The 1,127,187-nt window shown below is 40.8% G+C and overlaps 8 protein-coding genes and 1 long non-coding RNA gene across 37 annotated transcripts; 5 read left to right on the top strand and 4 right to left on the bottom strand.

The window, feature by feature from the left end:
• Positions 1-73,476: 73,476 nt before the first annotated feature.
• On the top strand, positions 73,477-99,135 carry LOC116443231 (histone-lysine N-methyltransferase SETD1B-like). Of its 3 annotated transcripts, none has more exons than XM_032107265.1 (2): positions 73,477-79,776; positions 81,572-81,611. In XM_032107265.1, exon 1 carries the CDS (start codon positions 74,161-74,163, stop codon positions 75,205-75,207), a length of 1,047 nt encoding a protein of 348 aa, XP_031963156.1. In that variant the 5' UTR covers positions 73,477-74,160; the 3' UTR covers positions 75,208-79,776; positions 81,572-81,611. The 3 variants fall into 2 exon arrangements, with proteins under 3 accessions (XP_031963157.1, XP_031963156.1, XP_031963158.1); XM_032107266.1 differs by lacking the exon at positions 81,572-81,611 and adding an exon at positions 97,598-99,135.
• Positions 99,136-107,072: 7,937 nt separating this feature from the next.
• LOC116442768 (NHP2-like protein 1) lies at positions 107,073-118,885 on the bottom strand. The gene is made up of 4 exons (XM_032106197.1): positions 118,779-118,885; positions 116,007-116,062; positions 108,166-108,286; positions 107,073-107,588 (listed from the first exon to the last, which is right to left on the bottom strand). Exons 2-4 carry the CDS (start codon positions 116,043-116,045, stop codon positions 107,326-107,328), a joined length of 423 nt encoding a protein of 140 aa, XP_031962088.1. The 5' UTR covers positions 116,046-116,062; positions 118,779-118,885; the 3' UTR covers positions 107,073-107,325.
• Positions 118,886-118,906: 21 nt separating this feature from the next.
• On the top strand, positions 118,907-130,915 carry PYROXD1 (pyridine nucleotide-disulphide oxidoreductase domain 1). The gene is made up of 12 exons (XM_032106196.1): positions 118,907-118,991; positions 120,575-120,655; positions 122,077-122,196; positions 123,310-123,438; positions 124,279-124,352; positions 124,972-125,132; positions 125,779-125,879; positions 126,686-126,815; positions 127,661-127,773; positions 128,913-129,035; positions 129,280-129,417; positions 129,762-130,915. Exons 1-12 carry the CDS (start codon positions 118,908-118,910, stop codon positions 130,008-130,010), a joined length of 1,503 nt encoding a protein of 500 aa, XP_031962087.1. The 5' UTR covers position 118,907; the 3' UTR covers positions 130,011-130,915.
• RECQL (RecQ like helicase) lies at positions 122,594-147,145 on the bottom strand. Of its 10 annotated transcripts, none has more exons than XR_004239641.1 (16): positions 146,034-147,079; positions 145,645-145,717; positions 144,334-144,531; positions 142,299-142,478; positions 141,663-141,769; positions 140,520-140,718; positions 138,900-139,066; positions 138,430-138,511; positions 137,224-137,372; positions 137,014-137,131; positions 136,227-136,365; positions 135,432-135,523; positions 133,455-133,674; positions 132,255-132,384; positions 131,813-132,061; positions 122,594-126,880 (listed from the first exon to the last, which is right to left on the bottom strand). XR_004239641.1 is itself a non-coding variant. In XM_032106189.1 (16 exons), the coding sequence occupies exons 3-16, from the start codon at positions 145,658-145,660 to the stop codon at positions 131,873-131,875; spliced, it is 1,986 nt and encodes a 661-aa protein (XP_031962080.1). In that variant the 5' UTR covers positions 145,661-145,717; positions 146,034-146,139; positions 146,677-147,079; the 3' UTR covers positions 130,743-131,872. The 10 variants fall into 10 exon arrangements, 8 of the variants coding, with proteins under 8 accessions (XP_031962080.1, XP_031962083.1, XP_031962084.1 ...); XR_004239640.1 differs by having other exon boundaries at positions 122,594-126,782; XM_032106189.1 differs by lacking the exon at positions 122,594-126,880 and having other exon boundaries at positions 130,743-132,061; positions 146,034-146,139; positions 146,677-147,079.
• Positions 147,146-147,300: 155 nt separating this feature from the next.
• Positions 147,301-161,566, top strand: GOLT1B (golgi transport 1B). 2 transcript variants are annotated; one of them, XM_032106951.1, is made up of 6 exons: positions 147,301-147,431; positions 152,389-152,480; positions 154,170-154,348; positions 157,491-157,572; positions 158,540-158,573; positions 158,930-161,566. In XM_032106951.1, the coding sequence occupies exons 1-5, from the start codon at positions 147,407-147,409 to the stop codon at positions 158,546-158,548; spliced, it is 387 nt and encodes a 128-aa protein (XP_031962842.1). In that variant the 5' UTR covers positions 147,301-147,406; the 3' UTR covers positions 158,549-158,573; positions 158,930-161,566. The 2 variants fall into 2 exon arrangements, with proteins under 2 accessions (XP_031962842.1, XP_031962841.1); XM_032106950.1 differs by lacking the exon at positions 158,540-158,573 and having other exon boundaries at positions 147,303-147,431.
• An 8,527-nt stretch (positions 161,567-170,093) lies between these two features.
• BCAT1 (branched chain amino acid transaminase 1) lies at positions 170,094-236,689 on the top strand. 2 transcript variants are annotated; one of them, XM_032106325.1, is made up of 12 exons: positions 170,094-170,308; positions 186,111-186,182; positions 201,992-202,192; positions 203,381-203,437; positions 205,486-205,596; positions 206,488-206,607; positions 208,431-208,594; positions 209,912-210,054; positions 215,867-215,952; positions 224,118-224,258; positions 225,404-225,478; positions 229,377-236,689. In XM_032106325.1, the coding sequence occupies exons 1-12, from the start codon at positions 170,300-170,302 to the stop codon at positions 229,416-229,418; spliced, it is 1,221 nt and encodes a 406-aa protein (XP_031962216.1). In that variant the 5' UTR covers positions 170,094-170,299; the 3' UTR covers positions 229,419-236,689. The 2 variants fall into 2 exon arrangements, with proteins under 2 accessions (XP_031962216.1, XP_031962217.1); XM_032106326.1 differs by lacking the exon at positions 203,381-203,437 and having other exon boundaries at positions 170,100-170,308.
• Positions 236,690-331,818: 95,129 nt separating this feature from the next.
• On the bottom strand, positions 331,819-333,040 carry LOC116442349 (basic proline-rich protein-like). The gene is made up of 2 exons (XM_032105166.1): positions 332,892-333,040; positions 331,819-332,468 (listed from the first exon to the last, which is right to left on the bottom strand). Exons 1-2 carry the CDS (start codon positions 333,019-333,021, stop codon positions 331,843-331,845), a joined length of 756 nt encoding a protein of 251 aa, XP_031961057.1. The 5' UTR covers positions 333,022-333,040; the 3' UTR covers positions 331,819-331,842.
• Positions 333,041-333,332: 292 nt separating this feature from the next.
• Positions 333,333-946,764, top strand: SOX5 (SRY-box transcription factor 5). Of its 16 annotated transcripts, none has more exons than XM_032105155.1 (17): positions 333,333-333,403; positions 479,843-479,929; positions 615,775-615,935; positions 696,069-696,300; positions 727,956-728,166; positions 786,493-786,579; positions 800,574-800,746; positions 803,196-803,264; positions 846,945-847,068; positions 859,080-859,165; positions 888,595-888,741; positions 909,729-909,906; positions 915,127-915,272; positions 930,454-930,562; positions 931,453-931,626; positions 937,826-938,042; positions 941,299-946,764. In XM_032105155.1, the coding sequence occupies exons 4-17, from the start codon at positions 696,070-696,072 to the stop codon at positions 941,600-941,602; spliced, it is 2,256 nt and encodes a 751-aa protein (XP_031961046.1). In that variant the 5' UTR covers positions 333,333-333,403; positions 479,843-479,929; positions 615,775-615,935; position 696,069; the 3' UTR covers positions 941,603-946,764. The 16 variants fall into 16 exon arrangements, with proteins under 16 accessions (XP_031961046.1, XP_031961044.1, XP_031961051.1 ...); XM_032105153.1 differs by lacking the exon at positions 333,333-333,403 and adding an exon at positions 333,718-333,832; XM_032105157.1 differs by lacking the exon at positions 333,333-333,403 and adding an exon at positions 346,265-346,605.
• On the bottom strand, positions 776,129-785,178 carry LOC116442350. Its single transcript, XR_004239524.1, has 3 exons — positions 783,830-785,178; positions 781,971-782,207; positions 776,129-781,351 (listed from the first exon to the last, which is right to left on the bottom strand). It is a non-coding gene; the product is annotated as an uncharacterized LOC116442350 (long non-coding RNA).
• Positions 946,765-1,127,187: the final 180,423 nt, after the last annotated feature.

The following is a 1,127,187-nucleotide window of genomic DNA, read 5'->3' as shown; positions in this document are numbered from 1 at the left end:
CAGAATAAAACTTTTGGAAAACAGAGAAGACAAGGGCTAAATACTTGGAGAGCAGGAAAAATGTTTTCTTCCTGAGGTCACCCCTAAAATGTGAAAAATTGAGTCAGAGAAGCCTGGTTACCCCCCACTTTCTCTTGAAAATTTCAGATGCTGCAGCTGTTGTAGGCTATAAAGAGAGTGAAAGACAGGGACACCTTCACACTGTGAACCCTCTGGCCAGAAATAACTTCCAGGTAGATAACAGTGCAGAGAGTAAAGCACACTTTAATTCTCAGCATGCATGTGGCTCATCCACCAGGGCCCAAGCATCCCCACATTCCTTTGCCACCTTCCTTCTACCATGAGAGCAGTTTGGAACTGTCCTTGCTGCTTCTGCAGACATAGTCCATGGGAGTCAGCAACAGGGCTGAGGTTCACCCTCTCGCTCTCAGTGAGCGACTGACTGGGGTCACCAGTTTCAGTCCATGGTTGTCATTCAACACCTTTGTCATGGAAAAGGGAAAGACAATCTCAAGGATCCTGAAGCAACACTCGGGCTGCCTGGAAATCTGAAAGTCCTCATCTTCCCTGCTTCTGCCATCAAGGCTGACAAGATAAAAGAAATACAGACATATGGAAAGGCATTTAGTGAATTCATAGATACACATGAGCTCATTCCTTTCTTACAGGTGTCCCTGATCTTGCACTGAACTCCTATTTTCTCCATTAGCCACTATCTCAACAACCAACGTGCACTGCTCAGGCCATCAAGGAAGTGATGCTACCCAGTAGGGAACTACTAAGATGGTTGTGAATGTGGAAAAGCCCTTCTTTATTATCACTGTGGGTCTGTTCTTCAGAGATACTCTTCCAAGCCTTCGACTTTTGTTTAATCAGACTGAATCATAAAGTTTTCTTACTGAACTAAAAATCCAGTAATAACAAATTTGCTACAGATTAACAAACTCACTCCCTGTACGAAATATCAGCAATGAGAATCAACATAACTGATTAATAAAAGTCAAGCTGTATCCAATGCAAGGCAAACAATAACTCTATCGATTTTTGTATCTTATGGCTACAGGTTTCAGAAGAGCACAGTCCAGCACAATTAGTGGAAAGGCTCAGGTGGGGGAGAGGAGGTAGGAAATAATCAAAACACTATCAAAACACAAATAAAAGCCTCGGTTAATGTAATTAAACAGTAGGAAGGGCTAAAGGGTCCTCAAGACTGTGATCATTTTTGGGGGATGTGAAGAATTAAAATAACTCCTAATATTATTTAGCTTCAGAGCTTACATTACAGGCATAGCAAAAGAAAGCAAAGAAAAAGAAAAAGCACTAGGCAATGAAATGTTAATAGAAGTTATATATAGCTCTTAATAAAAAGAAAACAATGATATGAAAAGTAGGTGAGCTAGAGAAAGGAGCAGTTAATATAGGGGGGAAAAAGAAATTTGAAAACAGGCTGAAATTGAGAATAGTAATATAATTCTTCAGCACACAGCCTGGAGAACAGAAAGATACCCCAGAGGCTGTTTTTATACCCTGAATACACACAGTAAAGGCAAGAAAAGTTAAACTGGAGGAGATATTCAAAGGATATAGAAAGTGATGAATATAGAATCAGAAAGCTCATGAGCAATTAACTAAGGCAAAAGAAAATCCATTCACACTAAGCTCTGGAAACAAACAAACAAAAAAAATGGAACAAGTAGCACTCCAGTCAGACAGGGTTTTGAAATAATTTCTACCATGCCCCAGCATACACAAACAGAAATGATGGGAGCTAAAGGGCTCTGTGCTAGCAGGAACATGATTCTGAATAGGATGTCTCTTATATTGGGGAAAAGAACAGAAAAAACCTGCAAAGAGCCTAAGAAAAGGCAAAAAGTTCCTTCACTACACTGCCTAAGGCAATTGTAAGGGAACAAAGCTGTTCCATAAATCTAAAATACTCACATCCCACATGCTGAGGTATGTATTTCTTCTAAAAGGGATTTACATTACAAGAATGTCAGCAGAGTTTTATCTGAGGACTCAGGCCATTTGAGTGAAAATTTAGTCAATTATTATTGACACAAGTAGCTCCATACTTTTTGGGATATGTTTGTTTCAGGGACTCATTTGGTTCACTATGGAAATTTAACGAGCAACACTAATTTCCAGAAGAAAAACAAAATTAAAAATGTGCAGCATCTCTCCTAGTTCATGATGGAATCTGTTAAAGTCTTGGGAGCTTAATGGTCTTTTTCAAATTGAGGCATTTACAAAGTGAATTCTATCTGGCTTTTCTCCCAGCACCTAGTGCTTCTGCTCAGATAAAGAAATAGCATCTGTCACTTTGCTGATGAGAATTCTGTATTTTTCCCCGTTCATTCTGCATTCAGTTCTGCTCAGCTACAGCCCTGCTCTCACTGGTGCTCCTTGTCCTTCCTCACCTCCATGCTCCACACAGTTCTCCCACACCTGTTGAATTCTGCATATGATTCACTCTTTTCCTTTTTAGCCAGTTAAGAGACAAAGTGCACAGAATAACTGCTAATTTTTTATCTTCCACACCCTTTCTAGACTGCAGCCTTTTTAGGGGGAGGTAGGAATAATGGCACAATCCTTCAGCATCATATTGAAGTGCTCTAGGCTCCTCTCTGCTCCAGAAGAGAAGAAAGTGAAGCAGTTTACAAATACTGCAGAGGTTTTTTTAGACCAGCTTAGAATTTATTAGCAGGCAGGAATTTCCTTCCTGCTGATAAGATGGCTCCAACCTTGAACAAACTTTTGTGTCACGTGGCAGAAAAGAGAAGACATCTTATCCCACCAAGAATGTCCTGAAGGGCTACTGAGATCAAAAACTGGTGCCTAACACTCAAAACTCTTTTATGTCAGGTGAGATACACGATACCTGGCATTTTGTATGTGTAATTTTGATTTTATATCAATTACTTTACTTTTCTTTTTCTAAACACACAATACATTTCATTCAAGCAACATATGTTTGATAGCTTTTGCTGACACATCTGAATATAAGTAGCTTTCTCCATACTCACGTGCATTTGGACACTCAGACACAGGCAAGGATTGAGAACACTTTTAAAATTATTTCTATAGCTTGTTAACTGACTGAATTTGCTGGAAAAGACAAGAAAATGCTAGCCACAATGAAATTCTGGAACTGAACAGCCATACAGTGAAAGTTAATACAATCTCCAAACAAATCTAGCAATAATGCCATCAGCATTAGCTAGCCCTGACACCAGTTCTCCCAATTAACAAGTGATAGGACTAAAGGAAATTGCCCCAAGGGAGGTTTATATCGGATATTAGGACAATTTTCTTCACCAAAAGGGTTATCAAGCATGGGACCAGGCTGCCCAGGGAAGTGTTTGAGTCACCATCCTGGAAGTGTTTGAAAGATGTGTCACGTAAAGACATGGTTTAGTGGTGGATTTGTTAGTGCTGAGTTAACAGCTGGACTCAATGGTTTTAAAGGTCTATTCAAACCTAATTGATTCTATGTTTCTGTTACTCCTGGGGAATTCTTTCAACAGTCGGGTTTATACTCACATTGCCCCAGTTTTCTCCAGTTATAAGTTAAGCAACCAACATGGAAGATATCCACACAAACACACATCTGCCCTCTTACTAACCCCACTTAAACAACAGCAGCTCCAGCTGAACTTTGCCCCTGCTATGGATTTCTCTACATGATTGTTGCTAGTAGGAACTTTACTGGACTGCTTTAAAAATGAGGGCGGAGGGCTTATTTAGTCCGTGAGAAGAGATCATGAAGAAAAGCTAAAAGCAACAAAAAATTGAGGACATTTTACTTCAACTCTTCCTTGACAGTAAATTCTGCTTTACAGAATCATAGAATGCTTTGGGTTGGAAGACACCTTAAAGATCGTCCTGTTCCAACCCCCTGCCATGGGCAGAAACATCTTCCACTATCCCAGGTTCCTCCAAGCCCTGTCCAACTTGGCCTTGAACACTTTCAGGCATGGGGCATCCACAGCTTCTGTGGCAGCCTGTGCCAGGGCCTCACCACCCTCACAGGGAAGAATTTCTTCCTAATATCCAATCTAAACCCACTCTCTGTCAGTTTGAAGCCGTTCCCTCTTGTCCTGTCACTCCATTGGCCCTTGTCAATAAGTCTTTCTCCATCTTTCCTGATGGAGAAAGATACTGGAATACTGGAAGGCTGCATTTAGGTCACCCCAAAGCCTTCTGCAGGCTGAACAATCCCAATTCTCTCAGCCTTTCCTAATAGGAGGAGTGCTCTATCCCTCTGACTATCTTGGTGCCTCCTCTGGACTTGCCCCTACTTCAGCAGGTGTGCCTTCCTCTTTCTCTCACGAAAAAAATGAAAAATCTACATGATGCATCAGCACTCCTGCAACCTGTCGTTCTGACAGTCTGCTGTCACTAACTGCAACACATACTCTTTCCTGCCTGAGATCTGGAGCAGGATTCAGGCAGCCAAATGGGCTGCATGACAGTAAGAAAATTTTCATCACTGAATGTATTATTATAATGATAACATAGTTTATTATTTATTATGATGTTTGATCTTCAGTTACCTTTGAGTAGCCTTTTTTCAGCAGAGATACACCTGGAATTGTAACGCTCCAGTCCATACAGTCAGCAGTAAGCAATCATTGGACTTATACGGATTTTCTAATACTTTTCTGATGTTCAGAAAGAGTCTCAATGTATTTCATTTATCAGCAGTACTTTCTGGCAATACAGCTTATTTTCTGACACAAACTATTTCAAAAATATTTCTGTGAATGTATGCTGTGGTAAATCACATTTCTAAATGGACCTATATTTTACATATTAATATAATGTAATGTAACTTTTATAAAATGTGGATACTTCTTCCTCTGAAAAATGTGTTTATTAAGAAAGGGCCTTAGGGTGCCCAACAAAGTCAACGACTGTTTTGCTTTTGCTTTAAACCACACAATTCTCTTATTATTCTCTACACTGAAAAGGACACTGTTTGCTGTGTCAACATAGCAAATGCCCAACAGGAAATACTGGAGTATATGAAATAGCATATTTATTTGTCAAAATACTTTTGAGCAGAAAGGTTTGTTTGTGAATGTGAAAAGACCAAGGGACAGTTTCCAGTTTCTCACTGCTTTTTTGAGGTAACTTTAAAGGGTACTACCTAAATAAGGTAAATACTCTCAGAATCAGGTTGCAAAAGATGTGCTATTTAACACCCTTGCATTTTTTAAAAAAACCATATATTGAAAAGGAAGGAAAATTACAGATCATTTTAAAGCAGAAATCAGTTCCTTGACTTTGTAAACTAAGGTGGCTTGCAGTCAGAAGAACTGTGCTGACTTACATTCCTGACTCAGTCCTCCATTTCGTCACCAGTAAGTTCACAGGCATTCTGTATTTACTAAAGAATATTTTCCAAAACTGACAAAAAACAAATGCAAAAGTTGGCTATAACTTGAAAGAGGTTTTCTAAATGTGGATTTTTCAAAGGTAATGTCCATTTTATTCATACTTACATAAGCTCCCATTTTCAGATCCCAACAAGGTGATTGTTAAGGTCATGCTTTTTCTGTCAAACAAGATTTTGATTTTAAAACTAGACCAACATATTTATAATTTTATGAATTCTGCCCAGAAGATAGGGTCATGCTGACCTTTTCAGAGAAATTATATAACAAAGGAGAAAGTGATCCTGATAGCATCCTGCTATTAGAAAAAAATTCATGTTCCAAAAACTTCGATCAAGTTGAACCTCTGATGCACCAGCAGAGTTAAATGACAGCATCTGCGTGAAAATGAATCATCAAAAGGGACTAATGAAAAAAACATTGCAGAAGAGTTTCTCCCCCTGCAAATGATTCGGAAGGAAGGAAGGAAGGAAGGAAGGAAGGAAGGAAGGAAGGAAGGAAGGAAGGAAGGAAAAAGAAAAGAAAGAAAGAAAGAAAAAGAAAAGAAAGAAAGAAAAAGAAAAGAAAGAAAGAAAGAAAAAGAAAGAAAGAAAGAAAGAAAGAAAGAAAGAAAGAAAGAAAGAAAGAGAGAGAGAAAGAAAGAAAGAAAGAAAGAAAGAAAGAAAGAAAGAAAGAAAGAAAAAAAAATAAATAAAGGTGGAAAGTTACGCAGTCAGAAAGCAAGAGGCCAGAAGACAAGACGTATGCTTTTCTTTGTGTATAGCATTTTGATGGGTAGATGTATACTGGCCACATTTGCTCAGAAAAGGAAAATTTGTTAACTATGTTGGTTATTGCAAAGCTTTATGATGAATTCATTTAATTTGCAATGTTCTGTCTTCCACTTCAATACTATTTACAGATCAGCCTAAGCAGAACTCATCTCAAAATGCCACACCTCAAAACAGGCTTCCTACAAACACCAGAGAAATATGTGCCATTTTCCTGTATATCAGACTGGTCAGAGGCTTAAGACAGGCAATACTCAGTCCTCATCATGTCAGAATTACAATCCCTGTTCCTCTGCTGTTATTCACATGGGAATTGGTCAAGCACTCCTACAATAGTATCTTCAGCTTAGCTATCAGGAGGAAATTCTTCCCTGTGAGGGTGGTGAGGCCCTGGCACAGATTGCCCACAGAAGCTGTGGCTGCCCCATCCCTGGAAGTGTTCAAGGTCAGGTTGGATGGGGCTCTGAGATGCATGTTCTAGCAAAAATGTGACCCTGCCCATGGCAGGGGGTTGGAATGAAATGAATTTTAAGGTCCCTTCTAACCATTCTATCATTCTAAATATTTTTATGAAGTTCCTAAATGCAATTTTCCTTTCAGCCTGTCTTGTGCTGTAGGAATTATGATTTGTCAGACATTAAAATATTTTGTTAAATTAAGAGCCTTAAAATGTTGTAGGGTTTTCTTGTCTGTTTGTTTCGTTCTGTGTGTGGGAGTACACAATTTTCCTAATGGGATGTCTGTGCTAAGAACAAAGATGCCACAAATGATTTACAGCCCATCCATGTAAGTAAGCTACCAGGTATTTCCAATAACTGATAGTTAAACCACTAGATTTTCTAAGCCCATTGTTCTGAAGAAGTAATGGTTACACCTGAATTTTTCTCTAGCTGCAAAGCTCTCTTGATCAGTACATCTACTGAGTAAACTCTGGGTCTGCATGTGTAAAAAACACCAGTAATCATACTTCTTATTCAATTTTTTTCCGCAAGGGATTACTTCTGAGGCTATTCTGTTCTGCAAGAATGAGATCTGAGTTCCACATGACACTTGCAGAAGTCTCATATCCCATGATATTTCTCCATTATGTAGTATTTAAACTGTCATTGCTGTAAGAAATCAAGGTCAGGGCAGAAGGATCAACTTCCAGGTAGGAAAAAAAAATAATTGAAGTTTTGAATTTGAAAATATACTTCTATGTATCTACTTAGCAGTATAGCAGCACTTTCTCCTTCCTAGCAACATTTGTTCAGTTTGGTCTGAATTCCACATCAGCCAGTGCTGCTTTTTCAGGTGCAAGCATTGTATTTATCCAGAGATACATGTTGGCAAACAGATATGTTTGATGGAAAAACATGCAGAGCCATCAAACCATGCAAAACTTGATAATATTCCAGGAAAAATTTTGTTTTGTGGAGTGCAAGAGGTGACCCCAAAAGGAAAGAATAGATTTGTCAAAAGGAAAGAAGAGTGTGGCCTACAAAGATCCTGCAAGAAAATTACAGTCATTACAGAATATTCTTATGATCTCTGCAAATAGTCAGCAGCATTTGGTACTTATTTCTTTAAGTCCTCAATTAGAGTAAGTTGAGATAGGCTTACCACATCCATACAGTGAAAACAAAGTCACACAGAAAAATAACAGTATATTATCTTGGTTCCATTCCTTACTCAGAATGATCAAGGATGATCAAGCTCCATTTCCAGAACTACAAATCATAGCATGACTTCTTGTCTGCCTGTGAAACATGTAAAGTATTTTGACATTCTGAGATGAAAGTGGCCTTAACACACCATAAAAATGAATGGCACAGAACAAAAAAAAAAAAAAAAAAAAAAAAACCCAGAAAAATAAATTGGTTAAACAAACACATTTAAAGTAAATCTAGTTTATAATCATGATGCTACTAAATCCCCTGAATGCAACTTCTTACTTATGGAAAAACTCCAGTCAGAGTTTTATAAGTATCCATACATAGAATTACCTGTATATATCCCATGGTGTCATACATCACACATACCACCACAGACCATGGTGTTCTCTGTTGCAGTAAGAAGCCATGTAAAATAACAACATTTTAGAGCTTTAAAAAACTACATAGAAATCATGTACTGAATGAAATTCTTAATGGCGAGGCACCTGTGACAGAAAAGCAGGAAATAACCTAGTGTATAATAATCACTACGGTTGTTCATCATAAGCCCCTGAAGAAATGACAGAAAAATAAAGCAGTTCACAGAAGTCTCTGTCTCAGTTCTGATAGTTTCATTTATCAACAAACAAATTTAGCTCCATGACAAGACTATATTAAGGGAACTATTAAGCTAAATGTGCCCAAATGTTATTTGTTTTACCTATCAAAAGCTATTAGTGTCAGAACCACTGCCAACATACAGGCTTGGAAAGAGAGACACAAAAGCTGGTTGTTTTAGGCTATTGTTTTAAAGCACAGTTAAGACTGCATGGACAGAAGCTTTTTCTCTTGCCTAATGTTACCATGGCAAGTCAGGAAACAGCACAAAACCTCAAAAAAAATTAAAGGTTAAATCTTTATCTTAGATGAAAATCACCGTGGGGAGAATAACATGTACATGACTAAGTCACCAGTGAACATTATTATATCTGTGCATACCCTGGGCTGCCTGGCCACATCAACACAGGGACATTGCTTGACCCAGATGGCTAGAGTGGATAGCCAAAAATGATCTGCAGACACAAGGTGTTTGAAGCACCTGCTTTAGAATTATCCACAATATTAACTTACATGCTACTTCTTTCAGTGTGTAGATGATTAAAATCTTGGCCCACGGGCAGAGGGACAAGGGGCATCTCTGACTGTATCTAAACTACCAGTTCCCTCCTGCATTGATGGTGTGTTGAAACTTTGCAGGGAGAGGCAGCAAAACCACTTGGAGGGTGGCTCCTAACAACTTTTGGCAGCAGTCCCTGCATCAAAATACACCCAGCATTGCACCAGAGATTGATCTCAGCAGGAACTTGTTGCCCAACTCCAGGAAGCAGCACAGAGGCAAACTATCTTCTACACAATGAGGATGACCAGAGCACCAGGAGATGGATAAGAGGTGGAAGGAACTGGAGATGTACAAAAACATGCGGATAAAAACATTTCTGTCAGGCACTAACAGGTTTTAATTCCCTGATGGTCCCTCACCTGGGACCTGCTATGCTCTCTGCCTGGGAGCCCTGCAGAAGCTCTGGCTGGGCATGTGCCTGTCCCTGGTGAGTCTGCGGCCTTCCCTGGAGTTGTGTGTGCCTCCTGGTGAGATTCCCTGGGCAGACCTGGCTCATCACATGCAATACTTGGGGCTGCTGATATGCCCCTTATCCAGAGCCCATAGGAAGGGCACAACCTGCATGAGGGTCATCCCAACTCCAGGCTTCTTCCCCCACTGAGGGCAGCTCTGCTTCCACAGCCCCCTCAAGCAAGACTGCTCTCCTCACATGATCCTGCTCTGCCGAAAAAGTATTGCTATCACCTTAGAAAATCTAGACTCTTTTATTAATAGTTCAGAGAAAGTATTGTTCTGGGAACAGCATCCATAAGTGTTCAGGACAGCAGGAAATAAGCAGATGAAGTGACGCTGGCACGATACTAGAGAGGAGGGGACGGAGGGAAAAACACATACATAAAAATAAAGCTATATGGGGAAAAACAAATTTTCTATCCTGAAAGCTTATCACTTCCCAAAGCTGAATTGCAAGCCAGATAATTTGCCGAGGTGGGTCTGTGCTTGACCTAGCTGGAGCCAGGCTTCCTTCCACTGATGACCATCTGTTCAGGGGCAGTGCAGGTGACAAGGGAAGAGGGTACCTGGAAAGGGAGCAGTGTCATGACCCCTAATACTGTAAATTTCCCTGGCAGAACTAATCCAGGCTGCCATAGGCAGTGACAATTAATGGGAAGTGACACAACTGTAGTCTGAAAATGAGGTAACAGAATAGAACTGTCACAATGCTTCCCAGGGAAATGATAAATGATGTAATCTCTATTTCAGGATGTTTCAAGTGAAAAGCAAGCTTCAACCACACAAATTAGAGAAGGAGAACAAAAAGGTATTACACCCAAGAATAAAAAAGATTAGTTTGCTGTTGTATTGTATACATTTGGCTTGCATTCTTGCTATGCACCACCTCATTTTGCACACTGAAAATCTCTGTTCTCTTTTGCCCGGCTGGATCCTGGCTGAGCAAATAAGCCTTCTCTATATCTAAGAACATATCCATTCCAACTATTATTTTGCTCTCCACATGGTTGATTCACAATGGATGGGTTACAGAGTGGCTACAAGACTCAGGTAATCCTTAAATGTTATTCACAGGATTCCCCATTTCTGGGGAAACTATACTGGCTTCCCTTAGCAGCCAGTTGGTCCATACTTTTCAGATGTCTTTTCTCCTGTTTCTAAATTCTGAGTTTGTTTAGGTATTTGCTTTTGTCCAGACAATCTTAAAGAAATGGGGAGCTGTCAAGATTTCATTTTTAAAAGCTAGCACTAACACAAGCCACACATAGTAAGGGTGTTACATTAATATTTTATTTGGCAAATACACCAATCCCAGAACAAATCATACTATTCATGAAGTAAAATATTCTCCATGCAGATTAGCAGCCCCTTCACACCAGGAGGTTAAAAAATAAGTATGTTGTTTGCTTTCAGGAAAAAAGGCCTACAAAATGGTACAAGAATTTGCATGGTGCTTCCCCCAGTCAGCTACTCACACACAGGTGCCTTACAAAAAACAGTTAGAATGGCTTCATATGGCATGCTTGGGAGTACACAGGACAACATTGATTTCTCTTATTTCTGAACTTCTGGGTGTTTTTAATTGAAGCACTTTCTGACTATGAATTAACTAAAGAGACCATCAGAATAACAGGTCATCTCAAACATGTGAAGATTCATGAAAAGTGTTCATGAATGAACTACTCTTTAGAGGTTCACATCTTTTCTGCTTTCACCTAACAAAGGCAAGCTTAAAGATTAATGTTCCAGTAAGAGCCATAACAAAATAAACTTCTCACAGGTCCATGGTAATAATGTTTACTCACACTCACAGAAATGAAAGCAGAACCCAGTCAACATATTTTCACTGGCAAACTCCTGAATGTTTTTGCTAACTGATGTACTTTCAACTAATAAAAATATTATGACAGCACAAAGCACTCATTTAGCTGGTATTTAACTAAGCATCAATTTATTTTGAAGTCTAATGTGTCAAAATTACAATGCTTGGCACACAAATGTTTCTAGAGAGAAAATACTAGTAGTAATCATTGCAGAAATAAAGAAAACATACTAATATCTGGATATCTTGTTGAAGAATACATCAAAAGCAGCTAAACTCTGCTTCTGAATGCACTGAAATGGCAATAGAATGCATAAGGACATTATAAAGGCATTTCCAAACATCCTAGTGGTGAAGGCCACTGAACATTTAGAAGTTAGTACTGCGCAGAGTAGCTGTCTTGGCTCAGTAGGTTCAGGTGTGTTGCAGTGCAGGTACAGCCTGGTCGTCCTTCATCCTGCATACATCCCTTGGCCTCAGGATGAATTTATCCAGCAAAGTGTAGTGAGGAGTCTGTTGTCAGCTCCCACTCAGCACAGGCGATTACACCACCTGCATGGCCTTGCCTTTATCTAAGAGTGCAGCGAGCTCTCATGAGAACATATTTTTTGTTTGACAGTAGAAATGATTAATAGAAATGTTTTCACGCAGGAGAACCCTATAAGACCACGGCGCCGGGTAACCTTTCCACCGACGAGACCAACACAGAGCGCTGCGCCCCAACTCGACGGCACCCGCGACCAATCCCGCACCGCCCGGCGTTCCCAGCTCCTGGAGGACCGTAAGATCATGCGCAGCTGTCCCCTCTTAGCTCTGGCCATGGGGGTTTACGCGACACTCCAGATCTTGCCGGGGTCATAGCCGCGGGCACGGGGCACCGGGAGGGATCCCTCTGGGAACGCCGCTCCGGAGCGGGCACGGGGCACCGGGAGGGATCCCTCTGGGAACACCGCTCCGGAGCGGGCACGGGGCACCGGGAGGGATCACTCTGGGAACGCCGCTCCGGAGCGGGCACGGGGCACCGGGAGGGATCCCTCTGGGAACACCGCTCCGGAGCGGGCACGGGGCACCGGGAGGGATCACTCTGGGAACGCCGCTCCGGAGCGGGCACGGGGCACCGGGAGGGATCCCTCTGGGAACACCGCTCCAGAGCGGGCACGGGGCACCGGGAGGGATCACTCTGGAAACACCGCTCTGGAGCGGGCACGGGGCACCGGGAGGGATCCCTCTGGGAACTCCGTTCCGGAGCGGGCACGGGGCACCGGGAGGAATTCCCCTGCAATCGCCGCTCCGGAGCGGGCACGGGGGCACCGGACAGGCCGGGGTTTTGAGGCGGGGGCTGGGCCGCGCTGTCCCCGAGCTGTCCCCGTGGGCGCGGGGCAGTGAGGCTGCAGCCCCACAGAGCCCGGCTCAGCGCGGCCCTGGCCGGCCGCGACCGAGCGGCGCTGACCCGAACGCGGCCCGGCTTCATCACCCCCAGCCGGCAGCCGTGTCCCCTGGCTTGGGAACCTCCCGGCACAGCGATGACTCCCTCGATGGGGGCTGCCAGGGACGAGCGGTGCGGGGAGGTGTCTCTTTAGCCTCCGAGCCTCTCCCAGCTGCGCCGCAGTGGAAACGGGATGCGGGAGGCGGGCGGCCCCTTCCCGGGATGGCTGGGTGCTGCTGGCATATCAGCAGCGAGAGCAGTGGGTTGTGGCTGTTCTGCAGCTCATCTGTTGAGGGTATCCAGACCCTGAGCGGTGGAAATATTAACATACTGGGGGGAATTGGAGGTGGGCGGGGATTGGGGGGCGGTGGGAGCAGAAAAATTGGATTAAGAAGTTTCTCGCAGCCAGAAGAATGCCAAATTTATCGTGGGTGACGATCAAGCAGGTTTAGTACCACTGGTGAGAAATGCCTAATTTAGTGCTTAACAGGGAAAAATACTCCTTCAGGGTGTCAGGAAAATCCACGAACGCCAGAGATTTATGTTCAAAAAAGGAGACAGAGGAGTCCTGCAACGTTATTCAAATAAAGGGGGAGAGTCCACTGGGGCACACGCCCGTGGTGTTTCTCCCTTGAGGTTTCGGAGGACACATCCTCCTTTTCTCCTAAACTCTCGGCTGCATGATGCCCTCTTCCTTTCCCCATTGGCTGAGGTAATAGGAAGGTACGTCCTTCCCGAACTACCTACTACATATACTCCCCTGAACCTGTCATTTTACCCCAAAGTTCAGAAGTTCAGGCTTGTGCAGACCCCCTCGGTGTTTGGGGAGCCAAGCTGTCTGGGCTCTGTAACAAACCTGCTGCCCAAAGTTAATAGAGACATTAAGACCCATTTCAAAGACATTAACACCCAGACCTTCACCCATCAAATTGTTAGTAAAGACATTAGCTTTCCTCTCAAGGGCATCACCCACTCAAGCCCAGGTGCTGGTTGTGGGAGATGTGGGAGCTGCACTGTGCCAACTCCACTCCATGGCTCAAGTGCTGACAGGCACAGGGACTACAGTCCTGGACCTTAACACAGGGCTGCCAATGGGCACCTTCCCTTTGGCATAGCCCTGTTAGGCCTGTCAAAAACGGGGTGGATTGTGGCATGCCAGAGAGTAAAGTTTGGGAGTGAACCTGCAGCAGTACAGGGGCTGGCAGCTGAAGTAAAACTTTAAAGAATCTTCTGGCAAGCACCCTGCCAGGCCATGCCCAGGCTGCAGATGAGCAGCACCTGGTGTTAGAGGAGTGTACAACCTGCCCTGTGATGGCTAATGCAGGAACACACATGCATCTGTGTCATGAGCACTGTGTGACTGCTGTTTTCTTCTAACAGGTGTCTTTTTTCATGTCTGTTTCATCAATGTATATTTTATCAACGTGCAATTAACTCCTAATTAATCATTTGCAAGGTTCACTCTACTACTTACTAGACGGTGAAGGCATAATGAGGAAAAGCAACAAACAAAAATCCAGAGCTGATCAATCTAAACCAAAGTAAACTGAACACTCTTTATGTGGAGGTGGGGTGGGTGTGTGTGTGACAAAAGGATAGAAGTGGTAAGGATAAAAAGGAATATGACCTAAAGACTAAATAGCACTTAACAGCATTTAAACTTAAGAGCACCTTTAATTTAATAGCATTTAGCTTAACTTGCAACTTAAATGTAACAATTTAGCAAAGGACTCATATGAGATTTACTATACAATAGTAATTTATTTACAGGCCTATCTTACTTAAAAATATAAGGTGCTTACGAATGTAAGATGTCAAAAACACTCTCTTGAAGTTGCCAATCACTAATTATCTATCTTAACAGTAACTGGGGACGGGTATATGAAGTAGCCCATAATACCACAGACAGCAAGGCAGTGAAAAGTAACAATGTGAGTGCAACACCAGGCACTCGCCCAGTACAGGACACCTCAGGAGACCCCAGTGCTGGCCTCCAGAACAGTTTATATAGTCTTTGAGTCGGCTCATGATTGGTCAGTTCCCTTTCAATCCTTCATTTGCATGTTCGATATGATTGGCTCGTTCCGTGGTTCATTTCTGACCAATCATTTGTCCAGAGGGTGATTCCATTGGCTGTTCTTTTTACCCAATCCGTGCCTCTCTTGATGATGCGTACGATGATGTCATGTGTTTGAGGAAGCAGTGATGTCCATCATAGTACGTAAAGTTTCCAGCTCCTTAAACAAACTCTGCCCGCAAAAGAAGCAAACCCCAAAACACCCTCTCCCAACACCAATCACTAGGTCACAGAACCCTTCTTAACTTGACCTGACAAACCAGCTTAACACTCTAATTTCTTAACTTTGTTACATTACTTACTAGATTATTTAACTGTTATTAAAGACCAAGGCACTTACAACATAGGAGAACAGCATTTCTCCCACCTTTGCTATAGCTTATGCACACTTGCATGCACACAGACATGAAGAGTCTGTAAAAGGTATCTGCAAAAAATTCCCTGCAAAGGTAGTGAAATACTCATTTCAGATGCTTTTGCATCTTCTCAACAATCCAAGGGTCAAGCCTCGAGGAGTGGGGGGTGTCACTCAAGGATTCACTGTCATCCAGGGATTCGCTGAATGTGGTAAACTTGAGAGTTCATTTGCTGAGAGGCCCCACTCAGAGGGAAGTTGCTGATCACAGCCTCTGCAGTCCAGAAGGGCTTAAAGGACCACTCAAAAGGCTGATTTTGGACTGCTGTTTATAGGGCCACAAGACTGTGGGCTTTAGTCATAAAAAAGCAGGAGCTCATTAGACAGCACGAGTTCCTGAGAGCAGTTACTGTTTCTGATATGCTCAAGAGGAGCTGAGTCCAGGTGCTGTCCATCAAGGCCAAGGCCTAATAGGCATTTCTCAGACCATAGTGCAGCCAGGGGGCGGGAGGGACATGGGGGAGGGAATGTACCACCACACTAGATTGGCTGCCCATTTCATTTTGTCCATAGAGAAAAACTAAACTTTTATTTTATGTGTGTGTGTATATATAGATATTTATATATATATATACCTAGTAGCAATGAGGAATAAGGACATACAGACCTCCTTCTTGTTTGTTCCATAGAAAATCATTTATTGGAAAAAAACCAGGCCTTTTTATACTCTAAACTTAAGCAAAACAAGCACACGAAATATTCACATTTAAATTATCTTATTAAAGCTGTGGGGTAAAAAGCAAGCAAACAGGTAAAGCTGGCACAATTCTGCCTGCTTTTGCAGTGGAGATTTGTGAGCTAATTACATCTAAACCTCAAATAGCTTCTGCAGATAGTGGTCATGGGGAAGTCAGGATTTGCTTTCAAGTGAGCAAACAAATGCTTTCAATGATGAGTGGCTAAACCTAGCATGGGCCTCACCCAGCTAATGGCTCCCTGTAACTCTTGTAAATCATTCAATATTTTGACATCAGGCTTTGAAGTTAATTGCTGTGGTTTCACATTTTGGTCAGTTAAGTATTTCCAAGGAGGGATCTCCTGATGTTTCTAAGGGGCCACCTGCAACTTATGCTAAGATTAAGATGTTGAATAGTATCTTTCAAATATGAATCATTCTGTCCACAGGGGTACTGAGTTTGCAAATATCTTTTCAGGTATACAATTTTCTAATTTAACAGTAAAATCTTCCATCATTACTACTAAGCAAAAAGTCAGTATTAATTCAGCCAAATCATACTTTTAAATCAAAGTTCTTGACAAGGCAGTATACATCTTACATGACAAGTTTTAGTAACCATACAATACATGAATATTTGCTCTGAAGAGTTTAGACCATGCTAAGCAGTGTTAAAGTAAGGATGATGCTATCTGCAGGCAGAAATACATTACATTCACACAGGTAACCTTAAATTTCTCTAATAAACAGTCCTGCCAACATCTACAGTTTACTTAAAATACAAAGTTAGGTTTAACAAAAACAAAATATGTTTCTGTGATTCAGTAAAACCTATTTTCTAACATTAATAGTTTGCATTCACAAAGACACTAAGGTTGGGACAAAGTATTTCCCAAAAGCTCAAAATGAGATGGAAGTTTTCTTAACTGTGAAATGGCATGCAAACCTACTGATTTCTTGTAGGTTATTTCTCTCTCACTTACAAAATGTGGCATACAGAAAATTTTCTCAGCTGTCTTTGACACAAAGGTTGTTTCTGTAAATTTGAATATTATGCCCTTCAGGCCCTCATGACCAGTGCAGCAATGAAATAACTTTCAGAAAGCTTAACAATACCTAAATTTGCCAATTTTCCTTTACAGAAAGTATATACAAGTTTATAAATCCAGGCCTGCCATTACAAGTATACTAACAGTAATTCATTAACTGGTTTCAAAAGATACTTGCATTCTGTGAAGACTCTACAGCTGATGCAGATTCAATAGCTCTATCAAGGCACTGTAAAATTATTAAATCTCTAGTATTCTCCAAGACGTGATGAAGAATAGCATGAACGTGGTTAAGTTGTTAAAAGGCACTGAGTCCGTTTGCTGCGGGGTGAAAGAGTTACCGTCTTTGTCAAATTTCGATTTACAGGCTTCACTCCAGTGTTAATTTTTTCCATATCGCGGACACGGGGAGGGGGGAAGCAGCAGGCCAGGAACCGTTCTGTCCTTTACTTCAAGTGGGACAATTTCTCTGCAACTCAGTTTCATTAGTTAAAAAGGTATTTTGAAAAAACATTTGCGGATTGAGCTGCGTAGCCCCGGACGGCTCCCCCGGGCCCCCCGCACGGTGTAGGTATCCGAGTCTCCCCGCCGCGGCCCGCCTGCCCCTGCCGCCGCCCTCTGGGGCTGGGCGATACACGGTGAGAACGAAGCGGTGGGGCTGCTCCATGCCTACGGCCGTGCCCCAGGCGCAGCTGCCACTGGACGGGCTGCGGGGAAGGCACCGCCGCTTGTGGAGCCGCCCGTGCCGGGATGGAGCTGCTGCCGGCGCCGGGGAGGGAGGGGCGGAGTGGGGGGGAAGCGGCTCCGACCCACGGTGCACACGTTTCACATTGCTAAAGCGCGGGAGTATCAGAGGGTTCCGGAGATGGGGGTAAGGGCGGTTTCAAGGGAGAATACAGGTCTGGCTTCTTTATAGGCGTAACAGAAGCTGAGGGCAATACGTCCTTCTCCGGTTCACTATCAGTGTGCTTCTCAGCACTCCCTGCCTCAGCTACACTCAGGGGTTTTCAACATCAAAGTGTCTCTCATTTAGAAAACAGTCACAAGGTTCCTTAACCCATAATAGAAGTTGCTCCAATGTGGAGAATCTGTTGCAATATCTTTAAGCTGCACGGACACTCTGTGGACACCCCTGGTCCCAAGATAGTAACAATCTTGGGGTTCTTCATCCAGAGAATAGCACTGATCTAATGGTATAGGCAGTGCCTGCAATGTGCCCTCCATCAGATTGCAGTTTACAAATAAACTCCCCTGTCTTTGTATCAGGGTCTGAGCTCTGCCTTCTGCTCGGGGTCTATGGGTCCAGGGTCAAAAGTACCACCTTGGGTAAGGGTTTCATCAAGGTCAAGCACCTCCATAGGTGATGGGCTGCCCTTGGGATAGTCCAGTATGTTGGAAGTGGGTGCGGGCGGGGCTGAGGGCTCAGGAGAATCCGTTTCTGAAGTCACGAAATGGCAGACCTCCGTGAGGGTTTCTTTAAGAGCCACCATAATAGTCCCCCACGTGTCAAGGTGCTTGCAAGCATTGGCATCGCTATTCCTGGCAATATCAAAAAGTTTCTGTCCTATTGCCTGCCAGGCCTCCAATTGAAAAGTCCCAGTTAGAAGGGAAATATTTTACGTGCGTGGACACCCTGTCCAGAAAGGTATTTAGCTTAGCATCAGAAATGTCTGTATTTTGCCAATGCAAGAGCAGCTGTAGAAGGTCTAGCCTCTGTCTTTGTTCCAGGGATATCTTTCCTCCCATAATTCCCCCACTGCTCACCTGCTAGGTGATAAGTGCACGTTTTGGGTCCCTTTGTTGAATTTTTCTGGTCAACTCACCACTGTGGTTTAGTGGAGGTTGCTACCGGTGTGGTCCATGTCTTTCACTGTCTGTGAGATGCTCCTGATCGGGCTGCTATTTGTAGCAATGAGGAATAAAGACACATGGACGTCCTTCTTGCTTGTTCCAAAGAAAATCATTTATTGCAAAAAAACCCTTTATGCTCTAAACTTAAGCAAAACAAGCACACATTAGCTACCTGCCACTGTGGTGTTGCTCTTCACATGTCCTTTTACCCAACCACCTTTTTGATCACACAGGGTCCAAGCATATCTCCATCCAATCACTGCCTCATGCACAAGGTGACCACATGCTAGCCATACAATTTGTTCTCTGGTTATGTAACCTGTTTTTTACCTTGCTGTTAGCTGAACCTTTCCAACAGTGCTTTCAGGTGAGCAAGAGTAAACAGAAGTAAACAGGATTTCTTATCTCCCACAATAAATCATTGTATAGGTGTAGATATTGAATATATATGGATACATTTTATATAGGCAGAGAAATTATGTATACAGGAATGTACAAATATATATTGTAGATACATTTTATTTATGCCTAGATCCACTTTATATTTACCTTTTTTTTATAGAATCATTATTGCTACCAGAGAGCCGGGGGTGGACAATCTGGTGTGCCACAACCTTCCTGGAGGGAGTGTCCTGCAAGGAACAACTCTTCCAGGGGCGGTGGCAGGCCTCCCTGAGCAGCAAGTGATTTCAGTGGGTGTAGCAATTTCTCAGCTACAAGTGATTCCAGCTCTTGTGATTCAGCTCTTTGTGAAATCACCCAAGGCGAACTCGGGAACAGAGAGACAGGAGCCTCGTATAGCAGTTCCACAGAGGTAGCTTTTATTGTCCAGCAGCCCCTGTGAAAGGGATGCCAGGGACAAGGCTCCCTGCTGAGGGGCAGAAGCAGGGGGCTCTTTATTGGAAAGGCAGGGGGTGGGGTAGAAACCAGCTAGCCTACTGGGTAGAAGCTATTACCATAGAGAAACAAGGCATGCTGGGGGTGGTTCACTTTGTCACCACGACTTGGAAGAAGGTTGCTTATCTCTGGGGAAAGTTGTCTTGCCCTCAGGCCTCTCTGCTCCAAGGGAGTGCAGAGAGCTCTCGTGAGAAGGGCTTACAGCCCTCCACAACTCCCCCTTCTTTTTTTACCAAGAATGCCTCCCCAATGGCCCCTTAAAAGCAGCATAAAAAACATGAGAACATAAGCAATACAATAAGAATTACAATGAAAATCCACAAAGCACCCTTAACTAAAGAAAGTGCCCACCCTCGGAGTCCCCATTTTCCGAGAAAGTTGTTGAGACCACCTGTGATTTTTTCTTCTGTCTTGATTTGGTGGACTTGATTTTTTAGCAGCTGGATGTTCTTTGAGATGGAGTCACTACGTGATGTTAAATCAAAACAGCACATGCATTCAAAATCTTGACAGCCATGCCCATGGGCTAGGAGCAGGAAGTCAATGGCTGCCCCGTTTTGCAGTGTTACATGTCTGGTGGTTTCTTCATCTTGGAGGAGATCGCTAAGGGTGGCAGATGTTGCATTGGCCTGCTTGCTAAGCCAACACCCCAGGTGATTTAGCTCACCAAGGGCTTTAGCAGCGGCTACCCAAGGTAGAAGCAGGGAGACTGCTTCCCTTTTTCCTTTACTCCAATTAATAACTTGGGAATGACAATTTTTGTCATATTCCATGTACGATCGTTTTTGGTGTGCCAATTTGTGTGCCGAATCATTTTTTAAACTTTGGAGTATCGTAATGTTTGGGGTGAGGGTAGTAAGCTGGCCAAGGCTACAAGGACCCCCTTGAAGGCGTGAGGGGACCCTGGCCCATGCCCTGTCTCCACAAATAAGAAATGCTCCTCGGGGCAACGCTTTGGGATGGAGCGAGGATGACGAAAGCATATGACTGGTGTAATTGCACCAGTTTGGAAGATTATAAACTTTGTTATTTGATGATAATTTTTTTTTATGGGTAGACCTAATAAGGTCAAGGTGGTTCAAATGTTGGCCGGATAGTTTATAATGAAATTGCATACAGAAGTGAGCTTTGGAGGACCCCAGTAAGTCCAGTTCCTGGGGTTCCTCTGGTGCTTGTGGAAGAATCTTGGTCCACTTGTCCCAGATGTCTACCAGACTGGGTTTCTTACCTGTATATGGGTATTCATGTGCTGCTAGAGGAATCCCTACCAGGCACATTGACAATGGGTTGTCTAAGTTGCCCATGGACAGGCACAAGTTATCTTGTTTTAATGTCCTTGCTAGGGTCACACAGATGTTATGGCTGGGCTGTGGGACCACCCAACTGAGGACCTGTGGTGCTGTGAGGAGCATCCAGGCAGCAGTGAGGGCAGCACCAAGGTAGATGGGTCTCATCTTTAGACAGGGATGGGGCTTCTGATAGGGAATATAAATGAAAATTTGTTAGCTTTGAGGTGAAGGGGTAGGATTGTCTTCGCTTTTCCTCCCTCCTCCCTTTCCATTTCTCCTTTCTTTGTTTTTTAAAATGAATGCTTTTGGGGGGGATAGAGAGTTTGGGATATTCTGGTTGGAGGTAAGTGAGGGCTGGGGAGGAGAGGGAGGGGAGGGAACAGGAAGGTAGGTATGTAGGTAAGTGAGGTTTTAGGGATTACTGGGGAATAACTTGTTATTTATAACAGCATTGGCCAGACATATGTCTGGCCTGTAGTTTGCATTTTGTTAAGTAGAGTTCTTCTTGGAGCTGCATTTTGTCTGTGACCTGGTGACGCGACAGTGGATTCTTCTTGGTAGTCAACGCTTCCTCCGTCTCCAGGCCAAGCTTCTCTGGTTATCTGGACCTGATGTGTCAGACTGTGGGATATTTTGGTTATTATTTGTGGAGGCAGTGTTTGCAGGGCCTAAGTATGGTTTGATGTTTTTTCCTGGGAACCATTTGGGGCCGGATGGTAGTGAAACACAGGCATACCCCCTTCCCCCAGGTAATCAGCTGGAAAGGCCCAGAAATCTGATCTGTTTCTGGATCCTTGATCAGCACTGGCGGCTTCTCAGTGAGCTTAGCTCAGGTCAAATTCGAGAAGTGATGGAGCATGGGGGAGTCAGGCTCTGATGATGTACAATTCAGGAATTTAGTAACATAGAGAGCCTTACAGAGTCTCTCAGTGGGAGACATAATCTCTGTTTCGCTCTGCTGTTGATTGAGGACTCTTTTCAGGGTCTGATGAGTCTTTTCTACTATGGATTGTTCTGTGGAATTAGCGGGTATACCCTTCATGTGTTTTACTCCCCATTGGTTGAAGAAATCTTTCAATTTGCGGGAGGTATAGGCAGGCCCATTATCTGTTTTTATTTGTTCAGGGACTCCTGGGGTGGCAAATGCAAGGAGAAAATGCTTGATGGTGTGGGTGGCATTCTCTCCTGCATGGGCTGATGCAAACACTGTCCCAGAAAACATGTCGACCGACATGTGCACATACTCAGACTTTGCAAAAGATGGGAAGTGGGTCACGTCAGACTGCCATAACTGGCAGCTGTTCAGGTCCCGGAGGTTAACTCCGGTACCCATAGATGGTATCTGGTAATTTTGGCAGTTTGGACATGTTGCTACAATTGCTCTCACTTGGTCTTTCGAGAGCTTGAACATCCTGATGATAAAATGCATGCCTTAACTTTGCCTGGGCGAAGATGTCAGGGATGTTAGCAGTCTCTGCTGACATGGCTAGCGCATCTGCCCTCCTGTTCCCTTCCGCGATGGCACCTAGGAGGTCAGTGTGTGACCTTACATGCATAAATAGTAAGGTTGTTTTCTGTGGGAGATTAAATTAATCAATGTAGAAATCAATGGGTGTAAGTTTGGATTGGAGACCTCTTTGAGAAAGGCATGTTCAGCCCTCATAGCTATGCCAGCAACATAAGCTGAATCTGTGACCAAACTAAAGGGTTCGTCTTTGAATTTCTCAAAGGCTCTGACGATGACTGCTAGCCCGGCAATCTGTGGTGATCCTTCCACTATCTGGACATCAGACTCCCACTTCTGAGTCCTGGGATCCCTCCAAGTCATTACTGAGTTATGGGATGACCCTGAGCCATCGGTAAAAAGAATTAGAGCTTTGAGAGGTGTTGTACTTTGGATTAATTTTGGGATCAAATTAAAGGGCAAATCATGATTAAAAAGTCTATGTTTTGGCACGGGGGTAGAAATTTGGCCTGGGTATCTATCCAGGGCGAACTGGAGGCTCTCATTGGTCTGGAGCAAATGCTCCAGATCTCCAGTGGTCAATGGCAAGTATATGCATGTGAATTCACACCCTGCAAGAGAGCGGAGGTGAGTTCTGGCCTTTTTTATTAGATGTGCCATCATTTCTTGAAGAGTGGTTATTGTAGGCTGATTGCTTGTAAAAATCCATTCAAGTATTAATAAAGGGTCTCTGAGTTGAGGATCCCATTGAAAAGTTAACCCATAGAAATGAGGGCCCTTACCCAAAATGATAAACTGGAGGGGCAGGCTGGGCTTGACACGATGTGCTTGGCATGAAGACAGGGCCTCCTGGACTTTGGTGATGGAATCTTGGGCTTCTGGTGTGAGGACACGTGGAGAGTCTAGGTACTCACCACCGTGGAGAAGACTGTAAGAGGGGGTGAGGTCTTCTGTTGTAATCCCTAGCAGGGGACGTATCCAATTGATGGATCCGCATAACTTATGTAAGTCTCTTAGGATCTTTGGGTCATCTTGGATGGCAAGTTGCCAGGGTGCAATGGTCCTCTCACAGATCTGGAATCCGAGGTAAGTCCATGGGCTGGTGTAATGCACTTTGTCTTCACGAATCTCAAACCCTGCTTCCTCTATGGCTTCAATAGTCCTTTTAACAGTCATGTCCAAGTAAGTTTTTTCTGATGCACAGATCAGAATATCATTCATATAGTGGTGAATGATTGAGTCTGGGAACAGGCTCCGGATGGGGGACAGAACATGGGCAACGTACTAGTGGCATATGGTCAGGCTGTTCTTCACGCCTTGGGGAACGACAAGCCAGTGGTACCTTTTGAATGGGGCCTTCCTGTTGAGGGAGGGGACAGAGAAAGCAAACTGGGGGGTGTCCTGAGGGTGGAGTGGGATGTTGAAGAAGCAGTCTTTTATATCTGTGATGGCAAGCATCCAGTCTCTGGGCAGCATCAGTGGTGAGGGCAGGCCGGACTGAAGGGGACCCATGTCATCAGTGACTTCACTGATCTTACGGAGGTCATGGAGAAGCCTCCACCTGTCTTTGCCAGGATTTTTCAGCAAAAGACAGGGGAGTTCCAAGGCTGGTGGTCTCAATGATGTGACCCTTGGCACGCTATTCCTCCATGATGGCTTCCAGAGTGCACAGCTTTGCTTCGGAAAGGGGCCACTGCTCAATCCACACTGGTCCTTTCGTTTCCAGGTGAGCTGAGGGATGGAAGGTGGTGTACCTCTCAGTGGCCTGTCTTGGTTTGAAAGACAGGTGCCTGCTAAGGAAGGCAGGAGCCTCCCTTGGAATGGCAGGTGTAACCCTTTCCCTCCGAGTTATTATAATTTTGAAGTCAAGGGCTTTTAGGCAAAGATGTGGGAAATAGGAATAACAGTTCTTTACTATTATATATATAACCAATCAAACAAACAACAATAACTATGGCAGTAACAGCAAACAATCACAAACCCAGCCCCAGCCTTCTCAGCTGTCAGGCCTTTTTTCCCCTCAGGTGCAGTTCCGCTCGCAGCCGGCAGGGGCGCTGGCGGCTCCCGGTGAGCAGGGCAGGTGCGATGGTTCCCCCGAGGCTCGGGGAGCATGCGGCACTGGTGGCCTGGGGTCCCGGGGAAGGATGGAACAAAAGCTTCACAAACCGCTGGGCAGCCGGACTCTCGGGAACAGCAGACTGGAACGGCGGGCTGGAACAGCAGGCTGGAGCGCCAGGGATGAGCACAAGTCCCGGGTGGCAGGCGTGATGTATCCAAGTGGGGAACCCCCCAGAGGTCTGGGCAGGCAGGACAAGCACAGCTACAGCATAGCAAAGGCTCGAAGCAACGGCGGGGCAGGGCGGCCACAGCCCGGCCTCCAGCGGGGCAGGGAAGGCGGCTTTGGGATCCCGGTGTTGTTTCCAGCAGAAAGAAAAAGCGGGCGAAAAGAACCAGCAGCTCCTCTCTCCCCCGAACGCCAAGACCCAACTGACCCCACACCCAGGTGAAACAAAAGAGTAGCCAGGCACACCCCACCCCCAGCTCTTTGTTTCTTAAGTACCCAGCGATTAGGAACAGTATGGGGAAAATTCCTTTAACAGGAAAAAAACTAGAACTCTTAAAACCCCATCATTAGCCACCCCGAATTTTTTCCATAATAACATGTTACATGAAACTTAATCCTTTTAACCATATAAATACATGCATCACCCAAGTTATATACATATATACATGCTGATACTGATACAAGTACAGAGCCATGGGTAGTTCACCCTAAAACAAGGTCCCCTTGAGGTATGCATCGGGTCTCTCCATCCCTTTGCATCACCCAGCAGGTGCAACCTGGTCCCTGAGCAAAAACAACCCCACGGATGGGTTTGTCTTTGCTCAAGGCAGGATTAACCCAGAGTTTTTCCAAGCATACCTCTCATGTGCACCACTGGAACCTTATCCCCATCTGTTGTTTGTAGGGGTTTGGATTGGGCAGGGCCTGCTCGGCTGGTGGAGCCTCGGGTGTTAACTAACCAGGTGGCTCTTGCTAAATGCACCTCCCAGTTTTTGAAAGTCCCCCCACCCAGTGCCTTCAAGGTGGTTTTAAGCAGTCCATTACACTGCTCAACCTTCCCAGCTGCTGGTGCATGGTAAGGGATGTGGTACACCCACTCTATGCCATGTTCTCTAGCCCAGGTGTTTATAAGGCTGTTCTTGAAATGAGTCCCATTACCAGACTCAGTTCTCTCAGGGGTGCCATGCCTCCAAAGGACTTGCTTTTCAAGGCCCAGGATGGTGTTACGGGCAGTAGCATGAGGCACAGGGTAGGTCTCCAGCCACCCAGTGCTGGCTTCTACCATTGTGAGCACATAGCGCTTGCCTTGGCGGGTTTGAGGCAGTGTGATGTAATCAACCTGCCAGGCCTCCCCATACTTGTATTTGGACCATCACCCACCATACCACAGGGGCTTCACCCGCTTGGCCTGCTTGATCGCAGCGCATGTCTCACAATCATGGATCACCTGGGAGATACTGTCCATGGTTAGATCCACCCCTTTGTCTCGTGCCCACTTATAGGTGGCATCTCTGCCCTGATGGCCTGAGGCATCATGGGCCCATCGAGCTGGGAACAACTCTCCTTTATGTTGCCAATCCAAGTCTATCTGGGACACCTCTATTTTTGCAGCCTGATCTACCTGTTTGTTGTTACGATGTTCTTCATTAGCCCGGCTCTTGGGGATGTGAGCATCTACATGACGGACCTTCACGGATAGCTTCTCTACCCGAGTGGCAATGACTTTCCACTCCTCAGCAGCCCAGACTGGTTTTCCTCTGCGCTGCTAGTTTGCTTTATTCCACCTTTCCAGCCAACCCCACAGAGCATTGGCTACCATCCATGAATCAGTGTAGAGGTATAGCTTTGGCCACTTCTCTCTTTCAGCTATGTCCAGAGCTAATTGGACAGCTTTGAGCTCAGCAAATTGGCTCGATCCACCTTCTCCTTCAGTAGCCTGTGCAACTTGTCGTGTGGGGCTCCACACAGCGGCTTTCCATTTTGGCTAGCACCTACAATTCGGCAGGAACCATCAGTGAAGAGGGCATATTGTTTTTCAGTCTCTGGTAGCTCATTATATGGTGGGGCTTCTTTGGCACGTGTCACTTGCTCTGCTTCTTCTTCAGAAGATAACCCAAAAGTCTCGCCTTCCGGCCAGTTCGTAATTATTTCCAAGATCCCAGGGCAACTTGGGTTTCCAATTCGGGCGCGCTGCGTGATGAGGGCGATCCATTTGCTCCAAGTAGCGTCGGTGGCGTGATGTGTGGAGGGAACCTTTCCTTTGAACATCCACCCCAGCACCGGTAGTTGGGGTGCCAAGAGGAGTTGTGCTTCTGTGCCGATTACTTCTGAGGCAGCTTGGATTCCTTCATAAGCTGCCAAGATTTCCTTCTCTGTGGGAGTGTAGTTGGCTTCAGACCCTCTGTAGCTTCGGCTCCAAAATCCCAGTGGTCGGCCCCAAGTCTCACCAGGCACCTTCTGCCAGAGGCTCCAGGACAGACCATTGCTCCTGGCTGCGGAGTAGAGCACGTTCTTCACCTCTGGTCCTGTCCTGACTGGGCCAAGGGCTACGGCATGAGCGATTTCCTGCTTGATCTGGGCGAAGGCTTGCTGCTGTTCAGGGCCCCAGTGGAAATCGTTCTTCTTGCGGGTAACCAGGTAGAGAGGGCTCACAATCTGGCTGTACTCGGGCATGTGCATTCTCCAGAAACCTATGGCACCTAGGAAAGCTTGTGTTTCCTTCTTGTTGGTTGGTGGAGACATTGCTGTGATCTTATTGATGACCTCAGTGGGAATCTGACGTCATCCATCTTGCCACTTTACTCCCAGGAACTGGGTCTCTGGGGCAGGTCCCTTGACTTTGATCTTCTTGATGGCTAAACCAGCTTCCAGGAGAATTTGAATTATTCTCTCTCCTTTCTCCAACACTTCTGTTGCGGTGTTCCCCCACACAATGATGTCATCAATGTACTGTAGATGTTCTGGAGCCTCACCCTTTTCCAGTGCAGCCTGGATCAGTCCACGGCAAATGGTGGGACTGTGCTTCGAGCCCTGGGGCAGTCGATTCCAGGTGTACTGCACGCCCGTCCACGTGAAGGCAAACTGAGGCCTGCATTCTGCTGCCAGAGGAATGGAGAAAAATGCATTAGCAATGTCTATAGTGGCATACCACTTCACTGCTTTGGACTCCAGCTCATATTGGAGCTCCAACGTCCGGCACGGCAGCGCTCAATGGTGGATTCACTTCATTCAAGGCACAATAGCCCACAGTCAATCTCCATTCCCCGTCAGACTTGCGCACAGGCCAGATGGGGCTGTTGAAGGGTGAGTGGGTCTTGCTGGCCACCCTTTGGCTCTCCAGCTCACGGATCATCTTGTGGATGGGGATCACAGCATCTCGATTTGTCCGATACTGCCAGCGGTGCACTGTCGAGGTGGCAATTGGCACTCGTTGCCCTTCCACTTTCAGGAGCCCAACTGCAGAAGGATTCTTTAATAGTCCAGGCAGGGTTTTCAATTGCCTAATGCCCTCTGCCTCCTGTTGCCTCTTGGAGGTGTAGCGACCTGGTTCAGGAACGGCATGGTCGTTTGGACCATCAGCTCACAGACACCAATGTGGTGGATGGCAAATGGCGCTTATTCATGGATTACATAGGGTTAAATAACCTGGGTTTGCCGCGTCACTTCCTTCTGCTCACGTATTACCTGTAGAGGGGAGGGGTTCTACCTGTCAAGTACAATGCGACATCTTCCGAACGCCTATCCCTAATCACCTACATTTCCCCCCCCCCATCCTGAATCACCCACATTTCCCCCCCCCATGATTGATTAAAAAACATGCAAAGTATAAATGGTATAAAATTTCAAGAACTAGTAAAAACCTAAATAACAAGTTATAAAAAGTGATATAACATTTACAAAATAAATGCGCTCTAGGGCAATTGTTGGCGGTCAACAAATAGAATGTTAACCTTTTCTAACCGGCTTTTAACAAATGACACCCATTTGTTTAGTATGCAAGGCCCAAAAATCAACATTAGGAGTAACATAGTGAGGGGGCCTATTAGAGTGGAAACAAGGGTGGTTAGCCATGGAGACTGGTTAAACCATGACTTGAACCATCCTTGTTGGGCTTCTCTTTCTCTTTTTCTCTGGGCTAGCCTTTCTCTTAGTTCGGTCATTGAGTCCCGTACAACTCTGGTGTGGTCTGCATAAAAGCAGCATTCCTCTTTCAAGGCGGCACACAGGCCTCCTTGTTGCATGAACAAGAGGTCCAGTCCTCGCCTGTTCTGCAGGACGACTTCTGAGAGAGAGGAGACAGATTTCTCTAGAAAGGAGATGGATTTTTCAGTTCTTTGTAAGTCCTCATCAATAGTCATCTGCAGCTGAGAAAGTCCCTGGTGTTGGGTCACGAGGGCTGAAACACCTGTGGCCGCGCCGGTGGCTCCAAGGCCGAGCAGCATTGCGATGGTTATGCCTGTTATTACTTCTCTCTTGTGGAGCCAGCTAGGTTCTTCAAAAAGGTGGTACATTTCTTCTTCTTGGTGATACAGGACTCTAGGAACAATTAAAACTTGGACACAAAAATCAGCGGAATTATCAAATTTACCAAGAAGCACACAGGGGTTATTCCGGATTGCTGGCAAATAAACATTCCTGACGCGGATGGGACCACCCACTTATTGATCGTTTTGTCAAGTTTGACAAATTCAGTACAGACATTGCCTATTCGTTTTGCCAAGACTGCATTGCCAAAGCACTTGCCTTGGCCTGTGATCTGACTCAGAGTAACTCCTCTCCGGGGGGCGTCCCACCTGCACTGGTGTGGATTTTGTGCTGCTGAGTAGCCAAAAGGAACATTAAGTGGAATGCCCTCATAAAAAGGGGGTTGCGCGTCATAACACAGCCAGCATGATTCTGTAAAGTTTGGGTTTGATTGATTCAATGACAAAAAGGTAGCGTTTAGTACACTGAGAAACGGATCGTAAGTAGCTGACTTAGGTATTTGATAGGTAACTAATGGGCCAGGTGGGGTGAAGATAGGGTTTCTATTTACCGTAAGAATCTGATTAGGCCTGACTGGTCGGGATTCTGACGGTAGGAGCTTGACAGATTGTACGTTCACCCAATAGTTGTGAGGGGCGCGAACATACACTGTCCACGCTCTACCCGAGGCCCAACTCTTACGGGCCGGCTGTAGTATGTAGTGTTTGCAAGTGTGTCTCCTCACGTCTTGGGGCAGGTATATTCACTTGTTTTGTGGCTGCGGTATGATCCATGCCTCGCCTCGTTGGTGGTGGCACAAAAGGAGCTGCAGCAGCAGGTGGAACAGCAGCAGGTAGGAGGTCATCATGCGGTCAAGGGTGGTAGCCTTAGGAAAAGTATAACACAAATACAATTAACTTAAATAACAATGGCTCCCGTGGACTCCGCCTCTTTCAAAATAAAATGAGGGATCATTTTTGGGAAGGAAACACATTAGGAAGACTGGGAAGAGGAGGGTTTGTCTTTCGGGCCTGGAAGAGGAGTCTTTTTTTCAGGTGGTCTGGTTTTCCTCCTCTTCCAGGCTGTGGCAGCTTCTTTATTCTGTTTGGTGTCTGTTGGTGGTTTCATAAAAGGCTTGATCCACTTCCCAGGGATCCATTTTGGACCCTCTGGGGTGGAAACACACCCATAGCCTCTACCCCAGGTGACTAGGGGGTATGGGCCATGTATTTGTAATGTGTCAGAATCTTTAATTAGGACCTCAGGTCTCTCAGTTAGTTTATTTTTAGCAGAGTTTGTGAAGTATGTCATGATAGGAGGGTTGGGTTCTTCATAGGAACAGTTTAAAAAGTTTAAAGTGAACAACACTTTAGAAAGTCTTAGGATGGGAGCGGCGATTTCATTGCCGCCTTTTTGTTGTTCTAACAGTTTTTTTAGTGTCTGATGTTTCCTTTCTACAATGGATTGGCCTGTGGGCGAGTGAGGGATGCCGGTAATGTGTTTCACACCCCACTCGCTCATGAATCTTTTTAATTCTGAGGAGATGTACGCTGGGCCATTGTCAGTTTTAATTTTCTTTGGTGCCCCCAACACAGCAAAGGCCTGGACTAAGTGGTTGACAACATCTTTGGCCTTCTCTCCACAGTGGGCTGAGGCGAAGGTCACGCTGGAAAAGGTATCCACAGAAACATGAATATATTTTTGGCGACCAAATTGGGGGAAATGGGTGGCATCTGTTTGCCATACCTCTCAACTGCCTAGGCCTTGGGGGTTAACCCCCTGACCCAATGATGGTAGTTGGTGTTTTTGGCAGTTGGGGCATATCGCCACAATGGCTTTCACCTGGTCTCGAGTGAGGTGGAACATTCATATGAGAGCTGAAGCATTCTGATGGAACATTGCATGGCTCAGCTGGGCTTGCTGGAATCTGTTACGCAGATTCACTAACTCGATGGGCATAGCTAGAGCATCTGCTCTCCTGTTCTCTTCAGCAATAAATCCTGGCAGGTCAGTGTGTGATCTTACATGCATGGCATAGAATGGTTGCTTTCGGTGGGAGATCAGTTGAATCAGTTTTGAAAGCAAACTGAATTTTTGGGTTTGCGACTTCCTTTAGTAAGGCTCTCTCTGCCCTGGAAACTATGCCTGAAACATAGGCCAAGTCAGTTATCAGATTAAATGGCTCATTGAACCACTCAAATGCTCTGACCATGGCTGCAAGTTCTGCAACTTGTGGTGATCCTGCGACCACCTGCAAATCAGACTCCCACTTCTGAGTGTGAGGATCCCTCCAAGTGATGACAGATTTGCGGGATGCTCTGGAGCTGTCTGAAAAGATTGTCAGGGGATCTAAGGGTTTTCGGCTTTGAATTTGTTTTGGAATTAGTTTGAAGACTGAATTAAACAGTTTGTGTTTTGGATGGTGTATAGAAATTTGGTCTGGGTAGCTGTCTAGGGCAAATTGGAGGTGCACATTGTTTTGTATTAGGTGGTCAAGTGAATTGGTTGTCAGCAGTAAGTAGATGCATGTAAAGTCACACCCTGAAAGGATGCAGAGGCGGGATCTAGCCTTCATCACTAACTGAGCCATGAGCTCTTGTGGCGCTGTGATACTTTTTGACAGCTGGTGTGAGAGGAAAACCCACTCGATGATCAACAGGAGATTTCTCTGCACCTCATCCCATTGAAATATCAGCCTGTGGAGGTATGGCATTTCCCCTAATACAATAAATTGAAAAGACAGACCTGGGGCACAGTGGTGTGCCTGCCAGGACAACAGCGCTTCTTGTACCTTGCAGATGGATTCTCGCCTCCTCTGTTAGATGCCTAGGTGACGTGAGGTCATCTTTCCCTCGCAGGAGGTTGAACAGAGGAACAAGATCTTCTGTCTTCAGCCCTAGGAGTGGCCTCATCCAATTAATGGACCCACATGGCTGATGGAGTTCCTGCAAGGTCTTAGGGTCATCATTAATTTTGATTTATTGGGGAACCACAGTCTGTTCGTGGATTTTTAGTCCAAGGTATTTAAATAAGGAGGTCTTCTGCACCTTTTCAGCCTGGATTTCAAATCTATTTGCCTCTAAGGCCTGATTACTTTCCCCAATGTCCAGTCTAGATAGGTTCGATTGAGAGTGCACGCCAAAACATCATTCATGTAGTGGAGCACCACAGCCTTTGCTGCCAAGTTTCGGATGGGGGACAGAATGAGAGCTACGTACCACTGGCAGATGGTGGGTGAGTTCTTCATGCCTTGTGGCAGAACTCACCACTGGTAGTGCTGCAAGGGGGCCTCTTGGTTGATGGAAGGTACTGAGAAGGCAAACTGGGGCGCATTGTCTGGGTGTAGTGGGATCTGGAAGAAGCAGTCTTTGATATCAATGACCACTAACTTCCACTGCCAAGGGAGCATGGAGGGTGAAGGCCTTCTGGGCTGCAGGGATCCCATGTCCTCAATGACTGCATTTATTTTCCGCAGGTCGTGGAAGAAGCGCCACTTGTCTTTCCCTGGCTTTTTGATTACAAATACCAGGGAGTTCCAATGGCTATTGGAGGGTTCAATGTTTCCCTTTTTAAATTGCTCCTCTACGACTGCGGTGAGCACTTTTAATTTGTGTTTTCTCAAAGGCCACTGATCCACCCAAGTAGGTTTGTCAGTGATCCAATTTAACTTCTGGGTGGGGCTCTCTGCAGTGTCCCCTGACGAGAATTCACTGCTCTCTCAGTCGGCAGACTCACTGTTCTATGCCCTGGAATGCCTTGAGTTGCCTGGAGAGACAGCACAGGCAATCCAGCAGCTCGGTGGCTCCGAAACGCGGCAGGTGGTAGCTGTTAGGCTATCATCATAAGCAGAAGCAAAGAGGTAGAAATATAGCCCTGACTCCATGCCTGTATTCCTGTTTTCTTTATTCTTCCCATCCTGGGAGGGATGAAAGAATCTCTTCACAGAAGGGAGAAGCAGGAGAGAAAAAGGGTTGGCCAACTGCGATTACCTGCCTTTATTTGGGGGAGGGGAATGGGGAGAGCAGAGGGTGGACCCATGGTAACCAGCCAATCAGACTCTGTTTCAGGGGAGTCCATGCTACTTTCAAATTCTACCCGTGCTTGGAACAAAGGGGATACAGAGCACAAGGCAGAGACAACTCCGAACATGCCTGGGCAGGTCCCGGGGCCGGGCAGCCCTTCGAGCAGGCAGCAACAATTCCAGATTTTTTTTTCTTTAAAGCTGGGCTGTGACCCTGAGTAACTTAAAGTGTACAAAACAGTAATAAAACAACAGTGCAAAACATAATGAAATCCACCGTCCCTATAACCCAACACTACCCAGGATGTCCCTAAACCAGTCACCCAGTTCTTTTTTCAGATGGTTGATTTAGTCCTGGATCTCCTTATGGAGACGTGGAATGATTTGACTGCGAGATGTAAAGTTCATGAGGTGTAACCCCTCAAGCTTGTTTTAGGGCTGTGGGATAGTCCACGCTGCCATTGATACGGCTTTCTAGGACATCAGGTAGGGGAGAAAACTCAGGAGGTTAGTCAGGACATCTATGGTATGGGGTATCAGGACAAGGAGCTACAAAATAAAGTACAAAATGTGAGTGCAAACAGCATAACTTAACTTAGGGGATCAACATCGAAATCCAGTGCAAAGGGCTCAAATGGAGGTGTAAAATCAGGATCTTCTTTACTGTGTCTCTTCCAGGAGGTAGTTTAGAACTCCTTGACCTTTGTGGAAGTAACACAGGGTTTTACCCATTTTCTGGGGGTCCACCTCAATCCCTGAGGGGTGAATACACTGGCGTATCCACTTCCCCAAGTTATAAGTTGGTCCCTGGATCTTTTGAGTCTCGGGGTCCCAGATTAGGACCTCTGGATTTTCTTTCAGCTTCTGTCTCCCGGTGTTCTGGAAATGACGATAGATGGGAGGGTCTGGATCTTCAAAGGTGCCATTCAGGAAGTTTATGGTAAACAACGCTTTGCTGAGTCTGAGGACAGGTGACTTGAGTTTGGTGGTTCCTGATTGTTGCAGCAACATTTGTTTAAGAGTTTGGTGGGCACGTTCAACAATGCCCTGTCCAGTTGGGGAGTGAGGAATACCTGTGACATGTCAAAATCCCCACTGCTGATGAAAGTTTTTGAACTCGAGAGATGCAGGCAGGCCCATGATCAGTTTTTATCTCCTCAGATACACCAAGCACAACGAAGGCTTGGACAACATGTTTTTCAACGTCCTTAGCCTTTCCACCAGCATATGCCGAGGCATACATGGCACCAGAGAAGGTATCAAAAGAAACATGAACGTATTTTAATCCCCCAAATTCAGGGAAATGTGTAACATCCATCTGCCACTCTTCACCGCTATTAATGCCTCTGGCATTAACCCCCATGCCCAGTGATGGAAGCTGTAGCTTCTGGCAGCTGGGACATGTCGCAACAATTGGTTTTGCCTGTGTCTGCGATAGGTGGAACATGTGGATAAGAGCAGGAATATTCTGGTGATACATGGCATGGCTCAATTTTGCCTGTTCAAAGACTTGAGGGAGCTTTGGTAAGTCAGCTGATAGAACTATATCTGCTGGCATAGCCAGGGCATCAGCTCTACGATTACCCTCTGCAATAAATCCTGGCAGGTTTGTATGTGACCTCACATGCATGACAAAATAGGGATGCTCTCTGTGGGAAACCAGATAAATCAGGTTCAAGAGCAGATCATAAATTTTCTTGTTTGAAACTTCTTTTAGGAGAGCATGTTCTGCTCTCACAGTCACGCCAGCTACGTATGCTGAATCAGTAACCACATTAAAGGGTTCTTTGAATCTCTCAAATGCTCTGACAACGGCTGCCAGTTCAGCTACTTGTGGTGACCCCTGGATTACCTTGACGTCAGATTCCCACTTTTTCATCTTGGGGTCTTTCCAAGTCATAACTGACTTGTTAGATTTCCCTGAGGCTTCAATAAAAATGGTTAGAGCATCAAGGGGTTTTCTACTTTGAATTTCTCGAGGAATAAAAGAGAATGCCAGATTAAACAATTGATGTTGTGGGTAATGACTTGATGTTTGGCCTCAGTAACTGTCTAATGCAAATTTTAAGTTCGTATTAGTTTGGAGCAGGTGTTCTAATGAGTCTGCTGTTACAGCTATGTAGATGCTTGCAAAGTCACATCCTGCCAGGGGGCGGAGCCTTGCTCTACCCTTCATGATAATTTTAGCCATCACGTATTGTGGCTTGGTGATGCTCTTGGACGGTTGGAGTGGGAGGAACACTCATGCAATTATGATGAGGTGTTCCTTCTGCTCCTTGTCCCACTGGAAAATGAGGCCGTGAAAGTGTGGTACCTTCCCCAGAATTACAAGCTTAAAGGGTAGGAAGGGCTGATACCTGTGTGCTTGCCTGGTGGAAATTGCCTCTTGCACCCTATTGAGAGACTGCCTTGGCTCTTCTGTCAGGGATCTAGGGGATGCTGGACTGCCTCCCCCTGACAGTAGGTTCGTAATAGGAGCTATATCCTCTGTGGTGAGTCCCAACCAGGGTCTTGTATAAGTCAGTGACCCACAGAGCTGTTGCATTTCTTCTAATGTTTCTGGATTGTTATTAACAGTGATGGGTGTTGGGGTGATGGAAGTCTCTGTGATTTTGAGTCCGAGGTATTTCCAAGGGCTCGTTCTCTGCATTTTTTCAGGTTGTAATTCAAAGCCCTTGGCCTCTAGGGCCTCGATCTCCATGTTAAGTACTTAAGGTATTGGTTATTGGGAGTACATATCAGCACATCATCCATGTAATGTAGGATGATGGCTTTCTCTGCTTTGGCACGGATGGGAGATAGAATTTTAGCAATATACACTTGACAGAGAGTTGGTGAATTTTTCATACCTTGGGGAAGTACAAGCCAATGGTAACATTTCTTGGGGGTCTCACGACTAACAGAGGGCACGGAAAATGCAAATCGAGGGCCATCTGCAGGGTGGAGTGGAATATGGAGGAAACAATCCTTAATATCAAGGACAGCCAAATGCCAATGTTGTGGGAGCATTGAAAGTGATGGCATACCTGGTTGAAGGGGTCTCATGTCTTCAATAACTTCATTGATTTTTCTGAGATCTTGGAGAAGCCGCCACCTATTCTTTCCCAGTTTTTGTATCACAAACACGGGCGAGTTCCAGGGGCTATTAGTGGGTGCAATGTTCCCTTTAGCTAATTGTTTATTTTCTAATGTGTGGAGTGCCTTTAACTGTTACAGTGGGGACAGTGTAACACGATGAATCAAACAAGGAGGCCCGTGGCAAAGAAATATATATGGACCGATTCTTGATAGATGTTTCAGAGATGTTTATTTCTCCAGCCGCATGGTCTGCCGAGGAACTGTCAGTCACGGGACCCGAGGGTCTTTGCCCGCGCAGGGGAATACAAAACAACCAATGGGGAATGAGGCTGACCAGGGGCTAGGGAAACCCCGTGCCCCTCTCCCAGGGCTACATGGCAGGGGGGACAAACCCCAACACTTCACCCGTTTATTTTTAACAAAAAGAGATTTAAAATTTAATATTGAAAACAACAACGACAGTTTCAAAACTAAACAAGCTACCCTTCTGAGTCTTTGAATGTCCAAACAGATTCTCTGGAACATCTTAAGGCTGACAGAAGTGAGACAGAACTCTGTGAGCATGCTTTGTGGGGAAACTGAGGCAAGAGAGGGTTTAATTTCTCCCCCCCCCTTTTCATCCCCCACTCAGCATTGGAAAGGAATTTTTGGGGACACAGTTGGCAAAGGCATGGTTTTGTGAGGGAAACCATGGGTGAAAAAACGGATTGGGAATACAGTGGGGGTAATAGGATATAGGGTAAAAGGGAAAGGTGGGATTAGGAAAGGGAGACTGTAGGGGGGACTTATAATGGAGATATTGTCTAACATGACTACAATTTTTAGCATATATACTGCCTTTTACAGAAACACCATCAGGCCCAGTGACCTCTGATGCTTGTAACCCTTTTCTACCTTGCACAACTTTGAACTCCACCACCTCTCCATCTCCCAAGCTTGGGATGTATTTTTCAGGGTTATTCTTTTTAATAGCAGTTCTATGAACGAATATGTCTTGCTGGTTGTCACATCTCGTTATAAAACCATTATTTTCCTTAACATTATACCATTTTACTATTCCTAAAACCTTAGCTTTCCCTTTTTCCGAGTGTCTGCTGTTTTCTGTCTCACTGCGTTTTTGCTTTCTCTTTCGTTTTCGGTCACTCCCGTGTTGGAATTTTCGGGGCTGCTCATGCCTGCGTGCTCTTCCCACTGTCACATTCAGGGCCGTGCAGGCCGGGCCAGGCCACGCCGCTCAGTTCTCTGTGCGTCACCACTTCTGCTCTCAGCTGCGCTGCCGATGCCAGGCGCTGCACCCACATCTCGGCTGGGCCCCCGAGTGATGACCCCCCCGCGCCCTGCTCCAGCACGTGTTTCAGCTGGGCGCGGCTCTACTCTGCCACCACTGCCGCCAGCCGCCGCCCACGCGCCACCCCTCTCAGTTGGGCGTTCACGGGGCTCACTCCACCACGTGCTGCACGGGGCCGGACAGGCACCGTTGGGTCGCACCGCTCCCACCGTGTCTCGCTCCGCCGCCGACACTGCAGCTCGCATCACTCCACCCACGCACGGGAATTGCCTCACTGCTGCTCGGAGAGGGCTCGGTCCACGTGGCCTGGGTCGCATGGACTCTGAGGCAGGCTTTCCTTCGCCAGGACACAGCTGACATTGCTTAACAGTCTCAGTGATTAAATAATATTCCCGGAAATATTCTTCCATCGGCATATATTTTGACTCAGAAATTAACTGAGTCCAAACAGTGTTCCAAAAGTCTTTGGTAAGAATTAGATCCCAAGAAACATAGAAAAAGTTCTTAAACAACCATGCCAGGAAGTATTTCAGTTCCTTTTGAGCTTGAATTAAGCTAAAATTTACAAATCGTTGTTCAAGAATCTTTTCAAGTTTAAGATAAATGTCCGTATGCGGCTCTGAAAGCCAAGAGTCTTTCCACGGTTCCTCCATAGCTTAGATATGTAATAGCAAAACAAAAACAACAAGAGGAATCCAAAGTTTCTTTACTCACACATCAGTCGCTTAGGGATCAGAGATCGTTCTGCTTGCAAATCTCCACCATTTGTTACAGTGCAGAAACTGTAACACAATGTATCAAACAAGGAGGCCCGTGGGAAAGAAATATATATGGACCGATTCTTGATAGATGTTTCAGAGAGATGTTTATTTCTCCAGACGCATGGCCGGAGGTCTGCCGAGGAAATGTCACTGTCACGGGACTCGAGGGTCCTTGCCCATGCAGGGGAACACAAAACAACCAATGGGGAACGAGGCTGACCAGGGGCTAGGGAAACCCCATGCCCCTCTCCCAGGGCTACATGGCAGGGGGGACGAATCCTAACACTTAACTTTTCCTTTTTTAGTGACCACTGGCCAATCCACACTGGTTTATCAGTTTTCAAAGTCAATTTTTGTGGAAGGCACTCAGCTCCAGCGGCCGCAAGGAAAATATTGATGTCTAGGGGTGATACCAATTTTTGTTCCTGACTGAGACATGGCATCCCTTCTCCACAGGGTGAATTTGGTATCCAGGACATATGGATGAAGTGTCGCTATTTGTCCTTCAGGACCTTCAATTTGAATGGTGTTTTTGGATTGCTTCACAATTTGGGTACCTCCAATCCCATGTATGATACCCTGAAATGGCAATTTCCATTGCACAGGCCACTTATCAAATGGAATGACAGACATATCAGCACCTGTGTCTATTATTCCCATGATACTGATTTTATGTGATCCGTGACAGAGCTTACATTCCACCATAGGTTTATCATTTCCCAGAACCTCAGTCCAACAGATGGCTGGGATATGACCATCTGTGGGCAGGTATTTGGGCAGTGGAATGGCTTCTGCAATGACTTGACCCTTTGGCGCAAAGTATGGTGGACATATACAGTGTGCCATTAGGATAGAACTCCCATTCTGATCCACTTTCATGAGTGCAGGTATAACCTCTATCCCAGCAGGTGTTTCTCGAGTGTCCCCAGTAACAAAAAGGTATGTAAAGTCTGGTATGTGGTCCACATTTTGGAATGAGATTGGTATCGCAGTCCGTCTGTTGCTGTTGAAGTGATGTGCTACATCACAGGTTACCTTAAACCTTAGTCCAGGAGTCCATGTTACTTTATCTGCAGCTCCATTTATGTCTGAATACGGAGCTGTGACGCGCTAGGTCGTTAGTTTCCCTGCTGTTGACCTGGGGAAACAGTCTTCGAAGAGTTTTTAGCAGCAGTTATAGTTGCTCTGCAATTCCAAGCCACATGTCCCTTTTTCTGACAACGGTAGCACATGAGGTTACCTCAAGATTGAGTTTCCCCTGTACCCACCGTGTCCTCCATGACCTCCCCCACCATCCCCACTTTTTTCGAAAAGGGAACAGTTGTGTTCAGCTGCACCTTCTTTGTACAAACTTTGAGGATGGTTTCAAACATTGGGGGTAGACGCAAGGGGAGATTCAGAATCACTTGCTTGCAAGCTTCATTTGTATTGGCCTGGAGCAGTTCAAGCAGGAATGCTTCTTGCAGGTCTGGATTCGGGACCTGGGAAAAGATTGCTTCATGCAAACGATTATAAGTTGGCATATTGTTTAACATTGGTATTATTCAGTTGGCAATTGTTTAACATGGGTATAATGAGATTCAGGAGTTTGAGATGGTATTAATGTTAAGGCCTTTTCAGCAGCACGTGTTATTTCAATGAGGACTGGGCATGGAATAAGCATTGCTTGTTCCTGAGCATTTGCCATATTATTGGCACCAGATAAATGGTCTAATGTCAGATAATTGTTGTCAAAATCCAGATAATTATCCAGAGTTTGCCACAGAACTTGCAATAAATCGGATAAAATTAACTTCCACTGTTGTTTCCACAACACAAATTCACCAGGGGTGAGAAGAGATTGCATTAGTGTAATCAAATCATGAGGCACCAACAGATGCATTGAAAAGGTAGCACATAACAGGCTTTTAAAACAGTGATTATGCATTCTAAACTCCTTAATTGCCTTGCACAAATCTTTGATATTGGAATATGGGAAAGGAGTCTAGCCAGGGTTTGCTCCTGTGCTAGTACGAGGGAGAGTAGTAGCAGCCGGAGGCACTTCCTGGTAGCCATGGGTTCCCGGATGTAAAGGGGTAGTCACATGACCATGGGAACATGGGGCTGGACAGTGGGAAGCAGGGGCAGGGGGGAGGGCCAGGGGTGGGGAGTGGAGGGGTGGAGGCAGCAGGAGCAGGGGGTTGGGACGGGGTTGTGGACAGAGGGGGCAGTGCTACCCTCAGGGGCGGGAGCAGTGCCCGCCTCCTAGGTGGGAACAGAGGGAAGAGTGAAACACGACGCCGTAGGGGTGGAGTTGAGGGCAGGGATAGGTTTCGAGGCAGGCTTGGGAGGGGATGGAGACAAGAAGGGATTTGTGGGATGGAGGCGAAAGGGATTGTAGGAGGCGTAGCTTGGAGATGAGGCCACATGGCCTCCGCCATTGTTGGGAACAGATAGACTTGGAGAAAAGGGGGTGGGCGGGGGGTGTTTCCCGTGCTACGAGCACATGGCTATGGCTGTTCCTGGGAACAAAGAGATTGAGGGAACAGGGGATTTTTTGCTCGCTTACAACATGTGGATTAAAACCTGGGGACAAGGGAGTGGAGAAAAGGGGTTGGAAAGTTCCTGGGACGGGCTCCAGATTCCCGTACAAGGCAGGGTGCTGAGGAGACGCGGGTGGGCCAGGAGGTCGATAGCTCTCCTGTGCTAAAGAGCAGGCTGCTCCAGCTGTGTTTTCCAGCGTAGGGGAAGCAGGATCAGGGGCATGGGGGTTAGGAGAAGGTGTGAGGGAGTCATCTGGGGGTTTTTGCAGTGGCTTTTCCTGTACTGTGTTGTTCTTTGGCAAAGTGTAAGTTAGTAGCAGAAGAAGAAAAAATTTTGAAACTCTTTCATGTCCTGAGCACCTGAGAGAGGAAAGCTTTCTCCCGACACCATCCCAAAGCTCAGAAGACCTTATGTCTTTGGAGGTTAGCTGAAGAAATTACTGGAAAACCCAATGCACAAAAGATTGAACTAAACTTTTAGGAAATGTATGCCCAGTACAAGAAAGGTAACCCTGAATTTGGTTATATATTTCTCTGTGGTGTGAAGAGACTTCAGATCCCATTATAAAAGCAACACCACTCCCTCAGTCCCAAATTGTGAAAAAAGAGGAAAAAAAGAGAAAAAATTTGCACCGAAACCAGCTTAAGACACGAGCCCCCAAACCAGCAGGGAAATACTCACTAAAGCTCTGGATTTACCACAGATCACCTTTACCAGTCTCTGACACAGGTAACTCCAACCTGAAATCTCTCGTAATGTAATTGAGTCAGGCTCATTCTCCCACCAGTTTACTTCGAAACCAGCACATCTTTTGGTGCCCAGTGTAGGGCAAGAGACAGAAGTTGGAATTACAGTTCGGTTCTAAAGCATTTGTGTTTGGGGTACAGAAAGTCCCTGATCATCATGATGCTCGATGTACTCACATGGATGTTGTACATTACGCTATATATATTTCTGTAGTGGTGGTGGTGTTAGGGTCTCAGGCAAGAGTTTGCTTGGGTGTGGCCTTATAGCCACTAGCAAGCTTCTCCCTTCTCCCTACGCAGCTGTTTAGGTGCTGATATCACACATACTCTCAAGCCAGATAGCTTAATATTCCCAGGAACAAAGAGTCGGAAGGCTCGCCGCATGGCAAATTCCACGGTAGAGGTTTATTCCATCATCCGCAGAGGGCAGCCAGAGATGAAGAGGCATGGCCTCCTCATAAACCAACTTACATAGTGTTACAGAGCCAATAATCTGAGGGCACGAGGGCAGCACAAAGGTGGGACTAGGGAAGGGAACCAGTGAGGGGAGGGAAGAGGTGGAGTTGGGGACCAGGTCCAGCATGCAGCCGCACAGGCCGCTGGGAGATGTAGTTTTCTTTTAACCAGGGTCTGAGGGGTGTGTAGGGTTACAATTCGTTCCCAAGGCATTGTGGGAGAGGCTTTTCCTTTTTTTACAGAGGTAAAAAAGATATTTCAAACATCTGAGTTTTTCCACCAGCAGGCCTTTGCTATTTCGGGGCTCTCTGGCTCATCAGCTATCACAGCCGCTGGCTCAGTGACCCCAACATATTTCCACACATGGAAAACTACTTGCTCATCATGATGCTCATTTTAAGGCCAGGGAGAGGAATCAAAATTGCTTTGTTAATATGTTTATTGCATGATAACATCAGAGGCAATGAATTTCATTTGGAATATATATTCAGACTTGTTTGCCTGTGCTAACCAGATCTCAGCTCTGCCAGGCCTGGAATGAGCACCTTTCTGTCACAAATGTCTCTCTTCTGTGCTTATCTTAAGATCCCGCAAGTTCCTTCCACTGTAGTCTTGATAGTGTTTGAGACAGGCAGCTGTGCTCTTTAAGTCCTTACAGACCTCTGGAGGTCCCTTCCAACCTCAACCATTCTGTGACTGTGAATATCCCTTTGGTCTGTTAGGGTCAGCTGTCCTGGATGTGTTCCCTATCAACCTCTTGCTCATCCCCAGCCTACCAGTCTTTGGGGGAAAAATGATTCACATCTGTACTAGTTTGAAAACAAACCAGTGGGAGGCACCAAGTGTTGATTAGGCTCATTAACAGAAGATAATCCGGAGGGAGTTATCTCTGAGTCATGCAGTAGGACAATGATGGGCCATTAACAGAAAGATAGTCTGGGGGGAGGAGGCAAGGAAAACACTGCCCCACCTGATTTCAACGGCTCATGAGGATGGTAATAGAATACACTGCAACCCAGGACATTATCCACCCCTTATTCTATTACCATCTACATCATCCCAAATCGATACCTTCCCTAAATTCTACACACACACATATATACATACAGTGAAACCCTGTACACAGTTCTCACCTAAGATTAGGTCTCCTTGTGGTACACAACGGGTTTCCCCATCTTTCTGCATTACCCACCAAGTGCAACCAGGTCCTTGAGCAAAGACAATCCCACGGATGGATTTGCCTTTGCCTGAGGTGGGATTAATCCAAACAGTCTTTCCTAAAATACCTCTCAGGTGTACCACAGGTGTGGAAGGTATCTTTTCAGCTTTATACCAGCTAGGCTAGTACTTTAATGCCTTAGAAAGCCTCAAGCAGCCTAGAGAGGTAGCACGGGCGATCCAGCACTTTAGTAGCTCTAAAATCGGTACCTGTATCAGCTGCAAAGCAAATACCATCAGCAGAAGCAAAGAGGGAGAAATATAGCTCCCTGCTCGCTCAATTTCCTGCAGTTAGAAGCTCTCAAATAAGACAGACAACCAGAGATGTTCACAGGAAGACAGCTGAGCCAAGAGAGGGCGGGGCCTCCCTCGACGATCTCTTTTATTAGGAGAAGGGGAAAGGGGAGGACTGGGGGCGGACCCGGGGTGACCGGCCAATCAGACACTGCTAAAGAGTTTGAGTTACATTTGGTTTTGCCTGCGCTTAGAACAAAGGAGCTCAGAGCACGTCGCAGGAGCAAGTGTCTTTGGGAGGGAGAGGGGAAGCTCAGAACAGGCAGCAACAATTCCCTATTTTTTTTCTATAAATCTGGGTTGTAACTCTTAGTAACTTAAAAGTGCATAGAACAGTAACAAAACAGTGCAAAACATAATTGGAATCTATCGTCCCTACAACTCAACAGTACATAGGATGTCTTTAAACTAGTCCCCCAGTCAAAACTCAGGGGGTTAGTCAGGACATCTATGGTATGGAGTGTCAGGACATCTATGGTATGGAGTATCAGGACGAAGATTTACAAAATACAGTGCAAAACCTGAGTGCAAAACAGTGCAACTTAACTTAAGGGATTAACATCAAAATCTGCAGTAGGGGGTTTACATGAAGGTGCAAAATCAGGATTCTTTTTACGGCGTCTCTTCCAGGAGGCAGTTTTAACCTCCTTAACTTTTGAGGAAGTGACATAAGGTTTTACCCATTTCCCTGGGATCCATCTCAGTCCTTGAGGGGTAGATACACTGGCATACCCACGTCCCCAAGTTACAAGTTTGTATGGTCCTTGGATTTTTTGAGTCTCTGGCTCTCGGATCAGGACTTCTGGATTTTCCTTCAGTTTCTGTCTCCCAGTGTTCTGGAAATGACGATAGATGGGAGGGTCTGGATCTTCAAAGGTGCCATTCAGGAAGTTTATGGTAAACAACGCTTTGCTGAGTCTGAGGACAGGTGACTTGAGTTTGGTGGTCCCTGACTGTTGGAGCAGCATTCGCTTGAGGGTTTGATGGGCATGTTCAACAATGCCCTGTCCAGTTGGGGAGTGAGGAATACCTGTAACGTGTCGAAATCCCCACTGCTGATGAAAGTTTTTGAACTTCTGAGAGGTGTAGGGAGGTCCATGATCAGTTTTTATCTCCTCAGGTATACTGAGAACAGCTAAAGCTTTGACGAGATGTTTTTCAACGTCCTTAGCCTTTCCACCAGCATATGCCGAGGCATACATGGCACCAGAGAAGGTATCAAAAGAAACATGAACGTATTTTAATCCCCCAAATTCAGGGAAATGTGTAACATCCATCTGCCACTCTTCACCGCTATTAATGCCTCTGGCATTAACCCCCATGCCCAGTGATGGAAGCTGTAGCTTCTGGCAGCTGGGACATGTCGCCGCTATTGCTTTTGCCTGTGTCCGCGATAGGTGGAACATGCGGATAAGAGCAGGAATATTCTGGTGATACATGGCATGGCTCAATTTTGCCTGTTCAAAAACTTGAGGGAGCTTTGGTAAGTCAGCTGATAGAACTATATCTGCTGGCATAGCCAGGGCATCAGCTCTACGATTACCCACTGCAATAAATCCTGGCAGGTTTGTATGTGACCTCACATGCATGACAAAATAGGGATGCTCTCTGTGGGAAACCAGATAAATTAGCTTTGAGAGTAAATCATAAATTTTTTTTTTTGAGATTTCTTTTAGGAGAGCATGTTCTGCTCTAACAGTTACTCCAGCTACATATGCTGAGTCTGTGACCAAATTAAAGGGTTCTTTGAACCTCTCAAATGCTCTAACGACAGCTGCTATTTCAGCAACTTGTGGTGATCCTTGGATTACCTTGATGTCAGATTCCCACCTTTGTGTCTTTGGATTTTTCCATGTGACCACGGATTTTCTACTTTTTCCTGAAGCATCGGTAAAAACGGTAATCGCATCGAGGGGTTTTCTACTTTGAATCTCTCGAGGGATGAAAGAGAATGCCAGATTAAACATGTCATGTTTTGGGTAATGATTGGAGATTTGGCCTGATTCACTATCTAATGCAAACTGTAAATTTACATTATTTTGGAGTAGGTGATCTAATGCATCAGTTGTTACAGGTAAGTAGATGCATGCAAAGTCACATCCTGCCAGGGTGCAGAGCCTTGCTCTACACTTCATGATAATTTTTTGCCATAAGTTCTTGTGGCTGTGTGTTGGTCTTAGGCGGTTGGAGTGGAAGGAATACCCATTCAATTATGACGAGGGGTTCCTTCTGCTCTTTGTCCCACTGAAATATGAGGCCGTGAAAGCGTGGTACCTTCCCTAGAATGACAAGCTTAAAGGGTAGGGAGGGCTGATACCTGTGTGCTTGTCTGGTGGAAATGATCTCTTGTATCTTTTTGAGAGACTGCCTCGCCTCTTCTGTCAGGGATCTAGGGGATGCTGGACCACCTTCCCCTTTTACTAGGTTTGCAATAGGAGCTACATCTTCTGTGGTGAGTCCTAACCAGGGTCTTAAATAATTCAGTGTCCCACAGATCTGTTGCACTTCCTCTAGTGTTTTGGGGTTATTATTAATGGTGACAGGTGTTGGGGTGATAGAGGTTTCTGTGATTTTGAGACTGAGGTATTTCCAAGGGCTTGTTCTCTGCATTTTTTCAGGTTGTAATTCAAAGCCCTTGGCCTCTAGGGCCTCAATCACCATGTTAAGGGTCTGCTCAAGCTATTGGTTATTGGGAGCACATACAAGCACATCATCCATGTAATGTAGGATGACGGCTTTCTCTGCTTTGGCACGGATGGGAGATAGAATTTTAGCAATATACTCTTGACAGAGAGTTGAGTTTTTCATACCTTGGGGAAGTACAAGCCAATGGTAACATTCCATGGGAGTTTCACGATTAATAGAGGGCACAGAAAATGCAAATCGAGGGTGGAGTGGAATATGAAAGAAGCAATCTTTAATATCAAGAACAGCTAAATGCCAATGTTGTGGAAGCATTGAAGGTGATGGCATACCTGGTTGAAGGGGTCCCATGTCCTCAATAACCTTATTGATTTCTCTAAGATCTTGGAGGAGCCTATATTTGTTCTTTCCTGGTTTTTGTATTACAAACACGGGAGTATTCCAGGGGCTATTAGTTGGTACAATATTCCCTTTAGCCAATTGTTCAGCTACTAATGTTTTGAGTGCCTCTAAGTTTTCTTCTTTCAGCAACCACTGGTTAACCCACACTGGTTCATCCATTTTCCAAGTTAGCTTTTGGGGTTGGCACTCATCTCCAGCAGCCGCAAGGAAAATATTGATGTCTAGGGATGATATCAATTTTTGTTCCTGACTGAGACATGGCATCCCTTCTCCACAGGGTGAATTTGGTGTCCAGGACATATGGATGAAGTGTCGCTATTTGTCCTTCAGGACCTTCAATTTGAATGGTGTTTTTGGATTGCTTCACAATTTGGGTACCTCCAATCCCATGTATGATACCCTGAAATGGCAATTTCCATTGCACAGGCCACTTATCAAATGGAATGACAGACATATCAGCACCTGTGTCTATTATTCCCATGATACTGATTTTATGTGATCCGTGACAGAGCTTACATTCCACCATAGGTTTATCGTTTCCCAGAACCTCAGTCCAACAGATGGCTGGGATATGACCATCTGTGGGCAGGTATTTGGGCAGTGGAATGGCTTCTGCAATGACTTGACCCTTTGGCATAAAGTATGGTGGATATATACATCGTACCATTAGGTTAGAACACCTGTTCTGATCCACTTTCATGAGTGTGGGTGTAACCTCTATCCCAGCAGGTGTTTCCTGAGTGTCCCCAGTAACAAAAAGGTATGTAAAGTCTTGCATGTGGTCCACATTCTGGAATGAGATGGGTATTACAGTCTGTTTGTTGTTGTTGAAATGGTGTGTTTCATCACAGGTTACCTTAAACCTGAGTCCAGAAGTCCAGGTTGCTTTGTCTGCCGCTCTATTTTTGTCTGAACACGTAACTCTTAGGACACGTTGAGTCACTAGTTTCCCTGCTGTTGACCTGGGGAAACAGTCTTTGGAGAGTTTTTATCAGCAATTATAATTGTTCTGCAATTCCAAGCCACAAGTCCCTTTTTCTGACAGCGATAGCATATAATGTTACCTTGAGACTGAGTTTCCCCTGTACCCATAGCATTCTCTACAACCTCCCCCACCATCCCCACTTTTTTCAAAAAGGGAACAGCTGTATTCAGCTGCACCTTCCTTGTACAGACTTCAAGGATGGACTCAACAGTTGGAGGGGGGTGCAAAGGAAGAGTCAGGATGACTTGTTTGCAAGCATCATTCATACTCATTTGGAGCTGTTCGAGCAGGAACGCTTGTTGGAGGTCAGGATTAGGGATCTGGGAAAAGATAGCTTTGCACAAGCAGTTATAAAAGTGAATAATATTTTCATTTGGCAATTGTTTGATGTTGGTATAATGAGATGCAGTAATGTTAAGGCCTTTTCAGCAGCACATGTGATTTCAGTAAGAACTGGACAAGGGATAAGCATTGCTTGTTTTTGGGGATTTGCCATATTATTGTCACCAGATAAAAGGTCTAATGTGATATAATTGTTGTCAAAGTCCAGGTAATTATCTGGAGTTTGCCACAAAATTTGCAATAAATCAGATAAAATTATTTTCCATTGTTGTTTCCACAACACAAAATCACCAGGTGTGAGAAGAGTTTGCATTATTGCAGTTAAATCATGAGGTACAAGCAAGTGAGTTGCAAAAGCCGTACTTAAAAGGCTCTTAAATTAATTACGATGCATCCCAAACTCCTTAATTGCCTTGCACAAATCCTTAATATTAGAATAAGGAAAGGGCATCCAGACAGGGTTAGCTCTTTTGCTAGTACAAGAGAGTGTAGTAGTAGCAGCAGGAGGTACTTCCTGGAAGCCATGGGTTCCCAGATTTAAGGGGGTAGTCACATGACTGTGGGAACCTGGGGCGGGACAATGGGAAGCAGGGGCAGGGAGTGGAGGGGCAGGGTCGGGGAGTAGAGGCGGGGATGCGGTGGGAGGAGGGGAGAGGTTAGGGGCGGGGTTGTGGGAGGCAGGGGTGGTACTTGAGCCATGGACGGGAAGAGAGGGAGGGGTGAAACACAACGCTGTGGGGGCGGGGTTGGGGGCCGGGAGAGGTTCTGACGTGGGAGTGGGAGGGGATGGGGACAAGAAGGGATTATTGTGGTGGGGGAGAAAGGGATTGTGGGAGGTGTAGTTTGGAGATGAAGATAAGTTGCGTCCGCCATTACTGGAGACAAACAAACTCGAAGAAAAGGGGTTAGGGGTAGGTGGTTTTTCCCGGACTGCGAGCACATGTCAATGGCTGTCCCTGGGAACAAAGAGATCAGGGGAGAAGGGGTTTTTACGCATGCTTAAAACATGAGGACTAGAAACTGGGGATGAAGGAGTGGAGAAAAGGGGTTGGGAAGGTCCTGGGACAGGCTCCGGATTCCCGTACAAGGCAGGGTGCTGAGGAGACATGAGTGGGCCAGGAGTTCGATAGCTCTCCTGTGCTAAAGAGCAGGCTGCTCCAGCTGTGTTTTCCAGCATAGGGGAAGAGGGGTCAGGGACACAGGGGTTGGAAGAGGGCTTAAGGGAATTAAAAGACGGTTTTTGCAGTGGCTTTTCATGTAATGCTTTTTTCTCTGGCAAAGTATAACTTAGTAGTAGGAGAGGAAAAATTTTGAAACTGTTTCATCTCATGAGCGCCTAAGAGAGGAGAGTTTTCTCCCCACCTTATCCCAAAATTCAGAAGATCTCATATCCTTGGAGGTCAGATTAGGAAAGTACTGGAAAAGACATCGTACAAAAGATTGGACTAGATTTTTAAGGTATTTATGCCCAGTTAAAGAAAGGTAGCTTTGAACTTGGTAGTATATTCCTCTATGGTGTGCAGAAACCTCAGATCCCATTACGAATGCAGTACCACAAACCTCAGCCCCAAATCGCAAAAAAGAGGAAAAAAAAGAGAAAATTTGCACTGGAACCATCTTAAGACAGGAGCCCCTAAACCAGCAGGGAAATACTCACCAGAATTCTGGATTTATCAAAGGAAGGCAGGTCCAGAGAAAGAAATAAGCGAAATGGGTCTTCCACTTTCAGCCGTTCCCTCGCTACGTGGTGTGGGGGAGGGTACAGGGTGAGGCTCTGGGCTCGCTGTTACACAAAAAGTAACAGCCCGCTACAAAGAGCTGGCATTTCAGGACATGCAGAGCTACCTCCAGCAGACACGCAGCTGCTGGGACACCCTAAAAGTCTCTCAGAACTGAGGTTCAGAGAGAGCACACTGGGTGCCAAATGTGGAAAATACTTACAGTTTTTTACTGGCTAGGCTTGTAGTTCGATGCCTTAGAAAGCCTCGGGCAGCCTAGAGAGGTAGCACGGTGTACTAGTTTGAAAACAGACCAGTGGGAGGCACCAAGTCAGAATGACAATTTAATGGGGAAATTAAAGAAAAGGACAAAAAAAAAAAGAAGAGAACACTGGTTCAAACTGACAGAGTCAAGATACAACCTGACACCCTGTTGTAGCAATCTGGTAAAATGTTGGCTGCAGTCCTCTGAATTGGTGATCCTGTAGAAAAGGGTCTGCTCTTCCTCAGAAGGTCCAGTGGTGGCTATGTAACTCCTGTCCTCTGGAAATCCAGCGGAAGTGTTGCCTCTGGTGTTCAGCATCTCAGATTATATCCAGGATGAAATGCTTGGTTCCTCCCTCTGGGTGGAGCATCTCACAATGGGATAATGAGTCATGAGGCCAAGTGTTGATTAGGCTCATTAACAGAAAATAATCCGGAGGGAGTTATCGCTGAGTCATGCAGCATGGCAGGACAATGATGGGCCATTAACAGAAAGATAGTCTGGGAGGAGGAGGCAAGGAAACACTGCCTCACCTGATTTCAACAGCTCATGAGGGTGGTAATAGACTACACTGCAACCCAGGACAGAGACACCAAGTCAGAATAAAAATTTAATAGGGAAATAAAAAGAGGGGGAAAAAATATAAAGGCAGATAACACTGGGTTAAACTGACAGAGTCAGGATACAACCTGTCACCCTGTTAATCAGGGTAGTGGTAGCAGTCTGGTAGAATGGTGGCTGCAGTCCTCCCGAAGCAGTGATCCTGTAGAAAGAAGGTCTGCTCTTCCTCAGAAAGTTGAGTGGTGGCTATGTAGCTCCTGTCCTCTGGAAATCCAGTGGAAAGGTTGTCTCTGGTGTTCAGAATCTCAGATTATATCCAGGATGGAATGCTTGGTTCCTCCCTCTGGGTGGAGCATCTCACAATGGGATAATGAGTCATGAGGCCAAGTGTTGATTAGGCTCATTAACAGAAGATAGTCCGGAGGGAGTTATCTCTGAGTCATGCAGCACGGCATTGATGGGCCATTAACAGAAAGATAGTCTGGGGGGCAGGAGGCAAGGAAACACTGCCTCACCTGATTTCAACAGCTCATGAGGATGGTAATAGAATACCCTGCAACCCAGGACACATGGGCAATCTAGCATTTCAGTAGCTCTAAAAGCGGCAAATAGTAGCTGCAAAGCTGATACCACCAGTAGAAGCAAAGAGGGAGAAATATAGCCTTCAGTTTGCCTAATTCCTGCAATCAAAAGCTTTCAGAGACAGAAACACACAGATGTTCGCAGAAGGGGTGCAAAGCCAAAGAGGGCGGGCCCCCTCTCAGGCCCTTCTTTTATTCAGAGAAGAGGAAAGGGGAGGACTGGGGGTGGACCTGGGGTGACCAGCCAATCAGACACTGCTGAAGAGTTTGAGTTACATTTGGTTTTGCCTGTGCTTGGAACAAAGGAGTTCAGATCACATGGCAGAGGCAAGTCCTGGCTTATCTTGTCTTGGGGAAGGGAAGCTCAGAACAGGCAGCAACAGCAATAGAAACATGTTCTGCCCCCACATGTCTCGATGGGATTAGAGTAAACTGCCCACCGGTATCACCCAATGCTTCATATTTCTGTGACTGATGTGCCAGGCCATCGGATCCACACTGCCCAAAAAATCCGGTTCTCCCATTCCTCTCCCTGGCTAGAGGCACGGCCCCTCTAGTCCTGGTTATTCCCTCCCTCGGCATACATGGTAGAGGTCCCTTTGAGGGGATTTGACATATCATCTTCCCCTCTGTAATACCTGGCAGCTTGGTCACAGGAGGCTGAGGCTACTTTCACCTTAGCAGAACCCCTGTGGTTCTGCCCCTTTGAGTTCACACACCCGCGCTGCCAGGACAGAAGTGGGTTTCCCATCCCACCTTCTCATATCTTCCCCGTGGTCATACAGAAAATACCACAGCTCAGCTTGTGGGGTGTACCCTCTCTCCCTAGCTGGGGGACATCGGGCTCTGACTTGGGGGCCTGTGACTCGCACTGGTGCCACACTGATCTTCCTCATCTCCTCCCTCATGTCCTCCCTCATCTCCTTCACCAGTACCCCCACTCAGTTCAGGTGGTCCATTTCTGAGATGGGCTGTTGTTGCGGGTTGGGTTTGTAACCGGGCAGAAACACCAATTTAGTGTAGTGGTTTGGTCCAAAATACTCATTACTGTTTATCTTCTATGAGATAAGAATTTGGAGAAATGCAAAGCAGGCACCAAACTTGAAAGAATATAAAGAAGTTTATTAACAGACCTAAAAGAAGGGAAAAAAAAAATTATACCACCTTCAGAACTCTTCTCCTCCCCCCACCTTCCTCCCTTCTCCCACTGACAATGTAAAAAGACAACCCTTAAGATGTTCAGTCTGTTTACCACTTCCATAATAACCTTGTTCAGTCCATTTAGAAAGAGAAGTCTCTTCTTGCTTGTGCTATGAAAACAGTATCACAATGAGACAGCCGCCCACTTCCAAATATTGTTCAGTCCATTTAGGAAGAGGTCTCTCTCCCTGCATGTGAGTCCCTTCCCCCGACTTGCAGCTTTTCAAGGTCACACACAGATAGCAGTTGGTTTTCCCGCAACTGCGTTCAAGGGTCCACTCTTGAAGTTTTTTGGGGTACAATTTTAATGTTGAGCCGTTCGGAAACAAAAAACAGAGGCCCTTCTCCTTCCCTGGGAGCAAAGGGTCTTCCTCATCTTCATCGTTAGGACTATCTCTGGGAGCATCTCTAGGAACTGAGGTTTTCTCCTTTCTCTTTGGAGCAAAAGTCCTCATCTGGTCCATCTCTAGAGACTGAGGTTTTTTCCTTTCCTGTTTGGAGCAAAAGTCCTCATCTGGTCCATCTCTCCCTGTCCAAACTTCTCATGAAATTACAGCTGCGTCAGCATCTGCCTATCTCAGCGCAGGTGCTTTTGCTTACGAGTTGAACACTCCACCCCCCATATCTTCATGAAATTACAATGGGATACTCTGATATATCATAGCTTCACAACAGACTTTCAGCTTTAAGCATCTCCTCTCTCTCTTCCCTCAGGTTTTCAGCTCTTCACAGCAATAAAAGGGTTAATCTCACCTTGGCCTTGCAGCTGTGTGGCTTATCGCTGTTGGTCACCTGACCTCTTCGGGACAGAGGTGCCGCTTTGCTGAAATCTTGGCCGCAGTGGAGGGGGAGGGGGGGGGGAGTTCCGAGCTCCTCTGGCTGCCCACAGCCCTGCTGGGGGGGGGGTCGTCCTGGAGCCATGGCCCGGCCCGGCCTGACCCGAGCAGGGCCTGGGCCGGGCCCACTGGGCCCCGCTCGGGCCCTGCAGCCACCTGTCCCAGCACCGGAAATGAGAGAGAGCTTGGGGGGGAGTTTGTCTATTCTTAAGTGTGTATCACAGAGGCGGTCACAACTTTAAGTGGCTTAAAGAATTGTCCATGTTCAAACTGGCCAGCTGATAGGCTCTATCAGGTCATAGAGGAAACAGTAAGCACCCCTTTGCAAGGACATCAGCTCCGGGACTATGCTTGCTAACCTATGACAGCTGTTGGGCAGTATCAGGCTGTGGGACAGGATCTCTAGTCTCTGGGGACAGATCTCTAGTCTCCAGGGTTGTGTCGGTCTCTGGGGCAGGATCAGGCTTTGGGGCAAAATCTCTAGTCTCTGGAGCCGGATCTTTAGTCTCTGGGGGCCTGTCAGGTTCTGGGGCAGCATCCTTAGACTCTGGGGCAGGTGCCTGGGCAGTTATACAAGTCAATTTCACCTTATCCCTGAGTGCTAAATAGAGTAGAACTATCAACAACACCAGATAGACTAAACCTATCACCAACACTTGGCTAGTAGGGGAAATCTAAACCCTTTGAAAACTGGTGGGGTAGGCCCAAAGAACTATTTGAAGGGTTGGAGAAAAATTCCCTCGGGGTTATTTTCTCACAGAAGGTACCATTGTTAATGTAACCCCAAAAACATACGCTTAGTGTGTGATAGCTTTTTATCCATGTGCCCACATTCAAGAGAAAATTAAAAACCCGTGAATTCTTCACCTTATCAACCCATAGCACTAACTGGATAACAGCCACAGTAACCTTAGTCAGAGGACCCATGTTTAGATAAGGAGATGCAAAGGGGAGAAATATAGCCATGAACACGTGACACCTGTCAGCTAGCCCACATGGTGCCGCCTAACGAGGTTCCTATATCCAGCGCACAGAATTAAGTTACCCAGGAACTGTTATTCCTTTTTCTTAATGCCCTCAAGCCCCACCTTGGGCACCAAGATCTGTCTTGGTTTGAAAGACAGGTGTCTGCTAAGGAAGGCAGGAGTCTCCCTTGAAATGAAAAAATGCAACCCCCTTTCCTCCTAATTATTATAATTTTGAAATTAAGGGGCTTTCAGGAAAAGGTATGAGGAATGGGAATAACAGTTCTTTACTATTATATATGTATGCGTATAACAAGGCAAACAAACAACAATAACTATGGCAGTAACAGCAAACAATCACAAACCCAGTCCCAGCCTTCTCGGCTGTCAGGCCCTTTCCCCTCGGGTGCAGTTCCGCTCGCAGCCGGCAGGGGCGCTGGCGGCTCCCGGTGAGCAGGGCAGGTTGTGATGGTTTCCCCGCGGCTGCAGGGGGTGCTCCAGAGCGAGCTCGGGGAGCACGTGGCAATGGCAGCTTGGGATCCTGGGAAGGGATGGAACAAAGGCTTCACAAACCCCCCAGGCAGCCAATCCCCGGTGTCCAGCTGGACCCTCGGGAACAGCAGGCTGGAACAGCAGGGACGCGCACAAATCCCGGGTGGCAGATGAGGTGTATCAAACTCCGGAGCTGCGGTGGGAACCCCGGGGATATCAGGAAGCAGGGTGTACAGGGCTACAAAGTAGCGAAAGCTGAAAGCAGCGACAGGGGCAGGGCGGCCGCAGCCCGGCTCCCAGCGGGGCAGGGAAAGGTGGGCTTGGGAAAATCCCAGGGTTTTCTCCCTGAGGCACCTGAGCAGATGGTCTCTCTTTTAGTAAGGTGAGGTGTTAGGGTCCCAGTGCAACAGCTGCTCCAGTGAGCAGGCTCCAGTCACAGTAGAAGGAAGGGAGCCGAAAAGCAGAAGCCTGAAGCAGACAAGATCCCTCCACAAGGATGGCAGCCTCTCTCCCCCGTCCGAATGCCGACAACACACCCCAGTCCACACAGCCAGGTGAAAGCGAGTAGCCCCCCTTAGCTCCTCCCTCCCGGCCAGGTCCTTTGTTCCTTTCAAGCACCCAGCAATTTGTCACGCCAGCAACATGTATGGGGAAAATTCCTCAAGGGAAAAAAGAGAACAGAAGGGGAACTCCCAAACCCCAACCCTTATATCTAATCTAAATCTATACTCCTTTAGTTTAAAACCATTACTGCTTCTCCTATCTCTACAGGCCCTACTAAAATGTTTGTCCCCATCTTTCTTGTAACTCCCCTTAAGGTAGTGGAGGGCTGAGTTGTTGACCGCTCTGGGATCTGCTACTCAGTCAGTTCTCCATCCACCTCACTTGTCTATTCATCTAACCCACACTTCCTGAGTAAGCCTATGAGGCTGCTGTGATAGTGTCAAAAGCCTCACTGAAGCTGAGTTATAAAATATCCACTGCTCTGCCTTCATTCATTCCGGTTTCATCATAGAAGGCAGTCAGGTTTGTCAAACATGACTTATCTTCAGTGATTCCATGCTGACTACTCCTAATAACCTTCTTGCTTTCCATGTGGGTACAGATGGCCTCCATCACCTGTCCAGATATTGAGATGAGACTGACTGACCAGTAGTTCCCAGAACGGCCTACTACATATTCCCCCTTTAACATGTACCTGTAAGGCCCCAATAAAAGGACTTTACAGTGGTTCATGTACTCTGAGTTAGATGCACGGGAGAAATATTGTCTAGATATTCTCAAGAGATCAAAACAAGACAAAAGTTTACTAGCAAACTTTAGAAAAAACAGGGCATTTTGGCAAAAGGTTTACCACAATGTCCAATCGACATAAAACACTTCCCACAGCATTAATTCAGCCCATTTCACTTAGCAAACTTTAAATCCGTTAAATTACTCAAACTCTTCTAAGAAGAGGGAATCAGAAGGAGAGAAAGACAGAAAAGTTATAGAAAGGTACACATATAGCTACCAACTTCTGGGTTCCAGCAGTGTTCAGATAGAAACTCCAAGAGGAAGATAGTGTCCAGATGACTGTCCTGTCCTCCTTCTCAGCCTTAAATACCCCTTGGCCTTCATGGGCCCTCCCCCCAGGTGGGTCTTCTAGTCATTTGGCTATTGAGCGTGGGCTTTGGTGGATGGATGCCGCGTTTATTCCTACTGGGTCCCTTGTGGAGACACTTAGGCAGAACTCTCCTAGCACCTACGCGTGCACACAATCTCACCTTCACAGTTAGTCATGAACAGCCACTCACACACACAGTCTGTGCACAAACAGGAGACAAAAAGGTGAGAGGGGTTCTTTGCATGCAATTCCGAGGCATTTAATGGCAACACACCCAAAGGGGGCAGAGGCAAGAAGAAACAAAACTGAAAGCCCGTGCCGGTTTTATCCCGAGAGCTCCCACAGGTGGGCAGAGCATCCAAAACCAATAGTCTGAGGGCTAGGGGGTAGAGGCAAGGTTGAGTGGCATAACAGGGCCAATAGGAAAAGGGATGGGAGGGGGGAGAGGGCCAGTGACCAGCAGAAGCTAGACAAAGGGAGAACTTTCTAGCAGTGTTGTAAGGAGAGACCACTTCTAGGGCAACTTGGGGGGGATAAAGTGGACTTAGAAACCACAACAATTTGGCCCCTCAGGAGCTGGGTTAGGGCAGAGTGGGGCACTGCCTCCAGTGTGCCAATGATTGGCAGCTTTGCCAAGTTGTGATACAGGCTCTAGGGCTGGGGGAATGTGGGGCAGATTACTGCCTCACCATAGCAAGGCCCAACCTGCCCCATCTCACACACTCGTGCATCCCAAAATATCTTGAGACATCAATCTTTCTAGTCTCTGGCAACCACTCCATGGCTCGAGACATTGACTGGGACTGTCACTGAAACTGTGGGAAAAACAGAAACTCTCCAACAATGTTTTTTCAGTGTTAGAGAATCGCAGAAGGCATTACTTTATTCTGGCCAGGATGTTGTTCTGGCCAGGATGTGAAAAAGCAATCATTTCATCCACACATGCCTGGGTTCTGCAGTGAAAATCATTACATCACACATGGTTCTTTATTATACTTTTCACATATTTATACACACAAAGCCCAAAGAAATTCTCATTCATTGGTCTTAAATTACACAATTCTTAGTATTCAATCTCCTATTGGTTATTGATCCCTTCATCTTTGATACTAATTTGGTCCTCATTCTTCCGGTCTCTTATCAGTTCTTTTCCCTAACCAGGTGTCTCTGACTGTGCCAGGGGTTGATGTTTAGGGGTAATGTTTGTAATGGTTGCTAACGGCTCTGTATCTGCTGGCTACTCCCAATCTGTGGATGTTAAACTCATCAGGCCTCATCCAGTGAACAGGGTTTTAGGAAGATGTCCAGGGTTACAATATGGGGTGTAACCAAAGTATGTGATTTGCCACCATCTACATCACCTTGTGATGAACTGTTAAGATGGGTGGAGCAGTGTTTATTTATCTTTGTCATGACTCAACAGTGATATATCCCTCTGGGGAAGCAGCAGCACCACCCACCCTGAAGGGGTCATTTTCCCAATTGCCAGTAAGGGTTTTCCAGGTCCTCACTGAGAAATGGGGATGCCCAGCAATTGTGGATTCTGGATGATGGTAAAGTATTTAGTCAACTGGTGATATATCTTTCTCAATCACTGTTCTCTCTCTCGTATAGTATTTAGATGCATCACCTTGCTTATTTTTACCAGTTGTTAAAGCCAAGTGAGTAATAAGCTTATTGTTTGTCTTGGTTTGAAAGACAGGTGTCTGCCAAGGAAGGCAGAAGCCTCCCTTGGAATGGCAGATATAACCCCTTTCCCTCTGAGGTATTATAATTTTGAAATCAAGGGCTTTTAGGCAAAGATGTGGGAAATAGGAATAACAGTTCTTTACTATTTTATATATATATATATATATATCCAGTCAAACAAACAACAATAACTATGGCAGTAACAGCAAACAATCACAAACCCAGTCCCAGCCTTCTCGGCTGTCAGGCCCTTTCCCCTCGGGTGCAGTTCCGCTCGCAGCCGGCAGGGGCGCTGGCGGCTCCCGGTGAGCAGGGCAGGTGTGATGGCTCCCCCGCGGCTGCAGGGGGTGCTCCGGAGCGAGCTCGGGGAGCATGCAGTAACGGTGGCCTGGGATCCCAGGGAAGGGATGGAACAAAGGCTTCACAAACCCCCGGGAAGCTGGCCCCGGTGTCTGGTCGGACCTCGGGAACAGCAGGCTGGAACAGCAAGCTGGAATGGCAGGCTGGAGCGGCAGGGATGAGCACAAATCCCGGGTGGCAGATGCGATGTATCCAAGCGGGGAACCCCTCGGAGGTCTGGGCAGGCAGGGCGAGCACGGCTACAATGTAGCGAAGGCTCGAAGCAGCGGCAGGGCAGGGCGGCCACGGCCCGGCTCTGAGCGGGGCAGGGAAGGCAGGCTTGGGATCCCAGTGTTGTTTCCAGCAGAAAGAAAAGCGGCCGTAGGAAAAACAGCTTCCTCTCTCTCTGGACACCGAGACCCAACGGCCCCCACACCCAGGTGAAACAAAAGAGTAGACAGGTGCACCTCACCCCCAGTGGGTAGCTCTTTGTCTTCCTTAAGTACCCAGCGATTAGCAACAGTATAGGGGAAAATTCCTTTAACAGAAAAAAACCTGGAGCTTTTAAAACCCCAACATTGTTTTACCAAATGTATCCTTTTACTTCTGTTTTGCCTCAGTATTAATAGTAAAATAAGAGCATTCTTCATATTGGTGTCTGTGTACATTCTATTGCCCCTGTCAATTGGCAAAACAGACTACCACCCTAACCAACCGGGTATCAGGTTGTACTCTGACTTTGTGGTTTTAAGCCAGTCTTTCTGTATTCATTGCATTTATTGTACTCTTTCTACAAAATTGTAACTCCAACTTAAAATCACTCACAAAGTATTTGTGTGGGGTTAATTTCTCCTGCTGGTTTACCTTCAAACCAGTACAGAAGAGAAACTTCAATTCCCTCCTCCCTGGGCAAAGGCAAACAAATGCCTGACTAAAGTTACATAAAAAATTTTAAAAGTTGTATCATTTCCAACAGGACCACAGTAATGTTACCTTCACTCCAGTGGTCTAACCTAGCAGACAGAGCAGAAAGGAAAGAAGAGGAAAGTATACTGGAACTCATGTAGTGGGGAATTGCTATTCCAACAATCAAAGCATAAGTCTAGTTAATATCCTTCTATGCAGTTCATTGTGCCCCCTCCACCCCATGAGTCTCTAAAAGTGCAAGTAAGGTGTGATGCAAATCGGGGGGAGAGTTCAAGAACCAGTCTTTCAGCTGCATTGCTCAAAGACTCCAGAAGTTTGGTCTGTGATTTCCTGTGTATTCTTCAAGACAACACTCTTCTTTGGTGAGGTGCAGCACTTTTGAATGTTAGACAATTTTACAAAACTATTTTTGATACTTGTTGGACTTGTAAGCTTGGCTCAAAAATAGGTTGGCAAGTTCAATTTAGGCTGCCTTGCCTTTTGGAGCCATAACCTTACAGGTCCAGGTATCACCACAACCCAACTAAATATACATGTCCCAGATTACCACCCTCCCACCAACCAGGTGATCCCCAGAACCTATACCCAGAGAAACAGGAAAGGTCAGTGGCAAACAACAGTCAGTAAAACTCTACTACCTGAAATAATCTGGATTGCCTCAGGTGTGAGAGTCAAAGATATAACAACTCAGTCATTCCAATCTCCTCAGCATATCATTTTAGAAACCACCTACAGTTTTTGCCAGTCCCTCTCAAACCACCTCTCTTTTCTCAGGCAGAATAAGATTGCACTAGTTTGAAAACAAACCAGTGGGAGACTCCAAGTCAGAACTACAATTTAACAGGAAAATTAAAATAAAGGCAGAAAATACCGTCTTAAACTGACAGAGTCAGGATACAACCTGACACCTTGTCAGTCAGGGTGATGGTAGCAGTCTGATTAAATGGTGTCTACGGTCTTCTTGAGGTGATAGATGTCATTTTGTTGAAGCGGTGATCCTGTAGAAGCTGGGACAAAAGGTCTGGTCTTCCTCTGAAGGTCCAGTGGTGGTTATGCAGCTATTGTCCTCTGGGAATCCAGTAGGTAAGGGTTGACTGTGGTTTTCCAAACCTCAGATTATATCCAAGTAGGGATGCTTGGTTCCTCCCCCTGGGCGGAGCATCTCACAATGGGATGATGTAATTTATGAGTCATGCAACAAGGACTTGATGGCCCATTAGCAGAAGATAGAACACTGCCCCACCTGCTTTAACAGTTTATGAAGATGGTGATAGAATACATACTTTTGGTTACATCTTACATTGTAACCTAAGACATTATCCACCCCTAATTCTGTTACCATCTACATCATACCCAAATCAATACCCTCTTTAAACTCTACATATATATGCATACACAATGAAAACTTACATGCAGTTCTCACTTAAAATTAGGTTCCCTTGTGGTATACACCAGGTTTCCCAATCTTTCTGCATTACCCACGAAGTGTAGCCAGGTCCTTGAGCAAAAACAATCCCACAGATGGGTGGGCCTTTGCCTGAGGTGGGACTAATCCAAACAGTCTTTCCTAAAATACCTCTCATGTGTACCACAGGGACTTTTTCTCCATTTACTGTGTGCAATAGTTCAGACTGGGCAGGACTAGCTCGATTAATGGAGCATCATGTGTTGACCATCCAGGTAGCCTTTGCTAAAATCAGTTCCCAGTTTTTGAAGGTCCCTCCACCAAGTGCCTTTAGGGCGTTCTTAAGTAGTCCATTGCACTGTTCAACTTTCCCAGCAGCTGGTGCATGATAGGGGTTACGATGTATCCATTCAGTACCATGCTCTCTGGCTCAGGCGTTTATAAACTTATTCTTGAAATGAGTCCCATTATCTGACTCGATTCTCTCAGGGGTGCCATGTCTCCACAGGACTTGCTTTTCCAGGACCAAGATGGTGTTCCAGGCAGTAGCATGAGGCACAATGTAGGTCTCCAACCATCCAGTGCTGGCTTCCACCATGGTCAGCACATAGTGCTTGCCTTGGGGGGGTTTGGGGAAGGGTGATGTACTAGTTTGAAAACAAACCAGTGGGAGATCACAAGTCAAAATCATAATTTAATAGGAAAATTAAAATCAATGCAATAGTACAAGAACACTGACAGAGTCAGGACACAAACTGACACCCTGTTAGTCAGGGTGGTGGTAGCAGTCCAGATGAAGTGGTCCTGTTGAAGCGGTGATCCTGTAGAAGGGTATGGTCTTCACCTGAAGGTCCAGTGGTAGCTCTTGTCCTCTGGGAATCCAGTAGACAAGGGCTGCTTGTGCTGTTCCAAACCCCAGACTATATCCAGGTTGGAATGCTTGGCTCCTCCCCCCGGGAGGAGCATCTCACAATGGGCTGATGTAATTCTATGAGTCATACAGTGGGTGCTTGATGGCCCATTAACAGAGATATTCCAGGAGGGAGTTATCAGGGATGTGTCATGGTAAGAGATAATGAACACAGCCCCACCTGCTTTAACACCTTGTGAAGATGATAATAGAATACTTACTATTGGTTACATCTTACATTGTAACCTAGGACAGGTGATGTAGTCAGTTTGCCAGGCTTCCCCATACCTGTACTTTGACCATTGTCCACCATAACACAGAGGCTTCACCCACTTGGCCTGTTTGATTGCAGTGCAGATCTTGCAGCTGTGGATGACCTGTGAGATGCTGTCCATGGAAAGGTCCACCCCTCAGTCACAAGCCCATCGATATGTTGCATCTCATCCCTGATGACCAGAAGCATCATGGGCCCAACAAGCTAGAAATAATTCTCCCTTGTGCTGCCAGTCCAGACCCACCTTTGATACTTTCACCTTGGCAGCTCGATCCACCTGCTCTTTGTTATGATGTAATGATGATGATACGACTCTTGGGTACGTGCACATCCACATGTTGAACCTTCACAGTCAGCCTCTCTACCCGGGCAGCAATGCCTGCCAAATCTCAGCAGCCCAGATGGGTTTCCCTCTGCGCTGCCAGTTGGCCTTTCTCCAGCGATCCGGCCATCCCCACAGAGCATTAGCTACTGTCCACAAGTCAGTGTAGAGATAGAGCCTTGGCCACCTCTCTTGTTCAGCAATATCCAAAGCCAGCTGCATGGCTTTAAGCTCTGAAACCTGACTCGATCCACCTTGTCCCTTGGTAGCTTGTGCAACTCGTCGTGTGGGGCTCCATACTGCAGCTTTCCATTTCTGATTAGCACCTACAATTCAGCAGGAACCATCAGTGAAGAGGGCATATGTTCTTTCACTCTCCAGTAGCTCGTCATATGGTGGGGCTTCCTCAGCACCTCACTTGTTCTTTCTCTTCTTCAGAGGATAATCCAAAACTCTCACCTTCAGGCCAGTTTGTTATATTTCCAGAATCCCAGGGCGATTAGGATGTCCTATCCAGGCTCTCTGTGTGATCAGAGAAACCCACTTGCTCCATGTGGTGTTGGTGGCATGATGCGCGGAAGGAACCTTTCCCTTAAACATCCAATCCAGCATTGGTAGTTGGGGTGCCAGAAGCAGCTGTGCTTTGGTTCCAATTACTTCTGAGGCAGCTCGAAGCCCTTCGCAAGCTGCAAGAATCTCTCAGTTGGGGTGTAGCTGGCCTCAGACCCTTTGTATCCCCGACTCCAGAACCCGAGCAGTCGTCCTCAAGTCTCTCCAGATCCCTTCTGCCACAGACACAGCACATTCTTCACATCCTGCCCCATTCTGACTAGCCCAAGGGCTACTGCATGGGCAATCTCCTGCTTAATTTGTTCAAATGCTTGTTGTTGTTCAGGGCGCCCCTGGAAATTGTTTCTCTTTTGTGTCATAAGACTAAGAGGGCTTACAATCCTGCTGTACTCTGGGATATGCATCCTCCAAAAGTCCAGAGCTCCTAGAAAAGCCTGGGTTTACTTCTTGTTGGTAGGTGGGGATGTAGCGCTGATCACATTGATTAACTCTGTCAGAATCTGTTGACGTCCATCTTGCCACTGGACTCCTAGAAACTGAATTTCTTGAACATGTCCCTTAACCTTACTTTGCTTAATGGCAAAACCAGCTTTCATAAGAATCTGAATAATCGTTTCTGCTTTCTCGAAGACTTCCCCTGCTGTGTTCCCCCATATGATGACGTCATCTATATACTGTAGATGTTCCAGAGCTTCACCCTTTTCCAGTGCAGTCCAGATCAGTCCATGGCAGATGGTGGGATTGTGCTTCCACCCCTGGGGCAGCCAGTTCCAGGTGTACTGTACTCCCCTCCACGTGAAAGCAAACTGAGGCCTGCACTCTGCTGCCAGAGGAATGGAGAAAAATGCATTACCAATATCAATAGTGGCATACCACTTTGCTGCTTTGGACTCCAGCTCATACTGGAGCTCCAACATGTCCGGCACAGCAGCGCTCAATGGTGGAGTCACTTCATTCAAGGCACAATAGTCCACAGTCAATCTCCATTCTCCATCAGACTTGTGCACAGGCCAGATGGGGCTGTTGAAGGGTGAGTGGGTCTTGCTGACCACCCCTTGGCTTTCCAGCTCATGGATCATTTTGTGGATGGGGTAACAGCATCTTGATTTGTCCGACACTGCCAGTGGCGCACTGTCAAGGTGGAAATTGGCACTCGTTGCTCTTCCACCTTAAGGAGTCCAACTGCAGAAGGATTCTCTGATAGTCCAGGCAAGGTGTTCAATTGCCTAATGCCCTCTGCCTCCACAGCAGCAATCCCAAACGCCCACCTGAGTCCTTTTGGGTCTTTGCAATACCCGTTCTGGAGGAAGTCTATGCCCAGAATACACGGGGCCTCTGGGCCAGTCACAATCGGATGCTTTTACCATTCCATCCCAGTCAGGCTCACCTCAGCTTCCAACAGGGTCAACTGCTGTGATCCCCCTGTCACCCCAGCAATGGATACAGGTACTGCCCCCACATGTCGCAATGGCATTAAAGTACACTGTGCCCCAGTATCAACCAACGCATCATATTTTTGTGGCTCTGATGTGCCAGGCCATTGGGTCCACACTGCCCAGAAAACACAGGTTCTCCTGTGCCTCTTCCTGGTGAGAGGCAGGGCCCCTCTAGCCCTGGTTATCATTCTTTCCCTGGGCGTACATGCTTGAGGTCCCTTCAAGGGGATCCGACGTATCATCCTCCCTTCTGTAATACCTGGCAGCTCAGTCACGGGAGGCTGAGGCTACTTTCACCTTAGCGGAACGCCCTCAGTTAGTGCCTCCCTCCTTGAGTTCACGCACCCGCGCTGCCAGGACAGAGGTGGGTTTCCCATCCCACCTTCTCATGTCTTCCCCATGCTCACACAGGAAAAACCACAGCTCAGCATGTGGGGTGTACCCTCTTTCTGTAGCTGGGGGATGACGGGCTCTGACTTGGGGGCCTGTGACGCACACTGGTGCCACACTGATCTTCCTCATCTCCTCCCTCATTTCCTTCCTCATCTCCTTCATCTCCTCTTTGAGGTCCTGGACCACAGCAGAGACATGAGCTTTCAGTGGACCATTGACCATACTGTCATAATTCCTGAGCTTGTTGGCAACAGAGCCCACTGTTTCTTGGGTATTGTCAGCATCAGTCGTTGCAATGAAGGAGGTGTATTGCGATGGCCCTAGCCTTGCCAGGTTCCACATCATCTGTCCTGTGCACCTGACCTTATCAGGGTCATTATCATGCTGTCCATCCCTCCCAAAGAGTACCTCTAATACTGCCACCTCTCTTAGCTGCTGGATCCCTTCCTCGAGTGTCTTCCACTGCATTCTGTGATGGTACTCCTGCATTCTTTCTTTGTGAATGAGCCTTTCTCTCACACTCATTAAGAGCTGCTCCCAGAGAGAAAGGGGCCCTGGCTCCCTCACAAATATCTGGTCCACACCCAGGTCCTGGGTCAACGATCCCAAATACCTTGCCTCACCACTATCTAGTTGCACACCTGTGCCCATAAGGTCCCAAACCCAGAGCAGCCAGGTTGTATAAGGCTCACGCCCCCTTCGCACAATGTCTTTTCGCATACTACGGAGACTGTCGTACGACAGGGACTCAGTGATGATTTCTAGCTCTGGCTCTCCTGCTGGTTGTGAGGGCCCTGGTTCCCCATCATTGTTAACTGGTCGTACTGATTTGGTCTTATACTTCCTCCTTTGCACAGGGGCAACTGCTGCTGGCTGTGATTGTCCTTGTGGTTCAGCTGAAACCTGGACAGTTGTAACATCCATGGGTTCCACTGCTGCACCATCGGACTCACCCTCCTTGGGGCAGGGAGAGGGTTTTTCACTAGCTGAGGAGGTGTATTCCCTTAGCACCTGGTATATCTCCTGGCGCATCTCCTGCATCCCCTTCACCAGTACTCCTCCCAGTTCAGGTAGTCCATTTCTGAGGTGGGCTGTTGGGCAGTATCAGGGTCTGGGGCAGGGTGAGGGTCTCTAGGGTCTGGGGCTGTGTCAGGCTCTGGAGCTGGATCAGGCTCTGGGGTAGGATCTCTAGTCTCTGAGCCTGGTGTCAGAGTAGTTATCCAAGTCAATCTCAACTTATCCCTGAGTGCTAAATAGAGTAGGCCTATCAGCACCAGTTGGTTAGTAACCAGAGGAAATCTAAACTCTTTGAAAATTGGTGGGGTGGGCCAAAAGAACTGGTTGAGGGGTTGGGAGAAAATTTCCCCTGGTGTCATTTCCTCACAGAAGGTACCATTTTTAACATAACCCCAAAAATATACAGTTAGTGTGTGATAGCCGTTTATCCATGTGCCCACATTCCGGAGGAAGTTAAAAGCCCATGAATTCCTCACCTTCTTGACCCATAGCGCGAGCTGGATAACAGCAACAGTAGCCTTAGTCAGAGGACCCATGTTTAGGTAAAGAGATGCAAAGGGTAAGAATATAGCCACAACCACCTGCAACCCGAACAGGGTAAACTAGACCACACAGTGCTGCCTAACAAGGTACCTATATTCAGCACAGAAAATTAAGTTATCCAGGAACTGTTATTCCTTTTTCACCCCTTTCTCTTAATGCCCTCAGGCCCCACCTTGGGCGCCAAGATCTGTCTTGGTTTGAAAGGTGTCTGCTAAGGAAGGCAGGAATCTCCCTTGGAATGGCAGATGCAACCCCCCTTCCCTGAGTTATGCAATTTTGAAACCAAGGGGCTTTTAGGCAAAGATATGAGAAATAGGAATAGCAGTTCTTTACTACTATATATCTATATGTGTATAACAAGGCAAACAAACAACAATAACTATGGCAGTAACAGCAAACAGAACCACTAACCCAGTTCCAGCCCTCTCGGCTATCAGGCTCTTTCCCCTTGGGTGCAGTTCTGGTTTCTGCTGGCAGGGGTGCTGGCGGCTCCCGGTGAGCAGGGCAGGTGCGATGGTTCCCCCGCGGCTGCAGGGGGCGCTCCGGAGCGAGCTCAGGGAGCACGCAGCACTGGTGGCCTGGGATCTGGGAAGGGATGGAACAAAGGCTTCACAACCCCCGGGAAGCCAATCCCAGTGTCCAGCTGGACCCTCGGGAACAGCAGGCTGGAACAGCAGGCTGGAACGGCAGGGACGAGCACAAATCCCGGGTGGCAGATGAGATGTATCAAACTGCGAAGCTGCGGTGGGAACCCCCCAGACGTCTGGGCAGGCAGGGCGAGCATGGCTACAACGTAGCATAGCGAAGGCTTGAAGCAACAGCGGGGGCAGGGCGGCCACGGCCCGGCTCCCAGCAAGGCAGGGAAGGCAGGCTTGGGATCCCAGGGTTTCTCTGGCAGAAGGAAAAAAAGCAGACGAAGAAAGCAGCCTCCCTCTCTGTCCAAACACCAGGGACCGACTGTCCGCACACCCAGGTGAAACAAAAGAGTAGCCAGATGCACCCCTCTCTCAATGGCTAGGTCTTTTGTTTTTCTGAAGTACCCAGCAATTTGTCCCCCTAGCAACAGGTATGGGGAAAATTCCTTTAACAGAAAAGAAACCAGGAGAACTCCTAAAACCCCAACACCTGGTTTGCTTGAATGGCATAAAGTTATTGGTCCTTTGACCATCCACCTCTCAGAATGATTGGTTAAAACTCTACAACACCCATTTCAAAATATTTCTCCAGTCAGTATCATAACAAGGTGCAAAACAATCTTGCAGGTGCAGATAAAGTCTTGGTTTACAAAAACCTCTTCACTGTTTTTAGCTAGCCTGTGTGTGAAAGCAAAATTTTCACAGGATGCTGACAGAAAGCTGGAAAATTTCTCTGCATCAAGCTTTTCAGCATCCACGCCATCGAGGTGGCACTTGGCACTCGTTGCTCTTCCACCTTCAGCTGCCAAGCTGCAGAAGGATTCTCTGATAGTCCAGGCAAGGTGTTCAATTGCCTAATGCCCTCTGCCTCCACAGCAGCTATTCCAAAAGCCCACCTGAGTCCTTTTGGGTCTTTGCAATACCCGTTCTGGAGGAAGTCTATGCCCAGAATACACGGGGCCTCTGGGCCAGTCACAATCGGATGCTTTTGCCACTCCATCCTAGTCAGGCTCACCTCAGCTTCCAACAGGGTCAACTGCTGTGATCGCCCTGTCACCCCAGCAATAGAAGCAGGTTCTACCCCACATGTCTCAATGGGGTTAGCGTGCAATGTGCCCCAGTATCAACCAATGCTTTGTATTTTTGTGCTTCTGATGTGCCAGGCCATCATCTAAAAGACCCAATTCTCATGTGCCTCTTCCTGGCTAGAGTCAAGAACTCTCTCGCCCTGGTTATCATTCCCTCCCTGGGCATACATGCTTGAGGTCCCTTCAAGGGGATCCAACATATCATCCTCCCTTCTGTAATACCTGGCAGCTCGGTCACGGGAGGCTGAGGCTACTTTCACCTTAGTGGAATGCCCTCAGTTAGTGTTTCCCTCCTTGAGTTCACACACCCGCGCTGCCAGGACAGAAGTGGGTTTCCCATCCCATCTTCTCATGTTTTCCCCATGGTCACAGAGAAAATACCACACAGAGAGGGGTGTACCCTCTCTCTCTAGCTGGGGGATGACAGACTCTGACTTGGGGGCCTGTGACTCACACTGGTGCCACATGGGAACTGCTCTTCCTCACTCCTCCATAACCATTTCCCTAATCTCCTCTTTGAGGTCTCTAACCACAGCTGAGACACGAGCCTGCATTGGGCCATTGACCATACTGTCATAATTCCTGAGCCTGTTGGTGACGGCACCCACTGTCTCTCAGTTTTCCTCAGCATTAATCATTGCAATGATGGTGGTGTATTGGGATGGCCCTAACTTTGCCAGGTTCCACAATTTGCTCTGTGCGCCTGACCTTGTCAGGGTCATTGCCATGCAGTCTGCCACTTCTCTCAGCTGTTGGATCCCTTCCTCAAGTGTCTTCCACTGCATTCTATGATGGTAGTCCTGCATTCTCTCTTTGTGAACAAACCTCTCTCTCACACTCATTAAAAGCCACTCCCAGAAAGGGGCACTGGCTCCCTCATGAATATCTGATCCACACCCGGGTCCTGGGTCAAGGATCTCAGATACCTTGTCTCACCACTATCCAGTTGCACACCTGTGCCCATAAGGTCCAAAACGCGAAGTAACCAGATTGCATAAGCCTCACATCCCCCGTCGCACAACGTCTTTTTGCAGATTACAGAGACTGTCGTACAACAGGGACTCGGTGATGATTTCAGGCTCTGGCTCCCCTACTGGCTGTGAGGGGCCTGATTCCCCAGCATCATTAACTGGTCGTACTGATTTGGTCTTACACTTCCTCCTCTGCTCACGGATGACTGCTGCTGGCTGTGACTGCCCTTGTGGTTCAGCTGGAACCTGGATGTTTGTAACATCCAGAGATTCCACTGCTGCACCATCAGATTCTCCCCCTTCGGGGCAGGGAGACGGTTTTCCACCAGCTGGGGAGGTGTATTCCCTCAGATCTTCTTCTCCATTACCCCCATCCTATCCAGGTGGTTCATTTCTGAGTTGGGCTGTGGGGCAGGGTCAGGCTCTGGGGTAGCATCCCTAGTCTCTGAGCCTGGTGTCTGGGTGGTTATCCAAGTCAATCTCACCTTATCTCTGAATGCTAAATAGAATAGGCCTATCAGCAACACTTGGTTAGTATCTAGAGGAAATTTAAACCCTTCGAAAGCTGGAGGGGTAGGCCCAAAGAATTGGTTGAAAGCTTGGGAGAAAATTTCCCCCAGTGTTATTTCCTCACAGATGGTACCATTAATAATATAACCCCAAAAACATACAGTTAGTGTGTGATAGCCTTTTATCCTCGTGCCTGCCTTCCAGAGGAATTTAAAAATCAATGAATTCCTCACCTTATCGATCCATAGTGCAAACTGGTAACAGCCACAGTAGCCTTAGTCATAAGACCCATGCTTAGATAAGGAGCTGCAAATGGGCTAAGTATAGCCGTGACCATGTGCCACCCAAACCAGGGTAAACTAGACCACATGATGCTGCCTAACAAGGTTTCTATATTCAGCACATAAAAAATTAGGTAACCTGGGAACTGTTACTCCTTTTTCACCCTTTTCCCTCAATGCCCTCAAGCCTCACATTGGGCACCAAGATCTCTCTCGGTTTGAAAGACAGATGTCTGCTAAGGAAGGCAGGAGCCTCCCTTAAAATGGAAAATGTAACCCCCTTCCCTTCAAATTATTATAATTTTGAAATTAAGGGGCTTTTAGGCAAAGATATGAGAAATAGGAATAACAGTTCTTTACTAGTATATATAACAAGGCAATAATACAGAAACACTGGCTTCAACTGATGGAGTCAGGATACGACCTGACACGATGTTGGTCAGGGTAGTGGTAGCAGTCCAATTTAATGGTGGCTGCAGTCCTCTTGAGGTGATAGATATGGTTCTGTTGAAGCGGTGATCCTGTAGAAGGGTCTGGTCTTCCTCCGAAGGGCCATGGTGGTTAAGTAGCTTTTGTCCTCTGGGAATCCAGTAGGTAAGGGCTGACTGTGGTGTTCCAAACCTCAGATTACATCCAGGTAGGGATCTTGGTTCCTCCCCCCGGGCAGAACATCTCACAATGGGATGATGTAATTTTATGAGTCATGCAGTGAGGCTAGATGACCCATTAACAGAAGATATCCCCTGGAGGGAGTTATCAGGGATGTGTCATGGAAGAGTCAAAGAACACTGCCCCACCTGGTTTTAACAGGTGGTGATAGAATACATGCTTTTGGTTACTTCTTACATTGTAACCTAAGGCAAGCAGCTATCCCAAAAGCCCAACGACGTCCTTTTGGGTCTTTGAAATACCCACTTCTGAGATAGTCTATGCCAAGGATGCATGGGGCCTCTTGGCCAGTTATGATGGGGTGTTTCTGCCACTAGTTCCCAATTAAACTCACTTCAGCTTCCAGTACAGTCAGCTGCTGGGATCCTCCTGTCACCCCAGAAATAGAAATGGATTCTGCTCCCACATACCTTGATATCATCAGGGTACGTTGAGCACCAGTGTCAACCTGTTGGCAATTGAATCTTGGACCCAAACCGGCAGGGAATCTGAATAGTTTATTCAAAGGAGTGAGTTGGTTTTATACACTTTTCTAAGGCACAGTATTTCCTTATGTGATAAACGAGATAGCCCAATCAAAATTAATAAAGAAATAAAATTTATTATGCAGCCGAAATATCGGTCTCAAAAGCCAAGATCGAGTAAAGCAGCGCCAAGCCCGGGATCGGAGCTGGGTGAACACGCATAGATCTGACCTCTATCGCATCAGACCTCCCAAGTTCACACCAGCTGCCTTGTCCGGGTTATTTTTATACGATTTTTGGGGAGCGTTCAAGTCCAGTCTATTCTTCTTGTTCTTTAACATATTCATGAAGTTCTTCTTTCACAGTGCAAGGCTGGACAAAGGGTCTTCTAGATGTGATGAATTGCCCATCTTCAGTGATGAATTTGTCTGTCTTCGATTCCTGGAACCCTCAATGGAGTTCCTGGAATGTCCAATTCCTTATCGGCTAGGATGTAGATATCAGAAGATAGTGATCAAGTCATCATAGTGTTAATGTCCCGGTGGTAAGATCCAACCCCACCTGGGGTGGAATCCTCACCTATTGATTACTTCTGTGCTGAAAGGACTTCCTTTTTCAACTGCTCCAGTGTTGTAAAATGTTCCTCTCAGCCAGGCTGGTGGGGGGGGGTTGAAACTCTGGCTCTGTATAGTTTTATTACAGTTCATTTTTATATATAACAGCATGAATGACAGACTTCATTTATAACACTTATATGGTGTGACCTATCCTGTGTTGCCACATGTGCAACACACTTTGTAGGGGTCTACCACATGACACCTCCTCCCTCCAGGGCCCCATGGAGACAAGCCTCTCTGTGCTGCCATGTGCTCCTTTGTGCTGCCATCTGCCTCTGCAGGCAGGTTTTACAGCTCACAACCTAATTCTCTCTTACAATTCTCCATATCAACCAAAGCCGTGTATCTTTGTGGGTCAGACGTGCCAGGCCATCAGATCTACACAGTCCAATAGATCCGATTGTCCCTTTCCTCTACCTGGCTAGAGGCAGGGCCCCTCTAATCCTGGTCACGGTACACAGTGGTCTCATCCTGTAAATATATTCCTGAGGTCCCTTCAAGAGAATCGGTCATATTATCGTTCCTATACTGTCTGGGGTTCTGTCCACAGGAGACCTGAGCAGCGTTGACCCTAGATGAGGTCCTTGTGGTAGATGTTCCTCTTTCCAATTCACATACCCGGGCTGCTAAGGAGGAGGTGGATTTTCCACCCCAGCTCCTCATTTCTTCTCCACGTACCCGAAGGAAAAACCAGAGGTTACCTCACAGAGTGTATCCTCTCTCTTTGGCTGGGGAACATTTGCTCCTAATGGCAGAGACTCTTGTTGGTTCCGGCGAGATGTGGTAAATTTCTTCCTTAAGCTCCTTTCTCAGTTTCTCTTTCAAGCTCCGGACTTGCTCATCCAGCTTTGTTTCCATGGACGAGACATGGGTGTGTAATGGGGCAGTGACAGTGTCCTCTGTGTTTGTTTGAAAGACAGGTATTTGCCAAGGAAGGCAGGAGTCTCCCTTGAAATGAAAAAAAAATGCAACCCCCTTCACTCCAAATTATTATAATTTCAAAATTAAGGGGCTTTCAGGCAAAGGTATGAGGGAAATAGGAATAACAGTTCTTTACTATTATATATGTGTATAACAAGGCAAACAAACAACAAGAACTATGGCAGTAACAGCAAACAGAACCACAAACCCAGTCCCAGCCTTCTCGGCTGTCAGGCCCTTTCCCTTCGGGTGCAGTTCCAGTTGCAGCCAGCAGGGGCGCTGGCGGCTCCCGGTGAGCAGGGCAGGTTGTGATGGTTTCCCCGCGGCTGCAGGGGGCGCTCTGGAGCGAGCTCGGGGAGCACGTGGCAATGGTGACTTGGGATCCTGGGAAGGGATGGAACAAAGGCTTCACAAACCCCCCAGGCAGCCAATCCCCGGTGTCCAGCTGGACCCTCGGGAACAGCAGGCTGGAACAGCAGGGACAAGCACAAATCCCAGGTGGCAGACGAGATGTATCAAACTCTGGAGCTGCAGTGGGAACCCCGGGGGTCTCAGGAAGCAGGGTGTGCAGGGCTACAAAGTAGCGAAGGCTCGAGGCAGCGACAGGGGCAGGGCAGCGACAGCCCAGCTCCCAGGGGGGCAGGGAAAGGAGGGCTTGGGATTCCCAGGGTTTTCTCCAGTAGAAGGAAGGCAGCCGAAAAAGCAGAAGCCTGCCGTGCTGACGAATTCCTTCCAGCCTCTCTCTCCATCCAAACGCTGGAAACTGACAGCCCACAAGCCCAGGTGAAAGAGACTAGCCAGATGGACCCCTCCCGCTGTGGCCAGGTCTTTTGTTTTTCTTAATCACCCAGTAATTTGTTCCCCTGGCAACATGTATAGGGAAAATTCTTTAAGAGAAAAAGAAAACAGAAGGAGAACTCCTAAAACCCCAACATCTCGTAAATTCTTAGTTTGTTGACCAACACACCCACCTTGTCCTCTCCTTCCCTCCATTGCAGTGTCACTATGTAACAGGAGTATATCTCTGGTCCAAGTGATGCCTTAGGATTTTAGCTTTTATATTTTTCATCCTGCAATTCTTTAGTGCATGACTCTAAACTCCACATAGCCTGTTAGCTGCTGTTCTCCCATTTTGGTCAGACAAAACAATTCCTCTCTAGGCCTGGGAATCAAGGACACCTCACTGTCTCAGACCCCAAGAAATGTAAACAAAAGTGAGTTGGGGGGGAGCAAACTTGGGATGAATGTTTTTATTATCTGTCTGTAAAGAGGCTATAATTGGAAGATAACCCCCAATATGCAAATGGACCAAACTTATAAAAGTATAAAAACCTGTGACCTGTTGTCCATTTTTTGGTGTAGCCCCTGGGGGGGCTTCATCTGCCCTAAATGTACCGTAACGCCCTTCAATAAATATAACCGCTTTTATTCTCTTTATTTTGTCTGACCGCTGTTTTTAGGTAGTCTCATAAGGCATCAGTTTCTGGCGACCACAAAGGGACAGGAGGCCTCCAGAGAATCCTCTGGACCAAGTAAGACCCAGCTACCCCCCCCCCCACCCACCCTCCTTCCTCCCCTGCCAGCACTTTCAGGGTCAGTGGCTACAGTCCAGGCAGCATCAGAGCCCAAGAATCCAGCAGAGGCAGAAAACACAAGCAAGCAAGCAAAAAAGTGGTGTTTTGTTGTTAGAACTTGGGTTTGGTGTTAAGAGATCTCTTACAGTTTTGTTTGGTGCATGGAAGGGATCCGAGAGGGTCCAAGGCAGTTTTTTTTCAATTGTTGCTTTCCCCGTTCCTCATAGTGGTTTAGTCCAATGACCAGAAAGGAGATGCCCTCCTAACAGAGTTAGCACTGCAGGGGCAAGTTTCAGCCTGAGGCCAGCGGGAGTGTGGTGGGTTAAGCCCTACGCTGCTAGTCAGAAGGTTGGGAGTTTGAATCTTGCACATTCCTCATTCTCATTCTTTCTCTCTCCCTGCTTATTAGTGTTTGTCCTCAGGTTGCTTTGTTTTATTTCTTTGATTTTTCCTGTTTATAAGTGTAGACATGGGGTGTGTCTTCTCACATGAAGATACAGCTCAAATACATAAAGATTCCCCTTTAGGTTTAATACTGAAGAACTGGCAGAGATGAACGGGAAAAGAAGCATTTCTTTCAAAAATTGAATTTATTAGACTATCAGGACAGACCTGGCCAACGTATAAATTAGAGAAAAAACAAGACATGGCCTAAATTTGGCAGCTTAGATGAGGCATTAATATTAAATCTGATGTCTTGCATAGACCAAGTTCAGTATTTGGAGGAACTTAAGAATGCTAAGCTTTTTGTGCTCTTATTATGTGATGAAAAGCTACAGAGATCTAAGAAGGAACAGCACGTAATGCTTCTGAGAAGGAAGGGGAAGAAAGATGAGAAGGAGGAGCCTGTTCTTAGTCTACCATGTGTGAGTGACAAGAAGGAGGTGGAAATGGATTTGGTAGCACCCTCTCTGAGGGCAGGGCTGCCTGCCGTGGTAGGTCCTCTTCCACCACCACTGCCGCCGCCACCCCCTCCACCACAATCTCCCCTGGAAGTGGCCAGGAGTGGGGGTGTGGCTTTGACGATACCCCCACTGATAAAAAAGGAAGGGGAGCAAAAAGGGGATTTTTGTAGACCACCGCCCCCCTCTCGGGAGACAGAGACACTAGCAAAAGCTGACTCACCGGCTTCGCTCTGGCCTCCACTTCCACCTTCCCCTCATCCTCCAGCCCCTCCCGGGTCCGGAGGGGCAGAGGGGCAGCCCCTGCAGCCAACAACACCACCCGTAAAGGCAGAGATGGAGGGCAGAGCCTCCCATCAAGAGGGTGGGCACAGAACCTCTGATCGAGAGAGCAGGGAGCGGATTTCCCAGCAAGGGGGTGGCATGTCTGTCACTCTCAGAGGTAACAACTTGTGCCTAAGTTTCCATGGGAGCACCGTTCTCCTAGAGACAGATGCAGGAGATGACATCACACTCGGCGCCAGAGAACCCAGTAAGGCCAGAGCTGCTCCACCTCAGAGCTATCGGGCCGGGGCTGCTCGGCCTCCACACTGTTGTAAGTCCTGCTTGGTAATTCCTAGTACCAATACTGGCACAGACAGCTCCAGCAAGGCACATTCAATGGAAATGGACAGTAGTATTAACTCAGATCACTCCTCTGGAGAGGAGGATGAGGAGACAGCTGTTTTGATCAGATGGAAAAGGGGGAAAATAGCAAAGAAAGCCATTGAGGCATGTAGTCCAGTACCTAACATACCAGATCTAAAAAAGAAGAACTGGTTTCACAAGCCCCTGTAAGACAGGCAGTTGGTAACCAAAGGCCTATATATGTGAAAGTCCCGTACTCTCTTGTAGAGTTAGAACAGTGGAAGACCACCATTGGAAAATATAAAGAAAACCCAGACAAAGTAGCTAACTTGTTAAAGAGGGCAGTTGACACACAGAACCCTGACTGGAGTGAGTTGAAGTCTATGATGGACACATTGCTTGATCACACTGAAACAGAGATGGTTAATAAGGCTATTATAACTTCTGTAGAGGCACAAATAGCCTGCGGATCCATTCAAGGCACAGCTGCTGAAGTCTTCCCACTGGGTAATCCAGGGTGGGATCCTAATGTGCCAGACCAAATGGCAAGGCTAAAATGATACCAGAATCTCATAGTATATGGGTTAAGATATGGAATTCCTAAAGCTCTAAACTGGGCTAAGTTATAATAAAGCAAAATCAAGATGAATCTCCCACTGATTTTTTAAGTAGGCTAAGAGAAGCTGCAATCAAATATTCAACCCTAGATCCTGATTCAACTAAAGGGAAGTCTCACCTAACCCTCCTGTTTATAGGTCAAGCTACAAATGATATAAGAAAAAAGCTGCAAAAGATAGACAGGATTCAAGACATGAGTAAATTGTTAGAGGTAGTCTGGAAGGTGTATTGAAACAGAGACTCAAGTGACAAAGCTGGACACCATCCTAGTAAGAGTGTTAATCAGGAGAAGTCACCCAAGAGAACTTCTTCCCCTCTGGACAAAGATCAGTGTGCCTATTGTAAGAAAAAGGGACATTAGAAAAATGACTGTCCAATGTTGAAGAAGAAACCCCCAGTTCCCCAACTGACTGTGGGACAAGACTCAGAGTGCCAGGGACCAAAGGCCTCTCCCCCAGCAGAGCCTTTGGTTATAGCTAAACTGGGGAAAGATGACATTGAATTTGTGGTAGATATCGGAGCAGCATATTCAGTGTTAAATACTTTAGAAGGGAAACTGAGTCAAGATGCTGTAAGTGTCATTGGGGCTACAGGGGTAAGTGAAACACGGCCTTTCTTCCAACCTTAAAAATTTGAACAGGGGAAGCACTGGGTAACTCACCAATTGCTCTATATGCCTAACTCACCCAAGCCATTGCTGGGGAGGGATTTACTGGAGAAATTGGAAGCAGAAATTAAAATTTAAAAAGGAAGGGGTGTACAAATGGTAATTCCTGAGACTAAATTTGTCGAAGTTGCTGCACTTTTAATACAGGAAAAATGTGGTGAAATCCCCATTGAAGTTGAAAATGCTGTCAACCCAATAGTGTGAGCCAGTGATGTTCCAGGAAGATCCAAACAGTCAGAACAGTGAGTAGTGCACTCAAACCAGGAGCCATACTGGTAAGGCAAAACCAATACCCTTTGAAATTAGAAAGTCGTAGGGGATTGGCATCTGTAATTGAAAGATTCCTCCAACATGGGTTATTAGTGCAATGTGAGTCTAGGTATAACATGCCCTTCCTTTCCATAAAGAAAGCTGATGGTAAGAGTTATCAATTAGTGCAAGATTTAAGAGCAATTAACAGAATTAGAGAGGACATACACCCAGTGGTAGCAAATCCCTACAGTCTTTTGACCATACTGACAGACGAATTAGGGTGGTTTACTGTCGCAGACCTGAAGGATGCCTTTTTCTGCATTCCTGTGCATAAAAACAGCCAAGAGCTTTTTGCTTTTGAGTGGGAAAATCCTGAAAAGGGAAGAAAAATCCAGCTTACTTGGACAGTCCTACCCCAGGGTTTCAAGAATAGCCCAACAATATTTGGAAACCAGCTGGCAAAGGAATTGGAAGATTGGAGGAGACAAGAGCCATGAGGAATTATTCTTCAATATGTTGAAGAACATATGTTATCTTGATTGCAGCTAAAACACGAAGTGACTGCATCCAACTCACTGTAAGCTTGTTAAACTTTTTGGGACTAAGTGGGTACAGAATTTCTAAAGATAAGGCACAGATTACCAAGGAAGCAGTAGTTTATCTGGGGCTTGAGAGCTTTTGTGAACATCGACAGCTCAGCAAAGAATGGAAAGACACCATCTGCCGACATCCAGAGTCCCACACCATGAGAGAGATGCAAGCTTTCCTGGGAATGGTAGGTTGGTGTCATTTGTGGATAGCAAATTATGGAGTACTGGTAAAACCCCTGTATGGAGCACTAAAAGCAGCCGAAAAGGGAATCATTACGTGGACTGAGAGCACAAAGACTGCATTTAAATAGATGAAACACACTCTAATGTCAGCTCCAGTATTGGGATTGCCAGACTTAACTGAACCTTTTGAACTCTTTACATATGAGAGACTAAATGTTGCTTTGGGGCTACTAGCGCAGCGCCTTGGAAACCAACGGAAGGCTGTGGCCTACTTTTCCAAACAGCTAGACAACGTTAGCCAAGGGTGGCCTGGGTGTTTGAAGGCCATGGCGGCTACTGTCATCTTGATTCAAGGGGCCCGAAAACTCACCCTTGGGCAACACATTGTAGTGTATGTACCCCATACCATAGCAGATGTACTTGAACAAAAAGGAGGACATTGGCTATCCAGCAACCGGATGCTTGAATATCAATCACTGTTGTTGGAACAAGATGTTACCCTGAAAACAACTTCTGTTGTTAACCCTGCCATGTTTCTGTCCTTCACCTTAACTGACGATGTGCCTGAGCATGACTGTTTGCAGACAATCGAGGAGGTCTATTCCAGCAGACCAGACCTGAAGGACGTGCTCTTAGAAAATCCAGATTGGGAGCTATTTACGGATGAGAGCAGCTTCATTAGAAAAGGTAAGCAAATGACAGGTTATGCAGTAACAACCCAGGACAAGATGATCGAGGCCAAGGCCCTGCCAGAAGATGTGTCATTGCAGAAAGCTGAACTGATTGCACTGGCCAGGGCCCTAGACCCAAGCAAAGGAAAGAAGGTAAATACATGGACTGACTCTAAATATGCATTTAGTGTTGTCCACATTCATGGAGCCATCTGGAAGCAGAGAGGACTGTTGAACACTCAAGGTAATGAAATCAAACATGCTGAACAGATCCTTGCCCTCTTGGAGAGCATCAGAAAACCAACAGAAGTAGCTATCATCAGTAGGGTCACCAAAAAGGGAAAACCACTCCAGAATTGGGAAATCACTTTGCTAATGAAGCAGCAAGAGGAATCGCAGAAAAAGGTATTCTCACAGTGATACCACTAAAAGAGATTGATCTGTCAGGGTTCACTCCAAAGTATGATCAGGCAGACTACAAGTTAATTAAGTTCCTTAAAGCTAAGATCATAGAAAATGGATGGGCTGTTACAGCAGCGAACCAGGTTGTAGTCCCACCCCTGATCCTCTGGGAGCTAGCTCAAAGAGACCATGAAAGCTCACATTTTGGGGTTGAAAATTTTTTGAAACATCTCAAAAAGGTAGTCTAGTCATAGGAAAGGGAGTGACTAATACTGTACAATCTGTAGTAAGCAAATGTGAAATCTGCTGTAAAAACAATCAATCCTGATACAAGGAAAAGAGTTGTGTTAGCAGTAACAAAGGCAGGGGATCTTCCTGGACATTACTGGCAAATAGATTTTGCCGAGTTACCATGCAAAGAGGGATACAGATACATACTGGTATTAGTTGACACTTTCAGTGGATGGCCTGAAGCTTACCCCTGTCGCATTAACAGAGCCAAGGAGGTCGTGAAAGCTTTGCTCAATCATATAATTCCAAGTTTCAGGGTTCCTTTCATCAGACACAGGACCACATTTTGTCGCAACAGTGATTAAAGAAGTTAGTCAGAATTTGGGAATTACTTGGGATCTTCATACACCTTACAGACCCCAAGCAAGTGGAAAAGTTGAATTTATGAATAGAACCCTTAAAACACAAATTAGCAAAATTTGTCAAGAGACATCCATGACATGGGTTCAGGCCTCGCCTATAGCTTTACTGAGGATCCGCATGCAACCGAGGCATAGGGATAACATCAGTCCCTATGAAATATTGTATGGCAGGCCATATCAAATACTGCATGTTCCAGGAGAAATTCATATGAGGGGGAAACTTGATTTACAGAGATATCTAATTGGTACCCATAAGTAAAGCTTTTATAAAGGGAAGGCTTTGTAAAGTCATGGCTCAGGCCTGTTACTTCAGCTAAGTAGAAGAGAACTGTGGGAAAGAGCCACAGCTGAATTAGGGGTAGAAAAACATGTTATATAATCATTGTGTGTACACATCGTGGTGTATGGTGGTTGGTTGAATTATGTTTGTTATGCTTTAAAACTGTGTAACTGATAACCAGCTAACAGCTTCAAAAGGACGGGTTTTTGCAATAAAGCAGCTCTCCTTTGCACCTGCCTGTGGACTCTACATCACTACGGACCCTCACCCACAGCTGGTGCCCAAACACAGAAGATCCACCTACAGCAAAGAGCATACCACGACCGAGACCGAAGCCCGTGGACCCCAGGAGCGGCCCAAGGCAGCACATTCCGACAGTGGACTCAGGCAGCAGACCCAGCCACCCCAAGTGACCCTCACCTTCACCTTACTACATCTCAGCACACGCATTCATCACTTTAAGGTGAGCAGCGGGGTAGATCATGGGGGCAAAGCTGTCAGTTAAGCAAAAGCAGACCCTAGACAATTTACAGCAGCTTTTACAACAGCAGAACAGAGACATTCCTGATGCTAAATTACTTGCTTTGCTGCACTGGATTTCCACGCATGTAAAAGACTTCCCCTCAGCCAGTATTTTTCAGCTAGATGCCTGGCAGGCACTAGGACACGAACTTTTTGAAATTGTGAGCGCTGGCAATGCATCTGCGTCCAGGCATTTCACAACCTGGGGAATTATTATAGCAACTCTTACAGATACGTAGATTCGCATTCTCAGCTGCCCTTGGAGGATGCCTCCCCCAGACCTCTGGCTCTGCCGGCGGCCCTTCCTGCAGTGAGGCCTCTTTGCATGCTGCCTCCCCCACATCGGAGGCTCTCCTGAGTGCTACAGCTCCTCCACGGTCTGCTCCCACAACCGCTGCTTCTGCACTGCCTACTCCACCCACAGTACTTTCTTCACTGCCTGCCCCCCCAACACAAGTCTGCCCACAGCTGCTTCGCTTATGGCAGCCCCCTTGGCCGGTACTGGCCCCTTGGGCATGGATACCCCCCTGGCTCTTTGTAGCCCTCCACCCTTGCTGGGCTCCTGGAATGCTGCAGCTCCCCTATTCCCTCTTGGGCCCCCAGGCGATAGGACTCCCCCACCTAGCACTTGCCAGGAGCCGCTGGCCAGCTTCGTGGCTATGGCACCCCCTGGGGAGATAATTACTTTGGATAGCTATCCTGAATCACCCTGTCCTGCAGACCCGGCACCCTTAAATGCTCAAGTGGTACAACTATACCCACAGGGAACCAGGACCGGGACCCCTCATTTATTACTGCATACTGAGTTGTCTATGAACAAGGTTGACTAGCAGCTTACAAAGACATATATTACTCTGTTGTGAGAGAACTACAGAGGCTAGCACAGGAGAGTGGTGTATCTCCTGAACATCTCATTGCTTTCTTAGAGACCATAAGTGCCGCCTATGTTCTTACTCCTGCTAATTGGAAGAACATAATGAAAATGATCTTAACTATGACACAGTATATGGTTTGGTTCTCGGATTACCGAGAGTCCTGCATGGCTCAGGCAGGGCATCTGCAGCAAAGGAATCCTCCTGTACTTGTTGTTCAGTTAACCGGTGACGGTGCATTTGCACATGCCAGATCACAGACAAACTATCTGCATGACATTTATGACCTCATTATCCACTTTTCTATTGTGGCGTGGCAGCGGATTCCAGTGACAGACAAGAACGCTAACATTTCTTATACTAGAAATCAACAGGGTCCCATGGAATCACACACGACATTTATGGACAGGCTGCAGGTTGCGTTACCCTGACAGGTTGATGATGAGGACACACGGAAAAATCTGTTGTGACAACTCACATATGAGAATGTCAGTGATGACTGTAAAAAGGTGTAGATACAAAAATGCTGCTAGCAAGGATTTTCTTGCTATTTTCTAAGTCCGTGAGAGACTTTTCTCTCTCACAGAAGAGGTAGCAGAGTTATGTAAACAACCACCACCTGCAAAAACAAAAAGCCACCTGCAACCTTGAAAAGTCTTGTTTATGGTATAGTAGAAAAATATTTTGACAATGGATGTTTTAGGATTTTAGCCAACCACCCCCAAGGGGTGGCTGATCCTTTGTCCAATTAGACTATGAAGAAAAAAGTCTATAAAAGAGTTTGTAAAATAATTAAATAAATCAATCTTGCTGCACAATTCCTGCCTCCTGGATCTTCTCTCTTCCTCCTCCCTATGGCTGCAGGACACGGTGATATACCCTAGGGCCCAGGCCTGCAGTAATATTTGGTGCTGCCCGACGTGATCTGCACTCTCTGACGTGTCCTGCTGCTGCGAGCCAAGCCGAATTCCTCCAGAGGTACGCTGTTCCCCTTCCTCTCCGGGACCAGGAAGTCCAACAGGACTGAGAAATGGCGAACAGCGGCTCACAAACCGACGCTGTGGTACTGGTCTGGAAATGCGTGTTTAGCATATTGCACACCTCCATTCCTGAAAACTCAGTTCGGGAGTTATTAGATTGGGCTACCTTAAAAGGGATTTCCATGGACAGAGATACTGCCCTGGACTTTGCCTTATGGCAGGAACTTGGCCGTGCTGTCCGACACGAGCTCCCGACTGGGGACCCAGCAACGTTAGAATTATACAAAACCTGGCGTTCGTTATTTTTTCTGCTGACAGACCTTGACTGTAGCAGCAGAGCTGGATCGTCTATTTCAGTGATGAGTGACAGAGGAATGTCCGAGGGGGACCCCGCTGACCGGGCTTCCGGGGCAAATGATGGTGGATCCGGAAAAACCCCCCCGGCTCCACAGGCAGAGCCTGTGCCGCCTCGCCCTGCACAGTCGCAGGACTCTGCGGCCCCCAGGGACCCCGCGCCAGCAGAGGTGGGTGGGTCAGGGCAGCGGGAGGGCGCACAGCCTGCCTTACCGCTCAGCTCGGCGGCAGCCACGGCTTATCCAGGGCCACAAATTAGCGGCTTAGCGAATTGGACCCCCAGAGCGGCTCCTAGCCCGGTTGTGTATGCACCAACAGAGCCAAAATCGCCCGGATGTCCCTTGTTAGCCGGCGTAGCGCCGGGCGAGACTGCACCGAGACTGCCTGGGTGTGGTCCGCTGCCCTCCTTGGCGCTGGACTGTTCTGCACTGCTGCAGAACCGAGCCATTGACCTTTTAATACAGCATCTGCCTTTGCTGACAGAGTTACTGAACATATCCCGAAGGCTGGAGGACCTGCTCAGCTTGCTAGAGCGGCTGCTGTGGATGCCAGAGCCACCCTGCCGTGCGGGGCACGCCGAGCCCGCGCCGCCAGCACTGCCCGCGCTGCCCACGGGAGCCGCGGCTCCAAACCAGGAAGCGGTGCGGCCAGTGCCAAACCCGGAAGTAGCGCTGCCGCAGGAAAACCTGGAAGCGGCGGTGGCGCGGAACGTGGCCGCAGAGCAAGGGCCAGCGGCGGCGCCGGGCGCGGCTGCAGCCCCAGAGACAGCGGCAGCAGCTCCAGTACCAGTTCAGTCGGGACTGGCCGAGGTGGCCTCCTGTAAAGAAGCTGCTGTCCAAACTGCAGCGCAGCCAGCTGTAGTCGGTACTGTCTGTTTTGCCTCTAGCGAACTTAGCCAAAGTGCCCCTCCTCGTCCATTTTTGTTCACTCCCAGCACCTCAGAGTTGCCTTTGCCTGATGACTCATCATCAGGCAGTGAGGCAGATGAGGCTCTGGCCCCAGGTCGTCAGGCGGCTGTAGCCGCGCGGCAAAGGAAAAGGCTGTGCTGGTCTCGCCCCTGGACCTTTCAGGACTGCACGGTAACAGTGCGTCCGACCCATTACAGTCGCTTCTTAGAGTCAGTTAAGATGCGAGCGTTGGAGGAGGGTGACTGGAGGTTACTGGAAACACTTCGAATGCCAAATAGATTTGAGGATTCTGGGGGTAACCGGGAAGCTGTTACACTTCATCCGCAGGCTGTGCCAGAAGTTCAGGATGGTAAGGATTCCCCAAAAGGGGAGATCCAAGCTTCCTCAGTGTATAAGGCTCTCCCAAATTCAGGCAAGCGTGATAAGCATGAGGTAATTGCTTGGAAAGTTGCCCAGGACCTCCAATCCAAGGTGGCACAATATGGGCTAGGTTCTGCTGAGGTTATGCAGATAATAAGGGTGATAAATACAGATTTGCTTTCTCCAGTTGATATCAGACACTTAGGTAAAATTCTATTTCAACCTGTACAATTTACAGTTTTTGAGAAAACCTGGAGAAAGCTGGCCAACAAGGCTGCATTAGGGAATATGCAGCTCCCTGCTGCCGATCCTAGACGGACAGCAGGAATGGATACTTTGATGGGGACTGGTCCCTTCTCTGATCCCAGTCTACAGGGTACCTTGTCCTCTAGCATCCTGCAGCAAGCTCAACAGGTCGGCATGGCTGCCCTGTTGAAAACCATAGAGTTGTCAGCACCCAGAAAGTGATATACTGAAATAGTTCAAGGGAAATCAGAGTCATTCCTTTCTTTTGCAGAGAAAGTTGCTGCCTCTCTTGAGAAGCAGGTCGAGGATGATGGGTTAAGACAGTTGTTGTTAAGGCAGTTAGTAAGAGATAATGCAAACGAGGAGTGCAGAAAAATCATAGATGCCTTACCAGGGGATCCTGAGGTAACAGACATGGTCGAAGCCTGCGCTAAGGTGGGATCTGGGAACCAGAAAAGGTCTGCTTTGGCTGGGTTCCTGCAGCCTGTTCACGCATCTTCTGGTTGTGAACCAAAGCAACCAAAACAGGTGAAAAAATGGAAGCAGCCTAAGCCAAGCCAAAAAGAGAACACACCGATCCCTCAGTGCAAGAGGTGTGGCAGGCCAGGGCATTGCTCGGACTATTGTAGATCCCAGACTCATGCCGATGGTCAGCCATTGTCGGGATACTTCCGCCGGGGTGAAAGGAGCGGGAATTGCTCTCCGATGCAGTCGCTCCCCCAGAGAGTGGCACAGGTACAGGCACAGGCCTACCCAGCCACCCTAGAGACGGCACCCAGGGATCAGACGGCACCCACAGATCAGACGGGTTTGACGTCCACACCGCAGCCGCAGTCATCTTAGACTCTAGCGGTATTTATAAGGTTTCCTTGGACGCATATGGACCCTTAGCCCAGGGATCCAGTGCAATGCTGGTGGGAAAACCTGACGTTGCCCATCAAGGAATCTTAGTGCACTCAGGAGTTATTGATGCTGACTTTAAAGGTCAGATTTGCGCTATGGTCTCCACGCAAAAACCCCCTGTAACTATTCCTGAAAAGACTTGCCTTGCTAAATTAGTGCCTTTTAAGTCTTGTGTCCCCAGGATAGAACAAACAAAGATAACAGCAGTGGATCTACAGGACTTCCGCAGGCCTTCCCGACTTCAGACATCTCTGACCAAAGGCCAGAGATGACATGTACCCTGATCCTGCCGAACACCTGTCCACCCCGGATTCAGCTTCGAGGTTTGATTGATACGGGTGCTGATGTAACTATCATCTCCTTCTCTGCATGGCCTCCCTCATGGCCTTTACCCCCAGTGGGATCGGCCATTGCAGGAGTAGGAGGATCCACACAGAGCTATTTAAGCGAACGGCCTGTGGTGGTGAAGGACTCAGAGGGGCACACAGCTACGATTAGGCCTTATGTTGCTACCACTTCCCGTAACCTTTGGGGATGGGATGTGTTGGCAGCTTGGGGCGTACAGATTGGGACAAATTTTTAGCAGGGGTCACCGTGCGTAAGGGCGCACAGAATCCTACACTGCCTTTGTGGTGGTTGACTGACACACCAATCCAAGTCAGACTCTGCTCAGTTAGTTGAATTAAGAGCTGTTACCATGGCTTTCAACAATTCTCACAGGAACCTTTGAATTTGGTTACTGAAGCCGACTAGCAAAAGCTTTGTATGCAATCAATCACCTTACAGTACCACAAAAGTAAGCCTGCAATTTTGGGAAACTGACCATGGGGGCATGCTCGCGGCCCCCACAGAATCAAACAAATGTGAAGCGCAGCATCTGGCAAGCCAGCTCGTCCCCACAACCTCCAGAAGTGCTGGATTGGACCTGGCCATCAGCCAGCCAGTGCCTCTGGAGACCACCTCGGTTCATTTAGTCCCTACGGGGGTATGGGGACCTATTGGCAATAATATGCATGCTTTGCTGATCAGATGTTCTTCCACCACTAAACTAGGACTTTTTGTGTTACCTGGTGTCATCGACTCCAACTTTGAGGGTGAAATATGGATTATGCTCTGGACACCCGTGCACCTTCCTTTATGCCTGCTGGCCAGCATCTGGAACAGCTTGTTCCATTTTGCAGCACAACCCTAGGCAGAAAAGGTAAGCGTGGCACTGCTGGATTCGGCAGCACTGGCCAGCCTCAAATTTTTTGGGCAAGCACTATTACAGCAGCTCAGCTGACCATGGTCTGCACTATAAATGGTAAGGAATTCAAAGGCCTTGTTGATACCGGGGCTGATGTTTCCATTTTCAAGAGCAGTGACTGACCCAATGACTCGCCTATGGTTGACCCCGCCTCGACTCTGGCTGGGGTAGGAGGGCTTCAATGCCCTCGGCAAAGTGCCCACCTTTGCCTTGTTCTCAGCCCCAACGGGAAAACTGCCGGCATCACATCATTCATTGCTCCAGTACTATGTACATTACGGGGACAGGATGTTCGCGGACAGTTTGGAACCACTGTGAGCATAGACCCTGATTCACGTCACACTCTTTTTCATAGGGGCCATTGAACAGCCATTCTAAACACAAATACTGAACATATGTAAGCTCACGTGGAGGACAGATGACCCCATCTGGGTCTCTCAATGGCCCCTACATCAGGAACAGCTACAAAACCTACAGTGACTCGTAGATGAACAGCTATCTCTTGGGCACATACAGCCATCTTCCAGCCCTTGGAACACTCCTGTATTCTGCATACCCAAGCAAAGTGGTAAATGGAGACTGTTGCATGACTTGCGGGCTGTGAATGTGGTCATTGAGCCAACCTGGACTTCCCTCTCCAGAGATGATACCTCTCGATTGGCCCCTCATAGCCATAGACTTAAAAGACTGCTTTTTTACAATTCCCTTGCACCCTGATGATTCACCTTGTTTTGCCTTTTCAGTGCCCACCCTAAACCATGCAGAGCCAATGAAAAGGTATCACTGGACAGTTTTGCCACAAGGCATGTGCAACAGCCCAACTATATGCCAGAGTGGTGGACCTTACTCTGCAACCTGTGCACCACCAATTTCCTGAGGCAACCGTATATCACTACATGGATATTTTACTTGCAGCCAAAAACCATTCTGTTTTGTGTTCCATACAGGTGGCTGTCATTCAGGCAGTTCAAGCAGCTGGATTAGTCGTTGCACCTGAGAAAGTGCAGTAGCAGGCCCCATGGCATTACCTAGGGTGGAAAATTACTCAGCAGACTATCTGCCCTCAGCCTGTAAAACTCAAGGACAACTTGACCTTAAAGGATTTGCAGAAATTGTTAGGTTCCTTGAACTGATTATGTCCCATTCTAGGTTTATCCACAGAGTTTTTGCACCCCCTGTTTGCTTTGCTCAAAGGTAACCCTGATCTCAACTCTTCCCAACAGCTAACTCCAGAGGCTAAGAAGGCCCTTCACCATTGTGCTCAGGCACTGGAGAAGTGTCAGGGCTGGAGATGGGACCCAGATAAACCCATTTCTCTTGCTATAGTGGCTAGTAAATTTCAACCTTTGTGATTTCTGTACAGTCTTGTATCAGTGGTTTGCTGATGACAGTGATTCCTTGCATGTACTAGAGTAGCTATTTTTACCTCATACAGCGACAAAGACTGTATGGACTATCAATGACATGTTTGTGCAGCTAATCATGAAAGGCCACGATAGCTGCAGATGCTCAATTGTGGGAACCAACAGCTGGCCTGAAGGCCTCACAGGCATCGACCTTGACACAATCAGTTTGTACCCCTTAGAACAGCAACATCAACAGAAGCAAGAAGCAAAAACAACAGAAAGAGGATGTGGCAGCTGCAGAAGGGAGGATACTGGCTGATATGTAGCAAGAGTGTGTGCACGCTATAGGCAACCAATAATATTGTATTGTAGTAAGCTAATTGCCAATGAACATGTAACACAAATGCTAAGAAACTGTATAAAAGAAGCTGTGTAGTATTAAAGTGGGCTTTTTGCTTGAAGTTGTTGGGGGGTGTGTGTGTGTCGTGTCTGTCTCAACAGCGACATCTGGTGACCCTGACATGATCCAACTGCTCCACAGAAGGCTGCAGGGCGAGTAGCAGAGACGGAGCCCAGCAAAAGGAGAGCAGCGGTGGAGAGCTGCTACGGTGTGGACGTGTAACTGCAACCCATGCAGTGAGCCGCTGGGGACAATGGGAGCTAACGTATCCCAAGAAGAAAAGGCAATTGTGAATATTTGGATACTTATGTTAGGCAGGCATGGTATTAAGTATGATAAGCATACCTTGAAGGCCCTGTTGCTGTGCTGCCAGAGCCAGGGCTTGGAAGCTACCTCTGAGAATGCTTTTAGTGTAAAAGCCTGGGAGAGAGTCGGACAGCTTATTTTTGTCTCTGCTTCCCGAGGCAATGAGACTGCCAAAAATTTTATGACCACCTGGAGGGTGGTGCTGGAGACTTTAAAAGCGGTAAAAAATGAATGGGACTTAGAACTGCAGAACTCCACAGATGCGGAAGGCCAAAGTGGGGTGGAAGGGCGAATGGAAGAGGCAGGCAGCTCCACATTGGCACAAACAGGTGAAGCCAGTGGCAGGCCATGTAACGGGGCGCTGGCCGAGTTTGCTCATGAGCCTTGTGTTGAACCGCCTGGCTGCGTGCCACCTACGAACCCTAGACCAGAATGCCCTATTCCCCCCTGCTCCTGTGAATCCTCTTTATCCACCCTTGCCTGCGGATGAATGGAGCAATGGCGAAGATGAGCCCATGCCCACAGCTCCCCCTGCTGCCAATGTTCTGGATACGGCTGTTCCACTGGTGTGACCAAAATGGCCCAGCAAGCCCCCTCTGCTCATAGACTTGCAAGAGCCAGGCATGGAAGGACCTCCCTGCCGCCCACCTACCCATCCTCCGGAAGAGGTGTTTGCTACGCAACCAGTATCGGTAACTGTATCTGCTTATGACCCAATTAGTTTTTGGGAACATATGAAAACAACAGCAATTGCTAATGGAGATTTTGAAATGGCAGAATGTATTTCTGTGCCCATGCAATCTCCTGTTGTGAATAGTCAGTTGAGTTCTGGGGGGGCAATTGGAGGAGCATTCCCTGTGATCAGAGGCTGTGGACAAGCACCTGATCAACATGCTCCTTTTAAATGGCAAGTGCTTTCAGAACTACGCCAGCTGTCTGCGAAACATGGTCTGGGATGCCCAGCTGTAGCAAAAATGCTTGTGTTTTTAGCTGCAGAAGAACTGACTCCCTTTGATATAAAACAAATAGCAAAATTGCATTGTTCTACAGTTCAATATATGATATTTGAGATTATTTGGTCATTAGCTAACCTAAGGTTGTCACAAGATGACTCTTGCTGGGGGTCAGGCATAACCCAGCTGATGGGATTGGCCTCTGTTGATAATCCGCAGCTGCAGGCTCACCTGCATCCTCTTGTTTTAGCCCAATCTTGAGATTTAGGCATGCAAGGCTCTTTTGAGAGTTGCAAACCTGTTGAAACCTACACAGCGGTACACAACAGTAAAACAAGGGCCTCAAGAGCCATACATGCAATTTGTTAAATGCCTGCAGGATGCCATGGAAAAACAAATCACCAATCGCAATGCAAAAAAACAGTTGATACTGTAATTGGCATGGGATAATGCAAACGATGACTGCAGGAAAGCCATTGAAGAAGCCAAAAGAAAATCCTACTTTGGATGAAATGATAAATGCTTGCACTAAAGTAGGAACAACCTCTTACCAAATGGCCATGTTAGCAGAGTTCCTCACCACAGCAGTCAGAGTAACCCACAACTGTTACCACTGCAGACAGCAAGGTCACATGAAAGTTAATTGTCCCCACAAAAAATCAGTCATTTGGTGTGCCAAAAAGCCCAAAAGGAACGCCTGGGGCAGGAAATTGTAATAGATGCGGAAAGCCAGGACACTGTCCAAAGCAATGCAAATCTAAATTCCATGCAAATGGGCAACCTCTCAAAGAGCAGGGAAATGGGAAGAAGAGCGTGAAAAGGAAGCGCGCACAGACACAAACACTTCCCCAGGGAACACACCCAATACAAATTTATGCAACCAACTCATCAGGAGGATGAGAGGATCAGCTGGCATGGATGTTTCCACCACCAACACAGTAACTTTACACTTGCTGAAGGCACATAAAGTACCCCTAGAGGCACATGGAGCCATGGGACAGGGACTAAGTGCATTATTAATAGGGAGATAGAGTGCGACATTGCAAGGTATTTTTGTACATCCAGGGGTTGTGGATGCTGACTACACGGGACAAATACATGCTATGGTGTCCACTCCTTCTGTTACTATACCTGCTCAAACTCATATTGCTCGTTCCTTTTAAGTCTTGTGTTCGATAACAGATTCCAGATTACAAGGAGATCAAGGCTTTGGATCAACAGGACTACCTCAGGTCTACTGGACTCAAAACATATCAGACCAGAGGCTACAAATGGTTTGTACTTTAACTATGCCAGGAATGACTCCTTCTCATGTAAAAATCAGGGGACTAATAGACACTGGAGCTGATGTTACTATCATATCTGCTATGGCATGGCCGCCCTCGTGGCCCACCATGCCTGTGGGGGCTGCTGTTGCTGGCCTTGGGGGTGTCACACAAAGCCACCTGAGTGGAAAACCAGTGTTAATTAGGAACCCAGAAGGACAAACAGCAACTGTCCATCTCTACATCACTGTGGCACCTCTCAATCTGTGGGGACGAGATGTTCTGGCAGCCTGGAGGGTGAGAGTGGGGACGAATTTTTGATTGGGGCCACTGTGCAGAAGGGCGCAAAGTACCCTATGCGCCCTATGCTACCTTTACAGTGGCTCACGGAACAACCTGTCTGGGTTGATCAGTAGCCCCCCTCAAAAGAAAAATTAACTGCCCTTCATGAACTGGTTCAAGAACAACTACAACAGGGACACATTGAACCATTTATGAGCCCTTGGAATACACCTGTATTTGTGATCAAAAAGAAATCAGGGAAATGGAGGCTGCTCCATGACTTACGCCAAATTAATGCAGTGATAGAGAGCATGGGTGCTTTGCAGCCTGGAATGCCATCCCCTACAATGATACCTGCTGAATGGGACATACTGATTGTTGATTTAAAAGACTGGTTTTTTACCATTCCGCTGCATCTGAAAGATATTCCAAAATTTGCATTTACAGTGCCATCTGTCAATCATGATGAACCTGTAAAACTATATCAATGTTAAGTGTTGCCACCAGGTATGAAAGATAGCCCAACTATTTGTTAATGGTATGTCGCACAAGCCTTGCCGACAATTAGGGAACAAACAATTCCCTGGAGCCTATTTTTATCATTATATGGATGATATACTGGTAGCAACTCCCATGAAAAAAGACTTGTTACAAATCCAACCACATTTGCTTAGGGCACTGCAAAATTATGGTTTGCAAGTAACTCCAGAAAAGGTATAACAACAACCCCCTTGGAAATATCTGGGAGTGAAAATACTTGAACAAACGATACAGCCACAAAATGTGCAATTTCAGAAATGGATTCACACCTTGAATGATGCACAGAAACTTTTGGGTACTATAAATTGGTTACGACCCTATTTAGAGTTGACCATTGCGCAGTTATCCCCATTGTTTAATATTCTTAAAGGTGACCCAGACTTGGCCTCGACAAGGCAACTAACCCTGGAGGCCAAACAAGCCTTGGAACAAGTGGAATGGGCAATTGTGAATTGTCAGGTTTACCAAGTGGACCTTACTGTTGATATCATTGTGTTTATTGTTACCCCAGATTTTTACCCTACAGGTACTATTGGCCAGTGGAGTGATCAATGGTCTGATCCCTTGCACATGTTAGAATGGGCCTTTTTGCCCCACCAGCCAAAGAAAACAGCACCTATGTTGTTTGAACTGATTGCTCAGTTGATCATCAAATGCTGGCAGAGATGCCTGCAGCTGATGGCCAAAGATCCTGTGAAGATTGTACTTCCCATTCAACAGGAATATTTTGAATGGTGTTTTGCACACAGTGCTCCTTTGTAAATTGCATTACAAAACTATTTAGGGCAGATCACTTATCACTTGCCCAGCCACAAATGGTTGCAATTGGCAAAATCAACCACTTTGTCTTTACTGCCAAAGAACAGTCATGTGCCACTGCAAGGACTCACCATTTTTACTGATGGATCAGGAAAAACGGTAAAAGCCATTGTCACCTGGAGGGACGAGTCTGGGTAGCAGACGCTGAAAGGCCATGAGTCAGGCTTTGCCCAGTTAGTAGAATTAAGAGCTGTGGCTATGGCGTTCCAGTGTTTTCCTCATGTACCATTGAATCTTGTTACTGATTCTGCTTATGTTGCAGACATTACACAACGACTTGATTGCTCACTTTTAAAGGAAGTTAACAATGATGCCCTTTTTTCATTATTGAAAACTTTGTGGTGTGCAATTCAGAACCAAACTCATCCCTATTACATTTTACATATAAGAAGCCACGCCAATTTGCCCAGATTTATAGTGGAAGGTAATGCCAGAGCTGTCAAATTGGCCAATCCCACATGGATGACACCTCAACCTGACAAAATAGCACAGGCCAAAGCCTCACACAACTTTTCCACCAAAGCCCAAGTACCTTGCAGAAGCAATTTTCATTAATGCCTACTGAAGCTCATGACATTGTTAGTTCTTGCTCTGATTGTCAGGGATTTGCCACACTGTTACCAGCAGGCCTCAACCCCAGAACCTTACAAGCCTTGCAAATTTGGCAGACAGATATTATCCATTATGCTGAATTTGGTCATTACAAATATATGCATGTTTCTATTGATACCTTCTCCTCTGCCATGTGGGCATCCGTGCATACTGGAGAAAAGAGTCATGATGCTAATTGCCCATTGGTGACTGGCTTTTGCTGGTTTGGGCATGCCTTCCTCTGTAAAAACTGACAATGGCACCACCTATGTCTCTCAGAAGATGCGGTGGTTTTTACAACTGTGGTGTGTGACCCACAAATTTGGTATTCCCCATTCTCCCACTGGTCAAGCTATTATCGAATGTGCTCATGGTTCTTTGAAACATGTTTTAGAAAAACAAAAAGGGGGAATGTGTGGATAAACCCCACAGAGCCAGCTGGCAAAAGCTTTGTACACAATTAATCATCTTGCAGTGCCACCAAATTCTAATAATCCTATGCTTCTGAATAATTTTTTTTTGTTACAGTCTACAAGTGAGACGCACCTACCCCGAGCGAAAGTATGGGTACGAGATTTAATCACTAACAGGTGGGAAGGCCCGTGGGACCTTGTCACTTGGGGACACAGGTATGCTTGTGTTTCCACAGATACTGGTGTCCAGTGGATACCTGCGAGGTGTGTTCACCCTGATTTGCAACATCAAAATTGTCATGAAACCAACAAGCAAACTTCAGAAACCAACAGGCAAACTTCAGAAGATGATGACGGTGTGGACCATTTGTTGCATAGTTCTGCTTTGGATTAAGACAGAGCAAGGACTTGCCATGTTACCTCCAATGTCAAGAGGGAATGTGTGGGTAACCCTTGTTGACGCCTTGAACCAATCATCCTTATGTATGTCTCTTGCAAGGCCACAATCACCTTTTCGCACATGTTTAGTTGGAGTACCTGTTGAACCTTTTTTAATAGTTCAAGAAGCCAGTGGCCATGCTCCCCAAACTGTTTGTAACAGTACCCTGGAAAAGTGCATCAACAACATTGGCACATGGGATGACAGACTTCCTCTCCCCCTTGAGCCACAAGAAATAGATATTCTGGGGTCAATAATGACACAAGCGTGCTTCTTTTTTAATTACACAAAACATGGGTGCAAGGGTGATTCATTTTGTAACACTACTCAAAATGTGTCACCCGAAAATTCCATATTTCAGAATGTCTCAGCATGGTGCAATTATGTTTTAAATCACAACAATGTTACATACTATCAAGCCCCTTGAGACAAATTTCCAAGCAAATTACCTTGAGGAGTATTTTTAATTTGTGGAGATGGAGCTTGGCCTGCATTACCTTCATGTGCTATTGGTGCACCATGTCCTTTTGGTTGCCTTACTATGCTTACCCCAAATTTAACTATGCTTTTAAATTACACACATGTAACCCGTGACACACAGTCCTTGCATCCTTTTGCAGGAGACTGCAATGACACCCTTGATTTTTGGAATTTAGAAAAGCGTGTTTTAGTTTCCCTTTTTGCCCCAGGAGTAGCATCTAGAAAAGCATTAGGATTGTTAATTAAGTTAGGCTGCTGGCTTGCTAAACAGACTAATGCCTTGCTTCACTTTCTTTATCAGGATTGTTAACTGATGTTAGCACATGGACATGGTTATGAAGACTTTGATGACATGTGCTGTATGAATCTTTCTGGCCACTCCAGATCAGTGTTTGCTAGTATCAAAGAATTACAAGTGTTTCAAAATTAAGAGAAGAGAATGAGTCCAGTTGGTTCAGTGCTTTGTTTGGTAATTGGCAACTTGCTAAATGGGTCAAAGACCTCATTAAAATGGGATGTTTAGTCGTAATTGTTATCCTTCTTATTTTACTCCATGTGCCATGTTTGTTGTCCTTTCTGTGAAGGGCCCTGCAGAGGACCATAAATTTATAGTTGAAAAACAAAAAAGGGGACCTGTGAGAACCAACAGCTGGCCTGAAGGCCTCACAGGCATTGACCTTGACACAATCAGTTTGTACCCCTTAGAACAGCAACATCAACAGAAGCAAGAAGCAAAAACAACAGAAAGAGGATGTGGCAGCTGCAGAAGGGAGGATACTGGCTGATATGTAGCAAGAGTGTGTGCACGCTATAGGCAACCAATAATATTGTATTGTAGTAAGCTAATTGCCAATGAACATGTAACACAAATGCTAAGAAACTGTATAAAAGAAGCTGTGTAGTATTAAAGTGGGCTTTTTACTTGGAGCTGTTGGTGTGTGTGTGTATGTCGTGTCTGTCTCAAGCGACACTCAATGACCAGGATCCACCTGTAATCTATGTGCCTGAGAACAAAGATGACTTGTCATGGTCGTTGTCAGAGGACACTAACTTTCAGATTGCACTTGCAGACTTCTCAGGACAATTGTCTATCCACTACCCTTCACATCGCCTGTGGATGGAGGTGGGTAGCCCCCCTTTACATGCAAAACGCCATTGCAGTATAACTCCCATTGACAGAATGACTGTTTTTACAGATGCATCCAGCAGAACCAGCAAAGCTGCAGTAGTATGGTGTAAGGGTGACTGTGTCCAATGGCATAAAAGGGTTCTGACAGTGCACAATGCTTCAGTGCAAATCTTAAGAGTTAGCCACTATCCGCTATGCTTTTCAATTGTTTTCACAGGAACCGCTCAATACTGTAACTGATTCTGCATATGCTGCTAATGTAGTTTTTCATCTGGAATCTTCGTATTTGCAATATGTTCATAACCCACATTTATTTACATAGTTGAGTACACTGTGGCTTTTAATTAACAACTGACTTTCATATGCTTAACAACAATTAACAACAGCTTTTATATGCTACATGTCCGTTCTCATACAGGTTTACCTGGACCTATCATGGAAGGTAATAATCGTGTGGACCTCACTGTCATGCCAAATGTTGTGCCTAATAAGTTTGCTCAGGCTAAGCTATTTCATGACTTCTTTCATCAGAATGCACACTCTTTATGAAAGCAATTTCAATTAACCTCCTTGCAAGCTCATGACATTCTGCTTTTGTGTCCCTCTTGCCGTGGAATTGCTCCTGCTCCTTTGGCAGAGGGTGTCAATCCTCAAGGCCTGACTGCCAATTCTGTCTGGCAAACTGATGTTTGTTCCAGAATTCAGTCGTTTAAAATATGTTCATGTAACTGTTGACACTTTCTCACATTTTTTAATGGCAACTGCACACACAGGAGAAAAGGCTTGTGATGTTACTCGGCACTGGTTCACATGCTTTGCTACTTTGGGCCTCCCAGACACTATAAAGACAGACAGTGGCCCTGCTTATGCTTCTGAATGGACTCGCCAGTTCTTACAGCAATGGGGTATCTCCCACAACACCGATATCCCTCACTCTCCCACTGGTCAGGCAATTGTTGAACGTACCCACAGAACACTGAAAACTATGCTTGAAAAACAAAAGAAGGGGGAGCTGGAGTGCCCACATGATAGATTAGCAAAAGCCCTATATGTTCTCAATTTCCTGAATCGAGTTGAAGCTGGCCAAACAGCATGTGAAAGGCAATATTCTTTACATACAAATGCTCATCCCAGGCGATGGTAAAGGACCAGTAACACAGCCGTGGGCAGGACCTTTAGACTTGCTGGCGTGGGGAAGGGGTTATGCTTGTGTCTCCACAGGTCACCACGAGAAATGGGTTCCTTCATGGGGTGTGCGACCATTTGTTGCATCATCCTGATTAGCGAAGACACTGCAAGTGTCTTACCCCCGACACTGGACAGCGCAAATGTATGGATCACTCTTGCTAATGCTACGCACACCAAGACTATGTGCATCTCTACGACAACCCCTAGTGATCCCTTTGACACGTGCTTGGTAAAGGGGTACCCATTGGCAAGAAGCATTTTGGTAAGCTGTACAATGAAAGCATGCAGTAAAACTGCATGGCCCCAGGTATATTGCAGCCCAGGTGGTGGTGGCAGGACACCTGGAGAAAGAACGTAGGATGGGATGAGACATGGTACAAAGATCTAAGAAGGATGCATGACTTTCCAGCTTTGCCCTCGCAGCCACAGGAACTAGATATGCTAGGGACCTGGCGCGCTTCGCTATGCTTACATTGATGATACGTTTGACGGTTATGTGAACAGTGTTAATTTTGATGTGTCTCCTAAAGGTATTTTCAGTAACACTTCCTTGTGGTGTAATTGGACCTTGGAAAGTCAACGGACATCCAGCATCAGCACTATTGCTCTCCCCTCAGACTTGTTCTTAATATGTGGGGAGCATGTCTGGAAAAGTATACCAGGCAAAGTTGTTGGTGGACCTTGCACGATTGGCCAACTAACCTTGTTTCATCCAAATCAGACTGCTTTAATTGTTGCAGCACAGCGTCATGTTAGACACAGCACTCAGGTTCTTAACGAGAAGTGCGATCCAACAGTAACCTCCTGGAACACTGCAGAGCGCATCTCTGCCAGTTTAATACCAGCAATTGGTACTGCTCATGCTTTGGCCTCTTTAAACAAGCTCAAAGGATGGCTTGCAAAGGAAGCTAATGCCACTAGTGCCGCTCTTTCAGCAATGCTAATTGATGTTAAATCAGTGTGACATGCAACACTGCAAAACAGGGCAGCCGTTGACGTCTTGCTGTCGGCTCAAGGCCATGGGTGCAAAGATTTTGACAGCATGTGTTGCATGAACTTAATTCATCATTCAGATTCCATTCACAAGAGTATCAGTAATCTTAAGCAGCTCACTAAACAGCTACAGCAACATGATGAGGGTGATTGGTTGGGGGTGTCTTCATGGCTCGACAACCTTGGCTTTGGGGCATGGCTTAAACATTTAGTAATGTATGGCATAGTTATCCTTGGTATGTTCTTAATGATTGTGATAGGTATCCCACGTACTTTATCTTGTGTGCAACAAACGATCAATAGTAGCCTTAATAAGATAATGGCTTTACCAGTGCAGTTTTAGCTGTGCAACACATAAACAAAGAAGGGGGAAATGTTACTGATAAGTAAAGCTTTTATAAAGGGAAGGCTTTGTAAAGTCATGGCTCAGGCCTGTTACTTCAGCTAAGTAGAAAAGAACCGTGGGAAAGAACCACAGCTGAATTAGGGGTAGAAAAACATGTTATATAATCATCGTGTGTACACATCATGGTGTATGGTGGTTGGTTGAATTATGTTTGTTATGCTTTAAAACTGTGTAACTGATAACCGGCTAACTTCTTTAAAAGGCCAGGTTTTTGCAATAAAGTGGCTCTCCTTTGCACCTGCCTGTGGACTCTACATCACTACGGACCCTCACCCACATCTAATGGCTTTAGGTTCGACTTTGCAGTAACTCCAGAATTACATTGTGTTATCCAAACCCATAGGACTGGACACACCTGCACATCCCTTCCAACCTGGAGATTGGGTCTATGTGAAGTGGTGGGACAGTGATCCTCTACAGGCCAAGTGGAGAGGACCATTCTGCTGACTGCCCTCACCGCAGTCAAAGTCGCTGGCAAAGGACCCTGGATCCACTACTCCAGAGTTAAGAACGTCTCTGCTCCTGAAACAACTGGGAAAACAGAGACTGATACAAATGAGGATGATGTGGCATAAATGGTTCTTCTTCTGTCCTTGTTATCTATACAGTTGGTAACCATGACTCAGGTTTGGAACCAAAATTTACAAATGATTCCAGTCCAAAGTTTATACAAAGCTCTTCATAAGAAAACTGATGGATTTGTATTCAAATGCCAACAATTGACATGTAGATCAAAGTGGAAGGATCAGCAAAGATTTGTCTACAATTTGGGAACAAACTCAGATCTTACATTAGATAGCATTCAAAGATAACACATTGAACTTCGATTGTATCTTCCACACCCTCACCTCATGGTTACCAAACTGGCCCTGGATTAAAGAACTGATCATAATAGTTGTAATCACAACTCTTTTTTGCATGATAGCCAGCTGTGCAAAACATTACCATTGTTAGATATATACTGTTGTTAGATATATCCCGTTGGTAGGTATTTAAAATAGGGACTTGACAAGGTAGAGGTCTTGTCAGGTCTCTAAAAGGGGGGAATTAAACCTTAGGATTTTAGTTTTTATATTTTTCATGTATTTGTAATCCTGCAATTCTTTAGTGTATAACTCTAAACTCCACATAGCCTGTTAGCTGCTGTTCTCCTATTTTGGTCAGACAAAACAATTCCTCTCTAGGCCTGGGAATCAAGGACACCTTACTGTCTCAGACCCCAAGAAATGTAAACAAAAGTGAGTTGGGGGGGAGCAAACTTGGGATGAATGACTTCATTACCTGAAGCTGTAATTGGAAGATAACCCCCAATATGCAAATGGACAAAACTTATAAAAGTATGAAAACCTGTGACCTGTTGTCCATTTTTGGGTGTAGCCCCTGGGTGGGAGCTTCGTCTGCCCTAAATTGACGGTAAACAAAAAACCGACTCTCGGTCCAGAGCTACAAAGAAGACTGCTATCACCTAAAGCTGCTTCAGTCCTGCTTGCTTTCTTAGTAGTCCTCCTCTGGGGTGCTCTCCTATTTCTTATAAGTTACCTGCCAGAGGGTCAGCCAGTGTCTGGTCTTTAGTAGAAACACGTGGTTCAGCATAGCTGTAACTCTTCAAGGTCGAGGCTGCCTGCAGCCCATTCTTTTTCTCCTACACCCATGACCCGTTTCCCATTTTTGGGTGTAGCCCCTGGGGGAGCTTCATCTGCCCTAAATGTACCTGAAGGCCCTTCAATAAATAAAACCACTTTTATTCTCTTAATTTTGTCGGCCTCTGTTTTTAGGTAGTGCCATAAGGCATCACAAGCTGTGCGAATCCCAACCACATCTGTGATGTGCACTGGACACTATCTGGGCTCTTACAGAATCTCTCGTCTTCTGAGAAAATGATCTCCAGCACAGCCCCAATCTCCTTAAGCATCCAATACCTTGTTCCATTGTGCTCCATTTTCCTTGGTGCACCTGGAGATCTTCTTTACAAAGGTACCTGTCCCTTACACTTGCCAGCAGTTGCCGCCAGAGGCTGAGAGTTTCCTGGCTTCTCCTGATCCCCTGGTCAATGACAACATCTTGGGACAGCAATCCCAGTTGCCTGGCCTCACTTCCGTGCAGAATGGTGTCATTGGCTGCAGCATCTCAGATGCGGAGCAGCCAGGTCAGGATGGACTCGTTCGCCTGGCAGGTGAATTCCCTCTGCAGGTCTCGCAGCTCACCCAGGGATAGAGAGCGAGTGATGATTTCCGGCTCTGCCTCTTCTGCTGGGTGCGAGGGTCCAGCCACCACCTCATCGGTCACTAAGCAGACTGATTTGCTCTTGGATCTCTTTTTCTGAACGGGGTCAACTGCTACAGGCTTGGGCTGTCCTTCTGGCTTAGTGGTGGTTCGCATAGACATGGTGCCTGTTGCTTTGCTTCTTTTCTCCTTCTCCTGAAGACGCTGTACCATACCAAGCACTGTAGTGACACCAAGCATGGTGTACACAGTGCAGGCCACAAAGAGAAGACAAAGCAAAACTAACACCAAGATTGTGCTATCCTTGACATCCGGGGAAAATGAGTATTTTCAAAAAGTGCTGTGCCTGGCCTAAAAGGCTGGAAGAAACCACTCTCTACTCTTCTCACCAGGGACTGGGTGTGATTGTTGTGGATGTCCCAGAGATAGCAGCCCAGACTAGGACAGGAAAACAAAATTGAGTATATATTCCAAATAGCATTCATTGCCTGAGGTTATTATGCAATAAACATAATAAAGCAATAAAGCAATTCTCATACCATTCCCTGGTTGCCACAGGAACAATACAACAGGCAGGTAGCTCCCCATGTGAGGAAAAATATAGAGAACAAGGTACAGTACACATATAAACAAGCTGAGCACCATGGTGAATAGGTTTCTGTTAAAACAAAATTGTAATTCTGACTCTGTCTCAGGGCGAGCCTCACATTGGGTGCCAAAATATGCACTAGTTTGAAAACAAACCAGTGGGAGATCACAAGTCAAAATCATAATTTAATAGGAAAATTAAAATCAATGCAATAGTACAAGAACATTGACAGAATCAGGATACAACCTGACACCCTGTTAGTCAGGGTGGTGGTGGCAGTCCAGATGCAGTGGTCCTGTTGAAGTGGTGATCCTGTAGATCACCTGTGCTGTGCTTTGGTTCCAATTACTTCTTCATCTGAAAGTCCAGTGGTAGCTCTTGTCCTCTGGGAATCCAGTAGACAAGGGCTGCTTGTGCTGTTCCAAACCCCAGACTATATCCAGGTTGGAATGCTTGGCTCCTCCCCCCGGGAGGAGCATCTCACAATGGGCTGATGTAATTCTATGAGTCATACAGTGGGTGCTTGATGGCCCATTAACAGAGATATTCCAGGAGGGAGTTATCAGGGATGTGTCATGGTAAGAGATAATGAACACAGCCCCACCTGCTTTAACACCTTGTGAAGATGATAATAGAATACTTACTATTGGTTACATCTTACATTGTAACCTAGGACAGGTGATGTAGTCAGTTTGCCAGGCTTCCCCATACCTGTACTTTGACCATTGTCCACCATAACACAGAGGCTTCACCCACTTGTCCTGTTTGATTGCAGTGCAGATCTTGCAGCTGTGGATGACCTGTGAGATGCTGTCCATGGAAAGGTCCACCCCTCAGTCACAAGCCCATCGATATGTTGCATCTCATCCCTGATGACCAGAAGCATCATGGGCCCAACGAGCTAGAAATAATTCTCCCTTGTGCTGCCAGTCCAGACCCACCTTTGATACTTTCACCTTGGCAGCTCGGTCCACCTGCTCATTGTTGCGATGCTCTTCATTAGCCCAACTCTTGGGTACGTGCGCATCCACATGTTGAACCTTCACAGTCAGCTTCTCTACTCGGGCGGCGATGTCCTGCCAAATCTCAGCAGCCCAGATGGGTTTCCCTCTGCGCTGCCAGTTGGCCTTTCTCCAGCAATCCGGCCATCCCCACAGAGCATTAGCTACCGTCCACGAGTCAGTGTAGAGATAGAGCCTTGGCCACCTCTCTCATTCAGCAATATCCAAAGCCAGCTGCATGGCTTTAAGCTCTGAAACCTGACTCGATCCACCTTGTCCCTTGGTAGCTTGTGCAACTTGTCGTGTGGGGCTCCATACTGCAGCTTTCCATTTCTGATTAGCACCTACAATTCAGCAGGAACCATCAGTGAAGAGGGCATATGTTCTTTCACTCTCCAGTAGCTCGTCATATGGTGGGGCTTCCTCAGCACATGTAACTTGTTCCTCCTCTTCTTCAGAGGATAATCTAAAACTCTCACCTTCAGGCCAGTTTGTTATATTTCCAGAATCCCAGGGCGATTAGGATGTCCTATCCAGGCCTCTGTGTGATCAGAGAAACCCACTTGCTCCATGTGGTGTTGGTGGCATGATGCGTGGAAGGAACTTTTCCCTTGAACATCCAATCCAGCACTGGCAGTCGGGGTGCCAGAAGCAGCTGTGCTTTGGTTCCAATTACTTCTGAGGCAGCTCGAAGCCCTTCGCAAGCTGCAAGAATCTCTCAGTTGGGGTGTAGCTGGCCTCAGACCCTTTGTATCCCCGACTCCAGAACCCGAGCAGTCGTCCTCAAGTCTCTCCAGATCCCTTCTGCCACAGACACAGCACATTCTTCACATCCTGCCCCATTCTGACTAGCCCAAGGGCTACTGCATGGGCAATCTCCTGCTTAATTTGTTCAAATGCCTGTTGTTGTTCAGGGCCCCCCTAGAAATTGTTTCTCTTTTGTGTCATAAGATTAAGAGGGCTTACAGTCGTGCTGTACTCTGGGATATGCATCCTCCAAAAGTCCTGGGTTTCCTTCCTGTTGGTAGGTGGGGACATAGTGCTGATCGTGTTGATTAACTCTGTCAGGATCTGTTGACGTCCATCTTGCCACTGGACTCCTAGAAACTGAATTTCTTGAGCACATCCCTTAACCTCACTTTGCTTAATGGCAAAACCAGCTTTCAGAAGAATCTGAATAATCTTCTCTCCTTTCTTGAAAACTTCCCCTGCTGTTGTTTCCCCATATGATGACGTCATCTTTATACTGTAGATGTTCCAAAGCCTCACTCTTTTCCAGTGCAGTCTGGATCAGTCCATGGCATATGATGGGACTGTGCTTCCACCTGGGGCAGCCAGTTCCAGGTGTACTGTACACCTCTCCAGGTGAAAGCAAACTGATGGCTCTGGACAATCCCACAAATCTGTTTTACTTTGGAGGGATGATAAGACTGGTACATGGGCCTCCGATGTGACTGTAGTTTCTAGGTCTTCACAAATTGTGGAATTAGCTGCAGTTGTTCGTACTTTTCAAAAATGGCCCGCGCCTTTAAATTTGAAAACAGATTCTGCTTATGTTGCAGGTATTGTTGAAAGACCTGAAGCTGCTGTTTTGAGAAAAGTTTCTAATGTTGATCTTTTTCAGTGGTTGCAACAATAATTTCCTTTTTAGACACCAGAAAACATCCTCATTTTGTTATGCATGTTCACTCTCACACAACATTACCTGGTTTTGTAGCAGAAGTAAACCAACAAGCTGATTTGCTTACCTTTCCTGTTCAGATACTTCCCGATCATTTTGCCCAAGCCAAACTTAGCCATTCCTTTTTCACCAGAATGCTTCAGCCCTCTGTCGCACATTTGCTTTAAAGCGCCAACAAGCAAAAGACATCATTGCTGCTTACCCTGATTGTCAGCATCATAATTTTGTTACAGGCTCACCGGGAATTAACCCACGTGGCCTACAAAGCCTACAGGTATGGCAAACGGATGTCACTCACTATCCTGAATTTGTCCGCCTCAAACATATTCACTCATCTATTGACACCTTTTCAGGTGCATTGTTTGCATCATGTCATACAAGAGAAACTGACAAAGATGTTTGTCGCCATTTTTGGCAGCTTTTGCAGCTTTGAGGATTCTCCAGCAGATTAAAACTGATAATGGTTCTGCTTACACTTCTCAACGACTTTCCTCCTTTTTCACCTTATGGGGAAAATCTCGTATTACGGGCATCCCTCACTCTCCCACAGGACAAGCAATTATTGAATGTGCTCATTCAACACTTACGCATCTTTTAGCACAACAGAAGGGGGGAATGCAGGGATATACACCAATGGAAAGGCTACACAAGGCATTGTATGTTTTTAATTTTTTTAATCGCTATGATACCAAGGTTCCCCCTATAATAAACACTTTTCTATTTCTAAGGAAACTTTATTAAACACAGGGCAGAAAGCACGAGTCCTTGTAAAAGACCCAGAAAGAGAGCAAATCATAGGTCCACTTCCCCTCATTACATGAGGAATGGGTTATGCTTGTATTTCCACAGACACCGGTCCTCACTGGGTTCCAGCCAAGAACATCAGACCCTTCATCAAACAACCAGCTGATCAGAATACACAAAAGGATTAATATCCTTGAATCGTGCTATACAGATAAAGATTCTAGTGTGCCGGCACAGCTATTGCTTGCCTGAACACTTGGAAGTCTTCACTGAAAAATGGCCCACTACAGTTGCCAAATATTCTAGTAGTACTCTTGTTAAAAAGTAAAGCTTGCTTTATGCTTTTTGCTTTATGCTAGCAAAAGCTTTTTTAGTACTAATACTTCTTTCTGTTACTTCTGCTTGGCCTGTTAATCAGCCAAAACCAAATGTATGGATAACTTTAGCCAATCTAACAGGGCAGGATACTTTATGCTTGGCCACGGTCTCTCCTGAAAATCCATTTTCTACTTGCCTTGTTGGTTTACCTTTAGATGAGTGGCCACATCCCTCTCAAGCTCACATTCTTGATTCAGAGAATCATGCTTGGGACAAATGGGTCCCATATCTCCCTCATGCAACTCTTGAGCCCCAAGAAATAGAGCCTTTGGGGTCCACAAAAATGGACCTCTGTGTTAATTATTCCAGGAGCAACCAATCTAAAGCATGGGATGTTTCTCCGATCCAGCCTGTATTTAGAAATGCAAGCGCTTGCTGTAATTGCACTACTAATATTATCTCTCGCTCTACTAATGCTCCATTATCACTACCAGCAGGAGTGTTTTTTATTTGTGGAGACAGAGCTTAGGCTGCTATTCCATCTCATATTAAGGGAGGACCCTGTAGTTTGGGGCGATTCTCGCCGTTAACACCTAACACATCCATGATTTTGCAACATAGAAAAGCACAGTACTCATGCATTTGCCCCGATTGTGATTATAATCTCAACTTTTGGTCACTACAAAGACGTTGGGAAGCCTCCTTTTTTGCTCCAGGAATAGCAGCTGGAAATGCACTGGGATTGTTAAACAAGCTAGGCTGCTGACTAACTCGACAAACTAATGCTACTTTGCTTGCTTTAACAGGATTGTTAACCGATGTTGATTCAATTAGGCATACTACATTGCAAAATAGAGCTGATTGATTTCTTGCTTCTAGCGCACAGACATGGATGTTAAGATTTTGATGGAATGTGCTGTATGAACTCTTCTGATCACTCACAATCTATTTGCGCAAGTATTAAAGCTTTACAAGACAGTGTAGCCAAATTAAGAGTAGAAGATAGTGCTGATAAGTTTAATAGCCTTTTTGGAGACTGTGGGGGTCACTGGATGGATCAAAAATTTAGTTAAGATGGGAATGTTTATATTAGGAGTGCTGTTAATCATAGTGATATGCTTGCCTTGCTTGACTGAATGTATTCAGAGATTGATTAATAAATAAAGTAAATAATGACTGTTGAATAGAGAAGGGGAATTGATAGGAGCCAGAGAGCGATGAAAGCTGATAGTTGTGCAGACCTTCTAGCCCTGGTGCCATGAAAGCCATGAGACAGATAAAAACTCAAGGCAAGAAAAAGAAGCAGAGATGAAACAAAACCCAAGGCAAGAACAAGAGGCAAACCATGGGACAAACAGGACACCATGACCTGAGCCTCTGGTGCAAAAGGATGATTAGCCAGGACACCGCTGTCACAAGAGGGAATCTGCAAGGACTTGATAGTGTTGCTATGGGAATGGGGCAGGGGGGCTTTATTACTGTATCCCGCAGCTGTAGGGAGGAGAGAAGATCCAACAGGCAGGAATTGTGCAGCAAGATCGATCTATTTAATTATTTTACAAACTCTTTTATGGACTTTTTTCCTCATAGTCTAATTGGACAAAGGATCAGCCACCCCCTGGGTGGATTGGTTAGAAATCCTAAACATCCATTGTCAAAATATTTTTCTACTGTACCATAAACATAGTTCTACAAGGTCGCAGGTGTTTATGGTTTACAGAACTTCTGCTAATCTCTTCATGAGAGAGAAAAGTATCCCATGGGCTTAGAAAGAAGCAAGAAAATTCTTGCTAGCAGCAATATTGTATCCAACAGCTTTGTTGTGGTGCAATGTTTTATTGTATTTTTGTATGTTCTTTGTACCCCAATGGTTCATCCCTATCTCCCCCACTTCCACTCCCAGTTGGTTTGCCCCAGATGCAAGCCGCTCCCCCCGGTGTTCCCAATATGGTTATCCCCTCCCTTTGTTCTGGCACCTTCCCTGCCAATCGCCCAAACCCCTCTCAAGAGTTCTGGATTGTTCTGTGCCCGTCACCCAAGCCCTCCTTAATTACCCTTATATGGTTCCCATCAATCCCCCGAGACCCTGTCTCCTCGGATACCTCCCCTCCTCGAAATCCCCTAAACCTCAATGCCCCACTGGGGCATGTGACCCCTCTCCCTCCTCCCACCAAGACCATTGGACCAGGTGTAGGTCCTCCCCTCTGGTGCCCATCCCTCCTAATCCTCCTATTGGTCCCTAGTCGGGTTACTCCCCCTGTTGAATCCCCCTTTATAAGGCGTGATCACCCTGCAACTGTTGCTTCTTCACCGTGGATCTCTTTCAATAAATGTTGGATTATATCCAGTGGCAAGCCTCCCTGCTGCTTTTTATCTTTCCCTTCCTCGAGGGCTGCTGACTGCTACAGTGCCTGGAGCCTTCACTCCCCAGGGTAGAGCAGAGGCTTCATAGGAGCAGCTTTAAAGCTCTGTGCCTCCAGCTGCTCCCCACTCCAGCCGCACACCGCTGGAGCTAGCCTGGGCTGTGGTCAGTAGCGGTCACTGCGACAGGGCTTGAGCGTATGGATCTACCCAGAAGTAGTAAACTATAAAATGCTGGTAACTTGTACAATAAACTGGCTTTGCTTGCAACACCCAGCAGAGTCTGTGCCTCTTCAGTCTCCGCACTTCCCTAGGAAGCCCAACCTCAGTGGTAACAGTATCTGCAAAGAAAAATGAAGGAGTATGAATTACTGCACTGCAATAGCCTTTAGGTAACTTCTGAGCACTTCAGTTTTATAAGCAGAAACAATCCAGTTAGTTGCAAATGCTTCACCAAGGGAATGACAGTTCTATTTAGCTTTGCAGTGTTTTTTCTTTAAGTCAGTATTTAAAAATAACCAAGTTAAGAGAGTTCCCATTGTGTACTGCCATAAGATTTCTGCTCCCCGTGCATCTCTTACAGAAGTCTCTTGCTTGGTTTCAACAAGGGCTGTGCTACACCTGCTGATCATGGCTCCACCTGCTGCTACACAGTAGCTGCTGCCTGCCTTATACCCGGCCTGTAATGCTCCATTAATGACTCCAGCAACTTAAACATGGGGAACCTTTTCCTGAGTAGTCTAAATTGTTCAGAAACACAGAGTTACTCACACCTGCTGGAGGCTGAAACTTAGCAGAAATACTAGAACACAGAGAAAGCTGACGGGTGGGTTAAAAAAGCCCTGAGCAGGCAGACAGGAAGACAAGGGTGGGAGGGTTTTTTTCTTTTAAACATAAAACATAAACATAAAACAGGAAATACAGTTGTACAATCAGTTTTCAAGAAGTAATACAATGAGAAAGAACGTGTTGGAGTGGAATAATAGAAAAGCAGGGGTATAGGAGATGGAAAAACTAAGAATTAAGCCATTATTAAACAAAAATGCGGCATTTTGAAATTAAACACTGATACCAAAACTATCATCTCAGATGAAGCTAAACATGAATTTCCCCTAATTTGCACTTTTCTATTTCACACACACACTCATGGACACTTAGACCAAGAGTCTTTCTGTAGCTTGCTGTACAGACTGGACCTGAGGCTTTAGCTGTGATCCCTCCTTGATGGTGATGGAGCAGGCGATGACAGGCCAGGAAACACCACATGCCCGGCCCAGGGCTTGCTTGGAGCACACAAACATGTAAGGAACATTCTTGTCCTCACAGAGAAGAGAGAGGTGCAGGATGATTCCCAAGGGCTCCACATCTGCTGCCACCACAATGAACTCTGCTGTGCCTCTGTTCAGTGTTTTGGTGGCTGTAAAAGAAACTGGAGAGTCTAGGTCTTTCTAGAAAGAACATCTAATGTGTAACAGTTTCAGGAGATGTGGAAAGTGGCCTCAGTGGGAAGGAGATCTAGTGCATGGGACATGGGTTCTAAGAGATTACAGAGTTTCTATCCTTGGGTATTGTGGGTTTTTTACAAGTTTGACTATGTGAAGCCCCAAGAAAATGTGAAGGGAGCCACTCTCTGAGCAGGTTGCACTAGAGATACCCTCAAAGCCAAATCTTTTATGGTTCTGAACTGGCTAGGCAGTTGGTAATCCCAGTGCCACACCACTGAAGCATGCATGATTACAAACCATGTACCAAGAACACAATTTGGCAATCTACAAGAGCTGCTTAAAAATGTTCAAAAGATTACATCTTAGTTCTGTCCCTGAATATAGTTTAAGCAGGCTTGAAGGAGGAGAAAGGAGACACACCACCAGCAATAGCCAGATCTATATAAAATGAGTGATTCACAGCTACAGAGAAAAGACAATCTCTACCCATGGCATCTCAAAAAATCCTTGTTATGAGTTGTAACACACTTTGCAACACACTGGTCTCACCTTCACTGGCTCCCTCTTGTAGCTGCTTATAGTTGCAGGATTGCTGCACAAGATCCAGCAGTGTTTTGGTGAGCTGTGCATCAGCCAGTGGGTAAGCTTTTGGATTCACTTCTGACTCACTCTAAAGGAAAAATAAATATTACAATAGGAGCAAAGGAGGCTTTGTTCCAATCAACACTGCACAGGCATCATGTCCACCACATACATTGATTACTGGAGTCATGTCATTATTCTCATCTGCTCTGCACATACAGAAAAAACACCACTGCATTTTATTCCTAAAAGAGTAAGGATTCTCCTTCTATCAAAGTGAAAGGGAAAAGTAAGAAAGATATGCTTCACATCAAATTCAACAGTGTATCTACTCACACATCTACATCCTACAAACCAGCAGCAGTGCACTTATTGGGCAGTCTTCAGGTGTTTTATACCACAAAGACTACACAAAATGAAGCACTTCAGTGTACATATTAAAACACTAACAAAAAACTTGAAGAAATCCCCGGAAGGGAATGTATCAGTGTTACGAATGTATTGTGATGTTGGCTTTTTGCATGTTACATAATGTTAGAAAAACTTTACCTAGGTTCTGTAATGTAATACAAGATATAGAATGTCTATTGTTTATGTAGTCAATTTAGAAAACATAGGCAGAGAAAGTCTTCACGTTCCTGGAATATCTTATCAGAGAAGAAGGAAAACCAGAAACCAGAGAGAAGAATTTATGGAGGGAGCGGAGACGGAATGGAGCCAAGAAGGAAGATAAGGCTGATGGGATGATACATAGAAACTCCAAAGAATTTATGAATCATGCATGATTGTGATGAATATGCAATAAGAGATGTACTTTTAAAGACGATCTTTTGGATGTAGAGGGGTGCCTTTGGATCTCTGCCAAAGCACCCAGCCATAATACCCTTTTTGCTATTGTCTCCTAATTGTCCCTTTTATTAAACTTTTTTTTTAATCTTATAAAGAGTGAACCTCGTTTTCCACATCAGGATTATTTCTGCAAACCACAAATAGTGTGTAAACATTAACATCAGCAGCGGGGTGGCACAGCAGCGAGGTCACAAGAAGTGTTAGCGACCGGTGCTGGCAGAGCCACAGCCTGTCCGGCTCCCGGCACTGTGCAGGGGTGACCCCAGACGCTGAGTCCCCCTCTGCGGGTGTCCCCAGGACCGCCAACCCCCCGGGCCTCCTTCCCCGCAGCCAGCCACACCCTCGCCCACCCGCCCGGCCTCCACGTGCTTCCTGCCGCGCAGGTGGCCTCCCTCTACCCCAAGGCCCTCCGGAGGAAGAGGGGTAGGAAGAGGAGGAGAAATAGGAGAAGAAGGAAGAAGAGGAGGAGGAAAAATGAGAAGGAGGAGGAGGAAGAGGAGGCTGGCACCCAAAGCCACTCAACATGGCCACAGCGCGTGCTGTGCGGGAAAAGGCGGGAGCGCTGCTGCGGCCGCTGGAAGGGAGGCGGCCCCGAGGGCGGCCCCGGGGCGGAGCCACACGGCAGCCCCGGCAGTGGTTGATGGCAGCGGGGGCGGCGGGGCTGTGCGGCTATCACGGGCCGTGCTGGGCGCTGCCACTTCGCCCGCCGCTCTGCCTCGTCTGCGCTGTGGAGAACCTGGGCGACGGCAGCACCTCGGTGGGCAGCGCCTGCCCCGTCGCCCCTTCACGTGTGCGGCTGGGCCGCGGAGCACCCCCCAGCGGGCCCCGCCCTGCCGGCTGGGCTGCCGCTCTCCTGCGCTCAGTTTGGGGCCAGGGCTCGGCCAGTGTGGCCCTTGGCCAGCCCTGTCGCCTCGGCACCCGGGCTCTGGTGGCCCTGTTCCCCTCAGGGTGGTGGGAGCAGCGCGGGGCTCGGGCGCAAGGCCTAACGGGCTGCTGCGTTTGATCCGTATCTGGTGCTCAAGAAGGACGTCCTGTCCCGTCTCCAAGGTGCCCTAGCCTGGCAGGAGGTGCCAGTCCAGCTGCTGGCACCAGACGAGAGGGTGTGCATGCATTTGATAGGAACTCTCTTTAGTAAGAGCTCTGATGAGGCCTGGTGGAGCAGCACGGGGAAGGCAGTTCCCTTTTGTTGAATACATATGATGCTTCCCCACATTTGAAGCCAAAAAAACCCAGCAAAAATACTGAGGTGCCTGTCCCCATACTTCCACCATTACGTTAGGTGTGTAGTTACTCCCTGCGGAAAACTGCCTGTCACTGATTTAGAATAGGTTAATTAATTTCCTCGTTCCCCAAGGAGCAGGACTGGCATGTTCATAAAGCTCTTGCAAGTTTTCCAAAGTGTCTCGATGTATCTGTGAAGTCCTTCTGGAGAATAAGGAATGTCTGGCGTATGACTTTTCCCTGAATGCCCTCCATTCTGGTCTCATGCCTCTCGAGTTACATGAAGATTCATACAGAAATCGAGGTGTGAGCTTAAAAAGGTGTTGCAGGATTTAATATCAAATGCTCAAAACACAAATCTACGCCGTGGGGTTTTTCCACACCATCACTGTACATTTGTAGAAATCCTTGTTGCTGTACAACTAGAACCTTTTGCTTTCTGGTGGGTCAGCCTCATAGCAAAATAGTGTTCAGCAGGATGTCAGAAAGTGTCTTTCCAGTAAGTCTTGGTGATCCTGAACATCTTTACTGGTTTCTGTTTGCATAGCGGTGCTATGGGAAATGTCTTTGAAACTTTAAAAATCTCGATTGAGAAGAAATAATGGTCTAAATGAGGAAATAGTAAGGCAGGAAGGGCAAGGTGGAGGGTAGGAATAAGACTGCTCTCAAAGCGCAAATATCCCAGATTCCTTTAATTCCACCATCTCATTTGCACATCAGAGATATTTCTTGTTCTTTGGGGAAAACTAACTTACAAGACCCTTTCCCTGCCTTGAAACACTGCGTAGTTCAAACAGTTGATTGCCCATAAATTGTGTTGTGCATGTTTTGAAAGCAGCTTTGTTAGAACTTTATGCAGGTTTAGTTCTTCTAATTGCACAAATATTTTTTAATGTTGTATGCCCACATAATCCTTCAGAGAAGTGGAAAGAGTGGTGCTTATGGCCAATTCAACCCTACATTGTATGACCCTAACACAAAATACCCCAGAAGACAGGGAGGCTGTGCTTGCATTTCAATGCTCTTGTCTGCTTTAATAATTCTCTGAGAATTATCTTTATGATTGGGTGGTTTGAGGACAGCTTTGGGTTTTACTGTACTTGGTGTAACTCCTAGAGCAGTTGGAATCTCAGTCTAAGCTTGGGGCTACAAACAAGGGCATGTTCATTTTCAATAGAGTTTGGATGAACCAAGGATCATTTGGTGCAAGAGTGTAAAAGGCACCCCTCAAAAGTTTGAGCAGTGCTGTGGAGGAAGTATTAATAGTGAATTCAAGAAAATATATTTGGAAAGAGAATATTGGAATAAGCAAAGGCAGAAGAGGGTTAAGAGAGGTGGAGTGTGGAGTGTTATGTATGAGGAGGTGTATTTCAGATAAGCCTGAATTTCATGCAGCTAATATTGAAATGTTCACTAATGCTGTGTACAAATCTTTTCTAGAGTTACTAAGGCTTAGGCAGATGAGGCAGAAAATAAGTAATTTCTTCACCTGTCATAACATTGCTTTGGTTGGTCAAAATTCTGAGACATCGTGGAGTCCTCAGAGGGGAGGTAGTTTGATTGGATGTATTGAAACAAGTGATTTAGTGTGCCAACAGGGGGAGAGATCCAAACCATATGCCTGACGCTATAGTTTGGAAGGAGCTGGGAGGTAGAGTTTCTTGTCTGCTGGGGTGTAGTATAGTGAGACTGTAATAAATGAGGGCCAGTTGTCCGCAAAAGTGATTAACTGGTAACTAAAAGAAAAGAGAACAAAACAAAAAGACCAGGTGGAAGAACCAGGAGGGGGAGTAGCCCTCTCCTCTTAACCCAGAGGCAGGAGGACCTCACTGTGGCCGGTTTCAATCACAGAAGGACTTCACTGTGAGAGTCTTGAAGCCACAGGAGGATGTGTTTGCAGGTGAACACTGCCTTTTATGCTCTCTTTCAGTCCTTCTATTGGTCAGTCCACAGGGTTGCTGCTTAGCAACTCAGTTCATTGGCTTAGTTTCCCTCTTCTCAGGTGATGATTGGCTCGTCGCTAGGTCTCTCCCTCTCCCCTCACGGTGCATCGAGTGATTGGTGCAAGGTCCAGGTTGGAGGGAGGCTGGTGATTGGTGGGTGCAGCTGCCTCTCTCAAGGCTGATGTCATCCCGATGGGGCTTAGGGACCTTCAATACTCTATATCACCACCTCCTGGCCTCTTTATATTAACTGCAGTATTTTTAAACAAAGGGCTTCCAACTCCATTCAACAGTTTAAACAGCATAACTTCATACAACCCAAATCATAACCTTCAACCGTCCTACCTAACACCCATACAACCCGAATTAGGACGCATCAAACCCCCTAAACTGGAATAACTCCTATAACGAGACAGTGGTTTATTTTAATATATCCAATCTTATGCTCTCATTGTAAAATTAACATGTGAAGTGATGCCTTCAGGTTCAATTTAATGTTGGAATAGTTTCCATTTGATTTAAAGCTGGTGTTCAGATTTGGTTTCAGCATTTTCAGTGCTGTGGAGGGAGAAGACTGTTCATAGTAACTGATAAGAATGGAGGACACAAAGGACAAAACTCACAGCTGGGTTTTGACTTCTGTCATTCTGGGGTGTTGTTTCAGATGTGTAACTGGATACACACAGTGAGATGTGGTGGTGACAGCAGTTACGTATTCCCTGAGATAGGTGGAGCCACTGACTTCAGCTATAGAGCACATAAAAAATTGGCAAGAGAACCAAGTATCTCAAGTCCCTGTGTCCTGCTTATGGAAGCAACTTTTGCAATACTCCCAGAGAATATCCACCTCATCTGACAAAGTCAGGCTGGTGTATGTGAAGTGGGGAAAAGAAAACAGTTCTGAAAAAAAATTCCAGTTCTTTTTAACAAGGAATTACAGCACTGGTGATCAGAAGCAGGAATGAGTTTCATGACTATTGTGGTTTATCTTCTAGAGATGTTGCATTCTGTGGAAGACAGCGGTGCCCTGAACCTATTCGTTGAAGGTGACAGACAAATGCCACATCTCAATTACTAGCAGTTTGTGAAGGGGAGAATCTGTCTTGTCTGATACCTATAGTGGGATGCTCAGCTTTGACACAGCTTAAGTGGGGAAGATCATCTATTTTCTATCCATGCAATGAAAATGAGCGGTCTGCTCCAATATTTGGGGGCAGGGGAGTGCCTGCACATTTAAATATTTAACGTTTCTTTCACAGGTTCTGTGTGTGTCATGAATTTAGTATCAGATGCATAACTATGTCCTGGGTTGCAGTGTATTCTATTACCATCCTCATGAGCCGTTGAAATCAGGTGGGGCAGCGTTTCCTTGCCTCCTCCCCCCAGACTATCTTTCTGTTAATGGCCCATCATTGTCCTGCCGCCTGACTCAGAGATAACTCCCTCCGGATTATCTTCTGTTAATGAGCCTAATCAACACTTGGCCTCATGACTCATTATCCCATTGTGAGATGCTCCACCCAGAGGGAGGAACCAAGCATCCCATCGTGGATATAATCTGAGACTCTGAACACCAGAGACAACCTTCCCACTGGATTTCCAGAGGACAGGAGTTACATAGCCACCACTGGACCTTCTGAGGAAGAGCAGACCCTTTCTACAGGATCACTGCTTCGGGAGGACTGCAGCCACCATTCTACCAGACTGCTACCACCACCCTGACTAACAGGGTGTCAGGTTGTATCCTGACTCTGTCAGTTTGAACCAGTGTTTTCTTTTTTTTTTTTCCCTTTTCTTTAATTTCTCCATTAAATTGTTATTCTGACTTGGTGCCTCCCACTGGTTTGTTGTCAAGCTAGTACACAGTGCTTCAACTTTGGCATTGTTGGACCTGACCAAATTGTTAAAGCAAGTGGAAATCTATGGGATCTACTGCTTTCTTCTCAGGAGTAGAGGGTGTTTGTGATTTAGCTGTATAGGCTGTAGAGTCCTCTTTGTGAGCAGTTCCTCATTAAAAAACTGAAGGAAACATCTGCAGGGCTGACAAAGGAATCTCTGCAGTCCAGTTAACCTTGGGCGCCTCTGCTGGGTCTAGAGATATTAGCAGTGCAATGATGCATTTCATGTCCAACAATGAAAACTAAAAGGAGCTATGACAAACTTATTCCAGAGGGATTTTAGTTTTCAGACACATGCTTGAAATGGGGTTGAAAAGGTGTTAGAGACTGAAATATTATAGTTTATGACTTAAACATTTTCTTAAAGGATTTTTAAAACTGTATTACAAAAGCTGCAGAGAGGACTACTGCACCCTGAATGGGGACCCTGACTGAGGCCTTACACTGCTTGCTGATGTAGGTAAGATAAAGTAACAACTCAGGGCTGGGGACATTCACTGAGCATAGGCTTAACATCTCCAAGGTGGAGATCACAGCCCCAGGGCTGTCAGCTGCCAGGCTCACACAGACCCTCCACCAAAGAGTAGGGGAGGAGAGGCTTTGGGTGTCTTGGAAAAGCCTCTGGTCAGAGGTGCAGTGACTGCCCATCCTCCACTGTGCAGAGGAGCCCAGCTGAGGGGCCCTCACCCGGGGAGGGGAAAGCTTATCCACAGCAGAAGGGGGTGACATGGCCCATCAAAGGGGCCCCCCTCAAAGGGGTCCTCAGACCCTGCACCAGAGTGAAAAAGATTAATAGAAGAGCTACATTTTTTAGCAATATATTATTGAATATTTATTAGTAGAACAAAGGCATATCACAGGGCTGGGGCACTTGGCAATATTGCCAGAGGTGTGCTCCATTCATTTTACTGTGGACTTAAGTACTCTCTTAAACTGTTACATATTCATTAAGCCCAGGAAGTAATTTACGCTTCACTCTACTTTCCCCCCTCTCTGGTCTCTGCCCCCTTCCGCCAGTATGATGCTGTGTCAGTCCTCTGGATAGCTTCAGAATTGAAGGCAAGCACCCCCCTCTGGTGCCTCCCCAGTCTCCAGCCTAATTTGTAGCTGCCAGTTCCCTTGGGCGGTGTGAGTTCTGATGAGAGAACAGTCTTCCTGGGATGCATGTGGTTTATCTTCTTTGTTCCTCTAAGATATCTAGGTTCCTGGCTCTGTAGTTTCTCAGCTCAAAATCCATTTATTACCATGTGTTTGTTAATACATTTCTTAACATATTACAACTATTTTGAAGTTACAATTTACCTTAATCTCATTTCTACTTAACTACATTTTACCTTAACACTATTTCTACATAGTACATTATTACTTACAAATGTTAAAATCCTAGATGCGAAGGACAACATTTACCATTCACTCATTTATCACAAGAGCACCAGAGATGATGCAACAGACCCTCAGTGTTGCAAGGGACAGTGTCAAGCCAGCCCCTGCAAGGGAGGCACATGGGCATTCCCACCTGGCCCAAAGCGTATATTAATCCACGGGATTCTGTACTCTTTGGCGTGTGGCACCATGGCCACGGCGGCAACGGGGGACCCTCACCACCAGCAGACCAGATGGAGGGGAGCAACGAGATGTCATTGGGACCCTCGGACGGGTGAGATGCTTCCACCTAACCCCTGTCACTCTCTCCCTGTTCCCCCACCCCCCACGCACACTTCTTTTTCTATTTCTTTCTTCCTTTCTTTTCTCTTTCTTTCTCTTTGCCTCTTTTTACTATTAAATATAACATATCAAATTTTTTGGCATCAATATTTAATCTCGATTGGTTTTAATCTCGTTTCTGGGAATATTTTGAACCTTCTAAGTTCTTTCTGGTTTATGCACAGAGACTTACCTTTCTTTGCTTTACTGGGTTTAAACCAGATTGTAACATCTCCCCAGTGGTGTTGTCTGCAAATACAAAATCACAAAGGGTTTGTATACAAATGCATCCTTTTCCAACATACACTAATACAGCTTCAGCAGTTTAATCAGGATGTTTCAAAATGACAAACATTTTGTTCAGTGTCAAGACAAGTGTCTTGGGCCATAATGGTATTACTTTCCCTAATAAATCTCTGTTGTTCCTGTACAACACATGCATCAACACCCCACCCTTGTGACACCCACTGCCCTCTTGATCATCCCCTCCCCAGCCATGCTAAAGCCCCTTCAGCAGTTTTGTGAAGTGGGGTGCCATGCCCACTTTTTACTTTCTTTAATTCCTTTCTATCGGCATGTAAATCTCCACTATTAATTTCATTAGCTCTTATTAAAGCATGTTTTATACCAACACTTCTATGGACACAGATATTGAATATATGTTATATATCTTTATACATACATATATAAAGTGTATCTAGGTATAAATAAAAAATACAGACCTGTTTTTACACTCATATATATATATATATTACTCTCTACATATATATACACACAGTCAAGCATGGAGGACACAGAGTACGTCAAATACCAATCACCTCAGAGGAGCTGGTCCAATGGGATCAATGCCTTATTAAGAGAAAAGATGCATGCACAGCTCCCCTCTCACACTCCCCATAACTGGCCAGCAGTGCAATTACATGCTGTAAAGAATTTGAATAGTAAAGCACGCTTCCAAGGCTTTACCTTTATCCCTACTGACAGGCAGTGTAAACAACAATTTTAGCTTTCCACTTATGTTTCTCATCCACTTCCCCCTCACATTTCCTGCCCTTTTCCACCTCATGTTTTCCACCCTTTTTCCTCTGACCTTCCCCACCTTTATCACCTTGCATTTCCTGCCCTTTCCCCCTCTATTGAAATACTTAAATTGTTAGAAAAGGGGGGGTTTTCCCTCAATTTAAACCCTTAAAACCAAGGGAAAAAGGGATTCCCTTGGTATTTAAACCTTAAGATGGTGAAAATGGGGAGCTTGCCCTCAACCCATAAAATGGCATTATAAAGGTTTTCCCCTTCTCTTTAAACCAGAAAAGAACAATTCCCCATCAACTGATACCCCTAAATCATGGAAAATACAGGTTTTCCTTCAATTGATACCCTTAAAATCGTGGTGAATGGGAATTTAAACACAGACAATAATGGAAAAGGGGGCTTTCCCCCCTCAATTTTAACCCTTTTCCCCTCAAACCCCTCTTTTTCTGGGGTCACTGGTGTTATAACGTGAATAATTCGTGGACCGGTTATGGTTATACAGTTAAATGAAGTTATAATTGTTATAATATTAAGAGTTGGTTGGGTTATATCGGGGCTGAGTTTTAAGGTTGATTAGTTGTTAGCAGAAGTTAATTGGGATAGGTGCATGTGTGATGTATGGGTGTAATGCCTCTGGAAACTCGAGAGATGGCAACAGTATATGGGTAGGTTAGGTGGGAATTTTCTAGAAGGATTCAACAGGTAAAGTGACATCATCCCAAGTGGATTGGTTAACAGAGAGAGCCAATGAGATGACTTTATGAGAGAATGACTGGTCAGGAATGCACCCTGGAATGAGCCAATCTGGAGTCCCCTACATGAGCCAATGGAAGAGCGGATTGAAAATCGGCCCAATCCTGACCCACAAAGGACTATAAGAACTCTTCTGGTGTTCTGCACCGGGTCCTCCCCTCGTGACACATAGCCCGGGGAGCATCTAGCGTCTTGTGAGTGCTGTTTTTCCTCTGCTTTGTTGTTGGGGTCTTGGGCATATCTGGGGTTCCCATCTCCAGTTGTTTTGTTTTGTTAATAAATCAGTTAACCTGCCCGGGTGACTGACTGCATTTTTTTGCTGGGATGGACTGGGGAGGGACTGGGATGGGATTGAGAGCACTTGGGAGGGACTGAAGGCACAGGGATGAGACTGGCAAGATGAAATGGAAAAGAGAAAAAAGATCTTCCCTTCATCTCCACACACTGCTCCACCTGCTCAGGTGCGCTGCTTCCCTCTCCCGCGCTGCCCTGTGGCAGGCGGCTTGTCCCTTTGCACATCCTGAGCAAGGCTCCAAGAGCACCCAGGTGTTCCCCTGCTCCTGCAGGATGCTCTCATTGTTGTCCTTAGAGAGATCCCCGGAGATGGCCCACTCCAGACACTCCAGTAACCCTCCTGAAAGCAACCCTCAACAGGGGCTACCCCTCCTCACCCTCACTGACCACAGCTGGGACTGCCCCACCCCTCCTCAGCCTCACTGACCACACCTTGGACTGCCCCACCCCTCCTCACCCTCACTGACCACACCCGGAGCTGCCCTAGGCATTGATTTACACAGGAATTTCACTAAATCCTACTCTGAGTCTCACTCAATAAGCTGAGAAAACCTTGCTGCTGTTCATATCAAACATGAAGCTGACTAATATGGAAAAATATGAAGAAAAAATAGAATCGAGGCGGATTACAGTGGTCATTGCTATAAAGTTTGCCTGGATCGGGTATGGCATCGGGGAAAACCCGGACTGGGTTTCCGAGGAATACGGAATGGGGGAACCTCGGACTGGATTACGGCTCGATCCCGGGATTGGTGCAAAAGCTGGGGTTTGATCCCAGTTTTTTGTACAGAGATGTACAGCAGATACTACACACACGTTACATAAATACCAAATGGGCGGGAAGAACCCTTTCGGGGCGGGTGCGCACGGGACGACTCATGCCCACCTCGGCCCGCGGGAGGAGAGGAAGTTTTGGTGCTACTGCTCGCCGTAGGTGGAGCCGCCGCGGCCGCGCAGCAGCGAGGTGGCGGCCGGGGAGGTCGCCGCGGTGGCTGTGCCCGGGGCGGGCGGGGCGATGTCGGGGGCCGGCGGCGGCGCGGCGCGGGGCCGGTTCGCGGTGGTGGGCGGCGGCATCGCGGGGGTCACCTGCGCCGAGAAGGTAAAAGGGGCCGGGGCCGCGGCCGCGCCGCCGCGCGCGTGCGCACGGTGCTCTCCCCCCGTTCCTCCCGCCTTCCCCCGCGCGGGGGTGCGGAGCCCGCTCGGCGCCAGCCGGGAATTGTCCCCGGGATCCGGGAGGCTCCCCGACCCCACGACGGAGCCTTAGTCTGTCAGGGCTCTTGGCGGCCCTGTGCAGCCACCTGGACCGGCCGTGAGCCGGTGGAACCGGGCTGCGCGGCTGGCGGGACCGCCCCGGTGCCCGCGCTTGCTTAGAGGCATAAACGCTCTCAGGGGCATCCTGTGCACGGTCATAGAAGCAGATCTACACAGTAAATGCGTAAATATTCGCATGTATACTGTAGTTCCATACGCTGTCCTGCACCCCCCCTAATCCCCACTTCTTAAAAATCATTTGTCTCGCTTGGGAAAACAAAAACCAAAGGCAGCTCTAGGACAGCAATACTGTAATGTAACGATATTTATCTGTGTAGAAATACGTCTCAAGAGGTTCAAACCTCTAAGGTTATTTTGAAGCAATTTACGGACATTTCATAAAAGGAGAGTTACAACTTCATAACTGCAGAAAGCCGGCACTCTGTGCCCTGGTCCAGAGGTCAGGGACTTCAGTATTCCTGCAGGAATTACTCCTCATAGCCATAAAGGACTGTGCTGCAGCTGAGCTGAAGGCTGCCGTGATGTGCTTCCTTTTATTAATACTGCTCAGTTTTTATAGGATCCATGTTCTAGAGCTGTATACCTCATCCAGCTCTCTGAGAGCCCAAGTTCTAAAAATAAATTAACCTGTTTCTTGGTTTCAAGGTTTTTGATGTTTTTAAAGTAACAGTAACTGGAGATAATTTTGTACCTGTAGAATGAAATCATGCGGATATTAGTTTGGTGAGGAGTATTTTATCTGTTAGAACTGCAGAGCAGGATAAAGGCTGTGTCTTGGATGCATGTGTTCTCTGGTGATGTCAGGGTCTCTCTGGATGGCATCCTTTCCCTACAACAGCACCACTTGCCTTGGTGTACCTGTCACCTTGCTGAGCAAGGTGCATTTAAAATGGAAATTCTTCCCTTTGGCTTGGGGCTTTAAAAGTCTTGAATTGCTTAACAGCACCCTGAAGATGATAATCTATTTATCAGTTTACTATGTAGGGTTTAAAATATCCAGTAAAAATCAGCATTTCCTCTGTGAAAATGAAACCTGTAACCAATTAGTCACTGCTATGCAGTAAAAAAATGTGTATCCAGCAACTGGGTGTTTCCAGAAATCACAGGATCATAGTCTGATCTATCAGACAGTCTTTGGAATATTGTTACAATAAAGTAGTCCTTTACACTATGGCTGCAGTTCTTGAAGGTATATTTATGTATGAATGAAGGTATATTTATGTGTGAATGAAATAAATATGTCTCCAGATTCTCTTCAGTCATTATCCTTCTGTTACCCTGAAGTAGTGTTTATTCAAGAAGATTCTGCAAAATCAAAGTAATGTATTAATACATGCTACTTTTCACCAGTAGTTTTATTGTGTTAAACTCTGATGATGGCTCTCACCATAGTTTCTGTTTCTTTACAAGCTGGCTGCAGAATTCCCATCAGAAGACATTTTTTTAATAACAGCTTCCCCAGTTATAAAAGCTGTAACTAATTTCAAGCAGGTAAGAGACACTTAATTTTTCTTACAGCAAGACATCTTCAAAGTTTTTATGTGCAGATAATTTAGAACCCAGTGGTGAAAACGCTCATGACATTGTGCTTGTTTTCCTATTAGTGTGACTGCAGTGGTGTTAGTAGGACTGATGAGCTGTTTTATAGTGGTGTTAGTAAGACTGATGAGCTATTTTATAATGATCCATTATTAGTAATTAGTGAATATATTAACACCATTCAACGAAAGGTTAAACTAGGTACTTACATGGTTGAAGTGTGTTTGGAATTACTGAAGCTCTATTTCACTGCTTTATTAGTGAGTGCCCTCTTTTAAGCACTGAAATGGTATCGTGGTCTTGCTCATGTTTGAATTTGGGGCTGAAACAGCCTTCTGACAAGCAGTGAAAGAAGGGACAGCCTTCTGGGAAATTGCTTTGAGCTTTATCTACTCCAGCAGCTGCTGATTCAGTGACATCTTTCCTGCTGGTTTGAAAAAGAAAATCAAATCCATGCATGAATTCAGGTTTGTGGCTAGTAGGGTCATTAAGCTGAGTCTTAGAGCTCTCTGTGAGATTGTTGGAGTAGCACCCAACTAAAGAATGCTTTCTGAAAGTGCTGGCAGCAGTGCCACGAGTGTCCAGTAAAGACATTTGCACAGTGCAGAGATGTAAAGTCTGTCATTCACATCAGCAAAACTTTACACATCTGAAGAATAAGGGAATAGCTAAGCATTATTTGAAGGCAGCAGCATTTATGTTTTGGACATGAGCATCTTCATTTCTCTCTGAATTGCAAGCATGATGTGGCTTCTGGTTCCTTAGATGTGTTCCAAACTCTGGATATTCAATAAAGTAGCAGGCCTGGAGGTTTCCATGCAGCCACTCTCTTTTGGAAAAAAACCCAAATTGTCATAACTTATTTGAATGTTTTTCAGGTTCTGGTTTGCCTCTTTGGGGTTTTTATTTTTTTTTGTTTGTTTTCTGTTTGGTGTTGCCCCCCAGGTCTCTGAAATATCAGATAGTGGCTCTGGATGAGTTATTTTATCAAAGTTACAACTAAGAGAAGAGCAGGATTTTAACACTATGTCAGATAAGTTAAAAAGCACTGTTAACAACTCTGATAATAGACTTATTTATGGAATAAAACATCGTAGCAGTTAGAGCAACTGTCAGGGTTCTCCATTTTTGCTTAATCTCTATCTTTAGGATTAAAATTCTCTGTAGTGCTTTGACTCTTTAACCAGGAACAGGCATGGAAAGATTCTGTATTAAAAAAGGAACTTTTATCAGTTACGTGATAACAGATCTTCAGACAATATGGGCTTTATGTTGTGAGTTTTTTACTGGAAATGAGCACCTTCTGTCAAAAGCTGTGGAAGAAGATAGGGATAAATGATCCATACTTTTAAATACCTCTCTTTCTCTTACAGGTCTCCAAAACACTTGAGGAATTTGATGTCGAAGAGCAACCAAGTTCCTTATTAGAAAAACGATATCCCAATATTAGAGTCATACAGTCTGGAGTAAAGCAGTTGAAAAGTGATGAACATGTAAGATAATGTTTTATTTTTTATTTGATTTTTCAAGTTATGTATATAAAAAATAATTTAAGAAGTAGTTGAATGTTTTTGGGTGAGAAATTTTGTTCAAGAACATTCTGGTTATTGAACTGATAAGTTACCGAAATTACAAGAAAATACTTCCTGATTCTAATTTCACTTACTGCTTAACACTGTTTCTCAAGTAGAAATATATACAGGGGACAAAATCTTGAAAGAACCAACATTTCCACATTTTCTTCCTTCTATTTAGCAGGAAATACGTTGCAAGTACGAGCAATGGATAGCATGTACACACCCGTGTTAGCTCTGTGTCAACATGTTATTCTTCACTTCAGCACATCCAAAACTCACTTTGCTCACTTTTAAGTTTTGGAGATGTAATTTTGGGTAGATTCTGCTAACATTCTGAATCCAGTGGTTTTCTTACATCATTACTAGGATAGTGTTTTAGTTTAGGTCTTGGTGGACACAAATAATTAATGCATGTGGATTTGGAGGATCTTTTGCCCAAAATCACTTTAAACTATGCAGCTTCTAGTTTGTAGAACAAATAATGTCATAAAATGTTAAAATTTAAGGTCTTCTTTCTCAGAATGATGTAGCTTATTTAGTGCCTCCACTTTTTCTTCAGCAAAGAACAGATCTGCAGTCGTTCTAAACTGTGTCCTATCCTGTGCCTGGTTAACACAGAGTTACTGCTGTTGAAATGTTTTGAGGGAGATTCTCAATTGCTAACGTACACTAGTGCATAGTTCTGTTACTGGGGCCAGAGGGACATTTGTCACATAGAAAACACAGCTCTCTTCTGGCACAGCCAGTGAGTACAAAGTGCCACCAAGTGGTAAACTGGATCTTGCTTGGAGTGTGCTGTGTACACCTCCCATTTTATTGGTGACATACTTGTGGTGAGTGTGATGGGAATAAATGACACACAGTCAGTGAGGGTATGAAGGCTTGTTCCTTAAGAAGCCCCTTACAGCTTTTAATCTCTGCAAATTACTATGACATTAAGGAAGAATGTTCTGATGTTCTCTTAGATGTCTTGATTTAGATGAATTCTCTTAGATGAATTGATTTTTCTTTTCTCTTCATTGTTAACAGAAAATTTGCACTGAGGATGGGAAAGAATACATATATGAAAAACTTTGCCTGTGTGCTGGAGCCAAACCGAAATTAATTGTTGAAGGGAACCCGTATGTATTAGGAATCCGGGATACTGACAGTGCACAGGTAAATGTGTTTTGGACTTAAAAACGTGTCATATATTCCTGCTTCTGGTGCAAAATACCAAAATTATCGTGGAGTGAAATGGAGAAACAGAAAATAATGTTTGTTATGATATATTCTTAAATAGGAACATTTTCACTAGAAGAAAAACAGCCTTTAAATGTCAGTAAATAAATAAATTAGCCACTACATTGGTTAATTTTATAGATAGCTCATACACAGTATTTCTAACATAATATGGAATAAATGATATTCTTTCACCCTCCAGGCAGAATCCAATTGGAAAATATAAACAGGAAGTAGGCACCAGTAGAAACTTCCCTGGGAAGGTGTGTGTGGTACATGGTACAGTGGGCTGCTTCTTACAGTGGCAAGCTACTGAAGGAATGACTTTTTATTTCCTTTTAGTCCTACAGTAGCTTCTCCTCTTAGTATAGAAAAGAGTTAGTTATAGTCAAAGTCGTGGAAAAATTTTCACCTGAGAAATGACTTAATGGACTAAAAATGAAGCTTGGAAGCCAAAGGTGAAGTTTCACTGCTATAGGTCTTCAGAATCACAGGAGGCAGGGGGAGCACTGCTTCTCCGTAACAGGGAACTGCCATTCATCAAATGAAGTTGGACCTCAAGGATAAAAAAAGGAGTTAACATTTTCAAATAATCTGAAGTGAAACTGAAATTGTTTGTTACAGCAGCTTCTTTTACAGATCTCAGCCTAACTGTATGTGTATCAATAGTCTGAGAAAATCAAAACAAGAGCAAGAAAATACTGAAAAGGATATAGTTAACCGGTGTGAGGGAACATGCTCTAAGTTCTAACTGACATTTTTCCTTTCTTAATGCAGGCTTTTCAGAAGAATTTAGCTCAAGCTGAGAGAATAGTGGTGGTAGGAAATGGTGGGATTGCCCTTGAATTAGTGTAAGTAAACAAAAAATACATATTCAAATAAAATCTTTAACGATGCAATGCTAAATCTAGTGTACATGAGTTTGGGAGAAGGTTGACTTATAAAATTGTATCTCTTAAAGCATTTAGTAGCAAAACTGATTACAGTTGTGTTTTGGGTTTTTTTTGCAACGTAGTGGCTCTTACTGACACATAAAATTAGGAAAGCTCCAGAAGAAGCTTTGACACAGAGATGTCAAGAATATACAGTTCATGTTCCACATGGTGTAAACAAGATCCAAATGCCTGGTTTTAGCAGTGGGAGTCCAGCAGAAATGCACTCCTTTTTCATTATGGGGAGCAGGAAATACTAATTATTACTATTACAAATTTGATCTGCACCCCCCCCGCCACTCCCTGCCCCAGTTCAGTCGAGGTTGTGTTGGTGAGAGTATGACTTGTCAATTTGAAGGGATATTTTTTAATGGGTTCTTTATGTAAATATTTAGAAGTGGATTTGATAGGTTGGAAAGTCTTGGATCCCCTAGTTCTGGCTTCTGGAAGGAAATTTGACACACTTCTGCTTATGTTGCTAACAGTCAGATCCTTTTCAGGCAGTATGTCACTTTATCCCTTGTTTAAATGTCCACAGGTATGAAATTCAAGGCTGTGAAGTAATCTGGGCTATCAAAGACAAAGCCATTGGGAACACTTTCTTTGATGCAGGAGCAGCTGAATTTCTCATTCCAAAGCTCACTGCTGAAAGCCGGGAGACTCCAATCAAGTGTAAAAGAACCAAGTACACAGTGGAAGGTATGGGGGGTTTAGTTTTCTGACACTGCAGCAGCAGCATTTTGTATTAAAGATAGTCTGAAAATCAGTCAGTTTAGCAGCTTGGAATAAGGCTTACTGTTATCTTAAATGACATTTCATTCTTCCAAAAACTGAGAGTGAAAAAGCAACATGAAAACCCATCCTGAATTTCTGTAGACGGAATTGAATACAGTTACTTGCAAACTGTAAAAAAGTGCTTACCTTTGTGCCAGATTTATATTCCCTGTATTCCCTCTGCTGAAGAACTTGTTCTATTTTCTGTAATGTTTTGAAGTGAACTATCTCACCATTATATAGGAAGGAGCTGTCACCTAGTAAGATACTGGAGGAGCAGATGAAACCTCACAGAACATTATTACAGATGGAGTGAAACTGCAGTCTCAGAAACAACAGTTACCTAGGACTGCATGAACAAACATCACACAAACATATGTAGGACCAAAATCATCACAAAAAGAAGAGCATGGTTCTAGACATCAGGCAGGAAGAAGAAAGATATTACACTTCCATCTTCCCCTTTGGCAGCCAGATGGTATTCTTCTATTAATTGAGAATCCTTGTTCTGAATTTTGTGGACAAGGAAGTATGCACACTAAATCTGATATACTCCATCTCTTTCCTTAAGGAATCGAGGAAAAAGGAAGACCTACAGCAGCATGTGACAAGCTGGGCAGTGCCTTAGGCCCTGACTGGCACGAGGGCTTACACCTTAAAGGGACTAAAGAGGTATGGGTGTAACCTTGCTTTCATATTTGTTTAAATGTTGTGGGCATGAGCATTGTGTAGAGTTTCCTGTTTGCAATAAAGCAGAAATCCTCACATATAATATTTTTCTTCATTTATGAATTCCTTAGCTGTTAGATGTTTGCATCTGTTTCACATTTAAAAAATGCAGGGCTGATCAGTTGTAGACCAGCTAAAGGATGGTTAGGATATTTTGCAGCTTAATCAGTGGTGATTTGTCTGTTGAAGGTGGTGGAACTGTATTTGTGTCGTGGAGAATAAAACAAGGCCCAAATTCACAAAATAATTTAGAGAAACAGGTAACTTTCCAACTTCTGGTTTGAGCTCGGAATATGGTTGAAATGTGGGTTGATGTACAGAATATTTTTTCTTTTTACAGTCTTTAGAACAAAAACTTATTATTGTTACCAGAATTTCATTCATGATAGAAAAACAAAGGACTTGCAATCCTGAAAGACAGAAAAGATAGTTTACTTTATTCTGTTAAGTTTTGAACTCGCTTCCTGTAAGCTCAGGGGAACTTGAATACATTTTCTGGCATGCCAGAAAAATCTAATTGTTACAGACTTTCAAGGATCATCAGATACATGCTGAAAAAGCAGGTAAATTGCCATTGGCTATGGCAAGATCTGTGCCAAAAGAGGAAAAAGTGTGGGAATTCAGTTAGTGGGCTGGGATATATGCTGGGGGGTTTTCCAGTTTAGTAATGTCAATTTAGGTGAAGATAATACTTGCCATTAACAATCTTGTGATTGCTAATCATTATAATTTTGTCAATCTTTCTTTAGTTTTCTCATAAAGTACATATTGAAATACTGTGTGAAGTAAAGAAAATACACTTACAGCAAGAATTTATCCAGCTGCAGCAGACTTCCTTGACTTTTCCTAAAGGAGAAAAAGATGTAGAACCAGATGAGGGTGAGTGCCAGTGCCGATAAGATGTTGAAGATAAATCTGTGCTGGAGCATGTTTGATCTTGTTTGCTGTTTTAAAGCAAATACAGATTTGAAAAATAAATCTTTTATCTCTATAAATTGAGGTCTAGCAGTTTACAGTAATTAAATTTATGGGCTACAATTAAATTACAAAATCTTACGGGTCAGACCCTTTTTTCCACAAAGTAACCAAAATCCTGTATGCAGAATATTCCATCCTTAACACAATCCATTAAAATAATATTTTAATAGTGAAGTTAAAACAGGAGAAAAAAACCACCAACATTTTATATCAAAACTGAAGTAAACCTTCAAAGTAGAGGAAAATACCCCTTTTTCATTTTAATTATGCCTATAATTTCCACCTAATTAAAATGAATATTTAAAATACTATTTTAGTAATCGGTTACTTTCAGCATAAGTCAAATCTGTGACGTTCTTTTTGCTTTTGAGGCACTTCCTGTGCATCTGTAAATTTCTACGCAAAAGAATATTTGGCAATTGCATACTTGAGAGAACACCCCTCAGGATACAGTATTTTCCCCCTACAAATGAGGACTTTAATTGAGGAAAATTCTGAAAAAAGTTATTAGTAGGAGTTGGACATCCAAAATAATTTTTTTTCTCTAGTTCTGAGCAATGGTAAGGAATGTTATAGGTAACCTCTGATAATTTTTTCCTTTTTCTTTTAAAATTTTAATCTTTCTTTACCTATTCAGTTACTTCAAAGGTTTTGTGGGTTTTTTTCTTTTATATCTTATCATAAGACATAATTAATAAAATAATTTGTTGGTTACATTCTAAGGGCAAAATTTTCCCCTTTTTCAGTGTTGTGGCCTGTATATGTGGAATTAACTAATGGAAAAATTTATGGATGCAATTTCATTGTCAGTGCAACTGGAGTTGTGCCTAATGTTGAGCTGTTTCTTGATGGCAATAACGTAAGTATACTGATTTCTTTTGGAGCTTTTCAAGTAAGGTGAAAAAAACTTTTTCAGCTGGTTTATGTTTCTGTTTCGACATGAAACATGGATTGCTAAAGAGTAAATATTGTGCAGCAACTCAAAATAAGGCAGGTTGTGTTGATACTGAGACATCCAACGTGATACAGATGTATTTGATTTGTGGTCTTGGTTTACGATGTTGTTCCCCAGGTGTATATACACCATATATATGCAGTATAAACTGTTAAATTAAGCCTATGCAAAGAGAGAAGAGCATCTGTATAATTGGCTAATGTGGCAAAAATGTAGAATAATTTTCGTGTTAATGCTGTACCATATTCTTACCTTTTAAATCATGACATTTGCTCCTGGAAAGGAAGCAACTATTTCCAATATTTTTGATGTGGGACACTGAGCTGTCAGGGTGCTTGTGTTTATTGAGGGAAGTCACCCTGAGTCAGCACCCTAACACGGACAGGGATCCCGGAGTTCTTAAATGCAGCATGAATTTCCAGGCCTCAAGATCATTCCGTTTCTGTGTTCAGTGTCTGCTCAGCAACAACTAAAACATCCCTGGGTTATTAACACCTGGGTTATTAATATTGTTTTCATCACAAATCCAACAAATAGCCCCATACAAGCTACTACTAAAAAATGATCCCAGACAAAACCAGGATGTTAGGGTGTTTGGGATTTAGTGGTGCCATCTGATTAGGAAGTAAAAGTCTGTGCTCTGGTTAAAGCAAATGATGAAAACATAGATCTGATGTTGAGCCATGAGATATTTCCAGGCCTATGCTATAATCTTAGATCAGGAATTAAGTTTCTGCAATGGTATTTTCCTGCTTGGCAAAAATACAAAGTGATCTCTTTAGACTGGGTGTCCCTGTAACTCACAGTGTGATTTGGAATTTGGCAAGCCCTGTTACTTCCCGACCTAGGTATCAGTAACAGTCCTTTAAAAACCTGTGCTGTGGTCTAGAAATAGTAACAATAATGCTTTGTACTTTCCATGGAGGTCTTGCCACTCAGGATGGTCTCATGTTAAATAGTAACGTAACAGATGATTGCTTAAGGCAGAGGAAGTTGAATGAGTTGATGACTTGTTTTATTGCTGATGTGTGCAAACCCTTCAGTTTGCTGTGGGTGAAGATGGAGGACTGAAGGTAGACAAGCACATGCACACGTCGCTGCCAGATGTGTACGCAGCTGGAGACATCTGCACGGCGGCGTGGGAGCCGAGCCCTGTGTGGCACCAGGTACATCCTCGGATGCGTGTGATCCACAGGGAATCACACATCAGTGCACACACCGAGGAGTGAAGGGTTAAGCAAGTGGCTAATCCTCAGTGTGTTGACGACAGAGTTTTATGGAGGTGGCTGGAAACTGAGCTGGCCAGCCCTTCTGAGTATTAAAACCACAAAGTCTGCACTAAGGAGAGCAGCGAGTGTGGTTGTGGCACAGTGATGGTCTTGTGACTTAAATCTTTCCAATCTCCTTCAGATGAGGCTGTGGACCCAAGCTCGGCAGATGGGATGGTATGCAGCGAAGTGCATGGCAGCAGATGCTTTAGGGGAATCTATTGATACGGATTTCAGCTTTGAACTATTTGCTCACATTACAAAATTTTTCAATTACAAGGTCAGTACAGTCTGAGTGTTGTAAACCACTGAGTAACATACACTGCTTGCTTATCTTCACTTGCTGAGACTGAGCAGATGCTTTAATATTGACAAAACACGTTTCTTTATATAATTAATCCCATCTTAGATTTTCTCCTTTTGTACTAATGTGTATGGTATTTCAAGGGGAAGATTTTTGAGTCCGCTGTGTGTTTGCAAGCCAGTGGTGGGGGAGGGACCCTAGAGACAAGTATTTCCCTGTTTGCATCACTTTTGAGGCCTGGAAGTGTTAGCAACAGAAATGCTAAAAGCCACTGCAATGCTCTTATGAGAGCTTTTTCTTTTCCCTTTTCCTTCTGTTAGGTGGTGGTTTTGGGAAAGTACAATGCCCAGGGCTTAGGCTCAGACCATGAGCTGATGCTGAGATGTACCAAGGGACATGAGTATGTGAAAGTGGTGATGCAGAATGGCCGAATGATGGGAGCTGTGCTGATTGGTGAAACGGACTTGGAAGAAACCTTTGAAAACTTAATTTTAAATCAAATGGATCTTTCAGCCTATGGTGAAGATCTTCTAAATCCAGATATTGATATAGAAGATTATTTTGATTGAACAATACCCCATTCCCATTTTGAAAGATACCAAGTAATACATCTTAGAAAACTGTTTTCTCAGGATTACCAGAAATGAGGGATAAATGCAATTCTCTGTAAAGATTTTGGGTTGATCTTGCCAAAATACTGACACAGGTACCAGCTAATCTCTGTTGAGCTGGCTCAAATGAACACAGAAGTTTTAGGGCAGAGGGTGCTCAGAGGTCTTAGTACGTGGAATGTGGGTTGCAAATATAAGGCCTTATGCCTTTTTTTTCCCCCCCATAAGTTTACTTCTGAAATAAATGTATTTTCTACTCAGTTAAGTACAGAACACAAGCTTTGCACAATGAAAGCCAGGATGAGATGGCAGTTGAGAGCAGCTTTTTAACTGCTTGTCCCTTCAGCTGTCCAGGTGTTGGGGTAGAGCTGCACTATTTTGCACAGTGCCAGCCTTGGACAGCAGCTGTTTCATCCTGGCTTTGATTTTGTTCTACCGATGCTACATGGGAGTTGCTATTTATTTAGGGTCAAATTGGGAAGAATTTATTGTACTCCACTCAATGCAGAGTTGGCAGTACAGATTGAGACTTCTCCCAGACAAATCACTTACATTTTTTTGAGAATGACTGTTTTTAACTAAATTAATTCAATTTTTGGCAAAGGTCTTTAGCTCAAGGATGGGTGAAAGACTATAGGCTTTAGTCACTGTCACAATTTTATCAGAAAAATAAAGATGAAGAGCGTGTTCTTAATGATACTTGTTTTATATTTGTTATACACGTAAGTGTTGGGGGAGGAAGGGAGAAGAACCAAAATGCAACCACCCAGAACTTGTGTTTGTTAGTGAAACTGAACTTGCCTTTTTGATCTTTGGCTGCAAAGATGTTAAAAGTAAGTAAATAAAATTGAATATAGCACTCAGCATGTGTGCCTGAGAATGCTTGCAAGCAGCAGTAGCTGTTGAGTTTTTCCCAGGCTGGCAGGTTGTCTTGTGTTTAAACCTAAATTTAGGTACTTTTGCAAAGCACGGAAGTTATAAATTTCTATCTGAATAACAAGCTAGAGAAATCTAATTCTAAAAGCAACAGACATTTCAAAGGGACAAATACACATAATATTTCACTCATAAATACAGTATTTCACTCAAATATACCACAGTGGGTGTAGGGACACATGTCCTTGCTCAGAACTGCAGAGGTGGCAATGCCCACATGGGCTGGGCCAACCAGCCCTGGCAGAGCAGCAGCTTTGACCCAGCCAGGGCTCCAGAGGAAGGCTGCAGCAGCATCCCAGTCTCTGGCTGTCCGATGTCACTCCCTGGGACTGGTGACAGCAGCCGCCCTGGGGAAGCTGTGCTGTGGCTGCAGTGGAGTCACTGGTGAAGGAGGAGAGTCACCTGCACAGCAGGCAGAAGGAACAGGAGGTGACAGGGTCTCCAGAGACACTGCAGAGCTAAGGACCACCACAGTCCTGTGCTGCAAAGGAGGGAAACTTCAAGATGACTCTCACGGGAGTAGTGGGTGGAGACTCCCACAGGAAGGAAGTCTGGAAACCTCTGGAAGTCCGTCCCAGATGGCATGATCCTCCCATAGTGTTACTATATAGTACACTTCCAAAAGAGTTAAAAAAGCAACATGGTTTAATACAGGTTTTGTAATCACTGATGTATCCTAAGATATGCACCAATTATTTTGATAGGAAACACTTTTTCCTTTACTACTAGCCTCCTTCTAGATTTGACAATTTTTAAGAATATTTGTTCCCTGTTCAGTGTTTATTAAATAAAAATACCATTACTAAAGCACAAACTGAACTTACACACTGCATTGTCCATGGAGCAGCAACCATGATTAGATCCTAAGTTGTAGTCTGTGACACTCAGTCAATAACTACTGGTTGGTCATTTCCACCTGCCTGAAGCTTAGGCTTCTTTGCTTTTAAGTTAGGACCACAGCTGGGCCGTTTATGTTCCTGTGATTTCTTCACCACTGAATCTTGGACAGTCTTTGATACAGTCTGGGCATTTTCTCTGCTTCCTTTCAAATTTGAAGATTGGGATGGTTTGACCTGTAAGATATAAAGACTTCAATTAAAATTCTAACATTGTTTTCCTTCTTTTTCCATGTTCCCACATAAGAGAGAAGATATTTATGAGGTTGACTGCATTACTACAAAACATATTTTGAGCAGATACCAAATAATTAAATTAAGCTCTAATGGAGAAGATATCTATATAGCAAACCAGTACAGATCTAAATACCTTGAAAACACTTTTCCCGTTTGTTATCCCTTCTATGGTGATCACGTGTCTGTCATTTTTCAGCAGCCGGGCTTTCGGTCCCACCTTCAGGTAGGATATTGTAGCAAAGGCTGTGAAGCTGAAATCCTCCCTGCATGAATTAAATCAGCGTTACAAGGGAAGGCTGGAGACAGAGGCCAGACTATGCAGGGGGAAAAAATCATAGAATCATTAAGGTTAGAAAAGACCTCCAAGATCAAGTCCAACCATCAAGCCAGCACCGCCACTAAACATGTCCTCAAGTGCCATATCCACATGTTTTGTGAACACTCCCAGGGATGGTGACTTCACCACTTCCCTGGGCAGCCTGCTTTGATCTCAACAACGCTTCCCATATTGAAAGGGACACATAACCCTTCACATAATCCATTCTGATGGATGTTCCAAACAGCAGCTTCATTCTGCTTTACCTATCCAAGCAAGCACTCGGTTGATTTAGAGCTACTCTGGCCAACACTTATCACAATTCAGTTTGTGGACCTTTAAACACACAAAAACGCTCAGACATGCACTTGGTCAATCTCTTGAAACACGTGGAGGAAAAGGAAAAAAGATGTAATAAGTCATCTGCTCACCCTCTTAGTAATATAAAAAAAAAGTCAGCTGTATGGAGAGATGCAAAGAAAAATTAAGACAAAATAAAAGGATTAGGTCATTTGTAGATATTCTTGAATTTATAAAATTGTATGAGAAGACAAAACACATAGCACACAGACAGCTTACAGAGGCAGCACTGTTATTTTACTATACTTTCTTAAAATTTCTGAGTAGCATTTTACACATTAGCCAGTCTTTCCTGACTTAGACATCATATGGGCTTTTGCCTTCCTTATGCATGGAATGTGAGTGAGATCTGTATAAACTGCAGGCTTCTCCAAAATGAATCCTGCTGCAGATTTAAACGTTCTATCTGAATATAGAAGACCCTAGCTTTTTAAAATTGCACAAGATGCAGCATGTCAAATGTTCCTCCAACTTTTGAAATAGAAATAGAGCAATATTTGGAGCATTTTTAAGAATACATTAAATGCATCTGAAATAAAAACAAGAATACAGAATGTATCCATTAGTATTATACAGAAGTTACAAGAGAGCAAAGAAAAATGACTACTGAATGTTAAAAAACCAAAACAAAGAAAACAAAATAGTTATCTTACATACTTCAGATACTGCTGCAGCAATAAATGGGCAATAATTCTCTCCAGCTCCTCTCGAGGGTGCTTGGGTGGAGTAACTTCAGGCACCCTGAATTTGGACACACCTTTCCCAGACCAGGCATCAATTAATTTCAGTGGGGTGAGCTTCTCACTCATGCTGTCAGCTTGCTCAATGATCTTGATTAGATCCCTGCAGTATCCTGTTACATCCATCTTCTCACAAGCTGCAAGTAAAAGTAAAGGAACTAAATAGAAAGTTCTTTGTAGTTATATATAGCTATTAATACATATCTTTGTGCTGTATAATAGCAATACTTTTTTTGTTTTGCTTTTATACTAACTTAACAAATAAAGTGGTAACTTTTCTTCTGTCAAATCAGGATATATGTATACTCACATATTTTTCTCCATTATTGAAACTCCCATCTGACAAACATTTATACTTGTATTTAATGTTACAAACCAGAAATTATTTCAAAGCATAAAATTTGCAATGTAGCTACTATGTTACTCTAGAACTGGATTCCTTTTCCTCACCCACAGTGTTTATTATGAAAAGATTAGAGAGCACAGAAGAGGTGAAGACTGTGAGACATTTCTTCTCTCAAGACAGATATGGACAAAATGAGACAGACATAAAAAGCAATAATTACATTATAATAATTAGCTTCATGATCAATAACAATTCTGAGCACCAACTCATCAACGTAGTACATAATGATCAGATCATGGCACAGAATTACCTCAACTGACTGACACTAAGGATTAAGTACTGTAAAACAAGTACTACTGCTAAGTTTCCTTAGAGCTTGCTTAAGTATCAAAAGGCCCTAGAGGTGAAGAAGTAAACAGGATATATTTCAACTTCATTTCATCACAGGGCTCCTGCAAGCCTTGGGGACAAGCCAGCTCCATACTCTTCCCAAACTCTGATCCCAGAGTACATTTCAGCTAAGCCCCATTTCTAATTAGGAGATAACAAGACATTGTTACTTGCAAGATTTTGCAAAAGACTTTTATTATACAATAAAACTGTATAATGAAAAAAAGTTAAATTTTGGTTTGTCTGCTTTACACTCCAGAAACATGGGGGGAAATAAAGTCGTTATGAGAACAGCTTTGAATACAGAATTGTTCCTAAGTTTTTTCAAGTGTTGATCACTGTATTATCCAAATGCTTTTTGCAACAGATATGTGTTATGAGGAGACAGTATTTTCCACATATTACAAGAATTCACCTAGTTGGTCCTCAGTAAGATTTAAGGTGATTTTGTGCAACCTTTAGAGATGCCCAAGACCAACTTTCTCTCAGCTCTTTCAGAGCTTTCTTGCTTTCCATGGGGTTTCCCATGTTCAAGTCACAGCACTCACTTTTTAAGTGCAACAACAGATGCTTTGTTCATCTTCTGAGTCTTTCAGCTTTCTGAAATCACAAGCAAAACCTTGAATTAGAGTGCTCAGTTGTTCTGCACACCTGTCATGTGCAGTCCTGACACAGGAACATCTCATGAGCGTGCAGCCCTAAAATCCTCAGGGATTTTTCCAGGCAAGTTGTGAGAGGCCGTGCAAACTGTACCTTCCTCAGAGCCTGAGTGTGACAGTATGACATGCAGGGGCTCCTTCTCAATAAAGCTTTCACACCCAAAAAAATCCTGAAACAAAACCTGACACAACCAGAATCCTTTTAAAACAGGTAAGCCAATCTCCCCCTTGCCCCAGCTTTTCTTTTGGGAACAGGTGAACAGCTGAGCCTGAAAAATACCAAAGTGTCCAACCTCAGGCAAAAAGCCAAACAAGGAAGTATCCTGCTAAACACCCTGAATTTGGCAACAGCAGGCCACCAAAAACTGATGTCCATAACAAATCTGCACCTTGAAAACAGTCAGTAATACAAGCACAGATCTCAAAATTTGCTTATAGTTTTTCTACACAAGGTGTTTCTTTAAATCAACTTTTCCTATGTTCTCTGTCCTTTACCTACCATTCTCTCTACAGCAGTTATCACACATTCTGTTGCAGTTTGCAGAATCCCACACTTCATCAAAGTGGTGGGCTATGAGCACCCGGCGACACCTAAAGAGCAGAGAGCAGAGGGAGGCTATAGAACACAAGTGAATTTATAACACCTCTGTTATACGTCATGAAAATGGCAAAAAAGGTCCCTAGGGACAGCTCAGATCTCAAAACAAGCATGAAGAATTATCACAGGAAAAATCAGAGAACAAATACTGCAACACCAGTATTCCCTATCAGCTGTGCCAATAGGAATAATGATTTAACACTGGTGTAGGAACAGTTTGGTTGAAGCGGAAAAGTATAATCTGCAATTTCAAGAGAATGAAAAATGGTAAGAATATGAACTCATTGTTACACTGAGACCACCAAAGGCTTTACTGGATGCACCAGTTGTCCACAGCACAGGTATACCCGTTTTCCATGAAGTATTCCAGACAGCTCAGTGGAGCAGGTGAAGCATTAAACACTCTAGCTTAGAGTCAAAACCAAAGCATTCCAGTATTTCCTCCGACTGAAATCCAAACAGTGTTTGTTGACAGGTATTTCACCTCAACATAACCACTTCCAGAATTGAATCCTGAAGCTGGCAAGCCCATTCCTGTTTTTGTGGGTAGTTTTGTTTGGTGATGGGTTCATTTTGGTTTTGTTTCCTGTTTTTTCTTTTGTTTTGGCTTTTTTTTTTTTTTTAAATGCCCTCTAAAAACCCCAACAAAGTTGGCCTATTTAAAAACTAAGCAACCAAGCCACCACAGTAACTTACTTGTTCATATTTTGGCAATAAGATACCATATCATACAGCTTCTCTTGGCCAACATTTTCCATCACTACCATTGAGCTGATTCTGAATATATCTCCGAACCCGTAATACAAAATGCAGTCAGCTTTTTGGTCATCTCTACCTGCAATGCATTAAAATGAACAGAAAATTAAAACCTCAACCAATTGCCCCTCAAGTTCCTTGAAAAGCTTTTCTCCACATAGACTCAAATCTGCCTTTAAAAAAGTACTGAAACAAACAAGATCAAGAAAACCATAACACCACAAAATGTTTTTTGGGGGGGGAGGGGGAGATTGGCCAGAACAGGCATTTAGTGCTGCTGAACATTGATCAATTCTTAAAATTCCCTGCTCCAGACTCCCCATCCTACTTGTATTTCTGAAATTCATACAGTGATTAAACACCATCTAGAGACAATCTGAGCAAATCATACATCCCAGTCACTATACAAAATAAAAAAATGAAAAATTGTATGTCAAATCCATGTCATCTTATTCTGGTAAGCCACAGACGTGATAAAAATCAAGTAATTAAAAAAATGCAGAGTGGAGGTCTAGGTACCCAGACATTCTTTGTTATACTGCAGTAGAGGCCAGGTCATGAATGCAGTTTATATTTACAGCCTCTTTACAGAGGCAGTGTCATTTTACCCTTTGAAAACTATCTCAAAGCCAGGAGACTTTGCACAAATGCCTGGAAAACTGAAGGACAGTTTTACTGGTTTAATGGATGTAAATGGCAACTTCACAAAAGCCACTTCCTAGAATACCTGCACGTCCACTCTCTTGGTAGTAGTTTTCCATGGACTTGCTCATAGAGTGATGGATTACAAACCTCACATCAGGTTTATCAATTCCCATGCCAAAAGCAACTGTTGCCACTACAACCTGGAAAAAAGAAAAAGATTAAGAAATCATCAAGGTACCAAACCACAATTTGTTTAAATGAGACGTAAGTACATGAACAGTATTTACTTAACCTGGATTTGATTTGTTGCCCATCCTTTATGAACTTTGGTTTTATATTTAGCATCCATGTTTGCATGGTAAGTCCCTGCCTTGATTCCCAGTTTCTGCAAACTCACAGTAACTTGCTCAGAATCCTTCTGAGAAAAACAGTACACAATTCCTGCACAAAAGTGAAAGAGGTCTTGTAATGCCTTAAAAAGGCCAAACAATCCCCAATACTTAAAAAACAATTGTGAAAGTTTTATTAGCTTATAAAAGAAATAATTTAAAAACACTATACAGTCTTTGAGCTTGTTTAGTCCATGGTATTGGTATTCATGAAGGAAACTTCAATTATCAGCTTGGACCTGATGGCTAAAGAGGAAATACAGGTGCCAATCCATAGAATCATGGAAGTATCCTATTAATGCTCAAGGAGGACAATGCTTATTAAAGCTACTATAAAGAGGTGCTGCTATTCCTTATGACATCTATGGCATCTCACCTGAGGTTTCAGTTAAATCTGCTTTTTGTCATTAGCCAGGCTGGGCTAAATCAGGGATTATACACAAAGCCATGTGATTTGTGATCATCTTAGCACAGTTTGTGCTCAGGGAGCTGCTCCTCACAGCCACAGAGCTCCAAGCAGAGACAGGGACAGACTGCTGCTCCAGAAACCTGGGTTCTGCTGCCTTGGAAAGATGTCTCTCCTCTTTATTTCCACTATGTAATTTATTGATTACACAAGTCCAACCTTTACAGTTCTGCTTTTATCTACAATTAACCCCATAACACCCATTCTGGGCACTGAGTAACAGATGACCCTTATGATCAAATATGAAAAAACATGTTAAAGATAACAAGTATCCTGACACATAGATACTAAATAATGTGTGATTTAAGAACACAGAGACAACCTTTTCTGAGCTTTGCTTTTCCAATCTTAAAACTTCCTATTATTCTTACCTATGTAAACATTGTTCTACAGACATCAACATTCCAGTTCAATACTTCAGAAGATACGAGTAAGCAGTAAAGACATTTAAACACCAATGAACGAAGAGAGAAATTATTCAAGGTATGGATCTTATAAATTTAATTTATTCTAATGCTGGATGTTTAATGTATGGTAAAGGCAGAATTTCTCTACATGCTTCAAGATCACTTGAAAACATCCCAATATCCTTGTAATGCTGAAGGTTATGAAAAATAACATGTGTCTTTTTGACACTTTTTACCTGACAGTCCTTTGTATCTTCCATTAATGGTCTTAACTATGTCCTCAATGAAATCTTCGTTATTTGAAGGCTTATGCCGAACCTCAAAAATATATTATGCACAAGTCAGAGTTCAAGTAGGCAAACAGTCTGCCAAAAACCTTTTTTCACTTTTTCCAGTATAATAAACACAACTCTTCTGCCATTTAAAAAAAATTACTATATTCTCTTTATGAACAATCAGATTACAACTCAAAAGTCCACAGAAAAATAAACCCCAAAACAAACCTGCAAGCTTTCCCCACAAAGAACAATAAACAAACCTGTGGCCAGAGTGAAAATACAGCACAACACAATAATTCACAACCTTTTTGCCATCATGGGACATATTTTCCAACAGGTTGAAGCAGTCTGAACCTGCCGCCTGCCTCTCTCCTTCCCAGAGACAGCACAACAGCACTGCAGCCAAAAAAACAGGTAACAAGACCTACCTCATAGTAAAGGTTGGGTCGGTTGAAGGAAGCAGTAAAGGTAATGCACTTCTGAACATGCAAAATGTTCTGAGCATCCTTTAAAACGTGATTGGTAGCTGTTGCTGTCAATCCAATCAAGGGAGTATTGGGAAACTGTCTTTTCAAGATGCCAAGAGACTTGTAGTCTAAGCAAGAAAACAAAAAGGGGAAAGAAAAAGATTTTTCATACCACAAATTCAAACTTAAAAAGACATTCATGTAGATAGTATTTAATGGGGTAATACTGCAATAAATGTTATTACTGCTAAACTACTACAGAACTAGTTTACACATCCAAAGGAAGTAACAAGCAGATTGCACTTGTCAAAAGAGATGCCTTCTAATTGAATTTTAAAGAAGCAATCACAGAATCATTTGGGTTGGAAAACACCTTCAAGACCATCTCGTTCCAACCCCCCTGCCATGGGCAGGGACACCTTCCCTTCCACTACACCAGGTTGCTCACAGCCCCATCCAACCTGGCCTTGAACACCTCCAGGGATGAGGCATCCATAACTTCTCTGGGCAACTGTTCCCATGCCTCACCACCTCACAGAAAAGGATTTCTTCCTAATATCCAGTCTAAATGTACTCTCAGTTTGAAGCTATTCCCCCTTGGCCTGTCACTCCAGGCTCTTCTAAAAAGTCCCTCCCCAGTTTTCTCTTAGGCACCCTCCAGGTACTGTAAGGCTGCAATTATCAGCCACAATTCAGACGGCAAAAATATATGGAAATATAAATTTTTAAAAAGTTAGAAAAATATGTGTGGCACTGTATTAAACAACACTCAGGTTATTTTGCAGGTGTGTTTTTACGGCTTTTGAGTAAACTGAACTTTTCTAATAAACAAGCAATGTGGAATTTGGATACATAGCTCAGACTGTAATAATAAAAGATGTTAAAGGCTCAGTAGTGACAATCACCTGCTGCCTTAGAACAGAAATGCAGCCAGAGGTACATATCCAAATTCCACACTGCCTGTTGAACTAGCCTGGCTCTTGGCTCAGGCGCCACTTTCTAGCAAAACCGCTAAGAGTGACTTTACAATTAATATTGCTTCAAATCAGGTTTTCTTTCAAAGACAAAGAAACAGTAACCAACAATATTCTATAATCTCCAAGAGAGGAAAAAGACTGAAGCACACCTTCTTTTCCTGTAAGCAAAGGACATTTGTTTCCACTTGCTTTAGAGATGATTAAAATATGCCTCATGAATTTACAATATGCTCTACCTCTTTCACCGTAGGTGCCAGGGAGTAGTGTACAGAATGACACTTTCATGTAGCAGTAGATTAAAGGTAACTATTGTCCATATTAAAGATGCCAGCTAAAACCTTTGATTTTATAAAGCTCCAATTAAAGTAAGCTGAATAAGGCGTTTTTCAGAATACTGACAGCAAAATCTATGTTGAAATCATCACTGGTAGGGACTTAGCTCCTGGACAATTTGCAAATTAAAGTCCTTGAGCTAACACAGGTACTTGTCACACATTAAGAATTTACTTAACACATGAAGAAAGCAGCTGGCCTTATTTCAGGCCCAAGTCATTATGCACTGATGCCTGAAGAACCATGCAAAAGGCATTTGTGAGGAGCATACCAGGCCTGAAGTCATGGCCCCACTGACTGCAGCAATGCACCTCATCCACAGCGATGCGAGCCAGGCACCCAGCCTGATAAGCCTTCTCCAGCTTGGACATGAACATTTTGCTCTTTGCAATCTTCTCAGGGGTCACATAAATGAGCTTCAGTTTTGAATTCCTGTTCAGCATTTCTGTGTGGACCCACTTCACATGTTCCTGTTCAAAACAAAACGAGAGAGCAGGGGGTAACAAACTGGGACAACACACTGAGGTTGCCTAGTGCTAAGGTTCTTAAGAGGTGATTAGCAATTCATAAGGTGTAATTAACAGAGACTGATAAACTGTTCCACGGTATTGACCACTACAAGCCTTTGTAGAAGATCACGATATATAAAATGGTCATTTTAATACTTAGAAAATCTGTGATGGAACTTTGAAGCAGCAAAATGTTGAATATGTGTCTTTGCTCCATCGTGTGGTATCAATATTTTCCCAATAAACTATGATGTACCAAACATGCCTGTGATACTGCAAGTGTAAAATAACTCCTTGCACACAACAGTGGTTTTTATTACTGAGTTTTCAGAGTGCTCTGCATCAAAACAGGCTTCAAGTTTGGCACAAGCACATTTGACTTATCGAATCCAGTGTCACATGCAAGTTAATGATCACGGCCTCCTGCTAGTCAGGAAATAACTATAAAAGAAGCAATTGTCTAGTAAGAGACTGGGAAATAAGTTGCTTCTTGGCCTCTGGATCAAACAGCTCACCACCCTATAGTAAGAGAGAAATAATTATATGTAAAAGCCTGCACTGCTCAACATGGTAGTAGTGGACAAAAATCACCTACTTCAAGTCTAGAAACTGAGTAAAAATGTACAACACACACCAGCCAAAGGTACTTCACATCCTCTAAATAGCTCCAAGAAATCTATTTATTCCACAGAAGGTGTTGGTTCCCATGTGTTGTTGTCAGTAAAACATGAACACAAGATACTTAACCACCTTGCCCATATCACGGCACCCTCCTGGCTGTTGATAGATACTGTTGATAGAACAGCATTAGCTGATAAATCTCTCATCCATTCAACATTCACAAGTAACTACACAGAGGGGAGACACCAGCACATACACCACAAAACACGTGAAGTTAAACATACCTTGCTGCTTGAGGCATTTAATAAAGCTGCAGAAATACCAAGCTGTTCCAAAACCATGAGCTGATCTTCCATGAGAGATATCAAAGGACATATCACCAGTGTGAAACCTGTAACAACCAATCGTTGTGCAAACTGAGCAGTTCAGATGTCACAAATCTCCTCTAATTCTTTTCACTGATGTGTCAGCCCTGCTCTGAAGACACTTCCAGATGTAAGCTTAAGCTTCATACACAGCAGCAGATTCCTCTCCTAGATAGCTGGCACGTGAGTGCCAGATCCCATAGGGATAATTCTTATTAAAGGCCCATGGCATGCACCTCCCCACAGGGTCTAGACCACAAACAACTGAGCTGCAACAGACAGAGTATAAAGATATACAAAACAAAACAAGTTGGATATCTGTGTCATGAGGTGCTGATTTACCATAGAACTAAGCAGTGACAGGTAGTGGTAAATTTGGCCTTTGTAAACAAGTAAACTTCCAGTGCAATTGAATGAGTTACTAAAAAAACCTAACAAAACCAAATCAACCAAACAAAAACCACACCAAATAATGTTCATTCTCCAAATAACTATAAAAGGGAGAAAATAAATCTAATTCTTTATATTATGTCCTTTTTTTTCCCCCTTCCATACCATCAGAACAGACAGCTGGTAACTGGTAACAAAGGCTCTTTCCACCACCCGTAGGCATGACAAGAAATATATCCTTTCCTGCCATTGCAGCATTTACTGTTTCAAGTTGCAGGGATCTAAACTTCTGGAGTTTAAATTTGCTCTGCAGTGCAGTCTTTATCTTCTCATACCATGGAAAATCTGTTAAGGGAAAAAACCAACTCAACAAACACATTTCATAAGCAAATTAAAATGTAAGAAGGAGGAGTAATTTACATATTCAATAACTAAATCTGGCAGCAACACAATTTTAGATCTGGAAAAGTGTTTAAAGATTCAATAATGGCACAGAAAAAGCTCCACACAACCTGAGTCTGGATACACCATTTTCTAGGGTGGACCTTTGAAAACTCAAATTGTAAACACAATCCACCTCCAGACCAAAGCTCTCATTGCACATGGATGTGAACTAATGTGAAATACTCAAAACAGATGAACTTCAGAGTGCTAATGATCATGTTAACTCATTAGTCCAAAATTAACTAGAAATTAGAAACCCCCCTGAAAATAAATAAAACCAGACACTGAGCCCTACAAGAGTTACTCAAATGCTTCCCTCATACAAATGCAGCAATTACAAATAGTATAATTGAGTAGGGATACAAATTTATTCCATCAGTAATAAGCATTTGTAAAAACAACAAAAAAAAAAGGAGGCGGAAAAGTTGTTTAATCTTCCCCAAAATCACCACCCCAACATGCTTATAATAGGTTTTTCTTTTCTTCGATAAAGAGCTAAAGACTGCATTTTTTAAAGATGAAATACTGTAAAAACTTAAATTATGCTTCCTGATGCATCTTTTTGGTACTATTAAAATTAAAATGCAGAAAAACCGTGGGAGCTCCGGGTTACACCACATGCAATGCAAGAATTAACTCTGGGGCCTGAGGTGACATTGCAAAGAAATTTACAAAGAGCACAGTCAAAATCCAAGGCTCTCTGAAACCAAGAAAAGCCTCCCACTAACTTCCATGAGCTTTCTACTGGGAACAAATTTAGCTGCTGCTCTTGTTCAACACATACACAGCATCTGATTGCAAAGATACTAATTTTCAAAGCACAGGAAGACAGAATTAGGCATAAAACTACACAAACCAAGTGATTTTTTCAATAGCATAATTTGCAATGATAAAGTATCAGTATTCTTACATTTGCATAATACTCCTCAAACACATAGATAAATATGGATTCAACTACAACATTAATTTCATTTTTTAAAAAGACAAAAAAGCTTATATATACAATAGATATAGGCATTTCCAAATTGAAAATTAAATTAAAATGGAGAAAAAAAAAATATCTGAGTAAAATTTGGCAAGGCATAACATGGCCAAGAACCACCAACTATCCAGGACTTCAGTTAATGTTTAACTTGAAAGACAGCAGCCCTCGCACCACCACGAGGCACTAATTCTACCACAATAATGTATTCTAGGTTATTTTTGGCAGTCGGCATCCATCTAATTCGCATTAATTTGGTAAGACAATGAGGCTACATAACCCATCACAAATGCCACCAATGTCCTACCCACTCAAGCAAGAGGAAACACAAAACCAGCAAGAAACAACTCTAAGTGCAAAATTGTCAGTTTCAAATCCTGACAAAATCCAGAGCAATTTGTTTTACTACACAAACAAGGATAAGTATTGCAATATAATTTAAGTATTTAGTATACAAGTATTGTAATAAAAATTTACTCTGGGATTCTAAGAGCAAATCAAATCATGACTTTGCAACAAGCAAAGAATTAAAGTAGTTATAACAGGCCATTCTGACAGAACAGATAATTCTGCCCAGAACAACTCAAGATTAGTGTTTAGGAATATCCAGTGAGACAAGTACAAACATTACCCCATTACCTTGGCATGTCAGCCAGCTGATGAAAATTGAATAGGACAATACCATTATCCAAACAAAACTCTGTATAAAGTGCAATTTCCTCTACTGAATTAGATCACCTTTCTGCTAAAATATTATAATTTGAATCTGCAAACCTTTTTTGTTCCATTCCTCAGCTGAGGTTTCAGTGTCTTTACTTCCACCTGCCTCCAAGTCTCCTGAGGACTGTTTTATCAGATTCTTTACTCTCATCTTCTTTTGAAGGAGTTCCTGCTGCTTATCCACAAGCTCCTGTATCTGCATCTCCACTGCTTGCAGCTCATTCTCAATGGACACCAGCACCTCCTCTAGCACTGCAAGGAAAAGCAAGAAGGCGGCACAATAGAGACTAGTCATGTGCTGATGCCAGTTTTAATTATATTAATTGTACTCCAATCCCAACGTAAGCATAACACAAACAAGTTGTTAATAGAAAGCATTTATTTACATGTGAGAAGCAACATTAACCTCAGCAAGTCAAATTCTTCTGGAGCTGAAAACAGGGCCATTAGCAAAAAGCTAATGTTTCATGCACCAAGATCTCCCTCCTGCACAGAACAAGAGGATCTGATGAACAACAAGGTTTGGATATAGCAGAAAATGCTTTTACAAACACAAGCCATCGTTCACGTGAAAAAAATGAAGGAAACACTCCTCAAAAGCTTAGGTTACACACGTGAATCTTTGGCAGGAATTTGCCTCTTTCCATCCCAATAGGCATGTGTGTGAATTGCAGATTGTGTTCTAGAAGCCAATCCCCAGAGTTTAAAAGAATAATTAACACATACGCCTGCATGCCAAGCATGTATCACTATTTCAGAGCCAGGTCAGAAAAGCATAAGAAGAAATTACTTCCTCCCCCACACCCAGAAAACCCAAGAGATTTTGGTCCAACCAGAGCAGATATGGTAATATGGTTATGGAAACAAAAATGTGTGATATGGAAAAAATATCCTCATTTCAAGTGGCACAAAATGGTGACAAGTTGTCTTCCTAAATGCCCACTGCTACTCAGCAGAAAAGAGTTACAAATATCTTAAAATACGAAGCACATTTTCAAAATATTGAAAACCAAGTAATTTCCTTGACAAACTTGATTTTCATCATACAATAGCTTGGGTTGGAAGGGACCTTAAAGCTCATCTTGTTCCAACCCCTCTGCCACTAGAACAGGTTGCCCAGAGCCCCATCCAAACTGGCCTTGAACACTTCCAGGGATGGGGCATTTTGGGTTAGTTTTACCTAAGAAATAAAAAGTTTTCCAGTAAAAGAATTTTTTTCCTTCAAATCTTAAGTATAATAGCACAGACCTCACAAACTCTTTTCTACATACCATAAATTCATATAAATAACAATAAGTAACATCAGGTGATTGTGTCTGTTAAACAACAGCAAAATGAACATATGGAATATTAATTGTGGATTACCTGCAACAGCTGTCATCTTTAGAGATTAAAGAATGTTATCCTTAGGAGATCTTATTTAACCAAGCAACTGTCACTAAAAAGAAAATGAAATAAATATATCTTAAAATATATTTTATAAGGCAACCTTCTCAACTTAGAACAAATTTACTGCAGGAGATTCTTCATTACCAGAGCTGTTAATTTAACAGTTTAAGAACCGGTTAATTTAATTTGCTTATGTAAAGAAGCTCCACTAGATGACAACTGCTTTCTCCCTTCTGCAAAATGGATGAACACAAACTCACAACCAATTCCACAACCCACCAGGCTTCTAAATGAATCCAAGTGAATTTTGACCAAGTCATAAATTTCCTGCAAGAAGAATGCTCTAACGTAGACCAGTCACTCACCAAGTGTCCATTATCTTTTTTGATCTCTTCAAAGACCATTTTACAGAAGTCTGAACACATTATGTTGTGCCCCTTAGAAAGGGAGCCACCATAAGACCTAGAGGACCTGTTAGGAGGAAGTGAAAATGTGGTTTGGTTCAGAGAAGGGGGATTGATTTTGAATAGATCATCAGTGAAATGAACATAGAATTCTATTTATTGGCTCATTTTTTGAACAACAATCTTCGTCATATTATATGTTAACAATACCAAACTCAAGAAACTTGATGTTTTCTCTCTGTTATTGAATTTTGAACTATTTATTACATAGATAGAAGCAGAGTCTAATGGAAGGTGAAAGGGAATAAATTCAGCAGATCCTCACTATCAGCTGATTCCACCATAACAAAGATCTTCCCCGCTCCTATAAATGGAGAAGAAAATATATATTAAAAATGATGTGTGAATAAAACGCTTCAGCATCACCCAGGGCCAGATCCAGACGCCTCTTAATCCCCTCCAGGGATGGTGACTCCACCACATCCCTGGGCAACCTACTCCAGTGTGGGAATATTCATACGCATATAGTGTGACTATTATATGGAACACATACACGAAGATACATAGTGAACATATACATTGGAATATCCTCCGCACTCCTCACCCACACGCCAGCCGCGGGCACGGTGCTTTTCAGGCCGGAAGCACCTACTCGGTAGGGCTGCAGGGCGGGGATAGATGGACGGACGGACGGAGGCTGCGGACGGCAGGCAAGGAAGCCCCTGCTCGGCGATGCAGGATGGAGCAAGGGAAGGAGACTGCTGGGGGAGGCAAAGAAGCACCTGCTCAGGGAGTGCAGGGAAGGGAGGCACTTCCTCGGTGGATGCAGGGCGGAGCGGGACAGATGAAGGGATAGAGACTACCAGGGCCAGGCAGGGGACGCCACCGCGCCTCGCTACTGTGTCCTCCCGTGCGGCGGGCTCAGGCCTGGCTCGGACTGATAGCTCCCACAGCTACCCCAAGGGTTAGTACCAGCCGCGCTCCCGCGCCTTTTATCCCTTATCCCTCACCCTCACCCGCCCCGCGCCCCCGCTCCCACCTGTGCCGCGCGCGCCGGCCCCGCCCCTTCCGCCGCCCGCCCTCAGCCACTGGCGTGCGAGGCCCGCCGCGAGCGCCGCCTCTCCGCCAATCAGCGCCGGCCGCGGGCCGTGGGCGGGGGAGCGCGCCCGAGCGGCGATACAAGGCGGCTGCTGATTGGCGGCTGGCGTGACCAATCGGCGGGCGTCTCTCATCTGGCGGGGTGCGTGTTTCCGGAAGACGTGGCCGCCGGCGCTCCCGCTGGTCCCGCTCCCGCTCGTCCTGATCCCGGTCCTGCTCCCGGGCCCGCCGCCACCATGATCTCCCTGTCCGACACACAGAGTAAGCTCTGGCGCCGCTCCTGGGGGGGAAGCGGGGAGGGGCCGCCCGCTGCGGGGCTGGGGGCGTCGGGGACAGGGGGTCCCAGGGTGGCCGGGCTCGCTGGGCCCGCACCCTTTGTCCGCGGCGGGGCCTCCCGGGAGCGGCCGAGCAGCGCCCGGCTGGGCCCCTGCAGACCGGCCGGAGCCAGCGGCGGGGTAGGAGCGGACAGGGGCGGGGGGCAGCTCTCACGGCCGTATCCCCGCAGTGGAAGCTGCGGCGGCCCGGTGCGGCGGTACCATGAGCTGGCGGGGAGCACGGAAAGGGAAATGGGATGGAGAGCGATAGGGGACCGCTCGGCAGGGTCCCTCGCCCTTAGGAGAGCTCTGTCACTAGCGCGGCCGGCTTTTGTCTGGGGCTTGGAGTGCTCAGTGTGCCGTGGTGTGGTGGGATCACAGAATGGTTTGGGTTGGAAGAGACCTTAAAGGTCATCGAGTTCCAACCCCGTGCCATGAGCAGGGACGCCTTCCACCAGACCAGGTTGCTCACAGCCCCGTCCAACCTGGTCTTGAACACTTCCAGGAATCGGGGGGCATCCACAGCTTCTCTGGACAACCTGTTCCAGTGCCTGGCCACCCTTACGGGAAAAAATTTCTTTCTGATATCTAACCTAGCCCCTCTGTGGGTTTGTACCCATCGCACCTTGACTGATCACTATGAATGAATGAATGAAAGCTGAGCGGTAAACAAAGTAACGCTTAGCTCGTATCCTCCCGTGTGCCTCCCTGTGGACGTCAGTGGTCTGGAACCACTTAATTTTCTGTAAATGGCTTTAAAAATACATGTATGTGGCCATAGTTTTGTTTCCACTGAAGTACTTGGAAATAGAGATGAAAGAAATTGGTGCCAGACTTTTTTCAGTGGTGCCCAGCAACAAGATGAGGCGGAATGGCAGTAAACTAAAAGACAGAGCTTCACCTCAAGATGAGGAAGAGCTTCTTCCCATTGAGGGTGGCAGAGCCCTGGAAGAGCTGCCCGGGGAGGGCGTGGAGTCTCTCTTTCTGGAGACGTTCCAAACCCACCTGGACACATTCCTGCGTCACCTGCTGTAGGTGACCCTGCCTTGGCACGGGGGTTGGACTGGGTGATCTCCAGAGATCCCTTCCAGCCCTAACAATTGTGATTCTGTCATAACAGCTTAAGCTGCAAGGTAAAAGACAACGTTGGGCCTTTGATTTAAATTACCATCTCATGTATGATGCATTTCTCTTATGATTGCCACAGAAGGATATGAGTCTGCCTGATAAGCACCACAGCATCAGTTATGGAGGATGGTATGAAAAATTTAGAAAAAAAAAAGTTAAAATAACCAAGTTTGATAGCAGGATACTGGAAATTGAGGTATTGGAGAGCCAGTTAAGGCCAAGGATGAAGACAGGCAGCAGAGTCTAGCAGCATTCAGGGTCAATGATTTCTTGAGATATTCAGATATTGTGCTGCTACTGGAATGAGTACTAACCCTTGGGGTTAATTTTTAGATTTCTGAATGTTTAAACCCTTATGGGCATTGTTTTTGCCTTTAACTTCCTGTCTGGAGTATTTGTTAAGCAGAAAAAGAAAAATCTCTTCAGAGAGAGACTCACTGTTTTTCTTTTCCTTAGTTCCTCATTTGGGACCTTCAGCTATTTCCACTGCTAAGAGTGTTGGTTTTAAATGTCAGAGACAAGAGTAGTAAATGAAATACTGTGACATTTAGGGATTTTAAGGATTTGGGGTTTTTTTCAGTTTTTCTGAAATTCTGAAGATAGTTCATCAGATATTTTAAAACTCACGGCTGTCTGGAAAAATACAGAGTTAGCCAGAGAGTCACTGGTGGAGTAGTGTGATAAATACCTGGAGAGAACCACTGCATTGGTTGATGTTTGGAAAGTTAATTTTGCATCTGTAGTCTAGAAAATAGTTTTAAGTGGTGCATTGAATGGTGTTATAAACCACCAGTAATTGCAAAAGAATGCACTTGGCTTTTCCCAAATTAAATTTTCAATACTGAAAAATACTGCTAGCAAAATAATAGTTATACATTGAATATAAACTGTATTAGTTTTTGTCTTCTGGGAGCCTATAGCACACAATTCCTTTTTATGTTGCACTATATAGTGCACTATAAAAGACTGGGGATGTGCATTGTCTGCCCTAATCTTTCACAAGCAATGTATCTTAATTTTTAATCTTAATATCTACTAAGATGTTTTGACACAGTGCTGCAGCACTCGTGCACAGCTTATGGAATTTCTGGAGAAACACTGATCAAGGTTTGATCCCTTGTCTCAGGAAATCATAATCAGAATAAATGCAAGCTGGCTAGTGTGTGTTTCTGCATTTCTAGGCATTGATATGTTGTATTTGACTAATGTGGGAAAGCTCTTCTGGCAAAGGAGAAAGCATTTAAAAATAGTCTGCTCCCTCTATAAATATGCATAGTTTGTTGTTGAAAAGATTTTATACAAAATGCCAGCACTTTTTCTTTTCCTTCCTCTAAGAACAGTAGTTAAATATATTTCCAAATTCTGATATAAATCAAGTCAGTAACACCCTCTGCTGAGATATCAGCACCAGAGGATAATAGTCGTGGACCATTCATCTTCTTCCAGCAGTTATTTTGGGATAATGAGAATAATGTTCCTTTCTTTTTTTTCCCCTTTCCCTCCACTAACCAGAGAATATGGGTGACTTCTGAAGTGAATCAGAATCCATTGTGGCAGAAGTGATTACAAACACGTTTCGGGTGATTAGAGAAGTGTCAGAGTGGTGATTGCAGCAGCTGTTGGGAGTTGGCCTCTGCCTCCTTGCCAGATCCATACCTTGTGCTGTGTCTGCGGGAGGAGTGAATACTCACTTCCCATGACTGCATATTTATCTTGCTGGCAGCTGGTAATTCCTCTGGAGTCCTGCCTCCCAAGTTTTTTCCCTCTAGAATACAGATTGTTTCTGCTCTTCTGAAGTAAAGAGTACTAGAGAAAAGGGCAGTTGCAATTGGTATATTGCCTTCAGTCAGCAGATCGATTGAGAATACAATTTGCAGTTCCATTTTTCATTGTGAGCAAGTACAGAGAGTGCCTGTAGTAAATTGATTGTATTGAGTTACTTAGTGGTTTTAATTGTGGGGTGTTAAAATGCTCATAGTAACAGTTTAAAGTGGCAGGCAATACTACAGAACCACAGCTCTAACAGCATGTACTCTGCAGCCATGCTGAAAGCCAAGCCCTTACAGAAGTTTGGGGAGTGGCATGTTGCTGGAACAAATCTCTTTGAGCCGTTTTGAAATTTATTTCCAATAACTACTTGGAAACAGGCCTGAAACAGGCATAGTTATCCTCCTTTACTCCCAAGCTCATCAAGCGACAACAAATGACCAATTACACCTACTAAGTGCAATTAAAATATATTGAGGTAGATCTGCCAACAGTAGCACTGAAAGCTGTGATTGTGGGTGTGGTTTTTTGTTTGTTTCAGGACAGGCTATGCAAAACTATTTGGAATTTCAAAATACACACATATATGGGCACATACTGGGCTGCCAGCCTGTCTGTAGTATTAGGGCTGGTTTTGCTAAGCTGTTTTTGTGTTCTATAGGTTTCTAAATTGTCTGGTCACAGGGAAAGCAATAATAAATGCCTGTGTTTTTGCAGACGTGTTGCTGCTGTTCCTGGTTTTTCTCTCTCATTCAGTCTGTGTGAGAGTCAAAGGAAGGCTTTAGAGATTTAAAATTAAAAGCTGGATGTATTATTTCTAAGAGCAGTCTTCAAGATACTTTAGAGGCTGTTATCAAATGGTAGTTTTAATCATAGCTTGACATTTTTAGCCCAGTTTCTCATACAAACCTTCCATCCTACTCTTGGCTTCCCAGTATTTCTTGAGCATCCTTTGCAGAACTCGAAGTTTATAGAATTACTTAGATTAGAGAAAAACCTTTAAGAGCATTGAGTCCAACTGTTAACCCAGCACTACCCAGTCTACAATATAAGCAAATATATAAAGTACAAAAGATATTTTTAAAAAAATCTACAAATTAAGATCATAAAATGAAAAATTTCATAAAATGAAACTGCTATACAACACTGGCAGTCTAGAGATATTGTATCTGTGTAATGTAAATCTATCATTTAATTATGAAAAATGAAATATTAAGCATGAAAAATATAATTGAACATTAATCCCTCAATATTTACTATCTAATAGTTTTGTGAAAACTGGCAGTTGTCTGGAGACCCAGGCTAGTGTCTGATAGCTGTCAGCACATGTGTAACTTGGAAAACTCTTTCAGGATTCATTCAAGTTGTGTTCCATCTGGAAACTGGGGAGAGTTGGACTGCTATGCAAGGTTATGGGCAATTGAACATGAGGTCTCAGGAGGATGGAGAGAACCAGGGTACTTACATTACTGTGCTAAAGATAATGGGATAAGATCTGCAAGTTCCAGAATATTCTGAGTTGAAAGGGAAGGATCACAATGATCCACAAAGATCATTGAGTCCAGTTCTGGACTGGAATGACCCAGTCATTGTGAATGACCCATACGGGAATCAAACCCACGACCTTGGTGTTATTTGCACCATGTACTGACCAACTGATCTAATCTGGAAAACAAAGTTTGATTTTCTCTTTACAAAACAATCCTTTTCTCCATACTAGCAATTAATCAAAAGGGACGTATGTCTTTGCCGTATGTATGCATTGCTTTTGGTTGCATTCAATTTCAGTGTCTAGTTCCAAATACGGACTTTTTTGATAAACAGCTTCCAAAGATCTGTCTGTTGAAGTAATTGATATCTACAAGATTTACAATATTGGTACACTCAGGGAAGTTTCTAAATTTAAAATGTCTTTAGATTGGATGTTCTAATTTTTTTCCCGATTTTTATGTATGACTTTATCTTGGTACCATGTTTTGTTACATGCCTAAATTTGCTTTTTTTTCCAGAGATTGGAATGGGACTAACAGGCTTTGGAGTGTTTTTCCTCTTCTTTGGAATGATACTCTTCTTTGACAAAGCTCTTTTGGCTATTGGAAATGTAAGTGCCTTTTCTGCACTGCTTAGAATCAAGTATGTGATCTATTAAAGATAAACTAAAAATAGAAGAGTATGTTGTCAGTTTGAAGCTGCATGACAAAGATTACTGTGGTGATTTGGTATAAAGGAGGAGTTGTGCTCAGTGATAGGAGTGATTCATTTTTCCTGATTGAGGTTAGAACAGCTCACACTGATGTGAATATCACCTTGGGTCAGGCCTGTGGGATGTTGGTAGACAAGAAGCAGCTTGTTCCACAGTTGTTGTGCTGCTGCAAATGTGATTTTTTGTGATCCTCTAAGATAACTGTCAATTTAAGTATATATTTGGATTGCTAGCGAATGTAGCTTTGCAGTGCTGCATGAGGAAAGAAAGAAGTATGAATTGCTGACAGTTCTGGCTTTAGAAGAGCCAGACCCCCTCCATAAGGAGAGATTCAGTATCTTCAGCTTTTACCAAATCGAAGTTATTGGTCAAAGCAGCACAGAAAATAAATCCTCGTCCTGGTACACGAAATTTCCAATCCAAATATAAAATGACAGGGTGTTTTCTGCATGTGATAATCTCTGTGTCTCTGCTGTTCTCAGCTTTGCCAGCCAGCCAAAGCACAGCCTGGTTGGTAGAGGTTCACCCCCTCATGCTGATGCCTAAAAGTCTGCGGTCAAAACAGATCAGTTTCATTTCCAAATACTGAGATTCACTGAAGGAAAATACAAAATAGTGTATCTGAATTTGGGTGCATTAGTTGAAGCATTGTTATGAACCATCAAATCAAGTGTGCAGTGGAAGAGGGAAAAATTAAATAATGCTTATTTTTTCTTTTCCTAATGTAAGGTGGAAATATGAGCCCCTGTTTAGGGAAAATGATGAAAACATAGGTAGGAAGAGACAATGACAGGCTATGTGGTAACCAAAGATAATGCAAGAAAAGGTACTGTATCCTTGCAGAGAGTTGTTTTTATTAAAAAAAAAGTTTTATTAGAAAGGGCAGGAGGTTCTAAGACAGTGATTAATTAAATACTGTACAAACTTAAACTTGAGTAAAATAATCTTGAGTAAAATCTGAGATGCCATCGCTTTCTGTGCTTACAAGCTGAAATAAGTATGAGTACTGTTGCTGCAGGACACTAGACGTAGTTGTAACTAGTTGAGACTAGTGTGATAGCTTTCAATCTATACTGGAACAATTAAACAGTAAAAAGGCTCTACACAGTAAAAAACAACTGTTCAGCTGTTTTCCTTCTCTGGTTTTACACTATGAGTAGATCAGTACAAGCTGTTGAAGATGTCAGTGGCACAGAACAGGTGCTTTTATGTGTGCTCTTAGTTTTCAGGAACCTTTGCTGTCAGTAGTACGAAGCTTCAGCACCACTTGTGGTAAAGACTGTATGTATGTGACAAGGCAGATACAACTGTTGTCAGCAGGTCTTTTGTCTTGAGTGTGTTTGGCAGTGACCACAAAGGATAGACTCTTTACTTTCAAGCAGTTGAGAGCTACAACTGCTTTAAGATGGACCTTACAAAAGAAAATCAATAGTAAATTCATTCTCACCATCTGTCTTTTGGTATTAGAAGTTGTGCAAGAAAAGCAGTCTAATTTTTTAAAATATATATATATGTATATGTTTACATGCTGTACTTGGGAACATAATTACCTATTTTCTTTCTTTGGTTTGTTTTTGTCTTTTCTAGGTTTTATTTGTGGCTGGCTTGTCTTTTGTTATTGGTTTAGAAAGAACATTCAGATTCTTCTTTCAAAAACACAAAATGAAAGCAACGGGCTTCTTCCTGGGTGGTGTGCTCATAGTTCTCATTGGTTGGCCTTTAATAGGAATGATCCTTGAAATTTATGGGTTCTTCCTATTATTCAGGTAAGTCTTGTTTGAAAATAACTTTCTGTGTTGGTGTATCTAGGAATAAATGTGTTCATGTAGTGTTTCTGTGTTAGAGTTGATAAAGCAGCATCCTTAGATTTTTTGTGAAATTGTTTATTTACAAGTTGGTAAGTATTTTTCCAAGACTCAAATCTGCTAATGTTAGTGAGGCATTTACCAAAGTGACTTTGATAATGTTGATGTCTAACCAAAGAATTGTAAAGCTTCAAAATATGTGGGAGCTCAAATTGTTAGCAGTGTGAAGTTTAAATATTTCCTCACAGAAAAGGGATACTTGGTACTTTTTTTGGTGGGGAGTTTGTTCCTTTCTTTAACAAACAGGGCAAAATATTTAGTTACTACCATCCTAGATTTATAACCTTACCATTTCATCATTATGGCAGCCCAGGGAAAAGATGTTTTCTGTCATGTTTCGTTACAATTGTGCCTTAGAGTCAGAACTGCTTGTTTGGGTTAGCAGTATCTTGACTGAGTTAAAGAAAAATGGAAATTCTAACTTTTTTAACAGCCATCTTGAAACATGTATAACTCTCACAGTGTGTCACTTAAGTTCTTTATAAATGCAACTGTAATAGTGAAAGAATTTGACTTGTTACAACCTGCACAGATATCTGTATTTTTATCTTTATTTCCATGGTTGAAGTTTCCATGCTTCCCTACAGAAAAAAGCAAAAAGTACGCAAAAAAGTAGAAAGGGAGACTTCTAGTTGTTCTTGGACTTCTGTCCCCATGCAGACTGTTTCACTAATGCTTATTGATCAAATTTCAGACCCTGAAGTGTTCAGCGAATGGCTAAATAATACTGTCCTGTTAATCAAAGTGAAACCACTGTTCTCCTGGAGCTCTTTTTGTACTCAGTAAAATCATATGTTAATCTGGTATTTAGTTCAGATAAAATGTTTATTTTTAAAAACAAATCTGAACTTGGCTCCTGCTGAAGACAGTGAAATTTCAGAAAATGTATTTTGTGGGTTTAATGTATTTCTTATTGTTCTACTCTGTGTTACTTTGAATTCTGTCACTGCAAGTGCTTTGATAATCACAGTATTTCACTGAATACATTGTCACTTCTTGCATGTAGTGCTTGGTTTAATCAGCCAGTACAGAGCAAGTAGAATGTGTCTCCAACAAAACATTCTCCTTTTAAAAGATCTCAGAAGAGTTATAATGTCTAAGCAGGTATGCTTATGGATTATCTAGTGGTGCTAGCAAGGTAAAATAATGTTGAGAGGTTTATAAAAGATCAATAGTTACCCCTAGGACAATCCCTTAGCCTGAAGGGTATCAACAAGGGATAGATAATTCCATCTGATGATCTGTTTTAATTTAAAGCATCTGGAGACCAGTGGTTTGGACTGAATGATCTTAAATGTCTTTTCCATCCTTGATGATTCCGTGATTCTGTGACCATCTTTTCCAGTGCTTAATAGTTGATAGAATCTAAATCCCTTGCTTCAAGGTTGGCTAGTGACTACTTCAAGCAAAGCTTTTTGTTTTGCTTCAATCTTGTCGACTTCAACCATCATCGTGTTGTCAGCAACTTGCTCCTTTCTGCAGAAGTTAGAAATGAAGTCTTTCCTCAAGCATCATTTTATACTGTTCCTCAGGATCTTGCTGCTTGGTTGCATAGCAGAAAACTGACCTGGCTATTGTGGGACAGTTGTTGTAATCTAAGGTGCTTTTGGAGCCTTGTTCAGATTATAGGTGTGCAGAGTTATGGCTGACGATATTATCCCTGCTGTACTAACTGTTCTTTATTCTTGCATACAGCAGTTGTTTTAATCTGTTACAAGTGGTTTGCCCTGCATCACAATTTACTGGACTACTGAAATGATCTGGTTTCTGAAAAAAGAAATCTCAAAAAAAACCCTTATTGGTATGGATATTACCCAGCAAATAGTTCTTAGCAGTGTGGTGAAGAGGATGATAACTTGTGAAACTTCACTGTTTCGCTGTGGCTGAGGCCTCATTGAATGTTAATCCTTATTCCATGCAGGGAATGTTCAACACGAGATCGCTGGGAATGCCACCAGCTGGCTGCAAACAGCTGAGATACTGCCACAGAAAATTTGTTTTTCTGCTGCAGAGATTAAGTGGGCAGTGCAAGGTCTACACCATAGCAGCTATGCCAGGCAACATCCCTAGGGTCATGATTCAAACTGATGCCATGATGATTTTTTGCCTTTTCTTTTATACCCCTTTTATACCTCTTTACAACTTCTGTATTCTTGGTGGTTTTTGGCCTACATTCTTGGGCTTGTTTGTCAAGCTGAGAGACTAAACGTTTTAGAAGCTTCGTAGTTAGGGATCAGAGTGCCCCAGACACCAAGGTCCTCTCCAGAACACATTCTGTAAACTAAGATAGAACCATCCAGGGGAAGGCTCCTTGGGGAGGGGGGCTCACTTGAGCCTCTCATTGGGGAATCTTTGATAGATATGCTCATTAGTAAGACCTATAATGTTATACCAGATCTTTTGGGGTGGGCATTTTGCGGGGTGCATTTCAGTGCATTCGACCTGGATGTGTGCACCTAAGGATCCTTAAAATAAATACCAAGGTAAAATCCCTTTTCCCCTTCTAACCGTGTTTGACTCTTGATTTTAAGACCAGGAAAAGGCATCAAAACTGCTGACTTAAATTTGGGAAATAAATGAATACACAATTCTGTCATGCTCCATTTTCTTTAGTTAATGTAAAGAGTACCATACATGGTTTTAATTACTCAGAACTAACTTCACCTGTTTCTACAGTGGGTCTTGAATGTATTTTCTATAATATAGAGTAATTATCTCAAAATATATATGCTAGTTTTGAGAAATCAGTTTTGCTGACTAAGTTGGGTATTCTCACCTGAGTTACTTTTTGATGAGCTGACTGAGAGTTGCCAGCTACAAAGAAAATTAAATCCATTTAAAAATACACCATTTCTTTCCTGGTTTCTTCCTTTCTCTGCTGAATGTGTGTTGATATATTTGGTAAACAAGAGTGCTGCTAACAAGTTGCAAGATTTTATGTAATCTTGGTTTAAAAATTATCTGCTATTTTTTTCATGCTATGGCAATATGAGAAAAAATTAATTATAAAAACTAATGCAATCTTCTGATATCTTACCTAAAGGGGGTTCTTTCCTGTGGTGGTTGGCTTTATTAGAAGAGTTCCAGTTCTTGGATATCTCTTGAATTTACCTGGTATAAGCTCGGTAAGTTTGGTATTTCATGCAACAATTGAAGCTTGTTCTGGTTTTTATTCCACTGATTAGCACTAGTTGAAATGCATCAAAAATAAAGCAAATATTACTTTGGAGCAATGACTTCAAGCGCATTCCTGTACAGTTCTTGCACCATACACATCACATTCATTCCCAGGGAGAGACTTGTAGGTGTAAAAGGAACAAAAGGACACGTTTGCAGAAGCTGCCCCTGCTCACGGGTAGTGAAGTGGGAAGAGCCCTGCATTGTGACTGGAAATGCTGGGTTTCTTCCTGCTTCGCTGTTGGCCCTGGGTGACCAGATAGGTAAATTCTGCCACTGCCCTGGGCCTCTTCTCCTGTCTGTACAATGAGGAGGATACCATTCGTGGTGCAGTATTTGGGTGGACTTATGAAAAGTGGCCTGTAAAAGCAAACAGTGGAATTCAATATTAAGTTGCAGCTTGTATGGTGAACCCAGAAACTCTCATGATGCATAGTCATTCATCAGACATATTTATTAAGGTTCACTGCACCAGGGTACATCTTTTTATTACTAAGATTTGTATTTTTTCAAATGGAGTCTTCAATTTTTTTAACCAAATGGCCAGGGATTTGAAGACAATTAACAGGTACCAGTAACATGCTAATCCAGGGTGTTTCAGTCAACTACTTTTACTGTGCTAATTTTGGTATGTATTTTTAACACAAGCATTTGTAATACTCGTTTTGAAAGTAACAGTTTAAATAGCTACTACTAAAAACTAATAGTGTGAATAACTTAGATACATACAGGCTGTTTTTTAAAAATAAGTGTTCCAGATCATCTGTTCCAATCTCACAGTTAGGCCAAGTTGTGGCTCATAATTCATGATCAATTGAATGTTTCATTTGTCAATTGATCTTAATCATATTTAGTTTGATCATAATGGGGTTAAATCTTATTTTTAAAAGATAATTGTTAATGTTTTGTTCAAAGCCTACGTAGGCTCAGAAGAGAATCCACAGTAATGGTCAGTTGAAATATCTTCCTTGGTCTACTAATGCATGTGTGGCTGAGATTGTATTGTTTTGTTTTAACCATTAAGCTGGCAGTGTTATCTGCATTCTTCTATTTCCTTTCTCATTCTGTTGCATCTTCATGTTGCACTGTTAATGTCTATATGAGAAAAACATGTCATGCAGAAACACAATTGCAATTGTAAGAATTTTGGTTTTCACAAACCTAAACCATGAGACCTTGGTGAGTACTACTTGACTCTCATTTCCAGTCACATACTAACTGTGTAAGTAGCAAGCAGTATTTGAGAGTAGCTTCAATGTATATAAATATCATCAGCTTAAAACCTTTTTGTCTCCTTTTCCACAGCTTGTAGATAAAGTTGGAGAAAGCAACAACATGGTATAATGATGAGAGGGTGGAAGACTGATCTAAACTTTTACTGTATTATTTATAAAATCCCTTTGAAGAATACTCAGCACAAAGATTAAGTTGTGTACAAAGGAAAAAGCTTGTTGCATTCTTTACATAACAGTTTAATTTAAAATGTATAGTCAACAATATACATTAGAAAAGAAGCTCGGCAAGTATGCTTCTAGGAAAGTAACTCCAGAGTTCAGGAAGCAAACTGAAGAGGGGAAAGTCATGGAATAACCCATGTTACAACTGTTCAAGACTATTTTTGTTGGTTTTGGAAAACATGCTAGAGGCAATGAACCCTCGTGGAATTAACAGTGCCTGTCCTTTACCTCCTTATTTTGAAGGTGCAGTAGAGCGAACAGGCCTACATTTTTAAGGGTGACCCAAATTTACCCAATCCTCTGCTTGCTATCCTCAGAGTGCAAAAAATCAAACAGGAAACTTCTTGTGTAACAAGAGATGCATCTTTGCATGAAGGTTAAGATGACTATTCATCTATAAGTGTCAATAAAAAGGAAACCCTACACAGTTCTGTTGTAAACATTTTTGTAAATATCTGGCTGAAATACAGCATTGTTATCTTAGTGTTTCAAAGCCAAATGTTAGTTGATTGTATTTGCCTTCCATTTTGGAATATGCAAAAGGTCAATCTTTAATAACTTTGGTCTTAAATGTTGGTTCTGAACATGTAGAGCTCAATGGGGAACTCTGGAAGCTGACTGGCAGTCCTTCCAGGTTGTTCTCCTTGAGCCATGTTACATGTGCATCCAGATGAGAATGTAGCCCCTTGTCACTAACGTGAAAACTTTGTGAAATATGCTTAGTTCACAAAAAAATGCATTAGGTTGAGGTGCTGATGTGAACCCTGTGAAATGTAACTTATCAGAATTTTGAGCTTTGTTTTTAAACAGTTTGAAACTAAGCTTTCTTTGTTTACTCTGGAACTACAAATTGACTTTTATTTTTTACGGTAATAAAATGGAAACTTAAAGTTCTGTGTACGTGAGTCTCTGGGGAGAAAACTGAGTGTCTGGAGCTGACTAAAGATCAAGTGCCAATCTCCATGTGTTTGTAACTTGTTGCTGGGTTATCTGGTTATCTTCAAACAATTTTTCTTGGTTACAGAAACAGCTTTGTTGTTACAGAGGATTCTTGGCTAACCTGGAATAAATGTCCCCCCCTAAAGCATGGGTCACATTTCTGCTTCTCATGGAATGTTAAACATTGTGCACTTTCAATAGTCCTAGTTACAGTGTCCTCACCTAACAAACCGGGCTCATTCAGTGAATTGTGTTTGTGCAGGCCGGGGGGGGGGGGGGGGGGGGGGGGAGGGTGGTTCTGTTGTATTTCACTTTCTTTTCCCTTTCATGTAATCCTGAATCAATTACCCAATGTAGTATTAAAAGTAGCTATCCAGCCTAAAGGTCTAATGACTGGGGGGGGGGGGGGGTTGTTTCGTTTTTTTCCTTATTATGCAGTTAAAATTGGAATTTTCCAAAATAAGTTTTAAGTTAAAAGAATCCTTATGTATCAACCCTTTTGAAAGTTGCTTTGAAGTTTATTTGTATAAAACATGGGGTTTTTTCATTGCAAATGTAAGCCACAATCTGCTATCATAAATACTTAATTTGCTTTCTTCTACAAGAGGCACAAAATTATTCAGAAAAAAAAGCTGTTATTTTATAATTAATAACATCTGAAAAATAAGTGGGTTTATTATACAAATGACCAAAAATGGCTATATTTGCTTGATGGCATGTGCATTGCAGTTTACAGACAGGAGTAAATATGACTTGTGGGCTCTACCTCAAGAGATAAACCATTTTAGGTAACCCAATTTTAACTGCTCCTATAGCTCTGTTGAGTGTTACAGTGACTAGAGAATAACACTACAGCAGCTTAGCCAACTCGTCCTGTTTTCTGTGGTAGGGCACTAGTCTGTGCTGTGGGAACCAAGTGCTGTCTAAAGTAGACAGTGTTCATCACTTACCTTAGAAATCAGCTACCTGAAGGTTTTCATTCTTCTCTCTTGAAAAATAATGCGATAGGAAAGGTGGATTGTACCACATGACTGTGATTTCTGGCTGCAGCAACTTACTTGGTAAGCTGAAGTACCTTCATCAACAAGAAAGCTGATGATGTCTTTTGGAGGTGGTTAATGTATTGCTGTGGATGATCTTTTGCCTCTGAAAAGTTGGGGTATAGGCAGGTCATCTCATTTATATTTAATTCATTGTTTTTAATCAAAAGTCAATTTTTTGTCACATGTGAACTGTTGTGAAAAGCATCAGAGGGAACAGAATTGTATGTTGAATTTAGCATAGTCTACCCCTCAAGGTAATCTTGTCTTTGAGATGGTTTTGCCAAGATAAATGTGGGTGGCAGCAAAGGTCAAAACAACTTAGCCTTAAAGTGTTTCTGTCCTTGTAAAAATATCTCTAACAGAAACATGCTTGGAATGTTTCCCCTTTTAAATGTAATTTATAATTGCTGCTTTAAAACTCGTAAGGATGGATCTTACTCTGAGAAAATGAATACTGTAAATATCCTTGTCATACCTTGAATAAATGGGTACCTTTTTTATAATTTGTCTTTGTGTCTTTGTCTGCACATTTTAAGAAAGTCTATTGACAAGTTTTCCTTTCCAGAGGGTCGGGAGTACAAGCTGTTACTGCTTGGCTGTCTTACACTGTTGTGGCTTTTACAGTAAGTAGGGGCTTGGATTAATGTTAAATGGAAAGGTTTCCTCCCTTTTTTACAACAAATCTTTTACATAAGCATCCCCCTAGTTTTTCAAGTTCCAGTTTTGAGCACAGCACAACAAAACATGAAATTTCAGTTACTTGGGAAACTACCTCCTTTTTTTTTTCTGAGGAAATAACTGTGAAACTTCAGGAGAGAAAGAGCATGTGTCTAGATCTTGGAGCAGGTTTTTAGTCTAGTTCAAGTATATGACCATGAGTTCCCTGTGTCCTAGAGAGTGGCCTGATAAGCAGGTTTACCATTCAGTGGTGCTCTGCAAGCTGGTAGCCCATTGTTGAGGATTTTCACAGAGGGAGTAGAGCAGCAAAGCAAAGCTTTTAACTGGTTGTTGAGGTGTTGGTGTTGGTGCTATGTACCAGTTAGTACCCTAAAAACTTAATTTGACCAAAGTTCCAGCCTCTCAACTAACTTTGACCAAAGTTGCTTGTATAGTAAGGATTCCAAAGAACTGGCACTTCCTAATTCAAGAGGAAAAAACCCCACAGCAATGTCTGGTTCCATTTGTTAAACTATGAGAGGTATAATTTTAAATCTGTATCTAGCTCCTGGCCAGTTACTTTCAGTGACTAGTTGCCATTCATTAACCAGGAATACTTTGGCTTTGTTACTGCTCACAATGTGGTACCATATGCAGTTTAGAGTCTGTCAAAAGCAGTGTAAAGAAAGGAATCCTGTCCCTGTGGCAGATGTCAAAATCAAGGTTTTATGGGATTACTTTAAATTGTTTACTCACCAGATTTCAAGGCACAGATTCATCTCCTTGTTGCCTTTCTGGATCATTGATTATCAGTCAGGCTGGAGAGTAGAGTCCACATCCCTAAACCAAACATCTATCTCCCAGCTGTCTCTTCAGAGGTCACTGCTAGCCCTTGGACTCCCATCTCTGCTTCTCTGGCTGCCACATCCTGGCTCGCTTTGGCTGTTCTACCCTTCAGTACCAGCTGTGACATCACTGGCATGTCATTACCAGACTGATTTACCAGCAGAACTTGGCCCTTGTGGCCCATTTGTTCTAAGCTCTGCCCCTCTAGTATTGATCTTGGCACATTAAAGCATCTCTTAGAAGACTTGGATCTCATGTTCAGCCCAACAAAGAGATTCTGCAGCTGCTGTAATCCATCGCCAAGCCTAATTTCACCACAATTATATGCTATAGCATCTTCCTCAAACATATAACAATTTACAGAAAAATGACATGGCTACTGTGGGGTAATTTGGTGTGGAATTCATTATCTCAGACGAAGTATTATGACTGATAACTTGATATATGGAGCAATATCTATTTATAGGAATGCATTTATGTGTTGGTTACCAGTCATTAATGGTAGTTTAATTAACAGTTTACCTGCTGAGGTAGTGCATACCCAGAAATGTGCTTGCCAAAAAGCATCTGTGCTGCTGTATGCTTTCTAGCAGACACCATTTTCCATTGAGTACTGCTTTTCCGGGGAGTGTGGTGGATCTCCTCTAAAAATATATGTTTGGGGTATCTTACTGCTCACAGAAGCACTGAGCTCATAGCTGAGCATCACAGGACATGGTGGTCCCGCGGTCAGGGGTTCCCCCGCGGCCACCAGGAGGAGCCACGAGGAAGCGAAATTCACAGGCCCCGGGGTCAAGGACGGCAGGAGGAGCCTGGGGGCTTGGGGGATCACCGGCTCCCTGGGAGCACCAGCATGGAGCCCCTGTCCCTGCAAAACCTGGGCAGGAGGTCAAGTGATGATGTGCTCAAGGGCAAAACGTACCTTTTCTTGTCTTCTTTTCAATCAGCCCCAGCGCACGCTAACAGCTCCGAGTCCTATTGCTGGTAAGCGGGACCTGGAAAACAGCTTGAAATTTCCTGACGGGTTTTTTTGTGCACTTCTTTCTGAAGTCTTTTTAGGCTTGATTTAATTTAGGCTGGGGAACCACAGCGTGGCTTTAGAGCACAAAAGAGGATGTTGAGCTTTTTATAGAGCACCGTCAGAGCCGAAATGTTGCACGTCAGCCCCTCTCTGGGCTGGCAGGATCTGAAGCAGCCGGGTTGTACTTGGGACGTCTGGAAAGCAGGCTTTCCACTTTGGCACAGCCCAGCTGCCTCGCTGCCTCCTTTTCTCCAGGCACTCCAAAGCTCTTCCAGTAACATTAGAGAAATCAAGATTTCACATTGATTTCTACAAGTTAATTCTACTGCTTTGAAATATAAGGCTTTTTTGGATCCAGATGTTTTACTCCACCAAACCCACACACCCATTAGGTCAGTCTTTGAATATTGATTTTGTTTTTGTAATGAAACCAAGCAGTTCTACAGTGAATCTTCCAGATGCTCCAGCTGAGTGGCTTTTATCATTAACTGTCAAACTTTGTGATCCAAAGAAGGGTAACAAAGCTGGTGAAGGGTCTGGAGCACAAGTCCTGTGAGGAGCAGCTGAGGGACCTGAGGAAAAAAGGAGGCTTGGGGGAGACCTTATCACTCTCTACAACTCCCCAACAGGAGGATATAGCTAGATGGGGGTCGGGGTCTGCTCTCAGGCAACCAGCAACAGGACAAGAGGAAATGGCCTCAAGCTGCACCAGAGCAGTTTAAGTTCAACATTAGGCAAAATTTCTTCACAGAAAGAGTGATTAGACATTGGAATGGGCTGCCAAGGGAGGTGGTGGAGTCACCATCCCTGGAGATATTTAAAACAAGTGTGGATGTGGTACTCAGGGACATAGTTTAGTGGTGGGCTTTAAAGTGTTGGGTAATGATTGGACTCAGTGATCTTAAAAGTCTTTTCCCACCTTAATAGTTCTATCGTTCTATGAACTTGTGTGGAGAATTGTCCTCCACTTGCTTCTTCCCCCCTCAAAAAAACCCCTCAACTGCACAAAACATCAAGTGTTTCCCCTCTCACTTTTCTACCAGCTTTTAAGCAGGGCTGAGTGGGAGACAGAAACAACTTTGGGAGTAACATTGGATGGGGAAAACAGATGAGCAAAGAATCCTGGTACTCCCTTTAAAAGATGAATGAGGGGGTTGATTTTGATGAGCTCAGGGTTCCCATGACCCAGGTGCTAAAGCCTCAAATAGAGCCAGCTGGGGTGGGTTTGGCCCCTGCTGCTCACCCTATGTCTCCTCTGCTCCTAGCTCTGGAACACCTGAACTCCTTTAAAAGCCTTTTGAAGGCTTTGCTCTGATGAAGATGTGACCTGTAGGAAGCCTGTCCCATTCCAACAGGGCTGGGGGCCGGCAACACTGGGGTGAGGCAGGTGCAGCCACCCAGAACCTTCTGGAAGAGCCCCTGAGGAGGCAGAGGTGAGGTGAGTAGCTGGAAAACAGAAGGCTGGAAGAAATGTTGAAAACAAACTCTGTTCTTGGTTAATTCCCGGAGCGCGATGTTTTTCTTGCCTCTCCGGGCAGAAGTAAGCGACACATTCACAAAGTGCTTGTTTAGGAGGAATGCTTAAAATGCTCTTTCCCTCAGAGGGTGGGAATGAAAGGGGGGAGATGTGTTTATTTGGTTCCAATTACTCTCACGCATGCAGGCCTTTTCCTTTCAGTCTTTTTCTCAGCATTTCCCTGGTTGTCAGATGTTGTGTGGCTGCTTTCCCTTTTATCTTCTCTCCCGGCTCTTGGTTTTTAATGTTTCTTTCTGTGAGGGTAATCGTGCAGCCCGTGCTCTTTGTGAGGGCGCCAGCGGAGGCGCTTTCCTCCCTTCAGCATCTCCGACAATCGCTTCCTACTCCCGGGCTTTTTATCTGGGCTTTTTACACCCAGATCACTCTGCTAATGGGTTTTACAGCAGAGCCCGCACACAGCGGGGCTGGCATGGCCAAGGAGGTGGGGAAACAGCGAGAGGATGGAAGTGAGGAAATGAGTACTGGGAGAAGGTGCTGCCGCAAAAAGATCTCGCTGATCTGCAAATCACATCCCCTGAAACCTTGCATCCCACTCGAGCCCTTCCAGAAGGAGACAGCCCATGGTGCTTTCCTCTTTCTGTCTCTGCAAACAATCCTAACTTTCTTCTCCTTTTCCAAAAGGAAGACTAGTAATTGCAACCATCCGCTTCGCCCATCATTGTTGTAGTCCCAAACGACCAGTCTTTAAAGGACCTCTCCTTCCCCAAAATAAAAACATTTTAAAAACACCCCACCCTACTATTTTGTACATATCTGAACACATATATGTATATAATTACACAATACTTCACATATATGTATAATAATTACATAATACTTTTTATTTTCTTTTTAGAGATTTCTACAGTACCAACCTGATTCTTAACCAAAGATTTGTCTTCCCCTCACTTTAAAAGCTTTCCACAACTGTATTCCCAGTTCTGCAAGGCAGCTATATGGACATCATGTCCAGAAATTACTTTCTTAATAGTTCTTATGAGTTTTAGTTTTGTGGCTGAAATCAGACACAAGTTATCCCTCAAAAATATTGTAGATGAAAGTTGATGTTTCCTTATTTTAAATATTTGTGCCAATGCACTTACATGCAGTCATAGAAACTATGCAAGATTAAGTTTTAGTAAAAAAGCTAAAGTAGAAGTAAAGTATTTCACAAAGATCAAAACATAACATTCTGGTATTTCTGGAAGAGATACAATTATTTTTTTAAATAGCTTTGGAACACATTTCGACAGGGCTTATATTACAAAGAGCTTTGAAAGATCAGGATCAAACTGAAGCACAGTCTTTGTCTAAGTGATACCTTTTGATTTAATCAAATTTTGTTTCTCCACATTATTCTACAGGAAGTTTCCATGCCATTTCAGAAGAAAGAAGAAAATCTCAGAATCCTAGCTTTCTCTTACATGGAAAACCTGGTTTCTACCCACCTTCTCCCTGTCCTCTTCAGAGGATACAACCAGGGTTGTAGAGGAAACCTTGGAAAGTGTATCAAGAAGGGATTCTGCTCTTTATTCTTATAGAATTATAGAACTACAAGCTTCCTCTTTCAATACTTCCCATTTGGCTTTGTATCGTACAGCCTTTTCATTTCCACAGCAGTAGTTTCTCATATTTCAGTGGCTTAAAGGTGAGCTTATTCAGGTCTGGTTTGGAAAATGTGTGTGACTCAAATTCTTCACCTCATGAATCCCTAGAACTTGTGGAAACACTTTGGACTCAGAGCATATAAACTACCTTATTCTCTCATATGTGTGAAAAATTTACTTATTAAAACTTCTAAAGTTTAACAGTGCTGTCAAGCATTCACAGAATTCTTGGCGTTAATAGAAAAACTAGCGTTAAAATGAATAATGTTTTATGAAAATTAAATATTTAGACTGTAGAAAATGTAATTTCTTACTGAAGGATCAATGCAACTGAGTGAATCACTAAAGATCTAGTGTCTCTTGCCTTGTAACTTCTGCAGCGTTACATAAAGGTCTGTAACTAGACTGAGGTAATGCAAGCTATCCCTGCAAAAATACATCTGTATGGCACATTTACTAATGGCAACTTCAAGTTTTGGGATTTTTTAGCAAGATGCAACTTTTAAAGTAAGTTATGCAGCTTTTCTGAGTTTTGGTCTCCTTTTTCTGACTTTTATTTGCAGGTTCAGGGCCAGCTTGGCCCTGAATAAAAGCAAAAGATCAATACAAAGATCTCTTTTTATTACATATCCTAGATATATAATAAATAGTGGTTTGGCTTTCCACAATTCCTCTGTAGTTCAGATAATATTTCTTCTTTTCCTTTCCTTCTCCTATTTCTTAGTTTTGCCCAGGCCATGGATTCTGCTCTGTACCTCAGTAGTTGGCAGCAGTTTAAGGATAACTTGAAATGCGCCTCTATGGGTGGAGCATGTTCCAGAGAAGTTAAAAAAAGGGCTGATTGTTCAGACTGGTAAACTGAGCTCTGGAAACAGTAAAATTGCGCTCAAACAGATTTTTTTGTTTGTTTTTTTTTGGTAGAGGGATTCAGGATACTGAAGTGAGTTTGGAGAAAATGTACAACCTGTAACAAGAAATGCAAAAAGATATAGGGATAAATATGCCATTGAGAGACAGAGTCAGCGCGATTTTTCTGAAAGGAAATCCTGACCTATCTATAAACTTCTTCAAAGGAAGTAGAGGTCCAATGGATACCATCTAATTCGATTTCCAAAGCATTTGACAAAGTCTCTTAGCAAAAGCTCATCGAAAAGAAAGGTGCTTTTTTGGTTGCTCTCTTTAATTGGGTAAGAGATAAGAAACAGAAGAGAGAGTCTGTAACTGAGAGAAGGGGAAACTGAGGCAAACAGAGAAAGGACAAAGTTTGCTGATAAGTTGTAAAGTTTTCAGGGTAAGGATGTTAATTCAGCCAAACTAGGGCTATCGGCAGCAGGACCTTATGAAACTGAATATACAGTTGTAAAAATAACATACAATAATGTCTGTGAGTATAAAATTATGCACATAGCCAAAAAAAAAAAATCTCAATTTATAAAATGAGAGGGTTATGAATGAAATGTTGCCTTCAGCAGAGAAATCTTAGGATTAAGTAGTTCACAAATCGGTTCATTTTAGTGCTCATGAACTAAGTCAAAACAGGAAAAAGGACTATAATGAAAACAAATAGAGGAGCAGAAAAAAGGCAAATTAAAAGTAAATATGGTGACCTGCTTTTTGAGAGTGTTGTGTAGTTCATGTCCCCATCCTAAATCAAGGATGATCAAGGTTATTGAATTGTTTTATAGTAAACAAAAAAGATTAGAACTCCTCATCTGGAGAAAGGAGATGGCTGACAGAGGATTCAACAGCTGCCTGTAAAATCACAAATGACACCCAGGGGGTGAAATGCTCTTCATTTGTGCTTATAGTCTCACAGTATAAGAAAAATGGAGAATGATGTGAAATTTGCAAGAGGCAAATTCAAAATATAGCATTATGTGTTTTTCCACAGAACAGAGCTAAACTGTGGAACTGATGGGCACAAGATCTCATAGATAGCAAATTTTATGTAGGTTCAAGGACCAAATTAATAGAACAAAAATCCACGAGGAACTGTTAAGCCTAGAGACTTCATCTTTCAGGAAGTTGATGTGGTATAAACCCTTTGAGGATAAGAGTGTGTGCTGAAAAGAGTATATGGAGCAAAGTGCCTCTATGTGCTTATTCTCTTCTTGAAACTCTTCTGCAGGCATTATTATTGTGTACTGTCAGTGACAGGATATTGAATTAAATGCACCCTGCCCTGATGATGAGTTTTATCTGCCTGAAGCCTTTTTGCTGCTTTCTCTGCCTCCTGTTTTTCGCTCCCTCTTTCTCCTCTCCTAAACAGCTGCTGAAACATCATTGCTCATGTGAACTTGCATTTTGGGTACTGTCACTTACCTGTGTTCTTTTGGAATCCAAAATGCTTGCAAAGCCATTAAATGGCACTTTTTTACCTGTCTGAAGAGCAGGAGGAACAAAAATCTACTTATGTAACCAATCTCTGGCACTGTGCAACAGAGAATAATTTATGTACATCGTGCAAAGCAGAACTTCGCACTTCTGACAGTCGCACTGAGATGAAACGGCTTCCTACAACAACTCTAAAGGAGATCAGAAGGGGAAAACTTTTATGAAAACATAAGTAAAGGAAGAAAAGACGTAAATGTAAAATCAGCTATGATGAAAGTAGGCACTTTGTGAACATGACACTGGCATTTTCTCTGAAAAATTCGTGGCTTTTTTCTTGTATTAGTTTCACTAGCAGCAGCACGGGTAGAAACAACACAGTGGACAGGCTGCTATCTTTATTCTTTTGTCTTCGGGTGCTGGTCAGCTGCCTGCCAGGTACCAGAACTCGGAGGGGTAAGGCAGGAGTGGTGGCCAATGGTGGGCAGAGCTGTGCAGGTACCTACCAGCCCTTCAGCATGGACTGGGGGCACGGGTGAGCAGGGAAACATCTGGCAGCCCCACTAATTCCAGCTAAAATGCAATGGCCTCCCTGTGTTGGGTGGCAGTGCTGGGGCACTAAGCACCAGCCGTGCCCGGAGCGGTGGCGGGGGAAACAGGGAAGAGCTGGCGATGGGAGGGATAACTGAGGTGTTGGTGTGTCAGCCGAGTCGGACGTGAGACAGAGGAAATGACTCAGAAAACGATGAGTGGGTTAAGGCTCGCTAAGGAGACGGGGCTGAGGAGAACGTGTCGCCCTCAGTTTGAATTACAGCACAAGCACTGAATTGTCTCCGCTCGGCCGGCGCCGTGCACGATGCGGGGCCATTTTAGGGCCGGGGTGACCCGGGCGGGAAAGGTGCGGGCGGGGGCTCGGCCGCGCCGGTGCTTCCCGAGGCTTCGGCGGGCGGGAGGAGGTGTCGGTGCCGCCGGGAGCAGCGGGGCGGGGCGGCCCCCAGCCCCTCGCCGAGCTCCCCGAGCGCCCGCCGTGCGCGCCGCCCTCGCCCGCTGATGCAATCCGAGCCCGGCGGCAGCAGCAGCCCCAGCACCGGCAGTCGGAGCAGCAGCCCCAGCCCCGGCGGCAGCAGCGGGCGCTCCGGCCGGCCCCGATCCCGCGCAGCGCCGGCGCCGCTGTATCCGCCCCCGGGGCTCGGCGATCCGCCGCTCCATCCCTCCGAGAGCCCGGCAGGAACATTTCCCCCCCCCCGCCCCTGCCGGCATGATCAAGGTAAGCGGAGCGGGTTTCCTGCCGAAATCCACTCGTCCATCCTTCCGGAGATGCGGAGCAGCAGAGCTTCTCCATGGCAAATCGGTAGCTCGCCGATTTGTGTCCGCAGATTTTAGTGCCCCGATTTACTTGTGCTCTGCGAAACGGATTTCTGTCCCCGATGGATTTGTTGTTTGAGATTTAGAGGCAGGATGTGTGTGATTCTACCTCTTTCCTTGCTCTTTCATTTCAGACAGCATCTGTGGAAAAGAAGTAATTCTGTGGAAAAGAAATAATGAGCGGGGATGGAGATGGAGGAAGGGAAGGTGTATGATTTCCTTTAGGGGAATTTCTTGTTTATGGGACTCTCAATGATTAAAAAAACCTAAACAAAGAAACAACAAACCAAAAGCCTGCAGAGGTTATGGTCTCCTGGCAGACATCAAGTATTTTTATGCCTGTGAGTTTGTTAAAGCTCTTATGTCTGCCCTTGTACTAAAATAGACTATGGGTAAAATCCAGTAACATGTACTTAGAGGTTTTTAGTAATTTCAGAAATAACTTTAAATAATGAGAGAGGAGTTGTCGGTAGCAAACACTAGTGTGGCACATGAGCATCTGTGGGCACTCTCCTTTTATGAATGTCATGTTTATGCTCTTCTACTTAGTGAGGCTGATCTGGGGATTAAAAAGAAGTCTTCCTTGTCAAGGCAAAGGGCATGGAGTTAGCACTGGTGCTTTTCAATTAGACCAAGGAAACACCACAGCCACGTTACACCCTGTGGAACAACTGCAATAATGCTTGGGTTTTGAGGAAGGTCGGCGCTGGGCCGACTGTGAACTGCACAGCTGCAGTCTGATGCCAAAGTTAACAGCTGAGGAAAACACGGCTGAGTTATTTGCTTTCCTTGGGTCACTTTAGCAGATGGAATATAGGCACAACAGGTATGTGACTGGCAGGTGTCTCCCCAGCTCCTCTCTGCTGCTGATGGCAAGTGTTCCTCACATCCAGCAATACTGTCCCCTGGGTGACTCTGGCAGTGGTGCGGTTGCTACTCATGGTGGCAGGGCTAGGATGGATGAGCCTCTGGAGGAGCCTTGGGATGCTGTCATAGCCCTGTTTGCCCTCCCTGCAGCTGGAGAGTGGCAGACCAGCCATGGCAGAAAACTGGTCTGAAACCACTCAGGGAAAATACCCAAGAGCTCCCCCAGCCACAATGCTCAGAGCCAGAATGGAGCATCTGAAGGAAGGGGCAGACTGCTGTGTTTTATTTCGTTTCTGATGTACCTGTTGTGTGTCAAGGAAAGAGGGCATGGCTCCGGTTTCCAGGGTGTCCTCCAGCACCTCTCAGGAATGCGCTGGCATGGCCTTACAAAAAAAAACGAGTAACAGGGAAACCATAGACCTACCAACCTGTCTGCTTAAAGCAGCGCTGACATCTCGTTGGCTTCTTCTCACCTGCTCAAAACCAACCTTCGCTTTGTCTTTTTACTGAAGAAGACATGGAAGGAAGCAATAGCTACAGCAGTAAAAGGATGCTCTTGCCACTTGGAAGTGATGTGGCCTTGGGCAGGTCGGCGCTTGTCTGAGCCCTTTGCCCTTTATTTGCCTTGTCTGTTCCGACTGTCAGCTCTCCAGGGCTCTGGCTGTCACTGTGTGTTTGTAGCGCATTTATCAAAGGTACAGAAAATTATGATTTGATTATCACCATACTTATGTAAAAACTGATACATTTGTAAATGTTTCAGTAATCAATAGCATTATTGCACCTTCTTGTCCCTTCATCTCTCCCTTCATCATTTCCTGTGTTTAGTCACAACCCTCTATTTTTCCTTGAACTATTTCCAGCTCAACCACAACCCTCCCTTTCTGTCCTGTTTAAAGTAATTTATAAGAAATGAATTACGCCTCTGGTTTCTGCAGTCTCTGCCTTGTCCACCTAATGCACTGATTGTTACTGACAGGCCTAGCACTCCTGTGTGATCCAGTGGATATGCTGATTTTTTGCCATGCAAATTGAGCACTGAAATATGCTGCAAAGTCATAGGTAAAAGAGAAGATTGCAAAGTCATAAGGTAGCTTTAACACTACTGGTATCTTGCTAAAATAGTCCATAGGCTGTATTCTTGGTTTAATTTGATAGGTGAAAATAATTCAGATGGATTTCATTAGTCATAATTTATCCCTGGGAGGAAAATGTTAGGAAAGGAGGTAAATCGGTTCATTAACTGTGTAAACACTCAGGTGCTCTGCATTTATTCAGGCATTTTAAAACAAATTAGGTGATGTGGGCATGGTAAAGAATTAGAACAGGCATTTTCATTGCTTCCCTGTGTTATGCCATTTTCTTACATTAATAATCATAGCTGAATGTATAATGCTGAAAATTACCAGTAGGTTTGAGGGTAGGACCTTCAGTGTCAGAATGAAGGAGCCAAGGGGTAAATTCTCTCTGTAAAATTCGCACAATCAGCCTTCTTAGGCCACAGATGTGAGGGCTGGCACGTTCGTGTTGCCACAGGGGCACATTACGTTCTTCATGCTGCTGGATAAGCTCAGCAGGCAGCTCCATGAGTTCAAGGCACTCAGTATTGATTGTGGCTTTTGATAATGAATTGTGGCTACCCGCCTGCAACGATGGCTGTAGTGGAGAGATTAAACGCCCAAACTTCATCTTAAAAGTCTGACTTTAGATGGTAGTTGAGCATAAATCAAAGTAGTATGTGACCCTAATATGTTATGTTCATAGTCACTTCCATGGTTGCATCTTAGCGCCTCCAATTCTAACACAGGATGAAGTGAATGGGTGGCCCTATTTACCTTGGAAACAGCTTCATTATTTTATGGCTTTATACATTAGAGGTCCAGGTAAAATTGCATCATAAAATAGAGCACCTGTTGCAGAAGGGCAATTTAGGAAGTATTACCATATGCTGTTGCAGAGGAAAATCCAGCGTTATGCTTATGGAAAGCACCCTTTGGTGTGTACATCTGAGGATCCCAAACTTAACATGAGAATAGTTGAAACTATCTTTAAAATGATCAAGAACTTTTACCCATCGGGTTTTTTGTGCATCTTGGCCCATAGTTTATTATTGGTTTTGCAAACTAATGTCATAATACCATTCCAACAGAGTTATTCATTTACTTCTTCCCTTGAGGTCTGCAATGTGTTCCAAGTTTTATTTTAGAGTATACCTGAAGCATTAATGAAGGGCATCATATAACTTCCCAGCAGGTACACAGCTACTGCTAACTGCTGCTAACAGTTTGCCTGTTAGAGCATTTCACACACCATCTTGATAAAAACATTCCTAGTAAGCACCATTTGTATACCAGGAAAAAGTTGTTTTTCCTGGTATACAAATAGGGTTTATTTCCACAAGGTTCTGATTGGAATAATTTCCACTAGGATTCGGAGACATCACTGCCACACAAATCATGTCCACTTGTTTAATTTCATTTAGACTGTTGTCTTAAGGGTCATCACTTCTGTAATAAATGTTTGAATTTGCATTACTCTTACTGAGAATGAAGTTTTTGAAACCTTTGACACTGTGAGTTTGAAGGAACAGAGTGTGTTCAGTCCAGAGAAGGCTCTGGGATGCTGTAACAGCAGCCTTCCACAATCTAAAGGAAAATGATGGAGATGTGGCGAGGCTTAGCAGTGCTATATGGCAGGAGGATGAGAGACGATGGCATAAACTGAAACAAAAAAGGTTCAGATGGGGTATAAGGAGAAAATTCTCTCCACAAGGACGTTTGGGAAGTGGGCTACCAAGAGAGACAGTGCAGTTTCCATCCTTGGGAGCTCTGAAGACCCCGCTGGATCAAGCCTTAGAAAAATGGTCTGAGCTCTGAGCTCGCCCTGCTTTGAGCAAGAGGTTGAATTAAAGACATCCTGACGTCCCTTCCAGCCTGGATTTTCCTGTGGTCCTGAGAAGAAGCTTACAAACTAATTTTTTTTAAGTCCACTCTTAGTTTTTTGACACACTCAGTGGTGTGGACCAATACATCTTTGTCCAGAGCCCTGACTGCTTGGCTTTTAACAGCACAAAGAAGTCTGTGCAAAGGTGGTGTTTAAAGTCACCACTGCAGGCAGATTTCTTTGCAGAAGGTATATTCTTTAACATGTCAGTATAGTAGTATTATTTTCATTATTATCTTGAGGAAGTCCCTGTGCTTAACAGAAGAGGTTAAGCTGGAAAACTATGAAGCACTGAATAATATTTTTGATTTCCAGGAATGTGAACATTAAATTGCTGCATCTGAAATACAATTTATAAGTTTACCACATAAAATTGCATATTCTACTGTTATAAAATGATACATTTGCATATCATCATGCAATTAATTGACAATTACAGATAGTCCACCTGAAATCATCAGTAAAAATACCATTTCTTTTGATGTAGAGTTTCCAAACCTCCATTAAAATAAAGGAAATTCTTAATCAAATGAGTATGGAAAAGAAACTTCAAGTGTTAACATTTACTATGAAGTTACCCTCAACATAGCTGGCAGGCCAGTTGCTAAGTAAATTTCTTACCAGATGCATGATGCAGGTTTTATTTCCCTGATTTTAAAGTTTGAGGAAACTGGTGGAGAGGCTAAGTTTTTGATCCTGGATGAAGAAAAAGTGTAAGTTTTTTTTTTTTTATAGGCTCTATAGTTTATAGTTGGTTTGTTATGAACTATTTTTATAGATTTATAGTTGAGTACCATAATTATTGTTTGAGAACAGAACATCAAGATTTATTATCAAATTTTCAACATCACAGTCCTTCTGAATTCTGCCCTGTGGCAATGCCTGCTTAAAATTTGACAAACCCCTTCCTAATTGCTAGAAAGTATTGCCTGAAATATAGAGGGTAAAAGCTAGAAAGAATGAATAAGCATGAAGTAATAGTTTTAGCACAGGGTATTACTGCATGTAGTGGCTACACAGGCACAGTTTTGCCACAGCTGTTCAGCTGCATGTCTACATGCATGCAGAAAAACCATAATTTTATTCACGTGCTCATGTATTTGAGACGTTTATCCATCATGAGTACATCATCTGTGCTTTTCAATATTTTTAATATTATCCTTTATCTTTCAACACTTTTTCAGAGACCATTTTTGGCATTTACCATTTGATTCCCGTCTTGACACCTGAAGATAGAAGTTCAGTAACAGCATTCGTTTCTGGTTGGTCACTGAGCTGAAAATTAGCATTTACAATTGTTTCCTTTTGGATTTTCTATTAAGGTGGTGTGCTGTAGCCAGCAATGTTTTCACCATGTTAATTGGGCAAAATATTTATTAGAGCATACATATAAAATTAATGTTCTGTCCTGCCATTTCCAGGTGAACTGGATTTCAGCAGTGGACAAATCAGATGCAATTCTAAACTGTTTTAAGGTGCTCGAGATTAACTTCATACATTCCAAAATGTCAAAAACATTGATGCTCACCTAGATTGAAGCCCCACAAAGCCTTTTGTTCATGTTATAAATGAGTCATTTGTCAGTTTAGATTTGGGGAGCTGAGCAGGGCTGTGTGATCAATGATACAGATGTTGAACTGTAGGAGGACAAGCCTACGTTAGTTGTCATAGGCCAGTTTATTATCTTCATTACCAGTGCATTTCAAAGCTGTCATTTTTCTAATAGAGACTGCATCACTCCTGATTTATGTTTGTCATAGCTTTTGCCATGCTATGATTTGGGCAAAGGTCCTCTCTTTGCTTTGTGTACTTCATGTGTGCTGAACGCTCACACCTCTACAAATACCTCATCTGTGACCACACTTTTCCAAGGCCACTTTTAATGTGCTGAGTGATATTTTGCTCTCAAATTCCCTGGGCAGCATTCAGTTTGCTCTGGGCACTGTCAACAAATGATAGGGGATTTCAGATGAAGGACTTGCTCATGTTCTTTAGAAAGGACACATAGGATAAGTTTAACGCAGCTCCAAAATTTTGGAGTGTTATAATCCATGATTTTTTCCTCTCTTAGAGTTGTTACACAGTTGAATACATATTAAATAAGTGGGATAGCTCGTTCTGTCACTAGTTTGAAATATTTTACCTCTTTTGAGCAGATGATATTAAGAAAAGCAGCTTCTTCTGGGTGTTATCTTCTTGTACCACATTCAAGGGAGTAACGTGTGACACTGCAGTGACCCTGTAGTTGTGCCCTGCTTTTCCTGCCTTGTTGGTAAGCTTCCGTGGGATTATTTACATTTGCTTGGTGTGGTGGATAATGCTTATTACCTTCTGTTACACCCTCTGCAACTCATAAAGGATGTAAAGCAATTAAGTTTCTAGAATATTCTGAGCTGAACATCTATCATGCAAATATGCTCCCTCTTTGTTGTTACTGGAACAAGAACATTTTTGTAGATGCTGTCCTCAAACAGGTCCCAAGGATTTTCCCTTTGGTTTAGCTGTGTTCCTAGTGCTTCAAAAAGGAAAGCTTCAATTTCCTTTCTACTTTGTTGAACTGTGTCCAGAGCAGTGTTTGAACATACAGCAAAACACACATCACAGGGGGTATAACCCAGGCTTTGGAGAGGTCTCTCGTTGCTTCAAACCAATTATGCGAGGCTTAAAACCCACTGGAGCTGGTATAGGCAGGTGTTCTGCAGCCATCACCTGTGTGTTGGTAGGCAAGAAACTTGAATAGGTTATAGCTGTGAGTAGTGAACAGCCAAACCCACTGTAAATCAGTCATTTAGACCTGTTCTTCTTCCTTGGGAAGAACGGTAATGGATTTGATGGGTATGTTTTAGTTCCTGGGGGGCTGTGCACACCCTATTCTGGCACCCCAGTGAATTCCCTGAAGGAGCTGCCAAACCAGGTGAAGTGTGCCAGTGGGACAATCCATGCCTCAGTTTCCTGTTTGTAGAAGAGAAGGATATTTCTGCCTTCTTTCACCTAGGTGTTGTGACTGTAGAGCCAGGCTTCCAAGTCTTACAGTGAGGAGATCCTTTAAAGCTTATAAATAATGAGGGTCTTGGTTCTGTATCTAGAACAAACAGTTCCAGCCTGCCATCAGAATCCAAGAGAACACAGTATTTGCAATATTTCCAGAAAGCTTGCTGTCCTATTGGGGTTTTTTTGGGGGCTTTTTTGGTGGGGTTTTTTTTTTTCCCTACCCTGCCTTGCATCATTTGTTTGAAGAGATACAGGATAACTTTAATGCATCTCTTAACAAGACCTGCTAGATAGATCACTGTGAGCCCTGAAAGCTCGGTTCAGGGTCTTTCTGCAGCATTGTGGCTGAATGTCTAGGAAGGGCCCACATCTGCGCGTGCATAGTTCAGCCTGCAAGCAAAGAAATGTGGCTTTGCTCAGTCATTTGAGAAGACTGACACAGCAGAGGAACACATTTTTAAGGAGCATTCCTCTGACTAGTGGAGCAGAGTGTACCTGCAGACTTGAGCCCCGTCAGATCCCCAGGTTAGATAGCTGCTGCCATGCTTTATCAGCTTCATCTGTTGGACACTTCACAGGCATACCAGCCTCTTGGGAAACAGAGAACAGGGAATAACAGCACTAACAGCCAACACACTGCGGAAAGTCATGCTTCTTGTGCTTTTCAGCAGTGGCATTTGATAATGGATTATGATTAAATAGGCCACGTAAAGTTACCAGAGCTAGATGTGGTATCAAGTCAGCCTGCATCAGCCCTTTATGTACCAGCAACCACACGTGCACTTGCATTCGTGAGCCAGCTGTGTGAGTTACAGTTCTAGGATCGCTAGTGGGACTGTCCATGGGACTTACGGTGAAAAAAGTAACTCCTTCTTCCTCCAAAAGCTGTTTTTTTTCCCTCCACAGACCTTTCGTTTTCAGTGTGTCATTTATCTTTGCTCAGTGTCTTATGTAAACCTTTATTCCAGTGCAAAATGGACTTAAGTGGGACACGGTCTGAGCACTCTGAGAATAGCTACAAATGACCCCTTATACAGGCCAGTGATTCTGGCCTGACCTCGTGCTTCTCCTGGTGCTGCTGTAGTTAGGAAGGAGCTTGCAAACAGGACTGTGTCCTTAAAAACAGGTTTTTGTCTGCTAGCTCTTTTCTTTGAGCATGTCAGTTCTCATTTTGGAATCCATCACTGTCTCTGCTGTGGTTTGGTTGGGTTTTTTCCCCCCAGGAGTCTACAATGATTTATTTTGCAAACTGCAGAAGCTTTGGTCTCCTGCACTAAATTGTCTGCTTCCAGTTCTAAGCCTTCAGTAACTCTTCAGACAATGATTTGATTTGTTTCTGCTCTCTATGCCTTCATGTTATTTATATTTTCATTTGGTAATTGCATAAAACCAATTGCCTTGATCATCAGCTGCAGGATCTGTGTGGAGTTTCCACCATCAGGCAATTTCACAAATAAATTGCAAGCTATATTTTATGCATCTTTAAATCAGATCTATCGTTTATCTGTACAGCTGTTTCAGAATAAAAAATGTAGTCAGTGTAACTGAATCTCCAAGGAAAATAAACAAATTAATTTTTATTGTGCTTAGGCTCATCTTTTCTGGTATAACAGTACAGTTAAAAATGCATCCTGCTTAATTTTACTATAAAATCTTAAAATGCCGGTTTAGTACCTGGCATTATAGAATATGTGAGCAAAATGTTAGAGAAAACATAATGAACACAAGCTTGTGATAAAGAGCAAAACCCTGTTACAGTGCTAGGGGAAAGCATATAATAGCATTTATACCCTTTCTTGTTGCCAGTTTCATACAAAAAATCTCATATCAAAGAACTGGGCCTAGACACAATGAAGCTGTGGTGCCTTTCAGAATTTTCATTTATTTTGTTTGAGCAATCACTATATCATACAGCCATGAGACACTATCTACTTAGGAAACAAGCAGATGAATTTACAGGTCAACTGGATCCAGCTGGTTGCTTTAACATGTTTTCCTTCATGCCATTCTAGCAAACAATGCACTTGTTAAAAACCTAATTAATGCTAGAAGGGACAAACAAACCAACAAAAGAGTCACTTAGAGGCACTGTTCATAGGAGTTAGAGATGGAAGAGCTCCATTAGGTCATCTGCCTCTTCCCCTCGTTGTGCAAGGCTGTTTTCCCAAATCAGAAGGGAAGAGCCAGTAAACTGTGAAGACAGAGGAAATGGCACTGGGGAATGACAGAGCAACAGGAGGGTCATAGGAAGTAAAACAATCAAGAACAGTGTGAGCAGTGGGTTTAGAAATCGAGGTTGAAGCACACAAATGACTTGGAGGTCATTTGTGAAGAGAATTTCTTTAGAGTACTTGCCTATTTCTGCAAAGAAAATAGGAAGGAGAATTGTATAGATGTGCAGGAAATGTATTAAGACCAAACTGACTGTTGATAAAGGGGCACCATGCGGAGATTACAGCTGCTCTGTGTCCTTTATTGGATGGGACTGGTGGGAGGCTTTCAGTATTTTTCCATTGGGGAGGATCGCGCTTGAGACTCCATGTTGTATTTCACAGCTCATGTAAATTTTTCTGAAATATGTGACAAAATAAATTCAGCCTGAAGCTGAAGATCACTGGTCAGGTTCTCCTTAGGGTATTAGTTTTCAGCAAATTAATTTGTTTTCTATTTCTGCTGATCTCTTTGTTCCTTTACGGTTCTTGATAATTCAGCTTGTCAAGCACCCGTTCTTCTTGGACTTCAGAAGTAGTTCTTCTTCACCTTGCCTAGCCTCGCTATCTTTCAGGTGAACTGAGACAAGCTTTCTTCTGCATCAGTTCAGGCATTACTGAACTTACTCAAGTATTAAACACTGAGTCAAAAAATTGATATTAGTTCTGTAACAGGTTCTTCACCAGAGTGCTGCTTGCAATGGCTTTACTTTGCAAGCATTGTTCTGCCTTTATTTTTCTCGTGAAACCAACTTTGTGTGCTTTTGCAAAGTGATATAGCTATAACTGTTACTGAACATGAGTCTTGGATGGGCTAGCTGAGTATTTCCACTTCTTGATGGTCTCTGTTTTAAGGTTTTTCTAACCAATAAGTTGTGCTTATTGTTCATATAATCCGAATTGTCTTTTATTTAAGCATAATAAAAACAGTGATGCTTGTTTTAAGAGGAACATATTTCAGTTTTAGTCAAACTAATTAAACTGCTTTAAATTAAAGACAGTAAACTGCTCAAGTCAGGGATAAGTGCCTGCACAGTTCTTTGGACTAATTTAATTACAATCTATTTCAATTCAGCTTTATTTTATGCAATTCAGCTTTCTTGGACATAGAATCTCTTGTATGTTCTAAGCCCCAATGCCTTCACTGTGAGTCAAAATTATTATTAAATAGCATGGAAGCCTTCTCTTTCTGCTACACTAGTTGCCTTGTGTTTTTCTTTGTTGTATGCTGTCATTGCACAGCCTCTGTTTAACCAACATTAGTGCCAGCCCAAGGCTGAACAAGCAGCCACAGTAAGGTGATAATGCCAAGCTGACAAGGCATCAGGGAAGATCTATGTAAAGAGGAACAGTCTTAAAAAATGTATTGGAAGTGCAGGAATCAGGACTGTAAATTGCGTAAATGGCCCAGCCCAACAAATGTGCTTGGTGACACTTGCATGGTAGCATATGTGTTGTGTATGTTCATGTTCACATACCTGCAATATAAAAACAGGATTAAAACACTTTTGTACTACTCTGAAGCTGAAATAAACATGCCTGGCTGTTGGCTTCCACAAATGAGCTTCTTAAACTATGGAAGTCTTTCACAAATGTCATTAAATAAATATTTTTTAGTTGATATTAAAAACAGTATTATATGACTTGGCCCTTCAGTAATTTCTTTCTGTCTGACAGTGTGCAGGGTTTTTTATTTTGGTTTGGTTTTGGTTTGTTTTTTTTGTTAAGCTGTGAACATTATTACTGGCGGGGGGGGGGGGGCATTCTGCAAATTCATCTTATGTGGTGCAAAATTGTATTAACATTTTCTAGGGACAGGTAAAAGCTGTTTTGAGGTCATGGAAGTGGTTTTTTTCTGACTGTAGCAATACACGGAATAGATGGCATTTGTGCATGTTGGATTCTATTGTATACCTGGCACAGAAAGGCAGCTCTGATTTGTACAGCTGGGAATGACAAAGTACCTGTCACCACACACCTCATTTGGCTTGCCTGTACGCAGTACCAGGGTATGAGTCATGTATCAGGTTTGTTGATCTGCTGTATTCCTGCAATCTGGCAAGTGTTGTAATTTCATTTTCCTTCCAGTGCAAATTAGAGCATGAAATATTTCTTAGACACTTAGTAGCCAGAAGCAGGCATGGGGAAAAAGCAGTAAGACACTGTTTTGGCTTGGAGAAATGTCTCAGAAACCACTTTCTTTGTTGAAAGCTGTCTTTCATATGACTTCTGACTGAGAGGAAATTTCTGATCCATCTTTTTTGGGGCCTGATGACTGCTACAAGATATGATGGTGTTTATAGCAGGAGATGGGTTTCCTTTGGTAGAAGGAACTCTGTGCAATCACTGCTGTGCATCTGTGGCTTATTTGGTTTCTTTAGGTTCTTGTCCTCCATGAATAGCTGATGCTTGCCCAGAAAAGCACTGTCTGTGGTTCTTTCATGGGCATGAAATTAGGTTTCCAGATGTTCCCTGTCACTGGTGGTACTCTACTAGGGCACTGGTGCTGTTGATGAAATGTTGATGAAATTCTCCATTAGAATGGAGTCTGTGGGGGGCTTCACACAGATGACTGGTGAAGCCAAAAAATATGACTAAGGATTTTGGGAGCTGCAGAACTTGAGTAGTTTTGAAAAGCATCCAATGTGATTTCCTAGCTGAAAGTGTGAGTTCTGTAGACAACATTTTCAATTTATTTCTTTACTCTTGCCTTCTGCTAGGGAAAGTTTTCTGCTCCCTGGTGGTGAGAAGAGTTCTCAAACAACAGGGAAAATTAAGTGAAGAGAGAACTGATTAAAGAGTCAGTTTTCTTTGAGAATGAGTGACAAAGTACATGGCATATAGAGTTAACTGCAAAATTTTTTTGAGAACTGGTGACTTTTTTTTTTTAATAAATCATCTCATATGCTATAGATTAAAGAAATGCAGTTTGCAGTTGAAGTTCACAGTGATGAAGCTCCTGGTAATCTTCAGTTCCTGTTTCATAACTGAAGATGAGCCAATGAGATAGAGTAGCTAAACCCCAAGTGCAGCAGTTTGACAAAGCACCTGGTGGAAGTTTATAGAACAGACAGTCCCAAATGAGAACAAAGATGCTGATGCTTCTGCTGAGTGTCTTAAAAGCACTGGAGGACCTAAGGCACACTCATGCAGTCTAGGAAGCCTGGGGAGTTTAGGGAGGAGATGGGCCTGTTTTTGTAGCAGAAGGATGAATGATCTGACTGCATAGAAGTAGAGAAGGTGTGCCAAAGACAGCAGGGAAAGCATTGACTGCAGCATCATGATGCTAGAAGATGTTGAAGATATGTATGTCTAAGGCAGCCTGAGGACCAAGTGCAGGAGTTGAGGGTCCAGGTTTGGGAAAGCTCTAGCAGAAGTGCAGGTGACAACTATTAAGCCTAAAATTTGCCAGACGTGCCAGTAAGTGTTACATAGACAAATACCCACCTAAGGCTTTACCTCTGCCTTGTATAAGAGTTAGGTTGGAACTAAGTGCTAATGTGAGGGAGCACTGTTATCCAGCTGAGTGTATTGTGATCACTTGTGTCAATGCTAAAGGATTTATAATGGTCATTACATCATTGAAGTCTTCTGTAAAAGTAAGAACAGAATTACTACTCAGCAGGTCTTTATTTCAGTAGTGTTCCACAGAGATTAAATGACATATAAACCCCATTTTTTAACCAAGTTTAATCTGTTGTAAGACTTTACACCTCATTCTCATACAGGCTTTACAGTAATGTTAAAATCAATATGTTTTCAGTATTTTTGAAGAAACTCTACGAAATACTCTTCTATTTCCCATTTAGAAAAAGCGGTTACATATGCCACAGAGAAAACGCTGATGTCTCTACAGCACAACATAGGAAATAATGTCATGCTTGTGTAATTGTACAGCAACTTGAGACAGTCTTGAGTGACTTCTGAGAACATGTTGGCCCAGTGGCTCAAATGTATCTTTAGGATAACATCAGTGTTTTAATGGAGGCAGTTTTAAATCTGCTGTGCTATTAAACACAAAGGGCAAATTTATGCTTGCCATATCTCCCTTGGCAAGGTTGGCACTAAACCAGGGAGCAATTTTCCTTATTGCATTTAGCAACATGTTTCAGATTTATAAGCCATGGAGCCATTAAAATATGACTCCATTAATTAGAAAGTAATTGTGGTATTTCTTTCTAGTGCCAAGGGATTAACTCAGTTTAATCTCAGTGTGGTTAACAAAGGCAGTTAGCTATTTGCTTTAAATATGAGTTAAATCTGTAAAAAATAATGACTTCATGAAGAACAGGATTGGCCCCATGGCATATACCCAAAAATTGGGCTGTTGACTTCACTGAGTTCAGTGGTAATCTTGAACTGAAGGGCAACATGATGGAGCCCCCAGGGGCTGTTCCTGTAGGTGGTCTGTACTTGAAATTCACATGAAAGCTTGGTATCTTTAAAAAAGATCATGAAAGAGAATATTAAACTGTATCCAGCTTCAGTGCTCTGTGTTGATGCCAACTCTTGCTTTAGGGCAACTTCACAAAGCAGCAACAGGAAGAAACTGAAGCATAATGGTTGAGTACTTGTCAGTATTTGCTGTCACCAGTAATTATTAGCAAATCCAACTTGGCATAGTGGATATTAGACAAAAGCCAGCAATGGAGCTGGAGCTCCTTGAGATATTCTTGTTCCACAGCTGGCAGTTCCCATCCTGTTAGCTGGTAACCAGCACACTCTCCATCTTAATTTGTTGCGGTGCACAGAAAAATCAGTTGGCTCAGTTCATCTGTGGAATACTTCATTACTGTAAACTGATGGTGTCATGAAGGCTTTCTAGGATTTTACCAGTGAATTTGGAAGTATTTGAAAAATTACAGGGAAAGCAAGGACCTGTTATTATACAGTGTCCTTTGCTTTGGGTAACACTTTAGTCCTGCTTGGGTCTGCCACTGAATGCCCATGCACACTGCCGAAGTCTTGTCTTTCTGGAGTAGAAAACCGTAAGATTTAAGGCAAAAAAAACATACTTTTAGTGAAGGATAAAGCATATTGAGATATTGTAAAGAGATTTATGATATCTCTTGGCACATTGTCCTTTAATGGATAGGGAGGGTCCTGTAGCCACGATTGCCTGCTTTGCTGTAGAGGGTTAGAAAAAAAGAGGAACAGAAGGGTTAAAGCTGAGAAAAGACAGGAGGGATGTGGGGGGCTCCCTGGGGGGAAGGGGAGAGGAAGTGAGATCTGCTGTGGCTGAGAGTTTGCCTTTTACTTTTTGTTGGTAGCAAGGCTGTGATCTGTGGAAGGTCCACTGAAAATACTGCTTTTGGTTTTTTGTATGTTTTACCATGTTCCCAAGATCTGTAAAAAGGGAAAAGAATCATGTTATTTACTTTGTGTGTCATGCTTCCCAACCTGTGATGCGTGTGGTCCCAGCCTTGGCCCCACTCTTTGGTGGCTGCTGCAGGACTGGGGTGGCTGCTGTGTCCCTGCCACTGCCATCCGCCTGCATGCAGCCCTCCCTGTGGGGTGAGGGCTGCTCCCTGGTGAAGAGCTGGGATCTCATAGGCTGACCATGAAAGGTTTTCTGTGCATCTTTTCTTGGGGGGATTATACCTTTCATCTGGGGCTTCCCCACCTGGACTGGGAGTTCCTACCCAAGATGCAGCAAGGCTGAGGGGGGTGGCAGGGTGAGAGGCAGCCACCAAGTTCTCTCCATCTTTCTGGCTGTGGTCCCTTATGCCATCATCCCAGCCATCCTCTTTCATGGCTCATCACCCCAGCCTCTTGCTCTTGGTTCCTTCTTCCCTCTCCCAAGCCTCTGCACCCACTTTACCTTTTCAGCTCTTTCTTAAAGGCTCCTGGGAAACAAGGAACCCTGTCAGGGCTGTATTTGTCTCCTTTGTTCCATGCTGTTGGGTATAACATGCATTTAGTGGCTACTGGCAGAGAAGGTCCAGGTAGTGCAGGAGGGATGCTAACCTGATGCTGTGGGAACTGGGAATCTTGTTTTTAGGTAGATGGCTTGTACCTGTCTGTTATCCCTCTGTTGTTGAACAGAAGGATGCCTGGAACTGGCACTCCTTTTTTTTTTTTTTTTCCTTTCCCCTCCTGGTTCCTTGGCAGAAGCCTGAAGTTCAACATTGTAGATGATGCAAAATATTCTCATTATTTATTCATATAGGTGAGAATTCCTTATTACTGTCTTTGTTTAATGAAGGATTTAACAAAACCAATTCTTTTTTTTTTCTTCCATTCTCTTTGCCTACTCAGCCTTCTCTGAGAAAAGGCAAAAGCAAACCTGTTAGGTAGATACTTTAGTAGAGAAACTTGGCTCTGATGGAATTGTGTAAAAACCCAATTTATTTATTCAGCTCTGAATGAAAGACTTGTGATGTTGTCCATAACCTTGTACACTTCAGTCATAATCTAGTCTAGGATGTTATATGTGTATATATATATATATATGTTGTATATATAAAGCCCTGAAATGCAGTTGCACAAAATAATGGAAATGAAGTAAAACTGAGAACTGAGAAGACGGAAAGTTGTGCTAAGAACCTACCACAAAGTTCTTACTAATATATTTACTGATGACAACGTCTGATGATTCAATACAATCTGTCCCTGAAATGAATTAACTGAATGTGTGTCAGCTTTTCTGCAAAGTGCATTGAATTTGACTTTCTCTGGTTTTATTTTTTCTAGGGCTGCCAGAATGAGTGCACGGGTGGCGGATGTTCGGGAGAAACAGGAAAGCAAATGACTGAATCTTTCAAGGTATGTGTCAGTGGTCTTCAGAAGCAAGTTTTTCCATTGGGTCCCAAAGTTGCAGAGCTAAGGATTGCAGAAGGACTCCAAAGTACTGCAGCTCTGGAACATTATCAGCACTCCACAACAAACAGGGCTATGACAGTAAGGAATGCTGAGCAGCTGCCAGGAACTGACATGAAATTGCATCCTTCTCTTTTTATTTTAATCTTATTCTTAGAAATGAGCTCAGTTAAGATACTGTTCTTTTCCTCTGCTTCCTTCCTGAATGCAGTGCTAGTAACTAAGAGCTGATTTTAAAAACTGTGTGGATACAGATGTCAGCTGCCAGTTTTCTGTTGAAAGTGCAGAGCCTGTCAGCAAGTGCTCCTTTGAATTCTACATCTGTCCTAATTTCCTTTTTTCCCTGCCTTTTATACTTCTTTTACCTTTATTCTTTATGACACACATCTGTAATTCTTTTCCTCTTATATTCCCTGATTTACAGTCTTTAAAAAAGCCTCATCTATATTTAGCAGAAATATAAAAGTAGTACTCAGAAAAACTCATGTTTTTTCAGCAGTTCCTTTCCTGTTATTTCTGACTATTGTCAGCAGTACATGAGATGAAAATATGATGATACACTTTGTAAGTGACACGTTCTTCCTGATGTTTTTGGTCAGTGCCACTGCTGCGCAGTCATCTGAATTATTCTAAAGTAATTATTTCCCCTTCAGTTGTTAGGCTTTAAATGGATATGAAAAATTAATGCTGCAATAAATATGTTGGACCCTTTGATAAGGTTTATTCTGATGTTGGTCTCATTGAAAACACAAAGAATTCTTGAGAGTCCATGACTACAGAATTTCACCATGTAGTAACATGCAGTTTAATTTCTATTTCCTCATTCTCAGCCCTTTCCAGTTCTTCTCTTCCTCATTTCTTCTTGTTGTGTCTCTCTGGCAATTCTGCCCAAGGAGGAAAACTCAGGATAACTTTTCAGCTAGAAGGTCTGATTTGAAAAATGTTAACAAAAACAGGCATGCAGCCAGTTTTGAAACCATAAGAAACCACACGTCTCGAGTGCAAGGGTTGTTTTGTGAATTCACCTTCAGTAAATAGACAGATCTCACTAGATTCATTCAGCAGAGTGTGCTGGTGTATTTGCAAACAAGAATTGCTTTACAGAGAGGAGACTCTTGTGTAACCAAACTGAGCTGTGTCTTTCACTCATTGGGGTAGTCCATAAGGAAGGCAAAGTGACTACAAACTCTTGGTAGTGTTTGGGTCACAGGTGAACTTGGCATAAACTAAAGCAGACTTAAGGCAGATTTAATTATACCAGCAGTCAAGCAGGTGCCTTTCCAAAGCTCCCAGTACTGGGTGGCACAAAGTTGGATTTAGTCCAGATTTCTTTCTATTGATATTTGTGTGTCAGCCAGAATAGCAAATCATTGTAGTGGAGGGGCTGGGTGAGGGGAAAAATACATTAGCAGGTGGGACAGATGGTCATAAAGGGAATAATGCTAGGAGAAAGCAGCTGGCTCAGGCTGAAGTCTAATTTGTAAGACTTCATTCCTGCCTTATGGCATTGTTTCTGAAGATTAGCTGCAGTTATCAGAGGGGAATAGATTTCTAGAAAATACTGTACTGTGGGAGGTGTGTGTATGCAAGTTAAGGTGAGAGTATAGGTCCTGGTTGTAGTATCATACATTATAATAATTATTTTCAGCCTCTTTAACTTCATAGTAAAATTAAGAAGGAAAAACTTCATAAATGAATCAAAAAACAGCAACATAAAATGAAAATAAAATAGCATGGATTAATTCTAGGAAACTTCACAAACTTTTTTTGGAAGACAGTTACAGTTACAATTTCAGAAACTATAGCTAATAATATTTCAAAGGAATCAAGTTGACCCATGGGGCTGACTGTACTGAAGAAAACTGCAATTTTGTGCCAGTGACCTAAGCAATCCAAGATTGTGGGAATGTAGAAAACAGGGTATGGTTTTGGTTAAAGCTTACATAAAACATATTGTTTACAGTGGGTCATGCCCAACATTTGAATGCCAGATTAGCCCTCTGAAGACATTTCTGTTTAGAATGCAGTGCTGTGCTTTTTAGGTGGGGTGAGCTGCTTTGAATTTCACTGCAGTTTCTGTCTGACTTTGAAAGGTGGAGTCAGAAAGTCCCTGTACACTGGGAGGGAAGGAATGAATGTTACCTATGATTTTTGGCAGGCAGTGAGCCCCTCTGCTAACTGCTCGCTGTTCTCTAGTCCCATGAACTTCTTTAAAAGCAGCAGGTCGGAATTGGTACTTCCTTCATCCTGACTGCTACTGAACTACCTTAATTTGACTCAGTTCTGCAGTTAAAAATCTCATCCTGTCGGGTCTGTGGTTTATTATGCATTTAATATATGGCATTTAGAGTTGACACATGAGCAGTGATCTTGGAACAGCTAAGAAACATTAAAGGAAATCGTGATTGTGCTACAGTTTCCTGTATTGTATAAAGTGTCAGAGCTCCAGAATTTATCTACTAAGCTCCTTCCACGTGAGTGAAGTCTTCCTCAACTGTTCCTCAACTGTTGTATGCATGCGTTAATATATCTGTTTATTTAAATAGCTGATGGTGATTTGTGCCCACACCTAAGTTGTAGTTTCTGTCTATTGCCAGCATTGGATCTCTGTGAGGGGGATATTGCACCAGTAAGGGAGAGTACAGTCATCCTTTGTGCCACTGAATGTTTTTTGGGGAGTTGAATCAAGAAATGCACGTCTGGTTTTATTCTTACACTTGCATCCAATAATACCACTAAATAGCACACAGTTATGTCTAAGGCACTAAATTTTTATGACTAAAAATCTGGTAGGTTCTTTAATGCATTCATTCTGCTTATTGTGCTGTCACAAGACAGAATGACTGTTGTTTGGAGAATGTAGCAGTCTGTTTCCATATGTAACTCTGATTTGGTTCCTTTTAATGTGTGAATTAGCTCTGACTTGGAATTCCTAACGCTTGATGTTAAGAAACTAAAGGCATCTGTGATGTCTTTTATTTCTCTCATATCCAGAAAGATGATTTAATGTAGTCTTTTGTCTTGGAATTTGTCTTTGTTTTCTCTTTGAAGACTGATACATGGAGCACTTTAAAAAGGTATTACCTACTCCCGTTATGTTTCTCTGAGTTTCAATGATCTGAAGCTCTGGAAAAATTGGCATCTTAGTGGTGCAAAGTTCAGTTCTTTTGTTTTACTTTTTAACAGCCTATTCAGTGTGCCAAAGTAGTGCAGACTTTCTAGGGAATTTCTAGGAAATACTGGCTAGTCTTGCTACACCAAAGCAGAACGGAGTAGCTGTAGCTTGCAGGCGCATCTGGATTGAGTTGCTAATGTGAGGACCTGTGGTGGCAGAATGAGAAATGTTTAACTGGGGCTTCTGTGTCTCAATGGCTGCTCGTGCTACTCTGAGTGTCTGTGTGTGCTCCCACACAGTTTTCTGCAGACAGACTCAACCTTCCAGGCTCCGAGCCAGTGGGATGTGAGCCCGTGGCAGACTGGAAGCTGCATGGGCAGGTTAGTGCAGTGCTGTGCTCCAGCTGGTGATCCCTGTTGGGATCTTGGACTTGCTAGACGAAGTACAGTGCTCTGCTAATATGCTTGCATGGCTTCCACTTTGAAGCTATCTCACGTCTAGCCAGGTAAAATGCTGGTTATATTGAATTTTCTGTAATGATGTATGGTTTATTATTTGTTTCTTGCATTGCTCTAATGTTTTAACGCCCAAGCTGTGAATTAGCTGACACTGTGCTAAGTATTGTACAAATCAGAACATAAAGATTATTTCCACTCTACATGAATAAAATCCCCCAAAAAATCCTAACCAAAGTCTGAAAATTTTTCCACAGAATCTAAAGCTGTAGTGTATTTTATACTAGAAGAAGCTGAAATTCTTTTTCCAGTGCAGGCATTTGTGGTTCAAATTGAGAGATTGCCAAAGAAAGTTTTACATTGCTGTGAGCCAAAACCATTTTTATACTAAATGGGCCTATGATTTGTGGCAAATACAGTGGGATATAGGATTCCTTATTCTGGGAATTGGAAGAAGGAGCAATCCATTTTGAAAAAATAGACGGTTTTAAGCTTTATTTTAGAAAACTATTTTATATGTGAAAGGTTTGCTGACAGTGATAACAAACAATTCTCTGATCCTGTTTTTTTTAATGAAAGCTGAATATTGTTTTTTCACCAAACTTTCTTGTTTCCCATCCAATGCAAAGATCAAAGTGTATAAAATAAAGAATAGTCTAATTTTTGAATTAAGGTCTTAAAGTCTAAACTAATTGACTTTATCACACTAGCATATTAGTGTGACAGGGTTAAAGTTCCACTCCTTGAAGAGTTTAGGAAGTACCAAGCAGTTTTCCTTTGTTTAGGTAAAGTTACTGACATGCTCAGAGCATATGGATCAAGGGAACACTAAAGTAGTTTTGGAATGAGGAAATACACGCAGTATAGTTACCATATTACCTGCAAGGCCAGTGAATATAAAGCAATTTACATGGTTTTTATGCAAAAAATATATATAGTTTTCAAATTATATACATGGTTTTAAAATATATATTATTTCCTCCCCAGCTTGTCCTCAATTTGTCATTTTCTACTGACATCAATAAATTATTTATCTGCCAAAGCATATGTGCACTCAGTGAGGCTTTTTGTCGTATTGCAGCTGTTGATTCTTCAGGGGTTTGACTGTTGGGTGGGGATATTAGAAGAATACCCTTCATTGCTATTTTAAATTCTTAAGTTATATTAGAATCCTTTTAAATGGATATTAGAATCCATTTTAAATTTTGCTTGATGAGACAGCACATTTCCTTTATATTAAGTTGTATGGGAAAAGATTTATTATAGAAGTTTAATGATATCTTGATGCCGTGATGAGCAGTAACTCCCCAGAATGCGTGTATAGAAAATCTGCTCTTACATAAACTGTCCTGAAGCAGTAAGAGACAACCAATTGGATATCTGTGTGTGGGTATGTGTGTGTAACAAGCTACAGTAAGAATCTCCAAATATTTTGTGAAGTAGAACCTTAGCCCATCCAGTCCATCCTCCCACTGAAAGTGCGGCTCTCATCAGCACTACAGCAGGACAGCTGTGGCTTTGTCTGCTGAATGCAGTGCTGGGCTGCTCTCTTAAAGAATTTTTGTTTTCCTGGTGTCCAGTCTGATCCTCTTAAGCTAAAACCATGTCAGTTACCATTTGGTAGGTCATCTCTGTATCACCTCCACGGAAGTACATAGCTGTAGCCACTGTTAGATCAGGAATACCAAGCTAGAGGCTGGTTCTGTTATTGCCATAACAGTATTTAGCATGTGTGGGCTGGGCATTGCTTGAGAAAAGGACATTCCGATTTTATCTTGATTTCAGCTGAATCTGTTTACTTTATGTTATTGTCACTGGTAATAAAACTATTTGCTTTTTGTGATGTGTTGGATAAAAACAGATTGACGAGTAAATATTGCTAAATCACTGTACTTTCATCTCATCTGATTATCCCTCCTAGTAGGTATGTATATGCTGAAGAATTATTTCAGGTGATACAATCGAATCCATTCCCTCATCTTTACCTGCCAAGAGGAAAACCAGCTCCAGGACAAAGAGTGCTGAGTGGTTTCTGTGGTATTCTGCATCCACATGGGCATGGCATAAACTCTTTTGAGTATTACTATTAATAGGTGGACCAGACTGACACATATCTGCTGCTCTTGTTCCAGTTATTAGGAAAGAATTTGGGACCTGTGGCAGCTCCTTTCAGTTTCAGCTTGATGGCAAGTGGTTCTGTGTTTCTCTTCAAGTGGGTAATGTTCTTCAAATAGTTGCAGGCTTTTAGCAAATAGATTTTCTAAGCTGTAGTAGAGGAACTGATTGTCCCATTATCTGAAGCTGAAGGATTTGCAAATAAAGCTAATTGTCTTTAGCAAATAACAGGAGCTTTTAGCCAAGATAAAAGGAAACTGCTAAAAAAACAGCCAAGGGCAGTTTGGCTGAGTTGATTCATAGCACAAGAAAGTGATGCTTTATCACTTTTTACACTAGGAGCTTAAGATGTAGTTGGTATCTGTAAAAGCACAGAAATGGTACTGGAATTTTGGAGATTACTTTTAGCTTGTATCATTTTCTGGGTTCGTTTTTCCCAAGGTAAAGAGTTGCTTTTAAAATGCAAGGCTTAGCACCAGTCAGTGATTCTCAAAGTAAACTTACAAACTGACTCCAAAACTTAGTAAATCCATAGTGTCCATACCTACTTCCAAGATTTCTTAAATTTTGATGTCATTGTGATATCATATCCCCAGTTTTGATAGTGAATGTTTTCTTTGCTGAACACACTTGAATGGAAGCTACAATTTAGGAAGAGAATTAAGTTTGGTTGGTTTTTCTCCATAGGGTTCTCTTGGCTTTCCTGCTTGCTTTTGGAAGGATATAAGAACTTTCAATGAATTAACAGCCTAGAGAGTTGGAAGAGGTTTATGTTAATCCCATATTTAGTCCCTGTTTCTAAGAAAGTACTGAGTGGAACGAAATGGCAAACTCTGGCAGTTTCATTGGCAGATCAGACACTGAATTTCGTGGCAATTTGTAAGTTTACCTTCTGTCTACCACTGTGAAAAGGAGATGGAATCAGAGAAAAAGGCAGGTGTGGTTAACTGAATCTTTGAAATGGTTCCCATAACCTCTGTATAATATAGACACTGTACCATGAAAGCATTTTATATTTCCAAAAGGTTTTGAATGCCTGCATTCCATGAATCCTCTTCCCTGCATGTGTGCAAGCTTATTAAAATCAGGTAAGAAGATTTAATTGCAACTGCTCAGGACTTGGACATGTGAGATTATGATTCTATTCTTGGCTGTTCCACACAACATGTTTGTAACTGGCCAGGCTACTTAGGCAAAATACTTCCAACTTGTTTGTCTGACATTTAGGTTTGCAATTCATTTCTTCGTTCAGCATGGCTACTTCTTTCAGGGAAGATTAGTTGCAAAAATCTCATTTTTTGTTTCAGTTGCTTCATGTGAAATACAAATGATGTTTTCCAAATCAGGAGACGGTAGTATCTTGAATCTTTGTTCAAAGATGTGTTATTGGTGAAATGTCAGAGACTTCTCTATTCAAGACTTGTGTCACAGGCCAGTATGAGCCCTCAGCTTGTATTAGACTCAAATCTTCTCCCAGGCAAACTCTTTCTAAAAATGAAACATTGTGTTTATGCTACAATGCAGAAATACAGTGGTTGTGAGGCAAGGAGCAGCACAGCATCAGGAATTGGATTAACCAAGCTGTCAGATCTTTGAGAAGAAGCAGTTTGTGTTAATACTGGATCATATGAATTAGGTAACTAGCCAATGTCGTCCATTAGTGAAAAATGGTCCTAGTTCTGTTTTGATGGAACAGTTTGTTTAGAATGCATGAGAGGACTTCCTGCTATTAGAGAATTGCAGTCTGTGTTTGCCTAAATGGAATTGCTTCTTTCTAATCTGAATCCCAGGTGTGTCTACACTGCAGACGTGAAGTGCAGTTGCGCAGACAAAGAGGATTTTTAGAGTTGAATTGCCCAAAAGTAACAGTGGGCTTGCAGCAGTGTGTTTTTCACACCAGTGCAATGACTGCATTTAAGCCTACTCACACTTCCTGATGACCCCACTTAGTTGATTGGAATAGCTGTTACCAAACAGAAATGATTCATAGGACCGAAATACAGTAAGTGTGTCTGGTTTTTATTCCAATGTTAAATAATCTCATCAGCACCTTGGTGGTTTGAATTATATAGAGAGAATCATATTTGAAATGTTTTAGAGAACTTTTTGGTAGAAGAGATACTAAGTGACTGTTCCTTGTAGATCTGAAAATACAAATACCTGGAGTAGAAGAGGTAGACCCCACTAAATTCAAGTAGATTATTTTCTTAAGATTTCCTTAATATCAGGTAGAAAGTTTCCTTAGGATATGTAGGAGCCCCATCCCAGCTTCTTTCTTAGCCTTAAAAACACATCTTTCAAAACTTGTCAGTGGAGAACAGACTAATGAGTAATGGAGAAGAACCCCCCAAACCTAACGATTATAAGTGCATGTAATTTTCCTGAAGCAGAAGAAATGGATGAGGCTGTAAAGATTCAAGTAGTTTTACCTGTCTTACAATCCAGATTCCTACAAAGCTGGAAGAAAGGGTCTTTATTAACTTAAATGGTTTCTGGAGCAAATCAGTGGGAAGTTATGCAGACAGCATTTCAGCAACATGGAAAAACTCGTAAAATTTAGCTAGTGCTATTGAAATGAATGATATGTTTTTAGGGCAAAATAAATTTCTTCTATGCTTTCTCTATCATCTAGCCTGATTGTAGCTTTCCAACATCTTTATTTCCCTTCTGTTGTGTTTTGAGGGCTTTAGAATATATTCTCAGCTGTGCTGCTGCCCTAGGTGCCCTTTTCACTCCTTTAGGCAAGAATTTTACGTCAATTCCAACCACTTCTCTGTTTTCTTGTCAGAGCAGGTTTACTTCCTGCCTACTGCTCCAGATCAAACATTGCTGCACCAGAGTTGGAGCCTCTGCAGGATCAGGGGAAAGGTTAAAGAAGCCATCAGTAGGTTATGCTGCCCTCATTTTCTTGTAGAGTGTAGCAGAATTTCATTCTTTGGTTAGACAAATATTTGAGAAGTATCTGTTATGAATAGTTTAGGTTAGATGTCTTGCATAGGATGGACTAGACATAGTCCTTCCAGCCATATTTTCTGCTGTTTCCATGACTGTCTCACAACAGATTCAGAGCCTTGACTCTCTTTTGCTTTGTCATTTGTTTTGTGGTTTATTACCCAATGTACAGCCAACCTGATGCAGTGATTCCAGGCCTCAGTCCAATTACATGTGCTAACATATTCTGAGATTAAGTTTCTGGGAAGCTTTATGTTGAAAGATTTCTGATATTTTTGATATGTTCCCTGGGATCGCAGAAGGATAATTTTTTAAAAAATTTTTAATTTTTTTTTTTTTTTTGATAGTAGTAGTAGGAAAAATAGGCCTTTCTTCCTCCTCAAATCTTATTGCATCTTGGCACACTTTCCATTCTCAAGCCTTAGGCTCTGCTGTAAATTTAAAATAGTATTGATGGTAAAGGGATTATAGGATAGCTTACATGAACGTTAATTTTATACTTACAAGCTGGTAATAGATTTCTAAGAATTTATTTGACTTTCTTACTCTTGTTTTGAGTTGATAGAATTCTGTGTTCTTATTATTGCTACTGTAGACTTTATTATTGTGATAAGAGCTATACAGGGCTCTGTATAGAAAGTGATGGTCTCTGCCCCCAGAACTAGTAGTCTTTTCCGAAGAAGATGGTGATGGGAAAAGAAACAGGGCATGACTGGGAAATGAATGTGTGATCTCCCACTGCTGACGAGCAGAATGACTTTGTGGTGGGTGAGGGGCCTGGCACATGCCTGGTTCTGTGGTGCTTTCTGGGCTGTCTGTGGTGCTTTCTCACCCACCATTGTTTCTGAATTGGCCCAGGCTGACAGTGGTTGTCCATCTTGTCTGCCATGGAGCTGTGGGAGAGCCACGTTGGGCTGTGTGGCATTTGTGACTGCTGTTCATGTCCTGAGCAGTACTGGATCCTGTCTGCTCCGGGTCGGGGGGAGGTGGCTGCTGCTGAGGATGCCACCTGGCTGACAGGGCAGGGGCTGCTGGTCTTGGCAGTCTGGGCTGGCCCATGGCTGGGGGACCTGCGGTGTTTTTCAAGCTGTGTGTCTGAGTTTTGTGCTCACTGTTGTCTTTGTGCATCAGATGTGGTCTGTCCCAGGGTGCCTGGAAAGGCTGCTGCTTTTGGACACCAGAGAGCCATGGGAGAGCCTGGATGTTGCCTGACTGGAGGGGCTGGGGCTGACAAGCTCTGTATTGTCAGTGGGGTCTGCAAGAAAAGGCACAGCAGCAGTTCCCAGATGGGAAGCAATGAGTTGCTGCTTGTGAGGACAGTGACAAAGGACAACAAGTGATGGCCTGGCACAGCCCTAGTTCTTAGTCCTTCCTCCCCGAACCCCCGCGGGGAGTTGGAGCTCCCATGCAGAGCACTGGATTGCTGCTTTGGCAGCTAACCCCTCTTCCTCCCTGTGCTCCCTGCCTCCTGGGCAAAGGCATATTCTGGCATGGCAGCAGATCTGCATCTCATCGAACTGCCTGACTGCTTGGTCAGCTCCCGTCATGGGGCTCTGCCAGAGAAGGAGGGGGAAGTGTTGATCCCCAGCTGTCCCAGCATCAGGCAGATCCAGGCAGTCCCTGCTCTTGTGTCTGCCCTGTTTTCAGCTTCCCTATGAAGCTGAGGACAAGTTATGGGACAGAAGGTGACCAGGTCTGCCAGGGAATCTCTGGGCTGGCACTGTGCTTGTGCCTGATGTCTCATGAGAGCACCAGTGCACAGAGCATGTGGATTGGTTCAGGATGGGATCAAGTTAGCTTTGTGTGGTGCTGAGTTTCGGATTTGTGGCCAAAGCAGCGTGGGTGACATGCCACTGCTTGAGCCACAGCTGAGCAATGAGTGCACAGTGCCGAGGCCTTTTCCGCTCCTCACCCCAGCACCAGTGAGCAGGCTGGGGGACACAGGATGCTGGGAAGGGGATACAGCCAGGACAGGTGACCCTGCTGGGGATAGCCCACTCCTCATTACATCTCAGCAACACAACTGCAAGCTCCTGCTCCTCCTCCTGCACTGGTGAGGCATCAGGTGGCTGGTAGTGTGAGCCATTGTGGCCTTTTGCATCACTTGTTCAGTTTTCTTTTGTTTTCCTAATTCATAGAATCATCAAGGTTGGAAGAGGCTTTAAGATCATCAAATCCAACTGTCAATCCAGCACTATCATTGTAACCCCTAAAGCATATCACCCAGATATTAAACTGTCTTAGCCTGTGAGGTTTGGTCCTATCACCTACTGAGCTGTAATATCCTAAGTGTGTTGAAAACCAAGATCCGTTCAGTGTCCCATCAGCATTCCCAATACCAGTGACATAAAGACCTGCACAAGCTTGGTTCCCCACCCCTGCCCCATCAAGCTCTCCGCCACAACTCACAACAACCCCAGGCAATACCCCAGGCGTGGGGAAGAGTGGCTGGAAAGCTGAGTGCTGGAAAAGATGAGCGAGCCACAGCCATAAGGACTGAAAGGCAGGAAATCCTCATCCCTGGAGCCTGCTTCAATAGCATTCTGTATAGAGCCAGACTCATTCTCTCCGACTCTTCTCAGCTATGCTTTGTTACCTTTCCCCTTTATAGTAATTCCTTGTGCTTTTTGTAATCTGTGTCCTTCTCAGAATTTGCTCCATTGTTGTTCACAAGTGCAAGGGCAAAGCAAGTTACTTGATTTTGCCTGTGCTTCCCTGTTTGTTATTGCATGAGAAGGCCCTGATCTTTCCTAGAATATGCTTAAAAACTCAGTATAAGATAAAAAATTATTGCAGTTGCTTGTGATCTTGAATTAATCACCTTGACTGGAAGTCAGGGATGTTCATACCCTTTTACTTATTTCATTAGAAGATATTGCAGTCAGTCTCACTGGGTGCATGTTAACATTTTGAGGATCTCTGCTGAAACTTGCTGCTGTTGTTAGGTAACCTGTGAGCTATTTTATAGCTGAGGCTGCCAGGTGTGTTTTTACTCAAGTAAGTGATAGAAATGCGTGGCCTAGCACAGTGTTTAGAAGAGTTTGGGTATGTCAAATGAATTACAGCTGTTACAGCTGCCCAACCTACTGCTTATGGTCTAGGATTTTCAGTGAAAATAACTGCAGCCAAGGATGATTTGGGAAGGCATTGACTTGGTAGAAAGAGTAGGACAAATATGATCTTGCCGTCTGCACCTACCTGAGACAGCTGTGTAGGGTAAGAAAGGTAGGAATGCAACGATGAGAGTAACAGCTCTGGCCAGGGGCTGCTGTCAGCTGCAAATCAACTTAAAGCTATTGCCAAGGCCCGGTAGAACAAGCATTAAACTGACGGCTCGGCCAGGGGCACCAGGATGTCTTGTCACAGCTTCGGTTAGAATTGAGGTGGACCAGCATGTCACCTTTAATTTGACCCATCTCATAAGTGAGAAGATCTGTTTTGATCAAATGATGAATTTTAGTTTCAAGAGGTCACAGTCACATTATATCTTCTTTATTTGGGCTGGGTAAAGCTTTGCCCTGAAAGAAGCTGCATTGGAATTAACAGGCACTTTTCAGATGAGGGGGTTCTCAAAAAAAACATCTTTTTGAGCCAGTGGCCCTTTGCAGGTATAATGTTGCCATATAAGCCCTGAAAATCAGCAGTATCCAGCTGGCTTCCCCGTCACTCCATTTTGCCTCCCACAGGCAGGGCAATCTGATGCTTCCTATTCCCTTACCAGAGTGTCCTGGGCTGGCATATTGGCACGCACATCTTGTATGTACGTTCCTTTCTGCTGTGACATGGAGATTTTGCAGGCTCGGGACAATGTCTTTATCATTTTACTTTAGGCAACAGGTGCTAAATAACTGCACTCACCATGTGCCACATCCACTTCTTTTTTTAATCTCTCTTATCCTTTTTGTTCGGCATTTACAGGTTTTCCTTCCAGTTTAATGGTTTTATTAGGCAACAGCGTCAGGAGGTGCTTGAGAGCATGTTGGATAAACAAAGCCAGCAAAACACAAGTCCAGCTGAAAATTCCCCTTTGTGTTGGCAGTACAAACTGTGGAGAGATCTGGATGGGTGCTAATGCCAATCCCTAATGCATTCTTAACATGCTGCTTTCAGGGCTTGGGGAATGTTGGCAAAGGAAAAAAGTAAATTGCTGTTTTTAAAGGTCATAGGTGATAGCGGGGTAGCACTGTGATAATCTTTTAATGAGTGATATTAACATAAGAGGCATTGATACTTAATCAGTACCCTGGCATTTGTCACCTGGCTGTGCTCTGCTTCCCTTTTGTGGGTTCTTCTGAGTGATTTCCCTCTTGGTGCTGCTTGAACAAGTGAAGCCCAAAGGGTTTGTGAGCCAGGTGAAGTGTTGTGTAGGGCATCCTACTTCTCAGGGACCCAGAAGAGGCTGAGGGTGCTAGTAATACTTTGTGCAGACCACCCTGTGGTGGGAGTACTCCAAAGATGATCCTCCAACACCTCCTCTCAATGTGTCATCCTTCACAGAAAAAGAAGACCAAATGCATTGCAGCACTTGATGCTGTCTTGACACAAAAAGCATTTAGATTCTGAAAGATTTGGGTGCTTTTGCATGCTGTTAATTTGCACTGCTTGGTAAAAACAGGGAGAAAAAGACATAGTGGATAGAGTCCTAAGAAAGGATATTAAGAAAGTAATGGCCAAAAGAGTGGCTCTCCAGAGATCTTAACAGGATTATAAGAACGAGAAAAATTGCCTCTTTTCCTGTTGGATGATTGTTGCCCTACTGGTCTGTGCAGTTTAGCCTCTCTCTGAGGTCTTACCAAGGGTGTTCCTACTGTTGTTTGAAGGAATTGTTATGGGTCAAGTGCTGTACCTGACATTGTTGACTCAGGCATTGGCACGGTGTCTGGAGGAAAGCTGGTTTCCCCAAATTCTGAAGGAGGTGAGAAAGAGCAAGTGGGATCCCTGGTCAGATTGTGCACTTCCAGGAAGCTCTGTGGTCTGGGAACTGTTTCTTTTCTGGATAAGGATCATAGTTTCTTACCTCTCTAGGCTTTCTGCCTTCAAGGGACTCAAACTGAAGTGCAGTGAGTGTATTCACTTGTGGCTGCAGCTTGCTGCTCCCTCTACATATGCTTGTGGGTTTATGAGAAGAGCCAAGTTAAAATTCATTCCCATCCTTAAATAAAAGCTATTTGTTAACCCCAGAAAACTTAACAAACTGTTTTGGAGTGATGCCTTTCAAGCAGTTGTGCTACCACCACTGAGGAAGCAGCAAACAGGCATAAAAGCAGAAATCAGCACACTGATGGGAGTTCTAGGGGAAGAGGCTTCATATGATAATTATGGTCCCCAGGCCAGTTTATTGTAAAGATAATTACCCTAATGAAAGTGACCCGAGATGCAGAAGGCTGGACTCGAGGGAAAGCAGATGATACCACTGGAACAGGGAGTTCTTTAGAAGCTGTGGTTCTGTGCAGAGATAAACACAAAGATATGGTTGTGTTCTACATACTCACTTAAGCCCCACTGACATCCCTGCTCCCATGTAATTGTTTGCTTGAGCTGTCTTGCACTGTGGATAATAGCAAACACTCCTCTGTGGCTTTTATTTTGATCCCTGTCTTCTGTGATACCTCTTTTTCTAAAGCATGGTAAGAGTGGTAAGAGGTTGCCAGGTAAAATTAGTTTTAGGACATCACTAGGTAGTGCTTCTCCCGTTGGAGCATTCACTGTCAGAAGAATAAAGGGAAGAGTTAAGAAGAGTAATTGTTGTTTCATCAGATTATGTATTAATTCAACCAGACTAATGCACTGTAATATCTCGACAAGCCGTATAATTGGAGATAGTTGAAACAAGCTTTTAACTATTAATGTGCTCCCGCTCTAAGTTAATTTCACATCTAAGCCATTAAGCAAAAAAAACCCCAACCAAACAACCAAACCTAAACCAAAACAACCAGTCAATAAGAAACAGGTTCATTAAAGGCATCTTGAAAATTAGGTTGTTTAAAGAAGCAGGGGTACACATATTCTTTTTTCAAGAGCTTGGGACCGATTTTGCCTCATTTTGCAAAATGTGCGCAGGGGCTTAGAAGTCCAAGACACTGATATTTCTTGCGGAAGCACCTTCTTACAGCATTTGCAAATCATTTATCACTATTCTGGATTACCTGTGTTCCAGTCTATTCCATATGCACCCAGTACAGAGGACCAGGATTTCACTTGGGGGTCTGTAATAAGGGACAGTGCTTTCTGACTTACATTAGGAAGGAAAATGGAGCTTTGAATGTGATTCTTTGAATTCTCCCTTGCTTTTGAGCAGCACGGTTTAAATGCTCAGATGGTATAGGAAGAGAAGGGAGAGGGTGAATCAAGGCTCTGCCTGCTTTGTAGCCCTTTCTAGTTGTTCAGCCCCTACCTGTGAATAAAAGGGGAGTGACGTGCCAGAGATCCTGCATTCCTTATTTCCCTGCTGTTCTTTCGGATGATTCACACCACAGGAGCTACCATAAAGAAAAAGTAACTATCCCTGCCAAAAACAGTACAAACCCCTGTGGTGCATGTCTGCAGCTAGTCATGGCTTACAAGAGAGTCTCTGCAGTCCCTCATGCAGGGAAACATTTAGCCTTCTTTGCTAATGGGTTCTTTCTAGGAAGATAAGCGTGTGAATGAGCAAGTTATTGTGACATAAGTAACTTGCTGCCTGCAGGCTCTGATCTCTCACATTGGTTTTATGTATTAAAGGAAAATCAGTGTAACATCTACTTAGTTGTGATGGGGATTAATTTCTGATGATCAGCTTATATTCTGTGGTACAGCAATTGGGTGTTTCTGGAACTTGTACAGGGGTGTTAACCTTACTGTCCAAGAGATTTCATGTGCTAATTTTATACCTTGTACTGCTACTTCAACTCAATTCTTAAACAGAATTTCAAAATATGCTACTTCTTGTATAACAGCACTGTATATATGTTTGTGTGCACTTTATGAATATTTCTCCAGCTACGTAGAGGTTAGTTGCCTTTAACCATCATGTCATTAAATATCCCTACAGAGAAAATGTTAAGGCTTGTCTATGTTCACTGATGCAGTCTGACTTTATTATTTTGATACACTTCATTTTTGTCTCTGTGTTCCTTCAGGCTTCCGACTTGATTATCACCCCAGCTACGACGTTCAAGGAAAAACCAGACCCCACTGGTTTGGTATTTGGAACTGTGTTCACTGATAATATGCTGATGATAGAATGGTCCTTGGCTTCAGGATGGGAGAAACCCTATATTAAGCCGCTAGAGAACCTCTCATTACATCCAGCCTCCTCAGCCCTGCATTATGCTATAGAAGTGAGTATTAAATTGATTTGAAAACCACTATTTTATTAACTCTGGAAGACACAACTTTGTAATACAAGGACTATTACTGCCTTAAGTTCATTAGTATTGAGTTACATTTTGTTTTGTTAACTGGTGTTCTTCCAGAATAATTGCATTATTTATAACAGGGTTATGTGTAACACAGAAGCAGCTGTGGCCTGGGGATTAGAGCACACTTAAAAGTCCTGTCCTAGGGAAGGTGAGCTCTTTCTTGTGTGGTGATAAATTTATTTGAAAAACCATTCTCGTTCACTGACAGTGGGTTGGTCCAGTTACTGTCTCTGATGTGGCAGTGCAGGACTGTGTGAGCCTGTGAGAGTCTCAGAGTAGCTTTAATTGGGGGACTGAACATGCACTTCGTGAAAGTGTCTTGAAGCTGATTTAAAGGTTGATAGCTTGGATTGCAGGACAAACTAGATAGGTGCTTGTTTGGGACTCTGAACAAATCCCTCAACCTTGGAACTAGATCTGATGCGCTCAGTGTATACAAGTGTCTTTAAGGAGAGAACATACACCAAGGAACTTTGGGAAGTGGAATGTCAAGTCGGAAACCAGCGTGGTTAAAGTTTCTGTGCTTAGCTGATTACTGCCTAAAGCTGCCTTTTGTGCCTTCAGAGCAGCTCTGGCTGTACTCACACCTGTGTGGGAGCCCCAGCAGGGCACAGACCCTGAAATGGAAGCCCACTTCTCCTCCCAGTTCTGGGTAGGTGGGAGTGTCTCCACTGAAGTGTGTGGAGTTGCTTGTGCTGCTTTTACTATTTCTTATATTTTTCCTTTTTTCCTTTTTTCCTTTTTAAAAATTTTTTGTATTTTAACCACTGGTATAAGGGAAGCTTTCCCTGCTTGTTGTTCCTGAGCTTCTGCCTTCACCATTTTTATTTTGACTGATTTTTCCCCATCTAGTCACCAAGCCTCCAGAGGTCCTGTGTAAATTACAACAAGACCCCTGTGACCGAGGCTGCAGCTCTTGGTCTGCACTTCTTACTTCTTGTAAGAAACCACGCTGGAGTCCCAAATCTGTATTTCACTCTTAGTAGCATATTGTTTTAATGCTTGGCCTCTGGCCTGGTCTGAAATCATTGCTAATATGAATATGCTCTTATTTTTTTTTCCATTTTTTTTTATTCTTTTACCTGTATTGCATCACGTTTCCTCTAGCCAAGAGGACAGACAGAGGAGAATCTGGTGTCATTGCTGTGGCTCAATGAATACACAGTGGGTATAATAAAAGTGATGAATTTGGCATTCCCTCCCCTTTCTCCTTGCCCTTCATGATGCAGTGTGGTAATCTGGATCTGCTGAACTCCAGATCCAGCTCTCGTGATGTACAGATGTCAGACAATACTGTTTTCACACCACTGTAGCAACCAACCATCGAGCAACCACAGCAGTTGCTTTCATTAAAGCTGAACATTTCTGGAACACATCACTGTCTCCGTTTTTAATGAGTCAAAGGTTTTACTGAGCTCTGGAAGATTAAAAGCATTTATTTTTAGAGAAAAAGATTTAACATCATGAGAAGGCTTTGTGTTTCAGTAATGATGTGATTTTTACTTCTGTCAAACCATTGATCAAATCTTAATAGTGACATTCCTCCCTTTTCCCTCTCATTGAAAGTTCTGTGAATGTGTTTGGGAGAAGGGCGAGGGGGGGGGAAAATGTATTCTGTGATAAGAAAGTAACATTCCAACAATGTGCCATCAGTTAGTAACTGGCCCAGTAAAAATCGTATCAGCCAGATGACCAGCTATGCTATCCTTTATTAAAGATTTTTTTTTCTTGTGGCTACAATGTCTACCCTAGGAACAACTTCTTTTTCAAAACTGTGCCAAGGTTTCAGTAAAGTTGGCATTGCCATAGGACTAAGATAAGTTTTGAAGGCAAAAAGTTGTGGGTTCTAATTCTGGTTCTGCTACATAATTGGCATACAGCCTGAGGAAAATTGCTGGGATTCTGCAACCCAATTACAACCCAATTAAAATTTGTCATGTGGAAGGACCTAGCTCTGCCATGAAACTGCATGCAAGCTTTCTAAAGATTGCATTTCACTGATCCTTATGGAAAAATATAATAGAATTTGATAATAGTGAAACCTGAAATATTCTGTTAAAATGACTTATGCACAAATACAGGATTAATTTTTTCCAAATAAAATAATGCCTGTCTAGACTTCCAACCACATAGGATGCAGTTCCAGCCACTTTTTGTGGAACAGTCAGAGGAGGAGAAGCCTGAGAGGCTGACAGCAGTGATGCAGTTAAATTCATAGCACTTACACTGGAATATATTGTATCAAGAAATGCTTTGGAAGATAAATTCTAAGAATCTGAACTGTTGTCTATAAGCATAACTGAGCCTTTTATACTTAATCTAAATAATACCTGTGTATACATATGTATTAGTGTGAGTTTATATAATACATGTGTTTTCTGTCTATAAGTATAACCAGAAATTACCAATCTGTAACTGAAAATAACTGGATATTTTGTGGGCATGTTTTTTGATGTGGTTTGGAGATGCTGTAAGGCATTTTTCTGGGAGGGCATTGATAGGATAAGGATTTCTGATTGTCAACACCAGTTGTCTGGATCCTGCAGTCCGATGGGGGATAACTATGTTTAAATTTCCTGTGAAGTGTATAGAGAAAATATTTTCATGCACTTTGTCTCTAATGTAAGGCTTCATCACTGTCATTCAGGCTAAACACCATTCCACAGCATAGGGGTAAAAGGGGGAAATAAGTGACCAGTTCCTGCTACAATTACAGCAAGAACTTTACAAGAGTTCTCTCAATTACCTTATTCTATGCTTCCTGACAAAGATGTGTTTTGGACAGAGCCCTAAAAATAATTAACATGTATTTAATAAGATTCTGTAGATCCCTTATGTAAGTGAAAATGCTGTTTTGACTCAGATATTAGTCAGGATGTGAGGGAATAGTTAAGTCAAACACATGCTACAAATTTTAATTGCTGTAACCAAATTATGAAAAAAGAAAAAAAAAAGGTTATCATGAAGTTCCTTGACAGAGAAAGAACTATGAAGTTTGTATTACAAAGATGATCTGCCTATACTTCAGATAAATGTATCTCACAGGAATGTATTGCCAGAATTCACTAGTTAGCATTTTTGTGTTCGCGTACTGTGAGCAGGAAGGTGAAGATTTTATTTCCAAAGGGTGTGTTCTGCTTTTGCACAGATCATCATGGGGTAACATCTCAATTACTACTTGATTTCTTTTCCCTCCTTCTCTGGCCTGGTAGTTGTTCGAAGGGATGAAGGCTTACCGAGGAGTGGATGGCAAGATCCGCCTGTTCCGGCCAGCCCTCAATATGGACAGGATGGCGCGATCAGCACGGAGAACAACTCTGCCAGTACGTACCCAAGGCATCTCTTGCTCCTTAAGTCAGAGCATGTTTTCATTTTCAGAGTGCAAATCTCTAAAGCTTTTCAGTAGTAGTATTTACCAAACGCTCTTAAGTCTTTGGTAGCTCAGTAAAACTCTTGTTAACTGATATTATTAATTGAAGGAAACTGTTTGAATTGCTTATTTTAAAAAAATCAGAACACTGAGTGCTTTGCTTTCATTGTTGTCTCCCTGCTGCCTTGGATGTACAGAGTGTTTGAGGGATGGGTTCTGTTCTGCAGGTATTTGCATGCAGACAGCTATCTGATTTGCTCTGGTGCTAATGTTCTCCCTTTTCTTCTTTCCACTTCAGTTAAGTTGTTTGGCCTCTTGAGTGCCTTTGGTTTTGGTAATGCCAGTAGCCTAACACTGCTTTTAGCAATTGTACCTTGACCAGTGAACTTCCTCCCAGGCTTTTTAGCTTAATTGCTGTAAGAACTTGGGAACTTTGAGAGACTTGCTGGCCCCTTGGAGTTGTGAACCAAAGCACTCTTCTGTAGAAGAGATGGTGCAGTAACTTGCAGCATGCCTGGCTGAGTTGGCTGCACAGAGAGTTCTCCACATGCTTTGGAGGCAAGAAGAGTCAATGGTTCCTTTTTACCATCTCAGGAGGATACTTTGGAGCAAAGGAGGTCATTCAGGATACTGCACAAAAAGGCACATAGCTAAGACCATGGGATATTAAATTCTGTGAGGAATGAACTCAAGGAAGGTGATGTATGTAGTCCTGTGCACCTCTACAGTGTCACTGTTGCATATCCTGAGGAAGTGGTCCCTGTAGCATATGGATCTGTAAAGACCACAAAGTGTTCTGGCTTTATTTCTCCATTTGCTTTCATCCATTTCTTTTCCTTCCCAGTCTTTTGACCAGAACGAGCTGTTAGAGTGCATCCGTAAGCTTGTGGAAGTGGAACAGGAATGGGTCCCATACTCAACCTCTGCCAGCCTGTACATCCGCCCTACCCTAATTGGAACTGAGGTGGGCAACATTATTTTTTTCCTTTCTTTAACTCTTGTTTATTTAGGTACGAGGCAAAATCCTCCATCCATAAAGGGAAATACTCAGCAGTCCGTAGGTGACAGGATTAAGTTCGGGGCAGATCGGTTTTTTGGTTTTATTTTGGAGTCCCTCGGCTATAGCGCCACGGCGCAAATTTAACCTTGCCCACACCGCCACTTAGTGGCCACACTGGTTCAGAGCACGGAAAGTAAACCGGGTAACTACTCGCAGTGGGAATGGGACAACAACGCATGTCAATTTTGGGCTTGTGCTGAAAGGATAGTTAAATGTGACATGGTTATATTAAAATCCTAATAATTCGGAGGGAACGTGATGGAACAGAAATTGCTGTGTACGTTTTGTGATTTCAAGTCATATCTGAACTTAGTGAGGAGTTTTTGGAAGATTTTACCCTGTAAATTAAGATGTCTCAGAAGAGACGCTTTCAACAGAACTAGGGACTAGTTCCTGTGTCAATTTATTCTTGAAGCTGACCTTCTAAGAGGCTCCTTAGCAAATAGTTATTAATGTCTCCTCTCTGAGTTTCATGTGTGAGTCAATTCTATAGTATTGATAAAGGGAGTTAGAAAGAGAGAGTTTATTTTATTAAATCCTTCAGGATTCTGTTTTTCAGCAGTAGCAAGAGAGAAACTTATAATGGTAGAGCATAGGGCAAGAAGCTAAAGAATATGGGTTCCAAACTAGGTAAGCTAAACTTCTGCAGAATCCATATCTGTAAGTATTTACCATACATGAACATTTTACATTTCACATAAGTTCTAGGACTCCATTAATTTAATACTTTTAAACTAGTTGCAGATTTTCAGATTAAAAAATCTCCACTGAGTAACTATAAAGTACTGGTATTAAAAACTGGGCGGTTTACCCCTGGTTTTGTTCTTGGAAATTCCTCTGCTTTAAGCTTTGTTTCAGGATAGCCAACACTGTAGCCTTTCCACTGTGTCACATGTTGTTTCCAGATTGCTGTCCTACTAAGCTTTTATGAATCACCACAATTAGAAACCCAGGCAGCACAATCTTTTGAATGATCATGTCAGCAAAAATATGAAGATCTCAGTTAATCCTGTTAGAAGTCTTTCTGAAGCAGTAAGGTAGACAGAAATCAAAAGAACCCTTTCAGCACCTGGGGGACTTCGGCCAACACCAGACTTTCAAGTATTGATGGTGATGACTTGGAGTGTGAGAAGCCATCTCTCAGAGAGGAGGGGGAGGAGAAACTGTTACATTCTTGGTTATTTCCTATGCAGTTGAACTATAGTGAACTATTTTTAGCAGGCAGATAATTTTAGCTATCACACAGGCATTCAGAGAGCCAGCACTCAACTCTAGCAATGTCAGTTCTAAGTGGCACTGGCCAGTTCTTCTCACTAATGCAGCTGACAGTGGTTTCTCCGCTGTTGTTATTGCTAGGAGTGGTCTTGACACTCCTTCCCCTGGAAGGCTTTGTGGGCTTCTGGTATGATTATATAGCACTTTGTTAAGCTAATCTTTGAATTCTCAAAAGCTTGAAACTATTTGAGAACACTAGAGTAATACATAGATAAATGGAATGGCTGTAAGTGGATGGTGACAGTATATAAAATCAGGGTTGTTATGTTGTTTCGATAGGGGGGACATTATAGAAATATTTTTTTCTTCATTGCAGCACTTTACACTGTCCTGGTAAAAGCACTCTCATGCTGCAGTTCTGCTGAAAGCAGTGTTTCAAAAGCTGATGGTGCAGCACCTGATGTTTGAAGGATACCAGTAACTTTTGATTTGTTTACATTCCTTATTTTTAGCCTTCCCTTGGAGTGAAGAAGCCGACTAAAGCCCTACTGTATGTCATACTGAGCCCTGTGGGCCCTTACTTTGCAAGTGGAAGCTTTAATCCAATATCCTTATGGGCAGATCCAAAATACGTAAGAGCGTGGAAAGGGGGAACGGGAGACTGCAAAGTGGGAGGGTAAGAAAACATTATCCTGCATTTTCTACATAGCTCACAAAGCAGATTTGGGTTTTAGTGAGGTATCTAATCCAGCAGAAATAGAGATATTAAATGCAGTAGTTAAACAAACAACATACTACAACGAAGAGTTCAAAATTGTACTTTGCAAATACTCAGTTGCATATTTTTGTTTGAATATTACAGTCAATTGATTTTTTTGCAGCATCTCAAGCTGAGGAACTGCATCTGGAAGGTGCCCATATAATACTTTGGCTCTTGCCCTTGCAGCAGATGACACTGAAGTTACCACTTTGTGCTGCATCATCAGTATAGCAGCCTGCTGCCAGTAGAGCAGGGAGCAGCTCTGGCTGCTGACCTCCTTCCTTGAATTGTCCTACCCAGGAGTTTCTTTGCTAGGCAGGAAGTCAGTAGCTGTTAAGTGCTGCTCAGCTGAGCTGGTAGAATAATCAGAGGGCAGGAAAATAACTTTAATTCATTCAAGCTGATGTTCTGAACCTTTGCTCTTTGTTTATGAGATTTTGCTTACTTTTAGAAATATATTGTTTCCTGTGCATCCTTCATACATCAGCTGTGAAAAAAAGGAGTAGTCATTACTGACTTGATTTGTGCCCAGAGGGGAGAACTTGACTTCAGTGTGGTCAGCATTTTGGAGCTGCTGACTTTTCGTCTTGAAGGTTGTTGACCATCAGAAGCAAAAAGGGGTATTTTCCCCCTCAAAGCAGCAAGGATTATTCAGTCGGGTTCACTCTGTAGGCAGCATTTTAGAAAAACATTTGCTCCTAAAGGATATGGAATTCATTGAGACACAGTTGCATTTCCTGAAGATGCTTGTTCTGTGACTATCTTTTACTAGAAAAAAAAATAACTCACCTCTGGTGATCTTTGTGCTCCAAGAGTTTCACCTAACGTATATTACCCATCTGACATGAGGTAGATGATTAAAAAAAACCAAAAAAACCCTAAAAGCTGGAGGGCAATTGTTGCTCTCTCTCCAGGATGCCAACTGCTAAATAAAGAGAAGTGCTTTCTGAGGATTTTTAGTTGCAATAATTAGAATGTCCAGAATATGGGACAAGGGATATGTTTAAGACAATTTGGATGGATATGCTAGAGTTGTTGGTGCTGTTCAGCCCTTCAAAGTTTTTGGGTTGTAGGTACAAACGATCTAGTAAAATACTAGTGGGATACTTACAATGAAAATATCCCAGGGACAAGCAGAGCACTTGCTCATAAGGTAGATGTGTACAAAATCTTGTTTAAATTGAGAAGATGCCCAACCAGCTACTCATAACTCTTTGGGTTTTTTTTCTGAAGGAATTATGGTTCTGCTCTTTATGCCCAGCAAGAAGCCCTGGAGTTTGGCTGCCAGCAGGTTTTGTGGCTCTATGGAGAAGATCACCAAATAACTGAAGTTGGAACAATGAATCTGTTTCTCTACTGGATAAATGAAGATGGAGGTATGGTAACATAAAGCATGAAAACTTTAACAGAGTAGACATTTGGGACCGTAATCCACAACATGATTATTAGAATACAGATCATAATCTTTTTAATGAAGATGATTCAACAAAGAAAATGCCTGTTCTCTTCTGAAAATTACTAGGTGGCTGTTAGTTGTGAGAGAGGAGATTCTGGAGCAGCTGTGAGTGCTGCCTGCTGATAACAGACTAAACTGCTGGGCTAGTCCACATGCTCAGAACGGCAGAGTTTAGCCATGCACAAGGTCACACATCAGCTTTGGTGTCAGCAGGATGTTTGATCTCCAAGGAGGTGTTGGCTTGGAAGCAGTGCAACTTATGGCTGAGCAACTCTTCAGAGTCTGTAGCTTTGAGTATGAGTGGCTCCCATCATCACGTGGTGACAAGTCAAATATTCCTGAACCTATCCAAAAGTGTTTCAGCATCCAATTGATGAAGAACTCTTTTTTCTTTGAAGAATTCAAAGTTCTGTCCAGTGGTGGCAGGGAGAGAGATACATGTCAGTCAGTGTCCTGTATCACTAATGCTCAAAAGATGCTTTCAAGACATATCATTCTTGAACCTGTTTTTACCTCTTTCTACCCACAGTCATCTCTGAGCAAAGTACATGCTGATTAGAAAATTGTCTAGTTAATGAGCAGCCAACTATTTAGGCATCTCAAAACCACCCATTGGGGATGCAGGTATTCAGTGCTTGAGATCTGATAGCTGCAATAACTGGTTATGGGTGATAGCTGCGCTGGTTCAGAAGACTACAGGCAGGTGAATAAAAGGATACCTCATGACTTCCATGAATGTTGGCTCTCCATGAAAATGAAGTTACTGCATTTTTACATAGCAGCAGATGCAGGGGGTCAGACTGATTTCATTGTAGTGCCAGGGGTACCTTTGAAAACTGTCAGCTTTCTGACAGCGCTCAGCTGCAAAAAACAGGCAACTTTTTGTGGGGATAGCAGTGTGCTGTGGATAATGTAGTGTGATCAGGATCCAGCTACCTGACTCCCATCTCCAGTTTCGGTGCTTGTTCTTCTGCAAAATCTTTACCACTTTTGTAAGAAGAGGAATAATACTCCCTCAGTGTTGAATGAGTCTGCAAAGCTTTATGAATGAAGTGATAAATATTAGATATTTTCTTGTTGTTACAGCAGCAGTCTATTTGTCACTGTAGATAGATGGCCAAATTTATGCCTTGTGGAACTTCGCTGGAAAAACATGAAAATAGATTTTGGCTTGTTCTTCCCAGGGAAAGGACACTGAAGCAGGGACATAATTAGAATTCAATGTTCTCATTGTACTTAAACCAGGAATATGCTGGAATTATCCAGCTGCAGCACCGTAGTGTTCCAAAGATCTGCCAGTCACTGTGTTACCAGTGCACTGCTGAATAGTGCTATTGTGAGGTGGCTGTAGCAAACAACTTGTAATTCCTGCCACCCAAGCAGGCTGTGTGCTGGCAAACCTGTCATTTCACAGGACACGGGCATTATCCTCATGGAGCACTTCACTGTCTCCCAGGGTGTTGAGTAACTCTTAATTTATGGGATCTTTGGCTGGCAATCACACTGCACACCTGTGTCATCACATACCTGCCTGTGGCTTTGCACTGGGATTTAGAGCATGCTTGTCATTGTGTTCTGCCACTTCACAAAGGACACTCACTTAGGCTGTGGTTTGGTTTTGTTATGCAAATGCTGCAGCTGAGAGGGATCAAAAAAAGTGAGGCAGAAATTGCAGATCATCATCAAAAGAAAATGCCCTTCTTTGTGTGTTCTGAGGTCACTGCCGAGCTGTCTGAACTTCTCTGCTTGGTTTATAACCAGAGGCTCATCCCAGTAAAGCCTGGACTGGAGGACAGCCAGGCTTCCAATGGGAGTAGGCATTCCTTGCAGCCTTTGCTGTATATTTTCAGTTACAGCATTGTGACTAAAGGTGACATGTTGTCCTGGATGGCGGGAGGAGGCTGAAAAAATATTTTGTTTGTAACATCAAGGAGGGAGTAGGGAAAAAAACTGCTCAATTTTTGGTGAAATAGCGTGACTTGCTCTGTACTGTTCTTGTATTCTCACTGCTACTCTGAGGCTTATAATATGACCAAAACTGGATCCCCGCTGTTGCATAAATACAGGAATGTGATACTTCATTCATCAAATCATATTTACAGTTTATGTTCACTAAGTGAAAAATTTAGTCACCCTACAGCCCCTTCCACCTGCCTCTTCAGAGCATGTAACTATCCCCAGAAGCTCTTGACGTTGAGACTCGCTTCCTGTCACAATGTCTGTTCTTCTGCCTAGAATATAGGCTTGGCTTTATGGAAAACTTTACAATTTAAATATATGTCCAATCTGAAGGTTGCTAACTGTGAAATCTGTGTGCAGTTTTGAAAAATTATGTTTCTTCAAAATGATCTGCAACCATTTGGGCTCTACTTCTATCTTTAATGTTAAGGCATTGTGAACAGTATTCAGCCATTATTTAATATTTTTGTGCTGCTATTAAAATGGTGATTAATAGTACCCACTTCAAAATTTCATAAATTAAAAAGTAAATCTGTTAAAAGATTCTCTGGAACAATCTGGTAAAATTTAAGGCAAGTTTGCTTAGTATTCTCTAGTTGGAACATTAGTTGTGCAACAGAATTGTCTTGTACAATTACAGTACTAACAAGATCAGGATTGTAGCTTCTGTTCTAACAGAGAGCCCCAGCAATAGCATGGAGGGGGGAGCAGCAAATGAACGAGGTGGCAGACAAAGCAAAGGATGGAAAAGTAATTGAGGAAAGCAAATTAACAGACAGATGCCAAGATAGTGATTGCATGAGGGAAAAGTTGGAGAAAAGCCTGAGGGAAGTAACAAGAAAGACCCAGAACAAAGTGGTAAAAGTTAGCTGTTAATATTAGTGAAACAGGGTTTTCTGCATTCTCCTTGATCCTGAAGTTCACTTGGAATTTGTTATCACTTTGGTAAAATACATATTTAGGTGGATTTCTCAGCATTGTTACAGCGTGACTAGTACTGAAGGCATCCCATGATTGTAATCTTACCTGCTCAGTGTTCCTAAGTACAGGTGTGTAACAGGTGACGCTGTGTAATATGGAAGACCTCATTTTAAAAACCCCTTTAAACACTCTGATGGAATTCTATTGTTAGAGCAAGCCTATACCAGGTTTAACAGGGCACTGGGCAGACAGTACTACTACTATAACAATAGCAGGAGTCAACTGAAGAGCAACCCTGACACTTCCCTTCAAATGCTTTTCTCCCCCTTCTTGCAACTATACATTTTAAGGCTTCTATCCCATCAAAACAATTCAGAAGGCAAATGGAGACTGTGAGCTCACAGTCTGTTTTTTGGGAGATGGACAAACTGATGTCATATGGAGCTTGGTTTGGCATCAGTTCACAGAGAGGATGAGCTTTTGGCATGCCATGTTGGATAGTGCTACCATCTCTGCCGGATACCAGGGGAGCAGATGTTCCCTGGGTGGCCCCAGGCTGGTAGGCATCATATGTATACTTGACAGAATTCTACAGAGCAGCCTGTTTGGAACAATTTGAGACTTTCATGTCCTGTCTGCTTAGTGCTGTTTGGCGGCTGGTTTGGCCTGGCACCTTTTCAAACTAGCTCAAATCAGTTAATATATGTTATTGAGCTTAAGCAGGTCCTGGACAAGATCTGTGGCAACATCACCAAGCAGAGAAGTGTAATCACAAACTTTGGTATCAAAGTCCACAGTATTTGAAGTTTTCTGTTAAAGAAAGGAGTGTATTAGATTGTGACTGGGTCATAAATGCAGAATGTCAGGTTTTCAGTGTTTAGAATCAGGTGAGCCCCGTGGCTCATGGAAAGTTTTAAAGTCCTCACCTTGTGATAATTGTGCCAGAATTAGGACCAGACATGCATCACAAGTAGGAATGATGCTAGACAGACTCCAAAAAGGGAATGCTGTTATTCCTGACTGTATGAGAAAGAAGAGATGGCTGCTGTATTTAGAAGTCTGGGATAGGTTGGGGAATGACACTGTGAGCTAGTCAAACCAGAGCAGAACATACAGCCTGTTCTGGGGCACCTTTTTTATACATTTTGGCATGGCAGTTTATACCTAATACTTATGTGTGTAAAGTTCCTCATAAAAGGAACATGGAAGCACTGGTAGGAAAGTCCAAATTAATAAATTGAGGGGTGGCTGCATTAGAAAGTACCAGGTATTTCCTGAGAGAATGGATAGTGAGTAGCAGATTCAGTGAATTTATCCTCCACTTCCCCTATCCTATCCCAGCTCCCAGTACCCCCTCTTGCAGAGTGGGGGAGCCCAGGATTTAATCAGTCTGAAGCTGGCAGGCAGTGTTTATGCACAGAAATATCTTGTTGAGTGTTGAAAACAGAATTGAGCAGCTGAGCTCAACCTGCTCTCACAGACCAAGGACAAATACCATGTTTCTCTCTTCTACCCAGCTGCAAATATTCACAGGACCTATAGAAATTAATTTTAAAGAGAGGTTCTCCTTTGAGAAAGGTTCAGTTGAGCCTAGATTCAGTGATCCTTTTGCAACCAGGGAGAAAGGGCACACAAGATATGTATCTTCATGTTTTTATTGGGGTTTTTATGTGACCTAGGTAAAAAATAAGCAAAACTCTTAATGGTTTGTGGATTATTGAGCAGGGATAGTATGCTTATAATGTCAAAGAAGAAAAAGGATTATAAATAGGGAAAGAAAATGGTTAGGGAAGAGTATGAAGAGTATTACTGAAAGACTCTGGATGTCTTGACTTAGTGCAAATTTGTGACTGTCTTAAAGGCTCTGTCCGAAAAGAGTAAAAGGTCAGTCTTCTCTGATAATAGAAACGAGTGAGTACACTATGTGATGGTTTAAAATGAAAAAGATTAACTCTGATTGCTGCAGAGACCAGATGGAAGAACAAAGTCTACATACAAACTTGTGTTTTAAGTCAAGTATTTACCAACTATGGATTGTTTACCAGGTGTTTGTTGTTTACCATTTATCTATAATCTCATTAGTTGTTAGATGAACTTTATCTAATGTTCTTTTTCAAAAGCAAACAAGAAACACAAGCTAACAAACCGAACTAGTTGAACAAGTTGAATTATTGTTGTTGGATTTTTCTTAGGATTGCTCTAATTGTGTGAAGAGAAAATTAGCAGGGAAAAAGGGTGTCTAGACTACAACAAAAGATCATTAAGGAAGTCTCCTTCCAAGGAGGGTTGGCAAGATTTCCACTGCTTTGCTGTTTCTGTAAATGAACTTCAAAATTTTTGGTAAATGTTTCATATTGCTGCTGTGGAATGGATATACTAAATCCCATATTCCCAAATTAAATAAAACATTTCAGGGAAAGTTATGATCTGCCCTGGGATCATCAGACATGGCTTTCCCTCTGCCTTTCTACTGTGAATTTGAAGACTGAACCATTTCATATTTTACAGTAGTTGCACAGTGCAGTTATGCAGTTATACCTACAATGTATTGAGGAGTAAAACCACCTACAAGGCATTAGGCAAGTATATATTAATGTATTAAATATGTTTCTTCCCCACCCATGGAAGTGTACTCAAATAGTTTCAGACACTCAACAACAACTTACTTGAACTGAGTATCTGTTTGTGTTCTTGAAGAACTCTGCTAAATATGTCGCATCTTACTGGATAGGGAATGTTTTTGATGCCACACAATCATGGAATATCCTGAGTTGGAAGGGACCCACATGTTTGGTGTATAATTAGTAAACTTTAGTTTGTTTTTCAACTAGTGCTTCTCTTTTGTTTGGCAGAAAATGAACTGGCAACGCCACCTTTAGATGGCATCATCCTTCCAGGAGTGACAAGGCAAAGCATTTTGGATCTGGCACGCAACTGGGTGAGTGTTTTGGCAGTAATGGCTTCAATTATCATGTTATAACATCAGCAGAAGTAAACATTTCTGGTGCTCAGTATCTTAAAGTTCAACTGATCTGGTTGAATCATAGGATCATAGAACAGTCTGGCTTCCTAGAATTGTACAATGGCCTGGGTTGTAAGAGAGCTTAAAGATCATTGTCCTGGGTTGCAGTGTATTCTATTACCATCCCCATCAGCTGTTGAAATCAGGTGGGGCAGTGTTTCCTTGCCTCCTCCCCCCAGACTATCTTTCTGTTAATTGCCCATCATTGTCCTGCCGCCTGACTCAGAGATAACTCCCTCCGGACTATCTTCTGTTAATGAGCCTAATCAACACTTTGCCTCATGACTCGTTACCCCATTGTGAGATGCTCCACCCAGAGGGAGGAACCAAGCATCCCATCGTGGATATAAGCTGAGGCTGAACACCAGAGAGACGGGCTTCCCACTGGATTTCCAGAGGACAGGAGCTACACAGCCACCACTGGACTTCCAGAGGAAGAGCAGACTGTTTCACTACAGGATCACTGCTTCAGAGGACTGCAGCCACCATTCTACCAGACTGCTACCACCACCCTGCCTAACAGGGTGTCAGGTTGTACCTTGACTCTGTCAGTTTGACAGTGTTTTCTTTTACCTTTTTTTTTCTCCTTTTTAATTTCCATTAAATTGTTATTCTGACTTGGTGCCTCCCACTGGTTTGTTTTCAAACTAGCACATAATTTGGCGCCCAACGTGGGGCAGCTCTGAGAGAAAGTCAGAATTACAATTTTGTGTTAACGGAAACCTATTCACCATGGTGCTCAGCTTGTCTATGTGGGTACTGTATCTTGCTCTCTATATTTTTCCTCACATGGGGAACTACCTGCCTGTAGTATTACTCCTGTTAAAACCAGGGAATGGTATGAGAATTGCTTTAATGGTTTATTATGTCTACAGCATAATAACCTGTGAGGCGATGAATACCATTCGGAGTATATACTCAGTTTTGTTTGGCTGTCCTAGTCTGGGCTCCTATGTCTGGGATCTCCTCAACAATCGCACCCAGCCCCTGGTGGGAGGAGTAGAGAGTGGTTTCTTCCAGCCTTTCAGGCCAGGCACAGCAGTTTTTGAAAATATTGAATTCCCTCTGGATGTCAAAGACGGCATAAACTTGCTGTCAGTTCTGCTTTGTCTTCTCTGTACAGCCTGCACCATGTACACCATGCTTAGAATCAGAGCTATGGCACAGCATCCTCAGGATGAGGGAGGGAAAAAGAGCAGAGCAACAAACACCATGCCTACGCAGACTGACACAGAGGAGAAAGGAACCAAATGCAAAGCAACAGCGTCCATGTCTACGCAGACTGTCACCGAGGAGAAAGAACCCAGATGCAAGACAACAGCGTCCATGTCTACGCAGACTGACACAGAGGAGAAAGAAACCAAATGCAAAACAACAGCGTCCATGTCCACGCAGACTGACACAGAGGAGAAAGAACCCAGACACAAGACAACAGCGTCCATGTCCACGCAGACTGACACAGAGGAGAAAGAACCCAGACGCAAGAAAACAGCGTCCATGTCCACGCAGACTGACACAGAGGAGAAGGGAACCAAAAGCACTGTCAGCGTCCCCACGCAAACCATCACTGAACCAGAACAGCCTAAACCGATTGCAGTTGCCCCCGTGCAGAAGAAGAAATCAAAAAGCAAATCAGTCCGCATAGTGACTGACGAGGATGCAGCAGGACCTTCGCACCCAGCAGAAGAGGCAGAGCCAGAGATCATCACTCGGTCGCTATCCCTGGGTGAGCTGCGAGACCTGCGGAGGGAATTCACCCGCCAGACGAACGAGTCTATCCTGACCTGGCTGCTCCGCATCTGGGACGCTGCAGCCAATGACACCATTCTGGACGGAAGTGAGGCCAGGCAACTGGGATCTCTGTCCCGGGATGTGGTCATTGACCAGGGGATCGGGAGAACCCAAGAAACCCTCAGCCTCTGGCGGCGACTGCTTACAAGTGTAAGGGACAGGTACCTTTGTAAAGAAGACCTTCAGGTGCACCAAGGAAAATGGAGCACAATGGAACAAGGTATCCGGTGCCTGAGGGAATTGGCTGTGCTGGAGATCATTTTCTCAGAAGATGAGAGATTTCCTAAGAGCCCAGATGGTGTCCAGTGCACGTCACAGATGTGGCTGAGGTTCGCACGCCTTGGACCAGAGATATACTCCCGTTACCTGGCAACACTGCAATGGAGGGAAGGCGAGGACAGGGTGGGCGTCTTGGTGAACAAACTGAGGATTTACGAGGACACCGTCACAGCCCCGTTTCGCACCCATGTCTCATCCGTGGAAACAAGTCTTTTGGCTGAGCAAGTCCGGAGCTTGATTGAAGAAGGCCATCAGAAACTGAAAAAGGAACTTAAGGAAGAGATTTACCACATCCCACCAGAACCAACAAGAGTCTCTGCCATTAGGAGCCGGCGACCCCCAACCAGGGAGAGAGGATACACCCCACGAGGTAATCTCTGGTTTTTCCTTCAGGAACATGGAGAAGACATGAGTAAGTGGGATGGAAAACCCACCTCCTCCTTAGCAGCTCGGGTACGTGAACTAAAAAGAGGGACAACTACCACAAGAAGCGCATCTAGAGTCAACATTGCTCCGGTCTCCCGCACACAGAACTCCAGACGGTACAGGAATGATAATATGACTGATCCTCTTGAAGGGACCTCAGGAACGTATTCATCGGAAGGGAGCAACATGCAACATGACCAGGAATAGAGGGGCCCTGCCTCTAGCCAGGTAGAGGAAAGGGAGAATCGGGTCTTTTGGACTGTGTGGGTCCGATGGCCTGGCACACCTGACCCACAAAGATACACGGCTTTGGTTGACACCGGTGCTCAATGTACTCTGATGCCATCAAGGTATGTGGGAGCAGAACCCATTTCTATTTCTGGGGTGACAGGAGGATCCCAGCAGCTGACTGTACTGGAAGCTGAAGTGAGTTTAACTGGGAACGAGTGGCAGAAACACCCCATCGTGACTGGCCCGGAGGCCCCGTGCATTCTCGGCATAGACTATCTCAGAAATGGATATTTCAAGGACCCAAAAGGACATCGTTGGGCTTTTGGGATAGCTGCTGTGGAGACAGAAGATATCAGACAACTGAGTACATTGCCTGGCCTCTCAGATGACCCCTCTGCCGTGGGACTGCTAAGAGTTGCAGAACAACAGGTGCCAATCGCCACAGCAACAGTGCACCGTCGGCAATACCGCACCGACAGAGACTCTGTGGTTCCCATCCATGAGATGATTCGCAAACTGGAGAGCCAGGGGGTGGTCAGCAAGGTCCATTCACCTTTCAACAGCCCTATATGGCCAGTGCGTAAGTCCAGTGGAGAATGGAGGCTGACGGTGGACTACCGTGGCCTGAATGAGGTCACGCCACCATTGAGCGCCGCTGTGCCGGACATGTTGGAACTTCAGTACGAGCTGGAGTCCAAAGCAGCGAAGTGGTATGCCACTATTGACATTGCCAATGCCTTCTTCTCCATTCCTTTGGCAGCAGAATGCAGGCCCCAGTTTGCTTTTACCTGGAAGGGTGTGCAATACACCTGGAACCGACTGCCCCAGGGGTGGAAGCACAGTCCCACCATTTGCCATGGACTGATCCAGACTGCATTGGAAAAGGGTGAGGCTCCAGAACATCTGCAATACATCGATGACATCATCGTGTGGGGAAACACAGCAAAGGAAGTGTTTGAGAAAGGAGAGAAAATCATCCAGATTCTCCTGGAAGCTGGCTTTGCCATCAAAAGGAGCAAAGTCAAGGGACCTGCCCAAGAGATCCAGTTCCTGGGAGTAAAGTGGCAAGATGGACGACGTCAGATTCCCACTGAGGTCATCAATAAGATCACTGCGATGTCTCCACCGACCAGCAAGAAGGAAACACAAGCTTTCCTAGGCGCCATAGGTTTCTGGAGGATGCACATTCCCGAGTACAGCCAGATCGTGAGCCCTCTCTACCTGGTTACCCGCAAGAAGAATGATTTCCACTGGGGCCCCGAACAGCAGCAAGCCTTTGCCCAGATCAAGCAGGAAATCGCTCATGCGGTAGCCCTTGGCCCAGTCAGGACAGGACCAGAGGTGAAGAACGTGCTCTACTCTGCAGCCGGGAACAATGGTCTGTCCTGGAGCCTCTGGCAGAAGGTGCCTGGTGAGACTCGTGGCCGACCACTGGGATTCTGGAGCCGAAGCTACAGAGGGTCTGAAGCTAACTACACTCCCACAGAGAAGGAAATCTTGGCAGCCTATGAAGGAGTCCAAGCTGCCTCAGAGGTAATTGGCACTGAAGCACAGTTGCTTCTGGCACCCCGACTACCGGTGCTGGGTTGGATGTTCAAGGGAAAGGTTCCTTCCACGCATCATGCCACCGACACCACATGGAGCAAGTGGATCGCCCTCATCACACAGCGTGCCCGTATTGGAAACCCGAATCGCCCTGGGATTCTAGAAATTATAACAAACTGGCCTGAAGGTGAGACTTTTGGATTATCCTCTGAAGAAGAGGAAGAGCAAGTGACTCGTGCTGAGGAAGCCCCACCATATAATGAGCTACCGGAGACTGAAAGACGTTATGCCCTCTTCACTGATGGTTCCTGCCGAATTGTAGGCGCTAACCGGAAGTGGAAAGCTGCAGTATGGAGCCCCACACGACGAGTTGCACAAGCTACCGAGGGACAAGGTGGATCGAGTCAGGTTGCAGAGCTTAAAGCCGTCCAGCTGGCTTTGGATATCGCTGAACGAGAGAAGTGGCCGAGGCTCTATCTCTACACCGACTCATGGATGGTAGCTAATGCTCTGTGGGGATGGCTGGATCGCTGGAGAAAAGCCAACTGGCAGCGCAGAGGGAAACCCATCTGGGCCGCTGAGATTTGGCAGGACATCGCCGCCCGAGTAGAGAAGCTGACCGTGAAGGTTCGACACGTGGATGCGCACGTACCCAAGAGTCGGGCTAATGAAGAGCATCGCAACAACGAGCAGGTGGACCGAGCTGCCAAGGTGAAAGTATCACAGGTGGATCTGGACTGGCAGCACAAGGGAGAATTATTCCTAGCTCGTTGGGCCCATGATGCCTCTGGTCATCAGGGGAGAGATGCAACATACCGATGGGCCCGTGACCGAGGGGTGGACCTTTCCATGGACAGCATCTCACAGGTCATCCACAGTTGTGAGACCTGTGCTGCAATCAAACAGGCCAAGCGGGTGAAGCCTCTGTGGTATGGTGGACGATGGTCAAAGTACAGGTATGGTGAAGCCTGGCAAGTTGACTACATCACCCTTCCCCAAACCCGCCAAGGCAAGCACTACGTGTTGACCATGGTTGAAGCAACCACTGGATGGCTGGAGACCTACCCTGTGCCTCATGCTACAGCCCGGAACACCATCCTGGGCCTGGAAAAGCAAGTCCTGTGGAGACATGGCACCCCTGACAGGATCGAGTCAGACAACGGGACTCATTTTAAGAACAGCCTCATCAACACCTGGGCCAGAGAACACGGTATCGAATGGATATATCATATTCCTTATCATGCACCAGCTGCTGGAAAAGTTGAACGCTGCAATGGACTACTTAAAACTACCCTAAAGGCACTTGGTGGGGGGACCTTCAAAAATTGGGAAGTGAACTTAGCAAAGGCCACCTGGATAGTCAATACCCGAGGGTCCATCAATCGAGCTGGTCCTGCCGAGTCTGAACCCTTGCACACAGTGGATGGAGATAGAGTCCCTGCGGTACACCTGAGAGGTATTTTAGGAAAGACTGTTTGGATTAATCCCACCTCAGGCAAAGACAAACCCATCCGTGGGATTGTCTTTGCTCAAGGACCTGGTTGCACTTGGTGGGTAATGCAGAAAGATGGGGAAACCCGTTGTGTACCACAAGGAGACCTAATCTTAGGTGAGAACGGTGTGTAGGTTTCACTGTGTATATATATATATATATATGTATGTGTGTTTTAGAGTTTAAGAAGGTATTGATTTGGGATAATGTAGATGGTAATAGAATAAGGGGTGGATAATGTCCTGGGTTGCAGTGTATTCTATTACCATCCCCATCAGCTGTTGAAATCAGGTGGGGCAGTGTTTCCTTGCCTCCTCCCCCCAGACTATCTTTCTGTTAATTGCCCATCATTGTCCTGCCGCCTGACTCAGAGATAACTCCCTCCGGACTATCTTCTGTTAATGAGCCTAATCAACACTTTGCCTCATGACTCGTTACCCCATTGTGAGATGCTCCACCCAGAGGGAGGAACCAAGCATCCCATCGTGGATATAAGCTGAGGCTGAACACCAGAGAGACGGGCTTCCCACTGGATTTCCAGAGGACAGGAGCTACACAGCCACCACTGGACTTCCAGAGGAAGAGCAGACTGTTTCACTACAGGATCACTGCTTCAGAGGACTGCAGCCACCATTCTACCAGACTGCTACCACCACCCTGCCTAACAGGGTGTCAGGTTGTACCTTGACTCTGTCAGTTTGACAGTGTTTTCTTTTACCTTTTTTTTTCTCCTTTTTAATTTCCATTAAATTGTTATTCTGACTTGGTGCCTCCCACTGGTTTGTTTTCAAACTAGCACAATCATCTTGTTCCAACCCCCCTGCCATGGACAAGGACACCTTCCACTATCCCAGCCTGCTGAGAGCCCCATCCAACCTGACATTGGAAAGGACCTTTAAAGGCCATCTATTCCAACCTCCCTGCAATGAGTAGGGGCATCTTCAACTAGTCAAATTGCTCAGAGTTGAGCTCTGAGTTGCTCTGAGTTCAATTGTCAGAAACTCTGCTTTCAGGTTACCTCTGGATGGCACCTCTTCCCTTCAGCATGTCAGCCGCACCGCACAGCTTGGTGTTGCTGACAAAACTTGCTGAGCATGGATTCAATCCCTTTAATCTAATGGGAACTAAGGGCATGCTAATTCAGGGATTCTCAGGAACATCATCAGAATTCCCACACCTGTCACACAGAACAATACCAAGCTTGTTAAAGTAGCTCCGTGTAGTATTTAACATGAAAATTGTAATTAAATCCACTGGTACCAGCAACTCAAAGCAAGGAAACAAAGAATTACCATGCATGACCATAGCTATACTTCAGTCATCAGCACATTATTTCTGCATTTAGTTCTCATGCTTCCAACCTTGTTTCTTCTAACTAGCATGCAGCCTACCCAGCCACAGTTTTGAAGTCATCTGTCTGTTTCCCATTCCTGTTCTGTAGTGTAGCAATCCAAGAACTTATTGAACACTTGGGACTAGGTCACATCTTGAAATGCAGCAAACTCTTCCTTACTGTATTCAAAGGTTTTATTGCAGCCTGGGTAAGGATGCTACACAGCCAAAGGCTCATCAAGACAGTATCCTGTCTGCTGGATTTGGCTGGGCTAATGCTTAGAGCGGGATAACAGGAGTAACGCATACATGAAATGAAAATTTCAAAGTCTGATGTTTATTTTTTTTCTTGAAACACATCCCTTCAATTGATTCCTATGCATTCTTCACTCTTGTAGGTGGTAAAACTCTTCCAGTGTTAGACTGTCCAGTGCAAATGGCTTTACTCATACCTGTGGCACAATTAATTTTTGTGTGTGACAGCTGCATGCAGACTACACTGGAAAATTTCACTAGCGATTAAAAATATATATCACATAGTTGGCCTGGCAGGTGAAATTAATCAACAGAATGTGTCTTGCTTAGGAGAATTCTGAGACTGGGATGCAAAGGCTCTCGTGATATAATTGAGTAATTTTTGGACAAACTCGAATGCGCTAGAGACCATGAGTAGAGAGATCCAGTGTCCCATGACAATTCTTCTATGTTATTCCCTAATGTGATAATGATATTCTGCACCAAAACAGAGGCAAGTGCCACTTAATCGTCAGCATTCTATCTGGCAAACCACTGGCTTCTTTGGAGGGTGTCCTTTGATGAAAATCTAGCTTGTGCGATACTGGGATGTTTGAAAGATCGCAAGATCAGAGTCAAGACTTATTGTCACTAGGCTAAAAGTTTTATTGGAAGTGTTTCAATCTAGAAAACAAAAATATGAATGGTTTTAAACTCTTTACAATTCTTATGGTTTCTTCTTCTTGTGCAGGGAGAATTCAAAGTGTCTGAGCGATACATCACCATGAGTGACCTGACAGCTGCTTTGGAAGAGAACAGAGTAAAGGAGATGTTTGGTGCTGGAACAGCTTGTGTTGTATGTCCCATCTCTAAAATTTTATATAAGGGCAAGGTAAGGACATGTCTCTTTTTTTTTTTTTACCTCTTTCCTTCTTTCTTCTGAATTTTATCACAATTAATTGCAGCTGAAGCCAAAACCAGGGGAGATAGAAAAGATGCACTGCCTGGAGATGAACACTGTCAGTATGTTGTTTCCCAAGTGAGGCTGTCAGAAGGGAACTTTTCCTCTTGTCTTCTGGTGTTTTTTTAAAAGCTGAAAATACAAAATCTCAAGTTCTGGGAAAGTGTAAGAAAAAGCCAGTTCCCAGCCTGTTTGCAAATGTAGAAAAATACATTATTCTGCATTTCTTTTATTCACTATTTTTTGCTAAGGTACCTGGGAAGGGTGAGGAGAGAAAAGACTTCCACAGGGAACCAAATTTCTGAGCCACTGCAGTCCTTCCTTCTCAAGTTCCTCTCTTCTTCACCCCTCATTGCAGGGATCCCAGCTCTGATGGAAGAGCTGTTTCAAGACAGTGCACAGCTGCTTTCACCTACTATTCTCCATATGGGAGATTTCTCCTGCACAGGTGGAATTCCGCAGGCATTCAGACTGTTAAGCTGACTTGATGCTATTTAGTCAGCACAAAGTTAGTTCAGTGGACTTGGGATAGTGCAGCTGCATAAAGCATTGTGCTTTGTCCTTTAAACATAAGTACAATAAATGTCTGTTAAGTGATACTTCCTGAATGAATAAAATAGAATAAATGTATTGATATTACCTGATGCTAAGATAATGAGACATCGAGGTGCCGAATGATAAGTACTGTCAATATGTGTTGTATTTCTACACAATATACTTTGAAATGAAATACTGTATGTAATATTACTACTCTTGCCTGCACAATATTCCCTCCATTTCGGACAGATCTCTTGGAAGGCTTAGATTTGCCTTTATTGAACAACAGCATAACAATTTAACTCTCTAACTTTTCACTGGCTCAGCAATGCCCTCCTGTTTAAAAAGAACCAACCAAACAAAAACCCAACAAAAATCCCAAAACCAACCATCCTTGCCTACTCATAAGGAGGGCTAGCCAGTATGATAAATATTTATTAAAATTTTTGGCAACCGTAAGGTATTCGTATATATGTAAAGCTATTATTACATGTTATTCTCTTTCTCTCCCCTTCTCCCTCTCCTTTATTCCATGCCAGCACTTGCACATTCCAACGATGGAGAATGGGCCTGAGTTAACAACCCGTTTCCTGAATAAGCTAAGTGATATCCAGGTAAGGTGTTCCCTCTTCTATAATGAGATAAAATAATAAAAGGTGAACATTTTAAAGCTTTGGAAAATAATCTTTTTGGTAGTGATGCTATAGGTGACATTATATAATAATATAGATTCTTTTGTCTGCTGTGATTATTCTGCCAATTTTCTTTCCTTGAGAAAGTATGATAGCAATGAAGTATAGTATAACTTTTCCCTATTCATCTTGGAAGCTGCATAAGAGCTGCAAGATACTGCTGTTATCAGTGAAATCTAATGCTGTTGTTAGAGGTTGCTTTTTAAGGGAAAAAGACAGGATTATGAAGCATCTTAACCACAATCACAAGTGAGCACAGGTTAATCAATAAAGAGATGGGTGAGGAATAAACACTCACTGGGCACAGCCAGCTGATCACCATTTCCATTTCTCATTATCTTTCCAATCAAATAGTCACTTCTCCTTCTTAAAACAGTTCCGTCATCTGACATTTGCTAAATATCAATGTCTGTTTGGAATCTGTGCTTTATCTCCGTGTCTGGGCATAGGAACCAATACCATTTCAGGTAAAGTCAATGAGCAGCAGGTGATGGCCCTTCTTATTTAAGTTGCCTGGGTTTTTTTCCTTATTTAGTGTAGTTTATGGTGTGGGGGATTTGGGGATAGGAGAAGGTCTTGGCCCTTACGCCTTACGCCCTTGGCCTTACGAAGCCCCTTTATTTAAGATCTGATAGCAGTTGCTTGGCAGTATTGTCAGGATTTCTTCAAATTGATTCTGATGGTTTCCATTCTACATTTTTGGCTCAAAGTGTTCTTAGATTTGCTACTAAAATTTTAAACTTCCTGCTGGTAATCCTGTGATCTGTGTCTTTCTCCCTTAAGATAGTGAGCAGTGTAAGACAAGTTTATCCAGTCTTTTCCCTGAGGCATCCTTCCATGCCCTCCCTGGTCACAGAATCTCAGAATGGGTCAGGCTGGAAGGGCCCACTGTGGTCATTTAGTCCCACCTCCCAGTTCCAGCAGGGCCATCCCAGAGCACATGGCACAGGATTATGCCCAAACAGTTTTGGAATACCTCCAGTAAGGGAAACTCCACAGCCTCTCTGGACGATCTGTTCCAGTGCTTGGTCACTGCACAATAAAGAAGTTCTTCCTCATGTTCAGGTGGAACTTCCTGGGCATCAGTTCCTACCTGTTGCCTCTTGAGTTATCACCGTGGTTTTCCACCACCGACCAAGGCTCAGGAGGAGGCTGAAAAAGTGTGGATTGTTACTACACAGTATCTTTCTTGGACCTTTTCACTTTACTTGCCTGTTGATATGGACCTTTTCACCTTTCAGCTGTGTACATAGTCTGAGTTCATCAGTTACATGCCAGGAGTAAATTTGTTACTCCTGGAAAAATGCTGGACCATTACTTCTGGGTTCTCTTCCTTCTTTAAAAAAGTCAGGAGAGTTAGAACACATAATCATTGAAAACATGATTTTAAAGAGACTGATGGTTGCTTCCCTTATAAGAGTCAATCAGTGGTTGCTGGTTGTGTTTCTTCACCTTTCTACCTGTGGAGAGATGGGCTCATTTGGAAGGACCCCAGGATGTCGCACAGAAAACAATGCTGCAGCACAAAAACGGGACTATATAGTATTCTTAAAATGTCAGAGGAGAATCTTTGACCAAGATCTTCTATATTCTCTACCAGGAAAACTGGGGCAGTGTATCCATTTCATGTTGAACAATGGGAATTTGTAAAAAAATAAAAATTCTCAGTACCACTATGTCCTGCATGTGAACCTGTGTCCAAGAGATGCAAGCTCCATATCCACTGTCATTATACCCCTTCTCTTGTGCACAGTACATGCTGCTTTTATTATTTTCATATTTTATTCAGTATTATGTTTCCAAGTCTGTGTTCATGCTGTCCATTGTTCTTTTGCAAGTCTGCCATGTTCAACAGGATGTCTTTGGATGTGAACAGCTGTTCAGTGGAACCAGAGCTGGAGTGACAAATTAGAAACTCATGGGCAGAACTGATTCAATTTCTCATGCCAGTTGAGAGAGACAGTGGTGGCACTGCAATACACATTTCCCTTCCTGTCTCTGAGTAGATACCGTGATTACTGAAGGCTGATAAAGACTTCAAATTAAAGCATGTACATTATATAAATTAATGGTGTGCTTATGAATGAGTTAGTAATAGTGCACTCTTCCATAGCTGCTTGAGTTAGTAGATTTAGGGATGAGGTTCTTTCTCTGGGAATACTCACCCTGAAATACCACTTAGATTTTTCTGTGGATTTACGTCCATTCTTTGAGAATAAACAAGCTTTTGCTATGCCCTTTAAAACATAGATTAAGGTGCAACTTCGAAGGGATGGATAGAAAGTCAGACACATTGCTTATGTTACATGTTATTAAATACATTTAAACACTGCAGTCAAAGCAGCAGAGAAGAGACATTTAATCAAACCCTTTTTCTTTCTCTGGGTAGGTCAGTGGAAAACAACCAGGAAAGGACAATGTATGTGTTAATTTTTACAAAGAATGACCTGGAGGTGGTTGACAGTGGAAGAGAGATGGGATTGACTAGCCTGAGGTCACAAAGCCCTTGACAGAATTAAAAAAGGAAGCCAAATCTGCTTTTATTTGCAGAAAGAAATGATCTTCATTGTGGTATCGCATCCTAATTCCCCTTTTAATTCTGGAAGCAGATGCAAACTGTAGTCAAATGGCAACTCAGACTAGTCCTTGCACCAATTTCTGTATCAGAACATTAGATGATGCTACTGCCTAAAGATAGCAAAATTTACAAATAACTGCAACTGCAGAATAGGAACAGGAGAATTAGTAATGAAAAGAAAAAGTAGATGTGATACTTGTGAAGGTCAGTTAGAGGCCTTGCCTGCTAGAGTAAAGAGTAAAACACAAGCACACTGAACACCATTCCTTTGTGGATCTAGAAGTGTGTTTCTTCTGGCTCATCCTGATTTGGAGCTGTTGTCTTTTCCCTGCTTTTAGTGATCTGTTATCTCTTTTCCTGGTGGTGCAGGACCTGTACAGAGGAACTTCCTTTTCTCCTCTGTGGAGAAATTAGGTGATCTTTTTAGCCTACATAAAGCTTCTAAAATCAGTCTTCATTTCTTGATTGAAAGTGTTTTCAAGTTCCCTGAACATAACACTATAAGGGAAAGGACTCCCTACTCCCATCTGCTGCTGTCTTTCCACCTCTGAATTATTTACCTTCTTGAGCCCTGGGTGTGTTTTGGGGTCTATCTGGAGCATTGTTTACAGGACTGGTGACAGACCTTTAGAACATGGAACCAGTCTAGCAATCAAAAGTGCTGCCTTGGGGCTGTATCCTCCCCTGGAAGGGATATGTTTGCATGCCAGGTGTTGCCTTCATTTCTGCTTGTTGATCTCATTCGTTTGTATACAGAAAGGCAACTTGTTTTATTTTGGATTACAATTCTCCCTAATTGTACTCTGTGGGATTTGCGATGGTTTTATTTCACATTCAATCAGAATGTCATAATAAAAAGCCACCTTGACAATAAAAAGAAATAAAATTAAATGTGTTTGTTTATTGGAGCTTGAGCAGGGGCATACTTATGAGTGAATTAGTGAGCAGGCCTCAGGGAGTAACTGCATTAAACTGGTGGAAGTGAAGCAGGACTGTTCTGTGTCATCTGTAATGAGTATCAGCATTGCCCTTTCCTAAACCACCTATTGTAATATGGATAAAGCAAGCTATCTTTAGGCTGTGCCAAATCAAAGACAGAAGCAATGGCTTAAGAAATAATGTAAACTACTCTCCAGAGCAATGGATATGAATGTTTTTGAGGATAGACCTAAGAAGTTATCATAAACATACACTGGTTCTTCTAACTTTTATTCTTAAACTCCATTTTTTGCTTTGTTTCAGTATGGAAGAGAAGACAGCGATTGGGCAGTGCTGGTGTCGTGAAGGTGGCAGAGTCCAGACCCTGCAGACAGACCTGACATCTGAGTAATGACAACTTCTGTAGCTGCCAGTGCGTAGCATAGTCTCAGTATCAATTTGCTCCCCAGGATGATTGTTTCCACAATCTGGCAAATATGAACACAATCATTTTGATTTCTGCTGTAATCCTGTTGGTAGAAGCCTGTCTTCTTGGTAGAGGTGCTAAATGTTAGCAATAGAACTTTCCTAATAGTTTTCTTAGTGCCTCCTTATATACAGTCTGAAAACTTGTAAAATGCTCTTCAACTGCTCTTCAGTTTGGTTTGTTTACTGCCACCATCAGCAGAACATGTGTCACATGAAGGTGTTGCCTCTTAGCTGCCCACAGGGTTCTGTTGACATTATTCTGCCTTTTGCTCTGTGGTTGGGAAACAAATAGGTTTAGCCATATACTCCTTCCTTTCATACTCTGCTTGTATGGGAGATTCCCGAGTTTGCATAGCCTGGTAGATGCCCTCATACTCTGTCCAATAACTCTGGCCTTTAGCCCAAAATTCTCTGAGTCAGTCTAGCCTGCAAAGTCCTTGTTGGCCTACTGCCTTTTCCTCCATGGGGATGTGCAGTGGCTGCCTGGGCAGTGCATAGCTCTCTAATAGTTGAGTACATCCTTCTAGACATGATTTTAAAGGCTGGGTCAGGCCCTGCTGAGACAAAAATTCGCTTTTTGGCCTAGCACAGAGCTGGGTTCTGCAGACACAGTGTTGCCTTCCAGGTGAGTGTCTAGAAAATGAGATTAGACAACTCTGGCTGTGAAAATTGAACCATTCTTCACAGCAACCAAAACTTTGGATTGAGGAATTTCTTTCATCATCCACTCACATAATTTAAGTCAGCAAAATGTTTTTCTTGTCCCTTTCACGTACTTGATGTATCCAGCCTCCACTGACACAGGTACTGTAGAAGGGCCTTCCTGTTAAGGAACAAGCAATGTTGTCAACAGAAAATGTCTAGAAGGAAAGAGATTTCATTCAAACCCTGATTTCATTCTGGTTAAGCAGATAATTCATATAATGCTGCTTTCTCACATGCAGTCTTGATGCTTTGGAAGCAAGACAGAGCGTGTAGCCCATAGCTGGGGAAGTTCGTTCTGCAAATGTTCACTAACAATCATTCTGTAATATTTATTAGCTTTCTCCTTCTGCACACAGCTTTGTTGAACAGCTTTAAGATACCTCTTGCCAAAAAGGATAACCATATTCTGTATCAATGTTCCAAAGTGCTACTTCAGTATAAAACTAGTGGAACTTCATTGACACTTTATTGGAGTCCTATAAGAAGTAAAAGTGAAACATTTCTTGTTCTAGTTTGCAGTAGAGATGCACCAATATTAAGGGAAAAATTTAGCACTTTAATTTTTTTAAGACCAACAGTATCTCTCCCATGCTTTATAAGTCCTTTGTAGTTACTGGCATGTGTTAACATAGTTTTAAAAGGAAAGTATAATTTCTAATGGGCCATCCATGCCTTTTGCAGCTGTTGAAGAGCAGCCTTATGGCTTCCTGTTCATTTTTGGTCACATTTTGAAGATCCTCCTTAGCCATCACTTTCTTTTGCTCCCTCAGATCATGACTTTTCTTGTCTTTAACTGCAGTCCAATCTGATCTTTTAATGAAGAACAGTTGAAGGTTCTCTCTGACAATGTAACTATTGTTAAAATTGATGGATTTTTTTTTCTTTAGACTACAACTTCAAACACAAAATGTTGTTTCACTTACAGTAGCCATAGTGTTGTGACCATTTGAATCTGTATCATGTGCGGTTCTTTGTTCAGTATCTTACTATGTGTTACAAGCTGCTGGTTTTTCCTTTTTTATTTCCTTTTATTTCATTAGATGGGTGGAAAAATTAACATGGGGAATATGTCAAGATGCAGCATGGGGTAGAGAGTTTTATCCAATGAGACCAGTATTGAAATTAGAGTGCCTTTAACCAGAGTGTGGCATGGAGCTGTCTAAAGATTATGTAATGAGCAACCATATGTGGCTTACTGGTACTGAACTATCTAATCTTTCCCTTAAGTTCATCTTTGATTTTGCAGCAAAAGGAAAAGTGAAAATATCTAACTTCAGATGCATGGCAGAGTGGTTGTGCAATACCTTACCATCTCAGCTTTGATGGAGTTGATATATGATACCGTATATCGAAAATCCCCATGAAGGCCTCAGTATACAAGCAGTAATCTATTCGCTGGGCAGAATGAATAAGGACCAGTTAGAAGAATTATTTTACTGAAATGTAAACCTGAGAGTTGCATAAAACTCTTCTTAAATTGGTTGCAAGTCATTTAACATGAAGAAACCAGGTGGTTTCATTTGTTGTGCTTTGCACTGTTTCCTGTACTGACCAGAGGGACACCTCTCTTTTTTTTTGCTGACAGAGACCTCAAAATGAGGAGAGTTGATAGTGGAATGACCCACAGAAATGAGTGGTCTTTTCTTGCAGGGAAGAATGAAAACGTGGAGTGTGTGTATGTTAATTGTTGACTTTAATATCTTGGTTAATTGCCTTACTCTGGCTACATCAACTCAAAGCTGTGCTTGTTTCCAAGTGGAATCCAGGGCAATAGGTTATAGATTTTAAACTTTGAAACCTAAGTAAGAGAGCTGACAGGTCAGTATAGTACAGGGAATTCTTCTGGTGTTGAATGCTGTCCTAGTCTGAATTCTGGCACTGCATTCTATCCTGTTAACCAAAGGAAAAAAATAATATGTGTAAATAACAATCAGTATTTGATACTGCATTCTCCTTGTTTTCGCTTGTAAAATTTAGGAGGGAACTGTGGTATTCCCTGAGCTAATAACAGATTGTAAAAGAACATCTGCACATCTTTTCTCCATGTGCCCTATTTGTTTAATTGCAACAGATTTACATAGAAAGAGTATGGTACATCATAACTAGGCAATTATCCATTCTTCATCACTTAGTTACGGTTCTGGTAATTGATCATTTAAGACATAAGATAGTCTAACATTAGGAGAATTTGAAACTGTTCAAAAAAGATCAACAAATTAATATTGTTGTGTGGTATTTGCATAATTGGCTGCAATTATTTAATGTTTAATTGGGTTGATCAAATGAGATTCAGCCTTTCACATGCTTATGTTTTACAAACACTGGTACTTTAAAATGATAATAATGAAATCTAATTTTCATATGTTCTTTCTTCTCCCCTTCATTCTTTTGATTATTATTTTCAGTATTGAGCATGTCCTTAATTTTCAGTTTGGTTAGCATGATCCATGCCTAGGAAAAAAATCCTTCAAATAACAGAATTTTCATGAAATTGGCATTTCATACAAGCTGTTCTGGTGCCAAGATTTATGGCTTCAGCAATTGGCATTACTTAAGCAGATTGTTAACTGCAGTGAGGGCAAATTCGCTGAGAATTTACAAGGACAGACCCAGGTGAGGATGCTAAGAAAGGTTCCTAGGGTAGATAATCTGTTCAGTCTCTACCAGTGCAAAGCAAACATGATTTTTCTGGGATATAGAAGAGAAGTCTGATAAGACAAAAGCAAGGTAGTGGGATCTCTCTGCCCAGCTGTTGTTTACACCTGTTCAACTCTTTCAAGCCAAAAAGCAGTTATCAGCCACTCCTCTTTGTACATGACCTCGTGTTTGGGTTTGCCTAATTCAACATAGAGATACCATAGATCCTTTCCTGTATACTTATTTTATATTATTTATCCTCAGGCATGAAAAATGGTAATTTGGAAAAATGATACTTGAAAGTCATTTGGAGTGCAAGTTATTTGAAATGTCTGCCTTCCAAGAGGTAGACAGAAAAACAGCTGAGACTGATCTCAGAGCTGCTTAATTAAAGGAGGAACCCTCTTGAATTCAATGGCCTCTCCAAAACAATCTGCATAATCCCAGCAGATTTCTGAGTGTGAACTGTCTGTTCACTGTGCCTTGCTATGGAATAGAATACAAAGATGTACAAGGATGGTGGCACAGCCTGGCAGACTATGATACAATGTCTTTCTCTGCATGGGATCCACCCTACTGAGGGTAAATTTTAATGTTCTGGTGGTAAGCTGATATCCTGAGAGTGGCAGCTGTAATGATGGCTGAGCATGCCCTGAGAGAGCTGCTCCTTGTTGTCTTTCTCTCCCTTTCACACAGACTTGAACCCCTTTTTCCCCAGCCTTCTATTGTTGTCTCATATCTGAAAGTAACTATTTAAGCAAATTTGCATCCTTCTTGCTTTTAGCAGTAGTAAAAGTTAGAAAAAAAAAAAAAAGAGTAGGTTTTTTTCATATTCCAGGTTTTGAGGGATCAGAATTGTGCTTTACCACTGGAATGATAAGTTATCTAAACTCTGTAAGTGCAGAGTAGCAGTACTACCACTTACACCACATTTAACTCTAATCCAAACTTTTGCATAAAACCTTATTTTATTACAGATCAAATTAAACTTTCCAGAAAAAGCTTTTTAAGCAACAAGAAAGATGCCATGTAAAGTCCAGTATTTCAAGCATTACATTAGAATAGACTAACTTGATTATGCGGAGAAAAATGTTATTTAAATGAGAAATACATTCAGGGTTTGCTGCATAAACCCATAAATGTGTAACGTACGTAGTTCAGAAATAAAAAAATTAGAATACAGAATGATCTTGACAAGAGAATTCACCTCAAACTGGGCTGTCCTATTAAAAAATGATGCTTGAAGGAATCATGATACCTCTCAAAGGAAAGCATGGGACTATTTTAGAGGTGCACTTGGTCATGTAGCACTGAGACAGACCTCTTCATCAATCTTGACCAAAAATTTGCTGAACTGCAATGCTTACCAATTTGGAAGTGTGAAAGACCTATGTTTTACTGTATTTTTTTCTCTATGCTCAAGATTTGGAAAGATAATTCATAGGTCCTAAATCATTTAAGCTAAGAAGCTTCTTAATAAGTTATTTGTATTTTTAGCCATAAGAGCAAAAGAGAATACTGGCATTGCATTGGTGAAAAATACTGTTGTAGCAGTCCTCCTGTCCATGCCTTGCTTTGAGCATGATGCTTATTAGTAGGAATTCCAGGATATTTTCTCTGACTGTGCAAAATCTGAGTGCCATCTATAGTACACTTGGCAAACATATCCCCATCTCTGTAAACAAAACTAACCTGGCATTACCTTGAGCAAGAACAGTCAGGTATATTAGGACTTAGCATATGAGGAACAATACTGAATTACAGTAGTAAATAGATTTGAAATAAGGTTAGTCAATAGATTTGGAATTAAGTTTTGGAATTAGTAACTCAGATAAAGAGAAGTCTCATTAATCACTCTAGCAAGGTTAACCACAACCAAATATACTAAAAATAATGGTAGTTGTATTCACCAGTAGTAACAGCATGACTCTCTCTGAACATGAATTTATAGTCTTTGCTTATCTTAAAACTTAATTTATCGTGTCTGATTTTTACCACAATCCTGGATTTTCATGCCGTGCTTTTAAAAAAGAAAAGTCTCTTAAAATTCATGTTCGTGGGAAGATCTTAAGGAGGATTTAAGACCTTGATATAGAATTTTAAGCCTTTAAAGTATCTCTGGGTAAAGTTAAGGTAGAAACAGAGAAGACAACTTTGTGGAAGTATTTGGCTAGTGTTCCAAATGGTTTACCAACACTGGCCATTTTTGGTTTTTACCAAAGAGGTAAAATGCAGGGAATAGTTGATAAAATAAGCTTATTGCTTGTTTTTCTAAGCAAGAGTTTGGGAAGTTTCTAAGAGCTGGCTCTCTTAACACTAACTGTATAGTTCTTGATTCTGTCAGGCTTAGAGCAGTCATGTCAGGGAGAGGTGGAGGAGCTCAGAAGCTTATCTCAAGCGGTACTGTCTTGCAGAAACAGATTTTTTTTCGTTGTATGATCAAAATGATCAAGGTATGAACATGGAATCTTTTAAACTTTGCGCCTTTTTATAAAAATTTTGTTTTTCATTTTAGAATTCCGGTACAGTGTTGCTGAACTATTATCTTACACTATCATATTTCAGTAGCTTATAGGAAGAAAGCAAACATTCTTTATGTAATCACCTTTCTGTATGCCAAATCCCCTGTTCACTATGATTCAGTTGCCACTAGAATCGTGATCACTTCAGGTGAAATAACTGCACCCTACTTGTACTTTAGTAAGGACTAAATGCTTGCAGCAAATGCCAGAGCAGTAAGTGAAGTCTGCTGTGTCCAGAACAGGCATGCCAGGAGCAAGAGTAAAAATACCCATCAGGTCAGTGAGGGCAGGAAGTCAGAAGAACATCATTACCATTCTTGTTCAGTCCAACTGAGAGACTACCCAGGTACACCAAAAGTCTAGCAGGATCAGAGATTGGTGTTGATATTTAAGAATGCTCTTACTCAGTTGCTTAAATACCTACATCTGAGCCTACATTTTCATAACTTGGGCCCCTGTATCTTAACTGAAACTGCAACATACTTGATATGTTGTAAAATGGTGGAGTATTTGGTCAAACAGGTAATGCTCTGTACCATCTAACAGGTCAGTGATGTATTCTCTTCCCATAATTTGTATTAAGCCCAGTGGTTGACTAGCGCTGCAAGTAGGAGGCAAACACATCATTAACACTATTTCATAGTCAAGGATGTTCACAAAGAGTGGATCTATTCCCTTCATCTCCCGGGGAGACGGCTTAGACTCACCTTGGCCACTGAGTGACAAAATGTAAAAGGTTCTTTGCCATAATGGAGACAAGAGTTTTATCTGAAGCTATATACAAACAGTTTCTGTCGATGCAGAAATTGAGAAAGCCAGAAGTCCTGATCTACTTGACCTTTGAGGCGTTTAGAAGGGTGCAGTAGTAGTTACTGAAATTTTAGCACATAAGCAGTGGGAAATTAGCAACTTATAGAGAGAGAAGTAAACACCTCTGAAGGGTCTCTGTTTTCTCAAATGTTGAAAGTTAACTGGGTATTTTACAAGAATCTGAAGTATATAAAAGCAGTAAAGGACAGATGTGTGAAAAAGTACTGGATAAACTAAAGGAAACTCTACCTCATTCTTCTCTAAAGGTTTTGTAGAAGCACAATTAAGCGCTCCTAATGGCATTGTTACGTACTGACCATCTGGCATGAAAGAAGCACTATATTTGTATGTCTATAAATCCTCTAAGAGCTGTATTTTGCTGGCAGTAGAAACAGTCTATACTATTTGCAGTTTTCCTCATCAAATCTGTAATTATGCAATGTTTCTGTCTCCAATAAAGGAATTTAATTGGCACCTGTTTGTGGCGTGTTATGAAATCATCAGTGTTGAGTACAGTTAACTAAGTGTAATGATCCCATAGATGGGAGCTGCTATGAAATAAATTCTTGAAGGCTGGATTAAAAGAAAAAAAAAGCTCCTGGATGAAGTGTGGCATGTAAGAACAGCAAAGCAAGACTCAAGTGGCAGACATGCACCTACCCTGCCAAGCCTGGAGGCTGAGCCAGTTATCTCACTTACAGTAAAATGCTGGACAAATTAAGCAGCAAAAGTACCTACCTGCTAACCATGTAGTCATGAAACAGTTTTTGATGTGCCAGGACTGTGTAGCAGTGATTGAATACAGCTCCCATTCTAAGGGTTTGTGGGTGATGAAGTCAAGGGGGAGAATGCCAGAAAACAGCTTTATACTTGGAGCACTTACTTCACAGGGCCTTTTTGAACAGTCATTTCTCCAAAGTATGTCAACCAGTGGGAAGCCTTTTGAAGATGGAAAGTACTGAAAGTGAGGGTCATTAAAATCTTGACATTTGCCATGTGTGGTGGCTATATTTACCAAAAAACTTCACGTATTCCCCCTTTCCAGTGCAGGGAATACTGTGATTAAAGGTAGTACTGATCCATGCTGTGGTAAAGTAAACATAAGAGTACATTTTCCACCTGGTGTGGTTCTCAGTGACTTCAGAGAAAGCTGGCATGGGTACAGGACACTTTAAAGAAGCTTTAGCTCGGTAAGTACTAAGAGTTATTAATTACTGCTAGGAGAATGAACCTAATATGTCGGAATCTGACTTTTTTCCTGTGTTTTGGCCTCTCCCCCTTTCATCCTGAGGGAATCTTTCTTAATCATAACTCTAGCTTGAGCTCCAGCTTTCAAAACTCACTTATCCCAAGTAGTAGTAAGTTGAGGACTGATCATACAAGGTGCTGATTGGGCTTCAGAGACAGACCTGTGCCTTTTAGCAAAGTTTCAAAAGACTTTTTGTTTCTCCTCCCCTTTGAAACATCTCAGTAGCTGGCAATAGCTTTGTCTGATAAAGCACTTGCAGTAACACCACCAGCACTGTGTTGTTGGGGCTGTAGAGTACCAATTCTGAGGACTTTGATCCAGGGTACAAACTCTTGTGAAGTTGATGTGACCAAAAAAAACCCCAAACTCACTGTTTTAAAATAATACAGTGAGAGGGCAGAGCAGAAAGCAAATAACCTGCACTGTGTTCATATAAAGAAGGCATGAAAACAAATTTGGGGATTCCAGTATAGGCAGTCAGAATTAGAAGTGCCGGCTTTGAGAGCATATCAACAAAAGTGTTGAATTTAAGCTGTTCTTCTCCCTTTAATTTTGCTAAGGGTTCTCATATTGTGGCATCACAGTGGTGATTTTAACAGCTGCTAATGAATTACCCTGTTGGCCAAGAAGAGCAAAATTTTCTGTAGTAGCACCTTTGTTGTTCTGGATGCTTCTCCAATAATGAACTTGTAAAAGAAAATACAAGAACATGGAAGGTGTGTCTACTACTCTATTTCCCAAGGGGGTGATTTTTAATGGCAGGTAAGAGAATGTTTGTCGTGCTTTACCTGCAGTTGATACTATATTGTGTCTGTACAAATTAGGGATTTTGAATTCTGAGCATTCAAGGAAACTGTTCTTCTGAAATTATTTCAGAATAACCTCTGTTTATTAATACTTCTCCTTTTGCACATGACATAATTCTTTCAGAATGTTCAACTTTGGTTTATTCAAGCTCTTAGTGGTATTTAGACAATTATCCTTAACTTTGATGGTGCTGTAAGTTAACTCTTTTTTTAGCATGGTGTAAAGAAAACTCATACGCAGAGAAAGTATCCTAACCAAACTAAGTATTTGTGAGATAAATAGTTAAATACCTAACTGAAGCAGAAACATAACAAAATATTTCAAATGGATGAGTTCTAACCACAGACTGTAAAGTGCACCAAAACTTTAAATTTTGACACAAGTAATATAGTATTTTACGTTGTCTTAACAGTTACTTCTGTAAGGCACATGTGCATATTCACAGCCTACAAGACATAGCCTTTCAAAGAAAAAGCTGATTAATTCAGTACTGATTTGCTAGGTGGGAAATCTGAAGGGGCATTCTGCAAATGCTCAGGAGCAGACCAGCCATCCTCAGTACACAGCAAGTATACAGGGAACCTTCAGGGTCTGCCCAAAGGCAGATGCAGGCAAAGCTCTGGTCTAAATGGGGCCTGTGCAGGTGCAGCTAAGGCATGATCTGGAATTGTGTGCTTTGCAGGATTGTTATGTGTGAGGGAGTTGATTTTATATCTGTCCTATATAGATACACAAATTAAATATGGGCTGGGAGGCTGCCACTACCAGAAACACCATCCCCTGTAAAACAGCCAGGGCAGTTCTGACCTTATTTTGACAGGGATGAAATTCATCTAATGTACCACACCACAGCCTGAAAACAGACTTTGACTTAGCTGCCTTTTAGGTGACATTGACATAGTACATCACCAAGCAGAGCCAGTGGAAACACCGGTTTCATCAGAGACTACAGCTGGTATTAGCTCAGAACCTAACTTGAGGTGACTTCTGTGCTCTGAGTGTGATGAAAAGAATGGTCCACTCCTTTCCAGCTGCCCTATCCCCGACCTCCCCTTTGTGGCACTGCTGGCACTATACCAGTTGCGGGGTGACCAGATCCCTGCTTGGCCACAGGAAGGCAAAAGCACATGCCCAGATGCCATGCATAGGAAGAGCAGGGCTGCTCTCTTACCTACAGCAGCACTTGCAAGGAACTGAGGCCAGTTAAGGAATCAGCCCCTATGAAAAGTCAGGATTTGAGTATCTCCCAGGTGCTTGCCACTTTTATTATGGCTCTTAAATTTTATGCACCAGACCTTGCTTAAGTCATTGCTGAATTCTGGGTTAACTTTTTTTTTAACCTTCCTTTAGCTCTTACAAGCCTTGTGCCTCAATGAAGTCTATAATACTTGGTTTACTGTGAAGCCCCAGGTTGGATAAGAAAGGACCTTCTGAAGGTTTTGTATCTTCATCATGAGGGCATGTCTGAAAACTGACTAGAGCAAAGACAGTGGAAAATACACCCATCTATTTAGGAAACCTTAGTGCTTTAAAGTTTGCAGGAAAATGTCACAGATCAGCCTGCTGCCATAGGATTTCTTACCTCTAGTGATGGGGTTCTGACCATCCTATTGCTCTGAATCCTACTAGCTAAGATTCACATTGCGTTTAAATGCTTATAAACTTCATATCATTCCCATCCTCCACTGCAGAATCTATCCTTGTAACATGCAAAGAACATAAAATATGAGAAGTTTGTCAGTTGTTTATATTCCTGTCTTGAAAGTGCTCTCTGGCAAACACCCACCTCTACGCATAACTCATAGCACAGGTACCCTTTGCTACTCCCTCCTTTTGCAGGTGGAATATTTTTATGGCTCTTGAGGAAAAAGCAGTTGAGCCTGATCTAAGCTCAAGGTTAGAAATTCTCCCAAATTCCAGCTGCCAATCACTTTTCCATGGACGGGTCTCCTTTTGAAGGAATGGGTCAGTCACTCAGCAGTGGGGACAGATCCCCCCCGTCCTCCGTTGCAATCAAAATGTTTGCTTTGCCGTCAGGTGGCAGCAATCGCCGCACAGTTCCACTTGCAAAGTCATCATTTGGCTTGTGAAGCTGAGAACAAGGGTTGGTTATCCAAGACACATTGCCTTGCTAGGAGAAATAACATTTCCCTTTGCACTATTTTCATCATCGGTGCCTGTGTTAGGCTGGGAAGTGCTAATAGCTGCTGTCAGGTGAGTCACTAATCCAAAGCTCTGCAGATTTCTCAGTGGCTGTGCCAAGGACTTCTCAGACTGCTGAGTTTGTAGCCTCTGTGTGTGTTAAGGTGGGAAGCAAAGAAAGTTGGTGTTGTGCCTGTTTTTCTGAAGGAGCAAAGCAACACAGTTTTGGGAATGTAGGCTTTGCTTGCATAGCACACTGGAAGAATTCTGACTGAGGAACCTCTGGCTTTTGGTCCCATCACACTCCTGAAATAAGGCTTTTGAACAAATAAACAAGTTGACACAGTATTACCTGATTACCTGTATTTTTGGTGTCATGGAAGGAATCTAGTGAGACCCCAAATGCTGCACCTTTTTCCTTGTGCAGTATGACTTCCTAAAGAGGCAAAGCACAATTTATATATTTATTTTTTTACTTAAGGGAATCCAGACTGCAATCTGCCAGCCTGGGCAGAGGCTTATGTAACAATATGTGCATGAAAGCCTTGTAACTGAGGCTGGTATTATGCATATGGACCATAACCAATCAGCACATTTTTAGGTCAGATGGCTGCCTGTTTTTGAGAGATAAATGTTATTGAATTCCTACCTTGCAATGTTTTACATCTACTGGGGTGAATCTTAGAGCTTGATTGTACCTCTTAGCTCTTTGGCTCTCAGAGTCCCCTGGAAGGATTCCCTTACGCTGGTATATCCAAGTGGCACAAAGGAAGTCTCCTTATTCCACATTTCACTCACATTTCAACAACAACAAAAAAATCAACATCTGTGTTACTTCCCCATTTTTGTGTATGTCTAATATCGACAAGTTTTTAATATTGAGATAACCCAGAAGTTAAGAGATATGTCAATAAGGCAAAATTTCAGCTTGACAAAAGGGAAATCCCCCCAGTTTTACAGGATAAGATCATATTAAAACCCCAACTTTATTTTCTGAACACGTGCATATCTCTGCCAAGCCTCACAGCCTCTTTGTGGCAACTTTTTCCTGGAAAGAGAGACTAGCATGAACAAGGCTTTATTTTCTGTTACTGCAATTTAAGCAGCATGAAGGAGAGCCAGTGTTTGACTCAGTGAAACTCATCAAATTATATATGAAGTTCAGGGCAAAATTCATGTGCTGTAGAATTGTCTAACCTGTTTTTTTCTCTGATAAAACAGATATAATCAGGAAAAATAATTTTGTGTTTGTGTAGAGCTGGTAGCCAGAAAGTGGTACAGTTTTCATTGTAAAAAATGAAAACTGAAAAGTAATTTTTCAGGGAAAAAAGAAAATTGTGACCCACAGATCATCAGTAATCAACCAAGAATATTTTAACAATTGCTATTTCATTCAGTCATAAGATGATTAGTTTGAAATCTTTCACAGGAACACTGAAAATCAAACTGCAATTACAGTAAATTGCAGAAACCAGGATGGCTTGTAATGATTTATTTTTAAAAGATACTGCTTCTCATGGTGTGCATAATATGCACTTCTCTGCAGCGCATAATATAAATTTATCAGATAAGTGATTTTCTTTAGGGAAAAATTATAAGCAATCTGGAAAGGAAGAAGGGATTACCAGTTATCTTTGATCAGTTCCTTTCTGTGCCTTTGAGAAAGACAGGTAACCCTCCTAGCTCCTATATTCCAGCTGTAAAATGGGGGTAATATCTCCCCAGAAACAGAGTGACTCCTGTGCGGGTAAATGCATGACAGGCTGTATGATCAATGAGCAGTGGAGGACCATATGGACCTGAAGACAGATTCCACCATGGCTGCCTTCTCCACATTAATTTGTAATAGCAGGCTTATTCTTTCAATTAAACTCTACAATCACATTTCTGCCAAGTTCAGTGTTGCTTCCAGTTTCAGTAAAACTTCACAAGCTGGAACATTGCCTACAGCTGACAGTGACATTTAAATGCAGGAAAAATCAAGCTTATGCATGGCCAAACCTTCTATAATTCCAGGCCTTGTCAGCCTACAGTATGGATTCTGGTTTAAACAAATAAACACCCAGCTCATTTTCACCTAACGTTGGAAGAGTTTGCATTGCCTAAATGTTCCACTCTGAATCCCAGGTGATATCTTCTGGGATTATGAGTGTTCAGAAGCAAATTAATTATGCCAACATCAGGCATCTGGGCACAGTGCTATGTTTTTCATAAGAGTGTCTGGCCAATTTAAGCCCTTCTCCTTTGTGCATGGGGACCAAACACAACTTGAACCTCAGGGGCGGAAGGCAAGTTGCAAGAAGGACTCTGGAGTCTATTCCAGAAAGTCAGGTTTCTGTGCCTGCATGTCTAGTGGCCATAATTTTTGCATATGCAGTTTTCCTAATTGAGGACCAGATGTTTTGCAAATACAAAGTTCTTTTATGTCACTAACCAGCACAGAGTAAAAGAACCCACACAGGTGAGACTTGAAGCATTTACTGTGTTTACCTTTGTGATCTTGACCCAAGCCCACACAACAGGGAAACCCCGCAGCCATCTGTGGAAAAATCAACATTTTAGTTACTGCTTCGGAGAGAAAAGATGGACTTGGGCTGCAGTTCAGTGACTTATCCAAAGTCTTTCAGCTCCAAAACTGCCTGGCTGCATGTGGAGCTCGTAACTGCAAGAGCCCTTTGGTGCCTGTGTGTGTGTTAGTGAAGAATTGGGCATTGTGGCCTCTTGCCTGGCCAGGTGAGGATGTGGTCAGGCTGGCTCTGCTCACTGTGCCTGCAGCAAAGTCCCCTCCACAAGGAGGTTATTGTACAGCTGCCTTCTTGCTCCTTTATGTGTCACCACAAGTGTTTAACTGACCAGATAATCTTAGGGAGTACAAGATGTGGTAAAGTGGCTGAGACACACAGAGTAAGACCCGTGTTTGGCCTCTTCCTTCCTGCTCATGAGTGAACTATTTTTTCTGGTTAAACATATGATATAATGCTGGTTTGAAAGAAAAAGGGAAAAGAAAAAAGAACCAAAAAAGGTTCTTCCGTGACCTCCACTGCAGAAGTAAGAGCTGGCAGCTGCCCTGGAGCCACTGCAGTCAGTGTCTATTACGTTCATGTCTGTATCTTGTTGCTGCTTTTGCTTTTCCAGGTTAATGCGATTTTCAAATGCCTGAACTGCAGGAACATTTGTTCCCTGATAAAACACTGAACTCCCAACTTTTCTTCCTTTATCTTGCGCCTAAAACTTGCCTTGTCTCCAGCAATCAGGTTGTGACCCCTCTGATTTTCGCAGGCAGAATGACTCTAGGTTCTTCATCGCAATTCTAAGCAAATTATTCTTTTAACTTGAGATGCCTGCTTGGCTCTTTCTTCCTACAAGAAGAAAGACATCCATCGAGGGCTGTGTGTAGTTCTCCCCTCCCCTAGAAATTGTAGGGAATGCAAGAAGTGTTGTTTTCCATGCACAAAAGAAAAACAAAATAACCTTGCATATTTTCAGTTCACAACAGCTCCCTCTGAGTAAACACAACACCGCAAAGAGAACAGCAAAGCCTCTGTGAGGGAGCAATGGATTTTTAGACCTGCTGTACATAATCAACCTTCATCTCTGCTTACAACCAAAGTGTGACATACTGTGCTCTTGTGCCTGTGCTTAGGGGCATTTCATCAGTGCAGACAGACGGCTGCAGATCTGCCAGTGAAACTGCATTTGGTGTTTATACAGTAAAACCATACCTGGCCAAGCCTTGCACAGGAAAAGTTGTACAAGGAAAAGCACATTTTTTTTGCTAGAACAACGGAGTCATTTGGGGCTTCGGCTGGCACAGCTATGCTGGGGAAATCACAATTCACCATGCTCCTAGCTGGCATTGCTGTTAGCAGAAGTTTGGAACGGAGTCCTAGTCTCACAGGACTCTCATAGCTCAGGAAGAACAGATTGCCTTTAAACTTACTGATCCCAGGCGACTCGGGTCTTTGGTGTTTTCTTGACAGCCCTGGGAGCTTGTGTGAGCTAGAACAGGCTTTGCAGAGCTTTTGTAATGTACTGTGATTTGTTTTAAACTGGAATATCCTTCCTTCATCCATAACTGCTTCTACCACCTTACTTTTTGGAGCAGATTGGAGTACCTCTCCAGAAGATAATTTGTAACCATTTTTGCTTTAACCCATAACCACTTATTTATCTGATACGAGAATTTTGCTGATAGTCTGGGAAGTTGGATCTTGTTTTGGTTACCTTCCCAGCTTTAAATGTGGTGTAGGAAAAAAAAATAGGTCAACCCTCCAAACAAAAAAATATCCTCTCTGTCCCCTGCCATCCAGCACCCTGTCCTCTTAAAAAAAAAAAGGCTAAACCAAATACAGAGAACAGAGGTAGTGTATTTCAACATGAAACCTTCTATATTGGTCCTGCCAAGAAACACAACAGTATTAATTAATTTTGTACTTACTTAAAAGCTTTAGTACTATGTTTCTTCCAAACCAAACAAAAACTGAAATAAAATTCCTCTTATACCGAAATAATGTACAAAGGGGAGCATTTGGGACAGTCTACCTAAGAGTGGACCACAACCATCATCATCTTAATCCCATGAGTGCTGCCTTTTAAGTTTAGTTTCTTACACCACAATCTCTATTTTTTCATTACTACTCCCCAGATTATTACCAGCAGTATTCATATTCATAACAAAGTAATTTTTAATCCTTTGCTGTTTGAATTTCAGCCAAATTCAGCCTTTACGATGGTCTGTTCAGTGAAATTCTGGTGGGAGGATACCCTAGGCAGACACAGGGTGGGGTTGCTGCTCCTGAACCCTCTGTGCTTGTCTGCCAGAGAGGTGATGGATTGGCCAAGTGTCTCTGTAATGTTGTACCTACCGTGTGTCAGAGCTGAGTCAATGTGTAGGTGTCCTCTCAGGAATATATTCGTCTGCTTCAGTGTCTCTTCATCCCACTGGGGATCCTGTCTAAGGACCACCACTCTTTCCCTGAGTAGAAGTAGCAGCCACAGACAGATTTGGACAAATTTTCCACCGCAGTCTGTCTTGCCTTGTCCTTCATATTGCTCTCAATTTGACCTGGCCAGTGGATGGGTGAGATCTGCTCCATAATAAGGTTGTGCTCATACCTTCTGTCCTCCTGGCAATGCTGACAGGACAATCTGATTGCTGCTACTGCTGCTGCGAGGCTCTGGGAAGAGGGAAAGAGATGGGGATAGAACAGAGTCAAAGTCAAAGCTGTTGGGACAGGCTCAGCCTCAGGGCCATGTGAACCAGCCCATGTTCTCCTAACGTATTGGGAGATGAAAGTGGTCTCCTGCCTTCTGGGCAGCAGTGAATAATATTGTGGGCTACAGGATATTAAACTGAGGGAATCACAGAGTCTCAAGGAGAACACACCTGAATTTGAATTATTTAGTTCTTATTTTGATTTCTTGTTTACCTTTCTGTTACTTAGTGAGGAAAACCAGTTTTTATTCATTTACAAAAAGCAAGAAGTTATTAGCGTGCTGATTGTGCAGTTTCAGTTGACTTTTTTAGAATCAGTAATAAAGCCTAACCCAAAATCATGAGCCAGATCTTAGAACCCTTCAGAACAACCTTAAAAATCCTAAGGGTATTTTGCAAAATAAACCGAACATCTCTCTTCCTTGGCTTTTCTGTTTTTAAACTGTCTGATACACATATTTCACCTTTCATCTCCATCATATGTGCTAAAAAATAATGTTTAAAAATAATTTTTCCCCTTCTACAGCATGTAGAGCTTTAGGAAAAAAGGTAGCAGGTATTATGGAGCTTGTAACAAACACAGCTGTTTACACTGTATCAGGGATATTTTTTTTTCCCAACAGTTTGAAGATGTCCCAACTTTATGACTGCAGACACTTTGAAGTGGTGTTGCTCACCTTTTTTTGTCATCTTTACTCTCTCCTTTTCTCAGGAATCTTTGCAGCCATATCTAATGGAAACATCACAGACAACCTGCTCCTGGTCTTTGCAGCTTGTGCACAGCAGCACTTTGGTTTAGTGCTTTCAGATCTCTACCCATCAACCCTCCTAACTTTGTCCTCACTACAAATATTTGCATTTTTGGGGAAAAGATTGCAATAGTTGCTTAAAGGGAGAAGCAGAAATTAACAGCATCATCATCTGGTGCTAACAATTAGCATCATTTCAGATACATTCAAAAGTTGTATATGAAAAGATACAGCTTTTGCTTCTGTCACAGAAACCTACCCACCCTAGACTCTTGATAGCACTTTCAGAGTTTTTGTCTTATTAAGGATATGCATTTGCAAATGATTTTATCCCATGCAGGAAAGTCCCAAGACATTCGACAAGGAAATGACCAAGTCCTCTTCCCACCAGTGGCCATGCTGACCACTACTCTCTTCCTCAGGTTCTTGGAGGGCCCCTTGGCTACAGATGAGTGGGGGAAGATGCTTGCTTTGGAGGTTACTCACTTCTTTCACACCAGTTGCTCACAGTTGCAAAGGGGGTACAGCCAGTGTTGCCAAAGGCTTGGGGCTACAAACTGTGTAGAGACCAGCTTTATGGTCTGCCTGTGTTAGGTATAAATACCAGAGAGAGATTAATGCCATAATATTTCAGGGCAAAATTAATTACATAATTGTACAAATACTGCAGGAAAGCTGGTTCTCACAATATTTCCAGGTTGAAGAAATTAGCTAGGGACACATCCTGAACTTAGAGATGTATTTCCTGGGAAACTGCAAGGCTTTAACCATCAATTCAAAGTAGAATTGTTTCCGGTGTCTGTGGGGATGCTGCTGGATTGCAGGAATCCCGCAGCAGAGGCTCCCTCCCTTTGGAAAAGGGCTGTAGTCTCATCCTCACCAGAGCAGCCTTTTATTAGTTAGCAATAGATGGCGCTCAGTTTCCACCTGTCCGACGCCGTCAGGCAGAAAATGTATTTGAAGTAATTAGGGCTGCGAGATAACACTTAAAAGGGTTACTGCTGAAGTTGATGAAAGTGTGTGGGCATGGAGAGGCAGGAGCGCCAAGATGCTTCACCAGCTGGAGAAGTCTTAGGTGAGATAGTCTGGCTGCCAGAACAGGCTGCCAAGATAGTCAGAGGGAAGGAGCCAGGAACTGGAGAACGATTTGCAAATTCTTGAGAACAGCTATCGCGATCCCCGAGCTGGCTGGGTCAGGTAATGCCTGTCATTATCAACGATTGAGGATCCCAGGCCAGACGCGTTAAAATTCCACTTGGGATTCTCAGTCTAGTTTGTGGTTTGTCACAAACTCCCCTCATCCTGGGATTAACCCATTCCCCAGCTCAGGGGATATGCTGGAGCTATGTCATTTGGAGTGAGGCTGGAATGGCAGAACCAGAGAGAAGGGCTTCAGCAACTTTCTGACAGTCCTGCTGGCTCATCACCTCATGGCTCCTGGCATTTACAGGTGTGGGGGGCAGACACAGCCTTTCTTTACATGAAGCAGAAGGGGCAGGGGAGAGGCTTCCCTACAGAATTTTGTGCTCATTTTTGGTGGCAGCAGGGAGCACCTTCACAGTGTAGGGCTCAGAGCTTGCAGTTTTCATTGCACTGTCTTTTTCTTTTGTGTGATAGCTCAGCAGCCCGAAGGTGACAGGTACAGGTGAGGAAAAGGACAAGAACAGCTTATTGCAATAGCGAATCACTCTTGTGCATGCTGTGGAAATTATATTCATTAGAGGAGAGGTTGTCCTGCTGGGAGCCAGAGCACAGCTGGTGCCATATGGCCTTCCCTATCCTGCTCCAATAGCTATCCTCACCTGGCCACACTGAGCAGCTGCCCACAGCCCGTGATGGATTCCTTAGTGCTGTGCGGTCTGCCCTCATGCAGGATCATGCCCCAAATCCCTGCTTTTTAAGGTACAGACGTGGAGTTACTTAGAAAGATGTGGAGTGTGTTTGATGTGATTAGCTGGGGGGTGTATCACATGCTAGACAGTTGTGGGTGCCACTAGCCCGCAGATGCTTTGCCAAAATCAGACATATCATGAAAACCATTGACAAACAATTTTTCTTAAACAGTTTCTTCCCCCTGCTGCCAGACACACCTCAACATACCTTGCAGGGCTCTTTTTTTTTTTTTTTTGCCATCATGGAAAAATCTGTTTCTGTATTTCCAGAAGGCTTCTCCTCAGAGCTGTTTTGCGTAATGGAGTGAGCTAAGTCAGAGTGTTTTGTGGATGATGGCTGCACTGTGCATGCTTTGCAGTACACTGGCTTCTTTATTAGGTGGGCAGGAGCTGGCACTGCAGCAGTGAACACAAGTAAGGGCGTGCAGAAAGAAAAGGAATAGCCCAAAAAATGAAATCCTGACCAAGGGTGTGAATGAGGCATGGAAGATACAGAAACACAGTGTCAAAGCAAGGAACATGGGCAAATTTTGCTCAGAGACACACGATTTGAAAATTAAAAGCAAAATGGAAATCTTGTATTAACTTTGCAAAATCATCAAAATTTGTCAGATGTGACCCCGGGTTGCTCATCAGGAAGAACCAGGCTGTGACTTGCCTTGTCTCAGGAAAGGCATCCAGGTTTATGAGGCTCACCTGGCCTCTCAGTCCTGCATCCTTCAAGCCGCCTGAATGTTGCAGGATTTAATAATCCTTCTTCTGAATAATGCCCAGTGTTTTGGAATAAGGCTGTTCACTAGTTTGGTACCATTAAAGCAAATTTTGTGATTGAAATGTGTAGCCTCAAAGTTTAAATGTTGAAGCTCTTTTGTCCCTCTCTTGTTCTTTGATAGTGTTTTTCACCAAGGAATTCAGTTTCTCTCCCTGTTTCTCTAGTAGAACTCATCTTTACAGCAGTGGTGTGAAAATGATTGCTTGCACCTCTGTTCAAAGATCTAATTAGAGGTGGTATTGTTGTTAGTATTACTGCCGTTACTACTACTACTGCTACTGTAATGGTATCTTTCTGCAGTGCTTTGCAAAAGAAAATATTGCCATAGATCGAAGTTAAAGACAGTCAAAGGAGTCCGCCTGCCACCCACCCCCTGTTTCCTACTTGTGTTTGCAAAGCTGTCTTCTAGCAACACTCAGAAAGGGCCGCCTGTCTTTTTTGGCAAAAATTTAAAAGCCCCAATGCCAAAGGCAGTTAAAGGCTCTTCAGGGGCAGAGTTTTGTTTATGAAGACACCAGGAAGGCTATGGTGCTTATCTAAGTTTGTAAGACTCGGCTGATGTTAAATCATTTGCCGGTCAGTGGTTTTGGGAGCTCTGCTGCGGGGTTTGGGAATGGGTTTGGGAATGCTCCTCCTCATGCTGGCAGCTCGTGCTGTTCTGAGGGGAGAAGAAGTGGCTGCTGCCACCAAGCAGCAGGGTGCTCCTCTGTTTTTTCATATCATCAGACAAAGGGTGTGCAGAGCAGAGACTCAGACCCATAAATCTGGTGTAATTAAAAACCTGAATATTAACTGTTAAAAGTACTCTGAACAAAAAGGCTCTGAACAAGATATTAAAAAAAAAAACAACACGGAGTTTTCAATTACTGCTAAATGAAGCAATAAATGCACATACAGTCAGAGATGTATTTTAATTATTATTCTGAGCTTCTGCCTTATTAGTAATGTACACTGGCTGGTGAGTGCAACAAGCTGCAAGAATCAGAAAGCATTCTCCAGTGTCTCCCTTCTTCCAGAAGGTGTTGCTATTATACAGCTCTGCTACAGACTCACAGAGTCATGTAGGAAGCACGGCGGAATAAAATGTGGTAAAACTGGATAAAAAATGTAAACCATACTAAGTATATAGAATTCAGTCACAAGGATTTCTATTATGCAGGGAAAAGAGAGCCTTTAGTGTAGTATGTGTCCACAGTATAAATAGTTCGGCAAAATGTAAACACCAAATATTTCCACCGGAGTTCTTTGCAACCTCACATACAGTAGCTCTACTTTTCTTTTTCATTAAGGACTACTTTTAAGAAAGAGGCTTTTGTGGACTGAATTGGGAAAAATAGCAGCCACCTGTAACTTTTTTTAAACCTAACAGTACATACAGTACATCTATCAAAAGTGGAGGAATTTGAAACCTGCAGACTTTTTAAAGAAGCAAGTTCCACACATGATATAAAACAAATGCCATGTGTGCACCAAGCCAAGCAAATTAACAAAAGGGCAGGGGCAATTCTAATATTGCTTTAATAACTCAGGCTTAATAATGGGCTCTTTTCACACAAGCTCACAAAAGCTAAAATGTGCTTAAGAAGAAAAATATGCATTTTTATTGTATTGTGTGGCAAGAAACCTGATTTTTAAAGTTATTATTATTTTTTATTAAAAGCTATTAGCCTAAGTGCATGAATTCTCTATGGGGTTTTTGGGCGTGAATGTAGCACCTTGGTGTAGAGCTGTTCTCTGTGGATAAAGGGGAAAGATTGGTTTTCCTGGACCACTAGGTATTGCTGGTCTATCAGAAGTATTCTAGGCATCACAGAAGTCCCCTGAGTGTTGCTTTGTTTGTTATCAATGCTCAGGGAGAAGCCAAGTGTATGTGGGTGCAGAGAGTGATGCAGTGAGAACCTGGTTTGCAGAGAGGCGGAACTTGTTCTGTTACTGTGAGAGCCAGGTTGGTGTCTTTGGATGCTCAACAGTTCTATGTGTCAAACCGTGAAACATTCCCAAAGGTAGCACCTTTGGGTCAGGGCAAGTGTATTCAGTTAAATTATTCTTCAGAGTTAGCAAGTCCCTTATTTTTCACAGCCCCAGATAACTTATAAAACCCTTGGCATGACCTTTCAGCTTCAGCTCTTGGTAGCTGACATGCTTGTGGTGAACCATGGTGGTGCTATATAGAGATCTGGAGTCACTAGGGTTTCCTTACAAATGAAAAAAAGTATTTTTAACATGATCATGCTTATGTTTTTCAGTTCAGTGGAGACTGACAAAGAGACAGGACAAAAAGATACTAAAAAATGGCTCAGGCAGGAAATTTAAGATTACGTGTTGGTCGACATAAACAGTTCTTTGTATGGAACTGTTGTGCCCCATCTTCATGGGCTTTGAATAAGCAACACGTCACACTTTGCTTTTCCTGTTATCCTGTTGTCCTCCATTTAAACTTCTCCATTTCCTCTGGCCACATCAGCATTAAAAGGTCTTGCACATAAAATATTTGTCATCCTTCCAAATAAAAAACAAAGGATCTCTACCATGGATCCACTAGAGATGATCTTCTGTCCCCATGATACAGAGCTCTCTCTGAATACAACATTTAAAAATCCTTTTGACTCCAGCCCTGTCTGATTGTGTTCAGCCAGAGATTAAACACTGAGATACCGCTGTGCCAATGCTATGCTTGCCAGGTATCTTGGAGCTGTTGGTGGCTTGCTCCGTGTCTCAGGTGTTACTGAGCCTTCTGCACCAACTGCTCAAATGCAATTGGCATTCAAGACATTCCAGAAATGCTCCAGAAACTCTCCAGGTGACATTTTGCCAAAGCCAGGGGCCAAAGGTGTGAACAAGTGCCACCTGCACCCACCAGAGACTGTCACAGTAGGGTAACCTTCAGCAAACAGCTAGGCTTTATTATGGTCCCTTTGTGCTTCCATAGTGTCAGCCAAGATTTTCCCTCTAGTTAAAAGTGCTTTGCAATCATTAACAAATAACTGCAAGATTCAAGATTTTTGTTTGCCTTTGGAAGACACAGATATATGTCAGGGAAACTGAGATGACCAAGAATCACAAAGTCACATCAAGGATGTGAATAGAAATTAGTTCCCAGTTCCTCTTTTTCCAGCCATGGGGTTTTGTTCTGATTTCTTCTTAGTGATCTCCTATTGTCTTGCCGTGAGATTAGAGCTTTTTGAGACGGAGGACATCACCTTTCTTTTGGTCTGTTGCAGTCCTCACTAATTGCTCCCTGTAGGGACATAATGAGTGTCATGAACATTACTGTTGGCTTGGACTTTTAGCTGTTTGTCTGTGTGATTTCAGTTGCACTTGAATTAGAGCCTGAACCTCAATTCAGCTTTGAATGCAACAGTTCAGATGCACAACCAGGTCACCCTGGACCCACCAGCAGCTTTGCATCAGCTGAGTGATGTAACTTGGATGCTGAGGCCTAATGCTGTTGCAATTCCTCAGTTTTGCTGGTCATTTTGGAAAGATGTGTCTCTGTGTACAGGCTACTGTGGCCTTTCCAGATTACCTGAAGTGCAGCTGTTATGGCTGCTCTCTGCTATGGTACTAAAAAGAGACTTCTTTTTAATAAGTATTTTTGATGTATAAATTGCATCATAATATATCTGACATATATCTGTTAATCTAAATAATTTAGTCTACCATGTGTGTTTGCACATCAGCCAGTGTAACTAAGCTGGTGGCTCTGAAGCTGGTTGAAATTTGGTTGTTTTTTCCACATGGGCTTCTTTTTATTTTTTATCACTTTTTAAACAAACAAACAAATTTTAGTTTTAACTGAGAAGTAAGTGTTCCCCAGCCTCTCACCACATTCCTCAACAAGGAAAAAAAAAAGAAATTAAAAAAAAAACAAGGAAAAGGAGGAAGTCCGACAGTTAACAAAATTGCTTTAAACTGAAGACTCTTTAAGAGCAGAACAGTTATTTGCAAAATGCTCTGATTTTTAAAGAAAAAAAAGTTGGTTTTTTTCATAACAAAACAGCCTTCAGGATGAAACATTGCAACTGCTTTTCTCCACTGCTACCTACATTGGTTTTCCCTGACCTGGCTCTACATTATTTGCCTGCCTGGGGATGCAAGGGGCAGCCTCAGACCAAACAGGGATTGCTGGCACTTAGTGACACTCATTTTCAAAAACAGACAGGCTGAGTATTTCAAAGTCCTCTTCTGGGCAACTGTCACTGTATCAGTCAGATTTCGAAACTGCTCCTGATCTACCTGGAGCAATAAAAATGGGCCCTCCTGAATAGCCCAGGAACAGAGCAATCCCTGATGTCCAGTTTGACCAGCACAGGTCACTGTTGTCTGTTTGCAGCCTGTGTCTGCTGAGGAAGCTTGTGCCACCAGCTGCAGAAGCCAAAGGAAAACAGTTGCATCACACAGGGATATTTTTTGTCTCCCGTGCAAGGAAGGGCAGGCCATGCAGTAGTCAACCAGCTGCAATCTGTAAGGTTTTGTTTTGTTGTTCAGTGCAGAGCAATCTGGTCAGATGCCCGCACTCAGCCACTGAACCTGGTGTGTCCTAGTGCCAGCTGCTTGTGGCCTCAGTCTGCTGGTCAGTCACTAAGACTGTGTGGTTTTCAGGCAATCCAGATTTTAACAGGGCTCCTCTGGGGCTCTCCCCTGATAGCTTCAAACATAACCCTCACAGACAGTAGGTGAGACCCATATTGCTCTCCCTCCCTCAGCCTATGCCCTTGTGGCACCTGTAGCAGGGCACAGGCAGAAGTCAGCTCCTGCTGCTGCCCTCCCCATGCCATCCTGACTATGGGAGCTTCTTTTGTGGCAGGGAGGGAGGAAGGGAAACCAGGAGGAAATTCAGCTATGATTTTCAATAAACAGACTAATTTTGCTAGGGAAATGGCCCATACATGGTTTGCTGGCTGGATTCAGCAGCAGGAGAGCCTGTAGTTAATCAGCTCTGCCTTTGCCACTAGGTCTCACAGCAGCTGGAGCCACATCCCAGAGGAGGCACAGATGATTCAGCTGCTGGAAAAACAAGGAATTAACACAATAATATTAAGCAAGAAATATCACCATGAGCTTCTACTTCTTTGCCCTCTTCCCTTTCTCCCCCTTACTTAAGGCTGTACTAAAAACAGACCTTGGCTGGTGGTTTAGAGAGGCATATTTGACATGGAGAGCTGGATAATTGGGAGTAGTGTCAGAGCTTCCTTTGGCCAGGGCACAGCTGGGAAGGAGGCAGCAGAGTCTGCTCTGCTCTGCTGGGTGCTCATGCATGGCCACAAGTGCTTCCCACCTCCAGCTTTTTGGCATGCCATGCTGGAGAGAGCTCACTGTGTGTAGCCATGGCAGTGTTTTTGAGGGCAGGCTGATGGCAGCCCAAGCAGGAGTGTACCTCTGCTCCTTGTCTGCTCTGAGGGCAGAAGAGAAGAGATGGGGGAACGGGGGCAGCTCAGGATGGTCAGGTGTGCCACAGCATCACTTCGTCCTAATGGGGAGAAAGCCTTCCTGAGTTTGGGGTAGAGCCCTGAGGGAAGTGGCTCCTTCCCTTTACTGTCCCAGCCCTTTCCCCTTCATAAGCAATGGCTGAAGTCTGCTCAAGGCCAAAACAGTGATAGTGGGAAGCTGGAAAATATGGGAATGCACGGTTCCTTCACTGGTTTGCAGGATCTCAGTGCACCAGGGATCCAGACTTCTCTTTGACCTTGAAAAACTTATTTGGTGGGTAAACAAAGAATATCTCAAGGTATCTGCCTAGGAAAAAGGCACAAGAAGGACACCTGGTATTCCTGCACTTTCCTGCTCAGTCATGACAAGTAAACGACTGGTGAAGTACCTGAATATTGTCTACCCTTATGTGATCCAAAGTGGTAAAAAGAGAAGAGGGTTGCTGTTGTCATCCAATTAAAAGTGCCCAGGCAGCACTCAGATGAAATCCTATGCTGGATATGATCTGTATTTTTCATAGATCAGCCCACCATGTCAGCCAAGAGTGAGATGCTGGACATTTGAAGGACATGCATTACCCTCACAGTTGGAAGGAAATTATTTGAGTTTGTAGTTGTCCTTCACTATTCCTTAATATTATTTAATGCTCCCATTTCAACAGTGCCCTGAGGCTTTGATTAAGAACTGGCAGTGAACCGGAGTGCAGTCAGCCTGCTCTTGCTCTTACTGCAGTTGTACCCTGTTACTGGAGGAACCTCTTTCCCTTCAAATACTGTCCTCCAGGTCTCCTCTGCTCTCCCTAGTCGGCATGTAGGCATGTTGTCAGCTTGCTCTCCGAGGAGTGAGCTCTGCTTATGAGATATTTATGCATTGCCTCTTAGATATCAGTCACAGCATTTATTTTTGATTTGTATGTGCTTTTGGAGATGCAAAATGCTGAGCATATGCTGACTGGTATGGGTGGCAGAAAGTAGATGGGGAAAATAATATTGTTCTTTATCAAGAACTTCACAGATTTTAAAATCTGCTACACGTTCTTTACATTTTAGTCTTGTTCTGTAATGCCATTAGGAACAGATATGTATCTTGGAACTTACTGCATCACTTTAGTTTACTCTCCTTGTCACTTCCACTATGTTTATTATGTTTTATAGTTGTCACATCCATTTATTTTGCCCAGCCACTGATCTTGATGTGATATGTCCCAAACCTTGATGTCCTTTACCCAGTCAGTGCCCCGGCAGAATGTGAATAGCAACAATCCAAGTGACCTCATGCAATTTCCGTAAGACAAAACTTTGCTTAATCCAGTCAGGAAAAAAACCTAAACCCTAATAAATCCCATAGAAATAATCAGAAATTATTTTAAAAGAAGAAAAATACACCAATACCTGTGTCATATAAACTAGTGAACTTTATTCTAGTGCAACTCCCTAGTCTTCACACTTAAATATTCAATAGGATTGATCTTTCTACCACTAAAGATAAACATAGGTTATTCAGTGTCCCTAGGAAGACATGGGTTCTCTGTAACAAATAGCATTAAAAAATCTGGGAAAAAAAAAAGTTATAAAATATCTAGATTAAGGAAAGTGGGAAATTTGGATGTATAGGATAAAGTTTGAATGATACAACAAATAATGAGATTGGGAGTATCAATTGTAAAGTCTTAATTTATTCAAAGAGATAAATAACTGGGGTTTTTATTATTGTTCACTCACTCCTAACAAAAATAGCTATTGTGCAGAAGCCTGCTGGATTTGTAAAATTGGTTTGTTTAATTTACAAGGCATTTGTGAAGCACATGATCACTGTGGAGTTACAATGCTTACAAACATGACCTGTTGAGGAAACTAAGTGTTAATATTTCCTAATTTCACAGGGAGAAATGGAGAATGAAGAGATTAGTTTCAGACTACAGTCTGAAAACTAAGCATTTCTCCTTCCTGTGCCGTTGTCTGCAGGCATTAGTCCATGGAATGGAGATGTCCTTTCCACTACAGAAAATACAGGATGCAAAAAGACTTCCAGAGAAGTCATTGATGACAGCTCAAATAGAAGATCTACAGATGCTGTAACCAGTAAGTACTTACAGTATTTTCCATGTTTTGCTTTGCTCATATATACTGATCCAATCTCATAAATTCATGTAATTTTTCAATACTCCATGTTGACTATTTTTAGTTTCTTGATTCACAAGAAAGTTCGGGATCTTGACAACCCAGGTACTTGGCAACCCAGGAACTCTCTCCTTTGTTTGTTTGTTTGTTTGTTTGTTTTTTTTCCTCTCAGGTTATAGCGTATTAAAGCTAACTAAATTGTTGAAAACTTTTTTGCAACTCAAGGAGTCAAACAGTTAATTGAATTATGCAGTCAAGGGTCTGCTTCTTCCTTCCCTTGCATCCTAGTTGGCAACTTACAACTGCTGTGAGTATGAAAACAGCTTCGATCCTGTAATATTTAGATGATTAATTTATTCTAAGGGATTGTTCAGTGTGCCATGTGATGAAAAATATTATTTATTGTCTTCTCTGGGCTTGAGTGGGTGCTGGATGGTCCTCCCCTGCTCTGGTAGTAATTCAGTGTCATATTTAGAGTGGCCAGTTTAGCTGAGTACATTCTACTCAAAGTTAGCATGAAAATAACTATCCATTAAGTTAGATGTTCATGATTTTTTTTTTAATGGTAAATGTTGGAACAAATACTATCCCATATTGGTTCTGTAATTAAAATACGCATATGTTGGCTCCAAAGATCCCTAATTACATCTGCTTTGGGGATGCTGTTAGAGAGAAGATAATTGTATACAGTTGCTGCAGAGATAGTAGAGGAGCTTAATCTGAAGTATAGGGAAAGTTTAGAATAGTAGCTTTGGACCTCCATTTATCTTGTGAATTCTTATCCACAGAAATTACTGCAAGTGTGCATTATCCTACATGTTCTATTTTAAAAATGAAAGATATTTATATTTTGGATGTAGCTTTTCTACTCTGGGCTTCCTCTTGATTAAATCAATGACAAAACTCCCATAGATTTCAATAGCGTGGTCTCAAGACCCAAATAACTGATACTGCTCCTGCTGAAAAAGGCTTTCATTACATAGTTTCTTTCATCCAAAGACTCCTGAAGCATCCCAGACTACATGAGCCAAGTTCAGCACCATGAGGGATTCTTAAGACCAAGCATACAACTTTGTCAAAAAAGATGTGTGGGTATGTCAGTAGAAATCTCCCATAGAAGATTTTTGCTGGTGGGATATGTGTTGATGCCCTTTGTGTCTCTGGGATGTCAGAACACAGGGACCAAGGAGCACACAGCATGGCAATAAAAAGGCGAGATTCCATGGAGCTTCTTCCAGCCCCAGCATACCAGAGGCTTGTGGCAGACTGCAGAAAAAGAGCAGTGGTGAGCTGGGTTAGACATACCAAGGCAAAATGGCTACAGCCTGCCAATGACTAAAAGAGTCATTTTAAAATTATCCCTGGATGGATGCTGGCTGGTGTTGTGGGCAGGATTTGAAAGGATGCTTCCCGTCTGTGTGCTGGCAATCTTGCAAACAGCAAGAGTTAAAAATTAACAATCTGAGGACAAGTCAAAATACACTCCCTGTCTGTAAATCAAAAAGTACTGCTTCAAGCTCAGCCAAATCTGGCTGCTCCCTTATCCCCCACAACCACCATCATAATTACAGCAGCTGATTTTCCTCACACCCACCTCAGAGATTTCTGGGGGTTTTGGCCAGGTTTGCATCCCCATATGATTCAGCCTACTTTTACTTATGTTTAGCTCATTGTGTAATAAGTGAAGCTTACATAAGCTAGGGACTGTGGCTCCAGCTCCACAAACCTTCATCAAAAATAGGAGTTTGGAAGCAGAATAACAGCTCATGTAATTTTTTCCTTTAGCACGGATACAGAATCAACTGTCTTTAGGCTAAATGCTCAGCTCTTTCAAATCTGTGCAGAATCATTAATTTCTACTCAATTAAGCTAATTTACACCTTGCTGAAGGTCTGGTTCTCATCAATAAGTGTCCCAGTGTTGAGATCTTGACAGTAACTAGTCAGAAAGAACAGGGATGGAATTTTGACACATTAAATTCATGGGGAATTTTCTCATTACCACCAGATAAACCCTCACCTTACCCCAGAACAACCAGCTATTCAAAGTAAAGAAAGACCCTGCTGTGTATCTCTGTTCCTGTCCTGAATCTGTTCCCACTAGAACAGCCAGCAGTCCCCGCTCCAGCTCATTTTATCTGGAAAAAGTAAATAGAAACCTCCAGTTCCTCACAAGAAGATGTTTGAGTGTCTTACTGAACTGATACAAACTGCAATCAGTGAGCTTCAGATGCATGCAACATTTCCACAAGGTCCAGACCATAATAAGATTAACTGTGTTTCTCTAACACCTTACTAGCCAAGGATGTGTTTCCTTGCAATAGGTATTACAAAAATATAGAGTAAGAAAGGTTATGAAGAAGTCAATGCTGTCTACATGATACCTACTAGCCTGAATGATGTTTTCTAAAGGTTAAAATAATTCTACTGGTATCATTTGGGGTGAAATTGCTTCATATATACATATATATATGTGTATATATATATATATATATATGTACCTTCAGTTGTTGGGTGAGTCTATGACTGCTGTTAGATGGATGTAGACCCAGAACTGCACCGCTGAAGTCAATAATTATTGCAAAGTTGTGCTGTAGTGGAGACCCATCTCTGGTCTTGTATTTTAAAACACGTGTTCTTGTAAATCTAGTGGGTTTTACTTTATGAAAATAAATTGATAAAAGCATGGCTAGTAATGAAAGAGTTAAAAAGTACAGTCCCAAAAGGGCTGAGCTACAACCCAGACAGTTTCTGTATTTAAGGATTTATTTTTTCAGTGTCTCTGCACCTTCAAGTTTTTGTTGTTTATTTTGTTTCTTTTTTCTTTTCCTTTTACAATTTAATCTTTTCCATAATGGGACAGACACAAAGCCTTGGTTGGAAATCTCCTCCTAGCCTGTTGCAATATTTATAAAGCTGTGCTTTTTAAACATGCTGCAAGAGGTTTAGTAAAACAAAAGGCATTATAATTTATTGTTCCAGGATTATTGATTCAATAAATTAACAATAATTTCCGTGGAGGGTAGGAGCCCTGGCACTATAAAAATTTATTTATCTGCACTTTAACTAGCATTGATTAGAGTATTCAAATTGTCCCAGTGCTATATAATTGCTCTTTATAGGTGGAAAGTCCTCTGCTGTGCAGGAGACAGTAAAATAAACATTCAGCTAGAAGTGACAATGGCTCTTTTAAAAGCCAGGATTTTTTCTTTTCTTCTTTTTTTTTTTTTTTTTTTTTTTTCTTTTTTTTTTTTTAAGAGGGAAGAAAGAGTTTGTGTAATGTTTTACAAACACAGCCAGCTTTGGCGAAACTACCTTGCAACACAATATTGCAGGGACAGACAAGCAGAAGGTTGTTAAAGGTTGCTACTGTTCTATTGAGAGGCACAAGGCATAAATATAGCAGTTATATCTTTATATTTTACTATATCCAAATGAAGAAGCCTTTCCCTGCTGCTGTTTTAAAAAGCCATTCTGTGTTGCACTGAAGTGCCAGGTGGAATTTTTTGTTGCACATGTTTTTCCCTTTCTCCCTTTTGTTTCTAAAGTGCCCACTGAACCTGTTCAAGGTAACTCTGAAGCTATTGTAGATATGTTAATAATTCAATCAAAACAAGCCATACTTCCTGATTCACATTCACCAGGCAGGGTTGCTCAGAAAGGAACATTTTGCCACCGTGGAGAACAATAGCTGATTTAGCTCACAAGCAATTGTGTTCTTATGTAGAATACTTAAGACAGTCACATTTTTCAGACATGGAGTTCTGACAGGTCTATCTTCTGATACTTATGATAACCCTGCTTTTATTTTACGGCTCTGTTGATGGAAAAGATTAACAGCACCTTTTTCCTCTTTTGGTTTTAATAAAACTTCCAACTGCTAGAAATGTCACTTAGAACCACGAGCTTGCAATAATGAAAACAAATTATGCATCTTAGTAACCCAAGGTGGATGATTAATGCAGGCTTTAAATGATTGTTTGTGTTAAATTGTTTCTCCAAATGCAATTCAGGAATTTGAAGTTGTCAGATTAACTGCTGTATTTACTGGTCTGTTTGATTAGGTGAGCATAGTTTTATATTCCCTCTTGGAGACCTAAATAGCAACCATTTCCTACCAAAACAGCACACAAAACAAAGGCCCCATTCAGAGGACTATTCGGAGTGGGCAATGCTCTATAGCCCTTTGTATCCTGAAACAACATGGTTACTGAAGTGCCTCTAAAAGGTACAACAAATTTTAAGAAGAAAATAATAATGGCCATTATAATAATAGTTGGAATATTATGTTTTTGTCTAGAGGTAAATATATTCCATCACCAATTAATGGATTAATTTCATTTATGAGCTTAAAGACATCTGTCAGAGTCCTTTATGATTAATACTGTAAAATTTGGTTTAATGAATGCTTCTAAAAGGATGGCTATTATTCATTTGAAACTGTAATCCACACTGCCAGAGTTTGTCCACTCTGGACTCTTTTTATGAACATTCATGGAATTGAATTTTAATAAGCATTCATAGGAAATGGATTCTAAGCTTGCACATTTGAATTTTTAACCAAAGTGAATTTTGATTTCTTCTTCTTTGGGACTTTTGCACCAGAAACTTGGTCATCAGAGACAATCAGGGCACAATGTCACGTGTCTTCTTTCTCTTTTTACATTCAACAAGTGTTTAATAAGCACAGCTTGAACTTTGATCATCACAGTTCAAACATCAAAACAAATGGAGTGTTTACAGTAGATTTTGATTAAAATTGCATAGTGTCTTTCTATGTCCAGATTAGATACTAAGCATTTTTCTCCTAGTTTGATGATAAGTGGTTTATGCACCTTTCAAGAGCAGCTGGCTACCAGCTTTGCTGGGACAGTGGAAAAACACCGAGGAATAATAAATATTATTAATAACTCCTTGGTATTTCTGGGCAAAACCAACCTGATTGCCACATCATTCCTGAGAAGGGAGGGAAATTGGAGGACACAACATCCTTCACCTTCTCTTGATGCCATTTCTTTTATTCCTTTTGTTCAAGACAGGGTAGGGACCCAGATAATCTGACCCACTGCAGGTTTTTTGCTTGTATTTTTTTGGGATTATCCTTTCTAGAGAAATGGGGTCTCTTTGTCATTCCTATGGACATAGGTAGAGTAATGCAACACGTGCAACATGGGATTTAGAGAGATCAGAAAATATCTGCCTTCACAATTACTGGTTTGAGGGAATCAAACATCACATGGGATGAATTCCAGTAAGATTCAGAGAGATGGTTATGCTTTTCCAGCTCTGGAAGCTATAAAGTCTTTAGCAGTACTGAATCCAAAGCATCCTTGGTAAGAAGACTTGGCTATTGCATTTTAGTGATCCTCATGGAGAGATCCATGATGCTCTGGCTGGATAGCAGCAAAAAAATGTACCACTGGGAAGTTTTTGTGTCTCTGTGCCCTGTATTGCTAAAACCATATTAAAGCAGCAGACAACTGGAAAAATTTAATGGATGTGTTCCTGGCTATGAGGACCAAGGCTCCTTCTCCATAGATCTTCAAGGCATAGAGTTAGAGATCTTCAGAGGATGCCTCTGCATTCTCCTTTCTAGGACTCAAGTGAAGTATGTTGGATGGCTGTCAAAAACGGATGCACTACTTCCCACTCTGCTTCCCAGCCACTGGCAACAAGGAGACACAGCTGGGCTGCTGGCTACATCATTACATCAGGAGTGAGACAAGGGTAGTACAACCAGGGGTAGCTGTAAGAGTTGGAAAAATGCTATTTGGAGAACATCCACAGGGTTCTCAGAGATGTCATGGACAGTGTAGCAAATGAGACACTCAAAGAGAAACTCTTACACTGAAATCAGTGATGTGATTTGATGAGGTGCTGCTGTGACCATCTCAAGTGCAAAGGTGTAAGCAAAGCGAGGAGACACCTTCATCCAGTAGGAATGGTAGAGCACTGGGGAAAAAAACAGGAAACCTATTAATTACATTTCTTTTATTTCAGTTAGAAATTTACAGCTCATAAGGGTTCATATTCCTAACAAAGAGGAGTATATTTCAGAAAGTGGTGAACAATTTCTCCTCCTTTTCTGTGGTGCTTAGGGGAAGATGCTTGTACCAGCCACACAGAGAAAAGCAGCCTGGGAAGCTGGACTGTGATTTCAGTTTGAAGGAAATGTGGATCATGGGAAACTGCTCTGGTGTTGCCTTCTGATATTTACATTTGAAGTAAAAGTATTTTAGCTCAATTGTGTTGCTAGAAGTGCTCCAAGTTGATCAGCTGGACATCAGCTTTCATAAAAACCTGCCTTGGTCCCTGGAGTTTGCTCCCCTGGGGGTCAGATGCTTGCCGTGCACCCCTTCACTCTCTGGTTGGGCTTGCAAAGTCTGCCTCAGTTTGTCTTTAAAGATGACCTTCGCCTGTGGGGAGAGATAAGATAGAATTGGGTTACGGGCTGTGGGATACTCCTGCAGAAGCACATGGCAGCACAAAGAAACACTTGGCAGCACAAAGAAGCACATGTTGGCACACAGAGGCTCGTCTCCACCAGACCCTGGGAGGAGGAGGTGTCACATGGCAGACCCCTATGGAAAGGAGCCTGCCGGGAGCTGACGGACGGGTGAACAGCAAGTGATCACCCCATGGAAGGACATTTAGAAAGTGTGTTGCTGATGTGGCAACATGGGATAGGTCATGTAGTGAGGATTGCCATGTAAGGAAATGCTGTGCCTTGGAAAAGTGTATAAAACCAACTCATTTCTTTGAATAAACGATTCAGATTCCCTGCCGGTCTGGGTCCTTGCCCCGGTCACTCACAAATGGCGCCCTGCATCAGGGACTGAATGGCAACTGGCGGTCGCTCCAGTGACTCAGCTGAACTTCATAGAGGGGCTGAAACAAAGCCCAGGGGCTGAAAAGAAGCCTGGGAGCTGAAACGAAGTTTGTAGCACCAATTTACCTTTCCGCGGGACGGAGGGTAGCAGCTGAGAACCGTGGGGGATGGTGTGTCCCAGGAACAGAACGCCGCAGGGACGTTTGAACGGATTTTAAATAAACATGGCAGGAAAGTTGAGTCTACAGATTTGGACAGACTCTTGTTCTGGGCAAAAGACTGTGATTCAACTTTAGATAGTACCAATGTTTTTGGTCCTCGGACATGGGACACTTTAGGGGATGCGTTGTGGGACTGAGTTACACAAGGTGATGCAGCACTGACAGAGCTTTTGTGTCCATGGAGGACAGTGTGCAAGGCCCTCATGGCACATGTGGCACCCAGAGACCGGACAAAGAAGGATGCTTGTGCCACCATGGCAGCTGTGCCGGCCCCTCCTGCGCCGCCAGCGAAACGCAAGGCTCTAATTGTAAGCTCATCGGGGCTGTGGGAGGAGAACCAGAGCATGGCCCCTGGTCCCCCAATCTGTTTGATCTTGGGGGCAGTCAGATCTTTTCCCCCGATCCGTGTGGTCAGTGGGCGGTGCTCACACTCATCCACTGTCTTTTATGTAGCAGTTTACTGATTAGCATATTTGTTTCCCCTTCCTTTTCCTTGATTGGTTATAACATGTAAAATTTGGTACTTACAGGGGGACCAGATCCTACCTCTCCTGTTTGTTAAGGAACTGCCTGGTTGCAAAATTTCAACTTTTAAAAATGCTTTTCTCTGGAAAAGCAAAAGAAATCCCGTCACACTGAAGTAACTTAATTTCTGAAGGCTGTTCCACTAGAGCAGCCACCTCTGAACAGAGCACCCAAATGATGTTCAAAGGCTGGCGGAACAACTCTGCAAATATGAAACAAAAGTTGCACAGCCTATGCGAATTACATTGTTTTGATTGTATTAGCTGACTTTCATTTTACATTGGATATTGTATCGGGCTTGCTTAGCAAGGTTTAGGTAGCAGGGGGGCTACATAAGTGGCTTCTATGAGAAGCTGCTGAAGCTTCACCCTAGTCTGATGCAGGCAAATGCCAGCTGGTGAGGCCGAGCTCCTCAAGGATGGTGGTAGCACCTCTGGGATAACATATTTAAGAAAGGGCAGCTGCTAACAGCAATCACACAGAGGAGTGACAGTATGTGAGAGCAACAGCTCTGCAGTCCCTGAGGGCAGTGAGGAAGGACAGGCAGGAGATGCTCCAGGCACTGGAGCTGAAATTCCCCTGCAGCCCACGGTGCAGCCTGTGGTGAGGCAGCTGTGCCCCTGCAGCCCAGGGAGGTCCATGGGGGAGCAGAGATCCACCTGCAGCCCAGGAAAGACCCCACACCAGAGCAGGTGGATGCCCAAAGGAGGCTGCGACCCTGTGGGAAGTCTGCACTGGAGCAGCTCCTGGCAGAACCTGTGGAGAAAGGAGTCCCCACTGGAGCAGGTTTGCTGGCTGGACTTGTGACCCCACAGGGGACCGACACTGGAGCAGCGCGTTCCTGAAGGGACTTCCTCGCCATGGAAAGTTCCTAAAGAACTGCCCCTTGTGGGAAGAATTCAGATTGGACAAGTTCATGGAGGTCCCTCCTGTATGAGGGACCTGTATGCTGGAGCAGGGGTGAGAAATTCTCCCCCTGAGGATGAAGGAGCAGCAGAGACAATGTTCGATGAACTAATGACTCCCATTCCCAGAATCCCTGCACCACTGCCAGGGAGGAGATAGAGAAATAGGGAGTGGAGTTAAGCCCTAGAGAAAGGGAGAGGTGGGGAGACGGTGTTTTTAAGATTTGGTTTTATTTCTCATTACCCTACTCTGATTTGATTGGCAACAAATTAAGCTAATTTCCTTAAGTCAAGTCTGCTTTTACAGTGACAGTAATTGGTGAGTGATCTCACCTTGTCTTTATCTCAACCCATGAACCTTTCTGTTGTGTTTTTTTCTCTCCTGTCCTGCTGAGGAGTGGCTTTGATGGACACCTGGATCCAGCCAGGGTCAACCCATCATATATATCAAAGCATTCAAAGATGACATAAGGACTTAACGATTTAAAAAACCCTGAAGACAAGTCTTATATATTGCATTTTTTCAGTTCATTTCTTTCTCTCTATCGGGTATCTCTGACACGACTAAGTGCCACAAAAGATGTCAGTCTCTAGGTCACAGGTGACACATATCTTCAATATCAGAGCTTGAGCCTGAATGCTCAGTGAGACCCACTGAAGTTCAGCGCTCAGCTTCTGCTGAGTGTCATCATATTTTGGAAGCTAATTTCCTTTGAAAATCCCAGCACAAAGGAACATCAAAGAGCAATGACTGAACATCGTATTATTGTGAAATGAAAGAAGTAGGGAATATACAGTGAAGGGGTTTTTGCTTTTTTTTTTTTTTCTGCAAGGCTCCACTAGCAGTAGAAAACATAGGGAAAAGTGGAGTCTAGTATAGGTAACCTCAAAATATTTGTGGCTCAAACACTCAGAGCCTTTTTCTTTTCACAAAGTTCAGATTCTTTTTAAAGAAATATAACACTAATAAAAAGGCTGACTAACAAAAATCAATCTTCTAACGCAGAATTAACAACAAAAGTCTTTTGGCTAGGTAAAGATGTACAATTGTACATGAGGCAGGGTCAGGGGACTGAGTTGTTCCTAGCACTAAGGTGAAAGAGATGATGCTTTTCTCTGAAGATGTTAGTTGCACTGGCAGCTAGAAGAGAAGATCCTGCAACTGGATATTGTGCCTCTTGCAGAAGACTGCAAGTTAAGGCAGTTTGTTTGTCCTTATCACTGTGCTGGTGACAGGGCCTGGAGTGTCCCTGCCCAGAGTCCCTCTGCCCAAGCCCCAGTGGTGCCACAACAGGTCTGGTCTCCAGCTCCCCACAGCCATTCCCTGCCCAGCTGTGGGTCCACTCCACACTGAAAATGCTGTCTGTGGTGGCACATACAGCACAGGAATAACTCAGCTACCATTGTACAGGCTCCTTTTTGCAGTGCTTATATATTTTTAAAAAATCTATAATTGAGAATTTTTTTAATGAAAAGAAATATTTCCATTGTCTTTAGTCTTCTTCCACTGCCTGAAGTGAGATTTTTTTTCCCTTCGGTTTTCGTGGATCAAAGGCAGGTCAGGATTGAGCATTTTGAGATCTTGTCCAGTGTTGTAAGTTGAAAGCACTTGATACAGAAGTCACTAAGGGTCTGTTTTCATTGAAGTACGAACAAGTGTATTGCCCCTAATATGAATCCTGCTGACACAAAAAACTCCTTAACTATTAATATGAGTTGTCTGGCTTGTTACAGAAAGGAGGGGGAATTTGCTGTGGTTCACACACCTCAGCTGTTGCTAACCCTGCAGCAACTCAAGTACTATTTTTCAGCATGACTCTTCTCACTTAAGCCTCCCTAGCTGTAGAAGTGGGTAGGCAAGTGGAGCTAATTCTGTAGCAAACGTATAGCAAGCGATGGTTAATTTTACTGAATTGTTTTGCAGCACAACATGCTGAATTACAGCTCATGTGGCATAAGACCAGGTTTATACATATTTTCTTAAAAAACTTGAGTAAAAAAACCCAACCCTTTGTGCAGAGCTATATAAGAGTTTGCAAGAATTACCCTGAAGAAAGAAATGGTATCTGTAATTGGTGACCTTATGCTAAAAGGAGCTACTGGAATTTTTGTAGACAACTTTAAGCAATGACTGTTGACTGGATTAACGTTCTGCCTTGCCTTCAGCTGATCTGTTACTCTTGACCAAAAATGGTTTGCAGTTGTGGAGTGCTTGCACTATGCACAGTCCTGGAAGCAGTGGATTCACTGGTAACAATCGAACCAGTTAGTTAATGAGTCTGGGAGATCTGGCATTGGCATCTCTGAGCTCACAGCAGTCAGGAATGTATAGAGTCTGTGTGTATACATGCTGAAGCTTAATTTGCAATCCTATTTAGAGTGGAAAAAAATGCCACACTTAAAAAAAAAAGAAGTGCAAACAGAGTTCTTTTCACAGTGGGCAGAGAATACTGTTAAACAGAGGAAGCACAATATCCCTTTTCATAGCAAGAAATCAAATGTCTGCAGAAGAGTTTAATTTATACTTCTTCATGTGCCAGAGCTGTGTCTGAGACATTGCAGCGTTTCAGTACTTTCAATCAGGTCATAGTTTCCAGCACAGATGACTTCATCCCTTTTAAAATAGAACAAATAGAATAAATGGAATTCCACATAATCATGGTAGGAGTTGGGATTATAGGAAATTAAAACACATATTTAAAAGCAGAGGTCTGTGCGGTAAATAATCGTGACATGGTGCTTGGAAAGCAGAGCTTGGTCCCTTCTCGGTAGTTAGTGGGCGACGAAGGTCCTTGGCTCTGCAGCTTTCTGTGGCGTGAGGGTGTGGGTGTATCCGAGAGGAGGATGAGGAGAGTGATGGTGGATAATGTACAGCGTCACACGCAATGAAGTTGCTGCCTTTCCAGGAGAAATATTAAAATGACGCCATCTGACTCCAATGCGAGCGAGACGAGCACTGGCTGCTGTGACTCAGACATGGCTTTGGAGGCCATGCACCTCCATGCAGCTTTGATTGCCTTCCCCACTTAGGTCCTCTGTTCCCTCACTCTTACAGAATATTTCACATCTCCCAGCCACAGCTCTGCGTTGGCAGTCAGAGAAAAGGTGTTGATGAATTCTGTCTCAAATTTCTGCATGTCTGAAGAAAACCCTTATAAAATAGCAGCATATATTATACTGATATCCCCCAAACAGACAAGTAGCTCACTGCAACCTGGAATGCTTTGAACTAGTGCTGTGAGACAAGTGTTTGCAGTATTTATTACAACAGGAGAAAATGAAACTAGAAACATGTTGTTCCTTAATTATAGAATTTGCCCAACAGTACCCTCATTGTGATCCATTTTTGGCATTAAAAAAAAAAAAACAAACTATCAATAACTTATTTGTGACATGACTAAATTCTAACTCATGTCAGAGGCTATTTCATTAGACAATAGACAATCATGCAGTGAAGAACAGCCTTTGCCCCCAAAGGACTCTTGTCTACATAAGTGCATGAGAGACTGAGATACTACACGCATCACATGTCCAAGACATAAAAGAATTCAGGGGCAAGGCTGGGAACTGAGTTATTCCGGAGTCACAATCCTTTGTCATTAAAGATAAGCTCCCTCATGCTGTGTGTGTTTTATGTATGTGTATGTATGCACGAATACAAATATGGTAAAGATTACACTGACAGACTCATTCCGTTTGCAGAGGTTTCTGTTTAAAAGCAAGTGAAACTCTGAAAGAGAAGGCAAATTCATCACTGGTGAGTTGGCTGAATCCAGTCACATGCTGTATAATATAACTTATCCTTAGGAATTCATGCCTCCACTGGGTCTGCCTACCAGATAAGCTACACTGAGATGAAAGAGTTGCATCAGATTCTGGTCCCGAGAGCACACAGTTCAGGCTCTGTTTCTCTTTTGTTCAGCTGGATGCTGTGTAACAAACAGCATTCCCTCTCTCAGAAAAGGAATTTAATCAAGGGGGAGATATACAGGTAAAAGTTTTATGCATGGCACTCTTAATAATATCTCTAAACATTTCAAAGTATATGTGAGTTACTTGTGTCGACTCGGCTTCTTTAAAAGTTTAACCTGGATTGCTTTAGTTGCAGAAAACAGAGCTCTCTTGCTTGATTCTGGTAAACGCAGTCTCCTAGTGACATCAAAGATTATAGCAACTGCAAGGCACTAGTTTGCCTTTGTAGTTCCAAGTTGTTCAAAAAACTTTTAATGTATTCTTGTAGGTGTAACCATGTGTCATAAATATACCCGCCAACAAGAGATAAACCCTAACTTGAAAACAACTGTTAATCGATTACTGCAGAAAAACTGACAAACTCGAAGTGAATAATGCTAAAAGGTGTTAATTTGTGGATTTCTGTAGGCTTCGAAAAGCAAAATTAAGTCTATATGGGATTTTGGATGTGTGACATAAACTGTGGGCCATGTGCCTGCTTTGCATAAATCAGCATCATTGCACTACGAGCCAGGAGAGCTCTGCTGTACTCAGCTGAGAAAGTGGCCCATGACTCTGAGCACACAGTGATCAGCATCAGTTTTTGTTCAGTTTAATTTTTTTTGGGAAGGAGGAAAAAGCATATAATGGGGATTTGCTAAACTACTACTCAAGTCTGTAATAATTTTTCCTTTTCTGCAGTAACATTGCTGCTCCAGCCTGGTGCGAACTGAGTATGAACAATGCTTTATCCTTGAGTGAGCTCTAGACACCCAAGCCTAGGGAACCCTGGCAATGATGTTGGGAGATTATATGATCCACAGCAAAATGATTCCAGGCAGGCAGCAGACAGTAGCCAACACTGGCAGTCAAGAAGGGCAGTGCTTGAAGCTCTGTCATTGTCCTAGCTTGCTAAATGGCTCCTCTCTTTTCATGCAAAAATGCAGGCACACACAAAACCACTCATCTTCAGAGCTAGGCAGAATTTTTGCAGTGAAACTTCTTACCAGCTCTGCATATTTAGCTCCAGAAGAAACAACTTCACAAATCTGTCAAAAAATTGAAATTTTTAATTTCAGAAAGAAATGTTTTGACTTCTTTTATTTGAAGTGCTTTGCTTTGTTATCTTAAATTTCATTTACAATTATAATTTTAAAAATAATTATGTCAACAAAATGAAGGGTGCATTCAGGTAGAATAGAATTAGAGGAAAAATGGAATGTAAAATTAGAAGAAAAAACTGAGTTTTGTTGTTTAGCAAAGTAAAAGGTCACCTTAGTCATAAACTTCACTGCTTGTTTTCCTTTACTACATCCTTTTCTGCATGGTTTTGCAATGTGTACAGGAACATTTAATGCAGAACTAACTCAGATAAAAGGCCATTAGAATATTTGTAGAGATGGATACCAGATGATAGCTACTCCAGTGTCCTAGAAAGTCAGGTGAGCTGTACCTTTGCCTTCCTGGTAGAATTGGTGTGGGGAAAGGCAAAGGAGAGAGCAAACAAGTATGAAGATGTATGTATGGATGGATGCATGTACACTTTTTTTTTTTTTAATTACTTCAAGCTAGAATTGGAAAATCTCCTTCAGCCTGCTTTTGGGTTGTACTTCCAACACCGTCTGTGTTGCTTTAGCCTGCTCAGCGTAGATTGGGCATAACCTGTAGCAGCACAAAGCACCTCCATGCCAAAGCACTTCTGCCTTCTGTGTGGGTTTTGGTCACCTCTGGAGTGGGAGAAAACTACTTATTTTTCAGCTGGAATTACTCCACAGTGGCACAAACTACTGAGGTAGCTATCCTAGCATGTGGGCAGTGCCTTCCCAAAACAACAACAAATAAAGAAGCTCAGCCCCACTCATCCTGCACTTTTCATTTTAATATTATTTGCCTGGTTTACAACCCTGATGGTTCTGGGAATTTTTCTTTCCAATGAGGAAAAAGTGTCATACTGTAACTGTTAGTTGATCTCGAGGTGAACTGAAAATTAAGCCTTTCTACTCTGGGGTTTGTTTGGACCTGTTGTACTGAATCTCTCATTGTGCTGCCATCAGTGAGACTTTTTTCACCATCCTGCATGACTGGGACTCAGCAGACAGTAAATTTACTTTTCACAAACTGATGCAAAAGATGAGGTATGTGCAAAGTGGCTGAGTTAATTGTGCAGGAGAAACATGGGGCCAGATGCATGGCAATTATCGATTGAACTGAAGCCAGGGGCTCAGCCCCTTAACTTTTCCAATCTCTGACTTCCTGATGTTGCCTCTCCCTCTATCGCACTGCATTAACTCACAGCGTAGCTGGAACGTTCCACAGTTACTCACAAAAAAGGATCTGTGTGGGAAGGTGAAGGAGGATGGTGGGGGCGACAGGCAATTCATGGGGAAGGAAAAGAAAAGAGCTGGAAAAATCAAGAAATAGAAGGAACATAAGGGGAATTGCATCTTTCCCTAATTTGAGTGGGATACTCTTGGCATTTCTGCCACTATGAAGTTATATATTAGGTCACCTTTTATTCAAATAATTTAAGATGACATTTCAGAGCAGTCAAGTTTTTCATTACGCTCTCCCTAAATATGTATTGCTCCATCAAAAATCCGTGGTGAAATAAGTCCGTTTAACTCCCCTGAAATGTTGTCTGAGAGTCCTGAAATATTTTGGAATGTGGATGACATAGTTTTTTTGATAATTATCATCTGCAAATGTGCTCCTTCAGAAACCCCTTGGCCAATTTACCTCAGGCTTTGTTTATTCAAAAGGGGCTAAAAAAAGAAGGAAAATGCATTTGAAATGTCTAACTTTGGCAATTTTTTTTAAAAAGGCATTTGAAACTTGCAGCAAAAGTGTTTTCCATCCTACTCTCATGGCATAAAATGTCTAAGCAGACTATCTTTCTCAAACTTTCTATGTTACCTACCATTGAGACCACACATGGAAAATTTCAGTGCAGAATTTATTTCACAAAACACACAGTAACAAGAGATTAGAGTGGAATTCCATGGTACTTAACTAAAGTGTCTGCTCTTCTCCAAAGTTTTATGTCCCTCTGACACACGTGTGCACGCATACACACAGAACTACTATAAAAACGTAAAAATCACCATCTGCCAACAGACATGGCAAGTAATTGCATTTATTTCCTGTTCAAAGCAATTGAGAGGAGCCACTAGTCTATCAGGTCCTGGTGTGTGATAAATAATGGCTGGTGAAGAGATATCTATTTTTTAAAATGATGAGTGTATGTGCATATACTCACAGAGCTGGTGGGCAGCTCTATCTTCTGTGTGAGTTTGGAAGCTGTTGGTGTGCACACAGAGTTTACTCATAGAGACAGCCAGGAAGGAAGGTCATTCCCAGAGTGCGTGTTGGGGGGAATGGCTTCCAGAGAACCATTGAGACATCCATGGTGGGCTTGAATATTAGGTGGCCACTGAGAGTGGAAGCGTAGCAAGGACACGATTCCCAGATTTCTCTTTATAATCTTATGATCACCACACAGTGTAAGGTCTGTCTTAGCATGTGCTCCTCCTCTGTAAAATGGTTGGTTTTCTTCCTTGTCTAAAACCTCTGGGTCTTGACTGATACCTGTAAAATATCGCATGCTGGGGTGGGATGTGCTGCAGAAATGCAAAAATAGGATTAATGTTGCTGTCCAGTGGTAGAGCTTGTTCTGAAGCCCACTGACTTTCCTTGATCTTGGCTCAGGTAGAATGATTTGTAAGCACTACAGTTGCACTGTAACCCTACCCTGCCTCTCTGATGGTTTGATCCTCAGTTACACAGAGGATGTAAGGAGCAGAGGGGAGAAGAATTGCTTCAGGTTCACTGCTGAGCACCTCATAGGCAAAATTGTTATCTGTACGAGGCTGCTACTGCCACCTGCCACCATCAAACCTGCGAAAGCACTGCTCAGTGGAGCACAGGCCCTACACTTTCTTTTAATGTTTCCCATCTCGTTCTCTGCTTAACCTGGGCACTAATGCTCCGTGACAGCACCTGAGAGTAGGGACCAGCCTGAGCTGCTCCAGGCAGGAGAGCCAAGGAAGCCCCAGCTCCAGCAGCTCTTGCCAACCACAGGCAGCTCTGGCTGGAGCCAGGGGCAACCTCTTTGAAGTGCAGCCACTCTTCCCAGCCCCATTCCCTCCCCTCTGCTAGGTGTTAACACAAACATCACCCCAGCCAAAAGACTTCCATTATTTATTGGAGGCTACTTTTCTGCCAGCTGAGTTCCAGACTTCAGGAGCTTTGAAGGAGCCAAACAACTGGATATATGTCTCCAAAGATATCGTAAAAACCTGGGTAGAATGGCTATTGAAGGTGCACGCGGAGCACCTTGTGAAAGCAATCCCCTGTGAGTGTCAGAGTGCCAAGAGAAACAGCGGGCGAGCCCTCTCTGCAAAGAGGTGCTGACAGTGACAGGTATTAATGCTCAGATTACAATGGAAACGTTTGTATATTAATGGCAAACCACTGAGACTTACCCTCCTCCCTGGTTTGCCTTTTAAAATTTTTTTTTAAAGAAAAAAGGTGGAGGAGGGAGGTTTTCATTATTGCTGATCAGGGAATATTACTTGCATCTCTCCCATGGCATATGTTCATACGCCTGTAGGCTCACACACGGAGCGTTCTCATTTCAAAGCTGAACAGCTCTCTTAGCTAGTTTTCTTTTCCCTTCTTCAGGACTTCAAGGAGTGAGTAGGATGTAATCTCAGAGTGAGGAGGCTTGGTTCTGTGCCAGGCACTACTGACTTACCACGTTGTCCCTGAGTAAGTCACCTCACCTCTCCTTCATCTTGCCACCTGTAAAAAAAGGGAGTGTGATATTCTCCTTCCTTTGTTTAATTAACTGGCGGCACTTTAAAAATTCATAGACTGAAAGCCTTCACATCCCTTCTTTTTTTTTTTTTTTTTTTTTTTTAATTAAAACCTGATTTACTTTAGGGCATTGTAGAAACCTCCAGAAACATGCAGTTTGAGTCTTACCTTACATGATTACTGTAACCTCACTGCTTTAAATAACTTCCATCATTGTAAGTGCCAGTCTGCCTGTTGCAGCTGTAGTAAGAAGGCAGTCCTGACCCAGCAAGGCTCATCACTGGGACAATACTTACATGGGCCTTTACTGAGCACTTGTGGGAAAGTCCAGCTTCACCAAGGGATATGGGAAGGAGATTTTACCTTAAGTAACAAGAAATGGACATCTTCCCAAAGCAGGGTTAGAATTTATACCATATTGTAAAAGAATCCAAGTCACAGGGAATAGGTGAGGAGAAAAACCACACTGCTGTCACTTGGCCCAGCTTTCTGCTTGTTGCCTGTCCTATGCTTTTTAATTTGTCTGTATTTATATCACTGAAACTTAAAAATTAGAGGTGGAAAAGGACACCTGGGTCTTTCAGTTTGGTTTTTGTGTGCTGCAAAGTTGCCTCCTACATCATATCTTCTGTCTTATGTATGAGCACAAAGGGCAGAAAGGAGCAGAGAGGTGACCAAAATAAGGGCATTTGCCCACTGCAGAGATCCCCATTGACACTTTTCCTGTAAGCTCTTCTTTCAGGTAGCAGCTGGGATCTGATTCTGTGGTTCCTGCTAATTTGAATATAAGCCATTTTTGTATGCGAAGGATTGCTGACACCAGCAAGTTTCACTGTAATGATTACTATGGAAACGTTTATCTATAAATATAAAATTCTTTAAAGCTTAGCCTTTTATCTTTATAGAAAAAGGCCTGTTTATGTCACTTCTAAGCTTCCAGCTTTAATGTAGACATGAGCTGTTCTCATGCCAAACAAGATAACCTTAGTGTTAGAGCTGTGTGAGCTTTGAAACATGGGAATTTGAGCTAAAACTATTATTTTTTTAATACAATACTAATAGCTGAATGGAAAAATATTTTAAAATGCCTTTCTAAGCCCAAAGCTCTGGTTCTTTTGCAGTCTTCTTTTCTATGTTTTATTGTAATGGTTCTTGTATGGAGTAGCTGCTTTCAAGCGCCAGTCCTTAAACTCCGTGTGTGTGTCCACATACATGTGTGTGTTTCGTGGTGAGGATTGAGGGGGCAGAGAAAAAATGGAGAAGTTCTGTACTCATTAACCTTTTCCCTTTGTGTTTTGAGACTTTGGTCTTCGAAGCCTTCAAATATGGATTATAAGTTTAGGTCCCCAAAATATGTTTTGGATGTTTTGGGTTTTTTTGCTAAATGACAAAAAAAAAGATACATGATTTTAAGTTAATAAGATTAAGGGGTTTGTTACTTAAATCCCCAAGTGAAAAGGGTGTATTAGAAGGATGAGGACTAGTATTTTTTCCTTGCATTTCTATCTAAGAGTTTTTTAAAACTATTTTTCCTTGACTTTGACAATTACATTTGAGAAATAGCTATATTAACATAGGGTTTTTTCAAATATACACACTAATACCACAAACACCCACATCTGCAGATACTCTAAAGCTATTCCATTAAAGCTATTCTCAAATAAGATGGAATCATGGGGTTAAGTAATACAGATTTAGGGTCAAAACTTCAATGTTCCAAAATGTTTGCAGAATCAGGTCCCCACAGACTTTGGAAACAGAATTCATGACATACACAGAGCGAAATCATAGCTGATGATGATCAGAAGGTTAATTTGTTATTCATTGCCAAGGAGCAATTGATAGCAGCAACCTTGTCTACAAGGGCAAAATTCATATATATGTATTAAACTTTCTCTTTGTGTAGGTTTTGATTATTAATACTGATGATTTTTTGTTCCACTTTTGGGTGGAATGAGAAAATGGACAATTAAATATTTCATTTAAAATTCAGCGCTATCCTGATGAGCTAAAACTAAGAAGTCAAGTTCAAGGATAGGGGGGGCTTTAAGCTACCTTTTATGGGAGAATTAGGCATAATTTAGACACTGGGCAGAGTAATCTTTTATAGTAAACTGTCTTTCCCGAATTATTCTGGGGACTACAGTCCCATCTGTAGTTCTTCCTGTGCAGGAGTTTGTGAGGGAATTCTGTGTTACAGGACTGAAGAGGATGCTGGCAGAGGCATGGTCTGATCCACCTCTTTGAGTCTCCCTTTGTTCATTCCCTCTCCTTGGTTTTCCTCCCCAGTGCACTGTTAATAAAGCCCTCTGAAATTTTAACTGGAAGTTAAGTACAGACAAGGCATCCCAGATCTCTGCCTGCCCTCACTGTGCTCTTCCAAGTTCACTCACAGTGTCATGCTCTGAGAAGAGCAGCAGTCAGAGGAGTCAATTGGACACTGTCAGTAATTGCACAGATTGCCTGGAAACAAAAGATCTAAGAGCCAGCTTTAAACTCTTAAATAGGACATGCAGTAAAAGCACAACAATACACTGTGGCTCCCATAGGGCTGAGGAAAAATCAAATAGTAAATATCTCATATTGGATTCAGAGAAATACTCCCAAATTTAGAAGCTCATTTGAAGCCTATCCCAATAATTCAAACTTGTTGGATCTGTAAAATTAGCCTGTAAATCTCACAGGAAAGGCTGTGGGGTATTTCAGCACTTTCATTTGTGCTCCTGGCAGGAGCATGAGTATTAGTATAAAAACATAAAAATGACCATGAAAGTAACTTTTAAAGCAGTAGCAGCTTTTTATTCCCTTTCAAATCCTACAGAAAGGATTAGAGTTGTGGGAAAAGATTTAGCTTACTTTCTATTCAGTCCTAATTGGCTTGCCCAGCCTTGATATACTAAACCATACATTGTTAATGTCTTTATCACGTCTTTATTTCTTGTCCTGTTTCAAGGTTCAGATCACGGTCATCAATCCTCACCAGAAAACAGTCTCCTTTCCTAGAGGGCTCCCTTGTAAATGCAGCAGTGATTTAAACTGGAAGGACTGAGAGTAGGGCCTCACCATGATCACTGGTACCTGGAAGGAGAGGTCTGGATGAAGTTCCTTGAAGTCAAGACAGGAATGTCTGGACAAATTATACCTCTGTTCTCCTTCTCACAAGCTGTACTCACTGAGGTGCTCCAGTAGCACCATAATCAGGAGTAATGTAGTGGAATCTTTGGGATGTGAAGTGCTCCCTATTGGAAACCTACTGGAAACCTCTACAACCTCTCACACCCCAACAGGCTGTGGGGAAATCAAAAAATTGTGGTTTGGGTTGGAAAGGACCTTACAGATCATTTAGTTCCAACTTCCCTGCCTAAGGGCTGGCTAGTATTTGCAGAGGATAAGGGATAGTAACCTCTGCTACCTGCAGACTGACTCTAGTGGGATGCTTTGTCCTTCCTCCAGAAGATGAAGACCGTGTGACAGTAAAGAAAAATCCAAAAAATTTTGCCTTCTCTGAGAGAAATATGTAATAATGCAAGGCACTAGTATTGGAAGAGGTAAAAATACAAGGCAGCCCTGCCCTGTTTGGTCCCACTGGGATATTCTGGGTTTGCATTCTGAGAAGGTTCATGTGGCTTTGGGCATCTGGAGATGTTCACACCATCTTCCTGGCATGACTGTGTCATGCAGAGCAAGGTGTACGTCTATCACCTGTACATCTATGCGTACATGAATATTTGGCCAGAGGCTTAGGGGGACAAATAGGTCACAGTTCAGTCATTCAGTTTAGCCAACACCTTCTTTGCTGGGAGATACTGCTGCTACATGGTAACAAACATCAACCTTCCTGATGTGCATGAAGCTGGAGGATTTTAGCCTTCTTAATCAAATGAACGTAGAAGTGATGAATTATCCAAGGAACTAATCCATAAGGCTGGACAGTTTTATAAGCCAAGAGATAGAAAGTGTTCTTTCTAAATCAAACATGTTGTTGTGTTTCTTTGGGTTCTGTTTCCATGTAGTTTGTGATGGAAGTACCTGTTTCCATTTACAAAAGGATAAACACAAGAACACATTTACTCTTCCAACTCTCTGTGAAAAAGTTGGCCAGCAGGCTGACATGGAGGGGGCCCAACGTACCTGGAATGATATGAAACACCTTTTTTGTATGTATTAGTTTACATACTGTGTTCAGGAAACAGGGTACAGAAACTTCCTTAAACCTCCAGGAACAATAGCTATTGTTGGTTGTTGATATGGCATGAGCTCATACCCAGGATACACTGAGAAAGGAACTTCTGACTACAATAAATAATATACTTAACTCCCGGTGTGAAAGAATGTATTTATTGTTTTTCCAATGAGAGATGGAGAAAGAGGGCTTTAAAAAGAGGACTTTGCTTGGCAGGACAAAATCTCTGATTTTTTTTTTTTTCTCTTAAAAATTCAATTAAGGATTTCTTATGGAAGAAAATAAGTTTTATAGTCAGGTTCCCAACAATCTGTGTTGAAATCTATTTTGAATTTGACTGTATTTTATGAAAATGGTAAGATTAGTGGGATAGGTCTATAAAGCTCTTCTTTCTAACTGTTTTTTTTCTTGCCTTCATCTACAGTGGGGGTGGAAAACTCTACATCACAGAGAGTTCAAAGCTCTTGGTCAAAGTTATACAGGAATATGTTTCTCTGGATTTTTACACAGTTGATTAGGGTGAAGGAGCTTCTTTAATGCTACACTCTGACAGTCCTTTAGGAGCACAGCCTTAGTTGTTTGAAAAAGAAATTTGCAGAACCCTGACTGTTCTATCTCAAACTGACACTTACACTAGATTTAGTGGATACTCATGACTAAATTGTGCACTACAAAAGGAAAGGCCTTGAAGGGAGCCTAATCTTCAAATGGAATGTGCCAGTTAAAACACAGGAGTGGGAGTTAGAGGGCTCTGCAGCATTTCTGATACTGTGGCACTGGTCATGTCGCTTTGCAGTGAAAAAGGGAAAAGGCTCCTATCTGTCCTGTGAATCCTCTACCTCCAAGGAGTGTTACCTCTTTTCATCCCTTTAAAGCTTCCCGAGAGAGCCATCTGGAGTACTTGGGGGAAGTAAAACTTTGTCACATACATCATTTCATTGAAATGTTATCCTCTGCAAAGCTTTGCTGCAATGAGTTTTGTGTTCAGAGGGAGTGCTTGCTGGGCTTGCTGGAGGTCTGGACTGTGTAACACTGAAGCCAAATCCTCACTCCCTACTTGGTCAGTTGGGGCAGATACTCACACCTCTGCCTTCCCAGTCTTGCCATAAGCACCCAGTCAATGCCTCTGAGGTAGACTCCCCTGGAAAATTGAGTTACCTCTCCTTGTTCCTAAGATAAAAGGAGGTGGACATTCAAAACTATTCTTGTTTTTTAAAAATGTCTCCTGCCCTGAAGTCTGATTTTTAAATACCCAAATGGCTATTTCAGTTGTTCTGTGCATAAATGTTGCTGTACAGGCATCTTGTAAGGGCAGCTATTAAGCCTTGCAGTGACACTTCTTAAATGAAATAGTAAATTTAAAACTCCAGTAAATTCTAAGTACCAACGTCTAGGAAAAGGGTTTTTTAAATAACGATATAAACGCTCTGAGGCACCAGTTTCCTTTAGAATTACATATTATTGGCCACTGCACTGTATAGGTGTTCCAGAAATAGAAATGCAGTGTCATGGGCTCCTATCCAGAGCTGAAAAATTGAGAATGACCTTTGAGGGGTTATTTTGTCTTGACTTCTCTTAGTCACTTGCCCCTGCTAAACTGAACCACTCTTGGAATATCAAAGCCTTTTGCTAACTTTTTCGTAAATAATTCTTGGTTAGAGATAACTCAGATTTTTCTTTTTAAATATGTGCACTTTACATGTGCTTTGAAGAGAACATGGAATTCTTTTGGTTCCTTGGTTGCAGGGCTTTAAAAATAAAACTCAGTGCAACGTTGCAAATGAGATAAGATATATACTTTGACATTCATTTTTGTTTCTCCAAATTTTAATGAGAAATTTACATAACTTACTACCAAACATGCCTAGGAAGTGGTAAAGCTATGCAGCAGGTGGCTTCAAGGGAAAAGGGGTCCAGTTCAATTTGGCCTCTACAAACGGGCCAGTATTTGCTCAGGCTGGAGCTGCTGGCATGCTTAGGCCTAGCTCTTGATTTTCCAGGTGAAAACCAAGAAACTTTGGGTGACACTTGTTCTGTGGTCTTTTAGACTTCCTTATTTTGAGGGAACATAGGAAAAGACTGGGAATCAAACCTAAATCCCTGCAGGGTGAAGTTATGAAGCTGCTTCATAGCTCTGGGGTGCCAAGGCTGTGACCTTGCAGGGACACTTGGGCAGATGCTCTGCACTCGTTCAAAGCCCTCTGCACACACAGAGGGACTGACCTCCACTCTGTCAGCAGCAAGGGTAAAACACACTCTTATAAGACACACTCAAATTTGTAATGAACCCCAGCCAGCACTCCCCCAGTAAAAATGAACCCATGTAGGTTTAAAACCACTTGACAAAGGGACAACACCCCTGCCAAACCTCCCACAACGTTCTGGCAGAGATGTGTAAAACCTATCTATCAGAAATGGGACCATGTTCTGATATCTGAAAGACAGGCACTTTTAAAATTAGCTTGGGTTTAAAATGAGTGATAGTATAAGCATAGTTTTCTTCTATTGGTTAATCAAAAGCCAATTCCCTGTGGAATCCTCTTGTAGAAAATTAGGACCAGTTTGTCTATTGGTGGTTAAAAATCACACCACTTAGTGCTGAAATAATGAAGACTTTCTAGTCTTATAACATTCTTCAACACTATTGCTTGTAATACAATGTTTGTAACTCATGTATGATGGCGAGAAAAATTGTCTAGTTTGAAAAAAAAAATCACACTTGACAGACAGAATTAAATGAAATAATCTTTAAGAATGCAGAAACTTTGCTTATTTGAGAACCCTTTTTTGAATGTTCATATTCCATGACAGCCAGCTCATGTAGTATGAATCCGAGCAAGGAGAGAAGCAGGTTTAGAACAAATTTTGTAGGATTATTTTTGTTTCCTTGGGAAACTACAGAGATGTTGGTTTAGCAACTTGCAGCTTTGACTAGAAGGTTATATATTCTACACTTTCCTCTGTATAATCCAGCTACAAAAGCTGCTGTAGGGGCGGCCTCTTAGATGTCCAAGGGCAACCTTGCCAAATTAGAATGACAAAACATTCTTTCCTAATGGGATAAGCCTCGTTCTCATACCTTCTGATGTGTTTGTATCTCCTCTGATTATTTTACAACAAAAAATAGAAGTTGCTACACCAAAAGTATTGAAAATACTTAATCCTCACATGCCAGCTTTTTCCTGCTGATCTTATTGCCAGTTCTCTACCAATGTTTATAGACATCCTTCTTCTCCCCCCTCTCCTGCTTAGATCACCATGAAAGAAACAGAGTAGTTCTACAAGTACCCAAAACTTGGCTGTTGTGGGATGGCACTGAGACAAATAGTTTACAGAATTAATTTTGGTTTTTTGTAAATAGATTAGGCACTTCTATTAATACAAATAGCATCTGTGTCAGTATCTGGGACTAAAAGAGAAGGACTCCAGTCAATATGACTCTCTGCAGGGGGCACTTGACATCTGGGGCTGTGACTCATTCTCTTCAATATTAGGCTGAAGGACTGTGAAGTGCATCATGAGAAGGTTTTTCTTTCTTCTGATGTACCACGCAGAAACTTTTGTTACAAGCATGAGGCTGGTGACAAACGGTACTTACCCATTTTGTGTTTGCAAGCCTTAAAATAATTGTTATCCTCAAGATCCAGCAACTCGCCCATCAGAAAGGAAAAGTATTTTCCTTACCTTCACCCTCACCCTTTATCTATTTTTGCAAGTTTAAATGAGGAGGTTGAAAATTAGTTCTTGGTGCAATTGAGACAGTGCTTGAGTTTTGTAAAGTTCAGAGGAAAAAGGAAGATAGGCAAGAAATATGTAAAAAGCTAAGTAATGTTTTGTCATCTGGGTTCCAGTCTAAAAACACAGCTTAAGGAACTCTCCCAAAAGAAGTTGAAGCAGTCTCGATGGGTGCTGGCATATTAAAAAAATACTTGTACAGGTTGTCCAGAATTCCCAGTCCCCTTCAGAATGACATCCACAGTAGTACCTGCAGAAAAATGGCCATATGTGTTCTAGCCTGTCATGTATGATTAGAGGCCATATACCACAGTTGCCACGTGAAGAAGCCAGAATGAGTGCCTCTGATTTTTGTTAAAATAGCTGCCTTTTTAAGTATGTTTTTAGATGTGTGTTAGATAAACATATCTGGGATTTCTGAGAAGTATTCTAAATGTACCAGAGTAGTTAAAACATCCCCCTTTATGCACAAGGGGTCAGACTCTTTCTAATTTACTTTCTATCGGACATCTGTTGGCTTCATTCTTGTGACAACCAAGATTCTTTTAATACACCTTCAATCTCTACTTGGATGAGCAATTTTTTTTGTGCAAGCATAATTCAGCTTTTCAGACTACCTGAAGGCACATTTTTCTGTGGTATATTGCAAAATTCAGATGAGAGATTGTTTTGCCTTTCTTTACTTTTTCAAAAAATACAATCGTTCACATCCAAAGGAATCCCTTTGGTCAACCTGGTGTACTCCAGAATAATCCAGTTGCTGTAGTTATGAGCTTCGACCTAGATAAAGACAGAAAAGGTATAGTAAGATAAGCATCAACATGAGATACCTCTGTTTTGTAGTTTACAGGAGCATTACCATTACGATGGCATAATCGGGATGGAATTGCAAGACACTGCAGAAAGTATTTGGATAGCAGATAATAAGACAACATATAATCCAAAACTTCTCTGCCGCATTCAATATAGATAAGGGAATGGAAAACTGATAGTAGAGAAGAGGCCTCTTCCAGCTTGTTCTGTTTCTTTTTAGTGTCAGACATTCAGAGTCATCAATTCAATGACTTTGGTTTCATCAAAGCATTGCAATTCCTCTGCAAAGCTGATACAGACAATTCAGCAAGGGGAGGTGGATCCACAGAGTGCATTAGAGGGCACTGAAACCAGATCCATTTGTGGCATCAGCACTTCTCGAAGCCATCCCACAAAAAAAGGCATGATTTTGCTAGGGCTGACCTTTACAGTTTCCTCTAGTACTTTTAGCTTTCAGCTTTAGCGTTGCAAGTGACTTTGAATAAAATTGTGTTTGTGACATAGCTTTATATTGCTATGCCATGTGGCTTTTTCTTTTCCTTTCCTTTCCTTTCCTTATTTTTTTTTTTTTTTTTCCTTAATGCCAAGCATTTGGAAGCTCTCCAGTATTTCAGTATTTGCACTCTTTGCATCCGTCTCTACTGCTGCTATTTGGAGCTGTTGCATTTCAAGCCGTTAAATTATAACCCCTTTTTTCAGAGAGCAACTGACTCCATTCCAGCAATTAGGTGCCCTTCAGACACGTGAGACCAAGTCTCCTGTGCTATTAATGACTTTTTAATTATGGGAAAAACTGCAACCATTTCAAAAGGAAAACCAAGTATCCCTTTCCTCAGCTTTTCTCCCACCTGTAGTTCTGCATCCATACCTGTAGTTCTGTATCCATACACCACAACAGACAAGATCACAGTGTATTAGGAGGTAGCTTTTTAAACTACCCCTCTAGAATGTGAGCCATCCATATTGGAATTCCAGAATTTAATCATACAGAGGAAGAAGAAAAATCCAGAACACTTAAAATCCCAGCTGACCACTCAAATTCAGAAGATACTGGCTGTTTTGTACAGCCGAGATTAATTCTAATGTTCAGAAGGAAATTGAGACTTGGAATTAGTTGAAAACTTTGAAGTTTGTCTTGATGATGAGGAGGATGCTGCCTTCCCTGTGACTTTCCTGTGAGGTCTAGAAAAGAACCTGCTTCAGCCTGCTTTGTGAGCTGATAATGCCCAGTATCAATTTCTATTTTATATGGTAGACATCCCTTACAAACAAGGGACTGGACAAGTACAGGATGGGCAAGAAATTAGTGAGTTGAGAGGGAGCTAGCCAATTTCTGGAGGCAGTTTCTGGCATGCCCAGATGGAGGAGGGCAATTGCTCTGCATAATTGTGGGTCATGGCTTAGCTTTATTGTTGGGCGCTCAGGAGGAAGCTGTGACCAGGGCTTTTGTTCATTAGTGTTTGTCAAGTCCCTCTTCTCAAATGCAACTTCCCCAAATGGAAGCAAAGGAGTTCAGCAGAGACATAAAGCATTAAATCAAAGGCAGAAACTAATCCAAAGTATTTCTTTTGCAACGCTTTGCACTAGGAGTGTGTCAGAGCACTCATTTCAAGCCAAGTGAACATTCATGTCCCTGTGAGTGGCTGTGTGTGGGACACAGCCAGCTGTTCAGAGACAGAAAATTGTTTAAAGAGAATGTAGAATAAAGACCTAATTGGCAATAATTTGGATTTTTTCACCTAGCTGGTAATTTTATCCTTAAGTAAAGTGTTTCAGGTGGGGCTGCTCCTTTTAAGGTGAACTGCTGAGTGTGGGAGTGGAGAGAAGTTTCCAGCCCACAGTGATCAGGTGGAAGCAAGGTGAGTGTGAGGAGCAGGAATATGAGACTGATGCTCAAAAGGCAGAGAGCAGTGTGTAAACTCCACAGCTAGGTGTCTGGAAATGGGAATGAGTGGTTCCTCAGCACCAGAGAGGACTTTCTTATCTGTGCAGCTTGCTGCAAAGCAGAGCCATTAACTTCTTTGAAGACATGCTTAGAAGCAATGACCTACTTTCAGGAATGTAGCTAACAGGGGAAGACTTGGGTATAAACCTTTTTTATTTCTGTTCTGCTTTGCCTACCCTCTTTTGAGTTTTCTCCACTTAGAGTCAGCTAATTAGTTTATAATCTAATTAAATTTGGCTTTTTATTTTAGTTTGGTCATCTTTAGGGAGCTCGCTCTAAGGAAAAGCTCTGGGAAGATGTAGTTCAAAGCTGTAACTGATGAAGAATCCCGTCGGGCTTTCCCCTGCCTCATGCAGGGACACCCAGCCTGCACAGCTTGCTGCCACTTAATATTTGGGCAATGGTACAGCCTCATCCACACCCCAATTCTGGCAGTGCAAAGAAAGGAGCTGGTGGAGGCCAGAAGCTCCAAGCCTGCCGAGATGAGCTGTGCTCCTGTTTTGACTCGGAGTATGAGTGACAGCCCTTGCATGAAGGTCTGCAACTTGCTCTAGTTGTTCTGGGCAGAACATTTTTGTTACAAAGTCTGTTGAATCACAGACTTGCTTTTTCTGATGTTGTGATTGTTGTGTATAATGCCATTATGGAACTACCTATGACCTTCAGATGAGTTGATAACCATGAAAAAATAACCAAACCATCTGCAATACATCTGGGCATAGGAGTGCCTGGCTGACATCTTAGAAAATGAAAAGGGGATTTTGGAGAAACATTTCCTATTAATTCATGCTTCCAGTTGGTCCTAGAATTCCTGTGGGTATTACTGGGAGCCAGTCATCTAATTATGAAGGGCCTTCAGTGACCCATTTGGTTCTCTTACACAGTGATAGTTAGAATCGCAAGTTTCAAGAGCTTTATTTTTCAGTTCTTCCTCCCTATAAATTTACTGCTGCCCACCCATCTCTTAGAAGGGACTATTTTATATTAAAGATATTCATGCAGGTTTTATTGTTGGGTTTGCTGTTAGTTATTTATTTCTAAAGCAAACTCAAGGTTAGAACTGACTGCAGGCACTAGAGTGGTGATTTCTTACCATAACTAGTATCCAAGCAAAAATCTCATTTCCACCTGTTTTGAAAAATCTTGGCCTTCAGATTTTATTGTAAAGTTCTTACTAGGTCATCCAATTAATAGATTGACCTATATTTATTTCATTTCTCTTGCTACAGGTTAATTTTGACCTCTGGAACTCAGAGAAATAAAGCACAAAATAATGCATCAGATAAAAGAAACTATTGCAATGTAAGCTGAGAAGCCAAAGCTGAAGGGCAAAGGTGGCAGGGAAGAAGGCACAGTACATAATTTCTGGTGGTGATATTCATGGCATCTCACAGTAAGTGCATTCAAATACATTTCTAGCAACTCACATTTGCTTCTTATGGATGAGGGGGATTAGCAGTAACAGGAGGTAGGACTTTAAAGTGAAAACGTATTAAAATAGTCTGCTTACAAAAGAGCATGTCTCCTGCAATCCTTCCAAGGCTTGCATCTTCACTGCTCTGTACTGTGTTTGCATCAATACAATAATTTGTATTTGCAGCCTGTAGGAGTTTAACTTAGCACCTGCTGCCACCTTATTTAGAGGACTGTATATTTTCTTGCTGTTTGTTTGTTATTTTTTTTTAAAGTAGGTGCAGCTCTTTAGCCTATTTTCTGCCTCCAGAAATAAATATATTATAGGCTAATTCCATACTGAAGGAATCACCTGCCTTTGCTTAGTCTGCAAGTAGGACTATTAGGATGCGGGCTGGCCTGCGTTGGAGCTGGTTTGGGCACCACAGGATTTAGAGCTGTAGCCATTCAGAGGGCATTAGCATTTTGAAAGGTTTAACCAACAAAAGCACACTTGTGGCTTGGGGAATACAGATGCTGAGAAAATGTTTAAATTCATGTAATGGTTTGGATCTTCAGGACTGCTTGATTCACCCTTGCAACCTTGTCTCCAGACAGTGCCACAGGCTTAACTCACCTGCCAAGAAGTGTGAGCATTCCTTCGAGTCTCTGTAAAATGCATCTGTGTGCAACTTTGATAGCTTTTACAAGGCATAAAATTACTGTTCAGAGTAACTCCCTTCAGCTACTTTTAAGTCAAGTGAAGTAAGAGTAAATATTTCTCAGCAGGTTGGAATTCCAAATGCCACTTCTCTTTCTGTCTTTGGAGTCTGTTTATATTTTTGTATGCATATAATTCATGCAGGTTCAAGCTGAGATGTTTAGGGGTCAAGGGAAAAGAAGTCTGGAAAAATCACAAAACATTCTTGATAAATATTCACCAATATGGTAAATTCCATGAAAGTATAGGTTGTTTTTTTTATAAGAAATATGTATACATGAAGTGCTAAATCCATATGGAGAACTTTTTGTGTGATGATAAATAAGAAAAATTTACTGTTACCTTGAGATTTTCTTGGTACTTTTAGTATATAAAATTTCAATTAAACATACAAAATAAGTAATGGATATGTTGATGAATATGGGTTTTTCTGAGAAGGAAATTATATGCTGATGTGATGGGCATTGCACTGTGGTGGAATAAGCCTTGTAGGGAGTTGTGTCTCTGGAGCAGAGATCCCGTGTCCCTGCTCAGTACCAAGGGTTGACTCTGAAAGCAAGTCACTGTGCTGTGCTGCTTTGGGCTTCCCAAAGGGAACCCCCCAGAGTACTGTGAGAAACAATTCTTGCCTTGACCAGGAGCAGATGCAGCCTTGATCTAAATGGGGCGTAGATTTTGCCCCAAGAGTATGGGACTGCGTGCTAGAGCATCAGTACCTCTATGAGTCTTACTTTTTCAGTCCAAATCCACTTCCTAGTAAGGCAGATGAGACATTCTGCTCTGACTCCATTAGTCAGAACATGAAATTGGGGGTTTATTTTCCCATTTTCAGTCTCAGAACTGAATCCTTCTTCCAAGGGGCAGGGTCAACATGTTGAGTCCAGGCTCTTAAGCCTCTAAACAGGCTCTTTTGCAGTGGCAGTGAGCACAGTGCAGGTAAGAGAACTGTCAGGTAACTGCAGCTGGATTAGGCTTTTTGCAAGTCCTCAGCAAACACCTTCTCCTTTGGAATCAGCGTAATGAAGGTCATGAGAGATGAACTTGTTCCTCGTTCAGAAGGTGTGCTGGCTTTGCCTCTTTACCACTTTCTTAAAAGGAACCTTCATTATCTCATTATACAAGCTCTGTTCTGGTTCATATTTCAGACTATGCTTACCTTCTTACAATTCTTTAGGTTTTGTTTTCATTTTTTCTGAAGTCATGTTATCACCTTGTGTTAACTGATTAACACAGAAAAGGGCTGGATGAATAATTCATTGTGTATGATTAAATCAAAGAATTTACGTTTCCTTTTGTTTAATAAAATGTCTGCAAATATATCAAAGCTTTCTTTCAGCTATTTGTTTTTGCAAAGTTATTTTGCCAAATAATTGCAATAAATATTCCTTTGTGCTGAAAGTGAAGCATTATTTGTGCAAGAATTTGACACGGGTGTGCAATACCATTACAATGCTGGTAGAGACAAAAAGGAAGGTTGTTATGCATTGAGTTGTTCAGGATTTTTGAGCTCCACTCCAGTAATTTTTGTGCACACCTCACTTGAAAAACCAGTGGAGTACAGGACTGCTCTCGAAGTAGGAAGGGAACCAGATTTAGGCAGATGATCATGTACTAATTACACTTCAATTTCTATTTTAGAGCTAAAAGGACTAGAAATAAGATGTTGTACACTGATCCTCAATATATGCCTAACTCCTGATGTTTATCTGAGAGTTGTGTTATTAGGCATGCACCTTGTAATGTGTACAGAGCAGCACAGACTGGCTTCTCCCCAAGAATACAGTCCTGTTATCTGTGCTGTCATGGATTTCTTGCATTCTGTCTAACAAAGTTAGAGAAGGAAATGGCATTTGTTATTTGCAATATTTCAATCACTTTTTGAAATCCACAGACAAGTACTTCAGCTGGTAGAAGCAGATTTAAAATGGCAGAAGCTTATTTGGTGGAGGAAAGATTTACTAGGCTGTACAGAAAAGGCCTGGAATCTGGGGGCAGTGGATGGGCTCTGAGCACTTCTTTCCCTGTAAATGGCTAAACTGATAAGAAAATATTGGTATTTGGTGGTGCCTGTCAGCTGGAGACCAAAGCATCTTTACCAAGAATTTTCCACTGCAGATTTCGGGTCTTACAGGCACTTAAAAAAAAAAAATTATAAATAAGTACATTTAATTTTTCTTTTTACTGTTGCACACAATGTGTGCCTGTGTGTGTGTTTTATTTTCATAGCCATTCCTAAGGAGACAGAGGGAAGATTTGCCCTCTTAAAATAATGGCAAAAATAGCAAATCAGATGGTAGTGGGGGGGAGGAACAGCCTTGAGGAGACTGTTTATGAAGGCTTTCATTCCATCATGTACCTTGGACATAGCTCAAGTGAGCGAGAATCTGCTATGCCAAATCTAAACTTGGCCCTGGTAGAGGCAGATAAGGACCTGTGCCTAGTGCAAGCCATGGGAAGAATCATCTTTGGAGACAGGCACAGCTGATGGAATCAAAGATAGTGATAACCTGTGGATCAGACTATGCATCTTTTTGACAAGCATCAGCTGTTCGTTCCCAGCCTCTGGGTGACTCCTTTATACCAGATGCAGTATTTCAAAAAACAATTGCTAGTGATGTGGATTAGGAGGGAAAAAAATGTAAATTGGAAGCGACCCAAGTTCCGACTGTGCACGGGTGTCCCATGGGTCAGATGAGAGACTGTTTCCCAGGAATCGCAGGCCAGATGACATTTGCAGAAAATGTGGAGGGAAAGGCTGTTAGAAATGGGATTGTCTGAATAGGAGGAGGCCGCATAAGAAGAATTAAAATTTGCTAATGCAGCAGGGTCACCATTAGTATCCCCATGGTGGGCAGCTATCCCTAAACTGATGCTATTACGTTTCTGGAGACATCAAGAGATAAAAAATTACAGTGGACAGAGGATCCAAATTTGGTGATCCCTGGAAAATGACCAATGTAGAGGAAAAGTACACTTCTTACCAGAGGAGTTAAATTGGTGGCCTGTGCTCCCATCCAGCAGGAGCAATCCAGCTGTTTATCTGATCAAGGCTGCTGCACAGCTACACACTGTTTCAAGCTGGACCAAGTAAAAGTAAAAGCAAATAGGATTACTGTGCAGTCAGGGGAAAAATTGGATGTCTAGAAAGGAGTTTCAAAGTCATTCACAAGGGAGAGAAGACATCCACAGCTTTGGGCAGGACTTGCCAGAAGCTTCTGCTGATGACAGCTGACAGAAATACACAAGCAGTTGCTTTTACAATTTTTTCCAGGAACAAGGTCTTTGTAAGATTGTGCTGAAATAAGGGACTGCTCAGGCAGACAGATTTCATGTCTTGTTTTTCAGGAACAGGTACCTGATGTCTGCCAGGTGTCTGCCCTGGTTGTCAGGTGAGTTTTTCAACCTCACATGTGCTCTGTGCTGTTGCATCCATCCTGCTAGCAACATCTGTTTACTCAGTTCAGGGAAAGCCTGGGTATATTTCTGTGCTCCACAAAAAGCATTTACCAAAGCCTAGAAAGATTTGTTCTTTCTCCCACTCTTTCTCTCCTACTGCAATTCATCTACCTTTGACTTTCCCTCCAAGATGACTTCTGAGAAGTGTAAAATCTGTGCAAGCTGGTGCAAGGGCAGTGGCAAGAGGCTTCTACAGTCAGCAAAAAGACCTATGACAGAGCTGAGCAAGGCAATAGGCAGCTATCCTGGTGGGAGTCTGTTACAAACCACCCAACCAGGATAAAGAGAAGGACAAAGTATAAGTGTCTGGCTGTTGTTTTAAGATTGCCAGCTCTTGTTCTTGTGTGAGACTTGAACTTGCTGCATGTCTGCTGGAAACTCAACACAGCAGAGAGGAAGCAGCCTAGGAAGTTCCTGGAACGTGTGGAAGAGAACTTCCCAACACTAGTGGTAAATGAGCCCTCTGGGGTGGTGACCTGCTGGACTTGCACTCCATGAAGAGAGAAGGGCTGGTGGGAGCTGTGGTGGTTTTATAAACACATCAACAATAAAAGGAGGGCCAAGGAAAAAATCCATCCTTTATGGAGATCTTGATGTGAATCAAGCCCAACTTCCAATGAGAGCCAAGCACAACTCCTATAGTAATGGCAGAGGCATAAGGCAATTTGGTGCCAGACCACTCAGAAGTCAGAAATCCCTTCCCCCTGTGTTTCATCTGGAAGGACAATAAGCACGTTGCAAGATGACAAAGATTCAAAATTACATAGGAAGATTAACAGATTACTTTTCTCTGTAATATTCTCAGAAAATCTATTACAACTTTTTAAGCATGTTAAAGAGGAGAAGAGGAAAGGCTGGTTTTAACATATTTCAGTCAACTGATGGCAGTCATTGCTGTGGGATAACTATGAGCCCTGAATTTTAATGGATTTAAAAAGGAGAAGTGGGCATACTTAAAGGGATGGGAAGATTAAAAGATTTAAAACAGAACCACAGAGAGCTGCACTCAGCATCGTGAAGATGAAATCTAAGCACAAATTGACAGGAACGGGCAGATGTTTCTTTTTTGGGTGAATCTTTCTATTAATGTCCACAAGGGCTTCTTTGCCCTTTCCTCTGAAGCTTTAAAGCATGATTCCTGTCAAAGAAAACAGAAGTAGCACAGCTGTAAAAAATGCTGTAATGCTTGAAAATAGCACTTTGTAGTGAGCACTGGAAAGCAAAAGTTCTCAGCCATGAAAGGTAACTGGTGGTAGATGTTTAAAGAATAAAGTAAAACTTTTACCCTTTATCCAAAGAGTCTACTTAAGGCTTCCATTAGAAGGATTAGGCCTTTTCTTCTCCATCAGAGTCTATTCTCAGCTTGTACATCAGTCTTCCAGCAACATAGGAGTAGGGTTGTCCATTTGAGTCAGCTGAGTCCACTTTGGCGTGGGAGACAAGGGATTGTGGTTTGGAGAATAGCTTTCAAGCTCCAGCACCTTAACCCAGAATACTTCAGGATGGTAAGTGCACTGTTCTTTAAGAGGAGCAATTAGGAAGAACCAGGCAAAGACACTTCCCAAAGTGGCAAGTGGTTCATGTCCCAATTATGACAAGGCAAATGAATAATTGTAAACTTTCCTCATGTGAGGTTAAGTGTGCATATCCATTTATATGTGTATATACATAAATGTACAGGTGAACTGAGCTGCATTTCTGAAGAGGCCAGGCCAAATAGCTTCATGAATTGTCAGGTGCAAAGCCAAATAACACAGATTCTTTCCTTTCATTTGGTTTTAGCATGAGAATAGCTGAAACCCACAAGCAGTTTTATGTCCAGAAGAGTATTAAGTGAGAAGTTTTGATATGAAATCATTATCTTCCCTCTTCTAAATCCAAATACTAATTGCAACCTTGCTGTGAGCCTACAATATTAAGGCTATCATAGCCATGGCAACAGAAAGCAACATTAAATGGAATACATATCCACTGCACAAGATTGGGTTTTTTGTTTTGTTTTTTCTCCATTTGGGCAGTAGGCACACATTTCAGCAGCCATGGTATACAGATCAAAAAAGCTTCCAGTTCTTCAAACTGCTGAGCTATTTTGCCACATATCCTCTTCTATCAGTTAATATTTTGTGTATCTGTATAATTAATTTCAGTGCAGGATGGTTTGTTAATCCACAGACACAAACAAAAACACAAATGAAAATTTCAGCATGCATTTTGCGCTATTTACCTTTCAGGATTAAACCCATAATAAAAACTTTCGTGTAGTTATAATTGAGCTGATTTTTCTTAAAATGAGGAGATAAACATCTATGTAAATAGCCTCAAAAAGATATTGTCTTTAGGAAAAGAGCACTTCAAATGAGCTGCTTAAAGTCACCTTCTATGCTTTGCATGATAATTGTAATGCAAAATAATAAACAGCACAGGGCACCAAGCACAGCACTTCAAGGATGGAGGATGATCTTGTGCAATTTATATAAAGAAAATTAGGCATTTAAAAGCAGCCCAAAATCACTTAAAAACCTTACAATTAAAATAAATTTAAAAAGAGAGAGAGAGAGCGTGTGAAGGGTGTGTTCAAGGTAAGATTATTGAAATAAGTTTCCATTTGCTTTATTTTCCTGAGGGTATGTGTCTGTAATGATCTGCCTGACACCAAAGCATCTGAGTACACTGTGAAATTAATTGCTGGGGACATTGCAGTGCACCACAATTCTGTAGACCACGGGTGATGTTTCAGATGTGGATGTACTTTACCTCTTTTTTAGTACATATGAAGGTTAGTTTTAACTGGAAAAGATGCTGCCATGCCCAGATTGCTATGTGACATAGAGGAAAACTTATGTTAACCAAAGACCTTATGGCTTAGATTGCTTATTCTTGTTTTCAGAGAGGAAATCTGTGAGAGAAAACTGTATCAAAACAAGTGTCTTTATGCAGGTATAATTGTATCCCTCCTAATGAGACCTCTCTACCAGAAAAAGCTCTAAAACATTGCACCTTAATTCCACGCTACTCTGTCAGCAAAAATTTGTATTCTGTAATGTAATATTTATGTGTGTTTATAAATGGTTAAGAAAGGGCTAACATAGTCAGACATCATTAGCATGGGCAGAAACTACTGGGAGGTGTTAGAGATTGGCTTCTTATGCCCGTGATTTACAGCAATTGTCCTGCTGGAACCAGTAATTATCCAGCAATTGATTATTAAAACACCCTTTAGCGAATTATTTATGAGGATGCTTTTGATGTAAATTGCACCAGAAGTTGTTCAGAGGAGAGTTTTGCATTGATAAATAAATATTTTACTGCAGACAATTGAAAAAGAATTTTCAGCAGGTGAGAGCGTTGCTTTTAATGGTAGAAATGTGTTCAGGTAAGTCATGTATGCAACAAGGAAAACGATGAGTGTTATATCTGAAGGAATGAATCTCTTGTGTCCCACGGCTGTAGTTGCAAAGGGCAGCAGTGGAGGAGGTGAGATAATCTAAACCAGAAATCTTTGCAGTGCTCAGTGTGTCCTGAGCCATTAGCAAAGAGCTTAGATGGAATTGAAAATGTATCTCTGAGCTTTGCATGGGCTCTCGATTCTTTGATTCTTTGCTTGGGAGGGAATATTCACCTTTTCAGCTCTGTGTGGCCATGTTCTTGTGCAAAAATTTTAAAAAAAGGATCTTGTGATGAGTCCCAACTGTGAGGTACTCCTAGCTGAACAAAAGACTTGATAGTGGCACCAGTTGTTCTGATCTGAAGGCATCTCATCTTGCAAACTGTATCTTCATGGGTGCTCAGACTATCATGGCTACAACTACTTTACAGTTAATACCATTTAACTAACTCTAGAGGGGCCAGTGTAGTGTTCAACTAAGTTACTACAGGTATTTTGTTTACCCTGGGCATGCTCAGAACCTTAATATGAGTTCTCTGTACCTACTCCTTGTTATTTCCATGCCAGCTCAGTCATATTTTGCTGTGCTAACAATGGGACACCTGACTTTGTGTCATAGTTGTAGGAGGGAGAGTAAAGGTAACCCTCATAATTTCAAATATGCTTAAACCATTTTGGCACAACTTGTAAAAATTAAAAGCTGATTGTACTTTTAATAGCAATCTTGTCAGTAATATTCAAAGCAGTAAGTCTCTAGTATTCTAAAAGCACAGATTACCTGAAGTGACTGAAAGAGACTTCAAAGAATCTCTAATTAAAATCAGTAATATGTACTGTATGTTTTAAAATCCTGAACTCTGGGAGATTATTTTCTTTATATAGTACTTAAGAACACATTCAGATATATTGATACCACTATTGTCTTATTTAATGACCATTCCTGCTGGAGACAGGCCCGTGTTTGGCTGAGTCCTGCCTGTGGGACGATAGGCCACTGTGCTGTCCCAGGAGTAAGGCTGACAAAGAAACATGTCTCGGACACAATGCTGTCCCATTCTGCTCTCTCAGGCCAGAAAAAAAAACATTAAAAAGGTGCCGTTTACTCCCCCCTGCCTGTCTATGGCTCCCCTGGCAAGCATGGCAAGAGCAAATTCCTCTTAGTCTCCATTCATGTGCAAAGGCACAAAAGGAGAGAACAATATCTGCCTTTTCCACTGCAACCCATACAATATCTGGGTAGGCAGTGTGGCTAGACAGGGATTTGGGCAATTGTTCTCGTGCTTGGGTCTGAATGACAAACTGTTCTTGCAAGAGCAGACTGCTGGTGTTGTTACACTGAACTGTGGCTGATACACCTGGAGTCGTCTGTGGATGAAAGGCACTTTATAACCAAAATCTGTGCCCTTCAGAAGGATTTATGAACCATTTGTACAAGAGTGTAAATTTAACAGTGATGTTAATAAGCTTTTGGTGATTTCACTGGGAGTTCTGTATGCAGAAGAACTGAGGATTAAGCTCTCCTTGAATGTTTTGAGGTTTAAAAAATGGAAAGAGGGAAGGGGCTGGCCTTCATCCATACCTGGGATCCTCTCCTTTCTTCCCATCCTCCACTCTCTAAGGCAGACACTGCCACAGTAAGATCTTTAGGTGTATCATGACAAACTTCACCTGGAGAACTGGCTTAAATACCTTTAATTTATTTATTCTTTTAACTCTTTCTCCCCTAGTCTGACATTTACCCTTATTCTATTATTAACGTTAGTTTTGTGGGCACGTCTTGTCATGACTAACAATTTGTGTGGAGATGTCTGCAAGAAAAGGCATGGGACTGTGTTTTCCTTCTGTCATCCACTGTTTATTGTTATATAAAAAATATTTTATTGTTTATTTATTAAATAGTGGAATTAGTATTTTCTTTGCCTTATCCCTTATATTGTAGTAGCAGTAGTAGATACGACTTCTTTCTTGGTAAGCTGGCTTGTTAAAAGTTGAATGGTACTTTTCATTGTGGAGACAGGTTTTTGATTTTAATTTTTTTTTTTAATTATTTGAATAAAACTAATTTTCAGGCCTCATCATCATCATCTGTTCTCAATGAGCTTTTAGAAGCCCCCCCTTTGACTCTGAGTGTGAGAGGTCTGAAAGCAAAATGGATTCTCTCTTAAACTGTTATCGGTATGTTGTTTGAAATACAGTTTGGACCAGAGACAAAGTAGTTTTATTGGCCTACTAGAGAGATAATTCTCCTTTCTCCTTAGTATTAAAGTCCAGAGCTGGAACCAGCAGGTCTATTAGAAATAAGGAGTAAAGGTGAATTCTCTCTTTTTTTTCCTTTCATTGTGTGCAATGGGGAGATAATTCCTTAATGCTAGAATTGCTAGCTGGAGGTAGAAGGAAAGGCTATGTAAAGAGAGTGGTAAGAAAGAAGATTTGGATTTAAATATTCATGTTTTGGGGGCTATTCAATGATATTAGGAATAAATTACCAGCTAAGGACACACTTGATTGATTCTGTCTGAATTTGTTTTATAATAATTTCACATAATTTCATTTATTCTCTCCTTTAACATCCATTAGAGGAAAAGAGAAAAAAATATACAGCATATGAAAAGAACACAGGGAAATTTTTAATATAATGTTAATAATAGTTGATATTTAATTGAGATCGTATCTTTAATCTTTTCTTCTTTTCCCCTGCCAGTGTTTCATCTCTATACTTATTATCTTGTTTGCAGTACAGAATTATCACCCACTGGTTTTCAATTACAGTGATGCTCATATTGATTTTCCCCTTGATTTTAACTCGAAGCTGAAAAATTACTCACTTAAGCCAATAAAAGTAGATGATGTGCTTAGTTTTGGGTTCCTTTTTTAAAATAATAAATGAATAAAGAAGAAGAATGAGAAGCTTATAATGATTCTGAGCTACAGCAAATTCGTATGGAAATGCATTTTAAATCATTAGAACTCAGAACAGTGTTACAAATTTATATTTATCTCTTCATGTTGAAATGGTCCCTAAGGACATAAAACCTATGTCTGTAATTCTAAGTTGCATTTGTCTGTGAGTTCTTGGGCACTGAGACCCCCTGGCAGATAATGGATTCTGTCTGCACTTCTCTTGGCTTCCAAAAATAAGGTTTTTGTGTGCAAAATGCCCATTGGGAATGGTCCATGTCCATGCTAGCTCACAGACCGTGGCCAGGAATTGTCTGGGAGTGCCAGCTGGCATGGGCCAAAATCACTACTCTTTTGGATTAACAGTAGAGATGATCACATCCTCAGGCTTAGGGAAGTTCCCAGGCACTGCTAAATTTACTAACAGAGATGTAGCCAGAGAGCATTGTCCCATCTAGAAGAAGTTACATCACTTCTCCAAACTCTTCTGTGCATACCTGTCTGCTCAAGACACAAATAGTCCCTCAATGCAACAATACCAAGTTACAAGCTTAAAACCAAGACTCGGTGCAAGGTTTGACCTTCCAGGGAGGCAAAGGTCAAGGCTTGTCATGGTATGGTTGTGGTGACCATGTGCAATTGTGAATCAGTCTTTATCGATGATTGGAAATTACGAATTCAGGAACAGAAGCTGAACAGCAGCTTTCCTGCATGGTACACTGAAGGATTTGATTGTGCATCCATTGCTGTCAAGGGAAAACTCTCTTACTAGCTTCTGTTGGAGCAGACTGAGAGCTAGCTATAGGGAAAAATCACACAGAGCCATCAATTTTACACAACCCAAAATAGAGATAGCAAAGGGTCAAAGTTACCAAATGACAAAAATTAAGATTGTTCAGAACCTCTGTCTTGAATACCACAAGAAAATTATCTCAAATGCTTTTGACAGAAAGAGTGGTTTGTAAGGGAATCCACACAGGTGCACACATTAAAGTATGAGTAGGTATATGTGTAGGTGGGATTTCTCCAGAGAAGGAGGAAGGAAGTGTCTCAACTTCAGAATATCTATAGAAGAGAATTGCTTTAGCTAACATTAGCCCCAGCGATCTGGGATGATATTCCCAGCTGCATTCAACTACCTACATAGACATAGTACAAAACCAATTATTTTTAGCCTGACCAAAAAACACTGCAAAGGCAAATCCCATAGGCTTATGTGCTGTTGGTTAATTTGCCACATGTAATCCCTCATTTTATTTGAGTGCGTTCAATATTCTTGGCCATGTTTTATTGTAACTCTAATTTTTAAACCAAGGACTGCTAATCTGTAATGACACTTAGAAATATTTGAGTCAAGATTTTCAGGCATGTTCTTGTAGTCCTGAAAACTCCAGAGCACGCCTCATTCAAAAGGCCTATTTTGAAGAGCAGAGCAGAGCCACCATGAAACTTTTGGTGCCATCTGGGTTCTGGGCCTCTGTCCTGCCTTAACCTCTGGTTGTCCTCTCCCAGCTCCAGACAGAGAGTCCTGCTTTCTCAGGGGCCCAGCTATATTTGCCCCATTTCAACATCCATCTCTCTGGCTTAGAATCACATATTTACTTTAACGAAGTTTTTCCTATGCTTGTCACTTCACAGACTTCTTTTTACGTGTCTAATTTGTCCACTTTTTATGCATTGTAGCAGCATTGCCCCTCTTTGGAAATGTTCCAGAGAGCACCTCTACTTACTCATTTGTAGAATGCTAGTATGGTAGGCTGTAATTTGCCAGTCCATTTCTTCCCCAAGAGTAAATTAATTGAGTTGATAGCAGCAGAATTTATAGTTTTATACGTGCTATATTACCATGCTAGGGAAATATTTTAGCATTAGGATGGAGTAAATGAGTCATAACTGATTATTGAAGAATTCCTGTCTAGGCAGCGATAAGAAGCCAAGGCTTCTCTTTCCATTCTTTCTGGGATGCCTGCCCTGCTTAACCAGTTGCCTATATTCCCTTCTTTTTCCTTTGCACTTAGGGCTGGGACCTCTAAATAGTTTGTGAGACTGCAGAAGACACAAATTTTCTGCAGTGGCTCACCATCACTGATTATATTGCCTTTGCTGTTTGGGCCAGTCCTCTTGATGGGGGCTTCAGTCTTGCTGGTCCTGCACATTATACATATTCTAATTTTTATTTCTCATCTGCCAATTATTAACCTGGAATTTTTTTTTTTAATTTTAGGGTTGGACTAGTAGGTCTGTGGCTCTTTCTGAACGTGCATAGAGGCTCTTCTACCACACCCACTCACCTCTACCCTTATAATACTAAAACATTTCTTCAGGCTGTAGTACCCTCTATACCACCAAAAAGTTGTTGTTGTTTCCTGTGAAATACCTCAGGTGCCAAACACAACCTCAGTGCAGCCTGTGGAAATGGAGTCTCCCAAAGGGGATGCTGACTGTGCATAAAAGTGGGCTCTGTTTTCCAAGGCACCTGCCAGAACCTTGCTGACATTTTCAGCATATGAAAATATTTGGCACTAGACAGCTGTTCAAAAGCTTATACCCTTGTAGGTAGTAAAAAATGTTCCCTGTTTAAAAATATATTTATATAATTTTTGGGCCTATACACATGTGAAAGGCTTCATTTTTTCTCCCGCTCTGAACTTCAGGGAATTTACCTCCTCAGTTCTTCCTATTTCCTCTATCATTCCTCACTGTGAACACATCCAGCTCTTCTTTCTAGTCTCAGTCTTTCCCAGCAATCTGAGCTGCAGGATGGTTAATTGCTTTTACTCTTTCTTCCAGGAATTAGAAGTGTGACCCAGCGTCTATTTATTATTTTTAGGTTCCCCTAATAAATGCACCTTGTTGAATGCTTAACATGTTTGGAATTAGCACCTCCTCCCTTAGCAGTACTGCAAGTTATTTCTCTTCCGCCTTATTCTCCCATAAAAATGATGAGGACAGGATAGTACATGCAAGCTCTGAGGTTTGCCACTTTCTACCTTTCTGCCAGCTCGCTTTTCCATCTCATGATGTGCAACTGGCTTATGTTTCAGTGTAAAACTACTGAGCAGCCCATTTGCTTGTAAGTTGAAATTTTAGCAAGGAGTAAATTGGTGCTTTAATTATTGCTCATATGAAGAGTTTGTAAGAGCGACTGGCCCTGTGTGTCACCTTTATGTCCTGCACAGTGTGCTGGCTTTGGCAAAAGTGGTGGTGGGTCACTCATTCACAACAGCAAAGGACAATCCCTTGCAGCTGCAAATGCCAGGCAGTGTCTTAAGCTGTGGCAGTATCTCTGAGGTGTTCAGATACATGTGGCATTGTCCTTGCCCAAGCCTCACCTTGCTTCCCTTTTTCTTTTAAATCCCAGTTCTGTATGTCTTTCCATCCATGTCTCTTCTTTCAGTACTTTGGATTTTCCATAAAGACTACTGAATAGATCATATAAAGGCTATCTGGAGAATATGCTGATGGTGGCTGGATCTTCTATAAACCCTAGATTATTTATAGACTCCTCTGTTATTTCTCCTGTTTTGTACCTTGTTCTAATACACAGAAACACAGATTGGTTTGGGTTGGAAGGTCCTTAAAGCTCATCTCATTCCATCCCCCTGCTGTGGGCAGGGACACCTTCCTCTACACCAGGTTGCTCAGAGCCCCACCCAACCTGGCCTTGGACATTTCCAGAGATAGGGCAGCCACAGTTTCTCTGGGCAAACTGTGCCAGGGCCTCACCACCCTCACACAAAATAACTTTTTCCTGATATCTAGTCGAAACCTACTCTCAGTTTGAAGCCATTTCCCATTGTCCTGTCACTACATTTGCAAGTAGAAGTAAAATGCAGTATTCAAATTCCCCTAATGCACTGTTTTTCACAAGTAGAAATTATGAGATTTAAGGTAGTCTTGGGAAGGGTTGTTTGTTTGTTGGGGGTTTTTTAAAAAATTTTAATGTATTTGCTTGTTGATTGCAATAGATGTCGTACATGGAGAAACTCCAATAAAGACCTTCATTGTCCTTTATTTTCCTGGACAGTTTCAACAAGAGTTTTTCATCTTGTTATTTAGCTGTTGATCAGAGCCCTTGACTGATGAATTCCCATTGCCTATCATTATGGAACCTGAGTCTTTGTATAGCCCAAAATGCAGCCTATTTTAATAAATTCACAGAGTTACAAATGAGAAGGAGATACTAGCAAAGTCTTGAACTGTGTTGTCAGGACATGCTCCTTCACTTTGTTCTCTTAAAAAAAAATACAGATAGGATTTAACTAGCTGCTTCTGAGGGAAAATATAGGCTGCATTCCAGAGAAAAATATATGTGGTGTTAGACCATGGGTAAGATAAAATGCAATTACTTCAGTGCATCATAATTGGAGAGTAAAGTCAGTCACCTTGAGAACATTTCCCAAAATACCTCTCCAAAGTAATTCGGGATAGTGTGCTCTTAAATATGTGTGTGGAAACAGTGTTGAAAATAAAATAAGATAAATATAAGAACCATACTCTGTCAAAACTCTAAAAATTTTGTTGTCCATTCTCAAGCTCTATGGACTGAAAGAACAGCAAAACAGTAAGATACAGTCATAATGTAAAATTGAACAGCAAACAGTAAAATTCAGTTATAATGTAAGATTGAACTGTATCATTTCCTTAATATTCAACAAAATAGGAGTCAAAACATCTGCAAGTGATGAGCAGTGTAACCCACACCACCAGCACCAGCTCCAACCTATCATCCGTAGGAAGGAACAAATAGCAAGATCATGATAGCTGTTTTTTAAACAGTTTGGGCATTTGTCTAGAAAACACAAATTGGAAGCCAAATCTGAAGTGAAACCGATATATTTACCAGACAAAATGAAATTTTCTTTTAAAGAGGGATCTGGAAAATGGATGTGCAAAGAGGTTATTTATAGAAGAAATCCCACTCCATAGACTTGATTAGAGTTAAGCCATGGTTTAAAAAAGTGAGATGATCTAGCTGTAAATATCAATTTAAAAAATTTTAAATTATTAGTAAGCTGTTTCACAAACTGGCCTTTTCTCTTTTTTTTTTTTGGTAGAAAACAAAATCAGTTCCTTCAAAATGGTGCAGGGAAGAGTGTGTGGGAGCAAGATTGACAGAATAAAGGTTTCCTTTAATTTATTCACTAAAGATTCCTGGCAGGTAAGGCTCATTTAAAGGAAACACTTTTTTTTTTCATGATCTTCTAAATTCCCATCTGTACTCAGACAGTTCTATTTACACTGTCACATTCTTCAGGAGCAAAACTTCTCTGATGTAAAATGCTGAAGGAGTTGTGCATGAACGTTGCTGAAAAATGTCTCTGTGCTGAAAGTTTCCTGTAAATGACAGTGGTGTTCACCACAACAGCCTCATGTAATCAAACCCCCAGCGTACCACATGTACTGTCCAAGGAAGCTGTTGCAGCCCCAGCTAAGGAGACAGGGCTCTTTTCATTAAGTTGTAACAGGTCTTGTTTTTAATGCAGAAGGTCCTCAGCTTGTTCCCTGATCTGTCAAGCTCATGGTAGCTAACATACTAAAGGTATTTTATTTCTGGGATAAATGTACCACAAATGAAGCAAGCAAGGAGGAGAGATCATGGCAAGAGACATGCCCAGTAAGTGCAGTCAATAGAAGTTATTTGAAGTTGCTTAAGTGGCTTTAAAAAAATCCCCACACCAAATCCAATCCCTACCTCCTACCCTTCTATTTGCTGGTGTTTTTAATACTTTAAAAGCCTCACAGAAGTCTTGTCCAGTTCTTGAGAATGTTCAAACAATTTTGGATTTGCCAGGTTTAAAGCTGTATTTACTCTTCATTCATCTTGGACCTAACAAACTTTTTCAGTCCATGATCTCTGCCATGACCTGAATTTGCAGCGTTATTTGTTCACTTCAGTGCTGCAGTAGAGTTTCTTTCTTCCAGATTTCTAATTGCCTTCACAGTCCAGCAAATCTAAGTGGTAGCTGGTATCCAATGACCACAAGAAGAAACTATTTTGCAATGTCCATAAAAGAGCGGTAAATTTTTGTTACGATGCTAACAGCACTAGCACTACAGCAGGGCAATACACTTACAACAATACACTTAATTTTGTGATATTTTCTACAAGACACTGAAATTGTTCTGGAATAGCAAACCTATATAACTTTTCCAGGCATTGATTTTGACTGCTTGGATGGTAGCAAATGCAGATTGTCAAGATTTCAAACTCTGTGTACTGTCGATGTTCTTCTGTTGCAGTTTCTGAAACACTCCAAGGTAAGAAGCCGTCATTGTGTATAGCACCTGCAGAGTGTAAGACAGTGACTCTGCCAGCCCTTGCTGGAAATTGTCAGTGGATGCTGAGATGTGTGCTTCCAGGATCCTTAGTAGATTAGCAAATGAGGTTTTCTGTATGGAAGATTTATACCAGTGTGGGAAATCCCTGGACTTCAAACGCATAAAACGGGTTGTCTGCAAATGAACAGGCTAGAATAGGGGCATGAAAATTAGGCAGTGAAGAGTGGACAATGGTGCTTTGTAGGAAGCCCCAAAATACTTGAAGATAAAAAGTCTGATGCATTCCAAAGCAAATGTAGAAATCACACTGGTGATGGACGTTTAAGCAAAACTTTCTGTGTAGACATACAGAAGCGATGTAGCATTAGGGTTCACAACCACAAGCCTAGGAAATTTCTGTAATAAATTCCAAGCCAGACAACAAAGGCAAACCGTGATACATTGACTGCCTTACTGTCCTTGAGTCGAGTTAGGTATTTGCTTGTTTACAAGCACTGAAGAAATTTCATGGTGTCTGACTTGTGTTTGGGTGACTGGGAAGCAGATCCCTCACATGCAAAAGCAGCAACTCTCATTGAGAGCTCATTTGCCTGGCATGGAATTCCAGAGACTGTAATTACAGATAATGTAACTCAATTTTCCTGTCAGGGATCTGCTATTTGTAGTACCAGCGGAACCAGAGTGTGTCACATCCCTGCCACACTCCAGCCAAAGCAGAAGCAGTTGTCAGGGTTGCCAAGCATCCTGGGGTAAAAGGGATACAGAGAAGGTATTTTTGTACATTATTTGGTGATCAGCAAGCCTACAGGATCATTCTGTGTCACACCATGCATGGATACTGTGGTGCAAAAATGCTGCAACTCAGTCGAGGTAGGAAAGCACTCCATCTGCTGTGGCCTAATTTGTAAAATAAGACTGTAAAACCCAAACTAGATATCCCTCCTCCAGTGAAAAGGTCTGCTGTGCTCAATATGGTGTGTCCAATACAGCAGCAGCAGAGGACTTACTTGAATAAGAGTGGGCATAATTTACAGTTTGTCAGGCTCTCAGAATCAAAACTACACACAAACTCAAACCCAAGGCTGTTACATTTAAGGATGTTGTATTTGTTCTAATTTGTGCATTTAGCAAATTAGGCCTTTGGCTTTTTCCTCCATTTGCAGTAAAATATTGCCTTCTTGCAACGAGGCTCCAGGAGAAAACACAGAGTATGAAATTCTGAGGAGGTACTGAACTTTCAATGCCCAGGACTAAGTAAAGTGCCATCATTAAAGCAAGTAGAAATGACAATAAGGTTTCTGTTTTAAAAGCTAGCATCAAGACACCTGCTGTTACTGAATAACATGTATCAAAGATTTTTTCACCAAACAAAGGTCATCTTTTCTCTTCAATTGACTCTTTGTATTTGTGAAAGCAAAATTGACTTGACTCAATCAAGACTGGCTTTTCCTTTCTCTGTGCATTATGAATTTAACATATATGAGGAAATGAAGGACATTTCCTCCATTTTCAGAAATCCAATGGCTATTTGTGACTCCCTTTTAGTTTGACTCAGCTTAGAGGAACTGGTTGCTAAATCTGTCTTTGAGTACCCCCCATGCTTAGACACTTCAGCTATCCATCACATAGTTATTTAAGGCAGAGACATCTTTACCTGAAGTCACCTGGAAAGAGAATCTCCAGTTTTCTATTCCTGTCTTCCATCATATCCAGCAATTTTATTCTGAATGAAAATTAAAATCAACTTAGAGGAACCTGGGAATTATGTTTCGATGCATGCAGTGCAATGGCTCTGAAATAGAATTAATAACGCTGTGACACGTCTTGCAATTTCTAGAGATGTCACAGTTCATTTGATATCATTCATAGCCATGTCCTAGTAACACAGAAAGAAGCAGTGCCCAGGATGTAGAAATTGTTACATGCTGAGGGGAGTGAAAATTGGAACCGATTAGAGTCAGAGAATCTGAACAATTCAGGTCGTAAAGACTTGTAAAAGTTGTTCAATCTGACCTCCTGCTCAATGCAAGGCCATCTTGATCAGTATTTCACGGCTGTATTTAAGTTTTGAAAATCTCCTGCAGCTCCTCTGCACTTTTTCCAGTTCTGCGCCAGCCTCAGAAGGAGATGATTTTTTCTCATTTGGTTCAGTAAGAGCTTTATTGCAAGCAATTTGTTTTTCATTGCTTCTAGGTCTTTTTCTGTGCATCTCTGGGATGAGTCCGGCTCCGTCTTCTTCATAACCTCCCTGGAGGACTACCAAATCTGTCTCTTCTTCAGGGTGAACCTCAGCATTTCCTCACAGGGAAGATGCTGCAGCCCCTGACTGTAACAGTGGCTCTCTGCTGATCCTTTCCTGTTTGTTGGTATCCAAAACTACTCTCACAAGTACCAAGCAGAGGAGAATGATCACTTCCTCTGACCTGCTGTCTGCACCCTTGCTGCTCATGATGTGGTTACCCTGCATTGGCATTTGATTTGTGCTGCCCTCCTGCTGGGCTGTGAAGCCTGGGAGGGCAATATGGATAAATACCTGGTTTATGGAGGCAAGGAGGTGAAAAGTATTGTTCTTGTGGGAAATTATCTCATCCAGCAAACTGACCATTGTGCAAGACTTAGAGGATAAAAATGGAAGTGAAACACACAGAAAGAAGTGAATGAGGACCAGCAAGAGCTCTTAGAGCTAACACACAAAAAGGTTTACAAACAGCAACTTCTTTTACCCAAATATCTCCAGGCAGGTATCTGAATGCTTCTGGATGTGTTTAAGAGCTGTGTACATTGGGTTTGCAAAAATACCTGTGGATTCTGGTTGGATTTGTTTTGGTTTTTTTAAAATCTATTTTATTATTTCCTGCCTCACATCCACACGTGACTTGTCCATAATGAGGGCTTTATATTCCTGATCAATGAGTAAAAACATCATTTTCACAAAATATGTGTTAAGTGTACAGCAGGTCAGTCATGTTTTGATTACTGGCCATGCACATGAATTGTCTGGGATAACTATTGCCCAGCAATCCCAGCAGCTCAGAGCCTGGAAAACTGGTACACCACTGCTCAAAGCTGTAGTCTCCTCCTTAAATCAGGAGAAAAGGGATTGCAGCTTTTACTTGCAAGATTGATTAAAGTTAATCCTCCAGCTAAGAGAAAACCCCTATATGTCTGTGTGTGTGTATATATATATATATATATATATATATATATATATATAAATGTGTTTCTAGATGATGCTGTTTACCTCCTTCAAAAAGCTTTATGTTCTCCGAGAAGATGCCATAAGTGGAGATATACGGAAAGGTTATACAAAAAGGCAAGCTTGTTCACAGTGACATCATGCTATAAAATTGAATATCATTGTATTATTTTTAATTTTTCCTCTTTATCAATATCTGTCTCTATTTTGCAGTATTCATGCCATGGAATTAATGAAATAAGTAAAATAATTGGGTAAGATATTACTAGACATACTTCATGCTTCAGTTTATGAATATAGAAACCAGTAGGTCTTGTTAAGAAAATATTCTTATTTTTAAGTTTGTGTCCCTTGGAAGAAAGCACTGGCATTGAGAATATATAGCAGCATTGAGTCAAATGTGAGGACTTCTTAAAGGAATGATGAAGAAAAATTTTGCAGTCTTTACTCAAACCTGTTAATCTTGAAGAATCAAAAGTGCAAGTGCATTGCAGCTACAATGCATTTATTTTTAAAGACAGCCTTCCTGGAGTAGCTTACTCAGTAGTGTGAAGCTACTTGGAGCCTTTGGCAGAGATAAAGACTTACTCCTCAAGATTTGTGCAAAGGAATTGGAAGATGGCACTTTCCTCAGCACACCACCTCTGAATTTATTAGCAGTTGTGCCTGAATGCACCTGCAAGACCTGACACTAGAAAATAAAAAGTGAGTGATCCTAGCTCTGCCTTTGAAGTTGGGTGTATGAAACAAGAAACTTGTCCACTGGAACAGTGTTGGCTGTTGTAAATCCTGCTGGTGTGCAATGGAGCGAGGGTTCAACCACACCCCACAGGGAGGGGATTCTGCCCCTCTGCCCCGTTCTGGTGAGACCCCACCTGCAGAGCTGTATCCAGAGCTGCCTTCCCTGCTGTCTCAGCACAGGAAGGACATGGAGCTGCTGGAGTGAATCCAAAGGAGGCACCAAGATGGTCAGAGGGCTGGAGCACCTCTGCTATGAGGAAAGGCTGAAAAAACTGGGATTGTTCTGCCTGGAGAAGAAAATCTTTGGAGTGACCTAATTGTGGCCTTCCAGGACCAGAAGGAGCCTACAAGAAAGATGGAGACAGACTATTTACAAGGGCCTGGAGTGACAGGACAAGGGGGAATGGCTTCAAATTTAGAGATTAGGTTTAAATTAGATTTTAGGGAGAAATCCTTTACTGTGGGGGTGGTGAGGCCCTGACACAGATTGCCCAGAGAAGCCGTGGATGCCCCATCTCTGGAAGTGTCCAAAGCCAGGTTGGATGGGGTTTTAAGCAACCTGGTGTAGTGGAAGGCATCCCTGCCTATGGCAGGGGATTGGAATGAGATGGTTTTTAAGGTCTCTTTGAACCCAGGCCATTGTGTGACACATGGGTGGGAAGGTTAGTGCCACGCAGAGCCCCCGTGCAGCGGCACTGGCACAGCGTCACACCAGCCTCTTCCCCTGGCTCCATGTGTCCACTTGGGAATCTGTGTACCATGGTCACTGGTGCTGTGTAGGTGTGCCTAGCGTGTTTTGAAAGACAACTGTACATATTGCACAACTTTCTAAAGCAGGGGTGTCATTGCATGTGAAATGCACTGTTTGCATCTAAGATTAGTAAGGGAAAACAGGAAAACAGAGAAGGATAGTTCCCTGTGTTTTGTCACAACTTCTATTTGCCTGAAGAAAATGCTCACATTCTTTATGTCCTCGAGGCAGCCACCACTGCCCCAGTTCCAGCATTTGCTGTATCTCTCCTCAGGGAAACCCTTGAAGCCATATGGTTAACTTGCTGTTCCTACATTTCTGTGTGCCTTAGGAGTTGGTAGTGGTAGTGGTCCCTATTCTTTCTGCTACTTCACTCCATGTCTCATTGGCTTTTTTTGCTTTTCCCAAATGAAAATGTGACTGTTGCGCTCTCCAGCTTCCCTCTTGCTCAACATCAGCAGCATATAAATATGCTTCTACCAGCACATGATCCTTTTTTCATATTAGAGCAACCAAAGGGATACAAATTTGCTTTGTAGTGACAGTATGGGAAAAATCAAGCTTCCTAATCTTTTTATATTGATCTTCTCTTAAGCAAGTTGATGGACTGGATTTTGCTTCCATTATATTCCTACGTATCTCTCCAGACCTTTTTATCTGGGACTCTAACCCCATGCAGAGAGAAATCTGTTCCCAAAATCAAAGAGGCTGGTTGATTTAGGAGTGTGCATATGTGTGTTCAGCATGACAGAGCTGGCAAATAACTTCTGAAGAGAGTGTTACAGGAAAGGCCTTTTGATGGTGGATATATAGTATTTTATATATCACTGCGTAATCTATAGTGAATATGGTATAAGTGAAAGAGACTACACTATGATATGCAAAAATCCCATGGAAGTGTGTTTACCAGGTAGGGATCCCCACAGGGTCTGCAAGGGATGTGTGAGTCTCAAGTGACAAAGACTTAAAGGGTGAATAACAGCCAGCTAAATTTTAGTCTGTTGTCCAAGTGTGCTGGGGCTCCTGTTTAGACACAATGAATGAAGAAATTCCGCTTACATGTCTGTGGACTACTGGTATGCTTATTTTGCAATACATAAGATTTGGTACAAAGGTTGCGTGACATTTAGACTCCACAGGCATGGTCAATAGCAAAATAACATGAAATGCAATATCAGCAACAATTTCTCATAGCTCCATGTTAAAGAACATGGAATAAAATACACAGAAATGCCACATAGCTTGACTATGTGATGTCAAGGTTGGTGCTGCCTGCTAGAACTGTGGTTCTGTCCTCCAGGATGTAGTGCTTTTTTTCAAAGCACATCATGTTCAGAAGAAGAACAGGAATTCATGGGATGATTGCAGGACAGAATATTGTCCAAAGTGTTTGTCAATAGCTCTTGAAACTGGAGCTTGCAAAAAGACCTGGCAGAGGATTCATGAGGGTCTCCTTCAGCCTGAACCAGTGAATCAGTTTGTTCCAAACAATTCAGTCCACGACAACAGCTTCAAGGAACTGTTTGAAGACTAACAATTACACTGAACCTGAAGAATTAGCACTTAGAGACATTAAAAAGAATAAACTGATATGTGTATCCAGATATTTGACTGTGTGTCTCTCAAGGGCAGGTTACAGTCCAGCCAAGAACAGAACAGTAATTCAAACTGTAAAAGAAAAAGAAAAAAAACCCAAACAAACAACTTTTATTTGTCTTCAAGAATGCATTATTTTGGATATTTACATCTGAAGTCTGCTTTTCTATTAATTTATTTTTCTCCAAGTTCAGACTTGTACTTTAAAATTTTTCTGCTCATTAACAGTAAAACAGTTTAACATTTAACTTTTTTTTTTTCAATTTAATTTTGCTGAAGTTGTTTGGAAAAAAAGATGCAGAGGTAAACAGAGATTCTGCAGACACAAACAAAGTTAGTGCATCTGTTCTTGAATCTCTTGCCTAGGAGATGTAATGGATACTAAGGCACCGTATCCAGTGTTTTAAGGACTTGGTTACATTATACAGCATATCTGAAAAATGGCTGTGTCATTATTTACGTTGTACAGAACAAAGGAGTATTCAGAAAATGTCATGGATGATTAAAGCAGGAAAAAATGAAATCCATTCCCCACACTGACACTTATTTTCCTTGTGTCCTCATACAAGTTTCATCTTGCAGGCTGCTTAAGCACATGCTTTCTGGGTGACTCACCTCACTCCAGTGGCAGGCTCTAAGACGTATGAGGAGTACATATTCAATACACACAAGTGTTTTCAGAAAGAAAGGCCTTCAATTTTACATGCCTCATTTCCCTTATCCTCAACATCAGGAGGATATATTTCTTAATTTTGTGGGACTGAGAGAACACATAATTGTTTGAGATGTCAAAGGGAAGGTTTTAGCAAGTAAGATAAACACAGAGACAGCAAAATGCCAGTACACAAGGTACAAGTGCAGCTGAAATGAAAATCTAAATTTTGAGCTCTGAAATAAAAAAGTACTTTAAATAAGGTTTCCTGCTAGAAGAAAAAGAACATCAGTAGAAAAAATATTTATACAACTTGAGATTACAGGTTTTTAAGATATTTAGATCAGCATTTACCTAAAATGTAGCCCATCCTTAAACATATCTAGAGATAAAATTAATTATTTAGTGTGACACTTTGTTGTGTGTCCCACAGAATTCTTATCTGATTTGATTCTCAAATTGATTTGTTTGTTAGGTGTAGGACACCTGCACTAGTCCTACTTTATTTGCTGGCTGGGTGGACACACAGCTGTGATGGTTATAGCTAACTCTGCAGAAACATTCTTTGTCACATAAAGTAGGTGGAAGCTGAATGAAGCAAAGAGCAGGTTCACTCCAGTTTTCAAAATAATGGTTTTTTTGTAACCTTTAGCTAGACCATTAAAATGCACACAAAAATCTTGGATCTTTTGGAAAAAAATTCACTTTATTTACAATGGATTTTTCTTTTACCTTACCAAACCCCAAATGGGTACCTTATACATGCTTATTGCTCCTAGGCATGCATAAAATCTACAAGAACAAGTGGAAAAATGCAGAATCCCTAGCATTTTTATACACACAGGCTTGGGGTCTGGCAAGTTGCTCATTTGCACAGTTACCTGTCTGAAGGCAGGCAGGTTTTTGGGTGAGATAAAATGAATAACCTGGCGGTTGTACTGTGTCACACAGTAGTTCCAAATTCTACTGTTTGGACCTCCTTATGAACAGGCTAATCCTGACAGTATAGCTATGAGTTAAAGGGTAAGTAGGGCAGTTTTGTGGAGGTGGACTCTGTTTTGGAGAAAAGGAGCAGTAGAATTAGTCAGGGATACCTTTTCTTCACCTCACAGCTCCCAGAGATTAAATGTTCTGTGTTACAGCAATAGATAGGGTGGGATTTGAGGCATGTCACAGCACAGAGACAGGAGCAGCTGCTGTCGTTTTTAGTGGCAATTCCAGAGGAAACCAAATTAATAACCTGTAATGGTAATGGCTGCTTTATGAAATTCTTCCTTTTGAAATTATGGGCTGCATAGATAAGACAGTGGGTGAGATGAATGTAGTATAATGTATATATGAAATACATCTCATAAATGCAACATAGGTAAATAATTTAATATAGATTATATAATTATATATATAATGGAACATATGAACGAAAATTAAGCTTGGCTTCAAGCATGCGGGAAATTGGTGGTAGAGCTGGAAGCTGGACAACTTGTGTTAGTCAGAAGATCATTCAGCAAAACCTGAAGGAAGGTTTATTTCTGTATTAACTTTCATTTTTTCAGGCAGCCTTGCCCTTCTAAAGATATCCCTTCAAAAGATGGACCTTTTAAGAATGTCTGCAGACCTGGACTCCCTGAGATTAACTAAGGGCACACATTTCAAAGGGAAGTGGTGTTCACGGGAATTCTCTGCCAGCCACCCAGATCTCAATTGCAGAAGTAAAGGATAAGTAGTAAAGGAGTTTAAATTTCCTCAAGCTGCCTTCTGTTGTGCTTCAGCTTTGATCTGCCAGGATTACCTTGAGAGGTGGGAAAAGAGGTCAATTTTCCACTTTCACTTGACACTTCCCCTTTCTCTAGGGGCTGCTGAGTTAGTGCCCACTGCCTACCTAGGTGAGATGAATGCAATACCACAACCTGCGCTTTCTGGGTGCTGACTGACTTCACAGGCTGTTAGATGAGGGACTCAAGGATTTTCCTTGGTTTCAGTGTAGCTGCCAGACAACTACAACCAGAGAGGTGGACTTTCTACTCTGATCAGCCCACAATGCCACCGTCTTTACCTTGTCTTTTCTCTGTGGTCCCACAGAGCTTGACTTCCTAGGAAACAACCTTTACATAGCCTTACAAGTTATCTTTCTCCATCCCCAGATTAAAACCTTTCTTTGTGGTGATTTAAAAAAAGATTTAAATCTGCTTAGGTGGCTTCTGGTTTTTTTTATGAAGTTAAATATGTTGTCTTCGTGTGTTGTTTTACTCCTTCATTTTTGTCTTTGGAGTTATATTTAGGCCTTTGTTTTATTATTAATTATGTGTCATCCTTTTGTTCTGCTCTTATCACACCTCAAACAATAGATTTGCAGCCATAGCCAAGGCTTCTGTCTTCTTCAGTAATACAAATATTTGGCAACAGAGCACAATGTGTGTTTGTTTTTAAACAACCATCACATGGAAGCTCTCATGTCCTTGCACTGTTGTCAGCTGTTGCAAAGGACAGAATAGCAGATGGTAAAATGGACTAGAAAAAATTACTAAGCATGACTTGAGCTGCAGTAGGAGTAAGAGGGATCAGAAATAATGCTGTCCTCCACTCCAGGATCCAGCTTTTTGCAAACTTCTGGCTCCGTTATTCTGGTTGTATATCTACTTGGCACTGGATGAGGCTGGTCCTTGTGCTGTGGCTTTCCTGGAAGGAGGAAAGCAGTGGTAGAGCACGATGGCCAGGGTGCATGTGCCCTGGCCCCTCACTCTTGGAGCTGCCTTGCTCTGTTACAAGCCTCAGCTGCAGTGCGCTGTGAGTGGTACCATGGGCTGGTATTGTACACCACTTATCTACAGCTCATCATACAGCTCAAATGTACCCTGCAGACTCAGACCCACAAGGCGAAAACAAATAAAACCTGAGATACAGTTTTTGTTTCCCCTGGGGCAGGAAGCAGAAACCTCAGTGACAGGAAGCAGAAACACTGATCTAACCTGTTTAGCTGGTCTCAAATGTCCTTGAACTGATCACAGTACTGGTGGTAACCTCCAGGACTTCCAATATGCTTTGTCTCTCATGGCAATCTGTGTTCAGTCCAGGGACAATTTTAAATCAGGCATGCAAAAAGCCAAATACAGCTTCTTCACTGGGCCCAGCCAGACCTGCCACCATGGTCTATGCATGGGGTAAGCTGCTTCTGTCCACTCTGCTCCCAAGACACAAAGGGCAGATAAAACAGCATCATGGAAATTTCTAGGAAATGCAGTGAGTCAGTTCCTGTTAATGATGAGACCCCTGTGAGTCAGATCATTAGCACTGATTTCCATTTTCATTGCTCTTGCTGTTGTTGGGCTTTTTGTTTGTTTGTTTGTTTGTTTGTTTTAAGAGAGGGGACATTTTCATTTTACAACTGTTTTTAAACTACTTTCCTAAGGAAATAAGTCTTACATGGTAATTGATCTCTATTTGCCCATCCTTTCCCAGAAACTTTTGTGTTCATCATCAAGAAAGGTAGCATTTTCAAAGTTGCTAAGTCCCTGCAATGTTCATGAAAACAGCTGGCTGGATAGAAGAAAAAGCCCCTGTTAGTGCTGTGGTGAGAGACATGCCACAAAAGCAACTCACTCTATGAGTCACCAGAGAATCCACACCTCTAGATGGCAGGAAAAGCTTCAGAGTTTGCATGTTATATTAGACCTCAAACAGAGACACATCTATTAGAAACTAAAAATAATCATCGCCGTTGCTCCCAAGAAAACTGATTTTTAATTGTATAAAACCCATCCTGTAAAAGAAGCATTTGTATCTGGCTCTGTAGATTCATATGCTCCCCTCTCTCCATACACATTAAGATTTAAGGTACTCATCAGTGGGAAATATGTATAACCTCCCACAGGACTGCAGTCTCTCCTTCAGTACTAACATATTAAAACCAGACTTCTTAAACATTCATATTAATTAGTCTGTAAGGAACCATTATCAAAATATGGTGTGAATACATAATTATGAGGGTGTGTTGTCTGGCAGAAAAATGAGGGTCTGATCCTGCCTCCTCCCAAGTAAATGGCAGCTTCAGCACTTGTTTTCGTATAAGCAATAGTGAGCTCTAAGGCAGCAGAAACGGGAGACAATTTTCCCCTTCCTGCCTCCCTGGAAGCACTGTCTCACCCTTGCTGAGAAAGCACTTCACCCCTCCTGGGAGGGGAGATAGAAAGCAGAGCGTTTGGCGGCTATTATCAATATTCATGCACAGCTGCAATTCACAGGCCTTATTCCCTGCTGAAATGTGCCATTAGCTGCAGCAGGGCTAGACCCAGAGGGGGACAGACCCCTGTTAGTGCCAGTCAGGAATTCCTGGCTGTCCTCTGGGTGCACCTACTGTCCTGCCACAGGAGAGGACAACCTGGTTCCTCTTGTGTCAGGGCTGCTTTATCACCTGGTCCTGGTCCTGTGAGAAGGGCCAGCAAACTGTCCTGCATGTGACGAGGCTTCAGGCAGTTGCAGAAGTTCAAATTCTGCCATTTCACTGGGCTTATAGGCAAAACCTTTGTCTGCCCCTGATAAATGCAGTTCCAGAGCCTGCAGGATATGGCAAGCTAAGTGTTAATATTAAAATATCAGTCCCACAGCTCATCTCTGATGAGGATCTCATTTGTTTGGGTTTTTTTGTTTGGTCTATTTTGTCCGAAATAGAAAATAGCATGGTCTAGAAAATGCAGAATGGGACTGGAAAACTGGAAGGAAATCTCAGATCTTGTTTTTCTGCCACTGATTTGTTTGCAGTCCTGGGAGAATATGAGGATATTATTTCCCCAGCCCCAATTAATGTCTTGTTTATAATCTGGTGGAAGTGCTTTCCCTGCTGTTTCCCATCCCCAAGTTTCCCTTCTTGGCTTAGCCATATGCAAAAGCTGTGGTTTTTTTGCTAGCACTAGAATTCATCCCCTCCTGATCCAGGATTTCTCTCTCTCCTGCCATTCTTGTCTCTCCCATCCGCTGCAGCACAGTTGCACTGCATTGGGAAGAGCAAGGGTAGAATACGGGCTTGTTCCCAGCTGCCACTCACTGCCCTCCCTGCCTGAGTGCTGGGAGGGGACAGCTGTCCTGACAGAGGGTCCTCAAGGTGTCCAGCACTCTGGGTACTCCACCACCCAACAGCTGCCCTGCTGTTTTAGGAACAATGCTCTGGCAAGACATCTGCAAAGGGATTCCATTTCACACTCTTTGCTGGTATAACTGGACAGGTGTGCTACAAACACCATCATGAGATTTTCAGTCATGAGATTTAATGACTCTCATTGAAGACAGGCAGACTCAGAGACAGAAATCTCTTAATGATGCACATAACCTTGACAGTGGAAGCATGGACCTCCCCTTGGTGTCTTGCAGTAACAAGTTCCTACACCAGTCAACATCAGTGACCCTGGTGGTGGTTGGACTGGAGTTCCTACTTTATTTTTACCAAACAACTATTGCATATCAGTAACAGCAAAGGTCAGTTATTGTTTAGAGAAAACCAGATCTGTAACAGGGCATGCATTCAATGAGATTTTCTCCATATGTACAATAGAAAATTTCAGAAATCCCTTCTAGGTACATAGTTATTCTCTTTTTTGCATCTAATTACTTCTAAAAATCTGGCCTTCGGTCACTGATCACTTGAACTGAATTATTGCTTGTGAGCAAGTGAAGAGGAAGAGGGAACCTTATCAAGTTAGCAGCCTTTTAACACTCAAACATCACCCTTTTCTATTAGAATTTCCCCCACTTAAATGTTCTGTTGGCTTTTAGGAGAACAAGAAGTTGAAATACATCAGGAGCTGAGGGAAAAGGTTATTCTCACCTCTCTCTAAATATTATATATCCTTGGGATTTCAGAAGTGTCCTGAGACAAACAGTGCCAAAAGCTTTAGTTTGGTTGATATATACTTAGCCAGAAACAAATTCCCAAGCCTTGGATATTTTCACCAACTTTTGTCTCTTTCTAAGCAATATTCTTTCTGTGAAAGTAAACAGTTAACAATCCCTGCAAAATGAACATTTTCTAATTGGATTTAGTGAAGTCAGGACTGCATGTTGATGATGTGCTCAATAAGCTGCTTTAACCTGGGACCTTTAGCACAGAATTTGATTATGGCAGTGGTTGTTTAACTAGGAATGCCATCCAAAATGCAAGTAAAGCATGCAGCTATAGTGACTGTACCTAGCCACTAGAGAGAGACATTATCCCATGTAGTAAAGTGAAATGTTTCACTTGCTGTCGTGGTTTAACCCCAGATGGCAACTAAGTTCTACACAGCCACTCACTCACTGTCCTCTGAGGGATGAGGAAGAAAATGGGAAGGATAAAAGTGAGAAAACTCCTAAGTTTGGATAGAAACAGTTTAATTGGTAAAACAAAAGCTGTGCACACAAGCAAAGCAACACAAGGAATTAATTCCCTGCTTTCTATGGTCAGGCAGGTGTTCAGCCATCTCTAGGACAGCAGGGCTCCATCACATGTGACAGTAAATAGGGAAGACAAACATCATCACCCCAAACATCTCCCTTTTCTCCTTCTTCCGCCAGTGTTATATGCTGAGCATGATCCATATTGCCTGGGACATCCCTTTGGTCAGTTGGGGTCAGCTGTCCTGGCTGTGTCCCCTCCCAACTCCCTAAGCACCCCCAGCCCCCTCGCTGCTGGGGAGGGGTGAGGGGCAGAAAAGGCCTTGGCTCTCTGTGAGCCCTGCTCAGCAAGAACTAAAACATTCCTGTGTTACCAACACTGCTTCCAGCCCAATTCCAAAACACAGTCCCACACCAGCTACTATGAAGAAAATTAACACTACTACAGAGTTAAGTTTTTTGTTAACTCAAACCCAGCAAACTTCCGAATCCAGGGACCTCACCTCAGAGCAAAGTATCCTGTTCATCTGGAGCAGATGGCAGAATGGACTCCCTGATCAAACCTTGGAGAGCTGTGGCCACGACGGCATCGCATGCTGCATGTACAAGGAGGCCATTCCAAAGCACTGTAACAAAGACGTGGGGAAGGTGTTAAATTTACATTTATATATTTTCAATCAAATCAGTGCATGTGCAGTTAGGGAAGTAGTGGGTTAACTATTGTTCTTGGACGGAGCAGGGCAATGCTAATCAAGTCCATGCAGGTAACTTCTTGCAGTGTGACACTTAGGCAGACAAACAGATTTTTTGGGCTTTACAGAAAGATCAGGAGCCAGACTGTATAGCATTGTTGCAAAACCTTCAGCACCAGAGTTCCTCCACGGTGTGTGCTTAAAATAAGTAATGCTGGCCTTGTTTTGACCCAGGTGTGTTTTAATCCCAGACAGGAGAGTGCTGGTGCACGGTGCTGTCAGCAGCAACCTCGGAGGCTGCACCAGAGCCTGAATGGTTAACGCGGGCTGCTCGGCCCTGAGATTAACAGGTGCTCATGTGTTCGGAAAGGAGAACCGGGCAGACTAGAAACTGTCATGAACTGATAGCGGAAATGTCCATAAAACCAACACTACATCCGGGCTGATAAATGTGTGCTGCGGACTTGGATAATGCCCGGAGGTCAAAAGCTACACTTCTATTTGTAAAGCCTGCCAAGGCGTTCAAGCTTCCAAGCACAGGAAGATCTAGTGAAAGTAACAGTGGTGGGAAATGCGGGAAGTCTGATCGTGCTAAAAATGTATCTGGATGCAAAACCGGCTTGTCCTGTGAATAAGCTGGATAGTGCCCGACGAGTGACGGCACTGGGTATTTAACCCCCGGTGATTTTCTGCAGGCAGGTGCCAGCTCTGAGTCCCAGAGGAATTCCTTGAGAGGGGACTAAGCACCGCCTTGCTGTTTTGATCTTTCACAGAGTACCGAGCAGGGATCTGCTATTAGGATCAAGTGGTCATTTCCTATGTGATTAGTTTTCTTTAAATGCAGGCAAGGAGTAGCATCGTCCTCGTGTGCGCTGTTTTAAGTTATTTGGGGAGTCCTGCAGTTCTCCTTTTTGCTAACGTGAAAACACTAGATAACACGTATTTGATTTACGACTTCTAATTATTTTATATTGGTTCTTAAACTTTGAGTTAGAACTTATATTAGTATCTTTGTTTGCACCTGCACTTACTCTCAATTTCTCAAAATAGAGTAGAGGTTCGCTTGTGAAAATCCCGTTAAATTTCACAGGCTGCTTTGAAAATCTCGGTAGTAGCACTTTAATGCTCTGAAGGTGCGGGTTCAGCTGTATGCAAACATGCAAGGAGAAGTCTCGGTCTGGGTTTCCACTAGGACTTAACTAGGTGCACGTTGAAAGTGAGCATTCAGTTTTTGTCTTGCAAATTAGCCAGCACTCAACTGAGGGGAGTCCTCAATCATTATGCAAATAATAGACGGGTAAAATCCCCTTTTCTTTTTATATAGCAGCACACCCTTTAGCGCATCCTCGGAATTAATCAGTTTTAAGGATTGATTACTGTAAGGCACCACAATCTGCTGGCATTACAATATTAAAATGCAACCTCTTAAAAGCCCCTTTTTAAAAAGCTAACCAAGCCTGGATTGCAGGCAGGGGTATTTCCTGACCAGCTGTGTTGGTTCCGAGAAGCTTTTCTAGAATCTGGCATGACACTTTCTAGCATCTTACAAGTGTTCAACACTTATACTTTTACCACATTTTCTGCATACTGGAAAATTACCTGTACATATTAACATTTAAATGAAATACTCCTGTGTCACATGGTGATACATGCGCAAGCAGCACTTGAAAAGTCTGTAAATCAATAGAGAGTTTTGAGGTTACACTCTGAGTAAAAAAATATGTAATTATATACATCTGACTACCATCTTGATGGTTGATACTAATTCTCTAAGATGAGAAACATGAGAAAAAGCCACGCTCAGTTTTCACGGGAAGAAAGGGGGCAAAAAAGGGTTCAAGACAGATTCAGAGGAATAATTGTTTTCTGCTTCTCTAGGGCAACACAGCATATTGCTATTTGCATTTCCAATATGGATCTATCATCCCACTCTAAAATTCAGCAAGTCCAGACCGCTGTGCAAAGGGAATATGAAGAGTTTCAAGAACTTTATGGAGACTTGAGCTTGACTGTGAGGGGGCTTCAGTGTCCTCCCGAAGGAAGTTATTTAAGAGGTTATTTTTCTGTTGTGACAAATTTGTGGTATTCCCTGTCCACCACCTAATTCTAACTTCATTTGAGCTGTGCATAGGCACAACATGATTAACCTTACTTTACAGAGAAGACTTTATTAAAGCTTCTCTTTCACAATTATCATTCTGCTTAATGAACAAAAAATATTTTCTGCTCTCACCCCAATACAGACAACCTCAGGTCAGTGACCTTTCAGTAGTATGTCTAAAGAGTTATTGACTCATTTCATTTAGATATGGAGATGAAGTAGCGATGAAAGAATGTCTGTCTTTACAATATAAGAATTCCTGATGAGGACAAGGAGCACACAATAATGCCATTGCTCAGTGTATCCAGGGCAGTTTTCGTCTGTGTGTAAAGATGGGGATTTTGGGAAGCCAGGTGGCCAGTGCTGTGTGCTTACACACTCATGCTGTGTATATAGACTTAATAACTTTCCTTTGCTGCTGAGTATACATTTCAGCTTTGAGAAACTCAAGATTAAGTGTTTTCACTAGTTTGAAAGTGGGGAAACTGAGATGGGAGAAAGCCAGTGGCTGGAATGAAGCCGGAAGTCCTGGCTAGCTCAGGACTGTAAGGCTCAGAGTTCTGTGTTCAGACCGTGCAACCACAGGCCTGTGCAACAATGACAAGTTTCAGTTCATTCCCATTTGTGGAGGAAAATGAGACCATTCAAATAACTCAGTAGTCCCTTTCTCTAGAACAGGAATGCATCCCATTAAAAGGTGTATCAGAAGAAGTAAAGGTACCCTAAGTTTATACCTGTCGTCCTTTTTTTCCTCTGTTGATTGCACTCTTTCAGCACCCATGTTCTAAAGGACTTTGAAACTGACGTGGCTGTTTATTAAAAGGAAACTTCTCAGGGTGGCTCAGCTTAATTGTGTTCTCATTGGAGTGAAACAGGATGCTTGGCGCAAACCTTATTTCCTTCATTTCACTCTGTTCTATTCCAAGCACTTTTCCTGCATCCTGAAGTAAAATATCAGTGATGCTGCATTTTTCTGAGCACAGGGCATTTGAAAGGATGCATGATCAAGAAAATTTTCATTTACTGATCTTGGAGGCATTGGGGATGCCCACGTCTTACCGTGGGCAATTATTTAGAGCCACTTTTCCACTTTTCCCAGTTTCCACTAGAGGGGTTACGTGTTCTAGTTCAGAGTGCTGCAACAGCCCAGGATAAGATGGAGCTGCTTCTTGTCCACCTATATTTTTAACTGCTACAGTTAATTCACAAATACAATAATGAGCTGACAGTACTAGGGCTGGAGGCCTTAATAACCATTACAAAAATCATTAATTACCAAGAAATTAGAGAGGTGTCTGTTAAGTGGTTAAATTTGCAACCTTCTGTCCACAAACAAGAAATCCAAACGCTTGCCTGAATCATAGCTAACTTCCCACACATTGCTTATAAGCTATATCTTGTTTATTTCTGCATATATTACTCTCAGTAAATGATTAGATTTGTCACCCATGACCCAGTATGCTGTTTGCAATTATTTCTTTTATTAAATTAATCACTACATATTTGCTTTGAGAAATTATGTATGATATCTATCGATGCACGCATGTGTATGAGTGTATGTGAGCACATGAATTTCCCTGATTGCCTTTCCTCTTGTATGGCAAATTAAAAATAACAGGCATTAAAGCTGGCAGAGTTACACTGACAGGGAAATCAGCTCAGAGGGAGGGGGGGAAATTGCTATATAAAGTTTTTTTCTTTTGTATTTTAAGTATTTCTACTTATTTATTGAATTTTAATGATCTGGACAGTCTAATCTTCACTAGCAGATGTATAAACACTTGTGGCTGTAAGATTTAAGGGTGCTGGTGTGGACTGCACTCAGCTTTGCTTTTTCCACCGCCCACGTCTTGTGGATGTGCCTGGGTTGGGGGGATCTGCAGACATATGGGCCCTCACCATATCTTTGGCACTTTGTGTAGCAGTTATACTACCCAGATAATTCCTGTGCAGAATCAGATCCTTTGTGAATTACTTACTGGGTGAAAGTAATTCATGTGGCTTGTCACTTTTTGCTGGGGAATGTAAAGCCTCTCCTTTATACAATGACAATTAATTTGAAGTAGTTCGTTTTCTAGGAAAACTAAACCTTATTGTATGTGTAGAAATAGAACTTCCATCAGTTTGGGCTCCTGTAAAGTTGGGGTTTTCTTTGTTTTGTTGTTGTTTGGTTGCTTTTCTTTTAATAAAAGTATTTCTATTTCTGTTTAGTTTCCATGTAATCTTTTAAATATTTCATCCTATCAGATTTCTGTTCTGTCATGTGCTTTATTTTTCATTGCAATGCTTTCTCTGTCTTCTCCGAACATAATTTCCTCTGAGCAGAATTCACCCCCAACAGCTTCTGAGCTGAATTTACAGACCCATTGTGTTTGAGTGGGTTCAAAATGAGACAGAAATACTCACTTTTAATCTGTTATATTTCTGAGGTGTTAATTAGTTTGCCACCTCTTGTTTGCCACTCAGTTCAAACTGGCAACCCGAATGCTATGAGAAATTCTTTTAATAATCTTCTAAGAAGATGATATAGAGTAATTTACTTCTGCAACAAGTAACTTGCTTCAGGAAGGGGATCACTGAGACCAAGACAGTTGTGATAATGTGGATTTCAAAGCATAAACACTTCAGCTTGTAAAGAAACCAGATTTAGGACTATTAAAAGACAAAGTTTAAACAACCTTGTAGATTTCGTTACTTTTGTCTGTAAATATGTAGTGTTCTTTATCCACATACAAAGGGTGTGTTGGAGCCTCCAGTAGGTACACACACAAATTCCTTTCTTGAGTTTTTGACTCTGTTCCTTTCTTAACTAACAATGAATTCAGGGACACTAGGTTTTACATCACCTCGGTAGATGATCTGCTCGGTTCCACCTTGCTGCAAAGCAACAAGGCAGAGATGGCAGGGAAGTGATGTTTGAAAGAAACAGCCTCGTACCTGCGCAGAGCGAGTACGTGTGTGAACCCGCCCTGAGACACGAGTGAACTGTGGGGTTTGAAGTACTGCATTGTTTTGTCTTCTGGGCTGCCTGGAGTCCTTCCAAGTGCAACTAACAAAGGCTTGAAGAAAGGATTCAAAACACCATGAGGGAGGGAAATATCTTTGCTAAAGACTCAAATGGGTTTTTGGTGCATTGCCAGGTGTGCAGGGGAGGGTGCCCAGAGCTGATGCAGCTGCAGCGAGCCCCGGGCAGGTACCCAGCTGTCCCCACAGATGCCAGGCAGCCACCACTTCCCGAGTTCCCAGGGGGAGCCTGAGGAAAGTACTGGCAGAGCAACAGGTTTGGGGAGAGCAAAGGGGATATCTCATCTGGAAAAACGCTTCTGTGTGCACGAGCCAAGGCTTTCCCTTAAGCTTTTTCTTGGTTGCCTCCCTTCCCTTTGCTCCCAACCAAAAATAGGGTTCACCACAAATGAAAAGACTGTTTGGATTTGGAACCCATACTCTATGGGTTACAGACAGATGATCTGAGTAGAAATTATTTTCTCTCTTTATACAAGCAGAAGAACCCCTGGGGCTGAACTGTCCAGGCTTCAGAAATAAAATCATGAGGAGAACCCTGCAACCTATAGAGTTGTATTCAGGTTTGATATTCAATTCAAATATTCACCTGAAATTCTGTAAGATGTTGCTTCCTCTTTTGGACTTAGTGGAGGCTGCTATGGCAGTTTTCATTGGTTTCATTGTAAAATCCCAAACCAGAAAACTTCATTTTGGCCCCAAGTCTGCAATACAAGGATTTGGCACACGGATTCAGTTTATAGTTGGTGTAATTTATCCATGTTCTCTGTCAGTGGAAGACACTGTCCATCCTGTCTAGAAGCCTCCCAGTTGCACAAAGCCTGCAGGATGAGTTCTTAGACACAGAAGCGCATGGGAACTCCAGATATCACACTGCCAAGTAGAGCTAACACCAGCTGTGGAATTGCAACTCTTAAAATGCCCATGGCACCTTCCTACAGGGGCATGTCTGGAAAACACCTCCGCTTTTAGCATTAAAAATGCCAGTAGCCAGGAACACACCTGAAGAAGGCCAGTCAGCACCTTTCAGCTGTTTGTCTGTGCAATCCCAGATCCCACCAAACACAGCTGCCAAGATGATAATCACTTTCAGCCAGTGACTTTTTTCATGAATGTCACAGTTTGAGCAGGGTATATTTTGTGATCTGCTAACCTTCCTTCCTCTATCTGTCAGAAGTTGGTTATGATCAATTGGCACTGGCACAACTCATCTTCTAAACAGCCAAGGATCTTTAAAACAGCTTCACCTACTTCAGTTCTTGTTTTTAAGAGAAGGGATTTTAAAGCCAGAGAAGTTGTCAGACCTCACTCCAGTTCACACAGGCATCAATGACAGAGATGCGGCTGGAACTGAGCAGGAATCCTGTTAGTTAATTTCTTAGGCTGGGTTTTCCTCTGTATTTACCTAACACATTTTTCCTTCTCCCTTTTTTGTCTGACATCCTTTACTAGAAATTTGCTAATCTCAGGATTACGCAAGGGAGCATATTTTCAGTCACAGGATGCTCACATGCTTCATGGACCAGGGTGAACCTGAGCTCTATTGCACACTTGTTGCCACACACACACACACACACACAAACAGGCACACAAGCACTGGCTGAGCACTGATCATCAGGGAATTCATTACACCAAGAGGGATGAAGATGAGCTTGTGAATTACAGTAACAAGCAAGATTGCGCTTACCACCTCTGTGGAATAAATATATCCAAAAAAAGTCATTCCTTTTCCTTCAAAAATGATGTTCATCTCTGTGCATTGTTCTCTGATGAGCTGTGTCACCACGGAAATGGTAATCCTGCCACTTGTCAGCAAGCTGCTTTTTAGGAAAACAGCGGGCGAGGAGGGTAAACAGGTTGTAGGGGAAGGTAACATGAGAGTAGGAGGGTGATTGGTTTTCAATGCCATTCCAACAATTCAGCCACTAAATAGATTATAACTGTGAACAAAGAGATCTGAAATAGGCAAAGATAGCTTTTCCAGCTCTGGAGTGCTTCAAGAGATGCTAAATGTTCCTGAGCAAAAATGTCCTTACCTGCTATAAAACAAAGACTAATATTTAATTATTCTGAAAGCCTTGAAAAGTCCCATAAGTCTGGGAGCAGCCTACGTACTGAAAGCAGTGTTAAAACTCACTAGCTGATGGCCAATGCTCTTCAGGGCTCCTTTGTGTCTTGGTGCATCTTCCTGCTGTCCCATGCCTGTTGTTGACCCTTCTCCCTCCTTCCCCCTTAACATTCAGTGCCTGCTTCCTTATGGATACTAGTTATGTCACAGTCACTTTTCTTTTTGAAAACCTCCTTACTCAAAAAGGAAATTTAATTAATCAGCTGCATGAAGGCCTTCACTGTCAAAATATCAGTTTGAATCTATGAAAGAGAAAAGGAAATTCCAGATATAAACAGCTGGTGTCTGGGTGAGAAGGACTTCACGAATATTATAGTTGGAGAGTCCTTGCTGTGAACTCTTGGATTTGCTCTTTGTCTGCAAGCCTGGCTTCTAATCCCTACCCTGGGTTTACAAATACCAGCCCCATTTGTGGCTTGGAGGATGAATACAATAGGGTTTTAGTGCAGATTTCTTTCTGAACAAAAGTCCTTCTGCTTTTTCCAAACTTTTCAGTTTGTTTTGAAGTCAGTTATAAGAAAAAATACAAACACCCCTCACCACACACACACTAATTCAGAGACCTCTAATTGGTCTGACAGGTTCTGAGTGAGGCTTTTTCAATTTGCTAATAAATCATTTTCTGCAGGTCCCAGAGTGCCACTTGACTTCTTGTTTCTATCTTGATTTCATCCTTGTGGCCTGACATCTTCTGTTCTGTCCTTCTTTCCTGCTTTGACTCTTCTGCACAGGGCCCTGAACCTGGTGCCAGCAGGAGGCAAAACCTCAGGTTTCCCTGCCCAGGAGCTCACCCTATATTCCAGCACATCCTGGGACTGTCTGGTGCTCAGCCATAGGTTGTGGGCTCGCCACCCACAGCAGACCACAACAGCTGTTTCAGTGACATGGTCAGAAAGGAAAATCAGCTCATTCAAACCAATCCAACCCAAAAGCTGTTTTTTGCTAGTGAAACTTCAACTTTATCAATAACAGCTCTTTACATAAACATTTGCAGAAATAGATCATTTGTTTACTCATCTCTTACTTTATTTTGTCTGGAGAGAAGTAGTTCTATCAAAATAAAATTTAAAAAAAGGATAAAAAAAAATTTTCCTGAATGACCTTAATTTTTGGCAAAAGATTTGCAGTCAAGTCTTAAGTTTCCAAATGACTAAGAGTGAATGGATGGTGGGGACACCTGTTCTCCTTGAAAGCTTTTATGTTCTGCTATGTGAACTGGAGAAGCTGGGTCACCAGTCACATGGCACATGTTTAAAAACATTATTGAAATGAAACTCTTTTAAAAAATAGTATACAAGCCTGCAGCACAAGTGTTTGGGTTTTGACTGGGTATTTTGTTTGGTTTTGGGTTTATTTTTCATTTGGGTTCTTTTGTGAGTGTAGGTGCATACATTTTCTCTGTGGGTTTTGTTGGGGCTTTTTGGTGGCTGAGACTGAGCTCCAGAAAAGCAATTTAGGGTCACATATAAGTGCTATTGACATTTAGTCAGATAGCAGGTATGTAATTGCTTTAGAATAGTTTTGAATATGTGACAACTAGGATCAATGTATCTAACGTGTGCTAAGCTTTGCTCGTCTGCTTTGGAGTCTTTGGCTGCTGAAATCAGCAAGTTGAAGTGTTTTAGGAATATTTGTGCCTATGACTTGATGTGCTGAGATTTGATTCTCACCGGGTTCAGCAGCTTTATACAGCTTTGTGCATTGTTATATTTGTGCTACTTAATGTTGCTGATATCTGGAAATTCCTAATATTGTATATAATTTTTGTTCATGTAATATTAAGTCACATTTCTGACTTAAATAAATCGATTATATAAAGCTGTAAAGTTCCACAAATTAGCTGTGCAGTGTGAAACACCCTGATGTAAATCATGGAATACTTACGATGTGTTTCTTATATTGCAGACTATTTTCTTATACCACAGAAGCACATGAATACAGTGAGAAAGTAATGTTTGTTGTGTTGTTTTGTTTTCTCTCATGCTATTATTTATAATTTCTAATGCCATGTCTTACATCCTGTTTCACAACAAGAGTCAGATAACTGTTAAGGAATCTGAACAGTTTGATTCCAAATAAGGGCAGCTCTGACTAGACACACTAAGAAAATAAAAGGCAAACCCCACTCTCCTCTCCTGGATGCAACCTGACTGCCAGAGTAGTTCCCACAGTACTGCACAGATAGCTAGGTTCATTTTGGAGCATCCAGCTGTGAGGTGACACACTTAATGCACCAGTGATCTGATCCAGTCTAGAAAATCTTTGGGGCCTGATTCTCCGGTGCCTCTCACCTTGTACAGTCATTTGTAGTGAACAGCCTGAATGCCCACACACTGGAAAAGCAGAATATAAAATATTTTGCACTGTTTATCCTTCACTGCATACCTGTAGCCACGTAAGCAGGTGCATGAGGTAAAACAGGCTTTGAATTCCTACAAGAATTTTATTTATATGCCATTGTTTTGTTTTCCTTAAAGGTAAAATATAAAGCTATTTGAGCCTTCTCGACAGTGATCTTTTGAGCATTCCTATAGGATACTTCCAGAGCAAAAGAATATGCACACATAGAAATATGTGCAGGTCTAATAGTCAATACAGACCAGAACAAGTGCTAAACCTGAGTTCTTCCTTAGAAATTCAGATGCTGCCAGTTTAAAGGGGTTGTTTTCCTAACCTAGCAATCATTTCACAAAAGGAGCTCCAATGCCAATTTTAAATCAACGATTGCCCTGTTACAAACACAAACGACATCTCATTGCAGTTCAACCTCCTCTCCTTTTAGTTTTTATGATAGCAATTTAAGGATATTAGGAGCTGTGTTACTCCACAAAAGATGGTAGTGCAAGAAAACAGCTTTTCATGAGAAATGCTATAGCAAAAACTGTATACACTCTGATTTTTCAAACAATGATCACAAATTCAGAGAACAAAGTTTGTAGTAAGAAAGAATATTTTATGGTTGGATATTTGGCAATTTTTTTACTTATTCTGTTTGGTTTTGTTATGTTTGTTTGCTTTTCTTGAGGGTACTAGTTATTGCATACATGCTGGAGAATAATCCTACAACAATGTGCTAAATTTTAAACAAGGTCATACCACTTTTTCCCACTTTTTTTTTTTATTTTAGTATTAATTACTGCACCTAAATATATATTAAAAAACAAGATAGCTCTATCTTGTGGCACAAAGGTTGATTATATCAAAAATTAGAGGCTTTTGGCAATGACAGGAAAGTGAGTCATTTTTTCTGTTATTTTACGGCAATTTCTTCCTTTTGTTTTCATTTAAGGAGAAGTAGAGATAATAATCTTATTAAAACAGTATATACAAATCCCTGTTCCTGTGCTACTGATAAGACACTAACTGTTCAGTCCTGCTAAAACTTACTCACAGGAACTGGCCTCTATTTTCAGAAGTCGCAGATTATTTTGATTACCTCCCTTTTTCAGTCAATCACCAGTTTAAGAAAATGTGGCAAGATAAAAAAAATGAAAGACACCTGCTTTTGGAAAGCTCTATGCCACAATTTTTGTCAACTTGTAGAGTGCCCGAAACGTTTGGAAATCACTCTGAAAACTGTGTTGCAGCCTTGGTTTGAGTTTAAAGTTCACACTGTGCGCAGCGGTGTGCCATGATAACATACCTGGATTACTTGAGGGTCTGCAAGTTCCACATCAGCACTGTCCTAATGGTCAGCCCTCATTAATTAGTCCTGACTGATCCCCACCGAGCCAGGCAAGACTTGGTGGTGTCCACATGTATTCAAGCATCACCAAATGGTTTCTCATCCTGCAAGTGCTTCCTCCGCCTCCAGTGGAGGCTGTGTGGAAAACACTATTAATTATTCTGGTGGTGAGGTAAACAGACAAGAAGGAAAGAGGACAGCCAGAATATATGCATGAGACCTCCAGCTGTGATCCTGGATGGGTTCTCTCACTTCTGGCAGGCACAAAAGTGAAATTAAGGTTTGGGTCTTAATCCTCTCCTGTATCACAGTGGATAATCTGTGATTTTGGGACGCTGTCTCTTGATGGGGTATTCTGGTATCCAGAAAGGCACGTTCTTCTATTAGGATAGAGTTGGAGAGGCTTGAATGTTTTGATGGCCTTTGTAACACCACAAAGTCAGAGGTGGGCTGAAAAGATGGATTTGGAAATGGAATATGGGAGAATATACGTATTTATTCATCTGTTGGAATTGACAGAAAGCTTTTGATCATGTTCAGTGTGGACTAAGGCTGAAAATAAAAAAGAGATCTGGAACTTTGCAATTGGATTTATGCCTAGGAAAGAAGCAAACCTAAATGAAGTGTTGTGGGGTTTAGGTCCTCCTCCTTTTTCTTGGGGAAGGGTTGAGGGGTGGTCTTGAGATGTGAGCTCATTTTAAAAGAGAGATTAGGGAAGATCTGCCCTAAATTGTCATTTTGTAATCCCTGCACCGGGCCCATTTAACTGTTTGACATGTGAAAATATTGTGCTAATGAAGTTCCAGCCTGCTTCTTAAGTCCATCCTTGTGACTGTCTTCATACATCTGCATGTCCTGATAGATTATGCTTATTTTTATATATACATGAGTAATCTCATTGAAATCTACGGGTTACTACTGGTAGCATGATAGATGATTGTGGCTTGTGCCTTTGATCCATTACTGAAGCTGAAAGCTGTTTACAGATTCCTGTAATACTTAATTTTTGCTCAGCATGGAGAACTTAAAACAAGTATCTTAACTTTTTCAGCTGGCTTCCTTTTCTCTTTATCATTCCATGTGCCTGCAGTAGTTTAAATTATAGAACGCTACACTGACATTTAATTTAATCAACGTTTCCTGTATCTTTTAGATTTTGTGTGCACCTTCTACTAAAAATAAATACATTCCTTGTTTAATTAATAGAACCTAAATGTGGGATCCAAACTGCAAGTTGCTGAAACATGATTCTATCATTTAATTTCAGGAACCAGCTAACAAGAAACCGCAGAGAGCGCCCTATTCAGGGACGCAACAGCAGCATGTTTTATGTTCCCTAGGAAGTTATTTTAATGTCTTTTTGAAATATCATAGATGGGATTCTCTATTGCCTCTGGGAGAATGGAGACAAGACCTGCATAGAACCACATTGCTTTAATTTAAGCAACAGAGGCTTTCCCTACTAGCAGAAATCAGTGCAACCTGATTTTATTATGGAGGAGCAGATAAGCCATGCTGAATGTAAAAGATGAGAGCGGTGCTTGGACTGATTAGGACCACGTAAGGGTGTTCTTGTGCTGATGCTCTCTGATATGAAAACAGATGTTTGTAAGTTCCTAAGTGGTTTCTTCATTTTGATATGGCTTTAAGGTTATCACAGTACCTCAATAATTGGATTACTCTGGCACAAAGATAATGTTGTTTTATAGAACTCAGGCTTTGTTGTTCAATGCTGTCATTTATACCTCTGAGAAGTAGCAACAAACCATTTCCATGTAAGAAAGGTGGCATTTTACAGCAGCTCTCGTGAAAATGAGTGTGCCAAGACCCAATGGAGTAGAAAACTGGCGCTATGAATTTTCTAGGAGGATGAGGCAAAAGGCAGCTGGTGAAGAGTGGTAGTAAAGGGACAAAGTCAGGGAAAACTGAAGACAGATTAGCTCTGTGTGAGCAGAGAGATCTATCTGTAAATTTTTTTTCCTTAGAATCATACATAAAACTTTAATTGGTGAACTAGCAGGTTCAGGGGTGGGTGGGGGAAACCTATTGAACACAGCACTATGCATAAAACACCTCCACAAACTAATTTTTAGGTGCACACTGCTCACGGTAAAGGTGTGTGATACCTTTCATTTCAACACAGTCATGTTCCATGAACGCTAGAACAGAACTAGGCTCAGGCCATGCTTCCCTAGTGCTGGAAAACTGAGAGTCAGCCAGACCTTTGCAAATTTCAAATTTAAAATAGCTAGCAATTTTTACACAGTAGCCTACTTTTCACTGGGTAAGTTGCACTGAAAATTTTCTTTTGCACTTTCTTTAGTTATTCAGGGTGGAAAAGTGGCTTGAAGCTGTGCTCCCAGCTGTGTCCAGCCCGTGTGTGCTAACATTCAACATCCTGTGCACTCAAATATGCAGGGCTAAATAAGGAGATGTCTTTAGGTTCTACTAAAAAGCATTTGGTTGACTGAAAATGTTGAAATGAGTCAATGCAGAAATGGCAACATCCTTCCTTTAAATAAATAAATAACCCCCCTCAAAATTAATTCTTAGCAATAAATAGCAAAAATTAAATTATTATGGGCATTCAAAATTGTTTTAAAAAGCATTTGGAAATAGGATGCTAGTGTCTTTGAGGAATGAAATATCCTCATTATTCAAGACAAACTCAAATGCAGCTACTAGCAGTCCAATGGGGCTTTTTTTCTTTCTTTCTTTCTTTCTCTTTTTTTTTTTTTTGTAATTCTCTTTTCCACTGAACACCTTAATCCTATTGTAGAACTAGAAAAATACAGCTCCTGTGGAGAGCATAATACAATCTCACACCATTGTGCTTTTGATCTTAAATAAAATGCACCCGCATTTGGCTTTCTCTCTTTGCACCAGATTAGTTTTGGACCCAGCCACCCTTATTCCTTTCTTGTGTTGAACTGCAAGGAACTTTATCATGATTGTAAGGAGGAGTTGGCATAAAGCAAGTAGTAAAGGGGTGGGGGGAGGAGTGCTTCTGCAAAGAAAAAATGGTGTGGGAAGGGTATGAATAGAGAAGAGTTCTGAAAGATATGGGGAGGACACACAAAGCCATGTGTGTCCCATGGAAGTTTGGCTGTAGGTCCCCAGGTTTGAGATGACCTGAGCAGACCTCCATGCCCGGACTGTCTCATTGCCTATGCAGCACTAAAGGTCAGCAGCCATCACAAGCAGGATTTGCATGAGCAGGTGGGGGCTGAGAACACGTAACTTTGACAGCCAGTGCCAGCCTTCATGCCCAGTTTGGTGATTGGGACAGTGCAGGGTGAAACATTACCACTTAGCATGTGTCCACCTTTCTCAAAAGTCTGAATTTAATTCAGAAGAGGCAAATTTGGGGTTGGCTTAGTGTTTGGGGGTTTTTGATACAATTGGACCATGGCCAGTTCCCTGTCTGTCCCGCTTGGCTCACTGCAGGTCCTGAAAACCATGCTGCTTCCCGCACCCCAGGTCTGCACCGTGCCAGAAATGTTGCTGCAGAGCTCAGGAGCCCCAGCCTGGGTTTTTCTCTGGTATGAGGAGTTACAGGGCTGGCTGGGAGAGCTGATGCTTGCACCTATACAGGGCTGGCCAAGCTCCCATCTGCCCTGCTCCCATCCCACCCACAGGACTCCCGTGGGAGTTCCTGCCACAGAGGTAGGGAGGAAGCCAAGAAAGAAACATTCCTCCAGCTCTTTTCTTTTTTTTCTCCTTTTCCCGTCAGGGTTACCACCCTCTCTCACCACTCCTACGGAGAGGTCTGAAGTCTCACTGAATCAGCAGTTGTGAATATTATCTGTGCTGTTAATGGTTTGCATATTTTTGCATGAAAGGGTAAAATCACTTAGGGACACACACACACTGAAAAGATCATATACAGTAACATATCCAAGCACGGGGGGAAAAAAAAAGGTTGTAATGTTCATGAATTCCAGATGATGACTTTTTAAATCCCCAAGAAGGCAGTGAAATTGTTTGATTGTTCTTGTTAATTATTGGACTTGTCCCAGTATCAAATATTTGTAGAAGATAAGACTTCCCTCGTGGAGATGAATAATAACCGAACTTGCTCTTCTTTGAGCAATTTGGCTCAGGGTGCAGATTTCTGCGTTTCCCGCTCTGAGGCTCGAACCCCGTCCAGCCGGCTTCGGCGCTTCGGAAAAGCACGTGTACAAACCGCTCCGTTAAAAATAAAAGACCCCGTAAGTAAACAAGAGAGAGAGCGAGCGAAAGGCAGACCTGGTACTTGGAGAGCGTGACTTTATTAGCGGCGGGGTACCGCCACCCCTCCCAGACCCGGGCTGCGGCCGCCGTCCCCCCGCGCCCCGGGGCGCGTCGCACCCTCAGCACCGGGACCGGCTCCGAGCAGCTGCGCTGGGCACGGACAGAACCAGCGGCTGCTGCCGAGAGGAAAACACAACTCCCCCACACCCACTGGCGCGTACCCCCACCCACGCGCGGAGCCTCGGCAGCGGCCGGCCGGGTCCCCGCGGGCTGGCGGGGCCAGCCCGGGACACGGCTGCGCTGCCCCGAGCAGCGGCGGGGGTTGCTGGAGGAGAGCAGGAGGAGGAAGAGGTAACCGCGGGGTCCGGGGCAGAGGCGGGCTGCGGAGACAGGCGCTCGCTCCCCGCCTGCCTGGGGGAGCGGTGACACGGCGGGGGCTGCCCCGGGCCCCTCCGCCGCGGGCACGGGTTCCAGGAGCGCGGAGGGCCGCAGTCCTGCCGGGCCCCGCAGGCCACTGAGGTAACCCCTGGGGCTGCGGGGTGACACCGGTGGGCTTCGAACCCACCGCGTCATCTTCGGCTCCTGCGAGAGAGCGCGGAGGGGAAGGGCGCGGTGGGACCCCAAACTTCTGCCTCTCTCTCGGGTTCCAGCGCCCGGCTGGGGGTCCTGGGAATGAAGTGGGAGCTGAGGAGAGGGGATGCAGCGGGCGTCCGCACGGGCGGCTGGGCATGTGCGCGATCGCACCGCTGTGACAGGGTCTGTCGGTGCGGGAGGTGCTAGCGGACACGCACACGCCCACGGACATGCAACTCTCGGCGTGTTTACTCTTAGCAGAAGGGCGGGAGGGGGAACTGCTCCTCGGGAAGGGACTCGGGAGCGATGTTCCCGGGACCCGCGACAACCCGTCTCGGTGAAGAAGTTCCCGGGCGGAGCAGGGGGGAAGGCGGGAAGGGCCCGCTGCTGCCGCCGCTTTGAACCGCTGGCTGTACCGGCGGGCAGCCGCCGTCCCCGCCCCCTCCGCGGACTGTGAGGATGAGGATGGTGGTGGTGGCGATGGCCGTTCGCGGGGGCGGCGGGCGCGTCACTTACCGGTGGCCGCCACGCAGGGCCACCCCGGTGCGCGGCGGGGCGGGCGGCGGGGAGGAGGTCGGGGATGGTCTGAGGCAGCCCCGCCGCGCCGGGGGGACTCCCCGCTCAGCCCCCTCCCCGCTGTCACCATATCGCCTTCCTCCTCCGCCTCCTCCTCCTCCTACTCCTGCTTGCCGGGGTGCCGGCGGCGGCCAGGCGCGGCGCGGCGAGCCTCTCCTCCCCCATTGTTCCCGGTCTCCCTCTCCCTCTCCTTTTTTTTTTTTCCCCTTTTGTTATTTGCACTCGCATTGTGTTGTTTGTCTCTGAAGCCGCCTCATGACCAGCCAAGGGATTTCACCTCGTCCTTGAGAGACAGAAAGCGAGAAGGGGGAAGGGGTGGGAAGAAGGGGGGAGAGAAAGGAAGAGCTCACCAAACACCCATCTCCCGGTCCCTCCCCGCACCTCTGGCTCTCCCCACCCCGCCAGTGTCTCACTTAGCACCCCGCGCCCGGAGGAGACATGACAGACAGCGGGTAGGTGCGCGACCGCCGCCGTTTTAACTTTGTTGCTCGCCGCGGCCGCTCCCCGGGGGCGTTCGGCGCTCGGCGCCCCGCGGGGCTCCGGGGGCGGGCGGGGTGGGCGCCGCCGGCGGGGCGGGGGAGGCGGCGGGGCCGGCTGTCAGCCCAGCTCGGCCGGCTTCCTCCCGGGCGCTCGCACACCTCCCGAAGTTTGGCACAACTTGTCACGCCCCCCCCCTTTCCTCCTCCTCTCCTCCTCCTCCTCCTCCTGCTGTTGCTGCTGCTCCTGCTCCTGCTGCCGCCGGGGCTGGGGGCGGGCGGGGGCGGTCCGGCCGCGGTGCCCGCGCGTGTGTGGTGGGGCAGCCGCTGCTCCGCGCCCTGCCCGGGCATGGCTCAGCCCTCGGGATCCCGGCGGAGCCGGCGGACAGGAAGCTTTAAATTATTGTAATTGCCTCTCCGTGCGTGAGTGCCGAGCGGCGGCGGCCGCCGCGCCGCTGCCGGGGAGCGCGCAGGGGCGAGCGGGGGGTACGGCGGGCATCGCACCGGCACCGGGGTGGGGGGCACCGGCATGAGCATCTTTATGTGTTTCTGCGAGGCACCGTCCTCGCTTTTGCCCGAGCAGGAGGGTGGCTCTGTGGAAGGGGCTGAAGGCTCTCGGTTTGCTCGTTTCGGCTCTTTTCCTCTCAAAAAGAAAACGGGTCAGGGGGGAAAAGCGACTTCCCGGTCAGAGCGCGGCCGCGCTCGTCCCCGCGGCTCCTCAGGCACTAGCGTTGGGAGCGAGCGCTGCCTTCTCTGAAAAGTTAGGGGACTTTATTCCAGCCCGACTGCGATCCTAGAATAACCGGAGCCGCTTGCCGGGAGGAACGTGATCGGCTTTTCCCAGGGGATGGCATGCTGCCTCAGCCCTGCACTTTGGTCAAGGGTAGAACCAATAGCGAGCTGTGGGATTTTGGGTAATAAGTGTGGGAATCTGCAAGAGGAGTAGGTCTAAGAGTGATTTGTTTTCTTACTGCTCATGAATAATGGCCTCGAGCTTTTTTTTTTCTTTTTTTAAAAAAAAAGAACCAAAACAGCAGGCCAACGAAATAGGCACATGGGAGATTTGTAGGCGTTCAACATCGCAATCCTCATCATCATCAACAACAGCAATACAGTAGGGACATCCAGGAGGACGGTGTCTGATGAGAACTGTTTTCTCTGAGAGGCTGGTTTCACATGCTGGCACAGGTAGCTTTTGCTGTTGTTGACAACATTGACCTCTTCTGACAGGAAAGCCAGCAATAGCCTAAAATCAGAGAGAAAATGACTTTGGTTGACTTTTTAATTTTTAATAGAGCTGCATTTCACTCCATCTCTGTTGAAAAGTGAAATACTAAGTTTAGTTCAGGTTAGGAAAGGAAGTTTGATTCCAGCTGTAGAACTGTAGGATAATGTGTCCTGGCTTTAATCCTGCCAGTTGAAATCCAGCTAGTTGCGCACAGCCTTGCTGAAGTGGGCCACTCAGATTAAAAGGCAACTTCTTATGAGGAGCTAGTACAAAGTTTTTGGTTGAAGTCTTTTATCACCTGAAATTTACCTGAAAACAGCTACTTGTATCTGCTGCTCTTAATCCTTCCCAGACCTGGAAGGTACATTATTGCCTCAAAATTAATTCTTTGTCCTGCAAGCTATACCATTTACAGCTATCAAACTGAAATTGCAGAGAGGTTTTTTAAATTTAGCTATATCTGTCCAGGTTAGAGCCAGCTTTGTTTTATGAGGCTTCTGCAGCTGAAGAGGGAGAGGCTGGCACGGATGTGTTGCATCTTGCAAATGGATAGCATGTCTATTCTGACATGATTTGAACATGAAAACCCAATAAACACATGGTCATTATGCATGGAAATCTCACAGCAGAGCTTTCTGCTTGCACTTAGACTGTTTTGGTTGAGAGTTACACTGTAAGGAGCACAAGACTTGAAAGCTGCAAGTGGCTTGTGTAAACAGATGGACATTTGAGATGTATTGATGGTTTCAAGTTAATTCAGTTAACATGTGGGTGCACATGTATTTAATTCAGCCTAGTATAAGTTTTTGTAAGCAATGGAAGCTCATACGTGCCTTTTAGAAAGAAAATAAGAGCCTGTGGATTTTGTCTATAGGTCTTGGCTGTAGAGGCTCTGAGGGATTAGGATCATCCTGTTGTCATGATCTTGTAGGCCCAGGTGAGACTTAACAGAGAGCTTACAGTTTTACACTGAAGTTCACAGGTAGCTTGCAGATGAATTTTGAAATGGTAAGGTACCCTGTGCTGAGAAAACATAAAAGTGCTTAAACACATCTTGCTGCACTCTGATCGTACGTGCTGCTTGCCAGAATCAGTTAGGTTGAGCAATATCATTAAACTGTCAGCCCTATTGTTTACAATGGAATAGTTCCTCAATGCTCAGGATGAAGAAACCCAGCAGTTTTCTGTTACTCGTTGTAAAAACGGAGCGCCGCGTTCCAGGAAGGTTTGTAAGTGGTGGAGCTCTCACTGCATAAAGCACGGGAGGAGACTGGGATTTGGCATCTCTGGCAGTGCTGCTGTACAGCAGCGTGTGTGCAGGAGCTTTGTTTTTGCCTGCAGTTCCTACTTACCCTGAGATAAAACACTCTGATGTTGGCATATGATACACCAAAAAAACAGAACGTTTGTTGAAAAATAAGAACTGCAGCATTTAGGAGAAAGTAAATGAACAGTCCTTCTAAAAATACAGCACTATGCTAAAATATTGCCAAAGCACTGCTCTGACGCTGTTGTAAGCTGTCATATTTTTTGACCATTATAAATAGATTAGTATTATTACAAGGATTTTTTTCCTATTAGCAAAGAAGTTTTCTTTTTCCTGTTTTCAACATGAGGATCCTCGCATGTTCCCTGAACAGGCAGAGCTGTGCTCATACAGAAGGCAGTGGGAATGTTGCTGGTGAGGAAGTGGGCATCTGGAGCCTACTGGAATGGCCCTTGTAAAGCCTTTAAGTCTCCTTTACTGTAAGTCCAGGGGATTTTGTAATCTGTTTTGCTTATATTCTCCATATCCTCAAGATGTTAGATATAGTCCAGTTAATCACTTAGGATATATTATGTAGTCAAGTTCAGACCCAAATTTGGTTTAGACAGCATTTACATTGAAGCTTGAAACAAAAGTGAGCTCCTTTCCAGTAGCACTGAAGTACTGGGGGCTTTGGAGAGCTTTCTTTCTTTTTCATGTTGTGCCCAGACCCAAAGAAAATTTCTTTTCAGTTTTGTGACCAAACAGTAGGATTAGGGAAATCAGCAGCCAAATCTGTTTCATTTTGGGAAACTTGCTAACAGATAACAACATTCAGGTCAAGATCAGAGCATTAGGTTTGCATTCTACTGCTGGTCGTGGTGCACTTCCACCTTCTTTGGGCACTGCGTGGAGAGCAGAGGCTGCATGTAAAGTGGATTTCAGATGACTTACGTACAGTGGAGTCCACGTGGTGCTGGCTGCACTATGGACATCCTGGATAAGTATCTGAGGATCACTCTTGCAGTGCCTTTCCCCAGGTCTCCGGCCTCTTCAGGCACGTGGTGAATGCACAGGGACATGCACAGTACACTGTGTGTGTGTAAAGTGCATTGTCTGAATAAGTTTTTATTGCCTACAGAGCACTCATCCTTTCTGGCTGCACAGGCTTCTAGGTGAGGAGACCATACACTTCATGACAGCTTGAGGAGGGTCTCCTATAATATTTCTGACAGCTTTATTTTCTGTCTCCTCCAGCCTCTTTCTTTTCCTTTGAGCTGCAAGCGTAGATTGAAACGAAGGTAATACATAAGAGGATTCTTTAATATTGGCTATTTTCGGAGGCACAAAGGACAATTACTTTCTCTTCCTACTAACCTCCTGCTGGCTTACTAGCTGCTTGGGAGGCTAGTGATTTTAAGAATACCACTTTACCCAGTGCATCAAATACTGAGCAAATCTTTGCTCACCAAGATCCCAGTTCCTACATCCCATGGTAACACCAAAAATTGAACTTGAGTGGGCAAGAGCTCCAGCCCCTACTGTGAAGACTCATACAACCATCAGCACTTTTGAGAGTTAAATTTGATCCATTGGCCCTGAGCTGTGCTGACAATTGCCAGCTAAAAGACCTTTCAGTGAATTGTCCTTTAATAGAAGTCTTCCCGCCCCCCCTCCCGCCCCCCCCATTTCCTGTTGTTCTTTTAAATAAAAAGAAATTCTGGTGACAAAGCTAAAGTGTATTCTGTGATTATTGCTTGAAGAATAAAGTATTTGTCTATATTTCAAGGAAATTAATTGCCTGAAAATTGCAGGTTGGCGTTATTTTCCAAGGATAGTGTTCTTCACTACTGCAAAATCTCATGGAAAAAGCCTCACACTATTTACATTATATATTTATGTACTAGTATTTGATCCTTTGAATGATTATAGTTAAAATACATGGGAAAGTCAGTACTGTATTAATACTGTACTGGTCTGAGAAAGGACACCAAACACTTAGACCAATCTATTTTGGTTTGTGAGCACATCCTGAGAGAAACTGACCAGGCTCAATTGGCCAGTGCAATTTGATGACATTTTGTAGCTTCTGCAAGGAGCAGAGTTTTACAGAAGAGGAACCAAGTAAAACCACACCTCACGGAGGAGTGATCTCCATTGTTGTCTCCTGGTGCCTAGAAGGGTAATACAGGTTTTATTTGAAATGAATCTGAAAGGTCTTAGGAATGCTTGTGTCTAATTCAGCAGGCTTAGATTTGCCCTATGTACACAGAACTTGCCTTTACCGGTTCAAGCCTAGTGGGATGTGTAAGGTGTAACCAGAGTATTACTAAAATTGTATTTGAGGTCTTACTACTGCTCTTATTGGCAGTGATGTTGACGTATTTAATTTAATTTAATTTAATTTAATTTAAACCCAGATTCTCTGCACTGGCTTTTGGGTTAAGCAGGTTAGAAGGATGGCTAGGACAGCAAAGAGCTGATGGGATAGGGCGAAATTGCTGGCTCATAGCTGGGCTCCTCCTCCTTTACATTGCTTCGTTTGCCCATGTTTTGGAGGAGAGGGGACAAAACTCAGTTAAGCTTGCTCTGCTGAGAAGCTTTGCAACGGTTGTAAATATGGCTTGCAGTATCTTCAGTTTCTATAGGGACTAAGTGAACAAAACAGGTTTAAATTCAATGGAGTGCCATATTGTGGTTTGTAGCAGTCAGTCTAAAGATGCATTTAATTAAACTGTTTCAATTTCTAAACTAGGACTATGGAGTCTACCTTTTACACTGCTATAAAATCCTTGCGTATGAGTAAGCTTTCAGGGTAATGAAAAAGGCTAGGGGACACAGTTGTGATCCTCAGCTAACCAATTAAATATTTCTTAATAAGGATCTGGAAGTTAATTTTACAGTGCATATTTTTGAAATGAAAGCAAAATACCTATTATATGGCTAACTCAGTGCCTTTAGCCAGTGAATAGAAGAGTTGCTTTTCTTAGCTGGGAACACCATTTTAATGTCACAACCGACCTTCTAGCAGGAGATTAGTCCTAATAGACCAGGTTTGTACTGAAAAAGATTCAGAAACCATTAGAGAAGAGAATTAGAAAATGATAGAAAATGAATGGTTTTTGAGTGATTTCAGAGCAGATGGAATTAAAGCCAGATACTGACTTCTGTATTAAAGAATTTTTTACTGAAACAGAAAGTACCTATTCTGTAACAGTGATCATTCCACCAAATCACACTCTGGTGGAGTCTCCTCCACTGACTCTGGAAGGAGCCTGGGGTCATTGAGGTACCCAGGGAAAGGCAGCTGTCGTAGCACTCTGCTGTCCTTACGTGGCATCCAGGAACATACAACCGTCTTTTCATTGAGATGAGCTGGCTCCTTATGCCATGGCATTAAGGATCATGGTACTCATGTTGATATATAGACAAATGCATAAATAATAGCAAGGAATGCAGTGTATGTGTCAATTACACTTCTGTTTAATAACAAATTGAACACACCTGCCAGGAAGCTATGCAAAATATATAAGAAGCATATTAAGTCAGAGGAAAGGGAATGTGTTAATGCAATATTCTGCTTTACAAATTCAAATCTGGAAGACGAGTGTGTTCAGTAGGAGATACTGTGCTCTTTTCTGTGCTTCAGATTGATTTTATATCTCTAATTGTATGCAGGCAGCTGCCAGGAGCAGGACAGAACGATTCTGAGGAAACGGAACGATTTGTTCTGATTTCCAGGAACGCGGGATTGTGTAGTGGCACCATGGTGCATTAAGTGCGTTGTGGTTGAGATTTACAAATATAGGACAATTAATTAGTTCAGGTTTGGGAGTCACACACAGATTACTCTGTCAGTGTGTGCACAAGTAGGGTGAGTATTGAGTTCTTGATGGAACTTGTTACCAAGATCTGTTTTGAGCCTCCTGTAGACAGGAAAGACAGAGCTGGGATAGAAATAGTGAAGTGCTTGTCACTTCTGTAAAACAGTTTCCAATTGAAACCTGAAATTATATATAATGAGGCATTCCCATAAACAGGGTTGCCGTAGGTAAGTAGCAGTTTGCACAGGATGATGGAAGTTTTTCCACTGTAGAGGAATAATATTAATTCTCATGAGAGGCTACAAATGAGTAAATGCTGATAAATATGTACAAATGTGTATGTGTGAGTTTAGTGCTTCTGAAAGGCAATTGACAGTTCTGGAAGCTGAAGGCCTCTCTGCCAGGAAAGTGCTGTGGAGGAAAGCAGCCCAGTAAAAGCATGTGGTGATGCCCCAGGATGTGTTCTGTGGGCAGCCCCTGAAAGCAGCGGTGAGGATGGGGGTCAGGTCTGCACCCACTTGAGGCTCTCTCAGTAAAACGTGTGTGGAGGGGATTCTCCAAGCATGCATCTAGTAGATGCCCAACACATCTAAAAGGTGTGCTTGGGTCCTTCATGTGGATGCTTGCCTCCTACCCCAGTCACAAGATGCCATTAGACCAATATCTTGCTCTGTATAAGATGTGGTCTTTGAATGAGAGCAATGCATGTGTTTTTACCAGGAGCAATGGAGGGGAGGGAAGCACCTTCTTGCACCTTCTACACATGTCCCACTGTTCTTTTAATAACTCATGCACTGTGCTGGCACAGAAAGTGGCTCCTAGTGAGAAGTAACAAGCTGAAATGGGGTAGAAAATGGAGAAACCAACAGATTCTAATCCTTAAAGTATGTTGGAGGTAAAGGCATGGGTCCCGTTGTGTGAATAGCAGCAGTACTTGCATACCCAAGCACCTCTGCAATGCATGCAAACACAGCATAAAGAAGTAGCTGTAAGAGGCAAGATGGGAGAAAAAAGCTGTTGCACAATAGTAAAAGGTTTTAAGAATGCAAGATTTTTCTTCTTGCTTTGCTTAGTTTTAAATTCTGTGGTTTTACATGTAAGAAAAAGGAAAATATGTACTTGTATAACTGTACGGTTTTCTGTAATTATTTTTATCTCAACACCTGAGTGTGAGCTGTAGAAGTGTGCTTTATGGCCCTGTTTAAGAACAATATTTAAGTATAGGCTTAGCTTTAGAAATGTGGCTTAATTCATTTCAAGTCAGCAAAATATGAGTTTGCACAAGTGCAGTGTTAGTTAGATAAATGAGATTTCAATGCAGCTAAGTCCCATTTTTGATGACCGTGCAGACAGTGCCCTACTGCCCTTCAGGGTGATTTAGATGCCTAAGTCATTCTAACAAAGGGGAAAAGAAAAAAGTTCATTTCCTAAGTTACCTGTGTTGTTAAACATTGTTCTGAAAACTGCAGGGACTGCGACAAGTGAGTGTGAGAGGTGTCTTCCAGGACCTCCAGTGACTGCAGGATTTACATGGATTCCAGTTTTAAGGAGTGATACTGAGGACATTGTAGATTTTTAATAATAGTAGCAGAGATTGGGTTCTCTAAGTCCTTCTACAGTTTTGTTTTCTTTTATATCACTGAGGATGTTGGTCAGGTGGGACCACAGGAGGCCACCTACATGGGCAGGGTCAGTGCTAGCAGCAGACTGGGACAATCATGGTTCTGTATAGTTGAGGCTTGAAAACCTTCAGGATGGAGGTTTGTTTAGAGTTATTTAGGGTTGTTTTAGGGTTTGTTAGGGTTGTTTTGGTAGGTTGTATTTCTCTGATTATATTTTAGTTTATGTTCTTGTTAAGAACATCTGTGTTCATTTTATAATGCTTTCTGGTCTTTTTTTCCCGGTTTGATATTCCAGATCAGTAGAATCTTTGTCAAGCTGATCCTTCATGGCTCCCTCTGTTAATGGAGAGGAGTTTCCTGCAGAAAGTGTTGCAGAGAAACATCTTCCCACTGACAGTGCATCTTCCCACTGACAGTCAGGGACAAGTCACCTTCTGAGGCCGAAATTGTACATGTGAGAGCAGAGCCTGAGAGATGGGAGGGGAGCGCTATGGGCCTGGTTTTGTAGCTGCTGCTGTCAAGGCAGACTCTGCTATTTGTTTTAGTCTATTGATGCTAAAACCTTGAGGTAGTGAGCCTGTGGTTAGCCACTTGAGTGTGCATCCAAATGGGATTTCGAAAATTGCAGAAAGAAGTTCAGCAGTCGGTGTTCAGTGATGTTCTATGGGCTTGGAACACAGCAGTTTCCAAATCCAGCTGTTTCAAGTAAAAAAGTAGCAAAAAACTTAAAAAAGAAAAAAGAATCTGACTGAACCGTTGAGAGTTTTGCTATTAGTTTCCTTTATTTAGTGGGACAAGGTTTTGTCATTTCTTAGGTTGTTCAGGAGGCGTGGAGTCTTTTCAGTGTCCTAATAGGCTTTGGTTCAGCCCCTTGTACAGTTTCCCATGTAGAGCTTTTGTTTGTTACAGCTCCAGCTCAGGAGAGCAATGAGTGGGGTGTTTCTGTGGAGCTGTGGACTTCTTTGCATTGACTCAAACACACAGTTTAAAGAAAATGGGGATGTGTGTTGGGAGGCAAATGAAAGCATATTGTTTTTTATAAAGTGTCACCTGCAATGTGCTTCTAAATAAACCCCTGTATGGCCATGTATGGGGTTTTTTCACTTGAAAGACACTATCTCCTTCTTCTAAACATTTGCACAGCAAAGTAATGCATTATTGCATTTTCATAAATAATTGAAAAGCAACTTAAAAGAAAGTAGGCCAACAGAAAAAAAAAAGAAAGTGTCGGTTTCAAATTTGAGAGAAGAAAAATATGTTTCCTTCTTGATAGCAAGTCAGTTAAATGTTATTAAATCCCATTTTCCCACCCTGACGTGACCAAAGACAAATCTGAAAATTGACAATTTCATTTGAAAGAGAGAGAAATGGGGGAAAAGGTTTTGAAATGCTGAGTTTGGTTTGGATTGTTTCTCCTTTTTATTTTTTTTAAATTTTTTTAAATCCTCCCCCCCCATAAGAAATGAATTGTGACCCCTTATCAGTTTGCAAGTCACTGAGGAGCAAGTCTCTGGAGGTCTGTGTGTTGGCTTCTCGGTGCCGTTTGCCGTGCTGGGCTGTAATAATGCAAGTTATTTTAGAACTGTGCATACGTTAGTGTTCTGGCGCAGCATGATACAATAATGTGTGAAAAAGCATAAGATCACACCTTGGTGAAACTTGCAGATTTCCTGCATAATCCGACAGTGAGCTCTTGTCAGGTTTTGACTATATGTAAAGTGAGAATAAAGTTTCCAGAAGCAAAGCGCAAGCCTTGGATGCATTTTGAATGGCTGTGCAGGGATTTTGGCCCTGACATGGTTCCGAATGTGCCTGGCTTTAAGCCCTTTAGTCCCACTGTAGCCAGCAGGTCTTCTTCAGTGCCTAAAATTTGGCAAATGTTTTAAGCCCTTCGCTGAATGGGGGCTTTAATTTTGCTGGCGCTGAGGAAGATCAAAGAGCCTGAGTAAATAATTTCTTAAAAAGAAGTCAATGACATGAACAGTTTTCATGTGACATACAGTGGGATGGATCTGGTGGCAGAACCAGATGTTGACTGTGGGAATGGTTTATGGCCATGGGTCTGTTCACCGCTCTGTGGGCATGTTGGTCTCGAGCTGGTGTGGCTGAGGGAAGATGGCCAGATGGGAAGTGGGAATATTCAGTTTCTAATGCTCTCAGTGCAAGAAGAGGACCAGCAGGGTCTGTGCCTGGGCCCTGGTTTTTGCTGTACCAGGGGTTAGACGGAATTGCTGGGTGAGGTCCTTCCATCAGGCAGGAGCCCTAACCAGTGAGTCCCAGCAGCCCTTTTCTGGCATGGGGATCAACAGATCAGTGATTGCCTGTATTAATGTGTTGTTTAATTTGCTTTAAGATTAGAGCTGTTCAAAGAATCGACCCCAGTGAAGATTAGTTTCATGCAACTGATCTGTCCTCCAGGGCAAAAAATGTGCATTCTCTCCTGCTTTCCTCCCAGCTTTACTCTGTCTCCTTTCATTTTTTGCGGCTGTGTTTCAAGTCCCTGCCCACCGTTTCCAAAATGTGTGATATATTTGTTAAGGATTTGGAAGTTGGGATGCTTCGATATAACTTTGTGTAGGTTTTGTAGAAACACCTGACATGTGTGTTTAGTTCCTAAACACCTTCTGTGCTTGATTTATCCTCACAGGTTGTCAAGGTATTCAGATGACCTGAAACTGAGGAAGTGAGAGGGAGCTCAGCTGGCAAAAGTCTGACATTGAGTCTGACTGCGGCTCAAATTTGTTTTGCAGAGTTGAGCCCAGGCTGCGTAGGCGGTGAAGAAAGCCTTCTTCACTTCACCATTGTATCCAAAAAGCTCTGAGCAGCATCGTTTTTTTGCAGGTGATGAATAACCTAGTTAGCTCACATTGATTCAATCCAGTGACAGTTCTCCTCAGAGAAGGCATGGTGGGAATTTGTGAGACTAGGTTCATTGGTGGGGATGCGTGGTGGTTCTTTGGGAGGTCCTCTCAGGCACAGAAACCATGACTTGGCCATTTGACAGGGACCACCAAGCATAAGTTATGTCTTTACATTAGACACTGCTGTTTGCCTTGGCTCAGCAGCTTGGCTTCTAGTGGAGAAGGTTCAAAACTTTTACCCTCTTTGAGTATTTTTCAAGTCCTGTGGTCACCAGTTGTGATCATCAGGGGCAGGCAGATCTTGAGGTTAAATATGTGGAGGATGCTCACAAGCCAGAGTCCCTGTTTGTTGTCACAGATTTTCCCTTCCCTTTGGCTGTCCTGACATTGTCTCCTGGGGCGTAAGGCCAGGCCTGTCTGTCCTGGGAGCTGCCATGTCTAGGTTGAAGGAGGGCTTTCTGGGCAGAAGGCAGTCATGCTGTTGATACAGCACTGTGTGCATCATTGTTTGTGTTATTACTGTTTTACATTCGTATTTGTAAGAACAGCATATTGATGACTGCGTGTTAAAACTCTGTCTTTTAGTGCCTTGCTGTGTTTCTGAAAAAGGAAGAAAGCTACATTCTTACTTGGAAAAACACAGAATTACATTGGAGCAAGTACTAGTGCTGTGTTCATACATGATCAAATCCAGACAGATTAGGGCACGGTGTATAAATTGCCTTCGTGTTCGTTGGGTTAGCAGCTGTCAAATAAGTGATTACGGGCGTTGGCATAGCTTTTATTCCCATAGTCACTGTGAAACAGGGATGGAAATGTAACAGATGCCATTTAATATGGACCAGCACCTAGGTTCTGTCTCTGGGTCTGGCTCTTCTTGCCTCATGGCCAAAGTTTCTTAGCATCTTTTTTGCTTTAATTCCTCAGTACTTATAAATTGAGATAATCGTGCTCACTTGCTTTACAGGAGATTTCTGGGGCTGTTTGGTAAATCATTTGAGATCCTTTGATGAAAGATACGAAGTATATGCTAGAGCATTAATGATAAGAATAAATTGAAAAATTCTGTTGAGATTGAGGAAAATTACTGCTCCTAGATGAGCTTTGCTTTGCTGGGTGTTGTTAACTTCTGCAGGAAGTAATTTTTTAAGATATTGTGTTGGGGTGTCATTTCTTGGGATTTTTTAATTTGTTAACTGACAAGGCTTTTTGATACCAGGCACTACACTTGAAGTCCTGTTGAAGAGCAAATGAAGTGTTGTGATGCTATTTTTTGCAGCATAGGAGTCTATGGTGACTCATTTAGTGTTTGTAATGCCTGTGACAGATTAAAAAAAATGAAATCAGTTATTCCCAGAGAGATGGATACACTCAGTCAGACCCTATTTGAGAATTATTTGCTGCGCTGTTAAAACCAAAGTACACATCTTCCCCCTCCCCCCCGAAAGAATCCAGCTTATCATGAAATGTTTATCAGAGCCATATAAACATTTCTTGACTGCTGAATTTTGAAGGGAAATTCTTTTGGTCTAACATATGTATTGCAAGCAAAACTCTTCACAGATTTAAAAAAAATATATAATTAGCTTGGTTGCAGCCCTACTTATTACCAAGCATGCCAGCATCTGGCAAGGGTACGGCGATCTGGGAATTCACTGCTTGAAGCCTTGGAACAAAGTGTTCTGATCCGACCCCAGGCAGTGAGTCCAGGACTTGAACTGGAATCTTCAGGAGCAGAGAAGTCTTAAGTGTCTGGAAAATTGGCCTGTTGAGTCACCACACAGGCACTAAAACAAAACTAATTTTAAGCAGGTCAGAGTTCAGTGATTCCCTCTGGAATCTAATTTTTTTTTCCCTAAAAAAAAAGAAGTCTCATGTTTTAAGTGAAAAGGGTCAAAGTTGATGCACTGCTACAATTTTTGAATGCTTTCCCTTAAGAACAGCCACCCAGGCTAGGATTAGCATGAAGGGCTGCTAGGCTGGCACTTCAGTGTCTGGGTTAAAAATATTTTAAAGCAGTAAATGCAGTCAGAACAGAGAGAGAGATCCCTGGGAGCCTTCCTATTCAAAAATGTGTAAGCTCAGGGCAGCAACTGCAATGTAATTTAGGGCAGTATATGCTTCATAGCTTTGGAGAATATTGCCTCTTGTTAATGTTGCATCGGAGGACAGTGGGATAGTAGTAATTTTAGAAAGGTGGTATTCCTGTTTGTTCTACACTGGAAATTTCAGAATAAATAAAAGGAAGCGTCAACTGAGGAAGAAGTGTAACTGCTGAAACCCAGCAATGAATCCATCTCTGAGCAGACTGTAGAAACAACAGGGGAAAGTGGGCATAGAAACATTTTCCTGGGAATGCAGCTGCAAAAGGAGCGTAGCAGACAAAGGCAAAATCAGGTACGTACTTCAAAAGGCATGTGGGCAAACTTCTGTCTGAGAGCCCAGTGAGGAGCCTGCTCTCATTAAATTACAGAATGTTTGGGGGGATCAGATGACAGGATGCTTGTATTGCTTTTCCATTGCTGAAGAAGTGGGACTGTCTATAAGCAGGGATGATTCAAATAGCTGTTCAAAAAAGCGTGCTTGCAAGAGGGAGGGAGATCTTTCATTCCCATTTCTTTATTAAGATAATTTCCTTCTTTTCCCCTTTGGGTCTTGCCAAGTTCGCTTTACATTTGCAAGTGAAAAGGATGGTCTAGGCTACCCAAGGAAGCTTGGATCTGAAGTCTGTTTGTGTCAGGCATTGTGGGCTTGGTGATTTCTGTTTATCTCTGAGGAAATAGTCCTGCTTGCACAACAGGGCAAATGCAATGCGCAGATGTCAGAGCTGCTAGAGCAAAGAGGGCTGTCTAGGAAAAGCTATGCCAAACCTAATGGTGGAGTGGAAAAGGAGCAGCTAGGACTTCTGGCTTCCTCCCCGTGCCTTTCCATGGCTGTAGGAAAATCTCTAGGCCAGACGGAAAGCTCGTTGCTGTTCACAGTGAGTTGTAGCCCATGTGAACTGTTCTGTTGATAGGAGGATATTTTTATGAATGTTTACCCACATAGGGGTGCAAAGATTTGTGTGCTCTGATCGCCAGTGCAAGAGTCAGAATGGTCTGTGAAATAACACCTCTTCCACAGGGCTTCCCCTTCAGTGTGTAGGAATCACTGAGAATGAGGCTTTTGGAGTGAAGGAGCTATAAAGCTTACATTTATTAGGAGAACTGCAGCCTGCCTTGCTACTGCATGAGGTTATTGGAATGCTTCTCCTTTGTTATTCCTGTAGGTATAGAGAGCATGGGGATTTGAATGGGAGAATGTGTGAGGCTCTGAGATCCAGTTTGTCTTCCAGGTTACAGCAAGGCTCCATTTTTCCCAGGCTTAACAAGTAGCAACCATGGTTTACTAAAATATTTATTTATATTTAGTGAAAACTTACTGACACGCAGTTGGTTTTGTGTTTAATATCACAGTTTATAGCCCTTTGAAGTCTGCATGTCTGAAGGAAAGAGAAATGCTTAGGATAAGCTGAACTTGAATTAATCGTGTAGGCAGATACAGATTGAATTTCCTGTGTGGTTCATTTTGCTAAGGGAATAAGTCAAGCAATGAGTAATGCTAGGCCAACTTGTATCACAACAGGAGGTGGTGTAGCTTTAGTGCAAGATAGCCTGGTTCATTGAATCCGAATTATTGACCAGTTCTCCAAACTTCAGGGATGATGGTGGTTCTGAAGATAAAAAGTTAACTTATGATTTGTATGGCTTTATGTTTTGAAATTGTGAAGGTGGGATAAATCACACAGACTTCCAGCCCTGACACTTTAATCTGCAGTGATTTGAAACTTGAAAACTACAAAATATTTAAAGGTTTGGATTTATATTTTCCTTTTTGAATGATGTGTTTCTTTTCACTAGATTGTGACCCAGTGGAAACTTTGACATAAGGAAGAACTTTAGGGAGCTAAGAAGCAAAGTGTGTTTTGGGTAGTTCCCAAATACAGTATTTTTTTGTTTGTTTGATCTCTGCATTTGTAATTCCACAGTTGTCCTTGTATCCAGCCCCTTTTAAATCTTCTCTTAGCACAGGAGAATTGCAGCATGTGCATGCTGTGCTGATCCTTTTTGTTTAACTCACAATGCTTTGCTCTCAAACTGGCTATCAGAATATGATGGGTCAACAGGATCGTTCTCTTTAGCATGAAGCACACCTGAAATATCTGCTTAGGTAGTGCTTGTGATTTCTCAGCAAATATTCAACCCAGTGGGGAGCTGCAGGACTCACCTCCATCTCCCAAGGGTTAACAGTAACCTATAATAATAATCTTGTGGCACAAAAATGCTTCTTTTTATGCATTACCTATTTCCAGAGGCCTAATTTAGGTTTTGTATCAAAATGGATATCACAAACGCTTGAGCTTCCTGCTGGGAATGAAAGTGCTACCGAGAGACTCCGTTCTCTGTCATTCTCATGGTGTCCAGGAGGGGTGAGGAGGCAAGGTAACAATTGCTGATATCTGTAGCAGTAAGTATAAATAGTAGCAGGATGGGTTGCAAAGGTAAAATGCTTTGACAGTATTGTTCGTGTGAAAGCCTGGCCCTTGCTCTCAGTTAGAATATATACGTGTGTGTGTAAATATATGTGTTTTCATATAGGGGCCAATTTATATCTCTACAAGAAGAAAGTTGGGTTTATTTTATAACTGCACAAAAATTCACCCATCATTAAAAGAAAAGGATATTGTTATGGGTGTTCATGCCTAAATACACAGGCGGCTACACTCAAAGATCAGCACGTGTGTCCCTGCTCTCTCTGTGCGTGTTTTATGCCAGATTCTGCTGTAGATCCAGTGGAACTGTTTCCATCACTTACTTTCCTCAAGGATCTGTCTGTTTAATGTTTTCACATTAAAAAATCATGTTTGGATATTTTGTTGTTTTTGTAAGAAGTTGAAACAGGGAAAGTGAAAGCCGGATTAAACATTTTTTTTTGAGGTCAGAAATGCTTGCTGAACACCCAGATAGTTTCTCTCTCCCTGGTATTGATTTTCCGTTGGAAGCACATGTGGGAGGAAAAGGAAGATTTTAACAAAACCTACAAAACACTCATGTTTCTGAATTTCCTGGCAGTTGCTATTTTTCCTTCTCTTTTTTGCAAAACTTGGTTATGCCAAGTTTGTCCCAAACCATGTCTCTCCTCCTGTCCCTGATCCCTGCTTTGGGCAGGAGGGCAATTCCTGTGGCAGAAGCCATTCTCCTATCTCAGTCTCTGGAGGCAAGGGATTCCCAGGGTTCCTGTTGCTCTAGTGTGGCAGGTTCAGGTGCTGAAATGTGGACGGGGTGAAAAGTGCTCACCTGATCTGCCAGCCCCAGTGAGTGTAGACACCTGGGTTCTAACAGGGCATGAGGGAGAGAACAAGAACCCTGCCCAGTCCGGGGTGCAGGTCTGCCTTGGCATGCCGGCCAGCCCACAGACTGTCCAGGCTGGATGTACAGGGAGTACCTGGGGCGTGCATGAGTGTGTGTGTGCTGGCCTAAGTGCCGTGGCAGTAGAGGGCAGAGCCAGGCCAGGCAGCGTGGGATCTGTGCCATTGGTTTGAGCCCTGCACGGGTATTGTTGTATCGGCTTTGCCCAAGTCACCTGGCTGAGCACCCAAGTGGTCCTTAAACAGAGCAGCATTGGCCCACCCAAGTGCAGGGGTGAGTGTGGGGCAGAGCACAGAGAGCATGAGCTCGGCCCCGCTCTGCCTCTGCCGTGCTCTGCCGTGCTGGGGAAGTCTCTTGACCTTTTGGCTTCCTTGTGTTTAAGGACGTACAGATTTAACCATCACTCATGGGTTTTGCAAGAATTAATTAATTACAATGTCGACCAATTTGAAGACTTGTAACCCTAAATAAACAAGAACATAACCAGTTATTTTTCTTTGTATTTACGCTATAGGAAAAATCCACTCATTTATTTCCAAGCACGACACACAAAAACTATCTTCACACTTCTGAGTGGAGCTGGGGCTTGATGCCAAGGCTTTTTTTTTCCTAGAGAATATGGTATACTCGTACACTCAGATCGAATGGTACAACCTCACGGTTTCACTCAGGAGATAGAAATTTTTTTCTTACTGTGTTTTTGTACTTGGAAACTGTAAATACCAGGCGCTTCTCTTCGGTCAAGTTCTTTGTCCTCATGACCGCACCCATTGCCAGTGTCCTTCAGCATGTGAACTTTCTTCTTTGGAGTAGCTCTAACCAGTAAATGGGATGTCTTTTCCCCCCATATTTTCTGCCATCTCCTTCTACATTAATTATTGGTCTTAAAGAATCTGGGAATTAGGGAAAGAGAATGGAGAAAAAATATAATAGGGGTGCTTATCACCTCATCCTCTTTCTTTTGTGTGTTGAGAAGCCCTTGAGTGTATTAATTTGAGAATTAGGAGTAACTTCTGTCCCACACCTGATGCAGCCCTACAGAAAGGCCATACAGTGCCCTGGTTTAATGTCAAACATCAAGGCACAACAGAGTGAGGGAAGTCAGGGTTTGTGACTCTGCATTTGCCATCATATGGGAGTTAAATCAGAGCTAAGGGTTTTTCTTTTGTGTTTTAATTTCCTTTGTTTTAAGAAAGTATTTTTTAAATGAAGTGGGGGAGGAGAGTAATACGCCACTGACATGCTTTGGGATCTAAAGCTCCTGTGGACCCCATAGGATGTCAATGGACTCATTAAGATTTAGCCAAGTTTTATGCATTATTCATAATATACATTCACAGCATGCACCCTAAAGACTGTCTCCTGTGAATGCTTAGTCAGAATCATTTGCATTCTGTATTATGGATCCATAATATAGAATACATTTAGCTGCATTTTGTGTATTATCCTTTACATTTATTTCCAGTCTTTACTGTTCTGGCATATGCCCCAAATGTGTTTAAACAATAGCATGCAGTTATGTTTTGTTGCTCTATAAAAACTAATGCATAATAAGGACCCTGATGAAAATTAATTATTGCATAAGAGCAATGGACAGGCTTTCTCCTCTTTGTAGCTTCAGTGACCTTTTAAACTTACTTTTCTAACATGTTTAAGAAGTATTTTAAATTCTGGACTGATATTTTGTAAATTTTGTGTTTCAAATACACACAAAAATCATTTTTGATGTGGAAGGTTGGCAGGTGATAAAACATCGAATTGAAGCTGAGATGCTTAATAATCATAAGAGTCTTTTGCTGTGAGTTTACTCTAATCCTACGAACATTATTTCTGCTGTACATGACAAGGCGAAAGAATCAACAAAACACCACATCAGAAAATTAATTCTCTTCCTGTCATCTAAAGCATTGAAGCTCCTCTGTTTTATTTTTCTCAGCTGCCAGTACATCATGGTGATGGGTCTGATCTTGGCTTTGCACTGATCCACAGAGTGGCCCAGACGTGTTCCTTACACACCTCTGCCTTAGTTTCCCCATGGGAAATGGTGCTCCTTAAATTCCTCTGTAGGAGCTGTCTATCTAGATTTACTCCTTCAGCACCCTGCCTCTGCCAGTAGAGAATATTCGTTTTGGAAATTCTGCTCTTGCAAGAAAATGGGATTTCTTTCGGGGCCAAATTGCAGTAGAGGGAAGACAGGGAAGTATGAGGATTATCTTCCTTGTGCAGAATTGGTTAAGGGAGCACTTTTTTGAAGTGTCTTCCATTTTGGGGACCATGAAAATATTTCTAGTTGCTGGAGCTTGCACATGAAAACACCAGTTGGGCAAAATCCAGGATCCTGTGGCATCCTTTGCAGATCTGTTTCACTTGGGGAACAGCCCCTGTGTGTGTTCAGGAAGACGTGGGGAATGTCAGCCTTTCATCCATTTTATTTTTCAGGGAAGGGCTACAAGGTTGTACAGGTTACAAAAAACCTGTTGGGATGGTGATATCCTTGTCTCAGGAGCCTGCCTGGCTCACACTGGGCAGCAGTGGTGCCTGGCTAGGACTAAATATACACCGTATACACAGAGGAAATAAGTGACTTACTACGTCAAGTTCTTTGCAAATGTTGTAATACTTGATTAAATGCCAGTTCTTATCAAAACACTTTCAAAAATCTTGATATCACATAAGATTGAAATGTTTTCTTTCCCATCATAGACTCCCAACATAGGAGAATGTTTTGGCAAAGTATAGTAGGGAGGAAAATAGTTGGTATAAAATGAATTTAAAACCTTAAGGGTTATTTTTATTTACTTTTTTCCACTAGGTCTTCAATGCTACCTTTAGGCAGCGTTCGTACACGCGTGCCCTGAGGATACAGTAGAGAGTTAGCAAGGATTTTTCTGTGGCCCAGGCAAAGTGGAAACATGCTATCCTTTGGTCCAGAACTGTCTCTTGCGCTCTCAGTAGAGTAACACCTAAAATACAAACATTTGACATTTCTGTTCAAAAGCTATGACCAGTTTTTCATGAGAATTTTTTAATAAGTGAACTGAGAATTGTGAATTTGTAAATACATGTATTTCGCAGCATGCCATTGCTGTTACTTTTTCCTTTTGCTTACATAGAAATTAACAGTTCATGATTTTTAAGTCTGATGCATAGAAATAAAATATTTATTATTTCTTTTAGGTAAGATGTGGTGCAGTGGAGTACTCATCTCTGTGTAGTGTAGTAATAGTGTGTATTGAGTGTAATAATGTGAAGTATGAGTAATCATTATAGCGGGAGTATAATCTCTGAGACCAAATGTTACTGGATGCATTGCCAGGTGAATTTATTCCTGTGGAGCAAAGCTACCTTTCCATCTTGGCTGCTACATACATGGGACAGGGGACAGGAAAGAAAGACAGAAGATACGAGGCTGAGATCCAGGTTTTTCCTCAGCTCTGTGCTGGAAGTTTTTCTTATTATCTTCCTTGAATCTTGAGCTTTCCTTGCTTGCCCTCTCATATTCCCTCTCCTCCCCAACTCTTGTTGCAGCTATTGCACTTCTCTGCTGTACCCTTTCGTCCTTGATGTACCCTAAAAGCTCCAGCATAAACCCCAAATTAATCTGTGCATCAGAAATTATTAGCTTGGTCTCTGCCACATGCTTGTGATGCATTGTTGGTCCATCTCACTGGTTGGAGATCAACATTTGGGACCAGTGAGAACATATTTTTGCCATTACAAATCAACAGAACAGGAATATAAACAAAGCTCAAAAAATCAAGACATCTAAATACCCCTTTCAGATTCATGAATATGCTATATATATAAGCCTAACTTCTGAGATTTCCTTTTATTCTCATGAATATCATTTACATTTGAGCAAATGCAAATTCATTTCCACTTCTGATGCTCTGGAAGCTGCTTCTGGAAAATGAGTAGAGTGTGCCCTTTAGTCCATCCCGGTTCAGGCCCCAGTGCTGTGTGTCCAACCCTGGGATTTCCAGAGCATTCGGCAGTTCTGCTCCATCTGTTTTTCTTTTCAGCAATCTAAATTCATATTGTAAAATTTGCAGTAGTGCAATGAGCAGGGGTTTTGTTAGTGTTATTAGGCTTATGATGTGGAAAATAAAGAACTTGCTTCCTACTGTTCAGCAAAATTTCTAGGAAGTTCCTAGCAGTTTATTTAACACTTGAAATAGGTATCTTTATATTTCTAAATGATTTCGAACAGTTTTCTTCAATGAACAGCTGTATAAATAGGAACTAGGGTACATAGAAAATGAGCACTGTACATTAGCTGGACTCACAAGAGATGGTAAGAGAACTAATTTCTGTACCTCTGTGGTAATATCTGGCCTAAAAGAGCACTTCTACACCAGGTTTCAATTCAAGGTTTCTCAGGTACTGGATTGCCATTATTAATAATCACACTATAGAAGCAGTGGTTTGAATGGGTAGATTTTAAAGGGTTTCACTGAGTTACCTACTGTATTGTTATTCCATTTTACACTTGGAAAGGTTATAGGATTTTACTTCTGGTTCAGTTCATCACAGGAAATCCAGACTTTGCAGTTTGCTGAGATTGTGTACACTTTGTTCTCTTGGTGTTCTTTCTGTCCTTTGTCCAAAATTATCTGCATAGTGTTTCTGTCTATCCCTAGTGTTAAAAAGTCAGAACCCTTATGCATTGTGGGGTTTTAAAAGTAATAGATTGTGATTTCCTTTTTATTAGCCCTAGCTCTCAGTCTTTATAGCTCAGGCTCTTTAACTTTCAACAGTAAAATTCAGCACTTAAAAAAATGAAACTGAGATTTTCATATGATCACAAGCATTGAGGCTTTAAGGAAACCACCAGGTATTCCAAGACGATAGAAAAAGTTCATGGGTGTTTGCAACCCTGGAACTTCCTGGAACACACCATTAAAAGGGGTCACAAAGACTCTCAGGTTATGTGTTCCTCCTACAAAGAAGACCTTTCACCTTGTGGTGCTTCGTGAGGTGCATGATATCCAAAGGAAAAAATTGAGACAGTGCCTCTCATATCCCTGTTCTCCATACAGTGGATTTGGGAACAGAGGGATACTGAGAACGATGAACTGCATTTAATGAGGATAATACTTCTGTTCATTTTGCTGAGATAACTTTAGTCAAAGAATAATTTTCTCAAAATTTGAATTTAATTCCCCAAAATTTAACTGAAGAAGAGGTAGAAATTTGCACATATTTCTGTACTGTGAATTGCTCAGACACTTTGACAGACTCTGAAGGTCTGTGCCTTTGAAAGGAGTATTTGTCTCTTAACCTGCCCCTTCTACTGGTCTTTGCTGGTATCATCAGGAGGGCAGGGCAGAGAACCTTCTCTCCTGCTTTCATGTTTCCTTCCTCACAAGCACTGCAGAAATCAGCCGTGCTCAGCCAGCAGTGACAAGTGGACAAGGCATTGTCGATATTCTGGGGTTTATTACTTAAATCCTCAGGTCTCTGGTGTGAGTCTATTCTGAAAAAGTTTTCTCTGCTGTTTTTCTGTAGCACTTTTTGTGTGCATACAAATTTCTCCTAGGATTTGCACCAAAATTCCTCCACTCTTTTTCCGGTGTTTGCTAGTAAAGCTTAAAGCTGTGCTGGGGCTTGCAGCCCTTGCCAGGCTGTTCCTTCACCCCTCTTGCATCTCATTCTCGGACAATTAGCAAGAAGTACAGTAGCCTGCCTGTTATTTATTCCTGAGTTTAAAAACCTAAACTTGCTATTCACCATCTTCTCACTTCTGCCAGTTTTGCAGCAGTGGCACTGCTCTGATGTTACTGATTTGTTTCAGCTCTTAGACCATTTTATAGTGATGGATGAAAAAGCAAAGACGAGTTTAAAGCTACACTCATTCATCTCTTTATTATTTTAATGCTAAATCTCAAGGATAAATATTATTTTTATATTACTGTTGGTTAAAATGTACAAGAGAAAAGTCCTGTTTTGAAGATCAGACTTCTTTACTGAGGAGAGGGGATGACAGCTCTGTTGAAAAAGGGTAAAAGCTGAAAAGCCTGGTAGGTATGTCCATTTTAAATGTGTGCCATGTGTGCTGAGGGTGACTTGGTTCACACAGAATATTTGCAGTCAGTCAAAAATAGAACTCATAACTTGCATGCTTGTGCTTCCTCAGCCCAATCTCTTCAGAAACAAATCTCCACGTTACTTAAAAAGAGCAGAACTGAAACATGACTGTTGGAGTTTGCATCAATTGCCTGTTGATGTAGGGTGAGAGTGGGGTGAAAGGCAAGGGACAAAAATAGGGACAATAAGTAGGGAGGCTGAAGGAGATGTGAGTGCTGTACCTGCTCTGCCTTGTAGTACTTTGGTCTTCACAGGTGTCAGGCCAGCATCTCCTTTAAATACTGGATTAATACAAATATTTCAAAACTAGTGCCACTACAGTACAATGTATTACTCTGTTTCACTTAGGACTAGGCATTATATGTAGTAAATAAACTTCAGACAATGGCAGTCTTGGTTGCAGCTGGCTTGTTTCCTAAATATTAATACTAAAATACTGAGAAAGTAAAACAATTTAAAAGAACTGATTGCAAAATCTGTACAGGTGTAAAAGTTAACCATATGGCAGAGAGGAGATTGCCAATGAAAATGACAGATGATTAGCATTCATTAAAACTTTCAATTAACACCTTGAAAAATTCCATAAAATAATACTGCATGTAAATAATGTGTGATTTCTCCAAGCATTCTTCTACCTGTTTTTAGGGGAAAGGAAGAGTGAGAAAGAGAAGAAGGGAAGTCTATTCCAAAAGTACTTACTACTAAGATTTTTTCAGCCCTTGGTTTGTTTTGGAGTTCAATGGTCTAGTGGTGAATAAAACAAGTTTGAGCTGTCAATATGGGAAAAGATTTGGTCTGGATAAAAGTTAGTCCTGTATTTTCTTACCCCTATTTTTATGGTGGGCATGAGAGGGAAGCCCTGACAAACTGCAGGGCAATATGAAGGATGCTCAGATCAGTTGGCTAATTACAGAGATGAGAACATGACAGTAGTGGCAGTCCTGCCTGTCGTTTCACACTGATGTCAGCTTCTGCAGGATCTCTCCATGTTATAGGGAATTCTAAGTCTGTGCCTTTTCCTGTTGGTGCATACACATGAACTAAGGAAGAAACCTTTGTCTTGTCTAAGTGAGCTTTATGACTAAATTAAAAAGTCATCATTAAGAGCTGACTTAGATGTTCTTAGTGTCTGCTGTTAACTATACTGAAAAAGCTTCCAAAATCAGGCATGCCCTTGGCTGTCTTGTGTTACTGGAGGGAAAGAAGCATCTTTGTCTTGCTAAATCAGGTGTATGGTTTAAACAATGCATTTAAATTCATGTGAGTATTACCTATGGATTCCCTGACCCCTGGGATTTGACTTGTTTATTTAAGAAAGCCTCCATTGACACTGGCGCATGCAATCTTTTTTCTTTCTTTCATTACTGAGCACTTCTGTGGTCCTGGCTGGACTCAAGAGCTGCAGAGCTCTGGGACTGTGGAGATCCAGACTTCTGGCTTAATTTCTTCTACTCCATTCCTGTTTGAAGTTCTTGCATTTGTTTCTTTGTCACCTTTATCTCCTCTTCATAATTGGATACAGTCAGGGCATGAGTGTGGCATTTTAAAATATAACCTCCCTCCCACTGACCTGTTTCCTTCCTTTTTGAAATGCTGTTTCATGGGTTAAGAGTGTGTGTCTGTATGTCATTACGTTTTCACACTGTTGGTGTCTTAGAGGTGCCCTTTGTTTGATGTAGCTGAGGACTCATGGAGAGGATGTGATGGCTGGTAAAAATACTATGAAACAACTTCATTTGTAAAGCTCTCTGCCTTCCTGTCTTGGCCTAGGTCCGTTATGCTTTGGGCCATGTCCACATTGCAAAGCCTGGGTCTGTATTTTTCTTGGTTCTTGTGGTGTCCCTGTGATGGTTTTTTGACACATTTTCGATTTTGGCAATTCAAAATGCCTGAATTACTGGGCAGATAGCATGGCAGACTGGTGTGGGGGGGTGATTTTTCTACAAAATGCCATTGAGTTGTGTGTTTCATGTCCTGGGTTGTTGGCTTGTGGGTGTTAGAGGATGAGAGGTCTGCCGGAAAGGTTGAACGAGCCAAATTTGTCATTCTATGTAGACATATTCTTTATGCAGCATGAATGCTGGGATAAACTCTCCTGTCAGACTGCTTCTCCTTGGAGTGCAGTTTGTTCCAGAAAGGAACAGGGAGAAAACTAGATTGTTTTTTTCAGTGTGGACAATCAGGGGACCTCAGTACAGGAGTAAAATATGAAATGAACTAAATAAATCATGTGCACACATTCACTCTTCTATGAGACATGAGAAAGCTGGGTTGGAGAGACAGCATCAATTTTAGCAGACTTGCAAAGGGCCTTGACCTCTCCATTTGGTCTTGGGGACCCCCTCCCTGAAGCAGCATGTAGATGATGGGGTACAGTTAAATAAAGTTATAATTAGAAGCAACAGGAGGGAAAAGAAAAATCCGTCAGTCTGCTATCTCTTTGCATTTGGCTGCTCTTGGATTGCTGTTTTCAAAAGTGATCTGCAGTGGCATCTCTTGGCTTCCAGGAAGGCAATGGGAATTTTGTAACTGACGTCAATGGGAGCAGAATGAGGCTGATGTTAAATGCTTTTTTTATAACCTTGTCCCTAGTGTGCAGTCAGTTTCATTGTTTTCCCTGATATTTTTGTGGGTGTTACATAGCTCAAGAAGGAGAAAATAGTACTTAAGAAAGACAGGTTGTGATTGTGAAACCCCAAAACTGTGAGAGAGGCTCTGGGGGGCAGTTGTGGGGCTCAGGAGTGCTGTTACTTAATGTTACAGGTTTGAGTAGGTTTCAGTATCACACTATTTCTTCGAGCACCTTTCCTGGCCAGAGGACATCATCAGTAAAGTCCACCCTGTCTCAAACAAGAAAATCCAGAGCAGTTCTACTGATGAGTTTGTGATTTGCTGCAAGTGAGAAGAGTTTAGCCCTTTAGATTCCAGTTTGTGTTGGCCAGCTGAAGCCTGACACCACTCCCAAGTTCATGCATTTGACTCAGGATGTAGAAAGAATGCCTATTTTCTTGCAGCATTCTGACAGGCTGATCCATGGTGAGACCTTTACAGTGTGATGTCTACTCTCCCTTGATCCGTGTCTGACATCCACTAACATGGATGTCCAATATATGTAGAAGGGCTATTCAGACCCAAGACTTGCTTATCGTAGCACTGAAGCTAATCTCTTCACTCTGCTAAGGTCAAGGTTGAAAACTGACTCCAAAGAGCAAAGAAAGGGAAGACAGGTTTGGAAATGGATACAGGGAGAACAGACAAAATATGCTGCTGTAAATGCTGATTTTTAATCTCTCCCTTCCTCTCTTGCCATCCCTTTTTCTTTCACTGTCACAGGTTATTCATTAAGTATTTATTGAAATACATGGTAAAAAGAATTTGTCTAACAGCTAAATTGCTGATTTTGGATTAGGCATTAGATGGTGGATTTAAATTTGGAGAATCTGTATTCACCAAGTGTTTGGGGGTGAGGTCAGAAGTTCCTCCCTTACAGCATGTATTCTCATTTGTTGCAATACAGTGGTGTTCTCGTGGTATGTGGGGATAAAATGTGGTACGTGGGACAAAAAAGTGATTAGGCTGAGCAGCCTTTGCTGCATCTCCAGGGGGATTGCTTTTTGAGGCAATCAGGAGAAATCTGTGTGGAATGTAATGGCATTTGTTAAGCAACCCAAGTTACCCTTGGTCCTACAAACTGCTCTTTTGGTATTTAACAAGAATGAATAAAAAGAGGAGTTAACCTTTGTTCTTTTGCTTTTTTGCCACTCTTTGAGGAATGAATAATAGATAGTTGATGCTGGCAGGAGTCTATCATGTCGTAGTTACATTACTGTTTTTAATTGAGTGGTTTAAAAATTGTGTGAGGGATAGTCTTGGTACTGCTAAGTTAGAGGATGCAATAAGCCTGTTTTGGTAGCCATGTACCACCATACATAATACAGTATTTTTTGAACTTACAAATGCTGTGTAACATATAGGAAGAAGCCACGCCTTGCACTGAAAACGTTGATTTCATGTATCAGTATATTTATATATTTATATATTCATATATCAGTATATTTCTTTGTGTTATAGTCTTTTAACAATACTAGGCAAGAAAAAACCCCTCTCTCTTTGCCTCAGTGTTGTTTTTAGTATAAAGAAATAATAAGATTTCTGTGTGTAGGTGTATCATCTTTTTACCTACTCTGAAAACCTCACATGAAAAGAGCACTAAAATTATGATTAAGTGCTGTAGATTTGTAAAAGTGGACTATTTAAGACAGCATTTAAGTGTGCAAGATGAGATAACTTCCTGCTCCGGAGCTCATTTAAAATCATACCTATAAACTCCTGACACAAGAAGAGTGTCTGGCTGCTGTACTGCAAAGACAGCAGTCATTCAAACCTCAGCAGCCCCTCAGGTGAGTGTTTCTGTCTACCTGTGGTGGGTTTTTCTTCAAAGTGAGACATGGATATTAAATGCCCAATTGTGCAAGTTGTTTTGCAAGAGGAAATCCTTTGTGGATACTTCTGTAGCAGCATGGAAGTCGAGGAGGCTTTGCATGCAGCTGTCTGCCAGTCCTGAAGTCTGGCAGGACTTCAGCCCAACTCCTCTGGCTTGTGATCTTAGAAGAAAGAGTTTACCCCTCAATCATGAGGAGGCTGTTTTTTCCTGCTGTTGCATTTATAAAGCCTGAGATTGTCTTTGTTCAAAAATAATTTTGGTAGTTCTTGTGCTTGGAGCATACCATGTCCTAGCATCATCTAAGTTTAGCACAGAATTGGCTTTCAATGTTGGAAAGCCAAAGCTCTTGTAAAGATTTTAAATTATCTGATAATATTTAATCAGTTCATAGACTGTGTGTGCTTGAAGAGTAAGCACTCCTGAAGAGCTTGCACCTTTAAAAAAGAGTGAAGTACACTGATAATATTGCAGAGAGTGGAGAGGTTTAAAATTATTGGAGCACTTAATTTTTTCTATAATTGCTTCAATTTGAAGGGAACTAGGCAAAATACCAAGCTGCAAATGAGTTGCATTAATCGAAAAATTCATCAGTCAGAAAGTAGGATTTAAACCAAAACGCCCAATTAGAACCAAAAAAAAAGAAAAAGAAAAAAAAAAAAGAAAAAAAAAAAAGACTCTAAACATCTTGGCATTAAATCCTTAAAGTGATGAGCCTCATATTCCTCGGTGTTGGCTGTTGACTTCAGAGACTAATAGAAGAGTTTCACACATCCATTTCGCTGGAAACAGCGGAGGAGCTAAGGTGGAGTTGGAAGCACCTTGCTTGGAAAGCAAAGCAGTGCACAGTGAAACCCTGGCCCCTTGTGATGTACCACAGTGGATAGCAATCAAGTGTGAGCATAGATCAGCTAAAGGTTAATATCTTTTTATAGTAAGCTGACAATAAAATAAAAAATTTAACACCACTGCGGATACCTTATGGCGGGTAAAGAGCTTTTTGGTACTATGTAATTATATTTCACAATGATTTAATGAGCCTTATTAAAAAAAAGGAAAAGTTGTATCACTTGAAAGGTACCAGAAAAACCAAAGCAAAAATGAGGCATATTGCTGCAGCTCAGGCTTTTTTGAAATTTTCAAGTCAGTAAGTTTACCATTCAAAGTCAAATTTGGCTAATAGTCTGTTTTTCTGGTCTGACTTGTATCTGGCATAAGCAGTGATTGTTACTAAACAAGGGAGAGCAAAAAAGAATTTATTTTTGAAAGGAGATGAAATACTAAGAGTGCATATTATATTTCACTGGAATTTAGTAGTTCCAAATGAGTCTTGACCACATATGGTTTCAGTACAGCACAGGGTAGGTTTCCATGTACCAGGTTTCACTGGGTTTTTGGCACTGACAACAGACACCCAACTTTCAGTATGTACGCCGTCATCTTTGAAACCATGGGACAGCTCATGGAGTTAGGGATTTACAAATCTTTCTGAACCTTGTTCACCCTTTCTTTGCATCACGCAGAATGTTTTATGATACAGTACTTTGGAAGGACATGGACAACTCAAATTATATTTTAGTAAATCATGAGTGGAGAAAAGCAATGCACTTCCTTTTTATTTGAAGTCTAATAATATAATGACTGCTTTCAAAGGTCCATACTCCTTTTGTTCATACAGGAAAATGCTGTATTTTGTGTGTGATCCTGTTGGCAGGATTGGGCTGGATGCAAAAGAGCTGAAAGTTTTGAGGGGTGGAAACCTGCATCCAAGTCCTTGCGGTTCTTCTAATCTGACCTGCAGGAAAAAGACCTGTTACTTGGCTTGAATGCAAAGTGATGTCTGCCTCAGAATTAAGTAACGGGATAATTTGTAGCCTTGTCCCTCACACTTGTGTCTCTGGGAGGTGCCAGGGGATGCCCAGTGTTGGCTGTGGTGGTCACAAGAGCAGAGATGCTGGGCGCAAACAGCACTTGTGGGACTCATGTCAGAGCAGCAAATGAAGGGGTTATCTCTTGGCTGATAAAACCAAGCGGCCTGCAGGAGTTGTAGCCTTCTCCTCCTGAGAGACAGCTTCTTTGTCTCTCATCTTTGTTTGTAGTCTTCAAGTCAAGGGAGGACTTGAGCTTGTGTGTGCCTTGTGTGGAGCTGTGTGTACCTCATGCAGAGCTCCGTGTGCCTCGTGCACAGCTCCGTGTGCCTCGTGCACAGCTCTGTACCTCATGTGGAGCTCCGTGTGCCTCATGCACAGCTCTGTGGAGGTGGAATAAGGTGAATAGGTTGGAGGTGGGCAGTGGTGAAGCCTGTGCAGGAGAGGGGTGCTCAGTGTTTTAGCCAGATTGTATTTCTGCTCTTCCAAAATCACCTCTTGTTTTACAGGTGATGCCACTGTGTTCAGATGAGCCCAATATGGGCTCTCAGACCAAGGGCCCAATTTGTGAGGCAAATTAAAGGAAAGCACTTGTAGCTGTAAAAACAGCCTGAGGTCAGGTGCATTTTCTAAATATCCTACCTTATTTACCTAGAGATGATGACAGACAATTTAAATTTCTTAGCATCTCTCCAAAGAAAGGAATGAAGGATCAGATTTTTACAGAAGCTTCGGTCAGGGCTGGAAAAACTTCCCTGGTCCACCACTGACATTGTGTATGAATTTCTAACACACCTATTTTGTTTTATCAACCTCCTCACCTCGCCAGTCCCACACCTATCTTGTGGTGTCCCCTTTTTGTGCCTCATACACCTTATGTTTTCCTCATTCTAAACTTTCAGCTGCAGTCTAGCCTGCTACAGGTAGTCTGCCCCTATTGACCTGAGGTAATACTGTGAGAAATTATTTTTACTATTTTTATGTGCTTTTTTCGCCCTTCAGAAATGTGAACAATAAGTATTAGTAATTTCAAATTCTAGAGTACTTGATTACCAATAGAGATTACCCAATTGCATGTCAGGTTTTTACATCTGATACTCTGCTTCCATTTGTTTCTTCCACTTTCTTTTTTATCCTTTCTCTTGCTGGTGGTCATACAAATCATCCTCAGGAGCACATATACTCTGGAAGTTGCTGTGCTGGAAATTAAGACTTTAAACAGTCAGGGGTTTTGGTTTTTTCCTCTTTTCTCATCTGCACTGAATCCTATCTTCGGTGCTGAAAGAAAGAAGTGAGAGGAACGCCAGTGATGGTTGGCTGTATTGCAGTTCCACTGCGTTTTGATTAACCTTAGGCTCAGTTTGCTTGGGTTTGTAATCTACTCATCAAGGTGGATACAAACTCAGAGGAATGACACCCCAAATGTGTTTTTTGATGGAAATTTGCTCTTCTCTTTTTGTAATGGAAATGCATATTTAAATAATAAAAGTTATTGGATTTTACTTTCCAGTGACTGTTACTTGCTTTTAAGGGTTACAAAGATGGCTCAGGTGATCTATTACTGTCTCTCCTGTGTTACGTGCCTGTAAGATATCTGTGAGTACCTGTGAACATTTCCTAAGATTATACCTCTTCTGGAAATAAGTATTTTGTGGAAATCCCAAACATTTCAGTCAATCTTCTATTATCCTGCTTTAACATCCCTATAAGGGATGCAAGGGCTCAAGTACCAAGGGCTTCCTGCACCTACTCTGAGCGTGCTGTGGCTGATGGGGAGTGACACCAGGCTCATCTGTAGTGTCTTTGTGGAGTCCACAGCTGAAATGGGTGGTCTAACTTATTTTATTTTGAATGCAGATACGGATTATTTTCATCCACACATTCATTAATCTCTCTGAGCCCTGCCAAGCTCTTTGAGCTACTTTCTCAATTTAATTACATGTTACAGAGTTTCTGGGTCTTTTTATAGTTCTTGAAAGGGTGTTTTAAATCTAAATGCTTTGTATGATATTTAACTGTGTGTCTGGTGTTAAGAAAAGGAGTAAATACGAGCAAATGATCTCTGCAATACCATTTTGCATTAATGCCTTCTGTGAACTGCATTTTTTTCAGGAAGTCATGTAAACTTACCCACGCTTCCAATTATGGGAATGAGAGGAAAGAGTTTCTTTCCAATTTGTCCATTTTAAAATAGAATAATCAGAACTAGCACCACTGGCAAACATTGTTTTTAAAACAGGGGGCTCAGTCCACACAGGATTTGATGGGAAGTCCTGCCAATTCTTTTATTTCAGCAAGGTACAATCATGGTATAGGAGTCCTTTTTCCAGCCTTTTAACAAATCGGGAAAGATTGTGGGCTCCTTCAAAGCGCCTGTGAATAGTAGCTGGTAAAAAGCAAGGGGTTCTGAATAGGCTTGAACTTGCCCAGAGGGCTGAGATTTTACTGGGGAGTTTTAAGATTTCTACAAAGTAACGAAGGTCATAACATATTTTGCTAACTACCAATCTGTTTTAGAATTAATGTCCTGAAAGTAAAAGATACAAACTGCACCTGCATAACCACTTTAAAGTGGTGCCAGAATGGGATGTCACAGTACAGAGCAGTCACACATCCTTTCTAGGGCTTGGCAGTTGTGTGCGGAGCCAGAGCAAGGGACTGATCCGGCTGCAAACTAATGTTTAGTGAGTTTTTTAATGGCACACCCTGTCACATAAGCGTCAGCCGAGGTTGCTCATAACCTGTTTTTCTGTGACCCTGTGGAAGCAATTGTGGAACTGCAGCATCTTTTTTAAATACCTGTCTCGGTTTGGTTTTTTTGGTTTTTTTTTCCAACTGCAATGTCTGAAGTAGCCGGAGGAGGGAATTTAGCAGTCAGATGAATAAAGAACATGGATTCTGCTTGTAGAATTTCCTTCTCAGAGAAGAAAGCCATCCTGCATAAATGAACTGGCTTCAAGAGTGCTGCATCTCTGTCCCTGTTGCAACTTGGTGGTATATGGGGAATAAACCAAATCCATAGCTAATGGTGGTGTCTGGAGCTGCCCAGCAGGATCTGTGAATGCCTGCTTTGCATTAATACGTGAGAAAAGACTTTGGGGGAACCTCATTGTGGGGCTTTATTCTGTCTCAAATGTACAGCTGGATCCACTTTGGGGCCAAGCACAGACGGGTATTTTTTATACATTGTGAAACTTTGTCACGAAAGGTTATGGATGGTCTAAAAAATAACTGTGTTAGAAAGCAAATTGGCAAGTGGATGGATGGAAAGTCCATCAGGGGTGTTGAATACAGAGATGTAAACAAAGCCTTGAGGCTCTGTCCTGGAGTACTTGGGAAGTCTGTGAACTACAGGTTGCAAGGAAGGTACACCCAAGGAAGAATCACTCTCTCTGACTCTCTTCCACAGTTTTTCCCTGGGTATATGTTCCCAATTGATGCCAGAGAGGGGAATGGATGGGCTTTTTTTCTGAATGTGTGTGACTTTTTGTACAACCCCTTGAAGTTCTTCTGAAATCTGCTTTATATGGTTGTGAGAATTGAGTGTAGCTGAACTGCTGATACTCTTCATGGTGAGAATTTCCTACTTGAAGTTGAAATAGCTTTGAACTACTTGATGACGTGTGCTGCCATTTAAAAAAAAGAACTCAGTATACTAAATGCCATTGTTATCTTTTATTACTAGATTTATGTTTGCAGAACCAGCTGTCATTATAAAGCAAACTGAGAACTTGACTGCTTAAGTCAGAGTCCATTAAAATGGGCTAAAGATGGAATATTGTACATCAGGCTGATTGCTGTTGTACTCAAGTCTGCTCAGGTATGAGTACTGTTCCTCTGAGACCTTAATAAAACAGAGGTGAGACTTTTTAAGATTCTCCTACTGTGTAAAACTGATCCACTAAACTGACTGTGCAGCAGCGAAATACTGATAAGGGATTAATGATCATGCAGTTAGTTGCCATTTGTAAACAACTGGACAAAAAAAAGCTAAACTAGTTTTTTTTTTTTTAATTGCCCTGTATGTTCTCCATTTTAAATGAGCTCTTACAGTATTTCCTAGGAATTAAGGGTCTAGATTTTGCAGTTACATCTCTGGTTTTGCAGGGCTAAAATCAGCAGGGCTCCAGAGCAGCACAGGGGTTTGTCCCCTAGGATCCAGCTGCAGGCCTGGAAGCAGACTTTGTTCGTGTGTTAGTCTCAGTTGCTCTGGACTGGAGCCAGTGTTTCGCCTCTGCTTAAGGGCAGAATTGTACTGTCAGGCCTTCTGGTGGTGCAAAAAGCTGCCAGGCTGTGCGCTCTTCAAGTAGGTTTTAAATATATAGTGCAAATTAAGTTAGTGTCCCTAACTTAGTGTCAACACTTCAACTTTTCCTCCTGAATGGTCTCACTCATTTTAAAGTTCATACACAGAAGTTAGTGACAAAGCCCTTCTCGTCTGTGGGCAGGACCTGGTTTTAAGTGGCTTCATTAGGATGGTGTGTGCTGCTTTATGGGCTGTGGGATTTGCATAGCCCCATTTGTTTAATCTTGTCAACTAGTTATGGGCTTACATTCTTTTTAAGGTCTGTCTAGTTTGTTTTCTCAAAGTGATGGGCAGGCCTTTCCCAAACAACTCTGATCCTCTAATTGATCTGGTTTTGGAGCTCACATTGAATTCAGTAGATGTTCTGGGCATGGAACAATTACAGGATCAGGACAATGTCTATTTAAATCCAGTCAAGTCATATAAAAGTGTCCTTTTTCCCTCCTTACCAGCAGGAAATCGATTTCATGCTTTTCAGTCTCCCAGTATATTTATTAAAATATTATTTATTCATTTAGTTACTTTAATTTTATAACAAAATTTGGCTTTGGTCTTTGGAAGAAAGGGTGGAAAACACATGATATTTTTTCCCCTCAAAAAGTACATATATTCTTGCCTCTTTTTTAAGATACAATGCTGCTGTGCACCTTGGAACAAAAGTGACTAACAGCTCTCAACAATAGGAGTGGAAATAATGGCAGGGGTAGCAAAGACATGAAGAGTTTTGAAAAGCAATATTCTTTAATGTTGGGAAAGTAATAAAAGGTCAGAACAAAGTGCAATAGAAAAGCCATTGTGAAGGGAATGGGCAGAATTCTGGTTTTATGCTGATGTCAAGGCTTTGGATTTGTTTTCTTTCCATTCTGAGAATTTTTATTTAGTTTAATTCAGATTATTATTATTATTATTTGCTTTAATGCATGCAGCTATGCTAGGTGTGATTTTAATGCTGCACAACTGTAAATGGCTAGGTTTGAGACACTTATTTCTCTTTCCTTTTTTATTTGGAACCTTCTGTATAATGAATTCTTAACCAAGAATTATTGTTTAGTATTATTTACTCAGAGCTGGGCCATGCTACTGAAATACAGACAGAGTAGCACCATACTTTGCTGTTAGCCAGGGCTTCTTATGCAGGAGGGTAGGTGCTTTTAGAAGTATTTCATGTACCGTTCCTGACTCCTTGCCGGTACTTGACTTCCCTGTGTCTGCAGTCAGTGTAGAAATCCCCACTGACCTCCATGCCAGCAAAGCAAAATTGGCTGTGGCTGTTCTTGATAACATCATCTTAGAATTTGCTTTCTTATCCCTAATTAAGTAAAAGACATTCAGCCCTCATTAATTATGGCAAAAGTATGTTTTGAAAATAGGAACAATTCAAAAAATTACAGATTTGTACTGGGTATCAATGCTGAAATCCATCGTCATTTCATTTTGGTTTTGACTTAAGAATACAATTTTGTGTGATGGGTTGCTGATGTAAAGCACAGTCCTCCGCTTCCCTTTTTCCTTCCCTATATGTAAAAGCAGCAAAGTTGGTCAATACAATTTAAAATCAGCATCCTTCAGGTATATCTTTTTTCCAGGCATAACATTGGTAGCTCAGCAGCTGCTCAGTCCGTATGTCCATGTAGCCAGTAATTTGGCTGATTTCAAATCTAAATAATGTGTAGTGGCTACATGTGGGGAGAGCCTCTGTAACTCAATTTTATTTCCTTTCTATTGCATTTCATTTTTTTTTTTGGTCATTTTCATTTTTTCCAGCCATGACTGATAATAAGATCCCACTGTAGATAGTGCTGGAAGTCTGGAAGGTCTGTAGAAATGTCCTTCCAGAGCTGTTAAAAGACAGATTAGACATCCATTTCAGCAAACAAATAGTCAGAACCCTGGACCAGTCCCCACGGGTGGTTTCACCCAGACATTTTTTTCTGAAGTTTTTTAGAGTGGTTATCAGAGGCTATTTCTGGTCTTGTTTTGTAGTAGGGGGGTGGTGATTTAAAAGCACTCACGCTTTCTCTCTGCTGTTATGGAATGAAATGCTAAAGCTCTCATTTACCTCAGCAGCAGATGAACTTTGCTGAATGCCTGGAAATCCCCAGCCCAGAAGTCCAGTGATAAGCCCCATATGCAATCCACCACTGCCATGGTAAAGGTTAGTCTCAAATATAAGCAGTGAGTACAACAGCTGCTCAAAAGATGCAGGTCCCCAAATAAACAACTTATTCCTTTACCATTTCCTGGTCCATTATGCACAGGGAGGAGTTTTCTCTTTTCTTTTAAGTGTCTACATTTGTTTTTGCCAAGTGCACTTAGCAGATGAGAGAGTACCCTTCCTTGCCTTCGCTGGATATCAGTGTTCTGAAAAATGGACACAAAATGCATTTGGACCTCCTTTCAGGTCCAGAGGTTGGAATTTCAAATAATTGTAATTGAAAATTTTGTTTACATTTTGAGTTAAGTTTACCTTTTTCCTCCTGCCTTTTTTTTTAAATTTGAAATTGTTAGACAAACATGTTTCTTGAAAATTGTTTTGCCACTGGGGAAAGGAAATGTTTTCAATATTTATATTTAATTGAAAACTGGCTTATCCTTTTTATTTCCTTTTTTAACCTCTCCAAACATGTACATTTCAGATTCCTTCTTAGCTGTCTCAATTTCCCCTATGCCCTTTCTGGTTGACTTTGTTAGCGTGGTACATTCCTTTTATGGAGTTCTACATTTTTCAGTTTTTGTCCTTCAGTGGATTATTCAGATGGGATTCTTGGCTGCCGACATCTGCTTCACTCTGGGTACCAGTGTGTGCTGTCATCTCTTTCATGGGAAACTGGGCTTGTGTCCTTCTTCCCTTAGGGAGTCAGCTTGGAGGATCAAGGTACAAAGTTGTCCCTTGCCATAACCAGGGCTCTGCTGCAAGCGGGCCAGAGGAGGGTTTTTTATATGTTGTGGTACATGATGGTTCTGGGCATTTGTTTGAATTTCTTAGCTGAGGGGGTGGTGAACTGTGTGCCTGGGATTCTACACTTGCTGTGTGCTTCAGGCTTCCAAAAGTTTTGTATGCACTGGTGCTTCTGTATGCATGGCATACCTTTAGGGAAGGTGAAGGTATCTAAATCCAACACTTTAAACACTGTAGGAGCTTAACCGGAGAACATCTCCTTTTAGTCTAATAGAGCAATGGATAATGTTCCTGATTATGAAACTGGAAACCAGGCTGCCAGAAAAAGGGTGAAATAATAAATTTAACCTCTCAATTATTTGCAGCCTTCCAGTGCCTGAAGGGAGCCTACAAGAAAGATGGAGAGTGACTATTACAAGGGCCTGGAGTGACAGGACAAGGGGGAATGGCTTCACACTGACAGAGAGTGTAGGTTTAGATTGGATATTAGGAAGAAATTCTCCCCTGTGAGGGTGGTGAGGCCCTGGCACAGGTTGCCCAGAGAAGCTGTGGGTGTCCCATCCCTGGAAGTATCCAAGGCCAGGTTGGATGGAGCTCTGAGCAACCTGGTCTAGTGGAAGGTGTCTCTGCCTGTTGAGGAGGGGTTGGAACGAGATGGTCTTTAGGGTGCCTTCCAAGCCAGGGCTTTCTATATTTCTGTGATTTTGTGATTGTATTCACAGCCTCCTCTTTTGTTGCAGTGTGCCAGGGCAAGTTCAGGTTGGACATTAGGAAAAGATTCTTCACTTAGAGGCTGGTCAGTCTGTGCAACAGGCTCCCCAGAGGAGTGGCCATGGTACTAAGTGTATCAGAGTCTAAGGACTGTCTGTATGACACTTTCAGTCCATGGTTTAGTGTAAGGTAGCCCTGCAAGGAGTGGGGAGCTGGACTCAGTAATTCTTACGGGTCTCTTCCAACTTGAGGTGTTCTGTGATCCTGTGAATAGTTCCCAAGCTGGTGTGAGGAATGACAGACTAACCCTCACCTATACCATAGCCCTGAAAAATTCTCTTGTACTGTGTCTTTGCTCTGCCTCCACATCAGATGGGATCACCTCTCACCGCTCCTTCTGCAGAGTGGTCTGTGTGGATCATCTACTATTCCATGCAGACACAGTGAGTGGGATCTCTGCTTTCCCCATCCTGCAGGCTGCTTCAAGTTTATGGTCCCTCTGTGGTCTTTAAATGGCATACTGATCCCAGCTGGAAGAGTTTACTTGCTGTTTACAGCGTGTTTCAGAAGAAGTATTCTTTGCACATACATGTTAGATCTTCATAGGGGTCATGTTATTTCCTAATAAGATAAAAATGATAGGCTTGGGGCACACAGTGTTTTGCCCCTCTGCCTTTCTTCAATCCATCCTCTTTCCACGTCTTCTTCCCCTTCTTTTCCTTGCTGTCACGTGTCAACTGCATACTGTAGCCATTGCTGTCCATAATGCATTGTTTCAAAGCAATAAACTTGTTATGGAGAGTAGGATAAAGAGTATTAAACAAATTCCAAGCATATGGCCACTTGCTTGGGCAGGTTTCAATGCAGTCCTGTCAATATCATGAAACACGAATAGCACAGCAGCAGAGTCTGCCTTGCCACAGGGAAGTCCTTGCAAGCAAAGCCACTCATTGTGAAATATTCTTGATAGCTGTTTCTATCTTTTAGATTAAATAAATAGATCAAGGTTGGAAACCCAGTTCTGTGTTGCAAATATTCTTCATGGCAGTGTCAATTATGAATCTTTTTTTCCTAATCCAGATGTGAGCATTTTTCACCTTTCAATACAGCATGATTCACTACAATGGACATAGAAGCCAAAAGCATAGTTGAAATAGTAGAGCCATCACTGAAGGCTAGAATTACAGCTTTAATTTATGGTTTTATTCCCCACCCTTCCTCTGAGATTATTCTGTTTTCTGTCTTTGTCTCTCTCTCTTACAGGTTTATTTTTACATTTAAGTAAATTGTTATTCTGCACTGCCTATTTCAAATATTACAGGAAAACTTACCTTAGGTTTTTAATACATTGAAGTGACTGATTCTTAATCTAATTGCAATTTGTTTAACTTTATGTCCAGTTTAGAACTTTGAACTTGTTGTAAAATGTCGTATAAAGTACTGGGTGTTCTTGTACTTCCTAATTCTGTCTGGCATTTACAACAATTCTTTCACTATCTGTGAGGGTACAGCTCCTAACTGTGCCAAGACAGACTTAGAGTCTGATCCACTCCATTGCTATGAATAGGAGTCTGTCCATGGGCTTCAGTGGGACTTGATTCAGACCCTTTATTGCTTCACCTTTACAAACTGAATTCCAGGCCATTCTCCATGGTAAAAATCTTGGCAGTATTGAAGTGAATGGGATATTTGCTGTGGTATTCAAAGGAGCCAGGATTTCAGCTAGAATATTTAATATCTCCCAATTCAAAATAACCTTTTTTCAGTCCCTGCATTTGACTTGGGCATTTTGCTTTAAAACAGACATGGGAGATTAGGGTGAAATAAAATTTCCATATTGAAGCTTGGTTAAGGTCAGAGTTACTATTGGATACTTGGTGGCTTCACTACGGCTGTGGAGGAGAGAATTTACTCAAGTTTGTATTTTGCCCATTAAAGGAAATCCTGTGACATGTCTGAGTCAAGGGGATACCATCCAAGTGATAACTCTGACTTTGAATCTTGATGTGTGTCAATACTTGCTTTTGACTAATAAAAGTGCATATACTCGATCCAAAAGACACAAACAGTGTGGTTAAATCTAACTGTAGGTTTATTTATTTATATGTATTTTATGGGGCAGTATTTCATACTCTTGTGAGCCACCCAATGAACCCTGAGAAGTCTGATGGTAACTGTTCTCGTAGAGCCCTTGCGGGGAGATTTTCCATCTGTGAGCTGAGCATTTCTCTTGTAACATTAATGGCCACAATCAAGTGCAAAACCAAAACAAGAATCACAGGTATTTAGGAACTAGATGCTGATATGATATCCTGCCTTTATCTCCCACACTTAAAAATTGTACTTTATATATTTTTTTTAAGTGTATGTCTGGTATTAAATAAACCTTCAAAGAGAACCTATTAGGTAGCTAGGTAAGTGGTTTGGTCTTGGATCCTTAAATTAATGAAAATAAATACTGGATTTGGTGGGAACCATAAAAAGGAACCACAGTTGTGTCTGAATTGTTCCTGTATTTTTCTCTACATGTCTTTTCAACCAACCAAAAAAGAAAAAAGGAAACGCATAAATGTAGTTCATGCATCTAATATAGAAATTCACTCATAAGACTTCTCTATAAAAATATGCATTAGATTAGATGCCTGTGCATATTTTTACTTATTACATTAGTCTACATGTACAAAAGTCTCCACTTAGAATTTCAGAAAGTCCAGCCCTGCTCTGTATTTTATAATGTTTGAATTTTTAATTTTTTAAAAATCCTTTTCACAATAACAGAGTAACTAAACTCTTAAACTGTTTCTGTCTGCCCCAAGGGTTTTTTCTCTTCCTCTATGTGTTGAAGGGAAATCTGAGCCTAAGAACACTAAAGAGGAAAAACATGTCTCATCTACTTGTCACGGCATCTATACTTTGCCATTTTTTTGCCACCCAAATGTGACAGGGCAGCACATAAATGTGTGAAGTCTGTCACAAATGGCAGCCAGAGCTGGGAATTCAGGAAAATGAGCTTTGCCTTTTTGAGGCTTTTGCATTTAAATCCTGCAAAGTGCTGAGTGCCTTCTGAAAGGTTATGCTAAGCCTGCTCAGCGTTAGTTCATGGGAGGTGTTCACCTTGCGGGATTCAGCCTGGAAAAGACGTATCTTCTAGATGGAGCCCTGTGGGAGATGCGTGGGGTAGGAGAACATGACATGTTGCCTGTACTCTCATATATCTCATGTATGTGATGTATCATATGTCAGAAGTCCCAGGTGTGGCTCAGAAGCGTGGGAATGATGGCTGCGGAGACAGAAAATCTCACCCTCAGAAGAGAGTGGCAGCAGTGCAGGAAGCCGGAATGCAGCCTACCCAGTGCACTTCTCCTTGGAAGTGAAAAGGTGTTTACAGTTCCATGATGCATTTTATGATAGTTCCTTCATCTAAAGTGCTGCTTAGTGTCTCTTTGTGCCCCACATCTGCAGGTGCTCACAATATGCTCAGATTAGAGTTGAGGATAATGTGACAACACTGAGCAGGAGGACAAGGCCACCACGTTGATCTTACACTAACACTTGAGGGAGAGCATCTGTGCAGTAGTAAAGATGGGCTGTTTTTTAAATGAATCACATGAGGCTCCAGGTGTTTTACCAGTCTGCAACCATTCAGAGCCTTTATATTCAAATCCCTCTGTATCTGTGTCTGCTTCTCTGTGTGTATGTCCTACACTGATGTATTTTATTATTTCATCAGCAGCACCTCAGCAACCCTGATCCTCCCTCTTTTACAGCCAGGCCCTTTTGGGACAACCAGCTAGAGGTGACCCTGAGAGGCTTGTTTAGGCAGGAGGACAGCATTGTCACGGGGTTTTGAAAGAAGAACTGCCCATGTCACTATATTCTACCTTCTAGAGCACATGGCAGGGTGTACTCCTTTTCTTTCAGCAGGCGAGGGTAGGTCTGGTCCCTTCCCCTCCCTTTTCTCTCTCTCACTTGGTTAGAGGGCAGGTTGGGAACCAGGCACATCAGCAAGCAGCTTGTCTTGGGTGTCTGGCAGGATGGGCAGAGCAAGGGCTGAGCAGCACGAGGTGTGGAGTGGGCATGTTAACTTTGCAGTCTGTGCTGTCTTCTGTGGTGAGGTATCTCATGTGAAAGCAGGGGGAGGTTAGAAGGAGAAGGGAGGGGGAGAGAGTGAAATGCAAACATCACCACTATCCTCAGTAAGAGATTTAGATCTCTGTGTTGGCATAAAAAGGTCATTTTGGGCCTGAGGGTTTTGACATTGTTCCTTTAAGTTAGACCCACAACATAAACTATTTTCAACACTTGCTATGAAGAACAAATGACCTTTAGTAACTTGCCCAGAAGACAAATGGTACGTTAACACAATAAATGTACTTTGCTAGTATCTAGCTTCTTGCTTTAATTTTCAATTAGAAATGTTACTTTTCCCTCTCCCTTTTACACAAAGGACTGCACTTTCATACTTTGATTTTGTAACAGAGATTTCCTTGTCCTCTGTGGGATTGGTAATATTCACTGATAATTACTGGCTATACCGTAAATTTCCTTCTGTTCAGGGACAGCATTTCGTGCTCATCTACTCCGAAAGGTCTGGGTGGAGGGTATCTGTGAGGGAAGGAGGGGATAGTTAACAAGCATCACCAGCCACGTCTGCTGCAAGGGCAGAGGAAAGGGAGTCAAAAGGGAAAACAGTTCAGAGCCAGTGCCGGTGAGTATATTTTTTGTTTGTCAGAGCTTTGTTAGCATGTGAAGTCAGAAATGACACTGAAAATTACAGGTGAAATTATTTCTATTTACATCAGTGAAGGCAGAAGGTGTGGACGTTGGCATGTTGGCTTCTGTTAGGGGAAATGAAGGGCTGTGACTCATTTTTATTTTTATTTTGGTGAAGGTTTCCAGGCTTTGTTATGTAGATTGCTGCCAAGAACTCATTGGAGGGCCTGAAAGTGCATCCCTGGTTGTGAGTGTGGAAGCATTTCTGCTGGGCATGCTCAAATGATGGCTTGGCCAGCTGCTGAGCTCAGCCCCACACTCAGACAAGGTGGTGGAAGAAAGGGGAGTCTACAGTGTGCTGATGTAGGTCACCTGAGGGAGGAGAGGAGGAAAACAAGGAGTAGGGAAGCACCAGCTCTCCTGCATGCAGTGCTGTCTTTCCTAAAAAAGTGGAGAAAGAAGGTGGACATTGAGATGCTTGAGATCTGGGTAAACTTTCGTCAAGGGGATGACAGAAAAGATGTCACACGAGCAATAAATGCCTGGAAGAAGGGAGAGGGCGTTGGTGGTGGAAAGATAGTAGATCAAGGGATGGCACAGCAACAAGAAAATATTTAGAAAAAGGAAAGTGATTTGTCATCTGTTGGAGTCACAGATACACTTTCCTTAACATTAAGAGTGTTTGGAAGGTAGGAAGATCTAATGCATTATGCAGAGGCTCATTTGACATTCCATAAATGTTGGTTAATTATTTCTAGGGCTGATACAGTGCTCTTCATCCCAAAGGGATCCAGAGCACTTTACACAAAAGTAGATTTTTCAATTTGCTGATTGGTTTGAGGATTACAGTTATTTCACATCAAATGGAAACATTTTGGAGAAGGTGTTTTTTATTCTTTGATGTGGGGATGGACTTTTGTTTCAGCTGAACAGAAATTATTTTACAGAACCAAAAATGAAAGCTGTCTTTTGAATTTAGGATCACAAATACTTTGGAACCTCACTGACAGCGTGCTTATAAAGAATATTTAAGCAAAGCCTCTGGAAATGAAAAATTTAAATACTTTAAGTTTAAATAGCCCTACTACATCTCCACAAATGTTTGTTTCTTATTTTGCATCTTATTTTGCCAACTGACTCTGACCTTATTTTATACAATTCATCATCTGATTTCTTTTTAATCAGCTGTAACAGTCTTCTTTTTTTTTTTTTTTTTTTTTTACCCAGCTATATGTTTATGCCCTTTTATGATCACTGAAGTGGGACTTAAATAGAGCTGGAGAAGTGTGCTGCTCCAAGGCGATTTTACGAGGGAAAAGCTGAGCTGGGGAGAAGGAGCTTGAAGTGGAAGGAAGCAAGGGAGAATGAACTGAAAATTAAGGGAAAACTGGAAAGAGATGGACAATGTGAGTAATGGTGACAGTTACTCCCCAAATAAAAATAGGAGCAAGGAAATAAGGATTCGGGATAGGAAAATGAAAAGGGGAATTGAGAGGGAAAAAAAAGCGCTGACTAAAAAGCCAAAAATAGGTCACTCCACCTTTAGTGAATGCTTTATTTCTCCATTTTCATGAGAAATGCCATATATTTCTAAATTTGGAAAGGGGGATAGGATGGCTATTTTTAGGAATTACTGATATTCCTGGCTTCTTATGATTTTGTAGTTACCCAGAGAAAAAAGGAAAACACAATAACGTAAAAGTTAGAGGAACTTAAGAAAGTACGTTTGAAAAACAGAAACTTAGTAATAGCTAAATTTTCAGGTCATTATAGTTCTGAAGGGACAGCATAACACCCATATTCCTTAAATTTCATGTGATTGTTATGGGCATAATCCTGCAAATGCTTACACGTCATTGGCAGGTGGTTTTTTTCTTTTAATGGAAACTGATATTCCTATGCAATCAGGTGGCTTCAGAACCCAAGGAATTGAGAAAAAGACTCAGTCTTGCTAGACTTGTGATAAGAAATCACAAAGGTTGGGTGGCCTTTTTCATGCTGTTCTTTAGTCCCAGGAGAGAATTCACCCTTTAAAAGGTTTTTTGCAGTGATTTTTCTTCAGACATGGCAACTGTGTGTGCCTGGTTCCCAGCTTAGGGAGCCTGGCTTGCATTAATGCAGCAGACAAGAATACTGAAAACTGAAAAATTCCTACTGTCAATTCCTCAATCTCACTTTTAAAAAAATTTTACTCAAATCAGCTAAGATGAGGTACTCCTCTTCCTGGCCCTCCCAGAACCCCTGAGGCAGGTTTTGCTGATCTCTCTCTTTCGATTGTTCATCCTTTTATAGAACAACACTGGGAGCTTTGAGGATATGTTTGACTAGCAGCCTCACTGAAGCACTCATGGTGTGAGAAGGGAGAAGGAGAGAAAAAAAAAGACCTGGGTCAGCAGTACAAACGGGGAAATAACACAGGCGTGGTGGTGAGACTGAGGATTTCTGCTTCGCTGGTGATTTCTAACTTTCTTTTTAAAGGGGTTTTAGATGTGGATTTTCAAATGAGCCCTTTGAAGTAGACAAAAGGCTATGCAATTTTGGTTTTTTACAAGAAAAAATACGAGGGAAAATCAAAATGCTTCTTACTCTCAATCCCCTTCACAATCATTCTCTCTTTCCTCACCGTGGTGTAGTATACAGAGAAGGACGTGGTTATTGATCAGTACATCCGTGGTCCAACTACGCCTAAGCTAGAGGGAAGCCACACTGAAGTTCCCTGTGCAGGGAACCGCATTCTGGTGCTCTTACTAACCCCACATCAGGTCAGTGCTACTATGTTGGTGTGCTGTTTTTTAATGACATAATGTGTCACAATCCTTACCCCATGTTGGTGATGCCAGGGGCCATTTTGTTACTTAGTGAAATTGGGCATTGTATCAGATATTTCACAGGTTGTTCTGTGGTTCTGCTCTTTCTTGGACAGCACAAAGCACATAAATGGTTGTCAGCCTGTTCATGGTACCCATGTAATGAGTTCTTAGGAATTGGGTTTTTTATACTGCACATATTATTTATGCATTTGAATATCTTAATTTAAGTTCAGCTTTCCATCTCTGGTATTTTACTTCAAAGTCTGAAATTCCTGCTTTTCTTATAGGTCATAATTGAGTTATTTTTAGACATCAATGTTAGATGGTAATGATGATAGCTGAAGTAAAAACAATATTCATTTTGGCTTATGAAACGTTCGTGGAAGTTTTAAGTGGAGTTTAAGTTTGCATATTAAAAATAACTTACCTTCAGGAGTAAGAAATTAAGAAACCTTGGGTGCAAGTATGATAGAAATATTTATAAATTTGATTCATAGACAAAAATTCAGAAAAAAACAGATGTCTGCTTGGTCATGGGAAGAAGCTGCAAGCTGATGGTATTTGTTTAGTAGAAATACAGGAAATGTGGTAAAATTTTGCGTTTGTGGAAAGGGGTATCAATGACAGGAAAGAATATCCAGTGCAAATGCTCAGGAGAAGCTGAAGCTTTGTTCTCCAACATGCAGTGACCTTCTGAGGAAAATGGGACAAAGCCAGTCCCCACAGACCCAGTTTGGCCATGCAAGCAGAGAAGAATGAAACAGAATGAGGGTAGAAAATGGGGCTGCCACCTTGAAGGTGAGACTGCTCTTCTGAGAGGAAGTCAGTCAAGATATTAATCAGCCTAATATGTTCCCCAAATTCTGTGTTTTGCATAACTTCAGGAGAAAACTTGTTTTTCTTGGTTTTTTTGGTTTTTTTTTTTAATAAGTGGCAAAATTGTAAATAAGTAACATGACGGTAGTAAATACTACTTAAGTGTCGGTGTTTGAAGTGTAAGCCTGGGTCAGACCAGTCAACACTAACATGGTAAGCAGTGAGGACTCCAGAATGACAGAAGTGTATGGCAGGAACTGCGCAGCCTTCCAAGTGACCTTTCAGTCAGTGTAGGAGCGTGTCATCATGGGGAGTGTCTATCAGTTTAAGTGGAAAATCCATACTGTCAAAATTAACTGCTGCTCTGCTGTAGAATCTTACTACATTTTGGGTTTAAGCAGTCATTGCCCCAACAGAATTAATACACTAGTTCAGGAAACATTTCAAATTCCTCTGAAATGGAAACAACTTCCTTTTTATACAGATTTCTTTACAAATTCATTCTCCTGTTCATCTGTTTCTCTTTAGCATGTTAATTATTAAGTTGTGCAGTCTCTTTTCATTGATGGCTTCTTAAGCTTTTATTCCTTCCTTTTGCTTGATTTTCTACACTGAGAAGTTGTCTGATGTGGCTCTTCAGTCCTGTGAGGCAAAAAAGCCATTCAGTCAATATTGCAGGAAGTTTAAACACACACAGAGAAATGGGGCTGCTCTCATCCAGGTAAAAAAGAGTCTTGAACATGAGCTGGTGCTGTGAACTAACAGCTGCTTTGCATGCAAAAACATCTTCCCCCTCTCAAACTTTATTAACAGTTGTGTAGCTTCATCAGTGGGAGTAATGGTAGGAGGAGGCCAAGTGTAAACACGGCACAGGTGGCTGTGTGGGGATTTTGTTGCAAGAGCATCTGGACCGGTTCTGGAAAAAATTTATATATACTAAAAATCATCATCATCATCTGTATATAAAAATATATATGATGGGATTGCATCTATCTATCTATCTGTCTATCTATCTATCTATCTATCTGTCTATCTAGCCACACATAAATAAAAAAGCAATCCCATCACTTCTACCACTGGGGAAACAGAACTTTTTTTAATAATAGTGAGAAATTATATGGAAAATGCATTAGTGCTGTGTGAGGGAACAGTGGTTTCCCAAACTCTCCATGTGTTTCTGTACACCACACTTTACCTCAATTTTCCAGCTGATGAGATCAGAAAATTCCTTACAGAGTAACAGGATAAGATTCACAGGTAGTTTATATTTTTGAACTTGAAATGTCCAAAAATGATAAAAGTAGTTAGGATTGTAACTACTTTCCTTATTTAGCACAAAGTTGAAATATTGAGAGGCTAAAGCTCACTCAACCAAGCAGCCCCTACCCCCCGTTCGACTGCAGAGGAAATCTATTACTCATTTCCTGCCTTTACCTAAAATAAAGAGCACCCTCCTGCCCAGGACCGTGTCTAAGAAGACACATCATCACTACTTTTTTTCTGCGATAATAATAAAAGTGACAGAAGGGGATTCCCCTGAATGTTTGATGCTTTTCTGCTGCACGGCTCCGGCAGTCCCAGAATAGCTGTGCAGAGTCTGCCCCGAAACGCTGAGCTCACACGTCCCTCTCGCTTCACCCTTACTGGAAACATGTGTCCTTCTTTCAAGAAATAACTGGAGGGGCAGAGCAGGAGAAGACTGCTGTCTTAAATCCAGAAATAGATGACATTAAGGAAGGGAAGAGACACCACCTCTTCTCAAAAAGAACTAGAGGGGAAGGCAATGGAATGGCCCAGGTTCAAATTTGGGTGTTGAGCACTAAAAGCTCTGTGCCCAATGTCAGGTTTTGTAGTTTCCGAAACTTGGTTGTTGAGCTACTAGAAGTTTTCAGTGGGGACTGCACATCAGAGAAATGCATTACTGAGGCTGGAGATCAGGAGCAGGCCTTCTAATAGTTCTCCACTGAACATGGGGCCCTTCTAAGAAGCTGCAGACCGAAATAAATGTGCTGATAACTTTTTTAAGTGGAAAACCTTTAAAATGCATTCAATACTTGCAGTATGCTCCAAAAGGTGTTATTTCTGTGTTGTCATGTTAATACCCAGACAACAGGCCACCACTTAGTTCTAAAAATCAGGGTATATTAGCATGAGTTATCATCATGCTGACAACTCCAACATAATTTTCTAGTAATTGAAATTAAAAAGCCAGACCCATAGCCAGTGTAAATCATATTATTTCCAGAGATATGAGTGAAGCTCCAGTGCCATTCCGTAACTGCACATTATATGTGCTATGGTGATCTATGGTTTGTCTTTGAAGAGAAGTGACATGGTGATTCTAGACTTACCCAGCATCTACAAGCCACAGCAGTATTTAGTAGTACCTGTGGCCATCTGGTGCTGTACTCTCCAAATAACTTAAAGGTATTGGAAAGAATCCCAAAGTGTCTCCCTGCAGCAGCACCACTCCATGCTGGAGAAAGGTGGCTTTGCAAGGGGAGCAGGTGTCACATCAGGTCACTGGGCAGAGCCATGTCCTACATTCCCTTCCTGCCTGCCAAGGGCTGAGCCAAGGGCATGTGCACAGAGCAGAGCCCGAGCTGTGGAGGTCTGTGGTGGTGCAGGTGGGGCTTTGCTGGGGACCCCATTCCTGGCTGCAGTGCAGTGCTGTGGCCTCCTGCTGTTGCCTCTCTCCCAGTTTCACAGGCAGAGCTGCACGTGGCTTCCTGGAGAGGGAGAGACTGTGGCTTTGAAGGTGGGAGGTATGGGCTAGTGATCAGGGAGCATAAGGGCAGAGCCAGATGCACATCCTGTCTTTACCACATAAAGCTTAACATTACTGTCTCCTGTGGGCTAAAATACCCTCACACGAGGGTATCACAACATCTGTTTTCTGTACCTGATTTGCCCTGCAGTTTTTGTTTGTCCTTGCGTGAGTGATAAGAGGTTACCATCCAAATAAATAAATAAATAAATAAATACAGAATAAATAAATACAGTGAGAAAGAGAAGTCAGAAGAAAGATCTGTAGGTCTTAATTAGTATTTTGAATGGGAAAAGGAAATGGCTGCTCTTTTTACAAAGTACACGTTTTAACATTTCCTGCAATGACTGGTGCTTGCAAGTGAACTGGGTCTGAGAGAGCTGTTGTCAGTAATTCCAGAGTTGAGACTTCGGCTACGTCTGTAATACAGCCTCTCCCACTCAGAAAAATACACCCATGCATACATATAAATGTATTCGTATATAAGGCACGGCGCTGCGTATGATCCTTTCTGAGTGTGAGCCACACAAGCATAGCACCTTCCCTTTGAATTTTCTCTCTCTTGCAGAAGCGCCACCAAAATGACTAAAACGTGAGTGTCGTACTTTTTGTTGGGGAGTCTCTTTCTGGGGAGGAACACTTTCTTGGGTGGATTCAAGGCTCATTGCCTTTCCAGCAGAGCTGACTTCATCTCTCCAATATTGGTAACATGGTTGAATTCTGCCCTCAGCTGTACAGACGCAGCTGCCATTGACTGCGGCGGAGCTGTGTGTACACATTCAAGGGCAGAACATGGACCAGAATTTTTAGGTTCGTGTAAATGCTCTTGGAGGCTAAACAGAGGTCACATAGAGTTGTTGGCATAGAGCCATGTGTGGTAAAGTAGGCCAAGTTTTATTTTCCTCAGGATGCTTACTTTTAAAGGATCGTGTGTTTTTTAGAGATGAAGACCTAAAGTCTCTCCAGTCAATTGGTAATTTTTTAAAATTACATCTAATGTGTTCATTTCTTTCTGTGAACTGTGCTGTAACAGTGTTGTGTGCTGTTGATCAGCTCCTGGATTCCTCTATAAAAGTGGCTGCATTTTTGGGGATGAGATACTATGAAATTTGTGCAACCTGGAACATGAATATATAATTTTAATATATATTTTCATTTGGCTAAATATTAAATCTTTCAAATCTAAGAACCTTAAGATGAAATCAGGAGGAGTATGTAAAATCTCGCTGTTTTGTGTGAGAAATGTTTCTATGTAACCAGAATTGCATTAAAGAGACAATACTTATGCCACAGCGTGTCATTAAAATGTATCCACCTTTTTATTACACTGAAAGTATGGGAACAAAACTTACATTCTCACTAATATTCGACTTTACATGCTGCAAAGTCCTCCTTTATTCTCAGGTTCTTTTGAGAGAGTTTGAGATCTGTAGAAGAATCTTTCCTGAGAGCTTTGAGGTGGTGCTGAAGTGCTTTAAGAATGACTTTTCAGTTTGCCTATTTAAGTGTTGTTCAGGTGAGCTCTGGATCACTGGGATTAAGGCTATTTTAATAATTCTTTAAAATGCAAATCAGCTTCTGAAGTTTGTGAACATGTCATGGAAGAATGTACAAGAAATCTGTGTGTATACAGTATATACATGTGAGTGCATATATATATGTGTGTGTGTGTATATATGCACACGGTGATGGAGACACGTATTATTTTGGTATTTGCCATATTTTTGATGCTGTTCTGTGAGAGGCAGAGATACTGCAACTCTGTTGAAGCTAATTTTGTTGCATGAAGGTGTGGTCCAAGGCTATGAATCTTCTCACATGTTCATGTTTAAGTTGTTTTAAACCATATGAAAAATATCTGAAGTGCCAAAATGTTTAGGCATTCTAATCCAAATGATATGAGTTAGAGGGATAAGCATTTTTCATTTAAGAGAAAATTAAAGAAGCAAAAAACAACCCAGAATTAAATCTGTTATACTTCACAATAAATAGTTTTGCTTCCAAAGTATCTGCTGAAGCCACCTGTGACGCATGCCCAGCCACCTAGAAGCGACTCCAAAGATGTGTTCCTGACAAAAAGCATTTCCTTGACTATTCATTTGATTACTTTTTTTTTCTTCCTTTTTTTTTTCCCCCCTAGCTGTTTTTCTTCAGAAAAGAATGGCTTACAGGAGAAATTCTGTTTTCAGATTTTTTTTCACTTGGCTGAGTGATGAGAGCAAAAATTCTATATTGGATTGGACTTACTAGGAGCTGCATCTCCAGAAAAGTAGGAGGCCAATCAGGGTATATGTTTGAGTAATTCAGACTGCTGGAGAGAACTGTAAAGTGGAAAGGACACTGCAAGCAAAAGTGCCTGCAATGCTGCTTTTTACAGCAATCTCAATAGAGAGGAACTACTGGAGGGGAATCTGGTTGGTATCATACTAGAGATTATGAACACTAAAGGTAAAGATGAATTGCTAGTGATTATTTTAAGCTAGGGAGTTTGGGTTTGATTCAGCTATACACTTTCTGAATCCAGCAGTCAGGAATGGCCTGTGTTTTCCCTTTTCTTTATGTAGTGTATGAAAGCTTTTGTGAGGTTTTGATAGGACAGTGCTCCCCAGTGTAAGACAGCATCTTCCTCTTCAAAGACTTGCTTTTGAAATATTCCTTCCAAAAAAAACCCAAACTGCTCACTAAGCAATAGTTGTGAGCTGAAATATAATGCCAGTAAACGATTTACAGTGAAATTCCCTTTTCCATGACTTGCTTATCTGACTGCCTTGGTTTGCAAATGAAACCTGCTGCTTCTGTTGCTGATCCTGCCACTGTTGTCATGAGAGAGTTTGGTATGTACACTTGAAGCTCACTGCTGCTTTCCTTTTGTCCTATGCCAAGAACTCGTGTTCTGTGGAAAATACAGCCTGAATGGTGTAACTGAAGAAAACATGTTTATGACGGCAAATATCACCAGTAGGATAATGTAAACTTCCCTTAACACAAGTGGCAATGCAGTGCTGCAGTATGTGTATTAAGGAGATAATAAGAGCTATGTTGGCTGGATGCATGTGTGATAGAACTGTGTGGGACTCACACAGTCCAGCAGTGATGACTTGGTCTTTTTTAAAAACCTGTGCATTGTTAAAGTCTTCTGTAAAGCCCAAGCTAGTGACAGTGCATGGCTTGGCTTGGTGCCATAGGTGTTTTCTTATTATTACTAAGTTCAGAACACAGGCTATATGAGCTGGATAGGTGAGAGATGTCCTTCCTTCACTTGTCTCTCCACACCAACAATTTCAATATTATCAATGGTCATGGCTCAGTAAGCGTCCAGCCGTAGTGCTGAGATGAAAATAAGGTTTTCTTATGACAGAAATGACTGCACTAACTTGGTTTTATTCCACTTTCTGAAACGGTACCATGATTGGCGTGTAGCCCAGATGGATTTATTCAAGCACAGTATGAAAATGGCCATTACAGAAATAGGCACAGTCTCTCCAGTGTTATGTAAAACCTGACAGAGATGACACTGTAGTGGATGTAACTTCATAAAATCACATTTACTGTTCTGCATTCAATAAAATCCTCTTATTTATTTAGGTATTGGAATGAAAACATGATTTACTGCTTCTGGGGTTTGAATGAACACTAAACTCAAAGGTTTTTCCAATGGAAAACATTAAATATGAAAAATTCAGTGATACTCTATAGAACTTTCAAATTCCAGGATACAGAATTTCTGCAAAGTTCCAAACATATGTTACGTCTTGTTGTTTTAAAGTAACCGTGGAGTGTTTCTCCTGCTATGGGAAGAATTCTTTAAAAAGCTTTTATCTACAAAAAAATCCTGCATTGCAGTATGCATTATTGTTTATTGATTGCCTGTAGTTTGTTTTACTTTTATCCTACTTGTAGTTATATTCCCAGTTATTGCCATACTTCTTGGTAAGGTAAATTATGCATTTGATTTTAACAAGAGGTCATAACACAGAATTACAGTAAAGTGTACTACTTACTTGAGACTTCAATCCTAAATTCTTCAAATGAAGTTTTTATTTCAAATTTTTTATTGCCCAGATTTGCCACACCTTTTTTTTTCAGAACTTAATTTTTAGGAATTTGCTTGTTATGATGGTTTATTTTTGTGTTTTACTTTGAAGAAGTATGATAGTTAAGAAGGGCAGTCAGATCTTTGGAGGCAAATTGTTTATGTCATTTGTTGTGCTGTGTAAAATTGCTGCTGAAAGCCTTCTTACAAGTGCAGCTGATACTAGTAGTTAGTTACAGTTTAACATCTGATTTTAAAGCAGAATTGTCCCTCAAAACATCTCCTAGAAGAGAGAAGAGTGGACACAGACTCACACATAAAGGAGAGAATGTGAAAGGTTGTGTGCCTATTTTGTATTTATTTTATGGACTTCAGTTCTGTTTGCTAAAATTGCCCTTTTAGGTAAGGAATTTTTTTTTTTTTAATCATGTGACCTAGGCAGGAAGAAATGAAGTCAAATTGAAAAGTTAGTAGGTTCTAGATTCAAAAGGCAAATAGATACTTTGAAAATGAAGAACCAATGGAATACCCTAAGGCGGAAGGGACCGACAAGGAACTGTGGTTGTAATTTTAGCCAAATTATTTTTTCCTTATGAGGATAATCCTTTGGTACAAAAAATATGACAGATTTTACCAAGAATGGTACTGTAGTAATCACTGCCTTTAACATTCTTGTATAACCTGCTGGTACATAAACATGGTCTGTATTTGAAAGTATCACTTTGGCCATAGTGAGATGATAAACCAGCTGCACGCGTACATCACTCATGGCTCTCCAATATGATTTCTGACCTGATGCTAGTGGTAGGTTAATGCTAAAATCCACCTTGTTTTCTAACTTACTTCCCTTTTAATGTCTTATTTCCCACAGTGTATTTCTTGTAGGAATATTTCGGCAACCTTCGTTTGTGCCGGGAAAGCTGCTGCATCTTTCTGCTTGTCCTTGCTCGGGCAACACCACCACTGGTGTTTTATGACTCTGTGGGGTTTTAATGTTTGAAAAGCAACAACATGGCCTCGTCTAAATCAAATTAGCCCAGCTGTAGTCTGTTCTGGCTGCTGATCTGAAAGCTGAAGTCATTCAGTCTGAGTTTCCCAGCCAGCAGTACAATACACGGTACTGTTTCAGTAGTAATGAAATTCCCCTGCAGTATATGCTGATGCTTGTTTTTGATAGGAAGTATGTCTGATGCTCAGAGTTACATTAACAAAGTATTTGAAGGCCAGGGAGATTGCTCTTGTGATGAAATTCTTCTCTGATGTTGTTATCATTAAAGCTGGCTGAAAATGTTCGGTTTAAAACTGGGTTTGGAAAGCTGAGTTCTGAGAAATGTATGTAGGATAATTTTTACTTAACAGTTTCAGCTGAAAACAGAAGAACCTTTGAATGTGAATGGTGGTGTGGTGTCTCATGGGAATTTTAGGTCAGCTGCACCCTGCAGATCTGTGTGTTCAGTGCCTTGGCTCTCCTGTCCATCCCAGAGTCACTTCCTCCTGTAGTCCCAGCAAGAAGAGGGACTAACAGTGTTTGAGGAGATGTAATCTATGCTGTCAGATTCTCACTGTTGTATCTAAATTTCTTACAGCAACATGTTCATTAACGTGGCTAATGAGTGACAGTCTTCTTTCTGTTTCATCTGAGGGAAAATTCTTGGTTATGTGCAAATCCTCAAATCCTTTTTGAATGGGGCTTCGTTTGTTGTTTTAAATGTACAAACTGTGGTGTGAGGCATTAGGAAAAGCAAGTAGAAGTTCATCCATCAGATGCAATGGGAAACGATGAGGTTTTTCACAGACCCTTATTCCAGTGAGAGCTGCTGCCACATCTTTGACCAGGTCCTGCAAAAACTCAGTCTCCTGCTGTACCATTAGCACAATGGCATAAAAGCCTGCTGTGCCTAAGCAGAGCAATTTACTGTGATTTTGGAACTTACAATGATATTTTGAATATGCTGAAAACATGCAGTCTGTGTGGTGTCCTGAAAATAAGGACCCTGCTCTTATCTCTGAAATACTGTGGAAGAGAGTCAGAATTTGCTGTTACATGCAGGAATTTGTGCTGCTGAGGAAGGATGCTGCAGGTTGCTGTAACAGAGGGTTTGTTATTAAGGAGAGTCTTAAAGTACAGAGAGGCATTTTTGAATGGTATTATTCTTTGCTTGCACCCTAAAACCTACCAGAGTGGGTTTTTTTGGCAGGGGTGTGAATTCAGGAGTGTGAATTTTATTAGGGGGGAGAAAGGTGAGGGAACGTTTTTAACGTAAATAGTTTTTAAGGTTTTTACTTCATTGCTTTACTCTGCAATGTTATAATGCACTTTAAAAAGCGTATTTGAAGTTAGGTTTGAAAAGCAATAAATATAATCCATCTAGTAGAAGTAACCAACATTGCGGTAAAGAAGGAAAAAACGAAATCTCCACTGCAACTCCAGGCTGCAGTTCAGGCTCACTGAAGCTAGCTAGAAAACTGGATTGTGTCCCAGCACTTGCCCTGCATGTTACTTACCAGGACTTTTCAGGGACCTGAATGGTCTTTCTGTGTATCCCTGAAGCTGGCACACAGAGCAGTACAGTGCTGTCTGGCCCCTCTTCTGCTGCCAGGGTTAGGTGCAGGCACAGAGATTGGTGTGCCTTTTCCATGTTTCTTTCCTTCCTTTCCTACAACATTCTCCTGTCCTGTCAGAGTCTGTACAGACATCCTAACCAGGCTTCTTGTGTCATCAGGTGATTTCACAAGATCGGGTACCGCTTGGTACCCAGCCCTGCAAACAATGAAACTCCTTTCTGGCAGGTGCTCAGAAGACAGGGACACTAGAGAAAATAAGGATCTGAAATAGAGCATTTCCATGTGGAAGGCACTGTGTCCGTGCATTTCCACCTCTGGAAGCCATTTCTCCTCTTGCTTTGCCGTCTTCCTGCTGTCAATCCAGAGTGTCTCAAACTTCATTTGCGCTCATTTCACACAGAGTTTGCTTATCAGTCTGAAAGGCGACTGTCTGATCTTTCCTTTTGCATGCTTTCACTTTTAAGATCTTCCCTTTCTTATGTAAAAAAGGCAATTAGAGTCGTATCTGTTTATTTTAAACAAAATGGCTGTTAATTAGCGTGATCAAAAACCCTGCCATTGTAGACTATGGGCTTCACTTTGTAGTTGCACTAAATTGCGTACAGTTTGGTGCCAGCTGACATGATAGCAACACAAAGTCTGCCTTTTTTTTAACTTAATGAACAAACAGATTTATGAGCCTTTGTTAACTTCTGGTTTAGATCTATAGGTTCGGAATGCATTATTTAGAGTTCTTGTTTCTTAATGACTAATGTCATGTTGTTACTTATTAAGAGTGCTTTAACTTGCTCAAGAAGTTTCCCTTGCTTTTGTATCCCCTTGTTTCCATTTTCCTTTTTTTTTTTTTTTTTTTTTGGCTTAATTAAACAGTACATCTGTGGTACACAAAACAGTTGAGATGCACTTCTCTAGCTGCATTCAGACGTTTCAGCACTAACTCTATAGTGCTGTGAGAGCACTGGATATTCTGTCATCCCTTCGAAGCAGAATAAGGGCAGTTTCTGTTTTTCCCTTGCCTCCATCACTGATATTTATTCATAATGTCTGGGAAAAAGATGCGCACAACAATCCATTGGTGTAGCCTTACTTTGCTTTGGAAAGAAAAAATCAAGAATATTGGTGATAAAGCTGTGATAGCATGATTCCCATCTGTAGACTTGTCATCTTAAGTGAATGACAGTGTGTCCTTCTAAATGAAAAAACATGTTAAAAAACCAAAAGCCATTTCAACCAATAAGTGAAAATTCTGTGTACTTTCTTTTTTATTACCATGACTATTACTTTTGCAGAGAAGGTGCTCATTTCAGAAATTCCAAAGGTCTGGTTTTTGGACTTGGTGTGGTAACTTCTGATGGCTATCAAAACAGCTATTAAAACTACCAAAAATGTACAGTTGGAATTAATCAGAATTAATAATCTATTCTGGACATATTCAGCTCTATGCTGGGAACTGCAGTGTAGTTTCCAGAATGTACTTTCCTAGGAATGCACATATCCCCGTCACTGAAGTTTCCCTGTGTCCTTAGATAGCCATTTTTATGTTAAATTCTTCTGTATGCTGATACAAGGCCTAATTGACCCAATATTTCCAGGAATAGCTGATTATTCAGGTATGTCATTATTTCTCTGCTTTTTTATCTGTTGGTCATTATTGAAGGATTCAAGCGAAATCCTTATTTGCATAGAGAAAATCAAAATTGAAGTCAAGTCATAAGCAAAGTCAGTGAGCTGGCATAAATTTGATTAAAAGAAGGTGTGATCAGGCCATTTTAAGGGTTTTACTGTCATTTAAAAGTTTGCATTGAGTGTAATTCTTGGCTATAATTCTCCAAGTACATGTTTAAATTAAAGACATAAGACAATTAATACTTTTTCCTGTGGTTATATTTCAGTATTAAGCCATACACAATTTCATATTAAAATATTGAAGGAAATGTACTTGCTATTACAGAAGATTAAGGTAGTAATAATATTTTATTTGCTCTAAGGGGAAAAAAAAAACCAAAACAGAAAGACCAGAAAAAGTGGATATGAAAACAAATTGAAAGGACTGCAAGTTTTAGTGTTACTCTGATTGAATCACATTTTTTTAACTGTTGTACTTGTAATTTCCAAATTACAAGTAAAATGAAATACATTTGGGATTTCCAGTGGAGAACCATTTTTAGAAATTTTTTTGGTTTCATCTGTCACAACATTTTACTGAAATGAAATAGAGGCCTTTTCTATTTTAGCTCCATAAAATTAAAAAGAAACATCAGGTGAAAGTAATTTTCAGATGGTAATTTGTCTTTGTATATAAAATAGAGCTTTTTAAGGCTAATGATTAAAATGAGAAATTTTCAACTTTATCAAGAGGCCTTTTCTAGAATTTTCAATTTGAAACATTGTAAAAATTGCTTTATTTGTTTAAAATGGTTAATATAAATGACACAGTAATTTACAGTGGAAATAATGATTTGCAAGTTTTTTTTAGTCAAGATAGGTTTTTTATTAGTGAACAAAAGAATAAGAAATGGTATACAGTTAAATAAAATAAATAATTCTGGAGAGAATGGAAGTTAAGCACTGTGGTCCATTTCATCCTTGATTCAAGGACAAGGAATTGTTCAATTAATTAAAACAAGGAAGATATTTTGATAAAATAAGATTATTAGGCACTACCTGCAAATAACTTGTGGATCTTCCTAATAAAACCACTCTGATTAAAAAAAAAATTAACAAATCAAGCTCTTACATGAATTACTGAAGTTTGAAGGTAAATGAGATGTGCTTTCTATCTCTTTATTTTCTCCTTTTTGCCTCAGAACATGAAGTACTTACTCAGGAGATGGTTTATGAAGAGAAGTCCCTCATGGCAAGTTATTTTGCAGTTTTTCAGTTCCAGGAATTTGTCACTCTGTGATAAAATGGTTGATATTAGCAGTTATTTTTCATCTTGACTAACTGAAATATTCTATGATTACAAATTATATAGGGTTAAAAACATTTATGCAAGTGCTATTTTTCATGTGCTGGTTAATTTACATATATTTTACGTTTAATTAACATATATAATATTTTGTCTGTAGATGTAATAGAAATGGGGCTTTGATCCATCCGAGTCCTTCAGCAGATGCTTAACCTTAAGCACATAAATAATCCCATTGTTTTCAGTGTCTTTACTCTGTGCTTTTAAGTGCTTTGTTGGATTGTGGCCTAGTATAATTATATGTTTGCAATAACAGTTGCTTATTAAAAGCAGTTGTTAGATCTCAAAAATAATATAAAAGAAATAACATGAGAAAATATGTATCAAACAGTACTGAAAAAATACATAAAAATTGCTTCAGAATTCTTGTTTGCTTGTCAATGTCCATCACATTGCAGATTCTGCTTTTTATGTCGCTCCTTTCTTTTATGAGGGTGAGACCAAGGCATATTAAGGAAGATCCTCAAGATACTTATGTAAAAATATGTTTAAAAAGTTGTATTTGTTATTAATACTGAATTCTGTAACAAAGGTGAGGTTTTATTAAATAGTTGCCTTTCATATAGTGCTAAAGTTCTGACTAGGTCATTCACTAGCTGTTAGTTCCCACAGGCATTTGCTTCTTTCTTGAGTAAGAACAACTGGGTGCAAGGAGTGTTGATATGATAGGAATACGGGTCTCTTTGCAGCATTTCATCTCTTTATGTGTTCAGTGTCTTTCACTTTTCCTTGCTCTTTTTTCCCTGGGTCTGTTCTGTAATGTTCCATTCTATGTCAAACCATTTCCTTTGACCCAAAGCAAAGATTACAGACCTAAGGGTTAAACACTGTATTTTACTCAAGTAAAATATTCTGATGGGACCTGAGTGATGGTGTTCACCTGACTGCCAGTCCAGCTGCATTTCAGAGAGACTTGCTATGAGAGTAAGTAGATTTCTAGATTATAAACCCTCTAAAATTTAGTGTTGGTATTAACAACGTCTATTGAGAAGTTTAAGAAACCACTTGTGTGGGTAAAACACTGGTCTCAGCATCAAGTGCTTGTGCCTGCAGCTTTGTATTTGTATCTCCCCTCTCCGTAGATTCCTTTACTGCTTTTCTGATCTACCTGGTCCTCTGAAGTACTTTTTCAGTTTATTTTTCCATGGAAGCTCAAGAAAAACCACAATAGTGGTAATATAAAGGCAATTTTCCTTGCCCTTTTTTATCTCTGAGTCAGAGCTTACGTATATTTTACAGCAAGTTGCCACATCTACTCTTCCAGCATAAGCATCTTGCCTGGTCTGCCAGCCAGATTTTTTGAGTGCATTTACAACTCATGGGAGCATGAATGAGTGACCACAAACATCCAGCATCACTTAAAGGGTAAAAGAAATGTGAAATGATCTGTAAATATCACTGTTATGTGTGATAAAAAGGAGGGCTTGGCTAGTCTAAATTAGAATATCCAGCAATACTCAGTCAATATAATACCAGAATGAATTCAGAGTAAATTTATTTCCTTACATGTAATTGAGAATCTCCTGTGAGCATGGTGGGGTATGTGGATACTCTGGGTTGTTCCTTTGCAGAGGAGTGTGTGTGATTTCATGTACACAGTGTGGGATGAACCACACAGAGATCCTAAGTTCATGACCCAGGCTGAAGATACTGTGTATAGCCATGTGAAGTAGCACTGTTTGTAAAAGCTGAAAAAAACAGCAAAAGATCGCAAGAAAACCAGAGTCCTTTTCTGGTTGAAGTGTCAGGGAAGTCTCCTCCCCCACCCACTCCAGAAGTAGCAATTTCCCCCCAGAAATTAGTTCATTAGTGTGTATTGCTATTCATGCAGGAAGGTGTGTGATGTCCTGGGGCTGTCTGTATTTGAGTAGAAAATGTCACCTCGGATCAGATTTGCAATACTCCCAGCCTGTGCTGGCCCAGGGCATGGAATCTCTCAAGATCTTCCGTAATGCACAGTGACTGCATCACTACAGTGGAATCAAAACTTCACTGTGTTCAAGAAGAGGATAATGGTTGCCACCTTATGCAGCTCGGATAAATGACAAGTTTCGGGAAGGTCACAGCTCAGTGTGAAAAGTCTTCCACGTCTTGGAAGGAACAGAAAAATTCCATATCCTGTGTGGTGCCTTCCCTGCTCCTCATCTCATTGCTTACACAGGTGGAAATGTTGAAATTAAATAGCAGAGTGAGTGTGAGCATGCGGCTGTTGTATTTTGATGTGGTTCTTAAATTGCCCTTCATTGTCAGAAGCTGTTAGGCTGAGGAGTGAAATATACGCCTTGAGTGGCAGTAGGAATTGGTAATTACCTTTAATTCTCCACAGGGGCACGCAGAGGTGTGGAGTTTGCCCATGTGTCAGTCGGAGCTGACGCAGAGACAGTAAGGGTGAGGGCTGCCTGTGATGCTGGACTGTGTAGGGGATGAAATGGGTTCATGTCCCCTTTTCCAGCAGCCTTTGTGCTCAGAGAGTGCTATGGGTAGGTCAGGGGGCAGCTGCTCCAGCCCCATTGCCTTGGAGTTGGACAGAGAAAGGGCTGCAAGCAAAAAGGTGGGAGCACCCCTGATTTTTTCTAGCAGGTCTGATCACCCCTTCACCGTTCCAAACCCCCTGAGAAAGCAGCCTTCTCATGTCAGGCAGAGGGTGGGGGAGGTACATGCTGAAGCTGGGTGGGATGCTGGAGGCCCTGTACACTCTGCAGTAGGAATTACTCTCAGCCACGGTTAAATGCGTTTGCAATGATACAAGGAAGTTTTCGCAGTCATCAGCCCTCCAGTTGAAGCACGACTGAAAAATGTAACACACCATGCCCTAATCCACTTAATATGGTCTCTGTCCATAGCTCCCCACTTGCTGTCATACAGTAAAGCTGCTCGGTTTCTCCATGTCCAAACCGAAGAGGAAGATTAAGTGTGCTGCTGCGCCCTGTACTTGCTGGCAGAACTTCTTTTCTGCTACATGGGCTCTAAGATGTGCTTTGTTTTATTGTCTCCCTTTCTTTTGAAAGGTACAAAGTACAGTGACAGGAACTATCATATTCAATTGGACATGCTTTCTACAGATTTGTTAAGGATTTACTCTACACATTTGTAGCATTTAGTTGCCATGGCAATGACCTCGGTGCAAGAGGGAACAGCCTTTAGGTTGGACCTCAGATTTTCCTTTCATTTCCATTTAATTTGATTTGACTGTGAAATGTCACTTCCATTGCATTGATTAAGCTTCATTGCAGCCACCAGCTCTGTTAGGAAGGTTAAAGGGCAGGCCAGTGGCTGTCATTTTTCTCCCCCCACCCTTTTCTGATACCAGTATAGGTTTGTTTTGGTTTTTTTTCAGAGGAAGACTAAGGTTTTACCCCATGGTGTTCCACAGTAAAAGCAAAACTAATGCAGCAACAGTTTGAAGTGGTGCTAACCTGTGAAGCTTCCTCAGACAATTTTGCAGCACTTTAAAAAATAGGAATTTGTTTCTCTTTTTCTTCCTGACATGTGCTCACCCCCCAGATAAATAAATTGAATGTATCCTCCAATCCTAGCAACCATATTGGAAGGAGGAAAGACACCTTAGTTTTCAAAACCTCTGTTGTCCCTAGGGTGTATAAATGCCTGCCAGCTTCCATGAGGCGGGGAATCACTGGGACCTGTGTGTAGAGTACCCCTTTGCTCAGGCTCTTTCTAGTTAGTTTGGTATTTGCAGATTATGCAACAAGGGTAAAATAGAGAATGGCAGAATGTTGGGATGGGAGGCTTCAAAGGAGAACCAGGAAAAAGCAAGGATTGCTTTGAGCAGTTTTATTAATGGCAAACAAATTAAAATCACAACTGTGGTATTCTTCATTCCTAGTCAAAAGCATGCAACCTTTGTAAGCAATACGGCCCATCTGCAGAATACAAAGGTACAAAAATTGTGATGTATTTGTAAAGACTTCCCCTTCTTGCTGCCCTAAGACCTCTGCTTTGTACTGTGTGGGCTGTCAAGGACTTAGATAAATTAGGTTTGTTCATTTAGGTTTTGCAGAACCTCGGGTACCTCTTTTGTCTACATCTCTGTATTAGCAGGCACACAAGCCTTACTGGCAAGCTGGCTTTTTGCTGTGAGCCAGGTTTTTTGCCACATGCTTCAACTAAACATCAGCTAAAATATCGTCTTGAAATTTGCATATTGCATGATAGCTGAAGTTAAGATTTCTTCTGCATAGCTTGGTCAGAAGGTAAGAGTCTTATAGTTATGTACTGTTTTGGTTTTTTGTTAAATAGATCAGATGCTCATTTTGAAAACATGTAGAAACTTTGTTTCTTTTTACTAGTCCTGAAAATAATTGCTTTTTAAGTTTGTTTAGTTGCTCAGAATTTAAAAAGAAATGAATAAACCAGAAATATTAAAACAGCTTGGTCTGAAGGGAGGGATATAAGGAAGGCTCATTAAAACAGGCATGTGAGCAAAAACTGGTGGGCTGGTGAGGAAGAGGCCTGGAAAAGTCAAGGGAGAAAAAATGTTTGACCAGGCACAGGGTAAATGATGCAAAGAAAAATTGAAACCCCAAAGTACTACATATGGCTTGCAAATCTTTGCAGCTGAAGGACTGTTTTTCTCTCCTGACTGAACTGAGCTTCAAATTAAGCCTCTTTCTTTTTGGAAAGGAGGACTGAACTAGTGTGAAGAAAACTGCAGTTCTGGAGCCTGTATATTGGCTGCTGTGGAGAAATAACTCGCACATGTGTGAGAAAGAGGGAATGTATTTAACTTTTTCTTCTGATTTCTGCTCCCGTCTCCATGACATGCAGCATCTGGTATCAGGGCCACCCTCTCACAGAGACATCATGCCATTGTGGATAGTCAGGGCCTGGCATGGAAGGGTGCAAATCCCTGGGGATACACATCTTTGCTCCCACTGCATGGCTCCCAGCAGAGAGGGCTTGAATTGGAGAAAGGTCTTTAGAGGTGGAATCCTTTCTCCTGTGTCCCTCTGTGTCACTCAGGTGGAGTTTGACTTCAGCTGTCAGCCTTGAAGCTCAGAGCTCACTGGCAATCCTGGTGAAAGAGCCTGGCTGTGAGCTGTGGCTCTGTTTTCTGAGCTTTGTGCTGCTGCTGGGATGACTGTCAGAGGGAGGACAAGATCTCCGTGGTAGGTGCCCGTCCTGCAAGGACTGGCTCCCTTTTCTGTTTGCTTCCAAAATGTTAAATGAATAATTGGTGGGAGAAAGAAGGAAAGGAGAGAGAGAAGGATGTAACTTCCTACGTAAATTGTAAGATGTAAAAACCCTCTTAAAGAATAACTCTGAGCGGTCCGGCTGGTGGCCTGTGGCATGGTGCTGTCTGACTTGCTTGCTTTTCTGCTGTGGCCTTGCCTTGGGACTGGGGGGGGAGTGGAAAAGTTGGATGTGAAATCCAGCAACTGCTGAATACTTTTGCTTATCCATGCAAATTGTCACCATGCCTGTGAAGGGGGAGGAGGAGTTTGGCATTGCTTGAGCCTGGACACTGGCCCATGGAGGTGCCCCAAAACTCAGGATGCTGCTCATGGCTTTGGATGTACTCTGTTGTCTTAGCCTGGATTTGTAAAACAAAATGTTAGCTCTGAGCTCTGTGTGTGTGTGTGTGTGTGTGTTTCTGACTAGGCATCACAATCACTTTTTCTGCTTTTCACTGCTTGGAAAGGACCCAATTTTAGAGCAAGGTGATCAGTTCTCCTTTGGAACAGAATAATGTTAATATTCTAAGAATGTAAATGCAGATGCTGTGGACTTCCACAGAAGGCAAGTTCTTCTGCAGTAATGTTTCAAAAACTCCCAAATTCAGAATTACTTACTTACACTCTGAGTCAGTGTTTGGCGATGAAGAAACTGTGGGACCATGGAAAAAACATCAGATTAGGAGAAAATACTTGACTTCCCTGTGCACTCTAGGTTTTTTTATATGGATCGTAGTGTTTGGTTTTCTATGTAAAAATAATTTGAGGCCTTCAGAGTACATGATTGATGCCAATATTGCTAGGTTTTTTTGTAATTTATGAAGAGGTTCTTTTTTAGAAAAATAGTGTTTAAGACTAAATACTGAATGTGGGGCTTGTTCTTCATGGCAGCTGTGCCATGTGGTAGAAATTCCAGTTTTCTGAACTCCCAGCCACACCCTGTGATGGAGACTGAACAACAGCAAATAGCTTTGTTCAGATGTCTCCTGTGTCCTGTGTCATCCTCTCAGTTAAAAATACTGTATAAAAAACTTAAAGCAGGTGGAGAAAGTTAAAAGCTGAATTCTGAAAATTCCATTTTATACAGTATCCCAAATCTTTGCTCAAAAATGAGATAAAATGGATTTTTTGTTTGGTTTTTTTGCTTTTGTTTTTGTCCATACCCAATTGCTCCTGCTGCCATCAAAAGTGTGTCTGTGACTCATGGTCTGAGCACTTGAGATGTTCCACCATGGAGGAACTGCTGCATCTCCTTGTCGAGGCAGGTGTGGAGGATCTCACCACCTAGAACAGAGAAATTCCCATCTCCCTTGGATGCTGCCTATGGCAGCAACAGAGTTGAATTGACACATCCTTTTCTACCTCAAACACACGTCATATTACTTCACACCCTCAGTGAAAGACATTCTCTCACCCAGGTAAACCAAATTTGCCCTATTTAGGCAGTGAAGGGAGACGCTGTTTAATTCCTTTGCACAAAGTGAGCAGGATTCAGCAGCTCCAGCTCCAACACATCTTTTTTTTTTTCCACTTCTCAGCAGGAGCTGAGTATTGGCATCTCTCCCACAGCATCATGCCTTGTTGTTTTCTCTCAAGCAAAAACAACAGAAAAGGAAGATTAAAAGGAAGAAGTAGACAGATTTGAAAGAGGATTGTTAGTTCCAAGGTCTGATGGGATCTCCTTGAAAATATTCACAACTCTGTGTCACCCATGCCAAAGTCACACTGCAGTTTTCAGAACCTTTTATAATCTCCAACATATAGACACTATCTTTTCCTTCTTCTGTTTGCTGCTTAACAGGAGTTCATAGTAGATTTTGTCTATTTACCTCTGGTTTTTAGAATAATTATGTTGTGACAGTCATAGGTCTTGTCATGGTATGCTATTAATATCTTTGTTGTTTATTAACCTTCTCAAAGCAATTGTATGGAGGCATAAAAGGAGAGGAGCCTCGCCTAGCTTTAAGCTGAATTACCAATTTGAATGTCAGGCCAGGTTCACAAAAATTTCCAAAATAGGTGAGAGTTATAAATAAAACTGAATGTGTTACTGTTTTGGGGGAAAGGTGTGGAACTTGGTTTTTTCTTCCAGCTCAGCCCCAGAATAGACACAGGCTGTTTTTCATTTTGAGCTTTTAGATTCCAGCAGACCTCAAACTTAGCAAAAAGATAAGAAGAATTTTATGAACCGAAGAGTGAGTTTCATGCAGATATGAATCAGCACTGATATCTTGGCTACTGTCATCATGTGAGTATGCTGTCATTGCAGCAGATATGATAAATTTGGGAATCTTAAACTGAGCACACTTGTCCACTGTGCCTGTGAGGCAAAGCAGGGAAAAGAGAATTTTTCAAATGCCAGCAATAGTATTTTTAGGGAAAAAAATATTTTACCTGTAGTCTTTTAATTTTATCTATAAACTCCATTCCGATTTTGAGGTGCAGGAGGACTTACTGGGTTTTTTAGGGCACCAAGCCAATATAAATATTAGAAATAAGAGGAAATCATAGAGCTGTTTTCTTATTGTTAATAGCATAATGAATCTTTTGTTGGGTTTCCTCTCTGCAGGACTCTCCCTGCTGCAGTAGTGCCATTTACCTTTGTCTTCTTTTATAGTTTCAAAGGGCCTGTTCTGCAGAGCTGCTTACAAACTGTACTAAAGGATGAAAATTCTTGCAGAGAATCAGACAGTTTTGATTGACCAAGTAAACTTAATTCCCAGTGACAAGAGAAAAATTAATTCAAGCATTTAGAGAGATGAGGTTTGGGGGAGTTTATAGCGTTAGTCTATAATGTGAGTCTTTAATGTCTGAAGGCTTCGAGTCAGTGTTTATAAAGAACCCTCTTCACTTTGCCCCCATTTTGAAGCACTTATTTTCCTCTCTGCTTGCAAAGATCTTAAAAAAACTCAAGTCTTTGTACTTGAGATTGCTTTTGTTCAGAGTTGTCCAGCTTTTTCTCCCCTTTCATGTTTTTTGCACTGTTTGCTTTGCTGTGTGCACATTGCAGGGTTTAATGTGAAATTCTGGTGGGTGAAATTGTGCATATCTCCTCCTGTCTTTTCCTTTCTTTCTAGTACGTGAAGGAACCAGCAAAAGGGAAAATGCTGTTACTAAACATCTAAATAAATCATAGATTTGTAGTTTCGTAATCAGTTTAGCAGATTTTATTCGAGTTGATATATAATATTGCATGTTTGTAAGCGAAAATGAAGAGAAAGTAAAAACAAAATTATATTTATCATCAATTTTGTTAATTACAAGAAACTAGTTCACAAATACACAGGAGTACTATCTTCAGCTAATCCTTTGTCTTCTTGTTTGTTTAATAGATTAGATGGATGTACCAAATAGCATGCTGCTGGGGCAACATTAATTTTATTATAGAATAAAAAGTAGAACTATTAGTCTCTGTTTCTGGCATGTTTGTAAGCTATCTGACCTATTTTCTCCTCCTGCCCTCTTCTCGGTGATTACCAAATTCCTGCTCTCGCTATGCCTAATGTAAAACAGTCTTACAACTAAACCAGCTGATAGCCAGCCCTGGAGATATTACCCAGTATCCTGGCACACAGATAAGATATATTGTTTTATATATTTGTCCAACAGGGAGGGACAACTTCATCACTTTAAACAAGGAGATAATCTGTTTACACCAGAGGAATAGGCTCACTTGGTTTTCTTCCCTTCAGTTGTGGAGATAATTTCAGGGGGCAATATTTGCCTCGTTTTTACCAACAAAAATAGCTGGATGGTTTGTCTTAAATTTATTATATTTTAGGAGAAAACTAAGCTAGGAAACTACACTTCCCAGAATCCTCAGGAAGTGTATAATGTCTGATACGGACTTTTTAAATTGAAGCACTGTGGTTTTGCAACTGCTTATCTTGAGGAGTTAGAAGTATCTGTTTTTAAATGATGTTCCTTGCAAAAAATCTCAAACCAACCTCTTAGTATTGTGTTGTCACTGAAGATGAAAACCAGGCCTTTAAGTTCTAAAATTATTTCATTAACAGTGTAGTCATTTCATGTCTTCAAAAATCATGGCTGATGTAAAAAATATGTTTTGAGTCAAAGATTTTAGACATATGAAAAATCAGGAGTCTTCTTTCCCCTGAACAACTTTGTCCTGCCTTCTGTTCCGGGCAGTTGGTGATGACTTTCAGATTTTGGTTCATTGAAAGATAATACATTATTTAGGATTTTATGTGTGAAAATAAAAACAACCAATCAATATAGCACTTAATATAACACTACTTGAAATTTCTGTTTTGACCTTGACCTGTTATTTTTCAGTGAGGGGCATGTCTGCAGGGAAGGGCATGCTCAGACTAGTCTGGAAGTAACAAACTAAATTAGTGTGTTCCAGCACTGCAGGTGGACAGAGCATCCTGCTAATGTGGCTGTATGGACCAGGATGGATTCCAGCCAGACAGGCCAGAGGGAAAATAAATGTCTCTGTCCACACCTTGAACTGCACAGGCATTTGGATAGTTGAGTTTGGCATGACCCACTACTTGGTCTGAGAGAAAGAAGTAGCCCAGTTAGAAATGCAGCCCCAACTTGTCTGACACCCAGTTCAGTGCCTGTGCTGTTTCCTCATTTCAGTCACCATCAACCCCTATTTCTCTATTTTGTCCAGAGTTCTGAGCCTTTTGTCACACATTAGCAAGACCAGGGTGAAATATTTGTATATTGAGGAATGCAAGCTCTCAAGGATGATTATGCTTTATTATAAGATACAATTCTTACAATGTTTTCTATGTATCTGTGATTTTTCCCATTGAAGTACATTGTAAGCTTCATCTTATTAATAGTCAGTAATGCATATATAGTGGATTTTTAATGGTAATGGAGGAACTGCCATTTGAGAAGCCTCACAATGTGTTGAAATCTAAAAATACAACATTGTCTTCTTCTCCACCATCCCTCTGGTTCATTAGTTCTTTCAAGATGTGCCAAAACAAGTCTTAATCTCTGTCTTCAAGATACTGTATTGTAGTGTATGTTTCAGCCTAGATAAGCTATCTGGGATGCATTTTTGTTACAGTGCAAGGTACTATTATTGTTCATGTACAATAAGAGTGAAAATAGTGATTTTCCATTTGTATTTTTTGAGCTTTGTATATACCCCAGAGGTAGATAAAGAGTTTATGAAGAAAGGTTATATTTAAGAGAAATGGGTATCAGTGCTATGAGATTATACCCATGACAGATGGTTGTAACTAAAGCTTCATCTTGGTGCTGAAAAGCTGAATGAAACAGTATTCAGATTTTGAAGTAATGTTGGCTTCATTTCAATGGGACTTTTGCCTGAGTAAGAACAGACTAAAAACTCACTAATGATTCTAATTTTTTGTGTCAGCTTTGAGTAGATTTTAAAAAATTGAATTTTATTTTTGCCTATTTTGGATTGATAAAATTCCAACAAAAACATGGGGATTTGTTTGTTTGTTTGTTTACAGAAATGTGTGCAACATTATGCCTTTGTTCACTGGGATGACAAGATATAAAACAACATTGTTTTATTCACACTGTAAAGCAAAACATCTTACTGAGAATCAGGAAAGAGTTGGAAAAGTAATTTTTTTTGCTCTTAGTTTCAGAGCTGGTTGTGAACCTCAAAATTTTGTGGGGTTCAGTCAGAATAGTTATGTAAAATTTCAGATGCTAACCTTAAGCAAATCCAAATATCTTGAGGCTGGAAATCTCTACAAGAACATATTTCCCCTTGACTTGTCTAATACAATGAGTTCAGCGAGGCTACACCCTGGGGAGTTTTGGCCCACCATGTAGTGTGTGTGCTTTAAGACCTTACACTAAGCCATGAGGGTATTTTTAATTTCATCTTGAGAAACTAAACTGAGGGACTTCACAAATGAATCCATCAGGAAGACAAGGTTAATTCTGGCCGCTGTTTGTGGGAGTATGGTGCCTTCAAATACCAACACATTTTTTTTTCAGTGGTGGCATTTGGAAGAATAAATGAAGTGTGACTCCCGGCATCTCTTTAGTTGCCCTGAAAATGGAATGTCAAACAGCATATAATCATCTTCCTTGTTTAAAGAAAGAGGAGCAAGTGAGAGACCTAGTTTTCTATTTGTGTCAGTTTTTGGATGTCTTAATATTCTATCTTGTCTAATTTTCCAGAGACTGATAATAGAGTTCCTGTCAAATTAGAGGTTACAGACTCTTTAACCTATGTCACAAAAAAACCCCTACATTCCTTATTATTACCATGAATATAATCCAAATAAAAATTTAGCTTTTAATGCTGTTATGCTGAATGTTGCATTCCAAGCATATAATTTTATTCATTATAAATATTAAAAGTATTCAGCCTGACATTAGACTGCTTGCTCCCCGATCTCTTCAAAAAACAGGCTGAATTGGATGTGTCGCCACTTGGTCCAGGGAGCAGCAGTTCAGGCTCAGCCCCTGCACTGTCAGGACTGAGCAAGCGTTGCTGCTGCCCTGCCAAGTGCAGTTCTCAGGTTCAACTGATGTGGCAGAGGGGATATTTTCAGATGGACCAGGCTGATGTCGCCATCTTCTAGGAGTGGGAATGAGCCAGGAGGATAAATTAAATGAATTGTACTTGCCCTGCACTGGGGATTTGCTATCAGAGGAGTCTGATGTGGCAACACTGGAATTACAGCTCTGGAATTACATCCTGCTAAGGGGGCTCTTTCCTTTTGCAGAGAGTGGTACAAAGGCTAAAGTTTCTTTAAAATTAAAAAGCTGCAGCCCTCTTCAGTGTAAGTAGAACTGTGGCAAGTATGACCTACTGTTTGGTCAAGTTTTATTCTCATTTACATGAATTCCAACAAATTCAGACCTGCTTTAAAAGGGCCTTACTTTCAAGTTTATAATAAATGAGTAATGAATAAATTTATCTCATTCTTACATAGTTTTAGTTCAAAATCCAAAATGCTTGGGTACTTGTGTACCCAAGTCTTAGTGCCCAGTGTTCTCGGACATGCAAATCCAAGGCTGGGTTTTTTTTTGTTTTGTTTTGTTTTAAATCAGGTGAGTGTCACATGCTTCAGTTTTGTAATGAGAGTTTTTGCACTGTCCTAATTAATACACTGTGCCTGTCCTGGACCTTTGAAGTAAGTGGGAGTTCTGCCACCAATTTAAATAGGAGAAGGATTTGAGCCAATTTGAACAGAAGTTTTCACTTATCTTAGTGCCTAATCTTCTTTTTAAAGGGATGTGGGAGTATCGGCACCTCCTACGTAACGCTCATCAGCGTGCAGAAGTAAACTAGTCTGGTCACTTATGGAGGCCCATTTAAAACCAGGAGGATTACTCAGGTGAGTGACAAGGCTTGGAGAACAGATTTTAGGGAAGTTAATTCAGAGTGCAAAATGACATTTAACCCATCTGTGTGAATATTACCAGTTGAAGCAGGCCACAAAATCATTTAGAAATCGTAAGATAAAAAAAGCCCCAATCCCCTTCTATATTTTTCTTGCATTGGAGTTGTCAGGGTTCACACTTTCAAGGGTGGGTTTTTTTAAGCATCGCAGCTTGTAGCTCCGTTTCTTTGTTAAATTTGAGCTGATATTCTCCAATAAGCAGAGCAGAACTGTAAGAGAAATGCCTGCTATGAATCTCATGGCGAAATCACAATATTTGACAACACTAGGTCTGTGTAAATATGTATGTTCTTTGCAGTGCTTTGTCCCTGGGGAAGCAGGGTTGTCTAGACCTCCTCTACTGTCTCCCTGAATGGCAATGTATAGCTCCAGAGTGGCTGACCACGTATGGCTGATTTATCAGGAAACTGGCAGACTCTGACTGTTGTCTTAGGAGGGTGTTGCAAAAACTAAGGCAAATTTACTGTGAGGTTTCTGCACCTCACTGGAATACTTCAAGTAAATCTGTAAATTGACGGAGGTAGGAAACTGTTGTTGTCTTCATACTATGTCTCTTTTTCTTCACTGAGTACAGAGGAGCCCATAAATACTGCCTTTCTCTAGTCTGCCCTGTGGTCTTTATAGATTAACCCTGATTTTTCACAAACTGCCAGTGAAATGATGTATTGGAGCTGGTGTCCTACATGGATGTCTCTTCAGTCTCCATACAATATTCACCTGATAAAGCTTTGCAGACAGCAGCATTAACAACTTGGTGTATTGTATTGGAAAGGCCTTTTGTCCTCTATTCCAAAGGATGTTACATCACAGAATTGACAGAGTTTTGTTAATTTTTAATTTAAAGGGAGTCTCCTTCCCTCAGATACTTCTTTTCAGACTCGTAATAAAGTAGCCATGACTGTGGATGCTGCTGTGTAAGGACAAAATGGGGAAAAATCCCATTTTCTCTGGTATATCTATGGCTGCCATTTAAAATAGGTCTGCATTTTCAAACATGAAAATATAGTTTTATTTATGTGTTTTGAAGTAAAATTTAAAAGATTTATTTTATACATTGTTTGAAGTAAGTCCAAGGAGACTTTTCCTAAAGTTTTTGTTGTGCTCTGTTGCATGGAGGCCAGCTGGTTTGCTAGCTTGAGTGACCTTACATTCCTTAAATGTACTCATAAATCAAGCCAAGGCCATGCATTAAAAGCTCAGCTCTGACATAAATTCAAAGGAGGGAAAGTTTAGATACATTGTGGGAGAAGTACAGAGATGGACACCCACGGCCAGATTTTTCAACCCTCACAGTTACCAAACCAGTATTTTACTGAGTCTCTCAGAAGACTTGGAAGTCAACTGGACCCTGTATTACTTGTGGAAAATATAATGGAATAATAAAAATAAACAAAAATTAAATAAATAAATAAATAGGAAAAAAACATGCCTTACAGATCCAATAACTATTTTAAGTAGTGCAAAGAATCTGATTAGACAGTGAGATGATTAGTTAATACTTAATTAATTTAAGGTTTTGTTCCTGTGATTGTCTCTAATAAAGGAAGTTTGGCAACACATTCAATGAGATTGCCACAATGGACCATTTTGGTGTGATTTAGTGAAAAGTAGGTAAAGCATCAGTTTTGCATTAATAGGTTAGCATGTCATTATATTTTTGGAAAGTACTGGTGTTTCTGGGTCACACAAGGATTTTGGTCTCTGCAAATATTTTGTTCTGAGTTCCCAAGAAACGATGAGAAAAACTGGTTTGATTTTAGAAGCAAGAAAGACAACAATGATTAGAAACATGAAAGTAAAAGACTTTTTAAAATTCCTCTGCTTTTTAAGGCTTCTTAGGTCCCTAGGAGATTAATAGTGGTTAATTTAATACCTACTTTAAATATGATAATTTATTCTTATTTACAAAAATAACTTGATCTAAAAATCGAAACAAACTAAAAAATAGTGTTTCCAGGACTTAAAGGCACAGTACCACTGACTGCTTATCACTGAGTTTGCTGGGTGATCCCTGTTAACACAGAGCCACTCATTTTCTGCACAGTGCTCCCACCACAAGCATCTCCAAAACGTTACTGTTCCCTGTATCTACCTTTAAGGTACAATGTATTAGAACAATATTTGCCTAGGGCATTAGAACATTTTTAAGGTATTAAGACGCTATTTAACCATAAACTTATTATATGAATGCTAATCCACAGGGACTGACTACAAGGTAATAACAGCAAAGTATCTCTAAAATCTGGTTGTAATAACCTCAGGTCAATTCTGATTTACCTTATGCTGAAACAGTATATATGAGGACCTTAGTTGAATATCAGTAGCAGGAGTCCACAAGAATATTCTGCAAAAGGATAAAAATTAATACCTCTCAAAGCTGAAATACTTCTACTTCACTTTATTGAAGCATTTTTAATGGCAAGGCCAAATGAAATGTTAAAATTTGAGAATATTTCAGTGGGATTTGACTGACAAAATTGAAGCACTTGGAGTTCAAAATAAAACAATGTGTTTTAAACCCTCTGATTAATGAGATGAAGTATATGGAAATGCTGTTCACAAACAGGGGTTATTCCGAAAGACTAACTTAAGGCTGGCTTTCATCTGTTCCTCTCTCAGTGGGGAAGGATGTGGGTGGACGGTGGTTCAGAGACAGTGTTTAGCTTAGGTGCTCTGAATTATTCTGTGAATAAGCTTTTATCTCTTTAGTAGTTATGAATAACCAAAGAAGATTAGCTTCCTGGTGCTTGAAGTAACCTTTTTGAATATACTGCTCATTATTGTCAATTCCTGACTGATTTCTCCACAAGAATAGAAGTCGACACCTCATGCAATTAAAAGCACAGTAACAACAAAATGGAAGCCTTGCTATTTAAAATATTGGTTGGCCTGTATCAAGGAGTTGTCCTTTTTCTGTACTTACTAAATACTCTCAACACTCTCATTATCAAATGTCTTTTATACAGTCACTCTCCAAGTAATTGTTTCATATACGAAATTGGGGATATCTAACCATACTCTTAACAGTTGTATTTGTTATCTGTTCCTTCAACAGATGGGAAAAACCCTGCAGCAGGGTTTGTATCCATAGGTAAAATGTCCTTTCAGAAAGATAATAAGTTGGAAGATAAAACATACCACCATAAGAAGAAGACAAATTATTAACACTAATATTTAAATGCATTATTGTTTAGAAACTTAATTTTACAGTACAGATAATAAGCCAAATAATTCTTCAACACAGCATCTGACTGCATCCCAAAAGATTTTAAACCTTCACTTCACAGTGCAGGGGGGAAACTAGTTTATAAACAGATGTTTCTTTCTGCCTTTGCACATGAATTATTTGCGCTTCACCTTGTGCCATTGCAGCTGCTTGTGAGTCCCTGTAAGCTGCAGCCAGGAGCAATTTTCATAGAGTGGCTTCACCACCAAAACCCTACATGGTGTAAAACCTTCATGTATCTTGAAGACTAAAAGAAGAAAACAACCATGATATGGATAAGGAGATGGAGGGAATGCATAAAGAAAAAATATAGTAGTCAGCATGGGTTACTAGCATTTTGGTCTTAGCATTTTGGTTGGGACCAATCCTGCGGTTTTGAAGAAAATCTCCCTGGTGTTTTTTACTTAGCATATGTCAGCTTGGTTTGAAGAATGGTTTTGGTTTGTGTTGAACTAGATTCCTCTGGAGGAAAACAAAGCAGAATTTACTGTGCTGAAACACACCACAGGTACTCTGAGCACTGAGAGAAATACAAGGATCTAAACCAGTGGCTGGTCCCTTGGAACATAAATGAACTACACACAAGATTCAGTACAGCACACAGGGCTGAATCTAGTCAATAGTAAACCTGAGCCCAGATAATATAGATGGAGGTGCCCTGGTATCAACTGCAATCACCTTGTGCTCTGCCTCTGTTGCACCAAATTGTTCTCTAATGTAGATACATTTATAATAGGCAGGTATCTTAATACACCAGCTGCCCAGCAGTCAAGATAGCCTTTGTAGACATCGAGGCAAGTAAGGAGCCTTGACAGAAGATTTGCAGAAAGACGGTGGGGGAGCCTTAGTTAATATAATTTGGTTAATTCATCTTGATAGCATGCTCGAGAGGAAAATGCTATCACCCCATTATTCAGGGAAGGAACTGGTTTAAGAGGTGGTACAGCTTAGCCAATTTGATACAAGGAGCCTGGAATTAGAGCTAGAAGTTCTGAGTGCCCATCTCTCCACTTATTCCTCATTTTCCAACTACCTTTCCTAAATGCTGCATGTAGACATTCTCTGGTTTTTTTGCAACTGAGTTCTTAAATGGATTTTAAAGTAACTGTAAATAGATTAGCCATGACCATGTAAGACATCACTTCTCTTACTTCTTTTAGCTGCTTACTTCAGGTTTTGTTTCTGCTTCTGCCCCAGTTTTTCACACCTTGTTTAGACTTGTGTTTACTGTAACTGTTTCAAGTTTCCTACCTCCTTAAGACCACAAAGCACTTCAAGAAAGGATTTCCATGTATTATATTTTGTTCTGAAAGCCTTATCTCATACAGACATATTTGCCATTTTCTTTTTTTTTCCCATATATATAAAAAATATGTTTCAAACCCATTATATATGCAGCATTCTGCTCCCATAGCTTGGGTTAAGATCTCTTTCAGAAACTGCAGACAATAAAGCATTTTCCATAAGAAAAGTTAACAATGTGATAAACACTGATGCAGTGTTTCCCCACACTTAATTGGTTTTTTTTTTCATTGTTTATCATAATTTTGTCAACTTTCCATATCATTCCCCACAATGCTTTGTGTTAGATTTTCTTTGAAAATTCCTTTCCTCTGAACTTACCATGAACTTGTTTCTAAAACATGGTCATAAAATGCCACCAACAAAACAAAATCTGCTATTCACTAATAAAAAACACCCTGTCTCCCTCTCATCCCTCACAAAAGAAACTACAGAAAAGAAGTCAAGCACAAGACAGAATTTATATAGAAAAATAATTTTACATTGCAAGTATGAAGCAGAACATGAAGGCTGAGTAGAAAACTGAGAGAGTCAGTTGTGAGGCTGTTGTTTAAACCATGTGCAGAGTTTGTGCTTCATTCCATTTGTTCTCACTGTACTGATGGCTATTTAGCTGGGAATGTCAGAAGTGTTGGGATTAGACTTGGTGTGATTGAGGGGGAGGCGGAGGATTGTGTTTGTTGAGATGCTCTGTGGGAGGGGAAGGATTATGCATGTGCCTTATGTAATGAGGAAGAGTCTGGAGAACTTGCCTGTCTATGAGGAGGAGGTGGGAGGATTAGCTTTTGATGTAAAGTCAAGGGAACAGCCCTGCTCCTGATCCCCTGAGAAGGAAATCAGAAATGCTTTACTTTTCTGTACATCCTGTTTTGTGTATGAGAGGTGGGATTTTTTTGTTCGGATTTTTTTTTCAGGCTGGAAAACAGCTGGATTAGGGGGAGGCAGAAGTGGGAGGGGAAGATGGAGAGGGGCACTGAGGGAATGAGCAGTGGGGATTCAGGAAGGATGAGTCATATGGGTGACCTTCTTTTCATGATCTCGGGCTGCTGTCTGTGACTTCATCTTGTTGGAACAAGGCATGCGACACAGTTTGGGCCCAGGCCAAACAGCCTTTACCCCATAAGGGCCCAGAGGCAGTTCAGGTGTCACTGCACACTGAAAATGTGTCCTTCAGCATCCTTCAGGAAATCTGTCCCTGTGGGGTTTTGGGTTTCTGCTAGTTGGGGAGTCCCTTGAGCAAGCCTCAAGTTCCCTGTGTGGTGGCAGTGAATGTCCTTCCCTCTGTTGATGGCCACTTACTTTTCTTGTCCTGGGAAATCCAATCTCAAGGAAACAAAAAAAGAGTAATGGGAATCATCATGGGGAAACTGGATAGGTTTTTTTGTTTCTAACTCTGCCCCTGCTTCACCAACCAACACTAAGTCTGTTGTTTGGCATTCCAAGTAAGGGCTGGAGCACATCCATCCCAGCAGACGAGTTATGAATTAAGACTCCACAGTCAGTGAGGATTCTGGCTTTGAAAACTTCATGGAGGAGCTGCTTTTTCAAAGTGAGTGATCACAGTTTAAAAAATTTTCAGAGGCAGTTTCAGCAGGCTGAGAACATCCACACAGAATCATACACCCAGCTCAGCTGACACATGGTAATCCCATTCCTCTGTGGTGCGTGTCACCATCACATCTGCAAATGTTTCACAGGTGCATTTATCTGAACGTATTAACACTCATTCTCCATAATGTTGTGTTTGTGCTTCATACTGCTGGGTGAAGAAGGCAAAGGCAGTCCAAAGGAATACTCCCAATTGAAACAATAAATCCAAGCATGGATGCTTTTATATTCTCTTTATGTTTGCCAAATGCCACTTAGACTATAATAGCACTTAGTAATGGAATTCAGCACTTTCATGGTGCTTTTTACTCACCAAAAATACTGTATCAAAGAGGTAAGTTACTATTATTCCTATTTTGTGGGTGGAGAAATTACAGCAGAAGTGGTTAGGATCACCCACCCAAATAAGGATCAAGTTGGAAAAATACATGTCTCTGTCCTCTGGATCCATTATACTATTCATTGAATCCTGATAGTGTTTTCATAAGCATGAAATTTTGAAGAGTTCTGAGGAAAGGACTAAGTCCAGGATTTACTTGTTGGTTGGGGGATCAGAGCTGGATATAAAGATCCCTTGGAGTCAATGCAAACTTGTAGATTCATGGAGCATATGCAGTGTGGTTGAACATTTTCTCCCTTTCTCATGGTTTTGTCATGAATAGGAGAAAAGGGATCTCAGGTTTGGCTCAGGTTAGGCTCATTCCTGCTGCGTCACTTTGTCTAGATTATTTAGAGAATCTCCACAAGACTCTGTCTTGGTGTTTGTGGAAGCCAAACAAAGGCCTAAGAGTACCTTGTGAAAAAAAAAATGTTTTCAGTCCTCTCAAGTCCCTGGTTTTTGTGTTTGGACCCAGATTTGGAATTTGTTTTCTGTATAGAGCCAGCAATACTTATGACATATGGTTGAGAAGTTGTGGAATATACCTATTTAGAGTGTTGGAGAATTTACCCCATTGATTTTGGGAAGCAGGAGTATTTCCTTTAAAGAAGTGAAATTATTAATGGAGAACTATCAAAAATAAATTAGACTTTATTGCATCATTTTTGTAGTTCAGAGAAGGTGTCATAAGTTGTTCAGGTCCAGGGTGAGGTCAGTGATGGAACAAAGAGATGACAAAGCCCACCATACACCTTTTAATGCCTGTGGATTTACAGTAGTTTCTCTTTTCTTGTGCTGCTGGTTTGGTTTTTTTCATCATGATAATTTCTCTTTCTTCACCCACTATTGAAAAAAAAAGATTAAAAAAAATGACAAAAGGTTTCAATATACAGTAGTTAATTACTATATTACAGCTCTAATTAAATTCTTGGAGACTCTGCACAGTATGATGTCCATGCCAAGAGGGACATAACCCGTTCTTAAGTGAATACATGTTCTTGTCAAGTTAACTTATCTGCATTTTACTCACATGAAATATTCCTCATCTCTTGCTTCTTGACACACGTGACTGATAAATGTTTTAAAGGCACATTTAACATTGATATTTTTGTCATATGAAATGACAATGGCTTCAATAATTCCCAGATTTTATTTTATAGAAAGTGACACATTGTGTGATGCCAAACTCCCCAGATCATAATGTAAGCCATGCACTAGTAAGAATATATATATATTGCATCAAAACTTGTTCTTTGTGTGATTCAAACCTAAATGTTTCAGCCACATGTGAGTAGTTAAAGAGTGTGAATATTACAACACGTTGTACAAATACCATGGATATTCAGAATCGTCAGAGCTCAGGTTTTCCTATCAGCTCTTCAGTTTGATTTGAGACATTTAATGATGAGGGATTTTGTACTTTTTGTAATCAAATCATCTGAGAAGGAAGATACAGAAAGATTTTTATCAAGTCATTTGCAGATTTAAATGAAGTGTGATGTAGGATTTTATTAATTCTTCTACATTTTTTTATCACATATCTGTCAGGGTCATAGGTAAATTTTTACTGCTCAGGTTTTTAGATAAACATTTAAGTTCTTGTATGTGTGGACAAGTCTGTCTCAAATAGCTTTACTCTTGAGAGAACTTCGGTAGTCACAAAGCAGTAGTTTCGTTTTCACATGGAAATAGATGGGAACAGTCTGCTTGACCTTAGGGTTCCATTAGATCAGATGTCTCCAGAAATTATATGTTTGTGTGTAGATTAATAGCAGTGAAATTCAGCTGAATGAGCTTTGTGCTGGTATCATTATTCCTTTGATATTAAGCTTTTACATCATACTATGTCAACACTTTGACTTTGGCCCTGATTCAGCAGAGTATTTAAACACCTGGCTAACTTTAAGGACTTCAGTAAGCACTCACTCAAATGTTTATAGGGGCTATGACATAAATGGGCCCCTATAAACAGGCTGAATAGGGGCCCGTTTATGTCACAGCTAAATACTAATGCAATATTTAACAAGTATGTTATGTTGGCAGCAAGCAGATGGACTCATGTATGGTAGCTACATCTATATCATCATATGCATCTTCATCTGGACACACAGAGCAGAGCAGCTAAATACTGGCGGTGGCCATGGTAAGTGGAAAGAAACAGATCGTGCAGTTAGAACAGTGTATCCCAGGCTTGGTTAAAAGTGTAGTCATGTGCTGTGATGCTTCTGTTTGACTTTTTACATGAATTTTAAGTAAGCCTTGGACTTAAATCGCTGTTCAAAGCTCCCAGAAGTTTGTTTTTCAGTTTATGATGGTACTTACCAAAGCATCAACAAAAAAATGTGTACAATGGTTTGAGGGTTTATTCATTCATTTTACTAAGTCTGTCTGTCTTTTCCTTTATTCTTAGCTGTGCATATTTTGCTTTATTTCATATATTCCTAAATGGGTCAGTTTGAGAGACAATTTCTGTCTCTGAAGGTAATATTGATGAGGATGTCAATGTATAAAATATATTGCTTCCAAGCTGATGACATTAGGCCAAGTTCCTTATTACTCCTTTCCTTACTACTGCGAGTAAAGTGGCAATTCTGTCATGAGCAAGTGAAGCAGAGTTTGGCCTTTTCTGTGTGTGCAGTGATAATGCAGTGAAATGTCCTTGAAGGTGAGGAAAAGCTATCACAGACATCTCTCAGGAGCCTGTGAGAATTCAGTTAAGGACATGGGACTTGAGTCAATAGCTTTAAATGGACAAACATTTTAAAGAATTGAGTGTGGGGGCTTTGGGGGGATTTTGTCTTTTTCTTATCTCAGGAGAATTTTTGAAAAATTAATTGCTCTCTTTTGCTGGTCAGCTTTACTTCTCAGTTTTCATTGAATGTAAGCCTAAATAATTTCTGTTTCTGTTGGGTTAAGCTGAAAAATAGTTAAGTCAAGGGGGTTATACTGATTTAAATGCTGCTGTGTTTATTTGTGAAAGTTAAAAGTATTGGCCCATTGTACTTTTCAGTAACCTCTAAAAATCCCCCCTGTTCTTGCCTTTTTCTGAATCAGAATGAGAAGAAAGCTTTCAGGAATCTTCACTTAAAAAAACCCCAAAAAGCTCATCCTCCCAGAAGTCAAATCTAACCTTGAGAGAAAGACACCACTTTGGAGCAGTGCATAGCCCAGGGGTTAACATTCTCCCACAAGACATGTGGAATTGTGGTCTCTCATCTGAAGCAGGGGTTTGAACTCACAGCTTGGGTGAACATCCATCCTGGCCTGTGGCGTGTTTTGGGTTTTGGGTGTTTTTCTGGGCTTTTTTTCAACTCAGTTATTCTGGGCTTGAGAATTTGCTATTGAAACTAGCAAGTTTCCATTAATTTTTCTTTTTCAATTAAAATGCATTTAATTGAAAAATTCAGAGTAAGTAGTATTGTTACCTAAATTTTGGTTACTGTACCCAGTACACCACTGAGATGGGAGATAGAAGATTTGCAGCAACAGAACGAGTAAATTGTTTTAGCCTGTGAGCAACAGACTCTTACCACCCCTTGGGAATCCCTTGAGCTCCAGGAGAAGGGGAAGGGAGCTGCACTAAGAAACTGCCTTTTGGGGCTGTCATCTGCAAATTGAATTCTTGCTGTAGGGATGAAGCAGCACTACAAGCATATGTAACTGGTGACCTTTGATTTTGTTATTTCTTACTATACTACCATTGGTCTTTTTTGTACTGATTTTAGCAGAAGAAAGTACTTGCAATTCAAATGACCTGTAACTTCACTGCAAATGTGGTATTATTTCCTTGTCATGAATAGTTTTTTCCTTCCTTAAAATGAAAGTTATTTGCCCTGGTGGAATGAAATGCCACTTTCAGAACTGGAGATCTGCAGTCTGCATTTTGTTGTACCAGAGCATAAAAAGATCAATTCTCTTTGCTCAAGAGTGTTCTGCATTGAAGAACTGTCCCACCGAGCAGGGTGAGGTGACTCAGAGGTTTCGGTTTTACTTTTCCAGGAGCAATCTGCTGCTTTGCTTCTTCCATGAATCAAAGAACAGTGAAAGAGGGGAAGGATTTTCAGTGACTTCTGTACTCCTTGTATCAAATGCTGCATCCTCAGCTGCTGTCCATTAGAGCTCATGGAAATCCTGACTTACAGCTGTCTGTTGGGAATCGTCTGTGTGCAGTAGAGGTGTTTCTGTACTGTTTGTTTGGGCAGAATCTCATATGCTGAAGCCTTGGTTTTGGTTGAGGACTCTTAAGAAGTAATAAAATACAAATGATGTCCAGGAGTAGCGATTTACCCTCCTGTTATAATACCTGTGAAATTGCTGGACCAAACTGGGAGCTTTGGCATAGCTGCCTTAAGTTATGACAGACTAAATCAGAAGCTTTTCTTTCCCTCATTCATTTATCCTTTCCTTCTTGCTTTCCTCTTTCCCTTTGAATATTTTTGATGAAATAAATTATTGCCACACTCAACCATTTTTAGTGTTGGTTTTCGAACCCATTGTTCCTTGTTTCAAGAGGAGCATTTCACATGAGGTCCCTATTCAAAGTGAATATATATGATAAGACAAATTGTTTCAACACTTGCTTGCAAGGCCAATAAAAAGAAATGCTGTAGTGCAAATTACCCTTGCAAATGCTCTCTAAAAAGCTAATAACATTTTTTCCCCCCAAAGGATAGTTCCCAGCCATAAGGAGAGTTTCTCTTTCATGTTCATTTGCCACACAGATTTATAAAATGATCCCAAATCCTTGCACAGGCTGTGAGGGATTGCGGCTTTGAACTGCTGAATTGGAAAAGCTATTAATGGAAGAGGAAAAGTTTTCAATTTCAGTCAGATTGGGTCAGGATGGTATAAACTCAGCCCTCCAAGTTTGGTGTAAGATGGAAGGCTGTTTAGTCTTTGTTGATAATTTTTATAGTAAGATTCACAAGGTTTTCTGTTTAAAGTCATGAAATGAGATAAGAATGTAAGAAAAAATCATTAGCATATTCACGGCTTTATTTTATTTTCAAGTAAAGACAGTCATTTTAATTTGCTTTCTGTGGAACATGGTATAATTGGAAACTTTTCATAACCAGAACCATTAGGGAAGTGGTCAAAATCTTCAGAACAAAGTCCCACTGTTCTGCCCTGGGGCTTGTCCTCCATGCAGGGCTGTGGGCAGTGCCAGGGATGGTCGTTTCCCTGCTGGCTTGGCGCTGGCATGTGGTGTTTTCCCCTTCTGTGAAATCCAGGGCAGTGTCAAGAGGCAGCCCTGTGGTTCTCAATCATGAGAAGCCCCACAGGGATTGGAGGTGGGAGGTGGGCTGCCTCACCTCCAAGATCAGCAAGCTGTGTTCCCAACACTGAAAAACCCTGGAATGCTTCCACCCAGGGATGGTGTCCAGCAATGCACACTTTCCCTTTTTAATCGGACCTGCAGTGTCTCGGTGATTGTAAAGGACTTTGAGAATCGGAACTTAGCCAAATTACTTCTCCTTCATGCCATTTTGACAGAAGGCTTTCACAAAAATTAAACAGTAAATAACTCTTGTGAAATTGCATCTTGTATTTACTGCTTTTAGTGATGGTGGGATAAGTGATCAAGTGAGCACCAAGCGAGCTGAATTTTTGTGTTTTTACAAAGAATGGCTCCCACCAACTTTTCCTGGAGAGCTGCTCTGGGTATATTGGGAAGGGGACTATCTATAAAAGAGTGGCTGTTTACAATCCTTTTCTTCCAAGACTCTGTGACTCTGGAAGGCACTGGCCACTATGCACTGGACTTGGAGCAGTGACTGAAGTTGTACAGGCTCCTGACAGACACTGAGTGCTACCAACCCTCAGTTGTTTCCAGTCTGTCTAGGATTTGAAGAAGTGGTGTGGAAGATTTGCCTGTGAAAGGGTCCCCAGCCTTACCTTGAGATAGATGGGACTGGCAAGGTGGTGGCTGCTATTTCTCCTCTTCTAACTGCTCATGACATGTTTTTGAAGCAGAGCATATGTGTCCTTCTGATGGAGCCAGCCCTATCTCCTTCCACCATTTCCTTTCCGTTCTTAATCTGGTAACTGACCACTTATCCCATTTATTATCTCCATAATTGGAACTGAGAATGCCTGTAGCAGGTGAGCCCCATGCCTCTGATTCCTCCTCCCACAGCCCTAGACCCACAACCCTTCCCCCTCTCCCTGTAGCAGCAATCCCTGAACACAAATAACTCTCAGAAGCCTGGTGCTGCTATATATTTGATTTTGTTTGCAAGCTTGTCTTATGACCAGCTCTCAGCGTGGGAAGAAACAGGGAGTGGGGAGATGGAGAGAGAGAGTTGTTGCAACATATTTTAACATATGTGCTTTAGGCCTCTTGGTGGACTCCCTCTTGGGAAGAGGGGAGGGAGCGTGCCCCTAAGCAGTTGGTTGGCTTTGCTTGTTTCTATAGCAGCCTGAAGGAGGAAAATCATGTTTTAACAATAATATATTCAACCAAAAACCCCTAACAATTACAGAAGAGCCTTTTTTATTATTATTAAAGAAATTGCATTAAAGATGAATGAGCATATATTGGAATAATTATGTTTTAAGGTGTGTAACATTAAAAGGTACTGAATGGAATATCGACTGTTTTGTAGGAACGGTAATAATGAGATTTCTGTCACTTAATCTTACAATAATTGGGTTATTACTATGCAAATTAAGGTATTACTTAAAAAAAAAGAGGAGGTAAGACAGATCCTTGAGGCAGTCATTTATCTGTCCTTAAAGCTATGCTGTCGATTCTCTTTAGGCTGAAGATCCTTTTTTAAACAATTTGGAGATGCTAATTTCATTATTTTTTTCACCTGTGTTTCCTTCTCGAATGTTTTTTATTCTCCCCAGGTAGCAGATCAGGACTGGTGGTTTTTAAACACTTTCTAGTCTCTTATGGATTCCTTTAGGAATAATTAGATCAAATAACTATGATTATTACCTTTTTGTTCCCTCTTTCTTTTAAATAAAATAATGATTTGTGTATTTTGCCTGAGATTTTTACAGCAGGATCACAGAGAATATACATAAATTATTTTATTTCTTCTTTCCCTTTAGCAAAGAATTATTGAGCAGCTCATTACAGATTTCCTGATTTCCATTAGTTATTCAAGTTTACTTACTGGCCAGTTACTGGCCTTGAAGAGGAATTGAGGAGTGCTCAGCATTTGTATTTTTTTGTTTGAGACCTTGGTAGCTTTTATTGGATCCAGAGGCCTGCTGGCATTTTGCTCTGTCCTTGATTTTTAGAGGTAATATTTAAGACTTGGCTGCCAATGGGAATTTCCTCATTTCAGTGTGAGTCCTTTGTAATGCATATATTTGTAGAAATTTTGTTTGTGGGACAAAAGGTGCTCCTTCTTTGGTCTTTTTTCTAGTGAGTACAAGGTGACTCTCACTTTCTCCCGTTTTGGTTCACTGCTCTCCCACTCTGTATTGAAGGCTGGTTCTGATTACACTTGGTTTTAACACTTTCAGATTTTTTTTCTTTGTTGTTGTTGTGGTTTATGTTGTTGGTTTGTTTTTTTTTTTTTGGGGGGGGGGTTTGCTGGTTTTTATTTTTGCTGTTGTTGTTTGGTTGGGTTTTTTCTTTTTTTTCTTAATGCACAACTCCCAAGACAAGTGGAGAACTATAAAGAGCCAGAGTGGGCACAGAATTATCACTTGAGGTTTTATCCCATCACAGCCAGCAGCTTTCTCTATGTTGCTTTCTGCAAGCAGCTTAATCTCTCCTCATTTTCTTTAATGCAAGTGGGATGTAAGTTTATCAAATTCACCAACCCTGTGGGTAGTTAAAGGAATGGATATTCTCTCACTGTTTACCTGCTTATATGGTGGGCTGAATAACAGCATACTAAGAACACATTTATTGGTTAAAACCCATAAATTTATCAGGGCTTTTAAGGTGATTTGTTTCATGAATTAATAACAAGTTTATTAATGATGCTGAGTATTTTGCAAAATGTACTTTGATAAATGCCCTGGATTTTTCAACACTGTGAATTATTTTGTATTTCTTGTGGCAGCAGTTGTGAGGTGCTGCCTCTGACAGAAGAGGGCATTTATATCATATACAAGTTACTCCCAGTCCATTCCTCATGCCCCCATTGCACCCTGGAAGCGGATGGTGCCGTATCATTTGTTAAGGAGAAAACTTTGTGAAAGCTGTGAACTTCCACAATGTCCTTGAACATAAAAACAATGAACTACACATTACCAGTGATGTGGGGTCACACTAAACATGTTTCACAGTACCTACCATCCATCCAAGACAAAGCTGTTAACCTACTAGGGATTCACTAAGAGATGAAGTCCTTTTATTGAGTCTTAACTGACAATTTCTCCTATACTCAGTGTATTAATTCTTGCTTGATTAACAGCTCTGGAACAAACTGAGCCGTTGACCTTGTGGACCCCAGGTTGTTTGATTTAATAATCAGGAATAGTCTGTCTGTTTAGGCGGGTATGCCTGAAAAAACGAGTTGTAATCTTCAATTGGATCTGAACATCAACAGCATAGAGTCAAAGAAAAATCACCATAATAGAAATAAGATGTCCATAAAAAAAGGCCTGTGCAATTTCTTCCTAGAAGGGCCATGTAAAACACCATTGGTGACCCCGAAGACTTTGCAGCCCTCTTGTTTCTGTGGTGGGTGGGGATGGCTGAACTAGCTGCAGTGAAATAAAATAATACTAAGCCATTTTCCAGAACCCACAGTTTAAAAAAAAAAAAAAAAAAATGTTTGAAGCTCAAAAAGATGATTTTGTTTAAGATTTCAGTTTAACACATATGCATCCTGCCCTGGTGATTGCTTGTGGTTGCCAGGAAGTTCTCCAAGAAATCTGCAAAATGTCTAGTCTGTGTAACAGACGGGAGAGCTGGAAAAATTGTGTGCAAGTCCAGAGAGTTTTAGATTTCTTTCTCTCTTTTTGGACCGTTTAGATGGGATGTGTGAAGCTTAAATTCTCTCTCTACACCCATTTGAACAAAATCTCTGAGCCTTTATTGAGTCTGTTCTTCCCTCACTGTTCCAGGTTGAGAACAGGGTGAACTCCTTAGCAAGCTGTGCATGGTAGAATTGATGAGAGAACAACATAAGCATTCCTTAGGCAGGAAATGAAATTTGAGCTGCTACTTACCCTGTTTTTGTCAGTACTGCAGCTATATCCCACAGTGTGGAAAACCTATGGGATTACAAGCTGTAATCTCCTGTCTATGCCATGGCCTGTATTATACATCCTTGGAGCATCAGCACAGCTGATAGAATGATGGGGATCCCACAGTGGCATTAATTAATTGATGAACTAAGAACTGCTACACCAAGGTTGCATTTCCTCTTTATTGAGTGACAAGGGCCATGATTTTCAATGCTGGGGGCAGATCAGAGCGATAGGAGAAATGAAACCTACCTATTTTGATTTCCAGGTTCCTCCAGCTTTACATGGCTCAACAGCTGGCTCTACCTTCACCTCTTTTAACTCCACCTCTTCCAAGGGTCCTTTGCCAAACCACCACCCTTCTCTGCGTGGCTGCCTCTGCCAGTCTGGGGAAAATCAGAGCAGCAAGGGCTGCAGCTACTATTTACTGGTTTAGCTAAAGGCCAACAACTGAGCTGAAGGGAGCACTTAAAATCTGGCTCTGGTGCAGGTGGGCTCTTTCCATGGGTGTGCACTGAGGGTATGGGGGGCAGTGTGGATGGCAGTAGGACCTGTGTAGATACTTAAATTTATTGCTGCTTCTCTGGGTTTATTTTACTGTTGGTCTCTTAAAGCTGTTACAGACTCTTTCCTAGCCATTGCTAGGTAGGAGGTGTAAATGTGGTCATGGTCTCTAATGAGCTGAACTTGTTGGTACATAGTTTTGCCAGCCAGATGGAAGGAGTGGTGGTTCATTGTTTTTAACTGTTAAAACCCATAAGGATGATCTTTTTAAAAATCACTTACTGAGTAGTTTACATACCAAGCCTAGAAGCATTCTGATCTTTTCTAATGCTTTTGACTTTAACTGTAGATATCCATTAGATATTTAGTCTTTCTAAAGGCAAATACAAAAAAAAGAAAAATTCTGTCCCATCAGCTTGTCTGAAGTCACTGCTGTTGGGTCTTCAGTATCTGACAGAGAAAAAGTTTTTAACAGTTGTACTTTGAAGCAAAACTGGCTGAAATATGTATTTAGATAGAACAAGATTGGTTGGGAGTGAGATGTGGGAGTTATCAGCACAGAGGTGGTGAATTGAAGCCATCATTCCTCAATGATGTGAAAATACAGAACTCTAATGCATATAATTGCTCAGATACTACAGGGACATTAAAAATACAGAGTGTTTTATGTAACATAGCAATTTATAAAAATGCAGTAGCAGTTAGTGTGAGGGTAGTGGGAAACCCTATAATTATTTGGGATATGATGTTAATAGATCCAATAGCAAGCTCAGATGCTAAGCTCTAAATAATTAATTTTTGTTTTACTTTTTGCTGGTTTTTCTGGCTTTCATCTTTCCTCTCCCTTTATCTTTCTCATATGAAACTCTGTCATCTCTTTCCATTCTCACATGCTTGTAGGCGATTTCACCCTCCCGTGTGATGGCAGGCAGATGGCTCTCTCTGCAAATAATATTTAATGCTGTTCTGTCACTTGGCCACTGAGCAGCATTGTAGCAGTAGGGTAGTTGAATTCTCTGTGTGATAAGTACTAATGTGCTTTGCCTTTCCCGGGATAAGGTTTGTGATTCTAGGCTTGCTCGTGAATGTGCTTTTTCCCAGGAGACTGCAAAACACTTGCTGAGGCACCAGGTCAGCTGTTAAAAGCTAATTCTCAAATGGGTTCAGCTCTCAGTCCATATGTGGATAACCTATAAGTGGGAGTAATTGAGACATTTAACCATACAAAAATCCACGTTGCAAACCAAGTGAAGAAGTTATTATGGATTCATGATGCATTGTTTTCACATGTAGTCAAGGATGATGATACTGGGTATATCTCAAAAGAAAGACGGATGTGGAGGTATAAATGTTTATCAGTTTAAACCTAAATAAATGCTATTATTTTAGTCTTAACTCTTGACTGAAAATGGATTATATGGAGCCACGTCCTCCAAACTAAAAATCTGGAAACCTTCATGAAGGAAAGTAATTTCTCTTTACCTTGAATTTCTCAGTTGGGTTTGAAGTATGAGGAATGACTTCTCAGAGATAGCAATAGTGAAGATTGGAATTATCACTATATGTATAGTGAATTTGAAGCCCCAGGCCTGTTTGTTGGTTGGGGCTTTTGCCCTTTTCCCCACCTAATGAAATCTTTTCAGTGTTCATGCAAACCTTATTTCAGTTTCATGTTGCATGGTTTCATGTCCCTTTAGTTTCCCTTAGAGTTCAGGCTTTGAATAAGACCCAAACCCTAGAATGAAACTCAGCTGAAACCACCACCACATTTTGCGTAGTTTCCACCAAAACCCATAAACTGACCAGGGTCACTCTGGCTTAGGCCTGGCTACACCAAAAATTTTCTGAAGCCTTACTAAATGTTCTGTAAATCTGGATTCCTTGGTCATCCATATATCCTGATATACAGCTTTGAGGATGAAGTTTAGTCACAAAGTTCTGGAACTGCTCTTTAGTATCTTGGATGACTTTTGGGGTCACAGGGTTTTGGATTGACCTAAAAAATTGCTGAAGCTGGCCTGAACAATCTCTCTGAAGTGCCTCTTTCTTTCTTGCATGGTTTGGTAGAAATACAATGAGCAGAAAACACCCCTCACCATGTTCCTGTGACAGGAAAGATGCTAAGTGCAGGTTCTTCTCAAATGTCCCTCTGAATCACCTCAGATTTGAGCATAAGTATGTGAGATTTTTGTGGGTTTTTTCTTCTCTTTTACCTTGCGGGGAACCTCTTGAAGGGGTTAATAGCATTAGCAGTAACATAATCTCCTGAGAGTTCATTTTTACATTGAAAATACTATAATCTTCTGGGAGTTAATGTTTATAATTTGATGAGCAGTATTTGACTTTTGACATCTCCTTCCTTACCCCATTTTCCACCAAAAACGTCTGTTGTAACCAGACTACTGGTATTTTTGGATAGCCATTCCATGAGAAATGTTGAACAAAGATGCACTCTTTCTGTGTGTATAACCAGCTACTGCCTTATTTCTCACAAACTATGTAAAACTCCCTCTATCCACCAAGAGCCAGATCTTTACCTTGGAACAGCGTCCAGAGTTTTCTCCTGTTGACAGGCCCAGGAGTCACATTTTGGTTTGTGAGCCCAACTTCTGTGATTTAATTTTGGTCAGGCTTGTGACCCCAGCTGTCAAGGCCTCCACCTCTGAATTGGGAGGCACTGGCTCAGGCAGTTTCTGCTTTGGCAAATTGCCATTTGGGTAATTACATGGTCTTTACTTTTGTATCTTCTTTGGGTTCAAATCTGGGAGCAAATCCACTTCATTTCTTTTTGTGAAGTGGTGATGTTGCTTGATGGTTACGATCTATTTCGGAACAGGGTTGGGAAAGTGCTGCCTGTCCATGATCTGTAAATGATTGCTGGGTGCTTGGAATTGCAGGGAAGTTGGCATCTGTGGATGGATATGTTCACATGTTTTTGTTTACATATGGTTGTTGAACTTGGCCAGGCAACAGTCCTAATGAAGCTAATAACACCAGGGATAGGATCTTTGGCGAATTTGGATATTGAACTTTACCTTCTGCACCTCCTTCCATGCCAGTGGAATGCTCTGTAGGGACACAAGATCTCTAGTTGGGTTGCAGTGGGAAACTTTGTTTGTGGTGCATATTTCGGGTTGCTTTTATTTATTTGTTTCCTTTCAGAAAAATGTTCGTTTCATTTACATCCTTACAACATCTTCCTGTGCAATGGGGATACCGTGCATTCCCAGATGCCTTTTTCTCTTTGCTTTGGGAAAATTAGCTTTACGAATGTTGCTGGGGGATTTCTTTGGCCATAATCAGTTGGTGACAATATTACAGTCCAAACTCAAATCTTTAATCCTAGACTGTACCAAATATAAGGAATTATTACCATTTTGGTTTGAACTTTTTCTTTAAAGAGTTTTTTCCAAGATTTTCTTCAAACTAGAGAAACAATTTGTAATTCTAAATTGATTTGTAGTTTTAAAGAGGTGAAGATCATATTTATTCTTTCAAGACATCAGTATCCAAACTTGACCAATATTTGATGTTGGCTAGAAACAACAGCCTAAATCAGTACTGAAATCTTCCTCCTGACCCATTTGCCACTATTATATTAATAACTGTCATTTATGTAACATCTTTCATCATGCTGACTATCCAAGCAATTTACAAACACGTGCCTTGATTCCTCAGAGAAATCTGCTGTTAGTCGGGTTTAAATTTGTCTGGGGTCATGGAGGTTAATAACTCGATTCCTTCAAAAGGTGCCGCGGTTTTAATGACTGCGGCCCTCAGGACCCCTGAGACTCTCCTGCCTAAACAACACCTCTGGCTGCAGGGCTCCCACAGCACCATGCTGGAATGCTGGGGCTGGAATGCTGGCTGACTCATGCAGGGGACAGGTCTACCTCTGGAATTAGTCGTGTTTTCTGCAGGACCTCTGGTGTTTTGCATTTTATTTCTTCCCCTCTATAGAGGCCATCCATCTCCATTCTTGCCATCCTGAGATAGGGGTCTTTTGGAGATGCAGGTGGTCAGGTAGCAGGGTAGCAGGGTATGTTTTTGTGTGTGGGTTTTGTTTATGTATGGGTTGTTTGTTTGGGTTTTTTATTAAAGCGTGGTGAGAGGGGGAAATATGAAACCACAATACCGTCAAAGCTGAGTTTTGGTGGGTAAGCTACCTGTTGGGCTTTATCCTAACATTTCAAATGAATCATGCTTTTAAACTGGTGGAAAGCTGGGGGTGTTTGAGCCTTGGTGATTCTGAAAGTAGATATTTATGCAAATGAGAGTGATGTGTGCATGCTACAATTCACCACTGTCTAGCTCCAGATGTCAAGCACTTCACTGTTCCCAGTGCATAGGTCTAAAATATGTTCATGCATAACATAAACTTGGTTTTACAACCACTCATATTTAGACTGATTATAGGAGCTTAGCTACATCTGTGTACTTCTTGCATGACTTCTTGTTCAGGAAAGTATCAAAAGGGATTACTAAAAGGCGTATTTCATTCATTGCTTGTGAGGTTTAAGAGGGTAGTCTTTGAAGAAATAGGTCTCATTATAACATGTAGCACTTCTTTGTTTCACTATGACAGATGTATATTTTATTTGGAGGTATTAAGACCCCTATGTATTTAAACAGCATTGAAGGATCTTCTTGAACTGGATCCTAAATTTTAAGCAGATATATAGAGAGTACTGGAATCAGGTAATATACTCTCCAATATGCCAAATGGAAAAAAAAGTGCTCGTAGTTAAACTGTGTGTACAATAATTACACCTAAGATATCATGTTTAATGTTTATATTCTCCTGTTAACTTACTATTATCTGCATTCACAAGTCATTCATAGACAGCTGCATATTTATCTAGATAACCAGTAAAGTAAAAATGCAATTGATGAGATTTTGACTCTGTAGAAGTCATTACAGCAAAGCTGGAATATTATACTTTATATGCAAGTAGAGAATATTTGTGTGAGTGCTCTTACAGGATATTCTCATATGAACTATGCTGTAAAATGTCACAGTAAAATGTAGCTGCAAGGCTATTGGAAATTAGTAATTTAGGTAGTATAAGTATTATTTTATGAGGTTTATCCATTTATCCATGGTACCCAATTCTGTTGTATCCTAGAGAAATGCCTTAGCAGTAGAGAGAGACAAGTATATATGTACAGTTCAGTGTCTCAGGGGGGTGGGGAGTTACGATTTCAGCTGCTCCACAACAGCTTTTGTGCTTTTGTGCTTATCTTCTGTCAGTATGATTGTAGTTCGTATAACTACTGATATTTTTAATAGATATGCTTTTTTTTTTTTTTTTTTTTTTGGCAATTTAGTGCAAAATACAGATGAAATGGAAAAATTGGTACAGTAATTGTCAGAGTGATTGTAAGAAAATTTGTCTCCTGTACTTGCGCTGTTGTCTTAAAATACCAAACCTCTCATTAAAAATAAAATGCTACTACCCTTGATATTGCAGTTTATGATGGCCTTACCTTACAGTCTTTGGGGCTGTTACTAACACTTTTGCCAAGAATATTCCGTGTCTTGTTTCTAATTCTGTCTTGAGCTAAGGAGCCCAAGCCCTGTGCTGTGAGCAGGTACTGCTGAGCATCAGGCCCTTCAGCATAAGGCAGTAAGTGACAGAGCACTTACGCAGATGCTGGCATAAGTAGAACTGGGTTTAAAAGTGCCTGTCATGAAACAGCATTAGGCCATTCCATAAATAGAATCTTTGCAACTAGTCAAGCTGAAGGGAGACCATTTAATAATCTTCTTGTCTGGTTTTGGGACATCAGGCATTGCATATTTGAGCATTCACTGCTTCTCCTGTAGCAACCATTGTATCCTAGCGGACTCCTTAAGATTGTTCCCTGAGAGGGAAGGCTGTGCTCGGTTCAGTGCAGTGGTAATGCTGTGGCCGAGGCATTTCCAAAGGAGGTTTTGGGATGGCTGTAGGCAAGCAGCCCCATGGCAGCAGCGCTGGAAGCCTTGGGCTGCCGTGCTCTAGACAGACACAGACTGTCTGCAAGCGTGGCCACAGCTGAACACTCAAAGCAGTGCGGGCCAGGGCTTTCTTTTGCCTAGACCTTAGGTTTATTTTGGCATATTATTTGCTGTCAACAATTTTTGCAAAAAAACCTCAAGTATGTAATTCTGCATGAGGAAGAGCTCATGAAGTGCCTGGGGTTAGCTCAAGGTTAGCAGGATGTTCACAGGTGTCAGGTGCCGATCTGTGGTTAAGGGGAGCAGTGTTCCTGCTTGCCTTGAGCATGGAGAACATCCTTGACCATTGCTAAGTACTGTTTTATTTCTCTTATCTATAAAGTGGTGGAAGCCTGGAGGGTTAATTTGCCTTTTCCTTGAAGTTCATTAATTGTGAGGAAAAAGCCCTGACAAATATCACCTTGCTGACCTTTGAAACCTGCCTGAGTGTTTGGGGCTCGAGACAGAGTTAGCATTGTTGTGACAGCACCAGCAAGGGTTAATCAGCCCTGCCAGCCTGAACAATGGAGACGGGGGCAGCTTTAAACGAAATGAGCTGAATATTTCATTCGGCCACTCAGCTGCCTGCTCCAATTGCCTCCTTTGCTAAAATGAGAGCTTAATCTAAAGTGACAACAACATCAGTTTCTATGTGCTCCAGTCACACAGAACATGACTTCCTTAACATAAACACTATTTACATGGACCGTCTGGATATAGCAGGGGATCAGGAGCGTGCCCAGCTAAGACAGAGGCTACAATGAAGGACGAGTAACAGGCAGCTGAGAATTAACATCGGCAAATGAAAGCCTGACCCTCAGAGGGCATGTCCCTGTTACGTTTTAAAGCTAGAAAGCCTTGCACCAGTAACCTTACTGCCAGTAAAGACTATATAATTTAAAAGAAAATAGTACCTTTTCAGTTTAGATACTTAACCAAACGCGTTACGTCTGACCCATTTTCCTACTCTGTGTGACGTGAGATGACGGACCCCCAGCTGCAATTACCAGTCAGTCAAACAGCTGTGACTGATAAATCTCCCCTGTCGTGCTCTCATCTCAAAGCAGGTCCTTGGTTTTGGCATGAAAGTGGGGATGCTGCTGGGCAGAGGCAGGGGGCCCAACCCAGCACCCCCCATGGCCCGAGCCCCTGCGCCGCCAGACCTCTGCCATACGTTCTGTGCAGAAGCTGTCGCTGCAGCTCCGAGGTGCTGTGCTGCTGCTGGAAGAGCAGACGGCACTCTGGCTGCTTCATGAGGCACAAACAGGAGTGTCCCCAGCCGGCTTCTCCCCCTGGGCTCTGGGGACTGGCTCTCCGCAGGAATAAATGCTTATGGTCCATGCTCTGTGGGGAAGCTGTGCCCAGAGTAGGGGTCTGGGGAGTCAGAAGGTTGGCGTCTTCCTTCTCTCACTCTGCTGTAACCATAAGGCCACTTTGTTTATTCCAGCAGTGTCCCAGGCTCGCAATCTTTTTTTTCTTTTTTAAAAAATTTTCTTTCTTTTCTTTTTTCCAGTGCCATGGAGTTTAAGCATTTATTCTCCCCTCTATGTTTTCAAACTTTTAAAAGGTGAAGGCCTCCTCATTGGGAAAACTGGATAATTTATTGGCAGGGAAGGCAGAGTGAGTCTGTGGTACTGTAAGCCGGGAGAGACTAACACAGCTCCTTCCCTCCCTGGTGTGAGTGCTGTGCAGCCCTGACCTTGTCCCAAGGGGTAACTGTGCTGTTTCCATTTACCTTGTGGTGGATGTTGGGGCTGTCCAGGTGGCCAGTGTGAGCACTGCCTCCCTCAACCATTCAGGCAGCCCTGTTATTCCCCCCTTTCCTTATTCCTTCTCTCCTTCCCAAAGGCTTGTTGTTTGTGTGGAGTCACTTGTTCAGCTGAGCAGGCAGAGCACTGTGCAACAGCAGGACTAGGTATCAATCCCCCTTTGGGTAGTATTGGGAAATTCACTTTTCCTTGACGGCTGTGTTAAGCAGACAGTTGCTCAAGCAGATATTACTCACTGGTTACTTTATAGGACATTTTTCCCTGTTTTTGCAATCCTCAAATTGGAAGTGTATCTTAAAAAACATTAAAGGAAGTGTGGGATAACTGGGTAGTTGAGCTGAGCAGGACAATAGGGTACCTAGGTCTTAATCAGACCCTTCAGAAACAGGGAAGGCCTGAGAAAACGGGAAGGATTGTTTTCTGAAAAAAGGTTTCTTTCCCATCATTGGGGTAACAGCAGAATTTACAAAAATATAACTGAAATCCTGAAAGAATTCTTACTAATCTTGTTGGAGCATTTGCTATTCTGAAAATTCAGAACATGCTGGTACTTGTAGCATCATGTAATGTCTACTGTCTTTTCTTACCGAATGTTACTCTTAAAATTTAGGACATTGTGTACAAAATTTTGTGTACAAAATTAATATTTGCATCAAAATGAGCAGTCCAGTGACCGGTAGCTGAAATCCAGAGCAGTTCCATCTTCATATTAAAGATTAATTTCTTTTTCAAAGTTAAGTGGACTTTTGTGACATTTTAAAAAACATACTAAAGTTAACTTTGAGCTGCTGAAGAATCACTTTAAAGAAAGAACATAGATCACTTACAGTGTCAATACAAATCTTAAAATAGTAGCCAAAATCTGTGCTTTTGATTCTGTCTGACTACTGTCTTCCTTTTTCTCCACTTTTGGTTCCAAAAGGGAGTGTAAGCAGTCACAGATTTACAGAATTACAGATGTATTCCCTACACCATAAGAAAACAAGGTCTACTATTGCTGAGCTGCAATGCACTGGCTCTGGTTCAAGAACCAACACCTCTTCAGAGAGAGCATTCACTAAAATCAGCTCATCACTGAAGTGCAAGGGAAAAAAGGCAAGACAAATTTGTTTATAGGGGTGTATCAGGCTCATCTGAAACTCCATCCCACAAGTTACCTTTGTCAGGTAATGATACTGACCATCAGCTGGGAGAATAGTTTTCCAGAGGTGCAGGATATAAGTTTATATTTTTACTATTTCATGAGATAGCCCTCACAACTTCAACTGAGGGGTTAGTGATCACCTTATTGAATCACAGAATGTTTTGGGCGGGAAGGGACCTTAAACTTATTTCCTGAAAGGGCCACTCAGTGCTGTTTATGCCATAGATCACTCCCATAGCTTCAGTCCTAGAAACAGGCATTGTGCCTAACTGGAGTTTGGTACCAGATGAACAACAGGATATGCCTCACCATCTTTTTTTTTTTTTTTTTTTTTTAAAGAAGATGGCAAAACTAAAAGAAGTATGAGAAATAAAATGGCAAGAAATGGATCTCTTTACAGCTGGATATGCATTTAGCCTTATTTGAAGGAACTGAAAGTCGTAGTGAGCTCTTTGCTGTTAGAGAGATTTATCTCATTGGATCTACTTATCCCTTTCAGACCAAGGCCTCCGTCTTAAAACCAGGACTGCTGTTTGGCCATGTCATATACTGATGTTAGGAATGGCTGGACTCCTTTCTGGAGAGGTGTGATGTGATCTCAGGTGCTTCAAGGTAATATAGGATTTGTACATAGGTGAACTTCAGACTCCCCTGTCCTCATCTTGGGACCCAAAAGAAGTGTGGATTGAAGAGCATTAACCCCTTCTTGGCCTGTGTTTGTGTAAGCAGGAAAGATGCAGCATAGTGGCCTTCATGTTGGAGAGTAGCTCTTGGATGCTAATACAAATGATTACTAAAAAAATCTCGTTTCTGAGGATTGCTAATCTCTCTATTAGAAATATGCTTATTACATAGTTATTAAACTAATGAATGTATTTTTTAACATGCAATAATTATCTAATTAAATATAAAGCATTAGTTTAAGTAGACTAGCTCTCTTACTAAAACGCTGTCTATTACAAGTAGATTTATTGAGGATTAACAACTACATAATAGAACTGTATCTATTTCATGATTGTTAATCCTCAATGAATGTTTTTAATAATTAATTGGCACTTAACTAAAGGATTATGTTCATTGTGATGGAATTTATGAAGCAATAGAATATTTTTGTGTATGATTAAGTGCTAAGGAGAATATGCCTATGATATGGTTAAATAATTTGGGATGGGACATGATAATCACACACATGACAGAACACCAAAAAAAGAAAACCAAACCACAAAAAAAAAAAAAAGAACAAAAAAAACCTCCCCCAAAAAAGGGAGGGATAATGAGAAAAATCACATGTAGTAGCAAAATTTTTATTTCTATTTCTATTGCAACCTGATAAGTTGTTGAAAGTATTGTTTCATTTCTCCTGTATTATGTACCTGCCTACTTAGACAGCAAGATACTTAATGTTGGAAAATAGGTAAATGGGAGTTTGTGGTTTAAAATGGTGAAATATTTCAGTCTGGCTGGTGAAGATTTTTCAGTATTTCAGTTTTGTTCTTGAAGTCTCTACTAGGCACATGAATTAGTGAACTAGAATATAAATCTAATATTAATTGTGACTCAAGGAGTTCCAGGAACATGTGTCTGTGTGTGTTGGTTTTTCTCGGCCTGGTTTTTGGTAGCAGGGGACCACAGAGGTGGCTTCTGTGAGAAGCTGCTGGAAGTTTCCACCATGTCTGGCAGAGCCAATCCCTGATGGCTCTGAAGATGGACATGCTGCTGGCCAGAGATGGGCCAGTTAGAGATGGTGGTAACACCTCTGTGATAAGATATTTAAGAAGAAAATCAAAACAAAGTGGGCACAGTTTTTACTAGCCAGAGAAGAGGAGGAGGTGAGAACATGTGAGGGAAACAACATGGGGACACCAAAGTCAGTGAAGAAGGAAGGAGAGGAGGTGCTCCAGGCGCCAGAGCCGAGATGCCTCTGCAGGCCGTGGTGATGACCATGGTGAAGCAGCTGTGCCCCTGCAGCCCATGGGGATCCACGGGGGATGCAGAGATCCACTTGCAGCCCGTGGGGGAGGTGCCCATGCCAGAGCTGGTGGATGCCTGGAGGAGGCTGTGATCCAGTGGGAGACCCGGTGGAGAGAGGGGGCCCTGCTCCTCCTTGGAGGACTGCACCCTGTGGAAGAGTAGCCCATGCCCCAGCAGTTTTGGGAGGACTGTGTGCCTGTGGGAGGGACTCACATTGCAGCAGTTTTGGAGGACTGCTGCTTGTGAGATTGGAACCATGCTGGAGAAATTCATGGAGAACTGTCTCCTGTGGGAAGGGACCCCATGGTGCAGCAGGGGAAGGACTCCTCTCCCTGAGCAGCAGAAGAAAACCTTGGGTGACAAACTGACCAAAACGCCCATGCCCTGTCTCCCTGTGCTGTCAGTGGGAAGGAGGGAGGGGTTGGGGGAAAAAAGTGTTTTAAGGGCTTATTTTTACTTTTCGTTATTCTCCTCTGATTTTGTTAGTAATAAACTCACTTTGTACTTCTAAGCTGAGCCTGTTTTGCCCTTGGAGTGTTTTCTCCCGGTCCTTATCTCAGCTCATGAACCCTTCATTCAGTTTTTCTCTCCTCTGCCCAGCTGTGGCAGGGGAGGGTGAGCAAGCAGCTCTCGTGGGTGCCTGGCGTTTGGCCAGTGTCAAACCACAACACTGTGCCAACTGTTACAGGATACAGAAGAAGGTTGCATATTACACTAGAGCACAAAGAAATGCTGTGAATTTTTCATGGAGTCAATTATGGAGGCAAACAGGAGAAAACACGTATTTTGTTGGTTTAGCTGACCCCAAGAGAAGACACTGGTCCTGACATACACTTTAAATTTCACCTGTTAACAACTAGAAAGGCTGAGTCAGTGGGATTAATCATCAGTCATTGCTGTGAACACCTTTAGATTTTTTGTGGATGAAAAAATTCTAATGCAACCATGAAGCTTTCTAGGGAGTATTTGGTGAATTCTTGCAATTCAGGCATTAACACAGATTCCTCAGGTCTCTGCTTTGGGACAAAGGCTCTTTAATATCTTTATCAGTGACATAGTGAGATTGAGCACATCCTCAGCAAGTTTGCAGATGACATGAAGCTGAGCAGTGCAGCTGACTGAAGGAAGGGATGCCATCCAGAGAGACCTTAGACAAGCTCAAGAATTGGGCCCATGGGAATCTCATGAAGTTCAACAAGTCCTGCACCTGGGCTGGGGCAATCCCAGACGTGAACAGAGGAAAACACTTTGAGAGCAGCCCTGAGGAGAAGGACTTGGGGGTTCTGGTGTATGAAAAGTTGCACATGGGCCAGCAGTCTCTGCACTGCTGGCCCAGAAGGCCCATGGCATCCTGGGCTGCATGCAAAGCTCCATGGGCAACAGGGGAGGGAGGGAATTCTGCCCCTCTGCCCCGCTCTGCTGAGACCCACCTGCAGTGCTGCATCCAGCTCTGGGGCCCCAGAACAGGAAGGACTGTTAGAATGGGTCCTGTGGAGGCTACCAAGATGATCAGTGGTGGAGCACCTCTCCTATGAGGAAAGGCTGGGGGAACTGGGGCTGTTCAGCCTGGAGGAGAGATGAAAAAGCAGTCTTCCAATGCCTTCTAAAAAAGTGAGTGACGTTTTACGTGGACTGATAGTGATAGGACAAGGGAGAATGGTTTTATACTAGGAGAAGTTTAGATATCAGAGAAGTTGTAGATTCCTCATCCCTGGAAGTGTTCAAGGTCAGGCTGGACCTTGAGCAACCTGTCCTAGTGGGTGGCATCCCTGTCCATGACAGGGTGGGGTTTTGTTGGAACTAGATGATCTTTAGGCTCCCTTCCAACCCAAGCCATTCTCTGATGATTCTATGATCTGTACACAGATACAGTGGGTTGCTTCAGAAAGAAGTTGTTCCATATATTGCATATTTTCAAGTGGAAGGTGATAACTTTAAATAAATAGCAAATATTCAGTAATGCAAGTTATTGATAAGTTTGTTAATGTAACTGCTGACATAAAAAAATGTAGCCAGCTTTACTGTTTGAAGACCTTTAACCTCATGATACCGTTGTAGTCCTCCTAAGTTGCCTCCCCTTCTTCCAAAGGCTATAAACTCCCCCTTTTTTCCCCCAAATTCCAGCTAAAGTGAATTTGAAGTTACAAAGTTGCTGTAGTTATTGGTGTGTTTGTTTGCTGGGATGCTTTACAATCCAGACTTCTTACAACAAATCATTTTGTCCTTGTTTGTGTTGAGTGTTGTTGAAATTTATCTTTCAAGATTGGAATGTGTTTGAATCACATTATTGTTCTGATGAGTTTTGGAAGTGAAGGTAATGATGCTGTCTCTTTTTTGGCAATGTTGTGAGTGCCAGTACTATATGGGGCTCAGAAAAGTTTGGGGGGAGGGGGGAATCAAGATGTATTGGATATCCAAAAATCGCTTTATTTTTGAAACTCATTGTTTGTAGTCATTTTGAGAGAGAAACTTTTGGAGTAACGAGTAAAAGGGAGTTTAGAGCCAAATCTCAGAGGCGAAGTCCTGTTCTCCTCTTCAAGCTTAAGGTCTCTGAATTCAGATTTTAATTGGCAAGACCCTGACAGGTGGGAAGGCCCTGAAGGTTCAAGTTCTCCAGACTCCTAGGAGTTCAGAGTGTGCCATGCAGGTGGCCGTTGTCTTTAAACATAACTCTGCAAGCTTTTTAAAAAATGTAAAGGTAAAAACAACAAAAAAATCTTGTTATCAGGTTAATTGCACTTTTCAAAGGGTGGCAACCCTGAATGGCCACAGGGTTTGGCAAACTATGAGACAAAGGCAGGCTTTCCCCCAAAACCTTAGCAGCAGTTGTGTTGCAGCAGCAGCTGATGCAGAAGGTGTATGTAGTGACGATATTGATGAGATTACTAATTTGTTTAGTAGACAGGGAATGAGGATTTGTCTGTTGGCTGTCATCATCCATCAGCCGTATGTTGCCCCAGGCAGTGGGTATATGCTGTTAGCCTGTTACTAATTTTACTTTGTTTTTCTCAGCTTAGTTCTTTTCTTTGGTTCATTTCATTCATTTGTTGTGACTGAAAACTAAACGAGAAGGAGGGAAAAAAAAGCCCATTGCTCTGTCTCTTTGTTTGTCAGGGCAGGTACCCCCCAGCTCCTGCCTGGAGCCTCTTCCCCTGATTGGGCTGAAAGCTCTTGGTGAGAGGTGCTGTGGCTTGTAAGGAAAATCCCTTTCATGGTCTGAAAAGTTTTCTTTAGAAACTGGGGTCGTAGCTGTATTTACCCTTCAAAATCAGTAGGTGAGAGCTACACCATCATTACGTAGTGTTGCACCAGTCTGGGAATCAGTTGGTGATGTTTTGACACTGCCACACCTAAAGTGTTGATAAAGTGTTGCATGTGCTATGACTTTTGAGGCTTTGGTTTCTTCTTTTTTTTTGAGATTTTTGTTCATATTCTGTTTTGTTTATGATTTTTGGTTGGGGTGGGTTTTTTGTGTTGTTTTTGTTGTTGTTTTTTAAATTTCTGAGACATTTTAGATTGTGCTAATCAAACCAACAATTCTGCAAAGTGCAGGAAGTTCATGCAAAGGAATTTGGGGTCAGAAGTATTAATTGGAAGCTCAAAGAAGGTTTTATCTCATACTGATTGTAATTTCCCATTAGGCCAGTTCTGAAGGGGGAGGTCTGATTTGGAGCTGCAGATTATTTGACTTGGATTAAGCTTTCAAAGTTGAGAGTCCCTGTCAGAGATGATGTTTAATATAGTACCTAAGGGGTCAGTTCCCACTGTTGTCATTAAATCTGAACCAGGATGTAGTCTCACTCATTCAAAACATTCCTAGTATTGTGGTTGTAAATACCTTCAGGATCTTTTCCAGGTGGAGCTCAGAGAGCGACAAAGGGCTCTAAGTCTGAATTTCCAGGTGACATTGCAGTGTCTCATTTATTTTCATTCTACTACTTCTAGTGCTGATTTTTAGTAGCACTGACCACTTCTTTAGGTATTTGAGCTTTGCAGCAACCTTGAAAAGTACCAAGGAACAATCCTCAGGGAACTGAAGCTGGTGCTGCTATTATTACGGAAGATGACATATATGAATTTGAAAAAAATATAGTTAAAACTCAACAGGAGGTAGATGTTGGTACATAGTGAAAATATATTATTTTGTGTCTGTGTTGTTTTTTTCTCTCTTCTTAAATCTTGTCTCCTATCTATTTTCTCACTCAGTAAAAGTAATTTATGGCCCTCCTCTTTCAGACTTCACTCATTCAGAGGGAGCAAATTTTGATGATGACTGTAGTGTCAGCATGGAGTGCACAAGTGCTTCCTACCAGAATGGTGATGGTGGGAAGCCTGTAGGAACTTCCAGTTGATGGCTTTGCTGGGCGCTATTGAGCTTCTGGGTCCGAGGTTGGTTTCTCCTGCTCCCTTTCCAGCTCAAGGGATTTTCAGAGAACAGACAAGTAAATCTTGATGAGATAACACGTGTTTTGTTTTGGTTTTTTTTAAGATGTGATGATCTGCTTGCAAAACAAAGAAATTACGCTAATTTTCTCAAAAAAAGGTACAGTTTTCTAACCAGATCTTTGTATGAGGCTGGTATCTTAGTAATCCATGAGTTGAGTCAAGGGATGACTTCAGGCAGACTTGAGAATCCCAAGATCCCGGCTTTGAAAAGTTGTTCGTTTAATCAGCTTCCCATATGTAAACAATTTCAGCAGGCTTTCTGCGTGGCTTTTAATTTATCTTTTTAAAAAGTTTTAAATACAATTGTTGATGAATATCTAACATAGTTGTATTTTGGTATTTTTAACAACTTTCTTTTCTTGTATGAGGATTGCTTGATGATTTATCCCAGTCTCTATGCAATCCTATACAGGGGAATAAAAAGCTGCAGAAAATGTTTGAGCAGTGAAGCCCCATGGCAGTGAAGTAGAAAATCCCCTCAAGAATCAGCAGGGTGTAGAGGGAGAACAGAGGATGGCCAGGAGAATTTGGTTGTAGCGCATAGGTGACCACTGGTGATACCTGGAAGTTCCTTCACTGTTGGAGAGGGAGAGCAGCAAGTTGGTGAGATGAGACATGCAACACGGTTCTCCTCAGCCAAAGAGCTTCCCTTTATGTCCTTTGGCCCTGTATTTGGACAAGTTGGATGCAGTTCTCAAGCTCACTGTGACCATTGCAATGCCAGGATGTGTTGGGTTTGGTTTTTGCTTTTTTTTTTTTAAATGGGTACCAGAAGGAAGAACAAAAGAAAAGGAGAACACATTTTATTTTAAATGTGCCTATGTTTATAATATTGAAATTGCAGATGGAGAAGCACTTTCAGAGAATCACCTACATTGAAAAAGGCCTTTAAAATCTAGTCCAACCATAAAACTTTTCAACAAGCCTCAAGGATAAACAGCATTCTTGGAGACTATGTGGGAAATTGCTGGACATTGGGTTTGCCCTTACGTTTTCATAGTCATGAAAGTGTCCATGTGCATTGTGATTTTCTTGTCTAAGGCTTCAAATGGCAGCTTTTTCTGTGGAATGCGTGGTGATGATTATGCTGAGAACATTTGTGGTATCTCATAAATTCCTGAGGTGAAAAGAGGCTTTGTTGTCTAGGAACTTATTATGATAGTTTGTTTTTAAATAGGCAGGAGTAAAGTTAGTATGTTTTCCTTCTTTTTTTTTTTACTGACTTCTGTGAAGAGAAAAAAAAACCTATCAAGAAGTGATGAGAAATGGGAGAGCCCTTTCTGTAAAATACCACTGTTAAGAGATGGCAATATTTTGAGTACTTCCAGCTAGTTACAAGTCTTTTATCAAAGTGTTGTTTTTGCAGGTTGTTTCTGTGCTCTGCATGTGTGTCTGTGTACTTAAACAGAGCAAATTATAGCAAGGAGGGAAGAAAGGCATCCTTCAGTAGGTAGCAGCACAGCACTGGCCGTGTGTACACGCTGGGGACCGCGGGGTCACATCCTGGGCAAGGGAAAAGGAAGGCAAGGGAGCAAACCAGTAGAAGGAGGAAAAGGGGAAAACAAAGGAAGGGAGGCAATGGGAGGGGTGGAGGGGTGTTTTTGCTTCTGTTAGCCATGCCTTGAACAGCAGTGGTTGTACCCAGAGGATCCTCTGTGGGGGCCGTGTCTCTTTAAAAGTGGTGGGGGGTTGGAGCTGGGGGAGTGCTCACAGCAGTATGTATAACACAGCTGTGCTCTGTTTATGCTTAGGCTACAATAAAAAAGCTATAAAATGTGAGATGTCATAGCTCCACTTTGCTTTATTTATACTGTTTCCTCTGAGCTCTGTCACACTGCACATTCATCTGCTAAGTTGCAGCAAGAATGGAGATTAAAATATCACAGCTCAAAATAGGAGTCAAGCGGAAGGAGATTCATCATAGCCCTATTAAAAAATATGTAAATATGGGAATGAAGTCATTTTAAAGCTGTATGGCTCTCCTTCTCAGTGGGCTGGGGAAAGCTGTGAGCGATGTGCTATGCGAGTGACAGATTTATGGGACTTGTTCTTCTATTTTTCACTCCATTCCACCAAAATACTTTTAAGATTAAAAATATCAATTTGAATTGCAAATTTTCTCTATGCCATATATGTATTTTTTTAAAAGGTTTTCTTCTTAACCATTACCTAAACTAATAATGGAAAGAAGTATTATTCCCAATTAAAAAGGGTCAGAAGCACACTCAGATGCTGAACTTCCAGTAGACAGGATTTGCCCTTCTGGAGCACTTTTCATCCAGGATCCTTGGAGCACTTGCAGGCATTATGTCAAGCCTCTCCTGCCCTCTGAGACAGGGGCCTGCCTTACATGCTGTACACCAAAGTACATTGAGTACTTCAGCTGCAGTTCTTGGACATGTTAATGGAGGTTCTTCCTTTTCTCTCCTACAGCTATTTTGAAAATGGAGCTGGGGTAAGAAGTCTGCAATCCCAATTTCTGATAGCTTTCCATAAGTGCTGTGCAAAGAAAGGTGCCTCTGCTAGCAGGAGCAATGCTCTTTTGAACTGTGCTGCGAGTCTGTGGTCTTTGATGTGGTCAGATTTGGGCACGAGTTTTGCCCTGGAACAACAAAGCACAGGTGTTACAAGATATTTGAGAAATGAGGGATTTTAATTAATACCCTGAAGATACAAGGAGGCCACCAAAATACTTCACCCATGTTCAGTTCTGAAGCCTATTTTTGAGTAAAGGAGGTGAAATGTGCTGCCACTAAATGGAGATATGCTTTGTAAGTCAGTGTGGGTAGAGTGCAAGGAGAGGGAGCCAAGGGAGAGGGCTGCTGTCCTTTCCTGCAGTTACACTGGGAGCTGAGGGGCTGTAAAAGAAGCTGGAAACTTTTTGATGCAAAGTGATGAAGGCAGAGCAGTGATTGTGTCTGCATGAACTTTGTAGCCATTCAGCTGGCCTGCCCCTGAAGAAGAATTTCATGTGTCTGTTCATCCAAGTAGGATCCCTGTTCAGCTTTTGATCAGCAACTGAACAACACAGAGAAATTTCATCCAAAGGAGGGATTAAAATTTATCATTATATATTAAAGGTTGTTGGAAATAGCTTTTTCTGTCTTTTTTTCTTAAATGATGGTGTATAAATGTCAGAAGTTAACCAAAACTTAATTGACTGACGTCCTCAGAAGTTGGTGCTTTGTGGATAAAAAAACAGAAGTCAGACCACAAGTTTCCAATTATCTTATTCCTGGGAATGCCAAAATGCCTCGTGGCTTGTGTGAACTGAAGTGCTCATGCGAGTGGAACATTCCCCACCAAGAATGGGGATAAACCAACCTAGTTCTTATAGCACTTGGTTTATTTTCTGGAGTGGTGGCTTTCCTGATTGTGACTTTTGCCCCATCTCCTACTTAAGTGTGTTGGCAGGAGTAAGGAGGCGTGTCCTTGGGTTTGCATGTCTGTTCTTTGGTTTTTTGTTTCCTTTTTTCCTTTGTTGCTATGAAATACAGGAAATGCAATGATTTTTCCTACTCCAGTTTGTGATTCTGTAGTAATCCTGGGATATATTGATGTATTCATTAAGCTCTTACTGTCAGCAGAAGACATGTTTCCTTGACAAGCTATTCTTGCGCCATGCGTGTCTGAGAATTGCTGCATCTGGCTGAGGTTTGGGGTTTTCTGTGGGCTGTTTTGGCATGTCAGTATAAGCCTATCGACCCTGTAACATTAATGTGTATACATGTGTTTTCTTAATGCCGCTCTACTCTTGTAAGATAACAAAGCTATAAAAATGTACTTGAGCTTGAACATTCACAGCTCTGAATCACCTGTGGGTTGTAGTGTACTCGCAAATAGTGATCCTCATTCTCCCAAGTCACATGTCCCTTTTGTTTTCTTTTGCTTCTGTTTGGTTTTGCCTCAATCAAATGATGAATTATTTGGCGGAGGAACCAAGAACATTTTTCAAGATGTGGTGTGATTTATAAGCCTAAATCCCATTTCAAAAATGACTTGGGAATAATTAGGAATGTCAGGCTTGTTGGAAAACAATGGATTTGGACAAAAAAAGTGCTTTGTAATCTATTTTTCTTGTAAAATTTATTGCCTGAGCTACCAGTGTTCTGCATGTATGTGTTATTTCATTTAGCTAATGTTTTACTTGATCTATGTTTCTTGCATGAAAGGTTATTGATATATCATAACAAAAAGGCTGTAATTTCAATGCTGTGATATCTACTCAGCAATGAGTCTTCTGCTGGGGACCTAATAAGTCCTGCTGTATTTCAAGGTCCTAACAGGTTTGGAAAACCATCTGTCTGTTCATTAAGATGATGGTGGGAAGAAAATTCATGAACTGAAATTGTGTTTCAGAGGGATACTCAGCACTCTCTGAAAACCAGATTCAACTCATGCTTTTCCAAGTTAATCAAGTTCTTGATTCATTTCAAAATCTTATCCCTTGCATTTCTAAAGTGCCTGTCTGACTATGTACGCAACCTGAACTATTGTATTTGTCCTTGTATCTGGTGCTGTGAAGTGCAATGTTTAAAAATCATAAATTTTTTGTAATCAATTTCTTTTTTATGCATGGCAAACTTCTAAGAATAAAATACTGCTGTTATATTAACATAGCCAATAATAAATTTTATTGTGAAATTCTGTGAATAAAAGTCTAAAGATTAACAGGCTGAGATTATAAATATACACTATAAATATCAGAAATATCAGTGAGTTCTGATTTAGATTTAAGTCATATACTTGTATATACATATATAGTTTCACTGGGTTTATTGATTGATTGGATTTACATATGAAATAACCAAAGTATTATGCAAAGTTCAGGAAGTACAGCTATGATACATTTGGTTAAAATTGGAAATTAACTTTGGAATTAGTTCCTAAATTTGAACATCTTAGCCCAGGCAAGAATGTGATTTAATTATTTGGTAGTCTTTTAAGAAAGTCTTAGCACTGTGAGTTCAGTTGATTATGAGAACTTAATTTGAGACTAAGCTATATTGACACTTGTTGTGATATAAATGAGTTCTTGGTTGCCCACAGTAATCTGTCCAGTTGATATAACCTGCAGCTGTTTTCTTCTTTGTGTAAATCCAAGCGAGGAAATATTAGGTAAGAAGTCAGCATTGCTACTTCTTCCTTGCTAGCAATGTCAATATTCAGCCAAGTGCAGTACAGCTGGGCTGTGCTGAATAATAAAATACAGGTAATCCAGTGAATCCACTGAAGGATTAATATTTACAAAACATAAGGCTCTCCCAGGCATACTGTATCAGCTTGACTAAATATAGAAGACTATTAAAGCTTGAAAATATAACAGGGTAAGTCATTTGCTATCAGTTACCTTTTAACAAGAGTGTTTCCTAATGCCAATTGGTTGACACTGATACTTTGCAGCCTTTATAACATTTATTCAGTATATTTAGTAGCAGTCTTAATATTTGCTTGAATGAATATCAAAATTGCTACTAATGCTGGCCTGATTATTTTTTTAAAGCAAACAAGAGTACTACTGTTTTAAATATTTTTACGGTAAATTTAATTTTCCAAAGCAGCACATTCATACAGTAATGTTGACCATGAGGGTGTTTCTAAATGGACTCACCAGGATTGCTTTACTCATTTCAGTGGATGCAGGTCAGAGGTTTTGGTTCCTTCCCAAAGACTCTTGTGGTATCAAAGGTGGCCTCCTCTCCTTGAAGTCATTAGCCTGTCTTCCACAGAAGTGTCTTGCATCCTTTTCTCTTTGGTTCACTTTTTGGTTGTATTAATTAGTAGCTTACATCTGTCTTCATAGTTGCTTAGTTGCACTGGGATCTCTTCCCTCTTCTGTTCTGCCAACCTGTGCAGAAATGAGCAGCCTTTAGTGCACAACTTGTTTCCTCCCAGCCTTCTTTTGTGCATCTTGGATGTGGAAAGGTCAGATGAGAGACTGTAAGTCCTTCCCAAGCTACTAGACATGATAAAACCCTGTATGTTCTTGCATCTTGTGTTTGAATGTCGTAATTACTTCCATACTCTATATTTAATGTGGGTCTCCACTGGCTACCCACAAAAATTAATTGAATAATAAGACCAAGCAAAGAAGTGGAAGGTGGAGTTAGCATCTGAATCAATAAAAGGGTCAATTTTCTTTTTTTAAGGTATTTGCAACTCCCATAAGCAGAAAAGAACATGCCTCTCTTGTAAGCTCTTGAGGTAGGCTTGCTAGCTGTAATTGAGGAACTGCAGGCAGTCATGAAGCAACTGCTAATAAAAGTGGATGGAATAAACTCAGTGGTGCCTGGAGCTCCCTGGCTGGTGTCCCACCACTGCCCAGGAGCACCCTCACTTAAATTACAAAATCCTGTAGTGGCCCTACATCATTTTGGGACCACCCAGATGTGGGTTCCTTGGATGCAGCAAGTGATATTTCTAGCCAAACCAGAGGGGTTACAGAGTGGGTCCAAACACTTTGGAGTTAGTGAGGCTGATTTTGGGGAAGGAGAATCTTTTAAAAATGCAGTCCTACAGAATTCAGTAGGAAAAAAAATGGAGTAAATGTCATTAACATGTTACTCACCTGCAACCCCTGCAGAGGCAATGAGTTTACACTTAAATTTACAGCTTCCAAGAATAATGAGGAGCAGAACTACATGAGTGTGCCCTGGAGAAAGAAAAGAAAGAAAACCAAAGACGATGTACTACCTACTAGATAGCCTAAATCATGGCTATGAGACCATGCACTGTTAGTCCCACCATCTGCAACAGTTAATTATTTACTCTCAGTAGAGTCATAGTTACATTTCGTCATTAACTAAAATGGGATGGATAAGAAGTCAGATCCTTCCTTTGGATGTGGTGGTGTTTGGATTTTTTTCATTGTCCAGAAAACATCACAGTTTTGTGTCAAGGAATAAATAAAGTGAGAGTAAATCTCCGCTGAATTACCTTAGCTGGAGAAGTTTTCAATAGCAACATGGGAACACAATGTCAGACAGCAAAAATAAGCAAATAAATAAAAATAAAGCTGCTATTCTAGCTCAGCAGTCTTGTTTTTAAAACAAAGAGATGACTCTTTAGACTTTAAATATTTTATTGACTTCTTTGCTACTGCAAATTTTCTGATATAAAAATATGAATAGAAAAGTATTATGTAAATAACTGGGACAACTTTCTAGTGTTGCAAAAGATTACTGACAGAATATCATGATGCCAGACTAACATGTTATGTTATTTCTAAGATTATGCTTGTTACTTGCTTTTAGTACCTTTATTCAAAGAATCCTTAATGCACTCTAATTGTATTATTTCTAATAGGAGTTGTAACAAAAATGATAAAATATTTATTTGAATTGCAGTAATTACTTTAAGTCATTGTGTCTAATTAAAGTCCAAAGACTTCTAACATCAATGAGAATCTTCTTGCCAACTTCAAAGATTTGGGCCCTGCCCTATGAGAATTTTCAGCTATATTCTTAATACTATTGGTTATGCTATAGTTCACTCCGATAATCATCATAATTCATAAAATCATCACACTTGCCTGTAATTAAACTTTATTTTCAGAAGTGTGATGATAATTGGATTTCTCAGTCAAGACAACTGGTGATATCAGTGCAAGAATAACAGCACAGAGTGAGGATCCTTGGAGTCAGACAGCACAGAAGTAGGAAGCAGCACTAGGGTTTAATGGAAGCAGTGATATTTTGAGGATGGTATATGACAGAGTCTTTCTTCCCCAAATTACAGGTTAAGGACCCAAAGGGAAACAGCTAAGCCTATTGGGAAAATAATTTTCAGTCCCTTGAATTCAGGATCTGGATGTTGTATTGTGCTTGTCCTGGTCCTGTTTCTTCCTTGTGAACCATCCAGATGGCTTGTGTGAGTGGACTGTGGTCAGAATTGTGGCCTTGATAGTGATTGCTGCTGCTTTTCTGAGGAAATAGTGGTACCAAATCTTCTTTTTTTTTCCTGGAACCATCAACATTAGTGGGCAGTAAACTGCATTTGCTCAGAACTGCAGGAAACATTTTTCTTATCAGGGAGAGAAAAGCAGGGAAGAACTCAAAATATGTGAGTCAGAATTCTTCCTCCTTGGGTTCGCTGGGGTGAGACAGCTTTGTGCCACTCAAAGACTAAAAATTAATTGTAAAGGCTTTGCTAAAAGGGAGGTACTCTGCTTATCAGTCAACTGGAAAAAGAGGGGAATGACTGAATGAACTTATTTTATATTGATTAAGGGAAGCATATTCAAACTAATGCTGTAATAACTGCTTAACAAATAGTATTTTAAATAGAGATTTCATTACTAAGGCACTTTTTCTGTACAGGTAAAAAAATCGGTCTGTCCTGTACCAGTTTTATCACTGACACAATGAGCACCTTGGGTTGTATTATATTTGAAGTTGCCACATCAACCAAAGTACAGTTGAACGTTTGACATGTTTCTTCTTTTATAATAACAAGGAAGACTCTTTTCCCTGTCCCCTTTGGTATATGTACAGATACAAAACACTAATAAAATGAGGTTTATGTAGATAAATACTGTACTTTCAGGGGTAGACTGCAATATACCTGATATGTTACACTTCTGAGCTCTTGGGTTCTCTCTGCTGTTAGGGTACTGAACCAGGTCTACCTGGTCTGGTGAGCAGACCACATCTTTACTTGTTCTTTTCATTTCCTCAGTAACAATATTATTCCGTGAGCTCACATGGAAATCTTCATTAGCATTAGTTACCAAACATTCTCTGCTCTTTGCTCTAAGCTATAGTTGCTCATGCTCAGTTTGAGGTCCCTGGTGCAGTCCCCTGTGTACTGGCCAAGAGAGCAGCTGTCATACAACATGAGGCAGTAACAATATGTCTTGCAATGTTCCTGCCCTGGAAACAGAGAGAGAATATTTAAAATCTCATGAGAGAGAGCTTGTCCTGATAAGCTCTCCTCTTTTAAGAAGATGTGATAGTTGAGTGAGCCATGGGAATGGATGGACAGCTTTCTGCAGGAAGTCTGGGAACAGAAAGCATCTGTGCCCAGCAGTGAATTTGAGTTTCTACTGGTACTCACATTAGACCTGAGTTGCTCAGAAGAATGGAATCAGGCCCTTAAGAAGAAGTACTGAGATTGTATATGAGAAAGTATCAGGAATCAGCTGTCAGGGAGATGGATATCTTTGTAACTCCAGCCCCTAGTAATGGCAGGTAAGCTGCTGTTGAGTGCCCCAAGCATTTCCTTCTGGCCAGCATCCCCACCAGACCATTGCCTCTCTGGGAACAATCCCCCAGGAAGACCAGCTTTCCCAAGCGGTGGCCTGGTCCCGACAATCAGATCATTGTGGGCTGAGTTCCAATTACTTGTATTTTAAACATGTTTCACTCTAAAACTGGGGTGACTTGGTGGCTTCTGGATGCCTCGCTGTGGAACAGAAGTGGAGGCAGCTACTATGTGTGAATTTGGTGAGAGCAGAAGCTGGCTGTGCATAACAGCATCCAGGTACTCCAGGCAGCATCAGGACAAATCTGCATGTTTGCAGTCACCTGGCTTCCTGAGACGTTTTTCCTCAAAATTGTTAATTCAGGGTGACAGGTAAGGATGAGTATCTATTTATCACTGACCCACCTTTCCTGTCAGTACAGCAAAAGGCATGTAGGAAGTTGTATGCAATGGGATTCTCCCTAGAATGGGATATTTTCCCTACTATTAGTTCTTCTGTAATTAATAACATAGCGTAATGTTAAAACTGGCAAAATTTCTGGACAGGTGCCATGCTTCCAGATTAGTTTAATAATATCTTTTCATTGTGAGGAAAGATTAAATTTCTTACAGATTCGCTGCTGTCATCAGTCCCCAACATGAGTAAACAGCTGAATTCAGAGGAGTCTTCTCTTGTGACTGTCTTTTCTTTAAAAACCCGCCAAGTGCAAAATATAGTGGGGAAATTGGCTTTCCTCTGCTGACACTGTTTAGTGTCCAGAATTTATGATTGTTTTGTGTGTGTAAACACAATAGGCATTTTATAAATTGGATTGTTTGCAGAGTAATACAAGACACAAATGATATTGTTGCTACCAGCTACATTATTTAGAATATGTAACCACTGATGAATTTGTAGCACAGGGGTCTGTCACACTATTTCTTTTACATGCTGTGAGTGAGGTACCTCACTTCTGTAAGTTCATTTATTGCAACAGCTTACTTTTGGAAACATTGCATGCAGTGGCTATGAAAAGGAGTACCTACATTTTGCAATATCGAAGGCTGTAATGACAATTTTCCAGAAGCTTTGAGATCTGCATGTGTTTTGCATAAAATATAGCATGTTTACATGGTTTTTCATCTCAGATAAATGTATGCTAATAAGGTATGTATTAACTGGATGGATATATACTAATATTATTTGCTTCATCAATAATCATTCTGTGACTTGTGCTTTCTATCCATTGTGCCAGCATTTGTAATCATCACGTAATGTTTAATTCAGAATTATTTTTGGGAGGGGAGGGAGGTGGTGGTGTTTTGCTTGGGTTTTTTTTTCCCCTCAGGTATTTTTAAAAAGTAGTAAATACTTATTTGACTTATGAATAAAACATTTGATCTGCAGGATTCTACTGTGCATGAGGAGCACATTAGTAAAAAGATGATGAGTATGTAGCTGACACCAGTATCTCTGAAAGAATTTCTTTCCTGTACTACAAACCAGAAATGGCATTATCTGGCCTTTCTAAAGGGCATTTTAGCACTATCCCTGTGTTTCAAATCCTGTCTGTAGAGCAGATCAGCAAACAGTAATCAGCAGATGTGGATTCCAGGGAATGGGCAAAGTGTCTAATGACTAAATGCAATGATTAGTGAAGGTAGGATCAAGACAGGACCATAATCCCCAGAATAACCAAGATAACTTTTTCTTTCCAAAGCTAGTTAATACCTTGCCCTTTTAATTATCCTAGCATCAGAGGGAAGTGCCATCTTCTACCTGGCTCTCATTACTCCATCAGCCATGTTAATTTAAATACTTGTAAACATATAAAACAGTCTTCTCAGCAAGAGGCTTTATTTTGTTTATACACATTTTTTGCATCTCTGGGTTTTTATCCATCTTATAACCAGTTCTGAAGTGTGCAGCTCTCTCCAGATACAGAGTGTGCAGAGCTGGGCTGTGCTCAGGGTGTCCAGCACTGCCCCAGGGACCAAGTCCCCAGAGACACCCAGCCTGCAAGAGGATCCCCTTGTGACCCTCCAGGGTCTCAGAGAGCTCAGTGGCTTCACCTGGGAAAAGGTTGGCTTCTTCCCTTCATCCAAAAGTTTCATTGTGTGAAAAGAGTAGGAAGAAGCTAACTGGTTCTACCTTATTTTTTCTAATCCTGACCGGAACAGCCTTGTGATTAAAAGAAGTAGAAGAAAAAGAGAAGGAGAGAAGCAGTAGGGGTAACACATGGAAAAAGGAAGATAAAACAGTGAAGTCCTAAGGAATAAGTGAAAGAAATTTGTGTGCTTGTTAAATTCCTGCAGTTTCAGAGACTTTGTTGTCTGACTCATCTTAACTCTGAGCACTGACTTTTTTTTTTTTTTTTTTAAATTCCACCCTCCTCCAGCTGTATAGATTTTGTCCTCCCAGGTCTTTTGGGGATGATCATGGTTTTAATTAATACTGCAAATTGTTGACATTTGCTATGAAAAGTAATGTGGATTTCAACAGGGATTGTAAAGCCCTGGTTCATTTCACTTACCATTTTGACTTTGAAAACCCATTCGGCATTGACAATACAAGCAGAGCATTTTTGCAGGAGTGAGAATACTGACTTTTTTGCCATTACTGGTTGTGAGGAATGGTTCTTTCTGAATTTAATGTTTGTCAAAATGAATTGTCACTAAAAGGCTTACTCATAACTCCAAATCTTAAGCAGGTATTTATCATGGTTTGAGTTACTTTTGATGACTTGTCTTTTGTTTGTTCTGACGTAGAAGTACAACTAAAAGGGAAAATGAAATGGATCTCTTCTAAAAACTGTGAGCAATGCAAACTTAAAGTTTTGATGCATCATGAAGGTGTGGTCCATATTAGGCATTTTGACCCTTAAAGGAAATAGAAGGCATAAGGCACACAAGTGACAGTTTTACTGAGGTGCTATGGATGTGTAATCAAGTTGAATTTTGTTTGTCTTTGTGCTATTTGGAGGATGGAATGGGCAATAATTTATGTTCCTGAGACTTTTTTTATTTGTAAAGAACCCCTTATTTTCCAGCATCACCCACCTATGACACAGCCCTGAGCCATAGTCTACCCTCCTGATGGAAATATCTTGACAAATATCAGGGGATTTTCATTGTCCTCATGTGGGTAGGTTCTCCAAGGAGCAACCTGATCTACTGGAAGGCGTCCCTGCCCATGGCACGGGGGTTGGAACAAGATGATCTTTGAGGTCCCTTCCAACCCAGGCCATTCTCTGATCCTGTGATTCTTTCCTCTGGCAGTCTGAAATGGTGATAGTGGAAAAAGAGTGGTGCCTTCCAACAGCGTGCTGAGAGCTCTTTATAATTCCCATTGATGAAGCCCAAGTAAATCTTAGATGTTTGTAGGGAGTTCTGTGCAGATGGTCAGTAAAGAGTTAATGGAAGGTTTGGTTGACCGACTCTTCTATATGCTCGTGCGGAGGAAATAGTAAGGAACTTGTGTTTCCTCTTGCTTTATTGATATTTTTCTTTCATTTTCATTCATGAAATTCAAACACAGTAAGTAACAGCATCTAACAGCCTGCTGCTTTTTATTAATAGTCTTTGGAGGATAACAAAAGGAATGGGTGTAACCAGTTGAAGTACTGCTCTCTTGGACAGTCAATATGGAAAAGCAGTAGCTAAGCCTTTACTGTCTCTAGATGAACAATTTTTTTACTTTTCCATTCAGGCTCTGCTTGCTCTTTAGGGTGATTGAATTTGAGTATTTTCTGTTGTTTAATAGCAACTCTTAGAAACAGAAAAAAATGTTTAGAGAGAGAATGAAATCTCAACAGCATCACGTACACAGATTTTTCTTTATGGACATTGTTGTGTTGTTTTTTGGGGGTTTTTTCATCCTACCTCCACTTAAATCCATGTGTCGGTGAATCACACAGTTACTTCAAAGGCTGCTTCTTTGGGTCATGATTAGAGATCCCTGAAATCATGAGAAAGCTGGAGATAAGGAAGAGAGTAAAGTTCTGCTGGGATTTATATCATTGGAGTGTAAAGAGGGGCTTTTTGTTTATTTACTTCAGAGGTCCAAAATGTGCCAAGCTATTTCTGCTACATTCCCACCTGGTAACTGAAACCTGAAGAAAACTTCTCCATTAGTCAGGGGGAAAAGTGACAATGTATTCTGGGCCGTTGATGTACTTGCGTTTGCTATGTGACATTGCCTCTTGTGAAGTTATGAGAGTATCTGGGACCTCAGTACCCTGCTTGTCACAGCTCCTCAGTGAAGGGGAAGGGTAAGATGGAAAGTTGGTCTGCTCTGCGATGGATATTGGCCTTCAGGCATCCCTAGAAGATGCAGCCACAGTGCTGTGCTGCTCCATAGGAGCTGCCAAAATTACAAAAAGATGGTTTTGCTCCATTGCAGCCTTACACCAGCACAGCAGATAACACACAGAATGCTTGTGTTTATCTAAGTGGAAAATGGTGGTAAATGGCAAGGAAGTACAATCATTCTGTATTTTTACCAAGCTTTCCTTTCTTGGTTGTATGGAACAGCCAAACTTTCCAGACACAAGACATGTTTATGAGTGTCTGTAATACTTTGGTTTTTTCCCCCTGCATTTTTCCCATAGGCTTGTTCACAGCAACACCCACTGGAGGTAATGAGCAGTGACAGTATCACTGCAACTTTCCCCTGGGGAGCTGCACGGCATTGGCTCCTGCAAGCTGACGCTGGGAGCAGTGGTTTTTATATAAAGGGTGGGATGCCTCTAGTCTCCAACAGCATGTTTTCTGTCAACCAGGAGAAAATGCTTAAATAAAAAAGTCTAATAAACCTGGTCAAAGTGAAGCTGGGTTTTGGTTTACTCAGCTGCTGTAATGGGTTATGAGAATGACACAAAGTTTAATGCAACATAGTTTATTTTATTCCTGAAGTAGGTTCGTCGTAATCCAAGCAAGAAGTGGAGCTGTCATGATAATGTGAGCATTTTCAGTAGAAGAAGCACAAGATTCTGTTTTTAACAGAAATTCAACCCTAGGCATATGAAAATGTGGTATTAAAGAGTATAAACATAAGAAGCTCCTAGTAAAGACATGGAAGTGGCCTTTGCGTGGCCCTCTGATAGGAAGACAGATCAAGTTGAATGTGCTGGACCTGAGAGTTTTGTTGCTGTGAGAGCTGGGCTATAATTTAGTGAGCTGACAGGAGGAGTGAAGTATCTCCTCAATATATGTGTTTGGCAGAGGAGATGAATGCATACATCGGGAAACAATGTTTAAGTGTTTTATTTCCTTATTTCAGCCTGTCAAACTGTCAGCGTAGTTAATGGCCACCAGGAGAGAGTGAGGGGAAGGGAAGGAGGGGAGGAGGAGGATAAATGGAAGGAAACAAAGGTGCTGTGGAGTCTGGAAGAAAGGAAGACTGGGAAAGATTAGCAAGGCGCTGAGGCATAATGGTCCCCTGGACACAAACATCCAAACTCCCTACATTGGCTCAAACGTCTGCTCTGCTCCAGACTTCCAAGGAAATGTGTAGAGATAATGATTGTCCCGACACGCCGCACAAGATAACTTTATTTTACTCTATTAATTTTGCTGTGGTAGTACTGAAAGATGTTTCAGCAGGGCTTCATGTCATATTTAAGTTGTGCGCTTTGCTGACACGGCATCCAAACTGAACAAGATGGAATTGGCTTGCCCAGATTTTGAGATCTTGGGACTCAGGTGTTTCCTTTGTGTTTTGCAAACTATCTGTAGCCGGACTTGTTCCTTTAAACAAACAAGGTTTGAATTGTTTCTTTGTTAAGTATACAGGGAAATGTAAGGGTTTGGGACTAAATTCTTCTTTCTGACACACCCACGCACCTTCCACAAAAGTCAGTACAAATGGAATGTATTTCATAAAAGAAGTATTTTTAAGGCCAAGCCAATATTATGTATTATTTTCATTGCATGGAAACAGAACAAGAGTAGAATTTTTTTTTTTTTTTTTTGTTTAATGCATGCTTGGCTCAGTAACCACAGAGGAGGATAATATGAAATACTCCTGTACTTTAGGCAAAAATGACACTTTGTTTTCACTGCCTTGCTACTTGTGGGGATTGGCAGCAAGAGGACTTAAGCGTTCTGCCATGGGAGGTGGAGTTGGCTTTCATACACCCAGATGAAGCACCTTCCGACGGGAGGTGAACAGCCCAGGCAGGATCTGTCCCAAACTGGATAAATGATGAAGCTGAAACTTTTTGGGCTCTGTGGGGAATGTGTGGCTCAGTTGTAGCTTAGCCTGAGCAACAAAAAGTCCTCCCCTTGTGCATCGAGGCTGAGAACAGATCCCATATGGAGACAGGGATTAAACCTTAGGATGTGCAGTTTTGAGTTAGAGGAAATCTTTGGGCATTGCTTGTTCATGTCAGTAGAGTTGTGAGGCCACAACTTTGCATTCGAAGCCACTCTTGTTTCATGCAGCATCGTAAGGTATGAATTTGAACTGGGCATGGTAAAAATTGGTTTTCCTTTGACAGAGCATTGTTGTAATAGTTGTGTATGTTCTATCAAAATGCACATTTCTAATTATTTTACAAGATTCAAGTTGCTTTCACTTGATTTTGCCTAATGCTTTTCAAAAAATTTATCTAGGTCAAACAAATTATTAAAATAAGGAAAGAATGGTACAATAGTATTCAGCATGATTTAGTGGTTTTATTATGTTAATGGCCCAAGCTGTCAGTTTTTCTGTAGTCATTTCAATGGAGGAGAATTTAAAAAGGAGTTTTGAAAGATAATATAGAAGGCTTTTGAAGTCTTATAGTATGTTTTTGGTTATGAGGAGAGCTATGAAGAATACTCGGTGTATATTTCTGAAAATAGTTATTAGGTGTTGGAGGGTGGTGCTGCCTTGAGAGACGAGTCAGCCTGGCTGTGCAGAATTGAAAAAAAAAGAAGTAAAATGGCATTAGGTTGGGAGGAAATGAGGAGAGCAAGGGATGAGAAGGATGACTTTCACTGTGGTAAGAGTGGGACAAGACTGCTTTTATGAACACTGAGGTAGTTGTGTGCTTACATCATGTGTTGTATGGCTTTATGGTGGGACTTAAGCTAAAATCTTCATAGTATTGGAAGTGCTCTGGTTTAGCACCCTTAGAAAGAAGTGTTAATTATTTGTCCCTGTCATCATATGGGCAGCTGAAAGGATAAAGTCTGAACCCAATCCCATGCTTCAGAAGCATGATGTCAGTAGAATATAGTAACGCTTTTTTAATGCACATTTAATCAAACCCATGGACCCTACTTGGTGCATGTACAATCATGTGCCCAGGCTCTGTGGTCTCAGGAGATGCAGCAGGGAACAGTGTGTGCTCCAAACCTGATTTAGGGATTTCCAGTGACTCAGGGAAGGTGGAGTTGCTGATTGAGGGATATGTGAACTGAATGGGGCAGCCATTGCTGCGCTGGGGAGAACCGAGCCGCCAGTGAGCTTTTCCTTCTTCCTTTATTCATGGTTCATTGGAAAAGAACATGCTTCATTTCAAACCTGTAGCAGCATTACTAATGTCTGAATACAGAGACAATACTGTATCTCTGTATTTACATTTTCCATGTGATTGTGATGCACATGTGAGTTACCTTGCTTTGATAAGCTGTTGTAGGAGCTCAATATTAAACAACTGTGTTTCTGCCCTGAAATTTGAGGGTCTTTGCTGAAGTGGCCAAATGAGACCAATGTGCAGGCTTGCATGGCTGGACAGACTGAAGAAGTGAAGCAGAACTCTATAAAGAAGTGACTTTGTTACTCAGCCAGTTTTTCAAAAGGAAAGAGAGTTTATGTGAATCCCTGGAAACTGCTTCACATTGTTCTCATTCAGGAATATACATAGGAGATACTTTTTGCCAATAAAAGCATTAATTCATGGGTAATGTGGAGTCCTTGCCATTCCCATGTGAAAGCTCTGCCAGATTGGATCAGATGACTCCACCTTCTAAAACTATGTATGTTTATGACATACACTACTTTAAGCCATAAATAAATCTGTGGCATTGTGCCTGTAATAATCTTTCTGCAGAGCTGTACAGCCTACTACCCATTAGCTGATGTATTTATCATGCTTACTGTTCTTTTCCATTATGGCTGTAGTACGAGTGTGATGGTATCTGGTAAAGTAATTTTAAAAGTATTGTTTAAAGTACAAAAATAAGGATCATGTGAAGTACCCCTGAAGGTAAGGGAGCTCCATGTGGGCACAGAACTAATTATTGTGTATAATTTTTTTGCTCATACAACTGAAGTTCATCCATACACACTGTGTGTGTGTGTGTACGAATATGCACATTTATTTGAGATATCTTGAAACTCTCATGCTCGTGTTTACTCGAATATCATAAAAACAGTGTTAATACAAACATATATGATTATAAGATTCCACGTGGGAAGACGTTCATGGGGAGATACTATTTTAATAAGGGAGCTAGAGATACTATTTTAATAGGGGAGATACTATTCTTCTTCTTCTTCTTCTACTTCCCTAATAGTAGAAGGAGGTGATGATGTACTGGAAGACTTTGTTACAGTATAAAGATATAATCTGTATCTACACGGTGTTAGACATCCAGAGCTAAGGAAATGCCAACTGTGCAAGACTAATGTTCCTTTGTTCTTAATTATTTGCTTTTTTTAGGAGTAAAGGAATGATTCTGCAATAAAAACATTTTGTAATTAATTTAGATTTAATCTTATAGTCCTATTGTTTATCAGTTATATATAGATACTTTAAAAAGAGGGGGTTCATCATTAAATGTGACTTCATCACAAACCCCAATCTTCTTTAACTCTGGCTATTTACATATTTTCTTCTGGGATTTCTGCTGGTCCCTAGCATTTAAAAAAAGTCCTAACAACTAACTCTCCTTTGAAATTCTAAACTGTCTTGAAGCTGTATGATTTTAGAAAACCCATCAATTCTGTATCTAAGTATTATGGAGTGCCCATGAAGAGTGAGGCATTTTGGCATCTCCCTTCTTGCAGCAGTTGAGTACTATTAATTCCAAAGGAAAGAAAGGTTTCAGAGCTATCACAGGACTTCTCTGGAGAAGGAGCAGTAAGGGAAGTTCGGAGGGCTTTGCTGCAGAAGTCTGCTGTCAGCTGTCTAATGCTGCACTCCACCCTGGCAGCTCATGGTGAATGTTGTGATGCTGTGCCCACATCCTAAAGTTGCTAATATAGAAGGTTTACAAGTTTGCCAAGAAAATAACTTTGTTTTTTGTAGATGTTCTTCTATGGATTTAATAAAAAGGCGCTGTTGATGGAAACCTTTTAGAATTTCTGATTGGTACATCTCTGCATAATTTTGTGCAGTGGGAAACTACTAAGCTACCAGACAAAAGAAGTCAGTGGTCCTTTCAGATCCCTTTCTCCTGAAATACCGAGTAAAAGAACACCATACAGATTAGAGCATGTTCTCCGTACTCAGTTTCTTTTCCATCCTGGAATTTATTTCTTCATTCTCTTTTCTGAAAGGCAGTCTTCATCTTCCTTATTAATTTTGTCAACTGCTGTAGTTGCTGGGGCATGAGTTATCTCCAGGCCCTGCCATTGCCAAATATATTGCCACTCGGCCTAAAAATTGCATTCTCCGGTGCAAGAAGCGTGAGCTGACAGGACACAGCACTTTCTGGGGATGTCTCCTTCTCTCCCTGGCATTTCTGAAACAAGGAGCTCAGCAGCAGCTTTCAGAGCTCTTTCAGTCAAGCAGAAGTCCAGGAGACCAGGTTCTGTGCTTCTAGTGACACTTCTGTGGTACTGTCACCATGTTATTTATTTCTTTGATGTAATAATCTGCAAAATTGATAATGGTGATATGTAACTTGAAATTTGCTGGAGACTTACAGCCTGATCCAAACTCTACTCAAGTCAATGAGAGACTCCCATCTATCAGTTCTGTTTTTTAGTTTAAGGCATTGGGCAACATAGCAATTACAGGTTGCAGTGATTTGCAGTAGAGCTTTCCATCTGCAGAACCAGAGCTTTAGTTCCCTGGTGTTTGAGTCCTGTGAGATCCCTAGATAAATCTAGGTATGAAATATGAAAAATTACTCCTGTTTAAACAGTGTTTGGACAATAAAGTAAATGCAAATGAAATCTCCTTGACCCTGATTTTGAACAGGCTTAATTAGAATTATAGAATCATGGAATGGTTCAGGTTGGAAAGGACCTTAAAGATCATCTTGTTCCAACCCCCTGGCATGGGCAGGGACACCTTTCACCAGACCAGGTTGCTCAGACCCCTATCCAACCTGGCCCTGAACATTTTCAGGGATGGGGTAGCCACAGCCTCTCTGGAAAATCTGTTCCACTCCTTTACCACCATCTGAGTCAAGAATTTCTCCCTAACTTTTAATCTAAACTTGCCCTCTTTCAGGCATTAGGCAAATTAGACATAACACAGCAAGAAGTTACTGGGGTTTTTTTTTGTTTTTTTTTTTTTAAGCGTGGGTGAGGAATCATAAAATATATGCATTTGTGTCTTATGTCTTCTAGAAGTGCAGCAAGAGGTGCTTCTAAGTTGCCACTTTGTTCCTAATTTTACAGCATTCTGTTCATTTCTGAGACAGAAAAGATGCAAAAGACCAGAAGACCTCTCCATTAGCTCTGTCTGGTTCTAGGGTTTGTTGGAATGACTGAGCACTGATTGGATCTATGGTCCAGAGGCACTGTGACTCTGCCACTGGTATTTGTCCAGTAAAAATCCATGAGTAGCGCAGGAGTTCTCACTCACTAGCTTTGGATTTGGCCTCAAATACAGTATTTAAATAAAAAAGGGGGGGGAAAAAAAGGAACAAAAGAAAAAAGAGCTGCCAGGAGGATCTTCCTTTTTGATCATTAAGACAGCAATAACAAATTATCCCTGTTTAGTGTAGGTTTTGAGATTGCTTTGGTGCCAGGAGTTCTGCCACCTGTTCCCAGCAGGATAAGGTGGGGATAAGAAGAAAACCAGTAATCTTTGAGAAATAAAATATACATGTGCACTTACAAAGTGAACTTTGATAATCTTTATAGTGAATGAGGTAAACCATCTCAGCATTACAAATCACTCAGAGGATGAGCTGCTGTGGTGCATCCCAGACAGCCAGGGACTATTTGTTTTCGTGTATTTAAAGGAACCTCAGCAGGCAGTTTCAAACAGAAATCTTGCTTTTTTTAAAAAACAAAACAAACAAAACCCCAAAACCAAAGAAAACAAACAAAACCCCTACCATGGTAAAAGGTCTGTATATTATCTCATCTCTTCTTTATTTTTCATATTCTGCTTTTCCTACAGCTTGCAAATGAGATAGTAAAATCCATTCTAAACCAGAAGTGATGTTGCTTGGAGGAAGTCAGACTAGATGTCATGAGAAGTCACACAGGTTATATGCTCACGCAAATTACCACAATTCCATGCACCTCAGTGTCCTGGAGGACCTGACCTGTTAGGTGGGGTAGGGGCAGAACCAAATATTTATAGCCATTAATAAATTAGAAGGTGCCCTAAGCAAAATGAAATGCAATGAAAAACACCTTTCCAGGCTGGAGCTGGGCTGGCTCCTCAGCAGGAAGGTCTACTTTCCCAAAGGCATTTTCCCATCCTTGCTTCCCCCAGCAGGTGTTCAGAGACCCTCTCTCCAGCAAGAGAAGGGACAAGAGGAAGCAGGGAATTAACCCTTTGCTTAGAAGAGACTAGGCTTCTTCTCATACTTGGCAAATAACAATCAGAAGATACTACCTCAAAAAACCCACAAAAACCAAAAAAAAAAACTGCATTGCTGTAGTTAGAGGGATCCGAGTTAATAGATAAGAACATCCTGCTGTTGAAAATAAGGTGAGCACTGTTAAAATGGTGGCAGTGGGGTCTTGGGTCCTGGTAGCAATGAAGGGGTTAAATAATTTCTGGCAGCCCATTGATCCTGTAAAACCATAAAGCAGTTCCAGTAGAAAGAGATGTGTAGAGGTAGAAAATATCGGTCCGAGTGCATGCTCTCTGTGGATAATAAAAATTACCCACTTTCTCACAGATGTCAAATCTGGCAGTTTTCCACTAAAAATTTGGACTGCTTATCAACTATCCAAATTATTTTAGTGTCTGTTGAAGAGTGTGTTTGGCAGGGTTTCCAGTAGGAAAATAGGAAGTCGATTTGAAAACATTAATACTATTTGAATACAACTGCTTAAGCTGATTGTTTCTTAGATGAACTCCAGTGGAAACACATTCTTCCCTGCAAGTCCCCAGAAAGTCTCCAGGTGGAGAAATTGGGGATGTGAAATTAGTGCTTAAGAGGGCAGGGAGAGGTTTGTGTCCAGGGGTTTTACCTTTCTCTTCCTCCTGTTTTACTCAATTACATAGATCCTGGTTAAATAAGTGGGGATATAATAACTGGGCAAGTATTTGAGAGGAAGGAGAGCTAAGAAGGAGGGATATGGATATTGAAGAGAGCACATATGCAAATAACCTGTGTAGCTTTTAGGGTTGTGAATGAACTTCAGTGGTGTGGGAAAGGGAGGTGGTGTCACTGGAGCCTTAGTTACAATGTGTGTGCAATGGGCAGGTGCCATCAAAGCAGTAACTAAGGGACTGGATTAGATGCCCCAAAAATAGGAAAAAAGGACAGTAGAGAAAGCAGTCAGAGAGGTATGTTGTTATTTAAAATTGTGCATGTTTCACTAGTCTACTCCTAGAATAACACAGGATTTTTGGGGTTAAAACTTGACCTTGTAAGAGGATGGACAAGCACTCGTGTTTAACAAAGGGTTTCCTTCATCTTTCTCTGAAGTAGAGATGGCATAATAAATCAGAGGAGTGGCAATACTGCTGTTAGGCTACAACTGAGACACAGGAGAATGAATCCAAGAGAGGAAAGCATCAGAAGAATAAAGTGAAAATTTCCTGATTGTGAGTTTGGCTAGAAAAGAGCTTATAACTATAGATCATGGATATCATAAAAGACTTGAAAACTCAGTAACAGGACACTGATTCACTTCTGAAAGGAAGTGATGAAAGTCATGTTCTGGCAGGTACTTTCACTGGCTTTGACAGGCTATTTTAATGCCAGCAGAAGTAAGTTAGTATGTCTAACTGGGGATATAATCAGAGTAATGTTTTACTGAGTTTTCCACAGAACAAAAAAATAATAGGAAACAAATGCACTCCGATGTCCTGGTGTTCTAGACACCTTCTGTCAGATCTTGAAAATGTCTTGTCCTGGCTTGGGCCAGGAGAAGTGCTGGAATAGAGCTGTTGCACTAGTAAGACTTTTTTTAAAGTTGAATCAATTTCAAGCCAGTGCAGTGTTAATGGAGCTGCAGACAGAGTAGCACAGTTATTTCTCTTCTTAAATCCTGTAACTCTTTTGTGCCCTTACCAGACTTAAAAGTGCATCAGCAGAAAAGCTCAGTCCTGCCTCCCTATTTACTGCTGCTGTTCCTACACTGCCGGGGAGATTGGCTTGTTGCTGTGAGAGAGGGAGTTGCTGCTCCAGAGAGCTCATGCACTGCAGAGGTCAGAGTGAAGTCTCTGATCTGTCAGTGCACTAAAACAGCCCTCATAAAAATTCTCCGGCTTTACCACATCTCATCTTTTGTTCTGGTGCTTGCTTGGAGAATAATTGTCAATCCTTATCTGAAGGATAACAATGAAAATCGGGTGGTTTTCTGATTTGGTGGAATTGTTGATATAGTGAAATTGTTAGAAATATATTACTTGGATTTTGGGGAGGAAGTCAGCATTTTATCTTTCAGAGGACTGTCAGATCTCTTCCAATAGGTGATCTCTGTGGTGTTCCCATTTGCCTCAGGTCGATTGAGATTCCCAGAGGTTTTGTCCGACTGTTGTTTCCTGGGCAGCATTGCACACTGTGGGAGAACAGGTCTGGCATTTACTCTGGGAGGGAGAACACAGCAGGGTCCTTGCCCCTGGAGTGGGGCAGAGGGTAAGTCATGGAGAATAGTAAATACACTTGAGCTATTATTCTGGAGCAGTCAAGAGGGGGAAGGAAAAAAAAGAAAGAGAGAGAGAGAGGGGTCTTTGAAATACTTGGTTTTGTTTGTTTGAAGGGAAAAGTGTTTCTGTCAGGTCAGGATTAGTTAATATCTTTTATTCATACTTCACCATTGAGTCAGGAAATGTGTTCCCAGATACTTAAACAGCCTACCGGAAGTGCTGAATTCATCTGTGGAGTATCTGAGAGATTTTCTTGTGTATCTGTGTTAGAGCATTGTCTATCTTCAGCCATTTTATTGGCACAGGATGATTGTAAGATCCCTACGTGCCCAATTCTGGCAAGTGTTTACTTTTTACTGTGTTGCCCCTGGTAGGGAATGCTACCAGCTAAATGCTCAGTGCCATCTGAGGAGATTTTCCTCTTCTTTTCAGGGCATAACACAAAGAGAATAGGTGAGATAATTTAATACATGGATGTGAGGCATGTCAACATGCTGAAGCACTACCTTACGAGTTTTGATTCTTTAATAAGACTAAGAGAAATTTAGGTCAAACCCAAAGCAAAGCTATATCTGATCACCCAACCATCAAACAGGAAAATATTTATTTTTATTATTAAGGTGGACATCTGACAAAATTGCTTTTGGGTCTCCTAATCTGTGTCTGCGGTATCAAAATTTCAGCAAATCTCAGGTTTTCCTTAGGTAATGAAGCTTGTTTTGTGTATAAATTCACTCTTTGCAATGTATTCTGTGTTTGGCCGTCACGAAAGGATGGGCAAGTAAATTCGAGTTAAAAAGTCTCGGTACTCCTTCCTAATCTTTAGTGTCAAAATGGGATGTCAAGATGCCTTTTTGTCTGGGTGATTTATGTGGATCTGCCCATGTGATTGGATTCATCACTTAAAGGCCTGTGTTACTTTTTTGGAGGTTTTGGTGGTTGGCTTGGAGGTTTTTTTTCACTTGGGAGAAGGCTTTCAATATTTCCACTGTCTTCTAAGTTTTCTCCAGCTGGCAACAGAAAAGGAACTCTCTAGGAAAGAGAGTCAAATCCTGACACTGTGGTGGAGTCTAGGTCTAAATTCAGTCTTTGTGGCTTCACCCTCGTCTACTCCAAAGATTATAAGGGAAGGGCCTTTTGTCATTCCTATCATGTAAAAAGAGGACATTGTAGGAGTTCCACAAGGCTCCATTTTTGTAATATTTCAACCCAGTTACAGGAACTGGTTTTGATAATTTACTTAAAATTATAATAAGGCCTTGATTATTATTCTATTATTTCCTCAGTGATTGAACAGAACCAAGTGAGATGTTTTATGCACACCTCCAACTGTCCAGTGCTCAAACTTAGTCTTTTAACTTTTGGGCCTACTTTTACATGTAAAACAAGATGATTTGATGACAGAGGCTTCCCCAAAGCCAGAGCCACTTTCTCTTCCTGTTCTCTGGACAACCATATTTCTTCTGGCATCATGGGCATAAATGTTCTTGATCTTCACAAACATATAGCTGGTGGGCATTATAACAGGTCTCAGCTTGCTGGGAGAAGTCTGTAAAACTGAGAATGTTTTCCAGTGTGGATAATAAAATACTTTCCTGCTCCTTTATATGGTTTTAACACACATTCAGCATTGCAGTTCCTCTTAACCTGCTTTGAGATATTTTTGGAAATGAAAGTTGAGAGAGCACAACTGATTTGGGTCCTAGTTCTGCAGGTTCTAAGTGCTCAAAGCTGGTCAGGACCTGCAACTGTTCACAGAGTTAAAGTATGTGGAAGTCTATTACTTGAGGTAGTTTTGCTGATAGAGCTTGGATTAATCTCTTTAGGAGTAGTAATAGAAATGTCATGAAATCTCCTCTTTTGATCTCACTCTGTGAGCTTTTGTGGCTCAGCAGGAGTTCCAGTTGTCAGGATTTTCAGATTGTTTCATTTTTGTTTGTTTTAAAATGGGTTGGTGTACCTTTTTTTGGTTTTTTTTAATTAGCTCCCAGGCCTACAAAGACAATACGTCATTTTCTGATAGTCCTCCTCTCACTCCCCATTCTGTGTCCAGCTTTAGCTGAAAGTGATAACAACACGTGGAGTTCTGTGAAACTAAGCCTTTCTGTCTTGTTAAATCTTCCAGCAGTTGATTTTTCTGTGTTTGGATAGACTGTAGTCTCAGCTCGAGTGTTTGTCTTGGTGGCTGTCTGGTATTTTAGCAGGAATTTCTACTTGCTTTTGTCACTTCAGCATTATTCCCTGTCCCTGGAAGTGTTCAAGGCCAGGCTGGATGGTGCTCTGAGTTACATGGTAAGGTTTCTCTGCCCATGATAGGAAGGCTGTAATTAGATGATCTTTATAAGGTCCCTTCCAACACAAACAATTATATAATTCAGAATCCATCTGTAAGTCTGTTTTTTCCAGGTTTTTCCTACTTTTTGTAGGTGGAGGACTTTAAAAACTTCTTCCATGCAGGTGAGGCCTGCCCTGTTATTCATCAGGAGTGACTTTGGCCACCTCTACATTTGCAGCTTGCAGTTTTGAAAAGCTCACATCTCCAACCATCCTACATTTGAAAATTAATTAGCAATTGTACTGTTCATGAATCAATCAATTTCATACATCCTTAACACAGGAAAGGGGCTTTGCAGGAGTAAAAGGAATTTTATTTACGATAAGAGATTTGTGGTTGCTGAGGCCAAAGACCAGCACTCACAGGAGTGCACTGATTGTTTGTCATAAATGGAAAGTGTAAATGAATATTCCTTTATGATTTTTCCTTTTTTTAGAGGGTAATATTTAAATAAACTTCTACAAACCTACTGGAAAAGGAGCTTTATCCCTTTACCTCTTTCTTAGGCAGAGTGGCCCCTACTAGCTTTTGAACAAGATTTGTCCAAGAAAACTTAGCAAAAGAAAATAAATAAAGCAGCACATTTTCAATCAACTGCATTCTGAAAGAAAACATTTTTTTACCCAAACCACCCACATATATGTTAACATACAGAATTAGTCCTAACCTGCCAAAAGAAGAAAATGCACAACACCTTTCAAAGATGCAAATTGACAATTAACAAAACAATAGAGTTCTGGCCTTCCATTGCTGAGGTGCAAATTGATAATCAGATTGCAAGGAAAAACTGGTGGCTTCTATTTAAGATTTGAGAGGAGGCTTCCTATGGAAGGAGGGGAGGGAAAGGGATTAAGTGATGCAACCAGTTTTACAGCAGGAAAAACCCACATAAGGAGCACAGGGATACACCAGGCTCATACCTGCTGTATGGCTTGCATGTTGTTAACTGTGACAACAGGAATGAGAAGAGAGTGGTAAAATTTGGTTATGTTGTGGAATTACAGATATTTTTCTCATATATATCCAATGCCCTACAGTGATGTTGATGGGAGAAAATGCAAACCCTGTGTAATATATGTATATTCTTTTTCACTTACCTTTGGCAGTCTTCACTTTGCGCATTAAATTCCATCTCTTGTATTTTTCCTAATGTTTCATACACCCATGAGCAGCTGCAGGTAACTGCCAGTTTATTTTATCCCAACTTGTCTCAGATATATTTTATCCTTTCCAAATATGAAATTTTACATAATGATTTCTACTTGAGTTTAAGAGCAAATAAATAATGAGAACTGCCATCGGCTTTTCTAATAGGAAATTTTAGTGCTCAGTGCTTGGGCAAAACAGGTTGTTGTACTGCAGGAAATTGTCATGTTGCAAATTAGAAAGGATGTGAGGAACTGGAGATTTGTTTGGACAGTTGTAATTTGGATGCAAATTTTGAAGAAACGGTCATAAACTTTGTTTCGTGTTTTCCCACCATCCAAGTTGTGTTTGTTCTGTGCTTTTGGCCATCTCCAATAAAATTGGTGCCCTAGGTCATATCCTGTTGTGGCCTGTAATATTTCTGCTACTGTGAAAGTTGGTGGGTTTTAATGGGATTTTTGCTTAGTTTAATTTTAATTTACCAGTGACTGGTTCCCAATACTGTTTAATTTTTTAACATCTGCTCTGTCCTGAAAGATCTGTATCATAGCATGTGTACGTCCATTTTAATTTTGTTCTGAATTCTTTTCTCTTGAAGTATTGTTACTATGGAATCTGCATTTCAAAAGTAGAAGAGTAATTTAAGGATAAGACCTTTTTAATAATCTGAATAATTTGTGGCATTTGACAAATATATAGATATATAGTCTGGAATTTTTAAGACTGGTTGAAGTATTCAAGACTTGGTTAATTTGAAACCAAGCTGTATGATTAAATGTCCTGGGTATCATGGAAAGTTTCAGCCTTAATTATACAGTTTTAATGAATTTGTTGCTCTTGAAAATGTTGAGTTGACAGCTGCTTAGGATGAAGTCCTGGCTGGTTGCAGCACATGATAGGTAGGGGATTGCAGAGCTCTGAGCATGCTGCGCATTGCTCGGCTCCCTCTCAAAACGAAGTTGAAGATCACTCAGTAAACGACCAGCTGAGCCCTCCCTTTCCATCAACAGAGCAGCGGCATTTTATTTTGTGGACAGCTGGCTGGTAGAGAATACTTGACATCTTCCTCTGATTTGTGGTCACCATGTGTCAGTGTATGTCAGTCCACCAGGATGGTTGTCACGGCCCTCATCATGTGAGGAGGAGTGGAGGAATTTTGGATGCTGATACCGGCAGTGACAGTACTCTTGAGCCTGTATTCAGGAAACAGATTAATTCCTCTTCCAGGTGCCAAGATTTAGCACCTTTTATGTATTTTGATTAGCACTGAATAGGAAATTTTTATCCTTAGTGGTGTAATGGCTTGTTGCATTTAGATACCACTTATTACGAACTAGATTCTGACACTGAATATTATCTGACTTCTCTGAAAGCCAACCCCTCTTGAGTGAATGTGATGCTTGACAAGTAAATAATAGAGTATGGTGCCCTATGAATGTGTTTTAACCTGCTCCACTTAAGTTTTCTTAGCCTTGATGCATGTATTTAAAGAGTCTAGTATGCAAGGCATGGAAGGATGGAAAAGTTTGTTTATGCATTCAGTAATTTCTTCTTGGGCAAGATTCATGTTGATGTCATTCGACACAGCATTTTATTATCCTGCCTCTGGTACAAAGGGGTATGTAATCTGAAGGTTGGGGGTGGACTTATTTTTTCAAATAAAAGCCACTAAGGCCAGCACTTTTGTCCCTTTTCATGTCTTCTGAAGTCTGTGTGATTTCTAACCCTTTATTTCTTTTTTCCAGGCTATTCATGTTTGCTGTCGGGCAGGGCAAATCAATCTTTTCTAAGTACTCTTTAATCATAAATCCAGATGTATTAAGCTTGCTATTACCTACCCAGTGGTAGTCAGAAAAAGGCAGGGGGGAATGTCTAGTCAGTATGGCTGAACTGTGATTGTGATCACAGGGCTGCTTCCTCTGTGCACCTTCACTTGTGGACTGCAGTGATGCTTTTGGTCTTGTTGGTGAGCTGCCTTTTTAAAAATTTTGGTTTTATTTTTATTTAATAGAGGCTTAGTTAGTATTCTGTCTAATTATTTTGTTTTGTGTGCACTGAATGTTCTTTCCCCTTAGCTTACATTTCCCCTCTGGTTTTCAATAAATCTTGCCGGACCTTTGTATCCTGCCATCTCTTCTGCCCTCTTTCCCTAGAGTGCTAATTCCCCCCCTCCAAATATCTGTAAAATCAGCATTTTATTTTTTTCCCTCCTGAGCAGCTATTGCCATCAGCTGTTATAAAATAATGGCTTTAGATGTGTCCCTATAATACTCTGACCCCTCTGTCTGATTTATCATTAATTTCCAGAGATTTATTCCAGGCTTGAACTAATACCTTCCCCCAGGGTCTTGAGTTAAAAACTACACTGAAACCCACTTCCTTTTGCTTCTGTACCTGGAATATTAATCGTATTGCCACCAGCATCCCTGGCATAAGGAGACATCCCACCACAGTTAACCACATCTGTGTTTTCCACTGGCTTCTGTAAGAACATTCAAGCTTCTTACACTTATTTCTGAGCTTGTGTTTTATCTTGCTACTGTTTTCCACTCCAATACCCACACTCTTACTTATTGGAAAACTAAGGTTTATCTCCCTGAAGTTCTTGCCATTTGCTTCTTTCTATTTCTGCTTTGTGCCATTAAAAGCAGAAAAGGTACGACCATTTGCAGTGGAACTTGGGCTCTGCCTAACAGTATTGGAATATTTGTAAGTTATGGTTTTACTAGGCTTGGAAGACTTTCTATGCATTAATTAAATCAATTAAAAATATTGAAAGAGGGTAATTGTACGAGTACTGCAGCACAGTCAGCAGAAAGTATTGAAGTATTTTAAGTTTTCTTAATTTTAATGTATTGGTCTTAAAGTGGGATGTGTTTGGAACAGGTTGAAGGCATGGTCCCTGGCAAGGCAGTGAAAAATCTCTACTTGGCTGTGCTGAGCACAGGACACATAGATATTGTGTGTTCACTGCAGGATCATTGGAACTGGATGTGAAGGAAAGTTGAGACTTGTTACCCATCACAGCTATGTCTTCTAAGTCACCTTCTCTAGGCACTGTGAAAGCCATGCTGTCTTTTAAACTTAAAATCAGAAATTTTAACTGTTGGAACCCAGAAAAGAAGAAAGTAATATTCAACTAGTCCTTTGGAAATAATTCCCATGCCAGGGTGCATTTATTAGGTCCTGTTTGTTTTTAAAATTACAGTCAGCTCTTCCTAAGCAAAGGACTGGACAGGCTGCTGTGTAGGAACCCGTTCCTTTGTAGCTAAGGCTCATTAATGCCCCATATCATTTTCCTGTTCCTTCAGTGCAGCCTGACAAGCAGTTACAAATCGTTGCTTAGGACACGTTTGCAAACCTGGTGTACCCATAGATCTCCCTGCCAAGACAATAGGAGCTGTCAGTCATTGCTACCTGTGAAAATTAACACCCCAGAAAAGTAAATCCACTCTGGCCTGTTTTGAATTTTAGCTCTTTTGATATTAAAAAAAGAAAAAGTGGTATTTTGACAATCTGGAAATCTTAATACTTACTTGCTTGATTTGAAATTGTTTTGTATAGCTACTGAAATGGTTTAGCAGCCTTTGATCATATAAATAGTGTGAACATCTATGTATATGAAGCAAGAATAACGAAAAGCATGCTCTGTGTTGCTTATTGTCTGCAAACCTGTTTTAACCTCTTGAGGACCCACAGACACATTAGTTGGTGGAGCTAATACTGTAACAACAGTACAGACATACAAACATTTGGAAAGTAAAACATCACGTCCTTACTCCTCACAATGTTTATTGAATTGAAGACTTCAAACACTGGGGCTGTAGGTAGGGTACAGCTTGGTCCCATGTCAGGAGGACACGCTACTTCTCATGCCTGGAGTGAAATTGCCCAAGAGCAAAGCATGTCTTGAAAGTTTTGTTTCTTGCAGGAATTTATGCATAAAGACTCCATTTGTAAGGCAGAAGCATCTAAAAATAGTATGTTGTAGTATGGTTAACAAATGATACTGAGAGCAGAGGAAAAGCTGTAGTGCCACATTTTCAGGTTCATTTGCTAGATTGGGGGCATATGTGGGGGTAAGACATTGCTAGTCATCCCTTCGTACTCATGCCTGGTACCTTTAGTTGTTTATGTCTGAAGTTTCAAATACCTGGAGAGATTTCCATAATATAAGGCCAGATTTTTTTTTTTTTTTTTTTTTTTTTAACGTGCCTAGCCAAAAACTTCCAAGATTTGATTTATAAACATTAGGATTAAAGCAAAAATATCATATCTTTGTTTTACTTCAGGCCTTAAGTCAGCAGTGCTTCTGCCAGCTTTACCAAGAAGCAGGACGGATAGAGACCTAATAAAAATGCAATGAAAGCGGAATTCTCGTGCATTCACAGATGTGTAGGAGATGAAGCTTTAAGAGAAGTGCACATGCAATGGCTTATGCTTAGGAACATCAACATCAGTTTTGTGGTGTATACAGCATTACCAACCCACTGGTGTGTGATAAAGCTGCCACAGTGATGGCAGCCACTTAGCCAAATACTGTCAGCTCTTAAGTATCACTAAGAGGCTCTTTGTCCATACTTGGGCTCATTTGTCCTGTGTGACTCAGCTCCATGTTGTGGAGCGTCTTTTGGCTACAGGGCAGATCAACCTGCTTTGGTGTTTGTGTGACTTTTTGGGGCTTTATTTTGTTTGGGATTTTTTTAAAAACATGTTTAGCAGTTTTTATGCCACTCAGCACCACATCCTCCTGCCTTCAGTGGCTTGTGGCTGATGATACCAAGCAAGTAATGGTGGAGCAGTACAAACAGTATTTCTACTATAAGAAAACATCCCAAGATCCTCTATCACTACAAATCTTTCAGATAAAAGGTTCATTCAATGTTTTGGAGAGCCAGATAGCTGTTTTTTCTCGTCATCTTCTCTGTGTTAACTGTATTAACTGCTTCCCATTTGATCTGAGCTCATGGGAGCACCTGTGGTATCAGCGTGCCCAAGGTCTTTCCTTCCTATCATGGCTGCTGCTTCCTCTCCTGGAAGCCTCACCCATTGCATTTCTGCTTTGAAATGGTTGTCTCCTGGGCAGACAAAGGAGTGCAGTGCTGCCAGCTGGCTTGCCGCCCCTCCTGCCCATCCGTTGCAGACACCTTTCAAAGTGTGGGGAGAGGTGTAGGTGGCGTGATGCTGGGCTGGGGCACCTCCAAGGCTGCATGCCTGAAGGAAGGATCAGGCTGCTTCGGCCAGAATGGCTCAGGACAGGCTGCTGGGAACAGTATTTCAGACCCCACAGATGCACTGACATAATTTCAGCATTGTTTGGGACCACATTTATGATCAGAGTCTTACTGCAGGGTCTGCACTGCAAAGAATGGGATTTACAGATAACTTCAGGGAGGAGGAGTCTACTGGAAAGCTGCAGTTTCTGCCTATTTTGGTTAACTGATTCAGCCTTTCGAGGTCATTTAGGGTGGATTGATATGTTCTCATTCTCCGTATGTGCGGCAGTGCAAGGATCCTGCAGATTGCAATAAACGGGGAAAGGGAAGGAGCAGATTGTCCTACCGGAAAGTAAAAGACTCTTTCAGGATTGTGTAGGTTGTGTAATTTGAAGATCAACATTGCTTATGGTGAACAGATGGAGAGGATGATTAGAAGCTACAAGTGCCCTCCTGTGCTATAGGCCCAATGTCAGATAAACCACCTCTACAGAAAATTATCACTTTCTGAAATTCTAGGACAACTGTAGGTTGTATTCTATGAAATTGAGAGAGAAAACTGGTGTGAGGAGGAGGAAAGGATCTAGACTGTTAACTGTGTGAGACTGCAAACTGCCTCTCAGGAAGCTCAGATTCAAGGTGATTTTAGTGTCTGTGAGTGCTCAACATTGCTTTTATGAAACTGTGCAAGAGGAAATTCCCGTTATTTCAGTCCTGGAGCTCACTGTGGCTATCATTAGTACAAACCAGGGTGATTTTTCCTTCAGTGAGGGCATGCTCACCTGCCTCATGAGGTCTAACAGTGCAGTATTTGTACACCAGAGAACACATGCTAAAACCTGAACAAGCAGTGCATTTTGCCACATGTGGCTGTAGGAAAAGCTTATCTGAGAACTCCTGGTTGAGAGCTGTCGACCCATGTGTGTGTGTATTGCAGCAGTGTGTTAGCATTTAAGGCTGATTGTGTGAGGTTTTTGGGTTTGTTTTGAAAGGTGTTTTAAGGTATTAGTGAGTAACAAAGACGTAGAACAATGGACAGTGATTGGGAAATAAATGCTGCTCATGGACTAAGTTGGGACATCTTCTGGCTGGGAGTGAAGCATCTTCCTTGGGGCTTAGCTGGTGAAACTACCTGTGTGTTACAAGGATCCCAGTTAGAATCAATACTCCAAGGGCTGGGAGGGCATACAGCGGCAGGCTGGAAAACCCAGGAACTGGGTAAGTAAGCACTGGTGTCTGGACAGAGCTTGGCAGACAAAACAGGCAGTGCTGGGGCAAGAAAGCACAGCAAAATGCCTTAATGGAGCTCTTTCTGTGAGTTGTTTAAGGGCTGGAATGAAAGTTCTGCTCAGTAAGTAGAAAAAATACTGAAATTGTAAGAGGGGAGAAAAAGTGCTTTTCTCCAAGGATAAACCAAACTGAACTGGCGAATGTAAAAAAGAATTTGGTTGTTCTTGTGGTTAAATCAATGGCAGTGAGCAATGACAGTGAATTAGGAGGAAAGATGGTCCGTGGCGAGGATATGGCTTTGTATCATCCTGCTTCTGCGATGTGTGTGTGTTCATATGTGTGTAAATGTATCTCCCAAAATCAGAACATGCAGCAGTGGGGAAGGTGTTCCCGACATGTGTATATAATGTATGGTATTACATACAGAAACTGTTGGATAAATGAACGCTAAGATTGTGAAGTCAGGCACTCAAAGCATAGGAAATGCCCGAATTAGATTTGCCTGCACAACCTTAATTCAGCCCCTTTGTGCATATGCATTATGATACAGTCTTTAATTACATGATCACATATCAGACCACTGAAATGACAGTGCTGACAGAATGAGAAGCTATTCCATATTTTTTTAAATCCTTTTTGTATGTCCCTGTGTCAGGCATATTCTGTACATATTCAAACCCCAGCTCAAAAACAGCAATTCTATAATATTACCAAATATAAATAATAACCAATACATGTGAAAATTAATAACTTCCTATGGACTCCTCTGTGATGCTTATCGCTGTGTTATCTGCATGTTGTAAAGATGTTAATTGATTCTCACTACATCCATCTTGGTGGGATTCTGTTTTACAGATGAGAGGAAGTTTTTGAAGGGGAAGAAAACATGCCAGTTCAGTCAAATTCTACCTATATAGCTACAGTCATCCTGAATCCTGGCAGCAGTCCAGTTCATTGAAGCCTGCTTCATCCTGAATATTTATCTGCCTTAGGGAGTTTCTGGACCACGTGAAAGTGTCTGAACTCTCCTACCCAGAGGTGTGCCCTTGCCACCTGTTTTAGCAGAACCCTGGGGAAAAAAGTATTTCCTACCCTACTTCCAAAGTGATGCTACTGTGCACCAAGAAGGCCAGAGCCATGTGACAATTCAGGCTCCAAACTGGCCTGGTGGTAGGCTTGTAGAAGGATTGGGCTTTCAGTGGAGTGTTTGATCCCAGGTAGATACAGGCCCTTCTGTTACTTCTCCATGATGATAACTGAAGAGGAGGTATCTTGCTAAGGCCTCTGTTCAGTCAGTAGAGAGAAGGAAATGCAGAGTTTACTTGGAATTAAATTCTCTGTGCAAGTCTCCAGAGGTACCCCTCTGCCTCCATTTGATGTGTACGGAAGGCAACTCCTGTGATAGGCTTCTAAATGAATCTGGGTCAGATCTGACTTTTCAAAATTTTTTTTTCATTTTATTGTAGCTATTTGTATCTTTAAAACAAAGCATCAGTTGACTGCAAAATACAGCATCCCCAAGTATATGTTCAGGTACACCAGGTCAGAAAGTGGGACATGTACGACAGAGGGCTTCCTGCAAAGATTTTTGGATTCCTGCAAAACTGTCCTCCTTTTGGCTTGCAAATCTCTGCTGCCTTCAATTCTTGTGTTCCAGTACCTAAAACAAAGGAGTTCATGGTTCAGCCAAGAACTTTGTGAGTATGCAACTCATGTTCATTTCCAGAGCTGACTCTTCTGGGGTGATATTCTCCTAGAAAAAAATTGGAATTTGATCATATAATTAGAGAGCATTGCAATGTGTATGCGCAAAGACTGAATCTTAGCTTGGGCTTCCAGTGGCTAAATAAGAAATTATTGTGAAATGTTAAAGTACAGTATATTGCTGAATGCTCACTTTGGTTCGATATTTTTAACCAGAGAATTTTTATAGTATTAAACTGAAAATGTTGTAGAGGTCTACCACCCTTTCCCTCTCACTTAGGTCATCAGAGGGCTGTTACTTACAGATACTTAGAAGAGAGTCCTGCTGGTTTCTGCCAGTTGTGTACAGAAGCAGATGGGTTGAGTCGGTCAGAAGTCCAGCAGTTATTCCCAGTTATGAGGGTAGTGGCCTCCAGCAGTCTTGGTGTATTCTAAATTATTTTTTGTCTTTCTCATCTTCACCCATACTTGTTTCTCCTCAGCTCCTGCCAGCCCATTACTCCATTTTTTTAATCCATGCTGCTTTTCTGTGCTTTAGGTCTTTACATGGAGTTAAGTTGCTTCATCTGCCTTTACAATTTGGCAGCAAACAGAAGGGCGTGATGTTTCACTGCCTTAGTAGCGCTTCTCAGTGTAAAACCTGGGAGCACTCCGATGACTCAGAAGAGCTGCTGGAAGAGGCTTGTGAAGCAGGTTGGCACAATGAGGGAGGCACACGGACCTGCACAGGGGTAGCATACCCAACATACCAGGCCATTCAGTCTGTTACACTGATTTTCAGCAGGTCTTTTCTGCATGTGTGTAAATTGAGTGCTCCCTATTCCTCGGTCTTGGACAACATTCCAATGGGTGGTTGCAAAGGGCAAGTGGTAAGAGTTGCTTTCCTCCATGCACTTTTCAAGGTCATCCAAGAATGATTTAAGCTGTGTCAGTGAGAGTGATTTAAGAAAAAATGTGTGGCTCAGGTCACGAATGACAATGTATGAAGCGAAGCAGTTCATTTTTTCAGTTTTTATACTCACTGTTTTTGTGTATTGGCTGCTGCATTTATTTTCCTATAAATACTATATATATTAGGCCAACCACAACTAAGAGTATAGCACTTCCAATGGAGGGGTGGTAGAGGTTTGATCAGTAGTGGTGTGATTCCTGCTGATATGCTGGATATTTAGAAAGAAAAGCAAACAACAGGGGCTTCACAACACAGGTTGGTGAGAGTTCAGTCCTTTGAAAACCACTACTCCAGAGATTTAGTGAATTACTCAAAATTTAGCTTTGCCTTTATTGTGCTGATTTGTTGCATGTACCACAGTTGCTAAAGTAAGAAATACTGCTTTGCATTCAAGGAAACAGATTTTCATGCTTGCATCAGAAAAAAAAAACCTGTCATAGCTGAAATAAGTAACATTATCAGCAATATAAATTTTCAAAAGTAATCTGTATTCTATAATTCAAGTTTGGGGTATGTAAGGTGCAGCCATATTTGGAAGTTCTGGTCTGCCTGTTGTATTGGTGATTATGTACTGCGGGGAGGGATGAGGATTTGCTGCTTTGCCAGTTTAATAGAGGCAAGGTAACTAATTTGATTCGGGATACTCTCATCATGAGTTGCTTGAAGGTGTTCAAATTTGCTTATGAAATAGTCCCTTCTGAGCTAAGGAGATGGAAATGAGACACTAAAAAGCTTTCTTGAAATGCTTCCATGTTTCTCAGCTCAGAACATCCCATTTGATATTAATATTAGGTACTGAGGCAAAGTCATCAGGTAGAAAAGGGAGGAAATGTAGAAATAGTCATTTTCTTGTGTGTTTCCTCAGGATGCTATTTTGAGGCTTTAAAAAAATAAAATTCCTGCTTTGCTGCTGAGGCTGCTGTAAAGCGGGGAAGTGGCAGATGTAATTGAAGTCCCAGGGCCCTGCCCTAGAAGAGGTCCAATCCTGGCAGCATACATATTGCTTATATGAAAGCGAACAGATGGATACATTTGGTCAATTCTGCTGGGTTCATATGGAAACCTTCAGAATTTTTTCTTACTATTTTGAGTAGAATACTTAAATCTGTTATCTGCTGAGAGGCTGTGGTTGCCTGGGATGGGTGCTTTGGTAGCTTTGAGCAGGGAGTGTTGCCTTGCTGTGTATGTCTTCCGATCAGATGTGTTTATCTCCCCGTACTCCTTCCCCCCACCCCTTCCTACAGGACCAATTCAGCTACTGGAGGAGTGAGCTGGATTTTTTTCAACTTCAGTGGCATGAGAACTGTCAGCTGAGTCTTAATCATGGAGTTATTACCGGTAGTGAGTGTGAAGGAAAGAGAAGAAATCCAGCTTGCTTTTCAGACGATAAGATTGATTGCAGAAGCACATTTTGATTATTCTTGGGGTGGAGAGAGAAGAGGAAGGAGGAGATTTGGAGAACAAAAACATCACATTTTCTTTAATTAAAAAACCCACTAATTTTCTGATACTAATCCGTGCTAAATTCTTGCTGACAGCTTTTGATGTTTCCCAATTCAAAACAACTGAAAGCAATGAACTGAAGGGAGAAGAATGAAGAATCAAAGAGGAGGGGTGTAGCTGCATTAGTAGGACACATCTTGAAGTGCTAATACTTAAGTCTGGGAGGGGGGAGGAGGTAGGATTAATCTGTAATGCTTGAAATTAGTTGCTTTTGAGTATCCTCAGGTGTGTGTGTGAGTGTGTGTGTGCATGTGTGCAGTCATGTAATGATCTAATAACATGGCATCAAGGAAAGAATTGGTACATGGCTAAATTCTAAAAGCCTATCACACAGATGTGTCAGCATCTGTATTGTCATCTAGTTATCTTTTGTCCAAGTGTATAACCATATAAAAATATACACAATAAGTATTTAGAGATTATCGATGACAACTCTGTGCATTATTAAAGTTCTTAAAGAAACTCACTCTTGCCAGAAAGCTTTAAATTTAATGATTTCCAGGAAAGCTGTAAACAAAGCAAAAAAAATGCAATCTCTGATATTAAAAGCATGTTTTTATGAAGATTCTAGTTGTGAGTGCTCATTTCTGTCTTTTTTTTGAAGAAAAAAACCTCTTTTAACCACTAGTGAGAGTAGCTTTTGTTGAAAATGGGGCTAGAAAAGAAGAGTAGAAGCTGAACTCATTGGGAGAGAGAGCTAGAGAGCTTGAATTTGACAAAAATAGTTTCTTCTCTATTCCTCTCTCACTCTCTTGAGATGCATCCTTCTCACAAAAACAACTCCACCCACTGTTGTAGAAAATGGCCATCTCTTGGTATGTTCTGTGGAGGTCTTGTTTTGATAGTGCTAGTGCTAGTTTTGGGGATTAACATGAATAACCCTATCAAATTTTGTTAAGACATGGTACCAATACAGAAGGACCCATGCATACTATTTAAAATACCCTTGTTAACAGAGATTTAACAGTCATTTCATTCTGCACTGTTCATCACATTCACACATGTGGGATGGGCATTAACAGATTGAGCTACATCTTTTCATTTCAATTCTGCAGCAGTCTCTCTTTGTAGGAATATTTTATGTAGTAATAATTTTCTTCCTATTACAGACTTTCTAACTATGTTAATGGCAGTAGACTGGCCACAGAGACATTCGTGAGAACTACCTTTGCAGTGACATTTAAACAATTTATTTGATCTTGCTTTAGCATACCTGCTCATGCCTTTTTTCACTCTGTTGATGACCTTAGGAGAACTTTGTGTATAACCATGGGTCTTTCAATCACATTCAGCTTAACAAAATGGTATGCAAATTTCTGCAAGATGTTATTTCTGAAGTCTTTGGGATTTGCAATGAGATGCCCCTTGACAGCATGGGCACGTTTAAGGAGCAGCTCCAAGGCCAGTTGCAGAAGGCAGAGCGTCTTAACTGAGGATGCTCTCTTTAATGGGTATGCACTTGTTGGATGAGCCTTGACTTACCCAAAGCAGAAGGTGCTATTATCAATATATTTTTTTCTTTTTTTTTTTTTTTGGTGCATGATAAGGGAAAAGCAGAGCCAAGAAAGGTTGATGGCAAGGGGGCAAGAGGGCATTTCTATATATCTCACATATGTACTATGTTGAATTGATCATCTTATCACCATTTAGAGAAATTGCAAGTTGTGGATTTGTGGCTGAAATGTGTTACTGGTGTGGGAGTGCTCTTGGCTAAAAGCCTAAATTGAGGACTTTCTCTTTGTGAGGGCATATCTTGTTCTGTGCTTGATGCAGCTTCTCCTATACTGGACCATGTGTAAGAGTTCTCTTAGGAAGAGAATAGTTAAAAAAAATTACCACTGCCACTGTAGCCTTTAACACTTTTGTCAGGTTCTATCAGGATCAAAAGTCCTACTGTAAAGTGGTGTTACAAAATCATCCAAGCCAAAATCAGGGAAAGTGAAAGGCAAGAAATGAACTGAATTAACCGGCAAAAAAATTATATTTATCAGCTTGTTGATTTTTAGTATAATTCATGGAAATGAATTCTGTGAAATTGTCATTCCATGACAGCTGATTGGGTGGGAAAAACGTAGGATTGCTGCTGAATGCTTACATTGACAGGAACATTCCCATTCGCTAAAAATATAACCCTTGGACAGTAACATCATACAAATTTGTGTACGTGGGTTACCTGCTGTATGATGTCCCCTATACAGGAAACACTTGAAGCACGTGATTAGTCTCTTCAATTTCTGTTGAACTAAATTATATTTTAGGTTTGATTTGTTGAGGGTTTTTTGGTGGTTTTTTTTGTTTGTTTGCTTGTTTTTTGTTTTTTTAAGACCAGAAGGTAAGCCTACATGTTTTAAGTTTGACTTCTTCATAAACATTTGTAGATTGAGGTGCAGTTTACACTGCTGGCTATCCCTCATGCCTTTCCATTTCCCAATCCTAGTCATGAAAATAAAGTTTCTGCCCCAGAAGTTGTGTGGAAAGAAAGCAGGTTTCTTGGCTGGGTCATTGAGGCAGCCTTAGCATATGTTTGTGCACAATGTGTTGTTCCTGCATTACTGAGCTGGGTTCTTTGCCCACGTGTAGTAGCCTGCCTATGAACAGTAATAATCACTGTATGTGTCACACTCTGTCCTCTGCAGCACTAAAGCTCCTCTGTTGAAGAGGAAAATTCAAAGCAGTCATCAGTTCTCCTAAAACTGTCAGTTTTCTATGGTCATACCAATTTAGTGTCTGGGTCTGATTTTTCCCCTTGTCCTGCACCTTATATACAACTTTGACTTGCTGTCAGAATTGAGTAGTCCAAGGATAAGACAAGGGAAAATCAAGCTTTCTGTCCCTGGGGTAAAGGAAATTACACGTAGTTCAACTTCTCAAGTGACAACATTTATTAGGCAGTTCCTACAGACATCTGTATGTAGCCACAGATAACTTGGTATTTTCTGGGCACTTCCCTAGTAATAAAATCCCGAATCACTATTTACAGAAGATGTTGACGCTTTTTTCAGTGATTCCTTCAAATGTAGCATTTGTTTAAAAATCTTTAATGGAAATGTGCAGCCAAAAAAGCTAAGCCATGGATCCACTGTGAATTTCTGCAGACATCCTTCTTTTGCCTCCTTTGGATGCCAGTGTGGGTCCAGCTTAAAACATACTCAACCCATTTTAGGTGCTTCCATTTCGATTCCACTGTTGCAGCACAAAGAGTACCTCAGCCATGTGTCTATCAGAAAGAAATAAAACAGAGTTGTAGATAGAGTGTGGGGAGAAAAGAGAGAGTCCTTTCAATTTATTTATGTATTTCTTTGCTTGATTTCTGTTTGGCTTTTTTGATTTAGTTTTATTTGTTTGGGCAAGTTTCCTGCCACTTACCTTTGCATTTGCATTTCCTATTGATTGGCAATTTTTAAACTGTTTATTGTGCTCTTTTGTTTAGCTGTTCAAGAGCTAAAACAAAAGCCACCAGGCCCTGTGAGGGACACATTTGCATGCGGCGAGCGTTGCCCGAGGAAAAAGTAATTGCTAATGCATATTTATGTGGCACAAATTTGCCATTTGTTTATGCATAAAATTATCAATAGTGCAGGGCGGCCCAGCCGTAGAAAATGGTGACCTTTTTAGCTTAATAAAGAGAAATCAGCTGTTATTGTGAAGAGATCAGCCATTTATTCTGTGTTGAGGGACACTGTCGGGAAAATGTAGATTGGTGCCGGCAATATCATTAAATGGAAGGCCAGTGACCCTTTCGGTATAGTCTATTATACTTTATCTAATAGGGGATAAATGACTCTGGTTGGCAAATAGATTTAAAAAAAAATAGAGAGGAAAAAAAGAAAAAGAAAACAAAACAAGACCACAAAAAACCCAATAAAACCTACTAACCCTCCTAATTTTTCTCTTGCAGCTCAGTCATATTAACAGGTAGATACTGAGGAGGTAATCTTGCACAAGCCACCTGGTATTTTTCTAGCAGAAAACTGATTTGAAAAACAGCTAAACAACAACAACAAACCCAACCCTGAACCAACCCCCAAGCCCACTCTGTTTAGACTAGTTTTGACTGCTTTGAGTCAGAAAAAACATCCAGAGCCAACCTGTGATTCTTCCTAGTGCATGTTGTCAAAAACAGTGTTCTGAAGGGCCATAAAGTGGATTGGATTTTGGCTTGTGAAATGAGAACTCGGAGTTTGAAAGTAGGAGGTAGGGTCTTCTCTGAAGACAATAGGTTTTCAAAAGCATTTATGCTTTTTTCTTGTATGCATTCCATTTTTTAAGGGTGAAGAAGTATTTGCTAGATACTGAAGATCTCCCCTGCAGGAGATGCAGCAACACAGTTTTCTTTATACCACTTGACTAATTCAGCTCAACTTTCAATAGGCAGATTTAAGACTTGAAGAGTTAAAAACTAACAGCTGTAAGCCTCGAGGAGTTGTTGTGAAAATGAAAGTGTATGCACAAAACCTCATGTTCCTCTGTGTCTTTCATTCTCAACAGTGCATAACTGAATGTAGTTTTAACCACCAGGTGAAATGTGGAGAGCTGTGAGTCACAGTTGCTGTAAAAGGTTGCATTTTTTGTACAAACTGTGTGGTGGGCTGGGGGTTTGATTTTTAATTTTTTTTTTTATCACTGAGAAATATCCAGCACATAATTGCTAGAGTAATTTTGGGGCTTTGCTCTGTTTGCTTCCCAAAAATATATTCCAAGCTAATGTTGTCATCATCACAGAAAAGTCACCACAAAGTTTGTCACTGTGTGTCATCTTCCTGGTGGCCTCAGTAAAGAGGCAAAGCTTGAACAGGATAATGGAACTTGCAGATAGTGAAAGCTTTTTGACGCAGGGCTGCCTGGAGATGATTGTGGGGAGCTTGTGGTCAGAGGCAGAACTTTGGTCTTCTCAAGGCTGTTGCTCTGATTTCACCACTATTAAAATTTAGACAACATTTAAATAAAAATACTTTAGTCAAATATAATACAATACGTAACACTCTAGGTGATATTATACAGTATATTTGTATTTCTTTTTCTAATGTTGTAAAAGTCTTTGGAAGGGTGTGTGCTACAGTTCAAGATTTTTATACCTAAAATTTTCTCTTATTAGGATTTTTTGGAAAGGGTTAGTTTAATTTCTGTACATAGAGCTGCTGCCTGCTTCTGGAATAGTGCACTCACCATCGTCCTAAATAATGATTCCCAACCATGTTGCTGTAGAAACAAAAATATTGTAGGATTAGTTATGGAAATAGAGAGAAAGTCAAAGAAGTAGTTTAAAAGTAGATTTTTTTCTTAGGTCCATCCTATGGAAACTACAGTAAATATGAAAGTGAATTTAATTGCACAGTAGGATCTAGGTTACTTCACATGGCAACAGGGCCTTTTTTTACTGGTTCTGTCTCTCCACTCAAGACTGTAGCCAGAACCACAGTTTCAGAAGTCTCTGTTAATGTTTGGTGATTGCTTCATTGCATTGTTAATGAACAGTTGAATTAGGTGGGTTTTTATCTTTAAAAACACATTTTTATTTTTACTTCAACTAATTAACTAAAGTTTGTTTAATCCAAGTAAATCTGATTTTTTTCCAAGGGTCTTTTTCCATACAGATATTTCCAGCTCTGCTCCTGAAAAAAAAAAAATCTTCTTACTCCCATCAAAGCTTGTCGGCAGTTGTTGCCTGAGTTTTGCTTTGTCTTTTCTAACAGTCATAAAACAACTCTTTTGAAGTTGCTTGACACCAGCTAGAAAGTTGTATGTAGATAAAATTAACAAGAAGAAAATGCTTAAGTCTGTATGGGAATAAAATGGGGGTCTCACTGTTGTAAACTAACCCAAATACAACTAAGATTCAAATTCAGGTGGTGATGGTTGTTGTTGTTGTTAATGTTACCGTTATTTTTTTTCTACCTGTGCCTGCCCAGGCCTGGTTGTGGAAGATAACTGCTAAGTACAGAGAAATTAGAAAGCAAAGGCTCTTCAAAAACCTAGAAATATCTATGGTCATAGAAAATGGCAAGTTTTGTAAGGAGTTTGTTAAGGGAGGAGATATCAGAGACAAGGATGACCAAGTATCACTGGTCAAAGTTGGCAGCAGCAAATAAAAGAATGAGCAAAATGAGTATTACTTTTTCCTGGTGTTCTGCTGATATGAAGAGTTCAGGGATAGCACTTGGTTCCAGGTTGTTGGGAAAGGCAAAAACATAATAGGGAATATTCTGTAAACAAATGTTATTGTTCTGATTGTCCTGTTACCTGCCTTTTTTTGTCCCGGGATTTCATCTTAATTAGGAGTGAATTGAGTGGGGCTTGTTCTTTTCTCAGCTTGTGGTCCATGTCTGCTGTATTCATAATGTGTGAGTTAGGGAAGGAAGATAAAGGACTAATTTTATATGATGTTATTTAGTTAATGAATGTTTAATTTGATAACCAAATAATAAGACTCAAGCAATTGATATATTTTGGTTCTTTGTGATGATGGTAAACAGGCAGTCTAACAGGTCTTGCAAAACTTGACCTATCTTTGTACAAGTAAATTTTGATAACTTACCTTCAATGAGGAATGACTTTCCCCCTTCCTTCTTCAGCACAGATTTGAAAAGCCCACAGAGATACTCATCTTTCTAAGAGCAGAAATTCATGGCTGAGGAAATCTCTATACAAAATATATACAGGACACATTACTGTTTGTTCATCTGAATGCTCAAAAATAATATAGGAAATTGAGGTTTCGTCTTCACAACGTTTGCCTGCATGCAGAGCTCAGTAGAGAACCAGGAATGGTTGCCTTTTGAACCTTCATGCAACAACCTGCTCCTGGTGGTGTCTTGTACGCTGCAGCTTTTCCTGGGGGTCTCTGAGCTGTAGGGCTGGAAAAGTAATTCTCTTAAGTTAAAGCAGTAGGAAAAAGTGCCTGGTTTTATATATTGAGGATTTTGATTTCAGAATTTGGTTGTGTCTGTGTTTTGTAGCTGAAAAATAAAAGAAATTCCTATTTATATTTGTACATATATTTCCTACCACAAATTATTTGTTTTGGTTAGACTAGATTGATAATAATACACTGTAATACAATTTAGGGATGCCAAACTTGACTGGGAGGACAACCACTTCATATCTGAGATGAACTTTGGCCTGTGTGAATACAGGGAGTCATGTCACAAGTATGGGCTCAGACTTGCTTATGCTTACTCCTATGTTACCCATCCTACACTTGCACACCTTGTGCCACAATGCATTTCTCCCCTCTCTGCTGAAGGCTTGGGGTTACACAGCAGCAGCCACAACTGCAGTAGGTGCCCAGAGAGATCTGAGGTGCCTCATGCTCCTGAACTGTGGAGGTCCAGGTGGGGTTTGGGAAGTCACACTGACTTCACTGATGAATGTGAGTCACTGAAGTTCTGGGCTGTGTTGTTCTTGGGGGAGATGCCACCCATGCAGGAAGATCAGGTGCAACTCAAGAACCTCAGGACAGTGTCTAAGTCATGGAGTAAATGTGTGAGTAACCCTCCTACTCACAGAGTGTCAGCTGGAAGCAAAAGCAAATGCAGAGGACTTCTTGCTCCCAGCGCTGTACTTGCACTGCTAATTGTGCAAGCATGTTTGGTTGGGGATACAAAAGCACTGAGTGTAGGTGAGCTGTTTAAACAATCTAGAGAAACAGGAATATGTAGTCATATCTTTCCCCTAGTTCAATTTTTGTATTGATTTATCATTATAAGAGGTGCTTCTTTAGTTCTAATAATGTCTACGTTTTCTTTTTTTTTGCTATTACATATTTCTATGGCAGCTTTTCCACGTGATATATATTGGGTCACACATTAATTTACACCAGCCTCTGTTCTGCAAAAAAGAGTTCATGAGCTAAATAAAAAGGAATGGGGAGGGGGATGTCTAGCAGAGCCCAGGCTTTTGTTTCATGTTTTGGGTGTATTTTCTTTTTAAAATAAAATTGTTGATATGCATTTGCTTTTATTTTTCTAGCCTTTCTCTTGCTGATGACCGGGTTCCTGTTTGATCCTGTTTACAAGCTTTCGAAGATTGAAAATAACCCCAACTCCTCTGCATCGGGTAGGAAAACAAAGCCATATAAAGACATACTGCAATTACTCTGGGGGCCTGGCAATAAGGAAGAGTGTGGTATGAAGGAAGAGCTTGTGGAGAAAAAGGAGAAGATTACCAGGTTACCACAAAAGACATTCGTGTACTCAGTTTTTCTCACCCACTCTTGGACTGGGGAGGAGGGGGAAGAGTGGGCATGTCAGCAAGTAAATAAGCATTCTCCAGTGTGTGTATTCTCAGTGTAAATATTTTGTCTATACTTTCTGTTACTTACTCAAACTGCCTTGCAGTTGTATTTCAAGCTATTCAAAACATTCAATAAGATAACTATTGAAAGTTTTTGGGTTTGGATTGTTGTTTTGTTTGTTTTGGGGTTTGTTTAGGTTTTGAGGCTTTTTTTTTGGTTTTGTGGCTATATGTGCAATATTATAGTAGTGTTGCTGTGTAAATATCTATATCCCAAGTGCTAAATTTTTACAAATACGATGTTTCTTGTAATAGGGAGACTAGATGGGGAACAATCTGGTTAAATGTTGCCGGCCCGGCAGGAGACTCAGATGCAGATAATCCCACCAGTTACTGTGTCTTTCTTGATCCTGATGCCAAAATGGGTTTTGCTTTTATATATTCTTCATATATATTTGTAGCTCGGCAGACTGTTTTTATATGGTTATATAGTTTCCTAACTTCAGTACTTTTCCTATTAGACAAACAAATTCCTGACAGCCTGTTCTAATCTTGCTTCTAAGGGGAATCAAGGACAAGACACCTTCCCAAGCCACTTTCTCATGTAATAGACATCAACAACTAGCAAGGAGGGGGGCTTCAGAAGGGATTGGACCAAGAGAGGGAATTACTTCATGACCTGTCTAATTGAAGATTCTTGTCAATTATGCTAATTTGCTAAAGTTATAAAACTATACTTGCCCTATGTCACGTGTGCATTTTCGATGCATTTTCATCATATATTTCGGCGGTTTGGGCATCTGGAGGGACCCTTCATTAAAAACAGTAACCGCATTTTATCACCTAACCTTGTTTGGCCCTTAATTTTAGGGGCTGAAAAGGCAACAATCCTGTGGTAGTTTTTGTGCTTAATCTGACTTCCATGAATAGTGAATGTTTGCAGAATTAAGGTTTCAAAGACAAGCACTTCCTTTTGGTAGCCTTTTTTTTATCCTTGTTATTGTGGACTTCAGGAACTAGAGTTGAGGTGGGCGCTCTTGAGTCTGATGAGTTTGTCATGGGGTTAGGTGTCACCTATGTTTGACCAGGTTGCTCTCACATTTCTTGTATCATGAGTGGCAATTGCTAAAACATCAGGGTTAGAAATGCAGCCATGGTGACAGGTAACACTTACATCCAGTTTTCCTGGGTGGAAATGAGGAGAAGGTGTGGAAGGTGATCAAGAGCCAGAGCTGTGCAACTGAGATTTTAGGGCTGACTAAGATAAAACCCAGAGACAGCCTTCTTGATTTCAGTATGATTTTGTCCACATGCAGAGGGTTATTCCACTGTTCTTTTTCAGAAAAATAATTTCTAATTAAATTTGAATGCAGGATTATGTGAATGATTGATAATATTATGGTGTAAATCAATGCTTTTCTGCTTCGTGGTGAGGCCTTAGACACGCATCTGAGATGACAGTCTAAGTCATGGTATTTTAACATGATTGATTCAGATATGGAGAAGTTGTACGATTCACTTATATCTTTCTAAATGCCAGAAGTCAGTTGTGACATTCTCATCTTTTCCTCTTCTAAATAAGCTTATCAAAGAAGAAATCACTAATTTGCCAGGCAGTGCTTAATAATCAAGGAAGTGAAACTTCTATTTTACAGAGAAAAAAAAAAAAAGGAATTTTTGCTGAGTTGCTGAATGATTTTTAAATAATAAAAGCTTCCTATATACTGAGCAACTAATTTTTCTTAAAATTATTTTTATTTCTTAAGGCCTTAATTCTGAGAAAGGTCACTAGCCTTTGAGAATTGAGCCACTTTGTTGACAGATCTGCCCTCTAAGTTGAACAGCATTAATTGGAACTTTATGCTGCAGATTCTTACTTTTTAATGTGGGTGGTGCTATCAACAAAATTGTCTAATGAATTTGAAGCTGATTTTAAAAGGTCTGCCACCTGTAGATAAAAATGTGCATTACTACACATGGTAATTATCAAGATCAAAGGCTGTGATATGATCCGTTGACCTTTTGAAATCAAAACACTTACTATAAAGAAAAAAAGGCACTGATTTCTCCATCTATGTTAGTACAGGACATATCTGTATATTCAGCTGTATTGATACACTGTAATATATCTACAGGAAAAAAGATACTTTGAATTATGTTAGACCCAAATTTCCCATCATTTCCTCTGCAGACTTACAAAGCTCTCACTATTTTTGTATGTGTTGAGGAACTTTTTTTTTTTAATCTAATGATATAGATTGCTAAAAATATTCAGGTGTCTGAGACAGCAGCAAAACATCTCTGAGCCACCCTACAAAAATAAACTAGTTTTGTGCATGCAGGATGAAGAAGCAAGTATACAGGCACAGATTTCAGCTCCAGGCTTTTTTTCAGGGGCATTTGCAATAGGGGAGGGGAGAAACAACCCAGCAAGTATCATTGTAAAAATTATGAAAAGCACTTTGATGGTCCTGTTTAAAGTCACTTCACTAAACAGGGGCCAAAGCAAAAGCCTGAAAGGCAACTTGTAGTTGGGTCTTAACAACCTCCGCCCATCGCTGCTATTTGCAGTTGAGAACAAGTGCCTGTGCACACAGTAATGGTGAGAGAGACTGAAGGGAAATAAAGGACACGAAGGAAGGATTTTCTGTTTTCATGTGAGTACTTGGAAGAGCAAGCAAGTGAAGAAGCAGCAATTTTAGCTAAGCTAATGTAATAGAAGACCATTGCACCCAAACTGTCTCAGCAGAACCTCCTGCATAATTAGATTGTAAATCTTCTCAACTGAGGAAGTTTTGCCCAGGGTCAGATTGTCTAAGTAATAATCCATTCCACATAAATTAGAAGATTTGAACTGCTGGGATACATTATTACATTAGTTTTGTTTTTTATTCCTAATATAACTAAGGAGAACAAATGCAACAATTCTTTTTCTTTTCTTTTTTTTTAAATTATCTTATGTCTCTTTAGCTTTTGTTAACCTCAGAAGGCCTTTCTTGTAGGTTTTGGGATTTTTCCTGAGCAATGATGATAAAGTTGTTATATAGGCAAATTAATACATTTTTAATACACTTCAGAAAGTGACGCCAGGGAATCCTTTGGCCAAGTGATATCAGTGAAGAATTCTTTGGTGAAGAATTTAGTCAGAGATGCTGCTGCTCTTTTTGTGCTGTTGAAATCTTATCTTCCACTATGATCCCCTTTTTCTGCAAAGAATAGAAATTCATCTTTGCAGTAAGCATTAATGGGTGAAAATTTACTAATAACCAGTTTACAACAGGCAGGGTTTTAAATTAATAGTTCAATTATTTTCTTTGAGAAATGGAAGATTATGGGTACTTTACCTGCATATACAGCTATATGTAAAAGTTATGGGGTAAATCCTGAAGTTCTTACTTGGGCAAAAATTGCCATTGAAATTACAGTATTTGATCTGCTTGAAGAAAGCCAAGTTTGCAGTATAGCACAGATGAATTGATATGCTTTGGACTTGTTGTCAGTGTGTATTTGGGGGGTGCTAGTTTTTTGGTGTTTTTTTGACTTTCACTATAAAATGGAGAAGTAGCCAACTGCTCAGGAGAGCCTTTTGGAAATAAAACAGCATTGGGGCTGGATTTTCTTCTTACTGAAAATTCATATGAAACATAATGATAACTTACTTTTTTTAAAGACAAGGAGGAAACTATCTGGGATGAGAGGTACTAAACTCCTCATTTCCCATCTGCTTACTGTGCTCAAGGGTAGAAAAAATACGGAATGGAATTGATAATCCTGTGTTTTCAAATACAGGAGTATTTTGTGTACCTGATGCCAGTTCTGTGAGCTCAGCTGCCTGGTGAGTCTGTGGTCAGCTACTCTGCAGAGCACTGGCAGCTGAAAGCAAAGCATAAGGCTGGGTGGAAATTGCAAGTGCTCTCTAAAGTCCTGGAAACAGGGATGGTCCCAGACCAATGGATGTTTGCTCACCCTTCCCTCAAGTGCTGTCCAAGGAGCAGAATTCAATATACTTTATTATTTTTCTATCATGCTGGGAGACACCAGTGGATGTGAAAAAAAGAATAATAGTTTAGAAGACATGAGGAAAAAAAATAAAGAACTGTGAAAGCCCTTTGACACTGGCATTTTGGGGAAACACCATATCTTTCGGGTGGCTTTGGAAACATTACAAGAGCATTGGAAGCCAGAATAAAAACCTTTATTTTTTGCTTCTACTTAAAATCCAAACTTTCTCTCATTGCTGCTATTATAATCCTTATAAAATTACTTCTACATATTTAAAATTTCCATTATTATTATTATTATTTTTATTATTTAACAGCAAGTAGTTGTGGGGTTTTTTGTTTTGTTGAGGTTTCTTTGTTTTTGTTGTTGTTTTTATGTTTTGTTTTGGTTTTTTGTCCTCAGGAGCATCAGATATAAAGAAAATCAGAAATCAGACCTCAAGACTACTTTTGAGGCAGAAATAATCCAACCATTATTTCTGGTGTAAAAGGTTTGTGAATAGCATCATTTGCCTAGAAGCTGTTTTCCAACCTAATAACTCCTGGAATAATGACCTAAAACTGTTTCCAAGAGGATTAAGGCCCATATAAGTATTAGGAAGTATAAGTTTCTGAAAAAGCGTCTTTCTGATTGGCGGAGAGGTGAGTTCTGATTTAGGTTAAAGCTGCTTGCCTAGGAGAATCAGTTCCAATCTCTCTGAAGTCAAAAGTGTTGAAGTAATCCTCTAGAGAAGGATTGTCTGAGGGTTTTTTTTCTTTCTTCTTATATGTAATATATATGTGTATATATAGATATTACTTATTGCCATAATGACCTGGAAGATGGTCATTTAAAAGAGTTTTTAATCCGTTTGGGAGGGGCTTTTTAATCTTCTGCTTTAGTGTGCCTTGAGCAAAAGCTATTCAAAATGGGCTGAGATTGCAGCTGAACACTTGGCTTGTTGGTTAATCATCACTTGAACACTCTTCATTGGAGAGACTGTGGAACAGAATTTATTATCTGTAATGATATTGGTGTGTTTTTAGGGTTGTGCACATGTTGGATGTTCTGTGCTCTTGTTAATTGCTTTTTCAGCTAGTGTGGCCTGTAAAGGGGAGGGAGGAGAAAACAGGGGCTCGGGATGGTTTGGGAATGTCCAATGTACAGGGGTCAGGCATTATGCATTAGAGGAATGCATGGATTTGCAGCTGAATCCATTTGATAAAGAGCTGTTTGCTGAGTTGTACTTTTAAATTGGCAAAACTTCCCAACAGTGCATCAAAATGCACTGGTGACAGAAGTTCACCACAGAAAGCACGTGAATTCATACTGAAATGGCTGTTAACCACCTATTGTTTTTCACCTTCTTGAATTAACCGGAGCTAATGCCAGAGCTTCTGGCTGAATCACAGAAATGTCTCAGCAGATCACACTGAAAACCTGAAATCATCACTGAGTTCAGCCAGCTTTATCCTAGGATGCCCTCCTTGCCAGCAATCAGGATTGGTTTACATCTGTCCCAAGAGCATACTCATGTAAGAAGGTGAAGTAAACATCTGGCATTAGCAAAGGAAAATAGAATTGGTTTATTTACTTGAGGAATTAGTATCGCTGGCCATTCAGAAATCTGTAATAATATGCATGTGCTGTATTCATTTTGACCTTTAGAGAAATTTGGCCTTGTGTGCAATTTAAAGGTGATTTAGCAGAGCTTCTTACTAATAAGGTAACAATAAAATTTGGCTGTCAAATCTTGTTGTTATACAAGACAGAGCCAGTTTTGTGGGACACTGAAATCCATCTTTAAAAAATGCAGGAGGAATATAATCAGTGATGGTACTTAGCATGCAGCTGAACTGGGCCCTGTTTTGAAAAGATCACTCTAATTTTTACAGTGGTTGACTGCAGCCACAATAGAGAAAAGTGAATAAGTGTTCGCTGATTAGATCCGTGGCCACATTCTTGTTTCTGATGCAGGGTGCACAGTGCCAAAAAATCTGATGCTTATGCTTATGAAATACTTTTCTGGTTCTATATGTACTATAAATACATTCCACATGGCTTTATACAAAGCTCTCTGTTATTTCAGTAAGTCACAAGCTACTAAGCCAGATCCAAAGAAGGTAAAGCTCTGAATAAGGTTCTTTAACATTTTATGACTTTGAAACACTGGTTTAGAGTATATTTGCTTCATTAATTTGTGGCTTTGATCTCAGTTGGGTAAGCATTGAAAAGATAGTCAAAATTTAATGGGGAAAAAAACCCCTTTTCACAAAGGTCTCTTGTTGCCCTTAAGTTAACAGACTGAAGAAAGTTCCTTTTCATTTTCCGTAGTCTAGGTTCTGATTTTAAACCAGGAATACGTAGTCTTACTTAAAATACATCATTCAAGGAATACTGTTGCTGAAGATCTTATTTGGTGTGACCAGGTTTGGCAGAATTGCTTGCCTACGGTGAATAAGAGTCTCTCCTGGAATTTTTAGAGGAAAAAAATATCTGTGCTCCCTCTACTCCCAGCTGTGGGACTGAGGGAGTAGTTGTGCAGTACGGTCTTCCCTAGCCCCAGAGAGGTCTGTCCAGTGGCCCAGGAGCTCCTTGGAGTGTTCCCAAGCAACAGTAAAATTAAGTCTGGCTACTGCCTTACTGGCTTCTCTTTTTCTACAAAAACTTGAATTCCAGCATTACAATTAAAAAGATGAGGAGAGAGAGTGGATTAGCTGCAGAGAAAGAGTTTGGTAAACCTAAGCAGAAAACTCTGAGTTTAACTGCAGAGATATTTTGCTCGTTGCAGCAACAGGTTGCTCTAGTTCCTCCTTGTTTGTTTGGGTTTTTTTCAATCACCATTTATATAGTCAGGCACCAGAGTAAATTAAAGTTAAATGAAGGAACACTTCTTTTCCTCCCCTCCCTTTTATGTCCCGCCCAGAAGCAACTTGATATTACCAATGGAAAGTGCAGCTTCGTTCCCAAGACTGGTGATACAAACACAGTATCAACCCATTTGTTTGCTTTTGTCCTTGTAAGCTTCCTAATTGGGCCTTCCTACTGTACCTTTCCCACATACCTGAGGTTCTATCCTTTGTAGCACTGCAGCCGTGGGAGAGTAGAGTCCACTCTCTGCCATGTATCTGTGGCCACCGAATCAATGGCAAGTGTAAGGAAGATTGTGGTCATTACTTATACCTTTGTAACAGCATAGAGATGTCTGGGTTGGGGAATTCAGACTTTTGGGAGTGCATATGTGGGCATGGGAAGATTACCGGGGGGAAGGAGGGCGGGGCGGGGAGTTCTCAAGTTCTCACTTGTGGGGACAGAGGTAGCGAAGCTGGGCTTGGAGATCTCAGCAGTGATGGTCAGAACAAATGCTCTGGATCCCTTTCTTCAGGCAAGGGGGAAAACGAGCATCAAAGGACACTGACATCCCACAACTGCTTTTTGGTCAACCTCCCTAAACTCTGGTGAAAGAGGTAAAGATGACAATGGTAACTTTATAAGTCTGGTGTTTTGTGCCTTCATCTAAAAGTCGGGCAGAAGATCATGTTTCAATAGAGCTGGGGAGTGCTGAGCCCCCGCCCTCAGAAAATTAGGCCTCCTAGCAGCCCCTCAAGTGGGGTGCCCCAGGCTGAAGCACCTGAAGCCTCCAGCTGCTCTTGACTCATTGGATGGGAACCCTCATAAGGAAAAGGGAAACAGGACTGGAACTCGTAAGATAGGAGAGCTGTCAGCTTCTGATTTCTACACCTTGGAAAGGGTTAATGCTGAGGTGCTCTATTGTATTAATGATGGTTGTCTCTTCACAGGCCCCTTGGGCTCTTTCAGGGGCCTCTCAAAACAATGAGTGCAGTGAGGCTGTTCTGTCTAATTACTCCAAGACAGGGATGCTAAAGAGGAATTAATGACAGTTGACAAGTGCAATTAATAATTATAGCAAAGCTGGGAGTCATGCAGCAGGCAGATGACAATAACAGGGTAACTGTACATGACAGCTTTCATCCGTTCCCCCCCTGCCCCGCCTACTCCTCCTTTCTTTTACCCTTTCATGTGAGCTGCTGCATGAGCCAGGCCAGGCCATGGACAAGGAAGGAGAAGATCTAGTTCCTTAGATTTGTCCAATTTCTAACCTGCCTTTCCCCATCCCACTCTCTCCCTCCTAAGGAAAATTAAAATTAAAAAAAAAAAAATACAAAAATTATCAACAGCACCAACTTAGCAGTACAGGCTTCTGTTAGCTTTCACGGTCAGGTGTTGACAAGACTACTTAAAATTCATGTTGTGAGATTGGAAGGAGAAGGGGACAGGGAAAGGCAGCAGCAAGCTGGAGTTGAAGTGGGATTTCCATATCAAAGGCCAGGCCTTTGGCTCTGAATGGTAATTAAAGTACCCAGATTTCATCTCCTTGGTCAGCTCATGAAAAGGAAAAAAAAATTAGAGAGAGGATTTTTTCACTCCCTTTAGACTACAGTACAGCAAGCAGTAAATTAAATGAAAGTTGAGCTAAAAGGTGCCTAACGCTTCAATCTTTTGCATCTAATAAAATCTATGATGTTTTTAAAGCATTTATTCAGTTCACATCTTCATCTTGCTGTGATTATAAAGAATATCATGTCTGCTTACATTTATTGGGCACACATCTTGGCCTTCCCAGGGTTGTAAAAGGATTTCACTTTTCATTATGTTGCTGTTGTGTTACGGCCTTTCGGCTTAAAAAAAAAAAAAAAAAGGGAGGGGGTAGAAAAGGAAGGGGAAAAAAAGCGCATTTCTGTGTCATTTCTACTTGGTCATTGTAGGAACCACTAACAGGGAGAACCAAATAAATGCAAATTTAATGAGGCATGGGGAACTAGTAATGAGATTCAACAGCCTCTCACCTTGAGGTTGTTGGTTCAAACCAGGGCTGTGACACTACTGAAAGTGGCCACAAACCAGCAGTCACATGGCTGTAAACGTACAATGTTTTGCCACTTTGGTCCAGTTCCTAGTGGACATAAAGGGATGAAATGGAAGCCCTGCTTGCATTTGCTGGAGTCCCTCTTAGGAACAAGGACTGTAGGACCATGATTTCCTGGAATCCCTGGACTTCCTGCCCATGGCATGTTCAAGTCGGGGTTATGCTGTAAAAATGTGTGATGTCTTTCCCTGAGCTCCCCCTCGGCTGTATTGATTCCAGGTCTTCTGTAGACATGCAGTGGTCTCCAGTCTGTGGAGCTATTGGGGTCTGGCCTCTCAACAGCAGTGGGTGAATGCCAAAAACCTGGGAGTTTGACCAGTACTGCTGGTGTCCTGCTGTGCCCTTGAGTTTCTCTTTACGTCTGTGCTGGCCAACCAGTTACTCAACACCTTAGGCTCCTGCCTTTGGGTTTGCACCTCAGTAAATCCATGGTTGCACCTTCTTTGCTTCAATGCCCTACGGAGAAAAGAAGTTTAGCTCTTTTCAATTCTGCTTCATAACTACGAAAGACTTGGGGCCAAAATGTGTATAATTGAATGTGACCAGGCTGGGTCAGAACCTGCTGCAGGTCACTGAAAATATCTCTCCTGACCTCACTGGATGGTGGATCAGTTCCTTGAGCCGAAACCCCGAAGTCTCTCTGGTTTGGTCCATTTTCCTACAGTTACATCTCAACTATACCAAATGTATGCCTTCTGACATAACCATTTTGGTATGAGTTACTATAGATGTGGGCAGTACTGGTGGTGTCCTGTATGTATTAGTACAGCAGTTGAGATGGAAGGGGTAAGAAGAGCTCCTTGGAGCAAAGAATGGAAGAGTTAAAATTAAAATCTAAAAAGGAAGGAAAGGGGGAAAAAAGGTAAAATATTGTTGCTGTAACAAAGAACAAGAACTTAGAAATAAACCAAACTAAATACTCGCTGAACACACACCCACCCCAAACTTGAGGCTTGGAAATGTAGACTTGTATTCTAAATTCTGAGGTTATTTTTCTTCCTCCCCTTTTTACTCTCTCTTCCTTTCTTGCTCTTTTCCTTCTCTCTTCCTCTGCAAGGTACACTTTCCTCCCCCCTTACCCCCAGCTCGAGTGCATCATTTTCTGCTATTGTGTTTAAAAAAAACTCTGCTGCAGGGGCTCTGAAATGAATAAAAATGTAATCCTCAATGTGCCCATTGTGCACTCTCATTTGTTTTTGCTGTATCGATTTATCAGCAGAGGGAAATTACTCGCTGGAAGAGAGGATGCCAGTCAGAATGACATTTATTTCATAGTACAAGGAGGCTCTCCAGCGTGTTTCCATGTAACCCAGATATTGGAGCTGTAAAAGGGCTTGTAACAAGGTTTAGTGCTATGATTAGATCGTGTGGAGCACCTTGCTTTCATAACAACAGGCACTTGGCAGGAGCCAAGGCCTCAGGTTATGGTCAACTTTTTTATTTCCTTTTACCTTAACACAGAGTATTTGCCTTGCACCTCAAAACGTTCCTCTGTTAAAAACTCAAGCGTGCCAGCTTGTGAAATCTTACTTGGTATTTATAAGAGTCTTGAGCATTCATGCCACTGAGTTAAAAAGAGAAAAAAAAAAAAAAAGGATGAACTATTTACTTGTTAACCTCTTTAGCTTTGTACTTCCTTGTGCTTCTAGTGAAGCAAATTTTTTCCTCCAGTGACTGTAAGCTGTGGTTGCTCAAGGTAAAAATGGAGCATATTTTTTACACAAAACCTGTAATAGGTATAAAAGAGCTGCAAATAAACATGGGACTCAGGAGCCTGAATTGTGGTCCAGGGTTTGTGCTTGGCTGCTGTTGCTGGATAGTTTGTGCTGAGGGCTTTGCTGTGCTGATTTGTCTGGGGTCTGTTTAGCTCAGCAACCCCTTTTCAACAGCGCTGAAAGTCAGGTAGTTCAAAGCAAGATTCACAAGTCCCAGAGCGGGTCCTGCTCCATGGCACTGCTCTTTAGCAGGCGGATGCTGGTGTGTTCTCCATAGCATTTATGTACCTTTGGAACTGATGCTGGTGGGGAGACCACTTCTCCTGACCACCCCAGGAATGTGGGGAAATAGGCAGTAGGAGGTATGGGAAGTTATGTCTGTGTCAAAGATTGCTTGATGCTTTCCATCCTAAAAGTCTCAGTTCAGCTGTTCATATCTTTGCCAAATGATTTCAGCTTTGGCTGATATTTTCCATTTTGGGTGTTTGCCTCAGACATTTAAAAAAAAAAAAGAAAAAAATTCAGCCAAAATGGCTCAGCTGTCCCTAAGCTGAGAGAAAAAAAAAAGTTGTTTTGCTTTTATTAAAAATATTCTCACTGTCTCAATGGAAAGCTCAGCTCCCAAGTTACAAGCCTCTGAAATGCTAAATTGTGTATCCAGTAGCAACTTTATTGAGTGATAAAATTAAACCAGTTTACCTAGCCTGTTGAGTTTTTTGTTAGACTGTGAACTCACTGGTTTTCAGGTCTCTGCTGCCTTTGTCCTTGGGATGGTGGCTGGGAAGTCATGGTTAAGGTGAGCTTAGCTAGAACTACTTAAATCCATCTGCCTGCATCTCTCTTTCTCTTTTAAACAGAGGATAATGCTGTTGATACAACTGTATCCAGCTGAAGTAAAAGCTCAGGCTGCATTTGAGCCACAGAATGAGCTGAAGGCTTTGCTAGCTAAGCTTGACCTAAACTGAACTGTTCCTTTCTAGTCTAGATGAGATGTGTTATTTCCCTCCTAAAGTTCAGGTCAGAAATAGAGAGGGAGCAAAAGAGAGTAGTACTGAACTGTGGAAGAGAAATAAAATCAAATAAGTGGCTGGCAGAGGACAACACTATTGCTTTTGGTAAAGTTGGGAGTTTGCATACAAATAGGTCTGACGGAACTTGTTACAGCAGCGGGAGTGTGGCTCTTCCCTGGGGCGCCTGCTATGTGTGTGAGACATCCCCTTCTGTAGGCAGGCATTGAACTTTTCAGGAGAGAACAAGTGACAGATTTGTTTTCTCTGCCTTGCTGAGGTAGCAAATGGCCAGTGCAAGGAAAGAGGTGAGTACTTTTGAGGAGAAGAGTTGGAGTCTGTGCATATGTGGACCTGAGGAAAGGAGGTCTCAGCGCACCTGACTGACAATGTGAGATGGGTTGAAGCATCCAGAAAATCATCTAAGCAGCTATGATGGCCTGCATTCTTAATGCCTCCTGTGGTTTAGGAATTATTTGCTTTGTCAATACATTGGATGATGGGAAGGTTGACTGATTCGTATTTTTTTTTCTCCTGCATACCCAAGCAGCTATATTTGGAATGAAATACGGATTCCGATAACGAGAAGATAAATGGAAAAAATGTAGTTTAAAGTGTTGTTATCTTAAAATGAATGCTTGAGTAACATACAGGCTAAAACTATTTAAGCATATGGAAATGTATGTGAAATCAATACACTACGATGTCACTTTTTGCGTCAGAATCAGCATGTGTCTGTGCTGACAAAATGCCATGCATTACCTTTCCCCATCTGTTCAAAGCACATTTAGGAGTGCCTTGAAAAGCTTTTGCAAGTCATGACATAAATACACAACTGGATGGTGCAGTGTAGATAGAACAGCAATCTAGTGAAACCTTCTTTAAAGGGAAATTATTTTAATCCTTTTCAGGCAAGAAATTAATTTTTAATAAAAAAAAATATGGTGCTGCTATAAAAGTATAGTAGCATTTACCAGTCATATCCACATTAAACATTTCTCCCCAACACTATATCAGAAAATAGCTTTCAACATGGAGAAAATCCAAAATCAATTAGTTCAGTTTAAATTATTTCAAACTTCATTGTTATTTTTTAAAGAACATCTTCTAGACTGTCCCTAAACTTTGCATGGAAATTAATTTAGTTAGAAGTTTTCTTCCCACTTGCATATTCCAGCCTAGAGAAATTGAAGATTTGCAGAGAACAGCAGTAAAAGTAGTACCATTAATTCCCTCACAGTAGTACCTGAGTAGTAGGTCACTTCCTTTGTAATTATTGACTTTTTACTGGTGCTTTAGCAGATCTTCTCATACTATTACTCTCACTTATGAGTGTAGGTAACTACGCTCACCTGACAACATGAGTGTAATTGTCCATCCTCATGACTTTATTGATGATTCTACATAATTTTCTTTTAAGAAGTGTCTTTTGCTCATAGATATGCAGAAAGCTGAGAGGCAGCTCGCTGTCTATGTGCTTCCCTAAAATACAGGACTCTGCTTACAAGCCCCAGGTGATTGCCATTTCTAGGGCAGAGTGGCATCAATCTTTTAGGGAACTTTCAGGACCACACAAGTTTGAATTTCTTATCTATGGTTTCCTTCTTATCTGTATAACCTGATTGTAATTCCATCCATCAGCTCATAGTTTTACTTTAGTAAAACGCCTGGTAAATCTTGATATACAACAGCTGGCGGTGTGAGCTCTTCGTGTCCATCTCTGTAACCAGAGGGAACTGTAGATAGACAGAAGGGAGTGCCTGAAGTGAGAGCTGGTCAGAGTCCAAAACGACCATTCCTTTCGGGGAGGCTGGTTGTTTGATAGACTGCAAGGCTGTAGAATTTCTGTGGAGCAAAAACCTTGGGTACTAGATGGATATTGCTTGTTCCTGTTTCTGTGGCACCTGGTCAATTACTAGGAGAAGGTGATGGAAGTACAAAGGAAGAAATTATTGTTGGAAGGTTTCTCTTTAAAACTGCAATGTAGTTTGAGAGCCTCCAAACTATTAACAGAGTTGGGTCCAATAGGAGTCATAGGAGTGTTGTCTAATCTGGTTCCTCCTTAGAACAGACCTTGCAAATTTTCTGCATCAAAATTAATGAATTGAAAAGGTTTATAAAAGTGAAAATTGGTAGTAGCTATTATTGTGACTTTTATCTTCTTACTCTTTGCTTATTATAATGCTGTATTTGGAAGGTATTTCAAACAAGAGCCAAAAGCAATGGAAAGACCTTCCTTTTGAAGCAAAATTAGAAACATTAGTTGGGAAATCTCGCACTGGGATGTTTGTTCATCACCATTGGTGAATTTTGTTTTCGCTTTCAAGTGCGAACCAGCAGATTAGACACTTCCAAGGGTTCATTCACTGCAAGGTTTTGCAGGTGATTTCAGTTTAATGCAACCAGATAATTGTAGCCCTGGGGCTTGGCTAGGTTATAAAGCTGCTAATCCAGACAATATTATCTAATCGTATGTTGCGCTTATATGAGAGACCCGTGCCTTTAATAGTCTCTCCCCGTGCTTGTAAGTGGTAGTTTTGGTTTGGTTTTTGTAGCTTTTTTTTCTTTGTTCGTTTGTTTTCTCAGCAGCCCTATAAAAATGAGACTCAGGAGAAGATTAAGCTCCTGAACAAGTCACTGGATGTATGCAGTGCTCTATTATATATATATATGCCCCATACATGAAATACACATACATCATGGATAAGCTGGCTCACGATGCTAAAGTGTATGTTCACCTCCGCATTTAAGAGAGGGTAAGGTGGTGGGCACTGAATACTCTGAAAACTAAAGTCTATATTTAGTTCTAGGCCCACATGTAGCTGAAGCAAATGTATGGCAATGTTTTATAAGCAGTACTGTCAAGTAGTCAAAACCCACATATTTTTGTTTTAAAAAAATTTGTGTATTTGTCAAAACAAAAATTTTTCATGGCAATACACTTGTTTGAAAAAAGATTTTTGGGGGAGAGAAAGGAAGATGAAATTGCATGTCAGCCTGAAATCTGGACCTTTCTCATTTGAAAATTATGTTTGCTCATGGCTAATGAAATTTACAAGAGGGACAGTCCTTGCAAGTTTGCCATCCAGCCCTTTGAAACATACGAGGTTGGTAGGGGTCACATCAAGCTGTGGCTGCCCCATCCCTGGAGGTGTTCAAGGCCGGGCTGGATGGGGCTCTGAGCAACCTGGTCTAGTGAAAGGGTTAGAACGAGATGATCTTTGAGGTGCCTTTGAACCTGAAGTCATTCCATGATTCTTTAGAAAACCTCAGATGAAAGCTCAGGCCCATCACTGCCTGTGCCATGGAAAAATAAAGCACAGTGTCCTGTTGCTGGTACCTCTACAGCATTGCTTTGGCTCAAGATACAAAGCAGAAGGAGGGGCTGTCTTCCAAACCAGCCAGCAAAAGGTTTTGGTGAGCTACTGTACTGGTGGCTGGAATAAATAACTTGGAAATAGGGAGTAGCACTGGTAAGACTTGCATTGCAGTGATTTGTCATTTTAGAGATGGGAAGAGATCTCTGTACTGCTGATTTTGTAAGGCGGGATTGCTTCCACTTCCAGAGAAATAAGAGGTGTGCAGAATATATTGCTTGAGCAAATGTGAGGCCTGGCTGTGCAGGTCCATATGCTGAGGAATGAGGCAGAGTCCTCAGCTTGTTGGAGGATGTCAGTAGGCTGAGGATCATACCCTTAAAAATAGGAGTGCTGGGTTTTTTTCTGGAAAAGCCATGTGAACCATTGTTCTCTTCTGTGTTGTAGTACCGTCTACTTGTATAGCTGATTTCAACTCTTTATCAACAAGAGACAAACTAGTGGAGTAAAACGGATTGATCATGATTAAACCATTCACATTTGTCCTCCTTGAGGTAAAAGAAAATTAAGTGCCAACTAGAGCTGTGCCTCTCACTTGAACGTGCTCTGGTGTCTATTTGACCATGCCCTGAGCTGAATCAACTTGCTGAACCCCAGCCCTCGAACAAGCATCAAGTATGTTCTCCCTCCTCCTGCTTCCAGAATAAACTGGAGCAGAGAGTGCCTGTTTCAAAGTGCACTGTATGAAAATGCTGTTGTCCCAAGAAATAGCAATGGCCACAGAGAGTTACTGGAGTGTAGAGGTCAACCCACTTGGATTTTCTGGATTAACTTAATCCTTAACTAACTTCAAGGAAGGAGGAGATAAATAAAACTAGAGAGATTGTGGAGTACTAACATTTGGATATCTGTTTTGATAATTTTTTTAGAGAAAAAGAGAGACCCAATTATTTCTCCATAAAATTTCTGTCAAATATATTTCTTTAAAAATGAATTTCATTTTAGGCAGTTGTGGCAAGGTCTATAGTATTCACTGTGATAATCTGGCTCTAATTTTGCAAAGGCTTGGCAAGTTCACATTGGTTTATGCATCTGAATAGTCTCTCTAGCTTCAGCAAGATTATTGACGTGCAGAGTTACAGGCTGGAGAAGTCTCTGTAAGATGCAAGCCTCAGATTTTACACTGGGGAAGAATAATGTCAAATTTGTAATTTAAAATCTTCAGGACAGGCAAATTTCTGAGCATGTGCAGTATCCTTTTTGTGAACCTCAGGATCTCAGCTGGTTTTGGTGAAAAACACAGAAAGCAATTAGCTTGCATCTTAGAGGCTAATAATAACTGAACCTTTTGGCAGATTTTGTGATGGGATGATTCTCTCTATGTTAGAAGCCAAATGAATTAATAAAACAGATTTTTAAAAATCACTTATTCTAACACAGTCATTTTCCTGTCAGAGGTGCATAAAAGCAAAGAATTTGCAACCTGGACTTTGGTACTTTTTGCTTTAGGCCTTTTGGTAAGGATTAATTTCATCCATTTGTGCCATGTAGAGCAGTTTTCCCTTTGGAGTGACAATCTTGTGTGTTCTGCTTGAGATCTGAACAAATTCCATAAAGTCAGTCCCCTTTATTTTCTCTTTTTATATCCAGGTGGTTGTCTGGATCTCATTGATAGAGGAAAATGTAATCACACACAGAAGTCATGATGGCAATGTCTTCCACGTAATGGGAAACAGTCTTTGGGGGAAGAAGCAAGAGCTGCTGTAAGAGAGAAGAGTGAAAGAGCAGTGAGATGTTCTCCAAGATATTGTACTTCAGTTTAGTTAGGGCTGCATGATACGTAAACAATGCATGAATGATGCTGGTTATGTGAAAACTTCACTATCTGACACAGGAATTAGATGATTTTTGAAAAAATAGACATCACTTCCCCCTTTGAAAATATAGCTGGCTTTATCATGCATTGAATCAGATATGACATAATCGAACCTTCCCTTCACGTTTTATTTCCCACCTGTGGAGTTAGCTAATGTAGGACAGTGCTGAGACACTAGTTATGTTATTGAAGGACTTCTCCTCATTGTCCCCTGCCCTCATTCTATGGTGAGTGGAGCTTCCCTGGACCAAATGCCAGGGAAGTTTTCTGTGTTTTTCTCCTACATGGCCAAACATGCCTAATGTGCAGTGGGCTTTTTAGCTGTTGTTTTGGTCTTGTTAACTGTAAGCCCAGAAGGTCTTGTCTCTTTCGCTGAATTGTGAAATACGCACTGATTCTTCTGAACAGGTTGTCTGGAAACCAAATGGTTATGCCTCTTATTTTTAAAATGTATGTAATAGTATCATTTGCTCTTACCTCTTAAAAAGACTGACATTCTCCTAAGCAACCAGAAAATAGTCTAAATGCTTCATCCTCACCTGGGGCTCACGTTCCTGATCTCATTCCTTATCAAAAGCAGTCATGTGCAGAACACAGACTGAAACCATTGCTGCCTAAGGCCACTGTTTAGGCCAAGAATAAATCTGATCAGCTGCAGACTTTTATTTTTCAGTGGAGCCTTTGCTTCTCCTGCTCCTTCTTCAAGAGAGACAAAAGCCCAAGAAAAACATTCACAAAGAACCTACCAGAAGCATTAGGCTGCTTCCTTCAGCTTCTCATGATGCATCCATTACCCTGCTCTCTGAGGTCTGATGGTTTTGTAGTGAAACTGTAGAGTCTTAATGCAGGGCTGTCCTCATCCAGTGTGACTTCTCTGAGCCTTGTTCTCCTTGTTCTCTTTCAGTGGAAATGCAGTGCTGCTTTGCATCCTGGGATTCAGGCTTCATGAAAACAGCCATCTGACAAAGCTTGGTTGTTTTTTTTTTTTGAACGTAAAATAAGATGAAGGAAATTTTTGTTTGGTGCTCAAGTGAGCCACTCAAACATAGGCTTGCAATGCCAGCTTGGATGTTTTAGGGTATCCAGTCTTGCATCTGGGTGCCTGTATGGTAAGGTCCCAGTGTGGTGCCATGTCCTTGTGTCTGAGGGATAGGCACAGTTTAGCCATAGCTGGATTTTCAGTTCACTGAAGTTGGGGCCAGTATTTATCTGTGGAACTGCTGAATAAGCTGGCTACTAGTGTGGTGCCCTATGGTGCTCCAAGTCCTTTGGAAGCACAGGGAAATGAGGCTGGGTGTCTCCTCAGAGCACTGTTGGCTGTGTGCCTGTGCCCCAAGATCTCCCTTGATCTGAGGGCCCTGGAGGAGGCCCATTATTGGCTCCACAGCACTTGCTGTCACTTCACCTGCATGTCCCTGTCCTAGTGCCCTCCCTTTTCATTTCAGTGCCCAGTGCAAGTCCTGCCCACAGTGATCCACCCTACCTGGAGCTCTTTTAAAGAATAATAGCCTGCATGGAAGCAGGTTCAGAGAAGTTAGAGATCAGTACAACCTTTTGCTCATCTCTGCCTGTCTCTTTCAAGCAGCTTTTTAGAGGGACGATCTCCTCTCCTCCTTTCCCACTGCCCCTCTGCCCCAGCTCCTTCTCCTTCCTGCCTGGGAGTAAACAGTAGATGTTACATGTATTAACACTGAGCTCTAACACAATGCTCCTGGGCGTGCTCCGTGTGCAAGTCCCTGGCAGCCGTAAATTAATTAAAAGTAGACAGAAACCCTAGGAAAAAAGCAAGTTCCCTTCCCCCTTCCCCCCTGCCCCTCTTTTCCTTTCTCTCTCTGTGGGTAAATAGCTAATTCCTTTGTTCCTTGCTGCACTATTTCATTTCTGCCATCATTGTCCTCATTGTTCTCTGAAACAGGAGGGGTCTGGGCCAGGAGCAGCCAAGGTCTTGGCTAATGACGGGAAGTCTTTAAAGTTTGCGCTGCATTTCATCTTCTCTGTGGGAGTTTTAGGACGCATCCAGTGTTTGATCCCCACCGTGCAACTTTGCTTCTAGTTAATTAACAGATCCCCATTACACTCTCTCATCTGCAAGCACATGGGAGGCCTATCAGGAGGTAATTCAAGGCCAATCTGAGTGATGGCAGGAATTACACAAAACGGTTGTTTTAGAGTTCTAACATCCAGGAATAAAGCTCTCCCTTTGCAGAGGTGCCCTGTAAATTTGGGCTTGTTTTGTTGTATCATTTTAAGTTTTTAAGTGATGTCCTTTGCAATCAGATCTGTTTGGGAGTTTTGTTTTTTTCAGGAAGAGTAGATGGGAAAGCAGTTTATTTGTGTTGCTGCTACTTTGCTGTGCTGGCAGCCTGCATGGTGTATGGTTTTGAGGGCCAGTTGAAACGAAACCGCAGTGTTATTAGCAAGATGTTTTCACCTTCCTTTCATTCCCAGCTTCCCCATTCCCACCAAGCCTATTATAGAGGTTACAAGTATCTTATGGCAAGTTTTTAGTGTCGAGTAAAACCACCACAGGCCTCCCAGCTGCAGAGCTTTGTCAGGCTTTCAACTAAATACTGCTTCTCTCAGGAGTGCAACCTTCTGTCGACTTTGAATGTTTAGAGTTGTCTGATATCTCCCCCCTTGTTTCCTCTTCCCCACCCTATGAGCAATGACCCCCTTTAACTAACGAATTAGGGACTGCTCCTGCAGTTGCAATTCTCAGTTCAGCACTTGGCAATGAGAACCAAACCACGGCTATTTAGTGCAGCGTTAAATGGCCCACCACATTAGCCCCCTGGCATGCAAAGCTATTAGGTCGTTTTACTGTTGTTAAAGTTACATTTGTTAGGTGGAGTTGCTGCTCCAACAGAAACTTGGTAACGTGGAAAGGCGCAGACAGTGTTTTGTGGTTGTGCTGTGTGGCTACAAGAGACCAAAGTTTCCCCCATCTCCATGAGGCGTTACAGGGGAAAGTTTTCACCTTTGCTGCGATTGAGCGATCTCGATTCACATGATGCTGTGACAGCGAGTCACAGTGACCATGATGCTGTGGCAGCGAGTAATCAAATCATGACCGGTTCCTTACTTGTTCCCTGGTCAGCTCCCAGCAGGGCTGCAGAAAGGTGCAGTTACCCTAAGAGGGAGTGTCCAGTGTTTTGGGAGCTCTGGTTAGTGCTACACTTGGCAGGCTGTGTCCTCAGTGTGATGGGCCGCTGCTGGTACCCTCACCCAGTCCTCTGGCTCCTCGACACATCTCAAGGGAAGAGCAGCATGTTATTCTCAGGTGGCGGATGTTGGGCTGATGTGAAGACTCTGAGCAACCGTGGCTGCACGGGGTTTTCCCAGAGTCTCCTCCAGCGTGTGCACTGCAACACCACGCCGCCCAAGAAATGGGTCTTTGTCAGAAATGCTTCAAACCTCCCTCAAAACAGGCTCTCACAGATGAAGGATTCATTGTTGTCTGCTATGAGTGAAAAAAGAGTATTATTTTGATCTTGTCATCAGGGCTGTCTGGAAGATCCTGAACACAGTTCTTGTAGCTGCAGAGGTCACTGATCACACTGGGAGGTGGGATTAATGTCTGGCCATGAACTTAGTGTACAAGTGTAGAAAATGGTGTAGAAGGTATGTGCACCTTTGGTTCAGTACAGCGTGCTAGATTGTCCAGTGCCTAGTCTTGGTCATTGTCTAAAAACAGTATTAATTGTCTGCTTTTTTAAGGAATCTACTCTCTTATATTCTGAATAAATATTAACTAAAATATTTTAAAATGTATATGTGTGTGTATATATATATCTGTATCTATATACAATGCCATATATTGGAGAAACATGCTTTAATATAAGGAAAAAACATAGGGAATACAAACAGGGAGGCCATCAAAGAGAATGATTTCTTATTTGAGCCTCAAATACTAGTTTGAATCCTGACAGGGTCAGCAAAGCCTTCAGTGTTCCTGATTTTTCTCCAGCTCACTGAAGGTTTCATGGACAAGAAGTAAAGGAGTGACATCCTTTTCCTCCACCTAAGACCCAGTGTTCTGTGGAGCCAACTGTAGGTACAGGAGTTTGCTCAGCCTGCCTGAATGATGTCTTTTTTTCTTGTTCTTACTCACATTGCAGTGATTTGCATCCTGTGTTTTTGCAGCAGCAATACCTCTCCGTTGCTGGATACAAAGACATTGTAAAGCACTTACTGATTCTTTGGGGTGGGAGGGGGAATGGATGCACTGAGGCGAAGTGGAGCTGTTTGATTTAAGCATAATGAAATGGGCAGCACGTTCACAGTTAAGGCACCCTGTTGCTGATGTGACTGGGATAGACAGGGTCCTCAGCTGCTAAGCAGGGATGCTTGGATGTGCCACAGGGTTTCAGAGAGAATCCCCCTGCAAAGGCAAGCGTGTGCCAGTATTGTAGAGCGCTTGTGCCAGCCAGCTTGCAGGGTTGATTTGGCATTTGGCGTATTGGTAGCGGCTGCCAGTGTGTGTGGTGGAAGAGAAGGGAATAGACAAGAAAAACACAGGGGTTTAAAATAAAAATGTAAAATTATTTGCTTTGTGCCATATGGACTTCAATATTTTGACAAAACTAAGGCCAAAATTAATCATGCCAGGTTAGAGTTTTTGTTCAAAAACATATGTATAACTGTCCCCCTGAGTGTGTGTTTGAGTTGCGATTTTCATCCAGGAAAACCTTAACTTTTTCAGTTTCTTGTTCTCTGCTCCACTACCAATTGTTCCACCCAGACGAACTTTTCCTATTGTGTGAAAGTTTAAAATAGTTTTGCTTTATTGAAAGTTAAATCTCTAGGGTTTTGTAAAGGATTTCCTTTTTAAAATTTTGTTCGGAAGACTTTATTTTCTTTATCTTTTCACAGAACTAAATGGATTTTAACAAGAGCTGTCTTGTGTCCAGACTGGACTGTTTGGTCAAAAAGAAGGGAGGAAGGGATGAAGGAGAAGGGGGAACCAGGGCTGCTAGTAATGGTTGGAGAGCCATTATATGAAAAGTGGAAGTCCATTATGCCTTTCCTGCTTGTCCTGACTAAGATGCTGTTTCTACTGCATGTACAGCACAGGGATTCCAATACAGGATTTAAGTTTAAAAATATGGAATCTTGCCAATTTCTGGATTTAAATTTATAAAGTAACCATTCATAGCATCTACAGAAATATGACCTTTTGCACCTGTGAGCCACTGCGTTTCTCACTAAAATGTTTTCATCAAGCACCCAGCATCTTACTGTAACTGAGGATGTTATTCAGGCTTGCCCTGTATTAGGCCATTAATGGACAAGCTTGTCTGTGCATTGAATATTTTTCTGCACTGGTTCCTGTTGTAGCACTTTGCTTCACCACTAAAAATGCCATATGGAGTGTACCTTAATCCACTTCAAAGGCAAAGCTCAACTGTACAAAGGCACTCCTGAAAAGAAATAAGGATGAGTGTGGAGTGGAGCTGTTCTGTATTAGCTTTTCAGGGCTAGTTTGTTATGTATACAAGTCCACATGATGATAGGAAATATTGAAAGAGATATTTTTAGAGTTCAGGTGTGATTGAATTGGGTGTTTTGTTCATCCCACTATAGAGATATGAGATGGATATGAAATTCAAATATAGATATCTATCTTTTTAAAGTTTAGAAATGTTCAGAGGCAGGATTTAGGCAATCTTTAATTCATGTATGTAAGCAATACTATGACTATGTGAGGACAGTAAATATATCTCTATCTGTGATTGATCTCAAGATCAGCCTATCTATTATCATAAAGCCCCTCCTTCGAGAATGGGAAGTGGGTGGAAATTTGAAAGAACAAATTTAAGCAACTGGTTTCCTTTCACTTTTAAAACCAAATAGTGAGAGAGACATAAAAGACCTTCAGTTTGGATGATAGCGAAACATTGGTTTGAAGTTCCAACTAAATTGCATTTCTTGTTCTCTGCTGTTGCCTGTAAGACTAAAAAAAAAAAAAAAATTGGACAAGCAGTGATTAGTATATAATAATGTATTTTCAAATAGCTTATGGTATTATGAAAACAAAAATTCAAAAGGCCAATATACTGACAGTTAAAATCTGTCTAAGGGGCAATAGGGGGGAACCTTCACAAAAACAATATGCTGATTGCATGCAGCTACCCTGCCGAGTCAAATCTTAAATAAATTATACATACATAGCTGTACTGGAGCTGAGAAATGAAGCAGTTTAAAATGTTCCTGGTTCTGTGCTTTAGGCAAAGCCTGTATCCACTCTGTGCCCTTAATGCATCAGACATTTGGTCTGTTGGTTTGAGTGTCCTGCCCAAACCAAAGGAACTGGGCACTACCGGGTGCTTCAGAGGCCAGTGGAAAAATACAGCTTTGCACTAGATCAGATACAGGGAAAAGTGTGGGTGATAAATAATCTCTCTTGATTCTTTGATAAGGAATCCCTTTCTCTCAACTGCACCACACGCCCCCAGTCCCCTCCACCCACTTGTAAGAAATCCTGATGAAGTACTGAAATGTTGCATATTTGGTAAAGATTTTTCCCACAGAAACCAATTTATGCATCCAAAAATTTGGTTTCTAAGCAGCGGAAGTTCTTCAGGAATTTGGGTCAAATCTGATAAGTAATTTCAGCCAAAATAAAGATGAAAATAAAATTCTGAACGTCAAAATGATTCATTTCAATACCCATGAAACAAAGTATTTTGATTCCCTGGGATTTCCAAGAAGACTCATTAACTGTACAGTCTAGTGATAAGGGCTGCTCAAAGGTACCCATGTTCTCATCCTCTTCCTTCCTAAATTGAAGAAAGGTCTTGGATGAAATTTTTCTTCATCTTGCATGCCATTCTTAGTCCATCTATATGTACAATCATGCATATCTGTTCATGGAAGGAGAAACAGAATAATAATTCTGTAGGTGTGTGAGCAGGCTATTCCATGTGAAAACAGCTATCTGGGGTCCACTCCTTGTGCCAGGGAATATGTAAGTGCTTATCCAGAACTTCGACTGAAAAGACTGATAAGGAGATCCTGATGTAGCACTGGTCTGGGCAGATATGAGAGTGTGGTGCACACACAGATCCTTGCTCTAAATTATACCTAATTTAAGTTCAAGTCCTGATCTCAGTGAATACTTGAATCCCTAAGGCACAATGGTAAGGAGGGTTTGACAGCAGCATCTTGTTCATGAGATCTACTTTTAAACTGTTGGCAGCACTTTTTTTTGCCCAGCAAAAGTTTCCTTAACCCACAGTTATTGGTAAAATTCCCCTTTCAACAGTGGAAACTCAGGTTTGGACCGAAAGTAGCAAAAATAACCCAGAAACACTGTTAATATTAACATGCTTTGCTCAGGTTTTCATGAGTTTCTTGGGATTAAATTGCACTTCCTAAACATCAACTAAAATCTATGCTAAATGAACACAAAGTTTTACCTCCTACTCAGAAAGTAATCCAGTTTTGGTCTTGGGCTAACAGAATCAATCACATTAGTGACTGTAAACGCAGCACAAGGGGATGCAAGCAAAGAATACTACTGCTCTAAGTGTACTGTCATGAAATTCTGGCTGTTCTACCAAACTCCCCTTTCAAAGGTTCAGTTAAATTACAGTGAAAAAGAGCAAAATTTGGCCCTTACTTCTTCCGTAGTATCGATTGCTTGCTATCTTTTTATCAGTTTCATTTGCTAGAATAGGTACTATTTGAACTTAGTTTAAAAAGTATATTTCAACATCACTTGGCCACAAACAGAGGCTAATGTGTCCAGCTTTCAGATGGCTTATTACCATTCGAATACTCTGGAGATAAATTATATTAAAAGAAAGAAAGAGAAAAAAAAAAAAAAAGCCGTTTCAGCTTCTGACTCATTCTAAATGGAGACTTAGCTCTAAGTAATCAAAATTGCTTTGGTTGTGCATAGCAGCATTAAAAGCCTTGTCCACTAATTGAGTGAAGCGGCTCCAGTGAAGCAGCCTTGCCCCCTCATTATGTGATCTTGCAAGTGCTGTTTGTCATCATTGCTTGCTGGTCTCAATCTAGCTGTGCTGCTGGTGCAAATTAATGCTAATTCCTTGTGACAGGCTGTGTCCATCCAGTGAAACCACAATATGGATCTTGTGCCACCCCTGCCCTGCTCCCCTTTCCTCCCCACACCTACCGAAGTCTGACTTCCCACCTCAGGATATCACCCCTGACTTAGCTCTCCAACTCCTTCCAACTAACTGGTGTGACAGGGCGTGTTGTGGCCGGAGTGATGGATCGCACCCCGTGCTCTGCTGAAACACTGTAGGGAGACGTGTCAAACAAAAGGCAGCGTTTCCTGGTGGCTCAGGACATGGGTGTCATCATCCACCACCTTGTGCAGCCAAAGGACTACTGGCAGTGTGCTCCAGCAAGCAGGAGAAACCAGTGGGTAACGCTTTAAAATCAAAGTTAGCTAACATCCATGGAGTGTTGACATGTCATTACTGTGCTTTTACACTATGGGGGTTTTATTAATTTATTAAATTTCTACTTCCATCCTGACTTCAAGAAATGGTCTTAGGAAAGGAAGTATTGGTTGGGAGCTTAGAACTCAAGAAATCCATGCCTTGCTTTTCCTCACATTTGTCCCTTTGCAACAGATGCTTATACTCCCTTTTAATAATAATCTCTACTTCTCATCTTTTGGTTTTGCTGTCATTTTAAATTACAAACTGTGCTGTGAGGGATGTCTGTATCTTTCTATGTGTGGGGATCTACAAGGGAGCCCTGGTTTCAGCTGGGGCTTCTGTCCCAGTTTCTCAGCTGGTATAAGTTGGCAGAATGCCACTGAGGTCACTGAGTGTATGTGAAGGGTCTGTGGGACATCATTGTTATTTGCATTGCTGGAGAGAGGGAATCTTCAGCCAGTGTGATCTTAGCCCAGATCTTAAAAGAATTAGCGCCCAGGCATATGTAGTCTTTCCTCACTTCAGTTATTTTCATTTTAAATTAAAATGAACAATTTTTACATGAAAATTGAACACTTCTAGAAAAAAATCTACTTCAAAGCAAAATATTTATACTTTCATTGGGAGAAATTTATGGGATTGTTTTGAAATTAGTGCTTTTTAGTACATTTTCACTTCAAAATCAACTCACCAATTTCTCACTTTAAAAATAATATTTTGGAGAGGAAGCAGGAAAAGGAGAGAAATTTAGATCAAATCTTAGATTTTTTTTTTTTTTCATAGTTCAGAAGAATCCAGAACTGATTGAAATCAAGATTATGGTTCCAGGTTCATCCTAACTAATGTTAATCACTTTTCTAAGGTCACTAGATTTTGAACACTGTCACCTGAGCCTGCCTCTTTAGAGCTAGAGTGTTTCAGCCCCCATTAGGTTTTTACAAGCCTTGGGGCAGTCTGTCCATCTCTGCTGGAGGAATCCTGGGCCAACTTAACCCAGCTGAGTTGAAGTTAGGTTTTAGTCATCACTTCTCAACAGGTTATTGACTCAGGAATTTTTTTCTTTTTTTGTGATGCTAAAAGGTCCCCAAGATGAGCTGTTATCATTGAAATATAACGTAGCCCCATCTACAGTTCTATTCATCAATACCAAGGTTAATGCCATTGTCTCTGTTCCACAGAGGAGACACTCAAAGCAAGGGAAGTGACTTGGCAGAGGTCAGCCAGGAAAGACATGTTTCCACCCACACCCCATGCCCCCGGTCTCGTGGTATTTATTAGGAGAGAACATAAACAAGGTTCTTCTCTTAACCTTAAATCCTAGAGTCACGTTGGACTTTCAGCTCAATTAATTCTTTCCTCAGTGGATTCGAAGATTGAAGATGTGATTTCTAACAGTTCCAAGTCATGTAAATAATCTTCTACAAGAATTTTTGGATAAAATATCACGGTACCATATTGCTGATGCATGATCTGGGGATTTTGGAGTATGCCTGGAAACAGCATTTTCAGAATCTGCAGCATCCTAAAATATCTCATATGGCTGCATGGACTATTTAATGCACAAGACTACAGGTACGTATTTTGGATGCTGAGTCCCTGTGGATGTATCACAGGAGGAGGTCAGAACTTCTGACCACAGAGAGAAAAGGTTAGTTGCTTTTGTGTCCCACACTGTGCCCAATTGACAGGACAAACACCAAGTTTACTGCTTGAGTGTAAGCTCAGAGATCTCTGTGTTGGGTTGAAATAATTTCTCAGATTTACAGCTATATATATAGCTGGTGATACAGCCAAAATAACAGGATCAATACTAGAGGTGCAGATGAATACTCTCTCAAATGACTGTGGGAAACAAATCTTAGTTTTGCTGAAGAATAAAATTGTCAAGCTATTTAGCTCTCTGCCAAGTGTCTCCATTGAAAGCAACAGCAGAAGTCCTAACTGATGTCAGTACTGCAGGATCAAGCTCCAGATGTTATAGGACACTTGCATGTCCAATGTGAAAAACTTTGGGTTCTTTGAACTGGCAAAAAATATCTTTAATTTAGATTATATATAATCATTTTTAATTAGAGATTTAACTTGGTTAAGTATAATCAGGTAGCTATTGTATAATTTAAATGGCCAGTGATTGTTATTTGATAATAACAACTTACATTTATATAGTGCTGTATATCCCAAAGGGATCCCAGATGATTTTAAAGACTCAACAATAAAATGCACAACAAAGTAAACATAATTTACAATTACAGCATTACTAGAAAATATGAGGATATTAAAAATCTGGCAGTCTGTGGCTTGCCTCTGCTCTCATTTGAATTCATTAGCCAAGCTCACCCAGAGTGCAAATGAATTATTAGTGGTTCTGCCATATCTGATTTAAGAAATTTTCTGTACAAGTACCTCCTCTGTACTGGGAGGGTAGTAAAGGGTGTAAATACCCTTCTGAAGCTTCACTCGTGCCAGTTGCTTAAGTGGAATGTTATTTTTGGAGTCTGTTGAGTGGCTTGAATTCCTCCCTCTCTTGTTTGGGTGGTTGTTGTACAGTGTTAGACTCTGAGGCTGGTTTCTTGTTAGATGGGAGGAGGCTAAACAAATGCCACATGCCTGCAACATCAGAGTGGGAATCAGACAGTGCTTTGTACAACCAGTTCTTTTTTCATATGTAAGTCTTGAAACAGTTTAAAATTCAACCCTGTTACAGCCATTTTTGGGTTCTCCATGTTGACATTTCACTGAGGTGAACAGAGCAGTTTATGCCTCTTGAGCTGCTCTTCCAGGCTTTTGCATGGTCAAGTTTCTCCACCAAAAGGGTTGTCAAGCACTGGAACAGGGTGCCCAGGGAAGTGCTGGAGTCACCATCCATTGAGGTGCTTGAAGGATGTGTAGACATGGCACTTAAGGACACAGTTTAGTGGTGGATCAGCAGTGTTAAACCATTCAGTCCAGTCATTAACCTTAAGGGTCTTTTCCAGTCTAAATGATTCTATGATTCCAAGTTTGTACTTTCACTCCTTAAATACACATTGTCAATGCTGAAGAAGATGAAAACTTAAGGGATGTTAACATCTTCTACTGTAGCACCTAAGGGAAGACTACCCTGGAACTGCAGCTGGGAACTGGGAAAGTTCTGCTGCAGCTGGCACTTCAGAGACAAGAGGCATGGCGACAGTCCCTGCCTTTTAGAGGGTGCTATAGAGGACTTCAAAAACATAGAAGTGAGAATCACGGAATTGTTTGAGAGGGGAATCATTGAAGTGATGGGACTACTTTCATTGCTGACCACAAAAACAGAGCCAGGAAGGCAAATGCTAATTTTGTGGATGGGTAATACAGGTCACTTGCTTTGTGTTGTTCCTTTTCTAATGTCTAATAAATTTTAGTCTAATTCTGAAATATTTCCAGAACCCCTGAAATACTCTTGGATTATAAAGTGTTTTCAACTGCTGAGGCAAGTTGTTTGCACCTGAAGATAAAGATATATTGCTATTAAACATAAATTTGGGACTATGCAAAACGATGTGTAAACTACTTTTTTTCACTGGTTTGCCAGAGTCCTTGTCCACTGAGATGGTTTTCAGTTTCTGAAAATATTAATTTTTCCCTGCCTTTTGGCCACAACATGTGAAAACAGTCTACTTCAAATAATTTAGTCTTAAAACCATAGTTCTTTCTCAATATCTGAGCTTTTCTTTAGTTTCTGTTTTAACACTCATAATGATTGTGTGAAAGTTGTTTGCAGATACTGTCTTGTTTTTCAGATTTGTAATGAAGCATGAGGGATTTTTACATTTTGTGGCAAAAGTTTTGCATGGTTCTTACTGTAAAGCTTTCACAATTAAGTTGTTTTATTTTTGGGAGATGGAAGAAAGGGAAATAGTGACTTAGAGACAAGTTTTCTGCTCCATTTCCTCTATGTAGCAGATGATAACTCTCAAGTACAAATGGTGCTACACTCAAGACACTGAGCTCTAATTTTTGATCCTACATGCACTGGTGGCCTATTTACTAATCTGTAATCACCAATAAATTTGTTGTAATGTAGTTAAGAGCCTGATCTCTGAGTAACATTGAGCAAACACTCTCAAATAAATGTCCTTGTGGACCTTCTGAAATTCCTTTCCACGGTGTTTTTGGTCAAACCTTTCTCGACACCACTACAACCAAGCACTGGGAATCAAAACTACATGTAACTCATAGGGAAGTGCTATGAAAATTTTGTTTCTTTCTGAGACTGTATTTAAGAGTAAGGTTAACAATTATGATGATAATAATAATAGCAGCACTTGTGATCATTAGACCTTGGAAGAGGATCCAGGTCGTTTCACACATCAGCAATGCACAAACTAATGGAAGAACACCAAGCTGGACAGTGTCTTGTGTGTCCTGCTCTCTTCAACACAAGTCTGTTAGAAATGCTGATATATGAAAGACAAATTGTCCTTCCATATGGGAAGTTGTAGCTTTTCACTTACAGCTCCCCAGCTTTGCAGAAAAATTCCCTCTTGTTCTGGTTAAAGTTGTCGTACATTTTGAAAAGTCTGGATAGATCCTACTAGACTAGAATCCAGCCAAGGACATCATCTTCTCTGGAAGGAAATCAGTATTCTTCCTTAAAGAGACTGGAATTTTTTTAATATTTTAAGGCATTACTGAAAAGAAAAAAGTTTAAACATGTCTCTTTTTTTTAATGGTCTCATTATTAGTTGGAATTTGAGGACTGAACTAGTAATTACTAATCAAAGTCTACCTGTGGGAGCAAAAACTAGATGGAACCTTGTTTCACTTATTTAAACATTAATCTCTACAATTTGAGATTAAACAGATTTCCCCAGGTTACCAGTAGTAGCCTTCTCTTTACCTGTAGGCCATCTACTAAAAAGTGAACAAATGTGCACGTGTTGGTGACAGAAATGTCACAAAAATGTGACTGGCTTTGTTTTAGGCATCATTACACATGGGTGGATTTTGTCGGCGAAGCATGGAAATGAAGGGCAGACTGGATGGAATAATTTTTTTATTTGTAATTAAGCTGTAAAATGTTCAAGTCATTTTAAATCCCAGTGGTCAGGACTTAGGTACAATATCATCATTGCAGTGCTTTTAGAGGAAATAAGAAGTAAATAAAAGAGAGATTAACTTGAGTGGGAGCTTTAATTTTTATTAAGGTTTGTAGTTTTAGAACAGAAAGTGACATGACATAAGGAATGGCAGTGCATTAGTGAAAGCAGGTGTCTGAAAGAAACTAGTCTGTGTTTGTGGGAGCATGAAACTGTTGAAAAGAGCTGCTACTTTCACACTGTCACATAAAAACTCCCGATGAGCCTGGCAATGAAGCGTAGAGAAACTCTCCCTTGTTTGTCCAAGAAAAATAGTGCATGCAAGAAAAAATAGTATAAATAGCTCTGGGCTTAGTTTCTGTAGTGTTTGATATCAGTCTTTAGGACTCAGAGAGGCTCTAAATGAAAGCATGAAAGTCCTGGGATTTTGTTATGAAAACTTCTTTCAAAATACTTTTACAAAACACCTTTAAAATGTTGAAGAAATGTGTTAGAGCTAACCTCAGGAGTGGGAAATAATTGTGAGTTATTATTACTGCAAATTCTATAAAGCATCTCCTTTGTATGTTTATAGCATGTACAAAGTATAAATAATAGCTGATTAGTAGTCTAGTGTCAGAGCTCTCTGTTTTCTCCCCATATTGGATAAATCTCCTACTGATGGATCAAACATTTAATCAATCTAGTAACATGGCCTTCAGCACTATAGTATCTGAGTGCCTCCCAGTGTTGGAACGCTCAATAATGCTTGGTTTTTCTCCAGTTACTCTGTACTCCTTAATTTGATTTTGTTCTTAGTTACACTGATGTAAATCTAAAACTACTCCACTGATTTTGATAGAGGAAGCCACCATTTATGAGCCTGAAGAGCAATATCTGTCACCCCCCCCACCCTTGCAATTCCCCAGCTATTCTTAAGTTGTACTATTAATAATATTTATTTGACTTATTAATCTGCTCCCTCATTTATTCTCCCTGTTCCTGCTGCATCTTTTTTTCTTCTGCCACTTTGGGTACGATCCAAAGTCCGGTGAAATGGCTGTCAGTCTCACTATTGATTTCAGCTGACTGGGGTTCAGTTTCCCACTTGTCTCTCCCTCCTTTTTTCCCCTCTGCAGCTCCTGAAGGGTTCTGTGTGAGTTTGTGCTCTGATTAATTAAAGTTACATGTATTTCTACAGTTTTGTGAATAAGCACCTTGCTGTACTGGAATCCTAATCCCCATATTTTCCTTAATACCCATTGCTTCCCTCAGTTTAGTTTTCCTTTAATGAGAGCTCCCTTTCCTCCTCGTGCCACAGGTCTTGGTCTCAGGTTCAGCATCTCATATTTTAGGGAGAGCTTTGCTATGAGCCTGATCTGACTTCTGTAGAAAAATCAGTAGAGAAACCCCACTTCCCTCAGATTTTTATTCAGGAGAGTTGTAGTGAATATGAAAAGGATTTTGAATGAGATAGTTGTGACTTTTCCTTCGATATTTTTTTTTCTTTTCTTTCCCCTTGCCGCCTTCAGTGTTGGAAGGAAGAAAATAAAAAGGAGTTGAGAATTTAAGCTGGGAGACTTGGCAGGTAAGAGGTGTGTTTACTTCCTTGCCAGTGAGGCGTTTCTGGATGTGCTGATGTGAATTGGCAGCATGTTGGCTCCACTCTGGGAGACGAGGCTGGTCCAGGGCCTGCACAGTCCAGTTGAGTTCTTTGATCCTTCACAGGCTTTTTGTGTCATTGCGGGCAGAGGCTTCACTTTGCTCACCTGCAACAGGGGCAGAAAGGCTTCCCTGCAGCAGGAGGGTGGCTTGAGGAGAAATGCAGGAAAGACTGGGAAGTAATGAGCTGGTGTAAAAGGTGGCAGAGCGTGTGAGCTACTTGGACAAACTTGCCCGGTTTGAGGGTAACAGCTGGGCTGTGTGGACAGCTGGGCTGGTGTTTGCATTATTTCAAGAAATGTTTTGCTAAGGTACTTGGGTACTATCTGTAACTTCACTGTGTTACCTTCTTTGAAACCTCGTTTGATTACTTTACTCTCATTTCCTGTTTTACATGGTTTTAAATGGGGTGAAGGTGAAATACAATATAAGCAAGATACAACACTTGCTTTCATATAAGAACCATGCTGAAAGCACAATAACAACATTGGAAAGCCATGCACTACTCATTGGACAACAGCAGTTTGCAAAGACAGTTCCTAAGGGCTTACTTGAAGCACATCTAGGGACAAAAGGCTTTTCACGGGAACAAAAGCCACAGCTAGGCTGCCAGATTTCAAACCTTCCTCTGAAGCTCGAAGCACCAAAGTATTTTTCAGAGGAGGAGCTTGAAGAATTTTCAGTGTAATATTGTGTACCCTTGTTCTTGGGAGAAGCTGTCCCATTTCCAAAGCTCACAGCCTGAGGCAGTCATGCATTGGAGATAAATCAGCCGAAACGGCAAAATACTGCCAAGGTATGAACAACTGCAGGTAGTTGTTTAATCGCTTGTGTCAAGTAATCTTAATAACAGGTATGGCTACTGATCCAGTCAATTATATAAATTGTCCTGCTGCCTTTCCTGGGCTCTTACTGAGGCAGAGCTATTGATACCCAAGATGTGACTGTGTGCAGCTGCAGTACTATGACTGCCTTAAAAGACAGAGCTCACCCAAACAGGGAGGGACTGATTTTTTTCTGCTTCTCTGCTTTTTCTCTGTGGTGCTCTGTAGCGAGAATCTTGGATTTTCTTCCCCCTCCTCTAGATTTGTGAGAATATATTTAAATTTTAATATTCAGAGGCCCCAAAGATGTAAATAGCACTAAGATAAGTGTTGCCCTGTTTGAAATTCCCTGCTGGGTCCACCTGTCATGCTTTGTCTGATGTTGGGATAATAAGCTCTGTGGGGCAGTAAATGCCTCCCTTACTCATCCACACAACCCTTTGCTGCTTTTTGGAGGAGGCTTCGAGCAACACGTCATGGGAAAAATACCAAACTCCTGCGACTGAGAGTTTGCAGGCACATGGAGCAAGCTTGGCTCAAACTCACAGATCAAAAGAAGTTTGTGGCTGATAAGAGAATAAATCATTTTCTGATCTGAAATAATCTGGTCCCTAGCACTTATGAGAAGACTCACCAGTATTATAAAAACTGATTTAGTTGCAAAATTTTTTGTCTGAGAATAAAGTATTTGTGTTTTCAGTGTATGTTACTAACAGACGTCTGACAAGTTGGACATGTTTGGCTTGGAAGAATTTAACTTCTGGGTTTGGATATTTGGGTTGGTTTGGGTTGTTTTTATTTGCCAATGCTTTCTTGGTTTTTTGCAATTTTCAAACCCATATATTGGCATCTGTTTTTTTGCTGTGAAGTTACATCATCTCCAAGCAAACCTGTGTAATGCATCAGGCTGTCTCCCTATGCGTACTGGGTCATATGTTTACTATTAAAGCTCAGTTTCTGTGCTTTTTCATAACAGTTTAGTTGTCTGCAGGAGCTGGTAGTTAAAGCATGGCAGGCTGGAGATAATTCTTTAGGCTCAGCCTCTGTTTCCACTGCCTTTGATCAGGATACATTCGACTTTCAAATATTGTTTATAAATTATTTTTTCACATGCTGCTTTTGATTTTTGTAGATATGCCCTTCCACACAATAGGAATAGTGAGTGATTTCTCATTATAGTTCCTTAGCATGTAAACATTACGTTACTGTAAACTCTGATCAAATTTGAACTGTAAGTGCAGGTAAGAATAGAAAGACATGGATCGTCCTACAAAGATATTGCAGTTAGAGTGGCAACAAATGACATGGAAAAGGTGGAGAAGACAACTGTCAAATACAGCATGTTTGTTTATATACAAATGTACTTAAAAAGAGAGGTACCCTTGTTTATTCCTGCAGTTTAATTTAACATCATAGTAAAAAAAAAAGATACAGTAGAAAGATCAATGTATAAAAAAATTTGAACCATGTGGCAGAACTTGTCTTCCTGATAAAAAGGAAAAGCAGCCAGAGATTGAAGGAGTTGGAATGTTGGTATTTTTTTATGGATAGCTTGTCTTAAAGTCATTAAAAGTAAATTATTCAACTTTTTTCCAAATAAAGTAGGAATTTTTATGACTTCTCCCTCTATATGATTTTGATGAGGAAGAGTTGAGTATCAGTAGAGTTGCAGAAACCTCCTCCACACAAATGTGGTAAAGCATCTTATATCTCTGTGGTCTGCAACTTGTACACCCAGTGTAGGCTGGAGAGAGTAGCTCTATGAAATAAGGAAAGGGAGTTTGTCTGAGGTTGTATTCTCACTGCAGATTTTGCTTCCAGCTGGTAAATAATATAAATGTTCTTGGGCAAAATTTCATTATAATCCCATTTTCTGTTGCAGATACAATTTTGGTCAACCTGAGAATTTAAGTCTGTTTGTGTGGTGACAGTGGGAAGTGGGTTGGGAGGAATTGCTGTTACTGTATTACTTCCCCTCCAAAAAGGTCTCAAAATGAAACCAGCTGCTAAATTGGTAATCTACAATCTCACAATATTTGCATGCATTTCTGAGTTTGGCTGTGAGAGGGAGGAAGCCCCTGTTCTTGCACATCTTTTGTTTTCTGTGTCATCCTGAACTTTGAGATCTGAATCTCTTACTTGCATGGATGGCTTTAGTTTTGGGGGGTTTTGTGCTAGTTTTTGTAAAAATCCAAGACTGAGGCTTGTTTGCAAGAGTGGCTTGTGAGTGTGTACCTCTGACTGATCATTAGACCCACTAGGTCTAAAGAGCATCATATTTATGTTGAAGGAGCAGGTCCAAATCATAATGTGATGTTTTATTGGAGTGTTTATATGTGAATTTGCTTACTGTTATGTCAACTGCAAGAACTGTCGCCTAAGAAGGAATTAGGATGATTTACTAGTACTTAAGAGACTTAGGATAAGGCTCTTTTCTGTGCCTTCATTTTGTGCCCAGCAGTTGCTCAGGTAACCGAGAATCAGTGGATGAATATTCCCAGACAACACAGGTTAAAATCATGCACATTATCCAGTGATATATCCATGAAAATGTGATGAAACAGGAAATGATAACTGAAGAACCTGAGTGCAGCAGAAACATGTGAAATGTCCTTTCTGCCTGTTTTCACAAACAGAAACTATAGGTTTGTTTCTCCCTTTAAAAAAAAATTCAATGCAACCAAGACTGGATTCCTTAACATAATCTTCATGGGTCTGGGTGTCATTAGGTAGGATGGGTGACAATCTTCTTGCCTAAAAATCACTAGCAATGAAAATCAAAGTAGATCCAAGAAACAGCCAACTCAACAAATGTTACCTCTTCCTAAAAGCGGTGAGAAAAGGCAGCTGAGATTGGGAATGAGAAGTGGCCCTAGAGTCTTAGAGAAACACTGTAAACCTAGAAATGCCTTGGCTCACTCTGCTTGGGATCTGAAGTTACAATCCAGTGGTTTATCTGCTTGTTTCTGCCTTCCTTTGTGAACAAATTCTCTGTGTGCATGACTGGATTCTTTTTACCTCTTTAGTTTAGGTTAGAATGCTCCTGGTCACTTTTCTGGTAATGTATTTGCCTGCTTTTTAGAAACACTTTTTCCAAACAAAAAATGTCTGCCATTAAAAAGCCAAGTTGCCCCTGATGATAAGTGATTCCTCTGCCATTCTCCTATGAACAAGTTTGGGGTTTATATATATGTGTGCCCTGCACATGGTACACTTTTTTTGGGTACATCATTTCCTTTTTTTCTTTAGATAGTGGGAGTGAGTGAGTCAGCAGTTTAAAACTCAAGTACTTAATTTGAGCTTCCCTATCACAAGTCCCATTGCTGTTCCCAGTCTTGGTTTGCAGGATCTGATTGTCCCTGGTGTGTCTGGGCCAGCTGAAGGGCAGAGTTTCTGGAAAGCTTTGTTTTTCTTTGCCTTTGAGGCTGTGTGTGGGTGTTCACTTCTTGTTCACTTTTTCTGAAATGGGAAATGCTCTTTATTTGAGAAAAAAAAAAGTAGTTGAGCTTTATTTGTCTGTTCTGCTTTCCATCCATGTTCAGTAACATCGCTTCCCACTGGGAGGTGTTGGTCCAGCCTACCAGGAGATGGTGTGCATCTGGACTGTTTTTCTGAGGTGATGAGTTAACTCTCCTTCTGCAGGTGTTGTGGACACCTCAGAACCTGTGAACATCAGCTAGTGAACATTTTTTCATGGTTTTCTTTAAGCATCATTTAAAAGTTAGTTAATATTCCAGCAAATGTCAGTTCTATGGAGCTGTTGAGCTTCTCTAAAATTCAGGGTCAATGCAGTGAACAAATCCTGCTGTCTCTTTTTGGCCAATATCATGACAGAACTTTGAGAAGTTTTTGCCTTCTTTTCTGCTTCTTGTCAGATATTTGTTCAACAAAGGAAAGAGACCACATCATTTAGCAATTTCAGTTCTGAAGTGTAAGTAGCATTTGTGGTGTTTGCTTCTGTGAAAAAATTGTAGTTTTTAATTTCTAGTATTTTAATCCCTTTAAAGACAAAGATGTTAAACAGATTAATGTGGTCATATGAATAAGTAAACATATATAAAAATAGAGTGAATTAATAAAGCAAATTAACTTGTTTATTGTAAGGATGTAAGATAGATGTGCCTGCTTTTCATGTGGAATTCTTGGTGGCCATAGAGAGACCGAACCAAGTTGAACCCCTTGTTCCCACAGGGAAGGTATGACCTTTGCCCAGGGCTTATTAAGTGTATGTGTTTGCTCCACGGCTTCTCCAGAAGGAGAACTTCGGGTTTTAGTGCCTGTGCTTTGTTGATCCAAAGTGCATTTTGACTGTGGCTTCCTCAGAGAGGAAACAAGATCTATCAGAGTTATCTGGGTGACTTGTGCTGGTTATCTGCCACATAAACTCACCACAGAGCAGCTCAGAACTGTTATACAGGTCGCTGATATGGCACAGGGAACATCCAATGCTGAGCACGAAAGAGAATGGAGAAATGATGAGCAAGAGCTTACAAAATAATTTCACATTGGGAGACTTGAAATCAAATGAAATATTAGTAAAAGGAATTTCAGGTTTAGTGGTTGTTGCTGCTGCTGTCATAAGCACAATTAGAGCTGTCCAGTTTGTCTGACCTATTGCCCTGAAATGCTGCTGCCAGTTATCACAAGGAAGGCTGGGTGTTTCTGACATACCCAAATGCACAGCGGAGCTCTGGCTCTTCAGAATCTGGACCAAATTCCCATGTTAGGAACAGGAGTCAAATGGCCATCCCTTCTCCTGTGCTAACACACACCCCACCATTAGCAGTCTGAAGGCAATTTTAATAAAATACATAACCCTGCTGAGCTAGTCTCAGAAGATAAATAAGTGTTGTAGAAAAGAAGCTTTTGTTTAAAAGTAATTATTTAAACTATGCATTACAGGTAATTTTCCTTTACCAGTAAACCAAATGCTATCAGAATTTCAATAATAGCTTTGTGTAACTTATCTGGATAACATGATATTGTCATTTCCAGGAGCTTAAAATGCTGTTTTATTTTCATTTGTGTCAAATATAAGGGTAAATGAGACCTGAATATATATATATAAAAAATTCCAACAACATGGGTTTTGTATAATTTTCTGAGAGCAGCATTTTTTTTTCCAACCTTTTATAGTAAAATAACAATCTAATGATAGTTTCCTAAAATGTGGACTTAAAACAGTAGGGTGAGGAGCATCTTCTTATTTTCTGTTTTGGGTAAACATGCTGAGTTGACAGCAAATACAATTCGTTTGAGGAGGTTTGTCAATAAAACCATAACACTGGTAACTTTATAATGTATATGTAGATATAGCCGAACACTAAGTGCTTCAACCCATATATAGCTTAGGAAAAAGAGTGGTATCATTTTTTACCCAAGAGAATTTTCACTTTTAAAAACTACATGAAAAACTCAGCCTTTATGTTTCCTTTTTCTCAGCATTATTTCTACAGTGTTCTAAACCTCTCTAATGATCACAAAATAGTTTTATTATGAGGAAGATGGAACAACTAAGGGAGGAAAACAATTTTTTTTGTTGTTCTTGAAGGGGAAACATCTCTGTTTCACGTCTTTAACAGAAAGGATGGGCATTTTGTTTCAACGAAAAGTTTTATTATTATTCTTTATATTTATGGGTATTTTTATGCTTTCTGTTTCAGTATGGACAAGGGAAGGGCTGCTGCTTTGAGAGCTGAGCAGCTGAGCCCATGTGGGGTTGTCTCCTGTGGGCTGCAGCCTCAGTTTCTGGCCAAGAGCCCCATGGCATGTTTTGGCTGCAAGGAGGTAAAGCACAAATGCACTAAGGCAAATTTTCAACCCTACTTAAGGCCTAGATTCTGCCTAATCCCTAACCTAGAGGGTTTTTACTGGACGTCTCTAGGCCTTCAGAAATGCCTAGCCAATTGAAAGTGGAGGCCTTGGGATTAGGTGGATTTTTAGATCATCTACATCTGGCCATGGTCTGTCTGCACCAGAGTTTCCAATTACCCAAAATGGAGAAAATAGCATTTCCCTACTTCAAAGAAGATTTGCGAGGATCAATGTGTTTGAGATTGCGGCAGTAGGATATATCTGTAACCTACATAGGTAATAGATCAACTTAAATACTTTTAATAAAAGTGGGCATAATAATTCATTGCTCCGTTGCAGGAAAATTGTGATGCTTAGTATTTGTGATCTATGTGAAAGAGGTTGAGATCTTTTGATTAAAAAGTGATACTGCTCTAACTGTGTGAATTATGAGCACGCCTGTTTGCACACTGAATTTACTTCTTGACATACCCAGGCTGGAGTTTTAATCTCTGAGTGAAAATTGTTGTCCCCCCTCCAGAAAGTTTTGCCTGTTTCAAGCCGTGCTTGGCTTCCTTCCCATTTCTGCTGTTTTGGGAGAAGGATAGTGATGGGGCAAAGAACAGAGGCAGCTGATGGCAGGCAGGGGTTTTGCCACCAAAGAGCCCAGCTGATAGCAAGGTACTGCCATGACTTGGATCTGGCAGGCAGGAATCAAAATGCCACCCTTTGGCTGCGGAAAGAGCTAAAGATTTGTCTCCAGCAAGTGACAGGCGCCAAGGTACTGTCGCCCATTTTCTAATTTTAGCAGGGAGGCTGGCAGGGATCTTACCTAGACAGACAAGCGTTGTTTCTGCCCAGGCCAATCTGCTGCCGTGGGTCCTGTTCCAAACTGCTCGGCTGGGTGCCTCCCAGCATTCAGGGGGTGGTGTGCTGGTGGGAGGGAGAGGGGAAACCCCTACCCTTGTCTCCAAAGGCTTGTGAAACTTCTAAGCCTGCTTCAAGACAGTAAAACTCATCCTTTCTACCAGCTGTTGGAAAAGAAGTGTTTGTAGGAATGCTATTACTAATGCAGGGATTAGGTTGGGAAGCGTGTTGGAAGTGCCTGTGACAGTACAAGGAGTCGCACACACATGAGAAGCTCCTGCGTGTCCTTCAGCCTGGTGCCTTGGGTGTGGTTCTGGTACAGAAGCAGAAGAGGAAGAAGTGGTTACGGGAGTTCACCAAAGGGGAAAGAGAGTGGGTCTTCCCCCCTACGAGGTGACTGGGACATGTGTAATCGTTACACAGGATTTTCTGGCAAAGTGCTCTGATTTTGACTTTTGACTTTGGAAATAAGTGTCTTGGGAAAGGTAGGAAGGAGTCTGAAATAATTTCCTGTTACCTCCTTTCCTTGATTTACAAGTCACCTTCACAGCTTTGAGGCTGTGCTCTGCCTCTCTGCCTGTTGCAGAGGGGTGTGAGATTCACTTTAGGAAACAGTGAAGCATTTTCTGCTGGTTTAGCTCATTCAGTTGGTTCATTGGCAACTCAGACAAATGCCAACAAGGCACTGGCTTTGAGTCTTCAACAGCAAATGTGATCTGTCACATTTTGAAAACATCTATAAGGACACTGCAGCCAATAGTGCAGCTGTGCTTTTCCAGTAGCCCATATTCAGATAGAATATGAAATTGAGAAGAGCCTATTGGCATGTATTATTACCATATTATTAACATGGGATTTTATTAATGTGTTTTTCATTTGTGTAATAATGACATGGGCAGTATTTAGCTGTTCTGGGCTTTACATAAATAATTATTGGGAGTGTCCTTTTCTCAAATAGGTTTGGAAGTGGACAGTGCAGAATTGATGTTTATCACATCTTTCAAAGATCATTTTTACTATCTCCACTAAAAGCTATATTTGCTCCAAGCACATCTTGCTTGATGGAGAATAAGTTCTGCCATTTTGAGAGGGGTAGTTTTTATTTATAATTGTGAATGTGTTTAGCCACATGAGGCTGTCAATCAGTGAGACGAAAGCCCAGTAGGATTATTCCTGTAAGTGGCCAATTTCCCCCACCCTTTCGCTCCAAATCAAGGACAGATGAAAGGTCATGATTAAAACAGTGATTTTTTCCTAAATTGTAAGTAACAGTTTGCAACTGTTTTTTTACCAAGATGTCAAAACTGTATTTTTTCTTGGGAAAAGGGAGAAGGAAGAAAATTATAAGTTCTTGAAAATGTTGGCAATTTTCCAAATGGTTGTGTTGAAATTTATTTTAATTATTGTACTTGTGTCAGTTCCTAGCAAGGGTAAAACGGGGGGAAATAATTCAGTACAGTATTATGCAGCTATGGATTAAACAATTAATGGTGAACCTCTGTATCCTATTAGTATATTTGAATTCATTATTTCAACAAATTGTTTTATGAGCCAGTGACTAGTGGATTTAACCATTTATTTTATAGTCAAAACAGAAGAATAATTGTCTTGCTGGAGGGTCTTTATGTGTATGAATCCATCAAAGGAATTAACCCGAGACCGTCAAATAATGCAGAATGTCATCAGGAGGTAATTTTGTCCCAAGAGTTTGGTCTTCTTATGTGCAGTCAAGGAACTTGCATTCTGGGAGGGTTTTGGCAGCTGTCTGGTGATCATTGCAGCAGCCACCGTCACTAAAATTGTGAAGGACTTTGGTGTAATCAGTAATTTTCTGGAAAGTCTCTCAGTTGGCATTGTATGTGGTGTTCTTCTCTTGGACGTGTGCTAACTACTCACGAGTCAGAAATAACACTTCACTGGTCATGGCATGTACAAAATCACCAAAGTAAATACTTCTTTGGGCTCAATTTTGTGTGTAAGACCTATTAACAATGGACAGCTAAGAAGACATTCTCAAGAAGTACCCTAGGGTAAATCATCTAAGCATGTGAGGATGTCACTGTTTTTTCTCTTTGCAGTTCACCTTAGAAGTGTGCCAGGACCTTCATGATACCCTCATGGAGTTTGGGCCAGATGTATCTTCATAAATATTACTTATGTCAAATATTTTCTTCTCAAATTAGGCATGAAGCCAAGATGCTGTCTTTCTGTGTTGTTAGGTAGCACATTTATCTTGATAAAGAAGGTTAAATGGGTAATATTCTAATCTCAATAGCTTCTGATTTTGTGCTTTTTCTGTGATGGTAGGATTCCCTTTTTTGCCTAAAAGAGCCCCATGCCTTTGTAATGCCTGATAAAATGAGTCATCTTCCACCACCTCAAGGGATGTGTAAATGGGTACTTTATCACTGATGATGTGAGTGGTACAAGTAAAACTGGGTGATTTCAGCCATCTTTGCACTGCTACACAGTTAATCCACAAATTTGATAATGCACGGCACCCATGCATCAGGCAGAGTTGACTGTTTAAAGGATGGACAGTGAAGTGAGTAATTTCTGGGCTTATTTCTAAAATCCTCTCAAAGAAATGTCCTTTGCTTAATATACATGTAGTTTTTATGACTGTGTTTTGCCATTTCCTTCCATTTGTCTGTGCTAAGCTATTGTGAGTTACAAATTTGAGCTAAGAACTTCCCTTTTCTATTTTTTTCATATGAGCAGATGATGGGGGTGCCACCTTCCGTACAAAATTTTAGGTCAGCTAATAAAACTGACTATTGGTTTTGGTTGTAGTTTGGCTTTTTTTTTTTTTTTTTGGTTGGGCTGTTAAGCTTTTTCAAAGTATGCAAATACTTCTTATACTTCTTCTGTAGTCAGTTATAATGATAGGCGGGATGCTGAAGCAACCTCTGAAGTGTCTGTGGTGGTTGGTGAACTGACAGCAAATTCTGGTCTTCTCTTACATTCTACGTCTGGGTGAGTCACAGAAATACCAAGTCACAAGTGCCTCGTGCCATGCTGTAGACCTAAGAGTGTAGCATGAGATCACTGTTGTCAGGATCTCTCCAGAGCACCAAAGTGTGGATGTTGCATAGATGTGTTTCTGTGAGCTGTTTATCATTGCTGGGGAGAAGGGGTAGAACCAGAGATGTTGTCCAGGCCGGTTATGAAGAAGGGTGCTCTGTCCTTTCTTCTCCTAGTTTGGTAGCCTGGGTTCACTGAAAGCAAAGCATTTCTTGGGTTAGCTCTTCTAACCTTGATTTATTTGTTGACCTCTCTTCAAATGGCAGAATGAAATTAGAGGGATGTGGAAGAGTTGAAGGTTTGGGTGCCACCTGAGGAGAATATATTAGGGGCCCTAATCTTCCATTGTACAAAAATAGTGCAGGCTAAAAGTCAGCAGGACAACTGATGTGAAGAAAACCAAGTGAATGTGGTGTGGAAACACTTGCAGATTGTGCCTGTATAAAAATATAATCAGCAGGACATTTAAAGAGATGAAAACAAGTGGAATAAGTAAATTTTTACATGCACAACCCTTTCCTTCCCTCTTGCTACAGGAAAAAAAAAAAAAAAAGATTATTTGTTTCAGAACCTCTTGTGGGACTCTGTGAAATGATTTATAGACAAGGTGTGCTGTGTACAAGAGTTTTTACTGGCTGCCTTGCCAATGAATTAGGGCCCTATTCTACCAAAAATATAATAATGTTAGCACTTCCTTTGCAGCCATCCTGGGCTTCTGTGGTGCGGAAGTCAGATGTAATTTCTGGCTGAATTGGACCCTTATGGAGGCAGTGCGCAAATGGCCTGTGAGGAGAAGAGAAACCATTCAGGTCGTGGGCCTCTGCCTGCTTCAGAGTCCTTCCATCATTGCTATAATTGTCTGAAAGCAAACTAATAAAACTTCCCATTGACTTGCGCTCGTGTGCTTTGAGCGGCTATTTACAGTCTACCATCAGCAGATTAAAAATCAATTTAAATCTGTAGAAACAGTCAAAGTTACATGCTCCTCTATGCTGGTAAAATTTTTTTTTCAAAGATTTTACATTAATACTTGCTGCTCAGTATTACTGAAGATAATGAATCATATTTAGACAAAGTCTGTGCATCTTTAACTCTACATCAGAACAGTGCATCTTTAGCTTTACAGACGCCCTGCTAAGAACCTCTCATCCTCTGTGCCTCTTGGCCTCTGTAGAAATAGGAGAATTTATGCAATTCATTTAACTGAAATGGAGATGTTGAAAGCTCTTCAATACTTTCATGATGGATGCTATCGCAAATGCGTAGGGAAAACAATAATCTTAACAATAAAATGATAAGTTTAATACCGGTACATTAGAGTGGAAAGTGAATTTTAGTACTGCTAATACTTTAAAATTAAGGAGAGTTTGATTTGTATTCCTGACTTTCCACAGAAGCACTACAGATTAATTTGGTTCTATCCCACAGTTCATGTTTTGGTGGTGCTGATCTTGGACTGCAGACACCCAGTTCTGCCAGTGACCTGCTCTGGGGATTTTGGAGTGTGCACTGGTATTTTTCTTGAGTTTCCTTTCCATCTATTTGCCTCCCAATCTTTGCAAGTCTGATCTGTTTATACCATTAAAATCTCAAATATAGGGCTGCTTTCTAATTTCTTTATAAGTGTGTGCTCCAAAGACTATTACACCATTGAATAGTCGTGATACTTGTTCTAATGTTATTCATGTGTAGATTTGAAGGATATAATCTACATTTCTAATTACTGTTTTTATTCATCCTTTCTGTTTCTTATCTTGATGCAACTTTCACCTAAAATTTACAGTAGCTAAAGAAGCCATGACTTCAGTGCATTGTAATGATACTCAGGTATCAACCACAAAAGTCAATGCTGATTGCATGGCTAAGACACGAAGCCCAAGCACTGAGAAACTTGGGGGGAGGGAGCAGAGGGGAGATAATAATTTAAGTAACTTGTCCAACCTTAATTTAGTCCTCTTGTGGCTAAGCTTGTTTGTAGACAGCTTCATTTGATACAGGATAAAGATTATGTTGATGGGTGACTTCAGAAAAGCTAAAAAGGATTCTTTATTAACATGGAGTCAGAGCAACATAGACTAAATAAGGCCAGGCTTTCAAACAAATGCTGAAAATAAACAAAATATGAAATGACTGCTTGTTAAGCAGGCAGACTCTATCCTGCGGGTGACATTTTACATAAAAAAGACTGGCATGATATATTTATATCCTACCATGATACATCTGCACAAGACAACTGAGTTAAGATTGCACAGTCCGCTTAAATCCCACAGTTCTCTCTTTTGATTCTTTACTTTGCAGCCTGGATAGTGTTTATGTATGTGTGGTGGGGAAAAGAATGGAAATGCCACCCTGTCCATCACATTGACTCCTTGTTGTTGTCCTTGTGAGAGCCTTACATCCAGCAGGACTATTCCTGCCCCTCTCTGCCCAGAGGTTGCTGCCCTCTCATCACCTTGGAGAGGGGAAGAACTGTCAGAGTGCTGGGGAGGGAGAGCACTTTTCTTTCTGTGTGGTTTTCCTTGTTTACCCATCTCCACCAGTAAATTTACAGCTTGTCAATACTGTTGATGGTGGTTTTGCTTTAGTGCCTTTTTTCCCACTCTATTGGTTCTGGTCTCCACTTTTCAGTGGATACTGTCACTCTCTGCTTGTCTTACTCTTGCTCTTCCAAACTATCAATTCCAATTTTTATGTTCTCAGTTTTTCCTGTAGCAGCCCCCAAGTACCTTCTCATATTGTTCATCTCCTCTAGCTCCAGATGCCAAAAATCGTCTTCTCCTGGTTCTGCAGTGTTCTCATTTCCTCATGGTAAAGTCGGTGTGTACTGACTGCAAAGCCAAGCCCACCTCCCCATGGGTGCCTGGGGCTCAGGGATGCTTTGGGCCCTGTGCCAGCACAGCCTGGTCAGCCTTAGGCATCAGGGATGGCGGGCATCTTCCCGCTGAAGGTGGGATCTTCAAATCTAGGTTTTTTCTTCATCTGAGAATATTTTTTGAGTCTTGTCTGTACCTGCAAAAAATTCAGGTGTTCTCTGATCTTTTTGCCTAACTCCCTCTCCAGGTTTGTATTGTTGGTGCTAAAAAATTAATTTGCTGAAATTATATTAGGATTCTGAAGTTCTTCTGCTTTCATTTTTGTTACTATGTATACCTCCTAATATCTGTTGAAAAAATATGTCTTTTTGAAGCTGTACAAAAACACCATTGTTTTCTATAGTGCTACCATTTCATTCTTGGAACATCATATTGCTCTAGTGCTTTCAGGATTGATTTGGCTATTTTTTTATGCTAAGCCCTGACTCATAACAATTAGCATTACCTATGTGCTAAATTTATTTCTATAACAGAGATGTTTTTTCTGAGAGGGATTGTACTTCCCAAGAATTCTCGCCAGCTGAGACTGTTCATGTGCTGGAGTATTGGAGGGTCAGAGTCTATACTCCAATCTGATCCTGTTCAAAAAGAAACAAAACCAAACTGATGAGGTTTTCAGTGTTTTATTTGAATCCCAAGAGCTGTATTTCCAGATAAAATTTAAGGTTCCTAAATTTCTGAGTTACTGTAACATAAAATATTAACTGCTGTGCTAGAGCTATACACTCTTTCAGTTCTTTCTCAGCATATAATTTCTCTTTTTAGATATCTGACCTTTCTGTAATTCTTCTAATTTATGGAATAGTGCAATTTATCTTTTCTTTATCATCTTACTTAGGGTGGCTGAGTGGAGCGATGGAGGGGATGCATATATCTTCTTGTTTCTTTTTCTGACTCAGTGTTTAGTCATTATTTTCAGTATCATTTAATCTGTGGAAAATTTCCCCATATGTCAGGCGTATTTTAAACATGCAGCTGAGATCTGTGCTACAGTAAGCCCTTTCAGATATGATGCTCGGCAAAGGGCAGAGTTCAATCTGCACCATTTATTAAAGTGAAGCTTTTTCAAATGCTGTTTTCTAAACAAATACCAAACCTGTGTATTCTTGTTTTGTTAAACATGCAAATCAGGTTTCCCTGTGTATATATTTTCCCTTAGAAGTCCACCTTTTTTTGTTGTCTACAGAAAAACTCAGAGCTCTTAGGTGAGCAGATCTAAACTGTGGTACCCTTTGTTACAAGACATTGTAAGTATTAAAAGTTCTTGCAAGAACCATAGAGTACTGCTAAGCACAGAGATGCAGCCCGTAGTTGAGGAAGGCCCCATCAGACATCACTCCTTCATAAAAGTCCTCCTCTAGATTTCAGTGCATATTGAATGTCAGACTTACCAACAATTGTTTTAAAGATGTGTCCTCAATGTCAAAAAGTTTATTTTTAAAAAGTACAGAAAGCAACTATAAGAATACTCTGATACTACAGAAGCTTTGACTACTGTTTGCTTCCTGCGGAAGTTTGTTTTTAGTTTACTGAGAATGTGGAACCTAAGAGTATTTAGTTTTCTTTAGCAAATATGTTTTGGATGTTAATTGAATGTAATGGGGTTTGTATGCTAATGGAATGGAGATCATGGGGAAAATAGGTATTCCTTAACCTTCCTCTTTGCTGTAATTACTGAATAATGCTATTTATGGTAAGGTTGTGTACATGTGCATGTCTTGGGAAAAGGATATGGGATTACTTATTAACAAAGAAATGGAATTCCTTTTCATAGGGAATTAGAATTGTGACTCTAGACTTGCTAATTTAAATAATTTGCAGGCTAAACAGAGTTTTATAAAGCATTAAATGCTATTATGTCTTGTGAACATTAAACACATTTTCTGAAAATATTAATTTCCCATTGGTTTTCTTGCCTCCTTCTTGTTGCTTTAATTTCAGACTGTCTGATAATCCATTCTCTACACACCCAGAGGTTAGCAGTTTCTGAGACTTCTCTGGTGCCTAGTTTTTTCAGTCCTGTTCCCCCCTCCCTGTGGCTTTTACCTCTGTTCTCATTAGCAGTAGATATCCACCATGTGCACTGATTCAGGATGAGGGCACCAACTGGTGATGAATTTGCAGCAGCCTGATATTGTCGATGATACTGAAAACCCTGAGTGTGGTACCCTAGCAGCTGCAGGTCTTCTTAAATCCCCAAAAACCTGGTAGTTTGTTCTTTCTAAACTTAGAAGACCAGTGCAGAAACATGAGGGAGCAATAGATAATCTTTGATTTTTTTTAGGGGAAATCAGTACCAAATGTTCTAACTCCAGAGACTGATACACATGAATCTGTTTGACTTGTATTTTAAAGACTGCTCAAAGAAGGGGTTGACCTTTTTCTTGGGGAGGGCAGAGGAGGGAGTCAGAATAAGTTGAAATTCCATATTTGTAACTACATCTTCAGCAGCTAAAAGCCTGAAAAGTTTGATTCTGATCTTAAATGTTAGAGTGTAGGGCGATTTTATGATTACCATTTTTTAGAGAATCACAAAACAGGGCAGTTTGGAAGGGACCTTGACAAATCATCTCATCCAGCCTTTCTCATTAGAGAGTTTTAAGATGAGATTTTTTTTGGGCAATCCACCATGGCAAGCAGTTTTCTGCGTGAAGAAAAAAGAAAATGCTTTAAAACTGAACAGTACAGCTTACTCTTATCCTGAAGTCAAACAGTTCTGTAGGCCGTGCTCCATCCTGACAGGTTCATGAAAGTTTGAATGAAATATGATTGTAATCTTGGACATTGGTTATACAGCTCCTATTAACTCATACTGGCTACTGATTATGCAATTTCTGTACTGGTCACTTCGATTAGCCTTGATCATTTGAAAAAAAAAAATCAATTCACTCTCCTGGTTTTAATTTTGATAATTCAAATTCACGGTGTTCTTCATCTGCTTTGTTTGATGCTATACATAAATCAAGGTTATAGACGAAACCAATTCCTGAATGAAAAGTTCCAATTTTCTTTTCTTTTTGGCTACAACTATGCAAAGAAATCATCATTTGTGCAACTAATATGCCTAAGTATCCTTCAAAAGGAACTGTGATATATTAGAGCTGTTTAAATGTCCTCACAAATCATGTTGCCTTGCAGCTTTGATCCTGAAATATGTGAAATGATGTCTGATTTATGCCACTGATCCTTCTTTTAGATAGTTAAGTGTTCTTGCTTAATGTTATTAAATAAGTTCAAAGCAGCAAATAGGCCATTCTGGGCTGAGGACATCTGAAAAATAGCCTTCTCAGCAGGCTGCATATACAATATATGTTCTTTAGTTTTTTCCTTTGTGGTTTTTTTTTGTGTACAGCAACCTACTAGAACTTTCTCCTGTTTATGTCTCTGGTTACAATGCTTTTGGTTTTGTGGTTGAGTTTTTTTCCCATGCCCTCTTGATAGCTTTCTCCTGGGTTTTGTATTCATTGGGGTATTTTAGTGTGTGTGTTGGGGGGTGCACAGAAACAACTTTGGGACAATATGGGAAAGATCTCTCAGTCTCCTTTAACTGGGAGACTGATGAAGTGCAAACAATGATATAAAACAAGCTGTGTGACTCAGCTGAAGCAGTACAAGGGAAAAAACCCTCTGAGAGTGTAAATTAGTGGGTCAAATTCACACTCGTAGGAGAGAGTAAGTTTTACTACTTTTAATGAAAAATCTATCGATACGTTGTCATTTCTGTTTTAACATGCAAGAAGAAAGAGAGATGAGAAAAGTCTTGATTCTGAAATATTTATCAGTAAAATATTCTGAACTTGCATCAGAATACTGAAGTGAAAATCTCTCCAGGCATGAGGGTTGCATAGGAATCACATCAGCTCTAAATTTAGTAAATCTTTTAATGGAAATGTCACACAGTTCAGACACAAGATTTAGGGATTTTAGTATGTTCTAGGAGCTTTATAACCAATATTATACTTAGGAAATTTCAGTAAGAAATATTAAATCAGCATTTCCAATGTGGTATGATCCTTGTTGAAGCAATGATCACCATCTCGGTCACCTCCTTCTGGAGAAAAGCTGTTTGTTAGGGAAAATTTCAGAATGCTCTCCAGCAACACCACTGCCTTTCAGGCAAACATCAGGCTTTCAGATATAAAATAGAAAACAAAGATAAAATTTGAGCATCGGATGCCATCTCTGTACTCTAGTTGTGTTGATTTTGATGTCTACCTTTGTACGAGTATGAATATTTAAGTTTTGTGAGTATAAAAATATTTTTGTGAATAAATACATGCATTTGTACTCGCTCTTTCAATCTTTTTTGTATAGCATCCTGAGGAAATCCTGAAGAAAGAACAGGATAGCAGGTAGAGGCTCAGCAATTGGTTGTTTTAGTGGCGTTTTATCTGCTCTTCATGCCAGCTATTTAACTTTCCTTTTGCCTGCTTGAAAGATGTTATTACCCTGAGATTTAGGATGTCTGGATTGATGGTCATTCTTTGCCATGAGAAAGCATCATCATTAAATCATTTGATGTCTCCTTTACTCGGGACCATGGGTTGTGTGTCCTTAATCACTTCAAACTTTTCTACTCGTACCCCCGTTAAAAGGTAGGAGGGGTTCAGGTACTGCTGTGGCTTTAAAGAGCAGTGGAAGATGGAGGTGCTTCAGAGGGATTCAGACAAGGGCTCCCATCTCTGACTCTGTGCCAAGTACTCTGGTATTCCAATTATGTTTCCAAAGGGTGCAATTTGCAAATTGTATTTTCACAAGGTATTAGACCGTTACATTCATGGAGAGATGGGTTGCATTGTTTTAGATGTTTGCTTTTTATACTTCTTTTAAAGAAAGAAATTCTTAAATAATAAATGAAAACACAAAAGACAGCAAGAGTATTTTTGTGTGTGTGGTGGCAGTTGTTTATTCTGATGTTGGGAAGCTGCATTTCTGCCACCCAAAGGACTCTGAGCACTGGACTTTTGCTGTGTCTGGACAGACAGATCCAATCATTAGTAAACAGCAGAAAGCAGGAGAGACGGGGAGGGAGAGGGTGTGTTAGAACTCAGTTTAATTCTGTAGTGTCACATCAATCTGCCCGGTTAAGTGATTGAAGGAGAGAAACGCAGGCTGCAAAAGAAACTGGGCCCTGATTTGTTCAGGGTCACCAGCAGTGGTTTGAAACCATCTTGTTTGCAGATACTTCTTTCATGTTATTAGGCTGTCAGTTGAGTGACTTTGTAAGATTTATGGCTCGGAGCTGGAGCGCGTGCGTGTGCGCGGTGATGAGCAGTGGGTGGGGGGGACAGAGATGTTATTGAGAAGACAGTGATCCATGCCTGCCGTGATTGAGCTCTGCAGCCTTTTGTCTAGTCCTAGTTAACCTCCTTATGCATTTTTCTTTTCACACGCCGCAAAAGGAGCTCAAGCAGAAGGTGAAGCAACAAGTGGTAAAAGGTTGCTCATAACAGCGTAGAGAAGCAGTGGACTTGGTGCAGACTTACTGGCTGTGAAATGAGGGAATAAAGCTGTTTATTGGTCAGGGCCCAGGTTCAACTCGCTGGTGTCTTTTGAGCAGTTTTATTTACTGTAATGTTGTCAAAGCCATTGGCTGAGTGTTCCCTTGTCACTGGTATCCTCGTAGGGAAATGTGTTCTTGGAGAGAGAATTTAGAGATAGAACTGGGTTATGCTGAGAGTGGAAATGTTTTTTTTTTTCAAAAACAAGCAACCCAAACAAAAACAAATTAAGGGGGAAAAAAAAAAAAAGGAGAGGGTATGATTATCAACCCAAGATAGCATTTAAATTAACTTTGGGTGTTAAGTAGGAATTGGAGATTTGATTTTACATAAGTCTGAAACTTTTGAAATACTGTATTTTGATAAATTCCTTTTATTTTTGGAAGTTAGTTATAATTCAGAAAATAGTTTCCTGGTCTTCTGTTTACACAGTTCATAGTTGTGCCAAGATCAAGGCATGCATTATTTTAAAAGATGAGTAAGAAAATGTTCATTGTCATAGGATTCAGTTTCAACTGTGGTGATTTAAAGCCAACAAAATAGACCTCAATAGCAGAGGAGTTGGTGAATGTTTCTGAAAGAGTGTCACAGGGTTCAGCCATTTAAGTTTTACAACAGAAAGGTTTTATTTCTGTTTAGTTGTCCACAGGTTAAAGGAGATAAATAGAAATTGCTGATATGTTGTCATTCATTGAAAAATCAAACTTTATTACTGATCTGGCATAATTTGTGTGTTGGCTTTGTTTCAGCCTAGTCAATTTAATTAACTTAGAGGAATAAACTTGTTCATAAATGATTTGTAACGATCTGCCAACACCTTTGGTATCATGATAGGTTTCATGTATTTGACTGTGGTGTTCTACCACAATGTGTATCATTTTCAGCTTACTGTTTAAAAATTCGGAAATATTTTCTTAGTTCTTTTCTAAAAAACGAACTTTAAAATCTTTCCCTAGTTCTCTTTTTTTATTAAATCACCAAGAAAGCACCTGTTCTTTTTATCTGAGATAATTGTGCACATTTTGACCCTATAGTAATCTGATACATTTCAGCATAAATGGGATCTTGGTTGTACAGACACAATGATGCCATTCTTTCTCTATTTATGTAAGGATATTGATGAGAATACAAGGTTATTAAGCTGAGTAAAATACTGCTTTTCAGTAGAAAATTCTCTAACAAAGTCCTACCAACAGCAGTACTGGAAAAAGCATAATACCATTTTTAAGTCACAGAACTGGGTCTTGGCAGATCATCACCTTGTCCTGTGCCTGGTGTGGCCACAGCCCTGCTGTGTGACCTAGCACCAGACCTGTGCTCCCATCTGCTCTCTGTGCTCCTGACGCAAAATATACGATGGGTTGGTTGGAAAACACCTGAGATCCTTAGGTGGAAATTACTCTGTAGTAGAACTGCACTTGAATTACACCCCACAGTAGTTAATTTGACTGATAGAACATCTTGCAAATAATAGCTCATGTGTGTATATATATCTATATATCTATATATCTCCTCACTTTATTTTTGGTCAAAAGGTAGATGAGTTTTTGGGGAGTTTTGCGCAAAAATGTTAATAATTATCATGAAGATAATTTCATTAAATCCTGAATTCTACCAAAAAGAGAACTTCAGATACTTTTAAAAGAGTAAGTCATTCTGAGTAACTGTAGGTAAACACAAATTTGGGAATTACAAAGGAGGAGCTTAAGAGACATTGCCTGGGAACACAGGGATGGTGTCAAGGCTGCCAGTTATTTGTTGTGCGGTCTAGCAAATAAGATTCCTGATATAAATAATATTCTTCCTGATGATAAACTTTAAATGTGGAGTCTGGTAACCAGAGAATGTTCAGTATGTTTCTTAAACAGTGAAAACTATTCTAAGGGCAGAATGCTTGGAAAAGAGAAAAGGAATTGTGTACCCGTGGGATTATTTGGGGCATTTTCTTGGTTCAATCAACTCTTGAAAGCTGTCCTGTCTTCTTTAAATCCAGGGTGGCAGCTACGGTATTGCTTCGTTCCTGATTTTAAATGCTTTCTGCCTCTACTTTTCAGTTGCTCACACTTAGGTGAAATTAAGAAATCTAACTGTTGGGTATTATGTTTTAAACCTGCTGAAATAGCTCTTCCTGCTTGCATCCTTATGGTCTCATTAAGACGATGCTCACAGCATGCCTGACTCTAGTGAATATTTGCAGACCTCATTTGCCTACATTAGAGACAAAAAGCTTTAAAAAAATCCTTCTTGAGCAATAAATGGTTGAGTTTGTCAGTATCAGTGATCACAGGACTGGTGTCTCCCAAGGCAAGGGCTGAATGCTGTCCTTGGAGTTGAACAACTATTGAAACCGTCCGTCCAAGCCCTTCCCACTGCTGTGATAATACACTAGGTCCCTGGCTTTGAGCTGTGGGTTTAAAGTGTGAGGGCGGCTAAAATCACTGAGAAGTCAAAGTGTGCAGCACTCTTACAGCAAGTCCTGTACATCAAGGACTCATGTAGTCAATACTATCATTCCCATTCGTGCATTTTTAAGACTAATTATAGAGTTTAGGAATTTTAAAATTTTTATTTTAAGGAGTTTCATTTTGTTGAGTCAAACTATGATTGATCATCATAAAGCAAGATGTAAGGCCTCTGCAGCAAACCCCAGATTCCAACAAGTGCAAGTCATCTTTGTGGTTTACCTTCATCATTGTGGCTCAACTGGTTTGTTTTCTCTGTGCTCAGACTTTCAGCCTAAGATTTCTCCGGGGGATTTAAAAAATCCTTGACCTATTATATAACTCTGCTTTAATACCAACCAAAATTTCCATTCTCTCTCCACTTCACTTACGTGTTGTGTTGTGCTTTGCCTGCCCACCACAGGTGTCTCATTTCATATTTGAGCTGGTAAGAATATATAATGGATATTTTTTTTTAAAGCATGTTAAAATCACTTTGCAATGGGAGATGTCATATAAATCTACAGTGATACTGCTGTTACTTTCTTTTCAGCAAAATGGAACTAGAAATACTAGCAGAAATATTAATCAAAGTTGATGTAACTGTCATGTTAATGAGAAGTGCATGAAGATTACTGAGCTCTACTATAAATAGATAGTAATCTTATGGATTTACAACCCTTATTTACTCTATTTAAATTTCATGGCCCCAAAGAACTGGGCCCGAAAACTTAAGATGAGAGCCTTTCCCTGGGAGCTATTGAATTCTCCTGACAAAACAGCTTTTAGAGGATAGTAGCAGTTTACATATGTATAACATTTTTCATTGTATTTGAATCATTTTGCTGCTCTTGTGAAAATAGAGAAGAAATTAAAAAATTTAAGTCTTTGTTAGAGGGATAGTTTTCTTGTTTAAATGTCAAAATAGAATTACCAAATTTTTAGAGAAAATTTGGATTAACTTTCTTGATGGAATCACTAATGGAAGTGAAGAAAGAGATAAAAGGATTTTTTTTATTGAGAGATGGGTAAAGTGCCTCTTCATCTGATTTTTAAAAATTATTATTTATTAAACTGTTCATATTGCAAAGCTCTGATTGGAAGTTTATAAATTTGTGCAAAACTGTTTCCTCTGTACCTTAAATTTTTTTGGTTGGTTGTTTTTTTTTTTTTTTTTTTTTTTTTTTTTTTTTTTTTTGAAAAGTTCATCCCAGACATCCTGGAGAAGAGGAATACAGAAAAATTGCTAATTTGTCTGTGTTCAATTTTGAAAAGTTTTTGTTTCTTTGGATAATTGTCATCCTCACCTTTTGAAGCAGTAACTTGAAATGTAATAGTAGCAGGTCTTTGAATGGACATGTAACTTCTATTTCAGGAATGTTCCCTCTTCTATTCCTATGAGCATATAATTTATTTTGACCCCTATTTTCAAATGTTCGTTAGAGTTTCCCAGATTTTTGCAGACTAACCTTGAGTGCATCCATTCTTACAAATCTTGCTCAAGCCTCACATGAAGCACAATACTGATATTTTTATCTCCTCAGTCTCCCAGGAAAGTGGGTCATAAGCCATGTCATTCTTAGTTTGAGTAGTTAACCAAATTTCAGCCATGTCATTCCCAGGTAGCCGCTACAATTACGCAAACTGTTTACAGTTTCCACTTGTTCCTAGACTAGATGTACGCCCTCCACACACTAGAAAATGCAGTTGTGCTGAAAACAGTGTTTGCTAGTTTTTGAGATGTTGGCTTTGCAACTCTCATCATTAAGTTGCTGCTGCTATCTTCACATTCAGCCTTTTGTTTTTATGTGCAACATATGTCACTGAAGCAATTCTTTGCAGCTGTCCAATCGCTATTATTTCCATTAGCTGGAAAACTTATTGAATATAACTGGATGGTGATGTGCTTCTCCTGAGTTCTCCTTTTAGTAGATATTGGAGTATTATATGCTCTGTGTAACAAATCTGTCTCGCTTTTTATCAGGGTGCCTTGTTCAAAGATTGCTGGGGTCTGGCACTGCCTGGCTAGTGAGGGGACCAAATGGGAGAGCAGTGGCCAAGACTTTTGTGTTTCCTTTTCGCTTGAATTACCAGAAATTCCATGAGCATTGGCACCATTCATATTACTGTGGGAGCAGTGCATGTTAATGCTACACACAGAAGAAATTAGAGAACGTTTAACCTAGAACATTTCCCTAATGGTGTGTGGGGGCATTTCCAATCTATTGACTTAGGACAGAGGAGCTGTTATTAGATGCATCATACTTGAAGATATCAGTGAGTGGTGCAAAACAGGTTTTGTCTGTGTGTTCATTTAGATCATTGAGTTTGGGGCAGAAAATTTCCTACCTGACCACTGTCACAAGATTCCCTCTTTGTGTGTGATCTCCTGACTCTTTTTTTTCCTCCTTTTATATGAACTGAGACATTTAACTAGAGAGTGCTTCATCTTAGGTTTCCTGTTTCTAGTCCACAATCATAAATTTTAATAATACTTCTGGAATTTGCTAGGTACACTCACTGAAAATTCCAATTCATCTCTTCTCCATCTTCATTTCAGCTCACTGTTAGGAAGTTAGGAAAGCCTACTTGCATACTCCCTAAAAATGTTCACTTCCACTTTATTCTGTGTGTCAGTGCAGATATAATTATCTACCACAAGTTAAGGTTAAAGTTTAGAGGTGGTCACAGGTTGGTTTTTTTTAATCTATAAAACTTATTTTCCTCTGGAATTTTTCAAGTGAAACCATACGTTTCTGTTGGAATATGTCAAGTCCAATGAAACTTCTGTGAAGAAAAGTTTCTTATCTCCAGGTTCTATTTTCTCATCAAAACCAGATGAGAAAATCTAAGTAAATTATTCTAATCCTCTGAGAACTCACTGTGGCTTTACTGATCTGGCTAAATTCTTGCCCTACCTGATTTAAACTTTAGAAGTGCTTTTTGTTTTCCTTCATACCAGATAAAAGCCTTTATCTCTCATTTGTTTGGCTGTCTGGCTGTAGTAGAACGGACCAAGAGACCCAGCACATGCTCCCCGTGTGTGAGATGGGTAAAGGCCTTCATCTGAATCAATTATGGTAGAAAGTTAAAGGTTCTGTTATGTTCAAAGTGAGTTCTCTAACTGTTGCTGCCAGGGCAGTTGATTAATCTGGTTGCTTGTGTGTCTTGTACTTTTAACGGTGTTGGTGTTTTCCCATTTTGGAACTTGAAAAGAGTTTGTAATTGCACAGGTTTTTTTGAAGAATGGGAAAGCTATTCCCTGCTTAGCTGAATTTGAGAATTCTGAGAAAAATTGTGTGCAGGTCTCTTATGTACTGTAATAATGCATGGACCTACAGAAAAAGAGTTGTGGGGTTTTTTTTGGTGTTTTTTTTTTGTTTGTTTTTTTTTTTTTTGATTTGTTGCCAGCATAAACAGGTGCTTTGTCCATAGAGGATTGTGATAAGAGAGCTGGCTGCTATAAACTGTCAGGGGTTGCTGTTTCATATGCAATCAGTAGTGGGCTTCTCTTTTCTCATAGGATTTTTGGTAACAGTAGTAGCAGGCGAATCATCTAAAGGTCTCCGGTTGTGTTCCAAGAGATGAAAGTTCAGAAATGTGATAAATCTTGAAGTATTTATTTTGGAGCGATGTTACTGTTTTTATGATAGTATCAAGCCTTAATATAGGGCACCTTTCATTCTATAGTACTCCAAAGGATTGCATAGAATTGTTAGAGATAAAAAGCTCCCCTTCATGTCCCTTCTTGCACACCAGTCACACATCACCCCAAAAAAGTGGGGGAACCCCAAATCTTTGGGCAGTGATTGTCTCCTTCAGTGAATTTATTCTGGTTGCTTCAATTCCTCTCTGTCAGTCTCCCCGGAAAGTTGTGAGGAGGAAGAAGAAGAGCTCAAAGTTTTAGGAAGGAAGCAAAATTACTGTAGTGAATTCCCATATGCCAACAAGTTTCCAGAAACCTTCCTATCCCATTGGCATAAAGCTGTGTGGATTTGCAGGGACCATGAAGGTGAAAGCCAGAAGCACTCAGGCCAGCAAATATTCTTCTCAAAACCATCCATATATCTAAACAGGATTTAATGCTTGCAAAAAGCAGGATTCACTGCTGTGATGTTGAAGAGCTTTGGGAAAAGGAGGAAGCATGTTAGAAGTAGGGGGCAGGGAGAGCTTTGGTGAGCTGCCAATTTCTAGGCACAGACTCCTAAAGAAAGATTTCTGGTTTATAACCTACGTGGCAAACACATAGATGAAAGTAAGCAACAGTAAATTAGTTTAAAGTGCTGGGATGGTATACAGGTTTATGTTACCCCATTTTGAATGGGGTATTTGGTGTACAGCACCAATGTAAGGCATGTAAGACATGAGTAAATTAGACGGAGTAACACTTGCTAGAAATAGAAGTAAAAATATGCCAAGTAAATCACTCAGTGCCGGAACTATTACGGACTGCACAAAGGACCAAAACCAATTCAGTTAATTATGGAATATTTCTTTAGGTGGTGTTCACTTTAAGTGGGGGAAGACCAATCGGATTCACATTTCATGCACTCATAGAATGACAGAATAGTTTAGGTTGGAATGGAGCTCTGGAGAGACGTTTCTAACCTCCTACAGCAGGATGTCCTGTTGCCTTTTGAACGTTTCCAAGTGTGGAGACTCTACAGCCTCCCAGCTCAGATGCTGGCAGAAGTGACCATCCTCATGGTAACAAATGTTATACTCAACTGACATTTCCCTCGCCTCCTGTCCTACTGCTGTGTGTCTCTGAGAAATTTCTGGCTTTGTCTATTCTCTCTAAGGTACTTAGAGAAGCTCTTCTTGCAGCTTTCACTTCCTTTTCTAGTTCCATCTCCAGCTGAACTCTTACATTTCTAACTCCCTGTGTTCTTGGACAACATCTCAATTTGTTCTTTGTACCTTCTTCCATTATCTATAGACTTTCTTTTGCATTTGAGCTAGCTGAGGAGTTCTCTGTCAGCCATACTGGCCTTCTGCCACCCTTGTTTGACATCCTACGTGTAGGGATAGACTACTTCTTCTTTTGAGGAGATTGTGGTTTGGAAATCAAACAGCTCTTCTTGAGCCCCTCTGCCTTCCAGGGAAGTCTCCCTGGGATCCTGAAAAGCAAATCCCAGAACGATCTGAAATCTGCCTTCCTGGGGTCCAAGCAGTGGTTGAGCTATGTCTTCCTCACTCGCCTCAGAAGCTTAAAATCCTGAATGTTCATCCTGTCATATTCACTGTGACTTAGGTTCCCCTTGACTTTCACATCCCTCACTACTTCTTGATGCTTCTTGAGTAAAAGGCTCAGCAGAACATTTTCCTTAGCTGGATTATCCATTTCCTAATTAGTTCTTTGGATGTTTTGCAGAAAGTTTCAAAATACGTCCCTAATGGTAAATACATTTCTGAGAGAATCAAGGACCTTATTCCAGTTTAAATGATTTAATATTTGCATTGTGTGGTTATAAAGTGAATCAATAAAATAATGCACAACCTCCATGTGTGGCAGTGCTGAAATAACCTATAGATTAATTAGGTTTAGCAGAAGAGTCTGGAGGGTTTTAGTTGTTGGAGAGTTTTGCTTGTTTTGTTTTGTTTTTCTCTTGCAGGGCAGAAAAAAGGTAGGCAGACCCTTTTTGTCTTTCTTGGACAAATGTTCTCACTTGAGTTTAGGCATATGAAAGTTAGATAATACAAAATATATGTGATGTACACATAGGTGTAAAGGCAAAAAATATTCCCAGTCATGGGGGAGTTGGCACTTGGATATCCTACAAAAGCCACTATACTATAACCACATGTTTAGAGTCTCTAGTACTAATTCTGCTGTTGCAGATTATCTCTTCCAGAGCATAGCTGCTTTCCATGGAATGTCTTTGATGCACTTGTGCTGTGTTGGTCAGCCACCTTATCTGTGTGGTGTGTGGGAGCCATAACAATATGGAATACGCCAAGGTTTTAGATCCCTGCTATTGTGCTAATGTTTGCGTTGTGGTTTTTTTCTGCATAATCTTTCCTGCATCCACTGCTCACTGATTTGATAACACCTGTGTGCTAATAGAATTACAGAATTAGTGATTAGCAAAGGTGTCTTTGTTTTACACTCTCTTCTCTCTTTATGCTCTATTAAAGAGGATTTTAGTACAGATGTTGTGACTTTTTTCCTCTGCTTCCTCCCACGCCATAAGAGAATATCAGCCTGTGAAGTCTTGCTTTGTTATTACATGAATACAGACAAGGGCATTCCTCTTCTAGACATTAAATGAAAAAAAATTAAACATGTAAGAAATCTTTCTCCCAGAGTTTCAGGAGAGAGCACGCACTTTCAAGGAGACTAACTCAGTCTCTGTAAACAGTAAAGGTTCCAAATGCAGGTATAGTTCAAGGAAGCAATCAGATATGTTTATCCAGCTCCTTAAAGTTTGAAGTATGCCGATAGAGAATGCTGGCATAAGATTCCTGTCACAGGGAATTTCTTGTTCCAGTTTCTGAAAACTGAGACCTAAAAATCCTTTGGTGAAATATTTCAGGGTTTAAAAATTTGTACTGAACTAAAAAGTTACTAATTTATTTTGCTAATCTTAGCCAACTAATGCATTCACACTGTCAGTGTTCCGGAGTAGAAGTAATACCTTAACTCAGTCCTTAATGCAGCCGAAATTCCAAATTGTGCAAGTAAATGTTACTTGTTTCTCACTTGCTGGGCAAAGCTCATTCTAGGTATGCATTCTTAGGGATGTCGTCCCAGTGTGCTAATGAGGGGTTAAACTAGCAACAAACTTTTCCATCATCTGGCTATCCCTGTTGTTAAAGGGATGTAAACTGTACTGTGAAGTAAACCCATCTACAACTGGCACACGGCAAGAGAACAATGCTGCTCGTAAGACGAAGTGTTGGTACACCACAAGATTTGAACAGGAACTCAGAAGAAGTAGTGAAGTTTTAGCTATTTTAACATTTTGACCTTTTTCAGAAAATGAACATATTCTCCAAAGCACAGAATATGTTGAATCAGCAGCAGGCGATGTGAAACCAGATTGTGATGTAATCTTCAAGAAAACCATATTTGTAATAAGGTTAATTAAATTTGCTGCAAGCTTGTGACAAGCATGCTGTAAGTTTGCCAGTAAATCTGGTCTTGCTTTATCAAACTGAAGGGCAAGAATTAAAAAAAAAAAAAAAAAAAAGCGAAAGAGAGAGAAAAGGGGGGGCGGGGGGCAGGGGGGAAGAAAAAGCTTCCCTTTTCCAGAACAACTAGTGTGTAGCCAGAGGACATGCAGACTGGCAACAATAACTAATACGTTATGAGAGGTTGAACAAGTTTAAATGGGATTTGTCTCTGAACTGAAAGGCATATTGTAAGAAATTTCTTTGTCTCCTTGTGATGCTGTTAAATTGAAAGCACGATGGGAGGCTTCAGTAGAGGCAACAAAGGTTGAAATGATAGCCTGCTGTTTGCAGCAAGCATCATGGCTCCACTGATGGTCCAGACATCTGGTAACAACAGCCACTCCTTGTCAGGTTTTGCCCCTCACTGGGCGCCTGAGCACTTTGCACTGTTTAACTCATCAGACTCTTCTAGCTCAGTATGCTCTGCATCAAGAATGTTTATGTAATAAAACAGAGCTAATTAAACATTTCAAAGGGAAACATTACTTTAACTCTAATTAGATATGATTACAGTTTCCTTATGCCTGTGCTGGATTGGTACTGCAGCTCTCTTCTTTCTCCTTCTTGCTGAATTCTGCAGCATTGTTATTTCAAAATAATTTTTGCATCTGTTTAAATAGGCTTTGTGTTCCCCTTGCCCAGAAATGAACTCAAAATCTTTGAGCCTAGGTCTCTGTATTTAAAGTAACAGCATATGACCCCGAGACACATGAGGTAAGTTGATATCTCAGGCAGTCAGGGAAATAGGAAAAGCCCTGTTGCTTGAAACATTTAAGGGTATTCCAGACAACCACCAGTGCTGGCAGGTGGATTCGTGCCATGTATGAAGCATCTACTTTCCAGCTATTTGTGCTGTGATTCAAACTTTTCATAATTATTAAATCTAGCGCAAGTGGAGCCAGTCAGGTACCACCAAGCTGTTATCGCTTGCACAGATGGATGCAGGTTCTGTGACCTTCCTGGAAGTCCACAGTTAAGCAAGGCAGTTGTCACAGGCAAATATAAAGCATATCCTTCTGTATGTATTTAATCTAGAAAGATAGCATCTGACAAAGCTTTGGAGACACATCATGTCAGGATACTAAACATCCAAATAGCTGAGAAACAAATACATAGGGAAATCAAAAAGAACAGGCTAATGGCAGTAATAATCAGTGAATATTTTGTCAGTTAAGCAAATGCTGTATAACTTGTTTAGTGTTTTCTAGTTTTTATGACAGGGCCAGTCTGCAGATCATATGGGAGAAGCAGACTGAATATAAGAACCCATCCTTTCTTTGTCATCCCTAAATCCAAGTTTTTACGAGGAATTTCTTCAGCTAAAGGACGTTCAAATGCAAGTTTACTTCGGCTTTTCTTTTGGTTTTCACCCTACCCAAGAATTTTTTAAACTCTACCTTGCATTTCAAAAAGAAAAAAAAAGGAGGAAAAAAAAAAGAAGGCAGGCTTTCATTCAAACTGGTTCTCTGCAGCCCTAATTAAAATAGACTTCAATGAGAAGTTTTCTTTTCCTCTTCCAACTGAAGCTTAAGGGCATAGTTCTAGCTGGAGAGTATATTGTGTTCATTTTACTGTTTGAGTGGTTTGGTAGAGAAGCTGTCTTTCAAACGCAGTGACTACTACGATGCCTCAGGACTCAGCTGTCACATCAAGGCTGTTTTCCACATATATGTATTATATAATGTGCATATATCATCACCGTCAGGTAGCTGAAGTTTGCACATCTTAACATGGAAGCAACTCACTCTCACATTTAAGAAGTTTTCTCTACAGTGGGATTAGAGGTAAACGTGTCTTATTTTTGAAAGGGAATAATGACATGGGTTGTCCCTTTAGAAAGAAAAGAATGATGCAAATCGAAACACACACATATAAATCTGTCTCTCCATAAACTGAGCTGCAGTTCTGGTGCAGTATTCTTTCCTTTGTTCTAGGGAAGCTGAAGGGGGGAATTATTTCCTTTAAATGTTACAGTCAACCTAAACAACTGCAAGTTAGTAGACTGAGAGCCGCACTGGAAAAAGAAACCTCCCATTTAGCCACAGAGGAAATCTTCCATTTAGCTATTTAATTAAATAGGAAATGGCAGTGCATAGCCCAGTCATTGTCTCAGCCCTCATGGAGAGGATCAGAAGAAGGTCAGGAGCTTGTTCATTTTCCATGCCCACGGCCTCAGTCCTGAGACCACCAGCAAGGATGGCCAATTAATACCAAGTGCTTTAGGGGGTTTTGGCTTGTGAGGTGGTTTTTTTTTTTGCCCACTAGGATCTAGGCTGAGGTTGCAAATTCATTTCAGAGAAGCTGCTACACAGTAGGTGAGAAGGATTTCAGTCTCTTCACCTCTGAGTAAGAATGAGATTTGTTAGTGAAAAGTGAAATACTGGTGCCTCGTGGGTTTTTTGCAACTAGTGCTGCCACACCACTGAAAGATACTTTCTTGAAATCTGTCAAGTTTTAGTTTCAGAATTCAGTCTTGCGGTGAATGCACTGAAAATACAATGTCAAAAATGCAACACTGAAAATCTCCGTATTTCCTCAGCTTCAAAGAGCTATATTCTAGTTTTATTGTCATACTCATTTTCTGAATCACCGGTACCTCTGAGGAGTCTGTACAAAGCGATCTCTGCTTACTTGTAACCTTTTTTAAACCTTTCCAAAACAGCGTTACTGCTGCTGGGCTCCTTTTGCTCCATTCCATTATCTCCGATTATTAAAGGCTCAACTTGGGGCAGTGAAATTCTGGCAAATTTGAGCACTGGGAGCAGCTGCAAGCCAGGCAGCACACTGATAGTGTGAGCATCACCTGTAGCAGTCTGCCTGGGATAGTATTTATGGTGGTATCTCCTGGAGATTAGACTGACAACCCCAATTTGTGTTGTGTGCGGTACATCACCCAGCAGATTTCAAAGCACAATACTTTTTTTTGCTCGTAGTTGACCTCAGCTGGATTCACTCTCTCTGAGAATTAAAAGTGAGTGATGTTACTGAAGACGGATGCCTGTGTTTTGCTGGCTGCTGGCCTCTTCTTGCCTGATCCAGATGCCAGTGCTGGTGCTTGTGTTGCGTCCCTGCCGTGGCAGCCAGGTCTGGTGCTGCAGATCAGGACTGGCATGTCCCCGGGAGAGTTGCATAAACTTGAATGTTCTGGGCTGCATGTTTGGGAATCAGTGAAGTCTTGGGCAGATAAGTGAGAGTTTAGGAGCCTGTCCAACTCCCACAACAGCTACTCTTCTGTTGACTTCAGTGGGAGACGGGTTTTCAGTGCTGTTCTCAAAATGTTGTATGATTGCAGATGAAAAATGGTTGGCTATCTGTGGCTGTGTTTTGCTGCCTGTAAGGAACTTAAAAACTTATTTTGAACAAATGTGGGATTGTAGAGATAATACTGACTTCTATGTGTATTGTCTATCCTGGAAGGAAAGAAAATGTTGTGAAGACTTGTAATACACACAGGTTTTTGGAGGAGCTGGCTTGCCTTTCACCCTGCAGTGTGAGTCACTCACTGGTGGCGTGTGGCTGTGCACACACTCTACTGTACACACACACTATGCATACATATGTTACCAGTTTTGGTGGTGGTGAGCAGAGGTTTGGAGATAACTGGGATTTTTTATTAAAAATAATTAAGTTTTCAGAGAACCATCTGACTGTAAGTGTAAGAAAGGCAGAGACAGTGTGTGGTAGCTTAATTTGAGCAGAGCATAAGGTTAGCTGCTATCTTTCATTGCCCACATTTAAAAACAAGTTTCAGGAGCCCATCTTTACAGCTAACCTTTATATCACATTTAAATTCCCTGTTGGAAAACTCAGCTTCACTTATGAATGTATCTAAATGACAAATCATTGGAAATTCAAAATGGAGGGAGCATGAGGAAGATACACAAGTGCAGGCAAGCAGGGCAACTCCAGACTCGGCCGAGGGAGCACGTATGTAGGTTGGGTTTGTGTGGATGAAGCCTGCACTACAGTCTGGGATGTTGGTATGCTTACACGGGGATTGTCTTGGTAAGATGAAAAGAGATGGTGATCTGTGGATTGCTTCTTCACTTATCTTCAGGGCTGCTGGGCTCTGCCCAGCATCCCAAAGGGTGTGGGATCAACTGCCATCCACCCTCTCCATGAGTTTTATTTCAAAATCCACTGGCATCAGCTGCAAGTGGCAGGAAGTGGCATGGCTGTACCGAGGCCCTTCACAGCCCCGGACCCAGCCCTGCTGGCCAGCAGGAGCTGGGGAGATGATGCCAGGACGAGCCTTCCTCCTGTCAGTGCTCTCACAGGATGGAAATGCAGCCTGACAAGTCTGAAGCTGTGCACAGAAAGAGATAGATAAACTCTGTTAACCACAGAAGCAGGTTTTAAATACATTAAAATATTTTATCCCATTATTTGTTTTGACCAATTGACCACAATATTAAAAATTCAATCATGGAGCAGCTGACAAGTGCAGTTGCCTAATTTTATTTAAGGGTTCTCCCCCCCCTTCCATTTTTCCATCCTGTTAACGCTGCTGCCTGTGCCCAGACAGTAATGGGCTTCTTGTATGCCCACGACTGTTATGATCATGTAAATTTATTGGTGCTTAGAAGAAGCGAGCTATTAAAACATTACAACAACCATTACAGCCAGGCTCGTGTTGGCTTTCGCTCCCAATGAACATATGCTTCCGAGTGAATGCCTAAACTCTTATTTATGGATTTAATTTAATATGCGGAAAGAATTCAAAATTAAATTTTGTGTCTGCCTCCAGAGAGTGTCAGTGTATAATAACATGGTAATTTTTACACATCTTTATGAGAAATGGGAAAATTAATTCTTTCTGACAAGTTGTAATTATTCGACTTGGAACAGTTGCAGCTGAGCAGTTTGCATGCCTGTTGTCTGTTATTGCACAGTGTAAGGGGAAAACGTGGGGATGGAGATATATTGTGTGTCTGAGAGTTTCTAATAGCTTCTGACATTTTAGCCCTGCATATTATCAGGGTGTTCTTTAAAGGAGTGGGCACTGTAATCTGCTGCCTAGCCACGGACACATATGTAGCAGTGACTGGAGATGGGGTAGAAAGGATTTTGTTCTGTCTGAGGGTGAGGCAGGAGCTCTGTCATTAATTTGCAAATGGTTAAAGGAGAAAGTGTGGTGACATTCTTTGTACTCTTTGACCTCACAATTTTTTCCCCTTTAATGAAGACACAGGTGGAAGAAAAGTGTTTGTTTCAGCTGCACAAGCAGAGCTCTCCTGCTCAAGTGTGTCCTTTTCTTTTTGAGAGTTGAAGGCACTTAGCACCTCTCAACCTCAAGGGACTGGCTCCCCAAAAAGTTGAGTTGTCTTTTACAGTAAGAGTATTTAAAAATAAAACACTCTTCTTCTTGAAACATGAGCTTTCCTGACAAGTATTTTCATGAGGGTAACTTTGTTCTTAGCTAACTTAACTTCTGTTTCAGAGTTTCTGCTGAAAGGTAGGACACGTCCGTGAAGCACAAGCCTGAAGCATCACTGGATGTATTAGATAAAAAGGAAATTTATTCAAGTGAATGAAGTGTGTATTCATGACTTTGAAGGCAAACCTGGCAGTAGTGGGTGCTGCATTTTTTTTGTCCTCCTGGAATGGTCCCTTTGGGATAAACGCATACTAAAGGCAATGCTTAGAAAACATTTTATCAGGCACACATTAAAGGAAATAGAAGTGCCACAAATGAAAAAACACTGTGCATACTTTCATTCCCAGTGATTTATCATAGTTGTGCTAGCTAGAAGGGTGCTAATGGTTTAGAAGGTGCTACTCCTTCCTGTAAGACACTGAAGAGGTTTTGTTGTTGTGGGTGCTTGGCATAGGAAGATACCATGGTTTAGAAATATAAATTTATCCGAAGTGCAGCGTGCTAGCTTTGATTTATGTCCTGGTTGCAGCCTGGGTTATTGCTGAAGGTAGGTAAATAGTGCACAAACCAGTGAATTCTCAACTTTTGGGGGTTTGAAAGCATTTACCTTGAACCAAAGAATAACTCAGCTTCTAAGGCCTTGGGAGTCCCACTGTGTCCACTGGACCCCTTGGCCTGGTAAAACACCTGCAGCTCTGCAGGAGGATGCAGAGCTACTGCAGCACAGTGGAGCTCAGCTGGGATCTGGAAATTGCTGGAGGAGACTGGGCAATGCTGCTGGTTTCATCCAAACAAATGCCTTTAGGGGCTTTGGTCATTGTGTGGGTGTGTCCAGGGGGCTCTTGTAGAAGGTATATAAGAGGGACTGATGTAAATCAGATTCATTGGGATTCATGCCGAGATCCCGCTGGCGGCATCGCTCATTTTTAGACTTGCTGCATAGTGGGCTTATTAACAGACCTTGAAGTTAGCAATGGTAGTGGAGCAAATGCAGCCCAGCTGGCACAGCAAGAGCATGGGCTGCATCCTTAGGGAATTGCTCATCTCCCTGCCAGGGTCACCTGTGATCGTGGGAGAACCGCCTTGGCAGCACATCGTGACCTCACCTGACCTGGAATCAGGGTGCCTTTCCTTCAAACTCAACAGTGTGAACCTCGACTCTGAGCCGGTTGTTGGGACTCCCCATTAATCAATGGGGAGAGCAGGCAGTTTGGAAGTTTGTCCAATCAGCACTGGATGCTAAAGCAGCCCAGGCGAATCGTACACAGAATGGCTTAGTCCACTACCCTTTAACTCCCTGTGGAGTTAGAGTAAGGTGGGAGTCAAATGGATCCTTATTGAGGAACCACAGAAAAAGTTGAAGTTTCCCTGTAAAGTCGTCACCTCTATTTTTCTTCATTTTTTGAAACCAGTGAAGGTTTTATTTTTCATTGCAAGTGAGTCAAGCATTGCATGAAGAGAGAGTTTCTCTTCTACATGCATAATAAATACCCTCCCAAAAAATCTATGTTGGTATGAGGATTACTCCCTGGCAAGACCACATGCAACTCTTGGGGTGTGCCTTCAGCTCTTAATTTTTCTTTCCTTCCAGGAAAGGCTGTGGCTTATTCCTGCTCTGCAGAAACCTCTCCTAGCTGCAGTCATCTGGCCCTCTTAAGCCCTTTTAGACACTCCTTGCTGCTTTTGAGGAAATACTGCTCTAACCTCTCTTTCTGAGAACGTGGTCTTCTTGTGCCATACTGAGCCACTGCATTCAGGAAGACAAGAGTACCAAGGGTTTGTCAGTTTTCTTCCAGTTCATTTTGAACCACAACAGAAGACAAATTTCATATTAAGGCAAAGCCTGGGCTTATTTAGCAAGACTTAAGCACAGTCTTGCAATTACAAGTTGAGAACAGAAAATCAAAAAAATGCCCCAACTAAAGCCAAATAAATGCTGTAGTTCAATCTAAACAGCTGGATATAATGATATATGTGCACATTTACGTAGCTGATTAACTTCTTACCTAACCTAGAACCACCTAGAGAGGTCTCAGGCTGGTGACAACTCGACTCTTGGCAATGTCCTGTGACCTGGGATTATTCCCTTCAGTTTTCATTGCCCTTGTCTTTTATTTCCTACTTCCTCTCTTACTCCTCTTTGGAATTAAATATTGGTCTACAGTCTTATGTACTTAACAGTGACTTTGGTTCACACAGATTAGCCAAGGGTATCTGTGAACTATGAGATTGAAAAACCACTTTTATTTTTTTTTGCTCACATTTAACTTGGACCTGACCAATTGCTTTCCACCTACTTTTACCTATTCCCCTCTTAGGTATAGAAATTCATCCAGCCCTTGTTTGCTGGGAGATCTTGGGAGCCCATAGAGCTTTGCTGTGCCATCTCATTGACTTGCATTCATAGGTGATGTTAGTCGTGTCCTAGGTGTAGCAGAGTGGGAGTGATTTTGGGACAAACTGGTGAAAGATACAGGAAAATCCGTTTTGTGCTGGTTTTGATTTTGCAGTGCGCATGAGTTATGCATGGAAGTGTTTTGGAGAGATCTACTTTTTGTTAAATGGCTTCAGCTAATCAAAACTTGTTGACTGGACATTTATGTCACCTTATTACCATTACTCTCATGAGATTCGTGCTGGATGTTTTGTTGCAATCCCCCTCCCTTCCCAAAACAACACAAAACAAAACAAAAAACCTAACCTCCAAAACACATTTCAGCACTGAACTCCTGTTAAATGGCAGCTTGAATGATGGTCACATTTTAGTAAGACAAATGCAGCTTCTGGAGAGGTCACTGCTCATTAAATAACATACTTTTTTTTTTTTAAATAAGGGGGCTTGCCCTTCCCATCTGAGCATGGGTGAAGGGGAGTACTTTGAGAGTTCTTCAGGCTGTTTTGCAAAGCTCATTCTAGAAAATACTCCCACATTTGTGATCTCCAACCTGGGTATAAATTAGAGAGAAGTAAGCAAAGACAAATCACCAAATAGGCTTAATTTATTTTTTTCTTCCCAGCTATCACCAAGCCCATTTTGAAATGTGTTTTCATGCATGCTGTTCAATATACCCATTTTCTACTTACGAAAAAGAAAAAATTCTGTGTTATTCTATTCTGTGTTATTTCTTAAGGAAAAGAAGGGAGAAGAAGAGGGATTATTTTGGTTTTATTCTCATAGTTTCCCGAACTATCAATCACACAGGGTGTTCATGCTTTTGCTGATATTAACACGGTGCTCTTCTGTGCATTATGTCCAAAAAGTTACCAAGTATTATTTGCTGTGCTGGCCAGAATTTTGTATCATAAGCTGGAGTTTTGCAAACAGTCCTGATTATGCCATTTTTCTTAATTTTTAAAAATTGTTTGGGGAACAGACGGTGATTTAGAACAAGACGTGGGGTTTTCATAACTGGTTCATGAAACATAAAAATTGCTATTTAAACATAAGTAAGCTTTATCTGTAATAATGCCTCCCTTCTGTGGGGCATTTTCCACAAACCCAGCTTCTTCACACCACTTCTCTTTTACAGATGGCAAAATGAGACTCAGCTTAATTACTCCAGGATTCTAAGAAAGATAGCAGCATATTAAAGACTAAATCATGTTTCTTAAATTGCAGTCCAGTGTTTGAAAATAGCAGCATCTTTCTTTACTGTGATAGATCAAGCTTAGTGATGAGTGAACAAAATCATCACCAATAAAATAAAGGGATCTCGTTCAAATATACATTCAGAAATTGAGATCTTTTAAAATTTTAAATTTTTTTTCAAATGTTTCTGAAGTTGCCAGACTTATCTGAGATTCTTGTATCACCATACACATGCTTGTGCTCTTCAGAGCAATCCAAAATCCAAAGTAATCCTCTTCAGAGGATCCACTCTTACTACATCCACCATATTACAATCCCATGAAATATTGTTCATATTACAAGATCTGGCCATCTTCTGGTGGGTTTTGCTGACTGAGCAGCAAAGTCACTGACGAAGTTGAGAAGTCGATGCCTGATCATTGATACTGATTGCTCTGTCGCTTCTGGCTGCTAAATTAATCTCCCTATTGGTTTTCCTTCTGTAAGGCTGAAATAACACCTACTTTGGTTTAATGAGTGGTTTTTGTGTTTGATGAGATAAAGCACTGTAAAAGTTTTATCACAGTGCATCTGCTTCCAGTTTCAACATGATTCAGGCATGCTACTGAAAAGCTTCTCTGTGCAACAGCAGGCATGGGAAGGGACAGAGACACTTTGGAGCATGCTAAAATTCAGTCTGGGTTTGGAGGAGCAAGTCAGTACATCTCCACAGGGCCATGGATCATCATGACTCCTTCCTAGTCTGTAGCTTTCTAACTTGACCCAAATTCTTGCCCAGTCACAGACCTTGAGATCCATGCCCAGGTAGGACTTTGGTGCCCCAAACCTGCCCCACACTTCCCTGCCCATAGGTAGCATTTCCTTCAGCCTCCCAGCGCTGCCTGGATCACGTTTCCCTTCTCTGTCTTTTCTGGTTCTGCATATCAGAACGTGATTAAAATCATTATATCCCTATCTATATCGTGCTGTCTGTTTTCCTTTTAATTAGGTTGTAAAACAATTAGTTACCACCATGTCTCTCTCTTCCCCCTCTCCTTCTCTTTTTTTTTGTGACTCCCCTTGTGCGCCCAGAGCTGTTTGTTCTCCCCGGGCGGGGAGGAGGGGGCCCTACCGTCTTGCTTTATTTACAGCAGGGTGAAGGTCAGATATAAACAGTTTTTGTTCTTGTGCTGTTGCTTTCTTTTGTGACCTATCCTGCATTGTTTGGCTTTTTTCCTCCCCCGTGCTTTGAAGTGCCGCACACCAGGTGTTCCTGTTCTGAATTACACATGAAAGGACCACATCCCTGGACTAATTAACTAGTAAACTGCACCCGCCTCCCCTGGGTTTAATTGATGCTGTTCTTAAAAGGGGAAGCCAGTTTCTTATTCCTCCTGATTTCACACCGTACTCATCTCCTCTTTATCTCCCTAAATACAGAAGATACTCTTGAATTTCTCACTCCCAGGCCACGCAGTGCTTAATATGTCTTCTCGTTTCACAATTAATAAACAATTATGCTGTATAATTTTTTTTAAATAAATCCTCCACATTTTTTTTTCTTTTTTTCTTTTCCTTTGACTCCTAATTTCTTTGTGTCTGACGGTTGCAGCCTCTCTGGGGAGAGCAGCGTGCAGAACTGCACTGCTTCCCGAGAGATGGAAGATCCAGTATCTTGCTGCTAATTACTTTACTTGATAGTCTTGACCCACCAAAAGCATTGGTGTATACCAACATCTTTGGTATACAGCCAATGAGCCATTCCATGGCTCACAGTTTCTTTCCTGGGGCAACATTTCTTGCAATGTAATGAGCAGAAGTTACTGTGATTTCTTTGTTCGGCCTGGTGGTTGCATCTTGCTTGTCTCTGTGGCAGGGTGGGCCTTGTTGATGGCAGAAAACTGTGAGAAGTGGTCAAAACCAGTTTAAAACTAGCAAGTGTAAATCAAAACCAGCTCAATTCTGTGGGCCCTCCGAAACTGCTCAGTGCAGGTTTTATGTTAAGTGTATAAAGACCCATCTTAGGGTCAACCGGAGCAGAACGCAGGGGAAAATGGACAAGGTTGTCATGTGGCACTCACTGTGCCACGTATCCAAATTGGGTTGTCTGTGTATAAATCCATATAGATATTACTTTTCACATTCCAGCTGTGTCCTGCCCTAGCTAAATGACGTTTTGGGCACAGCTGGTGGCCCCCTGTGTATTCAGACTCAAGGTCCTTGCACATTGTGGGGCTGTGTCAGTCTGGGGGTGTGCGGAGGTCCCAAACTGGTGCTGCTGGCAGGTGCAGTTGAGGACGTAGATAACCACCAGCCATAAGAATTTGTATAATGGTTGATTCATGTTAGGTGGTTTTGCCCTTGAATGTGCTGTTTGTGTCTTGCTGGTGCTTTGACCTTTAGAGGTGCTGAGGATGATTTCATTCCCAGATATTACCCAAATAGGTAATGTCTTGAAAGGTTACTGGTTTAGGTTTATGGTTAGGATATGTTTGTCTGTCTTAAGTATTTGTTCACTCATCCAGACCATCCTGTATCCTCTATCAGTTGAAGTCCTTGTTAAGTCCAGTGAATTCTTTCCTCTGATTTCAGTGGGAACTAGTCCCTATTCATTTAAAATGAGTTGTTTTCAACTTGAATTGGAATTTCAAACTTAACAGTCTTTTGAAATAGAGGAAAAGGATTCAAGATACCAGAAAGTGAGTGGGATGCAGCAGTATTTTTAATAACTTAAAAGACATTTCTCTGGGTAGATGTTGTAGTGTAGGAATGAGTATCACATACCTGCCTCTTTCTTGGATACCTGGCAGATGGAAAACTGAAACATTTTGCTGTATGTGAATATTTAGTTTCAGAGGTGGAACCTGAATATTAGTCAGAATATTTTCTTCAGGGCAAAAGGTATTTCTTGAAGACAGTATCTACCAAGTAATAGTTTTGTGCCAAATTAAGGATGGCATAGAGAAATGGGAGTTTTGCTTAATGCCACATAGTTTTGGATTAGGAATTTGGTGTTGTTGATGTAAAATGTGGCAAGAATAGCTGCTTTCCTTGGAAATCGTGGCACTGTGTTCAGTGATGATGTGAATTACGATTGCAGTGGGGCTACCGTTGGGTTTTGTTGTTGAAGATCTCGCAAGATTCCCCGCTCTTCCTTCCCACCATGAAGAAGTGGGTTGTTTTGGGTTTTTTTCAGACAATAACCAGCAAAGTCATCACTTTGTTATCCCTGAGGAGGGTAAGCTTTGCACTTTTGTAGGGTGCAAAGTGACTTTTGTGAATCATGCAATTTCCCAGAGCACAATGGGAGCTCAGGCTTTGGAGCTGGCACTGGAGGACAGACCTTAGAGCAATTAACTGCAAACTGATTAAAGCTTATATGTCAAAGACAGACTGAATTTTAATTAACATGCAGCTTAAGATAGGTATTTTTATATTCTAAAGCAGCTACTTTAAAGCACATACAAGGAAAAGCAGGGAAGTCACCTAGTTTCAGCAGAAGGTAAATGTAGAATTTTGTCCTTTTTAAGTTTCATAGCTCCTAGAAATCTATGCCTTGCTGTCTTGATTTAAACAGCTTGAAATCTGGAGCCTCTGTTGCATTATATTTGATTGCTTAGATTTATTATTTCCTGATTTCTTAATTTTATTTTAATCAATTTTTGCTAAAATTTGCAATAAGTTCCCTTTTAGGGAAATTTTGCTTTAAAAAATACCTTCAACCTGGTTATTATTTTCTAGCAAAGATGTTTTCAGCTTAGGGCAGATACAAATGAAAACTCAAAAAGACATTTTATTGCCAAAAAAGCACTGGTATAATTCAAAAGCACCTCTTGCTAAATCATTTGTGAGTGTCTCATCAAAAGCATAGGATATGGTTTTGTTAGCGCAGATCAGGGCTTTGAGAGTGGTTGTCATGCACCTTCTTAATCTTAGTCGTTTTAAGCCCTTTTCCAATTTTTTTCTACTTTCCCTCCGAGCTCTGATGTTCTGTAATTTTTTGCTGCCTTCCCCTTCAAAGGCAAGTTTGCCAGTATTTTTATGATTAACTTTTATATGTCTGAGTTTTTCAAAACACTATCAGGTTATAACATAGTATTTAAAAGCCCATACTCATCTTTTTTTATTAATCCTACCTTTCTTTATCAAACCTGAAAATCCTCTTTACATTGCAGCTTTTATTTTATTTCATCCTTCAGAAAAATGAGAAAGATACTAGTGTAGAATTTGAAATTTAAGAAAAAACTTGCAGTGGCTCCTGTTGTTCTTGCAGTCTGACAGCTAACTGAGTTATTCTGCATAGTTTCAAAGAAATAACAGTCACAGCAAACTTATTTTTGTAACTGTTTTATTTTTCCCTATCTCTCAACCATAATGTCTAGAGATGTGACATGATGGTACTATGAACTCAAAGAAAAAATATATATGGATTTTGTTGTTGCTGTTTAAAGAGGAAGCTAGCAATGTTTCTGCTTATAAAATATTTTATTTTAAAGTCACCCCTTGTTCCACAAGTTTAGATGTCAGGCTTAATGTTTAGCATTACCAGTTGTGTGATGGTTGGAGAACAGGAAAATGCTAATGTAACTTAATGTGTAGAAAAGCAAGGTGTAGTTACTGTTGTGCTGCTAGATTGGAATGAATAAAAGTTGACATCTTATATATAATTGTATTTAGGCACTTTATTCTTTCCAGCTGGCCCCTCTCCCCAAATGTCTCCTACCTCTTTCTCATCTTTGCTCTCTCCCAGAGCCCGCCCTCTGAATCTCCAGACTGTGGGATATGAGGAGAATGTACTGAGCTCTCACTTGCGCTCAGATGAAAGACCTGATTTGTTAATTTGAGCTCTTTTTAAAAACAAGACCTAAATTAAGTATTATCTTAATCAGCAATAAAATACATTCTTTCAATTACTTGTTTCGCTGACTTATTAAGAGAACTCTAAATAGTTTCAGCGAGTATTGTTGTAATTGTTTCCTCCTTTGATTTTCATTTCCTCAGTTGTCATCATCTCCTGGCAGCAGCAGCAGCTGTAAAGCAGATCTTTCAACAGCCTTGTTAATTGTGTAGAAATTAATCTGATTTCAAACTCCTTATTGATATAGAGATTCGTGTGCCTTAATGTGTCTGTGCCTATGCCTGCTCACCTCTTTCACCCCGCGTTTTCTTCCCATGCCAGCCTAATGTGCAGGTTGGGTCATTATCTCCCCTTGTTTATTGCTGTGTCCCTATCAAGTGCACAGGGTTCCTCCATGGCAATACAGAAGCTTATGTGAAATAGCTCATAAGTCTGTAAGAAATATTGTTTTTCAGCCAGTCTATGCTCCTTTTATTGACTTCCATTCTGTGTATGCAAGAGGAGGCAGTGTAAGTTATACATGTGCAACTCCATCAAAGTGTTGCTATTGTCTTGTCCAGTTACCTACTGCCATAAATCAGGAGATACCCCTGGAAGGAGCTGCGGGTACCACACCCACGCCCCCTGAAGTACTGCCCAGCCAAATGATGTTACCAAAATAGTCCTGAGGTTTTATTCTTGAGAAGCTTCCAGGTGAGCTGAAATTGCACAATGCCCACTGTTCATGTTGTGCTGGCAGCCATCTGTTTTACTGAGAGGAAAGATAAGGCTCCTTTGTGGAATAAAAAAATTGTAAAAATAAATTGACGTATTAAACATTCTTTTGTAATAAGGGAAAAGATATTATTATAGCTTTCCATAACTCTACAAATAACACTGAAAAAAAGTTTTTCTGCAGTTATTGGCATATTCCACTAAGCAAATTAGAGGGTTATTGTTATATAATCTAAGTATTAATGTAAGACATATACCACTGAACAGTAGATTCTTTCTGTAGTCCTATTTGTGATCTTTACAGCTTTTGTAGTACCAGAAATAAATTTTAGCATGGTATCTTAATTTCCAGACTGTCATCTGTATACCTTAATTGTTCTGCCTACAATAAAAGGTTACCTCTTTCTTCCTGTCATCTAAAGCTGTGCTCTGGTAAAGAGCAGCATCCTCTTGTCATGTTTGTGACACGATAACTTACACATCATTATGTAAAGTGCTTTGCATTTCTTTAGGATAAGCAATGACAGAGAAGGATAAAATTTTATCATTTTAATGACGATAAAACAACAGGTTGTCTATGCCAATACAAGTGGCAGAGGCAGGCATAGCTTTCTCAACTTCAGTGAGATTTGGGTCAAATTCTTAAAAGAAGTTCAAATTGAAGCTGTCCTTTCTACACATGTATCTGTCAGTAAAATGTGCAGCAGTCCTGTTGTGGAGAGGAACTTGAGGTGTGGAGCCCCTGCACTCACTAGATGACGACCAGAGAGAGATTAGTATTCTTGTTCTTTAAAGCCATTATTCAGTGACTGTTAGATGAATGGGAGATGAAGGCTGAGTGTTTTCTTCCTCTCTTGCTGTCACATAAAGTCAGGCATCTGGGGAAGAAACATCACATGCAGTTCAGGCTTGTGAATACTTAAAAAATGAAAGTTTTAACAATGACTTTATTTGTAGAGTTTCTCTTTCTCTCATTATTTATAATGCAAACAGAAACATAAGAAAAAAATATCAAAAACAACCAGTGAAAGTGCTATTTGGGAATCATAAATAAATTCTCCATGAAAATCTCAGACTCAAACCCCATGAGAATAGACTTAGGTTTTCAGCCCTATGAGACAGATAAATTGAATATCATGCAGCTTGAAACTAGCATTTCTTCTGGATGAGAGTTACAAAATCAGTGTCCCATCTTTCATGCATTGGTATCAGACTGCTTGATACTTTATTTTAACAATGATTTTTATTTGGGACTTTATTTTAACAATGATGATTTTTATTTTGGAGATTAACAGTTCTTCCTCACACTAGTTGAAAGTTTTATTTCAGTGCTTATATGTGTGCTGTATTTATTTACAAAGACTTTACATTTGTTCAGATGAGAAGATAGGTCATAGTATTGAATGATAAAGATAAAAGATGAGACCAATTGAAAATTCATTCCTGTTGTGAAATGCAGTCTTTTGCCAGTGACTACTGGTTTAAGCTCTGTGCATACAACTTGAACCAAAGCACAGAACTGGAGAACAGCCCTGTGCTAAGGCACCTCTTCAGTCACTGTGCTGAAATAGCATTTTCCTGAAAGGCTTGAATTTGTTATCTCAGTGCTGGTAGGAGGGTAGGTGTGGCTGCAGTCCTTAAATGTATGAAGGGCAATCCTGGAGTATTAAACTTGCAGTTTAATACTTGTGGGTGAGAACACGTACACACACCTGCAGGCCCATGTCAAGGCTTAAGGTTCCTTTCAAAGAGTAGAGGGCTTGGGCTGCATAAATGTTTTCAGTGATGTGTTTGAGGTTGACGACAACACTCCAAGGCAGTCTTGGTGAGGATGATACTTCTCTTTGCCTCAGCTTCCAGGGACTTTGAATTCTTCCCTGTACAGAGAAAATATTCTCGGTCTCATGTTTATGCTGCTGTAAGGTGACAGAAATGAGGAGTCCTTCTGGGGTAATACTAAAGTGTCACTTGCCACTTTTGCCACAACTATCACATCTCTCATTGGTCTAGTAGCTTCTCTTTCAGATGCTTAAGCGAAGCTAATAATTGAAACTTGTTTTATCCTGCATACAGATACGTACGTGAAGTGAACAGTTTTCCCTGCCTTAGATGCTGGTTTTCTTGGATGCTTTCTCTGCATTCATTGAAGGGGTAATTGACTGAAACTTCTCACAGCTTTCAGACTGTAAGCTAGACAGAACCAGGAAAGTCCTTCAGAATTTTCATCTTGAGCATTTGTATCTGTATTTTTCCTACCTTCTAGCTGCCACATATATATTATAAGGCAAGGAGTCTAAAATAGGCCTTAAAATAGTTTTGTTTTTCAGATAAAAAAAATGCATGTCTTATTTTGGCCACTTCTTCATTAAATCTATATAAAACCAGAGTTGGACAGCTACATCCAGCAGGTCCATTCAGACAACATCCCTGTGCAAAGACAAGGTGCTATTTTGTGACTAACCCATACTCTGTAGGGTTTGGGAAAGAGTAGAAGCCAAAATTCTCAGATACTTGAAGCTTCTTCAGCACATGAGGAGTTTGAAACTCCTTTATAAGGTTGATTTATCCATGGGGGCCTATGCTAATACACTGCTTCTTCCTTGCAAATGCCTGCTTAGTGTCTCTGCGGAACACTTGGAAAATTTGAAATATCTTTGAAGGGATCATGAGGGCTGCCAGATGATATCAGATGAGTCAGAGGTCTGTTACTTAAAAGGAATCCTGCAGGACTCTTGTTTCACTGGTTTCCATTCTCCTCTGGTCTCCACTGGAGACTAATGGACTAATTGGGCTAAAATATTACTCAAATGAAGCTGCTGCCCTTTCCTAAACTAAAAGGGGTTACTGAGCCACTGTTGTAATTTAGTTACTCAACACAGAAGAAATGAAGAATAAATTAGTTATAAATATGCGTGGATGCTTTTAATATACAGTCTGCTCAGTGTTATTTTGCAGTAGGTGCTCTGTTGAAAACAGACAAACTTTGTGAAATAGAGCTCATGCAAAGTACTGAGCTGGGATCTGCATGACAAAACCTGCATGGTTTTAAGCTTTTCCCACCAGTACTATCCTGCATACAGCATCCTTGGCTTGTGCAAAAGTCAGGAGTAATTTTCAGCTTGAATTTTAAAACTAGGCTTAGATTTTGAGCACCCAGATTTAGTTTTGTCTGTATTGGGGAGGGTCTTGTCTGTTTATCTAAGTGTGTGTGGGATGCACCAGATAAGAGTCTACAGGGTGATTCTGTGAACACAAATCTGCTTGTACTGCTGACAGAAAATACTCTGGATGTTGTCTGCCAGAACTCTACTGGGAAAATGAGGGGTGGGGGAATGTGTCACAGGAGTTAACTTCCAGTGTCAGTAGGAAAGGAGAGAATGAATCAACAAAATGTGGAGCATCAAATTGCCAGGACCAGACAGTATTCATCCATGACTTGTAAAGGAATTCAGATGGGAAATAGACACCCTAACAGACCATTTGGATGAAACAACAGCGAAGAATAGGGTTAGTAAACACAAAGATAAATATGTTATGTTGCAGAAGAGTTAATGTGGTTTCTGTTAACAGAAGCTGTGTTTCACAGATTACTGCAGTTCTGCAGAGGAGTCAGGGAGAGATCCTGGTGTTATCTACTTTGATTTGAAAAGGCATTCAACAGGTCCCTCACCAAAGGCTCCTGGAAAACTTAGCTGTCATGAGATAAGGAGTAAGAGGCTCTGTGGATAAATAATTGGCTAAAGGGTAGAAAACAAAGGGCAGGAATAAATAGACAGTTTTGACAGTGTAAGGAACCAGTGGTGTAGTCTCACAGGATGTGTGTGCTGCTAGGGTATCTGTTGCTCAACATATCATAAATGATCTGAGAAAGGAAAATTGAAAAAAGGTTGCAGCTTCTAACAGGTTATTCAAGGAGTTGAAACCAAAACAGATTGCAGAGAAGGATCTTGCTGAAACCAAGACAGATTGCAGAGAAGGATCTCACATTAGTGAGTGACTGGTTGGTAAAATTAATGGCAGGTAAAAATCTGTGTGTATAAATTGTGAAGTAATGCATATGGGGAAAAATAATTCTAATTTTGCATACAGAGTGGTGAACTGTAAACTAGTTTTCCACTCAAGAGTGTCATCTCAAAGTCTAGTACCAATGAATAAAACAAGTAGCATGCTAAGAGTTATTAGGAAAGGAACAGAGAACAGTATTATGCCATTGTATTTACATAATTATTGTGTCCATTAGTGCTGTATCTATGATCCAACCACATATGGGAGATTGTGTTCCTTTCTGGTTGTTGTCTCCCCTGCCCCTATCTCCACTGTAGAAAAACCATTTAAAAAATTGATCAAGGACACTGAGGAATTGGTGGAGAGTAGGAGAATATACTGAGGAAATGCTGTGCTGTGATGGCCCTAATTTTGTATTCTCTCTTTACCATCTTGTAGCACTGCATAAGGCAGAAGACAGAGCTCCTGGTCTGGTACAGTCCCTCTTGTGTTACAATTTCCTGTAAGGTGTCAGTAGTTTAGGGTGCATGGATGCATTCAAAGTCTGCTAAACCCTTGTCAATGGATTACAATTATCAGACTGCTTATCCTAGTGTTATTAATAGACCTAATGTATAGCCAGAAAAGCACCAACAGTTTATAGCTAGTGCAATATTTTAAAAAAAAATAAATTAGATTTTATTATAATTTGTTTGGAAGATAAGAGGTTTCAAGCAATATGTGACACTTGCAAACTAAAAGTTAAATGAAATATTTTGGTGGTCCAATATGTTGTAATAGCCACAGCCAAGAAATGTGAACCAATCAAGGTTTAGATCTAAGAGTTTGTAGAGAACCAGAGAGAAATGACCAGAAGATCTAAGAGAGATCTAAGCTGAGAAATGCCAGGTACAAGTTAAAATAGCTCATTAAAAACATCTATGTTAATAGGACCTTTCATCACCTAACTGAAAATGTCTTTTATATTTTACTTAGTCATTAGCTCAATTGTTCATGATTCTGCTCCTGGTGTAATAGGGGCTTTTAACAGGTTCTTTTTCGAAGGGAATATCATTTTTGCTTTGTTCACATAGTAATACAGGATAATATATATTCCCATAATCTTGTTAATGTATTGTCATATTTGAAAGGCAAGATGTTGAAATTGTGTATGAAAATATGAATGTTGAAAATGAATGAAAATATAAGAATGTTGGCATACAATGAAACTTATTTTCTATTCCTCAGTTCCTAGACTCTAAATGGAGAGAGCTCCAGAGACTCTTGGATATATACATGCAGCATGGTTGGTTCTTGAGACAGGTCTCAAGCTGAGAGAGGAAATTATGTTCAGAAATAGTTTTCAAGGAGTAAAATACCCAGATTATTTTAATTCTAAGGTAAGATATAGGATGGGGTCTCAACTGCAGGGCTGGAAGTTAATTTGCAAAATGTATTAGACATTTTTCACTCTAATTGCACTGATATTATGTTATTTTGGTCTGGTATCATTTTTGTGTTGTTATTTTAGAACTCCAGTTTGAAGAGGAAAGCAATTGCACAAGTAATTACTGAAACCACAAGGAGCAACCCCCCCAAAATACCCCACCAAAAAACCCCCTAAGACCAATATTTCTGTGGACAAAACTCTTGTCAGTGCTGATAATGCAAGAAATACTTGGAAGAGAAAGTGGAAAAAGCTGGGAGTGCAGCTGTCTGTAATTAATTGAAGGAATATTATAATCACTATTATTAGGACAACTCAAACAATAGCTTTGGCAAATATTTTTGTAGCAACTTAAATCATCAATGAAGATGATAAGGCACAGCATGAGTATACTAGTGATGATCAAAGACAGTAGTGGGCAGAGGGTGACGGGCACACACCCACAGCAGAAACCTGCCAAAACCCCTCATCCTCCCCTCTTCTGGCATGACATTCCTGGTCTTTCATCCCGGGAAGCCTTCTCTTGCCCAGCTTCAGCAGAAGCAGTGCAGGGTGTGTAGTGTTCTCCCATTCCACAGTCCCAGGAGGGAAGGGCTCCCAGGTGTGGGGTCCTCCCTTACCCTCCTCATCCATACCTGCTCTGTTCATGGCTGATCCCGCTCCCAGCAGCGTGGCATTTCAGTGTTACCATAGTGATGTGTAGTGGACACTGCCACCTTTCTCACTTTAATTAAAGAACAGATGCAGGGAAAGCTGATCTCTTGGTGACCCTCTTTAAGCTGACATCAACACACTAATTGTTTTCAATTCTTTCCTTCCTTCAGCAGTCGCAGCTCTGTCCTTTGCTCCTATCAAGATCTTGCCTCTGTTCAGGTTAAAGAAGCAGTAACTTTTTTCAGTCTCCCTGTGGGGACTGTTTCAAGTAGTGGCTGCTTCAGAGCAACTAAAATCTCTCCTCTCCATTAGCAAGGTGGGTACAGAGGAAGGAATGCTCCTGCCTGAGATAGGAAACTTCTGGCTTTCCTCTGCTAAAAGCAATCCTAGCAACAGTGCCAAGCAGGGATTTGCTCAGAGTATCCTGAAGAGTGGATGATTATGACATGTAGGCATACATCCTTCCAAGCTCACCTTGCACTGTTTCAGTACAACACAATCCTTGCTGAACAAACAAGGCAGTTGTGGCTGGGATGGATTTGACTTGGGAAGAAGTCTCCTGCCTTCTAATCCCTCTTCAGCCTTTGACTCACAAAGGAGCCTCAGCTCTCTGCCTTAGTTTCCTCTTTTATGAAATAGCACTAGAATTGCTGTTTGCTTGTTACAGAAGATAATAGGGCTTTCTCCAGGTGTTTTAATGCATGAAATATTTTATAAAGAAAAAACTGCTGCTAGAGCAGTGAGTCTTCATCAGCAATTGCTCTACACCAGTGTCAGATTGTTATGGCTTTTCTGTAGGGATTGAAATTGCACATGGTATTCATGTTAATGATAGGCAAAAAAAATACATTATTTAATGGCTTCTGCTGTATTATTTGCCCTTTTTGTTTAGCTTCCGGCTAGAGTCAATAGGCAATTTAGCTCAAGAAAAACAGTCACCAAACAAGAAAAGGGATATTATTCATCCCATGCAGATGTAAGCAGAACAAAAATAGTGTCAGATACCAAATTCAGACTTGCAGAAAGCACTCACATCCCATAAGTTAACTGGTGATTGCCACTGGATGTCCTCATTGCTGAAGTGTAGAGTTCAGCAACAAGATCCTAAAGATCATCAGTGACAAGAACCCTTGAAATGCAGGAGGCTGTTCAAGCTATTTATACAGGGAGATGGAAGGGCTGAGATCTTTGTTGTTATTGTCTCCTTTATCTCTGGGCTTGCTTGAGTTAGAGCAAGATCTCATTTTCCTGAAAACTTTACAAGGCAGGAGGTAATTTATACATATGAAATGCATCATTCGAACACATCCACAACACTCACAAAAAAATAATTAACTGTAGAGCCAAGCTATCTGACGAAACAAGATTTACATTTGGGCCCATGAATTGCTTTGCATATAGTGCACATGACTTCTTTCCATAGCATTTTGTCTTTGGGAATGTAAAACGGAATCACAGAATTTCTCAGATAGCCCATGAAGTCCAGATCACCTTGTCAGTCATGTAAATTCTCTTCCTCTGGAAGTTCTTGCTGTTTGTTGTCTAAGAGGAGGACAAAACCATACAAAAAGCTGCTAAATATTTTATTGCCCCTGGAAGGAAAGATAATTTTTTCCCCTGTTATCTCCAAGCTCAACTGAGAATTAAGGTTAAAGAATAAAACACTGACTGACCCTACCCCAGCCCACCTACCCACTGTTCTGTTACCTACAAAGGGATGTGATCTCTATTAAAATACACCAGTCCTGTGGCCTCAATAAGTGTTTAAAACAAATGCATCTATACACACATATTTCCTTCATGTGAAATAGGCAGAAATTACATAGCAGTGCTGAGCTGCACAGTACCAGGCCTAGTGAGCTTCCCTGAGTTTGCTGCGTTTTAGGATGTAGGACTGTATTTTGCTGTATCGTGAGGATAAAATGAAGGTGTGAAGTTCATATCTGAATGTCAACATCCCACAAGTAATCTTTTAATGCATTATGCTCCCACTTTAATTTGTCTGTAGGCATTTGAATTTTCTGTATCAAGTCAGGGAAAACTGACAGGCGTAGCCAAAAAATGCATGTTGGCCTTCTATTCAAATGAGACAGTGTGGGGTTTCCTTTCCCAGCAGAATTTGGAGTCTCGTTTATTTGACTGTAGCTTAAAAATGGCAGACTATTCATTTAAACCCAAATGCTAATAATAACACTGATGCAGAAAGACCTTTAATAATCTTAAACAATGGTGATTTGTGACTTCATTTATGCCAAGAACATGACTGCAGAGGGAAGTGCTGTGTGCGCTAATAAATTGCAGAATGTGAGATCCAGCTTAAGCTAAGACTAAATGCTCAATAGGTCAGTACGTTCTGTCTTAATTTGAGCTCATCCACAGTAAGCCTTTTCTGCAGGAAATGTAGCTGAAAGGGCAAGGCTTCTTCCACCTCTTCTAGGGAGAGCATCTGCATGTTTCTGAGCTTTTATTGCAAGTTATTTGATGCTAGATGTTTGCTCCATTATGGCAGAGAATTTAACAATATTTTGGAATGAAAATAATTTGAGCAGATTAGTAATTGGACCACCCATTTCCTCAGCATCAGGAGGCAAATTTCCCTTAGAGAATTGTCAACTGCAAAGCCACAATGCTTGAAAATTTCTCCAAAGTTTCATGTTTGCTTGTATTTATTTCCTTTGCCTCTAAATACTGGTTTGATATTGCCTTGTTGTTGACAAGTTGTTGACAACACACCAAAGAAATAGGGCTCCAGCTTATACAAGGGCCCCAGGTTTTTTAACATTTTTTTGAAGGTCATTCCCATTAAACATTTGATTTTTTTCACGTGTGAAGGTCCTGAAGCCAGGTTCTTTAATATAATACACTCCCATATCCAAAGAATCTGTCTGGCACCTTAGCAATGATGCAAAGGATCTTACAGCAGATTTCAGAAGGTTTTTTTCCACTCTGTTGTTAATATAAGAATGACTGCATATCTAAGCCAAAAGTTCTTGTGAACCCAACATACTTTAAGTATTTGAAATTGAATTTGGTTTCATATAACAATTTCCCCATATAATATGGATTTCTAATGAAAGCACATAGATCTTAAAGGGAGTCTGAAAAACTGAGCTGGACAAACATACTCCCCTTGTCTACCATAAAGCATTATCCCGTCCCTCATCAGTTTTATACAGGCCCTCTGCCAAAAAGAGGCATAGGTTGGCATGATGGAAGAACACTGTTCAGAATAACTGCTGGAGTTTGAATGCATAAGGCTGATTTGATGTGGGATGGATAGAGGGATTTGCTGTCATCCAGTAGCTACTGGAAATAGGAATCCCAGTCGGGAAGCAGGCATTACACAAGTATGTGGTGAAAAGACAGAAACTCGTAAAGCTGCAAGGGTCGTTTTGTAAAATGCCTGTGAGTAGCCAAATGGGACAATAGCAACACTGCTAATTCATTTAATTAATATGTAATTTACTTGGAGTAGTGTTCATTCTAGTCTGTCTTTCTTCAGAAAGATGTTTTCTGCTGTGGTGAAGCTGTGATTCATTTCCATTTCACTACTTTCATTTTCATGGTCTTTTTGTTAATTGTCAGGGCCTGTTTGATGATTACAGTGGCTAGTAAATGCATTGCTAAATTATGGTCATAAACAACAATGGAAAAAAAAGACCCATTCATTTAGGGCTTTTTTCTTTCTTTCTTTCTTTTTTTTTCTTTTTTTTTTTTGTTTTTTTTTTTTTTTTTTTTTTTTTATTCCAAGCAATAGACTGTGTTCTGGTCCCTAGCAAAAACAAACAATGTAGTATTTCTCCTACCCTGCTGCTTTGCTTCTTTGTTGTTTTCTCTTTCATAGTTTTTTCATGGGGTTACATATATTTGCTATATGAAAATCTGGAATGGAAGAGGGGAAGCAGAGCAGGAGTTGGAGTACATTGGATCTCTGAGGATGCAAGGGGCATCCAGGTATCTTGGTGCCCCTTAGAGGGAACTGCAAATCCCTGAAGCATCCCATTGCTCCTGGTGGTGCTCCTCAGAGGAGGTTCCCAGCAGGAGGGTTTCCAGCTAGGCCTGAAAGACATTAACTAACAGATAATTTTGAACTGCAGCAGAAAGGAAAGGTGTCACTCACAGGGCCAAATTTCAGGGCCATGTAAGCACTATCCATGTTGGGTTTGTGCTCTGTGTGTGTGGTTGTATTAAGCTGTGCAGAATGAAATAGAACTTGAGACTTTTGCCAAGTTGGTGTCAAACTAGGCATTACCACAGGCACTTCAGCAGAAATTCTCCACACAGCATGGTATTTGTATGCAAGCCTTTACATTTTTCCTTGCTTTTGCTTTTGATGTTTTGTTCCTGATCCACAACAGCAACTATGAAAATAACTCCCTTCAGTCTGTCTCTAATTTCAGTCCTCTTCTTTTTTTTTGCAGAATTGTGGCATTTTCAGCTTGAAACCATCTTCACTTTACAATATATGAAAACTTCTTGCACAGCCAAAGATGAAAGATTATTTTTGGCATGCAGTCAAAAAGATGGCTTGGTCCTGTCTAATCCATAAGGCTTGTTTGATCAACTTAACTGTGACGTAGTAGCTTTCCCAATGCCATGGCTTTTCCTCTTATAGACAGAGTCTGAATTGGTTTCAGTGTAATGGAGTATTTATTCTGCCTGGTTTAGAAATGTTGTAGTTTGAGAATATATGTCCTGGTTGCAGTGGTTACATCACTTATTCTTTAAAACAGCACAATATTGGATAAATTGTAGATGTTGCAGTTAGGAGTTGTGTTTGTAAATGAAATCTTTTGTGCTGTCTATTAAATGCAGTTCTGATTGACTCAGATGAAGTGAGTAGTGCCCAACGTGTGTTATGCAGACATTTGTCAGATATCTTAGTTCATTTCATTTCATACATCTTGAACTATGAAGGCAACCTTGTCATTGCAATTTTCACACCCTTTCTTTTTCTTTGTTCTATATGTCAGTGAAATCTTATCTCTGCAGTCTTCTGTCATAGGTTAATAGTCTGGAACAAACTTCATTTAAGACTCTTACATAGGAAAAACGGAGAGAGATTATAGAGAAAAAAGTTGGTGGCCACAACCACTGTTAAGAGAGATGGTATCTCACAGACTCTGATAGATTTGAAATACCAACCACAAGTGTGGGAGAGGAAGAGAAGAGCCAACCTCAAAAGATTGACTCACTCGGTTCAGGTGCCTGGCTGAACCCCCGGGACCTCCTGTCACATCACAAAGTTCAAGTTTTGTGTGGGCTTGCATGGATTTGCTTTTAAGGATGGGACAAAACCACAAATGTCAGACCTGGATTTACATTTGTTCAGTGTTGTTGTTATTGTACACAGAAATCTACAGAAGTATGCAGAGACTCCTGGGAAATCTGAGACAAAGTTTTCTTATTTCACAGTCTTACAAAAAGACCTGCACTTATTTTTCTTCAGTACATCCTTTATTGACAGGTACAGTTGCCTCTTTTATAAAAGTGACTGTCTTGTTTACATGTTCCTCTACTTCTCCCATTTCCAACTGCAGTTTCTGTTTAAAATGTCTCAGAACAGCTTTTTAAAAGCAATTATTTTTGCAAAGAAAGGTAAACTGCAGGGAGACAAAAATGTTAAAACAAGAAGGGAAGGTTTGGAGTAAACCCCAGCTGACCTAAAATCGCTGCTTTTTTCCTGAGAGAAGCAGAGAACCCCTGAGTAACATTTTCCTCAGTCCCTTTCCAATACCTGCTTGACTGCCCTCTCTGTTAAGGCTGGGGACTTTGACTATCCCTTTTGATCCTGTGTTCAGTCCTGGAAAGAATAAACTTTGCTACCCTAGATTCAGACAGGGAGGGGGCATTCTACAATTAATGACTTTTCTAGTGTTTCCTCCGGGACACTGTTATTGTTTTTAACAAGTAATCTTTACTCTTGCTTCATTTCCTGTTTGCTCCCCATCCATTCCCTTTGGTTTAATTGTTTGTAGTTAGCCAACATAATAATAATAATGACACTGTGATTGACATCAGGTTCAGAAAATACAACATGGTTTGGGTTTTTTTTGTATGGTGCATCATAGCTCCTAGACTCAGAGCATTGGAATCCCTGGAAACTTTCATTCAGACCCTGGTAGAAGAGCCTTACATTTTGCCTGCTTTAGAAAAGTTCAACACAAGTGGCTCTTGAGGCTTTGCTTGGATAATACCTTATCAAACAGAAACTCCCAGCTGCTCACTTGGGCGGATGTTTACAGATGCAGTTTGATAAGGAAGTCAGTAGTGTTATGCTTGTGACAGTATTGGCTTCCTGAAATGAGGGACACTATTCTCCCAAAGGAGAAGAACTTGGGAACTTCTGGTAGAATCAAACCAGAGCTGACCTTCACCTGCTGATAGTGGACCACAGCAGTTCTTGGCTGGAAGGTCCAGCCATAGTGTGAGAGAGGAAGAACTTCCACCACAGGTAGGGCATCTGTATCCTGAGTGCCCAAAACCTTGGGAAAGCAAAACTCCGGGACTTTATACCAGCTGGTCCCCTGGGTCAGACCCAGAAAAAAAGGTATAAACCTGCCCTTCCATGGGATGTTTTTTTTCTTTATAATGATTTCCACAGTCTTCATAAAGCAGAGTCAGCAGTGAAAGGGATGATAGAAGACTTGCTTTCTTCTCAAGTCTGCTCCTTACCCTGCTCAGCCTCTCTCTCTCTCTCCAAATATTTCTAACCAATCTCCCATGTGAAGACCCAGAACCACCTGGTGCAGCAGAGCAGTGTGGTGTCAAACACTGTCATGCTGCTAATGCTGTCATCCTGCTGCCACAAAACAGCTCACACTTTATGTGAGTGGCTGCAGAGAAGCAGGGAACAACTCCACAGCACTGCTGAGACTTCAGCTGATTTATTTCTGACTACTTTGTTTTTTATGTTATATACAGTTTTTCTCTCTCTCCCACTCCTTTTTGCTTCTATATACACCCCCTACACTCCCCCCCCGCCCCCCGCCCCAGCCCACTTTATATCTCTTATTTTATTTATCTTAAAGAAGGTTCAATAGTTCATGGCAAATGTCAAAAAATATGTTTCTTTGCTGGGCAGGCCAGATTTAGTGAGAAATCACTCTCAGTTAACTAAAAACCTGAGGCTTTAATAATCCTCTAATAGCAACAGTAGCTCAGGTTTGCAATTTTAACCCTTAGCCAGTGTTGGATGAGTTTGCATCTTCAACATAAGAATACATGACACAAGAATCCAAACAGACCTCTGACAAACAGAGCTTTTTCTTTAAAACCAGGCTGATATGAATTTTGTGGGAGTACAATGATGAGGTGAAATTTTGTTTATCTTGGGGACAGAGAATGTAAGTTTGGATAAAAGTAACTTCTTACTAGTATGTTTTGCACAAGGAATAAAAATGACAGTCCAGAAGCATTATTATTTGTATTCTTTGAGGAACTTGTTTGTTTCCTCCGATTGTATGTTATTATCTGATCTCAGCAATTAAGGCCTCTCCAGTGGGATTTTAAGAACATAACCAAGATTTATTGGGTACTACAGAAGAAAAATATTTTTGAAGTTGTCAAACACTTCCTGCTATAAGACTGTAAAGTGTTGAATATCTGCCTTAGGCAGATTTATTGATTTATTTAAACTCACTGTTCCCTAGACATCTGCTTTGGTCACTCAATTATAGAGAAGATGCTGGGCAAGGTGGACCTTTGGTCTGACCTCACACTCTTATTCTTGTTTGTTTGCTTTTCTTATATTGAATGATATGAGAGAAAATATTTGGTTCATCCATTAAAGAAAAACCAAGAAAAAAAAAACCTGGCGGGCTTTTTTTTTTTTAAACAAATAGTCTTAATATTCCACAGCAGTGAGGCAAATACAGAATTTCTCAAGTGATTGACTCTGTGCATTTGCCATGACTTTTGCAGTATGTGCCCATACATATCTACTTTAAGTGCTTTTGAGATAAGCTGAGGAAGAGGTGTGGGAGGAAAGGGAAAGATTTGGTCTTGGACAGTGGATACTGTGAGTTAATGCTGGTAGACAAGAAGAGTGGGACTGAACTGAAAGAAGAATGGAGAAAAAATAAAGTAGGAAGGATTTTAGGGGAAAGGGCAGAAAAAGTATGTTTTGTCAGGGACATGGGATGGATCCCCTTTTACTGGCATGAAATGTCTCTGAAACTTTGGTGGAAGATTCACTGTGTGAGACCTACACAGATACAAGTTTATTTGTCCCCTTGGTTACTGTCATTAGCAGAAGAGCAAGGTACAGGAGGTAGAGCTGGAGGTTCTGAGCCATGTGACAAATATACTGACAGTGCCATAAATATGGTGAAACTGCTGCTTTCTCTGCCTTTTGGAAAAATAGAGGAAATTACATGCACGAAATCTCTGCTAAAATAGCACTGCTTGGAAAGTCAAGCATTCCAATTACATTGCTGTGTAATTTCATTCCAGGATTCCCATTTCTGTACATAGGATACAGTCTGCAATTAGATGATCAAGTACAGTTTTTCTTCTACAGGGAACCTCATTGACCACACAGAATGAAGGCGGTCAACAAATGAGCAGCTGTTCAATCTTTCCTTATCTTTCTTGATTATTCCTTATGGTACAGTGTGTAGCACTGTCCATACAATTCAATCACATATCATTCTTGCTCTGAAGATACAATTACTTACTTTTTCATAGTTTTTTGTATGGCTCTGTGGAAGAGAACATCACAAACTTTATCTTCACAATGGGTGTGTTGGGAGCCTGAGAAAGGAGGGTATACCAGTTGTATATATGGGAAACTAAGAAGCAGAAATTTTGCTAACATGTTGAATCCAGGACATTTGAAGCTGCTAGTGGGTTTATATCTGTGTTATATATTCCTTTTCAATAGTAAATATTATCTAGCACTTCTTATGTTCAGAGTAATGCATCGAATGATTCATGTGGCACCTGTGAGTGATAATGCAGAGCAGCAGAGCAGGTTTATGTCCCCTACACAGAAGATGAGGAAGACAGAGTTAGGGATACCTAGGAAAGTTCACTTACAAAGGGGACCTCACATCTTTGTGTCAGGGAGGAGATCCAGCCCGCCCAAGCAGGATCCACCTGTCTGTCTGTCTAATGTAAGCTTCTGTTGGCTTCCTTTCATCCCTCGCCTCAATTGCAACACACCTTCACAGTCTGCAAAAAATGAGCCAAAGCCACATTCTCACTGACAACCCAGGCTTGACTCGTTACTCAGGAAGATTTGTTCTGTGCAGTGGTACAGAGATCTTGTGGAAAAATAATCTGTGATCATGCAATTATTGCATTGCAATTGATCTACATGATGGGGCTAAACAAAGGTTGTATAGGCAGTTGTTATTCTTTGTGTCCTAACTTTTGAGCACCAGATTTTGCAGCCTTTGTAGCATTCTATGGGTATATCATGCTATCTTTTCAGAGTAAACATGGTGGTTACAAGAAAATTTTCTCCCTTTCATCTTCCTCTTCCCTTCATTGGCCTTCCCGCTAATATCAGGTGATCTTATTTTTAGCTCTTCTACTTTTTGCAGATCTAGTAGAGATATTTCAATGTCCTGTAATTTATTCTCTCTCTATATGTCAATTTTCTTGCTGCTGCTGATTTACTTTAAGATATAATGCCTAAAGCAGGCTGTCAGCCATTCTGAAAGTATATGATTCTTCTCTTTCAATATCACACAAGCCAAGTCTGGCTGGAAGGACAGAGGAAAACTAAATTGTTATCATAAAAAAGAAAACATAGCACTAATATATCTTTATACTTATGTTCAGGTATCCCCTTTGTGTTATTAAGGGGACTCATGATCTTGTGTGTTTTCTCTACAGGGGATCACATTAATTTATATTTATAAGGTCTACTCTAATACATGCTTTCCAGAAACCTAAAAGTGAGTCCAAAAGTTCTTTGGATGCTATCAAACCAGAAATAAGCAGTGCATTGTATTATCCAGTAGCAAAACATGACCTCAGGATTCAAAGAATGAATTATAAAGTTGTGTGTATGAATTAGAGACTGATCCTGCCACCCTTGTGGAGCTCCGATGATTTCAGTGCCAGGGAGCACTGTCATCAAGCATTATTGAAAACTTGGCTCTCCCTGAGACAGAGAGGCACCAAGATATCAGGGGTGTGGATATATTTTTGTACACTCAAATATTTAAATCCTCAGATACTAATTATTTGCTGTAACTCAGCAGGTTGCCAGACTGAGCCAGTGCCCCGTGAAAGTTGTTGTTGGTCCCTGTGTGGGTGTGGTTGCCCATGCCAACAGCTCTGTAATGAAACTTGGTGGAGTAAAAGCAGTTTAAACTAAGCTTTGTTACCTTCTAATTGCGGAGGGATGAAATTCATGTTGTTCTAGCTTGGCTGGGGGGCTTTCATGCCCAAAAGCACTTCCGAGTTTGCATTTTGACACTCATAAATATCTTTTCACTTCAGAAAATATGTTTTGGGGGTTTTTTGATTTAGAATTTAACCTTCTTCACCTATCACTCTGTATTATGCATGTGTGATTTTAAAGGTGTCTCAGTGTTCCATGCTATACTGACATCGTGGATGGAGACACTTTAAAAAAATCTTTCAATCAGTTTGTCCACCTATCTGTCTATCTTGGTGGTGCTTTATATCCTCTTGGATTCTGCCGACTGTCTTTTCAAGCAAAACAATGGTTATAGAAAAAGCTTCCAAACTCTGCATGCAGGATCTTCTTAAAGAAACAAAAACTCTTTTTTTATACGCGTGTGTATATACAAATAAATATATGTTAAAGATAGAAGGAAAAAATAACAGAATAATTACATTAAATGGTATAGAAAACCTGGCTTATGATCACCTTTCATCTGCCAAATGGGTTCCTGTGGTTTAGACTTTTCCCTTCAGTTTTTCTTTTAGCCTAGCAATGCAGTGACTCCTTCTTTTGTAGCAATCTGTCCACAGTCCAGTCTGAGACACAAGGAAATTGTTTCCATCACCTGAGGGTCTTGTCTGAGCATCATTTCCTTCCTCTACCAGGGTGCTGCTTCTCCCCGGGAGCTGCACAGGCATAATCAGTTGAGGCTTTTCTCTCTCTCAGGAACTGTGCATCTCCTACCAGGAGGCAAAGCTGGACTTCTCACTTTTGCTTCCTTCCACTTGTCAAGTGCTTGTCATATAATGGAAAGAGGAGTTGGGTCTGAAACAAGAAATTTGAAATCTGAGTTCTAAAAACAGTTACAGTCTTGATGAGGGGCTCTATGCTTTATTTAGTTCACTTGTAATTGGTTTTAATTTGTTGCATCTTTTTTTAAAACGTGTGATTTGAATCTGAATGTGGTTCACATTAGTTTTTGATTATAAAAATAAATAATATCAGATTCAGTAGATTCAGCAGTTTCTTTGAGAATGATGCTGCCTCAGCCCTCCCAACAGTGGCTTTTTCCAGGCTGGAGCTGTAACTTGGAGGCCATCACCTGGAGGATGAGAGGCATCTTCAGCATTGAGAGTGCACAGCAGCAGGATTTAAGAAAATAGGCAACTCGTCTCTGGGGTGGCAGCATATAATCTTGCCCTTGCTAGACAGAGCTGTGGGCCAGGACTAAATGAAAAAGGACTGGTTGCATTTTTTTAAGCTACATACTTCAAGATCTCCTCAATATTTTCAATCAGTGTCTGAAAAAAACCCCTTATATAGGAGTTGGATGGACTTCTGTTCCATCTATTTCTGCATTTTCCTTCCCTTGTCCCTCTGTATTTTGATTGCTAGATGGAGCATCAGCCTCTTAAGTTTTTTCTAGGACCCAGATTAACCTGCTGGAGTTGAATAGATCTTTTTCCACAAGTATGTTAAGATTTAGTAAAAGTGTAGATCACAAACTGTAGGGCTAAGTAATTAGGGATTTGTCATGTGTTTTGGGGGTTCAGGAGACATTTCAAAGTCAACTTTTCCTCTAGGTAGTTAATAAAAGTCCTTATCATCGCTGAAAAGAAGGCCTAATATAAAAACTCCAGAAATTAAACTTCCAAAGAACATATGGTCCATCTTTTGAAGCTAATGAGATATCATCTTATTTTTGTATTAAGGAAAGTGAGCAATTTCAAGTAAAACACATTAGGAAAATACTTACCTGGCATTTATTTACCTAGCTGAGCAATTTTAAAGGCAGCTTCAAAACAGTATATGCCTGTTAAATGCTGTGTTATCATGTGTTGTCAAAGCAGCTTTTTTTCTTGAATTCTTTCATTGCAGAGTCTTTCTTTTTTAAATGCACCTCCTTAACATTTTTTTGGTTTTTTTTTTTAGAACACAAAAAGAAAGCTATTGACCAGCAAACTCTCAGAAAATCCTTTTTCTGGCCTCTTAATTTGTTTCTGCAGTTTGACATAGGCTCCCATTTGTAGGCAGAAACCCTTGGCTATCAGCCTGTAGATGATGCTCACATCTACAATCAGATATTTAAGTTTTACTCTATCAAATAAGAATGTGCTAATGGCACTGACTCATTTCTGGGTCTGCATACAATCAAAATGTGGGGAGCAAATTTGGAAGTAACTTAATGGCATTTCTTTTCCACATGTCTGGAACCCATGAGTCAGTACTCCAACACATACATTTTACTGTTTAAGTGGAATATGCTATAGGGTTTTTTTTGTATTAACAATATGGTTTTTCATTCTATAGATTTTTTCATCCAAAGATCTCATGTAGGTTTACCAGTTAAGTGAGTAACTCATTCCTGATGGATCTTGAAATTCTCCTAGATCTTAATACCCCATTGGTTTCGGCCTGAATTAGACATTTAGCCTTTGATTCAGATGAACATTCAGACTGGGGAAGGTTCTTAAAATGAAGTTCATACTTATAGGATTTCCTAAAGTGGGTTGGCATTTGTGTACTTGGTTGTTTTCCTTATGAGCCAAAAAGCAGAATTTGGTCCCTGGCATCACACTGGCTCCTGGAGATAACTGTTCCAGGGAGCCTCAGTGTCATAATTTAATTTAAGTATGTTAGATCCCTGGGGGGGGGGGGGGGGGGGGGGGGGGGGGGGGGGGGGGGGGGGGGGGGGAAGGAACCCAAACCACCATTAACCAGTCATCAGTTTGAAGCCCTTGTTCTGTAATTCTTTGCTGTTCTGCATGATTAAGTGAAGGTGTGGCTGACTGTGCACACAGGACCTTTTGAGAATGGGTAGGTACAACATCAAAGTAAGATGCCTTGGCTGTCATCTTCCAGCACTGTGAGGAGCAGAGAGGGGGAAGCAGAGCACTTTCTTGTGCAGGACAGCAGCTCCTAACACCAGTGGGATTTGTCTCATGAGGCTGGGGATCAGTTTTTTGGGAAGGAGTCTGCAGCCACTAAATGCCACAAGAACAGCGTGGTGCAAAAGGGAAGGAAAAAATTGCCAAAAAGGTCAGAAATAGAAATGAAGAAAAAGCGTCATCCAGTCCTAGGATGGAATATTCTGCAATGATTCTCAAACGATGAGTTTAATGGCATTTGACTGTCTGCAGGTTGGGTTGCTGCGCTCCCTGTTGTCAGGCAGCGGGGTGGGGGCTTCGCCATTTCTGATTAACTAAAAAAAGATGTGTGTGTTTTGGAGGTGTGTGGGTGAGGCAGTGCAAATGTCAAGTTCAGTACTGGTTATAAACAGTCTTTTTAAACAGCAGCACATTTTCATTCAGATCTTTTTAGGTTGTGAAGAATACTGTATCTGTAGCACATATTTAAAATATATAAAAAAAAAATCTTCCTGGCAGCAAGCTCGCCATATCTAGTGCCACATTCTCACTCTGTCTCTCTCTCATCCTCATCTGTTGAAAGAGTAAAACTTCTGAGGTAGATCTTCAGAAATAGCAGCAGTAGCCAGCGCAAATGTGCAGTAATTGATTTGCTGCTGTTGTTGTTTGTGATTGAAGCGGGGAACCCTTCCCCAGCAAAACCAAGTGGTGCAGACGAGCTCCTGCACTGTTGTTCGAACAGTGATTTTCCAATGCGGCTAATGGCAAATTATATGATGGAAAATAGTCTCTTCTGCTTTATCCCTTGTTTCCACCAAAATGTATCCTCAGCTATGCATATGCAGGCTATAATGTAGCATATTTAATCTTCCACTTCATCTCTGCAGCTTCTCTCTCAATACCAAAATAGCAAGGACTGGAGTAGCTACTCTTTCAAACAGCACTTACTGTTCTTAGATGGGTTTTTTGTTGTTTTTAGAGTTTTCTGTTTTTAATCTGAGCTAAGTTTGAGCAACTGTAATGGTGGGAAAATCCATCCAGGGTTCATTCTTTTTTACCACGGAATTGGCAAACCAGGAAGAATAGACTTTGTCATGTGCAAATACAGTGACCATAAATGGTGCTGGAGGCTTTCTCCATTGTCCTGTGACTTTGCCACGAGAGAAAGCGCGCGCAAGAAAGAAAGACACGTTTGATAGAGTTGTGAAGAACGCCTGAATGGCTATTGGGTGTTGGGCATTGTCTGGCGCTGACCTCAATTCGGTACAGTAGAGACCCTTGAAAGCACTGTCTGAAGTCACAATACCACTATTCTCCTCCACTCCCCAAAAGGGATTAGTTAAAAGGGTGACGTTCCGTGCAGAGAGTTCCAAGTATTCCCTGAAACAAAGGGCCCTGAAATGTTTTTGAAGTTATTTTTAATTGAGTTGAACTAATTTAATAAAGGTCCCAAGAAGGAGGGGGGAAGAAAAAAAATATAAAGGAATGTGATTGTTTTATGATTCCTCGCAGATGGAATGGACATTTATAGCATACTTCTTCTTTAGTCTTCCAGAGAACAGTAGCCCCATTTACAGCTACTGTTAGCAATTTAAAACTGCTCCAAAATGAAGTCTTTCAAGAAGTTGACAGCTTATAAATAAATCTGTCTGATAAAATTGAACATAAACTGCATCTGTGGTTAGTTTGCCAAAATTAATTCTACATTTAATTAGAGATAGCAGTCAAACATATTTAATAAAAAACAGTCTTGGAGAGTAAATCAAATGAAGTCAGATTTTAGCAGATGCTTTGCTTTTCTCTCTGTTTTTTTCTATCCTTTTCTTTTTTTCTTTCCTCCCAAGGAGAGATGAAGTGACCTCACCTCTATGATCCTCAGATATCTAGAAGAGCAGGCTGAGGGGAGGCCTGGGCAGTTCATGAGATTATGTAGGAGAAACCATGAATGACTGGCCTCAGACAAAGCGGGGTAATTATTGTGCTGCAATTTTTACTGATTTCTATAATTAGGATTTTCAGCAATGCCGCTGTGTTTGCTGTAAACGTTGAAATGAATTAATATACTAATTATTAACCAAACATCAAAATTTGGGTTTGGTCTGGCCTTAAACCCTCTGCAGTTCTAAAGTTCAGGTGTTGGCATAGGTAAGCTGGAAGTTAAGCTGTGCTGTGATTATTAATAACTAGAATAGTGAATGAAGTTTTATTGTTACATCTTGAAATTGACAAGCCAGTTTCCCGCATGCAAAATTTATATTCACTACTTCACATTCTTTTTCATGTGCAGCTCATTCATGTCTCTTCAAAAATATGACTCGATGGACTCCTTTAGCTGGTGTAAATAGGTACAGCTCTCACTGAGGGAAGGGAGTCTGTCTCTTGGCAACATTTTTAAAAATACAATAAAATAAAATAATTCAGTGTCCCAGTTCACCAAATAAAGTTAGTTAAGCGGTATCAAAAACATTTGATCCATTCCATTTTAAAATTAAGTGGAACATTTTTCTTTTCCAACCCTCCCTCTCAAAGCAGCTATCTGTCTACCACCAAAAACAAACCAAACTTTATTTAAAGCCGAGATCTTGTATGGGAGATTTTAGCCCACGCTGTGAAGACATTCAAAACTTGTTAAGGCTACTAGAGAAATCCTGTCTGCTTGGCTTTTTTTTTTTTTTTTATGGTGCAGAAAATTACATGATTTCTAGACATAAGTTTGACTGCATGAGCTGATAATAGCTTATCTTTCTTTGAGGAGTTTAGGTTGCTTTTGTATATTAAAGTGTATCAATATTGTAGGAACTCACCATTTCCCATTTGGAAGGTATTGGCTAACCTTAACTACAGCATCTGTTATACTCATAATGTTTTTTTGATTTGTTTTTTTTTTTTTTTTTTTTTTTTTAATGTAGCCATTATTTTCAGAACAATTTAGAGTTTGTAGAAATATTAAAAATAAATAAGAAACTATACAGGAAACCTTGATAGGTAGTGTCAATTAGACATCCCTACAGGTTACAATTAAAACCTTATTTGGTTAACCTTGTTAAAGTTCTACTGTTACCAAAACCCCAAATGACCCAAGTTATATATAGGAGCCCCTAACTGAGAAATGCAGACCATTTTTCAGTATACTTTTTGTTAATGTGCTGTTATGGCACCACAGCAGCTTGCAGACTGAAATAAATATTTGTTTATTTCAGGGATTAAAGGGATCTCTTTGCTTTCCTTTTGACCCTTAAATTATGAATGGCAATGTTCAGCAGGGACTGGTTTTTAATCCCATTTATGAGGATATCATGCAAGCACACATACATACATCTCATTTTCAGGAGGCTGCAACTCGCAAGTCGAACAAATCACAGTGCACCCAGTGTCTTAAAATAAACCACAGCAGTGTTGACTTGAACTTTCTAGGAATTGTGGCTGAAATTTCCAGTGTTGCCTATGGAATTTGAAATCCCTGGCCTTTTTTAAACTACTTGGGCATTTTAGATATGAAATTACACAGGGCGCTCTGAAATACTCCACTCTCCTTATTCAAGCAGTGAAGAACTGTTTTCTAATTCCCGAAGCACTTCATATTAGCTAGGTCCTCAATCCATAGAGTATGTTAAATCTTGCCTTGATTTAAATATTGGATTTGACCTTGCTCACAACTGTTTATGGCATATGTGTAGTTATTTTGGAGAGCACTCCTCGAGTGAGACAGTTGACTTGAGCATGACTTCATCTGGTTAATTATGCTGAAACAAAAGTGCTTTGCTGAATCAGAGGCCCCAACACTCCTGTTTTTTGAGGAATCCTTAGAGGGGTTTTAGGAATTATGTGTGTGCAGATGTTCATTACCTGCAACATACATTCATATTGGTATGGGTCTTTTTAAGAACAACTGATTCTCCAAGACCTAATATATTTCTTTGAATATAGCCTAGTGATGATATACATCATTCTTCTCTTTAGCCTTCATAATTACTTATTCAAATATTTCCTACTTACCCACATTTTAAAGTTTTCAAAGGCTTATCTTTTTAATGTGATGTTTAAAAGTACTGTGTGAAGGTCATTAAGACTTAAAATTGCCATTTTGAAGCCAAGCTAGAGATTTTACTCTTCACTTAACACAGAGTTACAATTTGAATTCGGAAGGAAAAAATTACTGCTTACATAAAAACATTTTTAAAAGTAGAGCACCTCCTTACAGAAATTAGCTTCTTGTTTTTAATTGCATATCTGTGCTTGAATCTGGTGTGGATTTCAGAAGCAATAGGATGCTTTGATGTTTTATTAAATATTTTTTGAAGGTGGGACTTTCTGAAAATTAAGCATTCATGTTGTTTTTCATGTACCAAGAACATGATAATTTCTTTTCTGTTACCAGTACTCACGGCATCTAATATGGAACAGTTTTTCCAATTTTTATAGCTTACTTTTAACACTCAATGGGTAATATCTGTTTTCCGAAGGGATTAGCTAAATGTAGGTAAAAGGTACAGAGTTTCTTTATGTAAAAGAAAGCAAGGATACGCTTTCATTTTTCCCCTCAAAATGAGCTAGTCCATCCTATGGTGAAGAACACTTTCTGCACATGTTGCAGTTGTAGACTGTATGGAAAATCATAAAGTTTGTCATTCCTCTGCAAAGGAGTAGGCAGTGGAATCCCTCAACATCTTCTGGTCCTCTGTCATTAGAACATGACTGAAAATTTCATGAAGGTTTGGTTTATGTTTTGGTTTCTTTGTTTGTTTTTTAAATAATTTGGTACTTTTTAATCACATCCAGTATAGGAATAATATAGATCACTTCTGCTTTCCAATGTGAGGAGTGGGGATCATTAACAGCCACTTTCCCACCCTGTACTTGTAGGACCTTTGGAAGATTTGCTCCATTACTCTATCTCCTTCATCTGCTTCATTCTCTGTTTCTATGCAGTGGGAATAACTGTTGGGTATCTGCAAGTAATAAGATTTTGCTGCTGTTCCCCTTTTATTTCTCTGGTTGAAACAAAACAAGACAAGGTTCTTCGTTATGCTGTTCATGTTGGGAACAGCTTGGAGTAGCAATAAGAACCTGATGGCAAACAAAATGTGAATGAAAGCAGGAGAGGTTATCACTCTGCCTAGAGCCTGGTTTGGATATTTTGATAGTAGTCTGAATAGAATCAGTGAAATCATTCTACGGGCAGATGACCCTGAGCTGGAAAATAAGGACCTCTACTTTGTCAAGCTTTTCAGGAAGCTGCAATTCAAGAAAATGTGCCTGCAGGTGCAATAGAACTTGAACCTGATTGCTGTGTTATTCTCTCCAGAAAACTGACTTTGAGTATTTCTTTATAGCTTTCCTTCCTGATTGGCATAATCTAAAAAAAGTTGCCAAAAGCCTAAGAGAAGGTTTTGGTGAAGAAAAAAAAGAAGGAAAACATGTGCTCATGCTGTTCTAGCCACCCCACCAATCTTTATCACATTGTAAGTACTTCTAACTTAAAAAAGGAAAAGGTTGAAAATGTTTAGGTGAAAAAGAAGATGGTTGGGTGAAGATACACAAGGAGCCATCTCTAATGGATTTTTATTTCCTTTTTCTCTCTGTTATCTCTGAGACTACAAAGATGATTCAAAATTGGAAGGGGGGGGAAAAAGGTCTTGAAAGTTTTACAGCTTTTTGTACAAGATTTTTGGTTGCTTTTGGAATTGCTGTAACAGTGCTGTTCCTATATGAGGGACTTGAAAAAACAAGCAAGAGTATTCCTCTGTAGCCGTGTTTGAGGGACCACGGTGTTTACCTCATCTGGTGATTTTTGCCTAGCTTGGATGAAAGGGGAGGCAAAAAAGCAGTGCCTACAGAGTTCTCCATGCTCTGTCTTATCATTATAGACAGGTAACTAGTGGCAAATACCCACAGTATATTCAGCCTAATGTCTCTAATTCAAACAAGATTATGTCACAGAAATTAGTTAAAAGGATGATTTCAAATCTGTGTAAAGCTGGAGGTTTGGTTTAAATAAGAGGCCAACACTGCTGCAAACGCAGAACTGGTCTGCAGCTGTAAAAAGCAGAATTTTTGACTTAGACTCACTTCTGGTTTTCAGGGCTAACAATTATAATTAAATTCCTGCTCTTTCGGGGAATGCTTTAATGAGAGGAGCATTTTTTTGGTTTTTGTCTACAGTAGTATTGGAAAATGAACGTGTCCTTGTCTTGGATATTGTTCGCACTTGGTAGGCTAATAAGGGGTTCATTTTGAGGGATCTTAGTTTAAACCCCTGATTTGGGGTTTGGAACCAGATGATCTTTAAGGTCTCTTCCAACCCAGATGATTTTGTGATTCATTTATTTAATTTTGTGTAATTCTGTGGGCAGGGTAAGAGTTTTCTGCAGTTTCATTTGAAAAATATGCCTGTCTGCAGAGGACATGTAAAATGTCATGTGTACTACTGGGCTGGAGCTGTCTTACAAGTCATCAGAGATGCCTCTGAAAAAAACACAGCCAGCAACCACTTCATCAAGCTGCAGAAGTGTTATGTGTTTAGGTGAGGAGAGCCTGAGCCTAAGCAGCAGAGTAAGCACCAGTTCCAATGCAAATGTCCACAACCAAAATGATTATTTGCTCAGCCCCTGAATCCCTTTTTGGGTTAGGACCCTGAGGAAAAAAAAAGACTTTAGCTTGTCATGGAAAACTTAACAGTGTTATTGCTGTTTTGCCCACAGTGAAAAATGCCGAAAGGCTTTTTTTGTTGTTTGTTTGAAAAGAAAAAAAGAAATTACTCCATCCCTGAAGAAGCCTATTTCTGAGCAACCTCTGGGTCTAGGTCTTTCTGAAAATTGAAAAGATTTATACAGTTTGAATAAAGTTCAACCAAGAACCCACATTTTGAGCTTCCTTCTTTGAATTGATGAGAGCCTTCTGAGGATTGCTCATCACACCTGGAAACCAGACAAATTTCACTGCTCTGCACTGGAAACTCCTATACTTTTGGCTTCTCTCCCATTCTGCATTTAATTATTTTGAATTCCAGCACACCAAGCCAAGTTTAGCTGCTACTTTCCTGCAAGTGCTCTTTATTCTCCAGCTCTCATTCTGCCTGGCCTGCCATGGTGTGCAAGTGAGCAGCAGCAGTGTGACAGGGAAGAAGGTTTGTTAAATTAAGACCCTCTTAGTCCCAAAGGAAAAGGGTACTCACTCTTCCATAGATGAAAAATGACCTCTTCCTCTCCCCTTGCCCCTGGGGGATATTTTCCTGATATAACAACATGAAAACTTGGCAGGCTCCATGTGTTAGATGACACTGTATGTTGATGAAGAACGTTTCTGCGATATCTCCACAGGGGCAGACAAGATGGTATTTGGAGAGCAAGAAGAAGAGAAGAGAGAAGAAGAAAAGAAATTGGATGGGGGGTAGAAGTCCAAGGGTCACTCAGGCTGCTGGTTGTAACTCGTAACCTGCAAAGACTCACATGCATGGCATGGGCCTCTAAAAAAGTGTGACAAATACCTCAAATGAGGGACAGGACACCAAAGAGCTGGGGAGACAAAAAGCATAGAATGAATGTGGAATTCGTGGCCTTAGTATATGAGTTGTAATCTTGGCCTAAAAAATTTGTTATTTCTGATGGACTTCAGCTTACAGAATTACTACATGAGAGTGCCAACATGAGGGGAAGGGAGGTAAATTTTTATTCTGAATTATTTATTTGTTAGGAAATAATGCCTGGGTACAATCAAGGATAAAATCCATTTGTGTAGTGCAATATACATTCACAGCCAGAAGGAGAAAAAAAATGTAGTGGCCTATGTAGAGACACAGTAATCAAAACTCAGCTAAACAGAATTGGATATAAAGTTAGGATTGTACTTCATAGTGAGGGAGTGGAGAGCTGTGTGGCTCCTACTAGTAGAGAATAAAGCTGCTGACAGCAACTACTATTGAGATAATGGAATTTCTTTCTTCCCTTTTTGTGGAGGGATGAATGAGAGATTGAAAGAGATATTCAGATTTTTAAATAGATACTTAACCAGCTCGATTCACTCCTGATATAGGTGCATTTACATCAGATTTCACCCAGCAATTCTTTCCTTATTTTTCTTTTTTTCCTTTTTCCCTAGGTTTGTCAGGTCCGATAAACTGCACCAGTCAGATTTCTAACACTGGGTGATGATGTATGTGGGGAGAAAACATCAGTTTTCCAAGGTGTGAGCTGTAGATGGATAGTAAGTCATCCAACTGTGACTTTGGGTTATGCATCCCCTCTGATTCTCTTCCACTGCATTTTTTAAAGGAACCCATCAAAGCACATGGCAACAAAATAAGGTGAAGGTTTTGGTTTAAAAGTAGCTCCACGAATTTGCTGTGTGGGCTGGGCTGAGGAAGTGCTGCCCTCTGAGCCCTGGAGCTGGCACTGGGCACTGCTTATTCCCTGGTGCAGGCAGAGCTGCAGCTGGATGTGGCACAGTGGGAAGGTGGGGTCGTATTAATGCTCATTTTATTTCTAAAATATTCCTCTCTGGCTTTTAAAAAGCAATCAGCACAAAACACTGCAAAGGCAGCTCCAGGCTCTGCAACCCATCCCACCCATCGCTGTTCAGGGGCACGTCCCTGGCAGGAGCAGTTCAAAGTGGTGGATTGAGGGGTTTCATCACTGAGTGAAGGAGGAAAAAATCATAAATACAGTTCATGTGAATTTCACAAGTCAGGCAAACCACTTGTTGCTAATAGTTGCTTTAACAGATGTTGATAAAGGATTTTGTCCTGTGAGGCCCCTTCTAACCTGGCTAAGCAATTGGAATTTGAGGTTTACACATTAGGATTTCCCCCAGATTCCTGACATTTATCAAGTGCTTTTGACATGATAATGGCAAATTGAGTTTTATTTTGAGTGTGACTGAAAACCAGATGAACTCTTGCTATCCAACTACATCTGTTGTTTGCTCCTTCCAGAATAAATATGGCAGTTCCTGATGCTGAAACAGCTGGAAATCTTGCATTCATTCATGTTTCTTGAGATGAAGTGTGTCCTATGGGTTTACCTGGTGATATTGCTTATATACTATTTATTTAAGATGCATAACTATGAAAAAAGTTTCTCAGTGCAAGATTTCCAGTGCCAGTACTTGCCACCCTGGACTTCTAGAGTAATATACCTTGATATTTTTACCTTAATGTTTCCAAGTGGATTCAATTTTTAGAAGTGGTGAACATTTCTAGTACCAGGGGGATTCTAAAGGAGACAAATTAGAGTTCTTCAGCCAAACCAGCTCATCCTGACTTGAAGTAGCATAATGGGAGTTTGATCTGGGTGCCACTTCTGAATAAGTAACTGAAATAATTTGCAGCTGAGGGAGAGTAAAATGTGCCGTGCATTTAATTTGGAGTCCCCATAAAAACACACACACACACGTGAGTGTGCTGGTGTAACATTTGTAGAATTTGCAGCCGTAAATAGTACATGTTCATTCCAGTTGTGCAGTGGGTGGGGACGTGGGATAAAGGTGCAGGGACAGAGCTGGAGTGGCATAAACATTTAAACAGTCCAGAGGAGTGAAAAAAGGCATCTTTTGTCTGCCTGGTTCCAGGAGAAGTTCTTGCTTGTGCTGCTGAAGATAGCCTGAGAAGATTAGAGGGGGCTCAGCTGGGGCAAGACAAAGGGAGACTGTGTAAAGCAGGATCAAGCCTGTTTGCTTAGCAGAGCTCTCTGTCTTCTTGTTGACAGATGTAGCTGGTGCAGTATCAGACTTTGCAGGCTCCTCCTCTGGATTGTCAAGTGACAATGGTTGCGGGAGTAAATGACAGTGTAAAGTACTCCATGAATCCTTTATTTGTTTGGTAGTTGTAGCCTGGGATGGGGATTTAATATTGAATGGACTCCAGATTGTCTAAATTGCAATCACAGTGTTTGTTTAAGCAGTCTGTGGGGACTGCTAAAGCATGTTAACTTTTCCGTCTCTGCTTTTCATGTTGCAAAGCACTGAGGTAGGAAAAACGGGTTAAGGGAGTTGGAAAGGAAAAGTTTGCACTGTAAAAACATGAGGATGCAATTCTCCTAGCTGCTGAGGAATCATCAGGAGTTTCAGGTCACTGAATTAGCACGTGATGTGATGGACAAAAGCTTTCTGCATTCCTTAAATAAGAGCTTTTCCTTTTGCTGGTGCACTAATCTGTCACAGAGCACATGCCACTATCTCAGCCCAGTGAAGCTGCTTTCAGTGCCAGATCTCAGCTTGTAATATCAGCAAATAGCACGTACAGTAATTTGTACTTCGATAGTATTGTGGCCCAGACAAACCAAAAAGCTCCAGACCGAGTCAACAAAGCAAAGATGGGGACTATCTACTGAAATCATTAAAAATTGCAAAAACCAATCAGCTTTCATTGATTCTTCTTTCAAGTTATAAAGGAAAACTTGACCCCCTTTCGGAGTCAGAAGGACCCTGAATGTAGCCTTGCAATTGAGCGAGCCAAAAAGGTTAGGGAATAAACCAGCCAGATGATATGAATCCTGACTATGGAAAAAAAGCGTTATTACAGATTCTGGGACAGGGGAGGGTTTTCTTTAGCAGAAAAGGCCCTTTATTTCATATCATGGCTCAGGACACACGATCATGTTGGAAGTGCTAACGAACACATTCAGTAACAGCTTCACTTGTTCATGTTTCTTGCTTTCTTGCTCCATGTTTTGTAGGATCCTAAGCTTCAGGTATCTTTGACAGAGCTGTAAACAATTCTATGTGGCTGTGTGTTTGCACCAGCTGATAAAGAGGATTTTAATAACCTTGATGCCACATCTGGAGCACAATCGGTCTTTACTGCACCAGGATCCTCTGCAACTCCTCTCTAATCTTACTACCCAAGCCAGCAGCTTTTCCCCAGCTACACACCGATCTGCAGCATTGTCTCCAAATAAACTCTTCCTCATAATATGTGGTTGTTGAGGCTTCAGCCCTGACAAAGAGGGCATGCATGCAGCTTGTCTGGAGATTGTTGTCTGAGTCCTCCTTGGTGAGCAGGGGTGTTTTCAGGAGCATCCTCTCACTTGCAGAGGTGCAGGAATATGATGCTGGTCTGTATTCGTCACCAGCAAGGAGAGAAGGCTCTCCTTTTCCCAAGGAGGGTTTCTTTCTCTGAGCACTTTGTTTTTCCCTTATAGCAATCATCCTTTTCAAAGCTATTGGAGTTTTTCAGTGCGGAAAGAGGTTAGTGGTAATGACTTGATGTGTCAAGTGAGATAAGGACCATAATGTTTTCCAAGGAAATCTTGGCTATATGAGTTTTGCTGATTCTATGCACTTCGTGTGTACAATGCAAAAGCACACAGATGATTTTGTGTAGAGTTCTCTTATTTAAAACCGAGGAGCATTTGACCCGTAGTTTCCAAATTAGTATTTTTTTTTCATTTAATTATGCAAAAATTTGAAGTGTCTGTTACTTCTCTGTGTCTATAAATATGTAATCAAAAAACTGGCCAGGTGACAATTTTTTAAAACTTTATTATTCATATACCACCAGTCACATCACCCAGACTTATACCGGGAACCCAGTTTGCAATAGGCTACAGGAGCATCAGCTCCAGGAAACTGAGACCCCAGTTGAAAGAAATACCCATTTGTGTGAGTACACATTTAAGTACATTCCTAGATACAGATACACTGAACATGTCCTGAATTGCCCTCTCCATTCAGGGACTAAGAGGAGGTAATCAGTCTTAGTAGGTGGACGTAAAATCTTGAAATATAACACAGACTCTGCTTGAGGTTTGGTGGCTGATGTTGCTGCGACAGCATCAAGACTGTTAATTCCCAAGCTGCCATCTTTAAAAACTCTGAAATAGCTCAATGTAATGATAGACCAGAGCTTTTATTTATAATCACACTGTACATGCTTTCAGAGTTATATGTCTACAGCACTTAAGCAAGGATTAAGCCAACTTTAATGTCTGATTATTTGTTTTTATAATTACTCTTGCCATCATATATAAGGAAAGCTGGCAACCAGTATAAGGTATTTTTTGAGGTCTGCACGCTCTCTGCACTGACATCCAAATCAGCCCTTCCTTTTTTTTTTTTTTAATTTTTATTTGGGGGGTGGGTTGCCCCACAGTGTCCTTTTCTCAAATGAATGGGAAGAACAAATGGTCCTATACTCTAGCACAGATCTTCTCTTCTTTATTCTCAGACACGTGGTGTTTAAGGCTGCGCACAGTAAGCCTCCCCCCTCATTCCTTCAGTCCCGTGGCAACACTTGTGAGCAGAAAAAAAATCTCCCTACCAGCCCCAGGAGAAATTTTTCATCCTCAAATATAACTGATGCACATGTGTTTTTAACACATTTAACATGATGGGAAAAGGTTGCTGTGTGTGCAGTTGTCAGTAACTCTGTGCAGTGTTTGTGCTTGGGTAGGGAATCTCTGCTTCCAGGTCCTCCCTGATTGCTCTAGGGAGAGTGAGAGTGCTAATAGCATTGTCCAAACACTTCTTGAACTCTGTCAGGCTTGCTGCTGTGGCCACTTTTCTGGAGCCTGTTCCAGTGCCCAGCCACCCTCTGGGTGAAAAAATTTCTTTTGCTGTCCAACCTAAACCTCCCCCAAATCAGCTTCATGACATTTCCAGACTCCTGTCACTTATCACGAGAATGAAGAGGTCACTACCTGCCCCTCTGCTTCCCCTCATGAGGAAGCTGAAGATCTTCTGTGAGGAGTCCCCTCAGTGTCCTCTTCTCCAGACCAAACAAGCCAAGTGATCTCAGCCACTCCTCATGTTTGCACAAATGTAAGAAACAACTGGTTTTAAGGGTTGTGTAGAGCAAATTACACAGGGTTCTCTCCGAAAAAGCTCTGTGCCATTGGAATATGTGAACGTGCCTCTTGCTTGCTGTGTGGGGATGAGATTACCCCATTATTGCCAATAGTGGGATGTAAGACATGATATCAGTTTTAGATTAAGAATGTACCCAGTGTGCTCAGCAGCACAGCAATTTTAGGTAATGTTCAGTGCTAAGATCCTGACTCAGCAAAAGACGTAAGCCTTGTCTTCATTCATGCTGGAGTCAAGCTATGAGTTTTTCTCTGCTTTGCTGGTCACAAGTAACTGAATTACTCTCACTTTTGTGTGGCTTTGGTGTGGTCCTTTTATTTCTCCTTTTTGACTGATACTTTTTAGGTATTGTGCCAAAGAGATAGTAGTGCCAGCTATGATTTTTTAATGTACAGATGATTGACTCAGTAGACCACAAACACTTCTTTGGAGCTGCTACAGCTCAGTGCATTAAAGCTGCTCGGGGATGGAGGGATGCTGGATTTCCCACATTCCTGATACAGTGGCTCTATTGTGCTGGAGTGGCTCTTGCGCATGTGTATCGTTTCCATCTGTCTGCTGAGACTCCTTAGGAAACTTGTGATGAGAACTACTCATTGGGCTTTTGCAGCAGCCAGATCTGAAATCCTTGTTTCAGAAAACCGTGGCAGAGCAAGAATCACAAGACTGTGGAAAAAAAAAAGCATCTCTAATACTCAAGTCAGCCCCAGCCTTCCTTATCCCTTCACACACACAGACACACACACATCGTTTTATACTAATGGTAATGTCAATAGCAATGTATCTCATTCATTTTAAAGTAGACTAACATTCAGAACATTTTTTAAAATTGTAATAGTGTTTCAAATATTGTTTGCTTCATCTGTTTGTCCTTGTTTTAGTCAGTGAATATGAGGAGCTGTAGAGATCAGTGCAGAGCCAGGAAGAGCCATCACCTGGGCTGTATATTCTCCCTGCCTGATCTGCTCTTTACAACAGGCCATAAAATTTCACATTATAATTTTATCATCAAACCTAGAACCGTTCTGTCAGCTCCAATATATATTTGAGGAGTCCATTATGTAGAAAAGAGTATGTTTTATAGCACTGTGAAAAGTACTGGCACAGTACATCATGAATAGTATCTTGCATGTTATTTAGAGAGCAAATAATGTGTTTTAAAACTGAATTCTCATATAGAGCTGAGCTTTGGCAAAGCCTGATTGGGAACTGCAATTTTCAGCTTTTTTTTTTTTTAATCCCTTCCAGTGTCAGCTTTGCAAATGTTTGATCAATCTAAATGTATCACAAGGGTTAAAAAGAATAAACAACCTAACAGTCTTTCAACAGATAGAGGCTTGGGTCATGACAGTTATGGAATTAATGAATCAGAACCTCATCTGGTTGACTTCTGTTTAAAAAACAAAACAACAAAACAAACACACAAGAACAAATTGTGATTTACACTGTGAGATTTTCATCATTCATATGCCTAAATAAAAGGAGAAAAGAAGACCGATAAGGAAAGAACATTAATTGTTCTAACAATTGTGTTTTAAACAGAAACCAACCATAAAATTTGAGAGGCACTGTCATCTTACGGGAGGTCACAATGCCATAATGCCAAAATAGATGACTTTGAAGGGGATTTATAGTCAGGCAAAACTTTGCAGCATAGGTAACAAGGTCATTTGGTTAAGGACTAATGATGTTTGCTATACCTTGTCATCTCCTCCCTTCCTCAAAGTGAGAGGGAAAGACCTGGACATTTAGGTGATCACAGGATTACTCTGAAATATTAAATGTGAAAATACGAAAAAGGCAAATTGGGTGCAGGATGTATCAGGTTTGGTATTCCCAGCAAAAGAGGGAAGGAAGCCATTGTACAATTAACATAGCATGTTTTGTACAGCTCCATTTATGTGTGTTTAAAGGTATTACATGATTTATTTGGCATTAATAGAAAGAGAAAGAGAAGAACATTTTAAGCTAAGGGATAAGAAAAAAGATGTTCATACACACAGTGATGATTAAATTTCAAGTGGAAATTAGAAACCATCTACAGGTAGTTCACATCTCTTTTCTAGAGAAGTACCCCAAAATTGTTCCCTACAGAGATCTTACCAGTGATGAAATAGAGTGAGAGATTTTTTTCCGTGTATCTTCATGAATCATCTGATTATAAATATCCTGGGACTTTTCCACAATATCGTCATGTTATTGACTTGCAATTGACTGTAACACCCAGATCCTTTCCCAAAGAAGTGCTCCCTAATCAGTTGCTCCCAATCCTGCATTTATGCAGTTAACTGTTCCCTATTTATAGTTTCATCTTCTTGTCCCCATTGCATCCTTTTAAGGCTGTTCCTCCAATTTTTAAGATTATTTAGAATTCTGATTCTGCCTTCCTACTTGCTGTCTCTCCCAGTTTGATGCTATCTGCGGATTTCATAGGAACACTCTTTATTCCATCATATAAGTTGTTAGCAAAAATATTGAGTAGAGTCTGATTTAGGACAGATTCTTGTGGAATGCTGCTCTATGCATTCTTCCATTAAAGTAATGAGCCATTAATAATGTTTTCGTTGTTTTCCTTGTAACTGTGTATTGTTTTCATGTCTGCCTTGTGATAGTTCTAGCAAGATCCTCTCTCTTGAAGATCTTATAGTTTACTTGTGTGAAGGTAGTGCCAGAGAGTTTCAAAAAGTGAACCACAAACGAAGTATGGCAACTTTTACTCCTGGTGCTCTGCAAAGAATTATAAGTATCAGAAAGATATTTAGCAAGATACTTTCTTGGCAAATCAACACTGATGTGTGTATTATTTTTCTCCTTGTTACCACTCACATGCTTACACAAAGTTTGCTTATTGTTTTCTGATTTTTGGGAACTGAAAACGAAGTGAAGTTTGTAATTCCCGGAATTTCAATTTCTTTGAAGCCAGGTACTATTTTGCTCTTTTAGACCCTTCCTTCCCTGCCCTTCATAAGTTTTATTCTAACTGCTGCAGAATTGCTTCAGTTGCTTGCAGACATCTTAAATGTATTGAAATTACTTGCATTGCATTGATCTGGCCCCAGAATATTTAATTTATTTAGAGTATTTTGGCACAATCAGACTTTTCTTGTAGAAAAGTTTGATTTAATGAAGGCTATTTTTTCAATCAAGAAGAAAACCATTGGGATCTTTTCATTATGTCTTCCCAACAGTGCTACTACAAATGTGATCTGGTGAAACACCTCCTAGGAGTAAGTTCATTTCCCATATTTGAGTTAGGGTCAACTAATGTTATTCATAAAGGTGATTTTTGCAGGGTGAGTTCTGTTCCTTGTGGATTTGTGTTGTGATCATCAGCTCCTGACCAATTAACGTGGTCTGTTTTGGCCTTTAGTATGTTCAAACAGTTAACCAAAGTAATGCAAATCCTATAATCACTCCTCTTTGACACCCATCCTCAATCTTTTTGTGTTGAAAATGAATCCAGAGTTGAGTTTTAAAAATAAGTAGGTAAAAGAATTACTTTCTTTAGAAAGGTTTTGTGGGCTTTTTATTGTGGCTGCTGTTCTTACCTAACCCTAAATTCCCAGCAAAGGAGACTGTAACTCGTCCTTGAAAGTTTAGAGATGAGATGATAGATGTTTTGGATTGGAGAGCTCAGAGAGGCTAAATGTTGTCCTGTCGGGAGTTGTGAGGTGATAGTATTGATTTCTGTCCAAAGTACACAGGGATGCCTCCAGATACATTCTGCATTCATCAGGTCCTGAATGGGGAGCTTTTAATTATTGGCAAGTAACAGCACAGAGCAGGCAGGCCTTGCCCTGCTTCGTTTGTTTTAAGTTTAAGTAGAAGTAATGCTGTGTGCGTCCATTTGAAATTAATTGACCTTTTGTTAGAGCGTTACTCTTCATGGAGCGACTCCATTTGTCCATGTGAAAAAGTGCAACACAAGGATTCTATCAGGCTGCTACAAATCAGCCAGGTAGCTCAGGTTTAATGGAAACATCAGGCATTAACCCTTTTCCAGCTGCTGCTTAGGGAAATCCTTGTGGGTGGAAGTTGGATTGTGTTACCTTACATGACTCTGCTGAGCCATGAGCACACAGTGAGTCTAATGCACCTACTCTGTCTTGCAGGGTTTACTTTGGAGCTCTGCAAGGAGACAAACATAGACCTTTTCTTTTGCTTTTCACAGAATATGAATCAATTAAGGCTGCTATGTCCCAGGCTTTTACCATTACTCATATTCCTGCTGCTTTTCCACTGCTGTGCCAAGACAGTGGGGATTAGGTACTGGGTGGGCAAAGGCACGGAACAGGAATCACAATGTTAAAGTATCTTGCCTTCTCTGAATGTCAAAATGAACAGTTTCTTGAACTTGCAATTATGACAGAAAAGGGACTAATTACTGTTCAAACTGTTGGGATTTCCATGCTTCCAAGATGTGATTTGCCCACCAGCAATAATAAATCTAGGTGGTTATGAGGACACGCATAAGATTAATTTTAAAAAAAAAACAATTGTTCATTTCAAAATTATAGTAGTTCTTGAAGACAGACAGTTGAAAATAAATAATGGCTAAAGTGAATGTTATTTTAAAAGACTGTCTGCATGATTATTCTACACATAGAATAAGGCATGATTTCTGTCTCAAAAAGCCTGCATATTTTACACAACAGAATTAAAGTTTCTTAAGCTTAGGTCAGAGCTGAGGGCTTGACCAAGGAACATTCTAAATCAGATATTGTCTTGAATAAGGTGCTAAAATTAGAAGCCTGAACTACATCCTTTGTTGAGTGGGAAAGCATGTCCTATTCAGTCCCCAAATTTTGGTGCAAAGTTAGTTTCATGTTTCTTTGTTCTCTTGTGCTTGTCGTGTTAAGTGGCAATATTACAATACATGGAAACTAAAAGCACTGATTGTAAGTTGTAGGAAAATAGAGGGGTTTTTGTAAGCACTCCCACCCATCTGGAACTTGCTGCTCCCTTATAATCAGTCACAGATTGTTAAATAAAGTCGACTTTACTTCACCCCAAACTCTCACTTTATTCTCCTGTGAGTAGTCCAAAATAAGTATTGGATTCCTTCATTAGAACTGAATAATCAGTATTACCTGCTGGCCTTCAGAGGTCTGCAGCCACTTTCCTATTTCCTTCTGATCGCTCTGTATTTAATGAAGGGGTTTGCTGGCCAGCTTCCATATAGGGTGCTTGCATTCTTGGTGACTATAGTGAGTGTTTTTATTTATAATTTGTGCAGTGCTGATTTAAACATTTTATTGTACAAAATGCAAATGGTCTCCTTTAGCTTCCCTTTGTGGACGAACCTGTTTGCTTGACTTTCTGTATGTGTGTCATCTTTCCAACTGACACGCCGCAGTGTGGGATCTCACATTTGGATACTTCTCACTTGGCGCCGTGCTCATCCTTCCACTTACATTTTGAAGAGTAATTTCATATTTTCTTCTCTATCATTTTGTTTGCCAGCATGGATGAGAGCCATTCCTGGAAGGGGGTGTGCATCAGAGCTGGCACTGAGCAAACCACTGGCATAGGGAAGAGAAGCTGTTCCTGTGTCAAGAAGGCTCGGGCATGTCTAGGTTGTGCCGCCTATTCCACTCTCAGTGCAATGCCAAAATTCTGTATGCGTCCTTATGCCAAGACCTATTGAGAGAGAGACTGTCTGTGAGTGTGTGAATTTATAGATATTTTATAGATATTAAAAATGGAGCAGATAATTTTCATAGTAATTGCCTTACCTATGGTGAGGAAAGAAAGGTAAGGTACATGTGCATGTCCTGTGCTTTACCCTTGGCTTGGTAACCATAAGTTCATTTCCAACTTGACCATGACAGGTGAGGGATGTTTTTTGCTTGTTTGTTTGTTTGTGCTCTGTTTTTTGTTTAGGGGGAAGTTTGTAAGGAGTTGTTTGTTTTGCTTAATTGATGCAACACAGGGTTCTTCCAAACCAGCCCCCTCATCAGAAATCTTTGTTCTGAGAAGCCTACTGTAATAAGGATTTATTGCACGTAGCTCTGCTAATGTCACATGTTGGTGAGAGTGTGCCACAGATACTCCTCTGCACTTGAGCTGAGCATGAATCTTTCAGTCCTAACTGGTGAGCCATGATTGCTTAGTTTGAGCTAAAGCAGCTTGTGTTTTTAGCTGTAATTCTTTGTTAGTCATTATAAATGTTAGTCATTACAGTGGCTAAAACTAGACTCTACTTTTTGGCCCCGCTGCAAGAAGGTGAGTCAGGGTAAGGCATTTGTTAAATAAATTTGCTGAAGTTGCTGATTTCTTCTGAAATGCTGACAGGAGCTGGCACTGGCTGCAGCCCCAGTGAATTGGGTGGGTGCTGTGCACCCTTCTCCCTGCTGAAACTTGCAGCAGTGAGTTGTGGCCCTAAAGAGGCCGAGACATGTGGGATCTAGGAGGGAAGCTTAGGAAGCAGCATGTAGCTGAGACCTGAGCGTGTTCCAGACAAATTTGGCTTATTGTCTTGATCACTTGAGGAGCAGTGATCTACTGACTGGTTCATCCACTGTCTGCAGTTGTCCTCTCACAATTCAGAACATGATGGATTTTCTTGTTGGGATTTTTAGGTAAACTTCAAAATCTATATAGCTTTGATGCTATCATTATCATTTGGGTTACTTAGGCATTCATCAGCAGGAAGACCCAGTCTCCATCTTGTTACAGCAATATTTGCCATTAAACAGCCCTGAAGTCCAGGAAGATGAGCAAAGACTTTTCTCTCGTTCTTGATACAAAGCTGCCATAATTCTACTTCCTCTGCAAGACTCAGCTGCACTGCTAACACCATGTCAGCTGCCTGTAATTACTGGTGAGGTAGCATAAGACTGTCCTTCCATCAACCCAGAGCTCACCAGAGCTACAAAAATGAGGAAGAGAGGAAAAAAATGTGACCATTTTATTGAGTACTATATGTGTGTTCAGCCATGTGTTTGCCTGTCAGACTGGGAACACAGGGCAAAGCACTGGGAAGGACTTCCACAAAGCCCATCCAGACCTCAAGGCCAAGTGAGCAAACAGCAGATAAGAGGTGGACTGTGAACAACCACCTTTTGCAGAACTTCAAAGTGATTTTGAACAGTTGTAGTCTAGTCACTGACTCATCCCCTCCTCCCCCTTTTCACTTTTCCTGCCACTCCATGAACAGCATGTGAAAGCACTGAAAGAAAATAAGAATCTTAAACTCATAAACATACCTGCCTCCCATCTGGCACTCATCCCAGCAGCCTGGTGATCTCCTTAGTTGTCCAGCAGATAGTTGAAAAACAAGAGTCCTGTGAAGATTAGCATGCCACCATATCCCTGCCAGATGGCGGTGAGTAAAACATGGGCAAATTGCGTTGGCTCTGCTTCCATCATGACAATCACAACAGAAACACTACAGTGTTGCAACATCGCTATTTTTTAAGCTTAGAAAATGAAGGGACTGTAAAGTAGGGCAATCATGGAATGTTAAACATTCTTTAAACCTAATGGCAATGAAATAAGTAGACTCTGAAGGGTGCAAAGCACTGCTGAAGGTGGCCCACAGGTTTTAGCCTCTCACTTGAGGAGTATGGGGAAGTTGGCACTGGGCATATTTGCCTCACCACCCTGCTGAAAAGGTCTTGCCAACTTAAATTCAATTTAAAATCCATTTTTCACTAAAGAACCATTCTTAATTTGATAAGCTTTTGAGTCTTCAGACCTCAGCAAAAAATGAGTAGAACTGGACCATAAAGCTTGACCACATGTTTTTAAGCCAGTACACTGAGACAATCCCAATTTCATGAGGAAAAGTGATTTTAGGTAAGAGCATAAAAGAGACAGAAACTTCAGCATGCAGTCAGATGGCTGCTAGTGTCATGCTGCAGTAAAGCAATGCCTCGGCTAGAAATTTGCACCCCAAATGGCAAAGGACAATCCCGGCTCTTCTTACTTCTCACACAACACTCAGCTGAGCCAATGTAACAACCTCCTGTAGAAAGGGGAGGCCCTGCTCCTCCCTCTTTGGAGCCAATTGGTCCCATGTTCTGCCATGTACCACATTTTTTAGACTCTTCTCCAGCTTTGACCAAGTAAATGAGTTGTTTGAATCAGTGTGCACACAGGCCTTGTGTTTCTGGAATGAAAAGCAAGACCCATCTCCTGAGACACCCCCTCCAAGCTGGTACAGAAAACCATTTTCCCTTCAGTGAGAAGAAGCTGGCTGACCATGTATGGGAACATGATGTGATACTCGGGGAGCAGAATTCTGGGATATTGCTTAGGATCTTATCTGTGCAGATCAAAACATGACAGAGCACTGGCTTTCTGTACCACATAGAGCTGCCCAGTGCCCAGGAGCAATGTGGTACTGATCCAGTAATGTGATTTAGTGTTTGAGGTAGCAAAAGACTACCATGAGGGAGCCTGGACTGATTTTTAAGTGCTGGCAATGCCTGTTCAGGTTGTTTGAAAAGCTATTCTTCCCTTCTCCCAGGCTCCTGGCCCCATCCTGAACAATTTGTTTTGACTGGTATCAGACAAAAGTCACAAAAGCATCAGAACTTCTAGAGTTATCCAAAGACATTTGAACATCTGTAGACTTGCTGGTTAGTAGCTAATTTGTGACTGCAGGCTTTCAGCAGGCATTTGAGCTCCTCCTGAACCATCACAGGTATAAATACTGTGGGGATGACTTTGTCAAAAGTGTCCTACAAAACAAAATTTGAGATCAGCCTAAGATGAAGAATTTCATGTGAAAAAGGTACTTACTCTAGTGTTTGGATGTGTTCTAGGCAAAAGTGCCCATTACCCTTGTGCTTATCTGAAGTTATGAACAACTTCCTTCAGTCCAATTTCAAGGATAACAGCAAGTGTGTGGGCAGGCTAGAGCTGCATTTCCCACTCAGAGTAAATGCATTGCAGGCTGGGATGCTGGCAAGGTATGTGTCTCTGCTGGCTGGAGAATTAGCTTTGGTTTTTGCTTTGGATTTATTTTAGGTCAGATAAATGGGGAGAGATGGGGTTTTTAGCCCTTTGATGAGTCAAAAAGCAGTTTGGCGGCTTTTAGCTGAGCTGCTCAAATATTATCTTTGTTCATAATAAAGCTGACTGTTTTATTGCAAGACTGTTCTGCTCTTGGTTTAGGCTTGAGTGCCACGGGTTTCAGCAGCGCTGCAATGCCTAGCACAGCTCCTGCCCCACCTTTTACTAGTTCATTTACTATGTACTTAATGATACCAGGCAAAGGTTTACAAATCCTTCTACAAGCACCAGAGGAACTCAAATATAATTAGTTTAAGAACTGATGTTTGGTTCTCAGCATTTATATGTTTGTTTGCATTCAGCTTGCTTTGCTCTGAACCACAGATTCGTTCCACGTTCCATGCTGCTTGTTCTGCCGAGTGACCAAAGACTGAAAATCTTTAGCAATATACTTAAAATTTCTTGTATCAATTTTGGTAACTTTTCTTCTCCTTAAATTTGTGGTAAAAATTACCTGGCAATGTCCTGCTTCATATGATAATGTTAGCATTAGTAGCTTGGATTGAATCCATATCCAGTTCCGTAGCAGCAGTTCAGCTTATTGCTGTCTGAAGGGGATTTCCTCCAAACCAAAAGTTTTTACATCATATCTTAATTTCTTACCTTTTTCTCCATCTCCCCTCTGCCTTTTAGTCTCTTTGCTTGCCCTGTAAGCTTTATCCCCTTCTCTCACCACTGCTCCTAAGTATGCCTGTTCCCCTCAGGCTCTGACCTTGCACAGTCAATAAGCACAAAGCCATGTTATTTGGAGTGGAGTAACACCAGTAGTCAGGAAGGAACAATGTAGTTCAGGCCAGACAAAATAAATCTCGCATTTCCTGTCAAGAAACTGGGCCAAAAGCAATGATGAGAGACAGAGGGGGCAAACCACGCGGCTCAAAACTAGAGACATATGGGTTAGAAACAACCGCAAGCCCTCACTTAAAAACAGAAAACAAAAAGCCAAGGCGTTGGATGAAAGAGAAGTAGCACCAGCTCCTCGGCAATAAAAACCTCACGACGTGGGGTCTAACCAGCTTTCAAACCCAGGCCATGTGCCGCACAAGCAGGGCCTGAATTTCCTGCTACTGTACAAGATATTAATTGTCCCTTGATTAATTTATTTAATTGATACCTTGTGTTGTAAATTAGAGAGAGTTGATCTGTTTCTGGCTTACTTCTTCACCAAGCTCTCTTCCAGGCCAGAGGAGACTCACTGATTAGAAGTTGTTGCTACCTTTTTTGTGTTTTAGTAACTCTCTTGCTGGTTTGCATAGCCATGAAAATCTCAAAATCATGTACTGCAACACCCTTATCCCAACAGTCAGACGTTCATCCAGCACTGCTGGTGAGGGGAATATTAATGAGTACATGGGTAAAGGGTTCATGATCGGTCCTCAAACCAGTGAGAGTTTTGAGCATGTGTTTATTTACAGAAAAAGGCCTGTAGTACACAGCCAAACTACACAGTTAGGATTTGAAAGGCGTTTTATTTTCTTTCTGGATATTGATATGTGTGTGTGTGTGTGTGTGTGTGTGTGTGTGTGTGGAGAGTGGTTTCATCTGAGGAGCATCCCAACAAGGCAGAAAGTGAGGGTGGCTCGCAGGGCTCTTTGGGATGGTTCCTAGGGGGGCTGGTGTTGGATCCTGATCTGTTTTGAAGACTGAACCAAAAGCAGCGCACCAGGTGGTGTAAGAATGTTCAAACAGACACAGCACTTTCTTCTTCAAAGTACTCTGCAAAGATTAACTAATTAGATTGTTTTTCCTCCTTCATAGGAAGGGTTTGTAAAATAGTGGTCAGGGAACAACTGGGGATATGATTTATTTAAGTGCTGAAATGCTTTGTATAAAGTTCCTCACTGGATGCCATTAAGAAGATGCAGTTACTTCAGAATGTGCAAAAAAAAAAGTCCTTTGAGATGAAGAGGCAGGAAGCAAAGAGCAGTCAGTTTTATTATGGACAAAGGTATTATTTGAGCACCTCAACTTTAAGTGCTGAGAGTTCAAAACTTGTCTTGAAAACATAGTGAAGAGGCAACACTTTGTATCCTGAAACATGTTTGGATGAATTCAGTATTGAGGGGGGAGATTTATTAGGCATTCCAGAAGAATTTGTCCATTTTTAGGATATATGTCAAATAGGTGGAGAGGAGACTGGCAGGATGGTTAGATATTGTCCTGAGGAGAGCATAGTTGTGCTCCTGTCACCTGCTTTTAAAAAAAAAAAAAAAAAAAAAAAGAATTAACCCCCAGAAGGCAGCATGAAAAGATGCAAAAGTGCAAAAGGAAGGAAAAGGAAGGGGCTGTTTGGAGCAGGAGTAACTTAGGCTAGAAATAAAGACAAGCAGTGCACGAGTGAGTAGTGGATGAGTCCCAGTGCTCTCTGTGGAGGTGCTGAGTGTGTCCCATGTAGCACAATGTGCTCCCAGTGGTGTGGATGGAGCTGTCCCCTCACCTGGGAAGCCTGGGAAGGGTGAAGGCAGCAGTGCTTGTGCTCAATACAGTCCTACCACAGCCTGTCCTGTGGGCTGGCCTGTGCAGGCCCAGGGTTTGATCCTGGCTGGAATGAACATCCTCACAGAAAGTTTAACTGATCTGACACAAATCCAGCCACAGAGTTGTCTAGCAGGATACCAAATAGCAATATACTCCACCAGTGTTAGAACAACATATCTTCAAAACAAACTGAGCACATCCTGCAGGCATCCTTGTTTCTAGGTATTTCTGAAAGCTCTCCTCTCTCTCTTAACCCTTTCGGATGCTGTATATCCAGCACAGATGGAGAACTTGCACACAGGCATGCCCTCTGCCTGGCTCAGTGTGATAACTGTATCAAAACTTATGTGGTCAGCAGGTCCAGGGAAGTGATTGTCCCTTTGTACGCGGCACTGGTGAGGCCACACCTTGAGTCCTGTGTCCAGTTCTTGGTCCCTCACTACAAGAAAGACATTGAGGTGCCGGAAAAAGGCAACAGAGCTGGGGAAGGATCTAGAGCACAAGTCTGATAAGGAGCAGCTGAGGGAGCTGGGGGTGTTTAACCTGGAGAAAAGGAGGCTTGGGGAGGCCTTCTCACTCTCCACAACTCACTGACACAAGGGTGCAGCTCGGTGGGGGTCAGGCTCTGCTCCCAGGAAACAAGGGACAGGACAAGAGGAAATGGCCTCAAGCTGTGCCAGGGAGGTTCAGGTTGGACATCAGGATAAACTTCTTCACAAAAGGGTTGTTAAGCTTTGAAACAGGCTGCCCAGGGAGGTGATAGAGTCCCCATCCCTGGAGGTGTTCAAGAAATGACTGGATGTGGCATTCAGGGCTCTGGTCTGATTGACAAGATAATCATCAGTCAAAAGTTGGAGTAGATGATCTTAGAGGTCTTTTCCAGCCTAAATCATTCTGTGATTCTAATTCCATTGTGTAGGTAGATTTTCTTTCCAGCTTTAACAGGACTTTGCCTGCTTATTTCCCACTGCTGCGTGTTATAAGCTGGGAGAGGAAAAGGAAGGGAGGCGACACTTTAATGGGGAGTGATATGTGAATTCCAGGCAAGGTATCTGTACTTCTGTAAGTTCTCTGCTGCTTATGAAGTATAACATAAAAATTCTTCAGTAGTGATAACTGAAGGCTGGAAAAAAGGGATATAAAAATTACCATATAATTGGAATAAAATAAATAAGGAACCTTTTGACAGGGTCTTTACGGCTTATAAAGCTATAAATAATCCAAATTTCCAGGAAAAGCTATAGCTAGCTCAGAGAAACTTCCACCTAGCGTAAGATCTTTGATTCTTAGAGCTTGAGGGCATCTAGATCTGCATGTGGGCTCATTTTTAGCAGAAGCCTGAATTTAGCTCAGACCCCACTCATTTGGGATTGAGTTAGCTTGTAGTGACTAGCATGTGTGCTACTGTAAGGTTTGAGGATGAAATTATCACACCATGGAGCCTCATCTAAATTAGGCACCTAAATGAGGAGCTAAAGCCATCTGTGTAATCAATAGAGAAAGGTAGGCTCATCCAAGGGGGCTTCAGAGCAGCCATACTAGGAATTTCCCTTGACTCCATGAGCAGTTATAGATCCCTGAAGTTAGGTGATGTGAATATCCACTGGGGTGCCTGGTGAGGGAGTCCTGTCTTTGGAGTTAAGTTTTCAGAGGACCAAAACAGCATGAGCAACTCTAGGCTTGCACTGGAACCAGGAATTGAAGAATCTGAAGCACAAGATTTCCTGTTATTTAACAAATAACATCTTGGATAGTAGTATTGAATTTCAGAGTTCTTTCTAGCAGAGTTCAATGTGTATTCCTGATCAAATTCACGATTAAATTCTCACTTTGAATGTGCACATCTGTTAATATTTTAACTCACCATATATCAGAATTCTCCAGATTTCCTGGCAAGTCATGCTCGGGATGAAGTCTTTCCAACTGTTTGTATTCAAGGATGTGTTTATATATATATGGGTATAGACAAACACACATGCTCTAGACAGTGTGTAGGTGAGAATGTTGTTACAAGGCAAGATTATTCCAAATTATTTATTGCAAGAGACAGTAGAAGTCTGATGTCTTTAGATTGCTTCAGTTTATTTTAAATGATCCTGTTGGACCAAAAAACTTTAATCTTTTCTCTGCCTTGGGCTTTCTTCAAAATTCTCTATTGAAAAAAATTCTAAGTTTTAGCAGTAGAATTTTGTCATGCCGTGAAATTCCAGGTTTCAGCAGTAGAATTTTGTCATGCTGTGAGGCTCTGTCCAAACCTGGTGACGACACAAGCCTATGAAAGTCTCTGTTTCACTTTCATGGTCATTTTCTAGGCAGTGAGTCAGTGTCACAGCAGCAGCCAAACAGGGGTGTCAGAGGAGCTGAGCTCAGCTGGGACCAAACCACCTCCACTCCTGCAGTACGTGCTGAACTAGACATCCATGGACCTGCCAGAGCAGCTGGAGCAGGATGGTGAGCACCTCCTCTCCCAATCTCCTTCCTGTGCATTTCTACCTTCCTACACTGGCATTGGCTGGAGTTTCCCCAGAAATGTAGCTGGGAAATGGGAAAAATTGGTGAGGTGTCCAATTGGCTGGAGACCAGACTGGACCTTATTTTCTGCACTCCAGCTCATTCCCTGAAGCTCAAAGAGTAGATTTTTGTGCAGAGGCTAAACATTGCCAGGGATGTGTGTTTTGCAAAGCTTCAGCAGTTGTATGTAATAGATTTAGTATTTATCTTTTTTTTTTATCCGCTTTAGAAAAGGAGGAAAGTTCATACTAATTGCAAAGCCAAACGCTGATAATTAAGGCCGAATTCAGGTTGTCCCTCCAATCACACTTCTGCCCTCTTGTGTGAATGCCCTGTGATACACTTTTGAACTGCAAAAACCTGGGCTGGTTTCCCTTCTTTGGTGCAGACAATGGACACACAACAGGACAGAATTAATGGGCAAGTTGAAAACCGGTATTACCTAAGCTTGATCTGCTTGATTTTAACCTTTTTCTCCCAGTTTTTTTTTGAATGTTTTTTCCCCAGTGTTGTCACTGATTTCAGAATAAACAGTTAACTAGATTTGAGGAGAGGTATTTCTGTGTCATGCAGCTTCTCCAAAGTTACCGGTTTCATCAGGGATGAATTTGGCCCATTGCATCTAATGAATTGTATATTCCAAAATCAATATTAATAATGCCAGGTGCTCTTTTTAAATAGACTGTAGGCATTCATATAGTCTGTGTAAAGTTCATATGAAATGATACTTGCCTATTCTTTATTCATCCTTTTGTTTAATAAATAATCCTTCAGCCTATCAATGGTTGCTTTCTGGGGTTCTGTTGGACATCTGTATTTATCATTTAGGAAGCCATCATCAGTGAATCTTTCCCTCCTCAAAATTTTGTCATAAGGTCCAGGGTTTTCAGGATCAGTGACTACTTCTTGTTGAGTTTGGGGTCTGCTTTTGTGGTTTTTTAATGTATTTGTTACTTATTCTATTGGTGAGTTTGCAGCTTATCAATTGAGGAAAATGTGCAGCATGGTTAAGGCATAGGGAAGGAAAATCAACCATGCACTTGCTGAAACTCTGCATTGCTGCAAGGCACCATTTCATCTGGGGGATATGAGTGACTCACAGAGGATGGAGGGACTCATAATTCCCATAGTACAGCACTGTTTGCTAGGATTTTCTGACTTTTGTATTTATCATTAGATGCATCATAACACAATGTGAAACAAAAAAAATCTAGCCTTCATAGTGTGCTTTCCTGTTTGTAAACGGGTCTGGATATCCTGTGCTAAAATGTCGGGTTAGATCCTTTGTAAACTCTGAAGCCTGCTCTCAGAATAGAACACTTCTGGAGTGTATTAACTTGGTGTTAATTGAGAAACACATATGCCAATGACATTTTAAGCTACGCTAAATAAAACCAAACCTTTAGCAGGTCCCTATCACAGAGAGATCCTGAGATTTCACTGAACCTGCTGCTGCCGTCATCTTTTTTCCATCTATGCATATGTTGCTTGCAATGATATATGGTAACTCCTGATGCAAATACCACTCATGCTGTTACAGCTTAAAAGGGCCAGAAATAGAATGCAAACACAATGTCTGGTTTTTTCTTCTCCATGTTATAAAAACCTATGACCAGCAGCCTAAAGTTTGATTCCTTTTCCCTGCAGTTTTCACACCAGCTGACTTCAAAACGTACGTTTCGCGCAGCAAGTCATAAAAAATTCATCATTTCTTTCTTTTTTAAAGGGGACCGATTCTGCAAGTGTCTCAGGGATCTCTGGTTCCTGCCACAGGTCAACACTTCAGGAGGGGTTCCATCCTCAGGTGACCCAGGGCCCAGTGCATGCACTGACTCCGTTCCCCAACGTGGCTGGCCCCTGCATCAGGCCAGAACATGTGCTTTATCTTAAGATAAACAAAGCCATTTGAAAAACACAAAGCAAAATTGGGGTTGAAGTCCCAATTGTGTCAATATATGCATGGGATGTGGCAATATTTTGTTGCACATTTGGTTTATTACAGAGAAGAAAGGGCAGACTGGGAGTTTCCTAGGGCTGGGTGTCAGCAGCACTGGACATTTAGCAGTGAAATCCTGCTCCAGTGGAACCACACAAACCCTGCTTGGCTTTGCAGGACTGCTCTTGTTAGAACAGCTGTCTTCTGCTGCAAGCTAGGGCAAGAGGTCAAGAGCCGTTTATGAAGTCTGGTACCATTGAGCTGGCACAATACAGCTGCAAGTGAAACTCTCACTGCTCTTTAAGGCAGGTCCTGTGACTTATTGGGGGGCGGCCAATGGGGAAAGATACCTCCCTGTTCCTCTCCACTCAGAAATCAGGCAGTTAAAAGTAACAACACCTCAGTTCATTATGCATGATGCCAATCTTCTTTCCAACTTATGTGTACTCCTGGTGTTTCAGAAAAGGCCTTGGGTTGTGGAAGGTCTGGTAGAACTGCATCAGTGGGAATGTGTCATCATGTGGGACATGGACAACCTGTAGCTTTGCTCCAGGTCTCAGTGAGCTGGGCGTTGGCCTGTGGTGTCTGTCAGGAAAAAGGACTCGGGTTTATAATTTACCATTATCTAATAAAAGGAAATTAATGAAGCTACTTAGTTTTTGAAGTGCTATCTCCCTTCCAAGCCTTCTCTTGTGTGAGAAGTACTAGACTGTGTTTGGTAGTTCCTGATTCAGGACATGTATTTTTCAGGTCAGCTCTATTTTCCTGTTCTTTTTTGTTGTGTCCAGTACAGTGCATTTTTTCGAAATGAATATGTGCCTACATCACCCTACAAAGACGGCAGCATCTGTGTTTGCATTTTGCAGATGAGAAAATGCAAAGCCATTTCATTAACCCTTGGCTGGGGACACCTCAGTGACAACTCTGTAGGTGCAGTACTCAGGCTATGCAGATTTTAACATAAAATATTATCCTGTCTGTCTGCTTGTTCATCTACCTCATGGACCTCCATGCATGCTGGAATAGCTTGGGGAAGGTCAGAGGGAGTTCAGGATCTCAGCAAAAAGGGTCAATTTTTGTGTGAGTGCATGTGTTGCTCCAGCTCACTGATGAGGCGTCTTGGCAGGACTCACAGACAGCCGTGTCCATTCAGAGGACACAAGCGCCCTTCTTGTGAAACACGGTCAAGAGTTATTTGCCAGAGGTGACTTTTTTATGGCTTTCTTGATGATAATGTTGCCTCGCAAATAACTCTGCTGGAAACCTGCAGATATCTCCAGAGATTCTGCTGTATTTGCCGCAGATAAGCGTGGTATGCACAGTGGGGCCAGAGATTTGGGACATCTGTACACTGGCACACATTGTAAAAGAGGGAAGCAGAGTGTGTGCAATAGAGCTGAGGGGGCTTGGGTGTCTTGGGATGGGAGTACATGTTTCCTGAGGCTGCCCAAACAGCTTGGAGGTGTTTCACGCTGTGACTTTTTTGTGCCGAATACTCTTTTCCAGTTTCAAGAAAGCTTTTGTAGGTGAGTTGGAGATTAATCCCCCCCCACACTTTGGATTCAGTGGCTGGTGTGTTGCTGGCATCTTGTGCTTTGGAGCCATCAGTGGGAAGGGAGCAGCCAGGTTTCCAGCAGCAGCCATGGCTCACAGAGTGACTATTAGGCAGGAAGAAGCCCCCGGCAGGGTTATGGACCAGACAGTCTCTCCCAAGGCAGGTCAAAGGGTGAGCTTACTGTTTACAGAATCAGTAAATAGGTAATTATTCAGCCTGGCAACAGGCAAAACACCCCACAGGATGTAAATCCTTGCCAATTCAGCATTATCTGGCTGGGAAGGGATTGAAGATCCAAGGATCCCTTGCAGTAGCAAAAGGGAGGTCTCTGCAGTTTAAAACCTTTTAGGGTCATTGTATGATGCCATGGAGCCATTAAGGAGTCCTCACGTGCCAGAATTAGTTTAACAGGCCCAGTGTTGGGCACTTAATTGTGTCAATAATTATTCACGCATTAGCACCGGCTCCTCCTTAAAGTGTGTACTGCAGTGACTCATTAAGTTATTACTGGTATTCATTACCAATAAAATTAGCCTTTTTTCAAAGTGTAAAATTTATGTTTTATAGAAAAATACTGCTAGAAGTGCCACGGCTTTGCTCTACTATCTGCTTGGTGCAGAGAAAAACAAGACTATGTGGAGATGAAGCAATATTTTTTGTCCAAAAAGAGGCCCTCAAATTAGAAAGAGTCTTGTGCTTTTTTATTTTTTTTTCCCCCACAGTGTGTTTTATGTACTTTAAATTGGGGTAGGGGAGAAGCCTGCCCTTGGCTGTCAGTCCTATATGCGTAAGTGATATTTCCTGGTATCATGAGGGAGAAAGATAACCAGTGTCTTTTGATTAATCAAGTGTTAATGTATATGCAGCTGTCTTTATGTTAAATGTGTCATGGTGCACTTTGTTTCTTTAAATACTGATCATTTACAGTGAGCATGTACAGTATATGTGCCTGGAAGGAGAGCAATTGTTATACAACTCTTTAATCCAAACCATGATTAAAACCCCTTTTGTTCCCCCCTCCCTGCATTACTCCAGCCTATCATCTTCTCTGAGAAATCATTTGGCAAGTAGAAATATGTGTATTTTAAGAGAATAACTCCTTTTTAAGCATCAGTTTTGCTTTTGTTCTGCTTTTAGAACTTAGTTTTTTTAAATTTCCATATATGGTGCCGTTCAAAAGGCGCAGGAGGGTCATAGCCATTTTTTGAGTGAATAAGGTATAATTGAAATATGATGTATGCAGATATCATCACTTCCACAGCAATTATCTGGATTGTTTGTTTAGTGGGAACATACTTTCAAGTAGGGGTTGGTCAGTGGCAATCGTGTTGCATGACGCAGCTGAGAGAAATGACAAAGAATATGTAAAGTCTCACACTGTGAAATTTCACAGTGCACCGCGTGTCTACGGGGGGAATCATTAGGAATTTTGAAGGTGAGGGCCATGGCAATTTCAGAGAGAAATGTAAAGGAGGACAGGGAGGCTGGTGCTTAGATCTTGGGGAGGGGCCGGGGTTTGGCATTCTGTTTCATGCAGAGACCAGCACTTAATGTGGTCTTGTTGAAACTTGAAACAGCTCTATTAGTAGCTTGATTGGGGAAAGGAGAGGATACCAAGAGTAAACAAAAATGTGCGGTCTGGAGATGGGCTTAATTGTGCACAATACATCTTTCCTCTGTGCGGCTTATTCTAATCACTCCAAATGGCAACACACACACTCACACACACAAATTTGATCTGCTCAAGCAGATAAAACTGCTATGTGTATAATACTGCCAGGCTAGGAGGAAAAAAAAATGGACATCTGTTTAACAATTCTCTATTGTAGACAGGATCATAGAAACACTGTTGCCTGCCTGTCGTGTTCAATCAAAATGAATAAAATGCTGATTTAAAAACAGAAAAGAAATCAGGCAGAAGACCACCTCAAAGTATTTGCTTACACTATTTTTTTTGTTCTCATTTCAGCAGCAAATGAGGAAGGGGAATCCCAGGGGCAAGAGGAGGTTTCAGGAACAGTGAAGGGAAGATATTTGTTTTGTTTTGGTATTTATCCTCGGTACAGCCGAGAGAGGCGTACAGCAGTCGGAACTAATTGTAGCTCACTCAGGAAAGTCTTCATTAGCACTTGCCACACATGGTTACCAGATGTGCCGAAGAAGGGGTGGGAGGAGAGAGGAAAGGGTATGTGGAGAATGGGCTACATACTTAAACCTAATAATCTGTCTTTTGTTTTCAGGTCTATTGTGTTGGGGAGGGGAAGAATGGGGAGAGGGAGAAATTCTAGCTGCTTTTTGATGCAGCCAGTTCCTACTGGCTGAATGGCATTCCTTGTCTTGCAGCCTCCTCCAAGGGAGGAAGAAGCCCTCAATCATGGCCAAGTAAAGAGGGATTTATGTATGTATGTATGTATGTATTTATTTATTTATTTGGAGGCTGTCAGTGAACTATTATTCCACTGAACTCAGGTGAAAGTATTTGGATACCCAAACTGGTGAACCACTGTCTTTCTGGCCAGCTTGTGAATTTGAGCTGGAGTGGGAATTTTTGTGAGCTTATGAGCTCCCAGAGTATCAGTGGGGCTGTTGAACTTCAGTTCAGCAGCAGCAGCATCTCTGTTCACATGTACTTTGCCAGTGAGTCTGAGATGCAATCAGGAAAGCCAAGTCCAGCAGGAAGGTAAGAGCAGCTCTGTGGTACTGTTAGTCACCCTGAGGCTGTTGCCTTGCTCAGATTTTTAACCTTCTGCCTGTTGCTATTAAAACAAATTAAACAGATATTCCATGCATAGTGGCTTTTGCTGCTGCAGAACAAATTCTGGCCTTGCTGCCCACAGAGGTGATTTTCACAGGAACCACTGCAGTTAATTTTACTGCAGATGTTAACAGAAATTTTGCTGGTTGCTCCTTAGGAAAAAAGCACCCTCCTTATTCTGAACTGGTCACCTTCGGGGGACCCTGTGTCATCCCTGCCATCTCCCCCTGTTTCAGCAGCACTGCACCTTTTTTCCCCTCTCAGTCCCTGCAGTGTTCCCACAAGGTGAACATTTTTCATACTGGCGTTGTCTGGGCTTGGATGTCTCCTTTCCTCCTGTACTCCCCTCTTCATTCCAGTGGTAGGAGAACATCATTGTGTCGGGACGACAGGGCTTAGATGACTCTCCAAGATCTGAATAATCAGGGCTGAAGGTTTAATTATGGCTCTACACATGATAGCCACAAGATTTGTCACTCTGGTCATGTGAAAGAACAGCACTAGACAAACTTCTACTAATTAAGCACTCTGTTTCTCTTCCTTCTCAAAACTGGAAGGAAGTATAAATATGGGAAATCACTTATATTAATGTGAAATAGAGACATTTTTTGAATCTTTAATAATCTGAGTTGAACATCTTTGTGGCTCTGGGCTTGTTTTATCCAGCTCAGTTTGCCAGTCTGTAATCTCATCCTGCTTTGGAGCCTGGAAATGTTCTTGCTCACAATCTCAAAGCAGAGCAGATGTTGCATAAATAGAAAATAGGTTGTGTGCACAACCTAATCTAAGCACAGGGCACAGAAGGAGGTTTGGATGAATGTAAGCGAATCAGGGCACAGATCTGCTATACTTTGAGACTTAGGACCAAATTTTTTTCCAGCTATATTCTACTTGGCAGATCCCAAATATGACACTCATGTTTTCCCACTGCATGGCTTGTGGGTTTTTAAAATATTTTGAGAATAAAGTAATGCCTATCAGCTCAAGCTCACCAAACAAGTGGTTGGTAAGAGTTGATCTATTCCATCCTTTCCTCCATGTTTGACAGACTACTCCATCCAGTGATGTAGTTCCAGGTCCACATTAATCAACATTCAGAAATTAATCTTTTCAATTCCCTCAAAGGAATTAATAAAGCCAAAACACTTAGCTGACTTAGTTGTATCTACCTTTCCTACTGTAGGATGTACAGTCTCCTTCAACATGACTGTATGGTTTCCATAAAATACCTTTATTAACTATCAGAAAGGCCCAGGGAAAAACTTGGTAAAACCCCAGCCTGTTTACCATCCCATTTTTGCCATAGCTGCTATTGCATCAGTTGTTTTCTTAATAAAATTAAGTGCCATATTTGCAATTTTTCTAATGCTATCCCAAATTATTCACACAAGAATGAACTGTGATCGTGCCAACATGTATTATGTAGGGACAATGTTTCTGCTTACAATATTTTGTGTTTAGAAAACACAACACTGCAAACTTGATGTTTCTGTCAAGTTTTCTTTCTTCTGGACATGCATATACATACATTTATTTTTTCAAGCGTTACCCACAGAACGAGTTTCATGTGTAAATGTTACTGCCTTCATGGTGAAACCACAGCCATGCACAACACGTATCATTGTAGCTGATTTCCATAGTCAGGTATTCCACAGATATAGTAATTAAGATTTGGAAGGGGTATTGGTGGCTCAGATGCCTGTGCTCACTACTCAACAGGTTTGCAGTTACTTGGGGCTTCAGCAGAACTTAGAAGTGCTTTCATAAATCTGACACACTCAATGTAATTTTAAGACATTCCTTGTATTATTAACTTCATCTTTAATTATTATAATTATTTTAAAAATTTATCAACTTGGAGTTGGAAAGCAGAAAGATCAGATTTATTTCCTGCTTTTTGTGTGTTTCCATGCTGAAGTCAAGGTTTCAGGCAACAAGGCAAATATTTTTATGCAGATGCAAAACTAATCAACCAAACATGAAAATACTCCTATGGGGTTTCCTGGAGGCCTTGCTGGGGATACTGCAATGCAAATAATATATAATGCAAATAATAAATAATACAGTGTAAGTATTGTAAGATAGTAGGATTCAGCTAGGGATGGAACGTATTGGGTGCTCTGTGTGAGCTGGTACTACCATCCATTTTATGATGCTCGAATCTCATGGTTTTGCTGCCTGTATCTACTATCAGACTTTTTTCACTCTCACAAAGTTCTTCTGTACTGTGCTCCACCAAAATGCGTGTTTCCTCACAGATGATGTCATTCAAGTGGAAAAGAATTGTAAATCCTTGTTTGGCCTCCTGTAGTTTTTGCCTCTATAGCTGGCTGAGCTCTAACTACTTCTCTTTCCAATAGGATATATATAAGTAATCAGTATGATTATTTTTATCAGCACATCAACAGTACTCTGTGTAATTAGAGAGTATCCAGCACTATGCTAATGCTACACAGTGACTGTATTTTGCACCATTTTTCTCCCTGTAATTTTCCGCTTTTCCAATACAAAGCAAGAGACCGACATAACAGACAGGGAACTTCCATTGTAATATTAGGAAAATCAAGGAGAGTAAGTTTACTGGGGAGAGTACAAACAGCTTTTCTCTTCTCCCAGGTAATGACTTGAAGATAGATATGCAGTGCAGCTACACGAGGTCCATCTTTTTGTCACCTCCAAATGAGGTTCCCATGGCATGCTGACGAGGGGGAACCAGCGGGCTGCTCACGGACAGGCACTGGCACAGACGATTGCAGCCTGCTTTGTTTGCATGATGGAAGCAGAGGAGCCTGTTGCTCCTAGCCTGCTCTGTATTCTAGTATGTTTCCAGTACTTGCAGTGGAAAGTTCCCAGAAAGGTTTGGAACCCTATTACCTTCTCTTGTTGGGTCTCAGCTGAGACCACAGCAAGGCAGGGTGGAAACTGAGGGTAAAAGAGAGGTGCTGGTAAAGTATAAAACACCTTGGAATATATACCACACCCTGCCCCCCCCCCCCCCCCTTTTTTTTTTTTCTCTTCCATCCATAAATCTGCTGAGAAAGAAAAGGGGTCAGATTGATACATTTGAGTCATCCATATCTTTTTAATTTTTAATGATTGGGCAATTACACTTCCATCATACACAGTAGAAGAAACATAACTACAAAACAAGTAGCATTCCCAACTGGATAAGTTTATTTTTATTTTGTTTTACTTGATTCTGTTTCAGGGGCAAAACAGATTAGCTTCCCAACACAATGTCTGCAATTTTATGTAAAGCTTGCAATGTGTAACAAGTCTTGGAAAGCCCTGTTATGAGATAATATGAATGTGTAAGAATCTTTACCTCCACTTACAAAAAAAAATACATTGTTGCTACAAGGAATTGCTGAAAATATGACATGGGGGTAGCCTAAAGAAGCAAGAGAAAGATAAAACAAAAGGATCTCAAATGCATTGGAAGGCATTTGTATATGGTTTAGGGGGGGTTGTTTGTTTGTTTGTTTGTTTCTAAGGATTATTACTTAAGTCCTAAGATTGGGTAATTGGGAGGAGTAGTACCTAAAATATCTTTCAGACCTTCTACTCAAGTTGTTTAGTTTCTCCTCTGCCAGGGCAGTGTGCTTGGTCTTTCCCTTTCCCTAGACTCTTAGGTCCTGGCAGTGCTCCCTTGCAGTGACTATGGAGGTCGTGGCTTCTCTGTGATCCCAGTAAAACCAAGATGTCTGGGAGAGCAAAGCACTTCTAGTCCTGCTTTTCCCTCTCAGCTCAGCTGGGTGTCGATTATCTTCATTTGGATTTGGCTCTGGGAACAGTGAGTTGTCTAAAGAGTTATAACTTAAGAGTTATAAATCATACCCTTAAAGTTTTATATATTTATATATCTTTATGTGTATAAAAGAGTATACCCTTTTATACACAAAAAGAGTATAAAATAAGTATTTAAGCAAACATTTTAATCTCACTTGGGGCAGTTTGACAAAATATGAAAACATACCACGTGCAAATGCATCTGCACACCATCATTGTCATTCTCATTTGCTTGAGCATCCCTGGAGATATTAAAAAGAAGGGTGGATGTGGCGCTTTGGGATGTGGTTTAGCGGTGAACCTGGCAATGTTAGGGTAATGGTTGGACTCAATGACCATCGAGGTCTTTTCCAACCTATAAGATTCTGGGATTCTCTGATTTCAGGGAAGGTTGTGCTTGTGATTTGCACTAAGCCTCAACTCATGGCAGCTGCATGTGTGACCAAGCCTCATTGTTCTGCGGATCCCACTGGTTTTAAGAACAGCCCCTGCAGCTGAGCAAGTACATGCTGTTACACAATGTGAGCACCAAGGTCTCAAATGGTAATTCTTCAGTTTCGCCTGAAGGTATGGCTTGCCAAATTTCAACCTGTTTCTGGCCCTTGATGGAGCAATGAAAGCAGTAGTGCTTTCTAGAGGTGAGGACATGCTGTAATCCAAACCAGGAAAAGAAATTGTGTCCCAGCCCAGCTTGTATTAATTCCAAATTCTATGCAAAATTTTGAATAGATTTTTCTTTTCACCAGACAATGCAACTATGACCCTTTTTCGTCAGAAGGAAAGAAGCAGCAGCAACAATAATTTACATCAGTGCATTGTCAATTCTTTGTACCATTGGTGAATTTGAAACAACTTTAAAAATTAAAAACAACTGAAGACAACCAAAAAGTATTTGACTATAAGAACAGTAATTTCAGGTAATTTCTTAACTTCTGTAAGCAAATTTCCTCCAGTTTAGGAAATTCAGAATTGTTTCCATTTTGATAAGAATGGAACATCCATTCAACAGACAATAGAAGCTGTTTAAACCTGTTAAATACTATGAAATAGATGTGTACAGCTAATTAAAGTATGTGTTGAATAGTAATTATGTCATCCTGAGGGATTTACAAATAGAGTCTAGTTAAAATTTGATTCAATCTTTTATCATTCACAGAAGGTGCAAATTATTATTCATATAATGTGCTCTGATTTCAGTTCTAAAGGTAATCCAGAAAAAAGGGAGAGGGATTTCTGTTTTATCAGCATTGTTTAAGAACTAAGATCCCTTAATTATCGCACTGTACCAATAGTCTGCTACCCAACTCATTGACGCACTCATTCAGCTTTGAAACTGACAATTTACCCTCCAAGCAAAGCAAGATACAAGGAAAAGTGTTTAGTCAGCAAGAAAATACACCAAATTGTATGTTTCGGCTTTTGTTGGTGTTCGTGTTTCAGAGCTGTGCAAATGTGAGTCATTTACACAATGCCTTTCAATCAAAGGCGTCAAAGCAAAGGAGACAGATTTCACAAGAAAACTAAAAAAAAAAAAAGGCAAAGATGAAATTATTTATGGGATCCAATTCTTTTAAGCTTCTGGAACCTCTTTCCAGGTTTACATAACATGAATCGACTCTTAATCTTACTCCTTTATGTAATATCTCATCATAGTAATGAAGAATTAGATAAGATTCCTGATAACTTTGTGAAAGTATATTATAGATTCTTTTACAAGGAATTTCCTGCTGTATTTCTAGATTTATAACAATAATTGGCAATCCCCATAATTACCATTAAAGTTGGCCAAAATTGAAAAGAAAAAAAATTGTTTCATGAGGTATTTTTGTGACTTGGAATGAAAGCTGTATCTTTCAAGGAAATTATGTCTTGCCCTGCTTAAAGCCAACCAATACTGAGGAGCAGATACCTCTGAGAGGGAGAGCAGCAACTGCCCAGAAACTCTGAGAAATGGTGTGCAGTCCTTTAAGTTGAGCTTAAACAAAGGTGCTGGACTTCTTTGGAAAAATTATCCAGATGTAAAACCTAATTTTCTGTGTCCTGATTTTATCTTTCTAACGGAAGTGGCATTTTGGTAAGGTGAATAGAAGCATCCACATTATCTTTGGTTGGTTGGCTTGGTTTTCTTTGGGAGAGACAAATGGGCTTGACATAAGTGATTTTCTCTGCACATCCCATCATATTTAATCTTTTGACAAAGCTTCTTGCTAGCAGTACAGTTTGGAATACTATCCACTGAAAAACTGGTTGCTTGGAATCTATCAGAAAACTACCATATTTATGCATATTTTTTTTCATGAAGACTCTTAGAGTGTTTAATAGGGGTGGCAAAAACTAATAGAAGTAGAAAGTGTTCCCAGTTCTTAGAAAGATAAGAAAATGTTGTTTCTTATCTGTGTTTTGAAAAGAGATGAAGGGTCAGTGAGGTAAAGATATGTGAGAGCTCTTGCACACTTGGTAAGAGCTACAGAGGAGGAATGTTTCTCGCTGGTGGCTTGTTTGAATGGAAGGGAAGAGAAAGAGGCAGCTCCTAAGTAAAGGGAGAGGATTAGAAAAAATGTCAAGTAAAATCAGGGAAATTTGTTGGTCTATTTGCTTAAAGATACAGGTACACAGCTCTGAGATGATTGCCACAAGGAAAAGAGCATGTCAAGCTGAGGGCAGCTTTCAATGCTTGCCTGTTGTTGATGCTTTGGATTTATAAAAATTCATAAGTCTTTAGAGACAGCTGAGAGCAGCAAGGAGAGTGGGGTGGGTTCTAAACCACCTTTGAGGGATTGCATAGGAATATAGGGCAGTCTGCTGGTCCCCAGGTGCAGCTTACCCAGGGCTTGCCTTGTCTTCCCACCTGCCTCAGTGTAGCTATGTCAGAGAGGGAGGCAGTTGTGCTCAAAGTGGAGTGGGGAATATTTTATGCCTGTTCCAACAGGTGTAGCTCCTTGGAAGTTGTTTTTTGCAGCAGTGTGTGCAGGAGCTATGAAGATGGGCAAAGTTTGATTTCAAGACTCAGAATGCATGCTTAGTAGTGGGGGCTGCTTGGGTCTGCAGCCACTTAAATAAATTCTTTTCCTTCTCATCCTCAGCATATTTGTAGGTTATCATTTGATGTAGGCTACAGGAACTTCTGCATACCTGGCCTGTGCTGGCATTTGGGCTGGGAGAGAGCAGACACCCCTGTCTTCTTCTGTAGAAAGCAGAAGAGAGCTGTCCTAAGTGCCTTTTTTTTTTTTTTTTGTGGCATTACTGTAGCAGTGGATGTATTTCATCACTGTGGTGAGCTATTTTTTCTTAACACATCAGCTTTTGTCTTGTGTTTGCTTGCACACAATTCACCGATAAGTGAGAGGTGCATGTCCTGTGTTGAGAGGAATAATGTCCTCTCATGGACCTGGGGACTAGTGCTGTGAAGTGAGAGCCTAAAAAATTCCTGAGTGTGTGCTAACTAGAGAGTAAGTCCTATGAGGAGCGGCTGAGGGAGCTGGGGTTGTTTATCCTGCAGAAAAGGAGGCTCAGAGGGACTTTATATCTCTTTACAACTCCCTGACAGGAAGGTGTAGCCCAGTAGGGGTTGGCCTCTTCTCCCAGGCAACAGTGACAGGACATGAGGACATGGCTTTAAGCTATGCCAAGGGAGCTCCAGGTTGGACATCAGGAGGAATTTCTTGATGGAAAGTGTTGTTAAACACTGGAATGGACTGCTCAAGTGCCCAAGGAGGTGGTGGAGTCACTTTCCCTGGAGGTATTCAAGAAATGACTGCATGTGGTACTTAATTCCATGGTCGAATTGACATGGTGGTGATCAAAGGTTGGACTTGATGATCTCAGAGGTCTTTTCCAACCCAAATGATTTTGTGATTCTTTCATTCTTGGAGAAAAAACTTATTTGCTCTTTAGTAATTAGAATACATGAGAAATGTGTGACCAGTCTTTCTCCTGTTAGACTGAGGGCTACAAGCTTAACTAGCTTTAAACATGAATGGGAAAGGAAATCTTGTCCTCCTATTATTCTTACAGGGATATGTGCACAGGTTTCCTTCTTTGACAGATGAATACATGGGCTAAAGTTTTGGAACTGCACACTTAAAAATTTTGTTTTACTTTTGCACTGAAGAGTGGAAGTAGCTAAAATAACTGGTAGTGCATGTAAGTTAATTTGTTCTGAGATTCTAATAGTAACAGATTTCAAAAATTATTTTTTGAATACATTTTGGAGCTGGTGGAATGCTTGGGAGAATAATTTCTAACAGAATTTGCATTCCATGTAATTTGGATTTAATGACGTGGTAAAAAACAGGCGAAAGGGTTTCTTAGTATGTGACTCTCCTTTTCCATGGCACAGTAGGTATTTCATCTTAATTTTTGGTTGCATGCTAAGAAATCAATATGTAAAGCAAGAGAGTACAGATACTTAAAAGGAAAGCATCAGAGAAGTTGAATAGTCATGTACTGGCTTAGTATTTAAAACTAGAATATTTCTGAGTAGGAAAGGGCTTCAGAACTGGGCAATTCACAAACCACTTCTTCCCCTCCAACAGCTAATTCAGAGGCAGCAGTTGTGTGAGCAGCCCCTTGGCAAGAGGACCAAGTGTAGCTTGTGACAGAACTGAATGGAGATGATCCCAAGCTGAAAGTCAAAACAGGATCTTCCTTTAAGTTCACTGAGTGACCTGCAATTTTATTCCAGCACCTAACACAGGTAAGAGATTTCTACAGAATCTGCATCTGCATTTTCCAAGGTGTTTTAATATCCCAATCATAACTCCTGTTCTTCAGTGCCTGCAGATTTGGAAACTACTCATGCAGTGCCAGGTACTAGTACCAGGTTTTGTGTAGTTTTATTGGGCTTTAAGGGATGTCTTGGCAAAGTCAAGTCAGAGAGTCCTGGTGCATTTGTCAGCAATCCTACACCAAGGAATTCATACACAGAATATGATTTGAACCAGAATTTAAGATTAAAAGAGAACTGTTGCTTGAATCTTTGTATCTCATTTCCATGTAAATCAGGAGAGATTTGTTTGAGTTAAGCAAGACGTCTACATCAAGGTGGGAAGTGTTGTTGGCTCTTGGCCTCTTGCTGGAGCTGATTCCTGGGGACAGAAAATTTGGTCCCGAACTGTGTTGCTGTTACAGAATATACAACAAAAACCCCCAATGAATTAAACCCTGAGACATTCCAGCTTGCCTTTTGAAATGTATACAAACAACAGGGATCTAGCTGAGAGAGGGTACCTGCCCCATCCAGGCCAGGCCAGCTTCTGGCAGCTGTGTGGCAAACTGATGTTACTGAGCTGATGGGCAGAGCCCTTCCAGAAGGCAGTGAGGGTGGGAATGAACTCCATGTTCCAGGTCCCCACCCTGAAGCTTCTTTCTTGCTCCTTTTTAATTTCTATAGGCTTGTTCTTGGCATGGGGTGCCAGATTCCTAAGCAGACCTGACCTTTCCTATTTTCTTTATATAGAATAACTGGTCAGTCCATATAAAATGCTCTGCCATGTGAGTTACTTGAGAAGTCATGTTCCATGGGAGCAGGGGGACATGCTCTGTTCCTGCTCACTGGAGGGACAGTATATCTAAGATCATGAAAACTGAGGGCTGTTTTGCTCCATCATCATTTCATTGGGGGTATCAACAGCAAGAAAATATGGGATTTTATTCTTTGTGGCTTAGTATTGGTCAAAGGTAGGTTTTCAGACTAGTAATATCCTTCTTCCTCAGCTAACATCCCCAAAAGACCTCTGCATTAAGGTGTAGGCAGCATACTGAATGTGTCCCAAACATCCTGTTTTATACCCCCACCCTCAAGTGCTGTTTGTTGTAAGTAACTGTGTGGTGTGGAATGAAGCACAGCAGTTTGTGGCTTCTGCTGCTGCCTCAGAAGACCCCCCCAAAATGAGGAGCTACCTCTGCAGCTGCATGAGGAGTGAGAACCAGGATGCTTCCATGGGGCAGCAGCCATAAAAGCTGCTTTCCCACAGATACTATCCTGTCCTGGCTTCAGATTGTTCCTTAATCATTAGCCCTAATGAAGTGCTTTTGTCATAACGTAAGGAGAAAAAAAAGAAAAAAGAAAAACTGAGAAAAGAAAAAGAAAAGCAACAGACAAGAAGGAGAAAAGATGGGGAATAGCTGGGATTATCTCTGTGCTGTCTCTCAGGTCCAGTGACAACACGACTACAATGGGTAGCTTTCAGGACTGCATATGGTCTTCCTTCCGAGGGAGTTGATTAAGCGACTCCGGATGAAATTGAAATCCTGTGATTTGACCTTTGTCTGGCCTGGGAGGACTGCAATTCGCATAACAATTTCCTTTTGTTCTTTGTTTGGAGTTATTAATCCAACATGAGCCTCGAATTAATCAGGGGTAGTACGTTGTTACATTTCTAATTCACAGCTCCACTGCTTGTGTCTTTTTTAATTAAGGCCAAATGATAGCAGGCCTTAGTCCCTGATTGCAACACTTACTAACCACACATTGAGGGATGAAGAGGCTAAATAGGCAGAATGAGATTACTTCAAGGTTTCACTTAATTGTTTTCTTCCTTTAAGTAAAGAGCACTGAATGAACATTGTTAATGCCAGGCTGGGAGTATTTCTTTTCTATGTGTGTTACATGTGTGTATGTGCAGGGGTGGGGGAGGTTGGAGCTGATGCACCAAGAACTCAGAGCTCTAATGGCTCAAGGGTTTGTAAAACTGAAGCCTTTGGTTATTGATTTAAACCATACCTCCCACCTCCCCTGGGGGGCAGGGGCAAGAGAAGGAGGAATAGAGTTGGAGAGCATTCAACTTAAGTTAGATGCATGGATTTTCTTGTATCCTGCGTGAACCCATTGGTTTATGTAGTTTTTCTTGCTGTTTGCAACTGGTTCAAAGGTAGAAAAGGCAGGAAGATTGAAGGCTATCAGAGATGCTAAAGAAATGTGCTGACACACACAAAGCTGCCCAAAGCCTGGGAGTGGTAATAATCATAATTAAATAAAGGCGAGCCAGTTGTGTCGCACACCAGATTTTTCTCATACTGAAGGAGGTTTGAGTAATTTTCAAAAGCCGTTTGTAAATTTGTATTGTGGGAGCCGTTCTAGGCCACAAGGGTGCAGGTGCTATTCCAGGGGAATGGTGTAGATGATCTCAGATAGATCCTGGATAACACAGTCTGTGCCAGACACTCAGGATGCTAGAAAAGCAAATATACTGAGTGTCCAGCCTTGCAACATTTATTTACACAAACAGATCTGCTAACTTAAAAAAAAAAAAAAAAAAAGAAGGAGGAAAGGGATAACAGGATTCGTATTGCAGGTTTACACCCAGTGTTTTGACCTCCAATGGTACAGTGCATTGGATAGGATTGTTGTGGAGAAAAGTTTAATATTTAGGCTCCCAAACCTTCAGATGCTGAGTATACAGAAATCCAATTGAATTCAGTTTGTATTGTGCACCTGCAATATCAGATAGAGCTCTGTAACTGTGGGAAACTAACTCTTACTGAGTTATTTCATCCATCCAAGGAGCTGGGAGAGCTAATGTTTTCTGTGTAAAATGGTGAGCTGTTTTTGATCATACCAAGCTGCAGATACAGAGCTGCTATTCTGACTCTGGCATGGGATATGCAGGGCAGCAACACTGTTCCCACTTTTCTGAATTCTCGGTGTGTGGAGGCTGTGCCACACAGGATTATCTAAGTATGCAATGATAAAACCTCTAGATAGATTAAGCAAAACTAGGGTATAAGCTCCAAAGGAGTGACATGTGCCAGGTAAAAAGCTTATTTCTGTGTTTAGAAATCTAAATTGTAAACTGGGTCTGCTTTTTCAGATGAGCCAGAAAGGAACAGGCTATATTCAGCCTTCCATAGAAACATATATAGTATGTGGAAACAAAAAAACAAGCTAACACACAAATCTTTAGATCTGGCTTTCAGTTGGTGCAAAGCACTAGTGACTTCTATGATCAGTAATGTCAACACAGGATTTACACTGAATTGGGTTCACATGTTCAAAGCCATTTTCTGCACTTTCCTGCTCTTTTCTTAGGTGCTGCCTGATCCTGTGTGTCAGCATACTTCTGGTAGATTGCCAGCTCCCGTGCTGGGAGAAGTCAATGGGATAAGAAGATGCTCAGCATTAGTTGGAGTAGGGCTGCCTGACAAGCAGTTCAAGTACCTTACATACTATTATGTTTTTCAGAACCAGTTTTGATGCAGTTACATTAAATGACACCTTATTCTGCAGCTGAATCGCACTTTGCATGGAGAGAATAGGATTAAGAAAATGAGAATCTGACCATTTATTACTGTTTATTTCTAGTTAAAGACCGAATGCTTCACATTTGTCCACCTTGTTCTCTTTTTCCTAGAAATCTTTGCAGACCAGGGTGTGTTTGTTTATAGCAGATGCAGTTCCAGAATTCAAATCTATTTTCAGCACTGTTTTGTGTCTTAAATCTGCATGTTGAGATTTTTTTTAATTATTGTTTGAATTTTCACTTTTGTTGATTTAAAGGTGTCACATTACACTTCTAAAGTCTCTCAGGATCAATGTGTACCCCCATGTATTTTTTATGTGAGTGTTTTGAATATTATCTTAAACCCCAAAGCCCAGTCTGTCCTGTGTCCTGTTTAAACCTCATGGCAGTGGTCATTCAAAGTGCTATATTTGGGGTACTTCTAAAATCTTCTTTTCCTTATTCTTGCATAGCATAATGTTCAGCATTGATGTATTCAGTGGCTCTCCTCAGCAAACTTACAATACCATTTTAGTGCTTTGAGATCCTGAAAGATGAAAGAAGTTGTATAAACAGATGGCAATGGAATTACAGTGCTTCTTGAGATGGTTAACCCTCGCTGTAAACTGTCTTGCAGGACCTTGCTAGAGCCACGTATCCTGTCAGTAGTTTTCAGCAGCTGGCTTGCTCTGTATAATATGACATTACTGATTCCTTTCAATTATTTTGTGAAGGAAATTAGGCTTCTTGCCATACTCAGGAACCAAAAGACCAGGTCAGGGTGCATGATAATGCTTTTCTATACTTGTCCAAAGTGGCCATAGTTGCACTTATTTGAGGGACAATCCTCAAAGATCTGTAGGTCTTGAATATTTGCAGCTGCACCGGTCAACACTGATGAGCCCACAGATAAAAGAAGGAATGACTTTTGATGCTGCTGTTCTTCCTGACAGTTTTAGACAATCTGTTGCTATTTATGAAATCTTTCTGTTGAGATCAAAACTGCCCTGAACTCTTCTCTAGTAGGGATGTACTCCCCATGTCTGCAATGACAAGTCAGCCTTGTGTAGCCAAATGCCCAATTCTAGCAGTGGTGCACAGGCCATGCCTGTCTTGCACCGCATGTGGAGGTGCTGACACTCCTTCCCCTTGGAACCAGGGGCAGGTCGGCCCTGGCCCGCTCTGTTTCCCCACTCTCCTCTTTCGGACATAAGGTAGAGATTAGGATTTAATGGTCCTTTGAGTTGCCTGGCGCTCCTCCCTCGGCGCTGTCTCCCCACGATCCCCCTGCCCGCGCCCTCCCTCTCTGCCATCAATGGGAGCCTTTGATGTCGCACAAGGGAAGACTGTTGGCTAACAGTCTGAAGCTGCCTCGTTTGAGCCAACCACCACATGAAAACAAATGCAAGCCATCATATTTCATTAACTGGCTGCCCCCCGTTCAAGTGCCCTTTTTTGATGTCAGAGCGCATCCTGACAGAAATCAGGAAGATACGTGTGATTAAGGCCAGCAATAATAGTTAGTGCATTGTATTGTAAATTACCTTTCTGGGCCCTGCTACTTTATCAGCCCCACTGGCCTTGGCTTGGGTACATTTTTGACTACTCTGTATATACAGTGTATTAGCGCAATGGAGATCATTATGTGGCCTGTATTTGAGTCATTTTTATTTAAGATGCCAAACAATAAGCTGTTGATTGGGGGAACAAGAGGCGAACAATAATGTTCTGTGTCACATAATACACCACCATTTTCCAGCTTTGCTTTAGAAGGGCCCTCTTTATTGTTTTTGTATAAAAATGGTTCTTAGGAGGAGGAATATTTTGCTGAGGTATGTCATTATTTTGCAAATTTCTATTATCTCATCATGTTGTCTTCATTGTAAATTGCAGCTAATTAGGAACCTAGTTAGAGCCCCAGCTTTGAGGCTGGCTTTTTTGTGAAAAGAGCCCACCGATTACCGCACTACAAGAGAGGAAGGGAGAGAAAAAGGAGATTAATCTGGTTACCTAGGCGACACTCGCTTCCATCTGCGAGGAACAATACATTTTTGTTTCCTTGGCTCAGTTCAGATCTGTTTTGTTTAGGGGAAAAAAAAAGAGAGAGAGAGGGAGAGGGAGAGAGAGAGAGAGAGAGAGAAGGGGAAAGAGGGAGAGGGAGAGGAGGCAGCCCCACAACAATGCTGGACTCTGTCTGGCCCCAGCTTACCCGTTTCCATCCCTCTGCAAGTTCGGGGTCTCGGGGGAGTGGGAAGATGAAAGAGATAAGCTCCAAAGTTGTCAAAGGTCATAACCTTGCCACACAAAGCCAGCAGTTTTATTTCTAAATCCCCTTCTCCGAAAAAGCACTTAATGAAATAATATACTGTGCTTCTCAACACCCTGTAGTCTTTATTAAGCAGCCAGGCCCCAGAGATGGTGAATTTAAGGAGTCGGTTAAAACTTTGGACTAAAGAGTTGCTGCCTGGGAGCGTCTCCTCTAGATGTGATGGGGATTTTCTGAGCGACACAGACAACTTTTCTTCCACTTTCTTTCATTAGCACTATTGTGGCTTCCCTGACACATATTTTAGAGCTGCCTTCACACAAAAGGCAGAGGTTTGTGAAGGCAGAGCATTCTGATTTTTTTTTAAATTTTTATTTTAAATTTCTTTTTGGTTACCTTCACAAGGTCATGGCATAACAGAAAACAATGACCTGTATCTTTCTTGTTGTGCATCAAACTATTAAACCCTTGTGTAGCTTTTGCATTGGGTAGACAATGCAGCCACGTTATTTGCTTCTTATTTTGGAGCAGCTTGCCAGAAAAAGGACAGAGGTAATAACCAGAGCTGATAGAGCCTGGCTAAAAGCTCAGAAATGCTCATGAGGTCTTGAACTGAATTGGCTAAACCCACAGCCTTCTGATAAGCATAATGCTTTCTCCAGGTGTTATGTCATCATGTATAATGTTTTACCATACAGTAGCATTATGGATGATGACATAAAGTCACAAAAATATCAAAGTTACCAATTTTAGTTTATCTGAGCTTTCCAAACCTGGACTGTGCTGATCTAATCAGAGCAAGTATCAGGTTAACAACCCTAAACCTCTTATTCTGCATTGCTCTGAAGTACCGTACTTGTATTTTCTTCCTCTAAAGAAGATTTTAAGAGCTGCTTCAGTGATGTGTTGCTCCCTCTAACTGGAAATTATGGTCATCAAGTTAAAAAATTACAAGTGTTCGGGAGGAAAGAATGAATGAAGGTACAGCTGCTTTTTTGGGTGGGGAATGTGAGACATCTTGCAAGTGAAGTCATATTTGAATTTCCAGTTCTGCCATGTGCTTTTTGTTGGATCTTGGCCAATTAATTTGGCCTATTTCTGCCTCAGACCTTGACCTATAAAGTAGGCAAAGCTATATTTCTCTACCACGGAGGATAACTTGAGTGTTAATTAATTAATTAGGGTTTTAGGAAGGCTTTGAGATGCAGGACTCTGGGTATATGCAGAACATTTAATCCTTACCTATTCTGTTTCAATACATGCCTCTTTGGGTACACCTGAATGAGTTCTTCTGAGAATTAAATCAAACATACTAGACTTTGTTGATTGGAGCAACTTGCTGAGATGTTTTGCAGACATGTGGATGGAGCAGTTGTCACCTCACAGGCAATTACCCCAGCATAGGCCATAGTTTTCCAGGCTCTGAGAAGAATGTCCACAGTAATTCTGCAACACCATGAAATGAGATGAGGGAGGAAAAATGGTCCTATGTTATCTGTGTGCAAAAAGGAGAAGGACACTACCCTTCAGTACAAAATTGGCACTGTGCAAGGGAAAGATTTGGAGAGTGAGGTATCAGTCAGAGACTCTTAGCAGTATAAAGAAAGGAAGACAAATATTTTGCAAGTTTTTTAAATGGCAATATTCTATTTTAGTAGTAGTCTTAATTCTGAAGAAACCAGAAATTTAGAATGCTCCAAATTGTAGAGAGGGGTAGAAATATTCAGCCATTATTAGAAAGAACCAGAATTACTCCACATAACAAGTTAAAAATGTTACTTTGAGCTACATTATAATTTGAGGAGACTCTAGAGTTAGCCTTCCTGTTCTTAAAGATGGGTGGAGAGTGGGAATTTAGTAACTTTTGTTGGTCCACATTGTTCTTGCATCTTGTGGAAAAGGTTTACAGTGATGGGGTGTATGAGGCCCATTACTTTTTAAACAGGCATCATAACATAAATAAAGTAATATTAGTCCTACTGGGGTGTGCTATGTATGCATTTGGTCACCAAGGAGCATTATCTCCAGCTAGGAATTATCAAGGAAAGAAAAAAAGGAAGACCAGGAATCAAGAATCAAAAAAAGCATTTTAGAAAACATTTCCAGCATGACCCAAGAGCTTTACTGAATGCTGGAGCTACAGAGGTGGAAGCATCTTTGCAGAGAATTGTTAGTCTCAGGAAAGCTCAATGTCTGCTTCAGCCCCAGCAAAAAGGGTGGAGCATTTATTGTCAATATTGTACCACTGTCATCACAACAACGTCTTTGTATGCACTTCTAAGGACACATTTAGATCTGATTGTTACTTTTGAAGTGGAGGAGATCTGTTATCCCAGGGAAGACCCCTCTCATGTCCTGGTACTGCTGCCAAAACCTGAAATACTGTATAAATGTCTAGATCAACTTGATTTACAGCTAAGATTTCTTAATGCCTCAACCAGCTAGGGTTTTTTTGAGATGGTGAAGGTGAGATGCTCTGCACTGCAGCCTTGCAGCCTCAGAAATTGTGGCTCCAGTGGATGCTGGCCCCCTGATACCAGCCTGGAGCATGGGATGGGGACAGGTTTCCAGAGAGTAGTGCCAGGACCTTTCTCCTGGAGACACTAATGCTTCCCTGGAAGGCCTTTCCATCTTTATTGCTAATTGGTGTAAAGGCTGCTTGGCTCCATCAGATCTGACAAAATAAAAGCCAGAGGGGAATATTGCTGCAGCCTCACATCCCAACTTTTGTATTGCATTTTGGAGCAATGCGGAGTGTCATCTTGTTAGTCTGAAAGCTCCTCAGAGAGTTTCTGTTCAGCCAGTCCCTTATCAGAGCCAGTTAAAGAAATTTAGCTCTTAAATTCTGCTTCTTTTGAAACTCTTTTTTCTGTGTTCTGTAATGGTTTCCCTGTGTTTCCAGTCCATTACTGTCAGTTCTTTTTGGAATGTCAGATTGCATAAAAGTTGATATAAACATTCGAGCAGAGCTTGAAGCAACCCCTGAATGAATTTTGTCTTGGCAAACCTACTCCTTTAACAAAATAATTTCTGAATAATCATTGTAAGGATGAAGATCTGTGTTATTCTAAGAATTGTTAACTATTTTTCATATAGGACTTAGAGGACTTGTGAAGAACTTGGAAGGACAAGTTACAGTAATTCATGTTTCTTGGTCTGGCACTTTAAACAATTTTACTTTCTCTTTCACCTTAACGAGAAATTTCCCTGGGAGAATGGGATGCATGGCAAATGTTTGCCACATAAGCAACCCTTAACTATCCACTACCAGTGGGCAGTTTGGCCATTTAAACCACACTTAGAGTCAGAATTTAGGTTGGAACGAACCTTCTGAAAGCCATCTGGTTCAACCCTTCACTCAGAGGAGGTCTAGCTTGGAAAGTAATTCAGCTTGTTCAGGATCTTGTTCAGTTTCTAAGCACCTGGTCCAGTGCTGTATCACCCTCACTCCCAGTATTTTTTCAATATATTTGTCGTTATTTCCTTTATTGTAATTGCACTGCTGAACAGCATAGCTTGGACCTAAAAGCATTTCAGTCGCATTTCAGGACAATGTCAAACGTATCTGTTTGATGGAGGGAATTTACATGGTGTAGGATTGAACATTAGTGCAATTATTGGCAAACATGGGAGATGCACATTGTGGCTGGATCCCCTGAGACGACAAAATTATTGGTGCATGTTGGCTGTCAGAGAACGTGGTGCTAATGAGTAACCACCTCTGTGGCTCTCACTAATACAGCTATCTGGTTTCTGACAATAGAGAAGAAAGGAGAGGAGGAAAAGAGAGAGAAAATCCTTCTGTTCTTTAGGAAGCATGTCCAGTCTAAGAGGCCAGTGTTCAATATTTGACTGAGCTGTAGATCTTCATTTGCTTTATCTCTTCCTAGGCCACACCACATCAATGGCTTGACTGGGGGCGCTTGAAAGGACTTCAAGCAAACAGTTTCTGATAACTTTTTCTTCTTCCTTGCTTTATTTTTATCCATGGTTACCCAGTACCAAAATGAGAGGACTTCTGTGTATCATTTGTATTTTCTCTCTGAGCAGGGAGCTATGTTTAGATTCTCATGAGTGAATAAATTTCTTACAGATAAGAGCTTTCTATAAGACAAGCCCTATCATGTGGACACTCCATGAGACTGTTTCTCCATTCTACTTCATCTCCTGTCTGCTCCTTCAAAAATGAAAAAGACGAGTAGAAACTTTGAGGAAATATCCTTGGTTTAAAGGCTTTCCCAGGTTAATAGGGAACCAGCAGAATAACTGTGCCTTCCTCTTCAAATGGAACTGTTCCCTATTAGCTCTTGAGGGAAGCTGACAGATACACCCTCTGTTTCTTAAAAAAACATATGCTGGAGATCTTTGAAGAGGACTTCGATCCAGTGCAGAGATTTTGTTGGCTGCTTTGTTCAGTGCTTCAGTTCAACGGTCCAGAGAGTAAAATAGAAGTGCTGCCAGCAGGTACAATTTGAAAATGATAAATTAAATCCCAAAGTGAAAACTTGGCATAATATTCTTGGTATTATAAAATAATAATTCCTGCATCATTTTTTCTTTGACTTTTTGTTTCTGGACTTCTTCAGTGCATTCAGCTGGGCATTAACAGTAAGTCTCCACTTCTAAAAAGTGAATCCCAATGTGATCTAATGTGATCACTTGATTCAAGGAGTTGCAGCTTTGAGAGAAGCACAGACTGGAAGACTTGTGAGTAATGAAAGCTTATAGAAGCTTCAGAAACTCAGTTCAGTTTGGATCAACTGAAATCTGGAGTGGCTTTACAATTCAGGCAGTTAAACAGGTTTCCCATGGATTCACTAGAACTTTGTCTCCTGCTTACTCTTTACCAATATGTACAGAGTTCCTGTAATAGATGATGACAGGAGATAGAGTTCCTTTTCATAGAAGTATTATGAACTTAGGAAAAAAGATAAACGTATTTGGTAACAGAAAGGTAGTGGTCAATTGAGGTGTTTTCCAGTAGATATTTCATGGAAACTCGAGTCCCCTCCTACAGTGATTCTTCTTGAGCAAGTTTACAGAGCCATTCTCCATTAGCAAATTGATTTTTTTCTTTCTGCCTTGGAACGTTGTGCCTGCTATAATTCTTGTAAAATGAATAGCTGAAGGAGCAGGGAAAAAGTAGTTTTCTTGTTTAATGCTATCTGTTTGTTTGTTGCTTCCACTTTTGAGGGATTTTATTCCCCTCCTGATCCTGCAAGTTGTGTGCTTGGCCACGTGTAGGTCAATAGTTCGGAGGTCTGGAGTACAAGTTAATGTCATTATTGCTGAAAACCACCCTTTAGACAACAAAAGGGAAGTGCAAAGGATGCAAATGAGAAAAGGATGTTAAACATAGGTGTTTAAAGTGTATACAACATTTATCAGGCACTCAATTTGAAATATTTTATATATGTACTTATTTGTAATTGAGACATTTAAAAATGCCAAGTTGATTGGCTGCCTTTCAGAAAGAAAGGTATTATCTTTACTAGTGCCTCTTATTGACCTGCCTAGGGGGCACTAGTAAAGAAAATTTAGAATTTCAACTAGTAAAGAGCACATTGATTACTCTCACTTCAGGCTTTCACTCTGGAACTTTTCATCACATTGATGAGAAGTAATTTAAAAAGTAAATAAATTGAGGGAAGTTTAAGGACTGTTGGTTTTTCATGCTTTGAAAATGTGGCATTTTAAGTCAGAATGTGACAGAAGAAGACAAGGAAATTAAGATCTCTCAAGTCTTTTTCCTTCTCAGGTGTGCTTGTACATGGTGTTACAGTGAAGTTCCCTAAACTAGGCTGATTGCACACATTGGATTGACTGAAGGCTTTTATAATTTAGTGTAAAAGTCAAGTACACTATGCACTACTCTTCATACTTTCTCAACTCTTTCTGCCATCTCATGTATATTCTGGCCTTTAAGGACATCCTTTCTATAGATAGTGCTTTGTAGTATGTAAATGTTTCAGCAGCTAGATGAAGTCTTTGTCCAGCAAGTCAATAAAACTTGCTGTGAATCTGCACATTTTCTATTGCATTCAACTTTTATGCTTCCAGAGTGAAGATGATTAACTTTTAAAAAGTTTGGAGAACTTGACTTTAAACATTGTTGACAGTTTCAGGAATCACTGGGCAGCCTGACATAATGTTATTCATGATGAGAGTGCTGTCAGCACAGATCAGGAATGATACCAGTGAGAAATGTAAGGCAATATTTTTGTTATAGGTTGTGGGGATTTAGCTGTGTGACTTCTGTTAATAATGGGAGTTTTGTAGTTAATTCCCCAAGCATCATCACCCCCCCAAAAATGCTGAAAACATGCCCTGTAGTGTAGCTTGAATTAAATTTTATGTTGGTTGTTGTTTGGACATTGAAGATCATCGCATCTGAGCAGTCACTCTGCTTCCAGTTTCCTTCAGGTGCTGCCGAAGAGCAAGTAGGGAATTAGTTGTGGTTTAACCCCAGCCAGCAACTAATCACTGCACAGGCTCCCTTTCCCCTTCCAGTGGGATTGGGAAGGGTAAAAGTGAGAAAACTCATAGGTTGAGATAAGAACAGTTTAATAATTGCATTAAATAAAAGGATCAATTGCTGTAATAAAAAGGAAAATAATGGAAAGAGATAAAAATAAACCCCAAGAAAGACAGGAGATGCAAGTAAAAAGCAATTGCCCATCACCAACCCAATGATGCCTGGTATGTTCCTGAGCCGTTGGCCAACTTTCCTCCGGACGTCCTGGCTGTGTCCTCTCCCAGCTTCTTGTGCACCTCCAGCCCCTTCCTGGGAGGACAGCGTGAGGAGCTGACCGGTCCTTGACTTAGGGTAAACACTGCTTAGCAAGAACTAAAACTTCAGTGTATTATCAATGCTATTCTCATCCTGAGTTCAAAACACAGCACTGTACTAACTACCAGGAAGAGAATTAACTCTATCCGAGGCACAACCAGGACAGAACTGCTGTGGTGGATGTAGGGAGGGAGGACTTTGTGATTTGTGATCTGTCACTTTCTGTGCATCTAAGTATCAGCAGATACATCTGTCTTCCAACAAAGGTACTGACTTTGGGCAGATCTGATCTATCAGTGTTTAAATACATTAGAGCTGGTCCATCAGGATTCTGTCCCCCACTCTGTAGTTGCACAGCAGTGCCTCTAGTCCCATTTGACAGAATTTCTGAGTGAGTTTCTGTTTGGACCTTTCTTTTCCTGGGTTCTGTTCTTGCTGAGTCTCCAGCATATTGAATTGTATCTTGCTTCAGATGATGCAGATGATATTGGTAACAGGCCTGGAAAAGTCAACATGAGCGAAGTGATGAGATTATTTACTCTGCAATCATTTTCTTTCTCTTTCACTCTTCAACTAACCAAGATTATCCAGTGCTTGGGACACTAGGCAGAGGAGAGGACATTCTGTATGAGTACCTTTGTGCTGTCATTCCTGGTTTTGTACGTAGGTCAGGGAGTAAGTGGAAGGCTGCTGGGAATGATCAGCAAGCCTCAGTCATGAGGACAATCCATAGTAAAATATCTGAATTTTCTTTTAAATTATTTTATTTTTATTCCTCTTTAGAGCCTATAGAAATTTAGGGACCTTGGGAAGTTCTTTCTCCAGCAGCAGTGTGGAAGAAACAAGGAAATGAAACCAGTTTAAAAATATTTTGTAACTGCCATTGCATACCTGAATTAATGTATTTCCGTGACAGAAAAAGCCATGCCATAAAACCATGGTTGTACCATTAGAGAGTTCACTTGTTTGGCTGCACATCTCAGTGGTAAATAAAGCCATAGGTGTTGACCAGAAACCCAGCCCAACAAGGAGCTACAGGTCCTCATGCTAATTGTCTCTCAATGTAAACTTTTGTTTAGGACAAGATTATGTCTCTGTGTTTGTCAAGTGTGCATTATTTCGTGAATGCTAATGTAATATAAATAATAATATGAATAAATACATTAAAAAATCTTCAGGATTTTTTATGGCTACTTAATGTTTGTTGACTAACTAACTGTATCCATAATTATTTTTCCTTTTCCACACATTTTTTTCTCATTAAATTTTGATACAATTTGGGGAGGGGGAGAATAGAGTAAGCAGAATGTAGTAATCCATCAAAATCTGTGCTGAAAATGTTTGAATGCTTCTACTGAAAGGTTTGCATCTCAATTTTAACCCACCGCTTCAATCCACTCTTGTTTGTTTGCCTTTAAAGTATTTCCAGTCATTGTATACTTATAAAATAATTAGCACACTTCAGAAACTACTATTTTTGTAAAGCCAAGGTTTCTATGGCATGAATTTTTCCCAGCTGTGCTAAAACACTCTTGAAATTAACATCAGCTTGATGAGATTTATATGGGACTTGGTAAACAGGAACAACCTTTGTGCTGCTGTAGCTGAAGTTACCTCAGTGCAACCTGAGTTTTCCTGTGATTGCTTTGGCTGTCCCCACATCTGTTGCAGTGATGTTTATTGTATATAATTTCAGGGTTTTACTACCTTATCAGATTCAAATATAAGATATTTGAATTATTTTCTCCTAGAATGTTTGGGGTTTTTTTTCCTTAATATCATTATGCAGATTTCCTTTCTTTTAAAGCAATTTGTTAGACTCCCTGGCTATTCCTGATGTCAGTTACCTTTGTTTTTGTATGCACATCTCTTAAATATTTCATGGAGGCTTGATCTTGCAAGGTCCAGAGTACTTCCATGATTAAATATGAGTAAGTGCTTTGTAGGATCTTCAGCGAGGGTGCTGGGGCAGGAGCAAGCCCTGTAGCAGAGCCAGGGTGAGCTCTTGGCTGAGGACTGCCCCTCAGTACTCCTGACAGTCAGAGACTCACTCACCCCCTGCTGGGGTTTAACCTCACTTTACTCCACTACACAGTGGATATGGGAACATTTGTGTCCCTTTCTGCAATTTTCTTTGGTTAATCAACTGACGCTTGAAAAACTCTGTGAATTCTTATCGAGAAGTGCATATTTGACTTTGTTTATGGTGCTTATAAGCATGCAAAATATTTATTTATTCCAATTTGATGGAGTGATAGTCCCAGCTTGACTGCAGATGTACTGTAAAATGACTGGAAAACCCCTTTTTAATGCATCAGACACTGTAATGTGCAGTCCATGTCCCATCCTTTAAACTCTTAGGATGCTAAAACTTGGAATCACTGCAGAATGCCAGGTAAAAGTCATCTTTGTATGTAAGAGTTTAAGATAGTTATACATCTTTATGCTGATGATGAACAGTTCTAGTCTCTGTGGCTAGTGTTTTAATTTAAAAAACTTCTGAGACACACTTGGAAGTGTTTTTAAAAATGTAAAGACAAAAGAACTTGTTGTTCTTCAAATACTTCTCCCCAGGGTAAGGCTGGGTAGCCACTGATTCTTAAAAAACAGAAGCGTGGCTTCCAAGCCTGAACTGTGTCACGGGATCAGGCACAAGGGCACACTATCACAAGGTCTGAAAGCAATCTAAATCTGGAATTACCAGATTACCAGGTGTCTTTGGGACTCTAACACATGCTCAGCCCTTTTCTGACAGGGCTGGGATTCCTGACGGAACTTCCCCCTCTCCTGTCTGTGAGCTTCCCCTCTCTCTGGCTCTCCATCTCTGTGATAAAAGTGATGAGGATCCTGGCCAGAGAAGGATTTTTTCATACAGCTCTTGAGTGTGAGCCACCTCAGCAACGATGAGTGTCACAAGCCGAGTAACTCACTTGGAATTTCCCTTTTATGTTTTCATGAGCTGGGATTCTGACTCCTTAAAGACTTGAAGCAGCTCATGCATTTCTTTTGAGTACTTTGTTGTGGCCTGTTCAGCTGATCTCAGTTTTCCTGGGTGTATGAGAAAATGGTATGATATAGTCTGATTGCATGAAGGCCCAGGGCTATGGTGTTTAGCTTGTTGTATTGCTTCTCATAATATGGTTTCACTCCTGTCTTGATGAACAAACTGCCAAAGAGCCTTAAGTGTCAGGAGACATTCTCAAATTTCATGTACCTGGTTTAATCCTATTAGTTAGCAGTATACTAAAATTCCTGACTTTATTTTGGTTAGTGTCCAGGGGGTAAAGAGAATGATTCTTCCACCTACATCACACAGGGCTACATGACAAGGGTTTTCTTCCCTCTGGGAGAACACTGGTGTTGTACATGAATTAATTCTTTAGCTTTGGACAGGTTTTTTGGGTCTGGGTGATGACTTGATCTTTGAAGGCAATTCTGGGTGGTTAATCCACTTGCAACTACTGCACTCAAACGGGATGCATCTTCCCCAGAGACTGAAAGACAATCTGAAAAAAAATCTGCTTATATTAATTCCAGGTGAACGTGAGGGTCTTTGTAATAAATACAGGCTACAATGCATTAGGCACTAAGGATTTCCTGTTGTTGACTACAGCCTATTCAACTTTTGTTTCCTCTCTGCTGCCCTCCTAATTACCAAATTTATGCAGATATTTAGTGAAGTTTATCCAGGTATATGGAGCACTGAGGTGTGAAAGTTTATATTGTGGCGTGACTTGCTTAGAGTCCTTTGCTGAGGACTTGGTGACATAGATTCCTGGTACCATATACATTCATTTCCTTTATGCTTTTAGCACAACTTGTATTGAGCTACTAATTCAATAGACATTAATTGTTTTAATCTGGCTATGAAAAGCACTCGCACAAGGCAAGCTTTTAGTCTTCAGTTCATATTGGTGTACATGAAAGACAACCCCCACAGGGGTTCTGTCTACAAGCACTAGGGACTTCTCAGAAGGAAATGTACTGACAGATCTCAGGTCAATACCATAATCATCCCTCACAGAGATTGATTCCGGACATACTGTAGGTAATGGATATATTTTTGTTCTGTTGGGATTTATGTCACTTTGTGGTCCAATTGTGCTAGACGTTTTGTCCATCAAAGTAGAAGCATTTACACAGAGCAATAAAATAACAGCTTGTCTCCTTGGATCTAACAAATAAAAAACCAAAAATGCTTTCTGATCATTCAGGCTTTTCCAGATCTGTAGCACTTCAAAAAATTTATTGCAGTAGAGTTTATTGGCAAAAGTTGGCTGGTCGTAGCTTCCTAGACTCGGAATGAATGCAGCTACCCAGTGCTGTATCTCTAAATAAGCACCTGGAAAAAGGTGATAGTTTTACCTGGCTCCTTTCTGGCGTCTTCCCCTCCTTCCTCTGTACCACCTATGGTCCGTAGTGGATGGCAAATTGCTACAGAGCAGCTGCAGAAATCTAATAGTGTGACCAAAAAAAAAAAAAGAGGCAAGCTCTGCTGGCATGAAAAGAAACTGCTCAGAGTGTTAGGCTTGAAGCAAAAGATCTTAGGTGGCCTCCGTGCCTCTGGATGTAGTGTAGGGGATCTCTTTGGGAAAAGTCAGTCTTCTGTCTGGCAGGAGAATGGCAGAGCAATATATGTGTATTTATGAGGCTGGATAAAATAAGAGATTGAAAATTCGAGGGATTTGGGTATAAACTCAGTCACTCACAGCTCAAATCCTTGTCTTGTCCTTCCTTGCTATCAACACGTCCCATGGTTTCCTTTAACCTCTTTCCTTCTGCATTTCCATTTTGACTTCTTCCAGCATCCCTTTCTGCATGTCACGTCTTCTTCCTCTTTCACTGGTTCGTTCTGTCTCCCTTGTTTTTTCTAAGGAACATCCATTTTGTTGCTATTCTTATAGAGCCAGCAGGAAGACCTGCTTCCAGCACTGGAAGTTACTCCGGCTCTGGGGTCATTGGATCTGGCCCTTGGAGGTATCTAGGAGAAATACTTGGTATGTTGACATACTAAGATGAAGTTGTCATGATGGCTGTTCAGAACACTGGCTGATTTGACAGTGTTTACTTTCCCTGCAGTTTCGGTTGAAAAGAAAACCAGTGTGTCTGGGGAGTAAAGCTGCAACTTGTAGCCTGGACCTGGTGCTCCTAAAAACCGCATAGTTTTATAAAAACATAGTCATCATAGAAGATAACAGGTTAGTGATCTGTGATAATTTTCCAAGGCTCTTAAACTTCCAGGCAACTTGTAAACAGTGTTCACTTGTTAAATCAGGACTTTTTAGGTGAGGATAATGTATTTTTAATTGTAAATGTTCCCTGTTAGTAGCCAGATATCCAACTAAAATATACAAATGTGGCATATTCTATCATATTGTAAATGGGGCAAATATTACTTGTGAAATAGTCTTCCTCTGCTTCAAACAAATAACATTATTGCTTGTACAGCCTAATGAATTGAGCTCCAGGGACTGAAATTCTCTGTCCACTCACAGAGCTGTTATACCACACTCACCAGCAAAATTCAGCCACACTGTATTACAGAAATGCTCTGATTTTATGATGGATTTCTGATATACTTACATAGGTAGCTCTCAGTATGATTCATTCCTTGGCCCATTTAATTCCTTGGACAAAATCAGGCTTTTCAGGCCCAATCCTGAATATAATTTGCTGAATGTTGCAAACAAGCAACCATCCTATTGAAATCACTACTCAGAATAGTGATGTATTGCTTTGGTACATATCCCTGATCTAGGAGTATTCTTAGCCAAGCTTTCTCCCTGTCACTTGTGCAAGATAGTTTCAAGAAAAGAGCAAAAGCTGCTGCTGAATGCTGCGTCACATATTAATTTCTAGTACAAGCCATGTTTCTTTTTCTTAGTCCTGAAAAAAAAGATTTGAATAATTTGAACAGGGGAATATCTAATTAATGTAATATCAATAGATAATATGAATCCTTAAATGGTGCCAACTGCAAATTCCTACCTCTTTTGATGTGTTACTTAGGCGAATTTCATTTCAGCTGGAAAAAAAACGAAAGGGTCAAATTGTGCCCTTACAGGCAAATGCAAAGGCAACATTTACATCTAAATATACAATTAGGTCATAACAAATCACTTGATCAGTCAGTGAGCTGCCTGATCTTTTCTGCCTGGCAATCAAAGGGCAGGTTCTGATACCATTTTGGTAAGTAGCCAAATTGGTTCCATCTACATGAACAGATTCACAGAAACTTTAATGCGAAGAAACTTCTTAGCTCACATTTCATACATGTATGAAAGCCTGTGGCTGCCTTCTAACGTGAGTTCTCAGATCTGAGTATTGAAAAAGTGCTCGAGTCCTGGAAGCCCACAGAGCTTCATGTAGATATAAAAAGTAGCTGGGACTGTAGCCCTCAGCAGTAACACCTTACATCATAGAAAAAAAAAAAAGTAAAATATTTATTCCCCAAATTCCCACAGTTAGCTTGAACAGCTCCCAATTCCAGCCACACTTCCAGAGGTTTTGCAGAATTCTGTTGATTCTTCTGTCAGTTGCTAACTCTCCAGCTGTTGACAGTGACTTTATCCCCTAGTACCCATTCAAACCAGAACCTAATAGTACATTTTAAATACTTTTTAATTGCTCTTTCATGCTACTCTGACACAGACCTCCAGTGAGGGCAATCAGAAAACCGGGGGCTTCTTATCCTCATAAACCTCCCAGAGTGCTGGGTACTACTCTGCTATGTGTTGCTTTAAACTTTGCAATGTTTTATAATCTGTTCAGCTGGATGGTCTCCTGTGATCTGGAAACATTAAATATTTACGTTAAAAATCTAATGCATATCACAGGAATAAGAGCGGCATGTTAAATTCTCACAGAGCGAATTGCGTGAAGTGGTTGGGAAACCTCGGAAAGTGTAATAACCACAAAGGCTTTCCTCCTGCCTTTTCTTTGGGACCAAGTGGATTGTCCAGACTAGAGTGCTGTGCATGCAAAGTAGGTACAAACTATTAGCTATGTAAAGAGTTATCTGCTGTGTCAATGAATTTGGCCTGTGCTGTTAGGATGTACAGGAATTTAGCCGGAAATCAGGATGTCTTGCCTGCCCCCACTGAGGTCACAGGGACTGCTTCTCCTGAGTAACACTGTCCGTTTTTTTAATTGAAAGGGTCAACTTCTGGAGCATAAAATTTATTAAAATGGGCAAATATTGCTTCAAAGTGAGTGCTCTAAAGACTAGCAAAAATATATGCCATCCTCAATTTCGTACCTTTTCTTTCCCGATGCAATCCATGATATGATATTGCACACTGCCTGGTATTTCCACCTTTTTATAGTATTAACCATCTCTCTGGTTGAGATCAACTTCTTATAATGCTTTTTGAATGTGATGCTCTTGATCTGCTATGTTTTATATCTATTGTGCATTGGCCACTGACCTGCCATCAATCATCTCAAATGCCTCAGTGCCCTTTCCATCCATTTTTGTTTTCTCTGTGTGCACTGAGAATGAGATTTAAAGCAATGTGCCCGTGATTAAACAATTACTCTGTCCTGTCTCTTACATATCAATAACTTGAAAGAGAAAAAAGCCAGCTATTGTTTTGTGTGTTTGACTGTGGCCTCTAGCTTTGAATCTAGTCTACGATGACAAAGTGGTGTCTGCTTAAAAAATAATAATAATATTGTAACACATGTGGCCTTTTCAATTCTATTTAGGGACCTTTAACCATCATAAAACAAAGAGAGCAATTTAATGCAGACTTTGGCAATGTCATTTTCAGTCACCTTTTAATTAATAAACATGAAAAACCTGAAATTGGATAGATCTTCTGAACTAATAATGGCATCTATGTGAACTCATTTTCAAAGACAATTTTAAGGGTATTTGAAGGTGAGCATTACTTTTTAGGAAAAGGGATGGGATGACCACCTACCAATTAAAAATCACTCAGAGGTATTTGGGCTGAGACTGTAGGGCACTGATATTATACTGATCTCTGTGTTAGCAGCTGTTTTATGCTCTATAAGAACTAAAGGGTTGGAGAAGTTTATAACTGAACTGAAGGGAAGCACAGGATAGCTGACTTCCCTACCAAACTGGAAGAAGGATTGGCTGGGAGCCCGAGACATGTCTGGTGCATGTCTTCTCTTTGTCTCCACAGACCACACTGAAGGGTACTGCTTCTCCATCTGCTCGCTGTGGAGGCAAAGGCATAATCCCTGCTACTGGAGCTCATATCAGGATATGCACTGCCCTTTTGGATGCTGTTAAAATAATCATTCCAAGTGGATGAAAGTCCATGGAGACTGCATCTTCTTTATAAGACTCCAGGGCTTTTGTTTTGTTTCCGGTATTTCTGGACTCCATAGCAGCTCTGCTTCTTGAGAAGACCTGTTCCCACACATCCCCTTTGCAGGAGTTCATAAAATAAGGGAAGGAGGACACAAGGAGAAGCAGGATGACTGTGATATGGGAATCTAACAGTGTGACCAAAAAAAAAAAAAAAAAAAGAGACAAACTCTGCTGGCATGAAAAGAAACTGCTCAGAGTGTTAGGCTTGAAGCAAAAGATCTTAGGTGGCCTCCGTGCCTCTGGATGTAGTGTAGGGGATCTCTTTGGGAAAAGTCAGTCTTCTGTCTGGCAGGAGATATACTTCCATTTCTCTCTCATGCAAACATGCAATTACACATGCTATGTGTAACCTGCAGCCAGAGCTTAGGTCCTGGTATTTCGACAAATATAAATTTAGTCCAGGTTCCTGCTTTGAGCTAAAATACACTAAGGAGCTGCAATATGACTAGGAAAAGTAGAAGTACAGTTTCAGTTCACAAACTTCTGAAGAAAGGATGTTCAGTAGCATTAATTGCAATATCAAGTGCTGATTATGATTATCAGGGGAACTTGTCTCTCAACAATGGCAGTACTGTAACTGTAAGACTTGTTCTTTTCCTAAAGGATCAATCTATTACTGGTAATCAGTGTTTTGCCATGTGGTAAAAAAGATGGCACTTAGAGTTGTGAATATCTTGCAAAACTCGGCAAAAGAGTATTTTCAGCTAGTTTAAATACTTCAAAATTCTGTTCATTCCTATCATTGAAATCTTCAAATTACACAACAGAAAATCCATCACAGTCCATCTAATTGGACAAGTAGTAACCTAAAGGGTGGTCTTTGTATCACAATGCTCTCCTTTTGATCTGGAGTGGGAAGAGCCAGTGCCTTTTGCTATCGTAACCTGAAGAGGATCAATTCCATGCACTATTAGGGAAGCAGGTGAAGAGGTCCTGAATACACAACCAGCAAAATACCTGTTGCCAGTCTTTCATCTTTCCAAAACAGGTATGTTGAATTTGAATCCATCTGTTGACCACAGCTGTGAGGTTTGCACACGGGGAAGGTGCCTGCCTTGTGTCAAAGCTGATCACCTTAAGTGGACCATCAGTGATTCACCAACCCTCTGTAAAATGTGGAATATGTGAGGCTTTGTTTGTAAAATAAGCAGGAATATTCTCCAGTGACTGTATTTGCCAGTTGGTTTCAAAGTAAAATACCTTTAAAATTCATTATATTAGACTAAATGTCCAATCCTTAAGGAGGTTTAAGACTACATCCATCTTTGGGGCCCCCAAAATAAGAAGGATGTAGGTCTGCTGGAGAAAGTCCAGAGAAGAGCAGCTAAGCTGATCACAGGACTGAGGGCACCTCTCCAAGCGGACAGGGTGAGAGAGTTGGGGTTGTTCAGCCTGGCAATGGAAGACTCCAGGAAGACCCTAAAGGGGCTACAAGAAATGTGGAGAGGGACTTTTTCCGAGGACATGTAGTGAAAAGACAAAGGGGAATGGCTTCTAGCTAGCAGAGAGTAGGTTTAGATTGGATATTAGGAAGAAATTCTTTACTATGAGTGTGGTGAGGCCCTGGCACAGGCTGCACAGAGAAGCTGTGGATGCCCCATCCCTGGAAATATTCAAGGCCAGGTTGGACAGGGCTCTGAGCAGGCTGGGATAGTGGAAGGTGTCCATGGCAAGGTGTTTGGAATTACATGATGTTGAAGGCCACCTCCAACCCAAACTGTTCTATGATTCTATGATTTAAATTCCTGAATTCTACTAATTTTGGTGGAAGTTATCATATTAGCAGTATTAGCATGGGTTTCGAAGTGACTATGGTGTTGATACTTATAATACAGGTTTCATTTGAAATGGGAGGTTGTTCTCTGCCTGGGAAGAATGAAAATTAATAACTGAGGCAACTCAAAGGATGTGCTCCTACAAGAGCATCATCCGTTCCCACTAAAAAAGAGGATGGTTTGTGTCCCACAGCCTTGAGTTGAACGTGCTTCCGAAATATTCAGGAGTGCTATTTGGCACAGCCACTGATGGAATATAGAAGTGAAGATATCGTGGAACTGAATGAAAAGGCACACTGAACCGAAGGGAAATGCCATATCAATTGGAAGTAGGAAGTACAATTTAAAACCTAGATTTTTCCCAGCAGTGTATCTCCTGATACTACCTGCACTCACTGGTAAATTGGCAAGAACACGTCCCAGAGTAATCCATTTGCAAGCATCTTTTCTGAACTGAAAAAAGAGCAGTTAATGCATATGCAGAAAGGAAAATATTCTTATCTCATTAACAGACTTTCTTTAAGCTTGCTAAGATTAGAATACTTAGTTATTTCAAATTGGTAAAACATGCATTCATTATAAACATGATTATAATGATAACTTTGTAGATAATAATCAATTATTTAAATATGAATTATTTCCCTACATTAGAGTCATGTTTTCAGCTATAATCACCTCGGGTGCTCAATTCCTCCCTCCTTTACAGCACCTCTGGCTGCATGTGGAACATTAACTATTTGCTTCCAGACACAGGCCAGGAGAGCACCAGATCCAGAACCAAAATTTACTGTGTTGTCCTGACCAACAAGTTAAACATGTGCCTCCTTTAGACTTTTGTCAGTGGGAAAAAAATTCCATGCAAATGGCCATCTTAACCCACAATTTTTTTCCCCCTTTCATTTTTATGAAAAGCTTGCAAAAATGCACGAGGAGCAATGCTCATGGGATTAATAAATAAAAAAATGATGTCCTGGCTGTTTGGAAGCATATGCACTCATCCATTTTTAATAAGAATTCTGGGAAGATCAGCACCATGCAACAAGAGCTTCATTTACGGTGTTGCCAGGCTTAATGGCACAATCAACTCTCCTGGCTGGAACATGCTCCTTAACTCCAGATGAGAATTTAACCAAGTTCTTCGCTTCTCCTCGTGGTGTGGAGAAAATCCACCTTGATATATTAGCTCTCTTGAGCATGTGTAACATGCTAAACATTTGTAAGATAGACTATTCACAACATTTATGGCAGCAAGTGGAATTTAATCTCTTTTATTTCTTGCTCCAACTCTTGTCAGTTGTTTCCCCCCATTCTTTAGTAGTCTCTTTAACATGGTTTGCACATACCTAATATATTCCCTCTGAGGTTCTCAGCACACTTTCAAGAGCTACTTTTGCCTTGCTATGACTCTGCAGCGTATCTAGAATGTAATAGCACTATAATATACCTTTTTTTATAGATACATAAACTGAAACATTGAGAAGTTAAATGATTTGCTGGTGGTTATGTTCAGAGTCAATGATATGAAGGAAAGAATTCATAGACCTGGACTATCAATATCCTGGTTTAACCTCCAGACACAGTGGTGCAATCCATCTCACCTAACTTCAGGTGCCTTCAAAGCAGATGCTGTGGCAAAATGAGTTACCTGTTCTTTCTTTCTGGTCAAAGCCGAGATGCAACTCACGAAATCCTTTAGTAGTTATTTAGGAGGTGTCAAATTAATTCTGTCCTATGAGATCCCACTTCTCTCTGCTAACTATGAATGGAGTCTAGATCTGATATTAACTGCTATGCTGAAGATGTGTAATAATAGGTGAGACAGATCCCATCTGAGCTTCCCTTCCCATAAATTTTAATTCTGAGTGCTAAGTGGCTCTTTATCAAGGTTTCAAGAAGAATACTTTGGCAATAAGATTAATTAAATACTTAAAGGGAAAACTTGGCTGCTACCAGATTTAACCCAGGAAGAAAGGGTTTATTGTCACAGAGCACTGAGCTGGGTATGGGGAGAGGAGGAATTTTGGAGCAGTCTTTAGCATGATGGGTCAGTGCCTAAGTTATTTAGGCACAGGGAGGTTCATCTGGAATTTTAAAATGTGCTTAAGCACTACTTCTGGAAGCAGTTTTGAATGCTACAGAGTGATTGTCTAATTACATTTTAAGGCATTTTTTAGAATCTGTCCCCAGGTACTTCAGAAAAAAGAATCTATGGATATCATAAGGGAGGTTGAGCAAGAGAAATTCATATTTCAGAGGGGGAGTAAAATATACTAGAGAAACCTTACTGCATTTGGGCACGGTGATTTATATGCTTGTAGGGATTAATAACTTCTTTACTGCATAACTGCTTCATAGCACAGCTGTGTCTCTCAGTCTGCACTCTCAGCCTTCAGAGTAGCAGTGACAGCCCTGGACAGAAGTCCATTACTGCAGGAGGTGAAATGGTACAGTTGAGCCATTCCCAAGCAATAAACCAGAAAACAATGGTTGTCTGCAAGGCTTGACAATGAGGTGTATGAAGTTGTTGAAACTCTGTTTGGACTGATAGTTTGTCTTAATATCTAAAATAACTTGATAGGTCTCTGTGCAACCACTGCATAATAATATTGAGCAAATGTATTTCATTGCTTCCATACCATTGCAGTCTAACTGCTGCCTCTTGTTTCATAACTTGCAAAATGCCTGGGGCAGGAACTATGATTTTTCTCTGTGTTTATGTAGCAGCTACCATCCACTGGTGGCTGAGGTTCCTAGGCACTACCATTATAACAGTTCTGATAATTGCATAGGTATGGAGGCAGACACTCAAAATTTCATATATTCCTAGATGGCTCACTGAATTGCAGGAATACAGAGGCAAAGAAAAGAGGCAAAAAAAGGGAAGGAAGTGAAGGGTGTTTTTGTGTAATTTGTCATTTTTTTAACAATGTCAATCCCTAAAAATAGGCATTCATCTTTCGAAAGTTCAGGACTTGAGCAGAGTAGGGAAGGATCCTATGCCGATGTCTGAAAATGTTTCAAATGGGATTTGGCTAGCTTCAACAGAACACAATGATAGGTGTGTTTTATGTTGGGCTGGGAAAAGAAGGTAAGAATTTAATTATGAATATCTTTGTAAATAGACCATTTATCATCATGATGGATATAAAGTCGAAAACACGGCATAGCTGGCAAGCGCATTCCTTAAGTGAATCTAACCTGAACTTAATAAAGAAATGCCAAACTAACTGCAAAACACTATTCTGCCAAGATCCAGGCTCCAGTCAATCATCCTGCCAGGTGACACTGTATTTAATGCTGGGACAATATATCACTAACAATCTCAGCTGCTACCAGCTCAGCAGAATTAGACTATTTACTGAACAAAAGCCAGGGAAGTACTGCCAGTGGCATAGAAGTTGGAGCCACTGCTATTCTTAGAGGAATGTGAACTACAGCCTGCATGGAAAAGGAAGTCGGAAGATAGGAAGTAGACAGCCCTGCTCTTAAATACCTCGAAGAGGACCTGGTGGCAGCTCTGTCAGTTGCATTGCTACTCAGTTTGGCTAGAAAGTGCAAAACTGAGGAGAGCGAGTTCCATGCTTCGCTGGCTGACAGCAGTGCCGCTGGTTATGCGCACAGTTTGTAAGCCTTCAAAACATGACAGCTACTCACTAAAGATCTGAAAGAAGTAGGATGACTCTTCTCCCCTTTTGCAGTTTTTTGAATGAAAGAGTAGGGATGGTAGTTTTTATGTCTCAGTTAAGCTCAGAAAACTGCCTTGCCCAAAACCTCAGAAAATTACTGTTTGTTTTCTCAAGCATCTTTCATTTTGAAAAGTGCAGTTGCTTTCCATTATCTATTCTACCCTAACTACTGTGTTGTATTTATGTGTATTTACTCTCTGACTAATTGAAAATATTTTTCTACTCCTGAAAGTGAAAGAGGTATGTAAATTTGAAGCAAGTGCAAGGGCATATGCGATATTTTAGGTGTTTCTTTTCTCTAAAGTGTGTGTTCAGGCACTGGAATTGCCCATGCACTTCTAGACAGAAACTCAAGAGTTAAAAGTAAACTTGCACAACTGAGGAAGTTTGTATTTCCTATGACTTTGCAAGTTTCAGGGAATGTTGAATGCTATTTTCTTTCCTTTGGCCCTTTACCTCCATGCTAGAATCAGTGCCCAAGTTGGGATATGGCTTTGAATTCTGGACAGATTTTTAAGGGTAGAAGCTACAAGCTGCCCACTTATGGCATCAATAGGTCAGATTATAGAATGGCACATAGGAAGGTCAGTGCAGGAGGCATGTCTGAGAAGCATCAGCTCCTACTGAGATCCTGATTCCCCAGGAGCTCAGAGCCCCTGCCTCGCACAGAGGCAAGACAGTGCCAATCAGCTGATTGGCAGCATGTCGCCTCTTTGAGAGGCAGCGTCTGTTGGCTCCTGCAAAGTTCCTGCCAGCATTCTTAAACTCTAATTTGGGAAAGAAAATTACAATCTGGCATATCCCTGTTGGAAGGTTGCCGACCCCTGCTCCACGCTCAGAGAACAGTGGGATGAGACTCCCTTTGTTCTGTGCATCAGGAGCGGGCATCCAAACATGGCTCCTCCGCAAGGCTGCATGGCCCCTCTGAAGGCAGCCGAGGCAATGAAGTTGTCCACGTGTTGACAGTGAACAAATTGTCTCTTCCTATTGTTGCTGGATGAGCCACTAGGTAACCAGATTGATTTTATGATCCCTCACTGAGTGTTCAGGACTGGTGCTTGAAAAAGACATCTTTTATCTGTCAGCCAGTAAATCTCACATTGAGTTGCAAACATACTGGAGAGCTAGAATTCAGCAATACCATTTTTATGAATAGAAACATTTTCAGAATAGACACTCTCCTGAACACACAGTTGTTTTACAGGAATTAAAGAAGTCCTTATGGTCGATGGATAAGCCAACTCCGGATAAAATAAGAACCAGTCTATACTTTGATCTGCTGTTTGAACAGAACCATTTTGAAGAACTTAAAAAGTTCTGAGTTTTGTTGGTCTTTTTGCCTTCTTCCTTGCTTTTCTCTTTCCAGGCTTAATTAGAAGCAAATAATATACAATACAAGATAAGAGGCTTCTTTGCCGCAATATTGACATGAAATTTATCAGATTTGCAATAAGTGTTTTTTCTGGTTTATCAGCTTTACTCAAGATCTTGGATATGTCACATGCATATACAGCAAAATTCTCTGTTGACCAAAATTCAAATACCGCACCAAAGAGCATATCAGCTACAATGGCCATCACTGTGAGCCTCATCTTTTCAAACCAGCCATAAATCCCCAAGAAGGGAAACTACATATGAGCAACCCTTGAGGCTTTTTTTCTCAAATGAATGTTCATGACACTTCCAGGTCATCCAGTAAGTAGTATTCCATCCCTCGCACCATCTCTGCCATTTTAGAAACAGATGATTGATGAGAGGACATCAGAGAAAGCTGCAGAGTATTGTCCCACTGGAATCCACTCCAGTCTGAACTTTTGTCTTGTTTTCTACATCCCTTGCTGAGTATTAGAGAAGTCAATAACATACTAACAGTGACTCAAAGAAAACAGCCTCTCAATGAGAGAAATTGTGGCTGTTGAAACAACTGTTTCACCAAAGATCCATTGGTAAGTTCTTTTTGCAATTCTGTGCACTTATGCACTACTCTGTATTTTGAAAGTGCTGTAAAAAAATTAACTAGTCTTGGAAGCCCCATAAAAAAGCTACTGGCTTTTTTTTGGGATTGGGATGCTTAGTGCTGGGGTTGACAAGACCTTAAAGATCTGAAAGGAGCTGGACCAACACTGGCATTGTAAAGTGGGGAATTCCTGCCCTATGGTCACCTGTTTGAATTATTAGGCACCTCATCTTTACCTCAGTGACACTTTCTGTATCTACAGATGACATGATATGTATTTTTTGGTGATGCATGTTGAAATCAAAAGTGTTCATTATGTAGTCACAGTTGTTCAGAAAGGACTAAGTGTCTTTTAAGTGTTGTTGGAGAGAGAACCCTGATAATCCCATAGTACTTAGTTCATGGACATAGTGCTGCTGTCTTATGTTGTCTTGGCTGAGTGCATTGTTTAACTGTACTGCAAGAGCCCTGTGATGAGTTCTGCACATATCCTGGTGTGGTCTGACAGTAAAACTTAACAAAAATTAACTTTTACCACTCCTTGAACATTTGAGTGGCTTTGAGCAGATTTTAAGGTGTAGCACACGTATTTTTCAGGATCAAAGGTACTAATTCCAAGAGATTGCTAAATACCAGATTCAAACTCTAGAGTTTACATGTATTTCCAGCCTGTTTCCTGTCAGGGAGTTTTGTTCCAACCACATCCATTTTCTTTACACAGGGAATATCTTATTCCCTTTAACTGGAGCTACACTTAGGCTCAGATCTGCAAGTGTTTAATGTGAACGGTGACAGAGCCTAAGTGCCTAAATGAAATCTTGTGATCCCAAGAACCTCCTCTTAGCTTCTGTCTGCCCTGATTGTGCTGAAACTTCCCAATTGTGAGAGATCCTTAACTTAAAATAAAGTGCACTCAGTTTCTGCTTTCTTGGTGGAAATGAACAGTGTAGCACTTATCTTCCTCAGTGATCTCTCCAGATCCACAAATGAAGTGCTGCTCTGGGGGGGGGGGGGGGGTTAGTCTCTCCTCTTGCCACAGGGGGATATGATTGTGTTTCCCACTTTTGAGGAGAGTGTTCTAACCACCAGAACAAAGGGGAGGCTGGGGCTAGCTGAGATCTGTAATGTTATTAATGAAATTGTTCGAACTGGCCAGAAAGAATGAAAGAGTAATTTGGCTGCAGAAAGATATTTTTCTTCTAGCTTAATGAATTAGGTAATGAAACTATTTTAGTGCTTCATCCCTGGCCATTTTCATGTAAAATGAAGGAAGAGGCCATGGAAGAGGGTGTGGAAGGTGAAGGGCCATCTTCTCAGTTGTGTATTTTACTTCTAGTGCTAGTGGATTGTCATTGTGCTACTTAAATTTCCCATCAAAGCAAGTTTTTTGCACTTTGTACCAGTTTCTAAACAGACTTTTGGTCAGTAGTTGCAGCTTTAGTACCTGGTGGTTGGAACAAATCTTTGGGAACAGCAAGGCATGAGCTTGTAGCCATCAGGCACAGGAGGACTGGCCCCGTCTTCTCCATTCCCTGGGTGTCCTCACTGAACATCAGAGTCATGGACCTGTTTGGTGTGTGGGGCACAGAGAGCCATAGGCACTGCCCTCCCTCCTTCCTCCTCTGGCAGCATTCAGAGGAACAAGGTGAGCCCTCTTCTTCTCCTGAAATCAACAGCCTATTAAGGTCCAAAGGAACAGGATAGGCTTGAATTGTGTGGTCCAAAGACAAGGAGCAGTCTCTTGGCAGCAGTGAATTCAAACACCAGTGGGTGTAGCATTTAAATACTGTCCCCGTGCTCTTTAATAGGCTTCCTTCCACAGATCAGACTGTATAATGTCTAAGACACCTAATACAGTGTACAGACATCTTATGTGTGTAACTGGTAGTGTGTTCACATATGGTGCCATGTTCCCACTCTCATCTCCCTAAGGAAGATGCTTGTGATGTTGATTTTTATTTGCTGTAGGTATTGGAAGCTGTTGGGTAGGTTGTGTTATGGGTGGGTGATGAAGTAGGGCTTATTGTCAGTAGGGCCTGGGGCTATGGGGCTCCCCCCAGGCTGGCTGAGCAGGAGCAGGGCAGCTCCAGCTCCAGGCATGGGGTACATCCACAGGGCCAGGATGTGGGGCCATGGCTGGGCAGGTCTGGCAGGGCTGTGGGGAGCTGGAGACTGGCCATGCTGCAGCATCCCTGGGACAAGGGCTGATGGCCCTGCGGCTGAAATGGGGTCCTGAGCCACGGGCAGGGTGGAAGGAGTACTGGGGGTGGGCTCCAGGCCCTGGCACCTGTCTCCAGTCACTTAGACCTGCTGGGCAGCAGCTCCACCAGATGAAAATGGTTCCTTTCTTCCTGCTTTACATTTTCTGAGCAGTCTAACGATAGGTTTGCTGTCACATCCTTTGAGATTAGTCTTACTTCAGACAATGCTTTCAACATTTAAAAGGGTCATAAAAATAGACATTTCCTGAGAGCTTAGAAAGAAAAAACTGGTAGTCTCCCATCCTTTTCCCTCCCCCAAATTATTTGATAATGGAATGGGAAGCTTTCCCATAATCTTTTTGCTTGATTTTTGCTAATATGAACCTGTCAAAGATCGTGGCATTTCCTAACTGTGTGATGTGGAGCCAGCTGGAAACCAAATAATCCACCCACGGTTTTTCATCATCTTTGTATTCTGATAGGAGCTTCTGCTTAGCAGAAATGAGAAAATACCTGTTATTCCTTCCTTGCTGTCATGGTGGCCACATTGAGGCAGTTTCCTCTTAGCTGAAGTCTGACTAAACCTGAATAAATGTGACCAGACCAAAAATAAAGGGTTTTCTACCTGGAACCCATACTTTACTCTTATGGCAGTTCAAGAGGAAAGTAAATTAAGAAATTACACTTTCCTTTCCACTCATTGCCGCAAATAAATATTTTCTAGCATGAATAAGGAATGTTCCTCATGTTCCTCCTTTGGCTTGAAGGTACAGAGATTTGGGTCTGAAAAAATACCTTCCTTTATCTTTAACCTTACTCTTACAGAAAGGAGAACTTTCATGTGAGCACGTGGACCTGCTTACCAGAGAACATGAGTAACTTCTGCTGTTATTTGAATCGTACTTTTCTTAACAAAAGCTATCTAAAGGATGGGCAGCCAGTGCAAAATACAGCCCCTCAGCCCTTTGGTTTCCAGGCCTGATGCCTCTGCAGCTGGAGGAAAGAATCCCTCCCATTTCACTTTCCCATTTCCACCTTCTCTCTTAGTCTATATTGCATCTGTTTTAATCATCAGTGTTCTGTATGTAACATGTCTCCAAGTCTAATCCATTGCTATGGACCCATCTAGTGACAGCTTTATAGATCCTTTATATTCATAAAGGCACTTTTAAAAACCTTTTCCTGATTTTTGTTAGGCTTGGGTTGTTTGGTTTTTGGGGTTCTTTTTTTCTAATGTTTGAAATATATCTCAGTACCCAAAATGAACACATTCTATGAATACTTCCTTCACGGAGAAAGCAATGATACGTACATGGTTATGTGTGAATAAAGGCCTAAGTACAAAGAGTAGGGTCACACTTTTCAGAAAATGACCACAAATACTACGTAAAATACATCACCACAAGTAAGAATTGTCTGTAGTCTAAGTGTGAGGAAACTTATATTCACTGGTATGGGAATGGAAATGATCAGTCCCAGCTTCAAGTTTAGAATGATGCTGAGAGGCTTGCAAAGGGCTCCTGGTCTGTGTTGGAGCCAACTCAGAGAATGTTCTAAGCCTGAAACTTCTCTAGACACACAAACTGTTAAGAATTAGCAACATGCTATGGCTTTCAGAGATCATCTACTGCCTTGTTGCTTTGTGCTATCTATGATATCTATGAGATTTTTGGACAGCCGGAAACAGCTCAGCAACACCTGACTTCAGCGACTGATGCTGAATATCTGAAAATCCTGAACAGGCCCTCCTGGTTTATGCAAAGAGTGGCTATGTGCAGTCAGGCTAATGAGCAAAGGTACACAGCATTCACTGTTCGTGTGATGTGGGATCAGGTTAAGTGTGTGTAATGTGTCTGCTGCCTTTGTGCTGCCCATGTAGGTGGGGATGAGCTTCCCTCCTGCTGTTCCTGGTATTCACGAACCTGAAAATCTGAGTAGTCCAACAAACTGTTTCTCAGAGGTTTGCTCACTGTAGTCCTCCCCATTTAGTAAACTCCCTGTGCTATATTAATAACTGAATATTCACATATGAGCATTCATTGTGGTACACAGATCTTGTGTGTAACAACCTTTAAAAACACAGTTGTAGGAATTTTTCATTGACTATCCTATGTTTTAGGGATAGGTTGCAGGTCCTGTATGGACATCAGGGAGAGTGGCAGAGAGACTGTGAGTATTTACCAATAATGAAACTGTGTTTGCAGATGAAGTTTTAGTGCAATGATATATTTTGTAAGGTTTATAAGAAATATGTCTTTATTTAAATTTAAAAAAACCTGTAAGGTTTTGATTAATACTGAAATTCTACCATCCTGGTTTTATATGCTTTCTGTCATGCTTATGAAAATACTCAAGCCATGCACAGTAGCCATACAAAACTCTGCAGTCAGATTTGTAAATGCAAGTCACTGGATCATTTCTAAAAAAACCCAGTATTTTTCCTTACACGGACTAGTCCAACCATGTGCAGAGACTATCAAAACTCTTACATGGTAAAAAATGTACATCTTGTACAATCTCTGGTCCAATTCCTGGTTGCAGGAACCCATAGTTCCCTCAGTTCTTGGAGAGCTAATGCCATTTCATACCACATTGACAAATACAGGCTCTGATTTTCTAGATATCCTTGGTATCAATGCATGGTTAAAATTCATTAACCCCTGAGGGCTTCCCTAGTCTGGAGTATGGACTTGGCTCCAAGTTGTTGGAAAACTTGATTTGCACAGCTCATTGTACGATATTAGGAGAGGAAGTGTGGCATTGGAATAGGTGTGGCTTAACACTGGAGGAGATCAGGATTACTGCTAGCTAGAAATGTGGGAAAACCTCTTCCAAAACAACCATAATGTCTTGGGATGTATTGAAGTTACATGGAGTAAGTTCAGATGTTTTCTAAAAGGCTATCCATGTCAACTTTGTAAATAATTTTTCCCTCAGTACTGTGACACAGAATACTAGTTAAGGTTTTTTCCTTGGTATTGTAACACAGAATAATAGGTAAAAAGTATAACAGATTTGCTGAAAAACCGAATTATTTCCTAGTCATATTCAACTGTATAAGGCTTAAGAGGGAAACCTAACCTGTAGCCATTCTTTTGCAATATTAAAGATTGGCTACTGTCAAAGAAAAAAGTGAAGGAAAAGTAGATGCTAAACTCAACAAATGAAGAGCAACAGAGTAGTGGGTAAAGTTGGACATATCAAAATGTGCAACGGGAAATTTATGATGAGCTCAAATAGGGCTGCTAACTTAATATGTATTCTTTCCTTTTAATATTGGCTTCTAACCTGTAAGGTTGGAGAAAGCCATTTTTCTGCTTCCCTTTAATTGAACAGTAGAATTGATGCTGAGAATTAGTCTAATGACTTTTCTTTCCTTACTTGATAAATTGGTTGAAATGGTATTAAAAAATAAAATCAGGAGACATATAGATGAGTGTTGTGATACAATAGCTATCCATCAGCATAGCTCTTGTAGAGAAAAAAATTATGTATAAAGATAATTGTTTGAGCTTGTCAACAAATAATAAAATAAAATCATTAGATTTATTTTCCCTTCAATGGCAGTTTTTGAAAAAGACCTTCACAAGATGCTTGAATAGACTGACTTCTGTATGAGGAAAAAGCTAAGAGTCTTTTTAGAGAAAAGATAAATAATGAGAATAGAAGTTTATGAAATAAAAGCGAGATCAGTTACTTTTTATTTTTTCAGTTATTATAAGAATGAGTCAGTCAAATGCAAACACACAAAATAGGGAAACAGTCTTTTATGTAACTTGTAATTTACTTTTGGCTCAGAAGTAACGTATATTTGGATTTATATACTTTTATGAAGTAATAAAGCAGTTAAAGCATTCAGCAGGAGATGAGGGACAGGAATAAATTTCCCCCCTCATTATAGAACACTTGTCTAGTCTGGGCCCACCTTGTTTGAAATATCTAGATAATATAATGGAGACCTGACTCTTACTTTGATGCAAGCTGTAGTTTGTGTCCGAGGCAGAGCCCTCACTTAAATTCTGTGGTGATTTTTCAAACTAACGTAAGGAAAAAATTGCTTTTACTAAGCGATGTACATTTTTTTCATGCAATGAAACACAAATCCTGGCAATGTCATGTTTTTGTGGCCCTATGTATCATGGCCCACAAATCACCCTAAAAGCTGTGATCTTTTTAGAGATTATAGGCACAAAGCTCAGTATGGTTACTTTTGTGCCAAATGCCTGTCCTGGCTGCATACAGCAGGTTTTAACTTCGACTACGGTATTGGGACCCTTCTGAAAAATTTATGGCAAGTTTCAAAATAAATGAAAAAGTCAAGGCCAGTTAAAAAAAAAAACAACCTGAAGAAGAAAAAGGTAGGTGTCTCCTTCTTCTTTTATTTTCTATCCAATTTGCACTTCTGGAAACACTTGCTGCCATTCTATTGCTAGCTCAGAATTCCTTAAGAAAACAAGTTTCACCTGTGACATTCTCACTTGTGAAATCCTTGCCCAGATTTTGAACCACATTGCTCTCAAGAAAGGGCAGTAGCCACATGCAAATACCAGGAGAAATGCTTGACAGGACTGATCATGTGGGGGCAAATGTTAAAAAGGTAAGTACAAATGTGATTTCATTTCTTGAAAAAGTGTCAAAAGACTATCTTATATCTGATGTGGTGACATTTCACTATTTCTGCATTTTGATGTTGTTCTCTGTATAGCTCAGGCAGTTAACATACAGAAGTCGTCTAATTTATTTTATTTTATTTATTTTATTGGATGGGGGTCAGGCACTTTGTAAATTATGGACTGCATTCTAACTGAATCAAAATATTTAGGTTGCTTGTGTGGTTCAGTCCTTGGCATCATGTCACTAATTACTTTAACACAACTCTGAAATAATGACAAAAATAAAATGAATCAAAAAGAAAGAGAAATTAAACTTTGTACAACAAAACAAAAGCCACATTAGAAACAGAAAATGTTATTGAAAGCAAAAAGTGGGTGACCAAATGTGCAGTCTGGATTCAGTACAATGTTACATGGCAAGAGAAGAGACACTCAGCTCTGGATCTTCTCCAAGCAGAGGAAAATTTATAACATAAATTTTCTTTGATAAACATTCCTGAGAAACTTCTTAGTATTTTTATCTTAACGAATGTTTGTCTGTTTGTCTCAGTCCAGTGTTTTTTGGGGTTTTTTTTCTGTGTTTTTGTTTTTTTTATATATCTCCTTTCTGATTCTTTTATATTCTGAATATACCTCAGTGGCAACTGTTGAAGATCTGTCTTACAAGCTAATTGGTACTAGAAAGTAGTCAGCCCTGTACCTGGGTTGCATTAGGGTTTTTGAAGAGTGTCCCCAGATATTCTGATTTTCCCATATTTATGCTTCAGAACTCTGTGGCAGTATTTTCTCTGTTTTTCCCTGTACAAGGTACAGAAGCATTCCCAGGGGCCTTTAGCATTCTACCCTGGCAATGTTTCTAGGCTCTAGCTGTCCCATGTAATGAGAGATGAGAAGCAAGAGTTAAGCCTCCATAGAAATAGCAATAACAAGCCATTGGTCTGCTTTATACCATACTTATGTATTTATTTCTCTGTAATCGTGGCTGAATTGAAGTCTGTGTGCTGAAAGTAGGCATTTAGATTTTTGCTTTTACTCAGAAGTGGAAAATCACTTATAAAACTGCATCAGAGCACCATTAAAATAAATTAAGGGTTATGTATGCTTTTGTAACTTTACAAATGAAACGTAACTCTACATACTCATTGATTGCTGTTCACTGTGTAAGGTGTAAGATGGCAATGTGTTTTATATCTCCTTCCCTTGCATTTAATGTTATTAGAATCATCACCTAATTTACAGCTTAATCTTCACAGTGGCATGTATAACAAGTTAAATATCAATACACTACATTTAAAAAACACTGATTTGTATTAATTTTATCATAGACTGTATACATAATGTAGGGACCTCATGCATGGCACACTAGAAAGGAATACATTTCCAAATTTGTTCTGAATTTGACATTTTGGTATTTCTATTTTTGAAATACTTGCTAGATAGCAGTTACACGAATCCTTACGATTATACAGACTAAAAGGGAATAAAATAGATAAAGAGTTTACAGAATGTAGGAATCTTACCTCTTTTGGTGTTCTTTGTCTAATTGCAACTGCAGTCAAAATTGTAAACTGGTTCAGATAGAGGATATTTCTTACAAAAGACCTAATTCTTCACTGCTCCTCCAGTAAAAAGTGAATAGCAAATGGTAATATTATTTGAAAGAATTTTATATTGCCACTTTTTGTAATCCAATGAAGCAAATAAAATGGAGGGCAACCATGAATTAAACTCTGAGTCATGCACACCTGCAAAGAGTTCAATCTGGTTAGCTCAGGGTGGCTGTAGTTCTGTGCTAAAAGTGTCACAAATTACTGTAATGGCACTACAAGAAAACCACTTCTAGTAAGGAAATCAGACAGTCAATGTATGTGTGGGTGTGGAGAATTTGGATGGCAAACACCAGAGCAAACCTCATGACCACAAGAGGAAGGCTGGAATGCCTTCACAAAACACACAGGACTGGGTGATGTGAACTATTCCAAAACACCCTTGCACTTCTAATTGCATGTTGCTTGATGATCAATGGAAGCAAATCTGTTTGTTTTAAACCCAGTGTCCTTGGTGTACAAGTTAGAGCAGACTAGAGTGGAAAAAGCAGTCAGATTAGAAATACAGAGACAAAATGTGATGACTAACCTTGTTCACAGAATCAGTCAAAAAAAAGAGACAGAATTGTTATTGTGGGAGTGATGAGAATGGGGTGGGATAAGAATTGTGAGAGCCATGAAGAAAGGCCCAATGGGTCAAGTAGGAAGATCTCTATTTTAGTGCACTTGGAATCACGCTCGACAATTATTATCTGCCATTACAAATAGATCAAAGTTGTGGTTTTAGGATACTTGGGCTCAGAAGCTTATGTCTAACTATAGGCAACTTAAGTTGTCTGTTAAGTCTTGATTTCTACCAACCCCTCCTCTGCACAAGCACCAGGGAAAAAGTGAGTAATTTCCCTTTGCTGGGAGTCAGTTCTCTGTATGAAATGAGTTGGGATCACTGTTGCATGCATTTACATGTTCACAGCAGTCATTGGAATGACACTGAGGGAGAATATTCTTGCTGGCATTGTCATTGGAGAGGCTGAAGGTTGGATGGGCACTGATAGTAAACAGACCTGTCAAAGGAATCATCCCTGTGACCAGGTAGGAGGCAGAGCAGGGACAATGTGAGGCTGTGGGCTTCAGTTGGGATGGGATGTTCCACACTAGATAACGACACTGAAAAAAGAACACTGGAGAAAAAAAAAAGACTCGGAGCAACAGGTTCCTATTTTAGTAACATTTTATGTTCAGAACCTTTACAAGGAACTGTAAATTTGAAATCCAGTTAGCTTCTTAAAAAATTTCAAGCACAGTTCCTATCCATGGGTATGTTCTCTATTTTTATGACTATTTTTTTTTAAATGGTCCTGGTTTTGTTTAATTTTTTTTTTTTCCTCTGCGCAGACAAAGGATACTAGGACAAACAGTAAAGAGACCCTGTATGTAACTGAAAGTATACTGAAATAATAAAACAATAATAACCCCCAAAATAGAGGGGGCTGGGAGAGTGAGAGACCAACACATGACACAAAATCAGGATTGTGCCATCTCATTAATATTTCTCGGTTTTACAATTAAATTTACTTATTGCTAAAATAGATATGTAATTTAATTTTATATGTGTTTACATGTACTATTTTAATTTCTAAAAATCCCTACTTATATTATAGTTCGAAAATATATTAATGCTGAGATTCCTTTACCCTGGCTGATTCAGAGGGGACAGGATAAAAGAGGGAATTTCAACCTCCTTTAAAAAAATAAATAGGGACTTTATTGTAATATTCAGAGAAGTTTGAATTTAGATGGAGGTTCAGATTTTTTTTTAAGGGTAGCATCAGTCCTTTTTTTACAGGGAGGGTTGCAGATGGCAGGGCCCTGCTAAAAGTGCAAGTGAATAACTGATAAATGAGGGCTTCCCACTTACAAATGAGATGGTTTTACTTTTCCTTGAAGAAATGCAGTAAATTGAAAAACTCTAAATAGCACAGAAATTTCAGTCCTCCAGACCGCCTTCTCCTTCTCAGATTTTGCTATACTATATTCAGCATTCAGTTTTGCCAACACTGAACATGCCTGATGTGGCATTTACATTCTTTAAAAAAGGCATAGATTAGTTATATTTCTAAGAGTTAACTTCTCCCCTTGACACATGTACTTAATTCCCATTAATGGAAATGGCAGCTAGGCATGCACACTGGAAGGAAAAATCTGTTCCTGAGCATATGATCCAAACTGCATTGTAGCTAAACATTTCCATGCTCTGAAGTAAGCACTCATTATTTGCAAGATATTTTTCATAAAAAATGCATCAACCCTGCTCTATTCTCCCTCCACTCTCCCATAGTGTGTTCCAAAACACCCTTTCTTAGAAGTCTTACAGATTCATTCTTAATGCTGCAGTTGTTTTGAGTGTGTGTCTAAAAAAAAAAATCCGTTTAGGATCTTCAGAGTTTTGCATATTTTCTGTGAGAATTTTCCAGTAAATCATTCTGTGGAACATCTTACATTGCCTTGGACTTTGTAGGTCTCTATTATTAAAACCTACAGTGGAAACAACAAAACCCAAAAAGCTCTTTTTTTTCCCCCCTAGAACTTCCTTTGCTTACGGTGCTGCAGTATCTGCCAAAGGCACTAGACTGAAGTGCTATCATTTAAGGATTAAAAAAAAAAAACCTAATTTTTCATTTAAGGTTTTCCTTCTGCCAATATGCTTGTGTAACGACTTGAGGATTCTGCCTGTGCAATATGCCAGAGTTATGTTATTTCTAACTTGAGCTGGGTGGATAATTGATTTTTTGGTTCACCTCTTGAACTGGAGAACCACAATAGTGAAAAAAAAAAAATCAGTTAAGCACAAAAATTCTTATAGGAGTTTATGATTTCAGTTCTGTCCCCACATCCAAATGAAAAGAGCTTTTTTTGTTTAGGTTAACCCAGATTGTCCTCTTTTACTGGGACTTCATTGTTTTGGGCACCCCTTAAAGGAAGCAAAACGAGAAATGCAGATTCACTGAAATGCTGGGGGAGTAGTAAGGGGGTTTTCATCTTTCTCATCAGTTAAAGATATTTGAACTTGTATCTGAATTCTCAGTTTGAGAAGAAAGAATCGACAGCATTGAATGTGGATGCTGGAGTTTGCAACTATGACCCACTCAGTAAAAAGGGGCACCAGAGCTTCCTATTACTAGTCAAAAGTTTCAGAACAAGATAAAATTTCTTATGTTAAAAACTGGACAGTTGCATCTTATGTACATTTTCTTCTTTATTAGTGGTTATTTATCCAAATTTCTCAGTTTTTCCACTTTCTGATATGCTAGCAGCCTTTGTGACATGTCCTGGCAATTTCTAAAAAGCAAGTCTAAAAGTTAATATGAAATGATTTTTAGAAAGGTTTCAAGATTTCCTCAAACCACTTAACTTGCCTTTTCTCCATCTTGCAATTGCAGTTGAACTTACTACAAGACCATAATTTTATCAGAAAGTCTATACTTAATTGTCTATATTCCAATAATATATATATAATCCTTATAATTCAGTATAGTACAAGGATACCGTAATACAATATTACTACGACAGCAACAGTAAGGTTTTTTTTCCTCCTCTTTGGACACCACTCTATGACTGGGGGGACCCAGTCATCTGGGAGAGGAAGCTCAGTAGTTGCAGAAAATATAAAATGAAGGTAGTGGGGAAGAAGGTACTTGAGCACAAAATTTATTGGTGTAAGAGTAATTGTAAACTAGGTTAAGTAAAAGAAGAGTTCATGTCAGAATCATTCAGGGGAGAGATCTCTATTTTCTTCCTTTCTTCCATTTCTTCTCCCCTTCTCAGCTCTCCCTTTTTGCTCAGTTGTCTTAGTTTTTTGTCCCACATTTTATTTTTCGTTTTTCCCTCCTTTTAATATGATTCTTTCTCCTTCTTCCTAGTCTAGCCCATGTCTTCTTCTGTAATTCCTGACGTTGATGGTGGTTGCTCTGGTTTATAATCATATTAGCTGAGAGCCAGCAAACCAGGAGCCCCAGTGTGCTAGGCCTAATACCAGCTGGGGTGGTGGTGGTGGGGGGATATGTGATCATTGTCCTGAAAAAGCTCAAACAGGAAATGATATTGGAAGGGGTAAATACATATGAACAGACAAAGGAAGGTCATGGTAGAAGAAGGGCAGTTGTGGAGTGGAGCTGAGTTGGATAAAGGTTAGAGCTGAATGGAGCTAACATGCAGTCAAAATATAGTATTCCTGTTCTACCCAAATGGTTGAGATTTAGACTTCTTTTAATAAAAGGTGGTCTTAATTTTCTTCCAGATGTGGCTTCTGTGTAGCTTCACTCTGTAAACTTCTTCCTAGGCCAAGCGTGAGGAAATAGGGAAAGCAAAGCAAGAGCTGGGACAGAAGGAACAGCATTTATGGATGGGCAGTGGTGAATCAAGAGGAAAATGAAACACCAAGAAAAGGGGCCCTACAGAATGTGAATACAGAAATGAAGCATGTTTTAAACAAAACAGTAAATGTAAAAAAATCATGCCTCTGTGGGAAAAAAAGGTCAAATATATATATATATATGTTTCAGCAGCATAAGGGCTGTTGTTGACTGCAAGGCACGTGGGATCTTTGTTTCTCATCCTTTTGCTGGAGTTGACTAACTGTGTCAGCTTGGACAAGCTACTAAGCCTGCCTGCATCTCAGTTTCCTTATTTGAGGACAAATTCTCTTACTAAGTAGCCTCCTACTCCACACAGAGATTTGCTGATTTGAATGGAGCCCCTGCAGAGTGAGATACTTTTCAATACAAATAAAGTTTTGGAATCGGCCCTAATTATATTTATTACCTGCAGAGGAGTAATGTGAGACTTAACATGGTTTGAGACCCTCAGATGAAAGAAAAAGTATTTGGAATTGTTCTTTTTAATCATCAGCTGGCTTTTCAAAGTCTAATTCACGGCTGTCCTAAAATGGATAGCTACTAAATAACAAATGAAAAATCCTTGTACATATTAACTAGGTTTGTCAGGCTCCCATGAATGGACCTCTGTGGAAAATATGATTTGCTGGGGGCTACCAAAGGAAGTTGGTTTACCCTGCCCCACAGTGAGGAGCCATTAGATCTCCCTCATGCCAGAAGTTGACAGATTTGTGTGCGGCTCAGCTCGGAGCGCCGTGGTGGTGGAAGGCAGGCTGGAGGCTGCCTTTGCAGATCCTCCTTTACAAACCATAACAACGACGGCACCTTCGCAAACTTGGCTGCAGTGTTTTGTTCCGTGGTTGGGTCGGGTGCTCCTCAGTGATGATGCGCAGAAGTTGCGAGTGGGTTTGCTCCTCGTGATTAAAGTGATAAGCCCAGACTTCCAGCTGATAATGCCTTTATACCACCACTGGACTGACTGGCCTCTGCGTGAGCCTGCTGGTTTCTAGCACATGCACTGAGAGTGAAAAGCAGCAAATTAAATAGTGTAGCTGTTGGATATTAAAAATAACAAGATTTTCTATTTGGCGTTTTTCTTAAGCCAGTGGGCATGAAAATGTTGAAAGTTTTATGGATGCTCCGTGAAAATATGAGTATATATTTCAAAAAGTAAACTTGCTATGTCCGTGCCACTGGGAGGCAGGGATGAGAGGGGGGCAAAGGACCTAATCAAACTGTTGTGGGTCAAAACCACGTGGGTTTTAAAGGCCCTTAATGTTGTCCAGCTGCAGATTAAGGGGGGGGGGGGGGGGGAGTGGGGGGGAGAGAGAGAGAGAGAGAGAATAATTAGGGCAGGGCAATTGGAAAGAATGGAGTATAGATACGTGGTTCTGTGTGGGTGTGTATGCACGTGTACGTGAAAGAACAGGGAGCCCAATTTTTTTTCTCTTTTTTTCTTTCCCCTCCTCCCTTACTGCGAGTTCAGTGCCAGGCCGGACACGGGCCGCGCAGACTATTGAGGCATTGTGCGCTCCGCTTCCAGAGTAGCCCCCGGCTAATCCCCGCGGCTCGGACGGGAATTTCCCCGCGGCGTGCTCCCGGGCACTGCCCCCCTCTCCCCGCCGGGGCGGGCTCGGGAGCAGCCCTTCCCGCCGGAGCGGAGCGGGATGCGGGTATCCCCGAAGCGGGATGCGGGGGCTGCCGGCGCCTCTGTCCCCGCGTGTCCAAGGCCCGTTACCTGCTTGCCTTCCTCGCTTGCCAGATTTTTATCTGGATAATTGGAAGTGCGGCGGAGGCTGCGCTCCGCCAGCCAGCCGAGGCTCTGCAGCCGCGCGTCGTCCACCTTGTTATCAGGGGTTGTCTGGGCAGGGGAAATGAGAGGGAGCCACGACCGAGGGACTTCTATTGCTCGCCCGGAGAGTGGGGAAAAAAAAAAGGGGGGGTGTGATTAAGTAGAAAACGAGAAAAGCTCTAACAGACGAACGGAAAGTTTATTTTTGTTGTTGTTTGAACATCCGTGTGTGTGCGTTCGTGTGCGCGCCCGCTGCTTTGGCATGTGGCTACCTTTTCCCTTGCACACAACAGGGCTGTTTGATGGAGTTTGGAGCTGAGGAAACTTTGGGTTTGTTGCCAGGACGGTTCGCAGCACTTTGTGGAAAGCAAGAGCTAACAGTGAGACCGACAGAGTGAGTGACAAGTTGTTTACAGGTTTCCTTGAAGGGGCCTCTGCTATATTTCAATCTGTCAAAGTTGCTTTTCTTCCCTCAGAACAATGCTTGATTGTTGTGCGGGGTGTGTGGTGGGTTTTTTTTTTTTTGGTTTTTTTTTTTTTTTTTTTGGTGGGTTGTTTTTTTTTTTCCCCTACCCAAAGAGAGAGAGAGAAAGCGAGAGACCGGGAAGGGTGGGGGGAAAGGAATGAAAATTTTTCGGAGCACAAATGCCTTTGGTAACATTTTTATGTGTCTTATGTCTTCTCCCCTATTTCAACTCCGAGAGTTGATAACTGTTTCAATTTAATCAATCTGCTCTTGTTTTATCTTCTTTCTCCACTGATCTTCCTCAGCGCAGGGGATTTGCTCCTGGTTTGCCGGTTTAGGTGGATTGTCAGACTGCTTTTTGTTTTTTCCCCCTCCTCCTCACCCCCCCCCCCCCCCCCCCCCCTTATCCCCCTCCACGTTTTTTTAGGACATTGAAGGAGTTGACTTTTCCCGTTTGGCGGCGGCGGGCGAGCAGAATTAAAAGGAAAGGACAGGCCCCCGGAGGTCGCGCAGCGCGGCGGGGGGAGCTGCGCGATCATCCTGCTGCGAGCGCGCTGCCCCTTTAAGAGACTGGTCAAGGAGTCCTCGCTCAGAGCGAGCGAGCCGGGAGGGAGGGAGAGGGAGGGAGGGAGCGAGCGAGCGAGCGAGCGAGAGAGAGAGAAAATCAATCGGTTTAGAAGGTTTGGACTCACTTGACAGGTTCAGTTGGAGGCGACCATAGGTGGCTGCTGTGACAAAGGGAAATTGTGCTTTTCCAGCATGCTAACTGACCCTGATTTACCTCAGGAGTTTGAAAGGTGAGTCGAGTTGTTGGGGCGGGGGTGTGTGTATGTGTGTGGGGGTGTCTCTTCCCTTTTTTTTTTTTTTTTTGTTCTGTTTCGTGGTTTGTTTGTTGGTGTAGTATTATTTTTATTTATTTATTTTTTAATCTATCCGAGCACGTCTGTTCGCGCGCGTGTGCACGGATGGGCAGCGGGCACACGGACACGCGGGGACGGGCGCGCAACTCCGGCGCTCGGCGGCAGGAGGCCGGGGAGATGCTCCCCCCGCGGTACCTCGGCTTCTCCAGCGCCGTGTCAGTGACCGGGGTGGCGGGCGCCGCCAAGCCCCTGGCCCCCGGGCTGTGCGCCCGCGGCGCGCAGCTTTGTTCCGCGGCCGCAGAGGCTGCCGTGCCCTCCTTCTGCACACTCTCCCCTACCCCACCGGCCCGCCGAGCCACCTTCCTGGGCAGAGCCTCCCCGCTCCTGCCCGGGGACTCCCCGGGAAGCGGTCAGAGGATGCCCGGTGGCGGCCAGGCGGGGGGTTCAACTTCCAACCTCAGGCTCCCGTCAAACTTGGGAAGGCGCTCTCCGAGCACATGACCTTTTGTTGATCTAGCAGGAGCTATTATTTTTAGGCAAGTTAACATCCCAGCCTTCCGTCAGGAGAACATCTTTCTGCCTGAGGAGAGAGGGAAAAAAGCAAACAGAAAAAGAAAGGAAAAAAGTGAAACTCTTGCCTCCCAAGTTTTAGCCGTCGCCTCTCTCGCGGAGTGTCAAGAGCGGGGTCTGGGTATGACGAGCGGGCTGCGGGTATGACGTAGATATGCCCGTCTCCCCCTGCCCGAAGCAGGAGCCTTCCCTGCATGGAATTAAGTTTTTGCTGTCACTGGTGACGGCTTGTGACCTCCGAGAGTTTAGTCCTTATTTCATATGATTTGGCTCTCCTAAGAGGTTTGGAAGTGTTTTCTCAGGCGCTTGTGCATACGTCCATTGATGGTCCCGCATCCCTCCCCTCCGGCTTCTTTTTTAAAGGTTATTAATAGCCCCTTGTGCGGCTGCAGTAAACAACCCAAACTTTCATTTCTAAGCAGTAAATGAAAGAATGCCAGGATGCGCGTTACTGAGGTTTTTCTCATCTTCGTGAAAGCTACCTCCTGTATAAACATTTGGTTGTATCTGACTATGCAATACAAGCTAGGTGCTAGACCAGCTGGTTAAAAATATGCTAAGTCAAGCTGTTCATCGTTCAAACCTACTGAATTTGATAGTAAAGGCACAGAAAAGAAGGCAAGATAAAAACATTTTAAGTGGGCTGAGGAACACTCATGGAAAGGAAGGACAGGAAAGAACACTTGAATTAAAAGATCATAGAAAATTAAATTTGGAAATGCAGAAAAGACCTATTTTAACACTTTCAATCCTTGTTCTGAAACTAGAACACTTCCTTAGTAGAAAGTCAAATTGGCTTGGTTGCTCTACTCCAAGGTTGTCTTTAATGCAATTAATTTTCCAGACTTACTTGGAATACTCGGCGTTTTCCTTTGGTTTGTTATCATTACAATAATAGAACAAAATTGGTTTTGTTCATGTGCGCTGTATTAACTTAGTTCAACTACCTGAGGAAACTGTTACTGTTTCTGATGTCAAATTTGATCTGGCAACATGATCATGTATTTGTCTTTTTCATACAATCGATAGATTCAAGTATTTCATGTGCTTCACTAAGATTATACGTAGAAATTTATAAGCAAGCAGTTTCGATTATTCTTTGAACTTTGTGATGAACACAATGCTTGTAAACTCTCTGAAGCAGAATGAAGTCCTTTCATTTTCCTGCTGGGGGACTTTTTTTTTTAGCTGAAGTCTCTCTACATTATAAATATAGATATTTATATAAATTTTATATATAAACAAATCATTCGGGGCAAGCATCATCCTTAGAATGAGCTTCTCTACTCTCTTGTTTTTTTGTTTTTTTTTTTTTTTTTTTTTTGCCCCAGGCATATGTTTCATTTTCAGAGATCCTAGCTTTACTCTTGTAAACATTCTAGTTAAATAATCAATACGCTGCTCTCCTTTTGCCATGCGGATAATAGCAAACAGTAGAAATGGGAAGCAATAAAAATGAACCTCAAGACATGCAATTTTTTTGAAAAATTTTTTTTAAACAATTTTCCCTCTGCAGTTGGAATTGGGGATACAGACCAGTATCTTTGTTAATCATTACCATTTGTTTACATTGTGTGTGTTTGACTATAGTTACACGCACATACACAGACCCAGACGCTGTCCATGTAATACATGTCTGTTTGTCAGGGAACAGCCACGAGGACATACTTTCTTGCACAGAGATCCTCAGTCACACAAATACCTGCAGAGTTGATGTGTGTGTGTGTACGCACGATGCACAGATCATTGTTTTTTAGGTGTTTATGGCAGGTTCTTTTCTTGGATTCTCAGTTAGCACAGTTCTTGGATCACATCTCTGCAGTCGCTTGGGGTCCAGCATGTCACATCTGCATGTCCCACTTCACTTCTGTTACTATTATCCATCTCCCACTATTCCTTTTTAAACTTGAATAGCAAATGACAAGGAAGTAAAGATTTGTCAGGCAAAGTTGGTTGCAGCTCAGCTCTCAGAGCATCTGTATGTCTCTCAGGAGGTTGTTCCTCTTTCCCCAGTGTTTTTCCCGTGATGTTTCAGTGTATCTCAGTAAACTGCAAACACTTCAGAAACTTTCAGTCACCCCAGCTGAAGAGAGCTGAATTCAGGAGACTGCTCTTCTGTGTCTGTGACCATTAGCAGGGGGAATTTACAGTACACACTTAGAATGAAAATGATCCTCAGTATGAGATGAATAAACATTCATTAATTCATTCAGCATCACTGGTAAATTGCAGTAGGTTTTGTGAATTAACATGTATAATTAATTACCGTGCAAAAAACGTGAGGGTTTTTGTCCTTTCCTGAGAAGTTCCTTGCATGCCTTTATTTCTGTTTGTGGTGGTTCAGCCGCTTGATTGAGAGGAGCATCAGAATACGTACGGTGAGGGGGATGATGTTTGTGGCAATGTTGTAGAAATTATAGCTGGAATCCACTCCATGTGTTACACAGAGAAAGGGTAACTTCTGGGATGTACTGTGTGAGCGCCTGTGGCACTCTGAATTGGCTCTAAAGGTCTTGAAAATAATAAGTCTTTTGTTGTTTGATTTCTCTCTCTCTTTTTTTTTTTTAAGTTGGGTCATTATACTTAAATATAACAAGTCTGGCCACAATAGAAAGTAAGTTTACTTCACTGAGGAAAAGGTAGAGACGTTGTGGCCGGAACCATCGCGGACAGCTGGGAAATTTACAGAATGATAAAAACTCAGAAATGCCCAACATAAAGTTTTAATGTCTTAATAAAATCTGATTAATGAAAAATAGATAAGTGACTGTTTAACAATATCCCTAGTGTATGGAATGTTCTTAAACCCAAATTAATTACTGCATATTTACATTTCTCTGTAGACTGAGAGCGAGGCTATGCTAGGCATCCGGACAGAGTGACATCCTTTCTCTTTTTCATTGTTTCCTTTACTTTTTTCGTTCTTAATTTTAACATGCCAGTTCAAGGTAAAGTGGTATGTAGTGCTTGTAGAAGAAGGAAGGATAGGTTAGTGCCTCCATAGGAAAAAAAGGCAGAGCTAGAAAAGACAAAAGGCGTAGATTGGAGTAGTGGGGATGGGGAGAGTAGAACAAGTTCAGCCTTTGCTGGCACCGGTAGTGAGCTCTCGGAACGCTCTCTGTTCTAGTGAATAGGTTGTAGAAAGGAAGGGCTCAAGGATGTAAAGCAAGCCTCTGCTGGGAGGAAAAAAATATACTTAGCTGCTTCACTGCTGCACTGCACGAGTCATTTTAGACTCCCACTGAATTTATTTTGGGGTTGTACCAACACTGTCAAATGGAGAAGTCATTTTCTTAAAAGGAAACTTTGCGTATTCCTAAGTGCTTTTCTTAGCTAAAGTTACCCTAAAAGCTTTATTCTGCTGCATTTGCTGAGAATTTTGGAGAAAGAATAATACCTTTCTATTACTCGGCTTGCTCAGAATGATGTTCCACTCTCCTAAAATCTACCTGTAGAAGTAAGAGTGATTATTCTTTCATTTAAAAGATTGCTTTACTATCGGGCTGAATAGCTTTTAACTTCATTGAGACATTTTGAGAAAAGGACTTCATTGCTTACATTTGTGGTTCTAGGGGTCTGGGATTTGAAGAATAAATAGAGTGCCAGTGTAAAGCTGCAGATGCTGGTATTTCACAGTGATAAAAATTAACAGAGTTTTTTTCTCTGAGATAAGTCCAAAGGAATTAATGTATTTGTAGACTATTCATTAATGTCCTGCATGCACTAATTTAATTTGTTGTTCTTATGCTTGGCTAGGAAGAAGTTGACTGTTACAGATTACAGATTTTAATGAACATCTCAGTAATTTACCAGTTGCTGAAATTGTGAACTAGTCTTGGAAGGCGAAAGCCCAAATGAGAGAGCTGATGAGTGACACACCAGCCTGCACAATTCGACTGTTGTATTCATTGCATTTGAATCAAATTGGGAGTTTGGCATTACTAATTCTGGGTGGCTGGCTCATCATATGCATTCAAGGAGTTAATTAACACACACACAAACACATACACAGTCTCCCACCAAGCATCTTGTGGTGTTTATGTGCATAATGTGTTTGATTGGTACCTTTACATGGGCAAGGAATTGTTTTTCCTTCTCTTTCTGTCCAGAGATCTAAAATATATAAGTAGTTTACAAAATATTTACTACTTCTCAGGGAGCTTTAACAAGCATTTATGGCTTTATCATTTAGGAGGCACAGAGTATCTGGTTGAGTTACTTAAACATGAATCTCCCTCATAGGATAGGAATATCTGTCTGTGCAATGTGATATGTCTGTAGGTGTATAAAAAACACTTTAAACAATATTTATAGGGGAAAAAGAGTGTCTCCTCCCAAGGTACAGTAACAGTTTCTTCACATGCTTTTCATACTAGACTTGAAATACAGGGTAACTTCATGTTTGTGTGAGATACCTGTGCCTTCACAACTGTTGCAAAAGTCAGTCTGACATCCTCTTGACTTTCTATTTTATTGTATTTTATTAATTTCTTGTTCAGGCCTGGTTATAGCATAATTAACTCATAAGTGGAAGGGGAAAAACATGTTGACATGTTGTACCTGTACACACTGGAAATATTCAATGGCTGTGAATTCTGTTACTGTAGTCAAGAGAAAAGAAGTGCTCACAGCAATTAATCAATAGCTGTAGTGCCTCTCTGATGATGGCAGGGAGTTGGTTGTTTAACGAGTAGCATCCTTAAAAGCAAAGAGTTTTTCCCTCTTAAAGTTTCTATGGATTTTTATCGAATGTGGAAAACGTGTGAAGTCTCCTTCCTACAAAAGGTAAAATTATGTTGTGTATGGGTATGTTAAAACCCACAATGCTACAAAGTAAGCAAATCGTTGTCATATTACTGAATTACCTAAACCAGAACTTCTGGAACTTTTGAAATGGGCTGTTTTTCTCTGGAGCTTTGGGCTGGCTTTGGCCAGTGGGCGAGGGCGAGCGGTCGTGGGGATTTATTGACGGCGTTTGTCCCATTGCCATCTCCTCCCACAGCCCCTTTGTCGAAACACCACCACCATAAAGTTTTCACCCACACCTTTGCCGAGGGTGATGGTGTTGTCCCAGTTCTCCCATACCCTCCAGAGGGGCTGCCTTGCTTCAAGTGGCCTTGCCCATGCTGTGGCTGGGCATCAGGGGTGCTGCGGGGAGTTCAATGTGCTGTAACCTCCGCTCGAGAGACACTGCTTGTTGTCTCCACAGTGAGCCCAGCTATGCCAGCTGGGAAGCCAGGAGTCTCCAAAAGTTGTTCCTGAGCCCACATGTCCTTGTGACAGTGTGGAAGTTCTGTGCACAGTAGTTGTTGGGAGACAGCAAATTTAGACAAGGTTCTGGAAGAATTTTGGTGAGCGAGCGCTGCTTGCAGGGGCCATGGGACTTGAAAAGAATGTGAGAAGTGAATGGAAATTGTGAGGTGTACAGTAGTAATTCAGAGAAGCTGCCTGTCTTTTTAGGATAGGTGCAAAATTAATTTATTTAATTGTTTTAAACAGAGTAAGAAGGAAATGTTGAATTCCATTTGCTAGAATTATCAGATGTTAGTATGAAGTTCAGGTGCTTCCCATGGTATTGGGGGAGCTGTTTGTTTTGAAAGGAATTGGCAAACATTTTCCAGCGTCCTGGTTTTGATCTGGCTTGGCACTTCTCTTCAACTCGTCCTTTTGTCACCTCGTTTAAAGAAAAAAAAAATTCCCACATGATGATATTATTTTTGACTTGTGGAGCTCAGAGTTGAAGTGAAAATGAGGAAAAGCTTGCAGCTGGCTTTGGAAGTTTGAAATGGTGTTGACCTTGTTTCCATTAAAAGTATTGTGGGATTAATCAGGTAACATTTCTCGATTCTCAAATTGTATTTATATTTTGTTATTTTTGAAATTTATTTTTAGTATTCCGAATTTCCTTTTCATACTTACAGTTTTTAAAGACCAAGTATTGAAATTCATATCGGCATATGCTTTTTGAGATTTATAATAATTTTATTTTGCTTTGCTATGCACTTCTGGTTTTGTGTTTTCTCAAGTTCATATAGACTGTCTTAAATTTTTTGGGTTTTGTTTTTTTTTCTATGATGTGGGTGTCTGACTGCTATTTGATCTAAACATGCCATAAAATGTTGCCTTAGTGCTAATTTTTCTTTGTGATTGTATTATAGTCTTATTACTAATTTGTTTCTGTTGTAATATAATTCTGTTACTTTTGGGGGCAAAAATAAAAGCAGAATGAGTGGGTATTTAATTTTCTTCTGTGAATACTCAAAATTTTTTTTAGTGGTGAGGAACTTGTGAGAGAGGTATGTGCTATTTTTGCAGTTAAGAGCATTGTCTACATCTAGTGTTCTTCATGGACCTTTGTAGCTCTAGAGAGAAAAGACCTAGGAATGTAGCTCATGTAAGGAGAAACCCATACAGTTTGTCATCCTCTTAATTTCTTTGGTGCTGCGCTTAATTTTTTAAGAATGTGAGAATGAAGAAACTGACCCAAGTTTCATCGATTGATCTCAGAGGTTGGGCATGGCCAAAGTTAATGTATCTGACAGCGAGCTGGACTTACTCGCCATTGCCAGCTCAATAGCTTGCAGAAGACCAAAAGTAAAGAAAATATTAGTGGTTCAAAACAATTTTTAATGCTGTTATTCCTTTTTTTTTTTTTTTTACCATAGTTATGTGAAAATATTTCACCCAAAATTTTTTTGCCATTTACAACAGTGAGCCTCCCAAAATCTCAGGAGTGTGTGCACCCGTCTGCACAGATCTGTTTGTGTTTGCCCTCTGTGGTTTGGGATGTCTCTCTGCTAGGGTGCATTAAGAGACTGCACTTCAGTAGAATGTGGTGAAGCTAAAATTCATCACAGTATGAAAGACCAAAGTGTGTCTCTGCGCACCATTTTTATAATTTGGAAGTACTCCTTGATTTAAGAGAGAGAATGCTTAATGAAGGGCAAGAAGCATAGGGCCTCCTCTCACCTTTAGGGGTGGCCTGCCTGAGTTAGGACTAAAGCATTTCAGCGGAGCTTTGTGCTGGGAGGGAGCCGTAGTTCTGAGTGCTCTATTAGACTGCAGAGAAGTCTTCTGTTTCCAGATAAATTCCCTTAGCGTCCTCATTACATTCACTTTGTAAAACAAGACTGAAAACATTTTCTCCTAAGGTTTAGTCAGGTTTCTGTTCGTAGGGTTTTGTCCCTAAATTTTGATACCGTGGCCTCACCGGGGCAGAGGCTTTTTTGGATAGAAATGAGATGTGTGGGAAGGTGATGGTTGGTAAGGGCGGAGGGAAGGATGTTCTTACCCGTTTGGCATGTCTATTAACAAACTGGGTCATTTTGCTGTGTTGTATTTACATGACTTGTTCCTGTGCTGGTGTGAAATGTGAATCACCAAAACATGATGATTATTTAAAAAAAAAATAGGCTAAATGAAACATAACTGAAATAGAACTGAAAGGCTAAATGGAATCAAGTGAAAACAGAACATGCAACATTATTCTTTTGGTACAGTTTCCTTCTGCAGTTGCTGAGTAAAGCCAAATAGTTCTTTTTTCCATGTCTGTTAAAAATATCTAGGCTTTTGAATTCAAATATAACAGGGATACAGAAAATACATTTCTCTCTTCAGGTTCAGGATTTGATTTGTCTTTTGCTCCTGGGTTTTGGACACTGAAGTAGAAATTTATGGTGTGTTTTAAAGAAGGCTGCTGGTTCTCATCTTTGTCAAAAGCCCATGAACATAGAGCTGATTCTGGTTTTGCAACTGAGATCAGAATTTGGCAGAATTTCTCAGTGGAAGGCTCTCCTCCTTTGCTTATGTTTTGTAAGTTCTGCTCACATTTGCTGTTCTTGCCTAAAGTGTGAAATTGTGCAACTCGGGAATGCACATTAGGTGTTTGCATGAAATACCAGGCAAAGTATAGGGATAGTGCTGTGCCACTCTCAAGTATGCCGTGCATCTCTTCCTAGATAATCTTCATGTGTATTAGTGTCATTGATTTAGTGTGTTTTTGTAGAGTGCAAGCATCCTGAATCAGGACCCCATTATGCTTGTCACTGTACAAACACAAAAAAAAGAAGGTTTCTTTCCATTCCACAGAGCAGCCTTTGTGCTTAGAGCTTAGAGTACTATAAATGTGCCTTTGTATGGGGAAAATTCAGAAACAGGGAGTAGGTAAGAGATCCCTAGCATGGTTCATGAATGAGATTTCAGTCCTGAAGCCATGCTTAACAATTTATAAATTGAGCAATATATGTGTATGTGTATTCTCTCTCTGTATTTTTTCCAGATGCATGTATGTAGAAGTTGCTTTACTGTTACTGATTTTATTAATAATAGATTTATACTTCCTATAAAGTCTTTTGATTAGGAATTCAGAGCATTTGGTAAGCATTGATATACAAATCATGAAGATTTCTGTGCTTTTTAGATTGAAAAGCAAGATTAGCCTCAACCTATAGATGAGTAAACTGAGGAATGCTGTCACAAAATCTTTTGCATGTGCGGGTTTAAAAAGTGGAGACACTGACTGCTAGACCTGTTTTTTAGCCTGAAGACACCCTCCTTTTCCTTCTTGAGATCCTAAGAACTGCAAATTATAGACTTCTCTCTATCCAATTATAATTTCTAAAGGTCTCATTTTAGCAAGATGAACTATAGTATTCAAATCACTTAAGTATGTAAAATAGGGACTATGGAGTATAATTAATAATATAAATTAAAGAAATATTTGCAGCCACAGTTGTATTGTTGAGGGCTGGGAGGGAATACTGTCTGTAGACCCTCCAGTTACCTGTGTGTGCTTCTAAACTAACTCCTTACCTGGGGCAAGTTTGGGTAACTGGAGTCTGGCAGCAGCACCTGCTGTGTTTAAGCAGTAATTTGGGAAACTGTGTGTGCTACTAACAGGTAAACTTTGGTCCTGTAGAGCAGTTAACATCTTGAGCCATATGTACCAGAGTTGTCACAGGTTTTATAACCTAAGGACCAGGCATGAGGGGAATCCAGGAAAAAATTGTTCACATGGAGAGTATTAATGTGAGGAACAGACTCCACTGCAAGCAGCAATGTAGGCAGCCACAGTGAGCAAACCAACCAACCAGCCTAAAAGCAAAAAACCCTGCTGCAGAACACAAAATGCACTGTGATTCCTACCCAAATGTGTGACATTTGCTTTTTAAATGAGATCCAAAATGAAGGAAATTATACAGGGTTGTTAAAAGGGAGGAATTATTTTCTTATTCACGTTAAAAGTAATTCTAATCCATTTTAGTGGGTTTTTTTTCTTGTTTCCAACTGCACACTCAGTAAGAGTAGAGCTGAAATGCTGAGGTCAGCAGGTAGCTTTAGATCTAGGCTGTGTGTTGCATCCTTTACTACACACTGTTGGGAAAATGGGTATAAACTGAAGTAGTCCTGGGTGGGTTTGACCTCTGTTGCCTATGAATATCATGACTGAGCTGTTAAGTTATTTTCTTTGATAAGCTTTTTAAGAGGGACATTACTTTCAAGATAATGGATTATGATCAGGCCAGTTCCATAGTGTTTCTGTAGTAGTTATTCAGCAGTGTGTTCACAAAGACCTATTTTGTGATAGGGCCAGTCAAGGCATCCTTTAAAAAAGTACCCATTCATTCTGAGTGTTTGGACTCAGGAGCACTGGAGTTCAGTGTCAGGTCCTAAAAATGTCGGCCTAATTAATTAACGTCCTGCTCAACTCTATGAAGAAGGCTGGTATTCTTCACCCCAGTACGCCACGATGGCATGAAATGGTGACTCATGAGGAGATCACTGAGCAGAATCCTGACTTTCCTTAATCTGCAGCAAACTTCCATGGGTTGCAATGCCGCCAGAGTTTCTAAAGCCTCAGGAGGGATTTCTGCAGGCTTCAGCAAATCTGGGGATTTCGGAAGTTCCATGTTGGTGTGCTTTGACAACAGGTTAACTATCTTTTTCTCCTAAACAACATGCATGCTTCGCAGATTAGAATGATCTGAATGGCCGCGTGATGAAAATGTACCTGAATTATGCCAGAGCTAACATCTGGACCTTAGCGGACTTGGCACTGCGCACAAAATCAATCTTGGTTTTGAAACTGTGTGTTTCCTGAGGCAGTAATTCCCAGTTGTGGCCACCAAGGCCTATAGAGAGACCGCTGCACAAAAATGCCTTCTTCCAAATATACATTTGTTTGATAACCCCAGTTTTCAAAAGTGTGACCTCTGTTAATTTGTCACCAGGCAAATTATTGTCACCTGTTCACTGATTCCATGAGAAGCCCAGGCAGACAGCAGAGCCCCATGCTGGTAAGCATTTCTGGTTTTGCTGTTTGTGGTAATAAGCAACCCGCTTACACTGAGGTACCTGCAACTGACACAACCGGCCATGAGTTGTCCAGTGTAGCAGGAGCAGGTTCATCTTGTCTGGAACTGATTCCTCTAGAGCAGCTGAGCCTATCTTATATTTTCTTTTTAAACAAGCTAAATGGTTATCAGATAAGTTAGACAAAGTCTTTCTCTTAAATGATCTACAGAATTCCTGCTCAATGTTTCTTAGGAAGATGAAAACAAGATGAATATAGTTTCTGGCTGTTTTATTTGGGTAGAGTTTGACGTGGAAGCCTGTATTTTAAAAGCTGCTGTAAACACTTAAAGCAAACAGAGTATTATTTAAAAAAGAAGATAAATACAATAGCTTTTTACATACACGTGTAGTCTATTGAAAGGCCATCCAAAGCACTGATACCAATTTAATAAGATGATCTTTTGCCTTAATTATACATCTGGGAGGTATTAGCTGAACATTTTGTGGAGAACTGTGAATACCTTAGTTGCCAGTTGTCTAAAGTGCAGCTAATGATTGCTTCAGTGCCAGTGTTTTGATGGCTAGAACCTAGGCCTGAATATGAATACAAAGAACTCCATCTAAAAAAAAACCGCGTGTGCACACACGCTTTTTATACAAAACAGATTTCAACCATCTGCTTGGCACTTAGCTTTGCAACTATAGGCTCTGATATGAAAGGGAGCACTGTCCATATTATGAAGGGTATCACTTTTGTTGGCACCTTAGAAAAATCCCAGTGTTTTAGAAAGCTTGTTTGTCCAGTGGTTTTCTTCAGGGGAATAATGAAAACAACACCCTTAGCCAAAATGTTGTGCCTTCCATCGTTTCTCTGATGGCAGCATCTCCCTTACCCTTGCAAAAGATATTTTGTAGTGAGGAAAAGTTTCTGTTCTGCACCTCAGCATTTCCAAGTGTATCAGAGGAGTTTAGATGAGTGGCCCTTGGAACTGACACCCCAGATGGTTTATGACACAAAGCACTGTTTGCTTAGGAATACGTTGTAATAGCAGAGTCTGTTGCCCAAGCACTGCAGAGCGTGTAAAATCAGCATGGAAGTTAATGGACCAAAAGCTCTTCTGAATTTAACACTTTCCCATTTGATCTTGAATTTACAGCTTCAAATCAGGACCCACGGTCTTTCCTTTAGTGGTGCGGTGGTGGAAAGTAAAGTTGATACCGTAAAGTACAGGCATATAATACAATCATTTTGATCCAATCTGTTTAAAGGTTGAGAATGAATGAGACTGACTACAACCATTGGTAAAACCCTATTTAGGAAATAGATAGCTATATTTAAAAAAATTTGAAAGAGAGGCGATTTGGGTGTGTGGGACTTTGGTACTCTGACCAGTTCATATTTTACCCTTAAGTTAAGCAGAGGAAAATTCACCATACAAGAAAAATAAATAATCTGTGGAGCTTTTACTCTTTGTTAGCAATTGTCCTTAAAATATGCAGGACAAAACAGTTATTCTTTCCTTTTCTTCTTTGAAAGGACTTGGTAGTATTTTCCCTTAGGTGCATGTTTGGAAAAAGATGGCAAAAATGCAACCTCCTGTGTGTAACAAAGCCTCTGTGTTTGGCCATCCAGTTAGGGCTGTGTCACATTAGTCCTGCATTGTTAACACCTTTGGACAGGGCTAAAGGTTCCTTGCTGCTGCGTCTAGGTAGCTGCTTATGTCAGTTCATAATGCTTCTGGATGCTTTCCTCAGTAAATGCACTTTGATTTATAAGTAGGGCTGGATTGTTTGCTTCCAAGATGTCAGGAGGGTGAATAAAAGGACCGATTGATACTTACATTCTCATTTTATAAAAATTTCATTTTCTGTATGTTACGTCGTCTCAAGAAAGTGCTGCTTTAAACTATTACATTTTATTAGCCTGACTGGCTTTTTGTGGAGAAGATCTGAGATGCTGAAAGACAGATAAAGTTGGATTTCTATGGATAAAATGATGATAATATTGGAAACTTAAAAGCTTCTGCATAGTTTTAGTTGAATCATGGACAGCAAAAATCTGACTCTTTTAAAAAAATGTATGTGAAATAAGCCTTAACAGTATTAATGTTTTCAGTCCCAGCAAGAAAATAGGCTTGCAACCCTCTATATTATTCCCATCCATTCTCTTCTTCAGGTGTTTCCCTTTCACATTCTCCCCACATGCAGTCAGACTTGCTTTCTACATTTTTATGAGGAGTCTTGTTATTCTCCCAGGTAGGGATTAAAACAATAAACCTGTTAAGCTAAAGGAAATTCTGAGGCCCTTTAAATGATGATCCAGATGGAAAGAAAGCCAGTTTTCCCACCACGGTGTCACCATGCCTCCCTATAGCAACTCTACTGGAGCTACTTAACCATCTGATTAATGAAGCAGTTCTTCATATTGCATGTTATAAAATGGGTTTCTTCAGGAGTGGGAAATAGCAGCCTATCTGCCGTTGAGCATTAATGATTGCACAAGAATAAGCTCCTGTATTCAGGGATGGGGGAGAAGGAACTCCGTAAAAAAAAACCAGTTTTGAGTGAATTCATAATGAGACCTTTGCTGTTGAGCCTTCGTGTTCTTTGAAATTTTAGAGGGGAAAGTTTTCTTGACCAATGTCAACAATTTGGTAATTTTCGTTGCTTCCCCTCCTCCCTTTAGGTAATATAGTCGTATTTATTGTCAGTTTATTTTCTGTAGATTCCTCCAGTCCTCTGCGGTTGGGAGGGAATTCTGGAGCGAGTGCATGGCAAGGTAAATTAGAGATGGCAGTTGGTGGTGTGGGTGTAAGGGTTGGGAAAAGGAGGAGGCAGAGGGTATGAGAATGCAGCTACAGTTTTTAAACAACTTGCCAATTGTCCCCCGTTTTATTAAAATGGCAGCTTTTTAAGTGAGATCCCTGAACTATTTAATTTGATTTACACTGTTAAGACTAAGTTCCCTCATGCTCTAAATGCGAGATGAACAAATATCTTGATCTCTCCATTCTTTTTTTTCTTCTTTTTAATTTCCTCTTTCTTTTGTTTCCACCACTAAAATTCTGGTTGTGTCTCTTTCTGGTCTCTTAGTGTTGGTTTTAAGGAAACTGCTGCATTCTATCACCCATCCCACTAAATTTAGCCATCCAACCTATGGAAAGCTTGAGATGGAGAGAGGATGGTTTACAGAGGAGGATGCTCCTGGTATGTCTATGATATTCACTGAGTTTGTGTTACCATCAGGTTACAGTTGCATCTGCATTAAATATGGGTGCACATGAGCAGGTTCAAAGGTTGGACTTCAACTCTCTTTGTGGCTTATATTTTCATAATCCCAAATAAAATGAGGTTTGCAATACGTAGGTATCAAGTGGCAATGGAGTATCAGCCTGCCAGTGTCTTTGACTGTGTAGGTCCAGTGTACGAGGGGAGGTGAGGTCAGGCACACGTCAGTGCAGAACTTTGGAAATCCCTTGAAGCCTTACATGCTACTTGTTCCTTCGAGGAGGCCCTAGGTAGATACAGATTTGAAAGTCTCCTGCATTTCAAAGGCGACATAACATCTGTACTTTAAAAGATTCTGATGTCATATTTAACACTGAAAGCAGGAGGAAAGGATGAGTGTGTGTGTAGAAAGAGTACATGATTTTTGTAAAGAAATAAAAAATTGTTTGGGAAAGCATTGTATGTGAGCCAGCAAGTACAAAGCATTTGGGAGTCCTTTTAGAATTTTGGGGTACTTCTAAGTGTTTTTAATCATTTGGCTCATGCATCCAATCTCTTTGGAAATATACTGCTTCCATGGGTGTTTTGGGGAAAAACGAAAGGTCGTTTTTCTCTCTCCTTATTTTTATATGTATGAAACATGAAAGTGAGTGCCTGAAATAAATTGTTTGACATTTTTAGACCCTAAATCGGGTAGAGTTCAATAAAGTAAGACGAGCGCATTGTAACTGAGAACTGTTGTGCAGATGACTTGTTTTTCCTTTGAGATGAAAATAACCCAGCTGAATAGGAGGCTCTGTGTAGCACCAATGGGGGGGGGGGGGGATCTTTTATTGTGTTTTTTAATTTTAAAAACACTTAGGGAGAGTAACAGGTAAAAGTTTCATTGCACCAGGTGCCTGTGTCAGTCCAGTTTTCAGCTCTTATGGACAGTTTTAGAGAAGAGAAGAAGGACTGAGTAAGTCCAGAGAGCAGTGTTAGCTCCCACCTCCAAAGCTTTTATTACTGGCTCTTCAGCAGCTCCGGGTAGTGGGAACATCCCGGGAAGTTTGTTCTTCCTCTCCCTTTGCAATATCGTGGTGTGAATAAACAGAGGCTGTGCTTGTCACTCGGCCTCCTTGCACAAACCTCACATTCATGTGCGATTGTGAGGCTCTGTCCAGCTCCCACTGAAAACAATTGTGAGGCTCTCATTGACTTCACTTGGGTGTTGGATTGGGCCCATTAGACGGGAAGAAAATAAAGTGGAAGTGTTGTTAATGATGCCTATTGATGCTTTTCCTGGCACAAAGTACTGCAGATAATTGTTTTTAGATGAAATGCAGTTGCATCTAAGTATTACATTTATTAGCTTTTCAAAGGAGGGATAACCAAACTGGACATATGGGGTATTTGAAGTGTGATTGTGTGAGACTAAGATAATTTCAGGAGAATAGCTTAAATCGCAGGATATGTGTGATGCCCTTTGTATACAAGATGTGGGGATTGGGAATTTATTTTGCATGCACTGGTTCTCACTGAGAAAGAACCCAGAATACAAATATATAGTCATATTTAGAATATATGAGGAGTGCAGCCTCGCTGCTGTAGACTTCAAGACCTGTTAATCAGGCCTGATAGTGATGTGATCTCTGGAAATACTTGAGTTAAGTAGGTTTAATCCTTATTAACAGTAAGTTGCTTGAAACCGTTTTGGGTAAAGTCTGGGAAGGAATATAGTAGATTGAACACACAGATAAAGGCCAGCCCTTTATCTGTTAGGCTTTGAGTGACTTTGATTCCTTTGAAGTTCTGTAGGTTTTGGACTTGTTAAAGCATCAGGCCATGAGCAAAAGAATTTTCAACTCATCTTCAAATTTTTCTGCTGTAATTTTCAGTGTCATTTTCACATTAAAATGGGGCACTACTTACATTTCTGGTATAATTTAGGTGTTTCCTCAGCCCTCACCATGACTTGGTTAAGACAAGCGAGACAGGAAGATTAAACAGTCTGTTTTTCTTAAATCTTATTCTGGAGTGTTTGGGGTTAAATGATGTATACAGTTTCTCCAGGTTTTGGAATGTTTCCTGTTGAATTCAGTGTGATTTAACTGTGAATGACTGTGATCCAGAGCCTCTTCATAACGCAGAGATAGGAGAGGACAGTGCTTGTTTCAGTGCTTTCTTCTCATCTATCGTGGGGGTGGAGGGAAGAAATGAAGTGGCAGGGCTTTTGTCGCTACTGTTTTTTGGAAATGTGTTCAAAGAACTATTTTGGAAGATGATGGTGAGGTTGTTCCTACTATTTGCGCTGCATTGCCGAAACATTGTGCTCTTGTATGAGGTAATAGATGTGGTTTGTGGCGATATTATGAAAACATTGGTTTGTTATGATGATTGCAGAAAAAATCCCAACTACATGGTAACGTATTTGTAATATTTTATTGAAGTGAAACATGGAAAATACAGCATAGCTTGGAGTGCCCTTGGAATGATTTAATGTTTCAGGAATGAAGAAGCTATTGTGCAAAACTGAAGTGGGTGTACATGACATCAGTTAAAGAATAGATTTTGGGCCATTTAAACATAGTTTAGTTTTTTTGTTTGCGTTTCTTTTGGTGTGGGGTTGTTCAGGTGTTTTTTTGAGTATCCCTATTACACGTTATTCAGTTGGTAGCAGGATGCACTTTTACATGCCTAATAATCCAGATTAGAATGTTTTTTTTTTTTTTTCCCTGTGAAATGTAGGCAATATTACCTGAAAGATAACAGGATAACTGCTGCTGTTGTAGACTAAGGAATGGGACATGGTTAATGCCTAACAAGTTATACAGTGTAGTCACTGAAGGATGTCTAAGTGTATAGGTAGAGGCAAGAGGACCACAGACTCATTCCTCTCAATATCTAGTCTTGAGGTAAGGCACTCAGAAAAGTAAACAGGAAGAGATTCATGCTGTTGCTTCACACACTCCAACTGGACAGGCTGAAGCTCCTGGGTTTCCCAGCTATGCTGACTGAGAGGTTTGAAATGATTTTTTGATTTTTTTTTTTTATTTCCTCTTTGTTTACACAACCTATTTTTGTTTCTTGCTTGATGTTAGGTAATGGGCGTTAAGTCAGAAAGATTGGACCTTTTATGGATTTTTAAAAATTTTTTTTAGTTTTAAGGGAATACAATTAAAGCAACACATAATGTCCAGGACTGTCAAACACCCTAGGTGTATAAAACTACTTGTTTCCTACTTTAACAATTTTATATGCCTGCTAGGTGTGTGGGTATTTCAGTTCTAAAACTCCGCTTCATCTGTATGTGGTGTCTTCCATCGTGTTCAGCTAATCAAGCCAGAATCTCTAAATGTTTAGTTAGGAATGGTCTGCATGAGAGCACCATAGGTGCTTCAGATAAGTGTCATCTGTTTGTATGAGGAGTAGGTGCCAAAAGAGGTGCATTAGAACAGTATGTCACTGAACCAGCAAATCAGCACTGTGGTTTGCTCCATCTTCCTTTATTTTGTGTGATTTTTTTCATCTTTTTATTGTACATTGCAAAAGACTAACATATTTATCATTCAGAGAGCTGAAACTTCTACAGTATTTTTTTACTGCCTCTTGGTAATGACATGTCTCCTATAAAGCAGAGCAGGATCTACAGCAGAGATGTAATGAATGACCACAGCCAGTGACTGTGATGTGCAATTGATTTCTGTTTTTTGAAAATATACCCTTGATAATTAGTCATTTGGCTGAACTACCCTATTCTTCTTTATATGAGTTGTGTACAGAAAGAGGCATGATACATGTTATTACTCATATAGCTGTGTCAATAATGATATAAGCTATATAGATGTGAAAAAATGGACTAGAATAAATAACGGCAGAGAACTGAACTAAAATATTTTCCTTTAGGTAAATAGTGGCACTTTATGGTGTGTTAGAAAAACCACAATCTCAGAACAATTATATAAAAGAAAATGTCTAAATATGTTATAATCAAGTCAGTGGGGTACTTTTTCTGGGTGCCTCCTTTTCTACTTTGTGTAGGGATTTGACCAAATGTGCAGCATGAAATTTATTCTGTGAAGAAAGTGATATTTGGGTTCATGTTCTGTTTGTACAGGAATGTTCTTTTATAATGCGATAGGTAATACCAGACTAGCAAAGCAGAACGGTTAGACTTACAAGGTGTGGATTTGTAGAAACTCACCACAGATTAATGAAAAAGGAGAGATTAGTAACTTCTTTTCCTGATGTTGTAAAGCTCAAAATTAAATGCCCAGAGTTTCTGTTAGAATCAGTGGCAGCTGGAAATGCTGAGATCTTTGCAGGTTTAGGCATCCTTCTCCAGTGCTTCAGAAGGTGCTAAAGTTAGAAGGAGCTTTTAACTCTGAGGTCATTTGGCCTCACTGTCACAGAATCATAGAATGGTTTGGGTTGAAAGGGACCTAAAAGATCATCTCGTTCCAACCCCACTTTGAAAGACAGGGATGCCACCTGCTTGATCTGGTTGCTCAGGGCCCCATCCAACCTGGCCTTGAGCTATGAAATGCTTGTCCTTAGAACATCCATGGTCTTGTTGCAGAGTGAAAAGGGAACGGAAGAAGGAATGACACAGGAGGGAAATGGGGATGGGATGGGACGGCTTACATGGGTGCCCTTGCATGAGAGATACAGCTACCTGCTTTCTGTCCCACTTTTTGCATTTGAAATGGATGGTGACAAGATACTGGGCCCTTGGCTCTTGTTCTTGGATTATTTTTAATTCTTTTGGGTTTTTTTAAGTCATGGCAGTGGGTCATTCAGAATTGCTTCATTTTGTTCTGTAACCAGGGTGAAGAGGAAGGTTTGGTTGGCAATTTATAGGTTGGGGAGGGTGCTGCTGGAAGTATATAGGGGTAGCAAAAAAGAAGGAAAAAAGGGAAACAAAGATTGTTTTAGTCTTTTTAAGGTGTATGGCTGTACAGGTTTTGAGATTCATCACCAACTGGAAAAAAGTGAGAGACCAAGGGAAATTATCCTGTTTATTTGACTAGGCCTTCCCTTGACTCTGTAAGCTATAATCATCTTTATGCTGGTTGTCTTTCAAAGTATAATTAGCCTGGAAGTGAATGTGGGTGGTGGGTGGTATGGCGAAGTATTTCTTCAGAAAAAAATAAATAAGGCAAAAATGGGCTGCTGAGGAAAAAAGGTCTTGTGTAGCTTTCCAGTTCTTTGGTTTGGACAGTGCATGCCTGTAACTCCAGAAACCAAAAGCGTCCCAAATGGACGTCCAGGGAGACTTCGCTACGAACAGTGTAACTGGAACATGCCCCAGTTTATTATGGGGATGGTAACGCTTTGTGCTTCTGTTGTGCCCTGTGTGCTTCGGCCTCAAGGTGCTTTACAAATATTAAGGGATTAACTTGCACAATGCTGCTGAAAAATAGGTATCATTACCGCCCCCCCCCTTTACAGTCCTGGGAATTGGAGTACCAAGGAGTACAACAGCTAAGCAATGCTTTTGTCTGGAGGGAAGAACTCATATTATGTCACCCCAGTGCAGCGAGAGGCTTGAATAGGGCAGGAGGAAAAGTTGGTTTCTGCAGACTCTTGAATGTTTGCAGCTCTTCACTACATTCAGGTTGGGCTTGGAATACAAACTTGCAACCTTAGAGGGACAGGAGGCAAAATTGTAATTAATTCATCCCTAATTGGCATAGCAGTAAGTAATTCTGCTTAATCCATTCCTTGCTGTGAGGATGAAGTAAAGCTAAACAGTTGAATTCTGGAGAGGACAAGGGGAAGAGGGGGAGTAGGCAGTGAAAGATGGACAGAGGCAGACATTTCTTATGCCACATGGTGAGAAATACCTAGAAAAATAAGAAACCTTTCTTATTTTTCCCTCAGATTGCCTCTTGACTTAATTAGGTGAAATGCAAAGAAGTAGACAATTCATTTTTGAAAAAATCACTAAATTTTCTCTTCCTCTTCTTGTCTTTCATTCAGTCCATGAGAGTCTCTGGAGTGTGAAATGTGAAGACACCAAATTGGAATTAATTTTCTTTTTCATTTAACAGATTGTGTTACATTAACACCACACTATTGCCAAGCAGCAAACCTTTCCTTTCCTCAGATGTTAGCTACTAATACAGACTACGAACTGCTGAAAGAATGGTTATACTGAAATGCTTTATTTAAGTTTCTCCTCCCTAGTGGCTCGAGTGGGCCCTGATTCTGCTGAGATGTATTCACATGAGCAGGCTCACCGAATTCTCTTTTATTGCTTCCTGGCAAGTAAGCTGGATTCTGTTTCATATAGCGTGGCCCAAGTTAGAATTTCAAAGCTCACTCAATCCTCAGAGAGACCTTTGCAAGACTCTCTTCTCCTGTATCTAGACAGACACTAAACATGATGAGGGCACAATTGAATTAATCAGGACTACTCATGTACAGAAAATCAACCAAGATTCTGTTTAAGAGATGACAACTTTGATATCATATTGTTCATTACCAGCCCAGGAATTGTTACTGCTCATGTAACTGGGTTATTAAATTGTTTACTGATGACAAATCTTGTTTCCAACATTAAGCATACATTGAGAGTCTTGGTGTAGTTCTCCTGAAAAGAATTATCTATAAATCACATCACAGGATTTATTTTCTCTCCTTAAACTGTGTTTTACTTGCACTTGTGAGTGTGGGTTTGTTTTTTTTTATTTTCAGTCCTACAAGTTTAGCCCAGGATATGTCAATCAGGCAGTTCTCTGACTCGCATGACTCTCAGTGTATCCAGTGCTCAGGACTGCTTAGTGAGGTGGTGCCATTTGACGTTCCCCCTGTCCAGAGCAGAAGCACACCTTAATGGTTTGGATGGATTTCCTTGTTTTCTTTGCTCAAGATTAAAGTATTTATAGCTCAAGCTCCTGCAAGAGCAGCAGCCCATTCACTGGCACCATCTCACTGATAAAAATGCAAGTCTATTCCCTTCTTTTTTACCAGATTTGTGTCTCATCTCTCTGTAAGATTCTATTCCATTTCAGGCTTCCTGCCATTTGAACTAGAAATCTTATATATATTATTTAAAAGCTCCTGTGCTGCAACTGTACATCTAAATTACTTGAATTTTAGAGTATCTGAGCAAAACTGTCTTTGAGGGATGGTTCTTCTTCCAGCTGTGGTACTGTTGCGTTTTTCTGTCTTTATGACTGTAATCCCATTGCCTTTGGAATTATCAGGACTCAGTGTGGAGTTGTTGCCAATGGACAGAGGTCATGAACCCAGTGAGCAGTCAGTCCTTTTAAATGTGAACAAAATTCTTTTACTCTGTGTGTGTGTGTGTGTGTTTCCAAGATGTTGTGGTTGCACAGATACAGAATTATTAAAGCCTTCATTTCAATTTTTACAAAACCAGAGAAATATATTGCAGTGCTGCTGGAACTGCCATTCTCAAGTGTAAAAGGCTTCAGCTGCTACTGTGTTATACATACAACCATGGTGGTGGCATTTCACCTCTTTTAGGGTATTTTTACCTGTAGACCATTTTCAAGCTAAAATACACTGATGGGCTTTGTAATCATACAGCCTTTTCTGGATATTATTTGCAGATACTGTATTTCTAAAAAATTTCATTACCTGCCTATATCTTCCCTCTAATATTAATTCTTTGTTTCCTTTTAACTGTAATATGACAATACACGATTAAATGGTTGTCAGACTTGCAGTTTATTGCAGTCCTCTTTGGGATCCCGGTTGTTTTTAAAGTGTGGTTGTCAAGTGTGTTTGATCCCACTTAAGGTGAGAGGTCTGTGACATCCATGGTTGCTGCAGTAAAGTTAGCTGTGACTATCCATTAAAGGGGATTAAAGTAGGAGCTGTGAGAATGTCAGATGTTGTACACTGGTCACAGTATTTCCCAAAATTCTGAAAACTGTGTTTAGTGTATATACTCAGCAATTCTGGAGAACAGTTGTCAGAATATTTGCATCAGGCTGAATTGGATTTTGACATGCAAACTCTTGTACAAAAAGGTCCTGCTCTGATTCTGTGTGACGTGGACCTGAGGTGGTAAACATTTGGTCTCTTCCTGAGTTCAGTTTCACAAACAAAAAGTCTGGAATGATTTTTTTAAATGTTTACTGTTTGATTGTAAGCATTGACTTGCAGTAGAAGAAAACCATAAAACTGCAAAGGGAAGGATGAAGTTTGTGTATGTCAGCTTGAGTTTGGCAGTACAAAACAATGTGTTCTTTATTAAGCAGAGTTGAATGGGTTTAAATTAATTGTAGCTGCTACTATACCTGGGAAGGTAGAGAATGTAAAATATAATATTAATAACAAATGCTTTCTTTTTGGTGGGTAACTAATTTTTAAGCTGCCTGGAAAATGCAGTGGCTGGACAGAATTTGCTTAGCAAGGCAGCTGCCTGCCCTGGAACTTTGCTGGCTTTAATAAGGGCTGATTACACAGGTGGCAGTGACAACAGTGGTAGATTTTCTGAGAAATGCATTATTTTCACAGTGCCGCTGATGGAAGAAACGCTTAGTAGCAGCTGATAATTAATGATCAATTTGGAGATTATCACCAACAATTTACAAAGGTTGACTTTTTCTTTAGAAGTCCCTTTGGATAAACTGGATGGTAAATTACCTGTCTAAGGCTTTTACTTTACTTGTGCTAATAAGATGAAAATGAATATGTTTGAAGAGCTCTGAACTGAACTTTTCAGACTGTCTGATAATCCATACAACTCTTCTTTAAACATCTTAAGTGAGTGAGCAAATAGAGACTATAATAAAATTGAAAATCGTCATGTGAGCACATGTTACCACCCTGTCTAAGTAATGGGGCATGACAAATAAGAGGCACTGCTATAGAGTTCATATTTTCATTTTATGGCATGCATTAAATATTTGATCATCAGCCAGCAGACAGGAACAATTGGGCTAAGAGTATCATTTGCAAATAGAGGGGTGAGATTTAGACTGTCATAGTCTGAGCATGGGATGGAGAACTTCTGTATCTTAGTCCGTGCTTCAATAGCTCCTCTTTACTTTGGGGTGTGCAGACCACTTAAAATCCCCTTCTGTATTTCCTCAGACTGCAAAAAGGAGTTAGTAATATGTATTTACTTCAGAGGGCATAATAATCTTTATTTACTTCACAGGAGAAGGGATATGTGAAGAGTAATTAGTATTTGTAAGTGCTTTTAAGGATGATGAAAAGGGTAGTGCAAGTATGGAATGTTCGCTAATAAATTGTGTACAAAAAAGAAGAGGAGTAAGATGAGTTTTATAGAGTTATGAAGGTGCTTGGAGACATTGATGGGCTCCCAGTCAGATTTTCAGAAGTCTATAGGTATCTTAATATTTGAAGCATATTTGAAATTCTCTTAACAGCAAGGCAAACTCTATGTTTTTGGCACTTTTAATATCTTTTAAAATCTGGCTTGTGCTTTGTATCTATAATGTGGGGCGGGAAGGAGGTGGAGGGAAGTCAGGGGCTAGGATTGTAAAGGCCTGGTAACAGCTGCACCTTCTGATCATCCCCTCTAAAACAAGGATGGAGATGGAGGATGAGAGAGGATAGAGGAGAAAGGTAAAAATCTTTGCACATCTGATGAGCTCTTTTACAAAGGAGGGGTTTACAGACTGCTAAAAAGGCCAGCCAGTGAAACTGGACAGTAGTGAAAAGGATTCAGTGACATTCTCCTGCTAAATGCTGTTTATTTAGATTTTGGGGGTTTTTTTGTTGGGTTGTTTTGTTTTAATTATCACTGCCCAGAAAAGAGGGTTGAATAGATTATTATGTAAATATAGTCATTAGGTAAAAGAAAAAAAACCAGCATTATTACAGTCTGTTGGCAGGACTCCATGTAGGAACTTCCTGAAGAGTTGGACTCAATGAACCTTGTGGGTCCATTCCAATTTAGAATAGTCTGTGATTCTGTAAAACTTAGTTTTGCAGTTGCAAAATGCAGTAGCTGATGAGAGAACTTAATTTTTGTCATCACTTAAGTGTCAGTACACACAAACCCACTGGGTAAATTAATGATACAAGTAAGTAATGCAAACAGCAATCACCAATAGAATGTTTCCTTTTAAAAAAGGAAAATGTGAGCTTGCAGAGCATTTTATAAAGACAGTTAAACTTTCTTATCTCTTATGTAAAAATAGAAAAACTGGGAGCCAGAAAGATTCAATAAATCGTGGGATCACATGGGAAGTTGCTGTCTTCTGAATTCTTAATGTTGAGTCCTGGTTTCATTGTCCATCCTGAGGCAGAGAGGGCATTCAGGAGTAACCAATCTGGTCATAGTTTCAGTGTTTGTGCTTCTTTGGCAATCATCAATGCCAAAGGCCATTGCTATACTTAAGAAATAAATTTCTCTGATGTATTTTAGTCAATCCTTTCTCCTAGTTTTCATTCAAATGGCTCTAGAGCTTGCCAGGTGACCACTTCCCCAAATCAAAATCTATTTACTACTGTTTTAAAGTAAAAAATGGGATAGTGGACCTTTCCTGTTGTGTTTTATATCCAGTTGAGGGTGTTAACCTTGAAAATGTAACTTATCATTAGCTGGTGGTACAGAGGTGTTTGTTAATATATGGGGCTAATGAATCCATGATTTTTCTCCATGGCTTAGTTTATTGTGACTCTACTTATTCCCAGTCAATTACTTTGGTTGCAGCAGGTATGCCATGGTTCACTTATAATATAATTAAGTGTATCTCCAGCAGGGAGAGGGTTTTTGAAAGAAATAGTCTTTTCAAGAAAGCTATTATACCACTTGTTACGGCAATAGCAGCCAGGTTTACTTTACTGTAATATATATTTATTTTTTTCAGAGGACTGTCGCTCTCATCTGAAGTTGGACTTCCATGGCAATATGTGCCTTAGACTGCTAAATTGTTTTAGTATGTCTTAGTAAAAGCAGTTGTAGGCAAGAGCATTTTAATGGTGATTTTTAAGTGTGTTTGAAAGCAGTGTGTGGAGAGTGTGAGGTAGGGGAAGAGGCAAATGTTTATTTGAAGATGTGTTTGAATGAATCTTCTTACATAAATTTGCCACTGTTAAGAAAGAGGGGCTCTGCCCCTTTTAGATCACAAAGGTCTCTCAGTGGGGGATGGTTTTGGTAATGGAAAAAACAAAAAAGGTTCCAGTATGTGGTAGAGGAGGTAAAATAAACAAACACAATGGATGATTACTTCTCTCCATCAAGGCTTCTTTATCCTTGCAAGCTCAGTCAGTGGTCAGCATGTTAGACACCCCTCCCTGTTTTATCCACCCTTGAGCTGTGTCCTTTGACAGCGCTGGTTTATACAGCTGGGGCTTTGTGGAGCTGGACGGGCACCGCTGCTGAACTACAGATGTGAAGGTAGACAGAGCACCTATGGAAGGGTGAATGGCATCCTCCTAGTTCCCTTGGAGGGAAGGATATTCCTTCCAGGGTTTTTCTCCTCTCTACCCCACTCCACAGCTTCCAAGGCTTTTTAAAGTAGACCTCTTTTTGCAATGGTGCTTCTGTGCCTGCCACCGCAGCCTTTCTTAAGGAAAATTTGAGGCAGTTTATGATTCTTAAGGTGTTCTGTTCAGAATGGTCTCCCATTTTCCTATTTGTTGATTTGTTTTCACCTTGCATGCCAATATGCATTTATTTGTGCAAGGATATACGTGTGTTACCTGACTACGAGCTGTATTTTTCTTACCTAGCAGCTCCAGCAGTGTCTAGAGTTAGTTTGTTAAGCTGGGTAATTATCAGCTGGCTATGATTGTTCTTTTCTCTTGCAATGTGACAGGTATATCTTAGAATCAAAACTAAAAATCAGCTTTCAGGCAGCTGAAGTCAATCCATTTACCTACATGAGGAAGAGTGTTAGCATGTGCAAGCAAGTTCTGAAAAGTGTCCAGTAGTGTTGGAAATGGAACATGGATGTTCAGAAATAAGAAAAAATTACAGATGTGAAAGGGACGTGTACAACACTACCGTGAGTGAATAGATGTGTGATTGCACCACCCATTTTTTTAATGTAGATTTTTAATTCTTACACTTTTCTGTGTAATAAAAACTGGGAAAAGAATACAACAGTCACAAGATAACTGAAGAAGACTTCACAGTACAGTGTGCACAGTTAGCGAGGTGGAAGCCCTCACATCATACCATAAATATTTCCTGTTCTAGCCCTCGTTTGTTGGGCCAGAGATGGCACGACTGTGGATCTTCTGAAGTAGGAGATATGAATGCAAAACTGAACACTTGAAAAAAGTTCATTTTCTCTCTTGGCATATCAGAACGCCTGAGTAAAATTATTTTTATTTAAACAATTTTTGTTTTACTCTATTGGTATTTCAGAGTAATTTTCCGAGGCAGCAATTTTCACTAGTTTGTGAAAGGCAACATCTGGGCTTTGGAACAATCTCTTTTCAGCTTTGAAAATCCTACCTCAAATTGCTTATACATTATAAATGTTTGAAATTTTTTTGTGGTGTTTGTTTAGCATAATGGAAAAGCAATAATGTATTTATTCCCTGTGATTTTATCTTCAAGTTCAGTCTGATTTTTCTTTCTTGGGGTCTCAAGGATTACTTGTTCCTGGGCCAAGAATGCACCTGTCATGTATAAACCCTCCAAAAAGGGAGGAGCACGCACATGAATGTGAAAAAAAAAAAAAAAAAAAAAAAAAAAATTATGTGCAGCTGGGATTTACCTGTTGGAAAGAAAATATTTACATCCATTAGAGACATTGCTGTGCTTTAAGTATATTTTTTCATACCCCTCCTCACCACACACACAGATGCAAAACCAATTTCACTGTGTCTGCAGTTCTTAAAGGCACATGTGGGTTCTCTGAGGCCTCACTTCTGCTCCCACTAAACTTATTTAGAGGCCCAATTATTCAGTGATGCAAGTTCATGCTATCAGTGGTTATCTACTTTACTGGCATGATCAGTTTTGCCAGGCAGCATACAGGACACATGTGGATGAATGTGTTTATGTGTGCTTTTTTTTGCATTTCTTTTGCAAAAAAAAAATGGGGTTTTGCATTTGTTTTACAAAGTGGTAGACATAGTGAAAATGTGCATGCAAGTGGTGGTTGGAGCAGGAGTTTATATAATAATGGTGGAATGATACTGCAAATTCAGATGTGTAAACACTGGTGAGCACCTTGAGAATTATTTCATAAGTGCAATTATATGCACATTTATAGAAAGGAAACACACATGCAATGTAAAGTTATTATTTTGAACTTAACAGTAGGGAAATCGAGAGTGAAGTGGGGAAAAAAAGGAACTTTTAAAAATTTCCTTGTTTCTGGTTTGTTTGTGATTACCCACAAACTCTGCAGAGGAAACGTTGCTTAGAAAATACTTAAAATACCATTTGTTGAGTTTTAAATTTCAATAAAGGGGAAAGGAGAGGGGGCTTGAAGCTGAATGGCTGTTTGTTTGGCACTCACATCAGACAGTGGCGTGATGGAAGAGTGGGAAAAGCTGTGTCACATTCTAGCAAGATCTCAGTCAAAATAATGGCTCCTCAGATTAAAATCTGTGCATCTTTTGGGAGAGAACTCTTATTATTAATGTTGATTCTATTGAAAGTAATTAATCATTTAACAATGCTTGAAGAAAAATATGTCAGCTTGATTAGACAAATACTGCGAATGACCAAGAATAAGCTCCCAAAATGCAAAAGTTCTAATATTAACTTATTTTTCAAAATGAGCCCATGCTTCCTCAAATTTCTTTGTAATAAATCAGTCATAATTGTCATAATTTTAAAGCCGTTTCAACTCCTTGCCTTATTTCACTCAGTGTCAGTGGGAATTATGTGTGCACCTCTGTGTGTGATGTATGGATTCCCTGTGCAGCGCAGCTCTCCCACTCAGTCTGGAGAAGGGCTGATGACTTTTCTGCCATTTTCAAGTATTAGTTTGTACAGTGAAATCTCAAGGCCTGAAATCTCTAATTATTTTACTAGATCCTCTTTGTAGTTCAGCAAGCAGAAGAGTGATGATTACCTAATGGTCACAGTGATTGAGATAGTGCTTTTAGCAGTGAGCAGTTCCTAAAACTTTACATGAAAATAAAAGCAAAACTCTGCTATTTTTGTGGAGTATGAGGGCAAATTTTAAATAATAATAAAAAGTATAATAAATAAAAAATAAAAAAGCAAGACGTATGAGGAGCTGAAGGGTGGGGGGAGGTACATTTCTGAAAGGTTGGGGGGTGGAAGGAAAGGAAGCCAGAGTTAATTTGAGGATGCACTGGAAAATAAATGAGCTTGTGGATTTAATTCAAAATCATCCAAGCAGAGTCTTTTGCATGAAAGAAGCCAGTGATCAGGCTCAGTTTACTTGAAACATCAACAATGACTGCATCCTGCTGTTTCAGAGTTTGTGCTGATAGATGCTTATCGTCTTTGACACTGCACCACCGCAGTTGTGTGTTGCCTGTGCCATAACTGCGTTATCACTACGTGCCTCTTCTGATTTTAAGTTCTCAAAACTCACAGATTTTGAAGTTTGATCTCTTAGAAACATGCTTTTCAGCAACTAAAATCTTACCCTGTAGTTTCAGGTTTATAAACTTCTTATTAGATTTTAGACTCTTTGATATACAGATGAGTGAAAAACAAAAGACTGATGAACTTGACAGGTACCAAACAAAAATTATGAGAACACAGGTTATCATGCTACAGCTGATTTTGAATGTGTGTCTCTGGGTGAATTGCTAAATGTTCCTGCATAACACACACCAGTGAAGACCCAAAGTCTGTGTGAGGTCTGTGAAAGAATTAGGTAATATTCATTACAGTAATAGAATATAGTAGATAGGAGTTCCTTCATTACCTTCCAAATTCTGTTTTGGTTGAATGCTGGTTTGTTTCAGGCTACAGTATTTCACTTAAAACTTGGTCATGCACAGTCTTTCCAAGTTACCTGCTTCAAAAAGTCAGTGAAAAACTTTGTGTAACACATGTTGGTAATTTTCAACGTGAACTGTTTTTGACAACAGATTTTTACTAGACTTGATTTTACAGTGGTTTTTCATGCAAAAATTCCTTGGAAGTGCAAGAAAATGAAGATGATAAAATTTTAGTTGATGGCATAGAATTTTTAGAAAGTGGTGGGATTTTTTTTCATTTTTCTAGTTAGAAAAGGGTTTTGTTAATATTTTCTTGAAGGACACATATAGCAACTTTATTATTTGAGAGTTTCAAATCTTGTCGAATTGAAACCATTTACTGCTGGAATTTGGAGCAGTAGCTTTTCTCAAAAAACAATTTCCACAGTATGTGGAATATCAGGTTTGTTAGCCAGGCTGCTGATACTACACTATACTTTAAAACGGACTGAGGATAACATATTCCCTTCCTATTTTATATTCAGAATCCTCTAAACTGGAGGACTATCAAAAATTGTTAAAGTTACCCCATACAGAGAGGAAATCTGGAAAGCCAAAGGGAGAAGGTGGGCCGGGTGAAATGGAAATTATTGGGTGCCCCTAACCATAGGATTACTTGTGGCAGCTCTATAGACAACTGCACAGAAATACTACGTAGGTTATGCTGTAGTGATCTTGGTTTGTGTTAACAAAGTTGACTTGTTCACCAAAACCGCTTTTGAATAACACAACTTACTTGTAGCATATGTGCATTTTAAAAGATGGCTGATTGATATGATCTTAGAAAGTAATAATTAACAGATTATTCCACCTCAGTGTGAGTGACAGATGAGAGCACGTTTCATGCACAGTTTTTACTGATTAGCAGATTAGAGAGTTTTGCTTCTTTTTTCTTTTTTTTTTTTTTTAATTGTAGAATTACTTCAGTGAAGAATTCCAAACCAGGCTGTAAATGACTCAAAGATATTGCCAAATGAAGTCTGTTTTTAGTGGTATGTGTAGAAACAAGTCAGGCTTGCAGCTCCCAGTGGGACAGTGTGTAGGAGTTTGCCACCCTTACTCATGTTGAGTAATACCTTATTACACAAGCAATCTTGTCAAAATGAATAGAGTTGGTTTTTTTAAAGGTACTAGTTATTCAGTGTACATAAATAATTAATTACTTCGGGGCCAAAACAGAATGGAAACCGTTGTTAGTGTTAACTGTCACCTCTTGCCTGGGCTGTGTGTAAGGAGAGATCATAGTTTCAGTAAACCTGGGAAGAAGAACTGTTTTATTAGCACTGAATGTGGTCAGGGATGAGGCAGATGCATTGCTGACATTTTGGATAAGCTTGTGTTTATGCATCTATATGTGTGCGTGTGTACGCTTATACATTAGATGCATGTAGTAGTGCTGCTGTCTGTAATCATAGTTATTTCCTGCGGAAAAGCAGACTGCGGCTTTCCAACAAGTACTGTAATTAGAGGTAAATATCCCTGCAGATTGAATCCCACTGGAGTTTTTGGACCAGTTTAGCACTTAGTATTTGATTTGGACTCAGGCTGTGTTCAGGAGCAGATCTGGTGCTGTTGGTAGTGGGCTGACCCTCCACACTGTTGCTGATATGCTCCTCTTGTCCTCATACCCTGTTCCCATCGCTGACATATGATTTAAAGTCTATCCATGAGAAAGACTTGGTTTCTAGCTGCCAGAGGAACTCAAGAGGTGAATGTTTTCATGCCGATTCAGAAACTGGCTGTGCGACTCCAGTCAGGCGCTGTCACGCCTGGTTATGGTGAGAAAACAACAATGCCTCTCTTGATAAGAGAAAAAAAGAGTCTTGCACAGTCAGAATTTTGACATAAAATTTAAATCATCTTTCTACATCCTGTGGACTTGGAGCTGTCAAAGAGGCAAAGCCTGTGTTTGAATGGAAAAGCTTTTTATTTCTTTAAAAAGTGTACCAACTATAATTATCCATAACTTTGCAAGCCTGTTTTAATGCTGTTTTATAATTACAGGTCTTAATGCTAGATTATACAAAGTCATTTATAAATAGTAAGAACAGTGGGACTTTGGGAGTTTTTAACCTGTAGATTGCTGTGGGTTGTGGCGGCTGACGGGATTTTGCCTGCATGTGTATGGGGTGAGCTGTGTAATGATTGATGAATCCCTTAATTAACTTCCAACAAGTTAAGATTTATGGCCTCATATCTTTTTCTCCTGACACATCTGTGTTTGTCACTTTTGAAGACATGGATAAGCCCCTTCTCCAAAAGCTTTTGTAGGTATCTGAAATGTTTCTGAGGTATTTTGCTTAATGTAACAAGATTAGAGTTTTATGACATAAAATTTATGAAATTTTATGGCATGAACAATCAAATTGGGAAAGATGCAGGTTGTGTGCTAGAGGGCACTATCTCCTTGAGTACTGAATACCACTTCAGATTTATTTTGGGAGTACAATCATGTATGAAATGAACTGAAACCAGTGAACAAATGGAGATGTAGTGGGGGACACTTAAGTGAGGTACTGTTAAAAATAGTAATAATAATAAAAAAAAATAGCTGTGGAAAGATCATGGAAAGATCACTTTTGTGAGACACTGAATTCGAGGGAAAAAACAAACAAGCAAAATAGTCATATTTAGTACCCTGAAAGTATTTGGATGGAACCAATATGTGTAGATGGCATGAGGAAACAATTCATGTGGATGCAAGCTTTTACTTGCTCCAGTGGGAAAATCAAGCCGTGCTGAAGTCAATGCAAAATCTCTGAGATCAGTAGACACAGGGTATCAATTTAACCCCACAAAGAATCTGTTATAAATTGAAGAGCAGTAAAGAAATACTTGGAGAAACTGTTGTAATATGAATCACATAAAATATTTGTTGGATAACAGTGTGTTAGAACAGTGAGGTTTTTACTTCCCTGAAGAAAACATTCTTGCTACCAGGAAAAGCATTTATTTAATGAAAATTTAACAAAAAGCATGTTTTGTTTTGTTTTGTTTTGAACTGCAATTTCTGCATATTAGGAAGCCTTTCTGCAAACAGATATTTTTACAGGAAACAGTATCAAATTTGAATTCATCATCAGAACTAAATCTTTGGTTCCATCTGAACCATTGATACATGGGATACATAAATATAGGGATACATTTCATAATTCCAGTGTGTCTGTGGAATGGCCTGGGTACCGCCTGTGTCCCAGTGCATCAGAACTTTGGAGATTTAGGTTCTCTAAAAAATTACCACCTACCTATTTTTATTCAGTAGAAATGATTAATGACATTTCAAAATGCAATTCTTCTTGAAACAATTAAGTTGCAACAGATTTCATCTGCAGTGACACCCTTTTACGTTTGAAATCTGTTCCGCTGTATTGCTGCTTTTCTGAGTTACATCTTAGGGTTTTGGGGGTTTTTTTTAATCCTATCCATAAGCTGATGTTTCCTCTTCCATTGTAAATCTTCTTTCAGAGTGATGTAATTGAAAACCCTTCTGAGTTTAAATTTGAGGAAAAGATCTTGAAGTCATGTGAGCTGTAAACTGTTGTGTTATCACTGAGGGTAGATCCAGGATGTTTGCAGTCCTTTGTTGAGATGGGATAATTCCAGTACTTCGTTAGATCTAGATCTGTTTAAAAGAGCTCGGTTTCAGATAATGTTGTTACTCAGAATTTCCCTGTTTCCGTCTCCTTATTGTTTGTGGTGGGAACTCTACTTGCATCTTAGATATGGAATCTGTTAAGACATGATATTAGATCAGTAGGATAATGAAGATACATGAAAAGAAGAGAATTAGAGGATGCATGATGTGGGAGCATTTCAAATTTGTGAAATGGACCAACAAAACTGTAGAAATAATGAAAGAAATTTATAGGTGACTTTTTCTTGTATCATTTTTCTACTCAGCAACCCCTCAGAGATTTGATCCTTTGCTACTGTAGACTTTGACAGTGTCTCGGTTACTATTCTTTTGGAAGATGTTTCCAAAAGTAGATATGGATCTATTCATTTATTTATTTAAATCTTCCCTTTTCTTGTGGAAATTTTCCAGATGTTCATAAGGAGTAAGAAATTTCTGTGAAACTGGTTTCTGTTTTGACTCAGGTTGGCTATGGACAGAGCTGCCTGAAAACAAGTTGTGTTTGATGTCTGAGCTGTCCAGGTTTGTGTATTCAGTTCTGTGAGTGTCCTTGGAAGACTAATGCTGATTAAAGCCTCAACTTTGCTGCCTTAGCCATTTTAGTAATTTGTTAGTCTTCTAGGATGGTGATGGGCGCATGGCTTGTAATTTAAACTGGATCTTTTAGAGACAAAGGGAAAAGTTTCTTCTACCTTTTCTACTATCACTTTAGTTTGGCCTACAATCCAACCTATAGGTTTTCATTTTAGATCAAAAGCAAAATAATCTCTGTTATTGCAAGTGCGTGGAGGTGGACACCTCTATTATCTTCCTTGTCTGTTCATACAAATTCTCTGCAGAAAATTATTTCATGCCTGTTAGGAAAAGTGACAAGCAGAAGATGATGATCTGAAACTCTGTATTCACATATAAAGTTAAAAGAAGAGCTTTATTTCAGTGTGATATTCAAACTTTCCTTGTGACAGAATCTGTGTTATTCTAGGTTAACAGCAGTAGGAGTTCTTGACACAGTTTGAGTCTATAATATGTAATCCAAATCATCAATACAAAGCAAGGCATCCTCTCTCTATGATTTGTTGTCAGTGTGAATTGCAGTGGAGACTTTCGTACATGGTTTACAATATATTCAGTCATTTTATCAAATATAAATGTTCTAAAGTATAGAAAATTACTGTGGAATAATTGGCTAATGATCTTGTGTCCCTCCCTTTTTGTTTGCCAAAATTGAGACAACTGCTTAGTGCTGATTTTCAGAGAGATTTGTAGAAACCCAGGCTTCTATTAAATAGTGTTAAAATGAGTAACCAAAAACTTAAAATCAATAGCAAATGTCTATCTCGATGCAGTACAATGCAGAATATGAATAATTCACATTAACTTTAAAAGGGAGTTGTATGGTTTCGGCAGAAAAGCTTGAGATCTGTCATGTCAAACATAGCTGTAAAATGCTGAATTCAGTGGGCTAGTAGAAAACTGCCAGTAAGAGTCTATCTGGTGATCTCTGTCTTTGTACATATGCTTTGCTGCAGACACGTAGGTGGGAAAGCCTAGAAGACAGAATTCAGGTAGGATGTATGAAGTGTTAGTCTGTTGGACTAAGTCAAACATTAATAGAAAATACAGATTGCTTCTCTAAGCACCAGCAATAGGTGGTGTTCAGAACAGGCAATGTGCAGCTGAGTATGGGTTCTGGTAGGGATTTTTTGTCTGAGTTTTTGTTCTTGGTTCTTCTGTTTTTTTCTTTTCTTTTTTTTCTTTTTTTAATATAATCTAACTTGTCTCAGGAGGCAAGGCTCAAAATGAGATCATTAGAAGCAAAATAAGTCCTAACAAAGGGCTGTTTAAAGTCAGTTTGTTTTCAGACCCAGTTGACTGCTGCTAAGAACCATTCCGTGCTCAATATGCCAAATCGTATGGACATGCTCCACCTCACAGCAGCCCCACACACGATTCAAGAGGCTGCTGGGCTTTTGAAATGCAGTTCCTTTAACTGTGAAGTGGAAAATAAAAATGGGGTAATTAGAATCATAAATACGAGATTTATGAGGAGGAGCATTATTACTTAAGCCCCTTCTTTTAACTTTTGCGTACAAATAGTCTTCAGTTTCCTCGTTCATAACTTCTCTTTTTTCCTGTGAAACATTTCCCTATTTTTCTTTTCTTCTTTTGGCTGTGCCTGTAGGAGTTCTCACTCCTCATTCCACTCCTTGCAGATGCCCCTGCTTAGCACAGGGGTCTGTTATGCCATCCATGAGCATACCCTGATTTTCATGAACGATGTTGCTGTAATTAATCCCAGAAGTTGTCTGCATTTTAACACTTCACTGTACCCCTCTTTTTTGGAGACCAAGCTGGAAGTATTTTGGGTTCTGTAAGATTTTCAGTAGTGCTTGGCTTGGATGACACCTGAATTTGCCCATGATTTAAGCTTCTTTCAGTCTTTCTAAAAGTTGGAAGATAAACATGAGCTATCAGACTGGTGTTATCAGACAGTATCAAAAAATTCACAGTGTAGGGTGGAACTTCAAGTCAATATTTCTGTGTGGTTTTTACAATGTGTGCTCTATGTATCTTCCTTGTGTATCCTTTATTATATAGTTAGAGATGTAAATTACATTTTCGTGCGGTTTTTTTTCTGATCTGGCCATAGATAAGAAGAATTTGATATATAGATTTGATAGCAGATCTTAATTCAGTCAGTACACCTCTGACTTTATGTTGTCAAAAAGCTTAAATTATTAATGTCCGAATGTTTAATTGCTTAACTATACCAGATCTGCAAACCTGGAAAGATCCTTGCAACATGACTTTAACACTCAGTTGCTCACATGGGTGAAGTTTTGTAAACACAGACATTTTGGCTTGCTAGCAAGTTCTTTTATGGTATTGTATTTTATTTTACTTTATTTTTTTATCAGTTGTGGTTGATAATGACAAGCAGATGATTATTCCTTAAAAGCTAAGTTGACAATAGCTTGTATCGGGAGACGTTCTATCTTCTTAGAGTCCCTTGCAAATGCAAAACTAGATGGGTGATTTTTTAAAGGAATTGCATTTCATTATGCAGTCTTAGGTGAATTTTCATGTTTAAGAAGCCAGAATACAAGAGAGTGCTATATTAGTGTATTATTCTCACAACAAACAAGCCACTGTTCTGTTGCTACCTGCTTGGCCATTGTTCCCAATTGTGTATGCTTTGCAGTGGTATTTGGATGGTTTCCTGCTCTCTGCCAGCACAAAAAAAGGCATTTCTGTTACAATGGCCCCTAACCACACAATGACGGCATTAAGGATTTATTTGGAGGTTTCATTATTTTCTCCTCTTTTGTTCCTTCCAGGATGTCTTCCAAGCGACCAGCCTCTCCGTATGGGGAAGCAGATGGAGAGGTAGCCATGGTGACAAGCAGACAGAAAGTGGGAGAAGAGGAGAGTGACGGGCTCCCAGCCTTTCACCTTCCCTTGCATGTGAGTTTTCCCAACAAGCCTCACTCTGAGGAATTTCAGCCAGTTTCTCTGCTGACGCAAGAGAACTGTGGCCATAGGACTCCCACTTCTCAGCACAACACAATGGTAGGTTTGCTTATGGTCTATTGTGCTTACATCCATTCTTTGAATTCTGCCTCTGCAGTAGTTTGGCATCCAGATTTGTACTTTATGGAGTGTACAATGCAGAGCTACACGTACAGAACACGCCACAGTAATGTGTAAGCTCTGACCTAGCTGGGCTGCCTCTACCCTCCACTACAAATGCTAAATCACTTGCAGTGCAGACTTTTCCACTTTATGCTAAATCACTTGCAGTGCAGACTTTTCCTCACCTTTGCCTGATGGCATTTAGGGTGCTAAAATTTGTTAGCTGCAGTGATGTGAATTGGAAGTGTATGTGTTCAGCAAACAGCAAATGGATTTGGAACACTCTAAGTGAGAGTCACGTTTGGCATGGTGTCTGAAATATCACCCTAATGCCAAGTTTGTGCAACAGTAAAGCATGAAAGTCTGCATAAAGGGTAAAAAAGAAGAAACTTTGAATTTTGATGATTTAAAAACTTTTGTCTAAAGTGTAATTCACATCACAGATACCTACAATAAAGTTTACTGTGCTTATGAAATTAAATCAACGTACTACTTTTTCACTTGTTAATTTCCTCTCTACAAATGACACTGAGCACTTAATTCATTACATGTAGTAGTCCGGGGGAAGTCCAGAACTGGCTGTATCTAAAAGAAGACAAAGCAATGCCATGTTCCTTGCTAGTATTGTAGTGTCACTATTTTGTGTTTGGGCCCTTCACATAGAATACTGATACATTTTTAGAAAGGGTGACAGGTGCAAGGAAAGGTATTGGAACCCCAGGACTGAGGCACCTCGACAAAGCTCTGTAGTGAACACGCTTGCATGGCTCTTGCCTATTTACAAATTGGCTGTAACTTTTTTGTTAGTCCCCCACTTTGACGAGGGCACTGATAATTTCACTAGAAGTGAAGATAATAAACAGACCTGCATATTTGAAGGCTTTTAAAAAGGCATTGCAAAATAGATGCTAGTGTATTCTCATAAAAGCCTTCAACAGCTCCACAGTGGTATTTAAGCCCTTACAGCTCATTATGCATATGTAACAAGCCCTAAGTAAAAAGCCTTAGGGATTATTATTTCTCATAGGACCAAGTCACTGGATATTCACTGAAGCTGCTCTCCTAGACAGAATAACTCATTGATCCTGATCAGTTTTCCTTCCTTTTTTGGGCTAGTGCTTAAGCTCAGACAGTGGTTTGGAATACATAATTTTAGTTTGTGTTATTGCAACTTTATATGAAGAAAGAACATCATTGGAGAAATTACTCATGGGCAGACAATATCATTATCTTTTCCGAGCTTGTTTATTTCTCATCCTTTATCTTACGTTTTATGGAGATGAAATTCATTAATATAACAGTTCCAGCCAGTGGAATATTAGGGTATGTAACTAATATGTGGGCTTTGCTATACTTTGGCCTATTTTAAGAGAGTGTTTAGAAGATAAGTTGTTTCTGACAACATTTAAGTCAATAGATAAACGTGTGATGGCACCAGTAGTGTAGAATCAGACGCTAATGAAATGAAATCTTACTGTTTTCTAAGGAGCCCAGCAGGAGTATTTCAGCTACACCTCACTGAAACACTTAACTGCTCTTCAACTAATTTTAACTAACTTCTTTGTTCATTTATAGTTTCTAAGAACAAGAGGTTTAGCTGATCATCTAGTGTAACTTCCTGATATGAAGGCTGTATTTAATGGCAAAACAGTGTTCTGTCTTTTTGCAGTACAAGATACTGAATCGTGGGGTGTTGTAGATAGTCTCGCTGTAGCAGTGACACACTGCAGGCTTACCCGAGACAGTGTTTGGGGGGTTGTAAGGGACTAGTTTTGTCTTCATACATATTTAAGAATATTGCCAGTCTGTATGAATGTAACACTTTGGCAATATCTTTTAGTGAGGACTGTGTTGTAAAAAGCATGACTCAGGTGGATCAGAAAGGATGTAGCCTCTGTGTCTCCAGGAAGAAAGAAGGGATCAGTCTAAATGAGTAAAATGTACATAATCGCACCCTCTGCTGTTGTGGTATGTAGGTATCAGAAGGAAATCACTGGATAACATTTAGATGACTTCAATTCCTGTGCTTAGCAGTGACAAAAATCATTTCCAAAGGGCATTCACTTTTTAGCATTGCAGAGGACATTTTTATACTGTTTGAATTGACATTCTTTTGTTCTACAGTCAGGCCTGCACACAGAACCACAGAGTGTGGTCTGATACAGTTTTATTGATAAAGCTCCAGAAGCTTCACACTTCCTGACTTAACACTTTTGAAAATTTACCCTGTTGCACTTTACGAAGTTTTAACAACTACCAGCTTGAGACAGCTCAAAATTCTGGATAAATGTTTGTAAGAGGAGGGCAAAATTCCTATAAAGACATCTTCAAACATAATCAAAATTGGCAAAAATCTGCAAAGCCCATCTTCCCATCAAAGTGAACAGGGTGTTTCTGAGGATATTGGAAGTGCAGCCAGAGAAAAGATAGTGCAGTGGACACCAAATGAAATGCAGGAGGATCCCTGTGAACATCAGGAAATGCTTTTGTGTGAGGGTGACTGAGCATAGGAACAGGTTTTCCAGGGAGGCTGTGGAGTCTCCCTCCTTAGAGATACTCAAAAGTCATCTGGACATGGTCCTGGCTGACTCTCAGTGGCCTTGCTTGAACAGGGGGATTGGGCTAGGTCTCCTCTGGAGATCTCTACCAGCCTCAACCAAGGCAGGGGTAACTCTATCTCTGTCTTTCTCTTGATAGAAGAAACTAGATACTTATTGTAAGTAGGAAAACTCTTTTCCGGATAAGAAAAGAAACAATAATGTATCAGACTTAAAGCAACTGCTCAGTAGAAAATAAAAGACAAATGATTTGACCTAGAATATATCCGAGAGTCCCCTTAGGACATTCATAGCAAGCCATAAGCTTTGCAGGGAAACACTTGAGGATTACAGTATCAGTCAATAGCTCTTTTGAAGAAACCTATTAAGGCTACAGAATTTGGATAGCACAAATAGTTGTTAGCTCATCTAAGTTACAAAGGTTTATTTTATTTGTTTCTGTTTGCCTGCCTTTATGTTCTATTTGTCTGCTTTTGCAACTCTCAAGACCACTGATCTCACCAATGTTGTCTGTGTGCTAATTTCTGAAAATGAGAAATGTCAAGGCTAAAAGTACTGATGGAAGTATACCACAGGCATGGTGTGTTTAAATCAGACCATTCTTTTTAACTACAGAATATCAATGAAATGCTGGATGGGATTTTAAAAAAAAAAAGAAAAAAAAAAAAAAGTACTGAACAAAAGGTCAAACGGGTAAGCTATAATTTTGCCACTCTCTAGTTGTTCCACACTGATGACTGTGACTGTACTGGTAGCCTACATTTGTCCTGCCCTTTTAGTGGGATTTAGAATTCATTTTCAATAGTACTTTAAAATGATAGGAAATATTTTGGTGCACTATTCAGTAGCTTTGTTGCTTCACAGTAAAAGAAGTTGTGTTTCTGTGGTGAATGAAGTTACTCCTGTGTAACTTGGGAATAATATTAAGAAAAGCAGTACTACAGGTCAAAGAGCTTTACCGACACATTGCTTTGTGCTTTTCCTCCCCTTGTCCAAAATAAAAGGTTGTTTAATGCTTCATTTGAATTCTCTTATCACATCCATCCTGGCCTGCGTTTCACCTGTTGGTCTGGAGTTGTCAGCATATGAATGGTAGTGGATCAGAACAACAAGCGGCTGGAGCACTTAGCTATTATTCAGAACTTCCGAGGAGAATGGAAATCTGAATGCATATAGCTTTTTAAAAAGTCAAATAGGACTCTAATTATACTGAGCTAAAGAATGCATATTAAAAAAAAAAAAAAAAAAACACCAAACCCTCACAGTGGTTTTAGAGAAATTTTAATTTCCAGTGTACCTTTGAGCATCAAGCTTAGGATAAGTTATTGTGATGATACAATGCACAGTGTTGTGAACACCAGTGCCTTTACTGTGCCAGCTCTAATAATGAGAATTTCATTGTTTGGGGAGAGCAGTCTCCTACACTCTAGACAAAAGTGTAATTACTTTTGAACGATGTGGAATGTGTTCAGTTTAATAGCATGGAGAATAGATTCACAAAGATTCAGATAAAGCTAGCTTGGAAGCCATATGTGCAGTGTGGCAGTATGAAATTGTTAGCAGGCACCATAATTACAACACACACACGCGCGCACACAATTTCACAGTTTAAACTATAAACTGTAGTTTTTGTAAGAGATAGGCTTATCTGAACAAGACTGGTTCAATTAAAACAAAGGAGAAATGGTGGTAAGTTTGCGTTTGTATGATGTTCTTTCCTTCCTCTCTTAATGCTAAATTGATATTTATAAGATGGTGAAATTACATTGTTGCAAACATTGCATTTATAAATGTCATCACAAAAGCACATGGAAGCAGTTTCCACAGATACAATTTCAGGCTCTTACCAGACTTTGATCTTTACACTTGCACCATTTCAGGGAATCACTATTGTGGGCTGCTAGGAAAGGGAACAAATGAAAAATAATCAGTCAGGACCTATCAAAGAGCTGTAGAAGTTGCCTACTGCATTGTTTAGTCCAGACCCTGGAAAACTGTCTGCAGTCCTGGAGAATCAGCTGCAATGGAAACAGCTTTGATGATTCTCCTATCTGCCTGACAAGTACCTTGCGTTCAGGTTGGGCCAATCTGCTTGTCCTCCTTGTCATGATCTGTATTCTCCCAGATCTCCAATCCTGTCCTATCCATGTGAGTCATGTTTACATTATTTGCCAGCTACTTGATGTGGAGGTCCTGTCTTAGACACATAAAGAAACAAAAAACGTGTCTTCATTCTTCAGGTGAGTCAGGGATCAAAGCCAGAGTGCAGCAGTGTGCTTTTATGGAAGTTCCCTCAGTTTACTCAACCACCTTCTCAACACAGTGACTTTTGCATACTTGTAGACATGGAAAACCAGAGTGGGTACATTATTCCCAGCAGAAGGCAATGGGCAGAAACACTGGCTGAAGTTTGAGATGACACTTTGGTGTTTTGATCAGACTTTGAAAGGTCCAAAGGTTGGTTAGGGGGCATTAAGTAAGTAATGAAGTAAGAAAACATTTTTTCATCCCCAAGCAGGAGGGTTAGAACTACATTTAAACCAACAACTTGACAAATCAAGGCCAGGCTTATAATATATAAATTGCCTGGAATACAGGATGCAGATGACTGTAGTTTCTAAAGGCCATGAAGAGAAGTGGAAACAGCAGTTGTTTGTTTTTGCTGAAGATCATCTTACTGTGAAGCAGTCACGTTTTTAATGGATTCATTTGAATGCAGTTAAGCAGAAAAAAATCAACAGAAAAGTAAACACCTTTGTTTTATGGAAGTGCTGGGAACTGTATGTGTCCATTGTTTGCAAGTGGTTATGTGCCTAGGCATCAATTCATTGACTTCATACTGGAAAATATCTTCATTTAAACTTACTGCATAAATACTAGTAAAATCTAACTCAAGTGAGTAGCTGAAAAATTGTACAGAAAAAAGACAGGTAGAACTGTGTAAAGCCCACATTTGGTATGAATATTCAAACCAGATGGTCTCTCTTATGAGGAAGAGAAAAGAGCTATTAAATGCCCCATCAGAAAACTATGTAAGCAAAAAACTTGGTCGTCTTTCTAAGCAAAGGAGATAGCGGAGATTTGAAACAAAATTTTGAAGTTATCAATTTGAGGAGCACTGGTGAGGACAAGGATTTGGAGAAAGTCCCACTAGGACTGCAAGACCAGTTTATAGCAACAATCCAAAGGGACTACATTTAAATGTTCCTACTTCTTGATACATCTTTTGCTTCCAACTGTCACTCCCTAGGTGTGACATAATACAGGTAGGATCTATGGGATCTTCTCCATCCTCTCGGAAGTCAAACAATAGCTGTGGACTTCGTGTAGTTTCGGCAGTCCAGGTCTGTCCCCTGTGGCACTCTACCAAAATTTATTCTGAAACTGTACCTTTTCTTTGGTGACAGTGAATCTTTCTGGTGTTGTAGTGAGACACAAACTCTGCTGCCAGTTAAACACCCAATTCTCCATGGTTCTGAAAAGAGAAGTTCATAGAAAGGTAGTTTTAAGTTTTTGTGCTTTTCCTTTCAAACAATGAGTGTATGTCCTTTGGCCGAGCTTCTGCACCATTGAGAAGCTTTTGGCCTTGGGCTGTCAGTGTAACTATTACCAGAATAGAGAGCAGCATACCAGACTTCCATACTTTTTATCTGACATATGCCTTAAGGCAAGGCATGTGGGAATCCCAACTTGTCAGTGTTTTACCCCCTACATAGCACAAACTCCTGCTTTTGCACACCACCTTGACTCATTTTTGCTTCAGTAGTTTTTAATTCATTTTAAAACTTCCAGAGCAGTTTCCCCATGTGCTTTCTGTTTGCTCCCCACGCTTCTCAAATTCACATTACTTACTCTGAGCAGCTGGTGTGGCTTTCTCCCTTTCTTTTCACTGCAGGTGCAAATTTCTGTCTATTTCCAGCCTTATAAGAGCCAACGTTACTCTATCAGTTTCTGTCTGTTTGCAGTTGTCCTCTGAAAACCTTTTTCTGCCTTGCCCATTTTCTTCCTCTGCTTGTAGTCATATTTACCTTAGTCATTTTTATTATTTAATCCATTCTAAAGTCTTTTAGTAAATAGCTCATATGAAGACGTTGCACAGTAAAAAATAAGTGTTGCGTTATTTGCTTGGACAGAATGTCAATAAACTAGAGGATAGTTGGTTTTTGATATGCAGATCTACTTTCAGTAGAGATATACCAAGCCTGAAAGGCATTGTGAAGTGTTGGTCATGGTTTCTTGAATTTCAGGGTTGCAAGGAATCCCTGTGGTTATAAACTCTGGCTCCTAGAAGTGCCAGAACCTTCTGCTACACTCAGTAGTCACAGTCGTGTTTTACGGTCTCTTCTCTCACTGTCAGATGTTGGTGTCCATAGGAAGTTACCCACTGCAGTTAGGATTTGAAGCATTTCTTTATTATCTGTCCTTTCAATGGACTAGTGATGTGCTCATGGTTTTTGCATTGTCTCTTTAAGTATTATTTTTCAGGTCATACAAAATTCAGTTGGATTAGGCTGTGCCAAGGCCAGCTTGCTTTCTCTAATTTTTCTTGCCGCTGCTAATGCTTTTACAGATTCACCAAAAGTAATGATGGTTTTAGTGGGAATGAAAGTGTGTCTCCAGGCAGTTGCTGGCATTTAAACTGTCCTGTCATCCAGTCATCTTTTTTCCCTTTCTTGGAGCAAACTGCTTCTTCTTGTCTTAAGTACATCAGTGAAATACCACCGCCTTCTCTGCTGTAATAATAGGGGTTATTAATTTTCTCTAGAAATTCATGGCTGAAGAAGGACCTTTGGCAAATCAGACTGCAGATTTCAAAATATGTTTGCTTAAGAATGGGCATCTACCCTTGGGTGGGTCAGCTCCTAAGATGTGTTCAGAGACCTCTCTTCAAGAGGAGATTGATGTGCTGCAATGTTTCTGAACCAACCAATGTTCCAAAGTGTTTAAAAGACAATGAAATGGAGGAGGAAACAAACTTTCTTAAGTAAAAAGAGTCCTTTATGCCTGGGGTAGCAAGCTTGTCTGAATAGTTTGGCCGGCCTCATTTCCAGATTCTCTTTTACACCCTGAAGTTCTTTGTTTCTTGGTCCAGTTTAGCTGCAGTTGTGTGATCAGATAAGGCATTTTTGCTCTTTGCAAAGGAGAAGTAGAGTTGATGAATCCCATGAATTTAGCATCACTACATAAACCAACGAAAGTTACTGAGTGGAGTTGTGCCCAATTTAACTCAGGATAGCTTTTTCAAGAGCAATGTAAACAAGACCATAATTATACATGAAAATAGTCTGCTCCGGCATCCTTTTTTATGCTTTTAAAACTGAATCCACCCCAAGGAAAAAAAGAGCTCTAAAGATTAACTTTTTGTAGTTTGTACAGGCAGCAAGCAAATTACATAGATTGTCTAAAACATAGACCAGTAAAATCTAATATCAGACTGTTATTATCTTTATTTATATTGTACCCATAGCATGATTTATTTTTATAGAGACAGAAAAAAGAAACATTCCTGCCCCAGAATGCTTAGCTTATGACCCTGTTCCTGCAAAATAATCTGGTTGATTGGAACCTAATGCTGATGGTAGCAAGAGGAAGGGAAGGAGAGGTCACTGGCTATAACTCCTTCTGCACATAGCTTTTTGTAGGATTGGAGTTTGATGACGGAAAATAAGAAATATTATAGCAAAAGGTAAAATCCTTCTGACATCGCAACTCTGAATTACTGAAGTAGATTGTATGTGTATCTCTACACTAAGTCATGTCAGAGGTGGAAGCTTGCATTGCTTATTAATATTGCTAGCCAGAAATAATGCAAAACATCCGTGCTTCAGACTCTCCTCTATGCTGATTTTCAGATTGAATTTAAAGTGTGTGTTTCATCTCTGTAACTCTAAGTGAAACTTTCCTCTTCCCCATTCTTTTCATTTTAAACTGCTGTAGTTGTAATCAGGAGATCTGCTCAGCTTTGGATCCATCTGTGTTCAAAGGCAGCAGTATTTGCTGAGGATGTGCAGGTTTCCAGAAAACAACCAGATACAAATGCAGAGCTTAGCATTTAGGATTTAGAGCTCTGTTAGGAGCGAGTTAGTTTCTTGTACAATTTTCAGTTAAATTTACGGAGTCTCAGTGATAAATTTCTGGTGATTATTAGTGTCTTGGTGCAGCATGAGGACATTTTGGCTTTTTCTCATAGAGGAAAGAAGTTATTTCTTCTCAGAGAATGGACTCAGCCACTAACACATCATACAATGCCATGTCAATCTTAATGTCTTTTTTGGGGCGAAGATTCAAGGGCAAAGTCTGCTCAGAGTATATGTTTAAAAAGTGTATGTTCAGAAGTGAGCTAGTAAATTTAGGTTTAACTTTATGGTTAATGGAAGGAAATAGGGAACAGTGGAGCATGATTCATTTTGTCCTAACATATCTTTTAAGTAGGTCAGGGAACTCACACCCTAGAAGTGCCTATTTTTCTTCATAGGTTACAGCTGGAGCTTAAGGTGTTAAGCTCAGCTCTTGATCCCTATAGTTTATAAATCTGTGGTTAGATAACTTCAACCAAAAAAGCCTTGACTGAGAGGTAGTTACCTGGCCAGAGCATTTCATAATTCATTGTTCATAAGTACAAGTTTGCTATATAGTGCTTAGCGCTGTTGGGAATAGAAAATATTCTGCATCTCAGAGCTCAAACCACTCAACTTGAGTTTGTGGCCTGCATCTGACTAATGATAGAGTGTGAATCCGTGGTATATTCTTTACTTTTATAAATACAAAATCTGCAAATACCTCCCTTTTTTTTTTTTTTTTCCAAATTTTTAGATTCATATTGTCTTGACATGGACAGTAGCAGAGTGTGGGGGAGAGCAGATGGATCATTCACAATAGTTACATGTATAACACTTGGTTAAATTGTCTTTAAACCAATTTGATAAACTCCACTGGAAAACAGTTTTTGGAATTTCATATATCTACAAGCAGAGTTTCAAATAGTGTGATTCAGTCCTGCAAAGAATACATCTGTGGCGGATGATGTACTTTTCCTGTTTGCTTGTGGCCAGTGTAAACTTAGCTTTTGGGCAGTGACCATAGCTTCAGTTTTGAAGCTGTCAACATGAGTATTGGGTAATATATTGACACAGGGCCACAGTGAATTCCCGAGCTTTCCTTGTGAATAAAGTAATTTGACTGAAATACTTGCTTTTATATTTAGGACCTGTATCTTTTTATTGCTCTGTAAAATATCACAAAGAGTTGTTGGACTTGTAGTTTGATAAATATTAACAGAGATGGCAAGTTTTCGGTTTACTGGGTGAAATAAGACGTTATTTCCAGATTCCAGGTTGTTGATTTATCATGGGCAATAACCCTTCTGTTGCCTATGGCTGTGCTAGTACAGTAGAAATTATGCTTGTCCTTCATCCGTGATTGTCTATGCTCTATCAGAGTTTCCACACTCACGGAGATTATCGAATGCCATACAGTGAGATTGGGGTTCAGTTCACCAAAGTTTAGGCACATAAAATTTAGGCGTTTGGGCTGTCTTCACAGTTTGTGGAAAAAGATAACCACCCTTCTAGAACAACATTTCCAATCTTAAAATAAGCATTCAGGACAAGAAAGATGAATTACCCTCTGAAAGTGCTTGTCTGTTGACTATAGAGGGAGCCTTGATGACTAGTTTAGACTAGGTGTCTAATTTGGGGCTAAAATTAGGTGAGAGTAATCCCATTCACAGTACATGGTGTTAAAGAAATAATGCATGTTACTGTGCAAATATTCTCTCATATTTCTGTAGAAGTAACCATGTTCAAGTTCATCCTTTTTGGAGGAGGGGTTGGGGGGTGTTGTGTGTGAATATTCTATCAGAATTCTTTTGTAACCAGTACTGATGGTGTTTAGTGGGGTTCTAAGAATTGGATGTTCCCTGAAAGCAAACCTTTTGTTTTATATCTATTTAGTAGTGTTAAGTTCAAATAATAAATGCGTTGGTTGGCAGCATGTATTAGAGAATAAAGTAATATGGAACACCTTAAAAGGGCAATTTTGGGAGGATTCTCTAAGTGTTGAATAGTGGCATTAATTCTAGTGGGTTTCCCCTTTAAAATTTAGGGAATTATAAAATGTTGTTAGAAGTTCAAATGCTTAATGAAGCATTTGTCGGTCTTAGTATCAGCTGCAATGAACATCAAATTTTATTATTCAATTTAATTGATTACAGAGAATGTATGTAACCTGTTAAAGATTTGATGTAGCCTTGCTTGGTCATTTTTGCAAGTCCAAATGCCATGCATAGGCATAGTCAATAGACCTAGCAATGTATTAGTTCAGAAACTGTAGTTAAATTCCAGCCTTACTCTGTAGAAACCTGTCTGCTATGTGTGTTTTTATTCTACTTATGTCCTCCTCTGTGTTTAATCCAGAAAGTGGGTATATGTACATGTGCACAGCTTCACATTTTGGCACCACGTTTGGTATATTGTGTGCTGTGACTTGTATCGTGCCTGCAGGCCATAGGAAAATGACACAAATTAAATGTGAAATAGAAGGAGACATAATTTAAAACTTCTATGTTCTAGAGATGCAGTATGGCATCTGAGAGTTGCAACATATTGCAAAAAATTCTCCCTATTTCCCCAACAAGAAGCCCATGTTTTCAGCTGTGTAGGCTGCTGGAGACACAGGCAGCTTCCTTGGCTGTTTGCTGGGAATAGCTGTCACTGTGTTTTATTTGAGGCACTATCATGACCACTGCTACACATGCTCTGTCTCCTTCTCGTTCCTGTCTAACTGCACAGGTCAGTGTTCTGCTCTGCCCTCTTCTGTGGTTCTGTAATTATATTTACTTTACATAGGCATGTGAGTTCCCTTTTTCCTTTTACATATGTTGTTTTGCTTCATGCTGAGAAAACTCCACAGCCTGACAGGGCGCTTTTTTTCTTTCTTTTTTTTTGAGCACTCCAAATTCTATCCAGCTTTAAACTCTTATGTTTATAACCCTGAATATCTCTAAAATGTCTTTACCTAAAACACTTTATGGTTTTATTACCAGGTTTATGCCAGTAATAATATTCACATCAGCTTTCTTAGGGATAATCTTTAAGCAGAACCTAGCAAGAAAGGCTTTGAAAACTATCATTCCCAGGAACGCAAATCTCGGAACATGAAACATCGGTTTAATCGCCCTCTCTGACAACTTAACACGACAGATTGAAAAATACAAGCCGATATGGAAGTGGGATCAATGGATTATCAAAGTCCTAAACATCTTTTCTTGGGGGGGGGGAGGCGGGAAGCTTTGGGGTCCATTGGCATGCGTAAAACATGAAGTTTGCATAGCTTACCACGGATCCACTGCTGTCTGACTGGCAGGGAAGTTGAGAGGGAGAGAGAGAGATTTACATGAGGGAACTCAGGGGGCTTTGTCACGGCAATTGTATAAAGTGATATACAGTGCAAATCGACTCGAGCATGTCCCTGGATAGCAGGCGGTTTACAGCCTCTTCAAGCAGAGATTACTGCTTTATCTTGTCATACTAAATTAACGTGGCAGCACACTGTTAAACAGTGGTGACCTCTTCATCTGTGGAAATTGCTGCCTAGAGGAGAGATGGTATTTAAGACTCTCTCTCTCTTTTTCTCCCCTCCCTACCCCACTTTTTCTCCCTATCCTCTTCCCTTCCTCCCTGTCTCCCTCTCTCTATCTTGGGTTTTTGGTTTTTGGTTTTGTTTTTTTTTTTGCTGTAGGGCCCTGAGGCATTTTTGGGTTAGGTTGTAACATTAAAGACAAAAAGAAAGAAAGAAAGAAGGGGGAAGGGAGAGGCTTTTAACATCAAGGTGACAACAGCTATGTGTTAATTGGGCCTTTGTTGTTTGATTAATAGCCACTTTGGTGTAGAATATTAAGACAGTTGTTTGGACAACTTTCTAAAAATGACATGTCCTTTCAGTAAACTGGGATTAAGGGGTGTTCTCTGGTCTGCACATTTTAACTCCTTATTGTTATTGTATTTAGTCCTAAGATTGCTGCTCTTTCAGAGTGAGCATTCCATCCAACACTCCTGGCACCATCCTCGGCTGGCATGGAATGCCACAGCTCTCTCCAGGGGCACTCCAGGGAGCTGCTCTGGGACTGGTGTTATTGAGGGTCAAGGTGATGAAGATATCTCTACGGCGTGGTTGAGCTCTTGTGTTGGGCTGTATTTTAGAACTGAATAATGCTCTGAGAAATGCAGTTGAGTGGGAAAAGGGAAACAACCATTTCATTGGGCTGGCAGTGTGATACAGAAGAACAGGAAAATTAAATCTCATGTTCCCATCTTTTTCGGTAAACTGAGTCAGTGAAGGAGAGGATGACATTTCTTCCTTAGACCAGGTTTTCTCTTCTTGATTTTTCTATTTACTGTGCAGTGCTTCACTGTGGGTCCAATCCAAAGCTCTTTGAAGTCACTATAAAGACTGCTTTGTCTTCAATAGGCTTTGGATCAAGGCCCACATGACCTTAGGCAAATTATTGCAAATCAGTGTTATGAAGTGCTTGGAAATTTGCAAGCATACATGTCCAAAGTATTAATTTTTTATATACTTTTAAAAAACAGTTGGGAGGCCAGGTGAAGTCAGCTTGGCCAGCTTGGCCTTGGAGATACCTGTATGTGCTGAAAATGGAAATGTTATGGGTGCATGTTTGGGTTAAGGAGGCTTTCCCTACCTCTTCCCATGCTCTGACTAATGAGTGTTTAACAGGTTCTCTTCCTATGCTGTTGGGAATGCCAGTTGACAAGAGAAAATGCTTTCACTTCAGAAACTCAGCACTGACTCTGGGATGCCATAGGACTTTGACTACTTCAGTCATATGAAGATGGCTGTAGAAATTTAATGATATGAGATGGAAAAGGACTTGAAGATGATCTATCATGGATTTTTCCCTGCTGGAGACAATTGTTCCTTACTGTGAATTTTTGAGCTGCCACCTACACAAAGATTCATGCAAAATTCTGTGCGTTTTGTATGTAACATTTTCAGATGCAAGCTTTTTTTCACTTCCCTGGGATGCCAGCACAGCTTATTTTTGCAGCAGAATATTTGCCATTTCAGATGCAATGTATCTGTGAACACTGATGTTATCATTGTTTTCTTTGGTTGAATTTTGAAGGCCATTGAGCTAAGCATTTATACTAGAGATATGGAAAGGACTGACTTTCTGATTTATTATTTGTAGAAATCAATGTGTTTGATAATTTATGTACAGCTTACAGAGGCCACGTAAGTGGCTCATGAATCGATCAGCAGCCAGCAAGAATGAAAGCTAACGAGCTCGTTTCAATAGCAAGTTGCTCATTAGCAGGTAGGCTCACTGATCTTTCAGGTTTTCCAGTTCAAAGTCACATGCTTTTTCCATGTTCTCGGAAGAAGTAGTTTCCTTGCAGAGAACAGAAACAGAAAAAGAAAATGCTGCAAGGGTTTGAACATTTTCTCATCACTTTGACATAAATGTTTACAGTAAATGCTTGATACTGGGCTAGAGGGGCAGCCTTCTAATGGTCTCAGCCTGTGCCCGTCACTGTAGTGACATCAACTTCCAGCCTCTGAAATTGAGTTTACTAAGAAATTAACAGTATATATGGGAAGAAGAGGATAGAACCCTCTTCTGTGTTTCTGCATAGAAATCTCTACATTCCCAGCACAGCCTTTTCAGTCCAGATTTTCTCCATCTCAGAAGCCATGTGTGGGATGCTAGACGGTAAGCAGGATGTCCTTTCCTCCATTCCCAGTCAACACTGTGACCCATCCTGGTTAGACAACACCAGGCGTGTGTCTTCCCCTCTCCTGGTAGTATTTGATTTGAAACACTTCTTTGAAACACTTTGGTGCTTCCAGGAGGATTTTTGTGGGGTGTATACAAAAATGAGCTAGTTTAGCTCAGTTATTATCCTTCTTGGTAGAGATACCAAGCACTGTAAGAGCATGGGAATCAACCTCCCCCTAGGAAGTACTCTAAGGGTCAGTACTGAGAAGTACTGTAGATTTTATGTACTAAGGCTCATAAACATGCCTCAGAGCAGGAAACTGGTTTAGCTTTGTGCATTAGCAGAGTACATTGGTGTCCAGCGCTACAATTTTTTTTTTCTTGTAGTAAAGAAGCAAATTCATTTTTAGTCTTTTTGAAACGTAAACTCACTGCTTTAATTACCAAACTTCTGATAGAATATTCTTGAATCCTTATGTTGCTTGTATATATAAGTATATATGTAAAAATATTTAGGTGTATATATACAAACACATGTATTTCAGCTATCTGCTTTAGACATGAGGAGTACACCACTCCTGATCAGACTGAAAAGAAACCAAAAAAACAGTTTCTTGACAGAGTTGCCTGAGGCTCCTGCAAAAGAGGGACTCTCGAAACATATTTTTAAAATATTTTTAAAATAGACAGATTTTCCAAATCTCAGGAATAGATTTTCAACTGCCTGATTTGGCTTGAAATGAGTTGGCTGAATCAGTTTCTTTTTCTTTTAAGTAAGTCTATAAAGCTTTGATGAATCTGGATCATTGTTTAGCACTTATCTCATGAGTAAAGCTTGAGAGGTTTGGCTTGAAACTTACCAAATCACATCTTTGGAAAATGGCCCAAGCCCAAAAAAAAAATCCAAAGCAAAACACAACTAAAAACCCCTGATCCAGCTTAGTGATTAAGTCCCTTACAGATCTGTAGAGCCCCTACTGAATGAGCACATCTATTTCTCACCATTTGTCAGCCTTGCACTTCATGGAACTGTAGGGCTGAGAGGGATTGGGAGAGGTCATCCAGTCCCAGCTTCAATCCAGGGATCAGCTGTACCAATGTAATATCTTTCAGGTAATAGTCTGACTTCTTGAAGTTACTCAAGACAGGAGACTTAGAACCTCCTGGTCTGTCTGGCCCAAGGTATTGCTGTCTCTGCCTTTAGAAAGTAACTCCTGTGTAATCTTTCCTGCATCAGTTTTCTCTCATTAATTCTTGTCCTAGCCGCTGCAAGCATAAGGAAATATGCTCTTTTCTACCATAAATGTTTTTGTATTTGAAGAGTGATACCACATTCCCTTGTCTCAAACTTTTCTTTCAGTATATGGAGCTCTTGTCTCCACCATTTTTTTCTAAAAATATTTTACTTTTTTGCTGCTTCTCTGGAACTACTTACAGTAGAATCTTTCACATTTTAACAACTGTGTCTCCTGCTTAAAAACAGATGCTTTTCCATTAATGACAGTGATGTCTGCAGCAGTTGCATCTGAGATGCTACTGAAAATCTCTAATCCCAAGTGAAAACAGACTCTGGGTGGCTCAGACACCATTTTAGAACTGGTGCTGTGTAGATTTGTTCAATTAACTTGCAGTTAAATCCTCTCTCATGCATCTTCTGATGGAAGGAAGGCTTTGTGTGCTGCTCTCCTTTGCATAGATAGCTGGCAGAGGACAAGTTTTGGGGCTGCTTAGCTTTGCTGAGCTCTGAGTGCAGAGCTGTTGAATAACGAAATGGATTCTAGTGTCTCCTGCATATCCAAACAATTGCCAGTAAAGTCTGACTACAGAATATTTTCTTAGCGGATGGAGGAAAAAGAAATGTTGAGTTTCAAAGACTAGGAGTTTCCAGGGAGGAAGTCTTCGAAATTTAAGGCATTTGATTGGGAAATCAGTGGGAGAAAATAAACATTAGACCTCATGGTATCAATTTTATGAGTCATATTTAAAAAGTATTCAGTCCCTAAACATGATTATTTTAATATGCATAAGGTAAAGTGTGCAAAAGATTTAAGATCATAATGCATTTCCTTTTATTATCTTTAAGGAATAAATTGTTTGTACAAGCTTAAATAAGGTAACTAATATAATGAGGATTATGCTTTTCTGTATGGTATGAATGTAATAAATCCTCTGTTAAAAAGGAGTTATCAAGTCAATCTTTCACTTTATTAGATGACATTTAGTAGAAATTGACCTTGATGTCAGTCAACACTTCTGTTCCTTTTACTGTGTTTTGGGCTACTTGATAAGAGAAAAGCCTCTTCTCCTTAAAATGATTTTTTTCCTCCCTTGTCTCTTGATTTTTACATTTTGGGGCTCTTGCCTAGTGACCACCAGAAAGAAGGTATGAGCCAGCTGGGTGAGCTCTTTGTGTTCGTGAACTTGATGCATTTTTACAAAGTAGTGAAGTAATCTGAAAGGGAGAGCAAAGACATGGAAGGTGGTTCATTTGCTGCACGCCACTGCTTTTTTTGGAGCTCTGCTGTAATAACTGCAACTTCAGTGGTAAATACCTGGTGATTCTTCCCACCTGTGCATCTGAGAGAGGCTGGAGATCAGTCTGGGGTACAGTGCAACAGAGGGGTGTGCTATACTGCCAAAGGAAAACCAGTATGCAAGACAAAAGGGCAGTGATGGACAAAATTACGAGTTGATCATAAGAGAATCTTCATATAGTGAAGCTGTTTTCTTTTCACTCTCCTCCTGACCATTTCCAGCATAGGATTTTGAACAAACTTTCCTATCTTTGGAAGTGCAAAGTGCTTCTGCAGTCAAAAAGTCAAAGTAGTTGATGGCAGATGACAGCTGCTGATGAGCAGCTTCAGTGTGGAATTTGGGTAGAATGTAACAACATAAAGATATAGAAATTTTACAGAATTAACAAACACCACATGTCCTGCAGTAAAAGAAATAAAGTTCACATGGTGGTACGAAAATGATGGTCACCTCACCAGACAGGAATATTGGGAACAGGCATCATCCTTGGCCTGTAACTAAAAGTGCAAAAGAGTAGATAGGGCCAAACATCTCAGAACTCTTCTGGATTTTCTGCATGCATTTCTAAGGGAAGTCTTTGAAGATTCCTGTAAATACAGGATATTAGCATGTATTATTTCTGAGCAAGAAGATGGAAATTAAAAAAAGAACAAAAAAATTAAAAAAGGAAAGCTCTGAGATTTTGTCAAAGCTGATGTGAATTAAGGGGCAGTCCTTTAAAATGGATGGCTCTGTTAAAACTGACTGGAGGACTTGTCCCAGGAACTGTGGTAGGAAATAGCTCTTCGTCACTGGCAAAAGATCAGTTTGTACTGTTACAGTTTCCTTTTTTTTGCATCCAGATTTATCAGTTCTCTGTCGGATAGTCTTTTGAAGTGTTTTGATAAATAATTGTACTTGTGAAGGTTAATGGAGTGTCAGTCCCTTATTTACTCTCAAGTCAAATGTAGTGCACGCTAGTCAGAAGTGTAGCTCATGCTTCATGACCAGCTGACCTTAATGCTTTAAAGTGTGGTTATAGTCAGATAAATGACTGTAAAAATGACATTAAAGGATCCTATGTTTTCTGTCTTGCTGTGGCTTTCAAAGTCAAATGTAGTTGCATAAAAATATATTTCTATTAATTGCCTATAATGCTATAACTTCACCCAGAGTTTGAAAATATGCTTTTTTTTGCTTCACATCATCCCTAGTAATAAACACTTTGCAAATGGTACTTAACTATTTTGTTGGTAATATGTCTGCAAAGCAGAGTCCAGTTCCTTCTTCTGTAGCTGTATTGAATCTTCAGTGCTGAGGGTAGTTAAAAAAAACAGTCAATAAAGCAAGCAGATAGACATGACTCAGAAAATACATGGGGAACAAATATGTTGAATATAGGTGACATTTTTAAAGTCCAACTGTTCTGTTTATCCCCATACACAGTTGGACATTCTCCTGTTACAGAAGCAGAACACATATACTTTCATCTGAACTTCTAGTAATCTGTGTCAATCTCAAATTAATTCATCCTTGCAGTCAGAAGAACAATCAACAATTTCCAAAGCTGTTTTTTACTGTCTGTTTTCCAGTTTATTTTCATTAGTGTCTTCACTGTATATTGGAAGTGTTTCTTTTCAGTAGTGCTTAAGCCCTAAAGTAAAATTTAAGATGAACGACTAAAATTTGAGGGATTTTAGCAGCTAATTCTGGCCGTGTTTTATTTATCACTGTGCATAATCTGAGCTCTTAACTTACTCTGTTACTTCCAAGGAAGAAAGTTTTACTTCGTATTGAATAATAGCTGACATGAAAATTAATAAACACAAGGGCTTGAAATCAAATGTGTTCAGGAAGTGCGATTTCTAGAACAGTTTAGTCTTCTGAAAATGTGATCCCATTGTTCATTGAAAATAAGTTGTGGAGTTAAATGCAATTTGCTCATGGCGATCTTCTGAAACTCTTGCTGAGTTGTTCAGTGTTCTGGCCAGCTCCTGTAGAAAACAAATGTGCTGAAATCTGGAGAAGCATGTTGATAATCAATATCTTAATGGAAAAAAAATTTACAAAAAGATTGGGTATTTTAGGCAATCCTCAGAAGTTCTCCATTCAGTCACTGGTAATGTAACTTAGGTATTGCTGTTGGACTCCATGGGCCTTCCTAATCCCAGATTTTCTCCTTTGAAGGGGATGTTTTGGCTATTTTGGGTAACTGATTTATGTACCAGCAGTCCAGATGAGCGTGGGGCCAGGTTCAGACCGGTTCTGAACCTTTCAAATCAGATCCAGCTGCGTCAGACTGGTTCTAACTAGTTCAAACAAGATCCAGCCAGTTCAAACCAGTTCTGACTGGTTCAAACACGTTTGGACCAGTTTGAACTGGTTGGATCCAGTTTAGATCAGAAGTTGCGGCGTCATGTCGTAACATCTTTTGACCTCTAGTTTTGAAAGTTTCTCTGAACCTGAAGTTACAAGGCACTCTGTAATGTTTGAATAACAAATCAAATAAATCAAATTATATTGAGAAGAGCATTATATAAATGTGTGAATGCAGCCTCCAGTACTGTCAGAGGTGCTGTGAGGTGGATTGGGTGCCTTTCAGAGGGACCATTCTTAATGTGTCTTACTTTTGCCTCCTCATAGCATACAAACAAGCTTCTTGCATAGTTCCCCTGTATAATGTCATGTGCATGTGATTTTCACTCTTACTTCACAGGCAATTTATTTTTCAAATAAGTCATCCTCACATACTTGTACATCTAAAGATTAAAAAAACTGAAATAAAGAAATGTTGTGTAACTCTTTTGAATGTGCTTAAATATGTATACTGTAAGTGTAGACACTCGTAGACCAGAATAGAAGGGAAGAGGAAAATAAGAAAACCCTTCAAAATTTACTGTAATTTCTTTTAATGTGTATGAATACATATATATATTTGTGTATATATGTGTGTGTGTGTGTTTATAGGTAGATAAATGGATAAAAACTGTGACTCACACAACCAAATACCCTGTCTTTGTGTTCACCCCCTGTCTGTGCTCAAGGTCTCTATGTGCTCAATAGGAGCTTTTTAATTATTTTTCCCTGTTTGATGTTGCTGAGTATAATGAATGCATTGCAGAGAACTTTTTTGTTAGAAACCTTCAGTACATCAGCTTAGTTCTGGTAGGCACAGTGATACCTGGTTGGATCACATTGTGAGACCCAATTTTAGTAAATTTAAGAGAAAAAAGAGAGAGATTTTGTAAAACCATGCTCTGTTAGTCAAGCAGTGCTTCCTCACCATAAAGCAGCCTTACATTCTTTCCAGTCAAAGTGGAGAAAATTGTGCCTTTCTTATTTGGGTTGGGCAATTCTGTGGGTTTTTCAGCATCACTTCATGATGACTGAAAACTACAGGGAATACTCAGAAATCAGTGATTCAAAGAGGACCTTGGAGAAGAAAGGCTATTTCCAGCAAAAGTTATTCATTCTCTGCTGATGGTGGATAGTTGGCTGTGACTGTAGAATAATTGATGTTCCTTGGGGTTTTTTTGGTTTGTTTGTGAACATGACATACAACAATGCACAAAACTAATTGTTAAGGAGAATACATTGTGCATTTAGTCATCTACAGGAATCTGATTTCTTTAATGAAATGGTGTAAGAGAATGAGAATGAACTGCTTTAAAGCTAATAAAGATCATTTGTATTACTCAGAATAATTTAGGTAAGTGATGAGAAAGGAGAGGGAAATTAGCATTTCTGTACAGTTTGCTTACTGTGTAATTCTTAATCAGGAATGTCACAACATCCCTTGATATCATCTTATCACAAAGGTCTCTTCATAGTAGGCAATGTGTGCTGCTGACTGCAATTTACAGAAACAGAAGAAAGAATAACTCATCTGCAGAGCTAGAACAACAGTGAATTTGTCATAAATTAGAATTTATTAGGGTTTTTTTGCATCACTCAACCACAGTCTAAATGGTGAGGTCTGTGTACATTTTAAATCTTGTTTAAGCTCTGCTTGGGTGAGCTTTAGAATGGGACTTAAATGATAAAATGACATCATGCTGCTCTCTGGAGTAGAACATAATGTTACCATTTGAGGTGTAGTAAGACCCAGAAGAGTGAACAGGGAATTGGTTCTTGTTAACCCTTGGATGCTGAATGTGCTCTGCCATTCCTGTGCTTTGGAACCTGGCAAGTCAGCTCATGCCATTTCCTGACTTGCTCTATGTACAACACCACAAAGGTATTTTGTGGGGATTAACTAAACAAATTCTGAGTATCTCTAACCCATATTATGTTTATATATCAATGTTATATTGATTGACTTTCATCATATTAATTTTTATTAATTATCCTGATATATTTGGCATTGTCTGATCAAATACCATCCTTTGAAGTGCACAAGATCCAAATAAGTTCGATTCCTACTCTGTAAACATGTTCTGTGGAACTGTCTTTCTGTTTATAAGCACAGAATATATATATTCCTTTTCTTCTTATATCCTGTGGAATCTTTCCTCCAAAGGTGAGGAAACTACTTTGGTTTACACCAGAATTCCAAATTCCCTATCACTAAAATTGTGTAACAGTTGTAGATAGGAAGAAAATCAAGTTATAAAAGAGCAGAACAGGTTTGAATTTGGGAGGGAAAACAAGTCTGTTAATAACTGTTAAATAAGATTAAACCAGTTACTGCTTGGAAAAATCCTGTGAATTACTGTTCATGTAGTCATTACTTAAGAAGTGTAAGAGAGTTAGTAGTAGACAAAGCAATTGAAGTCTGTGAAAAGCAGGTAGAATAGAGAATTTAGATAAAAGCATTAAATTCCTATTCTTATGCCATCTTAAACTCCAGTGGAGACAGTGAAGCTATTTCTCAAGTAGCATTCCGTTTTAATAAAGTTATGTTTTCTGGCCATTCTTGAAAGTGAAAACTTCCAGAAGATTGCTTTCAGAAGAAAGAAATAGTGTGATGCTAATCTCTATGGAGGCAAAGACTATTTTGATGGTTATCATCCTGTAAGTCTAGTTGTAGTCTTTTGAAAAGGAAGAGAACAAATACAAGGTAAAAGTAGATAAATAGATGTGAATTGAGAAGGCTCATGAAAAATACACAATGTGTATCAAGCAGAACACAATTATTTAAAAAGTGTAGTGGATTTAGCCACATACCTACCCTTCACAGAATCACAGAATGTCTTGGTTTGGAAGGGACTTTAAAGACCATTGTGTCCCAAGCTGCTGCCATGGGTAGGGACGGGACTGCTTCCACTAGACCAGGTTGCTCCAAGCCCCATGCATCCTGGCTGTGAACACTTCCACAACCTATCCTGGGTAACCTGTGCCAGTGCCTCGTTACCATCACAGTAAAGAATTTCTTCTGTGTATCTAAGCTAAATTTCCCCTCTGGCGGTTTGAAGCCATTAGTCCTCCTCCTGTCACTGCAGTTCCTGATGAAGAGCCCCTTCAGATACTGAAGGTGCTTTTGAGGTCTCCACAAAACCTTCTCTCTCTGGCCGAAATACCCCCAACTCTCTCAGCCTGTCTCCGTAGGGGATGTGTTCTAGTGCCCTTACCTACTTCATTACCTTCCTTTATGTAGGGTGTGTGTAAGATTCCTTCTAATGCATGAGTGGACTAAGGTCTTCAAAAGTATAAAGAGCAAATGATTCTCAAGAAATTGATTATTGCAAGTTGCGTGGATTTCAGTCCAGAAGTTTGCATGCATTGAGCTGTGCTTCCTTCATACAGTCTTTCATGCATCTCATGCGAATGTTCCAGGTAAAGTAGCTATCAAAAAGGAAAACAAGTAATGCATTAAGGTTCCAAATTGATACAGCTGGAGCAAGTAATCCAAAATACAGCAAAAACCTAGATCATGAATGAGAGAAAGGCACTTGGAAAACAGTAATGCTGAAAAATGCTTGGGTGTGTTCAAACAAATTAGATATGATCTTGTAGCAAGGCAACAAAAAAGGCAGTAACAAGGTAATTATGATTTTCATAACTCTCTGTTAAGATTGTATGGGAAATAATGTGTTCAGTTCTGGCCATGTTAGAAAAAGAAGCAAACTGGAGGGATTTCAGGTGCAAGCAACAAATTACGAAAGAGCTGTAGGAGCTAACTTGTGAGGGAAGACTGAGAGAGTAAAGCCTAAATATGGTCAGTAATAACAAAGTAAATATATGCTAACTGTTCAAAAAAGACAGAGGTGGTACAAGCTCTAACAGGGATGAAGAACCAACCATCCAGTGCACTGGAAGAAGCAGCTGTACAAGAAGAGTTGGGGTTTGAACAGAAGTAAACATGAGGCAGCGTTTCAGAGCAATGAAAATCTGTAGAATATTCATAGGGAGATTGTGAAACCTCACTGTCTCTCTGAGACATTTTGCTAGCCAAATTCAAACATCTCAGGCCCTACCAAAAGTGGGGTTACAAACCTGCTTTTGGTATTTGCAGTATCACCCTGCCTTAGTATGAACATGAGCACAAGCCTTTGTGGGTGCAGGGTGTTCTCTTTTCTTTTGTTCCCCAGTTTAGAGGGTTGCTCTTTCCAGGCAAGATATCCTCCAAATGACCTTCAGCACAGAGAAGGCAGTTTTAATTATTCCTATGTGGCTTTTCTTTACTTCTTCTCAGCCAGAGGAATGAAGTGAAATAATCTGTCTGGTACAAGTTTTTGTAGGCTACCAGAGAACAGATGAAGTAATCTGACATCCCTTTCCATCTGAAAACGCAGTGAATTGAAGTATGAAAGCTGGGAACAGTCCAGGAGCCACTGCTGGCCTATGGCATTCCTTTTATCCTATCACTGAGTTCTGTTCAGATACCCCTCTCCCCTCCTTTCAAGGAATTAGCACAGACAATGGGTTTGTTTCATAGTAACAAAGCTGGTGATCAAACTGGCTTTGACACTCAACATAGGTTTTATTACACTCACAAGCCAGAGTTGTTGTATCTGGTTAGTAAGCTTGTATTTTTACAAAGATAATCGTTTTATACTGCATGATTTCCAAACTATTAGAAGGATTTAATGTATGCTGAAGCCTCTACCAAGCTGTTTTGATAAGCAGTCTTATTTTTTGTTTAGCAAGGTCTTACGGGTGATCTTTAGTCCCTCAGGGAAGAGCTCATAAAAGTCTTAAAAGTGCTTTTGCAGAGCTTTATTTATTATTTTTAAGCATGAAGATTACTAGCACAAAGATAACGAGGCTCTTATAGTACAACATGATCTTTGTTTTTGCAGGTTATAGCTAACATATTAGGAGTTCTCAGAATGCCAGTTTTGTTTGTTAAGTGTTTTGAGAGCAAATAGATGTAATCCTATATTGCGTTATTTTCTTAAAATGAGTTTAGCTGGAGAAAGCAGCAGTAGGAGAGATCTGGTGTGTGTATGGGTGTCAGGAATCATGTCACCACATTTACCCATTACAAAGTAGTTGTTACAATTTTACTGTATTTAGTATCTAAAGATTTGCAAATTATTTTATATATGGGGGAACACTTCATTGCAAGAAATGGGACAAAGAGGTGGGCTAAAAATAAAACCTAAATATAGACCACAGAAGAAAATAATTTAAAAAACCCCATGCTTGACATTCAATATAAAAAAGTTCTAAAATTTCACTCACAACATTTTCTCATATATTTTTACTACAAACAGATCCACAATTTGCATATAATTCTTTGATTTTTAATAAATCAAGTAAAAATGATGGGATAAGCAGTAAGAAATACTGAACTTGTGCTGTATGTTTGGGGATGGGCTGGAATGCAGAACAGCCAGAGGAGAAATGTTTGTCTTAAAGCATCGGTTATCAGATTGTGCTCTGTGCTAGAGATAGTCTGATAATGGTCTGGTGAAGAGGCACAGAGAGTCACCCAGTCACACTGTGCTGGTTCCACCTCTTTATTTTCAGGCACCTGTAATGAAGTCAGTGAGAATTAAATGAATGTATCTGTTATTGTGCATTTTCAGAAATCCCACTGGGCACCTCCTTCTATCTGTAGATACTTAAATCCATGAAAAATCTGTTCCTATGCTCTCTAAATCTCAAAGGATAAAGTTAGAAATCAGTGCAAAACGGATTTTGAGTTATTCCTTTTGTGTGAATGCAACCAAACAGTTTCTTGCAACTCATCTCTAAACCTTGGAAATGTTTGAAATTGTCTCTTGATCATGCAGTTTTGGCAGCAGTTTGAGTATCGTGGTATTTGGAAAAAATCAAGGTACATTTCAGTGTTCCTGTCAGATATTGTGGGGTGGCACTTGATATATGAGAGAATTCCCAATTTCCGGTTTCAAATGATTGGGCTGTAGTGCCCCATGGGGTAATGTAAGAGTAATATAAGGGCTCAGTATTTATTGCATCAATAAAAATGAAAACACAACTGCTGTGAGGCTTTTGGCCAATAATCTCTAGGCTTTTTATATCAATTATCTGAAATGCCCCAAGCTGCAGGAAATATTTATTACTGTCTCAGTTTACATATGGAGGAAAAAGGTAGAGGAAAGAGAAGTGTCTGATGTAGCAGAGTTCCTGTAGCAGATGGTTGTCTTTTTGAGCTTTGAACCATTTTCAGCCAGGTTCATGGATATCAAGCACTGGAAGTACCTGTTAGTCTTCCCACTGAAATCTCTGCCAATGTATCTCTGCTTCATCAAAAAGAGGTTATTAATTAGATACAGCACTTGATGTCAAATAAATAAAACCTGAAGGACAAGAGCTAGTAGTAATTGCTAAAAATAAATAAAATTCCATTACCAAGCGAAATTTTAACGTTTTAGAGGGAGAACAAGATGTTGTCAGGATTCTGTAAGTCTAATAATTGGTAGTACCTCCAAGATACGGGTCATGGAGTTCCAAATACATTGTGTCAGTAAAGCCAAATCAGTATTTGATTTGAATGTATTTCTCTTGATGGTAGCATGGTCACAGTAAAAAGAAAAAAAATGTGCCTCTCTATTCACTGTGTTTAGTTCACCTAATTCAGGTAAAATTCTTAGCTCTCTGCCGCAATGGCCCCTTCAGCTGACTCTTCTGATCCATTCACTAACTTATTCACTCTCATTTCATTTCCTTGTAATCATTAAAACCAGTCCTAGGAAAATAAAGAATCGGTATAAGGATAGTGGTTGGTTTGCATAGATCTAATTGCAGACCCGTAGCCTTTGGATGTACATCTTTCCAGGTTTATTTTTATGATGCCCTTCCCCACACATATCCCTCTTTGGGTTATGTGTCAGTTCTTACTTCCTAATGATGTATTTATCCTCTTCCACCTGCTTTTCCCTTCTATGACCTTCTATACAGTCTCCTGTTGGCTTACTGTATCCTCCACTGTTTCCTTTTAAATCTCCTTGGGATCATTCTTTGCCACCACTGATGAGCAACTTTACTACGTGGAGACTTACAGATAAAAGACCTATTTAAATATAAGCTAGATGGAAGGAAATTGTAACGTGAGAAACACAGTGTTCACTGGGAAGCCTTATGTGTTTGATCTTCCTGAAGGTGCCAGGTTGACAGCCACCTTAAACCAGTCAGGTTTGTGGCAATACATTCTCTGCAGCCCCTGTGACACAGAATGTAGAAGGAGAGAGTTTTCCAAATCACTTAAGTGGTTTGAAAATATGATTCCCATTGAAAGGTGATGGCACTTAGGCTCCTGAAGTAAGTTAATGACATTAATTAAGGCAAGGATTGTAAATGGAAGGTTAAGAAAAAATTAAAGATCATTCTTGCTTTGTGAGTATTTTGTGTCTGTTTTGTTTCTTTTAAACCTTAACAAGTACTGGAAATGTCAAGTTGAGTTTTCTCATAATTGCTGGTGGGCCTCCTGTGGGCAATGGAAGTGTTTCTACAGCTTCCAGATTCTCACTTGAAGTAGCTTTGCTGTTGAATCTTACACATAGATACTCATTTCCTAAAATATTGTTAGGGAAAATAAATTTTAAAAAATAGGAAACAGTACTAAATTGCTGGAGAATTATTTGTCTTCAGAAGTGTGAAGTATTCTGTTTTCTGATTATCTCTTATGTCATACTGTTACCAGCCTCCTGGTCACTATGGAGACTATAAAATAGATGGGCCTACATGTCTAATGTAGAAAACAGAGAAAAAAACCCTGCCTTTGGTCTTCCTTACACATTCTAAAAGAGTGAACTATGGGCAAAATTCCAGCTTTGAAAAAAAGAACCTTTTTGGTTGCTTTTAGGATCACAGGCTTCTTAAAATCAGACAATATCTATGCTTGTTTTAAAGACACAGGTATTTTATTCCAGGTGTTTTTGGCTGCAAAACCAGCAGCTTGATTCTCATTATATCTTTCTTTTTTTTTTCCCTGCAGATGCAGACTTCATGCATACCATATGGTGGTAATTAACAGTTTCAGACTTAGTTCTCAGTTTTCTTCTGCTTCGATTCTTGGTTGGTTTGGGACAAAATTTTAATGTCACAGAAGCAGAGTTTTCTGTCTGAGTTTAATTGCAGACAGGAGTAATGTGCATCTCTAGATGAGGAAGGAGTAGATGAGATCTATTTAGAGCACTAAGAGATATTTTGGAAATCTCGCCAAGTACAACCTGTTTCTTTTCATTAAGCCTTTAAATGTTTCTCTGAAGAACTGAAATAGGCCTCCCTTGGACGCTGGAAACAGAGAGAGACAATTTGAAAGATACAGCTGGAATGAAGAGTTTCTTTTAACAGCACAATGTTTGCACTTTTTATGAGAGCAAGGGTAACATTGTGTAATCTTTAAAAAATATATTGCTCAGTGAGGACAAGTCCATTGTCCAGTGACGTGACTTTTCCTGTCAATCACAAAGGTGACAAGGGGGCTAGATTAAGTAAAGCTTGCCCAAGATTAACAAAGGAAGATTATTGACCTCATCCTGAAAGGGCAGAAGCCTGTTTTATCATTAAACCTTGGAAGAGGTATTTCCTCCATAGGTGGAAAGCTGTTTGGCAATATCAAGGCAACTTTCTTGTAAATGAACAAGTCTTCCTGTGGATTCTAGCTTGGAACAGAAGCAGAAGACACGTAATGTGCACCGGTCCCATTTTTTGTTGCTGTTGGTGGGGGGGAAAGAAGGGCCTAGTGTTTGCTTCAGCAAGATCTGTGTAGGTCCTTGTCTGCCTTTCTGAAGTGGGAAAAGCAAGAATCAGCAGCATCAGGTGTTGGTGAGTACGATCCCAGCTCAGAGTTGGAGGGAATGTTGGGCCAGCACACATTAGCAGAGCAATTCACAATGCAAATGAACAATAGAGCCCCATCCACCAAGCAGCTCCTGACTGCATAAAAGTGTTACCAGGATTAACAGTGCTGGCGGCTGGAATGTAATCAAACTTGAACAGGTGAAATGGTTACGCAGCTGAGAGAGACTGTTCTCTAGGAAAAGAGTGTTTGTCCACTGTTTGGTGGCTGAGAGATGGGTCTTGTGTGTGGCTTGATGGACTTAATTTTAAAACGTCAGTAGTAGATATTGATGTTCCTTAATACCACATTACAGTGTTGTTGCTTTTCTCTCAGTTAAACTGAAGAAAGTCATGTCGATTTGTCCTTTTAAAAAAAGAACCTGCTAAATCTCACTTGTTGGGAGGGAAGTTCTTCTCAGGGGATTAATTTTAGACTGTTGCTGACATATCTTTCTTGCCATTAAGGATTTCTCTGAGTGTTTTCAGGGGGATAGTTAAACTCTTGTATGCCGTATCAGAGGATTTTCTTTACTAGAAGTTTCTTAGCTTTATGCAACCATTGACACAAGCAGGTTTAATGTGGTGGAAGTATCATTTCCTTTTACATGCTACAAGTAAAAATCCAGACCCACTGGGAGCTTTTTCACTTCTCCCAGTAATGGCATAAGAAAGAATAAAGTAAAAGAGAGGGACATGGACTGAAAGCCAAGATAACTGTTGCATGTTTCGCATTGTTTTTGTGAATGACAGAATAAAAAGATCCTGGGCTTGTGAGAAAGCAGATTCTGGAGCTAGTATGCTGGAGGATACATGTTGAAGTGTCATCAGCAGCAGAAGCTGGGGTGTGCTCTCATCCACCAGTACAGAAAGGAGAGGATTCCTCTTGGATTGCAAATCACGCAATGGATGTGTGATTGCTACAGATCTTTCTGAATGAATAATTCACTGGGGTAGTGTAATTTAGCCCACTGAGATGTGATTGCAGCTGTTCCCCTACTGTATATGTGTTTTGATTGAGTGTCTTAAATCCCAGAAGTGTATAAATAGCCATGTGTGTGATATGCAAACACTGCATACATGCACACCTAACCAGAGTGGTCTAAGGAAACTTCTTTTACGGCGATGGTTTCTTGATTGTATATTTTAGTATATAATTTGCCATTTTAAAAAACACTTCCCTTTCCTTTTTTATTCAGCTATGAAATCTTCCTAACTGTGGTATTATAAATGCTTTTAGCCAACATTGTAGTAGGAGGATATCTCTGTTATTACTTTACATAATCATTCAATCTTGGATTCTTATGCTTCTTCTCTTATAACAAACTGGTTTTATACTCAGAATATATTTGTACATAAAAAACCCCACTTGCATGTACCCCAAATGTACATGAAAACAGCAGGGGTGATACCTGAGGTTTAGGCAACTTTCACAAGTACTTTATGTCTGTGATCAATATGTGACGCACAGAAACAGGAGTGAAAGTCTTTGGGACCTGCTTTGGATTAAAACAAGAAACTAGTTCCTGGTAAAATGAAGAAACACGCTGTTCTGTATGTAACTGATGGCATAGGTAGATTTAAGAACTGTAACTAAGGATGATATTTGGCTTATCTGTTTCAAAGTGTGAATAAGAAAGCAGCTTTCAAGATATTTCCTCTTTTATAGCCTTGTGTGTAGGAAAAAAATTGCCACTTGGTGATAATGGTTTAGAGTTTTAGATAAAATCTGAACTGATGCTGAAGTTAACCATTTTGCTTGTTTAGATTGGTGTTAAAAAATCAGTTTATTCAAGTCTTTATATGGGAAAAAAATTGCATTTGGGTTCAGCTAAGTTTGGTAGTCCGGTGTTAGCAACTAGGAATTTTCCAACTGCAGAACAGAAATGGAGGGAGTTGCAAGAAAAAGAAAAGGAGCATTTCTGTTTATTGGAGTCGGAAAATTTTTTAGGGCTTGGTCAAAAGCTCATTGACGTCAGTAGAAAGTCTGTCATTAACATCACCGGGTTTGGTTTTTGGGGCATATGATGGCCCAGATTGTAATCTCAGTTAAATCCGATTCTGTTAGGGAATTTATTCACTAGTATAACACATTCAAGCTGCTCAAAACTGTTTGCATTAAAAGTTTTCTTAACCATAGGTAGTCTTTTTGCCACAACAAAGTAGCCTGTAGAAACAAATATATTTCCTTTATTGCATGTCTTCCATGTAGCTTTAGTCAAATTTTATTGAAATAATTTTTAGCAATTTATGTTCTATTTATAAAGTATATCTTTTTTTCTGAAGTACTGTGCTTTATTAGAGCAGAGACATCAAAATTACTCAAAAAAAAAGAAAATTATAACACAAATAATTAAAAACAATGTGTGTGCATATTTATAGATATATGTATCATGGTCATACCCTCTGAAATGAAATGAAAAAATGAAAACAATGTAAAAATTAAGACTTTTTTAACCAAGTCTGTAACTCACATCACAAGATGATCCAGTGGCTTTTTAAAGAAATAATATTCATTAAACAGCTGAAGTACAAAAATGTAAGGTAATAGGACAGTGAAAAAAAATCCTGGAAAATCACATCAAAATAAAAACTATGCATGTTTACAGCATTATATTTTATGCAGTGTATTACTCTGCAGCAAGCTTTGTTTGGAGACATTGACCTAAGTTTTTCAGGTACAGATGGCATATATTAGCAGAGGAAAAAATGGGTTTGGGAGATGTGTACAGACGGGTAGAGTATAACAAACATGAAAGGAGAAGGAATTTGTGCAGAGAACGTTGCTTTATGTTGGAGGAGATGTGGAGGAGAAGGCTCTCACATTAATGAAGGCAAGCCTGAAGATGCTGGAACCAGTTTTGCTTTCCGTTAAAATTAATGAGTAGACCTCTGTGGACTCTCACGTGAGGAGGGTTGTGTGCGTGTTCCAGGAAGTCACGGAGCTTTGCCATTGTGCTGCCAGGGAAAGTCATTAGGACCACCTTTGTGAAAAATACTATTTCTACAAGAAGTGAAGGTTTAAGACAGAAGAGAATAGAATTAGAAAACAGAAAGCAATTGCTTCATCCTTTATAGATGGGAGAAATGCTTGAACTGTGAGTAAAAACATGTCATATGGTGAAGGACATTTAATGTTTGGTTATTATTTTATTTCTTACAACAACTAGCCAATCAAGGCATTAAGCACTTTATAAAGTCAGGAAATTAATGGTCCTTGTAAAAATTGAAGGTTTTTTTAGAAAGAGAGCTGTAAAAGAACAAACAATTAAAGGTAATCAATACCATTGTTATTAGGAAACCTATGAGAACAACACTTCTTCTCAATTAGGGAAAAACTTTATTTTATGTTTCTCTCTTGCAAGCTGATCTTTGTTCCTTCCAGCCTGTAATCTTGGTTTATGCTTTATGGATAGGCTTTGTTCTGGGTGCTTTTGAAGCATTGCATGCCTTTTTTAAAGGTTTCAAGAGAAGAACAAATAGCAATGAACTCAAAGAACAAAGGATTGTTCTTTCTTTCTTTCCGTCTTTTTTTTTTCCCCCTTCTTTAAGAAAAGAAAGAAATGTTTCATCTTGTTTTTCTCCCCTTTCAGGAAGTTGATGGCAATAAAGTGATGTCTTCATTTGCCCCGCACAACTCATCTACCTCACCCTTGAAGGCAGAAGAAGGTGGGCGTCAGAGTGGAGAGTCCTTGTCCAGCACAGCCCTGGGAACCCCAGAGAGGCGCAAGGGGAGCCTCGCGGATGTCGTGGACACCCTGAAGCAAAGGAAAATGGAAGAGCTCATCAAAAACGAGCCAGAAGGTAAGGCCTGGGAAACTGGCCAAAATTTTCTGTGTTCTTTTCTTTTCTGCAGATCCTTTGGATACATATACTTTTTAGTCTTGCCATTTTCTGCTCTGTTCGCTTTTCCTGGTTAGCAGAATTTAAGATGTTACCGTTCTTGTCTACATTAGAGGTAGATTTTGTCAGTGTCCCATCATAGCTAACATTTTTAGCTTTTCCCAAAAAAGAGAGTCTAGAGGTCTTTTTGTTACAGTTGCAATCTCCTCAGTATGCCTGCATTGAGCTACTTTTAATCACCTGGGGGCTTTTACACCGCTACTCCCCTCTCCCCATTCCTAGAGCTGAAAGAAATATTATCATCAATATCAATGTTTTTGTGACATGATCTAGTGTTCACATCATTATTTGAAAGGTAAGAAGTTAAATTGGGAATTCGTGAAAGCTTTTGTGTGGGACACATTATCCTCTGTTTATCTGTAGTGCAGGTGCTGTACCGACGGAGAGAATGCGTGTGTTCCCTGCATCATGTGTGGCCAGCAAGTTTCAGCTTTGGCTTATAGGAGTCATTTCTGGAGGACTGGTGTCTTTTTGAGACCCTCTCTCCCGTTGGTGGTGATAGCACTTGTGCTCTGTGGGCTGAGACTAAGATGAAAGATGAAGATTTTTAGTTTTTGCCTGTTTGGGGCAGAGTCAAAGTCCTGACTGGAAGATGAAGTTCTCATCATGTTCTCCATAGATATCCACATGCCTACTTACAGCTGCCTTTTCGGGGCACTGCGAGCCGATTGTATGAACATACTGAGCCTTGTTTCCTAGTGCACAGTAATGAGACACTATTTTCATTTACACTCACCTATCCTGTTGTGCAAATCTATTTCAGATGCTTTAAAGCAGGGCTCTCAGGGCCAATCTCAGTGCTGAAGCATGAAGTGACAGCACCTACAAGAAAATCTTAGGACAACCTTGCATACTAGAATGAAAGTATGGATACAAACACGCTGGCACATACACAAGCATGACAGGATTGTAAATTAGGCTTTTCTTGACTGGAGTATGCAGTAAGGATCTGCTGGGAAACAAATTACTTGTCTAAGCATTTTTTTAATATTACTTACAGGATTTCTTTTGCTTTTAGGTTGACATAACGGTCAGTGCCATAACATACATGGTGCCTTTGGATGGAAAAGATCGGGGGGGAATGGGTGGGAAGGAGACCAGGCTTTTATCTGAGAGAGGAAAGAACAGCGAGTTCTGGGCAATGTATAAATACTCTGTTGAGTATGAGGTTGTACAAGCTGCACAAACTCCATTAAGGAAAGGCCACAGATAGACATGAGAATGGTTACAGAGCTTGTGCATTATCTCAGCTCTACTAAAATGAAAATATACAGTACAAACAAAAGATCTACAGCTTTGTGAAGAGATTGGGAGAGAGAGGAGGGGGAGCAACTGAATGTTGGGCTTTGCAAATGCATGCAACAAAAAATCTTTTCTTCCCTCTAGCCATTGTTCTATTGTCTTTCAAAGGCCATTAAATTGAACAGCAGGTTGTGATGAAAATTTCATTAAGACCTAGTTAAATCATTATGAGGGTGCCATATTCATGTCTCTGCTTACTCCCCATCCAGGAAAAAATGAATAGGAAAGAGTTGAGCTTTTTTTCCCTTTCTCCTTAAAAGCGAACTAACAAAAGTTCAGAAGTTAGAAGAGAATGGGAAATGGGACATGAAACAAAAGGAGGCCAGAGAGGTGAGCTGGCTAGGAAGAAAATTAGACTTGCATAAGAGCACTGAAAGGTAGTGAGGGACAAATACATCATTTTGACAAGCCTCCCTCCCCCTTCCCTTCAGCCAACATGGTTGTTTTTAGAGTGGCTAATTAAAAAATATATATTTCTGGGTGCAGATGGCAAGACTGTTCTTAAAGGTCCTCGACAAATGCAAGTCTTTCTCCCTAAATGAGTTATATACTGATGCAATACAGTGTCTTCTCTGCTTGAACTCCAGCAGAAAATTATTGTCATGTCTTCTTCATGTAGTGCTAAAGTAAAATTGTCAGTCATCACTGGTTGCTAGTCAGGTAATTAGCATATTAATGAATTTCCCTGTGAATAAGATGTTACAAGTGGGAATCTTTGATAGTACATGTAGGTAAAAATGCAGCAATTTGTGATAAATGCATATTTCAGTAATGATTTTTAGTCTTGCTAGTTTGTAAACCTTTGTGAGATGGAGATCAAGAATCTTGGTTAAGCTTTGCTGCATTATGTCAACAAGAATAATATAATACTTTATTTCCCTTTGGGAAGAAAGGGAAACATTTGCACCAGTAGTTGAGGTTTAATTAAATCAATTTCCTGTGAATCTTCCAAAGACCAGATATGAGCCAGATTCCCATTTCTCTATGTACTCAAAAGTTTATATATTATTTAACTTGTACAATGGGCTGTGTTTGCTCTCTTTTTATTGTTTGAAATAGTCTTCTGAATTACTGTGGGAAACGTGCTTTTGAAGCATTCTCTCAAATGGCCTGTTTCTTCAAAATCAGAAAAAAGAGAAGGGCTGGATAGACAGCTTTAGGTCTCAATTTAAACCTCCTATCAGGCAGGGACAGGGCTTCTCTTTTCTGAAATGGTCTTTAAGGACAAGTGAGATATTCCAAAATATTGATAACAGGTTTGACTGTTTCTAAGAAAATTTATAGATACAAGGTAAGCGGTATTCTTAAATTATGTTTGTTAGAAAATAAAAGTAAAACTTAGTAAATTTTGTCAGTAAAGGACAAGAATTTTTACATTTTAAACATACGGCTCAGAGTGCACCAATGCACACATGTACATATGCACATATGTAAACACATTCCTGTACTCACACATGAGCTGATAAGGGAAGCATCACTCTTCATATAAATGGTTTTCATGTAGATTTGTTGTATATATGCTCTTGGTGAATGTGCCCTGTAGGAATCCATGCTACCTAATTTTCCAAAAGCTCATCACTTCCTTTTCCTCCTTAGATATGGGGGGGAAGGTTGTTTTTATAGGGATTTATACTTAGCTCTAAAGCTCCACGATTTACCCCCCTTCCCCCCCCCAATTTTGCCATTTTCCTGTTGCTGGATGAAAGTATGTGATTGACAATGAGTCATGCTGACACAGAGATGTAAGTGTTTCAGTGAATCTAAAACTTGTGGAATTTTACTCATTACTAATACAGTGCTCATTTTTCTTCTCTCAAATTCTGTGGAAAGTCCTTATATGCAGCTTTAGTATTAGGCCCCCAAAGGCATAAACCTATTACTGAAGTCACACAATGTTATTTTACATGAAACATTCTGTCCTTTCTAACTTGTGCTTCAGAAGAGGAGTCAGTCCCTTTTTATTCCTGGTATACAATAATGAAGATAATGGAGTGGGTTTGGAGAAGCCTTATGCACTGTGGCAGACCTCAAGCCCTTGCCCCGAGGGTCGTCTGCCGACCATGGGATTCCTTTTGCAGCTAAAATCATTAGGAGAATGAGATACAGGCATGTTTTTCTTCTGTTTTCTTCAGGCATCAGAGGATGGCAGAGACTCTCTGTCTGTCTGTTCTCCTCATTTGTAGAAATGAAATGGAAATCTCTTTGAAGTCACTGAGCTTGACACAAGTTTGTGAAAGAAAAGACCAAAGCAACCACTTAGCTTTTCCTTGCACTATTAATGGGATTGGATTGCTGTATTTTAATTTATGGCCTGTGCTTGTGGAAAATTAAATCTCTGAAATCTCTGTAGCCTTTCCCCTAAATGTATGGCTTGGCTTCTGGAAAAGAAAGAGGCAAACAAGTAAATTCCTTCTTATTTTTAGAGTAAGCTGGAGTACTCTTTGATTCTTTACATCTCCTAATTTTCATTAAGAATCAATCTTCTTTTTCCATTTTGGCAGTATATATTTGTAACAGGTTATGTATCTGTTCGTCTTTAAAACCTTATCAGTGGGTCTTCTGAGGCCAGATCCATGTTGTTGTATGGAATTAGTAGGAGTTCTGTATAAAGAAGGATCATATGAACAGCTATCTGACAACAGAGACTGACCACATGAGCTTGTGCGAGTACAGGCATTCATCTGCATGGCTCATTCTTCCTTGGTAAGGACCTCTGAAACTCAGTTCAGTTGGGCTGTTTAAACGAGTACTTTGAATTTTCTGTGAAGTCACGTACACAAATATACATACCTACCCACACACATATGTATAAAATATATTATATGTATTTAGACATAAATATATATGAACACACACACACAAAAATTATTCATTTATTGTGCTTCATATTTTTCCTGCTCCAAAATTTTGATCTTGCAGTCCTTTGGTCATCAGAGGGGGAACAATTAATCTCAGCTGTTTAGTAAGAAGGGAATACATGTGTTTGCAGAGCTTTAACAGGCAATGTGAGTACTAGATCTTCATGTATTATAGTAGGCAGCAATACTATAAGTAATTACTTGTCGTGAAAAAAGGAATGAGAAGAGCCTCTTGGGCATGATTTTTGTCTTCTGAACATACCCCAAAGGCTATTTGTATTTGATGTTTAAGTTTACATCATAAATCACAACACCTGTTAATGTGGTAATTTAAATGACTGTTGTTCAAGCAGTTCTGTAACCTATAAAAGTGAGCCATACTGAATTCAGGCTCTGTAGTTGAAGTATCTCCTAACATTATCAAACTTTTAATCAGCAAATCTTGTAAAAAAAAATCAAGAGGTCTCCCTCTTTTTAAGCCACAAATTCCAGCACGGGCCATTCAGGGGCACAAGAAGGGTGGCCTTTGAAATGCAGACTCTTGTTTTTAAATCACATCTGATGAGATGGGAAGAAATAAAGTGCACGGAGTCGGGAAAGGCCTAAGGATACTGTAATTGGTTGAGGTTTAAAATTCTTTTATTTGGTTCTTCACTGCCCCTTTGACAGAGTACATGTTGAAGAGGCTTTGTAATGCTTTTCCACTGAAGGACAAACAAGGGTACTTTGCAGTTGAGTACTTTCAAGTTTTGTTCATACACTCCTGCTGCTGTGGAGGGAAGCTTCAGGTGCCTTGTGGTTCCATGTTCATCTCTGCAGTCTGTCACCAGAAAATGTGTCTTTTCTTGTAGAGCAGGCCAGCATCAAACTTCCATGTGCTTCTTTCAAAGACCCTGCCATATGGAAATATGCCTTCATATACTGCTGATACAAAAAAAACCAATTACAACATTTGAAGGATTAGGTTTGTGAAATAGGCCTATGTGAAGAGAAGGCCCTGTTAAATACTGTAGCTTAAATCTTTATTAACAAGTGCTTTAACTCTAGAACAGAGGTAGCCTAGTTTGAAGCCTTGCCAGCTCTGACTTGCTCAAAGTGAAGTTTATTCATTTGTTGCCTTCAGTGTTTAAGTGTTTTCCTTCCCAACAGTTTAGCCTGATAGTCACGGTTTATTTCAATGGATGTTTTCAAAATTTGCTTAGATTCCCTTCCAACTTTCTCTTCTTACATCCTCAAAGGTTTTTAGCTTTTGGATTTTTCTTCTTCCTTTTGATAAAGGCATCTGAGGTGCTGATACAGCATCTTAAATATAGAAGAAAGCATTATGGTCAAGTGAGATACAGAAAACTTGTGCTTTTGGAGAGAAGATGCAGTCCCTCTCCCCCTCCCCTGTTCAGAATGAAAGTCTTCTCTGATGAATCTCTACAATTAAAATTTCTTTCTAGGTTATGTTCACTCTATAATACTGAACAAGCAGGAGCCAAAGCAAAATGCTTTCTCTTTTCACTTTCCATCTTTAACAACACAACATAAAAGTGGTTCAGTTAGGCAAAAATAATTTTTTGGTCTCCTGACTGCCCTTTATTCCCCAGGTAGCCAGACTCCTCACCAAGTGTGATTCATATCAGTAGGGGTTTTCAAAACTTGCTGTCACTTTTGCCCCCACATCACTTTACTGTGCGTTTCCCCTGTTGTATTCCACCTAGATCAGTTTGCAGTTTTTTGTGTGCTCTCGTTCTTTTAAAATTTTTTTATTATTATTATTTTATTTTTCATTTCCCCCTCCCGTGGAAAAGCCATTAGCTTTCTGACCTTCATTACAGTCCTTGGATAACTGCTGGAGAAACCTCTGCCCCAGACTGTAATACCCAGATGTACATGGAGGAGTGTGCCAGCTCCTTCTGTGTGCTCATGTGCCGCAGCTTTCGGGGATGTCATTTATTCAAGAGTGAAGAGCAAGCCACCTGTTTCTCAGGCCTCTTGTCCCTCATATTAAAGGTTCAAGCCCTTACTGAATAGTAACATCTTAATCTGGGCAACATACACACCATTTAGCTGAAACCTGTTTGTCGAGCTAGCAGGATTTGTGCGATTTTTTTTCCCCTTTCTCTTACCCCTGAGGCACTTGTCACAATCATGCATTTTAAAATTAATCAGACCTCCCAGGCTTGTGTGACTGTGTGGTTTAACATGAAGAAGTGGATATCAAGCATTTGCCCTAATTAAATAGGCCTGCTTGGTTTTGTTCTAGTGGATGCTTGGTCTTTTTTTTAATAAGAGCTGCTTATGGAGGAGGCACGGCCAGCTCTAGAGTTAGTGGAGAGCACACTTCAAAGTTTTCCCCACCACCTGCGCCCGGGATGCTGAGACCTGAAGGGCTCCCTTCGTTCTTTCTTAACAGCACAATTTGTGGGAAGTGAGGGAAGGGGGAAATACAGCCAAATGAGCGAGAGAGCAATGGGGGAAGGAGAGGTGAGGAGCTGGGACGAGCATGTGGATTGGCTGTTGAAGTTGATTAAGATGACCTGTCATCCTGTCTGATTAGCTTTAGATCTCAGTCTGTGCCATGAGCTATTCACAAGGCTGTCTTGTGTCTTCTGTTTACCAGAAGCAAGGGAAAGCCTCTAGTACAGCAAGGAGCAACATTTGCAGCAACTCCCACTTGCTTGTTTAGCTAATGAAGTAGCCTTGTAAAAACACTCTTTAAGTTTGGAGCTGTTGCTTACTTTTATTAGATACATGTCTGTTTAACATTGACATTTTTGAGGTGGTTTGAGGGTTGCCAGCTTTACACATCTGTATACATCTCCTGCGTTGTGCGTAAGCTGTACTGGGAAGATAGAATTCCTTTCAGCATCTTTCTTTCTCATACAGTTTAATTGTATTGTGGTTTCTGCATTGCCTCAGGAGAAAATGTGCTATATGTGTATGATTCCTATTACGTATGAATTCAAAAAGTGCTCAAAAACCAAATAAAGGAGAGTTGGGGGGAACTCTCTGCCCTAAGCACCCTAAAACCTGTTACACAGTAATTAAGGACTGATAGCATTTAGCAATTCAGCAAGTTAATTTTAGCCAAAAAATAGTAGAAAATTTGGAACAGTCAACATTTTTAGACAAAATGTTTGTTTGGAAATGAAAATGTTTAAGATTATTAATCTGAAAGAGAAATGAAAACATTTCAATTACGATTAAATAAAACACTTTGGGTCAGGTAGAAACAGCTTTTCCCCTGACTTGGTTTGGCAGCTAAAATGAAAAAATGCGAACTAGTCAAACAAAAATGAGTTTCAAAACCTGGTGAGGGTTTTGGGGGTGTTTTTGTGTCTAATGACCTGAGAAGGACAAATGAACAGTTGTTATAAAGACACTTAAATATATCTGAATGTTACACACTGTGGTTTTGAGGGCAATCTGTAGTATTAGTCAGAAAAGCTTTCAAAATTTTATTTCCTCCAAATGTGCAAATTTCTCTGCCTTCTGAAGCCTCAAGTTGGCAAAGTTTTGCAGCACCTAGGGCATTTTTTTTTGGAGCAGATTTTGGAAGGTTATCATGCATTAGATGTACTTGGCCTATCTTTGTACCAGAGACCTCGGAGTCTGTTCTAGAGGGCCTAGAAATCTGCAGTTGGTACACCCCAGAATTCTGCTTCACTTTCTATTAAAATTCTTGCAGTCCAGTACACAGCAAAATGAAAAGCTCTATTTATTTAATTCTGTAACAGTTCAAATTGCTGAAGTAAAACCCAGCAGGTAGGATGATATTCCATTGATTTAAAAGTTTACTGTACATCCATGCACTAACTCACTGCCATCTTTCTCTTCCTCTCCCAGTATTATTATTCCTATTTTATTTTTAATTTCAAACCTTGGCACAACCCAAATGTAAAGAACATACTGACACTGCTAAGCATCTGTCTGGTGCTCGACAGCATCATAGAAACCCTTCCAGTGTTTCCTCTGGGTTGCTATTGGTTATTTAACAACACAATGCAAATGGTGCAGTGTGGGTGTACGTGAAAAGGAAAGAAAGGTTGAGGTGGGGGGAAGGAGCCCTGCACGGGTAAATATGTCTTTCATCATATCTTTTGTTTGGTCTGTTTGATGTGTGCTATTCAGTAGTCAGTAGAAGTTGTTTGATGGTTCTGCAAAAGGGTAAGAAACCTTTTCTTAAACTTCTATTCTCCTGCTTTTGTCTCAGTCCGTAAAGTTTTCTGCTTTTGTTTTTCTTGCTCCACTTTGTTGTCACCTGTCTGTTGTTGAAGGGGTTTTGTTGCTGCTGTTTGGCTGATGTGAGGTAAGCTGATACTTAGGAATTGCTCCTGATTGGGGAGCTTTCTTGTACAGGTGAAGTGGACTTTAGAGAGCTTATGAATGATGTGCTGCCCTGGTCTTTAGGGCAATAGAGCTCTTTCAACCTTGTGTTTTAATTTATTTATTTAGCTAGAGGATGAAAGTGAAAAGTGAATGAAGAGAAAAATCAGGCTGTGCTTTCTGCTGGAGAATGCCCTGTTAGCAGTTGTGTGACTTGGTAAGGCTTTCTGAGATGTTTAGCCTTGATTTAATTCTTATTTAAGATCTCTCCTCCCAGCACATTAATATAATGTCAATGTAGAATGCATTGCATGGTGTAATTACTGGAGAGAGCAGTAGTTGGGAAAACAGACGGTAATTGAACACATGGCTGTTTATTACAACAGGACAGTGCTCCTACGCTGGTATTTAGGGCATTAATAGGGAAGAATTGATTTGTTGTTTTAAGATGAATTCAATCACTGTTGCTTAGGCCTTTGTTTGTTCAGGCCGAGTTATGCTTTGTTTGTGTTATGTGCCCAAGAGGTTTACACACCACAGCATGGCATTAGTCATGCAGAGGGCTTGGGAGCAGAGAGCCATTTAAATGAACAAAGGACATTTTTCTTTTTGGCTCTGTTTATCTTCCTCTCCAGTTTTGTTACCCTCTAATCTATCTCCATCTCTCTCTCTCTCCCTCCTTTCCCCCCCTCTCCTTCCCACCCCAAACATTTCTAATCAATGCAGAGGTCCTCCCACTTTCTTCCTTCCCCCTCTGCTTTATTCACCCTCCTGGAGACAAATGGAGCTGTGACTGACAGGTGGCAACACAGGGTTGTGGCATGGGGTAAAAGGTGTCAACAGGAGTGGTGGCTTCAAGGTTTTGCAGGGAAGAGCTGGGGTTGGGGGCTGGAGGGAGCGAGGATTGCTTCCAAAGTGAGCAGAGAGGAATGAGCTGTACCCTGCACGTCTCCACTCTGGAGGGAACGTGTGCACCTTTGGTGGGTCCTGCTGGCTCATGCTCTGGATGAGCCCTATGCAGGGCACATCCTGGGACTGAATGAGCATCCTGCTCTCTTCTCACTGATGCAGGTTGGAGGGAGGAAGAGAAAACCATCTGACTGAAGTTGAATTCCTGGTCTCCCTGTTGTGAGCAGCATGGTTTATATTTTAGGCTCATTGTACTTGAGAGGAATCTCATCTTGATTTATTTCTGAGTGTGGGAGAGTTAATGGACACTTCAGGGTGATGTGGGCCAAATTCTGCTCTCAGATACAAGTTCATCACTCCCACTGAATATGCAAGAACTTTAGGTAGGCAACGTTTGACCCAATACAGGATTTGTAAAGAACCCAATGTGACTTGGTTTTTTATCCCTCTACAGAAGGGATTAGGCTTGTTCCTAGAAGGAGCAGCATTAAAAGAACTGAAAGGTAACAACAGCAAAGTCTGTATGGTCACTAACTGGTAGAAACTTTTATTGCCTAGCTGGTAAGATACTTCTATCTAAGTACAATAGTGCAGAATGAATTAGCCCCCAGTCTTGCCTTTTGGGGGTACAGAAAGTACTGGCTTAGATAGCACAAGGAAGAAGCACAGGTATGTGACGCAGAGAGCCAGATTCTTCCTGTCAGGGAGAAATAGCAATTTCACACACTGCAATGTGCAAGGAACCTCCATTGTTCACCTGAGCCTTTTAGCTGTAATTAATTAAATTACTGAATTTGCGAATAAATAATAGACACACAGGAGATGAGATCTATGGATGTGAAGTCCAGCAGGGACTGTTGGCTGTGTATGGGACATGCTACTTGGCTAAAAATTATAAATTTTTTCTAAATATCTAGGAATTGCACTTGCAAAGGCCAACCTATATGCCCAAAGGAAAATATCATTCCCATCTCAAAAAAACCCCCAAACAATTATTGTATTGCATTGCCAATAAACAAGAATAGCAACAGCCAAAGATTTAAAAGCCTCGAAGTTACAACTGGTGTCCAAGTGCTTTATCAGAAAGGAAGGTGTCTCTCCTGACTTGGAAGTGGGTTATCCCAGTGTCCTGTTTTTCCAGTATGGTTTGGAATGTTGCATTAGTCTCGTACTGTAGATTAGCCCGCACAATCTTAAGGTAAATAGTCTTGAGACAAAGATCACATGGAAGAAGAAAGCCTCTTGGTTTTTTTACGCACCCTGATGTTTTTATGCTAAACTTATTTTTTGTTTTCTGTTTTGCCCATAACACATATCCCATTTCAGTAACTGAGCATCTTATCTCCCACAGAGTCAGGCACCAGGGGAAAAAAAAATGGAAAAGCAAAAAATTCAACAACTAACCAGAAAAATGGTTTCAGCTGTAGTGATTACTGTGTATTCATTTGATCCTGTAGGTTTGCTGGCTTGTTGCAAAGTGTAAAGCATGTTAATGTTTTTTGCTGAGATCTCTATATACAAGACTTAAATAAAACCATGTATTTCCAAATAGTTATATTTCCTTGTATATGAAATTAATATATGAAGATGAAACTAGAGGACAGCAGGCTCTTGCTAATGATTGTCAGCTGCAACAATTCTGGATTCCACACTGAGCTCATGTACAGCCTTAATCAGCAATGGTGTTTAACTAAATATGGAGACATTTCACTGAAGATTATTTTAAAGTCCTTTTTTTTATGCATTTCCTCTTGCTGTGTCATCTAATTGATTCACGGCTCCTGTGAAGCTTTCATTTATGGGATGTATGGGATGCATATCCAGGCAAAATGCATTCTTCTCTTACTAGTTTGGCCAAGTCAATCCTGTCTGAGTTCAGATGAATTAGGGAGCTTTCATTGGTAGTCATTCTGTAACTAAACATAAAATTATTAGATGACTGATATACATGACATAGCAGTTTAGGACCTTGTTCTTTCTGCTGAAAAACAGATGCAGTCTTTTTGAGACAATCATGTGCCTTTTTATTATTATTATTGCTAGACAGGTTACTGGATGGAGGAGCACCACACCCAGTGGATGCTACACAGTATTCATGATCCAATATTTTAAAGTAACGGGGCTCACAAAGACAGTATAATGAGAGGTGCTTTCTTACATTGCCAGACTGCAAAATCTTCTTGATATTTCTATGTAAGCTCATTTTGTTGGTTGTTGCTTTTGTTCTGGCCTTATGCCATAAATATAGCATGGAGTAAACTGCCATTAAAGTGCTGGAGAGAGTTCAGTTGCCAGTTCCAGTTCATCATTGGTTTCTCACAAGTTGGTGCTAACAATGGATTTGCTTGTATTGGACATTGTAAATGTTCACCAGAAATGAGACTGTAGCTACCAACCACCACACTGCTGAGTGTTTTCAGGAGCACACAAGATGCAGTATGCCTGCTTTTAACTCATCTGCTTCAGCTCTGTTAGCAGACAAGTCCCTGTAGACATAAAGGCAGGTGAAAAAGTATCAAGAAGAAAAGAATGGAGATGCCTGCTATATGTGTATAAACAGGCAACGTTGTGGAAAAATGGAACAGGGAGAAAATTTTACTAAGCTTTTCAGTATAAGGAGGTTAAAAGTTGTGCTGTAACATTCTTCAGACCTTCCTTTCTCCCTTAGAATCCCCCTTTGCAATCTGATTAATCTTGGGATAGGAAAAATCCTAGTGGGGATTTGTTTGTTTGCTCTTTTTTCTTTTTTTTTCTTTTTTTTTTTCTTTTTTTAAAAAAAAAAAAAAAAAAATCTTGTTCCTGCTAGGAGAGGGCACTAGGGTTGTTTAGGCAATGCCAGGTAGCTTTCCTCCCAGGCTGAATGCAGTCCATAAAGCTGTCAGTTCTTTAGCTTAATACTGGGTTTTAGTGTATTAATTCAAGGCTTTCAGGGATCTAGGACACAACATTGTGCCAGGAGTGGGAACTAAAATTAGAGGCAGACTTTTGGCTGTGAGAGCTGTTTGAGGCTACTTGGGGTGAAAGAGGAGGGAAGCGACCTGATGTCAGTCACAGCCCAAGGACTGCAAGATGTCCAAAGCATCCCCCAAAAGCAGATACAGGTTTTTTTGCAACACACACTGTGCTGAATGACCCTTCCTTTTTTTTTGTCTTATCCCACTCACTGATACAGCACTCAGTGGTTCATTGCACACTCCAAATCCATGTTGAAAGCTGTCTTAGTTCACTTGTTATACCAAGAACTGGACTTTGCTGAACTGGGATTGTGATTCCCACACCCTCTCTCTTCCCACCCCCCATCACCCCCTTAAATAGTAGCTAATCTATAAAATGCACCTTTAAAAGGTCAAAACATTGTGAAATGTGAAACAAAGTTAAATTCTTATGAAGGATTTTAAGTTTTCAGTCACAGAAAGTAGCCCCTGATGATGTAAAAAAAACCATGAAGCGACATAGGGCTGAGCAACAGGAAAATTGTTTCATCCGCCTTCACTTCATTGGATGTATTTTATTATTTAAAATTTTTTGCTCTTGGCTGTACGTGAGAATCATTTCCCAGTAACTTTTTTATATATCATAATTCTGTTAAGGACTATGAATGAGGAATAATTAGACATTATTGTTTGGTTATGTAGATTCTCCTGTGATTCTTTCTTGTTTACTTCATTTAAACTGTCGATACTGTTCTTGCCATGTAGAAATAATGACTGTGTTCCTTCATGAATATGAGATTACGGGGACCTTGTTTCAGATTGCTGTGGCACTTGTTACTCCTCTGTGATTATTTCAGGCTATTTGAAACATATTCTTTCTTTTTAAATAGAGGAATATTCAGAAGCACAAGTTCATAGACATTTCCTCTTTACTAAAACATCTTCAGTCTTTACCTTATACTGGCTCGTCTCCTAATAAAATGAATGCTGCAGTTTGGCACTGCTGTGGGGTTCACAGAAACATAAGAGGGGGGCCTGATTTAAATGAGATGTAGAGATAATTCTGTAATATAAAAAATTTGCCTTATATTCAAACAAAGAAAGATTTGTAAGTTTTTATTGTTAGGGAAAAAACCATTTCTCCTCTGAAATCTGTACTGTGAATCTAAACTCTGATATTTTGCTTCCATTCTTGTACAGAACTTTCTTTGATGACTGCTGGAGTTCTGATCTCACAGAGAGAGGAGAATATTGGAGTTGAGGTTTCTTGAACAGAACTTAGGGGATAATACTGTGTTTAGTTTGTTTCATGAAATGCAAGCTAATCAAAGAATAATTAACAGTCAAAATGCCAAGGTCCTTGTTCATGTAAAGGATCTGGTATTGAAGTCCCCAATAAAATAACACTCATATTGAATTCAGTGAGGCTTTAAACTGAACAAATGCTTCAGGATTTGTCCCCAGCTTTTTTCTCCCTGTCAGTTTTTAATGAGCATCCCATAAAAGTGTTTAACAATTGTACTGACTTTGATTTTTCAAGGTTTGGGAGAAAATTGCTTTCTCAGGTTGAAAAAATGTTGAAACAAAAAAAGCACATTTTCTCATCATGTTGTCTAACATAGTGTAAGCAGATTCAAAGACTGTCTCACATCATGATTTCTGATAGTTAAAGATGTTATAAAGAGTATTGTAGAGAAAATGCTGGGAGGAAGAATTACAGCTGATAGGTGGAGATATTTTAGACCTCATCCTAAATTATTGGGATTGAGATAAAATTTAGATAGCAAGGCAGTTACTGATGCAAGTTGTTTGCTTGTTTTATAAATGAAAGGAGAAAAAATGCCACTGCTAAGATTACCATATAGAGACAATGGTGTTTGAATCCCATGGTTTTGTGTCAGAGGAAGCAGCCTAGTGTATCTGGATTCATCCTTTGCCTTGCTTTCCTCGGTTGTCACTGAGAGCTCCCAGGCTGAGACAGATGGCTGCTGGTTTACTTGTGTGCGTGGGAGACAGGAACTTCCACATGTGATTTTTTACCATTCGGTAGTAATTAGTTTGTTGTATAAATTAACATTAACTGAACCATTCTTCAGGCATTGTTTGTAATTATTCTTTGAGCCTCTGAGTTGTGTAAAGAAAGAAAAAGCGGGGAAGAAACTGCTTCTTATTTTGTGCAGGGAAAGGACTATCATTAAGTAGAACAGAGCAGCAATTATCATCGCATGCCCAGTAGACTGAAAACTTTGAAAAAGCCCTTTAAAAAGCGAGATTTTTTTTCCTCTGGAAATATTAATGGAAATTAATGATTTAGATGTGCAGATAGGCTTTATAAAATTTGTAAGAATAAAGTATGGATATAAGCAAGGGTAATCGGGCCTTCCTGACATCATCATTATTACTGCTAGTACAACTACCACTGCTGCTACTTTGATGTGTGTTTATAACCAGTAGAGGATTTATGTATTTTTAAAAAATAGATGTTCTCTCAATATTATTCCATTTTCTCCCCGTTTTTGAAACATTTCCTGGTTTATTTGTAGTAGGCAGTAGGGATCTTGTGCTGCGTATCAGGAGACGAACTGTCGTTAGTGCTGGTTTTCTCTGGGGATTTCTGCCATTTCCAGCAACCAGCCAAATTGGAATTGTCAGGAGAACAGCCTCTCGCATGTTCCTTGGCACTTCTGCTTCCAGACTTGGCCAGAATCCAGACATGCAGAGGTTCATGAACATGAAAAATAACAGGGAAAATGCCCTCTGGTATTAGCCCAATATTTTAGGGATGTATTGGGAATCTCTAGGTTCATTTGCTGGAAAAGTAGTAAGAAAGCAAGTAAGAAAGTTTTATATCTCATTATAGTGAAGTTTTTCCCCTTCCTACCCAGGAGTAGGTGAGAACTGGTGTTGGTGTTTGTCTTTTAATAGAGCTCTCCTACCCTGGATACAAAACTGGCAAGATGGGCAAAATGGTCCTGTGCATTAAATCCTCTCACACGTAGACTGGGCTGCAGAAGTGAAACTCAGGTACAGTCCATCACACAATACTTCCCAGCTTCATTAAAATTAATTTAGTGGCCAAAGTATTCCCTCCAGAGAAAGGTTCATGTGACTCGAGTTTAAAAGTGTCCTGGTACTGTCTTGTGAAACAAAATGAAGGCAGTTTTACACCCAGACTTGAAACTTGTCTAGGTAAATTGGTATTTCTTGTGGTTTTACTTAAATTTGTTGCATACAGGGCTCACACACAAGAGGTAAGTTTGGGTGTTATTTTTTCTCTCAGAATTGCCATTAATATTTACATTTGTCCGGGTAAGTAGTTTTGCCTGAACAATAAATGCTAGAAGAGGACTTGAAATTCTGAAATAAGTAAATAAATGCAGCTTAGTTAAGAATTGTTCTGTTTTTCTTGGCACAGTGATTTAGCCTATATGAGGCTTTGTGCTGTTTGGGCAAGAGGAAGGTGGGAGGGAGTGAGTGGGGGTTTTGGTGGCTGGAAATGTAAAGACAATACAAGCTGAGTACATTGAAACCTGCAGCTAAGGGACAGCTACCATGGATAATTTTCTTTCTGGCTTTCTTTCTGGCAATGGTTCATGCTGTAACCGAAGGTATCTGTGATTCTCCAACTTTTGATACCAAGGAATCAAACATTTTCTGAACCATTTTGCTGAACACTTTTTTTTCCCCTTCAACTGCAAAAACTGAAGGTGCCAACCGTGCTTTGATATTGGTGTGGCAGCATGGTGGATGGGTTTGCAGTGAGCTGAAGTGAGCACATGAGCTTTTCGGTTCAATTTTGCCCTGCTGAAGGGCTGTGGGCCATGAAGGAAGAGCTGAAGGCTTTGTTGTAAGAAGTGTACAGCTACATTACTGTACCAATTGTAGGGCTAGGGTTCTTTCATCTCTGGAGGAATACAGGCAGAAAAGATCAGTCCTGTGGCGAAAAGCACAGAGCAGACTCAGAAAACACAATTTCTCCTGGGTTTTGTTCTTTGTGGTGTTTTTTCATGATTTGCCACATGAACTTCATTCTCTGTGTCCAGTTTCTGTGGTTTTGAAGTATGGTTGATAGCGATAGTAGCTGTGTGCTTCTTCACAGTGGTGAAGTTTAATTACTGCTTGGGAGACACAGCCTGACAGTGGCCCTGCTTTATAAAAAGGGACTAGATGTAGATCTGAGGAAGGAAGCTCCCTGGAAATACTTGCCTTTTACAACTCAGCCCCATTTACATAACCAGAAATGAGAATGCAGGTTGAGTTTGGGAGCCTTTGGCCTGGATTCAGTAGCAGAGCTCACTTTTGCCTCAGTGGAAGTGCTGCAAGTGGAGCAGCTGCAGAGTCAGGCCCGTAGGGTTCTTGTGCCATGGGAAGCTGGCACAGTGGCCTTGTATGGTAGTTACACTACTAGGAAAAGATGTGGTTCCCATAGATTGTCCTAGATTCTCCTGTCTTGCTGGATCTCTTGGAGCTCGTTCCCAGAGCAAGGGCTGTGCTGGGACATCCAGCTGTGGTCCTGGGGGTGTGCAGCCTTCATGATTCAGGACACTGTACAGGATGACAGCCTGAGAAGCAAAGATAAAATCAGCCCCTCCTTTCCTGTCACATAAAAAATTTCTTGCTGTTTCACATGCTTTTCCTCACATGCCTCATAGAATTTATTTATTTATTTATTTAGTGGACATGCAAGTTATGTGCTGTGGCATGGCAAGAAGGTGAGGAATTTTTTGTTTTGTTTTAGTTTGAGGAAGAAGTGGGTGGGAGGGAGCATGTGGGAGCTCCAGTGACTTGGAGCTCAAAGAGAATGCATTAATTAACCCAGGGGGATTGCTGGGATGCAGGAGTGAGGAACTGCAGCTTTAAACCCAGTGATCTTTATCCATTGCTGGGTTTGGGTCACAGACCTTGGATAAGAGGCGGGGGAAGAAGGGTGAGCAGGAGGGTGGGCACAATGGGAACCAGATGTTTCAGGCTGGCGGGGGTTGGCCTCTCTGTTATTGTGTGACAAGCCACCGATCTGCCCTGCACCCGCAGCCTTCAAAAGTATGTCATTCTTCTCTGGAGTCCTTCTGTCCCCTGCTCAGGGAGGGGGAGAAGAAAGTGGGGAGAGGCTTACACATGCATGCATACACACACATGCAGACATGCACACATACATGGTGCACACATGCCCGCACAGACAGCCCTGGCTCTGCTTTTTTCCTTTGGTCTACCTTGTCGAATGGCCCTGGAAGACTAAACAGGTGTTATCTACTTTTGATTTCAGTGCATTTAAATTAATCCTGTCAGCTCAGCTGTTAAAACAACTGTCATCTCCAGCTGTTAGTAATTTTCGACTGGGCACTTTTACAGGTTGCCAAGTTCTGAGCCTGCATTGTGAATCCCTCGCTCCCTTTCTCTCAAAGCGCTATAGTAACAATTTGTATTTTTTTTAAAGGGGACTTGCACTGCACGGTTTTTACAGCAAACCCTGTTTATTATATATTGAAATAATATCATCACAAAACCCAACATCATCATGCCAGACTTTGGAATAAAGAGCTAAACCATGTGTGGAGTGTGGTGCATATCAATCTTCTGTGGGTTTGTTGCAGCCTCTCTGTGCATTTTAAATTTGAATGAGAGATGAATCAACCTGAGGGTTTGGGAGGGAGGAAGAGGAGGGGCTCTAAATTTTTATTGCCAAAAATAAAGCTTTCATTTTAGAAGCACTGGCCTCTCTTTTCCCTTTTGTCTTAATGTATATTTAATTTTCATAACTAAATTAACAGGAGGTACCTTGAACTAAAAACATTTTAAATACCTTTCAGTTGTTAGATTAATGACATACATACGGTAGCCTTAAGAGTTGTAGAGGAAAAAAATCATACATTTGATCCATGTTATTGATTTCAGTAAGACACTCTCTAATGTGACTTATTCCTATGTGGTCAGGATCTATAGTTCATTACCAGTGCTTCAGAGTCAGGGAGCACTTGTGGATTACATAGACCTGAATCCTGGCAAGGAAGGCTTTCTGTGCCTTTAAGGTTTCCACTCATTGCAGTTGTCTGGCCACATTTTCAACTGGTACAAAACTAAGGCTGCTCCCTGGACTTACATCGCAAGCTGTCCTTAAAACACTGAAAAGGATTATTCAGGCATTTTTTTGCCCATTCCTAAGAAAATTATATACTTAAGAAGTGACTGTAATTAATCTTTTTCTCAGCAGACCATGTAGCCAAATAAACGGGAATCTTTAAAAAAAAACCCCATGTTTTATATAGACTCCTACATAAATAAGAGCAGTGTTTCTATATCTTGTAGTAAAATAAAGACTTTGTATTTAAAACCTCATTTATTATGGTTTTCTTTTAGTTTTGAATTTCTTCAAGAAAATTCTGTTAAAATAGGAAAACTCCCCAAATATTACCAGAATAATTATTTTCCTTTCACTTTTTATTCTTATGCATAGACAAAGAATTTTATTTAAGAACAAAAAGAAAAAAACAACAAACAAAACAAAACCAAAAAACTTTAGCAATAATATGAAAAATAAAAAGAAAAAGATTCTGAAGTACCATCTAATTCAGCAGGGCAGGTGCTGATCTAATTTCCACCTTAAAATGTATCTCTGCTTTTTGGCATGTTCTGTAACACAGAATTGCAGGTATCTGAGCAACATCTCAAATTCCAGCGCAGTTCTGGCTGTTTCTGAAGGCCCCACATTAATATCTTCTCAGATAAGAGAAATAACTGGATTCATATGCGCCAGTCTTTGCGTGTGCAATCATTATCTTTCTTCTCGTACAGTGCTGCCATTTAAGTAGAACATGAAGCAACTTCCTCAGATTTCCCATTTCATAGTAAACAACTGTAGAATTTTTCAGCTAAATGTGAAATGTTTAGTATCCCTCTTAGTATTAAAATCCGGAATGCCAGCTATGAAGTGCACAGTGCAGATATGTAGGACCAAATTACAGATGTACTTACATCATACAATTGCTATTGCTACTACTATTAGCAAGAGCTGTGGTTGCTTGTCTTGAATTCTGCAGATTACATGGATAAATACTGGAGTTACAGTGGTACACCAGACCTTTTTCTATATAGTTTAACATTTCCTTAATGCAAGAATTTTATCAATAATATATTAATTTAAAATCCTGGTTTCACAGAAGCTGCTATTGGGCAGGAGTGTTGTTAGAGCAAAGCAAGTACTTCTTGTAAAAAATACTGGTATTTTGAAAAACAAACTGAAACGACTGAAGTTTCAAATAAAGAAAAGATAGACTATGATGGACTTCTCCCCAGAATACAAGCATTTTGTTTTAGAGAAACTAAGGAGTTCAGGCCCTGATGCAGTTTCATTTATAGCATATGTGACACATCATTGTTTAAATCTGCATCAAGCCCTGCTGGAAGATGCATTGCCAAGTGTTCCTGCTTACAAGGATTTATCAATATAGGTTTAGTTTCTGCTTTGCAAGAAGCCTCCGTTGTTTGAAAAGCAACTGAATTGTGAAGCCAGACATACTCATGGTCTCTGAGGTGAACTGCTGCTTCCTTACCGCTTTCACCTCCGTATCTCAGCCCCACCACCAGCCTCAGGTTGACATTGGACTCACGGCTTCTGCAACAAGCTGTTACCATCTCTGCAGTGCAAAATACTGTTAAAGGTACAGCATTTTCTAAGATTAGATGGTGGTTAACTTAATGCTGCAAAGTCTAATTTACACGTATTTTCCTTGTCATCTTTTCTCTTTTGCACATTTCTTTCCTTGCAGACACATAGCTTCAATCTCCTCTGGCATGGCACCATTGTAAAAGTCAGGTAGTTCCAGTGACATCAGTGAAATTACCTATGTGTAAAATTAAAGTGTGTGAGACTGAACCAGATCCCAGTATCTTCAACATCCAAAATGTGTGTCTGCTTTACTTGCTCAAATTAAACGGTACTTCCAAACCCTTGAGGGTTTTGTGCAACTAGGAAGATTCCATTAATCTTATCTGTATGCAGTAAAACCTTGTCAATTCACACTAATGATTCTGGGAGTTAACAGGTAAGCACATTTTTCAGCTGGCTTTCCTGTGGGTGAGGGATTGAACCTAAACTCTTGACCCTACACATCTAAATTTAGGGGTATTCAAAATCTGAATTTTGCAACTCAAGTCAATATTTAAATTTCTGTGATTTTGCATGTCACAGTTTTGGCCAACTGATTTGTGTTTGACAATCCAAAGGTGTGGGAGATATCTACATAAGACATAATCTCTTAGAAGATAGGCAGATCACACATCCAAAGGGTGGAGGCTCTGGAATGCTCTGGCCTGGCTGAGGAGGAGTCTGCTGGCACACAGATATTCATGCTGCTGAATTCAGAAAACCTGTTCCCATCCTTGGGGACCAAGGAAGCCTTTCCATGGCCCAGAACCCAAGGGACCTGTGATGCAGGAGCATTTGTTCATCCCTTTGTTTCTTTCCTATGCAGTTGGACTAAGTAGGAGAAGATTTACCTGAAGTCTGGCATTTGAGAGGAGAGGGAAGATTGCTCCATTGCTTTTCACCATTGACTGAAAAAATACGTAACACGAGGAAAAAAGGCCTCATTTTATTTATTCCTCTTCTGTTTAAGTTTTCCTCTTTCAGTTCCATATCTTATTTTCCCTTTCTTCCAGTCTTTCCACTTGTATTCTTGAAGGAGCTCATTAGCATCTATTAACTAGATTTGATGAGCATGAACAAGCATCTCCAAGGCAAGCAAGGAAAGCAACAGAAATAGCAAAAATGATAGTGAAGATTTGCTATCAACAGGACATGACTATGTAAAGTGCATCGCAATGTCAATACAGTGGAGAATATTGATAGGCTTTTAATTAAGCAGTGATTTCCATTAGATGAGATATTAAATGCAGTTCTTGACTGTTCTTACAGATCTCTAACCCCAATATACAATAAGCTGTGCTTCTGAAGTTCCTATGTTCCTAAAGCCAGGAGAGCAAATTTAAAATTATCAGTATACTGCCATGACCCACTGTGTGGTTGTTCTTATTTTGGTGAAACAGTGACATTTTCAGTTTCGCTTGTTGTCTAGGAGTGACCATAAGTTGAGCTGAAAAAATCCTCATTTGCATTCAAGGCTATAATGGTAAAGGTATTGCTCAAGTTGATAAAACTTTCCCAAGTAAGCAAGCAAGAAATTCTCTGTCCTGCTAACTATTGCCAACAATCTTTGATAGATACACCTCAGAGCAACTGCATGTTTTCCATTGTAACAACTTTTTGGTTGGATTTGCTTCCAACATGAGAAAAGAGGACGTTTTTCATTTTCCATAATAAAGCAGTTTTGGTATCTTTGAACAAAACTTTCCTTATATGCTGCTGATGAGTGTTCTGGACAATGCAGTTTAGTATTTCTGTCCTCTCCAGGTGGACTGCTTGTCTGTGGTCATGTGTGTGGATTTTTCTGATCCCATCTCTGTCAGGGAAGATGACATCTTTCAGCACTTTCAGAAAAACACAGGAGATAAGCACATTTACGTGGCACTGGTGGATATCCCAAACAAAGTCAACAGAGTTAAGATTAGGAATATGTATTTTTCTGCGTGCCTACACATGTGCATGTATTTATGTTCCTCTGAGAACCTGATGTAAACAGATGCCTATTTCTGCTTTTCTGTGGAGGACAGGAAAGACCAAGCCCGACATTTACATAATTTTCTAAAAAATTTCTTATGTTACCATCTTATTGAGGCAGAGATGATGCTTACTTTGTGTTTTCTTTACCAGTAACTATAATGTTAGTATTATAAAAAAAATACCTTACGTCACATAATGTGCACCAGTAATGTTTCTCTATGATTTCCTTCAAAATTTTGCTTTAAAATTTTCAAAATTGTAACATTTTCTGAACAGTTGATGTGACAAAGAAGTACTGGAATTTTACCTTGAATATTGTCTTTTTAAGTGGATTTTATTTTCAAGTTATGAAGGAGCCACAAAATACATAATTGTAAGTGACTTTTCTCCCAGTCCATTTCTTTCCACTTTTTGCCACAGCCAAAAACTTAGGACTTATCCATAAGATATTTTTCAATAAGAGAAATGCTTATAACATTTCACCTCAAGATACTTAGAGCTGACAGTTTTATGCTAAGATAGAGGAGTAAGTACAGCTTTTTCCCTGGTGAGAATAATCACTTTAAAACAAGTTCAGTGTATAATTACTGCATTTTTTTCAGTTTCAGAGTATGGTTATGAGGAAGTTACCACGAGCTAAGCTAAAAATAAAAATTTGCAACTTGTCACCTATTTCTGATTCTTCCCTGCACAATTTGTCTGTACTGTTGTAAACTGGTGCAGTGTTGTCTCCTCTCAGGAATCACAAGTTAGGCTCTGGATAAGCGGAGTGTACAAGCAGTCGCTGGTGAGTGGCCGTGTTCTGAAAGGTCATATTGCAAACTGTCTTCTGAGAAGATGTTCAGGTGTTTTTCTTTTGGACAACATCCATGGCTGCTTTAGGGGTATTTCCATTTGTGGTTGCTGTGGTCAAGCTGTTATCCTAGCAAATCAACCACAGGAACCTTTTAGAATTAATGCTGCTCTTCTTTAATACACTCTTTTCAGTTCATTTTTTTTCCTGCTAGAGAACCAGTTGATTAGTTTAGTTCTATTGTATAAAATATTTCCTTTCATTGGTACGTTTAACAATTGTCACATCTTTGGTTTCAAGGGAATATGTTGAACATTCCGAGAGCATTTTGGTATTCTTACAGCTATAGGGAGTATGGCTAGAACACAGTTTTAGGAGGCTTAGTTAGTTGCCCTGGTAAGAGATCTGCAGCAGTGTTCTTGAGTCTCAGTAAAAGGAACGCTCATGCAAACAAGACAGTTTATGTGAAACTGTGAAATACAAACAGTAAAATGTAGGAATTTTGCTTAGATCCTTTTCCCATAAATGTATAACAGTTTGAAAACTGTCTAGTCAGAGCCCTCTCACTGCTTTTTTGGACTTAGCTAAAAGAAATTTAATGGTAAATAAAAAAGTTAATCATAAGCCTCTTTGTAGACCTAAGCTTCTTCCTGTAGAACTGCCCCTGCCCTGTTCTTCTCTCTTTCTCCCTGCTTCCATTGAAAACGTTGAATCGAAGTGTTGGCAATGATTGCTGTGTTTTAGGAGAAGCCATTAAACGCTTTCCATGAAGCATAAAAATCTGTATGGCAAGATGAAGATACTTCATGGAAAAAATTCTGACATTTTGTTCTATATTTCTCTCCCATATTTTGAGAAGGATACTTATACTTCTAGGTATCTAACTTAGGTGGGCTAATTCACATTCCGACAACACCTGCCGGGCTTCATGAAGTCCATGTGAAGTTTAGCCCTTAAACACCCAGCTTAAAATTCCTTGATACCAGCTGGGATGCACAAAAGAGTCTGAAGTAAGCAGCCTAAACACAATTCTCCCATTCAGTCTACCATTATGAATCGTAACTGTAATTCTAAACTTCAAATTGTCCCTGCATGTGCACTGAAAATGCAGATTTTGCCAGGCAGACCAGATAATCTTGGCCAAGAGAAAATGAAAGATCTTGAAGTATTCTCAGTTTGATGCGTCATGCCATGGCATTTCATTGTGACACAATGAGACAATACTGTGACGCAGGCACTTTGACTTTTAAGTTTCACCTGCTGGGCAAACTCACCATGGTGCAGCTTCCCCTCCCACATCCCACGGTGGTTGCAGGACACAGCCATCCAAACTCCTTAAAGCCAAAGACTGTGCTGGCAGAGCTCCAGGAACCAGAGCACTGCTGCTAGTGCCCACATCTCCAGCCTGCACAGGGAGCGCTGGAGCATCTCACTCCTGGCTTGAGTTCCTGGGCTTTCTTCTGCCAACCCTACCTTTCCATGGAGATTGTGATGGGAAGTTAATATTTGAGGGACATGTTGAGACTGTGTGATAGAGAAATATTACTTCAGAATCCAAATATTTTCTTTGATTTCAGTGTGTGAATGCGAACTTTATAGTAATTTGTCTTCTGTAATAGGTAATTTCACATAATTTGTTGACTACTCAGAGTGTTAAAAGAACTAAGAAAGATTAAATAAACCTGTCCATGAGTTACCAGAGGGCACAGGAAATTGGTTGGATTGACATTCTGTGGATCCTCTAATTTTTTTAGGAGCACAATGAATACTTCAGGAGAGATTTGTGTGTTTTGTTTTGGGAGTTTTTTGTATTTTTCATGCAGTCGTTGGTGACAAAGTAACAGACAAACCATAGGCTGACTGTATTGCATGGAATGACGGTATCATGCTGCCTTGTCACATTAAATAAATAAACAAGTAAAACCAGTCCAGCCTATTTGGCACACTTGTTGGCAAACTCAGTGAAAAAAGGGAAGAAAATGATCTAGAGATGCTGTGGTGTGTCCTCCCTTTAGTTGCTCTCCTTCAAAGATGCTTGCTGCCTGACATTACACTGGTGTTAGGTTGTTTTTTCTGCATGAATAAAATGAAGAGTTTAATTCTTTTAACACTTTCAAGAACCCAGCGAAACCAAAATCTATGTTGGTGATCATATTTAGTAGTTGTCTAAGCCTAATGAAGTCAATGGATGTCAATGACCTTTGGATCAGAAGCCCAGATGGTCTGCTGCTGAAATTCTCTTGTGTTGCATGCAGTGTCATTGAAGCTGTTAAACTTTTTCCCCTCTTTGGAAGTGTCTTCTCTGTGTCAGGGGTAGAGCCTTCAGCCAGTGCATGACTCATAGAATGATTGTATTAAACTTGTGTAAAGCCTGCTATGGAAAAGCTCTTGTGAGGTGACCTGGACAGACTTCAGGGGTGGTGCTAAGACATAATACTCATTCTTAAAAATAATTCTATGCATAAATTTTCAAATCTGATCCAGTAGAGTTCTGAGGAAATTTCTGGACAACTGCACTCTGGAAAAATACATAAATGCAAATAATGTGGGAGGCAAGACCTTGTGCAGGAAAGCTTTGAATGGAATAGCAGTGTGTAATTTCAGTTGTAAACAACATGGGCTAATTTTGCCTTGACAGAATTCAGCCAAAATAAGTTGTAGTTAAAAGGATTTGGTGTGCCATTCAGAACAGATAGCTAACAGTTTGAAGGTTTACAAGGTTTCTTTTAATGTGGTTATGCTCAGACTGTATATCAGACAGCTTCAGGCTATTAAATTACACTCTCCTTGCTAGCACTCACTTCTCAGCTTTTAGAATATTTTCCTTTCTGTTTGTGTATTAGTTAAACACTATCTCAGCAATTCAGAAGCCAACATGAACCTTCTTCCAGAATGATTTCAGGAGATTTTTTTTTTCCTGAGCATTTTTGTTCTGTTTGGTCTCTACTTGTGTAGTGCAGGAAGTCCCAATAGTGTGGATGTTGAATTTCACATGCAGGTCTGATCCACTTCATTCTGCCTGTAGTGGAAGCAGTGGTGACCCCCAGGCTGAATGGCCTCCTTTTCCAGTTCTGGGAAAGAAAACTGGTCAGCGCTGGTTTCCTGTAAGACTGTTCTCTCCTTTGAAGACCAGATCACCAGGACAGCTTCTAAAGCCCCACATTCCCCTGGCACTGCTGTGCAGATGTGTGCCTGTGGTGGGACTGTGTTGACACGGTGCTTCTGCCTGCAGGCACAGAAAGCCTCACCATCAGTTTGCAGCAGAGTAACATTTCCACCTGAAAGCACAAAGGATATAATGCAAATAACTTGTTTTCACCCTCAGAGAAAAGAAACTAAAGAAAAAACCACTCATATGAACCACCTAGAACCTCATAGGTAAGAAAAATGTGTAAGGTGATGTTGGTAAAGTTTTTTGAAAGGAGGTAATGATTCAGAAGTCTGTGTCCAGTTTTCAGATGAGGCTAATGGGCATATTGAAGCGATTTCAACTTTCAGTGTGACTCAGGACCAGGAGTATTTACTTTACCTTAAAATTGGACTTGGTTTCCCACATTATTTAAATATTCTAAAGTTACATTCTAATAGTTCTTCAGTATTTCTTTCAAGCAAAATGCAACTTTGTCTTTAGCTTACATTAGAAAAAGAAACAAAACTAATATTGTTAAATGTCTATTAAAAAAAACCCTGTTTTAAATCAGCACCATTCTAGAAATGTGGTTCTGTCACTTCATTGTTTAGCCAGTAATAGGATATTACAGTAACCCTGTGGGGTGCAAACTCAGCCTGGGATCCCGTGTGCCAGGTCTTGTATTGACAAACTGTAAAGGCATTTCTTGCCTCAGAGGCCAGAGACTAAAAGAAGTCCAGTGTAGATGAGAGGTGGGGGACAGGACAGTGTGGGGACCTGAGTTTGGATCACCTCAAGCTCATTCCTGTATTTTGGCCAGCACAGGGTATTTCCAGATAGGGATTTGAGCCTCGCAGCTTGGGCTCACACCTAATTAAGTCTGAATGTGGCAGAGTGAATTAGTGTGTGGGTGTACATTGTCACGTGTGCACCAGGGGCACCGCTCTGTGCTACGCTAATTAACCAAGTTTTGCGAGAGGTGACAAAAAACAACTCTGGTATTTTTGTCTCTGGTGCACTTGGAATTTAAGTGAGAAGAGTAAGACAGTAATGCACTTTGAATAATTTAATACTTGACTTGCTTGTAGTTGTGGGTCACATTTGTCTTACAAAATCCTTTTGTCTGTGGTGTTTGGTTGATGAAAGGAATTGAACTGTGGCATTGTGGGTAGAAATAGCACATATCAATTCTGCTCTTCTTTACTCTGGTAGTCCCATTTGGAGTCAACAGAAGGAAGTATTTAACAAAAAAAAGCATAATTTACCCAATTCCTGACATGATGGGCTGGAAAACCTGTCCATATAATTCCTCTCTCTTTTGAATTCTCTTTCTGTTAACTAAAATTTAGCTTTTTAAAGAGAGTTTATTTAAATCCCCCAAATCCTTCTTCACAAATATACAACAGTTTTAGGAGAGGTTCTTCTTAAAATACTAGAATGGTGCTTTTCACAGCACCTTTGTAACAACCAGATTAGGTCAGTGTTATTGGTTTAAAAAAAAAAAGACAATAATAGTGTAGTATAAAATTCACTTAAAATGTACTCAGGCCATGCTTTACAAAGGTGGATTTAGGGCCATATTTTAAATTTAGCACATCCTAAATGACTTTATGAATTCGGGCTACATAATACTCAGCAATAAGAAGAGTGGTGGTAGCTATTTTCACATGGTGTAGAGAATGCTGAAGAATTAAAAACTGAACTGTCTTACTGAAATAGGCAGTATGCGTATTTCAGCGGCTACACTAAAAGACAGACTTTGTTGGATTTATTTTAATTTTGACAACAATAGATTTGACATATTCAAGTTGGTTATCTTTTACCTGCTGGCTTTTGCCTCTGGTAATAGCTAATAACTGGAGATGAGCAGAGAGATCTATCAAAGAAGAAGACCGTAGGGGAAAAGAAGATTAAATAAATGCTTAATGGACCTACGTAGACATATATGCACTGGTTTGTGTTAATGGGAGGAAATCCAAGCTGTTCTTTGAAAGGAATCACTCTATGTCTAAAACATCACTCCATCACTTCTAGCATAGCCCACGTGCCCCCAGATATTACCCTTGCGCTTAAAAGTTCCTAGATCCTTTGGGCAGCCTTGCAGCTTCAGTATTTTACTTTGTAGTGTCTCGTAAGTAGAAGCTGGGTCCTTCCTGGACAAGGAAGTGAAAAGCTAGAGTTGAAATCCATACAGGAAATCAAAAGCTGCACCCAAGATGGAGGCACTCGGTACAAATGTTGCCATTTGTGTTTATAAAACAGATGAAGGCCTATGTGTCAAGTTTAAATTTGCAAACTTCTGGTGGTTTGTGTGTAAACACCAAAGTAACATTAACATTGCTTTAAACATGGTTTTGTTTGCTTTAATATCCTATAAATTTTAGTCTGACATTAAATGTGTCATTGAGTGTGATGAAGCTGGAGGGTAATATCTCACTCAAGTGCCATTTTTGTCATCGTTCAAAACTATGGTAATGCATTTGATGATTCTTATCTGTTCCTCAGTGTCTGTGGTTATCTTTCTTATTTTCATTCTCATGCATATCTGAGATATGTAGTCTGGATCTGGAAGATTTGATTTGCTGCATAAGTTGAAAGACCAGAAAAACTGATCCTCTTTTTTTATTTTATTTTCCTGCAATCTTGTAGACCTTGAAATTGAAGCTGGCACATATGTAAATATGATCTTCTTCCTTGGAACTTTTGAAAGTTGATTTTCTCCACAGGTAAATTAGTCTGTGATTCTAACAGTGACTGTGGCAAAATCAACACAGTGGGGTATGGATTTAAGGATTCTTCAAAGTTCTGCATTAATAATTCCACTCTGCTCCTGTGCATGTATCTATCACTTAGCTAATTGTACTTATGGAACTGATAAAGAGCAAGCTTTGCTTGCTAGGAGGGAGTCTGACAGAGGATTCAATGTTTGGGTGGAAACTGAATGAACACTTAACTCAGTCCTGATACTAGTTTAATTGATCACCTGCCTGTCTAGGACTTTTTTACTCTGTTACGAAGTCAGGTAGAATAATTCCACAAAGCCACAAAAAAATATTTTCAGTCACAACTTTTTTTTTTTCCTGAAATGTTTCCTTGTTCAAAGTAAGGAGCAGTACTGCCCTGCTTGATTTGCGAAGTCATTTTAAGAATAGAAAGTTTTTTCCATATACATACACACAGACATAGTGACGCACTTTAAAGTCTCAGTGTATGAAAAAATCTATGGAAAACATGTTTCTTTTACAAAAAAAACCCCAACATTTTCCCCTCTTGTTGACATGGAATGATTATTACTGAAGTGCAAGGGCAGGATGTGTCATAGTTGTTAAACCCTTCATATTGGAACAGAAGTACATGTTAGCTTTATCTATCATACTTACACTTCCCTTATTCTTGGTGGTAAATATTATTAATCTATTGGAAGTGTGTGTGCACACTTTTGGACATAATTTTGGACAGAATAACAGCATGAACCTTTTTGAAAGTTAATAAAGTTGGGAGTGAATGATAAAGAGCTTCTGCATTAGTCTATGCATTGCTTATGTGCTACTTCTGTTCTAACAGCACAGCCACATGTCACAGTAAAGCCGAACATTTAACATTTCCCATGTGAAAATTTATTTCTGTCCCTCAGGTATCTCCACATGCATGTTAGAGTTGAGCCGTGCTATGCAATCACAGGTTGGTCAGCAGACATTTGGTCTAATTAACTTCAAATTCTGATGTGCGTATATCCTGTCAGGTTAGGTCAAGGCTTAAGGTAGCACTGGAGCCAAACTCTGTAGTTCTCTGTATTAACTGATTGTATTTCTCCCTTTCATTCTACTCTGGAGCAGGCTGACTTTCTCTCCAGATGTTTCAAGGATAGGGAAAATACTGTTTCTTTTGAGAATGCACATCAGCTGAGTCTAAGACTGTTAAGACCTGAGTCAGGTTGGATCACTGAATAAAGAAAGAAGTCTCAGTGTAACATTTGCTGGGCATATTTCTGCTTGGTTGCAGTGGAGTTACGGAAAAATACTAAAGAAATAGGGACTTTTCATAAAAACCCAGTGACCATCTTTCTTCCATCCCCAGTTCACTGCTCCTTAGTTCTGCTGCTCCTTCGTCCTCATGTGCAGAACATTTTACTGCTTGACTCACCTCCCCACAACAAATTCCTCATACCTGTCTTTTTCCCCAGTAGCAGCTTTGGCCTGACAGCCTGGTGTGTTTCTTTTGGAGCTTGTACCTTGTGTTTTAGGATTTGGAATGCATCTTCATTTCTTTTGGGAAAGCATCCAGCCTTTTCTTTGTGTTACCACAGTTAGAAATAGTAGGAAAACCAAACACTTAACACTGTTGCCCATACTTTGTGAGACAGCTGTGCACCAGATCCAAAGTTCTCAGAACAGGACAGAGGCTAGAAACCTTTTCCTGTGATAACATGTATGATAGTAATTGGTAGTGATTTCTATTTTGTTTTGATTTTTAGTTGAAATACACTGTTCATGAAAGTGCTTTTTATAGCTTAGTAGACAAATGGCAGTGGATGGCTTTTTTCTGAAATAGTTTATTGCTTATCAGAATCTTCCCTCTCTTTATGAATAACTTTCAATTGCTATGTTAGCTTTTTTCAAATGTTCCTATGTAAGGGATAATAACCTGATGGCCTGGAAAGCCCCACAAATTGCAGTAGCACTACGTCATGTTTGTATGTGGTTATGAAGAGAAAAAAAATCAACGATTTCTAAGATTTACTCCGTGTGCTTCTGAAGGGCTTTTACAAGTCCTAGGGATTAATAACAATACAGAATATTACAATATGTATTGCAAATATTAAAGTATGTCACAGCTGTCTGCAGTCTTCTAACTTCCTCTGAAGACAATACTGAAAGAGGTCTGTACTCACTTAATCTTCACTTGACAAAATTTGGCATTCTCAAGCAGTGTAGCTGTCTTTTACAGAACAGTTGAAGGAAGTTAGACACTCAAAACCAATGCTAATTTTGCTTAGAAATGGCAGCTTAAACTGTCAGATAGCAAGAAAGTAATGTTGCCCTTGTTACTCCTGTGTTTTTGTTTTTTTCTCTAGCTCAGAGGCTAAGCATTTCAGTGTGGACAGTCAAAGTTTGAGAAGTTAAAAGCAATCAAAAACAGAAGGACAGAAGGGGAATTTTAGGCAGTCCAATTAGTATGAATTATTTTCAGCATCTTGTGTGGCATAAATTAAGTTTTTCCTTTGTTGGCACTTGTGAAAAAATAACAGCTATTGATTAGGCCTGTCGAGCCCTCCTGGCCTGACAAGATATTTTACTGTAGTGTTGTGGGCACAAGCTAGAAATGATGCTGAGAGAGTGAGATCCTCTACAATCATCTTCTCTCATTGTTATTTTTAGTGGGCTTTTTTTTAGATGTACTGTATACAGTAGAACCTTATTAAAGGCTCACTTAAGATCCTCAGATAATCACCCTCACCAAGCTGCTTCTGAGAAGTTTTCAGCAAACCATTTTTAAAGGGAGCAATATATTGATTTCTGAGGAGGGGGCAAGTGGGAGGTTGCTAATCTGGGCACTTGGGTCAAAGCTAGTGTTCGTGTCCCCGATTCCTTATTTTAGTGGGAGTGGGCTGCAAGTGTAGGCGCATCTCTGTCACTGATTAGAACTTGGTTGTTAGATTTTGGTGCTGGCAGTCTGAAAAACTGTGAATGTTGTCTCTTAAATGTAGAACGGATGTAGATTTTTACTCTGATGAAATGAAATGAGGGACCAACACTGACAGTGGTATGAAGAAGAATTTCAGAGGTGACAGTGAGAAGATACAGTGTTTTGTTTTCATTTTCAGATCTGAGCTGAGCAATAAATACTCTAATGTTTGCAAAGATCCTATATTTTGGGGCTGAATATAAGCATCTTAGGGTGAGATGGGCAAGTCTAAAGACCTCATGTTGTCAGGTGAAACAGGTGGGAGAGAGAAAGTTTTGAACAATTTGGTTTCCTGAATTCTTTGTCCCTTTTAGTTCAGTATCAAAATCCGTAGTAAGAGGAAATGCTGTTGCTTTGCATTGTGAGGATCTTTCTACCAGCATAGTCCACATTTAAATCTAGCAGCAGCCTTTGATACTTGAGCAGCAAACAGTGTTAAACCATCAGTAATCCCTATACAAGGTGGATGGTATTGCTTTTGGGTGCTTCTCTATTTTCTTTTCTAAATAATCCCAGATAGTTGTGGTCATATATTCCTTTGGCAGGAGGTATCTTGAGTTTCCTTACTGTTATTTATTCAAAACTCCTGGAAAGCCATTTGGAGATAGTATATGATAAAGACCACAGTATGCAGTCTGAGATTATCGACGTATTGGTGGATGGTAGAATTAATTACATTTTTCTTGTTTTTCTTCATTGGGGTTCAAGCTATTGTCAGGAACGATGACTTGTGTCAGAGAGAGTTTGAGTTCCAGTGCGAGGATGTCCAGCTCTGGCTGCCAGGACATCTTTGTCTGTGGTCAAGGAATGTATGGAGTTAAGAATAAACCCCCAAAACCAGCTCTGATGAGAGAGTAGTAGAGGAAAGGATTTAGGTTTGATGAATCACAGAATGGTTTGGGTTGGAAGGCACCTTAAAGATCATCTCATTTCAACCTCCCTGGCATGGACAGGGACACTTCCAGGGACTGGGCATCTGCAGCTTCTCTGGGCAACCTGTGCCAGTGCCTCACTACACTCACAGTCACTCTCACATTCCTCACTGAGGAGTGAAGGATGGTTCCCATCCCCCTTCCTCGTTCATGATGGTCTTTTTCTCGTCTTTGCCAAGAAGTTCATGCTTGAGATGTCTCTGGTCCGTTGTCTCTTTCTGGAGTTTCAGATGGCTTTAGTTAAAAATTTCCTTTGCTTTTTTGGCTGAAGATTGCAGCCTTGCCTTTTGTATCTGGACCCTAGATATGTAATCCTTGTCACTGTGATATGTGACTGAGATTACTACAACACATTGTGCAGGGGGATGAGGTTTTATACTCTGCAAAGATAATCACTCCTGCTGAATGCCTTTCAGGTTTCTTATGGATGCCATTAGCCATTGGGGGACACACTGGACCTCCTTTTGATGCCTCCATTTGACACCATTGGCTTCTCATTGCCTTTGCCACATGGAGAGTGTATTGTGGCCTGTTTGGGCAGAGCTCTGTGGGCAGGAGTCAGGATATGTCGTGACAGTCGCAGTGAGTTGCAGGGAAGAGTTGTGGGAAGCTATGAAGAGGAGAGAGTCCTTGGGGAGAGTGCCTGGAGCTGGGTCTGTCCCTGCCAGAGTGTTTGGGGACCAGGGGAACATGTCCTGGGCCACCCTCTCCTGAAGCATCCAGGATTCTCCCTTTGGGCTGCTGTTGCCACCTGCTTTTGGGAAGAATTTATTCACAGACAGGATTGTTAAGCATTGGAACAGGCTGCCCAGGGACCTGGTGGAGTCACCCTCCCTGGAGATGTTCAGGAAACGACTGGACATGAGGCTGAGTGCTGTGGTCTAGTTGACAAGGTGGTGGTTGGTTAAAAGTTGGACTTGATCTTGAAGTCTTTTCCAACCTGAATGACTCTGTGTGTGACCTTGGCTCTGCCACTGGGCCTTCTTGGTTGACTTTGAGCCAGACATTTATTTTTCTGCCTTTTTTTTCCCACTTGGGAATAATGATGCCTTTTCAACTGAAGCTGGAAAATTATACAACTGTTAAGATGTACAAAATCACCATGAGATTCAAAGGAATTGTCTTGGACCTGCCAGGAGGAAATTTTGTCATGTGCCACTCTACAGCTCCAGCTTCCCTAAGGTTGCTGGTTATTCAGAGTATGGTGCCTAATCATTAAGTTTTCATATCTGGAGAATGATTGGAACATACGAGTTTGCTTCATAGGTTTTGAGAGGTATAGTAAGATTCTGAGCCGGAATCCTAGAAGTTACCTAGTGCAACGGTTAAAATATATTTATCACTAACCCACTTGGTTAAATTGCTATTGCTATTCCATATAAGACTTGTGTCCTTTGTGTCCTCACAGCTACTTCCTCAAAATACTGTATCCATAACTCTCCTGCTGGTATTTTTTTGGTAGGGCTCCTTTATTCCTCTCCCCTGTTGATTTTCAAACTCAAAGGACTAGATTTAAATAAAAGGGCATGTCTTTGACTTTAATAAGCTTTTAATAAAATCTGAAAAAAATGCCACCAACACCCCTACAAGAGCAGTTTTTATGAGGGTTTGCCTTCCTGCTCTAACCCCTCAAGACCCCATATTCTCTGAGAACTGCTACCCTGCACACCTGGCCATAATTAAGTGGTCTTTGTTTTTCTTTCAGTCTTAGACTTGTTTTACAAAACATGGTGTAATGTAGTATTGGGGAGAGCTTATAAAAGTATTAACTTAAAGTAAAACCTGACTGCCTGGTAAATGTGCCACCCAGTAAGAGACTTACTTATTTCAAGGCAAGCTTTAAAATGTTGACTGTTTTGAAGCTTTGGCTATTTCCCTTTACAGTAGGATCATTAATTTTCTTTTCCTTTTTTTTCTTTTATTTTCTGTTATGTTACCCATCCTGATTTTTTTTTTAATGGAAAGTTACAAGTAGATGAGGTTTTTCACATACTCCTGGAAACCTAGCCATTTCAGGTTGAACAGGACATAAACTGGTTAATAAGAACAGATACCCCAAATTAAAACATTTCAGTGGCATTGAACTGAAAAGAAAAACATGAAAGAGAAAAAGAAGGAAATGCAATATGGACATCATGCGTGATCTTGCCCTCCTTTCAGGTAGGAACAAGTACAGCAGCTTTTAACAATCAGCCCTTGTGTGTTTGTGTGTTTTCCTTCCCTCCATGTTGTTTCACAGTTATCTGTTAGTAACAGCAGTATTATTACACACAGATTAAAAGACAGGCAGCTTTTAGGCTCCTTGACAGTTGGCCAGAGCAGAGATTAGAGATAAAAGTTAATCCCATGAGGTAATAGCAAAAAAAGAGTACAAAGACAAGAGATGAGCCGATAATGGTTTGTTTAGGTAGGAAGGCTTCCCTTGCCTTGGTGATTGGCTCTTGCTCCGTGGTGCTTTGAGTGATAGCTTCCCAAATCCTTTCGAAGGTTTATAACAGTTAGCAGTGGGCTGGGGAGAGAGTTAGGGGAAAAATATGGGAGCCAGCAGTGGTAAAACATAATGAAATCATCCCCGCCATAAATGGAAGGTGCCGGACCATGGGGGAGATGAGAGATGTTTTCTTCCACAGCTGCAGAGCTATTAGTCAGTTAACACTTGGACAGAGGGAGGCTGAAACAGTCTCTAAGTCGGGGTTTAAAATATCAAAGGAACTTACATTTATGTTTCTCGTAAAGTGGAAAATAATTTGAAAATGTAGCAACATGAATATGACTTCAGGGTGGTTAAAATGTTAATAGCATGATATATTTTAAGTTAAAATTCTCTTAAGTTTCATTGCACCTATTCCATGCTCAGAGAGAAAAGTTTGCAAAGGTTTTGAAGATTTCATATATTTTTAGGAATACTCTTAAATCCACATGACATCACAAATGGAATTCAAATAAATCCATCCCTTTCTAGTCAAGTTATGAAGGGGTATTCAGCAGAAGATTAGGAACATGAAACAAGTGAATCTTTACTTCTGCACAGCCCTATCATTTTGCAGCTAACACAGATAAATACGTGTTTGAAATAGAATCTATCTACCAACCACTGGCAATCCAGCACTTCGCTGCAGTCACAAAATTGAAGAGGTGGAAACTCATATCTTTGTTTTTTTAAAGAAATATTGATGAAAGCAGTAGCATCCTGATTCTTGAGTACAGTAATAATACGATTCTGAAATAATCAATTAGTAAGCTAGGATTACTGTACCTGCCTTAAAGCTGACTATTGCTAACACTAGGCTAAGAAGTGAACTGTAATAGAAATAAAAGCGTGCTGTATTATGGCATCTAGCCACTAGAATTGATGGAAGAAAAAATATGCCCTCACATTTCCTTCTTTGTCCTTCTCTTTTGATGAGGGCAAGGAAATAGCCTGAATACCAAAAGATACAATTATAAATAAGGATAATTCCGGAGTGACCATAAGAATGAGTTCCATGAGATATAATTTGTTCTACACTCTGAATGTCTTCAGTTCCCCTAAGAATCTATTTCAAGGAGTCAGTGAATCAAACTCTGCTTTATTCTTCTTTTCTGTCAAGAATTTAACAGCTAGATATTAATTATTATTTCCATTTTTATTTCACTATTTATTTCACTTAATATTCACAGAATATTAATGAAAATTATTTTTGTGCTCACAGTAAGGAAGTCTTGGAAGGAAAAGAGAAGATTGGAAACTAACCAGTCAGATTTTGTCCTCAAACTTAGAAGGAAGTAAAATTATTACTTTTATGATTTTTTTAATATCATAACAAAACACTTTGATCACTCACTGGAGTGTTTGCCAGTCTTTCAGGCTCTGTGGACTGTGGGACAGACGGGGCTTGTCACATTTGTAGATTGGTGTTCAAATTCATGAATTCTGAATTATGCTTATTCATTTTTCAAGAGAGCTTGAGGTCTGAAACAGAAATATTAGTTAGCAATCTGTAAGTACTGTACTATGTCTTCTTTCTAGGTTATGCATAACCAAAGCGTTTTCAAAAAGCCACCAAAAAGTGGTATGAAAACACCACAAATCAGTAATAGGATGTTTTTGCTTGAGAGGTGCAGCATCTTTCAGGGAATATCAGTTTCTTCCAAATACAGTAGCACAGACTGTTTTAGGTACACTACAGGGCTCTAGGCTATCATCTTCTGATGTATGATATCCCAATACTGTTAAAGTAACACTCAGATGTCACAGGGATAGGATATCCTCCTACAGAAGAGTGCATCTGTCTGGGTATTTCTTGTGTGGTGACCAGAGCTGCAGACATTTGCAAGATGCTAATTTGGGAATCAGAAGGGGTGATAGGAAGGAATTTTCCCTTGCATAATTTCCTGACAGAAAAAAAGAACACTTTTATACCTATATTTTCAAGTTAGGCCTTTCTTCATTGCGTTTATCCAAAATATCATGCAGTTTTGCATCCTTCTCTGCCTGAAAGTCTGTAAACTTGCCAAGGTATGTCATGTCCTGTTTTTTTGTTTTGGTTTTGGCCATAGAAATTCCAGCCCCATTTTCTCCTTTTTTTGCTTGAATGAGCAGGAAAAAGAAGTCAGAGTTTGGAGAATGTCCTTTTCCAAAGGAGCTCAGACAAGTTGTTCTGCCTTAAACAATTTTGAAGCTACTTGCTTCAGGCTTGATTAGATTAGTACCAAGTCAGGTCATCAAGTTTTAAGAAGTCGTAAGAAACTGTGGTAACAAAATTTAGTGTCATTTTTTTTTCTTTAGAACAATTAGACAAGAGAACGAAACAGAAGCCTCTCCACTTGCCAAAAGAATTATTACATTCCTCTCTTCTGTTCAGAGGTAATTCCCATTTTTGGATAACAACTTGCCATAGCATTCATAAGCATTGCTAATATAATTTGTTTCTAATAGAATTTCATGGTGCACAAAGCTTGCAAATAATTGGTTTAGGAGTAAATTGAGGGGAGGGTTTTTCTCCAATCTTTTTATCACTTGCTGCTACCATGTGTCATTCAGAGTCCAACTCAATCAAGAGTCTATTACTGATAGCTGAACAGTGTGTTGCCTACAGATCTTTTATGATGCAAAAGTGGGCAGTTGCATTGTGAATGTTTCAAAAGGCATTACATTAAAAAAAAGAACAAAAAAAAGGACTTCACATACAGGCCCTTAGATAGGAAAGTGATTAATTGGAAATAGATTTTTGCTATAATTCTGTTGTTTGGAATCCTAAATTGAGTAATGGGGCTTCTTGAAGAATTTGATTTTTTTTATTGAGAGTCAAAGAAGTTATGTGAATTTTGGGTGTCTCTCCATTTAGTATGTCAGGACTGCTGTGCTCCCTTAACACTGCATCTCAATGCTTCACATATCCCTAACTTGTCTCAAGCTGAAGAGTGAGCAAATAAGATCGTTTAGGGTCCCTGTAGCACAGTTTGGTACCATTACATGAAGTGGTCTGTGTGAGTATTAAGGGTTCGTGTAAGAAGCCTGAGCACTCCTCAGAAGGGAAATAGATATTATCCAAAATGTGTGTGAAGGTTCTTTTAAAAAGTAAACCAAAATATTTTCTGAAAGTCTTACCCCAGTGAATAACTTTGTCTTGAGTGAGTGGGAGTAGTGTACAGTTCACATGAACAGTGTGTTTCATGTTCCTTTGCAGGGGGGTATATTGGGAAAAAATGTTCTCTTTTCCATTATTGCAGTCAAACTTCACATACTGATGATGAGTTGATAAAACCCCTCAGCTTAGATGATTTTCAAATACCTGTTTGCACTTTCTTGACTGATAATCAGTAAATAAACAATTAGATTCTACAAAAGTAGTCTTTATAAAAACATTTTTTCTGTGGCCATGGCTTTCATGGTCAGACAGCAAAAAGATGAAGTCTCAAGCCCCAGGAAAATGGGGGAGAATGAAAAAATATCCTCAAGTTCTTTACTTGATGGGATCAAATTATTTTTTCTGAACTGTCCTACTCCTAACTGTAAAATGCCAAAAAGTTAAATGAAAATCTGTTTTTATGATCAGGAATGAAACTGGGCTTTGTTAAATAAATGTAGCTTCACTGTGTTACCACTGAAGATCTCCTGCTGTACTGACATCTCAGAAGTTGTACCTTACTTAGAAGTTGTACCTTTCTGCCAGTGATACCATGTATGCAAACAGCAGTGATTTGTATTGCATAAAATCAAAACGTAAAATTTTGTCTTTGATTTCTTGCCCTATTTTTTGTTAATAGGGCAGTAGAAAACAGAAATTTAAAAAGTGGCAGGAATCCCTTTATCTCAAAAAGTAAACCTGTAGAAGATTTTCTTTTCTTACTGTTTTCAGAAACAAAATTCTATGCCGAGAGGATCAATTTGATCAGAGACAATAATATTTTACAGAAGAGAAAAATAACAAACTTTAAGCAAGATCTCTGTCAGTAATTCACATGAAGAGGTAGAGAATTTTGGTTCTATTTTTTTCCAGTCTTTTCCAGCCTCCTACGCGTCTGGGTTGTAGGTGGGGTCAAGTTGGGAAGTGTTAAAAATCAGAGAAGAACAGTTTTTGGTATGTTTAAAGTTTATCTAGAAGTAAGAAAAGCCACTTAAAAGGCTTTTTTAGCAAGTGAACTTTCCTGATAATTTAAGAGACCCAGGTGATTCAGGGAGTCTCAACAATGTCTACAAATTTAGGTGATTCTCTGAACTTTTGGAGTTTTAAAGGTTATTCCCGTCACTAGCGGTACAGAGCACTCACCATGACTGGCAACTTTAGGGAGCATGCAGTTTTTACTCTATTGACTCTTGGCTACCGTTTTGTTCATGCTCTGCTCTGTATTCTTGACAGCAAATTGATTTAACTTGCAGCAGGAAAGAGTGTGCGAGTGTGACTGAGCAAAGCCCACAGGAGAGGGGGAGAGAAAGAAATGTGTGAATGTGAAATGTAGCAGGGAGCAAGGCGAGGATACTGAATGGCAACATTTAGGCATTGACTGTGACATTGTATTAACCTTTTTAATGGATGTATGTAATAAAGTGACATGTAAATGGAGCACAAGGGGAGATATGACACTATATCTGGAAAAGGATAAAACAGTCAGTGAATACTGGGCTATTATAGCAGTTTGCAAACCTTGGATAAACTCAGTCAGCGGTTGTATAATTGGTTATTCAATCCCGACCCTTGTTCACAGCTCAAAGCCAGGAACACTGAGACCTGTTGCCAATTTGAGTGAATGCAGTGACTGTACTCGGCCGGAGCCTAACACTGGAGCCAGGCCTTTTCCTGTGGGCTGGTTTCCACCATGTCTGGGACTGGCGCAGTGACAGTAGCCCTTTTGTTGTGAGAGGCTGGCTGGTACTCCCCTCCTTTGCAAAATGTCTAACAGCTACACAAATATAAGAAAATAGGAAAAGGGACTTACTGTAGCTTTTCTCTTACCAAGTTAAATGTAGGGGCTTTGAAAAGAAGGCAAAGTCCAAGCAATAAGGGAAACTGAAGCACATTATGGCCAGTTAAGGAAAGCACCGTCTTCTTCCAGGGTAAGATACAAATTGTGGGGAAACTTGTTCCTCCTAAATCATGCTCCCAACCTGTGCTGAGCAGCCTGGGAAGGGCTCTTTGGAGAAGGGATCCCTGCCAGCCCACTGCAGTGGCTGCTTGCACAAGCACAGGAGCTCCTGCATGGACCCACTCCATAAAAAGTTCCAAAACATTGATGATGTTGTCATGGGTTTGTTTCAGAACCACTGGTATGGAGGTTGTCTCTCTCCAATTATGAAGGCAGCATTCTATCAGCCAGCTAGAGATGAACAGAGGGAGTGTTATAAGTACCCTGGTTCCCTCCACCCTCATCCCTACACAGACAACTTTCCAGTAAAAGCAAGGAGATATTTATGGAATGTCCTGACTCAGAGGCCAGCTGTTTCTCTTCTAGTAAAATGGTAGTTAGAAATAAATCAGAGAAAGGTTTGATTTTGGTTGATGAAATAATGAATATTCAGTAATATATATAGAAGATGAGCCTAGATGAGCTAATGGTCCCTTCTGGTTTCCAGCTTTTTGTGAATGAACCGGCAGTGCTATGAATCTACAGTTTCTCTTTTCCCTCCTTTTTTCCCCCACTTTTCTCTAGCTTTCAGTAGTGGGATCTTGCTCCTTTACAAGCATTATAGTTTCTAAATGTACCTGGGTTACACAGTACTTTTGTCATGTCGTCATTCCCTGTACAGGGAAGGGAATTATTGACACAGTAGATTATGCACGGGCTTTTTAAGTTACAAAATTGAGGTAATGGTTAAAAATTATATGCCTCTAGATCACAAAGAGATGGGCTTGGGGGCTAATCTCTTTACCATCCTGATTTACTCTTGTTCAGAGAAAATAATACAGAGTGCCTGGTTTAATGAAAGGCTGCAATTCAATCAAGAGGTTCTGCTGAGGTCATATAATTTAAATGGTTACAGCACCTCTTGACTGAGTTACAGCCTTGATAATTCAGTACTTTGTTGTTATTTATGAGGGTAACTTTTCAAAGCAATCTGCATATCTCCCGCTAAAACCTGCTTTGAAAATTTTATACCATGATGTCATTGAAAAAGAATTTTTTTCTCTTGGTAAGAAAAGGGAAAAAAACCCCAAACCCCACACCAGCAAAATGAGAGGGGAAAGGAATGCATTGTTTTAGAATAGAAAATTAATCACTTGGAAATAGACTGGTTATTGTGAAGCAAATGCAGAAAGAGTATTGAAGTTGAGATACATGAGAAAAACTACAGAAACTCCTGCCAAGGCTTTTAATGGAAAATACACCACACGTTTCATTATAAACACAGCTTTGGGAGTGAAGAGTTATAACAGTGGACGAAAAAGGGCATTGTGGAAATACATATTTTTCTGATAATCATAGTTAATGTAGCTCAGCCTTAATTGAAGTATTGTATAGAGTAGCAGGAACACATTATAGTAGGGACTGTTGGAACAATTTGGGTGTTTGGAGTGTTCATATAAAGAAGGATGTAGTACTATATGCTGGTGAACCTAGAATGGTATAGTCGTCAGGAGAACTGCGCTGAAGTGCTTTGAAGCCTCTCCCTACTGACATTGAAAAATCCACTCAACGTACACCTCATCTTCTTAACTCCCCCAAATATTATCTGTGTTTTGCATTACAGCCTAATACTGTCTGCAAGGATAACGCACTGATGTCTCCCTTAGGTCAATGTTTCCAATTTAGTGAATTGTAGGTGTCCGACTGGAGATTCCACACTCTCCTGCAGAAGAGTGAGTGCTTGAGACGCATCATTAATTTAATGTAGCTAAGAGACTGGTGGGGTTAAAGGAATTTGTAGTAGCCCCACAGAGAACTACCCAAATGTAATTTAAATAGGATGGAGGAAACTTTTCATGCCTTGATTTTTTTTCTGAGTTAGAAATGTTCAAAGCAGTAATAGCTTCTTTTATATGTTTTAAACTCTTACAAAAACAGTATCTGTAGTATGTATGGAAACAAGTGTTTCAATTAAAGTCAGATCAGGGCTTTGCAGAAGCCTAGCTTTTATGCAAAGCTCTCTAGAAGTGCACCTATGGTGATCTTTTTTTTTCCTCTGGCAAAAGGAGAGAGACGAAGAATAAAAAGTGCAACACACTGCCTACCAAGTAAACCACAAGTCACAGCTGAGCTACGCATCTCCAACCCTGAATTCCTGGAAGGCAAAGTAATTTTTCTCTGTTAATTGTTTTAGGATGGAATTTCATTCAAAAGACTCACAGAGAATTGGAGAATTTCTGTAGCCAAATTTAGAACCAACCAATAGGTTCCATCTAGGTGTAGTAGGAATTTGAGGATTTAGAGGCTGAGTTTCATAAAGATCTGGAAAAAGTTTGGTTTGTGGATTGCTGCATTATATTTCTACCTCTCACTTTTCTTCCTGAGTTACAATGAGCTCGAGATTATTTTTTTTCTTAACTAATGATCTATTACTTCCATTAAGAAATTGTGGGTAACTGAGAAATGCGTATTTCTACCTTTTTTTCTATGAAAAAAACTCCAGTCATTTTATGTTCTCCTTAATCCTTGAACCATATAATACATTATATCCTGGCTCTTCTGTTATTTATAAAGCCAAAGCTGATGGTGTCACTTTTAACACTGCCTACCCTGCCATCCTTGCAAGGAAAGGTATAACATATTCTGGAAAGGTATAATATGTTGCATATTATGCCCTAGTGTGACATTTACTTTTTAAATTATGCTGTCCTTTCTGTATTCTTGATTCAGCTTGTGTTAAAGTAACTGGAAAAATGCTGTCTTTGATGTCCCAGGACCCTCCAACTCCATCATCTGCTTTAACAGGGCGCAAGAAAGTTCCCCAGAAACACATGATGCTCAGGGAGAGACTAGGAAGGTTAGCCAACATTTTGCACCAAGCATCTCCTATGGCACTTCCAGTCCCTTAGCAAGGAAGCAGGAAGCTGTGTAAATTGGTGGTGTAGTGCTTAGTGGCTGTGTTCATAGAACCAGGAAGCTCCAAGATTAGGTCAGTGGTTAGAACATGGGAGAGAAGGGAAGCCAGCACTGAAGAATTCTTTCGTTCTGTGCTACCCTGTAACCATTGTGTTTGACATGGCATTTGACCACGTCTGTTTGTTGTTCATGTGTTATTCCCCTGTCTGCCCCCCACGTACATTGGAAAATGCTGTTGAAGAGAGAAAGGGGGACATGGGAGGGCAGGATTGTGAGGGTTTTGTCAATTGCAAAGTCTTAAGACTTTGCTGAAAGCTGCAGTCGTCAGTGTGGTTATGTGATACAGAAATTTATTCCATCGGCTTTCAAGGTATAGACTACTTTCATTTATGCCATAGCATCCCCCCAGGATTAAGTCATTTGTTTCTCCGGCATTCTCTTAAAGCCTGGTCACAAAAGAGAACTTTCTGAACAATGGGCCTGTTATCCTATTCAGCCTTTTCTGATCTATTAAATTCCCTGTTACACCATTCTGCAATTACTCCACACCCCACCTTCCCAGACACCCTGTTCTCAAGCAATCTGGGAATTCACCCTTGTCATTTGCCTCACTCTTGTCATTTGCCTCACTCCACAGGAGCCCCACATCCCTCCACTCCACCACTTTTGATATTGACCCTGGGTCCTTTTCTGGCATACCCACATGTATCTGATATGACTCTCCTTCATATCTCCATACCAGAGGGACATTTATATATGTTTATTCAAAGACTTCTCTATCTTACTCAGAGAGAGAGGTCGGTTTAAGAGAAAATATTTCAGTCTCAGCCCTAGTTTTATCTCAGAGTTGAAAAAGAAAAACTGAATTGCATGTAGTTCTTTTTCCAAACATCTCCTGTTAGATGTGAAATAAATCTCTGTGTAAACTGCATATTGTTGAGCATTGTGTCAGAAAAGAAAGGTAGGTACCATACTGAGATATCAGTGTTAGTCACAAAATTAAATCACAAAAGATACGATTCCATATAACAGTTTGATAATGGTATTATTATTCAGAGTTCATCAGCATTAGCTGTTTCAATGTTAAAATTGAGGCGCAGCTGATACCAGACTTGGATTGATTTTTTCACAGCTGCACCATCAGTTACCTGAGTGATTTCCATGCAAACATTAAAATTCTGCTGAGTTTCTTAGGGACTTTGAGGTAGTTTGAGTCAATGCTCAGAGTTACCCCACAAAGACAAAGAATTAAAGCCAGGAATCCCAGCAGCAGAGCTGCACAGATCCCTGCACTTTCCGGTCCTTTCACAGATCTTTTTTTTGTGCTATATGCTCTTCATTTACAGATTTGATCTTTATTTAAAGGAGTTGTCACTCCGGCGAAGCACCCACTTTTACTGTCAGGTCTTGCAAGATTGCATTCCTGAGTATGGGTCCAGCTCCTTGTAAGGGTTTGTCTTGATGATTCTCAGGTTATGCGTTACTCCATGTGTCCCAGTCCTTTAGTTAGTTGTAGCCTAGTCAGTGCTTGAGATCACAATCATACACGGAAGTTTGGGGTTGGGCGTTCTTTCGGTAGGTGCATGTCGCACTAAGCGCTTTGAATATGAGGCCAGATTCTTTGGAGAGACACCTTGTTATACCAGTCAGAGCTGTGTCAGAAGATGCCTTTTTGCTTTTGTGGCCATGAAAGGTAGAAATAATCAAGATGAGAACACAATTGCTGGTACCAGATTTCTGTCTGACAGAGCAAAGTGTAGCTTCTGCCCATTCACAGCAGAACCCAGATGTCTCTTACCACTACACCGAAGAAGTGAAGAACGAGTAGGATCCTGAACTACAGATGTTGCAGAGAAGGTTGTCTCTTCTAAGTGGTTCTTTTTTCATCAGAACTTGTTCATCCTGATTCAGTTTAGTTTAAGCTTCCCTTGCGCTCATGTTATTAGGACTGCACAGATAAATGCTTTGGAATTGCAAAAAGGAGTTTATTCCTAATTTAAGTCTAGGGGCCAGGCACTAGAGCAGGCCTTCTCAAATGGGTCGTTGAGAAATCTGTAAGGATGAGTACACATAGTCCTGTCTTGTTTTTAATGAAACAAATTAGGTCCCAGAGTGACATGGACAAGTTTGTTGGATGAAGTGGGAGAAGGCTAATTCTAGGTGGCCATTGATGAGATTGGTAGTGCAGAAGTGAGAGAACTGTTTCTTGTTTCAAAGTAACTTCATCGGAGGAAATGTTGACATTTTCTGTATTTCTGGGGTCTGTGTTCTTTTTACCAGGGGGAATGTAGTGCCTCTTGATTGCCAACACTGTGTAAAGAGCTGCCTAGTGAATGACCTTAATTCTTGGGAAGGTATTCTGTTCCTGCCCTGCATTCACCTTACTGGTCTTTGGTGATTCATGAAGCCGTGCTGAATGCAGATGATCCTTCTTGTGGATCTGGACAACTATTTGCAGAGGGAGTTCTATCATCCTAAGGTGAATGAAGGAAGTTTTAAGTTTTCTAAAGTAGTCTGAAAAAGTTTTCCTGCAGGGTATGAGTGAGATTCCTCTCTGATAAAAAAGATGTTTTCACTTTGGAGTGCTGGCAGTAATTTGAAGGCATAGTTTATGCTTCAATCTAAATCCTGTTGTCTTTTCTGATAAGTTCCTGTTACAGCTGTTTCACACTTGCCCAGGCTGCTGCAGTTACCTGTTTGATGGCTGGGGAATGGCTCCATGTTGGTGACAGTTTTCAATAGCCAAGGAGTGGCTGCAGAGTTGCCCTAACTCTCCTGCTCCTTCAGTGCATTGTGTAGTATAAGTACGTTTTGGATTTGACAAATGAGGCCCCTTTCTTAGTGTTGTTTTTTCCTTGTTCTCAGCATTGTTTTCCTTGTCTCTCTTCCCTTTTTTCCTCTGACTTTTCTGCGTTTACTTTCTGACTTTCCTTTCCCCTTGTCTAGAACTATTATGTTAAAGAGCTATGCATAACAGACTTTTCTCTGATTTCTCTTCGGGTATTTGGGGATTACCTGTCACAGCTGTTATATGGCTGAACCACCCATGTATCTCGATGTTATTCCTTAGAAAGAAAAATGCTTGATCAAAAGGAAACCCAGTGTATTTCCTCACCCTATTTACGCTGAAAATAACAGTCCAAAAAATCCGTGAATGGAGACAACTGAGAACAAACAGAACAAGTTGTCAAGGCAGATGGAATGCTGTACTTCAGTGGAGAAGCCTGTGTGCAAGTCTTGGGAGATTATTTTAGGCAAGTCCAAGGATGACATTAGCCTTAATAATTTCCACTTAATTTGACATAATGATTTTATGCAAATATCATTTACATCACAACTAGCAGTCTGATTTACTGTGAAACTACCTGCACTTCAGAAGCTTTGATTTATAGTGTACCATTTTTTTAATGTTATTATTAATAATATTATTTTTCCTGTCTTTCTGGCATCTGGCAATCAATAGTTGAGATTTTGTGTTCACATATGTTGTGCAAGAGGAGTTCAGGATGTGTAGTTGTTTAGCATCAGGCATATGTGCTTTAATTCTCACTTCCAATGGTAAAACAGTCTGTCATATTTTGAAAAAGAATAGAAATCCGGGCCTGCTGTGTGGGGTTTTTTGTTGTTTCAGGGGGATATCCTTTTCAGTTTTCTGTTTTCAATTTTTAAAATTCCTTTAATGGTTTTATTAACATTCCAAATGAGTACTTTCTGGTTCTTTCAATGTTATCATTCAGTTCAAATTATAATAGTACACATTTACTCTAGGAAGTACATACACAATCTGATGTCTGTAGCCCTTTCACTACACGTTCACGTAAATTTAAAATTTAAATAAATGGGTCCAGATGATCAAAAGATGTACATACTGTTACCTCAATTTGATCGAACACATGACTCTAAACCAACCAGTTCCACAATATGTTTTTGATGGTTTTTAGCTTTACATTTTCAACTTTCAAGTGTATTTGTGCTTCCAGGTCACTTTCTGGTTACTGATTTCATTTGGCCATGGAATTGCCTGATTTTCCTTCCTATTTACCTGGTTTGCCGGGACAGTGACAACACAGGGCTTGCATTTGATAGGGTTTATCTGTTGCATACCATTTTTTAATTGAGTAACCTCATCTAGTAAATGTATGTGTATCAGAAATATATTAGGATCAGAAAACATTTTGGCACAATTTTTTCTCTTGGCAGTAACATGTCTGAGTCCATTGTTTAAATGGGTGCAGTCATTTTCATTTAAGGGAAAATTAACTTTTCTTCCACCTGCCATTGTTCTCTGAAGAGGATTATGATACAGTCAGCAAAATGCTGACAAGGGAAAAGAAAAATTACATCAACCTCAAAAGAGGGAATGTCATATTTATCTGCTAATCTTGTAATCATCCTGGAAAAAGCCCCAAAAACAGGGTGAGGGAACTTCTTCTTTCTGTCTGACTTCCACCTCCCCATGCTCTCGTTGTCACTCCTGGCAGTGTAAGTAATGGCCGTATCTGGATCCAGCCTTCCCCACCTCTGCTCCGCTGACATCATAAATTATCCAGATCTAAATGGACAACATTCATTAGCTGTGCACTTTGCAAAAAGAGCTAGCTCAGGAGCTAAGCGCTCGCCCATTTTTATTAAAAGTTAAAAAGCTCCTTGCTGTCACGGAAAGGGGAGGTTGGAGAAGGTACAATGGAGGACAGTGCCACAGAGCTAATAAATAAAAATAATAACTATTACCATTGGTTGAGTGACCCTGGGAGAAGAGCACTACTGAGCCATTTGTTGTTCCCTTTCACTTGTCAACAGCAGTGGCTTAAAAGCCTTCGCCATTGTTCAGGCCTAATAGCACCTGTTGGGAAGATAGGAAGACAGCTGTCAAAAAAAAAAAAAAAAAAAAAAAAAAGAAGGAGGGAAAAATAAAAAGGAAAAACAGGGTGGGGGAGGAGGGTGGAAGCTGATGATTATGCCAGTAACAAGCACAGCTGCAGCAGGACATTTCCTGGCTTCCATTCGGAAGCAGGGCTCTGCCCCTGCCATCTCCTCACCCTGATGCTCTCCGGGATGGGCACAGGGGGAGCCAGGAATGCCCAGGCACTGTGTGGGCCTGTTTCTGAAAGCAGAGATAGTTAACCCAGAATAACCCCAAACCCCAAGCAGGCCTCAGTAGCGGAAGTTGCAGCTTTGTGAGAAGAGGGCTTGTTTCGCTTACTTTTTTCATTTCTTTTTTATTGCTCTGTTGCGTTGGCAAATAAGACTCTTTGTCAAGACATGTAAGGAAGGCCGAGAGGTGAGGAGCCCCAGGGATCAACAGCTCCCTTTGCAGCCGATCATCCCGAGGCCAGAGCTGCCGGGTTTTTGCTGGTGGGAAGTGATGGCAGTGGCCAGGGCTGAAAGATCGGTTATTTAGAAAATTGTCTCCTCAGCCTCATCACACACAATCCTCGCATTTGTCATTTTGAGGAAAATTACCAGCACTTCAGGACTCAATTTTTTTTTCCATTTTTAAGTAAGTTGCTCTGAGATTTTCAGGTAAAAATGCTATAGTAACTCTATGTGAATGGTTACATTGTTGCTGTTGAATTTTGGATTTGAGAAGTGGTTTGGTTGAGCTTTAGAAGGATTTCCCTGAAATTCTAGCCAAACACTGTAGCCCTCAATTTATGTTTTATGGTTATTTAGATTACATACTTTTGGGGGCTCTTGGGGCTTTGTTTTAGGGTTTGTTCGAGAAAGCATTTAATTACTTTAAAAGTGACAGATCAGCATGAAAGATCTTTTTGGTCAAAGGATAAACCATGGAATCTCCCTAGAACATCCTTAATGATGTGTCAATACCTATAAAAAGTTAGTATATAGCCATGTCATTGAATACCTTTTTTAAATCCTTCTTACTTACCAAGGATGTGCTGAAGATGTAAAAAATTAGCAGACCAAAATCATGGCCCTCTGTTAATATTAACAAGATATTAGGGCCCTTTAATTAGAAACTGGCTCTGTTGGTAGCACTAATACAAAAATGTATTTCAGGGGAATATGTATTTCGGTGGAGTATCTCTGTCCAACTGAGACAGAAAAACAAAACTGAAGTGAAATTTAATGTTATTTAATTCAAGATGTCTATGTTTTTATGTTGTTACTCTTGTAATAGTCTCTGGAAATATTAAAATATCTTTGTGGTTTCAGAATTTCAGTGAAGTTCAGTATACTACCTCCTTCTGTCATCTGACACATGGTTTTTTGCTGGGTGGACCACTCCTGAGAAAATCAATTCCTTCTTCCATTTAGAGATGCCAGGAATTAAAGGGGCATTAGAAAGCTGAAGAACACAGAATAGGACAATTCTTTTTTTCATGTGTAGGAGAGGAGTTTTTTATTTCACTGTTGCCCTTCTTTTCATAAGGATTCCTACTGGTGTAACTTCAATTAAAAAGGAAGGGGTTGCTGCTCAGGTGTTTGAAAGTGAGTTACTCTGTTTCATGTATTAATTTATTTTTTGAATATCAAGAAAGTACTGGGCACATTTAAAAATTTAACTTTTGGGTTTTTTAAAAGTTTAATAAGGTTCAAAAACGTGCTTCATTCTTACATGTTAATTTAATTGGGGTGAAGAAAATAGTGCTAGCAGGGAGCTGGGATCATCCTAAATATTGTGTGTGCTGAAAAAGATGTTCCAGCAATAATTGTGCCGGTGAAATGCAGCATTTGGCAGAAAGTGTTCTTTGGGCCAACTCCCTGGCCTGGATATCCAAAGGCAGGTGGACCCTAATTCCTTTCCAGAATGGGATTTATGCTCCTGAATGCCTTTGGGAATCCAAAGCACTGAATCCCAAAGAATTGCAGTGATAAAAGATATGTTGTCCTGTGCATGACATCCTGTGCCATTCACAGAGCCCTTCTCTGGGGGACACCATTGCTCAGCTGCGGAAATGGGAAGGGCAGATTGCATCGATTCTTGAACTAGCCATATCCCACTGTGTATTTTAAGGACAGATTCTTAAATGGACGGTAACTGAGCAGTGACTACAAACTACACTGTTGCAGTTGTTTTTTCAGAATAATTTGGGTTTGTCCTGCAAGTAATGCAGCCCCACCTCCGTGTAAATCTGAGGCAGCCAGCAGTGGCTCCAGGCTTGATGTGGAAGGCCAGATTACTGGAGGTGTGAGTCGAGCACACACCAGCTGCCCTGGCACACAAATATGATTTCCACACCCACAGGAGAGGAAGGGGTGGCAATTATCATACTGCAGCTTGCAGCCCTGTGCTTTGAAGGGTTATCAGCATACACTTTGTAGCCTTGATGGGGTCTGTTGTCACTAAGGTAGGTAAGACAATGAAGTATATACTTTAGAAGTTAGCATGTTAGAAATAACAGAGATAGAGCTGGAGTTCCCTGTTGTTCTGAGGTGAGAGGAGGAATGCAGGCTTGTTCCCTGGCTCAGCAATGTGCTCGTGAAAGAGGTGGGTTTCTCAGGTATTTAGTCTTCAGAAGGGCTTTGTGAACATCTCATTGTCAGTCCAGAAGAGTGTATGACAGAGAGACTTTCAGAAATACCTGAATTTTTCACACTCTGGAAGCAGGCTCTGTCCTGAGGCTGTATACCAATAAAGAGGATGGAAGCTGAGAAAATCTTGGCTGTGGCCTGTGTGACCCTCAAATGAACATCGACTCTTTTGCTGGGAGGCTGAAGGACTGGTGTGATTGTCTTTGCATTGCACGTCTCTTACGTGGAGTGTGACACTGCTCCTGGAGTGGGTGACTGTTCAGTGAAACAAGACAGCCTGAAAAGCACACAGGTAATGGAGCGACTGCCAGTGCATTCAGGTGATGGGAACTATAAAAATTTCAGACAACAGCCTGGCTATTCCTGAAGGCGTCATTGACTGAGATGCTGGTTTTGGCCTCAAATCTAGCTTAAGAAGTCATTCTGCTCTCCCCATGTCCTGCTTAGCCATGTGTTCCTGTCTGGTGCTGTGGTTTGCAGGCTCCTTGCTTACATCCAAAGGGATAATTAGTTCAACAATTAGTTTAGTGTATCTGAAGGCTATTCCAAACTTTCCTTTGTAATAAACATCCCCTTGTTTTTAGGTTAACTTTCTTATAAGACTGGCAGTAGGCATTGGTGAGCAGTTGTGAAAATCATTGCTTTGTATATTTGCAGGTAGAGTAGAATCATGTTTCTGGTGGCATTCATAGATTATTGATTTGAATGTTAAAATCTTAAATAATTTATTTATGGTGCTATGGAACCTTTTCTGGCTATGTGAATTAAGTGCTCTTTTACTAGAAATGACAATAAAAATGTCTTATCATTCATACAACATATACTTCATCAAAGCAGCATGATGGGTATTGCAAAAGAGAGCAAACAACTTGAAAACAAGTGGTGTATTTTTGACCATACACAAAATTAGGCACTATGTGCAACAAGAATGCAATGGTGACCTGATATCATTGTGCACCACAGGTGACTACGGTCATCTATGGATAAAGAAGTTGATTTTGTCCTCTGAAATGAAAAGCTATGTGAGCTAACATGTGGCCAGAATGGAACTAGAGATTCCACGAACAGGAGGGCTGGTTATCCCTGCCAGAGAAGGGAGCTTTTTAGTAGGCTTGGAAGCTACCCATGGACATATGTAGCCCAGCTGTTTCCTGCACAGTGGTTGTGATGGAGTGGTGCAGTAAGAGTCATACTGTGATGCGCTGGCCAGAGCACCACAGCTTCCTAATATTGTAACTTGAATGTTTGGTTCAGCTCTGTGAGTTTGTGCCCAAAGACTAAAAAACATTTTGTGTATAAAAAAAAACCCCAAACCCACAGAACCCAACAGCACACCACTTTCTTCTTCCTTTCTTCACTGTCCAGTCAGAGAAGCCCCAGGTAGTATTGTAGTCAGCACCACATTTTTGCTTATCACGCCTGAGCAACCATGTCCTACATTTGAACAATATTTACATTTATAGAGGTGTTTCCTAGTGTCTGCTCCAAAAGTTTAATCTGCTTTTAGACTGGTGAAAAATTGCAGTACTTCCTGGAAGGCAAGAGAAAAATGTATGTTTTGTGGTCTTTGATTTCCAAATTTAAATACATTCTGTGTTGTGCCTGCTCATGATTCATAGTGTCTTGCCTAGCTGCAAGTAGTTCCCTAAAAGCATGATTCTGTTGATGGAGAACCATATGTGTATGCAGATGCTGCATGTCTATGTAACCTGCTGATACCAGCCATTTCTTCATAATAGTTGCTTTATTTTCCTTGCTATGAAAATTGTTTCTGATTTTGTATAGGTAAGAGCTTCTTAATAAAATATGGGGGCGTAAAAAGAGAAATTTCTTCTATCTACATGTTTGTCTGCTCTTTTAAAGGAAGAGTGGAAATCTGCCCTTGATCTCATTTCCTGATTTAGACCAGAGAGGATTTGTTTCGGTACATGAACAGAGAACAGAGTGCTAGTGGGGTGACATATGGATAGGTGAGGGTTGTAGGAACGCTGAGTGGAACTGTGACTGATGGGTGGAACATATTTATGACCATAGCAGAAGGAAAAGGTGAATAATGGGTGCCAGCTCAGTGTTTGCCAGTGCTTTCTTAATACAAAGGAAGGTGCTTGCCAGAAGTGGAAGGTGTATCAGCTAATGTTGAAGTTCATTCATGATAATTTGTGCCGACCAAATACTCCTTCCTCTAGGAATAACACGTGTTGGCAGGAAATGTTTGGTGGTCTGGATGGGCATTGAGCAACTCTTGGCTTCTCTCTGTTCTTGCTACACTTCATGTCATCATCCTTGCCAAGGCCAAACATCTTTCTTTTACTTTTTTCTGAGAAGTATCTCTCTTTCAACCCAGGGCAAGATCTGTTCACTGTAGTTACAAAGGAGGGAACCCTTTGGGCATCTCCTTGGGAGGGCACCCATCCTTGGACATCCAGACACCATGCAAGTGGGAGGCTCCAGGACTCACACTTTGCCTCTTAACTTGTAGTCAACTTACATCAGCCTCTTACACTTTGATCATAGTTGCCTCTGTATAACATCAGAGCTTTCTCTCCCATTTCCTCTTCAAATATGGGTCTTTCGGTCATGCCTCATGTGGAGAGCTCCCATTCCTCACCTTGTTACAGCATGTTGGAATTGCATGCCTTTCTCTGGAAGCAGGCAGCTGCATGAGACCAAAGTTTGCTTTCAGTAAATAATCAGCAGGAACAGAGAGGTAATAGAGATTTGGCACTGAACACCATTCTAAGCTTGTATAAGTGGATTTCTAGGACTGTGACCCTGGAGCATGGATTGAAAAGAGCTACTGGAGAGGCTAGGCCTGAAGGGAGTGCTGTGCTGTGGGACTGTGTGTTTGGAAGGCTGCCGAGGCAGGTCCAGGTACATGTGCATCTGTGCTGCCACTGAATTGAGAGTAGGATTAGGTCCACTCCCAAAGGGGAGTTACAATGCCTGAAAAAAATGAACTTCTGGAAGTAGACTAAATTCAATAGAAATCTAGCAGACAGTGATAAAAATGGTGCCTCCTTCTTACTATGGCTTTGTATCCTCGTCCATTTCCTGGATACAAACCACTCGCTTCCCAGTGTGAAAACTTTAGGGCTTTTAAGCAGGTAAGTCAGTGAAGCTGTATTTAAATATCAAATGCAGGAGTAGAGGGACAGTGACATGCTTGTTAGCATACCAAAAATTAGATTTAAAAGCTGTTTAATGTTAATTTATGGAGATTATTTGCTTTCCAGTTGTGTAAGAGCAATTCAGTGGATGTACAGATGCATCCATACCTGCAGATCAGAGCAGTGAACACAGGACTCTCACAACTCCAAGGAAAGTGGTTTCATTCCATGTGCTGAAGGCCTGCATGAGAATTACTGGCTGCTGGCATCAGTCTCCAAGTCTCATTGTTGTGGATGAGGGAGTCAGTCTGGATGGTGCTTGGCACAGAGGGAGGGTGGCGGGACCAGGGGACACCGAGGAGCCAGGGAGCTGCTGGCACAGGCGGAGGCATTCACCAGTGGGCACTGCCATACGCAGTGATGCGGAGAAGCATATGTAAGCAACAGAGGCAGGGGTGAAAGAAGAAAAACAAAATGTGCTGTAAATATCTCTAGAAAGAGCTAATGACTGATAAATGTGTTGAATAGACACAGCAGAAATCATTTCTGTGGATTAATTTGTATCTATATTGATTCAGTCAGGCGCCTCTTGGCCAATGTTTAGTTAATGATTCCTGTTCTTCTTTCCATCTCAATCCTTCTCTTTGGTGCCCTATCCATAATCCTCTTCTGCAACAACATGTAACACTTCTCATAGTGTGTCTGGGACAAAAATGTTTCCCAAACATTAACGAAATTACTGTTCACAAACAACCTGTGAACAAGTCTTGTAGATGTATTCATACTGTGCTGTGACTTGGGATTGGTTTACTGTGTGCCATAGGATCTACACTGCAGGTAGGTATTGGGGGGGATTCTTAGCTCAAGTGGGGCTTGGAAGAAGGAAAGGGGGTAATTCTGGAGTCTTTTCAAAGATTGAATTAGGAGGCATTATGAATCATCGCCATATTCAGAACAACATGTGTAGCTTTTTGGAAATACAGATTATTGGAATACATAGCTGTCCTGATGCACATCCAAAATCTGTCACTATATAGCTCCGATTTTGCATGTAAAAAAACGTGGTTTTGGGGAATCCAAGAGGAGAGAAATGGTTGGAGTAGGGATCAGGAATAGCAGTTCCTGTGTGCAGGCCATCTTTCCCAGTTTCAAGCTGCACATTATATGTGCAAGCATTAAAAGTTTTACTGACTTTCCAATGAATCCAGAGAATGCCTGCCTTGCAAACAAGATACACCATTTATTTCTTCCCTTAATTTGAGAGCAACATCTTCTCAATGAAGTCTGAAAAAAGCTGAACAAAGGATGACTTTGTTTCTGTATAATTCATGGAACCTCTACTGTCGTAACTTTTTAAACAGTTATTTTTATTTAAGATGTGTAAATTTCAAATCTTTTTTTAATGGGGTACATAAATGACATAATAAATGTTTCTTTCCAAGATATGGTGCATAAGGTATTTCACAAACAGTTACTGAAATGTGATAGGTCGAGTATATGAATAACATATTTTATGTAAGTACAATATGTTAACATGGTATATAATAGAATTAGACAAGCTGTAATCTAATCTAGCTGTTTAGCTCCATAAAGCTATAGGGGTGGGGAAGCTATTGTCTTTCAGAATTAAAGTTCTTCTTAAGTATTAGCAGAAGGATGATTATTTGCTGGTCCTGCATCAAAATTCTGTTGAAGTGTCTTCTGTAAAAATGGCAATTCAAATCTAGAGAGGTTTGAAACCAAGTTCGGACATCAATTTAATATGATTGCTTGGGGGTTTTTAAAGGAAAAAAAGTCTATATAATATTATTTTGAATAGTTAACATACAGTATTTCAACAGGGGAAGCACTGATTAGATCACCACAATCTATTTTATGCCATCAGGATTGCTGAGGGGGCTTATAATTGTGTTAAATTTTCATATTACTCATATTCACACATTAATGAACAGATGCATTGTTACTATTGGGATTTTGCCATTTGGCCTTTCACATCTCTAATCATGATTTCCTACTGAGATCTTTACCGTTCTCGCAGAAATTCAGTCATTGATACATGGCCGTCCACCGCATTCATTACTCCCCGCTTGTTTGTCCGCGGCTCTCCCGGCATCACCGGCGGGCTCGGGTTGCTGGGATGTAACACGAGTCTTCGGGCGGGGGACTCCGGCTCTCGGGGTTGCACCGACAGAGCTCAAACTCCCCCGGGAAAGTGACACCGGGACCGTCCCGGCGCCCCTCCCCGAGCGGCTGCGAGGGGCCGGCGGGCAGGGAAGGCGGCAGGGAAGCCGGGAGGCAAGCAAGTATGCAGGGAAACAGGGATGCGGGCAGGCAGCGGCCGGCGGCCAGCTCAGCGGGGCTCTGGCAGCCCCGGCGAGCGTCTACTGTAGCTTTAAGGCGGCAAGTTAGACAGAAGACTTGTGTTTCTTTACGAGCGTACCACGGCGAATATTTTGTCTAGCCGGGGGGGAAAAGCTTTGTCGTGGACTTTGCTGACAATGGACTTAAAAGTAAGGCGGGCTGCTTTTGGTGCCTGGAGGCTCTGGAGCCCATTGTCAGCTCACAATGGATCCCTATTGCCGCATTCCTGCTTTGCAAAGGTTTGTTGGCTTTTAATGACTGACAGCTCTCCGCCGCAAATGCCGCATTTGCTCCGGCCTGTTTACATGCTGTTCCGGAGTCTTTAGAAAAGCGCAGAGGAATAATAATTATAAAAATTAATAAAATTATAAAGAAAAAAGGAAAAGTGACGGTGTTTATCTGACCTATTCACGTTGGTGAAAGTGGTTTTCTTCGTGGGTGCTTGGAGGGGGACGGACGAACTTCAGTAGTAGCTGCGCAAGTGCCCGGAGTCCGGCGGCGCCTCCAGCTCGCCAGCCCCGGAACGGACCGTGCTCTGCGCGACAGCTTCTCCCGCCCGCATGCCTAGGATTTCATGAGATTTAGAGATAAGTTTTAGAGATTCTAGCAGAGAAATCTCACTCGGGCAAGCCCGGGGATCAGCACAGGGAGTGCCCGCGGGTGCACAGGAGGAGATCGGGGTGCTGCAACGTGAATAAAAATGTCACGGAACAAAACACCCTCCTGTGCTGTCGGTGGCATCCGAAGGTTGTCGCTGCTCTCCCGGCGAGATGCGGGCGTGGGGCTGTGCCCGGCTCGGATGTCTGTCTGTCTGTCTTTCCGTTTGTCTGCGCACAGCTGTGTGCGAGCAGAGGCGAGGCCGACGTGAGATGCAGGGACAGCATCCCTGTGCCCGTGGCACGGTAGTTCCCTATGCATTGATGCTGCCCTGCGGGCGGCGGGTTCAAGGGAGCCCGGGCTCGCTCAGCCCCCGGGAGCGGCGGGGGCTTTGCGCGGAGAGCGCGGCCGGCAGAGCCGCCCCGAGGAACCGCAGCGCCTCCGAGCTCCAAGTTGGGGCTTAAGAAAGGAGGCGGAATTAGCCAAACGAGATAATGAAGGTTGCTCATAATGGTTTTTACTGTGGGGAAAATTAACCAGTTGCTAATAATTGTATGGTCTCTAGGCCAGACGGTCCCTTTGATAAGTTAACATGTACTCCCTTTATGCTCCTGGTAGGGGGTAAACAAATGCCTGAACAAATACAAATACACATAAACACAAATGTGGAGAATAGCAGTATATGTCTTAGATCCAGATAATAAGTGTGGGTATTGTTATTTAGATGGCACATACTGGGACACTTATCTTTTAGTACACTCCATTTTCTAACTGAATGCAGTGCTAATCGTGGGATTGAAAGCTATTGTAATTGTGTACCCATCTAAATGCTGACAAGAATATACAATTACATTGTTTGGAATTGAGTTTAATGTTCTCTGAATTTTATTAGCATTTATATTTACTTATGCATTAAAATTCTACACAAAAAGAGGTCAGAACACAAGAGTTGCAGACATAAATATCAGACCTATCCACACCCTCGCTGCATTTTTCCTGAAAATACTGAACAAATATATTTTATTTTATTTTATTTTTAAAGGAAGTGATAGAATCTGAAATGAGCAAATAATGGGTTTCCATTCTAAGCAGTGCGTTTTCTCCCTTTGGATTTTGCAGTCTTTTAAAGCTTTTTTCCATACCCAACTTTTTATTATTATTTATAATGCGCGTGTTACCGGAAAATCTTTCCACAGTGTGCTTACCACCACACGATGTTTAAACACACATTATAAAGTGGATGTAATTGTAAAGACTCAGAGGGATATAATTACATGTAGCAGATTTAGGAGCTAATTCTTTGCTTCTCTCTCTCTTTCTCTCTCTCTTTACTCCGCATTTTATCAACATAATTATTTTTTGACTGCAGACTAACACCCAGAAACTGACAGGCATCCATTATAGGCAGCAACTTGTTCACCAAATTGAAAAACAATGAACTGCAGGTTTATATGTGCCCATTGTAATACAGAATTACCGGAGCTTTGTTCCACTAGAGGAAAAAGCTAATGGTTTTGAAACAGCAGGTGACAAAACACATTCAGTTTTTTTCTTTTTTGTTCCTTTTTTTTTTTCTCTTCCCTCCCCTCTTATCAGTTTGTTGATGAAGTCATTACGAACTGGGGCCCAGAATAGGGTTGGCCTTATTTTTAGCAGATAGACTTTTAATGAGTTCTATTGTGGAGACAGTCATGTTGATTTGCTTACATTTTTTTTCCCCCCCTTCACTCAGAAACTCCCAGTATTGAAAAGCTACTATCAAAGGACTGGAAAGACAAGCTTCTTGCCATGGGATCAGGGAACTTTGGAGAAATAAAAGGTAACGCTGTTTCTGTGCTAAAAGGAAATTAAGAATGAATATACAGATACCACTGGCTTTATGGAACTTTGTCTGCTCCTCTTCCCCTCCCCTTCAAACATGGTAATTTGGGGTTTAAATGAAATGTATGCACTCCCATCTGTGATAATATAAATCAGTGAAATGGTATATTGCCTAAGTAAATGAATTTACATTAAGCTTTTGATGCATATATCGTTCTGTGTTATAAACGAACACATCCTATTGCTGGATTGGGAAAAAAAAAGTCAATTCATGTATCAAATATATGTGATATCAGAGCATAGCAGACCTCAGCTTCTGAAATCTGAGGGTGATCTGAATTCCTTGTTAATTTTGTTAATTTTTGGACAGATTTTGATTATGTTGTTGTTTTTTGTTTGGTTTTTTTTTTGCTTTTTTTTTGTTTACTTTTTTTGCATGTAGGAAAAAATAAAGAGCAAAGTTTGTGTAATGATACCTCTAGGTACTGAAATTAGCCAGTGCAGATTTTAAAAGACAGCGTACAACATCTGTGCACTAAAGCATGTTCTTTTAAAGCCCTACTCCAGAAGGAAAATGGCAAAATTTGACCACTCTCCAGCAGCAGTAGCTTCTGCTTTGCCAAGATATTTCCCATTTTTATATATCTGAGGTCATTTTAGGGAACCTGTAGTTGTTTGTTTTCATGTAATTTAATATTTTTATAATTCCTCTGCAGCACGTATGATGAGGAGCTCACTCAAAATACACATCAAAAATTGTAAGTTTTCAGAGCAGCCATTATCACTCTGAAAAGAAACAGTGATTCTGATTCTTCTCCCATTTATATCAGTGTACATCTGGAGTAGCAAAATCCAAGCCAATGTTGTTTTGGAAATGTGAAAGTAGAATGAAATTAAAATTAAACCCTTCTCTCGTGTTTATAAACTGGATTTAGTTTCTCTCCATTATTTTTGGTATGTTTACTTACTAATGTTGTCCTTGATCTAGACATCCTCACTCAGGCAGGCTCCCAAACCTTGTGCCTGACAGGTTTAAGGACCGTGTGCACAAGAGGTGGGCAGTATTCAGGAAAGCATACAACACAACGTGCTCTCACAGGTTAATGGATTGGTGCATATGCAAAGAAAGTGTTATTTTAATTACATGGGCCTTCCAGCCTGTCACCGATAAGCCACCAGCATTAGTTTGTGCTATTCCACTGACTCCACACAAGTAGGAAAATATACCACTTGTTTCCCCAGGCTTCTCCCTAGGAGGCTGTAATTCAAAGACGTATATTCATTACCTATGTAGAATAACTTCATAACAGAATATAATGCTGCAGCCCCCAGTAGGCTGAGATGATGTTGTTGTTGTTGTTGTTTTTGTGATGATGATGATGATGATGATTATTATTATTACTACAGAGGGCCAAACCCTGGGTTCTTCATTCCTGCTCCATGTGTGTAAAGCAACAAGTCATAAAGAGGAAGGGCAGCCACTGGTCTTACCTGGGCGTTCTGGGTTTTGAAAGCACATAGTTTTAAAAGAACGTCATCCTTTGCCATGAACTGGTGAGACATCTTTAAGATGTTTTAGGGACAAAGTATGAGGAGACATCTTTCATACCCACTTTTGGGAGTGTATTTCAGCAGATCTTGCACACTGTATGGAGCTTCTTTAACTCTTGATGCACTGGAGCCTTTAGAAGGACTCCCAGTGATTCTCCAGTGCCTTTGGACTTCGTAGAGCTGCTCTGAAGAGTGCTGTGCAGTGAGAAGGTGGTCTGTTCCCAGTGCCTATGATCTTGTTCTTTTGGAGGGCAATCTTTTTTCTCCCTCCCTGTTTTAGCCTTTCACAAGCTAAACTTGAAAGCAGCAGCAGCCAGCTATATGCTACCATGAGAGAAACTCAACAGTCCTTTCAGTCGTGCCTGGGGGAAAGGATGGGGAGCAACAGCTCAGCCTCAAAGAAGACTTTTCTTAGCTTTAATTTTTGGTTTTTAGCTTTATATTTTGAACACAAGTCGAGTTATTGTTCTGTAGCTCTGTTCAAAAGCCTCACATCTGAGGCTTTTTAGTGCAACTGTGGTTCTGTGGTTGGGGGCATGGTTATTAGGTGTTTGGATCAAATTTGGCAGTAAGCTGTGAAAACAGGCACTGGTTTATTTTTCCTACTGACTGCCGTGACAGTTGCAATTATTGTCCATTGTTCCTAGGTGGCTAGAAAGGAGGGAGGATACAATAGAGCATTGCCCTCTGGGGGTAAATGAATTTGACTTACAGATTCTTGGGGGGTCAGGGAGGCTGATTATTTAGTGCCCAGGCATGTGGTTTTCATGGCACCATCAGCCGTGAGCAGCCAACAAACAATGGCTCAGCTGTATTGCAGCTATATTTAGTGAGGCAGCAGGAAAGGTGTGCAAGTTGAGCTGCTCTATACCCACATACACGTGTACAAACACACATATATTATGCCACAAAATGATTTTGTTCTTCTATAGTTATGAAGTTCTCCAGTTGTGATTCTTTAATTAACTTCTCTCTCTGTATTTGGCCTGACAGCTGCGTTTTTTCCACCCCTCATTTCTCTATTAGTGATATTTGGAAACCCCCACTTAAGTAGTGTCTTATTATTAATACACCCTGGAATGTGGACAGCACTAGGAGCTGTACTGCCCAACTGTCTTATGCACTGAATAGTTTTTTCCATTTAACTGTTCAAAATTTCATTGTGTTTTTCATTAGGTCTGGGGGAGTTTTAGTATGTCGTGCTAAAGTCTCAGCACTAGGCTGCATATTGTTAATGCCCAAATCTGTGTTGCTACCATTGAGTTTTATTCTCTGGGAGAGATTAAAAGAAAGGGAGATGAAGAGGAAGACTTTATTTTCTATTAGCGTGATTTCTTTTAAGTTAGAAAGCAGTAATATTTTATTAAAGATAAGGGAATTGGTTAGAAGTCACGAGACTCCCATGTTTTGTATTCAGTTGTTTCTCTTAGTTGCTTTGTTACCTTTGGCTGCTACTTTAGACCCCCCTTTCTTCATCTGCACGCCTATAAAACAGGAGAACCATCACTGAGTAGCTGCAGAGAGCCAGCTGCAAACTTCAAGATCACAGTTAGAAGGATCTATATATCCAGTTACAAATTGAAAAGAAATAAAATGTTTTATTCCACGGCTTGACTGAAAGGTACTGCAAGGGAATACTCTTCAAATGGGGCAAAATCTAGAACCTTTTATATCTGTAGAAATTGTGACTCAAATACCTGTGTTTGTTCAGAGAATTTGTCTGGGACTAAATTACAAGCTTGGCACTAGAGATTTCTTAAGAAATTCTGTTTTGATATCCATGGAATTTTTACTGTGCTCAAAACAAGTCGCTGTATAGTAAAACCTACAAAACGTGCTGTTAAATTGAAGTATTTTAAAGTGAAGCTGTAAAACTGTATATTGAATTGGTTGAAGCCTATTCAAACCTACTTACATCCATCATATTCAAAACCAGGGCTCAAAAAGCCTCTGGATTATTCATAGATAATGCAGGTTATTGGATTCAGTGGAGCAGAGAGATCTTCAGGTCTCAAACCAATCGTCTACAGGAAGGAAAATCATTCCCCTTTTCTGCTGTCAGTGTAACTGCCTTGTTGCTGTGCAGTGCAGGGGGAAAGCAGGTGCTGTCCTCCAGTGTTGCTAGGAAAAGGTATAAAAAATATTTATTTCTTAAATATCAGTGATCATCCCTATATATAGAAAATTAACATGAAGCTTCTCTTTCACTGGTGCTGGGCTTCAGGAGCAGTGCTGGCCCCTCAGGTGAATCATGGGTTGTCCAGCCTTGCTCACACTGGGGTGAGTGAGGCAGCTTTAGCCATGATGAGAACTCTTAAAAACTTCCTTGGTGTGCACAAAACCTTGCTGCTAATCTTGTCCATCTCTCTATTGAGACTTGTCAAGACATAATAATGCATATTTTATATATTCCCCACTTAGCTAATATTGAATAGGCGTGTGGAACAAAAGGCTAAACAGACTTTCATTTCCAATCTTCCTGAGTTGGTTTTCTGTTGAAGGCATTGTTAACAGTGATTGTGCCCAAGTCTCTCAAGAAAGACCGGGCAAGTCTGAACCTGATACATTTTTGTTGTTGTTGTTTGAAAAACCTTTTCTATTGTGCAGGTTAATTTGTAAACAGGTCAGGTGAAGTGTTTTCTGTACTCACTGTGAAAGGGATTGTCGTTAGGTTAAAATCAGCTCTTCATTGTATCCGCTTAAATCTAGGTGACTCCAGAGACTGTACTGGAGTAACCACAGATTTATGGATGTAATTGAAAGCGAGATTAGCCTACCAATCCTGATCTTCGGTTTACGATAACACAGACATTTGTTTTGTGTGAGAAACTGGGTTCCAAATTCCATGAAGTATCAGTGCAGGTATTGTGTTAGGCTGTGTTTGATGTGAGATAGAGCTGTGTTTGCTGAAGACTCTGATTTTGCTCATGTACTCAGAAGATGGGGCATGAGAGAATACTCAGTCAACGGTTTTAGGACTGCCAATAATGGATAAAGAGAAATAATCCATTCAGCGATACTATAGCTCATCAGAGCCCATGAATTAAAGACATATGTTATGTAGATTCAATGTATGGATTAAAACGGATAATCTAGTAGGTGACACACAGAATCTTGAGATAAGTGAGCTATGCAGATTCGGTATATGGATTGTGATGGATAATTCCATTTAAGTAATGCTGGACAAGTTGAAGACAAGTAAGCTTCGGGTAGTGCGCAGGTTATGTGCAGTAATCCAGTGAGTGACACTTTGGATCACATAATCTGTAAACTAAAGACAAGGAAGCTGGGGATTCTGCATTTAGATGTGGACAGGAAGAAGGAGGGGGAAGGGGAGAAAGATTATTCATGGGGAATACACTGGGTTTGAACCTTTGACTAATACAGCACAGATCCCCGGGAGACGTGTGAAAGTTGCACACTTTTGTAGGAGCTGGGTGAATTTTGCATTTGTAAATTAATGGTTCAAAAACATTTGCAAACTTGGGTCAGCTGTGGATATTTTGCATTATTTTTTTGTGGGTAGTATTGTAAGTGGAGTGGCAAGAGAAGGAGGGTGCAAGTCATTAGTGAAGGAGGTAAGATATGTCGGATTGTCAGCTTTGAACTGTGATAAATTCAGTGTTTGTTGCAACCTACTTAGTATCTTCTTCTTTGTGTTTATTTTTTTGAGGGGTTTAATAGTAGCGAATTGCAAATTGAGCTTTAATCATTTTTTAATATTCCAGAAGTGCTGGGGTGCATGGGAACCTGCCCACTTGCACTCAGGGAATCCTAAGTTTCGAGAGGAAATTTGGCAGCTGCCAAAATCTTGGAGGTTGATCACAACACAATGGGATAGTCTCAGGCTGCAGTAGAAGTAGGCAGTGCTAGCTGAGCCACACCAATGCAGAACTTCTTCAGGCCAAAAGAAAGCCTGAGATGGAGACTGCGACTGGATGGAGCTGCTCCTATTTGACCCTAGAATGGGAGGTTAGTTGAGGGTAGCATATGGAAGGAGGGTTGGAGGAATCTTTTTTAAAGCCTCTAAAAATGTGATTATATGGCAAAACAGCCAATTCAGGTTGTTCTGGATTTATACTTTTGTACATAAAGGTACTTAATTTTATCAGAAAAAAACAGGTTCTAATTTTATTTTTAAGATGTGATTATTGATAGAGATAATAGAATAAAATTGAACTAATTAAGGTAGCAAATGCCAGTGACTTTGTTGGAGCATATGGGAGCCAAACCACTGTATTTAAAAATTGTTCAGAGTTGGTTGACAAAAGGGTCCTAAGGCTGTGCTGAAGTTACCTGAAAGATGCACTGATAGAGCTGAATGTCTCTGAGCTACAACTGCCAGTTTGTCAAAACGAAACAAAGCAAATACACGTACACACACACACACTTTTTACTCTTTTTCCTACTGCTGCATAAAATTCCAGCAGCAAATGCTATTTTCCTAGCCTAGTTCTAACTTGTCTAGACAGTAAAACAATGAGTAACCTCTGAGAAATAGTCTCAATACAAATGTTGTATATTCCTTTTGTAACCTTGACAATAAGTTGCTAACCTGGTTGAATACCAATCTTTATTTGCAGTCTACTGTACCAAAACTTTTTCCTGACAGCAAATAAAGAGTACTCAGTGACAGCCTCTTTCCAGCATTGCGAAACAGCAAAGTGCTGGTTTGTTACAGAGCAGACGTCTGAGCTTTTTTCCCCCACAGAATATGAGTTCTTGAGGCTAGTAATGGCAAAAGAGGGTAATTGGTCATAATTTGTTTTTATTCATTCTGCAGCCTTGCACTCAAACATAAAAGATTAAGACTGTCCATCTGCTGAAATAAATATCTTCCTTATATCTTGCTGTTCTAAAATGGATTTTTACTTGTCAAACAGAGAAGAATCATTACATAAATCTGTAGGTACAGGCAAATCAGTTTGAACTGTGCACTTTTTCTTTCCTTGTTTCTTTTTCTGGTGGCTGTGGCTTGCTCAGTAAAAAACAGTCAGAAAGTTTTCTTTTATTATGCTGACTCTAGTCCCTATCAATAAGATGAAATAATTTAATTTAGCAAGGTGGGTAGTTGTGATGGCAGTCGTTATGTAGCAAAGTTGGCTTAAATACTTAATGAAAAATGCCAGTTTTCAGCTGTTTTTGCCCTGACAGCTCCAGGATTTAGTGGCCTGAAAAGCTATGTTCTAGTCCATAATAAAGCACTCTCTGAAGTATTGATTAGGGAAGCATCAGGGGAGTTTGCATACGTTCACAAGCACAGACCCATATCCACCCACCAACACATTCCAGCAAGTACATAAAGTAAAATCCCATTGCTTGGCTATAAACATTTCACATTTCTGTTCAAAAACAGAGGAAAGAAGAGTTTAAATTCTGAACTTACCTCAGCCGGTGAGATCTGTTTATCAGACTACTTTTCCTGAAGGAAACATCAGCTCCCCATTGCCTAACATATGTGACTTCAGGTGATGTCAGCAGCATGAAGGGGAATACTCCTCTTTAAATTTATGTTATAAATAGATTTTTAAAAAAATTTTTAGGGAGAACATGACACAGATTAATTTGCTTGAAAGTAGAAGAAGAGTAGGTGACCTGTCTGTTTTACTTTCCTGGTTTCCTTACTGAGCAGAGTAATGTTGGGTTTAGATTTCTAATATGTCAAGGTTAGAACTGGGGAGAGGAGTGGGGAAAAAATAGTTGACACTGGGATGAGAATGATACTCTGGAGAAAAGATACTGTAAGAAAGCCCTCTAGAAAAGATACTTATTTTATGAACTACTGATAATTTTATTTGTTCTTTGGATTTGGTACAGTTATGACTAGTAGGATTATACTCTTTCTGAGGACGGCTTAGTTAATAGACTGTTCAGTTTGAAAAACCTCCTTCATTTTTGTATCAAAACTGTAACCTTCACTAGCTCAAAAAGTCTGCTGAAAAAACACACCATTGCAGGAAATACTTTGAGGTGACTCACTCTTTAGCTCACTTATGGGCTGTAGCTCAGTCCTTGTCACACTGTTGTTACACAGAAACTGTGTTGTGGCATGGTTCTGTTGCTTGGTAAGTTGGATGACATCAGTAATTGGTTCATTCGTAAGGGTCCCCTTGGCTGAAATGCTACCTAGTCTCCAACTGGGTCAAACACAGACTTAATTATCTATTTAACGTGTATCGCTATTAAAAGTCAGTGGGGAAATTCTTGGCCTTGCTGAAGTAGTTCTGCTGGTGACTTCATCGAGGCCAGCAATAAAACCTCCTACACTGCATAGAGTTCAGAATTACTGTAGGCAAGTTGCTAAAAACTTCATGCCTTAGTTTGCTCTTGAAAAACATAATGCATACCATTACCTTTCTACCTGCAAACAGTCTTTAAGAAGATCAATTAGGTAGTGCTTTGAAATTAAAAAATACTTTATACTGAATGCTGTAATTATTATTACATATCTTAACATTATTCGAATACAGAGTACTTCAAAATATTCTTACTTCCATTTAATGATTTTCTTCCCTGTAGAAAACTTTGTAGATACAGGAGACTTATTTTCTTTTGTAACCACAGTTAATGATACGAACATAATACAATATTATTGTGTCTTCCAGGCTTTGTACTTGCACATTGTTTTCTTTGATTTTCCTTTGAAAGACAGATTCTGACACTTCAAAAGCTATTTACGCAATTACTTTGATGGTAAACTGACTCGGTAGATAGATTTCACTGTCTGTATGGGTGAGTGTGCACATGAGCACCCTGGTTGATGCCATTCCTAGCAGTTTAATGGGGACATGACAGAGGGATTTAGGAGAGCCTTGCCATGGCTCTGCCCCTGCAGAATACACATCTGTAAGCTGTCTGGGAGCAAACACTCTCACTGCCTGAACACTTGCAGCAAAAGCTTAAAATGTCTGTTAAAGAAAATATTGACTTTCCCAATTTCTCATTTACATTCTCATTCTGTCTAATAAATTATAATAAAGTATTTACTGTTTTGATCGCAAAAGCAGTTTCTCTGCCTTTTTTTTTTGCTTTGGTTCTGTTTTGGGTGGGTATGCCAAGGTTTCTCCTGTTCGATTTCTCACTTTAAGTGTGTCATTCGGTCATATTGGTGTCTTCATTCTAATGTTTATTAAAATGTTACTGTCACTGCCAGTCTGAGACTGTGAATCAGAACTAAGAATGTGTAATAGTTTATTTCACATTTGAGTAAGTTTCTTCTACTACTTAAACATTATTATGGGTAGTGTTGATCTGAGATGAAGTTTAGGTTTGGCGATACAGAATGCCACTAATTTGAGTCTTCTTTTATTGCCATCTGCTGTGGGTGTTGCATCCACAAACATGGGAGGTTTTTTTGAGTCTCTCTCTTCATGGTAACAGAGGATAAGCTGACGCATCTGGAAAGCATCTTTTCTTGGGCATTTCACTGCATCAACCTGCAGTGTGTACTTTGATGCTTCTTTGCCTGAGTTATTTTGATCAGTTGTGAAAAATCCACATTTTGCCACTGCAGTGATAGAGCACAGAGAGAACAGTATGAGCACCTACAGCAATTTCCTGAAAGGCAGGTGGCCTGGTGGTTGAAAGCTTTGTTAAACATAAAATGTGCAATATCTGTTTGTCGTGGATCTGACGGTAATTAAGAGTAATTCTTGAGGCAGTCATTGATGCAAGGCACTCTCCTTTTGCTCCTCACTCAATAGCTCTGTGAAGTGGTCTAGCTTGCTGTCAAGCTGTATGCTGCAATAATGGACACGTGGTTTTTTTTCTCTCAGCCCTGCTGCATGGCTGGAGTGAGAGCACTGCAACTTGTAAAGGCCAGCTCCAAAACCATTCCCAGCTCTGTGCTGCTTGGAGCATCTCCAAATGAGTTTAGTAAGGAAGCAGCTGAAGGTGGCTGCTGGGGCTAGGGATTTGCACCCCCTCCCAAGTTCTAGCAGGGTTAGCAGCCATGTGGGTAGTTCATTAATTCACGAGTAGCATAATTTGAGCAACTGTCTTTATTCAGTTGTTGGCTTAGTTGCTTAAAATACTGACATGTTTTGTCCTGTAAGCTACAGAATTCTTGAAATGGAAATCCCTTAGCTGCCAAGACACTTCACACAATGATACAGGTTTAGATCTCATGCAGGTTAACAGAGAGAAAATAGTGACGGCATGACAAAAGTCCACCATCCTTGTTTACCCCCAATCTACAGCATCTAGAAAAGGGTACAAAAAACAACTGGAGCTCTTAACTCTATGGTAACTTTTAATACACTAGGAAAAATTCTAGTAACTGATTGTATTCATGTAGTGACACCCCCCCTGTTGTCCTCACCTCACCATTAAATAAATAACACTGACCATGCTTTGGCCTTCATATGTTATGCAAACTGATGTATGATTGGCAGTGGCATCTGTGAAATGGCACTTTTGTTGACCATTTCCATGAAGGTAATTATAGAAAAGGTTGGTAATAAGGCTAACATAAAAAATACCAAACTTAAACTAAATGCAAACACTTAACACAATTATCAAGACCGTCTGATTCAAGTACTTCCCTTTTTTTTTCATTTTCACACATTTACAAGCCACCAGTTACCTGCAAGATACCTCAAAAATATGATTCATCATCAGTGGGGCTTATATAGATGTGTGAGGCAGACAAGGGAAAATCTACACAGGACTCACCATCTCTCATTAGAGCCACATAGCTGATCTTCTTTGCCTCTGGTTTTGTGCAGGTCACTTGAGAGTATGGCTATCCAAGTACTAATTTTGCAAGGAATTATTACCTCAAAGAATTGAAATTATCATTAAGTACTATTCCAGTTACTGGAAGGATGGCTTAGTCACGTGAAAATAAAGTACCTACTAAGCCATGTTTTCCAGAAAGTATTCTCCATCAGAAGTTTTTTTTATAAAGGTGATGCTGATAAATTTTCCCTTTTGGTTTATTAGCAAACTGAAATAGCTTTAGAAATGTAATGCAAGAAGTCTGCCTTTTGTCAGACTACTTCCACTCCAGCTGTATAAACCCAAGGAATTATGCATTGTACTTATTAAGGTAGGATATAAAACACCCCTTGTGGGCATTTCAAATTTTCTTTAAAAACTGAATAATAATGAAGAGACTGAGTCAATTTGTCCCCGGCTGCATTGGCTGCAGTGTGCCTGTGATTTTGGTGTCTGCATTGGCACTTCACTGCACTGCCTGCTTGCTCTTAGTTCATAGAGTCATAGTTTGGGTTGGAAGGTCATCAGGTCCAACCGCCCTGCAGGGACACCTTTCACTACACCAGGTTGTTCAAAGCTCTGTCCAACCTGCCCTTGAAAATTTCCAAGGAGGGGCATCCACCACCTCTCTGGGCAACCTGTTTCAGTGTTTTACCACCCTCGTTGTAAACAATTTCTTCGTTATGTATAAGCTAAATTGACCGTCTTTTAGTTTAAAACCATTGCCTCTTGTCCTGTCACAGCAGGCCCTGCTAAAAAGTTTGTCCCCATCTTTATAAGCCCCTTTTAGGTATTGGAAGGTCTCTCTGGAACCTTGTTTTTTCCAGGCTGAGCAGCCCAAACTCTCTCAGTCTTTCTGATAAAAGAGGTGCTCCAGCTCTCTGATCATGTTTGTGGCCTCCTCTGTACCTCTTCCAACAAGTCCATGGATTTCCTGTGCTGAGGACCCCAGAGCTGGATGCAGTACTTCATCTTCATTCTTGGAATTCAGATAAAGCTGCTCTTCTCCTAGTGCAGAAGCTTTTTGCTGCTCTGCGGGTCAGTCAGGCTGAAGAAGCAGTGCAGGAGGTGGATCCCTGGCTGTGCAGTGTCCAGTGCCGTGGTCAGGTCAGTGGTACGTGGAGTGTCCTGTTCCCTCCCAGGAAGCGCAGCCAGAACTTTGATACACGGGGCTGGATATCAGCGCATCTTTTTCTGCCGCTGTTGGTAACTAACTCTGTGATCCCTCTGTCTGTCAGTTTACACATATGGAAACATTTTTCCACCTTTCAGATTAATTTAAATATGGGGATTAATTTAACTTTACAAAGTGCTTTTTGATTCCCAACTGAAAGCTACTGTAGTAGCTCAAAATGCACTGATGAACTGGTACTGGCTGAAGAGCTGTGATGCATGTTGGTGTATTTGACAGTGGTTTCTTTTTGCTTACCCTAACTCAAGGACTGAGGCAATCCTGTGTATTCCTTCTTTCTCTACGACCTTCTTCCCCTCTCTCTCTCACGTTTGCGTCCACACCTCAGTAAAAGTTAGGAATAAAATATCTGCTGAATAAATAAATACAAAGTATTTTGTTTTCAGATGTTTCAGTTATAGTGGCAGTATCAGTGCATGATAGTTTTCATTAGAGGAGCGTTATGGTAAACCCACATGGACAGGCCAAGGCAGGGGCTGCCTTCTAGAATAATTCTTCTATGCCACTTGGAAACACTGCACCTTTTTTCCTGGTGAAAAATAAAAGGATGGAAGAGTGGCAATAGAAACTTCTGATTAATTCCAGGGCCAGGTGGCAAATGCATTACTTGTAGCAGTTCACTGTCTCCAATGTTGGAAGTAAAAACCATAGTTAGAAGTGTTTTCTTCAGCCGTGTTAGTGTTTTAGCACTGGCTTCCATTCTTTCTCACAGCTTTTAACAGAACAGGTTTAAAGTCCTATGGTTTCTGTTTCAGTGTGTTTCTCAAGTTTCCAGCTTGTACCACAGTTTTTCTAGAGGCTTTATCTGAGAATATTCTGCTGTAGTTCTTTGTTATGTGGTGAGAATATTTTCACAGAAATTTCTAAAACCCTAATAAAAAACAATTTAGTTACATTTCTTCTGTCACATTTTTTCTGGTGATTCTTTGTGGTTTTTCACTTGCATATGGCTGTCTGCAAATGGATTTAAGGGCTTGGACTCAGCTGATGTAGCAAATGAAATGTTGCTTGGGATCATAGCATTGAAATTAAGTGAAAGTAAAAAAAACCAAAAAAAACGTAAATTAAGCTAACTATCAAGCAAAGAGCCCTCCCAGTGCCACCTCAAAGGCTGTGGTACAGCCTTTCAAAGCAAGCAGTAGATGATTGACCATTTCAGACATATCAATCCAATCTAGAAAGCTGTAGTAAATATACTGTAGGGAACATTCCTGCACTGGCAGGGGGGTAGTCTAAATGAGCTATTACCAGTAGCTCTTTTCCATGTCTGACTGATAGTTGGCTAGGAACATGTTTGCTATAGTCGCCAATTTTTTTCTTTTTCCTTTTTTTTTTTTTTTTTACTTGGAGAGCACTGGTGACATTGGCAGAAGAATGTTTCCTGTGTTTGAAAGAGGTTTGTGTGGCAGGGTAGTCCCAAAAGCAGGCTATTTTCAGAGGAGGCATTGACACTGATAGCCTTAATCCTTTCCTAACAGCTTTTTAGAAAGGTCTTCATAGGATCTGACTCATATGAGAGGGTGTGGTGGTATTGGGGATATCTGTGAATTAGCTGCTACACATATTTTCAGGTCTTTTAAATTCACAGCCAAATGCATATATTAAAAGTGCCTCTTTTTTGGTTTTTTTTTTTGGTGGTTTTTTTTGGGGGGGTTGGGTTTTTTGTTTGGTTTTTTTTTGTTTTGTTTTGTTTTGTTTGTTTTTTTGTTTTTGTTTTTGTTTTTTTTTGTAGTGTATGATTCATAGCTTTTGATTTTTCTTGGAATTTTTTCTTCTCGTCCCTTATAACCACTGTCCTTCTGGGTAGAAAAAGAATTTTTTCAGCACAGTTATGAAAGTGAGGTAGTGAGCTCCTCTGTCTGTATCTGATGAACTCTACTATTGAAAAACATCTAGTAGCAGTACAAATGAGAGTGATGGTGAGTTGTGTTTAACTCAGGTTTTCTGATATGTTTATAAAAGACTATTTCCTATAAAAGTGCACCTTGGTGGCAGCAACAGCAATAGGAGTTATTAACAATTTAAATACTATATAATTTAATCCTAATCAGGGCAGCTGTAGATGATATAACAGGTTATAGAGGGATGTTAATACTCACCCTGCATCAGTGCTTTGACAGTTACAGAAACTATATTTGTCCTAAGTTTCTGACATAAATATAGTTGTCTTACAAACCTGGAAGGGTTGATTTTGATCCCCAGTGTTTAAAACTTGAAACTTTCTCAAAATAGGCAGTATTATTTCACTTTATTAATCTGACAAAAAGGCAGTGGAAAATAGATGAAAGGGCAAAGAAACATTGAAGGGGGACACCAGATCAAAGCCTGTGTACAGATTTATCCTCCATGGCTCATTTTCCTATGGAGGAACAGGTCTTAGTGTGCAGCATATTGCAATATGCTGCTGCTGCTCTTTGGTTCTCCTTAAACTTTGCTTACAGTAAAGCTGCAAAATAAAAAAAAGGCTGGATTGCTCTAAATTTCCTCTCTTCTCTTTACCCTTTTTTTTTCCCCCACCATATGATGCCCAGGGACTCCAGAAAGCCTCGCTGAGAAAGAAAGGCAGCTCATGGGTATGATCAATCAGCTGACCAGTTTGAGGGAACAGCTGCTAGCAGCTCACGATGAACAGAAGAAGCTGGCTGCATCTCAGATCGAGAAACAACGCCAGCAAATGGAGCTGGCTAAGCAGCAACAAGAACAGGTGAGTGATTATTACAGTGGTTTTCAACTTAAATAATTTTCTAGCAGGACTTTCTAGCAGTTTATCTTTTAGGCTTCATACTCCAAAAGTCACTCTGCACCCAAAATTTTTTCCATTTGTTCTCCAAGGTGAAAAAGTTTGAACAAAAACATACCAGAAGAATGATTTAATTTGCAATATCTCCATCTTGGAGTTGTTCAGAGCCTGGTGCCAGTAATGCCAAGGTTGTGGGTTCAGCCCCTGCATGAGCCATTCATTTAAGAGTTGGACTTGATGGTCCTTGTGAGTCCCTTGCAACTCAGAATATTCTGCAATTCTGTATTCTCTTTCAATACGATTTGGGTTTTTTAACTATCTGTAAATAAACAGGCAAATTCAGCCCTCGTGAATAACCCACCAAAACTGTTTGAATTCAGTAATACTGAATAGGTATAAAAAGAACAAAATGCAGCTCTTGGATTGTAATGTGAGAAGTGAAAACCTTGGGTTTTGCCAGCTGGGGAAAAAAGCAGAGAATAATATAAAGTCAGTGAACAAGCATGACTTTTTTTCTTTTACATGTGAGTGGTTTGATTTTCAGTTCTTGCAAATATGTCCTTCACTGGAAATGCAGGCATGGTTGTCACATGTGATCAGTTCCAATGTGCATACACGGGCATACAACATTATAGGCAAAAACATAACTTTGCTCACAGATTTGCACTGTGCAGATTTTAGCAGAAATTAAAATCCGCTTTTGTACTTGACCATGAGCAGAGAATATTTAGATACTTAGTTTAAAATTTTATCACAGAATTGCAGCTATGTGAGTATTATGAAACTCACAAAATTCTTTGAAATCTGTCATAGTTGTCATATTCAGTGTTGGTATTGTACTTAAGCAAGTCTTAAGATTTCTAAACCACTGCTGATACCTTCAGACATTTAAGCCTTGGTTTTCCCTGGTTTTAATTATTTAAAGCCCTTATCTTAAACAAAGGGTATTTTGGCCTCACACCTGAAATCCCACACATGGAGAACAAAAGTGACTTACTTTAAGCTGGAGAATTTGTATCATGCTGTTGTTAAAATGGCAAAGGTAGATGAAGGAGTGAAGGTGGAATTGGCAAGATTCTTTCACAAGGAGACATCCTATATGAGCTATTCCCTTTGCCCTGCCTTTTAAAGTCACTACTGCCAGAATGGCTGAGGGATTTGAAAGTGAAAAAGAAAATGAAGACAATGGAAAAAGAAAATGAAGACAATGGAAAAAGGCAATAAAAAATTAGGATAACTAGGATTTCTTTTAATTAAAGAAATTGTGTATACTTCTGTATTATGCAGAAATTAAACTATCTAAACTCTGAAAAAAATGTAGTGAAAAAATTATTTTTCTTTCTTAAAGAAAGGGTCCAGAAGGAAAACATTTATTTAATCTGTTAGATGTGGAGCTAACTATGAATGAGTGTTTCTTATGCAAATAGTCTAATAATAATAATAGAAAAAAAATACCTAAGGGGAAGAATGCACAAAATTTCTCCCAGTAAGCATGTATAAGTTACCAACTGATCCTGAAAAGTGTACACATAACACAGGGGAAGAGCAGAGCTCCTTCTAATGTTTGTACTGCTGCACTGGCTGTTCATGAGAGCAGAGCTTTTGTGATGACTTAAATGAAAATTTTTCGAATTTGTTCTTTAAGTTCGAGAATGGTTTATCTACCTCCAGCCTTTAGAGCTCTTAATTCCATTCTGTTAATGTCTGTTTTTTCCTTCACTGTGTGTAAAATGTGTCTACAGTAGGATTCACAATCATTTAGTGGAGAGGGAGGGTGGAAGTCCTTATGGAAAACTGCACTTGGCTTTGAGAGGAGACTTTGAACGACTCCATCCACTTCCATAAACTGGTTTTAGATTTGAGCTGTGTAGCCTTGCCCTGCTCCTTTAGTTTCTTGCAGCTGATACACACATTGAAGAGCCTGTGATTTTTCCAAACTCAGTTCCAGTCCCTCTGTGCCTGTTTCTGCATAAAAAAAAGTACACTAGGAACTTTCCTCCGTGGTGTCAGATTGCCATTTTTTTGGAACTTTTGAGCAGGTGATGCCAAACAGAAGAGTTATTTCTGGCCATCCTACTTTTTTGCCTTTTCTGCCTTCCTCCACTATTTTCCAGTTTCTCTGCTAGTACTGTTCTCTCTCCTGGGGAATTTTAGCAGTGCCATTTCAGTAAAGTTTTTGCATAGGTCCTTGTCTTCATATCCAGCACAGCTTTCCCACTAGCACTAGCAATTAATTGTTACTGAACATGTGCCCCTTGCTTCAGCAACAGTCCAGGCTGCTGCCACCTGCACTTGAAGGTTTCTTAGCTCAGTGGAGAGGTTTAAAGAACTAAACAAGGTGGAAGATTCCTGTGGACAAACTCTGGGAATGGTGATCTGTATCTCATGTTTCTTCTGTGCAATTTCTCCACAGATTGCAAGACAACAGCAGCAGCTTCTGCAGCAGCAACACAAAATTAACCTTCTTCAGCAACAGATCCAGGTCAGAGACACATCTCCTCCCATGCCCCTATTATGTCTCTTTCTTCCTTTCCCTTTCCCCACTCTTTCCTTCAGCCGTTATTGCCATAGTTTCTTTAAGAATCTCTGCAGTTGGCTGGCATCTTGTTTATGGAAACACATGAGGATTTTACCCGTCATTTAGCAAAAAAGGTCAGTTTCTGGAAGGCCTTATATGATTAACACGGTTCCTAGGGGATCAGGAAGAAGATGTTAGAGGAGCTGGTCATGCAAACAAACATTTGCAGGACCAAATCCTCTTTCCTCAGGAGTGACAAAAGCATTGCCAGAAAGAGTTTGTTTGGAATTGATGTCCTACGGCTCTGTTTTTGAGGTTTTGCTGAAGCAGCACTCTTCAGTGATTGATAATCAAGTGTACCTTCTTCGCTCTGCCTGAGGTGCTGGCAGTCTGGAAATTTTTATTTGTGGTGAAGTATTATCTGAGTGAGGAACTAGTCAAAAGGTTGGTTAGATTCAAGAGAGCAACTGTGTTAGTTCTAGGTATCAACAGGTTTATTCCCAGTAGTAGAAAAAGTTGTTAAACCAGCATAACCAGTAAACTTTATTTAGCCTCTTTCTTCCTTAATGTATTCAGAAGTTTCTTTTCATGCCATCGACTGTATTTCATTACTTTTCTTCCATGTGCCTGTCCCTGTTTTGGGAACAATGCAAATCAGTTTGCCTGTGAAGGTTTTCCCAGAATAACAAAGGAGAGGTTTGACTTCTTATAAATATCTAGGATCAGGGTAAAATCTCTGGTTGTTTGATTATGCAGTTTTGTACAGCACATTGCAAGTTGCTGTGGACTGTGTTCTGTTTGTTCAGTAGCAACAGGATTCTCCTTCCAAAGCTTCTCTTCAGTATTTCAGAGTGAGTTGCCTAAAACTATCAATCATAATTGTAACCCATTTAAGAAAACTTAATTCCAGCCAAATCAGAAGAGCTGTATGGCTTCACACTAGAAGAAAACTTGGCTCTGTCATTTCAGAGGACATTCTGTCTGTATCAGGACTTGCGTGTTTATGAAAAACTCCTGGAAAGGTCCACCCCTCTGTTATAAGGCAACTTCTATACAAGATGTGCTTTGCTGAAAATAATTTTGAGATTGGTAAGGCTTGGTTTGGCCTCAACCTCTGTACTCTATTTTTTCTTTTTTAATTTGTGTGTGGAAGGGAGTTTTCTTTATTGCTGCATCTTTAATAAGACTTTAAAAGAAAAACAATAGCAGAACCTGTACAATAGCAAGGAAAATATTTATATTTGTAGCATTTAGCTATGGCAGCAAGAGAGGAAGTTGTTTCATAAACAGTGAATAAAAATAAATTGAAGTAACATAATTTGACCCCAACCCTTTTAAGTTTTAACGCCTTGTAGATAAGAATGAAGTATGTTGTTTTCAGGGTAGTGAAGAAAACCCTGGTTATTGATAATGAGATATAGAGCCTTTCATCTCTTGATCCCTGGTCCAAGTTTGACCTAAGTCAGTAGTAAATGAAAGTCAGCCAACTACCATCTGATAGAAGCTGCAATCCTTAGAAATGATCTGGAGGTCTGTCTCAAGGGATTTCAGATGAAATATTGACCCTGACGAGGTCAGAATTTCACCTCCAGGGTCCACTTCACACAAACCCCAGATTTGTGGCAACCTCCTTTTGGATGGTCAGACAAGAAAGGTCAAGAATTGAACAGGCAGAGAGAATACTGTTCTCTCATTCCCACAGAGCTGATCTGTTTGTAGTGAAATTTTGGTTATACTGCACAGAACTGCAATCTGGACAGTTCTGTGCCTGTACGATCCTGAAGTCTCATGAAACCTGGTTGAAGCCCATAACTCTGAAGGGAAAAACATTTAAAAATAAAAAAATCCTTATTGACAGTGAATACAAAGCAAGACATTTCTCCTCAATTAGTTGACTGTCAAAGAAGAAACAATTCTTAAAGAAATCATCCTTTGTATATAAATGAAGTCAATGAAGTCACCATAACATGCCCATGTTTAAAATGGTGAGTGACTTTACAGTCAGCTTATGGGTTATGGTAAGTGGAACAAAACTGTGACAAGAATGTAGCTGTGAGTTCAGCTTTTCTGACCTTGCCCTAATTAATCTAACAGGCTTCTGTCACACCAGCCTGAAGATTTTAAATAGCATTAGATTTATTGACAGGGAAATATTCCTACAGAGTCGGGATAACTGTTTGACTTACCTGCAGTTGAATGATTATGCTGCAGTTATGAACACAATTTATTTATGACAAAGGAATCGTTTTACTTGAGCCAATTTCTTTCTAAGATTGTAAGGGTTGCCATAATTCCAGATAAATTATTACACAGAAAAAAGGTATTGAAATATTGTATTGAAAGCATAATACCCTAAGGTTAAAAAAAGCCTAACCTGGCTGACCCCATGATTTATGAGTCCTTTCTCTAAGTGCGCTAACTTGGAAACAGTTCCCTCTCTCCTTACCCCATCACACAATCTCTGATACACAATACACTACCAGGGAGAGATTGTGACGTCTCTCTCCTCCTTAGAAGACTGCAAATGCTCAGTGTAACTACAGCTCAATTAAACTAGCATTTCTTGATGTTGGAGAAAGATGCTTTAGTTCCTTGAGCTTAGAAAAATCTACCTGGCATGTGAGTCTCTAATTGACATTATGTCTTTCCAAGTCCATCTCTTCTGAATTAATTGGAAGGAGGTGTCACTAAATCAGAAGGGTAGGAGTTTGTTTAGAGAGTTAAGTAAACTGGAGAAAAGTTGCAGATTGGATTAAATTTGAGAATCTGTATGACCTCAAAATGCTATAATGTGATCTAGATGGGATTTTGTGTTTTGGCAGATGTTTATAATTTTTTTCTACTTTTCAGGATGTTCTAGACCTAATTTGTGAAGAGTTTTGAGTTTCTCTGAATAATTAACTAACCTCCCCCATCTGATTTTATGCCACTTTGGAATGCATCATCCCATGCACACTGCTTTCTGTTCTGCCTAATCTTTGTGTGTAAGGTTTTCACTGGAACAGTTTCTGCTTGCTGAGTATTTGTGGTCTTCTCCCCTGCACCCAGTCTTGCTGTTTTACCAGAAATTGAACTGGAATGTGTGTTTTGTCAGCTCTTGTGCTTCAACAATCCCAAAAATTTCAGATTGTATTTTAGAATGGTAGTGATTTGCAGCTGTAGAACAGGCTGACACCAAGCACATCTCAGAAAGTTCTTGGATTCAGTTTGGTTTTGTCCTTCAGGGCCTCAAGAGAACTCTCCTGGTTACCTACACATCTTTTGTGAGGCCATGATCTGCTTCCTAGTGCTCTTAGTCTAGAACCTGGGGAAGTCTGGGGCTCTGTAGCTATCACGTCAGGTGGGCAGAGAGTGGAAGAAACTTGGAAGATGTTCATGATGCTGAGCTAGTCCCCCAGTACACCCCAGTGGTGTCCTCCTTCAAAGGGTGTCTCTGAAACACAAAGTTTGGAGGAACCATGCAGTTCACTTGCTCAGAGAAAAAGTCTAGCCCAGGATGATGATGGAAGGGTTTGCTTTGAAGCTCAGTGACGAATGTCACTTTAATTGAACTATATTTAAAATGAAATATGGTTGTTAAAATTCATAAAGCAATTCATATTCAGTAGGGCACTGTTGATAAAATAGGTCAACCTTGCAGCCTAAATTGTGATAAAACTGATACTGCTAATCTCACAATTTTGTAGAAAACCTGACAATGTTTTATGTTTTTCCCTCAAGCCCCAGCTCTTGGAGTCATGTGATGACAAAAATGCCAGCTTTCATTTCTCTAAAATGTAAACTTCCAGCTCTCATATTTCCAGGCAAAATCTGAAACCATGAGCACTACAAGTTCCAAAATTAGAAGGCAAACAAAACGGAGGCCAAATGCTGTTTTCTAATCTGTTCTGATTTTTAGTCAAAATTTTTTTTGGAGAGCCCAGCTCAAGATCTTGGAACACTTCAGGTTGCCAATAATGTAAAACTAAGATCTCAAAGCAGCAGGAAGCAACAATGCTGCTTTACAGTGTTTCTAACATTTAGGCCACAGTTTTGTTTGACCTTCTTAGTTTAATACTGTCAGTACTTGGTTACTAATTTGTATTCTTTTCTGAGCGACATACTTAGCCCTAGAACCAAGTGCTTTCTGAAGCTTGAGAGCCGTTCCTGTCAGACAGCAACCATTTGATGACTGTGTGTTTTAGTAGAGGGTTTTCATTTTCCTTCAGAGCTAGAGCAGACGTTTTGATAGGACCCTTTTTTTGTGAGAAAGTTTGGACCTCTGAGAATGAGGGGATCTCAAGTAAATTCTGATGCAAAGCTGGAAGAAGTGTCTCTGGCCCCACTGCACCTGTTATCAAATGCCTGAAATATCGGAATTAATCTCTCCAACACTAAAGTTATGTTAAAGAGGGAATCACTTTATTCAGGCCTGAAGGTGCACACAGGAGATTCTAACCTAAAGTGGGAAGATGATTCTACAAGAGGGCTACTTATATACAGTCTCTTCATGCATGGTACAATTTACTCCATTACCATAAGTCTCACCCCAAGTTCCCAGAGATTCAGTCCTTTGTTTTGTCTATCACTGCATTCTTGGGCCTGATGTCTTCTTCTTACCTCCCAACCATCCTTGCTGAAAGCAGCTTTTGCAGGCCTTGTTTCTCTGCTAAAAGTTTCACAGGCACAGTAAAAATTGAATTAACCCTTTTAGTATCACACCTGCCAGGTGGGATGTGCCTTTGCCAGCTCTTAGGTGGAAAGTTTGCTGTGGCCTCGATGGCCTCAAGCTTTGCAGACCCTCAGCAGCTTGTCTGGAAGGGAGTGCGGGCAGCAAAGCCCTCCTGGCATCGTGCGCCTTGGGGCTGCAAACTTTCTGGCTTTCCTAAATCACTCTGCTGCCCTGCATGTCCTCCCAGCTCCAAAGAAGACTTTCCTTTGTGAGTCTGGATCCAGGTTTCCATCCTCCCACCTGCTGTCAGCTGGCTGGGTCCCTTTTCCCTTGTGTTGGTAGATGGAGAGGCCTGGCTGCACTAGTATGTTCTCAAATCAGAATATTCCCATTCTCATTACCTTCTGAGGTTTAAGATGTTGTTCCAATTTGGAATGTAATAAAATCTTGACCTTAGAATTTCCTGCAGGATGGTTAGTCCATTTTTCAGCCCAATCTACTTTTCAAAATGTAGCTATATTTTTGGGGAGGAAAGAAGTATTTGGTTTCTGAGTTACACAGCAGTTCAGCAAAATATTTCTTAAGCTTAACATGCAAAGTTTTGAAATGACACAGTTGTTATTGTCAAAACTTTCCAAGCAGCAAGAGGTTCTGGATTGACTCCAGTCCTCCAAAACAGTAGTAGAAACCTGCTTCCAGAGTGTTTTAGATACCATCATTTACCCACGCAGTTATGGCAATAATTTTTGTTGTTTAGATTTGTTGTTTGTTTTGAACTCCTCAGGTGAGCAATCATCTGTTATCCAGAGCTGGCTGCATGATATCTAGGCCTGTTTGTGTTCTTTTTGTTTTGTTGTAGAAGGTACCAATTTCTCTGTCTTGTTGAGAGAAGACACAGATTAATTGATTGTACAAAAAGAAATGTGAAGATTTTTTTCCCTGCCCAAACAAGTTTGAACTCTTAAATCATACTTCCAGCATGGCTTATCCTTTCATTTTCTGTCTCCTGCTGGAAAACAAACTCCAGCAGGCCGCTATGTGAGCTAAATACTTGGAGAACTTTGGGCTTATAGTAAGGAGTGTAGAGATCCCAATTTGTAATCCTTGTCCTGTCAGTGTCCCTCATGCAGCCACAAGGTCTTGGGGCGTTTCTTTCCTGGTTCCCAACTTCTCACATGTCTGTAATCAGAATTCTCTAGAGGCTTTGAAGGGATGGAGATAATGAGTCCTTCACTGGAGACACAAAATGAGCAACTGCTACACAAGGGCTTGGTTACAGGTCTAATAATGCCTGTTGCTTCTGGATTCCCATTTTCCCTGGAAATTCTGTTGTTCTGAGAAGTCAGTGACAGTGGAGCAGTGCTTTGTGGTGCTACGACCCCTTTGCAAGTCCTTGCAAGGCAGAACGGTTTAGTTTTTCCATAATTAGAGTCCTCTTTGCATATCAGAGGGAGGTGAGGACAAAAGGTTTCCTTGAAAAGACAATAAAGCTGTTGAAGTGAGGGCCTGATCCAACTCCCACTGAACATGGAGAAAAGGCTCTTGTTCATTATTAGTGGGAATTTAATGAGACCTTTCTTCAGTAGGAAACTGTGAGAAAGTATCTTCCTCCTCACTCGGCAAAACGCTTTTAGAACAGGCTCTGTCCACTGAAATGGTTTGTTTTTTCTTTTGTTTTGTTTTGCCAGTGTCGATATGACAAGCTGTGACTGCACAGTCAAACTGAACAGTCTTGTGGATATGGGGACATTTTGTCCAAATTCATCATGTGTCAGGAACAGCTGTTTCCCTGCAACTTATAAACATGGGCATACTGGATTCAGTGAGACCCAAAAAGGAGTCACACTACAGCCTTTCCCATGACTTTGCAACCTCTTCCCAAAGCACTGAGGTTGCCAGCAAAGAGGCAAAACAATTGTTCCTCACAAAGCTCTGCAGCTGATGTCCTATCAGTTATCAGAATAACTCGCCTGTCCCTTGAGCAGGAAAAATCCCCTGGGAAAGAAGTTATTCAAAACCACACACACACATACACAAAAACAAACAAACAAAAAATGCAACCAAAATAAGAGTCTGATGGAGGAAATAGGGAAAGGAAGGAGTAAAAAGAAAAATCAGTCAGAATGAGCTAATTGCTTTCTGTTCTCTCAACTTCAGCAAATAACATTTTTATTAGACTGGACTTTTGATTAGCCTGTGGGCCTTCATTTTCTTCCATTACCAGGAAAGTTAAGTTATGAAAAAGATTGTTGAGATCTTTATCTGTACTTCTTTCAGTGCAGAGTATCATTTTGCACCAAGGTACCACGGTTTTAACTCCTAAGATGGCCCTTATAGCAAGTTTCTGTAGGTAGTTTGGTCTCAGGCCCTTTCTATACCCTTATACGATCCAAATTTGCTGACTGGTGTAGTTGTGCCAGTGCAAACCAGGAGTATCTGTTTTGGTCAGAGCATGGTGCTAACATTGCCAGGGTTGGGGGTTTGATCCCCATATGGGTCATTCCCTGAAGAATTGAACCCCTTGTGGGTCCCTTTAAATTTGGAATGTTCTGTGATTCTGTGAACTTGAGTTTATTGAACATGCAAGGGCATGTTTGATTGAGATAAATCACCTTTTTTGCCTATGCTGAGCTACTTGATTTCAATAGCACTTGCTTTCTCCAGTGTTACTGGTCCAAATGTTCTCAAATTATAACATGGTTTTGAACTTCATGACTTTTTTCTTGCCGTTTTAGCATCTTTTCTTAATTTACTTTCTGTTGCTAAGCTTTCAGTGTTCCCATTTTCCAATTCTCTCACACAATCACAAGGGAAGGCCAGAAACTTTTTTTATTAAAAACCAGAACACTGAAACACCCAAAATAATCCAGCTAAGACTGTAAGAAAAAGGCCAGCAGTCAAATCCAGTCATTGCAGCTGGCAGCATCGTGCTCCAAGGCCTCATCTTGGTCTCTCTCTCCTCAGCAGGCATTCCAGGGCCCTGTCCTTCTTTTTGTTCTCAGATCCCCTCTCCAATTTCTGCATCTCTCACCCATCGACTTTGACCATTTTCTTTCACTTTCAGCTGCCTGCTACTGAGTAACCTCTTATGCAGCTGCCCATCCTTTCCCACAGCAACTTCTCCTTTCTGCCAGCCCTCCCTTTCCCCTCCTTGTCTGTATTTCCATGGCCTTATTAACGGTTTTGTTTGGCATTTTATTGGCTATAGAGTAGCATATGTCATTTTGTGAATGTTTGTGTTCAGAATGGGTGGCATGGGGTGTCGTGTGAGCTCTGTGTACATTTGTGTGCCCATGCAGGTATTTGCACAGCAGGCAGCAGAGGCACAGGAGCAGAAGGTACCATGTATAAGTGACTGGAGAAGTTGAGCATGATCTGTTTATGACTGTGATCTTGTCTGTGTGGAGTGTGTGCAATCCTGAGCACTTTTGTTGTACAGCCAAAAAAAGGCTGGTACTGCTGCCTCTGCAGTAAGGTAAAGCAGAAGATAACAATAAATTTTTTACTGCTGGCTGGCAGAGGTGTTTAGGATGTGTTTTCTTTATATCTTCATCCGCCCCTAATTGAAGATGCTTTAAAATTGAATGACTAGCAGTCAAAACGTGTTTGCTTCAAACTGAGAAGAAAAATGCTGGTGTCTCTTCTTCCAAACTGATTGCGCTTTGTACACAACTGACAGCCACAGTCACTTTGAGTGACTGATAAGTGGGAAGCTTTGCCACTTATCAAGGAATGCACACTGAAAAGAAAGGACTGGAGCCGTTCAGATGCTTTGGCATGTTCAAAATAACATCTCACATCAGTCAGGCTCAGAAGCACTAGGAGACATTTCAAAATAAACTTTATATCTATCTATCTATCTATCTAGAGGCAAAAATTCAATTTAACAGACAAATCGCTGTGTGGCATCACATTGGCTCTGAAAATGAGAACATCATTATAAGGGTCACCAGTTGCAAAATGACTCAGATGGCTGCGTATTTGGAGAGCATTTATTGTAGGGTCTCACCGCCCAGAACAAAACAAATCTTTAAAATTCACACCTGCATATTATTCTGGTGATTTCTCTAAATTGGCAGGTTTTGACCCTGTTGGCCAAGTAATACTTAGTTTATGTGGCACAGGACATCCTGAAGGATCCCAAAGAGAATGAAACTCTAGGCTTAATTCAGATCTCATTTATTTCCTCTTCAATATTATGGAATATGCTTGGGATTGCATGGCTTTTACTCAGAAAATGGTTCTTAAGGTTTCTTTAGGAGTTACTGTGTTTTGTAGTGATGCATAGCATGAATAGAGGATGTAATTTTTTTTGGTGAATGTTTGTTACTATTTAGTGATACGTATATTACGAGATTCTGACCTGCAAGAGTATGCGGGTATATTTTCTTGTCCTGACTGTAATGACAGTGGTGTCAACCAGTGTAGGGTTGGGCTGGTCCAGTAGAGGTGGTGACATTTCACCCTGCCTTAGCAGGAGTTAGACATACAAGCACAGGTACTCAGAGCTGAGATGGGATGGGAATCTCCAATGGGAGGACAGGGAGACACAAGCAAGTAGTGTGCAATATCCCAAATTGGAATTTGGACAGAACAGTGTTGATCTGCGTCCATTAGCACTAAACCAAAAAACTGCTGCCAGGTTTACAACTCTTACTGGGACTCTTGATGTATGAGGACCACTGTATTTTGTTATGATTCTAAGCACTGGGCATCTTATTCTGCCCAGCTGATTCTATCTAAAATGGTTGCTTTTCTAGCCAAAATGGCTGTATTCGAGATAGAGATTATGTTTGGCATTCTGAGGTTGCCACCAGCACCCATACCTGTGTCAAGAGGGAGAAATTAGAGGATCATTTAGTTCCTACTGCCAATGACTTGCTTTTCTGATTCACCATTTGCCATGTTAAGTGGTCCCAACTGTGTTTTGATGGCTCATTCAAACAGAGCACTTCAAACTCTCCTGGGATAATGGTTTCAAATTACTCAGAGGGAGGAGCGTGGTTCCACCTGTTGAATCAACACCATTGTCTACACCACCTTGGATTTTCCTCAGACATTTGGTGTCCAAAAACTGATGATGCCTTACCCTGTATGGCTTAAGAGACAAGATGAGCTCACTGTGCAAGAGGCCAAGGGGAACAGTTTTGTTTTAGTTGTCCAGTTTCTGCCACTTATCTGCCACTGAATTGCAAAGTGCAAATTAAAATGGAAGGCAGTTCGTTGTGCTTGGTGTTTGTAAGAAGAGTAAATGAAACATTTCACAGTTCCTTGAAGGGTTGTGATTGGACAGATGATGTGAGTGACCCCTGACTTAAAATTTTGGAGGAAGAGAGGGAAAGGTATAGTTGTCTTGTAAAAGTCTCAGTTGAACAAAGATTACTTGGAGGGTTATGGATATCGTGTCAGCTGTCTTTATTTTGTATCTTGTGTATAGTCTCCATTTAAGTTCACTTTTCACATATGAAAGTTGAATAAAATTTGTAACGGTTAAATAATTTCAGGGAACCATTTCAGATTTTTATTCAAATTGATTTAAAATATGCTTTGAAGAGACTTAGAGGTATATGTCAGAGTTTCCTGTATTTAGAAGTTAAATAAAGAATTTAAGTTCCAAGATAAGCATAATAAAGTTATAAAAAATATATAAAAAATAAAATTAAGACTTACATGAAAAGTAATAATAATGAAACAAGACAAATTTAATTCACAGTACTTGGAGTTCATAAATATTTGGTACAATGAGTGAACTAATTTTGTAACGTGTGTGTTATAAAATATTTTTTATCAGATTTGACTTATTTAAAAGATGATAGTGATAGTGTTCAACAAATTACCCTAAAGTTGGAACTTGGATAACCAAAATAGCAATTTAAAGTGGATTTGGACAGAAATGATCGAGATATTTCTATACTCTTGTGTGCTGTGAACATTGTGTGCAAAGAAATACATTATTTAGGTAACAAAGTAAGGCATTTGAAAGTTACAAGTGCCAGAATTAAGTGAAATAGATATCTTTATTTTATTCTCATACATCTCTGTCATACATGTTGAATAAAAAAACGGTATTCCAGAATTATATGATAATATAATTGTAAACTGTAGTCACAAGTGGGAAAATTAAAATTACACTGACAGCCTTAATTCTGACATTCCCTAGTGTTCGATTCCTTGACTTTTCATCCAATGTAGCATTATTTTAACTGGTTTTCTGTGTGGTTTTGATGTCTGTAAAAGCCCAGAATGCTGATACACCAGCCACTTACAGTATATCTCCAGGTCAGTTTGAACTCTGATATGTCAGCATGGGAGAAGTGCCAAATGACACTTGAGTTACAGGCGAAGTTCTGTGTTCTCCTGGGCTAGCAGGACAGAACAGATCCCTGGCTGTGGTGGATAAGAGCCTGTGCTATGAAGTCCCCTCTTTTTCTATGTCACATTTCCTTTCTTCCTCTGGTTTTGGGCTTGTTTTTTTCTATTTTGGCCTCCATCAAAATAGAGAAGACTTTTTTTTCTTACTGCTGTCCTCTTTGGAAAGATAGATGGAGTGCTTGAGTGCCTTTGTTGAATTTGGACTGGTTGTGTTGAAAATGGAGTTTGACTACTTTTTTTCAGCACCCTCCATTTGCTCCGCCCATTCTCCCTCAGTAGGGTTGGGACCAGATCAGTGTGTGCCACTAATCAATTCTTTCCTCCTAATTTACAATGTTCTTTGTGCTTTAGCAGAACCCCCCTGAGGCTGATGGTACAGTATTTGATGGAAACCTGTTGTAGCATTTGTCCCTTTAAAGCTCTGTGTGGTGAGAATATATTTTCTTATCTTGCAAACTGTATGTAGAATCTTGTCTGCCATTTAAGCATTTCTGAGCTGCTGTGAATCAGCAAGAGGGGCTTTTTCATGTACCATATGTAATAAGTTTTAAGTTAGTAATATCCTTAAGAATCACATACATCTAAATTAAGCATAATTTCCAATTTCTTTAACCCTGGAGTTCAAATTTGTAGTCCAGGAATAAAGTAAGCATCTATGAAACAGTTAATTGGTTACATTCACACCTTATACACAGAAGTAAGCTGACTTGTACACATTTTTGTGCGTGCATTTGAAATGCCCCATTTTAGATATCAATTACAAACATGACTACTTTACTTTTCTGAACATAGGTTTTCAATGCCTCTAAAGGAATTTAGGAGGAAGGAAAGATTTTTGCCAAGTGGCGGCCACAGGTTATTGAATACTTACCAAATTGCAACTGGTCTTAGTTGTGAATTTTTCAGGGCTTTATGAATTCTTCAGCAGTGCTGGCAGTTCCTCTTCATCTGAGATCATGGCAAGTAGAGAGAACCCTTAATTTAGAGCAAGGCATTGGTGATCACAGTATTTCCCAGTGATGCAAACAGACTGATGCATATAAAATAAGATGCAATATAAGCAGAAATGGACTCAAATTACTTCAAATTAGAAAAAATTCAGGAAATAAAACTTTCAGACTTCATCTTTTCCCCTTTTGTGATTCTGTGAATGTCTCTATGGCTGTAGACACCTCTATAAACGTTGCTTCCATTTTTCCATAGAACCTGTTTCTGGCAGCAGGAGGTCTCGCTGGGTAGGATACCAGATACGTGATAAATACAGGAATTTCTTTCTCCTTGTATTGGTAAGCAAAGTTTTGGAGAGCTGATATATTCTAGTGACCAGAATTAGAATTATGCTCTATTCCTTGAATTTATTCTTTATTTGAAATGAAAGGCAGGCTTAAAATTACATTTTTCAAGAATTTTAGCTGTGTCATGAGTTTCAGGGTCAGGGTGTTTTCAGGGTGTTTTTAAGTCTACTTCCCTTGCATTATTTCTTAGGGCACAGTTCAGAATTCCTGTCTTTTTGGTACAATCAGAATAAAGAAACTTGAATTGTAATCTATATACTGACATAGAATTCTGTAGTCAATGTTAAGAATATTTGCACTTCCTATTTAAAACGAAACATCCATTTTGGGTATTCTTCACATCCCCTTCATGTGCTTGGGTGAATTTGTGTAAATCACAAGTTTTCTTTCTGCACCTTTTGAGAAGGTTGTTTGAGCTCAGTATCCTCTTAGCAGAAATTCTTGCAAAGATCCCATGGGAGGAAAGTTGTCCATTGTGTTCCTTTGAAATCTGGCTATCTTTTTTCCTGGAGCTGGGGTCAGGCAAGTTTATTCTTCCACTCAGAGGTATCTTAGGAGGTTTCTGTCCTTTCCGGTGCCTAGGAAGCAGAGCTCAGATACATATATTGTATTTGTTGCCATCATATAATCTGTGCAACTTCCCTGCAAATATAAAGAATTACGCTTTCCCCAGCTGTTCATTTGATAGGATTCTAGTCCTTCATTAAGAGAAAACTGTGCTTCTCCAATTCCCATTGTTTGAACCATGGCCTCCTTTCTATACCTATTGTTTGTTTTGTCTTTTTTTGTTGTGCGTAACAGGTGTTTCTTTCAGACAACCCTGGCAGCAAGGCAAGGGCTTCCTTTATGGCAGATCCCTTGAGACTTTGATTAAACTCTTCTTTGTGATAAAAATGCCACTGCCTTTAAATGAATTGCATATGAAATCTGTATTTGCACAAATGCCCTCCATCCGTCTGCCTTCATTGCTTCTCTGGCTCTCTTTTGGTTTGGGTGTGTTTGCCTTTTCTCCTGTTTGCCTCCACAGAACTGATTCCTTTTTACCTTCCCAATACTGTGCTCCCCTCAGAGCCTGGATGAAGCCATGGGAATGGTTTAAAAAGAGCAAACTGTTTCTGCAAAAAGAGCTGCTTTTTTCGTGGTGTTTCCTATTACTGCCTCCACAAATACCATCATCTCGCCTCAGAGAAGCTTCCTCAGAGTTTCTCAGTGGGGGCCATGGGTTAGAGACTAAGCACTTTCTCTGCATCTACTGAAGCAGGTCTTGCTCTAGTGGGTTATAGGTACCACAGGTACTTTTCTGCCTGCCTTGCTTTTTTCTTTCACACAACCTCACCTGCTGTTGAGTAGGAGCCACTGCTATTAATCTGGTTTTGTGGCTTAGTTGTGGGAATACTTTGGGGAGGTCTGGAACTTGTGACAGGAGCTTAGGTGTGTAGTAGGCAAAATGTACACATAAATCAGTACCTGATGCCACCGTTTCCAATGTACATTTAATATTCTTCCAAGGTTTTGTTTAGAATAGGACTTCTACACTCCAGTACGATCTTGGCGACTGACTCTCTAGATGTTAAGAAAGCCAGAGAAGGAAGAACCGAAGAGGGGCAAGAGGCTCATACTATGTTTCTGACTGGCTCATTGGCTCATATTGTTCAGGTGTCCTGACAGAATATTGCTGACCTATAATGCATTATTTTCATGCCCTTCTCTTTATGCCCGGACATTTATTGGTTGGAAGCCCCAGGGGTGAACAGATACAAATCTGTGTTAGTCACAGGAGATGTAATGGATGTCCTGGGAGCTGTGCCAAACAATTAAGAATATAGGCATAATGATTTACAGGGTAAGCAAAACCTCTAGAGAATGTTACATCTGTACGTCTGTACAGGCTGCCCTGTGAATCTGCGGAAGTCGAATAACTTACACCATTTCAGTGTTCAAGAGATAGTGCATATCTGGGAAATGAACATAGATTGGCCTCTTGCTTTCAGTCTGAGACAGAACCTCCTGCTGGTGACTTTCAGTTGCTGTGATCAGTGGCTCAAGCTTCCAAAAAATCATCTACAGCGCCATCAGATGCCCTCTACACAAAGCATGTTTTTCCTCCTGCAGTTTTCTGACTGAAGTTATAGTGGCAGTGGCAGGGGTATCAGCACAGCCTGGATGTGACACTAGAATTGGATCTATTTTAGTGCTTTACTCTGTGGCAGTGGCACTGGCAGCATCTGTGGAAAATATGAAGATAACTGTCAGAAAGCATGTTTGAAGGGTGTTTAATTTAGAAACATTAAGCCCCCCTGGGCTGACATTTGCTTTAGCATGCAGTAGTTAACAGTGGAAGATGGGGCTTTAATAATGCTATGTAATAGTATTTCCTAAATGGCTTCTTTCTCATGAAATATGTTGTCTGGTTTTGGTGGTGTTTCGTTACCTAGTGCAATAAACATCGTTGATTACATTATATGACTCAAAACCCGTGAAGTTTTACTTGATTTTGCCATAACACGTTAATTGCAGGAGCCTTAAATTCCTTCCTCTTGTACAAAATCTGAACATGAGCATTTAGAGACACTTTGAGCTGAAATAAATGATCAAGATGCAGACAAGACTAACATGATGTTACAATTTTATCAAATTCCACATGGCTCTTTCTCTGTATTAATTTTCTTCATGTTTAAGGAACCTGAGCAACTGTTTTAATACTTAAATACAAAAAAAGATAGATTTTTTTTAAAAACAAGACTGTTCTGAAAGCAGACATTTCTTAAGTTCAGGCATGCAAACGTCACTCACAGTTAGAGTGTGGGCACACTTTCTAAGAGCCTCACACATGGGTTTTTTTTGAGACGTCATCTCCCTGTTCCTTCAGGAGGTGCCCTTTTGTGGGAGGTTAAGCCTTCTTTTCACCAAAGGGGAACTTGAGGAGGTTTCCTTGGAAGCCTGTCATTGCTGTTCCTGGATTTCACGAGAGAGATGCTTCCTGAGACATGTGTGAAGCTCACCTGCCCAGGAAGATTGCTAGTCACCAGCCTGCTTTAAGACGGCTTTGCATGCAAAAGACTGATTTTCTTCGTTTTGGAACTATCACTCAATGAAAATGTCAGAAATATGGAAGGATAAATACAGAGTTACATTAAACAGAGAAAAAAAAGCGCTCTGAAATTATCTCCTGGCTCCATGTTTTCTGAGGTTTTGCATTAGCAGGAACGAAGTCACGGTGTGTTGACACAGTCTAATGTGCAATGACATAATACCTGGAGTATGGAGACAGCAAGAGGCACAAAATCAAACTTATCTGAGTTTTCACAGGAAAAGAAGGGATTAAACTTTGCTGGTTAAAATATGGATTTTTATTTTTTTTTAATAGAAACTATCCTAGTTCGATTGAGATAAACCTACTCAGATCTAATTCTATCCAGTCCCTGGGAAAAGTGGGCCTTAAGATGTTGAGCCTATTTGCCCAATCCCTTTTTTTAGAAATAAAGATTAGGGTAGGAAGTTTGGTCCTTATCTCTAAGGTTCTTACTGCTTCAGAAGGAAACTGAAATACTTACATGAAGGACACTTTCTTGAATTTGTGATTTGTCTTCACTCAGATTATTTCAGAAGCTTTGGTAATGTAGATTTCCCACAATGCTTGGCTATTTTTGTTTTACACCTCCTAGAGGAACTATGATAAATTGTTGTTACTGCGTATTAAATAGTAGAAAGAGATGTCAAAATACTCTAGTGACTTGAAATTCAAATGTTACTCCCTGTACATGGAAACTTTACTCTGGAAGCATCATCCCTTACTTCATAACTGCCAGGTATGATTCTTCTCTGCCTTTTCATCCCTTGGGGTTACTTACAGCTCTACAAAATAACATTAAATCACCAAGTTTTACTTGCATTTCACAGTCTATTTGCACCAATATGTGTATGATCCAGATCTTATGTAGCACCGTCATCACTGGATCTTGGAATATTTTTCTTTCTTTTTTTTTTTTTTTTTCTTTCTTTCTTTTTAAAGCATCCTGTTTTTCAGACCAGGGGAATTGAGGACAGAGGGGAAGCAGCTTGCACATTGTTAGGCTGTAGCTCATTGCCAGAACCAGGAACAGAACCCAGATTGTCAGGCGTCTCCCATTGGGCCATAATACAAAATGTGAACTGAAGTGCAGAGTCATCAAAGATTCAGGCCTTCTAGGTTTTTATCTTCTGTCTCCATTTTTGCTGTTTTTCTATAGAATTTCTCATTTCCCTGGAAGAAATTGAATGCAGACTGCAGTGTTTGGGGGGGGGAGAATGAGGGAGGGAAGCAGGCAGAAAAGACTCTCTTAGTCCCAGAGTCAGATTTATGTTGGTGCCATTCCACTGAATCACATCAGTAGTTTAATGCAGAAAAACTGACCTGCTCCATCAGTAAAATTTAAGTGAATAAGTTGTAAAAAGTTTATGAGGGTCTTTTTCTGTCCTCTTCAAGGTAAGAAAACAAATTTCCTTACACTTCTAGCATTTGCTGTGTTTAAATTTTTCTAGATCCATTTGTTGTAACAAAGCCAAGACTGTCAGCACATACCTTCCTTTTTCAAGCACCCCTCAGTTCTGTGAAAACTGCCTAAACAAATCAGAATGTAAGGCCCTTACCAGTTACTATGCCCAAGCCCTCTCCTCACCTTGACCACTGCTAGGTTTGTATTCCATTCTGGCTGTACTAAATGCCAGTGGGATGCTTGCCCATGTGTATTTCTTGTCCTGGATTGGTCTGCTCCAACTCTCAGTGGTTTGTTCACTGCCTTGCTGTCTTCTCAGTTTCTGGTACTTACCCTGCCAGTCTCAGGGCTCTGGTTACCTAAGGCCAGCATGTTGTATTTAACAGGCACAACTGGCTGTGCCTCAGGCCTGCTTTTTCCATCTCTCCCCCTTCTTCTCCTGTTTTTCATTTAATGGCTTACTAATAATGAAACCACAAAGGCAACAGTAGGGGCGGCATAAACACATGCTCACCTACGGGTGAGTTGCTGATGTTTTAGAATTAAAAAACAAAACAGGATTATTATGATAATAAAAGCCAAGGCAGGTGCTGAGCACTTTGTTTATTTGCTGATTAAAACAGTCACAGTGTGACATCTTTTGGTATAATAAACTAAAGAGGGAGGAAGATTATTGCATGGCCAAGGCATTGAGAGTACTTGAACAAAAAATATTTGAGGGCCATCTAATTTTAAGGGACACCCAGCATCACTGTGTGCTGGGAATATACCTGTTTGGCAGGGTGATGGGCAAGAAGTTAAATACTCAAAATGATCAGTCAACTGCCAGAGCATTCATTTCCTTCTAATTTGGCTTGGTCCCTTGTTATGACCCCAAGAAACAAGAGGGAAGACTGTCTAAAGCCGTACCTCTGCCACTGAATAGGATGCCAAGTAGTGGAGGCAAGATATATGTTGCCTTCCTTGTTTCTCCCATCTCCATATTAAGATGCCCAGCTTCTGTTAGGTGATTGTGAGCCCTTATGCTTTTTTAAACCAATATTATAGTGTTTTGGATTAAGTTTGAAAAATCCTTAATCCTTTTCATCCTCCTCTGAACATACTGTGCTTGTATTTTTATAAAAATGCTTTCCTAGATTTGTCTTTCCTGTTTTTTTTAATAAATCTGTTACTTCACGTCCAGTAGAATTTTATTTTGTGAAAACAGGTTTTAGCCATAAGTGCCCTCATTTTTCTTTAGACTTTTTAGACTTGTATGAAGTTTTGGCATAGAAGAAACTTTGATATGGTGGGAGTTCAGTCTTTACACTTTTGTCTCTGTGTGTGTCATATGAATTCTCTGCATTATGCAATTAACAGTTTCTTCCTGAGCCTGATGCTCTAAATCTGCAAGTGCAGTAGATACTTTTCCCTTTGTCAGGCAGCTTCAGGCTAAACGTTTAGACTGCCACTCTGAGTTAATTAAACACCTATTTGAAGTTAAGCTGTTGAATGGCAAATAAAATAAAATGGTTGTTCTAGCCCTGTGAAATGGTTATTGAGGTTGACACTACGTTTTCTGCTTTGTTCCTTCCTGCTTTTCAGTCTCTCTACTTGCTCCATATGCTGCTTGTTCAGGAAGGGGCACAAACTACCTTTAGCAGAGATAGTGCTGGCTGATGTTTCAGAAAATATGGATGCAGAAATAATGCTGATAATCCTAGTCAAAGTTTGAAATTTTGCCAGTGAAAAAAAAATCCTTCCTTACAAGAACAGCACAATTTCATCTCTACCAACTGCGGCTAAAAGTATCGGTCAGAAAAGGCAGCTATAGATCTGGCTAAAATAGTTCACTGTAACTGTTACCCCTCTGGAATGAAGGAATATAGCGGGCTCTGCTTTTTTTCTTCATTTGTTTCCATTTTACATAGTTACTCTAATCTTCTCCTGCCGTGGGAAATAGGTGTTCATAGGGTAGGCAGCTCTCTTCACAAGATACCTATGCCTGTCTTGCTGCTTGTAGAGGTAGTGAGTTTTCTTGGGTAAAAAAACACTTCACTGAGGTTGTGCAGGAAATTGAGGGATTTGGCATATGTTTTAAAATGGGGTGATAAACAATCTAAGGCATAAAAACTTGTTGCATTGATAAACTTTTAATTTTTTTAGTGAAAGACTGAGATTTTTACTCCTAAGTGTTTTAAGCATGAAGTCTTAGAAAGCAAGGAATTGTTACAGCACCCATTAAAAGCAGTAATAAATCTTCTGTCTTTAGAAAATGTTGTTTAAGGAGAACAAATTTCTCTAGGACAAGTGGTCAAGGCAGAAGTCTCTGGATGTTTGTTAAAGGTTATTACTTTCTTTAAGCTCCTTTGCATGTTCAGATACAAACATACTTCTCTGCATTTCGGGAATTCACTTAAGTTGCTTTACAACATCTGATGATTTTATTTAGCAGCCTCACATACTCCAGGAGAGGGGTGCTCTTGGACTTCAGAGGAAAAACAGAATGAGAATTAATTTCTTGTTCAGTTAGTGTCAGAAACAGCTAGACATATGAAAGAAATTGGAATCTTCTTAAGGCTGCCTGTTTGATTTTGGAGGAGGCTTAGATGTTTACTGAAATTTCCAGCCTTTCGAAATTCACTTGTGAGTGCTTTGTTCATTGCTGCCGCTGGAAAAAAGTACATGTCACCAGCATAATGCATTTTTTTTCAGCTGGGCTGAAAAAACACTGAACATTTTGTGTGTGTGCGTGTGTAAGTCAGCACTGACAATTCAGCAAGGCACTAGGAAATGGTTTTAGTTCTAATAGTTTTCAGAGTGTATCAAGTGAGGCTGACTTACTTTTGCCTTAGATTGTATCTTACTAAAACTATAGCTGGTTTTGTTCACATGACTGTAGCTTCTTTATCTGCTGAATTTTGCAGAGAAAGCATCTTATTGTACTGCTGCTGTTACATGATCCAGTTTGTACTTCTGCAGACCAGGTTGCAGCCAGCTCTCCCAAGCAGTGCTCCTTAGAAATGCTGGCTTTAAGTTAACAAGTACAAACTTGGATATGAATTTTGGATAACTGTGTGCATGTACATCTCCAAAGCCAGTAGACCTCAGGAGAATGGATTTCACAGGGTACTGAGCAAGAGAGCCCCGCTGTCTTCAAGTGTGTTTGCACACATGCACAGAAATCTGAAAAGGCGAAACCATTTTTAACTTCCCAGACATCATAAGCATATTCATACATATGGGAAGGTGAAGTTTGGAGGACTTAATAACTTTAAGTTAAGATGTAGAAACCTGATTCTAACAGCTAATCAAGACAAGACCATATCGTTCCTCAGATGGGACTAATCTAAATGATCTCTGAAGGAGCTATTTTGCCGTCATTCCTTTTTGTCAAAGCAATGTGATCATGCCACGGGGAGATAGGGTAGGGGTTAGAAATCATAAGGCAGCAAAATATAAGAAAAATCTTTCTATTAGCTACATTGTTGCTTTTTAATGAAATTGTAAAGAATTTATATATTTTCCCTTTCTTCCTTGAAATACACAAAATGTTCTTTAATATCATTAGAATCCTATCCACACTGCTGCTTGCAGCACATTATAGCCTCTGCAGAATCTTAGACCTTCTGAACTCTTAATTAGTCAATGAGATACAGATTTAAACCAATTGGATTGTGTACTAGATAAGATACCAGTTTAGTCCTGTCCTCACTCTATAATCAAAGTTTATATGGTACAGAGCTTATCTGGAAGTTGACCTGTGTCTTTCATCAAATTTAGATGGACTCTATAGACAGTTAGCTGTCAAGCTTCAATATTAGGCACCAGTCTGGAATACCAGGTGCTTTTTCATGGGCAGCAAGTAAGAAAGGTGATAAATTAGTTGTGATTCAAGTGCCTTAATCACTAGCTAGAGGGAACATAAATCTTGGACAGAGTCACTAACCTCAAATGAACTCATTAGCTCTCTTCCCAAAGTGTCTCTGATTCCTCTGTTCTCTAACTTGTAGCAACATCATCTTCCCCCCTGTCAAGCAGATCCATATTCCAAGAAACCATTTTGACTGCTTTCTCAAATCTTCTTTTCTAAAATCCAGCTTTTTCTTCTGCCTAAAAATTTCAGCCACTTTGTTTCAATCTTACAACTTGATTACTGAGTCTTCTGTTGTCATTCTGTGTCATTCTGACATTTCCATTGTCTCCCTGTTCTCCTGGCAGGACATTGCCCAAACACCATCATCTCTTCACTTCTGTTGATATTACTGGACCCAACTCCTTCCTTCAGCCTAGGCATTAGCTCCTTGTTTTCCATAATAGGAAATTACAGTTTGGTGTTGTTTCTCCAAGGTTCTTCGCGGGTTTTTCACTTACATTTCTTCCTTCCACAGTTCATGCCAATTTTAATCTACTCTGTTGGTGACACACTCCCCTCATTGTTTTTTTTGTTCACTTTTCCTGTGCTGTATAACACTTTATTCCAAAGTACCTCAAGTGTGCTGAATAATCTTTCCAGAGGGGTCCAACTTTCCATATTGCCCAAATTATTTATCAAATTTTACTGCTGCTGTTGCCTGCAGACAGTTAGCAAGATCATGAAATCTAAACTGGATCCAAGCACGGAACCCCAAATAATATTGGTAGACATCTACTCCTTTCCACTATATCATGTTTCCCCCTTGTGGTATCTTGTCTTAAAAAAAGATATAAAATATGCAGGACTCTCTTTGATCATGCATAGTCAGATGCTGGACCTCTGGAGTCCTTTGAACTTCCTAACAGTCTAAGTAATATATGATGACAGTAATAGAAAAATTAATTTAACTTCACTTATTTTCCTCTCCAAATCAACCTGGATTCTGAGAGTGTTTCTGTGTGACACAGCCTTGTGTTAAAGAGCCTTCAATAATACAGGACAGCCATGTGATCATGAGAGTCACGTCCCACCAATTACTTGCTACTTTATTGCACAAATTCTTAAAGTTTTTCCTTCTGATTAGTTAATTATCCAAATGAACTCCATCTCCATACTCACGGATCAATCCGTCCATGTATGTTCAAGGCTTTTGACCTTATTTAGGTTGGGGATTGCTATGAAATCTGTACTCAGATTTGGTCTTGTAGCATCAGTTTCTTGCTGCTTCCCACCATCTGCTCACTAGAGTTTCTGTTGTTACTATTGCCTGGACTCAGGGATGCTGAGGAGCAAAGGAAGCTCTTCTTATCAGAGAAGATGTAACCAAATTTAAAATTAATTGTCCCATTCCCATTCAGTATGGGTCTCATTGCAGCTGCACTTTGAATTGTCATCTCTATCACGCATAGCATTCATTCCCCTTATGCCACAGAAAGCAAATAGTGGCAAAAGGCAAGCTGTAATAAACCCAAAACCCACCTGATGTTATCTGTTCCCTTTTTGGAACTCCTGCAGCTTTCAGAACATTTGTGTGCAGCTGAGTCAAAGAAAGGTAGCGGTGGGATTATTAGTGAAGAGAGCACCTTAGGAGAAACATGAAAAGGGAACCAGTTCTTATTCCAATTCCCTTTTTTCCCATGCAGTTAAAAAGAGAATCATTTAAACATGCTTCTGTCAAACTCCTTTCACTGGCCTTTTTTTCTCAGCAAAGTTACCAGCAGTTTCATTCATAAGATGATCTTAAAGGTTGTTTCACTGTCACTGGGATATAGTTAAAGTATTTTGTAAAGGGTACCACTCAAGTGTAAAGATGCCTGGTAGGAAAAATAAGGCCCATGCAGGAAAAGAACAGCAGCCCATCAGATCTTGCTTTTTCAAACCATGCAGGTTCCTCCTTGGAAAGATTAATTACATTCAGGTTTGGAAGACAGCCTTGCTGTGTTTTTTTTCTCCTAGCATTAGAAAAGATAAAGGGTGTGATTAGTGTGCACAAAGCCTCTGATCAAACCAGGACTGAGGTTTGTGACAGGAGGTTCAAACACTTTATGGATCACTGGTGCTGACAGGTAGATCACACAAGCCTTAAACAGATGTTTAGCAAGAAGATGAATGTATGAGATCTCAAACATGCAGGACTTCTTTGCCTGGCCATAATAGGCTGTAAAGCATTAAAAAATTTCTTTTTTTTCTTTCTTTTTTTTTTCTTTTTTTTTTTTTTTAGCTGCCCCACTAAAAAGGGAAAAGGGAACCTACTAACAAGCTTGCATTAAATTTTGTATTTTTTTAATTGAAATTAAATATGGCCAGGTCCTTAAAGTTGTTTAACTTCTTCTTTTAGAAACGAAGGCTATTCTTTAGCAATGTATGACCACATTTTGCCCTCTCTAGGAAACTGTTGCAGTGAGCCAATGAGTGTGAATGCTCTAATGAACGAGGTGCATATGAGATGCTCAACTGGAATAGAGATATATTCAAATTAAATTACAAAGGTCTCTTTACCAGGGAGCTTCAGAGACAATGACTTTTCACGGGATATGTGTTCTCTGTAGGATGCACTACATCAACACAATGACTTGAAAATACAGTAACTATGGTGAGGCTTGTTGAGCAAACTGTATTTACTAGACCTCTTTGAAACATTTTGAGATGTTGATATGACGGGACAAAAATATTGCATCAGTGCCATTTATTATGAAAATTCAGAAGTTCTGGGCATGATTTTTAGTACCTTCTCAAGAGAAATTATCTGTAGCCTAGCACTTTGTAGTCACAGAATTCACTCATTTGGAGGTGTGAATGTCCTGTATGGGGGACAAGCAGAGGCCCTCCCTATCTAGCAGGATATTAAGACCTTGGCAGAATGTCTGATGAATGTCAGACACCTGGAGGGATCTATTCAATTTAGAAATGAGCTCAAGCCAAAAAATCAGAACCCAGTCTCAGATTTGAACACTCCTGAGTTCAAGGATTTTTTTGCATAAAGGGTTTAAGCCGCTCCATATAATTAATCAAATTGCAGAATTCGGTCTGGGCATGGATTACAAGCACCCCTAAAATCCAATAGTATTATTTAGGGTTTCATTTAGATGATCTGGAAAGCCTCAATCCAGGGTTTGACTTTGTCATCAGCCTTAAAAGAAGTTGGTTCATAAGTGTGGGGGCTTTTTTTCTAGTCTTCTCCCCCATTTACTGTTTTTTAGTTCTTTTTAAAGAAATGCAGAAGAAAAGGTGTTTGTAAGCAGCTTCCCAAATTATTTTTTGCCATCCATGAGTTTAGAGCTGCCTGTTTGAATATTTCCCAGAAAGTATTGTTCTTATGTGACAACAGGTCAGAAAGACTCTGCATTAATTACACTAACATATGGTTATTAACAGATTCTAGCTCAGGGAGCAATACTTTACAATGTTATCTTCCACATAGTCAGATGTTAGCCATATTGTCAGTGCTGGCAGCTATTGTTTCACTCATTTACTTCACAGAGCTAATTACTCCCTAATAATAACTTTACCTTGGAGTTTTTCACTTGCTTGTGCCAGCAAACCTGTTCACACTACATATGCTAATTATTGGCACTTATTCATTATGTTAAGATAGCTTTAAGTTCAAGCTGTGCAGCCTGGCTTTCGGTATGGAGCCAGCTGGCTGCAAAGTTCCACCTTTTTTTTTTCCTTTTTTTTTTTTTTCCCTTTTTTTTTTAACTAAAGTCGTTAAAAGTTTTAATATGGGCCTATCTTGTTCGCTTTACAAGATTCAGCCTTTCAGGAATTCAGGCTCATAGTTGGTTACTCATGGACAATTGCAAGTTTATAAGGAGCTCCTGGTTTTCTTTAACTGTTTCTCAGAGCTTGCAGTGAGGTCTTCTCTGTTAAATGGATTGTAAATTCATTTGTAATTTGAACTACGAGGCCAGTTACCAAAATGGCCATTAATTTTGGTCCTTCCCTCACCCAGTTCTATCTCCATGCCTGTTACATCACTCACAACATTGTTCCCGTGGAAGTCCCAAGGCCTTCTCAGTGCCCGGTGATTTTGATTTTGTTTCTCTGTGCTTTTGGTGTCCAAGGGCCTAAACCATCAATGAGCTTTGTATGGATGGATTCACTGATTTGTCCTGGGATCAACATAAGTACAGCAAATCAGATCATTCCGATTTGCAGCCTAAACCAGACAATTTTCATGGGATTTGCTCTATTACATCTTTCCAGAATTCTCAGTGATCCTTTTTCACACTCTAGAATAGTGCATATTCTCATCAAAACCCAGAGAAACGTGGTGTCTTCTAAAGATAAAATACTGTCCTTGATTTGCATGAAGAATTTTATGAATGCCAGCTGAACATCTACAGGGGAATCAAAGACAATTGATGGCTGATCCTGGTTAATGTTGTGTATAAAACACAGGATGTTAAAAAACAGACTGCTTCAGCTGTGACTCTTAAGGAGTCCTGTGTCATATCATCATCCAGTGCTTTTACACTATCTGGCAAACTGGTCTGACATTCCGTAAAGTTCTTAAAGAAACTGTTTTTATCCAAGATAAGGTGAATGTATGTGACATCCCATTCATTTTACATGAGTAGAAAGAGGAGACTGAAATCTTCCCTATATAAGAATTCAGTCCATAGCAGAAAAAACTGTAAGCTGTTGAGCTATCCTGACTTTACAACTAAAAGGGTTATTTTAAGCTGTGGTCTAGCTAAATTTATTAGAAAAAAAGCGTGCAGAAAACTGCTGTTTGGCCATCTTATCTTCCTAGTGTGCACATTGCATACATTAGGGTTTCTCTCCATGCTAGTTGTAGTATCGAAGAAAACATGGATGAATTAAGTAAGATTATTTCATAAACAGGAAAGACTAAATCTCTCCTCTTCTATACACGTGTGCTTCCCTCTGCTGTCAGTATGATGTGGTTTTATGTACCTCCAGAATTTGGCCATAAAATAGGAGAGAAAAAGCAGGACAACCAAAATTGAAAGGCAAGATTTAGTTGAAATAAAAACATTGTTTCCTGCAACATCCCATTTTACAGCCTTAGAGCGTTAGATTGGATTCTGCTTCAGTAAATTTCCAGTCTTACTAATAAAGAGTTTGAATACAATTCTTAATAAAACTGAAGTAAACAGACTTTCAGTTGAGCCATAATAGATGAACTTTACAGATCATATTGACATGAAAGAAACTACTCATTATGTTTAGAGAAGGTTTGAACCAAACCCTTCTAACTGTGATACAACTTTCTCAGGAGTTGACATTTTATGGGAGGCCGAGCCTAAATGCCAGATCTGATTTCACTGTGGAGATTTGGATTGAGACTTGGAACTTTGTGGCTTAGAGGTATATTGAAAGAGCCCGGTACCACTGCTCAGGCAATTGCTGAATTTTTACCTTGATGGCCTTCTACATTCTTGGAAGACTGAAAACATTATGAAAGTAGCTGTACCACCTAGCAACAAAATATTACTACTTTTTCCAAGGCACTGAAGTGGGTCGTAGCTGAAGAACCTGTACTGGGAAGCTGTTGGAGTATTACAGGGCTGTAACTGGGAATCCTGGTTCGAAGAACAATGGGAACAGGAGCCCCAGAGAGCCTCTGTGGGCAGTTAGATTGATCTTCAAGTTAGTTTTGCAGGATTAGGCATGGTATTTCAGGCCAGGTAAATGATATCAATTAAGAGAAGACATCCAGCAAAAATGCTAAATTCTGTGACAGAACTCTTAGGAATTTTTTTATTTTAAAGCTGTTTGCTCAAGGAAAACTGAGAAGAAACACTTTTTTTTTTCTTAGTAAAAACTTAGTTCCTCTTCAGATATTTGGCACTCCTTAAAATACGCTGGAGCCTGACGGACTATTCTGATGTTCTTAATGCACCTGAGAATTACTTCCCAAACATGCCTTTCCTTATGCTAGATCTTGCCAAGATCTTTTGTATAAACCTCATTTGAAGTTTCTAGGACACAGTAATGTGGCATGAAGGAGCCCTAGAAGAATTTTCAAAATATGATTAACACCTCTTTCTAAATCCCATATCGCAGAAAGATCTTGGCCAAATTGCCTGTAATTCAGCTGAAAGTATGTTCTTTGACAGCTGACCACCTGTAAAGACTTTGGAGGATAAATGACCTCTCGAGAGATAGGGGGAACTAGTCAAAAAGTATCTAATCTAGGCATTTATCTGTGCTTTGAACCATGCACTCTGAATTTTTGGGTTTACAACAAAAAGCCAATCTTGCTTGTAGCTATGGGCTGCCCGACTGTGTTCTACATAATGCATGTGGGAGACTAGGAAATATGCACTGGACTGATGCACTGGGGAGGTTTATTGACTTGCTTAGGAGAGCTGTGTTACTTGCCACTTGTGGGTTTTGCTTGGTATCTTCAACTAATAACAATGAAACCTTTATGCTACTGTATATTGTAACATGTCGTATGAAAAGAGTATAATTTAAACATCTGTTTAAATAGGTTTTGGAGTGGTTTAGAAGAGTTATTGGGATACATTTTTGAGTCCTTCTACCTTTAAACTGTTTTGTACCATAGTCAAATAAACTTGCATAACTTACATGGATTAGCTTTTCCATAAATAATATTTTGATGGGAGCCTAATGTGTGGAGTTGCCTCAAGGCTACATGCAGATGTTGTGGGCCACATTAGGAAGCTTTGAGAAGTCCATTTCTTTTAATAATCTTAGAATCATAGAATAGTCTGGATTGGAAGGGGCCTTAAAGATCCTCTGGTTCCACCTTCCTGCCATGACATCTTCCACTAGCACAGGTTGCTCAGAGCCACATCCCACCTGGCCTTGAACACTTCCAGGGATGGGACATGCACCACTTCTCTGGGCAACCTCTTCCAGTGCCTCACCAGCCTCACAGGGAAGAATTTCTTTCTAATATCCAATCTGAACCTACTCTCTGTCAGTCTGAAGCCATTCCCTCTGTCCTGTCACTACATGCCGTTGTAAATAGCCATCTCCATCTTTCTGGCCGGGTACGGGTTACAAAACAGAAAAGCTCAAAAGTCCCTCTGGCCTAGGACTGGGTATGGGTAATATTACATGAAAAGTTGGGAAGGAAAAGGCATGTGTTTGTCAATGGGCTGCAGAGAAAATACACCTCTAAAAGACTTGGGATTGCACGATTCCATCCCTGTTCAGACATGAGAGTGTGTGCTGTGCAAGTGAAGCTGTCAGATGTATGTGCTAAATGCTGTTTGTGTTCTGAGTTGAATTTTCCCCTGGGTAGCACCATCTCTCCTCTGGTACATGCCTGCCTGCTTTGCATATGCGTGTGGACTCCTGTGCATGGGGCATCTGTTTCGTGGGTACGGTGTGTATAAATATATGTGTAAATATCAGTACATGTGCACATACACACACATTTACATTTTGAAATAAATACCAGAAAGGAGGTTTATAGATAGCTTCCCTCATTTGCTTGTGTGATGTGTGAGACGTGTGCACACACATCTACTGGAGAAGTGTGTGTGTTTATGTGTCTGTGTGGGCACAGATGATGCGTGTGTGGATACAGACACAGGCAAACATGCATCATGTTGCAATGCATTAGGTGCACTTGGATCTGTAGGACTCACTATGAACTTTTATTAGAATATCAGCATAGACTTCTTGTAAAGCGTATTAACTTAGTTATTCTTGCATTTTTCTGACTACAAATTCAGCATATTGAAAAGTAATGGAGACTTAATGCACCAGTTGAATCTCAGGCAAGTTAAATCCCTGGGAAAAATCAAGGTACACAGCTAGACCAGCCTGTGGGTGTGCTCTGCTGGTCCTTTCCTAACATTCAGTCATTTCAAGCCAGGACAGACATTGTCAGATCATTCTCTTGAACAGATGCTGTTCCCAGACAGAGCCAAATCACTGCAGCTCTTGAAAAAAGGCTTCTAGGTTAAACTTAAGGCATTGCAGCACTTCAGACTTTAAAATAAAGGTATTGAAACCATTTGATTAACTGAAGATGCTTCTTCATGATTACTTAATGGCATAGTGGGAGTTTGAAGCTTGTCATTAATATTGTCATTTGTCTGTGAAATGCCTTGTAAGTGCTTCTTGTCACAGAGGTGACTAAGCAGCATATTTTCGCTCGAGCCTGTGTATCTCGACACATTGTTCAATTTGTTGCGTCAGGACATTCTGCCATGCGGCCCTGGGGGACCCCATGAAAGGCATTCACAGGCAGGAGCTTGAAATAAGCACAAGCTCAGCGTAATTGTAGCCAAACAGTCCCACAGAAGGAGTGTCTGTGTGTGGAGCCGGAGCGTCCAGCTGTTCCGAGGAGGATTACCAGGGCTTTAATGGAGAGCACAGATGGAATCAGTACTATTGTCCAAAGTATTCTGGGGCAGAGGCTGAAGTGTGAAGGGTGATCAGCAGAGAACTGATTGGAAAGGAAAAGAAGAAAAAAAAAAGTAAGAAAAAAGAGGAGGGGAAAAATAAAATCCCCTTGTTCTCAAAAAAGCAAAGGGATTGATGCTGTCCAATGGTGAGGGTGCAGAGGAAATAGTTCCCAAAGCTTGCTTTCATGGTTAGCAGGCATTGTAAAGATGGCACAGGTCATGTGTTGTGTGCAGCTGTTTAGGGGTTCTTACAGAACTGTTAGAGACTTAGCAAGACCCATTATTCAGGGCACCAAGGCAGTTTTACTGGATATGGACTACTGCAATTGTATAAGCTCTCCATTGTGTGAGTACTAATTTAGAGTGCTACCATAAGCCAGCCATACAATCCATGCTGCCCATGAATGAATGAGTCATCCTGATGAAAAGGCTCAGAGCACACAGCTCTGACTTTTAGTCTTAAAGGGACCCAGTGTGTTCAGAATGGGTCACATTTTAATGAACAAACTCGCTGGCAAAATATTGTAGGCTTGAACTGCTAAAATAATCCTTTTCTTTTTGGAGAAAGGTATTGAACTCAAAGACTTTAGATAGGTTTTTATTTGCCTTACCATACCTTAGATGTATTTTTACTTAGTGATTTTTTGTGGGATACTAAAGTGTTATTAATGTGCTTGTATAAACATTAGAGGTTTCAAGGCCACTGGGTAAGCCAGCAGTTTATGTCCTGAACCATTATTTTAGGTGCCATGATTGTTTTATTCAAAAGCATTTGGCTGCAGGAAGGCAGCTGTTCTTTCGTTAATGATGTCCATGCACAGATACAAACAATATGTTGTTGTATTGCATCACTGTCTTTTTATCACCTTTCCTGCAAAGAATATGAGAACGGTAATAGGAACTTTAACATAGTTGCAACTTTTTTGGAAAGGTATTTTTCTGTAGAATTCTCAACTGCATGGCTTAGGATAACATCAAAAAAGATAATTTACTCTCTGGTAACAGTACTCAGATAGTCTTTGGGAACATCCAAATGGAGAGACCCAAAAGCACTTCAGAGTTCCCATGCATGTCTTGTCCAGACATCCTTTAGACAGACCCTGTAAGAGCCTCAGATCTGAAGCTTTGAGGGTATCTAAACATACACAGCACCTGCTGGTGTGATCTGAGCACTTTCTGTGTTTCTCTTGTGCATGCCCTGCATCTGCCCAGGGTTAAACACCTGAATGCTGAGCTCCTGCCTAAGGGTCATCACAGTCCAGAAATGAGGCAGAGCAGCATTGGCAGCACCAGAAAGGTGCCTGAAGTAGAGTGGCAGGATTGTGAAAGGTAGTGGCTTCCTTTCCCACATACAGCAGTTAAAAAAGGGGGATAGTCCTTTTTTTATTTATTTTTTCTTTTCTTTAAATGAAGTATCCTTGTGAAAGTTTAAGAAATGGAAAGAACTGGATTTCTGTGCCCTTAATGCAATTCCCACTGTGTCTCCCCCACCTCGTAAGAGACAAGGCCTGTCTCCACATCTGAAACTGGGCTTTAAGCAAAACAAGATGTACTGCTCATGTCATAAATGGAGAAAAAAACTGTCATAGCTCAGTGTCCTGCTGATGATGACATTTGAGCCTGTCTTCTGCTCCATAGATGCCTTGTGCTTTTTTGGTAAATTGAAGTAATTTTTTTAATTGTTTCTGCTGAGTGCCATTGGGGTCAATTTGTATTGACTTCAGCAGAGCAAGGACTCAACATAAAGTTCCTACAGGTCAAATTTTGCCCTTAAAAATAATAATTGTTAGAAAGTCCCTTTTCTGAGCTAAACACTTCTTAAAAGCTAAAGGCATTTTAAAAAATTAAATACTGCTTGATGTTTTCATCATGTTTACTGCTGGTTTCCTTTCTTATATAACTATCAAATTAAGTTTATTGAGTCAGTTTTGTCAAATTAGTTTAATTTTACTTGTTCAGCAGCATTGCCAGAGTTGTACTTTTCAGATTCACAGCTCTGAATGAAAATACTCCCAGTGACTGGCAAGACAAAACAAAAAACAAAAGTGGAAATGAAATTACTAAAATATTTATATTTGCTTGGGTAAAATGCTTCCAGAACTGAAATTTGGAGCAGAAAATTTGTAAGGATCCTGATAACTTGGCTAACTAACTTAAATACATTCTTGCTGAGGTCTCAGAACTTCTGTTCACTTTATTGTGAGTCAGGTCTACCACACAAAGCCTGTTAGGTGTCAATCTTTCCATAGAAACAGTACTAGGAATAAATCAATTGATCCGGAAATTCCTTTTATTACTGAAGAGAAATCAATGCCATAAGAGCAGAACTTTAAAATTAAGCCTGAATGCCCAAGGTTTATGCTTAGAAGAGATGGATAATATCACTGTAGTAATTTCGGAGCTTTTTACGGTGTTCCCTTACATGCTTCTCTCCTAGACACATCCCATCTATCTTTCCCTTTAGTATGCAAATGCACAATTAAAAGCACTCAACAGGTAGAGATGAATATGCTAATATAGTGTGCTGCTAATAATTTATTTTCATTAATGGGGAGTATGTGGAAATACCTCAAAGAGATGCTGGAAAGTTATAATAGATAAGAATCTGCTCACTGCCTTTATGTAAGACAATAGATTTTGTGAATATTCTGCTTCCTCTCCAGGCAGTGAGCTAGTATGGTTAACCAAAATTGTTGAGTAATTGTTCTGTGGTTGAGAACAAAATGCTGAATTAAACTGTTCCCAGCACAATAATTGTGTGATTACAGCATTTATGTTGCTGGCCAAAAGAACAGTCATTAGGTTTGGAAGACTTACCAAAACCACAGGGAGAGGAAAAAAAATGCAAATCACATGTAAATGTCCTCTAATACCTATAGTGGCTTAAAAATTCGTCTAGGAGTATGGTATGTATATATTTAAAGGCAGTCAAGCCAGAAAAAAAAATTGCACATTCAAGAACTACTTCAGACTAGGAAGAAAATACCCAAAGATTATTCATTTTCATTATGCTGTACTTTTCCCCCTCTAGTGAGATCCTGCTTTTCATACGTTATGCATATGTTGTGCTCTGTGAATGCTGTTCTGTTTGCCCCTTCTGCACACCCATCAGGAATTGTCTGGGATTGTAAGGCAGGTAGGGCTGCCACACCCAACCACATCTTGGGTCAAGGCCATTCAAGCAGCAATATCAAGGGGAGGCAGGCAGCAAATGTTTATCTGATTGCTGTAATCCACCAGGAAAATTAAAAACTGATTTATGATGATAGGTGCCCTTATGAGGTAGACAATTTTCTTCTCCATTGCATGGTCTCTATCTGCAAGTGCCAAAAAAACAATTGCATATAGTCTTCTTTTTCTTCTTTTTCCTTTTCGTGGTTTTCCTCATATTTTTAATAATAAAAGAGGTGGAGGAAGACAAGCAAGAACTGAAGGTGACAGCAAAGGAAAAAAGATAAAATGTTTTGGGCAATCAAAATATTTGTACCTACGATTCAGTGGAGTAAAAAGCTGCAGAATTTGGCTAGCTGCTTACCTGACTGTACACAGAAATCAGATGATGAGATGTCTAAACTTTATCACTCTATCTACAGTTAATTGTGCTTTTACTGTATTGCTGTCACTAAATTGTAGGCACAAAATTAGAGACTGTCTTCAGTCCTATTCAAAAAATGTTCCCAAACAAAACTTGCAAAGAACATTTTTTTTATGAGGATTTTGGTAACAAGGGTACAAAAAGCATCAGGACATGAATGGAAGAGTGGTGATGTATCTGTTTGAATAGTATTTCTTCTGCAACTTGAATCCATTTTGCTTTTGAAATCAAACTTTTGATGGTAAACCTGAACTCTCCTAGAGGAACAATTCCACTGGCAGAAGGGACAGTCAGAAACAAGTCTGAACAGCTGAGAGATTGAAAAGAGGTCTTTATTATGCATTTCCCTGGGCAGTAATTAGAGGCTATCCAATACTAAAGCTGTGTTTGCTGCGAGGATTTCTAATAACATGTGGTCAGAGTTTTCCTGGCCATTTGTTCATCATGCAAGGGTTTTTAAGATCTTATAGAAAGCAATAAAACTCAATATACAATAGTAATAGTAATAATGATAATAATAATAATATATTGTCTTCAGAAAAGAATGACGAGCTGTTGTAACTACTTGTGCTCTGAAACTGATGTCACTGGAGACCACACTTACACTGAAACATGTATCTGATTTAATAATAATAAAGTTGGGGAGAAAAGAAGGGTCATTCAAAGTGTTTAGTCAGTGGATTTTAGTCTAAGGTTATATGAGCAGAGCCAGTTCTGCAAGAGCCTACACTGATCAAACCATGAAGGATGTTTTTTTCCCTTTACTGCGTTAGATTGTATACAGTTTTATTAACTATGTCTCAACCTTTCAATTTAAAACAAGAGGAGGTAATGACTTTTTTTTTTTTTTTTTTAGTCCCTTAAGTCTATTTTTTCTCTTTCTTTCTAGATGGTATGATTTTAACTGGATGACTTTGATAAGACTTTCTTGTTTGTTTATAGCATTGCAGCCGAATGGGTTTTGAATTTCTGCCCACTGCATGATATTAAATAACCCCTATTTCTTCCCCGTCACCTACACACTGAAGCTGCTGCATTTTTTTTTAATTAATGATATTCTATTTGTCAAAGAGATACTGAGTGAAAAATATATCTTGAAACCTTAGGGGTTTGTTTGAAAGAATACCCTTAACATTGTGTCAAAAATGAGATCATGGAACTGGCCATCATCTCTACACCATCTTGAGTGCAATGGTTTCCTAATTTGAACTGTTCTCCCTGCTTCAGTTTAAGAATTTGGGGTTTTGGAACAGGAAAAATACCACTGCAATTTATATATCAAAATGATTAGTTACTGGTGTTTGAATATATTATGGAAAAATCAACAAAGGGGTAAAGGGGGACGTTTAGCAGCTGGCCTTAAGACAGATGCTTCAGAATAACTTCAAATGACAAAAAATACCACTTTATTAAGTGTAATGGTGTCAGCCTTTCTCTTGCCATCCATTTCTTGAACTTTTCAGGAAAATGCACTGAAGAAATGTTTTGTGAATAGGCTCACTCCACAAAAGCTGCATTACTTCAGTCTACACAGGAGTAAGAACCATGGTTAGAATAAATTTAGAAAATATTTAGAAACAATTTAGAAATTATTTTAGAAAATTACTTAGAATAAATTACCTAAGCTGCATTCTCAACCTGAAAACCTTTTTGGGCAGTTTTATAGCTGAGTATTCTATGGTCCTGTTTGCATCCTTTGCACGAAAACATTTACAACAATACTCTGGTGTCAGGATGAACCTAAAGCTCCTCAGAAGCGCTGAAAAGATAGCAAAGTGGAGCATTTCTCCTAGGTCACAAAGCTTATCTGTCAGAAAATAGCCAGGCTTCCTGCCTGTGATGGCATGTAACACTAGAGTTTATTTCCTATTCATTTACTTATTAATTTCCTTATTTGCAACTGAATCTGTTGACTTCCAACATTCATGGAAGTTCTTGAAAAGTAATTTTTGGATGATTCCTCTTCTCCCCCTCTCTAAATCCCATGCCAGTTCTGAGCCATTCCTACTTGTTTTTATAGACTAGCTATTGATTTATCATTTTAAGATTTGCAGAGTCAACCTTGAAAAAACCTGTGCTCCTACAGGAAAAGTCTCCTTGATTCTGCACACCTCTCTTGACCACTCAGACATCCTCAAATAGAAACATCTCCTGTTAGCAAAACTGCCCTGTTTGCTTCTCCCTGCTTCCTCTGCAGCAGTGCTTCCTACCAGACCTACTTTCTGGAGCTCTTTTGACAGCAAGCCATGATGCTGTTGCACAGAAACTTTGGATCTGTTAAAATGAGAGCACTGGGTCACCAAAGAAGTGACTCTGAAAAGAAAGAGAGCTGGGTTAACATACACACAGCAAAACTCAGCCACTTCAGTCCTTTTAAACAGAGTGTAGAAAATCAGAAGGAACAAGTATAGAGATGACTTCTGAAAGGCTGCTATGAACAGTGACAAGGGAAGTTTATTGCTTTTTATCCCTGATTCTTTCTGGCATGTACAAATAAACCCATAGTTCATTATATTTTGAATAACTGAACCCATCTATCATAGATCAGCTAACTGTAGAAAAGAGTACACGTGCTGCTCAAGGAATTATCTTGCATGCTGTCTTTTAAGTCGCATCAGGAAACCTCACACCTGTTTTCTTTTCCCTGACAAATGTTTCACTGGATAGATTACTGCTGGAGTGATCAGCACTAGTCCAGACCTCATTGGGAAAAGCATTAGCCAGGCATATGGAAACTCTATGCTCTGTCATACACTGCAAGGTAGCATCAGGCATTAATGGAAGTTCAGAGATTTTCCACTTTGAAGGAAGTGACTTTGCAGATTAACTCTTGCTATATAACAGTTGTACTTAGGAGTAAGTTGCTGGTAGCCAACAAAAATGCAAATAGAGGACAATACAGCATATAAATCAGCAGTTTTGACAGCCAAAAGTTTGTAGCAGATTTCCCTTACAGTCCTGGTTTATTCTTCTAGGAAGGGTACTAACATTGGAACAAGGTGCTCGGGTGCTTGGAAGCTATGCCATGAGAAACACAGTGTTTGTGTGAATATTAAGTAAGGTGAAGTAAGTCAGTTTGGCCAAAACTGTGGTCATCTTACCTCAAAAGCCCATTTGCTAACTTCAAGCTCTTCATGAAACAAGTCGCTCAATCAACCAAACAATGAATCTTTTTCTCCTATAAAAATGAAAGAGGAAATTATTTTTAGTGTTTCTCTTGAGCTTGGATTAGAAAGGGTTCTTTTGAGAGTGCACTTGAGTCTTCCAGTGTAGCTGTTACCTGAATTACAGTTGCTTGCTCTGAAAGTCCTGATTTTTCCAGAGAGCCCCACTCACTGGGGTGTTGTATGGTCTGGAGCAGCCCTTCCTGTGTGAACTCTTAGGCTTTTGTCTTAAAACAGCTGCCTATTGAAATGAGTTCCAGTGTATGTTCTTTTTATTTCAGGTGTTCTCTTCGGTTAGGCTGTTGGTTCCAATACCTTTGTGGCAAATTGCCCTGTAGGTAACTTACATGCTACATTGCACAAGCATGAATACTTGTTAAACCTCATCCCAAATGCAAAAAAGTCATCTTACTGGTTTTCCTCCTCTCTATGTTTTTTCTATACTAAATCAAATATTAAAAAAAAAATGTTTTGAAGCTCTTTATTTTAGTTACAGAAATGAACAAGTAACACTGCCTTTTTCCTTTGGAAGTGTCCAAGGGTTGTTCCTTAATGTGAAAGGTCCTTTTGGCTTCTGTCCTGCAAAGTGCTGTTGAAGGTTTGTCTCTCAACATTGTGTTTTGTTCTGTGGCATGAACTGGAGGAGGAAGGCCTTGGAAGGAAGTTATCAACAAGCTGTTCATTATGCAAACAGCTACTGTCTGTATTATTTGGCTGTTTAAGGCACTTTGCTGCACTTTAGTTTAAAAGGCTAAATGTGTGTTCATTTACAGACTTAATGATGAGATGAATTTGAGAGGAATGCTGGTAGTGAACCTGGGTTCTCTTGCAGGACTGAGCAAAGGTGGAAAGTTTCCAGCCTGAAAAGCCTTGCTTTTTTAAAATAAAAAATGCTTATGTATTTCCCTGAAATGCATTTCAGTTTTCCTGAAAGTTTGTTCCTTGTGTTTTCAATGAGCTACGTTGCATACATACTATTACCTGTTAGGGATTGTCTCCATATTCTATCAAACTAATCATTTTTTCCACAACATCACTCCAAATAAAACTGTCCTATGCTAGTGGAGTTGTAATGGGGAGGATGTGTTAGGTGTGTGTGGTGGGTGATGGAGGTGTCTCCCTAAATACCCTCGTTTATTCTCCTTAAAAGATCACCACTATGAAAGCATGTTTTCTGCCAGCAGTATCACTGTTTGCAAACAGTTTTGAGAACAGTGAGAACTACTGAGTGAACTGAGATGTTTGGACAGGGTATATTTTGGTAAGTACTGGTATGAATTGTGTAAGCTTCATACACAGCAAAGGGAAGAATAATATTTAGGGCCCAAATCATCCACTGCAGAAGAGTTTACAAGTGGTGATTAGGAAGAAAAAATGCCTCTCTACTTCATGCCATCCACCTTCTGCTTTGCATCCTGAACATTCAGTAAGCACCCCATAAAAAGGCACCTCAAACTCAGTAGGAAGAGGGATCATTCCATAACCTGGATAGGCAGGGCTTCCTGCTGTATAGGTTCAGGACATGCTTATGTCAATTCAGGGAACTGATACAGAGAAGAGAAAGAGAAAAACATTTTCTTTTCTTATTTTAAACATCACTGAAAGGGAAAATAGCAGATTGTAGTTATATGAGGACATATATTTTTATTTCCCTTAAGATAGACATGGGGAGGGGGGTGAGGGAGAGAAAGAGGGCCAACACGTGCTAATTAAAGAATCTAGTCCTTCAGCAGAGTGTGTGTCACTGAGAGCCAAGTGTTTCTGGAGGAAGGGGGACCAATGCAATTAAACATGTCATTTTTGAAGGACAGATTTATGTTGCAGCATGTGAAATGTGCATTGCATTCTTTCCTATAAGGTAGAAGAGATGCTTACAAGTCACAAGCAAGAAGATATTCATACAACAGTTTGAAGTTAATCAAATCATTCATGTGCGTCCACTGTTCTAGGAATGTAAAATCTGAACTTATTTGAGGCAGCTGAGAATAACTCCAATGAAAATAAAAATTAGCCACACTTCTGCATGAAGAAGCCACATAAGAGTCCATTTCAGCAAAGATGCTCATGCAGCTTCTGAAGGGCATCTTCTGAAAAGTTCAAGAGTAAAGTACTGTTCAGAGGTTTGTCAGGTTGTAGAGAAGAGAGTGTTGTTTTTAGCAGCTATTCTTCCCCGCACTGAGTAATTCGTTATCCATCACCAGTCTCACCAAAATGAATAGAATTGCTTCTGAAGAGCTAGAGGTGGGTGCATGAGCAGTATTTGCCCCTCAGTGGAAAATGTTGTATATATGGATGCTGGGAAATGCTTTGAGATATTTACCTTGGAGAGAGGAAAACTTACATAAAAGTTGATGCTAATAAACATGTAATGAGCAACTGTAGAAGTGAAATTGGTGGAAGTGTATGAAGAGAAAATAGATACAACTAATGGCAACTGCTATTTTAGAGGCTTAGATTTGCCGAAAGTATGGATTTATGTTACTTGAGAAATGGTATAAGCCTTCTAGATTAAGCAAGAGTCGTGTTCGAAGGGAAACTGAACTTTAAAGATTCTGTCTGGATGCAGGGGCATAAAAGACCAAAATAATGTCCTGCATGCTTCCCTGATTCTGGCATTTCCTAAGCCACAAATGTCTAACTTTGCAATCCTTATGTTTCTTTAAACTATTTTCCCTGTGTATCTATTCACTTAGTGACCCAAAGCACACATAACTTTTAACAGAAAATAGAACTGTAGGTGTGAAGTGTTTGCAATCTAAATTTGTGTAAGTCGCAGCAGGAGCTAGTAACAAACAGTAGGGGTAACTGTTAAAAACATACTGCTTGGTGCTTAGGTAGGTGTGGTAACCATACTATGTTCCTAAAAGTAGGTAGGAGAGCACAATTTAGGTGGAAATACTACAATTATAATGAAGCTGAGAATCCTGGAAATATTAACTGTGACTATGTTGAATGCAATGTCTTTGTGTGGTTGGATTTGTTATGGTCAAGTCATAAAGGACATGCACAGATTTGTGAAGATGCTGGCCCCGGCTTCAGCAGCTTGAATTGGTTCCAAGTTTGACAACAAATTCCCTTTGATATGGTAAGCCATTTAGGGGCAGATTTTTCAAAGGCACTGAAACAAATAAAGATACATTGAGGCACTTTTCAAAATCAAACATCTCTGCAGGCAACTCTGGGTGGCTCAGCTTCCCGCTTGAACAGTAGTTTACTATTAGTTGCTTGTCATGTGCTCATATTGGTTTTTGCATTAAGTTCTTTAGGTGTGGTCTCTTTTTTGGATTTTCAGTGGCAACTGTGACGGTTTCCTGGTGTCATGGTTTGACACTGGCCAAACACCATGCACCCAACGTAGCCACTCACTCACCCTTCCCTGCTGCACCTGAGCAGAGGAGAGAAAAAAAATTAAATGAAGGGTTCATGAGTTAAGGGCTTGGAGAGAAGACTCCGAGGGCAAAACAGGCTCAACTTAGAAGTACAAAGTGAATTTATTACTAACAAAGTCAGAGGAGGATAATGAGAAGTAAAATAAGCCCCTCAAAATACCTTTTTTTCCCCCAACCCCTCCCTCCTTCCCACTGACAGCAGAGGGAGACAGGGCATGGGCGTTTTGGTCAGTTCATCACCCAAGGTTTTCTTCCGCTGCTCAGGGAGAGGAGTCCTTCCCCTGCTGCACCATGGGGTCCCTTCCCACAGGAGACAGTTCTCCATGAACTTCTCCAGCATGGTTCCAATCTCACAAGCAGCAGTCCTCCAAAACTGCTGCAATGTGAGTCCCTCCCACAGGCACACAGTCCTCCCAAAACTGCTGGGGCATGGGCTACTCTTCCACAGGGTGCAGTCCTCCAAGGAGGAGCAGGGCCCCCTCTCTCCACCGGGTCTCCCACTGGATCACAGCCTCCTCCAGGCCTCCACCAGCTCTGGCATGGGCACCTCCCCCACGGGCTGCAAGTGGATCTCTGCATCCCCCGTGGATCCCCATGGGCTGCAGGGGCACAGCTGCTTCACCATGGTCATCACCACGGCCTGCAGAGGCATCTCGGCTCTGGCGCCTGGAGCACCTCCTCTCCTTCCTTCTTCACTGACCTTGGTGTCCCCATGTTGTTTCCCTCACATGTTCTCACCTCCTCCTCTTCTCTGGCTAGTAAAAACTGTGCCCACTTTGTTTTGATTTTCTTCTTAAATATCTTATCCCAGAGGTGTTACCACGATCTCTAACTGGCCCATCCCTGGCCAGCAGCATGTCCATCTTCAGAGCCATCAGGATTTGGCTCTGCCAGACATGGTGGAAGCTTCCAGCAGCTTCTCACAGAAGCCACCTCTGTGGCCCCCTGCTACCAAAAACCAGGACAAGCAAAACCAACACACCTGGGTTTGGTTTTGGCTCTAGGTTACATTTGGTTGGAGTTTCTCATGGTCCTAAAATACATTGCCATTACAGAAGATGATTTACTGTCCTCATTATGGATGAAAGAACCTTGACTTTAAGGGGTGTTATTTCCTTAAGGGGTGTTATTTCTCATAAGCTAAATGGCAAGTAGTGCTTCTTTCACTGTAACATGGGCTTGCCTCTTGTTCCAAATAACTTTGTCAGAGATTTGAAAGTTTGAATTCCTTGACTAGAGAATTGATGCTATAGAATATTTTGGCTCTCATGACATTTGGTCCCTCTCTTTGTTATGTGCTTTATGTGCCTTTTCTGTGCATACCATACCCCTGCAGATCTTCATGCACAACAAGAATAGTCTAGTTAATGTAGCATTCAAATTAAAAGAAAAATCAGGGAACTGTGTGATTGGTTGACACAGTGGCAACAGTATGAAAAAACAGGGCCTTGGAAGATTGTATCTGTATCATCCAGACTAACATCATAAAGTATGTAAGAAGTTACAAGGTGAAACTATAGCTCACTAAATCACTAAATTGGAAATTTTGTGAGGATTTAAAATACAGTTTTCTCTTTTAGGATATTACAAGTGAGAAGAGGTAATCACATAGAGAGCCTGGCCAGTGGAGAATCTTGACAGCTGTATGAATTATTAGGTTGTTGAAGAGGTATTTCTTTTTGTGGGCATATGGCCATTAGCAGAACAAATTGAAGGACCTGGAAAATAGCTCTGATTTTCAATCCATTATATTCAAATTAGAAATGTGGTATCAAGAAGTTGCAATCCAGAAAACATTGGAAGGTAGGTAAGCTCTAAAAAAAGCATTTGAGAGATTTAACTGATGTAGTAATACCTTGGAAAGAAAAAAAGGAAAACACCTTTGATGTAAAACTCAGAAGGAGGGCCTGTATTCTATGCCACTTGAAACAGTTGTATCCTAGCAATTCCAGTTAATAATAATAATAAACATAAAAAGAGTTAAGATGTAGTAGTTAAATGAGCCATAAAAATGAAGAGTCCATAATTTGTATGATATTGTGTCAGGTAATCGGATTAAAATAAACTAATGTTTGCATTTATTTGTGTTTAGGAGAAAATGAAGTGTAGCTGAGTGCTGCTACATACATTCCATCCCGGAATGAAAACCACACTGTTTTGACTGCGTTATTTCTATATCCATGCAAACCATCCTCATCACTCTATACTTTTTACCTCCTTAATGCAGCCGGGGTTGTGTCATTTGAAATTAAGGGCTATAAGGCCCCTTGGTGAGTTAAAGAGGAGCAGCAATTTGAAAAAAAATGAAATGCAGCGGTCAGATTTAGGAAGAAAGGGCATTTTCCTGGTAAATGTTTTCCTAAATGGGAATTTTTCAGCGTGGTGTTTTGCTCATGTGTTTGGCAGTCACTTGGAATCAAGTGCAGACTTGTGCTACATTGTGGGCTTGGCAATGACAATTTGTGTGTGTGTGGTGCTTTAGTTATATTAGCCCTGGAGGCAGAGTTAACACTTGCAGTGGGACAAGAGTATTTGCAGTCATCAGAGAACTTTGCAGTCAGCTTCAATAACATCACTCCATTTTTTTCACTTTTTTTTAACATTTTTTTTGGCAGCAAAGCACTTAGTAGAACCATCTGTCTTTCTATTAGTGTTTTTGAGTCCTGTTTTGAAGCTTCTTCGCTTGGCAAAGTCACTTTCATCCTTGGAAACCATTTAAAAAAAAAGTTATGTGGCTTTTTGCCGAAGAAGAGTACTATGCAAAAATTCCACATGGCTGTTCATTTTTGTTCTAAAAGAATTCAGTTACTTTGTCTTTGTCTTAAAAAAAAAAAAAAAAGCAAATCACAAAACCTCAAACAAAGCAAATAAAAAATAAACTGATGAAGAAAAGGCAGGTATTGGACAGCTCTAGGATAATTGAGTAGGAATAGAGAACAAATCACATTTTATGTGTTTTTTTTCTCAGTTGAAAATATGTATGCCTTCTAATTAACAGGATCAGAATAGAAAGGAAAATATTGAAGTAACAAAAAATGGATCAAGCTAGTTCAGTGAGTGGAGCTACATCTACTCTATCTTCAGTCCCAATCTTCGTCTCCCACTGCAAGAATTTCTGTCAACAGTTCTCTTGAACTCCATCCTTGAAAATTGTTTCAGACTATAAAGACGCAGCCAGCACACACAGGGTTGTTGACAGGTCCCGGCATAAATTAAAAGGGATGGTAATCCCAAATTTTGTATCACTATTATGCCTGGTAATGGTGTTGGGTAAACCAAGACACATCCTGGATTTTCAGGAGATTAAATGAAAAGAAAATTAAGTGCAAATGGTGCAGTTTGAACAGTGGCAGCCAAGGACTGATGCAGGTTCTCTTTTGCCAGTTCTACTGTCCAGGCAGTAATGAAGGGAGTAACACCTTCTTGCACCCCTCATCATAGAAGGTTGTCTGTTGACACCCTAATTTTCTGAGTTACCTAAGGCTACCGACCACAAACTAAAATGTAGTTTTCAAAAACATATCTACATCCGATGCCTCAGCTTTACAGTGCCATTAAAAATCTAGATGAGCTCTCTTAAAAACTGAGCCAGTCTTTCTTTACTGACTGATCTGGTCAAAACAGTGGGGGTTTTAAATTAAGACTAGTCATTTAGCATTTTAATCCAGCAAACTTTGTGTTTCTCACCTGTGTGAAATACAGAGACAATTTCCATTTCTAGCATTTAAAAACTATTAACAGAACTGGGTAAAAGAAACAGCAGTAGACATTGTGCCGTGGCCCACTTCCAGCTTTGATGACTAATTTCTTCATGTCTTAAGTCCCCTGCAGTATCCAGTTACAATATAATATTTTCCACTTCCTGACTTGCATGGTTGTGTACAGTTGCTGTGCAAAGTTGAATGCCTAATACTTCAGACATAGCTATGTTTTATTTGTCAATAAAGTGTCTTAGCCTTCTTTCTGAACATCCCAGAGACTTTTTCTTTTCACATGTACAAATAAGTGCATGTGTAGAAGCAGAAAAATAGTACTGGCTTGTGCTGTGTGCTGCTTGTGCACTTACTTTTCCTTCTGAGGGGGTGTCTGTGTTTGGGCTCAGTCAGGGTGAAAGCTGCTGTCTGAGACAGATACTGCTACACAGTTCAATAGAAGAGAAGAAAGTACCACCCTACAGTCAGAGATAAGTGAGTCATCATGAATTGTGGGGGGAGTAATTTAAGTGGGATATAGATATGCCTTAGTGGAATATTTCAGTTTATTTTGGATTAATGTAATTCATATGAAGTGTTTGGCAATGAAGGTGAAGCTGAACAGCTGATGCTACTGAAACACCCCAATATAAGAGGTGTATTCAAACCAGACCTCTCAGATCAGAAGTGAAAGAAAGCATGTTACCAGACATTGTCCCCCCGAAAAGTTCTGTGTTTGATTTTCCCTCTCCTGTTCAGCAGGTCCAGGGTCAGCTGCCTCCATTAATGATTCCCGTATTCCCTCCAGACCAACGAACCCTAGCAGCAGCTGCGCAGCAAGGATTCCTTCTTCCTCCTGGTTTCAGCTACAAGGCGGGATGCAGTAAGTCCTGTAGATTTTTTTAGCTGGAAGTAGGTATAGGGCACAAATTCATGCCAATCTGTATGTAACACCTCACCAAAGGACAAAGCCATTAACTTGCTGAGTTGAGTGTAAAACAGAGGATTAGTTGTTACAGTATGAGAAAAAGTTGTCAGGGATGAAGAATGTGTTTCAACGTAACAGCCAAACATCTCACACTAGAGGTAGAAGGTGCGCCTTCTCTCTGACAAGTCTTTCTGACAAGTGAACATGCTCATGACCACAAACTTGCATCTGAAGAGAAGCTACTTGAAACTTCCCAATAAATTTCAACATTGTTGTAAGAAAACATGTTTTTTCCTGAAGCAGACTGCTTGCTATTTGTGAACTGAGGGCCTATTCTAGTCTCTTTCTTCACACAGAACTCACATTAATCTCAACGGAGGTTCTGCACAGAGATCAAAGATAGCATATGCCTTTCAGTTTGATGGACTAACACGAACTCTGAGGATATTTGTGAGAGCCTAACACTAAAAAATATAGCACCTACTTTTTTAATCTTTGAAAGATTTGTATTGTTCCCTACATTTCCCAGATTTTTCTTTTGAAATTTTATTTAAGCCTTCTATAGGATTTCATGTTCCTGTCAACAGGATTAGAATATATACAAGTTAAGAAATAATGAAGGAACTTTATTTCCATGAATAAACTTAGCTAGAGCATGAATTTCATAGACTTGTTTTCATGCACTTCTGCTTGTATAACTCCTCTGCCATCAGTTTTCTATTGAGTTATCCAGGACTTGCTTGTTCTATCCTTCTCTATCTCCAGTATGGGTGTTTGTTATGTCCATGTCTCTGTATCCATCTGTATCATTGACTAACTCATTAATTCATCAGTTGGTTTGAGTTACTCAGCACTTGCCACTGCTGCATTTTTGTAAACTTAGAACGTAAAAAGATTTCTTTAGTTAAGCTGGCTTAGCCCACAATTTCAGATTTCTTTCAGCTTCGGAACATCATAGACACAGAACCTGAGCACTAACTTGAGTTCCTTTGGCCGCTAACACTTTTTCCTGGTATTTTATAGGCTGGGACCACTATTGAAAAGTACTGTTCCAAACACTTCACATCCCTCAACAGCTGCGATGCCAAAACATAGTCTCATTCAGTTCTTCCAGTGATTTCACACTTGGTCTCTCTTGACTGGGAGAAGTAGTGATTCACATTACAGAATGTGTAACTGTAAGCCACACTGATTATGAATGCTACCATAACTGTAGGTCTGGAAAAGGTCAGGAAAGCACACTGTTAGACATATCTGGCAGATTATATTAGTTCCATGTTAATGAAGTCCGGTTTGGAAAGAAGGAGTTGAGGTCGTTTTTTCCCTTCTTTGTCACCCCAAGACAGTACTACATGCACACTAACTCCATGATAGTTCTATAGTTCCTCACATCTGTGAAGTAGATATGACATTATGTGTTTGTGTAACCTTGAAAATTAAAAGGCAAAAAGAGCAAAGTTTCTGCTGCTGCTGGCAGTAAGGCTTAGAATTAACAGTATGCCAAGATCTAGGACTGAGCAGAAGCCAGTGGAAAAAGACAGCTCTGTGTTTGGTGATTGCCTGGCATGTTTGGCTGAATTTGACTGAGAAGCTGAGGAGAAGTGATAAGTAGCCCAAAGGGTTTCTTCCTTTTACTCACCGTCTAGTGTAAACAAAAACTTGCATACACATTTAGCTACATCTAGAAAGCTTCACCTAGCTGCCTTACACCTAGCTGCATTTAAACCATAACATGTTCACATCAAGTAATGTTTTTGACAGATCATTAAAACATATTTCTCCCACTTTTTTGCTTGTCCTACTGTGTATCAGTCCACAAGTCTTACTTGACTGTAAACCAGAGAGCTTTGGATAAAATTTTAAGTGCTTGAGTGATTTAGGAGACTAAACCTTCATCTGAAGAGTGACAAAGGCACTAGGATCTAAGTCTTAGGGGTATTTAGCAAATTCTTGTACTGTAAACTTTAGTGCAGTCACCTGTGCTGTCTTGAACTGAGCTGAAGTGGGTACCAGCATTGTACTGCAACAGAGAATATACAGCAGATTAATTTGCTCAGCTTCTGAATGTGTTAAATGCCTGATTTTCGCTGAGTTTGCTTTTGGGAGCAAAGCCTTCCTAGGAACTTCTGAAGACCCCACTAGCATCGTCTCTACATGACTGCCATTCTATGTTTTAAAATTAGTTTATGTGCCTGATGAAAATGGAATCTCACTTCTACATCTCCCCAGTCCTTTTGGAAAACCTACCCTTCTTTCTGGACTGATTACATTTTTCAGAATTTTTTTCTGTGGCTGATTGATAGAAATTCTCTAGTGATTATTCTATTATTTAATAGCGTAAACAACCTGCACAAAGGAATGATAAAAAACTCCATGCAACAATTCCGTTTCAGTCAGAAATAACAAAAAACTGTTAAAGTTTTCACATACTGTTTCTCAAAAAAAGGGAGATTTAAAAATTTGGGGGAGAAGGAAGAGAGAATTATTGCAACAACCAGTGTTGTCAGAACTAGCTAGTGATGTAGAGTTCTTTGATTCTGAATATCTGTTGGAGATGTGTTTAAAGGGACATTTATGCTATTCTGCACCCTGCCCCTGTGAGAAGTCAGATCTCCAAAAGGAGACATATGGGCCAAGCTTCTTGGTTAAGCATTCTCAAACTTGCTTCTGTCCAGGCTGGGACCACAGTGACTCTCAGTTAAAATTGCTTAAAATGAGATGGTCCTTTTCGTGGAAACACGTTTGGAAGGGATTAAAGAAGCAGTCTGCTCACAGTCATAACCTTTGGAAGGGGGCTGTGGTTGGAGGTGGTGGCCTCTTCAGCCAGCACAGCCGGAAGAGAATGTGTGATCAAGCCTCAGGGTCAGCAAAAGAGAAGAAATGATGAATAGTTATACTGCTGTTTTATTTTTATTCAGCTTAAATAATAAAACCAAATTAACTTATGCAGTGCTTTCTGATTCACCTGTACCTCCCAAGAGAGGGTCAAATGTAAGTCTCCCAGTGGCTTCAGAGTATGTATGTGGCAGGGTTCCTCAGGCAGTGCTTCCCAAAAGACTCATGACTTACCAGACGGGCTGGAAAGGAGGATCACTGTTTTCTCTACACATACTTTGTTTTCTGAGCATTCAGACCGAAGATAATGCAAAAATAAATTGTAGCAGTTAATAGCAGTGGTCCATTTAGACTCCTTTCGTGGCAGATACCTAAGGTAGACTAGAAGAACAGGGCAGAAATGTACTGATACTTCATCCCCCATCCTTTGCCAGGTTCCAGTGACTGAGGACTCATGAACCTTCTAACCCAGTGGTGGCATCATTGTGTGATATGTTACTGAAAACAAAGAGTTTTCCTCTGCTTGGTTCCAACCTGATTGAAAACATTCCAGAGAGATGAAATGCTCAAAAAAATACAGCACTATCAGTCTCTGTTATGAGCAGAGCAAATGATTCAATTATGCTTTTCCAAATCTTTTTTAAAATTGGGTAAATAAAGGGAGGAGAGGGGTAAATATTTTCTCCATGGTTACATGGCAGGTCATGGTCTTTGGCTTCCAATTTGATGTACTACATTTCCTTTTCTTTCTTTTTCTCCATAGCAGATCATGCTTGGGAGTGGCTTGGTTTTTCATTTTGTTTTGTTTTTTTAAACAGATGGTTTGCATTACATAAGGGACAATTTACACAAGTTGACACTTCCCCTTTTTTCTTTATGGCATATTGTGTGGTGGTAAAGTTGGCAGAGATGAAGGGAGGAACTTCTATTAGGATTACATTTCTATTTGATAAAAAGATTCATATTCTGTGGTTCCAGTTAATTTTTAACCTCCATACCTAGATATAATTGCATGTATAAAATATTTAATATTATTATTTACAACCAAAGTATTTTTTCGTATGAGAAAAATAAATTGACAGTATGTGATGGGCTATATTGTCCCCAGTTAGCAAGGAAAGTACCGATTACCTACTTATTTGCCCTATACTTACTTATTCATGCAATGTGTGCTATTTGAAATTGAAATGTTTTGATTTTTCATGTGAACCTTTTTATATGTATTTTATTATACACATAATATGTAATTTTTAGGTAGATATATAATGCAAATCTTTTTATGAAGGGCTGATGTTTCAAAGTGAGTTGTTAACTAAGTTAGTGACTGGCAGCATGAGCAAATTTTAGGAGTTGACCCCCATATCTCAACTAATTAAACTGGTTTTAGCAGCAGGCAAGCACCTTCCATTTCAGCTGATGCCAAAATCAAACGAAGTCCGATTACTGCATTTCCCAAAGCTTCTCCCACATTTCAGCTCCACAGATTGGCTCAGGTCATTTAACCCTTCCTTTGTTCTCGTTCCATAACCTTATCACTTGTTACTCCTGCTGTTGCTAGTTCGGCTCTACTCATGGTACTTACCAGATAATAGACACAACTCCCAGGATTTTAGCAATGGCAAGGGAAATGTCAGCTCTGCTGAGGTCTGAGGAGCTGTTGCTGTTGACTTCACTGAAGTCAGATTTCACACCAGATGATACAGATCTGCTAGGGCCACTCTTAGAAATAATTAGAATTTATTTACAGCTAATTAATATTTGAGAAGTGCTTTGAAAGCATAAAAATGGTGCAAGTGATAGAAGAGAAAAAGTTTGTATTGTGCCCTTTAAAAACTGCATAGTTCTGCCTCTGAGCAGGCTGCTTGTCAGTCATAGGTAGTGTGATCCTTTTATTAATGCATATATGTATGGATTTGTACGTGGAATATTAAGGCATGGCTGTACCTCCTATATAAGAGATACAAAAGGGAATGAAATAAAGATTTGGGAAAGCACAAGGTACTGCTTCTGGGAACTGGGATACAAAAAAGGCAGGAGGAGGTAGGATGAGAACAGTGTTCTCAGGGTCTTCTTCAACAAATCTAAGTATTAGAATGGACCAGGTCAGAATGTTTCTGTGCTTCTGCATTTGCAGCACTGTTTGCCAGTAGTTTTCCATTCAAATACACAGAGTAGCCCAAATTTTGATGGGTCTTCCCTAATAACTGATGCTAAGTAAGATTAATTTAGGAAACTGCACGTCAGCACTTCTTAAAACATTTGATCGTCATGTTAAAAGGGAAGGGAAATGTTGAATTGCACCTAAAGCAGTGTGGTGTGTTCTGTCAGTCCTGAGGCTTTTCAGGATGATTGAAGCTGTTGAATTCCATATAGTTTCTTCTGTAGAAGATGAAGAACAACCCACCTTGTTTTCTAAACTGAGGTGTGCAAGAAATTGAATTATTTGGAGATTTTTAGGATTTGTTTCCTTTTCTCAGGAAACAATAGTTGCCAAGTCTTTATTTCCAGAAATAGGATTTATCCTAAGTACATTTTCCAGGCTATTGACAAATTCTCAGGAAAGCTTCTAGATAGCCTTTTATTTGCTGATACCTGTGTTATTTTTATGGTAATATGACAAATTTTGGAAACAAGAATTGTTTTTCTTTGCCCATTCCTCCTGTCCCCTGTGGATGATTTGTTGTAACAAATTATATTGTGTTTGTAGTCAGATGCCATCAACACGAGGTTTTTTGAAAGCACTTTAATCACTATTTCAACCATATCCAATTAGGGGGAAAAAAATCTGAATATACAGTAGGTACATTGTATATGTCTTGCATATCAGCTTGTTGCTGCTATAAGTGTTCTAAATAAAATAATACACAGAAAGTTATTGATGAAATATCTAATTACCTCTTAAAATTGGTAAAATATGAGAGATGAAAAAGTCAAGCCTAATAAAATGGGAATATGCTGAATTTACCGTTCATCTATGTTCTGAACAATAATGTTGATGTCTGATAAAAATGAAGCTCTCAGTTAATTGGTTCTTCACATAATACAATAAAATTAATGTTTAGGAGTTAAATACCATAAACTTCCTCAGGGAAATTTGCTGATGTGTCTCTGTTTTTCAGTCAGTCACATGTTTCATTGTTTAATGGAGTATCATGTGGATTGTCTTACAATTTTACTAGTGCTCAGTGTCCATTTTTCTGTCTTCTAAAGAGACTTGAGTGCTTATTTCTGATTTAACTGTGTCAGCTGTGTCAGCTGACATGCAGGTCATTGACAATCACCAAATCACAAGAAAAAACTATTGACATTGCTATGCTTTTATCAGAATGACAAAAATAGAAACCATGTGTTGTGAGGACCACATACTGTAGCTTCTTTATAAAGATGCTAGTCATCTTCCAGGGCTACTGTTTATGTCTTGGAAAAGAGAGACCATATGACTAAACCCTCATGTTCCCCGCAGGATAAGAGAAGAGTAATAGCATTGTGGATAGAAACAGCAAGAAGGAGGAATTTTTGGTAACAACTTTCCCTCTCCGCATCCATGAGAATGTGTCGGTTCTGTAAGGTTGCAAATGCAACGGAAGGAAACAAGGCTGCAAAATATAACAACACAACTAAAGATTGTTTCTAAATGAAAGAATTCCATAGCCCCCAATCTCTGTGTGGCTTCTCCTAGTAATTCTGATAAAAACAAAGCAGACAAGCAAAATAATAGGGTCCTGTAAAAACAGGCTGGTAGTTTCAGCTCAGTTTCTAGGCCATGAAAGATGTCTGGTATTACTGCACTTTTATCCATAGTGGGGCAGCAAAATAAAGTCCTGATTTTTTAAATTCATGAATGTGTACAAACCTTTGTGGAAATACATTGGCTTTCCTTGGAAGCTGGAGTTTTTGAATAACTGTAATTTACTCAACAGGTATAGAAATACATTAAAAAATGTGTATCCTGAAATCATAGGATTATTCTGGTTGGAAGGGATCTCAGAAGGCTTGCTTGAAGGCCTCTTTCTTCAAGTGGGGTCGTCAAGGAGATAGGATCAGATTACTCAGGGCTTTATTCAGTTGGGGCCTGCAAAGTTCCAATGACAGAGAGTCCATAACCCTGTTTGGACAGCTTGTTTCAACATCTGGCTGTCCTTGTGGGGAAAATCTCATCCTCCCTTGATTCACATTATGTCCATTGGCTCTTGTCCTCCAAGCAAACCCTGCCAGAAGGAGCCTGGCCTGTCTCGTTGATCACCTTGTAGGGATTGGAAGGTTGCTTTTAGATCCCTCCAAACCCATCCCTTCTGTAGACTGAATTGTTTCTCTAAAAACACAGAACAGGCTCATCTCTCAGCCAGTACTGCCCAGAACTATCTTCAGAGAAAATCAGGGAACCACTTTGGATTTCTTTCTGGAAGCCACTGGTGGTATCTTCTACATACTCTTTGTCTTATTAATTTAAATCCATAATCTCTAGAGACAGAAGTCAGGGAACACTGCTTATGTCTTTCACCGTCTCCCATTACTTTTACTGCGCGTCCACCATCACACCAAGAAAATGAAAGGAAAATGAAGTTGAGAATAAGTGACTGGGGAGAGGAGATACAGTGTCTTTCCTGTCAGTTGGCCATCAGCTGTGATTATTCATTGTAAATACACTTAAGTGACAAATTGAGTGTAAAATTATTGTGGCTTTTTCTAGAATTTGTCAAAAATGGGGGAAGAGAATGTAGAATTCCTTTTCATTCAACAGAATCTACTATAAGAAAATGGTTATTTTGGTATTCTTCATGGAATTTAGTTTAGCATACTGGTCTTGGAAATTATCATTTAAGAGTTAGGTTTTATTTCATACTCTTCATATTCTTTACACTGTTTTCTTTTTTTCTTCTTCTTCCATGACCTCCACCTTTTTTTCATTTGTTGTCCCTGAGAGATAGGTAGGAGGTAAACAATGAGTTTTTAAAAAACAGTGGGAAATAAATGCCCTACTTCTCCTCTTCTGGTATCCTTTTTTTTTTTTAAGAGAAGAAAATTTCAGGAAAAAAGTCAGTATTCTGTTGTTTCATATAATCAGGTTCAACTTAAAAATCCTGTCAAAACATTATAATTTAACATTAGCATGTAACTTGATTTATATAGCAAGTAAGACAATTGTGCCTGCTCTGAAGAGCTTGCAGCCTGTCAGGAGAGAAGACAAGACACTAGGGGGGATTACACCATGAAGAGAATAAATGAGATGAGTGACAGAAAAAGGAATACAAAAAACATCTTAAGAGTTTTGGTGAATGGTGCTCTTATGCTTTATTTTCACTTTTTTAAAAAAAGTCTTAATGTTTTTTAATTTAAAAAACTCCTTTGATAAAACTTCACAAAACATATAAATGGTTAAAGGGCCATTGTTGTATTTCCACAAGTACAGAATCATTTCGTACCCATGAGTTTGGTACCCAGTCAGTTGAAAATCAAGTTCCTAAACACAGGGCTGTTATTGTGTGTGTTGGGACAGGATGTTCACTTGGCTCTGTACCACAACTTAACTTTTGCAGAAAAGTGTTTTTGGTGGAGGATCATAGGAGAGTTCATAGAAAGAGTGGTTTGAAAGTGAATGTACTTCATGAAAAATCCTCTGGTAAGCAAGATCTTGGAAGATTATTTTGGGCAAGGATGAAGGTGTGATTTGAAATTGAAAGAAGTTGCAGTGCATAAATTATCAGGAAAGAGGTTCTGGGTGTGTTTGTGGAAGACAGACCAGAAGAAGGACGGAGAAATAAAGTATTGGCACAGAGTTGAGGATTCAGCCTTGTGTTTTTCCTTGGTCCACTGGCATTGCCCACAGTGGGCACCAACACCTCTAATATTCCCCATCAGCTCCCCCAGGCTGACTTTTCCTCTTCCCTTCTTTAGCTGCTGCATCACCAGTGCATAAATTCTGTGTTCTCTTTATGTAGCCAGTCTTGAATAATTCTGTTCTTCAAAGTGACGTCACCAACTAGCTGGGAAATAATTATATTTTAGGCAATAATACATCAGCTAATGAAATAATTTTTACCTTGTTGTCGCCATAAAAATCCCAGCCTTTGATCTGCTCCAGATTTTACCATATGGCCTACTCAATAAAACTTCGCTCTGATGCTTTGTTTATACAAAAAGTCCACACATAACAAGAGAGATATTTTGGAACATGAAACAACTACACTAAATGTTTCTTTTGGTAGCTGAAAGATGCTCCTGCCTGCATGCATTAGATCAGTAATGAATTTTGTAAATGAAAATTTAACATGGTTGTTTGAGATTTTATTGGTGTTTTCAGTGGTACAGACTTGAGAATGGCTTCGGAAATACCTATTTCTAAGAACTGTATGTCTTGTCTCACATTCCTGCAATGTTCCTAGAGCTTGGGGGAAAAAAAGGTAGCTACTTCTTAAATCTAAAAATAAGATATTTGCTGAAGATGTAATGAAATAGTTAAGACAGGCATTTCTCAGATTTCAAAATTAGCTAAAACTGCTTAGTCAATAACTTCACTCTGATATGGGAATAAATTTAAGGATAGTAGAAAGATGTACTATATTCTAGAGTAACAGCAAAAAATGTGTATTTATCAGATAACACCTGAGATCTTTGTTAGTATTTTGAGGGCTGGCAGTTGCTCCTGCAGCTGTCAATATGATGTCCTATGTCAATAAATGAGTGCTTGGCATCCTCATGGATAGGGTCCCAAAACCTTCCCTGTGTCGGAAGTATCTGAAGAGTTGTCTGTGGGTTTTAATCTTGGCTCTTCCACTGGGCTATTGGTGGGAATAGTGGGAGTTACAAATTAGCATGCTGGACTGAGGTTTATACATGTCTGTGGAGAGAAACGTGGGAGAGTGCATGGAAGCTGATCTTTTAGTATATATGTTTTAATACAAATCATTCAGAACTAGAAAATTTAATGGGCTGTAAAAATCAGCATCCTAGTGAGAAGCTTTTCCCTCATTCTTGGTTGGATTTTTTGGGGGGGGTTTTGTTTGGTTTTTTTTGTTTGTTTGTTTTTTCGTGGGGTTTTTTTTTGTTTGTGGTGGTGGTGGTGTTGGTTTTTTTCAGATGAGAATTTAAAAATTTTGTTTTCCTTTATGGCTGTTTTTTGATCAGAATGTCTTCTTTTAGAGAGAATTTTAGAATGATGCTGAGATCAGCCCTTGGGCTACTGGTGGTGTGGAAGCTGCTAAACACCACTGACCCTGACACTCACGGTTTCTTTTTCACTGTGTCTTCACATGTTTAAGGCCCACTACTTAGGTCACAAGATAGCTCTCCAGAAAATTTCAAGTCAGAAAAATTTTTGATTCAGTCCATGATATGAAAAGGAAGGTGGGTGCCTCAGAAAGCAAAATAAAATTGGAAAATGTAAAACAGTGGTATTCTCTGGGGAAGAAAAGGAAAACCAAGCGAGTCAGGAAATCTGTTGCCTATTGACAAATAAATAAATAGAAGTGTTGTGACCTGGGGCTGGTGCAAACACTTGGAAATGGGGATGCCTGGGTGGACATTTTAGTTTGCATTGCTTGGCTGGTCAGCCTTGAAGGACTGTGAGGCTTCAGTCAGCAAAGCATTACGTAAGGTATTCTTAAATATAAATGTGCACAGTTAAGATATTTAAGTTAAGTATCTGTTAAGATACTTTGCCAGCCCAGTTTCTGCTGGTCCTCCATTACTAGAAGTTGTGGTATTTAATTGGTAACAGGAGGAGATCAAAATCCTTGAATGAAAAGTCTAAAGAAGGTTATATTAGAAAAGGGAAAAATAAACATTAGCAACTTTCCTGAATGTGTGTACACCAACACAGCTTATTTCTAACATTTAAAAAAAATTAGATAAATTTCTTTCCCTTTGTTTTCTGTTTCCTGTAACTAAGGCTTGATAACATTTTAAATTTTAATTCAATAATAATTATTAATAATTGTACAGAGCACCCTGCATTACCTCGATTGTCTCTTTTATTTTTTCACCCAGTCCATTAAAAAAAAACACAATAAAGGGGAAAACTTTCAATCTAGCTTTTTAGTGAAATGTACAGGAATATTTAGGTAAATTTTCGTGATAGATTGTTCTGCTTTTTCTGTAATCTTATTCCCACTGGCTGTTTTTGTGCAACAGAAATCAGGCTTGCTACCAGAACAGAGGGACATACAGAAATGCTCTGATGAGCCTTATTTTGGTGGAAAGTGTTAAAACATTTTATCACTTGGATAAACAATATAATGTGTGTTACATTTCTTATTCGTTTTGCTAGTTTTCTTAATAGTTTTGTGGATGGGGTAGTATGAAGTTTCTTTTAACAAATCAGATATGTTAGAAGGGACCAGAAGTGAGCAATCCGTATGATTAAAACGTGCCAGTCTCCATCTCAATTTTTGCCATTTCAGGTAATTTTCCTTTATAAATGCCTGCAATTTTTCTTAAAACCTTTACTGGGTCCCCTTACCTCATTAAGCATAATGCAGTTCTTACTAAAACTGAAGTAGTTTTCCCTCAGAAGCAAAATTGAATCTCGAGTCGTGGAGTTGGTGCAGGGGTTTCAAAGGCTTGTATATGATTTCCTTAGCTTCACGTGCTTTTTTCCTGTTGTAGGATCAAACCCTGCCACTAAAGAGAGATTTTTTTTTTTTTTTACCTCAAAGAAAACAGAGTAGTCAATTGAGTACCATTTCTACTCTGTGAGGCTCAGTTTACTAACAGTGAGTGGAGTTTAGTTAACTTCATATTTTGGACAAGCTGGTAAATTTGTTCCCTTCTAATGCTGTGATGTTATCAAGGTTGTACTGTTTTCCTTTTCTTCTCCTCCACCCCCATCTTCTTTCTTTTCTTTTTTTGAAGTGCAGCCTTCTGATCAATGTGCACTTTTTTTTTCCATTTCCCTAAATACATCATGAAAAAGGATGAGGTTTCCGCCTTAATTGCTTGTGCCTTTTATTCACATTCCTCTCTCAGCCAGAATTGTGAAAAGAGTGTTAGTAAAAGGCTGCACAATAGAGCTTTTCATTAGGCCTCAACAAGGCACACAAAAGAAGGCTTTTGGAAAGAGTGAATGCAGGACTTTAATTTGCAGGTGGAGAGTAGATAAAAGGTGCTGACGCCTCTATTATTCTCTTACTTAGGTGACCCCTACCCCGTTCAGCTGATCCCAACTACCATGGCAGCAGCTGCCGCAGCAACACCGGGCTTAGGCCCACTCCAACTGCAGGTAAGTCCCAGCACAATGCAGAGGAGGCAAAGGTTAAGTAAATATGAAAACCAGTTTTCTCTTCCTTTGGAACACAATGCAATTAACAGGGGTTTTGGGGCTGTTCTCTTCACATAAAATTTGCATCTGAAACAAAAGAGTCATCAAATGATAACACATTTTCCTTTTATCTTGCTGGAAGTTTTTGTTACATTTTTGTGTCTCAGTTGTCTACTACTACTCAGTTGTTAACTACTACTAGGTTTGTACTTTGAATTTCCTCATAGCAGTACGTTTGCTTTTCTTATTGACATGGTTTAACCCTAGACAAACTCGGTACTACACAGCCACTCGCTAACTTGCCAAAAGTGGGATGGCAAAGAGAATCGGGAAATGCAAGGTAAAACCCATGGGTTGAGATAAGAACAGTTTCATAATTGATACAAAGTAAAATACAATAATAGTAATAGCCACAATTGTAATGAAAAAGAGAGAAGAATAAAACCCAAGAAAACAATTGCTCTCCACCTTCTGACCATGCCCGGCCTGTTCCCAAGCAGTGGTTGACCCCTCCTGAACAACTGTCCCCAGTTTATAAAATGAACATGATGTTCTCTGGAATGGAATATTCCTTTGTCCAGTTCAGGTCAGCTGTCCCAGCCTTGCTGCCTTCCAGTGTTTTGTGCAGCTTCTCACAGACAGAGCATGACAAACTTGAGAAATCTTTGATTTAAAGTAAGGACTACTTAGCAACAGCCAAAACATCAGTGTGTTATCAAATATTATTCTCATCCTAAATCCAAAACACAGCACTGTACCAGCTACTAAGAAGAAAGCCAGTGCTGTCCCAGCTGAAACCGGGACACTTTTCCATTAGATCGTTCTCATGCAGGCTGTAAAATACTGAAAGGAAATAGATTGTCAGGCAGAAAAGCTCTGTCCTGACAAGCACTTTTAAACTGCTTAAAAGTGGTTAACATGATTATGTCCTTTTAGGCCATAAGCTCTTCAGAGCAATAACTGGCCCCTCCTACTGTGTTTTATGGTACCCAGAGCATTTTAGGCACTGCTGTATTGCAGATAATTAGTGATTATTCTAATTTAACATAGACAATTAGAAAACAGGTGGAAAGATACAAAAGGGTTTGAGTTTTTTTCAGCTACATTAAAGAGTTGACCTCATGGCCAGATGTATCTGATTCAGACTGTCAGTATTCTGAATTTTGGAGGCATTAGTGTCCATGGGTCTTAATGATAGCAAGTCTTTGGATATTCCTGAACAGCTACAAAACCCTTGTCAAGTCAGTGGAATTAAGCAAATGTGATGTCCATTGCCACAGTGTGAATTTTGCTACCTGCCGTGTATTCTTGGCTGGTAGGATGAAGCCAAGTAATATTTGGGACTGAGAGGAAATCAAGATCCAAATCATCTCTAATTCTGCAAAGTCTGGATTGCCACTCTTTTCTAGAAACATAAAAAACCCCAAGCTCTCCATTGCAAATGCATCTCTCTGCTCATTTTTATTTGCCAAGTCACATGGAACAGCAGAGCTTTATACCTGCTTGGAAAGGCTCGGCATTTATAACTGGGATGTGTGAAATGCATTCTCCAGCTCAGTTTGGCCCACATCAGTATGAAGTAGACATCAGATATTTCAGTTGTTTGGCCAGCATACTAGAGCGTGGGATATAGTTCTGGGGAAGATTTTTTTTTTTTTTTTTTTTTTTTTTTTTTTTTTTTTAATTTTTTTTATTTTAACACAGCCAGCGGAAGTTAGCTGAGTTTCACAGAAATAGCTGCCAGTGTGTAAGCTGACACATTCCATGCACCACAGAGGTTAATACATTCATTCCTATTGTGCCTTTGTATGAAAAGCAACATTGTCTGAGTGTTAGTTTCTGATTCTCTGAGTTACAAATACTGTAGGCGGCTTAAGAATCATGGGAGCCATAAAAGTCATCCCTCTGAAATGAATTTTGAGGCGTAACGTCAGTATTGATAAAGTGCTTATAATAGTCAAACACACGAACAGACATATGGAAGAAAGAGGGAGGGAAAAAGGAAAAACAAACATGGAGCTAGCTAGCAATGAGAAAACAACGATCTGATTCTAATTCTTATTTTTGCAGTCATTCAAGCTAGTCCTAAAATAATGCATCAGTGCTCTGGTAAGATGGTAGGATGGTGTACTTTCATTTCAGGACCAGCTTTGGGCTGTATCTATGCATGCTGTGGGCTGAAGTATCCTGGTTAAAATAGGCTTTATCACAATGACAGTTTTCTTGTTAAAAGGTGGGCTTTGTGCAAAAGTGACTGCAGTCATAAATATCTTAGGATGACTTTAGGTTATGGAAAATTTGAGAACCTCAAAGGCCTCTTGTTTCTGTGCAAAGGAGAACATTAAAATGAAAATATTGACCAAATTCACCTGTGTTGTTTTGCTACATGTCTGGAATTAGAGGGAGAGTTTGGCAGCCAGTCAGTGGGAGAGGCTCAAATTACTAACTCAGTAGACTCTCTTATATTTTTTAGATCTGATGTCTAAGGCCATGTATATGCTAGAAATTAATTGAAGCTGATTTTGTTTCACATCTTAACAGTGATTTTTAGCTATCAGTGCAATCTATCTGATAGAAGTTGGACATGCCTCATAACTTCTAGTGCCATTTGGAAGAGTCAGGCTAGATTTCCTTCTGGAAAGGTTTTATCATACAGGACTCAGAATGGTTGCTCATCTATGCTAACATGAATGGAGCTGAACTTAGTTGCTAGACTAGAGAGACTGTGCCTTCCAAACTCTGTTCAAATCCAGTTTAGCTCAGTGATGACTTTGTTGAGTCATAAAGAAAGATTCATGATGGTTTTGGTCCAAACTCACCTTTAGATGGCTTCGGAGTCTCTTTCAAGGAGAAACACTTCTTACTTCAGACATTCCCCTTCATTACCTATAATGCTTGTGTTCCCTACACACCCTCTGTCGCCTGGTCAGCAGACAGTAAAAGGTCAGAAAAGTGGAATGTTCCTTCTTTTCTTCTTTCTCTATCCTCCCTATCACTCATCTTTCAGACTTTGTGTACTTAAAGCAGGGGAGATCAAAGGACCTGACACAATGCTCAGTTTGTTGCTCCCAGCAAAATTTGATACACAACATTATCTCAGTGAAGACAAAGCCAAGGAATTTTTCTTGTTTGTTTGTGTAACAATAAACACATCTTTGTTATTCCATTAGAGAATTTTAGGTCAGGTCATGGTGTTTGTAGTGTACTATGAGGTCAAGAGGAAGTACTTTTTTTATCCCTGGTTGTCAAAATTGAAATTTTGTTTTTGTGAAAGAAATGCGCACTGTATTTATGGAAGAAGAACTAGCACCTGATTGTTTTTCTGTGGCAAGGAAACCCTTTGTCAGTGAAAATGTAATCTCTCATTTTGAAATCCCCTGTTGGTTTGCAGTGACAGCTTTGTAATCCGAAGCCCCCTGTTTCTCTCCCTGTCTTTGAGTCCGCACTGGGGTGTACAGATTCTGTCATCTGATATCTGCCACAACTAGCTGTGCGGGATTGCCTTGATTTCTAGTATCCACAGAGAGACTAATGACTCAACGAATGGAAGCTAAAACTTAAAATTGTTAGATGTTGCAAAGGGAGTAGATGGATGGGGCCGTGTTGGAAAAGCTGGAACTAACAGTGCAAGCTTGAACCTGTCCTCTGATAAAGTGCTGTCTATCAGCCCTGTGTATTCACTCATTCACACATTTAATGACAAAAATGCCATTTGGAGAAAAAAAGTGGTTTAACTTTCCTCTGTTAATGAGAAAACTCAGTCCTGAACTTTACTGCGGTAAAATCCCTCTGGGTAAGCACATGAGTTTCTTACATAAATTTTTTCCCCTCATAAACATCATCTGGTCTTGTTCTTCAAGAGTGGTGCACAGGATGGTGATTATGTTTCAAATAAATGAGAAAAAACGTGAACATAAATTGTCACTGTGTTTTACTGAATAAGGCTAATGGCTCAAAAGTACTATTGTAAACCTTATATGAACATGATATTTTCCTGTATGGTTCAGCAGATGAGGGAATTTCCATCTTGAAGATCAACATTCAAAGCTGTAAACATAGATATGGTGTAACAAGTATTGCACAAACTAAACTGAAGGGTTTATTCTGGTACCAGTCATCTTGGGCATAGCTAAGTATAAAATAGATGTTTTCATAAGTCTGAGAAAATTCTTTATAAAACTGTATCTGAAAGTTTATTTTCTGATAAAAAATATTTCATGCGCAGTTTCTAAGCATTAGGAAACAAAGCAATTGATCACACGGTGTGAAAACTGAGAGGAATCCACATCATTGGGAGTCGGAATGGTTCAGATTTCCCAGATTGCTTGTTTGATAACCAGATAGTGACAATAACTGATTAATTGGCAGTTACACAAATGCTGTATATACCCATAACTCCATTGAAAGATAATGCTGGATGAATAATGACAGCTGCCTATGTAGTCTTACTGTATGGACATTTTGTGTCCTGTCAAAACAGTATAGCAGTCTGATGTAATACAGACTTCCTGCAAACATCTGCTCTTGGAAAAAAAGCATCCCAAAAAAGTTTGGAGTGCCAGCATTCAAACTTTCTTCCCTCTTCATCTTAGCATGAAACAGGACTTCATAATTATTGGTGATTGTGTGTAACATCATGTCCAAATCTGTCACTGTATGAATCAAGAGAACCTCCCATCAGTGTCTTAAGTGTGAAAGCATTTTAGCTGGGTCTCAGTTCTGAACACCAGTCATTAGAAGAGTCCTGGATTCTCTGACTGTTTGTATAAAGATGATGAGCATATTTAGACCTTAAACAGTCTGGCCAGTTTTTTATTCCACTTCCTATACGAAGTACTTGGGTCAATTAATTTTTTCTTACTACAGAACTATTCTCTTAGTTGTGCGGTAAGATGCATACCAAGGACTGAATTTAAATGGAATTTTAAAAACTGGACAACAGTTTTGGAAATACTTGGGCCACAAGCAGGCACTGATGTAAGAGATTGAATTTTGAGAAGAATTAAGCCTATTTGGAGTTTGAGGGCCTTGCAAAGTTCTTCATCTTGCTGTTATTTAGGTGTCTGACTCAGTACCAATTTTCCTTTGGAAAACCTTGCTTCTAGGTATCTTAAGGATCCATAACCATCTGTAGTCTCCGTGTTTGTTTTACATGAAGGAAATGGAAGGGATAGAGCACTTTAACGTGACTGATCAGGAGGCAGAGTGTTCCAATGGTCATACAAGTGTTCCATAAAACATCTGTTGCCTAAGAAACAAAAGTAAAGCACGAAGTAAAAGTAAAGCCTTCTCAGTCAAATACCTTTTTTTTTTTTCTTACATACCAGCTTCCTTTTGGCTTCTGCACCGTTACAGGGTTGAGCTATATATCTCCACTTGTCAGTTCACGCTGTTTCTCTGAAGTATGTCCTTAAGTTTCATTTGAAATGTTGCTGAGGACAGAACTTCCCCTTGCTCTTAAAGAGATGTTACCATATTGTCATGCATTAATTGTCAAGCACATGTAATAATTGGGGTTTTTTGCATATCTCTTCCTAATTTCTTGCTGTAATCTGTAGATATAACCAGTTTTGCCAGATTAAGTGTTACAACACCTCAAATCTGTGAAGGAAGACTCTGAAAAAGCTGTACAAACACTGTAGTGATGCATCAGAATATTGAAAACTTCATTCTTTCCTTGTTTTGGGGAGTCAAGTTGCCAGAGCTGCAAAGACATGAATTATTTCTGATGAAGGAAAGTCTGGTGCCCCGTTATAGTCCCTACGGAATGTAGCCAAGAGATGGCAATACTTTATCCATTATTCATTTACTCTGCAGTCTGCATTCATGACCACTTTGGGATATTACTATAACCAGTTCTTTGCTTACAAGAAAGTAAACTGTTTCTTAGTGCTGCAAGGTTATTCCTTCTTTTTGCTGGGCAGTGTCTTCCTTTAAATACCATCTAAGCTGGCTTTTTAACAGCAAGAGTCAGTATCCTTTCCTTGTTGGTTTTTTCACTCTACCTGTTCTCATTAATTGCACTCTGACTTTGTTTGTAGGGAATGAATCATTAGTGCACAGTTTAATTACAATATTATAATACTCATGAAATCCACTTAAGCATAAAAAAAAGTAGAATTAGTTTTTCACTGTGAGCACACACATCTGGGGAAAAAAGCAACTAAGTACATGAAAAGTGACATTTCTCATTAGCATAACCAAAAATGGCAGTTGTCCCTCTGCCGTTAGCTCAGTGTATGGTTGTGCTGTTTCTGATGGCCATCACAAATGACAATAATAAGAGGAGTAATAAAGCAATGTTTTTTGTTGGATGCACTTCTAAATATTTTTTAAATTGTTGCATTGTGCAGATTCCATATTCCCTACTTCTGTCCACTACTTCCTTCTGGCTTTGTAAGTGAATGTGTTGACCATTAGATGAATGTGTTGACCACTAGATATTTGCCACCTGTACTGCAAATGGGTAGCCAAGATGGCCATTTCAAAACAGATCAGTGAAGACCAAGGTCCTTCAACTAGAAAAATGCGGGGCCCAGAACTCTTCATGTAAAAGAAGCTACAACCATCTAACCAGAGTGAAGATCTCTATGTTGTTTGTTGTGGGGTAAATTGTCTGAAAAATTTAATCTTTCCAAGGTTTCTTTTTTTTTTTTTATGAAATCCTAGTGATGATTTTAAGATACTCATTAAACTATAGAAGTAAGGTGTGGGGTGAGAGGCTGTTGATTGCCAAGAGCATCTTTGAAAAATCCCTACATTTTTAAATGGAAAAAGTTCCTCTCAAAAGCTCAAAAGTTAACTCAAAAGCAAGCCTTGCAACACTAAGATGCAACTGGTCCTCACTTTCTGGATACCTGCTGAGAACTAGAGATTGTGGTAGATTGTGTAAAAGCATGAACCACAGAACACAGCTCAAATAAATCTTGTTCATGGTGGGTAAATGTGCTTTGTAGTTGGCATTTAAATAGCCCTTTTGTGCCTTTGATAGAATCTTACACAATTTTATGGGTAAATTCAATATCTTCTATTAAAATAGAATTGAATGAAAAACTTGATCGCATCATTTTATCAGAATCCAATCAATTTAGGAAAGACAGTGATTACAGCAGACTACATAGAAATGCTTTGTGTTTTATTGAGCACTGTGAATATCTGAGCACATGCACAGTGGACATTTACAGACAGTAAATACACATGGTAAAACAATATCATGGCTACTCTGTGGGTTGTCAAGTTAAAACTCCCTCCCCTCTCCAGGGGAAAGAATAAGCAGTGGTAGCATATTCATTTTATCTAGATTAACAGTCCTTTCTGCGTAACTTTTAGATTCCATCCGTATCTATGAAAAATGAAAAAAGACTGAAAAATGACCAGCCTGTCTGCCTTCCAGTTGTTACTCAGGCCTGCTGTTTGCTAGCAGACCTCTGTCTCCATGAGTGAGTTTTCTTGTAGGTTAAAGAGACTGAATTCCCTCTTCCCCCTCCCTCCGACCCTGAGCCTGAAGGGCAGACAGACAGAAGCACACATATGATTAATACAGCACAGCTGCAGAAGTGACTCATTTGCATATGTATTAATAGAGGCAAAAACAACAATTCAATTACATACAGAGACATTCTGCATACTAAGGAACATATGCATATTGCCTGGAAAAAGTGCAGCCAATATTCTCTCTGACTTTCCTGAGCTCACATGGGCCAGAGTCAGAGCCCAGCAGTTTTCAAGAAATCCCTTTTAAGAAGAACCTGTTACGAGATGCTTATGCAGCTGTTACTCTTTCTCCCCCCACTCCCTGGGTTCCTAGAACACATTTGACATTTGGGCAATGGAAATAGCACATTTTTTCAGTGTTATTTCCTATTTGCCAGCTTTCAGCTTCATAGTGTTGTCTCTTTACATACAAGCCCCAGCACGATGATAGCAAGTCCTTTGCCTCGTCTTCCGTCTGCACACATTTATTCTATTTTTCTTTCACCTCATCACTTGTGTTGTTTCCATTTTGCTTTGTCCTTCTTTGCCACAAGATTTCTCTTCTCTTCTTCTGAATTAGCACAAGATGACCATTTCTGTGCCTTTTTCTTGTAGTGATCATGTATATCTGATCATAATATAATTCAGTGATTTTCTGCTAGGGGAACATTAATCTTTTTAACGGATATAAAAGGTGCGTCAGAAAAGTTAACCTGTTTTAGGTAGACTGTTCTATCATGACACATTGGTCTTTGTCTCTGCTAAGAAAGTTGTGGAGTTCTCAAATGGAAAAAATGAAAACCCACAGGTGTTCAGTGGTTCATGCTACAGCTGATGGGGATCTTGATAACTGGTACAGAATCTGATTCTAGTAATAGAAGCAGATGTTCTCTGAATCTCATGGGAATTCATTAGGGAGTAGTTTTGAGCAGCTTTCAAAAGCAGGTTGGAAGTATTGCAACATTGGAACTTACGCTACAGGAACACTTAACTTAAGCTATAGACTTTTTTTTTTAGCTGTAAGTTATTCCCTATGTTACTTTGTGTTTTAACTAAAACGCCATGTATGTAGTCAGTATGCTTTTCATGCAGGCCATTCATACACTGTAATATGCAACAAAATGTTAGGCTGTGATCCATACCCGGTATTCTTATTTCTGGAAAAGTGAAACATTTAACATTGTCCTTCATGGACTAGTTAAATAGAGCTCTATTTCAGCTTGAGAAGAGATAACAAGTCACTAAAAACTTTTGGAAACCTGACAAAGCCATTAAGATGCCCAACTGTCTTGTTTGGGTGGCAACCCTCTGTGTTTCAAGCAGGCTGAATTACTAGCCATTTGTTTGAAACATCTCGGTGGTGTGAGCAGGGAAAAATAGGTCATGCAGGGAAAAGTGTGTAACTGTCTGGCAGGCATGCTTGTGAGGTCAGGTCATCCCTAATTTCTTTTCTCTTGAAAAAATGTTACACTTCTTCATTTTTGGGGTTAGCCTGACAGACGGAAGCAGATTACTCCTTGATTATTTATAAGGCATTAATTTTAGATGAATATTGCTGAAGTACCTGACATCATAAGTAGTTTTAGCAGCCAGCAGAAGAGCCTGTTCGCAGATTGGAATATGACAGTCTTCACTTACACAATGTCCTAAGACAAAGTCTGAAGTGTTTGAAAGAAGAGACAAGGAGTGGAGGCATCTGTATCAGCTAGGACTTTTTTTATACTTCTGTGTGATAGAACCAAGGCTTCAGATCACTGAAATTGTGTTGTTGAAGCTGTGAGTTCAACCAGCTACAAGACAAAACCAGTGTCAAAATAGCAGTGGCAGCACCTGCCTGCCTGTGTTTTAAGCCAAAGTGGGGAAAAACCATCTGAGAATTCTTACACTGCCCCAAAGTAACTTCTGTTGAAGAAGTAAATAACAACCCCTGTACATACCTTGAGATGCTTCACTCCCTGTACTGGCAACAGTGCAGACCTATGAGATGTTTATGTTTCACATTGTTTCATGGCTTACATTCATTGGGAATTAATGCTCCTGGGAAAGGTCTGTATGAAAAATCTGGTAACAGAACCAAAAAAACTTTTTTTCCCCACCTACTTTGTGTCCTTTGCACATTCCAGACACTGGGTTTTGAAAGAGTTGGCTTACGCTACTGGTTTTCCTATTATGTTGTTTGCTCTTTTCAGAGACATGTTGCTGAAAAGAAGATTATATAATCGTGCAAATAAGATTGTATAATCCTGAGCAAACTGTCCAGCGGGGGGAGAGGAGGGGAAACCACACTGAGTGGAGCTTGGCTGGCTGTGGGGGAACTCACTCTGAAACCACAAACTGGGGGGGTCATGGGCCTTCTGTAAAACATGAAAGCTGCAGTCAGACTAGGAAATTTTTCCAAATATTTCTGGAGTTCATTGTCTTCATGCTGAACTCTGCCAGTAGTGTGTATTTACAGTCCCCCAGCAGAGCATCACGACAGACAACACACAGGAAAACTGCAGATCAACGTGCACATGCTCCAGTACTTGTGGAACAATGCTACAAATAACAACAGGGAGAAACCCTGACAAACCTACACAAACTAAGTACTTACTACATACTTATTTCTTTAGGTACACTAATCAAATTACTACATTTTATTCATCCTAAAACATAGCACCTGAAATTCTCTCTTGAAGTCTTGCTCTCTGTTGTACTTAGATCAGATGACATGGTTTGTTTTTAGATGCAGATTGGTATAATATATGAATGTATAAGAATTTCAGTTTATGTTTTGTTTTTTACTACAGTCTATGTTATGACCATTCTTTTTTGTCCAAAGTTTAGGTCATTTTGAATTGACAAGGCAGAATGGAATAGAAATAAACAAGCAGAATAGTAAATGTGTGCGTGAGGAGCACGTCATTTGGCCTGTGATATAAATTGCATATGGCAAGATCAGTGCAAGCCTTTAGAAGTTTCTGAACTCTTACCCTCTCTTTTATTAAGTCTGATTCCTTGCCAGGCTTGACAGTTACCAGCCAGGATATTTGATCACCCTTTTATGAATGGGGGCTAATATTAGGCACAGTTTGAAACTATGAAATACCTAATTACTGTAGACTGTAGATCAAAGCGTTAGACAACAAACCACTGAGGTCAGGATGCTTGTTCTGTTTTTCTTTCCAAAGTCATCAATTGAACTTTTCTCAATAGAAGAAAGATACCTTAGTATCTGGAGATGTAGCTTTCACAGTGTTAAACTTAATTATTCTGTTGTGCCTGAATAGCATAACCTTGTTCCTGAAGTTAAGTCAGAGTGCAATTTCTTCCCCAATATGTAGGCTCAGTTTCCTCAAGTCCTTTTTCTCTTTTCAGAGGTTCTTAATGCTTTCAGCTCTAGTGAATTTTGTAAGATCAATCTGAACAAGAAAATTTGGAGGTAACAGTACCTGTAGCTCCTAGTAGTCCTCAAGACTAGCTTTAAAATTTTGCTATCTGCATGAGCTCTGCTCGTTGGAGTCTAATACCTAATACTAAAACCTTTCACTTTGCATAACTCCCTGCCATTTTTAGCAGTGGTCTGTTTCTGTTTCATTCACTGGATAACTAAGGAAAAAAGTAGTGCAGGCTGCTGGATTTACATTTCTTAACCCTTAGCCATAGAGACTGGTCACATCACAGATGAGTTACCTGACTGGAAATATGCTGCAAATTGTTAAATCATCTGTCTTGGAGGATGACAGACTCTGGAATTACAGAAAACAGGGCTGTCAGAAAGCTACTGTGTGAGTTGTCTTCCCTTAATGGGCAAACATACAAAAAAAAGCAAAAGAAAAGGCATGTATGCAAGAAAGAAAAATGGTTTTTAAAAAGTGTGTGTTTTAAGCTGAGGGAAGCTTATAAATAAGTATCCTATGATTATCAGTACAACAGGAAAGCAGTAAGAAAGTATCAAATGCTGTCATGGTAGTAGAAAGTGAGATTTTCAAAAGCGTTTTCTACCTAAATCTGCACCTCTGTGTCTTGCTGTTTAGAGTGATTTCTCTCTCTATTTAAAATCTGCATTGCAGCAGAGGCTTCTCACTGTATTGCAAGCTGTACTTTGCTTTAGGAACCAACCACAGCTGTGCCACATCCTGCACCAGCAGCCAGTGACAGGGGCAATCTGTTTGTGGCATATTGAGGTACTCAAATTGTCTTTGGGGACTGCTGTGGAGTGGTTTTTTCCAGCTCCTTCCTGTAGGTGCAGTATCTCTTTTTTCCAAAGGGGCCTGGAGCTGCCAGTTTGTGCTCAAGGGGATGAGCTTAATCCCTCAGAGACATAGGGTGCCATGAGGGGTGGTACCCATGCCCCTTCCTGATATGCTCGGGAGTCCCAAAAAGCTTCATTCCTGTCTGTCTCCCTGTGGATGCAGGGCTGGGGAAGGATGCCTGTCCCTCTGCACACCTGGGCAGCAACACCAGTGGCTTCTGCCCTTCTGAAGGTGAAGTGTCAACTCTGCAGGTCACTCCTCTCTCCATGCTGGAATGTGAAAATTGCACCTGGCAACAAATCCTTTTCTCTTTCTTTCCCCTTCCATGGCTCAAAATAGTCTTTATAAATTATAACAGTGTGTTCTCTGTTAATACACCAAAACAGTACAGCTTGTGATAGTGTTATTAAAGTGTTTTAGGCCATTACCATAGAATACAGCAGCATATTTTTTTCGTTAAGGGAACCAAATGGATCTAGCTGAATTTGGCACAAGAACATGGCTGAAGTCCTAGTTTATGTCTCACGTAGATTTCACCATTAAACTCTGAACTTCTGAAAATTACAAAATTCACATTAGAAACACTGATAGGTGTGCTATGTTTTATAGCAGTTTAAACTGTCCTTAAAAATCTCTTGCTTTCTCCACAGTAGTTCTGCATTAGTATTTGTTCAATATTCCAATTTTTTTTTTACAAATTAGGGCTTATTGGTGTTGAGGGTAAGCAATAGATAAGAATCACAGAATGGCCTGTGTTGGGAGAGACTTCAGACGTCACCTATTTCCAACCCCCCTGCCATGGGCAGGGGCACCTTCCACTAGCCCAGGTTGCTCAGAGCCCCATCGAACCTGGCTGAGAGCACTTTCAGGGATGGGGCAGCCACAGCTTCCCTGGGCAATCTGTGCCAGGGCCTCAACACTGAAAAATTTATTCCTAATATTTAATCTCCACCTACTCTTTGTCAGTTTGAAGCCATTCTCTCCTTGTCATGTAACTACATGCTCCTCCATCTTTCCTGTAGGCTTCCTTCAGGTACTGGAAGTCCACATTTAGGTCACCTCAAAGCCTTTTCTTTTCCAGGCTGAACAATCCCAATTCTCTCAGCCTTTCCTTGTAGGAGAGATGCTTCATTCCCACAGTGAACTTTGTGTCATCCTCTGGACTCACTCCATCAGGTTCATGTCCTTCCTGTGCTGGGACCTCAGGGCCGGAGCCAGCACTGCAGGTGGGGTCTCACCTGAGCAGGGCAGAGAGGCAAAATTCCCTTGCTCAGTCATTTAATTTAACTCACTCTCCTGCTATGCCAATAGCTGCCTCGGAATACAGTTCCTTTCAGGGCTACCATCCCTACTTATCCCATTATCATGGCAGCTTTGCCTCTTGCTGTACACTGATCTGATGTAGTGATGGTGAGAGCAATTCAGACAGTGTGTATCAATCTGTGTTTGGGAAAGATTTTTAAAGAGCCCTGAAGGGATTTGGGAGCCCAGCAATAATTAATTTCTTACGGTGGCTTTGAAAATGGGATATGCAACACTGGCACTTAATCATTCCTTCTTTCCACAGCTGTTTTATTTTTTTCATGTTTTGTTGTTTGGAAAGGAAACAGTCGTCAAAATTCTATCAGACCTTTTGATGGTAAGGTGGTGTTCATTTGGTAACGCAGTTTTCATTGGATACAGTGAAAGACACAAGTGCTTAACATTTCCTACATCTAGTCCAAGCTGGCCAAACTCACATTTCTGTGGTAGCTTGTGTTTCAGTGCTTGCTTCCACTTCAAGTGGGGAAAAAGAGAGAGTGAGCATCATTTCCCAGTATTTCATGTTGTGTACTAGGATGTCATATCCTGCATACTTGTTCTTTAGAATTTTGTTATCACACAGGTGTGGGACTCCAACCAAACTGACTGCTGTCCCAAAAACAGTGTTGAGGACCCTGATTCTTACCCTGCTGTGTGGGTGTGGGGAGATGGACCTATCTACATAACCTGAAGAAATTAGAAGGGATTCTAGAAGGAACCATGGCCTACACAGTTAAAACTCAAAGTATTCTGGTTAGATTTAAGCATTTCTAAAGTCTGATTTCTTTTATTTTCTTGCAACAGATCATTCATATTACTTTATTTCACTTTCCATTAATTGCTCCTCTGAAGCAAGTCCTTAAGGGATGTAGGATAGGTAGATGCTTGCACAGCAAATATTTCTTTCATATCACACTGGGTGGCATTACAGGTTTGATTTCACTAAAAGGTATTGTTCCCCATCAAGTGTGGAAAGAAATTACTACTAAAAACAGAGGAAATGTTAAGATTTTTTTTAAAAAGCTGATTTGTCACTTTTCTCATTGACTATGAACTGAATAGACTCTAACCCTTAAAATACTTTCTCCCCCCCTTTTCCTTTTTATTGCCTGGAATCTTAAGAGCTTTATCATTTGCAGTCATAAAATGAAAATATACACCAAACCCTCAAAGGGCAAGTATGAAATTAAATTATATTTGGGCAGCTGTAACCTTTTAAAACGATCAGATTCCAGTTAATGTATTTCTTCCTGTTCTGAATGCTGCCATGGTGTTTGATGGTAGGAAGCAGTCCAAAGGGCATTGGGAGATAATAAATTCACTGGAAATTTCACCCTGAGGCGAGCCTTGATACACCAAGGCTTCCATTTAGCAGGACTGACCTAAAAATCTTGTCACATCCAAAGGTCAGTTAGGTTGGGGTTGGTGTGTCCCATCTATCTTTCCCTGGTGCAAAGAATGACAGCTGATCTCATAACAGCCATCAGAATATGGAAGACAAGCAGTGGGGAGAGCGAGGAAAGATAATACTGCCGACAACTTCTTAGATTTCCTAGGCCAGTTTCCTAGGCCAGTGAGACCAGATAACATCTGTGGGGCTGCTTGTTTCAGCTACTTCAGAAGTGGCAACTCAGCTTAAAGAGGTTACAGTTGACTGGGGAAGTCTGAAAGAAGGGAGTCTCCCCATGTCTGCAACTGCCAGGTAGTCCTTCTAGGACACATTATACTGTCCCTGAACATATCCTACTTGCTACCAGTCTTGTTAGTCAAAACAATTTACAGTTCATACAATGCCTTAGTTTCAAGGAGGGTCAAAAGTCTAAAAAAGCTGTCAGTGATGACACTGATAGGTGTCATCTGTAAGAACAATGATTCTAAGGGAGCAATTTGACACTAATTATAAACAATACTGAAAGGTAAGATATTTTCAATCTCATGAGAAAATCTGTGATGTGCATCCTCTAGGACTTTGATTATCCTAAGCTTATTAAAATCAGTATAATCCCCTCACACAGTAAATGAAAGAAAAAGGCCCTTCAGGATGACTGTTGTCTTTCAGTCAAAGTTTCTGCAATTGAAAGCTCCAGTGGACCCTTCCTATACTTGTAGTATATTAAATATTAAGGAAAGGGCTTGGAGTTGCATAATATAAGTGTTTTTGAAGGACAAAGATCTAACTTACCATAATTGATCTTCTTTAATTGGGGATGAGCCCTGCAGCATATGTCCATTGTATCCTAGTGGCGTGAATCTCCTTCTCAAAATTCTCTAAGAGGAGGATGAGAGAGACAGACTGCCAGTCGCTGCTGGGATGCAGGAGGCAAAGATCCCTCTTCCACAGCCTGTCTTGATGGAAAAACAAAAATTGTTGTTCAGTGTCCTTCTGGAATGTGATAACACCCCACTGTTGGAAGAAAGATACTGTGTATGGTATAAGCATTGGTCTGATTCTTTGGGAAACATTAAGTTGAAGATAAAAATTAAAAACAAATTATTAAATAAAATCTCTGTAACCTTGGACATGCGAGAATGAAATACACAAGTTCCAAAATTCACAGGATATTGACTACGTTAGGTTTTTAACTCCTCCTGGAAATTTGCTGATGTCTCTCCATGAATTTTAGTAAATCAGATCCTTCTGAGGAGGATTGTAAATTGTATGTTCCTTTGCTTGTTAAAACTAAACAGAGTATAACTGTTATTTTCAGAAGTATTTCACACATTCTTACAAACATACTATATTTGAGGCAAACACAGTAAAGAAGGGCAAGATTGGCCAGCTGTCAGTGTTTGTCTTCATTTTCCTTGGGTTCACACTCTACTTTATGTTAACATATATGTTCTCCACACAAAGCCAAAGTAATTTGCAAGCAACTTTGGAGGAGTTATATGCCCTTTCCCACATGTTCTGTCCTGAAAATGCAGCTCTGTGCCTTACCAGTTGGATGACTTTGAGGAAGACAAAGTCGCTCTCCATCTGACTTGTATAATAAGAAAAAAGGAGAGGTGTGTTCTTCATGAGATTCAGAGAGGACACATGTGTTTCACTTTAAGTTCAGCTGCTGCCACAAAATTTTAAAAAATGACATAGATGTGCTGAGCACAGACTAGCTACTTTTTTCCTGGTTTTTTATTCAGGATGGTGGGGTGAGAATAACCTTTAGCCATGGATGCCTAACATGTATAATTCATCTGGCATAGTATTGCAAGTACCATTCTAGTTTTTATAAAGGGAGATGAGGGTGATTAGCTCAGACTATTCCCACTTTGTGTCAGTTTTCTCCTGTGGTTCAATTTCCTTTTTCATTTTCCTAGGCAATTCCAGTTAGTAAGCAAGTAATGGTGGACCATAAAGTCAGAAAATTTCTGTGATGGCTGGTGGGGCCTGGAGCAGCAAGACCAAGTGACTCTGTATTTCTGTAGCAGTTGGAATTTTGAGTAGGGGTCAGTGCAGACTTTTAATTCCCTGTGTCAGTAGAGTTTGCCATCCTTGGGAAGTGGGGATATCCCATTGTGCTGGTCTCAGTGCATTGCTTCCCTATGTTTTCATAGCCATATTCTTTCCATTTCATGCCTGATGACTTTGGACAGTTGTCAATGATCCTGATGTTAATGTTGTTAAATACATGATAGAAATATAGATGGTGAGAGTAAGGATTGCATTTAATGACTGTGATATTGGCAAGTGCTTTTTTGCTACTTCAGACGCGGCTTTTATTATGGTGAATATGATTACTTTGAGCAAAGGCCTGTCCTGTGCCGTGGTGTTAACTGGAGAAGTTGAGAGATATTTTGCAGTTGCTGACTTTGGCAAAAACAAGTAGTATCCCTGCGTAATGGAGGACTGAACTGTTCCTTGCCTTATTCATCCTTCCCACGCTGGAGTCACAAACACTGGGTAATGTTAATATTTGTCATGGAAAAATTTAATTGGCAGAAATATTTCCTATATAAACAATAGAAGGGAGGGCCCAGAGACCTTCCCTATTCTGGATTGTTCTGGATTCCTTATCCCTGATAATGATAAAGGAAGGGACTGTATGGAGGGTATTACTGCTCTCCTTGCAAAGCAAAGAGAATACCTGCTTGACATTCCCAGTCTGGAATGGAGTTAAATTTACCAGTTGCTAGCTGAAGAAGCAATGAGTGCTGTTCACCCTCCCACTGCAGGGAGCAGCCAGTCCTGGAGCAGCACAAAAAGGGTCAATCAAATAGGCCGTACATCATCGGAGGAGGCAGATGTTAGAACATATTGTAATGGGTTGCTGTGAGGATGGCTTGTGGAGTACAGGGATGGGGGAGAGCAGCTATCAGCGATGTTTTCTGTCATGGTCGCTGAAAATATCCAAGTTTTGAGGAAAGTCTCTGAACACAGGAAATGAAAGCATTAGCATTCCATCTATGTTAGACTTGTGGGCAGAATGACGGAGGTAGAAAAGAAATAGAAGCATGAGTTCCTCTGTAATACTCCATGTAATATGAGTAAGCCTAGGTATTATCTGTGCTTTGCCAAAGTCACTCTTAGCTTTGGAATGTGTGAGTATTTTACCTGAAAAAAAAATTTCTGAGCTCCAGACTATATTAAACACAGAACTGTTAAAATAGCTTCCATTTTAGCAGCGCCCCTAATTCACACCCACTCAAACACCTCCTCGCTCGTTAACCCCATCATCAGACCCAAGTAACTCAAGTGAAATGAGATGGCATTGGGAATGAGGTAATGAACAAAGATTTCTGGATAATGTTATTACTTCATGATAGCAGCTCTTGTTAGTGTGACTACAGTAAAAGCTTCTTGGTGTTTCCATTGCAAACTCTTTGGTGCTCCCACCCCTTCTGCTTTGTAGACAGCTAATCAGCCAGAAGCAATTTAAAATCTGCATTTACATCAATTTTGGCTCTTGTTTTGGATTGAAAAGAGTTTGGTATTTTGATACTTCATTATGAAACATGAAAATTTCTGGGGTTTTTCCTCCTAATCGAAATTTCCAGATGAACAATTTAAAGATACGGATTAGCTCTTTTGATAACCCAGCCATAATATTAACAATTGAAAAATGTCTCCTAAGATAATTTCAGTGTTTCTTCTTTTCATACAAGTAGGTCCATCTTTCTGTCACAAAAAGGTCCGTAGTAAAAATTGATGTGAAGGGGACAATTTTCAAAAAGCACTGTTTTCACTCAGGAGTCTATTTTTTTTCCCCAGTTTACTCAGCGCCTCAAAAAAAGTTGGGAAACCAAATTTAATAAATAGTCAGAGATGGATTAGATGTACTAATGGATTATAGAGCTTGTTACTAGTTAATCAGTGTTAATATAGTCGCTGGTTGTGGAATATGTGGCTATGTGGAATTCTTTAAGAGATAAGTTAGAGGTTGCAGCCCTGTTGCCAGTGAAGGACATCATTTTTGCCTCAATAACTAGAATTCAGAGGGATGTATTTCTGCATTCACACTTGTCTAATCTTAAGAGCAAAATGCTGAAGAATTAGAGAGTGGGCACTTCCATAGGGTAACCCAGGTACACTGGAATAATCAGGGACTTAACATCTTGCATCGGGATGGCAGTGGAGAAATGTGGAGAAGGTTGCATTTTCCTTGGTTGGATTGATGCTAAAGACAAAGCTCCCACTTGCTATGGAAGCATGAGGCTCCAGCATTATCCTGGTTATCCACACGGATTGGTGAAACCAGAAGCAGCCATGTAAAGTTCCAGAGTTCATCTCATAGCTCTTCTTGTGCTTGAGTGATACATAGCATGAGAGGGACATGAAAGTTAAAGATATAATTCCCTTTGACTTTAAATCATGTTATTGTGCCTACAGCTCCTTAAACCTCCAGTACAGCGTGTGCCAAAAGAGGAATATCGGTGTGAGTTCCAGGCTTTTTGTGCATGGGTTGCAGTCTGACCATGCAGTGTCACTGGATGTTACTGTCTGCGGTTTCTTGTCGTGGGAGTCAGAAACTGAATCCTGAAGGATTTCAGATGTTTTCAGAGACCACTCTGGGGGAACAAATTCTCTAAGAATTAAAGACTAAACTTCTGTACGTGTCCTAATGGAATACGCAAAGTGTCACTTTTCCCATTACATCAGTGTAAGCATGGAAATAGTGAGATGAACCAGAAAACAGCTTCTTATGTTATTTCCTGAGAAGTTTGCCAAAGCTTCACAGAGGTTTCAGGCTCTCTGGAGTTTTAGGGGCTCCACTGAAGGGGGAGTTTTACAGACCACACCCATTTTATCATAAAATTGAAGAATGAAAATATTGAACAGCTATTGAGTTGTTTCTGTTATTTCATTTTGTTAAGGGGAGACTTTCCTATAATGAAGCAGACTCCAAAATAATGACATCAATTGAGTGCTTTCTGCTCTCTCAGCAATCTTGTTATCAAATAATGCCACCCCTCTCTACATACTCTAACATCTCCTCTTTGTAGCCTGTTCTCTCCCAAGCTCAAGCATCCCAATTAAACAAACATGCATTTGTGGTTGTAAGCATCCAAGTTATCCAGCTTCTAGCAATGGGGCTAATTTGCTAATTTAGGCACTCCCGTGAGTTTTAAGTTGATAGGACTCCCTGTTGAGAACATTAGGAGAAGTCTGACCAGAGTGAAATTCAGCTGGTTTCTGGTTTGGAACATAGATTTGCTCTGATACAGTGAGGCTCAATATTGATAGTTCAAAATTGGGACAATTTCTTTATTTCTTTGCTGGTGATTGGAATTACAATTTTCCACAGGTCAAATAAGTTTGATGGACTTTTTTCAGCAAGCCTTGTCTTTAATAATACCTAGAACAAAACCACTCTGTTTTAGAAGAGGGGATTCCATGTGGGTTAAGGCCAAAGGAAAGGTACATGTGAGCTGGAGCTTTCCTTAATTCTTGTAAAATAATCTGCTTTTATGGAAAGAGATCACAGTGTGCTGCTGGGGAGGAGAACTGGTGCCCTGTACTGATACCACAACTTCACAACAGGATCTCATAGGATGAGGTAGGACTTGTTAGCTTTCTTGAGGACTTGTGGAAGGAGACTGTAAAGCAACGAACATGTACAAAAATTGCATGAGAACTAAATCTAGTTGAACCTATTTGAAAATTTTCTGTGGCACAGAAACGCATAAACTGGAAAGGTAACACTGTGGGACTGCCATTCTTCTCCCCCCAAATAATAACCTTGCTCTACTTTCTCCACCTCCAAAAATAAAATAAAATAAAATAAAATAACTTACGCAGCTGGATAAAGATGCTATTTCACATTCTATCAGTGTTTCTTGCTAAGGAAAAAGGGAAACAGCAAAAAATCTCTTTAGAACCATACTAGAAATCAATTTGTTTTAGTTTAGCTCTCAGAGTAAGTCCATTTTCTTCTGCAGCTTGGATGATCTGTCCATCACTGGCCCCTGCCTTTCAATACTCTTCTTCTACCTGCACTTCCTCCTTTATGTGTTCTTTCCAGGGAGGCTTGGCACAAGGGAAGCAGCTCAAACACAGTCCTTAGCTCCCCTTTAAGGCACAAATGTCACTTTCTTTCCTCTCTACCTAAGCTGAAAAGAGAGCAGCCTTGTTTATGATAGACTGAGTGGTTGCCACTCTCTGCCTCCTGCGCCTTTATCCAGACCCTTTGACCATGTAATACAACTCAGTTCAAAGAGCAAATTAAGTTTATGAGTGAGCTGAGTAAGATGTCACTGAGCTCCTGTATGTGTCAGATAAATGAGGAACAATGTTCATTTATCCCTTCAAGGACAACAGATACAATTGTAGGATACTTCAGGTTCAAAAATACTCTTAATGTTAAGATGGAAACAGACTGGAAAGAAAATATTTCTCATTTGACTGTTTGATATCATAGTTAACAAATAAAGCTACAACTATAAGGGGGCAAAAAATATCCAAGTGTAAGTTTTTACATCTGTTTCTTTTCCCTCCCACAAACTCTAATTTGGCAATGTGGCATTGTTGCTTCTGGTAGGTGATTATCATCTCTTTACTACTTTAAAGAGAGACTTTAGTATTTTAGGACTCACTTCTTATCACGGCTTATCAAGAAAGAGTTTCTAGAGCAGGCTGAGTGCTGTGATCCATATGTACTGCAGAATACCTATTTCACTACTGTAAGCCTGAAGAAGAGAGACAAGTCACCAAGGAATCTTAGAATCTGAAACCTGATACCATATCGGCATTCAAGTCAGCAAATCCATGCTCTCAAAATAAGAAATGCAGTTGACCTTAATCTTTCTACTACAAGCTCTGCACTTAACTTCAGGAGACACAGAGTATTCAGATTTGAAGTAATTAATTCAGTATCAGTCCTAACACAGGCACAGATTTTCCCTGACTTAATTCCCTGTTGAATACAACAACTTAAAATGCAAACAGAAAATCTATAAATAAAAACTGTAGAAAGAGTTGCTTAAGGAAATGTGTGTAAAATAGTAAAATGCCTTAATTATAGCTCGTCAGTCTGAAATATATAGAACCTTATTTACAGTAATTCTGCTGGCAGTGCTTGCTTGTTAACTACTCTGGTCACTTAATGGATAACAGTGAATGATTATATACAGTACCAGTCAAGTAAAGCAATGCAATATGAAATAAGTATTTTGTCAAATGGCCACTCGTAGAATTTTGGTCTCTCAAATGAGAAATTATACTTACTGAAGTCAGGTGCTCTGAGCTAGTTGTCAAAAATCTGGATATATGTATAAAAAAATAAAGCTCTTGGGAAGCATACCTGTGGTAAACAAATAGGCAGTAGTGAGTTTTCTCCTATGGAGTAAAATGTCTGGGCCACTTTACTGACTTCAAGCTTCTAATTTGCCAAAGCTGTACTGGAGCAGCAGTCTCCATGTGGAACCTTCATTCAAACACTTCATCTTCATTACAGAATAGTCATCTGTATTCTGCATTACGGAATAGTTGGTGATAAAGGGAATGCAGTTTACAAAACAAATGCCCCTTCTTAAGCCACACATGCCTGTTTGTTAGTCCTCTACATTACCACTGCCAATTTTACTGTATAATCCATAAGGAATATGCTGTCAAAAGTATGTCCTTACTTTAAATAATTTCTTTTGCAATTCTTTCGAACGTAAGAAGTTCCATTGGCATAAAAATAATTAATAGTGGCAGCAAGAATATATTATTATATTCTGGTACTGCATAACAAACTATAGGAATAAATTGTTGCCAGCTTTTTTTTTTTTTTTTTTTTTTTTAATGGTTTAAAATACATACAATATTAATTGCTTTCCTCGAAGGGGACACTGTTTATCTGCAGCATTTCATCCAACAGACTTTTTCCATGAGACATTATCAAATTTCCTCTCCAATTGCATTCCATATAGTCACTCTATTTCAATTACTGTCATATGGTGTGAACATGGTATGTATGAATATGTAGGCCAGTTGGGCAGTTTTCCAGTTAAAATCTCTTTACTTGTAAAGAGCAGACAATCTTAAATACACAGTTTGCAATGATATTTTATCACAGAGACTAACAGATCATATTAGTCTCTGATAGGAAGTGTCTATTGATAAGTTCCTACAGTTACATCCTGTAGAAGGATTGTCTTCTCGTTAAAGGTATGGGACAAAGGAGCCATGAGGTCTAGGCTCTAATCAGAAGTTTCCTACAGTCTTCCTGTGTCACCAGGAGCAGTCAGTTATGTCATGGGTGTTGGTTCTCACCTTGCTAATAGTTGAACAGCGTTTATCCACTGGCAGAATTAAAGAACGCTTTTCAAGGAAAACTGCATTTCTTCACATTTGAGGGTGTTATAGTTAGTGTCTTTCCCATAGAAGCCGCTATAAATACAAATAGAGTTGTACTTCAGTTAAAATGTGTGTCCTAGACATCAAAATTACATCAGTTTCTGAGAAAACTCAGAGCTATCATAAATTGTAGGTACCTGTTTTACTTTATTCACTGTCACTGTTCTACAATGAAAGCAAGCATTGTTTTGAATGTACTGCAGTGGAAGTCTTACTTCAGAAGTAAACCTAAAGCTCATTCAGTTTTTCAGTGACTTGGATTCCAGCCTTGCTTCTGGATGCCAAGGATCCCCAGTTGGTCATACCTTGGAGGTTCCAAATGAGAAAAGAGCTAGTGCATTCATCCTGGCACAGGCAAAGCGGGCCTGTTGGCTACAGTGGGATTATTCTCAGTAATAAGGGCTGCAGGCCTGGAACCCTAGAGATCAGCTACCAGAATCATATTTTATGGACTTGTGGTTACTGATTCTAAAAGTGATGTTTTTCTAATATGAGAGAGATGGTGCTTACAAGGCTGTGCCTGTAACTTGCTTGCAAGTGTATAAATGAAACGTTATTCTGTTTGTGAATGCTTCACAGTTTTTCTAATAAGAACTTGTTTTTCTCAATGTTTCCATCTAAGTCTCAGGTTTTTTTAAGGCTAGAGAGACCGTTATATTGTCTAGTCTGACAAAACAAAATGTAAAATATTATTGAGCACAATAAATTTTGTTTGAAGTTAACCTTCATAAAACACATCTGATCTTGACTGAGACATCATGAGTCAAAATTTTTCTAGGCAGTTCCTCCAAGTGTCACCAATGCTCTCTGATTAAACACAGTGTATTAATTATCTATTAACTAGCCCGGTCTTAACTTTCTAATATTTATTATTGTTCCTTGATACGTGGTTTACTTACCTGTCTTCTGCCCTTAGGCTAGATGCAGAGCATAGCCAGGATGGGAGTTTTCGAAGAAAATTAGCTGGGTTTTGAGGCCGTGGGAAGGAGCAGAGCAGCTTTTCAACATTTAGTGTATTTTCTCTAACCTCTCTGTGGTCCACAATTTTGGGGTGAATTCATCCAGCTTGCTATTTTTTGCTTGGTGAATAAAGGAAACATTAGTCCCGGCAAGGTCTTCTGCCACAGGGAGTCTCTGCATGGCTCAGCACTGGGAGCAGGGCACTTTCTTGTAGGAATTGGCTGTGATAAAGGCAAATGTTAGGTGGAACAGTAATAATTCTCCACTCTGTTCAGAATTCTGTGGAACAAAGCAAAATAAAATAAATCCCAAAGTGCACCAAAATACTTTTAAGTGCATTTCAGGATCTCAAGCTCTATTGTTATTATCTGAAATTATCCCAAAGTGAAAGTTAGCAAATTCACCTTGAAATAGGGTCTTTGGGCAAGTTTTTAAAGGTGCTTACTGTCTTTGTGTTCAAATATTATCTTTGTTTTCCGCAAGTCTCCCATCTGATGCAAACAGGGGGCACTTAAAAGCTTTTGCTGAAGTTTGAATGTACAAATTAGCATGTGCCTTTGAAGTGTTTGACTAACAGTCTTTGAAGGAAACTCAGACAAAAATAAAATCTGGCATTTCTACCTTTCAAATACATAAATGAAGACATTTTTGTAGAATATCTAGCAAGCATTGCTACCAATCACTAATGCTTTAATTCTAATTTCTGTAGCTTTTATCTATGTTGCTAGTACTTTTAAAAACCTGTCTTACAGTAGGATGTATGTCAAATGTTTGCTTTAGGTGAATTCCCTTTTCAACAGAAAAACCACCTGAACAGATTCAAAATTAATTCTGTTTGCCTTAATCAAAGTGTTCATGCCTTATATAAGCATAAATTTTGAGGTAAAGAAAAATGAAATTCATGTATTCTGAGTAAGTCTCATTTTATACCATTTCCCTCCCCCCCACCCCTGATTATGCAAAAAAAACAAAGAGGAAGGCCATTCATGTGTATATTTTTAATGATGGGTCTCAGAATGACAAAGAAATTGAAGTGGTGGATCAGTCAACAGTTAAAACACTCAGGCACAGTGGTTTGTAAATTCATCGCTGTGGTATCTTCACTGAAAAAGCACTTTATCAGAAACAAATTTATTGCAGCAACTGATTCAGTTCCCAGTACCACCTGTCTCTCTCTGTGTTTTTTTAATAACAGCTCTTAATCTCCACTGTTCACTAATAAAAATATTTTAATAAGAGATAATACTGTAATCCAAATGCCTATAGGTGCTTGAATCAACTATTTCTGCCTGTGTAATTGCTAGCACTTTGTTCAACCCTTTTTAAAACTGCTATTAAATCTCATTCTCATTTTCTGTGTTAATAGAACAAGAATTCATTTTTAGTGTCCCCTCCAAGCAGTAATGAGCATTGTTAACGTGTAACAACAATGCCCAAGGGCAAAGTTTTCAAAGCTGGCCTAACCTTAAGGCTTTGCTGTTGATGTACTACAGAGTCATCAAGCCAAGAGGTCTTAGAACTAGTCAATTTAGAGAGTTCAGCTGAATATTTCTACTTAATATATTGGAAGAATTATAAATGGTTTAGGTGGTGACCTAGGGAGAAAGGGGATTTTTTGTTTAATACTTTAAGAATAGAGAGACAGCATTAAAAAATTAACGATACCTCCTGCTTATTTTAAAGTGTATCAAATTGTGCTTTTTTTCTGATGATTTTGCTTCCATACAGATTTTCATAAGAGGTTAATGAGAAAACATTAACAAAACATGCAATATTGCACATGGGCAGGGGAGCCTAAACGTAGTCATTTAGTTATAAACAAACAATAGATGTTACTTTTTAATTGCTTTTTCAGAAACCCAATTCTGCCTTCTTGAAGAAGTATTATCTATCTTTTTAAATTCAGAATATTATCCTTATTTATTATGTGTAGCAAAAATAAACCTGCCTAAAGCAATAGTGCTTTATTGATTGCAACTGAATGCCTTGGTCACAATAAACCAATCAAGACCATATAGATAAGAAGTCCTGTATGAGGTGCAGCAAAATGACCTCCTAGAGTGCTAGAATTTGACATTGAATCTTTAGGTTAGCTGATGGTGGTGGAAATGCCTTAGCCAGTCTCTGTTTGGGGTAAAAATTAAGAGGCTCAAACTCAGTGTATTACAGGAGTGATACAGAATAACATCATTTTCCTTGCACTTTTTGAGGTCTTGGTTTCATTACTGTATATGATATAGGGGTACATTTTAGATGATAGTTGAATATTTCTACAGAGATTTATTCATTGTTCCAAAATCTGAAGCCAGTATGGAAGCAGAGGTAGAAATGTTCTTTTGTTGGAGTTCAGTTTGTCTATGAAATGAATGCACAAATTATTGTCATTTAGCCATCTTGTTTCACAGCACTTGGTCACACCATTGCCCTTTCCTTGGGTATGAGCTAGAGATCATCATGTCCTGAAACATCTAAATATGAATAGACAAGTTCAATAATGCAAAAGCTCAAAAATAGTGAAAGTCTAAGAAATGCGCTGCATGTTGTGTATTTCTTTCCAGTTTTTGAAATGGGAGGGTGACACAGGGGCAATCTTACTGGCTAAATAGGTTTCAAACTCTTGCAATTTCATAAACTTACACTTTTCATTTTAGAGCTGGGCCTGATACTGCTTTTTCTGCAGAATAGTTGGTTTGTGTTGCAGACAGAGACTTTTAAGAGAGGACTCTAACAAGGGACCTCTTATAAAATTTGATTAATGTTTGGTTTTAATTCTCAAAATAAATCAAATTGAGGTGAGATGTTGAATCTGATAACAGGGGGACAGAAGGTTTTACAGAGCATGAATGAAGGCTTTATAGATTTTCTTTCACCCCTCCTTCCAGGTTACTCCACACCATACTGTGTGTTTCATTTCTCTTCAGGTGTGTCCATCCCTGAAGTGAGAATAAGGCATTTGAAATTCCATATATTCCATTTTTCACCTGAAAATAGGGCTTTCTTCTGGGCTGTTGCATAGAAAAATACATTCCCAGTGCTTATTTAGTCTGCATACATTGTCAGAAAGGTGGCTGATGATAGTACTGTGAGGAGGAACCGGCTTCCAGCCATTGCTCAGAGACCACTGGAAGGTGTAAGATGTGCAGATTCTTGGACACCATGTTGTGCATGTATTTAATGTAGTTTAGTTCTTGTGTTTCCATCTTTGGATAAAGATTCATTTGGAAAAGTCTTCCCCACACAGAAATTTCTGTAAAGCTCAGTCCTCAGCAGGCCCTGTATGGCCTGTCAGTAATCTCCAGTTCGCTCAGGACTGCCAAGTGTCCAAAATGACTGTGTTATTTTTATGTGGACTAGACATGTTCTCTGATATCTAATCTACAGAGTAGCAGCAAGCTTGAACCTTTCCTGCCTAATGGCCATTTGACTTTCTTTTGTCTTTTTCCCATAGTTTCCTAAATTTGTTTTGTCATTTTTTTCACGAGGGAGCAAAAGAAAAGGAAAAGCTTTCCATAGATCTGCTCTGTCAGCTCCAGAGTCCCATTATGTTTGAGCTGTTCTCTAATCATGTATCCTATTTCTTTAACAACAATTGCCCCTCTGATATATTAATTCATACATAATGCTGGCTTGGTTTTCATTGAACTGCCTGCTGTAGTTCTTCCCTAGTTCACAGAGACCTTGTTCCTTTCTCCCTGCAGAATTTGGGCTTCTTTAGAAAGAATGAATGGATATGAGCTTCAACTGATAAATACATGCATTTGAATCTGTGACTTATTTGGAGCTGGATTGTTTTTGATTACTTTATCTGTAGTTGATTTGCATCTATTTGGCTCAGACTCACTGGGGGTAACACATAGAATAAATGAATAAATAAATATGAGGAAAAGGCTAAAACAGAGCAGATGAATTAATGGATGATAGGGAAAGAGAGGGAGACTAAGCAGAATGGGATGGATAAATGGTGATTAAGAAGTACAGAAAAATAAGGGTCAAGCAGTGATCCAAGTAGAGTAAAGAAATAAAAAGGATTCAAAACTGAAAATAATAGTGAGCCTGAAAATAATAGAGTGAAAAAGAAACAAGTAAAAACTTGGTGTCTGATTACACTTAAAAGAGCAGTGAGCTGCTTTTAGCTGTGTGAAAGGGCTAAGGACTGTGCACCAGCAAAGGGAAGAGTTTGTACAGGGAATCATGAGACAATGCCCAGGGTTGTCCAAGATTCAGAGCAGTAAGTCTTGCCCATTTGATCAAGTTAAGGGCTTATGTACTGTGAGCTCATATTAGCAATGTCTCTGCACCTTTTGCACAGATCCATGTAGCATAATCATGAAATGAATCCTCATACTCCTCTTTCAGACTTGATGGTTTGGGATGGCATTTCTTTGTGCCCTCCAACCTTAGTTCGTCTATCAGCATATAAAATTAAGTGAGAAACTACATCAAAACAACTCAGCACTACCAACAAGAATTTGTAGACTTAGTCATATTGAAGCCACCCTGTTTTTTTCACATCCAGTTCCATATTTCTGCATGTTATCCCTTGTCATACTGCATCTTAGAGGCTCTGTTAGCATCTGCAGGCAGAGAGTGTCTTTGTTCAGTGTTACACATGTACTGCACAGCACTAGTCACTCACACAGCACTAGTGCGAGTCCTGGAAAAGGATGCTGGGGCTGAGGAGGGAAAGCCTTTGTTAGTACATTCCTGCTCTCTTAGGCTCCTGACTTGGGAGTTCCTCCCTGTTCACAAAGCAGCAACAACTGTTGCTTCTCCTGCCCACCATGGTTTTTTTCTCCATGTTTTTTTTAGGAGGTCAGGGGAGCTTCCAGGCACTTCTAGTTTGCCCCCTTTCTAACTGCTTTTGACCTCTGTCCCTTAAACTCTTACTGTAGTGCTTAACTTTAAACAGATGACTGTAATTATAAGTATTCACATGTTAATAATAAAATATGTGTCTAAAGTGCCTTACTGGTTTAGTTTTGAAGAGAAAAACATTTCCACTCTGTGTCTGCATTGCATCTATCACAGAAAGGGTTCTCAGAATTAATTGGGGCTTCTAATAGTTAATGGACAGTACCACTGATATGTGTATATTTGTATTGACTCTAGTGGTTCCCCACAACCCAACTGAGAGTGGACTCTCACAGTAATTACTAAATAAAATTTTGACGTTCCGTGTCCCAAACACCTTACAGCCTGGGAAAACAGGAAAAATACAGCAAATAAAGAAACATAAAATAGTAGCACAGAGACCATCATATCAAACAGTATATGTGTTTCACAGGGGTTGATGCATATTACTGGTGGAAATGCCTTTATGCCTCAGGAAAGGGAAGATTGTCCAGTAGCTCAGGCAAACCATGAGCATTAGCTTCTGTTCCCTGTTTTGAATCCCTGGACACACAGGGAAGCTGGGACGTCATGGTGACGTCTCTTGTTCATCCCTGGAGGAATGAGTCACAAAAGAGAAGATGACAGTTGATGTCTTGAAACATACATGTGCTAAATAAAAAATACCCATTGGAAGGAAAATGTATCATCTGCAGTAGCAGAAGTTTTGGGAAGATTATTTATTTATTTATGATGTCTCTCTTGTCTTCCACCTCACCCCAATTTTTTCTTTTCTTTTTGTTCTGTTTTTCCAGCAGTTGTATGCTGCCCAACTTGCTGCGATGCAAGTGTCTCCGGGAGGCAAGATTCCTGGCATTCCCCAGGGGAACCTTGGTGCTGCCGTGTCCCCTACCAGCATCCACACAGACAAGAGCACAAACAGCCCTCCACCCAAAAGCAAGGTACTGTACCAGGCCTGTGCCTCTCAGTTGCAGGCAGCTCTGTTTCCAGGATGTCTCCCTGAAATGGGAGGAGGTTGTTGCAAAACATCTAGGAAGAATTTAGCTAAGGAATGCAGGGAGAAAGCAGTCCTATTTAGGTGACAGCAAGAGCTTGATAAAAATGTGTCCTTCCTTTTTGTTGGTGCCCTCTAGCATGCTGTCCATGTCCTTTTATCATGTCAGGAGAGATTCCTTGAATTGACAGTAGTGTCTTGTTTTTACCCTAACAGTAAAGCAGCACAGATTAAAAATAACCAGACAAATAAATAATACCATTGTCAGCTCAGTGAGATACATGTTGAAAGAATGAAAGACATGGCTTGAAATCAGTAGCTGCTGTGTTGATGAATCAAGCTTTAGGTTGTCTCTTCCCTCTCTCCTTTCTGACTTCCTGTGGCTTTTCCTTGGCTTGGTCTCTTCTCTTAGAGCAAGAACTCACAAAGCAGTGCTTGATGGTAGATTGTTGGGTTTTGGGTTTTTTAAAAAGTGTTTGGTTAGCAAGTTTGTGCACTTTACAAGGGGGGTTTTGTGTGTGGCTGGCAGCTTGTGAGATCTCCTACACTTAAAATCTCGATGTTGATTTTGCTTCTCCTGTGCAGCAGGAGAATTTCTGATGAGATCTGAGGGGCACAGTGTGTATTTTGTGGCAATTGCAGGATTACAAGGCCTGCCATATCTGCTGGTAATATCGAGCATAACCATTTTTAACTCACAGCTGTCAAGATCATCTCTGTTCTCTCCCATGTTTTATTGCTTTTTCATATTTTTAGGTGTTCCAGTGCCTTTGGCTTGCAGTTCTGTAGGAGACAAACAAAACTTATTTTGCAAAGTGGGGGAAAAAAATAAACTAAAAAAGTGGGCCAAAAGGAAAGGAAGGGGGCTCCAAAAGGCTGTAAAATTGTGCAGTGTAAGCCCTGTGCTGCATGCTGTTTTCAATCTGCTGTGTGCCAGTTGGAGGCTCTGAGAGAGTGGGAGAGAAAGAGAAGGGATAATGCTGAGAAATGATAGAGTGGCTGTGACCTCCAAGCTCAGCCTGGAAATCCAAGACATTGATTTCACTTAGCATTCCTGCTGAGAAATCCGGCAGAGTTCAGTTGTAATAAAAGAACAAGATTCTGTTCTAATGGTAATGGTGTATGACAGACATATCACTTTGTCTGTCCTCAGCACCAGAGAGATGGGAATTGGAGAAAGGTCACCTGACCTGCCTGAGCTGTTGTGCAAGTGCTGTTCTGAGCTTTGCACCCCAGCCTGGAAGCACAATTATTTATAATACTAAACAATAAAGAAACCTTTCTAGAGCCTACAGTAATTAGAATAAAGCTTACACAATAGTGCAGTGGCTCAGAAAACACACTGGCAAATCCATCACAATGGCAGAAACTGAAGCTTATGTGTTGGAAGTAAACACCTTTGTTTGTGTCTGTGTGGACCTTTCTTTGCTTTTTCAAAGCTTGTTTGTGTTCAACAGCTCCAAAAGTTTATTTTGTTTGCCGATTTTTTTTTTTTTATATTTAATTTTTCTAACTGTCATCAGGGAATATGTCTTGAGTTTCACAGCCATTTTTAAAATTTTTTTTTTAAATCCCCATTAGCAATTTGATTCCTGAAGTTAGTTTGTAGTGATCTTTCTCACTCTTAATGTCCATCAGTCCTCCACAGATGAATAGTTAATGCCTTAGAACAGCTTTCAATAGATGCTGTTTACTGAATCTCTATTTTCAGCCCACAGTTTACACTGGCACAGCTTTGGTAATACGCTCAAGTGTTTGGAGACAAGGAGACAGCCTTACCTGAGAGTGTGTCAAGCTACTGGCAAACATCTAGGTCACTTCTGAAAAGCTGTGGCTTTTTCTTCTCTTGTGTAATGTTAAAGTTAGTGTGCTGCTCTTTGCAAGGATTCTTCAAAGTCAGCCTCAGCAGCAGATGGAACAACTGTTGGCTCTGGAAATGCTGAGAAGCATCAGGGAGAGCTTGCCAAGGATCATCCTTTAAATCTAGTAAGACTTGAAAACATCCCTGAAACTCCTTTAAGACCTTGGCAACTCCTGTTTTGGCAAACCTTTTATCAGTGGCCCTCACCAGTGTTTGAACTGTGCTGGACAGACTACCCTGGCATCTCCTGTCATCTTGCTTGCCTTTCAGCAGATGTGACCTGGAATAGTCAAATTCACTTCCGAGGGTTCAGTACTGTAACTTTTAGGAAGCCATGAAGTAGAGATGCCATTATGCTGTACTGCACACATTCTGTCAAGTTTTGGTTAGGAAACTGGGCTGGTGTCGTACATTCTTCCAAGAAGAAATCCATGCCAGAAAAACTGATTTAAGAAACGGAGCTAGTGGAGCGTGTCCAAAAGAAAAATGCATGTGTCTTGCGGAAATGGATTTTAACACAGCTTCTTCTTGAGCAGTTTTTTAAAACAGCCGGTATGCTAATCATACCATTCAAATTTACCAAGGCCTCCTCCACAACCCGTTTGAAAGGCAACTATCTTTGAAGTTTGCCAAATTGTGCTGGATTTCCAAAGTCTGTCTTAAGCACATTTTGCTTTTGATCATGTAAATGCTTGCATACTGCCCCACTGGGTGTTGAAGGTGGTTGCAGGCCCCCAAGCAAATAGGAGAGAACATGCAGAGGTGCAGATAAGGACTAGGCAGAATAACTTTCCAGCCCATCTCGTGATTCATTTCAAGCCTCTTGCTTGTACAGGCCCATGCACAAGATAAAATAAAGCAATGTTTTAGACACTATGCTTATCTGAACAGTGACCTTTACCATGCTACCAGGACTCTCACCCGATAGCTCCAGTCTTCGCTGGCTTCAGATGAGGTGCTTTACACCCTTGCATAAGGACAGCAACTTCACCCTCACTTATCAGGGCCCTGTTCATTCCTGCCTTTGTTTCTGGCTTTTTATGTGTCATGGATAAATATAGTATCTAGTGCCCGCATGCTGCAATATTCTAGCCCTTTCCATGTAACCTCTCAAGTGCAGTAATTCTAGAGTGAATTTTCAATGTAGCTTGTAAATGTAGCTAAACTATTCCCCATATTTAATGGAGCACAATGCATTGTCTGTAGCATCTTCTGTAAAACAGGAGCAATTCAGTGTGAAATGTGACAGGAGAGAATTCCTGGGCGCTTTTCTTTTAACCTTGTTATGACCTCAGCCCTAACCCTACTCACAGTTGTGTCTCCATCAATGACAAGAGCACACAAATTGTCCAAATCAATTTTTTTTTTGTTTTATTCAAATACTTCTGGCAGTGATGTTACATTTACTCAGCAGTAGCACCTGGGAGTTGTGACAAGGAAAGGAAATGTGTTTCAGACAAGCCAGAAACAGCAGTAAGCAGCTGGATATACACAATCAGATTCTCCTCAGCTACAATATTCAGACAAATATCGATCTGAATCTTTAACTGAAGAGGGTGCTTTAGTTTCACATTATCTGATCACCAAAGTGAACACTTCTAATGGAATTTTCTTCGTGTCACCTATAGGCTACAAGTAAATGGCCTTTGAAAGTTTTAGGGCTGAACAGATTGGCCTTAAGATGGCCAGAGTCTCTCCAGAAGAACTTCTTCCATTTTTGAGGAGTGTCTGCTGATGGTGCTACATTTGCTGCCACGTGCACCATCTGTGTCTTGCATCCTGGTTATAGTACGTGAAGGATAGAAAGGGAGCAAGGTGTGCTTGCTCCATTCTCATCCAGGGAAGGTCAGGGAACTACAGCCGAGTCACTGGTGACTTTCTTACCAAGTCCATGCGAGACCAGGGAAAAAATAAAGAATAAGAGCCTTTGGAAATGGGCATTTTAATTCAGGCATACCACAGGTTATGTTACTAGGAAAAATAAGTAAACTATGGGGAGCTGGTTGTGGATTTTCCTGTGCCAGTCAAAACTGATGATGGGACTACCTAGTTTTAGTAGGAAAGCTTTCTTAACTCAAGATAAAAATATAGTGGAAAACAAAAAGGAAAATATCTGAAGGAAAGAAGAAAAAAACCCTGAAATGGTAAAAAGGCCCGTAAAACTCATCTATATGATATTTCTGATTCTACTTCAGGCAAATTGTTGACTTGAACTTCATTTTAGATGACTACCCTAAGCAGCCATGTTAAGTCGGGTGCATTTGTCTCCCTTTCTGTCATCTCTCCCTTTCAAATGATGGTGCAGAATGTGGAATTTTATCCTGGGGAGATCTTGGGGAAAACATTAGTCTCCTTTGTGTGCACAGCTGCATCAGCTCACTTGCCACATGACTCTCGCTATGGCAGAAGCCTGGCTGAAAGGTAGACATACAGATTCCTTGTACCCTTGTAAGAGCTTCTGTTTTTGAACATGTTAAAGGAAAGCATTTAATTTACATTAAAATATTAAGATGGCTGTGTACAGGTGATCAAAGGGCATGACTGTGTTGGATGAGGACAAATTCTTATCCTTGAAGAGTAGAAAAGAGGAACTTGTCTGAAACTAACCCGTGGCACATGTTAGGCCCCAAATACTCATGGCAGTCCTTGTCCTCTTTGGAGAGCTCAGCAGCTGCTGAAGGCCTGTCCAAGCAACAGGAAATTAAGGCATCTTTATTTTCATTAGAGTACTGAGGTATTTTAGAGTGAAGGGCAGCAGTTCTCATTAAAGTGATGTAAGACACAGCATCCCTGATAAAACACTGAGGCTATATTTAAAGAAGTTTTATCTCCAACATTTGCAAGCTCTTCTATTTTTGAGAGTTTCCAGGCTGGACACGATTCTTTATATGCTACTGATTTTAAAAAAATCCTTGCTAAATTAATCTATTAATCTTTTCAGCACCGGAATAACAATTAGCACTAGAATATTCTACATCAGTACATCCAAAACATTTTTCAGTGATTGCATTCCCAATCCCCTTGCCGGTGCATCAAACAGGTCAGAAATAGCTATAAGATAATCAAGGAAAAGTTTACAGTACAGATGCAGTGATGAGTAGGGAGCTGTAAACTGAGACCTCATCCGTGCTATGCTCTTTCTTCAATCTCTCTCTCCATTCTTGTAGTTAATAATCTCTTTACCTGGAAGCCTTTCTCATTTGCTGCCCATGCTTTTGATCCTAAATAGTAAAATGTGGAGTTGGTGACGGAATCTTTGAAGCTGTTTTCCTCTTCCTTGCTCTTCTTCCTATATATGACATGCAGGCATATAAACAATGACTTTTTAAACCATTTTCTGGAGCACAGTGAAAGGATGGGTATTAATGGAACTTCGTAAGGTGCTTTTCTAACATAGCGAATGTGTTCCAAACATTAAAAGTAATGTTAATAGCAGTATCTAAACAGCAGCAGCAGTAGTAGGGACTTGCACAGCATTCTGCCTGCCTAACACCGCTCCTTACTTTCCTAAAAATAAATTAGATACATGGAGGGGCTCCTAGGATGCTTTTTCAGATTAACTGTCCACAGCTCTTCTTTCCTGCTGTCATGTCTCTCTGGCATGAGCATGTCTCACAAGCAAAGTTGCCAGGCAGTTAACCCTTGTCAGGCTCAGCTGGCATTTTTTATAATGAAAACTCAGAAGAAAATATAACAAAAAGGGGGGAAAAAAACCATCCAAAATCTCTGATCACAAAACAAAAGTGAGATACACAAATCAAGCAAGACTGCTTTATTCCTGAAAGAGAGGTCCTCAGAAATCAGACAGGGAACAACAGAGGTGTAAAGCAAAGTGGTAAAAAACAAGCACTGTGTCCGTACTATTTCACTGCTGTTCTTTGCTGTTAATGCCTTCTACACCTGGTATAAATAAATAAATTGGTGGGATGGGCAGCAGCTGGTAGTTCTTATTATTTTTGTTTAAATGATCCACATCATTGGCTTCATACTGAACACCAAGGAATTCCAGCAGGCACTGTGACTTTCAGGAGGCTGTTACTAAACTCAGGTTCAGTTCCAGAATCCCTCACTGTTTAGGAGTGCTGGGATTTGGCGTTTGGTTTCTGCTCAGTGTCTTACCCTGTTACTTAGAAATACTGAGCATTAACTTTTCAAAAGCTTTTTGACAGAACTGCCCATTTTCTGTCAGTTGGAAGGAAGAGCTTGAATGAGAAAGAGCAAGAAGAAACTGTATTAGTCCCAAATAAGAAAACAGTGTCACAAAGTCAAGTCACTGAGAGAGCTGTTGAGCTGATGTTGCCAGTTGTCCATAAAGTCCTAAAAATGGCAGTAAAAGGGTTTTAGGAGAGTGTGCAATCTGGAGCTGCATAACGAGAACGAGAAAAAATTTTGGTTGCAGTGGTTTTTGCTGATACTCCTTACATTTGGGTGGCCTTGATCTGTGGGGAGAGTTGAAAAATGTTTAGAAGAAAGTCTTTATGCTGAAGGAGGGGAAGCAGCCATGAGGAGAAATACATTAAGTTTAGCTTGGGGTGTATCAGTCTTCACTGGGGGCTGCTGAGTGTAGCAGCACTGAAAAGATGAGGGACCAATATTTGCTCTAAGTTAAAATATAGATAACAAACCAGGAAGTTATGCCAATATCAGATTAATGTATAGTTTCCTTCAGAATATGAAATTCTTATTAAAGGTCACGCCTTATTCCAGATATTTGGTTTTTAGATTCTGAGCTCTTAAGAGTTTCTAAATCAAGGGGTATGTTTATTCCAGGAGCACAGGCTTGTGCAAGTGATAGTAGTGTAGCAGTGTACGTACTTCATGGATTAGGAGAGAGCTTGAAACAGAGCAGAGAACTCTCACTCTCCCAGATACTTCTAGAAAGGAACCAGATACTTCACATCAGGAATTAAATCTTCCCTTTTGCAGCTTTGGATTAAGTGTTTGAGTATTTCATTGTGTGCATTAATAGTGAAAAAAAATTGCAGAGGCTGTGTTGGCAGGCTTGTGTAGTGGACAGCAGTGTAGCCACCTTTTACCAAATGTAGAACTCCTTTTCAACATAGAAAGGGAAATTCTGAGGTGATTGAATCAAGTTCTAGTATGATCAGTCTGACAGCTTCCAGAAACTGCTTGTTTTGTCTGCAGAAGGGTGGTTTGTATCCACGCTACATGCTAGATTTGAAATTAGCTCCTCTTGACATGTTCTGACAGAATGAAATTCAAACTAAGCAGCAAAGAAATACATTTTGCAGTAAGTATTCCTGTACCCACAGCTAAATGATAATCATGTAACAAGGGAGCTCCAAAAATATTTTAATCTGAAACATTTTAATCTCTAATCCGTGGTAGCTGTGGATAGCTGAAGAGAAGCAAAATTTAGCAGCAGAGTGGAAAAATCTGTTTTATTTTCAAATTCAACAAGACAGTTTCTTTTAGATTAGTATTAACTTTAGATTTATTTGAAGTGTTTGGCAACTGTTTTGCTCAGGTTTCTTGGAACTACACATTTGTTGTACAGAATGCAGTTTGAATTGTTCAGTGTAAAATGAGCTGTTGCAAAAGAGGGATTCAGAGACTTTATGTGGAAAGCATCACTTTAGAGTACACATATTTTTCAATGTAGTGTGGCTATGTGTTGTGATTTTATAATGGATAGCTTCCTTAGGGTCCAAGGTCCTGAAGTCTTGTGAGTATGTAAGAATTTCATTTAAAAAAAAGCTTCACGTTGTCGTGCCTGAAATTTAGAGATTGGTATAAGTGTATCTCAAAGGCTTGGAAAGCAGCTAAGAAAATTAATCTGTGAGTTACTATTTTATTCAAGTGGAATTAATTTTCAGTCTCAAATCATAGAAGATTTCATGTTGACAATTCTGCTAAGGCATAAATACTTCACAGCAGAATTAGACTTTTTACTAGTAGAATCTCCCAGTAAAGTGCTTCAGCAGTATCCAGAGAGAACGTTCGGGAGTATCCAAAGATCATCTGAGGCAGACAAGCTGATACAACAAACCACTTTGGATTTTTGTGTAATTTGACAGGATTTAACATATGAAACCAGTTTAAAATTTCAGTTTTGATCATGTGTCTTTATCCATTAATGCTGTCAGACTGTGAATTCAAATGTGCACCTTTTGTGCTAATGAATGAGTTTAGTTTCTGTTTGTTTCATTTCAAGTTGCTACATTTTCCCTGCTGCTTTTAAAGAAAAGATAAGCTATTGCCAGAACTGGTAAAAAAATCTTAGAAAAAAAGTGTTTGATAAAAGATTTCTGAGTATGTTGACACATGGAGTGCATGGAGGGGAAGACCATGTCTCTAATGGGAGCAGTGCAGAGAAAGTTTTTCAATTTTGAATCACGATGTTACAGAAGTATTGTAACTTTTGAGTTATTTCATAAGTTATTAGTGTTCCTTCAACTTTTTTGAGTGGCTGTGTCAGCACCTGCTTATGGATTCAAAGCAAGGGGCCTGTGTGTGTATGTGGAGATGAAGCACAGGAGTTTGTCACAGGCTCTCAGCTGACGTGACGGGCAGTGACATCTCACGTCATGGATAAGCCACATCGTGTTATGTGACTTCCAGCTAACACAACACAGCAGGAGCTGCACAGTGACAAACACAACCCAACATGACATATCCATGGGAAAATTGGCACAAAAAGCTTTCTAAAGTTGAGTTTCAGGGGTGCATTTATTCATCTCCAGAATGCTCCAGAGAAAGCTGCGAAGCAGTGTACTGGAAAGGGGAGTAATACAGTGACAGGATTAGTAAAGCAGCTTTAATTCAGTGTACAATCAGGAAGAAAACATATGTATGTAGCAATTCGGGAGAGTGTTTTTGTTGTGTGGGTTCTTGTGAATTTCTTTCTTTTGAAAGGTAGCTCTCAGGGAGAGCAGTCATTCCAGGTCACTGATTATTTTTATCTTTAGCCATGCTAAGAGCTGTATAGGCTTCAGGTTACAGCTGTAAGTTAATATATTTTGAATTTAGCTTGTTGGTTGCCTTGGTAAATCTTGAGCTCTGCTAATAAAAACTCTTGGCTTTTTTCTGCTTTGCTTGCAGATCAGAATGACCCCTTTTTGTGCTTATTTCCAATAGTCTTAGTCTTCTCTGAAATGATCTTCTTCCCCTTTCTTGGTGCTCTTATCCTAGTTTCAAATGTCCACAGAAAATAGAGTCTGCAATTAAAACTCAGAGATGAATTAATTTATCTCTGTCCACTTATTATTTGTCATAAATGGGTAGATAGCCCATACTTTCAACATTTCTGTAAAGGCACAGACCAAATATGGGGTCAGGAGAATTCAACACATACATACACACAGACCTTGTGCACACTCACACACGCAGACTAATGTTGAGGTTAAAAACAATCTCACATTTGGACAACTCTCAGCAGTTTCACCAGCATGATATCTGAAATTTCAAATGGATGCAGTATGTCCTGCTAATGCTTTTCCTGTGCTGTTGTTCCTCACCCCCAAATGATTGTGGTTCAGTGCTGGGTGGAAGGATTCCCATGATGGAATCTTTTGGGACTCGCTTTGTAAATCGCTCTGGGCTCAAGCAGAGCAAAATAATGCTATATAAATATATGTTATTACTGGTGAAGAGATAAAATTATCTTATGCTTACCAAGTGTCTCAGTGTCTTGTCTTGATGATAATTAACTGGTCACATAAGCATTGAGTCAATGCCCTAGGATTTGTGCCGAGAAAAAGTCACAGAAACATAGCAGCTTTAGTATAGAAAAGTAGTAAGAAAAGGATGAAGAGGGCTTTTTTTTTCCTTTTTTTTTTTCTTGATAAGATATAAAAACTGCCCAGAGCTGCTGGCCCTGTTCAGAAAAAGCGAATCAGTCTCTTGAAGTTCCTTTTTTAAGATGTCAACTTCCCTCTCATACACTTTTGTGAAGACAAAGAATGTCTTAACATCTGTATTGAAGTCATCATTAAAATAAAAGGAGATCTGTAGACATCAGCTATAAATCATCAAGAAATAGCTCGTGGGTAACCTTTGACACAGATGAACCTACTTGAAATGAGCTAGAGCTGGATTCACTGCCTTCAGTGAAGCCAGTAGGTGGACTAAAGGTCTCCTCTCTCTCTCTCTCTCTCTCTCTGTCTCTCTTTCCATCTCTTACAGTGTTAGCTTCTGGGAGGTGAATGTTCTGGCTGAGTGATGGAAATGCATTTGGATGTGTTCTTAAATAGACATTTGTTATATGTCTGAAAAGAATAGGTTTGTCTTAATAGTGTAGTGCTGGGGGATTTGAAAGGTATTTTGTGAGGCAGTTGTCTTCTTTCAGCATTACAAAAACTATTTTAACCAATTTTTTAGGCTTGAGGAACAGCATGGAGTAGCTATTGTGTGTGGATGCATGTGTGTTCTCCAGAATTAACAGGGAAATGGTAGATAAAAATCTGCCTAATTTTACATAATAGAGTTTTGGCATTCCTGTGATCTGACTTCAAATTCCTGCTGAGTTTCTACAGTGTAACAAAAATACTAGTTTGCAGTTGTTAATTTTAATTTCTAAGATGCAAGGTTTTGAAAGGAGCTGAAAGTATTCAGCATCTCATGGGGACAAACTATGAGTCTTACTAATGAATCCACCAATTAGTGGTTCATTGTGCCTGCCAGCAATTTGGCCCCAATACTGGTCCTGATGGTGGTTTCATTTCCGCTGGTGTGAATCAGGAATAGGATCTGAAGTCTGTGCACCAAGGGGGGCTGAATATTTCTTCAACACTCTTCTGCTTGTATTCTGCATTCAGCAGCAAATAATAATAGAAATAGGTATGGTCAATATGTATATATATGTCTAGATGTATAGAGAGAGATACAGATAAAGATATATAAATATATATCAATAGTACTTACTAAACTTAAAGAGTTGAAAATGGTGGTGTCCCCATGCAGTTTCATGTCTGATGTATGCCCAGTTTGCATAGAATAAACCGTTTTTCATAGGTGAAAGGTTGTATTGTCTCCAATTTTGTAAGAGAATTGAGACAAAGAGCTCACCCTTTGCTTTCTGTAGCCATGTGCTCTTGTGCAAAACACTAGAATTTATATTTGGTGATATTTTATGATAACTTCACAAAGATGTTAGTGGCCATGTACAGAAGGTTAGATGAGGAGCAACTCACTCAGATTCACAGAGAAAGTTTGTTTGAAAGTCAGGAACTGAAGCTGAATCTCTTTGGCATGACCTAAGGAATCAGCAATTAAAAAAGGCATGACTGCAATAATTTCCAACCATTCCCAACAAGTGTTCTCTCAAGTAGTTGACCCCACATGTGGGATCATGGATGGGGTATAAATATTAAACAAATTCTTCTGTGAGTGCAGTATTTACTGAAGGAGCATGTGTTGGCTTTGAACATTCCCTACAGTACCTTAAACTCCCTCCAGTTTCTGCAACTGCTGATTAGATTTCATGTTCCTGCTAAAAGGAGGTGAAACATAAAGATATCCAGCAAGACTGGGTTGTAAAATCATTTTGATTTCAGTGATCTAGGATTTTGTTAATAGCACGCAACTATTAAAGACAGATGAGCTTTGCGTTGATAGTTTTCTTTTGAAAAGCTATTAGTTGGAAAAACAAATTGTCAAGCAGGTCATATCTACAGTTGCAAAACATATTTTGACATTTTTGTTGCAGTTGTGTGTATCTATAAATAAATACAGTATATGTTATCTTTGCACTACATATTCATAGGGCTGTACTTGCTGCCTCTCTTAGTGAAAAATCTACCTAGGCTACATAGAGATATCCAAAGTCAGAGAAAGCACAGGTGTTTTTTGAAAAGGAATTTCTTAGCCCCCTGCCAGTTGTCCAAGCTGTTTGAAATATCTTTTCTTTCAAGGTCTTTGGACTTGTTTCTTCTAAAGTTTTCAACAGCTGGGTTTGGGTGGGGGGATGGGGGGGGAGTTGTTTTGTCTTTTTTTCCCCTGAATCTTAGCAACTATGCAGCATCCTTGCCTCTCCTATCTGACCACAGCAGGAGGAGGGGTCTGTTGCTAATTTGTTTTGATATGGTTCACTTTGGTCTGTATTCTTTTTGAAATTAATTCCTTTTGCAGGTGTGGGGTTAGAGGTGGTGGTGTGTTCCCAGCGAAGGTGTCATCCACCACAGAGAGGAGGTGGGAGGCTTTGATCAGTGTGGCTTCTGTTTTCTTGTTGTTCATTTAAAATGTTCCAGTTTGTAATGCTGTTTGGCTTTGCAGGTCCTTGTTTTATTTCCTTCCAAGTCTTTCCCCGTCCTTTCAGGTGTTGTTGTTTTTATTGCTGTTCATTCTGCGTAACATTTACTGGGGATTATTCGTTGGAAGGTGGTGATTTGAGGTTCAGTTTAGGCAGTAACAAAATCCAGTCCAATGTCTATTTCCATTTTTTAAACAGACTTGTTATAGGTGGGAGAGGCATTAATAAGGACACAACTCCACACGTTCAGCCTTCTGGGTTGTATTGGGACAGAATTATGCAGAAAGGACTTTAAAGAAAAAAAAAAATTAACGGGGGCACAGACCACTACAGTTTCTACCCAGCACAACTTCAGGAATACATAAGCACAGATCAAACTGTCTGACCTCTGTCTACTTTTTTTGCAACTTCTTATTAAGCAGCTGGACATTTTAGGAGGTTCAGTACAGTATCAAAGAAACTCCCAAACACTGCTCTGAGGAAGAGTGGCTCTGTTCTTCCTTATGACTTAGCTGTTTACTCACTGTGTGAGATTAGACAAATCGTTTAGCCACTTTGTGCCTTATTCTTCCCAGTTGTAAAATAAGGCAAAAGCTGTCAGAGTAATTATGAGCTCTAATTAATTAATAATTCCTATGGTACACTGGAGAAGTGATTTTTTTTTTCCCCCTCTTGCACTTTACTGGTTGCCTTGTATTTCAGTGGGGGCAATTTGGGAGAAGAATTCTTCCTAGGAAGAACCCTTTCCCTTCCTTTCCCCCACGATTTTGTGATCCCCTCTAATGATTTTTACCACATGTAATGTGATTTTCATGGTTAAAATTGTGAAAAATTGGTTGTCATCTTCCCCTGCAGATTTGCAGTGTCTGTGTCAGTCCCTGCTGACCTGTGCCTAAATCACTCCTCCTGCTTAGCCTCTGACTTGAGCTTCTGACCTAAGCGCTTCATTAATAGCATTATACCAAATAAACAGGTGCAGCAGTGATGTGAGAAATTCAGCTGAACAATAATTAGATGCAAAAAGCTAACAGCAGGACCCAAGTTTGGCGTGAAGTACACATGAGGAGGATCCCAAGTGAATAGTCCTTCTGCACTGGCTCATGTTTCATCTTTACTCAACATGGACCCTTCTCTTTTCAGGACCAACCTGGCAAGATTTGCTCAGAAGCAGCTTCACTGAGGCTTTTTTGTATATGAGGCTGCTGAGTTAAATTTTCACTCACTTAGAGATGCTGAATGGGAAGGAGATTTTTCGTTATGAGGTGCAAGTAAACACTAAAAGCTCTTTGTTCCTGCAGTTTTGTTTCATGCTGTACTGAAAATCCTTTTACTGGGTCCTCAGCAATGTGGTGAGCAACTCTCACTTCTGCTGGTTCCTGTCAAACAGAAGAGCAAATGCCCAAGTAGAAGAATAATGGTGATAGGACTAAGTAATTTACTTCTGTGTGGATGAAAACGAATGCTTGAAGTTTGGATCTGGATTGGGATAAGCATCCATAAGTCATCAGGTTTCCCTAGAGGTTGTTGTGACTGAAAACTCGTGATCAAGGAAAATTAGCCTAGAAATCTCATACTGGCTGCTTTCCTCAAACACATTGTGCTATTTGTCTGTGGAGATTACTAGCAGAGTTCACAAGGATGGTTGGGCATTTTGACAGTCCAAAGCCAGCCAGAAGCTGCAAGTGTGGTTTGGAGGATGTGTCTCTGAAGATTTGTGAAACTAAACAAATGAATTTTGGGTAAACATGTACCAGTCTGTTCATTTTGCTAAGCTGCATGTCCTGGTGTATTCTGTTGGCCAAGCAGCCTGCCTTGTGCTCCACAAGACCCCAAAGGGCAAGATCCCAGTGCAGTCTTTCCTGAAGACTGTTAAAGAGCTGCTTCTGTGTGCAGAGGTCTGACCAGATGCTACACAAAAGGAAGGCCTTTACCCCAGGTCATCAATGGATAGAGACTTTGAAGAGCAGTTCCATAACTCTCTCCCCAGACACTGCTTTTAGGCTGCCCTGTAACTGCAACATCCCACTCTTCCATGTCTGAGATAGCAGGAGGAGTAAAATGATCCTAGACTTTTGTATTTTCTCCTCTATTATTTCAGCATCTGTATTCCATGGCTTATAGAATAGGTACTACAGAATAAGTGCTGTGCATTGCATACAAAGGTTGTGGCGTGGAGGAGAAGGAGTCATCCAGGGCCTGCCATGTTCATAAACAGGTCATTTTGCATGCTGCTCTTTTGTTCTTCCTATATCTGTTTGGGAATTCTGCATACAACTTTGGGAAACAACACTGCTAAATACAAAGCGAAAAACACCCAGCAGCTCTCTGTTTTTTACTGTGACAACATGCAGACCAGACAAAATCAAAGCTTGGTGTTTCCAGGGCAGTAAATTAGTCTTTATGACGGCTGACTTCTTTCCTGGCAGCTAGGCTTCCTGTAAAGAAAAAAGGAAGGGGAGGATGTTAGGGATCTCTCTGAGAGGAAAAAGTCCCCAGAGAATATCCTCACTGAGAGTCCCTAGGGTTGCAAAAGAAGACTGGGGGAGAAGTCCTCTCTGTCCCAGGTGTAACAAAACAGATTCACTTACTATGTTCCTACACCAGTTTTCTCTGTGAACAAGAATGGAGACTGTGCAATAATCCTCCTAGTGTATAAATCAGCCTTTGCGAGTAATTTATTCATAAATATAAGCAGACCAGAAAAGAGAAAGAATATTTGTCACGAGTATGAGGCAGCTCAGTTTCCCCCTTTGTTTCAAGTGCCATGAAGAAGAGTATTTGGGCAGTATCAGTAAAGTACTAACTTTGGTTGGATAACATACCCTGAGTCCAGAAAGTACCTGCCTTCTGAGAGAAACTCACTCAGGAAAAGATACTCAGCAAAGCAACCCCATTTAAAAAAAAAAAAAAAAAAGAAAAGAAAAAGCTGCTCTGGGTATAGAAAAAAATCCAGGCAGACATCTTTCTGCACCATCACAGAAGTAAAGGTCTGTGCACTTTGCAGAATCAGTAGGAAAGAACACAGTTGTTCCTTATACCTGCCCTCATCCTTTTCTTTAGTGCCTTTTCCTTTCTAACCAGAGTCTAGTCATGCCTTCTACTTTTGGTGCTGAAACTTGTGGGCAAGAATACAATAAAGCGACTTCTCTGAACCTGAAGAATAATTCTGTTGTGTTTATTACTGTATCATAACCAAGATACCTATTTTTATGTCTTGTATCTGTTTTTCTACGTAGTTAGAGAAATTTCCACCTTTGCAGGAAGGGACACATTATTCTTAATCAAAACTTGAGAATGTGGCAGGAGGAGGTACAGCTGCAGATGAGCATTATCTAATTCACCCATCCTGTCATGTGAACATCCCTGCTTAATTTAATACAATTATTTCATCAGTGAGGATAATATCAGCAGCATGGTTCATTTATACAACATGTTTCACAACTGCCTTTACCTCTTGGCTTCTTATTATCACCACTGATAGTTTCACCATGAGTGGCTTCAGAAGAAGGGGAGGGGATGTGAAGGAAGCTGCCAGTGTCTTTGTATAAGTGTGTGGACAGCTGTAGTCTTGAGGGACACTGATTCCAGAGGATTTTCTTTGCATCTCTGCTGTTGCACCTCGGTTTCTTATGTATTTTGGTTAGACATTTTTGGATAAGCAGGAGACAGGATAAGCCACTGAGGCTGCATTGTTCAGTGGGCAACAATAGCGTCATTGTCTTCTGCCCCAGACATGCCAGTGAGTGCTCCATATTTTGCATTTCTATTGAAATCAAGATCTCCAGGAAACAGAACCAGGGTGTGGGTATAAGACTTTGTTTCTGGTGAGGTGGCAGAGGCAATCTTTTAGAAACCCCCCTCCCTGACTTCTTATTTCTAACTCATTTGGCAGTAATTTGTACTGTCAAGGTCATTTAAATAGGCAGCAAGATGTGGTGAATGTGTTCCCAGAGGTCATGAAAAGCCTCTTTAGTATAGCAGGCTGGGCTGTGCTTATGCCAGGTCATTTAAGCACATTTGTATTGCCAGTCAGATGATACCCAGAGTAGTTCATGATTTTGTAATAAACCCTGCAACCTGGACTTTCAGCGCATGCCACAGTGGGATCCAGCACTTGGATTTAAATGACAGTACAATAATTCAGTAACTGTATTTTAATAGTGCACTAATCTTAAAATATGTGAAAAGGAGTGAGATTATCAAATCCTAATGAATCGTCTGGGTTCTTCAGCACCACTCCCCACCCCCACACCACCCTTTTTTCATTCTCTGAGGCTGGTTCATTCATGTGGGCTATCAGTCTTTTATTCAGTTCTTGGTGTTAAAATAGTACCATTTTTAATAAATGGTTTAGATGGTTTCTCAAAATCAGATTTTATCCTCTTCTTTTTCCATATCTATTCTCCATAGAGATGAATTAACCTTTTATCCTAGGAAGAAGTAAATAGAGACAGCATGATGGAAAGATTAGAAAAGACATCATTTCAGCCAACTATTTCAAGATTGGTGACTGCGAGTCAGAATTCTTGGGTCTGTCTGAAGCTCTGCCACTGTCACTGTATGACTGTGGCCAAATCTCTTCCTTTTCCCTTTCTTTCATTTTTTCCTCCCATGTTAATAAGCACTTTGGGTTAACCTAGCATTTTACCTTTTCAAAGGACCATACAAACATTATAAAAACAGTGTGATCCACACTCAACTTGCCAGCAGCGTTTCTGTTTATGTGTTGCATGTCAGGCACTTAAACTTGGAGATTTTCTGTGTCTAAAGTTTAAAATATGACTGCTCAAAGTTATACTAATCCAGGTTGAGTGAAGCTACAAAATACAGGTCTTGAATGTTTTACTTAACCCCCAAATTCTGGTGTAGGTGAAGGGTTCTTTCTTTACTCAAATACCTAGATAGAGCTGCGAAAAAAATCTAGAGGAAATCAAGGATTTAAAGTTCCCTGAATTCAAGTTCTGGTTAATGAGTCCTCCAATCCTGGGAAGCAAATCAGTTCTCCCTCAAACAGCAGCTGTTCTGACACAACTGTGATACAAGGGATGGGAATCTCTTTACCAATGCTTTGCTTTCTGTGGGTACATTTTATTAGCCCTCCTTCATGTGGTTTTGCTTATGCTTTATTCTCTACATTTATTTTGTGTGTGTGCGTGTGTGTGTTTTGTTTTGTAAGACAAATGTGCTACTTTAAAAGAGCCATTTCATAACCTTTAATCAAGATCATATTTTACTTTCATCACATCTGTGTTTGTATTATTACAAGCCTTTTGGGTCTTAATGTCCTCTAGTCTCAGCATTAATTGTTTTGGCTGATATATAAATAAATGTTTGACTTTAACTCTTTAAAAAATATTGGCTTGGGAAAAAAAAACACCTTATCAATGTCATCTTAGAATAGGTGCATTTCAAAAAAAAGGTAGGGACCAATCAATACTTTCTCTAATAAAAACTGAGTGCAGGGAGTAATTCTAGATTCTGTGATCCACTGCATAAAATCAAATCTCCTGGCTGTTGAAAGATACCATCTACCTGAAGGTGCTACATCTGTTCTTTATCTTTTATGTCTCTTACTTGCCCAAGCTGTCTTATACACAGCCCTGGCATGGTTGGGAGAATTCTGCTAATCTGTAAAGTGGCAGAATGTTAGCTGGGAGATTTTATACTTAAAAAATAAAGGTAGACTAATACCTAATTCTTCTTGGGGTTATACAGGCTCAGATCAATAATGAAGACAGTACAGTTCTTGATTTAAGCTGGAAGAGCAGAGGATTTTGAATTTATGGTTGCAGAAAGGGAAAAGAGTAAAATGTTTCACTGACATTATAGGAGTGAAGATCCTAACAGTCATGTTCACACTTAACACAATTGTATGTTATTACTTGTCCCCCAGATATTTTTGAGAGTCCTTTGGAATAAATCAGTGTAGTTCCACTATTGTAAAGGAAATGACTGAAGTTATTACCAAATCATGATGCAATGTAGGATTTCTAAATTGTCTGACTGAATTTTTAATGCATTTGACTTCCAGCGAGGATTTGAGAATGCTCTTTGAAATAACAGAAGTAAAAATGTTATGAAGACCAAACAGTGAAGTAGTATCATTTTATAAATACATATAATAGCTGAAAATGGTTTACTTATCCTCATTTATGAGAACCAAGCTTCTGTGACCTCTGATTAATTTACCATTAGCCTGAACACACAATGAAAGTTAATGAAGGGGCACTTTGGAATGACATTTATCAGCTCTGGAACTGTCGACTTCTATTATTTCCACAAGGCCTTATATTTCTTGGCTCCAGAGAAGGCTATGCTGACTTGAATGAAGAAGAGCATTCTTACTACCAAGAATAGTTACAACACAGACAGCCTCATTGCTTGATGCCTACAATGGGGAAAAAAACACCTCCTGTGTTTCTAACTCGCATTAAACGAGATCAGAACCACTGTTGGATTTGCACATGACCTTGCCTTCATACCAGCTTAAAAAATAGGGAAGAGAAGAGCTGAGAAAAGGGAGAAGCAAGAGGAGGGAAGAAATAAGCTTTATGGGGAAAGGATAGCTGAGGGGCTGAGGCAAAAGAATGAGACTGAAAAAACCTTTCAATGTAAGGATGCAGGTTGGAATCCAAGCTGCCTTTGCAGTGTGTGAGAGCCATTCCCATCAGGGACTAGCTGCTGCTCCTTCTGAACTGGTGCGACTCTCAGTCAGACTTCCTTTAGGCAGAGAGCACATTGCAGCTTTTAGTACCATATCTGACACTAATCAGCCCCTTTTGTTGAGACTTGCAGCAGAGGTCAAGAATCGAATGTACGTGGAAACCAACCCCTCTTGGATTGAACTGAAAAAAGTCTGTGAGCAGGTTTGCTTTGCCTCTCATGCTGTCTTCCAAATACATGACTTTGCTATTCAGGGATCCTTGTCTGGGACAAGGTCACTGCATTTGGTTGGGTTGTTGGCCCATTTGTACTTAAAACTTTTATGCAACTAACTCAGTACTGATTTCACAACATTATAGTTGGACTGTTGTGAGATTCCTTTATTTTTTAATTGAAATCAGGGGAGCAGCAAAGCAAATCCCCTTCCATTTGGCTAGTATTTTATTTTATTCTAATTTTATTTTATCCTTATTTTTATCTATTGTATTCTAATACAATGGATTTGTATTTCTGTAAAGTAACAAATCCCTTCTAAAAATCTCAAATACTGGTTTTACTGTGACATTTTTAACCCTGCAACTTAAATCTCCTAGAAGATCAACAGAACTCTGCTATCTAGATACCTAATTCACTTCTGAGAGTACAGTATGTAGGCTCCTTAGGCAATTTTATGCATTGATTTTTTCCCATTTATTTTATGCACAAGTTGCCTCTAGGATGGCTTTCAACATCACTTTAAGGATGACAGCTTTGTCCACAGTGCCTCTGATAATGTTTATCTGCTATGACTATCACAAAACTGTGTAGAAATATAACCAAATGGAGAAATATAATCAAATCTAACAAAGGTGCTTTGCTCAAAGGCAACGGAAAAGTTACGTGACAGTGCTTTTCAGAATTGTCTTGTGTTTGGAGACATCTACATCATACTTCCTCAAGCACTAGGCAGCTATAAAATTCCTTCTTTACGGCAGCACACCGCCCTGTGTGGAAAAGAATCAGTGTTACATGATAGTTACAGATACTTTGGTGGTAAAACACTCAAACATTACGAGTCTAATCTCACTCAGCTTTGCATTGTTGTAAGTCAGGAATAATTCTATAAAACTAAACATACTTAAATTTAGGGAGATCAGAATCAGTTTCTTCAGTGCCTAGAGCTGAAACCCAGTTGTCTGATGTAACACTTTTTGTAGCTAAAGGATGACTCTCCTAAGTTACAGTGTCAGACAAGAGCTAAGCTCTTATGTGATGATTTGATCTAACATCACATGCATTAGTTCTGCTTATTTGAAAGTCAGTTAAAAACACTTCTAAAATGCTCCCCTTGTTGAAAATCCTTTTCTTCCTTCTCTGTTGGTTTTTTGGTTTTTTTTCCTTACTGTATTTTACTTTGGTCAAACAAAAATACATTACTTGGCATTTTAATGTTTTTTATAGCACTGTCTGTCACTCTGTGTAATCAAGCCAGGTTTAGGAATAATTTCAGTTGCCCTTCAAAAAATGTCACCCAATTTTTCTATTTTCACATTATAATAATAATTGCTGAAATCTAGAAATTCAACTTTGCAAAAGATAAAAATTCTAGGGCTATGTGCAGAATTATCCAGGTTATTGTCTCAGATTTTAAGGTGGAAAAGAAGTATTTATTTGCTATGGTATTTTTGTGCTTGGAATTCTAAGTCTGGGAAGTTCAAGGGAAAGTACAGGTTAAAACAAAACAAAACCTCAAGAAAAAGGTGCAAAAGAAAAAAAAGACCATAAAAAAACCCAACTGAACCCCCATTCACTTGTTTGCCCAGTTTGGCTAGTGGTGGTTGAGTTTTAAGTGAAGATACTCTTCAGTTTTTACTTCATTAATGATTATAAGATTCAAAATAAAATATAACTGTAACGTTCCTCTTTATTTTCATTATAGAAGCAAATGTCTTGTTGATGGGAATAATTTCTTCAGAGACAGCTCTCACGCAAAGTGCAAATGGATGATGTTCTCTAATCATGTCACACTAATTTTCCAGTTTATCAGTCATTTCAGTTCCAAACTAGAGTGACAAGATGGTATCACATTTGATCTTCATATATATGATACAACTTCTCAGGTTTAGAAGTTCAAATGAGCTGAAACCACTGTCTTCACTTGGGCGGTGTTGTGCCAACAGCAGTTTGGTGATAACATTCTTTTCTCCTCTGCTTGTCACAGGATGAAGTGGCCCAGCCTCTGAACCTTTCAGCCAAACCCAAGACATCTGATGGCAAATCTCCCACATCACCCACCTCTCCTCACATGCCAGCTCTGAGAATAAACAGTGGGGCCAGTTCACTAAAGTCCTCCGTGCCAGCAACATTAGCGAGTCCTTCGGCCAGAGCCAACACAATAGGTGAGCTCAGTCACTCTGGAGTAAGTGTCTCCTCCGAAGGGAAAAGGGCCTCCCCTTTCCTTCCGTCAATGAGACAAATGGGTCACAAGAAGTGAAAGTGGGGAACCAAACTGTTTATAAACACACAAACAAAACAGGGTAGAACAGAATGAAAAAAAAACCTCAAAATACAACAAATTCCCTGAGAGGAAACAGACACCCAGGCTCAGACCAGCCGGGGCCACCCCCGCGGGCTCTCCGGACCGGCGAGGAGGGAAGGGAGGCAGTGAGGCAAGGGGAAGGAAAGCGGAAAAAATAACAAGAAAAAAACCCAACAGAACCTTTTCCCAGCTAGCTGGAACACAAAGGAAACCCAGAAAAGAAGCACAGTGCTCCCAGCTCACTCCCCCCCGAGCCCCTGGAACCCCCGAGCCGTTGGGTTGAGCTGTTCAACTGCCCCCTCGGGTCCGTGGCTCCAGTCCTGTCCCCGGGTCCATCTTAATGGCACAGCGTCCTTGGGCGTTGAGCGGACGGTTAAGGGATAAAGCAGCCTCATAACATCACCCCAGGACACCCACTCATAACAAGGGATAGGTCCTAATGGAAAGGGAGTTTTTATCAGCCACTGCCAGGCAGTGGGCCAGGAGCTGTCACAGTTTGACCATAATACTCCAGTTGGTTGGTGTCAGTGAAGAAAACTCGGAGAGACTTTTCCTTTCAGGAGGGGTATCTTAACTTTTACAGAGTCAGAAAACGAAGACCTATGTTATTTCAGATGCTGCTTTATCAATAGAAGTTAATAAATGCTGTTTGTTTAATGGCACACATTAAAGACAGTGACCTGTCTAATGGTGGTCATTGAAGACCCATGATAGTATACTATGTCATCTAAAAGTGATGGATAAACCTTCAAAAATATCCCTTGAAGTTAAAAGTCTGTATCTTTCCAAAATTACAAGTTTAGTCCCTAGTCTGTCCAAATGCTGAATGGAATATTATTTTACCTTGGTGTAATAAGCAAAGCAATCACCAGGTTCGTTCAAAAAAACCTGAAATTTGTTGGTTTATGTTGCAAAAAGTCTTGACTGTCTGGTTTTACCATTGTTCCAGAAAATAGTGTAATTCTTCCTCCTGCCAAAATTATGTCTTTGCCTAAAGACTATCTAAATAATAACAGTCTTAGTGGTAATTTCATAAATCTGATGTGTTAAAGGGACCGCTCTTTGTGTGTATAAGGAAAATGTGTACACACCCCATTCTTGATCCTTGTAACTGAAATGTTGTACTCCATGATGTGATTGAGTATAACCTGAATCAAGATTTCATTATGTAAATGAAGCTCTGTTTTAGGAATTAAGTGAGGCAGATGTACTTTTTCTACTGTCTGTCATGTTCCTCTCCTAAAGCATCTCCTGCTTGGCCACTTTCAGGGATAGCACAAAAAACCCCAAAAGAAGCCATAGGTCAAACCTAATAGAAGCTATGTCTGTGATACAGCAGTGCTATGCACTGAAATTTATTTGGTATGACACATTACAATTATATAAATATTTTTTAAATATCACATTACTAATTGTTAATGTCTGTATTGTTATTAACCCTACACTCTTTAACTGTGGTACATAATAATGTATTTCATCTTTGATTTGCTTGACCCTGCTGCTCTCCATGCACAATGCATCGAATTTCAATTTTTTCACATTAGGTTTTTTGTCCTTAAGTAGAGGGAGCATCATATTTTGATGGAAAGTAAGCATCTGACTCACATCTCAGTGGCAAGACATTGCTTGTTCTCCCCTCTTCAATCTTCTTTCCCTGCACACCTGATATTTTCCATAGGTTTGAGACCCCTGCAATTTCCTTCTTTTAACAAGGTGCAGATTTTGAAATGCTGTACCTTTAATGAGTGATAATGTAATTGGATAAAAGCTGTGAGGATGAATAGAGCTTTAAAGGTCACTCTTGTAAGAAGAATTAATGTGTTATACCATTAATAAACCATGGAAAACTGTGGAGCAAAAGATAACATACTTAAGTTATTGTTAATGACATGGAGTTCACTGCTGTACATCTCTCAGCTACAAAGGTAGAAAGTGACTTTTTGAGGTTGCTGAGCAGTATCACTGTGCATGCTGTATATGTAAGATAAGCTGTCTTTAACTGGTGCAAGAGCTGGATGGACACAGTGTACTTCTAGCAAAGGTTTATCCTTTACTGGAAGACTACAAGAAAGAAAAGCTCCTGAACACCCTACAGCGTCTCCTGCTAACTGCTAGGCCAGATCCAACAGAAGTTACAGCAAGTAGGACTCATTGCCATGATGAAACTATTTGGTGATCTTGAAGTGAGCATGAAATTTCAAGTCACCTTCCAGCAGGAGCTACACCATGAAAAATTTTGACAGCGTTTTTAGCAAAGCTACAAAGGTCCCTGACACGGTAGAGAAACTGCATCACTTTCTAATCCTGAGTGATAAATCCCTCTACAAAAAGTCACTGGGAAACACTCAGTCATTTGTCAGTCAGTTACCTCCACCACTGGAATGATTGGAGCTGTCAGCACAAGGCACAAGTTGTCTCTCCTAGGTGTGCACAGCCCACCTTGCTGGGATGTGGCTGAGCTGTCACTTTTCACCACCAGTAACTTCAAATTAAAACCATTCTCTGAAAGCAGTTCTTCAGGCTCCTTGGACCCCATGACATGGAGAAATGCCTGTGTATTTGTTCAGTTTTCTTTGGAGGACATGAACTCAGAGCCTCAGAGATTATCAGCATAGCTGCACTCAGGCATACAGCTCCACAACCCTTTCCAGAGCTATCCCTATAGTGTATAAATTGTGCTGCAGACTGAGCAGTCACAAATGTCATGGCTTCATGTATGACTTTAAATCCAAGCATTTCTTTTTGGGAACAGGCATATGTCCGTGTACTAAAAACAGAAACAACTTCTCTCTGCTCTTTGCCATTATCTGCAACATCTCTGTGCTAGTTTGGCAATCCTTGGAACTAAGTGCATTTTATGTAATGCAGTTCCCCTCTCTGTCAGTAATTCACCACCTACCCTAAACAACAATAATTTACATTCAACTCGCTTCTATATTAATCATTTCCCTGCACACCAGCATCTTGGCAGCTACTGAAAAACATAAGGAGTGCTTGCTTTTATTCACTGTCATGTGCCAAACTGTCTCAAAGATAGCAGTATTCAGGAAAAGCCAAATAGTCTGGAGAAGGGCATGCATTCCAGTTCCTAGGCAAATTTGGCTCTCTTACAGATTGAAAGTATTATACCTAGACAAGAGCAAAAGCAGCACTAATACTGCTGTTTGTTTGTTTATTTCCTTCCTTTTTAATTTATTCTGACTACATGCAAGGTTGTTCAGATGCAAAGGTTAGCAGATGCAAACTGGGGAAGAAACCAAGCAAGTTGGTAAAATGGAGATGAAAAAAAAATCGACTGGTAGCACTGTACTGGTGCAGACTATATTCTTCCTTATGCTGGGAAAACTGGAATTACACTAATTCCATTGGCTGGGAATTACTGAACTGGGTCATTTAATAAAAGCAATGTGGATCAAGTTATTTCATATAAAACTCTCAGGGTTCCTGGGGTTTTAGCCAAAACTAGCTGTCAGTACAATTAACAATAGTCAAACCACACAGAAACTTTTCTTTCTAGCTTTTGCTCTCCAAGGAAGATGGGAGTACCAGTCCTGCTCTTTCTGCAGTCCAAAAAAAAAAACAAACAATAAAATCAAACTAAAATCCTGACAGCAGCACAGCACTGAACTAATCTGACATCAGCTTCTTCCCCTGAAATGTTTTAAGCAGCAAGACAATGTCCTACGTTTTTTGGCAATCAGTGGATCAGATAGAAGAGTCTCGCAATACAACAAGGATGTGTAATCTGACATGATTAGACAAGGCTCTTTAGGAACAGAACATTCATAATTGAGACAAAGAAAGAGTATTAATAACACTTTCCTAACACGGCAGTTAGCCATTTTATATTTCCTTTCTTTAATCTTAGTGTTTTTCAACAAATCATGGGATTTAATAGCGTGTTTTGGCAGATTAGAGGATTTATGGCCCAGATGTTTTTTGTTCTAAAAATGGATTAGGGTGTAAAGTTTGCTGGAATCCATGGAACATGTTGAGGCAAGCCGGTCATTTTGTGTGTGATTAGTGCCTGCCTTCTGTCTCACAGTCCCTCCATCTGTCACAATTCACCAATGGATCTGGATAGATTTAGCCTCATGTCACAAACAGAAGTCCCTTTTCTGGGCAATTTCATATTACAGATTCATTTTATGCCATTTTTATGCCCTAGTTAAAAGACAGAAAGAAGTGTGTGTGTGTGTGTGTGTGCACACGTGTGGGGATGTGGAGGGGGAGAGGGAGATCAATAGATATTAGCCTCTCCTTTAATATTTGAAAAAACAGACTAGGGCTTGGAGTCTCCCATCAGTATTCTATCCTACAAATCACATGCAGATCATAATAAGTATGGTCTACAGTACATTAAAGGAAAAAAATGACAAAGTGTTACATTTAAAATTAAATAGTATTAGCTGTGCTAGTGATGCTTGTAACATTTTAAAAGGAAATAATGCAGTGACTACCAAGGCTAAGCCCTAGGCTGTAAATTTGTGGCAAAACAGTGGACATTTGACCTACTATTAGCAGCGTGAATAGGAGTGGGAATGTAGGTCCGTGTAGCTGTGGTTTCTTGTACATTTGTGAATGACAGGTGGTGGCGGGGAGCATTCAGTGGATGAGGTTTCTCTTCCCAGCCATTATGCATTTCATATGTATAGCAAACCACCGCCACCTGTGGTTTATTTTAATGTATTCACAAGTTTTAAGAAGGGGAAGAATGAAACGGTCTATTTTTAAGAGTTTGGGATTGCTGGCATGATCAAAGCTTCCCCTAACTCTTATCCGGTTACATCCTGCTGCATACAAACCACAGGGCTAACCTCTGCAGTGTCAGGGAAATATTGAAACTAATAGGATCAAATAGCAAGAACGAGTATTTTGGCACCGAGGTTTCTCATGCTTTACGTCCAGGTGGCTCTATCATAACAACAACAGAATTACTGAGCACTGACAGGTTTGTGGGCATTGCCTTTTAACTCTTTCTCATTAATAATGATAAACTCTGCGTTCCATTGATGAAAGCTAAAGTGTTTTCTTGTAACTTTCTTTTTTTAAGACATCCTTTCTTCTATCACGTCATCAGGTTATTTAAATGACCACGATGCTGTTACCAAGGCAATCCAGGAGGCCCGACAGATGAAGGAGCAACTTCGGAGGGAGCAGCAGGTGCTGGATGGGAAGGTGGCCGTGGTGAACAGCCTGGGTCTCAATAACTGCAGGACAGAAAAAGTGAGTTTCCCAGACTCCTTCTGCAAAGGGTCAGAGTAGGAATTTGCCTCTCCCCACAGATACCCAGGTTCTTCCTCCCTTCTCTTCCTCCTTTTTCTCACTCTATTTTTCTTTCCCTGTTTTTGAAACAGAATAGTTCAAAAAAAGTGAAAAGCAAAATGAAAACCACAACCAAAAGATGAAATGAAAGAGAGGCCTGGAGACCCCTGGGTGAGAATGGGGAGGAGGTAGAGATAGTTAAAGCTCTCACAAGAATTTTGGAGGCCACTAATTCTCTGTTCCAGCCTGTCAACATGTATTAAGAGAAGGTGATCTTGGAAATCTCTGAGTCTAAGTGGAAATCTTGCTTTATGGAAATGCTTACATGTGTTTGTGAGATGAGCTGGATTTGAAAATACTCAAGCTTCTTTAGGAACATAAGCTTTGCTGATACTCAGGCTCAGCTTCTGGGTATTTAGCCTTGTGAGGTTGTCATATATGATATTTTGTGACCATTGCAATGTAGCACTGTCATGTCATGTTAGATGACTTAACAAAATTGAAAAAGCAGAGAATTGACAACACAAACTGCACCAAATATTTGCAGTGAAGCTTAGAGGCAGCAGAATGTATGGGCCTTACCACCTTCTGCTTTTGTACTGGCCTGTAAAGCTGTGCTATAACAAAATACCAACAAAGTGGATATTCTCTAGTAAAATTTGTATGGGCTCTAACTGTCATGTGTGTCAGTGAGGTCGTGATTTGCTGCTTTTCTCTGTAAGTGCCCGATGTCCTTCTGTGTGCTACCCTGGCTTATGGAGGATAAATAGAACTGCCAGTGCTTGCTGCCACATTTATACTGAGTTGCCCTTATAATGCTGCCACCTAAGATACGCATCCCAACTCTAGTGTGCGTCTCAACATCGTGTGCTTAGCAGGACTTTCTCCTCTGTTCCTCTCCTTCCCTGCAATATTTTCTGAGGTGATACAGCCGTCATTGTGCAGTACAAGGATCCCCGTTGTCACATTTGGTGTCAACTGCATTTTATTGAAACCACTTCCACTGTAAGGTCTTGTGCAGTTCACTGAGACAGGCAGGTAAATAGATTGAATAAAAATGATCAGCTGTTTAGCAGGAACTTGAAATCCAGTCATCCTAAGAAGCTTGTGAGTCAAACAGTATCGTCCAGAATGAGCAGATTGCTAATTTGGATAGCTTTCCATTTTCCCTGGTTTTAGATGGATTTTGATCAATAAGCTGTGAGAAGCCAGCAGCCTGTGTAATGAATGTTAAATGTACACGTGAGTCTCTCACCGCTGTACTTTTTTCATCAGCCTATCCTGGGTGTCAGTGGTGTAGAAATTACTCCAATTTCATGCACTTTCTGGAGAGGAAGGGGAAGGAGAAAAGAGGTCAGTGTAATAGGTATCTGGCAGTACATACACTCTGTCTCAGAAGAAAGAGGTGCTGCTATGGGGAGAGAGAAAGAAAGGGATAGAGCATGTTTATGGCATTTCACAGAGAAGAGCACCAGAAGGGAAAAGGGAAAAGCAGAGTGTCAGATATAAGAAGTGATCACAAGCACAAAGGAATTTATATTCAAATATTTAAGCATTCTTGAAAGGATGCTCGGAGCAGAAATTCCTTTTCTCTGCTCCCCATGTAGAAATGACTTTAACACTCAGCCAGATGCTAATGCAAAGTGACTCAAGCTATTCCTCGCAAGCATAGCTAAATTGCCGTTATTTGTTAAGCGCATTGAATTCAGCTGTGGATACAGCAGTTGGTTGAATTCAGAAAGCATCTGTACCCTTTTTTTTTTCCCTTTTTCCTTTTTTTTTTTTTTTTTTTTTTTTTTAATCCTCCAAAGCAGAGAGAACTCTACCTATCTCCCCCCTCTCCTCCCTTGTGCTGGCTGGGAATTGTCAAGTGACAACCGACCAAATCCTTTTGGACAGGAAGCCTTCATCCTGAGTTCTATATACTTGCAAAGCAGGCCTTGTGGTTGGATCAGGAAGCCCATTAAAAGCACTTTGATGGTATGGAAATTCATCTTCATGAAGCACCCAGGCCCCTAAGCAGCATGCTGTTTAGCTGTGGTTACAGATCAGTCATTCACATCGGAGGGCAGTAATTGTGCTGACGGCTTGTTCGGCAATGGAAGCACATAAAATAATCCCAGGCCCTCCACCATGGCATTGCGAGTTAATCTTCTTTAATACAGATCAGCTGTTGTTCTAACACATGACTTTATGCTGGCTCTAGTGACTCTGCACAGCCTTTTGATTAAGTAACAGGAGTGGAACCATCTGCATTCACTTTATTCTGTTACTTTCCTATTCTTGGGATTCTCCTTATTCCTTCTGTTTTCACTTCGCACCCTTAACCTCAGCTGAAGTTTATTTTCCTCTCTAATTCGTACCTCCTGGTGGGCTCGTGGAGGGCAGACAGGAGTTCTTTTACAAGGTAGCAGGGAAAAAAAATGGTTTGCTCAATTGAAAATTTTTCTAAAGCAACTGTAGGCTTTGGTGTTTTTGATACAATTAATGCCAAAATTTTATTGGGGCTCACTGATTTGGACTCAATGATCTCAGAAGTGTTTTCCAACCTAATTGATTCTGCGATTCTGTGATTTATTTTAGTATGTGAAGTTCACGTCCAGGCAAACAATCCAACTTCTCTAAAGTGTCTTTTTGGTCTAGGACTTTAAAGTTTTTTTCCTAACAGCAAGATTTGAGAGGAAAGCAAGTATTGCCATTTTTAATTAAACTTTGTTCTGGTTTTCTCTGTTTTCAAAGGCAGAGAATTAGATAGTTGGGAGAGTGGATAGCAAGAAATAGTGCTACAGTTTTATTACAGAGTTTCCCTTTCAGAAGCTCAAGGTCCCACCATGGGACTTAGTGGCAGCCCTAAACTTTCGAGACATCCTGTCTGTGACTTTTGCTTCCTGGCCAGAGAATTGGAGATGAGAGGTGGAATTAAGAGAGGGTTATCCTAATATATATCTATGTGTCCCTGGGCATATTAGTACTTAGAAATGCACATTATGTCTGTGCTGATGTACAGAGGAAAGACTCTCCTTCCTGTAGAGTAACCTCATTTATAGGTAACAAACATCTGTTTGGGGCTGTCCCAAATTTTTCTCCCTTCTTTGCTGCAGTGGGTAGTGTACTTTTGGAGACCTATGATTCTCTGAGACCTGTTGAGCTTTTTGCTGCATGAATTGCTTCTGCAGCCTTTCAGTGGAGGTGGACTCTGTGCCATTCCCAATATATATGTGAGACTCCTGGTGGGGGTTCATCTGCCAGGGGTAGCTGGGCAGCCTTGGGGCTGGAAACCATCTTTGGGAGTCTCTGTTAAAGCTCTTCGGGCTCTTCATATGTGTCCTGTTATCTTGCTCATGTTCTCAGATGTGTTGATCCCTGTGGACAGCCAGACATGCCAGCTAAGGCAGTAGTTAGACAGGAACTTTGTGGAATTAGAGCGAAACTGTATAAAAGGAGTCATACATAAGAAAAGATTTTTAAAAATGGCTAAGATTATTTGGGTGAGTCACTTTTTGGGCATCCAACTTGGACCATCTTGACGGATTTGATTTTCAGAGGATTACTGTAAAAACTATGAGCATCACGATGAACATGGATTTTACTAAAACCTATTTTAATTGCAAATGCAGTAAAACATATTTTTACATTACTTTTCTTGGAAACATTTCCCTGTATAAATGACAAGAGCGTGTATATGTTTTTCTGGTTTCTTGGAAACCCAAGAGCATGGTTTTATTTGTAATTGTCATCTACAGTTAATTATAGCTTGATACATACTATACATAAACAATCTTACCTGTTATACACATAGCTCAGAGCTCAGGTTGTCAGCTGGGGCAAGCAGGCAGCATCACAACAGGCAGCATCAGCCAGGGAACTCTGGCCTCTCTGTCCAGCCCCAAAACTGCAAGGGAGATGTACACAAACACAAAGAGCCAGCATGTGTGTGCACGCATCCCAGCCTACAGTGCACTCCTTCAGGGATACACAGCACAAACATGCACAACACTAGCCAGTAATTCCCCGACTGCAGCCAGACTCTCAGGGATGTACTCTGTGACAAAGGAGGAAGAGGGCATACAAGCCCTCAGTTTGAACACGTGTCAGTGTGCACTGGCACAAATTGGTTTCTGAATGCTGGCAGGCGCTGGGACAGCTGTGTAAGGACACACAGCCACCAGAGGCTTTCTGATGTGTAGGGATGGAGTCACACTCCAAGCTGAGTACATTCAAATACACCCCCTGTGCTGGGGGTGTGTCTTAACCTGTGGTACAAGTTCTCCCTCTTATTGCTTGGAGTGTGTCCTTTTAAAAGGCTCTGACATGTACTTGTCTACTGGGCTGTGACTAAAGAGCTATTTGTAACAATATTTATTCCAGCATTGTAAGCAGGAGCCTATTACTCATGCTTATGGAACACTGGGTTCAGGATGTCTTTCCTCCCATTCCCACTCACCCCTCCTCCCACCATCCTCTGCACTCCCACCCCCACCTCTCCCTCTTCCCCTTAAGAAAGTGCCAAACATGAAATGACAGTGACCAATGTTGACTTAATGTGGATGTTTAATAATGAAAAAAGTGTGTCAGTTCCAGCGTTAGTTACAAATGGCAGAAAGTATGTCGGGTGGCAGCCCTGTAATAATTTTACATCTATCATTCCTTCCTGATGCCTCCATAGCTGCCTGATGGATGAGGAGAGCAAAGTTAACTCTTTAGAAACCACGGTGATCCACTGAGCTGAAATGAATTTTGTCCCTGCTCTCCCTTTGGGAAGGAGGGAAATATTAAGAATCTCAAACCTGCAGATCCTGCTGCCTTTATGAAATAAAACACTGGAACTCAGTTTACTAAACACATAAGGAGTAGTTAGTTTAACACATGGCATTTAAATTTTTCTTGTAGTAGAGATTTTTGCTTCAATAGCTTTTTCTTCCTTCTCCTAATGGTTAGATTTGAACCAGAAAGTCAAGAGAAAATTGCAGGACAGAAGGGCAGGCAGGAGAAGAAAAGAGAAGGGTTGGTAAAACAGACTAATGCTGTGCTTGCTGCAGACACTGAAAGACTGTGAGTCAGACTAGATTGAGTAAGTTGTAGTGACTGAAACTGGGACCTGGTGCAAGCCAGGCTTCCCAAACAGGAGAAACCCACTGACAATTAGTCAAGAGGCACAGTACTAACATCATAAACCAAATCACTCTGCAAGAGTTGAAACCTGCCCATTTTCATAATCTCTGTAGTATTTTACTGGAAAAACACTTCAGCATTCTCAAGGACTAGCAGAGGCTGTGTCACCCATAGCTATTACACACGTTCACACTTCTCCCTGCAAGTTCAGCAGACCTAATAGATATGTCCTGTATCCCACTCTATTCCTCACTGGCCTGTAAAACCTTAGAAAAGCTGATCAGTGTAATGTTTTTGTTCTCGCAGTGTGAGCAGAGATCCGTTTGGACTAATGGTTGTGCAATGTGGGGACCAGGTTGTGTCTTGCAGACTGTTAAGAGTCCCACAGCACAAGACTTAATGTTACCCTAACAACTGTATATCCCCGTCTTATTTTGCCTCTCCCTACTCTCTTTCCAAGTTTGTTTCACTGAGGTTCTTTGCCAGCAGAAATTCTTGTATGGGGGCTGCAGTCCTCTTTGTCCATGCTATCAGCACAGAGCACAAAGTTTTCAAATGTGTGACAAGTGAAGCAGGTATTATGTCATCACCCATCCATCACCCAGATGTCAGACTTCCAGTAAGCCCAGTCAGCAGCCTCAACGGGATCATTTGTGGTCAAGGAGTCCTGTTCAACAGGGCTGCTGTACCCACTGCAATTTCTCCTGAAACTTTTCACAAATTTAATTTAAAAAAACACAGATCATGCTTGCACACTGCAAAGATCAAAATTGGTTTTGCCCAGCACTAAGAATAAACATTTTGATTTACTTCAGCTGAAAGTTTATCCATTTATTATCTGTTCCCCCCCTCCTGTCCCCCCTTTCATTTTTTTTGCCATTTGCTTTGTGGAGCTTGTGTATATTTATATTTACAGCCTCTGCATTTAATGGCCACATGCCTTGTTTTCACAGATGGCCAGTGGAAGAACTCCCCTCCCCCCTTTTCCTTTAGTAAAGCCTGCCTTTGGTTTTGCTGCTTTTGTCACAGTGCCACTACTCCCAGTTAGCAAGTGCCTACGCACGAGAGGGAGAGATTCTGCAGTGAGGACTTTTTTTATTCCTCCAAGGATTTTAGCTCTTTATTTTAAAACACCACTATTTTTTTTTCCTTCTCCTGGTTGACCATCATTTATTAAATGCCCAGATCCATTTTTCAAAGACAAGATTAAGTATGGATGTTTATGTGTGTTTTTAGTGCCTTGTGATGGCAGGGTTGCATGGGCAGGGTTAGCTAATAAAAAATGAAGCCTATGGAGGGAGGGACAGATTCTGCCCACAGATGTGTGTGTGTGAAACTCCAGTTGAAGTTAGGGAGAACAGCAGGCAGAGAGGTAAGGGAAGAACCCTAGACCCTTGTAGCTGCTGAAGTCCAAATGGAAATTAAGACTTGGTTCATTCCAAAGGGCGGAGATTGGAAACATTCACAGCCTAGTATGGACCAGGGAGGACTGCAGCTGTTTATACTGTAGTGGAAGTTTTATGAAACCCAATAAAGATGGATCAACTTCCTCCTTAAAAAATAACATACAAGTGATGGGGAGTTCTCGTTATGACTTTTGAGCTTTTTGAGTCCTTGGGTTTAAGTTCTAACCTGTGCCCCACAGCCATGAGAGCTTATTACTTCCTGAGATTTTTTTATTATTTTTACATAATCACATGTCTCAAATCACTGGGGCTTTCAGCACATTGATGGACTCCAGCATCAGTGCAGTACCTCTCTTCAGTGTAATAGAAGCTGGGCCTGGTTCTTCTGTGAACTGTGTCCATTTGAGCTCCTGAGAGATCAGCCTGACCTGTTCTGCAGGGCTGGAAGAGGTGTAAGCAAAGGTACATCACCCTTCATAATTTGAATACCTTCTAGGGAAAAATGGAAAAAAAAATAGTCTGTAATGGCTATATTGCTGTTATGCAGTTGAGTCACCCATTGTTTATTAAACAATTGCCAGGAAAGCAGAAACTGTGTTCTTGCTTTCTATTTGCATGCATGCAGACCCTCCTTCCCAGGAAATCCTGCGTGGGTTGTGATTTTCCTCTCGTTCATTTTTGGTGTGCCACCTCTCTCCTGCAGTTAGCATTTTCTTTCCACACTGTTCAGCTGTACCAGCTTTCTGACTCGCTGAAGTCCCTGATTAAAATTTACATAGCACATTTCATCCAGAGACCTTAAAACTCCTCACAATGGTGGGAAAGCATCACTATCTCCATCCTGTGGAGTTCAGGAAATTAAGGTGCAGCAACTGAACAATTCACAGAGAGTTACAGGCTGTGTCAGCCCAGGAAGCAGTCTGGATGAGAAACTGGGTCATGGAACTCTTAACCTATTTGCAGTCAGCAGATTACAGCTGGATCTGGTTGAGGTCAACTATGCCCGTGCTGTAACAATTTTCCTAAGAAGGAAACAGCATCTCATCATTCTGCTTTGATTTCCTTTTCCTTTTTATTCCTTCTTCAAAATAATGGGCTGGGCCAGTCCTATATGCATTTTCATGTAAAAGCCCTGACTAGCACTATCTTTCAGAGATCATAACCAAAGAAAAGCAGGACTTCAGTGTCCTCTAGAATTGCTACTTCCCATCAGTTTGTTTCCAAGCCAAATAATACATTTTATGAAGGAAGTAATTCTTTCTCAAATACAGAATTTTAAAAAAAACCCCAAACCTTAGGGGCCTGACCCTTGCCAAGTTATTGAGGATTTTCCTCTTTTAATTTCAGTGGACTCTGTCATGCCTTCAGTGCTTTTAAAGGTACTGACTTGAGAACCCTTAGAAACCAAAGCCCTGTGTCTACAATGCACAACAAAGAAAATGACTGTATAAGTTTCAGTAAATTCTTTCTGTGAATTGGTGTCTGTTCCTGAGAGAAGAGTAATTAAATGTCTAGGTGTTCTTTGTCACTCTGATCTTTTCCCTGTAACACCTCATAAGGAACTTTTCTACTGAGTCTGTATAACACTTCATGCAGATTACAAATCAGATGCAATGATTTCTAGGCAGTATTAAAGCAATATGGATTTTAATATGTATTGTAAACCAAAAGATATGGTTCCTCTACCAAGTGATGTAGCCCCAACTTAGACTGCATAATTTTGAAAAAAGTACCATAAAATCAGGAAGAGCCACAAATAAAGAATGTTCTTTTATTTTCTTGCTTCTAATGCTGCTTTTAGATTCTGTGGGTGGATTATTCCATGAAAAATAGAGATCTTGGATAAGCAAGATTGAAAGAGCTGAGGGGGTGGTAAATACATTGTTTCTTCATACTCAACTTTGATGCAACAACAACAAAAAAATCTCCCAAATGATAACTTGCTGTGACATTATAAATAATCTTTCATCTTCTTTGGTGGTCCACAAAGTTTATGTAATTGGAAGGCTAAAACCCTTCTTTGTTGTTTCTTGCCTTTTCATTAGTACAGTAGAAGACTATAAAATTGTGCAGCCAGAAGGGGTTTAACAATTACCAAGTCAACATTTGAAAGTCTCGCTCTATTTTATCATTTATGCATGTGCTTTTTACGAGTTTTACAGCCCTGCAAGCATTACTGAAGCAAGGTCCATTGCAATGGTGGATCTATAACTGCTTTATTTTTATTTTGCTTTCCTTGGTACCATGTGCCATCAGCAAGAGTCACAATTCCACACTCATAAAGAAATTACAAGCTTGAGATGGTAATTTTTTGGCAAGATCTGGGGGTGCTAGTTTTAGTTACTAAAATGTTTAGCAGTCTTTCTTAGGAACCTTTGGCAAGTCCCATAATGTGTGACTCAGTTTCCCTTCTGGTAAACAGAATTAATAATCCTGCCTTTCTTTGTGAAATGTTGTGGGTAATTCACTGATGAGTGAAGAACACTTGGGCAAGGTGACACAGAAAAACCCAAATCTAAATCAAAGATCCCTCTGAAAACAGCTGGAAGTTCTCTTACAGCAGTTAGAAGTGTAACAAGATCTGGGCCATAACAAGATTTGGACTGGGGCATAGACAGCGTGCACAGTAGCTGTTTTGAAGTACCATGGCATTAATATGCAGGAGCAGAGTCTGGAATGCAAATAATTCATCATGTGCAAACCTCTGGGCACAGCTCTCACTATTGCCAGTTGTTCCCCTAAGTTCTTCCAACTTTCTGTCATCCATAATGCCTGCCTACCTCATTTTTTCCACACTTGGTAAGACTGTGGATGAGGGTTTTAGAACTCAGGCTATTCTGATGTTTATTTTTACAAGAGGCAGAGGGATTGCACAGAAAGATTACTTTTGCAAAGTCTTCACTCGTTTAGATGGAGTGTAAGACCTTCTTGGAGAGCTAAGGAAAATACCACAGGGTTGAATGGATAGCACCTGGTGCCACCAGCATGTCTGATAATTAAATATGTTTTTCTGTCATAAACTGAACTTACATTTTGTGCGATCATAGCAACTAATCTGCCCAAAACGTTAAGATTTGGTGTATGTCGACCAAGGTATGCATTGAAAGGGCTGATATTTACAGGCTCTTGCTGGGGAAGGAGATGCGCCTCAGCACCACAAACCACATCAGATGCTGTCACTGGTCCTGCTCAGCAATCTAAGATAAAAACTACCTCCTCAAAACTCAAATCTATTTGAAAATACTATCCTTAGCATTTAGATATGGGAAATAGCTGGACAAACTGTAGTTGGAGGGGAAGGGAAGAAATGAGACACGCAAAAGGACAATAGCAGGCAACCGTCTGTTTCTTTTTAATGTTTCGACACTGAGCAAAGGTAGCAGGCTGTGTCATTCAGTGTGTATGGAATTCTTAGGTGCAAGAAATGATCAGCAAGTTCCTCCTTGTAGTCCATAGGTAACTGTGTTCGGCTCTCTCTAGCTTTTTTTTGTTTGTTCATATCCCAGTTCCGTTGGGATATGAAAAGCAGAAATGTGAAGTGATGTTCCTGAACACTTCTCCTCTGGAATCCTACACTGGCTGTTTCTCTGCAGGCATCAAAACTGAGAAGAGAAATATTCCTGTCAGGAAAAATGGGGGTAGGGTTGAGGGGAGCAGCAAAGCGGAGAGTGGACTGCTTCAGTAAAAGTGCTTAACCTTGAATTATGCAATCGGAAAAACAGCTCTTGCCAAAATGCGACTCTAACTGAGTTCAGAGTGCCGGCAGAGTTTGCCAAATACCCCAGCCAAAAGGATGTCTCAATGAGGGGGAGGAGGGATCCACTGCCATATGCCCAGCATTCACAGTATACTGGAAGGACTGGAGAGTCCTTCAGGAATGGAGGTGTGTAAATGGTCTCAGGTTCACCCTGAACGCTGGTACTACGAACCAGTACAAAATGGGAGCAGTGAGGGCGGAGGACAGTAGGCAAATCTATCAGGATGTTTTTATTTCTCAAACCTTCCAAGGTTTTGCTTCACTTTTATGTAGTAGTGGGAGGAGTTCTGGCAAACAGGATCAGGCTGTTCTACATATGTTTTGACTCTTCTTGTTTTATGTTTCTTCTATGAAAGAGACTGCAACCAAGTTCTTGTCATTTTTAGATCAATGTTTTGTTAAACTATGACAGCTATCCATGACAGAGAGCCAACTAACTTTTGCAGCTGACCACAAAACTGAGTCTGACTTGTGGTGCTTAGTCATTTTTTATATTTTTTTTTTACATGACACATTCCATGTGTGTATGTGTTTTTGTTCTTTTAAATATAATTAGAGCATTTCTAGGAGTTGTGGTACAAATCAGTCTTCTTTGGCAGGTTAATTTCTTTGATTAATAAAGTTTTAGAAACTTTCATCACATTGTGGCTGTTGATGAAACCTCTCTGGTTATACTTTGAACAATTGGGCTATTGTGGGATTGAATGCTCTCTACAGTATTATCTCCTCTGGTCTGTTCATTGGAATTTTAAATGATCCAGTCAACAGAGCTCTTGCTGCCCCTGTGGAGAGTCTCTCCTACGCTCCAATAGAATGATGATTAGGAAGCCCTTCATAAAGAAATAAGATATTTTTAAAATGTCTTTCAGCCTTCTGAGGTGTGATATAAAATTCAGAGATTTGGGATCACTTCATGTTTAGTAAGAGATGGCTGTGTTTCTTCTCCTGGAAGGGCAGAAGTGCTCCTTGCTGTTTTATTTTTGCTGCTTTGTGCTGTCTGATTTTTAGCAGGTCTCACAAGCAATTCGTTACACCTCTTTCCTTGGTTTGGACAAACCTTGCCTGTCGTTCCTAGCAATAGTAGTTCTAGGCTGCAGTAGATGCCACCTGGCATTTTTCATAGGATGAATAGCATTTCATACCTGAAACAAAGGTATGTTCTGCTGGACCCAACATACTTATAACCCACCTGTTATCACTGGGTGGGGCCTCATCTTGCTACTGTTTACACAGCTAATCCAACACAGCAGAGTGGTGGCAGTTTTGGGAATGTGTAATTTGTTTTTGAATTATGATAATGATGATTAATAGATCCTGATTTTGTATAAACTTCAAATCATTGTGGACTTCTTGTCTGAAGTTATTATGTAGATGTCCCTGTCTGTTGTGGGTTGCGGGGGGCGGGGGGGGGGTGGCGCGGAGTGTGGTGGAACTGGTTGATCTCTAAGGTCCCTTCCAACCCAAACCATTCTATGATTCTCTGAGAGGAGGCTGGAATAGCAATATCAGCAGGTTGCCAGTTTATTGGGGTCAGAGAAGAAAAGAAATTCTCCTTTGTTTCTTTGGAGGTTCCATAAATAAGTGCCCATAAACTGAAAGACTGTAGAAAAGGTAAGTAGGTGCTTCCATCAAACGAAAAGCAGTAAGTCATCAACTGAATGCTTTTAAGCAAAACAACATGGGAATGCTGCTTAGTCCCTTTCAAATATTTAGTGATTGTAAAAGTGTTTCTCTATGTCAGGATTGGGGAAAATCGGGTGCTGTGTGTTTAATGGGAAGGGCGTAGGACAGGAAATCATAATGCTGCTGACCTACAGTCAGACTTTTGCATCTTGCCAAGGTGTTGCTGATCTCTTTCTGCTCTCCTAATACTGTTTTGTTTGGGTTTTTGAGGGGGGCAGTTGGGTGGTCTGGTTTGTTTTTTTTTTTTAATGGCTTGAGTTGGAAGGAAGATCATCTGCCTCTAAACCCCCTGCCACAGGCAGGGACCTCTTCCACTAGACCAGGTTGCTGAGAGCCCCATCCAGCCTGGCCGAACACTTCCAGGAATGGGACATCCATAACTTCTCTGGGGAGCCAGACCCAGAGCCTCACCACCCTCACATCAGAGAATTTGTCCCTAACATCTAATCTAAACCTACTGCCTTTCAGTGTGAAGCTATTGCCCCTTGTCCTGTCACTCCAGGCCCTTGTAAATAGTCTCTCTCCATCTTTGTTGTTGGCTTCCTTCAGGTACTGAAAGGCCACAATTAGATCACCATAAAACCTTCTCTTTTCCAGGCTGAACAATCCCAACTCTCATAGCCTTTCCTCATAGGAGAAGTGCTGTTGCAGAGGCTCAGGCAAGGGCAGGCCTTAGACTTACTATTGCCTTCGTGCTTTTTAGATTTAAAACATTTCTGAGCATTAACAACAGAAGAGTACAGCTGGCTGCTTTGATCCTCTGTTTCCAGAGCAATGTCATGCAGAACTTCTTTTTAGCTCCCATTTTATCATTGCTGGTTGAATTATACATTTAAGTAGCAAGGAGTAAATTTGTCACCATGTTAAAAGGGTGGTTTCAGTGCTCATCATGTTCCAGTTCTCCAGAGAGCCACCTCCATGTGCAGGGCTGCACGGAGCAGCCTGGGAGCTCCATGCTCATCTGACATTCCTTCACGGCCCCTCTTCCATGACACCTTTTCTCCCTCACTTCATCCAGCATGGCTGTACCTCAAAATGTAGAACTCCGTCCAAGGTGGATTGCAGCAGAGCATACATGGACTGGTTAAGTCAGGCTCTGATGAACGAGCCGTACCTGGAGTGTGCCTTGCAGGTGGCATTTTGGAGTATCCACTGACCTCAGGACTCAGTCAGATCATGTCAATGGAGTGTGGTTGGGAATGGAACTGCCTCCAACTCCAAGAGCTGCGTTTACTGCCTAAAGAAAAAGCTGTTAAGCCCATGCCCTTTGCACTCTCAGGTCTGTTTCTCTGAGAGGTTTACACATGCTTCAAAAAAAGTCTTCAACAGAGTAACTCCCTTCCCCCATAATATAGCCAACAAGAGAAAATGTTCTTTCATATTCTAGCTTGGTGGCAGTGTTTTAAAATGATTCCTGACATAAAAATTTTTGAACTCTAGCACTGCGAAGTTGACAGTAAATAGATTCTTTTTTTTTCTGAAGGAAAAACTGTTGACTTCTATTATATATCCATGCAATCCATTTGGAAGAAATACAAAGTGAACTTATTCCTGACTTTTTGACTTCTGACAGGCTACTTTGGAAATGAGAGCTGAGTTATAAATGGTGGATCAAAGAGTTTGGTAAAGCGAAATGCCTGAATAGTTCAGGTGCTTATTTGAAGCTTCTCCAAGCTTTCTGGATCTGCTGTGCCTGGTAGTGTTATGGAAACCCTTTTGCTTGGGATAGGCTGAGTCTGTTGCATGAGCTTTTCCTGCAAAAACCAAGAGGAAAACTCATCTCACATGCTTTCCGTGGTGAAGTGTCAGGGTATAGACAGAACACCAGAAGTATGAAAGGGTTTTTAGTGAAAATGAATGTGAGGAATAGGGAAGTTAACCTCATATTCCCTAAACTCTGTGAACATACAAAGTTGAGCAGATTAGCCTTGTTTTCAACTCTCCTTGAGAAAATCTTTGTGCAATGACTTACATGAATTTGAACCATTCTTTGAATTGCAGATGCAGGGACATCACATTACAGGAAGCATTTCTGTATTCGCATTGTTCTCTTTTCTGTTTTCTTCTGTAATGCAACCTGGTGACATTATTAGGCTACATGGAACAGTTGCCATGAGAAATCTGGAAGTTTTTTTTAGTTCATTGATCTTTTACAGTCAACAGGAGCAGAATAGAGCAAGGAAACAGAAATCTTTTCTTTCAGGAAGAAGCTCAAAAGAATTCTTTCGACTGGAGCCACTTCATTATCATGCTGTATCATGTCGTTTTCTTAGCTTTGCAAAAGGCACAGCGCCTGAGATTTTGAAATGTTATTATTGCTTTCCTGAAAGGTGTATTTTTAAACATATGATTGTCTGGAAGATAGAATGCTGATGAGCAAAAGCCATTGGGAAAACAAAAACAGTTGGAAAATGGAACACCTTTGTGTTTGTAAAGTCAAACGGTTTGGGGGGAAGTGAGGTGTTGTGAAGAGAACATTGGAATTAATTGCCCTAGCATGTCGTTCTGGCAGTGTCTTTAGACACCAGTGCAGCCTGACAGATTAATTGGCAGCACACACCAGCCTGTTGCAATCCAGGGTTCATAGTTAGTTCTGACCAGATGAATCATGGACGGGGTGTTAGTAGGGTTGGACAAAACAGTCTGGACAAGAACACAAACTGCTGCCCGAAGATCATGCTTAATTCAGGCTGAACCTTTCCCAGGGCCTGAATAAGTTTGAACTGTAGGGTGGTTTTTTTCCTATGGGCTGCTTCCTAAATTTGCTGCCTTTTAAAATAGAAACAGGGCAAAGCCATCCATGTCTCTGCACTTCGATTGCAGGCTAGAAATAGAGTGAAACAATAAATACGTTGCAAAAGACCATGCATCACCTAAACTTCCAGGCCAGCTTTGCAGTCTCAGGGACGTAGAGAGTTGAAGTATTCTTCAGATGTGCAACCAATTTTATCATGCCTAACTAAGCCAATCTTTTCAACACTATGGAGTTTGCTTATCACTAGCTAATAAGCAAGTTTTAGAAAGGACTTTATGATAGAGTCTGTAACCATATCTCTTCCAGAAAAAGTATTATTTATTCAATACATGGCTCAGTAAACTGTTGTGAATAGTTATCTAGCTTTCCTATCAAGTTACAATATTTAAATATTTTCCTGATCCAAATCCTGTCGTCTTGCCCATATAGGACAAAACGACACTGGAGACCCTGACTCAGCAGCTGGCAGTAAAACAGAGTGAAGATGGGAAGTTCAGCCACACAATGATGGATTTCAACATGAGTGGAGATTCTGACGGTCAGTACAGATGGCTTTTCCTTATTTCCAGGTTTGTGTGTGCATATCAACAGGATCTGAGGGAGAATCCAAGTTCTTTGGAAACCCATGAGGAGTACGATCTGTTAGCAATAAGTGGCTATGAAACAAGGCAGGAAGAAGTGATTGATTGTGGGGTGTTTTAAGTCTGGAGATGATTTTTAGCCTTCCCTCTGTCCGCTGAAAGTCTCAAGATGGGACCAAAAATGTATTTCTGATAATAAAAGGGACTAATGGAAGCAAATATATGTGGGGTAAGTGTGATCACACAGGGAATCCATGAAGTGTAGACCTGGTCCTCCGTAAGTGCTGTGTGCTCTGCATCTATGGGAGCTTTATTGGCTTGATGAAGTGAGCATAATGTTTATTTGTTTCTCTGCTATTGCATATATTGTTAAGGAGATGTAAGCACAAAAACAGGCAAGTATGTAAATACTCATTCGCTGGTTACAGAATTGCTTAAGAAGAAATCCCCAGTATTGTCATCTATCACCTCCTTTCTGTCACAGAAAAAGGTAGAAGATTGGTAACATAATATGACCAGCATTCTGTAAGCAAGAAAGGAAGAAAATAAAAAGTAAACCTGCATTGATAAGTATATATTTGATTTATGTAATTAAGCAGTAAAAGATGGCTTAGAAAAGCTGTTTAATGCTTTGTATTTAAAATAAACATCAAAACTCTTCATCAGGTCTATACTATGTGGTACTGAATGAATAGAATAACTAAACTAGACAATATACAATATATTAACCATTAACCTATTGTGAACACTGACTCATTGAATGTGCAGCACCTGACCTAAGTTATTGATGGCACAGGAAGCCGCATACTGAAATACAAGCTGGAAATGTTTTCCTCTTGCTTTTTAGGAAGCGCAGGAGTTTCAGAGTCTCGGATTTACCGGGAATCCCGAGGGCGTGGCAGCAATGAGCCTCACATCAAGCGCCCAATGAATGCGTTCATGGTGTGGGCTAAGGATGAACGGAGGAAGATCCTTCAAGCTTTCCCTGACATGCACAACTCCAACATCAGCAAGATACTAGGTAAGAATGATAGAGCACTTCTCTTCCAGAGTGAAGCTTGAAAAAATTCTGAGTTGAGCTGAGCACTTGACACAATAGAATTGTTTCTTTCTCTCTTGCTCCTCAGTCACTGCACCAAGGATAACAGTAATAAGAGCTTCCCATGTGCTGCCCAGCAGTATGCATTAACCACAGCCTGAAATGTTCTTGTGTCTTTGTAATTCTTGAGATTGTGGTGGTGATTTGCTGTGCACAGAGGAGAGACGGAGTAGCTCATAGTTCCCGAGTTTTCCTTATTAAATATGGGGGTTACGTTTCTCCTTTCTCAGAGAGCAGTAACTTCACTGGACTGCCACAACTTCTCCATGAGGACGAACAGTGGCTTAACCAGTTCATCTGTCAGTTCCCTCAGGACCTGCAGATGTATCTCAGCAGGTCCCATGGACTTGTGTCTCGAACCTGATCTTCTCCTACAGTGGGTGGTTCTTCATTCTTCCATATATTGAAAAGAATCCTGAAATTTTAAAAAAAAACCTCTGATTGCCATATTCTCTGCTCTTCACATCCTGAGCAACACTTGTCCTGAACATCATCTACTGAATCTCCTGCCAAAGTCTTCCAACTTTTCCCTACTTGATCAGATTCTCAGGACCATGTTCTGTCCAAAGTTACTCCTCTGTGATGTGCTGGCTGATACAGTAGGTTACTAATGAGGCTCACTGAGGCCAATGAATTACTTTCCTGCAGAAAAGTAATACATTTGTGACCAAATTAGAGATACTGCATTTTTACTGAAAAAAACAGCTACAGGACCTAAGCATCTCTCAGGCCAGTGGCTGAGCAGGGAACATGTTTACCTGTGCTGCAGATCTCACTGGTTTTGCAGGCTACTCAAGAGATGTAGTGCAATTATGATGGCAGCATTAACCAGCTGCAGGGCTGATAAATATGCCGAGTTTAGATTGGTCAGAGGTTTGAGGCTTACCTTGATTAGAGTGGTATTATGAAAAGTTAGCAGGGTGCAAGTGGAAATGAGATAAATTGGTTGGAGAAGCAAAATGTATTGCCATGGATGGCAGATGTGATGATATTAACCCATGATTTAAAGGGTGGTATGAGATTATTAGATTAGTTATGGGAACAGGATTAGAAGGCTAAATTGGTTATGTTGATGGCAAAATAACCTTATACTGGTTAAAAGGGATTATACTGGTCAGAGGTGTATGATGTGATTAGCCGGAGGACAGGGCAGTAATAGTTTTGGTCTGTTCCTAAATTGAGAGTAGACCTGGTTAAACCTGTTTTTAAATAATCAGCTTCAGAAATCTACAAGATCATTCTGAATGGCCCTTTTCATACACAAAGTACAAAGAGAGCTTGATGTTTTCCCTCTTAACTGATTGTTTTGGATAACAACCTCCGACAGCACGCTGCTAATTCATTCTGCTTAAAACAGGCGCTTGAGCTGGGCTGACATTTTACGCAGTCTCTGGGGATCCTGGTTGACATTTTAAAGGGCTTCTAAGCATTTTATAATACCCTAAAATCTGGTTTTAATAAGCCATTCTGCTGAAATTGTTAACATAAGGAATCACCTTTTACTATTTGGCGCTAGATCAGGGAGATATGGAGACATCTTTTTCTGATTAGATATACAGTAGTTGGAGTAAAATGTGCAAATTCATTACAGATCCTGTTGAGGTGACAGACGGTATAGCTGACTCCAAACTCTCCGTTTTTCTGCCAGATATGGGGAAAAGCAAGGTCTGAGACAGTGAAAGATGATGTTTCTATTTCTTTACAGCATCACATTTGATTTTTTTCATTCTACCTGTGCAACAGAGAGGGATGTCCTGGCATCTTCCTTCTTGACAGAAACATTACAAAGGAGTTCCCTCAACTGCAAAAGGCCAGTCTTTTGAAGTCAGCAGGGGAGCTGTCTGTTAACTGGCGTAGGGTGACCAACCAGAAGCTCGTAGTTCAGCCAGGTATTAGGGTCTCCTTATTAGAAAGCCACAATTTTTCCTTCCCATTTTTCCAGCAGCACTGCTACACATTGAGGTCAGAGAGCTCGTTGTCATGCAGAGTAGCTTAGATGGAGTTCTCACCAATCGAGGGTCATTTTTATAGTAAAATGAGAGGAGGTCCCCTTCCCAGCACTAGAATTCTTTAGGGATTATGTTTGACACTGTGGTATTATGTTTTGAGCATAAAAATTAGATACATGGATTTTTCACTAAATTTGTCTGTGCATACGTTTGTCATCCATCTGTTCATTGCAACTTAAACTTGTGGATAATGATTTTTTTAGTAAATTGTTCCAAAAGTGCTAAAATGGGACTGCTGGGCCCTATCAATTTAATAATGCATTGTTTAGATATTTTGGTAAATATTTGAATTAATTTCATCAAGAAATCAGCATCAAGATTTTTGGAAAAAATTAAGTTAATTACTAGCTTAAGAAATTCTCTTGGCGTGTATACATGTGTTTACACAAATATTACTCATACCTATACATTATACAAGTGTTTGTGTATGTGAGAGTGTTTTTTAAACATAAAATCAGCCTGATTCAGGTATTCAGATTGAAAAATCTGTCTGATGGACTGAAAGTTAGAGAGTGTTGCAAACAGCTGAAAATTCTTGTCAGAGAAACTTGGCTTAAAATTAGCAGTAAGCAGAGCTCTGAACATGCACGTGTGTGTCTGAGCACAAGTGTCTGGGCATGGGTGAGAGCATCTCTTTTCTGCCCTGGACTCAAGTATTTGCCCTCTCCAGATGTGTTCACAGTCTCACACAGACAGCTGTGTGGGCACAGCTCTGACTGCCCTAGCTCAGTTTAGGGACAGGAGCTGTGCTCACTGCTGCAAAGTCTTTGAATTTGCTTTTTTTTTCCTGAATACTTCAGGCACCATATCAGGGAGAATTGTGCAAGAGTCCTGCTTGTCCTTATGCATACATCGAGGGAGGGGAATGGGCTCTTGTTTTCATAGTCAAGGAGAAAAGCCTTGCATACTTGACCCACTCAAAGCTTTCCAGCACAGATGGTGAGCAGAAAGCTCACCCAAGAGTGTAAATCTTCCCTTAAAAAGAAAGTTTCTACAATCACACTTTGTTTGGGCTTGGATTTGGCACTGTGCATAGGTACCCATGCCTGCCTGTGTGTGTTTATAGACAATGACAAAGCTACTACAAGCATATTTTGTCCAAATATAAGGTATTTTTTAAAAGTTTTAATACATTGATTGATGGTACTCATTCATAGCTTGCCCTGTGGGTGGAAATTCAAAGATCAGAGTTATATATCCTTCAAAATTTCAGATTAAGACTGTTCAGAGAATTGATTGTATTATGTAAATTACTAAGAAAATAAGTGAAAATGATAAAATATAAAGAACGATGGTTTATCATCAGAAAATATGCCCTTTTTTAAAATTTATTTTGACAGCATTGTTTGTTTAATTATGTATGATACTTCAAAACATACTAGTCAAATATATTTAGTATATTTTGTAAGAACAGTAAAGTCGTAGTAAGAGGGAGGTATCACTGCAGAAGGCAGCTATTAAAAATTTTCTGGGAAGACAGGTGAAACTGCCAGGATTTTTGCTGTATTTCAGTGAGCAGCTCAGGAAGAAAAAGTGTAACAAATGACATTTATGTAATAAATATTGTATGTGTAACTGTATGTATAGATATTATGCATCAAAATTTCCCTTCTTATGGCCCTGATCCTGCAAGGACTTGTGGTGTTTGCCTAACTTCACCTACTACTTCTTGTCACATGAGGGGGTAGGAATCTGCCTGCCCAGACCTGACTGTACGTTTGCAGCAAGTGAACTGGCACAGCAGAAGAGAAACTGTGCTGGAATAGAGCATTTTCATGGTAGTTTTGCAACAGCTGACTTTAATTTCTACCTTTCTGTCCATCCGTCTGTCTCAAACATGTGTGAGACCCTACATTGCAGGTCCTTTCACAGCATATAAAGCAAATGTCAAGATTTGTTTAAAGACCGAGGTTTTCAGCTTTTCTATTCATAAAAAAAACCTGATGCAGCATCAGGAAAAGGAACTGGGGCTGTTTTCCTAGGGTCTTCAGCAGGTCTGTGATTAGACAACTCTAGATTTAGGCTAACTATTAGGATTTTCTTTGCTGAAACACCAGTGTGTCAGTGCCTACAAGGCAGAATTTGAAAGCACGCTCACATCTGGGCATCTTCCAGAGCTCATCTGCTTTACCCTGAATTCTTAACATTGTTCAACACAGGCCCAATCTATATTTCCTTCTTATGCAGCATTAGTTGGTGTGCAGTGTTTTGACAGTGTCCATGTGTTTATCACTGTGTCATTCATCCCCAGATCCAGGAGGTACTACATGTGGAAAGTCGGTGTCATTTTTCTAGCCACTCTCTTTGCCAGAAAAAGCTTGGAATAATTTCTCTGCAGGAGACAAAGCTGCTGAGCAGGATTCTGGTCACAGGGATGCTACCCTATGTAACACAGAGCCCTGCCACAGATCCCCAGGCACAGACACTACCTCTCTATGGCATAAGAAGTGATGTGCAGGAGTTTCAGTCCAAACCCTAAAAGCCATCTAGCCATGCAGTTATGGTGCTGGGCCTAAGCTAGCAACAATGTCATTAAACCATTTCCCAGTCCAGGACTAGCTGCGGGGATCTCTGCATGCTATAGGTTGTAAACATCATGGTTTTGACTTCAAAGCAATGTTTGCTAAGAAAGGCATATCCACTGCTCCTCTTCAGGACAAAGATATCATTGTTTATGCATTGCTTATCTCTGGATGTGAGGTCAGGCAGTACCAGCTCTTCTCTCCAGAAGCCCAGACTGCAGCATGGAATAAAGATTCAAAGAGTAATGGGGAAAATGGTGTCAATAATCAGAAGGGGCCTTTCTAGAGGGAATGAAACTGTTTTCTTTCCTGGGGAAAGGATAACTGCACTCTCTCTACTGCGAGTCTTGGGGGTACAGTCGGATAAGACCAGTGTGAGTAATAGCATGAGCTAAGTACAGTGTAAGTAACCATAAAAAATGAGGAACAAGAGGAAGTCAAGTATGACATATGGCATTACGAACCCATTAAACTGAGAAACTATTCAAACATTTTCCAGTGGGAAAATTGACTATTTTCCAATAAAGTTTTCTTTCTAGGCCACAGGTTTCACAGTTTGAACTATTCCTGTTATTTGAAATGTATCTTACCCTGAAGCACTTCTATATTTAATGGAAAAATAAAGTAGGGCAACTGATTCAAGAACTTTTACTTTCTGCTCCCATGTTGTATCCTTTAAGAAATATTAGTTTATAACTTTCAGCAGGCATTTGAAAACAATTTTGAAGTCTTCACTATATCCCTATCTCAAATATCCACATTAACATAGGCAGAAAACGAGGCTGCCAGCAATGAAGCCATAGTGCAGCTCCAGGGAGAGATGTGCCAGTACCCCAGTGCTTTTTCCTTCATGACACACAGTAAATTCTTTAAGTTGGGGCTGGCAATGTTTCCCAGGACATGGTCTTGGAGTTAAAACCCCACTGACACATATGGGATAGTTTATGGGTTTTAGAGGCATTGCTTTAGGGTCTTTGCAGTCTCCTGTACCTGACTGCAGAGCATTTACAGTCAGATCCTATTTTGCTTCTCACCAACCTGGGAGCCCAAAAGACCCAGTGTTTGTCAGGAATGATTAAGATGTGGATATTTGCATACCCAGATCTGATGCCTTGATCCAGCCATGGATCACAGGGACCAGACCACAGCACATAGAGTGGAGCCTTCTCTGAACAGGAGGTGTAAACAGGCGCATGGCCCAGGGAAGGTGTGGGGACACAGCAGAGCAGACTGTGTGTCCATTCCTCCAAAATATACTGCCTTGTTTCCTGAAACAAAGTGTCAGGGATTGCCCATTATAAGGATAATAGTTTTACTGCCCACTTGAAAGGTATTGTAAGGTAGATAAATTTCAGTAAAATATTGAGTCAAAATTTCCAGTGCCATCTCTCTCTGCATCTTGGCCATACCCAGGAGGTTTATGAGTCAAATACAAACAAGACCTGAACCCTATCTAGAATCTCTGACAGATTCCCAGCCCAAAGCAAAATGGCCTTAGGTGTCTTGTTCTGGGTGACCTACTTGTTTCTCTGCCTTTCAGTGTTTGGGGATGAGTAGCGTCTCATCTTTTTTTTTTTTCCTTGGTGACAGGATCTCGCTGGAAAGCTATGACAAACCTAGAGAAGCAGCCATACTATGAGGAGCAGGCCCGGCTCAGCAAACAGCACCTGGAGAAATACCCAGACTACAAATACAAGCCCAGGCCGAAGCGTACCTGCCTTGTAGATGGCAAAAAACTACGCATTGGCGAGTACAAGGCCATCATGCGCAACAGACGCCAGGAGATGAGGCAGTACTTTAATGTTGGGTATGGGACCTTTCAACTACTCATTTCATCAAAAACTGAAAATAAAAATCAGGGAGAATTCTTAATTCCATGTGGTAAATGTTATAGTTTATTGACACGAGCGTTAGATATTGCTAACAGAAAATGAGACTTACACTTCATAACAATGTGTTCCAGGAGGAGGTAATGCAGTTTTAGGAATCTTTTTGTTGGCTCTGCTTTATACTCATCTTAAAGCCTCAGCCAACTGTCCCATTTCCACTCTGATCGTGAAAAAAAAAAAGCTTTAAAGTTTTCTAATGAAACATAAGTCTTCTAGTAAAGCCTTATAACTATTATGAGGCCTCAGAGAGAGTATCTGAAGGAATCTGTGTTAGTGCCTCTTGATCCAAAAGCCAAAAATACAGGTTTGCACTCGGCATGATCTGTGGCAAATGGTCTGCAGAAGGACTGCTGAACACACTGAACTTGAGCTGGAATATGGGCTTGGCTCAGTTGATTCATATCAAGCATGAAGTTGTCTGCATTGTTCATTTGTCCTTCCAGGTAGTGTCTTACAGTCCAGCAAGTTAAATGCTTTCTATTGAGCAGAAATTTTAAGAAGACCAGTTCTGATAAACAGCTAATAGATAAGTTTGATATGATTAGAATAAAATATGCCTAGAAGACTAGCATATATTTTCCTTCTGCAGATAGTCCTTGGTTTTGGTTACAGCAGATCAAAAAGAATCAGAAGTAATCAAATATTCCACAATATTCCTGTATTCACTTGAGAAAATTAAAAGCTAAACATGGATCTTAAAAAAAAAAGCAAAACCAGCAACAAGAGCAACCCTCCAAAATAATGGAATTTGTGTTCTGTTTCATCTGAATTTGGAATCCTTTCAATATTAACTGGGTTGCACATCTCGTTAGTTAATGGCTAGAAGTAGCAATAAAGGAGAGACCATCTATCCAGTGACTGTTAAGTGTCATCAGACTGTGTTTTAAACAGCTACAGTGTGCATTGTTAGAATAAGCTGCTCAGCAGAGAAATTTGAGCTGCTTAACCCTGTGGTGCTGGCAGGTCCCGTGATCCCAGTGGTAAGCACTGAAACAAACACAGGGAAGTCAGCCAACATTCAGCATCAAGAGATTAAAAAAAGAGGAGGGGGCCTTATGGAAAAAAGAGATAGGTGGCAACAGAGCCCCCCAAAACACTGCTTATCTGGTTAACATGCATGCCTCATCACAGGAAAAAAAATTAACCTTGTAACATTCCGCATACAGAAATTCAGCTTTCCAAACAAGGCTGACATCGAAATCAAGACATTTCTGGAGGTAATTTCCACTAGGACACCAGAGCACAGAACCTGGGGTGCAATCTTTATGGAAGCTGCTGACAGAGTGGCTGTGGGGTGTGCAGTGGGGTCGGTGTGTGATACCGCCAGTCACTACACTACAGTTGCATTCCTGGTTTAAGTTCCCCATCTGTTGCATCTGCCAGTACACGTCATTTAGGGCTAAACTCCTAAACACCAGCCCAGCTTCTGCCTGGGCACCACAATAAGTGCTTGGTTTAACAGGAGCTGTGGCTGTGCTGAAGGCATCACAGTGGGAAGGATTGGGAATTTTTATATGTTCCCTATTTAAGTGTCCTCATCTTCAGGGGTAGTGTGGCAAGCGTGGCCTGCTGAGAGCCCTAATACATTACTATCTGAGGACTGCTGCAAGATCCTCTAGGCTGGACATCCCACGGAAGTGGAAAAATACTATTCTTAAATTATTTAATATTTGAAAAGTACTCTGAAAAGCACCATTTAAGTGCAAAGTGTTCCTATTGTTAAATATTAAAACCAATTTAAGTGTGCTGTATCTTGTTGCAGAGATGCTGACTCAGAAAACAAAAGCCTTCCTACTGAATTAAGAATAAAACGCAACTTAGATCTGCTCCCTACTTTAAGAGCTGTATCTTCAGCTGAGACAACTTGAGTTGTTTCAGAAACACGGAAATAAGGGCTCTGTGGAGGGAGGCCTTGCTCGGATGGCAGGCAGGAAGTATCTGAAAATGCAGCAAGCAATTCCAAACAAGTATAAAGCTGTTTGGCAGAGGAAAGTCTTTCAGGATCACTGTACTGTGTGAGGCTTACTGTGCAGCAAGGGCACAGGCAAGCAGGGGAACAGGGAAGGGTTTCATTCTTAATTAAGAATGTTCATCTCAAGAGACTCTGCCCTGTCTCCTGTGGCAAGGCTTTTCAGAGCAGATGGACACACCACTGATGACATTACAATGTGCAGCATGTACTGAAGAGTATTACTGCAATGGAATTACTTCATGCAGCAAGGAAACAAAAGGAGCATGAATTTTAAACCTCTAGGCTTGTTGGAACTCTGAAGCTTTTCAGGGAAACAAAACACTAGTGTAACACAGCTGCAGTTCTTGATGCAAAGGGAATTTCTGTGGCCTGGAATAATTCTTCTTTTGTTACTGCAGACAGGTTTCCAAGGCTTAGATGCTGTATAAAGGCATCTGTAGAAGATTTTCTCAAATGCTCATGTTTCTGGCTTGCTTTTTATTTATTTTTAAATAATGCCCACTTCCATTTTAAGTCTGCCTTTTCCCAATTTTATCTACCTTCCTTCAAAGAATCTGCTTTTCACAAGGGCTGCTCCCAGTGGAAACTATCACTTTCCAGTGGGAGGCCTTTAGAGATCCATCCTACAAACCCATGTTAGCTCCAGAAAGCCTGCTGTTCCTCTCCCTAGAAATGACCAGGTCTCTGAATGAATGTGGAGTAAACATTGTCTCTGCTTTCTCCTCAGCCGGTGGCATTTTTCTGCAGCACCTTCCCATTCCTGTGCAATCTACCTAGACCTTGCTGCCTCTCTCCTGTTGGCAGTTTATGTCTAGTTACTGTGACTTTTATGTCTAGTCCTGATAGCAGATTGGATTATTTAAAAGGAAGATTTTCAAAATATACAGGTTTTGAGTTGGTCCACAGTTGGCAAGAATGTTTATTTTTGGCTGGCACCCAGCTGATCCAGAAAAGAATTTTACCCCCAAGCAGGCAAGCTGAAGCTGTGTAGTTCAGGTACGGCTAGGGATGTTAACAGAGATTGGGTTTTCTTATCAGTGGAATTGATTTGGGTTTGATGTTCATTTGTGGAGCATCGTTTAGTGAGTCTGGAATATTGATATAAGAATTCCTCTGCATGCCCAACAATATATGCTGTTGAACTTACCCTCCTTTTATTCCATGCAGCATTCCAACTCCTTTTATTCTTTTCTTCCTGTCAGGCAACAAGCACAGATCCCCATTGCCACCGCGGGTGTAGTGTACCCAGGAGCCATTGCCATGGCGGGAATGCCTTCCCCACACCTGCCCTCGGAGCACTCGAGCGTGTCCAGCAGCCCAGAGCCTGGCATGCCCGTCATCCAGAGCACTTATGGAATCAAGGGCGAGGAGCCACACATCAAGGAGGAGATGCAGCCTGATGACGTCAACGGAGAGATCTACGATGAGTACGATGAGGAGGAGGACGACCCCGATGCGGACTATGGCAGTGACAGTGAAAACCACATTGCGGGGCAAGCCAACTGATTGGGGTCCCAATGTCTCATGACCTGCAGGACTTCAAGGAGAAAAGAAAAAAATAAAGCCCCATCTGGTTTACCCTTGCCAGTGGCCAAGCACATTAACTTTCTCATACACTGACTGTTACTTTAACTGTTAGTCTTAACTAGTTGGGACATCAGCTGACTAATAGACATCAGCCTGCATCAGAAGAAAAAAGGCTCAGAAGAAAGGAAACAAAGACAACGACAACAACAACAGAATGATATAAGCTATGGGTAAAATAATGCCAGTAATTCAGCTGCTATACCCAAGCACTGAAGTCTTACCCGTCGACCTTTTATTATTATTATTTTTTTTTCAAATAAACTTTATGGCTGTTTGTTCTACAATGTTCTAGAAATTCTCACTCAGGTACACAGTGCCAACAAGTGGCTTGTGAATGTGTTTTGTTGTTTTGTGCTACAGTTTAAAGAGAAATAATTTTTTTTTTTTTGGTAATGCACCTGACAGGAAAAAAAAAAGATAAAAGTCCTTTTAACCCCCTCTGTCTCCTCCTCCTCCTCCTTCTCTTCTTCCTCCTCCTCCTCCTCCTCCTCCTCCTCCTCCTCCCTGTCAAATCTGGGTCAGAAGTGTGTGTGTGTGCGTGCCTGTGCGCGTGGCTGGCAAGGAAGGAAGTGGGGAGTCTTTCTGTTAACCCCAACAAGCAATTATTTCCTTTCAAGAGAGGACTTCTCTTCATCAGTTGCACACCATACTGAGTCTTTGAGCAAGTGCCAAATTTCTACTAAAGCGCTGAACTAGTCCAAATTGCTGTTTTTTAGGTTGATCTCTTCTTCCTCTGTTTTTCTTTGGCTTTTCTTTTGCTTCTTGCTCTGTCTTAAGTTAGGACAGTGTTGTATCTTAGACAATCCCTTGAAAAACCTGATATACCAGCAGCTGGTGAGATTAGACATATATTTTTGGTTCTGCTTTTGCTTTTTAAAGGAAACTGTAGGTGCTGTTCTCAGGTGAAAAAAAAAAAAGAGAGACATAAGAAATTTAGAGAAAAAATATTTTATGGTCTTGGATTTTCATGTGTGCGTGTTTATGGTACTAATAAGAATAATCTTGGACTATTGTGAGCAAAAAGCATGTTCCAGAATGAAGTCCTGCACCCTCCAAATGACTTGGTCTGTAAGGAACCTTTACTTTTAGTTTACACTTCAAGTGGCAGCATAAACAACATAAAAAAGGCTTGTCCAAATGTGGTTTGTTCTGCACAGGACACGGCAACTGAAAATGTTACCTCCTTGATGAGCATAATTAAGTTACCACCAACCGGGTCCAGTTCTAATGACCTTGTACCTTCGGGGTAGTTGAGTACTGATTTCTGATTCAAAAGGCAATTTTTTTTTAACTGACTTTTTCTTCTCCTGTGCACTGGCAGAAATCCTTCTTTTATCAGTGGGATCTTCATGTAGGAAGGAAGGCTAATAGCTGTGAAGAGATTTCCATATTCAAAGTGGAGTTGTAAGAATTCAAACAGTTGCAGTGCCGTCTCCCTCGCTGCTGCCTCTCACAACTGAAAAATTATCCTCCTGTGCTGAAATATTTTCAGTGTTGCTGTAGAGCACTTACATTGCTTGGGCAGTTTTGTCTTCCTTGGGTGACCACAACCAGTTGAGGAAGCTATCTGGGAGCTGCTCTATGCCCTGGAAAGGAAGGTCTTGGGATCGTGCTGAAGCAAAAACCTTCCTCTGAATTGGTTTTTTAACTGAGGTTGCCAACTTTATGTTGCTTCCTGGTAAATTCCTACTCCCAGAGGGAGATGCATTGCTGTTGTTATCACCCCTAACTTGTAAAATTAGTCCTATGCATCTTAGTGGCAGTGAGATCCCAGCCCAAGCACTCACCACTACCCTGGTCACCACTATTTGGCAGCACTGATGTTGCAAACAGTCCCTTAATCAGGCAAGTTCAGCCCTCAATGCAATCAGCCAGGTGCAGAATGAATGGGGCAGGTAGGAGGAGAGAACTGGGAAGGGGGGAATGCCTTTCTTTGCCTCTTGAAATCCCACTTGAAGTGTAACTTGACCTCTGCAGACCTTGTGCAAAGCAAAAAGCAAATGCCATTGAAGACTTAGGACAATACTCTGACAAGCGGTTTGGACATATGATAGTTTTATCCTGCTACATCTCTTTTATTTTTGTTCTGTTTTTCCTGTTTTGATTTCCACCTCTGCTTTGAAACATTCTTTTCTGTTTTCTCTCTCTCAGAAGATTTGCTCTGAAATTATGCTTGGAGTAGCTGATCATATCCTCCATGTCAGAGAGGGTTCTTTTTTGTTTGTATTTTATGACTGTGTTGGGGGGTTTTTTTTCAGTTGAACTGCCTCTTCTTGCTAGTGTTGAATGGTAATTATAATAATAATAATAATAATGGTCAGCTGTTCCCAGATTAGTAAATTATGTATAATTTATTTTACACCCCCCCTTTTTTAACTTTATTTTATTCTGTTCTAATTTGGCAGTGCAGCAAATGAAGCTGTTAGGCTATTTAAAATGGATACCCCTCCCCACCTTACCTTTTTATATATATATAAATATATAGATATACATATGAAAACAAATCGCTTCTTCTTCTGCTCACACCATTTCTCTTTCTTTTATTTTAATTTTGGCCCCAGCCATGTCAACTTCTGATGTTTATTATGATGGAGTGAATTAATGGGAGTGTTGTTTTCAATCTTAATTAACTTCTGCTCTCTCATCACTCATTTTAGTTATTTAATTACACCAGTCATCTAGAGCCAATTTTTTTGAAGCACTCTGTTTGGATAAGAAGGAAAAAAAATAGACAATTGTTTTTATATCATTATTATGTACAATGTGAAAACAGATATTTGCTCCTTTTATTTTTTTTAAACTTTTAAATTTGTTCCCTGTCTTTGTGAACAAATTACTTCTGACTCTTGTGGGTTCACCTCACATTTGCTGGATGCTTGATTTCCACCATGTTATAGAGACTATCTGGTTTAATTGTGTCACTTCAGGCTACCGGAATACTTTGTTTTAGCTCCAGGTAGGTGCCACTGTGGCGGGTGGGATTGGAGCAAGTCTTGGAGGCGTGGGCTGGAAAAGGTCAGTGGGAAGGAGGCCTTTGGACTTCAGTGGGACCAAGTTTCAGTCCTGAATTCTGCGGGAGCCACTCCTGGAGGTAGCCTGGTGTCCATGGGCATGGTGGGACCGAGCCTTTCTCCAGGACCCCCATGCATTTCGCACCACCTCAGCCAGGGCTCAGCTGAACAAGCTGATTTTGTTCCATACACATTCCCTTTGGAGGGACTGCACCCCAGCCTTCCTTCAGGCTTTGGGAATGGGTTGCTTTAGTGGACTATCCACCTCCTCTACAATGGGGATGTTGAAACCAATGCAGAAATGTTAAAAAGTAAAAAAAAAAAGGCCAAAAGATGAAAACATAAATTTTTTAAAAAGGCTCTGGGGTTCCAACCAGCAAAATACTTAATGCCCGTGCTAATGGCTTTTTTAGGTCCAAGGATGAGCACCCATATATCCTTCAGCAGTAGAAGATCAGATCTGAAAATTGGGTATTTGTCCTGCCTGAATTTCCTGGGGGAAAAGAACCCTAAAAAAACAACAAAGCAAAACATGCATTTATAAAAATATCTTCTTGTCTTGTTTCTTTTTTTTTCCTGGGTTCTGTGCCCTGGAGCATGTAGGAAAACCAGGTTAGAAGAGATTAGGATCATATTAACCTAAAAGCTCATTGAGGCCCTAATGCTGAGGTGGGCCCTGTTCCCCTCTTCCCTGGGAGCCTGGTGAGCCAGGATGCTCCTGGGGAGCTGCCTGGGCCGGGGTGTACAGGCCACCTCCTCCTAAATGGGGGGAGCCACCATGCATCTTGTGGGCTTGAGAAAGAACATCGCCACCAGTGGGGAAAGGGGGCGGAAAAAAGGAAAAAAACTGAGGCACTTGCTTCTAAGCTCAATTAAATAACACAGAGTATATCCTTTTTTCCATTTATTCATGCCTTATATTAGTAAAATAGGATTTTTAAGTGCATTTAACATCTTTATTTAACCGTTCCGCTATATTAATCAGGCCCCCAGAAAAGAACACTAGCTATTATTATAGCATTTAATTAGTTTTGTAACGAAATCCTCTTATTATGAATGCATATGGAAGAATGTCTTCGAAGACATTATTTCAAAGATTTGGTTACTGCAGTAGACTGTCTTTAATTAAATCATTTTTTAGAAAGTAAATTGTCTTTAACCTTTTTACAGCACATTTTCAGAGCTTTTTCTTTTTAATCCAAAGAGATGAGCTGTTACTGTCCCTGAAGAAGCCTCTGACATCACGTTTGTAACATCAAAAATAATTATACTCCGTGGAGACGTAGGTCTTCCTTAGCAAGAATTCATCTGCTGTAAAGAACGGCAACTGTGTGGTATCTTGGATGTTTCAGGGCATGATGTATGGGATAGGAAGTTTCTTTGTCTGCCCACTTCTCAGTAGAACTATCCTTCCATTTTGCAAATAACTGTGTAATTCACTAGATGTGGATTCAAGTGTATCCTCAATTCACAGGGCATGGGCTGTCTGTTTAGCCTGGTTTATATTTACATTTTTTCGACTTTATCTTGTCAGTTTCCCAGATTGAAGAACATGTCAAGTTCGTTTTTTCTACTGACTGATTTCTCTACTCCCCAGTGTTTTTTGTCACTGGTTTGCTGAAACAGTATTTATATAGCTCCATTGGCTCTAAAGCTCTTACTCCTTCTAACGTTTTGGATTTTACAAGTGAAATGAAAATAGAAAAGAAATAGAGACAATCAAATGCCTGGAGCTTAAAACAAGTATGTGCAACCTACCATCTCACTTGAAATTTAATAAAAGAAATAATTATGTAAATATAACATAGAGTTATAGATTTCTATTTTGTTCATAACACATAGTGTAATATAAGTTGTATATTTTCATGTTTTGGTTTTATGTTATCATTCATGCCACAATAAATGAAAAAAACCGGGAGTTGATGTACTCTTTAAAAAAAATACGATGTGGATTGCCACCATCCTGGGTTTTTGGTTTTGGTTTTTGGGTTTTTGTTTCTTTTGCATTCCCTTTTTCAGTATTACTGCCCTGCAAGGCACCAATAAAACAGCAAATGTGTTCTTTACCTATCCTGTGGTCTGTTTCCCACTTATTATAGCAAAGGGCATGCTAGCACATTTTCCTGTCAAGAGAACAAAACAGCTGGGCTCAAGCAGCAGAAAATGAGATTTAGATTCAGCTTACCAGTCTGCTCCAATATTCAAGATTTTCATCAAATCACAGGACAAAAAGATCACCCCATCTTTCAAATATTAGCATTAAAACAGAAGGAGAAGTTGGTCCCTGAACAAGGTGGTACAGTGCAATTTCCAGTTCATTGTCAGGACAATAAACGGATGGCCAAATCCAGAGGTTTGTCCCATGCCCACCTTCCCAGGCTATGTTCTTTTGCCACAGGCTTGTTTGCCCAGAGACCAAAGCATGTTCAGGGAAATACCCAATTATAAACGCCAGTGACACAAAGCTATGAAAAAAATAGCTCTGCTCATAGTTAGTCAAAATGTCCCAACATGCTGCCTAAACAGTTCATGAAGTTTTGACAGCAGCATATGGCACGCAGTGGGATGAAATGAATTTGTACCTGTTTTTGACAGTAAGTTATTCTGATGGGTGCTTACTCTCAAGTGCCTACGGCTTGACAGATGCCATTCCGTAGTTCCAGATTTCCTAAAGGGAAAAGGCAATATTTGGGAAAGCAGGAGGTAGCTGGTGGAGATCCTACAAACCTGTTCCCACTTCTTTGGCTTGCCAGGTTGTCCTCTCTGCTTTTCCTGAGCGGGGTGGCACCTGAAACTTCCCTCCAGCAAACAAGAGATCTGTTCTGGCAGATTCCTGATGCAGCCTAGAGCACCTACAGAGCTCCTGTCCAGCAGAAGTGGAAATGGGCTTGAGAAGAACCATCTGATGGTGTCCAATAAAAGCCAGAATCGTTTAACCCCTCAAAATCCCTTTTTCCAATACTGTCAGCAGCATGTGATGAAGGGAGCACCTGTCTGGTGCTGACATGGCACACATTGCCCACCTGGACCAGAGCATGACTGAACAGGCAAGGTCTTCTCACCACCTTACACAGAGATGGAGTGACTTTTTTTTTTTTCCTTTGTGGTGGGGCTGGTACCTAACAGAAACAGCAATGTTCCCTAAATCTGTGGGGGAAAAATGTCAAGGAGAACCTGAGAAAATCTAAGCTGAAGATACATCTAAACTGTAATATGTGTGGGTAAGGCTGGGCTTTGCAAAACCAGGAAAGACAAATCCTAAGTATGCAGCTGAAGGAAAAAAAAATAGTTCCTAGTGTCCTTAAGTGATACGGCCCAGACTTGGGAGTGGTAACAATTCTTTCCCTAGACAAGCTGTAAGGGGTTTTTGGTTGGTTTTTTTGACTTTTGTTCAAAAACTTCTAAAACATTCCAGCAATTGCCTGTAGCAGGAAGGAAGAAAATAAGGATAATTATGACATTAAACTATTTAAAAAAGAAAGACATGTGACAATTAGCGCATTCCTACCAAGAAAGTAACATACCGAGCTCTGTGTGTGTAGGAAAGTGAAAAGACCCCCCGCAGAAGCCATGAAAGGTTATGGAAAGCGTATGTGCCTCACGAGGAAACTCAGTGCTGTGACTTTGGCATCAGTGAGAAAAGGATGCATGGGAGCTTGTCAATAAGCTCTCAGTTAATAAATATTCAGCAATACTGTAGGAAAGCAATGTGGGAGAAGAGCAGGCAGTGTCTGTCAGGCCAGCCAGTGGAAAACACATGCTGTAAAGGTACAGAAAATCCTGTGAACATGTTTATCTAAGTAATCTGGTGTCTGAGACTAGCGAGAGAGTTGGAGTAGCTAATTTCAGTCCCTGGGATGCTCTGCTCATGTCTGGTGGTGTTAGGGTAGCACTTGCGCACTGGAATCAGAGGTTCTTGGGAGATAACAACAAAGACAGGCAAAAGAAACAAGCACTGTAGAATCCTTGGCTTTATTCAGGAAGGCTGGTGGTGTCGGCAGCCCTGTGAGCATCAGCTGTGCCCCAGCTGCAGCACATCCCTGCTGGAGCAGCCGTGCAGGGCACAGGGGTGGCAGCCTGCCTTCCCTGCTCTGGGATGGATTTGCAAGGCACTGCAGGAGTTCTGTGAGTGTTTTTCTCCGGTAAGTAAATTTGATCTAAGCTAATGCAGAAGAAATCCTGCAGATTCCCAAGTATAATTTGGAGCTGTTGCTGTGCAACCTTCAGTCATGCAAACGTTGCATTCATCGTTGCGGTCATGGCCTTATGGCGTTGCTCGGGTGGGTCACGTGTTCCCACTCCCTACACACACCTACACACCTCCCACCCTCACTTACACCACATCTGGCCTGGCCACTTGGATATCCAGCCTTAAGAGATGGCTGGCTGTATCCAACATCCTGAGATCCTGAGAGATCTGCTAGTGCTTAGTGGTTTGGGGTTTTTTTGGTTTTCAGTGTTTTTTTTCTGCTGGTAAAGCAGCAGGTGTCTGCGGCCAGGGAAGCAGGGAGAGGACCAAGTGCTCAGATAGAGTTGTCCACCATCACAGACAGATTCTGCTCAGAGCTCTGGATGTCCAACAAATTCAGCTGTCACCACCACCCAGCTCCATATGGCTGAAGAGGATGTGATGGGGGATTCCCACCCACTAACCTGATCAGAGGAAACTGCTTGACATGAGAATAATAATTTATTGACTATGGGGCTGGTTATTTGCAGGTTTGCAATTTACCTTTTAGGACGCTTCTAAACTTGCTGCCAGAGGCAGCACGGAATGTTACTTTGACCAAAATTAGGCCTGCCCTTCACCCCTTCCTTGTGGAGGCCAAGCCTTTACGAAGAGGTTAAAGTCACACCAAAATGCTTCTTTCCACAAAAACCTAAAATACTTCAAGCAGGAAGACTTTCCGTAGAGTTGGGCCTAAATGACGGTAGAATGGTACATACATAATTGAAAACCTAATTAAAAGCACGAATTTAAGGTTTAGCTAAAACTCTGCCAGCCCTGGGTGGCAATTCAAGCTGCAGTTTGAATGGCTTTTTGACATAAGTTAGACTTGGTTTAAATCTCGACTGTGTGTTTAGTCTTAGTTAGCAATGTCAGAAAGCAGAGAGGAGGGCTGGTGTATCCCAAATAATGTAAACTGCTGGTATAGGCACAGTTGTAGCCATAAGAAGGACCATTTTTAGTGCAAATTATCACCCCTGGAAAACGCTACTGGTAATTTCAGGCAGCTACACTGATGCACCAGGGCCTGGGGTGGGTGTCAGCAGTACTGATGGAGCACTGAGTGTTTGTGCCTGAAGACGGGGCTCAAGCTAAGCCCTGCAAAGCCCCTCCTATCCCCCTGCAAAGCATCCCCACACAGGGATTTGTGTCAGTTTAACTTCACATTATCAGCCCAACTTCCACAGGCACTGAATGCCTAACCCACCAAGGATAAATCAGTGCCTCCCCTTGTATTTAACAGAGATATGACTTTAATACAGTAAGTAAATCAAAGTAATTATTTAAAATTAAAATGATTTAAGAGACTTAATCTGGGAGAATGGCATAGTGGTTACAGAAGCGGCTGAGACGCAGGACTTCAGCAGCTATTCCTGACTCTGTCAGGGACTTTCTCTACAACTTCAGGAAAATTACTCAGCCCATCTCTAAGACTGCTATAATAATGCCTACTTCAAAGGGGTGTTATGAGGTTTAATTCATTAATGCCTGCAAAGCACTTTGAGATCTTTGGATTAAAAGCACTACAGTGCAAAATATTATTAGCTACAGGAAAAGCTCTCAGACAAGCATGGCATTAAATGTCCGCAGTTTAAAAAAAATAGGAAGGAAAAATCCCCCAAAGATGAGCAAATTGTGGGTGATTTGGGTTTGGCTTTTTCTCTGGCCAGGTTTCCATTAGCCATATCAGTGCTTTGCTAAACAGAGGCCAGGGATTGTACAGCTCAGGGTCTGGTTTTGTTGTCACTCCTAGAGCTCCCTTATTTTTAACGTAACTGTTTGGATTTGGGGCTTCTTTTGGGGGCTTCTTCTTATCAAAATCCAGATTTTGTGCATCAAAAGCCTGCTCAACTTCCCTCTAAGGATATATTTACCCACTGAGTTAAACAAGAAGAAGAAAATAATTTTCCTTTGTATTGACAACATAAGGGGTTTTTTAATTCAGTTTGTGCATTTACTTTCCTAATGAAAAGTCTATTCCACTTGATTTAAAAGGGCTAAGATTTTTAATATTGATAATAATCTGGAATCCAGAGGGATTTTTTATCACAAAATCAAGGTCTTTTTTATTACCCCTAGTAGAGCTGATCCACCTACTGTGAGTGTAAGTGTAAACAGACAAATTGGGATGGACACCCAGAAATGGACTAAATGGAGGAGGTCTTTTTGGTGACTGCCTTGCTCCCAAGTATTAAGTTTTAAGAGCAAACAGACAAAGGTAGCAGGTTGTTTCTGTAGGTCCAGGTTTAAATCTTCTCTGATCTTCTCATTCACTTGGTGCCTGTGCATCAGAGCCCCACAGGGCAGGGATGAGCAGGATTTCTCCCATCAAAACCAGGCAGCAAAGGTGAGGATACAAGAAAGGTTCCCAAAACAATCTGCTGAAGAACAGTCTTAAAGCTGTCACATCTGCCTTGTTACCTGAATTCATACAGATCTTACTTATTTTATATCCTTTATACTTTTGAAACTTTTCAAGTGGAACTTATTGACTTTAAAATAAATATAACCAACAGCCCACCCTCGTCCCCCTTAATGAAAAGACAGCAACACAACAGCTTAGAATTTTTTTTTTTTTTTAAAGCATTTCTGACTTCAGTGAGGGAAACCTTTTAACTTCACTTTGTTTCCTGGTCCCATTGAAAGAAAAGACAGAGGAAGTGAAGTATAAGTGATTCTGGCTCCCAGAGATGCTTTGTTTCTCTTCTGATAGAATCTGAAACTTCACGTAGGTGGTGGGTAGAGCCACCATAACCTGCTTTCTTCTGACTGAATGAGGGAGGTCAATATATTATCGTATCAAGGAAGAAGAAATTACATGGGCATTCCCCCCAGACAATAAAGACAATTCTGACAGCATGATCAAAACAACTGGATAACTTTTTTCTTACAGACACACCAATGTTTAAATGACAGCTGAAAGCAGATGATGGACTAAACACATTATTCTCTGTTCCATGTACTTTTTTATAATAGAAGTATATCTTGAAGACTATATTCAAGTTGATCAAATAATAAGTCAATTTGTCAATAAAACAGATTAGGCAACCTGTCTGCTGAGATGATATCTGTCAAACAACATATTTTTGTTAACACAATCTGGAAGCCAATGCCTTCACAAAATACAATGCAAAAAAACCTCACAATGCCACTTTTTAAGTTTATTGAAGCAGAGTTCTGCCTCGTTTCACTTATAGGCATTTAGACTTTCTTTAAGTTTTAGTTGCTAGTTAACAATCTGCAGTTTGGAAAAGACTAGAAACAAGTGTTAATGGCCTGGTGGGCACTGTCTGCTGCCAGCATGTGGATATATTCCAAAGTCTCTTGGCAATGTCCACTCTGTGGGCACAAGTCACCATCAGCAGAGTTGGTGCAGGGGTATTTCCATTTCCCCACTCACTGTTTTTTCTCCATCCCCCCACGTTTGTCCCTGCTGTTGCTCTGTGACATGTTCAGCATCTGATGTGCCTTGTCATATCACAAGCGCTGTCACTGCGCTCGGCAGATTCAGGCGTGATGCTCTGACACGTTGTGTATGCTGAGGCAAAGAATCCCTGGGAGATGTTAGGCCCTGATCTGGGCTCAGCAGCATAGGGGGACCTCTCAGTTTGCCCTGCATGACAAAAAACACCACAAAAAGCACTAAAAAGGAAGCAGTGACATGCATGAGTGCACAGAGTGATCAAACACGGGTAATGTGGTGATAAACCACATAAGGACACATTGATGAAAATATGTATTGATGACTCTGAGAGAGCTTGAGTTGTGCAATTTAAGGTAAAATCAATGCCTGGAAAAGGCTAGAAAACTTTCATTCTGAACATGGGGAAACTTAGATTAACCAGTCTCATATACTCATGGGTCTGCCAGGTGAAGTTCGAACCAGCTGGTTTAGTTTGTGTGGTTTCTCCTGCTCCCTCCCTGTGTTAATGCCATGTCATCCTCAGGAAAATGGTGGTAGTTCAGAAACTCAGATTCTTTCCCAGCTGGGGGGAAACTTGTGATATGCATTAATAGGGTGAAAGTTCAAATAGAACTGTCTTGGGTCTGACTCATGTTTTGTTGGGGGTTTTTTAAACAGAACCTGGGAAGTACTTTTTTGCTCAACTATCTGATGCAAAGGCTGAGGAAAACTGAAGATACTCCAAAGTGTGAACAGGCTGTAACAGGAGGATCAACCATCATGGTGCCTGAAAACCAAGCAAACAAACGAAAAAAAAGCTTAAATGCTGACAGAGGTTTAAGGACTTTCCCACCCAAGCTTTCCTCTACAGGCTCAGGCTGCTGATAAGAAATAATGAAATGATTTGCTATTGCTCTCAATACTGCATCAACACCTCATGGGACAGAAGAGCTTCCATTCAGAAAAATCTTTCCAAAAACTCCAAATATGGAAAGTATATTCTGAAAGGTATAGATTGTTAAAAAATAATCAAACTCTGCGGAAAATATTTAATAGCAGCAGTGGAAAGAGATGGGTATTAGAAAAAAAAGAAATCCAAAAATCCCTGTCAAAAAATTCCATCAAAACATTACTTTTTGTGGTGAAATTATTAAAAAAGTCAAAGATATTCCCATAAAGTCTACTGAGGAGCTCATTCAAGTTCTTTTAGTGGAAATGCCCATTTACAGAAGTGAATGGCACACCTGGTAGGAACCTCCACTTCCCATTCATTTCTCCAACCCTCTGTGTGATCACATGGTGATGTCAGGAATGCTTAATTATCAGCTCAGCTCTACAAACCTTGAAGCATGAAATAGCCAGCAATCCACTCTCATTCTGAATAGTTTGGCATGTCTCCATGTTGTAAGTAACCAGTGTTACCCCTAGCAATTTCTCTTTAAAGAAAAAACATGTGCAAAATGTCTTCATTCAGCCTAGTAGTATCATATGTCAATCAGATTCAGGATGCAGAACTGGCCAGCAATATCCTAAAAAAAAGAAATCATCTCTCTTGTTTGAATCAGTTTGAATTAACTTGACTCTGTCATGTTACTGGCAAGAATATTCTCTCTTGAGCATCTGATTTAATTTTTTCTCTTTTTTTTTTTTTTTTTTTTTTTGATTCGTTAGTTGGTTTTGGTCTTGGTCTTTGGATTTGTCTGCAAGTTCCAAGGATCTGATTTAAGATTTACAAGACCAGCCTAGCCTGTGGCTTTGGCAAGCAATTGAACATTGTCTACAGTGCACTGAGGCTTACTGACACCATTCAAAACCTCTGCAAGTTTGTAAACCAAGCAGTAGTTCATTCTACAGAAATAAAAAAGGTCTGGTTTTGTGAATGTAAGCAAACAGAAATGACAGGCATTTATGATAACATGTATGACATGCATGTGCTTATATGTGACAATGTATGTGACAATGCTTATTAAGTGACAATAGGTGTTTGCTTTGTGTCTTAATGATGGCATTGAAACTTATCAAGCTAAAGCCAAAGACAACATTTATCTAAAATTCTATCAGATCCTCAGATGACTTCTTTTAAACAAAAAAAAGTGGGGTGTTTTGGCCTTAGCATCCAGGTCTTCTTCTTCCCTGCTTGAAAAAGAAATGACACTGATGACACCTGATTCTAACATGTGAGATATCCTGAATATCTACAGCACAGCATTGGTGTTATTATCCTGAGATTTCCCTGAAGAGTTACTCTGTTCCCAAATCCAGTTCTTTTACTTTTTCCTTATGTCCTAGGTGACGTTATTAGGATTCACAGATGTACAGAGAATAACATCAATTTTATGGTGTTTCTTCCAGATTTGAGGAAAAGATATTGCTTTTCAGTAAGGCCCCACTAAAACACCTTTTTCCCTGCAGACCAGGAAGAGCCATATGTAACCCACAGAGGGAAATGAATGCTGCTGTAGTTTACAAGAAATCAGTAAATGGTTCTTTTATTAGTATGTCTTCAGCCATCGTGATGCTTTCATAACCCTTAACATAAAATGTTTGTGTGGGCTGCTCAGAGACCCCGGGCCAAGGTGTAAGTGGGGTGGCTGATATGTCATGGCACTCATCTGTCAGGAGTCACCTCGCCTTGTAGCCACCATGTAAATGGGAGGGAAAGGCCAATGGCAGCACACACAGAGTGGTACCGCCCACGCAGAGCTGTAAAATAAAATATCCCTGTGCTGTGAACAGGTCAGGTGTGTGTAGTGTCCCTAAACAGGCTGCTGCAAGGATGGTGGCATACTGACAGAAGCAAAGATTCAAAAATTGGACTATCTGTGCAAACTCTGGTTCTCCTCATGCACTATTTATATTTATTCTCCAACTACATATTATTTGCCATTTTTCCTTCCTGGGGCCGTGGTTTAGCACAGAGACCCAGATGTACTGACTTCCACATAAATCTGAAGCCAGCATTTCCCTTGAAGCTCAATGCTCCAGCCATGTCTTATGGCTTCTGCTGTGACCCATGATGACAGCCCCACCAAATGTATTCCCTTCTTTTGGCAAATGTATTGCCTCCTTTTGACACACATGGCTGTTTTATTTGCATTCTTCTCAACTGTTTGCTGCCCTCAGATCTTTGGGAGGTCAGAGGGTAGGATGAGCATCAATTTGCTGATGAATTCATAGTGAATTTAAGATAAAATTTTTGGCTAATTTTAGGCATTCAAGTGGATAAGCCCCGAAGCTGCCTGTCAGAGCAGTTCAGGTCTGCCAAACTGCTTCCTTTGGTCTTCAGCTGCTGTCCCAAGCACCAAGCCTTTCCACCAGGCAGGTTAAGACCCAGATTCAGAAAATGGGGACTATACAACCAGTGGCAAATCTTTTTCTGTCAAGAATAGCTCAGATAGGTAAAGAGTTCAGACACCTCTTTCTTTATTCTTACACCTGCTGAAAATCTTTTCTTCCTACAGCCCACCATGACCAAGCTCTGTAGTATGGGAGGCAGAGGTCTGGCACACAAATCCTTCTTTCACCCCTCAACTGGTAGCAGATCAACCCCACTGGCTTTTGGTGGCATTTCCAGGGATGGGGGAACATTATTTATCTTCAAAAGGTGACAGTTACTGAATTTGCTGTACCTGGATGCTGAGCAACTCTTTGTAATCATTACCAAAAGATGACATCACTGAAACTTTTTTTTGTATCATTATCCTCACCCAAGGTAAATATGGAATTTTACACCATTATGTCATGTAAATAATGTCACGCCATTATGTGATGTAAATATGTCATCATAATTTGTCTTTATACATCATAAATACTTTATTATATGACATTATTACACCTCCAGATATTTTTTCCATATGAATAGTAATTACTCAAAGTATTTACTGTAATTATGTCACTTGATGAAATTACAGTAATTACATCGAAAAATGATAGCCCATGACTAATGAATTAAAATAGCATGGAATTCACATAAAAAATTACATTTAAAATGTTAAGGATCTGAGGCAAACTTACAAAAGCAAGGAAATTCACAATTAAGAGTTTAATCTCTAATATCAGTGTGCTACAATTTTACCTTATATGGCAGAAGAAGGAAAGGAGGGAAAAAAACCCAAAAAGAGATATTACCTGAATAGGAATAAAGTGCAAAAGTGAACTGCTGCAAAGCATAACCTGTGTATTTTGTATAGGGTGCATAGCAAGATAGTGCTGTACAGCAGCCTTCAAAAGTGTTTCACCAGGAACAAAAAGCAAAGGACTGAAGTCAGAGCTGAGGTGAGGAACTGTCACGTGGGGTGAAGTTTCTACCCAAGGACCATCAGGGAACAAAATTGTTTGATAGGTCAGGATAAAATCACTGGAGGACTGCAGTGACAAACGTAGGAGCAGGGTGGCTGGCAGGTCCCAGGAATTTGTGTGAGTCTCCCAGCAGATATGGAGCTTTGATACCTAAGCTCACAGCTGTTGTAATGCCACTTCCTTCTGCAGCAAATAAGTATTTTCACAAACCTTGGTACCCCAAGCAGCCACACAAGGTGCTGCTCCACACCCACACTGTGTCCTTGCTGCCACTTGCACCCCAGTGAGGCACAAGTCCCTCTGACAGAGAAGATTCACAACCAAATCTTTTGGATTTAGACCTTCATGACAAGTTGATTCTTCTTCTAATAATTTGTAATTCCATTTTAATTTTCTACATGAAAACCAATTATTCTGCGGTTAAATGCTGGTGGTAGCTGAGAAGCAAAGAGGAACCACTGACGCCAATTTTGCTTGTTCGCTTCCTGGCTCAGGAGTGAGCCATGAACCCACACACAAGAGGAATTCAGGGCTGGTCACCTCCTCCTTCCACAGCTGGTGCCCTTGTTGGTCCCAGTGAGGCACAGACCTCACTCATTTTGAAGTTGCCCCCAAGCTGCTTTCAAACCAAGGTGCCCAAATTCTATGTTTCACCAGGCCAGGAAACCCCACCGAACTGAACCATCACCGCACAGGAGAAGAAAACTTGGTTTAGATGAGTTACAAGACAGACAGACAGACTGGGCGGGGGGGTCAGAAAGACAGGGAGAGAAAAGGCAAGGATAAAAGGAAATAAGGAAAGGGAGAAAGCGAGAAAGAGAAATTCTGTTTCCAGTTAGAATACCCAGTAATAATTTAATATATGGTGCCATTTTAGAAAATGTGCTATTCATATTTATGAAAGGCTTAATAGATGCAGCTGCATCCTTTAACAAATTATTATAAGGCATGGTATGAAAGGCATTAGTAAGAAATGCTTAACAGATGATGCTGTGACAAGCTGTTACAACGCGTGTTATAAGACGTCAATATTATTAAATCTATGGGCTTGGTTAGCACATGAATATAAATAATTTTTATGCATGCTACAAATTGCCATGCTTTATTAATAATGAAGTGTTTATAAATGGAACCTTGCTGTAAAGCATTATTAAATGCAGCTACTCAGAGAACCTTGGAGTAATACTGTAGTAGAATTATCCTGCTGAGAAACAGACTAGAAAGGCTGCTTTATTTTACTGTCTGAGTCGACATGGGTTCAAACACACTGGGCTTTGATTCCTGAAAACCCATGTGGTAGGGGCCACCAGTAGTCACTGGTTGAAAGCTGCTGTTGTCACATTCTTTGTTACTCTGAAATCACTCTGGCCTCACTTACATGGGATTTACACCAATGTGAGCACGAGCGCCAGTGGAGTAACTCCTGATTAACCCTGCTGTAAGTGATACATGCTGTGGGCCACATTATTTTCCTTCCCAAGTGAGAGCTGGCTGAAAGGTAACTGTGTTGTAAGGCATTCTTCTGGGGAAAAAAAAAAAAAAAAGACAAAAATAAGAAAAGCAGCATGTAGATTTGAAAGGTACGATTCCCTGCATCTCAGATTCTGCCCTTCCAACAGATATCTCCCTAAAGGTTGTTTCTGAATCAAAAAGAAGCACCTTTTCAGGGCTTTTTACTGCACAAAAAATTCACGTTTTTCCAGAAGTTGCCATGATTTAGTAACATGCAGGAGTGGCTTCATTCATCTGTTCTGAGCATCATGCAGGAAAGCATTGTTGGCTTTTATTCTTTTAACCATTTCACGCCTTCATGATTGATGTTTAAGTCTCCAAAACCCCATGGAATGTACTGATGCAATTACAGAGAGAGCTACCATAGAACATATGCCTTGGCCTACAGACGTTGAAGCTCCTTTAATAAAATTACATACTGTGTGATGGCAAACAAAGTCTTTTACATTCTCCGTCACTATTTTTTTTTCCCAAAAGCATTTCAGTTAATGTTTAAAGGGTGGGGGAGTGGGGTGGGGGGGTAGAGTGGAGGGAACAGGATGGGGACGATGTTCATTCATCTACCTATTCTACCTTTTAAGGCTAACATTTTTTAAAATAGTTTTTCACAAACCCCAGGTTATTTTGATGATGTGACCTGAAATACAGTGAGAGGGCCACAAATGGACAGATGTGAGGAGGTGTGTAAATGTCCGTAGCTGGGGGTTTCAGTGGAGGCAAAACCACTCAGCTCACCCGGTATCATGTACCATCTGGGAAAAAAAGGATATCTGAGCATCACTCAAGTCCTGATGCAGCAACTGGGAAATCCCTCTTCCCTTCCAGCTCTGCTCCCTTTATGGCCAGCAGCCAGAGCAAGTCTCTTCACAAGGGACATAGACCATTTCATGCATCACCTCTGTTATCATCCAGGAATTGAAAAACAAAATATTACCTAACTTCACAAAGCTCATAAATGGTGCAGATGGTTTCATTCTAAGTTCTGGGCAAATGTTCAAATAGATTTTTTTTTCAAACAGATACATACTTATACTGACCAAAGCCTTAGACTTCCTTTTTTTTTTCTTTTGCTCCAGTCTTTCATGGCACACACAGGCTAATGTAAAACAAGCATGCTGAGGGACTTGTATTTACAGCTTAGCCTTGATGTGATTGCAATCTTTTGTATCTTCATGCAATAGTTTCTGGTCTAGTTTACAGTCCCTCCTGTTATAATTCATCTCATATCACTTATTTTCTTTGTTTCCCCATTCTTCATCATTTATTTCTGAGCCAACTTTTTACTTATTCCATGACTCTTGCACCCGAAACATTATTATTAACCTTGGATGTGGAACCGTGTCCAAAATTTTCTCTGAAGTGTAAACAGCTCTGGCATTTCATTACAAAATTTTCCATTGTGTTCCAAAACACTCCTTACTATAAACTTCAAGGTCACTCCCATCTTCCCCCTGTGAGTGTTTCAGATCCAGGTGGAGCCTTCCCTGTCACACTGGAGCTGAGAGAGGGAGATATTGAAACCACAGGAGTCAGCGTTTCAGGAATCGCACACAGCTTTCCAGTTTGGCAGTGGGGCTTTGCTCAAGGAAGTGTGGGATTTCCACATTGTGCAGCTGAATAGGAACAAAAAAAGGGCAAATGACACTTGTGGGTCAGGTGGCCCTCGCTTGTCCTTCCAGACTTTCCAAGAGCTACACAGGGCTCCCACACAAGTGTGAGGGATGGGTAGAGACAGAAAGGAGGCGCAAGTCCCACTAAATGCCTGGGCTGAAGCCAAATTGATGCAGTCCGAAGGTCCAAGGCTGAGGGCAGGATGTGGCGTGGAGGGGAAAAGCCCTTCTGTGACCAGCCACATGCTGCTTGCTTGCCAGACCCTACCTGCTCTCTGTCCCCACAGGTAAAACCACAGCAACAGCAAAGCAGTCTTTGGTGCTTTTGGTGCACCCCATGAGTTTTTTCCATACATGAGTTGACTGATAGCCTTATTACTTAGCATGTCTCCATAGCTGTAGTGTGTAGCAATCAGCAAAACAGCACACAACTGTATTAAGTACATCTGGGGAAAAGTGAAAATAACACCTGGCATTTAGCACAGTTCGTCGAAGGATCTCAAAATGCTCAGCAAACTTTAATAAAGACACATGATGCCCAGTGAGTCTGGAAATACTGTGACAGCCAGATCAAACCCAGCCAAAGTGATAAATCAAGGCACGCTGGAGCAGCACCAGCGCAGCAGAAGGGCTGATCACCCTGGCGAGTGCACTGCTGGGGTGTCACCTCCACTCTCCCCTGCCATGAATCCTGGGAAAGCATCCCTCTGCCCAGCACTGCCCTCCAAAACCCCTGGGTGCTGGACCAGATTCGGCTGCCTTTGGTCCTCCCTACATCCCACAGCCATTTACCAGGGAGCATCAGATACCCCCACACACCTCTCCTGCTGGCTCACCACCTCCTGTGACATGATGGATAGACTGGATCACAGGAAAGCAGGGCTGACAATGATCCTATTTAGCCTGTATTTACACACTCAGTTCATTCAGCATTTCTGTTTTATATGTTTCTCTATTGAGATGATGTGTGAATTCCTTGTACAATTTTTTCCTCCAAGTCATGCAGCGAGTGTTTGTGCATCTGTATTGTGCTCTACTTTTCCTCATGTTCACAGATTTTTATTAAAATATTTCCATAAAACAGGTTGTTACCAAAAAAAATGAACACATACAAATTAATACATAAAAACAGATGAGTTATATAGAATATTTACAAACAATGGGATAGAATTCAAAACTTCTCATAAACACAGCATACAAACAAGGCATATACATACCCGTGTTTACTATAATTTATTTTAAGAGTTCCCTAGTAGTTCTGAGGTAGACTTAGGCTGACAGACAAGCTTTTCCTTCCTGTTGCAAATTGAGGGGAAATCAAAAAAGATCTCAGTTGAAAGCCAAATGAGAAAAGTCTTCTTTTGTGCCCAGTCTGTGCTTCCTCAGCCTGCAGAAATAATCACACACAGTGTAAAAATTGGGCTATAGAGCAGTGCTGACATGACCAAGCCTCAGTCTTCAATGTGTGGTAAATGAAGCTCAGAGCTTTGAGTGCTCTGGCCAGAATTAGGCTGTAGGTAAGTGGGAGCTCCCTGATTCCTGACTGCTGGGCTTGCAGCCCATCTGTTTGTTATCTAAAATATTGGAAAGAGATAAATATCTAGGTGAATAAGAAATGCCCACAGGACAGCATTCAGAGAGCAGGTATGCCACCAAGCTCTGCAAAGGGAGAAAAATCCAAAAAGTTAATGACTTTCCCAACCCTCAGTCCAAAATAAAAGTTAAACAAAATAATAAGAAGAAGGGGTTTGCAGTGCAATTCTGGCTTTATTAAATCAGATCACTGAAGGCAGTGGAACCGACTGACTTACTGAATTCCCAGACTATTCATGTGAGCCAGTAGTTTGCCCCACAGCCCAGTGCTGAAGTGCCTTGGTGGTGCTGAGGGCTGGCAGGTGGCCAGGGACTGTGGCATCTCATGGCTGAGACTTAATCTCATGTTTTCACCATGGGCAGGGTCCAAGTTCAACCACTCTGCCAGCATTTCTGGGCTTCTCAGGTATGAGGTGAGTAGTGTAATAGTGGAATAAAAGCCAGTACAGCCTGCCTGTGATATTGATACAAGCAAATATTGTCACTTTTTATCCTTGAGCTGCAGAGGCAAAACCAGATAGCTCGTAATGATGGTCACCTGCCTCTGCAACACAAGATCCCTTTCTGCACACTTTGACAAACGGGAGGTTTATTAAAGCTAGGAAAGCAGGGCTGACTTTTTCTCCATTTCCAAGAGGAGGTTGTTTTGTCAACGTTTTGCCAGAGTCTGGGAGTGTGAAATTGGCTGTTCATGTGCAGCCTGCACAAGTACAGTAGTTTTAAAGTGAAGGCAATTAATTTTAGTTGTTGACTTAAACTGCTGTTGAAAGGTGCTTCATTTCCCAACTCTTCCTCCTATAAATAGATTGAGGGTTACATGAAAGTCAAATTGTGCTCGTTTGTCCTCCTTCTTGATAGATTTACCATGGCTGCTTATCTATCAGCTCCCCCCTCCCTTAACAAAATTTGTTTCTCAAATTAATTTAGCTCACTCATTCTCATTACTCCACAGCCAAAAAATTGTCTCCTCTTTCCTACCAAAAAAAAAGTAAAAACAAAACAAACCACTTTGGAACCAATATATTTTCTGGAAGGGAGATTGAGCAATGTGTATCTTGAACTTATGATTGAGAGAGCTAAAGAAAACGTGTCTTTTGGAGGGATAAACATTTGTGTTAGCAGTCTGGAAGGACTACCAGGGCTGGGGAGTGGCAGCTCCATCAATGCTTCCGGAAGCTGCATGTCCCCAGCAGCTGCATCATAAATCACTCTGCCTGTCCATCAGCTATTATTTGGTGATTTTTCTCATTATTGTTTATTCATGTATTGACTGTATTTCTTTTTCTTGCTTTCTGTTATGACCCAAGAAGGCAACCATGAGATCTACAACAGCAAAGGACAATTTTGTTTCCTGTGGAAGCTTATTTGCAAGAAGGAATATTACCATTGCAGAGGATATTTAAAGTGTTCAGCTTGAACATAAACACACGCACATTCACACTAGACAAACAAAGTTGGTTGATGCACCCTAGTGTGCCTGGAGAAGTTCAAGCTCCATCCTGTGGTTTAATGCAAATTAATCAGAGTGCTTGCCCATGGGCTACCTCATCCCTTCCCTGCACAACTGTTCCAGTCCCAGGACCCAGGCCATGAAACACACAGTAAATATCTAACATGAGGGTTTGGAGGACAGTCATATTTTCTGATGCTGATAAGGACATCTGGGTAAGTATGAATCACCGCTCTGAAAGCAACATTTGTATTTTCATGGAGTGCATATTTAAAGAAAAAGAATCCCTTGATCTAAAGATTCTGTGGTTGTCTTGCTGCCACTCACCTGATCTCTGATCTGGAGCTGCAAAATTAATTTACTCTTCACCATGTAACATAGAGCTAAACAGAATTAGAAAAGACCTGTGTCTTATCTTTGGAGATGCCAAATCCTTATCTGCTAACACTGTACTAAAGAGATCTTGACAAAAGGGGAGGAGAAACACAAGTACTTTAAATATAATAGTGTATAGCTGGAGATACCTAGGTATACTTATCTTTCGAAAAATGGTATTCTGTGTCGTAGGAATTTGTGTTTTTTCAAGGTGCTCAGAATGTTTTGATAACCCAAAATATGGACCAATGGTTTTTAATTTGTGGAAGGACTGTGCCATACAATTCAGAGCTATCACACAGATGGGTTTCCCAGTCACACTTCGATTATTTATGGTGTTAAAATTGGAGGGTTTCATATGGCTGTCCCCCACCTTGTCCACAACTGTTGTTCCCACCACACTGCTGGCTGTTCTGAGGTCTAGGTTACAAAATACAGATCTTGCTTAAATACTCTTGAAGACAATAAATAAAAGGTGTATAAGGCAGCACGGTTTTGGGCTATTCCTTTTCTTAAAATATTTAGATGGAATTAACAGGAGAATACTAAGCAGCTGATAAGTTAGTCAATGAACTGTGCACGCATATGTTCGTAATTTTGTGTTCCAGATGTAACATTAAACATTTGGTGGGAAGCTGCCCAACAAAACTATCCATGAGATACACTGATGTCTTTACAGGGAAGCATTATGCTTTAAATGGGCATTGGTTTTATCCTTTTGTTCTAAGTAGTGAAATAAGTCAAACATGTCAGGCAGCCACTACACAGCTAAAGATCCAGGTCAAAGCACAGATCCAAGTGGATGCTGAGTGTGACAACTGCTCTGTGAAAAAAGAAGTGGAAAGTCTGGTTTTTAAATAAGGTCTCTTCAAGATAATAAACAAATAAAACTACCATTTAGCTGTCACGTTGCATCATTTTATATCTCACCCAATGCTCCTTTAATTGCTGCCAATGATTCCACGCATGAATAGCATGGTGGGGCACATAAAATTGTTGAGGTGATAGGTCAGGTTACATCATTGCCACCATAGGTTTTCAGGAGCTCTCAAACCCTGCTCAGCAGAAATGTGCATTTAAATAAGGCTTGCACTGAATTTCAGAAAAGCCTACTTAACTCTTGCTGGCTCAAAATTCACAGTACAAAAAATAGCATCAAAATTCACCAGGCATCTAAACTGATTTTGGTCACCTCCATACTTTTCGGGGGTTTGGTATGCAAAGTTTCCCTATCCCTTCATTTCTGTGAGTTGGATATTCGATTATTCTGAAGTAACTACTGTTATTTCGCTGTACCTGGGTTTAGGATTATTTTTTTTAAAGTTTTTAATTCAGAAAGAAAACAAAACACAAGAGGTTTGTCCCTTCTTCCTTTTTAAATTATCCTTGCAGTGATAAATTGAGATTCCCCATAGACCTGACATTTTGAAGTTGACCTCTAGCCTTCCCCAGCTTCTTTGCCTTGTGCAAAAGTGTGCGGTGACACCCAACTTCCACCTTTTCCTGCTAGCCCATTGCTGCCTCTCCAGCACTTGGCTTTAATGGGATGGTGTTACTTTCCCTTTAAGCTTAGGCTGAACTCATTTCTTGCCCTGGGTTCAACCTATCCTCTGAGCTTGGATGCAAAGTTAATTGTTGTAGTGCTACAGTTTTACCTGTCGTGTTGAAGACTGTGTGAACAACTGGGATAACTCCACAACTGAGATAATTCTATACTCTTTATTCCTTCAGTTTTCTTCTTTCTGACTGCAATACCTGACTATTTACAGGCCTGAAGTGACAAGACAAGGGGAAATGGCTTCACACTGACAGAGACCGGGTTTAAATTTGGATATTAGGAAGGAATTCTTCCCTGTGAGGGTTGTGAGACATCACCTCTGTTCCCCTCTTTTTACTGTGGTGTAAGGTTCCACTCTGTTGAGGTGTAGATGTCACTCCCAGGAGCTACATGAAAACATATCTGAGATCTCCCAAACAGGCAGCAAACACCTCTCTCATATGGCTTCCTGAGTCCAAATTCATACAATGCAATAACAAGCAAAGCAAATAAACCTCTCCAATACATCTTTCATATTTTTATGTCTCCAAAGGTTTTTTTATGGCTTTGGTAAATACTGTGTTAGCAAAATCAAATTTGTTCCTCCTCTGGGCTGCACAGCAAGTCCTATAACAATGTAAAACATCAATTAATACAGTTTTCATACAGCATAAAGAAATACACATTAGCACAATGCTAAGTAATATTATGTGATTTTATTAGCTCGTATTAGTAAACACAGATTGCATTAAAAGCTGTTTCCGGTTTTTTTTAAATGTTTATATTTGAAAGAATAGCCCAAACTACAGAAGTCAGTGATTTTCTGACACTACAAAAATTAGTTGCCTGCAGATCAGCTTAATTTAAAGGTTTTCTGTCTTCTTTGAAAAGGTTAGGAAAACTGTGGCCAAAGAAGACCCTGTGAACCTACTTATCAGGATTTCAAAAGCTTTTTGACAAGTTCTCATAAGATGAGAGCATGAAATAAAATAATTACGAATGGAATGATAGACAAAGCTCATAAAAATTAAACCCACTTTAAAGTCTGACAGTCTCACTTTGTTTTAATCATTTTCTGCCACAGTTACACGTGGCTGCAGTAAAAAAAAAGTGACTACTGTACAATGTTATTTTATCTGGGCTTCAGGCTTCTGTGTGGAAAAGTTAATTTAAAAAATTTCCAGACTGTCTTAGAAAAGGACTAAAAGAGCACCATCTTGCTAACGGAAAAGTTTTAGGGAAAAAAAGAAAACCAAAACAACAATCAAACAAAACCCAACATAACAACAAAACAAATGTAATTTGAACTTTAAGTTTAGACTAGCAAAGTGTCAGGCACAACACAAATTCCAGGCACTGTTGTCGCCCACTGTGAGATGTCTACATCTGCAAACTCTGCAGAGCAATGGCACTTGACACTGTCTCAGGATTTGGGCTGATAGAAGAAATAATGCCCTGTACATATGCTGAGATATCCAAAGACACAGAGGGAACTGGAAAGACAGCATTCATAAAAGATGCTACATGTTTGTTGTCAATATGTTGAATGAACATTTGGCCTCTGGACTATATATATTTCAATAGATAATCATCTTTTCCAAGCATTTCCATTTTGCTGTCAGTATTGTATATGACAAGTTTTTATTTTGCTCCTGATGATGATAGTGCCTCAGTCTGTGTTGCATTTCATGGGAGTAAACTGTCTGCAGTATAATGAAGACCACTCTGGCTCAGTAGACGATGGACAGATACAGCTTTTACCAGCACAGTAATTCATTAAAATATGAAGTAGATACTAATGCTGCTCTGAAAGGCAGGAAAAGCACATTTCCTTGTATTCTCTATGGGTTTTTTCATTAATTTTATCTGGAAACAATGTAAAAGTATACAGATATGCACACACACAATTACTCTCCACATAATCACAGTTTCACTGCAGGGACAATGGCCTTGGTATGGAAATCACCTTGACTAAGACAGATAAATGGTTTCTATGCCTTGAAAAGGCTTCCTTGCTTAGAGAAAATAAAAAGAAATAACACCAGCTTTCTGTTTACCAGATAGAGGCAATGCATTATAAAACCCTAGAAGCCTTTTCAAAATAAAATTATGCGAGCTTTTCTTTAACCCATGGATGCACACATCCCTGAACTGTGATAATATTTCACGTTAGAAAATAACAATATAGCATTGCATCCACTAAATTCACATTTTCCACGTCTGCATTTGCACTCAGTATACCACAAGGGATTCCAGTGCTGTCAGAAATATCTAGGCTCAGTGAGATGCTATTAAATTAATCTTAAACCCTGTTTTAAACCAAGTGTTTAGCACGCCTGTTGCAGAGTGAAGCCAGGCTTATGTTCCACGCATTTGCATGGACAGATGTGCCAGGACAGCTGGGAGAAGAGATTCCATCCCACAGTGCACATGCCCGCACAGACCACAGATTCACTGGTGTAAGTGATAACACTGATATTCACCAGATTCACTGGTGTAAATTCATGCTGGCAACTTTTTGTTTAGGCATGCCAGCAAGACTTGAAATTCATTAAATAAGAGAAAGCACAGTTATAGATGTATTAATTCCATCTAAACTAGTAAAATTTTTATCATCCCACTAGTTATACCATTAAAGCATTCCCAAATTAAGAAACCTATAAATGCCTAAGACAGCACCATTTTGTGATCCTTCAGTAAAACATGGAAGCCAGCTTGTGTTACTAGAGCACCCTGAAGCCTGGCTACAACTTTTAATAATTGGAGTAAAACCCTGCTGAACCCTGCTGAGATGGAACATAATGAAATGCCAGACAATGTCACTGTGAGTCTATAGTGGAAAATACAGGCAAAACAATGTCAGTGGACGTCTGCATAGACAATGTTATGATTTGAGGAAAGGCAAAATGCTGTCAATGGGAGTCTATATGCTGTAGATAGCATTACCACAGTATGTGAATAAAGGCAAAATGATGTCAGGGCAATACACAATATGCTCAAAACAGAATATATTTAGTCTGAATAGAAAATCTGTCATGTAAAAGAACTGCATTGATTCTCGTCTTCCACAGTGATGTGTTGTCATTTTTTACACTGACTGTCTTTCTTATTTAGATTTACCCTGTAGTGTAATCTGAGGGATTTTTCACATTAACACTTCCCTTACTTGCCATAAGTGAGCCCACTACTACTGACTTTTTAACCTCTGGATTATGTTATTCAAAAGAAGAATTGATTTTATCCAAAATCTCTACTAAACAAACCACCAGCTATATCCACACTAGAATTAGCAGGTCCAAGAACTGGATTAAAGAAATTAAACAAACTTGCTGTGCTGGTTTGGCCAAATTAGAAATATATCCTCTGAGAGAAGGCAGGTCACCACCCCTCCCCCAACAGGTTCGGGAAAAAAATAAATTTTCCTCAAAGGAAAGTGAAAGAGATAAAAGCTATTTATTTAACAAACACACAGGAAAAGGAAAATAATGCTAAATAATAAAATCTCTCGCTGTGGAGAAAAACCTGGGAAAGTGTTAGAGTCCTCCCTTTGGTCTCCTCGGAGCTGGGGCTTGGCCCAGGGCCAGGCCCTCTGTGCCTGGTGGAAAGTCCTCCCAATGTGTTCTGATATTGAAGCAGTCCAGTAGAAAAGGGAGAAAATCCGAAATTCCAGGGAAGGAAACAAAAGTTCAACTCTCGGTCTCTCTCCGGAGAAAAAGAAGCTGAACAACTGGCCAAAAACTGACTTGGGAAACAGCAAGCCGGGTGCTTCCTCGCTCCCTTGCCACAGCTGGGAAAAAAAAAAAGTTGCTATCTCTATGTGACCTTGAACAAGCTGCAAACTGCTTTGAAAAAGTTTTGTTCAGTTTTTCCTTCCCCCTCTCAGGCTCAGTTTAGAGGCATAGAAAGGCACAAGAATTAATTTCTGGGCATAGGCAGAGATATGGGATACACATCATAAAGTCACCCCAAGACACCTGTCTATAAAATACGTGGCTACATACACACATTCGTGTACCCAGAAAGAATTCTAACCACCTCTGATCAAAGGAAGTAAAGTTATTGAGGGGAAATCAGATTAATATTTTTTAAATAAATGTATAGTATTTCTGCCCAAAAAACTCCAGTCATGACCTTGCATGATTCACACTTCTGTAAAATGTGGCTTCATATCCAAATTAATTTAATTGGTATACATTTCATCATTTTTCTTAAGATTATTAAACTCTCGCTCCAAGTAATTTCTTGTTTTCTCTATGGTCCTTGTAATGTCAGTCAAACCTTCATGTCCTAAATTGTCAGGTAATTTCTGTCAAGGCAGTGATGCTTCATCTGCCAGGGGAAATGAAATGTTTCCTGTGTATTTTGGGGCCAGCCTGCCCTCTTCACAATGGAGGCGCAACCTCCATTTCAAAGGTTTTCTAAGCGGCCAGTTTCATTCTGACTCCAAAGAAAGATTTCGAAATTGTAGAGAAAACAGTCACAAAACTCAGACTCACCTGGTGTGCTTAGGTTGGATGCCCGGACTCTCATACTTCGGGACATTTCTTGGAGGCACTGCCAGAGCACAAACTCTCCAAAGCAGCAGGAGGGCAAAGTTCTAGGTAGCTGCAAACTGGTCCTTCTCCCCCCACCTAAATGCTGAAGAATTAAAGAATTAAAAAAATTTTACAGTTTTAAAATCTTGGCTGGTGTGGGAGCTGGGTTCTGTGGAGTCATTCAGGTGCAAAACTGACAGCATCCCAGAAAAAACTGCCAGGAGGGGTTGAAACAATCTTGGGAACTTGGCCATTCAAGTGGGCTGCTTAAGTGGTGGGAAGACAAGTTATAAAGGAAGAAGGCCAATTTTAGACAGAGCCTTGGCTGTATTCTATCTTTCCTGCAAATTATTTTTATTTTGGTTAGCAGAATTCTTTGGAAAAGATAAATTCTGTAGGACTCTATGCAGTGCTCCACCTATATCTTTGCTCCAGCATGTTGAGAAAAAATACAAATTCAGATCCAGCCACAATAATCCTTAGTTTTTTGTGTAGGCAATCTTAGTCCAAATTTTTCTTGCTTTTGCTGCTTTGCATTTCAACCTTTACATTGCAGTAGCATAGTGTTCCCATGCTTAATATGCCTCTCATCTGGATAATGATAATGAGCTGTTATTGACTGGCATTTCCAGTTCAGTGCTGCGAACATTGGGTAGGATTCATAAAATGCTCCTCTTATGCCAGCTGAAATTAGTAGTGGTTTTGAGGCAAAAGGCCAGATTCATCAAAAGGATAATGGGCAGATATATTTTTTGTTTGGTTTTTTTAGAATTTCAGTGACCAAATTGCATTGCTATTCTTTGTTTATCTATTTTTGAATTCTATCAGATAGCTTTTGTGATAACTACCTAATTTCTGTATTTATAGGAAACTGGCACAAATTGAGAAAACAGAACAATTCCATGTTTATGAAGCATGAATTCTCACAGTAAATGTCGATATAATGTGCATTAATAGGAAAAATTCTACAGTAAATCACATATATATATAATATGTGATTCTTCTGCATGGAGCCTCCAGCTTGGCTATTTAGCAGTGTAATGCCCATCTGCAATCATGTCCCAGGAGTATCCAGAAATCAAGATCTCCATCCATTTTGAGAAGTAAGAAGGAGTTTTGTCTGAGCTGGCTTTGCAGGGAAAGCTGATTTGGTTTAAAATACATCAAGCACGTGTATATTTTTAAGGTGTGGTCCATATGTGGTGTGTTTACCAGACCATTACAGAAAATAAGGAATGGATGTCATTTCGGCAGTTTGAGAACTCCATTTGTGGTACGTAATCTTCTGCCAGTGCCCACTTGTATCTCATGCTTAAATTTAGCATGGAATTTCCTCTCCTGGTGAACGTCTTGAAAATATGAGAAAATGTGGGGTTTTTTCACACTAAAATTGTTTGGGAAACAGACCGCAGAGCATATTGCATTAGGCACCAAGAGGACTGCGTCTGCTCAGGTGCAGCATCAAGGGAAAGAGGTGTTTGCCACATACAGGACCGGCCTGTCCTTTGGAGGCTGCAGAGGCATAGAGAAAGGTCCTCGTAAAAAAAAATATTAAAAAATTCAGTCAAAAGCCTCACACAAATCATCTTTGTAACAGTATACTAGCATGAAAATCACAGGATTACACTGAATCACAGAGAATCGGATTGGAAAAGGCCTCAGATTATCAAGTCCAACCTATGACCCAACACCATCATGTCAACCAGACCATGGCACTGAGCACTACATCCCGTCTTTCCCTAAACACCTCCAGGGATGGTGACTCCACCACCTCCCTGGGCAACCCGTTCCAATGTCTGATCACCCTTTCTGTGAAGAAATTCCTTCTGATGTCCCACCTAAACCTGACCTAGTGCAGCTTGAGGCCATTTCCTCTCTTCTTGACACTTGTTACCTGGGAGCAGAACCTAATCCTCACCTGGATACACTCTTTTTTCAGGTGATTGCAGAGAGTGAGAAGGTCCTCCGTAACCTCCTTTTCTCCAGGATAAGCACCCGTAGCTCCCTCAGCTGCTCCTCACAAGACATGCACTCTAGACCCTTCTCCGTAGTGTGCCGGTTCAGGACAGGCTCCTGAAAGCTGAAGCAAAAATATTAGAGAGTAGATCATCCAGAGACTTAGACCTTTGCCTTGATTCATTAAAGTCAAAATCTTTTCTCCATGGCTTATGTGAGGTAAGCCCTTAATAACCTATTTGTTCTGCTTCATGGCAATGTGGCATCTCCAGACTCTTCGTGTTCCAGATAAGGAGACAGAAATGATGTCTGGATCGCAAAAATCTCCCAGAGAATATCTACCCTGGCAAAAGACTGGCACTTCTAGCTCATAGCAAAAATGTGGCTTCTCCTGTCTGGAAATCTGTTGAAATGAAGAGTGTGTCAGGCATAAAAAATATTCCACGCCTTAGGTGAAGAGATGGCAGTGCATAAGGCACCTCAGATGAAGAGACATGAGCTGTGTCACATTCTCTTCTCCTCTCTGATATGCTCCACAAAATCCTGTAGCTTTCACTGCTCTTCCCCCAGACACCAAACTTCTGGTGTCAACAAACATGGTGTGACAGAGAGAGGGGTCCAGAGGAAGAGTTGTGTGAACTTTGGTCCAAGTGTTATATGGAGTGTTTTTTTGGAAAACATCATCTGAGATAATCCACTAGGAAATGGTCTTTTGGATTAATCACTGTGAGCTTGGGTACCTCCTGCACAGAAAAACATTTGTCACAGCTGGAGTTTTGTCGCAGCACTTCTGTATCATCTTTGGGGAGGAAGAGCACAGGAGCAAAATCTGTGCTTGCCAAATGTCCCAGCTTACCTTGATCAAAGAACAGCCCCAAATTGTGGTATGTAAGCATGTAGAAGTCACGCTGATCCTAAAAGTCAGGAATCTTGAAGATGATGGCAGAAAAGCTTCACTGCATGACTCTGCACAAGCCTTTTGATTTGCTTGTTCCTTGGTCTTGTCACCTGTAAAGCACAGTTGATAAATTCTTTACTTTTCATCTCCTGTTTCTGGGGATAGTGAGCAAAAAATTCCAGGAAATTCAGCACAGCCAATCAAAAATTCTCAATAACAGCAAAAATTAAGCAAAGCTGATAAAAAATTCTCAACAACTGCAAAAATGCTGTGAGGGTAAACAATTCAGTTGTTGGTGGGGAACAAGCTGAACAGAAGAGCCAGGAGTCTTTCTGAAATGCCTCCTCACAGCTACATCCATCAAAGCTCATTGAAGTTGCAGGCATATGGCAATTCAGAACAAGGGTGGGTGAACATGTTTAACCTAGTTAGAAACTCCGTGGAAGACTGCGGAGTCTGGGGCATTGCTCAGCCTGCACTGAGCTCTCAGACTGCTTAGGACAGATTCAGGAAAACAAGCCTGAGAGAGAAGAAAAATTGCTGGTCAAGAAAAGGTCGTATTAAGCACAGCAAAAATAATTTCTTTATAATGATCCACCCCCCTCAAAATGTCTAACACTTACAAGAGATATTTGTTCTGCAGCAGAGACGTGCAGCTCTGAGTTAATTTGATGGTGGAGTTTCAGGGGATTCTTTTAGGCTGATTTTGTAATTAAACCTTGAAAAGAAGGCAAATATGAAATAAATTCAAAAGTTCATAAAACTCCTGACTTCCTGAATGAGGCTTACCTTTTCTTAATTCAAAGTGAGTTGTTCTGCCTTCCTGTGTACAGAAATGTGACTGTGAGGGATGTATCAATCCACACATGTTCCTAAAACAGGGAGCTGACTTCAGTGCAATGGGAGTCTGACCCATTTAGAAGATTTTTGTGCTACTTTTCTATTAAAAAAAAAATACTTCAAGATAAAATGGTCCAACTAAGTTTTAAGAAACATAAATGCTTTACTAAGGATTTGAATAATAATTGTAGGAAACAGTTTAGTTGTCTGGTTAATTATCCTTTTTATTCTCAGCTGTTAATGTGATGAAGTTGAGTTCACTTCTAAGGAAGTGCTAACTGGGTATGACTAATAAATTGTGTTATAAATACAACAGCTTCAGAAATAAAACCTTCTGAGCAATTTTAACCTCTGTCATGTGTACACAGTAGTTTTTGGCTACTAATTGGTATCTACTGGGATATAGATATTGCTCTGACCCAACACCACTAGCTGCTATTTTGCTTTACTCTGTATGCAGCATGTCCACGACTTCATGGAAAACTTTGGAAAACTCAGCAGTTTGGTAAAATTCTGACAGAGTGCCAAGCATATTCCTTATTTTTTTTTCCCAAGTGTTTTATTCAAATTAACGTTTTATGAGTCCTCAGAGCAGTTTCCAATTTACACAAAAAGGCCCCATCCCTCTGTCCTTGCAATACCATGTGCATCCCATCTTGTCATCCCTTTCCACTGCCAGAGCTGGATTTGCAGAGATGAGAATGAGATTTTCCTTTCAATCTTTGTGACATTCTGATACCTTCCCCCGACACCTGCTTAATGCTGTGTGAAAATGCTAAAGTTATCAGCTGTTTGTGAGGATCTGCTTTCTGAACACCAGCTCCAGCACTTTGTCTTAAACAAGGTCCAGATCCTGAAAATAATTATTTTGGGGCACATACTGGATGTGAGAGCTGCCATTCAGAAATGCAGGTTTTAACCTCATTTACCTTGACAGGGATTGGAGAAATGGGGTCCTGATCTAACAAGCTGTGGAGGCTTAACAATGTAATACACCATTTTCCAGTTGAAAATAGAATAAAAGCTATAGAGCACAACTAAAAAAACTAAATATTAAGTCTCTGAAGTTTTAATTCTGACCTCTTTCAAGTGTATACATTCATATAGCCCTTATATATATGATCAGATTCCTATTTTTCTAAAATCAGTAGTTCTTCCACTCTACTGTAGGTGCTGAGTATTTTCCATGGAGCTGCCCAGCTAAGTGGCTCTTAAAATCTTCTCTCTTTTCGCAGGGACAGAAGCAACATCCAAACCTCCAGGAAGTGTTTGACTACGCAAAGCACAATTTTTCCTCCTTAATTCCCCTGCCCACTGCTCTTGAGCCGGTGCCTTTCAGATTCAGCAAACAAATGAGCCCTTCTTCACCACAGTCTGCACAGGCCCATCCTGTGCCCTGCATGAGGCCAGACCCAGTGGGGGGGGAAAAAAATCTCTGTGTGATCACATAATTAAATATAGAATGCAACAGCAGCTTACACACAAGGTGGGGGTCTAGTTAAAGCTACCAAAGCAACTTTAATTCTGGAATTTCCTAACTTTTTCCACTCCAGCCCCTACAGCGTTAGAGCTGTAGCTGCCAAAGACTCACAGTTCTCCATTAAGCTTTAGTTTTAAGTAAGATTTTGGGGGTGGGACACAGACTGACATTTTTCTGGGGGTACAGACAGAGTTAGACCAAAGGATTCTCTGGGTCATTGAAATCTCTACACCAAACCCAAGTGCTTTTGAACAAAGTGCCTGTAAGAATTCTTTCAAATGGCTAAACCATGACATTCTTCCTTAATTGCATTTTCAGAACTGTCTGAACTAGTCTAGCTGAAACTTTCCAGAAAAATTTTGCTTGAGACACCTGGCATGGAAAAATTCAGTCCAAGTAATTTAAAGCTGCAAAATTATAAGCAACCAAAACCAAAATCATGTAATGGGAAATGTCAGGCAATTTTAGCTACTGATGATACTACCAGCTCTGTCTATTACAATGTGAAAAATAAAGACAGACAAGAAGAAAAAAAGACAGACAAAATTATAAATTATAATAGGAGAAAGCTTGCTTACTGGAAGAGGTGGGTTTTAAGAAATTTTTGGATGTGAATAAAAGGACGTTTGACAGATGAGGTCATGGAGACTTTAATGTGTTAGGAGGCACCACAAGTGAAGGCATAAAGCTGAGAGTGAGCAAGGGGGGGAAAAGAGCAAGATAAGGATTTGGAGGGTGTTCTGAGAATGCAGATGGAAGACAAAATGTACAATAGTACCAAAAACCAGTATCAGAGCTCCACTGTTGTGGTCATTAAGTAAAAAAGCCATGGAACAGCATCTGGCTTCACTTCGTATTCTCTTGTACTTTGTTGACAGGTAGGTGGATGAAACTTTGCCTCCTTAAGAGATATCCTATTTAAATGTAGCTGCTGGTAAATATCAAGGGGAGGGACAGCCTGAACCTACTTCTCATAAGTCATTGCTGCTGCTCATTTGTAAATAAAAATTTTTCCAAGGTCCTTATTCCTACTAGTTGCTGACTGCAGTGGAATCCAGCAAGAAGCAGAAAATATCTCAAAGGCAGAATCTGACTTCCAGATTGTTTTTTAGATCCCAGCGCCCAATTCTGAATTCATTCATTTCTTTGGGACCTTTTGAAGATCAATTCACTGCAGAGTCCGTGCCAGCTGTCACCCTAAGTCTTTCTGGACTTGGAAGGGTCCAGTCCTTGAGCTCTTGAGAAGTGGTCGTTATTCATTCAAGAAGTCCTTTCAACTTAGGTCAGTCATGTTCAATTTTGTAACAAAGATCTCAAGAACTAGCCTTTATTCTCCTTTGTTTTCCAAATATAAGGGCTTCAGACTTAACTGAATATTGAATCTCTGACTAGTTTTCATAGTGGGGTATTGGCTCTTAACTGTTCTACCTGCACCTCTGGGCCAGGTGCTTCAAGCTACCCATCACTTATGGAAAGCATTTTTCTCCAGTAACATGCTAAGATCATATTTATTTGGGAGCTGCTTGGAAATCTGTCATTATGGCACTTGTGACAGCTTGACAAGGCCTGTTGCCATGGAAAAGATTTGTGATAATGTATAAATATATTCCTAGGTCAGAAGTTCTATGTGTTTTTTGGACATGGATGTTAAAGGGAAAAAGAATGACTAAACATTTAAAAAAGCAGAATAATAAAAAATAACAATAACTAACATTTGATACCATATTTCTGCCCCGTAATGAAACAAACAATTTCTCAAAGCATTTAACTTATGCAGTAGCAATCCTGCTAGCAATGAAAGTTCATTTCCAAGGTTCAACCCCATCCTTAAAATAGTCTTATTACCAGTCATTTTGCAATATTGATGGCTCCTCTATTAATAGACTAGCAGACAAGGGAGCTATTATTCTTGCCCTCTATCTGTTATTCCATTAGGTAAGGCTGACAGTCTCTGACTGCTTGCAGTTCTATAACCTACCCCGTGCTCAAGCCACTCACTAAAACTCATCCTCACATGTTGTTTTTGGTGAAAATTGTGACTAGACAGAAAAGGAGACAACAAAAACATGGAGAGAAGTATGAGCGAAAGCTCAGTATAGGTTTGCCTCCAAAACAGCAGTATTTTTTTGACTCAGACAGAACTGAGGAAATTTCGGCACAACGATGTGGAAAGTGATCAGACTGTCTCTGCTGTGTGTCCCTGCTGATGACTGATGCCTTGTGTTTAAGTCCCAGCTATACCCTCATGCTCACACAGGAACAATCTTTCCAGCCCTTTTGGACAGCTGTAACAAAGCATAACTTATGTTTCTCATAAGGGGATTTTTAAGCATGGGCTAGTCCAGGCTATGCTGTGCCAAAGCCACATGTGGGCATGAGCTTCCTTTCTTGGGTGCAGGCAGTAGAGTCCAGTCTCCTGTATGTCTGAATCCAGAGGTTTTGCTAGGATGATGCTCTACGTGCCTGACTCAGGAGCACACGGTAAACTAGAAAAAGCTTTGACCAGGTTTCCTCACTTGCTGCCTTTCCCACTAGGAAGCTAGTCCAGCTCTAAAAAGAACCAGGGAAAGATGGTGTTCTATGGTGCATTAGCCAAAAGCAGATGTCCTGTAATTTGCTGGGTTTTCTTAGTCATCTACCAGGACATAAGTGGTTTGCAAAAATAAAATTATAATCTTAAAAAACAAAATCACGAAGAATCACGAATCCTCCAAATTTGCTCCTATCCATAGATGTTGTTGATTAGCCAGTTCTTTTTCAACTACAGGGACTCTCTCTGTTCTGTTTCTTCCATAAGGTTTTTGGCTTCTGTTTGGGTTTTTTTGTTTGTTTCCTTAATTATATCCCATCAAATTCTGAAGCACTGTTTTTGAGATCCTTAAACATCAAAATACCATATATTTTTATTTAAAGTTCCCTGACACTTTATCCCAATTTTTAATTTCTAACTTAAAAGAAGAGGGAAATGTCTCAAAGTAGAAAAATGAGAATTGATCTATAGTTTGAATCCAAGCCACAAATATGCCATGAGAATATAGACACATGCACATAGTGCCATCAAGAAAAATATCCCAACCCTCCCACACTTTTTACACATTACAACATATTAAAAATTATTTCTGGACATAGTGAAATATGCTTAAATTAAAAAAAAAAAAAAACCTAGAAAGTTGCAAGTATCTCCAGAATTTTCTACAGTCACAGGCACAGAATTAAACTCACTTTTTTCAGAAAAACTTCCATGACAGTTCAGTAACTTAACCTTGATTTTCAGAAGCTGTGGTCTACCAAATAGAATGCAAATCAAAGAGATGGAATTAGCTTGCTACTACCTGCTCTGGTAGGAAGAACAGCACGTATATAATCAGAATTAAGATACCATTGGGCAAACCAAGTCCACATCAGATGGCTGTATGCTGTGGAGTGCTGAAGGATCATCATTTTACTGCACATTTCACACATTTGGAATAGTGACAGCTGCGCTGGTCACCAGCTCAGGAACATCCTTAGGGGCTGTTTTAGGCAAGAATGAATGGGAGCCTTGGCTGGATAGCACCAATGGCCATGAATATGGAATGTTCCATGCACATATGCACACATGCATCAAAAGCTGGGAATAGAAGTGCCATTAAATCTATCCAAATACTCTGGGAAACTGAGATATGAGATGACGTACTCCATCACTAGCAGTGCTGCAGATGGGATGTGAGGATGTGGCTCATGATCTTACGGCACATGCAGCAAGGCAAAGGCTTCAGTCCTCTTGGAAGAGGTGCTGTTATATACAACACTGTTCAGCAAATACACTGGAAACCTCTCCTGCTTATTTATCTTTCAGCTTGGGATCCATGAAAGCTTTTAAGCACAAGATTCTAAATAAGGAACCAAAAAATGTTGCTGTTTCTCATCATAACTGTAAACTGAAAATAAGCACTTATACAACCTAGCCCAAATACTTAGTTAAAGAACAGGTTTATAACTAAGAATACCTTAAAATGTGTTTGAATTATTATATACACTACTTAAACAGTTAAACTGTCAGCTTAGACTTTTGTATATCTACCTCATTAGCCTACTTCCAGCACCTGTGGTAGGTGCATCTGCATTTTTAAATTTTGTATTTTTCCATGCTTTATGCATCCTGTAAAATGCCTCGAGAACTTTATGAGGGATGTTACATTAAAATGTGTGATTATAAATATGATTTAAATATCTGAAACATTACAGAGTGATTATTGTTCAATAAGGCAGCATGCATAAAAGGGTTATCTGCATGCTGTGCTTAGGTTTCCACAATATAATGTAATGAATTGTTCAATATAGTTTGTATGCTATTTGTCTCAGTTTCTTCTCATACTCCAGAGATGCCTGATATGCAGGGCTCTAACAAGGCTATCATAAATTGTTGAACAATAAACAGCCCTTGGAATTTTGAGATAATATGTGGTTAGTATGTAATCCATCTCAAGGAACTTGATTAAGTGCCACAAAGGAACATTCTTGACAATGCTCAACATAGTTTTAAACTGCTGCTAAATCCATTACTACGTGTAGGATATGGCACACTCCTTTTGCTCCCTGCTCCGTACCAGTGGCCTGGCTGCTCAAGGAGAGATTTAGGGAGGCACGCTACCTAGGCAGATGGGTTCCCTGGAAATTGCTGAACAAACCCAGCTTTAAACACTGATAAGTAAGGCCTCCTAAAATCTGCACTAAGCTTCACAACTCGAATACCATTTGGCTGGATTGTCTTAGCTGTGTCTACACAAAAATGCTTCCTTTAAGATAGGTGCTGTGTCATGGAAGAACAATAGCAACAACTCACTAGTAGCATTTGGTGCCTACACGAATATTGTTGTGTTTGGAATGTGCTGCATGTATCCACTAATTTTCCCTTGCAACATCCCAGTGAGTTGGAGAAGTGTTTCTACCCCTTTTCAGGGATGAGAGGTACCAATTACTCAGGCAGTGCAAGGCGGCGGGGGGGACCTCATGGGCCAAAGATGAATGGTGGTGTCTTGAATATAATAACGTTACAAAGAGTGACTCAAACAGTTGAACAAGACCAAGGCCATTTTTATTTCTTTAACGTTTTCGTCTACTCCTCTGCTGAGGCAAATGGTGGGGACACTGAAGGCAAAAGGAAATGGGCACTTCATGTATCTAAGCTGTAACCTTGCCCTGCTGCTTTAGAGACACAAATAAGGATTCCTAGGCAGTATTTTCTATATCCCAGGAGACCACACAGGAATAATATTGAGAGGCAGTTATTACAACAATAATGTTCTGACATACTTCAGGAGCTATGACAGTCTTGGAAATGTCACTCTCATTGTGAGAAAGTAAGACTAGAGGGAGGGAATCCTGAGATCAAGACAGAAGATGGCAAATTGAGCAGGATTCGTTACTGACAGCCACATGATCTAGTTTCCCAATGATTAATATACTTTCATGATCTGTACATTACAGATATCATATCTCTGCCAGGGAGACAGTGCAAGCCTGCCTTCAAATTCAGCACTCCCTCCAGGTTTTGGAGTTCTGCTCACCTCTCTTTTACTTGTGTCTTTAGAGGACTGTGGAGTGATGCGTCACCTCTTTTCCTCACTAACAGCCTTATGTCCCACTGATGTCAGACCTCTCACCAAGTGAATTTGATCAGGTATTGATCTTTAATCTACAGCATAGCTGGGAATGGCAGCCAGCTGTAGCTGTGAAGAAGAACAACAACTGGCAGACACTCTGGTTGGTGTTGGCACTAGCCCTCACTTATGAGATCCAGATTCCTGGGAACCAAATGTTCCTGTGATTCTGGCTTTCTGCTGCCAATAAAGCTCATGATACAAAGCTAATTGCCTTGTAACTTTTCTTGGAAGTCTGAAAGGGAAGTGGATAGGTTACCTTTATTTATATACTGATATGCCAAGACTCTGCATTAAGATAAGGAGAAAAATATATACAGCAGTAGCTATAAAAAAGCCAGTTTACCCATCTTCACTATGAAGTGGTTTCAGAGGCATGTAAGTAGCTTTCATTTCATATAAGCTTAACAGGACTGTAAGAGTTCTTTTGGCCTCTTTTACCACTGTGAAGAATAACAGCAGGCAGAGTTCATTGCAGAAGAGTCTTTTTATAGGCTCTTTCACAGAAGGACTTCATTTGGAATTTGGTCCCTGGTACATCAAAACTGTGGCCAGTCAGCACCCAGAAAATGGGAACTAAATCATGTGTAAGAAGAATGATTTCTATTTTCACTGACCTGTGTGTAAAGGATGAGTTTATGACTGAAGAATACCTTAATTCTTCTTTGCCTGCTTCTTCGTAGCCAGTCTACTCCTATCAGCTGACAGGTGACAGTAACAGCAGTAACATTTACATCTTCTATAGATTAGAGGAATTCTTCCAGCCTTAGAAAAGTTGCTTTAGTTTTGGCTATTTTGATTGACTTTTGCTAAAAATAACAAACATGAGGACTATTGGATTTTGAATACTCTTTAAGGAATTTCAAGGAGAATAGTTGTGGAAATAAAAAATCCCTGTAGGATAGAAGCAATTAAGATTAAAATTGCTTTGAAACATTTGTGGCAAAAGTCAAAGAAGCAACTACAAAAATTTGGTGGGTGAAAAAGACCACTTTCCTGTGAAGTGGTTCTTCCTTCTATGGGCCAGAGTCTGTTTTTACCCATGTAACTGAGAGCAGTTTTATGGGGTTTTCTGGAACAAGAAGGAAAGCACTTGAATTGTGGAAGAACAGATAGGTTTTTAATCTGTTCTCCTGAAGTGGTTGCACAAGGCCTGTTGACCAGATTGAGAGGACATGGGGAGTTACAGCTGGGGAAGGCCTGGGAGTCTTCAAATGTTTCCAGCTCCTCCCTCCCCTACTGTTCTCATGCAATTTCTGACTTCTCCCTTTCAAAAGCAACACAGAAAAACAGAATCTGCACACTGTGGGCCTGAAGGGGTTAAAGTCCCACAGTTCTATCATTCTTGATGGGTCTTTTTATTTTCTTCTAGTTCATCTTTTCCTCAAGAGTATGCACATTATTTTTACCTTTGGTGTATCTGCTTCACTTGTTTTACTTTTCAGACAGTTACCTGGCTGTAAGCCAGCACTGCAAAATCAAGCCCTGCCATTTATTTTAGGATTTGCTTTTAATATTCTTTCCTGAATTTCATATTTTTTCATTTCTTATTACTTTATGCCATGCCTCCTTTTTTTTACTTTCTCTCTGTTAATTTTGTTTGGTTTCTGTCACTCACTCTTTGGTAGCTCAACTATCAGAGCAGAATGAAAAAGCTACATGGCAGCTCAAGTTATAGGTATATTACTGTCACTTCCCTACCACTGAAAAGTGCAAGCAGCAACCAGAAAACCAGCAGATCTGAGTTAAGTCAGCAATGCAGACTCCAGTTCTTTGAGCTACGCCAAGTCACAAAGAATTTGGGCTTGCAGATACAAGAGGCATTGGGCTTCTTGTAAAAAAAATACTCTGTTTATTGAAGATGAAAGCAATACAATAACAATGAGAATAAGCATAGACATGATGAAAAGCGAACAAAAGCAGCCCAAGTCTCAGCCTGAGTGTAATATACACATCGATTCTTTTTATTCCTAAAAAGAGCAAAAAAGTATTCATAACAGCTGGTCTCAACCCAAAAGTTTGTTTGGATCACTGAATCATGCCTTCATACTCTTTAGGACTATACACAGCTGTCACTGAAATGATCCTGGAAAAATCCCCATCTACTGCTAAGAATTTTTTTTCCTTGCTGCTAAACATATTTTGCTGTTAAAGATGTACAGGGAAATGAAAAACTGGTGGAGAAACAAAGGCCAATTTTCTAAAAATGGACACTTAAAATTAGTTTGTTACACTTCTAAGAAGCAGCCTGATTTTTCAAAAGAGCTGGGCCTCTGTCAGCTTCCAGTGTACTCTGGGGGGAAAGCAGGGAGCTGTGGACCCTCTGAAAACCTGCTGGGTGCCTATGTGTTCTTTGGACATTTGTATTCCAATATTCCTGCTACTGCTTGCTCTGTGTGCTGGTCTGAGGATTAATGGGAAATACAAGTTAAAGCTTCTACTTGAAAAATTTTTGTCCCAGCTTTTCCCATGGTCCAGCTGCCCACAGGAGTTCCATCCTGTTTTGCAACGTGGGCCTGTACCTGCCAGATGAGACAGAGACCAGCCCAGGGTGATTGCAGGGTGTTGCACACAGTTTCCATCAGGAAATAGGGGCACCCTTTGTAGGAATGTTTTGATTGTCTGAGATCCTCAAGTTTTCCCTTAATTCTCCTAGATTTGCCATTATTTTCCCTGTCTTTCCAAGATGCTTTCTTCTGTCAAGTTGCTGGAATTCTCTTTGCAAGTGTATACCAGATACAGCACCTGCCTTTCAGACCCTCTTCCCGACCATATAATATCCCACTTGCATGGAAGCAATGAAACCTATGAATGGTATAACTTTGTTGTTTGGGCCTTTCAAGATTTAATCCCTTTCTCTGGGATAATTTTCCCTTCTTATGAATGCTAAGAAAGCCACTAACTTCAACCATGTTGCCTTGGGGTGACTTTATGATGTGTATCCCATATCGCTGCCCTATGCCCAGAAATTAATTCTTGTGCCTTTCTATGCCTCTAAACTGAGCCTGAGAGGGGGAAGGAAAAACTGAACAAAACTTTTTCAAAGCAGTTTGCAGCTTGTTCAAGGTCACATAGAGATAGCAACTTTTTTTTTTCCCCAGCTGTGGCAGGGGAGTGAGGAAGCACCCGGCTTGCTGTTTCCCAAGTCAGTTTTTGGCCAGTTGTTCAGCTTCTTTTTCTCCGGAGAGAGACCGAGAGTTGAACTTTTGTTTCCTTCCCTGGAATTTCGGATTTTCTCCCTTTTCTACTGGACTGCTTCAATATCAGAACACATTGGGAGGACTTTCCACCAGGCACAGAGGGCCTGGCCCTGGGCCACACCCCAGCTCCGAGGAGACCAAAGGGATTCTAGCACTTTCCCAGGTTTTTTCTCCACAGAAAGAGATTTTATTATTTAGCATTATTTTCCTTTTCCTGTGTGTTTGTTAAATAAATAGCTTTTATCTCTTTCACTTTCCTTTGAGGAAAATTTATTTTTTCCCGAACCTGTTGGGGGAGGGGTGGTGACCTGCCTTCTCTCAGAGGATATATTTCTAAATTTGGCCAAACTGGCACACATGTGCACTGCAGCTTTCCCTGAGAGAAACAAAAAGGGGTTGGGTGGTTGGGACAAAAGGGTGGGAGGTAAAGAGCTGTCTCCAACCCACCCTGGCAAAGATGCACTTGTAAGATTTAACAGCCAGTATATGTCTATATGTGTGCCATTCCACTCCCTGTGTCTGAGCTATTAACTCCTAACCAGGAAAATCTGCCTCTGGACAGTTTTGTAAGCAGAAAAGGACAATGCTTTCTGTCCTGCACTTCCTGACCTTACGTGCCAGTGTAATATGCAGAAGTATGTCAAATGCCATTTAATCTTCATAATCCAAGCAGATTATGCTCATAACTTCACCTTTATCTGCTCACAGCATTATCTCCTTTCAAAAATGCCACAGAGATGTTTTTAGTCAAGATTCACCCTTTACAAGAAAGACTTATTTTTAGTGACCAGATCTCACATCCCACCTGCACTGGGGCAGGCCAATGCACTGTATGGATTTCCATATTATTTGTGCGTTCTTCCCAAAGTGCAACATGGTAATTATATTTGCCATTCTGAACTTGCATTTCTGAAATCTGGGGTAGCTGAAGGCAGCTGTGGGGAAATGGTAATTAGTGTCCTGATTATTGTTTTCACAAAGGATAAAGTTTATGCCTCGTCTTTCAAAATAGATGTCTCGGTGTCCTGTTTTAATTAAGGAGGCACATAACTCCAGAAGAGGGGCAGGAAAGCCGCAAGAGGAAGAAGGACAAGGAGTTTCCCCCTTCAGTCTAGTTGGATTTTTTGCAAATTATTGCTAGCCATGCTTCCACAGCAAAATTAACCCGTCCTGTTTAAGAACGTTTCTGGGGAAATATGGAAGACTTCTGTCATTGAGTTCTACTGCAGCAGGTCCAAGTTCTTAAAGCCCTCAAATCCTATTCCCTTTGGCTTTCTCATGTACTTAATCCTTGCTGTGAACTGAATGAGGCATTGATCCTACAGAAAATAATGTATTATCACATAACTGCAGATTGCATTACATGGTATATTCATTATGAGGGCTAAACTGAAGTTACACAGACAGCCTTAATTCTGGCATCTCCCAGCTTCTTCATGTTTGACTTTACATCCTTTCTGATGGCCTTTGAATGAAGTTTGCAGTGGTAGCTAATGTAACTAATGAATAATTTTGATGCAATTCTTACAACTTTCCATTGGTATCTCACGCAGAATTTCACAGCTGTGTCCTTCACAAACAATGAGGATAGAAATTTGCCTGTCTGCTTGTTTAAGTTGCGGAGTTTTCATCAATACTTTTTAGAATCCTGATTACTTTGGACAGCTCTGTCACTGCAATTCTTTCACTGTGATTCAGTAACAAGCTGCATCATTCAAAATAAGAGCTGGGTAACTAATTTGGGTGGACCAAAGTTGGAATAAGCCCTGCACAGACTTGACAGATATACATGTGGGGTTTTTTTGTTTGCTTGTTTTGTTGGGCTTTTTTGCAGATACTTATATCTGCATACACACACTTTTATTTGTTTTATTGTCACTGCTATTTGATGGTTTCTTGCACCATATCTAGTGCTGAAATGCTGAGCTCTGAATCAGTTTAAAACCTGCTCTGTTCTTATGAATAATGATCATTTTAACAAAAAGCTCATGTCCCATTTTCAAAGCACAAAAAGTGACAGGTATTTCAATTTAGGAACGTTCAGAAGTTCTTGGGGTTTGGATCTATATGTAACCTCAGATATAAAGGTCATCCTACTGACCTCAAGGTTTCTAAAGGGAAGTCACTCTAGATGTAATATTTAGAAATCACACTAAGGGACCCTATTTTGAGATCATAGCACTGCCATTCACTTCTTTTCCCTGTAGTAAAAGAATACAATATACACTGCTAATACTCTACTATGTAGGATAATAAGGTGCATATGTATGATGCATGAAGTAAAATATCTCAGCTATGTAGTTGTTAAATTAAATTTTGTTCTCCCAAATCTATTGTCCCCTACTCACACAATTATTAAAAGGAAAAGAAGTGGAAACATCAGGAGAGAGTGTTAAATGTTCCTGTCATATTAAGTTACAACTGTGATATTTGTAGTTTATAGTAGATAATAATAATACAGAAGACAATAATCTCACCACCTGCTGGAGACAGTAATTAGAGGAGAGTAGTATTAAATAGCTGTTTTTCTTTGCCACACCGTTTTCATTGATGATACATTAGACTGTGAAACAGTTTACTTTGAACGAAATATAAAATAAACACCCCAAATTTCAAATTCCTTTGGTTTCAGGCACAGCAAAATTTGAAGAAATTCCAACTAGATACACATTGCAGCAGTTCAAAGGATTATCTAGCAGAAACTTAAGAAGTCTTGAAATAGGTTAAATATGACTTAAAAGTCTTGGTTTCAATATTTGACTAGTTATCTAGTATTATCCTACCTTCCGAATAATTTTGCCTGTAGACCAGCCCCAGTGACAAAACTGGTTTTCACAGCATTTCCATTATTACTTGTGAGACAAGTTTCCAGAGGTTTAAAAATTAATTCATAGCAGTGTTACTGCAGGTTAGGAATGAATTTAGAATGTCCCTTTCCTGTACTCCTTCCTCAGACATTTTTAACATTGAAATTAGTGGTATTCCCAATGAATTGGAGAAGTTTTCCTTGGTGCAAAATATGGAAAAAGGAGAGAACAGCCAAAGAGAAGGGAAAATACCCCACACTCTTCTTGACAGCAGTTGCTGTGCTAGCTATTGGAGGGATATATCCAGGGATATAGGACACCAAAGTTCAAGCTCTGAATCCAACCCTCAAAAGTGCTGCTAGTAGGAGCTGTGGCAGCATCTTGCAAATACAAATGTATTTTAAATTAGAAAGAACTTAAACAAACCCAACATAACTTTTTTGTGAACTAGAAATATCAGTGTCTCTTAATTATTTCGTGCGTGCAATCTTCTTTAAGAAATCTCTGCTAAATAAGTCCATGAACAAGGCTGGGAGTCTGTGGTTGCCAGGCTGCTATTGCCATGTAAGGTAGCAAATTCTAATAATCCTTTTTGAAGGAATCCACTTAATTTTATTTAAATCTTCTGTGACTGGTAGTTTACTAGTTGTAATTTTGTTCTTGATGACTGTCCAGCAATTATACATGTATTTATAATTCATTTTGCATGAATTTATTCTTCAGAAATATTTTTAACAAAAATGTGGGAAAAAAGACATGAAGAAAGAGTCTTTTTACCCTTGGCTAAGAATACCAGATGTACTGTAAGGAGTACACAAGGCAGTAGATGTACACTCTTAAAGGCACCAACCATTTCCTCATTTAAATCTTCATTAAAACAACTTTGCAGAGCTCTTCCTCAACCTTCTTTCGTACAGCTTTGCTAAGTACACAGCCCAAGCACCTGGGGACACTCTCATGATTTATACATGCTTTGATGTGACATGGACAGGAGGGACTTCCATTCCCTAGACTTCAGGACAGCTTTGGATAGTTCAGATTGCCTTTGGCATCAACTGTCTGGCCAGTGCTGCAGAGCTCAGCTCAAGGGGGTTAATTGAGAAGAGATTATCTTCAAATTCCTACTTGAGAGTAGGCACATAGTGCCTTTGGGGAAAGGAATCTATATGTTGGGAAGCTGATCGCAAATGCTTTACCCCAGCTGGCACCGAAATGTTGGTTACAACATTCACTGATGCTGCTTGCTGTACTTTTGGAGACAGACAGATAGCACATGAATCTTTTTTTAATTGCAGAAAGAAATCCGTTTGTCCTGCGTTTGTCCAAGCTTAGAGAAGTTAGATAGAAGAACTATCCTCTCCTCATATCTGGTTCAAGGCTCTCAGCTTTTCCTCTGCTTCTAAAAGTACTAAAAGCATGGAAAAGGCACACAGACTTTGTGCACAGCTTTTGCATACTTGTTTTGGTGTTGCACCATGCTTTGCTAATTAAAGTGGAACTCGTTTACATCCATGGTCCAATCTGCACACATGTAGGATAAGATGAAGCTGTCTGTGGAAGTGATGCTATGGAAATTTGTCTTTGGAATTGATTATGTCTTATTTGTCCTCACCAGCTGAAACATGTACAGATCTCATAGGAAATGGAGAACATTTGTTGCATAGCTTATTTCTGGAAAAAGGTTTCCAACATTTCTTAGCAAAGAATTCAACAGGGCTTGACTACTGATGCCCCCTACCCAAATATTTCCTCCTTTTGGATGCTGTGCGCAGCATTATATCCTTAATATTAATTCTTGCACTGGATCCTCTACTATTTCTCTCAGACCTTTTGTGGTATTTCCTAGGATGTAATGAAAAGTGCATCCATTCTGCAGCTTTCCTCACTGCCAGGGAGAGCTAATTACAGGACACACTCTGAAAATGTCTTATTAACCATTCATTTCACAGAAATGCAGACAGATGGCCTGAGAATTGTTTCAGCAGGGTCCAAATTTTGTTTTTCTCTCTGTACCTAAAGTTGCCGGGCTTGTTTTTCAATACTTTTTCATATTGCCAGCTCTCAGGAACGGGATCTACATGGGCAGGTCAGTACTTCTCTGATCTCTAGTTCTCTGCTTTGAGCAATGGTCAATTTTCAAGGTGAGTTCCTGTCTGCTCAGAAGATATGTGCCTCTCCCGAGACCTTAGTAGACCTGTCTTGAGCATTGATGCCTCAAATATTCAATATTTCTGCTTGGACAAGTGGTCATAACATTTCTATGAAGACAAGTCATTATTAATGCAGTCTCTTCTGGAAATCAGTGCATGCTTGCTTCAATATGTGCTATCAGTAGCTATCAATAGGCTACACTGTTCTGCAAGACAGCTGACAAACAGACAAACCTGTCCCATTAGCACTATCTGGGCATATCCAAGTCTCCTCAAGAACAGCAAGTACCCATTCACTATCTGCTCAGGCTCAGTGAATCCTAGGTGCCTAAAAGTGTGCTTGAATTGAATTGCAATTAGAAAATTTTATTAAGTTTCTCTGCTGTGGTACTTACAGACCGCCGTTGATTTGATAATAAATCCTTTCACACCTTTGAATCTGAGTAACTTTATTTTTTGTCTCCTCAATGATTTAATATACTGGGGATTTTTTTTCTCCAGATAGTTTTAGAGAATTAGTCTACACCAAGACTTCTCCACATTTAGAGTAGAGATGGATAAACAAATAGCAAATACCCAGAAGATTCATTTGTACACAGCAGGCAGGCGTAGGAGAAATTCCATGTGCACAATCAGCATTTCAAGGTAGTGTCAAAGTATTCAAAGGTCATTTTAGTGTGTGAGCAAGGAAGCACCCAAACCAGGCTCTCCAAGCATTGCAATCCTTTGTCCTTCACCTGACACTACTGACTCTTTTGTTGTCCCATGTTGCTCTTCAAAGCACTCCCCAGAGGCTTTTCTTGCTGCTACCTTGTGAAGAGAAGCTGAGAAGTAGTGATATATCTCCTATGAGCACTGTCTGCTCAAGTCTGTCATTACAAGCCAGTTCACCATACACATGGCAGACAATGTACCAGCTCCTTCTCTGAGGCTGATTCTAGCTTGTAGGTAAAAAGGATTGGATCGGCCTCTTTAGTCTGAAATTTGCCATCTCCAAGTCAAATAAGCTCCACATTGCCTCTTAAAGACTGAAGAATAAATAGCAGTAAAATGTGCTCTGCTGGATGGATTCCTTTCAGCAGGTAACTGCATAAACTAAATCTTGGCAGCAGAACTTCAAGTGAGTGAAGTATTATGGTTGATGGGCTTAAGCCTTTCTTCTGCTAATGCTGTGCAGGAAAGACTGTGACTGAAATAGGTATAATGAGTAAACCGTGATTGAATTCTCAGCATCAAGAAGACAACAACTCTTTCACAGTTTCTACTTTGATGTCATCTCTCATCTGTAAAGCTGTTCTACTCAGAACCACTTGAAGGTATTTTTCTTTTGAATTGGCTGCTTTAGACTGTCTTTAATGCTAGATTATCTGTGTCAGGTTTATCACAAGCTGTCTGGATGCAGGATGATTTTTCTTTTCATGGTAAAACATAGCATTCTTCTAAACTCTGCTTCCAGTTTATGATGAAAGTGCTTCTTGGTTGAATCTTCTGTTGCTGATTTCCAAACACCCAGAATCTGGATCAACAATCTTACAATCTTCTGCATTGCTATTTTTGTTTTATTTACACTTCACAGTAACAACTTGGGTGATAATGACTTGCTACAGTCACTGTCTCACTGCTGACAAGAGCAAAGATCTGTCATCATCTTCTATCTAGTAGCATTTTGCACTTTTGTATCTGCATGTAGTGTATTACCAGCACTTCACAAGTCCTTAGTCTCAAGCACATTTTTTTTTGTTGTTTTTTTTCCTGGAAAGATACTATTCACCTTATATGTTGCTTCCTCCACTTGGAGCTCTTCTTGGTGTCTTCCTAGAAGGATCTTCTGAATCAGGGAGCTGGTTCTTTTTTTTTTTCTTTTGATTTAATAATATGCAAAAGACTTCCCTTGTAACTATGCTGCAGAATTGCTGGTAACATATGTGATATTTCACCAGCATGCAAGTTTCTGCCATAACCACATCTGGAATGTTGAGGAAATCTATTCCATGATTCTTAAAATATTATATTGGCATGTTGGTCTAAGTTTTTGAAGTGCACACTGTGCACCTGTGTGCTTGGAAAGGTGCTGATTGGTACCACCTTATTTTCCAGTTCTCTCTACCTCTGCTTCAGAACTGCAATGAAAACTGCAGAAATTTGCGCATTATGAACAAAAATTCAGGAGCATTATGGAATTAGGAGCACTAGTGGGAGGCATACAGAGTAATTGATACTGTGGTATTCAAATTTCATTTCAGCATTCGTTCTGGGAAAGCTACTCATGCAGAAAAGTTACCACATATGAAAAAAAAGGTATGGCAAACCATAAAAATACACATCCCTGAGTCAGACTTTGACCCCTCCTTAAGGTAACCCAGCCTGGCTCATGGATGAAATTATTAGATTCCGAGTGGATATATGGATTGAAAGCACAGAGTTAACAGGATATACTTCCTGTTTGTATCTGAGAAAAATAATCTACTAATTTTCTGCTGATCATCTTTTAAAGAAAGCTTTGACATCTAATTAGTTATTTTCTTTTTAAATATCATCTTTTGTGTTTGGAGTATTACATTGTCCCTGTGAAATGCAAGAAATCTTGCGGATTTAGGGGCTTTGTGAATGAGGGAAATAATTAAATGAGGTCACCGTGTTGATGTTTTGTAGAATGACATGGAACTAACACCCACTTCTTGTTTTTCAGAGAACTAAAAAATCCTTAATCTAATTAGTTTCTTTTATCTGGCAAGCAAGGATACCTCCTCTATCTCTTTCTTGTGAATGCAACACCTTGAAGATCAGAAATGTTCCATGAGGGACTGTATTAGGCTAATTGAAACAAGGCAAGAGAACATAGAATCAGTCTCTGCTGCAAGCAGGGGTTTGAACTTCAGTCTTCTGGTACTGGCAGAAAAGCAGCCCAGGTGAACATCTCCAAGCACCTCTGAATTGTTTGCTTCCATGCAAAATAAAATTTACTTGTGCACTGGAATCAGCTGACAGTGAGTTTGGATAAACTAATTCTTTGTCTGTGTAATTGCATAAAATAAGTAGCTAAGCATTAAAATGAGGAGGAAAGAGCTGTCTACGTGAGGCCACAGAAAAGCCTGAAGGCAAATTTGCGTGGAGTTTACCCATAATTCTGGAAAACGAGCATCAGGCATTGTACACCCACATAAAATGAAGTCTCAGTTTTAATTTTCCATCTCCACACAGCGATTGCCACCAGCTGGGAGATGAAATGCACATTTCCTTACCAGGTACAGCTCCCTTCGCCCTCCTCTCCCCTTGCCTCCTCTGTTTTACTTCAGTTTTTGTCCTTTTCCTTCTGCTACTCCTTTTCACGAGCCCATTTTGAGGCAGAGGACTGGGAAAAGACAAAGTGTTGGCTTTCCCTCTCTGACCAGGGATCCAGGTATCCTCTCCCCAACAGTGGACTCGCAGCAGGAGAGCAAAGGGATCCATCAAACCAAGAACATAAGAGGAGCAGGCAGGGTGGAGGGTGTTAACCCTGGTGTCTCAGGGAGCTCTCCTGTGAGGATGTGCATTAGGCAAATCAAAGGGAAATAATGGTAAAAGCTTCTTCCCCAGTGCTGCATTCACTTGTGCAACTGGCATTTCCAGCATATTAAAATGATTCTGTACTGTTGTGATAAGGATTTAACAACTCTAGATTTTAGCCATGACTAGAATCTGGATGCCTCAGAATGTAATTTTTTTTTCACTGGCTTGGGAGAATCTAAAATTCCATTGCAAGCATCCAAATTTAATATAAGTTTCTTGAATTAATAGTATAACTTTTAGATTTTTCTCTCTTAAAGGATGAAATTCACCTCTCCATCAAAAAAACCCCACCAAACTCCAAATTTGTTCACATTTTTGGTGCCAAGAAAACACAGATTGTGGTTGAGAGGCTAGAAGGAAGCTTGCAATGCCATCAGAGCAGAGAGATGGGTGCAGCAGCATTACAGCTTGAGATGAGGCTCGTGATTCAAACATATCCACAGCAGAATTATCCACAACATCTCAAATCTGCAGCTGACTTTTGCTCCCATGAGGCCATCCTTCAAACTGATCTGTTCATGTGTACCGTAGTAAAGGTCATGGGACAGGCACAGGGACAAAACCAAGTCCACTAGACCTCCAAAGTCCAAAGCCAAGGGAAGTAGCAACACTGAGTTAAAATTAAATATATATATAACTATAGTGAAATCAAAGGTTTCCTACTTCTAAGCACCTCCCTTCACCTGCCCCATGCCTGACACCACTTGGAAGCTGGAGCAGAAAGCTCTTGGCAGTGCCATGGAGGAACAAATGCTGAGGTGCAGCTGCAGACAGACAGACAGACACTGCCTGGGAACCACTGCCCCATGCCGGGAGCTGCAAAAAAACTACTGCAACATAGAAGGATGACTATGGAATAACAGATTCCTCCTGCTGCTCTGGTGGCTGTCACATTTCACACCATACCTCTCTCCTTTTCACAAGCACTCTGGCTGGATTAAATGGATTAAGAAATGGTTGATAAATATGAATGGAGTTGCAAGTTGATGTGGAAAAAGGTTTTCACTGTTTCTTTCTCTATGAATGAATCATGATTGGAAATTTCTTCAAGTGCATTAGAAATTAATTCCTAGTGACTTTTTTTCTCCTCAGTCTGAAAAACTGAAGAGACAAATTTTGCAATGGGGCGGGGGGTGGGGGGTGGGAAGTGTTTTAATTTATCTGAGAATCTCTTGCTTCAAACCCTAATTTCTAACTGCAATATTCACTATGTAGATTATTCCAATAAAAGAACATAACAATACAATCTATTTCAACTAAAAGGATCTACTTACAGTAAAAAAACTTCAGATTTGATAGCATGTTTTTGCTGTATAAAATTACTCCATCTGATCGAGTCTCCCCAGTGCTGTGCTGCATACTTTCACTGGTCTAAATCAGAGAAAAAATGATGCTAAGGAATTTGGCTGCAGCTTTTTAATTTTTTTTAAGTTTGGGTTTTTTGGTTTGTTTTTGTTTGTTTGTTTGTTTTTTGCAGTAACAGGCTATTGTCCCAAAGTTTGGAAATGTTGGTTACACTATTCATAGAGTCACAGTAGATCTTACATATGTGGATACGTACATACATTTATGTATATGTAAACTTCAGATCTAATTTTATATTGGAAGCACCTTACAAATTCATAATTTTTTGTGTCTAACTTCATGTGTAGGATGGCCAGTCACTGTAAATATGGTTTGTTGTGGAATTTTTTCATTTTTTTTCACTGAAGGTATGCATCAATTCCTGGCTGAAAATAAAAATACCATGAACATAATCACAAACTTCAGCAAGTCCCTAGCATGTACAAAGAAACTCACATATTATGAGCAAAATCTTGGGAGCTTTTGGTCTGATTTTCTAAAAGGTGGGGCTTATCTCATTGTCCCAGATATGAATCTGTTCAGCTGTTTGTCTGTCACCACCCCCATGTCTTTCCCCAATAAGTTTTGAACATGTTACCTACTGTCAGGCTGATCTGTTAGATGTCTTAAAGATCGTGAGATAGGGAAAATCAGCAGTAAAGAAGCCATCACTGACTGCCAGATCCAGTGAAAACTTCTCTTTTCCAAGCTATGAATGGCATGGTAGAGCTAGGAAGACAAAGGGTAACACACATACAGGCCAAGTGAGCATCAGACTTCATCCAACACCCAGTGTCCTTTTGAGTGACAGGGAAAAACAGAGGTAGGAGACAGGGAGGTAACCATGGACATTGCATATGCCCAGGGACAAAAAGGGAAAACATGGGGTATGGGAGAGCAAAAAGATCCTTGCAGCACAGACCACAAAGGCTTCCAGGAAGCCTGGAGGCATTTGGATAACAGAGGCAGTTTCTGGAGAGAAGGGAAGACTCCAGGTTTTGTGGGGAGGAATGCAGGAGATTGTACGCAGACCTTTATAAAATTGGGTTTGCTGTCCCTTGGCTCACAATATTTACCTGAAGGGAGGACAGAGCCTACCCCTTTTTAATATGTCTAAGCTCTCTAGCTATAGTAGCTGCAGGCTTCAGTGGCAAGGAAGTCTACTTCAGGATAGGTTAGTTCCAGCTGGAAACCAGCACTTGCGGAAGCCTTACAAGAAATCCTTCCAGTTGCTACAGCAGATATGAAAAAAACGGAAACAATTCAGCAGTGGAAATGGTCTGACCTGTACAGGTGAGCTGGATTTACCTGTGGGATGGCCTGGTAGCGCTTCCTCAGAGTAAGGTGGTTTCAGCAGCACAGACCAACAAAACCAGTTGTTAGAGAGAGAGGAGAGCCCCTTATAACCTGACACTGGGAGCCTGAGTTTCTACAGCTATGCTTGCATAGAGAAAGCCCCGACCTCAATGGGGACATGTCTCCCATGAAACCTGCTGGCAATTACCACCTGCCCACAGCAACACAGCTGGAAACAGAGGCAGCCATGGATCCTGGAGCAGTGTCAGTCAGCATGTGGTATCCAGTCTGAATTGATACCAGAAACCCAACCAGTTCTCTTTTAAGGTTTGCTCAAAACAGTTTTGGCATTAATGTTCTACCCAGGACCAAACCACAGCAGGGATGGAAGGCGTTAGTGGTGAACACGGCCCTCGTGCGGTACATGGTGATAAAATGTAAATACAAAATTGCATTCTGACAAGAGATGTGCATGGATGTCTCTCTTCCATATGCTGCCATGCAGGCGGGATTTCAAAGTGCACAGAGCAAGTAAGCTATTTGAAGATTTGGAGTGTGCTGCCTCACACAGAGCAGCACTTCACTGAAGAGGCCAGCGGAGGAAGAGTGAGTCAGGACTTGGATTTGTGTCCCATTAGACAGCCTGCAGTGAGTCCAGCTTGGACACTCAGTGATCTCTCACATCACTGCAAGAACAGAGAGCTCAAGGCAATTCAAGAGTAGCAGCCAATGCCATAGGAGAGCAGTAAACCTTCATCCTTGCTTTCTTCCTGGTAACAAGTCTGTGTCGTTATATCCTTAATGTACTTTAGATAGAGTAAGCCACAATGCAATTAGGATGTCCATATGGAGAGTCAGTGCAGCATAGCTAGTACACTGTAAATTCAGATCCTCACTCACTGAGAATTAATTATCTTGTAGACAAGCCATGTGTCAGTGAAATCCGTTTATTACTGTATAGGATATTTGGTCTTTGAGGAAGGCTGGCCCAAAAGAAATGGGGGACTGAAACTATGATTGGCAAAGGAAATACACTGGTAGAAAATGCAGTTTTATGCCAAGTCAGTTGATTCAAAACAATCTGGCTTGGTTTTCAAACTCACTTTCCCCCAATACTCTAATCTTGGTCAAACAAAGTAAAATAATAATAATAAAAAAGAAATGTGGGGTTTTTGTTTACTATAGGAAAAAAATGGACTTTAAAAGTTTGAATTAAAATTTTAATATGGAAATTTTTCAGTGTATATGTCTCTTGTAGAAATTCGTTCTTCTGTCAAAATAAGGTTTGTATAGAAATTTTTCATTTGGTTTCACTTAAAAAACCTGACTTGTCCAAATTTGTATCTGCTATACCTTCACAGAAGTCAACAAAGTTGAACCAGAATGAACAATCATCTTACATGACATGCTTTGCAGGAATGACAGACTTTTCTTCCTCTCTGGAATTAAAATATCACTGGAAGTAAATATGCATCACCATTGTACCTCTATAGCAAGAATTGTCTTAAAAATTCTTGTGATTTGAAAACTAGGTCAGTCAGTTGTCCAAAAATAATAATAAAAAAAGAAAGAGAGAAGAACTGTTGGAAAAAAATCCGTATTTCGTATTTCAGTTATACTGCTCTTGAGGTAGTCAGGCTTGGGTATAGTTAATCAACCTTTGAGATGGAGATTGGGTTGTGTGTCTCTTATCTTTATTCTCTGTGATTTTAGAAAAACATATGCATGTGTGAGGGCATCTCGTTGTTCCTCTGATGATTTATCACATCTTTGTGGGATGGTTTTGTTTCCCACTATGAAATGCAAATTGAGCATGCAGTGCTCCTGCTGTCTGTATAAAGGTTAAAAAGATATATAGATATACATTTAATGCTATTCTTGCTACTTTAAGATCTGGCTTTGAATGATGATTCTAGCACCGTAAAGATTTTTCACTGTCTATATTTTCTGATTTTACTTGGGGAACTTTTAATTACCTTTTTTTGAAACTTTGCAGTTTTGATTTTAAAAGCATAGCCCAGCTGCAGATAGACTAAGATTGTATTGGTTGTGACAAAAAGTAGAGGCAAAGTTATGAGTATTGAAAATCAGATGAAAAAGTGGTTTTTATATAACCTATGACCATGCTGTGGACCATCCTGTGGACCAAGCACAGATTTTTTTGTGTATCAGCTGATTATATACATTCAATTTTTTTTCCATTCTTTTCCTTGCAGGTTCCATGGCAGTGAAATGGGATTTCTCTATTTTTGGTTGGTTTTCATTGCTCCAGAGTGGGTTTCATACCAGTCTTGCTCTCTGCCTTCTCGACAGATAAAGATGAAAAATGCTTACCACTTTCTTTCTCTTACAAGATGCCTACTGGTAGCGTTAATCATGAATCTGTTCTTTCAGGTCTTTTTTCTCCTCTGACTCATTTTAACACTTACCAGCTTCAAGTTCTGGTTCTCCCAAAAATCTTGAGAATGCAGATTAAAATTCCTTTCTCCTAAATCTCAATCCTTTGCTTTCTAACTTGTTGTTAATAGAGTATAGACCACAGCATAAGCTAGGAAGGAAAATACATTTTCTTAGAATGGCCTGGCTGTGTTCTGAGGCTGTTTTTTAGCTCATGTGCTAAGGTGTAGCAAAGACAAGCTATAGAAATGAAATCTGGATTCCACATAAACAACAACAACAAAAAAAAATACAAAAAACCCCCACCATCTTGTAAAACAATTATTTAGCCATTTTTAAAGTTTAAGCTGAGATAAGACAAATACACCCATTTAATTCACATGCCAGCAGAATTTTATCTCTAATGAAACCAGGTCAGTGGGAGCAGCTTAAACAGAGGGGAGTTTGCATGTCTGATGCAAAGAACCATGCTTGTTGCTTTTCTCATAGCATTATAAATATTTTTTCAGAGTATAAACTTGTGTATTCATTAGCACCAGGGCCCCTTCCACATGGGGTGCTCCTTGAAAAAGTACCAAGCAAGCAGGACTATTAATTCCAATCAATATGGCACTCTGACGGAGAACAGGAAGCATCCCTAACCCAGATAACTATGCCCCTGATAAATGTCATGAGAGCAGTGTGTCACCAGTACCTTGCCTCTTTTTATTTCTATTATCCATCAGGACAGGCCATGAGGGAATGCCTGAGAACTGTGTCGTTCCCTGCAATAAGCCACAATGCTAATGAGGCATAACAAATTGAGGAAGTATCATGTATAATCCTGATCCCTCATTGACACTATTACCAGTATAGATTTCAACTCACCATTTGTTACATGCTTAATACAGACAAAGTGGGAGGGTGTAGAAGAACTACTCCTTCAGTCATTGCATTTTTTAAACAGTTGTCATCCTCCAAGACAAAACTCTCTGGTAATTCCCTCTGTTTTTGCTACTGCTACTTCTCAGCAGGATTTGCTGCTTGTTCTTGCGGGGGGTCAGCCAGACTTTGTCTTTCTCAGAGTTTCAATTTCCTACTGGGATTAAGGGTCTAGCATATTTCTGCAACAAATCAGCTGAACCTAAGATAAATAAACCTACTGAACAACATGGCTCTGGTACGTGCCTGCATTTTTGGAGTCAGCTGCAAGTCTGTGTTTTGTAAGGTGTTCCAGAGGGAAACTGAGGCAAACACATGGTTTTAATGAATTCTCATCAAAGTTATGGCACATTTTGTAGTTTGTGAGGCTTATTTTTTAGCATGTGAACTGTTTCTTCAGATGTGTTTTTTTCCAGTCACGCACTCTGCGATTCCTCCCAGAAATGGTACTTTGCATTACTTTGAAGAATCCCAGAGTACCTGCAGAAAATGAATAATAATTTGTCACTGCAAATTTATGACAGAAAACAGTACAGATTTATATACAGATTGAAAATCCCAGATGTTGTTCCATGACATTGATTTTCATGCCTCCCTCTTTTTACCCCAGTATCTCAGTGATGAGTTATTTTGGCCTGTGGAGAGACTCTCCACAGGCTGCTCTTCCCTGGAAACCTGGTCCTACTGATGGTGGGTCTCAGGAAGGTGGCCTGTCCTCACACTGTGACCAAAGAGATGGGGACAAGAGACAGGTTTTCATACAGGTGGTGAGCTCAGTCCCTCCCCAAAGGAGCTGCCCTCCAGGTCACTGTGTCCTCAGTAGGCCCTTCCTCCTCCCTGCTCCGGGGCTGATATCCCTCTGGGCTTTCCCAGCCCCTCAGTTTTCCCACGGGTTACTGTTTCCTTCTTTTTGGGGCTCTTCTGCCTCTTATTACAGAGGGAGTTTGGAGGCCAGGCTGATGGCTCGCCTGAGCAAACAATACCTCTTGAGCAACATTACTCAGGTCTGGGGGACCCTGACTGCCAGGAAATCTACTTCTGCCCCAGAATATTACATAGGAACCAAACTATAATTACACTGTTGCCAGACAAGAAAACAACCTGCAAACCAAGGCACCCAACCAAAAGAATAATCTCTGGTTTAGTCCTTCATTAAAAGGCACCTACAACAGTGCAACACTAATATTCATCTGGATCACAGTTTGGCCCCTATGCATGTTTCAAGTGAGACATATTAACTGCTGTTTAATCAATAAATAGAGAACTTTTTGAAGTGGAATAGGAATGTTGGAATGCATTTTAAATGGGAAATAGGGTGAAACTTTCACAGAGATGTGACAAAACAGAAGACCGATAACAGAAATAAGGTGTTTGACAATGAAGCATAAAGTTATTACTAGCACTAGATAGGAAGATTTTTATTAGTCACCTTTTTTTGCTCCTCATAAATAGTGAAGCCATCTAATACCCCTATAATGACAGCCACTACACAGGAGTTTTGTGATAGTTACAGTAAATGTGCTGTGTAAGAGAAAGAGCACTTGAACCTCTGTATAAAAGCAGATCTGATTAGGAATTGTACTCCAGGTGTGCTTGTGTTAAGCTGTGTATAACTTTTGGGTCAGATATTCACTGTGCTGAGAAGCTTTGGGGTAAAGAATTAGTTCCTGTTCCATTCAGGATTTTATTTTCTGGACAAATGCACTGGTTTGAGAGAAAAGATATTAAATTTGGCTCAGATATAACTATTTCCATAGAAATGTACTGAATTTGAAAGGTCTTTGATTGAAGTTCTTGACCAGCTTTCAAATGATCAAGTGTCACAAAAAGTGGTTACTTTTGATCTCATTAAAGAGCTAAGTGAATGATAGTTTAAATGTAGAATAGCATTTTCATGATTTAAATTTTTATCAGGCTGTTTCAAATTGAAAGGCTGATTAATTTTAATAGGATTTCTACCATAAATGGGAAAACTGTCAAAAATTTGTTAGCAATACATTTTTCACTTGAAACGCTCTAAAGTAAAAAGATACTTAATCAGGTAACTCAAGCAAAATTAGGCCAGTCTGCACTATTAGCTGCTGTCTCATTCATAAGTCTCCCTTAAATTCATTTCCAAGTGTTTATGGACAAGCAGAGATTTTCAACATGAAATGGCAGCTCTTTGTGTAAATCCACACTACTTCGTTATTCATATTAGCTATAAATTGCTGCTAATTTGAAGTCCTGTTTGAAAAACTTTGTTACAAAAGCTGTCAGACATTATTAAAAAAAAAGAGAGAGAGGAGAAAAAACTATCTTAGATTGATGGCACTGAATTTAATCAAAAATGTCTACTGCTTAATAGATAGAGACCTGAAGAAGCTGCAGAATTTTAAGACATGATTTCTCACTTTAAAAAGTTGGGTTTCTATCAGCCTGACTGTTTAAGGTTGTCCTCAACTAAGCATAATTTTGACCCAAAAATGTAAAAGGGTTGAAATAAAAATGCAAATCTAACTGGATTTGTAGCACAAAAGGTTCTTTGGAAGGCAATGAAATACTAAATATCACATTGTTTTCTGCTTATTTTTATTTACTTGTTGGGGAGTTTTGCTGTTTTCCTTGCTTTTGTCCCTACCTCCCTTTTCCTTATTTCAGTGTTTCCTTTTATCCTGAAAAATAACTGAAAATTCACTCTGTTTAGTATGAGTCAGTAATCCTGTACCTACCTGAAAGGCAAGGACCTTTCCTAATTAGAAAAGAGTGGTGTGTGTTATATTGTGCCCTGCATTTGGATAACAATAGAAAATTAATAACAAGTCATGAAAGGAAGGTAATAGGTAGCTAATATGTTTTGTTTTATAAGATTATGAAGTTGATCAGCTTTTTTAAAATTAATTTTATCACTGACATCCTGTAGCAATAAATGATCAGATCTATTACACATAATTAACTGTCATTTATTATTGTACCCACTGTTTGTAATTCCACTGATAATTTCCTATTCATTATGTGCTATGACAGACATTCAGCAAGCATAATAACCCGCATAGTGTCAGTTTGTAAATAGAGTTACACCACCAAGGTAAGCTGAGGGGAGTGGAAACCAAAAAGCTCTAAGTTTCTTCAGTTTGTGGTTGAGTTTACATTACACTCGAGATTGAGCCACATAAATTGTATGCCTCAGTTTCCTCCTCTGTTCTCTGGTAGTAATAAAGCCTGCCTTTCTGAAGGGTTTTGATAGTCTTAGATGAAAGGCTCTAAGTACAGAGTATTATCTGTTATAGCTGTGGTTTCCTGAGTCTTTGCTCTTTAATAATGCAGTGTGAGCTGCTGGAAATTGAGAAAATTTGCTTGCAAATAATAATAAAGGATGTTTGCTTCAGCAGCCTTACCTCTCCTCATCTTCTTGTTTGTCATTGTAATGGTAGCGATAAATATGCATCTTTGGTGCATTAGAGCAAGAGTTATTTGCCCTTTCCAAAAAAGCAACAGATTATATTTCAAAGTTAACTGAGGATGGCATATTTTTTTTCCCCTTTATGTTTTACTTTTTTTAAATTAGTTTGGGGAAACTGAGATTGAACATAAACTTGCAGGGTCTGTGGACATGAAATTCAATGGGAGAGCAATACAAACAAAACCAGAGAAGACAGAAGTTCTCTCCCATGAACTGGAACTTCACATTGATGTTCCAACATTTTAGATGTTTTAAACACGGATTTCTACAGCAAAGTAAAAGCATAAGATATTTAAAATGGCAAATAGTAAAGAGAAGACCAAATCAGTAAAGCCTACTGCATATACAGACATCTGCTAGTTGAAAGGTAGTACAATGTCAAAAATAATTTCAAAGCAGTGCTGTGACACATACAGAATCACAGAAGGGGGGTTGGAATGAACTTCCAGAGGTCATCTGCTTCAGCATCCCAACAACTAAAATCCAGTTCCCCACAATCATGTATAGACAGAAGATATTTAAGGATAGTGACTCCACTACCCCTCTGGACAAACTGTTCTGTGCTCAGTCACCCACACAGCAAAAAAAAGAATTCCCTAATGTTCAGATAGAATCTCCTGTGCATCTTAAAATTCACAGGTTTGTTAAATCCACTCAGTTTCCAACTGAATGTCAACACCTCATTTCTGCATTCCCCCTCTCACTTAATTTTATTTAAAAGTAAAGATTCTCTGTGTAAGCAGGTATCTGATTTCCTTGCAGCTACTAGCAACTTGAGCACTGATTTGATAGCATAATGGGGAAATAGATCACCCATTATTTAACAGAAATAGTCTACATATGGCAAGTGGAATTCATTCAGGTAAAGCTTCCAAAAGTGATACAGCTCTCAGCACACAGCCTCAGACGGTACCCAGCTGAAATCTTTTTCCTGGTTTACAAGAGAAAGAGGGGTCCAGCCTCTTTATTGGCTGGGAGAAGCAAAATGAAATATTCCCTAAAAAGATTTTTGTAGTTTTGTAGATGGGTAGGGAGTTCAGCTGGCACACAACCCTCAGAAGCCCATAAATGAGGCAGGTGTGGGGTGACTCAGGAGAGCTGGTCAAAACACTTTTTGGGTTATTTCTCTCTGCAGACCAAGGAAAAAAACAACCACCAAACACTCCAAAGAAGTGGTTTTCCCCTTGGTCTCTCAACTCCCCGTTGCAGTTTTCATGGTGTCCAGCTCTCAAGTCTTAGAACTTCAGAGAGAGGAATTTGTAACATTACAGCCCAAAGGTGTGATACCCAAGGGGAAGAAGCATCATCTCTGGGCCATAAACCAATTTTCTTCTGCTCTGAAACATAAAGCATGATTATCCTTGCTGTGCTTCCATGCTCTAAATTTGGCAGGTGTTCTATAAAAGTGGAGGCATCTTTTTTCTCTTCTGGAGTCTTGAGAGTAGATTTACAGGTCACCATTGTGAAGCTGCACAACTGGCATTAACATTCATGAAAGGTTTGGGTGTGACTTCAGCTCAGTGGGCAAAAAAGGTTTCTCTTGTTCCATCTTCTTAATTCAAGCACATTTCTGTATTATTTGGCTATGGGAGGTATATACTGTAAGTCAACCACAAATATTTGAAGGCAGAACAATACCTAAGTTAAGTCTGGCAAATAAGTATTTTTGACCTGGTTTTAATCCATACTGGGACCAATTTACAGCAATACAACAAGGTAAAGGTTTGAAAGTGGATGCAGAGAACTTCACAGTCTATGCACCCATTGACAATTTTTATTCTGTTCTCATACCCTCAAAATAATGTATATCTAAACATATCTTACTTTTTTTTGTCAGCACCTTCATAACACAACTTTTTTAAAAGCTAGCCAGCTTCAGCACAGGTTTTCCTTGAAGTCCTAAAATACAAAAAAAGAGGTAGAAGAATGTGAATGATTTAAAAATGAGATGCTTTCATCTCTTGAAACATTTCAAACATGCTGAAAAATAGATTGCAACACTAAAAAAATAAAAATTTAAAAATATTTAAAATAAGTTCATTTTCTTTGCGCTTGAATTACTCTACAAAACCTGAGACCTAAATGCCCTTGAAGTACTTGCATTGTAATTTCTTGCTTATATACTTTCAAAAGAAATCCCATTTTCACTTAAAGTGTGTCAAGTAACCATTTATTTATATATTTTAACAGAAAGAACTAGAGCAGGCAGTAAGTAGAATAAAAACACCTGCAAACATTTCAGACTCCTATTCTTCTTAACTAAATTTGAAATATTCACCAAGAACTTGTCAAAATGTCCCATTCAGAATTACTGTCCAGCTCTGGCTCTATTTTAAAGGACAAGATTTTCAACTTTCCTTCTTTAACCTGTTTTCAGAATCTTTCTGTTGTCACATAAAGATTGCAGCATGAAGATTGCAGCATCAGTCATTCATTGATTTTGTGGCACTACTTTTGCTGTGGAAGATGCATATTTTATTTTTAATTGTTTTTTCATAGAGATAGATATTTTTATATACATAAATATATACATATATACATACACACACGTAGCTACCACTTTGAAATTGTACATGTCTTTTCCCAAGACTCTGAAAGCAAACAAAATTAGTGAAGGGGGCTCCTAAAAGAGGATGGCTAACAAGCGCAGTGGACGGCAATTTGGAAAATTGGGATTTTTGGTGGCTTCAGTTCAGACTTTGATTTTACTATTGGAGCAGTTTTGGCATGTTTTGATTTTGCTTTGTGTCCTTAAATGTGCAGAAGGGTGTGTGGCAGGGACAGGTTCCTGAGGTGTTGGACAGCAAATGGTAGGTGCTTGAGAATCAGGGACACGATAACTTGGGCAAGGGACTGGTGACATTTTGCCAGTTTGATTTTAACACCTGGCACATCTGTGGCATCTCCAAACAGCCTATAATTTAGCTAAAACATCATAAAGATATTCAGCGTCATAAAAGCAACATTTTATTTAACCTTCCTGTAACAACTTTAAGAACAGTAATCTGTTAGAGTAGGCTGCATGTCTGGCACATGATAGTGGATGAGAATGAGTAATCAAATCTTAAATATGTATTTGTAGCAATATTTCCTCAAACTTTTTGCAAATATGGCTAAAAAGTATGTGATGGGAAGAAACAGAGACAGAGAAAGCAAAATAAAATTCCATTGTCAACTTGGAGCTGAAAAAAAGAGTACATCAACAGGTTTTTCATTTGTTGCTACACATCACTGTATGCCAACACAAGTAAAACCAAAGCCCCAGTACCCCAAATCTAAGTAAAATCAGATTCCACAATAATTAGTACACAAGGTTTAAATAGGCAACTTACTGTATTTTATTTTTATTTTTCTCTGATTGTCTGGGGTTTTCTATGTCTTTAATATCTACTTGATATATTCCTCTGCAAAGTAAGAAAAAGCAAGTGTATCTATGCCTCAATTCTGTAAGTACAGAAGCCTAAAGAAAATGAAGAACTTCAGGAGAGGACTTTTTATAGTGCTGAAATCCACACTTTGTGGGTTCTCTCTGTTATTGGCAGATTTCCTAAATTTTCTCCTGTATTGCTCAGATATATCTCAGTTCGGTTTGCTGCAGTTAATTCAGACATGCCCTCTCCAACCTCATCCCTACATGTCTCCAAAATCCATGAATCCTCAAGAAGAGACCTCCAAGTGCCTACAAGAGGGCACACCCATATTCCCTGGCATTGAACATAGCCATTGAATGTGTCAGGGGAGAGAGTGAATTACCTTTGCCTTCACAGAAAACATTGGAGAGGCTCCATCAGGAATACAGGACACATCTTTTGGCCATCAAAGTCTGCAAATATGAACTGAAGTACAAGAAAGAAAGACAGGAAGATGAGGGAAATGAAGAGCACACCATATGAACAAAGATCTTAATTCTTTCTGCATTGCAAAATGATTCTGTGAGGGTGACATCTCCTTTCTGCCTGCATCTGAGGACAAACACTAGGAGGGAGAAGAGCTCATTAGGTAAATGATAAAGCTTATACAGTGAAAAGTTGCTTTAGTCTGGCCTGAATAATTTTGGGCTGAAAACGAGATTATGAACTCTCAGCAGTGAGACTTTGGGCACATTTTTGAAACTGTTCATGGAAATTGATTGCCTGCTCTTTCAGACAAGCCAGTTAATTGAGCCTGAGGATCCTCAGCCTTTGTCCCTCTGTTACGTATATACTTTATTATGCTGGTGAGAGAAATAAGATGAAAAAAAATAAGACAAAAGCACTGCATTTTTAAGTGTGTGGATATGGATCATCCTTCTTTCTCAGATTCATAAAACAAAGGCAAAATCATGTCGCAGTTTTGAAGGGTGAAAGGAGCTCTAAGACCGTCTTTTTTGTCATGACTTCCTCTAACTACTCTTGTGCTCAATAACACGTGTTTGGCTAAATCTGCCTATTACCACCTGGGGTGAAGACAGGAGACCAGCTCTTGCACCATCTCACATTGGTTGGCTGGCATGAGGTTGTTCTTTGTTGGACTTTTCCAGCACTTTGGCTTAGATCTCTACAGGTCTCAAACTCTTGCGCAAAAGTAACCCATTCTTCATAGTGATGACTGGATTTCTCCATGACATTAAAATGCATATGACCCAGGACAAGACATTTTCTGTGTTTGAAATTAGTGCCAAGTTTATGGCTGTACAAGGCTGGCTGATGTGAATTTATCTGCTGAGGAACTGATGAAGAAAATGTGCTGGTGGTCATAGCCAAGGCTGGTATTCTGGTTTCTTTCCTAGGTTTTTCACGGATTTACTAGGGTGCCCTCTGGCATGCCTAGGTACGTTCACCTTCAAGTTTGTAAAATGGATTTGTATTTATCCACTTCACATCCTGTTCCAATACAAAACCTTTAATATCTTTGAAGAAATTTGTACTACAGCAGTGTAATATAGTACATGCACTTGTGATAATGGGGAATAACCCTATAATGGTATAGGGTTTATTTTAATTAGAAGAAATCCAAAAGAACAATAGTGAATCAAGCCACTTTTTAGATTTACTATTAACTTACTAATTTAACTAAGACTAGAATTTGCCCCAGTGTCAGATTCTAGAATATTAATAAATAATGACATAAATAGCAACCACAGAATTAAGCAATTAATGAGTGCTTTTTACCACATGAAAGGCCCTGATACAGACCCTTTAGCTCTTGCTAATGAGAAAACCAGACAGTTTCTCCCACAGGCAGTCTGTCGGCTTTCTTCAGGCATTTCATGAATTTTGGTCAGAGCAACCATGATACACAGTAGGTGCATAGTATGGCAGATTCTCTCCTCGGTACAGAAGGATGCCTAGAGCCAGACCAAGGCTGGCCACCAGTCCAAAACTTTGCTTCACAATTTATCAAACTTAGGTAAAAAGGACAAACTCACAGAGTCTTTGGAAACAACATTTTTTGGCGCTTTAAGTTGGTTTATATGAGACTTTCCTTCTTTTCTCCGTGAATCCACTTTATGAGAACAGACGTGAGCAGAAGAAGGCCAATTATTTGACAACTTAAAAGGTGGGGGGGAGTTAAAACAGTTGCTAAACAATAATGAAATTAATGCTGAATAGCATTCAATTAATATTTATAACATGAAGCAATATTAACAGCAGAATTAACTTATTTTTGTACGTCTGACAGCTCTCTAGTTGATTAAGAATTGCATTATGATATTTTGCATATTTCCCATGCAAATACAGTGTTATTTGTAGAATTATTTTTATCCTTAATTGAGGCTTTGTTTGGAAATCACTGTTTTCTCCTGTACTGAAGCTGTAAAGAAGTAAATGATCTTATTAGGGAAGCAAATTTTTTTCCCTATCACCTTCTTACAAAAATTTATATTTTATATGCTATATATTGCTAGGGTCCTCTGAAGCATAGAGTATACCACAATACAGGAACTCTTGCTCAGAGATTGGTGGGAAATCTTCCCATAGCTGAAGCCACAAGAACAGTTGTAACTTGAGAGAGCTTCTGAGTTCCTTCAAGCATGGAAAACTTGTTTGTTTTATGACAATTCAGAAATACACACAAAAGAAGGTCCTTGCTTCACACGACCACAGTACTGCCCCTTCCACTTTTACAATGCTAATTTAGGGAATAGTTTTGGTAAAACCAGCCAGAACCCCCTGACTTTCTGCAGGGAATTACTCAGTTAATACTATTTTGTAATACTTTGATCTTTAGTAATGCTCCTTCTTGTCTATTTTTATCTGATGGTAACTAGCATTTTCTAAAACATCCGTCTGTTTTAACCATTGCTGTTAGAGATCTCAAGTTATTTCTTTAAAAATGTACATATCATGTATACCTAAAAGTGGAAATTACAGTCTAGTCAGGTTTGTGGAAAGAAGCAGTCAAGAGGATGCCTAAGTTCCACGGGAAATCATGGGAAATGGTGTTCAGCCTCATTCCCATTAGACACCTATTGCATCTTTACACAGCTAAGAACTTTATTAAACCTGGCTTTAAGCAACTTTTTTAAAAGATGAAGGAAAGGGAAGCAGAGAAAGGGGTTGGAGCACCCACCTTAGTTACTCATAATCTACATGGTGTGTTGTGAGCATTCCACAACATAATCAGCTTCCCAGTAACATATGTGCCAGACCAGTAGCTCACCATACACAGTGTGATGAACATTTGGCAGCCTGATGCCGTAAGGATGGCATGGCCAAGTCCAAACAGCCTTTCTGCATCACTACTTATCAGTACAATTTTGCACATTCCACTTCCCACAGCAAATAATTTTCATCCCTTTTTGGTCAGACTTACTTGGGCTACTTTCTGGTTTCAGTTTTAAAACCATGTAGGAATTTGACTGAGTTATTGGGTTAGGAAAATGGCAGCCAAAACCTAAATGAAGTATGGCTGTAATGGCAAGAACAACTAATAATAATTTACTTCATTCAAAATATAATTTCAGAGGAGGAGTGGAAGCCTCCATGACATAAGTAATTTCAAATTTCCCTGGCAAAAGCATGAGGCAACAAATAGGTTCAATCCTGTACTGATTCAATATGATGATACAACAAACTTTTCTTTCTCCCACTCTAATGATTCTCTGCTAAAGGTCTGCACTGCTCTAAGAGAGAAAACAGGATAAAGGTGAAGGGAGACGGGGTGAACAGAGAAGGAGGGAGTTTGCTGGTAGTTTTAAATATTTTTCCACTTTCATCATGGTCTTTTCACTTATATCCAGCCCTGCTTCTGACAAGAAGGAAACAAAAAGGATAAATGTGGCAATGAGAACTTATCTCTGTCTCTACTTTCTTACTTTTCTCCTTGGATGAAATTCAGATGCCAGGCTGTGAAAAAAACCATCTTCCTGTTGCCAGTTTTTCATGCACACCAGAGACAGCCAGGGTGGCATGTTTTGGATCTATATCTGTATTTTCATGCTCTTTTGGCATTCCTTTTCTTCCAAATAATTTACATTATTTTAGATTCTGTAGAAACAATAACTATCAAGTTATTCAGAACTGTCTGTTAAAGAATAATAATCAGATTTTCTATAAATCACTGTAAAAAAGCTGTAAGGGAAAAAAAGAAAATCACTCAGTTCACACTGGCAGACAAGTATAAACTCAAAAGAGCTGAATTCATGCCTTGCTCTGTCAGAAACTTCATTTATGACATTGGATAGATTGTAGCCTCTCTCCATCTCTGCTCCCAGACTTCAGGATAGGAATACAATGGACATTTCCCTTCTTGATTGCAGTGGGCTGGGTTAGGGGAAACCTTATGAGCCTTATGAGAAATCATAAACACTTTCTGCAGGACAAAAAGAATACCATGATAAAAAATGTACTCAGAATTGTGAGTCAATAGGAAACTACAGTAATGAAGATATATATGTACCAAATTAAATTACTGGTCTGGGCTGTAAGAGTCTTACCTGTGAAGTCTCTTAAAGCATATTTGAGAATACAATATGCACAGCCTTGACTTGGACTAAGTGTAGTGCTGCTTTATATTTACAATATGGATGGAGTGACTTCTTGTATGTATATCCACGTGTAATTTAACATATGATTCAGTGAACAGCTCCTCTGCACCCCACAGTTTAATTTTCCTCAATATAGAAATAAATTTTTTAATTGTTTTCTTCTGACAGTTGTGTGCATTCCTCTTCCCTACAGACAAAAAAAGTTAAGCTGAACAATAGTGAAAAATCTGGAGGTCAAATTCTGCTTTGAGCAGTACCTGGCACACTTCAGACAGGATTTTCAAAGGAGGTGAGAGGCTAGGCTGTCCACGGACACAGCAGGAGGACATAGCTGGTTACAACACCCCTCTTTCTTCTGCTTTCCCAGTATCCCAGACCAGCTACTGCAGGAATTGTTTTGTGGTAGGTCAGGCAGCAGGCAGTAACGCACCTTTCCACCTCACAGCCCTGCAGTGAAGCAGGCACAACTGGCCCCCCTCTTCCAAACAAAGGGGCTAGGGGAGACTGGCTTAATGCAGGGGAGGAGGAGGAAGGGTTACCTCTGTTCAGCACTTAAGACTGGGTAAGGGGGCAAAGCCCCTTCCACTCAAACATACTAACATTTAGGCTACATCGTCATATATACTCCTATTCTCTTTGATAGATATATAAAGACGCATGTATAGCACAACGCTTACTGAGAGATATTCTGTTTTACAGTTATTTTTATTATTCCCTCAGTAGCTTTAAACTGCTCACAAATGTGCCCCTGATAAATAGGAAGGACCTCTCCTCAGAAGTGGGAGCATGGGCTCAAATCCCTTAAGAATAAGAACAAAAATGAAAATAAGTTTCTCACACCATGGCTGAGTACTCTCATTCCTGACCCAGGGAGTGGAAGAGGGAAGGGGGGAAAGCATCTCCTTTACTGGCATTTGATGAGAGCACAGCCTTCATGGCTTTTCCCTTCACCCAGCTCTCCTCTCCAGCCACTTGCTGGGAATATCTGCCTGCACACACCTCCAGCACACGATCTGATATGAATTTTCGGAATGACATAGATACAAAGCAGGTCAGCCCAGTACAATCTCAGGAGCCCCCTGTGCCTGAGCAAAAGCTGGATTTGGAGATATGAAGCTCAATGGTGAGAAAGGAGGTGCCTCCAGGACTCCCTTGTACCTAAGTGAGGGCTTGGTGAAAGTTATAGTCTTACTGAGGGGATTTAAGTCCCCAGTCAGTTCCTGTGAATAGCTGTGTCAGTGACATGGGCCTGTATCCCATTCTGTAACAAGACTTGCTGGAGAGCTAATCAGCTGGCGCTTCCTCCTTGCCTTTTCCCTGCCCCAGGTGGCACCTGACTGCAGAGTTTTGGTGCCTGTAGGGTAATGTAAGTTCCTCTGCCAGATCGCCGGCACAGACCCCTCCTCCAGAGGATGGGGAACTGGGGATGGGCAGGATTTTACACAGGTGTGGCTGGGGCTGCATCTTATCCTCCTAACTGGAGACACGTAGGCCTCTCTTGTCTCCAGATGCATTCCCATATCCTCTTTTCCCAATTTTTGTTTCCTCTACCAAAGAGGAGCCAGGCTGGGCAGATGTCTGTGGAGGTGGCAGAGGATGGAGTCTGTCACTTCCCTACACTCCTGCAGGTCAGTGTCACGTCAGTCATGAGAGCCCTAAACACACCCACATTTACCGGTTTGACTACTACCTAAGGAATCCTATTGATTTAGATACTCTGTTTATTCAGGTTCAGTATAGTTATGGTATCTTTAATAGGTGAAATGACTTGCATGATGCATTAACAGACACAACTGAGTTTACAGATCACACCTGAGCAAAAAATCCCTCAGGACTTTAGTTTTTCTTTCTCCCACAGGCAGGGGCTTGTTACTGGGTGAGAGCAATGGCTTGAGGGACAGCCATCAGAAAGTCCTTCAGGCCTTAACAGAAAGTCCTGGAAATGTGAAGAGATTCCCAGCACCTGCTGCCCAGCCCCACAGGACTGCATTTCACTGGAGCACCCAGGCTGAGGCTGCTCCTCTGACCTGACCCATATTTAAACTTTTGACGTTTCCTCATCCTGCTGCAGCTTGAGTGTAATGTGGGCTTCTTCCTTCTTCCGAGAGGAGATGCAGGATGGGATGCAGTGGCCAGGAAGCAATAACAAGTATGGAAGAAATTTTAGCTTCAAGAAATTGAAAAAGCACTTAGATCCCTCTTTGGTCATGTTTTGAAAGTGAAATGAAAGAGGCAGCCTCCTGATTTTAATTGTTTAAGAAAAAAGAGAAATAGTAAGAAAAGTGCACTGTGTATACAAAAAAAAAATGTCTAAAATTTGCCTGAGTGTAAGTATGCAAACGAGTTCAGAGTTTTCCAAATATGGACTTGGTGCGATTCAGAGGGGCATGAGCCAGGCCTCATGAGTAAACAAAATAAAAATACCAGAGGGAATGTTTTAATAGCTTCTTTTAATTCCCAGTTCAAATAGATTCCTTGCTTCATTTGTTCAAGTGAAGCCATGTCAATTTGGTGGCTCTTAGGGGTTTGTCTTACTGAATACACCAGGGCCTGATCCCAGGCTGTATTACTGTGAGTGTACACCAGCAAAATTCCCTGGCTCCAGGAGGGTTACAGGGAGCCTGCACACCAACAAGCAAAAGAACCAGAACCATTATTCCCAACAGGCTGTTTTGGAAATATACATTTTAACTACCGGAAAATAACTGCGCCTCTGACCACTGAAAGATTTTTTGCTAGGACCATGCAAATCTTGTATGCTGAACTTTCCCAGAAAAGTATATTAATCTGTCAGCTAAAGGAGTTCCAAAAAGGAATGCTGACAAGGTGTTGAACATAGATTTCGGATGCCCACATTCAGCTCCTGGCCTGGCTTTATCGCTGGACCACAGCAATTCCAGACCTGTCTTTACCCAGCACGCTGCCTCGGTTTCCACACTCAGACACTGGAGATGATGCAACTATGTAAAATGGTTGGAGATCTACTAATAGGAGCAAATTCTAGCAACTGTGGTGAAACCGATGAACTGCTGCCTTCTAGAAACCTCTCTGCTCTTGGATCACCAGATGTCTGTGTGCAGGTCAATGAACTTTGCTGGTCCTCAGTGCAATCTCCTGCCGGTTGGACACATACATTTTACCCACTGTGCAGAGGACTAGTAATAACAAATTACATTTTCAAAGTCCCTCAGAGGTATTAAGTACTGAAAGTGATCATTCAAATCACCACAAAGGGCCAGAAAATTGACCACAGGCAGCTAAAATTCGAGGTACTAATTCTCATTGAAATTACTGCCCTTTATCTTACATGAATTTTAGTGACCAAAACCTGACTGAAAAGCTATTACTTGTGAATGGTAAAACCACCTACAGTTTTCCAACCTGATACCTCTCTTTTATCCATGACTGGTTGACTAACTTTCATTTTCAGTTAAATTACTCCAGGGAGCTATTATTTCTACCTGGCTTTATGCCTACTGTCCAGTTGTACAGAGAGACATTTAGTTAGTAAGCTCAGTGCCATTTCTTTGAGGTTTCTGAAGAAGGTTATGTAGAAAAGAAGAAAAATGGCCCAGTGCCATGAACTACAGCTCAAAACTCATAAATAACATCTTCACCAGGACCTATAATTTAAAGAGGAAGGTTAGCTATAGCAGTATGAATTATATTTTGTCTCCATCCCACTCTAATACGCTTTGCTCCTCAGGCACCTTTTTACCAGGTGAACAGGCAGGTTTGTAATGGGAGGAGGACTCTGGCTGAGATCCGGGTTTTACCTCCAGAGCTGGATGAATGTGATCAATTCATCCCTTTCCTGCACTGATTTGTCTGCTGGCAAATCACCAAGCAATTCCCAGCTAAGAAAATGTCGCCGTAAGATGATATATAGGGTGAAATAGAGAGCAGTTCCTTCCTCAGTATAGCTGCAGATTATGTAGTCAATGATAGGCCTTTCAGGTGGAAAATAAAATTCAGCCATCTAGAAGAAGCTTCCACCTTGTTTATACCTCCTGAATGGAAACATTTTATTTGCACAGCCAATGAAAGCTATTTAGATGCAGTTATGTCTTGTAGAAGGCAGAGCTTCATTTTTTAATGCATCCTGAAAGAGACCTTACACTGAAAATTTTACCTGTGTATTCATAGCAAGGGGCTTCTGTGTTATAAAGACAAGCATAGAAACAGCACATATAAGTCCAGGTACCTTGGATCACTTCAAAAATAGGATTCAAACTTGGCATTAGTCCTTCCAACTTGTGAGTGCGCTGATCTCAGGGGCATTCAGCACCTTGATGGTAGTGCTGGGGAGAGCAAAGTGTCTTCATTGATATTTGCTCAACAAACAGCAGATCCAAACCAGCCAGTAAAAAAATGTGACCTTAAGCCTCTGCCATCTCTACAATGACTCTGGGTGTTGGGGAAAAAGTATTGGTGTATATTCCAGGAATAAATGCTAGTTTTGAAGGTTTCAGTTGTGGTTCTCAGCCTGTGACTGGTCATGTAGGCTCACTGTTGGGCTAAAAATCCCTTGTCTTCAACCTCCTCCTGGCTGAAGTCCTCTGAAAAAAGCTCCCAAATTTGCTGTGGGTACAGATGAATACGTAGATCTGACTTTCTGGGAAGTTTGTTTAGCTTAGCACTGCTGACCTCAGCCACAAGGTTATTTTAAGAATGGGCACAAGGTGGGCAAAGTCAGGCAGATAACACATTCTATCTTTCTTTTGTAAAGCTCAGAAGCCAATCCTTTCCTTAGCAGGGCCTGCTGTTACATTTTCAAGTGGTTGTGGCTTTGCACATTTCTTTACTACAGAACAAATCAAATCCAGCAAGAACCACCGGATCTGCAGAGAACACTGGAAGAAAGGTGAGGGAATGATTTGACCTCAAACCAGGAAAAGAAATATTTCAGGATGTTTCTAGCAGGAATGACAAAGAAAATAAGATCTCAAGAACCTGAAACTGATTTTTGCAGGGATCTCTGTTTACGTTTTCTCTGTATTCTTTTCCCAATGACTGGACAAATGGACTTCCACCCCACAGTCTGCCTGAAGATTTGATCGTAGCAAACACAGTGGAAGTAGCATTTCATTCCCAGATGCCAGATGCTGCTGAACAAGCACAAAAGAAAGCTAGGATGGAAGAGTCATGAGGACATGAGTCACTAATTTCTTTCAGTCCTCATTTCAATTACTTCCTGCCCCTTAACAGGAAAATAGCTACCACAGAGTAAATGCAGGAACATCCATGAGCAGAGAGAAAGCTTGGAAGACCACAAATATTATTTAAGAAATATCTGCTGATTGAAAGAAATTACATATTATTTCTTGTATATTTGCTTATAGAACATTATAAAGGAAAATTCTATGTCAGCTTGTTAATTCTACCCAGTTCAATTACCTACATTTGCATGGTGCCCCAGTAAATCCTGCACCACATTCCTTTTCCCAGACCCACCCCACTGGTGCTGACAAGGGAAGAAATGGTTCCTTGCTGTCTCTACCATGAGGAATTCCTCACAGAGCTGAGGATTAAATGTGACTCTTTCAAACAGATTGCCCTTTCTTTAAATTGATGTTACTTAAACAAAGCTATCTTTTCCTATCACAATATTTATGCTTGCTACTGGCTCTTCTCTCTCCAAGTTACTTTCTAGTACAAGGTGGTGATCAGAAAGGAGGAAAGTCTATGTTTTGAGACTCTTTTATTTATGAAAGAGAATGGAAGAAAGATGAAGTAGCATCAATTCATCTTACAATGTTTTCATAGCAGAAAAAAGAGTTGGCAAAAAGTGTAGCTCAGTAAGCTCAGTCAGCCAGCTCCCAGGGTTGTACTGTTATTTGCCCTAGGCCAATTATATTTTACATGATCAACACACCCAATAATTAAATAATTAATTGGTTTCTTTTGGAAACTCTATAAAACGTCATGGACCAGAGAATATTTATCTTGCTTCTGTGATTCCTGCTGAAGAAACATCTGGTTCTTTTTTCTGCAATCAACATGAAACCTGAAGGGGCTTGAATTCAAAAGCAATTATATTTTATGTCATTTATGTGCATTACAGGCTGACAAATTAAACTTGTTGGAATATGTGATCCCACCCTCCCTCTCCAATTTATGTTGATTGCATTTTTGGACAGCCATGGAAAGAGCTGTTGCAGCTTGATAAAAGTTGTTGATCCATCAACTCCTATAATTTCTCCCCAGAGTTTACAATAACAAAATAGTTGTTCTAACATAAAAGCTGCTACTAGACTCTGCTTCCCGTCTACAAGGATTATTGTCAGGGAAAACCCCAGGAAATGTCTCTTTATACGTATCTTGTAGCAGGCTCTTCAAGCACTCTCAGCCTTCATCTCATTTTGAAAGAGAAACTTGTTTCCTTTAAAAACACCTTTTACTTTGAAAACAATAGAAGACTTCCGTGAAAAGAGTCCACAGATGCAGATTCTGGATGGTTTAACTTTCCACTTCTCATAGAAGGTCCCTGTTGATACTGAATCTTTGCTATTTCACAGTGGTATCTCTAATGTTCATTAGCAATACGGCAGGTATATTTGAGCACATTAATGCCCTTTTGCTGCTATGGTAGCAGAGCTGGAAAGTCACCCTAGGTAGGACACCCTGTGGTACCTCTTATGTCACAGTGAGAGGTGTCAGTGATTTAGCAAATGGGAACATTTCTTGTGAGCTTTCTTTGAATCAAAATCCTCCCTGGACTATGCTAGGAAGCTTAAATAGCACCATGACAAAGCTCTCAGTAATGCCTCATGTATATGGATATAATGTCAGGCTGCTACAGATACTGCCTTTGGGAAGAACAGAAAACCAAATGCACTTAAGTCTTCTATAAGCATTGTCATGTATGAAAAAAAGACAAGTTTAGCCTTCCCCAATTCTAACAGTTGATCTAAAAATTCAAGAGTTAATAACAATAAAAAGTAATAACACATGTTGGGACAGCTATTGGGATTACTCCACCATCACTTTGCACTTTTCTCCCAGTCATCAAAAACTAACTTAAAGATTTCATCTGCCTTCAACAATGTGCTGAGATATGAAACAATGCAGCCAGGGATTCTCACCTTGTAAAGGGGATGTCTCTAGGGAGAATTGGGAAAATCACCTTATGAGTCACTTTATGAGTCTTATAAGTCAGTTCCAGGATGGATGATTACATTTGTCAATGTAATACCCATTTTCAGTTTCTGTTGTGTCATTTTTCCCTTCTAGTATCTTCTGCTATACTATAGAGAGGTTACAGTGTTAGGGTAGATAATTGCATTCAGATAAAAGCATAAGTCAAGTTTCTTAGCTTTGGAAAGTATGAAAGGATTTCTTGTCTACCTTTCTTCTCCATGTACATATACAGATCACTTAGTTTACTGAGAAATCCCCATTATTTTGCTATAGCTAACCTTCAGCAATGCAAATTACATGCAGATAAGTGATCTGTAGTTAGGGCTCAGCTGGAAAAAAATGCCTGGCTTGCTTGCTTGCTTGAGCCCTCTGCCCTTTCTCAGATGTTCTGATGATGCCACTGCTACTGCCTCTTCCTTCTCTCCCAGGATACTTGTTACCTCCTTTCCACTCCTGCCAGATCAGTGGTCTGCTTTGGCACATCCAGAGCTGAGCCAGACCCAATGCACCCACCCAGGCCATGGTGACACCCTCAAAAAGGCTGGGATGAGCCAGTACCCCATTCCTCTGGGGAGCTCTGCTGGACTGGGGTCCTGCCCCACGCCCCCGCTGCAGTGTGCTCACACTTCCCTGTTGAGCTGCCTCACCACTTGGAAAACACTTTGCCAGGGAGTTATTGGAGATGAGACTTGGCCAAGAATCTCGGCCATCTCCGCCTACTTGCAGCTGCAGGACTATACATCAGCTCCCAGCATCATATAGCTAGACCACACTGCTCCTTGTTTCCAGACTCTAAACTGTACTAAAATGTAAGCTAAAAATACCTTAAATACTTTCCTAATGTTCCTTTTCCACATAAACAACTTCTGTGGGAGGAAGTGGCTTGCACATTTTTGTCTGGTGGGGTGGTTCACACTAAGAAAATATTAAGAACGCCTATATGAGACCATACTAACTGATGAACAAATCAACTGCCAAATCTGTGCTAAAAAGAAGAAAACTAGGTAGGTCTGTGCTGCTAAAGTTCTGAAAGGTTCTTGAACTCTACAAGTAGCTTTTAGGCCATCCTATAACTGGAAAACTTTCAGGAGAGGTAACTGCAGAGGTAAGAGCTCACAAAACCATTACCTCTTGAGAGTCTCAGCACCCACTGCTTACATGCATTAGCAGGGGCTTGATGGCATCTCAGCACCTTTCAAAATCAGGACCAAAGTACCTCAAAGTTGGTGTTCAAAAAGCAGAAATAATTTCTGCAGTTTTTTACTGAAATAAACACCAGTTTCCCAAGTAAGCTTTGTAAGCACAAGACAAATGAGGCACTCTTTCGAAAATTTGCAGCAATAGTAACAAAGGCAACTTACCTAGGCAGAGCACTAAGCCAGCATTCCTACCACCTACGGAATATTCCTTATCTCACCCTCAGGACATATGTTTCAGCCAGTCCCTGTTAAGATTGAAAGACTACAAAATAATTGCAGCAAATGTTTAAAATAATGCTGGACTTCGTGTTACAGTCAGTAACATTTCCTGTAACCATTCTGTATCAGCCAGAATTCTTGCTGATGTTAATTCTTAATATAGGCAAACCACCAGATCCTTCGCTGAAATCAATGGCCACATACTTCCAGATTTTAACAAGACGAAGTGTCTTTTCAAAGTATATTCAGAGAGGGCGAATTTTTTTTTTTTTCATTTAGAACCTCAACTTTACAGGGTTGAGAGAATACTCATCTATTCTGATATATTTAGCTCATCAGGTACAGTCATTATTCTTGAAGAAAGTCAGGCCTATTTCACCCTGCCCATTTGCAGGGTAAGCTCTTCCAGAACAGCTCTGCCACGCAACTTGTCCACATGCCCTGGTAGTTGTTCCAAGTGACTGAAAATCCCAGTCGTCTGGTGGTTCTTGGGAACCCGTTGGAAATGAGCAGCTCCTTTGTTCCTGGTCTCACTGGACACTCAGGTGCAGCTCAGCTGGCAGCAATCAGGCAATGTGGTAGAAGCAGACATACATTCAATTATTTTTAGCACCTCAGGAGAGATTCTCAGACTAAACCTTTGAACCAGAGTGGCAATTTAGGTGGGGAAAGTTTGTCCTAGTCATGCCTGTATTGCACCTTTTCTACACAGAGAACACAAATCTCCACAAAACACAAAGCTATTCCCAAAAGAAAAATGTCTCCTTCCACAGCAGCTTGAACTATATGGTTCATTTTTATCCCCCAAATAATTCTCATTGCTAAAAAAATCTTGATGTATTTATTCTAACACTATCAAATGTAAAAGAAACCAGAAAGATCTATTATCCTGTTCTGCAAACCAAGAACTTCGAGATATAGTAAGGCTCCAGACAGTTTTTTCCTGATTCAGATGTGTTTTAACAACACACCTTGGGTGCTCTCAAACACACCAAACCCAGAAGCTACCACTGGCTGACCAGTTGTTCACACTTCTTACAGCATTTAGGTTTAGTCACACGCTCTGAAACCACTCCTTAAAGCTCTGTAAGCTGAAGTTTGCCTATTTCAATTTAAGAAGTGCTCACAGAAATTAATGAGGGCAGTAATACCACAAAAGAGAAAGAGCAAACAGGCAATCTGTTACAGTACACAGTTGTTCCCTAAATTATTATCTGTCCATGCCATAATGGCAGACTTTTGATATGATTTAGCTACTTATATCTTGCCTCATTGCCTCTGTGAATGATGGAGTCTCTATCCACAAAATCTCCTGTTGGCTACTAGTTCTTGCAGTTTAAATGCACACAGGTTGACTTTGTTTTTCGCAGCAAATCTGCTCCATATTTGAAAGTCTGCTTTAGACTTTCCTGGGACTTCAAGTTTTCACAGCAACGAACAGCCAAGCCTCCTACGGGATCGAGTCCTGAAGGAGACCTCCTCACCCTGCAGATGGGGGTTTGAACTGGGATGGTATTTTGGAGCATTCCTCTTGGATTAAGCTTTCTCATATAATCCTCAGAAAAGCCAAGAAGAAAACTCTGACTTTTCCCCAAACACCCCGTAGCTCAATGGTAAAGGGTACTCACCAAGGCTTTAGTAAGTTCATATTTAGTTCTCTCCTCTGTTTGGGAAGGTTTGAACCCACACCTTCCACTGTGAATTCTCAAACCAGGGGACAATGTTGTATACACAAGGAGGGCTGTTGCAAACTTCTTTTGAAGCGCTTCCAGTGTGGTTGGACTAATGAAGCATTCACTGGGCTAGAGAGAATACAAGTGAGAGAATAAGCATGACTCCATTGCCTAGTGATTAGGATATTCCAAAGGGAGGAGACCTAAGTTTTGTTCCTGCTCTACTGGCTATTTAATGTTGTATCATTAGATTATATCATATTATATCAATAATCTTTATATTACATATACACATATATATTCAAAGAAAATGGAAAACAGTCATTTAAGTGGGGACTGGGACACATATTTCTTCCTCTAACATCCTTTACAGAGGGTGACATAATTACTGGCCTATGAAGTCACACTTACTCTTTCACTTTCTCTGGACAATTAGCATTTAATTATTGCAGCCCACATTAAACATTTTGGATAGGAGGACTTTAAGCTCTTCTGTAACCCGGTGGTGAGAGTACGATGGGTTGAGTGCCTCCAGGTCAAGGTGTTTTCACCTTCCTGGTTCCTCAGCAGTGCCTGCTCCATGAGCTGACCTTGGCAGCTCCTATCCTCAAACATCTCCTCTCCTCCCATGGTGCGCGGACAGCACTTCACATGCCATCAGGGAACCTAACACAGAACTACAGATGCCATTATATTGAGTAAGTGTTGGATGTTTTGTTGCCTGGGTCCTTTTCTGCATCCAACTCAAAGCTACCTGCTAAAGGCCCATCTATTAAGCCAAGAAGAGTCCTAAATTCTGGACCAGACTTCCTTCTTTTTCTTTGATTTCCCAATTTAAGCAGATCTGTGTCTAGCTAATAAGCAGATGGGCGAGTTCAGAGGAAAACTGAAGTGATAATGTTGCTAGGAGTTTCAAAATTATTTCATAGTGGTTGCAGTGTTTTAGGGAGGGGTATTTGTAATCATGCAGCTTATGATTCATGATTGATATTATGAGGTTGTCAGGCTGAAAACTGTCCAGTCTTTGCCCTAGCATGGACATTTACAGATGGGTAAGCCAGGAACAACTGGATATCAATAGGGAGAGGCCTTCGGACAGTGGATAGTTACTAAGAGCAGAACAAAGATATCAAGTAGCAAGTGTGGCTTTAAAATAAATGCTTCACAGAACAAAGGCCATGGACATAAAAGTTAACAGAATAAAACCAGACCTTCAAGTCAAGAATGCAAGACTAAAGGTAAGGTCCTTCTATCAGTGAATAAGGCACTGCCACAGAAAATAAAGCTACACCAGCAGTGTTAACTTCAGCTTAAAGAATATCCTGTTGTTGTGTTGCAGGAGAGAGGTGGTGAAGCACAAGCATGGGTGTATTTCTTGAGCTACTGAAAACAGAGTTAAGCGATGCACATGACTGTTCTGCAAAATCTGCAGGTTTTGCTTCCCTGCTCCTACTTTGCTTTGGTTGAGGGACAGCAGGTTCATGCCTTTTGGAAGTTCTGGAATGTGTAGTGTGTAAGCGATTGGGACGATGGTGTAGGGCACCACAACAGGCATACAAATGGTGGAGTAGCCAGATTGTTGATGCCTATTCTCAGAAGAAAAGCAGTAGAGTATGCTTCTGCTTGAGGATCTAGCCCAGAGAACCAAAGCCAGAAGCAGGGACTGAATATTGGTCACTCTCCAAAAACTTAAAACTTTTGTGGGTCTGGCCACCAGGACTCTTCAAACAGGCAATAAAACTTCCTTTCAAAACTGAGAAAATGAGATCTTGAATGAACTGGAAGTAGGGCATGGGCTACTTGTGCTTTCCTCAGCTTTGATACACACATTTTTCTATTTCTTTTCTTGGCTTTGTGGGAGCTATGAATCAGCCGTGCTATGAATAGAGTCTAACAAAGAGGTGTCTGTGTTTTATTGGGGGGAGGGAAACATATGTCTTCCTACATCCCTCATGGTTAATGTTAACAAAACTGCCTAATGCCAATAAAAACCTATACATAGAGAGACACACAGATATACAGACATCTTTTGAAATTGAAAATTTTTACATAAAACTTCAATTTAACAAATCCACTGCAAAAAGATCTCCATCCATTGCTCATCATGGACTGCTGCATCTTGCTTATCTTCCAAAATGTAAAAAAGATCTTAAAATATCAAACTATCTCCATGCTTAGAATATAATATTCTTTTTCACTCCAGCAAATGTTGATTATAGAACATTTTTCATTACATATTGGCTGAGTTAGACTTTGTGATACTGCCCCTGACACCTGTAAATCAAAGGAAAGATGCATAGGGCTCTGCTGCTCTGACACCTCATCTCTGTCACATTTTCACCTGCTCATTGTGTGAACACCAGCTGGGTGCTGCCAATGCAGCTGGGCTCAAACTCGGTGCTAATCTGAGCCAGGCACAGATCCTGCCTCCTTTCAGCAGTGTCTGGTCTCCTGGCTCTGGGTCACTCCTCCAGTCCTGATCCTATACTCAGGCCACACTGCAGGGATTTCACTTCTGGGCTGAGCATGAATTGTCCTTGGATCTGCATCCCTTTATATAGTTTATTTCTAATACTGTGGGAAAGATATATTTCAAGTAAGTGTATCATGAACCAAACTCTTCTCTGCTTTGGAAATTACTTTTAAATATCATACACTAACAAGTTATTCACTTTCATCTAATCAATCTACTTATAAACTAAAAATTCTAGAATGTAACACCTATATAAAATAGCTCTTTTTAATTGGGTACAAACCAGACCTGACATGAACTCACTGTAGCCAGGAGCCTTTCTTTCTTAGTGAGTGCACCCTGAATGAATCTTGCGAGAAATTTTACAGGTATCTTCCCTCCTTACCTCTCAGACACACATGCATGAACACATACACGCACACACACACCCCCCATTTAATGTTTTTTAAATACAAATTTGATGCTGCTTCAGGCTACAGGACTCATAACCGTAAAACCTTAAGAAAAGGGAGCTTGACATTCTGCCCCCTGAACAGCCTATGGATTTTTTTTTTTTTATAACAGAAAAATTTTATCAGACTCTCAGCCAAAATAATTTTATGTACATTTCGTTTAAGGATTTGCTGTGTTTATTTCATGAGGCTAAATCCTGCTTTCAAGAACCTTCCTATTGTCTTCTTTCACCTTGCTCATCTGAAAGTCAGGACTGATACAGGGCAACATTTCACAAACCCTCCGCCTACACTCTGGCCATGTATGAAGAGTCTTAATTTCTTCAAGCAGAAAGGAATAAAACTTGTCTCAAGTACAGCAAGACTCTTGAATGCAGAAACATCTGTCTACCAGAATTTAAATCAAGAATAAAGCTCATTTATTATATGTTTTACCAACACCAGCAGCAAGCATATGCTATGTTTCCTGTCGTGATGACCTTTATCTTTGAGTAAGAGAGCAGCAAAACAAGAAAAGAACAAAGTTCCTAGAGGAGAGCAGCACAGCATGTCCTGCCTCTGCAACACATTACAGCGCAAGGAAGAATAAAAAGCCTTAAAGAGAGAACAAAAGCAGATGCCAGGGCAAAAGCAGATAAAGCTAAAGGAAAGAAACAGAATCACTCAACCTACCACATCCTCTGAAACAACAGTTTCCTTGTTCCACAGCAGTTGTGGGATTTCCAGGAAGTTTAATGCCATTGTTTGTGGTAAACATCAACCTGGGCACAGCTTGCTACCAGTAGAGGATTTGTTGTTCCAGCAATTGTTGCTATTGTTTAGAAAAACAAATGTGGACGAGATGAAACAGGTCCTGGGTCTGTGCTGTCACTGAAGCAGAAGACCACTGTTGAAGGGAGGGAAATAAAGGAAAACACAGAGACACAAAAAGCCACAAAACTGTAACAATAATCCCAAAGACACTGGCAATAAAAGGAGAAGCAGGAGAAAAAGTCTCAGAAATAAATTATCTCAAATTCAGTATTTTCCTCTTTTACCAGTTTTTGGTGGTGCGTTTTTACTGGTCACTTTCTTTCCAGTGGAGAGTGTTCCACATTAAGCCTGATATTCAGAGTACTGTTTTAATATTGTTCTCTAAACCAGAGAAAAGCACTACAGTAACAAAAAGCTGTTATTATCTCAGTTAGGAGACAACATATCACCCCCCTTCTGACAAAAAGTAAGAGGCTGAAACAGAGAGCCCAGCAAGGCATACCCTACAGCAGTTAATTTTTCTTTAGTTCCCAATAGCACAAGCCTTCATGTGCAATGATATACATGATGTACAGGAACTCTCTACAAGGCCACCTAATCCTACATCGCGTTGCCCATTTTCAAGATTAGAGCTCAAGTTCCAACACTCCTTCATAAAAGCCCTCTCCATCCCAAGTCTGGAAGAAGTCATGCTGAAGTTGCTACCAAATACTCCTCTCAGACCTGTATAAACTGACTACCCCATTCACAACAGAACCTGACTTCATTTATCCCCTGAAGCAATTAACACAAACCTTTTACTGCTGGGGGTGGGAGGGTTATGTGCAAAACAAGGTTCCCAAGTAACCTGATTTCCAACAGTACCAGCTTGAAATACGTCTTTGTCACAATCTCTTCAGCACTTCTGAAAAAAACAAGCTACATTTTTAGGTATCAAATTGTGAATTTCAGACACTAAGTTCATGATGCCTTTCTTCTGGACCTTCAGCCAGTGAAATACTGAATTCTACCACCAATTATCACTCTGCAGCCCCTTGGTCTTGTGGAGGCATTTCATTAAACTGCATGTGCAGAACATCTTAAATGTGCACTACTGGGGAATTTCAAATTTCCTTACATTTTGCAGATAATGCCAGGCGCAGCCAGTCTCTAAGTTTAGACAGAACAGGTTCCTACGGAAAACTTGAAAGCAATAGACTTACATTCAGCTAGAAAAAAAAAACCAAACAAGTACTGTGATAGAGTTCATTTTTCATACCTACTCAATGTCAACACCTGTTTAGCTGTAGGATTTTAAAAAAGCAATGACTTACTCTAACATTGCTGTAGAAGTACTACAGCATACATGATTTATTTCTACATACATGATTTATTTTAATTTTATTTCATATTATTCAACATAAACTATTTCTAGTATATATCTATAATGTATTGTGGGTAGAAAGAGAATCTCTGATGAACACATAGCAGTGAGTTTTAGAGAGGCAGATAATTTCCTTCACTTAATAATAGTTTTCTTTTCTCTTGGCTGCAGACTTTCATAACTAGCACCATGCCAAACATTCGAAGATTGGATTATGGCCTGTCGTACTTGATTATTTTTGTCAGCATGCTGACCCAGGGTGCCCTTTTCTTGTGTTGTTCCTTCTGTTTCCATTTTTCATGTCATCCAGCTTTTCATCTTGTCAATCAGCTTTTGACTTCCTGATTAAAGTGTCTGTCACACAAGCAGCCTGGTCTCCAGTCAGTTGTTTAATTTGTTCCTCATGGCATCCAATTGAGTTATTCATCTGGCCCAGCTGTTCCCAAGTGCTCCAGCATCACTTTTTCATGTGTTTGGGTTTAACCTCTATATCTGTGTACAACAGTGTGAATTGTTCCCTTCATTCTGTTGACTCTGGATTGCTTTGCCTCTGTCTAATGCCTTGACATTGCTAGGAAGGCTGCTACTATATTCTGTGGCTTAACCAGCTGAGAGAAAAGCACTATTTCACCCTGGTGTTATGGGAACAAGTACAACTAAACACACTACTTCTCAAGTATTATAGCAGGCCCAATCTTTAACAATTAGGAACACGTAATGGAAAACTCTGCGCTCAGGGATCTGAATCCACCCAAAAAATAATGTTGATGACGCTTGGCAGGAGGAGAGAAATGTTACTTTGCCAGGAATTTTTAGCATTCACTTGAAATCAGTTTGCTTCATTATCATGAGGGATGTTTGCTCAGTGCCAAGTCTAGGCCCGGTATAACCCAGCCGTAACTCCCAGTGACTTATGTGGGAGTTGCACAAGCTCACAGCAGGGCTAAATTTAGTGATCTGACTGAAGTCGTACAGGCATCCTGTTGGAACAATGGAATTTAAATCAATTCAGTGTCATCACAGTAAAATGCTCAAATCTTGTTGTGTTGCTCTAATTGCTGCTTTTCAGTGAGAATTAGGCAAGAAGGATTAGCATTAAATTCTGACTCTACTCCATGATTTTTTCCCCCTCTGGAATAGTAACTGTTATGCCTCAGTTTCCCTACTGGACATAACAATGCACACATTACATCGGGATGAAGGTATGATTGTTTATTAAATAAGCTGAAGCTGAAAAATGCTGAGTATCATTATTTATGATTATTAGAAGCTAATCTAACTGAGAAGAATGCTGGATTGGTTTTGAATTATGTATTACACAGGAGGAAGATGTTGTCTGATAAAAAAACTTCCATCTTTTTATGGAAGTCAAGTGAAGTCCATGCCGTAGGGCACGTAGGGATTGTTTTAGGGTTTGGGAAGAATGTCTCCTTCTTCTCAATTCCTCTATCGTTTCATCTTTTCACCCTGTCTTCTACTGTATCACAAAGTATTGCCATCTGCTACTGTCAGGATGACTCAATTACCCTTCTCATATAAGAAATGCTCAACTTTAGTGTAAATTTATATTGCATTTACAGAAGATTTATCTGGTAAAAGTATAGAGCAAAAAATTTCATCTCAAGCTGGGTAGATTTTCAGCAGACTGCAGCCTTTTTTCCTGTTGCGCTAACACCAGTTTCTCCACTGACACACCAGGATTCAAAGTGCTGATTCCATAGCACTGTGAGTTTTTAGCAGAGTTTCATATACCAGAAGAATTTTATTAAACCAGTATTAACTCAGTCAGGTCCCTGCTGGATGCCTGTCCACATCATAAGAGCTGCCAGCTTGACTGGCACTCACTGGCATCCATGTAGAAACTCTCAGTGGGGAAGCCAAGCACTGAATGGATCTAGGTCCTAAGTGTCCCTTCATCCCTACAGGTGGTGCTGGGTCTCAGGAGTGAGGTACTTTCTTGGAGCAGTCCTGTACCTGTTCTGGGGCTAAACAAATTAGCTTTCACCACCTTCAGACCAAAACTTTTCAAGATTCTTACTTTTTCCTTTTCTTATTCTCTCTTCTTTTTTCTTTTTTCTCAAATAAACAACCTAAAGTTTTGTTTGCATGTTAAGAAAACTTTCCGATTGTAATTTTCCTTTTATTTGGAAAACGAGGGTGTACAAAGGATCAGGAAGCATCTCCAGCAGCATTTGGGGCTTGAAGCCATGACGCATCTAAAAGATTCCTGTTTTCCTCTTAGTTTCTCACTGACCCTGTAGAGACATCCAGAGGACCTTTTTGACAGAATGCAATCTGGCTTTAAGAGTACAAAATGGCTTCCATTCTACTAGAGATTTGTTTGAGAAGGACTGGTCCTGAAACACACTGCTGTGAAATGTATGTTATTAGGAAAGAATTTGTATGTGAAGTGCATGTTATTTGGCATCAGGTTATATTTTTTAACCTCACAATATTTTAGGACAGGTTAAAAAATATGACAGAACAGACAGAATATGTGCACTAGGCCTAATAAGTTTGCACTTTCTGTCAGTATCTCAGTTTCTCCTGTCTGGAAAAGTCAAAAAAGGAAGAGACAGTTATGAAAAAATAAGCTTCATCCTGTGGCCACATGCAATGCACCCATTCACAATAAGCCGTGCAGTTAGTTAGCACTGCCAGGCTTGCTTGGAAACTTTGCCCTAAGTCCTGAATTTAGTTGTCTTGTACATTTTCCATGTAGCTTGACTCCTTGGTTAGTCAAGAAAATAATTGGAGGTTGTCTCAAACCTGCCCTTCCCCCAGCAGCTTGTATCATAAAATAACTCCAGGCACAATATGTTATGCAAGTCTGTGATCATCCCTCTAATTTCTTATAAAAGATATGACCTCGTTATCAATGAAGATATTTTTAAAGCACTGATCATCTGAGTTAAAACCTCATGGAGAGAAATGCAAAATGCATTCTTATCTCTCTTAAAGCCCAAGTCCAAATTGGTTGCACTCAATTCAAATTCCATGTGGTTTTCTTTGCAACCAGAACCAACTACACTACTTGTGAAGATGCAAAAAATACAACCTGAAATTTTGTGGTGCAGCGAAATTCTTGAGAGGTTATGCTACAATATTTGAGGGTGTGCTGACTTTACTAACACCTGAGAATGAAATTTGTCTGCTAGCCACATATTTTTCAGGCTAATTCTAAAAATTTGAACAGTATAAAGTATAAGTCAGGGTGAGTTATTCAACCGCATTTCAGGATCATAAACTGAGCAGGTGATGCAGGAGAATCTAGTTGTCAGATTGTGACACCTTTTGCATTGTGTATTATCCACTGTACTTCTGATCAGCCAAGAAGCCATTTTATTCCCAATGCTCAATATAGACTGTAATACGTGTATAACCAACACTTTTCCACAGAGATTTTACATTTATTTTCTTTTTTTTTTCTTTTCTTTCCTTTTTTTTTTGGTCATCTTCAGCCTGGAAGAAAGGTTTCTTCAGGTAAAGGTAAAGCTATATGTATGTATTTTGCTCTTTATGAACCTAACAGGAGAGTGTCTATGCTCTAAGAAGACAGAAGATCTGCAGCCCCCTCATTCCTTTTACCTTTGATGTTTTCAAGAAATGACTGAAATATCAATATGTTTACTGAACATAGAGGAAAAAGTACTTTGCCCAGGGTGAAGTAACTGGGTTTAGGATGGCTTACAAGAACCTCCCCTATGGAAGAGGATGAGCTTCAGGGCGCATATAAATATGCAACATATACATGTAGTCATCCTCCCAGACAGAAGAAATGCTTGTGTTTAACAAGCACACTTCAAATGCAACCCAGTTTAGCTTCTGCTGCACTAACAACTCCCGCAATTAAGCTAAGCTGGTAGCAAATTAACTCGCTTTTTTTTCATCTTGAAGGAGCTACCATAGGCAGGTATTTAACCCCTTTGGTGCCCTTGGGCCATCAGCATGCCTAACATGGGGGAGACTGTAACTGTAAATCCTCACAGATACAGTTTTTCTTCTGTTATATTAGGAGGTGACAAAATGAAGCAGCATGATTGAATATTGAAAAGGCTGGAAAACTTTATGGGTATCGCTACTACTAATAGCCACCTTATGTTTAAGTGAAATCTTTGCATGGGAGGATCTAAAAACTTCCCAATATGCATATAAGGATAATTTCACTTGCCACTGAACTTCTCTGAGGCAGCCCTAGTGTGTGAAAGGAAGACTCCATCAGACACACAGCCAGCCCAGCACTCAGTGACAATCCTTAGTGCTACTCTATAACCTGTACATCAGGACATATGCTGTGATGGGGAGGTGATACTGTGTGGTCTCCCCCAGGTTATAAGCCACTAGATGTCACCAGAGTTGCCATCAAAAGGTATTTTATTCTCCTTTGTTCTTCCTGAGTATAGGCATCGTGTTGTCAATTTTTCTAAAGCTATAAAGAATGAATATTATATATATATATCTCATTAATTTACTTCCATCTTCAGTATATTCAGTTTCTACCCATCATCCCATACCTACCTATACTAAATGCTGGACTAGGTGATATTTTCAGGCACTCTTATTTCCATTTAAAATCCTACTGGAAAACTGTGAAATATCCTTTTCTTATGTGCGTGAATAGAGCCTTTAATTTTCTAGTTTAAATGAATGGTGTAGTTTTTGGCTAGGTGTCAAAGACTTAACAGAACTTGTACTACAGTCTTCTCACAGGAAAAAAACAAATAGTTCTACACTGAAGTATTTGGAAACAGGTGTGCCGAACAATTACAGAATATTACAGCTCTTGGAGGCAGCCCTCTAAGAAATTAAGGTCTTAAAATATATGGCAACACCATCACATTGATAGAATTTCTACTGCCAAATCGCACTGGACAGGAGGAAATCCCACTGACTGGAGCACAAGGAGAAGATGTGATCATGTTATGTCAGGGCATGAAGCAGCCAGAGTTGCTGCCAACAAGTCTGGAAGGAAAACAATAGGAAAATTTCCTTTGGGGTGTGGTTTGGAACAAGAAATCAGCACTGACTGCTCCCACTCCCAGAGCCACCACCCCACCTGGAGCAAAAAAACGCCCTCCTGGCCACATTCAGCGAAGTGCCTGATGGAGCCATCACTAGTTATTTAGTATGTAGCTACACAGATCTACAAACTGAGAAGCAACTGGTTTTGCTGATTCTCCTCTTTCCTAAAGCACTCCATCCACATTCCCGTTTTACCATACCTCCATCTCCTTTCCATTCTCTGCTGAAAATCCACTCTTCCATGCTTTTCTTTCTTGGTTATGACCTAAGTCAAACTCTTTCATAGAAATTGCAAAGCCAAGATTTCACTTCCACCTCCTGATTCCTAAAAGGTATCCAGAAACAACAGCAAGAATTTCACAGTTGTTATAGGTCCACAAAAAAGGAATCCAGCTTTCAAATCACCCCCCGAAATATTCTCCTGCTTTTACAAAAATGCGTGTCTCCAGGAACAACTGCATAACAAACCTTTACCAGGATCTCTTAACTTCCTTTGCACTTTGAGACACGTATTGTCAGAAACTAATTGGTCTCATTCATCAGTTCTGATTTATCTTCTACCTCGAGACAAGGTGACCCCATCTCTCCACCCCACAAATCCACCACTTTACGTGTTTAGTGCTTCCATGTGGCATAGAGAGGAATTCCACCCTGACTCTCTCCACATTTGGGTTATGGCCCTATCATTATTTTAGTATCTGTAGCTACACATTTTATTACTGCTCACAAAATTATGCCTCTCCATTTTCAAATCCAGCCGCTCTGTTTGACTCCGTGCCCTCCCATGGCAGCGAATCCCAGAGACAATTCTCCGCCTTTGCCAAGGCTGCAATGGAATGTTTAATGTTGAAGGATGAAAACATATTATCCGATCTTTGATGTTTAAAGAGAGGGGAGAGACCTCAAGACCTTTCTGCATATTATACAGTGTAACACATTTGTATGCTCTCAGCAGAGCTGGCATGTCTTATTCAAGGTCAGCTCTGCTCCACACTCTGGTCAAGTAACCTCCCTCCCCAAGTTTTCATAACTCAGCTGCAAACCAAGTTGCTGAAGCGGGAAGCTGGGCTAAAGCAAATGAGCAAATAGAAACAAATCCTAATACTTTGTCCTGCTGCTGTGTTTCTCTGAAAAAGATGAACTTAATAGCACCCTACATGCATGGACCAAAAAGAGTGGCTGGAAAGGTGGGCCAATGCCCTCGGCCTCAGGAAAAACAGAGCTCAGAAATGCACACACACTCACATAAGATGGGGTAAGAAGTAATTTTGCTTTACAATCTAAGCCTTCATCATCTGCCACTTGAAACACCTAAAAGACAAAAAAGATAAACATTTCAGAAGTATCCATGATCCTCTTTGCGCTTGTCAAGGGAAAGGATGTTCCCATCCAAGACTGGTGAGATTTACTGATCTTATTATGGCTTCTAATGGGGCACAGTCTTCCTAATCATTACTTTATATTGTGAATTCTTATCAAATGTTGTTGAAAAAAAAGTGTATTTTTCTTGAGGAGACTATCCTTTCTTTCTAAAAGAAATCAAAACCTAAGACCACTGTCATTCTGTTTGGTGCGAACCAAATGGCTTTAGACATTATTTTTTTTAAGTAAAAATAATAAAAAGGAAATTTTAGCTCTCCATCAAATGATATCCCTCTACTGTGTTTGGCAGTTCCTCTCTTTGGATCTGCCATTCCAGCCAACCTCACATTCAGCTGGAAAAGTGCACACGAGGTCTAGATTGCCCACTGATTTTGTTGGCAGTGTTCACAGAATCACAGAATAATCTGAGTTGGAAGAGACTCACCAGGATCATCAAAGCCTAACTCTTGGCCCTGGACAGGACAGCCTCAAGAATCACACCAAGTGATCAATTATGTGATGAATTATTAATTTCTTTTGTGTTATTGGAGGGGTGGACAGTGACAATGAAAACTCAGTACCAACCCTAATGATAAAACATAATGACCACATTATATTACTGCATTCCATATGTATAATACGTATACACACACAAATATACAGTCACATAAAAATTCTGTTGCACCAGTTCTTTAGCAATCCTTGTTGTCTGTAAATGTAAGTCATTATAATCCCCATATAAAATTAATTACAGTCAGAAATTCCCACATTTGTATTTTCAGAGGGTTACCAGATAGGATTTTTATTTGGCTCTACTGTCTTTTCAAAATAAAAGCTCTTTCCCTAACATTTATGAGGCCTCTAAGATTAATTGCATTCATCTTTATCAAGTCCTGAAACTGGCTGATATATTTAAATGAGCTAAAATTAAAAGGTTTGAGGCAACTGAAGTCTCTTCAATGAACTGAAGAAAATTTTCCAAAAGACTATGGAAGCAGTGTTGACCAAATCTGTAAAGAAGAAAGATTTTAAACTAATGAGTTACCAAATAGATCCTTTTCTTAATTATTCTTCCTTCCAAGAATTAGTGAGTAGAAGGCTTAAAGAAGATGACTTGAAATTTGAATGTTACCCACAGTCCATAAATAAGATTTAAATTAGTCTTTCATTTGGCCCGTGATAATTCTATTATATATCCTGCCATATTCTAATGTCTTTGTCTCACCTTTCTGTGGCTCTCCACTCCAAAGAGATGATTTTGACTGAGGAGACTTGGAATACATTTCAGCCTATAAAAAAAGATGAAGTACACTGGTGCTCTTCGCCACTTGAGTTTTCCTGGGAGTTTTTCTGGGGGGTTGTTTTGTTTGTTGGTTTGGTTTCTGGGGAAAGTTTTGCTATTGTTTTTGGTTCTCATGGTTAAATGTTGTAAGTATTTTAAGGTTTACCCTTGGAAATGGTACTCAGGGGTGATGGGTTCAGCTCTGAGCTCTGTCACAGCCTCAGGAGGCAGAAGCAAGGAACCAGACTGAGTGGAGGTGGCTGTTCTCCCTGGGGCTTAACCCCTCTGAAATAGGCACCATCAAGCTGTGGTTTGTGGACCCCTGAGGCTCAGAGAAAGACAAATATACAGTCAGGTTGTACCAAAAGCAGACCCATCATTGGAAAATTGCTGGAGGACTCTGATCAGAGACAGACTGTCATGCAGGCCACTGAAAAGATATTTGTCCAGCAAAAGAAAATACCCTCTTGTGGAATGGCCTTCTCCGCCTGAATACAGCTTCAACTTTTCTGCATCTGAATTCCCAGCCAGAAAAGATACGGAGTAGTGGGAATGCTGGGGATGTTTCCCACCTTGTCTCCTCTGTTTACTTTATAAAACAATAAGTTCACAGATTCTTTCTACAGAGTTACTTCTGTCTCTGCAGGAAATGTTGCTCTTTTATCTGCTGTTAGAGGAGCATTGAAACAGTGATCACTGGTGAGCTTCTTCCTTCAGGGCTCAGCTCTCCAAAGCATAATCCACGGGTCTGAGTGGGGAGAGCAGCTTTGGCCCACACCACATGTGGGAACTCTGGGCTCAGGTTGTGACGAGATGCAACAATTTAAAATAAATGCAAGACTTTGAGACACTCAGAGCCCCTTTCCTCATTGTCCCAGACTTTTCTCCCAAGTGAATCCAGGACTGGAACACAGCTGGGCCTAGAGTGCCAAGATTTACAGTTCTTTATTAATCCGCTCATTAGAGGCCAGGAACTAACATCTGCTTTATCTCAGAGCTCAATATTGCTACTGCCTACCACACAGTGTGGTCGATAGATGTGCCTAGGAAATTCATCTGGCGCCATAGAACCAGGTGATATACAAAAATAGCTTTCATTTAGATCTGTGACAAATTTACACCAGCGCTGAGTATCTAATGGCTGGAATGAGAAGGTACAAGCTATGGCAGCTCTAGGCAGATTCTTATTTTGACAGAAGCAGTGACTCACTGTGTGACCATGGACAAATCGTTCAATTCTCTTACGCTTTAGTCAACAAAACTATAAAATTATTAAAAGACAAAAAAAGAAAAAAAACATAAAGTCCCCAGATTTTACTGAAAAACAAATCCTCCTCTGAGCTCAGCTGGTGAATAAATTACAAAAACAACAAGATGAAACATGGGTGTAACCCACAGCTTTGCCAAATATACCACAAAAATATGGAGAGGTAGAGAGAAAAAAAAGGCAGGGGGAAAAAAAGAACAGCAGGCACACTGAAATGCCCCAAAGCACATGAAATCATATGAACAGAAACAAGTCCAGCAAAAGAGAGTATGGATGCCCACAGGGTGGTGAGCAGGAGGATGCATTCCAAAGAAAAACAGCAGTCAAATGATCTAATGCTCTTTTCATCACAAGCAGCCTTTAAAACTACATAGTGGTTGTCTCATCCTTTCATGGGGTGCAGTGTGACAACTATTTAAATGTGTCTGGAAACAATGCCAGTCAGGCTTTTTCCCAGTTAACGCAGAGGGGTTTGTCCAGTGACAGACACATGGGTGCCTAGAAGCCACCAACGCCAATCAGTGTTGGCGCCCTATTTGACTCTACTCTGTGACATCTTCTTTGCCAGGGCTACATGAAGAAACCAGGGGAGCTTAAGCATCACTCACACTGAGCAGGTCCTTGGAAAGAAAGCAGGAGGAGGATGCCTCAGTCTGGGCTGCAGCAGCCGAGTGGCTGTAATGGACTGAGAACATGAAACAAGCAGGAAAACAATGAATAGCGGAAAAGTCAAAGTTAGGCCTGCAGCAGAAGAGAGGCTACAAAGGTATCTTCAAAGGGTTTTCTGGGGGATAAAAAAAACGAGCAGACAACATACATATTAATGAACCAAAAACAATATTGAAAAACAACCTATTATCCTTACTCAGATCAAAAGAACATGAAGTTTAACACCTCAGACATCAGACCCCTGCAACAGGAAAGTGGGTTTAGCAGCAAGCCTGCTTCTCCCATCTTCCTTTGTTTTTGTGACTAGGACCAGGCAAAGAGGGGGCAGGTTTGTGGTGAGGACCAAGTGAGACTACAGCTGCATAGTGGAAGGTTAAAAAAAAAAGGCATTAAAACTGCGAAACGACTCAGTAAAATCTGGATGAGCATGGGAAGAAAATGAAAATGAAAATTATACGGGCTCCAGTGCAAAGACAAGATTTACTGACTTGCCTTGCTTGAGGGGAGTGTTGGAGCACTCAGGAAAAGATGTGGAATTATTTGCACACTCCTCACTAAACTGCCAAAGGGCTTCCTGGTGGCTACCAGTCTCCTCTCCCATCTTCCCACCCCAGAGCCCCTCTTCTCCTACAAGCCTGTGAGGCTTCCAGGCTTTGCAAGAGAAAGAGAGTCTCACAGTGCTCGTCTCCGCAAAGGCATTTTTGTCTGAAAATCAGAGCGTTTCTCTGCTGGGGATTGTAGCCGCTTGCAATGGGAATGACTCCATGATCTGACAAGTTTTTTTCCATATTTAATTTCTTTGATAGATAAAATAGCAATCTAACCAAATTAAATTTTCCCTTAGCAATTTTCCACAGCACGAATTATTATTTAGGAACTACTAGCCGGTGTGTGAAACTATTCCTCCACAGTTAGGGCATTTATGATAATGAAACAAGAGCTACTCTAGAAGGGGTTACAGTGAAGAAAATGTACCTTTATGATGGCAACAGAGACACATTCATTCTCTGCCACAGACTTCATAACAAAAATCCTTCTTTCTAGACACCTATCATTGGCTAGCACCTAACATTTGCTCATGGCATTGAACTTCACAACATCTTCTTTCTCATTTTCTGCACTCATGTTCATACATGCACTGATGAAGAAATAGGATCAAAATATAAAGTTAGAATTGAGCACATTTTTCATAGCAACTATGATGCTTCAGAAATTATACAATCTGAAAACAAACTGAGGTTTGCCACAAATGGGACTGAACAATATTTCTGCCCTCCTGAGTACAACAGAAGTTTTGCTGCTGATGGCAAAGATTTCCACTGTATTTCATATGCAGGACTCATTTGGTAGGAGGTAGTTGTCTTATTTTTGCTACAGCCATTTTGATCATTGCAGACATTTAAAAGATTACCCAGACTTTTCCCAGCTTTGATAGGAAGACAGCCACTGGTCAGAAGGTAGAACATAGGAAATTTCATAGGAGAACATAGAAGATTTGAAGAAGAACTTTTTCAAGATGAAAGCGAACAGCCACTGGAGCAACTGGCCAGGCAAACCGGGGGGGGCCTCCATCTTTTGAGATACTAAAAACTCTTTTGGGCACACCCCTGAGCATCCCCATCTAAACAGAAGCGTTTGAAGCAGGACACTGGGCTAGATGAACTCTGGAGGTCCCTTCCACTCCAAACTGTTTTGTGGATTTGTATGCAGAAGTTCGGTAACTTACCACATAACTGCACTGTGTGGATTCCATCTCTGCTCCTAGTAGACTTCAGACATTTCTGAAAACAGTGCTAAATACTAAGAATAAAGCCAGAACTGAGGAAGAAAATTAGGACCACTTGAAGGAAGATGCAGACTTTGGTCCAAAATGCTGTTTTGCACAGTAGAAATGCTGTTGTGCTGAAAGACTCATCATTTAACTAGACCCTCGTATTTTACTGAAACTTCACATGGGTGGTGTGAAACCCACTCCAAACTTTTCTTTTTGCACAACAACAAGGTCATAAAAAGCTTTGGTTTACAATCAAGAAAGTGGACCGAGTTCTGGGTTGAGCTCTACCTTTTTCAGCATCAGTAGCAACCAAATTTCACAGACAGTGAGGAGGGACAAGACCTGTTCCAGTGCTCTTCAGTCTTGCAAAGCTTCTTCCTCCTCAGACTGAGTGGGAAGTTTTTGCATGAGCAGACTGATGCCTGACATTTCTAATAATTCTTGGTTAGGCCAGATTTGAAATACCAAAGCCCTTTTCATAGTGTTTCTGTATTTCTATTTCAAATTTTCCCCCTCTCCAGATTTTCTTACCTTCTTTTCCATATATTCACCCTCTGCCTCACTCCTAAGAAAAAGAAGGTAAGAAAAGATGATGTGAGAAATGAGACAACTCTTAGTTAAAAAAAATTAGAATAATTTATTGAAAACAGAAAATTTGAAAAGTTACAGAAATTAGAAAAATATAAAAATTTGGGATCCTATGGCTCGATAGATAGTATGCCCCAGGAACGCAGGGATTTGAGATCTTCTGGCTGAGACAGCACTGGACCTCAGGTAGAGAAAAAGGACTTGCAGTGCTGGGCTGGCTTTTGGCTGGTCCAAAAGTAAAAAAGTTACTAAAGGCTCCTTAATAGGAGTAAGGCTTTTAACACCCAGCACGCATCCCAACCACATCTACCCAGCAGGAGACACGCTGTCTGAACTTTTTGAAGCCTGTCTCGTTCTTTTATAGCGCCTTTGCTCCGCCCCAGTCCACCCACAGCCCACCCACAGCCCGCCCACAGCCTGCCCCCTCGGTTTAAAGTGATTGGTGTTTTCCCTTTGACAGATCATCTCCGTCCACCAATGGCTCGTCGTTGTCAGAGGGGTGGTATTAGTTGAGATAAGGGTGCTAAAATGCCTTCATTAAAATTCAGGTTGCCATGGAGCTTGCCTATAGGGTAAGGGCTATGGGGCTAAAAATAGCTGCTGGCTGTTAGAACTGGGGTTTTTGGAGTTAGCCTTGGAACCAAAGCGCAAGTGAAAACACCTAAAAATGTATTAAAATACATCCAACACATCTTAAAACACTTGTAAAAGTATACAGTAAACACAGGAAAGATAACTCTTATGATATACAGGTGGTTTTAAGTTTGAAAAGGGAGCATAAGTTGGGGATTCTTAACTGGGGAATTTTTAACTGGGAAGGGTGTAACTCTCTTAATAAACTACTTTGAACAATTGAAAACACTGATAATGGAACTTGATTTTTGTACCTGGGCTGATGGGTTAATTTTAACATTCAATTTAAAAATATTTAACTCAGAATTAATTAATTAAAGCACTTAATATGCAAAGACCAAGCACAATTAGGGATTTCATGTATGACATGTAGAAACTTGCATTTTGGTGTAGGTGGGAGGAATTAGCAAACAGTTTTTTCAATTTCCATTCCTGCTGCCATCAGGACTGTTCTAGCTTTATGCACAAAACCAGCAGAACCCATTTCCCAGTCTTTTCTATACCAGTGAGTAGGTTTCAGATGCCTCCTGAAAGCTACTCAAACCACTGAAGTTTTCATGAATTAACCCATCAAAAATTACTACTTATTCAATTATGTTTAATGCCAAGCAAAAATACATAGCAAGTGGTTATGTGTATGATGGAAAACAATGAAAAAAGGTTTAAGCAGATGAGTCACAACAGATCATTGTTTTCTAAAGTCTGAGACATATCCCCTTGTGGGGCATGAAGAGCTAACAGTGGGTCACAGAAGATGAATAATTTACAACGGGTGTGCGTTTAACAACATGGTAATTTAGCAGGAGAAGAATAATTTTCTTTTTTTCTTAATGTAGCAGGGCTTGGTTTTCAAAAGTTTGGGAAACAAAGTGGTACATTATGGTCTGAGGCATAGCAACTGCTGTGGCGTGGGTCTTGCTACCAGCCCATGGTACAGGGAGGCTGTTTCTATAGGAATTTCAGGAAATTTTTGTACCTAATGGAGGTTCCCATGATCACTGAATAATAGGACAAAAACATGACCCCACTTCTCTGACAAAATATGCACTTATTTTCTGAGCTACCTGTGAACTGAGAAAAAAAAAGAGAGAGGTTTAAAAGACAGATGGGAGGGATGAAATCTTAACATTCTAAATGGAATAGAAATTCTTCTCGGACTTCAGTACATCTATCACTCAAGTGATGCAGCTCACTTAAAAAGTCTAACTGCAATTCCTCTGACTCCCAGGCTGTGGTTTCAGAATGGGCCCAGAGGTTAAATGAACCAGCCCTTACAGCTCATGCTTGAAACTCAACAGCTCTGAAATTACTCCTTAAAGGCTGCATTCAAGCAGGAGCTCAGACCCACCAGGGAAGGGCTGTTTCTATCCTGTTATTCAGGAAAGCACCATTGCTCTCCAGTGCAAGCTGTACTTCTGTATAAAATACGTTGTATCCTCCTGACATTAGTCAGGAGTCAGAATTTTCAGCTGTCTCATTAGGATGGATTTTTGAGAGCGCCCATCCACAAATCAACAAAACAAAATTGTCAAGTTTTCAACACAGCCAAGAAAACAGTGCAAAGTTTTTGCACAAATAAGGTCAAAAGTCTCACAAGGGCTGGAGGCAAAAGAGTTCTGATGAAAATTGTGGGTCCACTTGTGGGCATCAACCCTAGACAGTCTGGCATTCCAGTGCATTAAGAATACTCCCTCTTTTATCTCTCCTATCTATCAGCCTCCAGCCTCACTAGCAAAGACCATAAGCTTGAACTTTAAAAAATTAAAGTTAACACTTACTTACACTTATCAAGTACTGTGTCAGATATGTGTAGGCACTAAGGCATGAAACAGACTTCATTCCTCCTACTACCATGAAAAGAGATCCTTCTATTCTTTATTGTTATCCTAACCCAAGTGGAATTTTCAAAGCTCCTAAGCCATTTATGGTCTAGTGTCATGGTTCCACACTGGCCAAATGCCAGGCACCCACAAAAGCCGTTCGCTCACCTTCTCCTGCTACAGTCAGGCAGAGGAGAAGGAAAAAAAGAATTAATGAAAGGCTCATGAGTTGAGATATGGATTGGGAGGAAAACACTCAAAGGGCAAAAGATGTTCAAATGTAAAGGTATAAGGTAAATTTATTATTAACATAGTCAGAGAAGGATAATGAGAAGCAAAATGAGCCTTTAAAACACTTCCCCCCACCCCCCCAGCCCCTCCCTCTTTCCCACCAACAGCGCAGGGAGACAGGGCGTGGGGGTTTGGGTCAGTTCGTCTCCCAAAATCTTCAGTTCGCTCTGGGAAAGGAGTCTCTCTTGTGCTATGTCATGAGTCCCTCCCACAGGCAAAACGGTCTTCCCAAAACTGCTGTGGCGTGGGTCACTCGTCCACAGGGTGCAGTCTTTTAAGGATAGGCTGCTCTAGTTTGGAAGCAAGGGCCCTCTTTCTCTATCTCAGGGAGGAGAGGCCCTTTCTCCCTAGTCGGGTCTCCCACTGGATCACAGCTTCATCTGGCATCCACCCGCTCTGGCATGAGCACTTATCCCACAGGCTGCGAGTGGATCTCTGCATCCCCCATCTCTGCATCCCCCATGTCCCCCCATTCATAGACTACAGGGGGACAGTTTGTTTCACCATGTTCCTCACCACGGCCTGCAGAGGAATTTCAGCTCCGATGCTTGGAGCACCTCCTCCCTCTCCTTCTCCACTGACCTTGGTGCTGCCGTGTTGCTCTCTCTTACATGTCTCGCTTCCTCCTCTTCTGTATCTAGACGAAAAACTACTGCCCATTACCAACAAGTTTCACTAATTCAAAGATTCTTGCAGCATCCTGCAGCACAGAGAAGTTGATTTAGTCTAGGTTCCACATCAGGGAATCGCTCGCCATGTTTGTGCTGCTGGCCACATGGCCCTGCCACCACTGCATGGGCGGTGGCAGCTGCGGCAGCACTGACCCTATTTAATGCCTCTCTCCATGCAAGGTGCTGGGAAGGAGAAGCCGCCACCGCCACCCCTGCCCTTCCTCCTGCAACATGGCTGGCTAGGGGCGGCCAGGCAGGCAAGGCTCACCTTGGGCCATGCTGACATGGCAGAGGCTGCTGCACCTCGCCCCTCCCTGGGGACAACTGTGCATGCGCTGTTTTGATTTCCTCTTAAATATGTCATCACAGAGGCGTTACCACCATCTCTAACCGGCCCAGCCCTGGCCAGCAGCATGTCCATCTTCAGAGCCATCAGCGACTGGCTCTGCTGAACATGGTGGAAGCTTCCAGCAGCTTCTCACAGAAGCCACCTCTATGCCCCCCCCTAAACCCCCCACTACCAAAAACCAGGCCATGTAAAACCAATACATCTAGGAAATGTAAAGGCCAAATTGTGTCAGCCATTTATATCTAAAAAGAACAGCTAATCAACTCTTAGTTGAATTTAGTCCAATATAACAGTTGCAAAATATGTTCTATTGGCTGTTAGTGCTCTCTGGGGATCTGCCATGGGGTCCATGTTTTGAGGTTTTTTCTTTCAGCTATGAAATATTTCACTAAAAGTTAACTTTCAATTAAAAAATAGAGACACGTAATTTAGGTCAGGGACTGGACTGGGATTAAGAAGACTGGAGTTCTGTTCTTGGTTGCACAACTGACCTCTGTGTGGTCTAGGACAAGACACCTTCTCTTTGTCTGGCTTATTTTGCTCTGCTTTTGCTGCCTTTGCCTAGTTGAATAAAGAACCTTCAGTGAGGTAAGTCATGTCTGACCAACTTGACTGCTTCCTACAATAAAATGACTGGAACTGTGGAAAAGTACAGAGGAGTAGATGTCATTTACCTTGACTTTAGCAAGACTTTAAGCACTGTCTTCTACAGTACGCTTGTATTCAAGTTGAAATCCCACAGCTAGAAAGCATGGACAATTTGTTGACTAAAAAATTGGTTGGATGTTCAAGGCTCAGAAGGTTATAAGCAATGGGTCATACTCTGACTGAGTGCCTGCAATGGGACCTGGACTTTATAGTTTTATAAAGACTTTATATATTACATAAAGTCTAATACCTTTATTAATGTCATGTTGGACTGACAGAGCAGATGCTATGTACCTGCAAACTAAGTCTCGTTCAGCTCATTTCATTGCACACACACTGAATATGTGAGCAGGTCACAACACACTTGAGAAGTCACCCTTACCTGGATAGAGTTGAGAGACCTTGCTCTGCCATGTACCCCCGTGCCCTCACTATCTCTCTACCAGTTATTCAGAAAAGTAGCTCTAAATCCTTCCTGAGAGCTGTTCTGTGTTATTAAGAAGCTGAAGTATTACAGGGTGCTTAAATAATCACTGTGCCAAGGAAAAGGAGCAATCTATGGAGAAAAAGGCTTTTTAGCCAGGTGGTTGAGCGAGCTGCATTCCACCACCTGCTCCACACAGCCTCTAAGAGAAAAGGGAAGAGCCACACACACAGAGCTGATACCCAGGTGAAGCAGGAGTGCTTGCAGGATACAGAGGTTCACATCAGGTGTGGAAGGAAACTTTACTTCTCTCTGCTGTGTTGTAGGCACAAAGATGCCCTTGGGAAGAGCCTTTTGCACCTGCAAAACCCTGGTTTTCTGTCCCTGTGTGTACAATATGCTGGGGGGTAATTTTTCAAGTAATAGTCATGTGTACATATATAGCATCCCCCATACCAGCTGCTAGGTAAAAAGCTGTCACCTCTGAAAACCTGGCAAATCCCAGTCCTTTATTTCCTTTACTTTTCCTCCTCATGCTTTAAAATGAACATTTTTGTTTTGGATGAAATGGAATGTATGTTTGCATTTTACACTAAATAAATGTTTTCAGATTTCCATTTTGGCACGAAAAACAAAAAATGAAGTTCCATTTGGTTTGACTCTAACTTATTTTTTTCTTCCCTCTTTTTTAGTTTCGGCACTCTAGCTAAAAAACCACAATTATTCTCACAGCCTTAGTCACACGTTTTCCAGGCAGTGCCTGAAATGTTTCCTTTCAAATCTTTGCAAGCATTTTATAGGTTGTCATTTCACTGCTGCTTCAAGAACAAGAGACTGCAATACTTCCAAGTGAACAGCTTCGATGGCTTTCTTGACTGATGCAAATGTGTTACACTGTTGACAAATACTAACCATGAGAGCTGACTTGGCTATAGCTGTTTGCTGTAACTGGTATTTCCCCTGAAAATTCTCCCCCCACCCATCAAATAGAGCATTCTGTTTTAACAAGTTAGAGTTTAATAATTTTTTTTGTATGCCTTATCTTTTATCTAGACAAATAATAACTAATTAGTTTGCAAGAACCATAATTTGTGACTTAAATGGCTATAAATTATTCCCTGACGAGAGGCCAGGCACTGAGTGCATGTGGAGGCCAGTGTATTTCCTACCATTAAAACACACTGAAACACATGGACAGGGTAACAAGGACATTTCAGCTATAACTCTACATATCTTAATATCAGAGAAGACACAGTGAATGCTTTTGATGCCCCAAGCACACCAGTGTTTAAGAGACACAGTGTTTGGACAATGCCGCTAATGTGCTTTAACTTGATCAGCCCTGAAGTGGTCAGGCAGTTGGAATAGATGATCCCTGTCAGTCCCTTCCAACTGAAATAGTCCATTCTACTTATTTCCTTAAGCACTGCCAACAGCTATAGCCTGCAAAGAGCCATGTAGTTCCTGGCCGGGGGAATTTGCAATCTAAATTAACACATGACAAAACACGTGAAGAGCTGCAGTGGATTGCAGAGACAGAAGTCTCAAACTGTACAAAATGCAATTCTGCCCCTGCCCCCTGGCCAAATTATTGCTTTGGAAAATACATCTATACTTACGGACCCAAGTCCTGAACCAGCTCTTTGAAAAACACAGATTAATAAAAAAATAATGGTAGCAATTTGGTCACTGTGGTTTAGCTGCTACAGTTAGTGCTAACAGGTTTCAAGAGGGAGCAAATCTGGTGAATCCTAACTCTGACTCCATATTCAAAAATGGTTCTCAGCCACATCAAAATTACTACAAGGGAAAGAATTAAAACAACAACTAAATTACTTTTTAGAACTACTAATCCACATGGATTAACAGCCATAACTCAATTTTAGAGAGATGACTGGATTTTCATAACATATGCAGACACACACAAAATACACATCAGGATATTTGGGCTCAGTTAGATATTTAAATAAGATCAAAATAAAATTAAAATAGTTTTTGTATTTCATATTTGTATTTTTAATTGACTGGAAAATGGAAATAAGACATTGAAATACTGTGTTAATATCTATGCTATCTCCACTGGCTACACAAAGATTTGCTTCTGATTTTAAAGTTTCTCAGCTCAAGACGATGTAGATTTTCTTGGCAACAGCTGCTGTGTAAAATATTCTGAGATAGAATTTTTTATCATAATTAATAATAGATGAAAATTTCTGCGTTTTTGATGTTCTAAACTCTATGCTGTTTGATTTACGATGTCTTTATAGTTGTTTTTCTAGTAATTCTATGCCTCTTTCTGTTGGTATAAGCCTGGTAGTCTCTTTTATTTCCCTAGTGGAGTTGGTACGGTACTCTTTTCTTCCTTCTCTCATCTTTTACTCTGTAAATATATTTCATAAAGTTCCCCTTTCTTCCATAATGAGACTGATTCCTACGTTCTCTAAGTTTGTTGCTGTGGAATTTTTTTTCTTTCTATTTTTTCTTTGTTTTTTAACTCTGCACAGGGCAGTAATAAAACCATGGTGGGGGCTATTGCAGTGAGCATGTTCTGGCCATATTCTCTGTAATGAATATTTCAAACCGGAAGGGGTTCAGTTTGGTTTAGGGCTTGAGGTTTTTTGGCTTGCACTATGATTCTTTCTTTTGGTGTTGGGATTTTAGGGATGTGTGCCTTGCAAAATTTACTGGATAAGGCTCCACGATTGGCATTTTTTGAGAAGCTGGATACAGGTACTTTCAGGTATTACTGGGTGAGCAGTCCCAGCTCTTCTGACAGTCGATCTGTCATAGCTGGGGTGCTATTGATAGCTGCAGTCAAAGGTATAAAAGAGGTTCAGGGCATTTTTTCAGGAAATGTTTATACCTCAAAGGGAAGTGTTTGGAATAAGCCTGTCCTGCTGTTGATATGTGAGAATAATTAAAAAACGAAGGAATCACGAATTTTCTTCAGAACTGTATTGATAGGACAAGTAGTAATGGGTTCAAACAGAAAGAGGGGAAATTTAGGTTAAAAATTCTTCCCTGTGAGGGTGGGGAGGCCATGGCACAGGTTGCCCAGAGAAGCTGTAGATGCCCCACCCCTGGAAGTGTTCAAGGCCAGGTTGGATGGGGTTGGAGCAACCTGGTCTAGTGGAAGGTGTCCCTGCCCATGGCAGAGTGGGGGGTGGAAAGAGGTGATCTTTAAGGTCTCTTCTATCCCCATTCTATTATGCTATGATTCTAGGAATAAAGCAGCTTTAGGGAAAACTGTTGGATACTTGATGGGATTGGGAGGCTCTGACTTACTGCAAACCAGGCTCAGACAAGCTCAGCCCACTGAGGACAGCCTGGGCAGGGTGGGTATTCATAAACTCAGGTAATTTTTTTATTTATAAATAACCAAAACCCCCTCCAAATCATCTCCAAACAAAAATAAAAAATACCCTCTGTGGTTCTTTCTCAGCATTATTGCAGCATGGAAGCTCATAAAATTTCACCAGAGAAGCCACTGCTGCAAGTGCAAGGCAGGAGTAAGAAATCCCATCTTTTCTCTTGCACTGCCTATTTCCCTGCTTCAGTGCCCAGCAAGTTTAAAAGGCCTTGTCCATCCTTAATCTGTAACACCCTTTATGCAGCATTTGTGCATCATGACTGTCGATTACCTCAGAAGCATCTGCAGCACTGTTTGGACAGCTGGTTCTTAGTATATATTCTTACAGAAGAATAAGCTTTGTCCCTTATATCATTCAGCTTCTGTGGTCTGGGTTTTCTTTTTTTCCATAAAAACTATATATTTGCCTATACTGCAATGTGCCATATGGCTGTACTCATGGTAGTGTGACTTTTTCTACTGACTGCATTTTTATCTGTAACACTGCACTTTCCATAAAAAACTTCGGCAAAGGCAAAGGAGAATCATAATTTAAATATAATAATATTAATTTACCATCCTTCCTTTCTTCCCTTTCCTTCCCTTTTTTTTTTTTTTAATTGTAAGTTAACAAACAACTGCTAGGCAGAGACACTAATTTCTTCTTCAATAATCCCAGGAGATAGTAATCTGGCATTCCTCTGTAAACTGGGCCTTCTAAAAGCTATGTCTTGGTGGTCCATGATTGTCTTTCTAGAACCAGGCTGTTCTCAGCTAATGTCTGAAAAGGCCTCTTAGAAACAGAGACTAGACAGGACTAAGGGAATAAAGGTAGGTATTTATATGAAAGACCTTCAAAGGTACACCCTGGGGAGCCAGAGGCTATTGCCAAGATAGGCCCCAAGATGGACAACAGGTCACAAGTTCTCCACACTTTTATAGGTTTGGTTCATTTGCATATCAGGGTTAATTCTCCAATTAAAGCTTCAGTTTAATGATGTAATTTCCCCTCCGCTTGCCCCCCTTAGAGGCTCTTTGATTTATACTTTTTGGGCCTAGGACGGTCTGGGTGTCCTTGAAGAGCAGGCCCGGAGAGGCTTTGTTATGTCTACCTAGCATGAGAGAGCAGAAGTTAACAGGCTACAAGAAACTTCAGTTACACACTAAGCAGTACAGAATTTGAAAAATATGAAAGTTAAAACCTATCACAGCCAGCATTGTTCCCTGTAATAAAAAAAATTGCTCACTGAGAAATATGTGTCCTTCAAATCAGTGCAAGTTTCAATGTTGGTCAACAAGTAAGAGTTAGGCTTATTAAATAATATTCACTTTCATTTTAAAATTACTATCATTTCTGTCTTAGAACTTGACAATTGTTACCTGATACTGTTAATTGACAAACTGTTGATCTGTTAATTTGAGAAATGTTACCACTGCATTAACATCCGGCATTTATACAACATTCCTCATCCTGAGGGATCTGTTCATGTTACTCAGAGCCTGACCAGGCATAGACTCATCTCCCAGAACAAACTTCAGGGGGCTCCTGTACATACTTCAGCATTTTGCAACAAGTTCTGTGCGAAATAAGGAAAGATGAGGAAATCTATCAAACACATGTGGCAGTTGGAAGCATCAGAAACTAATCGAGGCAGTTAAATACTCTAGGCAAGGACTGGGCCTCACCCTTTGTGGCAGGGGAAATACAGTCATGCATCAAAACAAATTACTTTGTCTGAATGTGGTAAGAGAAAATTCATTTTACACCCAACCACAGCCTCTGGTGTAACAATAGCTTAATATTTCTAACAGTGATGAGTTTGGCAAAATCTGATTCAAGCAGGCAGGAAAGGATGATTTAAAAACAGGTACTAAGTATTCTTTACTCTCACAGACCTGCAGCACTAATGCCCAACACTTCCCACACTCTTACTTTCTTAGATCATCTAAGGCCTGAGGACCAAACTGGGCCTTATAGCTCTTTATGCAGTTATGTGCATCCTGCTGGAGAATACAAACAGCATCAATCTGTCAAAATGGCCCTAATTAACAAGGTAGGAAAGACCACGGATGAAGCAGATATTTGTTAATCGTCCTAAAGATGACCCCTAATTTCATGGTGTAATAATAGCAGCAACAATAATACATACTAATAATGACAAATGATCACTTCTACAAAAATAAGAGAACAAGCAACAAAAATTATATGTATCCTTACACCAAAATACAGCAAAAATTAAGTATATTAAAACATTGACTACTGCAGCTGATCACAAATTATAGGTGTCTTGCAAAAGAAAGTAATTGTTTCTTAATAGTCCCAGCAATGCAATAACTTTCCAACACTGATTCTTGAAGTCCGAATAAGCAGTGTACAAGAAATGTACAGACCCATAGCAGCCCCAGGGGTGTTTTAAACCTGATAAATGTGTTTATTACAGGTAAGTACTTGAGGCACACAAAGGCTTAAAAGTGGCTCGCCAATCCAAAAAAACTTGTGAGCCTCTGGCTTAGGAGAACAAGGAGAACAACCTTGTTGAAATGACAGGAACATATGCAGAAAAGTAATTCCCATAACAGAGTTTGGTAAGGTTAGTAGCATGTCCAAATATCCCCTGGTTTTTAATAACCATAAAAAACCAGAAGTTCATTTTGTGTTTTACTTGGAAATGTACCTTCTTGGCAGTTGCAAATCCACTGATACCATTTATTCAGCAAAACAGTCGCTTATTACTGATTCAGAAGGTAGGTCAAAGATTCACCTGGCAACCCTCTATGTGCATTAGCTAACCTCAACCTTCCCTCAAAATCGCTCCATTTACAAGTTCAGATGAGATAACCACCTACAACAGTGTGGCAGATGCCAGAAGAATTCCAGAGATGCTCACTTAGTCATAAATGTTTTGAATGTAAATTTTAATCAGAGTTAATAATATTGAGAGCATAATTCTAACAGTCCAACAGTTTATGGATAAAAATTGCAGGATTTATCAATAAATGTGAAAGTTCCATTTTTTCTATCACACCACCTGAGACCATTTTTCCATGAAATAGGTTTCTTTTATGTGTCCATTAACATAAGACTGGAAGGCAACTCTTGAGTCATCAAGGCCTACCAACCATCCAACTATAATTAACAATCACATCACACTATCTCTTACACATAGATAGACTTAACTGCATTTTACAAGCAGTTCCATTCTTATTCCCGCTGCATCCCTGAAGATGCTGCTCAAAACATCACTAATTTAATGTTTGAGGACTTTTCTTTTCTCTTCTAACTTCCTGAAGCTTTCGTGACTGGTTAATCTTTTATCCTGGCACTGAGTTTAACTCCACTGGTTAATTATTTTGATGCTGTAAGTACAGAAATGATAGAAAGACCACACAACAAAAACATGCAGTCCAAAGAGCATCTACAAAGCTCTCCATCCCTCTCCCTTTTAAATACCAAGGGAGAGGAGAACATAGAAGGGAGGAGTATAGTCCCTCAATCAGTTCAATCATTCTTGTGCTATTTCTGTGGTGTCCTTCATGCAGAATGATCACAAGGAACTTCACTTTAAAACTAAATTCAAACGCTTAGCAAACTGCAACAAAAGGAAAGCAGAATAAAACAGATTAGTCTAGTCAAGACTGAGGCTTAAAAATTCTGAGGGCCTTATTAACTATAAAAATCTTACAGTGTCTGTGTATGTCTGCACTTCCAAGCAAAGAGAGAAATTATATACCTACGTGAAAAAAAAATGGAATTAGCAATCCATGCTGCTTCAGGAAGATTGTGCAATTCATTCTTGTGTCACAAAGAAAACTCGCCTTAAAATTGACCCACATTGAAGAGTTTAAGACCTTCTTATGCTACCATCCAGATTAACATAGGTAACAAGGCTGGCCTGGAATAGCTAAAATCTCTCAAATTCAATTATGATTCAGCGCATGGGTATGTGTTTCTGCATGGATTTAGTGTGGGGCCTTATCCACTGGGAGAGAAAAGCATGGCACAGCAATCCTTGTTCTCATAAATACGGGAAACATGCAAAGTGCAAATTAGCTAGAATTGGCAGGATCCATATCTGTTACAACATCAGATGAAAAGGCTGCAACTACTGGCAATTTTATGGATCATGCTGTGCTAACCTTTTGTTAATGTTTTGCTAGGGAGGTAGAGAAAATAGTTGTAAAATTTCCCTGTAAAAGTGTAGACTTGTATCTTAACAGAAAGACAGGGAAGAAAATCAAGGAAGGAAGCAACGCAACCAGCTACAGACAAGCAACCTGCTAAAAGAACATTGAGGGCATGATCACACACAACCATTTCTTTCCTTGTCATCCCACCATTCTGAGCTGTTTCCATACTGGAAAATAAGAGATAAAGACATTAAAAAGCTCTGAGACATGGTCAGAGAAGGGTAAGCTCTGGGGAAAATAAGAGTGTGAGCTGATGTGACTGTCCCAACAGTGGAATGGGAGGAAAGCAGCCTGGGTGGCTAAAGAATCAAATTTTGAAGAGATTTGGAGATATGAGAGGCGAATACACTTTGATGCTGTAAGAGGGAAAGTGTAATGCAGAGCTATGTCTCTTAAGGTCCAGTATTTAAGATAACTGGACTAGGTAAGGTAGAAGACCAACAAGATCATAGAATCATTGAGTCACAGAATGGCCTGGGTTGGAAAGTACCTTAGAGATCACCTAGTTCCAAACTAGGAACCTTCACTAGACCAGGTTGCTCAGAGCCAAATACAACCTGGGGCATCCACAGCTCTCTGGGCAACCTGTTCCACCACCATCACAGGAAAGAATTTCTTCCCAATATCCAATCTAAACCTATTCCCTGTCAGTTTGAAGCCATTCCCCCTTGTCCTGTCACTCCAGGCCTGTGTAAATAGTCTCTCTCCATCCTTCCTAAAGGCTCCTTTCAGGTATTGCACCCCTGGCCCATGAGAATACAGCCACCATGCTGTGACCATATCAGGAACAATGTTGATTAAAGGACATTAAAGCAAAATAAGGGCCAGGGCTCTTTTTATTATGAAATGAGAGCATGTATCTCTTAATAAAATTAAAAATAGTAATTAAAAAAAACTTAGGCAGAAAAACCCAACCATGGAATAGCTTTTCAGCTATAAATCTTACCACCGATTTTCCTCAGCAGGTTGACTCCGTAGAACAGTCCTTCCTGAGGTAGGATAACCCAAGGGAAAAATACTGTCAAAATGTAATTTAAAATGACATCAGAGGGCATTTTGAAAAAGTTCTCTATGTTGCAGGGTGGTCGTGGGAAACTAGTGTCTCTAAATAGTTATTTTTCCTGGACAAACTTTTAAAAAAATTTTACCTGTAATATTTCTTGGGTTTGCTAGTTCAAAGAAATTATAGAATTTAGAGATTTAAAGGACAGAAAAAATTAAAATTAAAAAATAATATAATTAAGTTTTTTCAGCTATTGAAAGAATGTATCCAGGCTTGCTGCTACCTTAAAATCCTGAACAGTCTCTGTGGAAATTTTCAGTGTTTCTTGTCACTGAAAAAAATCATATTTTGAAAAAAAAGTTGAAAACAACATGTTTAAAGAATGACATTAAGCAGATTACATCTATGCCACTAATTAACAGCACAAATAGTAAATACTTAATAAAGGCAAGCTGGTTACTCAAAAATGTAAAATAGCTTAACATGAATTGGTACATTTTAGAATTATTAATGAAAACTCAACTGACTGAATAATATAGGCCGCATAATTTTGTCTAGTGATTCTTGAATCAAAATATAGAAGGTACAAATGAAGTTGAACATATACCTGTGTAAATGTATAGTTACATGTATAAAGATGCCCATCTGGATTTAAAGCCTTTAATTAACAGAAAGATTACAACACCTCTAACTTCATCATTTCAGTGCTCATGAATTAGAATTTACACCTCATGAAGAAGAGGCATAGAAGAGTTCTTGTTTGAGAAGAACAAAAATTTTCGTGAAATCATGGTTTAATGTATGAAACACTCTGGTCATAAATCTGGAGAGGAAATTAGTGTGGTAATTCAGAATAAATGAATAAATTTCAAGGCAATGTATTATTTGTACATGTAATTGTCAGTCAGAAGAGATACTCTGTACAAACTGCCAGTGGTAGAAAATCACTGCTAGCACACCTTGGGCTACATCAGATTCTTGTAATAGAAGAATGAAACATTTTTTGAGCATGAGGTTCCTGCTTCCATCTCACCACATCAAAATTTTCTGAAAACATACTGCTTCATAATTTTTAAAAATAAATCATCAGCTTTACTTCTTTCTCATGTTACACATATACACATGATAATACTTTGTTCTCTCCCACATCCAAATCTTCCTGCTCAATGACATACCCATTTAGCAGGGTGTCTACTCATTCTTACATGGAAGACACAGTGTACTTTTTTCTGCTGTAGTTACATTTCACAAGAAGTGCCAAACTATTTTGAACTAAGACATTGTTTGGAAACATATTCTATCCTTTTATAGAAACATCTTCAGCTAGAGCCACAGCTATAACTATTATACAAGATGAATAAAAAGCACATCTTCACAAAAATATTCCAAGTGCAAGTGTCCCATTCCCCATACTTACAACTTGTTGGAAATCAGCAATTCTAAGTTTTCCCAAACCTCATTTATTTAAAAATAAAGGTTACACCCAGGACCAAGTCCAACAGTGAAATCAGCAATGTAAACAGGATGGAAAAACCAGTTATCCTCACATATGGAGAGTTATAAAAGGTATGTGACATATGGAATCTGTATTTCAGTTAGGTCACAGCTTTGCTCTCACACTTTCTTTTACTCTTTAACCTGCTAAGAAAATGGTTTTCAGTCAAGGAGATGGAGATCAAAAAGAAAACTGCCAATAGGTTTGTTGAATCTGAAGCCTTCTCAGGACAGGATGTTTGTACCCAAGAAAGATGTGTTAAATAACAAATATGTAGCATATGTGGAGGATAAGTGCTTGGACTAAAAACCGAACAAATAAAAACTCAGAAAAAGTTTATTATGGGAAACTCCAGGTTCTTTAATAATCTGTATATTCATCAGAGTAGGAAAATATGAAAACTAAAATTTTTGTGGGATGGGAAAACAGTTTCCTGCCCATCTTTGACCTCTCAGTGTAAAACTGCTTAGCACTTTGGTTTACAGCACAAATATTTCTGGATATGGTATCCATCTGTTATGTATTAGTGAAATATTTCTGATATTCAGCATTCTTTTAAACAGCACTATTACAATTTCATCGTGAAAGGTTAATAGCTAAGTAATAGTCTGACAGGTTTACAGTGGATGGTATTTCTGGAAAGAGTATTTGCTGTTTAGCATTTCTTAAGGAGAGCTGTTAAAATTTCAACCAAAGAGTTCTTGAAACTTCAGTATGATGTATCATATGTGGGGTGATTACACAGAGTATTACTCTTAAAATGTTTTTTCAAGGAAATCTGACTATTTCTAACACTTAACTAAAGACTTTAAATGGTAACTTTGAGTTCATCATAGTTACCCATAAAGATAACTTGGTCTCAGCTTTTGAAATGTTCCTTGTCTTGGCTACATATTGATTGAGGGTGTTTATTTGCACAGTAAATTTTATAGTTATAACCTCCTTACACTAATGGAAGAGATGCTGTAATCTTAAGAAGTCAAAAACCACACAGAACAAGAAAGGAAATGAAAAATCCCAAACTGAAGACCTCCAGGAAATGTTTGCAAAAACCAGCGAATGGGTCCCATTTCCATTCCAATTCCTTTCTAGCTGCGTGCAATTACTGCACTGAAGGTTTTCTTGCCAGGCTTTCCAATCTTATGTGCATTAATGATTGGGAAGCTGTTTTCCCAAATGTGTACACCTGGAGTAAAGCTACCCGGATGTGAGTCACCAACCCTTGGCTCAGGGCTGAGTCAAAAACTCAGATGCTTCAGAGCCTTTCTGTCAGGATGAGGTCCCAGGGGCTAGCCTCTAGCTTGAAGTTTATTCTGAGGTCCTTATAAGATTTTTAAATACTTGGCTCCTTGTCATTATCAACAGATTTTAGCTCAGCTGACCTTTTCCAAAGCAGTCTTTCCCAATATCCCTGGTGATACCTGGCTGTGGCCTTTTGATTCCCCAGGGGCAAGAAAAAGGAGAGATGCTCAGATGCCTTTTTTGCTTGTTTACTGTGAGGGTGACTGAGCACTGGCACAGGTTGCCCAGGAAGGTTATAGAGTTTCCATCCTTGTATATATTCAAAGTCTGACTGGCCATGGTCCTGGCCAACCAGCTCTACCCTACCTGAGCAGGAGAATTCTATCTTGGAGTTGGGACAGTGCTGCTTGCAGAGCTTTTCTGCTTTAAGAAAGAGGAGAAGAGAGGAGCTCAGAGAAATACTTTCCATTCACCCTCTCCAGCCAAGAACATTGCCCCCTGTCTTCCTGAACATGCTGGAGCAGTGCAGAACAGCTGCTTGTATCCCCCACAGGGCACCTGTAGGCACAAGAAAGTAAGCTGGGTAGCATTTGCACAGGTACATGGATATCTCAAACCCAGGGTGTTAAGGACAGCAGTAAAAGGTCCTAAATATCTCACTGCCACTTCTGCTCTAGGGCCAGGGTAAGGACTTCCAGACAGAGGCTGTAAGTGGAGCTGCAGAGAGGACTGCAGGTGAAGAAGGGCAAGATCCCCAGCACCAGCACTGATCTGTCAAAATACCTCTTTTGAGAAGCCTTTGCTTCCAGTGTTTAGTTGTAGCATAGAAATTGCTGATACTGAGATGCCTTTTCTCCATCAGTACTGCAAAAGAGTACAGCAGAGCTGCCCATCATTACCTCACCAAATTTCTTCCCAAAGGAGTACCTTTTCTCCAGTTTCAGGATCAACTGAAAATGAAGCTACTGTTTAAAGGTTACCTGAGAAGCTTGGTTGAGGAGAGACCCCCCACAAGTAGGCCCGTCTTTATGTAAAACAGCAGTCACTTACTTTTCACAGGTTCCTCAGCAAAATGTTGGCAAGGCTGGCAAACGAATGGGAAATCTCATATGCAGGATTTACAATTTTAAACTAAAGAGAAACCTCAGTTTAAATGTACATAACTTTAACCTGAAAATAAAATAAGCAGCTATGGCAAAAAGAAGAGCTTGCAGATAGACTGCAATAAATAAATCTTATGTACAGAGAATCTTGTCTGAATAAAAAATATTCTGAAGTTCACCACTAGATTTGGGACCAACACAGTTTCACATGGATGCAAAAAAGAGGCAAAATTAACCTCTTGCTGTTGTACAATGAAGGCAACAGAGCTATTTCACACAAAGAACCAGCTAATCAACCTAGACTGCAAACCCAATGTGACAGACTCAAATATCCACTGTGAAAAGCTGTCCAAGTGTGTCTTGGGATGACTTGGTGATGCTGTACCCTCTATTGCCTGCTCTATGCCAGACATGAATCCTGTAGCTTTAAGCTGGGTCCAGGAGACAGGGGAGAGAAGCCAGGCGAATTCTTCAGTGTGGTTTGTGTTCAAGGACTCACACACTCCCCTGCATTCTCACCACTGCAGACCTGAGGGAGCACCTTCCTGCTTTTCCCCAGCTTTCAGCTCTGTTTCTCAGGAGAGAGACAGAGAGTTAAAATTCTTTGCTTTTTAGCTAGCCTGTTAGCTGAGGCAAGAAGGTTTTTCCTGGGATTGTGGCTTCTCCTTCTTCTCCTGGAACTGTTCAGCTCCGCTCCAGAACACCATCACCAGGAGGCCCCACACCGCGGCCCAGAGGGGCCCACACTGCACCCCAGCTCCAGAGAGAGCAGAGCCACACCTACAGAAAGGACTCTGAATCTACCAGGTCTTCTCCACAGTGAGAGGTTTTATTATTTAACATTATTCATTCTCTCGTGCCTGCGTGCGCCCTGCTTGTTAAATAAACAGCTTTTTTTTCACTTTCCTCCAAGAAATTTCTTTCCAAACCTGATGTGGGAGGGGCTGCTGAAACCTGCCTTCTGTGGAGGAGACGTTCATTTCAGATGTTTCCTCCCAATTTGTCTCAAACCAAGACAATGTGTTTCACTGAATAGGTTGGCTGAATACATACGGAGCTCATTGGGAAAGAAAATTGTAGCTGCAAACAAAATGTATTGTCTGTCCCATCATGTATGGCTGAGCATAAGCTGTATCACAAAACTTAAGAAAAAATATTGAAAAACACTGAAAAATATTACAGCTGCCCTCTATATAGCCATGAGCCTGACAAAAGGCAGTAAAGAATTACTACCTTCAGCACTATGAGAAACAGTTTTGGCTTCTGTCAGAAGCACTCTTCAAAAGGGCATTACACCCACCAGACTTTTTCATCACTACTCTATTTCCAGTTTCCCCTTTCTGCCCAAAATATCTATGAAAGGTACTGTCAGTAACCCCCTTTCAGCCTTAGGGCTTGACAAAGAAGTTTGGGTGATGGCATAAAGCAGGGGTGGATCTACACATAGCTGGGGCCACTCAGCTCAGAAAAGAAAGTGCTGTGAAGAGCTACAAAATAACATCTTTACTGAAGGCATTTATTCCCCCACTCACTGGGGCTTCTGAAGCCACAGGGAATGTTTGGGTCTCTGCTAAGCCTGGAGGTCAGGTATTCAGGACCACCTTCAATGAGTTTGAGGAGTCTGAATGTTTGAGACCATCCCCTGGGGGACTCTTGAATCACCTCTTTCCAGACTCAGTTACTATCAGTAACTTCAGTGTTGTAAGTGAAGATAAAAAAAAGAGAATGAAAATGAAAATAGCACCGTACTTTCTCCAGGAAGAAGGAGCCTTATCCACCTGACAAGCTCTGCCAATTGTGTTCTGTCACCTTCAACTGACTCCTGTCACCTTCAGTTGGCTTCTAATGCCTATTTAATGCTTTGGTCTCAGTCTTTAAAGGCATGAGTCCCATGCATATAACTGAAATCTGACCTCTGAACCAAAGTGGTGGATGCTTCCCTGTGAGGACCCAGTTTAGTTTTGATTTGTCTCAACACTGGTTGTCAGAGGCATGTGGAAGAGGGGTTGCACACATGCCACTTGCAGGAGGCAGCTAGGAGAAGATCGGGGAAAGCCTTGTCTCTAGGGGTACTTTGCCTGGCAACCATTCCATGTCTCACATGAGATAGGCAGTCAGCGGGACACCATCAAGGTCATTGTACTTTCCAGAGAGGCTTCTCGAAACAGACGGCACAAGGTCTCCACCAATGAACTGCAGTGGAAGGTTGGACTGGGCCAATGGTCTCCAGCCAGCAGGCAGACTTGGGAGGAGCCAGGGGGCATAAAAAGTAACTGCATCACAAGCTCTGGGGGCTTTTTAAGACTTGCCTTTTGGGGGCTTGGTGACTGGGGCTTTGTGTCTTGTCTTGTCTTTTGGGCTTTTTGAGTCTGGGGGCCTTGTGGGTCTTCTGTTTTGGCTTTGGCTCCAGCCTGCTGGGAACTTCTTCACCCTGGCCCTAGCCCGCTTTTTGTCCTTTTTGCCCTGGCTCCAGCCTGCCTTTTGGGTCTCCTGCCCCCACTGGTGCTTGCTCACCCTCGCATCTGCCCTGTGTCCCTGATCAGTGCCCTGCCACTTCATCCTTGCGTCCAAACCTGCCTGCCTCTGATCCAGCCTGCCACCATGATCCCCGCTGCAACCCTGTCCAGGGTCCTGTACCTCCTGCCCAAGCACCCACTCACTCATCTTGTGTCCGGCCACCCATCACAATGGGAGCTGTGCCTGTGGGGCCATGCCTCTCTGAGAGCTGTGCAGGCTCTCTGGCAGGCAGCATGCACACACCCCCACCACCTGGACCTCGATGGCACTCCCCAACTTTCTGGTGATAATGTCTACATTTTGTGTCTCCTCTCTCTCTCTCCCACCAATCCTTTTCCATTTTCCTTCCTCCTTTTCTGTCTTTTCTAGCCCTCTTTGGTGGGACAACTCGTTTTTGGTTTTTTCGTTACCAATAAACAGTTCTCAGACAGAAGGCTGTCTCAGTTGACTTGATGTCATTCCAGACCACCTGTTTTTAAAAGAACTCCTCACAGTTTCCCACAGTGGAACGTGACAGTCCCCCTCCAGCCATGTGGATCACAAAGCACAGAACACCCCAAAAACCTTGGACAAATGGTATTCTCATAAAGCTTAGGATGACATTTTCCAGAGAAGTCTCAGTGTTATCTAGCACCTGATCATCTTAAGGAATGGTGGAAAAGTTTCTTCTGAGAAATTCTTTCACCTCTAAGAGATGCTTGTTTCACAGACACTGTACTGAGAATGAGAAAACAGAACTTTTTCAAACTGAGACCGGTTTCTTAGGAAAAGAACTTTTTGTGGAAGTACACCAGGCAAGCTTCATACTCATACTTATTTTCCCACGCCTAAAAATTATTCTCTTCTATCAAATTCCATATTTGAATCTCAGAACTTCCTTCTCCTTCCACATCCCTGTTAGGCCTAGTCAAATTCCCCACAACACTCCCAGACTCCCCTCCCATCATAAACAGTTTTGTATCTTTATTCCAAGCGACATTTCAATGCTAAGAATTGAAACACACTGAGTCTATTTTCATTGGTTTTGTCTACTAACTGTACTAAGATTGATATCTGCTAAGGTTATCATTAGGATGGCAACAACATAAAACATAAATTGGTGCCCTCAGAAGTCCTCCCCACGTCAATACCATACTTCTTAAGTAGGAACTACAGATATGAGGAAGAGGCTGAGTCCCTGAAGGTATTATACTGATAAAATTTCAATAATTTCCCACTTCCAAACAAAGCATAATCACAACTAGATAAAAAAACCAGTTTGCAGTAAAGAACATACCAGTGTTCAGCACAAATCAGCTGGCAATTAGTGTGTGAGATCCTGGCAATGGGAATAGCAGAGACAAAAATTGTAGTCCACTCTGGGGCATCTTTCACAAGTGGCATCAAAAAGCACTGTCTCTTTCCCTATAAATGACCTGCAGACAGATGAGAAATAACAGGAAAGATTGAGACTTGGCAGAAAGTACTCCTCAAAGTAACAGACTGAAATGTCTTGGTCAAAAATTAGAATTTTTAGAATCCTTAGAACTTTTAGAAGTCTTCATTTTTTTTATTAAGAAATATAATTCAAGTCCTTTTGGTTTCAAATTACATAATAGAAAAAAATACCCTTTTAATCTCACTGTATAAAACAAGCAAGGAAATGGTAAAAATGCAGATTTTCTAGGAAAAAAGCCTTTCTTCCAAAATTTGTGCCACCTTTATTTTTAAGATGGTTTTCCATCTTAAGCCTTATAAGAGATTCTGCTTATTAATTCGCCTTCCTGGTCTCAGAGTAATTCAGAAAAAAAGTCATATTATTGTGACACTGATTGTGAATATCTGTTATTTATCTCTTTTACACCTCACTTGGCCACTCAGACCTCAGAATACAAACAGTGCTCCATCAGTAACTGATGGAGGAAGGCAGAAGTGGAAAAAAAGGATATGAGAGTAATAATAATCTAAAGGTCTGTTTGTAAGTTTGTGTGATCAGTGAGATCTTTGATGGAATAGACAGCTCCTCACATATGTTGCCTACACTTGGGTATACAATGACACACCACCAACTCCCCCTTAATTTTCTTGTGATGAACTTTTTGTGCCTTCTGAGAGCTACTTTATAGGGCAGGGCTGAAAAACCTCCACCTTCCTACTTGCACAAGCTACTTCCTACTTTTACCAGTTGCAGTTTTCATATTTAAATATTATTTCAGGCTGTGGGGATAACAGGCATTGGAAGGGTTTGATTTTTCTCCTTTTTTCCCAAATGGTTCTCTAAAGAACAAGGCACAGTGGGCGTAGGTGCTGGCATTGCCATTGCATTTCAGTCTTCCAAGCTGCAAAAGATCTGTTATTCTTCCAGACTAAAGCTGTCAATCAGGAGGGACTGCGAGAAGTGAGGCAGTGGTTTGTGATGTGGACTGAAGATCACAAGAGACCAACTGATTTGCTCTTGTGACCTAACACAAATTTAAAATTCCTGTCTCCAGAGGTAAAAGGTTAATGGAATAACCTATTTTTCATCTAGCTCCCTACTGCAGAACACCCTTTTAATTATTGCTATTATTTATTGATTTATAAAGTAACATGTAACATAAGGTACTCAGCAAGGAAATTATGAAGCATATAAAACACAGTTGAAATGATCAAAGAGATGTCTGATCTGAAGAGATCTGTGATGAAAAATATGGAAAAGCACTTCTCCATCTTGGAGACAAACATCAACTTCACTGTGTCTGGTTATGCAGACACAGAAAACACACACACACAAGAATCCATCTGTAAGTTTTAAAAAAAAGAGAGATGTTAAAAACCCACACTTGTTTAGAAATGTGAAAACTGTCATATTAAGAATCCAACTACTAAGGAATAGACAGTTTAATTCTTAGTACAAGTCAGATAACTGATCAGTGACCCAAACTTCTTTTAGTGTCCATAAAAATCACTGTGATTATTTTAATGCCACAACAGTTGAAGCAGCATTTGAAGCCACATTGCCCTGAATTAACAGAGAACAAAATCCAACTGGAGTCAGATATGATGTCCCAATGCTCTGACCCATATCAGGGCTTCTAAAGGGTCCAAAGGTATCACGAGGAGCTACAAGAACTGGAAAATATCATGGATGTTTACGCGCTCTCAATGCCACACCAGTAGGAAATGGGAATAGGGAAAAGAAAAAAGTTCACTGTGCTGGAGACCTGCTCCTGTTTTGCTCCCCTGCATTCCCTCGGCCCCCACAAGCACAGTGGGTGCCCCCGTGTCCAGTGTGCAAACACAACATGCTTCCAGCTTCCACACACGGTGCTAAGGCTGCATTTGATGCTTCCCTAATGCAGCCTGGAGCCAGGAACTTCAAAGGAGCACATCAAAGCTGTTATTCACAGCAGAGAAGAGAGTGTGAAGCCGGGCGGCATTTTTTCTCTCCCCAGCGAATATGAAACTTTAGGGGGCTTCCCAAAGGACATATGAGTGATTAAAAAAAAAGGAAAACTCCCCTTCATATCCTAGGGAAAGAAGGGTAGAGACCCCGTAGAGGCAGATGGAGGAAGAAATGAAAATTTCTCTCTATTAATACATCTCCTGGATAGCCTGCTATGCTGAGAAGGGAGGGAAGGGTGGGAGAGAAAAGAACTAAGTTTCATCTTTGTTTCATTGGTTTTCGGTTTTTTTAATCTGAGTCACAAAAGCTTAAAATGATGAAATGAGCATGTGCAGCCTGACTGAGAGGGGAGACAGGCAATTACTGAAACTCTGGGCCACAATATCAGCTGCCTGCTGACTCCTGCGATTGAATTAAAACTATCGTAAGAATAGTGCAAGGACTTGCCCTTGTCCTGCTTGTCTATGTGTTTATTTAATTTTCTGTCCAACTGACTCTCAAATAAATTGGGAACAGCTGCCATTTTTTTGATTCAGTAGCTCCATTACCCCCCAATGACATCATTCTGGGCACGCTCACCAACAATAGGTCATTATGCAGCAATTACTTTATTGATTTATGGAAGTTTTTAAGCCCCACCAGGAATATGCACATTCAAGGGAGAAAAGGACTTTTCCTTCTGCACTGTTGTAAGTAGTGAGTTGCTGCAGTAGGCAGGAATAGTATTATGAACACAGAATTGGAATTTAGATTACAAAGGGAAAAGACATTTTCAGTATTGGTTATATCGTCAAAGAGAAAAGAAGATTTCAGAGAAGGATCCTGCTATGAACTGATGTTTAGAAACCATGATTTAATGTGGCAATTAAATGTATGATGCAACTAAAACTTCTATGTAACAGACTGGCAGTAAAAACATGCAGTATTTGCTGTAATGGCCTGATGCATGTCCTTTTGGAGGGACTGCAAAAACCATTTAAGAGTTATTATCACATGGAAACATTTGCTTTCTTCTATTCTTATTGTTATGTTAGACCAGCCATCCTTTGTACTTCAGACACAATTCTAAGGGAGGAGTGCAAAAACAATGTAGTGCAGATCTGATTCATTATGGTCTTTCAGCTTTTAATCATCTGCTTGGTTTGAAATCAAGGAATTTTGAAGAAGATCAATGCTACAAATTAAGGCAATTTGTCATTTTCTGTATTTAAAAAAAAAAATGTTGGAACACACCAAAAAAGTGTCACTGCGGTTAATAAAATAGAGGTAAACAATGCAACAGTTTTATAATCTTTTAAAATAGAATGGACATTGAGCTGTATGGAACACAGATAGAAATATCCCTTTCATGAAACTTTTGGAAGAGGGCAAATACTTGCAAAAACTCTGCCCGAACATGTATTTGAATATTTGAATGAGGCTTATACTTCCACCTCTCATCATTTACTTCCAAAACTTCTGTCACTTGCTTTTCTTTGCACTAAAGAATCTAAATTTCTTTGCACTGGAATCTAAAAATGGCTCGCTGCAATCATCAGGAGAATAACTACAATTTTCAAAAATCTAAAGAATGATGCCTGAGCACCACAGTATTCAGCAAGAACTGAGTGCCTTAGATGTATATTGAAACTTCACTCTTTTTTTCTTTTCCTGTTCCTGACATTGATGCTTAAAATGTTTCAGTCATCCACAGCGAGGGAAGAACCTCAATCCTGTGTTTTACATTAATCACCAGAGTGATGCACAACAGAGGCTCTGATCTTCAACGGCAAATAGGTGACAGTAGCAGGTTCCTAATTCCAAGGCTGATGTATACAAACCACAACATTTCTGCAATGATTCCAGGTCCTTTTGAAGACCTATCCATACTGGATGACTGAAATGTACAAGTTGTGAACATCACGTAGTCAGATATTCTTCACATTAACTTTTCTATACCAGTTGCACCTAACAGACAGAGTCAGAGGAAATAGCCTTACCTTGTGAATGATTCATAAAGAGGAAAAAATGTGTTGGATAGCTTAATTATGATGAAAAAAAGATGATTTTTAGAAAACACCTCAGGAAAATGTCTCCAGGTCTGCAATCAACACCACATGGGTATGTTACTGTGCCTAGCAGACTCTCACATTATGACTTGCAGAACTGGGGCTTAGCTGTAGATTGCTGTTACAAGTGTTCTGAGAAAGTATTGGAATAATATTTGTGAATTTTTCTGTATTTTATAGTGCGTTTTGCAATCATTTCATTTGTTGTGATATGTGCAATGATCCTTTCCACATCTAATATATGCTAATGTTTGAAAAGTTGGGTGTTTTTCAGCAAAATTATCCTGGATGAAAGAAATACCCTAATTTTTAGGAGGTCATGCTTTGAAATGCAAAAAAACCTAAATAGTTCATTAGATCTGCTGGTACCACATTAGAAGGAACGACATAAAATGAAGTAAGATATTATGATTAAAATAATAACATATCTGTATTTGATCATATTTTTTTCATTTCATATATTAAAATAAATATGATCAAATTATCTGAACATTCCAATGGCATAAGTTTAACTCCTTTTTCTTCTACTTGTGACATTAGCACTTTGATTGAAAAACATGAAGGGATGTGAGATTCCTTCTCCACAGTCTGATTATTCTTCTAAATTTCTCCAATACAACTGTTGTATTTTACTTGCATCATCACGAAGACTTTGTCATGAAGTCAGACATGACTGTTTTAGTAATGTCCTTGTAAAGGACTTGAAATACAAGCCTAGACTCTCTGATCTCCCCATAGTGGCCATACAGTTATACAATCTTTTTTTTATGCTTACACTATTTTTACCGCATTCAACACAAATGTGAGATTTCTGTGTGGCATTAATGAAGCCACAACAACAAATTACATTACTCTGATCTTTCTGGTTTTGTTAATTTTGCCAGACTCCTCCCATTTATAAGATCAACTAATGAGAGAACAGCTCTTGAAATCAGCCAGTCAATTACTACAAAAATTAGAATTTAAGTCATCTAAGCAGTACTTTCAATATGTGGAGAATTTAAAGAGCTAAACTAGAGAAAGAGCCCTCCACAGAGACATCAAGGGACCCCAGTCTCATTTCTCCCACCCATGCATCTCCCATGGGCAGCACAGGAGGTTTTCCTGCAAGTGGAAGCTGTGGTTAAACCACAGGTATTGAAATTTAGATTTCTCATTCTGTTCACAAAGCTGGTCAGGAGTGCAGAAAAGCAGGACAGCAGGTGTTCACTCTTGTGGAGGCAAATGAACCAAGAATGAGGACAGCACAGACAGAACATCTCTAACAATCCCACCCTGTGATTCCCTGAATGCTGTTCCTGATCCCCCTTGCATGTGAGGTCACAGAACTGTGCTGAACCTCAGTGGAGCTGACAAGGGGTTCTTCCAGCTGGAAGAGAAATGGGACAAATCTACTGAGGACCCATGCAAATGGAGAGCAGGGGCAGGGCGACACTGGGGGCTAAAAATCCCCTTTGGCTACTGGAAATCCTTCAAAGCCAGCAAACTGGCGTGCTACCAAAACCAATTGCTAGTGCCAGAACACATTTCTATGGTACATCAAGTGACAGATTTTGTAGTCATACCATAAATAATGCATCTTCTCTTCAAGTGAGGTGAAATGTAGTTCTACTGAAATTAATAGCACTAACGCAATTTATAGTGGCAGAGGATCTGTTTCAGCATGTTAAGATCTCCATTGATGTCTTCTGGATTTAAGTTATGACTCCTTAGTTTAAAAATTCCACCTGGAGTTATTAGCAATGAAAAGGAAATTCCTCCCTCTTCCAGCATCCTGCTGCTATTGAGAAGGCTCCAGAGGTTACAAAACTACACTTTTTGTGCCTTTGCAATGAGCAAATGTCATTAAATGGACATTCTTCCTGACAGTAGTGACTAAGATAGAGCCCCACATTCCAATATAGGGCTTGGAACTAGATGTTTAAGGACCAACCCAAACCATTCTATGATTTCATCCAGTTGATGTAATTACCCTATATCAGTGGTGCAAGGTTAAGCCTCCATAATGCCCCTGTGTCGTTTTTCCACCTTGAAACCTTAGGTAAACAGTTCTCGACATTATTATTTATCCCCAAAAGGCAAAGTAGGTAAGAGAGACAATAGTTAAATGAACTGCCTACTGCCACAAAAGATCAGTGCCAGAGGTACAATCAGAAGTCAAGTTCTGGATCTTCTAACAAAATTTCTCTATGTAATTACATTCACCATTTCCAGATATTAAAGATACATAGACACTGAAAAATGTCAGAAAAACCCTCCTTCTGTAAGGGTATCCATGTCTGTCCCATTCTTTCCAGAAAAATACATGAAGATACAAAGGCAAACAGCCAGTTAGATAATTATAGACGCAGCCAAGGGATGCATTAGCAAAAATAATCACTGCCTATCCTCAACCAGGGAAGTTTTAAATTTTGCTTCCTGGCCTAGGCAGCCTGGCTTTCAGTCCTATGGGGTTTTTTCCCCTCTCTTTGTACAATTTCCAGTTTGCTCTGAATACTTTCAGCACCTTTATGAATGGTGTTTTAACTTCACACCAGACTGTGGGACAAGCTTCTCCCTGGGCCTGGGGTCAGACACCAACCCTGGGAACCAATGGGAATGTCACTGGTTCTGTAGCCATCCCTGAGCCTGGCGGGGCTCAGATGTCACCATAAAAACTGATATGTGTGATTGGAAAAGAGTGCTTTCTACCCTAAACATAGTTATTCAGCTGAACTTTGCGTTCTGTGGAGATGCATTTTTGAAAACTAGAACTGAGCATTAAATTCCATTATTTAATGGAATTTACTAGGCATGTACTAGGTAGGTATGGTCTAAGAAACCTGGCAGTAACTTACTCTGTTTGTGGCTTCTACTTTGTTAGACTCTGAGGAGCCATGAATCTATCTTGTCCTTAAAAAACTGAAAGAGGGGGCCTTTAAAATGAATATAATGCTAAATTTATGTGCCACGGGAGCAGCATATCAAGGCCGCTGTGCTGATTAGACCCAGATGTTGGTAACAATGTTAGTGTTATGGACCAACTGCAGGTGTGGGAATAAATCCCTTTCCCTGGGACCCTCAGCAATCAGACCATTGGTTTCTTCTGGCTCTCAGCTCAGAGTTTTCAATTAGCCCTACAATGGTATTGTTGTTCTCCAGCATTAGATCATATGTCATGTAAATGAAGTTGAATATACACTTTAACTTGACAAGGTGATTAAGGCCAAGGATACATATGTTCACTATTATAACACAATCAAGGTTAAAAAATAATAATAAAAAAATAGCCCTGACATGCCATAAAGTTGTTATTATTTTGGCTTATCAGTAGATTTTCACATTTTACTTTTATAAAACAGAACATAGTGCAAAGCAGGGCTAGACTAGAATTTTAATAAAAGGCAGACAAAAATATTATATGTGTAAAATTATATGTACGTGTGTGTGAGTACAATGCTTAATTATGGACTTTTATGTTTCTTTGTGACAGTCTGACATCAAACTTGGATTGCTTTTTATTTCCTTTCTCAGTTTTCTGTCCACTCTCCTTACCTTTTCCTCTTTCATGTCAATGAATAGTGCATGCACAACTATTTCCACAGGAGAAGAAACAGAAATATTCCTGAAAAGCCATCTACATTAGAGCAATGAATCCAGCTCATCAGTGCCAGAGGTTGTTTTCTCTATCTCCTTTGGGTTTCATGATATTTAGAACACCACCATGGCTCACTAAAACATCTTAAGGGCTCTGGTAAGTAAAGGGGCCATACTCTTCTTCCACACATGCATAATTCCCATTAATGTCAATGGCCATTACCTCTGCTAAGAAGAGTGCAGCTACTAATATTTTTCTTATATGTTCACTTTCATCAGGTTCTTTTCACCAGAGCTGTGGGACTGTGTATTATTCAGTGGTAGCAATACAAAAATAAAAGGGAAAGCCTTGTGAAAGTAAAGTAAAAGAATGACATAACCAGGATAGAGACAGGTTCTGGTACACTGTTTGCAGGACAACAAGATGATTTCTGTTTTCTGGCAGTACAAGGGAATTGCAGACACAAATCCTTTAGGAATGCAGGAAATATAAGAGGTCCCTGAGGTTGTCAAGTGTTACCAAAGGTTATCAAGTACCAATTACTTGCCACCATAGGCCATCACAAAACTTATTCTGGGACTTACTCTGAACTCAGAACAAAGTGCACAAGGACAAGACCCCGCTGCTACACAGACCCAGTGAACCTCAACACAGAAAACTGCATTTGCTCTCTTAGAGAGCAGAGCTCAAGAGCTCAGGAGTTTATTACAAGAAGGACTATCATCTTCTCTGCTGTTTGCTTACACTCTGGCAGTCAACAGTGTAGGTGCTTTTGGGTGCTCCTGGGCAATTGGACATGAAATCCAATTCATGAAAGAAATATCCCTGAATGGGGTGCAACTTGGTGCAACAGCCATAAGCTGCAACTCTTGGATACTATATTCTGTTCCAATCCTTTGTTATTCTGCACATCATAATCTCCTATATGTCCCACCTTGCAAGAAAATGGATATGAGAGCTGACAAACAGGAACTTTCACCACTTCCATACTTCCCAACACAGAAGCCAAAGAAAACTGCATAGCACAGACCACATAAATATTCAATGAATAAAAGGGATTCTGTGAACTTCTATCAGTAACAAGTATTTTCTATATCTTGTTTGATCCCCAGTAATTCTAAAATATCTGTTGTATCCACTTCCCTTAGGTATGTCCCTTACTCTTGCCTTAAACTTTTCCCGCAAAGCCCTTAAAACAGAGACTGCAGTTATGTGTCCAAAGGCTGTGCCAAGATAAAGAATGAAGTACCGACCCTCTAGATGTTACTGTTATATAGCTACATATCACTGTTACAATTCACAGTTTGGTATCCCAACTTCTGTTTCAGAAGAATTGAGAAATATATTCTACCTATGAAGAATAATAATTCAAGACAGCCAGAAAAAATTAAATCTGGTTCATGTAGGATTTGAGAACTCAATTATTTTTTTGCTGCATAGGTTTGAAACAAAACCTAAGGGAACTCAGATATTTCTCTATGAGGAGTTGCAGATCCTAGCTAGTCTGGGATTCCTGACTTGGAGGAAGACAGGTGAGAAAAACAGCACAGAAGTAGCAAAATTCAAAGCACAAAAATCCCAGAAAGACAAGCAAGCCAGAATCTTACCTGTGCTTTATTAGAATTTACAGTTCACTCCTGGGAAGCCTTTGAATTTCCATGAATTCAGATGTACTGAAAAAAATGTTGTCCGACCTGTTTCAACTATTTCAGGTTATAAAATTTTGAGTAATATTCTATAGTGATGAAGTAATCTAGAAACTTGCCTCAAACAGTTTTATCCACCCTATATTAACTCAGGACACTGGAAAGTCCTAGAGTAAGTAATGTGGGAAATAAAAAGAAAAATTTCCACTTTAATGATTGATAAACGGGGACCACTGGCATGCTCACTTACAGGTGACAGGTCTTGCACAAACAGTGTCCTGTTTGTAGCTTTTACATAGGAGATGTATTAAAAATCGTTCACCTCTGTTAAAAAGTATGTTGACATTGGTAACAATGTCAACATAAATTAATTTCAGCAGAACTGTAAGCAACAGAAGTTAGTAGTGATATGTAAGATTTAACTTACAAAAGGGCTTCAGAAATGTGTATATTTTTGAGGCAGAAAACCATAAACTTAATTTAGGGGCAAGGTTCTCCCTTCTGGCTTTGTCTTCTGAATGTTCCCTCAAATGGTGTGCCCTGTGTGGTTAACATTTCTTCTGAACAACAATTAATCCATGCTGACAAATTTGTCAGATGTATTGGAGTAATCAGCTTAAGTTTCAACAGGTTATTCCCAACTTACCCAAACTGAAGCCTTTGTGTACCATTTTAGCAGTAAATTATCATAATAAGAGTTCTCACACTGGTATATAAAAATTGTATTAATAATATTTGACTCCTATATGGAAGCTTTAGAGTTCAGAGGTTGCAAAGATTTTCTCCTCTCTCATGCAGCTGGATATAATTCCTTGAACTGGGGAAGGATGAAGGAATTTCTACATAAGATTTGTCTCTAGCAAAGATGTTCAAAACAGGAGGGCTCCTCCAGGACTTCATTCTACCAACTTTAAGAGAAGTCTTAAAAGAAGACTCAGGGTCAGAGGAGGCAGTACAGGAAGTAGCTACCTCAAGATCAAATCCATCTCCAGTAGCATGGCCACAGTGAAAGACAGAGGGAAAATAATCTAGAACTCTTAACATAATTTCTTTTCTTGGTTTTCAACTGTTCCACCTTCCTTTCACTTGTTATTTTACTCACTATCCTAGACACCAACTCGCCTTTTAAACTCATGAAAATAGTGACCACAAAGGCAAAGTTAAAGGTATAGTCAAGTAAAGTAGCAGCATGAAACAAGTCAAGGCCAAGCCAAGAGGAGTTAATTGTAGCAGGCATTGATTCATGGCTGTTAACTGCTGGGAGTAAAACATAGCCAAGAAGTATGCCACTTAAAGCTGACTAGGTATGCCATTTTCCCATTGACTGGAGGAAAGGAAATCAATGGTGTGGCCTCTGCTCCCTAGCAATGACATCCTAGATGTGGGAGTGTATTTCAACAAGGCACCAATGAAATGGATTCTTCTGCTGTTACAGCCCCACCATGATCCGAGCAGTTTTGGTTCTGAGCAAAAGCATGGGCTCGTGTAATCACAACCCAGTTTAAAAATGGCAATCTGTAATTTAGATCTTTCAGGGCAGATGTCAAAGCACAGAAGTTAATATGAACTTAGGATATGTAATAAACTTTGGCCATGATAATCCTCTGTAGCTCTCATCCTGAGGTCTGGATCCTGTTAGCAAGGTAAGCATACAGAGCAAGGCCAGCCTTTGCATCCTGGGGAGGACCAAAGACTGGAGAAATGGAGAAGATGCTGTTATCCATTTTGCTTTCTGCTGACAGGAGGTTAGTGAGTTCAAAGGGAAGTCTGTAGAAACAAAGGCCGTTTCTGTTGTTACAAGAAATTCCGAATTCCCTAAAACTCCTCTGCCAACAGTTCATAACAAAAAATGCAAGAGTGGTTCAGGCTCTTAAAGACTTCTAAGTGTAGGTAAAATACCTTTCAAATCAAAGACAAGTACTCAGATGCAAGCCACATGCACAGCAAGCACTCTAAACAATACTTACATAGAGTGGCTTTAATAAGTCGTCTATCAAAGAACTATAAATACCCACCTCAAACAGACCCCTCACAGCAATCACTAAGCTCAGTAGCTGAGCTGTTTACACTAATGGAAATTCCTTTTTCATGTCCTAGCAGTGAACAATTGCAATATTATGCTGAAAAGTTGAGTAAATCTATCCCACCTTTCACCAATACCTTCATGAACCAATGAATCCATGGGGATGGATGGCATTTTTCCACAAAGTTTGTGAAAACAGGCAGCATTGGTAGGCCCACAATACATTACTGATAACCAAGTAGAGGCAGAGCATAAAGGAACATATTGCAGGTGAAAAAAAGAGAAGTGTTCTGCAAACACATATTGAGGAAAGAATATGCTTTTTGTGCTCCTCATTCACAGTTAAAGTGTAACTGATTTTCACATTTAAGCAACCAGCTTCCCAAACATAAGCCTTGACAAACATCTGCCTTTCCTTCATTTCCTGTCTGTTTCGGAAAAAAAATCTGACCACTGCTAGGATGAGGAATTTAAAATTAAATGTAGGATGCTTGAAAATGGGACCTGTTTTGTAGCTATGCCTTGCTTGTACTGCGAGATCTAGCCTGAAGGCCAAGCGTGGCTGAGGTTGCAAGGGGAGAGAGGGGGTGGAGAACAGGGTGGTGATGAAGGGTGAGATTGAAGACCCTGCACAGATGTCATGTTAGTGCAAGAGCATCTCTCACTGGCCAAGATGAGGCAATGACCTAGAATAAATATTTGCCTCCTTCTGGATGAAAACTTAGTCCTCAAGCCACCCATACTAGAAACATCTTGAGACATAAAAAATGTGTTATAAAGGGTGGATGATGCCTGAGCAATTACAACAATTACAAAAAATAATGAGGGGGTATCTCTGACTTAGGTTCATGCCTCACATCCTGCATGTGTTTGTGCCTGTATTAAACACAGAGGAACACATGGATGGAGTACTTCATACAAATTACACACTAGAGAGAGTGAGTGAACATACTGTTATTTCTATTGAAGCCATTTATGGATTTTTTTTTAGATGTTTTATTTGTCTTACATCTATTTATCAGGTAAGGATCAGGGTCTAGATTTTAGCAGTTGCCACGGCATGAACAGTAAAGTGACAGCAGCTGTAACAGCAGTTCTTATGTTTTAATGCAACTGCTCTGGAAATGAGCTGTACACACAACCCACACGATTTCAAGCCTAGAGGAGGCTTAGGAGTAGGAAACGTAGATTAAAAGGGTCTTTCCATCCATTCATGCTAGGCACCTTACAACCACATGGAAAAAAAACTCTGGCTAACAGAGTTTTTAACCACACTTTAACTTACAGTAAACCTCTCAACTGCAGTATCCCCCCTCTGTCATTTATATATACTGGACATACGTGCTGAAAGTGAGCATAAAGTAACTACATCTTACTCAAATGTCATATACCTGTTAAGGGCAAATTAACTAGACACTGTGTTTATTATAGTGTAGCTTGCTAGACCTCCTTGAGTTCAGGGTCAGTTGGTGTTTCTTTATGAACCCCTTTATGAAAGTTTTCAGTGCTTTATAGCTCAGCCATTAAATATTGCTCCAGGCTGAAGCTTCTTACAAAAGGTTTAATTCTAGAAGCATTTTTTTAAAAATATATTTTCAAAGAGATCTCTTTGGTCATTTTAAAACATAAAAAGGCTACCAAAAAAGGAAGTTAATTGGTTTTAGGCCGTCTTTAGGGCTCACCATAATTCAGAAGCAACTTAGAGCTGGCTATTTTTTGTGTTTGAAGCCTGTCTACTGACTTCATACTGGGACTTTTTATATGCATGTCTATAAATAAGTAGTCCTACACCTTTTTAGGGTTATTACAGTTTCTTTTTCACCCCCATGGGCTGAAATTCTGCTTATCTGGCTCATGGAAAGTAATCCATACAAGCATGATAAGCAGTTCTAGGCCTCCATTTTTAGTGATTAAATTCTAGAGAACTAAATCTTTGCTTCATTTAGTTGTGTAATTTTAGGATGTTCTTTATATTTCACATTACCATAGAATTTCAGTAGCGTTGAATGTTGCTTGGCACTTCTGTGTTTGTGCTGAAATTAATTCCTGCCCTGGCCACACCAATGTTTTTAATTCCAGTTTTAGAAAGATATGCTTGTTAGCAGTGCTGCCTAAACCTGATCCTGCTCAAACTGCCCTGTTTTCTGCATGTTTCTGCTCCTGGAGTCAGGGAAGACCACAGTTTGAATGTTTAAAACCTCTAATACCACCCCTGTGACATGTGATTGGCACAACAAATCAAGAGGAACAGATTGTCCTTGGGGCATCACAGGAAAGAGACCAGGATTGATATCTGATCTCTGCATTCTGTGTGAGCCTCCCCACACAAAGGAGGAGCTCTTGCTTCCAAAGAGCTATAAATGAAACCAAGACACATTTACAAAAAGAATCTATGTGAATATCCATACTGAAGAACTTGAGAGCAAAAGGTGCTGGAAGCTGTATCAAAAACCTCCCCATGTCTGACTTTTGACTTTGTATCTGGAAAGCTGTGAAATCCCCAACAGCACATTCAGCTGTCCCAGTCTTGGCATAACTTGTACATCCTTCCCTCATCAGCTCCATCAAGGCATTAAACTACATTTACTGCAGAAATCTGTTTCTTTTAAAATGCTTAATTTCCCTTCCTCTCATCTGGGAGCCAACCAAGGCCTATCTTCAACTGGGCTTCCCGTCCCAGGGGAAAATGTCCTGCGAGTCAGTCCAAAGCTCTTGGGAGGACATGTCCTACTAGTGCAAAGCTCTTGTACACGTTACACCTAACATCAGGGTGACCCTGAGCTCAACCAAGCAAGGAGAGTGACACTTCAAGTGTCAGCATTGCTATGCACATGTCCTGGGGTGATGTTATGAGGCCGCTTTATTCCTTAACTGTCCGCTTAGTGCCCAAGGACGTTGTGTCTTTAAGATGGACCGGGGGGGCGGGGCCACAGCCACGGGACCCGGGTGCGGGTCGGTTGAACAGCGGAGCCCAACGGCGCGGGGCTCCAGGGGTCCCGGCGGGGCTCGGGAGGGAGCGCGCTGGGAGCGCTGTGCTGCTCTTTGGTGTTTTTGTGTTCCGGCTAGCTGGAAATAGGTTGTGTTGTGGTTTTTTTGTTCTTTTTCCCTTCCCTTCGCCTTGCCTCACTGCCTCCCTTCCCTTCCCTCTGTCCGGAGAGCCGGCGGGCCTGCGGGGTGGTCCCGGCTGGTCCGAGCCCGTGTGTCTGTTCCCTCACCAGGAATTTGTTGTAATTTGAGGTTTTGGGTTTTTTATCCTGTTCTACCCTGGTTTGTTTTGTGTTTATAAACAGTTTGGGTTTCTTTCCAGCTTTAACTTGATGTAACCCATTTGTCTCATTGGCGGAGGAAAAGGGGAGGCCCTTGTCCCTTTGGAGGAGGCGCTCATTCCGGAGCGCTTCCTCCTAAAACTTTGTCTCCAAGGTCCGAGACAGTACATCACATGATCTACACAACAGGAGCAGCAGCAAAGAAAAGTTCCTTGGAATTTATGATTAAAGAGGAAATACATGTTTCTAAAAAGACAAAGGAAGCAAGGGAAAATAAACAGAAATAAATTTTCACATGCACTATTTTTGGTAAACCTTAGGGCAAAAGTCAGGTTTGAGCAGGAAAAAATATCTGTTCCATAATAAACTAAGATTTATTAACATTGTTAGGACAGCAAATATAAATGTAAACCTATACTTTACCTGTAAACTTAAACTTTTATTAGATGGTTTCATCCTAGAGCTGAATCTCTCTCTACAGCCACCCCTTCAGGTCTTGTCTCTCTCTAGTAGATTCTTTCTGCATAACAAATCTAATATATAGCTCTTCCCATACATTAATCACAGCACATCTTGATTACTGCAACATTCTTTTCTCTGCCTTGACAAAAGCAATCATCCTCACATCCATTAAGGATATGCCTGGCAAAAATTATTTTCTAGCTTGTTTATTTTAACTGTTTCACTCCGTCTTTTCATTTTCTTCTGTTGGCATAATTTTCATATCGTATCAAATATAAAACTAGCTGTTGTTTTAATAACCTCATAGCTGATCTCGCTCACACCTCCTATCAGCTCTTCTTCATTAATGAGTTGTTTACTCCTGTCTGGCCTATTAAAATTTCAAACATTTTCATGCTTTGTCCCATAGGTTGTCCTCACAGTCCCCAAAACAAGAAGTTTTCATGGTCAGAGATAATAATAATTTTGGTGTTCTTCTTCACTTCTCCTTAAAACTTTCCTTCTCCATGAAATCTGGAGAATCTTACCAGTAGTTAAACTCAGTGTGCTGGAACCACCACCTACCACTCTGACCTATAACTATCCCTTTGTTTCCCTGGAATACCCTCAGTTATGTCTGCAGCCATATGTTGTCTCTTGTCTTGGGCTCAGATGCATAATCAAATTGCCACAGCTTAATAAAGGCCATGTGTTGCTGAGCCAATGTAGTAAATTGCATAGTTCTAAACCATAGCACATTGGTTAAAATGCACCAACTTAAACCTCAGTGAAATGGGTAGAAGAACATAAGTTTACATCATGACAGCTGAGAGTACATGTGCAGAGAGTCATCATGGAAACGTGTTAGACCATTGCAACTTAATTGTATGTCTGGATCTTTGCACATGGAACTGTGTTTGGAGTAAAACCTGGTTTTTTTGTTATAACCATGGAGTGTTTAGATGTCTTGTCTAGGGCAGGGCTTCTAGGATTTACTAGCAGAGAGTGAGTAACTACAAGAAATGGCACTACATAAAGACAGTGTTGTTTTTTGAACAGCCAAGTGTGCTGTTCCTGAAACAGTCTCTGTTCTTATGACACTCCCTGCTGTAGTATGCTTCTCAAGAGCTGATAACACATTATCACATTGTTCATGGATCAAATATTTCTCTCTCTACTCAAAGTCATTTTGTCCATGTATTTGACTTCCACAGTTACATTTTGCACTCTCCTCTCCTGCAGTTTTTTCCACTCCTACTTCTTCAGTACCTAAACCACACCTTCGACATACTTTCTCCTCTTCTTCCACCCCCCACCTTTTTTTTTTGTAGCAGGAGGCCTGGGTATGAGAAACTGAAAAAGTGTTTTTTCACCCTCTAAAGCTCTCAAGATTTGGTACTGCCAATGTGACAGGAGTAACTCCGGAAATAAATAAAACTTCTAAAACCATTTTATATCAGAGTTCCCTTTGTTTGGGACTTAGTTGCAATCTCAAAATCACACAAGAATTTGTAGCCAAGATCAAGCTAATACGTAAAAGTACATTTTTTCACTTGCGATAATGAAGAGGACACAGGCAGAAGTTGAGGACATGTCTCAACAAGAGCTACTGACCAATTTGAAAATATCAGAAAATAACGGTTTTTGTCAATGAAAAGGAGATAATTGCTAGGCTTCCATTCTCCCTTCCACAAGGGCCACCTTCCAGCACTTCTACCTGGTGTATCTCTCTTTCTCTGCTGCCTATTTGAGCCTCAAAACTGCATGAAGAAGGAATCCTGGCTGCAGTGGTGTAAACACTACATCTTTATACATAATCCATGTGGCCAGGGAGAGGTGAGAAAGTTAAGGATCAATCCCTTGGTGAGTAGGAGTAGATAGGAACTGGCATACTGGTTTTTAAAAAAAAAAGAATTCCCTCCATCAGCAATATAGGCTTGTACAAGCAGCTATTAAATACAATTCTCAGAATTGCTATGGTGTCTCTGGAATAAAGTCTAAGTGAAAAGTGTTATTAAAATTTGTCTCCTAAATTGTTTAGCCAGAAAATGCAGCCAGAGGTTCTGAATGTGTAAAGGAAAGCATATGCACGTGTTCAATTTCAGACACTTTCAGAGAAAAAATAATTAATCTTCTCTGCAATCTAGTGAAGTAAGCACATAACCCTGTGAAAAACTACACTATCAGGGGGAAGGAAGACAGGGAGAAAGACAGAGAAGAGGAATCAGCCTGGCATGGTTAAATGATTTGTTCATGAACAAGATCCATCATCAGACTTAAAGAAAGACCCAGCTTCCACTGAATTCCAAGAAGGAGTTTAGCAGTTCCAAGCATCATTCTCAAACACAGGAAGTGTGTGATCCTTATGTACCTGTCATTGTTTAATAGTTCTTTATGTAGATCCCATAGTTTAGGCTAAGAATCAAAGTCTATTGGTTTTGTTATTGAGGATATTTTTCCAACATTACTGTCTTAAAAAAATATCCAAAGCAAATACTACAAGAAGGCAATTCTTCCTGCAAACAGATTAGCCAAACACTGATAATACTGTCACTTTGGATTTCTATATAAAAAAGAAAACAAAACAGACCAAACAAAAAAAAAACCCCAAATAAATGAAAATATCCCAAATCCTAAAATGTGGCTGATTTGAAAACAACTTGGCATGCATGTGCTTGGCTGTTTTCTAGATCATGGTCACAACTATTGCTACAATTGCAAGTATTTAGATCTAGATCCTTCCAGCTTTATCAGTATTTCCTTTGAGGAGAGAGAAAAGGTAACTTTGGCTTTTTCAGTGGTTGAGGAATTTTCTGAGGTGAGGGAAGTCTTATTTTCCCCTGCAGTTCACCTAGGTCTGTTTGTAGTATAAGAGACTACCCCTCTAATTACGTGTTTTATATTTGTCTAAGGTTTTCAGCCAATTTATTTCTGCAGAAAAGTGTATCTTTAAATTGTGAAAATCACTCCATAAATTCTGAGTTAGAACAGTCAAGGTCTGATACCTTATCTGTGCTCTTACTGTGTACAAGGTCACATCATCAGCATGTAGATGTACAGAATATTTTATGAACTATACAGCGTTGACAGGTCATTAATAAAAACTGCGAAAGTAAAAGCCCTCTAATTAGCTCCTGAGGTAACTTTGCATGTAACATTTTCACCCCAGATTCAACACCATTAAACAAAATGACTGGTGTTTGCTCTCTAATGTAGCCAGAGAACCATTCTTCTGTAGTTAAACTCAGCCAAATTGGGGGAAACTTTTAGATAGCAATATGTTGTGATTTACTGGAACAAAAGGCCACAGCCAAATCAAGATAGATAGTTCCCACATAAAAAATTATGATGTATGTCTGTAACAATATCAAGGTTACCTTGAAAAGAGCAATGTGGCAGGCCAAAAACACAACTAAAATAGGGTCAATACATTCTCTTTGAAAGGAACACTCATTAATTTTTGAGCAACTGTGAGAAAACAGAAAACACAAATAGGTTATAATTAGGGTGATACAACAGGGTTACTAAAGCATCATTTCAAATGGTCGATTATCTCAAATTAGAAAGACGATATTGTAATAAAAATCCAGCAACAGGTTTGAGAAGAGCTTACAGAAAGCATTAAAGAAACCCAGGGTAAGGTTCCCAGTGGTTATCACACTGACTAGAAGGTGGGCTGAGAGCAAGGAGCCACTTCTTTTATGAACCTAGTTTCTCCACTGCATTACAGATGACTAAAAGGACTTTTCATGAGCAATTTGTAAGGCCAGGTAATTCTAAGTATCCAGGTGCTATCAGACTGAAGGCAAAATGCCTTTTTTAAGGCATTCTTTTGAAAAAAGCTTTTCGTATGAAAGGTAGGAATGCAAGATTGCCTGGGTGACAGTGGCTGGGTTGAAAAGGAGTGAAAAAAATATTTCAGCCTATATTTTGGTGAGTGTATTACTTTTTACTGTGTGCTATTCAATATTTATGGTGATTGGTCACCTCAAATGCATTTGCATTGCTTCTGCTGTCTGGATTACTTGACAGAAAGAGATTAATGAGAATTTGAGATGGCCAGACAAACTAATCCGAGTGTGAAGAGATTAGTATACATAGCCATGAATTACATTCTATAACCATCTTGTAACTTGAAAGTTCGTAGTATAAAAGGAGTACAAGGCCTTTTAGATCAGTATCTAAACTTGAATGCCATGTTGAAAATTTCAAATAACTGGAATCTATTTTAAAGCCAATTAATAACCCAATAACCTGCTTCACTCTGATATAATAGAGAAAATAATTTGTGCCAGTTTGCAACACTACATTTTGACACCTTTCCAGCAGACAACCTGAACAATGTGTGTTTTCATGATTTTAAATCTAATAATTCTTCTAAAGTGCAACATGAAAGCTCAGGTCCATTGTTTTTACATCCACCTCAGAGGGGCAAGCTGCCAGTCTTTAAATGAGACTCCTTCTAAAATCACACCCCAAGTGCTCCTTCTGCCACCCCTCATATTTAAGGTAGGTTATTTCCAGAGAGAGATGGTGGTCTGGAACATGGAGCAAACAAACAGCCAGAGCTGGAGGTATGGGAGGCTCAGGTTTCGCCCAGACTCTCATACTGATGCCCACACATCATGAGGCAAGAAAGATGAACAGGAAGGGCAAATTTTCTTCTATGTCAGTGACTTTTTGTGACAGTAAGGCAAATCTGAAGAGTTTTTCAAAGGGCACAAAGTCATTGCTTGGTCCTAGGCAACATATAGTAATGGAAGGTGTATTCCTGGGAATCATTCTGATGTGGCCCAAAGAGAGTTCAGTGCAAGACATAATGTCTCTCCAGCCAACTGCCATGTGATTTCTCCCTACTCAGGCTTAATAACTTTCCTAATAAGTTTTTTAGATGAACTACAGATGAAGCTGATTTGTTACTTTTTTTCCCCCAAGTGGTAATTTCCCCCATTATACTGAAATAGAGATATTATCACCACCAGTGTGGTTGTTACCATAGTTCCTAAGCAGAAGATTGCAATAATATCTCAAGAGAACACTGGTCCTGAGCACTCAGGCTGTGTCTAGAAGTCAATAGAATTCCTTTCTACCATACCATGGACTTGGTGGCAATATTTGTTGAACATTACCCAGTTTGTAAATGGTTAACAGAAATATAACCCATCTACATAAAATGCTGTCAGATCTACTGCTGACAACACCTGTATTTCATTCTTTCATTAATACCATTGGACAAAAGAAAATAAAAATGGTATTTATTGCTAAATGTTTAGCCTAAGTAGGAAACATGGAATTAGGGTACTATAAGAGAAACTCATTAGGATGTTATCCAGATATGATGGAGAAGTTACCTTCCAATGTCTCTGAATATGAGAGATACATAGAAATAAATACAAATTATTAGGACTTACCATAAGTGATATATTTGAAGAAGAAAATGCTAAAACCACAGGCATTTAAAATTCAATAATGCAATTATTTCTGCATTATTATAGTATTAGCTTGTTAATCATATTGACAATTTTCTGTTTTATTTAATAAATAAAAGTCTTATGCTGATGGAGTTGTCAGTGTTTTCTGTGGCAGCCATAAGAAATACCACCATAGCAGCAGTGGATAACTTTTACTTTAAATTGAAAGATGTTATCATTTAATAGTTACTACCTGACATGCTGAAATTTTTTGTTATTAAATTTAATTTAGGTAATGACTAATGTAGAGATAGGGTCACCATTTTTTTTGCACAATGATGTGGGCAGCTCTCTTTTGTGTGCTTATCCAGACTTAATCATAGAATGGTCTGGGTTGGAATGAACCTTAAAGATCTTCGGACCCCTTCCACTAGACCAGGTTGCTCCAAGCCCCATCCAGCCTGGCCTAGAACACTTCCAGGGATAGGGCATCCACAACTTCTCTGACCCACCTTTTCCAGTGTCTTACCACCCTCACAGGAAAGAATTTTTTCCTAATATCCAATCTAAGCCTACTCTCTGTCAGTTTGAAGCCATTTCCCCTTTTCCTGTCACTCCAGGCTCTTGTAAATAGTCTCCTTCTATCATTCTTGCAGGCTCCCTTCACGTACTGGAAGGGGCAATTACCCCAAAGCCTTCTCTTTTCCAAGCTGGACAATCCCAAGTCTTTCAGCCTGACTGAGGTCCATGCTTCCATGTCTCCATGACTATGGCTGCCCCTCCAGACCCAGCACAGGTGTATCTGTCTACATGACAGCAAATTTCAAGTACCATCCAGTTAATATGATATGACCTAACCAGATGGTCAACCATGCTTTTTGTCTCCAGACACTGTTAATTTGTACCAAATTCAACTGAGGGAGAAAGGCTGATAATTTTCAACCTATCAATCAACCTCATTTTACTTCGTGTTTTGCAGACATGTTTAGATGTTGCTGGTTGCTTAACGAATATGCACATATATTTACTCCAAAGTTTGCAGCTCAATGTTCTTTGATAGGCACTTCCAGTATTTTCTATCCAAATGAACGTAACTCTTCTGTAAAAGTAGACTAAATGTCAAATCAAAAGCTGATTAAAAAGAATGTTAAAACAAATTGCAAGTTTTTAGTGAAGAACTAGAGGCATGCACTAGGACTATAGTCTCTTCTACTGAACATCTTTTTTTTTCCTTCTGGAGCTACTGAGATCCAGGGATCCTCAATCTGCCTATTTCACTGATAAGCAGAGATATTCTTTCATGTTGTGTTTTCAGTTGCCCAAATTGGACATCTGATTGATTGCCAGGGCCCTCATTTCTACTTCAATCACTAACAGAAGAATGATCTTTAATAGAGATAAAATTCTGACCAAAACTAGAAGACACACACCACATGAGAGTGATCTACTCAACCCTGTGTATTGCTCTTGAGATCTTATCTGTACAGATGGCTACAGGAAGTGGATTTGAAAGAATTTGAGCAAGAAAAATGTGTGTGGAGCAGATGCAGACATATTGTGACAATCAGATTTAGCCACAGGAGGCAGCCAAACAAATGAGACCTGGTTGGGTGGAAAAGGACCTCAACCAGTTTTATTTCAGCTGGCATTTGTTCCTTTCTTTTTTTTAGTTTGTAGCTGAAAGCAAAGTATTTCACTTATTCAACACCAAGAGCCAATTCTCTTTTGTCTGGAGGAGCTGAGCCCAAGTGAAGAAGTGCACAAATACAAAACTCCACTATAATATACAGAAGAAAACAACATCCTGCTCCCTTCACCTAAATCTAAGCCTTCAGAGAAATCTGATGATCTTATTTAGTCCATAGATTAAGATCTCAGCTAAAATGTAATAAAATTACAATAAAGGTTATGTATCAATAAGGTGTCAGTTGTGCACAGAGATGAAGTATTCTAGTCATAATTAAATTTCAAATCTAATTTTAATGTGAGGAGTCCTTTTAATTACATTGCAATATTTTGCTTTTGTAGGAAGATGATTGCTATAGCATCTTTTAGCTGTAATTTTCTTTTAATTAAAAAAATGTAAATAAATCAAAACCAGCTACTTAAAATACTTACATCTTAAGTGAAAAACAAACAAAAAATGCAGGAATTTCACCATCCATGTCTTATCAACTGAATCACACCTAGGCATAGAATGGAGGGTGATAGGGGGGTGCCTAACAAAGTGGTGAATTTTACATTATCACTTATTTCTTTCACATAACCAGAAATGGCCAAATTACTTTGGCCAAAGGTGGAAAAAAGAGCTTCCTCAGAGCAAAGAATGTCAGACAGGAAAGATACAAAACCTTTTCTTCAGAAGGTGTTTGGACTGTAGGGCATCCTTTGAAAATCTGCTGGAAGCTTCCCTACAGTGCACTCCTCCAGCCAATCCCACCAGCCTAAAGTGTTCAACAGCACAAAAATACCAGGTTACTCTGATTATTAGCACTTACAACCCTCTTTCTGCTTATTTGTCCTCCTCATGTTTCTTTCAAGCGCTTTAGTCAGTTTATATCACCTGCCTGCGTGCTAACTTTGTGTGTTGGCTTAAGCAGTTCCTTTTTTCCATGGTATTAGACTTCCTGATGGGATGGCTTGAAAAGAAAAATGTTTCTTCTGGGCCTTCATTTCTCTCAGCAAAATAAACAAGTGTCTTACAGTCTTTTAAGACAGTCTCAGTTTCCCTGAGCACCGCCTACAGTCTGAGTTTGTCTTTGCTCTATAGAGGACACAAGAATTTTATCAGGAGTGAGGAATGCCAGGCAGATTTCCCAGGCCCTCTGCTGTGGCATAAATCGATCACTATTCCTATGATAAATATCTCTTTACAATGTATTAAGACCAGTTTTACCTTTGCAACAAACTTCTCATATAGGAGGAGTCATCCACAATTGGTTCCAGGTAACCCTGTATTATTATGCAGTATTGCATTCCGACTGTAAAATATTCCTGCTGGGCTTTTTTCCATCAGCAAGTTTCATTGCAACATTTTATACCAAAATTATTTAACCAAATCAACCCAACACTTGTAGTGGAACTTCCTTAATTAAACCAATGACTCCTTTTCTAAGGAAAACTGCATTTTTAAGAAAGAAAGTTATTAATTTAGTCTGGCATAATCTTTTTTAAAGTCATGTTATATTCTATCCTATTTTCTATTTATCCTTCATCTTTACTGTATTCTACAAGCTTCTCTTTAAAGCCTGACCCACAACTGATGCTGGACAATTAGGCTTGTAAGTGTCCAAATACTCTTTTTCCTGTCTTAATATATATATATATCGCAAATATGTATGTACATTGCTATGTGAACATGTCTATAGAATTATTAACTTTTTACACAGTACTTTCCTGACTTGACAGTTGTTTCTGCCACAACACATGAAAAATCAGATACAATTTCTTCAGAGTAGTGGATTGAAAGTTATCTGCTACCCCAAGACTTGAACAGATTAAACAAACAGATTAAACACTTTGAGCCTTGTGATAATTCCATGTGATAATCTCCACTTTCATTTCCATTCATTTGCTCCCACTAGCTGACCCACCTTTGCTTTCCTTATTAAATATAATTAGGTTAATGGCAAAAGGCAATTTTTTTTGTTTGTTTTGGGAGGATACTCCTACAGAGTAGAATATTTCTGTTTTGTCTTTCTTTAGTCTCTTCCTATTTATACGTCTGGGTAAAAAAACCCTTACTACTTGTTTGAATGTTCTTTGCAAATCATACCATACTTTTACTACTGGCAATTCTGGGTTTACCAATACAACTCCTGGCCTTTAAGACACAGTCTTCTTTGTTGCTCACCCCACTCTTTCATTTTAGGGTTTTTTCTTATTTCTACTGTACAGGTACTTAGGGCTTTTTTTTTTTTTTTTTTTTTTTGGGTCCAATAATATTTACCTTTTTGCTGAGATAAAAATTCTTAAAAGATTTTGAAATATGGATTAAATTCTAAATTTCTTCTGTGCTTAAATCCATACTTTCTCAGCCCAACTCATTTAAAAAACTTCTTTTATTAGATTTTGTTTTTTGAACTGAACCTCATCCAGTCATTTAATTTAAATTCTATCAACTCATGGTCACATTTTGAAAGGGTTATTTTCCCTTCAAGTCTCAATTGATACAGATTCTCAGGTGTTCAGTGAATTTCATCGAAAGAAACAATCTTTCTCCCATCTAATCTCTGGACTCCAACAGATACATGCTCCAGACTCCAGGGACATGCCAAACACCAGTAAGAAGCTGGTTTAGCAGACAGTGGTCACTGGGGTACTGCAGCATTCCAGTCTTGGCTTTTTCCCTCAGAGTCTTTATTAAAAGTTGCAAGAGTGTAACTTATATTGGATAACTCCAGTGCTCCACTTAGATAAATGAAGGTATTGTAAATACTGTTAGAGTTCATGTTACCACATCACATGACCCTTGCCAGACAATTTCGTTTTTTAATCAATAGCCCAACTTTCCTGTTAACAGTTCTGGGTTGTTGGCTTTTAACTTTAGCACAAACATTTTCTAATTTTCAATTACAATTCATGTGTCTAATGCACATTTTAATGTCATCATGCACCAGCAGTCTATGTAGAACCTGAAGGTAATTTTAATAAAGTCCTTAACTGGGACTATTTTTGAGGGCAACATGTGAAAATGATGTTTTCACATCAGAAAAAGACTGTAGATTGGCATTCATATGCAATATGTGCTTTGAAGCATTTCTGTAGCATTCATGAACCACTGGATCTGACATGGACTTTAAAAACTCTGCTTGCCTTGAATCAACAATAAATCAACATTTTATATTTACAAAGTCATCCACAACCAGCAAAAACTTTAGTAACAGAAACAGATGTGTAACAAAATGAAAAGAACCAAATAAGTAAAATATTTTATTTCTACATTTGGTATATATTGGCAGCACTTAGCCTTGGAGGGAGAAAAGATTAGGCCGAGCTTGGAGATTTTTGATCAGATTCTTCAATTTTTCAAGAAGTCCAAATATCTGACTTTGCATCACTCTCTCTTCTAGAAGCGGTTAGCTGATGGTGGCCAGACCTGAACAGCAACAGCACTAAGTTCTTCCTCAGCACAGTGCCATAGGAAAAAAATTACCACAATTATTTTTGGCCTGGATGCAGCTGAAGCTGTTGCCATCACTGTTAGACATTCCCCCCTACCCTGGCAAAGGTCACCAGCCACTGAGGAGCCTGCGGGGTACGTGCTCCTCGCCCGCAGCAGCTCAGGGCGTTCAAGGAAAATGCCATCATCTTCCTTTGACTTCTGTGCTGGGAGAAGGAGCAAAGACAGGGCCCTTTCTTCCAGTGCAACACTGTGGAGGTGACTGCAGGGGTAGGGGACAGAGCTGAGGAGAGCAGTGCCACAGCCACATCTAGCCAGGCTGCTCAGTCAGAGCAGACAGATGGACAGGTGACAGTACCACAGTCACTGTCACACTGAGCCCAGTGAATTCCACTGTCACTGCTTTAATGGATGTTTTATGGTCTGATCGATTCTGAGTTTCTTTAAAAATGTGCTGTGTTGATGTAACATCCACTTAAAAAAATTCCTTCGAAAATTTCCTAAGGCTTCAGCAGGAGCAGGATTAGGCCAGAGCTAAACACATCTAAAAATCCGTCCTTTGAACATGCTGAGCAGGTCAGGGGTGAGAGAGGAACAGTGTTTTACACTTAGTATGACCATTTCAGTGTCAGTTTTATAACACAGTTTTCTAAAGGTGCCATCTCTACAGAACTGAGCTTGCTTTCATTTTCTTTCTTTTTTTTTCTTTGGTTTACTTTGATTTTATTTTTTTTAATATGACTTTTTTTGGACCAGAGGAACAGTTACTTTTTGTAGTAACTGTAGTACTTTTAGTGCTTTTTTGCAACTTGGCTTGGCTCCTGCCAGCGTCTCTGGGTGCTCACAAAGTTCATGTTATGCTGCAATAACTCCCATCCCAATGCATGCTGAGATCGCAGCCCTCTCGCCGAGGAGCTCAGGAGTTTCCTACACTAATTGTACCCCTGCCAGTTGCCAATTTCCCGGCAGCAGCACAAGCCAGACTTTCTTACAGGCTGTTAATATTTTCCACTCCAGTACCCACTGCCAAATTCTCCCACGGCTTGCTACAAGTTTCCTGACAAGATACGCTTGTAGCACGACATACAGGAGATTCATAAAGGCAGCTGAGGCCAAGTTCCGACTGCCCAGGACCAAAGGAGGGCCTGGGCAGCAAGGTGGGACCTGGCCAACTTGTTCTTCCTGGAGAACACCTGGCCATGGTGGGTTTGCACCAGTGTGACCCAAATCGGAGGCACGATGCACGACGACACAATGCTTCCTGGGAAAAGCAGACACGAGTGTTGCTGGCAGCTGTGGAAGAGCCAGAGCACAGCTCCAGGCGAGCAGTGGTGACTAAGCCATGCCAGGCCCAGAGCAGCCCAGGGGACATGGTGACTCAGAGGCACACCTCTGGCTCCCCATCCTTCCCCCGCTTTCCCTGGTGTGGACAGGGTCAGCCACAAACAGTGACACGCCCCCACAGCTCCCTGAGGACACACACTATGACAGGGTGTCTGCGCCCAGAAATCCTTTCCTGGACTCCTCTGCCCACATCTGGAGCCACCATGGGGCTGGGCAATGGTGAAACACAGGCCAGCCCAGGGGAAACAGCCAAAAGGAGAGCTCAGAGCTGCCCAAGCCAAGGGAGCCCCATAATTAAAAACTGATCTGGCAGGAGACAGGAGACAGCAGAAACTGTGTCTTTGCTGGCCAGGAGACTGAGAAAGGGACAAGCCGTTGCTGGTGCTTGAGCAAAAAATAGGCCTGATGCTACAGCAGTTTGCAGCGGCTAAGAACAATGCCCTGCCAGAACTGTGTGGCTGCAAATAAAGGGGACAGGCAGTATGAGTCACTTGAGTCCACTCATTCTTACTGTAATACAGAGGAAAAAGAATAAATAAGACCAAAATCTGGTTTCAGAAGTTGCATTATTATTTTCCCAAGGAAGCTGGGCAAAGTGGTGATCTGCACATCAGTCAGTGAGAGATGATGCCTGGTGCAAATGCAGGACCCGGGAGGGTTGGTGTGTAGCTGCCACCAGAGCCTGCCACCTCTGCCATGGCCACAACAATGCAGCAAAGCTCAGCTGGCCACCACAAGCCTCTGCAAGCCCTGAACCCCAGGGAATTATGGCAGAGGCAGGCAGAAACATAGCCAGGAAGGGCACAAACTTTGCTGATGATGCTTTTGATGCTGCAAAACTTCAAGCCCTGAGACCTGGCGTTGGGTTTCTAAAAATACCAAAAGTCTTACATGTTTAATCTACAATTATTTTGAAAGATACGCTCAAAAAAAGACAAATCCTCCAAAATCCCAAGCTAACCAATTCTGTAAACACTCATTACTTTTAAATTGGCCTTGAAATTTTCAGGTGGGTTAGCTAGTGTTACCACATACCAGAAACACCTCAGAAAAAGCTGCAGCATATATTACACTCATTCTTCTGCCGGTCAAAAATACGTTCATTTTTAATAAAAGCAGTAAGGAAGAACTGCACATCCTGACGGAGGGCGTAACTTTACAGCACTGCATGTTCATTTTGCTCAGACAGTCCTATCTTCCTCTGTCACCTGCCCCAGGGGTACTAGTGCACATACACACATTGCAGCCCTGAAGCAGAGGAATCTTGCCTGCTCCCTTATGGATCCAAGCTGGGTCTGGGGAGTTCCATCAGATCAGCATTTGGTGAGGAAGGAAAAATGGGCTTCTGCAACCACAGTACATTCCACCTCTCTTATACAGAAGTAGCCCAAGAGCAAGTACTTAGTAGGTAACACACATAGTTTTGTTGTGTATTTCCAAAAACAATCATCCATTTATTTCTGAATCCTGGATGCACCCTGATCATCACAGAGCCATTTCCCAGTCTGCTGCAGGCTATTTGGTTCAGTAGTTTCCACAACACTGTAAGTGTGGGTTTATCTTTGCTGGCTACATCACCCTTTAATCTTTGTTCACAGATCCCTTTCCCAGACAGCTCTTATTTTCCATGCAGCAGAAGCAGTCACAGACTCTCAAACTTATTATGACTTTCCCAGTACCATTGTCTCTGTGTTTGCTGCTGCTTTGGAAGAGCACAGCTTCTCCCCACTTGTTGATTTCCCTCCAGTCTTCCAGACATCATCTCACGTAATTTTGCCACGGTTTTACTGCCAGATCACTTGCCAAACCACTTGTAGCTTTTTCTTTTTTTTTTTTCCTGAGCTGCTCTGCAGAGGTTCTGTGCTTTGGTTCTGTACAAGCCTCTCAGTATCAACTTTTTTCCCCTTGTCCTCTGCCAGCCAAAGATTATCCATATAAAGCAATTTAAAACACACCATTAAAAGGCTTCCTTGCCATAGTGTTCCCAGTTATTTTACTTTTAGGCTTTTATCCTAGGTTATTATAATATTTTTTTAAGTTCATTTTTCCAAGATCAACTCCAAAAATATCTGATCTGACAGGCTATGGTAGGACACTACAGAAATACCTTCACAAAGCTCAGGAGCATCTGCATGATTTACAGCTTTTTTTGCCTGTTTAGTTCAATGTTTGGAAATGCTGCGATCTAAGCATTTGATCCCAGTTGTTTTTTTCTAATTTGTTTCACAGCCCTTTTTGGCAGAGAGTTGCTATCTTCTCAGTGCAAAGGACTAGTCTAGTTGAAGTATTGACAGATAGTCACACTTCCAGAAATCAGGTTACTCGGCACAAAGAAATGCTTGAGGGATAGAACATGGCAGCAATGTCTGAGTCTGGGCAATAAGTAATTCAAGCTCCTAAAGAGAGAACCTGTGCTGGCATGAAGATGGACCAGTGGCTGGAGGTGAGAAAGTAGCAAGGTTACCCAGACTGTGCAACACAAAGTTTTACAAGACCCTGAGCCAAACTGAGCACCAGGAGTGCTGTTGATGCACTGGAGTGGTGTGGTGTAATGATAAGTAACACTGCTGCTGGTAATGTTTCTGTCCAAAATGCTCTGCACTGAGCCAAGTCCTATTCTGAAACTTTGCACCATTGACCCCGAGCTTTGTAGCTGCTGAGCTCCTCAGATCAAGTTTAGACACTTAATAGATCCATTGAGTTAATTAAGGGAGGTAAATTGTCTGCGATTGTTAACTAGAACAGGAGAAACAGTTGAGGGAACAGGGGATGGCAAAGGGAATGAATTGAGATTACGCAGGGATTTTATTTTATTCTCAGGAATAAAGCTTGTTTTATGAAACAAAATGAGCAAGGTGGAGACACAATGTTATTTCATGATGGGACTAAAAGAGAAGACAGGGCTCTGGGCAAGAGTCAACACCTTAATCTCTGAGCTATTAGAGTGCTGGTCTTAGTAGAGGAGAAGCATCTGCAAAACCTGTAATATATTTTAGTATCATGTAACAAAACTATTAAGCTGTTATTGAGCAATCTCTAGAGTGAAAAGGACCAGGTATCAGGTTATGGCCAAGGATTTTATTGGTCTGCAGGATCATTGAGGAATATATTTAAAATGTTGGTTAATCCATTAGATGCTAAGTGTGGACTCTGTTCCTTTTGGCATATTGTGGTTTGCATCCTTGAATAGGTAATATGATATATTTATGTATGTGATTATCAATTACTGTGTGAGGAGTGATTAAATTTATATGTTCAAAACCTGATGGACTTTGACTGTTTTCCATTTAAAGAAACCCGTGCTTATATGGAAAGCATAAATCATCAGCCCATTCTTAAAAGGCAATGATTGCAGAATAATAATTTACAATAACAACATTAATATCAATTATTCTGCCTGTAAGAACAATTCCTGCATACACTAAAATATGAATGTGACAGCGATAAGATTATATGTTCTTTTGCTTCTGACTGTGTTTGCAAAGGCTCATGCACTGCCATTTCTGAAAGGGGCAAAAGCTTTTCTAGTCACATCTAACTACACTTCTGATAATGAAAATATCCCACACTTTGACATTTTACCACTAGATACACTAAATTCAACAGTGTGTTGGGTCACTACCAGTAACTAATCTGGAATTGGAGCAAGACTGCAGAGGGAGAGAATCCAGCAAAGAACCTTGAACCACTAAAATAATGCAACAGAATCCCAGAGAATAAACTAAATCTCTTGTTTTTAAGAGCAATGGGTAAAAAAGGTGTGGGTATTGATAATTCATTAGGACTTTTTTGTTCTTGCTAGTAAGAAAGCCTAAAAGATGATAAATTACCCCAGACAAAGCCTGTGGTCATTATTTGGTCCCTCTTCAAGGAAAGATTCCCTTGTCCTGGAAGTGGGAAGTGCTCTGATGTTAATGGAAGGTATCTGAGAGGAGAATATACCCCCTTGGCTTGTTATGATCACATTAGATGCTGGCTTGGCGTATATGTTCTCAAACTTAAACAGCAAAGCTTCAGCAGAAAAAAAGTACAGCCAAGAACCATGTTGACTTAAGAAATGAGAATGTTCATAAAAAGTAAGAACTGACCTAAACCAGATCATTACATTCTCTGAGGTTTGTTAAGTAAAATATTTTAAAAATGGCTTTCTATGTCTCTGCATTTCAACACTCACTGGAGAAACTGCAGTTATAGGTTCTTTGGAAATGCAAATTAGACAACAGTGCTTGATTTTGCCTGGCACAAGAAAGGGAAGCGCTAAAATATTTTATGATGGGTCTGAGCCAGAAGTCTAGAAGACTAGAGTTAAAGCTAGAGGTTTAGATTGATCTTTAAAAGAAAAGCTTTGTCACAGATTTTCTATTCCCACTGAATTCAGGACATATTGAAATCTCCTGAAAACTGATATTCTCTTGAGATTTTCTACCTCTCATTTTCCATCAAGTTTGTACAAAAGCACTACCTCATTTCATGGCTAATTTTGAAAACTTGCATAAGAAATGTGAGACCAAACCACAAAGTTTGGATAGTGATCTGTACTTTCTTCAAGTTTGGGGGGGAGTATTAGAATCACAACTGCACCATTTTCAATAACTCCCACTAGGTCTGAACTGAAAAATAAAACTAGGCTTGTCTCTAAACACTGAAACAAACTCTGGTCCAAGTTATGTCCAACAAAATAACAGGGGGGTGTTATTGGCCTGTTTTTCTCTTCCTTCTGGGACTACTTAATAGATATAGATCTCTTCCATCACTGAACATTTGCAAATTAATGTGCATCCATTTTGTAATTCTTCCTTATCATTGCCCTGTACTTTACGTCAGCACACATATTTCTATTCAAGAGATCATTACTATTATTTTAAAACAGATGGTTTGAACATAATCCACATAAATAGTAGATTGGCAGTGCCAGTCATGATGGCATGTGTAGAAAAGAGCTGGCTGATACAACAATATTTAAAGATTAACAGTCTGGGGACACTAGAAATGACAGTGTCTCTTGCCACTGAACCTAATGCTTGTGCTATGGCATTCAAAGAAAGGCACAGCAGTCATCATGCCAAAAGATCTGGTAAACGCACAGATTTTATAAAAAAAGTTTGAGTTTTACTGTAGCTCTCTACCGAAAGCAGTGGGGAGTGGCATAGAGCCCTTCATAGAGAGGAGGTTTGAAACTCACACTCCTTCCTGTCCTTGTGTTGGCATCAACAGATGGAGGGCTCACAAAAATCTGTGCCTTGGCCACTTCTGTGAACATGCCAGGCATGGCTTTGACTTTTTCTCTGGGACACTAGGAAATTACCATTAATATAAAATATTATTATTTATTGTTTAAAATTACTTATAATCAGTGTCCAGTAGAACCTGCAAAACCACTGTATATTTTAGAAGCATTCTTTCTGTCTGTGTGCTCTGCATCTGACCCTGCTGCAGCTGTATCTATCTCAAGTTGCAGCTGACAGGAGGAATGCGACATCACTCTAAGCTGTCACTTGTGTCCAGGACACTTCATCAAAATATCCATTGAATAGCCACCTCTCTACTGCCAATTTATTCCCTCTGCTTGGGTTGCCATGCTGACTCATCTCCCAGTCCTAAGCTTGTGCATATTCACGGAATCACAGAATGGTCTGTGCTGGAAGCAACCTTAAAGACCATCCTGTTCCAAACCCCTGCCATCAGTAGGGACACATTTCATTAGACCGAGTCGTTAAGAGCCCCATCCAACTTGGCCTTGAACACTTCCAGGGATGGGGCATCCATGACTTCCCTGGGAAACCTGTGCCAGGGCCTCATCACCCTCACAAGGAAGAATTTCTTCCCAGTATCCAATCTAATCTCTCTCCTTCAGTTTAAAGCCATTCCCCTTTGTCTTGGGTCTTGCTTGCTTGCAGGTCTTCTTGAGCAACCAAGGTCCAAGTTTTTCCTAGCTACAAGATCAGCTAAGACCTGTCTGGATTTTTCATTAGGTTTTTGACACACATGTCCTTATTTTAGCTCCAAAGGCAACATTCTCACTGAGGTCAGGAAGGACAACCGAGACCCATGCAACACTCCATGAATAGTAAGAAACAATAAAACCAGCAAGGCTGTCAGTGTGATTTCCACTGTTGGTTAAAGGGAAGTGATAATGTGCTGGTTTGAACAACAGAGCTAATAAACGACACGATTTTAATTTCAGTAGCTTGTCGAAGGACTAAAAGCTTCAAGTGCCCAACAAACCCTTTGAGGGGTTACATGTGATGCACATTCACAAGTCATGAAGTCTGCCCACAACTCTTGTTTAACCACATGACACTTCAGTGGAACAGCCAGCCTCATGTTCAAAGTGTCACTGCTGCCTTCCCAGCCATGTGCTGACATGCCTCAAGGGGATTTATCCAGGGTTATCCAGGACCCGGGGGGGTGGGGAAAAGATAAATTGGTTGAAAACTTCACTTGCAGGCTCCTAAGAACATTACAGCATATGTGGAAATGTAAAACAGCTTCTTGTGCAAGCTGTAACACACTAAAAGAAAAAACACTTAAAACATCTTCAAACTATCAAAGCCAGAGATAATTTGATAGAACCTCACAAATCCCATAATCTGCTGTAAGTAGTAGCTAAGACTTTGGCTTCACCCATGTGTCTGCAACTGGGGAAAAAGCAAGAGAATAATTTATCCAAGTCTGGGGTAATGAAGTGTTAACAAAAACCATATGAAGTTATTACTACAACCACAGGCCACAGAATGTGAAGGAAGGAGGATCTCAGGAAACCTACCTGTTTTCAGTCATCTCTTGCTTCATAGTTCATCCAAAGGTGTTCACCAAAACAGGAGGCAAGCAACAGAAATTAAATGATTCATTAGGCCTAATGAATGATGCTGATCATATCATCTCTAAAATACAGTCAGCCAGCATTGATGTATATATAGTTTAACTCGTTCTTCCCAACTTTATTAGGTACATATGTCTACAGCAGACACAAATGAAACATTCTACAACTAGGCTCCAAGCCAAAAACTAATTTATTCTTTAATGTGGTAGTGATTACTTGGTGGTTCCTTGAGCAGAGATGACAGGTCTGAGCTAATGGAGTTGTACTGTAAGTTAATATAAATCATGACAGAGCAATTAATTACAGAAACCACTGTAAATCCCTTTGTTAGTTTTCCCCATCACCAGAAGGATTTAATAATGTTCATTTTGCTAAGTTCCAGTGACATTTACAAGTCCTAAACCATTTTTAATCAAATCAATATCTCTGGCTGCTAAATTTAGTTGTGCTTTGCTAGCAAGTCCTGGAATGCATCTATACTAATGTTTCCTACCTTCTGTTCAAGTAAATTGTACTGAAGCCCCGCACTTCCTCTGCATTTCTTTACATTGAGTAATTGGGATTATTTTCTTAATGAACAACACAAGAAATAAGTGCATCCAAAGGAATTAGGAGACAGTGAGCTAGACAGATATACAAATATCAGTGCTTTTGATGCATCTCACAGTTCAAAAATTTAAGGAAATTTCCCTTAATTAGCAGAAAACTCTCCAAAGAACTGTGGGTTGTTTGGGAACCAGGGCCCTCCAAAAGAGCTATGAGTAAGCCAACATGGTAAAGATAGGATACAGGGTACAGTGACCTCTTCTGTCCCTAAATCTAAAATTCCTAAATCTATTTCAACGTGAACTGAAGACATATCTAAATATCCTTGAGGGCTGTGGGTGGTATTCTCACACACTGTTTTGCAGGGGAGAATATCTCTTTCTCTGTATCTCACATTTATAACTAGAATCTAGGGATAATCATACTCCCTCTGTTTGTCATATCCACTTATATGCTAAATCCTTTGAGGCACATGATGTCCATAAATTTTTGCGAATATTATGCCTAACAAAAAGGGAGTTGTGAGGCCAATTGCACTACAAGAAAATTAGCAGAACTGGCAATAACAGTCCTGCATGATTATTTCTAGGAACTTTCTGCAGATAAGTTACTGTACAACACTGAATATTTGCAAAGCAGTTTGGAGAGTGTCATTAAAAACATCAAGAACAATTAGGTCCAGTCTGTGTTGTCCTAAAATTATTTTAGTTTTGAAATGGACTTTTGTAAGAGCAGGATTAAAACTGCTATCTTTTAGTAGGGCTCTTCTCATTTATATGTTTTTTTAACATTGCCATCAGGCCCCCAAAGTACAGCTGGTTACTAAATTTTTCAGCAAAGTACTTTAGAAGAGATATTTAATTTTACTCTGCAAAAACAGAGAAGATAAATTTTCCAGCTCTGGATTGTTATTTTGCTCCGTCCTTAACAGCAACAACAAAATCTGGGGAGCTTTGACATTCTGTTGCATTTAGATCAGTACCTTTTTCTTTATACCTAATGAACACTTTCACAACAATGGCTCTCAGATCTCTGACATCCTCAAGGGAGTGCACAAAGGTCATGGACTCCGAACACCAGCATATCAGCATGGAATAATAATAATAATACAAAAACAAAAAAAAGAAGTAAAACTTCAAAGTCACTGCTGGGTGCAATGTTTCTTCTTTAGAAACCTTGTACCTTATTTATTTGTTCTCGAGTAGTTATGTAATTCATTTGGTGGGTTTCAGCACTAATGTAGTAATACAGCTCCTTGGTCTATGACCTGTGTGGTATTCCCCATGGACAGGAATGAATTGTTCTAGCTTTTTTCTTTTTCCTTTTTTTCTGCAAGTGTAAAAACAAAACAAGAAGATCTAAAGAAAGAATGGGAGAGAAAAGAAAAATCCAGACAAAAAATAATTACTCCTACTGGAGTTCAAAGGATGAGCTGATACAGAGTTCTTCATCTTCAGTTTCCATTAATGTTGGGTCTTTGTGTAAATAGTATAGATTGGTAACTAGAGTTTCATTTCTTTTGTTTTTCCTCTGGACGATTGCTTTCCATTTTACCTCAGATGACACCAAGTCATTGTGACAGAGGCCCCCAAGACCTTGCTGTGATTCTGTAATAACTTAAATTCCCCACTTTCCCAGAGTGCACTAAGACATTAGGCTTTTATATCTTGAGCTGCTGCATTAAATGCTAATGGACATTTTCTCTTCTAACTTAAGAACTACCTTATCCCCCATGAATAAACAATGACAGCATATGGATCAAGAGTGACCTCTGATACATCTGTCTTTAATGCAGGAATCACTGTAAGAATTTATTTCCTTTCACCCTCAAGCAAAGAGGTCTTCCCCATGCAGAATTAAACACATACAAGCATAAGATGTATTCAAATTCAGTGCTGTGAATAGAGGCATTTCGTTCAATATGCAGCTATGCTGGGGGCTCAGACCAATCTGAGATTCAATTTGCATTATAATTCTAAAAATAATAATTCTCTAATGAGGATATTTGAGTGTATGTAACTGTGCAGACATGAAATTCACTCCAGGAAAAAAACCCAAACAAGCGCAACTGATTTTCTGTGGGGAGTTTAAAGGAAACCAAAAAGATAAAAAACCAAAAAACATAACATCAAAAGATCCATACCACCAAAACATAAAGGAAATCAAAACCTGACCTTTTTTGAAATTTGCTTAGTTGACTGTGTGCTTTCTGAAGTAAAAAGTAAAAGACATCCTTTCTGAAGTAAACACTAGAAGAGAAGGAAATGTATTCCCATTTGTAGAAGGACAGTATACACAGCATGACCATGACTTTGCTATTACAGGTAAGGAAAAATTGTGTTCAACACGTTGTTGCCTAAACACAACCTAACTTCAGCTAATTACAGTCCATGCAACCATGCCCATTTTCATAATGAACTGTCCTTCTCCAAACCTGTACTAAAGCCAGGATGAATCCTGGGCTGGATCCAATAGCAGTCCATCTCTCACAGTTTTGTAAAGGTGCTAGAATTTCTCTGCGGTGTACGGGGAACCTATTGTCCAAGTCTTCACTGCATTACAAGGGGGGAGTTATTAACAGAATCAACATTTGTTGTTATTATTGTTGCTGCTGCTGTTCTTTATCCTTCAGTAAGGAAAAACACAATTTCTTAGAGAAAAAAACAAACCACACCTCTAACCAAAATACTAGAAACTATTAATATACCTCCTCTTTTTTCTGAATGGAAAATGGACCAAGAAGCAAAAATTATTGTGTCTTCTAAATGCAAACAGTAAATAAAAATGAGCTGAAGTATCATGTCCTTCTAAACAGCTGCTTTTTCCTTTTAATGGGATACTGAGTCCCTCCTCCCCCAACCACAATCTATCACATTGGAAAGAACAACAAAACGTTTAATACTAAATTGTTAGAATATTAACTTGGACTAATATGTTTCTTTCTTCATGCTTTTCTAGGATCTGGCCTTCAAAATATTGTGAAGTGTCAGCCTATACTAGAAATAAATTATGTCACATTCTCTTTGTCTAGCAGTGGCTTCACTTTTAATTCAAAGTTTATATGTGCCTGAAAAGAAGCATCATGGCTAAGCTAAAAGGAACAAAGACAAAAGCATTCACAAACAGACCAAATATCAGCCCAAATAAATCCAGACCTCATTTTTGAAGGATACCTGTGGCCACACCTGGAGTGAAAACAGCAGCCAGCACACCATGTGGCTGAAAGGAAAAAACAGCATTGACTGACTTCCTCCTTTTCTTAATTCTTGCATTGTATTTACTGCTTCTTCAGACATACTGATAGCTGGCTTAGGCAGGAACATACTTGGAAGTATTTTGAAGTCGTTGATCTTTGTCATAGGCTTCATTATTTGATACTTAGTTTGCTTGTATAATTTCAAAACAAGCAGTCTCTCCACTGTCTGTATTTTCAGTAACAGCACTTGGATTTAACTTCTGTATCAACAATTTCCAGATATCAAGTCTCATAGGTCCTCTAAGGGAAGCTGAGGATTAGATTTATTAGCTTGATAACCTTTTCTAGATGATGCTTGGACACCATAGGTATAGGAATATTCGGACTATTTAAATGCTTTTATGTCCTCAGTGTCACAATCTGTCATTTACCAGGTATTTGTGCAGCAGAGAGCACAGTGGGCTGCCAGAGCACCTGAGAGCCCAGATGAGGAAAGACCACCAGTATGTATCTATCAGCAAACTCCTCTGAAAGTGGCAGCTCACCATGAAATCAAGAGGGATCAAAGCTGGGATGCGGCTCCAACTGGCCCCAGTGCAAACAGCAACACTGGGGAACAGCTGCTCTCCAAGCAGAGGATGTTTGCATAAACACTTCTACAGGCTCAGTGTGCAAGGCTAGACATGTGCACACCCGACTGAATGCAGAGCCTGGCACTTTTCTTGCAGGAGGAAAAGTCTGTGCTCCATGTGACCAGCCCAAAGAATACAGCCCCAGCACTTAAGGAAACTTCTATAAAAGCACTCAGCAAAGAATAAGATTACAAATTACATTGACATAGACTTGATCAAAGCCCAGTTGAGTAATGGGCAAGGCCTCCATTCATTTCAGATCTCCTTGGCACTGTTTTTGGAGGTTGCTTATGGCAAAGTGGATGATGAAGAACTGTCACAAAAGACAATGAACACTCAAAGGAAGAAGGAACCAAAGTATTTTGTGTGGTCAGATCAGACTCACCTCTTCATGTCTGTGCTTCTTTCTTAGCACTGCAAATTGCCATCTCTGACTGACAGTACTTTAACAGGTGACAGATAAGTGGATAAGTTTTCCTCCAAATACTAATACTGCACACCGAATAAGTTGCTTGTAATGAGGTTTACATTTGAACCTTACAACACCTTTTTTAATTCAAATAGTGCTGACCATTCAAGGGACATGAAGAATTCACATATCCTAGAATACTGTTTGATTAGAAGTGGTTGTTAAATTTGAAGATCAGAGTGATTTCTTCTGCTCCTCGCTCATTTTCCTGCATTCTCGCTTTACAGGAAGCTCATTAATAGATCAGTTTGCCCAGTTTGTCATCTGTTTCATTATGCAAAATACATTGGTTTCATTTACCTTTCCTGTGAAAAAATCAGTTATCTTCAGCTAGATAAAATGACTTCTTTGGGTTTCTTTTCAACCCCTGAACAGCTCAAAAATCTCTAAAATCTCAACTGGTGGTAAAATAGGAGGGAACCCTGATGCGTGCCAATTGCAATGTAATGATCTTTATGTTCCCATTTAAATGGGAAGTGCAATAGCTTAAAAAGCTGACCACTAGGCAAACCTCACATTGACCTGAAAGGAAAATAAAATAGTTTAAAAGCTCTCTGAACATTATCAAAAGATCTATTTGACAGAAAACTTAAAGAATGAATTCCTAAAATGGAGCTTTAGTTCCCAACTCTTTGGTTTTACAATATCTATGGAATTAAGTGCAAGAAGATTTTTGGTTACTTGTCTTATTTCTTGACCCTTTAAGAAAAGTTACAGTGTTCTCATCACTAAATAGATCAGAAACTCCTAGGCCTATGGATCTGCTTCAATATTTTTCTGAAACGAAAAAGATCACATCTGTCCAGCCTCAAATAAATGTATCCGGACCCTACAGAGATAAACAATATGTTATAAATAGTACTGTTTCTTGGAGATGCACTGCTGACTCATAAAGATGCATAAAAAGCTATATATTTTTAAAATATTAAAAATTCATAGAATCATTGAACCATAGAATCGTTTGGGTTGGAAGCGACCTTAAAGATCATCCAGTTCCAACCCCCTGCAGGGTGGCAGGGATGCCTTCCACAAGACCAGGTTGCTGAGAGCCCCATCCAACCTGGCCTTGATCACTGCCAGGGATGGGGCAGCCACAGCTTCTGTGGGCAGCATGGGCCAGGGCCTCACCAGCCTCACAGCGAAGAAGTCCTTCCTAAATTCATCCCCTAACTGATCGTAATTTAAGTTCAACAAAGCATTTAACCATCAATTTTGTGCAAGCATCTTTGTCCGCATGACTTCATAGGACCTGGAAAGGACACCAGTGTGATGAAGTTTAGTCCTTGAATGTAAACCTAAAGACCTGATAGCTTTGGTCATCTTAACACCTGATAAAACCCAGCCAGGAATTTTAAAGTTCTGTGGTTTAAAGTCTTAATAAGTGTGTGTTAATAAGTGTGTGTGAAATAAACTCTCATAGGAAAATCCCCATAAATTCAGTATTAATTTCTTGCCTGCTTGCAAGACCAAGGAGGAAGACAATAACTAAAGACAGGAGAAGACTGAAGTGGGGAAGGACAGAAAGAAGTCAGTACATTTACACGTTCACTTGATTTCAACTGATCCATCTGTAAGATAACAGGGCTTTGCTACAATCAGAGAAGGGATTTCTCTGTCATATGAATGTCATATGAATCCCCTGATGCCATGATGATTTTTTGCCTTTTCTTTTATACCCTTTTTATACCTCTTTACAACTTCTGTATTCTTAATGTTTTTTGGCCTACATTCTTGGGCTTGTTTGTCAAGCTGAGAGACTAAACATTTTAGAAGCTTCGTAGTTAGGGATCAATGTGCCCCAGACTTCAAGGTCCTCTCCAGAACACATTCTGTAAACTAAGATAGAACCATCCAGGGGAAGGTTTCTTGGGGAGGGGGGCTCACTTGAGCCTCTCATTGGTGAATCTTTGATAGATATGCTAATTAGTAAGACCTATAATGTTATACCAGATCTTTTGGGGCAGTGTGCATTGTGGTATGCATTTCAGTGCATTCGACCTGGACGTGTGCACCTAGGGATCCTTAAAATAAATACCAAGGTAAAATCCCTTCTTCCCTTCTAATTGTGTTTGATTCTTGATTTTAAGACCAGGAAAAGGTATCACCCAAATACTGCAAATTTATGCATTTCTGAGAGTGGTGGAAATGGGGACACAGGAGAATCCCTGCTGGCAGTCGCATGCCATACCACCTCCAGGGAAATTCATAGGAGAATCATACCTTGTGTAAGGAAACTATTAAAGTGTACTGCTGAAAAAGAAAAATATGTAGAGTGAGAAAATATTAAGCTCAATTCTACTCTTATCACTAAACCATTAGATTTATTTTGCTTGACTCCAGTTTCACTCTCTGACCTGAAAAATCTGTTTCATACAATACTAAAAACATCTTCAGCATTGCAGGATGCTTAAGCTCCACCTTAGATCTGCACTGTCCAGGAACACCAGAACAAGTTTTCAGTGAACTCTCTGGGGCAGCAAAGAGATCAAAGCTCTGCCCAGAAGAATATGCCCCATTCCTGTCCATGATAACTAATCATTAACATCTAGTGGAGTTCATCCTCCTGGTACCTCTGGAGTTGTTTATTTCAGCATCACCTTAACGGCCTCAACATTTGGTCACAAAACATGCTCCAAAGCTACATAAAAACGCAACTGTTACGATCTGGTTTAAACCCAGAAAAGCAGAGAAAGCTAAGTCTCTGTGCATAAACAAGAAGGAACTTAGAAGGTTCAAAATATTCCCAGAAACGAGATTGAAACCAAATGAGGTTAGATGTTGATGCCAAAAAAATTGATGTATTTTATTTAATGAAAGGAAGGAAGGCAGGAAGGCGGGAAGGCAGGCAGGAAGGAAGGAAGGAAGGAAGGAAGGAAGGAAGGAAGGAAGGCAGGAAGGAAGGAAGGAAGGAAGGAAGGAAGGAAGGCAGGAAGGCAGGCAGGCAGGAAGGAAGGAAGGAAGGAAGGCAGGAAGGAAGGCAGGAAGGCAGGAAGGCAGGAAGGCAGGAAGGAAGGAAGGAAGGAAGAAGTGTGTGTGCATGGGGAGGGTAGGGGGACAGGGAGAGAGTGACGGGGGTTAGGTGGAAGCATCTCACCCGTCCAAGGGTCCCAATGACATCTCGTTGCTCCCCTCCATCTGGTCTGCTGGTGGTGAGGGTCCCCCGTCGCCGCCGTGGCCATGGTGCCACACGCCAAAGAGTACAGAATCCCGTGGATTAATATACGCTTTGGGCCAGGTGGGAATGCCCATGTGCCTCCCTTGCAGGGGCTGGCTTGACACTGTCCCTTGCAACACTGAGGGTCTGTTGCATCATCTCTGGTACTCTGGTGCAGGGTCTGAGGACCCCTTTGAGGGGGGCCCCTTTGATGGGCCATGTCACCCCCTTCTGCTGTGGATAAGCTTTCCCCTCCCCGGGTGAGGGCCCCTCAGCTGGGCTCCTCTGCACAGTGGAGGATGGGCAGTCACTGCACCTCTGACCAGAGGCTTTTCCAAGACACCCAAAGCCGCTCCTCCCTCCACCGGTTGGTGTGAGGGTCTGTGTGAGCCTGGCAGCTGATAGCCCTGGTGTCATAGTTTAGCAAGCATAGTCCCGGAAGGGATGTCCTTGCTAAGGGGTGCTTACAGTTTCCTCTGGGACCTGATAGAACCTATCAGCTGGCCAGTTTGAATATGGACAATTCTCTAAGCCACTTAAAGTTGTGACGGCCTCTGTGATCCACACTTAAGAATAGACAAACTCCCCCTCTCGTTTCCGGTGCTGGGACAGGTGGCTGCGGGCCCCATGTGGGGGCCAGCGGGCCCGGCCAGGCCCTGCTTGGGCCAGGCTGGGCCGGGCCACGGCCATCCTGGAGCCGATGGACCTGTTCCAGCCGTGTAACCCCCCCCACTGCCTTGCCATGGGCAGCCGGAGCGGCTTGGCTCTCCCCCCCTCTCCACTGTGATAAGAAACATTCAACATTCCAGCTGCAAAGTTGCAAGGCCGAGGTGAGATTAACCCTTTTAGTGCTGTGAAGAGCTGAAAACCTGAGGGAAGAGAGAGAGGAGATGCTTAAAGCTGAAATTCTGTTGTGAAGCTATGATATATCAGAGTATCCCGTTGTAATTTCATGAAGATATGGGGGGTGGAGTGTTCAACTCGTAAGCAAAAGCACCTGCACTGAGATAGGCAGATGCTGACGCAGCTGTAATGTCATGAGAAGTTTGGACAGGGAGAGATGGACCAGATGAGGACTTTTGCTCCAAACGGGAAAGGAGAAAACCTCAGTCCCTAGAGATGGACCAGATGAGGACTTTTGCTCCAAATAGGAAAGGAGAAAACCTCAGTTCCTAGAGATGCTCCCAGAGATAGTCCTAACGATGAAGATGAGGAAGACCCTTTGCTCCCAGGGAAGGAGAAGGGCCTCTGTTTTTGTTTCTGAACGGCTCAACCTTAAAATTGTACCCCAAAAAACTTCAAGAGTGGACCCTCGAAAGCAGTTGCGGGAAAAGCTGCAAGTTGGCGGAAGGGACTCACATGCGAGCAGAGACTCCTCTTCCTAAATGGACTGAACAATATTTGGAAGTGGGCAGCTGGCTCGTTGTGATAATGTTTTCATAGCACGAGCAAGAAGAGACTTCTCTTTCTACATGGACTGAACAAGGTTATTATGGAAGTGGTAAACAGACTGAACATCTTAAGGGTTGTCTTTTTACATTGTCAGTGGGAGAAGGGAGGAAGGTGGGGAGAGGAGGAGAGTTCTGAAGGTGGTATAATTTTTTTCTCTTCTTTTAGGTCTGTTAATAAACTTCTTTATATTCTTTCAAGTTTGGTGCCTGCTTTGCGTTTCTCCTAAGTCTTATCTCACAGAAGATAAACAGTAATGAGTATTTTAGACCAAACCACTACACTAAATTGGTGTTTCTGCCCAGTTACAAACCCAACCCGCAACACCTGGTCTATCAAGTAAGCCAAGTCTCCACCTTGGAGGTTTTAAGCTTGTGCTCCATGAATGTCCCCAGCCCTGAGTTGTTACTTTATCTTATCTTCATCAGCGAGCCATGTAAGGCCTCAGTCAGGGCTCCATTCAGGGTGCGGTAGTCTTCTCTGCAGCTTTTGTAATACAGTTTTAAAAGTCCATTAAGAAAATGTTTGTCATAAACTATAATATTTCAGTCTCTGACAGCAACCCATATGTGATTTTTGCCATTTACATGATGGGAATACTGGGAATTTACTGCTTTTCATATAGTCACAATACTGGAGCAGCTCCTGGTTAGATGGAGAGAAAGCAAACAAATTATTGTCTTGCTTTTGTTTCTCCCTTTTAACCACAGAAAAGCTTCAAAAGGAAATTTTGCCAAACAGCATCCTCTCTTTTTTGGACTGAAGTTCTAAGCTGAAACTCATGTTTGTCACTGGACTTGGAAAGATAAAAGAGGTGTGTGCTAAAGGAAACCAGAGAGAAAACTCCATTTGATTCCATATGAGAATATCCATTGTTTTTCTGAGGTTTGTATAATCCATGAAATCTAGTCCAAAATTCATGTCAGGATTAAACATCCTAATGGTTTTGGAACAAAGTCAAACATTTCAAGATGCAATCTCTTTACATTTTAATGGAGAGAAGATAATAACATGAGTTCTGGAACTATGCAGATCATAGATACTTGTTCAGTAAAATGTAACCTATAAGTATAAAAATATCCTTGACTGGAAAGCTTCAGGTGATGAACTATTGCATCCTTATATAAATTGTTGCAATGGCTGACCTACAGTGCAAACCTCATCAATATCTGGTTTGAATTTTCTAGCTACTAGATTTTAGCGGGGGGGGGAGGGGTCCCAGGTGCAGGAGAGACAGCTTGAGACACGACACGAACACCAATACGATTTGAGCATCGTGCTCCAGTTTTATTGTTTACCTTCACCAAGTTATACTTTGCAAAGTTCACGCCCCTTTCCCATGAGAAAGCCTCTAAGCAGCGGGGGAGCTGACCAGTGTGTACCTTTTCCCAAGGCTGTTCAAGGCTGCTGGCTAGCAGGTGCCTTGCAAGCCTATCTTCAGCCTGAGGCCCCGTCAGGGGTACTTCTGCAACAGCCCTGGGATGCCCAAGCTCTCCTGGGGTATCCTATGCCCCCACTCCACAAGGAATTCCTCTACATATCCCCCGTTTTCTTTTTGGGCAACCCAGGTCTGGTCGATGATTTTTTGCAGCCCCGCTTTAAGGCAAAAAAAATACACCCAAGTATTATTAAGCTTATTATAACTACAAATAGCAATTGGCAGCCTTCTACTACCAAGGTACACAGCCATCCGGTGATACCCAGACTCTTAAGCCAATCTCCAATAGGGTTTGTCTGTCTCCCAAAGGTTGTGTAGGCCCCTCTGGAGGTCAGAGAGGTGCTTGTGAATTGAGACAGAGTGGTCAGGAAGATTCATACAGCATATACCCTGGAACTCTTCACAGCCATGGCAGTGAGCTAGTAGTAGAAAATCAATGGCTGCCTGATTTTTTAATACTGCATGTCTAACACTAGCAACATCTGCACTTAGCTGGTCAAGCATCTGTGAAGTTATGTTTAACTCATCCCTCTCCCAGCAAGCAAGTTCATGCAAAATAGCGTGAGCCCTGGCTGCTGAAGCACCAGGTAAAAACATAGATGCTAGTCAAATTAACTGCCTTCACTCAATCTAAATGGGCGGACAGCTGATCAAAAATGTCCGCCAATGCTCTTGCCTCCAGACAGTCAAAAAACAATTTCTCACTCTACCTCTGTGTCTGGTGCTATACCCAAAAATTTATGCAACTCTCTTTCTTGGTTTTGCCTTTGGAGAGGGTTCCCCGACACCCACCACAAGTCACTAGCAACCACCCAGGGCAGCCGTTACATTCACCCCAGGGTTTCGCTATTTCTCCTGCTACGGAGAGTGGTGGATCTGGCAAGTCCTCAGCTCCCTCACTCAGCCACGTCTGCAGCCTCTCCCAAGGCTTCTCGGGACGGAGGTCCCAGAGTTCCAGCTGTTGTAGTAGTGGCATCACTTTCCTCAGGAGCTGATGCTGACTGCACCTTCTCGCTTTGGGGTCCTGTAGCACGGCACCACCTGCTGGGCACCCCTCTGGTCAATGCTGTGGCGATGACTTGTCCCTGTTGTTGCAGGACATTCTGCAGCATTGTGGTAAATGCAGCTGTTTGAGATGACTGTTCTGCATGGGTAGCACGTACGAGCATCTCATCTACACCTGCTCCTTGGGGCAGCGTGGCAAGAATTGTCTTAGTTTGCCTATTAGCATGTTCAAAGGCAAGTGTTCGGAACATTTGCTCTTGGAGCTCTTCAGAGAGCTCAGTTGCGTCCTTCAAGGCTGCTGACAGACGGTCAATGAACTGACCATATGGCTCTGATAGCCGCTGTCAGACTGCTGCATACGGGGGAGACTTCTTCTTTTCAGGTACTGACAACAAGGCTTTGTGGGCAAGAGTCTGTGACAACTGATGAATGACTACGGGCATGGTCAGCTGTGTCTCCATCGCTCCATAAGCTCCGCTCCCAGTTAGCATGTCAGCCTGGAGTGCATACAGTGGGTCTTGTGTGTCACCTTGGTGTTTGCTAGCTTCTTCTTGTGCTAGCCGCTTCCACATTGGCTCCCAGAGCAGGAACTGTGAAGGGGTTAATAACAACTGTGCGATGCTGATGCAATCATTCGGACATAGGACATCTGCTGTAAAGATAAACTGCAGAATGCTTCATGTAGCTTCAGACCGCAAGCCATGCATGGTGATTGTTTGCTTGGCTTGCTGCAAGAGCTTCCAGTCATGGGGTTCCCATTTTGCAGTGTCCCCTTGTATCTGTACAGGGCAAGCGAGGGCATCCACTGCTTGCCAATCACCCTCAATGATTCCATCATGGATAACTCCATTCCATCTCCTTCGCAATGGGTCAGTCCTCTCTGTCGGGGCTGATGGAAACGACGGCTGCACCTCCCCTCATGGGAAGGGAGGGGCTGTAGGCACTGTGCCTGGTTCTCCTGATGGGAACGTAGGAGCTCTGAGTGCTAACTTGACCAGTGGGGCCACGGGATGCCACGGTGCTGATGGCGTAACATCACAAGCTTTGGACTCTACCGCGTCTTGCCATGTAGATAAGTCAGCAAGCTGTTTTGATTACTTCTTGCATCATTTCTTGGTGCTTCTCCCCCTCTTGGGGCTGACCCCTGGCAGCCCTGGCTGGCTCTGGCTCTGCAGGCAACGAAACCACAGAAGCCGCTTCGCTGACGGACATTGCTCCGCTGTCCGGCAGAGGGGAGTTGCACTCTGTCGCTTTCAGCCGGGCTTTAGGACCACTGGTTTGCACCGCCGCTTTTGGCCGGGACCTAGGACCGCCTGTTTCTCCTTGGCCCACCTGTGCCCTGCCCCCTGAGTCGGGCGGCTCTGCTTCCGCTTTCACAGCCATTTCTCTCTCAGATGTCGGAGGGGTAATTTCCTTCCCTGCCGAGTCCAGCAACTCCCACAGCGAGCAGATGGGTGCTGCTGTGCCTTTAATAAGTCTTTTCGTGGCCAGCCCAAAGAACCGTGCAACTCTGGACTCCGCCCTGGTCTCTGGCCGCCGCTCCATAAGACCCCCGTCTGTTCCTTTCCCGGAGCCACTACACCCAGAGCTGCTACTCTCTAAAGCTTCTATGGCGGCCGCAGCCACTGTGCTCTCTGCTTTCATCTCTGCAAGAGTGCCAGTTACTGCCCTCCAGGTTAAGCCGAGAGCTTTAGCTTCTTTAGCTTCCTTTCCTCCCTCAATCGTGGACAGCCACAATTCGTTTCCAACTTCCCCCCATGCTTTGACTGAGAAGAAAAGCGAAGTGTATTTCACACACCCATGTTCCCGGGCCCACGTAACGAGGGCATTGAGATCTTGGTCTTTCACAATCTCGCCTCTCATAGAGAGGATACTAGCTAGGAGTCAAGTTCCTGCCTCGTAATCCATAGCTTCTTTGCTGTGGGTACTCACTTAGCCACGCAAAAATACAGTCTCTGGCCACTCGGCTTTGAGGTTTAGCCCCCGGCTTTACTTGGCTTTGGGGCCACCCTCTCTGGCTCCCCTGGCTCCGCCGCACCGATACGATGAAATTCGGAGTCTTACCACGTTTAAGCGAACCTGCATGTAGCAAAACTCACTCGGGTCCCTGCTGTTCGGGCACCACGTTTAGTGGGGGGGGGGGGGGGGTCCCGGGTGCAGGAGAGCCAGCCTCAGACACGACACGAACACCAATATGATTTGAGCATCGTGCTCCAGTTTTATTGTTTACCTTCACCAAGTTATACTTTGCAAAGTTCACGCCCCTTTCCCGTGAGAAAGCCTCTAAGCAGCGGGGGAGCTGACCAGTGTATACCTTTTCCCAAGGCTGTTCAAGGCTGCCAGCTAGCAAGTGCCTTGCAAGCCTATCTTCAGCCTGAGGCCCCATCAGGGGTACTTCTGCAACAGCCCTGGGATGCCCAAGCTCACCTGGGGATGCCCCCACTCCACAAGGAATTCCTCTACACTGGATCTTGCAGTGCCATTTGTTCAGTTATTTTATTTTATTAGATTAACACCTGTCTCCTAATATTCTTTTCTTTATGCAGATGCTCAGGGCCAACAATCTCCCGTAGCCTTGTCTTAAATAACCTGATAATTTATGATTCTGAAGTCTCTAAGAGACATCCTTTCCAGACTTTCTTTTTCTTCAATTTTAGTCTCCCAGCTCACACAGTTTTCTTTAAATAGTCTCACTAATTTTGAACACAATGGCTATTTCAGATTCCTATTCATACAGAACCGTTTGGGCATATAGAACCAAAGACAATTTCGGGGTTTTTACTCAATTTTCACGTAAGCCAATTTTCAATTATTCTAAAGAATTCTTACTGCTGTTGTGTGCTGCATAAAAGACCCTGAAACTGTAAACAAGATTTACATTAGTTTTGGACAAAATAACATATTTAACAGTATTAAAAGGCGTGGTTTTTTTAATGTGCTTGTTATGTCAAGTTATCCAGTTCTCAGTGCAGGAGGTGACGTGCTTCCCTTACAGTCTTTCACATCACAAAGTCAGACAGGAGTTGGTTTGTGTTTTCCAGACAAAAGATACCAACTAACGAAATCCAACCTTATAAATCCCTTCTCTAGGTGGCAATGCCCATTTGTATTTCCTTTTGAGACAATTTTATAAGATCCCAATTAATTTAATATGGATGAAATTTATTTAAATGAATATGACTTATTTTAGGATTGTGCTCTATTTTTTCCTGCAGGACTATGTCAAATATTGATAATAACTTTTGAATCAACACAACTATGTTGTTTTAACACACAACAAAATTAAGAGAACATCAGGTATGATTGAGAAAGCCTTTTTTTTTACATACAAGCATTGTGACAGGCAGTAATAAGGCACTTGTCATTCCACCCTTTATTTGACAATGTCCACTTCAGCTTTTCCACATTTTTTTCCAGGATCCCTATCTTAACTAGCCTACTCAGTGTATTTCAATTTATTTAATTTCTTTTTTAATTATTGGAACCACATTGCCTTTTTTTTCAGTACTCTGGCGTTTTGCCCATCTTTAAAGATTAATTCAGTGCCCACAATTTTACTTCAAGACACTCCTTGGCCAATTCTTTTAATAATTGCCTTTAACTATTGCTGTTTAATCTCCTAAATATTAACTGAAGACATTTCAATATCATGCTAAAATATAATCCTCCTTCTTTCCAATTATAAAATATCTATTTATTACATCTTGATGTACAATACTAGAAAATTTTGTCATCTTTATCCAGCACTGAGATATCTACTAAGATTTGATTTGTTCTTCATGTGTTTTAGAAATTCATTCCTGATTTTTGCATCCTCTTGAGTGCAGAGGTGTTTTTACTGGTGCATTTAGGTTGTTTCTAGCTGTTGATTTTCTTTCCTAAATGTTGGTTTGTGTTCCCTATGATGGGCTTCTCCTTTTTTTCATTTGCTACCTACTGCTGTTTTTTATGGTTTTGGTTTTTTTTAATTTTCATAAAGGGGTTGTAATTGTCTTCTCCTTCTATTTTAGCTGGGTTTTTATAGCCATAGAACCCTTTCTTGATTGCAGAGCTGGGTTTGGGGGGGCAAGGGGGAGGGTTGGCATCTAATAAAGCATTCTTACACAATTCCTAATTATCATGCATATTCTTGTGTTTAAATTTTCCTCCCACTCAATTTTGCTCCTGATTGTTTTCCGCTTTGGGAAACCGGCTTTTTAGATCAGTTTATGTAAGAATATAACGCTGTTTGCACAAAACAAATAAAAGAATATAATGCTGTTTGCACAAAACAAATAAAATTAGATCATGATTGCTTGCACTTTGGCTACCATCTAGTTCCATGATCAATTCATCTTAATCTGTCAGAATATAGAATTAGGAATGTCCCAACTAGGCTGCAGTGCCAACTATTTGTGCACTACTAGTTTTTTAAACTAACCTGTGGGAAGCAGCAACAAATCAGGACAGAAGTTCTTTGTAGGACAACGAGGTGTTTTAAAAGTTGCCTCAAACACTTATTTCCCTTCATCTCATGGTCTGTAACATATTTCCCTTTTTCTTCAACATCTTCATTGTCTTGTTCACTGTCTTGTGCCCAAAGATAGGAATCATAAACAGGATAATGCTATAATACCTAAATTGAAACTGCAATCAGGATATGAACTAAATTTTCTGGGGACACACCCTAGAACAGGTGTCTATGCCCCTCTGCATACAAGGTTCTGTATTCCAGATTCATTCATCATTTGTTTTGCCTCCAAATATGGGAGCACTAATAAGCACTATGGAAAGTTTTCCTGCCATCATGAAACACAAACTATCTGAAAACTGAATGGTTTTCGACCCAGGGCTTCACAGGACTTCCTCATCCCTTAGAAAGGCAGCTTTCTGCATTGCAAGACTGCAACTGTGTGGTTAATAGTTTAATGGAATCAAGTCAAGGCAGAGTACAAAACTCCCGTTTTCCACAGATGTCCTGGGTTGCAGTGTATTCTATTACCATCCTCAGGAGCTGTTGAAACCAGGTGGGGCGGTGTTTCCTTGCCTCCTCCCCCCAGACTATCTTTCTGTTAATTGCCTATCATTGTCCTGCCACCTGACTCAGAGATAACTCCCTCCGGACTATCTTCTGTTAATGAGCCTAATCAACACTTTGCCTCATGACTCATTACCCCATTGTGAGATGCTCCACCCAGAGGGAGGAACCAAGCATCCCATCGTGGATATAATCTGAGGCTGAACACCAGAGATACGGCTTCCCACTGGATTTCCAGAGGACAGGAGCTACACAGCCACCACTGGACTTCCTGAGGAAGAGCAGACTCTTTTACTACAGGATCACTGCTTCAGAGGACTGCAGCCACCATTCTACCAGACTGCTACCACCACCCTGCCTAACAGGGTGTCAGGTTGTACCTTGACTCTGTCAGTTTGACAGTGTTTTCTTTTACCGTTTTTTTCCCTTTTCTTTAATTTCCATTAAATTGTTATTATGACTTGGTGTCTCCCACTGGTTTGTTTTCAAACTAGTACAACAGAAAAATCTAAATATGTATGAATCTGCATCTTTTGGCTTTTTGGATTTTTTCAGAGAAACTTTTAAAATGTATTACAAATAGAATCTTCTACAGCAAAACCTATTTTGAAAAATACTTTTTTTTTTTTGTGCAAAATCAAAGATACTTAGACAAAGAAATTTGCCTCTTCATTTAGTTGTAATTCTTGGTCTTTTCTTAAGCTTGTGTTGCCAAGGCATTAATAATTCAAGCACAGAGATTGCATAAAAATGGAACTCCCAACACATGAAAAATGCTGAAAAACCAAAAGCTTATAATTTTTTTTCCTTTTTTTTTTTCTTTTCTCTTCCCCCTCAAAGACAGCTCTAGTTTGAAAATTCCAAAATGTTCCCAAGGTAGAACAATCTGAACATAAATATGCTGCTCAGATTTTTTGGCTCCTGCTTGCCCAGCTGGCAGGCTGTTCAGCTCTCTACATTTGGGGAAATGTAGAACATAGGGAACAGTGCTCCTGGGAAAACAAGTAGTCCAGAGGAAGGATACCAGGCAGCTCCCTCACCTGGATGCCAGGCACCAGCTGATAGGAGACTGGGGTGAGCTGCAAGGGAGGCAGCTGTCAGAGGCTGGGAAAGGTGATTTGTTCCAAGACATCTTGGGAGCTTAGAATGTGTGGTAGGGGGTGGGTCAGGCCTTGCCCTGGTAAGGTGGTGCCCTGCTCCCATGCACTCCCTCTCCACAGTGTCGTCAATCACAGCTCAATGGAGGCAGCCCCCCAGTGTCATCTAACCCACCCCTGAGTGGCTGAGAGACCGGAAGTCCCACCTGGGGCTTTAAGAAGCCTCACCACAAGGCAAGCACATTGTGCTTTAACTCTACCTTCATCTTCGAGCCTTACATCCTTGGAATCTGGGAGTTGGTAGATGGTTTTTATAATTTTCCTGTCTTTCAGTTTTTCTCTCCTTCTTATTCTAACCCTCTTTTCTTGGAATGTAACATTGAATGGGTTATAAGGTTTTCTATGTTCAATGGGCTAAGTCTATGCTGGGATAAGTGATGTTATGTTGTATTTATTCTTTTGCCAATTGTCTTGGTTTGAAAGACAGGTGTCTGCTAAGGAAGGCAGAAGCCTCCCTTGGAATGGCAGATGCAACCCCCTTCCCTCCGAGTTACTATAATTTTGAAATCAAGGACTTTTAGGCATAACAGTTAGTTACTATTATATATCTATATGTGTATAACAAGTCAAACAACAATAACTATGGCAGTAACAGCAAACAATCGCAAACCCAGTCCCAGCCTTCTCGGCTGTCAGGCCCTTTCCCCTCGGATGTAGTTCCACTCGCAGCCGGCAGGGGCGCTGGCGGCTCCCGGTGAGCAGGGCAGGTGCGATGGTTCCCCCGCGGCTGCAGGGGGCGCTCCGGAGCGAGCTCGGGGAGCACGCAGCACTGGTGGCCTGGGGTCCCGGGGAGGGATGGAACAAAGGCTTCACAAACCCCTGGGCAGCTGGCACCGGTGTCCAGCCGGACCCTCGGGAACAGCAGGCTGGAACAGCAGGCTGGAACGGCAGGGACGAGCACAAATCCCGGATGGCAGATGAGATGTATCCAAACGGAGAACCCTCCCCCCCAGGGGTCGGGGCAGGCAGGGCGAGCACAGCTACAACGTAGCGAAGGCTCGAAGCAGCGGCGGGGCAGGGCAGCCACAGCCTGGCCACCAGCGGGACAGGGAAGGCGGGCTTGGGATCCCGGGGCTGCTCCGGCAGAAAGAAAAACGGCCGAAGAACAAGCAGCTTCCCTCCGAATGCCGAGACCAACTGACCACACACCCAGGTGAAACAAAAAGAGCAGCCAGCTCTTTTGTTATTCTTAAGCACCTGGCCATTTGTTCCCTTAGCAACAGTATGGGGGAAAATTCCTTTAACAGAAAAAAAACCTAGGTGAATTCTAAAAACCCCAACACCAATGTTCCTTAATTTTCTATAGTCTGCCAGTAAACTTCTGTGTATTTTTACCTCTTGAGAATATTTGGTTGAAATTTCCTCCTTTGCATCTACCCAAGCAAAAGAACTTGGGTTTAGTCCAAGGTTTGAGTGACTGGGGTGTAACAGCAGGCCTGCTGGTAATCGGTAGGATTCATCGACAAATTTGCTGTCTGAAAATCTGGAGATAAACTAATGAATGGGATACAGGGCTGGTGGAAAAGTTGCTATCAAAAATTGTGGTATGGAGAATTGAACAATAAATGCAAAAATTGCAACTACTTAAGAGATGAGGCAGCTCTTGCTTTAAAGTACCAGAATGCAGAGAAGCTCTTCTGACAATGACTTCACAAAAAGCTGCAACATTTTGTATTTGCCTGAGGTGTATTCATTATTTATACTTAGGTATGCACAGATCTTGAGCATGCCATCATCTGTCTTACATCTGCCACCCTGCCAAATGAATTTTTATTGTAGAAATCATTCAGAGTTCATCACTGGTGGGGAGCCTGTTCATTGAAACTCATTATTGTTCTAATGAATTACACACAAGAGCTGCAAGTGATCACATTATAATAGTCAGAGTCAGCCATTCAATGAAAATTTAATTACAGAGTATAGGGACATGACAAGAAAAAAATCCATGCCTATGTTCTGGAATGCAGCCTCCCCAGCCACAGGTGGCTATTGAAAGTCTTCTTGTAATTATGCTTTCTCTTAATCACACCCATGTTTTAACTTACAAAACAGGAACTGGAGTATGCAGCAGCTCCCCTGCCTACCCCTCAGTGGCAACTCTGGAGATCTTTTGTTCAGTCTTTGGGTGATCCACATACAATCTTTGTCAACAATAGTGGAAATAACCCTCACCTTGTAGAGAATCATAGAATTGTTCAGGTTTGAAGGGACACGAAACATCAAGTTCCAACCCCCTGCCATGGGCAGGGACAACTTCCACTAGACCAGGTTGCTCAGAGCTCCATCCAGTCTGGCCTTGAACACTTCCAGAGATGTGGGCAGCCACAGCTTCTCTTTGAAACCTGTTCTCAGTGGCTCACCACCCTCACAGCAAAGGATGTTTTCCTAATATCTAAACCTACCCTCTTTCAGATTAAAGCCAGAAAAACAGAGCCCACTGTTTCCTTCCATGAATCATCTACAAGTCAGAATTTCTTCACTTCCCTTAAAAAAAAAGAACTCCACATCAATTGGAATTATTGCTAAAGTTATATTTCAGTCTAATGAGATAATATAATTGCTAACATATGCTTCCAAGTGACTAAAACTGCATGTTCCGCACTATAGATTGTATGTCTAATATTAGCAGGCCAGTGTTGCTGAAACAAAGGGATTATAACCTGCCATATTGGCATCCTTGTGGTGCTTCCAGTTTATTCTCTTTTATACATACACACAAATGCCCTCCCAGACTGAGAGTTCATACTGGCTTTGTCTGTGGGCACTTTAACAGAGTCTGACATTACATATTCACATTAGGAACATCTCCCAGTGGCGTATCAGTGATACTCAAAATTAAATCACATCTGCTTAACATTGCACTTGTAATAATCTGCAAAATAGAAAGACAAATTTACTAAATTCAAGTCACTTTGGGCTTACCTAAAGAAATGAGCCCAACAGAAAATAACTGTAACCATGAGTGACAATATAGAAAGTCTGGAAATTGGGAAGGTGTTACTGATGCACCTCATCATCAGATCCCCGTGGAAAGGACTTCTATTTTTTGGATGAAACTATCTCAAAGCCTGTGCCTTGTTGACACCTGATGTACAATTATAGATAGCACATTAGTTTAAATAACTTCAAATTACTTTTTAGAAGGACCAAATTTTACAAATGAGTTTCCAGTACTTACTGAGTATCAGGCATAAGTTGCAGAAGTCAAGACCAGCTTCACCCAAGTCAGCTAAGAACTGCTTTAAAACAGGTTGAAGGTTTTTAAGGTGACTGGGCTTCAGCTGCAGCTCTGCTGCAATCACTTACAGATATGAACTCACTTAGGAGGAGAATTTTTTTTTTTCCAAGTGAAAATGAAAGTGTTCATGAAAAAAAATTGTAAAAGCCAACCTAACATCTTTGCCTTCAGAAAAAGTTGTTCAGGTCTGGAATATTCTTAAATAAAGGGCTAGGGCCTAGTGATAGCTGATCCCATATGAATTTTTCACAGAGCTGCTACTTCATGCCATGACTGCTGTCCACAACACCTGTCGAATTCGTTATATTTTGGATATCAGTTGGCCATGTTAGGTATAGGGCAGGCAGCCGTCATAAAAGCCATTTAAATAAGGAGCAAATCTGTGGGGTACCAAGAAAGAGACACCAAGGAAGCTGCACTCATAAAACTATGGTCTAAAAGTGGTACACAAGAAAAAGTACACTTAAACAATTTCTACCAGGTGATATCACACTATAAAATGTTTAGAAAAAAATCTTACAAACTACAGAAGAAACATTTTGCATCAGTAAAATTTAGATAGTATTTCAACCCTGCAAACACTTGGGCAGTGTTTATCCAACTTGAGAGAAAGCAAAGGTATGTGGACTGTTACAAGAATATTTTCCACTATCAAAAGGGAATCTTAAGTTTGGACAATTTTCATATGAAGTAGGATTTTATAAGTTGGTTGTGATCCAAAACAGAGTAAGTGAGCTACTTCACTTTGCATATGAGCAATTAATTATCCTTTTAACAAAGTTGATTGTACCAAGAGCACATCTTTTCCCCCAAGGGGAAAAAACCCTACAAAATTTTAACCAATTAAAATCAAGGAACTAATAAAAACCATCAGCAATTAACATGTAAAATGTTTTGCTCTTTTAATATGATTTGCTCTGATTCTATTTGAAGAAGCAATATAGACGAAGTAAGCACTTTGCTATATCTGGTGGGGAAAGAGATATGAAAGAAATAAAGGAAGGGATGAATGAAAAGGGAGGGCAGTTAATGTAGATTTGATACTGTAGTGATAATTTACCTTGGTTCTAAGTACACTGGGCAATAAATAGCCTCATAAATGAGCTGGGTAAACTCTGAGGATACAGCAAGGAGCCATTTACTGCCTTATAACCTCAATGGCAAACTAAAATTATCTCCTAAATAACAGGTTTTCTAGTTGCACTGAATCATTGTGCAACAGAGGGACAATAACTTGCCTGTATCTCTCCCCTGGTTGCCAGTAAAACAAACAGCATGAATTAATTCCAGGTAATGTAAGTTGTCACTATTTTTAGCAAATTCAACCTTGAAAACTTTTTCAAATCAATGGAAATGAAAACCAGGCTGGGTTTGGGGTTCATTCATCTCTTAAAACATAGAGGAATTGCTACCTTCTGGTGACACTCCATTTGAAAATTCATCCATGACAGTTTAAGAGTTAAACTATGGGCACTGTGACACCACAGGGGAAAAAGTGCTGCTGGCTGGGGACATCCAAGCTACAGCACGGTGGGGGGTGCCTACTGGTGCAATTAATGTTCAGTCTGATAAAAATCAATCTAAAGTTTTCATGAGATTTCTACCAATTTTTCTTCTCACCTATATTTGTGTCTGACCTGCAGGAAACACTTGAGAGCTGTGCAAATATTGGCATTATAACCAGGAGTTAACTGGTCTTACAAAATTCTATAAACGGCAAATACCAACAAACAGTGTTAAAGGGTAGAAGAAAATGTTCTTTGTCAAATGCAAGTTCAAGTTTGCACTCATAAATACACAAAGATCTATAACAATAATATTTGTCTGTCACTTATCTAGTATCTTAGAAATTTTACCATGAAATGAAAATTAATTCCCAAGTTACAGGAGTAAAAGTTAGTATAAAAATACAAGTTAGTATAAAAACATAAATAAAATCAAGATACAATGCCAAGAGCTTTCTGGAATGGAGATGCTTTTATTTCAAAACAACTAATGCTGTGTTGGTTCACAGGTCAAAATGTCACACAGGCAAAAATACTGGCAATATGTCAAGTGCTCTTGAATATGCCAACTGTTCCCTTTCTTTCTCAAGGGGTTGAATATTGATATAAACCAATTTTTGCACTTTGAGACTGCCTTGGCAGCAGAGAGAATTTTAGGCCTCTCTGAATAGGAAGGTAAATCAATAAGCAGGTAAATTCCTGATACTGGGAATGAGCACATGGATTGGAGGGATTGCAAATCTAATTGTGTTTCCCAAGCTGCAAACACTGTTATGTGAACAATCACCAAGTACACAGATTTTTTTTCACATAGCCTGCATGGATTCTGGAGAGCAAGTAAGGCAAGATAGGCAGTATAGGTCTGGTAGGATAAGGGAAAGATGCCTAGCCTGAGGCATTGGCAAAAAGAAAACCATCTGTGAGCTGAATGTGCTGCTTCTATTCAGAGGATCTGACTCTTCCCTACATCAGAAATACATAGCAATTATGCTAAGAAAATACACTGACTCCATGTCACTTGTTGGTAACTTTTTGCCAAACAGAAACTAATTTCCAAAGCTCTAAATTATCTTTATTAATTAGTCTAGGAAGCAAGAGCATAACATAGTCAGAAATTACCAAAAATGTCTAGAAACAAGTTCTTTAAAAGACTGGAAGTCGAAAACTACTGTTTATAAAACTGAACTCCAGCTTTGCAGGAGTCTCATGGCACTCTCTTGGCATATCACATTTCCCTACATAACTGAGTTTCAGCAAAGCCCTTCAGATATATTCTGAAAAAGTAAGTGGTCTGTGGGGTCTGTGGGTAAGAAGTGACATATAATCCTCTTCTTGGCAGTGACATTTGCCAAGTAAAGCCACTGGATAGACACAATACTCCCTGAAATATGAAACACCTAATCAAAGTAAAAGTTTAGGCATGACATAAGAAATATTAATAATTATATTGGATATGCTCTGCCAAAAACTGGGGAGAAAGGCACAGAATGTGAAAAAGAGACTGAAGGAATACCATCCTGTGGATGCCCTGCCAGCATGTGCCAGAGTTACTGGAGCAATAGCCAGTTTGTCCAGTGGCCAGTACCATCTGTGTGGTATCTTACACTGTATGAAAACCAGAGCCAAACTAAGGTGTTTCACTTTGGTTACTACCAGGAGCTCATCACCTCTGATTTTGTACAACACTTACCGCCCAAACTTCCTCCAAAATTCCCAGCACAACACAAAACCCCACGAAGTAATAGAAAGTTTTCTTTCCAATAAGAGAACTTTTAAATCAAGGAACTGGAATTTGATGGTACATTTCAAATTCTGAAGCCACAGAGAAAAAAATGCTTAAATCTGAAACGCAGTTTAAATCTGCCTGTTATAATGACCCTAAAATGATGTATATCCTCTTACTTAACAAGTACATCCAAAAATGGGTGCTATCAATATAGTTAAATCACATAACAGAGAAAACTAAGAACATATTAGGGGAAAGTGCATCTTTTCCATAATTCTGCTGACCTCAATGCTGGTTTTGACTCCCTAAGTTAAATGTAGCAAGTGATTTTCGTTCCAGTCAATGAAAAATGTGAAATAACCAAGAAATTTTGTAAAGGACAGAAAAATCTTTTGAAAGGAAGACTAATAAATAAGAAAAAATAACCCTTTTGCTTTTTGCTAGCAGAAGAATGAAAAAATGAATGGAATCAAGTCCAGTGTGTATCAACAGCACATTTTTTCCTGAAATACTTGATGAATCATATAGATTGCCTTATCATAGCTATAAAATTAACGTGGCATTCAGCATACCTCTTAAATTCAGGAATTTGACACACACATCAACTTTCTGGAGATGTACTGAAGATTTCGGGAATGTGCCAAAAGACTCAAGACTTTGACCACATACTTTCATCTATTAAAATAATAGATGTTTGCCCAGGCAATTGTTGCTGAAAAGTATAGAAATTCATACGCCACATTTGAAAGCTCTTGTGTGACTTAATCTAACAAGGCAATCAGAAAACAACACAATAAAGGGATAAAAAATGTAACAACTCATCAAGTCATTTGCTCACTTGATGAAAGCACTTTTGATGGCTTATTTTGCCACAATGTACAGACCTAACAGAGCAACCTTGTCAGAAAATGTAGGTTTTCTGTGAGGAAAAAGGTCTGTGAGGAACCTATACTTTTTTCCCCTTTTTCCAGTTTCTTCAGCATCCACCTAAGCCTGATAGGGACATTTCTCCTTTCTAAGAGATTTTAAATTCTTCCCTTTCTCCATTTCAGCCCCTTCTGACTTGCCTGGCTTCTTTCTACACCAGAGGTTTGTCCCTGCAACAAACTGTAAATCTTTAAAGTGCTTTGTGCAGCTCATGTCATAGAATCACAGGATGGTTTGGGTTGAAGGGACCTTAAAGATCATCTCATTCCTAGCCCCTGCCACGAGCAGGGACACTTTCCAATAGACCAGGTTGCTCAGAGCCCTGTCCAGCTGATGCCGTTTTGGTTCTTGACTTTTTTTTTCTTATATATTCTCTGTATTCTTTACACATATATTTGTAACCTACTGTATTAGTGGCTAGTTTTTCCCAGTAATTTTCCATGCCCTCTCCCTAGGCAGAAAGACAAAACGAATTCCAGGGCCCCTATCCTATCTTGGTTCTCTCTGGCTACCAAGGTTGAGAACAACGCTTCTAGACACATTTTCATAAACAAAATACAGCTAGTGCCAAGGGGGGACTCCAGAGAAGGGGCTTGACCTGGGAGGAACTGCGTCACCACTTGTCCTCCTAACTGCTGCTTTTTGTCAGTTATGCTAATTTGCCAAACTTATAAAATGGCATTCACTCCCGTGGGGGTGGGCTTTTGTGGACATTCTTCTGTAACTGCCCCTGGAGCTCCAATAAAGATCCACTTTTATATCACCTCCGATACTAAATTATCTCGAAAGTGTGTGTTGTATCATTTCTAGGTTGAAAAAGGCATCACAGCCTGGTCTTGAACACTTCCAGGGATGGGTCATCCACAACTTCTCTGAGCAACCTGTGCCAGTGTCTCACCACCCTTACAGGGCAGAATGTCCTCCTAATATCCAATCCAACCCTACACTCTCTGTCAGTGTGAAGCCAATTCCCCCTCATCCTGTCACTCCAGGCCCTTGTAAATAGTCTCTCTTCATTTTTCTTGTGGACTCCCTTCAGGTACTGGAAGGGGCAATTAGGTCACCCTGAAGCCTTCTCTTCTCCAGGCTGAACAATCCTAATTCTCTCAGCCTTTCCTCATATGAGAGATGCTCCATCTCATATTTCTTCACTGGTATTTACTATATGATATTGGCACAGCAGCTCAGAATGTGAAATTTCAGTAGCTCATATTAGTGAATCTCTAGTCAAATCTGTTGTGAAGTAATTTCCCTTGAAAACAGAGACAACTGAATGAAGTTTGGCTTGGACAGCAAGGTGCCATCAAGACTTTCAATGTCCATTTCGAAATTTTCATCTAGACAATTTTAATTCATATTTCCTGAATGCAAATTTCTCTGCTAGCTAGAGCCTTTGACTTCCTCTAAAAATAAGAATTTAAAGTGCATTTCTTTCATGGTGTCTGGAGGTGAACATAGATCATTGCCCTCAGAGGCTGCCGATTTTTCAATTTATATTGAGCAATTCTGCATTCTCTGTTCAGTAAGTGACTTGGATAACCCTACTTATGAAAAACTGCTTCCCTGGGGAAGCCAAATAAGGGAATCTGTACAACATCTTCAGGTAGAAAGTCAGTGTTACATGTAAAAGTCTTATAAAAAAGTATATATGTACATTTTTGTATTTATCTGTTTTTATGTATATCCATGATTCTCATGAGCAGTCCAAAAATTATGGAAATTCCACTGAAGTCTATGGAATAATTCCTCTGTATGCCAAATGCAGACTTTAGATAAGCTGGTATCATATGGAATTGTTCCATATGCTTAAAATGTATCCACTTGCAAACAAAATGTGGAAATCTGAATGACAGTGTCATAAGAATTTGTAATCCCACTGACTGGCAATAGTCCAGGGATTGAGAATATTATCAGAGAGCCTCTGGTAAGAAGATCATACCTAGATAATCTTACAGAATAAGAATACGCAGTAAGAAGTTTACATGTAAGCAACTTTACCTTTTTATCATAATGCAGTTCAGCATATATGGAGGAAAAAATATGTATTTATAAAGAAAAGCGATGTGGTCATTGTCTCTTTCTAGTTATCAGCTGAAATGAAAAAAATGAACACATTAATACATTAATTTCTCCTGCCAACCAATATAAAATTGATTATACCATGCCAAATCCAAAATGCAGATTAGATGCTCTTATTGCTATTTTTTGCCTGTGACATTTTATCCTTTTTTTTTAATCTCATCTTACGACCTTATGTCAAGATTTTCATATCTTGTGCCATTTCCTGTTCTTACATTCTTTTTCCTTAGAACAAGGTTTTTAAAACCTTCTTTCTTTCTGTGAAAAACAGCACTTTACCCAACTCATTCTGACCTTTCAGTCGTAGTCAGTTGCTAATTTATTTGTATGGACAATTTCCTTCCCTGCTCCTCTATTTTTTTAGCAGACTACAAGAAAGCACTGGAAAGAGTGAACCCTTAAGGGTTGCAAGCACTTAAAAAGTTAATATGTGGTTTTCTTGCTAGGGATTTGGTAGGACAGCTGGGATCTCTATCATCATCACAACACCAAAACTCTGCAGTCCTGGTGCCCTGGTTACCAGGATTCCAGGGAAAAAAAATCCCAGAATGTTGGATCTGAAAATCCCTAGTAAAAAAGATAAGCACATCCAATAAGCGTATTGATCTAGACAGAAAAGAAACCTCAGTATGAATCAAAAGGCATCCAACTATCCTGGCAGTTCTGTGATATCATAAAAGGCACAGAAAATGTAAATTGTCCAGAAACCAAAGCAAATTGAAGATTTGCAATATTTCAACATGTAATAAGTAACTTCTTAAGCACTTTTAATGGACTTTTAGAAATAGAAATCTAAGAACACCATAATGGTTTATTTTCTCTTCATTGAAAAATTATCTCCCCCAACATGATTTTCAACATGAGGAGTTAAATATACAGAACTGGTCCGGTTCTGGTTGCTAGTACATTATGGCAGGTAAATGGTGCAGTAATTAAGAGCCAAACTTCACCTCTAGAAAATGAAATGCAACTTCCCAGGTGAAGCACAGGGGAAGCGTTGTGAGTTATGAGGTGGCTATAGCTGAGGAAAGTAAAATACATGTTGAAGGAAGACAGATGAAGATTTTTTCTGAGGAGTTTACTCTGGGTCAGACAAATGTGTAGCAAAGCCCTGTTGATTTCAGGGAGCATTAGATTCCTGAACCTGAGAAATATATATTCAGTCAAAAACCTGTGGAGACTGCTAAGAGGTTTTGTAAACTGTGAACTTGTGTTAGTTAGGTTGTATATATATATGCTATGAAATAAAGACATTTATCTGCCTTGAGTATGGCTCCAAATTTTTGCATATTGAAATTACAGCATGATTACTTTCACCAGCATCAATTTTAAAAAGCAAAATAACCCCAACAAAACATGTTGGGCATTAATAAATACATATAAGTACTAAATATTAATCATGAAATTCTACATTTTTAAACCTTGTTTTATTTCTCTCAAACAGTTTCTTGTTACCTATCAAATAGATCAATAATATTGTTCACGTTATTTTTAAGTGTGAATATCTTTGCTCTATGTGACTGTTGAAACTAAAGCAATTAAAAATCCCCTGCACTCGAGTTTTCCTAGTTGCTAATATCTTAACAGTATTTTTCAGCCTGTATCAGGCCAAATTTAAGACCTCTGAAAGACAACAGACTTCCACAAAATGGATGTTAACCATATTTTAAGGGTTTTGAAACAGGAAATAAATTCGGGAATACCAAATCTGCAGTCATTCAAGCCCTTGGCAAAGGGGGGTTGGTGAAGTGGCCACTGCCCTGTTGCACAGCCCTCTAGGAATTCAAGATCCTGTGCTGTAGTGTAAGCAGTGTACTCCTTGTTACCATCACATTTTGCTGATCATAGCCCAGAAAGGATCCAATTAAGCCAATAATATCCCTTCTTTCAGAGATCCTCATTTGCCTTTGAAAGGAAAATAAGAGTTCATCTGGCATAGTTAATTTTCTGTCCTGTTCTGCTGAAAATAAACATGGCTTAGCATAGGCTCACCCTTCTGAGTGTGCTGAAAGTCTGGCTAAGAGAAGTATGGAACTTTATCCTAATTCATCTCACCTGACTGTGGAATTAATGACAGTTGGCAGTGTGAACATCTGACAGATATCATCCCTTATCTCAGCTTTTGGACCTCAAGTGAAGGCTGTTCAATAACAAGCCTCTCCATCTAATGACCCTCGTCATCAATGGAACCAGGATGCAGGAGGAATTTAACAAAATTAATGCAGGCACTGTAGTGGCAATGAATGGACTTTACAGGACTATATGCAGAGCTGAAAATTTCTCAAGAACTTGCCTGCTTAGCTCTAAAGCCAACTCACCCTATGGGATGGACTGAGAGTAGACAGCACCACACAAGAAGTAGAGAGCTGTGTGCTCCAACCCTGCCTGCTCAGAGAGAGTCTACTGTGACAGACACAAGTCTGAGGCAGCAAAGTGGGGCTGATACCATATATTCAGAGTTGAACAGGATTTTCAGAATGTTTCTGCTCTGGCATATGAAGGACCTAGTTTAATTCCAGCTCCTTGCTTACCCAGACTCTTCTTCACTCAGAGCTCAACCAAAATCTGTCAATTGTACATTTCTGCACTCAGTGGGGAAAGGTCTCAGGGTACATCATATTTCTGAACCTGTCAATGAACAGGAGAGAGAAAAGAGGGAGGGACACCAGCACAATACTGCCTGGAGCATTTATTCAGGATGCAAAATATCTACTAATGTCTCAAACAACTGAGACCCATGTTTTGTGCTTCCAAAAGCTGTGCCTGCACAACAGAGGGGAAAAAACTCCTGACAGACACCAACCCATGTGACCTGGGGCAGAACCGCTTTGGGTCCATGATGATTTCATCCAGGCTCCCTCACTGGGTGTCACTGTCCCTACTTTCCTACCCACCTCCTGCTGCTATGGGAAGTGGGAGCAGCCATGGATGAGGAGTTCAGGTAACCTGCAGTGAGTCCCACATCTAGGACAGCCCCTGTTTTTGCTGAGGCTGTATTATCTAATGTCCCACGCATGCCAGGAATTGTCCAACCACATAAATTCTGCTAGAAGCTGAAGGAGAACAGAGAGACTCTTGAGCACAGATCCTCTTCCAAATGTAACCCAACAGGCTCACCTATAACAAAGGAAATAAAAACACAGAAAGAGCAGTGGAGGCACATTGATGGCAACAGAAATTATGGCAGGAGTTATAAGGATGCAATTAAAAAGAAGACTCTTTCATGATGTTTTTTCTGATACCTTCAAAATACAAGTTGATCTGTATGGGTGGTAATTAGAGTTCTGATTCTGGGACGATAAGAGATCTGAAAACATGCATGGGAAAGACTCCCAAGACTCAAACACTCATCCTAATTAAAATCTATTATGATAAATCATTATTTCCTTTTTCTTTCTTCAAAGTTATGTTAAATTGATAAAACAAACATCAGAATTTTGAATGTTAATCAAAGAAATAACAGTTTCACAGGACAGATCTTTAAAATTCTCCCTCTTTTACTTTCATAGAGAAGACTGGAGCTGGAAAAAAACCCTGAATAAATATTTTCCTATTATTGCTTAACAAGAAATAGGCATCTAATCAAAAAGAAGATGCAGTGAAAACAAAAATACACAAAGCCCCACAAATGCTATTTATCAGAAAAAAATCAGGTATCAGAAAAAATCCTCTCTATTTCTGTGTAATGAGACAGCATATTTTAAAATATGACAGGGTAAATTTTCAAAGCAGCAAACTGATATAACCATGCAGATCTTACTGACTCTACACTGGCCACATAGCTAAATTCCAAGTGAATCTTTGACAGCATTTGCCCAAAGAAGATCAAAGGTGCCAGCTGATTTTGGGGTTAAGATGTAGACTGCCTTGTGGAAAACCACATAGCAATAAAATTAATTTTCATAAAATCATAAAGTAACTTCCATTTTCCTTTCACAGAGGATCATTCCTTTCTGTGCACCAGGAGAGGCTTCCTCTGGGAAGAAGAGGAAATTGTATTTTAGTTCCAGGCCACAGACCAGAAACTAACTTTGTCACTGACCAACTTTCCATGTGAGATTTGAAACTAGGTTTTGTACCTAATAATGCTGCAGCTGTGATTAAATCCTGGCTACAAGACTATTAATGTGCACTTATCTAAGCCTACAGTCAAGTATCACTATCCTTCCAGGCCATGCTACAGTTCTTTCTTACTCATTTGTTCATATATAGATGATGTAGGTTGTAACAATTCTTGAACCTTACGGTGATTTGCTCTTTGAGAGAAGGCCAAGATGGCCCATAGGTGAGCTGCTGTAAAAGGACAGAAATCAAAGAAAAGTAGCAACAGAGTAATGATTTCCACAGAAAAAGATATGTCAAGAGAAAAGAAAAAAAAAAAAAGAAAGAAAAAAATAATGAAAGATATGATCTTCTGGAGCTTTGACCACCTGTAGGGGAATATGTCTGGTAGCCTCTTAAGAGCCTATCACTAGTTTTTCACAAACACAGTTCTGCATAATTCTGCTTTCAGATCATTCCAGGTAACTGTGTAATATTTTATTCAGCATGACTTTTTTAGTGAATTTCATACTCTGGAATTTTACTTTAAATTTCTGTTTTTAAAAAATTGTGATAAAAACTGATTTTCCACTTCTTGAAGACCACCTGGTCTCACTTGGAATTGTATAACCAAACCATGCCAAGCTCTATAGCTTGCAAACACTTTTAACCGTTTGGGTTGAGATTTATGACTGCACTGATATATGGTTTCATGTTTTGTTGTGAAAATATTCCATGGTGTAGATAATGTATCAGAGTTGAGACAAGGCAGATGAGTTCTTAAATCCAAGACCATTATTTTAGAACAAAACTGTTTATCGACTTACATGTGTTTTTAATTATGCTTTAATTACTACAGCACAACAATAATTTTTACCTCCCTTTCCCTTTTAGACCAGAGAAACTTAAAGTAGTAGAAGAAAAGCTCTTGATACATATTTTAGCTAGAAGTAAGAAAATACTGATTGATCACCTCTCCGGAAGGTACACTCTCCAGTTACCTCCAGCCCAGTTTTTTCACCTGTGTTTCAGGTACACCCAGACCCACTCTCAAAGAAAAGTCAGCTCTTATCCCCGGATTCTAAATAGCAAGCTCTAAGTTTCATGTTTTCACAGATTAAAAATACACAAATAAAGGGAAGGTGTCAAAAATAACAGCAAACAGAACATTTAAATGTCGGCATGCTACAAAATTGAAATGGTAAACAAGTATTAAAAGTGGTGCAGAAGCTGCAGCCTTCTTTCCTTCACATAAGGGCTGCTAAATTACTACACTGCCCAATCTCGAAAACTGTTAAATAGAACTTCAAACTAAAAATAAGTGCTGCCAGAAACACTGAATTTTGGAAATGAAAATGAGTCCAACGTGTAAAGACTCATTTCAAACCCTCCCACAGCTCCAATCCGCTCCACAGGCCAAGTCCCCTGTTCCTCTCCCTGACTCCGTCCTCCTGCCCTCCAGGAGAACGTGCCCCCACCTGCTTGGACACTGCCCTCCTCTTGTCCATGTCAAACTTGGACAAGGAGGGAAGGAGGTGGATATCAAGTTCCATGGTCAAGTGAGGGGCAGAAAGTAGAGGGTTGGAGAGCAGCCTTGGGTGTGCAGATGGAGCGCAGAGGGTGTCCACAGGGGAAGGAGCTGCCCCAAACAGGCATGACAATGAAAGTCATTCCCACAGTTCTGTGACTTTTATGGGAAGAAAGGGCAAGAGATTTCTACCCACATACTTTTGTTTCCAATCACAGACACGCTAGTTTCCTCCCCTTCCACATTTGTCACCCTTCTGGGTGCAGGTGGAAACCTGGTGTTAGATGTTGTTTGCTCTGCTACATGCCAAGCTGTGATGCTTTTCAAATTCAAATGGTGCAATTTGTCAGATATTACTTGGTTTTGAAGCTCTTCTAACTCTAAAATTGTGATACCAACACTATGTGTTAGCAACACAACCAAAACCTTGCCATATAAACCCAGTACAAAAGTAGATGATGCCTGAGTTTTGAAAGAGAAAAGTCTTCTTGGAGGTCTTTTCCCTCCAAGGGGAGCACTGTACCTCACAAAGCCTTGGCTGGCTGTACCACACAGATCACATGTTGCCAGCATCTCTATGATGAAAATGAAGATTCCACATGGAATTAAGGCCAGTAACCAAGGGTGGGTATTAGCTCTCAAGGAGGTATTTTTATGGGCAAGGACAGACAGCTGTTTGGGTCATCTCTATTAGTAAATCCTTGCCCCTCTGAATGCCTTGTCATGTTAAGCAGGTACCAGTAAGAGAAACCAACTGGCACATTTGCTACTGGTGTGTGTTTCCTCAAAGCCCCCGGGATTACAGTAGGTGCAGCCTTGCAGTGACTCTTTGCTTTTCCTAGGCTCTTCCTGGAGAGATCTCCCCACCTCCCTGCAGCTGCTGGGCCTCTGGCAGACCTGCATGGGAATCAGTACCTTACTGAATTCTTCAGAGTTTTGGATATCCTCAGTTTGCCTTAACCATGAGTGCCAACAGCTCTCTTTACCATACACGCGTATACACAACACTTCCTTTCCCTTGGAAGGACATCTGCCAGGATCATCTTATCTACCTACTAGTCAAACCATGTTGTTTCCATCTTTAAACACCCAAAACAAAAAAAGTCACTTAAACATATAATTTACCTAAAATGTAAAAAGCCCAGGACTTTTGCAATTCATGTCCGTTGAAGTCCATTGAAGTTCAGCTTGTTCCAGGTGGCTTTGTAGAGACAAAATCTGCAGCTTTCCAAGCTTCTATTTTACAGCATTGAGTTCAAGTACTATTTGGGTGTAGAGTGACATCCTCACCATATTAAATACATTTTTAAAATTGCTGATGACTCCAACAGAACAAATATTTGGCATTTTGCTTTTAAGTTGAATGTTTCAGAGAAATCTTTTTTCCTCCTCCTTCCTAACTAAAGGTCAGGAAGCAAACTAAAGCTTCTGAAAAGATGAGTAAAATTTCATCACTTGTAGTCCACGGTGACTATGCAGAACATGACAGGAGTAAGCTATTATATTCATTCAGGGCTCAACAGAAAAAGTAAGCCTTTCCTAACAGTAAGGTGGCAGACCTTAGTAGTTGCCACTACCATTTTTTGGAGGGCTAGGAACAGCATTGATCTGTATATATTGTACTGGTCAATAACTGCCTTGTAGCATTGGGGTGCAAAGTTCATTTACTTGCTCACAAACAAAATGCCATCTGATGTTCCAGGACTCAGCTCATAAAAGGAGTAGATTCTCCATGCTAACTCTTCCTCTTCTTAAAATGTTTCCATCTGTGCCGCTCTTTGTGAAGAACACCAGCTACTAATACTGCACTGACAACTACGGCTCTAATTTCTACAATTCTAGTTTTTCAATGTTTTAAAGATTAAAGTATTAACAGAGAAGAATTTACAATTAGTAAGTGGCAGAGGCAAAAAAAAAAGGCAGCAAAGCACATCCCTAAAAAGAAAATATTTATAAAGTAGTGTATACACCATCACTCAGGGATGCTGAGTCCCAAAAGCAACACAAAGAGACAGTATTGTTTTCCTTTTCGTCTGCAAAACTACAATGAAGTGATAATGACCTCAGGAGTGTGTGTGTTTATTCCATCTTTGGCCCATTTTATGTGGTTTTGGCCTAAGGAAAAGTTAAAGGCTAAATGTATTTTAAGTGGGTTAAACCCTAGATAAACACATGTCCCTGAGGTCATTATTTCCATTATATGACAGCTTGCATAAAATACCAAAAGCATTGTAACAACAGTGTAAACTTTTAAAATATAATCTTTCACAGGCCAGCACATCTTTTAGAAAGTGTATACTGTTTCTAAGCAATTGTTTCTTCTATTGTCAAAGTTTCTTCTTCAGGAACAGAGAAACCAAAGTTTATTTGGACTTTGGCTATACATGAGATAGTCCGGGCTTTGTAAATCCTACACATGGCACTGGAAAATGCAAACAGTGTATCCAAGCATTAATCATGCTCATGACAACTGTTTACATGGAAATATCTATCAGCTGCACTACAACTTGGAAGATTTGATCTACATGAAGATTGTCAGTGATTTAAAAGCACACTAAGACTTGATTATGAATACAAAAGCAATTTAATGGACAAAAATCCATTCTTTTAACCAAGTAAATGACATTTGAACAGCTTTGCCTTGCTTTTTGATGCATATTTGGAGGTGAGTGATGTCAAGGGAGCCAAGAAAGCTGTCTGGAAAATGCCCTTCTTCCTCCACAGGTAACCCAGAGGAGCAGGGAGCTCTTTCCCAATGTCAGTGTTCAGCTTTCCCCTGCAGCTTTGGATTGTCCTGGCGAAGTTCGTCAATAGAGGGTTTATTGACCCCTACCCCTCTTTTTCTTCTCAACTTCCCCAGATACAAAACTGGTATTGTCTCTACTGCTTGCTCTTGAGCAGCTATGTCCTGCTGCTACC

This window comes from Corvus moneduloides, chromosome 4 (assembly GCF_009650955.1).
Source record: "Corvus moneduloides isolate bCorMon1 chromosome 4, bCorMon1.pri, whole genome shotgun sequence".
Classification (NCBI taxonomy): Eukaryota; Metazoa; Chordata; class Aves; order Passeriformes; family Corvidae; genus Corvus; species Corvus moneduloides.
Note: the sequence above shows the minus strand (reverse complement) of the source record. Positions and strands in the feature narration are given on the sequence as shown.

Excerpts from the sequence above, each read along its gene's own strand:
- BCAT1 (XM_032106325.1), top strand. Across the intron at positions 202,193-203,380 it reads CCCTGCATTATGCTATAGAA|CCAAGAGGACAGACAGAGGA; the intron begins GTGAGTATTAAA and ends CGTTTCCTCTAG. Across the intron at positions 210,055-215,866 it reads CTGGATAAATGAAGATGGAG|AAAATGAACTGGCAACGCCA; the intron begins GTATGGTAACAT and ends TTTGTTTGGCAG.
- SOX5 (XM_032105151.1), top strand. The coding sequence starts at position 660,049 with ATGCTAACTGACCCTGATTTACCTCAGGAGTTTGAAAG. Across the intron at positions 803,265-846,944 it reads TTCTTCAGCAACAGATCCAG|CAGGTCCAGGGTCAGCTGCC; the intron begins GTCAGAGACACA and ends TCTCCTGTTCAG. Across the intron at positions 859,166-888,594 it reads TAGGCCCACTCCAACTGCAG|CAGTTGTATGCTGCCCAACT; the intron begins GTAAGTCCCAGC and ends CTGTTTTTCCAG.
- LOC116443231 (XM_032107266.1), top strand. The coding sequence starts at position 74,161 with ATGTCTTGCATAGACCAAGTTCAGTATTTGGAGGAACTTAAGAATGCT.
- LOC116442349 (XM_032105166.1), bottom strand. The coding sequence starts at position 333,021 with ATGGTGACAGCGGGGAGGGGGCTGAGCGGGGAGTCCCCCCGGCGCGGC. Across the intron at positions 332,469-332,891 it reads GCCCTGCGTGGCGGCCACCG|GACCCCCAGCCGGGCGCTGG; the intron begins GTAAGTGACGCG and ends CTTCATTCCCAG.
- GOLT1B (XM_032106950.1), top strand. The coding sequence starts at position 147,407 with ATGATCTCCCTGTCCGACACACAGA. Across the intron at positions 147,432-152,388 it reads CTCCCTGTCCGACACACAGA|AGATTGGAATGGGACTAACA; the intron begins GTAAGCTCTGGC and ends TTTTTTTTCCAG. Across the intron at positions 157,573-158,929 it reads ATTTACCTGGTATAAGCTCG|CTTGTAGATAAAGTTGGAGA; the intron begins GTAAGTTTGGTA and ends CCTTTTCCACAG.
- LOC116442768 (XM_032106197.1), bottom strand. The coding sequence starts at position 116,045 with ATGTTACAATCTGGTTTAAACCCAGTAAAGCAAAGAAAG. Across the intron at positions 108,287-116,006 it reads ACCCAGTAAAGCAAAGAAAG|AGTGAGTCAGAAGTGAATCC; the intron begins GTAAGTCTCTGT and ends TTTTTCCTTTAG. Across the intron at positions 107,589-108,165 it reads ACAAGAGGGAGCCAGTGAAG|CCACCAAAACACTGAACAGA; the intron begins GTGAGACCAGTG and ends TTTCTTTTACAG.
- RECQL (XM_032106193.1), bottom strand. Across the intron at positions 139,067-140,519 it reads GGGCCATGACTTCAGGCCTG|ACTACAAGTCTCTTGGCATC; the intron begins GTATGCTCCTCA and ends TTTCTTGCTTAG. Across the intron at positions 135,524-136,226 it reads TATTGCCAAAATATGAACAA|GTGTCGCCGGGTGCTCATAG; the intron begins GTAAGTTACTGT and ends TCTGCTCTTTAG.
- PYROXD1 (XM_032106196.1), top strand. The coding sequence starts at position 118,908 with ATGTCGGGGGCCGGCGGCGGCGCGGCGCGGGGCCGGTTCGCGGTGGTG. Across the intron at positions 120,656-122,076 it reads CTGTAACTAATTTCAAGCAG|GTCTCCAAAACACTTGAGGA; the intron begins GTAAGAGACACT and ends TTTCTCTTACAG. Across the intron at positions 125,880-126,685 it reads ACCTTAAAGGGACTAAAGAG|TTTTCTCATAAAGTACATAT; the intron begins GTATGGGTGTAA and ends ATCTTTCTTTAG.